We start from the raw sequence: 1,153,433 nt of genomic DNA, 5'->3' as shown, positions 1-1,153,433 counted from the left end.
CTCCTAAATACCTTCAGGAGTATACACCTGAATGAAGGGTCAAGAGTAAACCTGAGCAATCCTGGTATTAGAAAAAAATGGGGGGATGAGGTTAATTCAATCAATTTGGAATAGTCTAATTTATAATGTTGCTATATTCCAATGAAAATATATTCAAATATATTTAAATATTTTGCTATTTAATAAAATAGAATGAAACTTTATAAAATATAGGGTTTAAATTATTTAGTACTGTTAAAAACAAAGTTATTGAGGTAACAAGTTTTAACATGTTTGCTAGATAACATGATAGATAACAAGCTCAAAAATTAGTAAATAGACAAAATAAATAATGCTAAATAATATTCTCTAATAAGCCCCCTTATTTTTTTTTTTTTTTGGTTTTTGGGCCACACCTACTGAGACTCAGGGGTTACTCTGGTTATGTGCTCAGAAATCGCTCCTGGTTTGGAGGACCCTTTGGGAAGCTGGGGGATAGAACCATGTTCCATCCTAAGTTAGAGCATGCAAGACAAATGCCCTACTGCTCTAGCCCCTTCTCCGGCCCTATAAGCCTAATTATTTTTGTTGCTCAATATTGAGCATAGATGGCATTTTAACACAACAGTATGGTTTAATACATTTATTTCAGTAAGAACAAATACAGTAAAATGGTGACCTGTCTAACATTCTTTTTAAACACTAAAATACCATGAAATAAGGTTTGAAAACTTAAATTTTAAAACAAATTGATAATAGATTGCTACATATAAAATATTGCATTGTACTTTTCAAAATTATGCTTGACAAGAGCAACTTTTATATATTGACATGGCATTCATTTTAGGTACTGTCTGATATTCCAGGTTGTCACAAGAAGAATTGCACATTTTTATATTACATAATTTACCAAAAAATACTCCTGGTTAAAATATATCCATCACTATATATAATGTTAATTTAATTTATGTTTAATCATATAAATTCTAATGTTTTGTCACCTGAAATTTTATATACAATAAAACTTAGCAAATTTTTTATAAAGAAGTATTTTATATTTATGCCTTTTAATAAAGAGTCTTAGAAAAAGAGCATTTTTTCTAGCTTAAACATTATTTCTCTAGGTCATTCTTTAGCAAATGAGCAAAATATTTTACGTTTTAAGGAAAGAGTAGAATAGTAATTAGAATAGTAAGAGAACAACTGAATATCAATAATGGAATATCCATATCTTGAAAATAAATTACTAAAATGAGAAAGATGAACTGAATTAACCTAAACTATATCACTTTTAATTCATTATTAAAAAATAATTTATATTTATTCTTAATAACTAAAATATTCTTCTCATTGATTGATATCTTTTTATGTGTCCAATTATAAAATAATGTGCATTACTAATAAATCACCTTTTATGTGAATTAATTAAAAATATATGGATTCTTGATATTACTTGTTGCTATTCAGATATAATATGCAAAAATGGAATTATTTTTAGGAATATAAACTTAGTTTGTATTGAATAAAATATATTATATCTTTCAGAATAGAGAATAAAATTGAACCACTTAGAACTATGTCATACTGCAAGTATCTGGTAAGATGTGGACACACTTGTCTTCATTTAATAAATGAATACAATGGTTTATTATTGTTGGCTATCACACTATCAGATATAAAATTTTTCTCATCCAGTTATAATTTTCCCACTTCTATTTTGTAGAAAAGCACCCCAATTTAAGTGTGAGCATTCCTATTAATTTTATGTTAATATAATTAAACATCTTGACTAAGAAATGTAGTAATTGTCTATTTTACCGATTAAGTTACCTTCTTCATTAGTTGCAAGTTTTTGCATATTTTGTATAGACTTACATAAACAGAAAGGTGTGGAAAATTTGTTTGAATCTTCCCCATATAAAATATGTTTCAAAGCATATCACGTATGTGACATATGTGTGCAATTAAAAATAAATTCTAGAAGTGGAGTCACAGTTGATTGTTGTAGAATAGGATTTATAATTGAAATATGTTCTGTATTATTTAATATAACTTTATTTCAAGTGATTATAAAATTTAGAAAATAGCATGAGATAATTATCAAAATAAAGACTGTCTAATGTTATGATTTTCTCAGATTTAAAAAAAACTCACTAAGTGAACTATCATGTTGGAAATATTTTATACTTAGTACCAAATGTATTATATATTCTATACATGCTCTTATTGACTCTTTATTCATTCACTCTGTATTTTTTATCAAATTTGATTGAATAAAAGTTTATAACTGTTCTATGGAAAATTTTGATCTAGAAAATTTTAATAATTTAAAATGATCAATATTGGATTTAAAAATATCAATTTTAAAATATCAATATTGGAAAAAAGGCAAAATACTAACTTTAATTCAGATGACATTTTTTTAGAATTATATGTGTATACAGTGATAGTTCATTTGTTTTCTTTATTTGTAGTCCTTCTGTCATTTTCCTGATTGTGCTCAAGGATGACACCTGGAGGGTTTGGCAAACCATGGGGTGTTCAGAACTGGGCACAACTTAACCTCTTACAAGGCACGAACTTTATCTTCTCTCGTCTCTTTGGCTCTAGCTGATTTGTTTTAAGAAATACATAACAAACAAATTCACCTCTCAGTGCTTATTTTATTTTAAAAAAATACAGTACCCCATCAATATTAAAATGTTTATAGTTTATTTCTCTATAAATCTAATTGAGAAATGTCTATGTATTTAATATCTATATATGATTTGAGCTCAGAGTTCACCCTGGCTGTGTTTGGAAGTCCATATGGGATGCCAGAATGGATCCTGGGTCAGTCACGTATGTACAAGAAACACTTCCTATCAGTTGTGCAATTACTCTGGCCCCAATAGAATCTGAGTATAAAACATTTTTTTCTAGCTTAGACATTATTTCTCTAGGTCATTCTATAGCAAATAAGAAAAACAATATTTTACATTTTAAGGAAAGATAAATAGTTATTGAATGAAACTGATTTGGAGTAATACAAATTTGAATTTAAGATACCTATATGAGATCAGCCATCAAAATTATTTACACTGATTTTATATATCAAACTGTTGATTTATTTTTATTTGTAGAATTTAACAAAGTCTAATAATATTATAGCAAAATTAGTTTTGTTGTTGTTGTTTTCCCCAAATCATTGTTGCTGAGTTGTCATCTTAACTTGTCCTTTGGCATCAACAAGTCAGATAGAATAATAAATAATACAAGCAAAAAAATGGCAAACAATGTCTCTAATATGCCTATTAAAGACCTTTAGCACCAAATAAATGTATAGATGAGATAATTAAGGCAAAGTAATTCTATGTGATTAGTCAGGGGTAAATATTTGTCTTTCTTTGGTTGATTCTATATGGTAGCAGATGCAAACATTTAGAGATCTTTTGAGGTATTAATCAGTTCTAAAGAATTTCAAACTTTTTTTTACAGAAATTTATTTATTTACCTTACAAGTCTTTCACTGTAATATTTTAGGAACATAGTGACATTGAATTGGCATTTTCACTACCAATGCTGTCCTCTCTCCATCCCTGTTTCCAGAATGCATCCCATATCCCCCTCCCTTACCTCCTCACCAAACTGCCAGTATAAGTGGTCCCCTCTGTGTCTAGTTTGTAGATTAGGTATCCATTCAGTTGTCCTCGGCTTTGGATTTGGTTTTTAAATATAATTGTTTTTTGTTTCTACTTAATGTTCATACAACTGCTTGGTCTTGTTACCTTCCATTACTTCTCTCTCAGTTTGTAAGGCAGAACAAGATGGTTCAAGTTATAAGGTTCTGTTAGAAGGGGAAAAAATCAAACAAATAAACAAACAAAAAACCTGAAAAGCACCACAGCAATAAAGACAACAAAGCACACACACACACACACACACACACACACACACACACACACACACACACACAAAAGAATAAGAAAAAAGCGAGCTAGAAAAGAAAACAAAACAACAATAAGAAAACCAAAAAGAATTAGTTTGGCTTTTGCCTCTGCCCCTCTCCCTCATCGCGTCTGTGAAGTTTCCAGAGGCAGCACCAGGTGGGAGACCATCCTTTGCCTCCAACCTTCTCCCCTGTCATGTCTGTAAGGTTTCCAGAGGTGGCACCAGGTGGGAGACCATCCTTTGCCTCCACCCGTCTACCCTGTCATGTCTGTGAGGTTTCCAGAAGTGGGACCAGGTGGGAGACCATCCTTTGCCTCCGCCCCTCTCCCCCTTTGCGTCTGTAAGGTTTCCAGAGGCGGCACCAGGTGGGAGACCGTCCTTTGCCCCCACCCCTCCCTGCTGTCATGTCTGTGAGGTTTCCAGAGGCGGCACCAGGTGGGAGACCTTCCACCTCCTCTGTCCCCCCCGCCCCCACGCATATGTGAGGTTTCCCGGGGCACAAGGTGGGAGACCTTCCTTTGCCTCCACCCTTCCCCCATGTGAAGCTGTGAGGTTTCCAGGGGCACATTCGCCAGGGGACTTTCCGCTGCCACTGCCCCACCACGTCTCCGAGGTCTCTAGTGCCCCCAGCTGGGACAGGCTAGGAAATATAGACGAGAGGGTTTTCTGACAGAGGCCTGGAGGAGGCGGAGCTCTGCTGACTTCCAGGTAGGGGAGGAGGGCAAAGGAGCCAGGCTCAACAGTGCCCGGCACCATTGTGGCTAGGAACAGTACTGCACTGGTTGGCAGCAAGAGGGGGGGGGAACACTAACCAGGGTCCCACTAGAGGGCATGCTAGAGGCCAAACTTCAGCCAGCCTACCCAACAGCCCCACCCAGAGCTGCAATCCAGAGAAGGGACCCAGCCTCACATCTCAGGGAGCAAAAGCAGGCCGAAATTTGAAGCCACTGCTCTCCAAGCCACACCAATAAATGCATAAAAACATGGGTAAACTGAGGAGGACCTTAACATATGGAGATACAAAGAGAACTCCTACTAAGTTTCCAAGTCCACCAAAATGCACAGATCCAAGAGATGAAGATTTAAAAGCAGCCATGAGAAAGGAAATGCAAGCCATCGTCCAAGTAATGAATCGCTAGCCACCAAGTACAAGAAATCCATGGAGGAACAAATTAGCCAAATTAAAGAAGATCTGATACAGAATATGAGAGACTTCGTACAAAAGCAATTAAAGGAATTAACAAACACTGTAAAAAGCCAGATGAGCAGAATCACAGAGATGGAGAAGCACATAGTATTACTTGAAAGAAAACTGCAAACCAAAAATGATCAAGAAACCAACAAGGAATTAAGAGGCAAGGCACTGGAAGGAAAAGTCCAGTACTTAATGAACAAAGACAAAAGAAATAATCTAATAATTGTAGGTATACCAGAAGGGGAGGAAACAGGGAAAGGGGAAGAACAAGTAGGAAATAGGACTCTGTGCAAATCCAGGAAGTGAAAAAGTTCCTAATAAAATAAACCCTAATAAATCAACACCAAGACATATAATAATCCAAATTGGAAAAAAAAAAAAAAGAAAAGAAAAAAGAAAGACGAACTTCTTAAAGCAATAAGGGAAAAAAGGAACCTCAAGTACAAAGGAAGGGACATAAGAATCAAACCAGATCTCCTATTTGAAACAATTCAAGCAAGAAGAAAGTGGAATGAAATGTTTAAACAACTGATTGAAAGAAATGTCCAGCCTAGGGTACAATACCTAGCAAAACTGTCATTCATACGGGATGGAAGCCTAAAAACATTCTCAAACAAAAACGAACTCACAGTGTTTTGCAAACAAAACAGATCCTAAACGACCTACTCAGAGACGAACTACATAATCCAAACCTCCGATTGTAACATCAACGACCCTATACAACACAACTGCAAAACAGCCCTCTCTGTCACTAATCTCCCTAAATGTTAACAGACTAAACTCTCCCATTAAAAGGCACATAGTAGAGAACTGGATTAAAAAACATAAACCAGACATCTGCTGCCTGCAAGAAACACACCTAAAAGTATAGGACAGGCATAGGCTTAGAATAAAAGGATGGAAATCAATCTTTCAAGCCAATGGAAAACAAAAAAAGAGCAGGTACAGCCATTCTTATATCAGACCAAATTCCATTCAACCTTGAGAAAGTGATCAGAGACAAAGAGGGTCACTACATACTAATCAGGGGAACAATAGATCAAGAGATACTAACCCTGATCAACATTTATGCACCTTATGTAGAGTCAGCAAAATATCTGAGCTCACTAACCTGAAGAAACACATGAAGGGAAATGTGATAATAGTAGGAGATTTCAATACTCCATTATAACCATTAGACAGATCCAGTAGACAGAAAAACAGGCAAAGAAATAAAAACCCTAAATAAAAAATTAGAAGATCTAGGGCTAATAGACTTATATAGGAACCTCCATCCCCAGAAAACAGACTACACATTCTTCTCAAGCCCACATGGAAACTTCTCCAGAATAGACCATGTCTTAGGATACAAATCTAACCTATATAAGACCACAAATGAAAGGATCATTAGAAGCACCCTATCAGATCACTATGCAACAGAGGTCAAAATTAATTGCAAGAAGAAGCAATGGAGAAAAACTAACACCTGGAGATTAAACAACATGCTGCTCAACAACAGCTGGATCAAAGAGCAACTCAAGGAAGAAATAAAAAGATTCCTTGAGACAAACAATAATGAAGAGACAACTTGTCTAAATTTGTGGGACACAGCAAAAGCAGTTATTAGAGGGAAACTAATAGCAATACAGGCCTATGTCAAGAAATAGGAAAATGACAAAATCAACAGTTTAAAGGATCATCTCAAGGAATTGGAGCAACAGCAGCAAAGAAATCGGACCACAACCAGAAGGCAAGAAATAGTAAAAACCAGAGCAGAAATAAACAACATAGAAACTAAGGAAAAAATACAAAAAATCAATGAGACCAAGAGTTGGTTTTCTAAAAAATAAACAAGATAGACAAACCACTGGCAAAATTCACCAAAAAAAGAGGGAAAACATCCAAATCAGTAGGATCACAAATGCAAGGGAAGAGATTACAACAGAATCCCAAGCAATAAAACATATTATGAGATTATATTATGAACAACTATACTCAGTTAGGCTAGAGAACGCAGTAGAAATTGACAGATTTCTAGAAAATTACCATATTCTGGCACTGGAAGAGAAAGACTTAGAAAGCCTAAACAAACCAATCACTTCAGAGGAAATTGATGATGTAATTAAGAAACTCCCTAAGAACAACCGTCCAGGCTAACTTGGATTTACAGGTGAATTCTATTAAACATTCCAAGAAGACTTACTGTCACTTTTCCACAGGCTCTTCCAAACCATTGAAAAAACAGGAATTCTCCAACTCCTTTTATGAGGCTAATATCACACTCATTCCCAAAGATGGCAAAAACACTACCAAGAAAGAAAACTACAGACTAATCTCACTAATAAACATAGATGCAAAGATACTAAAAAAAAAAATCTTAGCAAACCGAATTCAGCGCTTCATCAAAAAGATTATACACCAAGTGGGTTTATCCCAGGAATGCAAGGTTGGTTCAACATACACAAATCAATCAACATCATACATCACATCAACAAAAAGAAAGACAAAAAACACATGATCATATCAATCGATGCAGAGAAGGCTTTTGACAAAATCCAATGCCCTTTCATATTGAAGACACTTAGCAAAATAGGGTTAGGAGGAACCTTCCTCAAGATAGTTACAGCAATCTATGAAAAGCCCACAGCCAACATTATCCTTAACGGCAAAAAACTAGAAGTATTTCTCCTAAAGTCAGGAACTAGGAAAGGCTGTCCACTCTCTCCACTCTTATTTAATATAATCTTAGAAGACATTGCAATAGCAATCAGAAAAGAGAAGGGAATCAATGGGATTTAAATTGGGAAAGAGAACTCAAACTATCTCTTTTTGCAGACGATATGATGATATACATCGAAAACCCTAAAGCAGTGGTCCTCAAACTATGGCCTGCGGGCCACATATTGTATTTGTATCTGTTTTGTTTCTTCATTGCAAAATAAGATATTTGCAGTGTGCATAAGAATTTGTTCATAAGTTTTGTTTTTACTATAGTCAGACCCTCCAATGGTCTAAAGGACAGTGAACTGGCCCCCTGTTTAAAAAGTTTGAGGACCCCTGCTAAAGAGTCCACAGTAAAACTCCTAGAAATAATTAACCATTACAGAAAAGTGGTTGGTTACAAAGTCAATAAACAAAAGACAGTAGCATTTCTCTATACAAATAACGAAGCTGAGGAGAGAGAGATAAAAATACAATTCTATTTAAAATAGTTTAAAAAAATATCAAGTACCTAGGAATCAATCTTACAAGGGAAGTGAGGGACCTACACCAGGGAAATTTCAAAACACTTCAGAAAGAAATTGAAGAGGACCTAAGGAAATGGAAGAACATCCCATTCTCATGAGTAGGTAGAATCAACATAATCAAAATGACTATCCTACCCAAACTTCTATATAGAGTCAATGCAATCCCCATTCAAATCCAGGCATAATTCTTTCAAAACTTAGAACAATCAATCATAAAATTCATCTGGAACCACAAAAGACCCAGGAAAAGTAAACAGATACTGAAAAACAAGAAGTTGGGTGGCATCACTTTACCTAACCTGAAGCTATACTATAAAGCCATAGTGATCAAAACAGCATGGTACTAGAACAAAAACAGAGCCTTAGACCAGTGGGTTAGAACAAAATTTGCAGACATAAATCCCCAGATATACAGTCAACTAATATTTGACAATAGAGCCAAGAATTTGAAATGGAACAAAGAAAGTCTCTTCAACAAATGGTCTTGGTACAACTGGAAAACCATCTGTAAGAAACTGAAAATTGACCCATACCTCACTTCTTATACAAAAGTCAACTCAAAATGGATCAAAGACCATGAAATTAAAGCTGAATCTATAAAGTTTTTTGAGAATAAAATAGGCAGAACACTTGAAGACCTATGTATCAAAAAAGTCTTCGAGGATGGAACACCAATGGCAAGGATTTTAGCATCAAACATGAACAAATGGGATTACATCAAACTAAGAAGCTTCTGCATGGCAAATAAACCTAACTTAAAACAAGAAGACAGCTGACTGAATCGGAAATATTTTCACACTCAACACATCAGATAAATGGCTGATAACTAGAATATACAAAGCACTCAGAAAGCTGAGTCCCCCAAAACCAAATAAAGCCATAGAAAAATGGGGAGATAAAATAGACAATTCTCCGAGAAAGACCAAAAGATGGCCAACAAACACATGAAAACATGCTCACCTTCACTCATCATTAGGGAAATCCAAATCAAGACAACAATGAGGTACCACCTTACACCAGTGAGGATGGCTCACATAAAAAATAATGGGGAAAAATCTGTTTTGGCAGGGATGCGGTATGAAAGGCCCTCTCATCCACTGCTGGTGGGAATGCCCCCTAGTCCAACACCTACAGAGAACAGTCTGGAGAGCGCTCAAGGAACTCAGAATTGAGCTCCCATTTGACCCAGCAATTGCTCTCCTAGGTATCTACCTCCAAGTCGGAAGGACATACATCCCAAAGTATGTGTGAAGCCCACTATTTATTGCAGCACTCAGTATAATAGCCAAGTATTGGAACCAACCTCGATGTTCAACAACAGGTGCGTGGATCATTAAGATGTAGTATCTATACACAATAGAATACTACATGGCCATCAGAAATGAAACAGTCACAAACTTTGCAGCAACGTGGATGGACCTAGAACATATTATGTTAAACGAAGCAAGCCAGAAGACAAAAGTTAAATACAGAATGATAGCACTATTCTGAAGTACCTAGAATATGCACCAGATATACAACAAATACCCCATGCTTAAATAACAGGGTGAAACAGGATAGAAAACTCAAACACTGCAATAATCACCATATTCTGGGGAGTAGAACCCAAAACAAAGGAGAGAGAAACAACACAAAGCCTGACTACACATTATATCATAAAGAAACCAGCAACAACAGAAAAAACAGCATAGAGAGAACAGGTATGTAATTATCGTTTTTTTACTACAAAGGCCCATAATAATTTACTAGGGATCTTATACAGGATTACAGGTAATGTTTATGATGTGAAATCACTGAGTCCAAAGGAAACACTTCAAAACATTATATTTGAATGCCTTAACCTTACCACATTTAAAATAACTTCTTAGTTTTTCTTTCCATAGGGGTTCCTGGATACAAAGTGTGAACATCCTATAGTGGTACCTCGGTGCTCAGTCACATGAGGCACCATACTCTGCTTGAATCATGAAAATGGTCAGATAAAACTCTTTAACATACTTTTTATCTCTAGATTATGCCTTCTTTTAGGACCTGAAGCACATGACATGCCAGATCACCGAAGCAAGACCTACAGATTTTTACCACAGGGCCTAAGCAACAAACACGTTCAACCAAACTAACATGCCCTTGCTCTTATACCCTCTCTTCTCATTACTTTGTATTTTCGTTGTTGGTGGAGTTTGATTATTGGTATGCTTTGTTTTTCCTATTATCTTCTATCTCCCTCTTTATCCACCTTCTCCTCCTCACTATCATCAATTCAATCTATGTCAAACAAAATCCACATGGTTAGCTCCTCTATAGGAAAGGAAAGCTGACATATAGGGTGCTGTGAACAAGACTGAAAAGGGTAAACACCTATATAGATAGACCTCACTAACACAATGGGCAGTACTCGAGACACAAGACCTATATATACCCAGAAGTTGACCTATTAATTTCATTTCTTTACATGTACTATACTTAGTACGCAGCACACCTCTTGCCCTCCATACCTCTCTACATTAATATACACCTAAGCTAACTTCTATAGGATTATATGTGTGCAGGAGCACACAGAGATAGGAACCCTCCTTAAGTGATAAACCTAAACCACAAACAACCCATACCTATACCCTATATAACCCTTCCCATATACTATTCCCTCTCCATCGTCCAGAATCTTACTATTCCTTCACCCCTCAATCCCACCCCCGATATCCCCACCACACTATTACTCTTCACCCTCAGTTCTTAATCCAGTAGGCATCAAGACCGACTTCCTACCCCAATGAGCCAGTACCCATTACCCAAGTGAAGAGACACCCACTCAAACTCTCACCTCGCTCCCAGCAAGAAAATACAACCAACGCCCCGACTGACCCATGCATTGTGGCCCTCCTAATCTCCGCTCCCTAATGTGGACTGTGGCTTGAAATCGGAACTAGCTCTAAAGGACCCCCCAATGCAAGAAATCTACCCAAGACATTCCTGCCTGGACCCCACACTTCACAAGAAAATCTCAAAAGACAATGGGGAGGCCTATACTTTCATCATAAGTATAGACCTATATAATACAACCGCTTATCCATTTCCCCCCAAATATAAAGTGATCTCTGGTATCACTCTCTCCCGTTTTCTTTGCTTTGTTTTCTTTTTTCTTTTTTTTTTTATTTTGGTTAGTTTCTTTTCTTTGTTTATTTGTTTTGTATTGTTTTGTTGTAGCTTTTGTTATCTGCTTTGATTTGTTTTTGCTTCTTTTGGGTCACTCCTGGTGGCACTCAGAGGTGCTCCTGGCTCTATGCTTGGAGAATGCCCCAGGTGGGCACAGGTGGGCGGGGCATGGGGGATGCTGGGATCTGAGCCACTGTCCTTTTACAAGAAGGACAGACACCTCGTCTCCATGCTATCTCTCCTGGTCCCACTTTATTCCTTTAATTACGTCTTTTTTTATATATAATTACATCGTTTATATAATCTTTTTTTCTCTTTTATTTTTTAAAAGAAACTTTTATTCCTTTAGATATGTGTGAGCATATATATTCTTAGTTTTATTAACTTGGTGTCTGTTTTCTTTTCTCCACCCCCAAATCCACCAGCAATATAATGTAGCACTACTTTCTCCTGCAAAAACATATTAAACAAAGGGGAAATTGTACGTGTAAAATAAGCTCTTCTCTACTAGGAATAAGAACTCATACTTGTTTACAACACAGGGACATCTCCCACCCTGAACGTATGTCATGGGAAACAACTTAGGCTCCAGGGAACTAGACACCGACCGTCCAGCTTTGACTCCTGGATCCTACACATGGAAAAGACAGAGTTCTCCACAACAGCTCCAGGAGCCAAACCCCTCTAGGGCATTCACAATGCTGCTCTGACGCCACCATGCGCCAGTTCTAAATTGATAACCTGACACTGAGGAAATGGGAACAAATTGATCTAAGAGCAAGTTGTCCTTTCTCATCAGCTAATGATAAGACAAAATCAGAAAACATGTCACCCTTTGATCTGTGCAAAAGCTAAGATTGCTATATGACAGTCGACTGGTTGTTACAACCAGGACTGCACAGTACGCATCCAGGGACCAACAACAACAACAACAGCAACAGAAAGCTCTAGCCTAGCTTTTGGTTTACGATTTGTTCAACAAACAAGATCTCCAATTCCAGAGGTCTGAGACAATGCAACAGAACGGGTCTTCCGAAAACATAACGAAAGACCTTATCCCAGGCTCCATCCTAGGAGCAACAATCACCAACTACAGAAGATGGATTAAAATGACACTGAAGAAGCATAATTGCTAGAACCACAAAGAAAGACTTCATTATAAGATCCATTACTTGAGCTGCACAGTCAGCAAGATCTCTAGATACAGAGGTCTGATGTTACCATCCAAGACAAAGCAGAAGTCTTCCATACACCACGAAAGCACCAAGGGGAGAGTAAATGATCATGCAAGGAGTCTATAGTTAATCCCATGACAGTATACTTCAGGGGTGGAGAAACCCTGTATCTCCTAGGCCAAGGGAATTCCCTCTAAAATATCCCCAATAGTTACTGTGCCTATGCAGGGGGTAAAAGAAAAGGGGGAAAAAGCACAAAACAGTCATTTTTCCACATATTTATTGATCGATCGATTTTTTTCTGCCATCTTTATTTTGGTGTAGAGATTGAAGTTGATGTCTCCAATATTATTTTATTTTATCTTATCTTATCTTATCTTATCTTTCTCTTTCTTTTTTCACTCCAGCATGATTTGACTTCAGAATCGAGACTATTGAGTGGTGCTTGTCTTTATTGCTTTAGTGCTCACTGGATATTTAATTTGATATTTGTTTCTGTATTGTTGTGGTGTTTCAATTACATTTTTCACATTCTCTCAAACTGAGGTAGAAAGCCTCTAAAAGGACTCTGCCCATTTTCAGTGTATTGACTTCTTTTTTTTTTCTACTTATTTTGTACCCTAATCTATTGCTTTTCTTTCCTTCAAACAAAACTACATAACTTGATTTATCTAGTTCTGCCTCTAAAATAGAGGGGAAATAAGGGAGGGTAACAGGACCAAACAGATATATGATCACTAATAGTAAGCTAGACAAAGAGGGGACCACCTACTCTAGCATCCCGGGGGGTGATGGTGGGGGATATGGGCTGCAGATGGGGAACTGGGATGGGGGGAGGACATATTTGGTGATGGGTATTCCCTGATTCAATGTTAATATGTACCTAAAATACTACTGTGAAGATATGTAAGCCATTATGATAAAATTTTTTTTGTTTTAATCAGAAATGTTCTTTGACTTACATGTATTATTATATTATATTAATTATATGTTATGTTACTATATTATGTTATGCTAGTTCACCTCAATATGTTAAGCAATTTTGTGTCTTGAATAAGTTCTTACAATAAAAAAATTAGTTTGAGCTTCTTTTTTTTTTTTTTTTTTTTTTTGCATAGGCACAGTAAAAATTGGGGAGATTAGAAAGGGAATTCCCTTGGCCTAATAGATACAGGGTTTCTCTGTCCCTGAAGTATGCTTCAAGTGAATAACTACAGGCTCCTAGGCTCCAGTCTATGAACTGCGCAAAGGCCAAGAGTTCTAACTACAGAGGTCTGTTTCTATCATCCTCGACTGAGTGGAAAGTTTCTAACCACCACAAAAGGACCTAGCAGAGAGTACAGAGATTTTTTTATTTTACTTTCAGGAATATTCATTAGATTTAACTAAGAGTGCATCATCTCAAATTCATTTATATTTACATATTTGACTTTTATAGATTATATCAATACTGCTTACCTCTGAATAACTTTTCTTCCTTCTTTTGTCTCTTCTTCCATCATTCCCTTCCTCCCTCTCTCCTTCCTTCCATTTTCTTTCTTTCTTCCTTTCTTTCTTTCTTTCTTTCTTTCTTTCTTTCTTTCTTTCTTCTTTCTTTCTTTCTTTCTTTCTTCTTTCTTTCTTTCATTTTATTTCTTTCTTTCTTTTTCTTTCTTTCTCTCTTTCTTCTTTCTTACTTCCGTTCTTCTTCCTTCCTGACTACTTCCTCCCTTCCTCCCTTCCTCCACCCTTCCTTCTTTCTTTCTTTCTTTCTTTCTTTCTTTCTTTCTTTCTTTCTTTTTCTTTCTTTCTCTCTTTCTTCTTTCTTACTTCCGTTCTTCTTCCTTCCTTCCTCCTTCCACCCTTCCTCCCTTCCTTCCTTCCTTCCTCCTTCCTTCTTCCTTCCTTCTTCCTTCCTCCTTCCTTCTTCCTTCCTTCCTTCCTTCCTTCCTTCCTTCCTTCCTTCCTTCCTTCCTTCCTTCCTTCCTTCCTTCCTTCCTTCCTTCCTCCTTCCTTCCTTCTTCCTTCCTTCTTTCTTTCTTCCTTCCTTCTTTCCTTCCTTCTTTCTTTCTTTCTTTCTTTCTTTTTCTTTCTTTCTTTTTTTTTTTTTTTGGTTTTTGGGTCACACCCAGCGGTGCTCAGAGGTTACTCCTGGCTGTCTGCTCAGAAATAGCTCCTGGCAGGCACAGGAGACCATATGGGACACCGGGATTCGTACCAACCATCTTTGGTCCTGGATAGGTTGCTTGCAAGGCAAATGCCGCTGTGCTATCTCTCCGGGCCTTCTTTCTTTCCTTTCTTCTTCTTTTCTTCTTTCTTTTTCTCTTTCTTTCTTCTTTCTTTCTTTCTTTCTTTCTTTCTTTCTTTCCTTTCTTTCTTTCTTCTTTCTTTCTTCTTCTTTCTCTTCTTCTTTCTTTCTTCTCTCTTTCTCTTCTTTCTTTCTTTCTCTCTCTTTCTTCTTTCTTTCTTTCTTTCTTTCTTTCTTTCTTTCTTTCTTTCTTTCTTCTTCTTCTTCTTTCTTTCCTTTCTTTCTTTCTTCTCTTTCTTTCTTTCTTTCTTTCTTTCTTCTTCTCTCTCTCTTTTCTTTCTTTCTTTCTTCTCTCTCTCTTTCTTTTTTTCTCTCTCTCTTTCTTTCTTTCTCTCACTTTCTTTTCTTTTTCTGTCTTTCTCTTCTTTCTTTCTTTCTTCTTTCTTCTTTCTTTCGTTCTTTCTTTCTTTTCTTCTTGCTTTCTTTCTTCTTTTTCTTTTATTTTCTTTTTTTCTGCCACACTCAGTGGCACTATAGTATTACTATCGCTCCTGGAGTCTCAGGTGATGCCTGAAATCAAACCTGATTGACCTCATGCAAACCAAAATTCATACCCACTGTGCTATTGCTACATCCCAGACCACTTACTTAAATGACTATCTTTGCATTTCTTTCTTTTATCCAAAAAACATCTAAAACTAAATCCACTCACTTTATTTGTGTTTGTATAAACAATTGACCTCCTTATTTGGGAAATTTTCTTGACATAGCAGCAGATTACTTATAAATATTGGTAGAATTAATGGATGATGATATATGAAAATACATACTTCAGATAATTTTAATCTTTTATTGGAGAGAATAATTTTAGAACTCCAAATCTAGAGAGAGCAAATAAGCCAATAAAAATAAATTTATGTTTTTTGAATTTTATGCACTCAAAATTATTTTATCTTTTACAAACATATTTTGCTATGAAAATCTTTAATTTGTAGTTAGATGTTTATTCATATTGAAAAGTAAAAACCAGAGAGGTTTTACATCTAAATAGGCAGAGAATTAAGTATTCAAGTTTGTCTCACTTTATTATGATTCACAGTACCCCAAGTGATGTAGTGAAATTTTTTTACAAAATGTTTGTCTACAAATAGTATGTCTTGTAAACTGAAACTATAAATTAAATACAACATCCACTGTGAGAGCAATAGGAATTGCACTGATCAGGAATTACATCTAATATTATGTCTTGAAAGAGAGTTCTACTATTACAAGCACTGGTTAATAGAGAACAATTTGGTACATTAATTTGAAATCAAGTAACAAAATATAATTAAAAATTAAAAGATTAAAAAATAGAAATATCTAAGTTTGCAACTACATTTTCATGTCTTAAGAGAATTTAAACCAATTTATATAAATATTTTTTAAAAATCTTAATTATTCATAGTAGATTATATAAAATGTATAATATAACATCTATTAATGGAAACTCATTAGCTTTAAAATAATACAGTAGTGGCTTAGTTAAGCCAGAATTATTGACCTATTTAAAAAACTAGAGGAGTAAATCATTATTAATTATTTTAAAGTATTATTATGTAATCACCATACAATGCACAATGACAGTTATTCATGATTAAGTTTAAGTCATAGAATGTTTTGATGTCCATACTTTCACCAATGCACATTTCCCGCCACCAATGTCTCTAGTATCCCATCCACTTCCAATCACCTGCCTGCCTCTGTGATAGACATTTTATTCTCTCACATTTTTTCTCCTTGTTTTTCATTTTAAACAATGTGGTTTACAATATTGGTAATGAAGAGGTAAGAGGTATCATTCATATCGCATACCTTCTCTCCAGCAGATGTATAGTTTTTGTCCAGAATGATCATTTTCAACTATCATTGTCATAGTGTTCCCTTCTTTGATTTAACTGTATTCCCACTCACCATTCTTTTTCCCCTTATGACAAGCCTCATTCCATAGAGTAATTGCAGTAAAGTTCTACAGCAAAATCACCAAATTTCCATAAACAGTAATTATAAATACAAATAATGTAGGCCTTAGGATATATGTGGCTCAAGCATTTTAGTTCCTGTAGATATTTAATGGCCTCTCGGTCATCTCTTGTAATGCTCAGGGGTAGAATTCTTGGGAGGCCATCTGGTGCCATTGATAGAACTCACAATGGTACTGGATAGGAATGAATCCAACCTCTGTTCTTTCTTTTATATCTGAAAATTGCTGTCTCATGTGTAATCTGTTATTGATCAAAGCATCAGTGACTTTACTGTAACTGAAAGACTGCAGAATGTCTATTAAAATTTATACAATATTCCCTGAAAACTTTCCAATAATCACATTATATTTTAAATATCTGGGATTTAAAAATATGAGTGGCAAAGCTGCACTTAAATTTTAAGAGTGAATAATTTAAGTAGGAAATAATGTATAAAAGAATGTTATTGGCTATATCTTTCTAAATTATATACTAGTATAACTTATAACAATGTACTTTGAATGAACTGACTTTAATCCATGTTTGACTAATAAGCCTCTGGAAACTTCCTGCCTATTCTAGCATGGAGACTCAGGTGTATGTATTTATTTGTTGTTAATACACATATTGAAACAAGATATCTTATTATCGTTTTATCCTCCATTTGTTGAAACAAAACATTTTCCCTGAATTGAATATGTAAATTAAAACTTCAATTAACATTTCCTAAATCTTAAATTACTAAGTAGTATTTGCTAACAGTATTATTTCATCCAAGTTTCTCTATGAATGTTCCTTAGCAAATAAGACTTATCAGAACAGATTTTTTTTTGAAATGTGGAGTTAAGAAACCAAAAGGAAAGTAGCATAAAATTTTAATTCTATTTAAGTTATAGAAACCCTCAATGAATTAAAAGAGTATATGGAATTTCAAACAACATGCTTATAATTATTGACATTGATCTAAAACATATCTCTTTTTTTCTGAATTTTGAAAAAACATATGTGCAACAGACACATAGCATTTTCCCCAATAAAATCATGGCATCAAAATAGCAATGCTTCTTTGGGTGCTGAAGTAATTTTAAACGACTGAGGACTTACACATTTAACAAATTGTTGTATTTGAACAATCCTGTCAGAAAGGACAGTAATGTCAGACTAAAGTGTATAGACTTCTTGATTAATAGAAGTCTCATATGATAGAGTAAGTTACAACTTTAATGTACAAATAATGAACCTCTATTTAAAAGAAGGTATCATAAATCAAAATACTGTAGAAAAACCATAAACCTGTAGCAACATAATGGCCACCAGAGCCAAGCAATATTAATCTTGTTTAGTGCAATATCATTTTTCTAGCAGAGACAACTAAATACATTCTATAGTAAAGTGAATTATGAGTATGATAAAAGTCCTAGACTAGTACCTTAAGTTCATGAAAATCATAGTGAGAAACTCTCAGTAAACTTCTCTTCTAGGTATGCCTTGAACTCAGTTGCTACTAAAATAAAGACTTCTTTCATCTTCAGTTTTTCAATTAATCTCAGAAAAATAAAACAGAAGTAAAATGAAACACTAAAAGAAAGCATAAACGCCTTTTAAAGTACTTTTTATCTTTTTTTGCATACCTTTGAATTTCATTTAAAACTCTTTTCAAATATTTTATTTCTATTTATATGAACTATTTCACAGTATTTAGTAGTATTACCATTGACCTATTTATCCTAATATTTCTTGAAGTAGAACAGATGTTTCCTGAGCACTACATGGTAATCAAAAAAACAAATCCAATAATGAAACTAATAGGATATGCCATGAAGTTCTCATGTGCACCAAACTATACAACTTATTTTAGTATGATTATACTTCATGGCATTGACATGTTTCCTTAACATTTATTTCTAAGAATGTAATCCTATTATGGTTAAAATCTAATATTTAATTATAAACACATTTATAGTTATACATTATTTATATGTTATATTCATATATACAGATGCAATACTGTACTATACTACATATGTGTTATATCTTATTAAATATTAATATAGTAATGTGAAACAATTAGAACTCTATTGTCATTTAAAATTCTACATAATGCATATTAAGTTTATTCATTTTATAATTGTTGTATGATGCTACAATATTATTTATTTAGTGTATTATATATTATATTATTTGTATTATATTGTATCATATTATATATTGTATTCCAAATGTCAATTGTAAACTTAGTAACTATAGTAAAAGCACATGTTTTACTCTTGTACTGTTCAAATATTAAGACATAAAACTAGGAAGGAAATACATATAAAGACAAAAATATAGAAAGACACAGAAATACTGAGAAAAAACATATACCTGAGAGATGAGTTAACAAAGAGTATATGTGTGGCTTTCCTTGTGACTAGTGCAATCACTGCTATTGTTGCATCCAAACATCACACGAGTCTGGTTCCATAAGAATTCTAAACATAGAGTATCTGTTGATACTGTTTTACAAAATAATAAAAATTAAATTAAACACAAACATCTATTTTCTTTCTGGAAAGGTCTCATCCAATGTTTATGGCTCCAAACTCTGTTGTTTGGAGGTTATACCTAAACTCTCAAGGGGATTATTTGATGCCTGGGATTGAACATAGGCAGCCTTCATACAAAGCATTCCAGCAGTTCTTTGTGGTGATTTTCTATTTACCTGATCATCTCCAAATATCACTGTTGTAGGAAGAGGAGAACTTGAGATATGACTCACTTAGATTCTGCAGTCTAGTCTTGCAGCATGCAGTAAAGTTGTTCTTTGGGATTAAATACTCACCAGAAGTTGTAATGAAAAATAATCTACTTCTAGGCTTTCTCTGTTTATTGGCCATATTGGTTTCAAAGGAGTTGCATGATTGAGGCTTTGTTTTCTTGCAAAAGACTACTTTCTCTTTCTAGAGCACATTATAGTTTTGTATTTGTTAGTTAATTTGCACTATTGGTTCTGTCAACATATATCAGAGCTTTCTTCTATGGATTAGCGATTTCTAATCCACAAGATAGAATCTCTGATTTTAGGTAGGAGCCATGTCCTTGATTTATTTAGTGCCATAAAGGATAATTGAATTTTAACTATCTCAAACTAATGAATTGTGGGCCAAAATCAAATCTGCAATACCCTTTATTTTTCCATAAACAACTAAATGGAGTAAATAAAAGGTTCTTTCAAGATTCAACACAAAAATATATTGTAAAATGCCTGAAAGTGGAAAATAATAAGAGACTGAATATTTAAGAATTTTAATGAACTGAACCTGAGAAAGGCATGGGTACAAGGAAATGGGCATTTTTACATATCACTAATAAGAACGCATTAAGACATAACTCTTTGAAGAAACAATACAGTTTTTTTCTGAATGAATGGACATGGCATTTTATGAAGGAATCTATTTTATAAATCAAATCAAATAGATTGTAAACTTGTTACCATGTAAAAATTTTATATATGTCCAATCAATGAATCCATTCATATTATTATAGGATTTTCAATCATTATTTGAAATTAATAAAAACAGGTCCAGAATGTTACCAAGAACGACTCCATATTATTTCCAAGTAATCCAGCCCAGGAAAATTTGTCTTGTGTATTCTCAGAATAGGTAGGAACAGATTTCCTTTTTTATATAATGATAGTACCCCCATACCTCTGAAAGAAATGACCTAGCTCCATAGCTTAACCTTTTCAAACTGACAAGCCACCAAGTTTGTTTTAGATGTATATGTCTTGGACCTCCAGGCTTCCCAGAATCTAAAAACATTATAGTAATGTCAGTCCAGTAGTATCACAGAATATCTAATGTGATATTATATAGAAATCTACCAAGCTTAGTGAACGTAAACAGTAGTACAGAAGGCTCAACTAGTGCCAACCACCATCCAGTAAAGTCTTAGAGACTGACTTTAGTATCACAGAGATTTGACAATTATTTCAATTTGACCATTGTTGATCCAAGGTTTGATCATTTCATTTCCCTTTGTGTTGTAATGGAATGCATAAAGTAAATTTCGTTTCTAAAATTCCAATTTAAAAAATAAAGTACTGTTTCAGCACTAATTCTTGCTCTCCTTACATTTTTTTGGTCCATGTACTTTAAGTAGCCTAGTAAGCTGAATTGTGAAATTCAGAAACATAAGAATTATTCTTTGTTCTAATAGATAGCCTATACATTATTATCATGTAATTACTTTTCTGCTATTATTTCATATAAATCATTTATTTGCATTTTAATATTATTATTATTGCACCTTAATATTAAATGTAATATTAATGAGAAAAATTATAACTAAACTTACAATTATTATTTTTATAAAGTAGAATAAGAGGCTCAAATAATACTATTTGAGGCAGCACATTGGAAGATAACAAGTCCAAATGTGAGCCATATCTGAGCAAAAGTTTAGAAACACTAATACAATTCATGTCATCAGTTATTATAGATAAGAAAATTTAGAAAGAAGAAACTTGAAGTTCTTATATTTTTAATTTGCTATGAATTTCTTGAAAACTAAATGTATTTAAATAAACTTCACAAGTATTCATGTTTTGGGTACCATCTCCAAATGTCAGTGAATTAAGTCAATGCCTTAATTTTCTCTATATTAGACATTTTATTATGTCGCAATCATATTGAAGTCTTCAGATATTATTCATATAAAGACAAATTCCTTAGTATTTTCTCAGTACTGAGAAGTGCAAAGTTAGATCACAAGTCTTATTTCATACTTCATTTCCTGTAGTTGCTCCTGTTTTCTTCATCTTATATTTATTATCCTTAGGCAAATTTTCTCCTTTACTAGTATACACACATTCACAATATATACAACACATATAAAAACTGACATCCGATCTTAAAAGGTGTGTGGTTCTGTGTTCCTCTTCAAAGATTGACATTACAACCAGAGACTGATATAATGTGAAAAACTCATCATCTGCCTTATCCCTCCCAATTTCCTGAAATGGTACAAGCAATATGTTCAATGACATGTACTTTGTAAAAGTTTCAAAAACTACAATTATAAATAAAAAATTGTTAATGATGCTTTTAAGTTAACTTAAACTTTTTGTCACACAGCAGTTTGAAAATGGTAGTCATGCACATTTTGGAATTAGAGAAAGGAAGTTAAATGTATTTTAAGGCATTATATGGTTGGTTGTCATATTCAGCAATAGTGAAATTATGACCACATTGTTGTGTGTTATTTTTTTAATAGAGTTGAACATGATGAATCATGGAGGGTTTTATTAGATTTTGTTTTATAGAATGTGTTTCTGATAAAACAGGTTATATTTAAACTGCAGAGTGTTAACCCAGTTGGTCAGCAATGGTCAAACTTCTGTCCTTCCAATGTGTTCAGTACTGAGATTCATCTCCCCAGCTGATGACCACAAAAGAACAGGTCCCAAGCTTATGACCAGAAATATTTTATTCCATTCTGACAATGCTTTATATAAAGAAAGATAACTGGGATAGAAGCAGGGTGAGAGTGCCCAAGCTACGAAAGATGGACAGCCAGGAGACTTAAGGTACCAAGGAGAAATAAAACAAAAACATTGGGAAATAGAAGTGCCTAAGGAGTATCATAATTAGTAATAAAAATGGACCAGAAGGTTGATAGCTGCTACCATTGACTATGGCTCTCAAAATTGTAGGTAGAATAGCCCAGAGTAAAGCCATAGAATAACTGCAAATAATTGTAAGATAGTGCTCATCTTTATACAGTTTATTCCTATCTCTGGAATGGTGTCTCTGAAGCCTTTGCCTGTTTTTTCCAAGGGTAATCTTAATTTTATATTTTTTCAATTATTTGAAGGATTTGTTATAATATCGTGATTCACTACGATGTTCGTAATGCAGTCAGTTAAGACATGAAATATCCAAACTCCAATACCACCACCAGTATGACTGTCCCTTCAATATTGTTCTCTTTTTCCCATTCACCAAACTGGTCTATCCCATGCAGGCATAAATTTACTTCATATTGTTTGTTACAATGTAAAGGCAAAATAAATTATCACAACATATCAAAAGGTTAATTTGAAATAATTGCTCTATTTCATCCTGATGTTATGAAAAGTCAATGTCTAAAACTTTGCTGGGCTATTTTTGATGCTAATTGAACCTTCTGTGTTACTCTTAGGCTCTCTGAGCTTTATTCTTTTCTATGTCACTTTCCCAAATTTTTCCCAAATTCTAGCTCTAAAACAGATATTCAAAAAATATTAAAATATTTAGAGATCATTTCTGTGTGGTGTGGTATGGTGTGGGGTTGGTGTGGGTTCAGGCAGAAAGGGGAATCTGCCCAAACTCATTCTAAGAAGGGCCCAGAGAACTTTCAGCTTTCACCAGCTATCTGAGTCAAGAAGGCAACATTTTTATTTTCAGGATGTTTAGTTTCAAGCCCTCAAAACACATAATCCCCCAAGCACTATCTAGAGTGACCGTTCAGCATAGAGCCCCTGAACATTCCTAATTGTGGTGTCAAAATAAAGCAAAGAAAATACTTTTAAACCACTCATTTTTATATAAGAAATCTCAGTATAATTTTCCTCTAATTTGGCAGCTATCATCAAATTGCAAGTCCTTTCTTGTCAAAGATGGCTTTAGTAAGGAGCCTATTTAAACAATAAATGTATAAACTTATGACCTGAAAACTAAATTTTCTTTATGTTTTATTCATGAAAAGAATATTACATGATGTTATGCAAATATAAAAATCACAGATAGCAAATCAAAAAATGCATAAGATATGCTATATATTATCCAGTAAAATATCTGAAAGCTCTGCTGCTGCAAGATTTTTTTCAGCTTTTAAAAATATGGCACTTGATAAAATTTCAAACTTTTAATTAATTATTTTCTTAAGCTTACAGTACTATAAACCTGAGTGTGCTGGCTAGAGAGATAATATAGAAAGTAAGTCTTTTGTCTTAAACATGACTAACTTCAATATGGTACATAGGCCCACATAAATCACCAACAACTGTCAGGAATGATCCCTGAGCACAGACTTAGAATTAACCCTTGAGGGGGCGGTAGCACAGTGGTACGGCTTTGCCTTGCACTTGACTTATCCAGGAATAACCCTTAGTGCCACTGAGTGTGGCCCCAAAAACAAACAAACAAAAGAAGTGAGCCTTGAGCACACCCAGGATTGAACCCTCAAAAGAAAGTGCATTTTGAATTAGTCTTTAAGCCAAATTAGATGATAATTTCATCTTTCTCTTTTTATCTCAGTATTTTAAAAGACACTGTATATTCCTAACTTATTTGTACCTTTAGATGCAAAAAATAAGAATACACTATTATTACAATTTGCTAGAATCTCTGACATAGCTCTAATTTAATTATAAGGAATATATTTTAATTCTGTCTCAAGAATTACAAAATTGAGGGGCTGGAAAGAAAGCTTAGCAGTAGAGCCTTTGCTTTGCAAGTGGCTGCCCCAGAACGAACCTCTGTTCCTTTGTTCGATTCCCTTGGACACTCAAGCTAGGAGTGATTTCTGAGCGCATAACCAGGTGTAACCCCTGAGAGTCATTGGGTATGGCCCCAAAACAAAAACAAACAATTTAGAAAATTGAAGCTCTGTAAGTTAGATTAAAGTATTATAATTATACAAAATAAAGATGCACACAAAATATAGTGGCAAAGTAAGTGATGATGCAGAACATCTTGAGAGTTCAATAAGAATTTAGATCCCGGGGCCAGAGAGACAGCATGGAGGTAAGGCGTTTGCCTTTCATGCAGAAGGACGGTGGTTCGAATCCCGGCATCCCATATGGAACCCTGAGCCTGCCAGGAGAGATATCTGAGCGTAGAGCCAGGAGTAACCCCTGAGTGCTGCCACGTGTGAGCCCTCTCGACCCACAAAAAAAAAAAAAAAAAAAAAAAAAAAAAAGAATTTAGATCCCAATTTTTAAGTACTCACTATTTGATGTATGAGAAATACTACAGCGTTATGTCCAGTGCTCTCAGTTGAAAGCACACTGTCCTGGTTCAATTTATAACACCAAAATGGTTTCCTAACCAATCACTGCCAGGAACAACTCATGATCACATACTAGAAGTAGCCCCTGAGCTTGGACAGCTGTGACACCTCACCCACACATCAAAATAAATTAAAAATATATTGTACTCACTGTCTTTCAATTAGTAGCAACTAAACCCAAGGATAGGACTTTAATCTAGTAGGACTAATTTTATCATAAAACAAAAAGTAATGTTGAGTGCATACACATCAAGAAAAGGTCTTGTGAGGATATAGCATAAACGTTGATGACTTCAAGCTAAGGAAGATCACCAGAAACTAATTGTCACCTTGATCTTAACTTCCTGGTTCAAGAGAAAGTATTAAAAATATGTTCCTATGAACAGAGTCTATAGTTGATCCCATGACAATATACTCCAAGGGCGGAGAAACCCCATATCACTTAGGCCATGTGAATCCCTTTTGGAATGACCCCAATATTTACTGTGCCTGGGCAGGAGGGAAAAAAAAAAAAACCAAAAACACATGGTTTATTTTTCAAATATTACGTTTTATCTTCACGTACTACTAGTATTATTTTTATTTACATATCTATTTTTGGTCGATTTCTTTGTTTTAGTGTGGTTATTGAAGTTATTGCCCCCCACTTATCTTTTTTTCTCCTTTTTTTTCTTTTTTCTCTTTTTCTCTCTCTCTTTTTTTTTTTCTTCTTTTCAGATTTCTGGGTGGCACCCGGCAGTGCTCAGGGATTATGCCTGGCTCCAGGCTCAGAGATTGCCCCTGGCGGGCATGAGGGACCATGTGGGGCGCAGAGATTCAAGCCGATGACCTCCTACATGAAAGGCAGACGCCTTGCCTCCATGTGATCTCTCAGGCCCCTTCTTTTCCCTCTTCATGGGCTCTGCCATGAAGCCTTTCTCAAGACCACGACATTTTTTGTCTGTTTGTTTGTTTGTTTTGTTCTGTTTTTGGGGTGCTTAGCGTAATTGTTGGAACTCTTAATAGATATTTGACACTTCATTTCGTAGGGGTGGACTGTTTCACCTTCTTTTTCTCCTTCGTCTCTCAAACCAATGGCGAGAGCCTCTAAAAGAATTCTGCTTATTCCCGGCGTATTAGACTTTTACCCCAGTTTATTATTTTTCTCCTCTTCAAACAAAACCACATAACTTGAACTAGCTAGTCCTGCCCCCCAATTAGAGGGGGAAATAAAGGAGGCATCAGGACCAAACAGGTGTAAGACTACGAAGTAATAGGATAGGTACAGAGGGGACCACATATTCTAGCAGCCCTGGGGGTGAGGGAAGAGGATATGGAAAGTAGGACAAAAACGGAGGAGTAGGGAAGACAAACCGGTGATGGGAATCCCCCTGATTTTATGTAAATATGTACCTAAAATATTATTGTCAACAATATGTTAGCCACTATGATCAAAATAAAAATTATGTTAAAAAATATGTTCCTTGGGTCAAAAAAATACAGTATTTGGTAATGGCAGTGTTATTTGCCAAATATACACTCAAATAGTGATGATAAAATCATAGTTCCAGATAATTTGGTTTATATGACTTTTAGAATTTACTTATCTACAATACCACAAGAGTATTTTTGTAGATCTTTGCTTTTTTTCATTTATTTTGGGGTGATGAAGATTGGAGTAAACCCAATAAAACTCAGAGCTTACTTCTGATGTGTGCTTTGAAGTCACTCAACAGTGTTCAGGAAATCACATGTGATGTGGGGACGGAATCAAGTTGGTCAATTATACTGCCAATACCTTATTGGCTATAGTAACTCTCCAGGCCAACTCTTTCTCTGTCACGACATTTCAAGTAAAACTATAAAAGGGTAAAGGGAGGGAAAAATCATAATTATATACAAATTGTACCTAGTCCTGGATTTCATGAAGGAAAATTAAATCACTCAGAAAACTAAACTTATCTTCACAAAAATACATCCAATTGAGCTGAAGGAGTCTAAGATGAAAGAGTATAAGTGCTGTAAAGCCATCACCATCACCCCTGATCTATTTACTTATGTGCCTTGAGTGGCATGATACTGACTGTAGTAACCATGAAATAAATATGTGTAGATAAATAAGTAGTCTCTTGTCTCCTAGACAAAAATAATTATAAGATAAACAATGAAATGTGTGGGTTACAAATATTACTGGAAGAGTAATCATGCTATAGTGTGTAGAAGCCATATCCTTCTATGAAGAATAAGAAAAATGTGTATATCACACTAAACTAAATGGCAGTATAGCTCTTGTTTGTTCACATCTATTAACTGGAAAATACAAGTTTATTAAACTTAAGCTACAATGTGTCCTATATTTTCTCCATAGCTTCCCAGATAATTGATACACTGTGGTCATGTGAGAATAATGTCTCATATTATTAAACTATGGAGGTTTTAGACATCTTTATTCATCCCCCATCTTTTTATAATATACATATTTGTATATATATTTTTTATTTTTAGTTATCAGCATAATTAAAAAAAAACCTCAAAATTATTGACAAGTTACTTGCCGATTTTAATTTAGTGTGTTCAGCATTAATTAAAAATAACTTAATAGAACTGTGTTTTTTGTATTACCCCACAGGAAATGTGAATAACTAGATTTATGATACTGTTCATTTCCATTGTTATTACTTATGCCAAGCCTCGAGTAAAGATCTATTGGTGACTACTGGCAGGCAATTTCTAATTAATATTTGGATTATTGCAAAATTATCAGTATAAATTAGAGGAAACATATGTTTTAAAGTTGAACAAGCAAATTAAACTCCTTATATTTAGTTAACAGCAACTAGTGAATGTTCACAGTAATTTCATTTCAAAACTATACATTTAGTAAGAGTATTGGCATAGATTGTTAAGCATGTTTGCAAAAAAAAAGAGGTGGGATTTTCTTAATATGAGATTTTTTAGTGACATTATGGAAAAATCATACAATTTTTAGCCTATGATTTTTTTCTATTTCTTTCTATTATTTAGTGCATAAACATTTGAGAAGGGAGACTTTTCTGAGGCTTTGACAAACTATAAGCTCCATAATACATAGTATTACCAATATAATTGTGTTTAAGGGAAAGAAAAGGGAATTTGTAAGGTAAAGTATTTAAAAATTAGTATAGTTCTAAAAGAATCTGTAATGTATAAATTTGGTATATTACAGGCAAACAGGTAGGATTTTACTACCTCCTAGTAAAATCAGATAACTAGTAAACATAAATATATGACTTTTCTCTATAAATATTTACTAAATAAAGTAAATACTTTTTGTATCACTTCTCATTAAAAAAATTGTAAGTAAAACATAGAAAACAGTAACTCTCCTTTTGCAAAACATTGTATAAAAGACGCACACAAAAATAAAGAAAAAGAAATGAAAAAAATTAAAGGTGACAAAGATCTCCATTCACTACAATATATTCTCACTGAATATTATTTTGAACACCTGGACATTAATATAGAAAGAAATAAACTTCAGTAATAGTAAAAATGAATGATGCTAAATTATGAATTAGAAACTGGATTCAAAATATCATATACATAATGGGAAAAACTCAGTAGAGAAAATATGCACTATTGATAATATTAAATCATATATATTATTTCCAAAGTAAAGTTTGAAAAAAAATTAAATTAGACTTTTTTAGTTCATTTTGCTTTCTACAATATAAAGAAATATAATTATGTTTACACATTTTTATAATTTCAAAAATGTAAAGTTTAAAGGCATTTATATATCAGAAATTATTCCTTGTCACAGGTAAAACATCTAAACTCTTCTTATCTGTCATTTCAAATAATTCCAATCTGAATTGGCTCAAGGATTCTGAATCAAGTCAAAATTCAAATATTGCTTTAGATTCTACATAGGTCCATTTTGCACAGGTCTTTAGATTTTGATGTTTTCATATCTAAGTAATTAGTGTTTTAAATGCATGGCTTAAATGTTTTTAAATACAATAACCTTGAATTGGAGAGTGTATATATTTATATGATTAGTGTTATGAGAACTTAAGTAAATAGATATTAGATTATACTATCGAAACAAAATATAATAGCATCAATTTTAAGCTTTAAATAAAGCACAAAACAATCATAAATGAACACATTAGTATATACATAGATGAATCTCTGAATCTATATTCATACATATCATACATATTCAGGAAAACTAATGTCATATCAATAAATCATTGACATTGTATTAAAATCTGTTATTTAATTTAGAGACTTATTCATAAGCAATAAAAAGAAAACAAGAGAATAGTATTTTTTTATTAAAAAGTATTGCTAACTTGATAGACCCCCAGCCTTCCCCTCTTCTGCCCCTGTCTCCAGGCCTTCTGGGGTGGCAGTCCAGGTGGCCAGACAAGGTGGGTGTCGGGGGGTCCCACCTGGATGGGGTCCCAAGCTTTCCCCACCCTTCCCTCATCTCTAGGGTGGGAAGGGCACAGGGTGTAGGGCGGGCAGATTCTGGCTTCCGGCTCTCTCTCTTTCCTCTCTTGAGCTGGAGGCTAGCTCTAGCCGGCATGGGGTTGGGGGAGACCCCACGTGGAAGGCCTTCTCCCTAAATTGGGTGCGCTGGGAGCCTTGATAGGCCCTCAGCCTTCCCCTCTTTTGCCCCCGGCCTCTAGACCTTCTGGGGTGGCAGCCCAGAAGGCCAGACAAGGTGGGTGTTGGGGGGGTCTCTCCTGGATGGGGTCCCAAGCTTTCCCCGCCCTTCCCTCAGCTCTAGGGTGGGAAGGGGACAGGGTGTAGGGCGGGCAGATCCTGGCTTCTGGCTCTCTCTCGATCCTCTCTTGAGCTGGAGGCTAGCTCTAGCCGGCATGGGGTTGGGGGAGACACCACGAGGAAGGCCTTCTCCCTAAATTGGGTGCGCTGGGAGCCTTGATAGGCCCCCAGCCTTCCCCTCTTCTGCCCCTGGCCTCCAGGCCTACTGGGTTGGCAGCCCAGGCAGCCAGAAATGGTGGGTCTTAACTTGGGGTGTGCTGAGATTTACTCGGTTGTGCTAAGTTTGTCACGGGCAATTTCTGACTAGTCCACATATGGAAAACCGCACAGGGCGTACTGTATGTATTAAGAGTTTTCCTTATCTCTATGTTATGTTTTGCATATCCAGAAAGTCCATTTTGTATTCTGCCCTTTCTCACACCCATACAACGCTCATTTTTACTCCTTAAGTCTCTCACCCCCCCAAACATCACTAACCCACATTACTCTTTAACTTCAGTACTGCACAATCCTTATCACAGACCAAAGCCATGCATTGTGTGTGACAACCCCAAACTGTTTCAAAAGACATAAAATGGACACTTATTTCTTTAGAATATTTAGTGTTTTTTCTCTGACAGCTATAAGTCTTACTAAATATTCTCTTATACAGTGACAATTCTAACCACTTTTTTATCTTCTCTTTATGAGCTTTTCAATAAGGAATTTTGGTGAAAGAGTCCCCCAGTTTGATGCTTATGATTGAACCATGTCAGGGGATTATTGGACTTGTTCTTATGTCCCCCATATGCGCAAATAATGCCACGTGGCATTGCTCCTTTTTTGCATAGGCACATTAAAATGGGAAAATACTATACATACAAATAAGATCATATCTAATAGAAATTGGAACACACAAATCTTGTAGTGCAAAGGGACCTTACACCCTGAACATTGACATAACGACCTGGCACAGGCCTCAGAAGAAAGGGCATTTTCCATTCCATTCACCCATGAACCAGGGAAGCCATCCACGAAACATCCAGGTTTGTCTATAATATCACCTGGAAGCAATCCTCTACCACGGAAGACCCTACCACTGCTCAGACATCGACCTGCTCAACAGAGACTTCCCTTAACACTGAGAAGACATAACAACAACAATGACGTGCTTACAGGACAGGGCTCTCTGCATTGCCCTTTAATGGTGAGGTGAAAAGAGAAGATGCCCCACATCCTGACATCAATGTAGGATGTGCATATTTCAGGATATTTAATACAGAAACATGATACCAACAACAGAGACTGTGTGAAAAATAAAAGTGTGTTTGCACTACACACAATGTCTTGGATTGGACGATCTAGCTTGCCTGGAGCCTAGAGTTGGTCTTATGCCAGGAAACTTCAGGGGTAGGGTCTCTTTGTATTTAGGCCAAGGTTATTCCTTTCCATGCCCCTCATATTTTGGTGGGCCTATGCAAACAACAATTGCCACTCTAACACCGTTTTTACTGTGCTCCTTTGATTCTAATCCTTAAAAAAAAAACACTTAAAATTTGAGGTTAACTTAAGTTAATATGCATGTTCATGAAAATGTAAAAAATACTATGCCTCTAATGTTTAAGGAGTTACGTAAGTTTTATGGCTTTAGATTGCCTTGTGTGCTGTTAAGAAATATTATAATGTGTTACTATCTGGGGACTTGAGGGACAAAGTAATTGTACATGGATTCTGTTTTATTTACCTTAATGTTCTTTGGATAAAAGTTCAAAGTTAAGATATCAGCAAGGGGACTTCTCCTGAGAATTATGTTATGGGTGTTTGTCCTTCCACTGTAACTTTACCTTGTCCTCTTTCTTTGCATCTTTGTTCTCATAATTAAAAATAAAAAAAAATTTGAAAAAAGTATTGCTAAATGAAAATTTTGAAGATAATTAATGACATAAATGCTTACAAAAAGCATTAGTTTTAAGGAATAAAAAATGTATTATATAATACATACAATTTTTCTCATCAAAATATTTTTATTATTTTATTATATTATTATAAACATATAACATATATATAAAATATATCATCTGTTGGGGCCAGAGAGATAGCACAGCGGTAGAGTGTTTCCCTTGCATGAAGCCAACTTTGGACGGACATAGGTTCGATTCCCAACATCTCATACAGTTCCGCAAGCCTGCCAGGGGCCATTTCTGAGCACAGAGCCAGGAGTAACCCCTGAATGCCGCCGTGTGTGACCCAAAAAACAACAAATAAATAAATAAATAAAATATATGATTTGTTTTAGAATCACCCATATCCTAATCTGGAAAATGTGACACATTATTTTACTTCTCTTACTCTTAATTCCTAAATAAATATACTCAAGTTTAATAAATATATATACAATACACTTGAAATACCCTTTAAAATATGGAACGCTTCACAAATTTGCATGTCATCCTTGCACAGGGGCCATGCTAATCTTCTCTGTATTGTTCCAATTTCAGTATATGTGCTGCCGAAGTGAGCATTGAAATACCCTTTAATAACTACTATATATTTTTAGCTTGAGAGTTAAAGAAAAAAGTAAACTACACACTTAATTTTTTAATTTATTTTTAATGTATTTATTATTTTTTGTGTTAGTCTCTCCCCACTACTTGTTATAATATCACTTTGGTGCTGTAAACAACATATTTTCTAATTTAGTGATTAATAAATACTCAGAGACAAATTGAGCAGTTAAACAGGTTTAATGTTCTTTTTAAAAGATGGTACGGTACAGCAGGTAGTTTCTTGTTTAACAGGTAGCCAGTAGGGACTGATCATTGTTATAGCATATGGTTCAATGACTACCACTAGAAGTAAATCCTAGCAGAGATAGAATCAGAAGTAACCTTTGAACATGGTCAACGGTGACCACCAAAATATAATAAATGCATTATGGCATAGGTAATATGGGTATAGTAGTATTAAAATTATAACTATATAAATTCACCTCAAAAAGGAACTTTTTTTAAAATTCTAAAACAAAATTCAATAATATTTAGAAACCTCAATCATGTAGGGGTCGGAGAGATAGCATGGAGGTAAGGCGTTTGCCTTTTATGCAGGAGGTCATCGATTCAAACCCCAGCATCCCATATGGTCCCCAGTGCATGCCAGGAGCAATTTCTGAGCATGGAGCCAGGAGTAACCCCTGAGCACTGCCGGGTGTGACCCAAAAATCACAAAAAATAAAAAAAGAAACCTCAATCATGTAAAACTTTTGGTCATAGACTCATGATGTAGAAGAGGAATGAAAATACAAAATAAGTACTGTTGAAGGTAAATCAATAGATGAGGTAAAGTTGTTAACTGTTTACCATTCCTGCTGTAACAAATGTAAAACATTGGGTGTTTTAAAAGGCAGTTATTTATTTTTTTAATAGTGGAGTTAAGGGTTTGAGATAGCTGAAAGTGTTGATTCATAATGAGCAGCTGGTTTGAGACTTCTATCTCTTTGTGTTCTAATCTTATCTTCAATGAATTTTACTTACTTTTATCCCTAAGCTCTTTGTTTAACAATAATAACCTTTTCCCAAAGAAGCCACATATTTTTAATGATGTTAGAAATTAAGTATACAAAGAAAACAAAAAATGTGGGGATACCATTTTTTCCTTTTGAAGAAGACCAAAAAAGTATGATATAATTAAGACATACAGCAGTAAGAAAAGATTATGTAGACTCATTAGTAAGCTCTGTCTATTTCTCTTTGTCTATTAAGTTCCACCCAAATCAAGGAATTCTGGGAATAGCTTTCTTAAACGTGTGTGATGGCATTTTAGCCCCCTGTCCCAAATAGTTCCTTCATTTTCAAAAAAGAAAAAGAAAAGAACCAATTCCTAGATAGATAGATGGTTGATAGATAGATAGGTATGTAGGTAGATAGGTAGATAGATAAGCAATAGATGACAGTCTATAAAAGCATTTTAGTGATCAAATTCTGCTTTTTGTTGTTTCAATTATTTTATAAAGTTTATCATTGTACTTTTTATACAGAATTCCTCTTTTATATCATGTTATTCATTCTGTCTCCATATTTAATAAAAATTAATTATATGAATGCTTTACCTTCATAATAAACATTATTTTAATTTATTATTATTATTATTATTATTATTATTACTACTACTTGGTGTTTTGGGCCACTCCAGTGAAGCTCAGGGGTTAATCCTGGCTATGATCTTAGAAATTTTTCCTGGCATGGGTTACCATATACGATGCTTGTGGATCAAACTGCTGTCAGGTTAGCGCATGCAAGGCAAAGGCCCTACCACTTGAGCCACCGCTCTGGCCCCATTTTTTAAGTTTTTATTATTATTATTATTATTATTATCATTATCATTATTATTTTGTTTTGGGGGCATAATCTGTGACACTCAGGAGTTACTCCTGGCTAATGCTCTCAGAAATCACTCCTGGTTCGAGGGACCACATAGGACTCTGGGGATCGAACTGAAGTCCGTCCTGGTTTGGCCTTGTGCAAGGCAAACTCCCTACCACTGTGCTATTGCTCCTGCCCCATTATTTTTAAAATGTACTTTCTAAATTGTACTCAGGAATGATGCGTATATTTAATATGTTAGGGCAAATATTGCAATTATAATTTACAGAAATATAAGTGTTTATTTCTGTTTGTAGGCCTTCTTGCAAGTGCTCAGGGTTTAATCAGTGATATCTCCTCTGGGATAATTCTTGTAGATACTCAGACGACCACGTGCAAATTCAGAATTCAAATTGCAGAGACAGCCATATGCAAGGCCAATGACTTAAGCTCTGCATATTCACTCAGTCCCTAAAATTTATATTTTTCTATTTATTTTAAAATCTAGTACATAAGCAAAATCATTTACAAATTTTTATTAAAATTGTTATGTATAATTTACAGATATAATAGCTATAGAACAATTGGTTAAGAAACAAATAAAATAAAATATCTACTTAAGTACTGAATAATTATAATTTAACCAAAATTTTTATAGTTTTATAGTCTGAAGACATTTAAGTTAGTCATACTGTTATGTACTAAAAAAAGAGAACTGTTAATCTTAGTTCTTTGGTCTTGTTAATATTTTTCCTGATTATTTATTTTTCTTGGGCCATTGATTCACTTTTGTATATAAGTGTTACTTCACATATCATGTGGTATAATTTAATGACTTGAGATAAGAATATTTTAATATGGAATTAAATTAGAATAATATATCTTACTAATATTCCTATAAAATTATGGCTATTTTATAAAACAATTATACTATAGCAGAATTTTACTTCTCTTTAAATGACAGTTTTTGCAACCATGGGGTGATGATAAAATGTTTGAATGAATGAAAATGATAGAAGAAATTTTCTACTCATTAAACTGCATGTTGTAAAACTATTTTCCATGATCTTCTTAAATTAACTGCTGAAGGAGAAAGCATATTAAGTTTTCTCAGATGAGTCATATATTTAGCATTTATTCATTTTAAATGGGAATAAGAATATAGGACTATATTTTGTAACCTAAATATATTTTGTCTCTTCCTGAGCTATGAAATGAGGATGTAATATTTGTGTAACTAAAGGTAAAATTCTTCTAAGAAATAATATTAAATCTGAAATAATTAAATTTCAATTAAAGAGTAGTAACTATTTGTATATTTAGTATATAATTTAAAGTCTATATCATTTGTAAATGTAATTACTGTATTTCTACTTATTTGCTTTTTAATAAATGATTATTTGACCAGAAAAATACATTTACAATGCACATTAAGTAGAATGGAAAGATTCATGGCTATAGTCACAAAAATAGCACTTTATGAATATCTTGATTATTCACATGCCAAAAATTGATAAAACTTGGATAAAGTTTACTAAATCCAATTTTAGTTTCATACTAATTTTTAATTTAACAACATAAGGACATACAATGTAAATTTAAAAAAATGTATCCAAGAACTATAAGTTAAAAAAATGTCACTAAAATATTCTGCTTGGGAATTGTTAAACTGAAAACATATAAGGTTCAGAGTGAAATTTTATGCTGAATAACACTAGTTTCCTCTCTTCTCTGATTTTGAGTTATGTCCCCATTCATGAAAAATTTATCTAGAACTAATTATATTAAACTATTTTATCATATTCCCTCAGAGATTTAGATCATTTTAATTTTTATCACATATAGATATAGCTATATGTATATAAAATGCCCATTGTGTTATATACACATATTCTTAATATGCAAATCAATATACTTACCATGTGACAATCAATATATCTAAATAAATTATATAATATATATTCACACCATCATATATATAATAGTCTTATTTGTATATAACTATTTTATTTATGGTATATACAGTTCTCTAAACCCATGAAGTAAAATGTTTGTTTATATGTTTTCCTACCCAGTTTATATGCTACTCCTAGCATTTAGTCAAAGACCTAAGAAAAAATTTCCCATACCCTGCAAGAAAATATTTAATATAATTCTTATTGAATAATGAAAGGGTGATGAGGATATGATGGCAGTATTCAGTAAATAGTTTTATAAATCATAGATGAAGTCTTGAGAGAGAGCACCAGAAATAAGTCAAATACAGCTATGTATGGTTTGATCTCTGACATCATATAGTTCCTTGCATTAGAAGATGCACCTCTAGGAGAATCTGGAGTACTGCAAAAGTGGTCCAGGCAATCCATAGCACCATATTCTTAGTCACAGTGCATCTTCCACCCTTCATCTTTAATCACAATCTGCCAGTAGGGATCTTCGAAACACAATTGGGAGAAGGAAACCATTGCTATCCCCAAGCATGTAAAGTGGCAAAAATTCTCTTTCACTTCTGTTCACTTATCTCTTTCAATTAGTTACTTCCTCATATATCTAAAATTACTTTCCAAAGGACTGTCATATATTATAAAATATTTGCTTGAGGGGCTGGGCGGTGGCGCTAGAGGTAAGGTGCCTGCCTTGTCTGCGCTAGCCTTGGATGGACAGCGGTTCGATCCCCCGGTTTCCCATACGGTCCCCCAAGCCAGGAGCGACTTCTGAGCGCATAGCCAGGAGTAACCCCTGAGCGTCACCGGGTGTGACCCAAAAACCAAAAACCAAAAAAAATATATATATATTTGCTTGATCAATAAATAAATACAGTTATGATAAGCTATTCCAGTCAAGAAAATTACTTCATATCAGGTTTAATATCCTCAAAACACAAAAGTAATACCATATTTTCTGAATTATAATAACATTGCATAAGGCTAATACTAAATTGATCTCACATTCAGCCTTATGAAAAGCTAGAGATTTGCCTACTGTACTATATATCTCAAAACCCACAAGAATTTTTAATAAGTTCATTTAAAATATATCTCATATGTAGATACAACTTTGTACTATTATGAACAATTTTCATGCTACCTTAAAAAAGTTGTTACTAACATTATCAGTGACTAATTTAACTAACGATAATTTTAATGATGAGTGCAAAGATCTTGGCAGAATGATTTTCCAATATATACATCAAAGGCAAACAAAGTCAGTTTCAATTCATCAACTCGATAAAAAGTAGAATTTATTCAATTTTATATTTATGTCTATATTCATGGATCATGAATAGTAAAATAAAATCAGGAGTCCTCTTCACTCAACTTTATGAACTTGGTATTATGCATATCAATAAGTTGTGAACTCTAAGAGTATCATTTTATATTCAGAGGAAAGTCTTTTGCAAAACAAATTAATGCTGAATTAAAAAAGATAAGTTATACTTCTAAAAGTAACCATTACTTGGTCATTATAAGACCAAGTAAAGAGCCTGAGAAAAATGACAGAAGATAATTCACTTGCCTTGTTTATGAAATCCTGGTTTAATTCATAACACCCTAAAGGGTTCCCTGAGTGTCACCAGGAGTCATTCCTGAGATAGAGAAAGGAGAAAGCATGGAGCATTGCGATATAAGCACAATGCCCTCCTCTCAAATCCAAAAGGACTAGACTATTTCAGAGAAAAAATACTAAAATCATGCATCTGAAGATATGAGAAATATTTCCTTATCAAAATATTATTTTATGTTTATGACTCCTGTTAATTTATGATTTAAGTGACAGATTTTGTGGTCATTGTAACATAAAGAAAACATCGAATGTAAGTACTTGTGAACATGATACATAATCTATCAAGTTTTTTTTACTAATTTTAATTTTATTTTTCTTAAGTATCTTTGATATTAAGTCCATTTCTTTTAAGAACACATTTAATAAATATGTACCTTGAGTAGCAAATAAAACGGCAGAAATTTTATTCTAACAAGAGATAAAAATAATATGATTTATGTAATGTGTAAGTAATGTAATTTATGTAATGCTTAAGTAATGTGTTAGGGAGAAATTCCTAAGGGATAGAGCTTGTACAAGACCTGTGTGTAGAAAGCCTGTCTAGAGTACAGTCCAGTGTGGGGTGGGGAGGATGGACACTTGGGATATTGGGATATTGGTGATGGAAATGTTGCACTGATAAAGGGTTATATATATATTTATTTTCAAAAAAAAAGAAAAGGCCTCCCAAGGCTTACCACAGGGGCTGTGTTCTTTACACTGACTGTATAGATAGAGGAGGTACAGTAAATGCACCCTCAAACCAGGCCCTTTGCCTGTTCTGTATTGTTAATGGGGGACAATAAAAAAAAGAAAAAAGAAAAGAGAAAAAAACAGACCTGTGTGAGGCCCCAGGTTCTTTTATTGTCACTGTTTGATCTCTCACAACAGAGCACAAGAGTGGAAATTATGAGTTTTATTATAAAATGAGATTTATAAATAATTTTTAAAGATCATATTCTTCTTTTCTATTTAAAATTTGAACTGATTTAGAAATAAGAATCTCAAAAGATATAATCTAAATCATAGTGTGCTCATATAATCTTAAGTTATCGAAGTGATAGACCAAATAATGTGGCTTACTGTATGTTTCTCAGTTTTTGTTTTTGTTTTTATTTTGGGGGGTGGGTCACACCTGGTAGCACTCAGGGGTTACTCCTGGCTCTACACTCAGAAATCTGTCCTGGGCAGGCTTGGGGGACCATCTAGGATGCCAGGATTCAAACCACAGTCCTTCTACATGCAAGGCTAGTGCTCTACCCCCATGGTATCTCTCCAGCCCCATTTCTCAGTTGTTTTAAACATTTCCTATCCTGAACAGTCTGTGAAGTTAGGAACGGGATTAGCATTTTGTTCACATGGGGTCGTTTAGAAGCACAGCAAGGAGGAAAGAGCAAAGATCAATATTCAAAATAATCTTGCCTGAAGTCAGTATTTTTGTCTTAAATTCAGTAAATTGTTTTTCCTTTTCTAATGACTCCTTAAACATTATGATCCTCTTTATATCAACTCTAAAATGAAAATAGTAAATCAGTCTACCACATGGACTTGCTGTGAAGATTAAATAAAATATAAAACAATTGGCATGATATTTAACACATTAAAATTAAATTAAAGTTGTAGAGCATATGTCTAGCATGCAGGAGGCCCTGACTTCAATCCCCAGTACAGCAAAAATAAAAAAATAATAATAAAATTTATTTATATTAGTTATGTTACTAATTTTTATTATACTTCCTCTTTTTTGCTATTTTTCTTTCACCTTTTTTTCATTTTTCACTCCTCCATTCCCTCCCTTCCTCTCTTAGTCCTTCTTTTCTCCCTCCTTCCCTCCCTTCTTTCCTCCCTTCCTTCCTTCTTTGCTCTTTTTCTCTCTCCTTTCCTCCCCTCCCTACCTTCCTCTCTTCCATCCCTCCAATCTTCCTTTCTACAAAGTTCAAATCCAGGTTATCACACATACAAGAAGTTATTCTACTAATGAGCAATGTCCTGATCCCTTATATCACGTTAACACAGTTTTGTTTCTTTTTAATTGCATGTTTAAAATATATGTGTGTGCTAATAGCACCATCTTTCTTACACACCAGGAGGCTCAGATTGAAATATATTTTGAAGTATTTTAAAAATATCTACCTAGAATTTCAACTTCAGTTCTCTCATATGTAAAAATCTTCAGTCCCACTTAAACTTTTGTTTTTATTTATACTTTATTTTTATTTTATAGTCATAAATTTTCTTGCATAGAGTGACATAGAGTATGGTAATATCATTTTGTACATAGAAATAAATCTATGAATCAGTATAATTTCTTTTGAACTACTCACTTTAAATACCTAGGTAGTCTTAATATCAAGAAAATAAATAGTTTATTCTCTCCTAAGCAATTAAATACATAACATATCAAGATCAATTATATTAAGAGCTAATAATGTAACAAAACAAAAAGATTTCTTCATTCCATTTTTTCTTGAGTCTATGCCTTATTTTCAGAAGGTCAGCTAGAATACAATGGAGTAGGTTAACTCTGATCCTGAATATTGACTAAAGGGAGTACAAAGAGGGTAAGTACAAAGAAGCAGAAGACTGAAGAGCATTGAGGCATTTCTTATAAGTTGAGTTTTCCTTGAGATTATTTCAAAATAAGTTTTCCCATTTTCAATCTGTATCTATATAAGAGTAGTTTTGAAAGGCAAATACTTTTGCTAAGTGTGTTGATGTCTGAAAAAAAATCAGCTTTGTTATTGGATGCTGAGGAGATAAATGGTTGTTAGATGAGAAGATGTAAAAAAAGGAGCAAAATGATACAGCAACAAATGAGATGAGTGATAAAAGAGAAGCTTGTAGTCTAGAAAGAAATCTGTACCATATACATACTGTATCTCTGAAGTGTCCTGATTCTGTTTGGTTCAGGAAAATTGCATCAAATTTCAAGAGATATTCTTCTCATATGGTTCCTGTTTTAATGTATTCTTTTGGTACAAAACATCTTGTGACCATGAGGAATTTAAGAACTGATATTGTATATCATTAGGAATAAATCTATAATTTTAAGAAATACTATAGTTTAGTTTTAATAGCTAAAGAGTTTTGCATATTATGAATACATGCATTACATTTAATTCTATGCATTGTATTTTATTCAACTATTTCGTATTTTGTGTTTTATAATGGCATATTGTAAAACATATGTTGATATTTAGATGCCTTATGCTCCTTGCCCCGAACATTTTGTTTAATTACTGCTTGCCTTAATATTTTGTATCAGATTATGACAAGGATCTTCTAGTACTTTAGGAATTCATTTAATTTTATCATGTTAACAACAAATAATTTGGTATTTTTTAAATATTTCAAATCATAAAATCTAATAGGACTTCTTATCAAGAAAATTTTATATGTGTTGAAGCTGGGCAGTAAAATATTGATGGGGAGTTTAGCAGCTCCTACCAGTTATGTTTGGGGTGCCATGCAGTGTTTCCTGGTCCCAGGAATAAAACCCAGATCAATATATTAGCAAATGTGTTAACAATAAGCAAAATCCCTGGTACTTGACCTGTTCTGTTCATTGCATAAAAACTTTACTTAGAATTTTGGTGTCAGAATTATTATCATTCAGCTATATCAATGAACTGTGCATATGTTTTAATTCTAAAAGGACTCGACTTATTCATTTTTCTCTTAGAAAAATACTTTATTGCTACAGAACATGTAATAATATACATTATTCATTATGAGAGTTTTACTTTTTCTGTTTCTAGGCCAAACTCAATAGTGCTCTGTAGTATCCCCAGTCTTTTGTTAGAGAAGTTGCTATCAGAAGTGAACATGTGAATCAAGGAGTTAAATCTAATTCTACTGAATGCAAGTATGCATTGTAATGCAATATACTGATTACTACATCCATTACAAATTTATCTAATTTATGAGGTGGGCATACCCAATGATACTCTTGGCTCTATTCTCAGGAATTATTTCTATTATGTCTTGCAAGAATCATACAGGAGTCAACCATATGCAAATTAAGCTCTCTATCTGTGTACTATCTCTTTAGTTTCCCTTACTAAGTTGTTATTTAAAAGTTTATATAGTTGCTGTGGGAAGAATGAAATTAGAAGATAGAGCTCAAAAATCTACATACATAGCTTGTATTCATATGACCTAGGTTTAAACCCTGGTACTTTAAGCACTGCTGAGGTCCTTTAAGCACTGCTGAGGGTGACACAAACACAGAGCTAGTAGTGCCACCATGCTTTGTTAGTGTGTCCATTTCCCATCAATCAATAAATAATAAATAAAATAAATAAAACTATGTTTGATATCATGTGTTCCTAGAAAGAGAATAAATAGGAAGATTGTTAATATTAAGCATTCTCAATCAGTTCTCATTATTCACTCCTGTATCCTCTTGGATAATCCCATGTAATCTGGAAATTTAAAGGTAAACAATATGTCACATTTATAGTTTTGTGGCCTTTATGATATAGCTCTGTGTAAGGTGGAGCACAGATACGGGTATATTTACATGGGCATTTCATTAATTGTACATATGATAATTCACACAAAATATAAATGGGATTCTTTGAGCATTCTCAAATAGTTAGAAAGATTTACATTAAAAATAACATTGGGGGCCAGACTAGTGGCACAAGCAGTAAGACGTCTGCTTGCAAGCGCTAGCTTAGGACGCATCACAGTTTGATCCCCCAGTTTTCCATATGGTCCCCCAAGCCAAGAGCAATTTCTAACTGCATTGCCAGGAATCAGGAGTAAGTCCTGAGCGTCACTGGGTGTGGCCCCAAAACAAAACAAAATAACATCCAATTAAAAATTGAAAATTTGAATTAAGGAACAGCATACAATCCTCTTGTGTAGTTTGTTCAGTTAGAACTACAGTGAGTTTAATACAAAGTGGCACATAAGAAGACTGGAAAACTGGGTCCAAACAGAAGAAATGTTATTTCTGAGGTCACATTGAAGGAATGTCATAGTAACCATAGAGAACAACTTTGATAAAGTTGTTTTCATAAATCACATGGCACATGTAAAAATATATCAGGTAAAAATGTAGTGACTGAAAAAGTGGGTAAATGTGAAAAAAAGTTTAGTGAGGATTGACACTGAAATTACACAATAAATAGCCTTGACGTTAGTTTAAATACTATAAACATATTAGAAAATTTATCTACCAATTACCATATAAAAAGAATCTAGAAAAAACTGAGATCAGCACTAGTTCCTTCAGATTAATCATCTGAAAACAGTGTTTACTTAATAAAAACTAAATGAAATAAATGTACAGTTTTATTTTACTAATTGTATTTTTCTTTATCTTTTATATATGCATCGGCTCACTGCAAAAAACTTATAATAGTGACTAGCATATAAGAGATAATTTTCTTTCAACTATATGATCTTTATGATGGTGGATCAATCATGTCTCATATCATACATAAAATCATGCAAATGTGTGATATAAATGATATTTATTTTCAACTAAAATAACGTTTACCTTTATTGTAATGAAATTAACTATTAACTGTATCCCTGTACCCTTAAGAAAAGCATGCATCTAAGCCTTCAATATGTCTTTAATTACTTCCTTCTATCACACTTAGGAAAAAATAATTCTTTTATTTTAATTTTTTGGCCACACCCATTTGACGCTCAGGGGTTACTCCTGGCTATGCGTTCAGAAATTCCTCCTGGCTTGGGGGAACCATATGGTACTCGGGGGGATCGAACCGCGGTCCGTCCTACACTAGCCCTTGCAAGGCAGACACCTTACCTCTAGCGCCACCTTCCCGGCCCCTTTTATTTTAATTTTTACTAAATTCTAGAATCTGTTTCAATTCACTCTTTGGGTATACAGTGTGTGTTTCCTTGCCTTATTTCGGTTGTGTTCCCTCACCTTATTTCTGTTGTTGAATGCTCAGCTTTGTTAGTTTTTGGTAAGTTTTGTACAGATTACATCATGCAGTATTTCTGGGGTGCACAAGAATCAAATAAAGAAGCTCAACCACCCATGTCAACTCCTCTGCTTTTTACAACTGAGAAACTTTCCTAATTAGCAGATGTTGGCTTGGTTTAATTCCGCTGTCATTGCCAATTTCTGTACCTTGACTACCAAGAAGCTATTCATTGCTAGATGAATTGATTTCTTCATTTGACCACTGCTATATAACATAACCATTAAGAGTTTTATATAATATGATCAATTTTCTCAAGTGATATCTACATATCTCTATGCTTATTTCAACTAAATGCCAATGCATATTTATTTTATATTGTATATAATTTAATTTATTTTTTCATTTCCTTTCCTCCACTTCTATCACATAATGACAGTTTCATTGACTGTTTAGCTTAAGATAGCCATTATGTGCGAAGCTCAACTTATGCCAGAAATGTAATTCTTTTGAAAACAAAATAATTCATAAAAGAAAATTTCAGAGTCTGGAGAAATAGCACAGCAGGTAGGGCACTTGACTTAGTCATGTCATACCCTGTTTGGATACCCAGCAACCTATACGGTCCCCAAGCCTGCCAGGAATGATTTCTGAGCACAGAACCAGGAGTAACCTCTGAGCATAACTAGGTATGGCCCCAAAAACTAAACAACAACAACAACAAAGAAAATTTCAAACTTTAGAAATGGCATTTGGTCTATCATCAACATTTTTCTTTATGACAATTTAGGAGAGCAAATGAGTATATTAGGACACCTCAGTTTGCATTCTTATTTCCTTTAACAATTTGTTCTTTTCTTAGAATTACTTATTATAACTAAGAATTTCTTATGGTTGAGGATGTGTTCTATAAGAACCATATTGATCAAGCACTAAAGTGAAAAGATAGCTTTGTGATTTATAATAAAGATAACAGATTTTATAATCATGGGTCCTCTCTTCTGGTATAAAATTATAAAATCTCTTGATGATTCCTAACGATAGACGCTTAAATTTTATTTCAGGTTGCATTGAGTTATGACTTCAGAATGAAAGCTATTTATCAGTGGACTCAACCATATGCTTGGAGAGTTATTCCTTTCAGCTATTAGTACTGGAGAAGGAAATATAAAGATTATAAGCTAAATTCAATGACTTAATCAATTTTGCCTCTATAATCAGACCACTGTAGTATACCCCAATTATAGTATATAATGTATTTGAAAAGATTTTAGATGTTTTTTCCCCACCCTCACATAATTATAGGCATACAGTTACATTAACTCACACTTCACATAAACTCACATTCACATGGCATATTCACAAACTCCATCACATGGGTAATTACAAGGAAATACACACACACACACACACACACACACACATCCCTCACATGGAGCACAGGCACACATCCACTTGTCCATACTTGAGCATATGATTTTGGAAGTTTTATTAAAAAAATAACAAAGATAGGAAAAAAGAAGATGAAGGCACATTTTCCCACAACTATCACTAAACATCTCCCATCTGATTTTTTTATGATTATGACATTTTAGTTAACAAATAAATCAGATCCTAGGGGAGAATCATTTGAACTTTGTATCACCAGCCAGGTGGTAGAACCAGAGATGAGAAGGCTTGTAAACTCTTCCGACAAATATGGGGAAACAATATTGTAAGATTGAATTCTCAAACTATGCACACTTTTCTCTCTCCAGATATTATTCAGCTAAATTAATGGAACTGTGGAAAACCCAAAGTCAGAACTGTGTGTGTTTCTGAGAAATCTTCACCACAAACACGAAATTAATAACATAATCATTTCTATATAGTCACAACAGTGTTCAGTGGCAAAAAGAGACAAGAGTAAACTTTTTTTACCTTAATCTTTCCCTTGACTGAATTGAGGAAGAGAAAACTACAAGGTAATTATAAGGTATTCTTTCTAAAATAGCTAGAAAAATTCAACTTGCTTAATAAGAATGATAGAGTTCTGGTTTCTGAAAATGAAGCAACATGCAAGAAATTTACAAATTATTCTTTATTTCCTAAATAGCTGACTATAAAAAAAAATAACATTCCATATTACCTAAACCGATTTACAGGAAAACAAACTCTTTTACTTAAGAGAAATTGAGACACCAAATTAACATAATTTCTCTTAGATCAATATTTACAATTATTTCAGAAGTTCAGGAAAGTTCTTACAGAAGTAGGGCATATGACTTGAATGCAGCCAATCCTGAATCCTGGTTCAAATATCTGGCATTATGTATGTTTACAGGAGCACATTCAAAGGTCAACAATACGCAGAGAACCAGGAATAGTACTTGAGTATCTTTAGATACAGTGCAAAAATGGAAAGGGGAAAAAACAGGTCTGGTCCGAAGTAATTTCTGGGAGCTCTATATGAAAGATATTGCTTGCTTACATGTGACAGAAACAGGTTCAATCTTCAGCACACTTTGTGCCCTGAGCCCTTTCAGAAGTGATTCCTAAGTACAAAACCAGGAATAAGTTCTCAGTTTTGCTTGATGCAGGAAAACAAATGAATAGATTAATATTGATAGTAAATAAACATATTTAAGAATTTGGATTTTGAACATTAAGGAACAATGAACATATCACTGTTGAGCCATTGGGTTACAGTGATTGAAATTGATGAAGTTTTAGTTCAGCTTCTGTCTCCTTTGTCATTTCCTGCACATTCACCATCTTTGGGATATTATAGTGCTGAAGTCCTTCATAACATATCCTGATTTTTGACTGATTGCTTTGGTAATCAACACATCTATCACACTACCTCTTATAATCCATCAACAGAACTATCACACCATCACTTTACCACTTCCTTACACCTGATATTTTTTCTTTTTTTTCTTTTTTTTTTTCAGATGTTTCATCACCAAAGAAAAGTGTATTTTCTGCTACCTTGAAAACACTTGAAAATCTCCTGGGAGATCTCCCAAATTGAAACAATCTTCCTGCCTCTATTGCAAGAATATCACCCTCCCATAAAAATAGTCTTATTCTTTACAGCAATAACCTTTAAAATAAGGTTCTCTTTTCCAAAGTCCAGATTTGTTTTAATTGGACAGAACACATTAAAGCATAAATCTAATGCAACTTGTGAGAAGAAAAAGGGGAAAGTGAGAAGCCTTAAGACTGAATTATCTCATTAACACTAACTTTAACTTCAAGATCCAATTTAAAGTAATGGATGAGGCTAAGCTTTTAATCTGACAGACTTTTGCTTAAATGTCATTTCTTTTTTTATTATTTTATTTAAACACAATGGCTTATAATACATGTGATTCTTGCATTAAAAGTGCCAACATCAATCCTACCATCAATGTGACCTTCCACCGTTATCCTCACTTTCCCTCCCACCCCCAAGCCTGTCTCCTTGGCAGACAAAAAATAATTTTTTTAAAATTACTTGTTACAACTGAGTGGTAAATAAATTACTGAAAAATACTTAAATAAAAGAAAAATTATTAAAATGTTATATCTTGCAATGAGGTTATCAAATTATTGTGTCAGAGTTCCCTAAGTTGGTTGTTGTTATTTAAACCTTTAGTATCGCTCTTTTTATTTATTGAGGTTAGATATCTATTATGATACCCATTTGATGTTCAGGGGTTACTCCTGGCTAAGCGCTCAGGAATTGCCCCTGGCTTGGGGGGACCATATAGAACTCCAGGGGATTGAACCCCGGTCCTTCCTTGGCTAGCACTTGCGAGGCAGACACCTTACCTCTAGCGCCAGCTCACCAGCCCCTATTAAGGTACTTTTCCATTTAATGTGTGGTGTTCCTCATGGCATGTTGGTGTTGAGGTATTTGGAGTTTGCACTCTTCAACAAGTAATTTAGGAACTAAAGTCTCTGTGAAGCTAGGTTGATGAGCTTATATGGGATGTGGGATGGGGTGGCTTGAGATTTGCAGAAGTAACCCAATCTCCTGATGTTTTCATATCCAAAATTTTTGCTGAGAAAAAATACAAATAAAAGACTAACTTTAGAGAATTAAATAAGATACATATATTCTAAGCATTCGAGTAGCTAATGAGCAGGTATATCTGAACTATAAACTGAAAGCCCTCACATTGAAAAATCAATAATTTATTTTTATTGTATAAAAATATTTAGCTGAATATCTCAACTCAGCATAATATATATTTTACTTTCCATGCTGATTTTTTAAAAAGTAATGATTGCTTTATTTCCTTCTCCTGATACAGTTGTTTTCTCCAGGATAAATAGATAACAATTATATGCTTGTGAAATTTACTTTTAGAATTTAGAGCATATAAATATTGGCAATTACAAATGTTCTGCCATCCTCATTCATTTATGATCTGGGTTATAAAAGTAATGTGGCTATATAACATTTATTTATTGTTCAGTTTCACATATTCAAAAATTTTGTCTATATTTTTGTTATTACAGATTATAATTAATTTCTGATAATATGATTATAAAATCTAAATTTTTACACAGACAGGAATCAGAAGGATAACTTTGGTTTTTTCCTTTCTGTACCACAAAATTCACTGTGATTGGGACTTACTCAGTCTCCGTGGTCTTTGAAGAGCCTTGTATGGGTTCTGGGAATGGAATCTTGGGATTTCATAATAAATTATTAACAATGAATGCATAAATAAAATTTTCCTACTTCCCTGAATATGAAAAAAATTATAAGTTTACTCTTAATATATTCATAAAATTATTTACTTACATTCTATCCAACTCCTGTGAACTGTCCTTGATCTACAAAAACATTCCTCATGATTATTTATGAATATTATTTATAAAGTAGAATGCAAAGACAATGTTAAGCAACCTACTTTTCAGTAGGTTAAATTCTAAAGAGAGAATATATTTTTAAAACTTTAGTCCTGAAAGCCATCTAATATATAGTAACAGATAACAGGCATGGGTTAATTTGCACTGGTACTTTATTGTAAAAGAGCAAGTAATAGAACATTATTATTGAAGAAATATGTTGCTAGAAACTTGATTTGTAATAGATCACATAGGAAAATGGAAGGACTTAGAGCTGATCATTTAAAGGCTTCACAGGCAAAGGAAAAAAAGAAATTGGTGAAGGGAAGGTTAAATCCTATTGTAGAGGTAGAAGAATTTCATATTGAGACTAGGACTTATTGTCAACCAAGTACTTCTTCAGAAGTACTTGAACTGTCTATGAACTATAAAAGTGACTTAATGAAAAGGAATAAAGAATACTAGCAGAAGGAAACATTATTAACATCAAAATTAAAGTGACAAGACCATAGTCACGCAAGAATACATACAATGTGCATACCCACAACATTTTAAATCTTAGTTAAACATGTTTATGTTTGTCAATTAATTTCAGGCAATAACATTTGAAAGAGAAAAAATGTGAAAACTTTTCCAAGCATGGCCAGATTACTGAAGCAATATATAAAACAAGAAGTACAAACAGCACAGCTCAAGCTCTGATCTTGTTGAAGATGATTTTTTTCCTTTAGCTATTAATCTCTCCTAGAAATATTCACCTAGAGAGGAAAAATGCTTTTTCTTCTATCACAAAAGAGTCAGGCCTTTGAAATCTTATCTTTGTTCTTCACAATGTGGACTTGTATAATGTACAAAGAATTCTCTCTGAAGTCCATAAACAAAAGAATGTCTTGCTGTACACAAGTTATCTGTTTAACTAAGAGGCTTTCTTCTCCTCCTCTGCCCTGATTTAAAGTGTTTCAACATGCCACAAAACGAAGATCTTATCATTGCAATGATTGACTGAGACCACTTCTGAGACTTTAGGAAAGAAAATCAGTATTACACAATTTTACATGAAGAGGAGTGCCAAATCACTAGAAATTTGTTTAAATTTCATTTTCTATTAAATTTCACTTTATGCCTATTAAAGGAATTTGTATGTACAGTGAAAAAATTCATATAATCAAAGTTAAACATTTATAAATTTCATGTGGATAGGACAATTAAATAATATGATGCAGGGGATTGACCCTGAGTAAGTTATTTTCAAGGTAAATACTTTACTCACTCTGCTATACAAACTGGATTTTCCAAGTGAATGCAATGAAATATCTAATTATAATGAGAATATTTGCTCAAAATTTGTAGCATAAATTAACTATAATTGAATTCATCAGAACACACTAGTCTTTTGGTAAATAACAAAAACATTGTCATAGCCATGATAATATAAGACACTGTACTAAAGGTGCTTAATATTTCTATTTATGTGACATTTCTTGCTTTAGAACTTATCATATCAAATAGATTGATTTTTTGATTGAATATTCCAACCTTTTTGATTGAATATTCCAGCCTTTACAAGGAGAGAGAAAACTTATCTGGAAACCATAATATACAAATTGCTTTATATTTTATTTATTTAATTTTTAAATTAAAACACCCTTTAAAGGGCCAGAGTGGGTAGGACATTTGGCTTGTCTGTAACCCAACCAGTATTTAATTGGTAACCTATATGTCTCTGAGCACTCTAGGAGTGATCCTGGAACAAAGAGCAGAAGTAAGCCCTGGAAACCTTAGTGTATGATTCCAAAACAAAAGATAAAATAAAATTAAGATCTCCTGCAATTAGAATATATGTCATGTGGACCCATCTTAGACGCCAGAAGATTATACACCAACCGTCCAGACTTGAATCCTAAACCCCAGATATAGAATCGACACAGTTCTTCACAACAGCTACAGGAACCAAAGCCCACCTGGGACATCCTGAATACTACTCGATCTCCACATGTGCCAGTTCTAATATTATATCCTGACGAGGAAATTGGGGACAAATGGACATAAGAACAGGTTAACCTACCTTACCAACTAATGATAAAACAAAATTGGAAGACCTACCACACTATGGGCCATGCAAAAGCCAAGAACGTGATCTACAGATGACCAGCTGATAGAACCATGACCAGGCAGTATGTATTCTGGAACCAACAAGAAAGCCCTCTAGGGTTTGGTCTACGTCCTGCATAACAATCATGACCTCCAATTCCAGAGTCCTGACTGAGGCAATTGCAACTGAATGGGTCTTCTGGAAACAACGAAAGACAATATCCCAGACTCCATCTGAGCTTCAGTGCAAGGGCCAAGACTACTAACCACAGAAGACAGATTAAAATGACATTGAGGAAACAGAACTTCTAAAATCACAAAGAAAGTCTTCATCATAAATTCCACTCCTTGACCTGTGCACAGACTGAGACCTCTAGATTTAGAGGTTTGTCTTTATCATCCAGATCGGAGCAGAAGTCTTCCATACGACACAAAAACACCAAGTGGAGAGTAAATGAACGTGAAAGTAGTCTATAGATAATCCCATGACAATATATTCCAAGGGTAGAGAAACCCTGTATCTCTTAGGCCAAGGGGATTCCCGTTACGGATGACCCCAATATTTACTGTGCCTATGCGGGGTGCTGGGGAGAGACAAAAAACACTAAATAATCCCTCTTTTTTATTTTATTTATTTTATTTTTTATTATTTTTATATCTAGTTTTTGTCGATTTCTTTATTTTGGGGTAGATATTGAAGTAGTTATCCATTTTTTCAATTATATATTTACTTTTTCTTTCTTCTCTTCTCTTCTTCCTCTTTGCGCCTTGTCATATTTCCTATCTCAAGACCATGGCAACTATGTGGTGCATATTTTTAGTGCTATTGTGCTCACTGGATATCTTATTTGATTCCTCTTTTTGAACAGTTGTGTTTCACCTTCTTCTTTTCCCCATCGTCCCTCAAACCAAGGATGAGAGCCTCTAGAATGACTGCTCATTGTCGGCGTGGTTGATTTTTACCCCATCATATTACCTTTCTCTTCCTCAAACAAAACCACATAACTTGAGCTTTCTAGTCCCACCTCCCAATTAGAAGGGGCAGTAATGGAGGCACCAAGACCAAAGAGTTATAAGACCACTAAGCAATACTAAACACAGAAGGGACCACGCATTCTAGCAGCCCCTGGGGCAGGGGTGGGGGGTGGGGGGGAAGAGTGGAGGATATGGGAGGCAGGATGGGAGCAGTTGTGGGAGGACAATTCGGTGGTGGGAATTCCCCTGATTCAATGTAAATATGTACCTGGAATATTACTGTGAATGATATGCAAGCCACTATAATTAAAATAAAAACTATATTAAAAAAAGAATATTGATGCAGTGAAAGTTTTGCCATATTAACATATTTTTTATTAAGGTTGTTATCATTTAGATCAACTAATAAAAGTGGCAAACTCTACAAAAGAAAATAAATATCACTCATTATCACAAACAAAACTTAGCTTTTTTATAATCAAGAATACTAGATTATTTGAAAAAATTCTAGAGTATAAAAAACATATTAAGTCATTACATTAGTTAAGATACTATGCAATGTTTTTGTTTTCTAACTGGATTTTCTAAGTAATTTACAATTTATTCTTAAAATACCATATTTTGAAGTATTATGCTTTTAATTCAACAAATAAATTACGTAAATATTGACTGGTTTTATGTATGTATACTATTAGTAAAGTTTTTTTGAGAAAAGTCTAAAAATAATACATACGAGTACATAAAGTTTCCTTTTTCTTTTCTTTACTTTTCTTTTTATTTATTTATTTATTAATTAATTATTTTTATGCTTTTTGGGGCCACACCCAGTGATTTCTCAGGGGTTACTTCTGGCTATGCACTCAGAAATTGCTCCTGGCTTGGGGACCATATGGGAGGCTGGGGGATTGAACCACCCTCCATCCTAGGTTAGTGTGTGCCGCCATACTGCTTGCACCACTGCTCCAGTCCCAAAATTTACTTTTACCAATATGTGTTTTTTACAAATTGTAATCCCCTTGACTTTGACTATAATTTGACTGTAATTTTGACTATAATCCCCTTTACTTTGACATTCTCTCTAATATATTACCTTCAGGTCAATTAAAAAATTTCACCTTGACACATAATTTTCCCTAATAAAAATTCTATATTTCTCTTGTCTTTTCTTACTTAAAATCATATGCATTTTAATTTAATATAATTTTATTGTTTATTTTATATTATTATTAGTTCAAATTAACCTATAGCCATAACCCTTAATGTCTTAACTGCAAATCTTAAAATAGTTATCAATTATGAAAGAAGTTATAGGAGCAATCTTTAAATTGAATGTTTGCAAGTAAATTCTCATAATTTCTAAAACATGTAATTTAATTCTTCTAATTTTCATAAAACACATTTTAAAAGAGACCTAAACATGCAATAAGTTCTAATTCACCTAGTAAGGAAGGTTTAAATACAGTTGTTGATCTTAATTCCCCTCTAGGCTTGATATTTAAAGGAATAGTTTTATTTACTCTCTGGGGCAAAATGTTAATCTAATCAATTTAGAGATAAATAGGTGAAAGCATTTTGTCTGAAACTAACATTTAGACTTTAACTCAATATATGTTTAACCTACTTAAAATTTTACTATTAAAACTATATGCGGTAATAATTGCTGTTTTAGATATTAATCAAGTGTTTAAATGAATTAAAAAAATTACTTTTCAGGGACCAGAGTAGTGGAGCAGGCAGTAAGGCTTGCTTGCGCATGCGAGCCTAGGACAAACTGGGTTCAATCCCTTGGAGTCCCATATCTTCTCCCAAGCCAGGAGCGATTTCTGAGTATATAGCCAGGAGTAACCCTGAGTGTCAACAGGTGTGACCCAAAAAACAAACATTTTTTTTATTTTTTAAATAAATTTACTGAAGAGAAAAAATATGCAAATATGCTGGATCAAACAAATCTAGAAGCTTGATTTGGGCTTACTATGAAATACTCCATTTTATGATTAGACACAAACCCCTTTGAAACCTAAGTCAAATATTTTAACTTACATAGCCTGAGATAATTCTAATAAAAACATAGATGAAAATGTCACACAAATTTATATTATATATATAATAAGTTTCACATTAAGTGGCTGACTAACATCCTTATTTTGAAAACATTTTAGTTTCTTTTATAGTTATGAATTAATTATAGTTCTGAATGACATATATATGTCATAGTCAGCTCTGGGGACTTTATGGATGACTTATTATTTCAGGATTATTATTTGAATACAAGATCTTTGTGTTACTTATTAAAGAAAGAATAGAGAAGTCCTGTTTGTTTTCCAGAGACGCCATGTTAATTTAGGAACCATCTGGTTTTTTAAGATAAGATTAACATCCTGCATGCATTTAGGGTCTTTCAGGTTATTTATTTGATCATCTCCCTGGATATGGTCCATTATCTATTAGTCTACTGTGAGCCAAAGAACTGTTTTAGAATTAATAATCTTGGGAAAGTGTAAAACATCCAATCTCTGAGAGAAGCCAGTAAACAGCAGGAATATCTAAAATTGTAGATTTAAGTCAGCTAAAATTTAGCACAGCAAATGTGGCAAAGAGAAACTAGGGTCTCCTTTTTCATGATGGTAGAAAGAATTTACATTAAAGAAACAGCCTAGATTTCCTTAAACCAATTATTTTGTTTACTTCCTTGGTTGGAATGTTAAGGTCACACCCCAAAGTGAGCATGCTTATTCCTGACTATTTAGCAACATAGCATTCCAAGAGGACCTAAGGGTAAGTCTGAGACCAAATCAGGAACAGCTCATGCTAAATAAGTTCCCTACAATTTGGCTTTCTTGCAGGCCCCGAAATATTTTAAATTGGTGGGGTTTATTTTAATTTGGAACCCAAAAGACAAATCTTGAACAGTCATCTCCTCACCTCCATATTTACACATGTCCACTAGCCACTTGAAAGGAGGGAATCACTAACCAGCATCATAGGTAGAGAAATTTAAGAAGAGATCAAGGTAATTTAGTTAAGAACAAACTACTTTTTTAGGGGAAAAAAATCTACTGTTCAGATTGACACCATGTAGAACTCTAGTATAAATTCTCTTTAGCAACTTTTTGGGGACAATCAATTCCAAGAAGTGAGTTGTATTTAAAATGCTCTCAGCCAACTGTGCAAATGGAGTGGATGTACACAAAACACTTTCAGCAATAACTAGAAAAGGAGTACTTGAGTGAATACTAGAAATTGATTGCTACTAGTATACATAAATCATATTGTACCAACTGCAGGAAGTTGGTGTTCTGAGCTAATTCTTAGAATTGATCTAAAGAATTAAAATGATGGTGCAATCATGTCTAAGCTATTAGACAACTACAACTACAGCAACTATAACTTAAAGGACAGCTTGTCAGTTTATCCCTCTGAACAAGGCATAATCTCTTACATTAGGTTAGTAGTTAAGATAGTGTGTCTCAGGAAACAAGGCCATCAGGGGTTTATATCATTCATTGTGGCTATCATTAGTCAGCAATCTAACTTGCTTTCCTTATTCAACCACTATTAAAATCTCTGCTTGTGACCATGGATGATGGATGCATGTAGAGAATTCTGCTGCACAGCAGATTTTGCTATCAGGGACTGTTTCAGCCCATTTTTACATAGAAGAATTAAATTAGGCCTGTCCTCAGAGGTTCATGCTAGACCACTTCACCATAAAACCTTTATTTTTTATTTTTATAAATATTTTTATTTAAGCACCATGATTACAAGCATTTTTGTAGTTGGGCTTTTGTTATATATATTAAAATATATATATGTATATATTTCATCAATACAGAGTTCCATCACCAATGCCCTCCATCTCCCTACACCCCCACCCCTTGCCTATATTTAAGACATACATTCTACTTCTCTCACTCACTACTATTGTCATGGTAGTTTTGAGGGTGGTTTCTCTAATAGAACTCACCACTCTTTGTAGTAAGCTTCATATTGTGAGTTGGACCTTCTATCTCTCATCTCCATTGTCTCTGTATATTATTAAAATAATATTATTTTTCTGAAAGCCCATAGATGAGTGAGACTCTTCTGTGTCTATCCTCTCTCCCTCTAATTTATTTCACTCAGAACAATAGTTGCCACAAACTTTAAGGCATCTTTAGTTTTACTGGCTAGCTAAACTAGAAAATTTTAAAACAAGCAAGTAATCTTTTATAAGATATGATCTTAAATCTGAATTCTGTATTCTCTTTTCAAAATAGTCTTTAAGTTTAGTCAAAAATTTTCTTTATATTTTATTTTTTATTTTCTGATTCAATTTTTACTAGCATAGTCACTGAGTGAGAGATCTCTGAGATGTTGATAAGTACTAATGACTAAATTATAAGATCTTTTATTTAATAACTACTCAGTCTATACATTTATGTATATATATTTATATAATCATGTATATATATGTATATATAATCAAAGTATAGTTCAGTCAAAATTCTTTTTTTTTGGTTTTTGGGCCACACCCGGCATTGCTCAGGGTTACTCCTGGCTGTCTGCTCAGAAATAGCTCCTGGCAGGCACGGGGGACCATATGGGACACCGGGATTCAAACCAACCACCTTTGGTCCTGGATCGGCTGCTTGCAAGGCAAACGCCGCTGTGCTATCTCTCCGGGCCCAGTTCAGTCAAAATTCTATAAAAGTTTTACTCTGGGAATGAGAGATGGGAAAAAGGCTGACAGAATACTCAACATTTTTTTTAAAGCTTTGGTTCTAATAGAGGCAGAAACAAAACCAAAACTTGTGAGTATCGAGATGACAGTATTTTCTTAGCAATATATTTTGCCCTCATGCACATTAATGTTTTCTTTTTCACAATACAAAACACAAACTTGAAGGTTTAGCTCAAGATTTATCCAATGAAATTATGAGGAGGATAAAAAAAATGTAAGTCAGCAAGTTCCTGGGCTGAAATTTTTTGCTGTCTTCTACCACAAACAAAATTTACCTACAAAAAAGGACCCAAATATGACAGAAGGAGGATAAGAAAAAACTATTGATGTCATAGAAGAGAACAAAAGAAAACCAAAAGGTATTGGATCTTATACCAATCAAAACATTTTCCTCACTCTTCAGCAATCATTTCTCTATTACATAATATCAGGTGTTCAGTTAAATTCTAATTTTTTTTTTACTAATTTTTGCCCAGGCCTCATAGATAAGAACTTTGAAACTAGGGGCTGGAGCGATAGTACAGCTGAGGGCATTTGCCTTGCATGCTGCCAATCCAGGAAGGACCTCAGTTCTATCCCCAGCATCCCATATAGTCTCCCAAGCCAGGAGCGATTTCTGAGTGCAAAGCCAGGAGTAACTCCAGAGCATTACTGAGTGTGGCCCCAAAATTAAAAAAACAAAGAAATTTGAAACCACAGGCATATTTTCCATTTGACTGAACATAGTTCTACATAAATTCCTTTAAGATGTCAACATCTATAAATTTAACTGTGAAACACTATTTTATTTTTTTTTTGTTTGTTTTGGTTTGGGGTCACACTTGGCAGCACAGAGTGGTTACTCCTGGCTCTATGCTCAGAAATCGTTCCTGGCAAGCTCGGGGAACATATGAGATGGCAGGATTAGAACCACCGTCCTTCTGTATGCAAGGCAAATGCCCTACCTTCATGCTATCTCTCCGGCCCCATAAAACACTATTTTTTCTTTTTTTTAAACATCTTGTTTACAAATATAATTGTGATTAGGTTTCAGTCATGTAAAGAACTCCCCACTTCACCTGTGCAACATTCCCACCACCACTATCCCAAATCTCCCTCCACTCCACCCCACCCCCACCTGTTATCTAGACAGGCTTTCCAGTTCCCTCATTCATTCACATGGTTATGGTAGTTCTCAGTGTAGTTATTTCTATAACTGCACTCACCACTCTTTGTGGTAAGCTTCATGAAGTGAGCTGGAAGTTCTAGCCCTCCTCTCATTGTCTCTGAGGATTATTGCAAAAATGACCTTTATTTTTCTTAAACCCATAGATGAGTGAGACTATTCTGTGTGTGTCTCTCTCTCCCTCTGACTTATTTGACTCAGCATGATAGGCTCCATATACATCTATATATAGGAAAATTTCATGACTTCATCTCTCCTGATGGCTGCATAATATTCCATTGTGCATATGTACCACTGTTTCTTTAGCCATTCGTCTGTTGAAGGGCATCTTGGTTGTTTCCAGAGCCCGGCTATCGTGAATAGAGCTGAAATAAATATAGGTGTGAGGAAGAAATTTATATATTGTATTCTTGTGTTCTTAGGGTATATCCCTAGGAGTGGAATAGCTAGGTCGAATGGGAGCTCAATTTCCAGTTTTTGGAGGAATCTCCTTATCGCTTTCTATAGAGGTTGGACTAGACGACATTCACACCAGCAGTGGATAAGAGTTCCTTTCTCTCCACATCTCCGCCAGCACTGATTGTTCTCATTCTTTGAGATGTGTGCCAATCTCTGTGGTGTGAGATGGTATCTCATCATTGTTTTGATTTACATCTCCTTGATGATCAGTGATGAGGAGCATTTTTTCATGTGCCTTTTGGCCATTGCTTGGACTAGAAGGCATTCCCACAAGCAGTGGATGAGTTCCTTTCTCTCCTCATCCCCGCCAGCACTGATTGTTCTCATTCTTTGTGATGTGTGCCTATCTCTGTGGTGTGAGATGGTATCTCATCGTTGTTTTTGATTTGCATCTCCCTGATGATCAGTGATGAGGAGCAATTTTTATGTGCCTTTTGGCCATTTGTATTTTTTTTTTACCAGAGTGTCTGTTCATTTCTTCTCCCCATTTTTGATGGGATTAGTTTTTTTTTCTTGTAAAGTTCTGTCAGTGCCCAGTTTATTTTGGAGATTAGCCCCTTATCTGGTGGGTATTGGGTGAAGTTTCTCCCACATGGTGGGTGTCTCTTGTATCCTGAGCACTGCTTCTTTTGAGATGCAAAATATTTTCACCTTAAATTTATTCCCATCTGTTTATCTCTCCTTCCACTTGTTTGAAAGTGCAGTTTCCTCCCTGAAAATGCCTTTAGTCTCAATGTCACGAAGTGTTTACCTACGTGTTCTATTTTCTTTATGGTATCAGGTCTGATATCAAGGTCTTTACCTTCTTACATGATGTTAACTGGGGGTCTATGTTCAATATTTTGCAAGTGGCTAACCAGTTCTGCCAGCACCACTTGTTGAAGAGGTTTTCCCTGCCCCACTTAGGATTTCTTGCTCGTTTGTCAAAGATTAGGTGATTATATGTCTGGGGAACATTGTCTGAGAACTCGAGCCTATTGCACTTATCTGAGGGTCTGTCTTTATTCCAATACCATGCTGTTTTGATAACTATTGCTTTGTAGTACAGTTTAAAGTTGGGGAAAGTAATGCCTTCCATTTTTTTTCCCTAGGAGTGCATTAGCTATTCAAGAGTGTTTGTTATTCCAGATGAACTTCGTAAGTGTTTGATCCACTTCTTTGGGTATCTTTAGTGAGATTGCATTAAATCTGTACAATGCTTTGGGGAGTATTGCCATTTTAATTATGTTAAGCCTGCCAATCCATGAGCAGAGTATGTGTTTCCATTTCCATCTGTCTTCTTATTTCTTGGAGTAGGGCTTTATAGTTTTCTTTGTATAGGTCCTTCACGTCTTTGGTCAAGTTGACTCCAAGATATTTGTGTGGCACTAATGTGAATGGGATTGCCTTCTTGATGTCCATCTCTTCCCTATCATTATTGGTGTATACAAAAGCTATTGATTTCTGTGTGTTAGTTTTCTAGCCTGCCACCTTGCTATATGAGTCTATTGTTTCTAGAAGCTTTTTGGTAGTGTCTTAAGGATTTTCTAAGTAGAGTATCATGTCATCTGCAAACAGTGAAAGCTTGACTTCTTCCTTTCCTATCTGGATTCCTTTGATATCTTTTTCTTGCCTAATCGCTATAACAAGCACTTCCAGTACTATGTTGAAGAGGAGTGGTGAGAGCGGACAGCCTTGTCTTGTACCAGAATTTAGAGGAAAGACTTTTTGTTTTTCTCTATTGAGGATAATATTTGCCATTGGCTTGTGGTAGATGGCTTTAACTAGATCGAGAAAGGTGTTTTCATTCCCATCTTCCTGAGAGTTTTGATCAAGAATGGGTGTTGCACCTTATCAAATGCTTTCTCTGCATCTACTGATATGATCATGTGATTTTTATTTTCTTATTGTTGATGCTGCATATGATGTTGATAGATTTGCGTATGTTAAACCATCCTTTTATTCCTGGGATGAAACCTACTTGGTCATAGTGTATGATCTTCATGATGATGCATTGGATCCTATTTGCCAGGATTTTGTTGAAGATCTTTGCATCTGCATTCATCAGGGTTACTGGTCTGTAATTTCCTTTTTTGAAAGCATCTCTGTCTGGTTTTGGTATCAAGGCGATGTTGGCTTCATAAAAGCTGTTTGGGAGTGTTCCTGATTTTCCAATTTCATGGAAGAGCCTGGCTAGAATTGGTAGTAGCTCCTCTTGAAAGGTTTGATAGAATTCATTAGTAAATCCATCTTGGCCTGGGCTTTTCTTTTTGGGCAGATATTTGATTACAGTTTCAATTTTCTCAATAGTGATGGGGGTGTTTAGATATGCTACATCCTCCTTACTTAATTGTAAAAGATTAGAAGTGTCCAAAAAATTATCAATTTCTTCTAGGTTCTCATGTTTAGTAGCATAAAATTTCTCAAAGTAGTCTCTGATTAACCTTTGGATCTCTGCAGTATCTGTCGTGATCTCCCCCTTTTTATTTTTAATACGGGTTATCTGGTTTCTCTCTCTCTTTGTGAGTTTTGCCAATGGTCTACTAATCTTGTTTATTTTTTCAAAGAACCAACTTCTGCTTTCATTGATCTTTCAGATTGTTTTTTGGGTTTCTACTTTATTGATTTCTGCTTTTAGCTTTGTTATTTCCTTCTGTCTCTTTATTTTTGGGTCCTTTTGTTGAGCACTTTCTAATTCTATGAGCTGTGTCATTAAACTATTCAGGTAGGCCCCTTCTTCCTTCCTGATGTGTGCTTGCAAAGCTATAAATTTTCCTCTCAGGACTACTTTTGTAGTGTCCCATATATTCTGGAAGTTTGTGTCTTCATTGTCATTTGTTTCCAGGAAAGTTTTGATTTCCTCTTTGATTTCATCTTGTACACACTGGTTGTTCATTAGCAGAGCTCTTTAATTTCCAATTGTTAAAGTTTCTCTTTTGTGTGCCTTTGTAGGCTCAGAGCCTTTTGGTCAGCAAAGGTAGCCTGCAAGATATATATTCTCTTGATTTTATGAAGGTATATTTTATGTGTCAGCATGTACTCTATCCTGGAGAATGACCCATATACATTGGAGAGGAATGTGTATTCAGGTTTTTTGGGGTGGAGTGTCCTGTATATATCTACTAGTCCTTTTTCTTCCATTTCTCTTTTCAGGACAAGATTGTTTTTGTTGGGTTTCAGTCTGGTTGACCTATCAAGTGTTGCCAGAGCCGTGTTGAGGTCTCCCACAATTATTGTGTTATTATTGATGTCTTCTTTTAGATTTGTCAGTAATTCTATTAGATAATTTGCTGGTCTCTCATTGGGTGCAAAAATGTTGAATAGTCTGATTTCTTCCTGTTGCACATATCCCTTGATTAGTACATAGTGTCCATCTTTGTCCCTTACAACTTTTCTGAATATAAAGTTGGTGTTATCAGATATTAATATGGCACCCCAGCTTTTATAAGGATTTTGTTTGATTGGATGATTTTCCTCCATCCTTTGATTTTGAGTCTGTGTTTGTTCTGACTATTCAGGTGTGTTTCTTGTAGGCAGCTGAAGGTTGGATTCATCTTTTTGACCCATTTTGCCACTCTGTGTCTTTTAGTTGGTAAATTTAGTTCATTGACATTGAGGGAGATGATTGTCATAGGATTTAATGTCATCTTTGTTGGTAAGTTTGCTGTGTTTGTTGCTCTCTCTTGTCTTAAAGTAGACCTTTCAGTTTTTCTGTGTGTTTGTTGCTCTCTCTTGTCTTAAAGTAGACCTTTCAGTTTTTCATCTGTGAAGTTTCTGAGTTGTTGTTTATCCATGAAACTATGTATCTTTCCTTCAAACCTGAATATGAGTCGGGCTGGATACAGTATCTCGGTGAGGCACCCGTTTCATTCAGTCTTGTCACAAAATCCCACCACTCTCTTCTGGCCTTGAGAGTTTCTTGTGACATGTCTGCTGCAAGTTTTTGGGATGCTCCTTTGAATGTAATTTCCTTTTTTGATCTTGCTGCTTTCATTATTCTATATCTATCTGTGGAATTTGTCATCATAACAAAGATGTGTCTTGGGGTGTTTTTCTTTGGGTCTCTTTTAGCTGGTACTCTTCGGGCATGTAGGATTTGATTGCATGTAGTCTTTACTCTGGCAGTATCTCTTTGATGGTGTCTTTGACAGTTGATTCTCCTACCTGGCCTCTGGGCCTCTGGGACTCCAATGTTTCTTATGTTGTTTCTGTTGAGTTTATCAAAGACTTCTATTTTCATCTGTTCACATTCCTTGAGTACTTTATTCATTTCCTGATCGTAAAACACTATTTTAACAGTAGTAAATATAGCTGTATTTATTATTGACCCCCATTTAGCTGATTCGAGTGAGAACATACTTTTGAATTTAGCTCTTAAAATTTTTGGTAAAATGTTTAAAAGTATGATTACAATTACTTGCTTAAAAATTATCCCAGTTTAAAATTTAAAAAAATATACTGATGAATCTCTGTTTTTAACAAGGATACAGGGATATAATTTCCAGGTTTTTGTTTTTTCTTCAAACTTTGAGTTTCACCTTTCCTTACATGCACCTAAAGTGTGGCGCATCTGTAGAAATGAGTTATACTGCAGAAATCTTTTTCATCCCATAAATTTGACCCTTAATCAGCTAATAACTCCTCTAAGAAGAAATATGTTATGCTTTCTACTCACCTCCAAACCCTGCTTAAGAGAATCTCACTTAAATGTTTCTACTAACCTTAACTTATCTTTATAAAAGGAAATCCTTTTTCTATTTGTTTTTATAAACTTGCAGATTTACAAACTCTAAGCCTCTTTATCCTGTTATGCTTGCCTTTTTAAAAATAAATTTTAATGATTTCTCACCATCTAAGCCTGGATTTATTTTTGACACTCCTTAAAGCAAATGTGTCGATAATGTTGTCTATGTCAATAATCTCATCAAATCTATGTAGAAAAACATGGAGCCCTCAATTAAACAGTTAAAAACTAGGGGAGTTGGCTTTGGAGAAATATTACAGGAAATTAGTGGCTTGCCTTGCACATAATGAAACTCAGTTTGACCCCAGCTTCTCCTTTGATCTCTTGAGCACCTTTACTAGTGATTTATGAGCACAAAGCTAGAAGTGAAGCAGTAGAACTTCCAGGTACACACAAAACCTACCCTGAAAAACTAGATTTGCACACTCTAAAGACATAGCTCAGGGGGTACTCCTGACTTTTCAGAGGCATGTTATTTTTAAAGAAAAATTAAGTTATGTAGTGACAAAAAACATTATACTTAAAAGTATAACATGCAGGTGGTATGGCTATTGAGAAACTATTCTACAAGACAGTTTTATTACAAGACAGTGAACAGTGACAGTGCTTGGCAAACATTACATACTTTCTACATGATGCAGATGTTCTTACACATATACTGTACTTATGGGACTGATTTGTGGATAATGGAATGTGAGTGGAGAGATAAAAAATAATGTGTGGCCTATTCTCATATGTAGTCCTTAAATATCCTGTGATCATTTCTTTCTCTCTGTGCATCAAACTTGCGGCCAGATTTTGATATAAATAGAAGGCATGATCAATATTGTTAAATTATGCTTAAATATTGAACATCAAATAAAATACATTTTCAAATAAATGAGAAATCTTAAGCAACAACTTGGCACTTTAGACAAGTCTTGAAAATAAAAGGTACTGAAATTAAATTTTCAGTTATTTTTATTGTCTTTACTTTCATTGGTCTTTAAATAAATTTCTGTAGCAAAATAGGCAAGTGAATGAGAATCTAAATTTGACAGTTATGAATTAGTGAGGCTATGTGTATTATTTCTATCATCAATATTTTCAAAACAATAGCATATAAACTCATTTTATTTCAAATAGACAAGCAATTAAAATATTAATTCATTTATGCACTTTTGATTCCATGGCTCTGCTAAATAGAAAACATAAAACAATGAATAGAAAGTTTTCTAAATATAATCTATCAAGTATAAATCAAATATACTAAACATAAAAAATCAATCTAATTGCATAACATTTTCACTATGCATGGCTATTATCTCATAAAACATAATTTCTGTAACATTGAACTCTACATCTTCCTCATTTATAGCATTTATATTGGTATGATTCATATATTATTGCTAAATCAAACCTTATTTTATTTATACATAAGAAGAAAAGAATATGAAGCATACTATTTTCTAATGACTTCTTTCATATTTTTTAAAGAATACTAAGCATAATAGAAGTCTAAAATCATTGAAGCTTCTTAAATATATGTATATTCCTAAGCAAACTATTGCAATTCTTTTATGATTTGGTCAGTTATTTAGTTCATCTAAAGTTTTTCATTCAACCATCAGAGTTCTTCTGAATGTAAAGTTGGTGGGATTTGAACCTAGATTGGACACAGTAGTTCTGTCCTATCTCTCCAGCTCCCTTTATATTAAATTCTGAGCAGCATTAGGTCAACTTGGACACCAATTTCTTAGCATGACAACTAATGTGCTTACATAGTATTAGTTATTGCTATTGGGTATCTAACAAGATAAGGACTTCTGACACTGAAAGAAAGAAACTTAATAATGAACGGGCAATGTGCTAAATTTCATGAAATGTCTTGAAAATCGCTAGTAAGCAGCTAATTTTAATTTTAGGTAGTCTGACAGGTACTGCAAATAAGTGATTCCTATGAACCCCTCCTTGGATTTAATTAGTTTTCCAGGGGATCAAGGAACTCAGTAACATTTTAGTTATTAAATGACCAGTTCATTATAAAATGACATGATCTGAGACCAGCAAGAAAAAAGAAAAGGATAGGGCACAGAGAGGGAATGGTCATGAACTTCTTAAAAGCTGTCTGTTTATAAAGCTTAACAAACCCAGAACCCAGATGCACTCTGAATCTGTACTTTTGCTTTTACTTGCAGGTTTTGCACATAGCCATGATTGACGAGCTTACTCGTCTTTGGTGATTAAGCTCAATTTCTTGTTTCCCTTTTCTAGAGAGGTCTGGGAAAGAACCAAGAGAATTTAGAGCCCTCTAAACGGTCTTTTTAAAGTGTGAGCCATGACTCACAGGAGGTTCTAGAACAATACAGAGTGATAAACAGTATATTTGTGTGTGTGTGTGTGTGTGTGTGTGTTTAAAGGGTTCATCTTGTTTGTTAAATATGGTCAATTGGGTTTGGTATTTAGTATAGTGTGTGGATTCCTGCCTAGCATGGAGATAACCTCATTTCAATCCCCCTTTATCCCATGTTTCCTTTAGCTTCCAGGAGTGACTCCTGAGCTCATAAGCAGATAAAAAACCTTGAGCAGTTTTGGATGTGGCCTAAAAACACAAACAATACAAAAACAAAATTTTAAAAAGACCTTGAAGCTTGATTTGTAGGGAGGGGCAGTGTAATTTTTTTTTGTCTAGGAAACAGGATATTTGTGCTAATAAGTTCCATGAACATTTTCTTTTTTTTTTTTTTATTTAAACACCTTGATTACATACATGATTGTGTTTGGGTTTCAGTCATGTAAATTTTCTAGTACTATGGCTGACCCATTGAAAACACCCCCTTCCTCAACTGCTTTCTCAAAGCTTCGACATGTACATAAAAAGTGGTATTTTACCTTACTTTCTTTGTTTTTGTTTTTGTTTTATTTGGAGACACACATGCTGTGCTCAGGGCTTATTCCTGACTTTGCACTCAGATATCACACCTGGTGATGCTTGGGGGTTAATTCAGGATGCTGGAGATAGAAATGTATGTATCCAACAAGTGCAGTGCAAATGCCTGCTGTAAGCCATCCCCAGTATCATATCAGTTTAATTTAAAAAATTACAAGATAAAGATCCATGAAGTTGGGACAAAAATCAGCCATATATGTTTTATAAATAATATTATCATAATTCTCATAAAAACTATGAGGAATATTTTATTTGTATTCAAATTTATATGACATTTTCAGTATATAATGAAAATATACATTTTTTTTAATTTTTATTTTTTTATTTAAACACCTTGATTACATACATGATTGTTTTTGGGTTTCAGTCATGTAAAGAACACCACCCATCACCAGTGCAACATTCCCATCACCAATGTCCAAGTCTCCCTCCTACCCACCCAACCCCCGCCTGTACTCTAAACAGGCTCTCCATTTCCCTCAGACATTCTCATTATAAGGAAAATTCAAAATGTAGTTATTTCTCTAACTAAACTCATCACTCTTTGTGGTGAGCTTCCTATGGTGAGCTGGAACATCCAGCTCTTTTCACTTTTGTGTCTGGAAATTATTATTGCAAGAATGTCTTTCATTTCTCTTAAAACCCATAGATGAGTGAGACCATTCTGCGTTTTTCTCTCTCTCTCTGACTTATTTCACTCAGCATAATAGATTCCGTATACATCCATGTATAGGAAAATTTCATGACTTCATCTCTCCTGACAGCTGCATAATATTCCATTGTGTATATGTACCACAGTTTCTTTAGCCATTCATCTGTTGAAGGGCATCTTGGTTGTTTCCAGAGTCTTGCTATGGTAAATAGTGCTGCAATGAATATAGGTGTAAGGAAGGGGTTTTTGTACTGTATTTTTGTGTTCCTAGGGTATATTCCTAGGAGTGGTATAGCTGGATCATATGGGAGCTCGATTTCTAGTTTTTGAAGGAATCTCCATATCGCTTTCCATAAAGGTTGAACTAGACGGCATTCCCACCAGCAGTGGATAAGAGTTCCTTTCTCTCCACATCCCCGCCAACACTGTTTGTTCTCATTCTTTGTGATGTGTGCCATTCTCTGGGGTGTGAGGTGGTATCTCATCGTTGTTTTGATTTGCATCTCCCTGATGATTAGTGATGTGGAGCATTTTTTCATGTGTCTTTTGGCCATTTGTATTTCTTCTTTGTCAAAGTGTCTGTTCATTTCTTCTCCCCATTTTTGATGGGATTAGATGTTTTTTTCTTGTAAAGTTCTGTCAGTGCCTTGTATATTTTGGAGATTAGCCCCTTATCTGATGGGTATTGGGTGAATAGTTTCTCCCACTCAGTGGGTGGCTCTTGTATCCTGGGCACTATTTCCTTTGAGGTGCAGAAACTTCTCAGCTTAATATATTCCCATCTGTTAATCTCTGCTTTCACTTGCTTGGAGAGTGCAGTTTCCTCCTTGAAGATGCCTGTAATGTCCTGGAGTGTCTTGCGTATGTGCTGTTCTATATATCTTATGGTTTTGGGGCTGATATCGAGGTCTTTAATCCATTTGGATTTCACCTTCGTGCATGATGATAGCTGGGGGTCTACGTTCAATTTTTTGCAAGCGGCTATCCAATTGTGCCAACACCACTTGTTGAAGAGGCTTTCCCTGCTCCATTTAGGGTTTCCTGCTCCTTTATCGAAAATTAGGTGGTTGTATGTCTGGGGAACATTTTCTGAGTATTCAAGTCTATTCCACTGGTCTGAGGGCCTGTCCTTATTCCAATACCATGCTGTTTTGATAACTATTGCTTTGTAGTACAGTTTAAAGTTGGGGAAAGTAATTCCTCCCATATTCTTTTTCCCAATGATTGCTTTAGCTATTCGAGGGTGTTTATTGTTCCAAATGAATTTCAAAAGTGCCTGATCCACTTCTTTGAAGAATGTCATGTGTATCTTTAGAGGGATAGCATTAAATCTGTATAATGCCTTGGGGAGTATTGCCATTTTGATGATGTTAATCCTGCCAATCCACGAGCAGGGTATGCGTTTCCATTTCCGCGTGTCCTCTCTTATTTCTTGGAGCAGAGTTTTATAGTTTTCTTTGTATAGGTCCTTCACATTTTTAGTCAAGTTGATTCCAAGATATTTGAGTTTGTGTGGCACTATTGTGAATGGGATTGTTTTCTTAATGTCCATTTCTTCCTTATTGCTATTGGTGTATAGAAAGGCCATTGATTTTTGTGTGTTAATTTTGTAGCCTGCCAACTTGCTATATGAGTCTATTGTTTCTAGAAGCTTTTTGGTGGAGTCTTTAGGGTTTTCTAAGTAGAGTATCATGTCATCTGCAAACAGTGAGAGCTTGACTTCTTCCTTTCCTATCTGAATTCCCTTGATATCTTTTTCTTGCCTAATCGCTATAGCAAGTACTTCCAGTGCTATGTTGAATAGGAGTGGTGAGAGAGGACAGCCTTGTCTTGTACCAGAATTTAGAGGGAAGGCTTTTAGTTTTTCTCCGTTGAGGATAATATTTGCCATTGGCTTGTGATAGATGGCTTCAACTAGATTGAGAAAGGTTCCTTCCATTCCCATCTTGCTGAGAGTTTTGATCAAGAATGGGTGTTGGACCTTATCAAATGCTTTCTCTGCATCTATTGATATAATCATGTGGTTTTTATTTTTCTTGTTATTGATGTTGTGTATGATGTTGATGGATTTACGGATGTTAAACCAGCCTTGCATTCCTGGGATGAAACCTACTTGATCGTAGTGGATGATCTTCTTAATGAGGCATTGAATCCTATTTGCCAGGATTTTGTTGAAGATCTTTGCATCGGCATTCATCAGCGATATTGGTCTGTAATTTTCTTTTTTTGTAGCATCTCTGTCTGGTTTAGGTATCAAGGTGATGTTGGCTTCATAAAAGATATTTGGAAGTGTTTCCATTTGTTCAATTTCATGAAAGAGTCTTGCCAGGATTGGTAGTAGTTCCTCTTGGAAAGTTTGAAAGAATTCATTAGTGAATCCATCTGGGCCTGGGCTTTTGTTTTTCGGCAGACCTTTGATTACCGTTTTGATTTCATCAATGGTGATGGGGGTGTTTAGATATGCTACATCCTCTTCCTTCAACCGTGGAAGATTATAAGAGTCCAAGAATTTATCAATTTCTTCCAGGTTCTCATTTTTAGTGGCGTAGAGTTTCTCAAAGTAGTTTCTGATTACCCTTTGAATCTCTGTCATATCAGTAGTGATCTCTCCTTTTTCATTCCTAATACGAGTTATCAAGTTTCTCTCTCTCTCTTTCTTTGTTAGGTTTGCCAGTGGTCTATCAATCTTGTTTATTTTTTCAAAGAACCAACTTCTGCTTTCGTTGATCTTTCGGATTGTTTTTTGGGTTTCCACTTCATTGATTTCTGCTCTCAGCTTTGTTATTTCCTTCTGTCTTCCTATTTTTGGGTCCTTTTGTTGAGCACTTTCTAGTTCTATTAGCTGTGTCATTAAGCTACTCAGGTAAGCTCCTTCTTCCTTCCTGATGTGTGCTTGCAAAGCTATAAATTTTCCTCTCAGTACTGCTTTTGCTGTGTCCCATAAGTTCTGATAGTTTGTGTCTTTATTGTCATTTGTTTCCAGGAACCTTTTGATTTCCTCCTTGATTTCATCTCAGACCCACTGCTTATTCAGTATGAGGCTGTTTAACTTCCAGGTGTTAATGTTTTTCTTCTGAGTCCCTTTGGAATTCACAAATAATTTCAGAGCCTTGTGGTCAGCAAAGGTAGTCTGCAAAATTTCTATCCTCTTGATATTATGGAGATATGTTTTATGTGCCAGCATGTAGTCTATCCTGGAGAATGTCCCATGTACATTGGAGAAGAATGTGTATCCAGGTTTCTGGGGGTGGAGTGTCCTATATATATCCACTAGGCCTCTTTCTTCCATTTCTCTCCTCAGGTCTAGTATATTCTTGTTGGGTTTCAGTCTGGTTGACCTATCCAGTGTTGACAAAGCCGTGTTAAGGTCCCCCACAATTATTGTGTTGTTATTGATATTATTTTTCAGATTTGTCAACAGTTGTATTAAATATTTTGCTGGCCCCTCATTTGGTGCATATATGTTTAGGAGAGTGAATTCTTCCTGCTCTATATACCCCTTGATTAATATAAAATGTCCATCTTTGTCCCTTACAACCTTCCTGAGTATAAAGTTTGCATTATCTGATATTAGTATGGCCACTCCAGCTTTTTTATGGGTGTTGTTTGCTTGGATGATTTTTCTCCAGCCTTTTATTTTGAGTCTATGTTTGTTCTGACTATTCAGGTGTGTTTCTTGTAGGCAGCAGAAGGTTGGATTGAGTTTTTTGATCCATTTAGCCACTCTGTGTCTCTTGACTGGTGCATTTAGACCATTGATGTTGAGAGAAAGAATTGTCCTGGGATTTAATGCCATCTTTATATCGAAATTTGGTGTCTTTTGGTTAGTCTTGTCTTAAATTAGGTCTTTCAGTTTTTCTCTTAAGACTGGTTTTGTGTCTGTAAAGTTTCTGAGCTGCTTTTTGTCAGTGAAACCATGTATTCTTCCATCAAACCGGAAAGTGAGTTTTGCTGGGTATAGTATTCTGGGTGAAGCATTCATTTCATTCAGTCTTGTCACAATATCCCACCACTGCTTTCTGGCATTGAGTGTTTCTGGTGACAGGTCTGCTGTAAATCTCAAGGATGCTTGCTTGAGTGTAATTTCCCCTTTTGATCTTGCTGTTTTCAGAATTCTGTCTCTATCTGTGGGATTTGTCATTGTGGCTAGGATGTGTCTTGGGGTGGTTTTTCTGGGGTCTCTTTTGGTTGGTACTCTTCGAGCATGCAGGATTTGATCACCTATATTCTTTAGCTCTGGAAGTTTCTCTTTAATGATGTTCTTGACCATTGATTCTTCCTGGGAATTTTCTTCCTGGGTCTCTGGGACGCCAATGATTCTTAAGTTGTTTCTGTTGATCTTATCATAGACTTCTATTTTCATCTGTTCCCATTCTTTGACTAATTTTTCCGTTGTCTGCTCATTTGCTTTAAGTTTTTTGTCCAATCTCTCCTGCTGTATGGAATTGTTATGTATCTCATCTTCCACAGCACCAAGTCTATTCTCAGCTTCTGATACCCTGTCCCAGAGCTTATCCATTTTGTCATTCACTTCGTTTACTGACTTTTTCAGTCCTGTTAGTTGACATGTTATTTCAGTTTGGAGTTTTGTCATTTCTGCCTTCATATTTTCTTGGTTCTTATTAGTGTTCTGTTCAACTCGATCCATGGTTTCTTGGAGTCTGTTGAGCACCTTCCATATTGCTAGTCTAAAGTCCTTATCTGAGAGGTTGATTAGTTGTTCAGTCATTATCTGGTCCTCAGAATTGTCATCTTCATTCTCTATGTCTGATGCTGGCCTGCGTTGTTTCCCCATTGTCACACTTGTATTGTGGGTTTTTCTACGTGTTGTGGTGGTATTCATTGTCTATATGATGTAGGCAGCACACTCCTCTGGCTCCTCCCTTTCTGGATGGGCTGACTTGCCTCTAAGGGAGGGGAGTCCTCCGTGGATGAAGCCTCACACTGGGTCAAATCTTAGGCCCGAGCATGCAACAGAGAAGACAGTCCAGAGAGAAATGGAATTGTTATGTATCTCATCTTCCACAGCACCAAGTCTATTCTCAGCTTCTGATACCCTGTCCCAGAGCTTATCCATTTTGTCATTCACTTCGTTTACTGACTTTTTCAGTCCTGTTAGTTGACATGTTATTTCAGTTTGGAGTTTTGTCATTTCTGCCTTCATATTTTCTTGGTTCTTATTAGTGTTCTGTTCAACTCGATCCATGGTTTCTTGGAGTCTGTTGAGCACCTTCCATATTGCTAGTCTAAAGTCCTTATCTGAGAGGTTGATTAGTTGTCTCAGTCATTATCTGGTCCTCAGAATTGTCATCTTCATTCTCTATGTCTGATGCTGGCCTGCATTGTTTCCCCATTGTCACACTTGTATTGTGGGTTTTTCTACGTGTAGTGGTGGTATTCATTGTCTATATGATGTAGGCAAGCACACTCCTCTGGCTCCTCCCTTTCTGGATGGGCTGACTTGCCTCTAAGGGAGGGGAGTCCTCCGTGGATGAAGCCTCACACTGGGTCAAATCTTAGGCACGCAGCATGCAACCAGAGAAGACAGTCCAGAGAGAAATGGAATTGTTATGTATCTCATCTTCCACAGCACCAAGTCTATTCTCAGCTTCTGATACCCTGTCCCAGAGCTTATCCATTTTGTCATTCACTTCGTTTACTGACTTTTTCAGTCCTGTTAGTTGACATGTTATTTCAGTTTGGAGTTTTGTCATTTCTGCCTTCATATTTTCTTGGTTCTTATTAGTGTTCTGTTCAACTCGATCCATGGTTTCTTGGAGTCTGTTGAGCACCTTCCATATTGCTAGTCTAAAGTCCTTATCTGAGAGGTTGATTAGTTGTTCAGTCATTATCTGGTCCTCAGAATTGTCATCTTCATTCTCTATGTCTGATGCTGGCCTGCGTTGTTTCCCCATTGTCACACTTGTATTGTGGGTTTTTCTACGTGTTGTGGTGGTATTCATTGTCTATATGATGTAGGCAGCACACTCCTCTGGCTCCTCCCTTTCTGGATGGGCTGACTTGCCTCTAAGGGAGGGGAGTCCTCCGTGGATGAAGCCTCACAATGGGTCAAATCTTAGGCCCGAGCATGCAACAGAGAAGACAGTCCAGAGAGAAATGCTTGCTTCTCTGATATAGCACAGTTCTTATTGTGATTTTTTCTTATTGTTGCAATGGTGTTCTTTTCTTAGAAGGAGTGCACGGCCGCGTAGCGAAGCGGAGCGGCCGTGCTCTGATGGAGCCCTCTTTTGCCCCCACTCCCAAGAGTTTCACACAAGAGGACAGTAGACAGATATTTACAGTTCACACTCACAGTTGGGCCCCTCTGCGCAGGCTTAGATTCGTGTCTTTTCCCCGCCTGATGTCCCAAGCAGGGAATCCAGCTTCTGCAGCAGTCTGCCGGCCGGTTTTTATGTTCTCTGGACTCTTCTCAATGGTCGAAAATATACATTTTATTTTTCTTTACTAGGTACTTACCCTATGCATTTTCTCCCATCTTTGAAGATGGACACAGTTGAACTCATATTCTTTTCTTCATTCATCCTTTGTCCATTGAAAACACAAATAACAAAAAAAATTTTAAATTTGATGTCATTACTGGCAGATATTTAAGGGAAAGGTTCGATGCTCATTGTTCTGGGGACAGTTCCTGACACATTATCAAGGGTTTTACATGCAATGCACACCTTTCAGTTCTTTGTGTCATTTCCCTGGTAAATTTTTGTGTCTTTTCTAAAAATAGTGCAAATAATTTTAAGCAGATACATTTTTAGGATTTAAATTCATATTTTACTTAAAAGAGGATGAACTTGGATATAGAGATAGAATACATTTGGAGCACAAAGCTAAATCTAGTTAGATCCAGGACACCCCATATGGTTCTTAGAGCCCTAATAGAAGTGATTCCTGAGCAAAGGGCCAAGAAAAATCCATAAACACTGTTAGGTGTGGCCCAGAACACTGAGAGACAGTGACAAAGAGATAGAGAAAAACAGAGAAGGAAGGAAAGAGCTTTTGTGTGATTATATTATAGTAATTATATAAACTAAAGTGCTTTAAAAATATTGTCTCAACTTTAATTTTATTATTCATAGAAAACATTTTTATGAAGTTAAATTATTGAACAAAAAGATAGTGAAAGGGTTAAGGCAAATAACATATATGTTTGCTGACCCAGATTTCATGCCTAGAAATACATGTTCCCCTGACCACCAGAGTGCAGATGTGAGCACCCCAAAGACCCCAAAGACCCCAAAGAAATCCGGCATTTCTGGATATTTTAGAGGCCAAGTAACACTTCTATAGTTCTACAGGCCACAAGAGTCCCCCACAGGCTGCTTGGATAAGACCTTTTTCCAACCACCGAATAAGATAAAAAGAAAGCTCTTAATAAAGTACAATGGTATTAAAGAAAACATTCAAATATGTATTTGATATACTATAAAAAAGATTTGTTTCCATTATAATTTGTTTGGCTCATATTCAGCAACAGTCAATGGTCTTTTCTGATGAATTACTTAAAGGTCCCACTCAGTAATGCTCACGACACCATGTGGTGCTGTGTATCAAATCTAGCCCTCCTGCATGAAAACAATGTCCACTGAGTTATCTCTTCGGTTCCATGAAAGGACATCTTACAGATTTCTAATTTAAGCTCTGTTCTTTAATTCACACTGCATTTTACAACTGGATTAGCAAGATCTTAAAAGGAAATAATTGAAAAATTGAGATGAATCAGAAGAAGAAAACTGGAAGCCAAAAGCAACACAAATTTAAAACATTGATGCTTGTACAAATCCACTGTGGCTCAACTTAATTAACAAAAATTACAGTGCTATACCAAGGTGTTAAATAAAAATGTAATTAATAAAATCTTTGGAAATGGTAATGAATTTTTCATATGATTCATTTTAAGATTATATTTTTACATTTTAAAAATATATTATTTTAATATATCATATCTAGAAAGCTCTCTATAACCACAGCTGATACATGATGAAATCCTATATTCATGTCACTTATGCTTATCTTTCGATGTAAGATTAGTTGAATTTATTATAACTTATTATTTATAAACACTATTCAACAAACACAATAAAGCAAAATAATGCATTAACATTAAAAAATAAATTCAATTAGAAGAGATTGCTTTACCCTTAAACACTATCCAGACAAAAATTAAAGATGAATTTTCCTTCCAGCTCAAAAAATAATCATAAAGTAGTTGCCCATAGCAAATGAAAATGTTTATTTAACTTTGAAGTCAGCTATCTAAGATATTAATGGCATTAATATATTTTTGTTGTTGTAATATTATAGGCTTAGGATTACATCAAAATTAGAAATGGCAATTAAAATTTGAACAATTTAAAATGTTTATAATTCCTCATTACAATATTTTTATCTAGAATAATGTTATAAAAATTATAGTGATTAAATAGGAAATATATAATGAAAATATAAAATTTTATTTTCCAATTTAAAACTTTACTTAAACACTGTAATTTACAATGATGTTAATGATACAGTCATTTCAATATTCAATATTTCAATACCATAGTGTTGCCTTCCTTCCACCAATATCCCAAATTAGCCCACCATGTTCTCAGCTTGTGCCCTTACCAGGCACAAAATAATTTGCTTTATATTGCTTGTTACAACATATAAGCTCATAATAATATTTCTGAAGTTATTACTTTGTTTGGTGCTATTTGAGCATTCTCTACTATTGTTTTCACTAATTGAACTTAGTGGGCTCAGTAGGCCTTTACACAACTAATTTTCAGATATAATTTTTTTTACTCAATTTGGCTTTTAGCACTAAGAATTTTGGAACTGTGCTATGGCTTCATACACTTACATATGCTCCCACAGTGTATCATTAGTATGATTAAGCACCACAGCTTCTAGGACCTACCAGGTCTGATGCAACAATGACTTCTCTCTGAAATTAGTTTTAGGACAGGTCGTTTATATTCAAGTGAAAATATATGTAGGTCAATGGAATACTGGGTCCTTCAATAGGCCAAATAGGAACTGGGCCATTTCAAGAAGGCTCCAAAAATCTACTCCCGGCACCTGGCCTACCAGGTTCTTCCAAGCAAGGGCTTCTCTTCTAATTTATTATTTTAATAAACCAATTCTTTACTTGGTAATCACAGTGATAATAGAGAAGAAAAATTGAGGAAACCCTTCAATCATATGATGGTACTTTTCTCAAAAGAAAAATAACTACTTTACTAGAATATAATGGACATTAGTGACCACTTTACCTTTTGTACCTAAGGACTATAAAAGAGCAATTAATTTTAAGTATTTGAAAAGGCATAAAACAAATCAAATACTTAGAATATAAACCCTAAGACTACTAGGATAAGCATTATCCGGCAAAACTCAAATGTATTTTTTTTTTTTTGTATTTTGGGCTATGCCCTGTGATGCTCAAGGTTTATTCCTTGCTATGGTTCAGAAATAGCTCATGGCTTAGGGGACCATACGAGACACCGGATTCGAACCAAGGTCCATCCTGGGTCAGGCTCATGCAAGGCAAAAGTCCTACCTTTGCACTATACCTCCAGCCCCTCAAATTTATTTTTAGAGTTTTAAAAGAGAGAAAATTATTTTTCTTAAGAAAACAGGAAAACAAATGTAATATTAATAAATGTTTTCCAATGTGTGGTTTCTCTACAAATATCAAGTTTTATGAGTAAAATATTGGATTATGGAGCTGAGAAAATGACTCAAAAGCCATGAACGAGGCCAAGAATTTAATCAGTAACATTGATCAATGGCACAGAGTTGTCCCTGATTACAGCTAGGTCTAGACCTGATGCATCCCAGATAAAAAGAGCCTGGGCAGCTCTGCATTGCTTTGCCCAGACACCAAACACATCCTCTTTTAATGTAGACTATCATCAGCAGTAGACCCTATTACACTGAGAAATGCTAATAGCCCCCTTCAAAAACTAGAAAACAAATACACTAGAATCAATTGAAGTTTGTTTTTACCTAGTTTGAATTACTGCTGAAAGAGAAATTAAGAACATTGAAATTTATGATAAGTAGAAACAGACCTAGATATATAATTTATGAAATTTGTTGTAAATGTGTTTTATTGTTTAAAACATATTAGGAATTTCTAAACCAGCAAGAAAAGAGTTGGAGGGCATGCCTTGATTCAGGGAGGTTCGGTTTATTCTCTGTAATACATGGTACTCAGTGTCAGAGACACCACAGCACCAAGTTCAGAATAGACAGGGTAGATTGAGTTACACCCCAAAGCAAAAAAGAAACTTATTTAAATATGTATTATTTACTTCAAAAAATCCATATTAAACTATTAAACAAACAATATTGTAAAAAATATGGAGATAATCTTGATTGGGAATATAACTTCTTATGTGAACTTGCTTTGCATTCAGGAAAAGATCCATTATTTACTGGGATAGCTAAAAATTTTTCCTTACCCCTGTCATTATATTTACAAAGAAAGTGAAATATATTTCCTGAGTTTTTAATTTTGTCTATGCTGTTAAAGAAAATAATGAATTTACAGAGCCTAACTGCAAAGTTGACTCTTCTTGAAAGTAGAAATAATATTAATAATTTAACAGTAATATTAATATATTAATAATATAAAATTAATATTAATAATTAATAATTAGAAATTTTTATTTTAATAAGGGTTGGTTAATTCAGTGTAAGTGGACAATAAGAGACAACTAGATGTTGCTATTTTTTATTATAGGAGTTTCTTGATATAGTTAGGGAGTTTAGTCATTCAGAAATCTGCTAATTATAAACTGTTGTTCAAAAGAATCTGTGGTATAATTCAATTTAGGACCAAAGGCCTTAGATGCTTGTCATCACCAATTAAAATCTCAAAATCTGAGGTTGGAGAACTAAGGAAATGGATGATGAGAAAACAGGAAATATTGACTATCCAAGCCTATGAAGAAAGAGTTCTCAGATTTTATGTTCTAGTCTAGTCATCAACAGATTGGATAATGTCTGATGACCTTAATGTGGTGTCTATATACATATTTCGTTTACTAAATAAAATAATAAATCTTTTTCATAAATCTTTATTGATGCACCAAGAAAAAAATTTATACTAGCTGTCGTGACATATATTAACTTGACATATATTAACTTGCGTCTTAACCATCACAATTTTAAACATACATAGTTCTGAATATGATCATTAAAATACATATTAAAATACTAGGAAATTTCTATTTCTAAAATATATACTATAGAACTTGGAAGGTAGCTCAATGGAGTAGAGTTCATGGTATGCAGGTAAGAGCTTGGATTTGAGTGCTGGCACTGCATGGTTTTAGGAATAACACTAAGAATAAATCTTGAGCAGCAAACCAGGTGGCTTTGGGCCCCAAACAAAAAATGTATAGTATAAAATGATTGAAGTTGACTTTGAGAATCCTGATAAAAAGGAAACAAGGGATTTTATGTACTTCTTAATGTGAATTGAGATGATGATTGCAGAGGTTGATTACATACAGAAAAAATTATACTGTCTCAACTAGAAATAATTTCTGGAAGAATTTTATCAATGTGACATTTCTAAAAGCTATTTTTGATAATATATGACAAATTTGGCAAACATTCTAGTTTCTTTAGTCTCTACAAAAGCTAAAAATGTGACATTAGCCGTCATTCAACAAGCATGTTTCTATGGAGACTAACATAGCTAATGTATATACACAGATTTCTAATAATCTAGATCTAGAATTCTGAAGGCTTAAGCAAGCAAATAATTTCTGTACAAACTTAAATGTGTCAGGAATGTATTCAAAACACAGGATCACGAGTCATTCATGCCTAAATGCTTTTCAAGAGCTTAGTATGTCGATACTATATTTTTTGAGTAAAAGGAACATTAAAATCTTTATAGATGATATATGCAGATATTATTAAATTGTTTTAAAAATTAAGATTTTTATTTAAATTTTTTTCTCTAAATGCTAGCTCAGTCCATAGAACATTGGACATGAGTATATGTGATAAGGAAACATACATTATTTTTACCCTAAAACACCATCCTGATTTTTTTTGTAAGTACTTAGATATGTTCTTGTGAAACCTAAACATTAAACTCAGATATATTAGAATATATCCCATGGGACAAACATTATTTAAAACAAATGTTATATATTGGCTATTATTTCTATAGGAGAGCAAGATAATTGTAGGAAAATCTGCCATCAAATTGAAGTGTGCTCAAATTAATAATTCAGAATAAATTACCTCTGCAATCTAATCTTAGGCTCCTAAATGATTTTTTCACTTCAGCGAGGAAACTTAAAACAAATCTAATATCATTTTGACAGATGTCAAGTTAGTACTTCACTGTCAAATATTGTTGCTTGACTTTTTTTCCTTACATTTCTATTTAAAATAGTTGGTGTTCTTATAAAATAAAATTTATATAAAATATCTGTATCTGAAAATAAAAACATATTCACAATAACATGGTATTTTTTCTAACACTTTTCAAGTTAGCAAACATCTTAATTATTATTATTTTTAAATTTGCAACAAACCTCCCAAGTGATATTCTGTGGCTATCCAGGATATTTTTTAATTTGTTGGTTTTTCAGACTATCAGGCTGGAAATTCAATATAAGTGGATATAGGATATAGGATATAGTGGTGTTTGAATGCTATATTGCCTTGGACTGCTCAGGCCACTGAGTCAGTGCTTAGAAGCTTTGAAACCACACTCATCAGTATTTGAAGGTGTTTAGGATTATACCAAATGATGGTCATTTTACAGAAAATGTATTACAAGAGAATGAATTTGGGTTGAGGATTTGCATGGCGAAAGCCTGAATTTCTGTACTATTTCCTACAAACAATTATTTCACAATTGTTTTTATTTCCTTCTTAAATGAAATATTTTAATTCTTTTCTGGGAAAGATATATATAAAACTAAAAGAATGTTTTTTAGTAAGACAGTTTTTCTTTCCCTACATTATTATAGCTTACATCACATGGATAAAGCCAGTCCATGATATATGTATTTCCAGCTTTGAGCCAGCAGGCAATGAGCTGCAAAAACAAAACAAAACAAAACAAAACAAAAAAAAAATCCTGGAGTATTTTATTATTTATTTTTAAATATAACTGCTCTGAATTTGAACTAAATTTCCTTTCTGTCCAAAATTTAGCTACAAAAATTATAAAATAACTTTATTTTATGTGAAAACTATGTGTATTTTATGCTCAGAATCAAGTATTTCATAGTAATTTTTGTTGTTTTTGTAATTTTTTGTTGTTTTTTGGGGTTATACCAGCAGCGCTCAGGGGTCGCTCCAGGCTCCACACTCAGAAATCGCTCCTGGCAGACACGGGCGACCATATGGGATGCCGGGATTCAAACCAATGACCTTCTGCATGAAAGGCAAATACCTTACCTCCATGCTATCTCTCAGGCCCCTCATAGTAATTTTTTTATTAAAAGAATGATGTATTCATTTTTAAAAATATATACTGAAAATTGGAAAGAATCAAGATAAACACCATGTAAAACTAAATATGAATGTATTTGCAATTGAGAAATATATGATTTTCATTAAACAGAGAGGCTTTTATAAATATGATTTTCTTGAACCAGAAAATGATGTGTTTTTATTTATCCCACTTGCCAAAATTTGTCTACTAGCATATTTGTGCTCATTCCAAGACTTACGGTTTTTAGATCTTTCTTTATGGTCTCGATTTATCTTTTTTTTTTTTTTTTTGGGCCACACACATTTGATGCTCAGGGTTACTCCTGGCTAAGCGCTCAGGTACTCCTGGCTAAGCGCTCAGGAGGTGTGGGGAGAGCATATGGGATGCCGTGGGATCGAATTGCTGTCCTTCTTTGGCTAGCGCGTGCAAGGTAGTCTCTAGCCTCTAGCGCCACCTAACCGGCCCCAATTTATCTTTATTAGTAATATAGATTATAAAGTATTTAAGAGAAATCCTTCTATCTATAGTCTCTTCCCTTTTAAAGTTGAGCAACTTTTCTGACAGTTGGGGATGAGAGAATGGAAGAAGAGGAGCTCAGCCTTTTATTACCAGCTTTTAACATAGAAAAGGAAAGTCATAAGTCAACATCCAGAAATTAGGAACAGTATTCTGGACAGATAGCAAGGAAAGTAGACTTAAGACTTAGGAAGTATGAAAAATAAAACTATGTTTCAACAGCTAGAAATTGGGAATGCTCCTCAGGACAGACAGCATTGAAAGAAGAATTCAGACATATGACCAAAAGAAACTGAATTTCATAAAGAACCCAAATAAACACAAAATAAAATTTCTATTAGAGAACTTCAGGAAGGAAAGCAACTATGTCTACTACTAAATGTTTTTTTTCTGTAAAATTAATATCAGAATTTTGACGTAGAAAATTATAAGCTAGTATATTTCAATTTTCTAAAATCATTTGTTTTACATGTTTACATGACAGTAAGAGCAGCAATAGAATGTTCTATTTCATCCTAGAAAATAAAATTCCAGCAGTAGTGTATTATTTTCATTGTAGAGGCATATCAGAAGCTATTGGTGTTCTACTTTTGTCCTTCATCGAATATAAACCACAATTGGCATATTTTACAAACTACTCCATGTGCTTGTCACACAGTCTTTCATCCACGGATAGGCCATAATTCACCATTATCTTGTTGACAAGGCTATGATTCGTTTCACACATCATTGTTCATTAAAATAGTATGGTCTTGTGCCTTAGTTTCATCCCACTTCAAAGTCCAACTGCTAACAAATTTATGGTCAATTAATTTCAGTAGATGAAGAACATTTGAAAACTATTCATCTTTCACCTTTGTGATTCATTTTGTTGGGACACTTAACAACTATTAAGCAGCATATGATATACTAACTTTGTTCAAATTATATATTTATCTAAAAGTTTTATATGAAAAGAGAAAAGTGTTGAACTATAATAAAGAGAAAAACAGCGTTGAATTTTTGTATTTCATGTCTATACTTTATTCTTTATTTAGTATTGAATTTAAATATTTTAATTTTTGACATATTTTCTATTTTAAATAATTTTTGAATATATTTTATAAGCATAGAACAAACAATACATTTCCTTAAACTGACATTAAATATTTTGTTCTTTATATAATATCACTGCATTACTATCTACTGTATTTTTACATTTGTTCATATATTTATTTAATTAAAAGGTGATCTGATTTATGTCACCTTGATCAGACCTGCTGAAATAATTTAAGTGAAAACAAAGGATCCAAAATAAGAGATGAAGCCCCACTAAACATGACATATAATTTCAGTCCTGTAAATTTTGCACTCTAGATGCAATGCTCACTGACACTGTTTAACAGTGTTCTGCAAGGGAATTTTAACTACATCGACAGCTGGTGGGTGACAAATAAAACTAAAAATAGATGAAAAAGATTTCCTGGTTGCTGAGAGGTCAATTACATTGTCTAAACCTGAGAATATAGCATAAAGAAATTATTCCAAATTTATGTTTTACCACCATACAAGAATTGCTTGGAAAACCGAAAGAATCAAAGGAATGAGATCATAGTTAAAGAAGACTAAGCTCCAATGCTTTTGAAGGAATATAAAGGCATGTATTATATTTCAACTAAATATATTTGGGGGAGTTGTGAGGAATATGGTAAAAGGAGACTAGAAAAAAGTAATTCAGTATAGTTTGAATAAAAGGTGACATGTCAACATAGAAAGTGTAAGAAACAGGTTTATTTACAATTAAAAACACAAAGTTTCAAACCAGACTTAAAATCAATCGCATAAATCTGCAACTAAAAGGCTGAGTGCCTGAGACAGAAAACTGAATTTCTAACAGATATTCATTTGTGCTTAGGCAATTTCAATTTATGAAATGTATTAAACTTTTGAAAAAAAATGTGCTTATTTTACTAAAAGTTTTTTTTGCTCCTAATTCCCTAAAAATACAAGGAATCTTGTATATTTTAAATATTATTTTTATTCATAAGTTACCATCTTAATTTTTCTGCTTTTCACTGTTTGGATAAAATAAAACAAAAAAATTAAGCTGATCTTCAGAGATTGCAAAAGATTTAAGATATAAAATATTTCTTGAATAGCTGTTGTAGCAACTTGGGACCACTGTCTGAGCAGGAGGGAGAGGAGTAGGAAAAAAAAAAAAAAGAATGGTTTTATCCCCAGCCTGAAGTTTGCTGCTGGGGGTCGGGCTGGTGTTTGAGAGAGGAAGAGAGAGGTAAATTACCAGCCAGAGAGGGCCCAGGGCGGCCTGTGACTTTCAGAGAGGCAATAGAGAAAGATAGAGGCAGAACAGGCAGCATCTCAGCAATGCTTTATCTCAGGTCCCTGTGGGTTGACAGGCTGCTCCTGAGTCTACTCTCGGGTTCCTGTCAACTGTCAAACATTTTCCTTAAATACCTGCTGGACTTTTGTCAATTACAGATATATGTGTCCATGGGGTCTGTCCAAGTCCAATTAACATTATATATTGATGTATATATCAATATATTGATATATTATTGACATATAAAAATAAGCTCACAGTAAAAGGCTAAAGTTCTCCTGCACTGCTCATACTTTTGTTGGGGTGGGGGCTACAATACCATACAAATTGTCAGACACATAGAAAAAATTAAATAAGAACCTATGAAGAAGTTATAGGACTATATATTCTGAAGTAAATAAAAATATGGATTTAATTATTGGGCAAATACATGTGAGGAGAGAGCCAGAATGATAGCACAACAGGTATACCCATTGTTTTGTATGTTGTATATCTTATCTTTTTTTTGACAAATGGCATAAACTCTAGTTTAACAAGACATCTATGGAAAAGAAATAAGAATCCTCTATTATTTTGTTTCAAGAACCAAGCAAGAATAAAGACTTGATAGGGCTCCAAATGCAGATCGCTTCTTCTTCTCTTTTTATCTTCTGACTTTTCTCCGGAGATTTCCACATTCTCCTTAGAATTACTACTTTTCCACAGTAAGACATTCTTCTCCTAAAATAATTTTCTGTGAAAAAGTTGTTTTCTGAAAAACAACATCCATGATCATACAGACTTTGAAGTTGATTTTTCCTTAAATGTGAAGAAATCAAACTTACCTGAACCTGAAAACAATCTACCCTGAAAATTTCTGCATAGCAGGTCATTGCTAAAGAATACATATAAAGTGAGACTATCCTACAATTGTTTTGGGGTTATCTGTCAGAAACAGCATGTCTATTTGCTGCATGAATTCATTGGAAATTTTATCAGGACAAAACTAATTTGTTTTTCCTCCACTGAAAATAATTTTACAATTTTTTGTAAATTGCATTTACATTACATTGTTTACATATATTTATTTACATAAATTGTATGTATTTAATGTATCTGATTGATTTTATTATATATACATATGCATTTATTTACATAAATTTTATTTACATGTTTAGGTTACAGTTTTAAACAACATATTTTAATTAATTAAAATACTCTGTTTTTCTCTAGACTTCGAGTCTTAATTGCTTGGTGTTCTGATCTGTACTTGGGATTGTTTCTGACACAATTTATTTCACTGTACTTTATCCCAAGTTTGTTTTTTGGGGAGGGGGATATAAAATAAAAATATTTGGACATAAAAAGTTTTTATTTGTAAAGTATAAAGAAAAGTGTAACATATAAGAACCACTCAAAAAGAAGAGAAATTAAAAAAAAAAAGAATTAACCACTCCAGCTGTAATCTTTATTTGAATTTAAATTGTTACACCTTTGGTAATCAGCTGTAAGAATGGAAACTAACTGACTTAAATGAGCAGCACAAGTTCTCATTAGATAGGTCACCTTATATATTATTTTACTGTTTATTGCTTAAAGAGCTTTGACAAATGGCATCCTTGTGTCCAGAACTTGGCCACCTAAAACTAACTCCTCTACTACATGATGGGTAGAGTTTTTTCTACTTTACATAATTGTGCATGAAGGATACAGTAATTTTCCTTACTTAGTGAGTGTTTCTTATTTTAATTTCTATCTTTTAACTTATTTTAATTATTTTTAAATTTTATTATTAGTTTAAAATAAATAGAATTTTAAGATATACCATAAATATGAAGTTATCTATATATGTATAAAATTTACCCTTGCATCACTAAAGTTAAAGTTAACACATAAACTGAAACATTCTTTTATCTATTGCTACCACATCATGTTTCTTTCAACTAATAACAAATTTTTATTGCACTGTATATATTTTATTAACATTAACTGTTTACTTGTGCTCTTTGGTATATTGTAAATGGTTTCTCCAAACACCCTCAATTCATCCAACCAAAAATCTGCTGCCATCAATGTTATATCTTCTCTGGTGCTTTAAATATGTTCTATCTTAACAGTAGAAAAAGAAAATTATCTGTTATTTGTTTTAATTATAAGAATTATTACTTTGTTGATAGTCAATGACAATTTTATTTCTTTTTTATTTATTTTTGGAATTAACCTTTAATATCTTTATACCAATGTATGTAATTAATTTGGAATCTATCAAAATATTTGAAAGTAATATTCAGTATAATTGTTTAATATTTGTTTGAATACAACTAAATATATTAAATCACTTAAACACAAATCCTCATATACATTGTTTTGCATATCACTTCACGTTTATTCTAAGGTAAATATCAAGTATAGATAATTTGTTTTGCTTTGTTAAGGAAATTTATTATTGCACCCTAAATAATTACACCTTTTATGCTTAAAAACATTTATATAGGAATTAACTTGAAAATATTTTCTTTTTTTTTTTTTTTGCAAAAGCACAAATTTTTTTATTTATTTATCTAGTTTTTGCCAATTTATATGTTTTGGTGTGGTTATTGAAGCTGTTGTCCCCGTTCATATTTATTTTTTTCTTCTTTTCTTCCTTTATGTGCTCTGCCATGTTTTATATCTCAAGACCATGGCATTTAAGTGGTGCTTATCTTTATTGTTGGAGTGTTCACTGGTTGTTTTATTTTTTTGTCATAAAATTTGTTTTTATTTAACCAACTTTATTACATACATGATTGTGTTTGGGTTTCAGTCATGTAAAGAACTCCACCCATCACCAGTGCAACATTCCCATCATCAATGTCCCAAATCTCCCTCCTCCCCACCCAAACCCCGCCTGTACTCTAGACAGGCTTTTTATTTCCCTCGTACATTCTCATTATTAGGAAAGTTCAAAACGTAGTTATTTCTCTAACTAAACTCATCTCTGTTTGCAGTGAGCTTCATGAGGTGAGCTGGAACTTCCAGCTCTTTTCTCTTTTGTGTCTGAAAGTTATTATTGCAAGAATGTCTTTCATTTTTCTTAAAACCGATAGATGAGTGAGACCATTCTGCGTCTTTCTCTCTCTGACTTATTTCACTCAGCATAATAGATTCCATGTACATCCATGTATAGGAAAATTTCATGACTTCATCTCTCCTGACAGCTGCATAATATTCCATTGTGTATATGTACCACAGTTTCTTTAGCCATTCATCTATTGAAGGGTTTCTTGGCTGTTTCCAGAGTCTTGCTATGGTAAATAGTGCTGCAATAAATTTGTGTTCCTAGGGTATATTCCTAAGAGTGGTATAGCTGGGTCGTATGGGAGCTCGATTTCCAGTTTTTGGAGGAATCTCCATATTGCTTTCCATAAAGGTTGACAATTGTAGTTTTTACAAATCGGTCTATTGTTAAAAGCTCTTTATTTGAGAATTAAATATTTATGATAATCTGATTTAGAGATTAAAATAAGGTTGAGTTCTTAATGTGATTTTCTGCGGATATTGAAAAGGTATTACTCATTTTTTATGATTTTAGAGAACAAAGTTAATGTCAATGCTATGTTTCTTATTAAAATAAAGTATGAAATAAAATTCCAAAGTAATATTTTACACTTTAAAATGAACTTACCTTAACATTTTTCATAATAGTGACATTAGAGTGTCTAAAAATTTCTTGGTTTATTGAAAGATAATTTTATCTTTTATTTTGTTTTGGATACATAAAGAAGAATTGTTTAAATGGTCTTTGTAGCTCAGAGAAATATCTGGTATTATGGCAATGAAAGAGAAAAATTGAAGTGGGCATTTAGAGTATCTTTGGGAATTTTATAAAAATCAATTTATTTTATAATACATTAATAATATTTCATTTGAAAAACAATAGACTTTTTTCTAGCAGAGACCTCTAATCACAAAGCCAAATTTAACCCTGAGCACAGACATGTACTGCCCCCAAATCAAGATGATTATAGTAATAATAAAGATACCAAATAATGTTTACAAATATGATACATAATATAAAATTAAACATATAATTTAAAAAAAGTAATGGTACTGCTTTAAATTTTCTTCATAATCACTTTAAATTACCATATTAAAAGTTTTCTTACACAAAGTCGCTAAACAGTAGATAACAATGGCCTACTTCTTAGAAAATAAAAAGAGAAAAATGTTTAACACATTGGCATGACTAGTATATTGTATAACAAATGGTCAAACATGTAGTATTTTCTTATAACAGAAAGATTTTTATAGCAGAAAAATTAAAAGTTTTAATTGTATATTCTAGTAGTAATGATAAGAGGCCTGAGAAATAGTACAGCACTTTTTTGCACACAGCTCATCTGAGTTCAACACCCTCCCCACAAAACCTAACATCCCATATGGTTCCATATGCATCACCAAAAAAAAATTAAGTACAGAGCCAAGTATAAATTCTGTGCATCATTGGATGTAGCCCCCAAATGAACAAACAAAATAAGTATTTTGTATACTAGAAGTCAAATACAAATTCCCTGTTGATTTATACCTTCTATACATTTTCTTGTAATAAAAGAGAACAGATTTTGTATTATTCCCTTGTCCTTTTCCATCATATAATAAATTATACTTCTATAATTTGTATCCTCTCTGTTTGCAAAGATTCTAAATTTATACATAAACAAATATATCAATAATTTATTTGACTGTTATTTATGTTACAACCAAGAAAATAATTTGTTTCACACAACTATGATGTTTCATAGAAGACATCTTTCAAATTATCCTAATAAATTATGTCTAAAATGAGGATAGTAAAACTATCGTTCTGAATGGTCATAAAATCCTTCAGTTGAGGCAATTGTCACACTCTAGCAGTTTCTTAGAAATACACTAAGGATTCATAATTAAGGAACGATATATGTGTATTTTAAAAATATTTTTAAATCTAATCAAGTAATTATTTAGATTAATTCCATTTAAATGTGCAAGTTTTCGACAATATTTCTTTACATTTTATGCTAAAATCTTCCTTGGAGATGAGTATACCTATATTTAAAAAATTCAGAATTAGGGGCCGGGAAGGTGGCGCTAGAGCTAAGGTGTCTGCCTTACAAGCGCTAGCCAAGGAACGGACCGCGGTTCGATCCCCCGGCGTCCCATATGGTCCCCCCAAGCCAGGGGCGATTTCTGAGCACATAGCCAGGAGTAACCCCTGAGCGTCAAACGGGTGTGGCCCAAAAACCAAAAAAAAAAAAAAAATTCAGAATTAGAATATAATATCAAAGAACATATTTATAAACTATAAAACACTAAAATTAAAAGTAATGTTTTATGCAAAATCCATACTTGTAATTATAAGATATTTATACATTGGTACCAAATGAGCAATAATAAAGTTGATGTAAAATTTTGCATAACTTTTTAGATATTATCTACCTTTAGTAAATTGTATTTTTTTAAAAAGAAAAAAAATGACTTTTAAAAGATATACACATATGTGTGACTTCACTGGTATTTCTGTTGCAAATTCATTTAATTACATTCATCTTTCCTCACTCATTATCTCATCTCCTTATTTCTATTTTTTACTGTAAATTTTTGTCCTTCAGGAAAAATGATTTTGAGATCCATTCATTCAATTACTTATGTCACAGTTATTTTCTACTTTTATTTCCTAGTAGTATTCAATTCACTAGACCCTTTTAATTTACTTACCCTGTTATCCTTTCAAGTATATGTAAGGTGTTGCCATTTTTTAATTTTTCTTTTCAGGGTATATAACCAGGGCTTCTCTATGCTTATTCTTGATTAGATACTCAGCTCTCATCATGGTGATTGGGGATATCAGAAATTGAAATTTCCTTAGCCCCATGAAAGGCAAGCAAATTGACACCTATATTTCTCTGGCCTAAAATAATTAATGAAAGATCTATTTCAAATAATTAATAACACTCACAATAGAGGAACTGATCTTTATAGTAGATAATTCTGGTAGTAGCCTAAACAGTGAGAATATTATAAAATATGAAAAACATGGAATAAAATCAATAAGACCAATTGTCAATGACCTTGTCTTCATTTGGTTTTATTTTCTTTACAGTGTGCTGTGAATAATTTAAACAATGAGAAAACTTACAGGTTAATGAGAATTATGTTTTCATAATTATATCATTTATATACACTCTTTATAAGATAAACTGAGTTTTAAAAATATGCCTCTCAGAAGTCATACTTAGTAGTGTAGTGAGCCTCAGGACATTGATTGCAGGAAGTTGACACTAGTGGTGGCATGTGGTGAAAGATTGTATGCCTGAAACTTAAAAATAAATAAATTTGTAAATCATGGTGCCTTACTAGATAGCTGAAAAATATTGTAAAATAATCGAGGAGAAATTAAAGGTAATTCTTATATAGAATAAACATATTCTATATAAATAAATAAAATAAATATAAATATATTTATATATATATTTAAATGTAATTTAAAATATAAATATATTTATAAATATATAAATAAATAAAAATTATAATATTCATGATAGAAAAATAGTTAAATAAAAGGCTTAAAGAGAAATTGACATAACATAATCCAAAAAGAATGAAATAAAATAGCGTATTTAGTACAGTGAAGTTATCACAGCCCTCACATGATAAACAAGACACTTTAACTTGTATTACTTCTGGCATTTACACATGTATTTATTTTCAAATCTCTACATTTAGTTAAATAATTTGTCAAATTATTGTGTTTAATATTCATTTGTTTGTTTTGGCAGAGTATTAAAGATAAATGTAAACTATGTAGCTTTGTATAAGAGGTGCCAAGTTTCCTATACAGTGCTAGTTTTGCATATTTATTTAAAATAAATTTTCAGTAGGCACTTACAAAGCCATAAAATGTTTAAAATATACTACAAATGAAATTTAAAAAATATTTTTAAAGAAATTTTGGTAAAATGTGATATATAGGTTTTTTAAATTTTTATTTGGAAGCTTCTAAAATAGTAGAGTTCAATAGAATATATTTTGACAAGAAAAAATGGAGCCATCAAAATTTAACTTATTTCTGAAAAATTTGTTTTTCTTCCATCTTTCAACACCAGATAAAAAGAAATATTAAAGGGCCAGCGAGGTGGCGCTAGAGGTAAGGTGTCTGCCTTGCAAGCGCTAGCAAAGGAAGAACCACGGTTCGATCCCCCCGGGTTCCATATGTTCCCCCCAATCCAGGGGCAATTTTTGAGCTCCTAGCCAGTAGTAACCCCTGAGCATCAAAAGGGCGTGGCCCGAAAAAAATTAAAATAACTGTAAACCTAAGGTAAATAAAAACATTAGGTAAGTATCTACTTTTACAATTGGCCATGCAGCTGACCCAGGAGGGATCTCAGTTCCATCCCCCGGCGTCCTATATGGTCCCGCAAGATAGGAGCGATTTCTGAGTGCATACCCAGGAGTAACCCCTGAGCATCACCGAGTGTGGCCATCCTCCCCAAAAAAGAAAAAACAAAGTACATGCTAAATACAATATGTTTTAATTTTGCATGTACCTGTATTTGAAATAAATATAAAGTTGAATAATTTTTGAAAAACATTGTATCACAAATTATTCTCCCATAATGAATACTTGCTAACCAACATACGTTTTATTTGAAAAGGTTTTATATATAAACATATATAAAAATGTGCAAATAAATAAAACTAAATGCTGAAAAGAGGACAACTTTGTACTTTCCCAAGAATACGGTGATTCATTTTAACAACCTATTTCTTTTATCATAGACATTTTTAATATTTCAACTCAAATAATACAGCATTTTAATTTCCAAAGTAAATATTTGAATATCTTTAAAACAGATGAGTCATAAAACACTGCAAAATAATTAATTTTAATAATAATTAGAATGATAATTATTGGTGTTGTTTGGATGAAGAATAAATCTTTATTCAAGATACTATACTTAATTGAGTTTCAAAATATCAAAAGCCTGAGAGATTGCTGAGTATAAAAGAGTTGATTTTGATGACTTTTACAGCTTATTCCCCTAAGTATTAATGTTATAAACCCAAATATAGGCTAGGGCATCTCTGATACTTGTAGTTATAAAACAAACAAACAAAAAAACCCACACATACACTACTTAACACATAATATCATTAAAAACATAATATCTACATAAATTGTACATCTTGCATAGGCTAAAATATGTAATACATTATCAAATCAATATATTAAATGGCATAATTAGAAAACATAAAGTGATATGTATCTTATGAAAATGGAGATATTTATTAAATAAAATATCACATAATAATCTTAATATCTCAAATATAAGAAATATTTTATACAAAATATTATAAACTTATGTAACAGAAATCATAAATATATCTGCTATGAAGTTCAAGTTTTTGGGTAATTCATTGATAAATCACTCTTGCTAAAAGGTAAAGAACCAGAAAGAGCACATGTTCTTATGTAGACACTGGGTTCAATCTGTAATATGAACTAGTTAAATAAACACATAAATACCAAAAAAATGAAAATATTGATTTTATATAAACAAATCACTTTTTATTATAGTAATAATAGGTAATTGAATAAATGCTAATGTGCGCATTTTATTTTGAGGACAAACTGAGCAATGCTCATAAGCACTCTTGGTCCAGTGCTCAGGGGTCATTCCTGGAAGTGTTTATGCAACTTGAAAACACTGATTAAGAACATGCTAAAAATAAAAATCTCGGCCTCTTGTATAAAAAGAATGCACCAAAGTTTATTAAGTTACTTTTTTAAACTTGCGATGAGTTTTTATTTTTTATATTCAAATAATTAACATATATACATACACATATGTAGTACAGTATCTTAGTATTTTTCTGCAATAGCTTCAAAAATAAAAATTTCCTGCAAGAGATATTTTCCCATCAAAAATGGGGAAAAGAAATGAACAGACACTTTGACAAAGAAGGAATACATACGGCCAAAAGACACATGAAAAAATGCTCCACATCAATAATCATCAGGGAGATGCAAATCAACACAATTATGAGGTACCACCTCACACCCCAGAGATTGGCACACATCACAAAAGAATGAGGACAAGCAGTGTTGGTGGGGGGAGAGAAAGGAACTCTTATTCACTGCTGGTGGGAATGCCATCTAGTTCAACCTTTATGGAAAGCAATATGGAGATTCCTCCAAAAACTGGAAATCGAGCTCCCATACGACCCAGCTATACCCTAGGAACACAAATTCATTGCAGCACTATTTACCATAGAAAGACTCTGGAAACAGCCAAGATACCCTTCAATAGATGAATGGCTAAAGAAACTGTGGTACATATACACAATGGAATATTATGCAGCTGTCAGGAGAGATGAAGTCATGAAATTTTCCTATACATGGATGTACATGGATCTATTATGCTGAGTGAAATAAGTCAGAGAGAGAGAGAGAGAGAGAGAGAGAGAGAGAGAGAGAGAGAGAGAGAGAGATGCAGAATGGTCTCACTCATCTATGGGTTTTAAGAAAAATGAAAGACATTTTTGTAATAATAATTTTCAGGCACTAAAGAGAAAAAAGCTGGAAATTACAGCTCACCTCATGAAGCTCACCGCAAACAGGGATGAGTTTAGTTAGAGAAATAACTACGCTTTGAACTATCCTAATAATGAGAATATATGAGGGAAATAGAAAGCCTGTCTAGAGTACAGGCGGGGGTTGGGTGGGGAGGAGGGAGATTTGGGACACTGGTGATGGAAATGTTGCACTGGTGATGGGTGGTGTTCTTTACATGACTGAAACCCAGATACAATCCTGTATGTAATAAAGTTGGTTAAATAAAAAAAAAAGATATTTTCCTTGAGTCAACTGTAAAAGCAAGTGTTTTTATTATTGTAGATTCAAACTTTGCTTAGCCTCATTTTTGTTATTGACAGATCCATGTTATAGAAGCAAAGAACAAAGCAAATGTTTGACTGCAAAGGATAACAATGAACCCAGAATACAATTCTTTGTTTAGAGACATATTTCATAAGAAAATTTCATTTAGAAAATTTTCTATTATTCTATAACTCAACAAAAATAGTGAAATTTTATAAGAAAGTTTTCTATTATTCAAGCAAAAAAGTCCTCTTTTTTTCAGGAATTTATGAGTAAATATTAAACCAGATCCAAATCTAATTTTATAAAACTGAAAAATGATAAACGAGTATCTTTCTACTATCAGAGTCCCTCTATACAAAACAAATGATGTGGATTTATTGTTTCAAAATATTACATTGGCATTTATAAATACCAAATACTTTCAGACACATTTCCTTCAGAACGATATTCCTAGTGTTGGGAGATTTAGAAAAAGGGTCAATGGGAATTGATGGTAATCTCTTTCCTTCACCAGCAGCTCAGGAAAACAGCTGAGACCCTGATTAAAGGGCAAACATTCCACCTGCCTTGCCTGAAATGAACTAATTGCCTACCTGTCAATTCCTCCTTCTGTTTCTCTTCACTCATAGATGACTTTCAATAATGTGAAATTATTCATATCTCGGAATTCAAAGAAGAGGGCAGGACCTGAACAGAACAATGACCACAAAATATTATTTGCTGTCTGATATTTGAAAGTACAGAATGGCACTGAAGCCAGGATCACATCTTTCTGCTGCATGCTGTTTAAATAGCAGATCTTACTATAGGATTTTAGGTTCTGATATTGTTGCATTTGAAATTTATAAAAAGGATTAACTTGGCTGAGCACTCTCATTTTAACATGATAATTTGATGAATCTCTCATAGCTCTTCTTCTTGTGCAGAATCTCTAAAATACAGATTCAACATTTTGAATTCTATGCAGTAAAATAATTTAGGGTTCTGAGAAATATTTCCCTCATGAAAGGAGAGACATTAAACACTATTTTTTCTTATTAAAATGTCTTTGTTTCAAGTAGTTTATATGTGAGATTCATAGTGAAAGTGATGCTTTAAAAATTACAAATGATAGAGGTAGGAGTATAGCTTAGTGGAAAAGTCTTTGTCTCTGATTTGTGTTGTCTTGGGTTCAGTTCAACACCAATATATAACAGGAATGAAATAGTGTATAGTATATGATGCAGTTCCTATGCATATATATAGAAAGCTTCAAATCACATCAGTTTAACTAATTGTGTACAGCTCCTCAATCAGGAATCATTCATCACTGTGCTACTTTAATACTTGTTTGAGGATTCTAGAGGAAGAGAAGTCCCATTGAATAACTCATTATGTGCATTTCTGGGTTATTAAGCAAGCCTCGAATGGTTCTGAAAGCTGAAACTTACTAATCAAAAATTAACTAAAATTTGTTGATAGCAAAGAATATATATTATTGCTTTTTGTTCTCAGGCATTTGGATACAAAATAAAACTCAATTTACCTTCACGAAATTTTTAGTGGAAAGGGTTATACACATGTAAGAAGCAAAAACATATGCAGTACCCATTTGATTTGACTTGATTTGATTTGAAAAAGAAACATGAAAGGTACAGTAAGGGAAATACTACTATATGTGGGTTATATTATGTACTATATTATATATGGTGATGAAAAAGTAATTGTTTTTTTTTAGATTCTGAGCAAGAGATATTGGGGCATCAACTCTTGAAATAAAATTCTTCAAAAGAAAGATGTGCCCACCACATTATGTACATTGAGTTGAAAATATATATTTATACTTAAGAAATATTCAAAATTATATGTAGTAAACTATAGGTTTAAAAAAGTCTAGCACAGATGGTAGGACATTTTCCTTGCATGGGTATTGCCCATATATGGTCCCCAGAACCTGCCAGAAATGATTTCTGAGCATGGAGCCATTAGTAACCTTGAAGGTTTCTGGGTGTAGTTCAAAACAAAAAAATAAAAGGTCCCTAGTTCGATCCCGGGTTTCAGCACCAATAAATAAATAAATGAATAAATAAATAAATAAAAAGTCAAAATATTACAAATTATATGTAAAGCACTGTGGGTATCCCCTCTCCCAACTTCTTATGTATCCCACCTGAATGATCAGAACTGTCCATATCTGGAATGGGTGGATAGAGGAGTCTGCATCGGGGAGAGAGAGGGGATAAGAAGGAAATTTAGAGAGAGAAGTGCATAAGAGGCATCATCATCAGCATCCAGTATGGCATCACCGTCCCCACACAAGCTCTAAGACACATTAATTTATATTAAGACAACAAAGCACAACCATAAATAGCCTATTATAGAACTACTGATGAGGAAATGATCTGATTAAATAGAATGAATTTGAAAAAGGTGCTCACTTTTTTAGCATACCAAAATATTTTTATGAGGTTGAAATTATTTCCAGATGAAGAGCTAGAGAAGAGCAATATTTATATCGGGGTCTCTGAATATAATTGAGGAGAAGCGTTAAAAAGACTTCTTTAAAAATTGTAATTTGAAACTTATATTTAGAAATATGCTCGTTAAAAATGTTGCAACAGTAGACTTATGGTTGAATGGTTTATGAACTGCAACAAAATGTTTTGAGGTTAGAAATTTGCGGTCATGTGTCAGCATGAACTGTTTCCATGACCAGCTTGTGCTTGTGTGTGTTTGAAAAAGAGAGAATTTGGTATGGTGTCATAAAATCATTCTTACATTCATGATTCATGAAAATGTCACCAAACTCATGGCACATTCCTAGTGTTCTACCTTCTAATACTTTGATATTGGGTATAAGATTTCAACATATGAGTTTCCTGGGGAATAAAAGCATTCATTGTTTAAGATAATATTTAGGTAAAAATGTAGAAGAAACTCATGAAGAGTTTTATAAAGAAAGTTAAATAATTTGGGACCAGAGTGATAGACAGTGAGTAGTGCAATTTCCTTGTATGCATCTGACCTAATTTCAATCCCAGCATGCCGTATGACTTCCCAAGCACTGTCAGGAGTAATTCCTGATACAGATGCAGCATTAACACCTAACAACTGCTGGGCATGGTCCAAAGCAAAACAAAAATTTAAATATTTTTTTATAATATAGCTAGAAAATAGGTCATAATATGGTCAAGAAAACATAGACAAAGGATAATGGGTGTGCTATAAATAGCCTAGATTATATGGGAATTAACAGTTATTTTATAATAATAAGCCAATAATATTATTTCACCTAGGTTAAAATTTAACAAAAAAAGATAACAAATGTTATAAAGTACTAACTAAATACTTGGAAAAACAGTTTCCTCATAAGTATTTAGGAAGAAAGTTTCTTCTCAGTGTTATGTTTCCTGAGGTAGAAATAATTTTCTTGGGAGTACATGATCAGCATTGGTTCAGTACTAAAAGTTATAAATGGTCCCAGATCACCACAATGGGTGATTGCTGAATACAGAGTCAAGAGTAAGACCTAACTCTAACCACCATTGTTGAATCTCAGAAAGAAAAATGTCTGAACCTAACTTGAAGGGATTTATACTTTAGCAATTATGAATGTTTCATAGGAGAGTTAGAATGTATGTAATGAGGACATTTAGAAAATAATTTTAAATAGAGGAGAGTAGCTCAACAGTATAAAATTTTGAAAATGAAATTATGTGAATATACTTATGTAAAAAAGTACATATTACAAAGCTACAAAAAGTGTACAAATATTGTATAAAAACCATCAATTAAGGTTTTTCCATAAAATAAATGGATAGTTAGCTACCTGGATAGTTAGCAGGGCCCGGAGAGATAGCACAGCAGTGTTTGCCTTGCAAGCAGCCAATCCAGGACCAAAGGTGGTTGGTTCGAATCCCGGTGTCCCATATGGTCCCCCTTGCCTGCCAGGAGCTATTTCTGAGCAGACAGCCAGGAGTAACTCCTGAGCAACTCCGGGTATGGCCCAAAAACCACAAAAAAAAAAAAAAAAAGGAGCAGAGTGAAGAAAATCGTTTTTCAAATTTAGAAACAGCACTGAAAAAAATTTTAAATGTTTCTAGAAGACTAAATCTTTCAAAAATAAATTAAAAATAAAGACATTATTTAAAACTAAGGCATTATTTAATGGCTAATGCCTCTGAGTAAAGGAGCTGAGTTGTACTAACTGTAATTCACTTTATTGGCCTTAAGGTTGCTCTGGGCAATTTTTAGAATGATGCCTCAGATAAAGAATATGTTATTAATTGATGTTTTCATATAAAATTGAAAATGATATTCCTATATCAGGAAAAATTAATGAGATGTTGAAAATTAGTTTCTAAAATTCTCATATTTATGAGAAAATTTGCCTTCTTGCTATTTTACCTCTATGATAAGTTGACATCAAAGCTATAATAAATTATATGTTATGACAATAAGACATAAATATATATATGCGGGTGTCATGCAAGCCCCTTGAGGGGGCCCGACCAGCGGAGAGTAGATGAGAGGCTTATGGACAGCCGCACCTTTATTTTGCGTAGCTCAGATCAAAACCACACCTGTAGAAATCTAAGAGGTTAGTAAAAAGTGGCCCAAGACCAGACTTTGTTCAAAGGCGCTTTAATATGATTCTGCACTCTCTTATATAGACAAGGTAAAGGGGGGCAGGCAAAAGGCAATGTCAATCATTCGTTTGGCGCGCAAACTGCTTCATTATTCCAAATAAGGTATAAGCCCAGTATAGGTTAGGAGAAACAAAGAAAGTAAATCATTTTCCAGAAGGAAGGAAGGCAGTGATACAATCTTGCAAGTCCTGCTAGATCAGCAGCTTTCAAGGAATTGCCCTATGACCCTGAGTAGGGTCGGCAGACCACTTTCCGGAACTCTCAGCAGGTTTTATGGTGGGGCAAGCTTTGTTGCATAGGGCGATGGGGTTTAGCTATTAACTCAGGAATTTAAGCTATGACTCCATGGTATCAGGCTGTGTCTTCCTCCCCTGGGCTGAGAAGTTACTTTATTACTTTGATGGTTGCCTTTTTCCTGTTGGCTTATGGGCGTATAGCAGACAGCACTTAGCACTGAAAAAATGGCAGGGAGTTTTGCAAAAGTAACCACTGAATCAGGTCACGGTAGCCAAAATATATATACACCAATATAGGACATATTTGTTAAAGTTATACAATGGCATTCAATTATGTGAAACATCATGATCATTAACTTAACGAGATTTTATATTTTATTCCATGGGTTCTAGGAGACAATTGATAATCAACAGTGGAGATGTATAATACATGACTTTACATACAGGGCATTTCTTCTGATGATTATGACAATCACCATTAATTACTTCCCAGCACATGCTTTATGAATACTGGATTTCACTATCACTTTTTTAAAATCATTGTCACATTTTGAGAAAAGAATTATTACATAAAACTTCTAATTTAAAAAATCATAATTATTTATAATGAAAAGATAAAAATCAAAATGTTGCATGATTTAGAGAAAATTCAGTGATTTTAAAATATAGCAGGGCAGGAGAGACAGCCTGCTTATGTTTTAAATGTCAGTGGATAGTTCGATTTGAGTATGAAGCTAGCTCTTGACCTGTTTTTTTTCATGCAGCTAAAATAACAACTTGTGCATCTTCCTCTTTTTTTTTAACATCCAACTATTTGACTTACCATTACTGAATATTTGTAAATGGACTAGGAGAGTATAATGAATAAGTTTTTAATATAATTTTATTTTAATCATAATGGCTTACATATCGTTGACAAAAATATTTTAGGTACATATTAACATAAAATCAGGGGAATTCCCATCACCGAATTGTCCTCCCTCCACCTCCATTCCCATCCTCCTTCCCATATCCTCTTCCCTCACCCCCGGGGCTGCTAGAGTAAGTGGTTCCCTCTGTGCCTAGCTTACTACTTAGGGGTCTTACACCTGTTTGGTCTTGGTACCTCTCTTATTCCCCCCACCCAATTCAGAGGCGGGACTAGATAGTTCAAGATATGTGGTTTTGTTTGAAGAAGAGAAAAGTAATAACCTGGAGAAAAAAAAAGGATGTAAATGGGCGGAGTTCTTCTAGAGCCTTTCATCTTTGGTTTGAGAGACGAAGGGGAAAAAGAAGGTGAAACACCACAATAGTACATAAAGAACTGTCAAATAAAATATCCAGTGAGCATTCCAAACAAAAAAGGTGGGGGGGGGGTATGCACCATATAAAGGCCATGGTATTGAGATTAAAAAAAAATATGGCAGAGCACATGAAAAGAAAAGAAGAAAATAAATGAATATAAATGGAGATATCTACTTCAATAGCCAAACCACAGCAATAAAATCAAATAAAAAACCCAGATAAGTAAATTAATAATAATAATAATAATAATAATAATAATAATAATAATAAATTGTTTTTTGCTTTTTTCCCTCCTGCAGATGCACAGTAAATATTGGGGTCATTCGAAAAGGAATTTCCTTTGCCTAAGAGATACAGGGTTTTTCCACCCTTGAAGTATATTGTCATGGGGATTAACTATAGACTCCTTTTAGGTTCATTTACTCTCCCCTTGGTGTTTTTGTGGTGTATGGAAAACTTCTGCTTCGTCCTGGGTGATAAAATGAAACCTTTGTATCTAGAAGTCTCGGTATCTGCACAAGTAAAGGAGTTGAACTTATGATTATCTTTCTTTATGATTCTAGAAGTTCTGTTCCCTCAGTGTCATTTTAATCCATCTTCTGTGGTTGGCAGTCCTGGTCTTTGCGCTGATCCTAGGAAGGGGCCTGGGACAACGTCTTTCCTTATGTTTCCTGAAGTCCCCTTTCATTGCAATAGTCTCAGACAGACCTCTGGAACTAGGGATCATAGTTGTTATGCAGGTCATAGCTCACGCCCTAGACTAGGGCTTTTTTTATTGGTTCCAGGATACATACAGTCTGGCCATGATTCTGTCGGCCAGTCATCTGTAAATCGCGATCTTGGCATTTGGATAGACCAAAGGGTGACAAGTCTTCTGATTTTGTCTTATCATTAGTTGGTGAGGTAGGATAACATGCTCTTAGGTCAAGTTGTTCCTATTTTCCTCGTTGTCAGGGTATCATGTTAGGGCTGGCACTTGTTGGTGTTTGAGCACTATTAATGATGTCTTGGTTAGGATTTGTTTCCTGTGGCTGTTGTGAAGGAGTGTGTCGTTTCTATGTCTGTGATCCAGGGTTCAAGGCTATACGGTTGGTGTCTAATCACCTGGAGTCTAAGTTGGGTCCACGTGACATATTTTTAAGGTGGGAGATACCCCTCTATTGTAAACAAGTATGAGTTCTTATCCCTAATAAATAAGAGCTCATTTTTATATGTAAGATTTTCCCTGTTTTTAGTGTGCCTTTGCAGGGAGAAATGGTGTTACATTATATTGATGGTGCATTTGAGGGTGGAGAGAGAAGAAAACAAAAACAGGTCACACACCCAAAAAAGATAAAAATATATGTGCTCACGTATATATATGACAAGAAAAAAGATTTTTAAGAAATGAAGTAATAAGTTAATTAAAGGAACAAGGTGATGCAAGAAAGTATCTAGCATTTGGGGAAAAGAGATAGTGTAGTACAGGTCTTATACTTATGATGGTAGTATAGGTTTCCCCATTGTCTTTTGAGATTTTCTTGTGGTGTGTGGGTTCCCGGGCACCTTTTCATCTCCCAACCTGACCTTCTTGAGATTGGCAAAAGATTTGTGGCAGGGAGGACTTGGGAAGAGTTCATGCATTGGGGATACTTGTAGAGCTAAGTCCAGTTTCAAGTAACAGTCCACGTTAGGAAGTGTTGGTTAGGAGGACCACGCAGCATGAGTCAGCAGGGGTGTTGGTTGCCTTTACTTGTAGGGGGCAAGGTGTGGGTTTGACTCGTTGTCTCTTCGATTAGGTGCTGGGTACTGGTTCACTGGGGTAGGAGATCATTCTTGATGCCTAATGGATTAGGAACTGAGGGTGAAGATTTTTAATTAGGTGGGGAATCTGGATGGGATTGCGGGATGAAGGGATAGTAGGATTTTCAAAGGGGGAAAGGGGAAAGTATATGTAAGGGGCAGGAAAGAAAGAGAACATAAATTAAAAAGAAAGGGAGAAAAAAAGAAAGAAAAAGAAAAAGAAAAAAAACAGTAGTAAGAAGAGTAGAGAAAAGAGCTAGGGAATGCTAGTTTGAATGTGTTCGATGAGTAGGGCCTGTAGTATAAGTCTGTAGGTCACAGATGCTGCTTCGGTGGTCTGGGTGGTCATATGCTTCAAGTCCTAAATGAATGTATAACCTAGAGATAAAGGTTATGTTAAAGAGTTTCATCAGGACATTCTCTTAGTGCAGGCTGGGTATGGTGTCTCCTGTGATTGAGCTCCAAGATGCAATCTTAGTTTGTCCACGCTTTGTATCCAAGAACACCTGTGGACAGAAAAGTTGAGAGGTTATTTTAAGTATAGAAAGATTAAAGCATTAAAACATATTATTATGGAATGCTTCTATTGGAGTCAGTGGTTTCTCATGGTATCCTGTACCTAAAGGCTTATTATGGGCCTTTGTAGTAGAAGGCTGATTACTTACCTGATCTTTCTATGCTGCTGTTTCTGCTATGGCTGGTTTTTTTGTGGTATGATGTGTAGTCAAGAGTTTGTGTTGTTCCTCTTTCATGTATTTTGGGCTCTGCTCTCCAGTATATGTTGACTGTTACAGTGTTTGGGGTTTCTACCCTGTTAAACCCTGTTATTTGATTGTTGAGTATTAGTTGTATATAAAGTGTATGTTCTAGGTGCTTCAGAATAGTGCTATAAATCTGTGTATATCTTTCATCTTCTCGCTTACTTCATTTAACACAATAAGTTCTAGGTCCATCCACATTGCTGCAAAGTCTGTGATTGTATCATTTCTGACTGCCATGTAGTATTCCATTGTGTATAGATACCACATCTTAATGATCCATTCATCTGTTGTTGGACATTGAGATTGGTTCCAAGACTTGGCTATTATACTAAGTGCTGTGATAAATAGTGGGGTTCACACATACATTGGAATGAATGTCCTTCCAACTTGGGGGTATATACCTAGGAGAGCAATTGCTGGGTCAAATGAAAGCTCAATTCTGAGTTTTTTGAGCACTCTCCAGACTGTTCTCCATAGGTGTTGGGCTAAGGGGCATTCCCACCAGCAGTGGATGAGAATGCCTTTCATGCCTAATCCCCGCCAACATAGATTGTTCCTATTATTTTTGTTGTTAGCCATCCTCACTGGTGTAAGGTGGTACCTCAATGTTGTCTTTATTTGGATTACCCTAATGATGAGTGAAGGTGAGCATGTTTTCATGTGTTTGTTGGCCATCTTTCGGTCTTCCTCAGAGAAGTGTCTATTCATTTCATCTTCCCATTTTTTATGGCTTTATTTGGTTTTGGGGGGCTCAGCTTTCTGAGTGTTTTGTATATTCTGGATATCAGCCCTTTATCTGATATGATGGGTGAAAGATTTTTTCCCAGTGAGTTACTGTCTTCCTGTGTTAAGTAGGGTTTCTTTTGCTATGTGGAAGCTTTTTAGTTTGATGTAGTCCTATTTGTTTATGTTTGATGCTAAAGTTATTGCCGTTGGTGCTCCATCCTCAAAGACCTTTTTGATATGTAGGACTTCGAGTGTTGTACATATTTTATTCTCTATTAACTTTATAGAATCGGGTCTAATTTTGAGGTCTTTGATCCATTTTGAGTTGATTTTTGTATAAGGAGTGAGGTATGGGACAATTTTGAATTTCTTTTTTTTTTTTTTTTTGTGGTTTTTGGGTCACACCCAGCAGTGCTCAGGGGTTATTCCTGGCTCCAGGCTTAGAAATTGCTCCTGGCAGGCATGGGGGACCATATGGGGCGCCGGGATTTGAACCAATGACCTCCTGCATGAAAGGCAAACGCCTTATCTCCATGCTATCTCTCCGGCCCCCAATTTTGAATTTCTTACATGTAGTTTTCCAGTTGTACCAACACCATTTGTTGAAAAAACTTTCTTTGTCCCATTTCAAGTTCTTGGCTCTTTTGTCAAATATCAGTTGGCTGTATATCTGGGGGCTTATGCCTGGAAATTCTGTTCTAGCCCACTGGTCTGAGGGTCTGTCCTTGTACAAGTACCATGCTGTTTCGATTGCTATGGCTTTATAATATAGCTTTAGGTTAGGTAAGGAGATGCCACCCAGTTTCCTGTTTTTTAGTATGTGTTTGGCTATCCTGGGTCTTTTGTGGTTCCAGATAAATTTTATGATTGATTGTTCTAAGTCTTTAAAGAATGATGTCTGAATTTGGATGGGGATTACGTTAAATCAATATAGGAGTTTGGGTCATTTTGACTATGTTGATTCTACCTACCCATGAGCATGGGATGTTCTTCCATTTCCCAAGATCCTCTTCAATTTCTTTCTGAAGTGTTTTGAAGTTTGCCTGATATAAGTTCTTCACTCCCCTTCTAAGGTTGATTCCTAGGTACTTGATGTTTTTTGATACTATTTTAAACAGAATTGTATTCTTAATCTCTCTCTCTTTTACTTCATTATTTGTATAGAGAAATGCTACTGTCTTTTGTGTATTGACTTTGTAACCAGACACTTTGCTGTATTGGTTTATTGTTTCTAGGAGTTTTACTGTGGACTCTTTATGGTTTTCCATGTATATCATCATGTCATCTGCAAAAAGAGATAGTTTAAATTTCTCTTTCCCTATTTAAATTCCTTTGATTCCCTTCTCTGGTCTGATTGCTATTGCTAGGACTTCTAAGACTATGTTGAATAAGAGTGGACAGAGTGGACATCCTTGCCTGGTTCCTAACCTTAGTGGAAATTCTTTCAGTATTTCACCATTAAGGATAATGTTGGCTGTGAATCTTTAATAGATAGCTGTAACTATCTTGAGAAAGGTTCCTTCCAGTCCTATTTTGCTTAATGTTTTCAGCATGAATGGATGTTGGATTTTGTCAAATGCCTTCTTTGCATCGATTGATAGGATCATGTGGTTTTTGTCTTTTTATTATTGATGTGGTGTATGATGTTGATTGATTTGTGTATGTTGAACCATCCTTGCATCCCTGGGATGAAACCCACTTGGTCATGGTTTATAATCTTTTTGATGTAGGGCTGGATTCGGTTCGCTAATATATTGTTAAGTATTTTTGAGTCTATGTTTATTAGTAAAATTGGTCTGTAATTTTCTTTCCTGGTGGTATCTTTGCCCTCTTTGGAATCAGAGTGATATTAGCCTCATAGAAGGAATTGGGGAGGATTCATGTCTTTTCAATGGTTTGGAAGAGCCTGTGGATCAGTGGAAGTAATTCTTTTTGGAATGTTTGATAGAATTCACCTGTAAAACCATCTGGGCCTGGACTTTTGTTCTTGGGAAGTTTCTTAATTACTGTTTCAATTTCCTTTGATGTGATTGGCCTGTTTAGGCTTTCTAAATCCTCCTTTTCTAGTCTTGGAAGCTGGTATTTTTCCAAGAATCTGTTACTTTCTTCTGGGTTCTCTAGCCCAACTGAGTATAGTTGTTCATAGTATGCCCTCATGTTGTGTTGGATTTCTTGGAGTTCTGTTGTAATCTCTCCCCTTTCATTTGTGATCCTGCTTATTTGGGTGTTTTGCTTCTTTTTTTTTTGGTGAGTCTTGCCAGTAGTTTGTCTATCTAGTTTATTCTTTCAAAAAACCAGCTTCTGGTCTCATTGATTTTCTGTTTTGTTTTCTTAGTTTGTATGTTTTTTTTTTTTTATTTCTGCTCTGGTTGTTATTATTTCCCATCTTCTGATTGTGTTTGGGTTTCTTTGTTGCTGTTGTTCCAGCTCCTTAAGGTGGTCCTTTAAGCTGCTAATTTTGTTGTTTTCCTCTTTCCTGACATAGAATTTTATTGCTATGAGTTTCCCCCTGATTACTGCTTTTGCTGTGTCCCACAAGTTTTGACAAGTTGTTTCTTCATTGTCATTTGTCTCAAGGAATCTTTTTATTTCTTCCTTGAGTACCTCTTTGATCTAGCTATTTTGAGCAGCATGTTGTTTAATCTCCAGGTGTTGGATTTTCTCCATTGCTTCTTTTTACAGTCTATTTTGACCTCTGTTGCATAGTGATCTGACAGAGTACTTCTTATGATCCTTACCTTTGTGATTTTATGCAGGTTAGATTTACATTCCAAGGCATGGTCTATTATGGAGAAGGTTCCATTTGGACTTGTGTATTCTTCTTTCTGAGGGTGGAGGGCCCAATATGTCTATTAGTCCTAGTTCTTCTAGTTTTTCATTTAGGGCTCTTAATTTCTTTATTAGTTTTCTGTCTGGTGGATCTGTCCAGTGGTGATAGTGGAGTATTCAGATATCCAATACTATTACATTTCCTTTCATGTGTTTCTTCAGTTTTGCAAACAGTTGCCATACATATTTTGCTGGCTCTGCACTAGGTGCATAGATGTTAACCATCGTTAGCACTTCTTGGTCTAGTGTTCCCCTGATCAGTAAATAGTGACCCTCTTTGTCTCTGATCACTTTCTTGAGGTTGAATGCAATTTGGTCTGATATCAGAATGGCTTTCCCTGCCTTTTTTTTATTTCCATTGGCCTGGATAATTGATTTCCATCCTTTTATTCTAAGCTTGTGCCTATCTTGTACTTGTAGATGTGTTTCTTGTAGGCAGCAAAAATATGGCTTAAGTTTTTTAATCCAGTTCTCTATTATGTGTCTTTTAATGGGAGAGTTTATTCCATTAACATTTAAGGAGATTATTGACAGAGAGGGCTGTTGTATAGTTGTGTTGTTTAGAGTGATTGTCATTACAATTGGGGGTTTGGATTATGTAATTCATCTCTGAGTAGGTCACTTAGGGTAGGTTTTCTTTGCAAAAATAATGAGAGGTCATTTTTGTTTGAGAATGATTTTAGTCTTCCTTCCCATGTGAATGAGAGTTTCGCTGAATAGTGGACTCTAGGTTGAAAATTTCTTTTATTCAGTCATTTAAATATGTTGTTCCACTGTCTTCTTGCTTGAAGTATTTCATATGGGAGATCTGGTTTGATTCTAATATTCCTTCCTTTGTATGTAGGGTTTTTTTCTCCCTTATTGCTTTAAGTATGTCGCCTTTCTCTTTGTTTCTTGCCATTTGAATTACTATGTGTCTTGGTGTTGGTTTGTTAGGGTCTATTTTGTTGGGGATTCTTTTCACCTCCTGGATTTGCTCAAATGCATCTTTCCAGAGGGTGGGAAAGTTCTCCGCTATTATTTCTCTGACTAATTGTTCTTCTCCTTTCCCTGTTTCCTCCCCTTCTGGTATACCTACAATTCTTAGATTGTTTCTTTTGTCTTTGTTCATTAAATACTGGACTTTTACTCTCAGTGCTTTACCTTTTATTTCTCTGTTGGCTTCTTTGTTGTCTTTTGTTTGCAGTTTATCTTTGAGTTGTTCTATATGATTCTTAAGTTGTGCGATTCTGCTCTTCTGGCTTTCTATGGTTTTATGTAATTCCTTTAATTCTGTTTGCATGGAGTCTCTCATATTTTGTAACAATTCTTCTTTTAGTTGGTTGATCTGTTTGTCCATGGATTTCTTGTATTCACTGGCTAGTGTTTCTTTCATTTACTTTAACATAATTTGCATTTCATTCCTCATGGCTAATTTAAGATCTTCTGTTGGGTCTGTGCATTTTAGAGGACTTGGAAATTTATTAGGGATCCTTTCCATATCCCCTGTATTCAGGGTCTTCCTTGATCTACCCATATTCCTTTGCTTATATTGGTGTGGCTTCGAGTGCAGTGCCTTCTGAATTCAGATTACTTTTGTCATCTGTGTGTTGGGGCTGGGTCCCTTCTCTGGAGTGCTGTTCCTGGTGGGTATGTTGCTGAGGCTTGGCCCCTCCCCCATCCTCCAGACAAGCCTGGTCCATCACCTCCCCTTTCCTGTGAGACAGTGTAGTTCCGCTCCTAGCCACAGTGGCAGAGGGCGCCTTTGAACCTAGATGAGTCACCTCCCCCCACCTGGGAGTCAGACTGTGCTTCCTTCTTGGCCCTCTAGTCACTGCTCTTAATGGCTCTTTGTTCCTGGGGTTCCTATGCCACGTTGGCTAGTTGGCAAAAGTTTTCGAGCTCCCTCTGGCCTCTCTCTCAGGACTCAGGGTCCTCCTGGGATACCTGTTATGTTGACCCTCCGATGGCCCACTCATGACCTTCCTGGCACCTCCTTCCCAACCTCACCGCCTCTCCTGCGCTGCTTGTTTCTCCCTGGCTCCCCGGCCGGCTTGTGTGCTTCCAGGCGCTTCCTTCCCAACCTCACTGCCTCTCCGCGCTGCTCGCTGGTCCCTGGCTCCCAGGCCCAGTCTCGTGCTTCCCGGTGCTTTCTCTATAATGAATATGTTTTATGCAATTCTATTCCTGGTGACTTAAGTGATATGTGAGAACAAAAGAATAACAAGTTTAAGCTCTTGTGTTAAACCAATCACTAGTTTGTTCCCTTTGTAGAGAACTGGTGAGACTCATCACTTGAACACTTGTTGGTACCCACCCACCAAATAAATTAAACTAAAATAAATGCTTGTTTATTTAAAAATATTAAGTAAAATTTTAGATCATTTTGAACGTCATCTTTCTTTTATCTCTCATTAAATATTATAAAAAACGCATTTTTATTTTAGCAATTCTGGCACAGATATATCTAGCATATTTGTAAAACTAGTGTATTTGTAAAATTTTGGCAGCTAGATGTTCTAGCTCTTCAAAATATAGAGTCTAAAATATATATTCTTAAATGTCTCTACCTCTATTTTTCCCTCAAATAAACTTGGTACACCATTCCAAATTTTTGTATGTAAGCATAGATAAAGCCTAAATAACACTGTCTGATTATTTTATAGCACTCGAGACTGTCCAGATGTGTTAACAACTTTCCATCCAATATAGGAACCTTGACTCCTATTCAAAGAGAAGAATACTTTGATTTTTTAAAGATAACACATTTAGAAGATTATTTGACCCTGCCCTGAGTCAGTCTCTAAAAGAGAGAAAAAGTTATTAGTAAATAACTGGCTTGATACTCAGGAGCTCTTTCAGGGGTTTTCAGAGTCTCCCAAATACATGGCAAGTTCTCTACTACTAAGCTACATCCTACACTCCCCATTGATCCTTTTCAACTGTCACTTCCATTATAGTGCTACAACTTTTGAACATTAAAATTTAACAGCATCTGTCTCTTTCTGCTCTCTATTAACACAATTGATGTGGTAAAAACCTAAATACATAGAGACAACATGTAATTTGACATGTCAGAGAAATTGACTTGATAGAGTCTGAATGACACTCAGAGAAGTGACTGTCATAGGATAGGGAAAGTTACACAGTTGGAAGCACTGTAAAATGAAGATAGACAGACTATAGGAGAGAAAAATGAACAAACAACATGTTCTCTTTTTTAAACTGGAAAAAATAGACTGTTCTACATGGCAACTATTAATTGCAGTTATTTTTGAATATACAAAGAATGAGAATATCTAATTTGAAAGGTTTTTAAAAAGTGAACTTTTTATTTTTAAAACTATTTTTGAGGGGTACTCCCAATTTAAGTTCAGGGTGGGCAGACTAGGAATGGATTCTTGTGAGTCTTGCCAATCACTCACTGGTTATTCAGTGTGAAGGTCTGAAGAAAATGCTCTTATGACCCTTCAGTCCAATGTTAGGCATAACCTGGCATAACAGTATATCTGGAAGCTCTCCAAACATTGGAGTTTAAGAATGTCCAGGGTTACTATTTGATGCTAAGATTGAATTACGTATATTACACTCAAAGCACATGCCTTAAACTCTTTTAAAATGAGCTTCATTTAACTTGTGACACCTTTGTCTTCTAATTATAAGTATTTCATCTCATAACAACTTCACCTGACTTTTGCTTACTCCATTTCTTCTTTTTCTCTGAAAAGCAAATCTCTCCTTAGGACACTATTTGGGTTTCTACTCAAATTCATGTTCATTGATTATAATCTTTGATTCCATATAAAGAAACTTGGTCCTTTTAATACATGAAGCTCCTTAGCCTAAGTAGGGGTTTGCTATGAAATCTAACCAAAATCTAACCAAAAAAGAATAGTTTTGGACTAGTTATTTATTCTCATACAGATTAGAGAATTTAGGTGTTAAGTTTCAATTAAACATTGAGTACTCTCACAAAGAAAACACAAGAAGACTTAATGGATTGCTTTTGCTAAACATAGTAAGCAACGTGATAATGCAGCAGTAGAAACTCAGCAGTGATCTTTGTGTCATATTGCAACTTCCTAGAAAGAGATAATTTTTTCTTTCACTAAAATATCTGTCATATTATATATCTGTTCTAGCTATCTTTTAAAGTCTCTTTGATCAACTAGGATCTTTTGTCTTTATTTTTTTAGTTCAAATGGATAAAGATGGGCCTTTTGTCATTATGTATTTTAACCCATATGTACTTATTCATGTTTTCCTTGTGAAATTATAAAAATAAATTGGTCAGGGCTGGCGAGATAGCCTGAAGGTAAGGCATTTGCCTTCCATGCAGAAAGATGGTGGTTTGAATCCTAGCATCCCATATGGTCCCCTGTGCCTGCCAGGGGTGATTTTTGAGCATAGAGCCAGGAGTAACCCCTGAGCACTGCCGGGTGTGACTCAAAAGCCAAAAAAAAAAAAAAAAAAAGAATTGGTCAAGACATCATTCTAGATTTACATGGATCTCAGTCCTAATTGGCTATTTCATAATGTTATATTCATGCATTTTAGCAATTTCATTTCCTTCAGATATATTCTCAACTATAAAATAGAAGCAATAGAACAATATCTCATAAAGTTGTAATATGTAGTGAATAATTTTATGTTTGCATACTGATGGACCTTTTCGAAACATTACAGGTCTTATTGTAAAGACCTTAAAAACATTGCATCATATTTAATAATTAAATGTAGTTCTAAAATTAGTTACATAGTTTATGGTAGATGTAAGGTCATGAAAATTGGAGAAAAGGCAGGAGAAAGTAGAGTTAAGTTTAAATCAAATATCTGGTAAGGTGACACCAAAGAAATTTATAGAAACTAAATAATTCCACCTAATTTTATGTCCCCATGATCAGCCTCTCCTTTACAACCAGCGGGATTGAGAATATGCCAGCTTTAGGTGATGCTTGAGTGAACTCCAGTTCATTATATGATCATTATGAAATTAAAATTGAGCAAAATAAAATACACATCAGTGTTATGACAGCTTTGTAATTACATGGACATCCATGAACTTGTTAAAATATGACCAGGACTTTGGATATGAGGGTAAGAAGGTTGGGAAATCTGGTAACAAAAATATAACCAAACCACACCCTACTCCCAGTTCTTGAAGAAGTTTCTCTGCTATTTGCCTGAAATAAAACACTTAAGTCACAGCTTAATGAAAATTTTCTACTTTTTTTCCAAAAGTTTTTGTTTCAATTATTTTGTGCTTATCATATAATTCTTCTCAGGTAGGTACAACAATCAAGGACTTATGGACTATTTCAGACCTGTCTAAATCCTTCCTTCAGCTTTATCACTCATACCAATACTTATATGTAATATGTTTATAATTATAAAAATAATAAAAAAATAACCCTATTATCAAAACTATAGGGTACCTGGACTGGTATTGTAATTTACCCAGATTTGAAATCAGATTGATTTTATCTTTATAAATTTTGTTTCTATAAGTTTTCTTTGTACAGATAGATATGTTTAGTATATTTTGCAGAAATTTTATTTACTAATACTTTTGAGGGCACAACTAGCAGTCATTAGAAATTACTACTTGCTCTGCATTCAGGAATCACCCTGGCTGAGTTCAAGGGACCATGTAGGATGCAGAAGATTGAATCTAGGCTGTCTACATGCAAAGCGTGTGCCCTACTTGTTGTACTATATATTTAGCTTGATTAGGACTTTTTTAAAGATATATTCTCTGGAATAAAATCTGTCACATAATTTTAACACCTCCTATTGCTAAACACCTCCTACTGCTTTTACAGTTTTTAGTAGGCCAAAATTAAACATGTTCCTTGATGCCTAAAATGAGAGACAGAGTGAAAGACTGAAGAAAACAAAGATCATAAAAATAGTATTGTGTTAGGGTGCTTGCCTTGCATGAAGTTGACTAGGTTTTATCCAGGGTATTTTAGCCTACCAGAATGATTCTGAAATGTAGAGCCAGAAGAATATCCTGAACACCACAGTGTTTGGCCCCAAAACCAAAAACAAAAAGAAGATATTAATAACAAACAAATAAAATTTTTTTTATTGAATGGAGAACAATGTGTTATATAAATTACTTTTCAACATCCATTGTACTTTTTAAAATTATGATTGATTTGACATAGCAGGACATAATCCAGGAGAGGTATTCTCATATATACATGTATCATCAAGTATATAAATAAGAACTTCAATTATCTTAAGACCTGGCACCATTGTTTAGATATTTTAGAAGAGTAATTTTTTCTGTGTTAGAAGAATAAAAGCCATTTGGTTATTAACATAAAAACTGGAAGTCATATTGGAATCTGAAAAAAATCAGATGAAATTGAAAAAATACTATTACCCTTTCTATACTGTATTGGTATTTTGTTAAACTTATTTTAAATTAAAGTACTTTTAGGGGCCAGAGCGGTAGTGCAAGTGGTAGGGCATTTGCCTTTCACATACTGAGCTAGAACTGCTGTGGTTTGATTCCCCAGGTGTCCCATATGGTCCCCCAAGCCAGAAAAGATTTCAGGACACATAGCCAGGAGTAACATCTGAGCATCATTGAGTGTGGCCCCCAAAAACAAACAAACAAACAAAGTAGTTCTTTATTTAAAAGTTTGTAGCAGATAATGAATTTGAATACTTACAGCTAATATTTGCTTATTTTTCAAATTGCAGGTATCCTATTTTTTTAGCCTGACTCATTTCTTACTATATATCTCTTAAAAACACAAACAACTTGTTCATTTGAAGGATCTAAATTATTATTTAAAAAATTAAAAATATATTTGCAACCCAAGCCTGCCAACAGGGAATTATGAGTGCAGAGCCAGGAGTAACCCCTGAGCACAACCGGTGTAATTTCACACCCTCCCCCCCAAAAAAAGGATTACTCCTTGCTAGATGTAGTCTCAAAGTAAGTGCATTATCACTATACTATCTAGCCAGTTAACTATTCAAAAAAGCATAGCAAGAGCTCAAACTGATGTATATAAAAGAAACTTTTTTCTTCTACCCAGTAATTCTCAGTGCCCAATCCTAGCTCTGTTCTCAGACTTCACTCTTTGAAGGTTTTGGAGATTATATAGAATGCCCTGGATTAATTCCTAGTCAACCTAATAAAAGAAAAATGCCCTATCCACTGTGCTATCACTCTAAACCCTATAAAATAAAATATTGTTCCAACTATGTGGAAAATATAAAGTAAGTGATTCACAGTACTCTTGTAAGATATTTGTAGTATTTAGATGATTTCTTTTTTAATATGAAACAATTTTTATGGGAAAATATATAAAATATCTACATATAAATGTATTAATTTTTTAGACTATTAGTAACATTTTATCTCTCTTTTTCTGAATTGGTCACCATTTTATTAAGCAGTAGCACACAACACTTACTAGTCTGTCCTTTATCATGCTACTAAAGTTGGTTTTCATTGCTAATTAAATAATTAAATAATTATTATTTTATAAATCAGCAGAACCAACTCTCAAATAAGTTCTTTTTATAAAGTCCTAATTACAGTAAATTGTTTAGATATACCTAGTTATTTAAAAAATACAAAATAAAAATCTCTTGGTCTTAAAATTAATGTATTATGTTTTTATTTTTTTATTTTATTGAAATCATTTTTATTTACAAAGTCCTTCACAGTTGGATTTCACACATACAATAAATCAGGGCCAATTCCACCACTAGTGTCGATCTCCCTCCACCAATATTTCCAGAGTGCATCCTATACCACCACTCTTTGCCCTCTGGCCTGCAAGTATAACAAGTCTATATTAATTTTAAATGATTAAGATTTGGGCCTCTTGAGTCCATTGTTGTTGACTTTGGCTTGGGTATTTAGTTCTGTCCTTTTTTATTTCCACTACTTGGCTCCTGATCCCCAAACTTTCTTCACTGGCACTTCTTAGTTTCATAGAAAAATGCAGAAATTCCTGTAAAAACAAACTAATTTGTGTTCCATGGTTTTATGAAAAAAGGTGGAAGCACTATCTAAAAACTAATTTTAAAAGAGGTGGTAGTTTTTTGCATAGGCACAGCAAAAGTTTTTTAAATAGAAAAAAAAGTCTTTTTAGTAACTCTCATTTGTATTACTATTAGTATTTATAAAATCACAAGACATATTAGTTAATCATACTTTAAATTCAGCCCCTGACTGTATATGAAACCACAAATCTCTAATGATAGAACTAAGCCTAGTGAAACATTCTCAGTATTAAGTAACATGTTTAAAATGTAGTTCATTTCTCATAGCTCATTACCTCACTCAATGAATTTGTGGAAATCATGAAGTCAAAATGGGTTTAAATTCCTAGGGCACATTTTTTCTTAGACTCATGTAATTTACACCTTCATCATTTACTCTCAGAGCAAAGAGCTTTTTCACTAATGACAGTATTTTGAATCATTGCTAAAGGAGGCGATAATGAGGACAAACTGAGAGTGACTGTTAAAGAAATATAGAAGAAAATAAAGAAGGCAAATAAGAAATTGCATACTGAGAAAAAGAGTTACTCAAAATACTTAACCCAAGCTCTGTCTCTGGGCTTTGTACTTTTGCTATTTTATTTGCGAAGAAATAAGATGATATAGAGAGAATCACACCAGGGTTTAAGTTTCATCTTCAGTGAAAGAACATCCATATGTTTCTATGGTTTAAAATCACAAAACTATCTTTTTTTATGGTTTCATTAGACCGCTGTGTGTAGAATCAATTTACAGCAGGAACCAAAGATCAGGGAGTTTAAATGATTCACTTTAAGAATGATTCCTATAACATGTAGCTTGGGGAGGTGGCTATTAATGATAAAAAAAGAAAGCAATAACAGAACAAATACACAAAGATACAGCTTTATCAAAATAGATAAAGCAACATGAATCTAGCTGTTTCCTATTGAAGGTTGATACATATGTTTGCAAGCATGAGTCTATGATGAGTTATTCCAATTTGTATATCTACATAAATTAATCCTTTAGATTTCCACATATATATGTATATATACATATTTATGTGTTATTTTATAGTGCTTAGATAGAAAATGTAACAAAAATAAAGCTCTCTTTTTTTCATTTTGTTTTGTTTTTTGGGCCACACCTGTTTGATGCTCAGGGATTGCTCCTGGCTAAGCACTCAGAAATTGCCCCCGGCTTGGGGGACCATATGGGATGCCGGCACTTGCAAGGCAGACACTTTAAATCTAGCGCCAACTCACTGCCCCCACCTTTTTTTTGAAATAAAGTTCTCTTAAGGTCAAATAAAGTCATTATTTTACCACTTTGTAATATAAATAGAAAAGTGGGTTATTTTCAATAAAATATGCTAATAAATTCCCTGCAAATTTAAGTAGTGAATATGAGTTTCAAATTAAAAAATATTGTTTTGATAATGTAATTTTTAGAGGACTTAACCACATAATTAGGAATAAAATACTTCGGTTGAGATATATTCATTTAGATCACAGTTAAAGAATGGGCATATAATAAACAAAATGTTTTCATAAAAATACATGTAGAAATTAAATAAATTTAAAATATAAAGCAATATTTTATGTATTATATATGTGAAGAAAACAGATAAATAATACATCATTTTACAAACAGGTTAAAAAAACTTTCTTGGAATATATTTCTATAATCATTAGCTTATCACAGGGCCAAGGATTTGTCTTACATGCATTCATTGAGCTGCCTCTGTACCCTCAGGACATGTAGAATCCAAAAAATTGCCAGAAGTGAGTGCTGAACACAAATTCAGGATTAACTTCAGTGCAATACTCAGTGCTCCTCTGCAACTATCATAATATTTAACTGATCTGTGATGAAATGTGCATATGCATTCGGTATAAGCTTTGCTATTACTTTAACATAGTTGATGCTTTTACCAGTTGAGCTATGAAAGTGTTTTTTTTTTTTTTATAAACACTTGTTTCTGGAGAACCTACTTCATAAACAATCCATCTTTAGATGCTGATATTTTTTTACAGAAACTACTAATTAAATTAAATTCATATATCTAAATTTAGTTTTCAAAGAGGCAAAGTAGAGAGATGAAAGAAATAATTTTGTGTTTCCTGTATTGATTATAATCTTGTTGCGTTTACAATTGCTGGGTTACTATACACAGTGTAGGAATATTATTTTTCATAATCCATAATCAAGGAATTATTTTTTCATATTTTAAATGCTTGCTTCATTTTCCCCATGATATTAACCTAAAATTAAACTCATATTTTTGAAAAAGCTAGAATGATTTTTATAATTGTGCTTCATTGTAACCGGCAATTAAACTCAGAATTAGGAAAACAATTAGGTCAATAAGAATCCTTTAATTTTCTTGCTACTTAATTTCCTGTTCAGCTTTGTTTTTACATTTTAATTTCCTTTGATAAAATTAATAACATTAGTATACTTTTGAATGATTATTCACTGTTAGACTAATTAATTTCAAGCTATCAAGTGTTTGAATAAATGTGTGTTTTTATTATATATTAACTATATTTTCATTTGAAAATTCACCAAAGTCCTGGACACTGGACAGGGTATTTTCCTTCCTTATGACTGAATCAAGTTTGATCATAGCAATTCCATATGCCTCCTTAGTCTTTCAGGAGTGATCCCTCCTGGAAGAGTGCAATTTAAAATTAAAAGAAAAAAACTGTTGAGTGCAATTTAAATTAAAAAATATATAATAATAATAACACCATTCACTCATTCACTTACTTTTAAGATCTGAGCCATTATATTATTATTTAATCAAGAATTATAAAAATTAGCAGAAAACTAATTATCTTGCATATATATCTTACAGTTTATAGCACAAGATTTTGACTAATTATTATTATATTTCCTTATAAAGCCAATGAATTATAATGTCCTAAATAGATATAATCTGGTTATAAGTAAAAATAAATATGACAAAATTAGTGAGAAAAATAGTTTAAAGAAAACTATCATTGATGCCACACTTTCCTTACAGTACCTACAAAATAGTTGAACACTAAATTTTGACTTCTTATTTTTGTTTTGTGTTTTTTTTTGTTTGTTTATGGATCACACCAAGCAGTGCTCAGGGGTTACTCCTGGCTCTACACTCAGAAATTGTTTCTGGCAGGCGTGGGGGACCATATCAGATGCAGGGATTTGAATCACCATCCTTCTGTGTGCAAGGAAAACGCATTACCTCCATGCTATCGAGCACTGTTTTAACAAATGCTTTCCAATAGATCATGTCAATCAATATATGATATTCATGTTATGTGCTCTATAAAATATATCCTTGATTTTGTTAAAAGCTATAGACAAGACATAACTTTTTAAAAGATAGTTTAATTTGTTCACTTTTATTTATAGATGAAATACAATAAAATTTGTTCAATGGTTTTATAAACATTTTTGTGAATAAAATTCAGAACATTATTTGCTGATTCTATTGTGAAAATCTATTAAGTAAATTTTTAATCTTTAGAAATTAAAGTACTGTTTCCAAAATTATTTTATGATTGGAGATTATTATGTTCATCTAATTATTTACTTACTACAATACTAATATGTTTTTGTTTGTTTGTTTGTTTGGTTTGGTTTTGGGGTCACACCTGGTAGCACTCAGGGATTACTCCTAGCTCCACGCTCAGAAATCGCTCCTGGCAGGCTCAGGCCCATATGGGATGCTGGGATTCGAACCTCTGTCCTTCTGCATGAAAGGCAAATGCCTTACCTCCATGCTATCTCTCCGGCCCCCAATACTAATATTTTATTTCTGTTGAACTGTCATTCTTTTCCCACCATCAAAATTTCAAGATTCCTCCACCATTATCTCAACTGTACTCCTCCACACTAATAATTATAATTTAAACATTTTTAAGAAAGATTCTGAGACAAAAACAAATCATGGGTTTGTCTTTATATTTATATCTTTAATATTAATAGTTTTATTAAAGAAAAAAGTGGATAACATAAATATTAATTATTCAAACAATTATGTTACTCTCTAAAGTGTTCTTTTTAACCTCAAAGAATTATGTAACAGAATGTAAAATGAAAGTACATGGAGGAAAAAATATGGGTCATTTTACTTGAAAAATACATAAAAACCCTCATAATTGGAAGTCATAAAAGTGTACTAGACTGTAGTGTTCAGACTATTAAGTTACCTTAAAATTTTTTTAAAAAGCTTGGAGCCGGGAGTCTAGCAGGAGGAGGTTTGGCAGCCCCCCCGCCATGCCAGAGGTCTGCTTGACCATCCCTAGTGGGGGTGCGGGACTTGGGTACCCCAGCACCCCTCTTCCGCCATCGCCTTGCTCCAGATCTCCAGGGCTTTCCCGGGCCACATGCCTGGGCAAGCTGGTGAGTCGGGTCCCTTGGTGGAGCTTGAAGGTACCCTAGGCCTTCCCCCATTTTCCATTCAGCTCCTTAGGGAGGGTCTGGGTGGGGCTCTGAACTTCTGGCCTCCCAGCTTCTTGAAGTCACTGGTAATCTCTGTCCAGTCTATATTTTCAGAATAACATTAATAGTACTCACACAAGAAACATTAATAGTACTCACACAAGAAACATTAATAGTACTCACTAGCATTGAATTATGTTTTTATGTATGCAGAATGTCCATTTTGTACTCTGCCCTTTTGCATACCCCTTCATAAGTTCATATTTCTCTTTAACTTCTTTAATTCCTATCATCATTCACTCCTCATTTACCCTTTCTAACTTAAGTACTGTAGAGTCCTAAGTCACAGACCAAAGTGGTGCCCTGGAGTTAACAACCACCCAACTATTTTAAAAGGCATAAAAAAGACACTTATATGTTTTCAACATTTTATGGGTGTTTTCTTTGACGTATATAAACTTTTGCTGAATATTTTCTTATACAGTGACGATCCCCCCCCCCATGTTTTTTATCTTCTCTTTGTGAACTGCTCAATATGGAATTTGGTGTGAAAGAATCCCTCAGTTTAATACTTATGTTTGAACCAAGTCATGGGTCTTGTTGGAAATATTCTTACGCCCCCATATATCTGATAGCACCACATGGCTTTATTTCTTGTTTGCTTAGGCACACTAAAATGGGAAAATACTATACATACCAATAGATTCTTATCTAATAGAGATGGGAACACACAAATCTTGTAGTGCAATGAGACCTTACACCCTGAACATTGACATAAAGACCAGGCACAGGCCTCAGAAGAATGGGCATTCTCCATTCACCCCTTGATCTACAGAAGACATTTACAAACCATCCAAGGTTGTATATAACATCACCTGGAGGCATTCCTCTACCAGGGAATTCCTCTACCCTACAGCTGCTCTGACATCTATCTACTCAAAAGAAACACCCCTTAACACTGAGAAGACAACAAGAACAATGACCTGCTTACTGGACAGGGCTTGCTGTATTGCCCTTTAGTTGTGAGGTTTGTCTATAACATCACCTGGAAGCAATCCTCTACCACGGAAGACCCTACCACTGCTCAGACATCGTCCTGCTCAAAAGAGACTTCCCTTAACACTGAGAAGACTTAACAACAACAACCTGCTTACAGGAAAGGGCTTCCTGCATTGCCCTTTCATGGTGAGGTGAAACGAGAAGACACTCCACATCATGACTTCAATGTAGGACATGCAGATTCCAGAATCTTTAATACAGAAACATTATACCAACAACAGAGACTGTGTGAAAAGCGTGTTGGCACTACGGACAATGTCTTGGATCGGACGATAACTTGCCTAAAGCCTAGAGCTGGTCTTATGCCAGGAAACTTCAAGGGTAGGATCTCTTTGTATTTAGGTCAAGGTTATTCTTTCCATGCCTCTCATATTTTGGTGGGCCTATGCAAACAACAATTGCCACTCTAACAACGTTTTTACTGTACTCCTTTGACTCTAAACCTGAAAACACACCCACTTAAAATTTGAGGTTAACTTAAGCTAATATTCATGTACATGGAAATGTAAAAATACTATGCCTCTAATGTTAAAGGAGTTACGTAAGTTTGATGGCTTTAGATTGCCTTGTGTGCTGTTAAGAAATATTATAATGTGCTACAATCTGGGGACTCAAGGGACAAAATAATCGCACATGGATTCTGTTTTATTTTATCTTAACGTTCTTTGGCTGAAAGTTCAAAGTTAAGATATCAGCAAGGGGACTTCTTCTGAGAATTATGTTATGGGTGATTGTCCTTCCACTGTAACTTTACCTTGTCCTCTTTCTTTGCATCTTTTTTTCTCATAATTCAAAATTTAAAAAATTTAAAAAAAAATTTTTAAAAAAGCAAGCTGCAAGGACAGAACACTTTTTAACATTTAAATATTGTATTTTATATGCAAATGCCTATTAGATCATAATGAACTCTTATCATTTTCATATTTTTTTCTCTTTTTTACTAGCAACTTCTATCTTACTCCTTCCTCAAACTGAGTAGTTAAGCACGTTTTTTGAGCACTAAATTTTCTCTACTGGATCACTCTATAAGACCAGACAGAAAACAATAGATCTCTCCTATATCCACCACACTCACCCCCAGCCAAAATGTAATACAAATATCAATGGAGATATGTCATTGAGGAGAACCCTCTCTTAACTGAATGATATAGGCTAAATCCATTTAAATAATTCATGCCCTCCTATGCTTACTGAAACAAAACCCAACTACTAAAGTCTAGTTCTGTTAGCATAAATTCCTTTTTTAATAATATCTTTTTTATGATGGGAGATTATTATGTACATCTAATTATTTACTTACTACAATACTAATATTTTATTTCTTTTGAGCTGTCATTCTTTTCCCACCATCAAAATTTCAAGATTATATGATTACAAATATGTTTGTAGTTGGGTTTCAGTTATTTAATAAAAGAACACTCCTTCCTTCACCAGTGCAACTTTCTCAACACCAATGCCCCCATCTCCATCCTCCCCCAACCCCTGCCTGTATTTGAGCCAGAAATTTTATTTTTCTCACTCACCACTATTGTCATGACAGTTTTAAGTATAATTATTTCTCTAACTGCACTCACCACCCTTTGTGGTAAGCTTCATATAATGGAGTGGTCCTTCGAGCCCTAATCTCTATTGTCCTTGGGTATAATTAACATAGTCTTTTATTTTTCTTGAATCCCACATATACTGAGACTATTCTCTGTTTATCTCTCTCCTTTTGACTTATTTAATTCAGCATAATAGTTGCCATATTGATTCATGTACAGAAAAATATTATAACTTAATTTTTCTGATGGTTTCATAGTATTCCACTGAGTATATATACCACAGTTTCTTTTTTTATTTTTTTCTTTATTTAAACATCTTGATTACAAATATGATTGTGATTAGGTTTCAGTCATGTAAAGAACACGCCCCTTCACAAGTGCAACATTCCCACCACCAATGTCCCAAATCTTCCTCCATCCCATCCCACCCCCCACCTGTACTCCAGACAGGCTTTCGAGTTCCCTCATTCATTCCCATGATTATAGTAGTTCTCAGTGCCGTTATTTATATAACTGCACTCACCACTCTTTGCGGTGAGCTTCATGAAGTGAGCTGGAAGTTCCAGCCCTCCTATCATTGTCTCTGAGTATTGTTGCAAAAATTACTTTTATTTTTCTTAAAACCCATAGATGAGTGAGACTATTCTGCATCGCTCTCTCTCCCTCTGACTTATTTTACTCAGCATGATAGATTCCATGTACATCCATGTATAAGAAAATTTCATGTCTTCATCTCTCCTAATGGCTGCATTGTATTTCATTGTGTATATGGACCACAGTTTCTTTAGCCATTTGTCTGTTGAAGGGCATCTTGGTTGTTTCCAGAGCCTGGCTATTGTGAATAGTGCTGCAATAAATATAGGTGTGAGGAAGGGGTTTTTGTATTGTATTCTTGTGTTCTTAGGGTATATTCCAAGGAGGAGTGGGATAGCTGGGTCGAATGGGAGCTCAATTTCCAGATTTTGGAGGAATCTCCATATTGCTTTCCATAGAGGTTGGACTAGATGGCATTCCCACCAACAGTGGATAAGAGTTCCTTTCTCTCCATATCCCTGCCAGCACTGATTGTTCTCATTCTTTGTGATGTGTGCCAATCTCTGTGGTGTGAGATGGTATCTCATCGTTGTTTTGATTTGCATCTCCCTGATGATTAGTGATGAGGAGAATTTTTTTCATGTGCCTTTTGGGCATTTGTATTTCTTCTTTATCAAAGTGTCTATTTCTTCTCCCCACTTTTTGAGGAATTAGATGATTTTGGGGTTTTTTTTGTAAAGTTCTGTCAGTACCCTGTATATTTTGGATATTAGCCCCTTATCTGATGGGTATTGAGTGAATAGTTTCTCTCACACGATGGGTGGCTCTTGTATTCTGGGCACTATTTCTTTTGAGATGCAGAAGCTTCTCAGCTTAATGTATTTCCATCTGTTTATCTCTGCTTCCACTTGTTTGGAAAATGCAGTTTCCTCCCTGAAGATGCCTTTAGTCTCAATGTCATGGAGTGTTTTACTACATGTTGTTCTATATACCTTATGGTATCATGCCTGATATCAAGGTCTTTAATCCATTTGGATTTTACCTTTGTACATGATGTTAACTGGGGGTCTATGTTTACTTTTTTTGCAGGTGGTTAACCAGTTCTGCCAGCACCACTTGTTGAAGAGGTTTTCCCTGCTCCACTTAGGATTTCTTGCTTTTTTGTAAAAAAAAAAAAATTAGGTGATTTTATATCTGGGGAACATTGTCTGAAAACTCAAGCTTATTCCACTGATCTGAGGGTCTTTCTTTATTCCAATACCACACTGTTTTATTAACTATTGCTTTGTAGAACAGTTTAAAGTTGGGGAAAGTAATGCCTCCCATTTTCTTTTCCCTAGGAGTGCTCTAACTATGCAAGGCTGTTTATTATTCCAGATGAACTTCATAAGTGTTTGAAGAATGTCATGGGCATTTTTAGAGGAATCACATTAAATCTTTTTCTATTATTCTATTATGTTATAATACTAAGTTACAAAATACTAAGTAAATGAGGGAAGTGATATAAAGGGGATCTAATTTTGTCTAAACTTTAATGGGTTTTATACACTTTTTGTTAGACATATATGTGTATCATGGATGATGAGCTTAGTAAAATTATGCTATTCATTTGAACTATTAATATTTTTATTGTTCAGAAAATTGTGTTTTCTCATTCATCTAAATATATATGTTTACATATTTCACTTTTTGTGGGAGATTGGGCCTCACCTCATGGGTTACTCCTAGTTATAAGCTCAGAAAGTGTCTCTGATTTGGGAGACCATATGGGATGCCAGTGGATTGAACACCATCTGTACTAAGCTAGCCCACACAAGGCAGGCACCTTATGCCCTGTCCCACTGCTCCAGTTCAATATTTTGTATTTTAAATTGTTTACTAAAGCATGCTAATCTACAGTATTGCTTATAATACAGTTTTAAGTATACAATATACCTCTACTATCTCCATATATTTTAAATATTTTAAATAGATTTAATTTTTCTTGAGCAGGTAGTGAGCAAATTGTTATCATCTGACTTTACCCTGTAGCAGTATACATTTTACTTTAGACCAAAAATAATTTTAAGAAAATAAATTTCACCAGAGAAATAGCAAGGAGGTAAGGTGTTTGCCTTTCATGCAGAAGGACGGTGGTTTGAATCCTGGCATCCCATATGATTTCCCGTGCCTGCCAGGGGCTATTTTTTGAGCATAGAGCCAGGAGTAACCCCTGAGCACTGCCAGATATGACCCAAAAACCAATAAATAAATAAATAAATAAATAAATAAATAAATAAATAAATGAATGAATAAATAAATAAATTTCTACTCTGACAATATAGGGAAAAAGAAAAATTAAAATCTACAAAGGCAAAAAACTATATTCAACTGCAAAGAGAAAAAAAAGAAAATGTTGCTTTATGGTAAAAAAGGATGCAAGATTGCAAGATTAAAGATAAAAGGGAAGTTTGAAATGATCTGAGAAAGAAAGAAAAGCTAGTTCTAGTGAACTTTGGGTGGTTACTATAAGTGAACAGGATGCAGTACAAAATGGCATAAAATATCATCTTGCATTCAGATGATATGTAGCAACCTGGTTTTTTGTTGAAATAGAGCTGGACTATGTGGATGAGAGAGAAATGGAGACTAAGGAGAGGGGAAGGAGGCTTGAGAAGACAGATGAGTGCTGGTCCTGCTGGGCTGTTCTAATGACATGCAACTTAATAGCATATATCATTTGCAATTTTCATGGAAGAGATTATGTGAACTTTGCTTAATGACACCATAATTGCTTGTCCAGACATGTTGCCTAGTTTTACTTCATTTCCTCAGCATCTACCTATTGACTGATTACTTGGGGATCAGTACTTGTCAAACTTAAATTTTGACATTCTGGGAAAGCAGATGAATTAGAACAAAAGAAGCAAAGCTTTCTTTTCTTCTATGGTGTTAAGTGCCCATAATATTTTGATGCTAAAAAGTGATGATTCATAAAATATCAATACTAATTGAGGAATATAGAAAATACAAATTTATTCTGTTTTAATTTCATCTATTTGAAGGCATTGAGAGTTAGATCATTTATAGTGCTTTTCTATGATGACATTATTTTAATGGTATTATTTAAATCCATTTTAAGAGCAATACAGTAATTCCTAAATGATAAATTGCATTATTTAATATTTCAATTGAGACATCGGTTAGATATGGAAATCTAGTTATTTTAATGGAGAGTTTAAAAATTTGACTGCATCTTAAATTAGATTCATGCATTAAACTAATTTTTAAATTGACCATTTCTTTTTACTTGTGAAAATGGGGTTTATCTATTAAAAAACTATTGTTACATGTTGTTTTGTAGATCCATTTAACTTTCAATTTTGATCATCACTACAAAAAATGCACTGTATGAAAAGATAAAATGAAAAGTGATGAGTTCACTTACATAGCTGTACTCCCAGTCCCAAACCAATAAGTCTTTTACCCCTTTTTCTCATTTATCTCATATTTGTAAGAAAGATATGCCTTAGGGAAGAGTGTTAAACGGAGAAGTTAATATCAGAAACACCTCATCTTTTCTTCACTTCTTCTACTTAGAAATAAAACAAAATGGCAACTAGAAATAAATAATAATATTTACTTAAAAGTAAATAGAATAAGCATTTACTAAATGTTTTCAATTTTTGCTTAGATTATTTATTTTACTCACATGAGTACATTGTGAGCTAAATGAAATTGGACCAAAAATATCTCCTTTAACTACAATTTTTAAATATACAAATTGTCATTAAATGAAAATATCTTTAAAAAATTCGAGTTGGGTACAAGGAGGACACAATGATTTTAACTTGCAACCATCTTTATGCCTTCTATTCTCATGCAAAAATGCATAGTTAAAGAGAAATACTAGACTTTCTGGAACAAAATTTACTTGTAAGTTCTATAGATAAAAGAATTCTGTATATACAAAATTATTATTATGCAAGTTTAGAGTTTTTATTGCCCAATCATTGTATTTTGGACAGCTAACTAAAAAAAAAAATAGTGAGCTCAGAAAACTTTGAGTAAGATTTAAGAGAAAACACCATAATCTTTTTGCTGAGAGATTTCAGAAAAATCTACTTTATCTTCTAATGATAGGAGGAACCAGTAGTCAGAAACAACAATATGACTAAGAACTTTGATGTCATCAAGAATTCTACCTTCCAGTTCAGCAAAAATGTTTGAAGAGAAAATCCGCTTCCCCAGAAAGATATTTTGAAAAATGAGGCAAAAACATGCACTTTTCAAATTTGTGACTTGCTCTTCTCTTCCCTTTAATATTTCTTTTACCTGAAGTGGTAAGGTGAAAGGGACAAGAAGTTTTTGCTTTTCATAAATACGTATAGTTCCTGTTTCCTGACCTTCAGAGCCACAGGCTAGCTTTGGCTGAAGGAGATAAGAATCTGGCTCTACCTACTCAAGGAGGGCAGTATAGGCCCAATTTGCTCATGCTTTCTGTTATTTTTGCTTGCAAAACTTTTAGTAAGGTGGAGTAAGGTGGCCAACCCCACCTCCAGCCTTTAAGGTAAAGAAATGTGACCTTAAGTTTAATATTTTTCAGTAGGATAAAAATGTAACTTTTAGTGGTGGTCTGTTAGACTTTAAAGATTGTTTCTTTGTTTGCTAAATATCTCTTTCTTTTAACTGAGTTGTGCTGTATTCCTAAGTAATATGTAAAAAACGGAATACTACTTCAGTGACATGTGCTGTCCCTTTGGAAAAGTGCTCTATAAAAACACTGCTTCAGTAATGGTTCGGGGTCTTTGCTCTGGGGTTCATCCCTGAGCCCTGACCCTGGTGTCACCCTGGCACCAAAAAAATAAATCACCCTTTGCAAATTTGCATGGCTTCCGACTCTCCTTGAAATGCTTGAGACGGTGAGAGAGAGGGGAACTGATCCCCGTACCCAACAAAGGTTCTTACCATCTGATTGTACATGGAAACGTTGGATGAAGTATCCAAACTTTGAGGTAGACTATCATCTGCTATATTTAGTAAAATATTTTGAGATCATAGTTATGTGTGTTTCTTTTGTCTTGTTTTTTGGTCTCATCTAGTGACTCTCAGGAGTTACTCCTGGCTCTGCGATCAGAAATAGCACCTGTTGAGGGACCATAGGAGATGCTGGGTCAGCCGCGTGCAAAACAAGAGCTCCACTGCTGTGCTATTGCTCAGGACAGTGTAATCCTGTGTGTTTTCTGTTGGAGGTATCAGAAGTTTAACTTGCAAAAGTTAACCCTTCCTTTCATCTGCATGTGTGAGGAGTAATTTTACACAATTTGAAAGCTCAAAAGGACAGTTATTAAAGCCCTATCATTATCACAATAGTCAATCACTATCTTTTGTTCTATTTGTGTGTCTCTGTGGCAACTTCTATTTCCTTAAAATACAAAATAATCACTTCTATTTTAGATTCATTTACATTTTGGAAACCTGCCACACAGGTGTAGTGGAAGTTGTAACTGAGATCAGATGAGACAGCTTTTAAATAATGGCAAACACATCCGGAAACTTATAAATGAATTAATTCAGCAGTTTTATTCTCTTTAGTAGCTTTATACATTTTTCTCAAAAGCTAACTAACATAGCTTTTTTAGTTTGGGTTTGATTTCTTTCTATATTATGTAAGAAAACTAATGGATAAATATTTCTATATATGTATGTACATACATGATTATTTGAATTAATAATTAAGTATTCTGTCATACTCTGTTAGTTATATGTTTGAAATATTTTAAAGGTTACTTGATTTATTTTCTTGAATTTAACTGCAATCTGAACATCTATAATAGCAATAATATAAAAGCTGCTCTTTTTGACCCATTTTATTTTTACCCACAGGCATTTTTGTTGTGTTCATAATTGGTTTACTATATTCACATTGTCAACAGAATTCAGTGCTTTTTTAATATTTTACATGGTGAGAAGTGTGACTTTACCCATAGCAACAAAAGTAATTTATTACAAAGGAATATTGGCTCAGTAGCAGGTATGTTGTGTTTTCAACACACTCATTAAAGAAATCTGCATCTATAGTCTACTATATTATACTTTTTTAAACTGTATAAATAAAAATGTTTGCTTATTAAGTTTTGGTAATCTGATAACCTTTGGACATGTTTCCTTAATTATCTATTGTATTTTATAAAAACATTTTTATGCGTATACTAGTCATTTCAATTCTTACTCTGTAAAAACACTCTTTATCTAATCTGTTTCAAAGCAGCATTTCTCATCTTCTTATATGTAAGTACATACTCGTATTATATTGAAAAGAAGAAACAAACATTATATAATAAAATAAAATTTGTTTTCTTAAATTTTATTCTAAAATTAATGCTCAGCGTAGTAATGACACATTTTTTTACTCTTTTTCTCACATCTATAACAGCCTCCCCAAGCATTCTTTGGACAAAATTTGCAATATACTAGGAATGAATCATAGTATATAGAATCCCTTGTGTGTACAGAAAGATGAACTGTAGCTTAGCAAAATTTGTGTTCACATCTTACTCCCTTGAAACTATGATATTATATTCCAAAATATGTGATCATTCCTTAATCCTTTGGAATTGTGAACTTATTTAGAAAAATATCTACAATAAAGCCTTAATAATGATGAGGTGAGATTGTCTTGAATCAGGGAAGGTTAAAAATCCAATAAAATGTAATATATTGTAATAATATGTAATATTATGTACTTACACATAATATTATAAATACTATTGTACTGTGTATCTCTTATATATATACAAATACATAATAATGTATATATGGTATACAATATATACATATACTTATATATATTGCATGTAATATATAGTATTGTTTTAGAACCTTTCTTGATATACTATAGATATATATATCTTTACCAAAGATAGATTCTGTCTAAAGATTTAGCAGATATGATTCTATATACACATAAATGACTGAGTATTGAAATAATACATTTATATTGTATTAACTTAGCACAATTGTAGGAACTTATTGCAAAGATTTTATGGAACCTACTAGAGGCTATGAAGGAGATAATTCATGGAGGAGTCTATCTATGGATATAATTCAAAAGTTAATTTAAAAAGTATTTTTCTAACAAGTAACAAGTAACAATATTTTCACTGATTGATTAATTTTGTTTCCAGAAAATGGGTACAGGGACAGGTACTCCATTGGACCTCACATCTTCATTTTCAGTAAGAATTTGGGCACAGTAATATTATACAAAGCAGAACAAGATGATGATCATTTCAAGTTCAAGTACATTCTGGAATTAACCTACATACAGAGTGAATAATGCAAAAGAAAATGATGCCCACGGGGCCTGAGGGGTAGCGAAGCGTTAGGGCGTTTGCCTTGCAAATGTTAACCTAAGACTGACCACGGTTCCATCCTCCAGTATCCATAATGGTTCCCCAAACGAGGATTGATGTCTGAGCACATACCCAAGAATCACCCCTGAGCGTCACTGGGTGTGGCCCAAAAACAAACAAACAAAAAAAAAGAAAAGAATAAGAAAAGAAAAGAATAAGAAAAGAAAAGAATAAGAAAAGAAAAGAATAAGAAAAGGGAAGAAAAGAAAAAAAAGAAAAGAATAAGAAAAGGGAAGAAAAGAAGGGAAGGGAAGGGAAGGGAAAGGAAGGGAAGGGAAGGGAAGGGAAGGGAAGGGAAGGGAAGGGAAGGGAAGGGAAGGGAAGGGAAGGGAAGGGAAGGGAAGGGAAGGGAAGGGAAGGGAAGGGAAGGGAAGGAAATAGATGCTCTGAGAAAATTTTGGGTATGCATTTTATTCCAATTTTATTCCAGTGTCCTGAATGTCCTAGTCTTATCAATTTCAAAGACCAAGTGGTGTTTCCCTATCAGTTTATTTATGTCATTATCCTGTCCAGATATCTGTCTTCTGACTATAACAGATCTTATAAACAAGATCTAGATGAAATTTTACTATATCTAGGTTTCAATTTTACTCATCTCTATTAGACATGCTGGTGCCTGGAGATTTCTGATTTTAATTTTCAGAGAATAAATTTAAGGCTTGCTTCAGAAACTGAAGAAAGAAAATATATATCTTTCATCTCATCCTCATTTTAATCCTGGTTCTTTTCATCTAAATCCTACCATCCCTTTAAATTCTAATTCTGTAAAATCAAAACAAAACAAAATAAAATTGCACTAATTATTTTTTACCATCAGTAGCATTCTCTTAGATTCTCTTCTTTAACTCTGTTAAGGTACCATCTCTTCTCCTACTATCAAGAGGCATTGTTTCTAAAAAGTGTAATCCCACAGTTTACTTACTATGGACCTTTATGCCTCTTGCCATTTCAGCAATGTTTGAAATGCAGCAGAGATAAAGTCATTTATTCTGAAATTTAGACAGTCATAACATTCCTCTTCCTTTTTATTTTATCTTTTTCTGCTAACACCATTTCTCAACTCATTCGAGTAAAATTAAGAGAAATTTTAAATTAATTTTCTCTATTTCTTTCATAATGCTTAATCATGGTATCATATTTACAACACAATTTCTTTTATGATAAGTTCACTCACTAATTCTTAAGAATGCTGACTAAATTAGAATATTAATCATCTCTCAATTATGAACTGTTATCTGGTTTTTCTCTAAACATATCTTTAAATTAAATACATCATCCACCTAACTGCGAAATGATCAGTTTCAAGATATCAAATCTATATATTGTGCTCAATCTCATTTGAAGTGCCTCAACAATCATGCTTATTGTGCTAGATCAAAATGAACTACCTACAAAGACATAAGATTACTAGATTGAGATAATCTCATATTTGAATTTTTGGGTCCTGTGATTCTGCTCTACATACTAAAATCACCCTCTTCAAGTCTATGTTGTTGTGCTATTTTATCTATTTAAAATCTTTTTCCTATTTTTATTTTATTTATTAATATTTTACTGATTTCTTTTCTTGTTGCTTTTAGTTTATTTTTAGAGTGATACCTAGAGGTGTTCAGAGTCTCCACTCAGCTAGGTATTTGATGGAGCATGTGGTGCTGGTGATTGAACCCAGGATCCTGACTGCAAACATGTACCTTTGCCTCTACAACTATTCTTCTGGCCTTTGTATTTTCAAATAAATTAGGTATTTTGTTATTGTCATCATCAAACATTTCTTGTCAATTGTTACTTAGGTCTCATCTTATGCTCTTCAGCACATTGGTTTAGTTACCGATTATTTTGTTAACTGGAAACTACTCTTGTTAGAGAAATGATCATCTTCAAAAACTTCCATCTGAGTTGTAAATTTTTTGAAATAGGCATCTTTTATATAGATTGATTCCATGCTTATATCTCAGTAAATAGGACATGATTGATATAAATAAATGTTGAAGAAATTAATAGATGTGCATCATAAATATAAGCATAGAGGATTTTCTAATTTGTAAGCTTTTGTCCTTATAGTTAAAATAAATTTTCATGATCCACTGTACTTGTATTTGATTTTTTTGTTTAAAACAAATTGTCTTTACCTTTCTAACTTTTTCTATCTAAACACCTTCATGTGGACCACTCATTATGATTTTTTAAAAGTTTCCACATAAAAAGTCTTATTTATGATTTATCACAAACAATGACCTTCAGGATGTATTTTTTTTTCTATGCAGCATGGGTCAATTCTTCTACTTCTATTAGGGCATTCATCATAGTAGCACTAACGCAAGACAGTGGCTAAAACAAAATAATGTAATTGTGGTAGACTCAACTTGCAGTTAGACTTCAGTAAAGCATATTATTTTAGAGCAATAATTCACAAATGAGTAAAGAAGCAATTTTCTCCAATAGAGAGGTCAAGAATCAACTTCAGAAAAAAAGACAACTGCATTTGCAGGTAAAAGTCTGCAGCAGAACTGATGCCTAAGATGATGATTTTCTCAATCAAGAAAAATAAATGTATAGTCAAGAAAAAAAGTGTAAGAAGAAATGCAGTAAGGATTGCATTTTCCCTATCCATTGTTGGGAAACTATTCACATATGCATTGACTGTCAGATATGTGAGATCATAAAAGAATGTGTGTTCTGTTTGCAAGTTCTTTGTCTCACTAGCTTGACATTTCCATTTAATCAAGGACACACTAAGTGCTCAAGAGTGCATAGACAATATGTTAAATACAAACATTTATTCATGGATTGATTATACATTTCCATTATTTATACAATCCTATAGAATAAAATATTTGTTCAGTTCAGAGTCTTCAGTCAATGATTTTTCTCAGATATAAGAAGAAAATTATTGCTAGCATGATTTGCCTGACGTTTTTTTTACACTTTTATTCCTACCTCACTTTGATTGTTATTGTTCTATCTAAAGATACCTATAAGTAGAACAGAGTTTAAAATAAAACATTATTAGTCTTGCCTATTTTCAAGTTGAAGTGCACTGACCAGTAAATAATATTACAAACATCAAGAAATAAGTTGTTTGGAGCTTTGGAGAACCAGGTTATCCCTACTTCCTTTTTTGTTGTTGTTGTCTGTTTGCCTTTTGATGTGTAATAACGCATGACATATTATATATCATTGTTTAAAATGGGATTGATCAACTATGTCATGTCTCAGGAGGTAATGGTTTAATATAGAAAAAATATTCTAAGTAACTGAAATGAAATCATACCCTTGGGAATTGAAGATGTCCACACAATTACCCAGAGCAACAGAAATAACCACTCTGTCGTACTGCATTTTTCTCTTCATTATTTGGGGGACAATTTTATGTCTCACTTTTTCTTTTGAGGTCATCATATTCATGACTACATTATGTGGCAAGTGTGAGTATATCTAGTGGATGCTATAAAAGATGATAACATTCTGAGTACATTCTCTGAGCAGACAAAAATTCAATCTTACAGTAATATATTACATTTGCACTGTTGCAAATAAAAATAAATAAAACCGTCTAAATAAAATGTAGAAGTTGTTGAGGCCAGGGATATAGCTCAGGAGAAAATCTCAAGCTTTTCATGTATGAAGTCCTGGGGTTCAATCTCTAGTAGAGATAAAAAAAAATAACTAAAATACCCCTGATACATACTTAAAGATACATAGACATCTTTATGTTTCAGTGACAAATACCAATTTATAGTGCCTAGAGTTTAATCCAGTCCTAAATAGGAGAAAAATAGAAAACCAAACTTGATAGGTGGAATTCAAAATTTATAGAACAATATTCTGAAAAGATTATAACCAAATACTATTAAAAATTATAAAACCACGGGGATGGATAGAACAGCTATAGGGTTTTTGTTTTGCATGTGGTCAACTCAGGACAGATCTGGCTCGATTCCATGCACCATATATGATCCCCAAGCCTGCCAGGAGCGATTTCTGAGCTTAGAGCCAGGAATAACTCCAGATCACAGGCCAAGTGTGGCCCCAAAACCAATATATATATATAAAACTAAAGAGGTAGTCATTTACATTACTGAGTAATTCAGATAGGGTAAAAAAAAGCATATCTAGTAACAGCGAGCACAGTATAACACAAAGTAAACAATCTAAACAAAAGTTTGCACCTACTCTAAAAACTTTATTTATAGACTTTATCATTAACTGTTTTCCTTGGCATTTTGGTAATGTCTGTATTTTTCTTGCATTTCATTAAAATTCCTACTTTTTGTCCCTCTATAGAGAAAAGGTTTTCTTTGTTGAAGGGATTTTCTATTTCAAAGAACTAAATCGCCTAAAAATATTTAAGAATTCTGAAAAAATACAACTGGTTGATAACTCAGATAAAGTTTTCTAGTGAAATGGTAGAGAATAAAAGAAAATCTTTAGACAAAATCATTAAACTGTTTTTATATATTATTTGTCTTTTATTTCTCTTTACTGATTTCAAGTTTTCTATATAGTTCTTACATTTTGAATATGTCTTTTTTGTGACTATTCAAACAGTGTAATATATAATCTTCCAACAATTCACATGTCATGCTTCAGTTCCATTTTTCCACACAAATTCCTTAGATTCACACTTTTTTTTTTACTATTATCATCTTTTCAGTTCAATTTCTCATGAAATCCTTGATTCAGGGATAGCTAACCATCATACTAATTCACTGGAAGTTAAATTTATATGTATGTACTATTAATTATGAATTATCTATAGCTGAGAAGTATGGAGGCACAGAGCACTATTATATCTATAGAAGAGGCTATATGATGAGTATACAGATAAATTTATTATTTATTTGTTTATCGTTGCATTTTATTTCCAGTTCCAAAATGGAAATCAAACATTGTTTCACTTAGTTTACATTTATTTAACAATTTTATCTTGAATAAAGTTCATTCCACTAATCTTTAAGTTTATAAATATTTTGATACTATTTTGAAAACAAACTATTCATACAGTTTAGGATGTTTTTGCTTAAAAGAACTCTGTTGATATTCTTTTTTATTGTTGTTGTTATTTGGGTCACACCCAAGGGTGCTCAGAGGTTACCCCTGGCACTGTGCTCAGAAATCGCTCCTGGAAGGCTCAGGGGACTATATGGGACACTGAGAATTGAATCTGAGTCAGGTGTGTGTAAGGCAAATACCCTACCTGCTATGCTATCACTCCAGTCCATGATATCCATTTTACTTAACTCATTATTTAATCTGCAATTCCAGGGTAATCCCCCAATCTTCTATCTTGCAGCTAGTGGATTGTTTTGTAAACATTTACTACTGTTTTAAAGTTATTTTATATATAGTATGACACCATCTGGTTGCCAGATAGTTTTTCCTTCTTTCTACCATCCCCATCAGAGAAGCATTTCTAAGTAGCTGTTTGTTGTTTTTACCCCTGGAGTCAGTAGAAGTGCATCTGCTAACAAGCAATGTAGGATGACCGACAGCTATGTTTGACAGCTTGGGTATATATTTCACACCATGAAATTTTAAGTTTTACAAGTATATTTTATAACTGGCAAGATGTGTGTAGGGATTTTGAAAGTTTCTTTACAATTTAACTTCTAACTAATGTCCACATCATAGTTTTAGAATGATGCTTAAGTAGTAGCATACCTTTGTGCTATGAAATTGAACTAAACCTTTAGTAATATCTCGACTTTTTTTAAATTTTGTTTATACTACAATTGTTACCCCACAGATAAAGTTGTTCATGATTGAGTTACGGCCATACAATGTCCAACAATCTTACCAGTTCACATTGTTTGCCACTATTGTTAATAGTTTCCTTCTCACCCTGATTTGTTCTTCCCTCTCACCTACCCTCTCTCACCTGCTTTTGGGGTTTTACTTCTCTTTTTTCTCTTTTACTTCTCTTTCTCTTACTCTCTCTCTCTCTCTCTCTCTCTCTCTCTCTGTCTTCTGTGATTGTGTGGTTTGCACTATTATTACTGAAAAGTTGTCATGCATATCACTTTCATAGTAGATCCTTCTCCCACTCTAACTTCACTTCCACTCTTTGTGGCAAGCTTCCTTACCTTGGACTAGTCCTCATAATTCTTATCTCTATTGTCTCTGTACTTCATCTTCACATGGTCTTTACTTTTCTTATATTCCACTGATGAGTGAGATTATTCTAAATTTATCCCTCTTCCATTGGCTCATATCAGTCAGCATAATAATCTTAAAATCCATCCTTGTATAAGAAAATTTCATGACTTAATTTTTACTAATGATGCCATAGTATTCCATTGTGTGATATACCACATTTGTTTAGCCATTCCTCTGTTGTTAGACACCTGGATTTCTTCCAGATTCTGGCTATTGTGAATACTACTGCAACATCTCAACATTTTAAATGTCAATATAGCCCATGAAATAAAATAATGAACAAACTCTTTAAAAGAGTTAAAATTCTTTTTTTCCTGTCATGTGATATATGTTATGTCAAAAGTTATTTTAATGCAGTATTATTTTAATGCAATGAGTCCTTTTTATTTATAAGAAACTAAAGCAAAAAGCATTTTTATTTATTATTATTTTTTGGTTTTAGTCCAAACTTCTATCTACATGGTGCTTGGGGAAATATGCAGAACTAGTGATACACTTCAAGCCAACAATGTATAAATATAGTTATGAGCTTCCTGTAAAACTTCTCTACAATATATTTTTCTATTTTATAAAACAATTATATGTGTATTGCATGTCTTTGGATAGTAAATAAAGGCTCTACATTGGAATATATATTGATTATAATTAAAATAAAACACTATACTTCCCAAGAGATAGTACAGGTTATAGGGTCTTTTCCTTTCATATATGTATAACCTAAATTTAGTTCCCAGCACCATAAATTTTACCACAAAGCTGTACCAGGAACAATTCCTGAGTGCACAAAGAAAGTCCAGAGCATCCCCAGTATGTTCCCCCACAAAAAATGAATCATTGTGTTTTAAAATTAGAAAATATATTGTATGTCCTTTGACATGTTGATATATATGGTCTATTACTGGTAATGGTCTATTCTATTGGATATTCAGACATCACACTAGAAGAATATGACTGCATGATGCTCAAAGCATGCATAGCCATAATCCCTGCTACCATGGATATACTTAAAATGCATTGACTCAGGGGCCAGAGAGGTGGAGCAAGCAGTAGGCATCTGCCTTGCCTGCAAGAGCCTAGATCGAACTGCGGTTCAATATCCCGGTGTCCCACATGGTGTCCCAAGCCAGGATCGATTTCTGAGCACATAGCCAGGAGTTATCCCTGAGCGTCACCAGGTATGGCCCAAAAACCAGAAAAAAAAAGGAGAAGAAGAAACATGGACTCAATAATCATTAATAAAATATTATTAATTTTAAATGACTATGTTATTCTGTCTGCTTGTCTGGTTAGTAGCCTTCCATTTATCTGGTCCCTGCTAACTGACATGTCTAAGATGTTCATGCAATATTACTACTGTCTTAGATCCATCCACAAACATTTACACAAAAAATTTGCTTCATTAATCTCTACCGCCATACATTTATAAAGATTATTTTAAATTCTCTCAAGATAAACTAAGCAATTCACCATCCCTAGTGCTTACAGATAATTGAATGTTTAGTCAAAGTCAAAAAATTTCTCCAGCACATAAATAACTGCTTATTTGGGCTATCACTTTTTAACAAGTTTGGCCAAGAACATATTAACAAATATGTGTTAATTTGCTAATAATGTATACTTGGCATAGAAGATACAATTAAGGACAGTTTATTTGGACCAGAACAATAGTTCATCAGGTAATACACTTCCCTTGCCTTCAGCTTAACTAAATTCAATCCTGAGCACCACAGATGGTCTTTGAGTTTGGCCAGAGTGGTCCCTGAGCTCTGAGCCAGGCATAATCCCTGAACACCACTAGCAATGGCTGCCAAACAAAACAAAACTTAGAAAAGTCTTTTTTTAAATATGTTTTTTATGGATATGTATGGATAGGACTATTTTATTAGGAAAATGTCAGACTCATGTATCTACATATTTAAAGTCTCTAATGATTTTTCCTATTTTCTCTCTCAGTTGTAATATTGCTTTCTATTTGCATTTTGGCTTGGTTTTCAGGTCTAGAGGATTCCATGTGCTTTCTCAATTTGACATCCTTTAACCCATATGCTTCTGTGTTTTTTTTCTGCTAATTTTCAAAAACATTTATTCCAGCTGCACACTTGCTAATATGACCCCTGATGGTTTCATGTACTGAGTGGACTCATGACAAGGAATGTTTGAAAACTGAGTTTTGCATTTATTTTATTGACAAACATAAATGTGCCAATGTTAATTTAAAATCATTTTTGCAAATGTTTGAATAGTACAGTCTCACCTGAATATGATTACTCTCTAATTTGTATTATATGTATTTAGAGAAGAATCTTTTTTGGGGTATTTTCTCTGCAGGGAAACATGATTCCTAAAATGAACTTATACCTTTAGTGAACTCTAAATATTAGTAATGACACAGTTCCAGAAGCTAAAAAATAATAATTAATTTTATGGTATTTTCTGCCCTAAGAATCCTTTATCATCCATTCCCTGATACATATTTTTTAATTCTCTGCAATGAGTAATACTATCGTTGACTATCTACTTGTATTCCCATATGGGCATTACACATTTTTTACCTTTTAAAATTATCTGGAAGAATTTCTGAGATTGCTATTTATTATTTTATTGTATCTCTAATTTCTATTATACACACCATACACACATATACATACTCCCCAAACCTCCATTACTTTGAGTTTTTAATATCACTATTGTATTTATTCTGAGCTTAATAGAATAAAGTTAATAAATAATTATTCTTTTTTTAGAGAAATCCATATGGCCATTGATATCATAAAGAAAGTAGTCATAGGCGAGAGCAGTGGTGCAAGCGGTAGGGCATTTGCCTTGCACATGGCTGAGCCAGGACAGATCTCGGTTCGATCTCCTAGACTCTTATATGTTTCCCCTGGAACTTCTCAGCATGTTAATGCCCCTACCTAATACACATATTCCACCTTCTTCTTTAAAACATACTACTTATAATTTTTCTGGACTTAGGTCTTTTGATTTCCTTTACATTAGCCATTTTATTTAATGTATTTTAAATTTTCATTTTAAAATTTATGCTTTATACACCATTAGTCTCACAGAACACTTTGGCAGAAATTACTTACATACCATCAGAATACACACACAGACATATAAAGTCACACATTGTTAAAATTTCATGCTAGAAGCATACATTTATTTAACTAATGAATTTATATTGAGTTATTGTCATCCAGAGTCCACAATTTACAGTAGAGTTTATATGATTCTGTTCATGCTGTGCTATGCATTTAGACAAATATATAACCATATAATCAGTTATCAAAAACCATTTTTATTTTATATCGAAAGAAAGTAAGGCTGACACAGAGGTCAAATATTTCATAACAAATAGGGATAGACTTAAACTGGTCTGCTTCAACTCCCCATAATTAGGTTTTCCTCTTACTCCAGTGAATACTATTTTAGAGGAGTTAATGAGAGGTTCAGAACAGAATCTGATTATAGTGACCTTTTTCTAACAACATCTCATAGACACCAGCCTTCACAGCTACCAGAAAACTATTCTAGCTTCAGTTCATGTTCCTAGTTCTTTTATTTCATTGGAAGACACAGAGTAATTATATTTAACCTTGTTATACTTTGGTGGCAGGTATAAGCATATTTGATAGATCCTGAGAAAGAAGTTTGCATTGTTGTATAACTATCCATTCTAATTTCAATAAAATCCATTATTTTTAGTGCAGGTTTTTTATTTATTTGTTTTCATTTTTGTTTTGTGAACATATATGAAGACACTCAGGGTTTTATCCTGTACTCAAGAATTGATTCTGGCAGTGCTCATGGGACTGTATTGAATGCCAGAGATCGAATCCAGGTCAATTTCATGCCTTACCCACTATACTAATTGTTTTCACCCCACTAGAGCATGCTTTGACCTTAAAAGCGCTGACTGGTCAGTTTGATAGCTCAACATTTTATGTGATAATTTTATATTTGTAAATAATGACAAAATATATTTCATAAGTTTCTGTCCTTGAATATAGAATATCAACATCTTTTTCAATATGGCCTCATGATTTATGTGACTACCTATATTACATTAAACTTGGCATTTTAATTTTTCTTCAACTTGTTGATGACATCAGTCTAGCTAACAGATCCAATATTAATGATAATCACTAATCCTAAGAAAAGTTTTACAACATCTAATTTAACCTAGTAATTAGTGGATTTACCCATAGTGTTTACATTCTTAATTACTCAGTAACAAAATATCATTAATACATTTATGTAGTATTATCACTGTTGTAACACCAAGATGTTGTTCTGCATTGTCAATTTGCCACAAATTAAATGCCAGAGATTCAAAACTCCTGTTTGTAAATTCTGTTTCAGGATAACTCCTATCTCAATTAGATTAAGTCCACTGTATTAGAATCTGAAATTAAAATTATAAGTAGGAAATTGACTGCATATTGTCTAATAATCATAGGTAGTGGAATGAGAGAAGGTTAGTCAGACAACAAAAAACCTGTCCTTCAAGAATAAAGCAATTTGATTTCAAACCATTGCAGATAAGTTGGGATTGATGAGACTTGAATTATACTTAAAATTTACAACATAGTATGTTACTATTAAAGACTTCTTTTAATATATGATCAAAACTGGTTGAATAAAACAATTGACATATTGTCTTAAAATTTCTGTGACAGAACCTAAAATCATGTTGTTAGGAGAATTGATTTTTCATCAGGTTTTTCTTCTTGGCCTGTTTGTAACCATTTTCTCCTATTCTCACCTTGTCTTCTCGAAATGTATTTAACTATCTCTTTTTCTAAAGAAAATGGGTCTTCTGAATTAGGTCCTATTCACAATAAACTCATGACCTTAGCTATTTTGTGGTGAACAACATATTTCCAAATTCAATCACATTCTGAGGTACTAGGGTTTAGGACTTTGATACATGATTTTTTTCAGAGACAAGTTTTAAGCCATAAGACAAATCATCTTTAAAATATATTGAAGTGTGTTACTTCTTCAAATGTGTCTCATTCCACTGTATTTTTTTTATTTGGTATTGACAGATTATTCTATGACTTAAAATTTCTTTTGTCCCTTTTGTTCTTAATTAAAACACTGGAATCAAATGTGATTCTCCTAATAACTTTTATTGTGACAGTAAAATTAAATAAATAACTTTTTTTAATTTCCCTCTACACTTATTTATCCATGTGATAAAACTCTCAGATGTTTTATTTTAAGTATGATTATTTATTTATTTTATCTATGAGAAAATAAACCCTAAGTTGAAATAAATATAATATTTTAGTATTCCCTTTGGATCGAATTCACGACTAGAGAAACTAACATGAAATAGTCGGTATAAAAGTTTTAATTAAATCTCATTCCTTCATTATTAACATCTAAGGAAGAAAAATATGTGCTTTTTTAAAATATTGTTTCTAATAGGCATTGACTTGTATAGGACATTAATATTTATTGATTGATATTTAGAGAGAGAAATGCTGGAGAGAAATGGAGATTAATCTCTGCATTCACAGCCTGCTGATGTGTATCTGACAGGCTGGTACATGGATATAGGGATGTAGTGCTGTTCAGACCAATCCATAGTGGATGCTTCTATTAGGTGGCACAATTTGACATGGACCATTTGGGTCTTGAGAATACCAGCCATCCACCTGAAATACCCAGCTCTATTTATTTGTAATACTATTTCTGTAGTATTCTATATCCAGATGTGAAGATAATGTTTTAAGTGTAAGACTTATATGAACACAGCATTTAAGCCTAAAGACACAAAGATTTTGGCAGACACTCCAAATGATTTGGCTTGAAGAGAAAGATTATTAAAGAGTCAACTGAATATAGTGCCATGCAAAATTTATTTCCAAATTTTTAAATTTATGGAAAATACTTATAAATGTAAGACAAAGAACCAAGTGGCTGTCTAATAGATTCAATTTACAAAAAGAAGGTATCCATGGAAGGATAATTTTAGTAATCACAGAAGTCATATTAACTTATATTTGTACAATCTTACTGCAATATTAAGATACTTTGTAACATGAATTTTCTTGTCCAAGAATCAAAGAATAATGAGGTATTTAGGTCAATTAAAAGGACCATTTATCTGATTGTCCTGATACAGAAGATAAAAAATCTTTTTCTCTTTAGTCCAAGTTTATTTAAGAAATCTACCTGTTGTCAAAAATCAAGTGACCTCTACACTATGAGAAACCTCAGTCAATACTCAGCACTCATTTAACTTGACCTAGAACTATATTTATACATGTGTTAAATAGCACCACTATTTTTGAAATATTTATTGGCCTCTTGGACAACATTTGTTTTTATTTGTTTGTTTGTTTGTTTTAATGCTTTTTTGCAAGCAACATTGTCTTTTTAATTCTCTTGTTTCTTTTTCTTTCTGACTTCTGGTGTGCAAAAACAAACAAACAAACATGTAAAAGAAAGGATTGAATTTAAATGTTCTGTTTCCAAACATCAACTTCTTGTACTCAGCAGCTATCTACCACTATGCATAAATTATTCACATTTTAATCAAGATACAGATCCTATGCAATGGAGACTGAGATTTGAACTTTAACTTTACGAAGAGCAGGTCATTTGACATTTGATTGAATTTGACAAGCTGCAGTTTACTGATGTAAATATATGTCAGTGACAACATTGCAAAACTTCCCTATCTTTATGATTTAGAAATCCACTTAAAATGCTATGAAAATCACTGCCCCCTCCCTTCATTTGCTCATTCACCTGGATGATTGCCATAAACTCTTATTTGAAGAGTGAACCCAGAATTTCAAAACCTGAGGGGCACAGGTAGAGAGCTGGTTAAAAATAAAATGTACCATCAGCAAAATATTTAAGCAAAGGCAAAGATAATTTATTAGAGGATGCACTAGAGAAAGAGAGAGAGAGAGAGAGAGAGACAGAGAGAGAGAGAGAGACAGAGAGAGAGACAGAGACAGAGACAGAGACAGAGAGACAGAGAGATTCAATGAAAATCGATGAGAGGAACTCTCTTTTCCAGTACAATTTTTGGAGTTTTTTTTTTATTATCCTTTGGAGGACATATTATTTTAGGAATATCATGAGTTTGGGGTTTCATGTGTTAGGGATTTTGCCAATGACCAACAACTAAATGAGGAACTTTGCCTGGAGTCTCATGTGCCTGGGATTCTGCCACTGTCAGCTAATTGAATGGGACACATATGCAGAGTTAATTTTAGTCCTGCTTGGAATCATGGTGATCTTTGTCTGCAATTTCATCTTTGTGTAAATTGGGAACCTTTCACCGGGTCTCAGCCAAGCTGTGTGTAGGTTTGTGACTTGATCATTTCATTATTTATTTAGTATCCTGGCTTCTTGGCTCTTTGCTTATTCTTGCCCTATACAAAGGGCAGCCTAGCAGAACTTGTGATGTATTAAAATGTAAATTAGATAGTCTGATGCTTCTCAACAATGTTCTCCAAAAGCAGGGCCTTACTGAAGTTAAGTACATGGTTTAAAAACATAGCCAGAGAGACAACTTAATGCACTGAGCACATGGTTTGCCTTTGGAGTATTTGGATCTGATATCTTGTACATCAGTCTGGTCCATGAAGTACCACTCAGAGTCACCGCCAAGCACAAAGCTAGATGTGTTCCCTGAGTATTTCCAGGGTCAATTCAAAACCAAGTAAGTCTAAATAATAACTAAGGAAACACATTAAATAGTTCTTATTGTGGTCTATAAGATGATTCATGAACATATAAATATCCTGTAACTAAGTGATGCTATTCCCTATATATCTTTATGTTATTAGACTATAATTTCCAGTGCTCAAATAATTAAATGTATGTTGATAGTTTTATATTAAACTAGATACTATTTATTTCTAAGGCTATTTTATTTTGAATTCCATAGAATCGTGGCAGGCAAAGTTCCTAAATTGTCTAACAAAGCTACATCACTACTAAAAACAAGTTTGAAGCAGATAAGAGGTTCAGAAATGAGATGAACTTTGCTAACTGTGTAGAGATATTCACTTTCCTCTCTACTTAGCACTTATAACGTATTGCATTCCAAATCAAAAGTGGAGTAAAAAGGATGAATATGGTTTATTTCTCTTTATACTAATCAGAAACCGCTCCAGAATAAACTTCTGACATTTGAAATCAAATATCTCTACAGTAATGGGTTGAAGGGTTATACCTGAAAAAAATGTATGTGCTCCAGGAATTGTAGAATGTGACCTTATTTGGAAATGTGTTTCCAGTTATAAATTGCTATCCCATTTTAACAGTGACCTTATTTTAACAATTTATAGCAGGTATGCATATAAGAAAAAGAAGAGATGTATATTGGTAGAAAAGACAATGTGAAAACAGAAATGAAAATAAACTGATATTACCAAAACCAGAGAGCACTAAGAATTATCAGAAATCATAAGAAGGTTGAAGGGGACATTGAACTTTTTCAACAGTCTTCAGAGAAAAATGAATATTTCCAATGCTTTGCAAATGTCCAAAAACTCACAATTGTGAGATATAGGTTTATAAATATTTATTTACCTGTATTAATTAATGTATTTACTTGAGGGCATTTGAAGGCCAGACCTTGTGGAATTCAAGTGTGACTCTTGGCTCTATTCCCAGTGTTCAATCCTAATAGTGGTGCCAGAGATCAAATGGATCAGCTGCATGAAGGCAAGCACATTAACCCCTGAACTATTTCTCTGGACTGAATTTTCACTATTTTTAACCCATCAGTTTATAGTAATTTGTTACAGTAGCCTAGGACACTAAGTCATACACCATATCTAAAATTAGGATATGTAATAGCCAACCATCTGTAATAAAGATTGCACTATATAGCTAAATTGTAAGTAGATAGTTGAAACACCCAGCTCTTTTCTATGTGATCTAGAATCAGAATACAATGATTTAATTCACAGTGAAGCAATTGCATTGTTCTCTGTCTAAAGTGAGAATAAGACAGAAACAAAGAATAATCAATAAAGTTTAACCCTGCAGGGACAAGAGAGGTAATTTTATCAGGAAACTTTTTGTAGCTCCAATGATAGCAGATATGCTAATTAAATAAAACATACATTCAGCATAAACTTGGGAAGTCTTTAAGAAAATAGTGGCACACCAAAGCATTATGTTTTTATTGTAAATAAATAAAAGCCTATTTAGACACAAATGAATAGTAAATGTGATGAACAGAAATGATAATCTTTTTAGTATATACTATCATATTTACAATGGAAATCAGAATCTGAGGTTGAAATAGGGAAAGCAATGTTTATATTACTACATTCCCTGAATAACTCATTTAGCTAGATATTCAACAAACAATGAGGCACTTATTAAAATAATCCTTTATAAGCTCATAGAGTCATTCTAACATAACTTTAATATGACTAATCATTTTTGGAGATTCTATTTACTGTTACTTTGTTAAACATTCACTATAGGGCTTCTCATTTTCCCCCAACTATGTATGATCCTTGCTTCAGCATTTTCTTAGGAGACAGAGATGCAATTACATTTAAAGAGAAGTTTAATATAAAGATCTATTACAATGTGATCAAATACCTTATAATAGTGTTCATGAAATTCTGAGTTACAGGAGGAACTCTAAGGTGGGTATGGTTCCACTTTTTTAAGACTGATTTGAAAATTATCTTAAAAGTTGAGATTTCACCTACTGTATTGGAAAAAGTTTTATTGGGCTACTACAATCAGAAAATTGGAAAAAAGCTTACCTAAAATTTAGGACAGTTAAAAATAAAGAGATATACAGGTAAATTGGGTCAGGACGTTAGAATTGGGAACAATACTGAGTAGATAAAGTTTTGAACTGCTTTCTTACTCTTGGATGCAGGGTTACCAAACCAGTGGAAGGTGTGTTATTTATTTTTTTGAGAAATTCCATTTGTTGGGCTTAAGGAGAATCTCCTGCACAGTTAAATAGAAGCAGCTAAAAAAAAAAATAAAAAATCAGAACAAACTAAATCTAGAATGATAGTACTTAGTACTGAGATGTCCCTCCTTCACTCTCTATTCAGAGCTATTCAAACTCCTTCCTTGTAAAACATATAAGAAGTACATTTGAAAGTAAGAACAGTCCAGTAATTACTAAAACACTCTTTGGTTTTCTAATTCAAACATCTCTAAGACTAATTTATCAAATACCTACAGGGATAAATTTTCAAGTACTATTATTTAATCACTGGTGTAATTCTTTTTCTTTTATAGCCCTTTTTTCTTTTCTGATTTTTTTCAGTGATGGGGAGTGTGAAAGGAGAAAGGATATGGATGGAAAACAGTTGTTATCATTTGTATTAATGTTCATGTAAACCACACATAGATCTTTGGCTAATATATGTACTTTATGTATATTCTTTTTTGTTTGTTTTTGTTGTTTGTTTGTTTGTTTGTTGAGATGACACCTAACAGTGCTCAGAACTTACTCTGGCCTCCGTACTGAAAATATCTCTCTTGATCATATTCAGAGCATCATATGAGATGCCAGGGATAGAACCTGAATCAATACAAACTAGGAAAGTGTCCTATCTGCTGTGTTTTCTTACCAGTCCCATACAGACACCTCTTTGGGTTGTACAGTGAATTTTGTGTTAATAGGAACATAAAATTTAAATAGTAACTTATAGTAAGCCCTCAAAAAAATTCTCTCATTTTTGAAAATTGTGAAAAAACATTTCCAAAATCATATAATAGAATGACATCATTTCCTCAAAGAGTAACTTTGGAATTGATTTTTTATTACCAAGTTAAAACTAAATAGCATTAAAAATGCTGTTTTTAAACCTTCTGTTTGTTTTATTTTTGCCTAATACTTTCTTAGAAGATTACATTTTTAATCGTTTTTGTGTATATTCTCTGAATAGTATGCTAGTTTCAACTGTTTTCTATTACTGTTAAACCCACAGATAGTTAAAAAGTACCTTGTATAATTTAGCTCTAAAAATTTGTTTACTCTGTTCTTCCAAAAGGAGCCATTCTCATTCTGTTTTTCTATCTATATTATATTAATTGGGTGTTATTCACATCAAGTGCTGTCAACTTCATTATTTATTGCCATAGAAATATTCAATTTTATATGTGTTTCTGAAAAAAACATTTTGTTTATTAAATTAAAAATTATTTAAAAACATTTTATTTGTTTATTAACATAAAAATTGTATTTTTATAGATTTTTTGGGGTGGGTCACACCCAGTGGTGCTCAGGGGTTACTCCTGGTTCTGCGTTCAGAAAATGCTCCTGGCAGGCACAGTGGACCATATGGAATACAGAAATTCAAACTACCGTGTCCATGGATTGGGTCTGTGGATTGGGTACATGCAAGACAAACATCCTACTGCTGTGCTATCTTTCAGGCCCCAGGTTTATTTTATTTTTTTAAATGTTAATTTTAATGTTTGTATTCAGAAGAAAAACACTGCAAATTGACTATACTATAATTTACTCTTTATAGAGGGAACTGGATTCTATAATCTGAGACTAACTGACATCATCAACTGGCGAATAACCAGATGCTGGGAAGACATATTTCCACGTTTAATAAAAAGTGAATGGAAATATTTTTCACGTTTTATAATTTACTTTTATTAAGCAGATTTTATTTTTTGATTATACTACTACAAAATATTGACAGTGTGTACAGAGATTCCCCAAGTACACTCAGCTCCCACCGAACCACTGTCACCACCATTATTAACACCTTCCACCATAAACCTTTGGTGTTACTGAAGAAACTAGCATTAACAAATTATCATCTACCAACTTGCTGTTATCCTTTAGTCATTTGTCCTGACATATCACTTTTTATATATTATACATACTACGTACATATACATGTGTATGAAACATATGTGTATAATACATGGCTTATAATAAATTTGATTATGTTATATATAACATTTTTCTCTTTCATGATATAATATGACCATTTTCTCAGACCAATAAGCATTTATTATCAAATAATAAATTATATCTGGCCTTCTACTGGATTATGTGTTTTTATATTCATAATTTTAAATTTTGTGTCTCTATATTTGAACTTTAGAATTTCAGTATTACAGCTTTTAAATAAACCTTAAAATATGATTAGAATAGGTATCTAACTGATTTATTCTTCTCTTAATATTTATGGACTATAAATTATTTCCATAAAGCTTACATATATTGTCTTCAGTAGATCTATTTTCTTGTAAACTAATATGCATTTTGTTGTTATTGCAAAAACATTCTTTACATACAATTTCTTATTACTTATATATAAAGAAAAGTTAATATTTCCAATTACACCAATATCTCTGTTCACAATTCTCTATTATTGCTGCTATCAATTGAATTATTGTGTTCTATATATTATGTAATTAGTTGAAACATGCTTAATTGAGGCAGTGGATTTACAGTTAAGGTATATCTTATTTTTTTGATATATAAAAATACCACAAATAGGCCAGGAATATTCTGGACACAGGCTCAGTGATGAAAACTTTGAATTTGAGAGATTCTGGTATAATCTCAAGAACATCATGCTTCAAATAGCTATTTAATGCATTAAAGATTTCCAAATACACTGAAAATGTCAAGAGAAGAGTGTTTCTGTACTACTAAATCTGAATTGCACTTTATCATTGAAATGTCCAATTCTATTGGTACAGTGTCTCTGAGAATAGTATCTTGGTCCTCTGAGCACTGCTTGGAAGCACCCATTTCCAAAAAGAGAAAAAAATAAAGCCAAATAAATGGAAATATTAAATATTATTTTGATGTTCTGGTTCTGATTCTCTTTCATCTGTTTATCTGTTTATCTTGCCTTTCATTGTATAAAGTACATATGAAATATCTAGTGTTCAACATTCTATTTTCTCTAACATGTTTTTGTGGCACATTAAAGAATATGCTTTATCAAATATCAATTAGATTGTTCATATTATTTAAATCAATGAAAGACTGATTACAACAGTCTTGGAAACAACTGGCACACTAATATCTCTTTCCCTAGGTGAAAATTTTTCTCTTGCTGCCCTGATTCAATAGTTTGATGGTTTAGTTCCATCTACAATACACACTAGCATTGCTAATTTGCAATGGATGTTTTGAGCCATTTCTGCTGACTCTTGTAGAACTGGTTAACTACTCAAGCTATGGGACTGCTAATTTTTTTCTGACTTAATTAAATGAAATATCACACTACAAGAACCTGGGATCAATGAGGGGCTTTACAAGCCCTTGTTTACTGTACTCCATAAATCTATTTGAGATATTCTCTTGTGTGCTAAACTCGAACCAATAAGAGATTAATATATAAATCCTTTCCATTTTTTTTTTTTAATGTCAGCTATGAAGCAAGAGCTGGCCTTACAGTCTTTCTAGATCACCTTGAAAGCAGTCCAGAGCCTTTCTTCCTGGGAACCAAGGATCACACTACATGATGAACCACTTGAGAAGATGAGTGAGTTCTTTGAAAAGTAGCCATCAAAGGACTGCATCAGAATACAAAAACAAAAATAAAAAACATTTGTTTGCGTGTTTCTTTGTTTTGTTCCTTATTCTGTTATTCTAGATTGTCACCCCCGAATAATAACATTAGCATTTAATTTGCTTCATGCCTTGTTTTCTAAAGAATGAGGATTGAAACCTCCTTTTATTTTTTTGTAGATCATACTACATTAAATATCTAGATATAGCATCTAGCATAGAACAACTACTGTCTTAACTTGAATTCAATAATTTAATACAATTTTTTGCTGATTTACTGGTTCAGTTGTAAAACTTAGAGGACATATCATATAAAGGATATCCTCCTATGTGATTGTTTCTAGCAAGAGGACTAAAATTGTATTTTAGTAGATTTTCCAGCATATGTGTTTTTATTTTTCTATTTATTTTCCAGAGGAGGATTTGATTGTTTAGAGAGGTTAACGTAATCTATGCAGTAACACAATTTATGATTCATAGAGTTGGGAACTGTGCACAGGGAATTTTATGTTTTCTGCTATTTGGTACTATTTTAGAGACATCTCTATTTCCTAAGACTCTGGGTTTGAAACACATGACTGAGAATTTCTCATAGAGAGTGACACAAAGTACTCCCTTGGCTTAGAGTAAGTAATTTCTATCCCTCTGCTTTTCATACAAGCTTATCTGATATATAGAAAGACCGATTGGAAAAATGGAGCTATTGTTTAATATGTACCTACTGTGCGAACTTAGGCAAGTAACAGAAGTACCACAACCAATGTTTTTTTCTAAATCAAACAAGAGGGTAAAGAACACCTCAGAAATGTATTGCCTAAAACTCTAATGTCTATTATGAATCTTTAAGAATTATTTTTTATTTTATTTTTAAATAGTATCTTTCCATTTTCTTTAATGATAATACATATCTTGGTTCTTCTGAAATAAAGAATAATTTTGTTGAAGCAAAATAATAGAACAAATTAGAGCAAAACTTAAAACAGTATTTCAAAAACTATAAAGGACCCTGGAATCTAACACATGATATATTTTTTAATATATATAATTTTTATTTTGATCATAGTGTCTTACATATTGTTGACAATAACATTTTAGGTACATATTTACATAAAATCAGGGGGGATTCCCATCACCAATTTGTCCTCCCTAACACATGATATTTTAACCCCCAAATGTATTTATGTAGTGATATTTTTAATTACTAAAAATACCTATGTATTCCCTAAATGAGTATTAATTAATGTCAAATTAGAAAAAAATTTTAAGTTCCAGAGCTAAGAACTAAGGTTTCCATGTCGGATAAGGCTATCTTTACTGCTTGAGAAGCTTGGCGATATTTGTTAAGTAGCACAGACACACAATGAAGTATATCAGATCAGATTGAAGGGGAAAGAGCTCTGAGTGCAACAAATGAATTTCAATTTGTGAGCCTGAACCTTCCAGGAAGATCCTGCTCCTTTTCTGTATCATGCTTTCTTCTCTCAGTATTGACTTAAAAATCTGATGATTGAAATATGCCTGCCTCTTGAGAAAGAATGATTTTTAACTCCTATGATCTTGTATTTTTAACTCCTATGATCTTGTGTATTTTTTTTTTTTTTTTGGTTTTTGGGCCACACCCGGTGACGCTCAGGGGTTACTCCTGGCTATGCGCTCAGAAGTCGCTCCTGGCTTGGGGGACCATATGGGATGCCGGGGGATCGAACCGCGGTCCGTCTCCTAGGCTAGCGCAGGTAAGGCAGGCACCTTACCTCGAGCGCCACCGCCCGGCCCCGATCTTGTGTATTTTTAATCTTTGATATATTTTAACGTGCTATTTTAATGTGTGGCAAATGTTTTATATGTAATGATGACCCTTTATTCTCTGTATGTTTTCTCATATGTGTGTGGGTTCTTTGGATCACATTATGCCCTAGAGATGCTCAGAGCTTACTCTTAGCGCTCTTTGCATGTATACAGGTGCTGGTAGTTAAGGAGACCTACCCACATGCAAAGTAAACACATTAACTCCTGTACTACATCTTTGGCCCAGGTCTTTATTGTGGAAATTGATGTCTCTCTGTTACCTATACATAATATTATAACTTATAGGGTTTGAGCAAAACATGCCAATGTTTTATGTAACATACATTTTCTAGTTTATATTTTAATGTTATAAAATGTTACTATTGAAACATAAAGGGATACATTAGTATTCAGTTACATTGTGTTTATCCCTTTCCTTTCTTCTTGAATTTGAATATACTGGAAACATGCCCTTTGATGTTTCCAACACACGAAGAATTCTTTTCAACAAAAATTGGGCACTACTTACCCAAAACATTCTGTTGATTTTGTGAATAAACAGATGTAGAACCATTTCAATTGCATTAGCATCTGGGTGTAGGGTCTGTCTTTTAACATTGAGCATAAGTAGTTCCTTTATCATGGAAGTGGGCATGACCCTTTCAGCTGTTAGAAATTGTTTTCGTAATGTAACTTTACTCTGTTTAACAACAGAAATATTTTCTGAGAACTGCAGGAAAAAATTCTGCCTTCTAGGTACAGCAAGTAGGACACTTACCTTGCAATATCTTAGCCCAATTTCGATCCCAGACATCACATCTCGTGCCTGGAATTTTCTCCGAGTATAGAGCTCTGAGCATCATTGGGTGTGTTCTCCCCATCAGCCAAAAATATATAACAACAATAGTAATAGTAATAGTAATATTTTTCCTGAAAATCAGAGTATATTTTATGTTCCAAATAGAATTCATATTTTTGCTAATCCAGGAGTGCAGAGCTTTGAAATCTGAGGGTCTGGTCACATGCTAGACAAGCACCTTAACACCTAATAGGGACTAATGTCATTGATGGCTTCAAGTGGTTTATTGGATTACAGTGGGAGAGATTATGTGTGACAATTTGGAATTCTGATATTCCAGGTCACAAAGGAAGTTTTGAAATCTGAAGACAATCTTATCCTAAGAAGCCTTGAAACTTCATTGACTTGGTCTCCTTTTGGAGGAAAGTCTTTTCAGGTATCTATTACATAAAAGGGAGGGTTCATCCATTTTAAAGATTTGCTTTGGCAAGTAAGTTTATTCACAATCAATATATAAAGCTTCACTAAAAATATCAAGATCCATTTGTATGACAACTCAAAGAGTGGCCTCTGACTTTCTTAGAGATTAGGTAACTAAAGAATAACAAATCTTGAATCTCTCATACCTAACAGTAAATTCAGGTCTAGCTTTTCAGTTAACATCAGAAGGTAACTATTTCCTTTGGTTATGATGTGCTTCCCAAAGTGCTCAGATAAATTTGCATCTGCATTTGGTCTACAGAGCAATTCTTTAGATGATTTTGCAACTCTGATAGACGATTTTCAAACTTGCCATTCTGTTTAGTTTTGGTGTTTTAATTTTAAAACACATTTTTGGCTAATAAAAATTAACAGATTAAAATAAATATTCCATATAATATGCTTGTCTTTATTATGTTTACTGTCTTCAGCATTATCAGCTATGATTGCTTGACTAATGACAAATTTGTCACAAGTGATATCCGTGCAATTTTATTATCCAAAATACATGGTGAATATTACTCTGTTGTAAAGTTTTATGTTTAATATATGTTCACATTATAATATAAATAATATTTAGAATCCCACAGAATTAGTGGCATGCATTTAAGGTTGGCCTTTTTGTTTCTTTTTCTGACAAGATGCCTTATACTTTTTTTTATAGCATAAACAATTTCCTATTTGCTAGGAGTTTATGGGGTAGAGGAGTTTGCTTTAACTTTCATGCTTGGAGGACTATCTTAGCTACTTACAATTTGTTTTGGTACAGTAAAAATTTGCTTTTAAACATTTTAATGCACACATTTATGGGCTTATTTTCTACTTGTTTGTGGTAGGCTAGGGCATATGCTAAAATCATGTTCAGCTTTCTGACCTGTTTTTATGACCTATTATAAAGCAATATTTATATGCTATTTAAACAGATATCTAGAAGTACATTTATTAAATATGTAGTCTTTTTTCACTTTTTAATTTTATTTTAATTTTTAAATAATATTTTAGGTACATATTAACATAAAATCAGGGGAATTCCCATCACCGAATTGTCCTCCCTCCACCTCTGTTTCCATCCTTCTTCCCATAACCTCTTCCCTTATCCCTGGGGCTGCTAGAATAAGTGGTCCCCTCTGTGCCTAGCTTACTATTTAGTGGTCTTACACCTATTTGGTCTTGGTACCTCCCTTATCCCCCCCACAATTGGGAGGCGGCATTAGATAGTTCAAGTTATGTGGTTTTGTTTGAAGAAGAGAAAAGTAATAACCTACAGAAAAAAAAAGAAAAAAAAAAAAAAAGAATCAGATACTTCGGAAATGCCCGGAGTCCTTCTAGAGGCTTTCATCCTTGGTTTGAGAGACGAAGGGAAAAAGAAGGTGAAACACCACAACAGTACATAAAGAAATGTCAAATAAAATATCCACTGAGCATTCAAAAAAAAAAAAAAAAAAAACAACAAGGATGAGCATCATATAAAAGCCATGATATTGAGATCAAAAAAAATCTGGCAGAGCACATAAGAAAAGAAAAGAAGAAAATAAATAAATAAATATAAATGGAGACATCCACTTCAATAGGCAAACCACAACAATAAAATCAACAAAAAAAAATAGGTAAGTAAATAATAATAAAAAAATGTTTTGTGCTTTTATTTTTCTCCTGCAGATGCACAGTAAATATTGGGGTCATTTGAAAAGAAATTTCCTTTGCCTAAGAGATACAGTGTTTCTCCACCCTTGAAGTATATTGTCATGGGGATTAACTATAGACTCCTTTCAGGTTCATTTACTCTCCCTTTGCTGCTTTTGTGGTATATGGAAGACTTCTGCTCCGTCCTGGGTGAAAATATCAGACCTCTGTATCTAGTGGTCTCGGTATCTGCACGAGTCAAGGAATTGAACTTATGATTATGTCTTTCTTTGTGGATCTAGAAGTTCTGTTCCCTCATGTCATTTTAATCTGTCTTCTGTGGTTGGCGGTCCTGGTCTTTGCGCTGATCCTAGGAATGGGCCTGGGATAGCATCTTCCGTTATGCTTCCAGAGGTCCACTTCCATTGCAATAGTCTCAGACAGACCTCTGGAACTAGGGATAATAGTTGTTATGCAGGTCGTAGCTCACCCTAGACTAGGGCTTTTTTTATTGGTCCCAGAGTACATACAGTCTGGCCATGGTTCTGTCAGCCAGTCATATGTAAATCACGATCTTGGCATTTGGATAGACCAAAGGGTGACAAGTCTTCTGATTTTGTCTTATTGTTAGCTGGTGAGGTAGGATAACTTGCTCTTAGGTCAAGTTGTTCCCATTTTCCTCGTTGTCAGGGTATCATGTTAGGGCTGGCACTTGTTGGTGTTTGAGTACTATTAAGGATGTCCCTGTTGGGATTTGTTTCCTGTGGCTGTTGTGAAGAAGTGTGTCGTTTCTATGTCTGTGATCCAGGGTTCAAGGCTGGACGGTTGGTGTTTAATCACCTGGAGTCTAAGTTGGGTCCATGTGACATATTTTCAAGGTGGGAGATACCCCTCTATTGTAAACAAGTATGAGTTCTTATCCCTAATAAATAAGAGTTCGTTTTTATACGTAAGATTTTCCCTTTTTCAATGTGCCTTTGCAGAGTGAAATGGTGCTACATTATTTTGCCGGTGCATTTGAGGTTGGAGAGAGAAGTAAACAAAAAAAGGTCACATACCCAAAAAAGATAAAAATAAAAAAAAATATGTGCTCACACACACACACACACACATACACACACACACACACACACACACACACACACACACACACACACATATATATATATATGACAAGAAGAAAGATGTTTAAGAAATGAAGTAAAAAATTAATTAAAGGAACAAGGTGATGCAAGAAAGTATCTTGCATTTGGGGAAAAGCAGGTAAAAAGGTAGTGTAATACAGGTCTTTTACTTATGATGGTAGTATAGGTTTCCCCATTGTCTTTTGAGATTTTCTTGTGGTGTGTGGGTTCCCAGGCACCATTTCATCTCCCAACCTGACCTTCTTGAGATTGGCAAAAGATATGCACCAGGTAGGACTTGGGAAGAGTTCATGCATTGGGGGATACTTGTAGAGCTAAGTCCGGTTTCAAGTAAAAGTCCACATTATAAAGGGTTGGTCAGGAGGAACACACAGCATGAGTCAGCAGGGGAGTTGGTTGTCTTTTCTTGTAGGGGGCGAGGTGTGGGTTTGACTGGTTGTTCCTTCGCTTGGGTGCTGTTTACTAGTTCGCTGGGGTAGGAGGTCATTCTTGATGCCTATTGGAATAGGAATTGAGGGTGAAGAATTTTAATGTGGGGAATCTGGATGGAATTGTGTGGTGAAGGGATAGTTGAATTTTCAAAGGGGTTAAAGGGAAAGTATATGGAAGGGACAGGAAAGAAAAGAGAAAATAAATTAAAAAGAAAAGGAGAGAAGAAGAACCAAAAAGAAAAAGAAAAAAACAGTAGTGAGAAGAGTAGAGAAAAGAGTGAGGGAATACTAGTTTGTTTGTGTTCAATGGGGAGGGCCTGTAGTATAAATCTATAGGTCACAGTTGCTGTTCGTTGGTCTGGGTGTTCACATGCTTCAAGTCCTAAAGGAATGTATTACCTAGAGATAAAGGGTATGTTAAAGAATTTTATCGGGACATTCTCATAGTGCAAGCTGGGTATGGTATCTCGTGTGCTTGAGCCCCGAGATGCAATCTTAGTTTGTCCACCCTTTGTATCCAAGAACGCTTGTGGACAGAAAAGCTGAGAGGTTATTTTAAGTATAGAAAAATTAAGGCATTAAAACATATTGATTTGGAATGCTTCCGTTGGAGTCAGTGGTTTCCCATGGTGTCCTTTACCTGTATAAGATCCCTAAGGCTTATTATGTGCCTTTATAGTAGAAGGCTGATTACTTACCTGGTCTTTCTATGCTGCTATTTCTGCTATTGCTGGTTTTTTGTGGTATAGTGTGTAGTTAAGGATTTGTGTTGTTCCTCTTTTATGTGTTTTGGGCACTGCTCTCTGGTACTTGTTTGGGGTTTCTACCCTGTTAAAACCTGTTATATGATTGTTGAGTATTAGTTGTATATAAGGTGTATGTTCTATGTGCTTCAGAATAGTGCTATCAATCTGTGTATATCTTTCATCTTCTGGCTTACTTCATTTAACAAAATAAGTTCTAGGTCCATCCACATTGCTGCAAAATTTGTGATTGTATCATTTTTGACTGCCGTGTAGTATTCCATTGTGTATAGATACCACATCTTAATGATCCATTCATCTGTTGTTGGACATCGAGGTTGGTTCCAAGACTTGGCTATTATACTAAGTGCTGTGATAAATAGTGGGGTTCACACATACATTGAATGAATGTCCTTCCAACTTAGGGATAGATACCTAGGAGAACAATTACTGGGAAAATGGTAGCTCAATTCTGAGTTCTTTGAGCACCCTCCAGACTATTCTTCATAGGTGTTGGGCTAGGGGGCATTCCCACCAGCAGTGGATGAGAGTGCCTTTCATGCCTAATCCCTGCCAACATAGATTGTTCCTATTATTTTTTATGTGAGCCATCCTCACTGGTGTAAGGTGGTACATCATCGTTGCCTCATTTGGATTTCCCTAATGATGAGTGAAGGTGAGCATGTTTTCATGTGTTTGTTGGCCATCTTTTGGTCGTCCTCAGAGAAGTTATATATTCATTTCTTCTTCCCATATTATTATAACTTTATTTGGTTTTGGGGGGCTCAGCTTTCTAAGTGTTTTGTATATTCTGGATATCAGCCCTTTATCTGATATGATGGGTGAAAATATTTTTTACCAGTCAGTTAACTGTCTTCTATTAAGTAGGGTTTCTTTTGCCATGGGAAGATTTTTAGTTTGATGTAGTCCCATTTGTTTATTTTTGACGCTAAAGTTCTTGCTATTGGTGTTCCATCCTCGTAAATCTTTTTGATATGTAGGACTTCGAGTGTTCTTCCTATTTTATTCTCTATAAACTTTATAGATTCGGGTCTAATTTTGAATCTTTCATCCATTTTGAGTTGATTTTTGTATAAGGAGTGAGGTATGGGTCAATTTTAAATTTCTTGCATGTGGCTTTCCAGTTGTACCAAGACCATTTGTTGAAAAGACTTTCTTTGTCCCATTTCAAGTTCTTAGCTCTTTTGTCAAATATCAGTTGACTGTATATCTGGGGGATTATGTCTGGAAATTCTGTTCTAACCAACTGGTCAGTGGCTCTGTCTTTGTACCAGTACTATGCTGTTTTGATCACTATGGCTTTACGGTATAGCTTCAGATTAGGTAAGGAGATGCCACCCAGCTTCCTGTTTTTTAGTATGTGTTTGGCTATCCTGGGTCCTTTGTTGTTCCAGATAAATTTTATGATTGATTGTTCTACGTCTTTAAAGAATGATGTCTGAATTTGGATGGGGATTGCGTTAAATCGATATAGGAGTTTGGGTCATTTTGACTATTTTGATTCTACCTACCCATGAGCATGGGATGTTCTTCAATTTCCCAAGATCCTCTTCAATTTCTTTCTGAAGTGTTTTGAAGTTTGCCTGGTATAAGTCCCTCACTTCCCTTGTAAGGTTGATTCCTAGGTACTTGATGTTTTTTGATACTATTTTAAACAGAGTTGTATTCTTAATCTCTCTCTCTTTTACTTCAATTTCTTTCTGAAGTGTTTTGAAGTTTGCCTGATATAAATCCTTCAATTCTTTTGTAAGGTTGATTCCTAGGTACTTGATGTTTTTTGATACTATTTCAAACAGAGTTGTATTCTTAATCTCTCTCTCTTTTACTTCGTTATTTGTATAGAGAAATGCTACTGTCTATTGTGTACTGACTTTGTAACCAGACACTTTGCTGTATTGGTTTATTGTTTCTAGGAGTTTTTCTGTGGACTCTTTATGGTTTTCCATGTATATCATCATGTCATCTGCAAAAAGAGATAGTTTGAATTTCCCTATTTGAATTCCTTTGATTCCCTTCTCTGGTCTAATTGCTATTGCTAGGACTTCTAAGACTATGTTGAATAAGAGTGGAGAGTGGACATCCTTGCATGGTTCCTAACATTAGTGGAAATGCTTTCAGTTTTTCACCATTAAGGATAATGTTGGCTGTGGACTTTTAATAGATAGCTGTAACTATTTTGAGAAAGGTTCCTTCCAGACCTATTTTGCTGAGTGTCTTCAAAATGAAAGGGTGTTGGATTTTGTCAAATGCCTTCTCTGCATCGATTGATATGATCATGTGGTTTTTGTCTTTTGTTATTATTGATGTGGTGTATGATGTTAATTGATTTGTGTATGTTGAACCATCCTTGCATCCCTGGGATGAAACCCACTTGGTCATGGTGCAAAATCTTTTTGATGTAGTGCTGGATTCGGTTCACTAAGATTTTGTTGAATATTTTTGTGTCTTTGTTTATTAGTGAGATTTGTCTGTAGTTTTCTTTCTTGGTGGTATCTTTGCCCTCTTTGGGAATCAGAGTGATATTGGCCTCATAAAAGAAATTGGGGAGGCTTCCTGTCTTTTCAATGGTTTGGAAGACCCTGTGGATCAGTGGAAGTAATTCTTCTTGGAATGTTTGATAGAATTCACATGTAAAAATATCTGGGCCTGGACTTTTGTTCTTGGGAAGTTTCTTAATTACTGTTTCAATTTACTCTGATGTGATTGGCCTGTTTAGGCTTTCTAAATCTTCCTTTTGTAGTCTTGGAAGCTGGTATTTTTCCAAGAATCTATCACTTTCTTCTGGGTTCTCTAGCCTAACTGAGTATAGTTGTTCATAGTAAGCCCTCATGATGTGTTGGATTTCTAGGGGTTCTGTTTTAATCTCTCCCCTTTAATTTGTGATCCTTCTTATTTGGGTGTTTTCCCTCTTTTTTTTTTTTTTTTTGGTGTATCTTGCCAGTGGTTTGTCTATCTTGTTTATTCTTTCAAAAAAACCAACTCCTGGTCTCATTGATTTTCTGTTTTATTTTCTTAGCTTCTATGTTGTTTATTTCTGCTCTGATTTTTATTATTTTGTGTCTTCTGGTTGTGTTTGGGTTTCTTTGTTGCCGTTGTTCCAGCTCTTTAAGATGTTCCTTTAAACTGCTAATTTTGTCATTTCCTCTTTCCTGACATAGGATTGTATTGCTATGAGTTTCCCTCTGATTACTGCTTTTGTTGTGTCCCACAAGTTTTGACAAGTTGTTTTTTTTTTTGTCGTTTGTCTCAAGGAATCTTTTAATTTCTTCCTTGAGTTTCTCTTTGATCCAACTATTTTTGAGCAGCATGTTGTTTAATCTCCAGGTGTTGGATTTTCTCCATTGTTTCTTTTTACAGTCAATTTTGACATCTGTTGCATAGTGATCTGACAGGGTGCTTCTAAAGATCCTTACCTTTGTGATTTTATGCGGGTTAGATTTGTATCCTAAGGCATGGTCTATTCTGGAGAAGTTTCCATGTGGACTTGAGAAGACTGTGTATTCTGCTTTCTGGGGGTGAAGGGCCCTATATAAGTCTATTAACCTAGTTCTTCTAATTTTTCATTTAGGGCTCTTATTTTTTTGTTAGTTTTCTGTCTGGTGGATCTGTCCAGTGGTGAGAGTGGAGTATTAAGGTCTCCTACTACTATCACATTTCCCTTCTTGTGTTTCTCCAGTTTTGCAAGCAGTTGCCGTACATATTTTGCTGGCTCTGCATTAGGTGCGTAGATGTTAACCAGCATTAGCACTTCTTGGTCTAGTGTTCCCCTGATCAGTAAGTAGTGACCCTCTTTGTCTCTGATCACTTTTTGAGGTTGAATGCAATTTGGTCTGATATAAGAAACATTATTTATTTTTTATATATTATTTTATTTTCATTTATTAAATATTATTTTTATTTACCTATCTATTTTTGGTCAATTTCTCTGTTTGGGTGTGATAATTGAAGTTGTCCCCAGTTATACTTATTCTTTCTCTTCCTTTCTGTTCTTTCTTTATATGCTATGCCATGTTTCTTATATCAAGACCATGGCGTTTTTTGTTTGTTTGTTTGTTTGCTTGTTTTGTTTTGTTTTGTGTTTTTTTGTTTTTGTGGGTTTTTTTTTTGTTTTTTTGTGTTGTTGTTTTGTTTTGTTTTGTTTTTGGTGCTTGTGTTTATTGTTGGAGTCCTCACTGGATATTTGACACTTCTTTTTGTACTGGTGGAATGTTTCACCTTTTTTCCCTCCTTCGTTTCTCAAACCGATGTTGAGAGCCTCTAGAAGAATTCCGCTTATTTTCGGCATATTAGACTTTTACCCCAGTTTATTACTTTTCTCTCCTTCAAACAAAACCACGTAACTTGAACTAGCTAGTCCTGCCCCCCCTCCCAATTTCAGGGAGAAACAAGGGAGGCACCAGGACCAAACAGGTGCAAGACTACTATGCAGTAGGCTAGATACAGAGGAGACCACATATTCTAGCTACCCTGGGGGTGAGGGAAGAGGATATGGGTGGTAGGACAAAAACGGATGTGTAGGGAGGACAATTTGGTGATGGGAATACCCCCTGATTTTATGTAAATATGTACCTAAAATATCATTGTCAACAATATGTAAGCCACTATGATCAAAATAAAAGTTAAAAAAAAAGAATTGAAATCAATAAAAATAGAACACTCTACAAAAAAAAAAAAAAAGAATGGCCGTCCCTGCTTTTTTTTTTTTTATTTCCATTGGCCTGGATAATTGATTTCCATCCTTTTATTCTAAGCCTGTGCCTATCTTGTACTTGTAGGTGTGTTTCTTGTAGGCAGCAGAAATCTGGTTTATTTTTTCTAATCCAGTTCTCTATTATGTGTCTTTTAATGGGGAAGTTTAGTCCATTAACATTTAAGGAAATTATTGACAGAGAGGGCTGTTGTGCAGTTGTGTTGTTTAGGGTGGTTGGTACAATCGGGGTTTGGATTGTATAATTCATCTCTGAATAGTTTATTTAGGGTTGGTTTTGTTTGAGAAAATAGTGCAAGTTTATTTTTATTTGAGAATGATTTTAGTCTTTCCTCCCATATGAATGAGAGTTTTGCTGGATAGTGGACTCTAGGTTGAAAATTTCTTTCATTCAGTTGTTTAAAAATGTCATTCCACTGTCTTCTTGCTTGAAGTATTTCATATGGGAGATCTGGTTTTATTCTAATGTTCCTTCCTTTGTATGTGAGGGTTTTTTTTCTCCCTTATTGCTTTAAGTAGGTCACCTTTCTCTTTGTTTCTTACCATTTAAATTAGTCTTGGAGTTGGTTTGTTGGGGACTCTTTTAACCTCCTGGATTTGCTCAGATGTGTCTTTCCAGAGGGTGGGAAAATTTTCTGCTATTATCTCCCTGACTAATTGTTCTTCCCCTTTCCCTGTTTCCTTTCCTTCTGGTATGCCTACAATTCTTAGATTGTTTCTTTTGTCTTTGTTCATTAAATACTGGACTTTTACTTCCAGTGCTTTACCTTCTATTTCTTTGTTGGCTTCTTTGTTGTCTTTTGATTGCAGTTTATCTTTGAGTTGTTCTATGTGAATCTTGAGCTGTGCGATTATGCTCTTCTGGCTTTCTACGAATTTATGAATTTCTTCTAATTCTGTTTGTATGGAGTCTTTCATATGTTGTAGGAATTCTTGTTTAAATTGGTTTATTTGTTCATCTATTAATTTATTTTAATCTCTGGCCAGTGTGTCTTTCATTTCTTCTAGCATGGTTTGGAATTATTTTCTCATGGCTGTTTTTAGGTCTTCTTCTCTTGGGTCTGCACGTTTTGGTGGACTTGGGAACTTGTTCTGATTTCTCTCTATCTCCCCTGTTGTTAATGTTTTCCTTGGTTTACCCACCTTTCTTCGCATTTATTGGCTTGGCTTGGTGTGCAGTGCCTTCAGGTTTCAGCCTGCTTTTGCCACTGTGGTGTGCGGCTGGGTCTCTTCTCGAGATTTGGCTCTATGTGAGTATGTTGAGTGATGTTGCTGTGTTTTGGACCTTCCCTCGTCCACAGTCAAGCCTGACCAATCACCACTCCCTTCAAGCCAGACAGTGTAGGTTCACTCTCTGGCCTGTCCCAGGAGCTCAAGGTTCCCTTGAATGGCCGCTTTCCATTCACTCCAGTTGGCGACCTCCTGCACCTACTCTGGCCTGTTCCGGGAGCTCAAGGTTCCCTAGAATGGCTGGTTTTTACCCCTCCAGTCGGTGACCTCCTGCACCCACTCTGGCCTGTTCCAGGAGCTCAAAGTTCTCTTGAATGGCCGCTTTCCACCTGCTTTAGTTCGTGACCTCCTGCACCCACTCTGGCCTGTTCCAGGAGCTCAGGGTTTCCTTGAATGGCCGCTTTTCACCCACTCCAGTCGGCGACCTCCTACACCACTCTGGCCTGTTCCGGGAGCTCAAGGTACCCTTGAATGGCCACTTTCCACTCGCTCCAGTCTGCGACCTCCTGCACTCACTCTGGCCTATTCCAGGAGCTCAGGGTTCCCTTGAATGGCCGCTTTCCACCCACTCCAGTCTGTGACCTTCTGCACCCACTCTGGCTTGTTTCGGGAGCTCAAGGTTCCCTAGAATGGCCACTTTCCACCCCTAAATATGTAGTCTTATTACAAAATACTTAAAGCATTATTTATGATAAGCAGTGTATCATAATTATTCTCCTTTATTTTCATTACTTCAAAATATGCTTTTAAACACATATAACTATTAATGGACAATAGCAAATATTTGTATATTTGTTTTTTTGTTTATGTTTTTGTTTTGTTCTTGTTTTGGGACCACACCCAGTGACATTCAGGCTATATGCTCAGAAATCTCTCCTGGTTCAGGGGACAATAAGAGGTGCCTGGGGATTGAACCGTGGTCCATTCTAGGTCAGCTGCTTGCAAGATAAATGCCCTACTGCTGCACCACTGCTCCTGCCCCCTACTTTGGTTTATTTTAAATTGGTATAATTTAAAAATTATTATTTAATTTAACATTTAATAAAATTGTTTGATATTGAATAGTTAAAATTCAATCAGCAAATAACAAGCACTAAATTTTGAATACTAGTTAAGTGAATTAAATTTTTTGACAAATTGTGTTTTGTAACATTTTCACTGAAATAAGTGCATAAATATTCAATCTTCTGTTAACTAATATTTTTTACATTTTGATATTAAAATTGCTTTAAATACGTAATTATTTTAAAGCAGTCCCATAAAAATCTGCATGTATATGTTGGAGACATAGTCAATTAGGTGGTTTGTAAGTATAAAGTATATGCAAATTTATTTTCTCTCTTTTTTTTTTTTCTTTGGGGGGGGTCATACCCAGAGGAAACAGGATTCACTCCTGGTTCTGTGCTCAATAATCTCTCCTGGCAGTCAGCACAGGATGGACCTGGTTCTAATCCTGGCATCCCATATAGTCCCCTGAGCCTGCCAAGAGTGACTTCAGAGCACAGAGCCTGGAGTTACTCCTGAGCACTGCCTGGTGTGGCCCAAAAACCAAAAACAAAAAAAAAGTTTAAAATTTATAAGTAATTTATCAATAAAATTATAATTATCAACACATTTTGCATATTTCTACTTACATTGATATTTTAAATGGTGCCTGAATTAATCCAGAGTTTTATTGTAAGCATATTTATTAAAACACAGACCAATAATGTATTGACCAAAATTCACTGTTGCAAATTAAAAATACATTTTTTAGATATGAAGGATTTTGAAAAAAAAATGACAATAATGGCCACCAATATTCCTTACATTGCCAATTTCAGCTGATAAGTCTGGTATTCTTAGAAAAGGGTGGGAGTGGAGATGATTCTCCTTTCTGCATGAATTATAATAGCCCACTATCACATCCTACTCCTTCTGACAGAAACAACCTACTTCTTCTACATAATCTTAACAAACTTCCAAGTTTCCAAATTTGTTTTAGATCTATAAATTATGGTCCATGTGACTGCCTCTTACTACAAAACATTTCAATATTGTATAGTGGTGTCAACCCAGTAGTAGCAAAGGAAATCTGATGGGAGAATTACATAGTAAGCTCCCAAATTCAAGTAGCTTAAACAGTAACACAGAAGGCTCAATTAGTACCAACCACAACCCAGTAAATCCTTAGCACTGACTTAATAAGATTATGGAATTATATATAATACATTTAGAATTAGTCCTTGATATATGTTTTGATAATTCCATTTGCATTTATTTTGTAGTAAGCAAAATGAAGTAAATATCTTTGTGCCTTCATGGATCAGACTTTAGTGGTGGATGGAAAATGGGAAAAATGTTGTAGGGAAGGTCACACTGGTGGTGGGTTTAATGTTTGAACAATTAATATAAGAAATTATTGTATTATGAAAACTTGGCAAATCATAGTATTTTAGTAAAAATTGAAAATAATATAAAATTACATATATATATCAGTGCAAAAGGAAGTATTTGTAAACTTAAATGGACAATAATACCATATATTTGTAGTAAAACACTATCTTTAGACATTGTGAAAAATCAAATATAAAAATGAATTTTCCTTTTTCTTAGACAGTTAATATAAAAATGTAATTAATTAAGAAGCCAGAGAGATAGCACAGTGGTAGAGTGTTTGCCTTGCATGTGGCCAACCTTGAACAAACTCCAGTTTAATTCCTGGCATTCCATATAGTTCCCAAGCCCACTAGGAGTGACTTCTGAGTGCAGAGCCAGGAGAAATACCTGAGTGCTGAAGGTGTGATCCAAAGCCAAAATAATTTTATTCATTAAATTTCTAGTTTTACTGATATATTTTAAAGCATCATAAAATGAAAATGAAAAAGCATTCATTACAAATGAAAAACAAAAAAGTTATCTACTAATACACACTGAATTATTATTTACCAGTAAATTTTGTCAGGAAATTTTATCAACTTTTCCACCCACATTTGATAGAAAAATTGCTTTTAAAAGCTGACAAAACTGTTTTGAATAATTTGACAGCATTCAGTTTATTTCACCAAAGAAAGATTAAATAATGTATTAGCTGAACTCCTGTTGAGGGTAATTAGTATTTTCATGAAAAAAAAAAAAAGAGTTACAAAGAAAGAGAAATTCAAGTTATGTTTTTGCCATATCCCCTCTTTGCCAGTGAAAAAGAGTTTATTTCAGCTTGCAATTTCCCTCAGATATATAAGTATGGTATGTTATTGTTTTTATACCCACTGGCTATGAAAAATGCAATTAGATGTTTTAAAGCATATACCTGAAAGGGTGTTTGTTTCTTAACTTGGATGGGTATCATTTCTCCATCAACCTACAAATGAAGAGTTAAGGGAATGAAAGATGTTATATTATCCTGACCAATACTATTTCTTAGAATAAGAGACTAAATGGAGGAGGACTGGTTACAGAGCCCTATATAGAGATAGATTTCCAATGTACTCGATGCAGGTTTTTATGACCAGAAACCAAACCAGAGCAGTATCATAACAAGAACATTAGTGAGTAGGATTTCTTTCTTTTTATTCAGAAATACACTTATAATTTTGCATTAATCATCTTATTTTTAGATTGCGCTACTTTGATGAAATAAAATAAATAAAATAAATAAAATAAAATAAAATAAAACCATAATATAAGTTTGCATAGATGTACACATACATCAATACATATTTATGTGTATATATACACCTATAGATATAACCTATAACATAATTCCTTCCCCTCCCCATTGAAAAAACATACTGAGTCATAATCAACAAAAATATGTGACTTATCTTGGCTAAAATCTAAGGGGTCACTCCTGGCTAAACTTTATGAGAAGATGCCATAACTCTAGAAATTGATCTGAACCTTGTGCCTAAGCCATATCCCTCCTTCCCACTTAATTTTCTCTCTTTTTTAATTTTTACAAATATTCATATTTTCACTACTGGCTTTAATGGATTTTAGCATTAAATACAATTTATATATGACATGATTACTATGTATAAACACATATTGAAATGGCATATAAGAGCTTAAACCCAGCTGACTGTTCTCACAATTCCAGAGTAGAGAATAAGGAGATTTGTACCCAGAGAAATAGAACTCTTTGTGAATATATAATGTGATAAACATATACCTATATATGTCATATATTTTTAAAATAGATAATAACATGGCAAAAGACACTTAATTTTACTCTATATCAATATAAAATTTAAGAATTTTAATTTTAATTATTTGTGTACTGATTTGTGGTAGTAAGTCAGCTTTCCTTGCAGAACACATTGAAAATAAAATGAACATTTCAAATAGTACTTTACTAGTATTGCAAAATCAAAATATTTTATAAGCACAAAGAAGGAGACACTCCCTTAAGTTGCTTAATTTTGTGCCTACAGATTTGAGTACTTCACCTTGTAACAAGTTTGCATGGACTTTATTTATATCTCCTTAATTCTTAACAAAGTAAGGAACCTACAATTTCCAGAATTAGATCCAATGCTGGCGTCCATTCTGATTATATTATTTTTGAAGAACTTCTTTTTTTTTTGTTTTGTTTTGTTTTTTGTTTGTTTGTTTGTTTGGTTGGTTTTTGGGCCACACCCGGCGGTGTTCAGGGGTTACTCCTGGCTGTCTGCTCAGAAATAGCTCCTGGCAGGCACGGGGGACCATATGGGACACCGGGATTCGAACCAACCACCTTTGGTCCTGGATCCGGTGCTTGCAAGGCAAACGCCGCTGTGCTATCTCTCCGGGCCCTTTGAAGAACTTCTTATTAAAGGGTTAGAATGCTAGAAATGTGGAGAGTGTGACATTCATTGTTAATTTTTAATTAACATTTTTGTTGTTGAGAAATATACTGATTTTATTGAACATTACGTGTGTGACATCCTGCTTTGAAATTGGTTCTTTTTAACTTCAAAATGTAATTGTTTGTACTTCATCCTGCTTTGAATTATTAACTAACCTGCTCTTTAGCAATTCTCCCATGCTACTTAAAGATAACTGCCTATAAGAGACATTATTTTCTGAATTTTTTCTGACTCCTGGATACTGTTGTGAGCATACATCATTCCTTTCCTATTCTCTTTCAGTCTATATCTAAAGAGTGGTTCACTTCTCCATATCATCCTCATCAAGCACTAGTCATGCTAGTCAAGATCTAGAAACAGCTCAGTTGTTCAAGAGGAGAGTAGTTTAAAATAGTGTAGATAGTTCGAGTAAAAGAACAATGGGTAGAACACTTCACTTGCATGCAATCCACCATGAATTATTTCCCAGAACCCCAAATAAAAAAGATACTACTACTAGTTATAATAATACTGTATGTATAATTTATTCTAGAAATTAGCATAAAAATTCATTAAAATATCAAACATCATTGCTTTTTACACAGCATTTAGAAAAATTTTAAAGCAAAGAGCTGCAAAATTTCCAAATTTTTAACATGAGTTATATATGATTTAACTCTCTAAAACCATTGAAAACATAATAATATCCCCATCAACTTAGAATAGAGACAGAAATTAAATGAAGACATTTATTTTAATTTTTCTTTTATTGTCTAGGATCAAGTTTTCAGTGATTGCAGAGATATTTCTTTATATGAGTTCTCAGAACTCTAGCTGGTTTTCTAAAAGTTCAACCCAATTTGACACTATTTACTTGAAAATAGTATCACATTGCACAGATTAAGAGTTTAAAATTGTAGAATGCCATCATCTCATTTCAGACATCAGCAAGATCACTAAACTAGAAATCAGAGTTTTCACTGGCCTCTTTTTCTAGTTTAATTGAATTGCTAGTCTGGCTCAGAGAAATTGGGAAACTGTTCTGCTTACTGGATTTGAATTTTTTTAATAAAAATCAATGGTATATGATAAAGATGAGATTTCATGTTAGAGACTGAGTAGGACAGGATATGAGAAAAGACTATATAGCATAATCTCTTCACGCCCCCCCATCTCCAAAAGTTCACTATATGTCAGCTTTGTGAAGCTCAATTGTTCTGAGTTATTGGAGGCCTGAGTTATAATTTTAACACATTTGTTAGTGATTAGCTGTAGTGGTGGTCAATTTCCATCACTGTGTGATTTTAAAAAACAATCTCACTCACTTAACAGAACATGCCTTATCCCTCTCAAAACATAACATTCCAATGCTTTTAGGAATGTTTCTTTAAAAAAAAAAAAGGAATGTTTCTTTCTTGAAACCAACAGACTTTTCACTGTAAAGTGCAAGATCATAGTGGTATATATTTATAATAAATTATTTCATACAGCAGTAACTTGAGCCAGAGTGATGGCTCAGGTGACTGCTTTTGCCTTGCACCTGGCTGACCCAAAACAGATCGCAGTTTGATCCGCTGGCATCCCATATGGTCCTCACACCAGGAACGATTTCTGAGTGTATAGCCAGGAGTAACCCCTGAGCATCACTAGATGTGCCCCCCCCCAAATGCTGTGACTTCTGAAAAACATAAATTGCATATGTATCAAGAGTAATAGAATATATATCATCTTACAGTAATCAAAAAAATGGTCATCCTCTGGGACTGAGTCAAATATGACAAGTTTTAGGTCAAGTCTAATGAAAAAAATGGGCCTTTAAAAATGATCTTGCTCTTGTTTACAATTAATTTGATCTTTAATACATTCTCATATCATATAAACTACAATAAAATAAAAGGATTTATAATAGCTTAAAAGTTACAAAATTCAAATATTTGATAAAGTCTATAAAAAAGTCTATAAAAATTGTGATCAAGTTTTGATTTTACCTGTATCATAGAAATAATAGTGTTGAACTGAATGAAATGATTAACATATTCAGGGTATAATTTTTAGGGAACTTGACTTAAGTAATGTGAGGATTTATTTCTATATCAGACAAACTTATAAACAGTAGTAACAATGATTAGAACCATAGCTCAGAATCTTTAAGGATATACAAACATTAATTTGCTTAATTTTTATTTTAGAGTGAAGACTCACAAACTGTGCTTAAGAATAGGGGGGTAGGAGATTATGCCCAGAGTTCCTAGCTTCAACTACTTAGTCCTGATGGTTGTATGATTAATCTGGTCTAGTGTTGGGCTTCAAGGACAAGCTGTATGCAAGATATTCAGGAATCTATATGGTATTAGAAAATACGATCTTTTCCTTTACTCTTTTTCTCATCCTATGTCCTTACCTTAATCTTTTATAATGTTGCAATGGTTGGGAGTTGCACATTTAGTTTTGGTGCTTGGGAGTAATCAAAAATCAAGCCCTAGTAATACCACAGTTGCTCATGGTACTTATAAAACCCTATGTAGCTGCAAATCTCCTTATCCTCTTTGCAGTTTTTGCATGCATAGTAGGTGGAGTCACACTTTATCTAAAGCCTACAAGTAAAGATTGTACTGCTCATTTGGGATTACAATTTCTGGCTCCATGCTCAGAAATCGCTTCTGGCAGGCTAGGGAGACCCTATGGCATGCCGGTATTCAAACCAATGACCTTCTGCATGAAAGGCAAAGGCCTTACCTCCATGCTATCTCTCCGACCGGATTACTATTTCTGACAATGAACAGCAGTTGCAGTACTCACTAAGTTTGCCACTCCACTGTGGCAATTAAACATAAGTGTATATAGTCAGTTGACATTATCTGTGGACTCAGGGGCAATAGACAACAGAGCTACTCATCTAAAACTTGAGCATTTCAATAACTTTGCATAAAGCGCCTGTGCTTAAAGCTGGGTATTTGAATTTGTGGTCAAATCTTGTAAGGTAGGAGTTTTAAACCATTAATCTACTTGCTCGAAATTATATATTTTATATATAATCATAATTATATTTATTATATTATTAATATATTATAATAATTATATCAGTACATTATATATTATATTATTATAATTATTGAATTATATACTATATATTTGGATATATACATATATAAAACCATGTATATTTCTTCAGTCTAGCACTCTCTCATATTCTGGCATCTCCTAAATTTCCCTACCCTTACCTTGGCAAGAACTCTTTTTCACTTTCTCTCTTTCTATCTTTTTTTCTCTTCCTTCTTTCCTTCCTTCCTTCCGTCCTTCCTTCTTTTCTCTCTCTTTCTTTCTTTTTCTTTCTTTCTTTCTTTCTTTCTTTCTTTCTTTCTTTCTTTCTTTCTTTCTTTCTTTCTTTCTTTCTTTCTTTCTTTCTTTCTTTCTTTCTTTTCTTTCTTCTTTCTTTCTTTCTTTCTTTTTCTTTCTTTCTTCTTTCTTTCTTTCTTTCTTTCTTTCTCTTTCTTTTTCTCTTTCTTTCTTTTTCTTTCTTTCTTTCTTTCTCTTTCTTTTTCTCTTTCTTTTTCTTTCTTTCTTTCTTTCTCTTTCTTTCTCTTCCTTCCTTCCTTCCTTCCTTCCTTCCTTCCTTCCTCCCTTCCTCCCTTCCTCCCTTCCTCCCTTCCTTCCTTCCTTCCTTCCTTCCTTCCTTCCTTCCTTCCTTCCTTCCTTCCTTCCTTCCTTCCTTCCTTCCTTCCTTCCTTCCTTCCTCCCTTCCTCCCTTCCTTCCTCCCTTCCTCCCTTCCTTCCTTCCTTTTTTGGGCCATACCCAGTGACGCTCAGGGCTTACTCCTGGCTATGCACTGAGAAATCTCTCCTGGTTTGGGGAACCATATGGGACACCAGGGAATCAAATTGCGGTCCATCCTAGGCTAGTGTGTACAAGGCACCCACTTGCACCACTGCTCCAGCCCTCTTAATTTCTTTTCTTCCCTGTCCTTTTCCCTTAGCTTTGAAGTTCAAGATGATCTATGATGAATCCCCCTTTTATTCCACAACATTTTCCTATCAAGTTATTCTATATAACACAAAGAAGTTATATCATCCTGTATATGTATTTCTTCTTATGGCGCTCTTCACTCACATATTTTCCAGTTTTCAGCCATTGCATGATTTCATTGTTCCTTGTAATTGTATAGTATTCCTTCCTACATGGAACACATTTTAATAATTTATTTTTCTGTGTTTGCACACTTAGGATGAAATATATCTGAGCTATTGCAATAAGTGCAGATAATGGACTAAGTTCATATATGCTTTTGAATTAATGTTTCTAAATCGTGGGCTAGATACCCAAAGTGGAACTTTTGGTCATATGGCAGCTCTACTTAACTTTACTAAAGAACAGCATAGTAAAACATGATGCAGTATTTCAAAATGAAGCATGTAGTGCAGTTTAGAAGTGTAAAAATATATTTTTAATTAATTTCCCTTTAATGCACTGGTCAGATACTATATATAATTAAACTTCATAGTAATATGCACTTGAATGTTCATATATTCAAACACAGCTGATAAATTTTAAACATTTAAACAAAAATAAAATATATCATAAAAATCTATATTTTTATTTAGGCATAGAAGGAATTTTGAGACCAAAAAACTCAACTAACACTATAAACCATGACCCATACCTGCGTAATAAACATAGCCTTAATTTGAATAAATGGTCTAACATTTAAAATATTGCAACTCAATAAATATGTGATTTTCTATGTGTTATATTTAGTAAAATAAAATTACATGCACATAGAAAATACAGAGAGCATGAACTTATAAATGCTTAATTAATGGACCCAAGTTAACATAAATTTTCAAATATGACTAAAATAAAACGAAATAAGCAGAACTCACAAAAAGAAAATTGCATTTTAAATGTTACTATCAATGAATATTGATTATATGATTTGATATTTAAGAAAAAGTTTGTGTACTTTTTAAAGTATTTCACAATATTTGTAGGTTATATAGTTTAAACATGTTTTTGTAGTTTATTGCTAACAAGCTATTATCTTTTCCGAGATAGATATAGGAACTCTTACAAACAAATGTGGTGGTTTACAAAAGATACTCAATAAAGCACAAGAATTTATAAGCCATTTATCTGGTTTTTAGAAGAACAGCTGCTTAAAAGGACATACATGACTTACTATAGGCACATGATATATTCTCTAATATTGCATAAACAAGAACTAAGTAACATACAAATATATGATATGTGAAGTAGAAGGTAAAATAAACCATATGAGGAGAATTATAAGTGGCATACCCAAGCTGAATGTTCATGGATATGAATATTTATAAAAGAAAATAAATCAACATTTCAGTGAATTAAATAATAATCATAAGGTCGTTAGAATATGTACAAATGTTTCATTGCACTTCAATCATCTTAATTTTGCTTTAATTTCCCATTATATGCTGATTAGCTAAATGTTTAGATAGGTGTAGTAAGCTATCATTTGAAAGGGTTCTTCACAAAAATGCTAGTAATTTAAATAGAAAATATCTGATTCTGTATAACTACACAGAAGGGTATTTATATTTGTTTTTCTTTTTTTAATATTTATAGAGTGTAAATTAACAGCCAAAATACTTATGAATCAGTGTACGTGGCAAGAAAGCATACCTGTAAATTCCCATCTTATTGACCTTTTTGTAACTAAGAATACATTTTGGTTTAAAAAAATAAAACCTATCAAGCCCTCATTAGAAAATGCATATATCTTAAGGAATCTTTTTAATCAATCAAATTACAGTTGAAGTATATAGAGAACAAAAAAATTAGAAAGATATTCTTTATTTCTTTACTCTGGGACAACATTTTTATTTTCATTTTTGCTCTGATTTATGTCTTATCTTCGCATAACACTTTCCTATAAAAATTCATTACACAATAGTTAATGTGATTTGTACATTAATTGTGGTGTGTTTTGTATTGAGGTGTGTTACTTTGTAATTCTAATTTTAAAATTTTCCATTTTGTTTGAGTAGATCCCATGAATTGGTTAATCTTCACAATGTCTTGATCTCAATTTCCTTTCTCTATTATGAGATTGAAAATTCAAGAACATGATTTCTCACTTTATTTATGTAAGTGTTGCCACAAATCATATTTTTGTCCAAACTAACATAATGCAAAATGTAGTAGAAATTAATTGTGAAAAATATTGCTTTGAGAAAAATACATTATTGCTTCCTGTTTATGAAAGTAAGCCAAAAAGAGTGACCATCTGTTTTTTGACTGGAGATAAATAGATAAACCTGGTTCTTAGAACTTAATAAGTTTTATTTAAATTACATGTTTCTCTAAAACATACTCCACCGTACTTTTATTAAGTTGTTTTCTTTTGCACACTACAATATCACCACTACAATTAACCTCTGTCTTAAAATACTTCTCATCAGAACTTAGTCTTTTACTAAATTATTCCGCAGATTGGGAGTTTCTTTCTCTTCTTTCAAACCAAACTTTCTATAAGACAGTAACAAAAACAGAAACACACAAGCAAAAAAGAAAACCTCATCAGATTTCAATAACTGCTTTGCAGACTGTTTTTCTATCTAGAGATTACATAAAAATGTACTTTTCATTTTCTTAAGAATTTAATACTCTTCTCACAAATTCATTCTTATAGATTCTATCCTATCTTTTTAAATTATTCACATGATTGATCATACCTTTGAAATGCATTGAACAGTTAAAGTGAAATTGATCTGCAAGTATGTGAAAGTTTATGTTTTACAATGTTGTAACTACAAGTCAACGTAATTTCCAAAGTACCAATAAAATTCCACCACTGACCATAAGACCTTTTCCTCTATCCATAACATTCTTCATATCTTCAACTTCGTCATAAAATTATAAACCATATGTTTATAACCATAAGTTATAACTACATGTGAGTAAGATCACTGAGCTTGTCTATGTCATTTTGACTTCTGTAAAATGGCTGATTTTTCTCCAAATCCTTGTTAGCACTTGTTACTTGGTCATTTTAATAAAGGTCATGCTCACAGGTAATTTCATGTTTTTATTTAATAATCATTTGAATGAAAGATGCAATAAACCAATTCTGACAAAAATATTCATTCTTTGAGTTGTCTTATAGACAAACTGGCATACTTTTTTATTGGAAATTAAAAGTCAAACAAAAAATAGTTTATTTTACCAAAAATTACATTAGTATCTCTGTGCAACCTAACTTATTATTTTAACATCACCCAGTAAAAACTTGGACAATGTTTATTTAAAGAGTCAATATAATACTTATTTGTGTGTATTTCATTTTCTTACAATCCAGTTTTAACAGTAAAATAACTTTGGAGTTGTTTATATTTTAAAACTTTAAAGTCCTCACAAATATAATGATTCAATGTTTTAGACACACAAATGTTTCAAGTTCACCTGGCTATGTTTACAAGAAGGAAGCATTTGTCCTGGTGGTAACACAGGTGTAATATAAACACATCAGCAGTGACAACATTTTTCATGCTTAACTTGTCAGTCACTGTTGTCACCACTATATTTAGAGATGAATACAGGAACTTTCCTACAGAGAAGCCAGGTGAAGTTGATAGACAAAAGGAAGCAAATTTGATCAAAGTTAGATAATAAATTTACTTTAAAAAAAAAACCTTCTGGGGCCGGGCGGTGGCGCTAAAGGTAAGGTGTCTGCCTTGCCAGCGCTAGCCTAGGACGGACCGCGGTTCGATCCCCCGGTGTCCCATATGGTCCCCCAAGCCAGGAGCGACTTCTGAGCGCAGAGCCAGGAGAGTAACCCCTGAGCGTCAAACGGGTGTGGCCCAAAAAAAAAAAAAAACCAAAAACCAAAAAAAAAAAAAAAAAAAAAAAAACTTCAATTCTTATTTTATTTCAATTAAATTTATCAACTTGGTAAAATGCAACTTAGTTCATAATTATTTTAGAATTGACATCTGAATAGTCAAATCTGTTTTAAAATTATTTTAATATATAAGTAAATTTATTTTTATTAATAATATTTGAATTTGGTCACATCCATAGATGTTCAAGGCATACTCCTGACTCTGTGCTGAGAAATCACTCCTGCAGGGTTGCATGAACCATATGTCGTACCAAGAATTAAATCCAGGTCAGTCATGTGTCTAGCAAGTGTCCTGATACAGTACTTAATCTCTTTAGTTGCTAAATTTCTTTTTCTTTTTTTGTTTTTAGTTCACTCTAACAACAATTAGATGTTACTCCTGGTTCTGAACTGAAAAATCACTCTTGACTTTTTCTCTGATAATAATACCATCTTTATATTTTATGCAAATAAAGAAGCTGGAATGTTAGATAAACATGAGTTTGGAAAGATAAATAATAATGTAATTTATCTTAATTAAAATTTAATTAGTTCATAGTTAAGCATATTCTTAAAGCAATCTCAATAATTAATTTAATAATTAGCATAATATCCATTCAAAATTGCACAATAGATGTGGTTTTTAATCTGGTTTCCTTTAGACTTCTGTAAAAATCACCCCAAGCATTAAATCTCCAAACCCAGATGAAGAAGTCAAATCAGGGTCACACATATAATAATCTAAAGCAGACTGAGGGTGCAATCTTCTACCTCATATTTCCTTAAGATGTCTGCCAGAAATTTTTTTATTGAGTACAGAAAACACCCACAGGTGAGGCAGTAACAATGTATTAAGGGCAGATAGCTCAGGGTAACATCAGCCTGTCCCACCAAGGTTTACATATAAGACAATCTTTGTTTTGGGTGAAACCAAGTTGTAAACAAGCAGATACAAAGAAGCAAGTGATGATCTTAGTTTTAGGTAAAATAAGATGTAATCTAACAGGTTTAAAATTTTCTCATCACGGGCCAGGCGGTGGCGCTGGAGGTAAGGTGCCTGCCTTGCCTGCGCTAGCCTAGGACGGACCGCGGTTCGATCCCCCGGCGTCCCATATGGTCCCCCAAGAAGCCAGGAGCAACTTCTGAGCACATAGCCAGGAGTAACCCCTGAGCGTCACAGGGTGTGGCCCAAAAAAACAAAAAAAAATTTTTTTTCTCATCACAATAGAAGACTCATTCAGGGAAAATATGTTTAACAGGGCCCGGAGAGATGATAGCACAGTGGCGTTTGCCTTGCAAGCAGCAGATCCAGGACCAAAGGTGGTTGGTTCAAATCCCGGTGTCCCATATGGTCCCCCGTGCCTGCCAGGAGCTATTTCTGAGCAGACAGCCAGGAATAACCCCTGAGCACCGCCAGGTGTGGCCCAAAAACCAAAAAAAAAAAAAAAAAAAAAAAGAAAATATGTTTAACAAACTAAAAAGTATTTTCAAAAATATTCTGGATTATTACCCATCTAAGTAACCCTGATGTTTGATTGGAGTCTGTTTCAAACATATAACATCTTATTTCCAATCATGTTTATCAATATTTTATGTGATTATATTAATTAGATAACTCTTAATTGCATTGATAAGGAAATATTGGTCATTTTTCATCTTTAAAGTTTATTTTTAATTTTTGTGTTGTAGAAAATCATAAACAGGAAGGGAAGTGTTAAAATAATCCTAAAAGTCAGATGTTCCTTCCTTTCAAGACTCATTAAATGTGGCAAAGTGAGAAAAAGTTATTTGGTATATTATAAACCAGGAAAATCCCTTTTTTTTACTTTATTTTGTTTCCTCTTTGCTTACATATAATATGTTTCATAAATGCAAAATCCTTAAATATAGATCTGTACTTTCTCTTTTTTTGTGTATACAATTTGGAGATAAATTTATGCACTTAAATTTTAAATTTAAATGTGACAATGATTCATTTCACCTTACATGCCAAAAATAAAGGAATAGCACATTATTTGTGCAATCTAGGAATAGTTATTTGTATTTAAAATTAAGAAAGCAGAGTATTAGTTTAATAATTTATATCCCACTATAATTGATATTCATAACTATTTCAAAGATAGAATTGAGTTTCTATGGAATTTCATTTTCTCAAATGACTTTAAAATGACAGCCCTGTTTTTAATCACCAAATATGTCAAATTGGAGAGTGTTTTTGTTCAATACAATAATTTTTCTAATGGCCTTTAGAGGAACCTGAGTAGTCCTATGTAACTTTTTACAAAATGTAATTAATGAGACACCATAAAATATCTCTCCCCAAAGAAAACAGACTGAGATATTCAGTTCAAAGCTACAAAATTAACACAGCACATAAGATAGATATTCAGTTAACTTCTTTCAGTCTATGTGTAATACACCTCTAATTTCTATTCCATAATTGAATTTATGATAGACATGATTGACCGTGATGAACTCACAAAATCATTCATTTGTACTGGCTTAAAATAAACTCTCAATGACTTTTTCTTGAATGATTAGCAGCTGACCTAATAGATACAGCAAGTGACCTTAATTGCAATTTATATGTAATAAGTGAAAACTCCTTAAACCTTCTTGGTGATTTATTTAAATGCAAATATGTGCTAAATGAAGAACTATTAAAATGGAGAATAAAAATTACCATACAGGAAGCCAATATTTTTTGGCCTTTGGAATCATAATATTAGAATGTTAAGCCTCCCATTGTTACGATTCTCTAAAAAATATTCTTAACTTAATATTTTCACTTGGTCTTTGTATTTCTTTTTGAAAAATAGTGGTGGTATTTTTTTTTCCAAACTTTTCTGCTCTGGTGTTAATGACTAACCCATAATATTAGCCGCCATTCTATGGTGAATGTCTCTTCTTTCTTAAATGCATTATAACCCTGAGTTAGTACCTGAGTCATTTTACTCATGAGCATATATACCAAGTTGAAATAGTTAAATATTTTGTGACTTATATTTCCATTTGAGATAAAATAAGAACAAAACTATTCTCTGCCTACCCACCCCAGTTCTTATACTGTAATAGGACACATGTTCTTTGGTTTGTCTGTTTTGTCTTTTTGAGACACTCTCAGTGAAGCTCAGTGCTTAGAGCTAGCTTACTTCTTGCTTTGTGCTCAAGGATCACTCTTAGTCTGGCTCAGGGGACATTATAATTTAATAGCAATAGAACTCAGCTCAATTGCTTGCAAAGAAAACACCTTACAGGCTTAGAGTTCCTCTGTCCCTATATATGGTCTTTCTTTATATTTATAGTGTTGAATTGTTTGTTTTTGTTGGTGGTAATTCTTACATTTTAAAAAAATTTCCTTCATCTGTGCCTGTTTTAGCAAATCAATGAATTCTCTGTTTATATTCAAAATACACACATGAAAAATCAAGTTGCATTATCCTACTTACTTTAAATAGCAGTTTATTCATTCTACTGTCCTTCAATATACACATATTAATTTCATTGTGGTATCACAATTTATCATTCTATTAATGATAGTTTCATGAGCAGGAGAGAAAGTACAAATGCTTTACCTGGCATTGCAGGTATCACAAATTTAATCCGAGAATACAGACAAGAATAATCTCTGAACATAAAGCTAAACATAGGTCAGATCTGAATACACCCAGATGAGACCAAAACAAACATAAAAATAATAGCTGATCCATCTTTCCAACAACACTAACCCATCGGTCTAATCCATATTCATATCCGTTATCATTATATGCAGTGTCAATCTCATCTTTTCTTGCCTCAGGCAAAGACAAAAACCCATTTAATAACTAGCCACCTCTGAATCCCTATCTTCTACACAGAATAGGAAACTGGCTGTTTTGTCTCCATAAGAACAAACAACTGGCTATGCACTATGAAATTAAGCAACACGGTTTAACATATCTCAAAATTGGTGGTAATACCAATCATGATTCTTGTCCTCTTCAAGAAGTTTGCAGTGCCTGCAGCGTTAATGGGCTAGCTTTCTCCCATTCGAATGATTTATGCTTTTCTTTACTTCGAGAAATGAAACCAACTGTCAAAGATTTAGCTTCTTGGATATCATGATTCTTCCCAAGCCCAGATCAAGAGCCCACTGACTAGAAGATTCTGCTGACATAAGAAAACAAATTTATCTGTATTTCCCACATACTTATAATAAGATAAATTGCAGTATCCCTGCTACGTTAACTCTTCACCACTGCTCTTAATAATATTGTCATAGTTACACACCAGCTTTTCTATAGCTTATACCTCATAGATTACAAATGAGTAGTCTGAAAAAAAAAAGGTGAATAATGAATTATTCAATACTCAGTTCTTTTATATTAAAGAAAAATACTGAATCTTCCAAACATTCTAAGCCACAGTAAATTTTTATGCAGGGTAGTAGCAAAAAATGAGTAAAAGAAACTCTCTAGCTATGGAAACAATTGTGTCATTAGCAATGAATCAAGACTACAAGTTTAATTTGTCAATTTCTTTCTTTTTTGGGGGGGGGGGCCCACATCCGGCGGTGCTTAGGGGTTACTCCTGGCTGTCTGCTAAGAAATAGCTCCTGGTAGGCACAAGGGACCATATGGGACACCGGGATTCGAACCAACCACCTTTGGTCCTGGATAGGCTGCTTCCAAGGCAAACACCGCTGTGCTATCACTCCAGGCTAATTTGTCAATTTCTTTTCTTTTTTTTTTTTTTGATTTTTTTTGTTGAAATTTGTCAATTTCTTAAACAAAACTCCTCCACCCCAATCCAGAATCTGAATTATTTCAAACTTTGTTGATCTTCTTTGTATAGTTGTATAGTCAATAACTTGTATTATTTCATACAGTTCATTTATTTTGTTTGGTTTTCTTCTAGCCCAAATGCTTTGGGGATACATATGGCTCTTTGCTCAGGGATTACTTTTGGAATTGCTCAGGGGAAAATATTCAGGGTTTTATACTGAACTAGTAAAGATGCATGCAAGGCAAGTACCCTTATTTTATAAAATTTCAGTTCATATATATATTATTATTTTAATTGTCTTTAATTGAAATTAATACAGAGAATAGTGTCCTATAATCAAATCTTTGGAAATGGGTTCAAGAACTATTACACATTTAATTTATATGTAAACATTAGCATTCTTAAATTTTCTATTTTATTTCTAAGTGCTAATTTGTATTCAGTGTTCAGTATCATTGTATTTAAGCTCATAAGATTTTGAATCTCTACTGAAATTCATTGTTTTGATATACCGGTGGCAGCCATTACCAAATTCATCAAAATGACTCTACATTTTCATTGTTTTAAAATATGAATGTCTTGGGGCCGGGCGGTGGCGCTGGAGGTAAGGTGCCTGCCTTACCTGCGCTAGCCTAGGAGACGGACCGCGGTTCGATCCCCCGGCGTCCCATATGGTCCCCCAAGCCAGGAGCGACTTCTGAGCGCATAGCCAGGAGTAACCCCTGAGCGTTACCGGGTGTGGCCCAAAAAAAAAAACGAAAAAAAAAAAAAATATGAATGTCTTGTTTCATGTAGAGATAAAATACAGATAATATTCTTATTAGAGAAAATAAAATTACAGCTAGAAGCTCTCTTGTGATGTTACCATATCTCTCTACCTGTCATTTTCTAAAGATTCTAGTAGTAAATAAAATTCAATAAAGCAGATAAAAATATTTAAAATCCAATGATATTCTACAGTACTCAATTAAAGAGTCAACACAATATAGAGATAGTTTATAGATCAGTAGCTTCACTGTTCCAGACTTTTAGAAACTTTCAACTCACATGCATGATAATTTTTTCATTTAAATTGTAGTAAAAGTAATATTAAAGTATAAACTAACATCACTATCAACACCACATCTGAACAGTGTTTAAAGTTAATTTTGGTGGGCCTATGCAAACACTTATTGCCACTCTAACACTATTTTCACTGTGTTCCTTTGACTCTAATCCTTAAAAAAAACCCACTTAAAATTTTGAGGTTAACTTAAACTAATATGCATGTGCATGAAAATGTAGAAAAAACTATGTCTTCAATGTTTAAGGAGTTGCATAAGTTTTATGGACTTAGATTGCTTTCTGTGCTGCTAAGAAATATTATAATATATTACAATCTGGGGACTTGAGGGACAAAGTAATTGTACATGCATTCTGTTTTAATGTTCTTTGGCTGAATGTTCAAAGTTAAGATATCAGCAAGGGGACTTCTGAGAATTCTGTTTATGGGTGATTGTCCTTCCACTGTAACTTTACCTTGTCCTCTTTCTTTGCATCTTTGTTCTTATAATTAAAAATAAAAAATTAAAACAAAGTTAAGTATGACTGTCCATTACATAATTTAACACTCATGATATAGAGTATTATATATTATTATATTATATAGATAAATATTATATGTTTTATATATATATATGTTTTCTTAATGATAGATACTATGACTTTGCTCATCTTCTGTCTAGGAAATAGATGTACTCTCTTTTTTTCTAAGTCCTATTCTAATACATCATTATCAATTTGGCAGACATGAGAATATTTCATATTTCACAAATCAAGGCATTGTACATTCTTGTTTAACATTCCATGATTTATCATTGTATCATTTTATATAAAAACACAAAGCAATTTTGGAGAATATTCTACATGAGATTTTAGTTGGTACTCTCAAAGTTTAGTTTCTTAGCAACCTCATACAATACTCTTCTCTTCCTAATATTTAAAAGTGACCTTTCAGTTAATTTAATTGTTGAACACATCTGAGCCTCAGGTGTTTGCTCCTCCTTTGTATCTTTGACATATTGTTCTCTGCACATTCATAGTTAATTACCACTTAATCACATAGAACCGCTACATCTTCCATATAGTTTATATCTCTCAGGTGACTGCCTATTCTTAGCTTCTTGAGAAATAAAGCATGTCAAAAGAAAACTTGAAGTACACATATTGTTGTTTGAGACTGTTCTTTCTCTGTTGCTACTGATCTATAAAATTCACGAAGTTGAGTCTGGTTTTTTCATCTTGAAATATTTTAAGATAACCACCTACATAAAATGCATATTTAATGAACATCTATAGAGTGCATCCACACCAACAAAACTAGTTGCATAAAGCAGAACTCTCCAAAGTGTGGTAGCATAAAATGTGTTCCTCTAATGACTCCTTTACTTGGTTAAAGGAGTCTGTTGTTGTATCTTGTAAAATGTCCTTTATTTACATAAATTACTTTATTAAATATCATGTATTAGATACTTGACATATTGATGAAAAGACTTTTGTCCAGATAAGTGGGAGCAAAATTATTTTTAAGAAGAAAAAAGAAAACTTAGCTGGCAGGGGCGATTCCATGATCACGAAGGTGGTTTCCCCAGGGTGAGGCTCGCCCACTGCACTCCAGGCGTGTTGACCCCTGCGATTTTGGAAAACTCGACTGCGTAATTTATGGTAGTGGGGGACTGTGTGCATGCTCTCCCCAAAAAAGAAATTAAAAAATAAGAAAAAAAGAATAAATAAGCACATTTGTGAGAGTAATGAATCAAGATTATAATATTTTGATACACAATGAGGTCCAAAAGTTATTGTCATTTTTACAAACTCTGATTACTAGTTAATAATTATGTTACTTCTTTTTTTCTGAACATTAGGTAAATTTAGATACACTGACATTGGTGTATTTAAATTGGCATCTAACTTGATGTGTTCATATGGGAATGGTAGCACTTGAAATATTGAAGTGTTCTCAAAATATCTAGGATTATCAAACACTATTGCATATACTGTGGTTTTTGTGGTATGTGTTTTTGGTCTGTCAGGTCTTAAAGAATTATAAGAATACAGAGGGAGGGGGCTACATTTACTCTAAGAAGGTCCTGGTTATGTCAGCCCAAATACTAGCATCACTGGAATTTTGGTCAGATTGTTCTCTCTGCAGAGTGTCATGTATGAGTGGTAAAGCTGGGCCATTGTCACAGCAGCAGTTGGATTGCAGCTGTCATGCCATCAGCATGCAAAGAATAACCCCATGCTTCTCTGGAGATGGCCAATTTCAGCTGCAAAGACCGTGTATCCATGATTGTTTTTACAGCTTTGTATACATCTCTTTCACAAACAGTAAGTTGGCCAAATACAGACATTGTGGCAGCCATAATGTCCTTCTTTTTAAAGTCTGATTTATATTTCATATTTTCAAATTCATAAATTTTTATTTATACTGTACTTTACACTTAAATGTTGAGAAAATCTTATGTCATAGGTTCTTACTTAAACTACAAGGTTCTTTATTAGAAATAAAAAATTAACTGGAACAAAAGCACAATGAATAGGGCATTTGTTATGTTTGCAGCTGACCTGGGTTAAATCCCTAGCATCCCCATCCTCTAATACTTGCAGAGTAAGGAGTAATTCTTGAGCACCACCGGGTATGGCCAAAACAAGAAAAAATGTTATTTATCACTCACAATAATATTTATCAAATGCTAGCCAATGAATATTTTGCTCAGTGACATAAAACTATGGTAGATTACATTTTGTTTCTTGGATCCTTAAAACATAATGAATACTATATTTTAGGATAATAATTATTTTTTCTGGAAAAAATTGATTTCTTTCTTAGATTATGCTGAATCAGAAAGAGGTTTCTATGATCTCTTATATATTAAGAAAACTCAATCTCATGGTTGGTTGTCATGTTTGATGTCACTTGCTATGTTCTTTATTTCATCCAAAAATGAAACTATGTTTTAGAAATTCATCATATTTCTAGATTCTTTTGTGGACTTTTCTCTACACATTCTTTAAAAACAAAAAAAGATTGGACGAGTCTAAAAATTTGATTGAAAAATTCAATTTTCTACTTTTTCTGTATTTCTAAGTACTGATCATCTTCAATGATGCTTATATGAGTATAAAAATTAGGGTTATATTTTCAATACTCATTACAATTGTAGAGATTTTAGGGATAATCTCATAACAATATTTCTGCATATGTAGATATCCAGATAATGTTTTCTCCCTGGTAGTCACATTTATGCTAATAACATAGGAAATAGGAAATGAAATTAAGTAAATAGAGTAAAGCTTCATCCAATAGTCACATTAAACTCAATAGTACCACTCGCAGGCCTCACTATTTTCTTCCAAAAGTCTTGGACTGAAGTAACATTGCATAACGAATTCATATTTTTTAAGATGTGCATTATATCAATCAACATGCACTTATACTGCATTAGGTTTTACCACTAAAAGTCTAATTTTATCCCTTTTTATACTATCAGCCAATGTATCTGATTACACATCCCCTTTCCCTTGGTTTCTTTGCTGAAATCTCTATTTGTTCCTACAAACTAAAATTATGCATTAGTTGTGGAGGGAAAGGCAGCTACATCTATCCCAAATAATATTCTGCGGTCACCAGAATACGTCCAAGAAACTTGGCCAACCAAGCCTGTGTTGAATACAAGAGCCTGAGAACATAGTGATATTCTGGCATTGTGGTGCCAGAGACCATTGGGGTCACCCAGGTATGCTCAGGAACTTTAGGGCTTAACACAGTGATGGTTGGCACTAGCATGAGAGGTATTGTGCTGCCAGGGATTCTACTAAACTGTGTGTATTAATCTTTTTAATCTTTCTCTTATTCCTGTTATATTTTTATGTAAAATGTAAATTAAACCATGCAGTGCTCATCTTCCTAACAATCTAAAAACCTAGAAAGTTTTTATATAGTGGAGTAAGAAAAACTAAACAGGTTTAGAAAACTGAGCAAACAGAAACCAAGGGTTGCCATTGGATAAAAAAAATAGTCATATGATATCCTAGCAATGAATAAAGTTCAGGAAAGTTAAAGGGGGAAAGTATCACAAATAGGAATATTAGAATAAATAGAATGACACCACTTTAAAATTCTTGAGTTTTATCATATCATACCAGTGAGTACTTATGGAATTCATTTTGAACTTTAGTTTTGCAGGAATTATTCAATTTTCTTTTATTTTATGCTTTCATAGATATACATTGAATCACTTATAATAAACGTACTAAATGCTCTCTACATACAGAAATATATAAGAACAACTGACAAATATGACTTCGCTTAAAAAATTTTAAAGCAACAAACTATCCTCTTTTGATTGCATTTCACAATTTTTTTCTTACTTCCAGTTTCACAGTTCTTTACTATTCTTTAAATTTCTTTTCAATTTGAATATCATTTCTTAGAGTTTCATTCTTGAGTGATATTTTGACCTTATTCAGAACCCTGTCTTATACGTTACACCTATTAAGCTAAAAATTCAAAACCAAGTGCAATTTGTACTATCAACTTCATTTAGCCAGTCAAGAATTAATTTTGTTTTCTTTGATAATTTTAACTAATTTTTAAAAATATATTTCATAAATAAGTATCTTCCTAAATGAATCTTTATGAACTTTGCAAACATAGTTTGATCCATATGTTGAGCACATTGGCACTGAGGCAAATCTCAGGCAAGTGGATAAAATTTATTTAAACTGAAAATTTTAAAATTACGATTAAAAATTTATTTTAATTTAGAATAATATAAGAAATTTTTATACATACCTATTTAAGATAAATACAATTCATTATTAATAAAGTAGTTTAAAAGTTTAAGTATATATAAAGGAAGTCTATTCTAAACTTTTTAGCTAACAAATAAAGTTTATGACTCCCATTTCAAAAGTAAAACTTTATGAGTGTAACATTTTAAGTAGTGACTACTTGAAAGAAATATTACTTGGACTTAGTAAGATATTAAAAACTTAAGTGTGGGAAAGGAGAGAAATAATAGACTATTATTAGATACTTCAGTTTCGCTTGCACTCCATGGTAAATTCAGAGCTTCAGAAGGAAAACTACCTGGTAATTTTCAGGCATGCTTATAAGACACAAGCAAGAAGAGGTAAGTGGAACATTACCACAACTTAAAGGGTGAAAATATCAAACTACAGGCAAAGAAAAAAAAATAAAGCCAAAGAAGTAAATACATAGTTGAAAAACAAATTTTAGCTTCAGAAAATTATTTCTGTGTGTCAAGAGTAATATCAGAGCAGCTAGGACTCTTGCCTTGAACGAGATCAATCAGAGCTCAATTATCAGCATCACATATGAACTCCCAAAACCACCAATAATGATCTCTAATCTCAGAGCCAGGAGAAATGAGCAACTCCTGCTATGGACAAAGCTGCAACAAAAATTAAATATTTCAATCATTTTCATCATTGTCAATAACCAGAACTCAGCCAAACAAATCAGAGACTGTTCATATATAGATCACAATGTTCAATTCAACAAACTGCCCATTAAAAGATATAGTCTCAAAATAAAAATATTAAAATTAATCACATATAGTAACCTTGGCCAAGATAACATATAGAAATAAATCCAAGAAAAAATAGTTTTAAGGGGCACATATAGATGTTACATAATGATCAAGGAACCTATATGTCAAGAAGACATCAAATGTAGGGTCATCAAAATATATAGTAACTATTAATAAAAGCTAATAATCCAATGGAATGATAGTACATTCTAATGTAGCCAGTTAGAAAAATGCAGTTTAAATTACTTCTTTTTTGGGGGGATGGGGGTGTCAAACCTGGTGACGCTCAGAGTTTGCTCTTGGCTATCTGCTCAGAAATCACTCCTGAATTGGGGGACCATATGGGACACCAGGGGACCTAATCTCACATGCAAGGCAGATGCTCTACCTCTTGCACTACTGCTTCAGCTCCTTAATTTACCTTTTGATCTACAACATAAGAAGTTTTATTGAAACATCTACTTAAAGGTCAAATGCTAATTAGGATGTTCTCATTTGTTGTGACATAAATATGTGAGAAATGTATGACCACTTTTTTTTAACTTCTCAGTTTATTTTGCACAGTTATTCTTAAAGTTTTGAAAACAATGAAAACTGTTTATAACAAAGTTTTTGATTTTGATATATTACAGTAGATATATCCTGTTTTAAGAAATGCATTAAATAGCTTTTACCACAATTATTTTTCGTTAAAATATTCTAAATTTACTATCCAACTTTTGAATTAGAAGTGGAATATTATAGCTAACAACTATAAAAAAGCATTATTTATATAAATATTAATTTCTAAATTTTAGCTATCTGGAACTATGTATAATCTTTTGCCTTATCTATTCTATTTTATTACATATTATATGTAATTTAGAGGTAGTGTATATCATCATAATTTATTAATTCAACCAAATATATCTATAAATATAACTGAGCCCTGAACATTAGATATATATAAAGGAATATTTACAGTTGATTTAACTCACAAACATATGTGTATTGTTATAAAAATAGTAGAAAACTGTAAATATATAAAATAAAATTAATAACTTCTCAAAATATACCATATTTGATAATATGCACAATGGCATGTGAACTTATAACAAAATATAAAAGCATAGTGTAAGAAAGTTTTCTTGAGGGACAATTTCAGATTTTTTTGTTTGAATTTAGTTCACACTTAATGCTGTATAGAGTTCACTCAGAGATCACTCCTGCTGGTGTTTGGGGACCATTTGGGATGTGGTATGGAGTATTGAATCTGGTTTCATCATGTGCAATGTGCAATGAAATTCATACTATTTCTTACACTTTTTATTATATCTCTGGTCCATGATGAAAAAATGTAAAGGTTTGGCAAATTTGATAAAAACAGGAAAAAGTGATTGATAAAAAGATTTATCAGAAAAGCAAGAATCAGGAAAAAAAAAAGATGATACAAAAGAGAATAGTGGAGAATGTCATATTTTGTAAACATAACGGCAGAAAAGTATAGCAAAGAATTCTAACTGTAGAATAAGGAATAAAGTTTTCCTAAAGAAGCTACCTTTTGTTTGTTTGTTTGGTTGTTTTTTGAGACCACACCTGGTGATGCTCAGGGTTACTCCTGGCTATGCTCTCAGAAATCGCTCCTGGCGTGGAGGACCATATCGGACACCTGGGGATCGAACAGCGGTCCATCTTGGGCTAGGGCAGGCAAGGCAGACACTTTACTACTTGCGCTATCTCTCCTGCCCCGGAACGACCTTTTCGGTAAAGGAAGACCACTGCCCAGACACAATCTGAAGGAAAGTGAAAAAAATTTCTAACTGTCCTTCATCTCCTTCTCTCAGATATCCCCTACCGTCTATCTTTGTTCAAAACTAACTGGAAACAGTGGGATAAAGAAAAACCTGATGTTGTACATTAAAGTAAGTGTTTTGGTTTTCCAAGCGAAATAGAGCAGGGAGAAAAGGACCCTAGAAGATTAAATAGAAAATACTTGTTTGTATTTCAGCATAAATTATGTTTGAGTACTACAAGACACAATATATTACAGGTATCAGTTTCTATTTACATACATATTAGTACACACCAATAAAATGTCACAATATTTATTTGTTGAAAGTGTAAATCTGAATTTTAAAATCAATAATAAAATTCGAACTGGAACATTCAAGAAAGTTGAAGCATCAACACTGATATCATGGTTTGTTTTAGAGCCATATAGATCAATGCAGTATAGTTTTAATGAAAAGACAATGGAGCAAAATAAGGCAGATAAGGAACTACATGTGTAACTTTTCCTTATTAAGAAGCTACAGAGTGCTTTTGGTATTAAAAATAATATGTAATAATACACATATGGCCAAAGATATTTTATTATGTGGCAAGTTTCTATGATATATCTTAAATTATTTATTTGAAAGTGCATTTTCATGGAATGGGAAGAACTTTTGTTTTTCCAATTAACACATGTATAAAGACAATTTATTGTCAAAACAATATCATTCCAGATAAATTTAATGCATGGCACTTATTTTAACACTTAGATAAGAACTAAGATGTCTCCACAAGTAAAAGTGAACATTTTTATTAATATAGTGAATTTCATCAACACGTTCCTAAACATCTAGAATTTTTAAAGACTCTTTACAGAAAGGTTCAGTTATATACTAATTGATAACAAGATTAAGATTTCTCTCATCTTGTTAAAAATAACAAATTTAGGATAGCACAAATTGAAAAACTTTTTGGTATTTGTTATTTTGATACATTCAGTTCTGTCCTATAAATTATCACTAACAAATATTATTACAAGAATAGAATTTTACATGCATTAAAAAACTTTGCTTTACTGTTGTCACCAGTGACTGGGTGGAAATAATTGCTATTTTTGTTGTTGGTATTGTTAGTCTTTAGTTATTCAAGGAATGGTATCCTGAACCTCTTTTATTCAAAACAAATTTCTACACTTTATTTCTGTCTACATTAAGGTAGTATCACTATTACCTTGTATGTTTTCTACTCGGAAAGTAGATTGTAGAAACAAGAGCTTAAAAATCATGATGTCAAGAAAGCAAAGAAAAAAATATTCAAGAAATAATCCCTTATGACAAGAAGGTAGTCGTTAAAGTGTAAGCACTGAGGTAGATATTATTTGTTTCAAATAAGTCCTGGAACATACTACTTTGTTTTTATGAGTCTATGCAAGTTCATTGAAGTTCTAGATGCTTGATTTTAAAATGTTTACTTTCTGGAACATCTTTGGTTCTCAAATATAAGCTGCCATAAGTACTTTTTTGTATTTTTTTATTTTTATTTTTATTTTTTCAGTAACGCGCAGGGGTTACTCCTGGCTATGCACTCAGAAATGGGACAGCAGTGATCAAACTGCAGTCTGTTCTAGGTCAGCTTGTGCAAAGCAAACGCCCACTGCTTGAGACCCTGCTCTGGCCACATAAGTATTTAGTAATTTAGATGCACAATGATTACAAAATACTATTCAGTTGCCATTTTTATTACTATGAATTGGCTTATAGGCCACAAAATAAAGTACAAAATTAAATGATTTCACATCATTGTCATAAGCTTTTCTGTAAAATATAAATTAAAGTTCATTAGAATACTGCAAAAACATTTTTTCAATTCTTCAGTTTTATTCTTATAGCTCCAATTATCAAACAACTTACCATTATATATTAATTAGGCTATGTACATGAGAAGTTATGTTTGTCTCAAAATGTTGCAATTCAATGGTTAGTTTATAGATTTGGGTTGCGTTTATTAAACCCCCTTATAAATTTATAACAAGAAATTTAGTTTTTCTCAGAATAAAATGAAAGTGATCTGTTTCTAAAAATGCATTATTTTATGGACATGCTAGAACAATCTATTTAATGAATGCCAATACTTTTAATTCACTATCAATTGCTACTATAAGTCATGAAAAAGTTTAGATTTGATTCATTGAGAGAAATGAATCACAAACTCAAAGAAAAAATATTGTTCCTGGATCCATAGCAGCAAAGCTATAGATTATTAGACACCAAAGACTGGATACTTTCATTAAACTGGCACATAGTGTGTGGGCGTTCTGCCAAAAGAAACGAACAATAAAACAATCTTTTCCCAATTACAATATTGAAATGACCTTATCCTACTTGGCTTAATTGAAAGTCCAACATAATGAGGAATATTACTTTCTTGGCTGTTGTTATTGCTCCAGATGAATGGTCCAATCTTAAGATTTCTAAAATAGCTGAGAAAGAAATGAACATACCCTAAAGACTCTAGGAGAAAAATTTCAGAAAATTAAAGCTACATTTAATTTTTTATAGTTTATTTGCACCATTTATACATTGTGCCATAGTATATCAATTAAAAAAGAAGACACAAAGTTATACAAAAATATTTTGTTCATTCATATAACAAAATGCATAGTTATAATATTGTGAACTTTCTTGTTCATATTATTCTATATTAAACAGACTTACATGAAGTTACAAAAATACACTTCCAGAGGCCACAGAGATTAAACATTAAATATCTAAAACTTCTCAAATATGCAATAAAGTTCAAGTAAAATGAAACTAATTGTGAAACAATGATTCTCTACTCAAATATGGAATTATTAATTTTTAAAATAGATAGTAATCTGCACTATTAAAATGTATTTTTCATCTTTCATTTTTTGAGCACTTTCATTAACAAAAACTTTTAAAGAAATTAAATACACGACCAATTTATAGTTATCAGAGAGGAAGGAGTTGGTATGAGATTTAAGTAAATATTTACAAAGAAGAAATGGGTGGTGGGAATGTTGCACTGGTAAAGGGAGGTATTCTGTTTATGACTGAAACCCAACTACAAACATGCTTGTAATAATGGTGCTTAAGTAAAGATTTATATATTAAAAATAAGACTTTTTGTGATCTGGCCTGCTTGGCTCCAATCTTACCTCCAGCCAAAGTGGCCTAAAAAAAGAAAGAAAGAAATAGACTTTTGGAGATTATATTTAGTGTGATTTACACATTGATTTCTAGTGATATGGTTTTTTGTTTGTTTGTTTGTTTCTTTTTGGTTTTTGGGCCAAAGTGTTAAAAATGCACTATTTCATTTGACTCCTAATATAAGTCTTGTCTTTCATCGGTTATGCTAGTGATTTTCATTGATTTTTAAAGCTTTTGTTCTACTAGTATTTTCTTTTTCTTTTTTTCTTTCTTTCTTTTTTTTTTGTTTTTGGTTTTGGTTTTTGGCCCACACCCGGCGTTGCTCAGGGGTTACTCCTGGCTGTCTGCTCAGAAATAGCTCCTGGCAGGAAAGAGGGACCATATGGGACACCAGGATTCGAACCAACCACCTTTGGTCCTGGATCGGCTGCTTGCAAGGCAGCCGCTGTGCTATCTCTCGGGCCCATATATGTTTCTTTTTTTAATATAATTGTTAATTTTAATTATAGTTGCTTACATATCGTTCACAGTAATATTTCAGGTACATATTAACATTGAATCAGGGGAATTCCCACCACCGAATTGTCCTCCTCCCACATTCGCTCCCATTCTGCCTCCCATTTCCTCCACTCTCCCCCCAGGGACTGCTAGAATGCAGGGTCCCTTCTGTGTCTAGTTTATTACTTAGTGGTCTTATAACTGTTTGGTCTTGGTGCCTCCATTACTGCTCCCTCTAATTGGGAGGCGGGACTAGAAAGTTCAAGTTATGTCGTTTTGTTTGAGGAAGAGAAAAGTAATGGGGTAAAAATCAACTACACCGATTATGAGCAGAGTCATTCTAGAGGCTCTCATCCTTGGTTTAAGAGACGAAGGGGGGAAAAAAAGGTGAAACACCACAACAGTTCAAAAAGAGGAATCAAATAAGATAACCAGTGAGTACTGCAGCAATAAAAATATGCACCACATAATTGCCATGGTCATGAGATAGAAAATATGACAAGGCGCATAAAGGAGGAAGAGAAAAGCAGAAAGAAAAAGTAATTATATAAATAAAAAGATGGACAACTACTACAATATCCACCCCAAAACAAAGAAATCGACAAAAACTAGATTTAAAAAAAGTGCTTTTTCTTTCTTCCCGCCTCCACTGCATAGGCACAGTAAATATTGGGGTCATCTGAAATGGGAATCCCCTTGGCCTAAGAGATACAGGGTTTCTCCACCCTTGGAATATATTGTCATGGGATTATCTATAGACTCCTTCCAAGTTCATTTACGCTCCCCTTGGTGCTTTTGTGGCGTATGGAAGACTTCTGTTCCGATCTGGATGATAAAAACAGACCTCTAAATCTAGAGGTCTTAGTCTGTGCACGGGTCAAGGAGTGGAACTTATGATGAAGTCTTTCTTTGTGATTATAGAAGTTCTGTTTCCTCAGTGTCATTTTATCTGTCTTCTGTGGTTATGGTCTTGGTCCTTGCGCTGAACCTCAGATGGAGCCTGGGATATGGTCTTTCGTTATGTTTCCAGAAGATCCATTCAGTTGCAATTGCCTTAGTCAGGTCTCTGGAATTAGAGGTCATGATTGTTGTGCAGGACGTAGACCAAACCCTATACTAGGGCTTTCTTGTTGGTCCCAGAATACATATTGCCTGGTCATGGTTCTATCAGCCAGTCATCTGTAGATCACATTTTTGGCTTTTGTACAGCCCACAGTGTGATGTCTTCTGATTTTGTTTTATCATTAATTGGTAAGGTAGGATAACCTGTTCTTATGTCCATTTGTTCCCAATTTCCTCGTTGTCAGGATATCATATTAGAACTGGCACATGTTGGAGTTCGAGTAGTATTCAGGATGTCCCAGATGGGATTTGGTTCCTGTAGCTGTTGTGAAGAACTATGTTGTTTCTATGTCTGGGGTTCAGGGTTCAAGTCTGGATGGTCGGTGTCTAATCTCCTAGAGTCTAAAATGGATCCACATGACATATTTTCAAGGTGGGAGATTCCCCTGTATAGTAAATAAGTATGAGTGATATGTTTCTAAAACGTACAATGTCACCTCAATGAAAAAAATTAAAGGGGATTAAGATCCTTAAATTGTGAGCTTATATTGGTTCTATAAATTTAAAAAATGTCTGAAGAGAAATACTCATTAATATAGTTATATGATTTCACTTTACAAGCATTTTCAGAAAAAATGAAGAGATTTGGAGAGATTTGATCAAGTCTGTTTCTCTTGTTTATTATCCAACAAATAAAACCACAAAAAATAGTTTCTCTAACAGGCTGTAAACCCTTTTTGTTTCTTTCCCCATAGCTATGCTATATCGTGTTTCACTATTTCTTCTATGATTGCTCTTGATCTGGTCAGCCTGCCCTGTGGAGTTCAGAGAGATCAAACTGCACATCCACAGGCCTGGCACATAATAGACACTCCAGTGCGTTTTTCCAGAAAAAAGGGATATGTATCAGTGTCAGTGTGTCCACTGGTTTCAGAATGAGATGATTCACAAGTGCTTCTATTCATATAAACCTTGACGGGTCAAAGAGCTAATATTTGGTATGTCTTTTAACTATCCATCCTGCTGTCCAACTCTATTCTCAATTCAACAGGATATCTAAGCTAATCAATGCTCAAATTTTGTATAAACAGAGGTAGAATGTTCAATTAAAAAATAGCAGCAACCTCATTCCCAAGATACTTTGATATTGAGTACCGAAGATTGAGTGAAAAAGTAAATTATAACTCAGTCAACATATCCCTTATAATTGTTGATCCTTCACTTCTCCAATGTTCCATTTGAAAAATGGGTTTTTCATTTGGAGCAGGCAAGTTAGTTCAACAACATTTATTTCTCTCATTCTTGTTTTGTTTTTATTTGTTTGTTTTAGCTTGCTTCTTGTTTTTGATATTCTTAATCATACCCAAAGAAGCTCAAGGTTTACTCCTGCTCTGAGCTCAGGTTCACTTCTGGAGGGCACTGGGGACCATATTGGTACTGGGTTTTGAACCTGTATTAATTGTATGCAGCACAAATGCCCTGATGAACTATAAATATGTTTGGGCCCTAATTTCATCACCCTTCTGTCTTGCCTGTGTTTCTTTTTCTTCTTTATTGTTAATGTCAGAGAGGGAGAGAGCAAGTGAGAGAGAGAGGAGAGAGAAAGAGAGAAATAGTGTGTCTGTTAGTGATGCAAAGATGAAGGAATTAAAGCTAATTCAGAAAGGCAAGGGAAATGATAAAACATGAAAACAAACTCGTTATATTTAATTTTAAAGAAGCATGAAATAATTAAATATAACTTTTGGAATATAATGAATAATAAATTAGGACCAATAGACATCAGCTACTAGAAGACAGAGGTAACAATTTTCTAAGTCTTAAACATGCTACTTCAAGCAATTATCACAAAATGCATATGACATACGGAAAATCACATTTTTCATTATTTACAGTTTCAGTAGAGAGTAATGCATTTCAGTGGGTTAAAAAATCATGCTGTTTTAATGAGTGACAGATCACAAACCCAACCCAATAGAAACTCAGTCTTATTCTAATGCTAATTTCTTATATACGTATTTATTTTTTCTTAAACTAATTATTTGTTGACTCATACTTATAAATTTTTCTGGTATAGTAATTATTGATAAAATCATATAAAAACATAGTAACAAAATAATCCTGATACTTAGTATCCAATAATAAAAATAGGAAAAAATGAATAGTTCTTAATTCAAATGGTTCTTAATTTAAATGACCATAGAATCTGGCTTCTATTTTTACTACTATGATCTAAAACTAAAAGTGCTTTCACAGTTACAAAAGAACAGTTAAATAAATTACATTTAAACTATTGTTTGGTTGCTGTTTTTATTGCTGTGGTGCTTTTTAGGGTTTTTTGTTTGTTTGTTTGATTTTTTTTTGTATTGTTAGGTTTTTCTTTCTTTTCCCCTTTCTTTTCTTAAATTGATATTTATAGCCTCTAAAAGAACTCCTCCCATTTTTTGCTTGTTTGACTTTTACCCCTCCCCTTATTTTTTCTCTTTCCTTCAAACAGAACCAATATAACTAAAAACATCTTGTTCTGCCTCACAAATTAAGGGGAAAATACTGGAGGTTACCAAGATCAAACAGTCGTATGACATTGAGTGAAAATAAAAATGATCAGACTTAAACACAAATCCAAAGCCAACGAAACAGAACCAATACTCAATTTACTACGAGCTAGACACAGAGAGGACCACTTATACTAGCAGATTGGGGGACAAAGGAGGGGAATATGGGGTACATGCTAGAAAAAGGGGTGGCGGGAGGAAAACATTGGTGGTGGGAATGCCTCTGATTCAATGTCACTATGTACCTAGAGTATTACTGTAAAAGATTTGTAACCCACTTTGGTCAAAATAAAAATCATTATAAAAATATTATTTACCATTAAGAGAAAGAATATTGAAAGTACTGTCGCTTTGGCATTTATCTCATATTTTGTCAAACTTATTTTGTATTTTAAAAACTAAACTAAAAGTCATGTGAAAGGTTACCCACTAATATATTAAAAAACTAAAATTCTTTCAAGGAAAGATAGTGCTCTTTTCTGTCATGTATACCTTGTCAGGGAATGGAACAATTTCACATCAATTCCTGCAAACGAAAATGAGTGCTTTGAGATCAGAAGACTATTTCCTCATCGTAGTTAGTTCTAAAGCACTATAAGTTACAACTAAGTCATATATCTTTCATGCTGAAGCACAGTTTTTATTGGATATTACAAACAAATTTTACAATAAAAAGTGAAACTGCACACAGATCTATAAAAAATAAACTAAGTATGGATTTTTTCAGCACATTTCTGTATGAGTAATCACTGTTGTTTGTTGCATATGTGTGTATTAGGTATTATTATTTTGTTCTCTATTTCATTCTAATTTTGTTTTAAAAAATACTTTTTGAAAGTATTGGGTTAATTATCTATTTCTTACATTGGGTATTTCTACTTTTATAAATATTATAATTTCAAAGTTTCTTTTTCTTTCATTTGTCTATATTAAAATCATGTAATTTCACAATAATATTAATCCATGATTATGTCCCTCATCAATTAGATTTTTTCCTAATATTTAAAAATAACTATCATCAGATATTTCCTTCAGTCTTGGGGATTGAGAGATAGAGACTTATACAATTTATCTTTTTTGAACTCTCCATAGTAATAGGCAGTTGCTTTTGATTTCTTATTTTATAATAATTTTAAACTTGAAGTATTTTTTTTTTTTTTGGTTTTTGGGCCACACCCGTTTGACGCTCAGGGGTTACTCCTGGCTATGCGCTCAGAAATCGCCCCTGGCTTGGGGGGACCATATGGGATGCCGGGGGATCGAACCACGGTCCTTCCTTGGCTAGCGCTTGCAAGGCAGACAGACACCTTACCTCCAGCGCCACCTACCCGGCCCCAACTTGAAGTATTTTTATATCTATGTTGTCAAAAGAATATCCTAAATATATTTTGTCTAGAACTCTATTTACATATATAGAAATGCATAATTTTTACAATTTTTACAATTGTTAATCTGCATATCTAATTGATAAACAAGTTGCTTAAGACTTCTTTCCTAAGCATTGCCTGCCTCGAATAGGAGTTTATATATTTACATATATTTTTATAAATAGATTAAATTTATTAATTTATTGTGTCACTAATATATATTCATTTTCTAGATAGTGATAAATAATGTTATCCTGTTTTGAATTTTCCACAGATAATTATTATTCCCAGCAATTCTATTGTATGAAAGTATATATATATACATATATACATATATATATACATGTATACATATATATGTATATGTATATATATAATTTGTTTGTTTTGGTTTATGTGTAACAGATAGCGGTGCTCAGGAGTTACTCCTAGCTTTCTGCTCAGAAGTCACTCCTGGAAAGCATTGGGAACCATATGGGATGTCAGGATTTTAAACACCTCTGTTCAAATCAGCTGCATGCAAGGCAAATGCCCTACCGCTGTGCTATCTTTCAACCTCCAATATTTTTTTATTGAAGTTGTGGGGATTGTTAAAGGTTTTAAATTTCCTTTACTTGTTTTATTATTCTTGTCTGAAACTTTGTTTTTATTTTTTAATTTATTATATTAAGCCATAATTTAAAATATATTCTTTTCCATTGGTTTTCTCACTTTCTGTGTATGTTCTATCATGTGAAAATTATTGTAGTCACATTAAATGTCATCATTTATCACTAGTATATAATAATTATAGTCTCTGATTTTTATACTTCATGTCAATATATTTTGTTAGTTCTATAATAATGGTACATAGAGATATCACATATTTAAATTTTATATTCTATAAAGACTATTGATGTTGAATATTCTTTCGTTTTCTACCTAGAAAATATTTGGATATTTGGGTATTTCTTAATGTGTCATTTTCATATTAAAACTGTATAACATGGGCCAGAATGATAGTGCAGTGGTAGAATATTTGCCTTACACGTGGCTGATTCAGCATAGACCTGAGTTCCATCCCCGGCATGTCACATGGTCCCCCAAGCCAGGAGCCATTTCTGAGTGCAGAGCCAGTAACTCCTGAGAGTCACCGGGTGTGGCCCAAAGACCAAAACCAAAAACAAAACAATATTTTTACTCTTGAATATATACTAATGTAGCTATATATTTTAAAATGTCATATATCTATATATTTTTCTTAATCTGTAAAATGTCTCTGTATGTGCATAGTAATTTAATAGAGAAATGTTTTGTAAGGAATTAAGTTTTTTTTAATTTATTTAAAGACATTGTGTCACATAGGTGACATAACTTATCATTATACATTTGTTTTAGGATAACAGAAAGTGAAGTTATTAAGAAATAAAAAATAGTATTACATAAAATTACAAAAAATAAAAAATAATATGGACAAAAAATGAAAAAGTGTAGTAGTTTTTATAATCGTGAAATTTATTGTATCACCAATGAAGTCATTAATACAATAGAAGGTTTAGCAAGCCCCCCCCCCTTTTTTTAAGATAGGAGATACACTATAAAAAGATGCATTTGTGTGGCAGTTGTTATTTGTTTGCATAGACACAGCAAAATATGGGAGAAATCGAAAGGAAAAACCTTTGGCTTAAAACAGAGAGACTTTACCCATAAAGTGTTCTAGCATAATCCCAACTTCAGGCTCCAGGCATACTAGGTTGTCTAACCCTATAGTCATTCTCTGTGGTCTCAGTGACAGCTCTTCACCATCACGGTTATTATTACTGTCAGGTTTCTGTAGTTATAGATCCTGGTGTCAGTACAGTCCTATGTCGGTGTTTTTTTTTTTTTTTTTTTTTTTTGTTTTTAAACTAAGTTATGCCACTATGTTTCAAATCTAAATTTAAATGAGAGGTACCTTTACCTTATATTAGATTGTTAAATTATTCTCTTATCTTCAAGAATATTATTATTTGGGTGCCTGCCATGCATTTTGCAAAAAATTCAGGGCTCCCTTTTGTGTTTCTCTGCCAACACAGCTGGTTGTTTAAAATGTTAGATCTAAATGTGATGCTCTGCAGTATTAATAAGTATCCAGGCAACCTCACCATGTTTAGGTCCCCAGGCTGCTGCATCCTTTAACTCCTCTGCTATCTCGACATTCCTTTCTCTACCATATTTGCTAGTTCTGATCAAAGTTAGTAAACTTTTATATAAAGTGCTGGTTTGTTCTAGATTCTTTCTTGTAGTTGTTATTTTCATGTTTTATTGCTTTGCTTCATTTGTCAAAAAGTCTATCTGTTCTTATTTAATTGCTTTTAAAATTATGAATAATCAGTTGGGAATTTTGTGTCTGAAATGTTTAGTTTCTTTATCCTTTAACTTTATGTCAACTTCTATACCCTATACAAATGATTTGATTACTATTGGCTTAGAATCATACTTAAAATCACATGTTATTTTCACCAAGTTTCCTGTTTCTCAAAATATCTGAGGACTTTTTAGTATACTTTCTACATAAATATTAAAATAGCGTTGTTTATGTTTAATAGACATATGAGAAATTTGAGAATATTTAATACATTTTTGCTGAGTCAGTTTTCCTAAAATATGTTATCTAAAATATGAAATGATCTCAGATACGTATATCTAAATGTATTTAATTAATATATTGTAATTGCCAGTATGCAATCCTATAGAAGATTGCTAAATTTATTAGTTTCAGAGTTTGAAACATTAAATTTTATTTTATCTTAAAATTTGATTTTCAGTTCTATATTATTAAAATATAAAAATCATTCATATGGGGCTGGAATGAAAGCACAGTGGTAAGGTGTGTGCCTTGTATGAGGCCAACAAAGGACAGACCCTGGTTCAAATCCTGATATTCCATAAGGTCCCTGAGCCTGTCGGAAGTGACTTCTGAGCATAGAGCCAGGAATAACCCCTGAGCGCTGCTGGGTGTGTTTCCTCCCACCCAAACCAATCATTTGTATTAATTTAATATTTTATCTTGTTATTTTTTTTATTATTTTTAGAATTTTTCTTGTGAATTTATATGAATTTCATGTTTTATTTTTTTTTCTATACTATGTACTTTATGTAGAAGGAAAACCATTTTTATATATCAAATAAGTGTGCTGGCAATAATGGCTTTTGTATATATATTTGTTCATTTTTTATTATTTTGATACATGGGCACAGTTCATAGTGCTTAAGAAGAATCCTGGTTTTGTGTTCAAAAATCACTCCTATGATCCTCAGAGGAACATTTGTGATACAGGGATTAAATCAAGGTGGTATTGTATGTAAAAAAAATCACCTTAATCTTTGTATTGTTTCTCTTCTCCCTTGACTTACTTTAATTTTGGTTCACATTATTTATATTTCTAACAATAAGTATGCTGGCTGTATGCTTAGGTACATTATCTTTACCAAAGTGTTAAAAATGCACTATTTCATTTGATTCCTAATATAAGTCTTGTCTTTCATCAATTATGCTAGTGATTTTCATTAATTTTTTAAATTTATTTAAACACCTTAATTACATACATGATTGTGTTTGGGTTTCAGTCATGTAAAGAACACCACCCATCACCAGTGCAACATTCCCATCACCAATGTCCCAAGTCTCCCTTCGCCCCACCCGACCCCCGCCTGTACTCTAGACAGGCTCTCCATTTTCCTCATACATTCTCATTATTAGAACAGTTCAAAATGTAGTTATTTCCCTAACTAAACTCATCACTCTTTGTGGTGAGCTTCCTGAGGTGAGCTGGAACTTCCAGCTCTTTTCTCTTTTGTGTCTGAAAATTATTATTACAAGGGTGTCTTTCATTTTTCTTAAAACCCATAGATGAGTGAGACCATTCTGCGTTTTTCTCTCTCTCTCTGACTTATTTCACTCAGCATAATAGATTCCGTGTACATCCATGTATAGGAAAATTTCATGACTTCATCTCTCCTGACAGCTGCATAATATTTCATTGTGTATATGTACCACAGTTTCTTTAGCCATTCGTCTGTTGAAGGGCATCTTGGTTGTTTCCAGAGTCTTGCTATGGTAAATAGTGCTGCAATGAATATAGGTGTAAGGAAGAGGTTTTTGTATTGTATTTAAGCTTTTGTTCTACTAGTATTTTTTTTTTTTTTTGGTTTTTGGGCCACACCCGGCTTTGCTCAGGGGTTACTCCTGGCTGTCTGCTCAGAAATAGCTCCTGGCAGACACGGGGGACCATATGGGACACCGAGATTCGAACCAACCACCTTTGGTCCTGGATAGGCAGCTTGCAAGGCAAACGCAGCTGTGCTATCTCTCTGGGCCCATTACTAGTATTTTCTATTGTTCCCAGGATGACTTGAGCCACTTTGCTAACTTTTGACAGTATCTCAAATTAAAATAGTCTGCCTATTGGCAATAGAATTTCCATTGCTATTGGTTATATACAAATTAACAAAATATATTTACATTAGGAAAAGAGAAAGCAAAATCTTGATAGTTGAGTATATTTCTTTCAGAGTTGTTTCCTGAAATTCCTTCTAGAAACTCTATTTTTCTGTTTTATCTGCTTTATATTTTTGTTGTTTAAAACATATTATATATTTAAACTCTTTGTTTACTCTGTACTAGCCACACTATTTGCAGTAACTTACAGCAATGGCATTGTTGGCTGTACAGACATACTCCGTAGATCACTAGGAGTTCAATAGTACTAATTAGCAATCTGAATATAAATGTAGAATGAAGATATTCAGTAGCTCATTAAAATATGTTCTCCCCATAGAAGGACAAACATACTTAGTCAAGTAAGCTTCAAGATCTTACTCATGAAGATGACTAGGCACAATCTTTTGTAATATTCTTCTAAATCAGTAACTAAAATGTTGTTTTTTTTTCTGTGTAAAATTAGAATTCTCTTTGAATATAATTCTGTCTTAGATCCACTTGCCTACCTGTTTTTTCTCTTTCATTTGCAGAGAAACATGTATATATGTGTTAGAATGAGAAAAGAAGAAACTCACTCAAGTCAAGTTTCCATCTTACATTATATTCTGGTTTGTTAAAGTGATTATATTAGAGACCAAATACTGGTACAGCAGATAGGACATTACTCTTACATGCAGCAACCTGGGTTTAATTTCTGCCATTTCATATGTTTCTTTAAACACTACCAGGAGTAATTCTTGATTTCTTTGCCAGAAGTAGTTTTTGAGCAGTACCAGTATGATCTCAAAACAAAAAAAATGAACAATCAGAAACAAAACAAACTTTTTAAAAACTTATTAAAACAAACTAGATCTGATTAGTGGGCTCAATAAATCTAAATTTAAATATCAACTTATTTTAAATTCTAGAATTTTTTTTAAAAATAAATATCTAACTAATAAGTTACCCAGTAAACTATATTAAAAGAAAATTTTAGTAACAATCTTAGAATTTACAGTCATTAGTGGTGTAGAATTTAATTAGCTATCTATTGAGGCATGCATCTAGTCCATAATATGATAGTTAAAGTAATTTGCATAATATCGACTATTTTCTCTGACTTCTGATAAAATCTAACAGTTGAAGCAAGACTATTTTCATGACAAATGGGAAAAGTAAATATACTTCTTTGACATTTCATTAACATAATTATTGTCCTCACTCTTTCATTTCTTTCAGAAAAAATATAATATAGCATGTACTATCCAAGTGTATAATGATGATTGCATTATCAAGCATGCATAAATAATTTATTTTCTCTTATTTTTCATAAGTTAAAAGTAATATCATTTGTAACTTTAAAGATAGTTCACAATTTTTAGAATTCTGTTTTTGAAGAGTCTTCAAGACTTGGACATAGGTTAAAAAGAAATAATATATAACCACATTTAAGAGAAAAATGTCAACATTTTTAGGAACATATTTCAAAAACTGAATCTTCAGTCTGCCTTTAGTACGCCCAGTTTGTGGCTGGTCATTTGACATATGTATCCATCTTTCTATTCTTTCATTGATTTGGGAGGTGACTCTTCACTGTAAGCGGTCTTCTCTTGAGGTTAACAGCTTTTGATGGAAATATGAAATTAGAGAAGAATAGCCTGAGTTGAGACAGATGACTCAAGTTATCTGAAACACTGAAAAATATAAGTACCCCAGTTGTGTTTTCAGATTGATTTATTTGACAAAAAATACTGGAGAAAATGAAGACTATCAAAAGTGATTGAGGAGATGAACATAAAAGATAAAATGGCAATAAATAAATTATTTAACTTGGACAATATAGTCCAGCATGGCCCACTTATAAAAAATAGGAAAAAGAGAAAAATGTTGAAGCACAGACATTTATACATCTCTACCATGGCTATGAAGCAGGTTATGAGATAAAGATAACATTGAAAGATTTGACTACTTTTTACTATTAATGGCAATACTAGTGACATAAAAAATCTAGTTATATTATGTGATTTATTAATTGTAGGATGGTTTGAAACACAAATTACACACATTTTTCAGTAACTTTAGCATTGACTGTAGCACAAACATTTTATGGTCTCATTAAAAGTTCACAAGATCTTATTGTATATCCAGAATAAAGAGAATTCGGGCTGGCTAAGAAAAAAACTAAGTATAATTATTAGATATATGCTTGATTTTTGACTTGATATATTTATATTATAATTACATTTAAAGAATTGTCATTGCATTTTTCTTTTTATGCATCTCATAATATTTGCATTACATCATTTAAAAGAACTGATATTTTACTAGTTTACGCATCATAACTTATAAATAATATTTTAATCTTTGCCTTTAAATATTGGGGGAATTAATTATAAGTTGATTCAATAGTGTTTATAATTCTGGTTTAATTTTTAAGGCATATCATATGTTATAATTACAATCATTTGAAATTTTCTCTGATAACAGAAAGAAAAAATCATCTGATTCTAAAATCAATGTATTCTCTAAGATGACTTGAGATAGGATTTTTGGATTATTGTAGAACATTGTGTTTCTAAGACTAACCTAGAATGCTGAAGTAATTCTAAGTTATCTCTTTATTATACATAACAATATAAATATTAATATATGTCATATTTTAGAGAAGTGTAGCTAATAAAATCTAATTCCTAAATCATTTATAAAAGTATGTGAACAAATACAACCTTGATTTTAAAGAACAATTTTGTAAAGCTCTTTACTTAAGAAAATAGTATTATGAGGCCAGAGTGGTGGTGCAAGTTGTAGGGCACTTGTCTTGCATGCACTAACCTAGGACTGTTCGATCCCCTACATTCCATTTGGTTTCCCAAGCCAAAAGCAATTTCTGAGCACATAGCTAGGAGTAACCCCTAAGAGTCACTGGGCATGGCCCACAAACAAAAAACAAACAAACAAAATAGTATTGTGAGGCCAGAGAGATAATGAATTACTTGTCTTGTATTCCACTGATATCAATTAATACCTCTCACCACATATAATTTTCTGAGTACTGCCAGGGTTCCTTCTAATGACTGCTAGGAGCAGCCCCTAACCACTATTGGGTGTAGCTCCAATAAACATAAATAGAAGGAAAAAAAAAGTAATGTGGCCATAATAAGTATTTTATTTCAAGAAAGTAAGAATGTGGAAAGGAAAAGCTATGTCTTTATAGATTACAGTAAATGCATATTGTTATTAGGCTTTTTGGTGAAAACAAATTAAATTTTAGTAACATTTTCCCTAGGATAGAAGTTAATCACACTCCCTGAGGTCAACAGATCCTGCAACAAGATCCTGCACTTCCTAACTCGAGTTGGCCTGGCCATTCCTAAATTTAAAACAAAGCAAGTTTGTGATAACTGGAAGAAGTTTCTTTTAATGTTAGAGGCAATGACCTGGACACTCTGTTTAATTTCACTGCTAAACCTTGGCACTTGATGTTGTATTGTATAGATTCCATTTTTAGTGTAATAAAATTTGAACCCTAAAACAAATCTTGTTTATCATATAAATTATAAGCATAAGAGGTTGGAGCGGTGGCACAAGCAGTAAGGCATTTGCCTTGCATGGGCTAACTAGGACAGACCATGGTTCAATCCCCTGGTGTCGAATGGTCCCCAAGCAAGGAGCAATTTCTGATCCCATAGCCTGGAATAACCCCTGAGTGTCACTGAGTGTGGGCTGAAAAAAAAAATTTGAGAAGCGGGTGGGAAACTGGGAACATGGTCATTAGAAATGTGCATTGGTGGAAGGATGAGTGTTGGAACATTGCATGACTAAAACACCAATAAGAACAGCTATGTATGTCATGATGATTCAAATTTAATTTTATTTATAAAGATAAATAAATAATGAGATCGGAGAGATAAGCACAGCAATAGGGCATTTGTCTTGCACACAACTGACCCAGGACAGACCTTGGTTTGATCCCCGGCATCTCATATGGTCAACCAAGCCAGGAGTGATTTCTGAGCTCAGAGCCAGGAAGAAGCCTTGAACGTTACCAGGTATGGCACAAATCCCCCTCACAAAAAATTATAAACATACTGTCATAACACCCAGGCTTAAGTGAAAGTTGTCAATTGAAGATGTACATATAGATGTATAAATATTAGCAGAGAAGAAAAAAAATAAGTCAATTATTTAACACCAATTCAACATATTCTGTTTTTGTAACTATCATTTATTTAACTATATCTATCCTAAAATTATTTCATTCTGATGATAGTAAACTTAATTTTCTACATATCTTTTCCTGAAATTTTATACACTTAAAAACTTTCTTTTGTGTGTGGGGGGGGGTTTTGGGTCACACCCAGCAGTGCTCAGGTGTTACTCCTGGCTCCATGCTCAGAAATTGCTTCTGGCAGGCATGGGAGACCATATGGGATGCCAGGATTTGAACCGATGACCTTGTGCATGAAAGGCAAACGCCTTACCTCCATGCTATCTCTCTGGCCTCACATAAAAATTTTTGTTGCAAATCAGCCCCTGAAGACGTTGACTGATGGAGGGATGGAGGATGAGGTCTTTCCGCTCCAGCTCAGAGCAAGCGTCTGCCACCCTGTCCAGCCCACAGTTCTGAGGTGAAATGGCAAATAAACAGCTTGCAGACTTGTGGAAATATTAGCTTTATTTGGTGGACAAGACTGAAGTCCAAGGTCTCAGCCTCGGTTCCAGACAACCACCGCTCGCCTTTCACAGACCCTTGTTTTTATCCCCCAGAATCAGGTACCACCCAATGGTGGGATCAGATATCACTCAATGGTGGGATCAGAATCAGGTACCACCCTAGGGTGGGGGCAGAATGCCAGGTCACACCCTAGGGTAGGGCACAATCACCGGATCAGGGTAGGGTCAGTAACATAATAATCCCCAAAATATTTACATACAAACAATTCCCCATTTGTTTTCAGTAAACAAACAATGTTGTCTACAATTATTAAAGGAAAAATAGTCAATAATAAAAGAGCAGCTGTTTGCATAAGCGCATCACAGAAAAATGTAAAGAAAAACTTCTAACCTAAAGACAGGGTGTCTAAAACCAGAAACATGTATCAAGGAATCAACTACAAGCTCCTGAGAAGATAAATCAAAGACGTACATAGATTCTTCGAAGAGACACCAGAAAGGTTGTGTAGCAGGCTAGAAGAAGCACCTTTTTATTTATTTGTTGTTGTTGTTTTTGGGTTTTGGGTCTCACCTGGCAGTGCTCAGGAGTTACTCCTGGCTCCATGCTCAGAAATCGCTCCTGGCAGATACCGGCATTCGAACCAATGACCTTCTGCATGTGAGGCAAATGCCTTATCTTCATGCTATCTTTCCGAACCCATTTTCATTCAAGTCCAGGTAGACCAGAAAGCCCATCTTTGAGGTCATTGAATTAGGCCCTTATTTAGAAGGAAGAAGCATATACCCCCTGCACAGTGGGGGGGCCACTGCGATGATGATCAATAGGCTGAACTTAATCCAAGTTCTTAATCCAGGCTGAAGTCCATATGATGTCCGAAATTGAGGTACCAATAAGGTCGATTATTTATAGATGGGAGCTTAAGTCACAAACCAAAACAAAAATGTTTAAGGCAGAGGCCCTCCCTGTGTAAAATAAACAACTTGAGGGCCCATCCAAAATGGATGGAATCTCCTATAAACCTAGTATTTTGCCTATGATGTGTCCAAGCAAAAAGCCCTGAGACCAGACAAAAATATTATTTAGGAAGTTATAGATAACAATATCTAACCCACTAACTTAAAATCAAGGAAGCAAAACCCTAATGTAATACAACATCAATTCCTAAGATTAAAAACTAAAATAGAAAACCATTAATTACAATAGTCAAAAGAAGTGTAGTACCAAATATAAATTTAAAGGATTACAATTATAAGAAAAATAGAAAAGCTGAAATTTCTGCAGAGTCCAATACCAATCTGTAAAGATGAGGGGTCTGAAACTCCGAGAAGACTGGCAAAAGACACTTGATAGGTCTGGAACAATGGATTGAAGCTACCATGAGTTGGTTGGGCTTCTGCATTTCCTTTGGCATCAGTGCAATCTTGGGGTAGCCATTGTAGAAATGGTCAATGATAGCACTGTGTATGTGGATCGAAAACCAGAAATTTAGATAGCACAGTTTAACTGGGATCCAGAGATTGTGAGTTTTATCCATGGATCTTTTCTCTGGGGAGATATTGTGACACAAATTCCAGGTGGCTTCATTTCCAACAAGTTTGCAGCAAACATGGTACAAAACTCCAACAGTCATGGATTTCTTCCTCAGGCCAAGATCAGGAGGCTTGTAGTTGTGGGTGAAGGAGATGAGTTGCACATGTGAAGGGAATCCTGAGAATTAAATGTTAAGGACTAGAAAGGAAGGATAAGGAAGACTAAATTGGGGAATATAAAGTTAGGAAAAAGGGGACTATATACAAAATATGAAAAACAGACAGACACTGAACAAGACATACACATACAGACTTCACAAAAACTATGGCCGTAACATTCACTCATACCAAAAAATATTTGTTGGAAAGGATCCAAAATAGAGCAAAAGAAAAGAGAATTCAGCTGAATCAACTAAAAGCGCCTTAAAATGTAATAGCCGGCAACTTTTAGATAAATCATTTCAAATTCAAAAAACATGTTATATGGCAGATCAGAGAGAGAATTTCATGCATAATACAAACATGTAAAACTCTACTATAAGTATATAACAGTATGTATACAAAGTTATTGTATAACAGTAACTCTATGATAATCAATAATAGGCAAGAAGCACTGTGAAGAAAGTCCACCTAAAAGTTTTCATTATGTCAGCATCTTAAAACATAAATTGAGGGAAATAAAGCAATGATGTTAAAATAAAAAGAGTGAAAGTCATTAAATGAGTATACCTAGAAAGAAAAACAACATTAATATGATGAGAAAATTTTCTTTCAGGTGAACCTTGACTAAATTAAATTGTAACATTTCATGATTAACTGAGACCTAGAGAAATAATGAAATTAAGACATAAATCCATCATACAAGGAAACACATTGGGGGTCCATGATTTTCAATCCATATTCATTGATCATGCCTGTGGAAAGAATCCTAGAGCATTAATAGCAACCAATAAAGGCGTGAAATGATTATCTGGTGTTCATTGTAGATCTTTAAGAAGTATATAACAGGATGTATGCTGCTGTGGATTTCACCAATGTATTAGGGACTTTTTTGATCTTCTTGTCATTAAAATTGATCCAGTGTTGTTTTGCAGCAATTTTTACAGTATGAAGTACAGTGTCCATAGTGAACTTTACCATAATGGTTTGACACTGATGATAAGCTGTATTTCTTAATCTTGCTTTTATTCTCTGAAGTGAATTCTACTAAATTGAGGTCTTCTAAAGGAAAATCTACATACGTGTGCAATTTTTTATTTGTTTGCATCACAAGCAAAACGTTTCAAGTGTATTATAAGTACTGGTGGCAGTTTCCATAAGTACATTTTCTTTGAAAAATCCCTTCTAGTTTTGCAGCTGTTGCACAGAACTTTGTTGTCATACCTTAACTCTTCTTTAAAAATTTCCGAGAGGCATTCTTTTAATGTACATTTATCTGTAGATGTAACAGCCAGAGACAAATGAACAAATGTCTCATAAACCTCTGACTTTTGGCGACATGTGAGACACTGTAGTATAGATTTGAATTGTCCTTGAAAGAGATCATAAATAATAAATTTGTGAGCCTTTTGGTGTTCTGGACTAAATTGTTCATAATTTTCATTTTCCATAAGATGTGTAGTTTTGTCTGTCATTAGATTTACATTAAGCAAGTCCTGATGTAGTCCCTCTATTAGAAACATCAGTAGTTCGTGTGGATCCTGCTGATTGTGTCCAGCAAACTGGTCATTAAGTAAACCAATTGTTACTATGAAGCTTTCAGGATTAATATATCTATTAAATTAATTCCCCATGGTTTTGATGAGCCAACCAAATTCTTCTGCTAATTTACCTTCATGCCCCATTGGATTTTTCTTGTTAATATCCTTTTTATAATGCTCTTGATGAAAATACTGAGTCAAGTCTGAAATATTATATAAGCATTGCAATATTGAGTTCATGTAGCAAGTTTCCTATATTTTGGAGCCCAGTTAAGACAGGTTCCTGTCTTTCCTTTTGCATCTCGGAGTGTAAGGGTTTATCATGACCATCAGTCTCACTCAATGTATGGTGTGTGACAGCTAAATCCTTGTTCCCTGCCCCAAAGACCTCAGCAATATTACTGCTGTTAGTCTGGAGTAGTCTGTTTTTGCTCTGAAGGGGAGTTTATAGTCTGAACCTGATCATTTGTGCTAGCCCGATTTCTAACAAGGCTTAATGGAACCCAAAAATTTTTGGGAGGGTTGTCATTTGTAGAAACATAGGCATAACCCCTTTTCCTCTTAGGAGAAAATATCCAGCTATCCATTTTTCATCCTCCAAATAGGTTTATGGGTTGTTTCTTGTCTCTGAATATCTTCTTTAAAATGTCTTTCTGCTGCAGTGTAACTTTCCCCTTGGGGTAAGTTTAAGTAATTGAGTGTGATAAGAGTCAAAGATAGCAAATCCATTGGTGGTAAACCTCTTTTTCTAATTTTTTGTAATTGAGTTTTTAATGTTCTGTAAGTCCTTTCTACAATGGCCTGTCCCCTACAATTGTAAGGAATTCCTTTCAGATGTCTTATACAAAAAAAATTCAAGAGTTTTGCTAACATAGGCTGGCCCATTATCAGTTTTTATAGAATATGGAATACCCATCACAGAAAAACATTGTAAAAAAAAAAAAAACTACAAACAGCCTTAGATTTTTGAGAAAACATGGGAATTGCCCACATAAAACGAGAATAAGTGTCTACCACACCATGAAGATAGGGTTTTCTTGGAAATAAATCTGTTTGAGTTATATCCATTTGCCAAAGTTCGTTAGACTGTAAACCTCTTGGGTTTGCTCCTGCTATGTGAGTCTTTTTTGTTAACGGTACACATTTGTTGCAGTTTTCTACAATTTCTCTAGCTTGCCTCCATGGAATTTGGTAATTCACATGTAACTAAAGAGCATTTGTGTGTAGGGCTGAATGTTCCTCTACAGGTGATTTAAATATAGACATTGCTAGCAAGTCAGCAGTTTTATTTCTTTGAGCCATTGGTCCTGGAAGACCTGAGTGGGCTCTAACATGTGTGATGAAGATGGGCTCAGTTTTTTTTTTAAAGAAGCTGCTGTAATCATTTAAGTAAGTTCTGTATGATTGGGTTATTAGCATTAAGGGAAGCAGTGGCTATCACATGACATAAATTTACCACATACAAAGAATCAGAACTATATTCATGGCTTCAGATACATTTTCTAATAGGTAAATTAACATTGCTCATTCAACTTTCTGTGCAGATTTATGTTTAGTATCTATATTCCTCCTTTTCCATTTTGGGATCCATCGATGTAAAAAACCTTGGCATTGGGAATAGGGGAATCCCGAACAACTGAAGAAATAACAAACTGAGTTTTCTATAAAAAGTCCCAAGTTTTTCCTGCTGGATAATGGGAGGATATTTCTCCTGTGAAATCTGAAAGGGCCCTTTGTAGATATTTATTAAGAGGAAATATTGACTCAATTTCCTTTTTTGGTATAGGTAAAACTATTATATCTGGGTCAAAACCTAGTAAAGATATAGATCTGAGTCCTGCCTTGATAATAATCTCTGAAATCAGTTGCAAGTAGGGGACAACTGAGCGAGGCTGTTTGTTATGTAAATACACCCAGTCCAAAGATCCTGACTGTTGCATCAAGGCCCCTGTGGGGGTTTCTATAGTAGGGAAGATTAACAGAAATACCTTTTCTCCTGGGATGAATCTTTTTTTTTTTTTTTTGGTTTTTGGGCCACACCCGGTGATGCTCAGGGGTTACTCCTGACTATGCGCTCAGAAGTCGCTCCTGGCTTGGGGGACCATATGGGAAACCGGGGGATCGAACCGCAGTCCATCCAAGGTGAGCGCAGGCAAGGCAGGCACCTTACCTCTAGCGCCACCGCTGGGCCCCTGGGATGAATCTTAAGAAAAACAATTTTTGTAATCTGCTCAAGAAGATGTACAATTCATTTTTGGCAGCTGTTGTTAAGTTTCTTAGGCTATCTAAAGCAGGGTCACCTTCCAACGTTTTAAACAGATTAGATAACTTTGTATTTGGGATTCCTAGTGCAGAACAAGCCAATTTATGACACCTAAAAGTCTCTGAAAATCATTAAGCGTTCTGAGGTTTTCTTTTTCGATAGAAATTTTTTGTGGATATATTGATGTCCGGTCCAAGGTAAAATCCAAATATTGATACGGTGGCATTATCTGTATTTTTTCTAAAGCTATTTTCAGTCCTGATATTTTTAAACAGTCAATAATATAAGAGTAAGTCCTGTAAATCTGTTTCATTGTTCATTGTGATCAAGATATCATCTGTATAATGAAATATCATGGCTTGAGGAAATTTTCCACGAGCAGGGCTCAAAACCTTATCCACAAATACTGACACAATGTTTGGGAAATTTAGCAATCATTGGGGGAGAACAGTTCATTGGAAATGTTTGCAGGGATGGGTATTATTGAGAGAAGGAACTGAGAATGCAAAATGTTTTTTTATAATCTGGGTGGATAGGAATATGGTAGAAGCAGTCTTTCAGATCAATTATAATTAGTGGCCATTCCTTTGGAATAACTACAGGTAATGGAAAACCAGTCTGCAATTTGCCCATAGGTATCATGGATAAATTTACAGCTCTAAGATCCATCAAAAGTCTCCATTTACTGCATTTTTTTGATAGTGAATATAGGTGTATTCCATTGAGAAAAAGATGGTTCAATATGTCCTAAGCTTAGCTGTTCCTCCACTAATTCTGTCAGCACCTTTAATTTATCAGTTTTAAGGGGCCACTGACCTGTCCAAATTGGTTCATCAGATTTTCATTTTATTTTTATCAGTGCTGGGTGCTGCTCAAAACCCAATCGTGGCTCTCGTTACTAAATTTAAAGATGAACACCCAATGATCAAACTTCACTTGGAAGGGCAACCCTTTGATGGAATGATAGATACGGGTGCTCAGGTTACCGTAATTTCTGATAAAGAATGGCCAGAAAATTGGCCTCTTCAGGAAATCCCGTATTTGCTAGACATAATAGGAGGCCTGAGCTCCTGTCTGTTGAGTACAAAGACTATGATAATATACGGCCCAGAAAATCAAAAAGCAATTATCAGACCTCACGTGGGCCCATTTTTAGCATCCCTGCGTGCCGTGACCTACACAAACAGTGGAAAGCATAATTCCACATCCCATTAGCTCCAGAAGAGCCTGAATCTTCTTTTGATTTAAAAACCCAAAATTTTTAGATCTGTGCTTCCAAAACCTCCAATTCTAGTCTTATCTGAAGTCCCAAATTTGACATAAGGCACTATTACTATCTGGGCAATCGCTTCTCCTTTTTTAAAGGTCCATGTAACTGGTACAGTAATAACTACAATGATTTCTCCCATAGAATCTGAGTCAATGACACCAGTAATTACTGATATACCCTTTATGTTGAGGGAACTTCTGCCAAGAATCAAACCCATAGTATCTGTGGGTGGTGGGCCCACAATGCCAATTTCTAACATGTAAGGGCATGCTCCTGGGTAAATTGTAATGTCCTCTGGGCATAATATGTCTGATCCGGCACTCCCTATGTGGAGTGAATTAATGCCCTCAACGTGATGAATTTTCTTGGGCTGGTCTTGAATTATTGTCTGTGAACTTTGCCCCTGATTTGGAAGGGCCTGGGGGGAGGCCCTGTGGGCATTTCCCTGCATCTTGTATGTGTGTCCTTGAGGAGCTGAATTTATGAGGAAATTACAATTTCTTTAGATATGCCCCTGTTTTCCACAATGGTAGCAGGCAATTTGCCTCCTGGGGATTGTGTTGAAACCTCTACTTAGGTTATTATCAATGAGGTTTCTGGATCTGCAATCTTTCACCCAGTGGCGACTCCTTTTGCATTTTGGGCAAAGACCTGGTTTATGGAAAGTGTCCTGTCCCCAAGGGGAGTAAGGCATCATTCCCTTGGCAACTGGGAAGGTTTGTACTGAGTCTAAGTGGAATGGGGGTTGGGGTTCCCCATAGACATTTCGACAGGCATAAAGGAAATCATTCACATCTGCCTTTTCATTTAATGTACTCAATACTAATCTACAGGCCAAATTTGCATTATGATAAACCAAAGATTTTACTAGGAAGTTTCTCATTTCTTCATCTTCGACTTGTAACTTCAGAGCATCTTTAGTCTTACATACAAACTCTGCATATGACTCATAAGGGCCTTGGGTAATTTTTAAAAGGTTTCCTCTACCAATGCTGTTATAATTATTTTTTCCCTATGATGACAATGCCATATATCTAATTAAATTTAAGATTTCTTTAGGTAAAGCTGCTTGTGTCTGAATATTTGCAAATTGATTTTCTGCCATCAATAATTCATACAATAGAGTAACAATCTGCCACTTGCTTTTTCGTACCATCCAGGCTATATAATTTGGCTTTTATGCCTTCAGAATAGTACATTTCCCATTCAGTTTGCTGTTTAGATGACAGTCATATTTCAGCGATTCTTTTAAAATCATACAAAGTCCAAGATGAGTTATGACTCCAAAGTCTTAGTAACTTCACACTGTATGGTGATTTTGGGCCATACTCTACATGGTTTTTTTAAACTGATCTAATTCTTCCATCTGATAGGGTACATAGTTAGAAACATTTACCCCATGTGAAGGGGATGAGGCCGAATTAGCAAAATTACTCTGAATAGAGATCTGAGGCCATGCATGTGGTTCATCTTCTGAATCTACACTGTTGTGCGGTTCAATTTTGTGAATAGAACGAGGCCTCATTTCTGGAGTTAGCACTGGAGGTTGATCTTTGTCTGAGTCACTACTGTCATGTGATTCACTAGAATCAGGCTTAACTTTTCAAGTTGTTTTTCTTCCAGCAAAAATTTCTATATTGTTGATGGTGGGACTGGATTCGTCAGCCCGCACCTTGGTCTGGATTTTCATCGAAAAGATTTCCTTATTATCCATACTGGTTTTAGCCTCACCATTTCTACACTTTCTATTTCCTAAATACCAGCCAATAACTATGCTCACAGTAACAACATGAGCCAACACAGAAATTCCACAAACTATGATGGCTGGAGACAATGCAATTTTCATTTGAAATATAGTCCACAACCATCCAACTTTAGTGATTGTCCTTAGATCAAAACCAATTCGTTTTAAACAAAATGGAATAATCCACTTGTATACTAGAGAACCAATGCGTAAGCAAAAAGGTGGCAGAATCTACATGACTAACCACAGAAACCATTTAATGGTCAGCAGAGAAAATTTCCAATGAAGTATTTCACTTACAGTTATTGAGGGTCCAGGTTCAGCCTGTTCAGGTGACATTACTTTCATCTAAAATCACATGCAAAAATATATATATATTTCAGGAGTCCATTGTAGTTATGTAGATGATGAGATTCATGCTACTGTTTTTGTTAAAATATCATCTTGAATGGTTGGAAGGCACCCTTCCAAGAAAGCTGTGAGTTCCCAGAACAGGCCAGAGGGAGTGTGTGGAGGTCATTGAGTGGAGGATGTGGAAGGTGCCCATTCAAGCGAGCCTGAGTTCCCAGGACAGGCCAGAGGGAGTGTGTGGAGGTCGCCTACCTGAGCGGGTGGAAGGTGCCCATGCAAGGGAGCTGTGAGCTCCCGGGACAGGCCAGAGGGAGTGCTGGAGGTCGCCCACCAGATCGGGTGGAAGGAGCCTGTTCAAGGAAACCATGAGAGCCCACCCAAAAGAGCCCACTTAATAAGCACCTGGAGAAATATCTTATTATTTTTAAAATCAATTATTAATGTATATTAATGTATTCTCTGAAGGGGAAATGAATAGAATCATGTAGAGATTACTGCGATATAGAAATACCTTATGAGAGGATAGAAATTCTGAGATATAGGAATAAGTTATGAGAAGATAGATATTCTCAGAACTGATGATCTTGTAATTCTTGCAGTTACCAGATTTGACTGATAAGGCAAATCAAGACAATGACTTTCATTCCTTTACAGGACTCCACACTTAAAAGACCCCTGACTGGTTTTACCTTCTCCTCTTTAAAGTTGAATACATAACAACTCAAGTGCTTTATCCCTTAATGTATCATGTGACAATAATGCAGAGCAAGACTGAAATCTCACATTGCCTACAGCCCATGCTTTACCCAGTTCATATTGCACTAGTCCAATCTCCTCATGAATATTTTATGACTAAGTTAATTTACTCAATAAATCGTCACCCCAAAACCATGTGTGCCTAGAAATACACCAGGGACTGTTGGGCACTTTTGTTATAACAAATTATTTTACTTTGTATATAAAAGATGCAATCAAAGAACAGTATTTCTATTAATATGGTTATATTAAGTATGATTCCAAGTATGATTACAAGGGAGTCCATAGAGAACAATTATTTCGTGCTTTATTTTATGTACTCATTTATGTATTTTATTTGGGGCCTTGCCAGGCAGTGTTCAGAGTTTTCCCCTGGCTCTCTTAGAAAGTATCATTCCAGGCCATGCTCAGGAATCATATATGTGATGCAAGGATCTACCTGGCTCAGCACTGTTCTAGGTCAGTGATCCTGTAAGCCTAGAGGCAGAAGGGACTTCATTTGGTCAAACCAATGTTGTTTACATGTAAGGCTTATTAGGCTAACTGTTCATTTAAGGGCTAAGTTTCTATCCCAATAATAATGATACGGACTTCAAGACCACTATAAACCACAATATACTACCCCAAAACCTCTAGCCATAAAAGGACAATATGAAACACTCTAGAAAACAGCCAATCATTTTAAAAGCCAAAACTTCTGCTTCTAGCCCTATATAACCTGGATTGTGAACCCCAGTCTGGGTCACCTTTCTGGGAGGTGAACCTGACATGTCAGTTTGTAGCTTGTTGGTCGACAGAGTAAAGCTTTTTTTTTCTTTATTTCAATTGTGTGGTTTCATCCTTTGAATCTGGACCCAGACATTTTCACCTCTAATTATGGGATCATGCAATGCTTCAATTATAGGACACTTTTTTGGGGTATGGCTGTCATTTAAATTGTGCTTTCTGGAATATTGTTGCCCATTTGATATTATTTATGGTTTCTGATTTTCAAATGTAAAATTTTTTACTTTGTTAAGTTTCATTAATGAATTATAGAATGGAAAATATTGGATTCCCAAGGAGTGCTCAGTAGGTTCGGGGGCACCACTGGTGATTTCTGGCCAATGTAGATGACAGTTCAGTGCAAACATATGAGAATCAATGCTCCTCAGGCTTACTATATGACCAGGAATTAACTGACCATCATCCAGTGTGACATTGGCTATGCTCAGAAATCTCCAGGACTTTACTCTTCCATACTTGTGTAGGGTAGAGAGGCCATTAGTGTGGAATTCAAACCGGTTTTCCTCATACACTATATTATCTCCATCCCTCAAAGAAATTATTTTTGGGAATCAAACCCAGGATCTCACATATGACAACCCTGTACTTTATCTCCTGAGTTATCTCTCTTCCTTAAAGAGCATTTAAAAATTAACATTGGAGGGGCGGAGAGACAGCATGGAGGTGAGGTGTTTGCCTTTCATGCAGAAGGTCATTGGTTTGAATCCCGGCATCCCATATGTCCCCAGAAGCAATTTCTGAGCATAGAGGCAGGAGTAACCCCTGAGCGCTGCCAGGTGTGACTCAAAACCCTAAATAATAAATAAATAAATAAATAAATAAATAAATAAATAAATAAAACCCTGAGTAACGAAGCATAGCAGCGTCGCCCCCATGTGGCATAAACTTTGATTGGCTATGACTTGGGCTGCTCTTTAATGGGCCCTGAGAGATAGCACAGTGGCATTTGCCTTGCAAGCAGCCGATCCAGGACCAAAGGTGGTTGGTTCAAATACCAGTGTACCATATGGTCCCCCGTGCCTGCCAGGAGCTATTTCTGAGCAGACAGCCAGGAGTAACCCCTGAACACTGCCGGGTGTGGCCCAAAAGCCAAACAAACAAACAAACAAATTAACATTGGTTGTTCCAAGATATATCTTTCCAAATAGAGGACATGCCCCGTTTGAATTCTAGAATAATTCTCAATCGCAGCTATATCTTTGCTGTTATTCATATTTTGGGGGGAGAGGGTTTGTTTGGGCCACACATGTGACACTCAGGGGTTACTTATGACTATGCACTCAGAAATCGCTCCTGGCTTTGGGGACTACATGGGATTCCCGAGATTGAACCAACGTCTGTCCTGGGTCAACTGCGTACAAGGCAAATGCTCTACCACTGTGCTATTGCTCTGGCCCTGGTCATTCATATTTTCATCTCTATTTTGCTTTGAAGATTGATGAAATGATTCTGAGAGTATCTTTGTTATAATTTTGGGCATCTAAAAGTAATTTATAATTTTAGAGTTTTGAATTCATTTAAAAAGATCAATACTTTTTTCTCACTGTTTACTTATCCTTTTTAATTTCTGATTATAACTCTTCACTATCGGGATTCTATTTTTCATTTAAAGGAGTAATTTTTCATAGAAAATTTCAGAACAAAATGCAAAGAATCATCTAATTAGTCTTTTAAACTAAAAATAAAACTCACACTACAATTTGTTTTAGTACTTAAACCACTCCTTTCAAGTTGTTTGCCATGTACTTTATTTTTCCCAAGAGGTTCAAATAACTCTCAGCTTTCACCTTCCAGAAAATGTGTCTCACTTCTTGTCTGAATTTCTTATTTGTTACAGGAAGACAATTTTTGGTTTGTAATATTGTGTCCTTCATGGTTAGATCATTTTAAGGATTCAAGTGAAACATGTACAGTGCTAAATTAGAATACATAAAACAATAGAACAGCCGTTAAAATGGCATGGACTACATAAAAACTATGAGCCTTAAAGTATCACCCCATTAAGAAAGACCAATTAAAAAAAAAAAAACACAAGTCTCATTCTTCCCTGACGGTCATTAGATCAAATTGTTGATAGATTGGAAACTTGGTTTGAATTACAGGGCTTGTATTTTACTTGATTAAACATTTTTTCTAATATATAACATGTACATTTCTCTTAACTATTTACAAATACCTCAGTAAATGTTAAAAATTTTAGTGGAATATATATTGTTCTATAATTACACTTTAAATTTTTCTGACATCTATTTCTGGAATGCTTAGACTTTAGTAATACAGTCAACAGTAAGGTTTTCACAGGATAGACCCTGAATATAATTGGAGGATATGTGTATATATATATATATATATTATATATATATGTAAGTATAATTGTGTATTGTACAAAAATGCATTTGCAGCTGGATACAAGACCAAAATCACACCCAGACAAAAATAATAGGAAATACAATAAGATAAATTTAGTGGTAAAACTTTTACTGATAAAATAATAAAATTTAATATTTTGCCCTCCCAGTCAAGTACTTAGGAAGAGTAAATGTAAAAGATGATTGAAATATTATTTTTTAAAATCCCTCAACTTTTGACATAATTCCATATCATCTTAAGCTTCTAGATTAGACAGAATGTCATTAACATTGACAAAGTTTCTAAGACTATGGTTGCTTAAGAACTGCTCCAGAAATAACTATCTATAAAAAAGTTGACACATTTTCCTAATAATGAACATGTGCTTATAATCTCTTTATAGTTTGCCCCATGGTCCAGTCCTGCTATTTATTAAATAATACTAGTTATTATTTACTATTTCATTATTGATTTACAAAAAAATAAGTATGGATAGATTTTTTAAGTACCTCAAGAAAATTATTGCTTAATGTAGTTGTTAGATGTCAGCCTCATATTAAAAAATGCATTTATTATACTAAGCATTATATTAGTAGTTATATAAAAGTTATAATATTTTAGATAATTAGTTTATAGTAATTTCCTGATATGATTCCATGAGTTATAAAAGTGATAAAAGTCCACTTCTGTTTTAAATAACTATTTGATATGTAAATGAAACTAAGATTAATTTCTTCAGAGTTAGTTCCTGTGATATGAACATTTTGGTACTTTTTGGTACTCTTCTTCATAGCCACTTCTGTGAGAGAAACTTAAGTATGAAAAGGGTGAGGTGGCTAAATTCAGATGCAGATTCAGAAGATTAGTTTCACCAGATGCCATGAGTGTCTCTGGAATACAAATTCCACCTAAATATAAAATGATCTTGATTTAGATGTTAAATAAACACTATTAACACAGAGAAAAATAGCTGTCAAAAGTTGCCCCCAGAGGCAATTCTTGATGTTGAAAGTCAATTTGAAATCAGCACCTAGTACCAATAACCGCTAGTAATGAGAATAGTAAAATTATAATATAAGAAAAATGTTGAGCATCTGGAAGCATCAATAGTATTTACTACAAGGAAAATTAGAGTTATTGAGCAGTACATGCGCTGACAGAGACTTCAGAGATATTTTCCTAAAAGGTTCTTAGTATAGTGAGTAATTTGTATCTTTGGATAGATTAACTGCATTTAATTACCACTACAAAAAATTGTAGATGGATCGACCTAGGAAGTCCCATAATTGCATTTTATGTATTATCTATACAGATTTATGCATGACTACTTCCCTTAATCCCACATCGTATGATGTCAGTAAAATGTCAGATTAATTATGGCCCTTCTTTGGATAGGCAAAAAGAATAGAATTAACTTAATTAACAATTTTATTCACAATAGAAAAACCAATATTTTACTTTTTAAGAAATCTAAGGCAAATGATCTGCTAAAGAAAACAGTCAAAAAATTAAAAATAAAAAGCCAAAATAAATGTCAAATTTAGTTTGAAATACCTGTTGATAACAGATGTAATAAACAGCATTATCATTACTTTATAGTCTTATTTAACTTTACATAATAAAATTTGTGGTGTATCTATATTAAATCAGCTCTAAGTATAATTATGGAATTATTAACTTGTGACTAATAATAACAGTTATTGTAAAATCATGTAGATTTGCTCTGCCTTTCTAATCTATCATTTAGAAGTTGAACCATTTCACATAAATGTAGAAATATTGCAAGTGTTAGTGTAAATGAATATTATATTTAACCTGAGTATGTGACTACAATTGGGTAATGACCACTTGTCTTAGTTGGCAATACCACAAACATTTCTTACCACTTCTCAAATGCATATGAAGATAAATCTAGCTTACTTTCATCATTCAGATAACTAATTGATGTATATGGAGATATGAGCTTGGCAATTATTTCTAAAAATATTTTGCTAATTATCTGTTTCCTTGCTTGCTTTTGCTTCTATATAGTAAGATAATCATTAAACTGCTCAATCAGTTTGGGCCACCAAAAGCAGTATGGAAACTATGAAAATGAATTTACATGTTTTATCTAAATTATTTACATATGCTTATTTTTCTTTAGTTTTAAGGCTTTTCTTCAATAGCATTTTATTAGGGAAACAAAAAAAAAGAATGGGAAATCAGAGATAATTATGATATCAAGAGTTTATCAAGAGATAATACAGAAGATCAACTATTTGGTTTACACATAACCCAGTTTGATCTCTGGCACCTCATATGATCACCTGATTATTGCAGGTATGAATCCAAAACTAGCATAATAATGATAATAGCTAAAGGAACATTTTCAGGACTAGAAAGGGCATACAGCAGGAATTCTTATTGACTTTACAATGTCAACAGAACTTAATGAAGATTTCAAAACATTTAGCAGGGGTATCAAACTCGCGGCCCACGGCCGCAAACAGCCCTTCGTACAACATTTTGTGGCCCTGCCTATAGAAATCTAGTTTTGTTTTGTTTTGTTTTGTTTTAGTTATTTGGGTCACACCCCCCAATGTTCAAGGCTTACTACTGACTGCACTCAAGGATCACCCCGACTTTCTCCTACGGCCCCCCAGGTAAGTTGAGTTTGAGACCCCTGATTTACAGGGGTCTAATAATATTACTTGTTTAGCATTAATCTACATTTTGATCTATTTTTCTTTAATTTATAAAACTGAAAATTTTTGCATATTTATTTCTTAAAGCAATTACATAAAATATTATTCACTTTCTTTAAGAAAACATATGGCAAAAATTCCTTAAAAGCTGGTAAATAATGGCAAAAAGCAACAACAACAAAAAATAAATAAATGAGGAGCTAGAGAGATGGCGCAGCAGCAGGGCATTTGCCTTGCTTGTGGCTGATCCAGAATGGACTGTGGTTAGATCTTCAGGGTCCCAGATGGTTCCCCGAGCCAGGAGCGATTTTTGAGCACGGAGCCAGGAGAAACCCCCGATTGTCACAGGTGTGGCCTAAAAACAAACAAACAAACAAAAAACAAATGAGAATACATTAAACTAAAATAATATAATATTCTGTATAGTAGGTGAACCATCAATAGAATAACATGACAATCTCTGAAATATGAATATATTTGAAAATCATATATCTTGTAAGATGTTAAAAATAGAACTTAATCATCAAATAAATGTCTGATTTACAAATGGACAAAAGATTAAATAGACATGTTTTAAAAATTCAAAGGGCAATCATAGACATACAAAGGTTACTCAACAGCACTGATGATCAGGTATTTGTAAATCTAAATCACAATGACATAAAACTTCATACCTTTTGAATGTGTAGTATTAAAAAGACATATAACAACAAGCATTCATGAGAATCTGAAGATAATTTCTGTGTATTTGATGGATTATAAATCAATATATGCATTATGTAAAAATACACTGGTCCTTAAAAAGTAGAACTGAAATTTGATACATAATTTTCTATATATTGGTGTTTAGCAATAGGAAATAAAAAGTATCATGGACTTTTCATTGCACTCACATCTACATTGCAGTATTATTTACATTAGTTATGACATAGGAACTATGTCAAACAGGTGAATGGGTAAGGAAATTGGATAGTTTTATATGTAAGGTTTATTACTCTTAAAAAATAACCAGATACAACAGACATCTTTTTATGTGGAAAATGAGAGAAAATAAAATGCAAAAGACTAAGAGAAATAATCATAGAGGAAAACATTATCTTACCAATTCCAAGCAATATCTAAATAAAAAGCTAAATTCAGGTCGACAGAGTTTAGCAATAGCATGTCCAAGAACTGGTATAGGAGGTTACAATATTGGAGTCATAAAAGATTTATGATTGTTAAATTTCAAAATTAATTAGGTATGAGCATCTACTGTATACTATGGTTACTATAGTAGATAACATCATGACATATTTGTAATTTAAAAATATATAGAAAGAGGCAGAGGCACGGCTGGGGCCAGAACACTCCGCATGCCAGGATTTCTGGGTTCCTTTGACTGGTATGTTGGGGGCTCTGGGCAGGACAGCTAGCCACCGGACCCCTGGGCTGACCACTTAGTCCAGGCGAGCATGACTTCCCCCACACCAGGCGGGTCTTCAGGGCCACGCCTGGTTAATCCGGCCCTGGGGGGAGGGGGTGAGAAATTCCTCCCTAGGCATCCAAAATCTGCAGAGGCACGGCTGGGGCCAGAACACTCCGCATGCCAGGATTTCTGGGTTCCTTTGACTGGTATGTTGGGGGCTCTGGGCAGGACAGCTAGCCACCGGACCCCTGGGCTGACCACTTAGTCCAGGCGAGCATGACTTCCCCCACACCAGGCGGGTCTTCAGGGCCACGCCTGGTTAATCCGGCCCTGGGGGGAGGGGGTGAGAAATTCCTCCCTAGGCATCCAAAATCTGCAGAGGCACGGCTGGGGCCAGAACACTCCGCATGCCAGGATTTCTGGGTTCCTTTGACTGGTATGTTGGGGGCTCTGGGCAGGACAGCTAGCCACCGGACCCCTGGGCTGACCACTTAGTCCAGGCGAGCATGACTTCCCCCACACCAGGCGGGTCTTCAGGGCCACGCCTGGTTAATCCGGCCCTGGGGGGAGGGGGTGAGAAATTCCTCCCTAGGCATCCAAAATCTGCAGAGGCACGGCTGGGGCCAGAACACTCCGCATGCCAGGATTTCTGGGTTCCTTTGACTGGTATGTTGGGGGCTCTGGGCAGGACAGCTAGCCACCGGACCCCTGGGCTGACCACTTAGTCCAGGCGAGCATGACTTCCCCCACACCAGGCGGGTCTTCAGGGCCACGCCTGGTTAATCCGGCCCTGGGGGGAGGGGGTGAGAAATTCCTCCCTAGGCATCCAAAATCTGCAGAGGCACGGCTGGGGCCAGAACACTCCGCATGCCAGGATTTCTGGGTTCCTTTGACTGGTATGTTGGGGGCTCTGGGCAGGACAGCTAGCCACCGGACCCCTGGGCTGACCACTTAGTCCAGGCGAGCATGACTTCCCCCACACCAGGCGGGTCTTCAGGGCCACGCCTGGTTAATCCGGCCCTGGGGGGAGGGGGTGAGAAATTCCTCCCTAGGCATCCAAAATCTGCAGAGGCACGGCTGGGGCCAGAACACTCCGCATGCCAGGATTTCTGGGTTCCTTTGACTGGTATGTTGGGGGCTCTGGGCAGGACAGCTAGCCACCGGACCCCTGGGCTGACCACTTAGTCCAGGCGAGCATGACTTCCCCCACACCAGGCGGGTCTTCAGGGCCACGCCTGGTTAATCCGGCCCTGGGGGGAGGGGGTGAGAAATTCCTCCCTAGGCATCCAAAATCTGCAGAGGCACGGCTGGGGCCAGAACACTCCGCATGCCAGGATTTCTGGGTTCCTTTGACTGGTATGTTGGGGGCTCTGGGCAGGACAGCTAGCCACCGGACCCCTGGGCTGACCACTTAGTCCAGGCGAGCATGACTTCCCCCACACCAGGCGGGTCTTCAGGGCCACGCCTGGTTAATCCGGCCCTGGGGGGAGGGGGTGAGAAATTCCTCCCTAGGCATCCAAAATCTGCAGAGGCACGGCTGGGGCCAGAACACTCCGCATGCCAGGATTTCTGGGTTCCTTTGACTGGTATGTTGGGGGCTCTGGGCAGGACAGCTAGCCACCGGACCCCTGGGCTGACCACTTAGTCCAGGCGAGCATGACTTCCCCCACACCAGGCGGGTCTTCAGGGCCACGCCTGGTTAATCCGGCCCTGGGGGGAGGGGGTGAGAAATTCCTCCCTAGGCATCCAAAATCTGCAGAGGCACGGCTGGGGCCAGAACACTCCGCATGCCAGGATTTCTGGGTTCCTTTGACTGGTATGTTGGGGGCTCTGGGCAGGACAGCTAGCCACCGGACCCCTGGGCTGACCACTTAGTCCAGGCGAGCATGACTTCCCCCACACCAGGCGGGTCTTCAGGGCCACGCCTGGTTAATCCGGCCCTGGGGGGAGGGGGTGAGAAATTCCTCCCTAGGCATCCAAAATCTGCAGAGGCACGGCTGGGGCCAGAACACTCCGCATGCCAGGATTTCTGGGTTCCTTTGACTGGTATGTTGGGGGCTCTGGGCAGGACAGCTAGCCACCGGACCCCTGGGCTGACCACTTAGTCCAGGCGAGCATGACTTCCCCCACACCAGGCGGGTCTTCAGGGCCACGCCTGGTTAATCCGGCCCTGGGGGGAGGGGGTGAGAAATTCCTCCCTAGGCATCCAAAATCTGCAGAGGCACGGCTGGGGCCAGAACACTCCGCATGCCAGGATTTCTGGGTTCCTTTGACTGGTATGTTGGGGGCTCTGGGCAGGACAGCTAGCCACCGGACCCCTGGGCTGACCACTTAGTCCAGGCGAGCATGACTTCCCCCACACCAGGCGGGTCTTCAGGGCCACGCCTGGTTAATCCGGCCCTGGGGGGAGGGGGTGAGAAATTCCTCCCTAGGCATCCAAAATCTGCAGAGGCACGGCTGGGGCCAGAACACTCCGCATGCCAGGATTTCTGGGTTCCTTTGACTGGTATGTTGGGGGCTCTGGGCAGGACAGCTAGCCACCGGACCCCTGGGCTGACCACTTAGTCCAGGCGAGCATGACTTCCCCCACACCAGGCGGGTCTTCAGGGCCACGCCTGGTTAATCCGGCCCTGGGGGGAGGGGGTGAGAAATTCCTCCCTAGGCATCCAAAATCTGCAGAGGCACGGCTGGGGCCAGAACACTCCGCATGCCAGGATTTCTGGGTTCCTTTGACTGGTATGTTGGGGGCTCTGGGCAGGACAGCTAGCCACCGGACCCCTGGGCTGACCACTTAGTCCAGGCGAGCATGACTTCCCCCACACCAGGCGGGTCTTCAGGGCCACGCCTGGTTAATCCGGCCCTGGGGGGAGGGGGTGAGAAATTCCTCCCTAGGCATCCAAAATCTGCAGAGGCACGGCTGGGGCCAGAACACTCCGCATGCCAGGATTTCTGGGTTCCTTTGACTGGTATGTTGGGGGCTCTGGGCAGGACAGCTAGCCACCGGACCCCTGGGCTGACCACTTAGTCCAGGCGAGCATGACTTCCCCCACACCAGGCGGGTCTTCAGGGCCACGCCTGGTTAATCCGGCCCTGGGGGGAGGGGGTGAGAAATTCCTCCCTAGGCATCCAAAATCTGCAGAGGCACGGCTGGGGCCAGAACACTCCGCATGCCAGGATTTCTGGGTTCCTTTGACTGGTATGTTGGGGGCTCTGGGCAGGACAGCTAGCCACCGGACCCCTGGGCTGACCACTTAGTCCAGGCGAGCATGACTTCCCCCACACCAGGCGGGTCTTCAGGGCCACGCCTGGTTAATCCGGCCCTGGGGGGAGGGGGTGAGAAATTCCTCCCTAGGCATCCAAAATCTGCAGAGGCACGGCTGGGGCCAGAACACTCCGCATGCCAGGATTTCTGGGTTCCTTTGACTGGTATGTTGGGGGCTCTGGGCAGGACAGCTAGCCACCGGACCCCTGGGCTGACCACTTAGTCCAGGCGAGCATGACTTCCCCCACACCAGGCGGGTCTTCAGGGCCACGCCTGGTTAATCCGGCCCTGGGGGGAGGGGGTGAGAAATTCCTCCCTAGGCATCCAAAATCTGCAGAGGCACGGCTGGGGCCAGAACACTCCGCATGCCAGGATTTCTGGGTTCCTTTGACTGGTATGTTGGGGGCTCTGGGCAGGACAGCTAGCCACCGGACCCCTGGGCTGACCACTTAGTCCAGGCGAGCATGACTTCCCCCACACCAGGCGGGTCTTCAGGGCCACGCCTGGTTAATCCGGCCCTGGGGGGAGGGGGTGAGAAATTCCTCCCTAGGCATCCAAAATCTGCAGAGGCACGGCTGGGGCCAGAACACTCCGCATGCCAGGATTTCTGGGTTCCTTTGACTGGTATGTTGGGGGCTCTGGGCAGGACAGCTAGCCACCGGACCCCTGGGCTGACCACTTAGTCCAGGCGAGCATGACTTCCCCCACACCAGGCGGGTCTTCAGGGCCACGCCTGGTTAATCCGGCCCTGGGGGGAGGGGGTGAGAAATTCCTCCCTAGGCATCCAAAATCTGCAGAACCGCGCGGGGGCTTACGCCCCCGCGCGTCCTTCGTGTATTCAGAATATTCCTTATTCTTAAGTTATGTTTTGCGTATACAGAATGTTCATTTTGTATTCTGCCCTTTACCACACCCCTACAAATTTCTTTTTTACTCCTTAACTCTCTAACCCCCTCTGAAATAATACTAACCTACATTACTCTCTTTAATTCAGTAGTGTACAATCCTAATCACAGTCCAAAGCTGTGCATTTTGTGTGACAACCCCAAACCATTTCAAGATACATAAAATGGACACATATTCTTTAGAATATGTTGTATTTTTTCTCTGACAGCTATGATTCTTACTAAATGTTGGCTTATACAGTGACGATTCTAACTACTTTTTATCTTCTCTTTTTGAGCTGTTTAATAAGGAATTTTGGTGGAAGAGTCCCCCAGTTTAATGCTTATGATTGAACCATGTCATGGGAATCATTGGAATTGTTCTTATGGCCCCCATATGCGCCAATAACACCACGTGGCATTGCTTCTTATTTGCATAGGCACATCAAAATGGGAAAATACTATACATACAAATAAGATCCTACCTAATAGATTTTGGAACACACAAATCTTGTAGTGCAAAGGGACCTTACCCCCTGAACATTGACATAACGACCTGGCACAGACCTCAGAAGAAAGAGCATAATCCATCCTCCCCTGAACCAGGGAAGCCATCTACGAAACATCCAGGCTGGTCTATAACATCACCTGGAAGTAATCCTTTACCACGGAAGACCTACACTGCTCAGACTTCGACCTGCTCAAGAGAGACTTCCCTTAACAATGAGAAGACTTAACAACAACAACGACCTGCTTACAGGACAGGGCTCCCTGCATTGCCCTATGATTGTGAGGTGAAAGGAGAGGATGTTCCACATCCTGACTTCAATGTAAGATATGCAGATTCCAGGAACTTTAATACAGAATCACACAGAGACTGTGTGAAAAATAAAAGTGTGTTGGCATTACAGACAATGTATTGGATTGGACGATCTAGCTTGCCTGGAGCCTAGACTTGGTCTTGTGCCAGGAAACTTCAGGGGTCTGGTCTCTTTGTACTTAGGCCAAGGTTATTTCTTTCCATGTCCCTCATATTTTGGTGGGCCTATGCAAACAACAATTGCCACTCTAACACCATTTTTACTGTGCTCCTTTGACTCTAATCCTTAAAAAGAACTCACTTAAAATTTGAGGGTAACTTAAGCCAATATGCATGTATATGGAAATGTAAGAAAATACTATGCCTGTAATGTTTAAGGGGTTACATAAGTTTTATTGCTTTAAATTACCTTGTGTACAGTTAAGAAATATTATAATGTGTTACAATCTGGGGACTTGAGGGACAAAGTAATTGTACATGAATTCTGTCTTATTTGTCTTAATTTTCTTTGGCTGAAATTTCAAAGTTAAGATATCAGCAAGGGGACTTTTGAGAATTATGTTATGGGTGATTGTCCTTCCACGGTAACTCTTTCTTTGCACCCTTGTTCTCATAATTAAAAATAAAAATTAAAAAAAAAAAAAAAAAAAATATATAGAAAGTATATAGAAAATATATAAAGCATACTGCATAATTTTTAATTAATTGTTTTAAATGTCCTCATATTTTCTATATTTGTAAAGACTTATGAAGAGTTATCAAGATTGTAAGAAGATTTTTCTGGAACATGAATAATTCTGAGTCATGGTCATACTAAGGAATAAATAAAATAAAATATAATTAAAATGTATATGGATTAAAATAACCCAATAAGAAATAAAGATGCCTTTACATTTAAATGACACCTAGGCTAAAGAGATAATAGAGCAGGTAAGATATTACAATGTCTAATGTTTGAGCTTGTTTGATTATGGACATAGCTTGAGAACCATTGAACTCACTAGGAATGATTCCCGAGGTCAGGAATAAGTGCTGAGCACTAAGAGATGTGAAAAACATTCCACAAATTAAATAAATATAATAAATGGCACATTCAAACATGGTAATAATTAATGAAATGAAGTTGTTTAAATTTATAATGGGGTTAAATTAAATTAAAAATGCACTTATTTTCAATAGGTTTATTTTAAGTGTTCTATAGCCTTACTTGGCTAGTATTGGCAATTATACTGGAGAGTGAATTTACAAACCCCCTTTCCATATTTACAGCCAGTATTTTATTAGAACATAACACATTAAATAGAAAGAAATTACATCTATGTAGTTGAAATGTCAATACTAAAGTTTTAGTTTAAGTCTACTTTCTGAGGAAAAGTGCAAACATAAAAAAGCAAAGTATTCAGGTAGCTAGTATAGCAGTTAAGTCACTTGCTTTACATGTGAATGACTCAGATTTTTACTGCATTCACATTTTCTCTCAAGCCTACCAAATGTGATCTCTAAGTTATGAGTATACCCTGAACAAAGCCAAGTGTAATGTCCAAAAAAGTAATAAGATAAATATAATGTAACAAAACAGAGTATATTTAAAATAACCTAAAAATTATAAGGTTGTAGTAAATAGGAATACAAATAACAAGAAAGAAAAATCAATGGAGATAGGGTGTATTACAGAATATGACACTGAAATTTTTATAGAACCAAATAAAATAGTTCAGCACTTAATAAAAATGTGATTTTAAAAGCAGTCATATAGCTGAGTTTTCTTTTTCATATAGTTTAATGAAAATGGTTAACATGAAATTTTTTCCCAGTAAGTTGTTCTCAAACAGAATTCAGGAGTGAAGGAAAGATTCTAAGTGATAGCCTGATTTGGTGGAACTTAAGGTTCAATATCAAGGCCCAGGCCTAGAAATTCATTAATATTCAGAACTAATGGTTCGAGAGGCCACCTGCATTACTCAAGACAGTGATCGGGGAACCATAGGATGTATGGGAATAATGTTAGTTACTTCTGTGCTATTTTATTAGTAGAAATTCTGTCATTAAAAATAAAAATTTCATAAATAATTATAAACATAAAGTCTAGAACATAATTCAATTCTTATTTTCAGTAATGTTGCAACAATTTTAACAAAACTGAAGATTAGTAAAAGTAAAATGATCATTTAGAGTTGAAGACTCTAACTGAATGTAGTAAAACAGACTAGATTTTTTTTAATTATTTGCTTATTTTATATTCTGTCCTCTAAATATCATTGAATAACTTGTTAATTATATATACATATATTATTTGATATGGAATGGGAGAAAAATATGTATGGGACTAAAACAACTATCTCTATGAGACCTATTATTATGAGGAGTATTAAAATTGCTAACAAAATTCATAAGTAAAATGAGTTAATTTTAGTTTGTTACAATGATGTATTTTTATGCTCAAAGGTAAGTAGCAAAATCAGACAGGAATGTTGAAACTAGTAAATTCCCATGTTCATTGTCCAATTACCCTGATACAAAGTGGTTGAATAGAGAGCTTGAAGTAGAACATGCCCCTTAAATTAGCATGCTATTAAGTATGAGTATGAAATATGTCTCAAATCAGCTGGCTATTAATCACTGTGGGGAGATATTAATTAGCTCAATAGCAGAATGAGGGGAAAAATATAAAGTGACTATCTTCAGTTCCAGTAATTGCTCAGTTAACCTATTGCCTGATATGAAGAATTATATTTACTAAGTGCTCAGGGTTTTATAGTCTATAATGTACATGCATATAAATTACTATTACTGACAGTGAATACTTAAATTAACACTAGAAATGTGCAAACTTTTGACCAAATTCATGCTTTAGATATGTAAGATACTGAGCATTTAATGAGAGTTTTTCCTGCACATACAACATTTAACATGATAACAAACACCCACGAGAAGGCATGAGCACTTGATAAGCATACCAATATTTTCTTCCAGCTCATTATTTATACATAAATTTTAGGTAGAATTATCATTGAAATCAATGTATTATTTTGATTAGAAAGTATATTCTTACTATTAAGAAGTATTAAGTTAAAAGTATTAATAGTAAAAATTTTATTAATAAAATATATAGAATTCAATAATAGTTTGGGAAAAAGATAAATATCATGCATTGAAAATAAATTTAAGTTTAATTCCAGTGAATAAAGTTATTTCATTATAAATTTAAGGATATGAAATACATTTAATTTTGGTTTTAATCTCTATTGTTGCCCTCAAATTTTCACATGCTTGAATGCCTAGAGAGCAAGACATGTTTATTGTACTCTAATTCTATGAGTTCAAATTTTGAAAGTCTCATTGCACTAAAATCAAGAAAAATTAAGAGTGTACATTCATTCTGGTGAAGTGTTTCTTTGCTAATTTGCATTGTTCAAATTCAGGTACTAGTTGTTGTCTGCTATTCCTAGCTTGCCAAAAGTTTATCTCAAGATTTACAATGCCTATCTCCATACTGAAAAACCAGCACTGCCTGATTGAATCTCTTATATGCTTGAATCTCCCTCACTACTTATTCCAAGCATTTTCAGTGTTTAATTGTCTCGACTTTGATTGAATCACTTGGGTTATCTGTCCTAATCACCCAATTCAAGAACCCCAAATTTAATCATATCTGTGTCCCTCTTGCTAAGTAAGATGGCCATGTGTCTGGAGATGATATTGTACATTTGGAAAATCATAATCTAAACCATTGGTTAGATTGATTTTCCTTCTTTCTCTCTCTTCTAAACCTCTTACCATTCTATCTTCTTCTTTTCAATGGCTAGACTTTATGTTATAGAGAAGATTTACTTCTGTAGAATATTGAATAGAAAATACCAAATTTTATATCATTTATATTGTTCCACACTCCCTACAGTTCTCCCTATGTTTAACATTGCATTAGTGTGCTAAATTTGTTTCTTTGATAAACAGATACTCAGATATTGGTACATTGCTTTTATCTACATCCAATAATTGACTTCAAAATTCATTTTATTTATAGTTTAATAAATTTTAATGAGTATATTATGTTATACATGGATTGTTATGATATAAAAGAAAAGTTTCACTGTCTTACACATAACCCATTTATTCTACTTAAGGATTTTTTATTTTTTCCAAACACAATATATTTCTGACCCTTTTTACTATCTCCTTTGCTTTTTGCAGAATGTAATATAGTTACTAACATAAATTATTATAGCTTTTAAAGTAAACAACTTTCAACATAATTCATAAAATGATTTTTGGATTTGTATGACTTAATTTGTTATCAATTTTTATGGTTACTAATATTGTAGATATTTTTATCTACATTAGATATCTAATTTTGTAGATAAATTTCAATTGAATCAACTAAAGAGTTCTTGTTCATTTTAATGGCTTGAGACTTAACTATTATAAATAAAAGCATAACATTTGATTGTTTATTTGAGAGCTTTTGTCTTTAAATATTCACGTGAAAGCTTTTGTATAGGCATAAGTTGTCAGCTTGTTTGAGGATATACCAAAAAACATATTTTTGTATCATATGGTACAATTACATTTAGGCTTATAGAAATCTGTTAAATTCCCTTGCAGTGAAATTGAGAACATTTTGTTTTTATAAACAATAACTGAGAATTCTTTATTTTTCTAAATTGGCCTTTATTTGATATTGTGAACATAGATGTATATTAGTTTTTTCTTTTAAATTTAGATACTTAACAAGCACATGTTGTTGATCATCTTTTCATGTTAATCTATTTGCATATTCTTCTGCACACTATTTTGTTTCATTTTGTCTTGGGTGGCCACAGCAAGTGGCACTCTGTGGTTACTCCTGGTTTCATGTTCAGAAATTACTCGTGGCAGGCTCAGAGTACTGAATTGGATGACAGGAATCAAACCTGGGTCAGCCTTATGCAAAGTACATGCCTTACACATTTTGCTAACCCTCAGCCTCCTTTCAAACTATTTAAAAATTTAAAATTTTATTTAAATTTTATTAAAAATAATTTTATTTATTTATCAGGATTGTTTATAATAAAATAAAAGTTGTTCATAATAAAATAGTTTCAGGCTCTCATTTATTCAACACAATTCCCACCACCAGTTCCTTCACCAATGTCCCAGTTTTCTATCCTTCCCTGAATCTTGCCCCATTAGTAGGCACAAAATTTTTACTTCTGCATTAATAATTCCCTCTGTGAGTGAGATTTTAACGTGGGAAGACAAGGCTGATGGATAATGTTGGATGAATTTGCACATGTAAGCTGACTCTCTGCAGTTGTACATGCATGCTGGCCTTCTAAATGTACATGTTAGTTGTGGTATTAGCATATTTGGCTGTTCTGCCCATTATTTCCATTGTACACACTAGAATTTACCAGACATCCTCCAATCCTGACTGACACTTTAGCAGGCACAAAATAGTTTGCTTTATATTGCTTGTTACAACAAAAATTGAATTATAAAAAAATTGTTTAAAAAATTGTGGAAAATGTTATTTCTCATAACAGTGTTACTAAAGTTGAAGGATTTACTAAATGAACTGGCTTTTGTACACATTTAAATTAATCAGAATCAAACTGTTCTGAGAAGTCAGTGTAATATTATGTAAAAGTCAATTATATTTCTCTATTATAATTTACATGATAATTCTGAAATTAAATCAAGTAAAAAATTGATCTTCCTGAAAAATTAAAATGCATAAAAACAGCTGTAAAATCTTAACAACAAAAGATACTCCAAAGATAAAAAGCTGTTATATTGAAACAAATCTACTCATTTGTCTAGAAATGTTATGAATATGACATAAAAACATTATTAATTTTAATGGGTATTCGAACAGTGACAGCTGGAAAGTACCAAATTCCTCATTTTGAAAGGAGCATTTAGCAGAAGGGAAAGTTTCCACTGAGTAACAGAAAAAAAGAGGCTATTTATGAAAATATTTTTGATTTTTGAGTTTTTGGATCTTTCAGTCTTCCATCTTGCTTTTTCTCTATATTAATCTACATCTCTGCCATTTTTAGTTTTATAATCTAGAGACAATACTTTTCCATCTTTGATAAATTTTATTCATTTCATATGTTATTATATGTACCACAGATTAGTGAGGAAAATACTGTATTTGTTTTTGCCTTCATGATTTACTTCACTTTGCACATCTTAAGATACTTTATTCTCTCTAAGTTGCAATGAATGGCATTGCTTCATCTTTCTTTATGGTTGCATAGTATACATTGTATAAATATACCACAAATTCATTATTCACTCTTCTGTCATTGGGTAGACAGGTTATTTTTATGTCATGATAATTGTACTAGGTTCTTCAGTTAATAAATATTTGTATTATTCTGTCTAATAAATGTTTATCTGTCTTGGGATATCTGTACCAAGCTGGCAGGCTTGGACTGCTCTGTGGTTTATAGGCAAAAATTGTTTATTTTAAAGCCATTAAACCTAAAACTACTGAAATCAAGAGACCAAATTATGATAATTTTTAAAATTTACATGTAAAGCATTCAGGTTGGATAGTGGGAGAGAATTTGGGGTGAAGAAATGGGTCATGGATAAAAAAAGAACACAAAATAACTTGGTTCCTTTCTAAAGGGGCATACTAATTTTTTTCCATAAGAAAACAAAATATCATAAATGTTCACAAAACTTTTATGGCATAATTCATGAAAGTTAAGTACTTCAGTTGATGCTACTTCATATGCCATATATTTTGTTCCTAAGGATAAACAAAAAAATTAAAGACATTTTATTAGGCAATGTATAAAAATAATTGTAGAGCTATTTTAAATGTAAGCTTAGTGTTTGACAAATAGAAAGCAATTTGTCTACACAAAAATCGCGAAACTGAGTTCTTCTGACTCTTAAAACTTAAAATATTAAATTTAATTTTCTTCAAAGCAAAACTTCAAAAATTTTCTTTCTTACAATGAATTATATCCATTTTTCTGCATTTATCATTAATAACAAGAAGACAATTTGCTTGGGGTTAAAAACATAATATTATTTCTCATGTTCATATATTTTGAAATAAATTTTAGTAAAACACTAAGGTAAAATAAATCTCCTAAAGTGCAGTGTCTGGCAAGAGTTCCAGGTTTTTAAAACTAAGAAATCCATGGTTTATCCTTGCCAATGTAAGCAGTAGCTATAGGCAAAATATCCTGGCCATACATAAACAATTTATGATAATGATTAAAGTATATATTATCTTAAGAAAAACTGGTTCCAAAAATAGATATTTTTGGGACATTTTTATAAATAAAATATAGTCAAGACTAACATAGGTGTTTCTCTTCTCCGGGTCATATTTTTGTCAACTATACACCATACTTTTTCTGTTTAACTTTTGTAAATAAAAGAGAAGAACAGAGTTTCTGTGATGGACAAATATAAATATACTTGAAAATGTAGCATTTTATTTATTAAATTTCCTAAAATTTGGCCCACAACTACGATATTTGGCTTAGATTTTTGCTTTACAACTTGAAATTTTTATGTTTTCTCATAACGAAGAGTGAATAAGGTATGTTATAGCCAGTATAACATTCATACTATCAGATTTTGTTGTTTTTAGTAAGAGATATTATAGGTTCACAAAAATAGTTTGCTTTTTTTTGCAAAGACAATGACATCTTGGATCATATATATTACAATATGTTTCTGAAATTTTTTAATCATGAGTTAAAGAATATAATTATGGGCTATAGACAAAATAGTTTGCTTTTTTGCAAAGACAATGACATCTTGGAACATGTATTACAATTTGTTTCTGAAATTTTTTTAATCATGAGTTAAAGAATATCATAATTATGGGCTATAGACAAACAAAAATATTATCTATCTTTAAAAAAAAGGCAAGATTATCTATAGAATGGAATAAAATGAAGAAATGAAATTATCAGCAACCCAGAAGTATTGTTGGAGATAATATTTTTCTAAGACCCTGAAAATTATCCACTAGTGTCTTCCAATATGAAGTTTAGATTTACTTATGTTTAACTATGACTATATTACAAAACAATAGCTTTGTTTATTTTTCTTACTTTCAACAAAAGTTGAGTTCCCAGTACATATATTATTGTATCATGTAGTATATATTAATTTTCATTAACACATTTATTTTATTAATAATCTTGTAACTTTGCTACAATCTATAACATTGGTAATATTTAATCTGTATAATTTATGCTAACCTAAGCATTGTTGTGAACAACCATATTCCTAAAAACATACACATTTTAATATAAACACATTTTTAAAGTTTTCATTTATTTACTTTATTCTCCTATTAAAAATATATGAAACTTTCAGTAGCTTAGTATTGTCAATTATTTCTAATGTTTTATAATGTTTTTCAGAGTTGTCATATGTGTGAGGCTATTCAGTTTGATTACATTTAATGTGTATCACACACATTAAAATCCCTTTAAAACATTGTTAATTGTTTTCTCTACATTTCTATTTATTTTCTAATTAAATAATTACAGGGTACCATTTTATAGCTTAAAGCAGAGTCATTGTTCCTAATGATTACTAAAAAAATATTTTTCTACCACTTGCTGTCTTGCCTTCACTCTGTAGTGTTTTAATAATAAGATATTGCCATCAATAAAATCCAGAATTTATATACTTACATAGATAAGAGTTTTATGTGATGTTTTTCAAAACTGGGAAAATGTTTTTGGTCACAATTTTTGCATTTTTTTCTAAAAGCTAACTTTATTAACCTTGGACTGATAGACCTGTCATGTACTTGAGAATGGCATTACTTTCTCTGATTTGCAATACATTTTTTTTTCACAAAGCTTCTCCAACTAACTGTATGCATTTAGAATTTGATTTATAATATTTTGATAAATAATTTGATCATATATATGTGGATCAATGTCTGAATACCTTCCATTGTGTATAACTAACTTATATAGATGATAGTACAATATTTATTAACATGTATTATTTTACCTATTTAATACTTAATTAAATTAACAGGAAAGATAGTTCATGGAAGACTGTTGGCATTCTGGCTTGGATTTGCTGGCCCTGGTCTTAACAAACTGTACTTCAGAGCCCTATTTGATAGAAAGCAGTACTCAGGATCTTCATTTACTATCCCAGTAAGGATGAGGCATAGTATCATTTCTACATTTTTCAGAGTGACCATATATAAAAATCCTAATTCTAGTCACTTTATCACACACAATAAGTAAGAAATACCTTCAGAGTTCAGAAGTCAGAATGAGAAAGCAATGCAGAATCCCACCACACTTATTGAGCAAAAATAGTAGCAGTGAAAACTCAACCAGTAATAACTAGGTCTATATCCTCTCTGATAAAGAATTTAGAGAGGTTTGAGGATGTTTAAGAAGCTCAGAGAGGGCCCGGAGAGATAGCACAGTGGCGTTTGCCTTGCAAGCAGCCGATCCAGGACCAAAGGTGGTTGGTTCGAATCCCGGTGTCCCATATGGTCCCCCGTGCCTGCCAGGAGCTATTTCTGAGCAGACAGCCAGGAGTAACCCCTGAGCAACGCTGGGTGTGGCCCAAAAACCAAAAAAAAAAAAAAAAAAAAGAAGCTCAGAGAGAAAATACAATAGACAGCCAATAAATCACAAGAGGATGTTAAAAAACAGATTTAGGGAAAGCTCAAATACTATAAAATAATATATATATATATTTATATACTATAAATATATACAGTAGCAATTGGAACAAAGTAGAAATCAAGAGAATAAATAAGAGTCCTTGAGATAAATGAGAATGAGAGTATAAATTGGCAAAACCTATGGGATACAGCAAAAACTTAAGGACTAAGTTCTTAATATAATAACAGCTTACATCAGGAAAGATAAAAAATAAGATATATAGAACAACACGTAGGCAAAACACTCCAGGAAATTGAGACTACAGGCATCTTCAAGGAGGTAACTGTACTCTCCAAGCAAGTGAAAGCAGAGATTAACAGATGGGAATATATTAAGATGAGAAGTTTCTGCACCTCAAAGGAAATAGTGCCCAGGATACAAGAGCCACCCATTGAGTGGGAGAAACTATTCACCCAATACCCATCAGATAAGGGGCTAATCTCCAAAATATACAAGGCACTGACAGAACTTTACAAGAAAAAAACATCTAATCCCATCAAAAATGGGGAGAAGAAATGAACAGACGCTTTGACAAAGAAGAAATACAAATGGCCAAAAGACACATGAAAAAATGCTCCACATCACTAATCATCAGGAAGATGCAAATCAAAACAATGATGAGATACCACCTCACACCGCAGAGATTGGCGCACATCCCAAAGAATGAGAACAATCAGTGCTGGCAGGGATGTGGAGAGAAAGGAACTCTTATCCAATGCTGGTGGGAATGCCGCCTAGTACAGCCTCTATGGAAAGCAATATGGAGATTCCTCCAAAAACTGGAAATTGAGCTCCCATTCGACCCAGCTATTCCACTCCTAGGGATATACCCTAAGAACACAAGAATACAATACAAAAACCCCTTCCTCACACGTATATTTATTGCAGCACTATTCACAATAGCCAGGCTCTGGAAACAACCAAGATGCCCTTCAACAGAAAAATGGCTAAAGAAACTGTGGTACATATACACAATGGAATATTATGCAGCCGTCAGGAGAGATGAAGTCATGAAATTTTCCTATACATTGATGTACATGGAATCTATCATGCTGAGTGAAATAAGTCAGAGGGAGAGAGAGAGATGCAGAATAGTCTCACTCATCTATGGGTTTTAAGAAAAATAAGTCATTTTTGCAATAATCCTCAGAGACAATGAGAGGAGGGCTGGAACTTCCAGCTTACTCCATGAAGCTCACCACAAAGAGTGGTGAGTACAGCTATAGAAATAACTACACAGAGAACTACCATAATCAAGTGAATGAATGAGGGAATTGGAAAGCCTGTCTGGAGTACAGGTGGGGGTGGGGTGGGATGGAGGGAGATTTGGGACATTGGTGGTGGGAATGTTGCACTGCTGAAGCGGGTTGTTCTTTACATGACTGAAACCTAATCACAATCATTTATGTAATCGAGATGTTCAAATAAAGAAGGAAAAAAAAGAAAAAAATTATATATTAGAATTTTTATGACATATAACTGCGAATGGACTATCAATATTTTGATATACAGATCATCAAAATTGTTTTAATGTTATTTGGGTTTTAGAATATGATCATAGATAATATTAAAATCTGTTTTCATATTTTCATGACTTTTGTCTAGTGCACGTAAGTCACTCAGAGAGAAAAAATCCCATTAAGTTTTCATGTATAGATTTGCCTAGATTATATCACAAAAATGCATTAAATTTTTTGAAGAGTTTTATCACTGATATTAAAATTGGCATTCCTGATGTGATTTCTTTTATTTGACAAAACATATTGTGTTCAAGGTTAATAATACATTTCAGCAACATACATAGAGCTCTTGGCAGATGTGTACTCAGTTTCATCACTTTGATAGGCAGATTCCATTCTTTTCTACTTTATAATAACTAAAATCCTGCCAAGAGTCAATGTTCTGAATTGCTTTAAAATTCACTTTAAAGAAAATTTGGATAGTACTTTTTCTTTCTATTGCGTCAAGACTAGTCACACTCTACTCTCTGAAAGAAAACTGGAAAAGAAAATTTGATGCTTTTAATGGAAAAGTTATTACCAAAAACAGAGTAAGATTTTTCTTTATGTGTAGTAGAAAAAAAAAACCTTAAATACATGGTTTTATAGGATAGAGAAATTGAAGCTTTCTTCTTTAAAAAAATATCCGGTGTTCTTTTCAGAATATAAATATTGAGATCTAGAAGGAATATAATTGACCCAATACTAATGAGAGCAGAAGCTTCAGTTTTCCCTTTGATGGAGCAAAAGGGGAACAGGAGGTTGAACTGACAAATCTGGCCATAATATGGTTTATGTGTAGCTGGATTGGTGCCTGGAAACCTGCAAAACATGGGTCCTATCTGTATCTAGAAGCAGATAATAATCTTTTTTAACATAATTTTTATTTTGATCATAGTAGCTTACTTATTGTTGACAATAATATTTTAGGTACATATTTACATCAAATCAGGGGGGATTCCCATCACCGGTTTGTCTTCCCTACTCCTCTGTTTTTGTCCTACCTCCCATATCCTCTTCCCTCACCCCCAGGGCTGCTAGAATATGTGGTCCCCTCTGTACCTATCCTATTACTTCGTAGTCTTACACCTGTTTGGTCCTGATGCCTCCCTTATTTCCCCCTCTAATTGGGAGGCAGGAGTAGGTAGTTCAAGTTATGTGGTTTTGTTTGAAGAGGAGAAAAGTAATAAACTGGGGTAAAAGTCTAATATGCCGGAAATAAGCAGAATTCTTCTAGAGGCTCTCGTCAGATAATAGTCTTATCAGAATCCTCTCTCCTGTTAAAATGACTAACATTCTTTGAACGTAAAAAGACTGCTGAGGCATCATACTTTGTCAAGAGGATCATACTTTAAAATAGAATTGTTTGTGTTTGTTTAATTGGTAATCTCTTCTGGAAATCATTCTCATACTCTGGGAACTTTTCTGCACTTCATTTTTTTTTTTTTTTTTTTTTTTGGTTTTTGGGCCACACCCGGCGGTGCTCAGGGGTTACTCTGGCTGTCTGCTCAGAAATAGCTCCTGGCAGGCACAGGAGACCATGTCGGACACTGGGATTCGAACCAACCACCTTTGGTCCTGGATCAGCTGCTTGAAAGGCAAACGCCGCTGTGCCCAGCACTTCTTTCCCAGTTCCTAAATAAAGTCTTTCTGATTCAGGCTTTTGTACTCTGGTATCAGGCAGTCTTGACTGCTTATGACAAGAACATAAGTGTGTTGACTTATCCCCACCCTTTCTGTCTTATAACACCCTTGTAATGGGTCCAGGTTTTATTGTTTTGTTTGTTTGTTTTTGTTTATGATAACCATCAAACATTTGAAACAAGTCATTAAATTCCTGGGATCTTTCTGAAGCTAACCTATGCTAACCTGAAGCAAGTTAGCAATTCCTCAAGGTTATTGATTCAACTGCAGACTCTATCAATCTAAAAGACAATGGGCTATGCCTTAGGCAGAAGTGATAAGCCAATAGACTCAAAAATAGTAAGATCACCTGTTTAATGTTTGTTTTTTTTTAAGTTAGCTCAATACTGAGGATCCCAAACCAAAGAGACCTGAGATCCCAACAGACTTTTGCTTTTGCCTATATATGCTCTACATATTCCTACCTCACTGACATAGTGATGTCACAGAAGTTAGCTTACCCTAGACTCCCTGGGGAGGTTGGACACATCCAATTTATAAGGTTTTCTTAATTGCTCCATTTTCTCAGGTAATGGCTCCTGGGGTGTTTTCCTTATTTCTTATTTACAGTTTATCTGGGGAGTGCTCCTTCTGAGGTAAAATTTCTGTTTCTGAACATACCCAAACTAAAATTATTCATGGCAGTTTGGATATCCTGACATACATGCATACAAACGTCACCCACTTCAAGCACTTCTAAGTTTAGCTTGCAGCCTGGAATTGTCTTGTTCAAGGCTCAGCTCAGATAAGGGGACACTGGTAAATATTGCAGATTTCATTACTATCTGAGCATTTTTAGTAATCAATATTTTTGCTCTGAAATTTTGAAGAATCTGGGAACCTTGGATGAACAAAGACCCACCCTCAAGTTTCCTTCAAATAATGTATTATTCTGATAGCATATAACAAAAACAAAGTCATTGCTTCTCAAAATGACTATTACAAAACAATCAGACTCTGCATTTGTTTCTAAGATTAATATTTATTTATTCTATAAATGTACATTATAAAATGAATTGTTATACCAGTTTATTTAATACTATAATGGAGATTATTAGTCTTGTTTGAAAAACAATCTCAAATTATTCCTCTTGGTTATCCTACTACAGGTGTTATTATAATGTGCATATTTGGTTTTAGGCTAAAAAACAAGATAAGTTACCTATTGCAATTTATTTACTGAGTGTTTGCTATCTAGCAGAATTGATGCCAGTTATTAGAAAGTAGATTGTAATATTAAAACTAAGTTTTTGTAATTTAATCTATTATAGATTATCTAGAGAATCAAGAATCCTACTACAATAGTATACTTTTCTTTGTTGTATATAAATCTGGAAGGATGACCATAAAGAAAACTATCACCATTGAACTAAACTTTTCAGAAATTTTTGCAGTACTAATTCCTCAAAGCAGATTTTCCTGAGCTGATTGGTATTCTTGACAATTATATGAAAGATGGAATTCATTTTATTTTATTTATTTGTTCATTTTGGTTATAAGTAAATAATTCTAAAGGTTTACCCCTGGCTCTTCATCCAGAAATTATTCCTGATGGTGCTCACTGAGCCAAATGGGATGCCAGGTATCTAACCAGAAATAGCTACATGCAAATCAAGATCCCTACCTGCTATACTATTTATTCTGTAAATAATGTGTATGAAAGATTTACATACAAAACTCAGAAGGTTAAGAAATTAGGATTCACTCTAAAGTTCAAGTAAATAGTTCTGGATCTATAATCAGTCACCAGGTTTATTCTTTACTCCTGTATCATTTCCCTGCATTGCCCTGGTGCTGTGAATTCTTTTTTTTTTTTTTTCTCATCTTTTCTGAAATCTTTTTTTTTTTTTTTATAATATATATAATTTTTATTTTGATCATAGTGTCTTACATATTGTTGACAATAACATTTTAGGTACATATTTACATAAAATCAGGGGGGATTCCCATCACCAATTTGTCCTCCCTACACCTCCGTTTTTGTCCTACCTCCCATTTCCTCTTCCCTCACCCCCAGGGTGGCTAGAATATGTGGTCCCCTCTGTATCCAACCCACTACTTGTGCTGTGCTGTGAATTCTTAAATCCTTTCACTTACCATCTTCTTGCTTCTAGTGGATGATGACCTCGTGTTAAGGAGGCTGTTCCCAATCCAATGCACACTTTCCTAGTCTGAAATCATTTCTGGTTGTATCCAGTAATACTTTGTTTTCCTTCTTTACCTAGTCTCTGACCATAGCCAGTGCTTTTGGGTAAAAATACTGTGCTCATTTTCTGGTTATTGTCCGGTAGAACAAAATCTATTTGATTCTTCTCTGTTCCTGGGTGTATACAAAGAGAGAGGGAAAGGGAACTGTTCAGGATTGCCATTCATCTGATAACACATCCCATCCCCAACTACCCCACTATTTATTTTATTTGGATACCTTCTCAGAGGTCAGATCCACAGTGACCAACTTAACTAACAAGTTCACCTGGAGCTTCACCTTTCCATTCCCCTGTTTACAGTGATAGAGCAGGAGTAGAAAGGTGGAGCACCAGATAAATTGAGTTGTCCAATCCAAATAGATAATTGGATGACTGGAGATGGAATATAACAGCAGGTGAAAGCTGACCTTTGGCTAGTTTCTCTCTTCACATGCTCAATTACACATACCCAGGTGGACTGCCTTATCAGGTAGGGCTTCTATGCCTGTATAAAAAATAATATAGTAAGGGAGGGTTTGGAGATCAAGGGACTGATACTAAGCATTGGAATCTCACTCGTGCACCTTGACCAGCTTGAGAGCTGAGGTAGATAATCAGACACAGCACAAAAACACAGAGGTATTACCCACAGGAAGATGCAAGTGGCATACAACTAGTAAATCCAGGACAGCTGGTGTAGAATATATTAATGTCCAGGAGCAAAATTTAAAATTAGAAAAGCATGGTGCATAGAATGTATAACACATCTACATATATATCTATATACATAGATATACATATATTTATACTGTACACACACACACACACATACACATCTATACATATATAGCAGAAGTGAGGAGAGCTGGAGGAATGGGATTTAGGAAGCAATACATGGGCCCATGGCAGCATTGGGACAGGACAAATGATGAGCAAGGCTAAAGGAGAGGTTCTGGTTATATGAAGAGGACAAAGATTCATATATTTAAACTTTATAGTAAGATCTTCCACTTCCAAGTTTTATAAAATCTTCCATGTAATTCTCAAGAACCCAGTTGTACAGGATGAATCTTACCTTCAATGCAAAAAATAATACTATATTTTAAAGTGATTTCTAAAATAAAACTTACAAATGTTCATCTATACCATGCTAAATAAAAAGAAAAAACTTTGTTTTGGAAAGATAACATTCAGAACGATGTTTTTGAAACATTTTCATTAGTTTCATAAGCATTTGAAAATATCATATGTTGTAAGAAACTTATGGGACACGAACTGATTTGGTAAGCAATACTTGCATCATAAAATAACATGTGCAACATCAATTATCTAAATTATCATAAGTACTAGAGTGAATCAATAAAGAAATATAAATCCAATATGTTTTAGTCACCTTTCATTGACTAGCTTCTTCAACTTCGGAAAGTTGATCATCTTAAAATGCTGAAATCACAACATTGAGAAAATAAATTTTGATAGAGAATAGAAACAGCTGAAAAAATTTTGATTCAACAGTTTTAAATTTTTTCCTTTTTTTATACACGTGATAGTTGCTCAAGCCATTTGATGTTAAAAGAGATAAGAAAAAATCCATATTTTTGTTACAAGCATGAGTAAGCAAAATATGACTTTAGCTTCTGAATAATTTGCTCCTATTTATTGTTCAGATATATTGGAAATGGTTATATCAAAAATTAAGCAATAGCAAAAATATTTAAAATATAAGTATGCACAGACAAATATACATTTAATAAGAACTAAAAGTTCAGACAGAAATGATCTAGTCTGGATTAATAAATTGTATCCATATTTTTCACTAGGATCTAAATTACCCCTTATAAAGACTACATAAGATGATTAATTTTATCATGTTTTATGAATATTTTTGCTTGTCTTTGCTTCAAATTTTTAACTTCCAGGTTCACAGGAAGCTTGTTAGACTTTTTTCAGATTTCTTTTAAGGTTTTCTCTAAAACCTATTCAATTTTAACCATATTCTTCCGTCTGGCAAAATGACACCACTGTAGATGAATGAGTTAAGTGCAGCTTCATCAAGTGCTTATAGTTTGTCTCACAGTGGACAGTCTGGCTCATTTCACATCCAAAATATGCAAAGCAATTTAGGTCTGCAGACAACAGCCAGATGGACTGCCTAGAAGACAGAAGTCTCTTGTTTACACATATAAAAATTACTACAAAAATGCAGGCTAAGGCCAAATGTCTACAAACTGCCTAAATTTGGTAGAAATAAGTCAAGGCAACCTTTAGTCAAATCTCTCAACTTACAGAATATCATAAAGCCATATACCTTTGTAATAAATTTTTATTATGGAGTACACCATTACTGTATTCTATTGAAACAATACATTTACTATAAATAATGAAATGCTTAGAGATAATTTATGTAAAAAATAAGAATTGATCTTTAAACAAAGAATATACATGAAATAAAAAAATTATTTATATGTGGTGTTTATGATGCTAGAAAGCTAACTTACACATGAAAAGTATGCCTGCAATAACTGAGCTAGATCCAGCCCTTTTGAAAATGGTGATCATAAAATACTGAAATGCTTTGTAACAAATATTGAGACACTAGAAGCATCTCTGTGTAGTGCAAAAATAATAGAAGACAGATGCACCACTTTATATTTCTAAAATCTTCCTTCTAAGACTTTCCAGAGTTTCTTTCACTACTTTAAATGATGTGAGGATAAATGCAATCTTCACTTGAATGTTAGAATGTCAGAACTGAAAAGAGAAAAACAAAGTATCTTACTCTTGTTCCTTACAAATAAAAAATAGTATCTGATAAAAATAAAACTGTTGACTCTGACAATAGAATTGTGGTTACCTGGACAGAAAAGTATTGGAACAAAAATGGCGGGGGGAATAGGGAGGACAGAAAAGGACTGAGGTTCAATGTAGAGGAATTTAAAACTCATAATGGTGATAGTACAATAACTTTGTATGCTAATAGTACAAACTTTAGCACTACTATAAAATCTATGTTGCACCAATAAAAAGAAATAAATATCCCCAAATAATTCAAAATATTTTATCTTATAGGTGAAAGAATAAAATAGCATAATAAGTGTCTTGGATTATTAAGTATTCAATCTTATCTTGTTCAATACATAAATCTCCTCACATACTGCTACATATACAATAGCTTGTTTTCCTTTTAAAATACATTTTCTAGAAAATTAGAGTATCTGAGTTTTGAAAACTGAAACCACCTGGTAACTGTTTAACATTCAGAACATTCCAGTGTTTATGGAGTGAAAAGATGGTTAGCTAGGAAGAATTGTAGTTTAATAAAAGTGATTTTTCATTCAAAAATTTGCAAATCGATCATGAAAGTATAGATATATTTTGTGTGTTTATTTGTATAAACACAAAAAGCATGTTAAAACATTACATTCATTTAAAATATTAGCTGAGTACAAATCCTTCAGGATAGCTTACTCTATAAATATTCCATAGATAACAATTGGTAAAGTTTTGAAAATATAAACTTCAATTACTACAAATGATTTTTTTCCTCCAATAATTAATTATGAGAGAATAGGAGAAGAAAGAAGTAGGAAATATTGTGATTTTTTATGAGCATTTTGGTCTAGAATTGGAAAGACAGTAATACAGTACAGAGAATAAACATTTACATAGCCAGCAGCAGAGGGTCTCTGGTTCAATACATATGATGCATATAGCCTTCTGAGTTCACTGCATATGTTCTCCTGATTATTGCCAGATATGGTGCCTAATATCAGATCCCAGAGGAAACCTTGGGCATTAATAGTTGTGACCTGATCTCATGCCCCAAAATAAAAAAAATATATAATATGTATATATATACATATATATATACATGTATCACATCATTGCTTAAACTCGTAACCTCACAGATGTGAGATTTATGATCTTTACCATATACTGTTGTATATTCAAAAACCCAATTCTCCCTTTAAAAACAAGAAACTTTACTATCTCAGTAATATCCATTACATTCTATATAATTTATTTTATTTATTTTAAGCTATTTTATTTATTTTTTTTTGTTTTCATACACTAATATCATTATTTTGAAAAAAATTGTGAAAATTATGGTATATAACATTGAGATCAATAAGTCATAAGCTTTCCTAAGCTATTTGTTAGTATTTTATCTTTATGTTATTTTTGTTTGAAGCATTATTAGGTGGCTTCAAATCCACATTAGCATCTAAATTGGTGTGTTTTATTGGGATGATAATACTGAAATATTTGTCATTGTCACTCAGTTGTAAATCAGCTGTGTAGTCCAGAAATTCCAAGGTCTGTGGGTTGCAGATTCTGTGGAGCATGTTTCTAGAGGCTGGAAAAGGTGTATGTGATAGGGTAGGGATATGGGGTCCCACACCCAATTTGACAAAGTCCTAGTGATGTCAGCCCAAATTCCATCCTACCTGTAGTTTTGGTTGGTTTGGTGTCTCTGTGGAGATCAGTGGTTAAGTGGTGAAGCTGGGCCATTGGTGAAGTGGCCATTGTGGGGCTTACTGCAGCTGGCAAGACAATTGGAGATTGCTGGTTTTGTGCTTTGAGGCTAGTATACCTATGATTTTTCATAGTTTGGCTTATATCTCTTTCAAGAATAGTCTATGGCAATGGCCAAATGCAGGTGACAATAGCAATTGTGTTGCATGATTTTGGGTGATAGGCCTCCTGGCTTTTCTGTTTGTTTGTTTGTTTAATTTTTAATATAGCTTTTTTATTGCTTGTTTGGGGTTTACACCTAGCAGTTCCGAGGGCTTACTCTTGGCTCTATGTCCAGGGATCTTTTCTGGAGGGGTCGGGTATTATAATGCCAAGGATTGAAAAAAGAAGTCCACTCTACCACACACAAGGTAGCAAGCACTTAATACCTGCAGCATCTGTCTGAATCCAATTGTAGCTATTTTTATTAATTTAATGCTTTGGGTCCCACACTCATCAATGTTCTAACTATGCACTCAAGAATCACACCTGACAAAATTAGGGGACCTTATACCTTGCAAGGGATTAAGTCAGCCGCATGCAAACAAGCACTTCCCTACCTGCTGTACTTTTTTCTTCAGCTAGGTAATTACAGCTATGTCTAAAGCAACTAGTTAAAAGTTCTTACCTTGAATGATCTTATTGAAATTTCAATCCATGGTGGAAAAAAAGCAATGAACATTTGAAGTTCAGAATAAGTCTATCTTTAAAAACAGGATGAGACCGATTTCAATTTCATTAGGGAAAGTAATCTTGCAGAGAAAACCCCCCACAGACCCAGCATTATTAAGGCCTTATTAAGTGCTATGGGTTCTGAGAGATAATATGGGGATCAAAGGGCAAATGAAGCAACATCTCCGGGAGGAGTCATTTTTTAGCTTGTTCTGCACATTATAGTCACCTAAGCAATCTTTCAAAATCCTCAATCTAAGTTATAACTGAGTCGAATTCATTCTGAACATCTAGGGATGGAATTCAGATAATCTCCCTCAAGTGATTAATGTACAATTCATCTAGGAATGTACTGTGTTAGAAATATTCTCCTGAAATTGTAATGTATCATAAATATCACTTAGAAATCTTGGTGAAATACATATTCTGATCATTCTGGTCTGAATTTTTCCTCAGAGTTTGTATTTCAACCAAAGGAAGTCAATGTAGCTTGCTGCTCTTTCTTCTGGTGAAATTCATTATTTTATATATATTATATATAATATATTATTATACATGATTATTCAACATTATGTGTGATGTGAAGTCTTCATTTCATTTAGTAATTTATATATGTCACACTAGTAGTGTATTCCTATATAAGAAATACATATTTTTAACTATCAGGAACTTTAACTATCTTTTTTCACCCACCCCCATTTGTTTATCAAAACAGAATGTCTTTATAATTTTGTACTAGAGTGTGTAGTTTCAGTAGTGAAGAATTTATTTCCTATCTAATGGTCTATTCCCACCACCTCCTAAATGCAGATATAGGTTTCTTCTATCTTCAAATAAGTTGTATATGGATAAATATGAATATATAAAATATTAATTAGGGGAAGTGGCATCTGAAAAAATTGTTCAGAGTTTTTCTTTTTTTTTTGGTTTTTGGGCCACACCCGGTAATGCTCAGGGGTTACTCCTGGCTATGCGCTCAGAAGTCCAGAAGTCGCTCCTGGCTTGGGGGACCATATGGGACACCGCGGGAATCGAACCGCGGTCCGTCCTAGGCTAGCGCAGGCAAGGCAGGCACCTTACCTTTAGCGCCACCGCCCGGCCCCAAAATTTTTACGTTTTTCTTTTTTTTTTTTTTTTTTTTTTTGTTTTTTGGGTCACACCCGGCGGTGCTCAGGGGTTACTCCTGGCTGTCTGCTCAGAAATAGCTCCTGGCAGGCACGGGGGACCATATGGGACACCGGGATTCGAACCAACCACCTTTGGTCCTGGATCGGCTGCTTGCAAGGCAAACGCCGCTGTGCTATCTCTCCGGGCCCAAAAAAAACGCTCTTCTATTTTTTTTCTTTTTTGTGGGTTTTTTTGGGTCACACCCGGCAGTGCTCAGGGGTTATTCCTGGCTCCAGGCTCAGAAATTGCTCTTGGCAGGCACGGGGGGACCATATGGGGTGCCGGGATTCAAACCGATGACCTCCTGCATGAAAGGCAAACGCCTTACCTCCATGCTATCTCTCCGGCCAGAGTTTTTCATAATTTTATTTTGCAACTTTTTAGTGTGCTTGTGTGAAGACATTTATTTTCTTCCCTCCCTCCAATTATTACTACACAGCTCTAAATTGCCCCTATGAGTAACGTCTTCGACCTTTTTGAGGCATTATACATCAGTAATATACTGTGATATTCAGTTCCCAGGCTTGGCTAGTCCTGAGTTCCATTGTCTATCTTTCATTTATCTGGAAGTACTTAAATTCTGCAGTGAATTTAATTGTATGGTCCAAAGAGATATGATGAAGTCTCAATACCTATTAGCTGTGACTGTAAAGGTATGTAGGAAGCATCTTTGATAACCTACTTAGGTTAAGAGATCAAATAAGGTCAATGTCATTAAAAATGAGGAAAAAATAGAGTGACAGACCAGCACAGACGAACATAATAGAGGCATACATTGAATGTCACACACTGGCCAGTCCATGTAGAAGAGTTTCATATTCATAATAAATAAACCTCAAATATATCAAGTCACTAGGAATGTGAGAAAGCAGCTTTCCAAATTATCCTGGGCCTATAGACATAGACAACTTGGTTTCTGAATTTTAGTCAATGTAACTCTGAGAAAATAAATGCTGAATTTACTCAGCCTCGGATACTTGATTTTGATAGCCCCAGGGGACTGAAACAAACAAAAAAATTTTAAGTTTAGAAAATACCCTAAGGACCTAAGTAAGATCCAAAGTTTAATGGTCATATTTCTTCACACAAAACAATTTTCCTATACAATTTGGTCAAGAAAATCCCTCTCACTATTGATTTATAATGTATGAGTGCCTTATAATTTTCCTTCAGGATTATAATTGAGAAATAAGATCAACAAGCTATACCTATTTCATAGTTTCTATTAATAAGATTTTGCTATTTTTTGTCTCTTAAATGATAGATTTTGAAGTCTTAAAATTACAATACTGATATACTCAATTACTACTTTTTTCACCAAAGTGCCCATGACCACCCACCACTGTTCCTAAATTTCTGATTGTATTGCAATCTACTCCACTCACACACCCCCTCATTGGTAGGCAACAGATTATGTATTCAAAGGCATTATGCAAATGCTGTCATTTTTCAACACTGTGATTTCTTTTTTTATACTTTTTAAAATTATTTTTATTGTGGCCCAAGAGATAGCATGGAGGTAGGGTGTTTGCCTTGCATGCAGGACAGTGATTTGAATCCCTGCACCCTGTCTGGTCCCCAACCCCTGTCAAGAGAGATTTCTGAGCATAGAGCCAGGAGTAACCCTGGAGCGCTGCCGGGTGGGACCCAAAAACAAAAACAAAATTATTTTTATTAATACTTTATTTAAACACCATGGTTACAAAGTTGTTCATGATTGAATTTCAGTTATACAATATATATCACTCTTTACCAGTGCTTATTTCTCATCACCAATGTCTCCAGTTTCCCTCCCACCTTCCTGCCTGCCTCTGGAACAGATATTTTGCTTCTCTCTCTCTTATTTCTCTTTCTCACTCATTATCTCTTCCTTTTTGACACTGTGATTAGCATTATAATTAATAAAAGGTTACTATGCACATTACTCTATTCTGAAGCACCCAGTTTTTGTCCAGAGTGATCAGTCCTAACTACCATTGTCATAGTGGAATCTTTTCTATCCAAAAATGCACTGTTCCACTATTTTGAGCAAGCATAGTACCATGTCCCTGTCCTCTTGACCATCATCTTTCTTGTCTCTGGATATTATTGGAATATTATCTTTGAATTGTCTTATATCCCACAAATAGTAAGATTATTATGTGTCCATTCCTCTACCTTCAACTCACTTAGCTCAGAATAATTCTCTGTATAGATCCATGTATAAGGAAATCTTATAACTTCATTCTTCCTAAAGCTGCATAATATTTCACTTTGTCAATGTACCATAGTTTCTTTAGCTACTCTTTACATTGGATTGTTTTTAGGTTTTGACTATTATAAATTGGGCTGCAATGAATATAGCCAGGAAGAGGGGGTTCGCTATTGTGTTTTTTGGTTTCTAGGGTATATTCCTAGGAGTGCTAATGCTAGATCATATAAAAAAAATTTTTTTTGAGGACTATCCATATTGTTTTCCAAAAAAAGACTGGGTAAGTCAGCATTCCCACCAGTAGTAAATCAGAGTCCCTTTCTCCCTGGTTTCACATCAGAATTTGTTGTTTTTGTCCTTTGTGATGTGGACTACTATTTTAGATTACAGTTTAAAATTGTAGAAAGTAATGCATCCTATCTTCTTTTCTCCAAGAATTGCTTTAGCATTGGTGAAAATTTATTTTTCTTTATAAATTTCAGGAGTGTTTGATCTTTTTCTTTGAAAAAAAATATAGGTGTTGCATTAAATCTGTACAATGATTGAGAAGTATTGCCATTTTAATGATGTTAATCCTCCCAATCCATGAGCTGGAAATGCTTTACTTTATTTCCTGTATTCTTTTATTTACTTAAGCAGAGTTTTGTAGGTTTCATAGTATGGGATTTTCAATTCACAAGATTTTAGAATGGGATTAATTAAATGCATCATTATTTTTTACAGAAAAGCCATCAATTTATTCATACTAATTTTGTAGCCTACCACTTTACTATACAAATTTATTGTTTCTAGAAATTTTTGGTATACTTTTTAGGATTTTCTAAATATAGTATCATATCATGTTCAAACAGTGAGAGTTTGACTTCAATCTGTCTTCTCTGGATGTCCTTGATATTTTTTTCTTGCTTAATTGCTATGCCTGTTACTTCCAGTATTATCTTGAATAGAATTGAGAAGTGGGGGCAACTTTGTCTTGCACTAGATCTTAGAGAAAAGACTTAGTTTTTCCAAGAAAGGGTATAATATTTTCAAATTGCTTGTTGTATCTTTAACTATATTGAAGAAAGTTCCTTTAATATACATGTTGTTGGCAGTTTTTATCAAGAATGGGTATTGGGTCTTATAAAAAACTTTTCTGCATATTTTGATATAATAATATGAACTTTTATTTATATGGTTTATTGGTTGACTTGCATATATTAAATTATCTAGAATGAATCCTACTTGGTCACAGCATACAACCTTCTTGAGTTCTTGGATTCATTTACAAATATTTTGTTGAGGAATTTTGCATTTCTGTTCATCAAGGATGAGAGCCTGTGATTTTCTGTTTATTTGTTATTTCTGTCTGCTTTTGGCAGCAGAGTTATGTTAGTTTCATAGAAACTATTTGGAAGTGTTTCTGTTTCTTCAACTTCCTGAAAAATATGAAAAGGATAGGCAATAGGTCTACTTTAAAGGTTTAAAATAATTCACTAGTTAACACTTCTGTTCATGGGCTTTGTTTTTGGGAAGCATTTTGATTACCATTTCAATTTTTTCAAAAGTGATTAATCTGTTAAGATTTTTCAGATCATCTTAGTTCAACTTTGAAAAGGTATGAGTCCATAAATTTATACATTTATTCCAAGTTCTTTTTATTTATTTGGCATAAAGGTTCTCAAAAAATCCCTGATTTTATTTTGAATTTATATACTATCAGTAGTGACAATTAATTTTCATTCATAATTGTGTTTATTATTTTTTCTCCCTTCCTTTGTGAATCTTGCTAATAGTTTATCAATCTTGTTTTTTTTCAAAGAACAAACATTTGCTTTTATTGATTTTTTGCATTCATTTATGAGTACCCAGTTCTTTAAAATCTTTCTAGGTTTTGTTATTTCCTTCCTTCAACCTACTTTTGGTCATTTTACTGATCATTTTCCAATTTCTTAATCTGTGCCATTAAATTATTTATGAAGGCCTTTCTTTCCTTATGAATACTTGCAAAGCTATAAATTTTCCTGTTAACAAGTTTTTTCTCTGGTTCACAAATTCTGGTAATTTCTGTCTTTATTCTCATTTGCTATTAGATCTTTAAATTTCCTCTTTGATTTTTGTCTCTGATCCACTGCTCATTCACCTGTGAGCTGTTTAATTTCCAGATGTAAAAGTTTTTCTCCATTTCTGTTTGTAAATGTAAAAGTTGTTAATGATAGTTATAGATACTAAGATGTTTCTCCATTTTTGTTGTAATTTATTTCTTTTTTTCAGTGTATCATGGTCAGAGAAGATGGTTGACACAATTCCTATTTTCTTGATTATATGGAGGTATATTTTATGGACCAGTATGTAGTCTATCTGGAAAAATGTCCATGGGTATTGGAGTAGAATTTGTACTCAGTTTTCTGGTAAAAAATAGCCATATATATACATTTTATATATTTATGCATATCTATCTTTTAAGACATTCTTTCATTTCTTCCTTCAAAACTGTATATCCTTTGTTGTCTTACAAATGAAAAATCAATTTTTCTTTTTATCTTTTCTGAATTAATTAGCACAAGTACCCTTAATTACCTTAACCATGACCTTCAGGTGATTTATATTAAACTCTGGCTAATAAAAGTAGCAGGGAAGCTACTTGGCTGACTCAGTAATATACAAGACACTGCTTGACATCCCTGGCCAAAAATGCAACTTTGGCTCTGATTCCTTGTAAGAAACTCCCAGCTGAAATCCTACAGAATTCCCACAGAATCTTACAGAAGGCACCCTGTATAGGGACATGAAAAATTCAAAACAGTGAGTGGAGTAACAAATTTTTCAGGGTACTGAAAAACAAAACTGGTATAACCATGTCAGCCCCTCTTGCTGCATCGATTGTAGAGTATTAGCTGAAGTATTAGCTTACACAAAACTTTCAGAATTGCCTCACACTGTTCTAGAGTATTTACCAACTTCTTTCAATGTGAAGTGAATGTGTCATATTTGTTAAAAAAAAGTCTCCCATACACATACCCCAAGAAAAGAAGAGTGCTTTTACAATACTGCATAGCCCTGACTCAAAAAACTTTATTTAGGTCTATCATAGACTCAGCGGGATCAGCAGGATAAGCAAAATTGTGTTAAAGATGTATGACAAAGGTGTACAGAATACAAGAGTAAAGAGTTCTGACTCAAAAGACTCTTCCAAGATTGTTTATTTGCTCTTCTAACCCAACCTTGCCCTTGAGTCTGGAGGGTTGCTTGTGACAAAGGTGTTATAAATATCTATGTGATTTTCCTTTTTGATATTGCTGTCTTCAGTATTATATATATATATATATATATATATATATATATATTATATATATATATGTGTGTGTGTGTGTGTGTGTGTGTGTGTGTGATTTTCACAATGTTGACTAGGATGTTCTATGGGGTGCTCTTATCTGGTTCTTTCAGGGGGTATTTTTCTGGGTGTCCAGGGTTTTCATGCATATACTCTTTATCACTGAGAACATCTCCCCAATGATGCATTTGACTATTATTTCTTCATGCAGGTTTTCTTCATGGATCTCTGAGTTGCCAATAATTCTTGTGTTGTTTCTGTTGAATATATCACAGAGATATATTTTATTCTGTTTGCTTATTTTAAGTATATTTTCTATCATCTGTTTATTTTAAGGCTTTTTCAACCTCTTCAATGTTTTATCTAGCTCATCTTCCAGATTACTAATTCTGTACTCTGCAGCTGTTACACTGTTGGTGAGGCCTTCCAGTGAGGTTTTCATTTCACCTAAAATGTTTTTAAGTTCTATCATTTATGTTTGAACTTTTCTCATTTCTACATTTGTATTTCCTGCATCTTGTTCAAGGTTAATTCCATGATTTCCTTGCGTTCTTTCAAAATCCTCTTAATTCGGGCCCGGAGAGATAGCACAGTAGCGTTTGCCTTGCAAGCAGCCGATCCAGGACCAAAGGTGGTTGGTTCGAATCCCGGTGTCCCATATGGTCCTCCGTGCCTGCCAGGAGCTATTTCTGAGCAGACAGCCAGGAGTAACCCCTGAGCACTGCCGGGTGTGGCCCAAAAATAAAACAAACAAACAAAAAATCCTCTTAATTCTTCTCTAAATTCCTTATGAGGAGCTATATAAGTATCTGTGAGTTTTCAGAACTTGAATATTTATTAAGCGTGGTGGATTTATGATTTGTTTCCTCACTTTGACCTTTACAGTTTGGTGGTGTTTCTTGTGAAGTGCTAGGAATCAGTGACTGAGGGAAAGAGGCAGGAGATGGTGCTGGGATTACTTAGTCCTATGCAGACAACAGTCTGCCTAAGTCTTTATCTATTGTTTTAAAGAAAGTAAACATAATGCATAAACAAAATAAATGATAAGCATTTTCCCAAAATTTTGAGTTAATATTTGGAAAATGAACTTAACTACATATTTATAAGTATTTTTCTTTTCCAGCCACTATATGTAAAAATATCTATGTAATATAAGGCTCTTTTTTAATTCACTCATTAATATGTGTGAGCAACTAGACAATCAGTACCTGGGATATAAATGATCATTGATGAATAACTAAATCATTATTTTAATAGATTTTACTCCTCTTGTGAATGACCTTTTCATTTCGTATTTACACCTAATATTTTTAATTGTACCGTGAACTGTATGTCTTTTCACTGAAAAATTTTGCTTTCTTTAATATATGGACATTGAAAATCACCTTTGAAAAAAGCAATGTTTCTAGTAAGTCCTGTTATATAAAACAAAATTTGTTTTATAGTCATAAAAATTAAATTCATTTAAGCATACATATGGTTCAAAGTAATTTTCATTTTGACAAAATCAATATTAATTGAAATAAAATCCACAGATATTTCTACATTAATATTCCTAGGAAATTTTGAAAATTGAGACATTTTTAGAACCAAAAAAGTGAATAACACAAAAAGTTATTTTCAATAAGCAATCAGTACAGTGAATAATACATGCAAAATAATTTTCATAACAACAATAATAATATCATTCACTGATAATTTGTCAAATATTGTATCTTATTCAAAGCATCCATGTGTAATTGTTGATAAAGAGAATGTGATTTATTTATGATTCCTGCTTGATTACTTTCTTTTCTCTTATTCAAAATTTTTGTTTTTCATGTAATACCATTTACAATAGTTTGGAGGCTTTGCTTTTGGTTTTCAAAGTTACTGCCTCTCAGCCACTTCCACAATATCATAGATATCACTGACTATATGCAGCTTCTAGTCACTGATTTTCTCCCTCTTCACTATAGGTTTGATAACCTCAATGGTCGTCAAAGTACAAGGATCTGTTTTTAATTGGTCATTTTCCTTTCTCTTGCTTTGTTCTTCACATACTATATCTGAGTGAGATTACTTCTCTCTACTTCTGGCTTAATTTTCTTACCGTAACATTCTCTTGTTTCATATATTTACTACCAAAAGACAAGATTTATGTTGTTGTTGTTGTTGTTATTGTTTGTTTGGACCATTCCCAGCAGTACTCAGAACTTATTCCTGTCTCTATGATCAAGGATCATTGCTTGCAGAGGTTATAGAATCATATTGGGTGCAGGTGCTAGGAACTAAATTTAGTTCAACTGCAAGCAAAGCAAGTACTCTAACTATTGTACTATCAATCCAACCCCCTCAACTTTCTTTTTTAAAATTGCTTATAGTGGTAATTTATAGTTGAAAGACTTAAAATGTGAAATAAAATTTTCTATTAGTGTTTTGAAATTTTAAGCCTGGTACTCAACTCTAAACATGCACAGTCCACTTTTCCCAATTATGACACCTAACAGCAACAGAAAGTACAATTCATCTTTACAACCCAAAGGGACAGTGGAACATTATTCTATGTTATGGATAAATTTACCTAAGAATAAATAGAATAAAGATAATGAAATAGCATTGCTTGACTTCAGAAAAGTTTCATTAAAGCCAGTAAAACTAACTATTCAAGGGTCAAAGTGATAGCACAATCTGTAGAGAATTTGCCTCGCTCTATGTAATTGACCTGGTTAGATCCAGACATCCCATATGGTCCTGTGAGTTTGCCATCAGTAATTTCTGAAAACAAAGTCCAGAGTAACCTGAGTGCTCCCAGATGTGGCCTCAAATCAAAAATATATTCAGTTATGTAATTTTTAATATTAATTTAAACACAAAAATCTTGGCTCATTTCTTTGCATGAACATCATAAACAAAAATTATTGGGGCATTTCTTTGTTTAACATCCCCCAAGTTGCCAGGAATAATTTCTGAGCACAGAGTCAAGAGTAATCCCGGAGTGCTGCCAGATATGGCCCCAAACCCAAAAATAAAAGTTAGGTAGTCTCTAAAATTAACCTAAACAAATATTCTTGGGTCACTTTTATGCATCAATATTATAAAAAATATTCTTGGGTCATTTCTTTGCATGAACATCATAGAGATTATTTTCTGAATCCACTGATGCACAATAGAACAACCTGAGCTATTTTTTAAGAATATGTCATGAAAATTCCTGATTACATAGTCAAAATATTAAAGGTTATACATGTTAGGCAAAAATATTTCATACTTTGACAAACTGCCTATATTTTATATAAATTGTGAATTACTTTATTTTGAGACTTAACTGTTCTTGCTAAGCACCTTTTCAAATTTTGCCTGTGCAGCTCACTAAATTGGCAATTTTATTAGTGACAAAAATTGGGGTCAGAGAGACAATTTTTTTTATATAGGATTTAACTCCTTTATAAACCTAAGAGCAATCCAGTGTACAGACACATAAGCATATACATGACACATATTACTTCTGTTTAAAGAACATATTAACCACTATCAAACATTAGCTATAAAACTTTTAAATAGAGTTACTTTATATATTTTTCTGTTTGCATGTTTTTGGGATAGTTAACATGCAGGTAGAAATAAAAATGCAGTTGTACAAAACAACACATTTTATTGAATAGGCTAATAGCCTTGGAGGTGAGATTTTGGCCTCATAACTTAAAGAATCATGATTGTTTCATTATGTCTGAGTAGTGTGTTGAAAGAGTCAAGCAGGTTTGTGAGAATTTAACTAAAACAGCATGTCTGTAAGTTCTTCGGTCTATTTATTGGGCTATTTAAAATACCTTATCAATTTTTATGTCTGACACATGATTTGTTAGGTAGGCTAATTAGACAACATACATTTCAACTCTCTACAGTATTTATGTTATAACTTCAAGGCGATTGACCTGTTTCTTAAATGATGGTTTCCATGAAATGTGTGTAAAAAAAAACAGTTAAGATTTCTTGTTCAGTAACTTTGGAAGTTCTAAAAGGTAATTTTCCATGTACGCATTTCATCAGTAAATAATTAAACCCAATATTATATACATTTTTGTTTCTGTTTTGTTTTGGAGACAAAGATAGAGATGCTTGGGTGTTTTTCCTGACTCATAACTCGTGAATTAACACTGGTGGTGGCTCAGGAGAGCATTTGAGATGTTTGGGATTTAGCATAGGATAACACACAATGCAAGTGCTCTATCCAATGTATCTATGCAATTTTAATTAAAATTTCATTTTTGTTGTTATTTGGAGCCTATTAAGGCAGTTGTCAGAACTTATCCCTGGCTATATGCTGAGTAATCACTCCTGGTGAGGCTTGGAAGAATCATGCTTTACCAGGAATCAAAACAGATCAGGTGTTGTAAGGCAAGTGCCTAACTATACTATCTCTGGTCCTAAAACTTCACTTCTTGGTGTTAATTCTTTCTATGATAGTTTTGTTGCTCAGAATTGACAATGTTGAGGAAAATATAATCAACTTAATGCACAATTATGAGAATTTAATCCATAAAATTTATACTAGAATCTTCTACATATTGATTGCCTTGCTCATTTTGATTCATTTTCGGGTTGTTTGTTTTTGTTTTGGGGCCGCACCTGGTGGTGCTCAGGGGTTACTCCTGACTATGCTCACTTCTGTTTGACTCAGGGGACCCTATGAGATGCCTCGGAGAGAACTCTGGTTCATGGCATGCAATGCAAAAAACCTACCTGCTGCTGTACTATCGCTCTGATCCTAGGATTCATCATCTTCATGGTAGTGTTTGTATTATTAAGTTATCCACATGCTCTAGCAAAGGATAACCCCTTAACCTTGATATACAGGCTACAATGATACATGCGTATGGGGCCGGAGAGATAGCACTGTGGTAGGGCGTTTGTCTTGAACTTAGCCGATCCAGGAATGATGGTGGTTCGAATCCCGACATCCCATATGGTCCCCAGTACCTGCCAGGAGCAATTTCTGAGCTCAGAGCCAGGAGTAACCTCTGAATGTTGCCGGGTGTCACCCAAAAACCAAAAACCAAAAAGAAAAAAAAAGAAAAAAACATGCATATAGAATTATAAACCATTGTGAAATTTACCCATATTTATTTCAACTTATCTAGACAACTTGATAGACACTGTATTTTTGTGCTATTGGCAGGGGATGATTCTGCTAACTTCAATAATTGATATTTTATTATAACTTTTTAATATAATATTATAACAGAAATCCAGAATCTCTCAATAAAGCAAACAATATTTAGGAAGCTATCAGAAAAAATGCAAATAAACATGAAAAAGAAAGTGAAATAAATAATGGGCTGATTTTGAATGTTATTTTCTGTAATTTCATATCCATTTAGCTAACACAATTAGTTATTATCTCAAAAGAGTATTCAATACAAACTAATTAACAGGATTCTTTATATAGTCCTTAGATGCTCTCACTTTATGAATAAATGGAAGCAAAATTTTTATAGGAATTATATTTTAACAGATTGCAAATGGCAAGTTCTTTCAAATAGTGTCATGAGATTTCCTGCTTTCAAGAGTTATACAATTTCTTAGTTTAAATTCCTCCAGGTGAAGTTTAAAGTAATGTATTAATATCCAATTGATGGAAGGAGAAAAATAAATGGCACAAAGGCAGTACATTTTCTCATTCCAATTTAAGAATATTTTTACTCAGAATTATTATTAAGATAATACTCTAGAGCTTTGTTAAGCTATTTGGCAGAACAACTTGGAAAGGTAAAAAGAATGTATCCATGAAACTGAAAAATAAGTTATAGTGGTTTTCAGTTGAAAAAATATTAATAGAATTGATACTTTAATCTCTAAATCTATTGGGATAAAAAAAGTATTATAAAAATAGTATTTTCTCAAAATGGTTGTTGTCTTTGGAGTTCTAAATGAAATTCAAAACCAAAATTTTAAATTGTACCTTTTAATTTAATAATAAATAAAAGCTAAAATTATAAAAATTAGTTTCCATATGCCCATAAAATTCATGCCAGCAATTATATAACCTACAAAGAAGTATAAAAAATCAGATATCTATAAAATAACAATTCATCAAATGATCTATCTATCATGAGTAGGACAAAATGCATACCATTAATGGTAATGAAATAAAATATAGATTTAATAGGACTGCACATAAACTCACATACTTAGATTAAATAACTTGACCGAAACATTTATTTCATAATTCTAATTAGTAAAATGTAATAAAGAGGACAAATGTTTAAAAGTTAAGAAATATTTGTTTATATTTTCATTATTAAATGAAAAAACAAAAATATTGTTAATAATAATAACACTTTAACTTTATATTGCTAATTTTATGTATTTTAAATATTTTATCTTCTTATTTTTTTGTCCTTACAGTGTACATTTGGTAGTTTCTTTTATAACTAGTTTTGGCAATATCCTGTAATTTATATTAAACATTGTAACCAAAATTAAGTTTTTACATTCTAGCTACAATAAAATTCTATATACTATTCTATATTTCTTTAAGCAGTTTAAGCTCACTATATTGTAGGTACAGACTTTAGATTTAGATTATATATATATTTTTTTAATTTTGCATTGCTTATTTAAAATGGGGCAATGGAAACAGCACAAAATTCTGAAACACATACTCAACATTCAGGTGTTCTGAGAGTCACATCCCCAGTGCTGTATAGTTCTTTGAACATTTACAGAAACAAGGACCCAGGAACCCCGGAAAACCACTAATGTGACCCCCCAAAGAAAACACTTAAATGTATTATATATTAATAGAAACTATGGCCACTGACTTACCAACGCATTTCTAAAATGAATATGATAGAATCAACATGCAATTTTCAAACTAAACTACAAAGTAGTATAAAACTACACTACACTGCAAACTATACTAAATACATATATGTACAAATTTAAAACATCTAATCTATGACAAAGAAATTAATACCATGCAATAGTGAAAGAAAAACTTTAAAAATAGGAATCTATTGTTATAAATGAAAATTGACACAATTTTAACCTAGATGTACAATGCATGAAACATGTAATCATGAACAATAAAATTCTATGCAAGTGAAAGGAAAGATAAAATCATGTAATTTGCTGCAACTTGAATAGAACTGGAAGAATAAAATAAGCCAGATAGATGGTCAAACTCAGGATGTTTTAACTTATAGGTGGTGTATAACAATGGGTACTGTATAGGAACACAATGTTTTGTTTTGTTTTGTTTTGTTTTGTTTTGGGGAGATGCTGGAGTTCTGAAAATGTTCAGGGATTACTCCTCTGGCTCTGCACTCAGGAATCACTCATTCCAGTGACTCTGAAAATGTATAGGATGTTGGGGATAGAACCCTGGTTGCCTTCTTCAAGGAAAACACCCTATCTCTGTACTGCCATTCCAAAACTGCATAATTTTAATAGGGGAAGCATAGAACACCCTGACCCCAGAGTGTAATTGGGAGAAGGGCAGAGAAGAAATTAAATTGAGGGGAGAAAAAGAAGTAGTTGGGAGACTTGGGGGGCGGGGCATGGTAAAAGTACATTAATGGCGTGAAAAAGTAATATCGCTACATACTAAAATCACAATGTTAAAATTACTAAAAACAATAGATCTAAACTCCAACTACCAACATTAAAAACCTGCTTGTCAAAGTGACAGTCTGGAGAATGTGGGACACTCAAATGTGAAGGTGCCTGGAAACCCTCTTTGTGGGACTGATGTTAAAACATAGCATGTTTAAAATCTAAATATGAGTCAATTTGTGATGGTGCTTTAAAAAAATACAAATTAGATTTGTTACAGCTAAAATGTGTATAACAATGCCTAGCACCTGGGCATCTTATAAAATTTTATAAAAATTTTATAATTTTTTATAAAAAAATCATTTTATAAAAAAAATGATGAACAGTTATAAAATAATAGTTGCATGTATATATATTAATAGTAGTAGTGAATGACAGATTTAAACAATTTATTAAAAGAATGCACTTGACAAAGATGCCAAAATGGTTGAAAGGATTTTATATATACTGTATAGGTATATTTAATATTAGCAATGTTTTTCAGCAAATTTGGCAGATGTTTGTACATTGAAGATGATTTCAGATTTGATTCAAACACTGAGATGAACAATTAATAATTGTTAAAATGCTGAAAGAAATAAATTGTGGTAAAAAATATTAAAATTTTATCTTTTGTAATTTATTGAACATTTAAACCCCTCTCTTTAAAAGTACCTGTGTTTTAGGGACTAGAGAGTGACACCAAAAATTGGATAGTTTTGTTTTAAGACTTAGAACAATAGGAGGAAATAAGGTTAGTAGGACAAGAAAATAATCAGCTTAATTTTTAAAATTTCTGAGAAAGAAAAGAATTTGTATACACAAAATAAATTCTATCCTTTATAATCCACAGGAAATCTTTACTTTCACCAGTCTTTTCTCTTACCATTCATAATCTAATGAATATTAACGTATAGAAATATTTCACAGAATGAATACCAATATTTGCCTGGTTTTATGCACTGATTCCAGCTATAACAGCTAATATAACTTGTAATAATATTTTAGAGTGTAGACTTCACAAACAATATAAATATAAATATTGGACTTTTGTGATCCATAATATAAAATTTAAAAATATAGGTAAATAAATGAGCTGATGATTCTTTTGTAACATTAACATATCCTAATGTAATATTAATAAATGCCACATGTTAATTAACAAAATTTTATATGAGGCCTAAGTAAAATAAGAAAAACTAAAATCATTTTTAATGCAGAGTTATGATTGACTCTGTACATTGCCAGGCATTTAGTTCAGTCAGCATGGTAACCATATGGGCTATAGTTACTTTAAATAGTGGATCCTCACTAACAATCAACAATATTGATTCTAGAGTTCAGGCATCATAGAATGCTTTGCTCCCAGGAGGATAATTTTTCTTAGTTTTGATTTAGTTTCTTAAGTAATACAAATCAATAAAATAACAATTATGTTAATAATAGATACAGTCTTCTTATTCTTTAGTGTTGTAATTGGTCTGATAAATCTTACTATTCCAGATCAATTTTCACAATTTAGCTAGACTGTGTGTTCTTCAGAGACAGAATAAATAAAAATTTAAAAATATCATTATAAGTTCAGAACAAAAGTACAGCGGTCAGGTGTTTGCCTTGCACTCTGCTGACCAGGAACGGGTCCAGGTTCAAAACCCGGCATTCCATATAGTTCCCAGAGCCTGCCTTGAGTGATTTCTGAGTACGAAGCCAGGAGTAACACCTGAGCACCACTGGGTGTGCCCCCCAATATATATATCATAAAATATATATATCATTAGTGAAAAATTATATCATTAAAATTGTCTATAATTCAGTTTTGAATTATTGTCACAAAATATATAATAAACATACAAATAATACATTTAATTAAATTTTTATTTACATAAAATCATGAATTAGCCGAAGGGTGAGTGCAGAAAGGCACAAATAATTCATAATTTACTAGTCAAACTTTCAGAAGTTTATAATTTTTTGTGCATTTATTTTCCTCTTCAGTTTTCTAGACCCAATAGATACATTATGTGCACATCAACACAAAAATTTTGTGAATTCTTGACTAGATCAACATTCTAATACTTTATAAAAATTTTATTAAATATTTTGATATATCTATTTTATTCCAAGATAACCAATGCCACCTTAATGAAGTACCTTACATGTGCCTGAGAGGTAATATAGTGGACAGTGCTCTTGCTTTGCAAGGGACTAGCTCTGATTTCTTATTGGCTACGCTTTTTTTTTTTTTTTTTTTTTTTTTTTGGTTTTTTGGGCCACACCCGGTAACGCTCAGGGGTTACTCCTGGCTATGCGCTCAGAAGTTGCCCCTGGCTTGGGGGACCATATGGGACACCGGGGATCGAACCGCGGTCCGTCCAAGGCTAGCGCAGTCAAGGCAGGCACCTTACCTTTAGCGCCACCGCCCGGCCCCGTGCTACGCTTTTGTTAACCCTGAGCTCTGCCAGAATTAATCCCTAAACACAGAACCAGGAGAAATCACTGAGCACCATAAAGCATAGCACAAAAAAGCAAATATTAAATAAATTAAAATAAAATTACACAATAAAATTTTTTGTTATTCTAAAATATAGGTTATGGATATATTATCAGATATTATAAATTTTTATGATTTAAGCATAAACACTTTGTGTATGGAAATAATGTTAAAACAAAATATATTGAAACTTTTCTGAACATTTTACTGACATATTTTTCACATTTAAATCTTGAATTTGATTTTTATTACTTCTACATGATATCTTTTACTAAAATCTTAATTTGCAAGTTTAAGTAAATATATCTTGAACATATATTTATCTTAAAAAACTCAAAAAGCAATAATTTTATTTTTTGACAAGAAATATTTTTCTTTATTATTATTCTTGATGTAACAAGTATCACACTATTGTTATTTTATAGACACCAGGCACAAAATGTTAATACTACTGACGTGATTCCATTCATAACCTATTGTCCTTAAATGCCTTCCAAACTATTCACTCCCTTCTCACCTATCACACTTCCCCACCTTGGGCTTTTTTTGTTTGTTCCTTTTATTTTTATTTTAGGGCCACTCTCAGAGGTGCTCAGGATTTAATCTAGGCTCTGCACTCAAAAATCTCTCCTGGTAGGCTCCGGGGACCATTTGGGTTGCTGGAAATTAAATGTGGATCAGAAACATACAATGGAAATACCCTACTTGCTGTGCTATTACTCTAGTCTCACCAACTCTTCCCTACCTTTTGAACCCAATTCTTTTGTCTGAATATAAGGTATTATAAATTTGACATTGTATATTTCACCTTACATTCTTTTTTTTAAAATTTTTTAAATTTATCTTTATTTAAACATCTTGATTACAAATATGATTGGGATTAGGTTTTAGTCATGTAAATAACACCCCCTTCACCAGTGCAACATGCCCACCACCAATGTCCCAAATCTCCCTCCATCCCACCCCACCCCCACCTGTACTCTAGATAGGCTTTCCAGTTCCCTCATTCATTCACATGATTATGGTAGTTCTCAGTGTAGTTATTTCTATAACTGTGCTCACCACTCTTTGTGGTGAGCTTCATGAAGTGAGCTGGAAGTTCCAGCCCTCCTCTTATGGTCTCAGGATTGTTGCAAAAATTACTTTTATTTTTCTTAAAACCCATAAATGAGTAAGACTATTCTGCATCTCTCTCTCTCCCTCTGACTTATTTCACTTATGATAGATTCCATGTACATCAATATACAGGAAAATTTCATGACTTCATCTCTCCTGATGACTGCATAATATTCCATTGTGTATATGTACCATAGTTCCTTTAGCCATTCTTCTGTTGAAGGGCATCTTGGTTGTTTCCAGAGCCTGGCTATTGTGAATAGTGCTGCAATAAATATAGTTGTGAGGAATGGTTTTTGTGTTGTATTCTTGTGTTCCTATGGTATATCCCTAGGAGTGGAATAGCTGGGTCTAATGGGAGCTCAATTTCCAGATTTTGGAGGAATCTCCATATAGCTTTCCAAAGAGGTTGGACTAGATGGCATTTCCACCAGCAGTGGATAAGAGTTCCTTTCTCTCCACATATCCGCCAGCACTGATCGTTCTCATTCTTTGTGCTGTGTGCCAATCTCTGTGGTGAGATGGTATCTCATCGTTGTTTTGATTTGCATCTCCCTGATGATTAGTGATGAGGAGCATGTTTTCATGTGTTTTTTGGCCATTTGTATTTTTTTTTTTATCAAAGTGTCTGTTCATTTCTTCTCCCCATTTTTTGATGGGATTAGATGTTTTTTTCTTGTAAAGTTCTGTCAGTGCCCTGTGTATTTTGGATATTAGCCCTTTTCTGATGGGTCTTTGGTGAATAGTTTCTCCTACACGTTGGTGGCTCTTGTATTCTGGGCACTATTTCTTTTGAGGTGCAGAAGCTTCTCAGCTTAATGTATTCCCATCTGTTTATCTCTGCTTCCCCCATACATTCTTAATTTCCGTATTTTTCTAATTTTATTACAGATTTACAATACTATTGTATTGAATTTTATTATTGTTATAAATTCAAAATATTATAAGATTCAAATCTTATTATAAAACTCTATTGAATCTTATTATATGATTCAAATTTACAATATTTGAGCACTACATCCACCATCAGAATGATAGTGTTCCCCCAAATATTTCCCTTGATACCCCCTCACATACCATTCTCTAAATTTGTTACCACAAATAGTTGTTAGCTTGTTATGTTTCTTTTATTCCACATACGAGAGACATTTCCAGTATTTGTCACTTTCCCACTAACTTCACCCATAATGATACTCCCTAGATCCAAGCAGGTTGCAATAAACTGCTGATCCCATCTTTACTGAGTAGTATTTTTTTTAATATATTTGTTTAAACACCTTGATGACAAACAGGATTATGGTTGGGTTTCAGTTATGTAAAGAACACCCCCTTCACCAGTGCAACATTCCCATCATCATTGTATGAATATAAAAATTTCTTTTTCTTTTTAACTTTATTTAAGCACCATGATTACAAGGTTGTTCATGATACAGGTTGTTTTTTTTTTTTTTTCCCACAGTTACAAAGTTTTTTATGGTTGAGTTTCAGTCATACAATATACAAAATCCTTCCCCAGTGCACATTCCCAACAACCAATGTCCCTGTTTTCCTCTGACTTCTCCTTCCCTGAGGCTCTCTCTTACTCCTCATTCCCCTCCCCTCCTTCCTCTTCTCCCTCCTCCTTTTATGCACTATTAACAGTTTCTTTATCTGCTCTTTTGTTCTTGAATACTTAGCTGCTTCTAGATTTTGACATGAATAGTGCTGCATTTAACATAGAAAGGCAAATGTTCTTTCATAAAAGACTCCTTTTGGCCCTCCTGTTAGATACCCATAAATTATCTATATGTTCCATTTTTAAGTATTTGAGATGTCTCCATACTTTTTTTGATAGAAAATGGACCAGACAACATTGCCACCAATAGTGGATAAGGGCTCCTTTACCTCCACATTGACATTTAACTCATACACATTCTAATTCACTCATTCAAATTATACAGGTCAATGTAATTTAGATTATTTCCAGAGCTGTTCAAGCATTATATAATTTAATTATACATTTTCTATTATCAACAACGAAGCAAAGTAGTTATTAATAATCACTTTCTATTCCTGTTACCAATTATCCTTTAGTGACCCCACCTGAGTGTCAGGTTCAAGTAAATATAATTTTTGCCTTTATGGGTTTGTCTATTTAGGACATTTCACAATAAGGGTATCCAGACAATATTTACTGTTTGATTATTTGACATGAAAAAATGTATTCAAGTTTCATCCATGTTGTCCTATGTTTTTGTATTGTATTGTTTTAAGTATAAGGGGAAGATGCCTGGCAGTTCACAGATATGATTACAGGGTTGCTCAGGGGACTAAGTTGTATAAGCGATCAAGCCAGTTTCAGCTACATTAAGATAGCTTTAATGCCTGGACTATCTACCTGAGACTCTGCATTAGTTTACTTCATCATGAATGTTATACCATTATGTGAATATACAAAAATTTGCTTATCCATTTACTAGTTAATGTACATTTGAGTTGTTTTTACCTGGTATTATTATGACTATGTTTCTGTGAACATTTGTGTTCATTCCTTTGTGAAAATGTATTTTTCAACTTTCTTAGTTATTTGTCTACAAATGAAAATTCTGGGTTATATGGCAAATCTATATTTAACTTTTCTAGGTAAATTCAAATGGCCTCCTAATGTAACTGTTCTCTTAACACCTCCACTAGTGATATATAAGCTTATTTTTATATGTTCATTAGCATTTGTAATTAGTTTACTGAGTTTATCTATTGTAGGTTTGTAAATGTTGTTTTGTTTCACCTACTATGATAACCTCTAGTTAAACCCAAGTAAGAAAAATGTCAGATTTCATTTTTATCTTATATCCTGGTAGTATTAAATTATGTGAATATAATATGATTTCTCATTTAGTCATTCATTTGGTGGCACTTGACTGTTTGTATATATGTTAAATATATACTTCTAAATATATATGTATATATATGTATATATATTTATTTGAGGAAATATGTCATATACTAGAATTACTGGATAAGTTGATATTTCCATTAACAACTTTTGAAAGTTTCTCTAATGGTTTTCATAGGAGCTGAATCAGGTTATATTTCCACCAATAACAAATATTAATTTTTCTACCACATTGATGACATCATTAATTGTATTTGCTTTCTAAATGGTAGTTGGCAATACCTTATTGTTTCTTTAGTTTGAATTTTCCTTAACAATTAGAGATGGTGAACATGGATTATTTTGTTGTTGTCGTTGTTGTTTTAGGCACATTGGCTTTTCATATATCTCCCGGGGAAAACTGTCTCTCCATCTCCTCTCCCTGTTTTGCATCACTTCTTACTTTCAGTCTATCTTCCTGTATTGAATTGCACTGTTTGAGAATAATCTGAAGCACCGTAAAGTTGACTCACAGTTTCTCTTAAATTTTATCTAAATTTGATTACTTAAATCTGCTCCCCTAGCAACTTTGGAGTGAGGAGTTAGGACAATCCTGTGTTTCACACTTCGTGGAGCTCACAAATTACCTGGCTTCTTTTTGTGCTCAGGAATCATTCCTTATGATACTTAGGAAACCATACATGGTTCTTGGCACCTAAACAGGTTCAGCAGACTTTACAATGAAAGTACCTTACTTCCTAAGCTATCTTTTTTGACCTGATTACTCTATCTTTAGGTCTTGGGCATGCATAAAGTAAGATATATGCCATAATGTAGGGTATAAATGTCCTTCTGAATTAATGGTTACATAACCATTGGTTATATGCCAAGGAATGGTAATTCTAAAACATTTGACATTTCCATTTTTATTTGTCAAGGCACCTCTTACAATATTAGCTATTGTACTAAGTGCTACAATTAATCACTCTATGCATATGTGTTTTTGAATAAATGCATTTGTGTCCTGGTTGTTAGATCCCTAGAAGTGGAATTTCTGGTACATACAGCAGCTCAATTTTTAATATACTAGATATATCTCCATACTTTTTGTATAATGTTTTTTTGTTATATCATAAGTTTTTTTATTTTTAATTATGTGAACAATGATGCAAAGAAAGAGGACAAGGTAAAGTTACAGTGGAAGGACAATCACCCAAAAACATAGTTCTCAGAAGAAATCCCCCTGCTGACACCTTAATTTTGAACTTACAGTTAAAGAACATTAAGAAAAATAAAACAGAACCCATGTACAATTACTTTGTCCCTCAAGACTCCAGATTGTGGTACATTATAACATTTCTTAGCGGTACACAAGGCAATCTAAAGCCATCATATTTATGTAACTCCTTAAACTTGAAGGAATAGTAGTTTTTTACATTTCCATGCACATGCTTATTAGTTTAAGTTAACCTCAAAAGTTTAAGTGTTTTTTTTTTTTTAAGGTTTAGAGTCAAAGGAGCACAGTAGTAGAAACGGTGTTAGAGTCACAATTATCATTTGCATAGGCCCACCAAAGTATGGGGGGCATGGAAAGGAAAAGCCTTGGCCTAAATACAAGGAGACCCTACCCCTGAAGTTTCCTGACATAATGCATAATGTTTAAATGAAGAAAAAAAATTCCCTCCAGCAGTGGATAAAATCTTTTTAACAACAGCCACCAACACAAGTTATTCTCAGTATTTTCAATATGTGCCATTCTCACTGATGTTAGAAGACATCTCATGATTATTTTGATTTGAGATTCCTTAAAAATAAGTAATCTTAAGCATTTTTATGTATCTATGGGTTATCTATTGGTCTTCTCTAGAGATGTCAGTGTTTATATTACTTTTCAATTTTTGATCAATTTTTTGCATGATTTTTGTTGCTTATCTTTGTTAATACTCTATATATACTGATTTCAACCCTTTATCTAATGTGCTTAATGTACATATTTTCTTCATTTCAGTTATCTGTCTTTTCATTTTAATCCTTGTTTTTTTTTTCCCAGAAAGAAATTCTTTAATTTGATGTATTCTGATTTTTTTTATTTAGAATGGTGGGGGTTTTTTTGTTATTTTATTTATATTTTTAAATTTTGGAAAACAACTAGTGTTTATCAGTATTTACTCCTAGTTAATCAAGCAGAGATCATATCTGGAAGTACTCAGGAGCTCATATTATGTGCTGGGGTTTGAAGCTGGTTGAGAAACATACATAGAAAATGCCTCATCTACTCTACTATTTCTGTGAACCCTAAAATTGCTGTATTTGAAGTTGTTTCTTTAGTTGGAGTTTTAATATACATTGCCATATTTTTAATAATAGAAGTAGTTTAAATATTGTAAAGTGTTACATGCATTTAAGTTTCTATATAATTAAAGTAGATTTTTAAGTAAATTTATTTTTAGTCTATATCAAAAGAATAAACATAAATGTAAAAGGATAATACATTTACATGTCCTGATAAATACATTTGATATTTTAACCTATAAATTGATTTTGATTAAAATATTAATATATTTAAATTTTATGATTTATATTTTATTAATATATTACTGGTTTATAAGACTATAAATTTTATGAGTACAAACTGATCTTGTTATATCTCTACAAGTGTTAATGTATCTCCTTTAAAACAATGTCTACTGTCATTATTCTTATGGGTGACCAGTGTATTATCATCACTATTAGTTTTCCTGCCCACATCTTGTGGTGTTCAGGGCTTTCTCCTGGTTCTTCATTAAGGAGTAATCTATGGCAAGTGTGGGGAACCCTATGGAGTGCCAATAGAACACAAGGACTGGTTGTTCTGAATTTCAGTCTACATGAAGCCTCTGTCCAGAAGTTGGGAAAGTTATTGATCAGATTGTGTGGTACAAAGTGCTCATAACTCAGGCAGCAAAAGAAAGTTTTCAACTAGAATGATTCTTTATCACTGACACAACCCCAGATATGGGACAGTAGGGAAAGAAGTAAAATGATCTACAAGACTAGAGGCTGGGATGTAGTGATAGACTAAGTGATAGAGTCTGAGGACCTGGTTTCTATCCCCAGCATCTTATTAAGAAAACAATGGGTGGGGAGGCAGGGGTGGAGTTGCATATTATAGTGAGTAGAGGATTTGCCTTGTTTTAATCCCAAGTATTCCATATGGTCCCCGCCTGTTAGGTGTTGTCCCTGAATACAGAGTCATGAATAAACCCTGAGTATTGAGAGTGAGGCCAATTAATTTTGTTTGTTTGTTTTGTGGCTATACCGGTGACACTCAGGGGTTACTCCTGGCTATGCGCTCAAAACTTGCTCCTGGCTAACCGAGGTCTGAGTGCCAAGGATCATATCTGGGTTGGTTGTGTGCAAAGAAAGCAACTTACCTACTGTTTCCTCTCCTGCCCCCCAGAAATAGTGCATTATCAATTATTAGTTATATAAATGATTATCTAAGAAAATACTTGTGAATTAGTAAATAATGTATAATGTGGATATCTTATTTATGAAAGTTTCAAAATTAAATAAAACCCAAGTATCAGTATGGATTATGTTGCCTGGAAGTTCACAGAACTGGAGATCATTTGAACCCAATGGTTTTTTTCTTTGCTAATTTGAAATGCAGCTTCTAAGAATTAAGTGATCGCTGAAGTCCCTTGGACTTGATGAGTATAGTGTGATTATATTTAATTATCAATGTTTGAGTAGAATAAAATCAATAGAGATAACCATGTCAATTAGTATTTACTAGTTCATGGTATCTCCCTTATAAACTCATGTTTAAAAATAAGTATTAAAGTAGAAAATATTTATATAATGATATTCAAAGTATTTGCTACCGTTTTATAAGCAAGAAATTATCTCTAGGTAAATATTTTTATATTATTGTGTTGAAGTAATTAAGATATATAACATTCTGAAGTTTGCTAAGTAAATTTAAATGATACATTTTAACTCAGTATTAACATAAATCACATACCAGCTCAAAATTGATGGTGCATTTTGTTAAATTGAATAAGATAAAATATTTATTTAATTTTCCCCACCAAATACATATTCTGTACCCAAAGAATTTTAATTGCAATATAGAAAATATGACAATAGTACCAATAATTTAAATATATACTGATGTACACTACTTAAATGTTCAGTGATATGTCATATTTTTTTATTTACTTGTTACACAGAAGAATGTATTACTTGCTATTATTTCTTTTATTTTTATTCTCATTTTCAGTAAGAGGAAGAGAGGACTTATCTGGAGAGCTCTGCCAAAATAAAAGAAAAACCAAATTAAATTAAAAATTCATATAAAAATTTATATAAAGGGGGCCAGAGAGATAGCATGGAGGTAAGGCATTTACCTTGTATGCAGAAGGTCAGTGGTTCAAATCCCGGCAACTATATGGTCCCGGAACTTGCCAGGAGTAACCCCTGAGCGCTGCCAGGTGTGACCCAAAAAACAAACAAAAAAATCATATAAAATACAAATTATGTTTAAATCTGGTGGTCCAGGCTATTGTACAATAGGTCAGGCTCTCACTTTCCATGCATCCTACACAGATTTGATTCCCAAACTATATATGTGCCTTAAACCTCACTAGGAGTGTCCCTAACATTCCTGTGAAGACAAAGTAGCATGCCATGGCACACTAAATGTGTCCTACAACAAAGTCAAACAAAAATTGAACTCTTTGCTACATTACAACATAGATACACTTTGTTGAGATTAGCTATGAAAAATAAACTAAGAAAAATAGTGAAATACTCTATATTATCACTCTGCACAACATTCTAAGAAGTCAAACTCATAATAGTAAGTAAAACCCGCCATAAATAGGAGAGTGGTAAAACAAAATGTGTCAAATACTTATAAAATATGTTAAAAAGATGAATTTTAAAATATAACTGTGTTCTGAAATAATTTTACTGAATATTTAAAACTGTCTGTATTTTGTAATTGAAATTTTTTAAAATAAACTATTGTATAACTGAAATTTATTGGGAATAGAATTTATATGTTGATACGTCCACCATATGCTATTTCAACATGTAAATAAGTATGGGGTAAGTAATATATTAATAATTGTACATAGAAATCCTTCTTTCATAATTTATGTTTTCATCATGTTGTATACTTCAAATGTATTACAATATTATGTGCTCAATGCACCAGGATAGCTAAAATAAATATAATAATTTAGGGGTACATTTGAAGCTCTTTTCGTATGCCTAGTTCTTTGCATTCTGGAGCTAGGCCACTCAATTACATTTTCCTCTGCATCATATACTTCACCTTTCTATCAATAATCTCAAATTCAAGTCTTTAAAATTATTTCTGTCTTCAACCAACTCTCCTGAGCAGAACCTAGTGTATAAATTGAAATGTCTCCTCCAAAGAATGTCTGTAAGAGATTAAATTGTTTAGAAATTGGGGAAATGTCTGTTCTCTTGCCTACAAGATCCTTTTCCATTTATCAATTGCAATTGGTTAGATTAAAGTTGAGGGACACATGAAATTCACTGTGAAGTCTACAAACTGCATAAAATGTGGCATTTACTTCTTTTCTTTGTTTCAGCATAAAACCCTGAAACTAGTCATTGTTTTCTGAACATATTCTTAAAAGAAATTATTGCTTTCATTGTGTGTTTAGTTTCATAGAATAAAAGCAATCTTTATGAAAAAAATTCTGATTTAAAAACAAAAGAATTATAATGAATGAATATTTTAAAGTATTATTTTAATTAAGAATTGTCTGACATAATAAGCCAGATCTCCATTAAACATTTTGCTGTATTATCTCTTAGTCAATTATGCATGAAATATATTTTATTGTTTTATAAAAATAGTTTTATGTAGGAGAAAAAAACTAGTCAATTAGGTAAAACAATCAGAAATGAAACATGTTTAAATTTTCTTATATTTTGACTCCTAAACTTTTATCTCCATATAGTCTATAAATTATTTTCATCAATTTAATTTGTTTTAAATAGAAAAAAAATCCTGAATTTTATAATTGAAGTATTTTTTGCCATAACTAGACTTTTAAAGTTAATGTAATTTTTCAACTTAAAAAATAGTCCTTATCAAAATAGACATTTATTCAAATATGAAGTAATTGTGGCATAAATGGTGTATTCCTTCAAAGGTTTTACTGAATGTTAATAATAAGTAACTTATTTTGGTGAAAAACATAAAATACAGCCTAATATAAGAATAAAACTCCTTTAGAAGCCAAACTATTTGTATTTCCAAAAATCATTTCATCCTAAAATTTCTTAAATATATCTTAATTTGTTACTATGAGTGTAGGGAGATGGTAATGTATGAATTTGGGGCATGTAAGTTTGTTTTGCGGTTCTCAGGGACTGGTTTTGGCTCTGTGCTCAGAGGTTACTCCAGGACATGATTGTTGGACAGTATGTGACTTTAGAAGGCAAACCTGAATTGGCTGAATTCAAGCAAACACATTAACCTCCTATACTACCTTTCCAGACCTTTAACTCTGTAAATTTATGTCTATTGATGTTAATTGGATCCAAACAATATACAAGAAGGTATCAATGCAATCAAAATTTGAGTCTTCTAGTGAATTATATTTCAGGCTCTTTATTTGGCCTTTTCACTAAAAAATTGTATTTCTCAACTTTAACAGTATGTTAAATAATAGATGAAAATGTATCATAAAATATCATCATTAATTCACTAAAATATATGGAAAGTCTTTTTTTAAAAGTAGTCTCAGATGAATTGGTGGGAAAAATACATATGGAACTAAATATCTAAGCCAAAGTCAATGATAATAGAATTAAGAGATCTAAATGTTAACAATATAAACTTAAATGGAGCTATTATACTAGCAGTCTAGTGGGGAAAAGGTGGTGGTATAGGATGTACACTGGGTTCATTGGTGGACAGTTTGACATTTGTCATAGCCTCTTTGTCTGAACACTGCAGGGTGTTCTCCGGGTCTCCAGGGAAATGGGTGCAGGATTCTACAAATGTTGGAGTCACACTTAGCTGTGGGGGTGATTCTGAATTGTGTGTCTTTATTAAATGCTACATGGCATTTTTAACATGAATTTCAAGTGTGAGAGACTGCCTACATCTGCTTTCTTGCAAGGTTAAAAAATGTACTTTCTTGTTAGCAAAAATCTTATCAGTACATACTTTTTGATCTATAAGTTTCTTCGCAACAGACAATTCATAGGCCTTTATTGTGTGTAACGAACCTGAATGATAAGCTCCAATTAAAAGACAGAGGGGAGTTGAGCCAGAGACTTCTCAGGACTCAATAGGGCAAATTTTAACACCTCAAAGTTTTTATTCCCAGGCTGGACCCTGGGTATCAATTCTGATATAAATTAAAAGATTAGCTAGTTTGCCAGGTGAACCTATGAAGGGCTTCTTTCATCTGAATGAGCAGACTGTTTAAAGATACAGCACATCTTTTAAAAGACTAACTGCATTTGAGAATTACAAAGTTATTTTTATGTTTCTCTTGATGCTGATTTTCCCAGGTAAAATGATATTTAATCAAGGCCATATTTGTGTGTACTAATTTCGTCATCTAGAGGGGAATGCTCAACTATATACATACTTAGAACAGCAGCAGGGAGATTTTCATTAAGCCAAGTAAATGTTTGCAATTACTACTAAGCTTGAGACACACCAACCTCACTTTTCAAAGAAGCGACCTCTCTTTCAGGTCTTTTCTTAGCTATTTGCACTGGGAGAGCCCAGTGAACCTTCTGATTTGAACTTTCCTCAAACTATGTAGACACAGTGGTGAGAATGGCCTTGGTTCACTGTATATCTAAATTTAAACTATGAAGAACTCTGTAGATCACAATTGTTTCAATAAAATAAAATTTAAAATAAAAATTAGAATTGGGAAAAAACCTTCAAAACAAATTACTGTGTGCATATAATCTCTAGATCTAGATATGGCTAGTAATATAATTTATAAAATGTGTTCAACTCTTTAAAGACAAATGAAATTTAACAACCATTGACATTTAGTATTGCTAAATTGGTCAGGTATTGTGTGTGTGTGTGTGTGTGTGTGTGTGTGTGTGTGTGTGTGTAGTGTGTGTGAGCTTCCACAAAGTACTTGTAAGTTTCTAAAACTACTATTGAGGTATATTATTATTAATGTTTATCATGATACATCACAAAAATTGTCATGCAATTTTTCATATTTTGTAAAATATTTATTATATCAAGCTTTTTAAATTCCAGAGAGTTAAGATTAATGATCCTTTACATGTTCTATGCCAAATATGATGTACTAATTAATTTATTTGTATTTGTGAGTTGGTTCAATATTGACTTATATTATGCCAATAAATACACATTTATATTTAAAATAAAAATTATATTTTACAAAGAAAGTCTCTGTGCACCAGTTTTTCAAACACTAATAAAACTAAAATATAGACATTTTTAAGAAGCATACTTTCAGATATTTAGTACTACTTATATTTTAAAATTATTGTATTAAAATTGTTTATCTATCTTAAATAATTATTTAAATGTTCTATCTTAAATAATTATTTAATTTTAATAAAACTACCATGAACATTTTTCTAAAGCTTTTATATCTATTAATAGTTAACTTATATAGTAAAAATTTTATTTCAAACTCTAACATTTCAGAGTGCCAAATGTTCTTTAAAATTTGGAGTTGGGGCCATTTCAATAGCATAGTGAAGGGCATTTGCCTTGCACGCAGCCAACCCCAAATGGACTCTGGTTCTATTCCCGGCATCCTATATGAACCCTTCAGCCTGCCAGGAGCAACTTTGAGCCAGGAGTAACCTCTGAGCTAAGTCGGGTGTGACCCCAAACCAAAACAAAACAAAAAAATGGAGAGATAACACGGTGCATAAAGGCATTTGACTTACATGGATCTGATATGTTTCATGTGGTGCTTTGAGTTCTTTAGAAATAATCTCTGAGGGGCTGGGAAGGTGACACTAGAGGTAAGGTGTCTGCCTTGCAAGCGCTAGTGTAGGATGGACCGTGGTTCTATCCCCCGGCGCCCCATATGGTCCCCCCAAGCCAGGGGCGATTTCTGAGCACATAGCCAGGAATAACCCCTGAGCGTCAAACGGGTGTGGCCCCAAAACCAGAAAAAAAAAAAAGGAATAATCTCTGAACACGAAACTGTGAGATAAACCTGAACATAGTTGAGTGGAACTCCCAAACAAAGAAAAAATATCTTGAATTATATCTAGAATATATAGCACATAAAATTAAAACACAGTCTAATTTTTCCTACAATTGTTTTAGTTTACAAGACATTATGGTATTAAATATAAAATTTTAAAGAAATTTAGTCCAGTGTATGCATGTTTCTGTGCTGTGTCAGTTTGTATCTATAATACCCAGGCATGAATTGATGTACATGTGATGTTAGAGACAGAGATAAGAATAACTTCATGGAACATTATATATTTCCTTTCAATTTTATTACTTTAATTCCAGAAAATAAAATAATTTCTTTAATCTTCAACATATATATACTGTTAACTAAAAATAAATCATTAAAAGACAAATGAAAAACATGAATAGAGTTTGGTGTTCCAAATATTTGAACAGATATTACATAATTAATATTATACTTATAATCTAGAATTCAGTTATACTGAAAAATCATTTAAGGGACATTTTTTAGGACTTATAAAACTTGCACAGCTGAACCTGAGCAGAAAGCTTTCAGGCATTTATAAAACATCATTGGCAGGGTTTTGAAAGCAAATTCTAATGTCTTTGAAAAATGCAGGTTTTGAGTGGATGTGATGTTCTAAAGTGCTGAATGTAAACTTGAAAGGCCTTCATTAATCCAAAACCCAATAAGGAACAATGCTCATCTGTTTAAATGTTGTAAACCTTATTTCTCTCTCACATAAAAGCCCAGTGTTGGCATGGTTTCTCTGTTGCATAAATTTATCTAGGAAGATGAGGTGTCAGATTAACTTTACCTCAGCCATATTCCATTTGTGATTTCCATCAGTAGAACTAAGGTATAATGCCCAAGAACAATTGTTTTTGTCTATTTGATTTGCAAAGATAGGAAAAGGATCATTAGAGGAAGTAAAACCATTATACATTTAGACATTTATTTAAATTGAAAATTTGTATCAATATTTTATATGACCAGTAGAGTACTCTGATAAATTTCACTCTGAAACACTCTACCTAGAAGTAGAAACATAAAGATGTTTGAACAAAAATGTGTGAACAAAAATATAGATTATATTTTATATTGAGTATAGTTTATAATAATATTTTATAACTATAATAAGTATGAATCTGTATGCTTTGATATTTATACATAGTCACACACTGGTTTGTTTCTAGAAATATGGGCAAACGAAATGATGATTACTTTTAAATAGAGCTCAGAGAAACACTATTTTTACAATCAATACTAATATCAATAATAAAAATGTGATTTTTCTATATCATTTCAATAATTGTATTCTTTTCATTTTTTTATTCTTTATTTTTGTGGATTTTGGTCCATACCCAGAAACTTAAGTGGTTAGTCCTGGTTCTGCACTCAGAAATCTGCTTGTGGCAGGCTCAGAGGACCACATGGGATCCCAGAGATTGAACTTGGGTCCACTGCATGCAAGGCAAACGCTCTGCCTGCTGTGCTATAGCTCCAGCTTCTATCTTTCATTTTCAATTTCATCATATGAATACTAATGTTGTGAAGAATGTATGTGACTATTGGACTTAAATATGTATTATTTATTAATTATTCAATATGATGATAAGAATATGATGTATATTATTATACACTAGTTTTAATATTAATTTTCATAATTTTATACTTAAAATAACAATTCATTGATATATTAATGAGATCTGCTGGTGTTATGGTTATGTTATTTATCTTTAATCTGAAGTAATATATTTCAAATTATGCTAATGGATAACAATATTTTCAGACCTTCTCTATATGTATATATATAAACCAATATATATATGTATGTGTATATATATATGTACATATATACATTGGTTTGGGGGCCACACCCAGTAATGCTCAGGGTTACTCCTGGCTATGTGCTCAGAAATCACTCCTGCCTTGGGGGACCATATGGGACGCTGGGGGATCGAACCATGGTTCATCCTAGGTCAGCCTCATGCAAGGCAAACATCCTATTGCTGTGTCACTGCTCCAGCCCCAAGAGACAATATTTTTAAGACTGTTATTTAAAACTTGTATTTTATATAGTAGGCCCTCTATAAATGAACAAAATTTATATATTTTCTCTACTCTACATTCTTAAATATCTTAATAACTTAGAAATGAGTGATTAAAAATAATCAATTTAATTGTTTATAATTAATATAATAATATTGTAATACAAAGCTACTTAAAGACAGAAATGTATCAGAGGGGTAAAATACCTTGAAGTTTAATTTCCAACACTGCATATGATCCTCTAATGCCAGAAGTGACACTTAGGTTAAAAGTATCTCCTGAGCACTTCTAGGTGTAAACTACTTCATCTCCAAATAAAAGATAAGGAACTTCTAATTAGTTTGATAAAATGATGTTAAGTCATGAATTTAATTTATAAAATAATTTAATAATATACTTATAGAAGAAAGAAATACTACATGTCACAGAGCAAGGACGATATCTATACCACTGTTCAAACACTACTAAGTAACAGGAAAAATGGCGGAGTTGGCTATGTCATGCTTCTGTTACATAGGCCCAGTTTATTTTTTTAAACAGAGATTTTTTTTAGTATATTAAATACTGAAAAGATTTAGAAAAATAAGATTAATGAGTTTGTGAGATAACTATACAGTCACATTTAGCACATATGTAGAAGAAACACTTCAATATTTGTTTTTTATAGATATTCTAGATTATTCCCTTTTTTGCATACAGCTAGAATATAATTAAATAGATAATTAGAGAAAGTAATCAGTGAATCTTTCAAGCCTTGCACATTCATTTAGCATTATATATAAGTCTAAATTAGTCTAAAATGCATAGTAGTTGACAACTCAAAAATCATTCATGAAGTATAGTAGGAAGAATAATCATCTATTTCTCATAAATATCTGCTTAATTTAGATCTATGGTAAGCTATTAATTTGTATAATTGTGGTTTTAAATGCTGCATGAACTTGCAGAGCATTTATAGCTTACTTTTTATATTTATTAAAATGAAAAAGCAGGAATTGCCTATCTATCCTTTTATCATCTTGCCTATATCTTAAAAATCTAAATGCTTAAAGCATTGCTGTTTCCTTGAGATAAAATATTGAAAGACTTATATTTTAGCTTTTTAAAATATATGAGTTAGAAGTACTTTAATTAAAATTAGAAAACAAGGGCCCAGAGTGATCGCGCAGCAGTAGGGCATTTGCCTTGCATGCAGATGACACAGGACAGACCTGGGTTTAATACCCAGCATCCCTTATGGGTCCCCAAGCCCAGAGCGATTTCTGAGCTCATAGCCAGGAGTAACCCCTGAGAATCACCATGTGTTGTCCAAAAACAAACAAACAAAAAATTTGAAAGAACAAGCAGAAAAGCATCATAAAGTATTATAGACACTGAATTTTGTGAAAAAACAAAATAGAAAATGAGTAATATTAGTATGTTATTCATAAATCTAGAGATAGTCTCTAACACTAGGAGATATTTATAGTCTGATCTTTAAATATAAGGTGGTTGCACGAGTTTGTTTTAGTGATCATAAACTTTAACCACCTATTTTCTTTTTTTCTCTTTTTTTGGTTTTTGGGTCACACCTGCATCACAGTATTAAATATTTATGAAGTAACAAACAATGGACATTTGTATATATTGTTGATAATGACTGATATACTTTTACTTAAAAAATCAATTTGACACTGTGTTGCCTTATAGTCAAACATTTATATTCATTATTATCTAGAAAGAGCATCCAAAATATAGTTTGGAACATCAGAAGCATTATCAATTTGGCACTGTGTTACTTTGTAGAGTTAAACATCTATACTCCTTATTATCTAGCAATAACATCAAAAATATAGTTCTGAACATCAGAAGACATGAATAATTTTAGTACTCATAATAGGATAAAACCCTGAAAATAACATTATCTGTAAAATGAATATTGACATAAGGTACACTCACATAATTATGAATTAAATTTATTATTGGAAATATTTGCCTATGACATAAAACGGAAAGTCATTCAACAGTGCATCTTCTAAATGGAATAAGAAGCAGAAATGTAATTTGGAGTTCACTTAATGCTTCATGTATTAAGGAACTTGGAAAGGAAGCCGACAATTATTTTTTCAAATTGTATATGTGCCATATTAAATCTTCAATATTTATAAAAGGAAAAAGAAATTAAAGTACTAAAATGTGTGATCACAACTTTTTAAAGCTAAAATAATGAAAAACGAACAAATTGATATTTTAGTTTAAGAGAAAGGTCTAAGAATAAAATAGTAAAGTTATATATTTTGGTAGAAGTTGTTCTTACTATGAGTTTTCTTAATAAAGCAAATTAATTATCTTAAACTTATACTGCATATTAAGATACAAGTACAGAATTTCAGGTCACAATTTGACTTAAATATATATCCAAAACTTTGGCCAAAATCATTAGCATTCTAAACAAATAAAGAGTCAAAAGGTATCATAGTTATTTTATTTTCCCCAGCCAATCAAAGCAGAAGAATTCTAATTACAAACTCTCTGTGGGATGTACCCTTAATTCCACGCCTTGTTGCACAAAGCCTAGTATATGGATGCTGTCTCTACATCACTTCCAGAATTAACTTTGATAGATATTTAAGGGGAAAAAATGAAGAAAAGTCACATACTGAAACATTTATGGTTCATGATTTTAGTGATAATTGAACATGCTATATTAATAACTGCTGTAAAATGACACATTCCACTCTGAGAAACAAGAAATTTCACTAAAAGACTACTAAAATGAAATTCAAAATCTAGTTTTCCTTTGAAGAAAGCATATATTATAAAAAACTACAATGATTGTTTTTATTACACTTTCCCTTTATTTTAATTTTTAAATGTGTCTTTATTGAAGTAATGTTGGTTTAATAAAGTGTGAAATGTTTCGTAGGTAAATGTTTTATAGACATAATGTAAAAACACAAACCCTGCTATCAAAGTAGCCATAAACCTTTATCTCTGTCCATGAGATTCTAGGTCTACATTCATATGAACTTTGAAAACTCAGTTCTGTCTGCAGAGTCAAATATTTGTATTCATGGGGCATTGTGCGCTCCCTAGTTTTTTTTTTTGTTTTTTTTTGTTTTTTTTTTTTTTTTACTCATATGCCACTTATGAAAGGAACTATCTAGCTTTTGTCATTCTCCAGCTTAATGACACTTCTTAAAATGACATTTTGTATTTGCATCCATGCTGTAGCCAAAGAAACTACTTATTTTTTCTTTTTTTTTTTTCTGAGCACGCGTCAATTGTGTATATATAGCTTGGTTGGTAGCAGTCAAGTACAAACCAAGAAATGCCGAGTCTGGATTCAGAGCAATAGTCTACTGGGAGTGAATTTGCCTTGCAAGGAGCCAATCAGGATTCCATCCTGGGCACCCCCGACTTCCTACCTGAAGTGATTTCTGAGCATAGAGCCAGGAGGAAGCACTGAGCATCAGTGGTGTGGCTTTAAGAATCCCCCTCACACTAATTCTCACACACATGCACAAAGAGGAAGAATGGGGGAGAGAAAAAGTGAAATAGGAGAATGAGAGGAGAGAGAGAAGAGTTGAGAAGGATGGCCTCCACTAGCAAGTTTATAGAGGTCACCAATGGTCATCTTTTGGGGACTTGTGTTACTATTCAACTGTTAATATAATATGGTGTCCAAGAGAAAGATTCAGTGAAACAGAAGGCATTTTTATCCTGTTATGTTTTGTAGATCTTTTACCTCAAGTTTCTGTATTGTAAATATGAGTCTGTAAGAATAGAATGTTTGTAATCAACATAACTCATTCACAGGAATTCCGGGCAAAGTTCCGAAGCTCACAAATTTATTCCTAAATGCACCTTGTTGTTCAGTAATGGTGTGCCTTTTTAAATTAAATAAGACCTTTGTCTCTGATTTATATGGAAACTCTTACCCTTGCTCATTTGGGTATCAGGCACATTTCTCTGATTGGTATAGTAGATTTTACAGTAACTACAGAAGAGGATTATACTAGTTATTTTATATGGCTATTATCTGTCTGTTTATCTATATCTATTTATTTATCCATCCATCCATGTATCTATGTATCTCTCTATCTACATCTATCTATCTATCTACATCTATCTATCTACATCTATCTATCAATCATCTATCTACCTGTCTATCTATCTATCTATCTATCTATCTATCTATCTATCTATCTATCTATCTATCATATATCTACATACAGCCTTACAGCCTATACACATGAATCCTATTATCTGAGAAATGGACATTATAAGAAATAGACATTTGATATTCCTGTCAAAGCATAATACAGTGATTTACTTTATTATTTCTTAACATACATAATACAAAGTGGATGTACATAGTGAATCATTATTTTTTTCTTATGTATATTTCAACTCTAAAAATATTTATTATGTTCATGATGGAAACATAGTCTTTAATTATTCATTTTCTATTTTTAGAAGTATACAATAATCCAGGAAACAATATTAAAGCAAGTACAGTTTTATGATAATGATAACATTAATTACACAAGGTTAATTTTAAAGTTAATTAAACACAATAGATTACTAAAATAGAATTAACTTCCTATAATCACATGTATGTAGGTATTAAGATAAAATGTGTTAATCATTATCAATTCAAAAAGGGAAGTATACTACATTTCATCAGAGTTGAGCTTAACTTGTTTTAGAAAAAAATAGAGACTCTGCTGAAAATAAAACTAACAGTATATTAAATAGAACTAAAATTAAAAGCAAAGGGTCAGAGTTATAGTACAGAGGTTAGGGTGCTTATCTTGCACAATGTATATCTAGTTACAAACTCCAGCATAATAGACTCTTGACACTGCCAGGAGTGATGACTGAGTGTAGAGCCAGGTATAAACCTAACTTTTACTGAGTATTACCCCAAACATTAAAAGAAACAAATGTAGAAAAATGTCAGCCTCTTAAGTAAAATTATTACTTTTTACAATGTATTTTGTCTACATATTTTTATGAAAAGTACAAGCCAAGACAGTTTTTGTTGGAAACTATATTTTCAAGATGTTCAAGGAAGTGAACCACTCTGAGATAGAGTGATGGCACCTTTTTGTACATCAGAGAGATTTGTTTGATGGCCACATATAAAGTCAATGTCTCCTCTGGAGCAAAGGTTGAGCAGATCTGATTGCCTTGTTTGATAAAAAAAATGGCAATTTCTGGGACTAGGTGTTCTTATAATGGGAATACAAAACCACATGTGTTTCACCCATCTAAGTTCATTTTAATCACTGTCTTGGGATTAAGAAAAGTGAACAACCATGAAGCTTCTGAAATCAATTTTGCTGTGAGTCAATAAAATAAAGCCTCTGTCCTGGATAAAGAGAATGTATGTTACTCTAAAGGAAGACTAAAAATCTATGCATTTGTCATAGTTCCTGACATCTGCTAAGTTTGACTTATTTTGAACTATTTAAAAATAAGTGAACATAACAGAAAAAATATTTTTCTAGAGCATACATTCTAGAGATAAAACAAGTTTAATTAAAATATGTATTTAGAAGTTTTGTAAAAATTTATTTTATAATTTAAATAAAATGTAAAATTTTATAAGATGTAGGTCTGTATATTTCTCACAATGAATAAATTCTTGAAAGATGTTATTCAGTATAGGCTGGAAGCAATATAGAAGAAATAAAGCCTAAAATTGATGTTTTAGCACATATTTTATAGCCATCTATGTATCCTTTAATGAGTTCTATTTTAAAATTATTAAACACAGTGAGATAAGTTATTTAATCACTTATGTTTAAGGTAAAATCATCTAAAAATTAATCTAGCATTTACTGGAAAAATGGTTTATTATAAAATTATTAATGTAAAACTGGAATGAAAAATAAAAAGTAGATATGATAAACAATAATGTTTGAAAAATTATTGGCATGTTTATTGATAATATTAATGATAATATTAATAAAATTAATATTAATAAAAACATCCAAGTACAGACTTGAATCATTTTGTAAGATTCATGATTCTTTTTATTTAATTAAATAATCATATTTAGAAATTTATTTATAGTTGAGTTTCACTGCTATATATGTATTCCAAATATTTAACAAATATTTTAACACAAACCAATACAATTGTCTAGTCCCTTTGACAGTGTTCCTATTTTCATCATCCTCTTTCATCTACCATCAACCTCCCCACCCACAGCCTTCCATCTTAGATTCTTACACATAGACTTCATGTTTTCCCCAATAAAACTGAAGACCAGACCCTTCTTTCCTCATAACTTTTCTTTCTCACCTTTTACTTTCCATCATTGATTTCTTTCTTTCTCTGTCTTTTTTCTCCTTAGGCTCTAAGGTCAAGGATGATTTAGGCATATCCCTTTTACTGTGTCACATTTCCTCTTATGATTATTCTATATACTATGGATAAGTGGAATCATTCTGTGTTTGCCTCTCTTCTCTGGCTAACTTTGCTCATCATGATATATTCTAGCTCCAACCAGGTTGTAATAATTTGCATAATTTCATCACTCTTCAAAGCTGCATAATATCCCAGTATGTATATGTGCCACATTAATAATCATTCATCTGTCATAGGACCCCTAGGTTGATTGCATATCTTACTTACTGTACTCAATGCTGCAATAAGTAACAGTGTGCATACTTCATTTTGAATGAATGGTTTTAAGTCTTGGGGATAGATATCCAAAAGTAAAAATGCTGAGTCACATGAAAGTTCAATTCTAAGTTTACTGAGAATACTTCATACTATTTTTCACGGTGGTTGAACCAAACAACATTATCACCAGTAGTACAGGAGAATTCCTTTTTAACCACTTGCGCACCTTTCCACCAGCACAAGTTGTTTCTATTATTTTTGATATGTGCCATTACCATTGGTGTGAGATGATATCCCATCATTGACCTCATTTGGATTTCCCTATGTTAAGTGTGCTAAGCACTTTCTCAGGTATCTATTGATCTGCTTGTCTTATTTGGATAAGTTCTTATTTCCTCTCCTCACTTTTTGATAGGAATTTTGTTAATCATTTTAAAACTTTATATGTCATATTATTAAACCTTCACCTAGAATGTCAAATAAAATATTTTTTTATTCATTTAGCTGTCTTTTAGTTTTAACTTATTAAGAACCAATGAGTTTTGAACATTATGAAGAACTCCATCAGAAAAAGTTTACGCAGTTTTGCAAAAATACGTTTTGTAATTTGAGAAGTAGCATGAATATGAGAAAAAATGAGAATTAATTTAGTTTATTTCTAAAGCTGTGAAAATATATAATCTCTTAAAAATGGTACAAAATGAATAAACAGATGGCTGAAAGATCATAGAATAACCCATATTTGGGAGGACATGTCTAAAATAACCCTCAGAAAAGAATAAAAAAGATGAGGCAAAATAAGAAGATTTAAGATTTTATTTCACTGATATATATGTATTCCAAAGTTCCTGTCTTTCTAGCATAATTTTTCTAGGTTTATAAATAACCCCTGAGTTTATTATAAATTACTGATGTGTGCAAAATAATTTGACAGTTCATATATTTAACTTGGTTAAAATATTTTATCTGTTATTAGATTTCATGCCATTTGTATATGCTTATCATCTTTTATAGAAAACTCAGATTAAAGTGTTATGCATCATTCAAGTGTCAGTTTTTCCAGATTTCTGATTAGGTTTAAGAAAGATATTATATAAATAATGTTGAATAAAATAAAACAAAATAATGTTATAGATAATTTAATGTGATTTTGCAATTATTCTGATATTATATTTGCCCAAGATTGAACAACTCTCTACAGTACTTTATATTTATTGTGTTTTATAATAAATATGTGCAGCAAAAGGATGAGTGCCAAGAAACCTAGAAGAAATATACTCAAAGTTTGATTAAAGACAAGATCACAAATAATTTTGACATTTAAATCATACTGGGTAAAATCTGTAAAATTACAAAAATTTTAAAATATTAAATATGGTATATGACATAAACAATTATATAGTCAGTAAGAAATAATATACTATTGTTTAAATGGAATATATGCATTTCTTTAGCTAAAATTATATATTTAAGTACACAACAATACTTCAAATAATTGTAATAAATAATAATTTATTGGGAGTTAAGAATATGAAAGTATTTTATCTTTATAAAGTTCTTATTTTATACTTAAACATCTAAAATGAAAGAGCTATCATTCTTAGTAAGATGAAGAATGAAAGGAAGGAAGGAAGGAAGGAAGGAAGGAAGGAAGGAAGGAAGGAAGGAAGGAAGGAAGGAAGGAAGGAAGGAAGGAAGGAAGGAAGGAAGGAAGGAAGGAGGGAGGGAGGGAAGGAAGGAAGGAAGGAAGGAAGGAGGGAAGGAAGGAAGGAAGGAAGGAGGGAAGGAAGGATTCGAGGAAGGGAGGAAGGGGGAAAATTTGAAGATGGGAGTGAATTTGGAAGAAAGGGAGGAGGAGGGAGGAAGAAAGGAGAGAAGAAATTTTAATAATACTCAGCAACTGAGGGACTAATACCATGAAAACTAATAAAATATGGAAGGTTGTATCTAATAATCATCTTTCTGTCATATTATCACTACTAATTTAACTTATTTTAAATCATTAAACTAATGTACAAATTAAAATCACACCAAGCGAATGCTTTATCCTAGGGAAATTACCTTAATGGAAAATATTCATATCTCAAGATTAACAAAAGCAAACATAATTAAAAAAGTCACATAAATAAAATTTTACAAATTATACATTTTATAATTTACATTGGAAATCATTTAAATGGTCAAATTAGCACTGGAAAGTGGAACAGTGATAAAGTAGATCACATAGTACTAAAATAGAACACAGTAAATTATCAAAAATAAATTTTGTATCAACATGGTTATTCTTAACAAAACACTGAAAGCTTCAATCTATTCTAAATAAAATCAGTATAAGAATTCAAATAGTTGATAAAGGAATCCTAAAGGTGGAGATTGGAAACAAACATGAGAATTTTATGCCTGATACCATGCAAATTTTCAGTAACTTAGAATCAAAAGTGAGCTACTGATACTTGTATAAATATAAAAATGCAACACACTGTGTGTCATAAATAAGTTCTTGCTCAATTTAAAAACAAAGACCAGGAGCCATACCATTTTATTTGTATATTAATACACACTAAAATATAATGCTGTGGGCATTGTGACTAAAGAGGTCTAAATAAAGACAGGAAATACAATTGAGAGATTTCTTCATTAAATTTATGTCTGGAGCCTCAAAATCAATTTGTATTTTTTTTTTCGAAGAAAACAGCTCTTTATTCCATGAAGAGGCCAAGGCCAAAAGGCCTAAGAATAGATTCAGGACAAAAAGGCCCTCGCCTTCCACAGACCCTTGTTTTTATGCCCCAGAATCAGGTAGCACCCAATGGTAGGATCAGGTACCACCCAATGGTGGAAGCAGAATCAGGTACCACCCTAGGGTGGGAGCAGAATGCCAGGTCACACCCTAGGGTAGGGCACAATCACTGATCAGGGTAGGGTCAGTAACATAATAATCTCATTAAGATGTTTACATACACAACACATATATACAATGGATATTATGCAGCTGTCAGAAGAGATGGGCATAAAAATTTCCTATACATGAATGCATATGGAATCTATTATGTTGAGTGAAATAAGTCAGAGGGAGAGAGATAAACACAGAATGATCTCACTCATCTATGGGTTTTGAGAAAAATGAAAAACATTTGTGTAATGATTCTCAGAGACAAAATAGAGGAGCACTGGATGTCCAGATCCCAACATGAAGCTCACCACAAGGATTGTTGGGTGCAGTCACAGAAATAGTTACACTGAGAGCTATCATAACAGAGGGGACCACTTATTCTAGCAGCCCTGGGGGTGAGGGAAGAGGATATGGGAGGTAGGATGAGAATGGAAGTGGAGGGAGGACAATTCGGTGATGGGAATTTCCCTGATTTTATGTTAATATGTACCTAAAATATTATTGTCAACAATATGTAACCCACTATGATTAAAATAAAAATTATATTTAAAAAAGGAATAACAACCTGGAAATATACTTATAATACTCTTACAGATGCAATGCTAATTTATCTAATACCAAAGGAATTCATTATATTGGTGCTTAGGGCTTCTTACTCATAGATACATGATTAAAGATTACTCCTGACAAAGTTCAGGAGACTATTTGAGATGCTGGGGATCAAGACCTTCTAGGGAACATGTAAGGTAACAGCTTTACCTATCTTGCTATCATTAGGCCCCTATATAATGAAATCTTAAAAATGAAAGTGATATGCTTTCAATTTGTATTTTTATAAAAAAATTTTCTATATTGTCCTACCTTTTACCTTTCTTATAATTAGTCAATTTAAGCTAGACTTAAATTGTGACAAGATAGTAGTGTATGAATTTATGTGAAACTTTTATATGTGCAATATTTGTTATTTATAACAGAAATACATCTCCATGTTTTGAGATATAATATTTTGAGTATACTTATGAAATAGGGGAGTAATGGCTTTTTATTATTATTATTATTATTATAGAATGCACAGGTTTTTCAACCTGTAAATTTTGTGTTATCCTTAAGGAAACTTGCTTTTTTAAATTTTTATTGTGGCCAAAGTGAATTACAAATCTTACACAGTGATATTTAAGGTACACAGTGACAATAAATGAGGTCCTTTCCACCGCCAGTGTTGTCCTCCCTTCATCCCTGTTCCCAACCATATATCTCTTATCTCCCTCCTTTATTCCCCAGAACGCTAGTGTAACTAAAAGCATATATGTTAACACTAATGTAAACCTTTTTTTTTTTTTTTTGCAGTTCCAGATATTTTTACTAGTGTTTCTTAAAGGTTTAGAGTCAAAGGAGCACTGTAAAAACAATGTTAGAGCGGCAATTATCGTTTGCATGGGCCCTCCAAAGTATGGGGGACATGGGAAGGAAAAACTTTGGCCTAAATATAAGACCCTACCCCTGAAGTTTCCTGACGGAAACTTGCTTTATACATACATTTAAAAAAGAATGCAGTTCACATAAAGTGACTTTTTGTTGTTGTTGTTGTTTTTTGGGCTACACCCGGTGACCCTCACGGATTACTCCTGGCTATGCATTCAGAAATCACTCCTTGGCCCGGAGAGATAGCACAGTGGCGTTTGCCTTGCAAGCAGCCGATCCAGGACCAAAGGTGGTTGGTTCAAATCCCAGTGTCCCATATGGTCCCCCGTGCCTGCCAGGAGCTATTTCTGAGCAGACAGCCAGGAGTAACCCCTGAGCACCGCCAGGTGTGGCCCAAAAACAAAAAAAAAAAAACAAAAAGCAGAAATCACTCCTGACTGGGGAACCATATAAGCTGCCTGGGGAGCGAACCATGGTCCATCCTAAGTTAGCACATGAAAGGCAAACACTCTACTACTTGCGCCATCGCTCTGGCCCCCACATAAATTACTTTTATGAGATAATTATTAAGATTAAAATATTTTCCTTAATTTTGTATAAATATTTTGCTAAGTAATAACCTCTAAAATAAAATTGTGGATACAAAATTACTGGGTAAAATATAAATTTCTTAAACAGTAGGAGATCATTAACTCTACTTATTTATTATTTGACATTTCCTTAATTACTGTGGTAATAACATTTCTCTAGGTATATCATCTGAATGTATAACCATATATAGATTGTTTTTCTTAATCATTTTCTATTATTTCCTAGTAAAGCAAACCAGAATTCTAGCTACCATGCATTCATACTTCAATATTGTGAAGGGAATAAATAAATAGGAATTCTCACAACAGTTGTTAAATATATTTGTTTCTATATCACATATTCAAATGCAGTGTTATATTTCTTTTAGTACTTCCCTAAAGCAGTGACTTTTAAATCTGGCTGTTTTTTCCTAACCTGAGGAGATTTAAAAATGCAAAAGCACCACAGATCAGTATATATTTTTAAAACACTCTTGGTGATTCAAATGCAAGGCTATAGTTGAAAACTACTGTCAAAAATTGACTAAAGCAATTGATTCATTTAGTGATTTTTTTATATATATAATTGATGACATCTGCACAAATAGTTAAGGTAAACTTTTGACAGCATGTTTCAGGTATGATATGAAAACTAAAGCAATTGTCTTATTTACTTGAGAGAATAAATGTCAAATTTTGGGGTTTTAGGAATGCTCCTTTGCAAATACACTTCTAGTTAAAAGAAAAAGTCAGTTTTAAAGAATGAAGATGTTGCATTTGTCTCAATTTCTTCTGCCCTTGACAGCTCAGATATCACAAGACCAGCAATTATTTTCAATTTTTTCTATTTGTAGAATTTTTATTTCCAGAGATTGGTTAGTCTTCCAGGTGCTGCTTAGGAGTTTTGGAGTCCCCTTCCTGAGATTCTTCTGCTCAATGAGGAGGTATGAGAGACAGTGTTTCTGAACCCTGAGGTGTGCTGGAGCATAGTTGTGTTCACCCTGTGGTGCTTAGTAATAGGGGACCTCCAGGGACACATGCAGCAATAGTGATAGCTGATCTGGTACCATGAACCGTAATGGGTTATCTACTTGAAAAGCATATGCTTTAGCCACTGAAATGATATATGTGAATATTTTAAAATTGTTTTTAAGAAAATTGTATTTTATGTTCTAAAGCATTCTTTTAAATATTTGTTATTTGTATATGAATGACGCTAATATGGAACTAATACTTTACATATCTAAAAGAAATATATTTGACATATTTATGTTTATAAAAATAGTGATTGCTTAAAATTAATTATAACAAGAATATTGAATGTTTTGAAATGTACTTTTTTATTTGGCCTAGCAATGGATTTCTAGGGATAAATTTCTATTTTCAAAAAGAAGTTGAGTGCTAAGGTGATTTGATATCACAACCTGACCTTAAAAACTAATATCTTTGCCTCCTATATTTTAAGAAATGTCCAGGTTAGAGCAACTTACCCCAGACATAAGTACTTCTAGTATTTTCTAAGTGATTTATCGAAGATGACCTCATTTTGTGCTGGGCACACTGTGATTCATGGTTTCTTTTAACTTTGTTCACAAACTGTTTAGTATCCAGTGTTTGACTATGCTGGACTCCAGAAAATGTTGGGATTTAAAGATACTGTTGATTTTTCTACGTTTACAATAGAAATCACAATTAAATAAGAAGATATTGAAATATAAACCAAAAAGATTATATAAGTCTGGTGGCTATGTTTTCATGAGTTTATTTCTTTAACTTTCGTTTCCTGAAAGGAAATTTTGCCCTGAATACACCTGACTTCTTTCATTACTCTGAGTCTTATTTATATCTTAGTTGATGTTTCAGAGTATAGAAGTAGATACAAATATTTTTATCCAATGTCCTTTTATCCAATGTCCTTCTTTCATTATTTTATCCAACTGAAGTAAAGAGGATATGTTTTTTTATGTTTCTTTTATTGCAAAATAATTTTGTTAGGTCAGGTCTCTTCATTTATGTTAAAAGGGGTTGAAAGACTATTGAATAAAAATGTTTAAATTATCTATGCAAGAAAAATGTTTAAAGCATTATCAAGATGTTTGGCGGTAAATGTGGTAAAGCATTATCAAGACATTTGGAATGAACATAACAAATATTTTTTTTAGTGTGTTCATGAGTGCTTAAATTAGCAATCTGATCTCTATTGTGTTGATTTCTCAATCTATTCTGAATTAAAAATGTAAAGAAGTGGGTCTTATTTTATTATTTTATAAACCTACATTTTCTTGCCATAACTTGGTACTGTTAAAAATTAAGGGGCTGGAGAGATAGCATGGAGGTAGGGCGTTTGCCTTACATCCAGAAGGACAGTGGTTCAAATCCCAGCACCGCATATGGTCCCACATGCCTACCAGGAGCGATTTCTGAGCACAGAGCCAAGAGTAGCCCCTGAGTGCTGCCGGGCGTGACTCAAAAACAAAAACAAAAACAGAAATAAAATTTAAAAAATTAAGAATATTTTTGAGGGAGATAGAATTAAATTCATAGACAAATATTTCTTTCTAACACAAAATCTTTTTCAGAGTACTCTGGGTGTTTATAAATTTGTTAGTGTATGGTTAGTTTCTACTGACATCTTGAAAACTTCTATAAATTCATCATTGACAGTTGTTTGCTTATTATAACTTTTTTGATTTGGGGACACATCTTTGTTTTCTTACTTCAAAAAACACTTCACTGTTTTTCTCACCTGGACTGTCTCTGTCGCATTGAAATCAATGAAGGCAGATACATTTTCAAACGGAATTAAATATGGCACAATCTAACTATGCTAGAACTCTAAAAGCACTACTACTATTTATTTTTGAGATTTTGAAAGTGTGCCTTATTGTTGACCTAAGAGAAATAATCTGGAATAAAATCATATTAAATTAAGACTTGGAATCTGGAGAACGCTGCTGGTGTGGTCCAAAAAGCAAAAACAAAAAAACAAAAACAAAAACAAAACAAACACAAAAAACCCACCTTGGAATCTGGGTTAGAGCAATAGCAGAGCAGGTTGGGAATTTGCCTTGCATAAGGCCTACATATGTTTGATCCTTGGCATGACATATCCAGGGTCCACCACTGGTGATCCTTAAACAGGTCAGGAGTCAACAATGCATACTTCAGGGTGTGGCTTCTCTCTACCAAACCCCCCAAAAAAGGTAACAGAATCATGATTGAATCCAAGAATAAGATATTGTTTGAAGGAATATACCCTTAAAGATAGGGCCTATGGGAGAAGTAAAAAGTGATTCATTTGTTAGAAGCATTTTTTTTACTTGCTTTGAGGGTCTCTGTTTGGACAAAAGACTGAGATATGGGGCGTGTTGTTCTAATGTTAGGATCCTAAGATTATCTCCGTCTCACTCCCCCACTCACAATGTTTCTGATTCATACTGCTTAGTTTTATCCTAATAAATCTCAACGTGGAGGTTATAGAGTAAAATTTAGGTTAAAGTCAAGTTTCAGACTGAATGAGTGTTTCTTGCACATGCTCACAAGTCGTGCTCACATGACTTCAAAATCCCCCCACAAATAATAATAATAATTATTGCTTGTTTTGTTTTGTTTTATGGGTCACACCTGGTGATGTGCAGAGATTACTCCTGATTATGTGCTCAGAAATCATTCCTGGCTTAGGGAACCATATGGGAACCCGGTGATCCAACTAGGTCCATCCTGCATTGGCTATGTGCAAGGCAAACGCCCTATCACTGTGCTATCATTCAGACCCCTGCTATTATTGTTGTTGTTGTTGTTGTTGTTGTTTATTTTTTGGTTGAGGACCACACGTGCCCAGAAATAACTTCTACCATTCCTGGCAGGTTTGAGTGACCATATGGAGTACTAGGGATCAAATTTGTGTTGGCTACATGCAAAGCAAAAGCCCTATTCACTCTGCTATCTCTTGGCTCCCCCACAATTTATTTTTTTACTCCTCAACTCTATCAAATAGCATAAGAGAGATTTAATGCTCCTGAATGAACTGCTCTGGGTATTGTTTTACTTTGTTTTGTTTCATTTTTGTTTTTCTCCGAGGAAGGCTTGAATCTGAACATAATTGAAGAAACTGGCAAGCTTTTTGGCATATTCATTCTTTTTTTTTTTTTTTTTACCTAACTACTATTTATCTATCTGAATAAGAAACTGTTCCAAGCAGAAGAGACTGGCCATTTTAGAGCTGGGAAATGATCATTTATGTCTCAAAATTAAATTGAATTATAGCACCCTTCATTTATTTCTGGGTAACCATGTTGCATAAAGAGTAGAAATCAAAATTTTAAAGTGGGCAGAAGTTTGTGTCTAGAAAGTGGCGTGTTTCACGGAAATACTCATCATTATTGTAATTCTTATACTGTCCAAAAAAAAAGATAGATGTCAAATCATATCAAGAAATGCTATATGGTATATAAGATTTTAAATACATGGAAGAAACTATTTTTCAGTACTTTAAAAAATAAGTCAAGAAAAATGTTTTATGACTCATTACCAAGAAAATTTCTCTGAAGTTAGATGACAAAAGAGTGTATTAAAAGGGTTAGTTTTCAAAAGTACAGGGAAGAGTGAATATTTTTTCATTTGTTTTCTTTTTTCTGTCAGTATGTCACTAAAATTAATAGCACTATTTAAATTAAAAAAGATGGTGTTTCTGTGGCTGGAGAGATAGTATAACAAATAGGACATTTGCCTTACACCTGACAGACCCGGGTTCAATCCCTGCATCCTGCATCCCTGATGGATCCATAAGCACTGCCAGGAGTAATTCTGAGTGCATAGCAGAAATAATCTCTAAATATTGTTGGGTGTGTCTCAGAAACAATAACAAAAAATGACAACAACAACAACAAAACTAAAATGTGGTCGTAAAAGTAATAATTTTTGTATTAAAAGAAATAGAATTTAATGAAAAGCAAAGGTAACAAAATGTTTTAGAGATTATTTGTATATTTTAAGAACTTTATAGTCATATGTAATATTCACCTCAAAACTACTTTTGTAGGGCCAGAGCTATAGCACAGCAGTAGGGTATTTGCCTTGCACACAACCGATGCAGGACAGATCTGGTTTGATCCCTGGTGTCCCATAAGGTCCCCCAAGCCAGCAGCAATTTCTGAGCACATAGCCTGGAGTAACCCCTGAGCATCACAGGGTGTGACCCCAAAACCAAAAAAATAAAACAAGAAAACCCCTACTTTTGTTACATACCTTGTTATAAATAAACATTGAATGATGAATAATTATCATGTGGAAACACAAAAATTAGAAATCTAACATTAACTGAATATTTATGTATTCATTATCTGCATGCCCTCTTTTGAAAAATGAAGTAGAAAAAATGTAGATTATATATTTAATGAGTAGCATTTGATTGTCGGACTGAGTTTAGTTAAGGAAAACGGAGGGAAAACATTTATGAGAAATTTAGAATTAGTTTTAAATTCATTAAATAGCTGAACATCGGCTAAGGAAATTTCCACGCTTTAGAGCTTAGTTGACGTACAACAGGATTGACTACAAGGACCATCATCAGGAGATATTAAAGTCACAATCCCATGAAAATATAAAAAAAACTAAGAAGCTGATTTATATAGCTAATGAATAAATAGAAATGTGCTGAAAATATTCAATTTGGTCACTTTAGGACTGTGAAAACCTAGAAAGCAAACACACTGACTACTGCTCTAAGAACGGTTATTTTTAGTTTAGATTGTCCTGCTCAGGGGTTCCCATTATGGTATGGACTGGACAATAGTTTGAATATAAAATAAAAATACTCTGGAAAAGCCCTCAACAGCACCAGCTGGGGCCCCAAACCATATAAATAAGCAACAAAAGTTTGGTACTGGAAATATAGAGATAAGACTTAAACAATGCCTTGTGTTTTGCCTTAACACAATGCTATCTAGGTTAATTCACAGCATTCCCTGAGTACAACCAGGCCTGATCCCCAGGCACAGAGACAAGAGTAAGCCCTGATAACAGTTAGGTGTGGGTGTATACAAATATACACAAACTGTTGCATTTAGCCTATAAATACTTTGACTACATAAGTTTTAATCAAAATATTATTTTCTTTTGTCATTTGGTAAACTAGCTATTTTGGAAAATATTCTAGTTAGTTAAACTCTGCCTTATTTTTTTTGTTTGTGTCTGGTTTTGTTGTTGTAAAGTTTATTAGCTCATTATATATTTTAAATGCTAACCTATTTTTGGATATATGATTTCTAATTCTCTGATTCAGTAATTCTCATTTTTTTCTTTTACAATGTAGAGACTTTTACGTTTGATGTGTTTGGAATTTTTATATTTGTTTTTTGACCTCCTACAGAGGGCCTTTCAAAGGCATCTTTTTCTGCAGTCAATGTACACTATACTGGCAGGAATAAATTAATGTAGCAACAATGAGTATTATACAAAATTATGTATTCAAGAACCAGAGCAATAGCACATCAGGTAGAGTATCTGCCTTGCATGTAGTCAACCTAAGTTTGATCACCAGAATCCCATATGGTCCCCCAAGTCAGTGAGGAAAAATTTCTGAGCACAAAGTCAAGAATGATCCCTGAGTACCACCCAGTGTGTTACTCAAAACAAAAACAAACAAACAATATATATACACTGATTAAAACAAATGTAATCATCTTATGTACACTGCAGTATTATTATTTTGATACAAAATGTCTGTCTGTCTTACATATTACATGTTATATATAATATAGATTAGTACTTAGTTAAGAAAAATAAATCATATTATGCGTTCAATGCAGATAAGCCATGAGGTCAATAAAAGAGGTAACTAAAAGAAAACTTTCGTAGTGGGGAGGAGGGAGATATGGTACATTGGTGATGAGAATGTTGCACTGGTCAAGGTGTTGTTCTTTATTTGACTGAAACCAAACTACAATCATATCAAGGTGTTTAAATAAAGATATTAAAAGGAAATAATGTAATCTGGTGTATAAAAAAGAAGTTGGTTAGAGAAATCTAGGAATATCTGAATCCTTTCACACTATATTGTCACTTTCCCAATAAAAAAGAAAACTATTAAAAATATGGGTATCTATAAACATTATAAATCTAATCTTAAGGATCAAATCAAATCTAATGTAATGACTCTTAATTTAACTATTTCAATTTTATAGAAAAAATATTTTCTGTAAGTACTTTTAAAAATACTTTCTTTAAGTACTTTCATTAGTTTTGTGAAGTTTATGTTTTGGTTTTATCGGTTCTGGTGGTAATCAAAGGCCTCTCAGACTGTGATCAAAGGTTTCTCCCAGCAGTGCTCAGGATAGTCTATATAGTGTCAGGGAGCAAACTCAGTTCTCTTGCATGCAAATAAAGCACTCAGCCCATTGTCTGGCCCTGAATTATACAATCAAACTAAATTGATATACCACAGCTATGAAAAGCTTTAGTGTACCATAGTTACCAAGCTTTAGTTCACCAGAGTACCAAGCTTTAGTATACTATAGCTCAGAGATACCACTTAATTATTGATTATAATGTGCAACAACTACAATGGAGGCTTATTGGTACAATTCTAATATTCAAACTTAAGTATATTTTTATTGTTAAGAAATGTGTATTTCAGGAGGCAGAGATATAGTGCAGTGGGAGGGTGTTTGCCTTGCATTATGCTACTTGAGTTTGTAATGCACTTTGTTTCTCAAGCATGCCAGAAGTAATTTCTGAGTGCAGCCAGGAGTAACCCCTGACCACTGCTGTGTATGGCCCCCAAACCAAAAAACAAATGTATTCCACGGATTTTATTCTAGATGATGAAGTTTTAATATACTATAGTAATATTTCTTTTTTAAATACATAAATATTTAATATCAGTTAACAAAATTTTCAATAAATAATATTAAACACATTAATATAACATTTTATAATAATATATATGTAAATATTTAGAATATAGTGTATGATGAAACTATGGAATACACAATTTTTACATCATATACAGATTGATAACTGAATACTTCTTTTCTCAAGGTTCAGTTAAATTAATTTGCAGAAAGATTACTCATGTCAAGTTTTCAATTATATAATTTTTGATTTTTGATGAGTATGATACCAATATATCTTCTACTGAGGTCCATTGTTTTTACCATAAAAAAGTTCTTTCTCACATTAAGTTCTTTTTATCCTTCTCTTAGTCAGAAATATCCTGCAAATAGCCAATAGCCAAGGTATTGGTTCTTACCTTCTTTTCCTTTAAATTTACAGCTTTAACATTAGCTAAATTATGTTAAGATATATTAGAATTATGTATATTTGCTCCGGAGAGATAATACACAGGTAGAGCCTTACACATAGTCAATTTGTGTCAATCCCAGCACCATATATGGTCTAAATGCCCTGCCAGGAGTAAGCCTTTTGCACAGAGTTAAATGTAAACTCTGAGCATACAGTTTGATTCCCCAAAATTAAATTATATATGTTTGTGTTTATATTTAATGTATATGCATTTAGTACATATAATGTAATATATACATTACTATAATGTTAAAATACAATTTTTATTATATAATATTTAAAATAAACATACACTATATATTTAATTTATATATATTTAATACACTGTATATTTATTTTTTTACAAAAGCTGTCCTTTTAACGTTATATGCATGTTATTTTTTTAACTTTTATATGAATTTATATGATGAAACAAATATAATATAAATTTAAAGACACATTTTAAAACAAGTCTTGATGGTTTTTGTGTGCATAAGAGGATGCATCAATTATAGTGTGCAAATTAACATCCTTAAAAGAGAGAGTAGTTTATCGAGAACATAAGATTGATGATGAAACTTTTTGGATTTTGTTCCTAGCTTCACTGTTGCTTGACTTTGGCAAGATCTAAAATATAGTCAACTTTTCACTTACTTCATGCATATGAACTAAATTAAATGATTCCCCTCCCACCCATATGGTGGACTTTCTGCACAGATGCAGTGAGTATTCCATGCTGAGTATAGTCCCAACTGTAAACTAAAAATGGTGCTTTCATTTATTTTTTTATTGTTTTTAGTTTTTACAAAATAAACTTAAGAAGCAAATACAAAATAGAAGAGGATTGTAGTATTATTTGGCTCATGATTTAGGGATGAAATAGGAAGAACTGAAATGGTGAAGGAAAATTACAAATATATTCCATTGAAAATACTGTTGGACATGAGTGTACTCATTATTGGCAAGCTTTTACCATGTCCATATATCAAAAGGTGTATCTTCCAAAGAAAATTTTCAAACCTTTATGTCCTTCAAGATTTTATTAAAAGAAATGTGTTTATAGAAAAAAAAATTGTGCTGTATTTTTTCTGAAGAGTAAATAAAATCTGAAAAGAAAATAGAGAATGTATAACATCTCAAATTCAGCAATATTAGTATTCAATTAAAGTAATGGAAACATTTAAGCCTTATAGTAAAATCCTAAAATGCAGGACCTAAATAAAATTAACTCTTCATGTTAAGCATGATATTTTTATGAGACATTTCGTTTAGATTATTCTTTAGTTCCAGATTCCTATATGCTGTTGAGTTTAAAGCTAATTGAAAAACAATTCTTCAGGCTAGAAGTTGTTCTGAAAATCTGGAAAGAATCAGCAGAGGTATGTGCATATTGAAAACAGAGACAGATGGATGTGCTTGATGATGCTTATGAATTTCTAAAATGACGCATACAAAAATTGTATCATTCACTTGTAAGATATCATTTTTTATAGTTATCTAGGTCATTAGTTATACCATGGGCACAATCTTTTATCTCTCTTGCTGTTTCTATTCCCATTGTTATCATTCCCCTCTTCATCCTTAGTGACATCACCGGCAAAAGATTTCCAGTGACAATTTTTTGTATTTTGTATGATTATATATGTATATAATTATATATAATTCAGTGGCTAATTATCTGGTTTGGAGATTATTAGAAAATTTTATTTGCTCACATTAATTTATCAATAACAGTAACAAAGCTTTAAAAAGGATAATAAAATTGCCAAAAGATCATATCCCTCACTAGTTCAGCCTATGTTTAGTATAATAGCAAATAATAAAGTTTTAAAAATAGCAATAGATGGAGAGAGAAGGCTGTGGGGGGCAGCTGAGGCTGCATCTTCACCTTATCTTGTCCAAAAAGCCTACAGCATGGAACCTTACCGTGACGTGTTGCCTGCTGAAGCTTCAGACTCCACCCAAAAAATTACTGTGAAAGATATGTAATCCAAAACAAAAATCATTAGTACAGAAAAATGGTTAAATGTCCCCAGAGTTATTCCTGGACACCTGCTCAGGGTCCCAGCAAGTGGGTTCCGGCGAGGTACAATTTAAAAGAGACCCCAGGTTTCCTTGTTCCTACAATGGGCTGGGAGAGGACTGGTGAACTTTCAACTTCCAGCAATTAGGAAGCAAACACCTCTCATTGGGCAGTCGGAAGCTTCAGTAGGCAACAAGGGGAGGACATGGCTCCATGTGCTCTTCGCTTGTCCAAATCACAGAACAAAGTGGTGTCTCAGAAACACCCCCGCCCTCTTGACTATTTCTAAAACATAAAAGGGACACGTGTATCTCCTTTGTATATCTCAGATGTAATCCCTTAACATCTATAATTTTTTTTTTTTTGGTTTTTGGGCCACACCCGGCGGTGCTCAGAGGTGACTCCTGGCTGTCCGCTCAGAAATAGCTCCTGGCAGGCACAGGGGACCATATGGGACACCGGGATTCAAACCACCACTTTCGGTCCTGGATCGGCTGCTTGCAAGGCAAACGCCACTGTGCTATCTCTCCGGGCCCACATCTATAACACTTTTCGAACATCCTCAGATAGTGACAATTTTGCCCACTGGATTTGTTATTTGATTGTTTGATTTTCCCCCTTTGAGATCTGTTTTTATTAAGCAAAACTGGTAGAAGAGTATCTCTGTATAGATTTCATGTTTGAACCAAGTTACAGAGAATATTGGACTTTATTCGTCAGCCCCCAGATGTACCAACAATATCTTGTGGCATTGCTTCTCTTTTGCATAGGCACATTAAAATGGGAAAATAAAACGTATGCAAACAAGTTCTTAGCTAATAGAGATGGGAACACAAATTTGGTAATGTAATTAGGCCTTTTACCCTGAACATTGGCATAATGATTTGGCTTAGGCCTCAGAAGAATGGGCATTGCTCACACAAATCTGAACAATGGATACCATCTATGGAAACAACCACAATTGTCTATAACATTATCAGGATCCAAGACTCTACCAGGGAAGACCTACCACTGCTTTGGCATTGACTTACTCTAAAGAGTGATCCCAACACCCAGACGACTCAGCAACAGTCGCATGCAGGGCAGATCGCTCTGCATTTAGTGGTATGCTGAAACTAGAGGATGCTCCACATCAGCCTGACATCGATGAAAGAAATGCACAGAATCCAGAGTATTTTAATATAAGAATCTGAAACCAACAATAGCTAAAGTGTAAAAAAGTTTCACCGGGACCATGGAGAATGACTCGGGTTGGACGGACTGATATGCCTGAAAAACAGAGTCAGTCTTATGCCAATAAACTTCTGGGGCGAGGCCTTTTTGTAATCAGGTCAAGGATTTTTTTTCCATTTTCCCCATTTTTCTGGACCTATGCAAACAACAGCGATTGCCATTGTCACACCTTCACAATATTTTTTTACTCTTATCCTTTAAGGAAAAAAAAATACAACTTACTGAACTTTAAAAACAAATAACTGTATTAGAATGCCTGTCTCAAATACAGGCAGGGGATGGGAAGGCGGGAGGGGGTAATGTTACACTGGTGAAGTGGGGTGTTCTTGGTATGATTGTGACCCAACTATGATCATGTTACTTAAATAAAAAATATATTTAAAAAAATAAATAAATATAAAGAATTTAAGAAATAGCAATAGATAATACTATTCCCCTTGAGTCTAACCTGCAATCCTCTTTCACATATAACTTATGTATCATGTAAAATATCATTTCAATTCTTTCTTTAAAAAATTTCTAAGAAAAAACAATTTCTAAAATGCTCAAAAGAAAACTGCTCAAATGTGTAAATGACATGGTTCTTAAATGGCAACATTATCATATAAAATAATAGGCAAATATTGAAATTTTTGTTTTGTTTTGTATTTTTGGGTCACACCCGATGGCACTCAGGGTTACTCCTAGCTCTGTGCTCAGAAATTGCTCCTGGCAGGCATGGGGAACAATATAGGATGCCAGGATTCAAACCATTGTCCTTCCTGGGTTGGCCACATGCAAGGCAAATGCCCTGCCACTGTGCTATCTCTCAGGCCCCTAATATTGGAATATTTTTTTAGAAATTTTTGTTCAAAGGAAAGTTACTTATCTGTACCCTGGCTTAGTAACAAGAGTTAAAAGATAGTCTGCTTTATCAAAGGAAATGTTTAATCACATTCAAAGAAAGTAAGCATAGGTTTGGAAGCAAAAATTTTCTGTTGACTTATTGCCATATGTCCTGCATATTAATTGTTAATGTGTAAGAGCCCATGACCATGCAGATCACAGGTAGCTTACCTGCAGCAAAGTCATTAAAACTCATGCCACAGTCTGTCACTTTAAATTCTTCCAATCCAGTCATGAGAGGAATCCCAGAAAAATGTCTGCCTTCACCTTGACTGGTTGACACTGGCCCACAACCTCAGTGAACAGATGTGCAGAAACTGATACCTGCAGTGCAGTAGTCCAACCATTAAGACTCATGCAGGCTCTTAATAATTTAAATTTAATAATTTAATTTTTTTCCAATCCATGGTCATTCATGTGTGTGACTGTTATCTTTTGCCAGTCTCACACACACTAATTAATGGTGAAGAACTTACTTCACTGAGCTAACACTCCAATAAAAATCCCACATGTAAAAGAAAGTAACTAGATTGACCTTTTGCTGTCCTTAAATACCATCTCACAATAACGTAAACAAGCAAAAGCAACAGCCTATGAGTGTACAGTAACGAATTAGGTAGGTACACAGAACATCAGGAATCTAAAGCTCCACCATCAGCAATAACAGGAAAACAAAGGAATTCAGTTTGTTAGCAGACATTTACAGAAGTCCAGTAAAATCCTTGAGTTCCTCAAAACTTTTCAGTTTGGATGAGCAGGACCTTGAATCAACACTCTTTAATGGCAACAAAAATTAAGCAAATAGTAAAAGAGAAATTTGATCAAATCAAAGAATTGATTTGAAATATAAAAGAACCTATACAAGTATAAGTGGATGAACTAAAGAATACAATAGTAAGTCCCAATAAAATTCTGATTGTCGAGACAGAATATTAAACATAAACTGGACCAGAATAGTACAGAATTTAAGGTATTTGCCTTGCAGGAGGCCAACCTCAGTTGGATGTTCAGCATCATATATGATTTCCTGAGCATCACCAGGACTAATTCCTGAGTAGATATAGTTCCAAAACACATGTTTATATATATGCATATGTATATATTGTATTTATATAATAAAGTGGCAAATTAAAAGAGTGTAATTGAATGCAAATATTAATGAATAATAGCAAGGGGAGTAATCTTTAAATAGGGCCTACCAGAGTGGAGGGCAAAAAAAGTGGGGGGAGGACTATGGAAGAGATTGTAGCTCAGAATTTGCATACCTATGGAGTGAGGCTTCTGCTCAGATTCAAGAAGCCCAGATTATAAAACAAAATAGACTCAAGCATAGTAACATTGTAAGCAAAACAGAAAGAACCAAAGAGAAAGACAGACTACCTAACATCAAGAAGAAACTCAAACTCAAGGGAAACAGCATTAACATCACCAAGGATCTCTCATAAAAATTACAAAAATTAGTAGAATGACATATTCAGAATTATGAATGAAAAGCTTTTTAAACTAGAGTCAATTTACACTGCAAACCCTTAATTTAAATTTGAAAGAGATAAAACTATTGTCAAAAAAACAAGAGCTAGAGATATTTGCTATAACTAAACCAATCCAGCAAGAATTATTGAAAGATTGCCTATAAAAAGTAAATAGTAAATTGTAAAATAAGCAAAGTTCCTCTCCTCCATCACAGACAAATTAAAACCCAGGTGTCCAATGAAAACTGAGTGGATAAGGAAAATGTGTGTGTGTGTGTGTGTGTGTGTGTGAGTGTGTGTTGGAATACTCTTATACTACAAAGAATGATGAAATTATGCAATTTTCAGTGATTTGCATAAAACTGGAGGACATTAAATTTAATAAAGTCAGAGGAAAAAATAGAAATAAGGTATATATGTATATATGATAAACATATTTAATATAAATAATTTAATTTATAAATCATAAGTTAAACTTATACATTTAATAATATATATAAATAATTTATATATTTTATGGTAATGTATATTTCCTTTTATATATTAACCATAAGAAGTATGTAACCATAACTTCCAAACTATAGAAAACATAGTGCCTGTCAAGGAGGCAGGCCTGGGGAACACAGGGACACTGGTAAAGGGAAATTCCTAATGGTGGAGGGAGTGGGTTGAAAGATTGTATGCCTGGGATTCTACTGAGAAAAACTTTGCTAACCATAGTCCTGAATAAAAATATAAAATTTGGGGCTGGAGCAATGACGCAGGGCGTAGGGAGTCTTCCTTGGGCATGCTAGCCTACGACTGACCGTGGTTTGATTCCCTGGCATTCCAAGTGGTCCCCATAGCCATAAGCAATTTCTGAGCGCATAGTCAAGACAAACTCATGAGCGTCACCTCGTGTGGCCCAACCCCCCCCCCAAATACAACAACAACAACAAATATATATAAAATTAATGGTGACAGAAGAAATAGTTTGGTATTGCCTTGCATGCAGCTGATGGGGATTTGAACCCCATATATTTTCCTAAGTCCTCCTGCAGTGATCCCTAAGCACAGAGCCAGAAGTAAGCCCTGAACACAGCCGAATGTGCCACCCCCCCCCTAAAAAACACACACACTTTAAAAATAACAACACTTCGTAACTTTGATCCCTGATTTGCACTTTAACAGGTTAAAAGATATTTTCCTCCATACTGCACAGAATTATCTCCGTGACTAGTCTGAGTCTGGAGACTCCACTACCAGTAAGTATTATTGATTCATATGGCTGCCAGCTAATACAGACTTGGAACCCACACATCTCAGCTACTTTTCTAATTGTAATCTCTTTGCATATGCTTGGGGATCTTCACAGCATATGTCTGAACATTTTAGATTATCCCCCAAGACAGAATGTGTGAATTACCAGTTTGCTAAAAGCAATCAAGCCTAGAGCATTCACTCATCTTTTTTGTGGTAGGAATTTGTCAGTGCATATTACAAGTATTTGATTTGTTTTGGGGTCATATCCAGCTGTGAGCATGTCATACTCTTGGTTCTGTTTGTACTCAGGAATCTTTCCTGGAATTCCTCCAGGGAACTACATGCAGTACTGGGATTGAACCTGGGTCAGCAATGTGTTAGACAAACATTTTAACCCTTATATTTTTGTTTCAGAACAAAAGAAACTTATTTTTGAAGGTGCAGAGATATGAACTCTGCCTCTTTCAAAAAAAATAGAAACAGATTTTGTAATATTTAGATTTCACAACTATTTCATAATATCACATAGGTAAACTACAGTGAGCAGGTTTTGAAAAATCACTAAATTCAGCCCCTTTATACTTCAATTTTATATAAGATCATATTTCAATGTCTCCAAAATGTATAAACATGTGTCTGAATAATTAACCATATAATTTCAGCAGTTTTATTACCCTAAAACACATATATTTTACATAAAGTGCCATAGCTCACCTTTATATTTCTCTCAGTATATTCTTAAGAAAAATGTCGTAAGGTTAGTTACTATAGCTACAAATTAATTTATTAAATTAAATGTAACTAACTTATTTAATAACTACTTGTTTGTAACTTCTAATATTTTCAGTTAATAGTGATTATTTGTTATTAATAATAAACTATAATTATTGCAATGTTTTTAATTACCACAGATCATCATAGACTCATATTTAATGTTATCCTTAGTTTAATAAAATCTAAAGAAAATTCAATACATTAAGGTTCAAGGTTAACATGTCTTTGCTTCTAAATTTTAAAGTGTATATTTTAAGTTGTTTATAAAATTGTGTTATCTCTGGAAACTGATATTTTTTTCCTAAAAGATCACTTGGTATGCCATGCTCAGGGTCAAGTTAGGTCCATCACAGAAGAATCAGCAGGTTTTCTTAATTAAAAATTAAGGCATAATCTAGGCCCAGAGCAGTAGTACAGCCTAAAAGTTTTTATTTTATATACAGCTAGCCCAGGTTCAATGTTGGGCAGTGTATATGGTGCTAGGAGTGACAGCTGAATGCAAAATCATGAGTAAATTCTGAAAACCCCATGTGTACCCCCTCAAAAGAATGTATGACTATATGTAATTACATAAGAAGAGAGGAATATGTTTAGGGTACAGGCGGGGGTTGGGTGGGGAGGAGGGAGATTTGGGACTTGGGTGATGGGAATGTTGCACTGGTGATGGGTGGTGTTCCTTTTATGACTGAAACCCAAACACAATCATGTATGTAATCAAGGTGTTTAAATAAAAAAAAAATTAAAAAAAAAAAAAAAAAAAAAGAAGAGAGGAATATATATCAAAATCTCACTATTTTCATCAAGTTCTTAATTATTAATCATACATCTTTCATACATTTAGTTATTTTCAAATGTTAATATGTGTATTCTTACAAAGAAACATAAAATTGTTATCAAAGCTGTATGTAAGTGTAGCAATTTTGGGAAGGAAGTTTATAGACAGTGTGTAAATAACTATGTTTAAAGGTTTTTTTTTCATTTCTATTGAAACATCATAAGTATATTTAAGTGAGGTTATTTTCTGGAGTACTAGAAAGAGTACAGGTTCATGATAAAAATTATTTCAAATATAAAAATCGCCAATGATGAAGAATGATGGTTTCAGGTTGTTCTGACCCTGGAATGAGATGTGACCAAATAAATTTTCTAAATTTGAAGCATCCTGTTAAATTATCACTTTTAAAGCCTGCACTGAGTGACATAAGGTGAATTTATATAACATTTACTATATTGACAAAAGGATTTACTGAAGATTTTAAGAAAGATTGGTGATTGAAATTATAACTAAATATGAATATCCCTATTTTGTTAAGGCAGTTATATAAGTTACTTTGTTTTCTGGGCATAATATTTATTATAAAACAAAATCAATTGTAGCAATCTCAAATTGTTTTAATGGTCAAGGGAAATATTTTTATTTTCTTCATGCATACTACAGATCTCAAGTATTTGAGAACTACGTATTAAGTGATACAATTTCAGAAAATGTATGTTTATACAATTCCTACTAACAGATGCATTAAAAACTACGTTGTTTTTTCAAGCAGAGAATAAAACTTCATAATTAAAACAGATTCCTATATATGCATTTTTAAATGAAAAGTCTTCAAAGTTCTTTTATCCATAAAGGTTAAAGTCCATTGGGCCTACCTTAATCAAGTTTATAACTTTCTTTAGGCTTTTATTCTGATGGAATAATTTTCTACAATGTTTTTTTTCCTACTATCAACTAATAGGGGTCTTTCTGTTTATATTACTTTCTCTTGTCTATTAAATAAAATATGATACTTAATTATTTGTAGTTTTTAGTAGTTGAAATCAATAGAATTGATTCACAATTAAGTATAAATTAATTTTATGCTTCTAATTTTTTTCAGGAGGTAGCCTATTTAGGAAATGAGCCTTAAAAATGCTGTTGATACCAGTTAGATGACCGAACATATGTAGTATTGGAAAGGAAGAGGAAGGTATGTCCTGGAGTTGTGTCACACAGTAATAGGTATTTCTGACCAACTAGACATTTTTACCCAGCCCAGGACATTTAATGACCATATTCTCATTAAAAATAAGACAACTGTTATCTTCATCTCAAATGATTTTTCTCAAATATAATCATTATAATTTTCTGAACTATTACCAGTAAAATTAATTTAAAACTGAATCCATTCCTTATAGTATATAAGGATAAACCTTGACAGTGAGACAATTAAGAAATTCTTGTTGAAATTAGAGTTCATGAGGACTGGGGGGAAAATACCATTTTGCTTAGGATTGTCGAGGCAAGGAATAACATAATTCTGATGTTAGTAATACAAACAGCTGTGACGTGCCTTTCAAAAAAATCCTAAAATGAAAATGACAATTGTGAGTAATTTTTATCTTCTTGGGGTATATTTTTCCATCAAATTAAAATGATAAAATCACTTTATAAAATCAGTTGAAGAGCAAAGGCATGTTAATGTAAGGAGTAAGTTGTGGGGCTGTAGCCTGAGTTCTCAGCGGGGAATTCCAACAAAACAATATCAAGACTGACGAAGCAAGCAAAAAATTCAGACACCAGAACGAAGAAACAGCAGGAACAATGAAGAGAAACATTTAGACACAGTGAAACAGTTATAAGATGGAATTTTGAAGTAAATATGACTTAAAAACTCATACACCTGTACCTAAAATGAATAACCCCACAAAGTAAAAATAAACCCTTAATAAGATCCTTAGTACTTAAGCCTAATAGTATAATAGGTACTGCTTGAAAGTAAACCAGTTAAGAAGTCTGATTGAAGATTACTCCCCACTGTAAAGGAGATTGGAAAGGAAAAGCAAAAGGTTTCAGACTTAGGGAATTCATTTAATTTCTTACAAAATAATCACCCAAGTTCCAGAGTCAGTAAACACAGAAAATGCTAACCATCATTGTGATAAAAAAAAATGTTTCTAATGTTTACTACCTATTCAGGGTAGTGAATATATGTGACTAAATTTATTAGAATTATAAACCGATTCAATAGACTAAATTTGAATTTAGTCCCACTACAAAAAGGCAACAAGTATACAATTATATGAAAGGACAGAAGTGTTGACTATTGCAAAATGTCAAATGTTTTACTATATTTAAATGTATTGAGTAATCATCACATGGACCTTTTATTCATAGCTATATGTCAAATATATTTCAATTAAAATTTTACAGATGAAAATCACTCTAACATGAGAATATCTAAAGACAATATTATTTTGTTTCCTTCCCAATAATGTTAAAGATTGAATAAAATGCATAAATCAATTTTCTGCTATTTAAAGAAGCTGAAACATTTTGAGGAGGTATATCAGGAATCTGACTGATAGTTCCAGAAAATGGCAGCACTTATGCAGTGTATTGCCAGCAAATATGTTTCAAGCAGTCTTTGAAAGTCTACTCAACATTTGGTGGGGTGGAAAGGGAGAGTTTTAAGTGGAAGAAGCTCTTGAACTATAGAATAGAAATACTTTATTGTATGGTAAAAATTATCCTATTGTCTGAAATTGTCTCTTTTATGATATTATAATTTAGATCCATGAGAGTCACTTATTTCTAAATGTTGCTTAGCTTATTTGACTGACTGGACATCAATTTTTCCTTCACTCCCTCCCTCTATCCCTCCCTCCTTTCTTCTTTCTTTCTTTCTTTCTTTCTTTCTTTCTTTCTTTCTTTCTTTCTTTCTTTCTTTCTTTCTTTCTTTCTTTCTTTCTTTCTTCTTTCTTTCTTTCTTTCTTTCTTTCTTTCTTTCTTTCTTTCTTCTTTCTCTTTCTTTCTCTCTCTCTCATTCTTTCTTTCTTTCTTTTTTTCTTTCTTTCTTGCTTGCTTTCTTCTTTCACTCTTTCTTTCACTCTTTCACTCTTCCTTCCTTTCTTTTTTCTTTCTTTCTCTTTCTTTTTCTCTTCCTTCCTTCCTTCCTTCCTTCCTTCCTTCCTACCTTCCTTTCTTTCTTCTTTCACTCTTTCTTTCTTTCTTCTTTCACTCTTTCTTTCTCCTTTCTTTCTTTCTTTCTTTCACTCTTTCTTCCTTCCTTTCTTTCTTTTTTCTTTCTCTCTTTTTTCTTTCTTTTTTCTTTCTTTTTTCTTTCTTTCTTTCTTTCTTTCTTTCTTTCTTTCTTTCTTTCTTTCTTTCTTTCTTTCTTTCTTTCTTTCTTTCTTTCTTTCTTTCTTTCTTTCTTTCTTTCTTTCTTTCTTTCTTTCTTTCTTTCTTCTTTCTCTTTCTTTCTCTCTCTCTCATTCTTTCTTTCTTTCTTTTTTTTCTTTCTTTCTTGCTTGCTTTCTTCTTTCACTCTTTCTTTCACTCTTTCACTCTTCCTTCCTTTCTTTTTTCTTTCTTTCTCTTTCTTTTTCTCTTCCTTCCTTCCTTCCTTCCTTCCTACCTTCCTTTCTTTCTTCTTTCACTCTTTCTTTCTTTCTTTCTTCTTTCACTCTTTCTTTCTCCTTTCTTTCTTTCTTTCTTTCTTTCACTCTTTCACTCTTTCTTCCTTCCTTTCTTTCTTTTTTCTTTCTCTCTTTTTTCTTCCTTTCTTTCTTTTTTCTTTCTCTCTTTTTTCTTTCTTTCTTCTTTCTTTCTTTCTTTCTTTCTTTCTTTCTTTCTCTTTCTTTTACTCTTCCTTCCTTTCTTTTTCTTTCTTTCTTTCTTCTTTCTTTCCTTCTTTCTCTCACTCTTTCTTCTTTTTTCTTTCTTTTTCTTTCCCCTTCCTTTCTTTTTTCTTCATTGTTTCCTTCTTTCATTCTTTTTTCTTGCTTTCATTCTTTTCTTCTTCCTTTTTTCTTTTTCTTTCTTTTCTTTTTTCTTCTTTCCATCTTTATCTTCTTTCTTTTTCTTCTTTCTTTCTCTTTCTTTTCTTTCTTTCTTTTTTGTTTTTAATCTTTCTTCTTTCTTTTCTTTATCCTTCCTTCATTTCTTTTTCTCTTTCTTTTTCTTCCTTCTTTCCTTCTTCCTTCCTTCCTTCCTTCCTTTCTTCTTTTATTCTTTTTTTTTTCTTTTTTGGTTTTTCGGCCACATCCGGTTATGCTCAGGGGTTATTATGCATTCAGAAATTGCTGCTTGCTCTGGGAAACATATGGGACACCAGGGATCGAACTGTTGTTTGTCTTAGGTCAGTCATGTGAAAGGCAAAGGCCCAACTGCTCCAGCCCCTTTTCTTTCTTTTTTCTATCATGTTTCTCTTATCTTGCAATTAAAATCCAGTTAAAATTATATATCAATATATTTTGAGTTACAATTTCATACCCTTCAAATTTGTATGCTTCCACACAACAACCATTCTCCAAGTACTTGTATCTCTCCACCACAGTTAATTTAGTTTCCTTCCCCCAATATCATATCCATGCAACACAATCTAAGTCATCAGGTTTGTTTTATATTATTTTGTTTATTTTTAAGATATATTTTTAATCTAATAGTCTAGTGATAGCACCTAGTATTTGTTAATCTCTTTATGATTTGCTTCACTTACCTCACCAATTTACCAGTTTGTTTTTTAAAGTATTGTCACAAAAGGCAAAATTTATTTTTTCTTATGATTGATAAATATATTATAGTCTAAGTATAGCACACTGCAATCATTTTCTGTAAATGAACACTTAAGCTGTTTTTATTTGGGGGGGGGGGGTTGTTCACACCTATAGTACCCAGGGGTTACTCCTGTTTGTATGCTCAGAAATCACTCCTGGCAGGCTCAGAGAACCACATGGGATGCCAGGATTTGAACCACCGTCCTTCTTCATGCAAGGCAAATGCCCTACCCCCATGCTATGTCTCTGGCTCCCAAACTATTTCTTAATTTTAGTTATTACAATAGATACTCTATGACATATATGATATGTAACAAATATGTATCAAAATTAGGGTATTATTATTTTAATAGACACCTTGTGAAATGTTTAGACTCTACAAGAAATATATATTTCATATCTGAGAATTATTCACACTATTTTATTGATGTTGGCCAACTTATATACTCAACAACATGTATAAGAATCGTTTCCTATGAACTTAGTCCACTACTTTTTATTTTTAGTATTTTTGATGTTTATCATTCTTATAATTTTTTCTTTCTCATTTTCTTAATTAGTGATAGTGAGTAATTTTTCATATGTTATTAGAAGTCTTTGGCAAAATGTCTGATCAACTCTTTTCCTCTAATAATATGATGTCTTTGTTGATGTGCATTTATTATTTCTTATATGTCTAGGATCAAAATCATTTGGCTCCCTGTTTGGGCGCCATTATGTTGCAATACAATCCTTGGTGGGGTTGACTAATGGAGGGATGGAGGATGAGGTCTTTCTCCTCCAGCTCGGACCACATGTCTGCCACCCTGTTGAGCTGGCAGTTCTGAGGTGAATGTGGTGGGTATAAAGCTAACAGGCAGTCAGGCTTCTGAAGATATCAGCTTTATTCCGTGGATAAGGCTGAAGCCAAATGCCCGAGAATCAGCCCCAGAAAAAGCCCCTGCCTTCCACAGACCCTTGCTTTTTATACATGAGAATCAGGTACCACCCGAGGGTGGGAGCAGAATGTCAGGTCACAACCTAGGGCATAATTACCGATCAGGGTAGGATCAGTAACATAATAATCTCATGGAAATGTTTGCATACACAACAATATATGCTGTGCAAGTTATTTTTCCCCATTCAGTTGTTTGTCTATTCAGTGCTTTTGTGTGTGTGTTGGGGGAAATCTTATGCCGAGAGGATTTTCTATTAGTGACTGGGAATATATTTTCTGAAACTACATGGAGGAGTAAGAGATCAAACCCAGGATCTCAAGGTTTCCATAATATCTTTCAACTGAATGACATCACTCGTTCAAGATGAAATTCATTTTAATCATAATTTTCTTTAACAAGCAAATACATTTATTTTTATATGGTTTCATATCTTTTAATTTTATTTCTTTTCTCTTTTCACTTGAGAAAAATCTCTGAATACATTGTGAATGCAATGTAAAATAGTATTTTGACATTTTTAATGTGCTTTATGGTTTGAGGTCTAACATTAATATTTAATCCATTTAATGCATGTGCATGATATGAGTTAGTGATCTTGTTTATTTCTTCTGCATAAGGATACATGGTTTTCCCTCTTGACTTATCAAAAATGCTTTCTTCATTTTTTTCAATATTCTAAGCTCATTTTTTATAGCATTATTCCCCATATATGTAAAGGTTTAATTCTGGATTTGCAGTTTTATTAATTGAGTATTCTGGTTATTTCGATAGCAGTTTTCAAAGTTTTCAGTTCATTTCCAATTTTCTGTTACTGTAGATTGTATTCTTATATAACTTTTATTCTTTATCTGGATGAAAAAATTCCTGAAGAGGTGCACTCAAAATGAACCCATTTTATTTCAAAAGCTATTCATGTTTCTTCAAAGTGGTTATTCAGAAAAATAAGTGTCACTACTCAACTACTCATCACAAAGGACACAAGACTATTATAATGTGATTGAAGGCCAGGAACCACAATTTTATCTTTGAGAATCTGAACAAAATCTTTCTAAACTCACCTTTTATTACCACCTTTATTCTCTCTTTAGTTTATAAAAATGTTCAACTACTTTCACAGAGGAAGCAGAAGTTTCCTTTGCCATTATCTTGTATTTATCATTACAACCAAGCTTGAAAAATAGCTAGTCCTGATTTTAATAAAACCATCTTGTCTTATTTTATTTCTAGAATGAACTAAATACGTTTCATCAACATTTTATTATAAATAAATCAAACTAAGTGTGTCTATTTTGTGTTTCTCATAAAAATATAAATTAAATAAGGAGAAATTATTGACAGGATTAAAGTCAGGCTGAAAGTAATGATTGACACTAAGAGAGAGGATTATTGTAATAATAAACAAACAAATAACATCTATGATTATAAGAGTTGAACCAATAATTAAACAATAGTTATCCGTTTTAGAGTGACATTATAAATGCTGATAGGACACATATTTGGAGATTTTTGTGAAGGAAGAAGACCAGATTTACATAAGATTTAAAAATATTTTACTCATATTTCAGCCTATTTTAAAGAAGTGCAGAGAAGGAAAAGTATATGGTCAACAAAATTAAGAAAATGATAGATTGATTAAATCAATAGATAAATTAAATCAAGATGGTTCTATTTTATTTTTACCAAACCTTATATTCTAGTTATTCCATGAGTATTAGCAGTTATGTTTATGGATCTTTAACAAAGAATGAGATTTTTAAGGGTTGTGAATGTTTTTTATTAAGATAAGGGGAACACCCATGAATCTTATGTATGTTTTGTGGGGAAAGAAGTTAAATTGAAGTAAGATTTTTATGAATTAAAAAAACAAACACAATATTTCTTAATGTTTGAATTATTTATGATCACTTGTTCCATATAAAATTCAGTTGTCCTTATAATGAATATAGTAGACATGGACTATAGGTATGTGAGTTACATTTAAAAATTTTAAAACACAGTTTATAAATTATATTCCAATGAAATTATTATTTTAATAATATCTATATTTAAGCACCTTGGTTACAAACATGTTCATAATTGAGTTTCAGCCATAAAATCTACATCCCCCTTCACCAGTTCAACTTTCCCACCTACAATGTCCCCATTTCCCTTCTCCCCCACTCCCTGCCTGCCTTCAAGATAGACATTGTTTATTCTCTCTCAATTATTGTCTTTGTTGTTTTTAGTGCACATATTTCTCTAACTGCACTTACCACTATTTGTGGTAAGCTTCATATGATGGTCTGTTCCTTCAAGGTCTCATCTTAATAATCTATGGGTATTATTACACTACTGGCTTTAACTGTCTTAAATCCAACATATCAGTGAGACTATTCTGTGCTTTTTTTAACCACAAAATATCCTACTGCAACTAACATACTTCTTTCCCCACAAAACATACATAAGATAAACACTATTCTGTGTTTATATCTCTCCCTGACTTATTTTACTCATCGTAATAGTCTCCATATCCAGCCATATATAGGAAAATATTGAGATTTTGTTTTGTTCAAATAACTGTGTAGGGGCAGGAGCAGTGGTGCGGAGTGGTAAGGCATCTATCTACCTTGCTGGCGCTTGCCAAAGACGAACCGTAGTTTGATCCCCCGGTGTCCCATATGGTCCCTCAAGCCAGGAGCAATTTCTGAGCTCATAGCCAGGAGTAACCCCGGAGAGTCACCAGTGTGGTCCCAAAAGCCAAAAACAAAAAACAAAAAAACCCAAAAAACTGTGTAATATTAAATTGTGTAGATATACCACAGTTTCTTTAGCCATTCATCTGCTGTTGGGCATCTGGGTTGTTTAGATTTTGGCTATTGTAAATAGTGCTGCTATGAACATAGGAGAGCTGAGAGTATTATTGTTTTATGTTTTTGTGGTCCTAGGGTTATATCCCTATTAGTGGTATTGCTGGATCAACTAGGAAGGGACTTCAATGTCTAGTTTGGTTTTTTTTTTTTTAAGGAATATCTATATTGTTTTCCAGAATAAAAAACTCGAAGGCATTCTAAACCAAAAGACATTGTCACTAAAGGCAGTGAATAAGAGTTCTTTTCTACCCACATTCATGCCTGTAATGCTTGCTCTTTTGTGTGTGTGTGTGTGTGTTGTGTGTGTGTGTGTGTATGTATGTGTGTGATTTGTATCAATATCTGTGGTATGAGATGACATCTCCTTGTTGGTTTAATTTGCATCTCCCTCATGATTACTTATGTAGAGCTTTATTTCATGTGTCTTTTGGCCATCTATATTTCTTTGAGGAAAAGTCTGTTTATTTCTTATTATTTTGCATGTTTCTGACAGTTGTTCCAGCACCACTTATTGAAGAGACATTCTTACTATATTTTGCATTTCTTGCCACTTTTTCAAAGATTACTTAATTGTATGTCTGAGGATAATTCTTTGAAAGCTCAAATCTGCTCCATTTATCTGAGAGACTGTCTTTATTTCAATACCATGCTCTTTTAATGATTATTGCTTTGTAGTACAATTTAAAGTTGGAGAAAGTTTTGCCTCACATCTTTCTTTATCTACGGGTTACTTTAGCTACTATTGGCCATGTATTGTTCCAAATGGATTTCAACTATATTTGATCCACTTCTTTTGATATTGTCATGATTATCCTTAGAAGGATTGCATAAAATCTGCTTAATGCTTTGGGAATATTGCCATTTAATGTTAATCCTCCCAATCCTTGAACAGGGTTTCTCCATTTCCTTGTGTTCTCTTTTATTTCTTGAAGCAGTGTTTTATAGTATTTATTGTATAGGTTCTTGACTTATTTAGTGATATTGACTCCAAGCAATTTGAATTTCTGTGATGTGATTATGAATGGGGTTGGTATTTTGGTTTGTTGTTTTGTTTTGTTTTTGTTTTGGGGTTACACCCAGCAGTGCTCAGGGGTTACTCTTGGCTCTATGCTCAGAAATCGCCCCTGCAGGCTTGGGGGACCAAATGGCATGCCGGGATTCGAACCAATGTCCTTCTGCATGCAAGCAAATGCCTTACCACTGTGCTATCTCTCCGGCCTCAAATGGATTGTTGTTTTTTGAAATGTCTATTTATTCTTTTTTTTTTTTTTTTTTGGTCTTTGGGCCACACCCGTTGGCGCTCAGGGGTTACTCCTGGCTATGCGCTCAGAAGTTGCTCCTGGCTTGGGGGACCATATGGGACACCGGGAGATCGAACCGCGGTCCGTCCAAGGCTAGCGCAGGCAAGGCAGGCACCTTACCTCTTGCGCCACTGCCCGGCCCCTGTCTATTTATTCTTTATCATTATTTGTGTATAATTAGGCATTGATTTTTGTACATTAATTTTGGTATCATGACACTTTATATTTGAATTTATTTTTTCTCGGAACTATTTGATCAATTATTTATGGTTTTCTATGTATAGCCTGATGTCACCTGCAAACACTGAGAGCTTGACTTCTTCCTCTTCTTTCTAAATGACCTTGATATGTTTTATTTGCCTAATTGTTATGGTGAGTACTTCTTTACTATGTTGAATAGGTGTGGTGAGAGGTAGCAGCCTTGCCTTCTGCCAGATCTTATGGGAAAGACTTTCAGTTTTTCTTTATTAAATATAATATTTGCCATGGTCTTGCTGTAAATTGAGAAATATTGAGAAAAGTTCCTTCCATTCCCTTTTTGTTGAGACTTTTTATATGTATGAATGTTGGGCTTTATTAAATGCTTTCTATACAACTATTGATGTGATTTTGTGTTTATTTTTTTAATTTTTCTTTTGTTGATGTGGTGTGTTACATTGATTGCTATGTATGTTGAACCAATTTTGCATCTTCAGAATAAATTATACTTGGTTATGATGTATGAATTTCTTGATGAAGAATTGGATTCTATTTGCTAGGATTTTTTGAGGATCTTTGTATGAGTGTTCATGAGGGATATTGGTCTGTAGTTCTCTTTTTTGTTGGCTTCTCTATCTGCTTTTGATGATAGCTTCATAAAAAACCTTTTTTTTTTGGTGTTTTATTTTGGGGGGGGGCACACTTGGCATCGCTCAGTAGTTACTCCTCGCTCTTTGCTTAGAAATCACTCCTGGCAGACTCAGGTGATCATACGGTATGATGAAGACTGATTGAACCTGAGTCAGTCAGTCATCAGTGTATAAGGCAAAATTCCTACAGCTATACTATTGCTCTAGCAGCCCCCATACAAACTATTTGGGAATCTTTCTGTTTCTTTGGTTTCTTGGAAAAGCCTGAAAAATATAGGCAGTAGTTCCTCTAGGTTTAAAAGAATACGTTAGTGATTCCATTTGCATCTAGGCTTCTGTTTTGGGGAAATTTTTTAATTTTTAATTTTCTCAGTTGTGATGGTCTGTTCAAATGTCGTAGATCATCTCAATTCAACCTTGGAAGGTTATAAGAGTAAAAAAAATTTATTTTTTCCAGGTTCTCAAGTTTTGTGGCATTGAGTTTCTCAAACTAATCTCTGATTTCCTTTTGAATTTATGTAGTATTTGTAGTATTTTCCCACTTTTCCTTTCTAATTTGGTTTATAAAATTTCTCTCTCTCCCTTTCATTTTGAGTTTTATATATCTTGTTTATTTTTTTAAAGTGTCAACTCTAGCCTTCATTGATCTTTTGGATTTTCCATTTGTCAATTTCTGCTCTAAGCTTTATTTTTCCCTTCTGTCTTCTTGGCTTTTTTTTTTTTTGTGTGTGTGTTGTTGTTGTTGTTAATTTTGTTGAACACATTTAAACTTTATAAGTTGTGCCCTTAACTTTTTTGTAGGCCTCTTCTCCTTCCTGATGGATGATTGCTAAGCTATAGTTTTTCCTCTTACTATTGCTTTATCTGTGTCCTACATATTCTGATAATTTGTGTCTTCATTATTTTTGTTTCCAGAAATATTTTTATTTCCTCTTTGATTTTGTCTCTGACCCACTAGCTATTCAGTAGTGAGCTATGTCACGTCTTAAAATGTTTTTTCTTTGTCTACTTATCATTCACTAATAATTTCAGTGTATTTTCATCTGAGAAAGTAGTATGTACAATTTCTATCCTCTTTATTTTATGTGGGTATGTTTGTTGGCTAGCATATGTTCTATTTTGGAAAATGACCCATGTGCATTCGAGAAGAATGTGTATCCAGTTTTCTAAGGATGAAGATCTCTATTTATATCTGTTAGGCCAATTTCTTCCAATGCTCCTTTCAGTACTAGAATATTCTTGTTAGGCTTCAGTCTGGTTGACCTATCAGGTTGTGACACGTCAGTGTTAAAGTCTCACACTGTTATTTTGTTTTTATTGATATATTCCTTCAAGTTTGTCAGCAGGATTTTTTTTTATATATTTTGCTGGTCACTCATTGAATACATATATGTTTAACAGTGTGATTTCTTCCTGTTGTACATAGACCTTAATTGTTAAAAAATGTCCATCTCAATCCTTTATTATTTTTTAAATCTAAAGTTTGTGCCATCTGAAATTAGTATAGCCATTCCATTATACTTTTAAAGGAAGTTTTTCTTTAACGCTTTATTTTTTTAATTTTTAATATAATTTTTATTTTGATCATAGTGGCTTACATATTGTTGACAATAATATTTTAGGTACATATTTACATCAAATCAGGGGGGATTCCCATCACCAAATTGTCCTCCCTACACCTCCGTTTTTGTCCTACCTCCCTAAGCACCATGATTACAAGCATATTTGTAGTTGGGTTTTAGTCATAAACAGAATACCCCCCTTCACCAGTGCAACATTCCCATCACCTATATCCCCCTCCCCCACTCCTTCCTGTATTTGTGACAGGCATTCTACTTCTCTCATTCTTTAACGTTGTTATGCTAGTTGTTAGTGTAGTTATTTCCCAAACAAGTATTCACCACTCTTTGTGGTAAGCTTCCAATTGTGAGCCAGTCCTTCTGGCCCTTCCAGCCCTTAACTCTATTGTCTCTGGCCCTTATTACAGTAATTGTTTACCTGAATGAGTGCCCTCAAACCTTTGAGTTTGAGTCTGTTTCAGATACTATTCAGCTGTATTTCTCATAGGCAGCAAAACATTCAATTCAGATTTTTGGTCCATTTGCCATTCAGTGTCTCTTAACTTGGGCATTTAGTTCATTAACATTGAGTGAGATGATTGTTATGGAATTTAGTGTTGTTATTTAGTAGGATTTGTTGTGTCATGTGGTCTGTTTTATCTTAAAGTAGATCTTTCAGTTCATGCTTTAAAGCTGGTTTTGAGTCTGTAAAGTTTATAAGCTGTTGATTATCCATAAAGCTGTGTATCCTTCCTTCAAACCTGGATGTAAGTCTGGCTGAATGAAGAACTCTTGGTGATGCATTAATGTCATCGAGTTTTGTTACTGTACACTACCACTGCCTTCAGGTCTTGTGGGTTTCTTGTAACAAATCTGTGATAAATATTAGGGTTGCTCCATTGAATGTAATTTCCCTTTTATGTTGTTGCTGCTTTCAGTATTCTATCCTATCTTTGGGTTTTGTCAATTTTTTGTTTGTTTTTTCGGCCTCACCTGGTGATGCTCAGCGGTTACTCATCGCTATGTGCTCAGAAATCACTCTTGGCTTGGGAGACTGTATATCACGCTGAGGGATCGAACCCCGGTCTGTCCTAAGCTAGTGCATGCAAGGCAGACACCTTACGGCCTGCACCACCACTCTGGCCCCATGAATTTTATTACTTTTTACTAGGGTGTGTCTCGAGTTTTTTTTCTTTAGCTCTATCTTGGCTAATACTCTTCGGGCACATAGCATTTGGTTGCATTCAGTCTTTAGTTCTGGGAATTTCTCTGCAATGATGTGTTCATTATTGATACTTCCTTGTTTTTTGTTTGTTTGTTTTTTTTGTTTTATTTCTGCATATCTGGGACTCCAATGATTCTTATGTAGTTTGTATGAATTTTATTTTCAGTATTGCTAATGTTTTGATGGATGATATAAAACTCTTTGACACCGCAAAATACTTAATTTTTATTTGATTCTAAAAAATGTGCTAAAATAGTTGGCTTCATTTCCTAGTTTTTTATTCAATGTACAACAAATGAAAGATCTATTTCTGTGGAGGGAACCTGGGAACATTGGTGGAGGAAGGTTGATACTAGTGGTGGGTTGGTGCTGGAACATTGTATGCTTGAATACATTAGGGACACATTTGTAAATCACATTACCAATAATAAAAATACTTATCTAAAACACATGAAATGTTAGAAAAACATAAAGAGAAAATATTCTTTTTCATATTTTAATATAGTCTATGTCTCTAAAAATAGTTATATAACGTAGATTGTAGAATATTTCAATTCTATTTTAATCAATATGAGGGTGTGTGTCAATGACAATAGAATCGACACCCAATCTACTACATGCTAGACACAGAAGGGACCACTTATCCTAGCAACCCAGGTGGTAAAGGAGGGGGATATGGGATGCATGTTGGGAACTGGGGTGGAGGGAGGACAACATTGGTGGTGGGAATGCCCCGATTCAATGTCTCTATGTACCTAAAAAATTACTGTGAAAGATTTGTAATCCACTTTGGTCAAAATAAAAATTTAAAAAAATGATCACACTTAAACACCAAACCCAAAGTCAATGACATCAGAATCGATACCCAATGTACAACAAGCTATACACAAAAGAGACCTCTTACATTAGCAGTCCCTGGGGCAAAGTGGGGAGGTATGGCATGCATACTGAGAACATGGGTGGACGGAGGACAATACTGTTGGTGGGAATGGCCCTAATTTTTTGACACTATGTACCTTATATATTACTGTGAAAGACTTGTAATTCACTTTGACCACAATAAAAATTATTTTAAAAAGATGATAATGATCTTGTTTTAAAAATTCAAGTTTAAGGGGCCAGAGAGATAGTGCAGCTGATAGATGTTTACTTTGCATGAACCCAATCCCACTTTGATTCTTTGCACCACATATGGTACCCAAGCCTACTAGAAAAGATTATGAGCTTAGAAACAGGCATAGACCCTGAGGACCTCCTGGTGTGTCCTCAAACCAAATTTAAAAAGCAATATAAAATAATACAGTTTAAAAATGCAATATTTCCATATTACACCCCTAGAGTTTCGTCAACTCATATGGTAACTGGGTCATTATTCCTCTGAGAACTAGAAATGTTCATAAATAATTGAGTTTTTAAAAGACATAATAACATGGACCTTTAAATGTCACATTTACTTACTGAATTCACCTTGTGTTCTGCCATGGAATTTTAATATAGCTTTACATGTACTGTGCAAGATCCCATTCTGTTGCAGTATCTCTAGAGAATAGTGAAATTTTATATAACTGAGCCAGCAAGAAAAATCTAGAAGAATCCTCAAGAATATGAATTGTGTCAGGGTGACGATGACTCTAAGTTTTAGAACTATTTTAGTTTTTATGAGCATCCTTGATAATACTATTCCACTGTTTAATAAAAGTGTCAAGGAGCAGTGGTCTGAATCTGTAATCATTTAGTAGCAATTAAGAACAAAATGTTTTTGGCTTTCTTCTTGTTGTATGTCTCTTTTTGTCAGTGAGATTTCATTACTATAATACAGCACATCTTTTTTTTTGTCAACAATGATATAAGTCTGATAAAAAGTAAATTGGGCAATAACACCAAGAGAAAACAGGACATTCAAGAGCTGTGAGCAATTATCTAAGGGCCCTCAGGAAAGTAAGTGGAGCATCTGCTGCTTAGGAAAAGAATCAGTAGTTGATGCCTACATGCAGTGAAAAATCAACCCAATCATTTGGGCAAGCTTTTTTACATTGTACATAGTGTCTCCCATCACAGTTGACTTTGTATGTATTTAACCCTGGACAAAAAACTAAGAGTACAGCAGAATAAGATCTCTATTAAAATTTTATGAAACAAAGTACCCAATATGTATTATAGAATCCCTGTTACTTGTTTTAGAAGTTCTGTTATCTTTTCCTACCTGATTTACCAAAAAGAATGTAAGGATTTTTTAATAGAAAATTCTAAAAATAAAATTGAACTAGTTTCCCCAAAATAAGTTTTCTCTGTAATTTACAGCCAATTCTACTCACAAAGTGTTGCCTAACTTGATATCTATAGTTTTATTCACTGTGTAGATTGTTGATGAAAAATGAATGAGATTCAAACTCTTAAATGTTTAGCCCAAATATGTTTTGTGATCAATAGTCGTATTGTGTTGTTGATTTAGTTTATAAAGTCAACCGTGTAACACTTGAAGATCTAAAAAAGCACATATTGCTATTTTCATTTAAAATGTGGAAAACAATACACTTTTAATTTATTAGCCTTATCCAGGTTAGTGCACTAAACTTTAATCTGTGGACATCTTTAAGATACTTATAAATTGCAGTCAAAGTATGTATCTCATACTTTATAGTTTGAATTAAATACTCCCGTGGTTTAGAAATAATTCATAATTGTATCTGGAACGTTTGATATATTGACCTCTTTTTAGAAGTGATTGAGTTTTAATATTTTTTTACAAAGTTTGGAATGACAGATACTACTAATACTTCAGCCACCTTTTCAAAGAACTCAAAACATAATTTCCACTCTTTGTTTTTTAATTTATGAAGTGATGCTAGTCACCAAAATGTTCATAATTTCATGAAGTATTTCATAATTGCAAAGTCAAGAATGCCTAACCCCAAGTCACAAATACAGTAAATTGGTTTAGATTAAACTGATGCTTAAGACAGAAAAAAATAAAATAAAAAATTCAAAATTATATTTTATATCAGTAAATGGAAGTCCTGAGAATAAGAGGTGGGCTGTACAGAAAATGGCATATAATAGATCTGTGACATTAGTGACAAATGAACAGTTACAAATTCAGCCTTTTAAAGTCCTTACATTAAAGATGATGAAATGTAAATGACTATTTCACATGCAGGATCTAGAGAGATAGTAATGGTTCAACAAATGGCTAAAGCAACAATTGGAGATTTGATCTATGAAACTGAGTTTACCTGAGTGAAGGAAAGGCATTGATGGAGGAAAGCATGTACACTGGTGTAGACATGGTGAGATCTGGTGTGAGAATGTGTGCATGAAAATTTTATAAACATTGTTGTAAACCATGCAACTTTAAAAAACTTCTGGGGGTGGGGGAGCAGATGCTTTTGGTCTAAAATGGAAAAGAATGGAATCAAAGCAACTGAAGTTTTCTACATTTTTATTCTTACAACAATTTGGTCTAATCAAAATTATGCACAATTTCTTTAATATATTACTCATTTTTTTCTGGTTTTTGGGCCACATTCCATGACAAGCAGGGGTTACTCTTGGCTCTGTGCTCAAAATTTCTCCTGACTTCGGGGGCCATATTGATGCCAGGGGATCGAACTGCTGTCTGTCCTAGGTCAACCGTGTGCAAAACAAATGCCCTACTGATGCTCCACTCATCCAGGCCCTTCAATATATTACTTTTAGTTACTCAACTGAGAAAGAGAAACTGCCAATAATTTCATTAAAATGCTATGTTTTATGACTGAGGATGCAGCCTAGGCATTAGGCCCAACCTTTGATTTCTAGCATTGCATATGCTTGCAAATGTAGCCTTGGAGGACTCAGATCACCATCAATTGTGGTCTTAAGCTCTGTAGCCCTCCGTAGACCCAGCTCTACTACATCACTTGCCTTGCATTAAAGTGCTACCCTGGTTATCCGAAGTGGCTCAAACTTCTATACACTATTTAAGAATCCCCTAAATTAAATATTTATATGTAATATAAGATAAGCATTAAGTAGAATATATAAACATATATTAAACCATTCTTTATTTTTACCTCACTTAAAAATATGGTTGTAAAACAAAATCATCAAAAAATCCTCATCTATTCTTAGGAACTATAAATGGATTTCTAGAAATATATAGCTAAACAACTAAATATACAAACATGAGATTGTCTGGATACAGCATTTTTGGAGAATGCTTTTGGTTATGAATTCATGATAGCTGATTATTGTGCTTACAGAAATACACTATGTGTGAGGCTGGAACAATAGCACAGTGATAGATCATTTGCCTTGCATGCGGCTGACCCAGGGCAGACCTTTGTTTGATCCCCAATGTCCCATATGGGACCCCAAGCTGGGAGGGATTTCTGAGCACATAGCCATAAGTAATTGGGGGTGGCCCCAAAAACAAAAACCACAAAACTAACACCCCTCTTCACTACCAATACCCCCCCTTAAATTGGATTTCTGACTTTTGTTTTAGAAAGTCAAAACTTACAAAACTGAGGAAGTATCGTTGGTATATTGATTCCTATCTAATTTCAGATTATAGTATAGTTAGTAAATATTATGGAAATTTTTGGCTTACACCAATATTACAAAGATCAAGTATGCAGAATAAAAATATTCATTTTAGCTTTAAAAATAAAAATATTCATTTTAGGGGTTGGGGGAAATATTCATTTTATTTTTGCAGCACTATATACAGTAGCCAGACTCTGGAAACAACCAATATGCCCTTCAACAGAGGAATGGTTAAAGAAACTGTGGTACACAAATCTGTGGTGCAATGGAACCTTACAAACCCTGAACATTGACATGATGACCTGGCACAGGCCTCAGAGATTTAGGCATTTTCCAGTCACCCCTGAACCAGGGAAGCCATCTATGAAATATCCAACGTTGTTTATGACATCACCTGGAAGCAATCCTCTACCAGGGAAAACCCTACTGCTCCTCTGACATCGCTTTACTCAAAAGAGTCTTCCCTTAACACTGAGAAGATTTAAACAACAACGACCTGCGTACTGGTCAGGGCTTTCTGCATTGCCCATTAGTTGCAAGTTGAAACTAGACGTCGCTCCACCCAGTGGTCCTCAAACTATGGCCCACGGGCCACATATTGTATTTGTATCTGTTTTGTTTCTTCATTGCAAAATAAGATATATGCAGTGTGCATAAGAATTTGTTCATAAGTTTTGTTTTTACTATAGTCAGACCCTCCAATGGTCTGAGGAATAGTGAACTGGCCCCCTGTTTAAAAAGTTTGAGGACCCCTGACATTTTAATGTAGGATATACAGATTCCAGGACCTTCAATACAGAAAAGTGAGATCAACAACAGAGACTGTGAAAAATATAACTGTCGCAGGGGTCTCAAACTCGTGGCCCGCGGGCCGCAAATGGCCCTTCGTACAACATTTTGTGTCCCTGCCCTAGAGGAATCTTTTTTTTTGTTTCTTTTTTTTTTTGTTTTTGTTTTAGTTGTTTGGGTCATACCCCCCAATGTTCAAGGCTTACTATTGACTTTGCACTCAAGGATCACCCCGATTTTACCTCCTTTGGTCCTTAGGTAAATTGAGTTTGAGACCCCTGCATGGGCACTACAGACAATGACCGCTATTGGACAAACTAGTTTGCATGGAGCCTAGAAAAGGTCTTATGTCAGGAAACTTCAACGGTAGGGTCTCCTTGTACTTAGGCCATAGTTTTTTCTTTCCATGACCCCCATACTTTGGTGGGCCCATGCAAACGATAATTGCCACACTAATATTGTTTTTACAGTGCTCCTTTGATTCCAAACCTTTAAGAAACCACTAGTAAAAATATCTGAAACTGCAAAAAAAAAAAAAAAAAAAGGTTTGCATTAGTGTTCACATATATGCTTTTAGTTACACAAGCATTCTGGGGGATAAAGGAGGGAAATAAGGAATATATGCTTGGGAACAGGGATGAAGGGAGGACAACACTGCTGGTGGATAGGCCCTCATTATTGTCACTGTGTACCTTAAATATCACTGTGTAAAATTTGTAATTCACTTTGGCCATAATAAAAATGAAAAAATGTTAAAAAAAGAAACTGTGGTACATATATACAATGCAATATTATGCAGCCTTCAGGGAAAATGAGTCATGAAATTTTCCTATACATGGATGTACATGGAATCTCTTATGCTGAGTGAAATAAGTCAGAAGGAGAGAGATATACACAGAATTGTCTCATTCATTTATAGGTTTTAAGAAATTAAAGACATTATTGTAATAATTCCAGAGACAATAGAGTTAAGGGCCAGAAGGACCAGCTCACAATATGAAGCTCACCACGTAGTGATGAATGCTGCTAGGGAAATAACTACCTATTTTATTTATTTTATTTTACAAGATGAAGGCTATTAATTTTAAACTTTCACTTAGAAGTATAAGAAACATAAGATAAGAAAATAGTTGTTTGTTTTAATATAAAAACAGATTCAGTTTTATAGTTTACTTAATATGATTTTGACCTTCTTTACAGAATACCAAATGCCACATATTTCAAAATATGAACGTAGAACTTAAGGCAAACTTTTAATTTTTGTCAAGAGTGATAATCAACAATGGTGCTAGTTTCTGGAATCTAATATAATGACAAAAGAACCTTGCTGTTTTACAAAACACAATCTACAAAAAAAGATACACAGTTTAGAATTATCTTGGCTGAACTGTGTATTGAGGATTAGAAAATGTAAATATTTACTTCAGTTACACTGAATTCTAACATTGTATGTCTCTCCTGTGAACATCAATATATTTATGAACAAAGGCACTTCTTACAGTAGTATTAATTTGGCCATAGAGCTTCAGAATTGATTTTATATTTTAGTCTGCTTGATAGCTTATACAGATTAAACAGCATGAGTGTCTTTCTTCATCTGACTTAGTTCACTAAGTATAATATTCTCTAAATAAATCCATGTTTCTGTATATGAAAATATTTCATCTTTTAAGCTGAGTAATAGTTGTTACTATGGTTAGTACTTTTCTTTATCAAATTGTATATTGATGGATACTTGATTTAAAATAGTAAATAATGTTTCAATTGATATAGAAGTGCATCTCTCTCATAAATTTATGTTTGTATTATTTCCATCAATACTAAAGGTGGGAATATGTAAATTTAAAGACAGAATTATTAAACATATTGACCACCAAATGATGTTTCCCTCCCTCAAAAAGTGAGAAGGAAAGATTTGGATCAACATTTTATAGGAAAAACGAAAAAATTGGAACCAGAGCGATAGCCCAACAGATAGGGTATTTGCCTTGTACATGGCCAACTAGGTTTGACCCCATGCATATGGTCTCCAGACCTCATCCTGAGTAACTGCTGAGTGTAGAACCAGGATAACCTCTAAACACTGCTGGGTGTGGGCCAGAAAATAAAACAACAACAACAACAACAAAAATCCTAAAAAATTATCTAAGTTCATTGACCTTAAATATCAAAACTGACACCATTAAGTTGAGGAAAATGTGAGAAAGGAGCTTATTGTCTTAACAGAAATAGATATTTATTTCAACTGACAGAACAAATAGAGAATGTTATTTATATATAGAAAAGAATTGGGGGTCATTAGTATACTTTATGAAGGCTGATGTTAAATTAAAAACTAGTTGTCAGGGACAAAAGGAGATCTGATAGGACACTTTCCTTGCAGGCAGCAGAAAAAAATTCAATACTAGGCACCACAAAATAACATCCTGATCTTCACCAGAAGTGGTCCCTGAACAAAGCCAAAAGTAAGCTCTGAGTACTGTTGAGTATGGTCTAAAAAATAAATATAGAAATAAATAATAATTTTCTTGAAAAGAAAACAAAGTATAGGTAAATAGATGTGTCATTAGTACCAAATATATTAAAGATAGAGTAAAAATAATCTCAATGGTCATTAAGGATCACAGTTACAGAAAAATAATAAAGATAGGTTATTTAGAACAGTGAAAATATTCTTTATGACAGATATGGTATATATGTACAAAGATACATATTTGTCAAAAATGCTGTATCATACAACAGGAAGTGTTGACTTTAGTTGATAATGCTATTTCAAAATATTCCATCAATTGTATCAAATAATGTAATCATACCAATAACAAAACCAATAATAGAAAGAAAACTGGGTTTCAAAGAGGGAAACATATACTCTATACTTTTCTTTCAATTTTTTGGTAATCATAAACTGTTATTATAAATGAAAAGCTTAATAAGAAAAACAGAAACACAGACATGCTTCTGTATCTGTGTAACAATGATTTCTACAAATGCCTTAATAAGGATAAGAAAATTGTTTCAAATCAAACACCGAATTAAGATCAAGCATGCATTTGAAACTTTCTTCCCAATTAGGTAAGTATAACTAGAAGTCATCAAAAACTCTTCAGTTTTTAATTTTTAAACTACATGTGGAGATATGATTAATTTGTTTAATTTTTTCTGATTTTTATTTAATGTATTTTTAAAATTAAATAAATTGAATTATTTAGTGATACTGGAAATTGAACTCAGGCATCTCTCATGCAAAGGAATTTTCTATCTCTGAACTACATATCTGGTCTATTTCTTAATGCAAATTAATTTAAATAGTGATACGCTTTAGCTTAGAATAAATGTAGCTTAGAACAATTTAAGACTGTTAAAATGTATTAAAATATTTTCAATTTTATAGTACATACAAAGACAATGCATTTGTTATATGTACTGTTATAAGAGGGGAAAAATAGACAGAGAGACAGAAGACACAGACTAACAAAGACAGAGAGAATGTTTTTTAAATATTGGTATTTGTACTATCAAGAGTTCATAATGACTGGTATACTCATTCTTTATTAAAAAGAATGAAAAGTGGCAATTCCAATTTGAAAAGTTCATCAGTTTCTCATCTAATAATAATATATTTAACATAAATATATATGACAATTCACAAATGTATCTAATAAAAAATCTGAATTAATATTTAAATATCAATTGTACACATGATTGTCAAACAACCAAAATAACTTCAACATCTATTAAATATTGAATGAGTAAACAAAATGCTGAGAACACTACTCAACAATAAAATGAAATGTCACAGGAATGAATCAGTACCATTACATTGAATAAAAGAAGACATGTTTTAGTCTTCATAGTGTAGTTTCTTCATATTAAAATATTTAATTTACAAAATTCCCAGCACAGAGAAGAGTTTATCAAAATCGTCTTTTTTGTATGTTTGTTTTGAGGCACCAGGAACTCAACCCATGTATGCAAACCTGAAGGGATGCTTCTGAGCTACATCCTCATTCTAGATAACAAAAACAAAATAAAAAACAGTTTAGACGTTACCAGAAATAGTAATTAAGAAAGGAGTAGGGTGATTGACAACGAAGAGTCACAAATAAATGACATGAAGTGATGGAAATATTATGGCCTGGTATTAAAAGAAAAATTTATACTGTTCTTCAGAGTAAATATAACTACACAATGGAGAGTAATTTATTTTTGTAAAAAATGCTTCAATAAGTATAATGAAGGGCTAAGTAACACTTAGTAGTTAATATAGTTTAAAAATTAAATAAGTCCTTGTTTTGTATGCACATGCTGTCTAAATAATACCTGTGTTGTCAATTATATGTTTTCGGAATGTATCTACAAGTCAAGTAGAAACTTTGACCTCCCTGTCTAGAATGAATACTACTTCATTCATGTTTGAAGTGATGAGGGAGAAAGAACCCTGCCCACATTTCAACAGGCTAACACCGGAAGGAACAACCTTCTACCAAGGGACTTCCAAGGGACAACTCAGTCTGTACATGATGTAATATCCTTGAAATTGGTCAGTCTCCCTTTGTAACCTTGGAAACCTGGTGATGTATTTAAAATGCCTTTAAGCTTTTGCTTATGGAAATGAATTCAACTTGCTTTTCACATGATGAGCTTGAAAATTCCTTCTGTTCTTGCTCACTTGCTGTCTCATTACTTAAAAATGTTTGACATTTCTTGATAGACACCACCTATATATATTCAGTTGTCTATGATTTTTTCATTGGGAGGGCCCAACACAATTCAAACTCTTCATAGTGAAGACAGCATTTGCTGTCTGCAAATGCCCCACTACCCATCATATTTTCTATAAAACAGATCTCTTAGAGCCCAGAGTGTTAGCACAACCGTAAGCTGTTTGCCTTGCATGTGGCTGACCCACGACAAGCCTGGGGTTACATTCCCGGCATCCTATATGGTCACCCAGGCTTTGCAGGAGAGATTTCTGAGCTCAGAGCCAGGAGTAAATCCTGAGTGCCACCAGGTGTGGCCAAAAACAAAAAAAGAAACAGAACTCTTGCTCTTGTTTGAGTCTAAGTTTTTCAAGCACTATCCTCTCCAAGTTCACCAGCATGATAGGACTGAATTTTTCTGACTTGCATAGTATTGTCTGGTTTTATGCGGGCTCCTGGTGAGAATTACAGCAAAGGAAGTAAAATTTAGGCATTGATTTAATGATTGATTGAGAGGGCAGGCTAAGAGATACAGACTCAAGAAGTTAAAGAAATCATGTTCTGAAATGACTGAATGAGGTCAGGTTTATAGTCACACAAAAATGGTGTGACAGTTCTCACTTATAAGGCTATGCAAATAAGGTGTGGAAGCCCATAAAGATACCCTTGGGTGGCCAATATGTAAATTATGCTTAAAGTCAGTTGCATTCCCAATGTTGCAAAAACTTGGAGAAAAGTTAGTAAAGCAATATTTGGTCCAGTTATATATCTGAGTGGTCTGCTTCTGCTGCCATTTTTTTCTTACTCACTAGAAGTGGATGTATCTGAGAAACTTGGAATTATAGATGGTCCAAACATTGAGACCCTTACTAGAGTTTTATTTAGATTAAATTACTCAAAAATGTTTGATATTTCTTGATAGACACCACCTATATTCAGTTGTCTATGATATTTTCATTAAAAGAGCCAAACACAATTCAAAGTTTTTATAGTAAAAAAAAAGAAATTATAATTTATTCATAAATTAGGGCTAAGTCCTGGTAATGTGCTCAGCAATTACTCTTTATCGGGTCCTGGGATCCACATGTGATGTTAGGGATCAAACCCATTTGGCTGTGTGCAAGTTAAACAACTTATCTTCTGTATTATCTCTTTAGCCAGAGAAATTATAATATCTGCTGCCTCTACTCTTAGTATTATTTTTCCTTGTTTTATTTTCTTTTTTTGTGGGGTAAAGTGGTCACAATAGTGGTTCAGAATGACACCTGCCAGTGTTCTGATACTATTTCTCTTTCTGGCTCTGTACTTGAAATCGAACAACCAGTGGAACCCAGTGCAGTGCCAGATAGTGCTAAAACCTGCGACAAAGATGGTTCTAGAGTCCACTGAATGCAGGCAGTACTATATATTATGTAGTACGTCACTGGTCCGATGCATAGATTTTATTTTTTATCTTAGAGTGAATTAGAGCCAGAATTATATAAACAATGCTTCTTACCTTTCTCTTCCTCTTCCAACACTCAATCTGATCCAAAGAGTAGGTAGCAGAAAGTAGAGATTTAAAAGATAGTTTTTGAATAACTGAGTGAATTATTCTACTCTTGGATCTAGAATAAATCTTTGAATATTAAAGAAAGTCAGTACTTCTGAAAAACGGTCTTTAGTAGCTTGCTTTTACAAGAAAAATGGTGTAAATTATGGACTGAATGTGGGAGGAAAGGCCAAACAGATTATGCTTTTGAGATGTACATGTTTAAACATTTTATAGAAATGAAAATAAATTTAGGCCAAACTTTCCTATGTTTATCTTCTTAGATCTTATACTGTCTAGATTTATTTTATAATTTTTATATCTGTCTCTACTTACAAATTTGTAACTGCCTTGTTCTCTTATAGGTTCTCTATTTCTCTATATTTATGTCTGGATTTTCTAAATCCATTAAGTCTATTGAATTTAGCTAAATAAGTCACAGAACTGAACCCAGAAGACCACATTAATAAAGACAAACTGCTTCTTTCTTCCCCAATGAATATTTAGTAGTATCCATATTTCCTTAATCTGAAAGCTCATTTGATTTATTGGTTAAGTCTGTAAATATAATACAATTGATTGGTCTTGAAATATTAGCCACTCTTATCTGCGGAAAGAAGAAACTGAAACTGAAAACAGTGGATTTTTTGAGAGCTGTTCCAATCATCCAAAACTAAAATTTAAATAACAGCGTTAGAGGACTGTGCCAACCCTTCCAGTATCTCAGTTTCTATAGAGATCGGACTGCACTTGGAAGCTGAACTAGAACTGCTTGTGACTTGTTTTCATAAACCACAGATAGGTAATGGGTAATAGGTAGGTAGGACTCTGGGAACAAATCACTATCTTTTGAACAAAATAGTTGTGGGGCTGGAGGACAGTTTAGAGCTTCTTTTGCTTCACAAATATACCAAGTTTCCCAGAAGAACTGGCGAATAAAACTGACAGATCAGGGAAGGTCAAACACAAAAGAACTAATAGGATCTCAAGGGAAGAGCAATGCAGCCTGTACTTATTACCACTCAAGCCAAGACTAGGAGGTATGTAAAAATAAAATCTGAGCTCTTTCAGCAGCTACAATAAATCAACTTACTCTATTGCTTATTGTTGCTGCATTTCTTGAAAATGAAAAATTGAGTTAAAAGTGTAGTTATTTCTTCTCTTTAAATTTTTAAAGAAAAAGTCATATCTTTGCATTGCCAGATGCTTTCTCAGGACAGAAACCCCTAATTTGGATGATTGGTTATTAAAAATGTTTTTAATTTCTTAAACTATCATTATATAATTCAAAGATATTTGAAACTAATTTATATAATCAGATAATATTGTCAACGTCATCATTTGTATATGGTGCTGGGGATTGAGTTAAAATTTTCACAAAGTCAAATATTCTACTACTTAGCTACATATTGCTATAGCATATCATTATTAAATTGGAGATTTATGACCTATATGTAAGTATCTTATTGCTACTGGATAATAATACAACTTAGGAAACTGCACTATTGGATGACAGTTTATTGTTGTTTTTCTTGGGGCCACACCTAGTGGCACTCAGGGATTACCCTGGCTATGTAATCAGAAATTGTTACTGGCTGCCTCAGATAACCATATGGGATTCTGGGGATTGAACTTGGGACTGTCCTGGGTTGGTAATTTACATGATAAATACCCTACCATTGTGCTATCACTCCACCCTGGGATAACTTTTTATGGATTAATAAATTATTTTGATGAGAATTATTTCTATTTTTATAAAAGTAATTATCAGTTTATCAATATAAAAACAAGAACTAAACTGAAAAAACAACATGGATAACTTAAAAGATAAATTAAACACAAAGATAACTTATTCAGGTAATCTTAAAATGTGTTAATATTCAGAATCCAGTTGATAATTTGTGTATATATTTATATAGCTAATCACTGATGATGTTATCACTATCATTTTTTGTAATGTAACTTAAAATAAAATTTTTGCCAAATGACATCTCTTTTATGTTTAAATTAAAGAAATACATCTAAATGTTTTTATCATTTTTATTTGGCATATCCCTGGTATCATCCCAAATCTGATATGGATATTTTATTGATATTATTGATAATACAGTTTTGACATAGTCATTTTTTATGACTTTACACATATTTTTAAATTTTAAATTTTATACTGAATAAATTGTGTTTAAATAGATATTTTTCCATATTTACTCCTCACTGCACAATAATTTTAAGATAACATAAATAAAAATATATAGCTAGATGCCAGGGAAATAATATTACAGTTCTAATTTAATAAAATATTTAATATTTAATAAAAATATCCACACATCATAAAATATGGCAAATAATGAAAACATTCAGAACTTTAGTATTATATTAATAACAAAACTATTAATAATCAGCAATATTTTATGATATATACTCTCAACAAAATGGGAATTGGAGAAAGTTTCTTCAATAATGTCAAAGCCACTAACTCCTAGTCTACAGAGATCATTATACTCAGTAGGAAAAATTAACATTCTTCCCTATAATATCAGGCACAAGACAAGATTGCCCACTCAAACCACAACTATTAAATATATTGCTGAAAGTACTTGTCTTAGCAATTAGGCAAAAATGATATCAAGTGCATCCTGATAGGAAAGAAAGAAGTCAAGTTTCTTACTATTTGCATATGACATAAACTATATTTAGAAAATCTAAAAGACTTTACAAAATCATTTAGAAACAATAGCTATTCATGGTAATGTTATAGGCTACAAAATTAATTCTCAAAAATTCATGGCTTTTCTAAATAAAAATTAAAGAGAAGACACAAGTATTAAAAATAATTCCATTCACAATTGTGCATCAGAAAATCAAATTTATCAAGATCAACTAAATTAAAGCAGTGAAAGAACTTTACAAAAAAATCTACAAAACATTACTTTAATAAATAAAAAGAATGATAGCACAGCAGTAGGGCATTTGCCTTGCATGCAGCTGACCCAGGACAGACCCTGGTTGATGGCAACCCATATGGTCCCCCAAGCCAGGAGCGATTTCTGCGTGCATAGCCAGGAGTAACCCCTGAGCATCACCCAATAAATACAATTAAAATTAAAAATTAAAAAAAGAAATAAAAGGATGGAAGAAAATGAAATATATTTTTTGATCATGAAATAGTTTGATTAACATAACTAAAATGGAATACACCCAAAGCATCGTACAGATTCAATATTAATCGCGACAATTTTTTAAAAACTACAAGAAACACTTCTAAACTCCATGTAGCACAATAACACCTTCCCAAATAGCCAAAACAATCCTTGGGAACATGAAGATGGGAGGCATCGTTTTCTACAATTTCATACTACTATAAAGCAGACGTAATTAAATCAGCATGACACTGAATAAAAAAAGACCCTGAGAGCAATATAATCGATTTAAATATATTTAAAATAGATCTTCAGTATATTATCAATTAAGTTTTGTTAAAGTAGCAAGAAATACAAAGTGGTCCATAAAAAACCTCTTCAACAAGTGGTGGTGTTGATACTGATCAACTACATTCAGAAAGTGAACTTAGACTTCTTTTTAAGGCCGTAAACAAAAGAAATAAAAATAGATCAAAGACCTTAATATCAGGCTTGAAAAATGTAGGCACAACTTACCATGACATTGAAACTAAAGGCAACTCTTAGCATAATCCTAGAATATATTTATGTGTGGTCCAACATCTCATTAAGTATAGCACAAACTCAAAAGTTGTTAAGAATGTGTTTTCCTTTGTCTGATGGTGTTAGTTAGTTTAGTTAGTTAGTTAGTTAGTTAGTTAGTTAGTTAGTTAGTTAGTTAGTTAGTTAGTTAGTTAGTTAGTTAGTTAGTTTTGGGAACACACCCTATGACACTCAAGGGTTACTCCTGCCTATGCGCTCAGAAATCGCTCCTGGCGTGGGGGACCTTATGGGACGCCAGAGATCGAACCAAGGTTCGTCCTGTGTCAGCCGTGTGAAAGGCAAATGCCCTACTGCTGTGCTTATTGCTCCGACTTCATTATTTATTTATTTTTATAAAGAAAATTAATTTTGAATTATCATGACATATATAGTTGTTCACATTTGAGTTTCAGTCATGCAATTTTCCAACACCCATTCTTCAACCAGTGCACATTTCCGATGACCAATGTCTTCAGTTTCCCACCCTCAACCCAAACTTCCTTTTCCTTTTCTTTTCTTTTCTTTCTTTTTTTTTTTTTGTTTTTTTTTTTTTTCGGCCACAATTAGTGACGCTCAGGGGTTACGCCTAGCTATGGGCTCAGAAATCACTCCTGGCTTTGGGAACTATATGGGACTCTGGGGGATCCAACCATGGTCTGTCCTAGATTAGTGCGTGTGCAAGACAGATGCCTTACTGCTGCACCACTGCTCTGGTTCCCCAAACTTCTTTTTATGGCAAATATTTTCTTCTCTCCGTCTCTCTGTTTCTGTCTCTATCTCTGTCTCACTCTCTATGTCTCTGTCTCTTTATCACTGTCTCTCTCTCCCTTAGGTACTGTGACATGCAATGTTGTTACTTAAGGGATCCATTTATTGTCCACTGTGATTATTCCAACATTCATTGCTATAATATTCCCTTCTTTTCACTAACTGCACTTTCTGCCTTGTTATGCCAAGCTTTCTCGCATGGATCAGCCTTCTAGCCTCCTAGTATTCTCACCTCTGTTGTTTTGGGGTATTATTAATATTTCTCTCGATTTATCTTTATCTCTATATAGGTATAATATATGTATATATATTACATATATTCCTCAAGTGTGTACAATCAGTAGATATCTATACTACTCCCTTTGACTCATCTCACTCAGCACAATATTTCCAGATGAATTCATGTATAAAGTATTTTATGATTTTATTTTATCTAATAGCTGAATAATTTTCTATTGGTGTAGATGTGCCATCATTTCTTTATCCACTTATATGTTGTCAGGCACTTGGGTTATTTCTAGATCCTGTCAATTGTAAATAGTGCTGCAATGAAGAGTGGAGTGCAGATGCCTTTTATCAATTGTGTGTTTGGGCCCTTAGGGTTTATTACCAAAAGTAGTATCTTTGTTCATGCTAGCCACATTCCCACTAGCAGTGAATGAGAGTCCCTATCTCTCCACAACCATACCAGCACTGGGATCATTCCTTGAAATAACTGGAAAACCACAAGTGATACTGAGGATATAAACCAAGCTATCCTCAGGCAAAGCAATCATGTTACCTATATTATCTCTCAAGTTTAAAATATAATCTTATAACTTTAAATTAGAATTATTTCAAATATACAATAATATGGATGAAAAAAATAAAAAAACAAGTAAATTTACCTTTGTGTTTTTCTTCAATTAATTTTTGCTACACTTTCCAGATTGATATCTTAAAACTATTAGTTACTGGTATTGAAATTTCCAATCATGTCAAATTACTTCTGTTTGTTTAAATCTACATTTTTTCATGCTTTTTGAAAATGTTACTGGGGTATTGCTTGCTATTATAACACATAGGTTTACGAAAACTTTTATGAACCAATCTTTTATAAAATTAAAAAATATACAGGGATCACAAGCTACAGAGAAAATCATATATTTGTTTCATCATATAAATTCAAAAATATTAGTCTGTAGGTGCACATTTCTTTAGGAAACCATTCATGAGTAAACATCTTATGTTCACTTACCTTGAATACAAATTATAACTTTATCCTTGATGGAATAAGCCCTGCAGAGATGCCACGTTAGAAATTATATTGAAATCTATTGCTCAGTGAATAAATTCTGTTTATCAAAGGAAAATTAAAGGGGTCAGATAGATAACACAGAATTTAAGAAACTTAACTTGCATGCAATTCAGCTTGGTTAGAATTCTGGCACCACATATGGTTCTTGAGAATCCCTGGGAGTGACCCTTGAGCAATAAGCTAGAATTAAACTCTGAATAATGTAAGATATGCCCCAAAATAAACAAACAAAAGATACAAAATAAAATATTCTAGGATGTCATTGATCATGTCAGACATTTTATACCTGACTGATGGAAAGCATTGATTTATCATATCAGTTTTAATCAAAACATTTATTTTTCTAAAGTAATCTAACAAATAAGCTGCTCAGGGTTGTTATATGATTGTATATAATATACATTGCAAAATAATATGTAATAATCATATTTTATTCAAATTCTTTTAACAAACACCTGATATCATTAACAAAAATAATACAAGTGTGTCCTTTTAAATTTACACTTGCATAATGTATTCCATTTTTGCCATGTACTGCAGTTATTAAGTTAATACAGAATTGAATGTTTAAAATTACAAAGACAGACAAGACTGAAGTTAAATCACAACTGTCCAGTTGGGCATTTTACTTTGTGATCCATTTACATCATTTTTATTAGCACTTTTTAGAAGAGTAAGTCATGGATAAGATAATTTACTTATTTCTAGAAGCCAGCTGTGGTATAGGGAACCTGCATGTTTCATGTGCCCTTAATCCCTCAAATCAATGACTGATAAATCTGTTCCATATGGTTCAATTACCCATATAAAAACTGCATTATATACACCTTATTTCATTATGTTTCAGTTAAAAACTCTGTGGAATGCCATTGTGGTCTTTTAAAATTGGGCCAGAATTAATCTTTTGCTAATTTATTTTTTCTGCAACCTTTTGACTTTTTTTTTTAACATTGTTTCACATTATTCTAGTTTTGTCCTAACCCAAAAGTGAGCTTTTCTTTAATTTTGCTAAAAAAAAAAATAAAAACAAAAAATATTCTGTTCAATCTCACTTCTTAATGATTGGACATTTATTGCCCCAATATTTTTTTTTGGGGGGCCACACCCGGTGACGCTCAGGGGTTACTCCTGGCTATGCACTCAGAAGTCACTCCTGGCTTGGGGAACCATATGGGACGCCGGGGATTGAACCGCGGTCCATCCTAGGCTAGCGCAGGCAAGGCAGGCACCTTACCTCTAGCGCCACCGCCCGGCCCCATCCCCCAATATTTTTAAAGAGCTAGAATCAAAAGCAACTCTTATAAATCTTAACCTCTAACTTAAATACAAAAGCATCTTGTCTTTAAAAATACTCACTTGCTCTAATTGTTCTGACTCTACTTCAGTAAAAGGAGATATCTATTGTGTGTGTGTGTGTGTGTGTGTGTGTGTGGTTTTTTTGGTTGTTTTTTTTTTTTTTTTTTTTTTTTTTTTTTTGCTATAAAACTTGGCTTGCTTTAATCGCCTCTTTCCAGTTATTGTGCGTTTGAATGAATAAAATTGTTGAAAACTGACCAGGAGATTTCACTGTGAATTTCTTGGCCAAGTATTCAGCTGAGATAGACAAGAGATTTGCTTTCTGAGTCCCAGACTTTTCCAAAAGGGCCTGCACCCAATTTCAGCTTCCCATGGGTCAAGTTGCCTTTTCTTGACAAGAAAGTGGCTATGACTTCTCTTGGGTGCCAAACTCTCCAGGTGCTGTGCAGCTAGTATTTTAAGAGAACCTCTGTAAATAGCTGGCATCTAACTTCCAAACTGCCTAGTTCAAGCTCCCTTTGTTTCCCCCCTTAACAAGACACTTTCTCACACTTGCTTCTTGGAATGAAGAATAAGCGAAGGCAATGTGTCCTAGAACAACAACAGTCCTGTTAGTCCATGAGCTTCCAGACCTCAACAATTCTCTCTCTGAGGAAACCAGAAAATTCTCAGCTTTTTTGTAACTTCCTGATGTGGTCTTGCAAATGGTTTTGTTGTAATCATCTCATGAATTCAATATAAGAGTATGGAGACATAAAATGGGTAGACTATGCACAACACAATACTTTGAATATTTTGTATAACACAATGCATTGCAAACTCATGAATCCTAGCCAAATATCCAAGAAAATATTCAGGCAAAAACTGAATGACTTCGAAGCAATTTAAGCAAAATATTATGACACTCACCTTCTAACTATGATATTGCTTCTGATGTATATACAAACGTAATCAACTTCTAACTTCTCTCTAGGTTATTGTTTTTATCTCCATAGCTTCTCTATGAAAAGATATAAATCAACTGAGAAAGTATATTGAAGCACAATTTTCAGATGTCTGAGAAATTCATTCTCTAAATTGTATAACTTCATTATTATATTTCAATCAACAGTTTATAGACCATGGAAAATATCTTCATTTTTTCTCAAATGTTGTTTTTAAAAATGTTTTCTACCTAGACCAGAAGATATTACAGATTAATTTGTAGTCTATACATCTGACTACATTTAATATACATGCAGCACTTGCAAGAGTAAGCCCTAAGCAATGGCAGGTATAACCCCCAAAGGCCTTGGTGCTGCTTAGAGCTTATTTCTGATGATCCTCACTGGACATATACATTAATACTAAAAACAGTATTGAAAAAAGAAAACACAATGCTAAAATGTATAATAAAACTAAAGGTGAGAGAGAGAGTGTAGGAAAGTGAAACTGGAGACTTTGGTGAGGGGAACATGACACTGATGATGATACAAGTTGTGTTGAACATAGTATACCTAAAGTTCAATCATGATTAAATTTATAAATCAAATGTGTTCATAATAAAAATGATTTTTAAAACTGCCATCATTTTCTCTCAACTTATATGCTTATATTTAAACATATATCATTAATGTTGGGTGACAGAGAGATAGACGTAGAGTTTTTGCCTTGAATTTTTATCTTTATTATAATTAGCATAAAATGGTAAAATATAAATAAAAAATTTTTCTTCTTTGAGGTTTATATTATAGACTTTATATTTTCCATAATATAACCTAATATTTCAAAGGTTGATCTTACTAAAAACAGAGAGCTGACAGTGAATTAACAATTTTATAAGTAGGAAAACTATTGTATATTTGTAATGTTTTAGTTCAACATAATGTTTCTTTAATGGGTCATTTTTAACATGAAATTAATCTTCATATGATTCACATAGTCTAATTATTAAAAATAAAACTAAACTAGCAGTGGTTTTCTCAATACAGAGATTATAGCAGACTTTCAGAGTCTTTCTGTGAATTGTCTATATAGTTTCTAATTATTTTCAGTATACTTTCCTATTTAGGAACAGAAAAATGTCTTGTAAGGGGTACATCTAAACAATTTTTAAAAGTCTTCTTTCTTTAAATATTATTAATAATTTATAGGAAGACTCTAGCCCATTCTCTTGAGGGAAGATTATGTGTAAGATTTTAAAGGTAGACTTATATTATATAAATTTAACTTTAATAAAGTGGAGTCAGTTCTCCCCTCACAGCTACATTTTAATATTTAAGTATATATGAGATATATTCACTGCTTTCTATCATAAAATAGGCTATGATTTGACCATTGCTCTGTCTTTTTTCCAGGTAGACCTATTTGTTTAGGTAACCATGAATATCAAGATTATTAAATTTTTGTAAACTAGAATATGGATAGCTATGCTCATTAGTTTCCATGTACCAAGCATTTCTAGATGTTTAGAATATCACAAAGTATTTTATTAAGTGTTTCTTGTTATGTTAACCCCATATTTGCCCCTCCAGTTATTTTTTTATTGAATTAACAAGATTTATAATAATTGCTGTTTGTGTGCATTGGGGCCACATGCAGCATGCTCAGGGGTTACTCCTGGATCTGTTCTCAGAAACTTTTCCTGGTGGGGCTTAGGGAATCAAATAGGATTCCAGGGAAACAAATAAACCCAAATTGACTGCATAGAAGGCAATTGCCCTATCACTGTACTATCTCTCTTACCCCTGTTTCCCTATTGCTCCATACCTGCAAGGTTATTAAAAATTCAACCACAACTTTGTAACTAAACTTCTCTGTCTTGTTGACAACAAAACAAACTTTGTTTAGTGTCTTGCATTGTTTCTATTCCACATAGAAACAAGTGCATCTGCTATTTGTCTATTACCTTCTGATTGGCTTCACTATTAATATACTTTTAGTCTTAGAATAGTCCAGTTTTACAATGATGATATTTAGGCATTAAAATAATCAATCCAAGGTCACCGAGAGAAAAGAAATATAATCAAAACTGATATCCCATTCATTGACTAAAGTTGCCATCTTATCCTTGCTTCCAGCAGACTCTAGAACAAGGCACATACATTCTATATGACACTAAAGCCTTTAGCTCTGACTGTGGAATTGCTGTCAATTCTTTCTCAAGACAGCAGACTGCCTTCCAGTTCCTTCATTGTGGCAAACAATTTGGCCTTTGAGCATATGGCCAAGTTACAGGTGATCATTGAAGCCTCTACTCTGCCTGTGAATTTGTAATGAACAGACAGCTGTTTTATAGTTAATATTAGAGAGGAGGTTACTCATTTCAGATGCACAACCATTACCCTCTTTCTGGCTTATTCAGAAAAAAATATAAAAATGAGAAAGTTGACCCATGTATAGATTCACTTTTATACAGTTTTACTTTAGAAAAGGCAAAATCAATGAAAGTTCATGCATTTATATTTTGCCATTTGCTATTATATAGTAATGTAGTTTCACCTCTGCTGACTATTTTATAGGTTAGGTTAAAGTCCTTGACTTCAAACCACTGTTTGTAATTTATTATGATGTTGGGGTTATATATGTCCTGACCCTAGAGAAATTTGCTTTTACTTTAATAAACTGAAATTTCTCAAAGTTCCTATAACAATACCATGTGCTCCCTTATTCTTAAAGAAAGTGCCTTTGTTTAATGTATCCAAGTGATTCTACCAGAATTTAAGTAAAGGCATAATGATCCTTCAGATAACAGGTGATGATGGTAATGGAGGAAGAAAAGTAAGTAGAAATATTTACTTAAAAATAAAGTCAGGTAAAAATACAAACTTCTTTGTGCTTCAGTATTCATATAAAAGTAGAGGTTACATAAGCTGAAAATACAAATCTGAATATGTAACTTTTTAAATATGAAACCTAATCTTTTTGAACTAATATATTTTGGTAAAGAGGTTTCAACTCAAGGAAGCACATTTAAAATACTGTTGTCTCATTTTTTATAATAAAATAACTGTGGCCTGAACATTAATCATAATAATCAATTTAAGAGATTTTAATAGCTATTATCAATTCTTATCTTGATTTCCAAAATATTTCCTTTAAAATTTTTACAGAAATTATGCAAATAAGTGAGATATATATGTATATATAATTTGAAAAATAAATCATTGTCTTACAACTAGTTATTACTCTAGAATAAAATTGGTTCACATTTAGTGTAAGAGTAAGCTTCTGCAAAATTTTAATAAAATACAGGAAAAAATACTAAAGAGAGATGAAAGAACATGTCCACTCTAAGCACAAATTATTTTGATGATCCTTACATGGGAAATGCAGAAAGGTTTAGATTCAATTTGAGTGCACTTAACATCTAGCAACTTTAATGATACTAGACAAATATTGGTGAGAATGGCATTGACACTGAAAGAACCATGGGGATAAAAGATATATCTTGACAGAAATCATTGCTAACTACATGACATTTGTGTCCTGACTCAAATGGCTTTTTCTCATTTGTGTTCTTTATAGATTTCTCCTTTCATATGAGACTGACTAGATTTTAGTGCAAAATATAGTCTTCCCCATCTGGAGATTTCACATGGCAAAGTTAACTACACATAAGAATTGCCCTTTCTTATTAGGATCCTATATACTTTCAGAAATAGCCAATTGGAGAAAATAAAAATATATTATCTAATTAGTTTCCCTCTTTCACTTACATTTAATTTAGTGAAGTGTTCTTACATAAGCAGTCCTAACTAGCCTGTTATGTTTATCTCTATCCAGGAAAGGATCAGGCAGTATTTTCAGGTTCTAAAATCTCCAACAGTGTTTTCCTCCAAAAGATTCAGTTAGCTACAGTGAGTAAGAGAAATAAAATGCCTGTCTCAAGTACAGTCAAAGGGCTGGAGGAGGAGGAAGATGAGGGGCATTGGTGATAGAAAGGTTGCATTGGTGAAGGGGAGTGCTCTTTTATAACTGAAACCCAAATACAAATCTGTTTGAAATCATGGTTCTTAAAAAAAGCTATTATTAAAAATAAATAAAAATAAATTTTTAATAAAAATACAAATAGTATATTCAGTGCAGTTCTATTATGTGTGGTGGCATGTGTTGCCTGTATGGGTATGTACTCAAATAAATTAACTGGACAGATTCACTCTAATATATTGAAAAAGAAGATTCAGTTTGCTCTACTTTGGTTCCATATTCGCTTCTACTCCATAGGTATCAAAAAGTTTATCAGGTCATTTTCTACCTGGGTAACACCCCGTACTCCATAATCCTGAAACATCTCTGTAAATATTGGCAAAAAGTACTTGCTGAGTTTGTATCAGAAAGCTGTTCATATATTACTGCTAGAAATTTTACTAATAATACCTTTATAATTTCCCCATAGCACAACAGTGAGTGACTGATTTGTTCTTCAATTAATGTTATGAACCATATGCTTTAGCTTAGTATTTGTTTTTCTTTAAACTATTAACTACCTATATACTAGATATAAGCCTACCCCCTTAATTTTACCCTAAAAACTGGGAAATCTTAGTGACTCAAGTATAAGCCTAGATGGAAAATGCAGCAACCACTGGTAAATTTCAAAAATAAAAATATATATCCAAAATAACTACAATAAATGAAGAATCAGTAGTTTAAATGTTTTTCAATATTTATTCTAAAGAAAAAGTGTAAACTAGCAGCAATAACTTTAAGCTTTAAATAAAGTGCAGAAAACCATAGTTTAAGAGGTAATCAAGCTAAATCACAAAGGTTAAAATCTTTCAAAACTGGATACCTCCCCCTCATCATCTGTATGTCCAAACAGAACTTCAGCTGTATCTGATGTGAGGGTATCAGCATAGACATTGTCATCATCACTGAGTTCTCAGATATCATCACTGCTATTGGTCTCATGCAAAACGCAGAATATGGTGGGTTAAATAGTTCAGTGGCATCCAGTTCAGTTCAGTTCAGCTGCTACCTCTTCAGCTCAGCCATGATGTGCAGACTCCACTGCAGCAGAAGATGACTGGAGACTACGTGCATTTCATTCTGTGAGCACGCACTGAGTCAAACAACCTGTATGATGAGAGTAAAAGCCAAGTTTTGTTTTTTTGGCACAAGTTTTGTGCCAAAAAACTCCATTTATACTCAGATGTATACGGTATATTTTAATAGAAATCTTTTTCAGATTCCTGCTGATTTCTGCTGGGAGTCAGAAGGGTGCAAAAGTCATCTTGGGCCATGTGGTTTTCAGCTGCCTGAGAATGGATTTCATCAGCATTCCTGCCGGTGATTCTGCCTGCTTCAGAGGTGGGTTGGGACATAAACACATAGATTCCTGCTGGTTTCTGCTGGGTGTCAGAAGGGTGCAGAAGCCATCTTGGACCATGGTGTTTCCAGCCACCTGAGATTGGATTTCATCAGCATTCCTGCTAGTGATCCTGCCTGCTACAGAGTATTCTTAGCTGGCGCCGCCCTCCTGCTGTGCCTTGGATGACCCTGAGGACTTGAAGGGCTCTTTGCTTTCCTTGTCTGTTTTTCCTGAATACTTGAAGCTCTCCTCAGAGGCCTAGGAAGTGCACTCCCAAAGAAAAAAACTGTCATCTAGAGGCCGCAGAAGAGCACAGACACATTGTTTTGCGGCTGTGCACTCTTTCTAACCAATGGACCCCACCACAACAAGCAGAAAAAATCACAGTATAAGCGTGACAATAGGGAAACCTCGCAGGCAAACACCATGAATAGAGAATGAAGATGATAGCCCAGACGACCCAAAAATTCCAACCATCTGATTAATCTCTCAGATAAGGAGTTTAGAATAGAAATATAGAAGATGTTCGTAGAACTCAAAGAAAGCATAGATCGATCTGAACAGAGCACATAGACAGTAATCAGAAAACTCCAAACTGTAATAACAGTTCTGAAAAACACAGTAGCTGAACTGAAAACCTCAATGGATGGCCTCTCCAGGAGGTTAACAGCTGCTGAGGACAGAATCAATGTGCTGGAAGATGAGATGCAAAAAAAACTCAACACAACAGAAGTTGGAAAAGAACCTTAAGGCAAATGATCAGGCAATGTAAAAAGTACTCATGGAATGCGAACAGATGAAAATAGAAATCTTTGATAAACTCAACAGAAACAACTTAAGAATCTTGGAGTTCCAGAGGCCCAGGTAGAAGATCACCAGGAAAAATCAACTGTCAAAGACATTATCAAAGAGATACTTCCAGAGTTAAAGACTACATGCAATCAAATCCTGCATGTCGAAGAGTACCAGCTAAAAGAGACCCAAAGAAAAACACCCCAAGACACATCCTCATTACAATGACAAATCCCACAGATAGAGATAGAATACTGAAAGAAGCAAGATCAAAAAGGGAAATTACATTCAAAGGAGTATCCTTAAGACTTACAAAAAAAAAAAAGACTTACAGCAGACACGTCACAAGAAACTCTCAAGGCCAGAAGACAGTGGTGGGATATTGTGACAAGACTGAATGAAATGAATGCCTCAACAAGAATACTGCACCCAGCCCAACCCATGTTCAGGTTTGAAGGAAGGATACACAGCTTCATGGAGAAACAACAGCTCAGAAACTTCACAAATGAAAAACCAGCCTTAAAGGAAAAACTGAAAGGTCTACTTTAAGACAAGAGAGACCAACAAACACAGCAAACCTATCAACAAAGATGAAATTAAATCCTATGACAATCATCTCCCTCTATGTCAGTGGATTAAATTCAAAAATTAAAAGACACAGAGTGGCAAAATAGTTCAAAAAGATGAATCCAACCTTCTGCTGCCTACAAGAAACACACCTGAATAATTAGAACAAACATAGACTCAAAATCAAAGGCTGGAGGAAAATTACATGAGCAAACAGCACCCTTAAAAAAGCTGAGGTGGCCATATTAATATATGATGACACCAACTTTATACTCAGAAATGTGGTAAGGGACAAAGATGGACACTTTGTACTAATCAAGGGATATGTGCAACAGGAAGAAATTAGAGTTTTAAACATATGTGCACCCAATGAGAGACCAGAAAATTATCTAGTACAATTACTGACAAATCTCAAAGAAGACATCAATAATAACACAATAATTGTGGGAGACCTCAACACAGCCCTGTCAACACTTGATAGGTCAACCAGAATGAAACCCAGCAAAAACAAAAATGAAAAGAGAAATGGAAGAAAAAAAACTAGTAGACATATATAGGACATTCCACCCAAAAAAACCTATATACACATTCTTCTCCAATGTACATGGGTCATTTTTATGATAGACCACATGCTGACACATAAAACAAACCTTCATAAAATCAAAAGGTTAGATATTTTGAAGGCTACCTTTGCTGACCACAAGACTCTGAAATTAGATGTGAACTAAAAAGGGACACAAAAGGAAAACATTAACAATTGGAAATTAAACAGCCTGCTACTGAGCAACCAGTGGGTCTGAGATGAAATCAAAGAGGAAATCAAAACATTCCTGGAAACAAATGATAATGAAGACACAAACTGCCAGTATCTATGGGAAACAGCAAAGGCTGCCTGAGAGGAAAATTTATAGCTTTGCAAACACACATCAGGAAGAAATAAGGGCATACCTGAACAACTTAATGATGCAGCTCACATAATTAGAAAATGACCAACAAAAGGAACCAAAAATAGGCAGACAGAAGGAAATAACAAAGCTGAAAGCAGAAATCAATGAAGTGGAAAACCAAAAAAACAATCCAAAAGATCAACAAAAGCAGAAGTTGGTTCTTCGAAAAAATAAACAAGATTGATAGACCATTGGAAAAATTCACAAAGAAAGAGAGAGAGAGAAACCTATTAACCCATATTAGAAATGAAAAGTGGGAGATCAAGACAGATATTTCAGAGATCCAAAGGGTAATCAGAGACTACTTTGAGAAACTTTATGCTACTAAACATGAGAACCTATAAGAAATGGATAAATTCCTTGGCACTTATAAGCTTCCAAGGTTAAGTAAGAAAGTGTAGCATATCTAAATACCCCCATCAATGTGGAGGAAATTGAAACTGTAATCAAACATCTGCCTAAAAAGAAAAGCCCAGGCCCAGAATAATTTACTTATAAATTCTTTCAAACCTTTCAATAGGAGTTACTACCAATCCTAGCCAGGCTCTTCCATAAAATTGAAAAAAAAAAAAAAAAAGGAACACTCCTAAACAGCTTTTATGATAGCCAACATCACCTTGCTACCAAAACCAGACAGAGATACTGCCAAAAAAGAAAATTACAGACCAATATTCCTGATGTATGCAGATGGAAAGATCTTCAAAAAAATCCTGCAAATAGGATCTAATGCATCATCAAGAAGATAATACACTACGACCAAGTAGGTTTCACCCCAGGAATGCAAGGATGGTTTAACATCCGTAAATCTATAAACATAATACAAATCATCAACAAAAAGAAAAATAAAAATCACATGATCATATCAATAGATGCAGAGAAAGCATTTGATAATGTCCAACACTCATTCTTGATCAAAATTCTCAGCAAGATGGGAATAAAAGAAACCTTTCTTAAACTAGTTGAAGCCATCTACCAAAGCCAATAGCAAAATTTATCCTCAATGGAGAAAAACTAAAAGCCTTTCCTCTAAATTCTAGTACAAGACAATGCTGTCCTCTATCACCACTCCTCTTCAACATATTTGTAATCAAGATGTTTAAATAAAGATATTTTAAAAAAATTTTTCAAAATAAAAATTTTCAAAAATAAAATCTGTAAATTGACCTAACCCTAAATCAATCTTCCAACTGAAGAAAATGGTGCCCAAAGAGTTTATATCTATTTCATTAAAGATAGCACAATTTCCTATATATAGTTTTTGTTTTGCAAGTTAAAGTTTTTTTTATATATATTTTATTTACAGACCTTGATTACATACATGATTGTGTTTGGGTTTCAGTCATGTAAAGAACACCACCCATCATCAGTGCAATGTTCCCATCACCAATGTCCCAAATTTCCCTCCTGACTGCACCCACCCCCAGCCAGTACTCTAGACAGGCTTTTTATAACCCTCATATATTCTCATTATTAGGATAGTTCAAAATGTTGTGATTTCTCTAACTAAACTCATTCCTGTTTGTGGTGCACTACATGAGGTGATCTGTAACTTACAATTCTTCTCTCTTTTGTGTCTGAAAATCAATATTGCAAGAATGTCTTTCTTTTTTCTTAAAACCCATAGATGTGACACCATTCTGCATCTCTCTCTCTCTGACTTATTTCACTCAACATAATAGATTCCATGTCCATCCTTGTATAAGAAAATTTCATGACTTCATCTCTCCTGACAGCTGCATAATATTCCATTGTGTATATGTACCACAGTTTCTTTAGACACTCAACAATTGAAGGGCATCTTGGCTGTTTCCAGAGTCTGGCTATGGTAAATAGCGCTGAATATAGGTGTAATTAAGGGATTTTGTATCCAGAGTGATATAACTGGATCGTATGGGAGCTCAATTTCCACTTTTTGGAGGAATCTCCATATCACTTTCCATAAAGGTTGAACTAGACTGCATTCCCACCAGCAGTGGATAAGAGTTCCTTTCTCTCCACATCCCCGCCAACACTGCTTGTTCTCATTATTTGTGATGTGTGCCAATCTCTGTGGTGTGAGGTGGTACCTCATAGTTGTTTGATTTGCATCTCCCTGATGATTAGTTATGAGGAGCATTTTTCATGTGTCTTTTGGCCATTTGTATTTCTTCTTTGTCAAAGTGTCTGTCCATTTCTTCTCCCCATTTTTGATGGGATTAGATGATTTTTTTCTTGTAAAGTTCTGTCATTGCCTTGTATATTTTGGAGATTAGCCCCTTATCTGATTGGTATTGTGTTAATAGTTTCTCCCAAAGAGTGGGTGGCTTTTGTAACCTGGGCCATATTTCCTTTGAGGTGCAGAAGCTTCTCAGCTTAATATAATCCCATCTGTTAATCTCTGCTTTCACTTGCTTGGAGAGTGCAGTTTCCTACTTGAATATGCCTGTAGTCTCAATGTCATGGAGTGTTTTACCTATGTGTTGTTCTATATATCATATGGTATCAGGTCTGATATCAAGGTCTTTAATACATTTGGATTTTACCTTTATACATGATGTTAACTGGGGGTCTATGTTCACTTTTTTGCAAATGGGTAGCCAGTTATGCCAACACTACTTGTTGAAGAGGCTTTCTTTGCTCCATTTCAGATTTTTTGCTCCTTTATCAAAAATTAGGTGATTGTTTGTCTGGGGAATATTCTCTGAGTATTCAAGTCTATTCCACTGATCTGAGGACATGTCTTTCTTCAAATACCATGCTGTTTTGATAACTATTGCTTTGTAGTACAGTTTAAAATTGGGGAAAGTAATTCCTCCCAAATTCTTTTTTTCTATGATTGCTTTAGCTACTCTGGGGGGATGGTTATTATTACAAAAGAATTTCAAAAGTGCCTGATCCACTTCTTTGAAGAATGTCACGGGTATCTTTAGAAGGATTGCATTAAATCTGTACAATGCTTTGAGGAGTATTGCCATTTTGATTATGTTAATCCTGCCAATCCATGAGCAGGGTATGTGTTTCCATTTCCATATGTCCTCTCTTATTTCTTGGAGCAGAGTTTTATAGTTTTCTTTGTATAGGTCCTTCACATTTTTAGTCAAGTTGATTCCAAGATATTTGAGTTTGTGTGGCACTATTGTGAATGGGGTTGTTTTCTTTTTTTTTTCTTTTTTTTTTTTTTTGGTTTTTGGGCCACCCGTTTGACGCTCAGGGGTTACTCCTGGCAATGTGCTCAGAAATCGCCCCTGGCTTGGGGGGACCATATGGGATGCCGGGTTATAGAACCGCGGTCCGTTCCTTGGCTAGCACTTGTAAGGCAGACACCTTACCTCTAGCGCCACCTTCCCGGCCCCGGGGTTGTTTTCTTAATGTCCCATTTCTTCCTTATTATTATTGGTGTCTAGAAAGGCCATTGTTTTTTGTGTGTTAATTTTGTAGCCTGCCACCTTGGTATATGAGTCTATTGTTTCTAGAAGCTTTTTGGTAGAGTCTTTAGGGTTTTCTAAGTAGAAAATTGTGTCATCTGCAAAAGCCATAGCTTGACTTTTTTCTTTCTTATCTGGACTCCCTTGTTATCTTTTTCTTGCCTAATAGCTATAGCGAGTACTTCCAGAGCTATGTTGAATAGGAGTGGTGGGAAAGGACAGCCTTGTCTTGTGCCAGAACTTAGAGGGAAGGCTTTTAATTTTTCTCCATTAAGGATAATATATGCATTGGCTTTTAGTAGATGGCCTTAACTATATTGAGAAAGGCTCCTTTCATTCCCATCTTGCTGAGAGTTTAGATCAAGAATGAGTGTTGATTGGGGCTGGTGAGGTGGCGCTATAGGTAAGGTCTCTGCCTTGCAGGTGCTAGCCAAGGAAAGATCATGACTGCGGTTCAATCCCCCGGCGTCCCATATGGTCCCCCCAAGCCAGGGGCACTTTCTGAGCGCTTAGCCAAGAGTAACTACTGAGCATCAAATGAGTGTTGCCAGAAAAAAAAAAAAAGAATTGGTGTTGGACCTTATCAAATGCTTTTTCTGCATCTATTGATATGATCATATAATTTTTATTTTTCTTGTTGTTGATGTTGTGTATTATGTTGATAGATTTACGGATGTTAAACCATCCTTGCTTCCTAGGATGAAACCTACTTGATCATAGTGGATGATCTTCTTAATAATTTATTGAATCCTATTTGCCAGGGTTTTGTTGAGGATCTTTGCATCTATATTCATCAGCTATATTGGTCTATAATTATCTTTTTAATAGCATCTGTCTGGTTTAGGTATCAAGGTGATGTTGGCTTCATAAAAGCTATTTGGAAGTGTTCCTGTTTTTTCTATTTCATGAAAGAGTCTTGCCGGGATTGGTAGTAGTTCCTCTTGGAAAGTTTGAAAGAATTCATTAGTGAATCCATCTGGGCCTGGGCTTTTGTTTTTGGGCAGATATTTGATTACCGTTTTAATTTTATTAATAGTGATGGGGGTGTTTTGATGTGCTACATCCTCTTCATTCAACCATGGAAGATTATAAATGTCCAGGAATTTATCAATTTCTTCCAGGTCCTCATTTTTATTGGCATAGAGCTTCTCAAAGTATATTCTGATTACCCTTTGAATCTCTGCCATATCAGCAATGATCTCTCCTTTTTTATTCCTAATATGATTTATCAATTTTCTCTCTCTTTCTTTGTTAGATTTGCCAGTGGTCTATAAATCTTGTTTATTTTTTCGAAAAACCAACTTCTGCTTTCATTGATCTATCAGATTGCTTTTTGGGTTTCCACTTTGTTGATTTCTGCTCTCAGATTTGTTATTTCCTTCTGTTTCCCTCTTTTTGGTTCCTTTTGTTGAGCACTTTCTAATTCCCTGAGCTGCGTCATTAAGGTATTCAAGTAGGCTCCTTCTTCCTTCCTGATATATGCTTGCAAAGCTATAAATTTTCCTCTCAGTACTGGTTTGCTGTTTCCCATAAGTTCTGATAGTTTGTGTCTTTATTATCATTTGTTTTCAGAAAAGTTTTGATATCCTCTTTGATTTCATCTTGGACCCACTGGTTATTCAGTATGAGGCTGTTTAACTTCCAGGTGTTAAATTTTTCTTCTGTGTTCCTTTGGAATTCACATATAATTTCAGAGCCTTTTGGTCAGTGAAGGTAGCCTGCAAAATTTTTATCTTCTTGATATGATGGAGTTATGTTTTATGTGCCAACATGTAGTCTATTATGGAGAATGCCCCATGTACATTGGAGAAAAATGTGTATCCAGGTTACTGGGGATATATATATATTACGCCTCTTTCTTCCATTTCTTTTCTCAGGTCTATTCTTGTTGGGTTTTCAGTCTGGTTGACCTATCCAGTGTTGATAAAGCCGTGTTGAGGTCCCCCACAATTATTGTGTTATTATTGTGTTTTTATTGATATTATTTTTCAGATTTGTCAACAATTTTATAAAATATTTTGTTGGCCCCTCATTCGGTGCATATATGTTTAGGAGAGTGATTTCTTTCTGCTGTACATATCCTTGATTAATACAAAATGGCCATCTTTGTCCCTTACAACTTTCCTGAGTATAAAGTTTGCATCATCTGATATTAGTGTGGCCACTCCAGCTTTTTTTATGGGTGTTGTTTTCTTGGATAATTTTCCTCCAGGCTTTTATTTTGAGTCAATATTTTTTCTGACAATTCAGGTGCGAGTTTTGTAGACAGCAGAAGGTGGGATTGAATTTTTTGATCCATTTAGGCACTCTGTGTCTCTTAACTGGTGGATTTAGTCCATTGACATTGAGAGAAAGAATTGTCCTGGGGTTTATTCCATTTTTTAATCAAAATTTGGTGTGTCTTTTGGTCAATCTTGTCTTAAAGTAGGTCTTTCAGTTTTTTTTCTTAAGACTGGTTTTGAGTCTGTAAAGTTTCTGAGCTATTGCTTGTCTGTTAAACCATGTATTTTCCCATCAAACCTGAAAGTGAGTTTTTCTGAATACAGTATTCTAGGCTAAGCATTTATTTCATTGAGTTTTGTCTCTATGTCATAGCACTGCTTTCTGGTAACAGGTCTGCTGTAAATTTCAATGATGTTCCCTTGAATGTAATTTCTGTTTTTGATCTTGTTGCTTTTAGACTTCTGTCTTTATCTGTGGGATTCGTCGTTGTGACTAGGATGTGTCTTGGGTATTTTTTTTCTGGGGTCTCTCTTTTTTTTTTAAACTATATTCTTTATTCATTATTAGAATTTATAAATAAAAAGAACTTTAAATATTAATTTAGAACTCAAAAATAAACATGTACATCAAATCAACTATTCAATGTGGTACATCTAGTAAAACAACACTGTGTTGAGAGAGCAAAAAAAAACAGTGCAAATATTTTTAAAAATATAATGTCATGGAGGAAACTGAGGACCTGAAGGGAGCCCTGTTCTGTGCTTCTCTGTCTTTCCTGAATTCTTGAAGCTCTCCTCAGAGCCCTGGGAAGCAAACTGCAAAAAAACTATATTCTGAAGCTACCCAGGGAGCAAGTGAGTAAGAAATGGCTGGCTGTGGGGGTTGCCAGGCAGAGGGCTGATTGCTCTACCTGCAGAGTCTCCGCCCTGCTGTGCTTCTGAGGAAACTGAGGACCTGAAGGGAGCCCTGTCCTGTGCTTCTCTGTCTTTCGTGAATTCTTTTTTTTCTTTTATTTTTATTTATTTATTTATTTATTTATTTATTCATTTATTTATTTATTTATTTTAATTATGACAACAAAGATGCAAAGAAAGAGGACAGGGTAAAGTTACAGTGGAAGCACAATCACCCATAAACAGAATTCTCGGTAGTCCCATCGATGATATCTCAGCCTTGAACTTTCAGCAAAAGAACATTAAGAAAAACAAAACTGAACCCATATACAATACAATTACTTTATCCCTCATATCCCCAGTTGTAGTACATACTATTTCTTAGCAGCACACAATATAATCTAAAGACATTAGACTTATGTAACTCCTTAAACGTTGAGGGCAAAGTACATTTATTTAGTTCCATGCACATGCTTACTAGTTTAAGTTAACCTCAAAAGTTTTAGTGGGTTGTTTTTCTTAAGGATTGGAGTCAAGGGAACATAGTAAAAAACGGTGTTAGAGTGGCATTGTTTGCATAGGCCCACCAAAATATAAGGGACATGGAAAGAAAAATTATGGCCTAAATACAAGGAGACCCTACCCCTTAAGTTTCCTGGCACAGGACCGACTCTAGGCTCTAGGCAAACTAGTTTGTCCAAAACAAATTATCATCTGTAGTGCAATACACCTCCATTCCTCACATAGTCTCTGTTGTTGGTATCATGCTTCTGTATTAAAGATCCTGGGGTCTGCATATCCCATATTGCAGTCAGAATAGTGCAGAGCATCCTCTCATTTCACCTCACACTTAAGGAGCAATAGAGAGAACCATGTCCTGTAGAGCAGGTCATTGTTGTTGTCAAGTCTTCTCAGTGTAAACGGAAGTCTCTTTTTAGGACGTCTATGTCAGACCCTTGGTAGTGTCTTTCCTGGTAGAGGATTGCTTCCAGCTGTTGCTACAAAAGACCTTGGATGTTTCATAGATAGCTTGCCTGGTTCCGGCATGAATGGAGGATGCCCATTTTTCTGAGGCCTGTGTCAGGTCATTATATCAATGTTCAGGGTGTAAGGTACATTGTACTGAGATTTGTGTGTTCCTACCTCTATTAGATAAGAACTTATCTGTATGTATAGTGTTTTCCCATTTTAATGTGTCTATGCAAACAAGGATCAATGCTATGTAGCATTATCGGCGCATCTGGATGCAATAGGAACAAATCCAGCAATTTCCATGACATAGTTCAATCATAGGCATTAAACTGAGGGACAGTTCCACCAACAATCCTTACTGAACAGCTTACAAATAAAAGACAAGATGAAAAGTGGATAGAAACATTATGGTAGAAGAATATATAGAGTTATAGCTGTTAAAGAAAATACACATAAAATATTCAAAAGATATATGTGTTCAATATGTGTTCAATTTATGTCCTTCTAAATAGTTCTGGGATTGTTAGATCCACTGTATGTCTTTGGTCTGAGATTAGAACTGTGTGTTACTGAAGTTAAGAAGGGTAAATCTGGGGTACTGATGGTTGAAAGGAGTATATGTTCGCGTGGGGGTGCTAGCCCCCGCATGGTTTGCAACATGTAGACTGGTATGAAATTCCAGTGACAGCCTGAGTATAGTTGAGCAGCTATCTGCCACCCCCCATATCAAACTCCACCCCCAAAGCCAATCTCTGGAGCCTGCCTGGAAGTGGGGAAAACCCAGTGTGCCCCATCAGGTCCTCCCAGGACCCACCTGGAGATCCAGAGGAAAGAGGAAGAGGGGGGTCGGGTGACCCAGATCCAGGCCTTCCTACCCTAGGCTGGTCCAAAAGGCTTCTGGCACATACAAAGGTCTGCCAAAGGCCAGCCCGTGCTGGCTGAAAATCCTGCTCCAGGAAGGGAGGAAGGCCCTCCCAGGCCTGAAGGACAGGAGTTCAAGCCCCACCCTAAGCCAATCTCTGAAGCCAGCCTGGAAGTGGGGTTTCTGGGGTCTCTTTTGGTTGGTACTCTTTGGTCATGCAGGATTTGATCACGTATATACTTTAACTCTAAAGTTTCTCTTTAATGATGTTCTTGACCATTGATTCTTCCTGGAAATTTTTTTTCTGAGTCTCTGGGTCTCCAGTGATTAAGTTGTTTTTGTTGAGCTTATCATAGATTTCTACTTTCTTCTGTTCCCATTCTTTGACTAATTTTTCCATTGTCTGTTCATTTGCTTTACGTTTTTTTTTCCAATCTCTCCTACTGTATGGATTTGTTATTTAGCTCATCTTCCACAGCACCAATTCTATTCTCAGTTTCTGTTAGCCTGTTGGCGAGCATATCCATTTTGTCATTTAATTCATTTATTGGGTTTTTTAGGCCTGTTATTTGTCTTGTTAATTTGGTTTGGAGTTTTGTGATTTCTGTCTTTATATTTTCTTGGTTCTTATTAGTGTTCTGTTCAACTTGATCCATGGTTTCTTTGAGTTCTTTGAGCATCTTCCATATTGCTTGTCTAAACTCCTTATCTGAGAGATTTATTAGTTGGTTGGCCATTTTCTGGTCATCAGAATTGTCATCTTTATTCTCTATGTCTTTATTCTTTATGTCTTTGACCTGCATTGTTTCCCCATTGTCCACTTGTATTGTGGGTTTTTCTACGTGTTGTGGTGGTATTTATTGGCTAAATGATGTGTGTGGCCACACTCCTCTGGTTCTTCCCTTTCTGGGTGGCTTGGCTTGCCTCCAAAGAAGGGGAGCCCTTCGTGGATGAAGCCTCACACACTATCAAATCTTAGGCACGAGCATGCAGCAGAGAAGACAGTGTTGGGAGAGAAGCTGGGCTTCAGTCATCCAGCTCAGTTCTTAGTTTGATTTTTTTCTTCTTGTTGCAGTGGCATTTTTTCCTTAGAAAGAGTGCAAGGCCATGTAGTGAAGGGGAGCAAAGTGCTCTTCAGGAGCCTCTGGGAGAGCAAATTTTCTGGGACCTTTTTGGCCCACTCCCAAGAGGTTGAGGAGACAGGACAGGAGACAAACTCACACAGGCAGCTCTCACAGTTTCTCACAGTCGGGCCCCACTGGGCTGGCGTAGATTTTCCCAGCCTAATGTCACAAACAGGGAACTTGCCTTCTGTGAAGTACTGCTTATAGCCGGTTTTTACTTTAGGAAGCAGTCCCTTGGCGTTCCAGCCCCTTGATTGAGCCTATGGGAGAGCGAATTTTCTGGACCTTTTTAGCCCACTACCAAGAGGTTTAGGAGACAGGATCAATGGAAACACACACAGGTAGCACTCACAGTTTCTCACAATCGGGCCCCACTGGGCCAGCGTATATTTTCACCATTTCCTATATTAATGCTATCATTGGTTTAAAAAATATAGAATTTTAGTGTTATAGTATGACAACTCCTTATGTGTTTGAATTAATACTGACATCACAGAAAAATTCTTGATTCATCTATCAAAATAATCTTTTGCTGAGATAGTTCAGTGGGCAAGAAGCTGTGGCTGACACATATTCAAACCTGACATGCAACATGATTTCCTAAACTCTTCCAAGATACAGCCAGGAAATAAGTCTTGAGCATTACATATATATTATATATAATATATATGTATATATAATAATAATTTGAGCTTTTCTAATTTCAGTTGTTTTTCCCATATATATGTGTATATATATATATATTTATATATATGTATATATTTATATATATGTATATATATATATATATATAAATATTTTTTTCTGGTTTTTGGGTCACATTTGCCAGAGCTCAGGGATTACTCCTAGCTCTGCGCTCAGAAGTCACTCCTGGCAGTCTCAAGGGACCATATGGAATGCCGGAATTCTAACCAGTGTCCTTCCTGTATTGGCTCCATGCAAGACAAATGCCTTACTGCTGTGCTATCATTCCAGCCCCACCTTTTATAATTTTTGAAGAGTAAGAGGTATAATAACTTTATTTGGGCCTGAGAAAGCTTTTTTTGAGAGACAACCAGATGTTTTTAGGACTTCTCTCTCAGTGATTAGGGATTATTTTTGCTGGTGCCTAGGGAGCCACATGTGGTACCAGAGATCAAAGCACAGTTGTTGGGCCTGGAGTGGTGGTGCAGTGATAGGGCATTAACCTTGCCTGCACAAGCCTACTATGGACCATGGTTCGATCCCCGGGATCCCATATGGTCCCCAAGCCAGGAGTGATTTCTGAGAGCATAGTAAGGAGTAATCCCTGAACATCACTGTGTGTGGCCAGAAACAAACAAACAAAATCCCCACAGTTGTTTTCTTATTTGAGATATGTGATATATGCCTTAGTATGTGTCCAATTGATTATGTTCTATGAAAGTTTTTGAGAATTCACAAGTAAAAGTATCTGGAGAGGATATTTTGATACGTTTGAGAGTTTTAAATACAAAAGATATGCTTTTAGTTACTGTCTTTAACCATTCTCTTTCTTCTTGGTCCACTCTCAAAAGTCAAATAATTCGGCAGTGTGTGAGGAGAGATAGCACAGTGATAAGGCATTTGCCTTGTGCAACATTGACCCCGGACATACCTGGGTTTGATCCCTGGCATCCCATATGGTCCCCCGATCCTACCAGGAGCGATTTCCAAGCACAGAGCCAGAAATAACTCCTGAGAGCCACTGGATATGTCCCCCCCCTGAAAAATCCATGATTTAAAACTCTTGAAATACATCACTATTTGAAACTAATATAAGTAATGAAAGATACAAACACCATAAATCAGAAGAAATAAACAAAATTTTTTCTAGTCAACATACAAAATTCTGGTTAAAATCCCAAATTAAAGATTAGGCCTGATGGAGAATAATGTCATACTGTGCTCAGACATTTATTGTTTTCAAATAAAGCATTTTTGAGGATTATTTTGAATTCTAGGATTTGGTTTTTTAAATTATAGAATTCCAAGCAACTGCCTTTTTTCTAAATTTTAGATTATTTTAATGAGCATTAGAAGTCATGTTTATATATAAGACAGGATAAAGTTAAATATATGCTGTGATATGATACAGATATAGTTACAGGTATGTAGATGGATATAAATATAGTAGACAAAAATATGTATAACTACAGGGTCTTTAGTTCATTTTAATAGTACTATATCTCTATTATGAAGCCAAGTATAAACTGGAATATATTTTACTGAGATTGATGAGAAACAATTATGTATTTCATAATGAGCAATCTCTTCTATCGATGTGGAAAATCGACTTGCGGAGACAATGTTAAATAAAACATAGTTACTTAATGATTCTTGCAATATTCAACTATTAAAGAAAAAGAAAAGTACTCAATATATAATTAATTCTGAGAACAAGTTGATAGCATTTTGTGAAAAGTTATCAAGAATTTGAGAAAAGTAGATATCAGAGAAAACTAGGTTTCTAATAAATTTCACAGATTTTTTTTTACCTGTTTTTTAAGGAAACAATCCATCATATAGTAGATATACAGGGAAAAAGGCTTATGCTGTTATGGTTAATATAAAACAAGATATCTTATTCAACATGCTTGTTCATGGTATCGGAGCATTTGCAGAGTGGTTAGGGTGTTTGTTTTGCACACTGCCTACTTAAGTTCAAACTTGGCATCCCATTAGGTCCCTTGAGCCTGTCAGGCATAAGTTCTGAGGACAGAGCTAGGAGTATATATACACTGAGCTCCACCACGTGTGGCCCCAAAACAAATAACAAGACAACAGGTTTGTTCAACACAAAAAGTAGATTTTCTATTAAAGAACAGCAGAAGATTCTTGATAAGTATCATGAAGTTAGTTGGAAAAATCAAAGCAATAGATGTAGCAGCAAAAGTACAAATATTTGAACTGGGACCAAGACTTCAACTGGCATGCCCTGTGTCTTGAATCTCCATTAATGACACTAGAATTTATTGTTATTCAGCAGCATAAATCAGTCACATGCAATGTGGAAATTTAATATAGCAACATTAGTTTAAAAAGATGCACATTGATTGAAAGTGTGTTACCTCAAAATTAATATGTTGACATCCCATTTCTTGATTTAATGGTGTTTAAATGTAATTAATACTAGGTGAGTTTATGAGAGTGAATTCTTAGTCAATAAACCATTAGATAAAGGGATATGGAATTATAATACTGGACCATGAAGATAGTCCTGTGAGATAATGTGCTTGCCTTAATTGTGGCTGACCTTGATTTTATCCCTGACACCACAGTACATATGGTTAACCAATCACCACCTGGCATGATCACTGAGTATAAAGTCAAGAGTAATCTCTGAATATTGCAAAGTTTGGCCCTAAAATAAACAAGAAGAGGGATTAAAAAAAAGACTCTCACTACAAGCTAGAACATTCCTTTCACATCAGATAGTGAACATGGTGACATACTGATTTATAAAGAATCTTTACTGAGAAAATCAGGTTTAGGTTTCCGATAACTTCTCTTATAGTTGATTCATATATTATGTTCTATGTTCTTCCAGCAATGAGCTGTAACAACTTTTATAAAATGTTGTCTACCAGAGAAATTTATTGGAGTCTCAATGGCATAACTTTAACATGAATCTGGTCATTTTTGCAATCTCTGTCCAATATGTAAAAAATGTGCAGCCTCCTGGAAGAATTTTATATATCTCAGTGCTAAAAATCTTAGATCAACTATACTGATTCTATAAGGGAAGAAGGATGGATGTTGAAACTGGAGTTATCTGTGTTGTGCGCGAATAATAAAAAGAAAGAAAGCTGTGGGATAAAACTGTAGGTATCAGGAGAAATAAAGACAGTTGCTGCATGCTTCAAAGCCCAGTGGGTATTTGCATCTGGAATAAAAGACAAGCCTGCAGAATTACCTGTACTTGACTGGTTACTGGCATTACATGAAGAGTTTGACGGCAGATAAATTGCCAGGTAAACATATGTGGCAAGTGAGACCATATGGCATAAGTAGCTGAAAAGGATTTTCTTGGTGATAACACAAAAAAAAATATTTGGAAAAGTTATTTCAGAAACAAAGAAATGAAACTAAAAAACACAAGTAGTAATAAAAAATATCTAAAGTATAATACATCTCAGACTGGGTTATATTAGTCCCTAGTTCCCAACATTTAAGGGGAGAGACTTCTTTAAGTCAAATGTATCTATTGTTGTTAGAATTAATACTCATCAATAAATAAAATAGTTCTTTATGTAAGCATCAACCCTATCCACTGCCTCAGAAATTACAATATATCCAAATGATCAGCTGAGTTGCAGATGGCATCTTGAATCAAGTTTACATAATACTGCATGAACTAGCCACAGAGCAAAGTAAAATACATTTTTCGTAGTAATATTAAATAAGTGGGAATGTAGCATTTCTAACTATATTGTCCACAAATATTTATATAAAACATATACTTTAGAAATTATATATATATATTATTGACCAAAACAGAAAGAGAAAAGCAAAGTTATGTAAAAATGAGAGCTTATAAAATTCTATTAATATAGCAATTTGTAAAGTTTTATGTCCAATATATGCTTAGTGGCATAATTGTCATTAAAAAAAGACACAAACAATATAAAATTACATGTAGGAAAGGAGGAACTTAGAGATAATTCATATTAAATACTCAAGGTAGACAATTTTATAATGTTTACTTAGTTATCTTATTAATGCTGACCTAATAGAACAATGTTGAGATTACTAATTCGGGAAGTATTCAACTTGATAAACATTAAAATTTCAATATCTTGTTCATATAAAATCTATACCCAAAAACATAACAAATGCATCAGTAATAGTTTCAGTAAAGCACTAATTAATATATTTTTAATTTTATTTCTTCTTTATTAAAAATCTAAACAATTGAATACATGAATTTCATACTCTATATTTTAGCATTCAGAAAGAATAGTATACTCATGCCAAATCATAGATAAATAACAAATTCAGGAATTATTTTCATGTGGTTTGTTAGTTAACAAGTTGGGCAGCATAAAGATGTATATCTATATGTACATCACATAAATATAGAAATATGCATAAAATACATTTTATATAAATACACAAGGTTTTATGTATAAATTGCACACAGATACATGGATACTTTTTTACAGAAAATCATTGCTATCTAATATTGATATGAAATGTTAAAGTCATCCTAAGTAGAAATAGATGCTTATATATAAAGGTAAATTTTTAAATTTCTTTTACCAAGCTATATAATTAGAAGGTACTTTCTCAACTATATAAATCAAATCATAAACAAGATTACTTATAAGAAAATTTGTAGACTTGGGTATAATTATGAATAAAAATATAATCAGTTTGGAACTTGTTTTGTCTTCCCTATTCTAATATATATATATATATATATTTTGAATAGGGAAGGCAAATATATATTTAAATATATTTGAGTAGAAAAGACAAAACAAGTTCTAAACTGATTATATTTTTGTTCATAATTATAGCCAAATCATACCCATATTTATATATTATAAATATATATTTAAATTTATGTCACTATATATTATATAATGCTACATATTATAAGTTATAAATACATATTTATAATTTATAAAATATAGTTATATATTTATTATTATATATTTACAATATTTATCATTTATATAACATATAAATACATATTTATAATATTAATATATTTATAATACAATATAATATTCATAATTTATAAATATATTTATGATGTCTATATATAAATATATATTTATAATTTATATTATATTATATTTATTATATTATATTATTATAAATAATTATAAGTTATATTATATTATTATATTATTATATTGTATTGTATTATATATATTTATAATATATTTATGAGTATACACTTAACTATAAATAAATATATTTATATATAATATTATTTATAATATATCTGTATATATTTATAATATTTATATTTTATATTTATAATATATATTATATATTTATAATTTTTTTGATTTTTGGTTTTTGGGTCACACCGGGCAGTGCACAGGTTTTCTTCTGGCTCTGTGCTCAGAAATCGCCCCTGGCAGGCACAAGGGACCATATGGGATGCGGGATTCGAACCACCGTCTTTCTGCATGAAAGGCAAACGCCTTACCTCCATGCTATCTCTCCGGCCCCCATATATATAACATTTATAATAAAAAGTCATATTTTTATTATCATACAATTGTGTGAATATAGATATAAATATATAAATATGTTTTTTGTTTTTTTGTTTTGTTTTTTTGGCCTCTTTAATCAGGCCTATGAAGGGGTGCGGGATATGGGTTACCCCAGCACCCCTCTACCTCCTTCCTCTGGAACTCCAGGGCTTCCCCTGGGCCACATGCCTGGGCAAGCCAGCAAGGTGGGGCTCTTGGAGGAGCTTATTGGTTTCCCTAGGCTTTCCCCATTTGGTCTGGGGTGTGGGCTTTGACCTTCCGGCCTTCCAACTCTTGAAGTATCCCTTTCCTTCCTGGAAGCCGGGAAGGTTTTCCAGCATGGGGTTTGTCCAATATATAAATATGTTACATAATTTAGACATCAGTGATTCCTTTCATTAAGATAATTAGATTCTATTTTAATGGGAAGTCCTCATTAAGCTTTATTCCGTTTATTCTGTTTATTTTTAGATATTTATTATCTCTACTGTTTTATAATGGCATCTATTTCAATAGCTTTATCTACAATTTCTATTTGCATAAAATTTTAAAAAGTCCACCAAACAATTTTAAATTGTCATATTCGTTATAAATTTCAAAATTCATTTTTTATCTACAACTATTATCATTTCTATATGACTTTATTCTATTTCCTTGTTACAATATATGAAATATCCAATCAATAGTAAAGGAAAATAGTAAGCATACTTGTAGTATTTACTCTCAATGAAGTATTTCTCAGATTATTTTATTTTTTATTAATTAATTAAATATACACTCAAGGTTTCTTTAGATATTTTATGTCATTTGAAAATTTTCACTGTTTGTGTAAACACAATTTTTATTAAAATAAAAATTTCTCATGAATGTTGTAGAATCATAGTCAGGGCTTCTTTAAAGCTTTTGTTGATATAACTCTCACTTGCCCTTAACCTCCATATTAGTTGTTTCTGATTGGGTTTAGAATTAATATCTTTATTAGACATTTTCAAGTAGTTAGGGAAATTTACCTTTTACCATGTTTTAAAAAAGACTTTGTGCATATTAGGTAATTTAATTTCATAAATAATTTGAATAAATCATTATAAAACCATTGAGTTTTCCTGTGGGAACATTTGTTAAACAAAGTATTTAGTTATTTAACAGCTGCTTCCCTGCTGAGATTATGTCATTTTTTGAAACTTAAGATATTATATTTGTGGAGAATTTGTTCATTTAAGCTAAATAGTCAAATTCATATGCTCAAAATTTTCTTAGTATACTTCCATTATTTGTAGTATGGTCTATATTTATAACCAATTGTACATTAATCTCACCCCTCAGTTGAACCTTTAAATTTTTTCAATTTTATATTGATTAATTTCATTAAGGATTTATAAAACTGAGTAGTAGTTATTTATATTTTAATTTCAAATATTTATTTCAAATCTATCTTTTATTATTTTTAAACTACCTCTTTGTTTTTGATATAATTTTATATTTTCAAAATATTTTGTAAAACTGATATAGTGATTTTTTTCTTTATCATAATATTACTCAGGGATTCCCAAATAACTAAAATACTTTTGGGATTTCAATTGGTGTTTGTTTATATTACATAAACTTTGAAGATTGAAAAAAAAGAAGAAAGTTTCCTTTTCTGGGGGCCGGAGAGATAGCGTGGAGGTAAGGCATTTGCCTTGCATGCAGAAGGACGATGGTTCGAATTCCAGCATCCCATATGGTCCCCCAAGACTGCCAGGAGCGATTTCTGAGCAGAGAGCCAGGAGTAACCACTGATTGCTGCTGTGTGTGACCAAACAAAACAAAACAAAACAAAACAAAACAAAACAAAGTTTCTTTTTCTTTTTGAGGGGTGTGAGGGTTTGGGCCACACCCAACCATGCTCTGGAGATACTCCTGGCTCTGTCCTCAGAAATTGCTTTTGGCAAGGTTATGGACCACATAGGATGTCTGGAATCAAACCCAGTTCTGTACTGGATCAGCCACATGCATGGCAAACACCCTGCTGGCTGTGCTATAGCTCCAGCCCCACAAAGTATTCTTTTCATTACTGACATCCTTTCAAAAGAGTGGGTGAATTATCAGTGCCATAAAAAAATACCCAGACAAATTAGGTTTTTTGGAAAAGGAGACAAAAGAAAATAGTTCAGGATCAAAGATTAAAAGAGATCCCAAGCAATTCCTGGTACAACAGTAAGGCTAACTGAGCTTCAGAAGTCTACTTATAAAAACTCATAGATTGGGTGATTGGACAACCATGTTCTTTTCATTTGTGTAAACCAAATGAATTAAACATTTAATTTACCATTGAAAAGGAGTATTTCCCTGTAAACAATAATTAGTTTTTTGTTTTTTTTTTGTCAAATTGACCCATCAAACAATAAATTTCTCTCTTACAATGGAACTGTATCCAGGTAATTTTCAAATATGTAGTGTGTGTGTTATCTCTTCTTGAAACATGGACACACTAAGGTGAAATAATAAGCATCATGATTATAGAGCACTGTGGGATTTGAGTGTCATATGCTTAGAAAATATTAATGAAATTTTCTCTCAAGAGAAGTTTTCTCAAGCAATCTCCAGGTTCTTGTGCTATTTATATCTTTCTGTGGCTGGTCACACTATCAACACATGCAACTCAACCTTGATTAACAAAAAAGGAATCACATGAACAGTTGAACTAAACTCAGAGTACTTTACAACATTATATGTTAAAAATATATGCTTCGGTTCATGAAAAATAAAAAACATGAGCCAATTGCATTGTGTACAGCTGAACTCCACTCTCCACCTTTAAGCTGCTTCCTTCCTTTGCTTCCTTTAAAATGAGCACAAAACTCAAGCCACCAAGAAGGAAGTCCTGTTTTATCTGTTTCTGAAGTTAATGATGGTGAATGAATATTCAAGCATGCATACAAGAAAGCTGTGGACAGAGTCGAGGGCTATCATTGAAGCAAGTAGTTTTCAGGACTTTTAGAGGAAATGGTCCTTTCAGTTACTATGGAAATTTTCCTTCACTTATTTCAGCTGTGTATCTAGGTGGACTTGTTTTCTGTCACTAATTACCATGCTTAAAACTCAAATCAGAAAATTCTGAGTCATTTTACTAACAGATGAAGTTAGTACTATTTGGTTGGTCATTAAGGCCCCAGGCAGGTAGCATAATTAGACCCATTCCTAAAACAATCTAGACTCTAGAAGATGAACTTCTACAGTGATAATAATAGGTAGGTCAACACTGCTTTCCTAATGGTATTAGGTATAAACATGTAAAGGCCTTTGATACTGCTTGACTTCAGTTTGCACCCTAAACACACCTCCCCTACTCCTGACATGTATCTGCTTCAATTTACTCTCTAAGCAGTAAGGAACAGTCTGTGGTTTATTAATGATTAAGTTGTGTAATCAGTGTGTCTTTTGGTAGCTTAAGATTAATTCTGTTGAGTTATTACAGCATTGGATTTTAAACATGCCTCTGAGTTTGAGTTAAAGGACTAGATTTTAGAAAAAAAAAAAAGGATAGATGAAAGCAGCTCTTTACCACTATTTTAGGAAATTTCTGATGCATGATACTCTGACATTCATAGTTTTTAAAAATGACACATGTCACAGTAAACTAAGATATTTCTATAGAAACATGTCTATATATACAACTACTTTTCATGAATATTTTAAAATGTATCATGTATAACATAAATATAAATTAAAAGAGCTAAAACAGACTCTAAAAATATAATTAACTATGCCATTGGAATGATACAAGAAAACAAGCATTATTCAACCTTTAAAAGGATGAGTATAAATTAAAACAAATAGACTATTTATTAGTAAATATGCTAAGATCATATTTAAAAATAAAATAACATGTTATATAAAATAACTAATATTTACTATGGCTGTGGCAAAGCTTCCAGTGGCAAACTAGTGAAAATTATATTGAATAAGTTGTCTGAAATATATGTGAGAAAGCTAAATGAAAATATTAGCACTAAAGCTATGAAAGATTTTTAATCAAACATACCAGATATGAATGGATTTTTGAAAACATTATAACTATAGTCTAGATGGAAAAAAGTGAAATAACAGAGGCACAGAAATAGTCAATGTTAATTTGGATAAAGATATAAGTATATATATCCATTGGTTTGGGAGCCACACCTGGTGGTGCTCAAGGGTTACTCATGATTCTACTACCATAAATCATTCCTGCTAGGCTTGGGGAACCATATAGAATTCCAGAGATCTAACCGAAGTTGGTTGCATGCAAAGCAAATGCCCTACCTACTGCGCGATTGCTCTGGCCCCAAGATATAAGTATATTATAAGGTTAATGAACATTAAGGTTTAAAGTTGTGTTATAAAGATCAAATCTAACATGTGTAGTATTTGCAAGATATACATTTTGTCACTATAGATATTCCCGTGCTAATTATTTTAAAAAAGATACAAATTGGGAATTGTCAAGAAACTAACAAAGAGAACTTTAGTCATTTGTTAATAATATTCTAAGTAGAAAATTAAAAGAACCTTGCTTAAACCTTTCTGTGTCCTTTAAGTTCTAAAACATTCTTCCTCTGACACATTTTAAAGAACCATTTAATAAGGCATAGAGAAAAAAATATGTCTTCCTTTTTGTAAAATAGACCAGTTAGAAATTTAGTAAAAATATGATTGAATATTATAACATGAAAAGTATGAAGCTTTATAGTACAGGGTTCATGGAAATAGTGAAGTGGGGAAAAATTCCCGACTCTGTACAACAGACAAATCAATCTGGAAATAAACATGCCAGAGTTGATATTCACCTTGAAGAAACAGTAGGAATGGAAGTATAAAAATACACTCTGTGCTCTGTTTCAAGATCTGTTCTTTACCCCTAAGTACCATCTGGACTGATTGTTGTTTGACCCAATTCTGGTATTAAGGCAAAAACTCACTAAGCAGTTGAATGTCTTTCTCATGTTAATATAAGAAGAGAAATGAGTTATCTCCTGATATGTCAGGGAGCTTCCTAGTTTTCTTTTTATGCAATTAACCTATTTTTTGACTTAATTAACCATCACATAATCTATATTAGTTACTAAATATCAACTGTTGAACTCGAGGTCATAATGAATCTCAATAAATATATACTGGGGCCGGCAAGGTGGTGCTAGAGATAAGGTGTCTGCCTTGCAAGCGCTAGCCAAGGAAGGACCGTGGTTCGATCCTCCAGCGTCCCATATGGTCCCCCCAAGCTAGGGGCGATTTCTGAGAGCTTAGCCAGGAGTAACCCCTGAGCATCAAACAGGTGTGGCCCAAAAACACCCCCTGAAAAAAAAAAAATATATATATATATATACTAGGACTACTATCCTTATATCCAATCAGAATGCATTTCCTCTTGTATTTTTTTGCAGTTCTCCTGGTGACTCTTTAAACAGTTGCTACTATGCCTATGATGCTTAAGGTCTTCTTTCTATGTCCAAATTTTTGTTTATGAAACAAAATTGTTAGATTTGAGTAGATTCTACACACAGAGTCTAATTTTCCTAAAATTGACTCCTTAAGAGCCCTGACTTCAAATATAATCAATTTTTTAATTACTTAAAGTTAGGGCTTTGACACCTGAATCTTTTAAATTTAACCTTATAACTGGATACCTACTTATGATCTACTATCTATCTGTCTATCGAATTATCTATTTATTTATCTATCATCTCTCTAATATAAGTTAACGTAAAGAATCTTTTAATATGTGAGAATAAATATTTTTTCAATAATTTCCTAGAAATAAAATCAGAGAATAAAAAATAACTTTGGTAAAGCCACTCAGTAAAACAAAAGAAACAAAAAAAATACCCTGAAATTTGTGCATTTGTGTTAGTTAAAATAAATTTCCACAAATTCTTAGAACAAAGGGAAAAAAACTAACGTTTTTAGGATCAAAATTGAGGACTAATTAGAGGAAAAATAAAAGTGAAGCAAAAAAATTTTTGGTTTGTGATTTCCTGATTACCCTAGAATTGTTATTCTTTTTTATGCAGTTAGAAAGAAAAGCTATTGTCAATAAAGTAAAACAAATGTATTAAAGTGATTACTAAATAGAAAAAAAATTGGTGACAGATATGTGACATTTCATACTATTTGGAATGAAAAAGAAAATCAATGAATGCGTAGTGAAGAACAATCTAGTTTTAGATACGTAAAAATTATGGAATACAAATTCATCATAGATTAGCTAGTTACATGGGTGTTTGGTCTTGATCTTTAGGCTTCTAGGTCTTGATCTTTACAGCTTTAATACCTTGCCTGTATTCTATTTTATTCTGTATTCTAACTATTACTCAGAGGAACATGCTGAGACTAGTTGATCTATTGGGAACACATAATAGTTTTCCATTCTTGTAAAGGAATTTCTTATTTTAAGCAATCTGATACAAGTGTAGATAAATAAGTTCAGAATCTAGAAACTCTCTACTAATTTCTACTTTCTTTTAAATGTTGTTTGAAATTAATGGTACTAAGGTGTGTGTGTGTATGTGTGTGTATGTGTGTGTATGTGTGTGTGTGGTGTGTGTGTGTGTGAGAGAGAGAGAGAGAGAGAGAGCGCTCAGTGTGTAGGACACTTGTCTTGTATGTGTCTGACTCAGATGGGCAGCCCCTATGGTCCCTTGAACAATGCTATGATGAAAGGAAGGAAGGAAGGAAGGAAGGAAGGAAGGAAGGAAGGAAGGAAGGAAGGAAGGAAGGAAGGAAGGAAGGAAGGAAGGAAGGGAGGGAGGGAGGGAGGGAGGGAGGGAGGGAGGGAGGGAGGGAGGAAGGAAGGGAGGGAGGGAGGGAGGGAGGGAGGAAGGAAGGGAGGGAGGGAGGGAGGGAGGGAGGGAGGAAGGGAGGGAGGAAGGGAGGAAGGAGGAAGAAAGGAAGGAGAGAAGGATGGAAGGAGAGAGAGGAGAAAAAGAAAGAAGGAAAGAGAAGAGAAAGAAGAAAAGAAAGAATTGAAAGAAAAAAGAAAAGGGAAGGAAGGAAAAAGGGAAGGAAGGAAAAGAAAAGAAAGGAAGGAAGAAAGGACAAAAAGAAAGGAAGTAACAAATAAATAAAATTATAGGAAGAAAGAAAGGGAGGGAGGGAAGGAGGTAGAGAGAAACCAAAAGACAGAAAAAGTAATGATACTATACTCTGGAAATGGATCTATATTATTCTCACAGGAAGTTAAATATCGCAGACAAATTCTGCCAGACAATTAATATTCACCACCTTATTTGAAGTAAGAACAAAGTAGTTAGGGCCAATGTTGTTCAGTAAGTAAATATACAGTAACTACATTTAAATTCACACAGTGTGTGACTAGAGTATATTGGTAAAAGGAAGAACGCTAAAGTTGCATGCTCTTTATAGTCTTACTTCACAATTTAAAGAAGATGCCTCAGCAAAATTGCCTGCATAGAAGGATGACAAAGGGAAATGTGGGTAAAAGCCCACCAGAACCACTTCTAACCTGCAGCTCACTGGTTGTATCATCTGAACCACTGTCCTGCAGTAAGGGGCAAATAAAACCTCTTCAGAATACTGGAAGTGACAGTCTTGCTCACAAATAAAAAAGGGCTTTCAAAGTGCCTCACCTAGTTCTCATTCTTAAATAATCTTGAAAGCAGTCTTTAAGCCACATAGCCATGCAAAGTTGTCAAAGTTCCAAGGGAGTTACTAATATTCCTGTTTCATTATCTATAAGTCTAAGACTGCAAACATGTTTGTAAACATGGTGCTTAAATAAAAATATTAATTAAAATATTAAAAAATTATGGCACTAAAAAATCTATGCAAAAGAAGTATTCAGGATCTCTTTTGGGTAGATCTTGCATCAATTAACATGTGTCCCTCCTTTACAATCATGAATATACATTTGAATTGTACACAAGAGACATGATCTCTGAGTTCCAGTTTTATTGTGATATAAAATGTATATATTCTGCAGGCAGAATTTGATCTCAGTGTGACAAAATAATATATTTTTCACACACACAAAAATCGCAAGTCTAAAGTTGAAAGCAAAGATACACTAATGGGGATTGCTTATTATTTCTGTCTTTGATCACACTGACCTTAATATTACTAACAGGAATTTGGTCATGACATGAGAGGTTATTAGAGTCCTTTGTAAGAAACAAGTTTTAGCAGATATTTTAGATTTTAAAACACCACAGTCCTTTTAAGTCATTTTGCACTTAAATTATTTAATGTTGGCAGACAGTTGAAATCATCTCAATAATGGCAGTGTCCACGGGTTGTTTTTTCTCTTTCATGTAAATTATGGCCCATTGTAATAATGTGTTGGGTCACTTGGGTATCTGGAGGTCAGAAACTTTAAAAGAAACCCAGAATATTTCAAAGTGGAAAAGCTCTCTCATATTTTACTCCAATTTTTTTTAACTCACAAGATTGGCATGATCATACTGAGATTAAAATAGACTCATTCAACAAAATGTCGTTTTAGTAGTGGAATGATTATATGGTTTTTCAAAATGTGAGAAACTGAATCTTTTTCCTGCCATGGCAGCATGTGATTTTTAAAAATATATATTCATACATAAATTAGATCATATGATTATTGATATATTATGATACATTGATCATTATGACACAAAAATGAAAGATAAATTAATGGCATTAGCAAAACAAGCATATAATTTTTAGTTCATCACCTTTGCAGTTGAGAAAGTACATGACATCATAATATCCTTTACTAAAAATTGCAGAAATAAATGGTTTTAATAAGCAATAGAGTTCAATATACATGAAAATGGAGAACTAAGGGGTGTCTTGGGAATATACAATGAAGATTAAGCACATTGCTTATTCAATATCATACTCCAAAGCACCTAACAAAATCTGCACTATATTTGAAACTAAGCGTTCACAGTAGACAAATGAGAAAAATACGTCAAATAGGAGTTATGAAAAGATCTGTATTGGCCATTTAATGCATCAGTTTCTAAGGCAGGGAATATAAAGCCAGGCAACTTGCAATATGACCCTGTGAAGTGATGAACGATATTAGATATTCTACTTGTATGTATGTTACTATATAATTTTAATTTTTTAGTCTTTTAGTCTAGTATATTAGCATTACATAAATATAACATTAGAAAGTTGTTACTCTAATTACAACATAAAGGAAGAACAAAAAATTATTTCTCAAATATTGAAGATTACCCTTCCCATTCACACTACAGTCAATCCCTTCCCAAAATAAGTTTTAACCAACTAAAATGTTTGGCTAGACTCAGCTAATCTAATGGTAATTTCTACCTTCCTCAAAACTATAGTATTGACGGTTAGTAATCATATTATGGAATAAAATTTGGACAGACATAAATATTTTTGTATATATTTTCCTCTGTTTTATTTTGTTTGTTGTTTTTGGGAGATACACCATGCAGTTCTCAGAGCTTATTCCTGAGTCTACATTCAGAGATCACTTCTGATAGTGCTCAGTGATAGTATTAGATTCTTAGGATCAAATCCAGGTGGGCCATATGCCAGCCCTACCCATTGTCCAGCCCCAAAAACAGAAGTAAAATTTTGCAGACAACTCAATAAATATCAATTTTAGTATTCATGCTGCTTGTTGCTTTAGTTATAAAGAGCAGTCTTTTGTACTATGAAATTCTTGACTAGACTAGAACTACTATATTCCAGCCCATTGTTCAGATGGCAGTTGAGAAATAGTTAATACTGAACCAAGTTCAATGCTAAGATTGGAAGACTAGAGCAGCATTTATTAGGCAATGTAATTTTAAATGATGAATATTTATTTATTGATCTGAATGTCTTCAAAGCTATAATATTTTATATTTATATTTATAATATTTTAATATTTCATCTCAAGGTGTTATTAGATCTCAAAGTGTAATTTTTTTTTGTTTTTGTTTTTGAGTCACACCCAGCAGCTCTCAGCAATTCCTCCTGACTCTATGCTCAGAAATCGCTCCTGGAAGTCTCAGGGGACCATACGGGATGCCTGGATTCAAACCACCTTCCTTCTGCATGCAAGACAAATGCCCTACCTCCAGGCTATCTTTCCTTCCCAAAAGTGTAAAAGTTTTAATGCTTTTTTTTTATTGTTAGACCAGGTTGTTGGAGTCTTACAGTGAGTCATTCAAAAGATAAATGTATTTCCTTCTATTATTTAAAAGGTAATTTTTTCTTCAATTGAGAAATATCGGTTTGCAAAATTATATTGAATTTGATGGAATTAGAGAAACCACTAAGCAGAAGTCTGTGAGAAAGTTTTTCCAGAACTTTTTCAAGTTCTAAACTTGGAGTTTGAAAACTAAAGTCCTTTATCATATTGCCATAGAATTACTGTATTTCAATTAATACATTCAAGAATTGTTTAAAAATAGCATTAGTTGGAGAAACTGTGAGTGCTGCCTGAGTGTGTTTGTCTCCTGTCCTGTCTCCTAAACCTCTTGGGAGTAGGCTGAAAAGGGCCCAGAAAATTTTCTCTCCCAGAGGCTTATTTAAGGGGCTGGAATGCCGAGGGACTGCTTCCTAAAGTGAAAACCAGCTATAAGTAGTACTCACAGAAGGCAGTCCCCTGTATGTGACAGTAGGCTGTGAAAATCTATGCAGGCCCAGTGGGGCCTGACTGTAAGAAACTGTGAGTGCTGCCTGTGTGTTTGTCTCCTGTCCTGTCTCCTAAACCTCTTGGGAGTGGGCTGAAAAGGGCCCAGAAAATTTGCTCTCCCAGAGGCTCTTGAAGAGCACTTTGCTCCATTTTGCTACATGGCCGTGCACTCTTTCTAAGGAAAGAACGCCACTGCAACAAGAAGAAAAAAAATCACACTAAGAACTGAGCTGGATCACTGAAGTCCAGCATCTCTCCCAACACTGTCTTGTCTGCTGCATGCTCGCACTTAGAATTGAACCTGTGTGAGGCTTCATCCACAGAAGGCTCCCCTTCCTTGGAGGCAAGTCGACCCACCCAGAAAGGACAGAGCCAGAGGAGCGTGGCCACGCACATCATATAGCCAATAAATACCACCACAACACATAGAAAAACCCACAATACAAGTGGGCAATGGGAAAACAATGCAGGCCAACATCAGAAATAGAGAATAAAGATGACAATTCTGATGACCAGGAAACAGCCAACCAACTAATCAATCTCTCAGATAAGGAGTTTAGACAAGAAATATGGAAGATGCTCAAAGATCTCAAAGAAACCATGGATCGAGTTGAACAGAACACTAATAAAAACCCAGAAAATATGAAGACAGAAATCACAAAACTCCAAATAGAATTAACAGGTCAAATAACAGGCCTGAAAAACTCAGTAAACGAATTGAATGGCAAAATGGATACGCTCTCCAACAGGATAACAGAAGCTGAGAATAGAATGGTGCTGTGGAAGATGAGATAAATAACAACTCCATACAGCGGGAGAGATTGGAAAAATAACTTAGAGATAATGAACAGACAATGGAAAAATTAGTCAAAATGGGAACAAATGAAAATAGAAGTCTATGATAAGCTCAACAGAAACAACTTTCTGCATTCATCAGTGATATTGGTCTGTAATTTTCTTTTTTTGTAGCATCTCAGTCTGTTTGGGTATCAAGGTGATGTTGGCTTCATAAAAGCTATTTGGGGAGAAGAAATGAACAGACACTTTGATAAAGAAGAAATACAAATGGCCAAAAGACACATGAAAAAATGCTCCACATCACTAATCATCAGGGAGATGCAAATCAAAACAACTATGAGGTACCACCTCACACCCCAGAGATTGGCCCACATCACAAAGAATGAGAACAAGCAGTGTTGGTGGGGATGTGGAGAGAAAGGAACTCTTATCCACTGTTGGTGGGGATGCCTTCTAGTTCAACCTTTATGGAAAGTGATATGGAGATTCCTTCAAAAACTGGAAATCAAGCTCCCATACTATCTAGGTATACCACTCCTAGGAATATACCCTAGGAGCACAAAAATACAGTACAAAAATCCCTTCCTTACTCCTATATTCATTGCAGCACTATTTACCATAGAATACACTGGAAACAACCAAGATGCCCTTCAATAGATGAATGGCTAAAGAAACTGTGGTACATATACACAATGGAATAATATGCAGCTGTCAGGAGAGATGAAATCATGAAATTTTCTTATACATGGATGTACATAGAATCTATTGTGCTGAGTGAAATAAGTCAGAGAGAGAGAAAAAAACGCAGAATGGTCTCACTCACCTATGGGTTTTAAGAAAAATTAAAGACATTCTTGCAATAATAATTTTCAGACACAAAAGAGAGAAGGGCTTGAAGTTACAGCTCACCTCATGAAGCTCACCACAAACAGGGATGAGTTTACTTAGAGAAATAACTACATTTTGAAATATCCTCATAATGAGAACATATGAGGGTTATATAAAGCCTCTCTAGAGTACTGGCAGGGGTTGAGTGAGGAGGAGGGAGATTTGTGATATTAATGATGGGAATGTTGCACTGGTGATGGGTGGTGTTCTTTGCATGACTGAAACCCAAACACAATCATGTATCTAATCAAGGTATTTAAATAAAATATATTTTAAAATAGCATTAGTTTTCTAAACTTATTTCTTTTTTATTCTTCAATACTATCATAAATCTTGGTAATTAAGATAGGGATATTTATATGCCTTTACATACCTCCCCTGTATATAAAGCAGTTTATTCTTGAAAAGCTTGTAAAAAAATTATTTCAACTGTATGTAATTGCTCACTAAAATTGTCTTCAATTTAATAATATATTGAAGAAAGAATAGGGGAGATGAGGAGATAAAATACCCCTAATTTTTGATAAGACCCACGTTTATGCTGCATATATAAAATTAACTGAAAACTATATAAAATGCTAAGCAGGTTTGTTATTCTGATATTTAAACCAGAAATAAAAAAATATTTAAACCATTGATATCATAATTGTCTCTGTTGTGTTATTTAGCATTTTCTTTGGGTATAAAAACTGTTGACAACTTTTGTATTCTTATGCATAAAATATTGTGTTCTCAAATATAAAAAGCAATGTTACTAGTTACAAAATTACAAAAGGAGCAGATCATTTCCTTCTTAATTCTGAATACTTTATTGTTCCATTATCCTCCAAGATTATAAACAATCTAATTTTCCTCCCACATGGTTGACTTTCATTTCATTATTTTTAAATTTGCTTTTTTCTTTAAATGTTATGAATATCAAAAAGGCTTTAAACAACTACTTTGTGTATATTAGTGAATTTATTTATTGCAAAAACTTGAAATATATATGTATATATTCAGTAACCATTTTGAATGTAAAACTGAGTAAAAGGAGAATAGCTTTATTAATAAACCACTACAAATAATAGTTTTTTTATTAATAAGAAGACTAAATTATGTTGCATTAACAAGCCTATTATAATAATAAAAATATTAGTTATTGTTATTATTAGGTTTGGGCCACACCCAGAGGTGTTCAGAGGTTACTCATGGCTCTGCACTCTGCTGGCTATGCTTTGACAACCAGAAGAAATGCCAGGGATCAAACCCAAATCTAACTCTTGCAAGTCAAACACCCTACCCACACACTATCACTCAGGCCCCGAATTTTTATTTACTTTACCCTTTTATTATGTTGAGGTAATATAGTTACATTGTCAACTGTATATCTTGTCAAATGTATATCAACGCATTAACATTGATGTCTTTGCTGTAAAAAGTTAATATACCTCTAGCAACAACAAAGTCCCCAAAATTCTGAATTGTTGCCTATAGGTCATTTTTTTTTAATTTTTATTGTGATCATAATGGGTTACATATCTTTTACAGTAGTATTTTAGGTACATATTAACATTGACTCAGGAGAATACCCATCACCAAATTTGTCCTCCCTCATCCCAGTTCCCTTTCTGCAACCTATATACCCAACCATCACCCCCGGGGCTGCTAGAGTAGGTGATTCCCTCTTTGACTAGTTTATTATTAGTGATCATATATCTGTTTGGTCCTGTTACCCTCCCCTTGTTTCCCCCACTATTTAAGAGGCAGAGATAGATAAATCGAGTTATGTGGTTTTGTTTGAAGAAAAGAAAAGCAATACATTAGGGTACAAAATAAGAAAGAAAAAAAAAAGAAGTCAAATATGCTGAAAATGGGCGGAGTCCTTCTAGAGGCTTTCAAACTCAGTTTGAGAGAGGATGTGAAAAAATATAATTGAAACACCACAATAATACAGAAAGAAATATCAAATTAAATAGCCATTGAGTATTACAGCATTAAAGACAAGCACCACTCAATAGTCTCGATTCTGAAATCAAATCATGCTGGAGTGCAAAAAGAAAGAGAAAGATAAGATAAAATAACATAAAATAAAATATATTGGAGATATCAACTTCAATCTCTACACCAAAATAAAGACGTCAAAAAAATCAATCAATCGATTTGGTCCTGGTACCCTCTATTTAAGAGGCAGAGCTAGATAAATCGAGTTATGTGGTTTGTTTGGAGGAAAGTAAAGCAATATAATGAGGTACAAAATAAGAAAAAAAAATAAGTCAACTATCCTGAAAATGGGCGGAGACCTTCTAGAGGCTTTTAACCTCAGTTTGAGAGAGGGCATGAAAAAGATAATTGAAACCACAATACATAAAGAAATATCAAATTAAATATCCAGCGAGCACTAAAGCAATAAAGACAAGCACCACACAATAGTCTCGGTTCTGAAATCAAATCATGCTGGAGTGCAAAAAGACAGAGAAAGATAAAATAAAATAAAATGAAATAAAATAAAATTGGAGATATTAACTTCAATATCTACACCAAAATAAAGACATCAAAAATCGATCATTCAATAAATAAATGTGTGGAAAGATGATTATTTTGTATTTTTTTTCTTTTTCCCCTGCATAGGCACATTAAGTATTGGGGATATTATAGAGGGAGTCCCTTGGCCTAGGAGTTACAGGGTTCTCCACTCCTGAAGTATACTGTCATGGGATTAACTATAGACTTCTTGTATGATCATTTACTCTCCCCTCAGTGCATTTGTGGTATATGGAAGATTTCTGCTTCATCTTGGGTGGTAAAATCAGACCTCTGTATCTAGAGATACAGTGACTGTGCAGCTCAAGGAATGGAGCTTATGATGGAGTCTTTCTTTGTGGTTCTAGCAGTTCTGCTTCTTCAGTGTCGTTTTAAACCATATTCTGTAATTGGTGGTTTTGGTCATTATGTTGCTCCTAGGATGGAGCCTGGGATAAAGTCTTTTGTTTTGTTTCCGGAAGACGCATTTAGTTGTGATTGTCTCAGTCAGACCTCTGGAGTTGGAGATATTGTTTGTTGAACAGATCGTAGATCAAAAACTAGGTTAGAGCTTTTCGTTGCTGTTGTTGTAGTTGTTGGTCCCGGGATACGGACTGTCGAGTCCTGGTTGTAACAACCAGTCATCTGTATATAGCGATCTTGGCTTTTGCTCAGGTCAAAGGGTGACATGTTTTCTGATTTTGTCTTATTGTTGGCTGATGAGGAAGGACAACTTGCTCTTAGATCAAGTTGTTCCCATTTCCTTGTTGTCGGGTTATGAATTTAGAACTGGCGCATGTTGGCATCAGAGCAGCATTATGAATGCCCTGGATGGGATTTGGTTCCTGGGGCTGTTGTGGAGAGCTCTCTCATTTCTATGTCTGGGACCTAGGAGTCAAGGCTGGACAGTCGGTGTCTAGTTCCCTGGAGTCTAAGTAGGTTCCACATGACATACGTTCAGGGTAGGAGACGTCCCTGTGTTGTAAAGAAATCTGAGTTCTTATCCCTAGTAGATAAGAGCTTGTTTTTACATGTAAAATTTCCCCTTTGTTTAATATGTCTTTGCAGAAGAAGTGGTGCTACATTATATTGCTGGTGGATTTTTGGGGGTGGAGAGAGAAGAAAACAGACACACGCCAAAAACTAAAAATATATATACTCACAAATATCTAAAGAAAAAGAAGTTTCTCTTAAAAAAAAAACAGTTTAAATAAAAGACATAATTAAAGGAATAAAGTGGGTCCAGAAGAGATAGCATCGAGACAAGACATCTGTCCTTCCTGCAGAAGGAGAGTGGCTCAAATCCCGGCATTCCACTTGGTCCCCTGTGCCCATCAGTGGCGATCTCCGAGCATAGAGCCAGGAGCACCCTCCGAGCACTTCCTGGAGTTATGCAAAAGAAGGAAACACAAATAAAATAAAAAAGCAAAAACTAAAGCAAAACAAAACAATAAAACGGAGAGAATAAAAAAGAAAAAAATAACAAAAAGGGAAAAGTGAAACTGGAGATTATTTCATATTTGGGGAGAAACAGGGTAAGAGGTAGTGTTATATAGGTCTATACTTATGATGAAAGTATAGGCTTCCCCATTGTCTTTTGAGATTTCCTTGTGAGGTGTGTGGTCCAGGCAGGAAGGTCTTGGGTAGAGTTCTTGCAGTGGGGGTCCTTTGGAGCTAGTTCCAGTATCAAGCCATAGTCCCCATTAGGGAGAGGTAATTAGGAGGGCCACACTGCATGAGTTGGTTAGGGTGTTGGTTGTATTTTCTTGCCGGGAACGAGGTGAGATCTTGAGTGGGTGTCTCTTCACTTGGGTAGTGGATACTGGTTCGTTGGGCTAGGAGGTTGGTCTTGATGCCTAATGGATTAAGAACTAAAGGTGAAGACTTACAATGTGGTAGGGATATCGGGTGTGGGATTGAGGGGTGAAGGGATAGTCAGATTTCTGGAGGAGGGGGAGGGAATAATATATGGGAGGGGTTATATGAGGTATAGGTATGGGTTGTTTGTGGTTTAGGTTTGTCCCTTAAGGAGGATTCCTATCTCTGTGTGCTCCTGCCCACATATAAACATATAGAAGTTAGCTTAGGTGTATATTACTGTAGAGAAGTGGGGAGGGCAAGAGGTGCACTGAGTACAGAAAGATAGGTAAGTTTAGTACTTGTAAGGAAAGGAAACTAAAAGATCAACTTTTGGATATGTATAGGTTTCATGTCTTAAGTACTGACTGCTGTGTTAGTGAGGTCTATCTATATAGGTGTTTACCCTTTGCAGTATTGTCCACAACACCCTATAAGTCAGCTTTCCTTTCCTATAGAGGAGGTAACTGTGTGATTTTTATTTGACATAGATTGAATTGATGATAGTGAGGAGGAGAAGGTGGAAGAAGAGGGAGACAAGAAGTGAGAGAAGGAAAAACAAAACAAAACAAACCAACAGTCAAACAACAACAACAAATATGAAATAATGAGAACAGAGGGTACAAGAGCAAGGGCCTGTGGAATGCCCCCTAGTCCAACACCTATGGAGAACAGTCTGGAGAGTGCTCAAGGAACTCAGAATTGAGTTGCCATTTGACCCAGCAATTGCTCTCCTTGGTATCTACTCTCAAGTCAGAAGGACATTTATCCTAAAGTATGTGTGCACCCCACTATTTATCACAGCACTCAGTATACTAGCTAAGGTTTGGAACCAACCTCGATGTTCAACAACAGATCAGTGGATCATTAAGATGTGGTATCTATACACAATGGAATACTACATGGCAGTCAGAAATAATACAATCACAGACTTTGCAGCAAAGTGGATGGACCTAGAACATATTATGTTAAACGAAGCAAGCCAGAAGACAAAAGATAAACACAGAATGATAGCAGTAATTTGAAGTACCTAGAATATACACCAGATATACAACCAATACCGCGCGATTAAATAACAGGGTGTAACAGGATAGAAACCTCCAACACTGTAATAACCACCATATACTAGGGAGTAGAGCCCAAAAACAAAGGGAAGAGAAACAACACAAAGTCTGACTACACATTATATCGTAAAGAAACGAGCAACAACAGAAACAGCAGCATAGAGAGAACAGGTATGTAATTATCATTTTACTACAAAGGCCCACAATAATTTACTAGGGATTTTATATAAGATTACAGGTAAAGATTATGATGGGAAATTACTGAGTACAACGGAAACATTTCAAAACATCATGTTTGAATGCCTTAACCTTACCACATTTAAAATAACCTCTCAGTTTTTCTGTCCATAGGGGTTCCTGGAAACAAAGGGTGAACATACTACAGTGGTACCACAGTGCTTAGTCACACGAGGCACCATACTCAGCTTGAATCATGAAAATGGCCGGATAAAACCCTTTAATATAACCTTTATCTCTAGATTATGCCTTCTTTTAGGGCCTGAAGCACATGACCAGCCAGATCACCGAAGTAACAACAGTGACCTACAGATTTTTACTACCGGGCCTATAGGTCATTTTAAGTCCCTTCTTCCTTACCTGCTCCACAATCCTGTAAAGTCAAGGGTTTGTTATAATTGTGATCTGATCATTTCCAAATTGTCTGTTACTTCTTTTAGACAGAATCGTGTTGCTTATCAAGTCTACTTAATTTCATCCATGTTGTACAGAACTCAAATTAAATGCTACCAAACCAGAAGTATCGTTAATAAAGGCACTGTATTTAGATAACATATTAACATATACGGAATATCCTAAAGACTCCACAGAAATACTTCAAGAAATAACAGGGACTAGAAAGATCCACCAGAGGGCAGAGTGCATAGGTCAACCTAAATTTGATTCCTGGCACAGCATGTGGTCCTCAGAGGATTACCGGGAATTATCAATGAGAGAAGTGGTGGGAGTCAACCCTGGGCACTGCTAGTCTTGGACCCCAAATAAACAGAAACAATAAAAACAACAACAAAACAATAAACCAATGTAAAAATATTTTAAAATGAATGCTCAACCTGTGTTTTCATGCCCTGTATTGCAGGCGAACGAAACTCAGAATTGGAAACCAAAGGAATAAATTAAGATATGCAGTTGAGGGGCTGGAGAGATATAGCATAGAGGTAGGGCATTTGTCTTGCATTCAGAAGGACAGTGGTTTGAATTCTGGCATCCCATATGGTCCCCCGAGCCTGCCAGGAGCGATTTCTGAGATTAGAGCCAGGAGTAACTCCTGAGCACTGCTGGGTGTGACCCAAAAAACAAACAAACAAAAAAAAGATATGCAGTTGACAAACCTTAAATACCATTAAGTTAGCTTTTTGACTATAAATATAATCATAGGTAAAACAATTTATTATGTATATATTTTGCATGTTTGTTTGCTATGGGGCCACACCTGGAGGTGTTCAAGTGTTATTCCTAGCTTTGGAATCATTCTTGGTGGTATTTGGTGGATCACATGGGTTGCTGAGGATCATAATAGGGTGGGCTGCATGTAATGCAAACACTCTACCAAATATGCTATCACTTGGGCCCCAATTCTATATTTTAGAAAGAAGCATGAATTCATAAAATAATAGCTGAAATAGATTTAAGCTCAATCTAGTTCAAGTGAACTCATCAACCATGTGCCAAACCACTTTTAATAAAACAAACTTAAGTATTCTTTATTTATGAAACTTAAGTTTCAATCAAAATGTATATAATTCAGTTAAATATATTTGTACCTGCTATGTGCTTGCAATGATAGAATACTATCATAAAAAGTCTCAGCCTTTTATCTTAATTAATAGAAAATATTCTCTTATGAACATCCCTTTTCCAAGTTGAAACCAGTCTTCTGACCTTTTCACTTTTCTTTTTTTCATAATCACATTTCCTTACTTATAATTTTGCATCCCAATTAAGGATGTATGCTGCAATATCTTTTATATTTAACTTGAAAATGAAATTTTTGTCAATTAAACTAAGGCATATGCCTTGGTTTAAGAAAGTAAGATCTTTCTTTATCAAGATCATTAAAATTCAGGAAAATAGGAAATTATATTTGATTAAATATAATATGTCTGGAATTACAGTTTTATTCCAATTTTTGAACTAAAATAATTCTAAGATTTACATTGGCTCTTCCTTTTGATTTAATTTGAATGCATATCATTTCCCTCAGATATTTTGATTTCTATACAACTTGGGTGTTATTCTTTATGCCAAACCTATATATTGTTATAGAAAAATTACTTTTTGAACTTAATACAATTACAATATTTTAGACACATCTTTATCTTTCTTATATTTATCCTGTTTTAAATGCATAAATTGGTGTCTTTCACTTTAAAATAACTTTTTTCATAAGGTGATAACCCTCAGTGATATTGAAAATAGACCAATTAAATTGCTTTTCTATAGATATAATGTTCACCTACAGGGGAAACAATTATCAATCACTTCCATGTGTCATCCTCAGGGTCATTCTATCTTACCCTACCTCATGATTTTCCAGGGACATCACACTTTCCTTGATAGAGTGTGGCAGGACTATAAATGTTTAGCTTTATCAGGACCCAAATGAACAAATTTCATGAGCAATATTCACACCAGCAGCTGTAAATGTTTTAGAATGTCTGCATCAAGGTTTGATTTATTTTTCTTAGGCATCATAGCTCCTCTTCTTTCCTTTCAAAAGTATTATCTCTAATAAATATATTGCACTATAAACTGTCAGTGACTGTAGGCAAAGATAATCACCCTGAAATACAAACAGTATACATGTAGCCTTTGGCACTAAGTTTATATTGACTTTGCAACTTCTGTCCCACTATTTTCTGAAGACTCTTAGACCATTTAGAAATTTTACAGTATATCATTTTGATCTATATGTATCTGTATTTATATCTATATATATTTATATCTATATATCTATATTTATATCTATCTATCATCTATATATATCTATCTATCTACCTATCTCATTTGAGATCATGATTACTGGGTTGAGAAAGCTATACTTTGGTTGCTTCTTTAAGATACATAAAATACACATATCAGAACAGTACAGTGAATATTTGATGGCTGACCACCTTATGAGCATACTTATCTCCAGAAGCCAATAGATATGCTAATTTTGAGAAAAATAATAAATCAGATTACGAGATTAATAGAGTATAAAAAACTGAAAAACAAATCCTGAATGTACACTAGGAATGACTAGAGAATGAATATGGAACTGCAGAATGCTATGATCCTGTAACATCAAAAACAAATTTTAGGTTCCATTCTATTATTACAATTAAGGTAGTTCAGGCCTTCTTACTTTGTGAGTTGACTTTAGAAATTTTATTTGAGATTCTGAATGAGCATGTTTTTGAGGCAGAAACAGGTTACTCAACCAGGTATTCCAGAATATTAAATAAAACACTACTGCACCAGTCATCTCCATTCAATGGATGCTTAGGCAGGTCTCAACTGACACTTTAAGAAAGAAGAGAAGAAAACAATGTCTAGATTGATTATAGATGACTTAGGATGCTGTGCAATTGAAAGTCACAAATAGCTGAGTGCTGGATTAGGCTTCTTTTTTGGGGGTGATCTTTCAAGAGAGAGCTCACTCAATAAGCATGCTTACCAATGTAAATAATAGCTTAAAGTTTCAGATATAGAATCTACTTATCAACCTTTTGTAGAAGACAGTCATTTTAGTCTTCTCAAAGGCAGTTTTTGAGGGTTTTGCAGTAATCTGACCTTTGGGGTAAGCTGCTAGAAAGAAATATAATTTAAACAAAATGCGCTATTGAAATGTGTGTCACATATGAAGATATTTCTATCCTATTCAGACAATTGCTAGAGCAGTGGTTGATTTTCTACCTTAAACATGCAGACCTATGGCAAGCAAGGATAAATATTTCATGAATCAGTAAGACAGAAATAAAAAATAAAGAATTTGTGATGGTGTATACTCTGTAATATAAATACAATTTCTTTTTTTTTTGTTTTTTTTTTTTAATATAAATTTTTATTTTGATCATAGTGGCTTACATATTGTTGACAATAATATTTTAGGTACATATTTACATAAAATCAGGGGGGATTCCCATCGCCAAATTGTCATCCCTACGCCTCCGTTTCTATCCTACCTCCCTTTTCCTTTTCCCTCACCCCAGGGCGGCTAGAATATGTGGTCCCCTCTGTATCTAACCCACTACTTAGTAGTCTTGCACCTGTTTGGTCCTGATGCCTCCCTTATTTCCCCCTCTATCTGGAGTCAGGACTAGCTAGTTCAAGTTGCGTGGTTTTGTTTGAAGGAGAAAAAAGCAATAAACTGGGGTAAGAGTCTAATACCCCGAAAATGGGCGGAGTCCTTCTAAAGGCTCTCATCATCAATCTGGGAGATGGAGAAAAAGTAGGTGAAACACTCCACTAGTACCAAAAGAAGTGTCAAATATCCAGTGAGGGCTCCAGCTATATCGATAAGCACCACACAGAGCAGACAAAACAAACAAACAAACAAGTAGAAAAAAAAATAAAACAAAAACAGACAAACAAAAATCACGCCATGGTCTTGAATTAAGAAACATGGCATAGCACATAACGAAAGAGAAGAAAGGAAGAGAAAAATAAATAAATAAATAAAAATAAGTATAATTGGGGACTACACTTTCAATAATCACACCCAAACAGAGAAATCGACCAAAATAGATTGGTAAATCAAAAATAATAATAACAATAATAAATGAAGGTAATATATATATTTATATCAAAAAAATAACCAAGGTTTTGTGCTTTTTGTATTTTTGTTTTTTTCCCTCCTGCACTGGCACAGTAAATATTGGGGTCATTCGAAAAAGAATTCACTTGGCCTAAGAGATATGGGATTTCTCCGTCCTTGGAGCATACTGTCATGGGATCAACTCTAGACATTGCTCAGGATCCTTTACTTTCCCGGTGGTGTTTTTTTTTTTTTTTCTTTCTTTTTTTTTCCTTTGGTGTGTGGAAGACTTCTGCTCTGTGTTTAGAGGTCTCAGTATCTGTACAGATCCTGAGGTGGGACTTATGATGAAGTCAGTCTTTGTGGTTCTAGAGGTTCTGTTACCTCAGTGTCATTTTAACCCATCTTCTGTGGTTGATGATCTTGGTCTTTGCACTGAGCCTAGGGTGGCACCTAGGATAGCGTCTTTCTTTGTGCTCCCAAAAGCCCCATTCCGTTACAATTGTCTCTGCCGGATCTTTGGGGCTGGGGATCATGATTCTTGTGCAGGTCATAGTTCAAACCCTAAACTAGGGCTTATTTATTGGTCCCAAGATGTATACAGTCTGGTCGTGGATCAAGCAGCCAGTCATCTGTAAATCCCGATCTTGGGTTTTTGTCCTACCAAAGGGAGCCAAGACTTCTGGTTTTGTCTTGTCGTTAGTTGGTAAGGTAGGCTAATCTGCTCTAAGGTCAAGATGATCGCATTTTCCCCGTTGTCAGGATATCATGTTAGAGCTGGGCCTTGTTGTTGGTCTCGTCGTATTAAGGCCGTCCTGGATGGAGTTTGTTCCTGCAGCTGTTGTGGAGAGCTGTGCCGTTTCTATGTCGGAGATCCAGGGTTCAAGGCTGGATGAATGGTATCTAATCACCTGAGGTCTAATTTGATTCCACATGACATATTTTCAAGGCAGGAGATATCCCTATATTTTAAATAACTATGAGTTCCTATCTCTAGTAGATAAGAGCTCTCTTTTATTTTTTTTTAAATGTAAAATTCCCCTTTACTTAGTGTGCCTTTGTAGGGGGAAGTGGTGCTACATTATAATGTCTGTGTATTCGTGGGTGGACTGTTGGGATAACAGTCACAGGTCACCTACCAAAAAACGAAGAAAGAAAAAAAAAAAGGTGGGGGGGATTGAAACTGTATGTGCTCACAAATATATATGAAGGACAAACATTTAAAAAAAAGATAAATAAATAAATTAAAAAAAAAAAAGAAATAAAATGAGTTAGCGAAATTTTTATGGGACCAAAGTGGTGCAAAAGACTACCTTACATTTGGGGGAGGGCAGGTAAAGAGGTGGTGTATTACAGGTCTTATGCCTATGTTGGAAGTACAGTTTTTCCCATTGTCTTTTGTGTTTTTCTTGTTGTGTGTGGGTTCCCAGGCATCTTCCTAACCCACCCCCTGACCTTCTTCAGATTGGTAAATATTTGCGGCAGGGGGGTCTTGGAAGAGTTCTTGCATTGGGGATACTTTTGGATCTAGGCCCGGTTTCAAGGAGCAGTTCACGTTAGGGGGAGTTGGTCGGGAGGGCCTCGCAGCATGAGTCCATAGGGGAGTTGGCTGTCTTTTCTTTCAGGAGACGAGGTGTGGTTTTATCTGGGTGTCCTCTCACCTGGGTGTTGGGTACTGGTTCGTTGGGTAGGAGGTCGATCTTGATGCCTAATAGAATAAGGACTGGGGGTGAAGAGTTTTAATATGGTGGGAGATCTGGATGGGATTGAGGGGTGAGGGGATAGTTGGATTTCCGGAGGGGGGAAAGGGGAAGGTGTATGGGAAGGGTTTGAAGGGAGAGAAAAGAGAAAATACCTTAGAGAGAAAAGGGGGGGAGAAAGGGAGAAAAGTAATGAGCAGAATAGAAGAAGAAGAAAAAAAAAGTAGTGAGAAGAGGGGAGAGAATAGCAAGGGAATGCTGGTTTGATTGAATGTGTTCGAAGAATAGAGCCTGTAGTTTAAGTCTGTACGTCTCAGGTACTGCTTCAGTGGTCTGACTGGGCACGTGCTTCAATTCCTAAATGAAGTTATTACCTAAAGATAAAGTGTATGTTAAAGAGTTTTCTTGTGGCCATCTCGTAGTGCAAGCAAGGTATGGTATCCCCTGTGGTATCCCGAGTTGCCACCTTAGTTTGTCCGCCCTTTGTATCCAAGGGCACCTGTGGGCAGAAAAGCTGAGAGGTTATTTAAAGTATAGTAAGATAAAGGTATTAAAAGGTAGTGTTATGGTATGTTGCCATTGTAGTCCGTGATTTCCCTTGGTGTTCTATACTTGTGTTCCTGTATATGAACTCTAAGGGATTATTGTGGACCTTTGTTGTAGAAGTCTGATTACATACCTGTTCTCTCTATGCTGCCGTTTCTGTTGTTGCTGTTTTCTTTGTGGTATAATGTGTAGTCAAGAGTTTGCGTTGTTCCTTTTTCATGTATTTTGGACACTGCTCCCACGTCTATGCTGACTATTACAGTGTTCGGAGTTTCTACCCTGTTATTTGATAGAATTTAGTTGTGTATAAACTATGTGTTCTAGGTGTTTCAGAATAGTGCTACCATTCTGTGTTTATCTTTTGTCTTCTGACTTACTTCGTTTAACATAACATGATCTAGGTCCATCCATGTTGCTGCAAAGTCTGTGATTGTATCGTTTCTGACTGCCATGTAATATTCCATTGTGTATATGTACCACATCTTAATGATCCATTCATCTGTTGTTGGACATCGAGGTTGGTTCCAAGATTTGGCTATTATACTGAGTGCTGCAATAAATAGTGGGGTGCATATATATTTTGGAATGAATGTCCTTCCATCTGGTGGGTATATGCCTAGTAGAGCAATTGCTGGGTCAAATGGCAGATCAATTCTGATTTCTTTGAGCACTCTCCAGACTTTTCTCCATAGATGTTAGACTAGGGGGCATTCCCACCAGCAGTGGATGAGAGTTCCTTTCATACCGCATCCTCGCCAACAAAGGTTGTTTCCATTATTTTTGATGTGAGCCAACCTCACTGGTGTAAGGTGGTATCTCATTGTTGTCTTGATTTGGATCTCCCTGATGATGAGTGAAGGTGAGCATGTTTTCATGTGTTTGTTGGCCATCCTTCTGTCTTCCTCAGAGAAGTGTCTATTCATTTCATTTCCCCATTTTTCTATGGCTTTATTTGGTTTTGAGGGGCTCAGCTTTCTGAGTGCTTTGTATGTTCTAGATATCAGCCCTTTATCTGATATGTCAAGTGAAAAGATTTTTTCCCATTCTGTTAGCTGTCTTCTTGTATTAAGTAGGGTTTCTTTTGCCATGCAGAAGCTTTTTAGTTTGATGTAGTCCCATTTGTTTATATTTGATGCTAACGTTCTTGCCATTGGTGCTCCGTTCTCAAAGACCTTTTTGATATATAGGTCTTCGAGTGTTCTGCCTATTTTATTCTCGATAAACTTTATAGATTCAGGTCTGATTTCAAGGTCTTTGATCCATTTTGAGTTGACTTTTGTATAAGGAGTGAGGTATGGGTCAATTTTCACTTTCGTACATGTGGTTTTCCAGTTGTACCAACACCATTTGTTGAATAGGCTTTCTTTGTTCCATTTCAGATTCTTGCCTCTTTTATCAAATATTAGTTGGCTGTATATCTGGGGGTTTATGTCTGGGAATTCTGTTCTGATCCACTGGTCTGAGCTCCTGTCTCTGTTCCAGTACCATGCTGTTTTAATTACTATGGCTTTATAGTATAGTTTCAAGTTAGGTAAGGAGATGCCTCCCAGCTTCTTGTTTTTCAGTATGTGTTTGGCTATCCTGGATCTTTTGTGGTTCCAGATGAATTTTGTGATGGATTGTTCTATTTCTTTAAAGAATTGTGTCTGAATTTGGATAGGGATTGCATTAAATCTATATAGAAGTTTGGGTAAGATAGTCATTTTGACTATGTTAATTCTACCTATCCATGAGCATGGGATGTTCTTCCATTTCTTTAGATCTTCTTCAATTTCTTTCTGAAGTGTTTTGAAGTTTCCCTGGTAAAGGTCTTTCACTTCTCTTGTAAGGTTTATTCCTAGATACTTGATATTTTTTGATACTATCTTAAATGGGATTGTATTTTTAATCTCTCTCTCCTCAACTTCATTGTTTGTATATAGAAACGCTACTGTCTTTTGTGTATTGACTTTGTATCCAGCCACTTTGCTGTATTGGTTGATTGTTTCTAGGAGTTTTACTGTGGACTCTTTAGGGTTTTTGATGTATATCATCATATCGTCGGCAAATAGAGCTAGCTTGTGTTCATCTTTCCCTACTTGAATTCCTTTGATTCCCTTCTCTTGTCGGATTGCTATTGCTAGGACTTCTAAGGTTATATTGAATAAGAGTGGAGAGAGTGGACAGCCTTGCCTAGTTCCTGACCTTAGTGGGAATGCTTCTAGTTTCTCGCCATTAAGTATAATGTTGGCTGTAGGCTTTTCATAAATAGCTGTAACTATCTTGAGGAAGGTTCCTTCTAACCCTATTTTGCTGAGTGTCTTTAACATGAAAGGATGTTGGATTTTGTCAAATGCCTTCTCGGCATCGATTGATATGATCATGTGGTTTTTGTCTTTCATGTTGTTGATGTGATGTATCATGTTTATTGATTTGCGTATGTTGAACCAACCTTGCATTCCTGGTATGAAACCCACTTGGTCGTGATGTATGATCTTTTTGATGAAGTGTTGGATTCGGTTTGCTAAGATTTTGTTGAGTATCTTTGCATCTATGTTCATTAGTGAGATTGGTCTGTAGTTTTCTTTTTTGGTGGTGTCTTTGCCTTCTTTGGGAATGAGTGTGATATTAGCCTCATAAAAGGAGTTGGGGAGGATTCCTGTTTTTTCTATGGTTTGGAAAAGCCTTTGGAACAGTGGTAATAGGTCTTCTTTAAATGTTTGATAGAATTCACCTGTAAATCCATCTGGGCCTGGGCATTTGTTCTTAGGGAGTTTTTTAATTACCTCTTCAATTTCCTCTGAAGTGATTGGTCTGTTTAGACTTTCTAGATCTTCCTTTTCCAGTCTTGGAGGAGGGTGTTTGTCCAAGAATCTGTCGATTTCTACTGGGTTCTCTAGCCTAGTTGAGTATAGTTGTTCATAATATGATCTCATGATATGTTGTATTTCTTGGGGTTCTGTTGTAATCTCTCCCCTTTCATTTGTGATCCTAGTGATTTGGGTGTTTTCCCTCTTTTTTTTGGTGAGTCTTGCCAATGGTTTGTCTATCTTGTTTATTTTTTCGAAAAACCAACTCCTGGTCTCATTGATTTTTTGTATTGTTTTCTTAGTTTCGATGTTGTTTATTTCTGCTCTGGTTTTTATTATTTCTTGCCTTCTGGTTGTGGTTGGATTTCTCTGTTGCTGTTGTTCCAATTCTTTGAGGTGATCTTTTAAACTGTTGGTTTTGTTGTTTTCCTGTTTCTTGACATAGGCCTGTATTGCTATGAGTTTCCCCCTAATTACTGCTTTTGCTGTGTCCCATAGATTTTGACATGTTGTCTCTTCATTGTCATTTGTCTCAAGGAATCTTTTTATTTCTTCCTTGAGTTGTTCTTTGATCCAGCTGTTGTTAAGCAGCATGTTGTTTAGTCTCCAGGTATTAGTTTTCCTCCATTGCTTCTTCTTGACATCAATTTTAAGCTCTGTTGCATAGTGATCTGAAATGGTACTTCTAATGATCCTTACCTTTGTGATCTTACATAGGTTGGCTTTGTATCCTAAGACATGGTCTATTCTGGAGAAGGTTCCATGTGGGTTTGAGAAGAATGTGTATTCTGCTTTCTGGGGATGGAGGGCTCTATATAAGTCTGTTAGCCCTAAATCTTCTAATTTTTCATTTAGAGCTCTTATTTCTTTGCTATTTTTCTGCTTGGAGGATCTGTCCAGTGGTGATAGTGGAGTATTGAGGTCCCCTACTATTATCACAATTCCCTTCATGTGTTTCTCCAGGTTTGCCAGTAGTTGCCTCACATATTTTGGTGACTCTACATTAGGTGCATAGATGTTGACCAGGGTTAGTGTTTCTTGATCTAATGTTCCCCTACCAGTAAGTAGTGACCCTCTTTGTCTCTGATCACTTTCTTGAGGTTGAATACAATTTGGTCTGATATAAGAATGGCTGTCCCTGCTCTTTTTTGTTTTCCATTGGCCTGAATAATTACTTTCCATCCTTTTATTCTAAGCCTGTGCTTATCCTGTAGCTGTAGGTGTGTTTCTTGCAGACAGCAGAAGTCCGGTTTATTTTTCCTAACCCAGTTCTCTACTATGTGTCTTTTAATTGGAGAGTTTAGTCCGTTTACATTTAGGGAAATTCTTGATAGAGAGGACTGTTGTACAGTTGTATTGTGTGGAGTGGTTGTTGTTACAATCGGGGGTTTGGATTGTGTAATTCTTCTCTGAGTAAGTCGCTTAGGATCGGCTTAGTTTGCACAAATAGTTCAAGTTCATTCATGTTTGAGAATGTTTTTAGTCTGCCCTCCCATATGAATGATAGTTTTGCTGGGTATTGGACCCTGGGTTGGAAATTTCTTTCATTCAGTCGTTTAAATATGTCATTCCACTGTCTTCTTGCTTGAATTATTTCAAATGGGAGATCTGGTTTGATTCTTATGTCCTTTCCTTTGTACTTGAGGTTTTTTTTCTCCCTTATTGCTTTCAGGAGTTCCTCTTTCTCTTTGTTTTTTGCCATTTGGATTATTATGTGTCTTGGTGTGGGTTTATTGGGGTCTACTTTATTAGGGACTCTCTTGACTTCTTGGATTAGTCCTGAATTGTCTTTCCAGAGGGTGGGAAAGTTCTCTGTTATTATCTCCCCGACTACCTGTTCTACCCCCTTCCCTATTTCCTCCCCTTCTGGTATACCCACAATTCTTAGATTGTTTCTTTTGTCCTTGTTGATTAGATATTGGATTTTTCCTTCCAGTGCTTTGCCTTTTATTTCTTTGTTGGTTTCTTGATCATTTTTTGATTGCAGTTTTCCTTCGAGTTCTTCTATGTGCTTCTCCAACTCTGTGTTTCTGCTCGTAAGGCTTGTTACCTTGTCTTTTAATTCCTTCACTTCTTTTTGTATGGACTCTCTCATGTTCTTTGACATTTCTTCTTTAATTTGGCTGATTCGTTCGTCCATGGATTTTTTATATTCGGTTGTTAGGGTTTCTTTTAATTCTTTTAGTAATTCTTGCATTTCCTTCCTCATGACTGCTTTTAGGTCTTCTTCCCGTGGATCTGTGCACTTTGGTGGACTTGGAAATTTGATAGGGTTTGTCATGGTGTCTCCAGTTATTAGCGATTTCCTTGCTTTACGCATTGTTCTTTGTATTTAATGGTGTATTTTGGAGTGCTTTGGCTTCTAATTTTGGCCTGCTTTGGTCCCCTTCCTGAAGGTGTTTCTAGAGGGGCCTGTTGGGTGAGTTTGTTGGGCCTAGCCCTTTCTCCTCCCCTTTGCTACCTAGAGTGCAGCCTTCCTGCTGTGGGTCTTGTCCCTTTCTGCTCCTTATTTCTGTCAGCGGTGCAGTTCCACTCCTGGCCACAATGGTTACTGGCGCTGTTGAGCCTAGCTCTCAGTCCCCCCTCCTTTCTCTGGGAGTCAATGGAGCTCCGCCCCCTCCACGCCTCCCTTGAAGGGTTCCCTCAGTCCAACCCTTCAGGCTCTGTCCTCACCCTTGGGGAGTCCCTGGTCCACTCCAGGGTCCAGGGAGGTGGACTGCTCTAGTTCCCCTGCGAGTCCAGATGGCTGGCCCTATCTCTCCCGTCTGTTCGGGTCGCTCAACTTGACTTTCTAGTCACCCACCTGGGGGAAGGGAGTCACTCAACCCTCTCTGGCTGGCACGCAGGGGTTCCTTGGGGAAGGGTCCGTCCCAAATGCCGCGCGCAAAGAGACAGAAATTCCCTCACTCACTCCTCCAGCCGGCCCGCCAATCGGTCCGACCCAGACACCGGCGCAAAGAGACAGAAATTCCCTCACTCACTCCTCCAGCCGGCCCGCCGGGGTCCCTGGGGAAAGGGTCCGACCCAGACACCGGCGTTAAGAGACAGAAATTCCCTCACTCACTCCTCCAGCCGGCCCGCCAAAGGGTCCAACCCAAACACCTGCGCAAAGAGACAGAAATTCCCTCACTCACTCCTCCAGCTGGCCCGCCGGGGTCCCTGGGGAAAGGGTCCGACCCAGACACCAGCGCAAAGAGACAGAAATTCCCTCACTCACTCCTCCAGCCGACCCGCCGGGGTACAATTTCTTTTTTATTTAATTTATCCCTCTTCTATTCCCATTTTGCTATTGTAGTGATAGGCAATTTACAACCTTGCTTGTGGTGCTTGACAATGATATTTATTGTGCGTCTTAAATTTTCTTTGTTGTGTATGGACTGATACCAGAGCTTGAACATGTGGGTCTTCCATTAAATACTGCTGAGTCCAATTTATTAGTTAAAGAAAATAATACTTAAAGCTAAATATCTATAGTGAGTTAAGTCAAAATTGACCCAGATATAGAACAGTCAACACAAATGGTGAGAATGGAACATCTTTTGAAACTTTTAGAAAGTTAAATTGACTTTAAAAAATGTAAGCCTTGCTTCTTACTTTTTCTGTAACACTTTTTAACTGGGATTGCAGCATTACTTCAGAGAGACAAATCAGTGCATTATATTCGTTATCATTTTCTCTTTATTTGTTTTTTCATTAACAGTGCTTAAATGTTTGATGGTTATTCATTTTTTATGAAGTGTTTTGTCATTTTTGTAAACTTCCTTAGTCTATAGATCAAAGGTTGAAAGTCTGAGCCCTAGAGAATATTCCCCAAAAGATATTAAATAACCAAGAGAAAAAAATACTACATAAATTGATATACATACATTATGCACTGCCATTAATCATTTCAGCACTCTAAAGAAAGATGAGATCACAACAGAGGCATGGAATAACATTGGTACAATTAAATGGATCCTCACGTAGCAGTATAGATCAAACTATCAATATTAACAAAAGTCTATTGTGTTAGAAATAAAAAGAAGTGCTGAGGCACAAATATGACTGAGGCTCCCTTATCAGTTACCAAACAAAAGTCCAACTTGAAGTCTTTAACATAATGTAATGGGCAGAAGTTTGATATCACAAAAACAAAAGCATATATTCTATATATTTACTCTATATATTAGTTTGATTTTTTTGTCCTCAGGTCTAAACAGGTTCACTGAAATATTTTCAGAGGCTAACTAATTTCACAGCAGATAAGAAACTTGCTTTGCACACAGCCAACCTAGGATCAATATTGCTAGAATCACATATGGTTCTCAGAGCATTCCAGGAGTAATTTCTGAGCCAAGAGTCATTAGTGTCCGGTGAATATCACTGGGTGTGGACCATAGCCAATTTTTTTTTCAAGTGACCTAGAATCCATCTACTATTGCCTAAGACTTAAAATATTATACCATTTCCAAGCATATTATGACCATGAGATCTAATATTACATACTATAATATTCAGGATGTGATGACAAAATATACAACAAAACTGACACATCCTGAGTCAAATATCTGGAGGCATCATTCTTTGCAAATAGAATTTCTGCCACTAGGAGGTTAATTACATGTTGAAATTAAAGACTTCATGATTATACAATCCAATAGAAAAAAATGTATGGCTCTTTAACACAGGACATGGAAGTAAGAACTATAGGTCTTCTTGGTTCTCATCCTTGCCATTTACCATTGGCTCACAGCACCCTCTTTGGCAGGGTCTGAAATCTGTTTGCATTTCCGAGAACTTGAAGCTGATCTTCTGAGTTCCTGCCCTGAGCCATCTTTACATTACACCATCTCTCTGCTTCCCAGTAAATCCTACTTTTTGTCCAAATAAGGATAACAGAACCCAAGAGACAGTTACAAAAAGCAATAAGCTTTCTTTGCATGTGTCCTACTCAGGGAAATCTTAAACAAAACTTAGTGTCCCTCTGAGTCCTACCAAGATTGAACCTTGAATAGAGAGCCAAGAAGAAGCCCTGTGGGATGGGAGAATTAAAAAGAATAAGCCCTGAGTATATAGAGGTGTGGCCAACCCCTGCCCCCCAAAAAAGTACTACTACTATAATAATAAAGATCTATTTAACATTTAAAGTTATCTTTCATTAACTTATATCTGACATAACTAAGTCACTTTGGTTGAACCCAAACTCCTTATCTGCTATATCTCTTGTACATCTTTTAAAAAATTTTATTAAAATATGCCACATAAAATTTCTAGTTTCTTCTCTACTTATAATAAAGTTTATAATGTAGGACAGATACCTCTACTTTCCATCTGTGGCATTTGAGAACTGGATTTAACTTGAGTGGCCCTAGAGAGCTGTGAGACCATCTAGGTCCCTGGAGTGACAGGACCATCATATGGCATCCTCTCTCCCACCTATGACCCTTTGTGATTTCAATGGCTGGTGATGATATCATAAGTCTAACTACAGGGTCTGTGCATTCTGGGATCAGTTATCTTATGTAAACAAATCAGTTTTTCAAATTCACTAATGGAAGTGGGAAGTACATGTTCTATCTATCTGAAGTCCCCTCCCCCACAATGCCAACGACGATCCTCTCTCTTCATGGTTTGTGGGGAGCCTAGATGTCCTTTGCATTGTTCTGTCCCTATAAGAAGTCTAGGTTCTCAATTCTCTGCAGCCCCTGAAAGACATACAAAGGGTCTCTGGACTGCAGACCTAGTGGTAGCTGCTCCATGGACTCTGGATCTAGAAGCTGCTAACTTACTGGGACATTGATACGGGGATTGAGATCCATGAACTATGAAGTCTGTGATTTCCATTTCCTGACCTATAGAGCCCAATTTTATCTTTCTTTCTACTCAAATTCTCCTAATAAATTTTCATCCTGCTATTGCTATACAAATATGCTGACATTGTTATACACAAGTCAGTAAGAGTTCTGTTCCTGATTCTATTAATGTATTTTGAGATGTTCAGCATTTGGGGAATATGCACTAATTTTTATAAAGGTTAGATAGCACTTGATAATTATTTAAGTTTTATTTGTAAAACAAACTAGTTTTCTTTAGATGAATATGAGGAAGAGTATGAGGGAGATGAGAACAAACTAGAGAAACCTAGAGAGAGAATGAGATAAGAGCCAGGAGAACATATTTTATGTTGAGCTGTGCACAAATATCTTAAATAGAATGTGTTATCACATAAGAGGAATATATTTTGTATAAATCTCAGATATTAAATAAATAAATAAATCCCAGATCTAGATAAAACAACTCCCAAAATAGAGAAGGACCAGATAATTCTTCACTTACACATAATATCCTTTGATTATCTTGGTTTCTGGTACAAAGTTTTATTGAATAAAACTCTCAATACATTTCAGTATTCTTATTCACACAATAAATATGGATTTGTTATATCTAAAGGCATTTTTAATGGAGCAATTTCAAACATATAGGAACAATGTTTAGAACTATATGATTATATTCCTGTATGATGAACTTTAAAATTGATTCTTTTTTAAAAAAACAGTGAAGAAACATTTATATATTTTAAATAGATGAAATCCAATTCTCAATCTGCTCAAATTATTTGTGTCTGTATAAGAAAGCATGATCTAAACTTAGAAAATAATTGATTAGACTCAATAGGTGTAAAGTTGCACCTTGGTCTTTGACCAACAAGCAAACTTATACTAGTTGCTAATAAAACACAATATCATGAAAATTACAATTTAAGGTGCATATTAAAATAAAAATGGAACCCTTTATTTCTCCCACTGTTCTCTCTTATATATTATAAAATGCCAGGTAGTAACACTATAAAAAGTAGGGTAATAGCTAAAGACACAAACATGAAATAAACTGTATAATAATATCTTCCCATTTCTTACTTAATACAATCTTAGAAATCCATGAAATTTTAAGTTATAAAGTAACATAGAGGCTTGGCAAGAAAAATTCAGACCTGAAAATGAGTACTTCATTCTGTGAAGCTCTCTTTGCATAACTACTAGGTGATAAGATTTAAAATGTTAAATAAATTACAAAATAAAATAGATTCATAAAAACACAAAACAATAAAAATATTTTTAAAATATTAATTATTAAATATTAAAAATAAGTCTAAAAAAGTAGCATATCTGTTTCTTGTCTGGCCCAAATTAGGTCCACTAATCCCTGTCAAGATAAATCCCTGAATTCAGAATCAGGAATAACTCTGAATAGGACAAGATGTGGCTTCCAAAATAAACATATGAGGATGGTGAAGTTCATCAAATTTAACCTGGTTATAAGACAGAACTGGACATTGCAACATAGCAATAGCAATAGTTTTGGTAAGAACAGAAAAAACTTACATACATAGAAAACAAATTTTACGAAAAAAAAATAAAGTTTGATTATAAAATTTCCAAGAATAGTAAATCCTCTGTGATAAGTATGCTCATGAATTTTATCATCCTGTGGGTCTTATATTCATCACCAGCCATGAAACACCATATAATTTCAAACTGAAAATTTGAGCAAGGCAGAAGAATTGTGCAGAATAGTCATTGCTTTGAGTTTGGTTTATTTTGTCAAGATGAGACACTTGTTAATCAGCCAATGTAGGAGACAGGAAATGTTTTCTGTCACTCAAGAATATACAAATCTTGTAGCTTTCCTTTCTTATCATCACAACCAAAAAAGTTAGTGACTGAGCATGTTAAGTTAGTAGCCAAAACAATGCAACTTTACTCTGTGTTATAATAGTGTAGGTCAGAAGTTGGACCATATGACTTGACTGAACCATGGTATTGTCAGGCTGCATTCTTTTGAAAGGACAGGAAGGATATGGGGTTTCTGTCCCCATTTTTAACTTTGAATGCCACCTGCTTTCCTAAATTCATATTCTCAAATAAAAGCCAGCTGTTTTTACTCAAATACTTCTGTTGTACCTCTCCTGCCTATTTCTTCTTTTTTCTCTCCTAGATAAGCAACTTATTGTTTAAGGAACATCTTTGAAATGTTAACAAATTACCTTGAGTGAACTATTGTATACTTCGATTACACTTTTCCACAAAAGTTGATATGTTCAATCATTCTAATACCTTCAACCACAGTTTCTCTTTTCTGTTGAGAATTTTCTGAAACTCATGCTGTTGGAATATTGTGGATTATTATTATTTTTTTATTTTAATTATGACAACAAAGATGCAAAGAAAGAGGACAGGGTAAAGTTACAGTGGAAGCACAATCATCCATAAACAGAATTCTCGGTAGTCCCATCGATGATATCCCAGCCTTGAACTTTCAGCCAAAGAACATTAAGAAAAACAAAACTGAACCCATGTACAATACAATTAATTACTTTGTCCCTCAAATCCCCAGTTGTAGTACATACTATTTCTTAGCAGCACACAATATAATCTAAAGACATTAGACTTATGTAACTCCTTGAACATTGAGGGCAAAGTACATTTATCTAGTTCCATGCACATGCTTACTAGTTTAAGTTAACCTCAAAAGTTTTAGTGGGTTGTTTTTCTTAAGGATTGGAGTCAAGGGAACATAGTAAAAAACGGTGTTAGAGTGGCATTTGTTTGCATAGGCCCACCAAAATATAAGGGACATGGAAAGAAAAATTATGGTCTAAATACAAGGAGACCCTACCCCTGAAGTTTCCTGGCACAGGACTGACTCTAGGCTCCAGGCAAACTAGTTTGTCCAATCCAAGTCATTGTCTGTAGTGGCAATACACCTCCATTCCTCACATAGTCTCTGTTGTTGGTATCATGCTTCTGTATTAAAGATCTTGGAGTCTGCATATCCCATATTGAAGTCAGGATGGTGCAGAGCATCCTCTCGTTTTACCTCACACTTAAGGGGCAATAGAGAGAACCATGTCCTGTAGAGCAGGTCATTGTTGTTGTCAAGTCTTCTCAGTGTAAACGGAAGTCTCTTTTTAGGACGTCTATGTCAGACCCTTGGTAGTGTCTTTCCTGGTAGAGGATTGCTTCCAGCTGTTGCTATAAAAGACCTTGGATGTTTCGTAGATAGCTTGCCTGGTTCCGGCGTGAATGGAGGATGCCCATTCTTCTGAGGCCTGTGCCAGGTCATTATATCAATGTTCAGGGTGTAAGGTACATTGTACTGAGATTTATTAGATAAGAACGTATCTGTATGTATAGTGTTTTCCCATTTTAATGTGTCTATGCAAACAAGGATCAATGCCATGAAGCGTTATTGGCGCCTGGAGGCAATAGGAACAACACCAGCAATTTCCATGACACAGTTTAATCATAGGCAACAAACTGAGGGACAGTTCCACCAACAATCCTTACTGAACAGCTTACAAAGAAAAGACAAGATGAAAAGTGGATAGAAACATCATGGTAGAAGAATATATAGAGAGTTACAGCAGTTAGCGAAAATACACATAAAATATTCAAAAGACATATGTGTTCAATATGTGTTCAATTTATGTCCTTCTAAATATTTCTGGGATTGTTAGATCCACTGTATGTCTTTGGTCAGAGATTAGAACTGTGTGTTACTGAAGTTAAGAAGGGTAAATCTGGTGTACTGATGGTTGGGAGGAGTATATGTACCCCCGCGCAGTTTGCAAAATGTAGACTGGTATGAAATTGCCAGTCACAGCCTGAGTATAGCTGAGCAGCTATCTGCCACCCCCCAGATCAAACTCCACCCCCTTAGTCAACCTCTGGAGCCGGCCTGGGAGTGGGGAAAACCCAGGGTGCCCCATCAGCTCCTCCCAGGAACCCACTTGGAGATCCGGAGGAAAGAGGGAGAAGGGGGTCGGGTGAGCCAGGTCCGGGCCCCCCTAACCTAGGCCGGGCCAAGAGGCCTCTGGCACATACGGAGGTCTGCCAGGTGCCCGCCCGTGCCAGCTAAAAATCCTGCTGTGGATTATTATTTTTTGTAGATTGTATTTGTGTATATGTCCACATAATAAAATACATATTTTAATCATATGTTTGTCTTAGAATTGGTTCCAAGTCGATAGAAAATATTTAATATGTAACTACAATAACACTGAAATGTAAATTTTGTTCTGGATGCTAAAATAATGACACAAAAACAAATTTTCCTAAGAAAATACCTTTTAATATAGGGTTAAGTTATCAATATACAACAGATAGCTGAAGTTTTGAGAAAAAAATTAGCAACAACATCTTAAGATATGCTTTATAAATCTGAAAATATTTTGAAAGCCATTTCTATCTTTGTAGAAAGTACAAAGATAACCTGAATTTAAGCAAGATATATGTGGGAAAATACTTGGTCAAGTTTTAGTAGTTTATTTACAAAATGTATATACATTTTAATTTGACTAGATATTTTAATATTCCCAATGATTTGACAAAACTTGTTAAAACCACATTTTTCTCATTTGACTGACTTCATATATTTCAAAAACATTTTTAGTATGCAGGACAATTTATTTACAAATCTTATGTTCCTCTGATTTAATTATGTACTTTTCTACTAGAACCGTATCTTAGTTTATCTATTTCTTAAGTCAGAAGTGAAAATTTTCAACATACTTTGTTTTCATGATTTTCCTGCGTTATTTACCTGATATTGTGATATCATACACATTTTGGAATCATCCTTTTTATTTTGATAAGAGTAACTTGATATGTTTACATTCAATATACATTAATGATGATTGATACCCTTCAATAAATTAAAATAGCTATTTTATTTTATTTTATTATTCTTTAAATATATAGTGCTAATTACATAAAAGTTGATTATACTTATATTTTATTCTAGATATAATTTTATATGCATTTATTATTCTGGAAATAACATTTCATTTTCTAGACTATTTATATATATTAGTATACTTAATGTAAATAGTCATCAATACAATATTTAGAATCATTTGCTTATTTTTATGACTTTTGTGGAGTTATAGCTATGACTAAGACATGTCCCAAAATGACAGTCAGAAATTTAGTATAGAATGTTTTATGTTAATTTACTGGTACATATATGAATGCATTTCATACTACTTTTCTCAGAATCATTAACAAGCAAGTTTTTACTATTAAGTGTATGACTCTTACATATAAATTTGTATCCTTGTAGGTTAACCATTACTATTAATACAGTTTTCTTATAAGATATTTATCATAACAGTTTTATTTTTTCCTAAACTATGATCCTGAGTGCTCCATAGCCAAACTCTCTGCAGCACAGTAAATTAATTGTTGATTGGAGATTGTCATACTCATTAAACACTGCTATTAGTATTTCCACTGTCTTGAGTTTATTGCAATTAAGTATTAGCCTGAATTTCTGAAGAATGGAAGGAAATATTCAGAAATGAACAAACGATCATGAAAATGCTATTTTATATGAAACTAGTGAAAGAATGTGAATCAATTGTTAAAACATATGTATTCAGGTGGGAGATCCTGCTTCCACCCCCCAGCAAGCTATTGCCTCCATAGCACCACTATGGGTGAGGCAGTCACCAGAGTATCTCTGAAATGGCCCTAGTGGATCTGGTTTCAAGCTTCACCAAATATGTAGACCATGGAAGGGTCAAATAAAACGAGCAAAAACAGATTATAAAATCTCTATTTAGTGTTCAGGAAAGAATTGGTTGAAGAGAATGGTGGTGAAGGAACAGAAAGAGACATAAGAGGGCATGTATGTGAAAAGCTTGACAATTCACCTGAATTTGTGTGAGTGTGGTGCATAAAGAACTCTCATCTACTGCTGGTGGAATCTTGTCAGCTCCAGTCCCTTGAGAAAGAGTTTGGAGGGTTCGAAGTAAATTCATTTGAGTTTCAACTTTGGCTATTTATTCCCAGGACAGAGAAACATTCCTTCCTAAAGACGTACTCATAGCACTAATCACTGAGAAGCCCATCACAAATACAGTGTGAAAGATCCCTCAGTTCCAGAACTGCGTTCACATATGAGGCCATGAGTGTTTATAGAAAAGTGGATCTGAACACAGTCATGTTCCAGATGGCGAATTGTCAAAATGGAGGGACTGATTGCCTCAGGTTTATAAGGAAGGGAATTGTAGACAACAGTCAGGCAACAGAGTCCAAAGGGCTCAGGTGATCACTAGGTTTCTGAGAGAAAAATATAGGGAACAAGGGAACTAGAGGAAAGGGCTGGAAACAGGAGGGAAGATAGGAACGAGGGACCTCAGGCTGAGAGACCACCTGTGTGGGGGCTAGGCCTGTGGGTGCTATGACCATGATGCCTCCTCCTCCACCCAGTTACCTTGTGTGAAATCAGTGGCAGTCGATGATGCCACCGAGTCTATATATATATATATATACAGGTCCTGTGTGTTCTGGACTCAGTTGCCTTAGGCAAATGCATAAATTTCCCATGTGTCCCATAGTCATGGAATCAGGAAGCACTTTTCTCCGACCTTTCTCGAAATCCCAAGTTCCTGCCCTGCTGGCTGGTATGTCCACCCTAACTTTATGGGCTTTCTCTTTTGTGTAATATTGTTACTTGTTAATATAGCAACAATAACCCATTCTCAACATAAAAAAATGCAAACAAGATGTGATATATATTTACAATGTACTATCTTTCTTATCATCTTTACTTTTTCCTGACCCAGATCCCATATTGCTCAGGATTTAATCCTAGCTTGGCTTTTCTCAGGGATCTCTTCTGGTGGTACTCTGCAGGCCATATGTTCGTGTGTCAAACCTCAAATTGGATTGGTCTTAAAGTAGGCAGGCTCCCTACCCATGGGTAGTATCTCTGGTTCCATTATAATACATTTCTCTATGCTCAAAATCTATACAAAAAATTGGTTGTATTTAAGCAGTATATATTTTTTTATAGTTGGCTTTCCTGATATTTTAACGGTGATGTTTTCCTCAATTTATATAAAATTGTATAAAGGGGGAATGGAGTAATAATACTACAATGTATAAGCTGCTTGCTTTGTATACAGCAGAGCTGACTTCAATCCCTGGCACCACATATGGTAACCCAAATCCTACTAGGAGTGATATTTGAGAGCAAAGTGCGAATCAATTACTGAGCACTGGTTTGTATGACACAAACCCCCCTTTTTCCCCTTAGGAATTGCTGCTTTCCCCTGTTCCACATAGATTTAGGAAGAAGAAACTTATTTAGCAGCATTACTTTTATTATTGAGGCTTATTTTTCAAATAGTATTGATTAAATCCACTGCTCATATGAAAATTGTTTTATGTGCTTTTTCTTATTCCTGGAAGACAACTACATTCATAGAACACAGGTTTCTGGACTGAAGTCTAACTAAAACTACTTCATGGTTTTCTGATAATCTAAAATAAAGGACAGCAGGATGCTGAGAATGCACTTTTCCCAGGAATATTCTCATATATTCCCTGCTGAAAGTGCTTTATTTTGGATGAAAATGTTTCAAGCTTGCAATATTCTACACTTTTATGCCTCTTTTCATCTTTTTGACACCATGCTGTATAGATTTCTGAGAATCAGAATCGCCAAGTGACTAACTCTGGGCAATTATATATAAACCTCTTAAAAATAGATACAATTTAGTAGTAGATAATTTATTTTTCCAAAAACCACGGACTTAAGTCTCTGCTTCAGACTTTTTTAAAGTCATAAAATATAATAAATTAAGCATTTTTAATTCTTTTGTTAATGAGTCCATTCAGGTTTAAAAAATATTTGGGCAAATCCATAGCATTATTTTCTCAGTCTAGTTCACTGATCCTTGTGTTTAGTGGAGACATATTTCAAAATTTGGTTCCATTTATTTAAACATTACCACTTTGTTAATTTTATTAAATAAGATTACTTAATTAATGCTATTTTGCAGTGAATCCACTACAAATATTTATTGTGAAATCATAAATCATGTTTTATCCAAATGTCCTTTTTGTTTGTCCAACTGATCACAATACAGTGTCTTTGCTTATGACTTTGCTTTTAATATTTGTATTTGGTATTCTTTAGTAGGTTGCTATACTATAGTATGTTCTTTCAAATTATCCTTTTTAATAGATTAACTGACTCATGAATCATGACAGTATATTGATAAATTTTATTTATGGTATATTGATTGAGAAAAAAGACACAAAATAAACAAAAAAGACTGATTCATTTAGAAAAAGTGCATAATACAACAAAACATATTTAGAGTAATAAAAATCTGAAAACTTCCACAGTGGTGGTAGAGAGTGAAACCACAAGTCAACATTTATTTATTGAGGTATTAAATATACAATATAAACTTGTCAGAGCTTAGCAAGCAATAAACTTTGCATTAGAATATTTTTTCTTTTTTTATATATATTTTATTTAAACACCTTGATTACATACATGATTGTGTTTGGGTTTTAGTCTTGTAAAGAACACCACCCATCACCAGTGCATCACTTCCATCACCAATGTCCCAAATCTCCTTCCTCCCCACCCGACCCCCACCTGTACTCTGGACAGGCTTTCCATTTCCCTCATACATTCTCATTATTAGGAAAGTTCAAAATGTAGTTAATTCTCTAACTAAACTCATCACTCTTTGTGGTGAGCTTCCTGAGGTGAGCTGGAACTTCCAGCTCTTTTCTCTTTTGTGTCTGAAAATTATTATTGCAAGAATGTCTTTCATTTTTCTTAAAACCCATAGATGAGTGAGACCATTCTGCGTTTTTCTCTCTCTCCTTATTTCACTGAGCATAATAGATTCCGTGTACATCCATGTATAGGAAAATTTCATGACTTCATCTCTCCTGAGAGCTGCATAATATTCCATTGTGTATATGTATCACAGTTTCTTTAGCCATTCGTCTGTTGAAGGGCATCTTGGTTGTTTCCAGTCTTGCTATGGTAAATAGTGCTGCAGTGAATATAGGTGTAAGGAAGGGGTTTTGGTATTGTATTTTTGTGTTCCTAGGGTATATTCCTAGGAGTGGTATAGCTGGATCATATGGGAGCTCAATTTCGAATTCTTGGAGGAATCTCCATATCGCTTTCCATAAAGGTTGAACTAGACGGCATTCCCACCAGCAATGGATAAGAGTTCCTTTCTCTCCACATCCTCGCCAACACTGTTTATTCACATTCTTTTTGATGTGTGCCATTTTCTGTGGTGTGAGGTGGTACCTCATCATTGTTTTGATTTGCATCTCCCTGATGATTAGTGATGTGGAGCATTTTTTCATGTGTCTTTTGGCCATTTGTATTTCTTTGTCAAAGTGTCTGTCCATTTCTTCTCCCCATTTTTTGATGGGATTAGATGTTTTTTTTTTTTTTGTTTTTTTTGTAAATTTCTGTCAGTGATTTGTATATTTTGGAGATTAGACCCTTATCTGATGGGTATTGGGTGAAGAGTTTCTCACACTCAGTGAGTGGCTCTTGTATCCTGGGCGCTATTTCCTTTGAGGTGCAGAAGCTTCACAGCTTAATATATTCCCATCTGTTAATCTCTGCTTTCACTTGCTTGGAGAGTGCAGTTTCCTCCTTGAATATGCCTGTAGTCTCAATGTCCTGGAGTGTTATGCCTAGTGTTGTTCTATATATCTTATGGTTTCGGGTCTGATATCGAGGTCTTTAATTCATTTGGATTTTACATTCGTACATGATGTTACCTGGGGGACTAAGTTCAATTTTTTGCAAGTGGCTAGCCACTTGTGCCAACACAACTTGTTGAAGAGGCTTTCTTTGCTCCATTTAGGATTTCTTGCTCCTTTATCAAAAATTAGGTGATTGTATGTCTGAGGAACATTCTCTGACTATTCAAGCCTATACCACTGATCTGAGGGCCTGTCCTTATTCCAATACCATGCTTTTTTGATAACTATTGCTTTGTAGTAAAGTCTAAAGTTGGGGAAAGTAATTCCTCCCATATTCTTTTTCCCAATGATTGCTTTAGCTATTCTAGGGTGTTTATTTTTTCAAATGAATTTTAAAAGTGCCTGATCCACGTATTTGAAAAATGTCATGGGTATCTTTAGAGGGATCGCATTAAATCTGTACAATGCCTTGGGGAGTATTGCCATTTTGATGATGTTAATCCTGCCAATCCATGAGCAGGGTATGTGCTTCTTTTTTCCGCATGTCCTCTCTTATTTCTTGGAGCAGAGGTTTATAGTTTTCTTTTTATAGGTCCTTCACATTCTTAGTCAAGTTGATTCCAAGATATTTGAGTTTGTGTGGCACTATTGTGAATGAGGTTGTTTTCTTAATGTCCATTTCTTTCTTATTACTATTGGTGTCTAGAAAGGCCATTGATTTTTGTGTGTTAATTTTGTAGCCTGCCACCTTGCTATGAGTCTATTGTTTCTAGAAGCTTTTTGGTAGAGTCTTTAGAGTTTTCTAAATAGAGAATCATGTCATCTGCAAAGAGTGAGAGCTTGACTTCTTCCTTTCCTATCTGGATTCCCTTGATATCTTTTTCTTACCTAATTGCTATAGCAAGTACTTGCAGTGCTATGTTGAATAGGAGTGGTGAGAGAGGACAGCCTTGTCTTGTGCCAGAATATAGAGGGAAGGCTTTTAGTTTTTCTCCATTGAGGATAATATTTGCCACTAGCTTGTGGTAGATGGCCTTGACTATATTGAGAAAGGTTCCTTCCATTCCCATATTGCTGAGAGTTTTGATCAAGAATGGGTGTTGGACCTTATCAAATGCTTTCTCTGCATCTATTGATATGATCATGTGGTTTTTATTTTTCTTGTTGTTGATGTTGTATATTATGTTAATAGATTTATGGATGTTAAACCATCCTTGCATTCCTGGGACAAAACCTACTTGATCGTATTGGATAATGTTCTTAATGGGGCATTGAATCCTATTTGCCAGGATTTTGTTGAGGATCTTTGCATCTGCATTCATCAGTGATATTGGTCTGTAATTTTCTTTTTTGGTAGCATCTCTGTCTGGTTTAGGTATCAAGGTGATGTTGGCTTCATAAAATCTATTTGGAAGTGTTTCCATTTGTTCAATTTCATGAAAGAGTCTTGCCAGGATTGTTAGTAGTTCCTCTTAAAAAGTTTGAAAGAATTCATTAGTGAATCCATTTGGGCCTGGGCTTTTGTTTTTGGGCAGACATTTGATTACCATTTTAATTTCATCAATAGTGATGGGAGTGCTTAGATATGCTACATCCTCTTCCTTCAACCATGGAAGATTATAAGAGTCCAAGAATTTATCTATTTCTTCCAGTTTCTCATTTTTAGTGGCATAGAGTTTCTCAAAGTAGTTTCTGATTACCCTTTGAATCTCTGCCATATCAGTAGTGATCTCTCCTTTTTAATTCCTAATACAATTTATCAAGTTTCTCTTGCTCTCTCTCTTTCTTTGTTAGTTTTACCAGTGCTCTATCAAACTTGTTTATTTTTTCAAAGAACCAACTTCTGCTTTTGTTGATCTTTCGGATTGTTTTTTTTTGGTTTCCACTTCATTGATTTCTGCTCTCAGCTTTGTTATTTCCTTCTTTCTTTCTTTCTTTCTAATTTTGGGTCCTTTTGTTGAGCACTTCCTAGTTCTATTAGCTGTGTCATTAAACTACTCAGGTAAGTCCCTTCTTCCTTCCTGATGTGTGCTTGCAAAGCTATGAATTTTCCTCTCAGTAACCATTTTCAATTTAACATAATTTAGAAAATATATATGGAATTAATGTCAGAAAAATAGGTATCAAATATAAAAACAGAGAAGAGGAAATTCTTGGCTAAAATATGACTATATTATTTTAAGATTCAGAACCATGGTTCTATTTCAAATAGTTGTCAAATGGACTATGATTAAAAATTTAGAATGTTAATAATACTAAAATTATTTGGCTGTTTGTTTAATTTTATTTTGTTTTCTTTAGTTTGATGATCAGACCTTAATACTCAGCTCATATTTTTAATTATATATCTTGAAGTGACTGTTGGCAGTACTTGAAAGACTACCAGGCATCACTGGTGGTAATATGATATTCCTGATTTTGAGTGTTAATTATATAAGAATTAACAGTTTGAAAATTAATTTAACACTGAAGTCATATATGTATATACATGCAAATACACGTATACATCACAGATTAAAACAGCCTGACACATATTTTAAATCAATGAATCTGAACTGAAATATTGATTGAGGGAATTATCAAAACTGAGGCTGAACTTACTTATACATAAATTTATTAAAGCAACAAAAGAAGGAACAGAAAGGGTGGTAAGCAAAATAAAACAAAGGAAGATTTATCTGAGGTACAGTCTTGAGTCTTAAAGAGCAATGGAATCTGTCCATGTTTTGTGTAATGTAAGCAATAAATTTCATTTTGCTCTCTTAGCTGACAGTTGTTTTCAGGATAAAAAGGAGACAAATAAGAATGATTTCTACTTAAAGATAACAGATGGTTGTTTAAGTTTGTAAACTTCTATGGTTGAAAATTGCAAGAGTAAAGAAAGCACTGTATACAGTCTTTATTTTTAGACAGTTATTGAAACTGTCTACTAGCTATATTTTAAGCTGTCATTTCCAGTTGTCACTAATGCAGTTGATTTTAAAATGAGCCAAAAAATTGAGTGGTCACTAAAACTGTTATTTGATTGATCTGTATAACTGTACTGTCTGCTCAATATATAGAGCTCGTTGATTCTGTGTTTATTTTTCAATTTGTCTCCATGTGTTTTCTATACAAATATATTAGTGTATGCACCATTAAACTATTATTGCCATGAATATTAATAAGTGCAAATCTATAAAACAGCAGTCATTCAATTTTTCTACCTGAGAGAAAAAAATTCCTTTGCTTCATTGAATAACTGTGCCACTCTTTTATAAAAAAGCTGGTACTTAGGTTATTTCAGATGCTTGAACAAATTAGCAATATTTTTCACAATATTTACTGGAGAGGAATCAAATATATTGAAACTATTATTCTATCAGAAGTAAGTCAACCTATTTTGATGTCTATACATCATATTTCTCAGTAGCAAAAAAAAAAAATCCAAACTATATTCTGTTACAAAATTCTCTATTTGCTATAGGTTCTTTCCAAACAAATATTTTTATATAATTACAATGAGTAGCTTTTTATTATTGATGTGATAATCTTTATTACAGGAAAAATACTTAAAACTTCAACATATAGCACAAGAACTCAGGTGTAATTTGTCCTTAGATATAAGCAAGAGTGAAAATCCTAGAATGACAACCTTTATTAGATGATCACTTATGTTATAGACAAAATAAATTTTATAAGCTAGAGAAAAAATAACATGTATTCACATACTGTGTTAAAGTTATTAATTATACAACTACTGTGAGTTATTTTGGGAAAAGATTGGCATACTCTGGGATACTTACATGGGAACATATTAGAATAATCTAAGGAATCTAGTATGACCTTTTTTTAAAAATTATATTTATTTCAACACAGTGATTACAAATATGATTGTAGTTTTATGATTACATTCATGTAAAGAATACCCCCCTTCACTAGTGCAAGGTTCCCACCACCAATTTCCCTGATCTCCCTCCTCCCCACCCCACCCACACCTGTACTAGAGACAGGCTTTTTACTTCCCTCATTCATTCACATTTTTATGATATTTTTCAGTGTAGTTATTTATCTAATTGCACTCATCACTCTATGTGGTGAGCTTCATGTCATGAGCTACACCTATCAGCCCTCATCTCTCTTGTCTCTGAGATACTGCAAAAATGTCTTTCATTTTTCTTAAAATCCACAGATGAGTGAAACTAGTCTGCGTCTTTCTCCCCCACTCTGATTTATTTCACTCAGCATAATAGATTCCATGTACATCCATGTATAGGAAAATTTCACAACCTCATTTCTCATGACCCTGCATAGTATTCCATTGTGTATATGTACCACAGTTTCTTTAGCCATTCATCTGTTGAAGGGCATCTTGGTTGTTTCCAGAGTCAGGCTATTGTAAATAGCGCTGCAATGAATATAGGTGTGAGGAAGGGATTTTTGTATAGTATTTTTGTCCACACAAATCTTAATCAACCGTAAAATAAAAAAAGTTAAGGGGTTGGATCAATTGTACAGAGTGTAGGATTTTTACTTTATATGCAGATGTAGTCCCCAGAACCTCACCAAAACTGATCACTGAACACAGAACCAAGAATAATTCTTGAGTACAACCTGGTTTGACCCAAAGACTAATAAGTACATAAATAACATGAAATAAACGCACATAATATTCTCTTATTTTCTTGTAATATGATAGTGTTTCCATTAAATTTAAATATGTTAAATGTGTTAAGACCAGACTAATAGTACAGTGGATAGGGCATCCCATATGGTGCTCAAAGTATTGTCAGGAATAATTCCTGAGTGTAGAGCCAGGAGTAAGGCCTGAATATTGCTTCAGGCAATATTCAAAACAATAATAAAAATATCATAAAATATCACAAAGGTTTTAATAAGAAAAATAATGTTTAATCCAATGTATACACTAAAGATTTATCTATATCTCTCAGTATCTATAATTCCTCTGTTTATGTTTATTAGATTGTAACAGTAACTCACCAAAAGGACAGTATATGTCCATCTCTGATCGCAGTAAGAAAAGAAGAATTTTGGAGGAAATTATGTTAAGTCTAAGTAAGATTTAAAAGTAATCTGTTTTCAAAGTAATTCTGTTTATACCCTTCCACAGACAATGAGGATTGCATAATTTGTTCAAAATAATGACTAATTATATCTTTGTTCTGCAGAATCTGTTGATAGTTTGATTTATATTGACTTATCTACCAGATTGTAATACTAGCCATGTTTCCAAGAATCAAAAAGGTAGTTGCAACACCTAAAAAAAAGTGCTCAGTAAAGTATGTCGATGCCATGTTAACTTTTGAATCTGAAAGGTAGCAAGAAACTTCTGGCTACATACCACAATATGCCATTGCTAACAACAGAACAATAAAAGAAGTGTTCTTTATTTAATTTATATTATTATGTTGAATATTTGATTCATAACTGTGATGTGTTTAGGCCAGAGTAGCCAGTGCTCAGAGCTTGCTTCTGGCTCTGTAGGAGTGATTCTTTGTGAAGCATATGCAGTAGTACTAGATATCAAAGCAAGATGGTTTGAAAAGTATTAAAAGGGTAAGTGCCTTAAACCTGTAAACTATATTAGTCCCTCAATCCCTCTTTTTATTTTTCAAAGATTTGGTAGGAAGGTAACATGAGAAAGAATATAGAGGCTATAGCTTTAAATATTTACATGCTTGCTTATATATATGTGCATATATGCATATAACTTAATTTATGCTTCATGATTTATATATAATTATTTTTATTTACAGCATAGAAACTAAGCTATTATTTGTGATGGAAAATTCAAATATATGCATAATCATGAATATGTGCATCAATGTTTAAATAGGTATTAGAACACATTACTTTAATCATAGTGAGTTGTGTAAGTACAGACAGCCTCTAACAAGAGCAAAAGCTGGCTAGAAACTGTATTAAAATTTTCCATTCAGTTTAAATATTTGAGACTCTAGTAGTCCAGAAAATAGGGCAATTCACTTTATTTTGAATAGCAACATCAATCATAACATGAAAGTATACACAAAAACAGTCTGGTAAATTGCTCTCTGAAGCAGAATGTTTTATATATTAGAGAACTAATGTTGAAATTGAATATCGGTGTATAAGCTAGTTACCTTTATAAGCTCTATTACACTTTGTATGTCATGGAAAACTAAAAAAATGATGTTGGATTGGTTCTTTATTAAAATTGATTTTATGAGAATGTGATATTAATAGCTAATAGTTGAAAATAACATACCTATTCATTACTTAATGCATGCTGTATAGTTTTCTAAGTGATTTATATTTAATAGCTCATTACGTGTGCATTACATTGAAAGGAAGAAGCTGGTTTTATGAATGAGAAGCACGGGGCAGAGAGAAGTAAAATAATTTACTCATGTTAATAGCATATTCAAGTTCACAGGTTTGATGTCAGGAGTTTGAACTCTGACATTTTAGCTAAATTAATCATACACTTTATCCTTTACCACCTAAATTTTTCATTTTTTTGTAAATTATCAGATTTTCTTAAATGTATAAACTGAAATACATATGTAGATCTTCCTGAATTTGTAGGTAGCATGGTAGTCAAATATAAAAAATAATTTTATTCTATGCAATTTATGTAATTTGTCTCCATATTATAATTTAAATACCAAATTTTTTAAGATGAGGTTACAGAGTAAATACCCTACTCTCTAGACATTGAAAAATGTAGAAAATGGATTGTACAAAGATGCACATCTCTCTCTGACCCCATCGGTATCTAGTTAGACTGAGCCTATGACCAAGGCTGTGACTTTGACTTTGCTCCCTGCAGCCTAGAATGTGACTTTAGGAAGAAAAAAAATGACAGAAAGTCAGTAGCAGCAGTAGCAGCTGCCATAGCATTTTCATGGGGTGTTTGTATAGAGCCTAGAGACTCTTATACACCCACAAGAGCCCCTTTTGGATTACTGGCACCACTCTAAGTAATACTGGTATTCCAGCCTTGGGTTTGATCTGGTGATGGGATTATTGGATTATTCCCTACTTTTTATTCCTCCCCCACTCTATGGTGTAGGCTGGTTCTTGTGATTAAAAGCGAGAGTTTAAGGAAAGCAGGTGCTCATTTCTTCAGTCTTCCTCCACTAAACTGCTTTTCTTCTTGGGAGCAGAAGGCTTGTGTGGTGGGATTCCTTGCTTGAGTGCTGGATTTCCTGAGCCCTTTTGTTGCCCTTCCCCCCAACTTCCTGGCTATCTCACCTGGAGAGGGAGACCCTCCCATAGCTGGAAGGGGTCTGGTTGGTAATTTAAGAAGCTGATTGGGGGAGGGATAAGAGAGAGAGATTCAGCAACAGAGGCTCAGCAAGGAATAGGCAGCATGGAGAGATGAGAGACAGGATAGATGCAGGAGCAGGAAAGAGGCTGTTTAGCTGAGGAACCACTCATGGTGGATAGAGCCTTATAATAAAGCTTCATATCTCCTGATTTCTACTGACTGGCTGTGGGTCATTTTTTTCTCCTTTATCCTGAACCTTAAGACCGGCTTGCCTAAAGGGGCATCAGGAACCAGGCCGACTCCATTCACCACCAAGGACTATATAATTAATATTTAATTCTACACCCGTTCTTGTACCTCTTCACTGTATGGATTATTTCCTGGTTCAATGTTTGCTTCCTGACCCACGACTCACCAGATCCCTATTTTGGAACGTGAGGCTCCAGTTATAAGCTCCCAAGCATGAAACCCCCAAAACCATCGTGTCCAGCAATGGGATACCGAATGAAAAGCAGCTATCACCTGATTAAAAAAAAAATCAAGCTCTAAGGGAGATTGCTGGAGTAAAACCTGACTGCACTGAGCAGTGATTACTAGCACTCTGAATTGGTTTATCTTGCTGGAATGAGACATTAGGGAGTGCATTTGAGATGCTGAGGGCCTGCACATAAGCAAGGCTCCCTGGGCCCCAGGATCTGGCCTTATTGGCAGGGCAGAGGGTTGTAACACTGATTACAGGCAGCCAGCATTGGCTGTGAGTCCTGAGAGGCACACTGCTTGCCTGCATTTTTTAATCCAGTCTGACTCCACTTCCCTGGCAAATCAATCAGGGCTTTGGGCCAAGCTTTATTTTTAACTAAGGTTCCTACACCAAGAGAAAAGCATGGCCTTGAGACAAACAAGAGCAGAAACCAGCAGCTGTGCTGATGATGGCAGACTTTGTAGTTAGGCTAGTCACCAAGTAAAGAACATGCTCACTCTCCTTCTATCTGCAGCCTTACATTACTTCTAGCCCAGTAGCCACAACACAAAACATAAAAACACCACCACACTGAGGTTACAATGGAAATATTATGCAGAACACAACACCACTTACTGAATGAAGATGGAACTGCTGAGGATCCAATCAACACCGGCCACCTAAATAGTCTCTCTGATAAGAATATATATATTATATTATATTATATTATATTATATTATATTATATTATATTATGTTATGTTATGTTATGTTATGTTATGTTATGTTATGTTATGTTATGTTATGTTATGTTATGTTATGTTATGTTATGTTATGTTATATTATATTATATTATATTATTATATTATATTATATTAATCATAATATATATTATATATATAAACTAAAACCTAACTACAAATATGTTTGTTATAAGATGCTTAAGTAAATATATTAGAATATATATATATATTTATATATAGGTTTTAGTCATAAAAGTACACTCCACCTTCACCAGTGCAACCTTCCTACCACCAATGCCCCAATATCTCCCTCCTCTCTCATCCCCTGCCTGTCTGTAAAACTGGCAGTCTGTTTCTCTTAATCACTATCATTTTCATGATAGTTGTTAGTGTAATTATTTTTTTTTTTTTTTTTTTTGCCACATCCAGTGACACTCATGGGTTACTCCTGGCTATGCACTCAGAAATTCTCCTGGCTTGGGGGACCATATGGGATGCCAGAGGATAAAACTGCAGTCCTTTCTATAAGGACTGCCTTATCTATAAGATGCCTTATTGTTCCGCGCCACCACTCCAGCCTTGAGTATGGTTATTTTTTTAACTGTGTTCACCACTCTTTGTGCTCGAGAACAGTTGAGTTGATAAAGAAATTTTGGTACATATACACAATTCAATTCTATGCAGCTGTTAGGAAAATAAAGCCATGCATTTTGCTTATACATGGATAGAAATGGAGAGTATTTTTTTAACTTTATTGATTGATTTTTTGGGGGGGTTCACACCCAGCAGTGCTCAGGGGTTACTCCTAGCTCTGTGCTTAGGAATCACCCCTGGCAGGTTGGGGGACCATATGGGATGCTTGGAATCCAATCAGTTCCCTCCAGGGTCGGCAGTATGCAAGGAAGATGCCCTACCACTGTGCTATCTCTCCAGCCCCACATATGGATATTATTATGCTATATTAAATAAGTCACATAGAAATGCATAGACAGTATAATCTCACTCCTCTGTAGGATATAAGAAAACATATAGTATGGTAATAGTATCCAGAAATAATAGAGATGGAGGGAAATTAGACTAGTGATTGGTAGGAAGCTCATCACAAGTAGAATAATAGTGCAGTTATAGTAGAGAAGGGACCTCTACAGTGATTGTTGGAACTAATCATACTAGACAAGAACTGGGTGCTGAACTAAGACAGTGTGATAGAGAATGTACCCCTTCATAACAATAGTGCAAACCACAGCTTATAAGAGGGAATATTAGGGAAGAAGCAAGAGAGTGAAAGAAAGAGGAGTAAAATATCTGTGCAGAGGCAGGTGAAAGAGTTGGGAGAACTGGGGATATTAGTGGTGGAAAATGTGCTCTGGTGAATGGTGATGCACATTGTAAGATTGAAACCCAATAGTAAACAACTTTGTCACTATGGTGTTAAAAAAGCTGGTGTTAAAAAAGATTATGAGAAAATTTTCTTTATATTTTACTTTCTCTAACCCTATTGTCTGTGACTTTTGATCTATTCCAAGTCTAGATGAGTTGTTAAAAAAACAGATAGACAATTTATTTCAAATCTATAGATTTTGGACAGTGAGGCAGCAAGCAGAAAATTCAACACCTCAAAATTTCATAGTAGTGCCAGCCCAGTAGAACTATAAAATATCTGATGGAAAAGCTGCTTAGAAGATGACCAGCATTAGGGAGTCTAAATGGTAACACACACACAAGGCCCAATTTCCTCCAACCAATACTCAGTAAATCCTCAGACAATGTCTTAAGTAACAGCATTGAAAGATAAAATAATTGTTTCAAACTGACTCTTGTTGACAAAAATTTCAATACTGCATTTGCCTTGTGTTGTAAAACAAATAGCAATACAAAGTAAATTTGTTTGTGCCTGCAAGGGAGCAGGTTAAAATGATGGTGTTAGAATTGATGTTTGACCATTATGTCTTAGACAACTGTATAATGAACAATTTGGTAGGTGGTATTATAACATAAATTTTAAGTTGAAAAAATAAAAAAGTTGTTGGAATATAAACACAAGCATTGTGCCTACAAAAATAAGTGAAATATAAAGACATTTAATCAACCTGTTCTGAAACATGAACTACAAAGAAAAATTAAGATGTCTTGTGATGTGATCTTAGCCATCTTCCCTAAAATGTCACTCTGGGGTGAATGTCTAAGGTTCTCAGACAATAATCTTAGACTGTCTCACTTAGTGCTTGAAGTTTCAATAAATTTCAAGTGATATATGTGTCTAGATAGGAGACACTATTAAGTGTTGTTCAAGTCCCAATTCATAATGGGGATCTTGCTCTTTTTTGGTCTTATAAATGACATTTCCTTCTCACTCCCTGAAGTGATGGCTCTAAATCCTTTGAAAACCCTCCAACAATCACTCTTGTCATACTTAGCACTGAATAGATCTGTGCTGCCAGGTTAAAAAAAAAAAAAAAAAAACCCTAAACTAAATGCTTTAGTGACATCAACCTAAAGACATATGTCAAAATAATTATTTACAAAACCATGGGATTTATTGCTATCATTGTAAAATTTCTGCTCCTGACAACTCACAAATTAGACATATGGAAGTAGAAATTTATCCTTGAAACCATTTCAGTTAATTTCTCAATATTCTCTCTCTCTCTCTCTCCATTTACACACAGCCCTCTCCTAATTTTTCTCTTAGCAGGAAAAACAAACCACATAATATCTTATACGTGATAAAAAAATATTCTTCTTTGCAAGTGAAGAGACTGATAGCATCATGTTGCCGCAAGTGAAGTCTATAATAATTTCTTTAAAAGGAGTAGAAATATATGAGCACATCATTCAAAGAGAAGGAACAAAAGTTTATTAGTAAATAAAGATTTTGATTCCACCAGAAAATACTCCATTATATTTGAGCCTACTTAATTTTAAGTCATTAATTTGTTTTCATATAATATAAAATAATGCCATTCAATTAAATAAACATGTTCCTGGGATAAATGAGTTATATTTTCTTTAGGACCTAATACTTTACTTCTTAAATATGTAATGATCAATTCAAGTCAAAGGAGGCGGTTAACACTTAGGGAAACACTAAGCCAATAGAGGAAGAAAGCAGATACATTGTTGGTAGGTGTCATGTTGGGATATTTTTATGTATGAAACCCTGTCAGTAAAAATTTTGTAAGTCACACTGCCTAAAATAAAATAATTAAGTATAAATTAAAAATAAATAAAAGGGGATTGCACACCACAGTAAACAAATAGAGTAGATACTATTTTGTTACAGTCTTTGGTGATTATCAATTTTCCACTCAGTAAAATTTATGTCCAAAACATTAAAACTTACTTGATATTATTATCATTACTTTCAGTGCTCTTTAACAATTTCTCCTATTTTACATGAACTATATCAAATTTTACCAATCTCCATTTAATCTATTTAGTAAAGGTCCATACTATCCCATGAACAGAATAGGGGCTGGAGTGAGAGCACTGTGGACAGGGTGCTTGTCTTGGATGTGGCTGACATGGATTTTATCACCTACATTTTATATGGTCCCCGAAACCTTACCAGGAGAAATTCCTGAGTGAAAAGCCAGGATCATCTCAGGTGTTGCCACCCAAGCTAAAATAAGTGACTCAATTTACCTGGGGGACACAGGAGGCAAAGTCGGGGTGATTCTTGAGTGCAAAGTCAGTAGTAAGCCTTGAACGTTGGGGGGTGTGACCCAAACAACTAAAACAAAACAAAACAAAAAAAGATTCCTCTAGGGCAGGGCCACAAAATTTTGTATGGAGGGCCTCAAACGGCCTGCGGGCCACGAGATTGAGACCCCTGGATGGACTTACCATGAATCTGATTCAACTTGTCACTGCCATCCAAAAATACTGTAATGGCTCTAAAACTGTTAAGTTCAACTCAAGAACCGTTTTAATACCTATACCTTCCCAAACTACAGTGCTGCTTTTCTCAATATCCTATCACATTGAGATACAATACTATCATTCACACGTGAATCTTCTTAATATATAATAAATGCATTTAACTATCCCCTTAACTATGATTTATTGATGAAAAATTAGATTATTTAAAGTGATGAATAAAGCTTGCCCTTCTTTCTTTCCTTCCTTCTTTCTTTCTTTCTTTCTTTCTTTCTTTCTTTCTTTCTTTCTTTCTTTCTTTCTTTCTTTCTTTCTTTCTTTCTTTCTTCCTTCCTTCCTTCCTTCCTTCCTTCCTTCCTTCCTTCCTTCCTTCCTTCCTTCCTTCCTTCCTTCCTTCCTTTCTTTCTTTCTTTCTTTCTTTCTTTCTTTCTTTCTTTCTTTCTTTCTTTCTTTATTTCTTTCTTTCTTTCTTTCTTTCTTTCTTTCTTTCTTTCTTTTCTTCTTTCGTTCTTTCCTTCTTTCCTTCTTTCTTCTTTCCTTCTTTTTTTCTTTCTTTCTTTCTTTCTTTCTTTCTTTCTTTCTTTCTTTCTTTCTTTCTTTCTTTCTTTCTTTCTTTCTTTCTTTCTTTCTTCTTTCTTCTCTCTTCTTTCTTTTTTTCTTTCTTTCTCTCTTTCTTTCTTTGTTTCTTTCTTTCTTTCTTTCTTTCTCCTTCCCTTTCTTTCTCTCTCCCTTTCTTTCTTTCTTTCTTTCTTTCTTTCTTTCTTTCTTTCTTTCTTTCTTTCTTTCTTTCTTTCTTTCTTTCTTTCTCTTTCTTTCTTTCTCTCTTTCTTCTTTCTTTCTTTCTTTCTTTCTTTCTCTTTCTCTCATTCTTTCTCTTTCTTTCTTTCGTTCTTCTTTCTCACTCTTCTTTTTCTTTCTTTCTATCTTTCTTTCGTTCTTTCTTTCTTTCTCTCTTTCTTTCTTTCGTTCTTCTTTCTTTCTCTTTTCTTTTTCTTTCTTTCTTTCTTTCTTTCTTCCTTTCTTTCTTTCTCTCTTTCTCTCTTTCTTTCTTTCTCTCTCTTTTTTCTTTCTTTCGTTCTTTCTTTCTCTCTTTTTTCTTTCGTTCTTTTTTCTTTCTCTTTCTTCTTTTTCTTTCTTTCTCTCTTTTTCTCTCTTTCTCTCTTTCTTTCTTTCATTCTTCTTTCTTTCTCTCTTTCTTCTTCCTTTTTCTTCTTTCTTCTTTCCTTCTTTTTTTCTTTCTTTCTTTCTTTCTCTTTCTCTTTCTTTCGTTCTTTCTTTCTCTCTCTTTCTTCTTTCTTCTTTCTTTCTTTCTTTCTTTCTCTCTCTCTTTCTCTCTTTCTCTCTCTCTTCCTTCCTTCCTTCTTTCTTTCTTTCTTTCTTTCTTTCTTTCTTTCTTTCTTTCTTTCTTTCTTTCTTTCTTTCTTTCTTTCTTTCTTTCTCTCTCTCTCTCTCTCTCTCTCTTTCTTTCTTTCTTTCTTTCTTTTTCTCCCCTTCCCTTTTTATAACCCATCCTTCCTTTTTTCTTTTTGTTTATCTTTTCTTTCTCATTCTTCATTTTCTTTTTATTCTTTTTCTTCCTTCCCTTTTTCTCTTCCTTCCATCCTTCCATTTTCTTTCTTTTTCTTTACCATTCTCTTCTCATTTTATTTTTTCTTTTTCTTCTTTTTTCCTTTCATTTTCTTTTACTGTTTCTTTTTTCTTTATCTTTCATTCTTTTCTTTTCTATTTTTTCTTTCTTAATTTTCTTTCTCTCTCTGTAAATGTTTTATTATATGTGTGTATATGTGTTATTGATTTTTTAATCTTCCACAATGCTTACTCCTCTATAGCCAAGTGTTTTAGGTTTTTTTGCAAGACAAGTTTACATACATTCATATCCTAATTCATTTTTCTAAAACACAGAACAGAGTTTTGCCAATTTTGTAGGCTGGATGGAGCACTAGTGCACACATTCATTATGTATTGTGTTTCTGTCTGCTTTCAAAGCCTGTGGCCATACTTGGTAGCAGGGATTAATTGTATGGTCTTCCAAGACTAAACTACTCTTTCACTCTTGATTTATATAAAGTAAATTCCAAACTCTGATTTAAAATATTAATGATTTTTTTCAATCCATGTTCATATTAGAGATTTATATTGGATTTATTTTATAAAACATGCTGATTATTTATTGTGTCCAAATATATTCTTCCATTTAATAGGTTGTCTTTTTATTATAGCTTTAATTATTTTATTGTGAAGAAACTTAATTTATTGTAGTCCCAATTGTTTATTTTATGAGGTATGGTAATGAACAGTTTCTTCTTAAAGAAGACAAGCATCCTCAGAAATATTTATGACTAGTTATTATAATAAATTCCTGGCAATTATTTAAGAAGATAGAATATAGTTTAGTTTGGGGACCAATCCTAGCACTGCTCAAAACTTACTTCTGACACTGGGTATATTCATTCCTCTTGGTGGTGCTTGTAGGACCACATGTGATACTGGATTATAGAACCTGAGTTATCTACATGTCAAAACTTTACACAGTACTATTTTTCCAGCTTCCTGAGATTGTCTCTTCTATGCCCTTAACATCTCATTATTAAATCTAGGGCAGTTTCGAAAAGTACTAGAAATCTGGGGATGAGAGGATCATAGAGGAAAGTGAGAGAAGAAAGTTTGATAGAAAAATGTTTCTGCTTGCAATTTTACTGTGTTCAGGTAGAGTAATATTTAAAATTTTTATTATCAAAGTATATGCTTATAAAAGTAATTCTCATAATAGATGTGTTATGGTGACTTTAAACACCTAACAAAATTGAATAAGTTATTTTGAGTATATTTAATGAACACTATATGAATAAATGGTAAAATTGTTTTTCATGTTCTTCAAAGTGTTACTTTAACGGAAAACACTCTGAATATGCTATTTGTATATCTTAGTTAGAATCTTAATTTGAATAAAAGTAGTGAAAACATAGGGCCGGAGCAGTGCCTTGCATGCGGCTGACCTCAAAAGGACCACGGTTTGACCCCCCCCCCCCCGTATCCCATATGACCGCCCCCATGCCAGGGTAAATTTCTGAGCATATAGCCAGGAGTATCCCCTGAGTGTCACTCTGTGTGGCACACACACGCACACACACACACACAAAAGTAGTGAAAATAGTTTGGTTTATAACTTTGTGGGAAACACTTAAAACTAAACCACTGAAACAAATATCTAATCAGAAAAAATAGAAGGTGGCTTAATAATAGCAACTTATTAATAGTCAATAACTTAATTATAAATATAAATTAATCATAAATATAAAATATATAAAATATTATAAAAATATATAAATATGTATATAATATTATATTATAGTATATTATAATATCAGTATTATATTTGATAAATATAGAATATATAAACTTATAATTATAATATATGAGTATATAAATACATAAAATATTAATTAATTATAAATATTAATATTAATTATAACTATTATAATTAATAACTTAAGAGACTTATTAAGATAAAGTGTGTAAACTAGTTAACACAGACAAATATATATGTCTATGTGATCTTGAAGCTATAAATAACCTTAAGTGACCATCTACTAAAGAATATGATCTGTGTTTTTAAATTGATATTAAATAATATTGAAAGTTTTATTTATATCCAAGAATATAAATGCTACATAAGAATGACATTTTAGGGAAAGAGGCTAAAGAAATAGTTCATTTGTAAGGCACTTGCCTTCCACAGTGTAGATCCAGGTACAATCTCTGGCATCCTGAATGGTCCTCAGGAATGATTCCTCAGCAGAAAACCAGGAGTAACTACTGAGTATGGCCACGTGTAGCCAAAAAACAAACAAACAAAAAAGAAAAAATAATAACACTTTAATATAACATTTACAATATTTTATATATTTCAATGTTATTTCTACAAAGGATACCAAAGTAATCACTTGTCAGGATAATGATTAAGAACAATTTCTGAATTTCTGATTTGTCTATATTTCATTGAGTGTTATGAAAGGTGCTGAAGCAATATTGACACATGGTGGTGAATGTGATGTGACAAAGAACTGTGAAGAAGTGGGACAGATAGAATGATCTTCCTCATGTGTGGAATATAGCAAAACAATGGTAGGATAAAAAATGGCCTAAGGCAAAGAAACCAAGGACTGACTTCAATAGGAAGCTTACCACAACAGAGGAGAAAGACATATTGTGAAAAGAAAAAAGAATAATTATGGAGGGAGGCAAGGACTCTGGTGTAGGGTTTGATGCTACTGTCTGAAAGACATTATTATAAACAGTAATGTATATGATGGTACCTCATTATTTAAAAAATACTCTATAAAGAACGACTCCTAAAATATATATATAAACATATTATGCATTAATTATCTATTTCTGACAAAAAAATTAGAGTTAAATGACAAATTTAAAAAATCATTTTCAGATGTAAGTCTAAATATACATATCATAGTCTAAATATGGACTATTGTGAATGTTTCCTGAAAATGTTTTAACATAAAACATTTTTTTTTACTCTAGAATAAGGTATGATTATGCAGTAGCTCCAATGCATAAAAAGCTATTTTCAAAGCATAGGCCAAAAGGTACTTATAGTCCATTTGCCTTGCACACTCCCTACCCAGCTTCAATACCTAGATTCCTTTATGGTCACCCAAGGAGGCCAGGAGTGGTTCCTGAGCAAAGAGGTAAGTGTAAACACTGATTACTACAAAGTTTACCCCCCAGCATCACTCCAAAAAGCTACTAATACCATGCCACTAGTACCCCAAAACAAAATAAAACAATGTAGACAAGTTTTGACTGTTCTGGATGAAGAGGCAACATAGGCATAATTTGACTAGAATACTGTCAGTGTTAGGTTATACTTTATTTTATCCAAAACAGAGATCATCCTCAGTTTCTTTGTATCTGTTTGTTTACAACTGGTTTTACCCAAAACAAACATCAACCAGGATTGTCTTTGTGTCTACTTGTTTATAACTTGGTTTTACCCCAAAACAGATATTGTCTTACATGTAAACCTGAATGGGACTATCTCAGGATAGCTTGAGCTATTTGTCTTTAATTCTTAACCTTGTCCTTAATCCTCCACCTGGGGGTAGTCTCTGTACTGAATAAAAAGTGTTCATTCTGGCAGGCAACTGGCACTCCATACGAGGTAGAAGATGCCCAGAATACAAGAGTTTACCCTCAGCTTGGTTTGGATTATTTCATGTGCAGCCCTGCTTTAAACTCATTCACCTCGAATTGAAAATATGGTGTGGGGGGGTGATTCTACATGTCAGGATTTTATATATTGAGAATACCTGCTGATTGTCTCTGAAATACCAGATCTCTGTACACAATATACCCCTTGAAATTTGCTGTGCATCTTGTCTTTAACATTTCTATCACCTTAAACAATGACTTATGTGCTGGGAACCAGGATGGGAAAGTCACAATTTATTGAGTAAATGGCCAAACTGTGACATCATTTATGGCTGTCCAGGTAACACTAAAACTTGGATAGTTAATGTGTTCTCTTTTATCTACTTTTGTATTTATTTTTGTTTCCTTCTCTGTGGCCCAACTCTGCTGGTAGGAGGTTGAAAGTGTCAATCGAATTTTTTGTTTGTTTGTTTCTGGGCCACACCTTCTGGGCTCAGGGGTTACTCCTGGCTTTACATAATTCCTGGTAGGCTTGGGAACCATAAGGGATGCTGGGGGTTGAACGTGGGTTGGCCAATGCAAGGCAAATAAATACCCGACGCACTGTGCTAGTGCCACAATTCAAATGTCTTTACACAAGGCTATATTCTATTAATTTGAGGGTCTAAGTAACACATAATGGCTAGAATTATGCCAAACACCTTCACTATCTTATAGAACAAATGAAATGTGTTCAAAGTATTGTGGGGGGATTTAAAGATGTACAGCCTTCTAGCTTCTGTGACTCATTCCTTCTATAATCCTATCTCCTTTTGTGAATTTTTGGACTTACTTGCAACAAATATAAAAAAGCAGAAATGACAAGATGTTTCCTTAGAGATTGGTTGTAAAGAGTATACTTTCCACCACAGATATTTTCTCTTACTACTTCTTAGATTGTTTACACTTGTAAAATTAGTTGCCATAATAAAATATGGCCCTGTAAAGTACTTTGATAGTGTATTTGGAAGAAAATATTCAGAACAGCTAGAATCCTATAACTAAACTTGGAGTTGGATTTAGCTTCCCAATTGAGCCTGGCAATAACTCCAATAGCATGATCACAAAGAATCTGTACAGAGACCAAATTTCCTGTTTTCTAAACCAAGGTTTTTGGCACATTGAATATTTGTTTTATTTTAAACTTTATTTATTGATTGTTTTTTGGGCCACACCAAGCAGCTCAGAGGTGACTCCTGTCTCTACATTCAGCAACCGATCCTGCCAGGTTGGGGGACCATATGGGATGCTGGAAATCAAACTCGGTCCCTTCCAGGTCAGTTACATGCAAGACAAATGCCCTACCACTGTGCTATCTATCTCTCTGGCCTTGTATATTTTATTTTGAGCTGTTTAATTGTGAAGTAAGTTTTTACAAAAACTACAAAATGCCTAATAAAAACAACAAAAATAAAACCTATTTAATAAAGTCTATTTGGAAAGCAGAAGGGAAAGTAAGAAAAGAAAGGAATGAAAAAGTTTCACACTATTATTAAATCATGCGTAAATATATTCCCTCTCAACTGAAGAAATATTATCTTTGCATTATGACTTTCAAGTGATAGTGAAGACTCCTCCATTACACTTCTCCCCCTATTCTGTGCTTCTGGAAATGTCTTTCTAGCTTTTCCTTTTACTTAAAATTTTCACTTCAATCCTCACACCCATTTCCTCAGTTAATAGAATTAGAGAGCCTGATTGTGGTGTTTGTCACACAGAATGATGGAATATTAATTCTAGCAAATAAAGAACATTTCTTTTTTGGTTTTTGGGTCACACCGGGCAGCGTTTAGGGGTTACTCTTGGCTCTATGATCAGAAATCACTCCTGACAGGCTTGGGGGACTATATGGGATGCCGGGATTCGAACCACCAACCTTCTGCATGAAAGGTAAATGCCTTACCTCCATGCTGTCACTTCGGCCCCTTAAAAAACATTTTCTGTCTACACATCATACTCTCAGAAAAGACAGATAACCTGTACTTACAAAAAAAGTTGCCAAAAGAGGGGCAAGAGCAATGGCACAAGCAGTAGGGATTTTGCCTTGCACTGATGATCCAAGACGGACCTTAGTTCAATCTCGAGTCCCATATATTCTCCCAAGTGAGGAGTAATTTCTGAGTGCATAGCCAAGAGTAACCCCTGAGTGTCACAGGGTGTGGCCCAAAAACCAAAATAATAAAAAATAAAAATGTTGCCAAATGATAAGGAGGTTTCTATAAAATAAAACGAGTATGCCAACTAAAAGTGCAGATGTAAAAGAGACATCAAGGCACAATGAGTGTCTATTCTCTGAGAATGAGCATCTCAATATTAAAATAATGTGTCTGTGACATTCCAGTGAATGTGGGTATGTAAGTTTAACATGAAAATATGAAGCTATTATGAGATAGGTCAGAGATGAGACTGGAAGCATCAGAACTTTAGGTCTATATTAACATTTTTATTCAAGTAATTTATGTGTCACTCCAAAAGTGTAAAATGAGTAAAACTCTTTTTATTGTGGAAATGAACATGGAATATTTTTAAGGAAATATTGCAGATATAGAATCATGCTCCCCCAACGAAATCTTAAATGGTCAATAAAATATAATAATCAGGGAGTTTTGAAGAAAAAAACACAGAATCTTGAACTCAGGTTAAGGAATTTTAAAAATTAAGTATCTTAGGGCTGGAGCAATAGTTCAGTGGTTGGGCATTTGCCTTGCATGCTGCAAACCCAGGACAAACCTTGGTTTGTCCCCAGGACCCAATATGGTCCCTGAAGCCAGGAGTGATTTCTGAGTGCATAGCCAGGAGTAAACCCTGAGCATCACTCTATGTGGCCCCAAAACCAAAAAATAATTAAAATTAAGTATATTTTCTCCCACCAAATTAAGTATCTTGATTCACCAATTATATTTATGTTTTAGTAGCATATGAATAAGATTTTTTCACATTTGGAAATGAGTCATAGCTTGCTTATGATAAAATAAGTTCTATTGATATTAAAATCCCTAAATACTGATTATAAAATTTAATTAATTTTCTTTTCATTCAGAATTAGTTCAAAAGGGGCCAGAGTTATGGTACAGCATTAGGGCGTGTGCCTTGCAAGTGGCTGATCTAGGATGGACCTGGGCTCGATCCCCCAGCATCCCATAAGGTCTTCCAAGCCAGGACAATATCTGAATGCATAGCCAGGAGTAACCCCTGAGCATCATCAGGTGTGCCCCCCCCCCAAAAAAAAAAACAGACAAAATAAGATTAGGTTCAAAATGCCATTTTTAGATTTAAGTGTTTTCCATTGTTGAGTTATGTAATGCATTAGTTTCTGTCCTGAGAAAATTATATAATCCTTGAAAACAAGTTATGTCTGACTTTTCTACTTTTAATAATATATGTCCTGGTATTATTAATATAGAAGAGTTCTAATAAATTTTAGATAAAAGATATTATTTTAGTGATATATTATAATGGTATTATATATAACATATTAAATGCATATATATGCATTTTAAATATTTATATTTATATATAATATATATAATTATATATAATTTATATATATATTTATATATATTTAAATATTAAAAGATAAAATATAGATATTTATATTTATATATATAATTATATATAATTTTTATATATATTTATATATATTTAAATATTAAAAGATATTATTTTAGTGATATATTATAATGGTATTATATATAACATATTAAATGCATATATATGCATTTTAAATATTTTTCAAGAATTAGAATGTTAATAGAGTAAGTTATAATTTGGTTATGGTTTGCATTATAAAGCTTGCACTAAAAAATGTTGTATTTTGTTCTCCCAGCCATTTTTTGTCTTTCTATCTTTTGCTCTTTCTATCTCTCAATCTCTTTCTGTCTCTTTCCTTCTCACTATGCATTTCTCTTGTAATTTGATGTAAGGAATATAATAATATTCTTATGTCTTTACTATTTACTCCAGTCCCTTTATATTGATAAAACAAGAGTACAGTAAAAATTTTACCTTTTGTAATTTTCACCCTGCTTGGAAATTCTCCTCTCCATCATGGAAAATAATAATAGAAAAAATTATATTTAAACAAATTTAAAAAGACAAAAATCAAATAGTTTCTGAGTGGTTTATCTCCAAAGATTTTTATTTATCTTATAATCAGTATTCTTTTGAAATAAGCTTGCCACACTGTTGTAATAGCAATTTGCTATTTTAGATGTTTTATGTTTGAGACATACCAGTTGATGATTACAGTAACAGAAGTGGAGAAGAATCTGCTTTGACTATGCATTTCTAGCTTTTCAATTGAGCTTTCACTAGTCTTAAAACTCACAAAAGTGCCTTGCCCTTCCAGCCTATGTTCTGCCTTGAATACATACATTGCTTACTTGTCTCTGTGTTTCTTAGCTTGCTTATCTCTAACATCTTTCTAAATAAGTTTCAATAAAGCTATCTTGCTTCAGGAAAGAGAAAGAAAAAGAATCACAAAACTTTACAAAAGTATTTCATAAACCTTTTAAAACTAAAACTTTTTTCAGTCTCTTTAAATTTTTTTGTTTAGGTTTGTATTTGGAAAACTTTTTACAGGTTAATAGCAATGCTTATTTGCTCCAATGTCTCTTTGTGTGAATATTTTATAAGGCTCACACACAGTATGTGACATGACTTATTTAAAGTTAGCAGGAGAACAGCCATCCTCCTTTGCTTGCATACAAAATGTAGATTTTTTTCATGCACTACAATACCTGCATAAATTTGAAAAATTGAGACTCATGAAAATGGTATTTCAATAGTGGTTTAGTTCAGCAAAGGGACAACATTTATCTTGCAATATAACACTATGAACAAGGTTAATGCCCTGTGGAAGCTACATTTCCCTGAAGAAGATTTTGTGGCTGCTGTTGTTGATGATGATTTTTAATAAATACATACATAATCCTTCTAGCAGAATGTTTTTTTAGTCAGGTATTTCAAAATACTGCTAAAGTTATGGAAATAAATATATATGGCAAAATATATGGCAAAAATGATGTAAAACACACAAAAATAACATTTTGAATAGGAGACAAAACTTTTTTTTTTAAATAATGAGCATCTAACTAATTTTCTCTTCATAAAGGAGTAAGTGGCTGCTAATTTTTTTATTTTTTGTAGACATTTCAAACTCCAAAATAATTAGAATTGGGGGGGGGGGCACACCCAATTGTGCTCAGAGGTTACTACTAGCTCTGTGCTCAGAAATCACTCTTGGCAGGCTTACGGGATCATATGGAATGCTAGGGATTGAACCCTTGTCTGTCCCAGGTCATCTGTGTCCAAAGAAATACCACTGTGCTAATGCTGTAGCCCCATAATTGCAACTCTGATAAAATATAAAATTGTGGTATATGTGCACACATACATCTATATATTACATAGCTTATGATAAAAAAGTAATTATTGTTTCCTTTAATTTTATGCAGGAAAGCAAATGTATGTGCAAAACAATTTTAGCAGAAACAAAGAGAGTAAACAGAAATTATAGTAATCTGTGCTCTATTGTGGGAAATTCTTATTCTTCTGTTTTGTTTTTGTTTTTGTTTTTCCTCTAGATTATGGAGTTGTAAAATTAGCATATGACAGATTATAAGGGAATCAGCCTAGTGTGAATACATTCATTTTGGATAATTATAATAATATGATTTATAAACTTGTGTGTCTAATTGGTGGTATATATGTGCTAGAATCAGAATTTGGGGCTTTAGGGAGAAAAGAGGGGGTCTCTCATTCACATGCTGAGAAATGTACTCAAATGACAGACTAGCTATTCTGTAATTAAGTTCTGTCTTCTAATATTGCCTTTATAGGTAGAACTTTTATTAAAATATTTTTTCTTTTTTCTTTTTTTTTTTTTTTTTTTTGGTTTTTGGGCCACACCCGTTTGACGCTCAGGGGTTACTCCTGGCTATGTGCTCAGAAATCGCCCCTGGCTTGGGGGGACCATATGGGACGCCGGGGGATCGAACCGCGGTCCGTTCCTTGGTAGCGCTTACAAGGCAGACACCTTATCTCCAGCGCCACCTTCCCGGCCCCAAAATATTTTTTCTAAGTCAAATTCCCCAAATTTGTTTTGGACCACATTGAGTTGTGCTTGAAAATTCTCTAGGACTTGTGTTTATCACAATCCTGATGGCATTGAGGGAATTATTTATTTTTGGAATTAAACCTGAGTTCATCTATACAGGAAAGCATATTCAAGTTCAACGAACTATTATATCTCTGACCCTGAATATTTTATTCTATTGCATACTTATGAGTCTAAGAAGAACTTCACATCAGACTGCAAGGCCAAAAATGACCTATGTTCCAAACAATGTACTTCAAAATTACCATATCCTAAAACTATCTCAGGAGCAGTGAACATTTTTGGGATGCCCATAGGCCCATTGGGACATGTAATTATTAACAGTGAAAGGACTTTTTCATTGCGAATTGTTATAGTTCTGACAAATTTGACATAGTCAATTGTTCAAATTTTATTTATTTGGTTAGTTTTGTATCACATTTATTGATAGGCGGAGGTTTTCCTGACTTTCTATATGAATGTTTCTATATAAAAGAATGTTTCTCAGGGATCACTCCTAATACCATATTTGCTGGCATATAAGATGACTGGGCGTATAAGATGACCCCCTAATTTTTCAGTTAAAACATAGGTTTAGGCCTATATTTGCTGTATCAGACAGAACGTTCCTGTGCTGCGACTGTATGTATCACAGTGAGCCAATCACAACAAGCAAAGGTTCAAAAGTTATACTGTAATAGACTTCCTCTCTGACTCTGGCCAATCAGAGCAGGCTTTTTATAGTGTAGATTCGGGTCCAGAACATTGTCTAATTTGCATGCATAAAAAGCCTGCTTGGATTGGCTGAGTTAGAGAGGCAGCCCGAGCAGCCTTGCAGTGATTGGTGCAGGATCGAGTTGAAAAATTTGTTTTGTGGCAATATTCAGACAATTCTCGTTTAGCGGCATATTGAAACATTTTTCAGCATATACTCGGTGTATAAGATGACCCCTGTTTCAAAAGTCGTCTTATACACCGGAAAATATGGTAGTACTCAGAGGACTATTTGAGGATCAGGGAATTGACCTTGGTTTGGAGACATTCAATACAGCCATTTTTTCAATTGGACTAACACTCTGGCTCTCTAAACTAACATTTTGGAGAAATTGACTATGTGTAATAAATTAAATACTATTATTTATTAAAATATATTATTGACAGTAATTGAAGTTCACACATTCAATGTTCTTGTTTTCTGCCATTTATACACATAACTTTCTTCTATATTAGTCAAATATATTTAGTCAAAGAAAAATACTAAAGTTTTCAAAATATTTTGTTGTTCTTAACACAAAAAGTAACAATATATTGGTATAAAATGCTATAAAGAGTCTTTAGTATTCAAATGTACTTGATAGGTTTGCTTAGTAAAGATGGTTAGCTTTTGTTTTGATGGATTGAGATTAAGTTGTGCATCTGGTATAGCTGACCCTCTATGTTAAGTTTACGTATACATTAAGATTCAATATACATAAAGTAATAAACTTACAAATGACAAATGCAAAATTGTTCAATTCCTATTATTACAATTGTTTTAAGTGAAGGCTAAAAATTAGTAGCCATAAGTAAAGAACATAACCTTTTAAAAGATGACAAAAAATTTAAGACAAATACATGCATATGAATATAAATATCTTAATAGTATCAAATCCCTGTGATACATTCATTAAGAGATTAATGTGACAGAAATTTTACAAATAAGCTAGTGCTATTAGGTACATGTTTATATCATGAGTGAAAATATGTTGACATACTTTGCACATGCAAACAAAATTGTAGATGATATTATTAATAGTGTAGACATGTGTATCTCCATCACCATTATCTAAAGTAAATTTATTATGCTATAAAATTGTCTTAAACATGATTCCACCAGTTTCCTATCTAGTGAAATACAAAGGATACAAATTTCCAAAGTTATATATTGGCAGATGATAGAGAGATACTGTTTGATAGACATATTTCAAGAACTGAAAAATCAATAGTATTTTTTATAGAAACCCATTTGTCTTTTGGGGGGATTTAGGGTCACACCCAGTGGTGCTCAGGGATAACTTCTGGCTCTGCACTCTAAAATAGCTCCTGGCTGACCTGGGACACCATATGGAATGCTGTGGATCAAACCTGGGTTCTTCCAGGGTAAGGTAGCATGAAAGGCAAATGCCCTACTGCTGTACTATGCTATTGCTATGGCACTGAGATTATTTATGTTAAATTATTTTCTATATAAGGTTATGGGACTAGGTCTACTCCTTCAGAACATACTGTTAACTCAAGAAACTCAGTGTTTTTTACTGTTTTCCTTTCTATCTATCTTCATTGTTGATACATATTTTCCTATTTACCAACAATTTAATCCCTTTCCTAGAAATATATTCCGAAAGTACATCATGAATTCCTTAGAAAAGTATATATTTTAACAAGTATTTTAAAGTCAATAATTATTTACATTATTATTAATTGATAGTGTCTATATATAATGAAATTGATAGTGTTGTAAGTTCATGTAATTTATATAGCATAATGAGATAACTGTGTTGGAACTATTGCCTTTCTTATTCATTGATAGCTCAAGAGTATATTTGTATAAATGTATTTACACATGCATTCATTTATAAACATATAATCACCATCTTTATTTGTTTTAATACACTATTACAGTTTTAAAAAAAAGAGTGAGGGCCTGAGTGATAGTACAGGGGTAGGGACTTTACATTGCATGCAGTCAACTCAGAAGAGAATGGATCCGGGTTTGATCCCCGGCATCCTAGATAGTTTCCTGTGCCTGCCAGGAATGACTTCTGAGTGCAGAGCCAGAAGTAACCTCTGAGTGCTGCCAGGTGTGGCCCAAAATGAAAAAACAAACAAACAAAAAGATAGGCATTGGGACTAGCATGATAGCACAGCAGGCACTGTGTTTTCCTTTGATGTGGCTGATCTAGCTTTAATCACTAGTTTTCCATATGGTCCCCCTAGTCTGCCAGAAGTAATTTCTTTTCTTTTCTTTTCTTTTCTTTTCTTTTCTTTTCTTTTCTTTTCTTTTCTTTTCTTTTCTTTTCTTTTCTTTTCTTTTCTTTTCTTTTCTTTTCTTTTCTTTCTTTTCTTTTCTTTTCTTTTCTCTTCTCTTCTTTTCTTTTCATTTCTTTTCTTTTCTTTTCTTTCTTTTCTTTTCTTTTCTTTACTTTTCTCTTCTCTTCTCTTTTCTTCTTCTTTTTCTTTTTGGGCCACACCCATTTCATGCTCAGGAGTTACTCCTGGCTAAGCACTCAGAAATTGCCCCTGACTTAGGGACCATATGGGACACCGGGGATCGAACTGAGATCGGTCCTAATCAGTCGCTTGCAAGGCAAACACCCTACAGCTGCACCACTGCTCTGGCCCCGTGCCAAGAATAATTTCTGAGTGCAAAGCCAGGAGTAACGCCTGAACCCCCCAAAATTATAAAAAAAAGAAAGGCACTGAGTATTTAGAGGCAAATTAATAAATAACTATCATACAAAAAATGTATGAGTGTAACTGTTATTGAAGAGGACATAATACACCTAAGGTTTTCTTTAATATTTAAAGAAATAGAGAACTTTTTTGTTTTAATCAACATTAGGGTTCTCCTTTCTATTTGATCAAATTAAGGTTGGAGAAGCAGAGAAAATATATTACTATATGTAAAAAGCAAGATATAAAATTATAATTTTGAAATGTTGTGTATAAATGTAGAAAGAGACCATAATAAAAGAACTTGAAATATTTACAGTCAGATATTTATTTAAGTTTTCTATTTGGTTGAGGTTGTTGATCAGTGGTCAACCTTATTATGATGTTTGAGGGTCTGAATTTGATTCCAGCTATGGCCTGGGCTCCAAGGATTAATAATGGGAGTCTAGTACTTAAGCATTGACCAACACAATAGTAGCAAGAGTAAAAAACTAACTAACTAAATAAATATATATTGAATAAAAACAAATGCAGAAAAAATTGGAAGAAAACTTGAAAATAGTAAGAGGATTCTGTCATTCATTTTTTTAATTTCAAAATTAAGTACTTGGTTGGAATTTTTAATTTAATGCTTTTAGTTAGATTCTTTATGCCTTGTAAGAACAATATTTGATGTCAAAAAAGATTGGTTTTTCTCCTGAGTGTTCTCATAATGTACTGAATTTGAACTGAACTTATAAAACAGCACACTAAATTATGATTTACTGTTTAGTCCTCTAATCTTTATAACTTAAGGGATAAGTAAGGCAGTTTGAAGTTCACCTAGGTAACCTAACATTTCAAATAAAATAGAATTACAACAATTATTCTGTGAATAAATTAATTAATGTCAATGCTTTCTCTCATCATAATTCTGAGAAAATTTTTGCATTTTACCAAAAATCTTCTATGTTATAAATGTCATCATGGTCCTGTCAATTATTCTGGATGTTTATTTGAGAATTTCTTTTACTTCACTAATACACAAATCAAGTTTATCTATAAGGAAATTTTTCTCAGTGATTTTCTTTAAAGTATATATTACATAATAAAATACATAATTTGAAAACTTCATATATCAATCATTGTCTTAATTATTAGTTGCCTAAATTGATTCTTTACATTTTATTTGATACTTTCTATAAAGCAACAAAAATTTGGCATGTATAAACCTTATCATTACAACTATGTTTTAAATAGTTTTGTGGTTCAATATTTCCTATAATACAAGCAGAAAGAGTATAATGTATGCTTAGCCAAATGAAGTCATATAAACTACAATATAAATTTTCTTCCATTGTGTAACTCAAATGTTTAAGATTTTCTCATTAAATATGAAATTCACAAAAAAAAGCCAAATAGAAGTATTATTGTCAATAGAAAGCATAATCAACAGGATAGATTCAGAGGTGACTTATATGATAACATTCCTAAAGTATTGTCATCACTGTTTACCAGTAGTATAATAGAAAATAGCATTTTAAATTGTTTTTTTCCATTTGAGAATAAATCTATCATTTTATATAAAATAGTTTATTTTGTATATCATTACCAAATAAATATTTTCTTGATACAGAGAGAAATTATGACTACCAAGTAATAAATATATACATAATATCAAAATGAATAGTGTTACAATGCAAACATAAAATTTATAATTAAATATTACATATTTTAAGTGCATGTAAGGGGTTGTAGGTGAATGTATAGATGCTTCATACTATTAAATAAATTAAAGCTTTAAAACATACAATAAGCAAAATTAAAAATAATTCCTAACAATGTGTTACAAAATATAATAACTTCTTAGAGCTTATAAAAGTTTATATACTGTATAACTTTAAAGGCCTCATATTGATACTCAGACCTTCATTCAAATGTCATTCTGGGTGTGAAACTAACATATGAATAAGAAGATTGAACAAAGAAATGTGTTCCCCTAAAACTAAGCATCATTTAATCAATTAGAGACTCACCAAAATAGAAAAAGATAAATTAAGAGGGAACTATTGTTGCATGTTTAATCATTCTTCCCTTTTTTTGGGACATAAGTGGATGCATCATAGTTTATAAAGATTCAAGTTGGCCAAGATTAAGAAAAGGAAACTTGCACCATCAACTATCTTGTGTCTTCTGCTTGACAATTACTAATAGTAGGATATTTTATCTTCATGTAAACTAAATATTTATAAAATTACTTTTCAAGAAATAAAGAGGAAATAAGAGAAGAGAAAAAGTAAAGTCAGATATTTAGAGATATAAAAAAGCCATAAAAATGTACACAATGTACTACAAAAAAAAATCCTGCAACAAGAATATATAGACCAGAATCAAAAGACATAGTGCAAAAATAAAAATACTCTCATATCACATTCTGGCCTTGATTCTGATCCCTAATATGACATATTTTGCCTAAGAATTTTTCCCTAATCATCACCAGGGATAAGACAATGATGACAAAGTAAGACAAAACATATAAAGTCATTCCAATTCCAAGGGGGAACATACATAATTAGAGAAGTACAGTGAAATGTAAATTAGCTCACATTTAAAAAACAAAAAGGATCTTGAAAATTGTTTGAAATAGTTGTTATGGGGCCAGAGTGATACCACAGCGCGAGGGCATTTATCTTGCTTGCAGCCAACCGAAGCCTAACTGTGGTTTGATTCCTGGCATCTTTTATGGTCCCCCGAGCCTGCAAGAAACGATTTCTGAGTACAGAGCCAGGAATAACCCCTGAGCACCACTGGGTGTGGCCCCAAAATACAAATAAAAAAATAAAAATAAATAAAATAGTTGCTAGAATAACACTTACTTTTCTTTTGTGAACTTACTCTAACACAGAACTTTGAATAGGAGACAATTTTGCCTTTCAGAACATATTTGTCAGTACCAGGAGACAACTTTTTTTATTTAAAAAATCTCTTAATACAAAAGAAGGAAACAATACTGATATCTAGGATAGAAACCATAAATTCTGTTAAGATAAAATATATTGTTTCAGTTCCCTATGCTCCCACTCTCAAAAAGGAGCCAGTAAGTGGATGCTTATTTTATTTATCTAGAATAGGGACATTGAACTACATTCAGTCATGCTCAGTATTCACTTATGAATTTGCACTTAAAGACAACATCTGGTGTTGACCTGGGGATCTTATGCATTTGCAGTACTTGGGGTCAAAAATAGGTCAGTCAGCCTGTGCAAGGCAAGAACCTCAACACCTTTATTATTGCTTAATCTAGTCCAAAAGAAAAAAAGATTTTTGTTGTTGTTATTTTTGGGTTACACCCTGCAACGCTCAGGGGTTACTTCTGGCTCTATGCTCAGAAATCGCTCTTGGCAGGCTCAGGAGACCATATGGGATACCGGGATTCGAACCACTGTCCTTCTGTATGCAAGGCAAATGCCCCACCTCCATGCCATCTCTCCGGCCCCGAGAAAAAAAGGTTCTTAATTTAATTTGGTAAAGAAGAAACTATGCCAGCTAGAGAGAGAGCTCAATGAACTGAACACATACTTTTTACACAGGATTCTCCAATTTAATTCACACACCAGGATATGGTTCCTTAAGAACCACATACCTAAGTAGAGCCAGGAAAAGAAACTCACTATTTAACTCCTCAAAAAATAATGGGAAGGAGTGAGTAAGAAATGGCTGCATGTGGGGGTTTCCAGGCAGAGTGCTGATTGCTCTACCTGCAGAGTCTCCACCCGGCTGTGCTCCTTCTGAGGAAACTGAGGACCTGAAGGGAGCCCTGTCCTACTCTTCTCTGTCTTTCCTGAACTCTGGAAGCTCACCTCAGAGCCCTGGGAAGCAAACCCCCCATAAACTGAAGCTACCCAGCAACTCTCCTCAGAGTCTTGGGAAGCGACCCCAAAAATACAGCATTATGAAGCTGCCAAGCAAGCGAGTGAAAACTACGCCTGTCCAGTGGGGCCCGACTGTGAAAAACTGTGAGTGCTGCCTGTGTGTGTCTCTCTACTATCCTGCTGCGTGAACCTCTTGAGAGTGGGCTGAAAAGAGGCTCCAGAAGGCACTTAGCTCCACTTCGCTACGCAGCCGTGCGCTCTTTCTAAAAAAATAACACCATCACAAGAAGAAAAAAAAATCACACTAAGAACTGTGTTGGATCACAGAAGTAAGAACTTCTCTCCAGACTGTCTTCTCTGCTGCGTGCTTGGGCCTAAAATTTGATCCTGTGTGAGGCTTCATCCACGGAGGACTCCCCTACCTTGGAGGCAAGCAGGCCCATCCAGAAAGGGCGGAGCCAGAGAAGTGTGCTGCCTGCATCATATAACCAATGAATACCACCACAACACGTAGAAAAACCCACAATACAAGTGTGACAATGGGGAAACAACGCAGGCCAGCACCAGACATAGAGAATGAAGATGACAATTCTGATGACCAGTTAATGACCAACCAACTAATCAACCTCTCAGATAAGGACTTTAGAGTAGCAATATGGAAGATGCTCAAAGACCTCAAAAAAACCATGGATAGAGTGGAACAGAACACTAATAATAATCAAGAAAATATGAAGACAGAAACACAAAACTCCAAACTGAAATAACATGTCAACTAACAGGCCTGAAAAAATCAGTAAACGAGGTGAATGACAAAATGGATAAGCTCTGGGACAGGGTATCAGAAGCTGAGAATAGACTTGGTGCTGTGGAAGATGAGATACATAACAATTCCATAGAGCAGGAGAGATTGGACAAAAAACTTAAAGCAAATGAGCAGACAATGGAAAAATTAGTCAAAGAATGGGAACAGATGAAAATAGAGGTCTATGATAAGATCAACAGAAACAACTTAAGAATCATTGGAGTCCCAGAGACCCAGGAAGAAAATTTCCAGGAAGAATCAACGGTCAAGAACATCATTAAAAAGAAACTCCCAGAGCTAAAGAAAATATGTGATCAAATCCTGCATGCTCGAAGAGTACCAACCAAAAGAGACCCAAGAAAAACCACCCCAAGACACATCCTACTCACAATGACAAATCCCACAGATAGAGACAGAATTCTGAAAACAGCAAGATCAAAAGGGGAAATCACGTTCAAGCAAGCATCCTTGAGATTTACAACAGACCTGTCACCAGAAACACTCAATGCCAGAAAGCAGTGGTGGGATATTGTGACAAGACTGAATGAAATGAATGCTTCACCTAGAATACTGTACCCAGCAAAACTCACTTTCCGGTTTGACGGAAGAATACATGGTTTCACAGACAAAAAACAGCTCAGAAAATTTATAGACTCAAAACCAGTCTTAAGAGAAAAACTGAAAGACCTAATTTAAAACAAGACTAACCAAAAGACACACCAAATTTCGATATAAAGATGGCATTAAATCCCAGGACAATTCTTTCTCTCAATGTCAATGGACTAAATGCACCAGTTAAGAGACACAGAGTGGCTAAATGGATCAAAAAACTCAATCCAACCTTCTGCTGCCTACAAGAAACGCACCTGAATAGTCAGAACAAACATAGACTCAAAATAAAAGGTTGGAGAAAAGTTATCCAAGCAAACAACACCCATAAAAAAGCTGTAGTGGACATACTAATATTAGATAATGCAAACTTTATACTCAGGAAGGTTGTAAGGGACAAAGATGGATATTTTATATTAATCAAGGGGTATATAGAGCAGGAACAAATATCTCTCCTAAACATATATGCACCAAATGAGGGGCCAGTAAAATATTTAAAACAACTGTTGACAAATCTGAAAAACAATATCAATAACAACACAATAATTGTGAGGGACCTCAACACTGCTTTGTCAACATTGGATAGGTCAACCAGACTGAAACCCAACAAGAATATACTAGACCTGAGGAGAGAAATGGAAGAAAGAGGCCTAGTGGATATATATAGGACACTCCATCCCCAGAAACCTGGATACACATTCTTCTCCAATGTACATGGGACATTCTCCAGGATAGACTATATGCTGGCACATAAAACATACCTCTATAAGATCAAGAGGATAGAAATTTTGGAGACTACCTTTGCTGACCACAAGGCTCTGAAATTATTTGTGAATTCCAAAGGGACTCAGAAGAAAAACTTTAACACCTGGAAGTTAAACAACCTCATACTCAATAACCATTGGGTCCGAGATGAAATCAAGGAGGAAATCAAAAAGTTCCTGGAAACAAATGACAATAAAGACACAAACTATCAGAACTTATGGGACACAGCAAAAGCAGTACTGAGAGGAAAATTTATAGCTTTGCAGGCACACATCAGGAAGAAAGAAGGAGCTTACCTGAGTAGCTTAATGACACAGCTAATAGAACTAGAAAGTACTCAACAAAAGGACCCAAAAATAGGAAGACAGAAGGAAATAACAAAGCTGAGAGCAGAAATCAACGAAGTGGAAACCCAAAAAACAGTCCAAAAGATCAACAAAAGCAGAAGTTGGTTCTTTGAAAAAATAAACAAGATTGATAGACCACTGGCAAACCTAACAAAGAAAGAGAGAGAGAGAAACTTGATAACTCGAATTAGGAATGAAAAAGGAGAGATCACTACTGATATGACAGAGATTCAAAGGGTAATCAGAAACTACTTTGAAAAACTCTATGCCACTAAAAATGAGAAACTGGAAGAAATGGATAAATTCTTGGACTCATATAATCTTCCACGGTTGAAAGAAGAGGATGTAGCATATCTAAACACCCCCATCACCATTGATGAAATAAAAATGGTAATCAAGTCTGCCTAAAAAAAAAAGCCCAGGCCCAGATGGATTCACTAATGAATTCTATCAAACTTTCCAAGAGGAACTACTACCAATCCTGGCAAGACTCTTTCATGAAATTGAACAAGCAGAAACACTCCCAATTAGCTTTTATGAAGCCAACATCACCTTGATACCTAAACCAGACAGAGATGCTACGAAAAAACAAAATTACAGACCAATATTGCTGATGAATGCAGATGCAAAGATCCTCAACAAAATCCTGGCAAATAGGATTCAATGCCTCGTTAAGAAGATCATCCACTACGATCAAGTAGGTTTCATCCCAGGAATGCAAGGCTGGTTTAACATCCGTAAGTCTATCAACATAATACACAACATCAACAACAAGAAAAATAAAAACCACATGATCATATCAATAGATGCAGAGAAAGCATTTGATAAGGTCCAACACCCATTCTTGATCAAAACTCTCAGCAAGATGGGAATTGAAGGAACCTTTCTCAATATAGTTAACGCCATCTACCACAAGCCAGTGGCAAATATTATCCTCAACGGAGAAAAACTAAAATCCTTCCTTCTAAATTCTGGCACAAGACAAGGCTGTCCTCTCTCACCACTCCTATTCAACATAGCACTGGAAGTACTTGCTATAGCGATTACGCAAGAAAAAGATATCAAGGGAATCCAGATAGGAAAGGAAGAAATCAAGCTCTCACTGTTTGCAGATGACATGATGCTCTACTTAGAAAACCCTAAAGACTCTACCAAAAAGCTTCTAGAAACAATAGACTCATATAGAAAGGTGGCAGGCTACAAAATCAACACACAAAAATCAATGGCCTTTCTATACACCAATAGTAATAAGGAAGAAATGGACATTAAGAAAACAACCCCATTCACAATAGTGCCACACAAACTCAAATATCTTGGAATCAACTTGACTAAAAATGTGAAGGACCTATACAGAGAAAACTATAAAACTCTGCTCCAAGAAATAAGAGAAGACATGCGGAAATGGAAGCACATACCCTGCTCATGGATTGGCAGGATTAACATCATCAAAAAGGCAATACTCCCCAAGGCATTATACAGATTCAACGCTATCCCTCTAAAGATACCCATGACATTCTTCAAAGAAGTGGATCAGGCACTTTTGAAATTTGTTTGGAACAATAAACACCCTAGAATAGCTAAAGCAGTCATTGGGAAAAAGAATATGGGAGGAATTACTTTCCCCAACTTTAAACTTTACTACAAAGCAATAGTTATCAAAACAGCATGGTATTGGAATAAGGACAGACCCTCAGATCAGTGGAATAGGCTGGAATACTCAGAAAATGTTCCCCAGACATACAATCACCTAATTTTTGATAAAGGAGCAGGAAATCCTAAATGGAGCAAAGAAAGCCTCTTCTACAAGTGGTGTTGGCACAACTGGCTAGCCACTTGCAAAAAATTAAACTTAGACCCCCAGCTAACATTATGTACGAAGGTAAAATCCAAATGGATTAAAGACCTCGATATCAGACCCCAAACCATAAGATATATAGAACAACACATAGGCAAAACTCTCAAGTACATTGAGACTACAGGCATCTTCAAGGAGGAAACTGCACTCTCCAAGCAAGTGAAAGCAGAGATTAACAGATAGGAATATATTAAGCTGAGAAGCTTCTGCACCTCAAAGGAAATAGTGCCCAGGATACAAGAGCCACCCACTGAGTGGGAGAAACTATTCACCCAATACCCATCAGATAAGGGGCTAATCTCTAAGATATACAAGGCACTGACAGAAATTTACAAGAAAAAAAATCTAATCCCATCAAAAAATGGGGAGAAGAAATGAACAGACACTTTGACAAAGAAGAAATACAAATGGCCAAAAGACACTTGAAGAAATGCTCCACATCACTAATCATCAGGGAGATGCAAATCAAAACAACGATGAGATACCACCTCACACCACAGAGAATGGCACACATCACAAAGAATGAGAACAAACAGTGCTGGCGGGGATGTGGAGAGAAAGGAACCCTTATCCACTGCTGGTGGGAATGCCATCTAGTTCAACCTTTATGGAAAGCAATATGGAGATTCCTCCAAAATCTGGAAATCGAGCTCCCATATGATCCAGCTATACCACTCCTAGGAATATACCCTAAGAACACAAAAATACAATACAAAAATCCCTTCCTTACACCTATATTCATTGCAGCACTATTTACCATAGCAAGACTCTGGAAACAACCAAGATGCCCTTCAACAGACGAATGGCTAAAGAAACTGTGGTACATATACACAATGGAATATTATGCAGCTGTCAGGAGAGATGAAGTCATGAAATTTTCCTCTACATGGATGTACACAGAATCTATTATGCTGAGTGAAATAAGTCAGAGAGAGAGAGAAAAACGCAGAATGGTCTCACTCATCTATGGGTTTTAAGAAAAATGAAAGACATTCTTGCAATAATAATTTTCAGACACAAAAGAGAAAAGAGCTGGAAGTTCCAGCTCACCTCAGGAAGCTCACCACAAAGAGTGATGTGTTTAGTTTGAGAAATAACTACATTTTGAACTGTCCTAATATTGAGAATGTATGAGGGAAATGCAGAGCCTGTTTAGAGTACAGGCAGGGGTCGGGTGGGGAGGAGGGAGATTTGGTACATGGGTGATGAGAATGTTGCACTGGTGATGGGTGGTGTTCCTTTTATGACTGAAACCCAAACACAATCATGTATTAAATCAAGGTGTTTAAATAAAAAGAAATAAATCTTTACATATATTTAATGGTTCACTAAAAAAAAAATAATGGGAAAAAAGGAAAAGTGCAAAATTATATAGTACTTATTTCTTCTGGAGACTAACATAAAATAATAATAATAGGTCACTGACTGGAAAAATTATTATAGCACATATTTCTTCAGAAACACTATACTGCCTATATTAAAGGCTGAAAACTAAATGATAGGAAAATAGATTACCCATCCCAAAAGGGTAAAGTATTGGAACAACTGCTTAAAACAGTAGATTAATTTATCAGCTAACCCGCCAGCTCAGTAAATAAATTTAAATTCATAAAAATAATTTCTCTCTTAACTATTTTATAAAATTCAAAGAAGTTATCCTGGCTATCAATCACAAAAAGGATCTATCCTACACTTTCTTTTATAATTTTGCAATTCTTTTTTAAAATGGTAACTTCTGATCCATTCCAATAATTATTTCATAATATTTGATATAATTTCAAAAAATAAAAAATAAGAATTTTAAATTATTTTATTTAGGTACCATGGTTACAAAATTGTACATGACTGAATTTTAGTCAAACAATATATACTACCCTTCACCAGTATAATTTTTTGTTACCAGTGTCCCAATTTTCCTCCAACCATCCCCCTGCCTGCCTCTAAGCAGACATCTCTCTCTCTCTTTCTCTTTCTCTTTCTTTTTACTCTGTAGTTTGCCCAAGTGTTAATAAAGGAGTACCATGTGTATCACTTTATTAACTGTCAGCACCCCACTTTTCTCCAAGTGATCAATTCCAACTAACATTTTCATGGTGAAAATTTCTCTACCTTAACTGCAATCCTGGCTTTGTTGCAAGCTTCCTGCCATGGACTGGTTCCTTCTGACCCTCATCTCTATTGTTACTGTATAATATCATTACCATACCTTTTTAATGATTTTTATTATAAAAATAATATTTAAAGTATTTTGTTATTATTTTTGCATATAGCTGCATTTAACTTAACATTATTAGTTAAAAGGGTTGGGTTTTCAGAAATTAAATTTTTGCAAATTATTTGACTATCATTTATGGATCAAGTTCTGCATTCTCAATTCTATTTCTACAATCTAAGCACCTCTCTTTTTGTCTACTCCATTCAATTTTATATATAAAATAATTATGTCTGTTGAAATAAATTAGTATTATTTATTTATTTATTTCAACTGACCTAAATACTAATAATTTTACTTGTCTGTTTTACATCAAAATATAAACTCTAATTTTAAAGCAGACACAGTCTATTGACATCTATTTTCTTTATTCCATTTATTAAACTTCAAGAGAAAAACATTAAGTGAGAAGACAGGTTTATGGCACCAACTTAAATTAGTGAACACCATTTATTAAATAAGTGTATATACATGTATATGTCATCTTCTTAAGCATCTTGTATTTCACCCAGGAAATATTTGGGTTATCATGCTCTTCTTGTTTATTTGATTTTGTTCTCCCTAACTCTGTTCAGGATACTACAACCTCTTTTAGCACTACTTGGCCAGATAATTCAGGCCTATAGGTGCTTGTGTTGGAAAAGCACTACAAACATGTTTGTAATCATGGTGCTTAAATAAAGATATTATAAAAAAAAATAGGAAAATTATTCAAATGAGTAAAGGATCTAGAGATAACAGGTATGTGCTTACCTTGCATGCAGTTGCTCTGGATTTTAACTATTATAGCATATGGTTCCTGTAGCTTGTCAGGAGTAATTGTGAACACAGAGCCAGGAGTAATCCCTGAATGCTATTCGTTCTGGGCCACAAACAAAAAAAATAATAAATTATTATATACATCTAACCAAATATTTTAAATCTGTATATTTTAGCTTATTTATTTTAATACTAAATAATACAGTATATATACAGTATGTATAGTGTATATTTTAACTTCCATTGATAATTAAGGGATTATTTCATTAATATAGTCCTGTTAGTATGCCTGGATTCTGCCTGCATGTGTGAGTATCTTTCTATCATTTTTTCTCTTGCTGTGTTTTTTTTGCACCTTAGAAGTTTTATACAACAATACAAATAATAGAAATAGGGTATATAGAAAATGTTATCTTGAGTGAATCAAAGACTTTTTTATCTTGACAAAATGGTGTTTGCTTTGAAACGGATATCTTGGGATCCATAGCTATTTCAAAGAAAAAAAAATCTGAAATCGTCTAGTGCTCAGGTATGAGAGTTGGCTACAGAATAGTACTCTTGAAAGCATTTGATAGAATCCAGAGATAAAGAGTCAAAGGTAACAGGAAGGTCTGCCAGAAGAATCTATAGAATTGAAAGAATTTGAAGAGAAGTGCCCCTCAGGTAATTGATAAAAACTAGAGGTATAGTCTGCTGAGATAAGAAACTACCAAACATAAGAGAATAAAAAATTTCTGCTGGGAAATGCTGAGATAATCCATCAACTTTATTTTTCAGTGCTTTTCTATTTTACTTTCCTTCAATAAACTATTTTGACAATGGAGAAAGGTATATACAAGCAGCCTGCAGCGGAAAAAAAATTTCTATATTCACTTTCTAGGTAAGAGACATGTACTTGTACCCAAAGAAGTAAGAAAGGTGAAATATTTTTGTATCTAAAAAGTAACCGCAAGCAAATTAGACATTACAAAATCACCATGAAAATCAAATTAGTTTGATTAGTTAAACAGAACCCTGGATTTTAGTTGGAGGAAAAAGAAAAAGTGTGCATTAAAAAGTCAAAATTCGTTTGTATTCTCTAAGAAATATATGGTTCCATATACAAAACTATAGTCTTTCTTAATGAGAATGTTTTGATTAAAACCATTTATGGGGCCGGAGAGATAGCACAGCGGCGTTTGCCTTGCAAGCAGGCAAGCAGCCGACTCAGGACCTAAGGTGGGTGGTTCAAATCCCGGTGTCCCATATGGTCCCCCATGCCTGCCAGGAGCTATTTCTGAGCAGATAGCCAGGACTAACCCCTGAGCACAGCCAGGTCTGGCCCCAAAACAGAAACAAACAAACAAACAAACCATTTTACTACTTATAAAAATGGGCCATAGGATTTTCAGGTAAAGTAAAAATATTTGAAAAAATGGGGCCGGAGAGATAGCATGGAGGTAAGGCATTTGCCTTTCATGCAGAAGGTCTGTGGTTCGAATCCTGGCATCCCATATGGTCCCCTGAGCCTGCCAGGAATGATTTCTGAGCATAGAGCCAGGAGTAAACCCTGAGCACTGCCAGATGTGACCCCCAAAACAAAACAAAACAAAACAAAACAAAAAAATAAAAGTAGAAAATATTTGAAAAAGTAATGTTAGCCAGCTATTTATCTAAATAAATATTTATTTAAATATCTAAATCTTAACCCTTGTCTATTAGTTTAAGAATCATAAATAAGACACATTAGCAGAAACAGCAGATTAGTCCCATTTCTTGGAGCATTAAGACAGAGGCCACCATATTTTTTATAATCAGCCATAACTCTAACAATGTCTAAAGTGCTCTCTATATTGCGAGCATAGCTACTCTTTTAAAAGGCAAGTGTCTTATTATCTGTCACTTCTTTCTGCAATCAACTCATCTGAAGAGTTCTGCTACATGAACAAGCTTTCCTTTGAGCTGACTCTTCAACATCATTTCATCTCTGACAACTTTTCAGAAACTCCACTGTAGTCACTGACTTATCATGATTTCTGCCTACTTCCAGATGCTTTCAGCTCACATGTCTTTTTGAAAGACAGAAATATGTACTCCATTTAACATGGCAGATACATAAGGAACTAAAAACCAAAATTCTTTGACCCTCTCATGATTGAATTATTATAAAAATAACTTTATTGGATAAATTGCATTGTTTCATCATATAAACTCAGTTATGCATATTAGCTTTGCCACAAGTCCAAATTTATTTTCATTAAATAACATTATACTCAACTTAAAAATCATCTTTCACTTCAATCTTTATCTTATCACATGGCATTATTTTCAAGATGCTTGAGATGAGAATTTTGGAGCAGATTAGTGAATAGATTTACAGTATATACAAAAACATTGATGCATTCTATCCCATACATCTTATGTTGAGTCTTGCTCAACCAAACTGACTTTATACCTCATTATAAGGCATACTTTTGTCTCTAAGGCACTCATTATATTTTTTAATGAGAACTTATTTACATAACTTTCTGCCAAATGGTGTTTGAATATCTTTTTTTATTTGCCATAGGATCTATGACTGTAAATCTGGTTTAGTAGCTAAATATGAAATTGCAAAATATTAATAATTTCACTATAATTACAAGTTATGTTTCCCATAAATTCTTTTGGTAGTCCTTGAGTAAAATTCTAATTCATTTTATCACATAGTAATAATAACTGAAGGAAATTTTATTATACATTTGTTTACACATACATAATGTCTATTTTTTTCACCAAAATGCAGCGATTTTCTTTAACATTATCATTTATATTCTAAATAAGTAATGTCAACTTAAAGATAAATAATGGGTAAAAAGATTGGGTAAACCAAGGTATATATAAAGTCATAAATATACATATATATCATTATTTCAAATGTGTTGGTATTATCATAATTATTGCTTTTGTTTGTTTTTTCGGCCACACACAGTGATGTTCAGGAGTTACTCTTGGCTATGTGCTCAGTAATCGCTCCTGGTTTGGGGGACCATATGGGACTCCAGGGATCGAACTGATCTCCATCCTGGGTCATCCACATGCAAGACAAATGCCTTACCACTGTGCTATCACTCCGCCCATGTATTATCATAATAATTAAGTGCCCTCTTAACTGACCAATGATAACAGTCACTATATCCTCTTTTTTTGATGATATTCCATTTTGAAACATAATTTACAAATAACTAAGACTTGAATTAATAATAATATTTACTGTATTAAAATTCACAGAGCTGCTCTAAATTTAAAATATCTCAAGAAACTGTGGGGTTCATGGGAAAACCAATGACCTGTATACTGTTATCCAAAAATTTGACATTACTGGACCTTCTTATACTATCATATAAGTTAAATAAAAATAATACACCAAACATATTTTCCTTTTTATTATCAGTTTACTCTTTGTTTTGTTTGTTTTTTGTTTTGGGGTCACAGTTGGCAGTGCTCAGGTGTTACTCCTGGCTCTATGCTCAGAAATCACTCCTGACAGGCTCGGGGGACCATATGGAATGCCAGGATTTGAACCACAGTTCTTCTGCATGCAAGGCAAACACCCTATCTCCATGCTATCTCTCCAGCCCCTAAAGAGTTTACTCTTTAAATATTTTGTGGGAACAAAGTATGAAGTAGTTAGATCCATTGTCAATAGCTATATTCCCCATTGAGTGATTTTATTTTAAAATAACATAGATTACATTGGAATCTTCATTTTATATTCTAAAAGGGGACTATAGTAATATATCTATATATAACAATCTTTCTTTTAAGATTGTATAATTTATTTTTATTTGATTGAGAAATAATTTAATATGTCATTAAGATTAAATAAATTGAGGCCAGAGCGATAGAACAGCAGTAGGGCATTTGTCTTGCACGGAGCTGACCCAAGATGGACCTTGGTTCTTTCCCTGAGTCCCATATGGTCCCCCTGCCAAGCGCGATTTCTGAGCACATAGCCAGAAATAACCTCTGAGTATCACGGGGTGTAGCCCAAAAGACAAAAATAAGTTAGTTTCCCCCAAATCATTTTAACACATTGTATGGAACTGAGCAGCTACTAAAAGAGAAATAAGTATTTTAAACTTGGAAAAACAACAACAACAACAACAAATAAAAGACTGAGGAGTTTGCATTTTATAGCTCAGATACTTATTTCCCAAGTATATGTGCTAAGTCATGGAAGCAAGGGTGATTTCTAATTTTAATAGATTAATAGTACTTTATCTAGTGCAGTATTACACAGAAAATTTAAAAAATGGTAAGTTTCATATTTTGGGCCTGTCCTTCCAGCCCTCATCTTTATTATCTCTGAGTATTATTTCAATACTGTCTTTTATTTTTCTAAAACTCATAGATGAGGGTTGGAGCGATGTAACAGAGGTAGGGCGTTTGCCTTTCACTATGCTGATCCAGCACAGACCTCGTATCGATACCTGGTGTCCCATATGGTCTCCTAAGCCAGGAGAAATTCCTGAAAGCATAGCCAGGAGTAACCCGGCTATGAGTCACTGGCTGTGGCCCTAATACAAAAACAAAAACTATAGATGAGGCATAAGAAAAACACATACCAAATGATTGCAGTGCAATGTGAAATATATATACATAGATAGTAACAACAGCAAGTGAATGTTTATTGTTAAATAGAAATAAACTCAGTCTATTTTAACAGAGTGAAGATTACCAAAAAGTATAGGAATAGAAAAAAATGGTCCTAACAAAATTGGTGGAGTAATATTTACTTAATATTAATAAATATTGATATTAGTGGTGGAAAATATTGTGGTATGGTGTGATACCATTGTATCCTTAAGACATTGCATCATTTATACTCCAGTAAACCAATATTCTCTATATAGTAAAAATAAAAATTCTTGATAGTGTCAAGATCACAAATAGGTGGTTTATTTTAGAATGCAAATCTTAAATGTAGGTGCATATTATTAGGTACTCTACCAATAAGTGAAATAATAAAGAACAGGAATTTTGAACCTGATGAGAAATATTTTAAGATATTGAAGAGTGACTTAAGTCTAAAAATTCTACCTTTTAGTTCCTGTTGTATGAATATTATGTGTGAAAACAGAGTCTTTAGGTAAAATCAATTATTTGTGAGATGCTGCATGCCTAGCATGCAGCTTACTGGGTTCAGGGTTCAGTCCCTAGCACTACATATTTTGTCCCCGAATCCTGCCAGGAGTGATTCCTTAGGACAGAGCTAAAAGATCTGAGCAGAGCTAGTTTTTGACATAAAACAAACAAAAAAATCAGCTATTTAAAGAAAGGTGGCAAAGGTGAAAATAATGAAAGTGGAGGTTGCAATTTCACATAAATGGGTCATGGAATTTATTTTAAAATAAAAATCTTTCAGAGATGGTAAAAAATTAAGCAATTGAGATTTTAGAGCTATGTGTTCTAACTAAAAGGAGTAGGTATCACCTAAGATTTCTAGACATTTAATGATGCTCAAAGACATTTACAAAGACAGGCCAAAATGAATCTTGTCTTTATATTTCTAAGGGACTAGGGGGTGAGAGAAATAGCTTCTTGCCAGGAACCCAGAAAAATGTATCGGCTATATAATCTAAATTTCACAATCATAAATTCTAAAGGAGTCAAACATTTTAAGAAATGTAGGATCGCACTGATAATTGTTTAAAAGATGTGTATCATAATAACAACTAATTCAAATAATAAAGCATTGGAATACTTTCAGTTTTCTAATAAGGAAGCATTTCAGTATAGTAGGACATCTTATCAACTTATTTTATTTTCTATATGGATGAATAAGCTAATAAAAATCCTAATTAGCTAGACATTCACTTCTGTAAAATAAATAATGGGCATGTACATAATTAGATGTTGGGCTAGAGAAATTGTTGAAATTGTGTATATAATTCTGTTGCTAAAGATTTGTTATAATGATGAGATTTTTGCTTTTGTGTTTTATCTAGCAGAATTATTGAGTGGGTAATTATTTTAAAAAATAGATCTATTTGACTAAGGGATTAGAATGGAAAGCTATTATAGAAGTGAGTGATACAATTGGTTTCCGACCCAGTAAATGGTTACATGAGGAAATAAAAAATTTAAATCACTTAATTTATCACATAACTTTTTAAGGTTCCTATAATTTAAAAGCATCATTTCCCCCATCTTTACTTTTAATGAACTCTCTACCAATTATATCAACCTGAGTGCTTTTTCTATATTTGAATTAATAAATGCTTATACAATAACATCTATTGTATATTTCATATGACCAATTAAAAAGTCTACTCTGAGAATAAAATGTTTGATATTAAACCACTAAAAAAAGACAAGAGTTCTGTGATACCCTTACAAAGAAGTAATGCAATATTAAAATCAAATGTTTAATATTCCCTCTATAGAAAACATACAAAGGGATATTATGTTTTCTGAATTATTAATATTCAAAATATATCTCCAGAAGTTATTTCCATAAATATTGGCGAGAAACAAAGCACTGAGTTGTAACAATTTTGCTGTTAAATAGCTACATGCATGCTGTAACAATTTGCTTTTAAAGAACCACATGTATTCATATGATATTGTGTATGCATGTTTTTGAATATTGTATGTGCACATATGTTTGGTTGTTAAACTCAGTTTGTCATATACGTGAGTCCCATGATCTAGTACTGAGCAATATTTTCATTCAAAAATACAGTGTGTGAGGTATTATCTTGTACATCCCATACTAAGGTTTCAACCCTGGCAGCACATAGGTCATGTGAGCACCTCTAAGAGCAACTCCTGATCAAAGAGCCAGATACCAGTTCTGAATGACTTTTGATGTGACCCAAAACCCAATAAAAATAAAGAAATTCAACTTACAAATGTATTTTCTATTTTTTATTTTTTTTTAAAAATCAATCAACAGTATCAACTTTAATAGTTTTACTGGCAAGCAAATTGTAATAGGTAACATCTCTAGACTTTCAAGCTCAAATTGAGGCTACCATATTCTTAGGAAAAAAATCTCTATATATCATTGTTTTGTACCACTTCTTCATATGCTTTTTCAAGTGTATTTGATTGAAGTACCAACATATCTAATGAGGTAGGTCTTAATGTGTTTAATTAAGAAGTATAAAATATGAAACTTGTATTTATAAACATTGCTAATGTGAATAACTGCTATGTAAAAGAAAGAAAGCTTATTGCAAGACTCTATTTTAGTTGGCTGAAATTTTTAATGAGTCTTTCATTAATTTAGTAACAAATTAAATATTTCTCAACTGTGTTCAACATAATTGGAATTCATTTCTTCTAGGAAAAGAACCATGAACCAGTGATTTTGCAGTTGAAAATATCACAAACTTTTTTTTTACTAATTTTATTTAGGAGCTTCATGTCCTCATTATATTGTAGGTTCATTCAAATAATTCTCAATGACCAAAATGTCTTTACCTCAAATACTGTAGTTGACAGATGCATTTAGTAGTTTATAATAATTTTGTCAGGCTTTAAAAAACTATTTGCTATTTGGATGAGAAAGACAATGGTATGAAATTATAAACAAATTATCTGTTTGTGTATTTCCAGTTACAAGATATTTTTCCTAGAGTTTTTCACATATTTTACTATCTCTGGTCCTTTCTCTCTTCCTCTCTCTATTAAAATATATAACTATCTGTGCACTTATATATACATATAATCACAATTTTCCTTCCTCTTTGTTGTTTAAGCATTTAATGTTAATATTATGGAGGAATAAGAGCCAATCATAGAGATTTTGACACTCAAGGCCATAATATGCTATATTATTCACCTTGAGTTATAATCCCTGGCCCTATTTTCATAACCTTTATAAATTATACACTTTTTTGTTTGTTTGTTTTTTGGGGCCACACCCGGCGATGCTCAGGGGTTACTCCTGGCTGTCTGCTCAGAAATAGCTCCTGGCAGGCACGGGGGACCATATGGGACACCGGGATTCAAACCAACCACCTTGGGTCCTGGATCGGCTGCTTGCAAGGCAAATGCCACTGTGCTATCTCTCCGGGCCCAAATTATACACTTTTAAATCTAAGCTTCTTATTTAACTTCAGATTCTCATGCTGCAACAAATCTCTTTGATTCTACACATTATTTTATAATAATTCAACCAAGTAAGAGATGTTTGGGATTGAATTTGGACCTCCCTTCTACGAATTTGTGGTGGGCCAATTAAACCATCCCCCTATTTCAGTTATATGTTGTATATATTTCAGTGTTTCTGTGTGTGTGCAAGTTTTTGTATAAAAAAAGGAATGGATTAAGAAGGGTAAAGAGCTTGTTTTCTATCAAGTAATAAGAATTCCTACAAGGGAATATTGAACTCAACTGCTTATATGATAGAAGTGATATTTGTTCCTCATCTATAAATATGTGTGTGATAGCCTCATAAATATACTAAGAGCTATATGTAAAATAAAAATTAGCATAAAAATAGCTATAATCCTTTTGACAAGCTACATTTACTGAGACCGATTTTTATCCATTTATGGAAAGTATATAAAATATCCAAGAATAAAAATATTATTAAGTAAGGAAATAGTAATAACACAGATTGTCATCCCAGTTCCATTATTTCTAATAATAAGTTTGTGTTTCTACTCATTTTCATACGATTCAAGCAGGCAATTTATGATGGAAAAGTTATCCTTGGCATGCTGATACTTAACTTGATCATGCAGAGTGCTTTGATCACTGGAATGTGATGCCTACTATGTCAAAACAGAATCTTCAATAGGATTGCATCGTCTGGGCTCAGACTCTTATTTCTGTACATTTTCAGAACAGAATACTATCTCCCAGATAGGACTCCTTCACTGGGTACCAGAATGAAAAGATGTGGGGAGCAGATTGAGCAGCACAGCTGCCAACTTGCTTTACTCATTGTAACATGACCAGGAAATCTGTGTTGTTTCAAAGTGATGATAGAATGACAGTTCTTGAAGGACTCAAGCACAGATATATATTATATCTGTATATAATATATATGTATATATGTATATATAGATATATAAACTGCATATATATTGCATACTTGTATTTTATGTAAAATAATGTGCTATTTTTGAAACTATTGTCAAAACCAATCTGTGTTAAAGTCAATTAAAACCTTTGATAAGTCACAATCCTTGTCATTTCAGCTGGATATTTTCCAAAATTGCTTATCAGAATATGAGAAAGTGTAATAATTGAATTGATGTCTCTAACTTGTTATTAGCTGTTATGATTTGCTACCCAGTATTGGGAAGATTTGGAGAGAATAAAAAGATGTATAAACTCAAGAAAATATGGTAGTAGCATAGATATAAGAAATCTAGATAAATCATTTGGCTCATGAAGAATTGTGGATGTAATTTTGACAAGAAATAATGAAAATCAAATATCTATGTACCTTCAAATTTTACAAAATAGTTTAAGTGCCATAGGCTTAGACATAAAGACTATAAATGACATAAAATAAAGCAATTCTCAGACTTTAATTTTCAAGTGTCTAAAATAGGTAAAATTGCAAAATTTTCAATTTTGATCAATTTTCCAAGAATAATAGAAATAATCTTTCTTCTGCTCTTATATGGTGAAGAAAGGTAATGAAAATTTAATGTTTACTCTGAGTTCAAAGCAATATTACAAAAATGGTACAGGAAACATATTACATAGTTGGTTATGGAAATGGCATCAACCAGAAAATAATCTGTAAATGCAATTATGGTCAATAATTCATACCATGTATTGGAAATGCACTACCATAGGGCTATAAGTTCATCTTTCTTGTTGATCCAAATGAGAAAGCTTATGTGTTTGCAATATGCTTCTTTCACTATTAAATATGAAGATTAAATGGGGAGTATATTTGTATATATTTCCAGATATGAAAGACACACAATTGAATTAACTCAGTCCATTAGATTAAGGACTTTGTATCCCATGCCTAATTAAAACTCTTTGCTTTATTTCTTAGGAAAACTATTGAGTGAACTTTTTTAAATATAATTTTTATTTTGATCGTAGTGGTTTACATATTGTTGACAATAATATTACAGGTTCAATTAAGTGCACTTTTTAAGCAGGAAAATGTCAATTAGGTAACTATATATTGCAGAGTGAAATAATTGGTATAATTATTGTTTAAATATTCTATTGTTTTCCACTAAGAGCTTTGCAAATATGTATCACTCAAAAATTGAAGTATATTTTCCTGCAATATATAAGGCATGGATAAGGAACTTCTTTCAGTTAATGGAATAATAGCAGATATAAAATTATAGTACAAGCCAAATGTTTGAAAAGAATTCTAGCACTTGTTTTATATTATTCCTTTCAAACCAGCATATTCAGATAGTGGTATAATGTGAGAAGCAAATCCTTTATATTGCATTATGGAATTGAAGTTCCATGAACCAAATATGACTTTATTCATATATATTTTTATTCATAATTCCAGTAAAGTTCAATTAACCCATTATTGATCTATATATCTTCATTTATTTCCTAGAGATGATTTTACTCTAATAAAATATTTTCTGTCAAAATGATGAAAAGCAAGAAGTGCAAACAACAATATAAAAGGGGGAAAAAAAGAGAGAGAGAGTGAAAAATAAAATATCTGCCGCAGAGGCAGTCAGAGGAGTGGGTTTGAGGGAATCTGAAGATGTTTGTGGCAGGAAATGAACACTGGTGAAGGTATGGTACATTGTTTTTTTTTTTTTTTAATGCATAATTTTTTTATTTAAACACCTTGATTACATACATGATTGTGTTTGGGTTTCAGTCATAAAAGGAACACCACCCATCACCAGTGCAACATTCCCATCACCCAAGTCCCAAATCTCCCTCCTCCCCACCCAACCCCCGCCTGTACCCTAAACAGGCTCTACATTTCCCTCATACATTCTCAATATTAGGACAGTTCAAAATGTAGTTATTTCTCTAACTAAACTCATCACTCTTTGTGGTGAGCTTCCTGAGGTGAGCTGGAACTTCCAGCTCTTTTCTCTTTTGTGTCTGAAAATTATAATTACAAGGGTGTCTTTCATTTTTCTTAAAACCCATAGATGAGTGAGACCATTCTGCGTTTTTCTCTCTCTCTCTGACTTATTTCACTCAGCATAATAGATTCCATGTACATCCATGTATAGGAAAATTTCATGACTTCATCTCTCCTGACAGCTGCATAATATTCCATTGTGTATATGTACCACAGTTTCTTTAGCCATTCGTCTGTTGAAGGGCATCTTGGTTGTTTCCAGAGTCTTGCTATGGTAAATAGAGCTGCAATGAATATAGGTGTAAGGAAGGGGTTTTTGTATTGTATTTTTGTGTTCCTAGGGTATATTCCTAGGAGTGGTATAGCTAGATCGTATGGGAGCTCGATTTCCAGTTTTTGGAGGAATCTCCATATCGCTTTCCATAAAGGTTGAACTAGACAGCATTCCCACCAGCAGTGGATAAGAGTTCCTTTCTCTCCACATCCCCGCCAACACTGTTTATTCTCATTCTTTGTGATGTGTGCCATTCTCTGGGGTGTGAGGTGGTATCTCATCGTTGTTTTGATTTGCATCTCCCTGATGATTAGTGATGTGGAACATTTTTTCATGTGTCTTTTGGCCATGCGTATTTCTTCTTTGTCAAAGTGTCTGTTCATTTCTTCTCCCCATTTTTTGATGGGGTTAGATGTTTTTTTCTTGTAAAGTTCTGTCAGTGCCTTGTATATTTTGGAGATTAGCCCCTTATCTGATGGGTATTGGGTGAATAGTTTCTCCCACTCAGTGGGTGGCTCTTGTATCCTGGGCACTATTTCCTTTGAGGTGCAGAAGCTTCTCAGCTTAATATATTCCCATCTGTTAATCTCTGCTTTCACTTGCTTGGAGAGTGCAGTTTCCTCCTTGAAGATGCCTGTAATGTCCTGTAGTGTTTTGCCTATGTGCTGTTCTATATATCTTATGGTTTTGGGGCTGATATCGAGGTCTTTAATCCATTTGGATTTTACCTTTGTACATGATGTTAGCTGGGGGTCTAAGTTTAATTTTTTGCAAGTGGCTATCCAATTCTGCCAACACCACTTGTTGAAGAGGCTTTCCCTGCTCCATTTAGGATTTCCTGCTCCTTTATCAAAAATTAGATGGTTGTATCTCTGGGGAACATTTTCTGAGTATTCAAGCCTATTCCACTGATCTGAGGACCTATCCTTATTCCAATACCATGCTGTTTTGATAACTGTTGCTTTGTAGTACAGTTTAAAGTTGGGAAAAGTAATTCCTCCCATATTCTTTTTCCCAATGATTGCTTTAGCTATTCGAGGGTGTTTATTGTTCCAAATGAATTTCAAAAGTGTCTGATCCACTTCTTTGAAGAATGTCATGGGTATCTTTAGAGGGATGGCATTAAATCTGTATAATGCCTTGGGGAGTATTGACATTTTGATGATGTTAATCCTGCCAATCCATGAGCAGGGTATGTGTTTCCATTTCCGTGTGTCCTCTCTTATTTCTTGGAGCAGAGTTTTATAGTTTTCTTTGTATAGGTCCTTCACATATTTAGTCAAGTTGATTCCAAGATATTTGAGTTTGTGTGGTACTATTGTGAATGGGGTTGTTTTCTTAATGTCCATTTCTTCTTTATTACTGTTGGTGTATAGAAAGGCCATTGATTTTTGTGTGTTAATTTTGTAGCCTGCCACCTTGCTATATGAGTCTATTGTTTCTAGAAGCTTTTTGATAGAGTCTTTAGGGTTTTCTAAGTAGAGTATCATGTCATCTGCAAACAGTGAGAGCTTGACTTCTTCCTTTCCTATCTGGATTCCCTTGATATCCTTTTCTTGCCTAATCGCTATAGCAAGTACTTCCAGTGCTATGTTGAATAGGAGTGGTGAGAGAGGACAGCCTTGTCTTGTGCCAGAATTTAGAGGGAAGGCTTTCAGTTTTTCTCCATTGAGGATAATATTTGCCACTGGCTTGTGGTAGATGGCCTTCACTATATTGAGAAAGGTTCCCTCCATTCCCATCTTGCTGAGAGTTTTGATCAAGAATGGGTGTTGGACCTTATCAAATGCTTTCTCTGCATCTATTGATATGATCATGTGGTTTTTATTTTTCTTGTTATTGATGTTGTGTATTATGTTGATAGATTTACGGATGTTAAACCAGCCTTGCATTCCTGGGATGAAACCTACTTGATCATAGTGGATGATCTTCTTAATGAGGCATTGAATCCTATTTGCCAGGATTTTGTTGAGGATCTTTGCATCTGCATTCATCAGTGATATTGGTCTGTAATTTTCTTTTTTGGTAGCGTCTCTGTCTGGTTTAGGTATCAAGGTGATGTTGGCTTCATAAAAGCTATTTGGAAGTGTTTCTGTTTGTTCAATTTCATGAAAGAGTCTTGCCAAGATTGGCAGTAGTTCCTCTTGGAAAGTTTGATAGAATTCATTAGTGAATCCATCTGGACCTGGGCTTTTGTTTTTCGGCAGACATTTGATTACTGTTTTAATTTCATCAATGGTGATGGGGGTGTTTAGATATGCTACATCCTCTTCCTTCAACCGTGGAAGATTATAAGAGTCCAAGAATTTATCCATTTCTTCCAGGTTCTCATTTTTAGTGGCGTAGAGTTTTTCAAAGTAGTTTCTGATTACCCTTTGAATCTCTGTCATATCAGTAGTGATCTCTCCTTTTTCATTCCTGATACGAGTTATCAAGTTTCTCTCTCTCTCTTTCTTTGTTAGGTTTGCCAGTGGTCTATCAATCTTGTTTATTTTTTCAAAGAACCAACTTCTGCTTTCGTTGATCTTTCGGATTGTTTTTTGAGTTTCCACTTCGTTGATTTCTGCTGTCAGCTTTGTTATTTCCTTCTGTCTTCCTATTCTTGGGTCCTTTTGTTGAGCATTTTCTAGTTCTATTAGCTGTGTCATTAAGCTACTCAGGTAAGCTCCTTCTTCCTTCCTGATGTGTGCTTGCAAAGCTATAAATTTTCCTCTCAGTACTGCTTTTGCTGTGTCCCATAGGTTCTGAGAGTTTGTGTCTTTATTGTCATTTGTTTCCAGGAACCTTTTTATTTCCTCCTTGATTTCATCTCGGACCCACTGGTTATTGAGCATGAGGCTGTTTAACTTCCAGGTGTTAAAGTGTTTCTTCTGAGTCCCTTTGGAATTCACAAATAATTTCAGAGCCTTGTGGTCAGCGAAGGTAGTCTGCAAAATTTCTATCCTCTTGATCTTATGGAGGTATGTTTTATGTGCCAGCATGTAGTCTATCCTGGAGAATATCCCATGTACATTGGAGAAGAATGTGTATCCAGGTTTCTGGGGATGGAGTGTCCTATATATATCCACTAGGCCTCTTTCTTCCATTTCTCTCCTCAGGTCTAGTATATTCTTGTTGGGTTTCAGTCTGGTTGACCTGTCCAGTGTTGACAAAGCCGTGTTAAGGTCCCCCACAATTATTGTGTTGTTGTTCATATTATTTTTCAGATTTGTCAACAGTTGTATTAAATATTTTGCTGGCCCCTCATTCGGTGCATATATGTTTAGGAGAGTGAATTCTTCCTGCTCTACGTACCCCTTGATTAATATAAAATGTCCATCTTTGTCCCTTACAACCTTCCTGACTATAAAGTTTGCATTATCTGATATTAGTATGGCCACTCCAGCTTTTTTATGGGTGTTGTTTGCTTGGATAACTTTTCTCCAGCCTTTTATTTTGAGTCTATGTTTGTTCTGACTATTCAGGTGCATTTCTTGTAGGCAGCAGAAGGTTGGATTGAGTTTTTTGATCCATTTAGCCACTCTGTGTCTCTTAACTGGTGCATTTAGTCCATTGACATTGAGAGAAAGAATTGTCCTGGGATTTAACGCCATCTTTATTTCAAAATTTGGTGTGTCTTTTGGGTAGTCTTGTCTTAGATTAGGTCTTTCAGTTTCTCTCTTAAGACTGGTTTTGTGTCCGTGAAGTTTCTGAGCTGTTTTTTGTCTGTGAAACCATGTATTCTTCCATCAAACCGGAAAGTGAGTTTTGCTGGGTATAGTATTCTGGGTGAAGCATTCATTTCATTCAGTCTTGTCACAATATCCCACCACTGCTTTCTGGCATTGAGCGTTTCTGGTGACAGGTCTGCTGTAAATCTCAGGGAAGCTTGCTTGAACATGATTTCCCCTTTTGATCTTGCTGTTTTCAGAATTCTGTCTCTATCTGTGGGATTTGTCATTGTGACTAGGATGTGTCTTGGGGTGTTTTTTCTGGGGTCTCTTTTGGTTGGTACTCTTTGGGCACGCAGGATTTGATCACATATATTCTTTAGCTCTGGAAGTTTCTCTTTAATGATGTTCTTGACCATTGATTCTTCCTGGAAATTTTCTTCCTGGGTCTCTGGGACTCCAATGATTCTTAAGTTGTTTCTGTTGATCTTATCATAGACTTCTATTTTCGTCTGTTTCCATTCTTTGACTAATTTTTCCATTGTCTGCTCATTTGCTTTAAGTTTTTTGTCCAATCTCTCCTGCTGTATGGAATTGTTATGTATCTCATCTTCCACAGCACCAAGTCTATTCTCAGCTTCTGATACCCTGTCCCAGAGCTTATCCATTTTGTCATTCACTTCGTTTACTGACTTTTTCAGTCCTGTTAGTTGACATGTTATTTCAGTTTGGAGTTTTGTCATTTCTGCCTTCATATTTTCTTGGTTCTTATTAGTGTTCTGTTCAACTCGATCCATGGTTTCTTGGAGTCTGTTGAGCACCTTCCATATTGCTAGTCTAAAGTCCTTATCTGGGAGGTTGATTAGTTGTTCAGTCATTATCTGGTCCTCAGAATTGTCATCTTCATTCTCTATGTCTGATGCTGGCCTGCGTTGTTTCCCCATTGTCACACTTGTATTGTGGGTTTTTCTACGTGTTGTGGTGGTATTCATTGTCTATATGATGTAGGCAGCACACTCCTCTGGCTCCTCCCTTTCTGGATGGGCTGACTTGCCTCTAAGGGAGGGGAGTCCTCCGTGGATGAAGCCTCACACTGGGTCAAATCTTAGGCCCGAGCATGCAACAGAGAAGACAGTCCAGAGAGAAATGTTTGCTTCTGTGATATAGCGCCGTTCTTAGTGTGATTTTTCCTTCTTGTTGCAATGGAGTTCTTTCCTTAGAAAGAGTGCACGGCCGCATAGCGAAGCGGATTTTCCCCGCCTGGTGTCACACACAGGGAGCCAGCTTTTGCAAAGGTTAGCCGGTTTTTATGCTCTGAAGTCCCTCCCTGAAAATGGCGTCTGGGCGAGCGAGGTTTCTGGAGGCTCTTTTTGCCCCACTCGCAAGAGTTTCACGCAAGAGGACAGTAGACAGACATAGACAGGTCACACTCACAGTCTTTCACAGCTGAGCCCCACTGGGCCGGTGTACTTTCGCGGATTTTCCCCACCTGGTGTCACACACAGGGAGCCAGCTTTTGCAAAGGTTAGCCGGTTTTTATGCTCTGAAGTCCCTCCCTGAAAATGGCGTCTGGGCGAGCGAGGTTTCTGGAGGCTCTTTTTGCCCCACTCGCAAGAGTTTCATGCAAGAGGACAGTAGACAGACATAGACAGGTCACACTCACAGTCTTTCACAGCTGAGCCCCACTGGGCCGGTGTACTTTCGCGGATTTTCCCCGCCTGGTGTCACACACGATGCTGGGAGATCTAACCGCGGTCCGTCCTACGCTAGCGCTTCAGGTATGGTACATTGTATAACTGAAATTCGATCATGAAATACTTTGTAACTGAAAAAATATCAGTGAAAATTAACCAAATGTATTATGAGCAACCTTGTAACCACAGTGTTTAAAGCAATTTAAAAAAAGTATCATTTTCAAAAAAGAATAATCAATTTTTAAAAAATCTATTCATAGCAGGTATAATTAAAGCCATAATACAAAAATTTGACATCTTTATAAGATAGAGAAATAAAATTGTTTTGAAGCAAAGATAAGAGGAATAGCTTAGATAAGACAGTGGGAGTGAAGTTGATTTTATTGATAAAAATAAAGATATAATTGTGATCATATAATAAACTATATAGATTTCAAAATATTGTTTCCATTAATCAATGCTGAGACCTTACAATGTCAAAAATATAAAACAATAATAACATGATTTTCTTATTTTTATACTATTATTTATATGGCTGTGTGTGCTTTATTCTTAAAGTGCTCTAAATTATAAAAGATATAATCTGAAAAAGAAAAGGTATTTCCAAGTTTAAAGATTTATATTTGGTAGATTTAGTATTATAGAATTTTGAATTCTTTTGAATCCTGTTCCTGTTTCCTGGAAGGAAGTAAATGGCATTCCAAGCATTTTTGTATCAAATTTTTAGTCTAATAGCAACTGATTTGATGTAACCATATTTAATTATACTAGAAATTTTAATATTTACAATGTAAAACTTAGAATTTGTACTTCAAATTTAGATTTATATTTGTTACATTTAACACAAAATTTGATAATGTGAAATTTTCTAAACTCATTAGCTCTGAAGTGATATTTTAGGAGTTAATTTCCATATTAATCTCAATGTACAAAAATGTAAATATTTCTGTACAGCGAACTAATGGTTTTTTCTTCTTAATGCAACTATACATTTATATGAGATTAAAATAGGAGTAATGATATCTTTCTTTCAAATAAAACACAGTTTTGTACTAAAAATGTTATCTTTTAATATATAACTTAATATAACAATGTGCTCTAAATCTTAAGACATAGCCATCACTTCGAATCTTAATGTCATCAAAACATCAGTTTGAAACTTGGCTAATTTTATTAGTCATAATGTTTTTCTCTTTCTGACAAATTATACATTTTATTTTTAATAAAATATATTCAGTATTAAATATTACATGTGACTTTATTTAATCAATATAGTTATTGTGATATTATTTGATTGACCTAGTTTTAAGCTAATAAAACTGCATCAATGGCCTCAAATTTAGATTTAGTGACCATATATCCAAATCTGTGACAATGTAGCTAATATTCTGTAATACATGGTTTCAACTTTATTTTTATTATTTAGTGTCATTAATTCATTTGATTAAGAGGTTAGTTTTCAGAAAAATTAGCCATCTATCATTTTCCTTCTCTGAGACTAATTTTAATACTTTAATATCAGATGCTCTGTGTATATAGCTATTTATTAAAAGCAATTTTAGAAAAATATCTAGAGTCTCAGACCCTTATTTTTGAAAATGCTCTTTAACTTATGTTATTTGACTTAATATAATTTATATTTATGTTTTATCTTGATACAATAGGTATAGAACATTAAATTTATCAATAGACCTGAAAATGTCTGTCTCTGACCCAGACCAAACATTATTCCAGAAAACTAGTACATAACTAAGAGAAGTCCTCCCAACTATTCCCTTCTTCATACGTAATAAATCCTTTTCTTTTGAATCCTGTTCCTGTTTTTTGGAAGTAAATAGCATTCCAAGCATTTTTTGTATCAATTTTTTAGTCTAAAAGCAACTTATTTGATGTAACCTAATTTAATTATGCTAGAAATTTTAATACTTACAAAGTAAAATTTAGAATTTGTTGACCTTTTCCTCAAGTGTTTTACACACATTAACTTCACAAAACCTCAAAGTTTTTCTACAGATTGATGCTAGACTCTCCACATACATGCGTTCCAAAACATTCGTTGCACCTAGTTCCATTAATGTTTTTATTTACATTTTTGTGCACTACACCTATATCTTCTAAATAATGGAAACTATTCCTCGGATCCTCTAATTAACCATCATTACCATAGGTTTTATATCTTAGGTCTAAATTCATTTTTCCTGTAAGTTCATTTTATTCCCCTCTGAAGTACAAATCTAGATTATTAATCATTACTTACATTCTAACAAAGAAGATACATTTCCTTAATATTTATTTTTTAATTTTAATGTGTAATTCATCTTTAAACTGTAACATTAAATACAAATTCTGTTTGTTAGTTCTTTATTTATACTGGGAAAACATAAAACAATAATTTATCTGATTATAGTTTACCTACGTTGGAGAAAATATGTGAAGATATGAAATGAAAACATAGTCAAATTTTAAAACCACAAAATCAAGCATGACTCAAGAAAATTTTTAGAAATTTAGAAAATATTTAGAAAATATTAGTCTATAGAAAAGAAACTTGTGAATAACTGTCCAAAGAACTTTTAGTTATGTAAATGTCTTACTGCACTCAAGAGTGATATTTTCACCACCTATATGTTCTTTACTAGTCTCCTTTAATTGCTTATCTTAGCATATATTTGGTAATTGTGATGAATAGGTCAAATGAACTCTGAAATACACTTTCCCGCAATCTCAGCAGCCTTCCTACAAGTTATATGAAAATATCAAATATTAAATTGCAATATCAGGGTTTTTCTGATTCCTAATTAGAACAGAACTTTTTATTACCATTATGAGTATTGTTATTTTATGTGACCCACGAACTTCAATTACCTGATAATTCATCTAGAAAAAAATTATAACCAATTTTATATTGACCAATTTTATATTGACATGCTTCTGTCCTAGTCACATCCTGGTCCAATGTTCTTTTTAATGTTTAAAGAAAAAAATACAATCTTTAACATGATGGGTAAATTGCATAACACTAGGTGTGGCGTTAATTAGAAATGTCAGTTTAAAACCTTTCTCAAAGCATATCTTTTTGAAAAAGGTGATTTTTACAGACAGATATACAAACTAGAAGTAGCATATAAAAAGAGAATATTCTCAAAAGTAAAGCACTAGTCAAAAATCATAAAGATCAGAATGATAATATATCCATTATTTCATAGGAAGTAAGTTCAAGAACATTAAAAAATGTAATGTCCGCCAATTATCATAATAATGTTGGGACCATCTGGGTTCTGAACAAAGAGATGCAATTTTGTAAGGAACCACATGGTGAGAGCTATGTGCTACTTTCCCCAAGCCAATTTCCATTTGCACCACCCAAAGCTACCTGGCCATATCAGGTAACCTATCTGTAAGGGACAAAAGGCAGCAATGAGAAGATACCCCTAGAAGACAGCGAATTATTTTAAGGATCACCAGAGAGCTAGAACCTCCCTATATCCCTATCCTATATAACCCCATTCGTGACCTTGGAAAGGGTATTTTCATCCCTCATGAGAGAGAACTCTGGCCAGTCAGTTAGGAGCTGTTTGTTGGCAGGTGGAATACAGTTTAAACTTTGCTCCAATTTGTGTGGCCTACTTCTTTGATTTCTGAACCCTAACATTTCTGGCTCTGCCAGGATTCGAATGACAGTGACCCAATTGCCAACAAAACTTCCTAGGCCCATGAATACACTGGGACACTCTCAAGGTATGTAAAGGCCTAGAAATGTAGCCCTGGGGAAAGCCCTAGCCAAGAGGGATAAACCAGATGCTGTAAGGTTCCAGATGGCTGGAGGCTATCGTGATGCCCTAGTCCTCCCAAGGTTCACGCAGGTGGGGGCACCCACATGGGTTCGAGCCCCACTCGGGGATGCTTGTGTCACTGCCGAGTGTGATAATCCCACTAGGGAATTCCGTGGTTCGAGTCCCACAGAGGTTTCACGAAATCCATGGGTTCGAGGCCCACGAGGATTCCATGTAAATCCCGTGGATTCTAGTCCCATGGAGGTTTCATGGGAATCTCGTAGGCTCAAGTCCCACAGAGGTTCCAATAACTCTGCTTTGTGTCCGGTGCTGAGGGTAATTTTTTGTTTGTTTTGCTGTTGTTGTTTGTTTTGCCTTTGTGTAGCTGTGGTTAGTGGTCGTGTTTTGTTTTGTGCTCGTTGCAAATATATCAGTCTGCCTCCATTCATAGCAGCCGGAGTAAGGTTGGGAAACACCAGACAGTCTATACTAGGCTGAGAAGGATTTAATTGTCCAGAGGTGCTCTGTCTTTCTCAACCGACTTCAGCTGCTTTTCCGGTTCTTTCTTTGCTTTTGTCAGTCATATTGTCTTTTTTAGTGTGCCATTGTCCTGCCTGCAGAGAAAATGAGCCAGAAAAAATTCTAAGGAAAATGACACCCTTCTTGGACTAGTGGGAACACCATTTCAGGGATTTTAAGACTAAAACTGCTATGTCCTGGGATTCGGTCTATAGCAGAAAGTTGCGAACCTTCTGCTAGCTGGAGTGGTCAATGCTCCAGACTGGCTGGCCTCCTGAGGGAACATTCTCTAAAGTCCAGAATTATCCCACAAAGGAAGCAGTCAGTAACTGTCTGATCAACTACCATACATCGTGGCCTGGAGACACTTGGTGCAAGAACCACCACGATGGCTCAAGTCTCCTCTTCCCCTAGCTAACCAAACCATCTCTCTCCCTATACAGCAGGCCAGGAAGACCAAGGAAGACAAAGGTCTCTCTTCTACAGGCGCAGGAACTGCAGAGGCCTCCAGCCAACAGGGACTCACTCCTGTTCTCCCACCTTTGGAAGGAACCAAGCTCCTGCTAACTCCCTATTCTCATCCTTTCCCACTTCCCCAACTGCTCTCCCTCCTCCTGAGCTCCCATCACTGGAGAGCCCACCACACACCAGGGAAGGCTACCTATATGGATCCACAAGGAGTCTTAGTCCTTTGCCAATCACCCTGGAACACCCCCGTAACTACCTATCAGGAAGGCAGAAACAGGACAATATAGACCATTGCAGGATCTGCAAGTCAATAAGAGAACTGAGGACATTCATCCAGTGGTTCCCAACATTTATACCTCACTTTCCCTGTTGGGGCTCAAAAAAGACAGTCTGTACCAGTAACGGCTAACCTTTCTGAGCCCTAGTGCCCAAACTGCTGCACAAAACCAAAGAATTGCCTCAAAATGCCAGCAAGTTCTCCCAATGGCCAGTTTGGCCCTGTTGCGAGTTCAGTTGCAAAGCAGACACCAGCACACTCGCCTTCCGCTGCTTTATATATCTTAATCACGGACCTTCCTGCCTGCCAGCTGCAAGGCCTTCATGTGCCACAGCTGGCACGTGTGCCATAGGTTCACCTCGCTGGTCCATACTGTCCTGGATTTAAAGGATATATTCTTCTGCATCCCACTGGCCAAGTGGTCTCAGCCCCTTTCTGCTTTCAAGTGGGTGGATCCTGATGGTGGCTATGGCAGGCAGCTAACCTGGACATGACTGCCACAGGGATTCAAGAACTCCTCCAAAACATTTGGAGATGCCCCCCATGAGGACCTTAGGGAATTCCAGGAGAGACACTCTTATGTAACCCTCCTTCAGTATGTAGATGACTTATTAATAGCAGCTGAAAGCTTGAAGGACTGTTTGAAGGGGACGCTAGCCCTCCTACAGACTTTACAGGACAGAGGTTATAAGATGTCAGGAAAGAAGATTCAACTTTGCCAGGAGAAGGCCACCTGCCTGGGCTACAACCTGTATGGAGGTGTGAGAACACTGTCTGCTTCCCGGAAAGCTGTCATCACAAGCTTTCCTATATCCACATTCACCAGACAGATGAGAGAATTTTTGGGGACAGTGGGGTATTGCCAACTCTGGATTCCCCGGTTTTCAGAAATAGCACAACCCCTATATAACTTAACAAGAGGGACAGACTTTGTCTGGGGTCTCCAGCAGGAACAAGCCTTCAGGAGCCTTGAGGCAACCCTTTTAAAGGCCCCAGCATTAGCTATTCCTAATGTGACAAAGCCTTTCTAACTCTATTTGGATGAGAAATCAGGGTTTGCAAAGGGAGTTCTGACCCAAAAACTGGAACCATGGCAACGACCAGTTGCATACCTAACTAAGCAAAAAGCTAGATCCAGTTGCTACCGGGTTTCCACCATGCCTACACGTAGTAGCTGCCTCAGTAGCACTGGTTCAAGACTCAAAAAAATTCATGGTAGGGCAATGGGTGGTGCTTACGGCCACTCATGCAATAGAGGAAGTCCTGAGGTCATGAGACTCCCCCTACCGCCAAGTAGATGGATCAGCAATGCCAGAATCACTGGGTACTAGTCTCTACTACTAAATGAGCCGAGCATCACAATAGCACACCTGCTGTGCTGAACCCTGCAACTCTGCTCCCCAACTGACTGGAAGAACATCCTCATAACTGTGAAGAGATATTGGATCACTTGACGGGGTTGAAAGACAACCTGAAGAACACCCCACTCCCTGATGCTGAAGCCACTTATTTCACAGATGGAAGCAGCTATGTAGAGGATGGGGAGAGATATGCAGGGGGCAGCAGTAGTGGGTGACAATGTCATCATCTGGAAAGTATCCCTAACGAAAGGCACCTCTGCCCAACAGGCTGAATTGTTGGCCCTGACATAGGCCTTACGCATGGGAAGGGAGAAAAGAATCAACATCTCCACAGACAGCTGTTATGTATTTGCCCTATTCATACCCATGGGGACATTTATCAGGAAAGAGGGCTTCTGACTGCCAAAGGGTGGGAAATTCGAAACAAGCAGGTGATTTTAGACCTTCTTCAGGCTGTGTGGGAACCTAAGGCAGTGACAGTGATTCACTACCTAGGACATCAAAAAGGAGAATATCTAGTTGCAGCTGGAAACCAACATGCTGATTTGGTTGCTCAAGCAGCTGCCAGAGAGACCTCTGAAGCTTTTCTGACCTTGCCTGCACCCATGCTGCCTAAGGCATCCGACTATACCATGACCTGGGAAGCACTCATGGGGTGAAGAACCAAGAGTATTCTGGGAGGTTGACTTCACAGAACTGGAACCAGGGAAGCATGGGTATGGATATTTGTTGGTAATGGTGGACATATTTTCAGGCTGGGTTGAGGCTTTTCCCACAAAAAAAGGGAGACTGGCAGTCAGGTAGTGAAGAAAATCTTAGAGGAGATTGTTTTCTAGCTTGAATTGCCAGAAGACATGGTATCTGACAATAGTCTGGCTTTTGCCAGTTTCATTTCCCAGGAGATGCAAGAGCACTAGGTACTAAGTGCAAGCTGCACTGTGCATATAGGCCTCAGAGTTCAGGATAAGTGGAGAAGATGAATCGGACCCTAAAAGAAACATAACAAAATTAATTGAGGACACCGGTGGCAGTTGGGTAAGATCTCCATCCCTTTGCCATCCATCAGGCTCAGTATACCCCTTACATTTGTTTTGTCACTCCTTATGAGATACTTTTTCAGTGAAAGCCCCCTGTGCATCCTAGGTTATGGGAGGATGTGATAGGAACACTGAATGATCACACTGTCTTCCAGACCTTACAGGCACTCTGACAGGTTTTGAGAACATTACACCAGAATATCAGAACTGCCCACGAAGGAGAGCCTGGAGCTGAGACAGCACTCAGCTCAACAGCTGAAGACAAGTTCTAGCCTTATGACTCAGTCCTGCTAAGACGACACCACCCTGGAACTTTCAAACCCCACTGGAAGGGGCCCTACACAATGATCCTGATCACTCCCACTGCAGCCAAGTTAGACAGAGTTAAACCGTAGGTTCACCTCTCCCACCTAAAGAAGACACCAGAATAAGAAGACTCCTGGCAGGCAGAGCCACTGAAGGGCAAGGGACAGGGACTAAATCTCTGATTGGTCAGAAAGCCACTAGGAACCTCAGTTCAACACAACAATTATTGGCCTTGGTTTGGTTTCTGACACTGGTATGACTGAGGATGGCAGGACACCAGCCTTACCTCCCCACCCCCTGGTGAATGGATCCTTTCAAATCCTAGGACAGGACAAGTGGTGGCACAGGTGAACACCACCACCGGACCACCCAGGTTTCACCTAGACTTGTGCCAGCTTGTTAAGGACACAGACACAGGATTAGGGGACAAGCAACTAGTCATCACCACCATAACAGACCCTAGACAGGTATCCACTTGGCTGGGTGTGGTATATGGGGGATAGAGTACAACCTCCTCAGTGTAGACTTCTATATTTACCCTGGGTCAGAAGGGGGAGAGGGTGGGGGCAGCCAGGACTTCCACTGTGCTTCCTGGGGCTGTGATTCCCTGGCCTCCTGGAAGCCTGATGGTGATGAGAATTTGATGGTAACCAGGCTCTGGGGAAGAGAAAGGGGAAGAGAAAATGCAACCCAAGGTTGCACTGTGGGGAGGTGAAACAGCATCAAGCTGAGTCCTCAGTAGTGGGAACCAGGGAAGAATGCAGCCTGGGAAAGGGGAAAGACCTGGGGTTTCCGGGCCTATAAAGGGGCGATAACTCTGGGATGGAATTTTCCATCCAAAAGTTGGTGAGATGTAGAATGAGGCCAACAATATGGCCTGGAAAAAAGTGTCTTAACTTACCAGATACCCCAGTAACCCAGGAGGCCAACATTCCCACTGAGCTCAGCAGCATTATCCTCCCCAGAGATGACACTTGAGCCCCCTAATTCCATACCGCTTCTTGTCCTAATAACTAAAGGGGAAAAGGCACTCAGGACCATAGAAGCAACCTTCAGCCAGGGCTGGCCAAAGATTGCTGTTTATGTTTGGACCCTATACCTCCATATTTCATGGGAGTGAGAGTAAAGGGAGTGGTAGTATAGACAACAGATTCTGGTTGCCCCTGGACTAAGGGGAGAATCACCCTGCAGGGACTACAAGGCATGGGTACATGCTTATTACCCAGCTCTGGGAGGGCAACTAGGTCTTTCTCCCCTTATCTGGATTATTGCAATGAGACTATAGAGGTAGATATAGCTGCATGGGGAAATAATCCTCATTAGGGGCTGAATGGGGCATGGTTTGCTTGCACCAAGGGACTAACACTTTGTGTGTTTGCCATTGCCTTTGCAAACCCAGATGAAATTTGCATCATGGTCATTCTCTTATCCCAGCTGTCATACCTAGCCAGAGAAGGTGGGTGGAAACAAATTGAACAAAGTTATCATCCCCGTCACAAGAGGGTGGTCCCCCTTCTTATTGCAACCCTTGTAGCAGCTAGTATTGTAGGCTCCACTAGGGTGGGAGTGGCCTCCCTTGTCAAGGGAGACATACAACTTAAACAGCTCTCCCCAAAAGAGGATGCTGATCTGAAGAGATATCATTTTTCTATGGGGATGTTAGAAGAACAGGTTGCTTCCCTAGCTGAAATGGCTCTCCAGAAGAGGCAGGGACTGGATCTACTCCTCATGAAGGAAGGAGGGCTGTGCATGGTGCTGAGGGTGCAGTGTTGTTTCTATGCTAACAAGTCAGGAGTCATTCTTGAAACATTGCTGTAGGGAAAGGCAACAGAAAGGCTCTGCCTCCTGGTATGAACAGTTGTTTGATCAATCACCCTGGAAAACGTCTCTAATAACAGCCCTGGCTGGGCCACTGTTCATTTTTTAATGATAATCTTTTTAGGTCTCTGTATAATTAATTTCCTCACATACTTTATTCAGGCACGCATAAGTGCAGTTAAGATGCTTGTGCTAAGGTCCCAGTATGTGCCCATAAATAGAGACAGGGACAAGAAATCTTAAGGAGTCAGGATTTGACTCCCCAAAAGAGAGGAGGAAATGTTGGGACCACCTAGGTTCTGAACAAAGAGATGCCATATGGTGAGAGCTACATGCTAGTTTCCCCAAGTCAATTACCCCAAGCTACCTGTCCATAGCAGGTAACCTATCTGGAAGGGACGAAAAGCACCAATGGGAAGATAACCCTAGACGACAGCGATTATTTTAAGGATCATCAGAGAGCTAGAACCTCTCTATATCCCTATCCTATATAATCCCATTCGTGATCATGGGAAGGGGGGCTCATCCCTCGTGGGAGAGAACCCTGGCTGGTCAGCTAGAAATTGTTGGCAGGCACAGTAAATGTTTAAACTTTGCTCCAATTTGTGTAGTCTTGTCCTTCGATTTCTGAACCCTAACAATACTATTTGCATATGTGTTACCAGGATATAAAAAATACTAGTCATGTATGGCAAACATATTAATCGATTGTTTCAATCATGTTCTTTAGTCTACATTCAATGTGATGATATTACAAAATTACATAGTTGATTGGATTTTGTTTAGAGAAATGATAAAATATGTAAATTTCTATCAAATAGAGTTGTCAGTTGATTTTGTCCTCTTCACACCCACACGTGGACATTCTCTTTTTGAGATTTCAAAGCTATTTTTTAATTCCTTAAGTATTCAAGCGAGCATGAAGTTTTATGCTACTACAGAGGAAGCAGACAAATTCAATTATTTAAGGTATTTCTGAATCTAGTTTGCATTCTAGTAGAAGTACATTGTAACGGGTTAAAAATATACAAGACAGCAATGTCTACTGTTACGTCCTAGGAGATGTCAAAATGACAAACTTTGAATAAAGCATCAAGTTTATTCTTCCCACAGTATAGAAGAGCATTGAATCTTAGCAGTCTCAGAAGGGATCCATCATGGAAATATTTGAATCTCATTAAAATAGGTCTTTCATAAGAACAATTATAAATTTAAAATAAGAGGCTTATTTCTCCCTGTTGAAAACACTGAATGAAGTTTCCTCCCCTTTTTCAGCATTGAGCTTTAACTTGTGATTTTAAGTCCTTTCTCTGCCCTTTGAAATGTATGCAAATCCTTTTGAAGACTAGATTGGCACTTGGTTAGTTTATGACCTAAGAGTGTCTTTGTCAAGTACTAAGGACTTATCTTTGAAATATTATAATCAAAGGATGTAACACCCTTAATTCCCAGTCTCTATGGAAAAGCAGGATGCTAACATTAACAGGCAACTTATTCTAAGTTGCAAATCTACCTCAACTTATAAAGATCAGAGGGCTTTGTTTTCCCTTGGGTAAAGTCAATTCACTCACACAAAAGATCAGGTCAAGTTGAGTAGGTGTAACTAATAATGTAAAATCTTCTCACTTAAAGACACATATTTAAAGCTTATCACACAAAATCCTTATATACATGCTGACTATACAAAAAGGACACTACTCTTAACTTTAAAATCTCAGAAAATTTTGAGTGTCATATTGTGTATATAATACTTAGTCAATAATAAAATGTTCTCATTCTCTACTATTTTGTGGGGAGAATTTCTGTGTTGAGAGCTTTTGCTTACAATTATGCTTCCCCAATATTTCCAATATATGGTGAACTTTCTAGAATTGAGTAAAATACAATAAGTTAGTGTTTAGGATTTTTGACTGAAATAAGATAAGATCCTTTAATATATAATGAGGATTACAATTATTTGATCATTATTCTCAGTAGAGGCTATTTATCCTCCATTATGTTGAATAAACAAGACTATCAAAATCTATCATTTTTACGGACAACTGTAACCACACTCACAAATACAGTTGCCATGTCTGAACAGGGCCACCAGCAGCACCAAAGACTCACTCTCTTCTAGAAAAAAAATATAACCTAAGCCACGAAAGATCTTGGGTTCACAGGCCCATGTATCGGAAAGCTGGCCACTTGGGAGGAGAGGGTGAGACAAGCCCTGCCCTGCCCAAGCCAAGCCTGCTACCTCCATGACAGAGAATCATGGTTTTTCCAATGGTTCTGCCTAATATATAACCCTCTATGATTTCCTTCAGGGACAACTATCTGACTTAATTTCAGGTAAGCTGATTTTGAGGCTTTTTGAAATTTTTATGGGCACCTTCCTCTCATATCTTCCTTTCTCCACAAAGAAGAGCAGCTGTACCACGTCCACAAATGCAGTCACTATGTTCACACCAGGCCAGCTCCATATATTCACTCTTTTCTTGAAGGAGATGTAAAGCAAGCTATGAAAGATAGTGAGTACACTGGCCATATAGCAGAAAGTATGTTATCTTGGGAGAAGAAGACAAGCCAAGTCCCTATCCCAACAAAGCCACATTTGCTGCCTCCATCACCCAGAATCACCATTACCCAATGACCCTACATCATAATCACTCTATGATTCCCCTCAAGGACACAAACCTGACCAAACATCAGGTATGTGGGTACTTAGGCTGATAATATCAAGTCTTCCTGGAGTGAGTGTGAATATCCTACCCCATATTTTTCCTTCTTCCAGGAAACCTAGCAGCTGAAAACATGCTCCTAAAAGCCACAGTATTCGTTATAGTGCTTTGAAATTCTGGACAACTTCATTTATTTGATGCACTCATTCCTATAGAAAGACAACAATTTAACAGAATTGACAGCTAACAACAAGAGTTTACTAAACTTTCTGTTTAATGATAGGAGCAAAGACACAATCATTTTCATGATTGTGCTTGCAAATGTACTTTTTTATCTTTTTCTTATTTTTAATTTTCTTTTCTTTAATATTTTCTTTTCTTTACATTTTTCTCAATAATTTTGCTCTCATTTGTCTGGAAACACACACATATATATATATATACATATATATATATAGTCAGCTATGTCAACAATGTGATTAATATTATTTAAATAAATTAAAGTATCTCTAAGTTTTGATCCTAAAATAAAGTTTCTAAAATAATTAACAAAGTTATTGTAATTAATATTTCTGAGAAAAGTATAAAAATAGGCTGACTCCCATGGCATCTTTTTTATATTTCAAGAAATGGTAGAGAGCTTACAAAAGACGAAGATGATTGTTTGTTTTGTATTCTGATGAAATTAGGCTTTTCTCAAAACATTATCACTGATAAATTTATTACTTCACTTTATTTCTTTTTTTTTTTTTTTTTTTTGGGTTTTTGGGCCACACCCGGTGACGCTCAGGGGTTACTCCTGGCTATATGCGCTCAGAAGTCGCTCCTGGCTTGGGGGGACCATATGGGACGCCGGGGGATCGAACCGCGGTCCGTCTCCTAGGCTAGCGCAGGTAAGGCAGGCACCTTACCTCCAGCGCCACCGCCCGGCCCCTACTTCACTTTATTTCAATAAAAAGAACAGTAACATTCACTTCTCTGATTGGAAAAAAGTAGTAGTATTCAAACTAGAACAAGAACTTCTTAACTTATACATCCTTCATTGTTCTTAATATATTTTTTAAATTATTTTTATTTTGGTTTTTTAGATCAGAACATGCTGTGCTCAGGACCTTACTTCTGACTACACTCAGGAATCTCTTCTGGAAGAATCAGGAGACTATAAGAAGGGGTGATGGGCATCTAGCTCAGTCACATGCAAAGCAATCACCTCACCCACTTTACTTTCACTCCAGTTTTTCTTAAGGTTATTTTTATTTCTGAATAATAGTAGCAAGTTCTCCTGAGGCTAATGGAGACTTTATTCACTTCTAAGAAGTGAAACTTGTTAGATCAATTCAGGATATATCTAAAAAAGTCAATCATGGAATCTATTGTGCTGAGTAAAATAAGTCAGAAGGAGAGAGATAGACACAGAATAGTCTCACTCATCTGTGATATTTAAGAAAAATAAAAGACATTATTATATTAATACCTGGAAGATATAGACGGAGGCTGGAAGGACTGGTCCAAGATTTGAAGATTGCCACAAAAAGTGTTGAGTTCAGTTAGAGAAATAACTACACTCACAGCTAACATGACAATGGTAGTAAGTAAGAGAACTAGAATGCCTGTCTCTAGGACAGGCAAGGGGTGAAAGAGGAGGGAGATGAGGGTCATTGGTGGAGGTAAGTTTGCACTGGTGAAAAGAATTATTCTATTTTATAACTGAAACCCTACTACAAACATGTTTGTAATCATGGTGCTTGAAAAGAGATATTATTAATAAAAAAGCTAATATGACACTTTGTGAAACAATAATCCCAGAAATTATATAAACCAAACATTTTTATAGCTGTTTACCTAAAGAGTCACCACAATTTTTTATTGATGGGATAAGACATATTCATAATGCAATAGAGTCTTGTTCTCATTCCTGATAAGAAAGAATTTCAGGGTTGGAAAGATAGTACAAAGTACGTGGCACTTGCCTTTTTTGGCTATGAACAAGAGCCTTGTTTAAATCATGGCACGCTTGATGGTCTGCTAGCACTGACAGAAGTGAACTCAGAGCCTGGTATATGCAATATCATTACTAGGTGTAGATGGAAAAGGAACAAAAATTCTGTGTACAAGCATTGGTAGGAATGATGTTCTGGTCAGAGCTATTTTAATAGCACATGCATCTACAATATTCCAAGAAGAAATCAGTCTGAATATGCCATTTCATTCATATGGAGTGAGGATGCAAGAAGAAAGATTAGGGGAAAGGTTCTGTTAATATTTGAGTATTTAAATGTATTTTTTGCTTTATGTGGTCAGAGTCATAAAAACAGTCAAGTCAATATTTGCTTTGGTGTAGAAAGTTACTGCACCTCCACCATAAACAAAATGCTCAAATACTTCTATTCCCCTGATTTCTAATCTATCCCAGACCACTCTAATATAATTGTAGACCATTTTAATTATTTCAGTTGTTCTTTCCCAAACACAATGAATTGGCTTTATTGGTCCATTTTTATTCCCTTTCTATTTTCATATTGCATATTGGTAAAATTGTCCAGAAATAAATATTAATTTGATTTTCAGTCCCCATGTCATACATGCTCTATAGACCACTTTTTTACCTACCAAAATATTGTAAACCAACTTATTCAATTTTTTGGAATGCAGTAAGATAATTTATATAACTTACTTATTCTTGGGAACTGATGTTCTCATGGATATTGTTCTTATAGTTGGTATTTCTGAAAGCATAGTTTAATAAAACTTTTTCTCTTTAAGCTGATCAGGACCCATTATTGGATCTTACACTGTATTGAATGTGAACAGGATTTTTCTTAAAATGGTAGAGAAAGTGTGTGTGTGTGTGTGTGTGTGTGTGTGTGTTTCTTTTTCTTTTGGGGTCACACCTTGTGATACTCAGGGGTTACTCCTCGCTATGAGCTCAGAAATCACTCCTGGCTTGGGGGACCATATGGGACACCTAGAGATCAAACCACATTTCATCCTAGGTTAGCAAGTGAATAGCAAATACCCTTCCACTTGTGTCACTGCTCTGGCCCCAGAGAAAGATTTTTAAGATTGTTAGACCATATGGTTTCTAATGTAACAATCACAAAGCCTATAAGCAAACAGATGTAAATATGATAGATTTGTCTATTGTTCAATAATACTTTGCTTATAAAAGTGAATGGCATATCAAATCTTTAGTTACTTTATCCTACTCAGTAATTCTTGAATTGAATGTACCTTTCATCTTTTTCTATATCTCAACTGTGACTCTGATTCACTGCAAGAATTCCACAAATAGCTCTGGTATCCCTATATACACAAAAAGGCAATATTTTTCTTTTGCTTGAAGAAAACTTGAAAACTTACTCAAGAAAAATTCAACATATAAATTTTTTTAATATTACAAACTATGATGCCATAATATGGCCATGTCAAAAATATTTAAGTTATATTATGTAGTTTTATAATAGATATTTATATAGTTTTAAATAGATATTTAGAAAATGGACTATGTATCAGTTAAAGGAGTTACAATGTGGTTGTAACAAAATATAATGTAATTACATGTCAAAATTTTAGCTGCATACAAACAGGGGTAGAAATAAGTGTGTCTAATTTTATACCAGATTTTCTAATTTCCCTGAATCAAATATAATAATTGTTCTTGTGTTGATAATTTGTAGTAAAAAAACACACCATGTTTCTTGTTATTTTTTCTTTAGTTTATAGAAGCATTTTAAAGTTAAAATATTTAATAGCTTAAATAACATAACTTCACTAATTTTTCATTATTTGTGTATAAGATATTCTAAGTCTTTTTAAAACTGAAGAGATAAAAATAATCTATTTACTTTTCACATATTAATGGTGTTTGATACGTTTTTTATTACATAGGCTTTAAATCAACATTTAAATAGAATCAGGAGATGGGAATGATTTATAAAGATGTAGAAGATAATTTTTCATGTGTAGTACTGCCTTAATTTTATATTATAAAATTTCTTGAATCTTCTTTTATTCTCTGGGTTAGTTGAGTTTCTTTATTATATTTTATCCCTAAGAAATATTTTGAACAATATTCTAAACTATGAGATAAATGGCATTATATGCATCATTGATATATGAGCATGATTAAGAAAATTAAATTATCCATGCCTAAATAATTACTTTGAAGTGTGCCATTAGTAAAATCAGAAGATGACAAGTTGTAATTATTTCCTTTTAGAAACATCACTATATTTAGGAAAAACAAATATATGATAGTGAATTAGTCATTAGTTTCACAGACAAGAAAGAAAATTTTAATGCTAATAAGATATACTGTTATGTATTTTATAATCAAATATGTTAATTGTATTAGTGAAATTTGTATTAATATCACAGTTGTATTCCCTGCTTTACATCCCCAGCCCTCACCTCTTCTAGGCAAAGAGATGTGATGTCAATCTTGCATCTCCTGCCTCCACCATCGCTCAGTAAGAGAATGTGCTCTGATACAACTTAATCATGATAAGGGAAAGACATAAGTTGTGTGTTCGGTTCTGACAGTTTTACTAAAACAGGTTTAGCCCATGGCACCAACCCATAGAACAGGACATGCCTAAGATAAAGTATGCTGCTCTTCTTAAAGTTTAGCAAGTCCAGCTTACTTTTTCAATTACCCTCTTTTGGCCAACTTTGGCCACCTGTAGCTTATATAAGTCCCTGTTTTTCTCAATAAAGATGGAACTGTTCTTTTTGTTTGTTTGTTTTTGTTGTTGTTGTTTTGGGGTCACACCCAGTGACACTCAAGGATTACTCCTGGGTATGTGCTCAGAAATCGCTCTAGGCTTGGGAACCATATGGGACTCCAAGTAATAAAACCGTGATCAGTCCTAGGTCAGTGTGTGCAAGTCAAATGCCCTACTGCTTGCACCACTGCTTTGATCCCAAGATGGAACTGTTCTAATAGGACCCCTGCAGTGTCTGTATGTATGTGTTCACTGTGACTAAGAACCTTTTCATCTTTTCAACCTCTATGAGCAGCATTGCTGGAGAGGCCTTTAACCCCCCTGAGTTCCTAATTCTCCTTTGTTGGCTGAGTTGGTGTTGGGGTTCTCCAGGAGGGCAACCTACATATAATTAATCTTTTTGTTTAAATTTTTTATTTATGTTAATTTTTTAAGACTAGAGATGAAGTAGTTTATTTTGAAGTATAATAAATATATCATAACTTATTCAATCAAATTAAGTTAAAAGCAGGTATAATTCATAAATACAAATCTGTCATTCAATTAATCTATGAGCATTATTTTTTTTGTTTTTTTGTTTGTTTTTGGGCCACACCCGGCGGTGCTCAGGGATTACTCTTGGATATCTGCTCAGAAATAGCTCCTGGCAGGCATGGGGGACCATATGGGACACCGGGATTCGAACCAACCACCTTAGAACCTGGATCGGCTTCTAGCAAGGCAAACACCACTGTGCTATCTCTCCGGCCCCTATGAGCATTATTTTTAACTTAGTTGAGAAAAAACAAGAGTTTTACTTCTCTTGATTTATAAATTATTAAAAAATATATATGACACATTAGTTATATAAAGATGAAGATATGTTAAATGGGAAAATGTGAATATCAGCAATATGATTAAGTAACTTCTTATTGCTCAAGTAGAGCAAAAGGTGGTAGTAAGGGCTAAAAAGTTGGGAAGAAATAAGTATTGACTAGTGATTGGATAGTTAGTACAATCTGTTGTACTTGCCTTGCATTCATCTAACAGAGTTCAAACCCTTATACCTTGTATGGTCTCCTAAGCACAATCAGGAAGGAGTCTTGCTTGCAGAACAAGCCCTGAGAACCCTAGGTGTGTTTGTTTTAATGTTGAACAAAGACACAAATTTTTATGTATAATGTGAAAATATCTTAAGAATCTATGAAATAGCACTGTGACTACAGTTATACTCTATAAAAATATACTTCTATAGTTTTTACCACCATAAAACCAAAATTTTAACTATGGAAGAATGTACAAAGTAAATAATACTGGTAAATATTTTAACATATACAAATACAAGTATCATATCAATACATCATATGTCTTGAATTAACACAATGCTATATAACATATATCAATATGATTGGTAGAGTTTGTCCTTTTTTAACTCATTCCAGTTCAGTTTCAAGAATACAATGGTCCCCTTAATTGCTCCAGGAGTGATCTCTGAATATTAAACCAAAAGTAAGCCCTGTATACTGCTAGTTCTCTCCTTCAAATAGTGAACAGAAAGAGAGAGAGAGTTAGTTAGTTGTTAGTTAGTTAGTTAGTTAAGGTATTTGTGTGTGGGGGTGTATTTATTTATATATACTATAATAGCATAGAATTAATAAAATTAAAATAATATTAACAAATTAACCTAAAATAAAATAAACATCATAGCTCTCCCTATTTTCTTTAAATTTGACTGTCATGTAAATTATTTATATGTATATGTCTTTAATTAAACAATTCCTCTTCCAAACTCTCTGATGTTTATTTGGTATATTATCTATTGTGAGATGAGCTGAGAGTTGTAGAAAATTTTACATGTGCTCTGAATCCTTCTTGTTTAATTTGATACCAACATTTAGGATACTGTCTCTAAGGAGTACCTTCTAAAGTAGGAACATAAAACCTTAAATCCCGTAGTGAATTTAAATTACTTTTTTATATTATTTTCTTTAATGATTACAGATTTCCAAAGAAGCCAAATCATCTATCAAAACACTATTGGTTCTATTGAGTAGTAAAATAAGCACTGTTTATCAAAATTAATTTTTTCCTTAAGAACATATAAACATTTTAAAATTAGCCTGTTTCTGGAGTCAAAGTAAAATTTAGTATTAAGAAAACTAAATGTAAAGAAAATTTGAATCTAGCCATTTTTTTCAGTCACTTTTTCTTGATAATAATGGTCTAACTCATTAGATTGTAGTGTCCTTAATATTTGTCTTAATGATGTAATATTGGTTCAAAGATAATCTCTTCAAATACCTACTCATCACTCAATAATTTATCATAATTCTATAGATGTATGTGTTATGATACTTAAATTCACTAATAATGAATCAATAATACTCAACATACAGAAAAAATAAAAGAAAATAAGAATGGTTGACCATTGACTATATATTCCTATAAAAATAATCATTAAAACATCTATTATTGGTGCAGGCACAGTGGCACAGCTGTAGGGCATTTGTCTTGCCTGCAGCTGACCTAGGATGGACCTTGGTTAGATTCCCCAACATCCCATATGGTCCCCTAAGCCAGGAGCAATTTCTGAGCACTGAGTCAGGAGTAACCCCTGAGCGTCACTTGGTGTGGCCCAAACAAAACAAAACAAAACTATTATTTCTTAAGTTAAATAATATTGGACTGTAACTTAGTATAATTTATTATTTACCATAAGTCCAATTATATGTGTCTTAATAAAAATAGTTATCAACAAAACAGAACTATAGAATTTATGCAATGACATTATAAAACATCTATTTTTGCACATAGTTTTGAAAGAGATCTCAGCTATATTAATAGTAAATTTTTATGTATTAAAATACCATGTTCAATGTAAACTATAGTCATCTAATGATGTTTTATTGAAATTGGAAAAAGATGTTTGTAAACTTTTGCTCATTGTGAAACAATTACAAGAGAAAATTTATATGAGCAAACATAATATCCTCCCAAGCAAACACAAGAACAATTTCTATATATATTTTATCATCATTTGTGCACTTCTTCCTTCAACTATTATTTTGTATTGCAGCAAAACCCCCTCCAAATTAAGAGTATGTTTGGCACCAATGTAATTATTTCTTTTTCTAAAAATTGAAAGCCAAATTTTAAATGCCTAGATAACTTCACATTTTAATATAAGCAGTGACTATGGCTTTCACTGGGCTCAAAAGCCACCTCAAAATAATTAGATCATGATAAAAATAATTTTTTTATTGTTGCATGTCTAATTATTAGAGAATTGTTGACTATGATGTTCTCAACATTTTATTACAACATGCATCTGAAATGCATTATCACATAGATTCCATAGTGTTCCCAAATAGCAGACAAAACTGCTCTTCCTGACTTTCTTCAATCTGTCAGGAAAGACCATCAGTTTTTATAAGGTTTCTGTGTCAGGAGCACCCCTGACAAACTTCTCCTTGTTGTAAAATATAACAATATGTCATAAATGATATGTCCTTTTTTCACAGGTTTCAGCTGCGGATAAATGTATACAAATGATACTAAGCAGGAGTCTTTGGGGTCTAACTTAAAATGCTGGCTATAGCCATCTAATTTTATATGCAGTGATGATAACTTGTGAGAAAACATGACATTAGTATTCCTAGAGCTCACATTCTGAATACCCCTTAGAAGCAATTATTTTTAATATAATATAAATCCACTCGTCCCTGTAGTTTCTTTAACAATTTATTTAGCATGACCTCCATCAACATGATGTTGGTTGTGCTATATAAGTTCACTGTCCTAAGGAATTTTGAAGAGATTATCAATGGGCTTTGTAATAATAATATACAAATAGAATTCCAATACTTTGCAGAAATAATAAAAGGGAGAACTAAATCTGGACATATTACATACACTATTTTCATTATTTCACTGAATTTTCCATTTGCACTTCGAAAATTTGATTTCTTTCAGTTTTGAGCATAATTCTGTCTTCTACATTTGTGGGAAGGAGAAGATAAGAAAGGATTGTCAGGAATATACACACATAATTGTATACACAGATAATGCTAGAATTTTGTTGTGGTATTAGTAGCCTTAAAACCTCAAAGGTTATAGGTGAGGAAACATGGATGTACAGCCAGAACCTGTAGTTAAGTAGAGGGTAGTAAATGGGACACAATGCTTGTCTCTATTACAACAGCTTTGCAGCAGTGTAGACCAGACGAAGGGTCATAATTACTTTCTTTTTTTCCCCACTTGCAGATTGCCAAAACTCATATGTTGATGGCTGATGGGCAAGATCCATGGACTCTGCAAGTCACCTTTGTGAGAAATCAGTCTTACTCTAGTTGTCCCTGGCACATTTGGTAGTGTCAGAAGACACATTGCTGCCATTGAAATGACTAGTTCCAATATTCCCTTCTGAATAATATTCAATGGAACTCCACATGATCACCCTGGAATTTCTTCAGAACAGTTCCAGACATTTTGTTGACAAAACTGATGTGGTTATGAGAGTGACAAAGAGATTTTTAAAGAAAAAAAAGGCTTCTGGGTCCAAGAGCTTTTCCCTCCAAGACCTTGTCCTGTACTATGTTAGCAAATTCTGGCAGGACCTACTAAGTCGAATTTTCATTTAAAGAAATGCACCCTGGGACCCAGAAGCCCAGGACCGACCTCAGTTGATAATGGGTGTCCCATATGGTCCCCCAAGCCAGGAATAATTTCTGAGCAAATAACTAGGAATAATCTCTGAGCATCATCAGGCATGGCCCCCAAACAAACAAAGAAGCAAACAAACAAAGAATTGTATTCTGGCTGAGGCTAAATAATTTTGATGGAGAGTAACCATGTACCCTGAACCTAAGACTTTAAATGATTGAGCCATTTTGCCTTCACCACACCCATGCCAGATATTTTTCACTGACTCACTTGCAATGAGCTCCCACAAATGTCTTGCTGATGACTAGTGCACTCAGCTTCCTCCTGGCCCACCTAGTAATGTCTTATGTGTTACGCTTATCTTATCAGAATGTACTAAAAAATATTGTTTTTTTATTTTTGGGGGAAGGGAGATTTTGGCTTTTGGGCCACATATGGTGATGCTCAAGGGTTAATTCTGGCTATGCGCACAGAAATTGTTCCTGGCTTGGGAGACCATATGGGACACTGGGGATTGAACCAGTGCTGTCCTTTATCTGCCACCTGCAAGGCAAACGCCCTATCGCTGCTATATCGTGCTGGCCCCACTAACCAAATACCGTAGTAAGCAAAAGGAGTCTTTTTTTATGAGAGCAATTCTATTGTCAGTTCTCATTGTTTATTTCCTCACTACATTCACTGTTTCCCAAAATATTTCATAAGTATTATCACAATTTAAAACACTGCTCTTCTGTATATGATAAGACTTGGTGCATCAATGTAAAGAAGACAATAATTTCCTCTCATCTGCTTTGTTCAAACTATCTCAAAATCAAATTTTTACTCTAGTTTTATTTTGTAATGAAGTATGGCTTTAAAATCGAATTTTATCAGAGCTCCCAAAATAAATAAAAACCTACAGGGTAGCTGATTTCATTTGTATTTATCATATTCATTAGTTCTCCTTTAATTTTAATCTCACTCAACACATACAGGTAGAGTAGATAGGACATTTTTTTATTTTCTAAAATTCTTCAGTTTTATTAACTGCCTTTGGAGCTTATTCACAAATGTAATGACCTCACTCATCAGGAAACTTATTTTTTCATCTTTCACTTTGTCAGACTTGCTATTTTCTTCTTCAGAAATCTTGGCATTTTTGTCTTATTTCTCTTTTTCACAGTTTCCCAACTATTTAGCACACACTTTGAGTTACCTCAAATGAGAAAGGTAATTATCAGTTTAACTTCACTGAGATTAGATTTTATGATAGAACAAAAGTCTATTTTAAAGTAAATTTTTACTGGGGCTAGAGGTATAGCTCAGTTGGTAGGGCATTTGCTTTGCACCTGTCAACCTGGGACCAACTAGGGTTCTATCCCTGGCATCTTATGTAGTTCTCTGAGCATGTCAGGAGTGATTTCTGAGTGTAGATCCAGTAGTAACTCCTGGTAAGCACCTGGTGTGTTCCATAAAAAATTGGCTATAAATTCCGTATAGATTTATTCTTACTTGTGGTGTGAATATGATTTTATAATGGGCATTATTTCTGCATTTCAGAAAAAAAATTATAAAATCCTTCTGTTGAAACACACTGCTAAAAAATCCTATATTACTTACATATATTTCTATTAGGCTCTGGGTTGGAACCCCAGGAAAAAGTCCAAGAATATAAATATCCCTCAAAATAATTTTAATTGGGGTCAGAACAATTCCTCAGTGGTAGAACATTTGCCTTACACACAACCAACATAGAACCTAGTCAGGTTTGTTTCCCGACATCCCAAATGGTCCCTGATCCTGCCAGGAATGATTTCTGAAGGGAGAACCAGGAGTAACCCTTGAGCACCAGTGAGTGTGGCCCAAAAACAAACAAAAATTAAAGAAATATTAGAGGCATAGTTTTCTGGATAGAGATAAAAATTCAAAGTATATTCTATTTCTTAACAAGAAAAGAGAAATATAAGAAAATCAATATAGCCTCCAGAAGGTCTATTTATTTTCCACTAAGAAACTTTCCCATTGCATACCCTACTACATTTTGGTTTTGAAACTGACAACATGGAAACTTCAAACTGAAATATTGAGGCATCAAAGGCCCAAATCTGTGTTGAAAGCATCTTTCACTAGCACCAGGGATGACACAATCACTTTCATCAATGGGAAGAATAATAAGCCTTTCTTCAGGGAGCAACTCCTTGGAGGTATCTTTCTGCACCCATTATGTCAAACAACAATTAAACAACTTGAGTAACTGTGGCCCACTTGTACAGAAGGCACTTATGTTTCTTTTAGTCTTTTGTCCAAGTATTAATATTAATGCTATATTTTGAGTTTAAAGCACTATCCAAAAAATTTTTTTTCTAAACACTTCAGGAAATACTCGCTATATAAAACAATATCATTGTTTGTGCTAGAATGATAATCAATACAGATTTTTGTACCAAGAATATAATAGCCATAGAAAAGTCAAGATTCTGTCCCCAACATATGAAATTGAATGAAAAAACATGATTTTTTAGTTGAATATAATAATAATAGAATGAATGAAGCAATACAGCTTTTAAATACATTGCACAAATAATAATTGAGGTAATAAGAGAATCTTTTAGAAACTATATTAGGTTCACATTATTAGATTATACTAATGCAGTTATTGCTTTTTCACATGTACTTTAAAATTGGTATTATAAGAATTTCTCAATAACTGAGCCTTTTATGTACATTCTCATAAATTAATTTGAACCCTTTGTAGTCTATTTGGAGCATTCAATTTTTGCACATTTATAATTGTTTCAGGAAAAAACATTTAGTCTCATAAATTTAGTCTCTGCACACTCACAAAATCTATAATAAAAATCTATAACCTTTAATTACAAGGTCAAGTCATTTTCAGTATTAAAAATATAACCTTTAATTACAAGGTTAAGTTCATTATCAGTTTTATATATTCTTACGCATTAATTTACTTAGGAATTCTAATTGGCATAAAAAATTCCTAAAACATATTTGGAAAATTTTGAGTTTATTTTTATGCAACAAATAAGAGAAATGTCTGATACTCTCAATAAATAAGGGATCCTTATATAATATCAGGTGAATATAAGTATATTAATAATCACATTAAGAATTTTTCAATATTTTAGAATAATGTATTATCTCAGTATCTTTTTGTATTGGAAAGCCTTGTAAGAATTATGATACTTTATATAAATATACATGAAGGATACTTACTACCTTTGAAAAGTGAATATACATTTAATGGTGATACAAAATATCAAAGCATATTAAAGTATATAGTTATGTTCAAATTCAATACTGAATTGTGAAAGCCATATATAATTCTTCTATTAAATTATCAAAATTATCATTAGCATCACCAATACCAACCTGAAGAAAATTTCCACAAATAAATGTTGTCATTTTAAAATGAATTTTATAAAACTTAGTTTCTAAGTTTCTTTTTCTTGAGGAGCTTTTCTCTGTACTTGGGATTGCTCCAGAAAATGCTATCTGAAATCATGCAATATCTATCTGGGTACTGCCACCTGAAAAGTTTGTGTTCTAGTCCAATAAGCTACCCCTAACCCTAGTATTTAAATATCTCCACCATCATATATCAAGTTTACTCACTGTTCATGGTGTTGAGTACCTTGCATGAAGGTAGCCACCAAAGAGAGGTACTGCTATCTCTTTCCACCTTGGCCCACCATGACCATCTGAGAAATCTTGAAGAGGTCCAGACATACAAAAACAAACAAGAGAGCTTGCAGAATGTAAAATTAATTCCTGACCTCCACTTTAGCATGTTGTTTATTTTTTTCAGAAGAAAAATTTCAGAACAGCAACAGTGAGTCAAAAAAATTTCATATGGTTTATTTAAACACCTTGATTACATACATGATTGTGTTTGGGTTTCAGTCAAAATTTTAATGAGAGGTATTAGGAGAAGAGAACACATTCCTGAATTATCCTGGTGGTTTGGAAGGTAAAGTGTGTATGTCTGTTTGTGTGTGTGTGTGTGTATGTGTGTGTGTGTGAGAGAGAGAGAGAGAGAGAGAGAGAGAGAAAGAAAGAAAGAAAGAAAGAAAGAAAGAAAGAAAGAGAGAGAGAGAGAGAGAGAGAGAAAGAAAGAAAGAAAGAAAGAAAGAAAGAAAGAAAGAAAGAAAGAAAAGAAAGAAAGAAAAGGAAAGAAGAAAGAAGAAAGAAGAAAGAAAAAAGAAGAAGGAAGAAAGAAAAGGAAAAGAAAGGAAAGAAGAAAGAAAGGAAGAAAGAAAGAAAAGAAAGAAGGAAGAAAGGAAGGAAGGAAGGAAGGAAGGAAGAAGGAAGGAAGAAGAAGAAGGAAGGAAGAAGAAAAGGAAGGAAGAAGGAAGAAAGAAGAAAGAAAGAAGAAAAGAAGAAGAAGAAGAAAGGAAGAAAAGAAGGAAGAAGAAAAGAAGAGAAGAAAAGAAGAAAAAAAGGAAGAAAAAAAGAAAGAAAGAAAGAGAAAGAAAAGAAAAGAAAGAAAGAAAGAAAAAAGAAAGAAAGAAAGAAAGAAAAGAAAGAAAGAAAGAAAGAAAGAAGAAAGAAAAAAGAGAGAAAGAGAAAGACACACAGTGAGAGAGAAAGAAAAAAGAAAGAGAGAAAGAGAAAGACACACAGTGAGAGAGAGAGAGAGAGAGAGAGAGAGAGAGAGAGAACTAAAGAGAGGAGAAAAAGGGGCCAGACCGGTGGCGATAGAGGTAAGGCGTCTGCCTTGCAAGTGCTAGCCTAGGACGAACCCCGGTTCGATCTCCCGGTGTCCCATATGGTCCCCCAATCCAGGAGCAATTTCTGAGCACATAGCCTGGAGTAACCCTTGAGCGTCAATGGGTGTGCCCCCCACCCCGAGAAAAAGAGAGAGAAGATGAAGGACTGAATAAAATTTTATGACATATAAACAAATATTGGCTACAATGAAGAGACTTAAGGTAAAGTTGATTGTTCATATTGGTACATTAGCCATATTGTCAATGAACTATAGTGTTTCAACCATTTAATATTTTGTATCTACAAGACCATAGAAAATATAATCAATATATCACCTATATTTGTTTAGTAAATAAATGGGTACATACATATTTTGTTTTCAATTTAACAAACACTTTTTTTAATAATTTGATATAATTTTAAATACAGCTTCCAGGGCCAAAGTGATAGCACAGGGCTAGTGCGTTTGCCTTGCAAGCGGTTGACCAAGCATGGACCTCAGTTTGATCTCATATGGTACCCCAAAAACAAGGGCGATTTCCGAGCACATATCCAGGAGTAACCCCTGAGTATCACTGGGTGTGGCCCCAAAACAAAACAAAATTATTAAATGCATCTTCCCATTTTAACTCTTATATTAAGCTATGTCATAAATAATTATATTGATATATATTTTCTTATTTGTTTCTAAGCATATAAGATAAATTAGATGTCATCCCAATTTGAGAGAAAAAAATTTTTTAAAAGAACAAGACATTCAAGTTTCTCTTGATATGTAACAAAATAGAAAATGGACCATATTGTGAAATAGACAGCATATTCCTCATGTATATAAATTCAAGTATATGTTCATATATGAAAACTTGGTTATAATTTAAAAATAAAAATAACATAATTTAGCCAAATGACATCTCAAATGATTATTAAATAGAAAATAATTATAGCACATTAATAAGGGTTTAATATCTCTAAATTATTTTAATGTCTTTTCTTAGGAAAAAGAAAATTACCCCCAAAAGATTTTCACATACATAATTATTCTAAATATAATGGCAAAAAAGAGAGTCTGCACATGGGAAAGAAAGTTCCCAGCATAGGACAGGGCTCAGAACACTCAGTCAGCTGCTGCAGAATGTACATGACTACTCCTGGTCCTTGGTCTTTGCTAAAAAGCACCTTGGGACATCCAACTAACCAATTGGAACTTCTATCTACCAAAATTTGTGGACTATGCTAAGAATTTTATTCCAAAATGTGAAAATATAACAATCCTCATCAATACCAATTGATAGATTAACTAAGGGTTTAATTTCTCCTTATGAATTGTAAGAACAAAGCAAATAACTTCAAAGACTAAAAATTAGGAACATTCTTCCTTTTGTGTTTTCTTTCCATTTGAGGAGTATGGGGGTGTTTTTGAGATATACTCCACAGTGCTCAGTAGTTTCTCCTGACTGTGCTTAGCAATGACTCCTGGTGGCTCACTTGTTAAGTGGAATGGAAATTTTCCACTGTAGTCCCCCACCCCCAATCTCTTGGTGTTCATTAGTTTTTTATTTAGTCTTCTGGATTCTCAATATTTGTGACTAGACATGCAATGGATATTTGTTGATTCTTTTATCAGCTACTTATAAGTGTTTGAAGTGTACATATGTACGCTATGTACATATGAACGAATATGCACATGCATATATTACTATATATTAAGCTTTTGGAAACTATCTCCTGATATTATTTGCTAACTAGGATAATGTGGCTTCATCTTCCCCAATAGTACTCCATTTAATTTCTTCTTGTCTAAGTTTCTATGACTCTGGCCTCTAATTCTAAATGAAAAAGAAGTGGTCATAAAAGACGATCTTATTTTGTTCCTCATTCTAATTTAAAAATGGAACCAAAGGAGAGTAAGATGAATAGGGTGTTTGTCATGCATGACGCGCACCCCTTATGGTCCCCAGAATAACAAATAATAAGAACCATAAGTGCTGGTAGGGACCTGGGGTAAAAAGGAACTCTCATTCACTGCTGGTAACAATGCCATCTAGTCCAGCCTTTATGGAAAACTATATAGAGATACTTTAAAAAACTGGAAATTGAGCTCCCATGTGATCTAGATATACCACTACTTGATATATAACCAGGAACATAGAAACACAATAAAAAATGCCATCTTCACAGCTATATTCATTGCAGCTCTACATACAATAGCCAGAATCTGGAAACAACCCAGACATCCAACAACAGATAAGTGGCTAAAAAAACTGTAGTACATATACACAATGGAATATTATGCAGACATCAGGAAAAATTAAGTAATAAAATTTTCCTATACATAGATGTTCATGTTATTATGCTGAGTGAAATAAGTCAGAGGGAGAGAGATAGATGAACAAGATACAGAATAGTCAATCACCTATGGGTCTTATGAAAATAAAAGACATTATTATAATAATACACAGAGGCAAAAGAAATGAGGGCTGGAAGGACTAGCCAACTATATAAAGCTTACTACAAAGAGTGGTACGTTCAGTTAGAGAAATAACTACACTGACTACTATCATTTCAATGGTAGTGAGTGAGAAAAATAAAATATCTGTCTCAAATACAGGCAAGGGGTGGTGGAGGTGGGAGATGGGGCTAGTGGTGGTGGGAATGTTGCACTGGTGAAAGGGGTGTTCATATTTATAACTGAAACCCAACTACAAATATATTTGTAATCATGGTGCTTACATAAAGATATTAATTTAAAAAAAGAGTAACTCCGGTAGTAATTCCTCAGCACAAAGCAGGAAATAGGTGAGCACAATTGAGTGCTTTAAATTTTTTTAATTAGTTTTTTAATGGTGATCATGACATTGGCTACAGTTTAATAGCAAAAGAATCAGTATGATTGCTGTTCTTTCTATATCTCTTTTAATGAATTTTTAGAATATAGTTTAAGAAATTTTAATCAACTTTGACAATTTAATTGATGTATATATATGAATACTGAATCCTGTCAAATGCTCTCAGAATGAACATCTACTGCCATTTGACTTTCGTTTTGCCTTCTATTTCCAAATACTGTATTGGATGTGCTTAATTTACATAAACCAGGCTTGCACTTCGGATTGTATCCCACTTGATCAGAATGTATGCATGTTTGAACTTGGTCACATATTTGATATTTACAAAGATATTTTATAGTGCAAATTTAGGACAAATGTGTGGTATTTACAGACATGATTATTAGTCTGAGATCTTCTAATATTGACTTTGATGTTTGTTTACAAGTCTCTTAGAAAGAAATTTTTTATCTACATTCATCAGGGCTTGGCCAGTAGTTGACTTATTTAGTAATGAGCTGGTCTAGTTATTGCATGGGGCTAATATTGGCAGGTCAAATGTCTTTTGTTTTAGAAAAGACAAAAGCAAAATGGACTTAATTTTTAAAACTTGCTCATAATTAAAAATTAAAATGACATATTATATTCTAAAAATCTCAAATAATTGAATCTCAAATATTGAAGAGAGCATAATTATGACACATTTATAGGTGTTCAATCACCCGAAATAAATTATTTTTATATCATTTCATAAAAGGAAAATTACTTCCAAAAGATTTTCATATAAATGAGTATTCTAAATATAATGGCTAAAAGGATTCCGGCACGTGGGAAGAGATCCTCCAGCAGAACAGGGCTGAGACAAATGCACTCAGCTGTTGCAGTGGGTGCTTGGCCTCTCCTTGTTCTTGGGTTTTGCTCAGATTCATCTTGGCATGCTCTGATAACCAGTCAGAAGCTCAATCTACCACAATGTGTGATTTAAGTTATAAATTTCACCCCCATTGTGGAAAAATAGAAAGTTCCTAGTCCCTACCAATTGGTGCCTTATTTAGGGATTTAACTGCTTGGTAGGAATTGTAAGAATGAATCAAAGTAGCCCAAATACTAACAAATAGGAACATTCTTTCTTTTTTAATTATTTTTTAATTTGAGAGGATGAGGGTATTTTGGGGCCACCCTCAGCAGTGCTCAGTGTGTACCCCTGTCTCTGTGCTCAGGAATCAGTCCTGGAGGGCTCAAAAGATCATAAAAGATTCTGAGGATGGAACTAAGTTGACAACTAGCAAGACAAACTCTGTAGCACAGTACTATCAATCTAATGCTTTCTCCCTTTTTAATTCTTGTATATTTTCATTCATTCATTTGTTCATTTATTTATTTGTTTGTTTGTTTGGGAACCACATCAAAAGTTTCTCAGGGCTTGTTGTTGCTTCTGCATCAAAGGAATTACTCATGACCCACTGGTCCCAAACTAAATTATGTTGTTGGTTGTTACTTGAATTCACATTGAATTTACTTATCTACATGTATTAAAGAGTGATCCACTGCTTTTATTTTAGAGGAAACTGTCCAGTATTCACAATATTATTTGCTAAAGAGGTTTTTCTTTCTTTTTTCTCTTGCGTCCTTTTCTCATAGATCAAATATTAGAAGTGTGTGTGCTTATTCCTGAATATTCTGTTCTATTCCATTGATTATTGTGTACCATTATCCTATTTCTCTGAATTTTATGATATTCAGTTAATATAATTTGAGTCACCACATGAAGGTTTTAGTTTGTTTTTCCCCACACTACCTTTAATATTATCTGTCCAAGACCTTTATGATTTCACAAAACCTTTATGTTTTGCTATGCTAACTCCTGAAAAGAATCAGGTATTCTTGGAGATTGCAGTGCATCTGTGTTTTACTTTTCGTGCAATGTGTAATTTGATTTTGCTAATCAAAAGTGGATTGAGATTTTTGCACTATGGTATTTTTTCAGTGTCTTGTGTTCATTAGTTTTTCATTTGATCATTTCATTTCTTAATATTTGTGTCTAGACATGCAGTGGATATATATTTATTCTTTTATCAGCCACTTTGAAGTGATGTCTTACCTCTATATACATATGAATGAATATACTTATGTACACATATGTATATATTAAGTTTTAAGAAACTTTATCTGCTTATTTTATTTGCCAACTAGAACAATGTGGATTTATGTTTCCCAACAGTAATTCTTTAATTTCCTCTTACTGTCTAAATTTTACTTAGTTTTCTAATACTAAATGGAATAGAAGTGGTCATAATGTACAAACTTCTTTTGTTCCTCTTTTTAATTTACAAGTGGAGTGAAAGGGAGAGTGTAGTGGATAGGGCATTTGCCATGAATGGAACCTTCTGGGTCTAACTTGATTTGACTCCCCATTTGGTCCCAGAGTAATTCTGGGAGGGATCCCTGAGTGCAGAGCAGGGAATAGATCTGAGAACAAATGCATGATTTCCAAAAATAAAAAAATCATTTTCACCATTGATTATGAATTGTCTACAAGCTGATAGGTAGCTGATCATAATAATCATTATTCTTTCTGTTTTACTGAGGTTTTAGGAATTAGCTTAAAATTTCAAATAACTGTGACATCAAGTTAATGCACATATATATGAATGCTGAATCTTCTCAAATGCTTTCAGAATGTGCCATCTGACTTTTGTTTTGCTTTTTATTTCTAAACACTATATAGTATATAATCCAGTGTACTACATTGTAATGTATTACATCAATTAAATAACAGAAACCAGCCTTGCATTTCTGGATTACATCTCACTTGATCATGATGTATGGATATATATGACCGTGCTTATATATTGAATATTTAGAAAGCAATTTCTTATTGCAAATCTATTTGATCAATATGCAAATTTGATGCAAATGTGTGGTATTTACAAACATGATTGCTAATTTGAAAAACATAATTTTTAAATTGAGATTTATTAGATCTACTAATATTGACTTTAATGTTTACAAGTATTTTAGAGATGAATTTTCAATCTATGTTCATGAGGGCTTGGCCAGTAGCTGACTTATTTGGTAATACTAACTGGTCTGGATATTGCATGAGGCTAATGTTGGCAAGTCAGTTGTCTTTGGTTTTAGGGAAGGCAAAAGAGCAAAATTAACTTATGTTTTTTGAAGCTTTGAAAAAATTTACTAGTAAAGCCATCTAGTTCAATATGTGTTTTGTGTTTAGAACCAAATATTGTTTTATACTTTGAATGTCATCATTACAAAGTTGTTCATGAAACAATGCTTGGTTGTTTTGAGCATCAGTCTCACCAATAGTCTGACCTATCCTTCATCTCCCAATTTCCAGTAACACCCATGGCTTCTTTTTTGACAGTTCATTTCATATTGCTTGTTTTAACAGAATAGTAAGTGGAATGATCAAAAAAAGAAGTTCAGGAGATGCAAATCAAAACAACAATGAGGTACCATCTCACACCACAGAGACTGGCACACATCACAAAGATCAAGAAAATAAGTGCTGGTGAGGATGTGGGGAGAAAGGAACTCTCATTCATTGCTGGTGGCAATGTCGTCTAGTACAGCCCTTATGAAAAACAATATGGATATTCCTCAAAAAACTGGTAATTGAGCTCCCATGAGATGCAGTTATACTACTCCCAGGGAAATACCCTAGGAACACAAAAATCCAATACAAAAATCCCTTCCTCACATCTATATTCATTACAGCACTATTTACAATAGCCAGATTCTGGAAACAACCAAGATACCCTTCAATAGATGAATAGCTAAAGAAACTGTGGTAAATATACCCAATGGAATACTATGCAGCCATCAGAAGAGATGAAGTCATGAAATTTTCCTATAAATAGATAAACATGGAAACTATTATGCTGAGTGAAATGAGTCAGAGTAAGATAAAGACAGAATAGTCTCACTTATCTATGGGTTTTAATAAAAATAAAAACAGGGGCCCAAGAGATAGCATGGAGGTAGGGTGTTTGCCTTGCATGCAGAAGGACGGTGGTTCAAATCCCAGCATCTCATAGGTCCCCCGAGCTTGACAGGAGCGATTTCTGAGTGTAGAGCCAGGAATGACCCTGAACTCTGCCAGGTGTGACCCAAAAACCAAAAAAAAAAAAAAAAGAAAAAGAAAAAGAAAACTAAAAACATTATTTAATAATGCCCAGAGCTGAGATCCAAAAAACTGGCTAATGTTAATAAGTGAGAGAAGTAGAATGCCTGTCTCTAATACAGGCAGAGTTTGTGGGTGAAGGAATATGGGATTCATGATAATGGGAATTTTGCACTGGTGAAGAGGGTGTTCTTTTTGTGACTAAAACTCAACTACAGTCATGATTGTAATCATGGTTTTTAAATAAAGGTTAAAAAATACAAAAAAAAAGTTCAATAACTGGAGGAGGTAGGCAATCACAGTACTGTGCTGGGAAAGCTTCAGTATCCACAACCAAAACCCATTGCTGCCAATATGGAAACCATGAATATGGCCCAACATCATCTGTACATAACTAATCTCTGCAGAGACACCAAGCCCATGAATCTTCTGGGTACAGTAGTTTCAGGCTAAGAACTATAGGGATTTCTTAAAGTGGAAGTGGGCTATCTCCCCTACCTCTCACTCCACACGGCTGTTACCCAGCAACTGTACTCAAAATTTTATAGCAGAAATCATAGAATCAATGTCCCTTCTTCACAGCTTCGCAATTAATTGTGGGAGATGGATAGGTGTGCCCAGCTGCCAACACTTATTGACCTATATCTACCAATCAAGAACATGAGACCATAGAAGTAGTCATGCAACAACTAACAAAAAAAAAAAACCCTCAACTGACAGGCCAGTAGGAGCAAGGCTATTTTGATGAACAAGTGGCCAAGAAGCCAAAAAAATTTAAAACCCCAAAATAGCTGAACTAGTAACAAAGAGATTAGTCAGCATTCTTGGGGTTGGATGGCCACATAATTCTTTTTTTTTAATTTAAACACCTTGATTACATACATGATTGTGTTTGGGTTTCAGTAATAAAAGGAACACCACCCATCACCATTGCAACATTCCCATAACCCATGTCCCAAATCTCCCTCCACCCCACCCGACCCCCGCCTGTACTCTAAACAGGCTCTGCATTTCCCTCATACATTCTCAATATTAGGACAGTTTGAAATGTAGTTATTTCTCTAACTAAACTCATCACTCTTTGTGGTGAGCTTCCTGAGGTGAGCTGGAACTTCCAGCTCTTTTCTCTTTTGTGTATGAAATTTATTATTGCAAGAATGTCTTTCATTTTTCTTAAAACCCATAGATGAGTGAGACCATTCTGCGTTTTTCACTCTCTCTCTGACTTATTTCACTCAGCATAATAGATTCTGCGTACATCCATGTATATGAAAATTTCATGACTTCATCTCTCCTGACAGCTGCATAATATTCCATTGTGTATATGTACCACAGTTTCTTTAGCCATTCGTCTGTTGAAGGGCATCTTGGTTGTTTCCAGAGTCTTGCTATGGTAAATAGTGCTGCAATGAATATAGGTGTAAGGAAGGGATTTTTGTATTGTATTTTTGTTTTCTTGGGGTATATTCCTAGGAGTGGTATAGCTGGATCTTATGGGAGCTCGATTTCCAGTTTTTGGAGGAATCTCCATATTGCTTTTCATAAAGGTTGAACTAGACGGCATTCCCACCAGCAGTGGATAAGAGTTCCTTTCTCTCCACATCCCCGCCAGCACTGTTTGTTTTCATTCTTTTTGATGTGTGCCATTCTCTGTGGTGTGAGGTGGTATCTCATCGTTGTTTTGATTTGCATCTCCCTGATGATTAGTGATGTGGAGCACTTTTTCATGTGTCTTTTGGCCATTTGTATTTCTTCTTTGTCAAAGTGTCTGTTCATTTCTTCTCCCCATTTTTTGATGGGATTAGATGTTTTTTTCTTGTAAAGTTCTGTCAGTGACTTATATATTTTGGAGATTAGCCCCTTATCTGATGGGTATTGGGTGAATAGTTTCTCCCACTCAGTGGGTGGCTCTTGTATCCTGGGCACTATTTCCTTTGAGGTGCAGAAGCTTCTCAGCTTAATATATTCCCATCTGTTAATCTCTGCTTTCACTTGCTTGGAGAGTGCAGTTTCCTTCTTGAAGATGCCTGTAATGTCCTGGAGTGTCTTGCCTATGTGCTGTTCTATATATCTTATGGTTTTGGGGCTGATATCGAGGTCTTTTATCCATTTGGATTTTACCTTCGTACATGATGTTACCTGGGGGTCTAAGTTCAATTTTTTGCAAGCAGCTATCCAATTGTGCCAACACCACTTGTTGAAGAGGCTTTACCTGCTCCATTTAGGGTTTCCTGCTCCTTTATCAAAAATTAGTTGAATGTATGTCTGGGGAAAATTTTCTGAGTATTCAAGCCTATTCCACTGATCTGAGGCCTGTCCTTAATCCCAATACCATGCTGTTTTGATAACTATTGCTTTGTAGTACAGTTTAAAGTTGGGGAAAGTAATTCCTCCCAAATTTTTTTACCCAATGATTGCTTTAGCTATTCGAGGGTGTTTATTGTTCGAAATGAATTTCAAAAGTGCCTGATCCACTTCTTTGAAGAATGTCATGGGTATCTTTAGAGGGATAGCATTAAATCTGTATAATGCCTTGGGGAGTATTGCCATTTTGATTATGTTAATCCTGCCAATCCATGAGCAGGGTATGCATTTTCATTTCCGCATGTCCTCTCTTATTTCTTGGAGCAGAGTTTTATAGTTTTCTCTGTATAGGTCCTTCACATTTTTAGTCAAGTTGATTCCAAGATATTTGAGTTTGTGTGGCACTATTGTGAATGGGGTTGTTTTCTTAATGTCCATTTCTTCCTTATTACTATTGGTGTATAGAAAGGTCATTGATTTTTGTGTGTTAATTTTGTAGCCTGCCACCTTGCTATATGCGTCTATTGTTTCTAGAAGCTTTTTGGTAGAGTCTTTAGGGTTTTCTAAGTAGAGCATCATGTCATCTGCAAACAGTGAGAGCTTGACTTCTTCCTTTCCTATCTGGATTCCCTTGATATCTTTTTCTTGCGTAATCGCTATAGCAAGTACTTCCAGTGCTATGTTGAATAGGAGTGGTGAGAGAGGACAGCCTTGTCTTGTACCAGAATTTAGAGGGAAGGCTTTTAGTTTTTCTCCATTGAGGATAATATTTGCCTTTGGCTTGTGGTAGATGGCTTCAACTATATTGAGAAAGGTTCCTTCCATTACCATCTTGCTGAGAGTTTTGATCAAGAATGGGTTTTGGACCTTATCAAATGCTTTCTCTGCATCTATTGATATGATCATGTGGTTTTTTTTTTCTTGTTATTGATGTTGTGTATGATGTTGATTGATTTACGGATGTTAAACCATCCTTGCATTCCTGGGATGAAACCTACTTGATCGTAGTGGATGATCTTCTTAATGAGGCATTGAATCCTATTTGCCAGGATTTTGTTGAGGATCTTTGCATCTGCATTCATCAGCGATATTGGTCTGTAATTTTCTTTTTTTGTAGCATCTCAGTCTGGTTTAGTTATCAAGGTGATGTTGGCTTCATAAAAGCTATTTGGAAGTGTTTCCGTTTGTTCAATTTTATGAAAGAGTCTTGCCATGATTGGTAGTAGTTCCTCTTGGAAAATTTGAAAGAATTCATTAGTGAATCCATCTGGGCCTGGGCTTTTGTTTTTCAGCAGACCTTTGATTACCGTTTTAATTTCATCAATGGTGATGGGGGTGTTTAGATATGCTACATCCTCTTCCTTCAATCGTGGAAGATTATAAGAGTCCAAGAATTTATCCATTTCTTCCAGGTTCTCATTTTTAGTGGCGTAGAGTTTCTCAAAGTAGTTTCTGATTACCCTTTGAATCTCTCTCATATCAGTAGTGATCTCTCCTTTTTCATTCCTAATACGAGTTATCAAGTTTCTCTCTCTCTTTCTTTGTTAGATTTGCCAGTGGTCTATCAATCTTGTTTATTTTTTCAAAGAACCAACTTTGGCCACATAATTCTGATAAAGAATATTTTTTGTAAACTTTCGTTCACTGGAATATTTTTCATAAGCTACATTAGTATCTTGTTGTACTAATTCATAGCCAAAAAATTATTCTGTGCCTCTAAAGTGCAGCCTTCTGGGATGTAGGCAACTGGGAGCAATAGCTGGATCAAGAGAGTCATATGTAGTAGGAATTTGAGCACTTTGTTGCTACTTAAGTCTTCTGTTACTCTTTGTAACTCACTGAGCTTGGAAGGCTTCTGGAGTGCATTCCATCTAACTTGTGCTCTTAAAGTGCCTCCTGGATATTGGGTAATTGCGGAGCAATTGCTTCCATATAGGTGGTAGTATGCTGTAAGGTGCTCCCAGGATTGATGGAACTGGCAAAAATTTCTCTCAAGGCTAGGGGAAAGTGGGATATCTTCACATATGTTTACATGATGGGACTCTGACTGCTGGGGTTCAAGCACCATTAGGGGTTAGAGTGGCTGACTACCCCTTACTCAGTAAGGTAAGGCAGGATATTTTTTTATTATCTTATAGGATATTTTGATTTACTCAGTCTTCTCTGTCTTCTTGGTTAAGTCTTATTGGTCTACATTAGATCCAAATTAACTTATGTATTCTAAAAGAAAACCAACATGCTTTAAAAGTTACTGATAGGTGACTTTAAGTATGTAGTCTTCTGACAGTAATAGCACCATGAAGGTTCCTTCACTCCAACTGTGTTCCCGTGTTCCCTTCTGCTCAATCCCACACCCCCACAGTGCATCCTTGGCAGGCTCATTGAGCACTTTACAGTTGTATTTGGAATCTCATGCTTTGTGCACTCAAGCCAAGATAGATCTCTCCAATATGAGAAAATATTCCCAAAACTTTAATCCCTGTTTCTGTCTTGTCATCTTCTTCTCCCCTCCATATTTATGTTTCAATGTATTCCTCCTTAGAAATCTGAGGTCAAGGCTCATCCAGCTATATTGTATTTACTCCATTGAATCTTCATATGCAGCCATTTATTATACTACCAAGAAGTTAAATCACCACTCAGGAGAGAGTGCATTGCATCATTTAATTATTCACAGCAGCCCAATAGTAATCTACTTGTGTGCATAAGATCAATTTTCTGCCATCTATTCAAAGGGCCATTAGGTCCTACATAAAAATCTATCTCTTAGCTATTCTACTAAATTCTGCAATAAAATAATTGTGTGTAAGTATACTTTTCATGTCTGAGTAGAGAGGAGTGCTCAAAGTGGAATAGCTTAGATAAAACAGAAGCTAAATTCTATATTATGGAGAGAACTTTCCAACTGTTTTTCAACCATAATAAGGAGGCAATAATTTCCACCAGCATCAGATGAAAGTTAGTGATTTGGACTTTTTTTTCAATATGTCTCTTAGCAGTTATGCTGAGAGCTTATTCCATGATAGTACAATCTCTTAGCCAATAGACTTTCTCAATCTCTTAGCCTCCCTTTCAGCATTTTGGTTCTATCATCCCCACTCTCAAATAAAAAATTTAAAGAAAATAATTGGCACATTTTGTAGTTGTATTGGCATAATTGGCAAGACTAGCCCTCATTGGCAAGGTTATTTTATAATTTAAATTTAAGCAAAAGGATTCATAACATTTCTGTGCCTCAAGCTCATTTGTTTTTAATACCCTGTAAGTCATGAACTAGCAATTAGCAATGAAAAGAATATAATGTGAAGTTTCTGATCCAGGTCCCTGACATGCAGATACTGAAATCATATTTTGAATCTATGTTTGTTTGGACCCAGGACTTAGATACCTATGCAGAAAAATTAATTAATATAGGTTTATTATGAACATTAATATATTGGTAACCTTGATATATGGGGTTAAGAGAGAAAATCGAGCATTTTCTTACATTATGAATCTTATCCAATAAGTATTAGACTTTGTAAAATTATTGAGGAAAAATCTATTCCTATCACTCTAAAGATAGTGTGAATAAGTTTATTTGTAGCATACATTTAGCACATAGAGACAATTCCCTTTCTTCTTTTTTGTTTGAAGAGTCAGGACAGCTGTAAAGGAATGCCTACCTTTAGTTCTGTGTGGAAGCACATTTTTTTATTTCCAAATCATAATATGGACTATAGAAAACTGGGATTTAACCATGAATGGTTTCAGGAGACCATATGAGATGCTGAGGATGGAACCAAATTAGTTACTTACAAGAGACAAAAATTACCTGCTGTTTCTATTCTAAATATCAATATAATTCTGTTTTGCTGGTCTTTATTTTAGGGTTTTGGGGGGGTCACACTTTTACAGGGCTGGTAATATTGTGTAATTTGGAGGTTTAAGTAGCAGCTACGCTGAAGAAGCTCCCAGGTATTATTTTTTTGAGTTTTGCATATTTACGTGCTCAGTCCTATCCCCCAACAAATTGGAACCTCAATCTCCATCTTAATGTGTTGCTAAATTTTTAGATTTCATGCCCTCTCCCCATTGGAAAAATTAGGATGTTTTCAAGTGGCTCTAATTGGGGATTTAATTGTTGAATTGATGCCATAGTAAATTTTAAAAATCAACACAACATATCTATCAAATATTTAAAATAAGGTATGAAGGGAAGGAACGAGAGGAGGGGAAGGAAGAAAGGAATGAAGGAAGATTAGGACTGGAAGGAAAGAAGAAGGGAAAGAAAGGGATGAGGGAAGGAAGGGAAGGAGGGAGAACAGAAGCAAGGAGAAGAGAAGAAAGATGGAGGGAGGTAAGAAAGAGAGAAGGAAGAAAAGAGGAGAGGGAAGGAGATGAGGGAGTGAAGGAAAGGAGGGACATGAAACAAAGTAAGGAAAGAGAAAGGAGAGGAGAATGAAGGGAACGGAAGGAAGGAACAGGAAGGAAGGAAGGAAGGATGGGAAAGATGGAAGGAGGGAAAGAAGGTAGAATGGAAGGAAGAAAAGATGTGACAGGAAATGAGGGTTAGAAAGAAAAGTGGTAAGGAAGGAAGGAGGGAAGGAAGGGAGAGATGGAGGGAAGGAAAGAGGGATAGATGGAGGGAAAGGAGGGATGGAAGGAAGAACTGGGGATGGAAGAGAAAAGGAAGAAAGGAAGGAGGAATGAGAAAAAGAAGAAAGGAAAGAGGGAAAGAAGGAAGGAGGGAAGGAAGAAGAAGTGAAGGAGGGAAGGAATGAAGGTAGGAAGGGAAGGAGAGAGGGAGAAAGGGAAGGAGAATGACAGGTATAAAATATATGAAGGTTGGGGGCCGGGCACAGGTGGCGCTCGATAGGTAAGGTGCCCTGCCTTACCTGCGCTAGCCTAGGGAGACGGACACGTTTAGATCCCACCGGCGTCCCAATATGGTCCCCCCAAACAGGAGCGACTTCTGAGCGCATAGCCAGGAGGTAACCCTCTGAGCGTCACCGGGTGTGGGGCCCCAAAAAATACCAAAAAAAAAAAAAATATACTGAAGGTAGGGGACGGGCCGGTGGCGCTAAAGGTAAGGTGCCTTGCCTTGCCTGCGCTAGCCCTTGGACGGAACGCGGTTCGATCCCCCGGGTGTCCCATATGGTCCCCAAAGCCAGGAGCAACTTCTGAGCACAATAGCCAGAAGTAACACTCCTGAGCGTTACCGGGTGTGGCCCAAAAAACCAAAAAAAAAAGAAAAAGAAAAAAAAAATATATATATATGATATATATGAGGGTACAGGAGGGCAGGGAGTAAAGGAGAAAGGAGGTAGGTGGAAAAAATGGTATGAGAGGAGAGGAGAGTACCAGGGGAAGAGAGGAGAGGAGGGAAGGGGAAAGAGTGGAAAAAAGAAGAAAAAAGTAAATTTTGCATGAGTTCTCAAAGATTTTATCTTTAATAATTGAAGAAATTACTAATGAATTCTAATTCACTCTTATTTTCAAATTTTGTAGTCATTGTACCTTTGTTTCCCTATACTTGGTTCAATCTAGAAGATGGCCCAATATCAAAACTCCTGCAGAATTAAATTGATTGTTGTTTTTTAATTAATTGCTACCTATTTTAGACAACAGAATTTTGTATGTTTCTCTTTTGTGTGAATAATATTCAAGTTTAGAATTTAGATATACTTCTCATTTTCTCAGAGTTGATAACTAGAAAAGTTATAATTAGAATATAGAAAAATGTCATATAATTATGGTTGATTTGTCCTTTGTATTTATCCTCCAAAGTATTCACATATATTCATTATCTTCAGATGTAATTGGAAGGCTACATAATTAATGCAATGTTTCTCAAGATTTATAAAAATACCACCCAAGCACTTTAGATTCTTGATGAAGTTCAGCAATACAATGCATGGACATCATTGTTATATCTTACAATGATTTTCTAATTTCTAAGAATACTACATAGTCTTTAAATTAGCATCTTTGTTGAAATTAAATTGACTTATTTTTATTGATTTAATTACTGTCAAATGAAATGTTCTCTCTAGATATAAAAATTTGGAACTGGCATTTAGAATTACCTTCTTACTGTTATAATCTAATACCAAATCTTCTGAAAATAGGCAGTCACAAACAAGACAATACTAAAGGCAATAGGTTTAAAAATTAACACATTTTCTAATCTTATGTCATAAAATAAAAGCAATGGTTATAATATTATTCCCCTGTATTTTTATTCTTATAATAAAAGATACACATACAGAAATGCAATGAGTTCCAAATGACTGCGCTAATGGCCTTGATAAGTCTAAAAGGAATGACAAATATCACCATTAATTTACTGTTTTTATTCTGTATATCACTGCTATAATTATTCTGATTATTTTGAAATGAAGATTTTTAATATGTAGCAACAATAAAACATTTTAAATTACTTTCTATATTATAAATTCTAGAAAGCAATACTTTGCTCAAATTAATATATTTTTAACATAATATAAACTTAATTTTATAACTAGTCTAATTGAAACTTGGCCAGAAACACAAGAAAATTTGAGGTAATCATGGAAAATGAAGTAAGTCAAAACAAGAAGGATAAATCTAGGACATTCTCATTTGTCTACAGCTATATAGAGAAACAGGAAAAAAAGAAAAATATCACAAGTGGCCAAGTGCTGAACCCTAAATTACAAAAATGAGAATGCTAAGTAAAAAGAAATATGGAGAAGAAATTAGAAAAAGGAGGTGGACTGGTTTAGTAACAACATTTACACTATGATTTTTTTTATTCGTTTTACTATGTTTTCCTTCCTAATGCAAGGAAACTAAATCAAGAATAAGGCTTTAAAATACCACACTCAAAAGAACCCAACCAAATGCTGAGTTTCTCAGTTCTCTTCCTAATATAACTTCTCAACAATACTTGAGATGTTAAATATTTTACTTCTTATTCTTTCTTTAAAAAAAAGAAATATAGTTATTGTGATTTGTATTTTATTTTATTTTATTTTAAGGAAATTTTTATTTTAGTCAATCAAATATGCTCATTAAAATATAATATGAAAATAACAGAACTTTTAGTTTGTCTAAATTTTTAATTATATCTTTAAAAGTTTTCTATTTATAGCATAGAGTGAAAGATACAGAAAATTATCCTATACCTTTACTGTAATTTGTGACTGTTCTGTTCCACTTCCCTTCTTTCTTTTCTTTTTTTTTTAATTTGTTCTTGGCAAAGCTTTTATTTTTGTTTTTTTTATATCTTTATTTAAACTCCTGATTACAAATATGATTGAAGTTTAGTTTAAGTCATATAAAGAACACCCACCTTTGTATTTGTATTTTAAGTAGATTTGAACCATTCACAAGAATGTGTATGAGAACTGTACTAAATTACAAATCATATAATCTTTGAAATTCATCACTTAACTAATGTATATTTTTCTGCTTAGTAAACATAAACCAACATACCAAGACACAAATAGAATTGACACATTTTCAAGAAATATTTAACGCATATTTTTTCAGAGTATGGTTTTTAATTTTTATAAACTCTAGTTCATGTAGCTGAGTTATTGTAGTGATCTAGGTTATCATAAAATTGCACTCCACCTCTACCAAGGACTCATGAACCTACTCTCATCATATCACCCTTTGGTCAGATCATCATTTCCTCTTCTCAATCCCTCTTCTCTTCATTTATAAATTTTGTAACATAAGGCCAAGATTTTTTATGGTTAAATATTGTCTATTCTCCCGATTTACCCCTTTTCTTTTCTTTTTTTTTAAAAAGAGTTTATTATTAGTGGACCTGCTTCTTCTATTCTTACTTACAGTGTTTATGAAATTTATACTTACCTGGCAGAAGAGATACCATGATCACAAAGGTGGTTTCCGCAGGGTAAGGCTTACCCATTGAACTCCGGATGTGCTGACCCCTGTGATTTCCCCAAATGTGGGAAACTCGACTGCATAATTTGTGGTAGTCGGGGACTGGGTTCGCACTCTCCCCTTAAAATTTTTTTAATCATATATTTTACTTCTTTTGTTTCTTCCCAACTATAAGGGACATTGCAAATATATGATTGCATAGGAAATCATTTGACTCCATAAAAGTCGTTATAGTCATATATATGTAAGGGAAGAAAACAGTCTTTGATGTAAGCTTAAGCTTAGTTGTGAGGGTATTTACTTGATTTACTTTTAGTGGAATTCTTTTCTTCTAGAACAACTTTTGATGGGCACAAGAACAGAACCTTCAGTAGAGAAACAATGTCTCGCTTAAAGAAACAGTAGTCAGCAGTGCATGGGGAGAGAGTACCAACTTCTACTTCTAGCTGTCATCTTAGTCTACAGGAAGAGTGAAATTAGAAGACAAAATTTTCTTATCTCTGTAAAATACTTGAATTCAGCTCCCTACCCTAGATAGCACTGAAAATCCAGAAAACTAAGTACCGTTACATTTAGGATTAAGATATTCTCCATAATCTGTACCATATGGAATAACTGACCATTAGATTACGCCATAAAGAGATAAAATGGTTGGAAATGCAATTCCAGATAACTATTCAAAGAAAGACAATCTACAACCCACCTCTTGGCTAAATTATTCTTCCCTTTATTACTGAAAAAAAAATAAAATAAAACTAACACCCCATATCCCCTCAGGGCTGTCAGCTGGAGAGCTATCCTCTTCTAGCTCTTGTGAAGTGCTCAGGCCTTGCCTTTATGCAAACTCCTCAGGGTTAGGGATAGCTGAAGCTTCAATAAATTCATTTGCATATTCACTCCAAGTGAATACAACATGAAATGATAGTTGCCTATAAAGTCATATAAAAAATCTTTCACGCTTAACTGCACAACTTCTTTATTTCTACACATGCATTTTTCTAAAATTATTTAGTTTTCAACTAAACTCTTGATATTATACTGACAACATAATTTTTATAATCTTAAAATAGAGTATTTCTCACAGAAACTCGGCAAAGAAGTAAAATAATACATTAGTGGAAAAAAACTCAGAGAGGTACACAGTAATACAATAAATAAAATATAATTAAGGAATAAAATTGGTAATCTCATCTCTAAGAGCCCTTGGTATTCATAATTTTAATCAAAAAAGATGAGTTAAAATTAAGATTTCTAAGGACACAGTAATAGCGCAGGGGGTAGGGCATTTGGCTTACTAGCAACTGACCTGGGTTCTAGCCTCAGAATTCTGTATGTAAAACAAAGCCTTCCAGGAGTTAATTTTTGAGAGCAGAACCCAGAGTAATACCTGAGCACCATCAAGTGTGGACCCAAAACAAAGTTGTTCTTTAAAAATATTTTAAGATCAGTAAACAATTAAGATATTTAAGTACTTATTTCTTTACTAAATATCAAAGTTAATAGCTAAACGTAATTTTTATGACTATAGTAGTAGTAAATGAGCAATATTAAGGCTAATAAGAGTTGTTAGAGTAATAATAGTAATGTTAGAGTAATAATAGTAATAGTAATAATAGTAATAATAATGTTCTACTTGTGGAACATTTATATGCAAAGCCTTTTACTAAACCACTTAATACATTTTATTAATTGCTTGTCTTTGTTTAGTACATCTTACAGAAACATACTTTCTTTACAAGTTTAAGGATTTCTTTGAATTTCATACACACACAAATTTAGTAATTCATTTATTCACTTAACAACTTTACATTTATTTATTTATTTATTTGTTTTGGATTTTTGGCCACACCCAGTGATGCTCAGGGGTTACTTCTGGCTATGTTCTCTGAAATCACTACTGGCTTGGAGGACCATATGGGATACCAGGGGATCAAACCATGGTCCGTCCTAGGTCAGCCATGAGCAAGAAAAATGCCCTACCGCTGTGCCACCTCTCTGGCCCACAACATTATATTTCATCTTAAATAACCACAGGTTACCCAGGCTAAAATTTATTTCTACAATAGTCTTCATGAATGAAATTTGCTTCTGTGCCAGTGAATTCAAGAAATGCTTCTTTCAATATAGTCAAGCCACACTCACTTTTATGAGGGTTTAAGTATAACCAAAGATCCAGGAAGAAAGGATTTTGCCCTGCCTCAACCTCTCCCAACCCACCTCACACATACATTTCATTGTTTTCCTTACATCTTATTATCTCCTACCTTCAAATTAGCATTCATTCAATAGGTATCTCTAATTCCCAGGTTTTCAGAATTAAATTGAATCATATTACTGCTTTTCCTTATTCTCCAATTTACAGTCTGCATATTCCAAACTTCATGATTAATTATATTTGCTTTTGTTATCATGATACATTGCTTTTAACTACTTATCTATCACTGCTCTGCTATTCTGTTTCTCTGAAAAATCCTCATATATTCACAGAGACAGGAACACACATTCACACAAATATGTTTGGGATCTTTCTAGCTCGACATTTAAGATATATCTAAGACTTTAAGGTAGTTGTCAATGACGCTAATGCATGACACCTAACAAGAAAGACTCAATAAGTTTAAGATTTAGAAAAACAACTATAAAACTATAGATATATGATGCTGTCATTTTAGAATAAACTGAGTGTCCCTATTATTTTACGGTTGTGTCCTTTATCACATTCTCTTTTCCATTGTATATTTTGTAACTGGTTCTAAATGTGTATTTATTTTATATGCATGTAATTTCTCCATAGACAGTCTTTAAACTTGACACAATATATTTTAACTTTTGTTTAGTTTTTATTGTTGCATTCTTGTATGCTTTTAACAAAAGCTATGAGAATTTATTCTCGGCAATATATTTTCTGTAAAAATTATTGCATACTATGTATTTTCTCGATAAGTGACCTGCTTTATTTTCCTTTCTTATGTTAGAAAAGGTGTGTCACACCTAAATTTTAAACATGCTATTTTATACTTCGAATGTTTTATCATCTTAATAAGTGTGTATTTTTTCTTTTCATGTTTAGAAAAAATATACTTTTATATATTCATTTCGCGTAGACATCTTAGAATTGAACAAATAAAAACAGAAAGAACAAGACAGTGGTCAAATAGTTACTGAATAAAACATTATTTTAGTGTCCACCTCAGCTACTCTTTCTTGGAAAATAATAAAAATGATGGAAAATTTTACTTTTTATTTATGTCACATTGATTAAATTAAATTAAAAAAATTTCAATTTTTTACATGTTAAATAAAGCATATGCCATATATTACCCATTCTAGAAAAATATCAGACAAGCATACTAATGCTGGCATTCACATGTGATTTATTAAAATATTTATTAATCTTTAAGTACTGCATATCAATACAAAACTAATGCTTGTTCTTAATAACAACACTTTTTCAATTATTCTAAAGAAGAACATACAGAAATACTTTGCATAATAAAAGGGGGACAAGAATTTTCCTGCTTGAGATGGTTGAAAATGTTCAGTCTAATCCAAATAAAACATATTCATTTGTTTTCTAGAAAAATAATCTTTAATTATTGAACAAAAAAAAGCAACTTCAAGGAATGTATTGTCATCTCTGGCAATCAATGGTACACCTCCTTTTTCCAAGCAAACAATCATTATATTTCTCACAGAAGAAAATCATAATGATCATAAAGCATAAAAATATGACTTTCACATCCATATTTCATAATTTTACTATATTCATTTTCATTGTACAGAATATAAGAATTAATCAGATCTTCTTAGGTTTTCAGTGATTGTTTACTATTTTTTAATTCACAAAAAATCCATTAAAATATATCAAAAGCCTAAGGATATTCAAAATATGTTCATGTTACAATTTCATTAAGTGATAAGAACAAATTACTGCTGCTTTAGAGTTTGTTTATTTTCTTTAAAAGGCATGCAATTTACTCTATAAAATTTTTCTATATTTGAAGCTTCTGATTGAGACTTACTAAAGACTCATAGAATTTTACCATAATAGGTTTTTTTTCTAAATAGATATTATTTTTCTGTCAAGGTTATATTTTTCAAGGTCTTACTAAAAAAATAAATGAATGTACAATCACATAGACTGGAACTTAATCTTTTCTATTTTTCAAAATTGTGTTATTCAATGTTTGAATCATTATAAATTCACATGGAATAAAAATCAAAAGGTCTAGAAATTGTTTTCAAGCAAAATATTTAATTCCTCTCAACTTATTGGAACGCACCCAAGTTCTTAAATCAGATATTTGTATTTTTATATTCCTATATTCTTATGACTATATAATCAAATACTTGGCTAAATACTGAATTATTTTTTTTTTCTTTTTAAGCAATTTTATTCTTTTTTTTTAATGCATATTTTTTTTTATTTAAACACCTTGATTACATACATGATTGTGTTTGGGTTTCAGTCATAAAAGGAACACCACCCATCACCAGTGCAACATTCCCATCACCCAAGTCCCAAATCTCCCTCCTCCCCACCCAACCCCTGCCTGTACCCTAAACAGGCTCTACATTTCCCTCGTACATTCTCAATATTAGGACAGTTCAAAATGTAGTTATTTCTCTAACTAAACTCATCACTCTTTGTGGTGAGCTTCCTGAGGTGAGCTGGAACTTCCAGCTCTTTTCTCTTTTGTGTCTGAAAATTATTATTACAAGGGTGTCTTTCATTTTTCTTAAAACCCATAGATGAGTGATGAAATTTCCTATACATGGATGTACATGGAATCTATTATGCTGAGTGAAATAAGTCAGAGAGAGAGAGAAAAATACTGAATTATTTTATAGACTTAATTTTAATGGCATAGCTTAAATAGGACTTTCTTTTAGTATACAGAGAGCTTCCAATTTTTTAGAAATAAAGCATAAGTTCCACTCAAAGGATGGAGTTAAATATACTTAGAAAACTCATGTAGATAAACATGCAGACACCTATTCTCATCCTTTTTTATATATAAAAACAAAGTTACAGTGGATGTCTATTTAGCATGAGTTTTATTGGAAACATAGCCTACACAATGTTTTTGTATTAAAATACTTTTTTTTTTAGTAGTAATTCCAGTAGCAAAGGAAAATGAGTCAAGAAAGAAATGCAAGAAAGAAAAGAGTCAGAAGATAGTACAATTTCAAGAAATTTTGGTTTTGGGTCACGACATCTACTTTTTGAAGAACTCAGTCAGATAATGTAGTACACACATATTTACCTTCACATTATTGCAGTTAGTTGATAGTGAAACCCAAAAAATCCCCTGTTCAGTCCATTACTAATGATTGTTTACAGAAAACTAATCCCAGAACTTTTGAATTTTCCTGGGTATGGCTTGTTTTTATAGCATTACTTAGGAGGTGAAACAAAGACATAAATTAAAGATAAAGACACAAGGCCTTCTTGTGAAGATGTAGAATAAAATTATCTGAATATTACATCTATACTATAAACTAAATTATTTCTTTTGATATACCATTTTAAAGGGCTATGTTATGTCATTCTTACTTTTGGAGATGGCACTATATATGCCCATAAGAAATTTGTCTTTTCTTTATGTGTTTTCCTGCTACATAAGTTCTCAATTTTGTTTAAGCACCATAGTTTATAATGCAGCTAATAATAGTAAAATAATACATTTTCATAAAATTTTCCAACACAATATCCCACCACCAAGATATATATCTCTCTACCAGGTTACAATTGGCCATTTCTAAAACCCTTACAATGTTTCTCAATATTCCACATAGGAGAGATATGATTTTGCAGTTGACCCTTTCATTATGACTGTTTTTGTTCAACATGAAACCCTCAGGTTCCATCCATTTAGCAGCTAATAGCATGATTTTTCTTTATAACTAATTAGTTATAAATTCATATTATTTACCACAATTTCTTTATCTACTCATCTGTTCTTGGTCACTTGGATAGTATACCCTTTCATTAAACTATTAAGAATTGTGCTGGGGCCGGAGAGATAGCACAGTGGTGTTTGCCTTGCAAGCAGCCAACTCAGAACCTAAGGTGGTTGGTTCGAGTCCCGGCATCCCATATGGTCTCCCGTGCCTGCCAGGAACTATTTCTGAGCAGTTACCCAGGATTAACCCCTGAGTACCGCTGGGGTGTGACCCAAAGACCAAAAAAAAAATAGTGCTATAAGGAGCATAGATAGGAGTATGGATATGTTGTATTGCTATGATTCACTTCTAAATATTAAAACATTTTTGTATTCCTTAGATAACCCCCAATAGACAATGGTATAGTGTCTCTTCAATGTCTTATGGGATCCCTTTCACAAATAAGGTGAAGATCCTTGAATCTCTGTTTATGGGAGATATTTATGTACGCTTTTATTTTATATTGATTTTTTTTCTTGGAGATAAACTTGGCTGTGCCTATGGATTTCTTCTGAATCTGTGTGTAAATATCAGTTCTGGCAATGGCAAAGAATCATCTCTAAGTGACTGGGATTTATTGGTCAGCTGAAAGCAAGTCAAGCACTTGACCAGCTGTAGTCTCATGTTGTCCCTTATAAAGTTACTTTTTGGTGATAAGCTTTGGTAGGAGGTAATAAGGGCTTCATAGAAACTATTCAGGATTATTCTTGTTTCATTGACTTTAAGTAATTGCTAACAAGAAAGAAATAGGTGTTTAAAGACTAGGAATAACTTATGAGTAAACTTATCTGGGATCAGACTTGTTTAGAAAAGAAATTTTGTCTCCATTTTAATTTTCTCGCAAGTAATTTGATTATTCATGTGTTCTGCTTCCTACTGACTCAGTGTTACATGGCTCTATGATTTCTAAAATTTATCCCTTTGTCTATATACTAAAATTCCCTGGCATATAATACTTCATACTAATATCAGATGATATTTTGAGTTTCTGTTTTACCTATTGTAATGCTTTTTTCTTTTGTTAAGATAGTTTATTTTTCTCTCTTCTCAATGTAAGTGTAGAAAATAGTTCCAAATATCAGACCTTATTACTGTTGTTTATCTCTTTTGGGGGAGGAAGGAGTATTCTATTCTTTTGATTCCACACTAATTTGTATAATTCCTCCATTGGCTTACTTTGGTTCTTTTTGTTGATAATGCACTAATTTGTTGTATGTAGTTAGGTTACCTATTTTTACCTTTCCTTAGTTCTGATTAATGCATAAATAGCTATGAATATTCCTCTTGGAACCTAATTTTCTGTATTTCATATATTTTTGTTATGGTACTTATTCTCATTTTATAACTTACTTATTTTTTTCCAAAAAGTTTTATATCATTTATTTTTTTATTTATACCAAATCCTACTGCTTGCTTGTAAAAAGTTATTGTACTTGAAAAGCTTTGAGGTTTCTGATTATAAATTATATTTATTTCAAGAAATCATAATCTTAGAAGATATATATATATATATTACATTTATTTTATGAAGACATGGTTTATGTCTCAACAAGTGGTCTGTCTCTCTTAGACAATATCCATTAAATCTAGGATAATGAATTTGCAACGAATCTGTGGTAGATAGCCTTCAATATGCACATGTGAAATATTTTTTTTATTTTTACCTTAAACTATTTTCTGTGTGTTTTTTTCCTTTATCTTTATTTAAACACCCTGATTACAAACATGATTATAGTTGTATGATTACAGTCATGTAAAGAGCACCCCCCTTCACCGGTGCAACATTCCCACCACCAATTTCCCAGATCTCCCTCCTCCCCACCCCCCTACACCTGTACTCGAGACAGGCTTTCCACTTCCCTCATTCATTCACATTGTTATGATAGTTTTCAGTGTAGTCATCTCTGCAACTGCACTCATCACTCTATGTGATGAGCTGCATGTCCTGAGCTGCACCTACCAGCCCTCATCTCTCTTGTCTCTGAGATACTGTTAAAAATGTCCTTCATTTTTCTTAAAGCCCATAGATGAGTGAAACCATATTGCGTCTTTCTCTCTCCCTCTGACTTACTTCACTCAGCATAATAGATTCCATGTACATCCATGTATAGGAAAATTTCATGACTTCATCTCTCCTGATGGCTGCATAGTATTCCATTGTGTATATGTACCACAGTTTCTTCAGCCACTCATCTGTTGAAGGGCATCTTGGTTGTTTCCAGAGTCTGGCTATTGTAAATAGCACTGCAATGAATATAGGAGTAAGGAATGGATTTTTGTATTGTATTTTTGTGTTTCTTGGGTATATTCCTAGGAGTGGTATAGCTGGATCGTATGGAAGCTCAATTTCCAGTTTGTGAAGGAATCTCCATATCGCTTTCCATAAAGGTTGTACTAGACGGCATTCCCACCAGCAGTGAAAAAGAGTTCCTTTCTCTCCACATCCCCGCCAGCAATGCTAGTTTTCCTTTTTTGTGATGTGTGCCAATCTCAGTGGCGTGAGGTGGTACCTCATAGTAGTTTTGATTTGCATCTCCCTGACGATTAGTGATGTTGAACATCTTTTCATGTGCCTTTTGGCCATTTGCCTTTCTTCTTTTTCAAAGTGTCTGTTCATTTCTTCTCCCCATTTTTTGATGGGGTTAGTTGCTTTTTTCTTGTATAGTTCTGTCAGTACCTTGTAAATTTTGGATATTACCATTTATCTGATGAGTATTGGGTGAATAATTTCTCCCACTCAGTGGGTGGCCTTTGTATTCTGGGCACTATTTCCTTTGAGATGCAGAAGCTTCTCAGCTTAATATAGTCCCATCTGTTTATCTCTGCTTCCACTTGCTTGGAAAGTGCTGTCTCCTCCATAAAGATGCCTTTAGTCTCAATGTCCTGGAGTGTTTCACCTACATGTTGTTCTATATACCTTATAGTTTCAGTTCTGATATCAAGGTCTTTAATCCATTTGGATTTTACCTTTGTACATGGTGTTAGCTGTGGGTCTGAGTTCGCTTTTTTGCAAGTGGCTAACCAGTTGTGCCAACACCACTTGTTGAATAGGCTTTCCCTGCTCAATTTAGGATTTCTTGCTCCTTTATCAAAAACAAGGTGGTTATATGTCTGAGGAACCTTCTCTGAGTACTCAAGCCTATTCCACTGATCTGAGGGTCTGTCTTTATTCCAATACCATGCTGTTTTTATAACTGTTGCTTTGTAATACAACTTAAAATTGGGGAAAGTAATGCCTCCCATATTCCTTTTCCCAAGGAGTGCTTTAGCTATTCGAGGTTGTTTGTTGTTCCAGATGAATTTCAGAAGTATTTGATCCACTTCTTTGAAGAATGTCATGGGTATCTTCAGAGGAATCGCGTTAAATCTGTACAATGCTTTTGGAAGTATTGCCATTTTAATGATGTTGATCCTGCCAATCCATGAGCATGGTATGTGTTTCCATTTCCTCGTGTCCTCTCTTATTTCTTGGAGCAGTGTTTTGTAGTTTTCTTTGTATAGATCCTTCACATCTTTAGTCAGGTTGACTCCAAGATATTTGAGTTTGTGTGGAACTAATGTGAATGGGATTGTTCTCTTAATGTCCATTTCTTCCCTATCATTATTAGTGTATAAAAAGGCCATTGATTTTTTGTGTGTTAATTTTGTAGCCTGCCACTTTGCTATATGAATCTATTATTTCTAGAAGCTTTTTGGTAGAGTCTTTAGAGTTTTCTAAGTAGAGAATCATGTCATCTGCAAACAGTGAGAGCTTGATTCTTCCTTTCCTATCTGGATTCCCTTGATATCTTTTCCTTGCTTAATTGCTATAGCAAGTACTTCCAGTGCTATGTTGAATAGGAGTGGCGAGAGAGGACAGCCTTGTCTTGTACCAGAATTTAGAGGAAAGGAATTTAGTTTTTCTCCATTGAGGATAATATTTGCCACTGGCTTCTGGTAGATGGCGTTGACTATATTGAGAAAGGTTCCTTTTATTTCTATCTTGCTGAGAGTTTTCATCAAGAATGGGTGTTGAACCTTATCAAATGCTTTTTCTGCATCTATTGATATGACCATGTGATTTTTATTTTTTTGTTGTTTATGTTGTGTATTATATTGATAGATTTACGGATGTTAAACCAGCCTTGCATTCCTGGGATGAAACCTACTTGATCAAAGTGAATGATCTTCTTGATGAGGTACTGGATCCTGTTCACCAGGATTTTGTTGAGGATCTTTGCATCTGTGTTCATCAGGGATATTGGTCTGTAATTTTCTTTTTTTTTTTTTTTTTTTGGTTTTTGGGCCACACCCTGTGACGCTCAGGGGTTACTCCTGGCTATGCGCTCAGAAGTTGCTCCTGGCTTCTTGGGGGGACCATATGGGACGCCGGGGGATCGAACCGCGGTCCGTCCTAGGCTAGCGCAGGCAAGGCAGGCACCTTACCTCCAGCGCCACCGCCCTGCCCCGGTCTGTAATTTTCTTTTTTGGCAGCATCTCTATCAGGTTTCGGTATTAAGGTGATGTTGGCTTCATAAAAGCTATTTGGAAGTATTCCTGTTTTTTCGATTTCATAAAAGAGCCTGGCCAGAATTGGTAGTAGTTCCTCTTGAAAGGTTTGAAAGAATTCATTCGTGAATCCATCAGGTCCTGGGCTTTTGTTTTTGGGTAAATTTTTGATTACAGTTTTAATTTCCTCAATAGTGATGGGGGTGTTTAGATATGCTACCTCTTCTTTAGTCAACCGTGGAAGGTTATATGAGTTCAGAAATTTATCCATTTTTCCAGGTTCTCATATTTAGTGGCATAGAGTTTCTCAAAGTATTCTCTGAATACTCTTTGAATCTCTGCAGTATCTGTAGTGATCTCCCCCTTTTCATTTCTAATACACGTTATCAAGTTTCTCTCTTTCTTTTGCTTTGTGAGTTTTGCCAATGGTCTATCAATCTTGTTTATTTTTTCAAAGAACCAACTTCTGCTTTCGTTGATCTTTCGGATTGTTTTTTGGGTTTCCACTTCGTTGATTTCTGCTCTCAGCTTTGTTATTTCCTTCTGTCTCCCTATTTTTGGGTCCTTTTGTTGAGCACTTTCTAGTTCTATTAGCTGTGTCATTAAGCTACTCAGGTAAGCTTCTTCCTTCCTGATGTGTGCTTGCAAAGCTATAAATTTTCCTCTCAGTACTGCTTTTGCTGTGTCCCATAAGTTCTGATAGTTTGTGTCTTTATTGTCATTTGTTTCCAGGAACCTTTTGATTTCCTCCTTGATTTCATCTCGGACCCACTGGTTATTGAGTATGAGGCTGTTTAACTTCCAGGCGTTAAATTTTTTCTTCTGTGTCCCTTTGCAGTTCACATCTAACTTCAGAGCCTTGTGGTCAGCAAAGGCAGCCTGCAAAATGTCTATCTTTTTTATTTTATGGAGGTATGTTTTATGTGCTAGCACGTGATCTATCCTGGAGAATGATCCATGTACATTGGAAAAGAATGTGTATCCAGGTTTCTGAGGATAGAGTGCCCTATATATATCTACTAGGCCTCTTTCATCCATTTCTCTTTTCCGGTCTAGTATATTTTTGTTGGGTTTCCATTTGGTTGACCTATCAAGTGTTGACAAGCCTGTGTTGAGGTCTCCCACAATTATTGTGTTATTATTGATATCCTTCTTCAGATTTGTCAACAATTGTATTAAATACTTTGCTGGACCCTCATTCGGTGCGTATATGTTTAGGAGAGTTATTTCTTCTTGCTGTACAAATCCCTTGATTAGTACATAATATCCATCTTTGTCTCTTACCACTTTTCTGAGTATAAAGTTTGTGTCATCTGATATTAGTATGGCCACCCCCGCTTTTTTAAGGGTGTTGTTTGCTTGAATGATTTTCCTCCAGCCTTTGATTTTGAGTCTGTTTATTCTGACTATTCAGGTGTGTTTCTTGTAGACAGCAGAAGGTTGGCTTCAGTTTTTTGATCCATTTTGCCACTCTGTGCCTCTTAACTGGTGCATTTAGTCCATTGACTTCGAGAGAAATAATTGTCATGGGATTTATTGCCATCTTTGTGTAGAAGTTTGGTGTGTTTTTTGTTCTGTCTTGTTTTTAGAGTAGATCTTTCAGTTTTTCTTTTAAGGCTGGTTTTGAGTCTGCAAAGTTTTTGAGCTGTTGTTTATCTGTGAAGCCATGTATACATCCTTCAAACCTGAAACTGAGTTTTGCTGAGTGCAGTATTCTTGGCGAAGCATTTATTTCATTGAGTTTTGCCACTATGTCCCACCACTGCCTTCTGGCCTTGAGTGTTTCTGGTGACAGGTCTGCTGTAAATTTCAAGGATGCTCCCTGGAATGTAATTTCCCTTTTCGATCTTGCTGCTTGCAGTATTCTATCTCTATCGGTGGGTTTCATCATGGTGACTAGGATGTGTCTTGGGGTGTTTCTACTGGGGTCTTTTTTAGCTGGTACTCTTCGGGCATGCAGGATTTGGTCACATGTTTTCTTTAGCTCTGGTAGTTTCTCTGTAATGATGTTCTTAACCATTGATTCTTCCTGAAGATTTTCTTCTTGGGTCTCTGGGACTCCAATGATTCTAAAGTTTTTTCTGTTGAGCTTATCAAAGACTTTTATTTTCATCTGCTCATATTCTTTGAGTAAATTTTCCATTGTCTGATCATTTGATTTAAGGCTTTTTTCCAATCTCTTCTGCTGTGTAAAGTTGTTATGCATCTCATCTTCTAAAGCACTAATTCTATCCTCAGCTCCTTTTAACCTGTTGGAAAGCTCACCATTATGTTCTTCAATTCGTCTACTGAGTTTCTCAGACCTGTTATCTGATCTGATATTTCAGTTTGGAGTTTTCTGATTTCTATCTTCATATTCTCTTGATTTTTATTAGTGTTCTGATTTATACTTTCTTTGATTTCTGTTAGCAACCTCCATATTTCTTCTCTAAACTCCATTTCTGAAAGACTGCTTAGGTAGTTGGCCATTGTTGGGTCATCAGAGTTTCTATCTTCATTCTCTATGGTTGAAGTTGGTCTGCGTAGTCTCCCCATTGTCACGCTTATGCTGTGGGTTTTCTACGTGTTGTGGTGGTACTCATTGGCTAGGTGGAGTGCTCGGCCGCTCCACTGCGCTTCGTGGCCACGCTCCGGCCCCCAAACACTCAACTCAGCCGAGGCAAGCCGTCAGGGGATGCCCGGGGAAGCCCCCAAATGTCTGCCAAGCTAAGGAAACCAGCACAAGTCTCTTGTCCACAACTCCAACAGAAAACACACGCCCCAGCCGAGACACGCCTTGAAGGGATTAATGCTCAGCTGAGGCAAGCTGTCAGGGGATGCCCGGGGAAGCCCCCAAATGTCTGCCAAGCTAAGGAAACCAGCAAAAGTGTCTTGTCCACAACTCCAACAGAAAACACACGCCCCAGCCGAGACACGCTTTGAAGGGATTAATGCTCAGCCAAGGCAAGCCGTCAGGGGATGCCCGGGGAAGCCCCCTAAACTCTGTATTTTTATTGATTTTTGCCTCATAAATTTATCCAGTGTGGAGAAGGGAAAGTTAAAATATCTTACTTTATTGCTGTTGTAAAAGTATTTGTTCATAGTTATTAATAGTTACTTTAAACATGTTAATGCTCTTTCATATAGTAAAAATATGTTTCAAGAAGTAAAAAGACTTCCTAATGAATACATTCCTTTTTATTAAATAATGGCCATCTATCTACCTTGAAAACTTATGTATAAGAAGTTTTTAATTTCTGATATAAAATGTGACTCTCCTAGTATTCTTTAGGCAATAATCTGTTTATAAATTTAGCTTCCATCCATTTATTTTAAATACATGTACATCATGACAGTTTAGATATGTCTTTTCAAAGCTAAAAGCAAACTCAGTTTTCATATCCATCCTAAACACTGTTTCTTTTTATTGTTGAGTATATACTATTGACCTTAATTTATTGTAGAAATTATAACTATGAAATTTGACTCACCTTTTTTAAAAAATTCATAATTCCATGAAAAAGAAATATCGATGGCCAACAGACATATGAAAAATGTTCAGTATCATTCAAGGTCAGAGAAATGCAAGTCAAAATGACAATGAGATATTGCATGTCTGTGAGAATGGCACAAAATAAAAAGTCAAAGACAGTCTGGTACAACTCATGTTGATGGGGGGTGTTTCTGGTGATAAAGGAATCTTCTTCCACTGTTTATGGAAATGTGGTATGGTGGTATGTTTTGTCCTTTATGGAAACAATAAAAATATATATCTAAATAATAGCAATAAATTACCATATTGTTAAGTCACATTATGCATTCACCTAAAGCAAAAGCATTTCCCCAGTTTTCTTTTTCTTTTCACCTATCCCTCTGATGTGTATCACTAGATGTCACTCAACCCTCCCTATCAGTTGAATTTGTACTGGAGAATAAAGAAAGGTCAGTTTAACTTGGCACAAAGAAATCATGAGATGAGAAGCAAAATAATTCCATGACTCTCTTCTGACTGGCTTAGTTTACTTTCTTCTCGGCTACCATCTTCAGATCAGCTTACCTGAGGCTGAAAATAGGATGCATGTGCTGTTTTTAAAATTGGCATCTGAACAGAGACCCAGATACCAGAAAAGACCTCAATGATGGTGAGTTATTTGACCCTTTTGTGGATAATCACCATGATTGCCTCTTCTAGCTAGACTGAGAGTACAGTTTCATCATTGGAACATCTGCGCACATGCCCCCCATTTTGAATGGTTTCATGTAGCTCTGGTCTGGTAACTTAGCTGCCCAACCACTCATTGCATCAGAGGTCCCTTCAGATGGGACAGAAGAAAGTAATGAAGAATAGAAATCTGAGGATTCTGAGCAGTGTCCCAAAGGCCAATGCCCACTGCTTGTTTTCTACCAAAGTTGCTTTTTCGCGAGGACCATAGCACCCCAATCTGCAGGAACTTATTGAGGTCACTGCTGGACTAAAAGCCAAATAGAAAGTCCTACTGGAGGAGGAAAAAACAATAAGTTTATGATGGCTCCCCAACCAAGGCACCAAAAGCCTGTAGAAATAATCAAATGTTTTTGTTCAGAACAGTCTATGAACTGTGCCTAAGCAAATCAAAAACATTCTGAGAATAGATTTCACATCTGGTAGCAAAAAACAAAACTTATATAAGGGGCCGGCAACATAGCAAAGCAGTAAGGCATTTGCATTGCACGTGGCTGACCCAGGACGGACCTCAGTTTGATCCCTGGCATTCCATATGGTTACCCAAACCAGGAACAATTTCTGAGTGCATATCCAAGAGTAATCCCTGAGCATCACCAGGTGTGGCCCAAAAAGAAAACAAAAAATATTATATATGCCCTCCCCCGCAAAATATTTTAAAACAGAAAGGGTGAATTTGTTACATCACACCTTGCCTTTACCCAAAACAAAAACATTCACAATTTTTTCTATCCTTTTGATATCTATCCCTGTATCAAACTGGACTCACTGTAAGCTGAATTTGTACTGAGAGAATAAAGAAAGGTCAGTTTGACTTGGCACGCAGAGAGATGATGAGAAAAGACGTAAACTGACTTCATGATTTTCTCCTGAGTGGCTTCGTCTAGTAATTCTTGGTGGCTACCCTTCTTCAGACCCATTGACATGGGGTTGGAAAAAAGGCTACATGGGGATGCTTTCACAATATATTTGAGCAATATTAATTATTGGCATCTATCCTTAAAATGCAAAAATATTGATACAATAGAATATATGCACATAATATGTATTTAACACTAATGCAGTTGCCAAATTATAAAAAAATATATACCCTCAATTACAGGTGAATAGATGAAAAAGTTGTAGTATGTAAACACAATGTGATTTCACTAAGCTTTACTAAAGAATGAAATCAGGTTATTTGCACCAATAGGTATTGAACTAGATATATCTTGCTGAATAGATCCAGGGAAAAGACTAAATACAGAATGGTCTATCTCATACTTGGGAGTTAAAGATGTACAGTATGGTAGCAACAAATGTAGAAAAGCATATATTTGGTGAACTGATCCACACAATTGAGTTGAGGGACAGATGAGAAGAAAGGGTGTCAGGGTAAAAAGGAGAGGCAGGTGATACATTGATGATGGGTATGGTCTTAGAATTATGCCTATGAGAAACCATTATTAATGACACTGTATATGAAAAAATATCAAACAATTTCAAAAAATAAAGAAGATCACTTATATTTTAATTGTTTTTTAAAGGCCACAACCAACTTATGTCTTTGCTCCTGACATTATACTTATGGACCACTCTGCTATCTCCTTAGCTCTATTCTATAGTCATACTTAAGCATGAAAATTTGCGTTATTCCTTCAATCTTAATGACCATCTAGCTGAACAAAGTATTCTAATAACAATTTTGATATTTTTATGACTATGTGAAATACACCCTTTCTCTTTTTATTGGTATATTTCATTTGATCTGCTCTAATCTCATGGAGTCTTTTCAGTTTATTTGGTTTGGTGGACTCACCTTGATATGTTCAGAGAATAATCCTGATTTTGTAATCAAAAATCATTCCTGTGTGCTCTGCAGACCATATTGAACTCCTGGGGTTGAGTTTGACTGAGTGCAAGGCAAGAACATGACTGGCTATATTCTGAAGGCACATTATGGGAGAATCTTTGTATGTAAGTTCTTTCATATTGCTGCTCTTAGAATTCTTTTTCTTTTACATTATTCATATAAACCTTAATATGTTACAGAATTTTGTTTTTAATTTTGGGTTATTTGTGTATTTATTAAAATTTGTGCTCATTTTAACTGGAATTTTATGTGCTTTATGTTTAATTTAAATTTTAATTCCAGTAGAATATCAATTATAATTTCTGGCCAATGTTAATCTTACCTTCCAGTTCTTTTAGACTTTGTTATTCTTCTATGATTCCTCTTTATCTCAACATAATCTTAGTATGTATTTCTTTCTTTCATTATTTTTTCTATATTATTTTCTCTATTGGTAGCTTCCTGAATATTGCTTTGAGATCACTGCTTTGTTTGTCAGCTTCTGCTATGCTGCAACCAAGTCCTTATAATGTGCTTTTTCTTCTTCATCTATCATGCTCTTCAGTTTTGTCACTTTTGGTAGCTGCTTTCCCTTATCTTCTCTCACATTTTTTTTGGTATTGTACTTTTGTAGTTACTATCTCCTCCTTCATCTAATCTAATAGATTTAACCTAGTTTCTCTGAAGTCATCATTCAAGAGTTTTTGGTGCTGGGAAACCCTTTCAGAATACCTTCTACTGAGTTTGGTGGGCTTCTGTGATTCTTTCTTATGCTTGCTGTACTCTTGAGTGTAATGGTTTTAAGGATGGTTTTATCATGCATGTCTGGGTTGCAATGTAAGTTTGATTTCACCAGTTCCATTAAAAGCCTATGCTGCTGAGTTAATGCTGAGTGGAGCTGCTGCTGAGTAGCACAAATCTGTGGCAGCTTCTCTTATACAAATACTCAGTGACTCATACTGGCCCTTTAGCATAAATTCTTGGATTAAGCCCATCAACACTCTCATATCCACATGTTCCCATTTATCCACAACTTAACTTGTTCTTTAACTCAGCAGATGCTTGCCTTGAGATGAGATTGTTTAGGCTACTGTCATTTGTCTTTGGCACCATTTAGGGCCAGAATCCTCTTCCTGAAATGCTGGCTGGCACTTCTAAGATTGTGGCTGCAAAGGCAAGCTTCACTCTTACCTAGGAATTGTCTGGGAATTAGACCAAATTCTAGTCTAAGATTTGTGCAAGGGTTGATCTAAATGGCCAGATAATTTTGCAACCCACAGATTTTACTCAAGTCACAGTAAGATTTCACACTCTCCTGAGATGCTGCAGTTTCTTTCAACATTTTTACCACTTCCAATTTCAGTAGATTTGACCCAAATAGTTTAGTTACAACTGCTCTGCCTTCATGGAACTCTCAGAGGAATTACCAACTCTATCTTACTCTTCAGGTCTGAGTTATTTTGATTATTTCTCTTCTCTTGCATTTCTAACCAGTAACCAGTACTTTCCACGGAATACCATTCTCCCGCCAGCTTGTTCCTGCCTCCATACTACATAGTTTTAATATGCATCATCTTATTTGCTAATCAAATAATTATAAAATTCTTACTTCACTTGATATTTGGATTTCAGCAATCATATATATATATGATATATATATATATATATATTGGTTTGGGGGCCACACCTGGTGATGCTCAGGGTTGGTTACTCATGGCTATGCACCCAGAAATCACTCCTGTTTTGGGGGACCATATGGGACGCTGGGGGATCGAATTGTGGTCCATTCTGGGCTAACATGGGCAAGGCAGACGCCTTACCGCTTGTGACATTGCTCCTGCCCCGGATTTCAGCAATCATATTAAAGTCAAGAGAAAGCTACTGAAACCAGGCTTTGTGGCTTTGGGACCCTGTTTTTACCTCAGGATCACTAAATTTTGCACTTTGGCCTAAGATCAGACTTTCATGAAAGGGAAAAGGAAGTTTAAGAGCTACCCCTGCTTCACTCTACCAGGCACATTACCAAGAAATTGAGGCATCACTTTGAAGCCCTGTTTGTTGCTCATGATTGCCTTATTACACCCAGATCAGAACTTCTTACATAGGATAAAAGGTAGTGGAAGGTTACCAGCCATCGAAACTTAACCCCATCACATCCAATTCCAAGAAACTGAAACATTACTTTGATGATGCCCTATTTGTTACTCAGAATTACCCAGTTTTTTTCTCTGCCTCACCCCACACAATACATACAACCTAGCCATAAGACATAAAATAAACAGCTCTAGACTTCAGAAGTCACACTAAAAAAGCAATGAAGAACTCACCATACTTAGTGAGCAAAGATAGTAACCATGGAAGCTCAAGCGTAATAATCAAATAAACTCTATAATACTTACTTTAAAGAAAAAAATTAAGATATTTAAGAAACTCAAAGAAACAATGAGACAGATAGTCAATGAAGCACAAGGAGGTATAAGAGCAAAAATTAGAAAATTACCATTAGAAATGACAGAAATAGTTTGGTAAGTGAAATAAAAAGTTCACTAAAATATTCAGTTTAAAAGTAGATGAGAACAAAATCAGTGAACTACAAGATGAGATGCAAAAAACTTCCAGCCAACAACATAAAATGGAAAAGCTTCAAAATATATGAAGAGTATACAAGAGAACCCAGTGATGAATTCAAAACTCACCAGAGTTCAAGAAAACCAAGGGAGAGATTCTGTTGAAAAATAAAATTAAAAACTATTAAGATGTTTCCATTGTTGGATCATTCATGCACACAGTTTCAAGAAGCTTCAACAGTAACAAGTAAAAGAGATTCACTTGATCTTAGCCAAAAGGTCAAGAAGCAATACAAGTAAAAGATATTCAATAGAAAGAGACATCTGAATCAGAATGACTAAAGCCATAGATAGAAAAAAATACTCAACAGCATCAAGATCAATAAAAGAAGTAGCTTACAAAAGAGTCCCCAAGATAACAATAGATTTACTAGAGTATATTCTACACTGAGGGTCATGGGGCATATAGTAAAACAAATATTAAATATAACCCAATAAAATAATGTTTCACTTAGAATACTTACCCTGTAAGATTTTCATTCTTATCTGAAAGAATAATACAAAATTTTATGAATAAACAACATCCAAAAAAGTTCATAGTTTCAAATCAATTTTACAAAACTGAAGATGCTAACTCAAGATAAGGAAAAGATGAGGGTTGATGTAACAGCACAATGGGTAAGATATTTGCCTTGCATAAAGCTGACTCAGTTTTGATTCCTTATATCTCATAGGTTGTTTAGAACCTGACAAAATAAATTCTGGCACAAAAACAATCAAAACATGATAAGAATAAAGAAACAAATACATCAAACTTCTAGAAAATAATGGCACAATGCTCTTTGTTAATAATCTCACTAAATTTAAATTGCCAAAAGTGCACTAATTAAGAAACTTAGAGTGGCAGAATTCCTTAAAAACATTAAATAAAACTTCTTAGCCAATGAGAAACACATTTGATCAGTAAAGGAAACATATATAAGACATTTAATATCAAAATAAAAGTCTAATACACATTCTTCTCCAAGGCACACGTGACATTTTCCATGATAGAACACATGCTGGGTATAAAATATACCTTCATAATGTCAAAAGACAAAAATCATATCATCCATTTTTTGACCATGATACACTGAAAATAGTTAAATATAAAGAAAAACATAGTAATAACTGAAACTTCTGAAAATTAAACAGATAAATCTTGAACAACCAGTGGGACAAAGAAGGAAAATAAATAATTTGACAGCACAAGTTAATATATTGGAAATGATCAACATGTAGCTCTACAGGATTTACAACTATAATAATTAAATTACCATGGTAATGGAATAAACTTAGACCCTCACATCAGTGGAATAAATATTAATATCCTGAGACAAACCCTGAGATATATAATAAAATGATCTTTGATACAGGAGCAAAAATACAAAGTGGAGCAAAGAGAGCCTTCTCAATATGTAGTATTGGGAGAACTGATCAACTACATGCAAAAATATTGAATCCAAACCTCTTTTAAGGACGTGTATAAAAATCAAGTAAAAATGATAAATACTGGATTAATATCAGACCTAAAACCATAAAGTACAAGGAGAAAAACATGGCAGAACTCTTCATAACTTTAAATCTAAAGACATCTTTGAGGATAAAATACCATTGATCAAGCAAGTGATTAAATAGGATGACATTAAACTAAGAAGCTTTTGCACCTCAAAGAAATGGTGATCAGGAAACAAGGGATTGTTTTTATTTGAGAATTTGTTAATATCTAAGATAGATAAGACTGTGGTAGAGCTTAAAAAGAAAAAAAAATCTAACCCCATCCAAAAAATGGGTAGAAGGGATAAACAAAAACTTATTCAAAGAAGAAATGCAGATAACAAAAGGCACAGGGGAAATGCTTTATGTTATTATCATCAGGGAGATTCAAACCAAAATTCCAATGAGATATCTCCTCACATCACAGAGATTTTCACACATCCAAAGGAATGAGAACAACCATTGCTGGCACAGATGTGCGGAGAAAGGGACTCTCATTCACTACTGGCAGGAGTGTTGACTAGACCAGCTATTTTGGAAAACAATATAGATATTCCTCAAAAAACTAGAAATTGGGATTCCATAGCACGAAGCAACATCAATTCTGGGAAAATACTTTAGGAACACAAAAACATAATTCAGGAAATGAATCTGCACCTATGTTCATTGCCGCATTATTTACAATAACTAGACTCTAGAAAAAATTAAGAGTCTGAAAACAGATGAGTGAATAAACTGGTATATCTACACAATGGCATCCTAGCAGTTTTTAGGAAAAAAATAGTAATAACATTTTTTTATATATGAATGGATATGGAGAGTATTATGGTGAATGAAATAAAGCAAGCAGGATAGACAGAATGATCACACTCATTTGTGATTTATAAAAATATTATGGTAATAATAACCAAAGACAGTAGAAATAAATGTGTGTAGGACTGGCTCATGATAAGAAACTTGCTACAAATAGCAGGCGGTTAAAGTTTGGGCAGAGAAGGGACCGCCAAGACAATGATAGTTGGAAATAATCACTAGGGATAAGAACTGGGTGCTGAAAGGTGAGAGAGTGATAAGGGTATTACTCATTTAGTAACAATATTTCAAATCACAAAGTCTAAAAAGAGAATAAGGGTGTTTGTATTTGTGTGTGTGTGTACAGAGAGAGAGAGAGAGAGAGAGAAAGAGAGAGAGAGAGAAAGAGAGAGAGAGAGAGAGAGAGAGAGAGAGAGAGAGAGAGAGAGAGAGAGAGAGAGAGAGAGAGAGAGAGAGAGAGAGAGAATTGCCTGCCATAGAGGCAAGCATGGGGCTGGTTGGTGGGAAACTGGAGAAATTGGTGTTGGGAAATTTGCACAGGGAAGAGATGGGTGTTAGATATTTCATGACTAAAATTCAATCAAGACAATTTTGTAATGATCCCATGGTTATTCAATTAAAATTAAAATTTAGAAATACAAGTGGCCAAAAGGCATACGAAAAATGCTCTATATATCTTAGCAGGAAAATGCATATCAAAACAACAGTGAGATACCAACTCACACCAAACACTGGAACTCATCTAAAAGAAAAAAGGTTTTTTGGGAAACCAATTTGATCATTACTCCACAACTAACAATTAAACTTTCTATAACCCATAATTTTCAGTTTTGGAATCCATTCCCAAAATTCAAAATCACAAACCAGAACATACATATCATTCTTATATTCATTGCAGCACTATTCACAGTAGCCAAAATTTGGTATAAAAAAAAAAAAAAAACCTCAAGTGTCAGGCCAGAAAGATAGCACAGAGGTAAGGCTTTTGTCTTGCATGCAGCTGAACCAGGATGGATGGTAGTTCTAATTCCGACATTCTATATGGTCCTCCACACCTGTCAGGAGCATTTTCTGAGTGTAAAGCCAGGAGTATACATTGAGCACCTCCGGGTGTGACCCAAAAAAGGAAGTAATGCATCCATTTCGGAATCAAACAGGTCCTTTGTTGGGTAGGTTCAAGGCAAATGCTCCGCCTCTGTGCTATTGCTCTGACCCAAAATTGATTATTTCTGATATTAAAGAGCTAGAGTCACAAGAACAAACTCTTGTTCTTAATTTTATCACTCTATATGTTTATATTTCTCAACAAAATGAAGGAACACTCTGGTATATTTAAAAATAGAAATATTAAATATATAGTTGTGAATATGGTTATTCTACTATAAAATTTTAAGTGTAAGGTATTAGTAAAATATTAGAAATCAAGTTTAGATTGAGAGTTATAAATTAGTTTGAGTTTATAAGTGAAAAATGCATCCTATAAAACTTTAAAATGTAGATTTTGTGATGTATGATTGATTTACTTTGTACACATACAATTTGCAATGAGGTTTTCCAGCATATTAGGCAAATTCTTTCATTAAATATTAAATATTTATATAAAATATTATTTGAAACTATAGTACTCTGATTCTAAATTAAAAGTAGAAGTTCAATACACTGCTCCAAATAGATGGGAACAGGTAAACAAATTACCTTTTCTTAACAAAGTAGTAATGAATGACACTAACTCTCTTTTCTTAATACAGAATCATGGAGATGTGATTTCCAGGGAGTCTCAATTTGCTGTCTCATTAATTCTCTATTTTATTTGATGGATTCCCAGGCATTAATGTCTCTACTTCTTTTAACAAAACGACTCTCTTTTATTTCCACTGATAGAAGCCACTCAAACTAGATGTACATGGTTATTGATGGATGCCTGTGAAAATAAATCTCCATTCACTAAACTCTTGGCAACCAAATATTACTGAATATTTAGTATTTATTTTGTTTGTATGGAAAGACTAATAGGTTAGGTAACAAAGTACACATGAGAAGCAATAATAAAAGACTTACAGTTTATTTCTTTCATTCAATCCAATTACCTTTACAGTAAGTGTCACAGTGATGGGAATAATATAATATAAATGAACTTTATCTTAATGTGGTGTGTGTATTCACAGTCAATTTTCTCATGACAATGTGACACTTTTTTAATGAGAATTTTACATCTCAGAGAAATAGTAATATTTCCTTTTTATAGATAATAACACTTCATTTCATAAGCTTGAATGAAAATACTGCTGATCTACCACCTACCATTTAAAATTAAATAATTGTTAGAGATTATTTTGATATAAATTAAATTGAAGAATTTTTATTATATCTAGAAATAGCAAAAAAAAAATCCAGTTTCTCTTCATTCTTGGTTCCAACCATTTTCTATCTTCACTTGTAATTAAGTAAAGTTCCTGCAAGTGGATTGAGATATCATCTTAAATACAACAAACTCCTCTATAGGCTATTATCTAACCTTATTTCTTGTGAGCAAGAATTTAAAGCAAGGGTGTTAAATGATATAAAATAAAAATTTAAGCATTTGGTCTCATGTGACGTCAACCTTTTTTAATCAAATTATTTGAAATTTTCATGATTCTGAATTAATATTTTCACTAGCTACTGATATTTTACAATTTATGTGTAAGAGGTAAGAATAATAAAATATTACATACACAGAAAAATAATTTATAAAATTATATTAAAATAACATTTCCATGTGTCACACTGAGAAAAACATGATCTCAAAATAAAAACTCTATAAAGTTTTAATTAAAATTATTTAAGTAAAATTTAATAAAATTATTTAGTTTTCAGATTAAGTAAACTCTGTTTTTTAAAAGAAATTACTGTGTGTTTTCCATAAAAATTAATATTGTGTATTTTCCACAAAAATCAATTATATGGAATAAAAATAAATAGAAAAGTTATGAGTTATAGAAGAAAAGAGACAGGGAAGGGGTAAAGAAAGGAAGACAGGAAGAATAAAGGAAGAAATAAGAGAGGAAGGGGAAATAATTAAAGACTTTTAATCATGACTTACCAGCACTTGTATGGGGGAAGATTTAAAAAGTAAAGAATGCTTTCTTTTAAATTAATTTGAAATTTAATCACTAATAAATATTTTATTAAATAATATTTTCTCTTCTGTTTGTTGTTGCTTTTTTTGAAGACCAAATCAAGCAGTGTTCAGGGCTTACTACTTTTCAAGAAGTTGTTCACAATAGTGCAGAGAGACCACATTATACCCTGGCTCAAGAATTTAGCCATGAGTCTCTCAAGTAGACTACCACTGAATCACACTCAGGCATGTATTACGTTTTTTCTTTTAGAATGTAGCCATTCATATTTTCATGTATTCAATAAAGACTTGAGACTCTACATTTAAAACATCAAACTCTTTACTACATTCAACATACAAATACGTTTTTCAAATAACCTTATTTCCTATTAAATAAATAAATACATACATATACATAAAATATACACATCATTTAGTGTCCAAAGAAAAAAAGTGCACATAGGGATGTATACTTAAGGTATGTCAAAGTGATAGAAAACATTTGAAAATAAAATTAAGAAATCTTGAATAGTCATAAAATTTTTAAATGGAGGAAGAATTATGAAACAGTACCATGAGTAGTCCAATGAGCAAAGTCCCAGGTTCCTACACATTTAAAATTCCATGAAGATGGTTTAGTTGACTAATATAACCATATTTAAATTCTCGATTTTTAAGAAGGAGTCCTTCCTTTCCATTTTGTCTGTGACTTATTTAGTGTCTAGGATAAAACCCAGGTTAGTTGAAATCAAAGTTATCTCCTTACTATATCTCCATTCCTGGAAGGAGAACTTGACACTAGATATGAATATCTAATTCTACAGTTTTTTCTCTTTTGAGCTGAGAAGTAAGATCCAAATATGTATTTGCTGCATATAATTAAATGGATGTTATTTTATGGACAGCAGTGAGGAAGAGAAAGATAGAGAGAGACAGAGACAGAGAGGGACAGATAGTTGGTGGTTTGCAGTTTTCTGAAATAATAAAAATATATAGACATTCTTTCAATATTTATAGCTTTTTTTCCCCTTTCCCATTCTATTCTGACAACAAAACCAGTAGATCACCTTTCTTAATAACCTAGAAACTCCTTTTGTAAAGTCTAAACTAGTTTTAACCAAGGGTCGTTTCGATGCTTCTCTTTTCTACATTTTAGCAAGATGATTTTTTCTTGCATTTAAAGTCATGGTTCTAAGCAAATCTGTATCCAGGTATTTGATTGTAATTCCTGATTACTTCTTTGACCACTGATCTTGGCTGCTTATATCTAAAACCTGAATTTTCTGTTCACCCATTAATTAGTTCAAATCTGCCCTGTGTAATGCAATTTTTCTCCTTACTACTTTTCAAGTGAAATCTATGCCCTTACCTTGACAAGGAAACTTCCCACTACTTGTCTTTTCCTCTCTATGAGAAACTCCATATACTAAAAGATATTCTGTGCAACATAGCATATACTAACATATAGTTAATAAATCTTTTATACTCCACAATTTCTATTTCAATTAATATTCAATATTGGCATTCTAATAAAAATGTAATTTCTAGAGTAAGGCTGAATATCTATAGTTAACCATTTTGTATGAAGAAGTATTTTGACAGTCCCACAAAACTCATATATTTATGTGTTTTTATTTTTAGTGATGGAATTTTTTCAAATTTTCTTTGGGAATAGCTAACCATGCCCAAAGGCAAAAATCCTCTGACAGCTTAATTTTTTTCCAGTTGGAGGGTAGTTACATTCCCCAGATCATATTTGAAAGTTAATTTTTTTATTACCTACTTTAAACAAAAGCAAGCAATGGAAGAATGGCATATACTTGAGGAAAGCATTTCATAGATCACAAAACAATGGGAAAACAACATATTTTTAATTTTATTAAAACCAATGTGATTTACAACATCTTTCATAGTTTGGTTTCAGAAATAAAATGAATCAGGCACAATTCCACCATGAGTGTCCATCTTTTTCTATGAATGTTCCGTAAGTGCATCTCATATCATATCCCCAGACCCCCAACTTACCAGTATAAAAGGCCCATTTTAAGTTTAGATTGTTAATGTTGGAATCTGTTGAATCTACTGTTGTTGCCTTTGGCTTGGATATTTAGTTCTGTCCTTTTTTTAACTCTACCAATGCACCTGAAACCTGCCTGGCCCCTGCCCCCATCTTTTCATAATACTGATTCTCCACTTTCACTCAGTTTCTTTCCTTTTTCTCACTATACTTTAGAGCCAGTGAAGTTTGAGTCAACTACTGTTTAGACCATTGCATTTCTTCATGTAGTTATACTACATACCACATATAAGTGTTATTATACTGTTATCTATCTTCTTCTGACTTCATTAGAAATTTTTTTTGGTGTAGAGAAGTTGAAAAATGTCTAACTTTAATATCATTATAGAGTTGATCTGATAGATATTGCATTGCAACCATGAAAAATAGTTACTGCTTAAAAAAAAATAGAATTCCTTGATAAATGAACCAAGGGGGATTAATACTAAAAAATTCAGTACATAGATCAGTATATAAATCTGGGAGAAACTCCTTAAAAGAAAAGAAAATGGTAAATATTGGTAAATATTCTTAAGATGAGAAGAGGTATTGTTCTAGATTAATATCTCAATAGATAATTTTCATGAGAAAAAAGAAACTAATAATTTATTTCATGTATGTAATATAAAGAAAAATTAAATGAAATAAAAAATAGACAAAAGGTAATAGAATCTTTTTGTTTGTTTGTTTGTTTTGGATCACACCCAGCAGGGTTACTTCTGGCTCTACATTCAAAAATCGCTCCTTGCAGGCTTGGGGGACCATATGGAATGCCAGGATCCAAACAACTGTCCTTCTGGATACAAGGCAAATGCCCTATCTTTGTGCCATCTCTCTTGCCCCAGGTAATTGAATCTTAAATGGGTTTTCAAACCTAAAATTTCCCAAGAAAAGGGGTGTTGGAAATGGATGAGAGATGACCCTGGATGTGGATAGAGGAATAAACAAAGTCCAAAGGGTGTGGGTCAGAACATTGTATAACTTAAGCACTGTCATTAATAGTAACTTACTATAAAACTGCAGAAATGGACAGCACCCCTATCTGCCTGTCTTCTGTGCTGTGCTGCATTCTTGGCCTGATTTCATCCTGTGTGTGGCTCATCTGCGGACGGCTAGCCTTCCCTGGAGGTGAGTTTACACACCCAGAAAGAGGAAGCTGCTGAAATCTGCTGGAACTCAGATGCCAGCACCCCTATTTGCCTATGTTCTGTGTTGTGCTGCATTCTTGGCCTGATTTCATCCTGTGTGTGGCTAATCTGTGGATGGCTAGCCTTCTCTGGAGGTGAGTTTACACACCCAGAAAGGGAGAAGCTAGCAATCGTGCACATCATTTAGACAATGAATACAACCACAACCCATAGAAAAACACACAAGTGTGACAATGGGAAAATAACGCAGGCCAGCGCCAGACACAGAGACTGAAGACAGCAACTCAGATGACCAGAACATGCCCAACCAACTAGTGAGTCTCTCAGATAAGGAGTTTAGAGTCAAAATATGGAAGATGTTCTAAGAACTCAAAGAAAGTATAGAAAACTAATAAGAACCAAGAGAATATGAAGATAGAAATGAGAAAACTCCAAACTGAAATTTCAGGTCAAATAACAGTTCTGAAAAACTCAGTAGGTGAATTGAAGAAAAACATGGATGAGCTTTCCCACGGGTTAACAGCATCTGAGGATAGAATTAGTACACTGGAAGATGAGATGAATAACAACTCCATACAGCAGAAGAGACTAGAAAAAAGCCTTAAAGCAGATGATCAAACAATGGAAAAATTATGCAAAGAATGGGAACATGTGAAAATAGAAGTTTATGATAAGCTCAACAGAAACAACTTAAGAATCATTGGAGTCCCAGAGACCCAAGAAGAAAATCTCCAGAAAGAATAATCGGACAATTAAAGAGAAACTACCAGAGCTAAAGAATACATGCAATCAAATCCTGCATGCCTAAAGAGTACCAATTAAAAGAGACCCCAGAAAAAACACCCCAAGACAAATCCTCATCAAAATGATGAATCCCATAGATAGAATTCTGAATGCAGCAAGATAAAAAAAAATTACATTCAAGGGAACATCCTTGAGATTTACCAAGGACCTGTCACAAGAAACACTCAAGAACAGAAGGCAGGTGGGACATAGTGAAAAAACTCAATGAAATAAATGCTTCGCCTAGATTACTGCACCCAGCAAAACTCACTTTCAGGTTTGAAGGAAGAATACATGTTTTCACAGACAAACAACAGCTCAGAAACTTTACAGACTCAAAACCAGTCTTAAAAGAAAAACTGAAAGATCTAATTTAAGACAAGACTGACCAACAGAGACACCAAACTTCAATAGAAAAATAGCACTAAATCCCAAGACAATTCTTTCTCTCAATGTCAATGGACTAAATGCACCAATTAAGAGAAACAGAGTGGCTAAATGGATCAAAAAACTCAACCCAAACTTCTGCTGCCTACAAGAAATACACCTGAATAGTCAGAACAAGCATAGAATCAAAATAAAAGGCTGGAGGAAAATCATCCAAGCAAACTACACCCATAAAAAAGCTGGAGTGGCCGTACTAATATCAGATGATGCAAACTTTATAATCAGGAAATTTATAAGGAACAAAGATGGACATTTTGTATTAATTAAGGGATTTGAACAGCAGGAAGAAATCACTCTCCTAAACATATATGCACCGAATGATGGGCCAGGAAAATATTTAATATTTTAAATATTAATTAATAAATTAAATTAATTAATTAATACATTAAATATTTAATATTTAATTGTTGACAAATTTGAAAAATAATATCAATAACAACACAATAATTGTGGGAGACCTCAACATGGCACTGTCAACACTTGATAGGTCAACCATACCAAAACCCAACAAGAATGTACTAGACCTGAAAAGAGAAATTGAAGAAAGAGGGCTAGTAGATTATATATATAATCTACTAGCCCTCTTTCTTCAATTATATATATATATATATATATATATATATATATATATATATATATATATATATATATATGACACTCCAACACCAGAAACCTGGATACACATTCTTCTATAATGTACACGAGATATTCTCCAGGATAAACTACATGTTAGCACATAAGACATACCACCATAATATCAAGTGGATAAAATTTTTGCAGGCTGCCTTCACTGACCAAAAGGCCCTGAAATTATATGTGAACTACAAAGGGACACAGAAGAAAAACTTTAATATCTGGAAGTTATACAGCCTAATACTGAATAACCAGTGGGTCTGAGATGAAATCAAAGAGGAAATCAAAACCTTCCAAAAAACAAATGACAATAGAGACACAAACTATCTAAACTTATGGAACACAGCAAAAGCAGTACTGAGAGGAAAATTTATAGCTTTCCGAGCACGCATCAGGAAGGAAGAAGGGGCATACCTGAATAGCTTAATGATGCATCTCATAAAATTAGAAAGTGCTCAACAAAAGGAACCAAAAATAGGGAGACAGAAGGAAATAACAAAGCTGAGAGCAGAAATCAATAAACTGGAAACACAAAATACAATCTGAAAGATCAATGAAAGCAGAAGTTGGTTCTTTGAAAAAATAAACAAGCTTGATAGACCACTGGCAAAACTAACAAAGAAAGAGAGAGAGAGAGAAACCTGATAACTCATACTAGGAATGAAAAAGGAGAGATCAGTACTGATATGGCAGAGATTCAAAGGGTAATCAGAAACTAATTTTAGAAATTCTATGCCACTAAAAATAAGAACCTGGAAGAAATGGATAAATTCTTGGACTCTTATAATCTACAATGGTTGAATGTAGAGGATGTAGCATATTTAAACAATCCCATCACTACTGAGGAAATTAAGACAGTAATCCAATGTCTGCCCCAAAACAAAAGCCCAGGCCCAGATGGATTCACTAATGAATTCTTTCAAACGTTTCAAGAGAAACTACTACCAATCCTGGCAAGACTCTTCATGAAATCAAAGAAACAGGAACACTTCCAAATAGCTTTAATGAAGTCAACATCACCTTGATACCTAAACCAGACAGAGATGCTACCAACAAAGAAAATTACAGACCAATATCACTGATGAATGCAGATGCAAAGATCCTCAACAAAATCCTGGCAAATAGGATTCAATACCTCATTAAGAAAATCATCCATTATGACCAATTAGGTTTCATCCCAGGAATGCAAGGATGGTTTAACATCCATAAATCTATCAACATAATACACAACATCAACAACAAGAATAATAAAAACGACATGATCATATCAATAAATGCAGAGAAAGTATTTGATAAGGTCCAACACCCATTCTTGATCAAAACTCTCAGCAAGATGGGAATGAAAGGAACCATTCTGAATATAGTTAAGGCCATCTACAATAAGCCAGTGGCAAATATTATCCTCACTGGAGAAAAACTAAAAATTTTCCCTCTAAATTCTTGCACAAGACAAAGCTGTCCTCTCTCACCACTCCTATTCAACATAGCACTGGATGTACTTGGTATAGCGATTAGGCAAGAAAAAGATATCAAGGGAATCCAGATAGGAAAGGAAGAAGTCAAGCTCTCACTATTTGCAGATGACATGATACTCTACTTAGAAAACCCTAAAGATTCTACTAAAAAGCTTATAGAAACAATAGACTCACATAGAAAGGTGGCAGGCTACAAAATTAACACACTAAAATCAATGGCCTTCCTATATACAAATACTAATAAGGAAGAAATGGACATTAAGAAAACGACCCCATTCACAATAGTGCCACACAAACTCAAATATTTTAAAATTAATTTGACTAAAAATGTGAAGGACCTATATAAAGAAAACTATAAAACACTGCTCCAAGAAATAAGAGAGGATATGCGGAAATGGAAACTCATACTCTGCTCATGGATTGGCAGGATTAACATTATTAAAATGGCAATACTCCCCAAAGCATTGTACAGATTTAATGTGATCCCTCTACAGATACCCATGACATTCTTCAAAGAAGTGGGTCAGGCACTTTTGAAATTCATTTGGAACAATAAACACCCTAGAATAGCTCAAGCAATCATTGGGAAATAGAATATGGGAGGAATTACTTTCCCTAACTTTAAACTTTACTACAAAGCGATAGTTATTAAACCAGCATGTTATTGGAATAAAGACAGGACCTCATATCAGTGGAATAGGCTTGAATACTCTGAGAATGTTCCCCAGACATACAATCACCTAATTTTTGATAAAGGAGCAAGAAATCCTAAATGGAGCAAAGAAAGCCTCTTCAACAAGTGGAGTTGGCATAACTGGCTAGCCACTTGCAAAAAATTGAACTTAGACCCCCAGTTAACAGCATGTATTAAGGTAAAATCCAAATGGAATTAGGCCTTGATATCAGACCCGAAACCATAATATATATATAGAACAACATGTAGGCAAAACACTCCAGGACATTGAGACTACAGGCATCTTCAAGGAGGAAACTGCACTCTCCAAGCAAGTGAAAGCAGAGATTAACAGATGGGAATATATTAAGCTGAGAAACTTCTGATCCTCACAGGAAATAGCGCCCAGAATACAAGTGCCACCCACTGAGTGGGAGAAATTATTCACCCAATATCCATCAGATAAGAGGCTAATCTCCAAAATGTACAAGGCACAGACAGAACTTTACAAGAAAAAAAATCTAGTCCCATCAAAAAATGGGAAGAAGAAATGAACAGACACTTTGACAAAGAAGAAATACAAATGGCCAAAAGACACCTAAAAAAATGCTCCACATCACTAATCATCAGGGAGATGCAAATCAAAACAACTATGAGGTACCACCTCACACCACAGAGATTGGCACACATCACAAAGAATGAGAACAAGCAGTGTTGGCGGGGATGTGGAGAGAAAGGAACTCTTATCCACTGCTGGTGGGAATGCTGTCTAGTTCAACTTTTATGGAAAGCAATATGGAGATTCCTCCCAAAACTGGAAATCAAGCTCACATATGATCCAGCTATACCACTCCTGGGAATATACCCTAGGGACACAAAAATACAATACAAAAATCCCTTCCTTACACCTATATTCATTGCAGCACTATTTACCATAGCAAGACTCTGGAAACAACCAAGTTACCCTTCAACAGACGAATGGCTAAAGGAACTGTGGTACATATACACAATGGAATATTGCTCATCTGTCAGGAGAGATGAAGTCATAAAACTTTTCTGTACATAGATGTACATGGAATCTATTATGCTGAGTGAAATAAGTCAAAAAGAGAGAGATAGACCCAGAATGGTCTCACTCATCCATGGGTTTTGAAAAAATGAAAGACATTCTTGCAATAATATTTTCAGACACAAAAGAAAGAAGGGCTGGAAGTTACAGATCACCTCATGAAGCTCACCACAAACAGGGATGAGTTTTGTTAGAGAAATAACTACATTTTGAACTATCCTAATAATGAGAATGTATGAATGAAATAGAAAGCCTGTCTTGATTACAGGTGGGGGTTGTGTGGTGAGCATTGTGTGGGACATTGGTGATGGGAAGTTTGAACTGGTGACGGGTGGTGTTCTGTACATGGCTGAAACCCAAAGAACACAATCATGTATGTAATCAAGGTGTTTAAATAAAAAATATATTTAAAGAAATCTGCAGAAATAACAATAATCAAGATAAAGGAAAGATTATCAAACAAAAGGATGCAGAAATTGTTTAAGACAATTTTACATGTTCTAAAACATGTTTCGAGTTTGAAAAATATTAATATACATTGAGTTGCAGCACACTCTGTAAAAGGTAGAATATTTTCTATGAGTTTTCTGGAAAGGGTAGTAAAGTAAGTTAAGCACTGTGTTGTTCACAGAGAACCCAAGTTTGATCCCCAACACCACATAAGGTTTGATAAATACCTTAGCATAGCTGGTTGTGGCTTAAAAATTTTGTTTGTTTTCTTTTTGGGTCACAACTGGCAGCTCTCAGGGTTACTCCTGGCTCTATGCTCAGAAATAGCTCTTGACAGGCTTGGTGGACAATATGGGATGCCAGGATTCAAACCACGCCTTCTGCATGCAAGGCAAATGCCTTACCTCCATGTTACCTTTCCGGCCTGGTTTTTAGATACATAAGCTAGAGATATTGAGGCCAGAATGGTGGCACAAGCGCTAGGGCATTTGCCTTGCATGCGCTAACCTAGAATGGACTGCGGTTCGATCTTCCAGCATCCCATAAGGTCCCCCAGGCCATGAGTGATTTTTGAGTGCATATCCAGGAGTAACCCCTAAGTGTCATCGGGTGTAGTTCAATCCCCTGCAATAAAAAAACAAAAACAAACAAACAAACAAAAAACCCTAGAGTTATAGTGCACCAAGGAATTTTCACTGATAATATCAAGTAGTAATAGGAAACTGGAAAAGTGGAAAGGAGTGCAGTTTGACTTTTCCAGGTACTCCAAGTATATTGATTAAAAAGAGGGATTACTGAAAACTGCAATGTGTACATGAGAAAAATAATGGAATATGTAAGTACAATAACTAAAACAATAACAAAATACTCACAACTGTATATAACATGACTTTTTTGACCAAAACATAAAGTAATTTTACTTATAAAATAACTATATAAAAATAAAATTGCATTCTTTATATAAGATTAACATTAATTTTATGATAGCAGCCTTATCATTTTTGGGGGGTCACACCTGGCCATGCTCAAGAGTTACTCCTGGTTCTACGCTCAGAAATCACTTCTGACAGGCTTGGGGGAACATATGGGATGCTGGGATTCAAACCACCATCCTTCTGCATCTTAGGCAAATGCCTTACCTGCATACTATCTCTCGGCCTCAACAGCCTTATAATTGATTTGGAAAAATATTCAAATAAATGTTGTAAAGAGAAGCATAGAGTGATAATTATATTGATGCTCAGAGATCATTATTGTTTAAACATTAAAAGTAAAAGCATAATCACACAGTTAAACCATTATGAGATGAATCAAGAAATCATGAACAGAAATAAATGACAGAAAAAAAAATCAAGGAATATAGAGTACTGTTTTTTCTTCTGAAACAATATAGCAGGACCTAAAATCTAGTATAGTGTGTAGGGAACTTGTTTTATACTCTCTTCATCCTTATTCTATCTCCCATACTGTTTATACATATGGTCTCTAAGCACCATTAGGAATAATACCTGAGTACAGAGCCAGGAGTTATTTTTAAGCAGAGGTGGGCATGACTTTTAAACAAAAGAGAGACACTATAGTTACTTTACTCTTTTATATAACAAACTTGTCATGAAAGTGATTTTTGTGTGTTTTTGGCTAGACTTAGTACTTACACCTGGCTCTACATTCAGTGATCACTGCTGGTGTTACTAGGGGAACCAATCCTATGCAATGCCAGTAATTGAATACTAGTAAGTTCTATTTAAAGTAAGTGCTTTACCCACTGTGCAATCTCCATGGCCAACTATAAAATAAAATTTAAGAATATTAATGACATATTTGATTTTATGTTTAGGGCACATAGAGTGATATGTAAATAATACTATCAATAAAGTGCTCAGGAATACCCCAGATGTTATAGGGGACCATATATTTCAAGGTTTAATGCTGACTCGAGTCACTATATTCCTTTGTGTGTGTATGTGTGTATGGTTGTATATGAGTATTTTAGGCCATACAGTATTGTTCAGAGTTTATTCTTCAATCAGTGCTGAGGGTTTCCTCCAGGCTCAGGAGACAATATGTGGTTTCAAAATCAAACTGTAATGAGTCCTGACTAGTTGCATGACAAAAAAACACCATAACCATTATACTTTCTCTCAGACCCCTATTCCTGAGTCAAATGTCACAGTTTTTATGGATTAAAGTTTGAGAAAGCATTACTTAAGCCAATTTTTGGTTTACTTTATCTTATTTATTTATGAATTATGCAACGGGGGTTCTGAGAAGTGTACATTGATTACAGTGACTAACTTGAATTGTTAAAAATTGTGAAATTATGAAATAAAGGACTATAATGTATGATATAGAAACATCCTTGATATTTTTAATTTTTAATTTTTTATATTTTTCTATAAAATATTTGCAATTAAAATATCATTTTGTGTGTGTGTGCTTTGTTTTGTTTTTATTTTAGGACCGTGGTTATTATGTGGCTGCTGCCTATATTGCTCTAGTAGTGCTTTTCGAGTTTTCTGTTTGATTTTTATCTTTTATTTTATTGTTTTGTATTGTTATGTTTTTCTTACTCTTATCTTCCTGCTCTTAAATTGATAGATATAGCCTCCAGAAGGACTACTCCCATTTTTTGCTTGTTTAATTTTTGCCCCATTTTATTTTATTATTAATTTTTTTCTCTTTCCTTCAAACAGAACCACACAACTTGAACCATCTTGCTCCACCTCAGAAATGGAGGGGGAAATAATGGAGGTTACAAAGACCAAACAGTCATATGAATATTAAGTAGAAATAAAAAAATCATCAAACTTAAACACCAAATTCAAAGCCAATGACAACAGAATTGATAGCCATTTTACACAGAGGAGGACCACTTATAATAGCAGCCTGGGGGTAAGTGAAGGGGATATGGGATGCATGCTGGGAACAAGGGTGGAGGGAGGACAACATTGGTGGTGGGAAAGTCCCTGATTCAATATCACTATGTAACTAAAAATATTACTGTGAAAGATATGTAATCCACTTTGATTAAAATAAAAAATTAAACTACAAAAACTGAAAAATATAAGTAATAGATTAGACATGTTATTTAGAACATAGTGTTCCTTAAAATATTATTATTATATTATCATAATGATGAAATTAAAAATTAGGAGGCATCTTATCTAACTCAAAACTCTGTTATAAAGTCATAGGGATTGAAACAATATGGTACTAGAATAAGCATAGACTCTAATTGGTTAGAATAGAATATCCACACATACATTTCCACTTATTAACCAACTAAATTTATTTATTTATTTATTTAATTTTTGGGCCACAGGCAGTGATGCTCAGGGGTTACTCTCGGCAATGCATTCAGAAATCGCCCCGGGCTTGGGGGACCATATGGGACACTGGTGGATCAAACCACGGTTAGTCCTAGGCTAGAGCACGCAAGGCAGACACCAAACTCATGGCCCGCATACCGCAAACAGCCCTCCGTATAACATTTTGTGGCCCTGCCCTAGAGGAATCTTTTTTCGTTTTGTTTTGATTTAGTTGTTTGGGTCACACAACCCAATGTTCAAGGCTTACTACTGACTTTGCACTCAAGGATCACCCCGACTTTGCCTCCTGAGGCCCCCAGGTACCCCTGCTACGTACTTGCCCCACTGCTCTGGCCCCATAAAATCTATCTTTTATTCTTTAATTAGTAGACTCTAGTTTCTTAAAGAATATCATCATTCAGGGAAACTTTTAAAATGAACATTAGCAGTGTCCTTATTCTCTACCCTGTTCTTCGATATGCTGACACAGCCCCACTCTCATCAGCCTTAAGCCGCGTCATCTTCTCCTGATGGAACATCTTGTCTTCTATTAAGTTGCAGAGTTCTGATGGAGACGTATTTGAAATCTATGTGGAAATTACCAAGGAGTCTGTAACTATCAAAACCAATTTGTAAAATTTGGGAATGAACTATAAAGGAAAGGGGATGATGACCCAGTTCCTCTCCCAAATGATAATGCAGCAATATTTAAAAAAAGATTATTCAGTGGTGCACACACCACAGGATGATCTCCCATCCTTCTGAGAGAACCAAAAAAAAAAAAAAAAAAAAAAAGCGAACAAATAAGTTATTCCTGTTTGGGAACAAGAATTCCTGAAAATGGACCAAGGAACACTTTTTGAACTTATTCTGGGTGCAAACTATTTAATCATCAGAGCATTGTTTGATGTTACATGCAAAACTGTTGCCAATATGATCAAAGGGGAAATAGCTGAGGATATTTGTAAAAACCTTCAGTATCAAAAATGTCTTTACTGAAGAAGAAGAAGCCCAGGTACACAAAGAAAGCCAGTGATGTGAGAGAAATGAAATACTCTTCCTGCCACTGTAACACTGTAAGGATTGTTCCAAATCCTAGTTTCACTGCTCTGTTTATAATTGTTAATATTAGACAAACTGTCGACAAATGCAGCAGCAAATCAGTTGTATTAACAGATTGTTCTATTGTTCTCACTGCATGTACAGTTTTAGTACAGATTCCAGATCAGCTTGAGTTCTTTCTCAGATGATCAAAAGTTTGCCTATACTCTTTTATTTTATTGTTCTGAATAAAATTGAACTATGGCTTCTCTATAGAAAGTGGCATTTTCGTATTTTCCTATTTTTTGTAAGGCAATTTCTGCATACTTTATTGTCTTAATAGCAGTGATCTGTTAAAAGTTGGTGTTGTAAATAAAAGAAACTTGCAAAAAGTTTTCTGAAATATAATTTAAAAAATAAAAATTAATATGGGGCACTGGTGGTGAAATGTTGCACTGGTGAAGGGGAGTGTTCTTTTTATAACTGAAACCAAGTACAATTGTGTTTATAATCATAATGCTTAAGTAAAGATATTATTTAAAAAGAAAGAATGAAAATAAACAAGTAGATAATCATTTGAAGTATTGGTGGGTTTGAGAGAATGATCAGCATACCAGTTATGAATATCATGAACCTATAATATTAATAAATTGTCTATCTATTACTATTTATTTTTGTAAATTTTATGATAACCAATAAACTTATGTGTCTAATTAAATAATACAAATTCTATTGTAAAAATATATAAGGACAAGGTGATAACATAAATATTGCAGTCATAAATGGTCCGTTAGTAAGATTATATTTGCTAATACATTTTATCATTTTATAAAAAGCAGCAAAGGTCTCTTCACATAAAGTTTTAAATTTGAACTATATTGTAAACTAAAATAAAATATTCAGGTTTTAGCTAACATAAATAACTCCAACCCCACCATTTCAGAAATATAAAGAAGTAATTTTAATTCTGCTACACTGTTATTTATAAGCTATTAAAATTAGTTGGAAACTAAGAGGTAGGATTACTTCTAGTTGTTCTCTTTAGAGAATTTTTCCAAACGCAAGCTTTTCATGTCTTTTCCTTTACTATCTCATCACAGGATGGCAAATTCTGCTTTCAAATTTAGAGTCAAGCAGGGTTATCATTTAAACCCACTCACAATTTTCTGTTTTTTTTTTTTGTTTTGTTTTGCCTTTTCCTATACTCTAAAACTATTTATCTTTCATTTAAGTCATATCATAGAATCATTTATGTATACTTAATGGAGGTGGAATTTCTTGCGCATGTCACAACTAGTGGTGCTTAGTGTGCCTGCCCTTGATCTTGGAAATTACTATGAATGATTTTCAGTTATAATACTCAGTTTGGTTGTATACAACAAAACTATAGTATACTATCTCTCCATACTATTTTTTGTATTAGTGTACTTATTTCCTGTTAACTTGTATGCTTTCAGTATTTATAGAACAACTATCCTGAATACCTACTTATACATATGTTTGTGCAAACCATTATTATGATCAACTTAGAAGATTCCAAATGAGGCATAAACACATATTTCAACTTGCCTACCAGTAGTTTATAAGGAGTTAATAATTATTAAGTATTCAATACTATAAATCTCAGGAAATTCAAACACTTAAAAACATCTTTGTTCCAAAAGATAGTACAGGGATTATTGGTTTGCTATTCAGGAGGCTGACCCTTGTTAGGTTCCTGGCATAAGATTTAGTGGGATGAGCATGCCAGAAGTAATTTTTGGGCCAGAAGTACATCCTGTGATTTGCAAGGTGTGGTGTTAAATCAAAATAAAATTTAAAAAAAGATAAAAAAAATATGCCCAGATCCAAATAGATAGTAAATGCTTCTTACTACAGCATAAAATTTATCAAATTCCCAACATAGCAATTAAACCAAATATTTCCCAACTTATAAACGTATATATATTTAAATACTCAAAAATTTAATTTAAATATATATATTTGTTTTTTGTTTTTGGGCCACACCCAGTGATATTCAGGGGTTAATCCTGGCTATGCACTCAGCAATCACTCCTGGCTTGAGGGACCAGATGGGATGCCGGAGAATTGAACCGAGGTCAATCCTAAGCTAGCGAGGGCAAGGCAGATGCCTTACTGCTTGCACCACTGCTCTGGCTCCTAATTTAAACATTTTAATAAATATAAAGTAGAAGTTGATAAATTAAATTCCAGAGACAGAATATCTTAGTCTAGGCAGAGTTGTTCTGTCTGTTCATTTTGTGATATCTGTAATATTGAACACACATTTTATTTTATTTCTAATATCACAATACTCAATCTTGTTTTGAAAATTATGTTGTAAGATAGTTTTCTACCCCTTTGAGTCTAAAGTCAAAAAGGCTGGTGATAAAGCAATTAGGTCATATATCTGCCATACACCCAACTTGGATAGATTTCTGGTATCATGTGGTCCCCAATATATTTTAGAATAAATATCTAAGGGTCCCCAAGCTTCATTTTGTGATATCTGTATTGTTGAACACCCATTTTATTTTATTTATAATATCACAATACTTAATCTGTTTTTGAAAATTATATTGTAAGATAGTGTTCTATCCCTTTGAGTCTAGAGTCAAACAGGCTGGAACATAAAGCAGTTAGGTCATATATCTGTCATACACCCAACTTGGATAGATTTATGGCATCACATAGTTTCCAGTATATTTTAGAATAAATATTTAAGGGTTCCCAAGCTCTTGCATTGGTGGCACCTAGTATTGTTCGGGTGGCATAAGAATCACTGTTAGTGCACTGCCAATCAGAATCTCACCTTAGGGCCCTTGTTTTGAGCCACAGCCTGGCTGGCCTAGAATCACTGGGTGAGGGGAGGGCTCTGGGACTCATGAGCCCAACATGGAAATCCATTGTTCATGCATTTTCTTTTTATATGGTTTGATTTCTATAATATTTAATTTATTCATCTGTAAGATTGACAATGTATTGAGTTATAATGGACAGAAGAAAGTGAATAATAAGGACAAGTCAGAACATTTTGAGTGTGCAAATAAAAATTAGAAACACAAGATACATAATGAAGAATAAAGGAATCCCTATTCTAAACATCAGGGTAAATTTCTTCATAAATATGCTGCCTTAAAGACTTTATAATCATATTTTAAATTTAAAAAGTTTGATCAATTTTATAAGGCAAGTGTATAGGAGATTTTAAAGTAGGTTGTATCAGAATCATTCCAGATATTTTTTAAAGATTTATATGGTATTTTACTAGATATAATTCTTAGAATTACATAATGAATTCATGTCATAGTCTAATGTATTAACTTCAGAGTGACCATGAAATCTAGACTAAATAATACATATAAAACTAGTTACATTACTATATAACCCATTATAAACTGTTTTACAATACAATATTTGATATATATTTTCTGATGCAAAATCTATGCTTCATAGTTAAAATTAAAGCAAACTTTAATTTTATCTCATTTATATTTTGTTGGACTCAATATTGCCCTGTATTCCTCATTTTACCAATGATATAAGTCCAAAGTATATTCAGCAAGATACTTGATTTATTTTTATTGAAACCAATGTGAATTATAAGTCTTTCACAGTTATATTTAAGGCGCATAGTGACAATGAATTAGGTCAATTCTCACCAACAGTAATGACTTCCCTTTGTCACATTTTTCCAGCATGCATCACATAACTCCACCTTGGCTTTCTGGATTGCTAGTGTAACAGGTCCCTTTGTGTATAGCTTGTTGTGGTTTGGGTGTCTTGACTCTATTGTCATTAGCTTTTAGTTGGATACTTAAGACAGATAATTTTTAATACGATCATTTTATTAAATCATGGGCACTTGTTTTGCATTTTAACATATAGTCATTCATGATTAATAATCAATATGCACTTAAGATAAATATATATTAATTTTAAGTGGAGGACCCTTTGAAGGTTTATTAATCCTATCTTTCTCTAATTCTCAGTTAATATTCTGCTTTCTTGTCTGGTATATTTGTCAATGGTGAAGTGAGCTATAAAAATCTTAAGTATATTTTAAGAGTTGTCATTATTATGCTTCCTCTCTATATTTCATAACTATTAGGTATCTTTCTACCTGCAAGTGGGAATAATTTTAGATTTATAAAAGTCCTTTAAGTATACCTGGAGGAACATTTAGTGTAAATAAATTCCTTTGGCTGTTATTTGTAAAACTCCTTATTTCTCTTTCAATATGAGTAATAGCCTAGCTGGGTAGAATATTCTTGGTTGGGTTATGTTGAAATCAGTACTTAGTAAATCATGCCTCTGTCTTCTGTACTACACAATTTTAGTTGACAAATCTGCTTTCAGTCTGGAATTCATTTATTTGAGACATTTTGCTTTTATCTTGATGCTTTTATCTTAAACCACTTAAACATTCCACTTAAACCACAAAATGTTATAATATGTGATTTTATATTTAGGCATATCTCATTCTATTTCAATATTCTTGGATCTGACTGCCTCTTTTCTCAGGATAAGGAAGTTCTTGACTACTATTTATTCAAATATAAATTACTTTTTCTCTTTCTGGAACATAATGTGAATATTATTTCCTTTTATAATGCTTACAATGTCTCATATAGTTTGTATATTTATTGTTTGCAATGTTTCCTTGCTAATTTTGTTGGAATTCTTTAGGGGGATTATTCCCTTTTGATTGCAATTCTCTAAATTTATATTTTTTCTTCTACACTCTGCTATTGAGTTCATTTATTACATGTTCAATGTCTATAATTTTTAACTTATTAGTATATGTTTGGACATTTCTCATGCAACTTTTCTCTCCAAATTTTTTATAATTTCAGTGTATATCATTAGGAGTAATTTTTAATGTCTTTCTAATAAGTTTGAATTGCTTTTATTTTATAAATTCTTCGCTGATCATAGACTTCACTGTCAATGTGTGTTATTTCATCTTCCCATTATTTTTGGTTATCCACATGGTATGGATAAAGAGTCATGTGTTTAGACATGCCTGTATGTCTGGAATTTTTGATGGTTGGATTTCACATTGTAAATGTCTGTCTGTGAGGTTAAACAGATCTGTGAATAATCCAAGAATTTTTAGATGCTTATTTTTTCTTTTGGGGCCACACCCAAAGAAGCTCTGGGGTTATTTCTGGCTCTGTGCTCAGATCACTCCCGGCAGTCTTGGGGGATCATATGGGATGTCAGGGATCAAACCCAGATTCATCCCGGTTTGTCATCATGCAAGTCAAACATCCTATGGCTGTGCTATCACTCCAGCCCCATTATTTAGGACTTTAGCTATTTCACTAAATTTAAGAAAAATTATTTGTGATTTAGAAATATATAGTTATAAAATACATGACATAAACTATTAAGGCAAAGAAAAGTATGCCTAAGAAGTGAGAGGGATTTTAAAATAAGTTTCATAACTTTTGCTAAGTTGTCTCTTTCGAACAATCCTGGGAAAGAGAGTACTTGGAAGCCTCTGCAAGGGCATGTGTAACTAGAGTCCTGTTCCTCAGCACCAGTTGACTTCAGGAAATTCACTCAGAGACTGATGGGTAGGTAAGAGTATCTGATAGCTATGCCTAAGTAAGGAAGAGCAGTGGGTCTTGGGATGTCCAGGAACTCAATACTTTAAGTGACAAAGTATAGCTGTGTGTCAAGTTAGAAGAAGACCTGAGTAAGAGTAGGTGTGTGTTTTAGTAAGTGCCAGCAGTAGCTATATGCTGCATTTGAAATATCCTGAATAGGGGCTGGAGAGATAGCATAGCTGTAAGGCGTTTGCTTGCAAGTGGCCAACCCAGGACTGATGGTGGTTCAATTCCCAGTTTCTAGTTCATAAGCATCCAATAGATATTAGATTTTCCTGATCCTGAAGAACTGGGAAGATTCTGGGGAACCCATAATGGGGTGAATATAAATTTAAGTTATGGTAAAGTGTACAACCTGGAATATATTAAGTTGAATGAAGTAAGACAAAAAAAGAAAGGCTCATAATATTCTTACATATATGTGGTATATAAAATAACTGGATGAGGAATTATACTGTAGTAAAGGGGTGGTGCCTACATCAATTTGACCCTAGAATCTAGAGAAAAAGAAATAGAAGAAAATAAATCAAGGCATAAAAGAAGTTGAGAAAGGTAAGTAATGGGAAAACAGGTGTTGGGTTTCAGATAAATTGGTGATGTGGAAGAATGGTATATCTATAAATCAAAACGTAGACTCAGCAACTTTGAAACTGAGATCTAAGCTGCAATTACTGAACTTTATAATGTACATGTCAAGATGGCAGGCAGGGAGGGTGGATGAAGGATGATGAAGTATGTGAACACTGGTGATGAGAATTGACACTGATGGGATTAGTGTTGATAGAATACAGGTCTAAAACTCCACTATCAAAAACGTTGTAAACCAAGGTTCTTCAACAAAAAAACTTTTATTTTTAAATAGATTTATTTTAAAATCTATTTGATTTAAGAAAAATAGAACAGGGCCAATGTAATCATAAGTTAACTGAGGTATAAAACAGGTAGTGATTGCAATCATTGATAACAGACACATGGTACTTTGACAGATACATGGTATTTTTGATCTACCTAATGTGACTTACTTCCTCGCAGTCAGATATGCACTGGTAAGTATTTTACTTGCCTGTTATAAATCACTAAACCCAATTATTATTGCCTTGCTTCCAGTGATTTCTGCTTTCTCCCATCAACTGCTCACAAGAGAATGGGAAAATGATCTACACATGGTATCTGAAAATAAATCTTATTTTTACTACTAAAAATGTATAGTTGGTATTGAAATTTTCTAGGAAAGATGTCATAATGTTCACATCATTAAAGATGAAATTAAGCCCTTATTTTGGGTGTTATTGAAAGACAATAGAGACAAGGTCCAAAAGGACTGGTCCATTGTTGAAAGCTTGACAAAAGCAAGGGGTGCAAATAAAGGGACCATTGTGACAATGATATTGGATACGATCACTCTGGAAAAAACAGAGGTGCCGACAAGAGGTAAAGTGATATGAATGATACCCTTCATTAGCTTTAGTGAAAACCACTGTGCCTAAAAAGAAAAGTGGAAGAGAGAGAAAGAAGAAAAATGTCTTCCATATAGACAGGCAAGATAGAATGCAGGAGAGAAACTGACCATGTTAGTGGTGGGATATGTGCACTGATGAAGAAGGGGTGTTGTAATATTGCACAACTGAAACTCAATTCTGAACAACTTTGTAACTATATTTTATGGTGATTCAATTGAAAAATTATTAATAAAATAAGGCAAAATAAATATAATAAAATATATAATTGTTTAGGGTTCTTTTCTGGAAATTTAACTATATGTATGTAACAAAGATGCTAGTGTATGCTTAGGAATCTAACTCCCATTCACTGATTTAACAAATTATTAATTAATAAATATTTAATTACTAATAATGTGTTTCTGTGACCACTTGAGATATATGTTCAAGGGTTGAAAAGATAGTACTGCAGGCTGGGCACATGCAGAGATGACTCCCACCCTACATGGTTTGCTTAGTGACACCAGGATTATTTGCTAGCACAGAACCAAGAATAAGTACTGAGAACAGTCAGTGAGAAATATTCATGAGTTCACCCAAAATATGTCTCCAAATGTAATTTGTATTTTATATTATTTATATTTTTATTATATGTTTGTATTGTATATATTTGTATTTTATGCTTAACAAAATGAGCTGTTTAATTTTATGGGTTTTGTTTAATTTATTTATTATGATTTTTATTGAGACCAATATGAATTAAAAGTCTTACACAGTTATATTTAAGGTACAGTATACTGTATAAATATAGTATACAAGTATAGTGGCAGTAAATTAGGACAATGTCCACCACCAGTGTTGACCGTCCTCTGCACCTTTTCCAAGCATATATACCATACCTCCACCCTTTGGCTCCTTTGACTGCTAGTGTAACAGGTCTCTTTCTTGTTAGCTTGTTGTAGTTTGGGTCTTTTGATTCTACTGTCATTGACTTTGGGTTGGGTAGCTAGGTCTGATCACTTTTATTTCCACTCAATGCTCATGAGATTGCTTGGCCCCAGGTTGATGTTTTTCTTTTATAATCCCAAAGTAGAAATTCCTCATTTTTTGTCAGTGTTAACATATTTATATGTAATTGGGAGGCATAAAGAGCAGTATTCAAATGCTAGGGATCACCACCTCTGATAATGCCTGGGAGACTAAAAAGTATTGGGGAATCCAACAGAGGCCTCCTTTTTATAAAACATGTTCTCAAACCTATGGTTTATGTCCAGTCTTTGCTATATAAGCATCTTTTATTGGTTCCTCATTGATATTTTTAAACATGCTTTGGGCTTCTCTATAACTCTTCTTTCTGTTTTTTAAGATTTTTCACTAGTTTTCTATTTCTTCAAACTTATTATGGATGGATCCTTGGTTATTTTTAAAGGTAAATCATCTAAAATCTAAAACTCCTTGGCAGCAGAGAAAATTTTCGAAATACTCAGGCATGGCACTTTAAATTTTAGAGACATCATTCCACTCCTACTCCTTTCTTCGTAACAGTAAATCTGGTTGATGTCACTTTTAGACTGCTAGTGTTAATGTGACTTGGAAGACTGCATTCATTAAGTACTTTTAATGAGAAAGGTTTTTTTCTGAATCTATTTTCACAGTAGATGACTTCCAATGGATTCTAATAGCAGAAATTATATATTATTTTCCAAATAAATTCATCACAAAAATAATTATATTAAAATATTGTAGCAAACTTTTGCATGTGTATATTTGGATGCATATTAGAGATAGGAAGAAAAAAATGATGATGCCTGCATTCAGATCTCAGGATAAATCTAAAATATATATGAATATTATATATATATGAATATTAATATATGAAATTTTCTCATTCTCAACATCTATTAATTTTTTTAAAGTTTTGTGTAATAAATTTCTTCTAATACAAAAATTGCTAATTCAGGAAATAATTTCAATGAAGATGTATAGATGTTTATCACTGGAAATGAAGGAAACTATGTGCTTCCCTTTCTATTAGAAATAATTAAGTTAATGTCTGAAAAAGATAAATCAAAGAGACATCTTAAATTTTTCATTAATACTATATACCCTTTATAACTGTTAGGTATATTCAGAAATTTATGAAAAATTAGACCACTTACAGGTTATTAGTAAAAAATGAAAGTCTTTTTGTAATTATTTGTGACATCAAAATATTTCATTTAAATTTGGACTCTGAATCATTGAAAGTTTCATATAATATTAAATATTATACTCACAATATTAGTACTATAGTTCTCGAACTTATATAAAATTTCCTTAACTGAACTTTACTTAAATTGTTATTCATGTAAATTAGACATATTGGTACTTTTATTTTAAATTATAATATTTTCTCAGTATAACTAGATATTGACTCTGAAACTTCTCAGTCATGCAGTTGCTATATCACCTAAGGAAGTATGAGTCATCTTGCCTTAGAATACATACATTCAATCACTCTACTATCTCTCGTGCATATTAACAGTAAAGTAAGATGCAACACTGACACCATATGTAACTATAAATTTATTGAATTCTTATTTAAATAAATAAATTCCCAGGTTCTCTGTCTGGGTAGGACAAGAGATGCAGGCCCGACAGCAATTTGGTTGCAGGCATCAATCCACACACAGTTGGGAAGGTATAACAGGCCAGGAACTCACAACACAAGCTGTTTACTCACAAGTCAGTCACTTCACCACATGGAACCACAAGCCAGATGTCACCCCCTGTCAAGGCTTCCTGAGTAGCCTTCATTGGGAAAAACAAAGCCCACCCCCAAGGGGAGGGGGAAAAGCCAGATGAGGAGTTAATGGGGAAACATCTTTTTAGCAAGAAAAATGAAAGGAAACAATTGAGAGACATCTAATTAGAAGACAATATGAGGACCAATTCAAAGGCCTCTTTTATAAAACTCAAATGCACTTCATTTTATAGAAGACGGGCAATACTTTCTTTTCTATATATGATTCATGGTAAAGTTAATCTAAAACAAAGAAAATTCCACAATGTACTCTAATTTTTCTTCCATGTAAAGTTTAATATTTACCCAAAATTAAACAATATATAATGATAAAGAAACTTTATCTACAGTATTTGTTTCAAATAACGACCATCCCTTTGCAGAATAATTGACTCTGAATTCTACAAATGAAGTTAGAGGTGTGTCCCTGGAGAAAAGGTTGGTTTCTCAAGCCAGTCAAAGGTGAGTTTTTAATTAAGAATAGAAAAGCAATGGGATAAGTCATTAAATATATGAGAGTAAAAGTATAATTGATAAGGCAAATTCCAATATTAGATATTACAATTCAGAAACTAGACCTTTAGAATATATTTTAAAAAGGAAAATAGAGAATAATAAGTGAAAACTGATGAGCTAGATATATATAAATTCCAAGTTGTTCTATAATGTGGGTGACTGTATTCAACTAGTCAAAAATATTTTTATTCCATAAAGTTGAGTGTGTTAATCATTAATACATGAACACTTTCAATGAATATTTAATATTTTTCTTAGAAATGCAAAATTCTTCTAATGTACATTGCTATGAATAAGCCTTTAAGTAAGAACCAGAACAGGAAATATTAGATTTCCATTTGATGTTTGCTTAAAAAAATATGAAGGAGTACACTTCAAATAATAGATCTGCTATCATTGACATCCCTTTGTTCCTAGATTATGTTAAATAAGATATTCACTTTATTTGATAATCAGAAGTAGTAGACATGACAGTTATTAAAAATTTAGGAAGATTATGCATGAAATCATATATACTTATGATATAGAGAAATTTCCCCTATTTTAAAGTTCATTTATTTTTTAGAAATACTCTTAAAACATACTGCTTGATAATATTTTAAATGACAAATGTGTTTGACAATGTAGCCAAATTCAATCAAGAAATATAATTTCTTAATTTGAGAATAAAACTATATACAATATATCATTGATATATCAATATGTCAATATATCAATGATATATTGTGATAAGTTAATATCTGAAATGATAGGAGTGAACATTCATTCATATTAATGCCTGCTAATCACAAGCACAAAGGACCCAGACCATTTTATTCTTAGGTAGAAGTCTTATTAGAGTTTCAAAGAAAATGTAGAGTGATATTAAGTCTATCTATTTCAGTAGCTACCATGGGGAGAGAGACCCTCTAGAAACTTGAGTAATTTCGTCAAACTATTGGCTTAGCAACATTGGATGCATGTTCTCTCAGGTTGTCTTTAGAAAATAAGATATTTGTGAAAAATAATGCAGAAATTATTTTCTGCAAAAGAGCACAGGTAAAACAAGATTGTGTTTGACACATTGACTATGCATTAACAATAGTTAATTTAATATTGAATTAAGTTAATATGAGTTAAGTTAATATAAGTGAATGTAGTCATATTATATAATATTAAGTAAAAATATATAATTTATTTTGTTACTGTGTATTACTATTATTATGTAGTACTGTGTATTATTGTAATGCTATGTAACACATAGTACATAATATTAATGTTATAATATGGTATATTATACTAGAATTCAATATAATAAGATTTAAATATTTACATATTATAATTATATTTATATGTTATGTTATAACAATAATATATATTATATAAGTTTTATTATGAGTAACATAAGTTACTATAAGTTAAGTTGTTAATTGACTATTTTTTTAAAAAGCAGCACAATTTTTTATGCAGCACAGTCTATATTAGAATTTTTCTGAGGGGCTTCCCAAGGTTTCTGTAAAGACTTCCTTATTTCACAATTAGAATTTAGAAACTTTTTATTGTGCTACTACAGTAATATGTTATATTTTACATTGAATATTTATTTTGTATTAAATGTACAAAAATTATCCATTGTGGGTCTTAGTAGATTTAAATATAAAATTTAACATAATAAAAGATTTAAACTGGTTAATTTAAAATCAGAATCTGATATACAATTTCAAAGTAGCAATGACAGGATAGTGATAGGACAAATTTGAGAATCCCATATTCAATTACCTAGAACAAAAATCTAATAGGCAAATTCCTTATGAAACTTAAATGTATGTTGCAAACAAAATACAGCAGAATATTTTATAGTGGTTTAGCTGAACTATTCATGGAACTAGAAATCATTATAATTTTATTATCAAGTATAAAAGTCTTTTTGTATAAAGATAGTTATTCTTCTAGCTTTCTATGTATGTGTGATATTTGTTAACATAAAAAGGGTCAGTTATAAAAAATAAGTTTCTCAAAAGTAAGGTGTAACCAACTATTTAATTTATTTACCTATTTATAGTGGAGATGTGACATATTCTGCAGTTTAGAGGCTATTCCTGGCCTATTATTTAAGACTGACCTTTGGTTGTGCTCAAGGACCATATACAGTGATGAAGATTAAACCAACAACTTTACCAAATGGGATACAAAGCAAGCACCTTAACTACTGTAATATCATTCTGGCCCTCACCAAATATTTAAAACAGAATTTGAATGTAAAAATTTCATCATATAGATGTAAATTAGAATCTTATTTTTAATTTTCACTTTGGTCATCCTAACTTTATAATTTTAATATTACCATTAGCATTGAAAACTCAATATCATTACTTCCTCTATGGGAAAGATTATAATTGTTCGATTAATAGTAGATAATATATCTTAGATTAATGTTTGTTTTTTTTCCAATATTCAAAGCTTTGGTCCTACAGAGACTTGAAGGATAGTCACATATGGTTTATCTCTTCATCCCTGTAAGCCCTTAAAATGCCTTTTAGAAAATTACAAAATTTGTTTTAATAATGATAAATTATTAGATATTTTTATTTTTATTAGGTTTTTTATTTAGTCACCATGAATTATAAATTTAAAAAAGGTACTCATGCTTGAGTTTCAGGCATGCATTGCTCCAAAATCTGTCTTTTCATGAGTCTCCACTATATTTTTCTTCAATGTCTACAATTTCATTCCTATTGTTCCTACCTCTCCACCCCCGGGTTGCCTCTATGACAGCACTTTTCCCTTCTATCATTGTTCTAGTGTTCCCTTCACCAGATTATTCACCCACCCCCCAATTCCATCTGAGTGGCAAGGTAATTCCTGAGACCAGTTTTCTTGTTCTTCATTTCTATTGTCCATGGACATTAATTCCCTTAGAAACTTCTTTCTATCTCACATCTGAGATTATTTTGAGTCTATTTCTCTCCCTTTGATTGACTTAATATAACTCGGGATTCATCCACAGAATAGCAAATTGCATCATTTCTTATGACTGATAACTGTTTTATTATGTACATGCATCACAGTTTCTTTATCCAGTAATCTGTTCTTGGACCCATGGGTTATTTTCAGATTTTTTTGTCTATTCTGAATAGTGCTGCAATGAACATGTACAGATGTATTTTCTGATTTTTTTTATTTTGTGTGTATTAAAATTGCTTAGTTATTTTGTAGCTTAATTTCAATTTTTAATAGAATATTCATATTATATTCTAAAAATTGGATCAATCAACATTTCTACCAACAAAAAATGTAGGTCCCTTTTCCCCTACATCTTCATCAACACTGATTGTTGTTCTTTGTCATGAGTGCCATTGTCTGATGTGTGGTGATATCTCAGTGTTTTGATTTTCATTTTCCAGATTAGTGATGTGGAGTATTTTTTCATGTAGCTTTTGGCTTTGTGTATTTTTAAAAATTGTTCACTGTCCCCCTTCTTTTAAAATAAGTTTAAATTGTTTATAGTTTATTTACCAGTGCTTTCCATAGTGTATATTAACCTTTTATCAGATGAGTTATAGGCAAACAATCATCTGTTGGATATATTTAAATTCTGATCATTATTTCTCAGGTAAAGAAGCTTTTTAATTTAATCTAGTGCTATTTGTATGTTACTAACCAAAAAAGTAGAAGCAACAATATACAGATAGGACTATATTAATTAAGAGTAGAATTTCATTCTTAAAGGTTTTATAGTTTAAATGCAATGAACTCATAAATTATTTAAAAGAGAATTGCTAATTAGAGATATAGTATATTTGGATAAGAGCTAGAACATACTTTCTGTGACAGTCATTATTCTAAATTTCTGAAATGCATTTATTAATTTTATTATAATTTTAATCATATGACATAATATATTCCCATTGCTGCCATAGTACAACATTATAATACTATCTTCTGTCATAGATTTGTTTGAATTTGCTTAAAATTTTAATTTTACTACAACACTATGATTTCCAAAGTAATTCATAGTTGAGCATTAACGATATAGTAGTTCAGCACCAATCCCTCTCAGTCTCATTACAACAGCCTCATCAGTATATCTAGATTCTTCCTTTCAGATACTTTCTTCTTTTCCCTACCCCCCTCCACCATCTTTACTGGAATATTTGTTTTGTTTTGGGGCCATAACCAGAAAAGCTCAGGTCTTACTCATGATTCTGTCTTAGAAATTGCTCCTGGAAGGCTTGGGGGACCATATGGGATGCCATAGATAGAACCCAGGTCAATCCCGAGTTGGTCATGCAAGGCAAAAGCTTTACCAGCTGTGCAATCGCTCTTGCCTACTGGAATAGTTTTGTTTTATTTTTTGTTGATTTAGGGGTCTCATATTTCCAGTGTTACCTATTATGGTTTTGATGTTTAGTAAAATCATTCTTATGACACCAAGGTACCTGAAATCCCTTGACCTTGATATCCATTGCTTGCCATCTTTTAAAACTGGCACTCTAATAGTAACACGGGTCCCAGAAACCCAAGAAGACCCCCAACAATGGTGTGTATTTTGACCCTCTGGTGACCATCATGGCCTCTTTGGACTGAATGTACAGTGCCTGTCACCAAAACATCAGTGTACATGGTCCCTGTTCTGAATGTGACAGAGTTCCCTTCAGAAAGGACAGAAGGAAACAGTGAATCAGAGTGAGCTGAAGACTGAGCATTGTCACAGAGGCCAAGGTCCCCAGCCTTTCTTCTTCCAAAGTTACTTTTTGCAAGGATCTCGTTCCCCCCCCCCCCCCCCGCCTGCAGAAGCTTATAGAGGTCATGAATTGAAAAGAAGCCAAAGAGAAATCTTCATTGGAGGGGACCAACAGCAGGCAGAAGAACAAGTCCGCAAATCCAGATTCCAGCTCAGGAACTGAAGGCCTTTTCATCCCAAGCAATATAAGCAGCCTAACACAGAAGAAAGTGATGATGGAGAATCTAAGCCCAGCCAAAGTCCATTGAGGAGAAGCTGCTTCAGAAACTCTTGAACCTGATTTACCTCCAAAAGTTAACTTTCTTCTTGGCTAATCTTGATCCCATTTGCATCCATCACTATATTGCTATTTTAGCTGTATCTTCTACCTGTAGACTATTTTATAGCTCTAGTTTTGTTCTATGCCCCACTGCAAATTGAAAATTTTGTATCTAACTTTAGTGGTTTAATATTAGTTTACTGAATTCTAGAAAAATGCATAATGTTGTTAGGTTTTTTTGTTTTTTACCCTTTGGGCCTCACCCAGCAGTACTCAGGGGTTATTCATGTCTATGTGCTAAGAAATCGCTTCTTGTACCTTGGGGAACAATGTGTTACTCCAGGGATCGAACCCAGGTCTGTCTTGGGTCAACTGTGTGCAAGGCAAACTCCCTACCACTGTGCTATATCTCCGGTCACCCCCCTTTATTTTGGTTGTTAGATTTTAAAAGTACTCAGCTATCCTAGTGAATGTTATCCAATTGTTATAATGTTTTCTTTTCCTCTGACAACTGTTACAATGTTTGTGTATATTATTTACAATTTATTCTCAATGATGTTTACAAAAATGTTCTAATGTCTTTATCCACAGAAGTCAGTGTAAAAGGACTTGGATGCTATAGACTTCTCTTACAGTGCTCATTATAAGAATGCTTTAGCAAACTTATTTTCAAACAAATAAATGTATGTGTATTGTGATTTTGTTTAAAGACGTTTATAAAAAGAAACTTAGAAGTTTAGACTCATGTTGCACTGCTCAGTACAATACTGTTTTAAATTTTTTTTAATTAAGTGTATCTGCAGATAGGTGTAGTATTTATGTTCAAAGAAGTCTATGAAAAAATGTGTGGTATGTATAAAGTTTGGAAAGATATAGAAAAAGCTGATTGTTTTGAGAATTATATATATATATATATATATATAATTTAATCTTTGAAGCCATTACAGCCACCTTGTACTGTGCCTATGAAAATAATAATCACCTTTTTTAATTTTGATCTGGAGTTCCTGCCTCTAGCAGAGTAAAGTAGAACAAAACTTTAGTAAACTTTCTCATTTATTTTTTGTTTTGTTCTAACAAGGGTGGAAATGTAAGATCATACTTGGCTACAAACCCCAAACAAAGGTGTTGTTCTAACTTCCTCCTTCCTAAAACCTCTTTCTTTGATATGTAAAAGCCCACTGAACAGTACTGTTGTCTCTCTTGACCTGCCCTTTCCTGGTATTGTGAATTGGTTTTAACAAGGTAGGACGAGTTCTGTTTGGGGCTGAGGCAGAAAGAGCATGAAATAAAGGCCACAGACGCCAAGATTATTCTCTCCTAAATGGCGTGGTGTTATTTCTTTGCTACTGCCCTGGTTCTTCAGAACCAGCTACATGGGGTTTAGAAATACGGTGCCTGGGACGGTCTCACAACTTGTGGATTAGGTTACTATGTTGATTTTAGTTCATTGTATTCATGAAGTATATCATCTTAATCAAGTTACATGATCCCTTTTGAAATATACATGTTGCTAGTTTAAAATAGGAAAATATAGTTACTTATGTAAACACAATAATTCCCTCCAAAAGATGTTCCTATCTGAAGTCCAGAAAGTACGACTTTGTTGTTTTATACAATAGAAGGAATATATGATAGAAGATAGTTTCATGTTATCAAGTACCTTGAATTTGTGAATTTATAAGTTTTATTTGGTAAAGTCCAATGCTACCCAAAATTATCAGAGCAAATTTGACTCAAAAACAGAAAAAGGTGATGAGATAGGAATATAAAAATTAGGATGATAAGACTAAAATCAAAGAATGCCAGCATCCAATAAACTCTGAAAGGAGATAAATAAGGTTTTTATCAGAGTCTATAGAATGAAAGAATGCTGTTGAAAGAAGTGAAAAACATATTTTCCCCTACACATTCCTGATGGGAGTTGTCTGTCTCTTTCTCATGCAATGCAATGTTCCCCCCTCAACCTCCCCTCTGTGTTAACTACCTGCTTGTCTTTTATCTACTGAGTTACAGGTGCTGATCCATTTGCTGGCTCCCCATGGTTTTACAGACCCTGCATTAATTGTGCTGAAGACATCTTGGAGACTTAATGTCTGGATCCCGCTCACTTGGAGACTTGAAGTCTGGACCCTACTCACACCTACCCCCAAAACCTCCGGATTCCCCCATATCAAAGCCCATTCCTGTTTCCTCTGTAAAAATAACACAGCCCACCTGAAAACTGTATAAAAACCCCTTGATTTCAGACTTTGGGGTTCGCAACCTCTGCTCTGCTCTGAGCACGTTTCGAACCTCTGATCGATCAGATTAAACTTGGAACTTGCCTGCAATTTGCTGAGCACGTGCCTTTTTCACTATTCTGTGCTGGGCAACTGGGGGGTCGGGTCGTCCGGATTTTTCATTTTTGGCGAGCCAGCCAGGAGACCCTTACACACCCCACCCGAGCCGGACGAGTGAACAAGGTCTGCTTGGTGAGTTCCCTGGGATCCCTTCTCCCTCCTCCTCCCCTTAGCTCACTCTCTAGTTCCCCGTGTGCTTTGCTCTGGGTTTATCTGTGGGAAGCGCTATTGCAAACAGACCTGATAATCGACTAAGGGGCTTAGTCGTGGAAGTGTGTGACTTTGGAATCCCAGACTGAGGTTCCCACTCGATGCGTATACCGAGTGGCAAAGGAGTTGACGAACTCCAACGCAAAGTCACATCCCTGGCCGCGCGCACCAGGGTGCCTAGGAGGCGATTTAAAGCAACGGGGAAGACGTTCCCTGGTTGCAGGAAGGAGGTCTGTCTGTGTAAAGGTTTGTCTGCGTCGTAGGTTTGCTTTCTGTCGCTATTATTGAATTTGAAACTGTTGTTGGAATATTGGCTTGCGATTTGAGTTGAATATCTGGCAATTCTGATATCGTCATTGTGTTTCTCTATTGTGAGTCCCTTGGGGCTCGTCCTTTGATTGTTGAGCCGAAAAACTTTCTGTTTAAGATCTCTCACTAACTGTATCTAAACTAACGCTACTGAGTCCGACCGCAAAAGTCCCCCGGAGCCAGGTACCCCGTCTTCTCCATAAAAGACGTGGTCCGATAGATAAATCCTGGTGAAGAATAAAGGGTCTCAGTCAAGTCTCTCCAGATAGACTTGCCCTCCAGCAAGACAAACTGAGCTCCGGTTAGGAACACATTGGTTTAAGCAATACACTTCTCCCTCAAGTGGTCGGACATTCTCTTTTTCTATGTCTTCTGTGACTAGTTCTTTCTGTCCTCTTACTTGTAACTGGACTAATCCAGCCTCATATTCTGGTACACTCATCCCAGTTTGTTGTTTTCTCTCTACGGAACACCCTACCCTTGTTTTCGTGTTCCAAATCGGACTCTGTATTGTGTTTTTTTTATTCCTTGTTGGTTGTTACACTGTTAGGTGTGGAAAGAGGGCTTGATATATTGCTGTGTGAAAGAGAGGCTTGGTAACAGCTGTTTGTGCATAAGGCTGGTGAGACCAGGCAGCAATGGGACAGGTACAATCCACACCACTTGCTCTTACACTAGAGCACTGGAAAGAAGTTAATAAAAGGGCAAAAAAAAACAGTCTTGGGTTATAAAGAAGAGAAAATGGCAGGCATTTTGCTCTTCTGAATGGCCCTCCTTTGGTGTAGGGTGGCCTAAGGAAGGCTCTTTTCATTTGCCATCGGTACGGAAAGTAAAAAGCGTTATCTACCGCGCCAAACCCGAGGGACACCCAGAACAGGAGTCCTATATTCTTGTTTGGGAAGATTTGTGTGAAAGCCCCCCGGAATGGATGCGCCCCTTTCTGTTTCCAACAGCTCCCGACAGCCTGGTCGCCTTGCCGCCTGACCCTGAGCGCTCTTCCTTACCCCCACCTACTAACCATAGCATTCTTCCCGTAAGAACCCAAGAAGGAGGCGCCCCGGAGGAGATAACGAAGCCAGCCCCTCCCGGCTCACCTCTATGCCCACCACAGTTCCCCAACATTTATCCAGATACAACTGATCTTCTTCTTTTCGAGCCCCCCCCTTACAGGCCCACAGAACGGAGATTCGCCCAGCCTGCATCCACACAACGGGAGGCACCTGTCTCCCCTGCGTCTCCCTCAACTTGCGAAAGTTCAGAGAAGCAGGGAGCAGGTCAGGGGGCGTGGCCGCTTCCCGGGTCTGCAGAGCGGGGAGCGTCTGCCCAACCTGCGTCTCCCTCAACTTGTGAAAGTTCGGAGAAGGGAAGGGCAAACGGGGGGGCGTGGTGGGTCACCCCAGCGCCTGCCTCGATCTGCGGGAATGCAGGAAGTGCAGACCAGGGGACGCTGCGGCTCACCGCAGCGCCTGCATTTGGGAGAGGGGAACCATCCACACTGTCAGCTCCCACTGCCCCTCCCCAGCCACCACCACCACTATTAACCAAGGGGCATGACCGGGCCCCTTGCCTGCCTTCTGTTTTAACAACAGACGGACAGGAATCATACTATCCACCCTCCCCCCCTGACTCAGAGGGAGGGGATGGACGCACAGGACCAGCTGCAGGGACCCGGAGCCAGCTAAGAGGACAAAGCTCTGCCCCTCTTGCAGCATCTATAATGCCACTAAGACCAGTGGTCCCCAACGTTCCTTTGCCCGATGGGCATGGTGGAAATATGCCTACCTTACAGTACTGGCCTTTTCCCTCCTCTGATTTGTACAATTGGAAGCTAAATCATCCTTCTTTTTCAGAGGACCCTACTAAATTAATCAACCTTTTTGACTCCCTAATGAACACTCATCAACCAACCTGGGATGATTGCCAACAACTGATAAAAACCCTCTTTACTACTGAGGAACAAAATAGAATCCTGGCCGCAGCACGGAAAAATGTGATTGGGAATGGTGGTTTAATCACCGACAGGCCTGATGAAATAGATGACATCTTTCCTTTGCGCAGACCTGACTGGGACCCCAACGCTCCTGGAGGTAGGGAACATCTGTCCACTTATCGCCAGACACTCATGAGAGGTCTCCGGGAAGCTGCTAGGAAACCCACAAATTTAGCCAAGGTAAAAGAAATAATACAAGGGCCAGAGGAGCCACCAGCTGTCTTCCTAGAAAGACTAATGGAGGCATATAGGCGATATACCCCATTTGACCCTGCTTCTGAGGTCCATCAGGCATCAGTAATCATGGCTTTTGTAGGACAGTCAGCAACAGATATTAGAAGGAAGTTACAGCGGCTAGAAAACATACAAGGCAAAAATTTGCAGGATGTGTTAAAAGAGGCAGAAAAGATATATGAGAAAAGAGAAACAAAAGAAGAGAGAGAAGAAAGGTTAGAAAAGGAACGTAGAGAGTGGGAAGAAGAGAGAGAAAAGCGTAAGAAGGAAGAGGAAGAGAAAGAAAGATTAGAGAGAGAGCGGAAGGAAGATCGGAGAGATTACAGGAGAACTAAGCAAATAGCAAGAGCCCTGGCCGTAGCAGTCAGTGCAGAAAGGGCAGACAGGGACCTGGGCCCACGTAAGAACCCGGGATGGGGCTCAGGCCCGCGTCGCGATTTAGGATCACGACGGAAGCCGCGCAAGCTCGAGAAGGACCAGTGTGTTCGATGTGGACAGATAGGGCACTGGGCACGGGAGTGCTCCCAACCCCCGAAACCTCGCTCAACAAAGACCCTAGCAATAGACTCCGAATGAGGGGGTCGGGGCTCCAATCCCCTCCCGGAGCTCAGGGCTAAGTTTAAAGTGGAGGGGACTCCCGTGGATTTTGAGTTAGATTCAGGAGCAGTATATTCAGTCCTGAAGAAACCACTAGGGCCATTGGCAAACAAAATAACTTTAGTACAGGGAGCAAATGGAAGCAAGTACAGACCCTGGACTACTAGTCGTACAATGGATCTGGGGAGAGGAGAAATAAAGCACTCCTTCCTGGTCATTCCAGACTGTCCTTCACCTTTAATGGGTCGAGACCTATTAACTAAATTAAGGGCACAAATTACTTTTGAGGAAACAGGCCCTGAGGTAATTTTTAGGAATCCAAAAGTCCAACCTATTGGAACATCCATTTTAACCATGAGAGCTGAAGACGAGTATAGAATATTTGAGGAAGAAATCCATACCTCCAAAACAGATCTGGACTGGTGGTTAGAAATAGCACCAGCAGCATGGGCCGAGACTGCTGGACTAGGGCTGGCAAAACTACAGGCACCAGTAGTGGTGGAATTAAAGGCAACCGCAACCCCTGTAAGAATCAGGCAATACCCCATGAGTCAAGAAGCAAAGCAGGGAATAACTCCCCACATCAGAAAGCTCTATAAGCAAGGAATTCTGGTAAAATGCCAGTCCCAATGGAATACTCCACTCCTCCCTGTCAAGAAACCTAGCTCCGGGGACTATAGACCAGTACAGGACTTGAGGGCAGTTAATGCCCGGGTGGAAGACATTCACCCTACGGTGCCCAACCCCTACAATCTGCTTAGTACCCTCAGTCCAGACAGAATTTGGTACACTGTGTTGGATTTGAAAGACGCCTTCTTTTGCTTACCCTTGCACCCAGCTAGCCAGCCGTTGTTTGCTTTCGAGTGGACAGACACGGAGGCCGGCATCTCAGGCCAGCTGACATGGACACGACTCCCGCAAGGATTTAAAAACTCCCCCACCATTTTTGATGAAGCTTTGCATCAGGACCTAAGTGCTTTTCGCGAACAACACCCACAGGTAACTCTGTTAGAGTATGTCGATGACCTGCTGATCGCTGCCGAAACCGAGGGCAGTTGCAGGCAAGCCACTCTAGATTTGCTACAAGAGCTAGCCCAGCTGGGATACCGGGCCTCTGCCAAGAAGGCCCAATTATGCAGACAGGAGGTAACGTTCCTAGGATATACCCTACGTGATGGCAAACGATGGCTGACGGAGGCTCGGAAAAAAGTAGTTGCCCAAATCCCGCCACCAACAACACGGCGACAGCTGCGTGAGTTCCTGGGAACAGCAGGGTTTTGCCGTTTATGGATTCCGGGTTTTGCCAACCTGGCAGCACCTCTATACCATCTCACAAAGGGAGATGCAGCATTTGAATGGACTCCTGATTGCCAACAAGCCTTCGATGCAATCAAGACAGCCCTGCTGTCCGCCCCAGCGCTGGCTCTACCTGATGTGAGTAAGCCATTCACTTTATTTCTGGAAGAAAGAGGCGGGGTGGCCAGAGGCGTCTTAACCCAAATACTCGGGCCGTGGAAAAGACCGGTTGCCTACTTATCAAAGAAATTGGACACAGTAGCCAGTGGCTGGCCCAAGTGCCTTAGGGCAATTGCAGCCGCGGCCCTTTTGGTAAAAGATGCTGACAAGATCTCCCTTGGGCAAAAGCTAACTATAGTAGCCCCACATGCACTGGAAAGCATCATCCGCCAGCCTCCGGACCGGTGGCTCTCAAACGCAAGAATTACACACTATCAAAGTATTCTGCTAGACAAAGACAGAATTCATATCGGAGTACCCGCCACCTTAAACCCGGCCACTCTGCTGCCTGAAGAAGAAGCAGAGCCGGTACTGCACAAATGCCAAGACATACTGGCTGAGGAAAGCAGTACCAGAAAAGATCTCCAGGACCAGCCGTTAAAGCAGTCAGATGTGATATGGTTTACAGACGGGAGCAGTTTTGTAAAAGGAGGAGAAAGAAGAGCCGGAGCAGCAGTAGTAAGCAATCATAAAGTGGTTTGGGCCCAACGGCTGCCAGATGGAACTTCTGCTCAGCGGGCAGAACTAATTGCATTAACAAAAGCTTTAAAATTAGCAAAGGGGAAGAAAGCCACCATCTACACAGATAGTCGGTATGCTTTTGGAACCGCCCACGTCCATGGCATAATTTATCAAAGACGAGGGCTGCTGACTTCAGCGGGAAAGGACATTAAAAATAAAAAGGAAATACTGGAATTATTATCTGCCCTTCAACTCCCCAAAGAACTGGCCATCGTTCACTGCCCCGGACATCAAAAAGGAAATGGAGCAGTAGCAGCAGGGAACCGAAAAGCAGATGCAGAGGCAAAGGCTGCAGCTGAGGGACTACTGCCCTGCCCCGTCGCAGGACCAAGGCCACTTCAGGAGGAGGCATTAGTATGGGTCAGAGAAGACATCCCTATACCTCCACTCAAGCCGGAGTGGAAAACTACAAAAATTGCTGAACTAGATCCGGAAGAAATAGAAGAGCCTGACCCAGAGGCAAGAAGGTTGTTGCCACTCAAGGAAGTACCTAGACAAGAGAAAACTTCAAGAATTCAAGAGTACCTAAAAACACTCCATCGCCTCACCCACCTAGGGCCCAGGAAAATGTTAGAAATTGCAAGAGACTGGCTGGGGGACACGCGCCCCGAGGAAATAAAAAGACTTGCAGAACAAGTTGTTAAGTTGTGCCAGCCATGTCAGCTGGTAAATGCCTACCCTGGAAGAATCCAAATGGGAAAACGATTAAGAGGAACACGACCTGGACAGCACTGGGAGATTGACTTCACCGAGATCAAGCCCACCAAATATGGACTGAAATACCTATTAGTTTTTGTGGACACTTTTTCCGGCTGGGTAGAAGCCTACCCCTGTAAAAATGAAACTGCGCAAATGGTATCTAAGAAAATTCTAGATGATATTTTCCCCAGGTTCGGACTTCCCCAGGTAATCGGGTCCGATAACGGACCTGCTTTCGTGGCCCAGGTAAGTCAGGGATTGGCCAGGGCTCTGGGAATCAATTGGAAGCTACATTGTGCCTATCATCCCCACAGCTCAGGACAGGTAGAGCGTATGAATAGAACTATTAAGGAGACTTTAACTAAATTATCTCTAGAGACTGGCGTAAGTGACTGGATTTCCCTCCTCCCTTCAGCCCTTTTCCGGGCTCGAAACACCCCTCTCCCCTCCCAGTGTAGTTTAACCCCTTTTGAAATCCTATATGGGGCTCCTCCCCCAGTAAAAGTTATAACTGATACTTATGAACCTTCTCTTGCTTCCTCTTCCCCCTTGGCTGCCCGACTGGCTGCTGTCACCACGCTGCAAAAGTGCATCTGGAAAAATCTTCAGCAGGCATACGAGCCCGGGGACCTGACAGTACCACACAACTACAAGCCAGGAGACTCAGTCCTCGTGCGGCGACATCGTGCTCTAACACTAGAACCCAGGTGGAAGGGACCGTATGTTGTCCTCCTCACGACCCCTACTGCAGTTAAGGTAGACGGTATTGCGGCGTGGATACACGCCTCACATTTAAAGCCAGCACCAATAGAATTTAATCAGAATGAGTGGGCAGTGGAGCGAGCAGAAAACCCGCTCAAAATCCGGCTTAAACGCCAGCAAACTGCTCCTCCTGCCTCAACTCCTGTGGTTACTTCTAATGCCCCCAGTCTTAGGGGGGTTTGATCGGCCAGTGGAACACCAAAAGCTGCTAAGGACTCTCTACGGTAACCCCTGTGACTGCCCCGGAGGTCATCAGTTCAAACCTGAGTACCGAGCTACACAGGCAGTCGACTGTGGCACTAAAACGGCCTATCTCCAGCTCAAGCCAACAGCTTCCACAGGTGAAATCAAGGCTCAGTGGGTATGTAAGCAAAAACCCCAACCCCTTCCCCCGGACACGAAAGGAACCTGCCCCCCAGGATGTGTAGAGCTAACTCAGGTACACTCACGGTGCTATAAAACCTATCAGCAGTGCGTTAAAAATGGCCAACTCTACCTGGTGGCGAAACTAACTGATACCTACAAGGGGAGCACTGGAGGTGAATGGGGTCCTGAAACTTTTAAAACTCCATACGGGGCAGCACATTGTCTAGCAAATATTGGAGACGTGGTCTGCTGGCCTCTAAAGGCCCCTTTACATATATCAGATGGGGGAGGGCCCACAGATCAAGAAAAAGAAGAGGAAGCCATAGAATGGGCCGAAAAGGAAGTTTATAACCTAATGCCAAACTGGCCCAAGCACCCCTCCCTTCAAGCTAGGGTGCTAAATGAGGATCTGGATTCAAATATACACGAGATTCTAAAGTACACTCACAAGCTCTTAAATCAAACCAACCCAAGCTTAGCGGCTGACTGCTGGCTATGCATGAAAATGAGTAACGATTGGCCATTAGCAATACCTGTGCCTAAACCAAATATAAGTAGCTTTTCAAACTGCACCTATACCAAGCCCTTTAAGGTAATCCCTCAGGAATTTGACTCCTCCACTTGCTATGTTAGAAATTACTCACTAACCATAGATTTAGGGCAAGTACCAACAACAAGGTGCTCTAACATCTCCGAAGTCTCGTTGGACTTGGGATGCCTCACCCCAGGACAGGTCTGGGTCTGTGGAGGAAATTTGGCTTATCCAGTGTTACCCAGAAATAGCACAGGCATTTGTGCACCTGCCTTCCTGCTACCCAACATTGATGTTCTCCCAGGAACTGAACCAGTCCCTCTTCCCAGCATAGACCTCCTGGGAGGACACCGAACTCGAACTCGTAGGGCTGTAGTATTACTACCCCTGCTGGCTGCGTTAGGTGTGGTCGGAGGATTAGGAATGGGAGCTGCAGGGTTAGGAGTTTCATTGGACCGGTATAATAAGTTATCTGATCGACTGGCCTCAGACATCCGGCAGGTTTACAAGTCTATCCAGGACCTACAAGACCAGCATGACTCACTCGCCCGGGTGGTCCTGCAAAATCGGAGGGGACTAGACTTAATCCTAGCCGAGAAAGGAGGATTGTGTGTAGCTTTACAAGAAGAATGTTGCTTTTATGTTAATAAATCCAGAATAGTACGAGACAGAATAAAGAAACACCAGGAAGAATTAGCAAAGCGAAGGGAGGAACTCTATGATCAACCGTTATGGTCTCTATGGGGAGGAATCCTCCCCTACCTCCTGCCTCTACTTGGTCCACTGCTAAGTGTACTCTTAATAGTTGCAGTAGGACCCTGTATCGTAAACAGAGTTGTAACTTTTATCCGCACTCAAGTGGGGGAAGTTAAGCTAATGGTGCTAAGACAGCAATATCAGGAAGTACCCACAAAACTCTGAGTAACCACTTGCTGCACCTTGAACTTAACCCCTGAAACCAACTCCGCCCCACCTCAGCAGGAAGTAGTTACAGAAGAGACGTCTGCCCAAAATCCCTTCAATGTTCTTGGCTAGCAGTGGTTACTTCGGTTACTTCTGTGTTAATTCTAAGAATAGAATTATTAACAAGAAGGAGTGGGAAATGAAAGAAGTGAAAAACATATTTTCCCCTACACATTCCTGATGGGAGTTGTCTGTCTCTTTCTCATGCAATGCAATGTTCCCCCCTCAACCTCCCCTCTGTGTTAACTACCTGCTTGTCTTTTATCTACTGAGTTACAGGTGCTGATCCATTTGCTGGCTCCCCATGGTTTTACAGACCCTGCATTAATTGTGCTGAAGACATCTTGGAGACTTAATGTCTGGATCCCGCTCACTTGGAGACTTGAAGTCTGGACCCTACTCACACCTACCCCCAAAACCTCCGGATTCCCCCATATCAAAGCCCATTCCTGTTTCCTCTGTAAAAATAACACAGCCCACCTGAAAACTGTATAAAAACCCCTTGATTTCAGACTTTGGGGTTCGCAACCTCTGCTCTGCTCTGAGCACGTTTCGAACCTCTGATCGATCAGATTAAACTTGGAACTTGCCTGCAATTTGCTGAGCACGTGCCTTTTTCACTATTCTGTGCTGGGCAACTGGGGGGTCGGGTCGTCCGGATTTTTCACTGTGAGGAGAGAGTTAAATTTCTTTCCTTAATATTTATTAAGTATAAAAAGATAGCATATGTTTAAAATTATCTATCAAGGATTATAAATAATAAAATAGGTGACATTGATAGAATCACATCATCCATTGTAGGTTCTTCATTCAAAAATGTTATTTTCAATTGATATCAACCATTTCATTGTTTTTGAAAAGAACAGTCATTTTACAAATAAAACCAGGTTACATATTAATTCATATTACAGATTAATTTACAAATAACACAAGATCAAGATTTCAGGTGCTATTTTAGGAACTGTAATATTTTTTTTATTTTATAACAATTATAAAAACTCTACACAGAAGTATTAATTCATTTTTATCTGATATAAATTATATATTTTCATATTCACACAAACTGCCATAATTAAGATTTGAACATAATAACTAATATAATTTCTTTCAGAAATAGTTTAAATTTTCTTTAAGGATTAAATACTTGTTACAAGATACTACTTATCTATGGTAATAATTTAAAAAGTAATTATTATGAGTTAATTGAAATTCTTAAAAGTATCTAATTTTAACTTTAATGATTAAATGACTATTCAAAAGAATCCACATGTATATCTATGAGATCCAAAAAAATAAGATAGTTAAAATTCTATGAAAAAGCATATTTTTAAAAATTTTATTGCTGTCTTCATTCTGAGTTCATATTAGCAATAGCAGAACTTGGTTTCCTTATTAAAATTCAACAAGTTTATTTTAAAAAGTGAAAATCTAATTAGCTTAATGTAATAACATTTTTATTTTTAAATTGTAAACAAACTTATATAAAAAACTTTGGTGACAAGAGTATTATTACCTCTTCTAACATCATGACTGATACACAACTTATATGCAATTAATAACCAAACATTGCTCTTAAAGAAGTAGAATTCAAAATGATAAAAAAGGGGCCAGGGCGATAGCACAGTGGTGAGGTGTTTGACTTGCACACTACCAGCCCTGGAAGGACCAGCTCGATTCCTGGCATCACATATGGTCCCTGAGCCTGCCAGAAGAGATTTCTGAGCGCAGAGCCAGGAGTAACCCCTGAACGACTCTGGGTCTGATCCAAAAACAAAAAAAACAAAAAAATCAAAATGAATGAAAAGAAAGTAGTTAAGTTTCAATTCTTCAAACATCTCCATGCATATTTTGACATATGACACGAAATCATTTCATTTTTGAACATAGCACTGGTGAAGTTGTTTTAGTGGTAGTAATACTAAATTATTCTTATGACTTTCATCTGTAATTCATTTAGGTTTATAGAAATACGGGGTACCTGTAATATCTTTGCTTTTTTTTTTCAATTAGGTAGTGGCTGTAATTCACTCTTTGCAAAAAGATGCCACAGGCAAAGCTATTAAAAAATCCTTGTAACTCTGCTCACTACACCAGTTTGTATCATAGATCATTAAGAGGTGATTTTCTATAAGGCAGTTGAATTACAGGACAAATGATATTTACAAATATGAGCAATTAAACTAAGAAGTGGTCATGCCAGTTTTAATACTCTGCCTTATGATATTAAATTTCTAACTATAACATGTGAGTTGTATTTAATGTACATCTAATATTTTAGGGTTGCATGAGCAATTTCAGTGAAAGCAAATTTTCAAAGAATGAATGGGAAAAAGCATTTGTTGGCAAAACTTCTTAAAATTAATACTTCACATGGTGCAATGTGATAGTGCAGCAGATTAGAAACTTGCTTAGCACATGGGAGGCCCAGTTCAATCTCTGGGTCCACATAAGTCCCAACAAGAGTGATCCCTGAACACATAGTCAAAAGTAATCCCTGAGCACTGGTAGGTGTGACAAACAGATAATCTGAAGGTTAAGAAGCAGTAATAAAAATGACACTATGTTTTATGTGCATACGTTTAATATTAACATTTTATTTCTATAAATTGAATGTCTTTGAAGTAGAGACATTATTAGTCTTAATTATCTTTATACAGTCACTTTAATTTTCATCTCTTCAAATAAAATATTACCAAAAGGAAAAATGTTTATGATTGAACTGAGGTGCCAAGGGTACATTAGTTAATGCTCTTAGTGTACAGCTTTGATGTACTTTAACCATTCCTACCAAAATGTCAAGGATACCTACCACCTTTGGATGTCACTATTGGATTATTTTCTTCCTCATCCTCAGCTCTTCTCATCACTTTAGTTAGTAACCTCAGTTCTCTTGCTGACTTGCAAGGTTTGTTTCATTAAATACAGTCTATTCCCTGACTTTAGACAATAATTATTTCTGCTTTTTTTTTTTCCTTTTCTATTCTTTTTTCTTTTTTTTGGTTTGATTTTTGGGTCACACACAGCGGCTTTCAGGATTGACCCTGGATCTGCACTCAGAAATTCTCCTGGCAGGCTTGGTGGACCATACAAGATAGCAGATTCTAACCATAATTCATCCTGGATCAGTTGCTTTCAAGGTAAACTTCCTATAGATGTGCTATCTCTCAGTCTCCTTGTTTTGCTTTGGTGTTTTTTTTTTGTTGTTGTTGTTGTTTTATAACACAGACTAGTGTGATCATTAGAACTTTGTCTTTCTCCTGTCTATGTTTTGGGGAAGGAGTGCACAGACATCAGCAATGTTGAGGGATTACTGCTGGCTCTGCATGCTGTAATTATACCTAGTACACTCTAAAGATCATATGGAGGCAGGGACTCAAACCTGGGTCAGATGTATTCAAAGCAAACACACTATCTGATATATTATTGCACTGGCCTCTCCAGATGATTTATTTCATTTAGCATGGCACCTTCTTGTCCCATTCAAATTGTAGTATTAAGCAAGATTTTATCTATATTATAGATGACTAATATTGAATTTTGTTTGTATTTTAATCAAAATTTTATCCTTTATTAAGTGACATATATATTAATATATTTACCCAAATATATTTACCATTTTGCTTAAATACTGATTTATATTATTAATTATTATTGTTGTTTATATTAACAAAACTATGGAGAAGATAGAAACTAAGAGAACTGTTTGGCCCCAATAAAACTGGACTCATACATGAATCAGTCTCACATATAACAATTTTCATGTCGTTTCTTGTTTGTTCCATGTTTTCAAAGACTTATTTTAGATGTTGAAATAACCAGGCTATATTGCTCTGCATTATATTTGATATAAAATCAAGATAATCTTAATTACATACTTTAAATATTTTATCCCAGATTGAAGAAATAAAGGAGATATGGTGCTTGCTCTGCATACAGCAAACTCTAGTTCAAAGAAATCGCCAGCACCATTTATAGTATTAAGGATTCACTCAGTACACAGAGCAATAAACAGCCTTTGAATACCACCAATGTGCCTACAAACTCTCTCCCCACATCCAAAAATAGTTAAATATTCTTACCTCTTTCACTTTCTCTTACAGAAGATTAGATAAAGTGTTATTTAGTAGATGTTTAATTCCATATAGTTTTATCAATTCATGTAAAAAGTAAGCTTTCTGAATTAATATTTAAAGTATTATCAAATTAAAAAATAGTTTATGGTAATGTTTTTATATATAAGAATCCTTAGCAGTCTATTACAATAGTTGAAAATTTAGAAGTGTTTACAATGTAAGAAGTAACAAGTACTTATTTTGCTTTCATGGATGTTATAATGTTCATGCATTGAATAATATACAAATACATGTATAGCTAGATAAACATACTTTTATATATCAGAATTTTCATAGATAACATATACATATATACACATGTGTACATATAAAAATAGAAATAGAAATGCACAGTTCTAAATATACAATTCATTTATTTGCATGTGCTTTTAAATGCATGTACACATATTTATAATTATTCAAGTCAAATGCTAAGTATTCTATCTTACAAGAAAATTATGTCTTATCAGTTCTTGTTAAATCAAGATTCCTAACATTTGTGATCTTCTAGTGCACTTCACTTAAACCAAAGATTTGGATGGAACACACTTTTTAAAATATTTAATACATTTTAATGCAGCATAACTTCATATGAAAAACGAATACTCATCAAGATAAGAAATATATAAATTATTATTTTGTACTAATGAGAAAATATATTCAGTATGATGAGATATATGGGAAACTTCCATCTACTATAAAATTAATGAAACAAAACATTTGCTTTGCAATTTAATGATTTTTAACTTAACATTGACATTAAGATTCAAGTTTCGTTAAGTGCAGCTTGATCAAGTTTGAGCAGGCACATTTCACTGTTGTCCATTCATAATTGAAGATTGTGTTGCCTCTACTATTAACAGAACTTTTAGAAGAACATGAAAATGAAGAGAATGAATACTAGGGCTGTTATATAACCTTTGAAGGATGCCAGACATTTTATTTTCTGAAGTGCTTATTTCATATGCCTCATGAAGGTTAAATGCCCTCCAAAACTTAATTAAATTTGGCCATTGGAAAGTCTATCTTGGTAATAAATGTACAAATCAAATATTCCTTTGGGAAAGTGGAAATAAAAAATTAGTGGCTCTTTGGGACTCCCCTGGTAATACTCAGCCACCTGGTCAAACAGTTCCTTGTCCAGTACTGTAGATGATCAGATTAAGTACTGCTAGGAAATACAGAATCATACCTGGTGGTGTTCTGGGTTTACCTTGATTATACCGAAGTGCTGGGGAGGCCACTTAACTCCAGGACTGAATGTGAGAGTTGGGAATATGTTAATTCCTTGTCTATCATATATTCTATTTTTAGTTTGGGGGTCACAACCAGTGGTGCTCAGTGGATAGTCCCAGATTTATTCTCCGGGATCACTCTGGAGGAGTCAGGGAATCACTTAAGTCACCTGTGTACAAGGCAAATGTCCTAGAGAGGATCTGATCCCTAAATCAGATATTGTTAAGGTTCCTATTGAAAGAACTCTATTGGCATTCTGTTCCTTGTTGTGGAAAGCTAAAGTTGTTTAACAGCACTTTATAAGGAGAAAATAATGATTAATGCAATTAGAATTTTTTGACAAATGACAATAATTAGGGGCTGTTTGCTCCATTATTTTTGTGTCCTTGAGCTTACTTCTTGAAATTGATATTTTGGTAAAGCTTTGTTTCATTTTATATTAACGCATAAAACTAAAAATAATAACAAAAATAATGACACAGCCTGATTTGTTTGCTTATGAAGGTTATGTTGGTATCAGTAAAATTCTCTATGCATATTTTTATATGTTAGCATTACTCTAAAAAGCTAATGAAGAAATCAACTTATTGGTCCATTATCAATTAGACTTATGGTTCTGTTGACCATTCTGAAATAGTGAGCTATTATATTCTAATGTCATTTTACAGCAGGAAAAATAATAATGGGGTTTCTCATTAACATACAGAGACTATTTCAAACTTGTGATCTTTTTATCCCCAGATCACTAAGCTTTTCTTAAATACCTACAGGATATTTCCCAATTGAACTTGACTTTCATTCTATCGATCTGAATAAAACCATTGATTCCTTAGGTTGGTGTCTCAGTCCCATATACTGATGTAAAATTCTTCGCAGCAACTGGCTACCTATACATTGGAGGTCTCCATTTCAGAGGGCTTGGAGACATTTCACTTATTAGGTGACTTGTTTATTATAAAATGTGTACGAAGGCATTAGGAAAATAGAAGAAGTGACACATAAGGCAAAATATGTAGAGAATGTAAAGCTCTTGGGGCCAGACCTATTGTGTAGCGGTAAAACATTTGCCTTGCACATGGCTGACTCAGAACTGATCGTGATTCGATCCCCCCAACATCCCATATGGTCCCTCAAGCCTGGAGCGATTTCTGAGCACATAGTTAGGAGTAACCCCCGAGCGTCACCGGGTGTGGTCCAAAAATTAAAAAAAATAGCTTATTTGCTCTTGAATATATTTCACTCTCATATATGAAGACATTGTCTTCAAGAGTTCAAAAACTGTCCAGGGTAAGTACTTTAAATTTTTATAAAAATTTACTTGCATAAGCATGTTGATCTAATAATCATGGGTCAGTTGGGAATGGCTCAACAACTATCCCGTCTCATCCTGCTAAGATGGCAGTGGTGAGAACAGAAATTGAGAATAAATATTTTAGAGATTGAATCACAAAGTTAACTTCTTGGCAATTTTCCTCTACCCTTAAATAAGACCTCAAAGTCATCTCATTAGCAGGATAGAAATGATATATCCCTCTCTGCAAAAAGTTTCAAAAACAATCTCAATTTTATGACTGTTTGTTACTGTGAAGAAATTGTTGATATTTCATAGAAGAGGATGCAAATCTAAGCATCTAAGGTAATTTGAGCATGGACTAATAACTTATTTCATTGTATCCAACTCTAATTTCCTAAGGATACTTTCCATGCAGCTAACTCAACCTTAGACCACAATAGTAATAGCAACTGTAAAATATATGTGCATTTATATAGTATATATAGTATTGCCATAAATTTACATATTTATGTTATCATATAGTGTTATTTATTAAATATATTCATGGATATAATTAAAAATGTAGTGAAAATATATGTGTCAGTGAAAGAAATCAGGGAAAATGTTAAATAACATTTAAATATTAACTATGTTTTTTGTGGCAGGGAGGGTGGGCCATATTCAGTTGTATATTGGAGCTATTCTTCACTCTGTATAAGGGGATTACTCTTAGTGGTATTAAGGGGATCAGATGTGATACTAGGAATCAAACTTGAATTGGACACTTGACCTATATCTTTGGTTCTCAACTAGTCTTAAATGATTGGTGGAGATCCTTTTGTAAGTATTTGAATTAAAACTGTTTACTCAATGCAGTCATCAACTTGGATTACTATGTATTACAATAAGAGCAGCTTATTCCTCATTCTATATTATGTAAAAATGTGTGCTCCATGATAATTAATTATTTCACTTGTTAGTCCATTGATTTCAACGAACCTAGAGTTAGAGGTTAGGAACCTAGAGATTACTTCCTGTGACATTTGGCCAACTCACCCAAAATGTTTAATCCCAAGGCTTGAGGAATTGGTATTCCTAAAGCCCAGCAGTGCCAGGCAATAGAGGGCTAACCTCAGAATTACTGAGAAATGTTCAAGGATATACTTACACTTCTTGGGATAAAAAGTGCAAATAGGCAGGCATCATTGAACATGTCCTAATGTTCTAGACCCCTTTCAAGTACTTTATCTAGGATTATATAGTATCAAAAACAATTAATTTGAACAAGGTTTGTAAGTACACTAATGATAACAATCTATGGTATTTATGAAATTGTGGATAACAATAAAATATCTGAACAAAAGTGAAAATGAAATTACAATGGTAGCAAGGCAAGTGAAAAAAATAAGAGGGATATAAGAAATAAATGTGGGTGGTGATATTCAGATAATTGAGGCACTATATTAAAGTAATATTCGGAACACTTTAATAAATATTTAAACTCATAAAATGATTGTATTGTTTTTGCTATAACAGAAAATCTTTCAAAAAATGTACATATGATGTTTCTACAACTACAGGTGTTTTGTGCCGGGATATTTTTAGGAGTGAATATTGGCTTAATTCAGGGTTTCCAACTATATTTTTTCAAGATACTATCCATGAAGCTACCTTAATTCTAGATCACAACAGGAATAGCAACTGTAAAAACTGATATGTGGAAGGAAGACAATGGATAATGCAAGATAATAATAATAATAATAATAATAATAATAATAAGAAGAAGAAGAAGAAGAAGAAGAAAAAGAAGGAAAAAGAAGAAAAATGAGAAGAAGAAGATGATGATGATGATGATGATGATAAGGAGGAGGAGGAGGAATAAATTCCCTGACACATGCAGTATAATAAATACACTCTCATTGATTGTACCATATCTCTGAAACAAACATAACAAATGGTTGCCCACATCAGAGTTATGGATTTGTGGATTTTTTTTAATTTGGTAAGACAATGAAACAAAATCGCAAAATATTGAAAAGAAACAAGTTAGTATCTTTTATAAGAGAAAAAATTATCAAACTTGTAAGAAACCGGTGTCTTTTCCTGCTGCTATGTGTGAGTGGTATCTTTCCTCCAAGAGGAATGTTGAAGCATTTAACTCAAATGTGACTGCAATTGGAAATATAGCATTTAAAAGGTCATAAATGTTACATAAAATAAGGATAGTATCTTAAGCTTGAAAAATGTTTTATTTTAAGAAGAGAGACAGAGATCACTCCTTTCCCATGCGCAAAAATAATTCATATGCAAATGCAATTAAAGGTTACCTTTCTACAACTAAAGAAGCAGCATCTCAGGAGCAATAGTACAGTTGACAGGTCAGTTCCCTTGCACACGGCCAATGTCTGTTCCTTCCTAGCACCTAATCCCTGGCAACCTGTGAGTACAGAACCAGTAATAAGCTTTAATCACTAATGAGTGTGGTACCCAAATAAACAAATAAAGAGGAATCTTACATTCAGCCATCTGTAATATTTCAACTTAAACTTTCAGAGTCTAGAATCTTGCAGGATATAGTGTGATAATATTTGAATAGATTAATATCTCTGCTGTAGGGTTTTTTTTGTTTGTTTGTTTTTTTGTTTTTTGGCCACACCCAGTGACCCTCAGGGGTTACTCCTGACTTGGCGGACTATAAGGGACACCAGGAAATTGAACTGCACTCCGTCCTAGGCTGACGCAGGCAAGGTAGACGCCTTACCACTTGCACCACTGCTCCGGTCCCCCTGGTATAGTTTTATTCTGTCCAGTAATTATATAGAACTAAAGGTGTGATTCTGGGTCTTTTTCAGTTGTGAATATGGGTTTCTGACTATTTTTCTTTTTCAGCTGCCTCTGATTTTAGGATTTTCTGTTTAAATTTAGGAACTAAGCCCTCAACTCTTTGGAATTGTTTGAATGTACAACAGCCTCTTAATCCCCAAGCTCTTAAAATGCCATATGTTATGTGAATGTTCTTCAATAATTGTGAAACAATTCAGACTTCTTCTGTGTCCCACATAGAGGTTGAATTATATGTTGGTAACTAAGATTGTTTAGTATATATTTTGATCACAAAATCTATAGATAAATTATTATATGGTGAGTTTACAAGAGGAAGGCTACTCAGTATCAATATCAATTATTGAATTGATATTCCTGGTCCAACGATTGCTTTTTAAATCTAACCTTACCTTGCTACTTTGTCAGTCATTCTGGTTTTCTCTTTTTACTCACTTTTTCCTTCCTCCAAGTGGAAAATTTAACAGATAACCTCATTCCTCACATCCTGTATTGTGCATTTCTCTTTAGTAGAGAATATCGGGTTAAATTCCTAGAGGATTACATCAGATTCATGAGGCTGGTTATTCAAGTGTATTTACCAAGATAGAGACTATGATGCCTATTACTTCATTTTAAAATTAATAATTAAGTTCTGGAAAATTCAGCACAAATCATGGTGGGAGACTTGTGTAGAATATAGATAGGCTGGGCTAGACTTTTCATTGTTAAATGTTAGAGATGCAATTATTATACTCCTAAAATATTTTGAACTGCTATTAAGAATTTACAACACAAGGGTTTAGAAAGGTGGCAGGGTATTTGCCTTGAATGAAGCTTACAAAGGTTTAATCCTCAGACACCTAGATACTCCAGGCACCTGGAGTAATACAGAAGCATAGCTGAAGTCATCCCGAAAACAAAAAAAAAAAAATTCAAATCAAAAATTTTAAATGTATTCAGGTGGAACTAGAAGAGTAAACTGTGCAAAGTATTTTGATATATCTTTAGTAAAACATGAATGTTCATACAAAATAATCAGGAACCACATAAAGTATGAGTTGAATGTCTAGTATTGCACATAGGGCATTTAGCTTGCATTCAGCAATCCTGGTTCAATTCTTAACACTTCACATGGTACTGTGAATACCACCAGGACTGAATCAGGAGTACAAATCCATGAGTAAGCCCTAATTAACACTAGCTGTATCTCAAAACAATATATATGATCTTAAGTGCTCTATCATCACAATCAAACTTTTTGAGGAAGAAATTAGTACAAATAAGTTGAAGTTTAACAGTTCAAGTGAACAGAGCTACAATATGATAATATAAAGTCACATAATTTAAAACCATTATAAAATAATATTAAACTGAACAGTGTGCATTTGTTATATAATTTCAATGACCCAAGTAATTAAATATGATATATTCTAATCTAAAGGAAATCTAAGAGCAAAACTAAGAGAAAGTAACATCTGAATTTTAACTTCATTGGATTTTTATTACTTTCTTAATCTATACTTAAAAAAATTGAGTGGACCATATCACCTGTCTCAGAACTTAATCCAGTCTCTTTGTTTAGGGATCCTCTAGGCAGACTTCATGAACCATATGGGATGATAGTGACTGAACCCAGGTCAATCACTTGTCAGGAATATGCTTACCACTGTACTATCTTTTTGGCTCCTTCTTTATTCTTTGTCTGATCAAGTAAGGAAGAGAGTGAAAGTCAGACATCCATATGTAATCTTTGATGAGTTTATTTAGAACAATATGCTATAAATAAAATTTGAAACGGAAGAAAGTAAAAATGCAAATGCTTAAGAATTAAATTTATTTTGAAAATACAGAAAATAAACTGGAAGTGACAGGTAAATGACTGAATAATAAAATGTTTTGGGCAAAGCTGAAGAATTTTAATGAGTTAAATATATTGAGAGAAAGATAAAAGTTAATTAAACATATTCAAAACATTCTCAAAATAGTTACTTGTAGGTATCCCTTAATTTTTTTTGGGGGGAATGCTTTTTTTAAATATTTATTTTGATTATATTGGCTTACCTATCTTTCACAGTAGTATTTTAGGTACATATTAACATTGAATCAGGGGAATACCCATCATCAAATTTGTCCTTCCCCCACTCCCATTCCTTTCCTGCAACCCATATCCCAACCATCACCCCCCCCCCCCCCCGGGCTGCTAGCGTAGGTGATCCCCTCTTTGTCTAGCTTACTATTTGTGATCATATATCTGTTTGGTCCTGGTGCCCTCCCTTGTTTCTCCGTCTATTTGAGAGGTGGAGCTAGATAATTCGAGTTACATGGCTTTGTGTGAAAGAAAAGCAATAGAATGGACTAAAAATAAATAAATAAATACATAAATAAATAAATGAAAAGAAAAATCAAATAAGCTGAAAATGGGCAGAGTCCTTCTAGAGGCTTTCAACCTCAGTTTGAAAGAGGGCATGAAAAAGGTAATTGAAATACCACAACAATACAGAAAGAAATATCAAATTAAATATCCAGTGAGCACTACAGCAATAAAGACAAGCACTACACAATAGTCTCAGTCCTGAAATCAAACCATGCCAGAGTGCAAAAAGAAAGAGAAAGAGAAAATACAATAAATAAAATAAAATTGGAGAAATCAACTTCAATATCTACACCAAAATAAAGAAGTCAAAAAAATCAATCAATAAATAAATATATATGTGGATAAAATGATTATTTTGTGCTCTTTCCCCCCTGCATAGGCACTGTAACTATTGGGGATATTATAGAGAGAATTCCCTTGGCCTACGAGATTCAGGGTTTCTCCACCCCTGAAGTATATAGTCATGGGATTAACTATAGACTCTTCGCATGATCATTTACTATCCCCTTTGTGCTTTTGTGGTGTATGGAAGACTTTGTCTTGTATGGTAAAATCAGATCTCTATATCTAGAGATCTTGGTGTCTGTACAGCTCAAGGAATGGAGCTTATGATGAAGTCTTTCTTTGTGGTTCTAGTAGTTCTGTTTCTTCAGTGTCGTTTTAGTCCATTTCTGTAGTTGGTGGTCTTGGTCATTATGCTGCTCCTAGGATGGAGCCTGGGTATTCCTTAAATTTAACTCCCTTAAATCACTGCAAAAAATAAAAAAAATTTTGTTCCTATGTAGAAAATTATTTTTTTTACTAAGTCCAGAAGTATTTTCAAAAAATATCATTGTCCTACCTTGAGCAATTTTGAGTATCCCATGAGATAGATTGTGGTAAAAACATAGTTTAACATCCAAGGTTGTATATAACATCACCCGGAGGCATTCCTGTACCAGGGACGACCCTACAGCTGCTCTGACATCGATCTACTCAAAAGAGACATCCCTTAACACTGAGAAGACAACAAGAACAATGACCTGCTTACTGGACAGGGCTTGCTGTATTGACCCTTTATGGTGAGGTTTGTCTATAACATCACCTGGAAGCAATCCTCTACCACGGAAGACCCTACCACTGCTCAGACATCGTCCTGCTCAAAAGAGACTTCCCTTAACACTGAGAAGACTTAACAACAACAACCTGCTTACAGGACAGGGCTTCCTACATTCCCCTTTCATGGTGAGGTGAAACGAGAAGGCACTCCACATCATGACTTCAATGTAGGACATGCAGATTCCAGAATCTTTAATACAGAAACATGAGACCGACAACAGAGACTGTGTGATAAGTGTGTTGGCGCTACGGACAATGTCTTGGAGCGAACGATAACTTTCCTGAGGCCTAGAGCTGGTCTTATGCCAGGAAACTTCAGGGGTAGGATCTCTTTGTATTTAGGCCAAGGCTATTCCTTTCCATGCCTCTCATATTTTGATGGGCCTATGCAAACAACAATTGCCACTCTAACACCGTTTTTACTGTGCTCCTTTGACTCTAATCCTTAAAACACACCCACTTAAAATTTGAGGTTAACTTAAGCTAATATGCATGTACATGGAAATGTAAAAAATACTATGCCTCTAATGTTTAAGGAGTTACGTAAGTTTGATGGCTTTAGATTGCCTTGTGTGCTGTTAAGAAATATTATAATGTGCTACAATCTGGGGACTTGAGGGACAAAGTAATTGCACATGGATTCTGTTTTATTTATCTTAACTTTCTTTGGTGAAAGTTCAAAGTTAAGATATCAGCAAGGGGACTTCTTCTGATAATTATGTTATCGGTGATTGTCCTTCCACTGTAACTTTACCTTATCCTCTTTCTTTGCATCTTTTGTTCTCATAATTCATAATAAAAATTATAAAACTGGAAAAAAAAACATAGTTTAAATTATTTGCAATTCATGCATTTAAAACCTATTTGAGAGTGTCTTTTTAAATAGATTGCTAGTCAATATTTAATAAAATTATATAAGTAGGCTTTCAGTTAATACTGTGTCTAATATAAGATTTTACTATTAAAAACACTAACAACATAAATTGCACTTACTAAATAAAAACAATGCAATGATATTTACTAAAATTGTAATTTACCTATGGGAGAAGATGAATAAGAAAGTACTATATATTAAATAGAAAATTTCTCTTCTCAATATATTGAAATAAATCAAGACAATACAAAAGCAAACCACACAAAATAAGGTGTCAGAATCTATAATGAAATAGCAAAACTGTAGAAGGAGTTAATAAAAACGTGTTAGCTGCAGGTTACAAGTCACTGTTAGTTTTGTTATCAGTATATGAGGGGATTAATACTAGAAGCACTCAAATAACATAAGGATAATTAAAGTTTTGTCAGTCTTCTTAAAACAAAGTCAAGTCTTTCATTCTCAAACATATAACTTGACTCAATATAAATCTTAGAATAATATAGCTTAAAGATTTTTTCTTTAAGCCTTTACCTTGAATATAGTATTATGTATAATAAGTTTCTATATGTGTGCATTTTATATAATTATATTTAGAGACACATATCTTAATACACAAGATAAACAGGGGAAAATGTCCATAAGGTTTCCAAAATTTAATATGCTATAACACCTCCAAAAAGATAATATAGTTTTTTATTTACAATTAATCATTAACCTGTGAACAATGATTATAATTTTTTACAATAAACATTTGTGTAAGATAACTCTTCCCTTATAGAGATAAGAGAGTGGGAAAAGAGAAAGAGGAGATAGAACACAGAAAAGACAACTATGAAGTACCATCTGACACCACAGAGATTGGCACACATCAAAAAGAATGAGAACATGCATTGCTGGTGGGGATGTAGAGAAAAAGGAATTCTTTTTTTTTTTTTTTTTTTTTGGTTTTTGGGCCACACCCGTTGATGCTCAGGGGTTACTCCTGGCTATGCGCTCAGAAGTTGCTCCTGGCTTGGGGGACCATATGGGACACCAGGGGATCGAACCGCAGTCTGTCCAAGGCTAGCGCAGGCAAGGCAGGCACCTTACCTCTTGCGCCACCGCCCGGCCCCAAAAAAGAAATTCTTACTCACTGCTGGTGGGAATTTCATCTGGTCTAACCTTTGTGGAAAGCGATATGGAGATTTCTTCAAAAGCTGAAAGTTGAGCTCCCATATGATTCAGCTATACCACTCCTAGGGATATATCCTAGGAACACAAAAATACAATACAAAAATCCTTTTCTCACACCTATATTCATTGTAGCATTGTTTACAATAGCCAGACTCTGGAAACAATCTAGATGCCCCTCAATAGATGAATGGTTAAAGAAACTATGGTACATATACACAATGGAATATTATGCAGCCATCATATACATGGATGTATATGGAATCTATTATGCTGAGTGAAATAAGTCAGAGGGAGAGAGATAAACACAAAATGGTCTCCCTCATCTATGGGTTTTAAGAAAAATGAAAACCATTTGTGTAGTGATTCTCAGAGACAAAATAGAGGAGGACTGGAGGGTCCAGCTCCCGACCTGAAGCTCACCACAGGGATCATTTAGTGCCGTCACAGAAATAATTACACTGAGACCTAGCATAACAAAATGTGACTGAATGAGGGAAGTAGAAAGCCTGTCAAGAGTACAGGCCTGTGTGGGGTGGGGTGGAAGGACACTTGGGATATTGGTCATGGGAATGTTGCACTGGTGAAGGATTTTTTGTATGTATATATATCAAAAAAAAAGAAAAGAAAAGGCCTCGCAATTCTTACCACAGGCTGTGTTTTTTTACAGACTGTATAGAAAAGGAGGTACAGTAAATGCACCCCATATACACCTCAACCCAGGCCCTTTGCCTGCTCTGTATTGTGAATTGGGGACATACAAAAAAAAGAAGACAGAGGAGAAAGGGAGAAGAGAGAAGAGAGAGGAGTGAGGAGAGAAAAAAGAGAGAACAGAGAACACAGAGGAGAGAAAGTGAGGAGAGATATGAGAGAAAGGGGATGTAGGAAAGAGAGAATATAGAAAAGGGAAAAGAAAATGCTGCACATAATTTTCTGGAATATTTTTTATTTTATGTACTGGTCCAAAATTGAGGGTGGTTATTCTTATTCTTTTAATGCAATAATTTTATTATACATTTTAGTGAAGCAATATAGATTTTGCTAAACAGTATTTCAAAAGATCTGAGCAGAGAGAAGGAAAGGAATATTTGTTCAAGAAAACATATGCATGTCTTAGCAATAGAACAGTTCTAAGGGCATTTGCCCAGCACGTGGCCAACCTGGGTTTGATACCCTGCATCCTATATGATGCCTGGAAGCTTCCTGCCTGGAGTGATTTCTGAGCTCAGGGAAAGTAGTAATGCTTCAGCCCCACCAGGTGTGTCTCCAAAACCAAAAAAATATTTTAACAAAGACTATAAGCTTGCAAGAACAAAAATATAAAGAGACATAGAGAAAAGACAGACAGATCCATGTTTAAGAGAGAAAATGGTTTGAATGAGCAAGCCTAAGGCAAAAGTTCTAAGGAAAACATGTGTTTTGCAAAGTTAAGCAGTTTGATTATATTGAAATGCAAGTACAGACAATGTGCAATTCCCCAATGATCATCTTTATGTATATCATCTATTATTAACTTTTGTATTATATTAAATGAACAAATACACATTTCCATGCAGTCTGGCATGAATTAAAAAATAAATGCCACTATATTATTGATTATTGTTCTACATGGTTACACTTTAATATGCATAGTAATACAAAGTAAATATTCTAAGAATCTTTTACTGATATACAGCTTTATTCTAAAAATGCTGATACATTTTATAACATTTATATGGTCTGTGAGCTATTACATTAAAATTGCAAAATGATTTATTTCAAATATAACTACGCAAATTGATTTAGAATTTCTTTGAATAAGTTCCCAAATCTTTTCTATATACTGGAATATAGTAAGAGATTTTGAGAGAAATCCATCCATTGTTATTAATCATTGTAGTCTTTTCTATAAATCACATCACTATGTGAACACTTAGCGTGTACTTTCTCATTTTCAAAGAAATAACCCTGTTAGGTAAAATAAAGTCAATAATTTCTGTTATGACAATATTGTTGAACATCTGTCTATAAGAAAACCTTTGTGGCAGGTTCAAGAGATTACAGGTAACAATGCAGACATTTTAGAACTTTCCAACTTGCATATTCTGGACATAACGTTCAAACTAAAAAAAGGCCTATCAATTTAAGATTAGTCTTTTAGGATACTGTGAGTAGGTGAGCAGAATTCCTATTAATCGTTTAATTTTATTTATAACTAATAAAACTAATATGTATAGACATTTGAACACAAATTGAAAATAATTATTTTTATGTCTTCATTAAAATTGATGGAGTCATGTACAAAAGTCTAAAAAATGGAACTGGATCAAATGTTGCGTTAAAGTTCAAATGTTTGTAGAGTAACACAAATAGTTCTGAAAAGGTCCAGGTGCCTTCCAGACAATTCTTAGTCCACCAGACTATTGGCTCTATACAGATGGGCAAGGAGATAGAGCTGTTCAGGCACTGCCATATAGATATGACCATGGACAACTGGACACTGGGGTTTCAAACTCTACCTACGAGCCGCAGGAGGCAAAGTCAGGGTGATCCTTGAGTGCAAAGTCAGTAGTAAGCCTTGAACATTGGGGGGTGTGACCCAAACAACCAAAACAAAACAAAACAAAAAAAGATTCCTTCTAGGACAGGGCCACAAAATGTGGTACGGAGGGCCGTTTCTGGCCCGAGGGCCGGGAGTTTGAGACCCTTGACTGGGATGCGCCAGAGTTCATATGATAAGTCAATATGTAAGGGACATACCTTCACCTAATAGTACTGCTTTAGCCCTATATAATAGTTTTAGAATAAATAAGGCTCTAATCTTCAAATTATGCAAATGAAAGCGTTGGGATAAAGATTCATTAGTGATAAGAAATCTTTGCTCAATGCAATCATCTCATGTTATAAGATAAATCAGTATCACCAAGTTCACATTTTTAGTATTTCCTGCTAACAAATGTAATAATATTAAATACTCTGAAAACTAATATCCCAATGTGAGCTTCTAAAATTATCTGAAAATAATAGCTGCACATTAAAATAATTGCATATTTATTTACAAGTTAAAATTCTAATAACATCAGTGCAAATGAAGACTGGGATATATATATATTTTCTATGTGTGTTATTCCTTTTAAAAATGTTTAAATATATGAGAACATGTGTAGAAAAATCAATCTGCATTAAAACTAAGAACACAGTGACATTCTTGTTGAGAAAATTTTGGAAATATTTAAAGAAAATAAGACAAATTTTAGGAACAATAATTAATTCTCATTATTGCTATATGACAAGTCTTCATGGTTTTGAGATTGATTATGTGTAATAATCTTGCCCTGGAAACTTATTTTACTTAATCTTAGACATGTTTTTCTTTTTGTTTATGGTTTAGAGTCTATTGTTGTCATTGTTCATTTTGAGGCCACACTCAATGATGCTCAGGACTAACTTCTAACTTACTAGAAGTCATTCCTAGTAGTGCTCAAATGATCATATGGAGTGTTGAGGTATAATTTGGTGTCCTACCTAATGAACTATCTTTTCAAACGAATTTATGCTCTTTTTATAGCTTAAAGACTTAGTATAATTAATTAGAAAACTAGAGTGCCTTTTTAAAATTAAATTGAAAAATACCTACTCCAAAAACATTGCACATTTTTTAGTAAAGTAAAATAAGATTATTTAGAAAGTAAGATGATAGATGTCAAACAATCATCATCTTACACTGCTTACTTTCCCACAATCCACTTGCATATACAACAAATTCTATACAAGTGATATTTGCTGTCATGATATTTTCTCTGATGAAATAAGCAGAGAATAGTGAGTATACAACTAGGTCACAGACCTAATTATTTGTCTTATGTACAAATCTAAACAAATTAGCATTTTTTCAGGAAAAGAAAAAAATTAAGAAAAATTGTCCTTATCTTTAGACTTTGGAAAGAAGAGTAAGAAAAAGGAATGACTTTACTTTTTTAGAAAAGTTTTCTGGTTTTTAAAGTTGATCCCGGGGCTAATTTTAATATGAAAATTACTTTGAGCTTTTTATTAGGTGACTAATTTAACTCAAATTCATGAAGACAATTTTCTTAATATTTATCATTTTTTGTTTCTAACATTTTTGTTTGTAAAATGTTTATAACATTCATCTTTGTAACTCTGCTTGCACTCTTTTATTATCAGATTTTTGAACAATAGAAGAAAAAAAACATCTTGAAAGAATGATCTTATATAGTTGAAACCTGTCAATCAGCCTGACCTTTGCTCTTAGCAAACTCTTAAACTTATCTAATTATCCAAATTGCTTCCTTTGTTTTTAGTGACTTTTCTAGGGAGGGAATGGCAAGACTCATTTGTCTACTAGGCATGGAAAATTCCTATTTACATGTCTGGATTTATATCTTCTAACTAATTGCTCATTAAGCTCTTTAGTGCAGTTTAATTTCAAAACAGACTTTAGACAGCAGTAGGAAAAGTCAGAAAAAAACACAGAGTGGGTGGTTCTGCTCACTCTGTGCTGTGTAACAAAAAATTGCCTCTGGAATAACTACCCACATTGATAGAATTGCCCTTTTATTCGACCAAAGTGATAGTGTAGTGGGCAGGAAGTTTGGCTGGCATGTATCTAATATATGAGAATCCCTGAACACATTTCCAGAAGTAAGGCCTGAGCACATCCAAATGTGGTCCCCAAAAGGCTGTAAAACAACAACACATAAACCTCCCCACAATTGGTAACCCACCCTTCTTAACAACACCCTTCAACCTAATTCTCTTTTCTTCAGAAAACTGTTTCTTATGACCTCTTTGTTTTTATGGACTAAAGAAGTGAATAGGTGGAAAACAACCTTGGCAATGAATTTCAGGAAGAAATAAAATAAGTGTTAGGATCTAAAAAGGACTTATTATGTTGTTACTCATATTGTCAGCCGAAAGGCAAGTAGGTTGATTCATTTGGAGTTTATTCAGTTGGCCAGAGAAGACTCCTAAGGACACCAGCATGAATAGAAGTGGATCTTACCGTTGGGGAGAAGAAGCATCTACAGAAGTGAACACACCTGTAATCATAGAATTAAAAAGGAAAAAAGAAAGAGAGAAAATGTTCAGTTATTTTTCATTCTAAATTGCAATTACACATAAATGCAGAAAGTGTTGACTAATCTCTGAAGAGATGCCAAGTCAATGACACTCTCAGGTCAGTGGGTTGAAACTTAAGGGCCTTCTCATGAGGGGATGGGCTGAGTCCTGTTACTGTCAAAGATCCAGCAACCACATTCACCACCCACAGCCTCTGGAATATAAATAAACTGACTTTACAGTTCCAAACCAAATCTCAAAAGACACCAAACAAGGATCTTTACAGTTGTATCACTCCTGGAGCTCCTAGAGTGCATATAAGGCTGCACAACAGTTTCAAATTCCACAATCCTGACAGCTCAGTAGGACAGCAAATTAGGTAGAAAAGTAGCAAACATCCACTAAGCTCATAAGAGAAAAAAATAACACCAAAATGTCTCAACTAGCAACAAAAAATTAGTCAATCCTCATATAACGACTTTAATAAAGGATAACACATTTCACTGTGTTTTATTTGCTGAACTGTTTAGATAATTCTATTTATTTTTTATTTGTAATAAGCAATGTTAAGTAAAATATTTTGTACCTGCTAAGAAGGCAGGCTTGAGAATGGTTGTGGAAACTTGGAATGATGGTGGAAGGAAGGTCACATTTGTGGTGCAATTGATGTTAAAATGTTGAATTACGATAGCACAGCAGAAGGGTGTTGCCTTGCATGCAGCTGACCCAAGATGAACGTGAGTTCGATCCCAGATGTCCCATATGATCCCCTGAGCGATTTCTAAGTGGAGAGCCAAGAGGAACCCCTGAGTGTCATGGAATGTGGCCCCAAAACCAAAACAAAAATATTGAATGTCTAAAACAATTGTAACATAAGTGGCCAGAACAGTGGCACAGGGGTAGGGCATTTGCCTTGCACATAGCTGATCAAGGACTGACCAAGAGTGTCCTATATGGTCCCCCAAGTCAGGAGCAATTTCTAAGCACATAGCCAGGAGTAACCCTTGAGCGTCACCAAGTGTAGCCCAAAAATCCAATATATTGAGCGTGACCGAGTGTGGCCCAAAAATCCAATATATATAATATAATTATATTACCATAATATAATTATATTATATAATATGAGCAACTTTGTAAACCATGATATTTACATAAAATTCAGAAAGAGGAAAGAAGTATGCCTCATAAATATTTACTGATCAGTCACAGTCACACTACTGCCCATAGTCTGTAACTCCTCTCCTAAGAGGCTCCCAGACTTTCTAGGGTAGTGCTAGCTAGCAACCATTAGTCTTATTGGGCCCTGATTTCTGCATCCACAAAGGGGTTCAGCTTTTAAAGCTTCTGAACTTCTTTAGGATTGGTGTCATAGTGACTTTTTCAAATCACATTTATTTCATTACTTCTCAAGAAACTCATTGCCAGGAGGCCCTTATTTTCTTGCTTGTTTTAGCTCTTTCTCTATCATCGCCATCCCTAGATTGATTGGCTCTCCTGCAGCCATGGGTTTTCACGATGACAAGGGGAGAAGACTAAGATTTAGCTTTATTGTTGGAACAAAAAAGGAGCAGACAGCAGGAAGTGCCCAGCAGGTCTTTGAATCTTCTTCAGGATGTTAGATTTTATATGCAAACTGATTAGAAACTTGCTCTTCTGAGAGCAACTTCAAAAGTGAAGAGAAAACTTCTTTCCCATGTGAAACAGGAGGTGAAAATTTTTGCTTCTCTAATCCTAGGTACATAGATATTGGGGATCTTCCTTTGCCCCTTAAATATAGCCTCCTTTGTTGCTGTTGTCTTGATTATTGTGAGTGCAAAGTCTGTTGCCTCTCAAAATTAGATCATTACTTAGTAATTTCTGGTAGTTGTTTAATACATGGTACTGCTCGATTAAAATATTGTTGAATGACTTATTTTTTGATTTATTAATGAGTTAGGTTGTAGGGATCAAACCTATGTTTCCCACATGCTAGGCAAATGCTTGAAAAGCTGTACTGTCTCTCTTCCCCTTGGTGATATTTTCATGGATCATAATATTTCAAGACAACACATACATTTTTCTTAAATAACTCGAAAGATTAGAGAAAATAGTTCATAAATGATGTGACTAAGTCCAGATATTTTTGAGTTAAAATAAGTCATTTTTTTCTTATTTATAGCTTTGTATCATTATAGTGAGCAGACATTATCAGCTTATATAGTTGTTTCAGCAAAAATATGAAAGAACCACAGAGCATTTGATTAAATGATTTATATTTTTTAACAATAATGTTTAGAGGAAAAAAGTGTGAAATGAAGCATGACATACTAACCTATAAAGCAGAATAATATTTGAGCCAATAAATCCATGTATTTTGAATAATAAATGTACCATGTGATTTGTTGTGATATTATAAAATGTAATAATATAAAGTAGAAATTCCACATTCTAAAATTTAATACAAATATCACCTATATTTTCTTACCTTATAATCCATTAGAATTAAAGAACTAGTTTGTTGTTTTGTACTTTAAAAGAGTATTTTTACTCACTGAATATATTTTAAAATTTAAGATAGTTATAGAAAGAATGAAAACTGGGCCCGGAGAGATAGCACAGCGGTGTTTGCCTTGCAAGCAGCCGATCCAGGACCAAAGGTGGTTGGTTCGAATCCCGGTGTCCCATATGGTCCCCCGTGCCTGCCAGGAGCTATTTCTGAGCAGACAGCCAGGAGTAATCCCTGAGCACCGCCGGGTGTGGCCCAAAAAAAACCAAAAAAAAAAAAAAAAAAAAAAGAAAGAATGAAAACTATGTCTACCTTTATATTGGTTAGATTTCTTCTCTTTTATATTTTAAATAATAATAATTATGTTTTTCCATTTTTGTCTACTTTTATTTGGGAGTTTCTGGGGTGGTATTAGATTGCCCACATCTGGCATTGCTCCTGACTCTAAGCTCAGGGATCACAATTGGAAGTACTCAAGATATCTTATATAGTGTCACTGGCATTTGTCACATACAAGGCAAGTGACTTAACCTTTATACTCTCTTTTCCTCATAATTCTTTTCTTTTTTCTTTTCTTTTCTTTTTTTTTGTTTTCTTTTTTAATTGACTTTAGTCATACAATGTCCAAGCACCCATTACTTCACCAGTGTATGCTTCTTGCCACAAATAAACCCAGTTTCACCACCACCACCAACAACAACCTGCCTGCCACTATCAGCAGAGAAGAGACCATAGTATTATTTTAAACTTAAGGGTTAGATAAAATCAGGAGGAAAAGTTGATAGCCAGATTATTTGAATGCAGATTACTTTAGTAATTCTAAGTTAATTTCATACTTAGAGATATTCGGGGTTCAGAAATCCCATTACTTGTATAATATATTGCAGTTTATAAATAGTTTTAAAATAGAAAGTCAGTTAGAGGATTTTCTTACTTTAAAGTCTGTGTTCTTATTTGAGTACATAACTCTATCTTTATCTTTCTTGTCATAACTCTAAATTTCTTTGAATAAAATGTTTTGATTATTTAAAAATAATTTATGATTTGTTTGATTTGCATGTGAAATATGCAACTATACAGTATATAATAAAATTAGTAGAATTTTAAACATACAATATATAAGGGATGCAGTTCTAAATTTTTAAACCTGCCTTATATAATAATACGTAAATATATGTTTTATAACTTGAGGTTATGTGACAAAAAATTGGAAGTTAAATACTGATTTTATTTATTATTTTCAAAATGTTAATTTGGCCTCCCAAAATTAGTCACATTATTCAAAAACATTGATGATATTTTTTAAAGAAGTATAAGTCATAAATGTGTAAGTCATTGATATTTATTTTTTATCAAAATACTTCATATAGACAACAGTGTTTTAATTTAATTTATTATTTTTATCTTGTTGCACTCAAAAGTATAAAATTTGTCTATAATGTAATTGATTTTTCAAGGAAACATAAATAAACTTGAAGAAATTTTTTAGTCTTAAATTTTAATTTGGGAATAAAGATACTTAAATATTCAATATTTTGAAAGAGTTTATGTCTATTGCAATGCAACTTTCATTTTTTTTAAAGCTGTATCTATTGCATTGAGGAAATTTTTCTCCCAAAGGACAAAAACTGAAAAAATTATATACACACAAAGCTAATCAAAAGACTGATATAAAATCACAACTTGAGCTAGCATTTAGAAGACTGCGATAGAAACCACCAGACATTAAAATCAATAATTTAATTTGTTTTCAAATTCTTCCTTATGGAAACTTTTAGGATTCACCATAATACTTTCTTCAAATGCTACTTTAATTTATCTTTTTGTGATTTTGCACCATACTTTGTAGACATATATGTAAATTGACCAATCATTCTGCTATATGTGGGGCACTTTAATTTTGGGGGTGGGCACTTTGGTTTTTAACAGTTTGTGTGTTATGTGTGATGACTATTTTAATTAGCTTTTTATCTTTGCATTTGACAAAACAAACCAAACAAATGCATACTTATGTCTAGCTCCTTTCTGCCACTATAATAACCATACACAAAGCAAACAGATGTTTATATTGCTGAAACATTTTGGAAATATGATGGAACAGAAAAAGCAACAATAAGCACAATGTGCATCTTGTGCCATTTTCTCTAATCCAGTATAGGTAATTATCCACAAAAGGACTTGTTTATGTTACTCAAATATTCCTTAGATAGTTGCTCATTGATTACTTACTATCTTTCAAAATTGCCCCTGATTTATAATGCTGAAGTCCAGCTAAGCACCCATTTTGCATAAGCTGCTAGCATTCTGTGATACTTTGTTGGTATGGAAATATATCTGATATGGAATTCAGTTATTCAACATATTATAAAATAAATATTCTGTATTTATCAATACTCAGTTTAAAATTTGGGGGTACATTTTAATTAATAATATTTTTATTTTTAAATTAATTTGGAATGCTTTCTGTTTTTTATTTATTTTCAGGTGGGCTTATTTTATATTTTTAATATTATTTTTAACTATTGAAATTTGAAGCATGAAGATTTACTAAATTATCATGGTAGGATTGCTTGCATAAAACAGTCCAGCACTTCACATTCCACCAGGGTGTCCTTCTATATTCATTCTAGGTGTTCTTCATCCTTTCTCTAATATTCCTGTATGATGATCTGTTCTTCAGATATAAATATACACTTTATAGATTATAATCTTAATTTTAATAATTTATTATAGAATACATGATTTTTTTCTTTGGATAAATTCTTAAAGCTAGAATTGTATGCCATGATTTAAATATAAGCTCAAACATATTGGTCTCAATAGTAAAAACTCACTCCAGAAAATGTACTTTCTATACCTTCTTTGTGCATAAAGTTATTGAAGCACTATTTTCTCTACATACTACATATTATGTTCATACAACATGTAAATTCATTGTAATTTTAAATTATACTTTCTTTTATTATCATCTCTTAGTGTCTTTTCACATGATTTTGCCATTTTATCTATAAATCCTTCATTTTAAAACACACTGGAGTTAATTATTCATTTTTTTACTATTAATGTGATTTATTTATTATTATTAAATATTTTATATCATAACTATCTGGCACTAAAAGTTTTAATTTATTTCAGACCTTTCTTCATTCTTTTTAATTCACAGAAATTTAATTATTTCTATAATCTAAGCAGTCTGCCTTTCAGCACTGAGTTTCTATTTAGCAGTAAATAGTGGTTGTGAAGTAAGAGTTTTCATTTTCAATAGACTTTTATTGTGTACTTGTCCTAGCTTTGGGGCAGAGAGAGTCAATTAAGTTCTTGTCCTGCACAAAATTTCAATCCAGTTGTAGAGATAGAAAAAATAAATGTACATTCACACAACATTAAGAAATGTTTTACCAACAGCGCTGTATGAATAAATGCAAATTGATACAGTGCAAATTGAGAACATACGTGCTAGGAGTCAAGGAATGGGTAATTGAATGGAACTTTTCAAGAGAGGTAACTTGGAGATAATAAAATGCACAAGGCCTTCAATATTATCATGGCTTCATTGGTAGCTCTTTTAAGCATCTATGTAATATTCCTCTTTGCATAGCTTGAAACAATTCAAACATTGCTGAATACATCATATATACTTTTGTTCCTAGGACCTGAAGAGCTGATAAGCTATAAATACATAAGTATAAGATGTCTTCTGTGTCTTTTCACAAGACAATGACACTCAGGTGAAAAATATTATATAAACAACTAAATTAATTCTCTTACCAGCTTTGAGTGCACACTATGCCTCATCCAGTTCCGCCTTCCTACCCATCTGTCACAATTATTTGAGAAACATAGTTTCAAAGGAAAAGGTTTAATAAAAGAGAAAAATATGGAAATAGCAATAGTATACTAAAGTTATCAAATGAATAAATGCACCAAAATATGAGAACTACATATTTTAGTTTAAAATAATTTAGTTGTCTCTTTTGTGTTCTGTTGTTCTTTTTTATTTATTTATTTATTTATTTATTTATTTATTTATTTATTTATTTTTGAGTAGGGGTAAAAAAGAACTTCAGATTTGGTGAAACAGATTAGTAAATATGTTCTCAATATTTTTTTTAATTTTATTTCAGTCTAAGTCTTACAAATATTCCCTGAGAGATGTTTCTTTGTTTTCTCCCTCTAGTAGGCCCCCAAAATAAACTACCAATGACATATGATGACTCTTAAATTCTTAACTCTAATAAGAAAGTACCTTCTAATGTTCTCATATTTGGATTTTGAATGATCAAACTCAAAACTGTATATATTTTGTCCTGACTTTAATCTTTCTCATAAAACTTAATCTACATAACACTAAGGGTAAGAATAATAATCAATTTAGAAGAAAATATCAGGATCTTGGATTCATGTTATTTCATTCAATCCAATAAATTAAAAATATGTTTCTTCTCCTTGGGAGCTAATTTATTCACTTAACACTAAATTGTCAGGTGAGCAATTCTTTTCAAGATAACATATTAGTTAAAAAATATATATACATATATATACATATAAAGGTGATTGCTTCTCTAAAAATTCTAATTTATGGTTTGTGTCTACTATATGATAGAATAGCACAGTGCAAAAAGATATATTTAGCTTTATAAAACACATAAAAGTGTTGTTTCTGAAATATAATGATTTCTAATTTCTAAAATGTTCACATTATTATATGCATATATTAATTTAGACTTATTGCTAATTCTCTTAAAGTATCAAAGCTTTTATGGCCCATATTGACAGGATCATTTTAAAGAAGCATAGAACCTCATAAATAAATGGAAAAAAATTTAATCTTGAGATATTATAGTCATCCAGCTAAAGTTCCTGAATTAAAAAGAAGTTATATTCCCTTGCTACTTTTCTCTCATGCCATAATTAATATACAATTCTCACATTAACTGGAGACAAAAATTGCATCTTGAATTTTAGTCTCTTCAGAAAATTACATCCAACAATGAAAACTTATTCTTCTCCCATTGGAGATAAGAGTCTGATATTTCAAAAAATAATCATTTCTACATTTTATAAAAATACTTCTAAAAATTTGGAATCAATGTTAGTGTAGGATATATATTTCATGAGTTACAGAATCAGTTATCCTAGAATGACAATAATCTATAACATAAAAGAATAGGTCTTAAGAAATTTTAGAGATTCTTATCTTTGAGTAATTTATTGGAATCTTATTTGTAGTGATTGGACTCTAGTAATTAATGCTCAGTAAAAGTTAACTACAGAGACTTCTAAGTCTTGGCCATACATGGTTGGTGAAGGTGCATTACTTTTGTACATCAAAAATGAATGCTTAACTATTGAAATCATGAGAAAAACAAATATTTAAGCAAATAAATCATTGAATTGGCCTAGTGTAGTTTCTTTGATCTGTAGCTCCATTTGCTGTGCTATTTTTTATCCTATAAAAATATATTTCTTATTTCCTTCAACAATGTAGTTTACTTTGGTTACCAATCTGACATTTCAATAGCAGTTGCTTGATCCTCGAATTACAGGTCAGTTGACATGCCCACTGCACCCTCTGGTGGTTGTTCTCCAACCACCTTCATTGATTAAAGCTGGCGCCTCCACATCAGCAACTGTTTCAAAGAATGTGCCTGAATTTGAAATAAAGAACCAGAATCAAATTTGGTTGGAAGGCTTCCAATAAAAGCTTTAGGATTTCTACAAGCATTGCAGAAAAGATATTATCCCTTTACAAGTATAACTATATGCAATTATTATCACCACAATTATTGTTGACTTTAAAATAGTTCCTTGTGCCAACAATAAAAAAAAGAAAAACTGAAGGTATGAGACAAATTAAGTTTCTGTTCATGTTTTTCTATTGTGAATTAGAAAAATTTAGGTTAATTTTAGCAGTTATTATATATCACTATATTCATCCAGCAGCTGAATTGCTGTATATATTTCCAGATATATTTAATATATTTATCTTTTACATATTATATATTTGTCTTTTCATGAAGAGCATTAAATTCACCACAAGTTTGTCTATAACTTAAAGTTTCTTTTTAACCTTACTCATGGTTGTATACAATTTTTCCAATTCTGCACACTTGGAATCCTCTGAAACAAAACTGTTTTGTTTATAGACACTTATTTTCTGTTGTAACATCCCAATATATTTATCTTTTGAAAAACAGTTAATGCATTCTGATATATAAAGTTGTTCATAGTTAAGTTTTAGGCACCAATCCCATAATCAGTGTTATATCTTTCCCAACGTCCCAGGTTCCCTCTCACCTGCACTCTCCTGGTCCACTGCCTACCTCGCTTCCTTGACAGATGGATTTTTAAGTGTGGTAATGTAATTTGGATCTCCTGCTTTTGGACTTGTTGGTTCTGTGGTTCAGGTATATGGAAATACACAACTCTACATTAATAAGGTGTGAGAAGCCCCCGACTATTGTCCCCATTACATCCTGTTTATCTCCTCTTATTTGTCCCCACCTTCTCAGTTCTGTACTTTAGCAACCAGGGTAACATAAATATATTCCCATGACTTGAAATGCTCCTATAATGGATAGTTTTAGTTCCATATTTTTATCTGTAATTTAGTGACTTGATGTTTCAACATTATATTGATTTGTGTAGATGCAGAATACTTGATCACTTTGTTTTGTTCATTTTTCACATTTGGTAATGAGCTGATTTTTGTGTCTCCTTTGTTACTACTTTGCAGTAATTATTTTTGTTTGTTTCTGAGTTTTTTAGTGGACTGTCGTTCTGTATATAGTATCATGTCATCTGAAAATAGTGATGATTTTATTTCTTCTTTTCTATTATGCAACCCTTTAATTGCTTTTTTTATTGCAGTTGTAAGGTTTCTTTTTGGTTTTGGTTTTGTTTGTTTTTACATTTGGGGTCCTATCCAGAGATGCTCAGGGCTTACAAATTTGAGAGGTACTTTAGAGTTCAAGGGTATCATTCCTGGCAACACATCCAGAGGTTTCCTGATCAAGGCAGGGGAGTGCCAGAACTCACACTTAAGTCAATCAGGTTTAAGAGCAGCCCTACCTGCTGTATTGTTAAACTGGTCCTGGACATCTACTAACAAATTAAATAAAAGTGAAAACAGTGAGCATCTCTATCATCTAAGAGATATTCAGTTATTCATCACTAAGAATGAAATAAGCCATGAGTATGTTATACATGACTATTAAATTAAGTCATCAGGTTCCAATCCGGAACACTGGCAATACGCGGGTCTGGAATCAGATGACAGTCTGGAAAATAATTCATACATACACACACACATGTAAAGAGAAAAGGCTTTGGAAGAGTTCCCCATGTTACCTTTTACTCCTATTCTCCAGCAACCGCTCCAAGCCGCTCCCAGATCTGGAAAATGAAAAAAAGTTTATTCTTTCCAATCAAGCATTTTATTAGAAGGGAAAACATCACACATGGAAGATGATACCATCCAGTTACCCCTCCAATCCAGGTGCTTCATTCAAAGATAGTTCTATCCAATGAATAACAATGCATAAAATGATTGAGGTAGAAACAGACAAATCCCTTAATCTCACACATGGCCATTACTAACTTGAGAAATATTCCTTCTTTCATTATTTTATTGAATGTTTTTATGAATAGATATTAAATCTGTAAAAATAACTTGTTCTGCATAAATTCTATGAGTATGTTTTTGTTTTTATTTTTATTAACATGTTATTAGACCAGTATTTTCTTGCTATGTTACTAACATTGTCTGTGTATGTTAAATAATTTTTTCATATCTGAGACAAAATACACTCAATAAATGTGGTCAAGAAATGCATCTCTTTACAAATAAAATCATCATCCATACTGAGTTCATTCTTTTTATAATTTTTGTTGAGACCAATGTGAATTACAAGTCTTTCAAAGTTGTATTTTAGGTATATAGTGGCACTGAGATCTATTTTTTAAATACTTTTATTTATATAGAGATAAATTGGTAAGATACTCAAAGATGCTTAAAAAGAATATTAACATACAATTTTCTTCTCAAAAAGTTTCAGAAGACCAAATAAAGAAATATGTCTACTATACAATAAAAGAAATGACTCAGTTTAAAATATAGTTATTTTATGTGCAAATTTAGGTTGATCTATGTAGCTCAATACATAGGATAATTTGGATCTTAATGTAAAATACTCAAAGAGGTAATACTATTTATTTAAAAATATTAAATGTAATCATATGTTCTTATCAGGTTCAAACTTTTATCATTACATTTATGAAGTATTTTGCACTGCTTTATTTTTATATCATCAGCTTCATTAATTAGAAAACTTTAAATAAATATCCAAAAGTAGCTATAATTTGGTATCAATAAACTACTTTAAACTTTGTAGAAATTTATTTTTAAGACTTAGGATTATTGATGATTTCTCCAGACTTAAACTTTGATTTCAATAGGAATTAGTTACACATAAACATAAATTTTAATCAGACATTATTACTTTTATCTTTCAGTTTAATATGTCAGGAAAAATGAAACTTGAGGTCACTTATTCAACAAATAAACATTAAGTACTACACAATAAGTACATTCAATTGGTAGCACTTTTGAAATGAATAAATGCAATAATAAAACTAGATTTTACAAAACTAGGTTAATAAAACCTCCTCAATGTAGATAGTCCTTTTTACACAACTTAAAAAACTCTAATGAGTCTATAACAATTTTAATCGTTAAAAAATATTCACACTGTCACCTTAAAATGAAAATAAAATTTTCATTTAAGAACTTAGATATTTTATACATTAATCATTCCACATTATTTATCTTTTTCCTTCCCAACTAAGAATACCAGTAATAGATTGTGAGCTGCTTAAAGTATTGCTATGGTCCCATTATTCTTAATTTTTACTTAGCAATTTATTTCTTCATAATGCAATTCTGGTGGCAGGAGAATCATATAGTGGAAGAGACAGAATTGAGAAAACTAATTTTCTCTCACTGATACTGTATCATGTTTTGCATTTTCTCAAGGAGAAAATATTTAAAATACTTGAGGTGTCCTCTACAAATTATCTCAAGATTCTGTTTATTCAGTTGTGGGTTTTTATTGTTTTGTTTTTGCTTGTTTTGGGGTCATGCCGGCAGTCCTCAGTGGTTATTCCTTGCTCTGAGTTCAGAAATTACTCCTGGCAGGCTCAGGAAACATAAAGGGTGCCAGGGCTCAAACCCAGGTCTGCTGCATGTAAGGCAAATGCCCTACAAGCTCAACTCCTATTTGATTGTTTTTGTTGACCTATGCAATTACATATTTTAGCATCATCTCTCTGGGTCATGAATCAATTCAACTCACAGGGGTCTTATACATTTGGAAGACTTTCAAGTGTATGATGTGCCCCTATAAATAGTTGCTTCATCTGATTTTACGGATCACATATGCTTAGTCCAGTATTAGTGAATAGCTGCTTTCAAGATTTAGTCCTCATCATGATGGCATTAGTCATGATTCCATTAGTGTGAATCAGAATTTTGTCATCTTTGCCCTTCCAAATTACATAAAATAAAAAAATTTCCTGGAATGACCATCTGATCAAACTTGGGGTTAAAGAAAAAATGCCACCAACTTCGTACTACTTATTTTGCTTGAGAATGGATGAAGTCTCAGAGCATTTTCTTGAATTCTGACTTAAACCTCTCCCTCAATATCCATCCTGCCAGAAAAGAAAACAAACCATAAATAAAAATTATGATAATATTTTCCAGTCATATACCTTAAAAATCTAATTACAAAGCAGTATGCAACTTGGTATATACTCTGATCAATTGACTGAAGTTGAGTTTGATTCTTCATTATAAGTTTAAACTAGCATCTATTAAGTTGTACTAAGCTCAATATTAAAGTTAATTAATTATATCAAATACAATGACAAAAGTAGATGAGTTCTGACTTTATGTTCCTATTGCTAACTGAATGTATGAATTACAGAGAGACAATAACTTGCAGGAACGTCCCTTTTTTCCAAGGTGTATCCGTATCTTTATCTTTAGCAGTATGTTTGGCAACTTTGACCATCCAATCTTTATGTATGACCACTCATTCATTAAAATTCAGGTTTCGCCCTTCATTTCATTGCAGCACTATTTGCAATAGCCAGTATCTGGAAAGAGCCCAAGTGTCCAAGAATAGATGACTGGATAAAGAAATTATGGTACCCATACAAAAATTTAATACTTTAGGCAACACTGGTGGTGGAAATGCCCCTGACTCAATGTCATTATGTACCTAAAATACTACTGTGAAATATTTGTAATCCACTTGGTCAAAATAAAAATTTTAAGAAAAAAGAGAAAAGATAAAATTATGCAGTTTGCTGACCATTTACTCTTAATTCTTGCAGACAAGGGCTAACATGTCACAAGTTTTTTTCTGTCATTAAAATAACATGTAATCATCCATTAGTTTAACAGACACTTCATATTTATATTTTATTTAACTATTTTTTATTATTATATTTATCAAATAATTTTATGTCTTTTTAAATTTGAAGTGTTTTCTAGCATAAGAATATACCTTCCCATTCTCTTAAAATCAAATTCCTTACTTAAAATATAGCTCAAACACCATCATAATTAGGAAGACTCTTTATGACTTGTTCCAATTTTAAAACTATTCAAATTTTTAGTCTTAAAGGATGGTGAACTATCTTTTATTTTTTCTTAAAGTTTTTTGAAAATTTATCATTTATTTTTATATATAAATTTATTTTGGAATTTATTTTGGAATATCTAATTTTCCTACTGCCAGCATTTTGATTAGATTACTTTCAATTCCTTTATACCTGCTTAGAACTCACTATATTGGTCATATTCTTCTAAATATAAACTGGTATAAACTAAGTTGGCATAATTTTTTCAAATATCCTCACAATAAAAGCATTTCTTTAAAAAATGTGTCTCATCACTTTTAACTTCTAATAGTTTTTACTAATGCACATTTCTTTCAAAGCATGCACCATGCCTTGACACTAATTAGATCAAATCAGTTAATAAGATTGTTGTAGCTTATTTATGCTACAATAGTGACAAATAAGTTATTGTCATATAGAGATATTTTTAATTAACCTGATATTCCCTTTCATTTTTAATTTTTACATATGCCCAATAAGGCAATAGAATAGGCACATTTTCTAGAATATTTTAAGAGCAATCTTAAGTGTGAAGTGCTTAAATAATATGCATTTATTTTTCCCTCTTATATTGGGATTCAAAGCGATAATTTACCATATTGGGTTCTTGAAATCAAGCAAACAGTAAATATAAATTAAAGAAACAGGAATTTTCTCTTTGAAAACACATTTACATTATACTTAGACCCTAAAAAACCATCTCGAACATGTCCTTTGATATCAGTAATAATATCTTATATCAGGATACATTTTTCAAGTGACAAATTTCTATCAAACACATTCTTACTGAGTCCAGAATAATGTGTTTATGCTTTGAATCACAACCTTTGCTATGCTAAAAACTCAGTCTAGAAAAGTAAGCAAGAATTTAACTCAATGTCTAGTATCCTTGAGCTGTGATTCTAATTTTTAGAGATAATGGGGTGATTAAAACTAGGTTCAGGGATCACAACTGGCATGCTCAGGAGACCATATGCAAAACAAGTGCCCTACCTGCTGTATGATAGCTTTAGCCCAAATAAAACTTACATTTTGAATGATAAATTACAAAAGAAATAATGTTCCAAAATGTGAAGATATAAGCATTGACTTACTGAATATATATTATTTTTAAAGAATACAGGTAAGATATAAAGAGAGAAGATCTGAAACTATGTGCATTTCAGAAGACAGAACAGAAGCCTGTAATCTAATTATTGATATTATCACTTGAGATGGAAATATTTTTGAAATTGCATAAAAAGTTATTTAGTTTTCTCTGCATGGGATAACCAGATTATCTAACACTTGGATTCCATAAGTAATTCAACCGTTTTAATAAGACAATTGGTTATTAATGTGGAAACTAATAAACAGGGAAGGGTTTGTTTTAATGTGGAAACTAATAAACTGGAAAGGATTAGTAAATAAAACTACTTCCTGACGCTTTATATTCTTAATTTGATCCAACACTTTTGAATACTTACAGACAAGAACCAGTTTTATATGTTAAAGTCATAATGTTACCTGAAATAAAACAACCACCCCTGTTCAATGCATTTTTCATAATTAGTTCTGGTTTTCACCTCATATTGGAATAGCAGTGCTATTATTAATTGAAAAATAAATTACTGGTTATATTTTAAACCATTAAGTGAATCATTTGAAAAACATAGTAAATTCTGCTAGATAAGTTGATCTAAATTCTTTGAAAGTACACCCTGTGCATGTTAACAGAAATGTCCTCAAATTATATACTCTAAACAAACAGCATCTCTGCCACACCATAATATTGCTTTATAAATTGTGCCTTTGAACATGTGAGTGACCTACTAAGTAAATAATTTTGATTACTTCATCAAGTTCGTTTCCTATAGCCTATCTCTTGTACCAGAAAATAATTTGCAATATATCCTGACTATCCTACATCCATTTAAAACTTCCAGACTCTGAGGATTTCTTATAACTCTGTAATAACCTTGAGAGGAAAGCTCAAATAGTCTTTCATGTCTTAGGATCCAGAAGATGTATCACCTTTTTAATAGGATATCATGGTTGTTTTGCATAATTCATGATTCACATACGACTTTAACAAGGAAAAATGCATAGTTTATATGAAGTTTTGCCGGCATACTGCATATTGATTGTCTATTATATTTTATGTCTTGATTGCAATATTTTTCTGAAATAATTCACTTTTAAGTGGTAGGACTATAATACCAAGAGCGACTCAGAAACCCATATGCTAAAAGTTTTCTGTATTTGCATACCCTAATCCTTTTTCATTACATATTGCAAAGAAAAGGCTTTTCTTGATGCTGAATGATTATAATATATTAGCTAAATCTCTTTTTGAAAATTGTTTCATGATCTTCTTTTAGTAAAACTGGAAAACCTATATTTGTACAAGTGCTTGCCCCATGTCATCCTTGAATATAAATATTATATCACACTTAGGAAATTACTGTGACTGTCCCTCAAATTTTAGTAGCTGCAATGTGTAAATAAAAATCAGGCAACAGTGAGACCAAAAAGATAATTATTTAGATAACTTATTTTGCATGCAGCTGACTTGGGTTCATTTCCTGGACATTCATACTGTTCATTGAACCACACGAGAAGTGATCACTGAGCTCAGAACCAGGAATAAGCTACTGGCAAAGCAGGTGTAAGTCCCAAAATATAAATAATAATAGTGTAATCCAATATAGTAATAATAGTCAAGCTATAAAAATCAAGACAGGAAAAGCAAATGATCAATAATAGCTTAAGTATGTCTTCTCATAATGAAAAAGGTATAAAACAAAAATATAAAAAATATTTTAATCTTCAAAATAAATGTCTTAAAATATCATATTACCACTAAACTAGTTTGATATTAAATAATTCTTTATAATATTTAAGTTCCTCTAATATATAATGTAAAAATGTGTTAGAGCAAGACTTGTCCAATTCTAGTGTAAATATTCTAATTTATTTAGTTTAATATTTCTAGAATTAATTTTTAAGATCAATTCACCTGATGTGACAGAAAATAGGTAGACATTGAAGATAAGTGCTAATAATAGATAAAAAATTAAAGATTTGTATGAATTTCATATAATTCAGCCTTCAGGGATAATATATAAATATGCTTTCTAAGTTATTAAATTGAATTGAATCCATAACAAATGAACATTAAATTTATTCTTTATTTTTATGCATGTACAAAAGTGTGACTTTTTTTGCCCTTTGAAGTTAAAGGCGGCCAAAAGACAGAAAAGATTTATGGAATTTAAAGAAGAAAGTAAAAAAAATATTCAATGAAAATAGTAGTGAATTATCTTTTGTGTTTTTATGCAGCTGATTTATACTATGTTTTTGTACATATGCTACTATTTTTAAATAGACAGCTAATGATGACATGATTATGGGAATATGTGTGAGAAGCAAACAAGTCTTTATCTCCAAAGAAAATGCAGTCTTTCTTCTTATGATTTAATATAAAAAAGAGCACATTTTGACCTTAGAACAATTTGTGATACTTCAAAATGACAATCAAGGCAATATTTGTGATTAGCATGACAAAATATAACTTCAGACCACATCACGTTAAAAGTAGCTCTTTTTAAAATTTAATATAGAACCAAACACATTTTTTATATTGGCAAGATTTGTTATGATATTGTTAGAGTATCTATTTATTTGCCTCAGATGCTCTGCCAGCATAGCTTTAGACAAAATTGCATGAAAATTTACCCTTCTCTTTTGGGAATTATAAAGAAAATTTCAGTCGGAAAACATATTTGTTTTAGGTTTATTTCAATGTGGTGGTTCACTACCAAGGATCATTTTATTTCTCTAGGGAATATTTGCCTTATCTATAAGTACTTTTAGTTCTTACAGCAAAGATGATGTCACTTCTATTTAGTGGGGTATTGTCCAAAGATGTTGATAATCATCCTATACTACATATAATATCTTTTCCATATTTTTGAACTTCAAAGCATTGCATAAAAATATCAAGATTGGGAAAGCTTTTCTTTTTCAGAAATAAAAGAATTTAAAAATATGTCTTCATTAAAAATTGTTGTCAGTATATCTGAATATATAGTTTGTTCCTTCCTTCCTTCCTTCCTTCCTTCCTTCCTTCCTTCCTTCCTTCCTTCCTTTCTCTTTCTCTCTCTTTCTTCTTTCTCCTCTTTCTTTCTTTCTTTCTTTCTTTCTTTCTTTCTTTCTTTCTTTCTTTCTTTCTTTCTTTCTTTCTTTCTTTCTTTCTTTCTTTCTTTCTTTCTTTCTTCTTTCTTTCTTTCTTTCTTTCTTTCTTTCTTTCTTTCTTTCTTTCTTTCTTTCTTTCTTTCTTTCTTTCTTTCTTTCTTTCCTTCTTCTTTCTTTCTTTCTTTCTTTCTTAATTTCTTTCTTTCTTTCTCTTTCTTTCTTTCTATCTTTGTTTCTCCTCTTTCTTTCTTTCTTTCTTTCTTTCTTTCTTTCTTTCTTTCTTAATTTCTTTCTTTATTTTTCTTTCTTTCTTTCCTTTCTTTCTTTCTTTCTTTCTTCTTTCTTTCTTTCTTCTTTCTCTCTTTCTTTTTCTCTCTTTCTCTTTCTTTCTTTCTTCCTTTCTCTTTTTTTGATTTTTTTGATTTTTTGATTTTTTTTTCCTGATTGCATTTAGTTGTTACTCCTAGTTCTATGTTTAGAAATCACTCCTATCAGGTCAGGAAACCATATGGGATGCCAGGGATCATAACAGGGTCAGTTCCAGGTTGACCATGTGCAAAGCAAATGCCTTACCGGCTGTGCTATTGTTTTGTCCCCTAAAATCTACAGATTCTAAATAAAAATTATATTTAAAATCCTTGATCTGTGTTGAAAAAAAAAACACATTTTTATATAACATATTTTTCTGTCACTCTCTGCATATTTTACTTTATTGGGGAATATATCTGAAAAAATTGCTGTAGGTGCCCATTTTTTATTTTTTTAATAACATGGGTTTAGTTTTAATTTGTAATTTAATTGTACTATAGTTTGTTGTAGAGAACAATAGGAAATTATCTTGAAAAATTTGACATTATCTTGAATGACCATTCCAATACCATTAGTCTTAAACATTTTTTCCTGAATTTTCTCAATTCTCCAAAACTCAAATAAGTGTGAATTGTGTGTTGGGAACTAAGGTTTAATGTAATAAAGAATAAAAGCAGGATAAGCAGTGTATTAGACATTTCAACATAGAATGCTTGTTACAAAGGGTAATACTGTTGTGTGGAAGGTGTATGTAAATGCTTTATCTCTACATTTTCTCCAAAAAAAATTTCCCTTAACCCATTACAAATTTGTTTATACTAATATCCTAGGCTCCTCAGATGCATAAAAGTCTATCCCAAGTAGAATAAAAGAGGCAACTGTCCCAAGTTCTTACTATTGATAATTCTAAGCAATAATCACTGTAATTAAAAACCAATGAAGAGTTTCAGTATAGGTTATTATAACCCTAAATTTATACTTATTACTCTTATATTTTTTTCTCTTTCCTTAATTCTTTGCAGGGACCCTGATTCCTTTCTAATCATATGGCTATACTGTCTATAGCATCTAATTTATAATAATCCATCTAAAATGCTAAAATACTGAAGCTACCACTTTCCTAATGCTTTCTTAATTTCCTTTGTCTTTGACAAAGATATTTGTTGCTGTATTCTTTTTTTCTGGAAAATCTTGATTTCTAAGGTTTCATCACTGCCATTCTTATTTCTTTTATCTTTGTGGATAAATCAGTAATGTTAAAATGCATGTTTCATGATAAAATTATTGATTTCCAAAGTATTCCATCTATAAATGTATCAAATAGTTGACAAATTGTTGTCTACATAAACTAAGAGTAATGATAAAGCAGTGAAAATGTTATAAAATATAATATTAAATGTCAATTCACCTGTATTGCATTTCTCTACCTCAACAATTTAAAAGCATGACAAAAAATTTATTTGAACTCAAACAATTCTTTATATTGGCCAGTCAGCCAAGAAAGTTGATGATTTTTAAGAGAAAAAAAAGTTGGGGCCGGGCAGTGGCGCTAAAGGTAAGGTGCCTGCCTTACCTGCGCTACCCTAGGACGGACCACGGTTCAATCCCCCGGCGTCCCATATGGTCCCCCAAGCCAGGAGCGACTTCTGAGCGCATAGCCAGGAGTAACCCCTGAGCGTCACCGGGTGTGACCCAAAAACCAAAAAAAAAAAAAAAAAAAAAGAGAAAAAAAAGTTAATTGTTGTTTTCTGATAAAGCTATATCAATATCTTATTTTTATAATACAAAATATGCCTCAAAGGATTGCTCCTATTTTAGTAAAATAGATTTATACTTTAATACAGTAATTACTTTAACCTGCTGTCATTGTAACTTTTATTTTTCAGCTTTTTTTTGTACTGTAGTTTTAGTTTAATTCACAATAATTCCCAATTTATATACTAACATATATTAATATGTGTATATATAATATACATATACACATAAATACATGTGTTTTATACATAGATGTATATGTGTATATTTTATATATATAATTTATCCCAACTGTTAATATATAATATATAAAACATATTATATGCAATATTATTTTATTATTATGTATAATAATATGATAGTAAACAATACTATATAATATTATATATAATAATATAGTATATTTGCATATGTGCTTTCTCAGGTCAGGGGTATTTTTATATTTGATATTTTGACCAAATAATTAATTCCTAGCAATCTAGTTCTGAACAGGAAAGATGTCTCTTGAGGTAGCATGGATTTAGCATCCATGAGACTGAGCTCATGGTACTACACGCTATGGGTTCTCAGTCCTGAAAACAGGGCCTGCAGTACTTCCTTAGAACTGTAAGGTGTAACCCAAACTTTGTGTCCCACACATCAACATTACAAAAATAATGCTAGTTTTATGCTTGTCTTTTGAACTATAAATGATATCTATCAAACAGTCTAAAATTTGGATTTGTTTAAACACATGATTTTAACCTTATGTCCTTTAACAGAACACATTACAGGAAATGAATTATAGAATAATTTGAATCACACTAAAGTTGAAAAAATATTTTTATTACAAGTCAGGTTGATATTTTATTCTTTTTTATTTTTATTTTTGTGTGGGGGAGCAAACCCAGTGATTTAAAAGGATTACATTGGTTCTTCACTTAGAGATCATTCCTGGCACTCTCAGAGTACCATACAGGGAAAACAGTGTTTGAACCTGTATTGTCTGCACACATGGAAAATGCTTACCTACTGTACTATAAATCTAAGTGCATAAATTTTATTTTTAGTGAATAACTGTAGAATTTCCACACCATCTTGTTTTAGATATTATATTTCATTCATATGCTTATTTTTTCCTCTCTGTGTGTCTCTCTGTCTCTCTATGAATCTCCATTCTCTCTCTATTTTCTGGGCCTCTCCCTGCAGTGCTCAGAGTTTTCTTCACTCGGCCCAGTGTTAATAATTCTTGATGGGGCTCAGAATGTTATATGAGATGCCAAGAATTGAACCCACGTCATTCTCATACAAGTCAAATGCCCTCTATACTGTACAGTCCTTCTTACACCTCAGATGCCTACTTTCAAGAATTAAATCCATTGTAAAGCCAGTATTTATAATAAGAGTAGAGCCAGTTGTGGACCCCAAATTAAACAAACAAGCAACCAAAAGTGATGATTTCTACATCAAACTCTATATCTGATTTGTTTCTATGCATATGCAATCTCCCTTTTGTTGTTGCTGTTGTTGTTACTGTTCATTTTGTAGGAAAATGTGTCTGGTCCTCATTTTCAAAATTTAAATAGTACCATTATACGGATAATTTGATAGATTTGTTTAATTCATGATACATTTAGTTGAATTATATTTATCTTGTTATTTGCAAGATGTTCAGAGAGGTAGATATTACAGGGAATTAGCTAAATTTGGTTTCAAATCTAAAGCTCCCTTTCTGCTCCTTCCACAAGAATTGTCTTCCAAAAATATGCCAAGGTGCAGTCACATTTCCTAAAATTTTGAGATACTACCTCCTATACCAAAATATCTGATACCCAAATAAAAAAACAGATTCAGAATAAAAATTTTCCCGAACCAAAGGACATTTTTTATCAATTACTTAAAATCATATGACTCGATTTTTACACAAAAATGCAAAGAGTGTCCTTACTAATTACTATAATAAAAATTAATTTCTTTATCCATTTACCTATTTATATGTCTCTCATGATATAATAAATGCATTTTGAAGAATAAAGAAGAGAATTTTATCTATCATATAGTAACTGTTGAATTTTATTATTATTATTATTATTATTATTTGTTTGTTTGTTTGTTTTTTGTCACACCCAGCAGTGCTCAGGGATTACTCCTGGCTCTCTGCTTAGAAATCACTCCTGGCAGGCTCGGGGAACTATATGGGATGCTGGGATTCGACATTGTCCTTCTGCAGGCAAGGCAAGTGCCTTACCTCCATACGATCTCTCCGGCCCCAAATGTTGAATTTTAAATAGACTAAAAGAAGTTAAGTATGAACATGTTCCAGCAATGCTCACAATAGCCAGCATATTGAAACAAATCGAGTGTCTGAGAATCTATGACTAGATAAAAGCTTATGATTCATATATATATAATGGATTACACTTAGCTATAAGAAAATATGAAATCATGTAATTTATTATGAGATGGATGAGTCTGAGAGTATGAACTGGGAGAAATTATTCAGAAAAAGAACACAGAGAATGTTTGATCCCATGCAAAATAAAATAAAAATAGAAGAAAATAACAAATGCCTAAAGGCAACAGAAACTGAGAATGGTATTCAATAGGAAGCTTACTCCTTAGGGGGAAAGGGGAGACTAGAATGGTGGAGAAGGTACTGGTAGGAAGAGTGCTCTGCTGAGGAGTGTGGTGCTGGGAATGGTTTATGTAAGAAACCTAATCAGTATCAATCCTTATTGCAAACCAAGGTGCCTAAAATAAAATGAAATATATTTAAAGGATTAAAATGTCATTAAGTGAATTAGTAAGTCAGAAGAATGAATACATATTATAGCTAAAGCAACAATAAAACTTCTCAAATTTTCATTTTAATAGGCATTGTAAAGTTTTTTTATTGTGTGTGCATGTTAAAATATTTTCTAGTTTGGTTTTAATTTAAAGTGTCATTTAAATTTAATTCTATAACATATATTTTAGTCACTATGCAAAGCACTGAGTTAGACGAAGGAAATATTAAACTGTTCCAACCCTCAAAATAAATCACCAATATGAGAATATATACAGAAGAGTTCCATATATATAATTTTCTCATTTTACATTATATCTGCTCCTCAGAGACTCTAGTTAATTGTGAATTATTTAGAAAACAGTTCTATTGTTAAACTACCAAATTTAAAATAATAAACTGCTGTAAATGATGTTTAATTCTGTTATACTAGCTCTTATACTAGGTGTTGATTTGCTTCACGTGATTAAAAATTTATATTTTTATTTTTCCAATAGTTTACATATACTCTCAGAAAAAGTTTGCGAAGTAGGAACAAAAAATAATTTAGACTTTCTACTCCTTTTGAAAATCTCTAGGGCTGTGTGTGTTTTAGAATTATGAAATTATATATCTTAACAATGCAAATTAGCATAGACATAGTAAATACATATCACTTCAGTAAAGACATGCAAGGCTACAGCATGCTTTTATATTTTAATATACTAAAGATACATTAATTAAAATTAAAATAGTAATAATAGCAATAAAATATGTTCTGAAAAATACAATTATTCCAAACACATAATTCATTTAAGAGTTTTAAAACTTTAACTCGCAATGTTTCTATATATAAGTGATGAATAAAATTTCAAATTCTTGGAGCCAGTACATAAAGCTCTTGTCTGAGTAGAGGCCAACCTGAGTTTGATCCTCTATAATCCAGTAGTCCCCTTAAGTCTATCATGAGTGATTTCTGAGCATGAGCTAGTTATAAACTCTAAGAACCTATTGGTGTGAACCCCCCCACATAAAAATAGATCCACTAGAACTAATGTGTTGACATCTTTTTAATAAGAAGTTCTAAAATATCATTTTAAATCAAAACTAGAGTGTTCCTAAAAATTTAAGGTCTATAATCATACTAAATGAAGAATAACTATAGGAGATGTGATGGAAATTTTATGTATATATACATATATATTTATACATATCTTGAACTAGCTAAATCCTGCCTTTGGGTGTTAAATTTTACTTTGTTTCTTCTATCAGCCTTTGAAGAAATTAAAATTATATATTACTAAATAAAGAATATCATTTTATCCCTTGATGTTAGGTTCAGGATTTTACAAGGGGCAACATGGCTAAACAAAATAAACCAAAAGAATAGTGCATAAAGTCCTCCAAGTCAGAAAGTCCTATTTAAGGGAAAGGTAATACATTCTAGGAGCATTTAGATAATTAAACACAAAAGTGGAATCAATATTTATGATCTGTTCATTTTTATTCTATACATGTCTTTTACTAATGATTAAGTTGAAAAGGGAGGCATGTGTATGCTATTCTAGCAATTGATTTTCTTTTTTTTTTTTTTTTTTTTTTTTGGTTTTTGGTTTTTGGGCCACACACGGCAGTGCTCAGGGGTCACTCCTGGCTGTCTGCTCAGAAATAGCTCCTGGCAGGCACGGGGGACCATATGGGACACCGGGATTCGAACCAACCATCTTAGGTCCATGGATTGGCTGCTTGCAAGGCAAACACCGCTGTGCTATCTCTCCTGGCCCAGCAATTAATTTTCTACAATAAAACCAAATTTTGTGATACCAAGGATAGAACTCAAAGAGGTAGAGCTCATCACTTATGTTAAGGTCACACATTCCATTTTTAGTGGCACGTGGCCCCATTGAGCTATTGTTTTGGTAGACCCTGGTTCTGATGGGTTTAAATAACAACTGAGCACTCCCTTCAGCACTGTGAGCTTATATCACTGGAAAAGGCCTCTGAGACCTCCAAACATGACTGAGGTAGCCCTTACCAAAATAAAAATCTGAACACACCAACAATGATGGAGCAGAACCTCTAGAACCGTAAAAACTCTATCCTAGGCCTTGTCCTAGGACCTGCGCAAATACCAAGATTGCTAGCTACAGTGGCCTGATTTTCTCATCCACAACCGAGAGGAAAGTTTCCTGACACCACAAAAAAAAAAAAAAAAAAAAAAAGAAAGAAAACCTGGGATATGGCAATGAGTATGTATGGAGCTAGTAGTTCCCATGACGATATGCTTCAAGAGTAACACAGGGACATCTCCCACCCTGAATATATGTCATGTGGAAACAACTTAGGCTCCAGGGAACTAGACACTGACCGGTCAGCCTTAACTCCTGGATCCCAGACATAGATACGACAGAGTTCTCCGCAACAGCTCAAGGAACCAAATCCCCTCCAGGTCATTTACAATGCTGCTCTGACACCAACTTGAGCCAGTCCTAAATTGATAACCTATCGCTAAGACAAAATCAGAAAACAGGTCACCCTTTGATATGTGCAAAAGCCTAGATCGCTATATACTGGTTGTTGCAACCAAGACTGGACAGTATGCATCCAGGGACCAACAACAACAGCAACAAAAAGCTCTAGCCTAGCTTTTGGTATGCAATCTGTTCAACAAACAAGAGCTCCAATTCCAGAAGTTTGACTGAGACAACTTCAACTGAACGGGTCTTCCGGAAACATAACGAAAGGCTTTATCCCAGGCTCCAGTCTAGGAACAACATAACGACCAAGAACACCAACTACAGAAGATGGATTAAAACAACACTGAAGAAACAGAACTGCTAGAACCACAAAGACGTCATAAGCTCCATTCCCTGAGCTGCACAGCCACCAAGATCTCTAGAAACAGAGGTCTGATTTTACCAACCAAGACAAAGCAGAAGTCTTCCACACACCACTAAAGCAGCAAGGGGAGAGTAAATGATCATGCAAGGAGTCTAGAGTTAATCCCATGACAGTATACTTCAGGGGTGGAGAAAACCTGTATCTCCTAGGTCAAGGGAATTCCCTCTACAGTATCCCCAATAGTTACTGTGTCTAGGCAGGGGGATAAAGAAAAGTAGAAAAAAAAAGCACAAAACAATCATTTTTCCACATGTTTATTTATCGATTGATCGATTTTTTGACGTCTTTATTTTGGTGTGGAGATTACAGTTGATATCTCCAATATTATTTTATTTTGTTTTGTTTTGTCTTTCTCTTTCTTTTTGCACTCGAGCATGATTTGATTTCAGAATTGAGACTATTGTGTGGTGCCTGTCTTTATTGCTGTAGTGCTCACTGGTTATTTAATTCGATATTTTTTTCTGTATTGTGGTATTTTAAATAACTTTTTCACATCCTCTCTCAAACTGAGGTTGGAAGCCTCTAGAGGGACTCAGTCCATTTTCAGCGTATTTGACTTTTGACTTCTTTTTTTTTCCCTCCTATTTTGTACCCCATTCTATTGCTTTTCTTGCCTTCAAACAAAACCACATACCTCGATTTTTCTAGCTCTGCCTCTTAAATAGAGGGGGAAACAAGGGAGGGTTCCAGGACCAAACAGATATGTGATCACTAATAGTAAGCCAGACAAAGAGGGGACCACCTACTCTAGCAGCCCCGGGGGGTGATGGTAGGGTATATGGGTTGTAGAAAGGGAACTGGAATGGGGGAGTACATAGTTAGTGATGATATTCCCCTGACTCAATCTTAATATGTACCTAAAATACTACTGTGAAAGATATGTAAGCATTATGGAAAAAAATGTGTTTTTAATCAGAAACTTTCTTTGACTTACATGTATTATTATTATATCAATTATATTATATGTTATGTTATATCACTATATTATGTTATGTTAGTTTACCTCATTATGTTAATCAATTTTGTCTCTTGAATAAATTCTTACAATAAAAAAAAGAAACTCTGAATCTCTTAGGCCACAGGAATTTTCTTCCTTCCCCAATACTTACTGTGCCTGTGCAAAAAAAAAAAAAAAAATGTGGAGGGAACACCAAACCCTGCCACTCCAGCATTCCTTTTTCTTGTTTTGTTTCATTTTGTTTGTTTTTGATATTAATTTCCTTCTCCTTTTTTATTTATAATATCTTTATTTAAGCATCTTTATTACAAATATGATTGTGATTAGGTTTCAGTCATGTAAAGAACACCCCCTTCACCAGTGCAACATTACCACCACCAATGTCCCAAATTTTCCTCCATCCCACTTCAGCCCCACCTGTACACTAGACAAGCTTTCCAGTTCCCTCTTTCCTTCTCCTTTTTCTTCCACTTTTTTCTTTCTTTTTCACTCTTGTGGATATTATTTGCTGAAATTTTTTTAGTAGTTGATACCAAATCTTTCTTCTTTTTTCCTTAACCTTTTTATATCCAACAGAATAGCATAACTTGAATCATTCAGCCTCATAAATTGAGGGGGGAAATGATGATACCAGGACCAGTCATATGAACATGTAGTGCAAATAAAAAATGACCAGACTGGAACACCAAACGCAAAAGTCAATGACCCAATCTACAAGCTGTAAAGTGGAGACCAGTTACACTTGTATTCTGGGGGGGGTGGGTAAAGGAGGGAGATAGGGGAGACATGCTGGGAACAGGAGTAGAGGGAGGACAACATAGGTGGTGAGAATACCCTTCATTCATTGTCACTGTGTATCGTAAATAATTCTGTGAAATGCACTTCAGTCACAATAAAATTTAAAAAAATAAAAATAAATAAAAATCTATAATGACTTTTATTGTTGATTCTATAACACTTTGTACATTGAGGTGATTGAGCTTGCAAACATGTCTTTGAGAGAAAAATAAATGCCTTTTATACCTCCTATAGAATTGAAAAATAGTATACTTTTATGAATCAAGGATATATCAGCTATGTCCCTTTTATCTATTTTCTTCTTCCTTATTGTACTCATTTAATTGATTATTGTTTGTCAGACAGGGAGCTAATCACACAATAAATAGTGAAAAAATGTGCTGACATTTTTTCAAATATCCCACATGCCTTTTTAGATAAAACTGCTGAGGAACAGCAAATAACATTTGATTAGTATATCCAGAAAGAGTCAAATTACGTTCAATTTATGGCAGAAGGAATATTCAATATAAGGCATTTATTTGTCACTTTTATGTTTTCCAATTTTCTCATAGGACATAAGTTCAAGAAGTCTATGTCTATTAATATTGCAGTTCTAATTATCTATTCTCTTTGTCAGAAAAAGAAAAAAACTTTTTCTTATAGAATCTACTTGGCACTCAGCAAATTATTGCTTGTATTGAAAACCAAAAAACATTCTTTTTTCAAAACAAAGCCATATAAAAATCTCATTAGATGTAATTTTTCTTATATAATAAATCCAATATGGTACTCTTATACACTGTACTTATATAGTATGAGTTACATTCTAAATCAAATAAAAATTAGTTTGAAAGTTTTTCTTAAATTTAAAATGCTATCTACACCAATCTCCAAAGTCTTTATATTATATTCTAATATTTTTTTAGTTTGAGCCAAAAATAAACAGCATACATGAAAATGTGCATGGACTTGACTAGTAGCATATTTTAATCCATGCTTTCCAACATAGTTTGTAGAACTTAAGGATTTTATCCTTATTTTTTCTTGGCTTGGCATAAGGAGAAATTTCAGTTAGCTGAGATCACTTGCAATTTTTCTACAATTTCACTACTCTAGGATAACAATATATATATATATATATATATATATATATATATATATATATATATATATAAAGTGAAATTTATTTTCTACTCTTTTAAATTAATTTTATTTACTTTTTATTACTTTATTTGGAGGGATATTTAGTGCACATCAACTGGTGATATTTGATGGCTACTCCCAGCTCTGTACTGAGTGGGTCACTCCTAGTGCTTCTCAAGGGCCTCTAGGGTTTGAGAAATGTAATGGAAAGTATCACCAGAGTCAGGATCATCCAAGCAAGGTCCTAAATAGTTGCTCTATTTAGAGTCCTATTTATTCCATAGTTTTAAATTGAGTTTGTGAACCCTGGAGCAGAAGACCCTCCATTCTGCTACCCCAAAGTTAAGTTTCCATTAAAGGCTAACAAGGATAAATTTCCATCCCAACAATAATAACTCTGACACCAAGGCCACAATATACTATCCTAGACATCTAGTCATAAAATCACATGATGAAACACCCTAGAAACACCCTAGACAACAGCCAAACATAAAGGTCAAGACTTTCTGCTTCTAGCACTATATAACCTTGCTTGTGACCCCACAAGGGTAGCTCACTTCCTGCAGAATGTAGCCCTAATCTCTCAGTTTGTAGCTGTTGGTTGAATAGAATAAAGTTTTGCATTATTTCAGTTATGTGATCTTGCCCTTCTAATCTAGACCCTAGCAGAGATTTTATGTCAAGAATATTTACAGAGGCCTGTGAGGTGGCGCTAGAGGTAAGGTGTCTGCCTTGCAAGTGCTAGCCAAGGAAGGACCGAGGTTCAATCCCCTGGCTTCCCATATGGTCCCCCCAAGCCAGAGGCAATTTCTGAGCACTTAGCCAGGAGTAACCCCTGAGCATCAAAGGGCGTCGCCCAAAAAACAAAACAAAAAGAATATTTACAATTTTATGACTGATGAATATATATGATATATATTAATATAGTATATTAAATTGTCGTCTCTGTATCTTCATTTCAGTTTCTAATTTGCTTCTTTTCACTTTTATATGCATTTACATAATAAGGATGTGTAGAGTATGTACTCCATATACAAATATTTTATGCTTTGAAAAATTTACTGTGCAAAAGAGATTAAGGCATTATTTTCTGAATTATTAACCATGTGACTTCAAATTAAGAATAATATACATATATATTACTATCTTCATTATTTCTTTATCAGACCAGTCAATATATTTCATTTTCTAGACTATGTTCTGAATCTTAAAGGTGAATTTTGTCTCAATTTGTGATTTTAACTTTTAAGTGAACTGGTTCGTAAATATTCATTGTATATATACATTAGAATTCTAAATAATTTTCTTGAAAAATTTATATTGATGTTTTAAATTAAAATAAAATCATTAAACATTAAACTTGAACCTTAATATAAAATTTAACTTTAGGTGAGAATGAAGTACAAATTTAAATTTATCAGTTCTTGCAAATGTGTCATTATGAAGCAAAATGGTAGACTGAGAAAGCCCCAACCACCACACCCTCCAAAACTTCACCCTATATGACAATGAATTTTTGAGAGTAACAAAAATTCTAGAGGGATAATAAAACCAAAAAATGAAATTTTGAAGGAATTGCTCTTGTCACTAGCCATAAGGACAGACCTTGTGGATATCTTAATATCCATAGTAAAGTAAAACAAAACAAAACTAAACAAAACAAAAAAACCTCCAGCAGCCTCCAGCAGTAACAAAAGCCAGAAAATGGGAAAGGATTAGCTGACCTAACCCTTTCCTAGGGCAACTACCCTAGCAAAGGACCCTATCAATATAACCTTGCAGCAGATTGGGGAAAACCCTATACAAGCAACTTGGAACAAAAGAGAAGGGCACATGTAGTCCTGTGATCATTGTGCCCACATGCACTTGTTGCACATATCATCCTTTTGGAGATTTGTACTTTAGTGTTTCTATACTTTTAATTCTTAAATGTGTCTGGGCTCTATCTCTGGAGAAATCTGTACTCTCTCTTGAGTGTATTTCTTTCTCCCTTTTCTTTTCACCCCCCAAAACTCACATCTATCTTTCACAATTGTATACTAACTACTCCTCTTACTATGCAGTTAATTGTATTTTTTGTTCTGTTTGTTTGTTTGTTTGTTTGGCTTGAATTCTGGGTCACACCCGGCAAAGTTCAGAGGTTACTTCTGGCTCTAAACTCAGAAATCGCTCCTGGCAGGCTCAGGGGACCATATGGGATGCCGGGATTCGAACTAGCGTCCTTCTGCATGAAAGGCAAATGCCTTACCTCTATGCTATCTCTCCGGCCCCAACAGTTAATTGTTTATTTTCTCATGATACATGCACATTTCATTTATATATAATATATTGTAAACATAGGAATTTATGATAAACATCTTCAATGCTTGTCTCCTTTAGAAACTCTTTTCTGTGAGAGAAAGCAGACCTGAAATATCTGGGCAGTGTCTAGGACTGATTTTCCTTTTCTGCAAGAAAATAATTCCTCATGCCAGTCTGAGTCCATGGCTCACTGAGAAATCCGGTGGCAAAGATTAACTCCCATTCTGAACAGACCATTCGGACCCCTGGTGTGACTTAATGGACTTCTAGTGGGAGTGGTGGAACTTGAGGTCAGTGGCAGGCAGGGGCTAATCACTTACTTAATTAGTCCTAAATCCTGCTAGCCATTCCTGCCTGTGGTGATGGTGATGGAGAGAGAGAGGAAGAGAGAGAGTTTCTTCTCAGGGCTGCATCCTCAGCTCCATTTTACATATCTCATACTGGGACTTGTACTGGCATCAGTTCTGACAGGGTGAGAATATTATGGAGGTGGATTTTTTTTTGGCTACAAGAAATTTATAAAAATTTACTTATCTTGCATTCAATCTTGTTACACAACTAAAGTTTCTTTACACTAAAATTATTAGAAGTATATAAAACGTGGAAGTATTAGAAAGTAATCAAATATTTGTCATAAATGCCTATGTTAAAAATATTAGGGGGGGCCAGAGCGGTCGTGCAGGCTATAGGGCGTTTGCCTTGTATGTGCTAGACAGACTATGGTTTGATCCCCCAGTGTCCCATATGGTTCCCCAAGTCAGCAGTGGCCCAAAGAACAAAAAAAAAATTTTTATCTAAAGGAAATGTGCATGTATCATAAGAAAGTAAAACATACATTGAACTCAAAAGTAAAAAGAGTAGTTAAGATGCAATTGTGAATGTTAGACGCAACTTTGTGGCATTGAAAATCAGAACGGAAAAATGACATTATCTATAAGTTCTTGAACTCTTCTTGATGTCAGAATTTGTTTTCACTGTCTGAATACCTAATTGCATTAATTCCTCCCAGCAGTCCTATGAGGTTGATACTTATCTTCATTTTGCATAAGGAACTAAGACTTCAAGAAAGGCTCGAAGTGCCAAGGTCAAACAGAAAGTAAATAGTGCAGACCAAATTTAACCCAGTTCTCCAGCATATGCTCTTGATAAATAAATTATGACTATAATATACACATCTAATGCCAGTGATTTACAAACAATCAATGAAATATATTCAGTTACATTCAAGCTAATTTCTAGATCTCAATCCTATTATATATGTGACTTTAAACTTAAATATATACTTAGAATCAGAGGATTGAGAACGACTTGAGAAAAGTTTAAACATAAAATATTAAAATATGGAGAGATTCTGGTTGGAAAGATCTGAGGAATATAAGTAGACATATCTAAAACTGCTTCATTTCTGCTGCATGGAGCAGGTAGATTGCTAATCTGAGCAGCATTTGCAATTGAAAGATAAATTGGGGAAGAGATACAGAAAAATATTGCTGACTTCTCAAGTTATTAGGACAAATTGTTTCTTTACATTGGTTTTATTTTGTTTTGTTTGTGGCCAAACCCTGTTGTGCTCAGGACTTATTAAAGGCACTGGCTCAGAAATCTACTACTATAGAGGTTGGGTTGGAGTGCCAGATTGTTGAATCATGTTTGTGCTTGCAAAGCGAGCACTTACCCTCTCCTGCCCAATTAGGAAAAAAATCCATGTCTCTTCATCTGCTGATTCTGAGCATTACTGAAAAGAAAAATAAAATAACACATCTTGTAAAAAATACAAGGTTAAGGTTGTCATCTAATTTTTAAAAGTAATATGGGCCTTGTATTGTACTAATATTTAATAAATGCTCATAGTAATGAAAGTAATCAGAAAATTATAAAATCACATGAAAAGAGGAAAAGATAATATAAAGATTAAAATAAAGAAAAAATTCATTCCAAGCTCAATATAGAAAGAAAATGAGACTAAAATATAAGACTAAGAAATTATGCACTGTCAAAAGTCACCATCATCTGTGAAAATTCACATTATATTGTAAGAATTCATATAACCTTTTTTGTTTTGTTGGTTTTGTTGTGTTGGTTTAGTTTGGTTTGGTGTTGGTACCAGAGCTGACAGTACTGTGTTCCATTCCCTACTCTGAACATAATAACATTTGGTTTGATTTGATTTTGTTTTGTTTTGTTTGGATTGGTTTAATTTGGATTGGATTAGACTGGATAGGATTGGATTGAATCGAATTGGATTGGTTTGGCTTTGGTTTGTTTTGGTTTGATTCAGATGGTATCTGATCAGGTCATATTGGTTTGATTTGCTTTGGTTTGGTATTGGTACCAGAGCTGATAGTACTGTGCTCTACCCCCACTCTGTACATAATAACATTTGGTTTGATTTGATTTAACTTGACTTGATTTTGTTTGGTTTGGTTTGGTTTGGTTTGGCTTGTTTTGATTTGGTTTCGTTTGGATTGGATGGGTTTGGTTTGGTTTGGTTTGGCTTGCATTGCTTTGCTTTGCTTTGGTTTGGTTTTGGTGTCAGAGCTGATAGTTCTGTATTCCACTCCCCACTTTGGACATAATCACATTTGCTCCTGACAAGGAACTGGAGACACTCTGATAATGGGGACCAAATTCATGCCTGCTTTGCTCCCTCATTGGAGCTCTTTTCTACCCAAGGATTAAAATGTTTAATCAAAGATAAATAAATATGAATAAAATTCGGTCACATGCTCTGTACACCTATTCAGACAGTATAAAAGAAGATAAATATTGAAACACAAAGGGTGGAACATGCATATCAGCAGATAACAAAGGGACACTGATTTATTTTAATTAATTTCAACAAATCAATTTACTTTGTGAGGAAAAATGTTCATGTGTGTTTGTAGAGTAGTATACAAATAATGACACCATATTTAATGTGTGCTAATAAAATATAAATACACATTTTCTTTACAGTGATCACATAGCTCAAACATATAAAAATTGAAATGTAACATAATGTGAAGGAAACATGCAAATTTTAGGCATGTCATTCTTTGATTAGAAGAAGAAATACAATTAAGCTATGCATAAAACACAATGAAAAAACAATGACAATTTCTTGATTGAATACATATTGAATAATATTCCCTTACATTTTTAGAATAATTAAACACACAATTAGAATAATTATTTTAAAAGACCTTGCTCAAGTTCCTAGTCTAATAGATTTAAAATAGATTATTTTTAATTTAAAAAAATTACATGATGTTCACACATGTTAAAGGAAAATTTAAGTCCATTGTGAACGATAGTGCATTCTTAAATAAAAGCTATAATAAAGATGTAATAGGAATTACATGTCATTTATCAATCAATGCATTAGCAAAACTAATTTTAAAATGTATACATAATAAGAAGCAAAAAACAAATATACAAGTATATTAAAGTTTAAAATTAAAATGATATACTTCAATTTATTTTATAGGAGTATAGTATATATTATATATAATATATTATATATACTATATATAGTATATACATTTTGTAGTAGAATTAAAATTAAAATTTATTTTTTATGTATTTATATTTAGGTTATAGGTCACATTAATGGTATTGTCCAGAGAATACTTCTAACTAGTGCTTGAGAGATCACATGGTGCCAGAGATAGAGGCTGAGTCTCCTGCATACTTACTTATTCTTGGCCTTTGAGTATCTCCTGGAACCCAAATATCTAAGTTTTGTGTACATATGTATACATATGTATATGCATTTATATATGTATACTGAATTACTAGTATATCTTAGTATATGAGATACAGAATATACATTTATAGAATGTATGTAATTTATATAGATATAATATGTAGTATATTTATATACTACATATAGTAAATATATATATGAAGGTTATGTTTTTCTCATATCTTCTAGGTTTTTAGTGCTAAAAAATCAAATATATAAACATGTATATATGTATACATGTATATATAAAGGTATGAAAAAATAAAATATATTTGATAATATCAATAGATAAATAGCAAAACATTAAGATAAAACATAAGATACATGATATGACAATGTAATAAAAATAAATATGATAAATGTTTGAAACCTGGCTTAAAAACATAACAAATAAATTTTTTTTGCATGAGAAAACGAAGTGCATTCGATAAATTTTAAATGGTAACTCAAAATCAAAATGCAGACTCATTCTTGAGAACTGCATTTTGTAGTTATCAACAATTCATCAATTCTATGAGAAGCACAAGAATACCAAAGACTCCTCATGACTTGTCTATTGAGAATTTCTTAAATAAAATTAAAAAATAATGTGTTGATTTTATTAAAATTTTGATATGTTTTATAATAATATTGATGCTTATAACTTTGTTGTCTTCAGACATTGAGCCTATTAGTATTTCTAAATATTTTAAATTTTTAGAATTTTAAATATGTTTTACCAAAATAACATTGCATTACTATGTAAATTTTAGGTATTTACCATTAGAAATCAACAAGTTAAAGCAAAATATTGATATAAAATAAAAGCCAATCTCTAGAATACATCAAAAACACATGTTCACCAAGAATATAAAGTAGTTAAAATTACTAAAAAGAGAAAAATATTTACCTGGAAATATACCAAAAAAAGATTTAAATGATTACAATATTTACATAGTAAAAATTGTAAGTTGCTGTAAAATGATATAGATGATGAAAGTATGTGGAAAGATAGTCCATGTTTAAGTAATGTTATTCCATGTTATTACTATCATTAACATTTTACACAGAGTTTACATACAGTCAATGAAAGACCTATAAAAGTCCAATGTAAAGTTTTTTTAAACAAATAAAGCATTTAGGAAATTCATTGCAGATCCAAATAAAAAGCCAAGTACTCAAAACAACTTTAGAATAAATAAGAAGAATGGAAACATCAAATTATCCACTGAATTGTGAAACAAAGCAAAGAGCCCGGGTATCTCTGGCTCTGCCCTTCATTGGTGGATCAGTTGGATCAGTTCACCTCTGTTGACGTGCCATCACAAGCTCTGTACCATTCATACGAATATACCCTAGGAGCACAAAAGCACAATACAAAAATGCCATATGCACAACTATGTACATTGCAGCTCTATACAATAGCCAGAATCTGGAAACAACCCAGATGCCCAATACAGATGGCTAAAGAAGCTGTGGTACATATGCACAATAAAATGTTATGCAGGAAAAATACTATCAGAAAAAATAAAGTCATGAAATTTTCTGATAAATGTATGGACATGGAAACTATTATGCTGAGTGAAATGAGTCAGAGGGAGAGAGATAAACACATAATAGTCTCACTCATCTGTGGATTTAAGAAAAATAAAGACAGTATGGTAACAATACTCAGAGACAATAGAGATGAGTTTTGAAAAGAACAGCCCATGCTATGAAGCTTACCACAAAGACTGGTGAATGCATTCAGAGAAATAACTAACTACACCAACATGATCATTATCATGATAATGGTAGTGAGTGAAAGAAGTAGAATGCCTGTCTCAAAGACAGGCAGGGAGTGGTGGAGGTGGGAGATGCAAGGCATTGGTGGAGAGGTTATAATGCTGAAGGAGGGTGTACATTTTTATGATTGACCCAACTACAAACATGTTTGTAATCATGGTGCTTAAATAAACATATTAATAAAAATAAAAAATAAACACAATTGTTTTATCTATTAAAAATTATCCACTGTAAACTCTATTATAAAACAGAAATAAGAAAACATAATAGACATTCAGATTACTGGACCATACTTGAACACCCAGAATTAAATACTGAAGCAGATGTACACTTAACTTACAATTAAGGAGTAAAATGAAAGAAATGAGAAAAAGAAGCCTCTTCAAGAAATTATAGTGGGGGGCCGGGAAGATGGAGCTAGAGGTAAGATGTCTGCCTTGCAAGTGCTAGAGTACGACTGACGTGGTTCTATCCCCGGGCGTCCCATATGGTCCCCCCAAGCCAGGGGCGATTTCTGAGCGCATAGCCAGGAGTAACCCCTGAGCGTCAAACGGGTGTGGCCCAAAAACAAAACAAAAAATTTACAGTTTAAATAATGAGTAAACACATGAAAAATACTAAATATATATATATCACTTTATTGCACCATCTAAACATCTTACTTAAAATCGATTAAAGACAGAATCCTAACTATAAATACAATGAACAATGCTATCAGAGAAGTTCAAAACAAAATAGTAGTAATTATAGCACCTCACAGTTTGGCTTATATTAGAATTGTCAAAAAATGTTAGAAGATAGATAGAAATATCTATATATTGTTGATGTTAGACATTGCTTACTTTTGTAGGGAAAATAATATGGAGTTTATATGTAGATGTTGTTGAACTTAGCTTACTTTGAATTTGGGATGGGCATAGTAAATGATACAAAGACAATAGTGGGGGACATTGAATGAGAAAGTGGTGTTTAAACACTGTATACAAATTACCCAGCCATTAACTTTTATAAATAATAGTGCTTCAAATAAAATACTTTAAAATCAATTATAAATGTTCATTGTATGTAAAAGTAAATATATTTCCCAAATAAAGCAACTCCTCTTCTAAATGTCTATCCAACGAACACAAATACACTTAATATAGTGCTAAGCCAGGAGAATTCCCTTTGCATCAGCAAATGTGGTTCCCAAACAAAACAAAACAAAAATTATTTTTCTTCCTCTTAATGTATTTTGTTTACTATTATTATTTTTCATATAAATGTGGATAATGTTAATTTATCTGGAAGAATTGTTGGACGGATATGATCTCAGGTTTCTGCATCATACAGATTAATATAAAATATGCTAATTTTGAATGTAGCATGTTAGAAGAATCATATTTAATATTCAACTCAGCAATATTTAATAAACATGTACATGTGTGAGCCCAGTATTTTGTATCCTAAAATGCAAGTGTTAATTACAGAAAGGCAGAGAGCTGTGAAAATATTTCTCTCCGATGATCAAGTTCTCTTCACATCGCTGATTTATTTATAGAGTAAAGTTAAAAAAGAATTTGAAATCCTTATCAGATGGGAATCAACAGGATGTAGTTAAAGCTAAAACCAAACAAAATAATTTATAATGCATTGTTTCAAGGACGCATTTGAATGGAACAAAGGTAATCTTCCCTAAGATTTATACTTCTCTGATTTATTTTGTAAATTGAATTCTAAGCTCTTTAGCATATGAAAAGAATATTCTTCATATGCTTTTCACAGAATATAGTAGTTTGATGTAACATATGAATTTCTTTTGTAGCTAAACTTAAGTGTCTAAAATTCTTTCTCAGGATGTTTTTTCATAAGGGTACTATAACAAAGATGAAAATTCAAGGCATATGCAAAAATTCTGGTTAAATCTAAGTCTTTCCTTCTAACTTCAGAACTTTGAAAGGAGCTGAAAACTATTGCAAAAAGGAACTGTGATCTAAAAGTCCAAAGTTTTTGAGTCTAGATAGTTTTGTCCACTTAAACCCTGACCAACTCTATACTAGAATTTCTCTCTCAGAATAGAGAAAACAGTACTATAGATAGAAAATTACATAGGTAGGTAAATAGAGATATCTTTGATCAAACCATATAAATAAAAAGCATAAAACATAAGCTATCTTTGTTCAAATATAAATATTTAAGATATATTCATAGATAAATATGCATATAAATGCATAAAATTATTTGCATATTTCTACAAAGTTATGAAAGTACTTCTACCTATATATGCAAATAAATAATACATAATTAGATATGTCAACACATAATATATTGTAAAATAGTAGAAAGTAATTAAACTTTAATTTTATTTGTCTATACTATTATAATGCTTAATATTATTGTTTTATTATAAATATTATTCAAATAACTATTTCTTTAGGGCCATACCCAGGTGACACTCTGGCTAATTCTTGCTCTCTGCTCCAATGACTCCAGATGTTAATCAATGGAACATTTTCTATGCAGAGGATCAAGAGAGATTGATGCATTTAGGGAAAGTACTTTACCGCAATACTATGTCTGTGCCCTTAAAATAACTCTTTTTGTTTGTTTGTTTGGTGGCAACACTTGATGGAGTTCAGGAGTTTAGACTCCTAGGTCTGCTCTCAGAAATATCTCCTGGCAGGTTCAGGGAACATATGGGATGCCGGATACCGAACCCAGGTCCATCCCAGGTTGTCTGCATACAAGGCAAATACCCTACTGCTGTACTATCAATCTAGCTCCAAATAACTCTCTTTTAATGACTGACTTTAATTCTAATTGCTAAGAATTTTTCTTTGCACAAATAATTTTATTTTCTTGAGAATCTTATTTTAAGAAAATAACCATATTCTAAAGTATTATTAAAATTCCAGTCAAGCACTAAACTATCAAGAAATAGTTCAATTATAATCTTTGTTGAAAATATACTATTTAAGGTAAGGGAAAATTGGAAGAAGTAAGTATAGTAGTTGTTGAAATAAATAACAGTAAAAGCAAATTAAACAAAACAGATAAATACGATTTTGAGAAATATTGTAGAAAACAACACATTTTCCTAAATGCTATTTCTAGTATTTCAAAATAGCTCTGATTTGAACTAAATTTTTGTAAATAATAAAGAGATAAATCTAATATATGTGCAAAATAAATCTAGTTAGTTTAAATAGTGTGTAAGTTTACATATATGCAGATTTGAGGGATGGTGGTAGGAACTTCCTCTTGGTTAAATGAAGTATGCCAAAAAGATGATCACATCTTTTTGTAATTTTTCTTACCAAATTTTAGGTTGTTTTATGGGAAAATTTGTAAATATAAAAAAATAAATGATAATACATAAATATGTAAATTTTGCTTGTTCAATGTTTAAACCATTTCTACACTTTAGAGAGTTGAAACACTGAATATGTGTGAGTGTAAACATATATGAATGTAAGACTCATTCTGTAGCCATTGTCAATTAATATTCCAAGTCACACCTTATAGAAGAATAACATGATAAGAACAGTCTTGTACTTTAGATTGTATCTCTTAAGACAGGAAAACTTTTTTAGATGGATTTAAATATTTTTGAAATTATAAAATAATTCACCTCTGCACTCAGCATCAATGGGGGGGGTGAGATTTTTTTTTGTTTTTGTTTTTGTTTTTGGGCCATACCTGTTTGATGCTCAGGGGTTACTCCTGGCTAAGAGCTCAGAAATTGCCCCCTGGCTTGGGGGGACCATATAGGACGCCAGGGGATTGAACCGTGGTCCTTCCTTGGCTAGCACTTGCAAGGCAGACACCTTACCTCTAGCGCCACCTCTCCGGTGCCATGCACTTAAGCATCAATGAAAGTATGTTTCCATATTTTGTTCCATGTGTAGGGCATATAATTGATATCTTTAAATTAGAATAAAAATCTACAATTTATTTTTATGAAATTTAGTTAAGTACATATTTAGCACTGTACATTTCATTCTCCCTTGAGTTAATTTCAATGCTATCAAGTTCATTTCAAAGTTAAGGTTTGAAGTGTGCTAAAATGAAATTGTTCTAATACAAAACTAATTCTGGGCAAAATCAGATGTATTACTGTTAGCTCATTTCTCACCAAGTTTTACAAGTTTTTACAAGTTTTCCTTAATTCTAACAAACTGCTTATTGCTTTTCTGTGAGATTAATCTAAAGGGACATAGGCAAGAGATTATCAATGACTACATTTGTGTGTGTGTTTTTTTAAGATATATACTTTAGAAACTTATTTTTAGCTTTCTGGTTAGGGGAAAGGGTGAGCACACTTATTTTTTTTTTAATGATCCAAGGATGGTATCATTGGTTAATGTGTGTGTGTGTGTGTGTGTGTGTCTATGTGTGTGTCTGTGTGTGTGACTGTGTGCGTATGTGCGGGTGGGGGGGGCAGAGAATAAAGGGCAAGATTTGGAAAGGTACTAAGGAAATGTGCAAATACTAAATTTAAAAAATAAAAAGAAATGCTTTAAATTTATGTTTCTTCTATTTTCCCATTGGGAAGACTGCAGGATAGAGAAAGAATTTCTTACTTCTGAAGTTAGGAGAGTCATTATTGTTTTGTGCTGGCATTTTGGGATCAATTCGGACTTTAAAACCTCTAGGTGCTATGTCACTGAGGCTCCAGCAGGGGCGAAGCAGTTGGGGACTGAGGCTACACATTATGAAGCTGTGCCTTATAAGTCCCCAGAGGGGAGAATGGCGGGACTGGGGCTAAAGCCCATGTAGTGATAGAACCAGGCAGGGCAATCAGTGCCCCCGCTCTGGGCTGCAGAGAATTGATGACAGCCTTTGCGGGAGAGTGGCGGTCCACCAAAGAGAACCCCAAGGAAAAAAAAAATAGCATGAGAATAGGGACGGGGCAAGTGACGAGAGGCCATGTGAAGAAGCTATTTATTCTCTTTAGGGAATGTCTTTCAAAACGAACACTATATTGTGTTTAGTTAACACGTGGATATATGAACTCTGCTGGGCTCTAAAGTTCGAATCCATTTTTCGCCCTTTCATATTGCAGGTGGGAGACAGCAGTGGGGAAAGATACCTCCCCAAAGCAAGCCACCTTCATTATGGATTTCATTATTATGTTTCCCTTTGCTCTTATTTATTATGCTACCAATTTTCTATTCAAAGGTTAAACTTGTAAACATCAAGGCACTGCAAATGTGAGACATCTAGTGACACTGGATTGCAAAATACCATATATCAAATTATATTTATTTCACACAGGATAAAAAATGGTGGTGGTAGTAGTGGTAGGGTGGGGAGAGCTGTCTGAAAAGAAATGGAAAAAAAAATGAAAAAGAAAAAGAAAAGAACAGAACCAGTTCCAAGAAGCCAAGTGGTGACCCTGAAGGTATGTGAGCCCTATGTCTCTCAGGTAGGAGGCCCTTGAAAGTCTTGACTGTTAACTTGTCTTGGCAGACATGGGACCCAAGCCAGTACAGTGGCTGGCAGATGCAACAGTGCTTCTTTGGTAATAGTAAATGAGAACGACTGTTTTTGCTGAGCTTGAGGCCCACATTTTATGTTAGAACTCTCCAGAAGAAAAGTTTCCACACGAAATACAAGTGTTGAGTGCTGCCAAGATTGCTCAGTACTCTTCTTACTGCTGAGACAGCTGTTCACGGACCAGGTACTTCACATCTGGCTCCTCCAGGTGAACCCGAACCACAGAGGACTTCCATTAGTCGCTGAACCAGGTTGTCATTTTCCTGCCCATGCTCTAACAAAACAGCTCAATTTCTCTCAATTTTACGAAGTACAAAACCAGTTCCTTTCCCACGCCTTCAAGGGCAAATTCTAATGAATGTCCCTGCTCATTGAGATGCATGAACTATGATTCTAAATCTTTATCCGATTTGGATGCTGAATCTCTGAATGAAGCCATTTTGGCTGAGGACGAAAGAGGTATGTATCCTGGTTCAGAAGCTGGAGCTAATTTTACTGCACCTGCACTGGGGAAGTTTGCATGGTGAGACTTTTTGGGTAGGTGGAAGATCTGTTGACTAGGGTCAGGAAGAGGAATTGCATCTTGCCCTTGTCGTGCTTCTACAGGACCATACTCCTTCACATCATAGATAGCATTATACAATTTTTTAAGCAATTGGATGAAAATCTAGGTTGTCCTGGAAACGTCCTTTCACTAGCTTGTTCACTGGAATGACCTTATCAACATTCATTTGCTTAAATGATGCATACAGAAGTTTATAATTGTAAATATATATACTTGTGCACTATATTTGCTTGAAATTTTACTTTCTTCAGAGTAATGCAGCCTGGAAAGAGGCTGTCTATGAACTGGCAATGAGTCTCTCCTTAATAAAGTTGTTCCAGTTTTGTTTAGTTTAAAGATATTATATTATTAACCCATGCAATGATGTTATGCCTACTCACAATTTCTCTGGCTATCAAGGTAGGTTTCACATTGACTGCTATTATCCAACTTGAACATCCTGGCTTTTTCCCTTGTTATTGAGATGAGTGGATCCTCTGAGAAATGGGAGACTGCTTGCCATGGCTCGTGACTCCATCTAATGACAGCATTTGTAATGACAAAAGTTTTCTTTAATTTTTGAAGACTCTACCTCAAAGATCATATTGTTCTTAATGCTGGAATTTCAATCTATTTAATCATAATAATAATTTGAGCCACACTGAAATCTGCTGTAGCTCCTGGCCTACAGGGGATGAATATTATAGGCTGAATACTAGCAGGACTGCTGTGTTTTAATCATAGACTCCCATCCTAAAAAAAAGGTGCATTCCTGACAGACACTGCAGAGAAAAGTCCAGTTGTGCCCTAGGTTAGTGCTTGGCAGAATAGCAACAATGAGATTATTAAATATTAATGCATAATAAGAACTATAAATGCCAAGTACATAAAAAAGATATGCCTTTGCCCCTTGTAATAAAACAAGGATTACTGGAACACACCCTACTTATCCTAAGCTGCTGGAAGAATCTAAAATAATATTTTTCACATGTTGGTAGAATCTACAATACTATTTTGCCCAAGCTGGAACAACAAAAATATCTGTGCCAATTATATAGTAATGTGTAGGTTATGAAAATATTTGCACTTTGGGAGGCGGGGCTGGGGCCACATCCAGTGATCCTCAGGGGTTACTCCTGGCTATGAGCTCAGAAATCACTTCTGGCTTAGGGCACCATAAGGGATGCCAGAGATCAAACCGAAGTTCGTCCTGGGTCAGCCACATGCAGGGCAAGTGCCCTATTACTGAGCTACTGGCCTGGACCAATATTTGCTATTTTAATTACATCTGCCCCCTTTTTAAATAGTTCCTTAGTTTAGTACTAATTGAAAATGGGCTTGTATTTTTGATTAATAATTTACTAATAAAAATTATATACAAAAGGAAAAAATAATTATTTTTCTGATTTCTGTTTAAGGTAAATAAAACAGATGACAACAAATTTATAAAATGTATTTAATGTTTGGATAGCTGACAAATGGTTGTGTTGATACATAATGTTTATTTAACCCTATGGTTAAAAAACATGTCATGCATGACCTACCCTAGTTCTTACTATTGATAATATTTGCTTAAATATGAGGCAGAACTCCAAATACAGTGGGTTCAGTTCTGAAAATTTTCGAGTGTGTCTGGTATCTGAAAAACCATTTTTGATGACTCTATTGTTCTATCAAGTAACCCTGAAGCCCCTCTTAGTGCTGCCCAATTTGGCTGGCTTATAGCAAAAATTGTTTTCTCAGACCTGTGGTTATTATTTTAAAACACTTTATAAGATTTTGACAGTGTCAGGATAGTATCATGAGGTAAGCGACACCCCCACCACCAAAAACTGAAGCAGAAGGAGGAGTTTATTTGGTGAAACCAGGACACCATCATGGGGAAAATCCCCAGCTTGAACTCAGGATCTTAAAATCAGCAAGAGCACAGCTAATCCACTTCATGTCATGGCTGAACATTTCTTCCAGTCAACAAAATATACGAAACACTCAATATGAGTAACATACATCAAAGTTCACAATGGAAAAAATGTGCAGAACCCCACCATACCTTTAACTGAAGAAGCTATTTTTGGATACCGAACCAATACTTGCTCACTACATAACATTTTTGGTCAGAACTTTAGAAAGGAATTGTTATGAATGTTCAACAAACTTAGAAAAAAATTGGAATAGACAGCTCAGAAGACTCAAGAGGATAAGAAATGAAAATTTTTCAAACAAATATCAGGACTGAAATACATGGTAGGTAAAATGAAAACTTCACTTGAAAGCCTCATCATCAAAGTACAGCCACTGAGGATAGAACCAGAATTATATATGTATAATATGAGCTGCATAACACCTCTGTACAATAAAAGAGACTATAAAAAGAAAGTGAACTGACAAAAAGAAAACTCTGAGATAAACTCAATAGAAACAACATAAAAATCATCAGGGCCTCAGAGACCCAGGAAGAAAACCCCAATGAGAATCAACAGTCAAGGATATCATTATTGAGAAATTCCCAGAATTAATGCGTGAACACAACCATCTTCTTCATGTCCAAAGTATACTAGCTAAAAGAGATTCAAAGTAAAGCAACAAAATGCACATAATAGTCACAATGATAAAAACCACAAATAGTGATAGGATGCTGAAAGCAGCATGATCAAAAAGGAAAATTATATACAAAAAGGCAAGCTTAAGATTAACAGCAGATTTATCATCAGCAACTCTCAAGGCCCAAAAGAAGTGGTGGGATATAGTGACAAAACTGAATTTAATGAATGCTTCACCAAGGATAAGTCAGCCAGTAAGATTTTCCTTCAGGTTTGATGGAAGGATACATAGCTTCACGGATAAAAAATAGTTTAAAAATTTTAAAGACTCAAAGATAATCAGAAAAGAAGAGTTGAATGGTTTACTCTAAATTAAGGCAGAACCAATGACATAACCAACATGGGTTTTGTTTGTTTGTTTGATTTTTTGTTTGTTGTGTGTGTGTGTGTGTCTTTGTGCCACATCCGACAGTGCTTAGCATTTACTCCATACTCTGAACTCAGAAATCGCTCCTAGCAGGCTTGACAGAAATCATATTGGATGCTGAGGATCGAACCCAGGTCCAGATGTATGCAAGGCAAATGCCCTAATGCTGTGGTAAAGCTCTAGCCCCAACACAACAAACTTTTACAATAAAATGACACTTAATCCCATGACAATCATCGTTCTCAATATCAATGGACTAAATGCACCAATAAGTACACATAGAATAGAAAATGGTTCAAAATTTTAAATCCAACATTCTGCTGCTTGCAAGAAACACATCTGAAAGTCAAAGAAAACATAGACACAAAGCCAAAGGTTGGATGAAAATTATTCAAGCAAACAATTCCCTTAAAAAGGCTGGGCTGGCCAAAATAATATCAGACAATGCAGACTTTAAGCGTAAAATGTTATATTAGATATAATTGGGGCATTTCTTAATAACCAAGGAATATTTATGACAGGAAGAAATCACACTTTTAAATATATATGCACCCAATGAGAGGCCATTAAAATATGTAAAATAATTGTTAACAGACTTTAAAAAAGATATCAATAACAGCACAATAAAAATGGACACTGCAATACCATCCTGTCATACCTTTATATGTCAACCAGACTGAAATTAAACAATGATGCAGAGGCTCTGAAGGAAGAATGGAAGAGAGTGGATATAAATATATACATACATATATATTATGTGTGTATAGCTGAATGCACATTCTCAAATGTAATTGAAACATTCTTCAAGAGAGACTACATACTGGGCCATAAAACACACCTTCATAAAATTAAAAGGATACAAATTTTATTGACTTCATTCTCAGATAATCATGCACTGAAAAAGAAGTGAATTACAAAAAGGCACAGAAAATTATCTTTAATACCTAAAATTAAATAGCTCAACACTAAAAGCAAGTAGGTTAGAGATGAAGTGAAAAAAAATTAGGGGCCAGAGAGATAGCATAAAGGTAGGGCATTTGCCTTGCATACAGGAGGACAGTGGTTTGAATCCCAGCATCCCATGTGGTCCCCACAGCCTGCCAGGAGCAATTTCTGAACATAGAGTCAGGAGTAATCCTTAAGCACAGCTGAGTGTGACCCAGAAACCAAAAAACAAACAAACAGAAACAAAAACAAAAAATATAAAAGTGTTTGATAAACTCAACAGAAACAAATAAGAAACATTAGAGTCATAAATATCCAAGTAGAATATCCTCAGGAAGAATAAACAGTCAAGGACATCATTTCAGATAAACTTCCAGAGCTAAAGACTGAATGCAACCAAATCCTGCATGCCCATAGGATAACAGATAAAAGAGTCCAAAAGAAAAGCACCTCAAGACACAATGATGTGTCACAATGATGAATCCCACAGATAGGGATAGAATACTAAAATCAGAAAGATTTAAAAGGAAATGAGATTCAAAGGAGCATCCTTAAGATTTACAGCAGACCTGCCATAAGAAACTTTTAAGGCCAGAAGGCAGTGGTGGGATACAGTGGCAAAACTCAAGGAAATGAATGTTTCACTAGAATACTGCACCCAGACAGACTCACTTTTAGTTTTGAAGGAAGTATATACATAGCTTCACAGATACACAGTAACTCAGAAACTTTATAGACTCAAAACCAGCCTTAAAAGTTAAACAATTAGGTCTACTTTCAAACAAGACAGACCTAAAGATACACAAAACTTCTACAAAGATGGCTCTAAAATCCATGACAATTACCTCCTCAACATCAATGGGCCAAATAAACATGTTAAGAGACACAGCGTGTCCAAATGAATCAAAAAGCTGAATCCAACATTCTGCTACCTACAAAAAACACATCTGAGTAATCAGAACAAACACAGGCTCAAATCAAAATTGCAAGTATACATCAGAAAGGATGAAGTGGCCTACATAAATAGCTTGATACAGCTTATAAAATTAGAAAACAATCAACAAAATCAACCCAAAATAAGTAGGCAGACTAAAATAATAATGCTTCATGCAGAAATTAATGAAGTGGAAACCCAAAAACAACCTGAAAGATCAACAAAAGCAAAAGTTGGTTCTTTGAAAAAATAAACATGATTAATAAACCACTAGAAAAACTCACAAAGAAAGGAAGAGAGAGAAAAATAAACTGGATTAGAATGAAAAGGGGAGATTACTACAGATAATATGGTGATACAAAGGGTGATCAGAGACTACTTAGAGAAACACTATGCCATGAAACATGAGATTCTGAAAGAAATGGGAAAAAAAGAAAGATAAAAGTCATTGTAATAATGCCCAGAGACAATAGAGATGAGGACCAGAGGACTGGCTCACAATATGAAGCTCACCACAAAGAGGGGTGCAGTTAGAGAAATGGCTGCACTAAGAACTACCATGACAATGTTGATTAGTGAGAGAAGTAGAATGCATGTCTCAGATACAGGCAGGGAGTGGGGAAAGAGAGAGAAAAAGGGCATTGGTGGTGGGAATTTGCACTGGTGAAAAGGGGTGTCTTTTTTATGACTGACACCCAACTACAAACGTGTTTGTAATCATGGTGCTTAAATAAAGATATAAAAAATGAAAAAAATTAACATTTAAAATTCATGGCTTTTTTATACACAAATAATGAAGAGAAGAAGACATAAAAAAAACAACCCACTCTCTTCACAATTGTACCCCTGTTGATAGAGGCCTTTGCATTGGTCCTCATATTGTCTTCTAATTATATGTCTCTCAAATAATTCTTTTGGTTTTCATGTTAAAAAGATATTCCCCCCCCCCCCCCCCGTTGCCTCCACATCTGGCTTTTTCTCCTCCTATTAAGGGTGTGCTTTGTTTATCCCAATAAAGACTACTCAAAAGACATGGATAAGTAGCTGACATCTTGGCTCGTGGTTCCTTATGTTGGACCCACTGGCTTGTGGATGGACAGCATTCGGTGTGATTTTCTGGCCTGTTATACCTGTGAATTATTTTCTGCCTCAGATTTGCAACCAGACCTGCATCTCTTGTTCTATACAGACGGGGGACATGGGAATCCCTCTCCTGTGCTGGGTATTGTGGAACTCACACATAATCCACCATTCAACATCCCCCATTTAATAATGGGGATAATAAATAAGCATTCACTTCCTCAAAAGAATAAAATACATGGGGATGGAGAAGTGACGCAAGTTGTAAAGCATCTAAATGTCTTGCCCACACAACCTAGGACAGACAGTTCAAATCTCCTGGGCGTCCCATATGGTCCCCCAAGCCAGGAACAATTTCTGAGAGCATAGCCAGGAGTATCCCCTGAGCATTACCGAGTGTGTCCACACACACACACACACACACACACACACACACAAAAGAAATACATATGGCCAAAAGACACATGAAAAATGCTCCACATCACTAATCATCAGGGAGACAGAGATGCAAATCAAAACAACAGTGAGGTACCATTTAACACCAAGAGACAGACACACATCACAAAAAAAGAACAATTGGGGCTGGAGAGGTAGGAGCATGGAGGTAAGGCACTTGCCTTGCATACACAAGGATGGTAGTTGGAATCCCAGCATCCCATATGGTCTCCCGAGCCTGCCAAGGGGAGATTTTTGAGTGTAGAGCCAGGAGTAACCCTTGAGTGCTGCTGGGTTGACCCCCCCCCCAAAAAAAAAAAGAAGAACAATTAGTACTGGTGGAGATGTGGAGAAAAAGGAACTAATTCACTAATTCACTGCTGGTGGGAATGCCATCTAGCCCATGCTTTCAAAAACAATATGAATATCCTCAAAAAACTGGAAATTGAGCTACCATATGATCTACCAAAAACCACTCCTAGCATTATGCCCTAGGAACACAAAAGCACAATACAAAAATAAACTCCTATGTTCATTACAGCACTATTCACAATAGCCAGAATCTGGAAGCAAACCACAGGTACCTGACAAGAAATGAATGGCTAAATAAACTGTGTTATACTGTTTATGGAATTACTATGAGGCTGTTAGAAAAAAATAAACTGTTGAATTTTGCTTATGCATGGATGTACATAGAGCATATTATTCTGAGCAAAATATATCATAAGGAGAAGATAAACATAGGATAATCTCACTCATCACTGAGATATAAGGAGAATAGAAGACTGTGGAGATGATATCCAAAGACAATATAGATGAAAATCAGGAGAACTATTTTCTGATAGGTAGCTTGCCATAATGAACAGAGAATGCAATTAGAGTAGAGAAGGTCTTATATGGAAAGGAGATTCATGGCATCCCTTCATTTGCAATAGTATAAACCAGAATGTCACAAAATAAAGAAATAGGGGTGAGAGCGAGAAATAGGGATAGAGTGTGAAAGGGAGAAAGAGAAAGAGAGAGTGAAGCAATATTCCTGTTCCAGAGGCAGGTGGGAGAATGTGGGTGGAAGAGAAGAGGGCATCATGGAGGGTGAGAGGGAAACTGTTGACATTGGTGGCAGGAAATGCACACTGGTGAAGGTTGTTGTTATACATTATATAATTGTATCTCAATCATGAACAACTTTATCTGTGAGGAAATAAAAACGTATTATGAATACCTTGTAACCATGGTATTAAATTAAATAAAAACACTTGGCAATATAATAACATAGTGTCCACTTTAGAATTTTGCTGTAATATGACCTAGAATTTAGCATTTGTTTCCCAGTTTTTCTTAATAGACAATAAATTTTTACCTAAAATATCCTTTTACATTTCTATAATTCAAAAATGCTAGGATTTCACATTTTAGTATGAATGTATTTGAATATTTTAAAAAATAATTAAACACAATAAATTTAAAGGTCAAAATGAATAAGGTGGCAAAATAAAGAACTTTAAAAGTTTACACAATTGGTTAATTTTAGTTATATCTCCATAGTTAGGTTTTTAGTTTTATTTTGTAGATATTCAAGTTTGATGGTGTAGTCATTTACTGCTAATTATCTAACGATTCATTGAGATATAAAATTTATAATGGTTTTATACAACTTTTTTATAACAATTTGACTGAGCTAAAAAATAATTTTCCATGGTGAAATAAAATATATAGTATCATACATTTATTAAAGGAAAGTTGTTTATAACTATTTTTTAAAAAGTTATCATAGCTATTAAATTCAATGAAATAATGCAACAGTGAAGTTAGTATTGGAGATCTATGATTTGGATCACTAAAATATCTATAAAATTATTAACTATTTAAAGAATATTTAGAAATTTCTACGATATAGTGAATGCATCCCTCTGGTATATCTTATAAGGTAGAGATATATAGTCATTTATCCTTAGAAATATAATTTTTTTGGGGGGTTTGGGCCACATTCAGCACTGCACAGGGCTTATGCCTCACTCTGTGCTCAGAAATCTCTCCTTTTAGGCTCTGGGGACCATATGAAATGCTGCAGATTATAGCCGGTTCTGTCTCGGGTTGGCTGCGTGTAAGGCAACTGTGCTAACCACTCTGGCCCTAAAATCTATTTCTTTTTTTTAATGAATTAAAGTCTCATTCTTGTGTCTCCTTAAACAGCTTTAAACTTTATTATTTTTTTATTGTAACATGGTTTGAACTGGTTTCCATAATACTCTTTGGTTTTGGTTTTGTTTTTTTGTTTTTTTAGTGTGATGCTATTTTATAAGCTACAGAAGGTCAGTAACATTTCACAACTGGCCTAATGTCCATTTTTCCCCTTTCTGTTTACCATGTGAGTTTTCAGTTCTCTCACAGTTCTCAGGTTTTCCATCTATTGAACTCTATATGTAAGTGATGATCCAGTATTGATCTTTCACCTACTCACTCAGTTCATCAAGATGCACACAAATTCTATGCAGGCTGTAATAATTTCCAGAATATCATTTTGGGGGGGGCACAACTGGTGACGCTCTGGGGTTACTCCTGGCTATGCACTCAGAAGTCGCTTCTGGCTTGGGGGGGACCATATGGGACTCCGAGGGATCGAACCATGGTCCGTCCTAGGCCAGCGCTGGCAATGCAGACACCTTACTTCTAGCGCCACTGCGCTGGCCCCCAGAATATAATTTTTTCAAAAGAAAATATTTTAAGTTTCAGGGTCCATGGATTAGCTTTATAGATTGAATGTATATTTTATATGCAGGAGTGCTAAATATTTTCCTCAGTACTACACAGTCCCCTAAAACTTCTGGGAATGATCCTCAATCGTAGACCTCAGTAGTGGAGTACAAAATCCCTGCCTGTAACTCCCAAACCAAAAAAATGATAATAAAATAAGGAAATTATTTAAGTGTGAAGTAAGAAGTTCAGTACTTTCATAGGTTGATGCAAATATACCCTGTTATTATAAATGGAGAAAATATTCTTCCTCAAAAAATAAAATGTAAAACGTGAAAAGGAAGATGCCAGAGCGAGAGAACATTGGGTAGGGCACTCAGGTGGCCTGGGTATAAACTTAGGCTACTCAGGAATTATCCCTGACTGCATAGTCAGGAATAAGTTGTAAACCACTCCAGGGTTAGCCCCAAAACCGAGAAAAATGTGCAGCTAAAATGATTAAAATGATATGCCCTAATTTAGAAATCATCATCTTAATAATTCAATGACAAAACTAGTATGTCAATTAAGATGTGTATTGGGATATACACAGTGTTTCTTTTTAAATGCATTATTAATTATGAAAAAATAGAGTAATGCTTCATTTGTTTGATCTTCACACAATCTTAATCAAGTAATCACACTGAAGATTCACAGAAATGTGATGAAATGACTGGGATAACCCATTATTATTGCTGATATTTCTGCCCCAAATTCATAACAAGAATTGAATCATGAGAAATATCAGATAAACTAAAATTGACAAATATTTCATAAGACAAGTGACCTATATTCTACAAATGTTTAAATCTACAATGATCAAAGAAGTTCTGAGAAATTATTTTAAGGTGTGGAATTCTAAGCAAAAATGGCCATCAATGCAAGGATTGATTTGGAATTAGTTATTGTTTATCCCAAAAGCCATCATTAAATTTATGTAATATATCTTAATAGAAGATTTGTGGCATTGTCTATACTGCTACTTTAAATATTTTCTGAGTTTTTTATTATCACATAATATAACATTATTGTATTTATAATGCTATTTAGTAAAGATATTTCTAGATTTTGAGAACATTTACAATTAAAATAAAATTATATCAATTTTAGAATTTGACTATTATATGTCATTCACTAGAATGAATATTGTATACTGCCATACATCGTTGTGTTCCAGTTTATTGACTGAAATAACAGCAACCTAATTGCATAAAATAAGAGTTATTTGATGATTTTCCAGAAAACTTGAACTACAAACGAAAAAAAAATTAGTTCATATATATCAAGAACTATTTATTAAACTATTCATCTGTCCTTCAATGATATTCTATAATATTTTACATAAAATGTAGTTATTTATTTTTCATTCTAAATTGCTAAAAGTTCTAGTATAGTTGTCCAAGTAATTATCCTTTGTTATTACAATAATTTAAATGTAGACTAGGAAGTTGTTTAAAACTCAAAGGTAGACTAATTGTCCTAGTCTGTAAAAAGTTCTGTGTTCCACTTTGGACACCATACATATACACAAAATAATAGTAACTATAGCATACATTTGTACTGTATGAAAAAATTTCTTTTTGGTGCAAAAGCATAGGATTCTTCCTGCCTTTGTTCCAGTTTACTCCTGTCGGTCGACTCAGGGAATATATATACAGTGCCTTGGAACCATACACAGTGCTGAGAACAAAATGGAATTGGGTGCGTGGATTATTAGTTCCTAACTCCCCCATAAGATCTCTCTAGCCCTGGGGAGATTTTAATGTATCATATGTGAAAAATAGTCTGAGACAAATGATATAGTAAACATAGTATTATTGTCTTACTTTTTTTTTTAGTAATAAGTTCTTTAAGCACTGTTATTAAAGCAATGTTCATAGTTGGGTTTCATTCTACTTTGGAAACTGAAATAAGAATATTATCTAACATAACTTTACAAAGGTATATTTTATGGTAAACATATGTAACATTCTTTCACAATCTAACAGTTCTGTAAGATAAGTGTAAAATCATAAGTAAATTTTTCTATTGCAATTTTATAAACTGTCTAATATACCAAAGCTATGAAACTTAAAAAACATTTTCCAAAATTCAGTCTGTATGTTTATTGTATAATAAGTTTCACCCCATGAAATTTTACTCAGATCACAATGAAATGTACTTTATTCACCATGGCATGAGAAGAAATCACCACTAAACAGCTTGAATGTTATGTTCACTCAAATTTGTTATGGCTGAAAAGAAAAGCAAAGATACTTTCTATGCAGTTGTATTTTTTTCAATTTCAGTAAAACGAAATGAGATTATATTAGTTATATGAAAACACATGAGGTCTGGTATACCAGTTCTATTTTCAAGATTAAGTGCAGACAATTTATTTAGAGAATATCATTTTCTTGTGTACTCTATCAAACATTGGGAATGTGTAGCTATTTATTCTTAGTAATTTAAATAGTACTATGTTTGATAAAATTTGAGATTAACATTTTGCAAACAAACCTTTAAATATATTCTCTAGTTATGATTTAATTTCATACATATAAACTAAGAAAATGGATATTTTTCTCAGGGAATATATGTTATTGATAATTACAATATTTAATTTGGTCAAAATATTCATATAATTGTATAATATATATACTAATAGATTGTTTAATATATAATAGATTCCATGACAAAGCAAATGCTACAATATTTTGGACATTTTTTAATTTTTTCTATGTATGTAAGAATACATTTCATTAATTTATTTTGGGGGGAGGGGCTGAACACACTTGGCAGTGCTCAGTGGTTACTCCTGGCTCTGCAATCAGAAATTACTATTGATATGCTTGGGGTACTATCTGGAATGCTAGAGATCAATTCCAGATTGGCTGCATAAAAATCAAAAACACTACCCCCTATGCAATTACTCCAGCCCCTCATCAATTTCTGACATTAAAGTATAGGCTTATATGCTATAGTACACCCCTGACCCCAGCTATCAAACATTTTTCCTCTTTGTCAACTTTTTTAGTGAAAGAATAGAAATAACCTAAGTGTCCATAAATTTATAAATGGAAAAAAATTTTTTATAAAAGTCACCTCGCTAGTAGGGTAGTCCAAAGGGTTGTCTGACAAAACATATAAAACATTCACAGTTGTTATAACAATACATCTTTATGATGAACACTGCTTTCTATGTGACTTAGTAAGTCACCTGGAACCAAGTATTATTTAATATTGAGTATGACAAGATTATATGTCTTTATATGAAAAATTTTATCCAATAAATATTGAGTTAATTGATAAAAATAAACAATTAGAGAGACCTGGATGATACACAGATAACGTTATCAAGTGCCTTTTGTTTGGCAAAGGTTTCCTAATGCAGTGTTTAGGAGGTTCAGTTATCAGTCCCTGAGATACCTAGCAATTCAATGATATGGCTAACGGATACACAGTACTGCTTGTACTACCCTTCTGTATTAAGAATAGATATGCTCATCCTGGTGCTATCATAGGACTCCTAGGTTATGTCTTGAGTTGCTCAGGAAGTGATATGGAGCCAGAGATCAAACTTGGGGGAGGCATATATAAGGCATGCATCCTTGTGCTATCTCTCAATCCTCTGTTTTTTTCTTAAATTAAATGGACCTATATTCAGCACTAATTTGGGTTCTACTTTTTGACTATCTGTTTTTATTATTATGTAATTAATGATCTTTGGTATTTATCGTGAATATTCTGATATAAAGAGCTTAAACCTCTGATCAAGAGTAGATATTACCACCAAATTTCAAAAACGGTCAATGTATTAGTTCTCATGATATGTGAGATATGAATACTCATACATTTAGCAATATGAACTGGTAGTCCCTCAAATACTGTTCATTATTTATCATTAACTGAGTAGTCATATATTATATACAGTGCTTGGCCATACAAAGAACATTTGCATGGATTATCTGATCAAACACTTATAGCTAAACTAGTAGATGAGCATTCTGTGAATTATCTGTAGTTTATGATAAAGTAACAAGAACAGGAGGCCAATATTCTGAGACTTTCTAGAGAGAAAAAAATTGCTTTCTCTCACAAGGTATACTCAATCCTTCATCCATGTTGGAGATTATTGAGAAGACTTGAATATAATATGAGCAAATCATTTGACTAAGACAATCAAAGACATACAGACCACTCCTTTGTAATATATGATTTCCTAAACTCTTACAAGTATATAATTTTCTATGTGCAACATAGTGCTGAATCCATCAGGGCTACATGCATACACAATTAAAGCATATGAGAATGCTTTTAATTTTTTTCTTTTTTTTTTTTTTGGTTTTTGGGCCACACCCAGTAACGCTCAGGGGTTACTCCTGGCTATGTGCTCAGAAGTTGCTCCTGGCTTGGGGGACCATATGGGACACCGGGGGATCGAACCGAGGTCCGTCCAAGGTTAGCGCAGGCAAGGCAGGCACCTTACCTTTAGCGCCACCGCCCGGCCCCAAATTTTTTCTTATGGTGATACCAAAACCTTCTTCTCTCATGGATGTCCACAAACAAACCCTTCTGAGTTGATATGGATTTTATTTTTCTTTCTTTTTCTTTCTTTCTTTCTTTCTTTCTTTCTTTCTTTCTTTCTTTCTTTCTTTCTTTCTTTCTTTCTTTCTTTCTTTCTTTCTTTCTTTCTTTCTTTCTTTCTTTCTTTCTTTCTTTCTTTCTTTCTTTCTTTCTTTCTTTCTTTCTTTCTTTCTTTCTTTCTTTCTTTCTTTCTTTCTTTCTTTCTTTCTTTCTTTCTTTTTTTTTTTTTTTTTGGATTTTGGACTGCCTTCCTTTTGGGAGTTCCTACCTTCTGCATAAAGGATTAGTTCTATGATTTATACCTGGGCACAGTTTTTGTTGTTCGACAATTGTGGGTCATCTAAGTAATAAAAAGATGAAAGTTATTTGAAGAGTGAAGAGGTAAGTAGGCTCTTTTGAGGAGATTTGTATAAATATCTGTACAAATTGTATCATTTCTTTTCTTGGTAATATGTGGCCACTTAGAGTTGTTAAAACTATCTCTTGAAATTCATGCACATAGCATGAGCAATTCCTTTAGAAAAATTCTTTTTGCTTTTAAGTTGAAGCAACTTCAGAAATTTGAATATCTAACTTAAATTTATTTTTATTTTCAAATTCCCAATAGCTTATATGTGCCTTTCATACTTTCATAAATGGGAAAGGATCATTGTATTTAAGTTGTGTGTCTCTTTTGGGATTCTTGAAAACTTTTCATTACCTCCCCAATGAAGAGTTGCTGGATAATACTGAATGAATGCCACACTCCCCTCCTTAAACTAAGGCAACAGGAACACATAGGCACTTCTCTAAGCTTGATTTAAATTTAAATTGCATCAACCACAAGCTCTCAGATAAAATAACTCAGTGCTTTGCACTTTCGGTGTAACTTAGCTCTTAAAACCTTCTGGCCGACCTGAACCTCACAGGAGATTGGATTATATTCTAATAATAAAAGATCAAAGTAAGAAAATTAAAAGCTGACTTCAGCTGCCAGTTCAAGAAAAATCAATGTTCACACCCACCCAATCTCAGGATGCTTGCTTCAGCCTGGTGAGAAGTAGTGATCTCAGTGGAACTTACAACATTAAAAGAGCACTCTATTGTGTGAGTTAAAATAATATTCTAAGAGAGAATAAGTCATCCCGTAAAGAGATGAGTGGGACTCATTTCATCAACATTTAGAGGAAGGAGGTTAAATTATACTTAAATGCTATAATTTAAGGCATTTCACTATTGTTAATTTTATTAATAACTAAGGGAAAGCCTGAAAAAGTCATTTCCTTTGCTTATTTGTTTAAGGAAAAAAGGAGAAGGAAAACATTGATAGTAATTAGCTTATAGTTAAAAGAATTTGTATGATATTAAACTGAGTATATTGATCAGAACATGATGTTTTATAACCCTTAGATAAAATTTTAAATAAAATTATCAACTTATATTAGGATATAATTTACTTATTAGGATCATTTAATTTTTATACTGGCATTAATTTGAAAAATAGTCAGATTTCATCCAATAAATTGGACATCCAATTAGTCAAAATACATTGCACTTTTGTGGAAGGAATTGACTGAGGTCCATTCATTTCCAAGTGTTAAATTATACTAAAAGTTAATAATTTCAGTCAATGTTCTATAGAAAAAAGAAATAATTTCAAATGTAATTTGATTGGAAAATTTATAAATGTGACTATGATAAAGTCGTATAAGATATAAAAAATCATTCAATCTGCTTTGGGCTAGGAAACTTTCTTAAAATTAACTTTATATTATTTTATGAAGGAAAGGCACATAGGTTAAATCAATATCAGGCATAATATTTTGATGGCAGATTTTTATTTACTTAATCATTTCCAACATGCTCCTATTTGGCATCATAATTATAAAATATTTAATTAATATTTAATTAATTGGACATAAACCCCTATGAATCACCGTAAACATATTTTGCTTCAATATTGTTTCAGGTCAGTTTTAGGGATCTAGGAAACTAGTCTATTTGAAAATTACACAATAGAAGATTAACAACTAGAGCAACCTCAATGCTCTTTGATATTTAAGAACTCTAGTTATGGGGCCGGAGTGATAGCACTGCATTAGGGTGTTTGTCTTGCAGACGGCTGATCCAGGACAAAACTGGGTTCAAGGGTTAAATCCCCAGTGTCCCATGTGGTTCCCCGAGCCAGACCCGAATTCTGAGTGCATAGCCAGGACTAACTCCTGAGCGTCACTAGGTGTGGTCCCCAAACAAACTAAAAACAACAACAAAAAATCTCTAATTATGTTATTCATTTTATCTTGTTTGTATTTATTATTATTATTACTATTACTATTACTACTGCATCTGGCAATGCTCAGGTGCTCCTGGCTCGCTGTTCAGAAATTACTCCTGCTCAGGCTCATGGGACCAATATTAATCCAAGGGATCAAGCTTCAGATCTGCTGCTTAGTGCAAGACAATTCCCTACCCACTGTGCTATTGCTCCCTTCTCCCTCACCCCCAAACTTAAACAATGTTTAAACAATTTTTGGAAGAGAGTCTGAAGGAGGAATGATATGTGTTTCTCCTTTGTAGGTAAAGGGATGGAACTGACACACACATTACTGAAAAATATTCTGTGTAAAACACTTACCCAACTGATTTAGAAAATAAAATTTGGAAGAGTGTAGTTTCAAGAGTCATGTTTATGTTTTTAAACATTTTTTTAAACTTTGTAAATGAACATTTACTGATTTTATACTTGAAAGTGATTTTTAAAACGGGTTTGATGAACTGATTTGATTATATTACATGAACTTGATGATTTTCCCATTTGATAAAAATGAAGAAAAAACACATTTGATTTCTCTTTCTCAATAGAAAATTTAAACATTAAAACATACACTATGTAGTTCAATAACCTATAGAACAACCTGGGTCTATTTAACAATTTCCGAAAGGTGCCAGGGCAGTAGTAGAATGGTAGTGTACGTGCCTTGCATGTGGCTAACTAGCTTAAGTTCTGGCATTTCATATGATCCCCCAAGCAATGGCATGAGTAATTATTTTGTTGTGGTTTTGTTTTTTGGGCTATACTCAGCAGTTGCTTCCCTGCTCCACCCTCTGGAATCACTCCTCCTAGCTGGCTTGGAGGATCATCTTGGATGTCATGGATCCAACTAAATTCAGCCATGTGCAAGGTAAATGCCCTCCCTGCAATATATAATTGATTCAGCCCTCTGAGATTACAGGGAAAGAAAATTGATAGACTTAACATAGCTTATGAACTGAGTGCCTATGGCTTTCATAAGGTAACTGACCATGATGTTAAGCAGTTATTTTTTAAAATTATGAATGCTGATTAACTTATTGTCAAAGCATTTAATTATTTTCTAGTACAAGTGACCTTTAAAGAAAATATATTAGTAAATTGATATTCCACATGACTGAATATGCTAGTTATTGTGTCATTAACATGAGACATATTTAAAGTAATTTTTTCTACTAATTTCTCTTCATACACAAAATACCTTAACCAAAGCCTCCACATAGGAAATAACATCAAAGTTTAACTTTGCTTCCTCTGTGGTGACGGTTGAGTAGTAAAATATAAGAGATATACATACTTAAGAATACCAAACTAGCAATGAAAATAGCAAAAGTATCTGTCTATTGGGTTCATATTGTTTTGAGGGGCCAAATTTGACTTTGTTTCATTATTTTGGCTCTGTGTCCAGGGATTACTCAAAAATATGCTCAGGGGAATCATTAGTGATACCTGGTATCAAACTCACAACCACAAAGTCTAGGCATGAAACTCATTGTACTTTCTTTTTGGTTCCACAATGACATATTTTAAAATATTCTGGGATCATTAGAAAAATTCTAACCATATACCAGCATACATTAAAAAGTAAAATAGGAATATTTAACTTACGTACAAACATATACTGTTATATTTGAGATCGAGGGATGTAGATATCATTTTAAATTTAAATATATTTTTTTAGTTTTCAAGATATGTGGTTTACAAAACTATTTATTGTTTCAAGAAGACAGTTCACAATGCCTATCCCATCATCTGTGTCAATTTCCATTTACTCTTGTCATTTTCCTGCTAACAAAGTTGTTCTCCTTACTAATACAAATTTTTTCATTTAATTATGTCAAAATTAGACATTTTAATTAGCAAATTTAATACCATACCATTTATTATGCTATTTAGAATGGTGTACAGACTTAAATTTCACCTAATATTTTAATCATATTATTTATTCAAAGAATATGTACTGACTTTTCAAGTAGAATAATTTTAATTAGGCTACCATTTATTTTTATTTATTTTTAGTTTTAATTTTTGGGCCATACCTGGGAACTCTCTGAGATAATTCCTTGCTCTTCACTCAGAAATCGCACCTGGCAGGCTCAGGGGACCAGATGGGATGCCGGGGATAGAACCCAGGTCTGTCCCAGATTGGCTGAGTCCAAGGCAAATGCCTTACTGCTGTGCTATCACTCTGACCCTGTGAGCTACAATTTTAAAAATGTATTTACGATTTTAAAATAAACTTATTAAATTATAAATAAATATTTATTTATAATTATGTTTATTTATTTACATAGTTGATATCAATTGTAATGAATTTATTTTCAGAAAGTAAATAAAGTTATTGAAAAATAGAAAAAAACATAAACAGAAAGAAAAAGTAGAGAAGAAAGTTTAAGGAAAAAGAAAGAAGAAAACATAATACCAAAGTACATTTGTGAAATTTATTGAACCTCCAATGAAAAAGGTTTAGTAAACTCTTGTTGCTAGTTGTCCATTTGGTTAAATTTGTGTTTTGATCAATTTGGGCCATACCCGGTGACCCTCAGGATTTACTCCTGGCTGTGTGCTCAGAAATTGCCCTTGTCCTGGGGGACCACATGGGAAGCCAGGGGATGAACAAAGGTCAGTCTTAGGTTAGAGCATGAAGGCAAACTTCTTACCGCCTGTGCCACTGCTCTGGCCCCAATATGTGTTATCTTATAGGGATGACTGCATTATCCAAATAAAATTGTCCAGAAATCTGAAACATTATTACTGATACTATGAGTCATATACTCAGCTGTCAAGTCTCCCATAAAAGGCAGATATGAAGGGAGGGTACCCAACACTTGCTACAAAAATCCCTAAGGATATCAACCAAAAATACCACCTGGATTATCTAAAGTTAGGTCAGATTTGTGTCTCTGGATAGAATTTTAGAGGTTTGGTTTACAACTCATTCAAGATAAGAGTAAGTAAAGAAAAAAGAAAAGAAAAGAAAAGAAAAAAAAGAAAAGAAAAGAAAAGAAAAGAAAAGAAAAGAAAAGAAAAGAAAAGAAAAGAAAAGAAAAGAAAAGAAAAGAAAAGAAAAGAAAAGAAAAGAAAAGAAAAGAATGGGGCAGGTAAGGCATCTGTCTTGCCCGTGCTAGCCTAGGACGAACCTCGGTTCGATCGGATTCCCCCAGCGCGTCCCATATGGTCCCCAAAGCCAGGAGCAATTTCTGAGCACATAGCCAGGAGTATCCCCTGAGCGTCACTGGGTGTGTCCAAAACACTATTATTATTAAAAAAGGATAAAAAGAAAAGCCCATTTTGAACATGGGAACTGCATTTGTGAACATGATTAGAGCTCTGATTGGGATACCATTTTTAAAAACATGGTAATATAGCAGGAAGTAAAAAATAATCAACCCTGACAGATTTCAAACATGTTTTTGCCAAAGTCTATATTTTGTACAAAATATATACAGAATGACAAATATTATGAAATATGTAAGTAAAAATATTAGTATTCATTACAGCTGTTTTAACAGCAATTTCAAAGTGAAGTATATGACCAAATATGTTTCTACATATTATTTTATCTCTCATTTTGTCCTCTTATTTTATTAACTACTTCATTTTGTTACTGGTTTCTATGTTTTACTTTCAGTTTATATCTTCATTGTGAGCTAGTACCTTCTGAGAGTACTGGAATTTATCTATAGTTACCATATAAAAAGGATTGTATTTCCCTGCAAGAAAAATGAATATTAAAATTCAAGTTGTCAAGGAGATCCAGCCAGTCTGGCAGCTGATTAAATGTTGTTTGAGGACTCAGGTACCTTGTTCTCTTTTGGTGAGTAAATTGAGAACCAGCATCATTAATGATAGGATCAAGTATAATATTGTCACTCTCCGTAAAACTAAACTCTGCAACTTCTACAAAATGTCAAAGACTTAAATTCACTAAGCTTTCTTAAAGTATAGAGATAATAAGCATAACAATTTGCTTGAAGGACCTGTTTGAAGCTAGAACACAATCCATATTAATAAAATAAGAGGATATCCTATTCTATAAATATTCAATAAGCTTTAACTGCCCAAACACAATGTTCAGTTTTAGAAATCATATAATATTGAATAAAACATAGTCAACTTCCACAAATTATCATAAGGAAATAAATACAGTTGACAATAATCACAAATATTCTATTTTCCTGTGTTGCTAATTTTTATATTTCCATTTAGTTATTGTTATGAATAAATATCCCTTTTTATACACCAGGGTCATCATTATGCCTAATTTAATTTGTATTCTTTTTTGCATTATTAAAAGAAAGACTGGGCATCATATATATTTACTAGATCTTTGGAATTTATCACTATACTTTTGTCTACTATTTAAAGGTTACTTAACTCTAAACACCAAGGGACTTTTCTGTCACAAATACATCACCTAAACCCTAGCTTTGGGAGTTCACTCACCATCAGCTTTCTATCTTGTGACTCAAACCTATTGAACAATACATGAGGAAGTTTGGTTCTGTGCTAAATCAACACTTCCTGACAAGGGAATAAATAAATTCTCGGGTTGGAAAGCTTTGTCAGCTTCTACATGACTTGTATTGCAACAGGGACTGGGAGACCCTTGTCAGCAATTTGTCTGAACTAGCCCACTCAGATGTGACTATACTTCCTTCAGCTTATCTGCCAGAAGGAACATTCATACCAAGTAAGGATCAGTTTACAATCATAAATTAGATCACCAAATATTGCATAGGACACAGGAAGGGAAAATGCTACTTCTGGAATCAAGGTGTTGCTATGAAATGAAGAGCAGGTCAGTGAAGGCTCCAGGTGATGAGACATTCTATTATTACCTTGAAGAGGTGATGGCAGGACTCTTGAAGATGTCAAGACTGAAAATAAGCTCTGCTCTGGAAGATTTCAGCAACACCAGAGTGCTGAAAATCACTTACTTCCTTTTCCATAAGAAGAGTTTTCAACTAGGATTAACAGCTGCCTAATGTAATTTTTAGTTTTATATTCTTCTAATGGAGGTTAAAAATTTCTGAATTATAATGTGTTTTCACATATATTAAAGGCTATTATATATAATTGCTTGGGCTGTTTATTTCTGTTCCCGATTTTATACACATATTTCTATACACATATGTGCATGCATATATGTGTATCCACAGGGAGCAATTCGCATATTTAAAATATGTTATTTCCATCAATATCCTAGAATTAAAATCTTCTATAATTTATTTAATTCTTTATGAATAGTTTTAGCTAACATGGAATTGTGTCTATAGCAGATGAGGCAGGCATTTTTAAGTATCCCAGCTTTAACTGCTATAAATTTACACTATATATTTATAATCACACATCAAGTCATTTCTGTTTTTCTTTTAAACTTATTTCAGTGCTCTTCTGTTTTCCTTGCTGTTTTCAATGTTTAATCTTTATTTAGATCTGTTTTGGTTTATTTGCTAGCAAGCTCCCTTAGACAGTTTCATAAAGTTTTCTATGTGCTTGCTTTATATTGGCCTACAGATAGACACTGATAGAAAGAAGAAAAACAACTTTTTATATATTGATGAAATAATGGACTTAATAAACAGTATGATAGATGAATCTGTGGTTCAAAAGTTTTAAATTTCTGCTTTTTTATTTTTATGCATAGGCAATGAATAGAAATCATTTAGAGTTTACTGTTCAATGAAAATGAAATTTTACCTAAAATGTGTCTCATGATTTCCTAAAAAAAATTGATGTTTCAAATACTAACATTGAGTACCTTTGTTGGAATTGTCCAATGACTATAATTTTTAGCTATGTCCTACATGATGACTTGTGCACATGGAAAAATACAGCAGATTATAATTTTAAAAGATAGCACCATAGACCATACACTTTACACTTGTGTACACAGACATATTTAACCTGGTACACTATTTAATCATGACTAGTTATCTAAAGCTTCACAGATTCTTCTGGTGTAGAATAAACATCAAGTAACCTTGGACTAGCAAAGTGCTTCCAAAAAAGTAATGTACATGAAAATGTCCTGGGTATCTTGCTAAAATATAGATTTATTTAATTGATATTGTTAAGTATCTAAATGTCTATATTTCTTTGAGGATGACAATGCTAACGTTATATGTACAATATGTTGCAGAGTAAGGGAGTAGAACATAGGATGGCTATAACTGCAAACTAGCAAATGTCACAGTTTTAAATATAGGTATAAAGTCTACTCTGCTTTTTGACTTTGTAATACAGAAACCTTAGAAATACCTATAAAAGGATTTCAACCTTTTCCAACGAGACTTATGATGCTTAGAAGGAACCTGAATATAATGACAAGGACACTTAACTTTGGTGGTAAGTGTGCTATAGTAGCATTGTATGCCTAAAGCACAAATAGTAAAGTTATTGCAAGCCATAATAAACAATAGTAAAAGAAAATAAAAACACATAAAAACAATTGGTCCTTATTGGTATTTACACATTTTTAAAGTAAAATACCTATAACTATTAGAATGTGTTATAAGAGCTATTATTCTGAATTTGCCTTAAATAATCATAAAACTAGAACATATTGGCACAATCTAACAGACATGATTTGTTAGGTACTGCTAGGGGTACACGTTTTGAATATTGCATGTGATTTTAACAAACTATAAAATGTTTATTAATCAGTATGTTTATACTTTCTCTTTCAAAAATGTTTTCTAAGGGATACAACCAAGAGGCAATTTAACCACTTTTTAATCACTTTTGCTAATGAATAAACAGTGTGTACAATATTTAATTGACTCTATTAAGTTGATAGATTTATACTCAGTATTTTAGATACATCAAAATATTTGTCTGTTTACATATTAGAATATTTCATATTAGATTTATTTGTTTAAACAGGGGAAAAGGCTGTTTATCCATATTCATATTTATTTTTCATTTTTGGTTTTTGAGCCACAACCAAGTATTAGGGCTTACTCTTCACTGTTCTCAGGAATCATTCTTTTTGTTTTGTTTTGGGGGGGGTCACACCCAGCAGTGCTCAGGGGTTACTCCTGCTCCATGCTCAGAAATTGCTCCTGGCAGGCACGGGGGAACATATGAGATTTGGGATGTCAGGATTTGAACCAATGACCTTCTGCATGAAAGGCAAACATCTTCCCTCCATGCTATCTCTCTGACCCAGGAATCATTCTTGATAGACTCAAACTTCATTCGAGGTTGTGGATCAAATACAAGATATTGCATGCAAGGAAAGCAGTTTACCTTTATTTTCATCTCTTCAGTCTTCTTTTATTTATTAAAATAGATTTTGACTTAATTTATATTTTTCTATGAAGGCTAGTCTGCTTTGTGTTTGGAAAAGTTCTTTTTATTACTTGGTTTGACAAGAAGTGTTAAGAAAAGTAGCAAAGTTTCAAGCTATCTGTGCAGAATTCTTTGTTAGTGGTGTGTGCAAAGCCATCTGTTCTCTTTAGATCAGTAGTGATGACTTGTGTGGGACAGTGAGTGCTTGTCAGCGCCTGGAAGATGGTCCTCTGCATAAATCATTATTCTGTCTTTGTCTCGCTAGCAGTGAACCCTTTTTAGGCTGTATTTCTGGCTAAGGTTGGCATACACTGAGGGAACAGTGTTGGAGTCAAGGAGAGATGCTTATTAAATTACTCATCTCACTTTTACAGAACAGCTGCTAAGTCAAACTGGCTAAAATATCTTAGTAGTTATCCGCAGCATATGTTTGAATACAGATGCTCACTCGAAGCTATTCAAAAAGCCAAGGCTATGAAGGTTGATAAATGTTCAGCTTTTAGATACAAAGCAAAGGTTAAATGGATATGTCAAGATTCTTAGCTTGCCCTGATATTCTTAGCTAAAGAAAATGGAGGTAAACTTAACACTACTTTCTCCTAAACACAGCATATAATAAAAAACTAATGGAAATATTCATCAAATACTTTAAAATTTCATTTGTTCTATTTAATTTGATTTGATTATTTTTATATTAAAAGACACACAATTATTATTCAAATGCAAATAAATCATATAGAGGTGTGTGTATTCATTTGTATTATAATGTCTCATGTGATTTTCCTTTTTGGGTGTCAAATGGTTAATTCAAAAAGACTATTTATTAAAAGTTGATGCATTGAATTAATAACTGTCATGAACATGGATTTGAGATATGGCTATTTGACTTTCAGAACTTGAAATGAGCCACTAACAAATTCTCATGGGTCGCTTCATACCTGTCAGATTCAACGCTTTTAGTCACAACTAATCTTGGTGGTGTTTGGACTGGTGACCTAGAAATGAAAGGTTTTATAACTCATTATAAGACTCTAATCAATCAAGTGATTCTGATTTGAGGATTGAATTATCATTCTTTGTATCATTGCCTAGTTTATTCCTGCTCTTATTTTAGCTACTGTGAATGGTAAAGAAATATTAAATTTTATCTTTGAGCTATTTCTTTTTGCATAAAGAATCGGTTCATTTGGGTTCAAAGCTATAATAGAGCATGGAGCATATATACTTTCAACATGACCAAACTGGGTTTTAACCCCAATGCCCCAGCTAGTCTCACAACCCCACCAGAAGTAATTCCTAAGCAAAGAGCCAGAATTAAGCCCCAAGCACTGCTGGATATGGACCCAAAACAAACAAACAAAAAAAATCAACTTGTTATCATTATTTCTGTAAATTAGAAAAAATTGATGAATATGCTGCCATAGATTTTTTTTATTTTTTTGCTTTTGGGCCAGACCAAGCTGCTATCAGGGGTTATCTTACCTCTGCATTTAGAAATTACTTCTGACAGGCTTGGAGGATTATATACCGTATTTTCCAACATATAAGACTACTTTTGAAACAAACAAAAAAAAAATCAACCCAAAATTGGGGTAGTCTTATTCACCGAGTATATCCTGAAAAATGTTTCAATATGCTGCTAAATGAAACAACAAAAAAAAAGCAGGCCGCAGTTTCCAAATCTCTTTCTTGGGGCTCCCAAACAGTACTCAGGAGATCCGGGGGCCATTTCTGGCAAAACCCAGCTAACTGTGTTTGTGGTTCAGAGCTAGGGTCCGAGGATGGGGTGTTGTTTGGTTCATGTAGTGGGGGAGATTAACTGACGCCACCAGGGAATTGCCAGAAAAGGTGCCTATGATAAGGGACCAATCACTGCAAGGTTGCTCTGACCGCCTCTCTAACTCAGCCAATCCAAGCAGGCTTTTTATGCATGCAAATTAGACAATGTTCTGGACCTGAATCTACACTGTAAAAAGCCTGCTCAGATTGGCCAGAGTCAGAGAGGAACTCTATTACAGTCTAACCTTTGGACCTTTGCTTGTTGTGATTGGCTCACTGTGGTACATACAGTTGCAGCACAGGAACTTTCTGTCTGATGCAGCGAATATAGGCCTAAACCTATGTTTTAACTGCAAAATTAGGGGTCGTCTTATACGCAGGAAAATACGGTAGGATGCCAGGGATTGAAACTGGGTCAGCCGCTTGCAAGGCAAAGATTTATCTTTTGCACTAACACTCTGGCCCTTCCATAGATGCTTAATTTGATTTTGAGTTTTATTTCCTGTCAATCTTTATTTGGACTTCTTTTTTTATGTCTAATCAAATAGCATTTGATGGAATTTTTGTAGTTTTTAATAGTTTCTCACTAGAAAGTATTCAGAGCAAGTCAATCCCTAAAACAGATTAAAAATTGATTATTATTTAATGTATTATTTGATTTTACTAGATTATGATTTTTACATATACTCAGTATGATATATGATACTCAATTCAAATATCATTACTAATTTCAAAAATGCTGCTTCAGATATTTTAATATGCATATTTGGTTCGTCCTCAATACTTCCTATCAAGTGGAAGTGAACTAAAATAAGACAGAGGAAAAGTAAAAAAAAATCCATGCCTGCATTATTCTTCAAAGGAATTCTTAAGCTATTCTTTGATAGATTATGTTAAATCCCTTTGCGGACAGAGGATTCGTCATATGTGCAGGTTACTGAAAGAACAGAATGTGTGAGAATGTGTCCCTAACATTAGTGAGAAAGATCAAAGCAGAGAATTAGAGTGACAGTGCACCACTCTTCTGTTAAAATATTAAAAACATGATTGCTTTCAGAAAATAGCAATATTCCCCAACACTATTTCAAAAAGGTAGCTATGTGTACATTAAAAATGCATTTCTGGGACTTTATTATGACTATTATTAATCCGTGTTATTTGATAAATGTCACCTAAAAACAACATACTAAAAAGACTGATTCAATGTTCTTATTTGTTTCAGCTGTCAAGAAAAGCTTAGGTATTTTGGATGGAAGAACTTTCAAGATGATGATGATGATGATGATGATGATGATGATGATGATTTGGTTTTTGTTTTTTGTTTATTGGGCCACACTGGGTGACACTCAGGGGTTACTCCTAGCTATGAGCTCAGAAATCACTCCTGGCTTGGAGGACCATATGGGACACTGGGGAATCGAACAGAGGTCCATCCTAGGTTAGCACTGGCAAGGCAGATGCCTTACTGCTTCAGCCACCAATTCGGCCGGGCCCTAGAACTTTCAGAATTTAAAGTTTGTATACATTGGTTAGATTTTTTCATCCTCTGTACTTTATATTATTTTTAATGCTATATATATATACAACTTCTCTATATAAATTTATGGAACTGTCTATCCATTGCATTTCTTATTTATTTACAAAGAACGGGAATTTCTACAGTGGCTTTAGGCTATGTTTGATCAGTTTCATCTCTGAATTATTTTTTGTTCTTTATCTTCTAGTTTTGGCATTTTATGATGGGTTTTCTGTTGTTTTGTAGTTTTATAAAAATGTATTTATTTAGCTCCTGAATTTTACTCATCAATCATTTTAAAACATTTAAAAATAATAAGAATATTAAAATTTTCTTATGTTCTTAAAATTTTATTTTTATTTAAATTGTAGTATTTGAGCTATATTTACCAGTTCTGTTTTAATAAAATTGTATAATTTCAAACTATTATTTCTTGAAGTCAGGAATATCATATTTTAATTAATCACAGTTTTTGTTCTTGTGTTCTGTTTTTATCCTCTTAAATTTTGGATTTTAAAAATGCTACAATGAATTATTATGTCTCTAAATGTTCTTAAGGTTTCAAATATGAGACATATATTACAATAAATTTTATTTTAATAATTTTATTTTTAAGTTATGATAAATATATTATTTGAAGATTGCCAATAAATTATTCTGGAAAAATGAAAGGTTGAAATCCCAATCCAATGGGTTCATCTGGAGAAATTACTCTATTCATTACATTAAACTCATTATTAATTTCTGTGACTATACTCAATCACTAATACTTGTTTTAAATATGAAGAGTTTATTTAAACATACATGCTTCATTGCAACCCATAGTTATTTTATTGATCAAACTCTGTTATTCATTAGCTTTGCCCTTGTTAGACAAGGATTTCTGCTAGACAACAACATTTCTGAATTCTGCCAACATTTACATTATTCTAGAAGTCAAACATGAAGATATTTTCTCTAATACCTTGACTAAAATTTTGTTAGATTTTAAGTGTGGGTCCTGTTTAGCAAAACCTGACCTACTGAACTTAAGCAGTGCTATTAAAATGCATCTTGTTATAAGTCCCTAAACATCTCATAACAGATCATGCAAAAATATGAAGGGGTCCAACAAAACCCTACTACAAAGAGTGTCATCAAACAATGTTGGTATTACAGGAGTCCACTGAATGAAGCATCTACCTATACAGTATAATGATTTTAATTATCATGTAAGAATTGAGCTTAGATGAAACTACGCCTGCCCAGTGGGGCCGAACTGTGAAAAACTGTGAGTGCTGCCTGTGTATCTGTCTACTGTCCTCTTGCGTGAACCTCTTGGGAGTAGGCTGAAAAGAGGCTCCAGAAAACTCACTCTCCCAGAGGCCAATTCCAGGGTGGGACTCCATAACATGAAAACTGGCTAGGCTTTGCAGAAGCCGGGTCCCCTGTTTGTGATGCCAGGCTGGGAAAATCCATGAAACTATGCCTGCCCAGTGGGGCCCGACTGTGAAAAACTGTGAGTGCTGCCTGTGTGTGTCTGTCTACTGTCCTCTTGCATGAACCTCTTGGGAGTGGGCCAAAAAGTGGCGCCAGCAGAGCACTTAGCTCCGCTTCACTACGCAGCTGTGCGCTCTTTCTAAGAAAAGAACACCATCGCAGCAAGAAGAAAAAATCACAATAAGAACTGTGCTGGATCACAGAAGCAAGCATTTCTCCCCAGACTGTCTTCTCTGCTGCGTGCTCGAGCACAAGATTTGATCCTGTGTGAGGCTTCATCCATGGAGGACTCCCCTCCTTTAGAGGCAAGTTGGCTCATCCAGAAAGGGCGGAGCCAGAAGTGTGTGCCGCCTGCATCATATAGCCAATGAATACAACCACAACACGTAGAAAAACCCACAATACAAGTATGACAATAGGGAAACAGCGCAGGCCAGCATCAGACATAGAGAATGAAGATGATGATTCTGATGATCAGATAACAACCAAACATCTAATCAACCTCTCAGATAAGGACTTTAGACTAGCAATATGGAAGATCCTCAATGAACTCAAAGAAACCATGGATCAAGTTGAACAGAACACTAATAAGAACCAAGAAAATATGAAGAAAAAAATCACAAAACTCCAAATAACTTGTCAACTAACAGGCCTGAAAAAGTCAGTAAACGAAGTGAATGACAAAATGGATAAGTTCTGGGACAGGGTATCAGGAGATGAGAATAGACTTGGTGCTGTGGAAGATGAGATACATAACAATTCCATACAGCAGGAGAGATTGGAAAAAAAACTTAAAGCAAATGAACAGACAATGGAAAAATTAGTCAAAGAATGGGAACAGATTAAAATAGAAGTCTATGATAAGCTCAACAGAAACAACTTAAGAATCATTGGAGTCCCAGAAACCCAAGAAGAAAATTTCCAGAAAGAATCAACGGTCAAGAACATCATTAAAGAGAAACTTCCAGAGCTAAAGAATATATGTGATCAAATCCTGCATGCTCGAAGAGTACCAGAGACCCCAGAAAAACCACCCCAAGACACATCCTAGTCACAATGACAAATATTGTCCTCAATGGAGAAAAACTAAAAGTCTTTCCTCTAAATTCTGACACAAGACAAGGCTGTCCTCTCTCACCACTCCTATTCAACATAGCACTGTAAGTACTTGCTATAGCGATTAGCCAAGAAAAAGACATCAAGGGAATCCAGATAGGAAAGGAAGAAGTCAAGATCTCACTGTTTGCAGATGACATGATACTCTACTTAGAAAACCCTAAAGACTCTTCCAAAAAGCTTCTAGAAATAATAGACTCATATAGCAAGGTGGCAGGTGACAAAATTAACACACAAAAATCAATGGCCTTTCTATACACCAATAGTAATAAGGAAGAAATGGACATTAAGAAAACAACCCCATTCACAATAGTGCCACACAAACTCAAATATCTTGGAATCAACTTGACTAAAAATGTGAAGGACCTATACAAATAAAAACTATAAAATTCTGCTCCAAGAAATAAGAGAGGACACTCGGAAATGGAAACGCATACCCTGCTCATGGATTGGCAGGATTAATATCATCAAAATGGCAATACTCCCCAAAGCATTGTACAGATTTAATGTGATCCCTCTAAAGATACCCATGACATTCTTCAAAGAAGTGGATCAGGCACTCTTGAAATTCATTTGGAACAATAATCACCCTAGAATATCTAAAGCAATCATTGGGAAAAAGAATATGGGAGGAATTACTTTCCCCAACTTTAAAATTTACTACTAAGTTATTTTGATAACAATAGTTATCAAAACAGCATGGTATTGGAATAAGGACAGGCCCTCAGATCAGTGGAATAGGCTTGAATACTCAGAAAATGTTCCCCAGACATACAATCACCTAATTTTTGATAAAGGAGCAGGAAATCCTAAATGGAGCAGGGAAAGCCTCTTCAACAAGTGGTGTTGGCACAACTGGATAGCCACATGCAAAAAATTGAACTTAGACCCCCAGCTATCATCATGTACGAAGGTAAAATCCAAATGGATTAAAGACCTCGATATTAGACCCAAAACCATAAGATATATAGAAGAACACATAGGCAAAACACTCTATGACATTGAGACTACAGGCATCTTCAAGGAGGAAACTGCACTCTCCAAGCAAGTGAAAGCAGAAATTAAGAGATGGGAATATATTAAACTGAGAAGCTTCTGCACCTCACAGGAAATAGTGCCCAGGATACAAGAGCCACCCACTGAGTGGGAGAAACTATTCACCCAATACCCATCAGATAAGGGGCTAATCTCCAAAATATATAGGGCACTGACAGAACTTTACAAGAAAAAAGCATCTAATCCCATCAAAAAATGGGGAGAAGAAATGAACAGACACTTTGACAAAGAAGAAATACAAATGGCCAAAAGACACATGAAAAAATGCTCCACATCACTAATCATCAGGGAGATGCAAATCAAAACAATGATGAGATACCACCTCACACCACAGAGAATGGCACACATCACAAAGAATGAGAATAAACAGTGTTGGCGGGGATGTGGAGAGAAAGGAACTCTGATCCACTGCTGGTGGGTATGCCGTCTACTTCAACCTTTATGGAAAGCAATATGGAGATTCCTCCAAAAACTGGAAATCAAGCTCCCATTGATCCAGCTATACCACTCCTAGGAATATACCCTAGGAACACACAAATATAATACAAAAACCCCTTCCTTACACCTATATTCATTGCAGCACTATTTACCATAGCAAGACTCTGGAAACAACCAAGATGCCCTCAACAGACGAATGGCTAAAGGAACTCTGGTACATATACACAATGGAATATTATGCAGCTGTCAGGAGAGATGAAGTCATGAAATTTTCCTATACATGGATGTACATGGAATCTATTATGCTGAGTGAAATAAGTCAGAGAGAGAGAAAAAAAATGCAGAATGGTCTCACTCATCTATAGATTTTAAGAAAAATGAAAGACATTCTTGCAATAATAATTTTCAGACACAAAAGAGATAAGAGCTGGAAGTTTCAGCTCATCTCAAGAAGCTCACCACAAAGAGTGATGAGTTTAGTTAGAGAAATAACTACATTTTGAACTGTCCTAATAATGAGAATGTATGAGGGAAATGGAGAGCCTGTTTAGAGTACAGATTTAGAGTAAAGATTGCATTCTTTCCTGGTGACTGTATTGTCATTGGTCTCTATGCTTTATATTAGTTTTAAGAAAAAAATTAAATAAAAAGTATATTTTAGAATAATCTGTATATAGTATATTTTTGAGTAGACAATCTATTTTTACTTTTAATTAACTAGAAATCATGAATACTATGAATTCTAATTTTATTTTCAATAATCTTGGTGCCCATCCATCTTACATTCACACAGAAATCAATTTTATTAGTCTCTTATAATCTTGTATATATATTCAAATAATATATAAAAATATCAGTTTCTCTCATTTTCAATAGATAGTTGGATATAATATGCAATGGTTTTCATACCATTCTTTTATTTTAAAATAAAGTTTTTTTATTTAACTATATATGAGAGTCTTCCTCTAAATTGCTAAAATTTGCTTTGTGTATATTAACCTTTTTTTTAAATTTTCGGCCACTCTTAGTACAGGCGGGGGTTGGGTGGGGAGGAGGGAGACTTGGGACATTGGTGATGGGAATGTTGCACTGGTGATGGGTGGTGTTCTTTACATGACTAAAACCCAAACACAATCATGTATGTAATCAAGGTGTTTAAATAAAATAAAATAAACAAAGAAAGCATATAGAACAAAATTAAACTAAAAAAAAAGAATTGTGCTTATTTTTGAATGCTGTATGATTACAATGATTAATTATATACTCATTGAAGTTTATTGCATTCAAAATTATTAATAATATTATCTAATTTATGTAGTAATTGTTCACTTGTTCCACCTTTCTGTGGCATTTAATTTTATAAATATAAAAAGACTGAACTATGTGACAATTACAGGAAGTCTTGATGTCTAATTTTAGATAGCTAGGCATAACTACTTATATTATATTACTTATAATATATATCCTTACATATTTTGTGAACACATGTGCTCATTTCTTATTATAACAGATCAAAATGGCAGCATTAAACCCTTTTTAGTTTAATTTTAGATGACAATGATAAATAATTTTCTGGAAAGAAAAACTACTTACACTTCTAATATACTTTCATCATTAAATAACTATATTTTTTTGTACAGTTTGAGTGTGGATCCCTATAGTTTTAGCAATACTTTATCACACAATACACTTTTTTTTCACTTTTTTAAAGTGAGACTTCTGTTGTACAGATGTTCTAAAATTTGGCATACAAAATTATTAAAATAAATTAAATGTTAAAATATATACAATGAAATCTATTAAATACAAATTTAGAGTGATATGAAGAATATAATAGTGCTTATTTGTAATGATATGAACACAGCTTTATGTGTTAATTACATTTGCAATTTCTGCAAATAACCCACATCCACTAAATAATGAGTGAATAAGAAAACTCTATTAAAATAAATTAATATTGAAAATTCTATTTATTTATTGGCTAATTCTAGATCACCAAAAAAGTTTACTGTTTTCTCTTATGAAATTAGGATTTTACACAATCAAGATTTGGATATTGCTTATTTGGTGAAACCTTCCTCAATTTATTTAATGAACAAAAGTATTTTTAACAGTATTTTCTTATCTCTAAATACTAATGCATATGATGCATCTCCTTCAACAAGCATTATCTCTTACAAAACTTGTATAAAATATTAAAGTGATACTTCGTTGTGTTACTTGTATTATTGTTACTTAGTTTCTGTTGAAATATAATACAAATGTTAACATATGTTATCAATTTAAATAATCATTTTTACACTTGGTATATTCTTTGTTGGTTTGTTTGTTTATTTTGGGCCACACCCAGTGATGCTCCAGAGTTACTCCTGGCTATGCACTGAGAAATCACTCCTGGCTTGGGGGACCATAAGGGATGCCGGGAGATCAAACCACAGTCCGTCCTAAGCTAGCACGGGAAAGGCAAACACCTTACCACTTGCACCACCGCTCAAGCCTCAAACTTGGTATTTTCTTTAGTAATACCATCAATAGTTGTTACCAGGTATTTTAGAAATAAAGACAAGCTGCCTAATTAAGTTGCTTATACTCTATTTGGAATGAATTAAAGTACCATGCTGAGGACTATTCCCCCCCCCATTGCTTTAGATTTTTAATTTGTTTTGCTTTATTATGAGAAATATTGCAGTGACTGCTTTAACATCTGTTCTGTGATTTTATTTGACAATCCTCTCTCCCACTATCATGAATTAGCATGTTTAATTTGTATGATAGAGGATCAGAAATATTCTGAATGATAAAAAAAAACAACTAACTTTGTTGTGCCTACTTGATTATTAAAGTAAGCACAGTTTTGGGATATACTGCACAGCATAAATTTATAATCTATAAACAATTGAAATATAAAATACTCTTTGAGATATATGACTCCATGCAAATTACCTATTATTTGTTAAATTCAAGAACTCAGACTAAAGGAAAATTACCACTTTTTGATTTGTAGGTGCACTAGTATTTTCTTAACATATTATTGTTTTCCTTCTATTATAAATTGGAGTATCAAAGCACTAAATTATTATTTTATGTATTAAATATTTATTAATAATGTATGCACTATTTATTATATAAAATATTACATCTTAATTAGCTAGTCAATCTTCAGGCATATATATAATGATCAGTATATTATACCTAAAGAAATTTTAATTTGGCTCATCAGCCAGCCTGCCTTCCTGTGAACTTTCCGGGGAGTCTGCCTTCCCGTGAGCCTTCCGTGGAGGTGAGTCGACACGCCCAGAAAGGGAGGAGCCACTGAACGTCGCTGGATCTCAGATGCCAGCACTGTTCTGCCTCTCTACTCTGCTGTCCTGCATTTTTGGCCTGATTTCATCCTGGGTGCGGCCCATCTGCCAGCCTGCGTTCCTGTGAGCCTTCCGTGGAGGTGAGTCGACACGCCCAGAAAGGGAGAAGCCAGAGGAGCACGGTTGCTCCGCTCCCCTTCGTGACGGTGCACAGCATTTAGCCAATGAATACAATCACAACACGTAGAAAAACACGCAGTACTAGTGTGACAATGGGGAAACAACATGGGCCAGTGCCAGACATAGAGAATGAAGATGGCAACTCTGATGACTTGAACATGATCAACCACCTAGTCAGTCTCTCAGATAAGGAGTTTAGAGTTGCAATATGGAACATGTTCAAAGAACTCAAACAAAGTATAGAAGAGAAAACTAAAAAGAATCAGGAGAATATGAAGATAGAAATGAGAAAACTCCAAACGGAAATTTCAGATCAAATAACAGGTCTGAGAAACTCAGTAGATGAATTGAAGAAAAACATGTTTGAGATTTCCCACAGGTTAACAGCAGCTGAGGATAGAATCAGTACACTGGAAGATGAGATACATAACAATTACATACAGCAGAAGAAATTGGAAAAAAGCCTCAAAGCAAATGATCAAACAATGGAAAAATTACTCAAAGAATGGGAACAGATGAAAATAGAAGTCTATGATAAGCTCAACAGAAACAACTTAAGAATCATTGGAGTCCCAGAGACTCAGGAAGAAAATCTCTGGGAAGAATCAACAGTCAAGAACATCATTAAAGCGAAACTACCAGAGATAATGAATACATGTGATCAAATCCTGCATGCCCGAAGAGTGCCAACTAAAAGAGACCCCAGAAAAAACACCCCAAGACACATCCTAGTCACAATGACGAATCCCATAGATAGAGACAGAATTCTGAAAGCAGCAAGATCGAAAAGAGAAATTACATTTAAGGGAACATCCTTGAGATTTACTGCAGACCTGTCACCAGAAACACTCAAGGCCAGAAGGCAGTGGTGGGACATAGTGACAAAACTCAATGAAATAAATGCTTCGCCTAGAATACTGCACCCAGCAAAACTCACTTTTAGGTTTGAAGGAACAATACATAGTTTCACAGACAAACAACAGCTCAAAAACTTCACAGACTCAAAACCATTCTTAAAAGAAAAACTGAACGGCATATTTAAGACAAGGCTTACCAACAGACACACCAAACTTTAATATAAAGATGGCACTAACTCCCAGGACAATTCTTTCTCTCAATGTCAATGGACTAAATGCACCAGTTAAGAGACACAGAGTGGCTAAATGGATCAAAAAACTCAATCCAACCTTCTGCTGCCTACAAGAAACGCACCTGAATAGTCAGAACAAACATAGACTCAAAATAAAAGGCTGGAGGAAAATCATCCAAGCAAACAACACCCAAAAAAAAGCAGGAGTGGCGATATTAATATCAGATGATGCAAACTTTATACTTAGGAAAGTAGTAAGGGACAAAGATGGACATTTTGTATTAATCAAGGGATATGTACAGCAGGAAGAAATCACCCTCCTAAACATATATGCACCGAATGAGGGGCCAGCAAAATATTTAATACAACTGTTGACAAATCTGAAAAATAATATCAATAACAACACAATAATTGTGGGAGACCTCAACACGGCATTGTCAACACTAGACAGGTCAACCAGACTGAAACCCAACAAGAATATACTAGACCTGAGGAGAGAAATGGAAGTAAGAGGCCTAGTAGATATATACAGGACACTCCACCCCCAGAAGCCTGGATACACATTTTTCTCTAATGTACATGGGACATTCTCTAGGATAGACTACATGTTAGCACACAAAACATATCTCCATAATATCAAGAGGATAGAAATTTTGCAGGCTGCCTTTGCTGACCACAAAGCCCTGAAATTATATACAAACTACAAAGGGACACAGAAGAAAAATTTTAACACCTGGAAATTAAATAGCCTCATTACTGAATAATCAGTGGGTCCGAGATGAAATCAAAGAGGAAATCAAAACCTTCCTGAAAACAAATGACAATGGCGACACAATTTATCAGAACCTATGGGACACAGCAAAAGCAGTACTGAGAGGAAAATTTATAGCTTTGCAAGCACACATCAGGAAAGAAGAAGGGGCATACCTGAATAGCTTAATGACGCAGCTCATAGAATTAGAAAGTGCTCAACAAAAGGATCCAAAAATAGGAAGGCAGAAGGAAATAACAAAGCTGAGAGCAGAAATCAATGAAGTGGAAACCAGAAAAACCATCCAAAAGATCAACGAAAGCAGAAGTTGGTTCTTTGAAAAAATAAACAAGATTGATAGACCACTGGCAAAACTAACAAAGAAAGAAAGAGAGAGAAACTTGATAACTCGTATTAGGAATGAAAAAGGAGAGATCACTACTGATATGGTAGAGATTCAAAGGGTAATCAGAAACTACTTTGAGAAACTCTATGCCACTAAAAATGAAAACCTGGAAGAAATGGATAAATTTTTGGAATCTTATAATCTTCCACGATTGAATGAAGAGGATGTAGCATATCTAAACACACCCATTACTATTGAGGAAATTAAGAAAGTAATCAAATGTCTGCCCAAAAACAAAAGCCCAGGCCCAGATGGATTTACTAATGAATTCTTTCAAACCTTTCAAGAGGAACTACTACCAATCCTGGCAAGACTCTTTCATGAAATTGAAAAAACAGGAAAACTTCCAAATAGCTTTTATGAAGCCAACATTACCTTGATACCTAAACCAGACAGAGATGCTACGAAAAAAGAAAATTACAGACCAATATCGCTGATGAATGCAGATGCAAAGATCTTCAACAAAATCCTGGCAAATAGGATTCAATGCCTCATTAAGAAGATCATCCACTACGATCAAGTAGGTTTCATTCCAGGAATGCAAGGCTGGTTTAACATCCGTAAATCTATCAACATAATACACAACATCAACAGCAAGAAAAATAAAAATCACATGATCATATCAATCGACGCAGAGAAAGCATTTGACAAGGTCCAACACCCATTCTTGATCAAAACTCTCAGCAAGATGGGAATGGAGGGAACCTTTCTCAATATAGTTAAGGCCATCTACCACAAGCCAGAGGCAAATATTGTCCTCAATGGAGAAAAACTGAAAGCCTTTCCTCTAAATTCTGGCACAAGACAAGGCTGTCCTCTCTCACCACTCCTATTCAACATAGCACTGGAAGTACTCGCTATAGCGATTAGGCAAGAAAAGGATATCAAGGGAATCCAGATAGGAAAGGAAGAAGTCAAGCTCTCACTGTTTGCAGATGACATGATACTCTACTTAGAAACCCCCAAAGACTCTATCAAAAAGCTTCTAGAAACAATAGACTCATATAGCAAGGTGGCAGGCTACAAAATTAACACACAAAAATCAATGGCCTTCCTATACACCAATACTAATAAGGAAGAAATGGACATTAAGAAAACAACTCCATTCACTATAGTGTCACACAAACTCAAATATCTTGGAATCAACTTGACTAAAAATGTGAAGGACCTATACAAGGAAAACTATAAAACTCTGCTCCAAGAAATAAGAGAGGACACGCGGAAATGGAAGCATATACCCTGCTCGTGGATTGGCAGGATTAACATCATTAAAATGGCAATACTCCCCAAAGCACTGTACAGATTTAATGCGATCCCCCTAAAGATACCCATGACATTCTTCAAATAAGTGGACCAGGCACTTTTGAAATTTATTTGGAACAATAAACACCCTCGAATAGCCAAAGCAATCATTGGGAAAAAGAATATGGGAGGAATTACTTTCCCCAACTTTAAACTTTACTACAAAGCAATAGTTATCAAAACAGCATGGTATTGGAATAAAGACAGGCCCTCAGATCAGTGGAATAAGCTTGAATACTCAGAGAATGTTCCCCAGACATACAATCATCTAATTTTTGATAAAGGAGCAAAAAATCCTAAATGGAACAAAGAAAGCTTCTTCAACAAGTGGTGTTGGCAAAACTGGGTAGCCACTTGCAAAAAATTGAACTTAGACCCCCAGCTAACATCATGTACGAAGGTAAAATCCAAATGGATTAAAGACCTCGATATCAGCCCCAAAACCATAAGATATATAGAACAATACGTAGGTAAAACACTCCAGGACATTGAGGCTAAAGGCATCTTCAAGGAAGAAACTGCACTCTCCAAGCAAGTGAAAGCAGAAATTAACAGATGGGAATATATTAAGCTGAGAAGCTTCTGCACCTCAAAGGAAATAGTGCCCAAGATACAAGAGCCACCCACTGAGTGGGAGAAACTATTCACCCAATACCCATCAGATAAGGGGCTAATCTCCAAAATATACAAGGCACTGACAGAACTTTACAAGAAAAAAACATCTAATCCCATCAAAAAATGGGGAGAAGAAATGAACAGACACTTTGACAAAGAAGAAATACAGATGGCCAAAAGACACATGAAAAAGTGCTCCACATCACTAATCATCAGGGAGATGCAAATCAAAACAACGATGAGATACCACCTCACACCACAGAGAATGGCACACATCACAAAGAATGAGAATAAACAGTGTTGGCGGGGATGTGGGGAGAAAGGAACTCTTATCCACTGCTGGTGGGAATGCCGTCTAGTTCAACCTTTATGGAAAGCGATATGGAGATTCCTCCAAAAACTGGAAATCGAGCTCCCATACGATCCAGCTATACCACTCCTAGGAATATACCCTAGGAACACAAAAATACAATACAAAAACCCCTTCCTTACACCTATATTCATTGCAGCACTATTTACCATAGCAAGACTCTGGAAACAACCAAGATGCCCTTCAACAGACGAATGGCTAAAGAAACTGTGGTACATATACACAATGGAATATTATGCAGCTGTCAGGAGAGATGAAGTCATGAAATTTTCCTATACATGGATGTACACGGAATCTATTATGCTGAGTGAAATAAGTCAGAGAGAGAGAGAAAAACGCAGAATGGTCTCACACATTTATGGGTTTTAAAAAAAATGATAGACATTCTTGCAATAATAACTTTCAGACACAAAAGAGAAAAGAGCTGGAAGTTCCAGCTCACCTCAGGAAGCTCATCACAAAGAGTGATGAGTTTAGTTGGATAAATAACTACATTTTGAACTGTCCTAATAATGAGAATGTATGAGGGAAATTGAGAACCTTTTTAGAGTACAGGTGGGGGTCGGGTGGGGAGGAGGGAGACTTGGGACATTGGTGATGGGAATGTTGCACTGGTGATGGGTGGTGTTAAAAAGAAAAAAAAAAGAAAGAAAACACTTAAACATCCGACTAGGGATTAGTAGAAATAAATATAGCCAACAAATAAAAATCAGAGTGAGGGAATTATAGGCAAGGAGAACAGACCAACAATTTAACTTAGAGGGAAAAAGAAATGGAATCAGGGGTCTTACTACAAGGGTCATACTGCAGAAAGTGAGAGCAGATGGAAGCTCACAGGTAGAGCTAACAGCTGGGTGTATAGAGATGAGGATAAAGAGATTAAAGTTGAATGAGAGAGAGGGAGAGAGAGAGGAGAGAGAGAGAAAGGAGAGAGAAGAGAGAGAAGAGAGAGAGGAGAGAGAAAAGAGAGAGGAGAGAGAAGAGAGAGAGGAGAGAAAAAAAAAGAAATTTTAATTTAACTTAATTGTTACATATGCCACTGATCTCTCTAATCACTGACTTTTATTTAGAGTTAAAATAAAAAAACATGAATTTATCTTTCATTTTCTGAGATAAGTAAATAATAATAAAACATTTAAATCTATGCCATCTAGTGACTTTTTAATGTTGCTTTTCTGATATTTTTATAAATTATACTCATACTCTGAACATTATTTGAATGTGGTAAAATAAATCCTAAATTTAAAATCAAGTCATGGGAGTGCAAGTACTTTCTTAATAAATATTATTTAATAATTTTGGATGTTAGTTTCTCATTTTTGAAAATATTTCAAATATGTTTTATAAGTTTTTGAAAACATTAAATTGTGCATAATTAAATTGGTAGTTTCCTTTCTATTTTTGGATTTGCCTGACTTTCTGTGCTTTTCGAATTATATTAAAATCGTTTCTATTCTTAGTACCATGTTTCTCATAGTTTAGCACCATATTCTTTTTTGTTTTGTTTTGTTTGTTTGTTGTTGGTTTATTGGTCACACCTGGCAGTGCTCAGGGGTTACTCCTGGCTCTGCCACAGAAGTTGCTCCTGGCAGGCTGGGGAACCAGATGGGATGCAGGTTTTCAAATCATTGTATCCTGTATAGGCTGAGTGCAATGCATATGCTTTACCACATTACTATCTTTTTGGCTCCATATCACCAGAATCTTAAAGGAGATTGAAAATATTTTTTAAATGCAGGAGTCACATGAGAGAGAGACAGCATGGAGGTAAGGCGTTTGCTTTTCATGCTGAAGGTCATTGGTTTGAATCCCAGTCCCAGGGTCCCATATGGTCCCCCGAGCTGGCCAGGAGCGATTTCTGAGCATGGAACAAGGAGTAACCCCTGAGCGCTTCCAGGTGTGACCCAAAAACCAAAAAAAAAAAAAAAAAGTGATTAAAATGTTTCCTAAGACATACTAGGAAAAAAGAAAATCCCAGATATACCTGTATATTCATTTGAATGCACTGAATGAATACTAATTTAACTAAGTTATGGAAAAAATACTTATAACAAACTGAAGATAGTGAATGCAAATCATTATCAGCAATTTTTAAAGCTCAAATATCTTATATTTTTACATATACAATCTGTCAAAAGAAACTAAATGTGCAGGTTTTGTCATTTTTAAAGGAATTAATATATATGTTTAAACATTTGCATATAGAGAAGAGATAGGTTCTGAAAAGCATAGATATTAAGAATCTGATACTTTATATGTGTAATAAATTGTTCGATATTATCCTATATAAATTTGATAGTTATCAAAACACACCTATATATCATAAAATAGGAAATTATTATATATCTATAATATATAGATTATATGTATTCCTCAATATGGTAGACATTTTGACCATGGTTATTTTAACATCTTTTTTGGTTATTTTTGAAAGGCCACACCCAATGATGCTCAGGGGTTACTCCTGGCTATGCACTCAGAAATCGTTCCTTGCTTGGGGGACCACATGGGACACCGGAACCTCAGTATGTCCTAGATCAGACTCGTGCAAGGCAAACACCTTACTACTGGACCACTGCTCTGTCCCCAGTTATTTGAATTTTGAATTTTCCTTTTAGACACCATGATTGAAAATACAGTTAAAAGTATGGTTTCAGACATACAATGTCCCATCATCACAGTGTGATGACACCAGAGTGTCAGTGGTCCTCCAATTTGAAAATGAAATAAATATATAAATCAATTCCTCATTTGCACTAATTATTTTAAACACTTAAATTGTGTTAGTCAATGATGATTATAAAAGATTTATAATAATTCAACAACTTCTGGAAGTCTGTATTAGTCTAATAAAATAGAAAAGTAAAAAACACACAATTATATGATTTACATTATGCAATTAGATAAAAAATAACATAAGAAAGTCACAGATTTTTAAGTGCCTATTATTAAGATATCTACTCTTACTTTATATATTATGCATTGGATACAGTTCTAGGATAAAGGTTAGATGAGCAAAATTATGTTAGTATGTATAATATATAAAATACATTTTCTCAATGTGTGTGAAGTAATGTATATATGTTCATCTGGGACACAGCATAATTATTTGTTAATTGGAGTCATTCCAGGCTGTGCTAAGGGCTTATTTCTGGCTCTATGCTCAATGACTTTAAGAACCCTATTGGATTCTGGAAAATGGGCACAGGCCAGTCATATGCAAGGCAAGTTCCCTGCCCACTCTACAATCTCTCTTGCAACTCCCCAATAAAGCTATTTTGACTATTACACATAAATACAAAATTATTCCTACAAGAGCAATTATTACAGGACTATCACTCAGTTTTCTTGTTTTCTATTTTACAGAATACAATCTGTAAGTTGTCTTTCTCTTAACTAATATAAAGGAAATGGTGAAACTTAGGGTCCAGACTGAAAAAAAAATAAGTCTGTAAATTCAAACTAAAAAACTCTGATTATTACTAGAGAGAAGAGGCTTCAGAAAAGAGCTTCATTCCAATCAACTGTGGAGAATTATTTATACTAGGGAGAAGGGAAGACAGAATAAATAAAAAAGTTTTATAAAGAAATATGCCAGTAAAGTATCAAATATCTATTCTGTAAATATTTTCTTCTGTAGGTTTCATAATGTTTTCATAATGTCCATGAATACAATTTACATTTATTTATTAATATGGATTAATTTGAAAATATTATATAATACCAAGCCTAGAGCTCATTTTCTGCACCATAACTTTCTCATTATTAAAAAAACAGGGTCTTTTTTATAATGAATTTTAGTATTCCTGTGTAGTCAGTATCTACCCGATTATAAAACTGCTACAAACATTTTCTTTTTCAGATAGTTTCTTCAAATTTCCAAATACTTGCACAAGTATTTCTATTTGACTACTTGATATTTAATTCGTAAAGACTTCAATGTCCCTTTATTCATATTTTATGATCTGAAAAAATTATTGGGAAATTCCACAAATTAAAATTATTCTTCAGCTCTTCTGGTTTACATGAAAGCATAAGAACAAATTCCAAAAAGTAAGGGGCCAAATCATTTGAATAGATTTGTGAGCTCTTGGCAAAAACATGACCACCACTTATACCCCTATTAGGGTATATTAAAGCCTTGAATAATCTGACATGTATGTTTGCTGCCCTTCAGTGGTAGAATTAAGTTGCTTTCATCTTCTTACAGTGAAAAAGCTATGTTTTTGTTGTACAACAATCGTCTTGACAAATATTTGAAAAGTTAGTGACTGATGTTTGAATGCATTAGATTCAAAGATTCTTTTTTTCAAATGAACATTTATTTTGTTGACTATTTTTCGTGCTACTGGTGTGTATCTTTCTACCATCAGACAGACTATGGGTCTTTGATACATCACACCTGTCACTTATAACAATACTGAAGTTTTCTTCTGTTATCATTTGTCTTCATTCTTCAATACTGGGCTTTTTCCAAGAAGCTGTCTTTCACGTCTCTCCAAAAGGGTTGACCTTGTAGATTTAGTTTTCTATCTGGTCATTTATAGAACATTTTGTATTGTAAGAAAATTATGTTCCCAATTTTCCTTGACAGCTGTATTATTTTATCAAGTAAAGAGCTCTAAGATTTGTCAGGTGTGGTTGTCTTCTGTGATGGAGGCTGAATTTCTTTAAACAATCCATCACTTTCTGGATTTTCTTGTTTTCTTAGCTCTGATGAGTATTTCCTATTATTTTCAGGGAAGCTAACTTCTTATGACAGAAATAAAACATTTCTTCCTAGAAAAATCATGTAATCAGTATATATCTTATTCTTAAACTATTGTTATGTTTAAATGTTTGCAGGGCACTTTCACATAAATTATTTAATCAATATTTTCATGTTTATGTTGATATCAAGAAAGTCTTTAAGTTTTCTTAAAACTTAATTTCCTAATGTAAGCAGAGGAATTTTTAGGAAAAATACATAAGTAAAATGTCTTAATTGTTTTTAATAACTTGAGATGGATATTTATAACTAAAGAGAATACAAGGAGATCTGAAAACTACTAATGTATATCTTTATGGATATATCCTTCATGGAAGGAAAGTTTGTTTCCATCATGGGAGAAATAGTAAAAAAAACCTGGGACTTGCATATTATGTTTTAAGTATTTTAAAATATTCAAAACATAATAAATATTAGAATCAATTAAGAGTGTCTACTTTAGACTAAGCAAATATCCCAATGAATATATATTATAACATAAAAATAAATATCAATGCCTAACAATAGTAGTAGTAACTTCCATATGAATGTAGGAGTTAACTAGAACAATAGTTAATTTATTACAAATAATTATTTTCCCTAGCTCTTATGTAAAATTCAGTTAGTAATTAACTTTTTGTTTGTTTTTTGGCTACATCCAGTGATTTTCAGATATTACTTCTGGCTCAGGAATAACTCCTGGCTTGCTTGGGAGATCATATGGAATGCTGGGTTAAAACCAGGTCTGAGCATGCAAGGTAAATGCCCTGCCTGCTGTATTATGCCTCTGTCCCCTGAATTTGTATTTATGTTAAAATTATTTTTAAAAATTTAACAGTAATATTACTAGTGGAATTCTAAAAAGGGCTTAAAGCAAGAGATTTTACATGATTCTCTGGCATTCTAGTAGGGCCAAAATAAATAAGAAATTTGACTTATAAAATTGGTTCCTTCATCAATATAAGTATCCTGAAATCACTAATGAAAAGGAACATACTGACTGGATGGATTAAGAAACAATATCCTTGGACCTGATAAAAAGTTCAACCTGTAAGGAGCTTGCCATGCATTTAGTTAATCTTGGTTTGATATTCATGACTGTATATGTTTCCCTCAACGCTGCAGGGTGTGATCCCTAAAGACAGAGCCAGTAATAATCCCCAAGAAAAGTTGCCTATGGCTCCCAAACTAAGCAAAAGAAGGTAGTTTAAAAAAAGCTAAAAAAAAAAAGTCCTAGAGATTACAGATCTACTTAAACTTCAATAAGATAAATTCAAATAAAAAGGTTGGAAGACAACAATTTTGATAGTGGTATCCTATAAATATCAGGAACAACCATATTATTTTCAAACTAAATAGTTTTAGGCCTAAAAAGAAAAACCAACAAATAGTTTTCAACCTATGAATTATTGAGATGATCATGTGTTTTTTATAACATAACTTGGCTCCCACTATTATATATACTCCAAATAAAGAAGCACTAAAATACATATAGCAACTATTCTCAGGAGTCAAGAGAGACAACAGCAGCAACAAAATACTAGTAGAAAACTTTAACACTTCATCTTTGCTATTAACAAATGTATTAAGCAGGCTTCAATACAAAATTAAAGGCTTATATAAGAATTTAAAATCTATGTCCTTAATAGCTATTTACAAGTCTTTGATCCCTGTATTCCTCCAATATCAAATTTACATCCCTATCTATTACATAAAAACCATTTTTATATATCAATATATTTTAAAATAACTTTTATTGTGACCAATGTGAATTACAAGTCTGTCCTAATTATAATTGAGGTACATAGTGACAGTGAATTAGGGCAATTTCCACCACCAGTGTTGTCCTCCCTCCACTCCTGTGCCTATCATGCATCCCATTCCTCCCCATTTGTCCCCTGGATGGCTAGTGTAACAGTTTTTTTGTGTGTAGAGCTTGTTGTAGATTGGGTAATTTGATTCTGTTGTGTTGGCTTTGGGTTTGGTGTTTAGGCCTGATCTTTTTTTTTAAAAACTCAATGTTCATGCAACTATTTGCTCCTGGTACCATCCACTTTTTATACCCTCAATTTATGAGGCAGAACAAGATGATTCAAGTTCTTTGGTTCTGTTGGGAAATAAAAGAAAGCTGGGAGGAGCACTTATAGAAGTTATAAATATCACTTACAAGAAGAAAGGGTAAAAAAGGAAGAAAATGAAACAAGAAATGACAAAAAAAAATACAAGAGCTATGAAAACAACAAAACAACAATGCCAAAATATAAAAAGGGGAAAGAGGGCTGGTGTGACAAGGTTTTGTAGTTTTTTGTTCTGTTTTGTTTTGTATGGGCACAGTGAGTATTGGAGAAATTAAAACGGAAATTCCCTTGGCCTAAGAGATACAGGGTTTGTCCAATCTTGAAGCACACTGTCATGGGAACAATTACAGGCTTCTGCCATGCTCATTATTGAGCCCCAAGCTCTTTTAATTGTGCAGGAAACTTTCTGCTCAGTTGTGGTTGACAAAATCAGTCCTCTGTAATTAGAGACCTTGGCATTTGCACAGATCATAACACGATGTCTAGGATAAAGTCTTTTTTTTTATGTTTCTAGAAGTTCTGCTCCATCACTTTTGTTTAGTCAGTCTTCTGTAATTAGTGATTTTGGTTTTGCACAGATCTTAGGAGGAAGCCTACATTAGAGTCTTTCTTTATGGCTCAAGAAGTTCTGCTCAGTTATGGTTGTCAAAATCATACCTTTGGAATTAGAGGTCTTGTTTTTTACAAATCCTAGGTCAAAGCCTAGGTTAAGGTCTTTCTTATTGGTCCCAGGAAAAGTTCTGCTCAGTTGTAATTGTCAAAATCTTCTGTAATTAGTGATCTTGGGTTTTGCTCAGATCAGAGGATGGAGTGTCTTCAGATTACATCTTACTATTAGGTGATGAGGTAGGGCAACGTCTCAGGATGTTGTATCAACCTGTTGCAAGTTGGTGCCAGAGAATATTAGGAACTCCCCAGAGGGCGCTTAATTCTTGAAACTTTTGCAGGGAATTGTGTTTGTTCTTCAGTTGGGATCTGGCGTTTGGGATTGGATGGTTGTTGTCTGATCACATGGGTCTAAGTTGAGTTCCCATGACAAATGGTCAGGGTGGGAGGCAACCCTGTATTATAAAATTTATGGGTTCTTATCCTTAGTAGATACGAGCTTGTTTCTATACATAAGATCTCCCCTTTTTTAGTGTGCCTATGCAAAAGGAAACCGTGTTATAATATATTTTTGTGCATTTGGGGTTAAGAATGACAAGCTATACACTATCTGTGCCCTGGTTTGAGCTGAGCTTTTATCACAAGCAAATCTTTTTCTTCTAGAATTTTGTAACAAGCAGAACCAAAACAAGCAAAATTAATATATTCTTAATAATCAATAATATATTAATATTAATAAAATAAATAAACATTAATAACTATCATGAACTAAATATATTAGTAATACTTAATAATAAATTAATTATATATAAAGTCCACTTTAATTAGTACTTTTGTTTCTCACTATAGCCTCCCCCTTGCCTATGTATTTGTATTGGTAGAACAAACAACCAATATCTATTGGTATAGGCGGACTCAGAGAGACCATGAGCCAAGAATCCACCAATACCATGATTTCCTCCTGACTGGTTTGGTTTATATAATAATTTGTGTGTGACCCTGCTTCTGACCAGCTCACCCAGGGGTTGGAAATATAGCATGTGGATTTATTTTACAAATAGAGTAAATTAAATTTTAATTTATATGATAACTTTCTCTTTCAGATTATACCCATTTCCCATGCTGTCCATGGTAACAATTAGGCTCAAGTGAATAAAGCAATGTTCCCTTCTCTGAAATTAGATACCCCAAACGTATCACCTAAGTGTAAAGAAGGCAGATATGTATTTTTACTGTATTTAAATTTATTTTCAAAGTATAACTTTTCAAGTCTATTTTAAAAATTGAGGGGCCTGAGCAGTAAGGTGTTTGCCTTGTCAGCGCTAGCCTAGGATGGACTGAGGCATCCTATATGTTCACCAAGCCAAAAGTGATTTCTAAGCACATAGCCAGGAGTAGTCCCTGAGCATCACTGAGTGTGGCAAAAAATTGACTTTTATTTAGGAGGTGCTACCTGAACAGCATTGGGTATGGACCCAGGAAAAAAAAATTTAATGTGGCCATTATCAAAAAATGTTCAATTTATGTTTTCTTAATTTTTGATATGAGAGCTGTTTGACTATATATAACAGTTAATATAAGAGATAGTTAATATGTTTTGTATAATTTATAGTTTACTCTCTAGATTCTGTGCTAGTGTCATCCCCACAATTATGAGGGCTCTGAATTCAAGGATCACTCCTATTAGGGTTTGTGAGTCCAAATGGGTGTCAGGATTGAACCTGGGTGAATTGCTTATAAAGCAAGTTGCCCAACTGCTGTCCTATTGATCAGTCCCTTAAAAAAGTAATTTAAAAATAAAAAAATACTAATTTAAAAATTAGTGTTACTTTTTATTTGTGTTTTGCATCCAAATTAGTTTTAATATGAATTTTGATATTAGCCCCTACTACCAATGATTCTATATACTTATTACTTACCTACAACATGTATAGGGAAACTTTCCAAGAAGATGGTCATTTTTACCACTTTACTATTTCCAATATTTGTGATATTTATGAGACAAAAGTATTTATGGAGTATTTAATACTGTCAAAAACTATTATTTTCAAAATTACACTTCATGTGTTCTTGAATATTTTACTTAAGTTTATGTATATAATTATAAGCAAAAAGTAAACATAAAATGCTTATGTTTTAGAACACACACACATATACACACATACATATATACTGAGTTATATACTGCAGTTATATACTGCAAAGGGCTGTAATGTTCATGCTAGTGATGTCAAAATTGGCAAAGCTAAAAAAATGGACCAGTCCCAAAATGTAATGATACTTACAGAAGATCAGCTCCCAGGTGAGGAGTTTTCTTTTCTATTCAAAGGGAGTTAAGAGAAAAATAAAACTACTTGATAATCTTCTGTTGTTTGTGGGGAAAAATAGCTTGAGTATAATAAATTGAAAAGCTAAAGAATCCAAGTGAACTTTGGAGAGAGAAAATAAAAGAGAAGAAAGAGGAGAAAAACATGATCCAGGTCTGATTATCCAGGCCAAGTGCGGGAAGATGACATGAGTAATCTTATTTAGATACTTAGGAACTCTCAAGTTAACAAAGATTGTATGGTACAGAGTATTGAGTATAAATCATTAAATGGCTGTAAATAGTCAGACAAATAGATACTATTCTATTACTATTGTATTACAAAAGAAAAATATGAGATGATCCTAGGAGCCTATACAACATATTTACTTACAGTATTAATAAATTTAAAATAACACATTTGTCTGTCATTTCTATGTTTAGCTTTCTGTCCATCATCATCTATTTAGGTAAACTTTTAATTCTATATCTTAGAAAGAAATAATTATAAATATTTTAATATTATTGGCATTATACAAAGTAATAAAATATTTCTATTCAAAAAATTTAAATTATCTCATATTTGTTTATTACCTACTAAGAAATAAGTGTGTTATGCTTTACATAGCTAATTTTACATTATATTATTTATAATTTTTAAATTTATTTATAACCCAATGATATTTTAATGGGATACCAAATTTTTCTAATTTTTTTAGAGAAGGAAACAATAAATTTATTTAAATAAAGAATGAGAAGATCAGAGAAATCATGCAGAGGTAAAGGCAATCAAGGCATAGATGTAACACACGTGTGACCAAACATTGTTTGATCCTCTTATTACAAAGCTATCCACTGATAATGATTTATCAGTGCAGCTTTGGAAACTCAGAGTATCACAGGGTATATATCTTAGGGCTCATAGGCTTATTATAATTAATTTTACATGCTCGTAGTGAATAATAGCAAAAATATATGTATATATATGTGTGTTATCTGTGTGTAATTATGCCTATGCCTATATATTATATAAAATTACCTACTTTAACAGAAAATTTTCAAATTGCTACAACTTAAAAACATGCTACCAGTGTCTTTCTGGGCTGGAGTTGTGAATAAGACAGACTTTGCTGGGCCCCTTAAGCTCGGCAGACATTTTGGGGCTCCCCCCCCTCCCCCCGCTTGCTTCAACCTGGGAACTTTGATCTTCTCTGGCATTTATCTACTGATGGCTTGCCTCAGCTGAGGTGAGTCTTTCAGGGCTGGAGTTGTAGATAAAGCTGACTGCTGGGCCCCTTAGGCTCGGCAGACATTTTGGAACTTTGCCCAGCTTGCTTCAACCTGGGAACTTTGATCTTCTCTGGCATTCATCCCCTGATGGCTTGCCTCAGCTGAGGTGAATCTTTCCAGGCTGGAGTTGTGGATAAAGCTGACTCTACTGGTCCTCTTAAGCCCACCTATAAGGGATTGAAGCAAAAGAGCATGACTGCAAAGTGAAGTGGAGCGGCCGCGCACTCCACGGAGCCAATGAATACCACCACAACACGTAGAAAAACCCACAGCATAAGCATGACTATGGGGAAACTACACAGACCAACATCAGCTATAGAGAATGAAGATGGAAACTCTGATGACCCAACAATGGCCAACCACCTAAGCAGTCTTTCAGAAATGGAGTTTAGAGAAGAAATATGGAGGATGCTCACAGAACTCAAAGAACAGAACACTAATAAAAATCAAGAGAATATAAAGATAGAAATCAGAAAACTCCAAACTGAAATATCAGGTCAAATAACAGGCCTGAAAAACTCAGTAGACGAATTAAAGTGCATAATTGGTGAGCTTTCCAATAGGATAAAAGCAGCTGAGGATAGAATTAGTGTGCTGGAAGATGCTATGCATAATAACTTTACACAGCAGAAGAGATTGGCAAAAAACCTTAAATCAAATGATCAGACAATGGAAAAATTAATCAAAGAATATGAGCAGATGAAAATAGAAGTCTTTGATAAGCTCAACAGAAACAACTTTAGAATCATTGGAGTCCCAGAGACTCAAGAAGAAAATCTCTAGGAAGAATCAACAGTCAAGAACATCATCACAGAGAAACTATTAGAGCTAAAGAAAACATGTGACCAAATTCTGTATGCCTGAAAAGTACCAGCTAAAAAAGACCCTAGGAGAAACACCCCAAGACACATCCTAGTCACAATGATGAATCCCACAGATAGAGATAGAATACTGCAAGCAGCAAGATCAAAAAGGGAAATTACATTCCAGGGAGCATCCTTGAAATTTACAGCAGACCTGTAACCAGAAACACTCAAGGCCAGAAGGCAGTGGTGGGATATAGTGACAAAAATCAATGAAATAAATGCTTCACCTAGAATACTGCACCCAGCAAAACTCACTTTCAGATTTGAAGGAAATATACATGGCTTCACAGATAAACAACAGCTCAAAAACTTTACAGACTCAAAACCAGCCTTAAAAGAAAAACTAAAGATCTATTCTAAAGACAAAAAAAAAAAAAACACCAAACTTCTACACAAAGATGGCAATAAATCCCATGACAATTATTTCTCTCAATGTCAATGGACTAAATGCACCAGTTAAGAGGCACAGAGTAGCGAAATGGATCAAAAAACTGAAGCCAAACTTCTGCTGCCTACAAGAAACACACCTGAATAGTCAGAATAAACATAGACTCAAAATCAAAGGCTGGAGGAAAATCATTTAAGCAAACAACACCCTTAAAAAACCTGGAGTGGCCATACTAATATCAGATGACACAAACTTTATACTCAGAAAAGTTGTAAGGGACAAAGATGGATATTATGTACTAATCAAGGGATATGTACAGCAGGAAGAAATCACTCTCCTAAACATATATGCACCCAATGAGGGATCAGCAAAGTATTTAATACAATAGTTGACAATCTGAAAAAGGATATCAATAATAACACAATAATTGTGGGAGACCTCAACACAGGCTTGTCAACACTTGATAGGTCAACCAAATTGAAACCCAACAAAAACATACTAGACCTGAAAAGAGAAATGGAAGAAAGAGGCCTAGTAGATATATATATATATATATATATATATATATATATATATATATATATATATATATATATATATAGGACACTCCATCCTCAGAAACCTGGATACACATTCTTTTCCAACGTACAATGGTCATTCTCCAGGATAGACTACATGCTGGCACATAAAATATACCTACTAAAAAAATCAAGGATATAGAAATTTTGCAGGCTACCTTTGCTGACCACAAGGCTCTGAAGTTAGATGTGAACTACAAAGAGACACAGAAGAAAAAATTTAACAACTGGAAATTAAACAGTCTTACTACTGAACAACCAGTGGGTCCGAGATAAAATCAAAGAAGAAATAAAAAATTTCCTGGAAACAAACAACAATGAAAACACAAACTATCAGAACCTATGGAATACAGCAAAAGCAGTACTGAGAGGAAAATTTACAGTTTTGCAAGCACACATCAGGAAGGAATAAGGAACATACATGAATAATTTAATGACACAGCTTATAGAATTAGAAAATGATCAACAAAAAAAAAACTAAAAATAGGGAGACAGAAGGAAATAACAAAGCTGAGAGCAGAAATCAATGTAATGGAAACCCAAAAGACAATTCGAAAGATCACGAAAGCAGAAGTTGGTTCTTTGAAAAAATAAACAAGATTGATAGACCACTGGCAAAACTCACAAAGAAAAAGAGAGAGAGAAACTTGATAACGCATATTAGAAATGAGAATACTTTGAAAATCTCTATGCCACTAAATATGAGAACCTGGACGAAATGGATAAATTTCTGAACTCATAACCTTCCACGGTTGAATAAAGAAGATGTAGCATATCTAAATACCCCCATCACTATTGAGGAAATTAAAATTATAATAAAAAATTTGCCCAGAAACAAAAGCCCAGGCCCTGATGAATCCATTCTTTCAAACCTTTCAAGAGGAACTATTACGAATCCTGGCCAGGCTCTTTTATGAAATCGAAAAAACAGGAACACTTCCAAATAGCTTTTATAAAGCCAACATCACCTTAATACCAAAACCAGATAGAGATGCTGCCAAAAAAAGAAAATTACAGACTAATATCCCTGATGAACACAGATGCAAAGATTCTCAACAAAATCCTTGTGAACAGGATCCAGTGCCTCATCAAGAAGATCATTCACTTTGATCAAGTAGATTTTATCCCAGGAATGCAAGGATGGTTTAACATCCGTAAATCTATCAACATAATACACAACATAAACAACAATAAAAATAAAATCACATGGTCATGTCAATAGATGCAGAAAAAGCATTTGATTAGGTTCAACACCCATTCTTGATGAAAACTCACAGCAAGATAGGAATAAAAGGAACCTTTCTCAATATAGTTGAAGCCATCTACCACAAGCCAGTAGCAAAAATTATCCTCAATGGAGAAAAACTAAAAGCCTTCCCTCTAAATTCTGGCACAAGACAAGGCTGTCCTTTCTCACCACACCTATTCAACATAGCACTGGAAGTATTTGCTATAGCGATTAGGCAAGAAAAAGATATCAGGGGAACCCAGATAAGAAAGGAAGAAGTCAATTTCTCACTGTTTGCAGATGACATGATACTCTACTTAGAAAACCATAAAGACTCTACCAAAAAGCTTCTAGAAATAATAGACTCATATAGCAACATGGCAGGCTACAAAATTAACACACAAAAATCAATGGACTTTTTATACACTAATAATGATAGGGAAGAAATGGACATTAAGAGAACTATCCCATTCACATTAGTGCCACACAAATTCAAATATCTTGGAGTCAACCTGACTAAAGATGTGAAGGATCTTTACAAAGAAAATTATAAAACATTGCTCCAAGAAGTGAGAGGACACGCAGAAATGGAAACACATACCCTGCTCATGGATTGGCAGGATCAACATCATTAAAATGGCAATACTTCCAAAGCATTGTACAGATTTAATGTGATTCCTCTATAGATATCCATGACATTCTTCAAAGAAGTGGATCAAACACTTCTGAAATTCATTTGAAACAATAAACAACCTCGAATAGCTAAAGCACTCCTTGGGAAAAGGAATATGGGAGGCATTACTTTCCCCAATTTTAAGCTGTATTACAAAGCAATAGTTATAAAAGCAGCATGGTATTGGAATAAAGACAGACCCTCAGATCAGTGGAATAGGCTTGAGTACTCAGATAAAGTTCCTCAGACATATAACCACCTAGTTTTTGATACAGGAGCAAAAATCCAAGATGGAACAAAAAAAGCCTATTCAACAAGTAGTGTTGGCTCAACTGGTTAGCCACTTGCAAAAAAGAAAATTCAGACCCCCAGCTAACACCATGTACAAAGGTAAAATCCAAATGGATTAAAGACCTTGATATCAGATCTAAAACTATAAAATATATAGAACAGCATGTAGGCGAAACACTCCAGGACATTGAAGCTAAAGGTATCTTTAAGGAGGAGACAGCACTCTCCAAACAAGTGGAAGCAGAGATAAACAGATGGGACTATATTAAGCTGAGAAGCTTCTGAATCTCAAAGGAGATAGTGCCCAGAATACAAAGGCCACCCACTGAGTGGGAGAAATTATTCACCCAATACTCATCAGATAAAGGACTAATGTCCAAAATTTACAAGGTACTGACAGAAGTATACAAGGAAAAAACATCTAACCCCATCAAAAAATGGGGAGAAGAAATGAACAGACACTTTGAAAAATAAGAAAGGCAAATGGCCAAAAGACAGATGAAAAGATACTCAACATCACTAATCGTCAGGGAGATGCAAATCAAAACTACTATGAGGTACCACCTCACGCTATGAGATTGGCACACATCACAAAAAAGGAAAACAAGAAGTGCTGCTGGGGATGTGGAGAGAAAGGAACATCATTTGTTTGGGGGAAATATAGTCTGGATGGGAAGGAAACTGAAGTAGAAATCCCAAGTCTTATCATTGAAAAAGACTTAAATAATAGACTATCAATAATACAAACAGAAACTCTTATACCAGAAAAAGGAAAAAGAGCTTAAGCCTCAAACCCAATGGCATTCAAATTCCGAAGAATTATATCTGCATTTATGTATATATTAAAATAAAAACATATGCATTGATTATATTGTTGCTAGAAATTGTTCATGTTTTTGAATTTCAAGTTATTTAAAAATATAGAAAACTGTTCTATCAGATAAAGAAAATCTATATTAAAAATTTATTTATAGACACCTCAGAAATCCCCTTCCCCTCTTTAGCCAGACCCAGTTTGAGAATTACACCTACTTCTTTGATGACAGATGAAATTTTAGTTCTTGTGAAAGGATTAGGTAACTTGGGCTCCCTCTGGTGATTGCCTCATTTTCTTTGAAAAGCTAGAGACACACTTTTAAAAAATATTAAAGCTAAGAAATACCTTCAATAATAAAAACTCGCATGAGTTAACAAAAATAACTTAGGTTTATATGTAATTTTTATAAGAGTTGTTAAAATATATGGAGCTGAAGAGATAGCACAGCGGTAGGGGGCTTCCCTTGCACGCAGTCGACTCAGGACAGAGGGTGGTTGAAATCCCAGAATTCCATATGGGCCTGCAAGCTTGCCAGTAGTGATTTTCTCAGAGCAGAGCCAGGAGCAACCCTTAAGCACTGTTAGGTGTAAACCAAAATCCAAAAACAAAAATAAATAAATAAATAAATAAATAAATAAATAAACAGCTGCCACCTTACAGTGTATAATTTTCAGGGAAATAGAAGATGATTTACTTTAAATATATTGTGAAGTTATTACAATAGGATCAGCTAACATCCTTATTCTCACAGATTATTAAAAAATTAAAGAAAAGGGAATATATAGTGATAAAAACTTCAATTTTTATGAATTTTCCTGCTATCACAGTTTCACTTATAATCATCAAATTGCATATTTATCTTATCTTATAATTTTACATTTGTGTTTTTATTTTTTGTTTTGTTTGTTTGTTTTAGTTTTTGAGCCACACCCAGTGATGCTCAGATGCTCAGGGGTTACTCCTGGCTATGTGCTCAGAAATTGCTCCTGGCTTGGGGACCATATATGTGCCCTACTGCCTGCGCCACCACTCCGGCCCCTCAACTAAAGCTTTTAAAAAAAGAATTTTGCAGTTTGAGTTCTTGAATCTGTGGTTTTGATACCTATGTCATAATTCCACACTACTGATGGACCTAATACCAATTGTCCTCTTACTGTACCCCATTATTTCTTGCCTCTGGAATTTCTAAAATCTAGGACCAAAGGTTTGTCAACTCTATTTTTAACTCCACATTAAATACATAAACTAATTTAAAATCAATCTGAAACTTTTATTCTTTATGTACTTCATAAACTTTATGCATTTGAGCTTTGTTTTTGCACCTTTTTGTATTAAATTAAGTTCAGCAAGACATTCAGTTCTTATGTAAGGAAAGGATGAAAACGTAATAATTTTTATGGACCTCAATTAAATTTCCTTTTTACACTCTAAATCTTCCTGCTAAATTATCAGAAAATAGAACAATAAAGGAAAAATAGAGGATACATATGGAATTAATAATAATGTCCGCATGTTCTGTTGTGAAAACAGGAATATGAATACAGGAATAGTTTTCTGACTAAAAGAGAAATCACAGTTTAGTCAGAAATCAAAGGGCCTCATCTTGTTCCACTCCATCTAGATGTTGACATAAATATAAAACTGATTACTCACTTTCCTGAAAAAACAAATTATTAATTTAAAATATACTCAATTTAGTTGTATTATTTTTAGTAGTACTGTCTGTCATGATATATTGTCTTAAATTTCTAGTTTAAATTCTCATATCATATAATCATTTTTAACAAAATTAAATTTTTTCATTAGAAAAAATATATTCAAGGTTGAAATAGGAATATTTTATTAACCTGTCATGTTATTCTTCTCTACATTCAAGGAAAAAATGAAATCGAAGGTAAAATAATGCATGCAAAGTGTAGTAAATCCTCAATCATTAATAAAATTATAAATGGACTTCTAGAGAGATATATAATATCAATATGTGGTTATAGTAAAGAGCAAAATATCAACACATTTACTACTCTAATTATTTTATAACAAAAATATAATAAAAGCTTGAACTATTATTTAAGAAAATGATGATAAAATTAAAACATCTTAGTTTTAATTCAATACTTTAAAATACCAAAGAATTCCAAACTGTAAGATCATATGTAATTGTCTTTTTATAATCTTAATCTATAGGTCATAGAGGACATTTAGCATCTAAAAAAATGAAACATGAGAAGCATGTTTGTGTCTAATCATAAATATTTTTAAATTATTTCAGTTTATTCTGGCATAATTTTATGTGAAAAAATAAGTTTTAGAATTCTGTTATGAATCTGTTACCCAAATATAGTCGTATTGAAATGAAGTTAATAATGTATCCAATGTTACGAGCATTCCAACATTTCACATGTTGAAGTAAGATTTGAAGAAGCAAACAAATTATAATATTTGGATGGACAATAAAACTTCATTCAGAAGAATGCAAAACAAAAATGGCTTTAGAGAAGTGTTCCTAATAGGATTGGGGTAACTGCAGGTGGGTAAAAGTCAAGTAATAAAATGGCTTCTATAAGACATAATGCAGATGTATCTATATTTAAACATTGAGTAGTTATGTTCATTTGATCTATATAATATCTAACATAACTAACTATATGTATGATATAATATATATATTTATATATCAACAATAATAATTATTAGTTGTAGTTTGGGACCACATGATAATGCAAAGCTCTTCTTACTACTGACTTGAAGCGCAGGGTTCACTTCTGGAAGTGCTAGGGAACAATATGTGGTGCTGAAGATTAAACCAAGGTCAGTCACATGCAAGGCAGGAAATTTACTCCTTCTGTTTTATAACCTCAAAGTATTAGTTTAAGAATTATGCATAAAATATAACTTTAACCCTAAAACCTAATTGTTTTTATCCATGACAAAGTGTGTTGTCATTTTTGGCTTGGGAAAGAAGAGCATAAGAGAAGTATCTTATTCTCATAGAATATGCATGATTCTTAGATTTTTTGTTTTATATATATATATATATATATATATATATATATATATATATTTCCTTTGAGTTCTATATCCTGCTATGCTCAGAATTTATTCCCATCTCTGTGGTCAGGGATCAATCCAGAAAGCATTCTGGTCAATCCTGAGAATCAAACCAGGACATCCAAGTGTAAGGCAAGGATTTTACCCATGTCACCTGTCCATATGAATGACAATTAATATGAATGACAATACAAATTAATATCCCTGAAGTTTAATTTATTTAAGGGCAGCTGTACCCAGGGTTTATTAATACTCAGGGCTTATTCCTGTTTCTGTGCTCAGAGATTACTTCTAGTTGCTTTTATTATTTGTTTGTTTGTTTTAGTTTTTGGGCCACACCAGTGATGCTCAGAGTTTACTCCTGGCTATGGGCTCAGAAATCACTCCTGGCTTAGGGGACCATATGGGATGCTGGGCGATCAAACAGCGATTTGTCTTAGGTTAGTGCATGCAAAGCAAATGCCCTACCACTTGTACCACCGCTCTGACAACTTCTGGTTGCTTTTAGGAAGAAATCCAGAGAAGAAATACAAGTGGGTTGAGTGAAAGGCAAGGGTCCTTCTTGCAAAATTATTGCTCAGATCATCTGGGATTTAATTTCCTGTTTAGATCAATACTGCTAAAATTTCTTGCATGTCTAGAATTCTATAGTCTTGTAACATGTGCTTTATTTTTTGCTCATCCGTTAGATGATTTTAAAAGACCAGCACATGGTACCAGGACTGCCTGGAGGAATACATCTGCTATGTGAGGCTCCATGCAAGCCTTTGGAAAAGCATACCAAAGTTTTATGGAATGAGAATGATTTTTTTTTTGTCTTTCATTTGCACTTATTTCACTACAGACCTGACTGCATGGTTTTGTTTTGTCAATATAGACAGAAAATGTATTTGGGAGGCAGGTTGCATTTTTCAGTAGGAGAGAATTAAAAGGACAAAACAGTCTTTGTTATTATGGAACCTATATGAGTAAAACAAACGTTACCTTGTCTCTCATCTATTGTTATGAAACTTCAATATAGAAAAGTGAACAGCCAGACTAATATGACTGACTCTGTTCTCTATTAGAGACTATGAATGAGTCTGCACTCGACAAGTTCTTTCTATCAAAGACTCTGAAAGAACACAATATCATGTTCAGTCCTTTAACATGAATAAGATCAAGGAAAATCATCTGCTTCAGAAGCCTCCACACCGCAGACTGTCTGGAGACTTTTAGCCATCTCAAATTCCTAAACAAATATCCCAAGTTTAGCTATACTCTTCACAGCCTTACAATTTAAAATTTCTCTGTGCAGTTTCTGTAATGGAACATCAGAATTCATAGCTGCCCTTTGATGATGGACTTCAATGCTGATTTTTGTTTTCGAATAAACATTGTCTTAATCATGTGGCAGTCCAATTAGGGCTAAGTCAACACTAAGCTAGAATTTCTAACAATTCTTAAATTAAAGAAATTCTAATCACAGCATAAAGGAATGGTTTTCTATTGTTCAATTGTTTTCTAAAGATTATTATTCAACACTTAGTGAAAATCCAACTGTGAAACAGGTGCTATCAGAACACAAGTTGGTCACATTTCCCACCCAGTGGGCATAATTATGATCACATTAGACACGTAAATCAAATTAATCCAAACACCAACAGATTTCCCAAACATGATGGCCAATTTGCTTGTGAATGAAAACTCTAAGGAATGCATGTATCTCCAGAATTTATGCCATTTATTAACAGACTAAATTTATCTTGTATGTTAGATGTGTTAAAGGTGTTAGAACTAAAATAGCATTAATACAAAATATATGGCTATATATAGGACATTTTACATTTATATTTTACAGCTTTAGAAAAAGAAAAATTCTGGTAGACTCTATTACAATTTACATTAGGTTCCTCTTTAATTGTGTTTACAATATTCACAAGGAAGCATTCTGTTTGGATAATTAGTCATCTTCTTGAAGATGAGTAATTGCGCTTATGCATACTTCAAAAAATTACTGAAAGTGTTGCAAGAAGAGAATTTCCAACAAACATTCAAATGTACAAATATACATAAGTACATTTTCATCCTCTTTTAACCAGAATAGTTTAAGAAATATATCTAATTGTTCTGCATTTTTAAGATATATGTGGATATTTATGGTACATTGAAATCATTTTCTCTTACTATGTGCACAACATATTATACCATTCACTGAGATATTTTTAACACTATGACAAGAGAAAAAGTAAATTTATGCTATGATACTGATGAATGATAGATGTATATAGAACATAGATAATGAATAAAATTCTGTATGCCATATTGCTTTATGTGTAAAATATACTATCATTAATATTTATGGACAAAAGAACTAGTACTGTGGGTAAGTAGCTTTTCTTGACAAGCTATCCTGATTTGATTCCATCACTGTAGAGAGTCCTCCAAGCACTGACATAAGTGATCCCTTAACACAGTCAGATATGAGTCCTGAATACAGCTGGGTATGCCTCCCCCTAAAAAAAATATAATTTCATTTCAGTTACCATTGTTATTTCTAATTCAACTTATATGAATTTCTAGGATAATGAAGCATGCTATATAAATGCATGCCTACATCTTATATGGATCATATTTTATATTTCAAGAATCTCTGTTAGCTATTAGACATAAACAAAATATCATGTGAATCTACTGTATTTTGAATCCACATAAAATTTGTTGACATAAAAGTTGACCTCGTTAGGTTTTTTATTTGCATTAAATCATAAATTGTGGGGCATTTTTTAATTTTATTTAAGACCCTATTTGTCCTCTTGAGAATTTAGTAAATGGCTTGTCCTTGCATTTTGCTTAAAATAGAAGCCTCCAACTGTTTGGAACACGGCATAGTGTTTGAGGATGAGTAAGGCCAATTTCTGGTCCTGAGTGGTCATTACTTTGTGATCTTCTTTAGTTACAAGAGCTGCAGGTACTCTTGTTTTCTCATCAATGACATGGGGACAGTAATATGCTTTTTAAAGTTTTGCTGAGAAACAATCTTAGGAGCTATTCAGGGAAGAAAGAGGAGGAGGTCACTGAGAGATGACTCTTACACTGAAGCTGGGCTCTGACATTCTGAAGCACCTCATTCTCTTCTCTCTCCACACGTCCATTTGCCAACCATCCACTTGCCATGGGAACCACTTTCAATGTTGAACCTTAAGAATACAATGTACTGTAAAGAGCATATTAGATTAAATGTAATTTAAATTTTTAACCCACAGGCAAATGCACAGATATTTTCATTCTGTGGTCCTCTAGTCCAATGTGTAAGTATCTTGCTTATTAAAACTACTATTCATGAATTTTAAATGATCTTTCTTCTATTTTCAGACTCAGAGCTTAAGACAATGATTTCAAATCCACCTGCAGAGCTAGCATGTGTGAACCTCCACTGTGTGAATATTAGAGAATTTCTTAGCTTTTAGAATGGCAAAAAATTTTATATTTAAAACATATGAATGATTAGTAAATATTTTACTTCTTGAATTGCTTTGTATTCTATGCCATTTTTTATCATTATCATTAGTCACTTTGATAACAGGCAATTAAAATTTAATTCCTTTTAATAGACATCTTGTAACTATCTAACATCCAGAAAGCAAATTCATATGTAACAAATAAGTGAGTAAAGGAGTTTGATATAAAGAATAGTCATTTTATGTTTTATAAACAACCTAACTGCATTAAAACTATTGCAACTTCTGTTTCTCTCATATTCTATTATGTCTAAACAGCTGATTGTAACCAATTACCTGTTATTTATTGAGCATCCATTTGTTGATCAGGCATATAGAAAAGAAATACAAACTATTTATTTGAGAATTCTAGCCAATAACTTTTCAGTCAGTGATGCTTTGGCTTGATTTTGTACTTTTAGATCAATTTTTGGCATTGGTAGTTATAGTCAATTTGGTAATTAGAAATGAAGGTTGAATTAAGAAGTTGTGAATCTATTAATATATAATAATGGAAGTAGAGTCATCAATAAATAAAACTGTTCCTCTAAAATCATCAGAGTAGAATTTAACTTTAAAAAATATCTTAACAGGCAATTTTCTCACACTTCATTTACGAAATAAATTATAGCATTATATCATGTTGTGATTAGGAAATTGATCTTGCATTTTTCCATTTTAAAGTGTTCATGCTACAACAAAATATGCTCAATATTAAAGTTAGAGTTTTGCTATTGAAGCTCAGTGAAACTGAATAAGTCATTTAATTTTTCTCAATAACTTCTTTTCATTTGTAATTTTAGAAAATGTCATAGTAAAATCTTATTTCTTTGATTAACTGGATATAGAATACATATGATAATGGTTTAGAGGAAATATATTTCAGTTACCCCTATAGATATATTAAAATATATAATTCATTTAATAAATCACGTTTAATGAAACAAAAGAAATACCTTACTGCACCTTTACTAAATAATTATTTAAATAGATGGAGTTAAAAATACTGAATTATACAACATTTTGCCCTTTCATATATTGAATAAATCAAATTTTTCAATACTTAGGTATAATTCTGATACTTTCTTGGAACACCACCTGTAATTTAAGGAAGATATACTTAAAGGTCAAATTTTCTGAACATTGATTTTCTTTCTTGTATGAACAATGAATTTTGAAGTTACATTTTATGGTCTCTCTTTAATATTGCCATTTGCTAATTTCAAGGTGCATTAGGTATAATTATTCTTTTATTAAGGGCAGCAGTAAAAGGTGTGTTCAAATAGCAGGCTTCATGGAAGCTGCCGTATCATGGTTCCTCCCTACAGCACTTTCCTTGCTCACTCTGCAGTCTTTAATAGCTGCAGATTCTCAATAACACGTGTTATATAATAATAACAGCTTTATTTCAGGTATGTGTTAAAGAACAGATCTTCGGGTGTTCTTAAGACAATGCTTCTTTAACACTGATGAATTGAATAACTCAACAGCTTCTTACAGAGACCTTCAGTACAAGTGTTATTGTTTAAAATCAGAGCATTGCAAATTACAGCATTTACATTTCTGGAAACTAGATCTGTTGGCAACTTCATCAGACTTAATATGAAAATAGCGAAGAAATCAATGAAGGGACTGAGAAGGGTAAGACGATATAAACTGAACTTCAAATCTGACATGCCACTAGGAAATTGCTAACCAATATCCAAAGTCAAACAATGGAGTTAAAGACCAAGCAATTTTAAAGCCAGAAGAAATTATACAAAAATCTATAAAGCCCTGCTCCAAGCAATAAAAGAGGACACACGGAAATGGAAACACATACCCTGATCATGGATTGGCAGGATTAACATCATTAAAATGACAATACTCTCCAAAGCATTATACAGATTTAATGCGATCCCCTTAAAAATACCCATGAAATTTTTCAAAGAAGTGGAACAAACACTTATGAAGTTTATCTGGAACAATAAAGACTCTCAAATAGCTAAACCACTCCTAGGGAAAAGAAAAAAGGAGACATTACTTTCCCCAACTTTAATCTGTACTACAAAGCAATAGTTATCAAAACAGCATGGTATTAGAATAAAGATAGACCCTCAGATCAGTGGAATAGGCTTGAGTTCTAAGACATTGTCCCCCAGACATACAATTACCTAATTTTTGACAAAAGAGCAAGAAATCCTAAGTGGAGCAGGGAAAATCTCTTCAACAAGTGGTGCTGTCAGAACTGGTTAGCCACTTGCAAAAAAGCAAACATAGACCCCCCCAATTAACATCATGTACGAAGGTAAAATCCAAATGGATTAAAGACCTTGAAATCAGAACTGATACCATAAGGTATATGGAACAACACATCGGTAAAACACTCCATGACATTAGACTAAAGTCATCTTCAAGGAGGAAACTGCACTTTCCAAACAAGTGGAAGCAGAGATCAACAGATGGGAATACATTAAACGGAGAAGCTTCTGCATCTCAAAAGAAATAGTGCCCAGGATACAAGAGTCACCCACCGAGTGGGAGAAACTATTCATCCAACACCCATCAGATAAAGGACTAAAATCCAAAATATACAGGGCACTGACAGAATGTTACAAGAAAAAACATCTAATCCCATAAAAAAAAAATGGGGAGAAGAAATGAACAGACACTTTGATAAAAAAGAAATACAAATGGCCAAAAGGCACATGAAAAATGCTCCTCATCACTAATCATCAGGGAGATGCAAATCAAAACAACGATGAGATACTACTTCACACCACTGAGATTGGCGCATATCACAAAGAATGAGAACAATCATTGTGGCAGTGATGTGGAGAGAAAGAAACTCTTATCCACTGATGGTGGGAATGCCGTCTAGTACAACCTCTATGGAAAGCGATATGGAGAATCCTCCAAAATCTGGAAATTGAGCTCCCATTCGACCCAGCTATTCCACTCCTAGGAATATACCCTAGGAACACAAGAATACAATACAAAAACCCCTTCCTCACACCTATATTTATTGCAGCACTATTCACAATAGCCAGGCTCTGGAAACAACCAAGATGCCCTTCAACAGACGAATGGCTAAAGAAACTGTGGTACATATACATAATGGAATATTATGCAGCCGTCAGGAGAGATGAAGTCATAAAATTTTCCTATACATGGATGTACATGGAATATATCATGCTGAGTGAAATAAGTCAGAGGGATAAAGAGATACAGAATAGTCTCACTCATCTATGGGTTTTAAGAGAAATAAAAGTCATTTTTGCAACAATCCTCAGAGATAATGAGAGGACGGCTTGAACTTCCAGCTCACTTCGTGAAGCTCACCACAAAGAGTGGTGAGTGCAGCTATAGAAATAACTACACAGAGAACTACCATAATCGTGTGAATGAATGAGGGAACTGGAAAGCCTGTCTGGAGTACAGGTGGGGGTGGGGTGGGATGGATGGAGATTTGGGACATTGGTGGTGGGAATGTTGCACTGGTGAAGGGGGTGTTCTTTACATGACTGAAACCTAATCACAATCATTTATGTAATCAAGATGTTTAAATAAAGGAAATAAAACTAAAAATAAGATTAATAAAAAAAAAGAAATTGCTTCTATTAAACTCAGGGTCATTTCTGATACTGGGGATCAAACCTGCATTAGTCTTGGGTTGGCTATGTGCAAGGTAAAATTCCCTACCGACTCGGCTACTGCTCCGGCTCCAACTCTTACATTGTGAGTATCTGTTATTCTGTTGTCTGGAAGCACTACAGTTTGTTTCTTTATTTAACTACTGAAGGATATCTTTTTTTTTTTTTTGCTTCCAAAATTTTGGCAATTATGAATAAAACGGTTATAAACATCTGTGTGCAGGTTTTTATATGGACATAAACTTTCCGTTCCTTTGTGTAAATTCAAAGAAGTATGATGACTTCTTTGTTCAGCTTTGTAAGAAATCATCAGATTATAATAGTTATATAATATTCAATGTTTTCATTTATTTTTTCTATCATTATTAAATATGTAATATGCTTTATTAAACTTTTTTCCTCTTTTTTTTTTTTTTTTGGGTCACAACCAGCAGCGATCAGGGATTACTCCTGGTTCTATGCTCAGAAATCGCTCCTGGCAGGCTAAGGGGACCATATGTAATGCCGAGATTCGAACCACCATCCTTCTGCATGCAAGGCAAATGTCCTACCTCCATACTATCTCTCCGTGCTAAAAGATAGAGAAAATAGGTGTGTTTTTGAAATTTAGTAATGATGTTAGAGCATAATCTTTTGTAGTAATTGGTCTGACAGAAAATATCACTTCTAGGGATAGGATTGAAAAGTACAAGTTTTACCATTGCATGTGAATCATACTAGTATTCTCTAAGCATTATTATATATCCATAATAGCAAATGTATTATGATATTTGGTTATAGTTTATATAAATGTATTGTGGAAAAATGCCACAGGATAAATACTCTGAAACATTATTTATAAAATACAATAAAATTCAGTGCTTTTTGAATTTGGTGATTAGCAGCTGTAAAATATATAAATTATGGAAAGTAATGTAGATAATGTGAATTCTATTTATATAAATGGTTTAATTTATAAACAAAATGTTTGTCTTTAGTAGTCTAAATAATTGCATAATTTGTGCAAATATTTATGGAAAGATATTTATCTTATAGTATAATTCATCAGAATAAAATTATAAAAAGTAATGTGTTCATATACATAACATGTTAAAAGAAGTAATATATGTATAATATGATCAGTTAGTATATTTAAAAAATAATAGTAGAGGCTTCCCCATTGTCTTTTGAGATAATCTTGTGGTGGATGGAATCTAGGCCACATTTTCAACACACCCTGGTCTTGTGTTTCAGAAATGGTTCGTGGCAGAAAGGGCTCTGGTAGATTTCTTGCACTGGAGGTCCTTCTGGAGCTGAATATCGTTTCAAGCAACAGTCCACATTTTGCGGGGAGGGGTATTGACTACCTTTTAACCTGTTTATCCCCAAATATGAGGTAGTCTCCTGCATCACTTTGTTCCCTTAATTATTTTTTTAAACTCATTTTTATTCTTTTTACCATATATATATATATGTATATATATATATATATACATATATATATATAATAAAGTCTTGTTTTTGTGTTTTTTTTCTCCTCCTTAACTTCATCTGTTTTGGTTCTACTTAGTACAAAAATCTACAAGAAAATGTCTTGCCCAGGATTAAAACTCAGGTCAAAAACAGGGCACAGAGATAATGGAGCCTGACACTCACACCCCCAAATGCACCAGCAATATAATATAGCACCATTTCATTTTGAACAGGCATATTTAAAAAGGAGAAATTTTATGTATATAAACAAGCTCTTGTCTACTAGGGATAAGTAATTACTTCATACATTTTACAATTCAGGGGCATCTCCCACCTTGAACATATGTCATTTGGTCCCAACTTAGACTCCATCTAATTAGACAGTAACTATCCAACCCCAAATCCTAGATCTCAGACATAGAACTGGCAAAGTTCTCTGCAACAGCTCCAGGAACCGAACTTCCTCGAGAACATTCTTAATACTCTTCTGACACCAACAATAGCCAGTTTTGATATGACATCTTGACAATGAGGAAATGGCAACAACTTGGTCTAAGAGCAGGTTGTCTTACCTCACCACCTAATGATAAGATGAAATCAGAAGACATGTCATCCTTTGAACTGTGCAATAGCCAAGATCACTAACTACAGAAGACTGACAGTGACAACCATGACTGGGCAGAATCTATCCTGGGACCAATAAAAATGACCTACTCTAGGCTTTGGCCTATGACCTATACAATAACCTATATCTCTAATTACAGAGGTCTGACTGATATAACTACAACTGAGCAGAACTTCTGGAAACATCATGAAAGACTCTATCCTAGGCTCTGTCCTAGGATCTGTGCAAAAACCAAGATCTCCAACTACAGAAGACTGATTAAATAACAGTGATGGAACAGAACGTCTGGAACCGTAAAGAAAGACTTCCTTCTAGGCTCCGTCCTATGACCTGTGAAAATACAAAGATCTCTATTTACAGAGGCCTGATTTTGTCATCCATGACTAAGTGGAAAATTTCCAGACATCACAAAAGGACCTAGGGAAGAGAATAAGAGCATGTACAGAGCCTGCAGTTATTCCTATGACAGTATACTTCAAGGGCAGAGAAATCCTGTATCTCTTAGGCCAAGGGAATTCCCTTTCTAATCTCCCCAATATTTACTGTGCCTATGCAAAATAAAAAGCACAAATTAATTTTTTGTTATAGTTGTTGTTGCTTGTTTGTGTGTGTGTGTACTTTGTTTTGTTTTTATCTCAGGACCTTTGTTATTGTTTGGCTGTTGTCTTTAATGCTGTGGTACTCATTGTTCTGGTGCTTTTCAGGGTTTTTTGTTTGATTTTTTTTGTACTCTTATGTTTTTCTTCCTTTTTCCTTTTCTTCTCTTAAAACAATATTTATAGCCTCTAGAAGGACTCCTCCCAATTTTTTGCTTGTTTGATTTTTGTGCAGCCCCCCTTTTTTTCATTTCCTTCTAACATAACTACATAACTTAAACCTCTTGTTCTGTCTCACAAATTGAGGGAGAAATAATGGAGGCTACCAAGACCAAACAGTAGTATGAACATCTAGTAGAAATAAAAAAAATTATCAAACTTAAACACCAAATCCAAAGCCAACGACAACAGAATTGATACCCAATCTACAACAAGCTGGACACAGATAGGACCGCTTATACTAGCAGCCTGGGGGGCAAAGGAGGGGGATATGGGATGCATGCTGGGAACACGGGTGGAGGGAGGACAACATTGTTTTGGGGAATACCCCTGATTCAATGTTATTATGTACCTGAAATATTACTGTGAAAGCTTTGTAATCCACTGTGGTCAAAATAAAAATTATTTAAAAAATAATTATAGTACAAATAAAAATGTATGTTCTAATATAAAAATAGTTAAAATATAACAGTGTTCTCTAAAACTACATTTATATATTAAGCCTATGCTATGAAATTTTAAAGAAATGTTCACTCATCTATCGGTTTTAAGAAAAATGAAAGACATTCTTGCAATAATAAATTTCAGACACAAAAGAGAAAAGAGCTGGAAGTTCCAGCTCACCTCAGGAAGCTCACCACAAAGAGTGATGAGTTTAGTTAGAAAAATAACTACATTTTGAACTGTCCTAATATTGAGAATGTATGAGGGAAATGTAGAGCCTGTTTAGGGTACAGGCGGGGGTTGGGTGGGGAGGAGGGAGATTTGGGACTTGGGTGATGGGAATGTTGCACTGGTGATGGGTGGTGTTCCTTTTATGACTGAAACCCAAACACAATCATGTATGTAATCAAGGTGTTTAAATAAAAAAAAAAGAACTAGGAACATGGAAAATACAGATATTATAATTTTTATGGAAATTTATATATTGGGATTTTTGATATGTTAAAGTATAAAAATTATGAGATACATAAAATGCAGGCAGAAAACTCTGACTTATTACAGAAAATGTCTGATGTACTTTTTTTTACTTTTTTGGGGGGGGGTTGGGTTTTGGGTTTTGGGTTACACCCGGCGGCACTCAGGGGTTGGTTACTCCTGGCTCTGTGCTCAGAAGTCACTTCTGGCAGGCTCTGGGATGCAAAAAAAAAAAAAAAAAAAAAAAAAAGATGGTTTCTCTTTCATGGATAAGATATAAACTTTGCTAGCTGATTTTGTTATTATAACTGATAGATTGATAATAGAAAACATTATTTCTATAAAATATGAATAAGGGTAAGTGCAATAGCACAGAGGTATGGCATTTGCCTTGCACACAGTTGATTGGTTAGATCTCCGGCATCCCATATGGTCCCCCAAGCCAGGAGTGATTTTTTTTTTGTGGTTTTTGGGTCACACCCGGCAGTGTTCAGGGGTTATTCCTGGCTCCAGGCTCAGAAATTGCTCCTGGCAGGCACGGGGGACCATATGGGATGCCGGGATTCAAACCAATGACCTCCTGCATGAAAGGCAAACGCCTTACCTCCATGCTATCTCTCCGGCCCCAGGAGTGATTTCTTAATGCATAGCCATGAGTAAACCCTGAGCATCACCGGTGTGACCCCCAAACCAATATATATATATATTTATATATATATTACATATATGAATATATAGTTAATTTTATTTTTAAGACAAGTACACAAGTACTTTATATATTAAGGCAATTCTTCAGTTTTTTAGTTTTTTAGGTCTACATAGATATCTGTTTCTTGTTTTTAGTAAGGCTATAAAATTCAAAATGAGTTACTATATCCACATTTATTTAAACAAGAAAAAGTTTTCTTAAAATAAAAACAAAATATGTATTATCTTCTTTAAAATGACTGGATCATTTCATATAAGTGGGGCATATAAACTTACAGCACCTATATAAAATAAGTGAATGCATATATTTAAATAATTTGCATTGCTTGATTAGGATGAATAGTTAAAAGCCTTATAGATATGGGAATATCAGCATCTAAAATACTATTATAATTATGTAACTTAAAAATAAATATACATGAGAAAAATTAGCACCATTATGAAAGAAAGAAAAACATCCTTGCATTAAGGGATGCACATATTTAATCATAAATTAGATTTCTCTGCATAAAAACCATTCAAGTAACTAGTAATATTGGGCATTGTTTTAGGCCACACCTGGCTGTACTCAGGGTTTACTACTGGCTCTATGCTAAGGGATTGCTCCTGGTAGGGGAGTCTTCTGTGTTACTTGCAACCAAATTCAGATCAGTTGTATAATAGGCAAGCACCTTACACTCTGAATTATCTCTCCAGTCCTATTTGATTAAAATCTTCCTCTCAAAAATGAACTTATATGGCATAACTTGCCAGACATGCGAGATCTCTTGTTATCTAGTTTATAATTACGACCATCCAAGTTACTTGTGTACCTTGGTCAATTTACCCATGGAGATATTTCATTTCTGATTTCTGTGGTCAGTACTTGGACCATCAGCACTTTGTATCTTTACTATATCAAATAGGATCATTGCTAAGACACTACTTGGCTTCTTTTTCTCTGTCCTACTTCTTTCTGATTATATTTTTGAAATTTTATCAATCACTCTTTTGTCAATAGGTTATCTATTTTTTCTATTTTTGGCTCTGCTCATCATTATATTTGACAGGGATGTCTCAGTGCAGTAAATATATAAATTATATAAATATATAAATTATATAAAATATAATATACTTTAGAGTTAGGAAAATATTCAGGAACATATCAAATTATAGACAGTTATTGCATAATTTCAGTGTGAAGTGAACCAGTTATTTGCCCAGAGGAACATGAAGTAGCTATGAAGGAAAATGAAACCATGGATCTTGAAAGGAATTAAAAAAAGTAAGAACCGGTGACAATTTGGGTAACTCAGCACTATAAATCTCCCTCTCTTATATTTTAATTTCAAAGTGAACAACAAAGAAATGCAAACATTTACAAAGAAAGATGTTAAAATCTAAATCCTACCACTAATGTCGCTGCTGTCAGAAGCTCACCAATAGCCTGGTAAAATATCTTAAAGTTTTGTAGCATCAAGGAAGTTGAAATTATTTTCAAAGACACTGTCATTAGAAAAAAAGTGGCATTAATGGAAAAGGAAAGGAACCAGTAGTATCATCTATTTATAGAGGTTTCAGGCTATCTGCCTATATATTCAGTGGTTATTTTTCTTCCTTTGTGGTAATAAAAAAAGTCAAAACAGGCAATTTTCTAGACAAGTAAATGAATAGGTATAATGGTTTGTGACATTTTAAAAATATGAATGAACACAAAGAATGTCCCATTTCCTAGTAGTATGCGCTTACCACACAGGTATCTGTCAACAGAAAAAATTGAACACAAATGATAATGGAAATGAAGAAATAAAAATCAAGTTAAAATTCTTCTCACAAGACACCATTTATGCCTAAAACCTGTGTGTGGGTTGACTATCTGAATTAGTTCGGAAAGATAGATTGAAGAAGAGGAAAAAAATCTCTCTGAGAGGGATGTTTCACATAGAATGTACATTCCATTTTCTCTCTATTTTGTCCAGTCCATTTTATTGTTTTGAAAACACACTCATATGCTTATATTTAACCATTAATCCAATCATGTTGGTATTATTATTTTACTTTTTGCTACTCAGCTTTTCAGATTCCTGAATTCTATTCAATGTTCTCTTGTCTGCATAAACCAAACTTTCACAAAGTTTTATATATCTGCATGCTTACTCTGAAAGTCAGAGATTCTGATCAGTTCTCTTAAACATGTATTAGGAATCACATAAAGAAGAACGGTTGCATTTCTATATCATTTATATCTTAGCCAGTGCACATGGCTTAGCCATGTTCAAAGATCTGGAACAGTTGTAATCAGATTTGATCTCAGTACAATGAAAGTCATGCCTTTGAAGCAAGAGGGAGACAGTAGGCAAGAGAAAATTTGAGCATATTCTCATGCCAACAGTGTGTTACCAAGCTTAATTGACCAAACAAATATCAAGCTGAGTATTCCTCCTTCACTGCGATGGGGAGTGAATGTGTTTCTACTGGGGGCCTAGAAAAATAGCTCTACTTTTGGCCAAGAGTCCTGGTTGAATATGTGATTCTCAGCTATTGAGTCCTGAGTACATAAATTAGGCTAACTGGAGAAAACCCAGGAGATAACCAGTGTTGGTTAAGTTTCCCATGGGCTTATGAATCTGCATCAGACCTTAAACCCTGGGGATATGTAAGACATTCTGATTCTTCTTGATCAGATTTAAATCTAGATTTGTATTTTGAGACACTGTAACTATTAGCATATGGACCCTGACCTCCTTTTTAACTCTCTCTGCCCTTTAATTCTACACTCTACTTTCTTAAGTTTAAATTAGACTTTTCTCAGTTCCACACACAAGCTATGGATCTTCATGCCCCTAGGATTTGTTTAAGCCTCTTTGCCCTTCCCACATCTCTACTGTTCTAATTTTCTCCTTTCTTTAAAGCTTCCTGAAGCTTTTCTTAATCCCTATTTAGGAATGATTCCTTCTTCTCTGTTACAAGAGCAGGTTTATTTTCTTTTAATTTTCCTTATGGTAATTTTACAACCTGATTTATATGATAAATTTTATGTTTATGCTAGGTCTTAATTAGACAGTAGAGGAGAGACTCAATAGATATCTCACCGTTTGTAATTCCCAAGTGGCAATGCTTTTTTTATTCAATAATTTCATACACAAAGATAAATACCAAACACACACACTAGCACTTTCACAGGTTCTCATATATATATATATTAGACATCGAGTTTACACTTAGTCCTATGATCCAAAGACCTACCAAGAAAATTGTACTCAGATCTGAGGCATCATTGCTGCCACGTCTCCGTCTCCTCCTCCTACTCTACCGTAAATTTTAAATTCCAAATTGCATCACAGATCACCAGACAAAATTTTCCTTGGCTTAATTGATTTCTTTGCCAAAGATAATAGGAATTCAACTTTCAGCAACTAAGCAGAAGGTAGTTATCAAAATGATCAGACAAGCCTGTATATGCCTATATACAGTGTTTTTTTTTTTTTTTTTCAATTCCCTGAGAGAAATGAGACCTGGCAAAAACAAGTCATTTGTCTCCCCAGCCTGTAAATGTGCTGCTTCCACCCTTTGCTGCCAAGAGCTAAAGTGAACTTACTTTTAGGCTCATTATTTGGCACCTCCCCTTAAAAAAAATCACCCTCCCCCCCCCCAAAAAAAAACAAAACAGGAAGAGGAATGAGTGGAGAGAAATGTCTTTTTGGCATAACAACTATCTAAATATATTCTTCGAAAAATGCATCCATAGTGCCAAGAAAGAAGGAGTTTTGGAGGTTCTTACAGGAGAGAATTGTGTTAATAGTGAACCCCTGAGCACTTCTCCGGCTCCCCTGCTTTTTACAAACAACAAAGCCAAAAAAATTAAAACAAACAAACAAACAAACAAACATCTGGCGACGGGAGTCAGCTTCAGTATCATCCCCACTGCGTGTGTGTGGGGGGGCACAAAGCACCTCCAATTATCTCTTGAGTCCGACTTCACCTGTGTCTACTCTTATCTCTTGCCCTACCCTAAGCAGGGAAACCGCCTTTCCAGCCTTAAATGCTGCAGGCCAGGCGAGTTGGGACTTGAATGCTGAGCCCCAGGATTCAGGTCCCCTCCTCCTTGGAGATCTCCAAGATAAAGGAACCTGAACCTGCCTGCAACTGTGCATTTAAGGGATCCCTGAAACCCGGAGGAACAGGCGGCAAAAAAGGTTCCTTTGTTAGTTTCAGCCGCTAGCTCGGACCCACCAAGATCCCGAGGGACTGGGGTTTGGGCTCCAGCTCCCTCTGCACCCCAAGTCTGACCCCAAACCTACCACCTCCCTTCCCCTTCCTGTAGAAATAAGGGACATCCCAGCCCAGCCGGCAGGAGAGGAGAGTTTAGTTCTGTGCGCTCCAGGTTCCAGCACTTGCATGCATATGCAGGTGTGTGCATCGTGGCAGGGGAGGAAGGAGGCGATTGTGGGGGGCCTAGGAGATACCCATCGCGACTTCTTTCTCTCTGCATTTCCAGTGCACATGTCTAGTGGGGGGGGGGGATCTGGCCCTGGAGCAGAGCTCTCCTGGACAGAGGCGAGGGCGGAGTCTTGGACTTCTCCAAGGACACCCCTTAGAAGCTGGCAGTCGAGTTGCAAACCGTTATTTCTCCTCCACTATTTCGCTCCTTGCTCCATCCCTTCGGGTCCCGCTCTCATCAAGCTGTAGGTGAAAAAATGAAAATAAAAAAGAAAAAGAAGAAATACTAGGTTATTTTTTAAATGATTTTTATTGTGACCAAAGTGAATAACAAATCTTTCACAGTCATATTGAAGATCCATAGTGACAATGAATCAGGGTCATTCCCACCACCAGGGTTGTCCTCCCTTCACCCCCCTTTTCCCAGCATGTGTCCTATCTCTCCCTCCTATGCCCCCCGGAGTGCTAGTATAACTGGATCTCTGTGTCTATCTTGTTGTAAATTGGGTATCCATTCTGTTGTCGTTGACTTTGGGTTTGGTGTTTAAGTCTGATTTATATATATATATATATATATATTTCTACTCAATTTTCATACAACTGTTTGGTCCTGGAAGCATGGTACTAGGCTTTTTTTAAATTATTATTATTATTCCTTCCACCCTTCAGAGCCCCGGGAGACTGTGGTGTAAGACCCTAGAGGACACAGGCCCCCACACCCCCCATCGGCACTGGCAGAGTGTGCAAAGCGTGGGAAAGAGCCAGCTGCAGAGAAGGGCTGATCTAAAAAGGGAGGGTCTGGGAGCGCCCCCAAATCTCCTCCCACCCACCCCCATACACACATCTTCTACACCCCAGAGGAGGAAACAGAACTGCAGAATTCACCATCCCCATCATCCATTCTACACTCCCCTGCTGCTGAGCTCAGAGCCCCGGAGCCAGAGCCCTGCAGCAGCAGCAGCAGCAGCAGCGGCGGCGGCGGCGGCGGCGGCTGCAAAGCGTGCAGAAGTAGCTCCCAGCAGATTTCGATCTATCCCTTGCTCCGACTTGGGGCGACAAGCCAGAAAAAGAAAAAGAAAAAGAAAAGAGGGTGGAACAGCAAGATTTGCAAGAGGAGGTGTTCTCCCAGGGCTGGCACGTGCTGGGCAGCCCGAAGGCGGCGCGACCCTTCCAAACAGCCGGCGCCGGGGCTCGAACCGGCGGCGTCTCGAGTGCGTTCGAATCCCGGCCCCGCGCGCTGTCAAAGCTTCGGAGCTCAAGAGCTGTGCGGCGCGGAGGGATACGCCACGGCCGCGCCCCCGCCTCTGCCTCCCTCCCTCCCCGCCCGGCTCTGCTGCCGCCGCGGCGGCCGCCGCCGCTGCCGCTGCCTGGATATAGTGCGGCGAGGAGCGGAGCTTTGCAGTCACTTGGCTAGGAGGACGCAAGGAAGGAGCGCGCGGGCTGCGGGCGCTTGGGCCATCCCGGGAGCGAAGGCGGCTGGAGCTAGTGGACGGCCTGGGCAAGCGGAAGGTTCTCTCTCTCTCTCCCTCTCCCTGGCTGGACTTAATAACTTTGGAAGTGTGCACCAGCAGTGGCAACGTCCTGAACATGAGCCTCCTCCTCTCCTTCTACCTGCTCGGGTTGCTTGTCAGTCGCGGGCAAGGTAGGAGTGCGGGTGCTTTATTCCACCTTTACTTTCCCTCCCTCCCCCCTTTCCACCTAATCCGGAATGGGGGGGGGGTTAAAAGAAAAAAAAATGCAAAAATTTCCCTGGGAGGCAGGATAAGAATTCAATGAAAAAAAAAAAAAAAAACAGAAACAAAAAAAAACAAAACTAAAGTTCTTAGTGATGGTGGGTGGCATGGGTGGCATTTTTATTTATTTTTTATTTTTTCTGTTTGTGTTTTTTTAGCGTCCTCTTAAGAAACAAAATAAAATAAAATAAATGAAATAAAATAAAACACAGATTGCATCCTAATGGTCAAGATCTTTGGAGTTAGAGAAAATAAAGAAAAATAAAGCTAGGGAGTGGGGTTTGCAAAAGCAGGATATAGAGACTAACTGCTTTGTTATTATTTTTCTTTCTTTTTATTATTTTTTTTATCCACCCCCCTCCTCGGGGATCTTGGCTTCTCTGATTTTCATGATGAGAAAAAAAATTTTGGATGAGTATCTTGGTGTGTGATGAACATTTGCAGCTCTGAGATTGCGGGAGAAAAGGGAACGGTGGTATTTTAGAGAAGCAGCAAAAGAAAAAAAAAAAAACTATCAGCATTAAACTCGTTGTGAAAATATCTGTTGTGTTCCAAGGAATTCAATTCTCAGAGACTCTTCCAACCCGTCCCCACTTCTGCCCCCAACCTCCTTTTCCCCAAGACCTATTTCCCGACTGGGAAGTGAAAGGTGAGATAATGGCTTGAATATTTCAGTTGAAAACTAAGAGGGGACCATGGAGGTTGTGGTGTAAGAAAGCAAATGGGAAAACTAGGGATGTGTTGCAGTCATTTATCTTCAACCACCCCCAACACACCACATACCTCTTGTTATTACATCAAGGTTGACCATTTTTACAACATTAGATGTTTTAATTATACTGTAAGTATTTTTTTATAGCTTTTGGATAACTGAAGGGAGCTTTTATCTCTTAAAAATAAATGAATAGCTTACTAGAATAACCTAAAGAGAAAATGTGTGGAAGGTACCTCTGTTTAGCTGTACAGAAATGGATGTAAATTTCTCTTGCTTTTGAAAAGCCAGTTTCCTTTGCAAAATATATATATTCATAATCAATGGAAGCATTTTCAAGTGTCCAGATAAGTTTGGGCATTTAATTGGGGGTACAAAATGCTAAAAGGTGCTTTAGTGGAAATCGTGAAAGAAATGGAAATTAAAAGTAATCTTGTGTTATGCAATAACTAGAGGTAATTTTATATGATCAGTGTAGCATAAAACTGGATTTTATATTTTAAGTAAAAAAATAATTACAAGTTAAAATATCCACTAAATTCATTCCTAAACCTTTTTTTTTTTTTTTGAAGCCTCTGCTGCGATGCTCATGGCGTCCAGCAGGGGGTGGTAGAACTCCATTTAAACTGAGGAATGATGATTTCTGCTCTAACCACACTGGGTCCTATCATTCTTCAGCAGGGCTTGACATTTTGGATATGAAGCCTTCCTTTTTCTGCCCTTCTCCTCCCTAAAGCTATGGTGTGAGTGGCTGGTGAAACTCGACTGGAGGCATATTTTATGTTTAGAAATCAGGATGCATACCCTGGATGTTGCTGTAGTTTGCCAAGTGTCTTGGAAAGAGACTGCTCATTTTCTCTTAATAACATAGACTATGCAAAATTTCAGTCGTAGCAAGATTGCAGCTCTACCCAGATGAAACTCATATTAGCCCAATCAGTTAATTTAATCACTCTTAGCTCTGAGATCAACAGCATACTCTTTAGTTTTCCTGCAGATACCCTGCTTTAATTTTGGAAAGGTGCTGATTATGTCTAACTGTTCCTTTATAAAATAGACAGGTATTTCTGAATATTAAGAAGCCCTTCCTGAAATTGCAGTTAAAATACCACTGCAATTAATCAAGTGTAGACTCTGGAGCAAGATGGGAGCATAATAGGCAGCAAGTTTATGCAGACTTATGATGGCATTATGATTGCTTTGGGGAAGAAAAATGTGTTGGTGAGAGAGTCTGTGAATCTAACATTGGAGACCTTAAGTGTGTTGGAATTTGTCTCACAAGGAGGAGATTGAGGAATGTTCAAGGAGTGCATACAGAGACATGCAATTTGAGGCTGTATATATATATATATATATATATATATATATATATAACCTAGATTTGAAATTCCAATTTATAATTCAGAATGCAGGGTGATGATAAAGGGGCACTCTACGACTAAAGCATGCTTGAAAGGGGAACTCATCTTCACTGTAATGAAACTGAGAACAAGAAAAGCACCATGTACTGAAGATCTATCTAGTAAGATATAAAATGCAAAGCACTCAGAGAGGCGTAGATGCATAGTGAATCGAAACATGGAGCACTTCTGTGCCCTGTGTCCTAATGAGGCAGGAGAGGCTTGGAAGGAAGAATCCTGATCCTGGAGTTCAATTCCTCAATGTTCGTGTTTTGTTCTCCAATTAAGGATGCAGCAGCAAGGATCAGATACCCCACTGGGAGCAGTTTTGAAAAAAAAATGAATCAAGTGAAACTCACAATTTGTTTATTCTCTCATAAATGGGTTCACAGAAAAGCCTGCCAGTCAGTGATTCCTGGGTTTTTACCTTAGAAATACTGAAACCCCAGCTCGCTGATTTATGTTCCCAACAATATACTTGCAGGGGATTTTATGAAGCATGATTGAAGCTATTGCTTTGGAAAGTGGTGTGCAGTTAGACTGGGGAAAGGCAACGATGATGTATTCCCTTTTAAGTAGTCAAAACGTTTTGAACTGCAGCAGTTGAATAGGAGAAAATGACAGAAGTGAAAAACTGACTAACTTAAGTGGATGCCAATACCATAATTAGCTAACAAGGCCTAATAGTTTTACTCCTAAGTTTCAACACAACATTATTGTGCTAGGCTAGTGAGAGCCTTTAAAAAATGTTTGGTGTTTTAGCACAAATATTCCTTTAAAAGCCTCTCATTGCCAGAAGAGAAAGGTCTAATGAAATACTGCTGGGATTTAATTGTCAAGTTTTAATTTCATTTTTCAATGGAAAGGAATTTTTATAGTGCCTGAAATTTCTTAATTTCTTTCTTTCTTTCTTTCTTTCTTTCTTTCTTTCTTTCTTTCTTTCTTTCTTTCTTTCTTTCTTTCTTTCTTTCTTTCTTTCTTTCTTTCTTTCTTTTCTTTCTTTCTTTCTTCTTCTTTCTTTCTTTCTTCTTTTCTTTCTTTCTTTCTTTCTTTCTTTCTTTCTTTCTTTCTTTCTTTCTTTCTTTCTTTCTTCTTTCTTCCTTTCTTCCTTCTTTCTTTCTTTCTCTTTCTTCTTTTTCTTCTTTCTCTTTCTTCTTTTTCTTCTTTCTTTCTTTCTTTCTTTCTTTCTTTCTTTCTTTCTTTCTTTCTTTCTTTCTTTCTTTCTTTCTTCTCTTCTTTCTTTCTTTCTCTCTCTTTTTCTTTCTCTTCTTTCTTTCTTTCTTTCTTTCTTTCTTTTTCTTTCTTTCTTTTCTTTCCTTTCTTTCTTTCTTTCTTTCTTTCTTTCTTTCTTTCTTTCTTTCTTCTTTCTTTCTTTCTTTTCTTTCTTCTTTCTTTCTTTCTTCTTTCTTTCTTTCTTTCTTCTTTCTTTCTTTCTTTCTTTCTTTCTTTCTTTTCTTTCTTTTCTTTCTTTTCTTCTTTTTCTTTCTTTCTTTCTTTCTCTTTCTTTCTTTCTTTCTTTCTTTCTTTCTTTTCTTTCTTTCTTTCTTTCTTTCTTTCTTTCTTTCTTTCTTTCTTTCTTTCTTTCTTCTTTCTTCTTTTTTTGGCGGCAATCGTTTTTCCTTTGTATTCAAAACATTGACCAAGAGCTTCTGTCACCACGAATCTCCAGTGATAACTTGAGGTTGTGATTCAGAGTGCATTTGCTGTTTGGGTGTCTGTGAATTCAGATGGCCAGACTGTACACACTGAGGTTGTTTTTTTAAAGCTCATTCCATTTCTACAAATGATTTTCTTCTTCCTTAAAAATGATTCAAATGTGATTAATGAATGTCTATTCCTGGATAGGCTCATATATAAAACAGAAGCATCATTTTGAACATACACGGAAGGTAAGAACAGAACCATTCAGTCCACACGAATTACACAGTTAGGACATTTCCCTGAACTGAAATGAGGAGGATGGGGGAGTTTGTGCAGTTAATTAATTAAACTTAGAGGCACCTGCTTACATGTACTCTCTCTCTCTCTCTCTCTCTCTCTCTCTCTCTCTCTCTGGTGAAGGGCTAGTAAGTCATTGTTTGTTAAAAAGACAGTCCCTGCTAAAAAGACACACCATAGATGTGTGGGTGTCTACATACTTGAGGTCTAAGGGAAGGTCTTACCACACTTACCTTTATTGTAATCGACCACAGGGAGCACCTCCTACGCCTCACTTTAATTCTTTGATAATAGCCTCTGTTTACAAGATTCTGGTGGAATCAAAGTGATATCCATTTGCAAGGAGAGAAGAAAGGTATATTAATTAGCATCTTTATTGACAATGCAGAGCCCAGAGGATTTTCTCCCCAGTTTCATGTCACAGGGATTAAAGAGGACTTGTACCATTGGGAGCTAAACTGGAGCTCAGGGAACAAGAAGGGAAGTTGATGGGTCATGGGTGTCAGCTGAGTCTTTTCAGTGACACCGGGACTGACATGCTGCCGGAAGTAATGACCTAAGAGAGAAGCAATTAATGGAACAAAAGGATGCCAATCATTCCAAGAGGAAAGTCATACTTCATAGCATTTTCTCAACAGAATGGCTTTATTTCAAATAAGAGAACTAGTTGGTAATGTTTAATGTTTGTAATCACCCATGATGGAGCAATGGGCCTACAGAGATTGAGGCTGAGAAACTATACTGAACAGAGTGATTTGTTTTTCGCCTGTTTTCTTGTGACAGAGCAGTCTGAAAGAGAAGCCAGAGTGTCAATCTGAATGCTCTGGCACTAGGCCTGCTGATTTCTTTGACTTTTGACATTTGGAAAATGATTTTAATTTCTCTGTTCAGGGTCATCTCTCATAGCAGTGAACCTTGGAGAGCATGAAGAAAGTGCATGATAAGTGGTAGAGCAAGTCTAAATGGCTTTGAGGTTTTGAGCTCCAGATAAATAAAATGCTTTATGTGTTGAAGTATGCAAAATGAATTGAAAAATATGAGTATTCTTATAAAAGGACTATGATTGTTTCTTGTATGTTTTACTGGCATAGATTCTATATTCTTTGTACCTTTTTTGCTATCCCAATTATCCTGCATAGGACTATTTAAAAGATTATGAATTCATTTCAATTTCCAAAGTATATAATATAAGAACATTTTAAGATGCAACCAGTGCTTTTATGCTTTCATTAAACATAATATCACTAAGGTTTAGAGAGCCAAGGTATCTTTATTTGTTTAGCAAATAAAATTGCTTCTGAATGGCACTTCTAAATATTTTAATAGCTTTTGACTATTTACAATATAATAATAGCGCTGGTCCCAAGTAACTACCCTGTACTCCCTTGTTACTCATATTCAATTTGCCATGAACAATTTAACAAACACTGCAGAACTTTTTCAAAAGTGATGATGTCATGAATGAACTTGCCCAATTTTAAGTAGTTCACAGAAATGATGGATTCATGTCTTCGGGGCAAAGTGGATAGACCTAGAAGTGATTATATGAAATCAGTAAGGAAGCAAAAGACAATTAATTACCAGATGGATTCACTCATCTGTGAAGTCTGAATAACTAAAGCAACTAAAATAAGGCAACAAACCTAATCCCTAGACTGTGATGTATATGGTGGTTCCCAGAAGGGAAGAAAGGAGAGTGAGAGATATTGGTGGTGATAGTGGTGGTGGATTTGGCACTTCAGAGGTGCGTGTGAATCTTCCACACTTGGAGAGGGGTGTGAAATAAATGTCTGAGATTTCATAATATTGTAAGCCACTGAGAAATCTGAACATACTGTGAGGGCTGGGAAACTCTGAGTGTAACGCTGAGCTTAGAAATCAACAGGTGACATTTTCAAGAGTTTGAAGTCAATTACGCAAACATTTTCAAATCAAGTTTATTATTAAAACTAGTAGGAAAGAGGCAGACATTGAATTTGGAATCAGGAAGCCTTGAGAACTAGAAATATCTTGATTTTAAAAAATGGATTTACAGTTCCATCATTTGATCCAACATTTATTTGAAACATTGATATAAAGGTAGCCAGCTAGCTGATATTACTGTCTGCTACACTACCTAACTAGTTATTTTTAACTTTTTGGTTTTGGGCCACATTTAGTATTGCTAAGGAGTTACTCCTGGATCTGCACTCAGTAGTCACTCCTGATGGATTCAGGAGTAGATATGGTATCTGGGGTATGGAAGCCAGGTTGGCCACATGCAAAGCATGTACCTACCTCCCTGTTGTAGTCATCCTGCAAAAGATAAACTATAAATTTTCCAGACACTGTTTATATTTTTGATTTAATATGCAAGCATATGTCTGCTGATTAGAACAACATACTGAGGGGGCAGTAGTCAGCTAATTTATGAATGAAAGTGGCTCATCATCCTTTACTCACTCATGAAATATTCTGAATGTTTGCTGTGTCTCAGCATGAGACATGAGACATCATCTCTGGGATTGATGGTAAGTATTGTGTGATGAACAACTCCAGGGGGCGCCTCAGAGTCATGGTGGTAGAATACATATATTCACATTTTACCAGCAGATGGCAGTAGAGGGTCTTAAGGGATGTTTTTGTTTGCTGTTTGTTTGACTTTGTTTGTTCAATAAGAGTTCTCTGGGCCAACAGCAGGTTGGTTGTTTTTAGGTATCAGAAGATAACAACATGGCAACATGATTTATAAAATGTTAAATGCAAATAGTCAACATGCTAATAGCTTGAATTTATTTAATCTCTTAAATCTTAGTTTAGTTCTCTGAAGATCAAATTTTGCATTGATTAAAATACTAAACACTTCATCAGCTTGATATCACAGTGATATTTAAGTGTGAACATGTGTTATTTTTTGTGAGCAAAGCTTTATTTAGTCTTTAGGGTAAACACAATGCTAATTCTAATATAATATAATCTTATATTAGCACAGACCACTACTTTAGTGTTTTTGAGCCATCTTCTAACTAAAGAGCATCATAATCCCTACAGACTATATTCAGGTTTTTGTTGTTGTTGTTGTTGTTGTTGTTGTTCTTGTTTTTGTTGTTATTTTCTTGGGTCATGCCCTGTGATGCTAATGGGTTACTTCTGGCTCTGCATTCAGAAATTTACTTCTGGTAGGCTTGGGGTAACCATATGGGATGCTGAGGATTGAACCTGGTTTTACTGTATGCAAGGCAAATGCCCTACCAAGTGTGCTATCCCTCTGGCCTCTATATAGACTTTTTTGTGGATAAAGAAATTGAGGAACATAGACATCATCTGATTTATCTGAGTTCATACTTAGCTTTTGTCATTTCTGTTCAATGTCTATTTTCTTTTAATACATTCATCCTTTTTGAAAATTGGCAAGCATGGAGGCAAAATTCAGTCATGCATTCAATATTGATGAATAAGAGGCAATAGATGTGCATGTAATAAATTTAAAGAATGAAAATATCAGAGAACCAACAGAATGTTGTAAAATGACAAAATATAGAACAGAATTAAAAGAATAGTCTTTTAAATTAGCCCTTCGCAATTTTTCAGTGTTTACTTTCTTCCTCACTTATATGCACTTTACATATATTAACTAACTTAGCATAATGTGTACAATATTTATTTAACTATTATCTCCTTCTTACACTTGAAGATTATGAGGGATAAGAATTTTAAATAACTCACTAAGGTTGTATATTTAATATACAAAATTTTGAACCAAAGTCTTAAACAAGAACATTGGCTTTCCACTCAATGAAAGAGAATGAATCAGCATATCAAGAATAAACAGAGACTATACTACAATAAGAATAAAATTCTTAGCGAGCAAGTATTCACTCTCTGGGAATACTTCCTGTCATACAGGAATATGACAATTTACTTAAAGTATAGATTTGGAAAGGTGAATCATCAGACTCAATTATAGAAACATTGGCAGAACTAAAAGGCAATCTGGCCTTAATTCAAGTTGTTAGACTCTTCTTTATTTTTATTTTTATCCATTTATGGGAGTCATTGTTTGGGTAGATAACTAATGTGATTAAGGCATTGTGAAGCCTACTAGTTCTTTGTTGGGTGATCCACAGAAACATTAATAGATATTTTATATGTCTGTATGTAAGAATTAATGAATAATAAAATATTATATTGGGGAAATTGAGAAGAATTTGGCACCCTAAATTTCATGCCTTTTTGTCAGAAATTATGTATACATATTAATAAATTTGAGGCTATAAACTTATGTCTTTTATATTATCTTTTGTAACTTTAAATTTAGAAAATAATATTCCAAATTTAATAATTTTGAGTGTATTAAAAGTATGTCATTTGAAATATGCAGGACCATCTAGGTAGAAATGTCCAATATGCTTAGAAATACATGATGCTGATAATCATCTCCTCAGAGTCTTTCTCCACTTTAATATTTTTCTTTAATATAATCCTTCACAATTATTTATGCTCTAACATTATTTAGATATGTCAAGTTTTTATTTACACCATTGAAGCTGTAAGTTAAATATGTTGCTAGGTTTTTGTCATTCACTTTGCTTTATTAGAGGTTTCTTGTTTCCCCGATTTATTCTGGCTAACCTGCATAGAAAAACGAAACATACCAAAATAAATAAAAAAGAAATGGAAACTTTACAAGAAACAAAAAGTTGGGCATTAGAAGTAAAAATCTTTTTAATAATAAAGGAGATAATATTTTAAAGTGTCAATGATTTTTAATTGTGGGTATCATATACAAGACTGTACATGTTTTAGGGGTATAATAATACTATTCTATTAATATATGTTGCTATATTTCACTCATACCCATAACTGAAATAGCACTATAGATTCCCCCAGGTCTATTGGGGCCCTCAAAAGTCCATTGAACTTCTCCTCTAAGTCCCTCTTTTTTGTCTTTCTCTAGTAACCTATCCTTATTATCAGAGATGGCAACTAATATATGAGTTTGTACTATATTTGAGGAACATTTCCTGGGCATTTTTCATATATTATCTAACTTAATGCCTGTGAAATTACAATGATTGATGTTTTGAAACTAAGAGCTACTGAGTATGCTCTGGTGGCTAACACCCAGATTTATAGGCAAAGAAGATTGAACCCAAATTTATAGGCTAAGAGGATCTACTGTATTTAAGATATAAACAGATCTTTTCTGCCTTATTGTGTATTTATTTGATGCATATTTCATTATACATGCCTGTAATAAGTGAATGTTAGGAATTCTGTTGGATTCACACATGATTTCCACAGTTTATTAATTTTTAAGTTTTAAGAAGGTTTCTTAAATTAGAGAAAAAGACCAGAATTTTTTGTAACAATAAGAAAAATGGCAAAAATCAAATCAAGTGACTTTATATAGTGCCATATTTGTTTGTTTCATCGCTCTAGGAGTCACCTTAATTTTCATGACATTATGTTTCTGATAATGTTGAGGGGTCAGTTAGGGAAACTGCACAGTCAGTTTCTATTGTGTTAAAATTGTGTATGTTTTTCATTTTTCATTTTAAAGGTTCTATCCGCATTGTAGATTTCCCATAAAAGAAAATGTTCTTTATATCTTGCATTTTGGATGAAGAATCAGCAACTCAGATCAAAATGGAGTCAAGGGTTTAACTGTGAATACCTTAATAGCTATTTTGTTATGGCATATCTTAGTGCTTGATTAGTGTAATTGTTTAATGTTCTGATGTCTAGTGCACCTTTTCCCATAAACTATGATATTTCTATGACACACTCAGTGTTTTTCACAGATGAAAATACTGTTTTAGCAAAAATGTATGTCACTATCTTTAAATTAAACCACTGTAGTATGGCCTAAGACATCTAATATAGATTTCTGGAATAAGTCTCAACTACAGACAAAAACCACTCTTATCATTGTTTAAAATATTGCTGAAAGGGTTGATGAACAGTTTATTCAATATAAATTGTTCATCCTCAACCATTTAAAAATAACTATAATACTAAGATTTCTGGTTGATTTCACATTTATTATCTCCATTTACCTCTGTTTATTATTATCCTATTTCAATCTCAGATATTGAATATATTACTTGAGAAGACTAAGTTAACTTTAATATTATGGCAATAACTTTACCATAAAGAAAACGCTAAATATAGACTATTCAAAGATTAAAAAAATAATGTAAGGTATATGCCAGATATATTGCTAATTTCCCTTTAGTTTTAGGTTTTTTTTTATTTGGGTAAATGACATATACTAATTAAAATAACCTTAATAAAACAATTTCCTGTTTGCTTAGGTTTCCTTATTACTTTCATACAATGAGGTTGGTTTCATTCTACTTAAGCTATAGATTATATATTAATAATTCACACCAGGTGAATCTTTTAAAATACCAAACAAAGTATAAAATATAAAGTTTTAGGGTCAAAAAGATAGTGTAAGTTTTAATGTACATGATTAACCTCTCTTTGGTTCCAAGCACTGTATTAGAGCTCCACTGATAATTCATGAGCACAAAACCAATAGTAAGCTTTAAACATCACCAAGTATAATCTCAAAATACACACACCACACATATACATACATATGTGTGTTCATCTACATACACACATATATTTAAAATTTTAATAGTGGCTATCAAAAAGGTGCTAAGGAGTCAGTATTTATATCCCAGCTATATTCAGTCCTAGAAATTAGTAGGGAGTCATTCAGTGTCCATGATTGTACCCAGAACCACTTAATCATATCCTGTTCTCTGAATATAGTCATTTAAGGTACATATCTCCTACATTGCAGCAGTATCCCTGGGAAACATTCTATTCGAAATATTTATTTAGTTGTTGATGTAATAAAACTATCTTGAATGGTACATATTATTTGTCACTTAGAGACTAGGGGAATGCTTAAGAAAGGGATGAAATTACTGCCCCCAAAGTAAATATTAAAATTTAGAGACTCAGAACTTAATGGAAATTTTATACTTTAAATATAGCACATGTTCCTATGGTAATGTCTCTGTTCTTTGCCTAAATATGTTGTGCTCATGTCCATGAATCAGTTTTCAAAATTGCTTATTTTATGTCATCAGGCTATTCAGAGATGCTTTTAGTCTATGAGCCTATACTATTATTGTTTATTATATGACTACCAATCATTTGAAATTTTGAGTTGCCTGACTAAAAAATTCTAAAACATCTGCTTTATTTCCTTCAGGTTGGGGGATAGGGGCTGGCACATATCAAAGCTCGAACTTAATTCTTACTCTGTGCTAATGGATCACTTGTGGTGAGCTTTGAGGACCATGATAGTGCCAAGGATTGAATTCAGATTGGGTGCAGGCAAAGCAAGTGCCCTGCCTGCTGTATTCTTTCTTTAGCCACAAGATATTTATGTTTTATTGATTTGCACGTGTCTGTTCTCTCAACCTCATTTTTCATTACTATGCATGGTAAACATTCTTGCACAATGTTAGGACATTTCCAAACGTGGAACTGGTGTGTACATAGTGCACTTGAAAAATATTCTCTTTGTATATTCTTATTTATCTCCCAGATTCTCAAGTTGTGTATTGCAATAATTGAAAATATCTTTTCTTTCAATGAGTATACCTTGCTTTTATGCTGTGTACCAGTAAATGCAAAATACCAGTAGAAAGCAATGAAGATCCTATGATGTATGGCAGAAAACTGTGTCTTCTGTGATGTTATACTTTACAAAATCGTACCATAACATTTTATTCTGAATTTTCTGAGGGCAAGAAATGAGTTTTCTCATGCTGGCTTTTTATTAAGTGCAATATTCTTGGCCAGGAGAATACAAATAGTAAATTACACATCTGTTCTTTTTTTTTTTATATATATCTTTATTTAAGTACCATGATTACAAACATTTCTGTAGTTGGTTTTTGTATTTTGGTTATCAAAAAGGTGACTATTCCTCTTCATCAGTGTGCAATGTTCTATTCTTAAAACAAAAGAAGATACTTTGCAAATAAGTGTTTAAGTGGTATATTGAAAAATTATACAGTATAAATGAAACAAAATGGTGGACTTTTTGTTTATAAACTCAAGAGAATTTTATTTAGTCCTTGAAAATAAGTTTGCTTTGTTGAGAATATAATGTGTTTGCTCTGATAATTTTAAACTTTTTGTTGTTTGTTTTGTGGGTTATACCCCTTGCATTCAGAGTTTATTCTTGGCTCTGCACTCAGGGTTAAATCTAAGCTCTCTGAAGTTGAATCTAGGGTCGACCTATGTAAAGCAAATGCCTTACCCACTGTACTACTTTTCTGGTTCCCCAGTTTTGTGTAAATGTCACTTCTGTGCACATGCCATATCTTAAGTAAACATGTGAGTAATATTACATAATAAGTTTATAGTATTTAATTAACACAAATAACAAAGTGACCAGCATATTCTTGTTTTTATTTTTTATAAAAAATATGAAAAGTGATAAGGATAAATCATAATTTTATACTTTATAACACTTTATTCTTTCACTTTTGAGTACTGTTTTAGACAGTGGAAATAGTTATGAGATTGTATCTTAAAATCTCCAATGTACAGAAATAAATAAATGAAATATAATAGATAATGGTATAATGGATTAGATATCGAAATAGTAAATGTCTGATGTCAATTTCAGCACATGTTTAAAGTCCTCCAAATCAATTTCTCCTCTAGGTAATTATATGTTGATTATTTAATCAATGATAATTGGAAGGAAATTCTAAACTGTGTGCATAGATAGACAAATAAGAATTATTTTAGCTGGGGCCCAAGAGGTAGTAGAATGGTAAATATTTTTTCACTGAGTATGGCTGATTTAGGTTTGATTTCTGCCACCTGATATATTCCCTGAGCACAGTATCAGGAATAAGACATGAACAATGAGGTGTGTGAGCCAATCAAAACAAAACAAAAAAACCCTTACTTTATGTTGATTTTCCCATCTCATAGTTTTGAATTTAAATTACACTTAACATTAGAGGAATTTCTCTGTATTTTAACCATTAATGCCAAACATTTTGTGGTGTTTCCTAGTTTGGACTTTATTGATTAAAAGCATTTATGTTAATTTAGATAAAAATATGTTTTAATGATATTCTGAATATCTTTGTCCCCAATTTATTATTCTTCCTATCATTTATCCATTAATGTTACCATTATTGTGCTTGCTACCTTTTAAGTTAGAATAGTTTGCAATTAGATAGACAATTCTGATTCTCCATTTTACTTTCATACCCTCCTTCAAGTTTTCACATAATTTATTAATTACTTTAATTGGTTATCTACATGAGTCATTTGATTTCAAAGCCCCATGCTAATGCATTTTACCTCAGTGGAATTGAATGCAGTCTGCAATTTAAAAACAAAAACCGAAGATCTGTTATTAAATGATATTTTCCATCCCCTATGCTTTACCGAAAACTTTCAATGGCCATATTCAAAATGAATATGAAATATTTAATGCAAGTATTCTCATGATATAAAATAACAATTCATAGTGTAGAGGTTCTGAGCAATTATGAAATGGCCCTAAGATGCTATTGTACTTTCTCTTTCAAGTCCCAGTTCCATTTTTTATTGTGATAAAACACTTTATTAAAAATACCTTTCTTCCTACACTGTACATTAATACAGTGACTATTTGTGAACAGTAACTTCTTTAAGCAGGCATGTTCCTTTTTATAGGAAAAAAATGAAAGTGTGGAATACCATTCACTACAGTAGTTAAGGACTGATCTATTATAATTTAACATTCACATTCCTTTACTTGGCTAACTGCACTCCCATGGCTCACTTGATTACTTTTGTTTATTTATTTTCATGTGTATTAGTATGTTAGCTTTTAGATTTATACTTTTTATTGAAGTAAACTTTTTTAACAAAGCTATTTTTATACATCTTTATACACTTTTCAAAATAATATATTGGAGCCGGAGTGATATCACAGTGTAGGGCATTTGCCTTGTACGCTGCTGACCCAGGAAGTGAACTGTGATTGGGATCCTCAAGCATCCATATGGTCCCTTCAAGCCAGTTTTTAGGACAAGAGTCCAAGGGGTTTATTTTAATTTGACTTTTTTGCATATTTTTCTATATCACATGAGTCAGATCATCACATGTTTGATTAAGCGGTTGGAGATACTGTTTAGATATTAAAAAGTGGTTAATTTTTTAAGCAGCTTGCATGAAACTGAAGATGATTACCTAAGTGAAATATAACAGGATGAGAAAGACAATTGATTCATAAACATATTTAGCAAGACTTTATATCTCAAGTATTAATTTGGAGGTGGATGTGTGATGGTAGAAAGGGAAAATGTCGTGACAAGTGTAAAAGGTGTGTTCTACTAATTGTGACTCTAAGTAGAGGTTTTGAGTCCCAATAACAACCTAGATACTGGGGGTGGGTATCATGGCAGGAAGATTAAGGGAGAAGGAAAGGAAAACTATAAAAATATTAAACCGTCATTGTTTAATTTATTTTTTATTTTAGGACTCACAAGTAGTGGTGCTCCAGGAATTACTCCTGGCTATGTGCTCAGGGGACTAATTTGTTGGGGTTTAGGAAAACGGGGCTTGAACCCTGGTTATTCCATGTGCAAGAAAAGCGCACAACCTTCTCTACTATTACCCTAGATTCCATTTTAACTATCATTCCTAATCCACTCATGAAACCAAAATCTTCTTGACTTTCTCCCCTGTAGCTTATCATCTCTGCCACATACTTGATTTTTTTCTTTCCCTAAATTCTGGAAGCCATTCACACATTCCTTAAACAGTGCATTTCTTTATTCAGTGTTCTAAATACCACACTTAAGTGATGCAACCCTCTGTTAATCCTTCTTCTGGCTTACTTCATTTAAAATACTATTTTCCAGTTACAGATATATTGTAATAAATTACATGATTTCATCATTTCTTACTGTTGCATGGTATTCCACTGAGTATAATTATCACATATTCTATGATTCCCTTATCTGGTTATTGGGCACTGAGGTTGATTTTAAATATTTTTTTTTTGTTTTTGAATACTGGCCAATGAATAACAGTGTGGGCATATGTCCTTTTGAATGAGTGTTTTTCTGCCATGGGTTTTAGTGCAGCCAATCTAATCAGAGTCAACAACACGAAATCATGAAACCCAAAGTTTAACAACCCAAACTTAAAAAGTGCAGGCTGGGTGGGAGGGTACAGATGGACTATGAAGGATTTTACAAAGACAGTTGCCACTCCCATTCCAATTCTTGTTAATATTTCCACTTACCTGACTCTACTGAGTTCCTATTTCTTTCTTCCCCAATCCTTCTTTCTTCCCCCTAAGATAGCCCAACACCTCTGTACAAATAGTAACTGAATTTCACTTCTTAGGGGCTATTTAATCTAATAAAAATATTTATTAATTGAACTAGTATCTGAGTTGAGCTCCTGCCCTGGAGAGGTTGGACCAGGAGTCAGTGGGTGTGTTTTCAGGGCTGTTGACTACACAGTATATTATTTCATAAGCCTTAGGTTTCTACAAGCAGAGGGTTAGAAACATCCTATCAAGTTTGAATAGAAAGAAAGAAAAGATTCACATTAAATGAGAATGATAGATTGTCCTCTGATTGTGGTTATTATTAGACTTTGGGAATTAACCCTGGTAACATCCATGTGGGATATTTATTTGTTTGTTTATTTATTTATTTATTTATTTATTTAGTTAGTTAGTTATTTAGTTAGTTAGTTAGTTAGTTAGTTAAGTGTAACTTTAAGCTGTTAACAATGATATTTATGTTTCATTCCGACTTCTCTGGCTAAAAGTGGGACCCCCATTGAGAAGAAGATCTCTGTTTGACTCTAGAGAACATAAATTTAAGTTAGAAAATTTTATTTTTCTCACCCTGCAAGGTTAATTTTGCATGAGCCATCTTATCTTTATATTTCACACAATAGATGTGTTGTGAATCCTTTTTGCACAGATAGGGGAAGTGAGTATGAGTTTCATTAATGTAAAGCAGTATCTAGTAACATATGGTAACTTATTTTAAATTTAGTTAATAATTAAGTTTAAGTTCATACTTTCTGTCTATTTTTGATGGAATTATATATGTGTGTGTATGTATTTTGAAAAAGCAACTAAGAATTGTTTAAGTTGACTATAGAGCTACTTCTATTTCTTTTTAATGGTCAAATCTTGGTGAGTGACTTTCCACTAATAACTGAGTTAAATTTTCAGTGACATAAAAAATCAGGTGAAGAGGGGAACCTATATGGTTTATAGAAAGTGTGTTCAGAGACAGTTGCGTCTATGGAGCCATTTGATTGCTCATGTTCATATAATTCATTAAGGATAACATTAATATTTAAATAGAAGCTATAGTTTAAATGGTTCTTCTATTGTAAAACATAATGATTAATAATTTAGTAAGTCATAAGTTTGTGGTTGACTTACTGAATACTTTAATAATGAAAATACTCAGTTTTGATGCTTTTATGGACAAAAAAAGACACTTGAAATGGACTTAAAAATAAACGTCTATTCTAGGACGTAAGAGCTATCTATAGGTGGATATTACCTCATCTTATCACCGTTTTGACTCTATTTTTTTACCTAACTTTCTGGAAAAAATAGTGGCTGCTAAAATTTATATTCTTAATAAGCTTTAAACTTATGAAATATCAATGATTATTTCACTAATAATTTTAACAATTAAAAACTGTTATTTGTAGATTGTTCTATTTACTTCGCAAGTTCTATTTTTTAGGAATTCTCTTAAAATCATAAGAATGAAAAATGTAATTGAGCATGATTTCCCCTAACTTCTTGTTCCGCTATTGCTGATAGAAGATCAACTTCCATGAAATATGTGACCAACAAATCAGATTCAGACTCCATTTAATAAGAAAATTAATGGGAGGGGAAATGTCTGTTAGTCCTATTTTATTTACCATGGGCATATTGAAAGTGCCTCTGAGGGCAAAGAATGTCACCAATGTCAAATACTAAATATTGGCACTATCTCATTTCTTTTATTTTGGGCCATACCCAGTGAGGCTCAGGGATTACTTCTGGCTATGCACTCAAAGTTGCTCCTGGCTTGGGGGCCTTTTGTAATGCTGGGGGATCGATCCGGGTCCATCACGGGTCAGCTGCATGCAAGGCAAATACCCTACCGCTGCACCATTACTCCGCTCGCAATCTCATTTTTATCAAATATGTCTGATGTATCATTTAATTTTCCAAACTTCTGTGTCAAGTTGACTCTATTTTTGAGAAGAGGGTTGGGCAGAAAGTTTGAAGAGAGTTGATGTTATGTTAAACTCAAACTATTTAATGGCCAATTTGGTATTTTAAATTGGGTTCAATAACAACACAATTATCTTTGTCTGGTGAGTTAGCATGAAAAACTAATATTAAAGGACTACTATTGCAGGTAATTTTACTATTGTTTATTTTAAGAATGATGGGAAAGATGACTAATTTTCTTTCTGAGATGATGACATTCTGGAAGAATATAATGAGCCATTTTAATAGATATTTGTCTAATGTCTACACTTACCTACTCAGCTCTTATTATATTTTACTAATTGTTTTATTAATGGTTGGAATCTAACCCTATTGATGTTCAAAGGATATTCCTCAGGATTGTTACTCAGGAATATCTTCTGCTGGTTCTCAGGGGACCACAATTGACCTAACCTACAAAGGTAGTGCTCATACTACTGAGTTATTTTTATGTTCCTTTATTATCTTTTAAAAAATGAAAATAAGAAAAGAGATGGAATAATACATTTACACAAGTTTATTTAGTTATGAAGTCACCAAATTGGAACTAATATTCAGACTGACTTGAATTTTGAAGGCCTGACTTTGTTTGAAACTGTCTCCTCATTGAGAACTGTAGAAAATTTACCATTGAGGTAATGAATTTAGGATTAATTAATTTGGAGGAAAATGATTTCTACTTGTGTTTTTAAAAAAACTGGATTCTTTAAAAGAGATATAGTTGTTTTAATAATTTATTTCCAAATTGGTCAAGAGAATACATTTCTCCCATTTTTGAAGGCAAAAAAAATCATCTATCTCATTTCTTGGAAAGAGTCAACTTTGAAATAAAACTATATGCATTGTAGACTAGAAACAAAGTACTGATTTGACATTTACCTTTGAGACATGTGGCATACTGAAATATGTGTAACATATATATTAACATATATATATATATATATATATATACAGGATCAAGACAGAGAGTGGCTCCTTGGAGAGGTACTTAATTATTGAGAATTGGGAGTGCTTCCGGTTCTTTCTGATCCGGGAGGCCAGTTCTTCCCAGGTTATGGGTTACGGGGACAGACACCCCAAGCTGCAGCGCCTTCTCCACTAGCTTGAGGGGTGCTGGGAGGCGTGGCAGGCCCCCAGCCATTCCCCTATTTCTCCCCTGGACTCCAAGCCTTCCCAGGGTGGCCGGCTCAAGTGGCTTGAAGTGGGCTCCAGGTGGACTCTTTTGGGGACGTCCAGGCTTCCCCCCTTCCTACTCTAGTGGGGAGGAGCATGGGTAGGAGCCGGCAGATATCAGGCTTCCAGTTCTCTCCAATCCGGAGAGAAGCTCTTCCCAGGTATGGGGTTAGGGGACACCCCATGTCGCAGGCCTTCTCCCTAGGTTGGGGGATGCTGTGAAAAAAAAGAAGAGAATTGGGATTGCCTGGCAAAATCCACAGTGTACATCTCTTGTCGTGCATTATGAGATTTTGTGTTTGTATTCCCTGAATAACAAGAAATTTAAATAAAACAGAGACTAATAGACAGTTTCTAAGGATAGATTGAACATTATATTAGGTTCAAGAATTGGTTCTGAGATAGTCAGTTAATAAAGAAAGTTATTTCTCTTAATTTATCATTCTTTCTCTATTGTGAAGCTTGATATCATGGTGCAAACTCTTCTAGAAAAGATAAATTCTCCAAATATGTCTTATTCATTTTATTGGCTTTTTAACTGCTGGTTCAGGCCTCAACTATTTTTCATCAATATCTATGTAAGCTTACATTTACAGACCAAGGTATGTGTGTCTATATGCCTGTGCATGTATGCACTTTCAGACATGAGTACCCATATGTTTACCCATATGTCTTATAAAAGCTTTGGAAAACCATTCCATCATCCCATGTTTGTGTCTAACTGTTTGATATATTTGTTTTATTCTTGTCATTAGTGTTGAGATTCATGAATATTTTAACTGATTTGTTCTATGCTTCTTTTTGTTTTGCCTCTAAGAAGAAAATGTACTCCATGATAAAATGTTGGATTTATTATTCACACTTTGTATAATTGAAGGCTAATTAGCCAGTGTTTAATTTCTCGAGACTACACAACAATATCTGTTGTCTTTCTGCTGCACAAAATGAACAGTTAAATAGCTCTACCACCTTATTTTTTAAACAAACTCCCAAAGCCTTAGTATTCATATTTATGATGTTTTCCATCAAAAGAGATTCCTGAGTATAAGATAAAATTGACATTTGGGAGCATGGATGCTTTGCATCCAACTCAGGCTGTGATTGAAATACATGCACAGGCTTGAATTTCTTCATTTTTATTTTCCCCAATTTGTAATTGAAGAGATGAAGACAGCTAAGTTTCTAACAGCGTTATCTTCTCTCCCATTGCACAGCACAACTGAGTAATATGATTTTTCTTATGAAGTTGCTGAACAAATTGTTCAGTATTTTGTTATCTCACAGTGAGGGCTGGATCATCAGATTGTAGATATGAATGCTCTTGTTTTTCAGTGGTTTGCTGCCAGGGCCTTTTTGAGGATTACTAAAGAGATCTTCTGCTCTCTCTCTGTCTGATCCAGTGAAAAAACCTCACTTGTATAAGTGCATTTTGAGTTAATATATACATAAGGAAAATTTCTATTGCAGATATTCAAAACAATTTAATTTACTTGTAGCAAATTTTTAGTGTTCAATTATTTTTCTTAATTTTACTATGAACGTTTTTGTGACTTTATGAAAATATAGTATTTGAGTTAAACTTTTTTATCTATGAATGGAATAACGTTTTTAAAGTTTTTTTCACAACACCTGTCAAAATTCTTTATGAACTGTTTAGAATTCACATCATGTGGCTCTTCTGTGAAATATTCGGGCTGAATGGTTGGATGCTAAATGGATTTCTGCCAGCACAATGGCAAACCCAGACACCAAGCTCAATGGCTGTTTAGCAGAGGGCCCAGTTTCTTAGCCATGCAAATCTTAGTAGTGGTTTTCTGTGAATTACTTTGGGTCCACTGGGTCAGATGTTTTCCAGAAACAATTCACAATATCTGTGTCATTTTCACACTCTGTTCTACATTCAGTAAAACATGGTTTCTACCTCATGGCTAGCAATGTAAACATCTTTAGTTTCACTTTGATTCAAGGCAACAATTTTATTTATTTGTTATTATTTTTTGTTTGTTTGTTTCTGGGTCATAACTGCCGTACTCAGGACTCCTCCTAAATAAGGTGCTAAGGAAAGGACTGGCTATTGATTTCTGGCTTTCCTGCTTGCAAAGTGTGCAATTCAGCCCTTAGATTTATCCTCTCAGCCCCTCAAAGAAAAATTTTTCATAGTTTTATAGGCAAAGTATTTTCATTATTATTTGTGTATTTGTTTGGGAGTCATGAAACAATCTGTAGAGACTTCAAAATAGTAAAAGGCTATGAAGCACAGTCTGAAATCCTGTCCACTTGAGGTGCAACCTTGCTCACATCACATTTTCTCAGAACAAGTCCTTTTTCCTTTGCGGGAGTGGTTGGCTTCCAGGGATTCTAAGGGAGATAGGTGGGGGCTGTGTCAAAGAAACTATCACTGAAAGCTAGTGATTCATTACTAGCACTTAAGTCCATAGTTTGTCTCAGACCTTGCAGTGATGAATAACAACAGTTCAGCAGAGCTTTTGGGAGTTCCAGAGCTACTTCTTGTACTACTGGGTAGGTCATTGAGGGCTGAAAAGGAAATCGGGATCTGTCATAATCATGACCCTTTGTTATATCTCTGACTCCCAAATACTCACTTTCACCTTGAAAATGGTTTCACTTTTCTATTACTTAGTGTTTTTACTCTAACTGTAAAATGGGGTAATAAGAGAAAGATACAGGAGCTATCCAGTTAATGTTAGCTCTCATCTTTATTACAAGGCAAACAAATTGTGTGGGATATTTTCCTGATAACTTTGTTATTAATTTTCTTGGAAATGCCTCCAAACAGTGTTCTGGCAAAATGCTAAAATATTTATTTTGGTGAAGGTGAGAATTTTGGAAAACTATGTTCTCAGCTGCTCCATTATCTATGTTGTTTAGTTCATATGTGGTTAAGTGTATATGGCAGGTTGGCTGGAGAAATAGTACAGTGGGTAGAAGGACACATGGCCTTGCACAATTTAACCTGAACTCAGTCTGATACAATTATATGGTCCTCTGAGCATTCTCAGGTGTGATCTCTGAACAAAGAACCAAAAGTAATCTCTCAGCACTATCATATTTTCCCCAAAACAGGAAAACAAAATAGATAGAAAATGATATAGGGACAGCTAGGTTAAATGGAGCAAATGAAGACATATATTTCTCTTTTTATTTAGCTTTTTGTCAGTGGTGCAGGGCCTGTTGGACAAGAAAGAATGAGAATTGACGGTAATAAGTCAGTTTGTTCTTGAAAATGACTTGATAACGTTGAGTCCTGAAAAGTTCAACCTTTCTTTTAGCTCTGTCAGCTCTTCCTCCTGTCTATGCAATGTCTATGTAGATAATTTATCCAGGTTAAGATGAAGCACAATTCTCTTTTACTTTCATTTTTGTTTGTTTGGGGTCACACCCGGTAGCGCTCAGGGGTTTCTACTCGGCTCTAGCTCAGAAATTGCCCCTTGCAATTACAGGGGACTATAAGGATGTTGGATTCTAACCACGGTCCTTCTGCATGAAAGGCAAATGCCCTTACCACTCCATTCTATCCTCTCCAGTCCCATGAAGCACATTCTCTCTTTCTACCCTTTCCCTTCTTTTTCACCATCCTTAACTCAAGACTAACTCATACTTCTCGCCTAGCTGGACTTGGTTCAGGGTTTGTCACATACACATATTTTGTGCTGTCCCTTACAGTGCACGGATGTGGACATTGGTTCTTACACTAGCAAGTAAGACTTACTCTCACTAATACTGACTCTGATTATATCCAGACACTAAGTTGTTCTTCCTGTCACTGCTGGTTATGAAAATTTTAATAGACATTCTGAAAAATTGGAGACTATTTTTTCAAAGACTTCAAGTAATTTCTTTTTAAAATTAAATATAAACTTCCATGCTGATTAAGGTTCTTTGGATGAATAGTTAAGCTAAATTATCAAAGTGGCAGAATTTAAACTTAAATACTAAAAGCAAATTATACTCAAGTAATTTGCTCTTTAGAGCACCTCAAAAGTATAACTTTAATGGAATAAGAAATACTTTTATTTCACTAACTTTCCTTATAGCTTCTGAAAGTTATAACAAGGAGGATATTATCATTGAAAAGAATCCTCCAAAGGATTATAGTTTTATTTTGCCTATATTCTTCTAAGTACTTGTTTATGACCTGATACTTAAATTAGTGCTCTATTTTTATTTTACATTAAATATTTTATAGCAGAATCAGTTTCACATTTTAATATTGAGGTGATTTTCAGATGCCATTATTCAGAAGTTTTGTACTGTTATGAAATGTTTATAGTGACTGAACATGCTAGATTTTGACTACACGGTGTTAAGATATATACATTCATTTTAAACTTTTTAAATAATTGGAAAATATTTCAGTCATGTTAGTTTTTTAATTTTTATTAAGATCACTATGAGAATGCAGAGTTGAATGTTGCTGATAGTTGAATTTCAGTTATTTGTTCTCTTACTTGTTCTTTTTAAAATATCTCTTACCCTCATACACCCCTCCTTTTCTCCAAAGCACTGTGGTTTCAATACTGTTAGTGAGGGGGGCATCTTCTATATCACTTTCCTCCTTTCAGCATCCAGTTCTTATCCAGAGTCATCAGTTAGAACTATCATTGTCATAGTGCGCTATCCTTTCACTGTCCTAACTGCACTCTCCCATTATCATTTCCATTGGCTTTAGGTACTATATTATACACACACACACACACACACACACACACACACACATTCCATTATATATTCCATTTCCTGTCTTTCTTTCTTTTTGTTTTTATTTTTGGGCCACACCCCAGTCACACTCGGGTACTCCCTGGCTATGTGCTCAGAAATTGCTCCTGGCTTGGGGGACCATATGGGATGCCAGGAGATAGAAATGCTTTCCATCCTAGGTTATGCATGTACAAGGCAAATGCCCTACCACTTGTGCCACCCACTAACGTTCTCATTCCCTGTCTTTCTGACTTAATTCACTCAGGACTAACATTTCTTTTAAACATTTGCTTATATTAATAAAATATAGACAATATTTCTTTGTAGTGTGCCTTTCATTATGGTGTATTATTTTTGAAATTAATATTAAAGCTATTTGAACTTTTATATAGTTTTAATTTAAAAAGGAAATGTTCAGAAGAACCAAAGTTATTTAAATATCATAAACTAATTAAAATAACAGTAACCTCATAACCTAGCAAAATATCAAGAACTCCAATAGTTGATACATATGTTAAGTTCTTTTAGAAGCCAACCAGATTAAAAATTAGATATTGATTATCTTTAGAATAAATAACTCCATTTTCTTTATTTATTTTGAATAAATAAAATTAAGGACCATAGTGATAATACTTGCAGGTTGGGCACTTGCATGTTGCATGCAGTGACAGTGTTAAATTTCTTTTTTTTTCCTGGTCACTAGGGTGGTAACCCAAGAGCAACAGCCAGGAGTAAGCCTTAAGAATCACTAGATGTGTCCCCAAAACAAGCAAAATAATCATAATGAAATAAATAATTTAACTTAAGATTTTTATAGTCATCTCTAATTCTGAACTAAGAATTTGGAAGAAAATCGTCTAACAACTCTTGGCTAGTTATGTTAATTCATTTAATTTTAGTCTTTATTTTATTTCCTGAGTAATGGAAAGAGAGAGAAAACAAATTGTGAAATAATTGTATTGAGGACAGAACATTAGCACAGCATGTAGGGTGTTTGCCTTGCTGCAAACCCAGAATCATTCTCTGGAATCTCATATACACCAACCCTAATTTCTGAGTAATTTGAGCACAGAACCAGGAGTCTAAGCTTCATTATTGTGGCCCCAAAACATCATCATCATCATCCAACATCATCATCCAACATCATCATCCAACATCATCATTTTCTTACCAAATTAGAAAACATTAGTTACTTAGTACAAATATTAATTGCCATATTTTCCGGCGTATAAGACAACTTTTGAAACAAAAAAAGTCAACACGAAAATAAGTAGTGGGGTTAGATACAGAGGGGACCACATATTCTAGCCGCCCTGCGGGTGAGGAAAAGGAAAAGGGAGGTAGGATAGAAACGGAGGCGTAGGGATGACAATTTGGGCGATGGGAATCCCCCCTGATTTTATGTAAATATGTACCTAAAATATTATTGTCAAACAGATATGTAAGCCAATATGATCAAAATAAAAATTTATATTAAAAAAATCAGATAAAGGCAACTTAAAAAAAAAATCAGCGGATCGTCTTATACACAAGTTGTATCCCGAAAAATGTTCCAATAGCCGCTAAATGAAAATTGTCTGAATATTGCCACAAAACGTATTTTCCAACTCGATCCTGCACCAATCACTGCAAGTCTGTTTCGGGACCGCCTCTCTTACTCAGCCGAATCCAAGCAGGCTTTTTATGCATGCAAATTAGACAATGTTCTGTACCCGAATACTACAGTGTAAAAAAGCCTGCTCAGTTTGGCCAGAGTCAGAGAGGAACTCTATTACAGTATAACCTTTTGGTCCTTTGTTGTGATTGGCTCACTGTTGGGTAACATACAGTTGCAGCACAGGGAATGTTCTGTCTGATACAGCGAATATAGGCCTAAACCTATGTTTTAACTGCAAAATTAGGGGTCGTCTTATACGCCCAGTCATCTTATATGCCGGCAAATACAGTAACCTGTTTATTATATCTTCATATTCAGTATACTTTTCAACAGCATAGTAAGAATAACTTACAAGCTGTTTTAGGAAAGACTAGAATATTGTTTTATACTTCTGTTTAACATAACCTTCAATGGAAAAATTTAGTGCACAGAAGTTTGTATTAAGTATTTTCTATGCACATAATATATATTTTAGATAAGAGATAAGCATTGCTTTTGGTGTTTATGTTTAGAATGTATTTTAGATTGTTCAGTGATATTAGATTTTGTTACATTAGAAGAAAGATCTAAAACATAAAGTGATGCAAAAATTCACAATTGTATTTTTGAGAATTTGGATTTGGATTTTATTCACTTAGATTTGGATTTATTTACAAATTAAAATTTATCAAATATTTGCTTTGTACCACAATTAATCCCACTGAATAATAAAAAGGTTTATAAGACTGGATTGTTGTTTCTAGGTGTTTACCATGTAGCATCAGCTATAATACCAATTATTCCCAAAGCAATAATATAAAAAGATTTGATGTTTCCAAATAACTGAAAAAAATATATCAGCTGATGAATGCAATGGAATGATAAGGGTGTTACACAAAGTGCTAAGAATTAAGTTGAAAAAAAGCACAGTGAAATGGGTCCCTAACTTAGATAGAACTTCAGTATCACCCAGGGTTTTGTGTCACTTCAATCACTCTTTTTTAATGAAACCACAATTGACTAGGTCACAATTACCTGGTTTTTGCTCATGGCACTTCTACCCCTGGAGCAAAGCAGATGGTTAAGTTTATAGTTTTCCAAGGTTATTTTTAAAACATGCTACTTAAGATATTTATGAAGAACAGTACTTGATATTATTTTAATCAAGCATACATGAAATAAAGTACTCTTATCAATGAAAAGAAAAAAAATACCTAAAGGCAGAGTTGACTGCTTAGCTATTAACACCTACCTTGTATTTGCTCTAACTTTTAGATTTAAGTCCAATATCTTAAACAAGCAGAGGGAAAAAAATTGTGTAAGCAAAGAACTGTAAATGCTGAGCACATATCCTTTAATATGTACCAAGTAGTTGTTTAAATATTCATTCAAATATTAAAGTTAAAGGGAATGATGGTAAAAGTTAAAATATACAACTGTTTTAATTAATTAATTAATTAATTTATTGCCACACCAGTGGTGCTTAGGGCTTAATTTCTGGCTCTGCACTTAGAATCATTCCTAGATCTGTGTGCAAGGGTCCATTTAGAGTGTCAGGGATTGAACCAGATTAGCCTCGTGCAAGACAAACTGCCCTTCTCACTATACATCTCACTGGCATCTGAAGTATTTTAATATTGTTAAATATTATGTTTATTAAATATTCATGTTATTTTTAAATATTAATATGTATACTTATTGCCATAATACTTTATTATTTATAATATAGTCATTATATTATGAAGTCCACACTTCTAGTGCTCAAGCCCTGGAGATAGTCCTGGCAAAACTTTTGCTCAAGGGCAGTTTGGAAGTGCCCCAAGTAATGGGCACATTGGTCACTATTTCCATACACTGAATTCAGATGAGATTGTACATGGTTCCATGGACCATGGAGATGGTGGTCAAGGAGGGTCACAATATAGAAATGCTAATGATTTCCAGTGCTACACCTGGATAGTGTTTACTGAGTTTTCAGTAGTCAGGAGTCAAATTCATTATTTTGCACATGCAAGATAATGGAGCTGAAGCTTCAAGATTACATTCTGTTTAATTCTAATACATTCTGTTTCTAAGGAATCATAATACCTTTTATACCTTAAAACATTGCTGAGATGACTTATATCCAAGAACATAATTAATACATGTTAATTTATGCATTTTGTTCTTTTTAAATACTGTTAGTAATGTTTTAAAAATACAACCCAATACTTTATCTGAAGAATGTCAAGTTTTGCTTGGCTTCAAATCAATATATTTTATGTTGTCAGAGTTTGTACTAGTTCATACATGTTATTTGTTGTCTCAGAAAGAGCAGATGGAACATTTTAGAAAAAAAAATAATGGAGGGGCCGGTGATTTGGCACTAGAGGTAAGGTGTCTGCCTTGCAAGCGCTAGCCAAGGAAGGACCGCGGTTTGATCTCCTGGCAACCTATATGGTCCCCCCAAGCCAGGGGCAATTTCTGTGTGCTGTGCTTAGCCAGGAGTAACTCCTGAGCATCAAACGGGTGTGGCTGGAAAAAAAAAAAAACAATGGATATATGGTGACATGTCCAGGGCAAATAATGCAATTTTCGAAAAACAACTCTTGATCAAGTGTGTCAACAGAGTGACAAGCCTTCTAGCTAATAATAATAAGAGATGAGTAGTTCAAGTTGGTCAGTATATTCACTAGTAGTTTTTACTGTATAAAATTTGCTTAGAAAAATGAGAAATGAGAAAGAGGGTAACTAAGTGTTCAGTAGACATCATGAGCTTCTTTGAGTAAACATAGGAAAGCAACAACATGGAGACAAGAGAGATGGGTGTTTAAGAGATAATGCAGGCATGAAGAAAAACCCTGTTTATATATATTGGGAGGGCAGTTACAACTAATGACAGGAAATAGGTAAAGAATAATGAGTCATTTTCTTTCCAGAATCCTTTAAAAACCCAAATAAAAATCCCTATCAAAATGTCTTGAGAAAAGGAATATACTACATTGTATACCAAAATAAATTGAAATAAAATAAAAAATGAGATGTTTATCTGTGTATATCAAAATTATAAGAATCAACACTACCGGGGTGGGGCAATAACAGAGCAGGTAGGGAATTTGCACTGCATGTAACCAACCTAGGTTCAAACTCTGGCATTCTGTTTGATCCCCGGAGCACAGCATGTAATACCTCTGAGAACAGAACCAGGAGTAACCCCATAGCACTTCATGGTGTGGTCCAAAATTCAAAACAAAAAATAAAAAAATCCTAAAACCCCCCCAAAATAGAAATCTTTTAAGTGGTCCAAACTATAATTAGAAAACAATTTTGCTAAGGAAGAGGTTTTTAAATGGAATTTGGGGTTTTCAAAACAGGAAACTTGGGAACTTGGTGGAGGGATGCTGATGTTTGCTGTGGGTCTAAAGTTGGACTACTGCATGTGCTGAATAGTCATCATCAATATTGTTTGTAAGCCATAATAATTTAAATAAAATGTAAAGAACCACTTGAAGAGAATACTGACAATTTGGAAAACATTGGCACAACATGACCTTAATTCAAAAAGCATGATGATAATGTTGTCTGGATGTTCTGAAATAATTCTTGGAAATAAGCTAGATTCTGTCTGAGTCTTTTCTAGAGTTAAGACAAATGGAAGAATGTTCATCTGAAGATATGATTTCTTTAAAAAAAGGATAAAGTGACTTAAGCATTTTTAAGTTTGATAGTAAATACCCAAAGTGGACATATTCTTGGAAAACCGAAATATTGAGAAATACAAAAAAAAGTCTGTTGGATCAGTATCTCCTGATGCACATTTTCTTCTTTAGTAACTTTCTCAGTCATTCTCTTGCTTTGTTGTTAACTGGTAGAAGTGGAGGCATTGCTCTGCTCTGAATTTTCTTCCTAATCTGTGCTAATCCACTTTTGGAATGATTCATTCTCAAGATCTAATCCCTTCCAAGTACTCTCATATAATACAACTTTTTGGATAAGTATTTCAATATGTGATTTAGGCAGGACACAGAAATTTCTTTTTTTTATCTTTACTCAACACATTGTATTTATTTTTATTTACCTAGTTCAAAATTTTTTTATTTTCTTCAGGCAGCCTATAGTATTAATTTATAGTTTCTATAGCTAGTAAAGACACTTCATTTATATTTTTTTAAACTTTTGTTAAAGCTCAGCTCCTTACCAATAATTTTATATGCACATACACACATATTGTGTTCCCACAGAAGTGAAATAAAACTTTGTTTTTTTTTCCTCAAGGGAGCATGTCTCTTCCTGAGTTCTATTTTTTGTTTTGTTTTGTATTGTTTTTTTGTTTGTTTGTTTTATGGCCACATCTTAGGGCTCTCAGGGGTTACTTTGGTTTTGTGTTCAAAAATTGATACTGGAAGCCTTGAGGAAACATATGGGATTCCAGGGGTCAATTCAAGGTCTACTATGTGTTAGACAAACTCCCTACCTGCTGTGCTATTGCTCTGGCTTATTTTATAGAAGTTTTCTAGGTACACTTTCCCATGAAAATATTCTAATTATAGTTACCTTTATATATTGAAATTATTTGCTTTCTTATTTTTTAACATGCAAGCAAAAATAATACTTATATATTACTTTCCCATATGTACATATTCAAATAAAGCTAGCCTACTTTCAGTTCCTTAATTATTTCCTAATTTGTGGTAGGAATATCATACTATAAAGGATAAAATTAGGATTGCTTTATTTCCAAGGGAAAACTATAAATATAGATATATTTTCATATATATCACATAGAGTAAGCTTACTTTATAAAGATTTAAGGGACAAAGTTTTTTGAAACATATATCACTTCCTGTGAATTAAGAAAATAATATGCTATGTACATTTTATTATTTTTAATACATCAAAATGAGTTTTGGATATGTTATGCATCATGTCTTGTAGTCATGTATGAATTCTATTTTTATTTATTTTATAAAAAGCATTATTAAAATGCCTCCCATACACTGATTTGCCATTTTGACATTTTTCATATGATCTAATCTTGCTGTTTTAATTCTCATTAGAAATGATACAAGTCTCCTAATTTCAATCATCTTGTTATTGAACAAACCATGTTAAACTCATAATCCAATCCAAAAATTTATGTTGTGTGAAACGTATTTACTTATCAGATTCTTAAATGAGCCCTGACTAGCTATTTTGTGCAGAAACTAAACCAAATGATTCACATTTCCAAAACAAACTTTCAATCTAAATGATTTTTGAGTCATATTTGAGGTCACTTTGTTGTTGTACTTAATCTTCCCAGCATCTCATTGTTATTGCCAGAAAACTTTGTTGTGCAGCCTGCATGTAATCAGGGACAGACAACTGCAGCATAGACTACCGGAACTGAATTGAAATGAGACAGTGCAATGCAATATGCAGATTTATGCACGGCAAAAATACTGAACCAAAAAGCTTGTTTTTTTGTAATTAAATTATATATGGTAAACTATTGTAAATGACTATTTTCCTTAAATTCAGTCTTATATGAGTTTACCTGATGCTTAATTGTCTGTAGCGGTGAAAACCAAGTATGTTTTAATGGAAAATCAGTAGGGGTGATATTTAAGGTTAAGATGAAAATTATGATGTGATATACTTCCAGAGTGATGTAATGTTTATTTTTAAGAAAATTTTTGAGGGTTTCAAAATGTGTTTTGTATTAAAAATCTTCAGAAAGGAACTCTTTTCTTAGCTTAATCATTTGAATAAAAATATAGACCCTGCTTGTCTTCCTCAATCTATACACTTGAAAAATGTTTAATTAGTAAAATCTAACTCCTATATAATTACATATTTTACTCATAAAATAAACAACACTCTGACTTTAAAAGCACTATATTTGTCAACAAAAGTATGTTCTTATGAGTCTATATATTTTATTTTTTATTCAATTGACTTTTTATATTGCCACCAACTTTAGTTGTTATAATTGTTGGGTGAAATCTATGACAGTGAGTAGTCAAGGTATACTTTGACTAAATCACAAACAGTTAATGTAATTCTGAGAACAATAGACTCTTTCTGATGTAAAATTCCTAGTTGTCATGTTGCTACTGTGAAGTTAGTGACTAGAATGCAAAGTAGTTTTAATCCATACATCCTTTTTTCTGTGCTGGGATGTCTGCCAAATTTATGTCTCCTTTAACTTTTGAGGTTTTTCCCTTGGAACAAATGAAGGAACAGGAAAACTTAGGACAGTGAGTTTGTATTTAATGCATACTTAACAATGGTGTTAGCTTTCAAAATTAGAAAACATATAATTATCTCATAAAGTAAACTTTATTTGGCATTGCATTTGCTTTTTAAAACTACTCAGCTTTTAGCATAAAATCTCCAATAAATTTCATTCAAAATTGATGGGAATGAAGCTATCGACTAAAACCATGCTACAAAACTATAAATGGTTCTTCCACATATATAATCTTTGTGTTTTAAATTAAGTAAAGGCAGCATTGTTTAGGACCTATTGTTTTCTGAATTGTTTAGTGATTAGGATGATTTGTTGACATTCTAGCCAAGTGCTACTTAGTGGTGGTGGTGGTGATGTGGGGCATACCATGGACAGACAAACATAATTCCTTCAATCAAAACCAGCATCGACTTCATGTCTTTATACTTCCATAACTTCATATATATAGATTTTATATTGGTGCATGTTCCTTGGCTTCCAACCTATCAAGTTTGAATAGGAAAAAGGAAAAGATACACATTAAATGAGAATGATAGATTATCTTTGATTGTGGTTATTCTTAGACTTTGGGAATTAACCCTGGTAACATCCATGTGGGATATTTATTTATTTATTTATTTATTTATTTAGTTAGTTAGTTATTTTGCAAACTACCAAGTAAAACACAATAACTGAATAAAACAGAATAACAAACAAGGTTAGCAAATAAGAGCAGAATCTTTACTTTGATAAAACATAAATATGTGCTTGTAACCTGGTGGTTTTATTTCTGCTGTCACTCAACAGTCTATCAAAAGAAAGACACAGTGATTGGAAAGATAAAAGAGCTTTATTGGTGATATGTCAGCAGGCTAGAGATGGTGAATTCAGGTCCTTAAAACAATCCTTTTCTGCATATATTCCCATGAAATAGTTTCTATAGAGAGAGAGAAGATGGATTCACAGTTTTAGGAAGGGTGTGTTTCAGCTTGGTGGATGCCAGAGTGATTCTTTATAAATTCTTGACAGAATTCTTTACACAGAATTTTTTGTGATTCTTTACAAATATTTTTACAGAGTAAGTCCCCTAAGGCACACTTCCAAATGACTGACTGCAAGTAAAGATTTCTGATTATTGTTTCCTCCCCTTATTCTTTATGAAAAGATGGAAGGTGGCATTCTCAGCATTTTAAGCTATACTCATCTACATAAGTTTTACATATTCTATTAGTTCTGTTACTGAATTCAAATTGTAATTTCTTGTGGAGATCATAATACTTTCAATTTTTTTGTTTTTGTTTTTTGGTGACACCCGGTGACGCTCAGGGGTTACTCCTGGCTATGTGCTCAGAAATTGCTCCTGGCTTGGGGGAACCATATGGGACACCAGGGGATCGAACCGTAGTCCTTCCTGGGCTTGTGCATGCAAGGCAGATGCCTTACCACTTGTGCCACCACTCTGGCCCCTCAAAAATTTTTTTAAAGTGACTATATACAGTTTTGGATTTGTGTATTGCTGTCTGCATCTTCAGGTTCCATTTTTAGACCATATTTTCATTGATGGAAGAGCAACTAAGACATAGAATGCGTGGAAAGAGTTCTGTGAAAATCAAGCCATAATTTGTGAGCATTTATTACCTCAAACTTTGTCCATGAGTGTGAGTGTGAAATTAGATCCTCTAACACACACATACACACACACACACACACACACACAGAGTCTTGTTACATAATGCTCCTTTAATTTTTTAAAAAAATTAAAAAAAATAAAGTTGGTAGTTTTTTTTTTTATAGTTTTGGAGTTAAGTTCCTGGATTAAAATGAAATTGTGATTAGCTTGGAGTCTTTGATGATATCAGAATCTTTTTTTTTAGACTGTCTCTGTATCTCTGGCTTCCTCATTCTTTGTGTTCAGCTGCCTCCTATCATTGCCTCATTTTCTTTTTTTTTTTTTTCATTTTTTTTTTTATTTTTGGGGGTCACACCCAGCAGCGCTCAGGGATTTTTCCTGGCTTTATTCTCAGAAATTACTCCTGGCAGGGTTGGGGGATCATATGAGATGCTGGGATTTGAACCACTGTCCTTCTGCATGCAAGGCAAATGCCTTACCTCCATGCTATCTCTCGGCCCTCATTGGCTCATTTTCAAAGAATTCTAGCCATTTCCATAAGTAGATTAACTGAGGGTAATACACCTGATGATAGGTGTATATTTTTCTCCTATTAAATTCAAAATTTTATTTAAAAGAATAAAAAGAAGAGGAAAAGACTATGATGGCATAAGAATGGTGCTCCAAAGAAGGATTTTTAAGATACACAAGACATAGACACTGAGATATAGGTATATTTTGGGAGGATCTTCTTCCTCCCCTTTGGTACTATGCTGTTTATCTCGACACTGCTAGTTTCTGTTTGTTTTCTGGTTTGTTTTTTTAGGATTTGTAATTGTTATGAGATGGCAGGCCAGAATATGCATGTATTTAGAAAAGTTTTTTTTTTACTACCAGAATCTTTTCTGATAATTGTCTCTTGCAACATTATTTTTTGAAATGAGCAATGTTGAGGAAAATTGGAGACTATTATACTCCTGTGTAAAATCTTAAAAGTGATCATTCAAGGGGCCGGAGAGATAGCATGGAGGTAGTGCATTTGCCTTGCATGCAGAAGGACGGTGGTTTGAATCCCGGCATCCCATATGGTCTCCCGAGCCTGCCAGGAGTGATATCTGAGGATAAAGCCAGGAATAATCCCTGAGCGCTGCTGGGGACCCCCAAAAAACAAAAAAGAAAAAAAAGAAAGAAGAAAATAAGGAGTAATCCCTGAGCGCTGCTGGGTGTGACACAAAAACCAAAAAAAGAAAAAAGTGATCATTCAATATTACCTGATCAGTTGTAAATTTAGTGGCTGGCTTATTTAATCTCAGCAATCATTTTGTCTATGAACAAAATTAATAATGCACACATTTAAAAATATTTATAATAAACTTTCAAAGCTGCAAATGCATTGTAGAATGAAGAACTCATTAGTTATTATTTCAATTTATAAATATTGATATACTAAATAATTCAGCAATTAAAATATGTTAAGCTTATTTATTGAACAGTTGTTTCAGGGCTCATGCCCAGCTTTGTGCTCATAGATCATTCCAGGTAATGCTCAGTTGATATCCTAATGTGTTGTTGGTTATTGACTAAGGCTTCTTCAAAGCAAGATCCTTAACCCATGTATTATCTCTCTCTGTCTCTGTCTTACTTTTTTTATTTGTCTGTCTCTACCAAAGAATGTTAAGGTTTATTGGCTTAGAGGAAACTATCTTACTTTCATTTTTTTTAAAAAATGTTTGTATAAAAGGAAGCAACAATTTAGGAATAAAAGTTTTTTTTATAATTTCATTATATACTTTTTGTTTGTGTGTTTTGTTTTTTTTGGCCATACCTGGTGATGCCTAGGAGTTAGTCAGGGGACAATCAGGGATGCCAATATAACACTCAGCTCATCCAGATGCAAGGCAAAGGCCCTACCCACTGTGCTGTTGCTCTGGCCCCTCATTATGCACCATTCTTAGCTAAAGTTTTCTACTGTATTTCTTTCTGGTTCCATGTTAATTTTGGAAGTAATAAATTTTGATGCTTTAAAATACTATTGCGTATTTTAAAATATAAACATGTGCTTTTTAAGATAAAAAATACTATTGAAATATATTATCTCTATAAATACTTGAGTACAAGTAAGAATCAATATTTTGCTATTAATTTTCAGTCACTCATCAGTTTTAATTTTCCATTTTATTTTGAGTTGTTTTATAAGAATGTTAAGAATTTTTAGAGACAGTATATTTATCTTAATAAATGAAACTCATCTTTGAGCTGTGGAAATCAGTCTAGTAAAATCTCCAAAGTCAAACAGCTAATAAAATCACCTTGCTACACTATTCATTTGAATATCCATTCTAAGGCAATTGTTCCAGGTTCCAAACACCTTCCATATGAGAAAAATAACAACACAAAAAGAAAACTTAATGGCCCTTGGTATTTGATCTTACTCTCTAGCATAGTTCATTTGCATCTTGTAGTAATTGGCACTAGGTACTCTTTTGTTGATATGTCTAATACTTGATTTGGTTGAGGAAATTATATCATATGCAATGATAAAAGTATGACCAAACTATATTAGTAGATAGTGGTGTTCATTGGAACTGTTAAGCACACTACATTATAAATAATGCTTTAAAATAAAGTCTTGGTTAGGTTCACTGAACAAACACCTTTTTCTCAATATTCATTTACACTTAATATTGCTTTCTCAATTCCCTGAAGATTGAAGACAAACTACATATAGTTCTACTCAATAAATCCTGTTCAACTCTTATGAGTTCAGGTAAATGGTAAGTCACAAGTGTGAAAGGAGGGTGGATGCTGGGTGGAGTCCAGCTCAGAGACTGGATCCCTGTTGCCTTCTTTCTTGTGTTCATTAACCATTTTCTCACTTAGAAATTTTTTTGTTGTTGTTGTTGCTTTTGCTCTCCATCAATTCCTTTTTCTTCTTAACTGCTATGAAATACTATGCCCTATCTTAAGTTTGTGGCTCACAAGAGTGCTCTAGGGAGATATTTAACACTATTTAAAAATAAATCTCTGCACCAATTTTTAAATTGTTTCCTTGGTTTCGTTAGATCCTAGATATTTCTTTGCATGTTCCCTGGTGGTTTTGATATATACCCAGCAAGATGAGAAATCATCCTGACCAATAACATTAATTCTCACATTCTCTTTGCTACCTTCCCAATTCTACCAAAGAACTCAGGGACACCATTTATTTTGTAATCTACTCTTAGTCAAAATTTATTCAATATATTCAGTATAATGCACAGATTTATGTGATACCCTCAATATTCTGGGCTGTACATAGCCTTTACTGTGCTCACTCTATGGCCAGGCCATTTTAATTTGCTGAGGAGGTCAAAGGCAAGGTGAAAGTTACATACGATGGAATTAGATGGTTTCCTTTGCAGAAGATATGTCCCTGTGGACCACACTCTCTCAAATAAGCCTCAGCTCTTCTATGTTTTTATAACCACTCACATGCTCTCTCGCACACACACATACATGTACAGGATAGCCATTTTCAATTTTCATCATTATCTTTATCATCATCATCATTATCATTACTTCTGTTCTTCCTGAGATCCTCACTTTATATACAGACTATCATTGATTATAAAACATTGTTTTTAGAATTGTCCATATTTGCTGACCAATTATATTCTTATTCTCCTAAACGCTGCTAAGTTAGTTTTGGATTACCAGGAAGACAAATGACTATAGGGATGATATCAAAAGTCTTCAAATTGAGAGAGTAAGACTGAATGACATATTATAATGACATATTATTGATTATTCACTTAAGTTGTTTCCATTTAATATTATTCTTAGAAAGGAAAATATATCTATAGCACTAAGAGATGTTGTGTTGGCTATACTGATTATTTTGAGATAATAGATGCTATTTTTCCACTGAAGAATAATTGTTAAGGTTTCAGGATTCCATTTATGTGCATTTAATTTAGGTATAATTGCTTTTGGGTATTTTATTGTTCTGTTTTATCTAGTTTTAAGATTATGAAATTGGGAAGAAATTATATTGGAAATAGTCTTATTAAACATATCTAGTCTTAATTTATAATTTGTTTTGATATCTCTTCAATATCATTTAAAAGTTTTTCTGGGACTGGAGTGATAGCACAGCAGTAGGGCATTTAACTTGCATATGACCAAAATAGGAAGAACCTGGTTCCATCCCTGGTGCCACCCTAGCCAGAGCATAACCAGAAGTAATCATGACTGTCATCAGGTGTGCTCCCCAAAAGAACCCCCCCAAACTAAAAATTTTTTGCTACTGTTAATTCCTAATTGGTATAATCTAAATTCTATTCACTAATGAGACTGATTTTTATCCAGACTGCAGAGATCAGGATGCAGATCATAGGCTAAAAATCATTTAGACATTTTTTCCTCCAACAAATCATATGGTTTAGAATCTGCATTAGCTAAATGTGAAATAAATTCCATAGATAAGTAGTTAAGCAGTTTATTTTCGGAAAGGAATGAGATGATAAATTATTATTTAGAAACGAAATCAAAATCCTCTTCCTTTGGTCTCTCTCCTGGAATTTTCTTATTTTTTATTTATTTATTTATTTATTTATTTATTTATTTATTTATTTTTTGGTTTTTGGGCCACACTCGGCATTGCTCAGAGGTTACTCCTGGCTGTCTGCTCAGAAATAGCTCCTGGCAGGCACGGGGGACCATATGGGACACCAGGATTTGAACCAACCACCTTTGGTCCTGGATCAGCTGCTTGCTATCTCTCCGGGCCCCGAATTTTCTAATTATTTAATCTCAGATTTCTTTCTTTCTTTTTTTTTTTTTCTGTTTTTTTGGGCCACACCCAGTGATGCTCAGAGGTTACTTCTGGCTATGTGCTCAGAAATTGTTCCTGGGTTGGGGGACCATATGGGACACAGGGGATCGAACCCAGGTCTGTCCTGGATCAGCACATGCAAGGCAAATGCCCTAACACTATGTTTCTGTTCTGGCCCCTAATCTGTTTTCTTTTACAATTGCTACCCACTATAAAAAGGTGGCACCTCTGTCATCCACTAGAATATGTTTTTAAATATTTATCAGAATACTATGTTGAAAAGACTACATACTTTTTCTAATACACAGCTTGTCATCAGTGGGATGTATTTTTTAGTCCATAATAAATTATGAGAAAATAAGATTAATTTATGCTACTTCACCTAACATCTGAGATGCAACAGGTCAACACAAATTAATATAAGCAAATTCTTTGTCAAAAGTAGATTAGGAAGGGGTAGATTTTTCAGAAAAAACAGCAAATTTTAAGAAATGTAACACAGCAATCCAAAAATCAAGACTCTTTTCCAAAGCATGCATATTTTAAACCACTATTTTAATAATAATTTTGATTTTTGATGTGAGAAAGCATTAAAAATTAAAATGAGAACAGTTCTCCGGCAATCTCATAACTTCCTGTCTTGGACATATGCAAATCACTGCAGTTGCTACAGGGTCACTTATGTGATTCTTTCTCAAGTGCGGCATTAAATGTTAGTACTGCTTGTTGATATCTAATCCTCAGTTAACATCCTAAATCAGTGCTTGTCAGATCTGGGAAGCATATTAACTAGAGTTATTGAATTTCAAAACAGTTCAGAATGTTTTTTATTTGACAGCTTCTCAGAGAGGGGCTCTGTGATGAGTAACTGCAAATATTTCATACAGTAAGGAGACTCCACTCTGCCTTTCAATGCTGTTAAGAGCAGCCTTAGCTACATGTTGTAATTTTTTTCTACGGTCCTTCTTGATTTTTGCCATACTTCCCATAGTTACTTTCTCCACTTAGGAAAATAACTGCTATGACTGAATGTGTTTGTATAGAGTACTAGAATTTTAAACGTGTGTGTGTGTGTGTGTGTGTGTGTGTGTGTGTGTGTGTATGTGTGTGTCTGGAAGTGACTATATAGGATACATTATCTAACAGTTAATTTGCCCTTTGTTGATAAGGTTTTATTTTCATCACAGACAACTTGTTATATAAGGTAAAAAAGGAAATTTGAAACCTGCTAACAAGAACTTGTAAAATTGTCTTGTCCTCTTCTAACATTCTAAGCTTTCATGTTATCTCAGTCCCAATTTCTTTCTTATTAAACTAATTAATTGCACACAAGTTAGTTTTCCAGGGTTATTGTATGATTTTTTATTCCACCAATAAATGCATCAATTATTTGCACAGTTGTGATAATTTATAATTTATCAAAAATTAGTGTCACGTATACATGTTAAAAGAGTTTGTAAGTAAATAAAAGCTGTATTAGTTAAAGATTGTCTAATAGGTTCAAATTTATAAAGGATTGTAAAAGCAGCATAGAACTAATACAATAAAATATATTGTATATATACAATTATATAATTGTATATAATTTCTATATAGTATATAAACATCTTTCTGATTTTTCTGTGCATATGTATATTTAGAACACATTGATGATAAAGTGATTGACAGTTTTAAAAAAATACTAACATTGAAATTGGAGTGATATCACAGCAGTAGAGGTTTGCCTTACACACAACTGATCCAGGACTGACCCGGGATCCCATATTGTCCCTTGAGTCTGCTAGGAACGATTTCTGAGCACATAGCGAGGAGTAAACACTGAGCACTGCCAGTTGTGGCCCAAAAACCAGACCAAACCAAAACAAATCACTAACATAAATAAAATGTTGCATGAGTAGCAGTCCTTAAATGGGTGCTGGCATTAGGGCTTGAGAGATAGTACATGTAGCTGATCTTGCTTCTATGCACAAGTATCATCAGAAGTGAATCTTGAGAATAGATCCAGGAGTAAACCCTTAACACATTTGGGTGTTGTCCACCCCCACCTCAATAGATGATAATTACACTAAATTATAATTGTGTAAACAGAGGTTATTGTTATTTTTGTTGTGGTGATTTTTAGACCATAACCAGATGTGCTTAGTCTTTCTTTACTTCCTGGCTCTGAACTCAGGAATTACTCTTGGTAGTTCTTTTGGAATAGCTATGGGGTGCTGCGGATTGAACTTGGTTGACTCATGCATGGGAAGCAATGTTTGCTGTATTTTCTTTAGCCCAAGAAGATACTGTTTTTTGTAGACAGGTGATTTTAATTTTTTAAGGTGATGCTCAGAGTTTATGCCCGAACTCAGGGATCAATCCTGACAATATTCATTTGGGAACAGTGCTTTGCTGGAACAGAGGCCATATGGGATGTCAGGGATCAAACCTAAATATACCAAATGCAAGGCAGGCATCATGCCCACTTTACTATATTTCAACCTCTATCAAAAGAGATTGTTAAGTAAGATATCTTTGTGGGTGACAGAAGAAAGGGGAGGAGTATTACGTACCATATTTTCTGGCATATAAGACAACTGGGCTTATAAGATGACCCCTTATTTTTCTGTTAAAATATAGAGTTTGGGCTATATTCACCATATAAGACTACCTCTCTTTTAACACACCAAATGGAAATTAAAAAACGTAAGAGAAAAGGAGGGAGATTGGGGACATTGGTGGTGGGAATGTTGCACTGGTGAAGGGGGTGTTCTTTACATGACTGAATCCTAATCACAATCATTTATGTAATCAAGATGTTCAAATAAAGAAAAAAAAAGAAAAGGAGTAGAACCCTCAAAGGTTCACAGTTTATGTTTAATAAAGCTAGTCTTTGGAGTGCCAAGGATCATTTTACATTTCTCATTTATTTCTAGTGAGTGACTGTGATCTTTTAATTGTGATATACATAGAGAGCAGGGAGAGGGGGCTCCTCCAAGAGTAGCTGCTGGGATGCAATGATTAATAGGCCATCTAGAGGGAGACAAGGCACCTCCTCTGTGTCCCATAAAATCTGAGAACCAGAAAGCCGCATACTCCTCTGCAGCTGGATAAGATGCAGCACTCAGTAACTCAGCTCCTCTGTGTGCCCTGAAAGATGAATCAGTACAAGCAGAAGATTGAGTGATGACACCTGGCAGCTGGATGGGATGTGGCAGTAAGAGAGGGGAGTATCACTCGTCCCTGAAGCTAGAGTAAGTTTCAACATGCCTTATACCAGTGTAAAAGAAAACCCAAGACTTTTATTTAATATAACTTTTATTTTAATCATAGCTTACATATCGTTCACAATAATATTTTAGGTACATATTAACATAAAATCAGGGGAATTCCCATCACCGAATTGTCCACCTCCACCTCCGTTCCTGTCCTGCCTCCCATATCCTCCTCCCTCATCCCTGGGGCTTCTAGAATGAGTGGTCCCCTCTGTGCCTAGCTTACTACTTAGTGATCTTATACCTGTTTGGTCCCCACGACTTTTAAAGAGTCTTTCATGGGTTAAAAAGTTGTCTTATATAATGGAAAATACAGTATTAAGAAATTGTGTTCCTGATTGTATTCCAATTGTTCTTAATTGCTATTTAGCTTCCTTATCCAATTGATTGTATTGCAGTACAGTGTCAGAATCTTGGTGGTAACATTTTGAATTACAAGTGAAAAATTAAAAAACAAACATTATATGACTGTATATGATTGTAAAGACATGCTTTTGAGTTCTTAACAAATTAGATATGGAAAATTAAGATATTTAACTTGACTTTGAACCTGGAAAATATTTTAAAATATAATAAATACCACAATCTGTGTATGTGTGTCTTTTGTGTGCATGAGGAGTTGTAAAAAAGTGAAAGTGTAGCAGATTTTTGCTTTAATCTATGGTTAGTTGTTGGACTGACTGATCTGGCATGTCTAGTATATTTGAAACGAGAACAAGATTTAATAGACATTTTCTTTGGAATAAAATGATGAAAGAAGGGTGGCATTGCCCATTTATTACTAATTGTCATCTTTTATTAATTTTAACCACATTGGAACAGTTTTTATATAATTCTACATTTTCTTATACAAATCAAATATATACTATATGAAACTAAGTTTGAATTTTGTAAAGTACATGACAATGGTTGTGTCTCACTATATAAATACATATTTATGTAGTAAATGGAATCAGTCTTCTTATTCTCCAAGGCAAATATCTAGGAATTAATTCAACACAAGAGTAAAATTTATCTTTCTAAATTTAGAATAAGTACTACTATGCAAAGAATATATCGGGAATTTTTCTTTTCATGAATCTCAATTTTTGTGAGCTTCAATTTTCCACCTGGAAATGAGGACTGTTGCCAACTAAAAGAGAGGTGCTAATTACTTATTTCCCATAACACTTGTTAGACAGGGTTAATATTAGGTTCTAAAATGAACAAAAGTTTCTAAAAATTGAAGAACTGAGTTGACTAGATAAATGGGATTCAACTTATAGTTTTATTGTTATAAGATTAGTCTTATTTAATGGTTTCAAATAATGTTACATAACAGTAATGTTGCTTTTCTTAGATTATGTATATTTTGTTTTAGCTTTGAAAGAAAATAAGATAAATAAAATACTTGACATTTAAATATAATTTTCTTACAACAAGTTATCTACTGAATTTACATGCATTGTATTTCTTTAAGCCTAAGAGATATAACAGGTCAGATGTTTCTCTTGTACTGGGAAACCAAGATTAAATTTCACACACCACATATGGTCACCCAAGAATAACCTGGAGTAATTCCTGAACATAAAGCCTGGAGTAAGAACTTAGCTGCACCAGGTATGCTCTATAAGCAAACAAGTGAACAAACAACACAGAAAATAATTATTTCCCTCAGCCAGTAAATCAAGAAATGGGAGTTAATTAAGCTTTTAAGAAAAAAAATATGGCATATTGATGTATTTTATAGCTTACTATGTAGAGATAAATCTAAATTGTACATCCAAGAAAATATTTTGCTATAAGAGAATATTTATTTATAAAGGACTCTAATTTATTTTATTAGTATAGGCCAGCTACCAAGGCATTGTTACCTTGCCTTAATGGACTCATTGCTTAATTAGTATAACATTTTAAAACATGCCAAATTGTGATAATTTGCAAGTGTGAATTTTATCTATATAAACCTTTATCTATTAAGCCACACACTGATGTAAATAAACTGATTTTTCCCTGTCCTGTCCTACAACCTATACAGATGAATGTTAAGTTCCTGTTTTTAACCAAATGTTGAAATTGAGTTCTCTACTGAAAGACTAGGATTTGGACTCTGTATGATTACGATTTCTATAAATTATAATATCTAGATTGGGTTATTTCATTATTTGTAAACTTACAATGATTATACTGTTTTTTATGTGGAGAAAAAAAAATTTTTGGGGGGGAGGTCTATACTTTGTGATGCTATGGGTTATTCTTGGCTATGCACTCAAAGATTGTTCCTGGCTTAGGGGACCATATGAGATGACAGGTGATAGAACCACATATCCATCCTAGGTTAGCTCATGCAAGGCAGATGTCATACCGTTGTACCACCTCTCCAGCCCTGGAAAGAATCTTTTTAACAAGGGGGAAAATATAGGTATATTGAATTGTACTATATTTATCATCTAATAGTGACTTTTCTTTTAAAGTGAAAGGTTTTTTAATAAACTGTGGTATAAAAATTATAATTTTTATTTATTAAATGAATTTATAAAGTTATGTTTTAAATATAAAGGTAAGTATACATGTGTATCTCTGAGAATTATTAATTATCAGTCATCAAGTCATTCCTAAATAGTCAGGCTGTAGAACTATAAGACACTTTTTCTGAAACAAAGAATAAGTTTTTCTGAATTTTCTGATTAACCAAGTATCCTTGATAATTAGTGCTTTGATTATTTATATGTGAGAAAGTGGGATAATAGGATTATTAATGAAACATATCACAGCAAATATGTCAGTATATTTACCATTCCAAGCATAATTTTTATTCAGTATATCCTAAGCAAATATTTCCCAGTTAGTATGATCTTTTAAAATAAAATCATATTGCCTATTTTGGGGGAAGAATTTACTTTTTATTTTTGGAACTTTTATTTTAAGGTCCTCAAACTAACGTACAAGAACTTAAGATCTTCAAATGATGATCATAGTGAAGAAATACAATTCCATTCTACCCCCACAGTATTGACACTTCAATCTGTAATAACTTGTCTGTTTCCAAAACATGAATAATATTGAATTAGTAGAAATTTCTTATAATCAGAGTATAACCATTTATGTAATATATATGGGGATACATGTCTTATAGAATTTGATGTTGCTTATGTAAATCTATGTAAATTAATGTCAGTATTCATATCTGACACATAATAGAAATAAAGTAAATATTAGACATAATCTATGGATTAGTGTTTTGGTCTTTATGTTTTTATTGAAGTTTAGTATAGATAAGTTTTTAAAAAATATAATGTACTTTATTTAAAACCATATATCACATAATTGACATACTAGAGCATAATGCTTTTGCTTCTATATAAAAGGGAGTGAAATTATTTATAAATGATAAGAAAGAAAAAGAAAAAGAAGTAGGGGCCAGAGTGATAGCACAGAGGTAGGGAATTTGCGTTTCATACAACCAAACTGGGTTTGATCACTGGCAAATCATATTATCCCTTGGCAGGTGAAATTTCTAAGTGCAAATCCAGGAGTACTCCTGAACTCTGTCAGGCACGGTCCAAAAACAAAACCAAAAAAAAAAGTAAAAAAAAAGAAGAAAGAAAAAAAGTACAATAACAAAAATATGAGTGAAATTATTGTAACTTGTAATGAGATCATTAAATCATAGTCAGAATGTTTAATAAGCTCTTGTTGCTAGTTGCTCATTCTGTTACTTGTTTTATTTATGATTATTAGTTGGCCTCAGATAAATATTGGTGTCTTAATTGGTGTGTTTCTACAGGGATGACAGTGTTTGAAAAATGAATTTGCCCAGGAATTGTAAGCACTATTGTTAATACTGTGGCGTGGTTTCAGCTACTAGGGCTGAAAACGAAAGAGGAAGGATGATACCTAGAGTCACTCCAAAAAACATCCTGATAATGTCAGCCCAAATACCATATACCTGTAGATTTTGGGAAGCAGGGTCATTGGTGAAGGTGCTATGAGTGATGTGTTCAGCAATGATAGGTTCAGCAGGACAGGGACTTGGCTTTTCTTCTCCTTGTGAGATTGCCAACTTTCAGCTGTGTGATTGTTGTACCCTAATTTTTCATGGTTTCGTTTAAATCTCTTTCAAGAATAGAGCTGGCTGAATGCACATATGGTGACTACTTTAGCTGTAGGTAAATTTTAAAAGAAAACAACATTCTGAGTCCTCACTTTCTTTCACTTTAACATGGCAAATTGCCATATGTCACCCATGATTCTTTTTCTTATCTGTATCAAAGTATTATATTCTAATTAAAATATTTCATGAAATAACCAAGTTTACATATAAAATTTCAATAACAATTTCACCACCGGCAGCAACTCTCATCACCAGTGCCCCCATCTTCCATCATCCCGCAACCACCACTTCACCTCCCCCAACCACTGCCTGCTTTCTTGTAAGCCACATTACAAATTTTTGTGAATTTATCTTAGGTCTCATATTTTCAGAGTCTGTGTTTTACCTGTGTAGTTCTTTTACTCTCCTACATTCTTAATATAACTAAAACCTTGACACATTTTTTTTTCATTATTTTCCTTTCTTGCAAGCCTCCTTCCTTCCCACCTTGATTTCTTTTTTCTTTTCTCTCAAACAATTAACCTGTATACTACAGACAAGTGAAGGTATCCTATGTTTGTCTTTCTTTTGGATTACTTCACTCAAATGATATCTTCAAGTTCCAGCAGGTTGCAGCAAATTGCATGACTTCATTGTTCATTGTAATTATATCATTCCATTGTATATATGTAACATCTTTATAATTCATTCATCTGTTTTTAGACATATGGTTAATTCTTGTATTAGCTATTATACTCATTGCAACAGTGAATAATGGTGTGCAAGCATTCTTTTGAATGTTTTTAAGATCTGGTGATACCTAAAAGGGGAATTTTTGATTCATATGGCAGCTCACTTCTAAGTATAATGAAAAATTCCCATATATTCTTTTAGTACTATTTACTCTCTTATCTAGTATGATAGATAAATGTAAGGTGCATAAATTTTATGTCCACAGTCTCTAGGCGTAAGCATCAAGTCAGGAGAAATAGATCAAGGATTAAGGCACTTGACTTTCATATATTCTCCAGGTCACCTGAGCAGTGTTGGCTGGCTTCCCATCACTATTTTTTTCTTGAGCACATAATTTGCTCATTATTGAGCAAATTTTCATTTATGACATTCACTTTTTTGTTTGTTTTGGACAAATATGATGGTGCTCAGGTTTACTCATGTTTCTGTGCTCAGAAATCTCTTCTGATTGGACTAAGACCTTAAATATATATATACATATGTATGTTTATATATTTTAATATTTATTATATATATGTAAAAATATATATCAGATTTTAAACTCCAGTTAGCCTTGAGCACTGTATACTCTTCTGAATCTTACTTTCCTTGCATAGAAAAATAAAACGACTACTATAGTTCTTTACTTCTAAGATAAAGTAAATTTATGAAGTAAGTATATATTTTAGTATATATAGTTCTTTACTTCTAAGATGAAGTAAGTTTATGAATTAAGTATATATTTCACATATAATGAAAAAAGCAATTAGAAAAACTCAGATCTCTGCAGTTGTTTACTGTGATTTTCTGTGTTATAGAGAGTATTATCTCAGGGTATAAGTTTATATTTCCTTATTCTGTTGAAGACTCACCTTCTTGATAGGAAGAGAATGTTGTTTCTTATTTTTATATAGTTCAAGTCTATTCTAGTGTCTAGAAAATGTCAGGGGATTGATGTTCTTGTTAATCAATTGTAAAACATTTTTCTTGCAATCAGATAGAAATTATAGCAGATCAGGCACTTGCTTACAGTGTGTGACCAAAGGTTGATACCTGGCACCGTGTATTAACCCCTGAGCACTGATAGGAGTTGTTCCTGAGCACTTATAGGAGTCATTCCTGAACACAAAGCCAGTTGTAAGCTCTGAGCACTATTGAACATGACCGTTTCTTTCCCATGAATACAATTATTTTCTTTGTCTTAGATAATCATGTAATCTATGTTAGCAATGCTTGAAATTATGTTTACATATAAACCAAGAATGTTTTATGTTCAATCTTTTGAAGTATTTCATAAAATTATCTAATAATAATCCAGTTTTGCATCCTGAAATCCTCAATATAACACAGATAGCATATTTTTTTCTTGTCAATTTAAAAGTAAAGCTACATTCTTTATTTTCATTAATCCAATAATTATACTCAACTGGTATTATGTAGATTTTACTTTCTACCAATTTCTTTTTTATTATTAGCATACAATGAGTTACCAAATTGTTCTTAATGCAGTTGTTTTAAGCATCCATTGTTCCAACACCAATCCTACTACCAAAGCGACTTACCCTCTACCAATGTTTCCAAGTTTCCCACCTAAAAAGCTCTTTGGCTCATATACTTCATACTGCTTGTTATAACATAAAGGTAAATCAAATTACTAAAAATTAGAGCAACAAGTCAATTTGTGATACTGTTATATCTCACAATGGCATTGTTAAAATTATTATCTAACAATTTACTGAGCTGGTTTTTGCTAGTATACCATGTGAGTTATTCCATTTGATGGTCTTCTATGCAACTTGCCTATCAAATTTGCTGCCATCCTACTGGGATGACAATACTATGAACTTTAAAAGCGACCTACTGCAACATGCTTCAGAAACTAGAGAGCTGGAATAATTTAATGGCTGATAGCTCGATGAAATTTAGTTGTGGAGCTGGACTATTTCAATGACAGTGAAGTATGTCCAGTGTGTTTGGTGGCTGCTATGCCTTCAGGAAGAAAGGAATATTTACCCACCTCATTCTAAGTAGTTCCCAGAGATTTTTCAGCCCAGACCAGTAAACCTGGGAGATTCAGTGGCATTATGTTCTTTCTGAGATTACTTTTGGAACTGAGCCATTATTATGGCAGCAGATGTCATGTGTGGGTGGGGAATTCTGGTTTTTCTAGTGGGACTGATAGAAATTTCTGGATCCCATTCTGAGAAAGCCTCAGAGTGTTCATCCCACCTAACATTTTCTTATTCACATCTTGTTTTATTTTGTTTTACTGGAACCTTAATAAATAACTCAGTGCCTGTAGCTAATTTCTCAGCTGCATATCAGTAGTGAGACATTACCTCAGGGAGACTTTATTCTTGCAATTATTTATTTTCAGTTTAATTAAAGATAATTTCTGCAAGGGCATTCAAAAAAGTAGAAGGGCCTGGCCACTAGCACAGGAGATAGGGCTCGTTTTTTGCACACAAATAACCTGGTCTATCTTTATCTCCACTATAGTCTCCAGAGCATTAACAGGACTGATTCCTGAGTACATAGTCAACAGTAGCTCTGATTACTGCCAAATGTACCCCCAAAACAAACAAACAAGAGAACCTGAAATCTAGCTTTTGCTATATGATGAAGGAATATGAAGACTTTAAGCAAAACCCAACTCAAGCATGAACAGCCAATTACTCAAGAAAATGAACAATTTTTGTTCAGAATTAAGCATTTTTTCTAAATAAATTTAGTGATTTTTTCTCTAATTTAGACAGTTCCTTTATTTTTATTTAACTATCTTAAAACAAATTAATTTATAATATCTTTCAGGTTATGTTTTCTCTTAAACACGATTTAAAATAAAGAAATCCTGCCCAAGAATATGTTGCTGCTTTATGAAATAGTGTATGTCTTTTCTCAGGAAGAAGTTTGTAATGTCATTTATGCACATTAGAGAAGCCATATAATGGATGAAATCAAGAGTTTTGATATTTGTTTTAAATGATAATGGTTGTATACTTAAAAATGCGCTGAGGATTGGGACTGGAGTGGTGGCTCAAGCAATAAGGCATCTGCCTTATGTGCTAGCCTAGAGTCCACCATAGTTTGATAAACTGGTGTCCTATTTGGTCCCCCATTCCAGGAGTGATTTCTGAGCGTGTAGCCAGGAGTAACCCCCAAGTGTCACTGGGTGTGGCAAAAAAAAAACAAAAAAAAATGCACTGAGGAAATTTATTTTTTATTAGGGGATTTAAGAAAGTTCCTGTAATTTATCAGTAAGTTTTTGATATGATTAACTTTGGCCCAATATATTTTTTTACAATAGTTTGAAAATTAGAAAAAAAATATGCCTGAAACAAAGCTAGTTTTGCTAATGGGTTGCCATTTAAATTTTAAGTGTTCATTAACCAGGAGGTGGCTAATGAGCAGATGTTTAATGAGCAACAAAAATGAATAGACAGGTTTTTGCTTGTTTATTTCACACTGTAGGTATAGATATGGTTGCTGAAATTGGAAAAAAAATCATGCTTTAAAAATGTAGCTCATTTGATGTGATTTAATGGAGAAATGCTCCAGTAGTGAAAGTGAATATTGAGTGGGAACTTGAATTAAAGTTTCAGAAAAAAATACACTATTTTTGATAAATGAAGAAAACCCATAAATGACTTAGTCATTGAAGTAGATGTAAACAACTCATATTCAAAACGTTATACAATATTTTAATGTCTTCTATATTATTGTGTAATTAATTCTATAGCATTTTGTTTTTTTTTAAGATTTTATTTATCCATGAAGTTGATACCTGTTTTTATTTTCTGATGAGATTTCTTGTACACAATACATCTGCAATAAATCATTTAGCCCTAAGATCATAAAAATGGCATAAATATCTTTAAAGGTAAAATACTTGGAGAAATACATGAAATAGATTTTCATATGAAAAGGTGAATTATTAATCTTCAGGTAATCTTTCTATTGGAAACACCTGTTTACTTAATTGTACCATTGTTTGGAACTGAATTTTAAACACCTTCTTAAATTTTATTTGTGTGAAATTTTATAAATAAATGATTAACTTTTTACAATATAAAGGGACATATAGTAGAAAGATTTGTCTGTGCAATTATTCTTCTTAAATAATTTTTAAGAGTTGCATTTTATTAACGAGTATTCTCAATTTTATTTTACTGCCCTAAAACTTTCACTTAAACTAAACCCTTCGATTTTATACCGATGAATTGACTGTATATTTTAACTTCCTCACATCTAAGTATAGATAGAGTATATTTTATTGTAATAGAGTTGGCTTTGTTGTTATTTATATAGTTGCAGAAATGTAAAGTACTAAATTCATGCCTTATTGTCTGTATTTTTATGTGTGCCTTATTTGCTTATACAACTAACTATACTGATCAAAAATGTTTTGTCTCTATAATATCACATCAGCCTTCTAATTGCATGTTTGTTCCTTCTTAATGGATTCATAATTGATGTAAAAACTCTTCTCAGTTGACTAATATAAAGGACAAGAGAATGGAATATTCAATCAATCACACTTTCTGTGTGCTACCATAAAGGATTTGAACACTGAGTTCTTTAATAGTTTTACTAATATTATATGAGATATTCCATATTAGTCTTTTTGTTATGTTTATAATTAGTTAGTATTCATATATAAGTATTTGAAAACTATCTTTTCATTGTATAAACTACTAATTGCTCACTAAATTGCACTCTTACATCACTTGATTTTATTGACAAAAATGCTCTTGTAAAGTCAGAACATTTTATAGAATTTTCATAGAGTTATGTAAAATATGTCTTATTTATCATGAATCTATTTAATAAAGCCTAATCTTTACTTTCATTTTTGTAAAGTCTTATTCTATAGCAGATATAAAAAGGTTAAAAGTACCATTTTCCCTAAGGATGCATGGGATAAGCCATTATTTTTTAGAATTTATGCAATTTAGTTACATTAAAATTAACAGCAGGAATTTTATCAGAGATTATGCCACCTATTTTTACATTTAGGGGGATTGAATGTTATCAAAACTCATAGTCTTAAATATTTTTCAAATACTCAAAGTAGGTGCTAACTCATTGTCTCTGAGTTCTTCAAGGAGACCTTTATTTTTCCTTTTGTTCTTCAGTCCTTCATCTGGTAATATATTCTGTTGCCAGTTAGTGTAATGTTTAAAATTTGGATATGCAATGTTGTGTCTTTCCTAGTAAGATGAAATAATTATCATTTTTATCTACATTAAATGTGCAGTATTTTGACCAATGTTTCTAGATCCAGTAGTTTTACTGTTCACTGTACTATATGGTAGAAATGAGAAGAATTTTGCTCCATCTGTCTGGAAGACTGCAATTGGAAATTATAAATTCGAAGTAGTTGTGTGACTAATTTAATCCCCTTTCTCTGGTTTACTCCATGGTCAGTTATAGAATAATTTGCATTTTGAAATGCTGCCTCAACCTGTGACCTCTTATGGGTAAAAAAATAAAGCACACTTTCAACTCCAGAAATCTCTATGGGATCTGCAGAAGTCATTAGAAATATTGGAGCTTGTCTCCATCCTCCTTTCACTTCTGCATCTTTTCTTTTCTTTTCACTGGTAGTGATCTCAAGGGCACTGTGTAGTAAATAAAGATCCTACATTTTAAGACTCTTGAGGGACTGTTTCTAGGAAACCCTGCCTGAGATATTCACTCAGTGCTATAACTTTCATATAGTGTTATTTAATAAATGGATATCAGATGGAGCTGAAGAATAAATTATAAAGAACTCCACTGTCAGAGTCCAAATTAAGTGTGGCTTAGCTTTCCTAGGCTACATTAGGCTCAGGGTAAAGTGGGTCATAATAGGTGTTTTGGCTCAGGGCTGCTGCATGGGCACTTAGCACTGTTTGATTCCTGATGCCAAAATAGTAAATAGTTTAGAGAGAGAAACACATTTTTATAACTCCCCAATTTCCTGTTACAACTTTTGTTCCCACTACTTCCCAGTCAGCCTGATAGATTTTCATGAAAGTGCAGGAATGTCTGCCTCCTATTACTGCAAGTAGTTACTAATTTCCTGATTCTGCTCTCCCTCAACAAGATCTTTGATGGAATAGTGGTTTATATAATGGACTTTAAAATCATTCATTTTGTCAATGTTTTAAAGCTACATTTCAAAAAAAAAAAAAAAGAGAGAGATTTTTTTTTAACCATGAGCTTAATTCAACTCAATGATTGAAATCTAAAGCTGACAATGCCTTTTTTTCTTAGCACTTTACACAGAATATTTTCAATCCTTTAGTTCAGATGAGATCTGTACAATTTTTCTCCCTAGAACATAATTCAGAGTCTAAAGTAATTGGATTGTATACGAATCTAAGGAAATGTCCAAACTTAGAGATTTGTGAAATTATTTTTTTTCCTTCAAATGCATACACTCCATCTTCCTTAGGATGTGTTCTTGTCCAAGAAGACACTGATTCACTTACTTAAATTGATCTCGGGTGGCTCTCCCATAAACTTGCCAGTTAGGCAAGTTCAGACAGGTTAAAAACCTTATAATAAACCAATTTAGACTTAGCCAGAATTTCAGTATAATTGGAAAGTGCATAATTGTGTGATACCCTATTATTTCTCTTCAAGAGTAAAAAATTTAAACTACATATTTGCAGAACATCTAGCACAAACACTTGGATTTTTATAAGAAATTTATCAAAGTCAACATATAAAAGTAAAAATTTATGTATAAATTCGATTCTGAAGACTTTTTATTATATTTTATTTTTATTATATATATTATATTTATTATATTTTAATTATATATAGTGTGGTTACTGGTCTGAAAATTTTGTCATTCTTTAAGGATGCATATTTATACTTTCTGCTTCTTTGGGCCCTTGGTCATTTTATTTACTAGTATTGAAAAGCAGTAGGCAGATGCATTTTTTAATGTATTATAAGACAATTTAAATGTTAGAACTTACTTCTGGGTACATATTTCTGTGATGAAAATCCATTTCTTTCAGAAAAGCAAATAAAACTGAAATGCAAAAATTGGGGGTAGCAATATGGTTTTAAACTTAAATTTTTTGTTTTCTGTATTTCCAATGTTTTATTTTGTGAAAATTTGCATCTACATTGTTAAGTGCATATGGAAAATTATTTGCTTTTATGTTAAAACATGCTAATTTTGGAAAAACATCTTAAAGTATATTAGCTAGATAATTTCATTAGTACAAGATTTTTTTAAATTTTATTTTGTGTATTTCTCATTAGCAACATTTCTGGGATATTAAGTATAATTTAAAAAATATAAATTTATCATATTTTATTAAATTATCAATTTTCCTATTCATGTTTCTCTCTTGTTTTTCAGAGGAAATAAAAATAGTTCTAGAATCTCACAGCCATTCAAGACTTAATGGAACAAATAGCAAAAAACACCAACGGATATATTCAAGAATGGAAATTAAAACTAAACAAAAAATTGCAGTTCCAGATGTTTTTACTAGTGGTTTCTTAAAGGTTTGGAGTCAAAGGAGCACTGTAAAAACAGTGTTAGAGTGGCAATTATCGTTTGCATGGGCCCACCAAAGTATGGGGGACATGAAAAGGAAAAACCTTGGCCTAAATACAAGGAGACCCTACCCCTGAAGTTTCCTGACATAAGACCAATTCTAGGCTCCAGGCAAACTAGTTTGTCCAGTTCAGGGCATTGTCTGTAGTGCCCGTACAGTTATATTTTTCACAGTCTCTGTTGTTGGTATCATGTTTCTGTATTGAAGATCCTGGAATCTGTATATCCTACATTGAAGTCAGGATGGTGTGGAGCGACGTCTAATTTCAACACACAATTAAAGGGCAATGCAGAAAGCCCTGTCCAGTATGCAGGTCGTTATTGTTGTTTAAATCTTCTCAGTGTTAAGGGTGTTTATCTCTTTGCATCATTTCTAAAACCATATAGTTTTCCCTGACTTTTGCCATATACAAAACTTTTCTTTGATTTTATTCATTCCCTTTCTCTCTGTTTGTGCTTAATTGTGATACATTAAGTAAAACTATTTTCAGTTTAGTTATGAAAATTTCTCAGTTTATCTCTACATATTCCCATCTATATGGATTACAGCTCATTTTTGAAACTGTGTATTGATATAATTTAAATTACATTGTTAATGACAGTGAAGGGTAGATGATTCTTCATTCAAACCCCTTTATGTTCTCTCACCCAACTTTTAGAAAAACTCTAATCATTTATTAGGTTGAGTTTAAAATTAGAAATTATTATTTTTTTACTAAATTACATTTTCAAACACAGATTATCTCTGTTTATTCAAATAGTCACCGTCAAAGATTTTAATCTTTATTTTTGTTTGTTCATATTTGAGGCCTGATACTCAGTAGGTGCTCAGAGGATATGCCTGACTTGCTCATACTCCCCACTCCTGTGGGGTACCAGGGACAGAAGGGATGATGGGGATTAAGCCCAGCTAGGCTGCATGGAAGTCAAGCACCCTACCTACTTATCTATTTCTCCAGGTCTACTTTTAGTCAGCTTATGTTATTGCCTAATTGGAATCACACGTATTTTTCAGAAGCTTATTAATAAACCACATATGGATTTTCATCATTGTTCAGTATAAAATGCTCAATGTTAACACAGTGTATAAGGGGTAAAATACTTATAAAGATCAATTACTTTTAAAATATTTTTATTAAGTTATTAAAATTATTCTCAGTGTGAACTAGGTTCTGCTAGAGCTACTTTTGCAGTTGGAATGGCAATTTAATGTTCAGTTCCCAAGGATACTATAATTCTCATGGCCTGTGGCTCCAGGCCACTATAGAGATAGGCCAAAATCACCAGAGTGATTAGGCGTTATTTCTGGCTCAGAACTCAGCGAACAGCTCTGGTGGGGTGTATATATATGTGTGTGTGTATATATATATGTATATATATACATATATATACATACACACACATATATGTATATATATATATATATACTGAGGATTGAATACAGTTTGGCTGCATGAAAGGTAAGCTTTTTACTAGTTATAGTATCTCCAACCATAATTTGCAATTTTAATGCTAAAATACTTATAAACTAATTATATAGATAAATGTAAAATATTAATACTTATCCCTTTAAATCAGTATATGAATGAGAATGAGCATAAATATATTTGGACTCATTTTGAATATGACCAAATTTTTGTTTTGGTTATCATTATACATTTGATAATACCCAGTTACATGTTTTTCCATGAGAGTTTAACTGTCAATAAAGACATGAATGCAGAATCAATAAAGCTATTAATTCAAATTTTGGATCAAAGGGTTTTTTACATTATTTGACATCTGAAAGCATGAGATGTATGTGTACATATAAATAAATATATATTCTCAATTTCAAAATTTGATACAAATTAGTGTTTTTAAGTTTATCACATACTATAGTCTTACTGTTCAAAAGGTAAACACAGTTTTTATGAATTCAGTGATATTGAAAGCTTGGTATAATAATAAATGGGTAAGGACTAGTGCATTAGTAACCAGGTTCAACCCTTGACACCACATATAGTTCTCTGAGCCTTCTAGAAGTGATCACTGAATCCAGAGGAAGGAGTCAGCCTTGAGTAATATCAAGTGTAGCCCAAACAATCAAAGTTGATATTAAGAAGAAAAAATTATGGGTCGAAGAGATAGCACAGCATAGGGCATTTGCCTTGCAAGCAGCCAATTCAGGAGGGACAGTGGTTTGAATCCTGACATCCCATATGGTCCCCTGTGCCTACCATTAGGGATTTCTGAGCACAGTGCCAGGAGTAATTCACGTGCCTCTGGGTGTGATCCAAAAACAAACAAACAGAAAAATGCACTTATTTTTGTTAAAATATGGCTACATATTTTAATGTCCTACAATAGTAGGACATTAGCCTCGCAAGTGACTGACCCAGGACAGACCTCAGTTTGATCCCCGGTGTCACACATGGTCCCCCAAGTCAGGAGCGATTTCTGAGCGCAAAACCAGGAGTAACCCCTGAGCATCACAGAGTGTGCCCCAAGATGAAAACAAAAAAAATCTGTGGAGAAAAAGTGTACATACATTCTTTGACATTGATATTTCTATGCCCAGCAGTGGAATGACAAAGTCATATGCAAATTTTATCTACTAAAAACTGTTGAGAAGTTTTTACACTGTTTCGTAAAGAGTTTGAACCATACATCAGTTGTGCAAGTTGTGAATGAGAATTCCCTTTTCTTCCTATTCCTACCAGAACATAAACACAGACACACAGACACACACACACACAGGCACACAGACACACACACACACACAACACAGTAATGCTGAGATGAATTCTTAGACTATTCATCCTGGATAAGTTCGTAGAGTGAGATACATAGTGAGTGAGTTACAAGTATGGAGAAAAATGCTTGATTATCTTGTGCATATACAAATTTTAAAGGTAAAAAAAAAAAAGAGGAGCTAGATAATGCCCAATGAAAGTCTATCCTGAGATTTGGTGAAAAAGAACTCTGGGGACCAAAGCTGTAGCAAAGTGCTAGGGCATTTGCCTTACACAGGGCTCACCCAAGATGGACCTGGGTTTCATCCCAGGCATCCCATATATTCTCTCGAGCCAGGAGTGATTTATGAGTGCAGAGTGAGGAGTGCATCACAGGGTGTGGCCTAAAAGACAACAACAACAAACACACACTCACACACACACACATATATATATGTATGTATATATATATATATATATATATATATATATATACACACATTTCTGTAAGTTCCTGCATCTTAAAATTAGATTCTGAATATTTGAGCTGAGAACTTTGGCTTTAATTTTGTGATTATCCTATAGAATAATCCAGTTTTATTTATTTGTGATCATGCTCACTAGGCTTCTTCTAAGAATAATTTTTCTTTTTGTTATTGGGCCACATTCAGCCTAGCTTACTTTGTGCTTTATTAGAATGGCTTACTTTGTCTCAACTCTCAGGATCATACCTGGCATGGTTTGCTAGACTGTATAGGATGCTAGGGATTGAATGTAGGTTAGGTGTATACAAGGTAAGTACCTTACTTACTGTACTATCTCTCCAGCCCTTATAAGAATATTTTTAAATAGCTTTATCATATATATATTGATTCAATAAAATGTGAATCTATGTATCCTCTAGGCCAGAAAATTACTGTAAAATAGATTAATCATAGAGTTAATTATAAATTAATCATAGAGTTAAATTTTATTTTTGATAAAGGGTAATAACAGTACATTTAAGTACTAAAAAGCTATATTTAACCAACTCTTATTAAAACAAGAGTTTATTATTATGATAGGGAACTCTAAAACAAAAGCAGTTTTATAGCAATATGAAGTACAACAACACATCATGTCTCAAAACAATATAGAAAGCATTAAGGAAGGTACTGGTAGACAAGAATGCTTAGAGGAATTATCTGAGGTACTATATTTAGTGATAAATTAGTGACCTTATTTTACAGTGTTTTCCTATACTACGTAAGCCTTTGTTTTGTTGTTTCTATATAAAATATTAGCAATAATAATTTTAATAATTATAGGTCTTGATCCAGAGACTTGGAAAAAGCATTAAAAGAGAAAATCACGTTAATTCAATGCTTAGAGTATCCTATGATCCATATTAAAAAGTTCCTATCATTTCTGTTCTTAAATATTCCTAAATGCTTGTTTTACATTTCTATGGAACTGGCAATTCATTAGGATGAATTAGAAGCAAAATAATACATGTCTATTTTGGGGGGGGCAGGCACACTCAGTGACGCCCAGGGTTTACTCCTGACTAATGCACTCAAATATTGCTCCTGTCTTGGGTAACCATATGGGATACCAGAGACAAGACAAACACACTACTGCAGTACCACCGCTTTGGTCCCTACATGCCTATTTCTAAGTTCCTCATTTAGCAATAGACTTTTAGTTTATAATCTACTTTCTATTTGTGTATATAAGTTTATACTGAACAACTTTTATTTGTGCTGAATTAACTACTATAATTATTGCTACTGATAATACATATGGATGTATTTAGAGAAGAAAGGCCAATGAGGATTTATATATTAGAAGTACAACGTGCTGACAGGATTTATTTTAAGGTCTAGACCTATAATAAAGGTTTATATTTATTCATGAAACTATCCTCACATACATCTTGATCGACTATGTTTTGAATATAATTTTAAAGAAAAGTGGCAGAAACATTGTGATATTCCTATTGCAACTAATGAAGAATTAAATTTATTTGACATATTCATGCTTTGTCTCTTGCAGTACGATTTTTATTTACATTTGTAGGATTATGTTAGCCATTCTAGACCACATGCCAAGTTGCAGAAATGTTTCCAAGGATGCTAAAATAAATTGATAAATGCAAGTGAAGAGCAATATATACTATTTAACATAAAGAGCTATTATTCTTTTTGCTAAAGAAAACAAACACATATCTATATCAGTCAAGGGAAGGTCAATAACTTTCAAGGTAACATGTCCTGAGTGTTTTCTCAATGATTTATAGCTGCTATAAATATTTTAAGTATATTTTAATATTGTGAATAGAAATATAGATATGGATATCATAAAAAATAAGGATAGTTTGAAAGCTTGAAAATGTTTTTTAGAGTTGCACAATAGAACAACAGGATAAGCAAATCTATTAGACTGTTGACATCATTTTTCTCCTGTTCTTTCTGTTTTGGAGGGAATTATATTTTATCATGACATTGCAGAGCAATATTTTTATCTTGCATGAATTTACTCCTATATAAATATTCTTTTAAGGAAAAATTATATTATTCTTGAAAAGTTCTTAAAGAGTAATATCTATAATTAACTTTAACAAATTCTTTATTTAAACAATGTGATTTGCAATGTTAAATAATAATTTTAATCAAACAATATTCCAACACTGATTTAAAAAACCAAAGATTAGTAGTAAGAGAAATCTATCAAACTCCAGATTTAAAGCCACATTTATTAATATAAAGAGTTAAAGGATTTATCTCTTCACTTTTAAACATTCCTAAAACATATGACGAACCCACAGCAGCAATCTCATGATGGCTGAAAGATTATTGAAAGAGTGGCTACTGTGAACACAAAGAAACTATTGAGATGTAACAAGCGATGCAATTATTTGGTTAAAGCAGTTCTGGTTTCTGCTTATGTAACTTGAAATGATTTAAAATGAATATAATCTCTATTATTAAAACATTACATGTAACCCTATTATTTATATATCTTCCAGACTTCAGAAGAGTAATTCATATTTTTATTGTGTAGCATCTGTTGAACATTTATATTTTATGTGTTCCCTATTGAACTAAAGTGCTTTAATGTCCAGATTATTCTGGATACTTAAACTAGTCATCTCTTATCTGATTTTGGCCCATAATTTCTCCATAATCATAACTGCACTTCCAAGAAATGTAATGCAATTGACACTCTTAAAATCAAAGCTTTTATTAAGCTTTTTTTTTTTTTTACAAAGCTTCATTCTACAAATTGAAAATAGCATGTTTTAACAATGGCTAAACAAAATTGAATGTCAGAAACTTGAAGCCTTTTTCAGTGGAGAGTTTTATATTCTGTGCTTTAATAAAACCTTTAACAGAGGTTTTTCTCATCAGACCCTCATCAGTCTTATAGCTACTGCTTAGTTGTTAACCTTACCCACCCAATTCCAGAGACTTCAACTGTTGTATCTTTAAGCCCTCACCCACTGGAAGTAGAACTTTTTATTCCTAGAAATAATTTCCTCCTCCCAATCAAAAACTTCTGGGAAACTGGACTTATATCATCTTCATGAGATATCATAAAATTTATGAAACATAATTATAGCTTTTTCCAAATAAATGTGTCCATATGGTCTCTGCCCAGTAAATATACATTTGAGATTTCCAATAAAATGAATTGATATTGAAAGATCACTAGTTTTTGGCCAACCACAAGTAACAAAGTGAACTCACACTCCTATTTAACAGTCTGTATAAAAGTTAAATGAAAATGGATTTAAGACCTTGGTATCAGATCAGAAACGAGAAGGTATATAGAAAAAAAAAGGTGTGCAGAACACTCCATGACATTGAGCCTAAAGGCATCTTTAAGGATGAAATGCCCTTCTGCACATTAAAGAAAATGGTAACTTGGATACAAAATCTTAACATAGAATAGGAAATATTTTCACCCAATACCCACTTGATAAAAGGATAATATCAAAGATAAATAAGACTATAGGGCTTAACAAGGAAAATATCTGATCTTAACCCAAAAACGAAAAGAGATGAACAAAAAGTTTTCTTTTTTTTTGTTTTTGTTTGTTGTTTTGGGTGAAAACCCGGTGATGCTCAGGGGTTACTCCTGGCTATGCGCTCAGAAATCGTTCCTGGCTTGGGGGACCATTTGGGACGCTGGGGGATCGAACCCTGGTCCGTCCTAGGCTGGTACTTGCAAGGCAGACGCCTTAACTCTAGTGTCAATGCTCTGGCCTTGAACAAAAACTTTCTTAAAGAAAAAATAATGAGGAATAAATGACACATGAAAAAAAAAAAGCTCTACATTACTGATCATCAGACATGCAAATCAAAACAAAAATGAGGTATCATTTTACACCATAGAGAATGTCACTCATCAAAAAAGAACAGAAACTACTAGTGCTGGTATGAATTATGGAGAAAGGGATTCTCATTCACTGCTGGTGGAATGTAGAGCGATCCAGCATTTTTGGAAAACAATATTGATATATCTCAAAATAATAGCAATTGAGCTTCCAAATCATCCAGCAATACCACTTCTAGAATACACCCTGGTGCTCAAAAACACAATACCGAAAAGTTCTCTGCACGTATATGTTTATTGAAGCACTATTTACAAGAGCGAGAGTCTGGAAACACATATGCCTCAGAACAAATGAGTCAATTAAAAAAAACAGTGATACATTTACAAAATTTAATACTATGAAGGTGTTGGGAAAAGTTAAGTCTTGGAATCTGCTTATATATGGTTTAACATTGAGTTTATTAAACTGAGCAAAATAAGTCAGAGGGAGACGAATAGTCATAGATTGACCTCAGTCATTGTGGGATATTTGAATAAAAGGTAGTATGGTAATAATAACCCCAAACAATATAGATTAAGGCCAGGTTGGAATCTTGCAGGGGAGTGCAGTAATGGCAGAGAAGAGACTACTATAGCAATAATAGGTGAAAATGTTCACTCACTCTGGACAAGAATTGGGTGCTGAAAGGAGATAAAGTGATATGTCTGATTCTCCTGCAGGAAGAATATTGCAATCCATAGTGTTTAAAAGTTAAATGAAGAGAAGGAAGGATGTGTGTGTGCGTGTGTGCTTGTGTGTGTATGTGTGTGTGTGTGTGTGCATAAGAGAGAGATAGAAAGATAGAGAGAGAGAAGAGAGAGAGGCAGGCAGTAACAAAGGCAAGGACTAGGTCAGCAGTAAAACAGGGACATTTGTGGCAGGAAATGTGAAGTGTGTTGAACAATGTATGAGAAATTCAATCATGAACAACTTTGTAGAACAAAACTGAAATTATGTGACAGGTGAAAATTAATTAATATACCCCCACATTCAGTAATTTTAAGTTCATAAGTAATAGGGCTCAACTGGGCATATAATTTATATTATTGTATTATTGTGCATGTTTACATTTATGAAGCATATAGAACCAAATGATAATATTGAAAGAAAATAGTGTGGGAGAATATAACACCTCACAACTCTCAGTTTTATTTTTTTTAGCACAACAATGATCAAGGATGTGGGGAAATTGGAAACCTTGCATACTTGTAAATGTGAAAATATGCAGTTTCTATCAAAAAATACTTGGAGATGTGTCAAGAAATTCAAAATGATCTACCATACAGTCTAATTCTTAATTGAAACATACTTTTAAAAATGTATCCAAATTTTATTAGTTTCAAAAATCACATTTTTATTGTGGAGTCTTAAAAAGATATAAAAATGATCTATGTATTCATCACAAGAATAAAATTCCTGAATAATTTCACTTTATAGGTTCAAAACTATAGAATGGGGTTGCCGTGACTTGGTGATTGAAAGTACTGGGATGTTACAATAAAATTTATAGTTTCAGTAAATCAATCTAAATAAACTCTGGCGATCTTCTGTATGATTTTGTATCTAAACAATAAATTTTTTTGTAAACATACATTACTTAAGAGTGGCAGATATTCAACATTACATATTATTTTGTTGTTGTTGTTGGGAACATTCTGAATAGTGTTTAGGGCTAAGTCCTGTTTGTTTGTTTGTTTTGTTTGTTATGGGGCCACACCTTGGGGTTACTCCTGGGTCTGCACTCAGAAATTACTCCTGGTAGGCTCAGAGAGACTATATGGGATGCTGGATAAAATCTTAATCAGTAGCATGGAAGACAAACACACCCTACTCATTGTACTATCACTTTTGCCCCATTAGTCCTTATTTTGTGTTCAAGTTTCACTCTATGTGGGGTTCTTTGGACCATGTTGGGTGCAAAAGATTGAATCTAGGTTGGACACATGCTAAGAAAGTTCAATATTCAGTATTCCTCTAGATTTTATAATTTAAGTCATAAAATTATAAAAATTATAAATTATAAAATTTTATAATAAAATAAATCAATTTTATTATTTAAAGTAATATAACATTTTTAAGATTATATTTAATGAAAGCTATTTTTACATCATAAACATTTTGTCTTACTGGGAGGAATGTTTTCTTAATAACAAAGGGTTCAATGATTTATTCACTTAATTATCAACACATTTTTAACAGTAGTGTAGCCTGCTCTATTCTTTAATTTTACATCATTTCTATCTTAACTTTGATTTTATTGGTACATTTAAATGGTTTTCATTCCTTACAGAACAATATTAATGAGTATTTTTAAATTTTAAAATTGTATCTTAGTGATTTTTTTTCTCTGTGAAGTGCTAAACACTATTTAGAAAAAGTGTTGGTTATTACAACTGCTCATGGGTATGGAATTGCTACAAGAAGCCAGTATATTATTTCCAACAATGCTATTAAACTTTTGACATACACAGCATTACTATCAACAAAGATTATCCAGTACAAATATTGTTAGTACTGAGTCTGAGAAATTCTGCTCTAGATTAAAATGTGATTTCTGAAACCATATTTTGAACAATATAGTTGTTCAGATATGGAACTGCCCTACTTTCTGAGTTAATATGTAATATATGCCATTGTTAATATGTAATCTATGCCATTCCCAAATCTTGTTAAAAAGTGAATGTTGTGTTTGTCTATACGTGACTTATATGAAAAGAGTCACTACTTAGATGTCCTAATAATAATGTATTTATTCACTTACGAATAAATTAATATAACATTCAGTGAATGTATTCAGTTAAATTTTATAAAATATATACTTGAAAAGAGTAAGGTTTTGATGCATATAATTTTATCATGTATTGAAACAATCATATTACCAGTTAAAATAATTCATATCAGATATGGAGATACTACATTTTGTATATGTTTACCTGGCACAAAGCTGACTTAGGTTCGATTACCTGCCTCCTATATGGTTTCCAATGTACTTTCAGGAATAATTGCTTAGTATAGAGCCTGGAGTAACCTCTGATGCATAGACATGTGTGACCCCCACAAAAATTCATACTTTGAATATACTGTTCATTTTTTATTTCATAATTCATGCTGATTTTTAAACATAATCATAAATTTATATTTCTTAGTTTAAATTATATAGGTTCTTGTATCACTTTCTTTAAATAAACGTATCTGAATGACAATATGTCAATGTTATACATTTATATTCACTGTCAATTACTAGTCGGATATTTAAAATAGCCTAACAAGCTTAGGATTATCAGCAATATTAATTTCTAGAAAAAGACTGAAGAGTAATCAAAGGAGGTAAAGTGTTTGGCATGCACGCCGTTGATCCTGATATTATCTCTTGTACCCCAGAAATGTCTCTCCAAAGAAAAGTGACAGATATAATTTTCAGTGAACAAAGATAACTTGGGAGTGAGTAGGATATATGATTATGTGTGATTATAGTGATACAGGGATTCATCTATTCTTGCAAGGGAAATTTTTTTTTGCAGCATGTGTGTGTGTGTGTGTGTGTGTGTGTGTGTGTGTGTGTGTGTGATCAACTTGAGTATTAGATTAAGAATAAAGGGAGAATTTGGGGCTATGGAATGAAAAGAATCCAGTGGAAAATGTTCATGAATGAAAGGCAAGTTATCCAAGACTTCTGTAGTGATATTATTATTAAAAAAAAAAGGCAGGCAAGTAGAAATGCTAAATGAGTAGCAAAGGATACAAGTGGCAAATGACCTAAAGTATAATTTATGCAACATAGGGCTTATCAGTGGCCATATTTATTTTTGTTCTAACACACACATAATGAGTAGAAAGGAGTGAACATAACATGTATCAGAAAGTATGTATGTATGTATATATATATATATATATATATATATATATATATATATATATATATATATATATTTTGTTGTTGGGTCACAACAGGTAATCTCAGTGGTTACTCCTGGCTATGATTGAAAGGCCAGGGCCATAGTATCTTAATGGAATAATGTTGCTCAGCCTTAGTTAACTTTTTCACTGGTCTATTTTTTTTTTTTATTTTTGGGCCCCACTTGGTGACGTTCAGGGGTTATTTCCTGGCTATATGCTCAGAAATCGCTCCTGGCTTGGGGGACCATTTTGGATGCCAGGAGATTGAACCATGGTTCATCCTAGGTCTGCCGCCTGCAAGGCAAACTCCCTACTGCTGTGCCACCACTCTGGTATGAGATGGTTCATTCACAACATAGATCACAGCAATAGATATGAGTTGGATATCTGAAGAGTTTCATTAAATTATATCAAAATGAATATATGGATGTATATATATATAAAATCTGCAGTTACTTTGCTATTTTGATTCTAACAGAGTAATGGCAATATTTAATGATGAAATTACTTCTTAACTTATGAAAAGATGTAGATTTTTATATATATATTTTTATTTAAACACCTTGATTACATACATGATTGTGTTTGGGTTTCAGTCATGTAAAGAACACCACCCATCACCAGTGCAACATTCCCATCATCAATGTGTCATTTCAATTTATTTCTGAGACTTGGCTGGATTTTTAGTTGGCTGTTTTAACAAAGACATTTACCATTCCTTAACAATTATTTTTAATACAATCTGTATTGAAGTTTTAGTGCCGTTAAAAGATAAGAGGCAGAAATATTTTAGAAAATTTACATTAGTCTTTCTGGCTAAGCATTCTTGTTTACTTTCTTATATGATTAAAGACAATACAACTTATATTAAAAACAACTTTTAGAAATAATATGAGTAGAATCGTTAAATGTTCCTCATGACAGATTATAAAATGTACATTATAAAATGTTCAGCAGTAGGGCTTTTTACTTGCACAAGGCTGAATAAGGACAGACTATGTTTCGACTCCTGTCATCTCATATGATACCCCAAGCCAGAGGCAACTTCTGAGTGCATAGCTAGGAGTAACCCTTTAAGCACCATGGGTGTGGCCGCAAAACAACAACAACAACAAAAAAGAAAAAAAAATCAATGTATATTATATATGAACTAGAAAGAAAACCATAATATAAATAAATAAAAATAATTACATAATATGAAACTTTGAAGTAAACAGACCATTCAAGGTTAAATATAAATTTAAATTCTTGTTATATGTCAAACAATAAACACAATGGATCATAAATATTCACACTGTATAAAATATAAAGGTAAGATACCATTTGGTTTTTTCAAAAAATCATGAACTTCTATTTTCAGGATCTTTGTGGTGCTAATATTGTATTTAGTAAAATATACATTATTAAACATTTCTAAAAATACATAAACATTTACACATAGTGACTCTGTCATGCATTCTGTCTCTCTCTTTCTCTTTCACACACTCACACACACACACACACAAACACACATATATATACACCTACTTAATGACTTTTACTTCAATATCAGTCTTTAAGAATTTTGTTGAAGTACTTCTGGTTAATCAGATCTTTGTTGTATAATATAGTCCTATATTTATTTATTTATTTATTTATTCCTTGGTTTTGGGGCCACACCTGAAGTTGCTCAGTGTTTACTCTACATTTTTTGCTCAGGGACCAATTCTAGTAATGCTTTAGATCAAATGTGCCTGAAATCATATCTGGGTTTATCATGTACAAGATATACAGTCTGCATGCTTAACTCTTAACTCTGGCCCCCTTATAGAATTTTTTAAACAAACCTGGGAAATGGGAAGCAAAATTAAATGTCATAACGAAAGGCAGAAACAATCACGTTTTTCAAAGTTAGACACTCAAGAAATGACATTTTATTTGAGACTTATGGCAGATTCCTAGGGATAAAATGGAACAGAGTTAATCTAAGATTCATAAAAATTTTAGTCTATGTTAGAAATAAAAAGCATTAATGATTCCTACCACATAATGGAAATAGATGTTATGAGTCTATATATATATATATATATATATATATATATATATATCAAACAATACTATGGACATATTAAGAATTGTGACAATAGTCCAAATACACAACCTAGCATTCTCGTTCTTAATATTAATACTAATCAGAGGAGAGCCAATTTAGCTGCCATGAATAGAAATATTAATATTTAGCCTGACTGTTTTAAAGGGACTGAATGGAAACTTTTATAAGTGTGCAAATGCAGCATTTGGTTTTCTCCAATGTTTTTTTTAACACAAAAATCTTTAAAAAGTTTACTTATTCTCTACTATTGTTGTATTAATTTAATGAATCATTGTGGTGTCTTGTCATTTATTTCCTTTTACTTTATTCATATATATGAGATTGTCTGCCAAAAGTAATTCCAAATCTCTGGAGATTTAAAACCTCTTAGTAATTTTTCTGTCTCCTTTCTTGTTCAGAAGAAATTCACTGGGGAAATTTTTTGTATTATCTTTTATTGTGTTCCACAAACTGATAAACGTTAATCTCAGGATTCCTAAAATAGCTTTTAGCTTATAGTTACGTTGTCTAGTTATCCACATATCAAATTGGATGTTAGACTTCTTGGAGAATTTATTCTTTTCCCCAACATATTTACAATTGCATTTTTTACACTTTCTAATTACATGTTTCCTCATTTCCACGGTGCTAGGACTACAAAGGTGAGCAAAGTTCTGATTTTATATACATTATTAAGTGGACTATCACTGAAATTTTCTTTGTGAAGTTTGAATATACATACAAGTAGAAAACAACTTGGGCATTTAACATGATTGCTTGGATATCATTTCTAAGCTATGACCAAGCATTACACTTCCAGTGATAAATTATAGAATTTACAGCTCAACTGTTATCTGTTATTTTTGTTCTTTTGATAAGAGTTGATACAAGTATTATTAGAAAATCCCATAGTCAAATGAGCTTTGGCATTTCAAATTTATCTGATGAATATCATACTTAAAGAATGCAAGCCTAGCTGCTTCCATTTATATCTGTTCTGTGGATCATAAAAGCCCTAAAGTAACAACTGCAATAAAAGCAAATACTTCAAATCAACACTTGAAATATTATATTCTATAATAAGTATGGTATAATAGGACTCCTTTATTATTTTTATTTTAGGATAAATTAAATTCTACAGTATTCTTCCATGAGTAAATATCCATTATTAAACCTGATTTTTTGAAAGGTTATTCCTGCAATCAATATACAACAGTGATTCAAAGTCTCTAATCATCCTATTAGAAGATTTTACTTTGACTTTAAGTAATATTTTGACATGCAGGGTATGAAATTTTTAATTATTCTTTAAGGTCAATAAGTGCTTGTTTTTGAAAGGAAATGGATATTATATCTATAGTTAATTTATAACTAATAAACTCTTGGCCATTTACTAAATGGTTTATATTAAGAATTATGTATCAATAAATTTGATCAAACTAGACAAAGGAGTATGCTATCTCATTGCAAAGATGATTTTAATTCACTAACTCTTAGGTAGATTAATGCTCCTAATAAAAATTAAGCGCTCCCTATTGCATGGAGTGTACCAAATGACCTCATTAAGTAGGTATATGGAGAACAGATGCCTTCATGACCTGTTTCCAGATTTACTGAGCAGGGAGTGTCCTTGTTTTAGTGTTCCTATGATCATTGAATGAATTTCAAATTAGGGACACAAGGACAATATTTTATCATGGGATGTTCTATATACATTTTGGAGAAATTTAAAATGTTGTGTAAGATTATTATTTTTGTTGATGAATTATCTCTTTTACAACTCAATAAAATTTAGTTTTAATAATCATTTTGTCTTGGAATATATATCTAATTAGGTTGCCCTTAGATAAAAATAGTCTAAGTATTTTGCATATGCTTTCATATTTCAAATAACTTGTAGCTTAATCACTTTATATGTAGTATTCATGTATAAATTTCTTATAAAATTTATACTTTCTATGGTATATAGAAAATAATATATACTATACTATATAGTATATATAATTTTTCTATGGATATAGGCATTTCATGAGTGTAAATTAAACCATTATTTTCTTATTGTTATAATATCACTGTCAATGATTGCTGTAGGCCAAAATACAGCTAAAATAATAGAAGAGGAATAACTAATGCCAAGAATAAATAGAAGCAAAGAGCAGTACTGTACCATAGCAGGAAGTGTGCCATTGGAGGTAGGAAGACGTTATGGAAGAACCCACTTGGATACTGAAGGAGGGAAGTGGCACTCTGGAGGAGAAAGATTGGCTGGACAGAGATGAACTTTTATGAATGATACCATACCAGTCATAATATTGTAAGTAATGCCTAAAAGAAAATAAATGGAAAATAAATAATAAAAAGTGCCCCCAAAGAGGCAGGCTGGGGTGTAGGAAAATACTGATGATGTTTGGTGAAGGATTTGGTGTTACAACATTGTATACTTTAAATAATTAAAGACTTTGTAACTTTATAATTTGCCTATTGATTCAATAAAAAGTTGGAATAAAAGGGAAATATAGTTGTTATGCTGTTGCTTGGCCATTCACCATGCTGTTTCTATGTATATGAAGATTCAACACTGATATAAAGTAGCATTTTAAAATTAATTTTCTGAGTCATAAAATCCTAAAATAGATTTAGGATAAATTAAAATCAGTTATTTTTCTAATTTTATTTTATTTCAGCCACTCTGGTATTGTTAATGTTAGTGTTTCATGCACAACAAGAATAACATGTCTTTTAAAATTGGGAATATAATATGAAAATAAAATTTTACTGAATATACATGTGTACGTATAAACTTCAGATGCAAAGTGACACTAACAACAGTGCCCAGAATTATTCTAATTTTAAGAGTGTTATAAGTATACTCATAAGAACAAGTGATAGAAATGTATGGTAATTTGTAAATTGTCGTGCTTTATATGTATTCACAAGCATTGCCAGAGGTCTTCATGTTTCTATAGAAATCTCAAAGTATTGTTATTGACAGAAAATGCACATTTTGTCTTAGCAAACTGAAATATCTTTAACATTTCTGTAGCATACCTTATAGATACCCAGTAAATTATGGTTATCAGTTTGTTTTATGTTAACTTGCTATTTTAAATCTTTAAAAACTTATGCATCTAGTTTAGTAGGATTACACATACCTAAGTTTGAATTACGAAGAAGCATCTCTCTATACAAATTATATTAAGCAGTAAATTTTATAAGTTCAAATGATTGAAATATTAAAATAATATGCAATATTCAGAAATGTACAGTTTGATTATCAGATGTAATAAATTCTAAAATTTCATAAGAGGAAGAACACTATTTTTTTTTAATTGTGACTGAAGTTCATTACACAGAATTATTTACGGTACATAGTGACAATGAATGAAGGGCATGCCCACTGCCAATGTTGTCCTCCCTCCACTCCTGTTCCCAGCATGTCTCCCACATATCCCTCCTTTATCCACCAGAATCCTAGTGCAACTGGTCTCCACCTTACAGCTTGTTATAGGTTGGGTATCTATTCTGTTTGGTGTTCCAGTCTGGTCATTTTTTATTTACATTACATGTTCATATGACTGGTCCTGGTATCATTCTTTTCCTCCCTCAATTTATGAGGCTGAATGATTCAAGTTATGCTATTCTGTTGGAGATAAAAAGGTTAAGGAAAAGAGAAGAAAATATTTTGTATCAACTACTAAAAAAGAAAAAAAAAAGTCACTGAATAATATCCACAAAAGTGAAAAAGAAAGAAAAAAGTGAAAGAAAAAAGAGAAGGAAAATAATATCATAAAACAAAAAATAAAACCAAGCAAAACCAGAAAAAGTGCTGCAGTGGCAGAGTTTGGTGTTACTCCACCTTTTTTTTTTTTTTTTTTTTTTTTGGGTATAGGCACAGTAAGTATTGGAGAAGGAAGGAAATTCCCATGGCCTAGGATTTCAGGGTTTCTCCACTCTTGAAGCATATTGTCATGGGAACAACCACTGGCTCCATACCTTCTCATTGCCATATCCCAGTTTTATTTGTTTATTTGTTTGTTTGTTTTGTGGTGTCAGGAACCTTCCCTCTTGGTTGTGGATGAGAAAATAAGGCCACTGTAGCAAGAAATCTTGATTTTTGCACAGGTCCTAGGACAAGGCCTAGGATAGAGTCTTTAGAGGTACATTCCAACATTGCTGGTGTGTTCAGTTTTTTGTATTATGTGCTCCATGTTTTTGCTCGTTCCCTAAGCCGAAGTCTAGGAAATTACGGTTCCAAAGGTTCTGCTCAGTCTCTGCTGTCAGAATTGGGCCTCTGTTCTAAGAAATCTTGATTTTTTGTAAGAGACCTGGGCTATAGCCTATGATAGGGTTTTCCTTAATGGTCTCAAGGTATGTTCTGACCTGTCATGGTTGTCATAGACAATTTTCTGTAGTTAGCGCTCTTATTTTTCATAGTTCAAAGGACGATACATCTTCTGATTTCCACTTAGTGTTAGGTGATGTGATAGGACCTCCTGGTCCTTAGGTCAAGTTGTCATTTCCTCCCTGTCCTCGTTGTCATATTAACACTGGCACAAGTATATCTCCCAACGGAGCTTAGTTCCTGGTGTTGTTGCAGGGGGTTGTTTCAGCTCTACGTCTGGGATCTGGAATTTGAGAATGAACTAACACTGTCCAATCTCTTGGAGATTGTATCCACATTACATATGTCCAGGATGGGAGGCACCTTTGTGTAAAAAGTGTGAGTTCTTATCCTTAGATGATAAGATTTTGTGTCTGAGTCCATGATTTCCCCTTATTTACTGTGTATATACAAAAACGTATGGTGTCCTTTTGTATTGCTGGTGCTATTCCGGGTAAAGATGACAGGCTACACATGCAGTATCTGTGGTGTGGTCTGAGCTTTTATCCCAGGCAAGACGTTTTCTTAGTTTTTTGTACCAAGTAGCATCAAAACTGGTGAGGGTATAGAAAATATGTATATATAAAAATTAAAATATATAGATAAAATTGAGATATATAAAAAAGGAAATTGAGAAAAAAAAGAAAAAAAGGTATTTGAAGAATACTATTCTAGCTACAATATTTTTTGTTTTCTTAAAAATGAATGGTAAATTTAAAAAAGTCAAATGCTCAAATATTGCTAACAAAATCAGATGTAAATTATTAATTTACATTATTATATCACAGTGCTTTCCTAATGCCCACGCTCAGGCACTCATACATCATTTTGTACACATATAACAAAAATATCTTATTTACATCATTAATTAGTAATGTGACAGAAATGCATTAGAAATGTCCACATGTTACCGAGAATTTAATCAATCAGCCAATGAAAGACAATCACTTATTTGAAAAGTATGTATTTGTAGAATAATTTTATTTCTTTTATGAGTATAAATTAGACCATAATCTGCAGTGTTCAGGGTATATCAGGCCTCTTTGCTCAAGAGTGACACCTCAGACTCTTTAGGGATTCATATATGGTCCCAGGCATTTGAACTGGAGTTGGCAAGAAGCAAAGCAAGAAACAAACCTAGTCAAACCCTTAACCATGTCCTAGTTCTCTGACCTTAAATAATTCTACATAATCAGCATGTGCGAAAACTTTAGATATCAACTATACATTATGTGTCACTTTAAAGATCAAACATTTATAGATTAAGCATTTGCTACCCAGATTTTATATAGATAACATAACATTTTTCCAAAATAGTTTTATTTCCCTCCTTCATGTATATTGCAATAACATTCCAATGTCACTCTTTATTTCTCCTTCTTTTGCATTATTTCTCTATTTCTTCCTTCCTTTTCCTTTTTTCCCACCCATTTTTTAATTTTACTTTCTCCTCTATCTTCTCTTTTTACTGTCATTTTAAATGACATTGAAAATTCTCATTTGATTTCAAACATATCAAGTATATAGCATGTCCTATAAAATGATAAAAGTCTAAGTATCTTAGAAATATTGACCAATAATAGTATTAAACTAGTCAAAAGTGGAGGTCGTGAAAAGGGAAAAATAGGCTTAATAGATTTCGTTATGGTTTAAAGTCATTCTTCTCAGATATTTTGAGTATCTGTTGTAGTTTGCATAAATATATTAGATAATGATCTATAGGTTTTGTTTTATAATTAAATAATTATCACACTATATTCTGCTTTAAGACTGAGCTAAATAAATGAATAGAGAAATTTGTTTTGCATCATAAAGACAGTGAATCTCAGAAAAAAACTTCATGACCAAATATGATTAAATATTTAGTTTCTTTGAAATCGTTGTCCCCAATTATACTTATTTTTTTCTCTTCTTTTATCTTTTTTCGTTATGTGCTATGCCATGTTTCTTATTTCAAGACCATGGCGTGTTTTTGGTTTGTTTGTTTGTTTTTGTTTGTCTTTTTTTGTTTTGTTTTGTTTTTCGTCTATTTTTTTGTGGTGCTTATCGATATAGCTGGAGTCCTCACTAGATAATTGACACTTTTTTTTTGGTACTGGTGGAGTGTTTAACCTTCTTTTTCTCCTTCATCTCCCAAATCGATGATGAGAGCCTCTAGAAGGATTCCACCCATTTTGGGTGTATTAGACTCTTACCCCAGTTTATATATCTTCTCTTTTTCCAGCAAAACCACGCAACTTGAACTAGCTAGTCCTGACTACAGTTAGAGGGGGAGATAAGGGAGGCATCAAGACCAAACAGGTGCAAGACTACTAAGTAGTGGGTTGGATACAGAGGGGACCACATATTCTAGCCGCCCTGGGGGTGAGGGAAGAGTAAATGGGAGGTAGGACAAAAATGGAGGTGTAGGGAGGACAATTTGGTGATGGGAATCCCCCTGATTTTATGTAAATATGTACCTAAAATGTTATTGTCAACAATATGTAAGACACTATGATCAAAATAAAAATCATATTAAAAAAAAAGAAAAGAAAAGAAAAAAGTGTAAATGGGGGCAACAGCTTCAATAACCACACCAAAACACAAAAATCAACCAAAAATAGATAGTTAAATATAATAATAATGATAATAAATGAAGATAAAAATAATATATATAAAAAGATAAAAAATAATGATGAATTCTTGTAATTTTTCTATGATTTCAATTTATTTTGGCAGTGCTCAGAATCAAATCTAGCTCTTCCACATGATATAAAGGCTCTATCTTGAGCCATATTCTTTTTTTTTTTTTTTTTTTTTTTTGGTTTTTGGGCTACACCCGGTGATGCTCAGGGATTACTCCTGGCTATGAGCTCAGAAGTTGCTCCTGTCTTGGGGGACCATATGGGATGCCGGGGGATCGAACCGGGTCCATCATAGGCTAGCGCTGGCAAGGCAGACACCTTACCTCTAGTGCCACCACGCTGGCCCCTTAAGCTACACTCTTAGCCTCTCTTTCTATTACATTTGTAACACTATGAACTATTTTATGTGCTTCTATTTAATAACAATAAATTGGAAATGGGTATTTCAAAATTCTTAAAGTTTACAACATTATATCATGTGAAGTATTTGTTTTACATGTTTTACTTATGTAAAGAATTTACTTTATGTACTTTCAAATATACATTTCACATACTTCATTATTTTCATGATTAATTTAAAACTATAGTTCATAAAATATAGTGCTCTCATGTCCATCTATAAATATTATTTAGAATTAATCTACAAAATACTTGAATTTTAAAAAGGATATGAAATCAACCAAATTAACTTTAAATTGTACTCTTTACAAATTTTATTTCAGTAAGATACAAGTTTAATATGTTCACTTAGGAAATATTTAGCTATCAATTATGGACAGAAGTGACTTTTTATTTGCAATTAGTTTCAATATTTAGATCCTAATTTTTAGAATATTTATTACAATATTATTAATGAATCTTTATTTTAAACTTTTCAGATCATTCCAGGAATAATTTGATATAAATTATGTTCTCTTTTTTTTTTTTTTTTTCTTTTTTTTTTTAGGGACTATTTCAGTTTTATTTTTGATATGTTTATGTATCTTTTTTTTTCTTTTTTTTTTTTTGTTTTTCTTTTTTTTTGATCCCATCACCAGTGCAACATTCCCATCACCAATGTCCCAAGTCTCCCTCCTCCCCACCCGACCCCCGCCTGTACTCTAAACAGGTTCTCAATTTCCCTCATACATTCTCATTATTAGGACAGTTCAAAATGTAGTTATTTATCCAACTAAACTCATCACTCTTTGTGATGAGCTTCCTGAGGTGAGCTGGAACTTCCAGCTCTTTTCTCTTTTGTGTCTGAAAGTTATTATTGCAAGAATGTCTTTCATTTTTCTTAAAACCCATAAATGTGTGAGACCATTCTGCGTTTTTCTCTCTCTCTCTGACTTATTTCACTCAGCATAATAGATTCCGTGTACATCCATGTATAGGAAAATTTCATGACTTCATCTCTCCTGACAGCTGCATAATATTCCATTGTGTATATGTACCACAGTTTCTTTAGCCATTCGTCTGTTGAAGGGCATCTTGGTTGTTTCCAGAGTCTTGCTATGGTAAATAGTGCTGCAATGAATATAGGTGTAAGGAAGGGGTTTTTGTATTGTATTTTTGTGTTCCTAGGGTATATTCCTAGGAGTGGTATAGCTGGATCGTATGGGAGCTCGATTTCCAGTTTTTGGAGGAATCTCCATATCACTTTCCATAAAGGTTGAACTAGACGGCATTCCCACCAGCAGTGGATAAGAGTTCCTTTCTCCCCACATCCCCGCCAACACTGTTTATTCTCATTCTTTGTGATGTGTGCCATTCTCTGTGGTGTGAGGTGGTATCTCATCGTTGTTTTGATTTGCATCTCCCTGATGATTAGTGATGTGGAGCACTTTTTCATGTGTCTTTTGGCCATGTGTATTTCTTCTTTGTCAAAGTGTCTGTTCATTTCTTCTCCCCATTTTTTGATGGGATTAGATGTTTTTTTCTTGTAAAGTTCTGTCAGTGCCTTGTATATTTTGGAGATTAGCCCCTTATCTGATGGGTATTGGGTGAATAGTTTCTCCCACTCAGTGGGTGGCTCTTGTATCTTGGGCACTATTTCCTTTGAGGTGCAGAAGCTTCTCAGCTTAATATATACCCATCTGTTAATTTCTGCTTTCACTTGCTTGGAGAGTGCAGTTTCTTCCTTGAAGATGCCTTTAGCCTCAATGTCCTGGAGTGTTTTACCTACGTATTGTTCTATATATCTTATGGTTTGGGGGCTGATATCGAGGTCTTTAATCCATTTGGATTTTACCTTCGTACATGATGTTAGCTGGGGGTCTAAGTTCAATTTTTTGCAAGTGGCTAGCCAGTTTTGCCAACACCACTTGTTGAAGAGGCTTTCTTTGTTCCATTTAGGATTTTTTGCTCCTTTATCAAAAATTAGATGATTGTATGTCTGGGGAACATTCTCTGAGTATTCAAGCTTATTCCACTGATCTGAGGGCCTGTCTTTATTCCAATACCATGCTGTTTTGATAACTATTGCTTTGTAGTAAATTTTAAAGTTGGGGAAAGTAATTCCTCCCATATTCTTTTTCCCAATGATTGCTTTAGCTATTCGAGGGTGTTTATTGTTCCAAATAAATTTCAAAAGTGCCTGGTCCACTTCTTTGAAGAATGTCATGGGTATCTTTAGGGGGATCGCATTAAATCTGTACAGTGCTTTGGGGAGTATTGCCATTTTAATGATGTTAATCCTGCCAATCCATGAGCAGGGTATATGATTCCATTTCCGCGTGTCCTCTCTTATTTCTTGGAGCAGAGTTTTATAGTTTTCCTTGTATAGGTCCTTCACATTTTTAGTCAAGTTGATTCCAAGATATTTGAGTTTGTGTGACACTATAGTGAATGGAGTTGTTTTCTTAATGTCCATTTCTTCCTTATTAGTATTGGTGTATAGGAAGGCCATTGATTTTTGTGTGTTAATTTTGTAGCCTGCCACCTTGCTATATGAGTCTATTGTTTCTAGAAGCTTTTTTGTAGAGTCTTTGGGGTTTTCTAAGTAGAGTATCATGTCATCTGCAAACAGTGAGAGCTTGACTTCTTCCTTTCCTATCTGGATTCCCTTGATATCCTTTTCTTGCCTAATCGCTATAGCGAGTACTTCCAGTGCTATGTTGAATAGGAGTGGTGAGAGAGGACAGCCTTGTCTTGTGCCAGAATTTAGAGGAAAGGCTTTCAGTTTTTCTCCATTGAGGACAATATTTGCCTCTGGCTTGTGATAGATGGCCTTAACTATATTGAGAAAGGTTCCCTCCATTCCCATCTTGCTGAGAGTTTTGATCAAGAATGGGTGTTGGACCTTGTCAAATGCTTTCTCTGCGTCGATTGATATGATCATGTGATTTTTATTTTTCTTGCTGTTGATGTTGTGTATTATGTTGATAGATTTACGGATGTTAAACCAGCCTTGCATTCCTGGAATGAAACCTACTTGATCGTAGTGGATGATCTTCTTAATGAGGCATTGAATCCTATTTGCCAGGATTTTGTTGAAGATCTTTGCATCTGCATTCATCAGCGATATTGGTCTGTAATTTTCTTTTTTCGTAGCATCTCTGTCTGGTTTAGGTATCAAGGTAATGTTGGCTTCATAAAAGCTATTTGGAAGTTTTCCTGTTTTTTCAATTTCATGAAAGAGTCTTGCCAGGATTGGTAGTAGTTCCTCTTGAAAGGTTTGAAAGAATTCATTAGTAAATCCATCTGGGCCTGGGCTTTTGTTTTTGGGCAGACATTTGATTACTTTCTTAATTTCCTCAATAGTAATGGGTGTGTTTAGATATGCTACATCCTCTTCATTCAATCGTGGAAGATTATAAGATTCCAAAAATTTATCCATTTCTTCCAGGTTTTCATTTTTAGTGGCATAGAGTTTCTCAAAGTAGTTTCTGATTACCCTTTGAATCTCTACCATATCAGTAGTGATCTCTCCTTTTTCATTCCTAATACGAGTTATCAAGTTTCTCTCTCTTTCTTTCTTTGTTAGTTTTGCCAGTGGTCTATCAATCTTGTTTATTTTTTCAAAGAACCAACTTCTGCTTTCGTTGATCTTTTGGATGGTTTTTCTGGTTTCCACTTCATTGATTTCTGCTCTCAGCTTTGTTATTTCCTTCTGCCTCCCTATTTTTGGATCCTTTTGTTGAGCACTTTCTAATTCTATGAGCTGCGTCATTAAGCTATTCAGGTATGCCCCTTCTTCTTTCCTGATGTGTGCTTGCAAAGCTATAAATTTTCCTCTCAGTACTGCTTTTGCTGTGTCCCATAGGTTCTCATAAATTGTGTCTCCATTGTCATTTGTTTTCTGGAAGGTTTTGATTTCCTCTTTGATTTCATCTCGGACCCACTGATTATTCAGTATGAGGCTATTTAACTTCCAGGTGTTAAAATTTTTCTTCTGTGTCCCTTTGTAGTTTATATATAATTTCAGGGCTTTGTGGTCAGCAAAGGCAGCCTGCAAAATTTCTATCCTCTTGATATTATGGAGATATGTTTTGTGTGCTAACATGTAGTCTATCCTAGAGAATGTCCCATGTACATTAGAGAAAAATGTGTATCCAGGCTTCTGGGGGTGGAGTGTCCTGTATATATCTACTAGGCCTCTTACTTCCATTTCTCTCCTCAGGTCTAGTATATTCTTGTTGGGTTTCAGTCTGGTTGACCTGTCTAGTGTTGACAATGCCGTGTTGAGGTCTCCCACAATTATTGTGTTGTTATTGATATTATTTTTCAGATTTGTCAACAGTTGTATTAAATATTTTGCTGGCCCCTCATTCGGTGCATATATGTTTAGGAGGGTGATTTCTTCCTGCTGTACATATCCCTTGATTAATACAAAATGTCCATCTTTGTCCCTTACTACTTTCCTAAGTATAAAGTTTGCATCATCTGATATTAATATGGCCACTCCTGCTTTTTTTTGGGTGTTGTTTGCTTGGATGATTTTCCTCCAGCCTTTTATTTTGAGTCTATGTTTGTTCTGACTATTCAGGTGTGTTTCTTGTAGGCAGCAGAAGGTTTGATTGAGTTTTTTGATCCATTTAGCCACTCTGTGTCTCTTAACTGGTGCATTTAGTCCATTGACATTGAGAGAAAGAATTGTCCTGGGAGTTAGTGCCATCTTTATATTAAAGTTTGGTGTGTCTGTTGGTAAGCCTTGTCTTAAAGTATGTTCATTGACTTATTTAACTTTGACACAGAAGTTTACTTACGTTTAACATATGTTGGCTGTAAACATCATCTTTTCCCAAACTTCTCAAAATCATAACTGAAAAGAAAAAAGAACGGGTGTTTTTTTCCTCCTTTATAGCAAAGAGAATGCTTCCTTTCTTGAATTAAACAAAGTATGATGACTTCTTTTCTATAGAAAATTACTAATACCTGATGTCAGTTATCTATCTAAAAGGAATATTTAGAGAAGTACTTCAATATACTTCAACAATATTTTGAAATATAATATAAAAAGCAAACATTTAGTTCAATAAATTTCTTGTTATGGCCGCTATACAAGTTAAAGGAACAAAAAGTAGTTGTCATATAATCTTCATAACAGAAGAATAATAGTTTTCAAAAAGAAGAAAGCCAAATTAATTTTACTTTTTTAAAATTTCCTATCTCTGTCTATATAGGAAATGTTTTCTCTTGAATAGACTCAAGTGATACATTATGCTATGCTCAGATTGATTTCATTACTTTTATATCCTTGCCTTAATAATTAGTTATAGGTTCTAAAACACCTTGTTCTATAATCAAATCATGCATTCTCTGACCTTTTTCACTACTACTTTGTGTATGTGTGTGCATATATCTGATTATACAGTGATATTGAATTCATGACATACAACATATCATAAAAAAGCCAAGTCTGTGTACAGTGCTTCAATGTCATATGTGATTTTATAAAAGTAAATATAATTTGTATGAGGTAAATATAAATTGTATAAAGTTTGCAGAAATAAATATCAAAAAAATCTTATATTTGATCCTTTATTTGAAGGACACACCATAGAACTCATGAAAGGTTCTATTTGCTCTTCAGTAGCAAAGTTCAAAAATAAATTCAGGGGTTAGAGAGATAGCAAGGTGTTTGCCTTCCATGCAGAAGGACAGTGGTTCAAATCCCAGCATCCCATATGGTCCCCCGAGCCTGCCAGGAGCGATTTCTGTGTTCTGCTAGGAGTAACCCCTGAGCACTGCTGGGTGTGAGCCAAAAACCAAAAAAAAAAAAAAAAAAAAAAAGATTCAATGATTTAGTAATTTGGGTTTGAGTCATCTTTAAAATATTTCACTTTCCTATGTGTAAACAAAATTTTTTTGAATTTATGGATTTTAGGTTTTATAAAAAACTTTTATTGATAATAATGTTGATAATTAATTCATCTTATGACAACCTTCATCAATAATAATATTAAATAGTGGCTTCATGTAATGTTTTCTGCTAAGAAATATCAAAAAGTAGGCTTTGAGAGTATGTGTATGTACACATATTTTTAAATTGTTGTCAATATATTTATATTTCTTTAGTATAAATTAATATACTGTATATTTTGGATAGAAAAGTGGATTTTATTTTTTAATTTATTTAAAGAAAATGTATCACATAATTACATAGTTGTCCACAATACATTTGTTTCCAATAAATGAGAGCAATCTTACTAAAAATACAGGAAGAAACATTAAAAGGAAGAATATAAAGACAGTATAAAGAAAGACTAAAATACAGTAGCAAGCACATTTGTGAAAATTATTATATATCCAATTAAGTCATTAATACAATAGAAAATGTTTAGTTAGCTCTTGTTAGCTGTCAGTTCTATTAAATTGATGTGTTTCTATAGGGGTGACATCATCAAAAAAAGAAAGTTGTCCAGAAATTCAAAGCATTGTCAATATTACTGTGATTTTAGGGGCATGTTCTTAGCTTCCAGGATTCCCTGAAAAAGGGAAGATATGGATATGAGTGCCCCCACATGCTTCAAAAGCCCTGTTGATGTCAGCCTAAGTCCAGTATACTTGAAGTTTGGTCAGACTGTTGTCCCTGAAGGGAATTGTAGAGAAGTGATGGATGAGGCAGTGCCCTCTTTCCCTCCAAAGATGGCTAGCTTTCTGTTGGGGGCCCATGATCTTTCTTTCACAGCCTCATTCACATCTGGTTTAAGAAGAGTATAACTGTATTGTTTTGGGGTGGTAGTCACACCCGGCAGCAGTCAGGGGTTACTCCTGGTTCTACACAAAGAAATCGCTCCTGGCAAGATCAGAGGACCATATGGAATGCCAGGATTTGAACCAATGACCTTCTGCATGCAAGGCAAACACTTTACCTCCATGCTATCTCTCCGGCCCCAACTATAACTGCATTTTTATAATTAATAATATGCATAAGTAGATTTGAAGTGTTCATTTTTCCTCTGACTTCATTTTAAATCTTTTTCTTAAGGCACCATTATTTGAAAGTTATTCATAATTGAGTTTCTGACATACAGTGTTCTAGCACTAATTCTAACACCAGTGTCAACTTCCCTCTGCCAGTTTCCCCAGGTTATCTCAAAGTCCAGAACTTTCTTCCTGATAGGCACATTTTAAACTCTGGTTGTTGTGGTTTAGATCTGAGGTTTAGCTCAACCACCCTTCGATTTCACCACTGTCAGCAAGGTCCTTGAATTCTAACCTCTCTTTCTCACTTGTCTTTTCTTATTTCATTTCTTTATTTATTTCCCTTCTGTCCTTTTGTTCTTACTATAATCTGGGATCCATTGTCCTCTAACATTCTCCCTCCTTATAACCTGCATTCTCTCAGCACCCTCAACTCTGTTTTAAACCCTCACAATTAAAAAAAGACACAGCAAATAAAAACTTTCACTGAGTAAAGCAAAAAAATTATTTTCACATGACTTTGTTGAAGATGATACAGTTTAAGAAGATGCTCATGAAGATCAGCATTTTTAAACTAAGTTGGAGAAAAGTACAGTTTGTATTATAAGGAAAATGAATTGAAGAGTTCTTTTATAGTGCTTTCATGGAATATTTGAAAGCTGATTGTGCATTTAATGCTGCACATAATGAAACTTAGACCTTATAATTTACTAAAAAAATTCTCTAATAAAGGATGCCTTTAGTTTCTGTTCTGATCTCTTTGAATTCTTTGCTAAGTAATTATTGCAGGCATATACTTGCAAAAGATGTTAGGAAATTATAGCCACTTATTTTTTAAATTTTTTCTTTTGTATACATTTTGCATTGTCTGAATTTCTTTTTTAAAGATCTTTACAGCTCTGTCAGTTAAAATTAAGACATGCCATTTCCTGTCTTTGTTCTTTGCCAACTATCATTTCTTTCAAAAATAGGTCGGTCTACTCTGATTTCATTTCTTTGCTTTCTGAAAAGTATTGATTCTGAAATAAAGGTCTCTAGTGCTCAATACTATAGATATATGCAAAATACAGTTATTAGAGTCCTGCCAAATTACTATATGTATATGGGAAACTGTACAAGTGCTTACTTGTTTCTCATGCCTATTAAAAAGCCACATAATTCTGATGAAACTGACCATTTTTCCCATAGAAAATTTCCCAAATTGCCATATGCCATTCAATGATTATCTCCTTTTTCAATCTTCCTCTTTTATCTAACCAGAGAGAGTATAGTATTGAAGTTAAAATCTTTTTTTTAGGGTATTTTGTGTTAAGAATATACAGCCACTGAAGGCTTTTTCTCAAATGTTGGTGTTGATTTCTTTCCAGTATATGTTGTGATTTTATTTAAAAAACATGTATTATGTTGTTTAGTGGTCAGAATATGATACTAAAGTCATTTTCTTTGAGGTGTAAGGCCTATAACCTAAATAAAATTCCTAAGCTTTTCTAGATTATGGTTTCATTATGGACAATGGAAAGAGGGCCAGAGTGATAGCATAGTGGGCAGAGTGTTTGCCTTTCATGTGGCTAACCTTATTACAATCCCCAGTATCACTTGTGGTCCCCTTATCCCTGGCAGTTTTCGGGAATTTCTCCTATCTCTGTACTCAGGAAAAACTCCTGGCAGGCACAGGAGACCAAATGAAGTTCTAGGAATCAAACCCAGAAATGCCACAAATGAGGCAAGTGCCCTACCCACTGTTCCCATGTACACTGTACCATGTATGCTTTTGGCCCTTATGGTTTCTATTTTCATTCCTGTTTTGTTCTTAGTGCTTGAAATATATTTAATTTTCTGCCTATTCCTGGACACTGAAAGTGCTGGTAAAATATATCTTGGACTTTCTAAGTCTTTAATGTTATAGGTATAAATTAACATAAATTATTAATAATACCCTCTAATATATGATCATTCCAAATATTTTTGCATTATTTAAGTTAATTCTTCTTACTTGTACTATTATAGGTCCTATAACAAAGAATACTGTTATTAAGATTTTTCTTATCTCAAAAACGACCTGTTGATTTTATTAAACATTATAATACTGTACAATATAGACTCCAAGTGAATTTGTATAGAAGAAAATGTGAACAAATTTTTATTTGTTTTAAAAATATACCTTTATGGGCCCGGAGAGATAGCACAGTGGCGTTTGCCTTGCAAGCAGCCGATTCAGGACCAAAGGTGGTTGGTTCAAATCCCGGTGTCCCATATGGTCCCCCGGGCCTGCCAGGAACTATTTCTGAGCAGACAGCCAGGAGTAACCCCTGAGCACTGCTGGGTGTGGCCCAAAAACCAAAAACTTAAGATATATATATATATATATATATGTATATATACATATATACCTTTATAGTTCATGAATTTCTAAGTATAAAATGAATGTACATATGACTTTATTTTTACTCTTAGTCTTTAGATTTTTATTCACTATGTTTATATCTTCTGAATTTTTCAAATTAAATTCATTTAAAGATTGTTTTTTATTAATTTTTATTTTAAAAAAATGTTTTGTCCTTTCTTTTTGTTTCTTTTTAGTTTTTTTTAAACAACTTTATTAAGTTCAATTTTTTGCAAGTGGCTAGCCAGTTCTGCCAACACCACTCGTTGAAGAGGCTTTCTTTGCTCCATTTAGGATTTGTTGCTCCTTGATAAAAATTAGGTGATTGTATGTCTGGGGAACATTCTCTCAGTATTGAAGCCTATTCCACTGATCTGAGGGCCTGCCTTTATTCCAATACCATGCTGTTTTGATAACTGTTTGTTTGTAGTAAAGTTTAAAGTTTTGGAAAGTAATTCCTCCCATATACTTTTTTCCCAATGATTGCTTTAGCTATTCTAGGGTGTTTATTGTTCCAAATGAATTTCAAAAGTGCCTGATCCACTTCTTTGAAAAATGTCATGAGTATCTTTAGAGGGACCACATTAAATCTGTACAATGCTTTGGGGAGTATTGCCATTTTAATGATGTTAATCCAGCCAATCCATGAGCAGGGTATGTGCTTCTTTTTTCCGCGTGTCCTCTCTTATTTCTTGGAGCAGAGTTTTATAGTTTTTTTTGTATAGGCCCTTCACATTTTTAGTCAAGTTGATTCCAAGATATTTGAGTTTGTGTGGCACTATTGTGAATGGGGTTGTTTTCTTAATGTCCATTTCTTCCTTATTACTATTGGTGTATAGAAAGGCCATTGCTTTTTGTGTGTTAATTTTGTAGCCTGCCACCTTGCTATATGAGTCTATTGTTTCTAGAAGCTTCTTGTAGAGACTTTAGGGTTTTCTAGGTAGAGTATCATGTTACCTGCAAACAGGGAGAGCTTGACTTTTTCCTTTCCTATCTGGATTCTCTTGATATCTTTTTCTTGCCTAATCACTATAGTAAGTACTTCCAGTGCTATATTGACTACGAGTGGTAATAGAGGACAGCCTTGTCTTGTGCCAGAATTTAGAGGAAAGGCTTTCAGTTTTTCTCCATTGAGGACTATATTTGCCTTTGGCTTGTGATAGATGGCCTTTACTATATTGAGAAAGGTTCCTTCCATTCACATCTTGCTGAGTGTTTTGATCAAGAATGGATGTTGGAACTTATCAAATGCTTTCTCTATTGATATGATCATGTGATTTCTATTTTTCTTGTGGTTGATGTTATGTATTATGTTGATAGATTTATGAATGATAAACCAGCCGTGCATTTCTGGGATGAAACCTATTTGATTGTAGTGGATGATCTTCTTAATGAGGCATTCAATCTTATTTGCCAGGATTTTGTTGAGGATCTTTGCATCTGTATTCATCAGCGATATTGGTCGGTAATTTTTTTTTTGGTAGCATATCTGTCTGTTTTAGGTATCAAGGTGATGTTGGCTTCATAAAAGCTATTTGGAAGTGTTCCTGTTTTTCCAATTCCGTGAAAGATTCTTGCCAAAATTGGTAGTTCTTCTTGAAAGGTTTGAAAAAATTTATTAGTATATCCATCTGGGCCTGGACTTTTGTTTTTGGACAGACATTTGATTACTGTATTAATTTCCTCAATAGTAATGGGTGTTTTTTAAATATGCTACATCCTCTTCATTCAACCTTGGAAGATTATAAGAGTCTAAAAATGTGTCCATTTCTTTATGTTTTGCATTTTTATTGGCATAGAGTTTCTCAAAGTAGTTTCTGATTACCCTTTGGATCTCTAACATATCAGTAGTGATCTCTCCTTTTTCGTTCCTAATACGAGTTATCAAGTTTCTCTCTCTCTCTCTTCTTTTATTAGTTTTGCCAGTGGGTTATCAATCTTGTTTATTTTTTCAAAGAACCAACTTCTGCTTTCGTTAATCTTTTGGACTGTTTTTTGGGTTTCCACTTCGTTGATTTCTGCTCTCAGCTTTGTTATTTCCTTCTGTCTCTCTATTTTTGGGTCCTTTTGTTGAGCACTTTCTAATTCAATGAGCTGCGTCATTAAGCTATTCAGGTATGCCCCTTCTTTCCTGATGTGTGCATACAAAGCTATAAATTTTCCTTTCACTCTTTCTTCCACTTCTCTTTTCAGGTCTAGTATATTCTTGTTGGTTTCAGTCTGGTTGACCTCTCAAGTGTTGACAATGCTGTGTTGAGGTCTCCCAGAACTATTGTGTTGTTATTGATATTATTTTTCCGATTTGTCAACAATTTTATTAAACATTTTGCTGGCCCCTCATTTGGGGCATATATGTTTAGGAGAGTTATTTCTTCCTGCTGTATGTATCCCTTGATTAATACAAAATGTCCATCTTTGTTTTTTACAACTTTCCTAAGTATAAAGTTTGCATCATCTGATATTAGTATGGCCACTCCTGCTTTTATATGGGTGTTGTTTGCTTGGATGATTTTCCTCCAGCCTTTTATTTTGAGTCTATGTTGGTTCTGACTATTCAGGTGTGTTTCTTGTAGGCAGCAGAAGGTTGGATTGAGTTTTTTTGATCCATTTAGCCACTCTGTGTCTCTTAACTGGTGCATTTAGTCCATTGACATTGAGAGAAAGAATTGTCCTGGGAGTTAGTGCCATCTTTATATCGAAGTTTGGTGTGTCTGTTGGTCAGTCTTGTTTTAAAGTAGGTCGTTCAGTTTTTCTTTTAAGAATGGTTCTGAGGGCCTGGAGAGATAGCACAGCGGCATTTGCCTTGCAAACAGCCGATACAGGACCAAAGGTGGTTGGTTCGAATCCCGGTGTCCCATATGGTCCCCCGTGCCTGCCAAGAGCTATTTCTGAGCAGACAGCCAGGACTAACCCCTGAGCACCGCCGGGTGTGGCCCAAAAAAAACCAAAAAAAAAAAAAAAAAAAAAAAGAATGGTTCTGAGTCTGTAATGTTTTTGAGCTGTCGTTTGTCTGTGAAACCATGCATTGTTCCTTCAAATCGGAAAGTGAGTTTTGCTGGGTGCAGCATTCTAGGTGAAGCATTTATTTCATTGAGTTTTGACACTATGTCCCACCACTGCCTTCTGGCTTTGAGTGTTTCTGGTGACAGTTCTGCAGTAAATCTCAAGGATGTTCCCTTGAATGTAATTTCTCTTTTTGATCTTGCTGTTTTCAGAATTCTGTCTTTATCTGTGGTAATCATCATTGTGACTAGGATGTGTCTTGGGGTGTTTTTTCTGGGGTCTCTTTCAATTGGTACTCTTCGGGCATGCAGGATTTGATTTCATGTATTCATTAACTCTGGTAGTTTCTCTTCAATGATGTACTTGACCATTGATTCTTCCTGGAGATTTTCTTCCTGGGTCTCTGGGACTCCAATGATGCTTAAGTTGTTTCTGTTGAGCTTATCATAGACTTCTATTTTCATCTGTTCCCATTCCTTGAGTAATTTTCCCATTGTTTGATCATTTGGTTTAAAGCTTTTCTCCAATTTTTTATGCTGTACGAAGTTGTTATTCATATCATCTTCCAGTGTACTAATTCTATCCTCAGCTGCTGTTAACCCATGGGAAATCTCAACCATGTTTTTCTTTAATTCATCTACTGAATTTTTCAGACCTGTTATTTGACCTAAAATTTCAGTTTGGAGTTTTCTGGTTTCTATCTTCATATTCTCTTGATTCTTATTCGCGTTCTCTTCTAAACTTTCTTTGAGTTCTTTGAACATCTTCCATATTGCAACTCTAAATTCCTTATCTGAGAGACTGACTAGTTGGTTGGTCATGTTCAAGTCATAGAGTTGTCATCGTCATTCTCTATGTCTGGCGCTGGCCTGCATTGTTTCCCGCATTGTTACATTTGTATTGTGTGTTTTTCTACGTGTTGTGGTTGTATTCTTTGGCTAAATGATGTGCAGGCCGGTAAGAGAAGCTTAGCTGCCTTGCTCCTCTGGTTCCATACTTTCTGGGCTTGTAAGCTCTCCTCCAGGGAAGGCTCCAGGGAAGGCGAGCAGTCCACATATGAGCCACACACAGATTGAAATCAGGTCAGTAATGGAGCACCACACAGAAGACAGGCAGATAGGGGTTCTGGCATCTGATTTCCAGCAGAGTTCAGTGGCTTCCTTTTTCTGGACTTATAAACTCACCTCCAGGAAAGGCTCCAGGGAAAGCAAGCCATCCACAGATGAGCCACACACACGATAAAATCAGGCCGAAAATGGAGCACAGCACAGAATACCAGCAAATAGGGGTGCTGGCATCTGAGTTCCAGTAGAGTTTAGTGTCTTCCCCTTTCTGGACATGTAAGTTCTCCTCCAGGGAAGGGTCTAGGGAAGTTGAGCCATCTGCACATGAGCCACACATAGGATGAAATCAGGTTGAAAATGGAGCACATCACAGAAGACAGGCAGATATGGGTGCTGGCATCTGAATTCCAGCAGAGTTCAGCGACTTCCTTTTTTGGGGCTTGTAAACTCACCTCCATGGAAGGCTCCAGTGAAGGCGAGCCTTCCGCAGATGAGCCACACACAGGATGAAATCAGGCCGAAAATGAAGCACAGCACAGAAGACAGGTAGGTAGGGGTGCTGGCATCTGATTTCCATCAGAGTTCAGTGGCTTCCCCTTTCTGGGCATGGAAGCTTACCTCCAGGGAAGGCTCTAGGGAAGGTGAGCCTTCTGCTGATGAGCCACACACAGGATGAAATCAGGCCGAAAATGGAGCACAGCACAAAATACAGGCAGATAGGGGTGCTGACATCTGAGTTCCAGCAGAGTTCTTCAATTCTGTCTCTCACTCTGAAGTAGGCAGGAGCACTGGCAGGAATGCTGATGAAATCAAGTCTCAGGCAACTGGAAACCGCATGGCCCAAGTTGGCTTTTGCGCCCTTCTGACTCCGAGCAGAAACCAGCAGGAATCAGTGTGTGTACATCCCAACCCACCTCTGAAGCAGGCAGGATCACCAGCAGGAATGGTGATGAAATCCAGTCTCAGGCAGCTAAAAGTAGCATGACCCAAGATAGCTTCTGCACCCTTCTGACCTCTGGCAGAAACCAGAAGGAATCTGTGTGTGTACATCCCGAACCACATCTGAAGCAGGCAGGATCACCGGCAGAAATGCTGATAAAATCTAGTCTCAGGCAGCTGAAAACAGCATGACCCAAGATGGCCTCTGCACCCTTCTGACCTCCAGCACAAAACCGGTTTGTCCTTTCTTTAAAGTTAAATTTTTATTTAAGATATATACATATTATATATATATATATATATATATATATATATATATATATATATATATATATATATATATATATATATATATTGAAGCATGTCCAGTCCAAAGTGACAAGAATATGAGAACAAAAAGGGCTAAGATGTAAACTATATATAATATTCCTCCTCTGTAATTTACTACTGGTTTTGATTTTATTAGAAAATAGTTCAAAAATTTTATAGTATGTTGTTTTTATGTTTGTTATTTTCAATCTCCCTTCTGCCTCTTTAGTCTCAGAATCTGACTTGTATTTTAGTTACTTTGGATCAGCTAATGATGTTTCTTCAAATGACAGAAATAATAAATATCTATTCTTCTTGGACATATGCCCTGCTATCCATTTCTTACCTAGTGGTACTAGTGTTTTCTTAAAGTAAACTTGGTCCACAAATTTGTTTCTTTTATACTTTCCAATAACTTGGCTGCTGTGCCACTGTGTTTGCTCTTCCCTGATCCGTCCATCCCTTAGGCTTCCCTTCACTTTACACACAACTTCACAATTAGTTTTTTGTAAACAAGACATTATCTTAATCCGAATGTACCATCTGCTTCCTACAGAGACTATAGGTAGACTAAACTATAGAGTATTTGGGGTAATATAGACCTACTTTAATTTGGAAAGAATTACTTCATATTTTTATACAGCACTCTCAGTTTGAGTTTCTTTATGATCATACAATTATTGACTGCTATAGTAGAAACTGTTCCCCAAATAATGTCAAAACAGATCATCAACATTCAAGTTTAATTTTTTCAGAAACTGTAAAAAATAAAAAAATACAACAAATAAAAAAACATTTGGCTTTTAGAAAAGAAAAATAAAAACTAGGTAGATATCTAATAAAAAAGTTTAATTTTTCAGAAGCTCACGGGCATCTCCCACCTTGAATATATGTCATGTGGATCCAACTTAGACCCCAGGAGATTAGATGCTGACCTGCCAGCCTGCAACCCTGGATCCCCGCATAGAGATGACACAGTTCTTCACAACAGCTACAGGAACTAAATCCTACCTGGGACATCCTTAATACTGCTCAAACACCAACATGGCCCAGCTCTAATAGGATATCCTGACAACAATGAAATCGGGAACAACTTGGACCTAAGAGCAGGTTATCCTCCCTCACCAGCTAATGATGAGACAAAATTAGATTGGTCTATGTAAAAGCCAAGATTGCGACCTACATATGACTGGCTGATAGGATCCTGACCAGGAAGTATGTATCCTGCGACCAAGAAAAAAAAAACCCTAGTCTAGGGTTTGACCTACGACCTGCACAACAACCATAATCTCTAATTCCAGAGGTATGACTGAGACTGTAGCAACTGAATGGGTCTTCTGGTTACATAACGAAAGTCACTATTCCAGGCTCCAACCTAGAATCAGTGCAAGGACCAAGACCACCAACCACAGAAGACAGACTATAATGACACTAAGGGAACAAAAATTCTAGAACCACAAAGAAAGATTTCACCATAAGTTTCATCCTTTACATGTGCAGAGACAGAGATCTCTAGGTACAGAGACTTGATTTTACCACCCAGGATAGAGCAGAAGTCTCCCAGACACCACAAGAGCACCAACGGGAGAGTAAATGAACTAGAAAGGAGTCTATAGTTAATCCCATGACAATATACTTCAAGTGTGGAGAAACACTGTATGTCTTAGAGCAAGGGAATTTTTTTTTTGAATGACTCCAATGTTTACTGTGCCTATGCAGAAGGGGGAAAAAGGACAGACAGACAGACAGACAGACAGACAGACAGATAGATAGATAGATAGATAGATAGGGAGAGAGAGAGATAAAAAGCACAAAATAATTCTTTTTTATCTTTCTAGGTTTTGTCGATTTCTTTGATTTTGTGTGAATATTGAACTGGTTGTCTCCATTTTTATTTATTTATATTTTCTTTCTTCCTTTCTCTTCTTTTGTTTTGTGCTCTGTCATGCTTTTTTATCTCAAGTCCATGGCAAGTATGTGATGCTTATCCTTATTGCTGCAGTGCTCACTGGATATTTTATTTGATAATTTGATTTTTTATTTTATTTTATTTGATCTTTTTATAATGATGTGGTGTTCCACCTTCTTTTTCCCCTTCATCTTTCATACTGAGGATGAGAGCCTCTAGAAGGACTCTGGCCATGTTCGGCATATTTGATTTTTACCCCATTTTATTACTTTTTTCTTCTTCAAACAAAACCACATTACCTTAACTATCTAGTCCTGCCTCCCAATTAGAGGGGGATATAATGGAGGTACCATGACCAAACAGTTGAAAGATCACTAAGTAGTAAGCTAGGCATGGAGGGGACTACTCATTCCAGCAGCCCTGGTGGTGAGGGAGGCTATGGGAGGCAGGATGAGAGCGGAGGTGGAGGGAGGACAATTTGGTGGTGGGAATTTCCCTGATTCAATGTTAATATGTACCTAAAATATTGCTGTTGAATGATATGTAAGCCACTATGACTAAAATAAAAATTATAAAAAAGTAATTATCCAGAAGCTAATGACACAGCATATCTGAGACCAGAATTCTGGGATTCAGTCTTATTATCAATACAGTCTTCTCACAGTCCCTGTCTTATTTTATTTCCAGTCATCTTTGTAAATTTATATAGAAATGCATATATTTTTTGTTTTTCATTGTGTGTGTTGAAATTCTATGAAGTTATGTGGGACTTAAATTGTATTATAGCATGGGTATTATAATACAGTAAACACATAAAATCATATTATTTTGTGTGTGGAATTAATGCTTTTAAAAATAGCTATATATGATGAATATTAACAATCAATACACATACTAAGACATTACAGTGTGCCCAAGTAATTTCTGTTTAAAACTTATATCCTTTTTAGTACAATTGGAAGTCAATAAAAATTTATATACTAAAAAGTAGAATACTAGCTGATGAAGTTATGCCAAAATGATGGCTTCTATTGAATTATTTAAGATACTATATCATATAAAGTGAACTGGGGAGGATGTATTTAAACTATCGGTAATTTAAGTTGTGACAAATACAGGTCAACAGAAATATGTGTAAAGGGGATTGGGAAGAGAGCTCATGGCTTCCTATGTTCCAGGATCTGATTACAAACTCTGAATCCAGAAACTCCATACCACTGGGTATTAGCCTTAGAGGCCACCAGGATGATTTAACCTGTAGACTCCCCACCTTGAGCACTAAAAATGTGGCCTATTCTCTGGCAGAACCACAATACAACTGAGCTGTCATACTGAGTTGACCAATCTCCTGCCACCCACCCCAGGGCTCCATTAGCATTATGTTTGAAACTCTTCCCCCAAAACATGTTGGTATATTTTATATTTTGAGAATTAAATGGAAACAGAGTGTCACAATTCTTATTATCACAATTGTTATAAAATCGCAAATTTTTTAGTAAAGAAAAACTCTAAACCACATATCAAAGGTCCTGTGTTTAATCATATTTCATACAAATAAGTTTTCCATTGCTTAATTCCCAGAACTTCAATTTATGAATATATTTCTTCTTTGTTCTTAGTTCTAAATGTTTACAATAGAACTGTAATTGGAATATAATAGCTAAATTTATGCTCTTCAATGATTAAGACATGCCTGTATCGCAATATAGTTGTCATACCAAACCCACTGTACAGGTCACATGATTTTTTTTTATTTTGGTGGCGAGAATAATTAAGATTTAGTTGCATAATTTTTGAAATGTTTAATTCTGCATTGTAAAATATATTATATTTTAGATCTTATAACTTTTGTTGATTTTGGCCGTGTATTTAATACTGAGAACAGAGTATTTGTTGAGAATATTCATATATTGATAAAGTCTTCTTATAATTCAGGGTTCATAGGTTGGTGACTGCCTCCTATAATAATGGTCCATTTTTATTTTTAGAAAAGTTAATCCTCTGGTATATTCAACACAAGGATTATAGACCTATATAAATTATGTTTTGCAGTAAATTAAATCTTGAGTTGAAAATACTTATACTGTATTTTATATATACTGTATATAAATACTACTTTTAGATATTACATAGAAACCCATTCTGTTAAAAATAATCCACCCTTTAAATAATATTTTGAAAACTGGAAAGAGTATGGTCAAGTGCTTTTGTTATATGATGCAGACTCTTGATCTTTGGCACTGCATATAGTTCCCCTGAGCACTACTGGAAGTGAGCATTGAAATAAGAGTAAGTCTTAAGCACTGCCCTGTCTGGCCTGAAACTCCCTCTAAAACTTGTCTTTTGGAAACCAGTGTCTAACAAATTTTTGCCATTTTCAAGGTTATGCTACATTTTAGAGAATAATTGTTTGTTTTTTTTTGGCCAGAAAACTTCTATGCGTTTTACTTTCCCTAATGTATCTATCCCATCTGCTGGCTATTAGTGGAAATCAAACTCACAATAAGAAACAGATTAAAAATGCCACTTTTCCCCTGTTAGTTCCCTGAGAATCTCTTACTGCAGCTATTGATGCAGCAAGGCTGAATATTTCTCTGAACATCTATTTCTACCAGAAACAAAATGCCTACGCCAGAATGCATTTGTCTGAAACTTCCATTTGAGCTGGATGCCTGTGACATCTAATTCAATTGTTCCTTGCTTTTTCTTCTTCTTTTCAATATATAAATTGTTTAGTTATTATTGCTGCCCTGCCACTCCCCATTTTCCATTGCATATTCCCCTGGGATTTCTAACTACTTTACACACAAAGCATATAAGCTGTCTAACGATGTGTTTCTGAAGTCAGCTCACTGTATTTGAATGTTACTATATGATACTGTTTTCTCCTGTTGATTTAACATGTGTAGATCTTAAGTGCATTCATCTATAAACATGTTTTAAAATGCCTATCCTACTTACTTCTTCCCAGGGTACAAGTTTTAAAAGAAATTGCCGAAAGAGTAAAACCAAAAAGAAACATCCATGCAAACATCTTGCAAGCCTTTGAAAACTTGTCATTTATTTCTTATCTTTAATTTTATATCTTCAAACTGGCAAGCCATCTATTCCTTCAGCTGCCTAGAAAAACACTCCACGTTTTCTCTCATATATGTGAAGGGGCTGTCCTTCAAATGCTCTGTCGCCTTCTCAAATGTCACTTTTACAGTGAGTTCTCTGATGAACGCTGAAAATCAATAACTCCCTATATCACTCTCATGTCTACTTCTGTTCTGCGTTTTCTCTCTAACGTTTCTTACTATTTGGCTTTTGTCAGTTGTTATATTTGTTTAGTGGCTGTCTCTCAACACTCAAATACTAGATTTTTTCATACTGAATAGCCAGTCTGAAAACAGTGCATGGAGCATACACAGTAGACTCTATGTAGTGTGACTGTATTGTCATATTATGTCTTGATTAAAATTGCAAAGAACAAGGAGATGGTTCAAAGGGTTCAATTGCACACTTGAATTTAGGAATACTAAGTTCCATGCATTAAACTTCATGATCTACTAATATTTCTGCAAGTATGTACAACACCCAGGCACCTCCGTTTGTGGCCCCAAACAAGCTAATAAGGCTTTAGGGTTTGTTTACTACCAGCACAAATGGAAGTGATTTTATTATATAAATGCATAGTTTTATAAAACTTATAACTTGAGGTGCTGGCATAATAGTACAGTGACTAGTATGTTTGCCTTGCTCATGACAAATGTGGTTTGATCCCCAACATCCCATATGGTCCCCAACCCCTCCAAGAAGCAGTCCCTGAGTGCAAATCCAGGAGTACACCCTTAGACCACTTGATGTGCTCCACCAAAACTACTGTAAAAGCAAATTTTCAAAACTTATAATTTTAAACTTATTGATTTTTTGCTTTGAGATTTATCATAATTTTATAGATTATTTATTCAGCACATCTGATAATTTTACACTTATTCTAGCTTATTTTCAGATGTACTGTTAATAAATCATTTTCAGGGCCCGGAGAGATAGCACAGTGGCGTTTGCCTTGCAAGCAGCCAATCCAGGACCAAAGGTGGTTGGTTCAAATCCCGGTGTCCCATATGGTCCCCTGTGCCTGCCAGGAGCTATTTCTGAGCAGACAGCCAGGAGTAACCCCTGAGCATCGCCGGGTGTGGCCCTAAAACCAAAAAAAAAAATCATTTTTATTTAGGAAGACTGAAAGTTTTCTTAAAATTGTATTTATAAATTGAATACTAACATTTAAATATCAAGACTCTTTTAAAGTATTACATTACTTGATCAGAGTAGAATAAAACTTAAAGTGCAATTGGAAAATTTCACACATTATAATGGAAATATATAGACATCCTTAGATATGCTATATTTTTCTAACGTCTGAATGGTTCTGCAAAAATTTATATAACTGCTGCTTGAAGCATTTTATATTTCACTGAGAATAATAAATGTGATTCCAAAAACTAAGTTATTCTAAGCAAGAGATTTGAAACTGCATGTAGTTTTCTCAAGTGTACTACTTAGACTCATAATTATCTGGCACTGAAATAAAATATTCTGTATGAAATATGTTGGCATGGAAAGTAAAATTAATTTCTATACTTAAATATTAATTTTAAGAAATAGTGTTTGTAAGATCTTACTTTTAAAGTTATTTTTTCCATAGTAGTCTCTGAATGAGTGCACAGGAGCATTTTGAAAGCAAGAAATCATTTATTTACTATTCAATGATTAGATAATTGACTTTAATTCCTTAAACTAAGCTTATTAATCAATGTGGGCTTCATAAACATTCAAAATTTAACAAAAGACTATGAAATAATAAATGAATATAATATATATTTGTATCTTGAATGAATGGCTTCTTGATCTGACTTCTCTTGAACAAATTGTGAGCATTACTGATACTCTCTAATGAAATAGCTTTTGGTCAGCAAGTCTCTAGATAAGAGTTAGTTGGTATACCATAGTATATGATTAAGATAGTTTTTAATCTACTAATTTAATTAATTTTACTTTACATTTATTGCTGTATTTATCTGTATATGTATCTATTTTTGTTTTATAAGTGTCTCATTTTAGTCACCTTTTTGAGGTTAATAGAAAGCACATATATGGATAGTCTTTCTAAGATTACCGATCAGTATTAAAGTAAATGAATACTGAGTTGGAACAAATATTCCCAATTTATTTGTTTATATTTGTTTTGTTAGGGGAGAATACATGTTTGTGATAAGGGCTCAGGGCTCTGCACTCAGGGTTTATTCATGGCAGGTTCAGGGGTACATGTGTGGTGCCAAGGATCTAACATGTCAGCTACATGCAAAGCAAATGCTTTGCCTTTTGTATTATCTCTCTAATACTTATTTATTCCTATTTTTGGAGGGGGTCACACTCGGCAGCACTCAGGTGTTACTCCTGGCTCTGTGCTCAGAGATTAGAAATTGCTCCTGGAAAACTCGGCGGACCATATGGGATGCTGGGATTTGAACCACCATCCTTCTGCATGCAAGGCAAACACCCTACACCCATGCTATCTCTCCGGCCCCCATTTATCCCAATTTGAAATGATTTTAAAGAGATCTAATTTACATACCACACCTTATGTTTTTAATTAAAGAAAAAAATAAGGATAGGGACAAAATGATAGTACAATGAATAAGTAGTCTTTCCTTGTATACAGCCTGCCTAGATAAGACCCTCACTCATATATGATCCCACTGAACAAACCCAGGAGTCACCCTGGCACATACTTAGGAGTGAGTTGTGAGCACAGCCATGTAGCCCATACATTAAAAGTAAAGTGTAACTTGAGAGATCCAAGATAGAATTTGAATCATTTGTCACCTATGCCACGGGTGTAGAGTTTATATTTATAACATATATACAGATATGTATTGACTTGTTTTAAATTTATTCAAGTGTTACAGTTCAATTAGCTTCTGATAGAAATTTTTATTTTCTATTTACCCTGTTACAAATTTTGTGGGGGCATCTATTTGGTAGTGCTCAGGCATTGTTCTACCTCTGTTCAGGTCACTACTGATGGGAACCTTACAAAATTCCAAGGATTGAACCCAGATAAGCCACAAATAAGAAAATTCCCTACCCAATGTGTTGTCACATTTTGGCCCTATTTTGGTTCACCTTATTAAATTCTATTAAGTTTTTAAACAAAATACTTAATACTAAATATAAATATCAATGAATTATTGATTAGAAATTAAAATTACAAAAATAGTGTAGCAGGTGATAATATATCAATGACTTGACTTAATTTTAATTTTTACATTTTTTAAATTTTATAAGTTTCAAAGATATCAGAAATAAAAGGATACAGAGCATTCAGTTTATTGATATTGTCTATGATAATCAAGCAATAGGAATAATTACTTGACTTAAAGTTAAATTTAAACGGTGTTTAGAAATAGATGTACAATATGAATAACAAGAAAACAAACTCTAGTAATTGCCATATTGCTTATTTTGTACCTTCTCTTCCCCTACAATATTATACCCCTTCTATTGCGAAGAGGGTTCAGTCCCTTACACTTATAGTGACTCAAGCTTAGTCCTGAGAAACTCTAAAATAACCTCCCAAGTAGTACCAAGTAAGATCTCCAAACCTAAATCCCTTAAAGAAAAGTTTTATTTATAAAAATCCCCATAACTGGAGCGATAGCACAGGGCTAGGGCATTTGCCTCACTTGCGGCTCACCTAGGACAGACCTTGGTTCCATCCCAGCATGGTCTCCTAAACCAGGAGCAATTTCTGAACGCATAGCCAGGAATAACCCGAGTGTCACCGGATGTGGCCCCAAAACCAAAAAAAATTAAGGTAAAATTTATAATAGTATTGAAAATAAAAATTTGTTCCCAATATTAATGTTTTGACTGTTACAATGGGGTATATTATCAGATAAATTTCAGAAAGGATATTAGGCTATAACATTATTTTAAAATTTATGAATTTATATAGCAGGAATTGTTTACAGACAATTCTCAGAGGCCAGGTTAAAAATATGGAATTAAGAAAATTTTATTTAACACTTCTAATGGGCAAAATTCCCTCAGAGACATTAATTATAATCAGTGAATTATGAAAATATCAGTGCATATTAAAGGATTAATTATTGAATTTTAAAAGTTTTCAACTTCTTGGCATAATGATATCCACAATTAAAAATTAAAAAATTAATTTGATCATTAGCTATCTCTATATATAGATAATAGATTAATTAGCAGTTGATTTTTAAATGTCACTTTCAAGTATTAACAACCCTACATGTCTTGAAAAATATAAAGGCAATTTAAATTATGTCTATGTTTTTAAAAGTAAATCAAATTTAAAAAAGGAGTGCAATATGTTACTGATATGACTAACAGTAAAGGATTAGTACGGAGTATAAGACACTCTCCTTACATGCAACCAACTGGACTCTGCCTACTATCTCCTGAGCACCACCAAGACTAATCTTTAATCACAGAGCAGGAGTAGCCCTAAGCACTATCAAATGTGACCCCCAAAACAAACTGTAAATAAAAACAGGTACCTTCAGAGCATTAACTTTCTAGTTTATTTTGTTTGGATGCATTTTTGGTTTTAATTGCATAAAAACATTTTGTAGGAACAAAAAGTGTACAATACTTACAATACCTACAGAACAAAATATAGTACTAATGAAACATTGGCTATATAAAGAAATTGTGGTATGGATACACAGTGCAATATCTGTATTGCATTGTTTGTATACAATGTTATAAGAAAATATGAAGTCTTGGCTTTTACTACCAAATGGATAGAAATGTAGGGTGACATACTTATTAAATAAGTCTGAAGATAAAGACACAATGGTTATCACTTACGTTCAGATGTTCAATGATAGATAGATATATATTTAATGAATAGTAAATATCAAATTAAAAACCTTATTAGTGACTGAAGCTTAAAAAGATAGGAAAAATAAAATTGTAGAGTCCTGTGAATACTTAGAACATTTCATAGTAAGAAAATTGTGTGAATTTTGCATCCCTAAAACATATCAACATGTATATCATAGATCAATGTTACCTCAATAAATTCATATAGTAAAATTTTTTCATGTATCCCAATTTCTACAAGAATAACAGTATTAATCATCCTGTGACCATATAAATAAAAACAGTAGAATATGGTAGATAGTAGCAGATTATAAAGTAGCTCAATATTAGCTTATAAAGTACAACTTGTTCATTTTGTACTGTTCACATAAATATTGACTTTCACATTTTTATAAAACTTTCATTTATCTTCTTATATCAACTTAAAAAGTATCTGACATATAATAAAACTAATTAAAAGTTGTTTGACTAAAATTGACTTTATCATCTGAAATTAACAGATGTATATTTTTGAAATAAATGAAAAGTGATAGACAATATATAAGAATGATAGAAGGAAAGAAATGTGGAACATCTGTTTATAAGAAAGAGAAAATTCTTTAACTACCTACTGAGAAAATACTTGGAGATTATTCACTACTCTTTGCTTTATGTTTTCATTTTATAAAAATCTTCCTATTAATGGTAATATCTAATTCATTAAGTAACAGTATAATAAATTATCATAACAATGGCTTTTTCAGTTAATACAATATTATCTCAGAAACAGTAAGTTTTCCACCTGTCTGTCCTTCCTCTCTTTCATTCCTCTTCCCTCTTTCCTTACCTCCATTTGTCTCCTCTCCTACTTCTTTCCCCTCCCTCCTTTCCTCTCTCCCTTCTTTATCCTACCATCTTCCTCCCTCCCTCTCTCCCTCCCTCCCTTCCTTCCTTCTTCCTTTCTTCCTTCATTTCTTCCCTCTTTTCTTCCTTCCTTCATTTCTTCCTTCTTTTCTTCCTCCATTATTTCCTTCCTGCTAACATGGAGCCAAATATACATTTTGAAATCATTTTAAACCTTTGAAATAGTAATAAACTGCTATGCCCCACATCCAAGTACCTAAATCTTTCCATTTCAGCCCATTTCATTCCCATCACCCTTTAAGAATTTACTTTATATCTTTATTTTTTCTATTGTTTTAATTATTAAGAGATTTATAATATTTTAACATTTTAATTAATTTAATGATCTCTTAAATTGCATATAGGTATTAAGATGGAGGATTACTAAAATGGCAAATCAAACTGATATTATGCAAAGACATCGGATGAAAAATATGACTAATATTTAAGTCAACATAGACACATTCCTTTCTCTTGGCAATTAATTCTTATTATAAGTATATAATCAATTATTTATAAAATAAGACTGATATTTGTTTAAATCACTGTTTTTTAGATAGTAGAGATACTGAAAGTCAAAGTGAAATTTTGTTCTTAAAATTATTTTCTAGGGGCCGGGGCTGGTGAATGGCACTAGAGGTAAGGTGTATGCTTTGCAAGCGATAGCCAAGGAAGGAACACGGTTTGATCACCCGGAGTCCCATATGGTCCCCCAAGCCAGGGGTAATTTCTGAGCACTTAGCCAGGAGTAACCCCTGAGCATCAAACGGGTGTTGCCCCAAAAAAACAAAAAAATAATTATTTTCTAGGTGAGCTGTGGTTCGAACGTAGGACGAACTGCGGTTCGAATCCCCTGGCATCCATAAGGTCCTCCAAGCCAGGACAGAGTTCTGAGCGCATAGCCAGAGGATGTCAATTATAATGCCTAATATTTGTAATATTACAGTTATTATGTAGTGTAGATTGCAAATAGACAGGGGGGGCACACCCGGTGATGCTCAGAGGTTATTCCTGGCTCTGTGTTCAGAAATCGCTCCTGGCCTGGGGGACCATATGGGATACAGGTATCTAACTGAGGTCTATCCAGGGTCACCCGGGTTAAAGCAAATGCCCTACTGCTGCGCCATTGCTCCGGTCCCATGAAAATAGATGTTTATATGGGCCTGGTTTCACTAACTTAGATAATAAGAGATATCTGTTGATTGAGCAACAACAAGAAACATGTCAATCTTGCAGACCAAATCATTTTTCTGAGCAACCACACATTGAAGTCAAATTTCATTGAAATAAAGTTACCACAGTGAGGTTGTAATATTATTTTCCTTTTGGGATAGAACATATTCAATGCTGTTCAGTGCTGTGGAACTATCTGATGGGTTGGGGACTGACTCAATGTAAGACAAGTACCATGTCACTTTACCTGCTATCTTATTGCTCCAACATCTGTAATTTATTACAGTCCATTTGAAATCTTACACAAATTTTGCTTTAGGCATAATTTAATATTAATTAATAAATTAGTCACTAGATTTACATATTTATTCATGTGTTATTACTATAAGTTCATTATTATTTTATGTAGTTTAAATTGCAAATAGATTTTATTAAACTATCATAATTTTATTATATTAAGTTGTATAATTAGAGATATTTTTTGCCTAGAGAATAAAACAAAAAAGAACAACAAACAAGTAGTGTTACAAAGTCTGAAATTATATAGAGGGGGTCATATCTCTTTATTTTTAAAGTAAAAAGAAACACTTATATACAGTGAAATAAATTATTCATATGATAGTTATTAAATAGAAGATATTCATACCTCCTACATCTGATAAATGTTTGATTTAAGATATTAAAACATACTCATGCAAGTCAGCAATACAAATAGCAACCCAATTTATTCCAAATGTGATATATTATAATAAACTCATAATATTATATCACAAATAACTTTATATTTGAGATTATAATAAATTATAATATTACAATAATAAAGCAGTTTAATGACCTTATAATAATATAATAATTATACAATGTAGCATTTATAATATAATGTTATAACAATTTTATTATGTTATTATAAGTTTACTTTTATTATGTTATGTGTTATATTATGTTATAAAATTTAAAGCTTATAATGTTTAACACTGATTCCTTCACTAGTATCCACTTCCCTCAACCTATACTCCCACACCCGTGTTAGACTTCCACTCACCTGGCTGCTTGCACATTGGATATCAATACCTGTGTGACTCAGGTTTTACACAGAAAGCTTTAGCAATTTTCTCATCTCTTCCTCCTCTTCCTGTGGGTTGACTACTTCCCTCCAACAATCTGTGCTTCCTCCCTGTCTACCTCCAGCTTCAGGTGGTATATTTTTACTAAGTACCAATCCTCATGTTCTGTATTTCTATTGTTTTTGTTTCATATGTATTATACATGTTTCTTTATATTTCTCATAGGAGTGAGAGAATTCTGTGTCATTCTATTTATGTCTGATTAGCTTCACCCAGCATGGTACTCTCCAAGTCTCTCCATGTATCAGCCAATTGTATGACTTTTTCATTTTCTTATTTTTGTTTGTTTTCTTTATTTTATTAATAATTTTTATTTTGACCAAAGTGGATTACAAATCATTCACAGTAGTATTTTAGGTGCATAGTGACATTGAATCAGTGGCATTCCCACCACACCACCACTGTTGTCCTCTCTCCACCCCTGTTCCCAGCATAATCCCATATTGCCCCTCCTTTGCCTCCTGGGCTGCTAGTATAGTGGTCCCTTCTATATCTAGCTTGTTGTAGATTGGGTATCAATTCTGTTGCAGTTGCCTTTGGATTTGGTGTTTTAGTCTGATCATTTTTTATTTCTACTCAATGTTCATACAAGTGTTTGGTCTTGGTGCCCTCCATTATTTCTCTCCTAATTTGTGAGGCTGAACAAGATGGTTCAAGTTATGTGGTTATGTTTGATGGTAAGAGAAAAAAAAAAAAAAGAAAAAAAGGAGGGGCAAAAAAAATGGGAGGAGTCCTTAGAGACTATAAAAATCAGTTTAAGCTAAGAAAGGGTTTGGAAGGAAAACATAAAATTAATACAGAAAACTCAAACTGAAAAAACAAAAACAAAAACAAAACAGAAACAAACAAACCAACAAACAAAAAAACCTGAAAAACACCACAGCAATAAAGACAGCAACCAAACACTAATCACAGTCCCAAAATAAAGACAAATCAAAGCACAAGAAAAAAAAGGCAAATAAAAGGGGAACAAGAGCAACACCAATTACAATTTCATTTTAATTTGAGCTATATTTTTTTGGCATAGGCACAGTAAAAAATTGGGGAGATTAGAAAGGGAATTCCGCTGGCCTAAGAGATACAGATTTTCTCTGCTCTTGAAGTATACTGTCATGGGTATAACTAGAGGCTCTGTACATGCTCTTTTACTCTTTCTTATGTCCTTTTGTGATGTCTGGAAGTTTTCCGCTCCGTTGTGGATGATAAAATCAGTTCTGTAGCTAGTGATCTTAATATTTGCAAATATCATATGATGGAGCCTATGATGGAGTCTTTTTTAAAGTTCCAGAAGTTCTGTTCCATCACTGTTGTTTTAATAAATATTCTGTTGTTGGTGGTCTTGGTTTTTGCACTGATCCTAGGATAAAGCCTAGGATAGAGTCTTTTCTTTATGTTTCCAGAAGTTCTGCTCAGTTGCAGTTGTCTCAGTATTTCATAGTGTGCATGTACCATAGTCTTTATTCACTCATGTGTGCTGGTGCACTTGGATTGTTTCCAGATTTTTGCTATTGTGGATAGTGTTTCAAGTGCCAGAGGGGTGCAGATGCATTTTCTCTATTTTTGTTTTGGGCATTTCAAGAAGTGGAGTTTCTGAGTCAAATCAAAGCTCAAATACTATATTTTAAGGAATGTCCACATTTTTTCCCAGAAAGCTGGATCAATAGGCATTCTCACCAGGAACAAATGGGAGTCTTTTTCACTTTGCAAACGAACCTACACTGTTTTTTATCGTTCTTTATTGATGTGTTCCAGTATCAGTGATGTAAAGGGTATCTCATTGTTGTTTTGATCTGTATTTGTCTAATGATTAACAATGTGGGAAATGTTCATGTGCTTCTGGACTATTCATGTTTTTTATTTGATGACTCTTCTGTCCACCTTTTCTCCACATATTTTGATAGGTTCTTATAAAATTCTACAATACCTTATACATCTTTGATATAGACCCCTTACAGATGATGAATGAGAGATCTTTGAATCAAGATCTCTTTTGAGATGTAAAAGTTTCCTAATTTAATGTCCCATTTGTCTATCTTTGTTTCTACTTGTTTGGTCAGTGGTGTTTCATCTTTGAAGATACCTTTAGCAACAGTGTCATGAAGTATTCTGCCTATGCTTTTCTCTAAATAATTTATGGATACAGATCTGATATCAGCTGTTTAATCCATTTTTATTTGACTTTTGTGCATGGTGTTAGAAAAATCAGAGTTCATTTTGTTGTGTGTAGTGGAGACGATATTCTCCTGGTTGAAGAGGATGTGTGTGTGTGTGTGTGTGTGTGTGTGTGTGTGTGTGTGTGTGTGTGTGTGTGTGTGTGTTTTTAAGTAAGTGTGGGCAACAGAGAGGTCAGGAGAGAGAAAGAGAGACACAGAGACAGGGAGAAATGGCTACATACATTGCAACCCTTTCAGAACTGCAGTATTAGCTTCTGATAGGAATCTTACACATTTTTATTCACAACTTGCTTGTCCTGGAACAAAATCAGCAGATATATAAAATTCTATTTTTAAAGAGTACATTAGTATATATAAATATACATAAGTATATATTGTCAATGTCAAGATCCATTGCAAGGGATTATATCCCAAACCAAAAAATGAACATATTTATGCAATACATCTCAATATGATAACAGTTGGCCACAATTATTGAGTATTTGGAATGGAACTATTTGAGGAACGTTTAATAATTTTTAATTATAAAATAAGCCCTGAATTTTGAAGGGTACTTTGAAGAAGAATGAAATAGGAATAAAACAATATCAAGAATTTTGTACCAAATAACTTAAAGTAATATCAGTGAGATGTATTGATTTAAATGAAATATTATTAGCAAAAATTTTACGTGCATTTTTTATTTTTTCAATGTGAAAGAAGCATATTGTATATGTGACGATATAATTCCTTATCCATTAGAGGGAGATATAATAGATTTTAATTAATCATTTTAAAATAAAATTAAATTAATTAGTATTGAAAATTAAATGTTTGCCTGGAATATTTAAAGCTCTCGAAATTAATATATAAACATATTATTCCTTTGAATCATTAATTTTTTTTGCTAAAACCATTAGTACTATTAACTTCTAGACATATTTCTCTTGGATCACATTACACTTTCTTTACATCAGCCAAATAAAGACCTGTTTTTATTAGAATACACATAGGACTTTTAACAAAGTGTTAAAACACAGTCCAATTTCATCACCAAACTCTTTATATTTTATTATAAACATATTTACACAATATATTTTTATTTACTTTCTAAATAACTAACCATCTAGTTATATAATTCATATATTTAAATTATTGCTTTCTTTTCAAGTATAGATTTCTTTACTTGTGACCAAATATATATCTTATCTAATAAGTAATTTAAATTTTCTTTTCTAAATAATTAAATATATTATATTATTTATTATGTACAGTAAATAGTTTTGTGTTTACACTTAATATTTAAATTACAGTATATAGTTAATGGAATTCATAGACAATGACTTTCTTGAAATATTTTATTCTATTATAATGATTGAAACTTTGCACTTCTGTGATACTATTTAGGTTATAGATGATGATTAAATTTATCTTTTAAATATAATTATCAAAAATATTTTAGAGTAAAATAATTTGTAAGTGTGATTTCTAAAAGCATCCTAACAACATACTTGGTTATACTTTATTTTTAGTGTTTTAAGAAAAATATTAGATATTTGTGTTGTTAGTCTATATTTCCTTGACCTTATGGTGGATTATAATTTTGCTTTCTTCTCTGTACTTCATTTTAAGAGCATATGCAATTATGTTGCATTCATTTTTCAGTGTAATTTTATTTTTCCAATATCTGGACTTATTCTTTTATAACATTTCATATGATATAATACTATATCAATTTAGATAATCATATTTTATTATGTTGAAAGAAATTTTTATCAGATCTTACTTGTTATGAGTTTATTGTAAGTCTAAGTATTTCATTGTGATGTTATTACTTTCTTTAAAAATATGGCTACTTATCTTAACTCACATCACTGACCATTATAGGGTTATGAAATGAATGATAAACATCATTCAAGCTTTATTAAAGTGTTGTTATTCTTTGTTAAATTTAATTTGAAAATATTGTGGTAGTCAGAAATTTAAAGTATTGTAATTGGTTCATTAAGTATGACCTTTCCTGCCTAAATTTATGTTTGTTATTATTTATCAAATTATGCTCTACCAGGTTTGAATTTATCATGCTCCCTAAATTAATGTGTTTCCCTGAACCTAATTCTACAGCAGATGTTAAACTTCATCACTCTTTCTTTATCTTCAGTTATTCTTTTAATGGTACATACTCTACTTTAAGTATACATTTAAAAAATAATAATACCAATTAATAATAAATAAATATTTATTCATTTTCAATTTATTATCTTTAACTAGATAAACTGGAAGTGTTTGGTCATTTTATCTGAACTAAATTTTTATAAATATTATTTAATTTATTAAATAAATATTCAAATTATTATTTAAATGCTAAATCACTAAAACAATTATAAATTATTGTTTAAATACTAAATTGTCATCAAACATGCATTGTATTGCATTTAATACATATAAATAAATTTATATCTATAAATCATTATAGCAAATCATTATAACAATAATTGTAATTATTGCATTATTATAACATTTTGTTTCTATTTTTATTGGAAATATGCTATATTCTATGCTTCTAAGATAATATTATGATCTTAGTTTTATTTTATACTGACAAAAGGAATAAAATTGGTAAACTGTTGAAATAGGTGTCATGATAAATGGGAAAACATCAACTATACCTTAGAATATTCAATTGATTGCAAGATTATCAATTTTAAGGGTTTAAAAACTTTTAATAGTGTACTTAGATTTGTTTCCCATTAGATAAAGAAAAAGAGTTCTCTACTAAAATCATGCATTTCTATAATGTTAATACAAAAGTAGATCAGATATTGGAAGCTACCATAGAAATAGAGATAATGTTACCGGAATAATTGAACACAGTTAACTATAACCCTTCTAAAGACAATACAATGCACAACTTAGTGGATGCCAATGTTGAATGACAAATCCAAAAAAATAAGACCTTCAGCACCCAACCTATGGTGTCCAGAAATTCATAATAATGGAAGCCTTTTAAGTTGAGTGCAGGTAACCTGGAAGACTGAGTTAAATTGTCCTAATAGTTATTATATTTGTTGTCATAAAGTAGAATGTAACCTTGCCAGAGAGAGAGTATTTTGCAATAGGAAACATTATTTTCATTTCTCAAATGATAATTGAGACTTTTTTCGCTCCATATTTATTTTATCTGAACTCTGGCTTATCACAGTGACTCTTCCATGTTCTTACCTTTTCAGAGACTAGGTGCATAGATTTATATATTTTTTCTTGGGGGCACACTACTTTCAGATACCCCTTGGTTAACTTTGCTATTCCCTAAGGTTCAATTACTGTGATCTGTGACATTGACTTAATAATTATTTTCTTCATGTCCCCAGTAGAACTGCTGTGAAATTGAAATAGCCTGTTGGTAAGAACACTATAAGGATGCATTGTCTTATGGTATCTATATTTTCAGAAACTGAAAATTATTTAAGTTATTTTAATGCATGTGTAAATTATTTTTAATGCTTTTATTGGAGCTGGAAAAATAATACAAAATATAGGGTACATGAATTTGATCTGAGGCACTTCATATGGTCCCTTCTGTCACCAAGGGTAGGTTCCTGAGCACAGACCCAGGAACAAGCCTCCAAGCACCACTAGGAGTGCCTCAAAACAATAATAAATAAATAAATAAATAAATAAATAATAAATAAATAAATAAATAAATAAAAATAATGCTATTATGTTAATGAGCTTATTGTCTTAAATTTTCCAAGTAAAGAATAATAAAGTGTAGTAGTTTTCTTTAAATGTGTAAACATTTCCAAATATGTTTTTATAATATATATATTAATTGGACATGTGAAATGTGTACAAAATATAACATTTATAACTAATTATGAAGCAAAGCATCTTATTGCCTTGCAATTTTAACTTTCTGATTGTGATTATTTAGATACAACATTTTACATTTGGATTTACAAGCAGTTCATGCTACAGTATTAATACAGGCACATAATTATGAAGCAGCATGCAATTGGTGTTATGAAGATTAAATAGATTAATGTGGAATGCTTAGTAAACACGGTGTTATTTGCCATTGGTTCTAAGATAAGCACAATTTTAAAGATGTCTTTAATTTCATGAATAAATTTCTTTTTAGAGGAGTACACCATGTCACTTTTGTAGTATAAGTAAGATGAATGTTATTTATGATAGAACTCACAAGCTAAGATGGAAATGTGATCTATTTTAATGTCATAGTTTATAAAAAAGAGACACTGGGGATTGCTTACTTTTCAGTTAGCCAAAAGAGTAAAATTGTTGGAAAATAAAAGAGTTCAGAGTTTTGCAAAGAAATTTAATAAAAACAAGATGTAAAGTAAGTAAAAATACTCGTGTTGTGTTACTCCTTTATTTTTTAAGTTAGGCAGCTTTTATCCTAAACCAGAGCTTTGACTACTGTTCATGGTGTTTACCAAACATATGCACTCTCTCAGTCTTGGATGGGTGCTAGTATTGTGTTTGTCTGGCTCTCCTGCATTGGAGAGGTTGTACGAGTAAAGTGTGCAGAATGGCAAATATCACTATTTTATGCATTTTATTGGTGTTTGTGTAGCTGTCGACACAGCTTCATCTTTAGTCTCTGTAACAGTGATAAGAGAGCCCCCTGCTGACCTGCACTGGGTTTGAAGCAAGAGCAAAAGGGGCTAAAATGTGACATTTTGGGGTCATAGAAAACGTAAGTCCAAGCTATCAGAATTATCACAGCATTGGTTATATAATGAACCATTCCCCTATTTTATTTTCAAAATATTAAAAAGGTCTAATACTCAAATCTAATACTTCAACAATCGGGCATTATTTAAAGCTGTTTACCTGCAGCTTCAATGTAAAAGATGTGATGATATAAAAACTGAATATAATGAATCAAAAGTGAATGTTGAATTCATCTCAATATGTACTTCTTAAATGATAGTTTAGATTTTTGTGGTTCAGGGTTTAGTACTGAGGCTTTACACATAGTGGTATAGTTGAGAAAATTGAATTGAGTAATGAATAATATTATTGGCAGTCATGTAACAGCTTGTGGATATGAACCAAAATAATTAAAATTAAAGTAACCAAAATCCAGGAACATTTAGCAAGTGCCAATTATGAAAAGAACAGAAATATTTTTGGAAGGAAAATGGGATGTGAATAAATAAGATATCTATATGTGATTTTCTAATGCTGCTGAGTTATTGAAAATTCAAATATTTCATGTACTTGAAAGAGGGTTTGAAACTTATTTTAAATGACAAAGAGGAGAGAGAAGAGGAATAGAATGTGTAATAGAGAGACAAAAATATCCTTTCTCAGGAAATAATTCCCTGAGTTCCTAGAGCTGTTTAAGTAAAAAAATAAATATATTATGAATGATTATGAATTATAACCTAATGTCATACTGTTTGGGTGTTGTCATTCTAAATAAAACCTGTCATAAGTATCTTTAAGCTCCATCATCTAATACGGGCACTCTTGTCTAGTCTTTCTATCAAAGGATTCATTCTTGTGAATCAACAAGGCAAAGACACAAACTAAAGGGAGCTTTCATCGTTTTTAAGAAAGTGATACTAGCTTACAATCTCCTAGGAAACTCAAAATATCAGCAGCTGTAGAAAGTCCAAGTTTTACAAAACAGCTTTTATTGGGGGTAAATCTACCAATGGGCATTCCCTGCATTCTCATTTTACTTATGAATTTTGCCTAAGATATACTTATACAGTATTTGTAGTTAGACATTGTTGCAAGAAGGAAAATGAAGAAAATTTAGATTTGGATGATTTCCACTCCTTGATCTGTGTAGAACTGCAATTAAACTCAGGAAACAAAAGGCTGATTATTTAAAGGGAATGGTCATCAAATACTAAAAGAAAAAAAATACAATCCCAGTTGGCACAAACAGAGTGATTAAAGGGGCAGTTTATTGGCAAATAGTTGAAACTCATGTACACCAGTGATGTATGTATTTCTAAATATAAATATATAAATAAAAATTCATGAGAGATCTTTTTTGTCCATAAAATTAAAAACTTGAGCTAAATCATGTTCAAATTGCTAATAGTAGAAGTAGTAGAAACATTTTAATAGATTGAAGTTTTCTAATTGTCTAAATTGCTCAGTCATTTGGTACTTTCTCTATAGGATATTAAAAGGAGTCCCTGGAATATTGCTTTTAGAAATATGTATCTATTTCACATCATTATGGTGCTAGGAAAGACTATTGTGCATGCTGATTTCATAGGAAAATTGTATTGTAATTAGGCAGATGCTGCTTAAACTTAATCATTTTATTTTGTCTATTACAGACTCCTTCATAGCCAATGGATCTTTTTAACAGACAAGCAGCTAGGTCGTGGAATAAACAATTAAATTGTAGGAGTATTCTCATATCACAAGAAAAAAGAGCAATGTGGGAAATGAACATGCTTGCATAAATTCCAACCAATTGATTAAGACTCACCACAGTTTAGCAGGACATGTAAGGGGGTAGTATTGTTGCTATCTGGTAGGTCTAAGAAAAATCACTTTTCTACTATTTTTTCTAGTGAAATTTGTTTTCCTCAATTAGTAGTCATATTCAGGAGTGGCAAACAAGTTCAATACAAAGACCCAAAATTTGAAATGTGAGAGTCAGAGAGCCACACCACGCAGTGACCTGACAAAACAGACAAACATTCACACAAAAGCATACAATTTTAACAATAATATATTAAACCATATTGCATTTTGCCATTTTGAGTGAGGGTAAAAATTCTGTTCGCCACCCCTGTTATATATGTATGTATTTATTACATAAATGTTAGTGTATTAGGAATATCCCAATGTAAAAAGCATAATAAAATGGAAAATTAGACCAATCAAAATTTTATCATGTATTTCACTTATACATATATAATATATGTATATATAAAATACATATAATATATGCTTATTATATCACTTTTATTTTCTCATAAGAAAATGACAAAGTTATATAACATAATTTATATGGTGTTTTGTCTGTTTTATGTTTATGTTTGTTTCTATGGGCACACTCTATGACAGGGTCAAACCCAGTCTGGTTGTCTGCAGACAAGCATCCTTCCCACTATACTATCATTCCTGTCCCATATCTCTTATGGAGATTGTATTTAAGTTAAGAAGATAATGATACAGAAGAGTGAACTGTGGTAGAGAAAATTGATTCTGAGCAAAATCTTAGTTAATACAAAATTCCTCAGGGAATTGTGAGCTTAAACTATGCAAGGAAAACAAAGAAGGTTCTTTTTATGGCTGGATTGTGTACTTAGCAAGATCTTTCATGATCTTCATGATTCCTTTTATGTCATATATTTTTGCATGTAGAATTAAATAATTAACGATGGGGCTGGATGGTGGATGATGCCATCCAGCCCACATGGCTCTGCAACCTCCATGCAGCCGGCGAGTTCCAGGCCCAGGTGAAATTACTCACTCACACGCAGCCATCAGGAAGAATCATCTTTATTCATGCCCTTGCCACCACAGGTGTGTGGCCTATGTCAACCTTTTAAGCACAGCTATATTTTGCTAGCCCTGCATCTTATCTCCTGTTAGCCATCTTCCCTTTCGGCTCCATGCGGCCCAAAGATCCAAAAGCCAGGAAGCCAAGCCGGGCCAAAAGAGAAACGGCAAAAAGGCCCGAATCCCCTGGCTCAGAGGTTTATCTATCCTTTTCCAGACCCCTCCCAGAAATGGGAGGTCTTGCAGGTAGTTACACCTATTATCCGGTTCCCAAAACTCCTCCCAGATATGGGTGGGTCTTGGGGTACACCACACCTGGAATTAGCTAATATAATGTGGCAGGATTGGTATGGAGCTATTCAAATTAAGTTCTTAAAAGCAATCTTATTTTCTTCTTGGTTACTCTATTTATTGTTATTGTATCTTTGTGTTTGTCCTATTGGGTTCTTGTGGTGGGAAAGCCATGTTGGTTTAGTAGTCTAATAGGAAAATACAAAACAGAGAGAAGCTAAACTACTGCCCACAATTGTATGAACAGGTTCAGCATAACTTTCAGGCCAAAACAATGCATTCAAGATTGCAGCCATAACAACTTAACTGTAACATTATTAAAAGATCCTGAATAAGAACTGCTTAACTAATCTTCACCTACTTTTCTAAAATCTTATTTTGGAATATTATAATCAAGAGACTAGAAATAAGGAGGAAGGATCCCAGAGCTTCCCCTGAGGGGAGCTAATAAACACAATTCCAACCCATACATATTTTTTACTATATTTTGAATCACTATAAGATGCGCAGTTACAAAAGTATTTATTATTAATTTCAGTCATACAATATCCCAACAACGTTCCTTAACCTTTGTACAGTTGCCACCACCAATGTCCCCATTTTTCCTCTCCACTTTCTTTATGACACTTTTCTCTGTCATGTTCCTTTTAGACACTGTGGTTGGCGTATTGTTACTGAAGAGTTATCTTACCTATCACATTCTCTCCTTTCAGCACCCAGTTCTTGTTCACAGTGATTGTTTACAACTGACATTGCCATAGTGGTTTAACCTCCAGACCCATGTCGTAAGCTTCATACCATGGAACAATCTTCTTGGCCCTTGTTTATACTATCACTGGGTATTATATATTCTCATTCACCATATTTTCATTAATCTCAAAATCTTAATAAAAGTTTATTGTATTAAATGCCTGCATTTTTGATACATTTTATTTGAGAAAGGAATGATTGGGTTACACCTGGCAGGATTCCAGGACTATTCCTGGCTCTGTGATCCAGATTCACTTTCTGGCAGGCTTAAAATATCTTCTGAGGGGCCAGAGCCATAGCAAAATGATAGGACATTTGTCTTGCATGTAGCTGACCTGGGTTCAATTCCTGGCATGCCATATGCTCCCCAGAGCCTGCCACGGGCGATTTCTGAGTGCAGAGCCAGGAGTAACCCCTGAGCACCATAGGATGTGGATCCTCCCCCCCGCAAAGTAGACCATATGGAATTCTGGAAATTAAACCCAAGTTGGCCACATGCAAGGCAAGCTCTCTACCTACTGTACTATCTTTTCAGCCCCCATACATTTTTAAATTTCACTTAATTTTTTTTGGTGGGGCACCTCCAGCTACCTTCTGGCTCTGAGTTCAGGGATGATACCTAGCTGGCTCCAGGGTGCTAGGACAGAACCTGTATCTGACTCATAGGACACAATCTCTTTACCCATTCATTGTACAACCCTCTGGCTTTTTGAACATATTATATGCAGCAATATATAAGTAATATGCAAAATACAGAATTTCAAAATGAAGTGATATGATATATGATTATATATCATATTAGCATTTCCTTATTAAACAAATTAAATAACGTGGAATTTTGAGATATAAGCATAATGTGATTTTTTTTCTTACAAATAGAAACAAATTGACCCTAAGACACATCAGTTAAAATGATGTATGACATAAATTTGATAGTTTTAATGTTTTACTTTTTTTTTTTTTTTTTTTTTTTTTTGGTTTTTCGGGACACACCCATTTGATGCTCAGGGGTTACTCCTGGCTAAGCGCTCAGAAATTGCCCTGGCTTCAGGGGACCATATGGGACGCCGGGGTTTCAAACTGCTGTCCTTCATTGGCTAGCGCTTGCAAGGCAGACACTTTACCTCTAGCGCCACCTCACCGGCCCCTTAATGTTTTACTTTTAAGAATTTTTATTTAAATAAGATCTATGAAATTTCATCTCTTAAAATCTAATTATATTTCAACCATCTGGATATACTTTATCTATTATATATCTAGCAACTGAAGAACATCTTGATAGTGTCTAAGTTTTGGCAATTATAGATAATTATAAATAATTCTGGCATAAACATCTGCAAACAGGGATTTGTGTAGACAGAGGTTTTCAACTCCTTTGGATAAATATCAAGTTTAATTAAGAATGATTAGTTCTTTTAAGAAACTGCCAAAATGTCTAAGTTACAATAAATTTGCTTTGCTTCCAGCAGTGAATTATAATTTTCATCTGCTTGGTATAATCAAGTTTTGTATTTTGACCTTTAGGATATATTTTTCTATAAATAATCTCATTAACTTGCATATGTCCGATATAAAATGAATTTTGACATTACTCCATATGTTTACTTCCCACATGTATATCTTTGTGGCAAAATATGTGTGAGTTACCTGGCCAGTTTTTGTTGTTGTTGAGGTTATTTTCTGACTGTTGAGTTTTAAAGTTCTAAAGAATCCTATATTTTGGATAAGTTCTTTATTTGATGTATCTTCTGCAACATTTTATCTTGCTGTGGCATTTTTTTTCTTATTTTCTTGGCAGTGTGTTTTACAAAACTGAAGGTATAATTTTGATAAAGTATAGTTTATCAATTACTTAATTCACAGGTATTCCTTTGGTGCATTTGGGGCAATGTATTATACAAACAAATAATAGCAGTATAAAACAGTTCACAGAGAACTCTAGAGTTGAAAATTTGAATAAAATAATTTAATTTTTTTATCACGATTATTGTTTTGTTCTGTGGTTGGACCTGTCAGTCCTCCTCTCTCTGCATCAATAATTCTTTTGTGTGACTTGTTGGATCATGTGGGTATCCTGTATCAAATATTACTAACTGTAGTGTCTCTCCAGCTCTAAAACATGTGACTTTTATTATATACAATATCTAGGAAAGAACAACTTCATTTTTCCATTTTCTCCATGTACATGGTTTCTCTACAATGATACATTTGATGTCAAAATATCAGTTTGTTTTTATAAAGTTTAGTTCGTTCTAATGTTTTCTTTAAATTTGTTAGGTATAATTAAGTTCCATAAGAATAATTCAAAGGAAAGAAAAGAATAATTCAAAGGAAAGTAATATAGTATGGTCTTCTAGGAGAAAATATAAATCTTAACAAAGTAACAAGAAAAGGAATAAAAATATATGCACATTGTAGATTTATTTAAAATGTCAAATCTCTTAGTTTTAAAGTAAATCATAGATCACAATGTGTTTAGCAACACAGGTTGCTAAAATGAAAATTGTGCTCTGAATCTCGCTTTGGAAATCTATTTGATAAATCTATTTATAAAAATGATTTCATAAAAAGTTTTACATCAGGGGCCGGAGAGATAGCATGGAGGTAAGGCGTTTGCCTTTCATGCAGAAGGTCATCGGTTCGAATCCCGGCGTCCCATATGGTCCCCCGTGCCTGCCGGGAGCAATTTCTGAGCATGGAGCCAGGAGTGGCCCCTGAGCACTGCCGGGTGTGACCCAAAAACCACAAAAAAAAAAAAAAGTTTTACATCAAAATTTAGTTTTTATCAAAGCATAAGTAGTGATAATCAGAATATTTTATCCAAAGAAATCCTATTTTATAGGTTTTTCTTTCTTAAAATGACCAAAGATTAAATCTGAAGGCTTTAAGAAATTTTCTACTTTTCATATTTTTGATACTTATCACTCTCTTTTAGGGTTTACTAGAGATCTGTAAATATATGTCCTAAGAACCGTTATAATTGTGCTTTTCTTTCGTAATTGTTAACATTATTTGTGCTTTGTTTTCCTTTTGTTTTCACCACAATGCAGGTGGCTTTGATTACTGGTTTCCACATGAGACATAATTCAGTGTAGCATCAGAGAAGTCAGATGATTTTTCTAGCATTTTAAATTGAGTAAGTAATAGGGTACAAAATTAATTTCAAATCCAAAATTAAATTTTTGCCAAAAAATTTCATATTTAGTGTCACTGTTGTATCAGAACAGATGTTCTTTCTGAAATCCATCTCTTCTGGCAATTTTGTGTCTTGCTTTTTTCTCCCTAGAGTGGCTTTCTACCACGCCCAAAGTGACTCAAGTCTTTTTCCTGACTCTGCATTCATTCCTGACAGGACTTGAGAAACTATTGGATGCTGGAAATCAAACCCAGATTGACCACATGCATAGAAAAACGATACCCACTGTAGAATATCTTTGGCCCTAAATGTGATGCTTCACCAAGAGGTATTCAGGTGTTATTTCTGAATATGACTTCAGAGATCACTCTGGGTAGGGTTTAGGAGATTATATCCTGTTCCTTGAATCAAACTCCCTTAGGACCATTGAAGACAATGGTTTTACATATCATCTGTTCAGTACAAGTAGCATATTTTATTACTGTTCATTATATTTTAAGTTTTTCATTGATTGAATTTAAAGTAGTTATATAAAACCCCCCATATAGACATTTGCTGCATGTGACTATTTAAATTAAGGCTTTATTTTCTAAAGATAATTTAAAGAAAACAATGAAAAGATAGAGCCAACAGTAATCTAGTCCATTTATTTTATGTTTTATTTCTTCCATAGTACCAAGAGAAAGTCTCAAAAACTGACACCACAAATATAAATAAAATTAAATAAACATAATAAGCTTCTGTTATTGCTAATATTTAATATATATTTATTAATAAAATTAATATATATCGCTTTAAAACTGTCACTTCAGAAGTTTCTTCAAAATTTACCATTTAAATATAATCTAATGTTTTTTATTTTATTAATATTTTAAAAAAGTTTCATGACTCCATTATACACTGTAGAAATTAGAATAACTAAATTGTACATGATGAGTACAATTTTATACTTTGATATGTACTTACTAACCTGTAATTATTAAACATATTATACATATAGTAAATTAAGCACAGAATAAGAGGAATCCTTTGACTGAATTAGAAAACAAAGTCCAAATAGTGGTGGATTAGGTGAATGGGGAAGTGACAGGTTTCTTATGGTTTTAACCTGTCTTTCTTCTGTCTTCGTTGCATGGACACCTGCTGAATATGAGGTAAAAGTGCCTGTGATGTTTAAGAAAAGTGAAAATGATGTGGAATATTGCACTGTACTGAAAATGTAGTGCTCACAGGAAGGATTTCTGTCTAAATAGAATATGCTTTATTGACTCTCCTGATCTTTGTCTATGTAAATATAGCAGACTTCTTATAGTCAATTGATTTTGTTTTACTTTGTAATCTATCAGTAAATAAATCACATACTAATCACATCACATTCTTTTTTATTAGTGTTTTGAATAATTGCATCATTTTAGTATATTATTGATAAGTTGACATTAGTTACCATTTGTTGTATGAATTCTCATAATTACTTGTTAAAATATTTTTTTATTTTTTCTTCCCTCTCCCATAAAGAAAGAGGAAACAAACAAAATTCCCAGCACTGCTTGAGTCTTATTCCAGGCTCTATGCTTACTTAGCAGTATTAGGTGCCCTTAGCTGGTGCTGGCAAGATTGAACTCAGGTTAGCCCTCTGCAAAGTAACAACCTTTCTACCATCTTTTTAACTTAAATATTTTTTAGCAACTTTGACATAATATTGATTATTTTGATATTTGATATTGCAAGTCTGTTATAATAGCAATTGTTTAAATTTATCTTGTTAATTCTTTTTATCATTTTATATTTATCCTCTTATCTGGAAATATAGGTTTCTTATTTCTAAACTTGTATTTGACTTTTCTGAAATCCGATTTTAGAAATATTTCTAATTTATGAAGAATAGAGAGACAATTTAAAAGACAGTCACTATTTCTTGCTAGGGCTGAACTATTCCCAGAATTATTTTGCCTTTCTTCTCTGCTTCTATTACATCTCCTATCAAGACTACTGGTTTTCTATTTTCAAGGAAATTGAACCATAACAGGTTGCTTAGATATGCCTTAAATACACCTCAAAGTGAATTGAAGTCTCAGTTCCTTCTCATACTTCAAGGGCTGTAGTCACTGCTCTCTGGCAGTTATTTTGTGATACACTGATTGCCAGATGGTATCTGTCCTGATAACTCCATTTACAGAAGGTGGGAAGAGAAACCATTATCAGTCTGTCAACATCAGGTCTTATCACCCACAAGGAAATGGTCAATCCAGAGGAGTACCCCAGCTCATAAAGAGTGCCCCAAAGCAGACTTTTATAGGAGATCAGCTAGTAAGATTGAATAGGTTGCCAAAACTCATTTTTTTTTATCTTGGAATTAATAGCAGGTTTTAGCAAACACATATCCTAAGGACTCCTCAAACTCCTTATGTTTATAAATTGACTTCACAGGATTAAAAAAGGAAAAGGAGTGTATTATTTTGCTACTTTAGATATAGGTCTGAGTATGGGAAAGGTTCTGTTGCTTTATATATCTGATTATTTTACAAAATGTTCTTTGATAAGAGTTTGCCCACATTTGTGGTATCTTTGACATTTAAGCCAATGGCAGTGACTTTCAAAGTGAGAATAAACTAATTCGTGAAAAAATCTTGCCAGGGGATCTGTGAGTTAAATAAATACTTATAATATTAGTGGTAAAATAATAATTAGATATTTTTCTAATGTATTGGCTTTTGGCTCTAGTGGAACAAAAGCAAATGAGGTTTTTGACCCTTAACAGGAAATTTAACTTGGAAAATTATTGTCTTTTATTTTACTATTTCTCTATGATAGAGAGAAAAAACATTTTTTAATCTTTTTTGGCTATTGTTTTGGAAACACAGTGTCTGTGCTCTAACTCCTATTTCTGTTCTCTGAGATCACTCTTGTCACAGGTCAGGGAATACTATGCAAAGCTAAGAAAATAACTATGGTCATTTGTGTTCAAGAAAAACACCTAAAGTCCTACACTCTACTTTTGATCCCTGTGCAGTTTAATAAGGTGACATTAAATAGTAAGAACTTCTGCACATTGTGAATATTTTATTTTTGAAAAAAGTTCTCCATCTAAGCATTTAAAAGTTAAATTAAATCTACTGCTTTAGTTCTTGTAATCTTCATATATATAATTTCAATATTTTTGGAAAACTTCATTTAATTGTCATATTTTACAGTTGAAGATTCTTTTTTTTTTTTTTTTTTTTTGGTTTTTTGGGCCACACCCTGTGACGCTCAGGGGTTACTCCTGGCTATGTGCTCAGAAGTTGCTCCTGGCTTCTTGGGGGACCATATGGGACGCCGGGGGATCGAACCACGGTCCGTCCTAGGCTAGCGCAGGCAAGGCAGGCACCTTACCTCCAGCGCCACCGCCCGGCCCCACAGTTGAAGATTCTTGTTTGTTTGTTTTTGTCATACCCGGCAGCGCTCAGGAGCTACTCCTAGGTCTACGCTCAGAAATTGCCCCCGGGAGGCTCAGGAGATCATGTGGGATGCTGGGATTCGAACCACCATCCTATTGTATGCAAGGCCAATGCCTCACCTCTGTGCTATCTCTCTGGCCCCAGAGTTGAAGATACTTAAATGAAAAGTTTCTTTTCAGTTTCTTTTTTTATATTTTATTTTTGATCAAAGTGTATTACATATCTTTCATAGTAATACTTTAGGTACATATTAACATTGAATCAGAAAAATTCCCATCACGGAAGTTGACCTCCCTCTCTCCCCATTCCCAGTATTCATCTGATACCCCCCTCCATTACCCCCTGGCTTCTAGTATAAGTGATTCCCTCTGTATCTAGCTTGTTGTAGGTTGGGTATTTATTCTGTTGTTGTTAGCTTTGAATTTGGTGATTAAGTCTGATCATTTTTATTAGTATTTAATGATCATACAGTTATTTCGACTTGGTACCCTCTGCTATTTCCTGCTCAATTTGAGGGCAAAGCAAGATGGTTCCAGTTATGTGGTTCTGTTTGCAAAAAAAAAAGAACAGAAATAGAATGGGGTAAAAATACCACAGTTCTGACATTACCCTTTAGTGATAATTTCTCTTTTGTATTTCCTAAATTTTTCACTGATTTTTGGGGGGGATAAGGCTACACCTGGTGTATTTATTTTTGCTTTTGCTTGTTTTGATTTGGAGCTGCACTGAGGAGTCACTCTTGGCTGTGTGCTCAGAAATCACTTCTGACAGACTTGGAACTGGGAATTTTTTAGTGCTTACTCCTGGACTATGCTCAAGTATCACCTCTGACAGTGCTCAACAGACTATATGAGATGCTCATGTATCAAACCCAGGTCAGCCACTTGCTAGGCAAATGCCTAAAGCACTCTACAATTGCTCTGTCCTTCCATAGATTTTTTTAACTTTTGTCCTCCTTAAATTTGTATTTCTATGTTAGAAAGTACCATTTATGTTAATGAATGCCAATTAGTTATCAATTAAATTTATTACTTAATTTTAATTGTGTTTATTATAAAAATATAAACAATATTTAAGGATTGAAACTCATTAATATAGTATCAAAGCAATTGACTATTGACTTAATTATGTAAGCTCTTAGTGTAGGCCCATGGAAAGATAAAAATAGGTCTAAATATATCAATACATACACACACACACACACACACACACACACACATATATATATATATATGACTTGAACTTTTAGTTTACACCTAACTCCCCATGATTCTGATTATCTGCTCAGGTTTTGGTTAATGATTGTGAGACGTTACCCTTGAGGATCATCAATCATATATGCACATTTAAGAATAACAACAACAAAAAATACCTGATAACACTTTAGTCGGATAGTTTAAAAGTAAACAGTAATGAAGAATTTTGTGTGATGCGCATTCTTGTTAATATGTTGAAAATTGAAATCTGCAGAGTTCAATATTTTACATGGATATGATTCTAGGTGTGTTTTAAAAGACTATTATAATCATGCACTAATGAATCTCCTGGGATATAACCCTTAGTCTACAAAGGTCATTGTTAATACTTTGTTATAGGAACTGGTTACAAACAATTGTAGAGGTATCATCTGTGCCTGCAGCACTTTCTTAATCAAATGAAATTTGCAAAATATGTAATACCTTTCCTTTAAACATTAGTAAGAGAAAAAAGTACTTTATCAAAGATTGTTTCCATAAACATCATTATAGAGAAAATTTGAGAGATTTGGTGTTCAACTAAATAAAATAAACAGCTTCTTAGCAATTTTTTTGTTGTTTGTTTGTTTTTTATCAGTGGGGAATATGGTGGGTCATAATATCAGTACTCAAGGACTATTTCTGGTTCTGCTTATATTTACCCTTTGGGGCCTCTTGAGGACCATATTTGGTGTCAGTGATTTAAACCAGGGAGATATGCATGCAAATATGTATGCATGAAATATCAGTTTCATTTTATTTAAGGAAACCTTTTTATTATAAAATTTTTCAGTTCCTTTTATTTCAAAAAATTTTTAAATTGTGTGTAGAAACAGTGTGAAAAGATCAAGGGAGCCTCAATGAACGGCTATTGAAGTTAGGTTTAGAGTCTGCTTCAAAATATGTCTACTGATATTAGTTATCTTAAAAACATTAGAGTTTTTATCATTCATTTCATAGATCAGTTTTTCAGGGTTTGTTCCAGACCATGGTTGGATGAGTCATTTTGATCAGTTTTAATAAAATAAAGGTTTAAATTATTTTTCCTATAAGAACTAATAAAACATCTAATATTTTTGAAAATATGTTAGATTCTCCATCTATTTGGTCATATCTTCTTAAGTGTTATAAGGTCAATTCTGTTTCTAAGGCCTATTTAGTAGTTGTGTTCTCACTTTCCTGTTTGTAGAGCACAGAGCCAAGAGTAACCCTTGAGTGTCACTGGGTGTGGCCCAAAAACAAAAACAAAACACAAAAAATAAACAAACAAAATACACATTTTTTGTACAAGTACCTAGAGTGTATTGAAGACAGGTTGGTTGTATTCTCCAGAGAGTCCCTGAATTCTGATTTAAAATAAGTATTTTCTCCCAAATGTTCTGTGCAATGGAAGAATAGAATCATATTCAATATAAAGGTTCATAAATGTATGCCCCTTCTTAGGTTTTTAGACTTCAAGCTCTAATGTAAAGTTTATTTGATTGATTCTTTTTGTATTTCCATTTTTGTTTTGTTTTATGCTTCTTTTAGAATTGCTGTATTTCCAACTTTTGAGTTCATCATATACTACTTTTTAAAAATTTAAATATAGTATTTTTATTCAGAAGATCATGTTACTGCTTTTAAATTTTATTCAGTCTAGATAATTGAGCATTTTTTCTTAGTCCTAATTCTCTTTTATATGTTCTCCTGAGCATAATGATTACTTCACAGTAATATTATAGTCTTTTCCTTACTTTAATTAATGTCACATCTCAATTCTAAGTGCTTGTTTTTAGCCCCAGGGTACTAATTTCATATCTTGTTTCTTATATTAGCTGACTATAAGCTCAGATTTCTGGTGGTTATTGCAGTCATACAGCTATTCCATGTTCCCATAAATAACAGGAAATTAGTGTTTTAATGAAAGATTTTCTGCTATTCTGTTAGGTATTTGATTCTAAAGGAACTGTAGTATTGCATATTAAGCAGTGATTGTTTTTATGTTAATATATTTTTGTTATTGCTAGGTCATTTTAACAGTATAATGGTTAAAATTATACAAAGTATTAAGATATGACTAAGTAACTTTTTCCATTATTCTAATTTATTGTCTAATATAAACAACAATGCACATTTTTTAGTATCTTAGGAGATAGGTTTAAAACTCATTCTTTAATCTTATTTCATATTTAGGATCAAACTTTGGAGATATATTAGTAACACCACACCTAAACCTCTAGAAATAAGGCCAAATATGTCATATCGCATAACTTTAGATATAAGTATTTTAATTGCTTTTTCACTAAAATATTTGAGTGTCAAAGCATTGATAGTTATAATCACTATAAAGCTTTTAGGCTTAGGAATAATGACAAATTTCATTTAAATGTTTGTAACATCTCATTGAAAATTCCCTTTCATTGGTTCCTAAGCTTCAGTTTTACTCAATTTTTTCAGCCCAGTTAGTAGTGATGATTGTGTTAAAGATCCATCATTGTTTGAAAATTGCTTTACTATGCTGCCTTATTTAGTTCTAAAATTTTCCCTGTTATGTTGCATCCTGTGGATTATAAATTATGACAGTCAAAGATATAGTACAGGTGTTAAGGCAGTACTTGCCTTGCACAAAGTTTAATCCTTGGCACCACATTTTGTCCCCTGGGCAGCATGAGTAATCTTTGAACAGAAAGCCAGGAATAGGTTCTGAGATCTCTCAGGCATAACCCAAATATGAATGATCTTTACTCTCTAGGTATTGTTCAGTAAGGACATTTTACTGGTAGGAACAACTTTATATTTTTGTGATTGGCAAGAATAATAATAGTTAAATTAAAGGATTCCCACACATTTATTTAAAATAAATTATACAACTTGGACTATTGACATTATTGAAATTAAATGTTTATACTTTTCAATAAAGAATAAAATAACATTAACTTGAGGTGGAAATATTTCTTTGTAACTGCTCCATGTGTATTTATCTGAGTGTATGCATGTCTCTAAGGATACAATTTTAAGAATGTATTGGAAAAATTGTATGAGTGATTGACAGGTAGTTGGAGGAAAAGGTTATTAGCAATGAAAGTTCCTTTTACAGTGGTTTTTTAATAAAAAGGAATTTTTATTAACATGGCAGGAAAAATTCAATTTCTAATATGTAGAGGAAAGGTATTTGGCATATTTTAAGGACAAAGTGAATATTGAAGAAGATTGAAGTTTGTATCCTATGAAGAATTTTATAATGCATATCTTTATTCTACATATCCCTGTCACATTTTTCTGTAGTTTTGTTATTTTATAGTATTCTTATTAATATTAATAATAGTATTCTTATTAATAATTAATATAATCAGATAATAATACAGTAACATTATGCATCTAACGAGTAAATGTTACATTCCAAAATCAAAATAAATAAGCAGAAAATGCCAGAAATTAATACAAAATAAAAACCACAAAATAAATATAAAGAATGCCATATAAAGAAATTGGGAAAACAATACAAAAAATCATTACTTGTTGAAAGCAAAGGAAATAATTAATCTAAAGACATCCGGCTACTCTTCAGAACCTAAATACGATGATAGAATGAAATATTTAAAGTATAAGAGAGAGGAAAAACAAAATTAAGACAGAAATATGTTCCCTGGCAATTTATCTGTAAAAAGTGATAAATTAAATTTTTTCTAAGAATAAGATGAACTGGAGAAGTTTGTTGTCAGAAGATCTGCCTTGGTATTATATGTTATTTAGAGAAAAGAAAAATGTTATAAGTGATAAATTTTGATCTACATAAAGAAAACAGATTGAATACTAAGCAATAAATGAAGTAAAATATGAACAATTGTTTTCTTTCCTTTTTGATTTAATTCAAATAATAATTAATAGTAATAGTCAAAATAATAGGAATATTGTAAGAATAATAAGAATGAATTTCAATATGTGTGACTATAAATAAGCATATGAAATCATATTTATATATGGCATGAAGAAATTGTCAATTAAAACTTCAATAAGATACAATTACACAGCTGTTTGAATTGGCAGTATTTTGAGGATCATAGACATCACATTGTTATACAGATATGGAGCAATAGGAACCCTTTATTTCATGGTATTAAAGTAACTCATGAGCTCCACCAGGAGTATTTCCTGAGAGCAGAACCACACTACTGGGTCTTGCCCAAACACTAGGAAAAAAGAGAGAGAGATTAAGAAATAAAGATAGAGAGATATATATACCCCTTCAAGGCATAGAAATTGGTAAAGGAAACATACATATTACTAAGTATAAGAAGTCAATCTGAAAATTTTCAAAAAGTGACATTTTGATAAATGATAATACTTAAGAGATAATAAATATATTTATTATTTTCAGAGTTTAGTAGACAAGTTTGATAAGTCAAGGAATCAAGAAAATTTTAGGGCGATGAAATTAATATATAATGGTATATTAGTAAGTATGTATCATTATGAATTTATTTAAAATCATGAAAAACAAAATATAACTAGTAAGCAGTATTGTATAAACTTTGATAATAATATGCCATGTTTAATGAAAAAATAAAGTGATAGTATATTGACTTTTAACTCTGTATTTTATTATTTTAGAACATATGATTGAGAAAAAATTATCCATTTTATATATGATAGAATCAAGGCTAAGAAAAGCATAAAAATTAAGTTTAGTCCTGATATCTTTCTGATATTAATTTTGATAATTTTGCAAAATATGTCACATTTTAAGAGAAATTAAAATAACAGTAGCAGGTTACAGTGTCCTAACTTTAACATTTTTAAAGTCTATCATTTTTTATATTATAATAATTCTTAAATATTATCTATAAAGTAATACTATCTTGAACTGTCAATATTATATTTAGACAGCTTGAATTCTTACTGCATTATTTGAAGAAACCAATACTAAATACAACATCTTACTAATTTGAGGTACCTTGAAGATTTATTTTACAATGCAAAACTTTGCTGCCTATCTCAAAAAAAAAATAATTGTCCATAACATTGATTTTATTATCCTTTATTTTTGTCACTTGATATCATTATTAAGTTGGCACATTTATTAGTAGTGCTAATAATTTTCTTAGGCATACAGTGTTAACTTTACCACACCTATTGTTAATATTCCTACACCAATCTTTAGGTCACTTTTCCTTCATCGCAACAGACCATCTCACCTCCAGAACCCTGTTTGATTATCTCAGATCTATTATTATAGTCTAAATGTTTGTTTTCATCAGTCACTAGCTGTTCCTTTGCTTATTTATATTCTCTAAATTAGAAAGATCATTTGATGTTTGTCTTTCTTCCTCTGACTCCTTTTCTTATCAGGACAAACTTTATTATTATTGCTACAAATTATAAATTCATCAATTGTTATAGCTGAGTAATATTGATCCCATTGTATGCATGTATCACATTTCTTTCAACTCCTTATCTGTCTTGGAATACTTAAATTGTTTCTAAACCTTCACTGTTGTAAATAGCATAGCAATGAACTTAGGTGCAAGTGCAGTTCTCTGTGTTTTGCTTGCCTAATTCAAAATAGCAATTGCTATCTATCAAGATAGATTAGAAATGATGGGGATTATGTTGTAGTAGAGAAAAGTTTTATACTGAAATACAAAGTGGAAAAGGAAGTCTTTTTCAGTACGTAGTGTTAGAAAAATTGATCAGCCATATGTAAAAACTAATAATTAGACTGCTTTTGTATTATACTGCTTTTTCACATCATACACAAGTATTACTTCAAAATGGATTGAAAATCTTGATATTAGATAAGACTATTTTAGATACATCACAATAACCACAGACAAGGAAGTCTTGCACCAATCCCTGGTTCTCTCACATTGAGCCATTGGCATAGAGGGCTCAAATGTGAAGGAATATACTTTTCTCCTCCTGATCATTCTATATATTATTTGTACATTATACTTAAGGGACTAGAGGTCCCCTTAAGCAGGGAGGTCTTTTGCCTTGCAATCAGCTTTATGGAGTTTTGATCCCTGGTATCCTATATGGTCCTCTGACAAAACCTCCAGGAATGACCCTTGAGTGCAAAGCCAGGAGTAACCCATGAGCATTGCCCAGTGTAACCAATAAAGCAAACAAACAAATTTTTTTAATTGTATGTATGTATTTGAGGGCATGGGTGGGTACACTGTGATCAGAGGCAGAGTTTACTCCTAATTCCAGGCTCAGGGTTCACAACTAGCTATGGATTAGGGAGTATACCAAATCTCAACGAAACACAAAGCTACATACTTTACCCCCTCGCTCTACTGTGGTTTTATAACATATTTTAAATATATAATAAGCTCTCCAGTCTTCCCTAGAGAATTCACAATGATATTGAATGATATTGACTGGGAAGCTGGCTGATGCCCAACTCATTGATGTGACTAATATTTTGTGATTGCAAGTGTGGCATATTTACCACCTCTTCCTACTATATGCCATTTTTCTTTCAAATAAAACCATTAGCTCTATGGCAGGAGGAAGTCAAGTGACCACAAAACTGCAAGGTATTTCTGTAATATGAGCATCAAAGCAGGGGAAATCACACAGAAAATATACTGTGACAGGTGAACTGTGAATAATACTGGGTTTTGTTTGTAACTGTGTGTTGGACATAAAAGAATTGCAGAATGAATCTGATTTTATCCAGGAATAATTGTTTCTTTTTATTTCAAGAATAAAACCACCAAATTAAGTTAAAGTCTCTATTTTAGAATTAAAAGAGGTAGATGACTGGTGTTCCCAAGAAAGCTAAGTTGTACTTATCACTTTGACTTCTAATTTAACATTTGTTAGAAAAATTTCCAGCAGCATACAAGTGAAAAGACAGGATGACTGATCCATTGAACTTCTTGCATAATTTGCTGAAAATGATAAAAACTCTCTTTTGTAATTAATGGTTGCCTAAGCAAATGAAAAGTACATAATGCAGGAAATTTTGAATTGGGTTCTTAATACTAAATAAAAATATTTTATAAGATCTCTTTAAAGCAGAGCACACGTATGCCTAATAATAATGTGTAGATTATTTGGTGACATCACTGATGCGATTCTAAATTTAAAATGATATGATATACATATGAATAACTTGAATTTTTAGGCAAGAATTAAAAATTAATTAAATATAAATGCATTCAAATATTTTTAAATTTGACAAAGAAGAAAGCAACATTCTGCCTACTGCTGCCCTTACCTTTGAGCCCAGGTCAAACTTGAATTTGCTGACATCTTCCTCTCCGAGGCCAGAATCTGGCACTTCTTTGCTGTTCATGGCATTGTACAGGACAGAGGTGACTTTCAGAAGCTCTTTCACTGCATAGCCATCAGCTTGATACAGTTTCTTTTTTTTTAAACAACTTTATTCCTCATTCGATACAGTTTCTTAGTATTGAGTTTGATATGTGCCTTGGTGGCCTGTTTCCAAAACATAAAAAAATGTATTCTTAAAGCCCTCCTCTGTATGTCAAATCTAAACCAAATCTTTATAAAGATCATTTTAAAATGTCTCTGCTGAAGAAAATTGTCTGCGATAGTAGAAGCAAGCAGTGGGGAGACAGGAGGAAAATTAGACAGTGGTGGTGGGAAATGTGCACTGGGTGGGTGTTGAAAAGTTGTATGACTGAAATTCAATCATGAACAATTTGATTGATGTTGTGTATCTGATGATGCAACTATGTATTTCATAGTAATTCAATTAAAAAATTAAAAATAGGGGACTGGAGCGATAACATAGCGGTACGTCATTTGCCTTGCATGTGGCCAACACAGAATGGACTCCAGTTCAAATCCCAACATCCCATAAAATATATATATATATAAATAAATAAATAAATAAATAAATAAATAAATAAATTTTATTACAGATATGTTTTTTGTTGGGATATATTGATAACAGCTAGGAAACAAACATTCTTCAGAAAAAGATAATATCTGCATGTTATTAGAACATAAAGGAGTAGTAAAGTTTTCTTAGACTTAAAAATTTATTTCTTAAGTGCATTTTCCTGTTTCTGCTATGATTTGTATTTAGAAAGTGAAAAACAGTATTAATACCCACTCTTGAATCATTATTGTTTTGATAATATAGTTGCTTTTTGTTTATTTTATATGTCACAGAAATAATAAGTATGAATAAAACAATTCTTGGAAAATAAGTGGTCCTGAAAATTTAAACACAGTTCTGTGGATTATTAAGACAAATTGCTGTCCACACTTGGGCATTGAAGCTAAACATTTCTATTTTGATAATGTTTTCTATAGCTTCTGAAAGAGCTCATTGGGGCCTCTGGGCAAAACAAATACATCCAGTAAACCATATCTCCAGTAAATGAGACTTAGTGAAAATAAATCTATTAACAGAAACATGATAATATTCATCCCATTATTAGTGCTGTTTTCCTTTGGGTTTCATAATTTACCCAATGGTGCTAACAAACAAAATGAGTAATAATTCTAAAAGTGTAGAGTGCACAGTACATGCTACTGATAGTTTTCTCCAGTCTGATTTTATCAAGTAGTTCTCTGTGGGGCCACCAAGGTTCTGAAACTTGTATTTTGATTTACAGTGGTTATTTTACTCAGAGGTATTCAGCAAGTCCATTCATCTTTAGCATGCCTGGATTTGGGGGTCAGATACATTTAAAATACTGTCTACAAAACTTAGAGAAATCACTTACAAATTTTAAATATAAATAATTTCCACTGCAATTATGTAATCAGATTAATTCATCTTTAAAATACTAGCATATTATTATGTAGTTTGTGAGGTCTGCAAAAGTTTATAACTAGCAAAAAAATTAATAGGAATCATATGCTTATTTTCAACTAATTTGATTTGATTTGATTTGTTTTGTTTGGGGCCACACATCAGGGTTACTTTAGACACTGCACTCAGAAATCAATCCTTGAAGTGTTCGAAAGACCAGATGAGGTACCTGGAATTGAACCCTGTCTAACCTGATTTGAGAGATTTCCTCTCTTGAGGATGTCAGTCTGTAGTTAAGGAATATGAACAACAAAATATACCAAACCAAGGCAACCTACAAGTCATAGTTTATCCAGAAGGAATCTATGATTTACAGCATGCATGGAATTGTTCAAGACGCCCAAGGTAAGATGAATAAGATGTATTATAACCTTAGGATTTCATTATAGTAGGAATGATTGGCAATTGTTCAAGTAGACTGTGATACCTTTAACAGTTGCAGCTTAATTTTGGAGATTGGTAAGAGTATACAAGGGAATCAGGAAAGCCAGTAAGGTTTCACAGAGGACCTGTTTGACTTGTAGTGAACAAAAGCATAACTTGTAGTATCTTAAAATCACCGCTGTGTCTAGGAACTTTCCCAATAGAGAAACACATTTTCTCTACACCTTAAAGAACAATAATAGATACGTGTAAGTATTAGTAGATAAACCTTTTTTTTTTTTTTTGCTTTTTGGGCCACACCCAGTGACGCTCAGGGTTTACTCCTGGCTATGTGCTCAGTAATCGCACCTGATTTGGGGAATCATATGGGATGCCAGGGGATCGAACCACGGTCTGTCCTAGGTCAGTGCTTGCAAGGCAAACGCCCTACTGCTTGCACCACCTCTCTGGTCTCAGATAAACTTATTTTATATCTCATATTTTATCTCAATTATACTTTAGATTCCAGAGTTGAATAGAGTGAAGGTTAATGGTATTGCTATATGCAATTACTGCACCATTTCTATCACCAATTAAGTTCCTAGAACTCAACATCGTTTTTTGCTTTTCTTTTCTGATTTAATTTGCTTAAAATGATACATTCCAGTTCTAAAGATGCTGCAGTGAATGCATGATTTTATTTTTTGTATAGGTGTATAATATTTTACTATGAATGCAAGGTATGGTTTCTTTATCCATTTATCTTTGTTTTCATTTCTGGGCTTTTAGTTACCTCTGCAATAACTGATATGGTCTGAAATTTATCTTGTTCCTTCAGCATCTATTGAAAAGTTACAGAGATTTCTCAAGTAGGAAGTACAGTATAGAACTCCAATATGATCCGGCAGTTTTTACTTTGTTTATTTTTGGGTGGGCACACCCAGTGACCCTCAGGGATTATTCCTGGCTATATGCTCAGAAATCACTCCTGGCTTGGAGGATCATATGGGACATGGGAGTGGGGGGGATTTAAACCATGGTCCATCCTGGGTCAGCCATGTGCAAATCAAATGCTCCACTGCTGCACCATTACTTTGGCCCCAATTTTTACTTCTTGAATAATATTTATCACTACATAGTAATAGCATACATCTAGAAATATAAGGTTACAATATATTACTTGAATAAAGCATTTTATTTATGTTACTATTGCTGTTATTGTGTTTTTTTGCCACCCAGTTCTTAATTTATTCCTGACTCTGTACTTAGAGATCACTGATGGAAGGGCTCAGGGACCTTATGTGATATTAAGGATAGGACCTGGGTCAATTGGTGTCCAAGGCAACTGCTTTGCTTACTTTAATCTCTGGCCTCTATATAATGCATTTGCAAATATTATTTATGGCACAAATTTATTTTAGCTAGGGATGCTGTTTCTCTGAGTCATAGTTCTACCTTTATGTCATCTGTTATTTTATATGTAGTTTTATAATTATATGGTGAAATGATATAACCTACTAATTATGTTTCAAATATGAATTCAATTTTATATCTTTGAGCAGAAATTTCAGTCTACTGTGTTGATCATATGGATTCCATAGGAGATAAAATGTAGGCTTTGTGCATAATATCTTTATATTTCTAAATGTAATTGAACAATAAATGATTGCAATATGATTTTGAATGACAGTAAATTATTAAGAAGTTTTACTAGAAACTATTTCACAAATAGTGTTACTTTTGACTGCTCCCTTAGCACATGACTTTCTGGAAATAATAATTTCTCCTTTAAGATGTTATTAAAAATGGAGCTTTTTAAAATAAACCTGTTGCAAATATACAACAGTGTACACTAAACCTTTAATTTCCTTTTGGAGGCTTTAAACAGAGAGAGAAAAAGAGTTGCTCTGCAGTTTTTATTTTTCCTTTTAGAGAAAAGGTTTTTAAGTTACCACAAAGAAGTATTCACATATAGTTAAGTTGTCAAAGTTATTAACAGTTCTGAGAATTCTCCCAAACTTTCCAGTATACGCAGTTAATGTTTAAATCATTACATACAGATTTACTTAAATATTTCATGTTTTAAAATGTTTGAGTAGAAATTAATAGATGATTCTAAAATTTTAGATTCTGACATGAATTAGCATGGGTGGGGTGTTTATTTTGCAAGTGTCAGATTCAATTCCTCTGCAAACTCCCAAATACTCTCTCCCAGGACCTATTAAGATATATCTTTGAGCACAGAGCCAAAAAAATATACCCCAATCACCACTTAAAACTTCCCCCAAACAAAAATTAAAAAAAAAAAGGTCAGGTTTTGATTATGGGGGCCGGAGAGATAGCATGGAGTTAAGGCGTTTGTCTTGCATGCAGAAGGATGGCTATTCGAATCCTGGCATCCCATATGGTCCCCAGAGCCTGCCAGGAGCGATTTCTGAGCGTAGAGCCAGGAATAACACCTGAGGGCTACTGGGTGTGAGCCAAAAACAAAAAAAAAAAAAATAAAGAAAGACAGTTTTTGATTCTAAGGTATATTAAAATATCTTTCATGATCTTTATTTTTTTATGGTTGCATACATAATTACTTTTAGTTTTAAGAGTGAATATGCAATTTATGTAGCATTTTGAAAATTATCTTTTTATATTTGTCATTGGAGCTTTTATTGAAATTTATTAAAATGTATAAATCTACCTCTGAATTATATTTTATTATAATAAGCTTATTTTTGTTTGAATTTGGGGCCATATCCAGTGACGCTCAGTGGTTACTCTGGCTATGCACTCAGAAATCTCTCTGGCTTGTTGGAGCATATGGGACCCGCAGTCTGTCCTAGGTCAGCCACGTGCAAGGCAAATGCCCTACTGCTGTGCTAACACTCTGGCTCCATAATTCATTTATTTTTATACTAAAATAATTTTTATTTATATAGACTTATTTTATAGATTATGTTCTCAAATTTGTTTTGCATTTTCAAGAATTTCCTTTTATATAAATAACCGTTGATATAAAATTTCCTCAAATACTGACCCGGAGTGGTGGCACAAGTGGTAGAGTATCTGCCTTGCACATGCGAATCTAAGACAGGCTGCAGTTCAAGCCCCAACATCCCATATGGTCCCACAAGCCAGAGTAATTTCTGAGTGCATAGCTAAGAGTAACCCCTGAGCATCACCGGTGTGGCACAAAAACCAAAAAAAAAAAAAAAGAATTTCCTCAAATAAAGCAGGATAAAGGCATATAAAAATGGTTATTAACACTATAAATATGTTTATAGATAAATAACAATAATTGCGAAGCTTCAAATATCCTTACGGGATATATATTTTATTTATATGTTGACCTGAAATGTTTAAGGTTTATATAGTTTGTTAAACTTCTTTATCAGTATATAATTTTATATGACTTTAAAGTGTTTTGTATTACAAAAGAGGTTTATTTCTTTGAAAATGTGTAGAAATGTAATTTTATATTTTATTAGAAACTAAGACAGATTAAAACTTGGGGCCTGAGAGATAGTACAAGGAAGAAGCATATCTTGTGTGAAGTTCACCAGACTTTGTTTAAGGAAACTTGGTACCTTGGAGTATTATTAGGAGTGATCCCTGAACTCATAACCAATTATAAGACCTGAAAACAGTCCCATATGACTCAAAAACTAACATTAAAAATCAGTTAAATAAAATGAGAATTATATATCTTATGGATCTTTTGTATGTGCATTTTATCCGAGAGAACCATTCTTTTGTTAATTGTCTCTGATGGTTCATCATGTCAAATTAGTGTTTATTACACTAATTTTACTCATAGACTTATAAGCTCCCAATTAAATAATTTAGTTAATATTATAATTTAATATTAATAATTGAATAATTTGTATAAATAAAGTATATTAGAATTGGGGAGTTTAAAGTTTTTTTTAATGTATGAACTTATTTCGGAAATGATATTTTACATATAGGATAATAAAATTAGATACAAATATACAAATAATCCCAGAGCATTAAAATAAGATTTCTTTTACTCTAAGAAAATTTCATTAGATTAAATTCAGTTCAAATTTAATTAGATCTTGAATATCTACCTTAATAACTAGGTTCCTTGTTTGCTATTGTTGTTTGGTTCTTTTTTTTGTTTTGTTTTGGGGCCATGCTCATGGGTTTAGTCCTGGCTTTGTACTCAAGGATTACCCTGAACAAGTATCTCTTGATCTCAAGACTATTTAATTATTAGTAAATATGGACTTGATATCTGGAAACTATGATCTGGAGGCTTTGTGCAGAAGATCAAATTAGAGTTGACTGTACATTGCAGATTCCTAAAATGTATCTGAGGTCATATATGGACATACACAATAAGATCTTCTTAAATTATTTAAAACAAGTAAAGGTTTATGAAATGGGAAGAAACATTGGAAAAATAATTGTGTTTTTTTTTGGGGGGAGGGGTCATACTCAATGATGCTAAGAGTTTACTCAAGGCGCTACTTACCCCATGTTTTCCTCAGGAAATTACATGGTATGATGGTATCAACCAGATTGGCTGCATGCAAGGCAAGCACCCTGCTCACAGTACTACTATTCCATCCATAGAAACCTACCTTTTAAAAGAAAGTGTAGGCTATTAATAATCAATATTACTTATATTTCATATAGAGCCTCAATTATAAATCAAATCATATAAAATTTCTTTTATAAAGAAGGTTCTCAGTTTAGTCAATTTTAATTTTGATAGTAATAGTACTCTACTGCTGACTTTGATTCAGTATCAGAAAAATCATTAGCTATAAACCCAATCCAAATTCCATAGTTATCAGTTCTTCTACACACCCCATAATGAAAATGTCAAAACAAATAAGGATTTGATATCAATACTTGTCAATATGTGTATCACTAGAGAAAAGAAACCATATTTTATTCTAGTAAACAAAGGGTGTACAAAAGTAGAAGTTAAATTTTAAATGCATTGCGTTTATATGTGCATAACCAATTAAAAAGTGACATTGTTGCATTGAGCTATTTAATAGTGAAATGTTGCCCCATATTTTACCTGATGAGCACATATTGTCAAGAATAGTTTAAAAATTTGGTAAATTGGTGACATGTATTTATTACACTGACTATAATAAAAAAAACTTAATTTTGAATCTTAGTTATAAACATTATGTCATTTATGATCTATATCAACATCCTGATATCAATAGCTTTAATTATAGATGATCTTAGATAATACACATTTTATATTGTCTTCATAGTATTATTTTATTGATGTGTCTAAGACATAATAAATTAATTTGAAGTTGACTTGACATAATTAAAAAAAAGCTTATTAAAACCAAACAAACTAAAACCAGAAAAAAGTCTCAAGAAAATGTTATCAGACTAAGTTATGAAACTGAATGCATGCTAGTAAGGGCCTAATGCTTTTTAGACATAATGGCCGGATTGCTCCTATTTAGATCAAATCTAAATTATTTTTATGGAAATACTAGTTCCCTTACTTCTGTTTTTTATTTAAAATTTTCACAGAGGCGATATGTTGCATATTTTTCCTCCCACTTATTTCTAATAAACTCTGTAACATGTCTGCCATATGTTCCAGAGCTGCCAGAGAATGACCTCTTTATTCGTCTGTGGACCCATGGCCATATTATTCACTCATCTGATGTGCTACTCTCTGCTGCTATAATAGAATGGAATTAAATCCTTGCCTGAATTTTGGCAGGAAAAGTAATTTGCTGCTTGAATATAAGCTAAAATTAGTATCTACACTAGAAATATGAACACCAGGGCTGGAGAGATAGTATAGCTCGAGAGATAGTGCCAGTGGCTTACTATGCTCTATCCCTATCCAGCTTAAAAGGGATGGTCAAAATCATCCACTCTAAGAAAAAAACAACTTAAGACTGTAAAATTTTGTTTTCTTTGTTTAATATCTAGTTAAACTGAACCATTTATACAGTCATCTTTGCCTATTTGGCAGCAGTGTAGAATCAGGCAGTCCCTATTCTCCCTTACACAGAAATCACTATCCTGAAAAAAAACAAGCCATTTAGGCAAAAGGACTGACTCTGAATTTATCTTTCTCATGGTTGGCACCTCTGAGACTTACTGAGTTTGCATATAGGCAATTTAATTTCAAGTGTCTTTTTTTATATATTGTCTCAAAAATAATTGAATGGTTAGAATTTATCTAAAATACTGAAAATTCTATATCCTTAACATATTATAATAAATAATTTCTAACAATCAATACAAGATATGTAGTATGCTGTGTTAAATATAATGTGTAGTTATTTCTAAGCTAATAGAATGCATTTACATCATTTTGCATATTTTCCTTTGGATATGAATGTAACTTAAAATTTATATACGAAATAAATATTTCATATTTTATTTAATTTTAATGTTCTCAAGCAGTGAACAGGGGACCTAAAGTTTACTCTATCAGTGCTTGAGGTTAGATATATAGCACAGCATTAAGGATGTTTGCCTTGCACATAGCCAACCAGGTTCAATCCTCAGCATCTCATATAGACCCCTAAGCACTACCAGGAGCTATTTCTGAACGAAGAGCAGGAGTAACCCCTGAGTGCAGCTAGGTGTAGCCCCAAAAAACAAACTCAACAAAAAAGACCTAAAATTCACTCTTAACAATGCTCAGCCACCCAGACTGAGCAGTTGAATGCAAGGTTTGAGGATGTACTGATATTCTGCCCCTGCATGGTAAGGACCAACACCTACCTTGCACACGTTGATGTATCTTGAATGTAAATATTCAATATTTGATTGAAAATTTCATATCTACAAAAACACAGGCACACACATATATAGGAGTGTGTATATATATATATATATATATATATATATATATATATACTGTAGGTAGGGCATTTGCCTAGCACATAGATGATTTGCATTCAGTGCCCTGCATCCCATTTGACTCACTGAGCACTGTAAGAAGTAATTCCTGAGCTCAGAGCCAGGACTAATTCCCAAGAACTGCCTGGAATGGCACTGAAACAACAATAACAACACAAAATTAAAAATAGTTCAGGGCTGGAGACAATGTACACAATCTTGTGCCTTTCATTTGACTAATTTATATTAAATTCTTGGTGTCATAGATGGTCACTAAACATATATGAAAGTGATTCTTGAGTATAGAACCAGGAAGTCCTAACCAATACCAGGTGGACTTCCCTCCTTCCACCAAAACATTTTTTTATTTTAAATTTATTTCTCATTTTCGCTTTAAATGTGTTTCTCAGAAATAGCTGTAATTTAAGGAAAAGAGAGACTAGATTTCATCTGTACATCGCTCTAAAGTTGTGATATACTTTGTGTTTTTGTTATATTCAGAAGCATCTTATAACACATTAATGAAGTTAACATTTTTATTCCATATCAAATCTAGAGGCAATTTTAAATAATTATTTCTCATAATTATGTACTGTAGCCTTTGAAATATAATTATGTTTACAGATCTGTTTAATATAATGAAGTACCCAGGTCACTAAAATTCTTGTGAAACAAAAGAACAAAGTTCATGTGTCTGAAAATGTTAGCAAAACATAGTGGTCTACTACCTGCTAGTTCAACAGATTGTTACATTTTCATTTTCATAGTTAAGGATTGTTTGTATACCAATTTAGAATATTGCTAGCAAATAATATTGTAGTTTATACATGATCCCAGGCTTTTAAGAGGACTGGAATATATTTAGATCAGAGAAAACTCTATATGAGGTAAAACTTTTTCCAAATCCATATAGATTTCATTCTGTATCATATCATGTAAAAAGTTCAAATATCGAATTGGCCTAACCCAGCTTTATATGTGATATATGTACTTAAATGATTACAGACATAAAAAAAGAAATAGTTATTGTTATGATTGTCATGTACCAAAGGACATAGAAAAAACTGTAAAAAATGCCTGTCAGATTATCCAAACCTCTAGGAGGCAGGTAATCCTTTGTTGTAAATATTATCTACACCAACAGTGATCTGGATAGATATTCTTTATTGGTGAAAAAGAATCAGGCTGACATTTCATTTGTCAGAAATTCTCATGAATAAGTAGTTTAAGTTTGTCACTTGAAAAAAATTGGCAGTTCCTGTGAGGAGATTAAGCTGCTTTTATGAGTAGATAAAAAAGGGAAGTCCCAATTGCTTACTCAGTTCTTGTGCTTAAAATAATAAAGTGTCCAATTAGCATATCCTTTCATCATCTTTCATAAATAGGAATGTTGAAGCAAAAAAGAGACATTTCTGTCAATGCATATTTCTGTCCTTGATGTATGGCATTGAATTAATGATGTCAGTAATACAGTCTAAGAAATAAACTCAGCAATTCCCCTGAAGAAGCTTATCCTTCAGTAAAAATAAAGATAAATTAATGCATTATTTTTAGCAGTGACAACTAAAATTGAGGTCAGTGATTACCTGTAGGATAGAGTATGATTAAAATACTTCAAAGGGAATTTTCTAAGAGAGTCACTCAAGACTTATGTAAGAAGAGAATAAAAAGGTTCTCATTGTGATGGATGCCGTCCTATTATGTCTGGCTTCCTTTACTACTCTAAAGTTCTTAATCAGCACTTTCCCTAGTGAAAGAATTTTGTTTTGAAAAGTGATATGTAAAGTTTTTAATTCTCACCAAATTAAAACAAAATACATCCACATTCTCCCCATCCAAGGTCATTATATGTTTTATAATTTTTGATAATGTTTTGCTTGTTATAACAATGGTTTCTGAGGCATACATATATTTTGGTTATTTTTAAAATTTTAAAGAGTAAAACATATAGAGTTGCTAATATAGCATTATACTATTAAGCTTTGACTTTTTTGAGAAAAATTCCAATTAGCCATTACTGTGACTCAAATAAACCTCACTGGTGAGAGCTTGCCACTCTGCAAAACTCACTGGATTATTAAATCTAAACGCTTCAAAAATTACTTATATAACCTACCAAGAAAACTGCTGAGGAAACACTGTTGTTTTACTTACATTAATTTTTAAAACATGAGTGAGTAAATAAAATTTTGAGTTAATAGATGATAGGTTCGAATTAAAAATTTGGTTCCACAATATTTTTGTGTTCATTGACATATAAAATGGGACCATATAAGTTCTTGATTATCCAAGTGGTTTAGGTATTTGTTTATTTGTTTTCCCTGTATAGTCTTCAAGAGTAGATAGACTAAGAGAAATATGAACCTCCTTACACCACTGTAAGTGTATTGGAAATCTCAAATCATTTCAGCAACAGGAATCTCTCTTGATAGCTAAGCTAGGGTGGACGGTGCTGCCACCAGGTGGCACCAAAGCTATCAGGAAATGATGGACTGGTGAGCATCCCCAAGGCTCCTCCAGGTAAATCCAATTTCACCATTTTTACAATTTTGTGTTTTTTCCTATAGAGTATTTTTGGAACCCACAAATATTATTAGGGTAGAGTTTTATATTCCTTTGGGAACTGAAAACATTCTCAAAGTATAGGGAACATTTCTAAATTATTATAAGATGTATTGGGAAAGTCATTTTTGGCCTCTTAAAAAAATCAGAGGTTTGTTTGGAAGTTTAAGAGCTTATCGGAATAAAGAGATGTGAAAATTGGTTTCAATGAGGCATATCTAAAACCAATGACACTTCAATACTAATTGTTTCTAAAAAGGCATCAATTATAAATCACATGAATATTTTTAATTCCCTTGACAATTGATTTTTTAAAAAGATAGCCCAATTTCTCCAATAATATTTTCTTAGTAAGTTAACTACAAAATCTCTAGTTAATAAAACAAAACATAGTATCTAACTCTTATTAAACAAAATTATATTTTTCAAACTATACTTTGTACTTATTTTATAATAATTTTAGTTATTAATTCAAATTTTGTGGCATTTGTTACAAACTTAAATAAGGTCTTTCCAACACAACAGTTTTTGTAAATAGTTAAAATCATTAAGATTATCTTTGAGATCTATATTTTAAGCTAATTTGTCTTAATTATTTTTCTCCAATACATGCTTTCACTTATTTATTTATTTATTATTAAGTAAATATTAAGTCAGTATATCTTGTACAGTGTTAGAAATTAAATATGTCAAATAAGTAAAATATTTAATAGCAAAATAATAAAGTTTCAGGCTATCTACTTTAACCTAAACTCTTGTCAAAGAGATACTTTTTGTTTATATACTTACATTATTTTCTTAAGGATGTGTCTTTGGGGAAGATTTTATTGTGCTGAAATCAGCAGATGAAAAAAATTTAAGACTTTAGGTAAAAAACTACAAATTACCTGAGTTCATTAGTTGGTCAACTGGTTACTTACTCATTCTGAGCTTTCACATTATTTGGAGGTTGGGAGCATCGGGAGCTCACCCTGTGGTAGTTGTGCTAGGGATCTGAATCAGGGTAAGCCATTTCCAAAGAAAGTACTTTGACCCTCTGCTAACTCTCTGGTCAATCTTCATGACCTCCTCCAATATAGATAAATATGCAAATTATAGATTTAAATGATCTGAATGCAATTAACATTTGAGACGATAATAATGAGTGTAGACATTTCCAGTTCATATAAGTACTAAGTCATATTCTTACAGTATTTAATTAAGTTCCTACAAAGCATTCTTAAAAAGGCAATGTTTTTAGATCTATCACTGTATCACCCAAGAATTTAGCCAATTCTCTTCTCTGGAATGTTAAAAATTATAACAGTTACTTCTTACTCTATCCACTTGACTATTCTACTTTCTTATACTAATTTCTTTAACAATTAAACAGTCTTTGAGTTACTATAATAATTTATTTATATCATAAAGAAAAACAGTAAGAATAATTGATGCATTTTTATGCTACATGAGTGTTTCATATGTATTATCTATATTAGTGTATGTATCAAAATTTGGACTGCGTATTTTTGAATTCCAAGTTTGATGGAGCTAAACAAATTACTCAGACTTGTCATTTTCTGCTATTAATTAATATTGAAATTTATTCATAGTACTCATACCCAAATAATTTAGTTTATTATATCATAAGGTATTTCATAACTATGACTAAAGATAAGATCATTCCCAATGGATTTTATATTTTCTCTGTAATGCTTGCTTCTGTTCTATTCCCATTCAAAATTCACTATCTTCTATAATTGATTTTTAATAACTTTATGTTCACAAAGCAGTGATACTGTTTGTGCATACAGTCTTGGTATGTTGGACTCTTGGTATATACTCAGCCTATTATAGCCAAGAATTTCTGATATAGTGATATAGAGTGATTAGTCTATTAAGGTTTATACACCTTATTGCCTTATGTTTCTCACCTATTCTAGTCTCAAAATTTTTTTCTTCGTTTTGCTTTCAGCACAATAAAGTCTACCCCCAAAACACATCCTTACACGTCAAACCATGGGACTTGCTTTCTAGAAATACTTTGGTAGTATTGAATGATACCAGTTTTATTAATTAACCAAGTTAACAAAAACTAAGAGATTATTATAGAGTATTGTTAGAGTTTTATTCCACCACCATAGTTTGATCAAATTATTATTCTTTTATATGCCATAACAACTACTCATCTGGGAAATTGAAACTTAACAAGTTTAAGTAAAACTCTATTAAATTTCATGGGGAATTTTAGACATTTTCAAAATATTTATTCTGATAGAGACTAAAATAAATACTAAAGAAAAAAAAGAAAATTATTTGAAACATGCTTAAATACATGATGCCTATAAATGCAATGAGATTTGTTTTCAGTAGATGGGTCAACATATATTTGGTAGCAGATGAAAAATAAAGTCAATAAGCACATTTTATATTATTAATAGAATTATATGGAAAAACAGGGTAAGAAAATACTGAGTAGATTATGAGAAAACATACTGCATTAACTCAAATAGTAATTGTGATTTTAGTGAAGAGATGGAAAAGTAGCCAATGTATTCATTTTATCTATTTTTCTCATATATATAGGTTTATATATATTGTTTTATATTTATGTATATATTGGTGTATATATATTGGCCACACCCAGCGGTACTTAAGATTATTCCTGGCTCTGCACTCAGAAATCGCTCCAGGCTCAGGGATGCAGGGATCAAACTTACATCTGTCTAGTTGGGTCAGCAGCATGCAAGGCAATGCACTACCTCTGTCTACCATTCCGGACACTTTCTCAAATATTTTTATTGTTTTTAACTTACCCCTTATGTCTTTGTTATTTTCTTTTAATTTTAAAAAGCCAATGTGATTAGTAAACCTACTTATTTATGATACTCCATAATACAAGCTTTTTTTTACTTTCTTTAATATTTCATAGAATTCTAAAAAGTTGTTTATTTTCCACTATACTTTATTTCCAAAGGATTTATTTGGTAAATAAAACTTTCTATGTAAATAAAATGTTAAGACTTGTTTTTCATTTCATCAAATAATATGAGTATCTTTAGGAGACAAAATTACATCCACATCCTGTTGACAACTCTGATCTTTATTTTGTTTTAACTCCATCTGGCCATCTTAATTTCAATAACTCATTGTATTTTTTGTTTTATTTATTTATATTTGCGGGCCACACAACAGTGAACAGGACATATTACTGACTCTATTCAAATGGCAATTAGTACACTAAAAGTAAGTAGAATAAAAGATCATCTACTCATTGGGTTGGGGTGCGAGGTGAGACAAGTTCCAGCACTGCTGAAGCACTGGGGCTGCAAACACAGATCCATTCACCCGCCCTGCAATGGCACAGCCTCACTGCTTCTACATTCACCTCTACAGAGATTTCCAGACACTAACTAACTGCTCCTTCTAGTCTCATCTCCCCTCCCATCAGTTAAACTTCCAGAAGTACCTTGAAGCCATGCCCACAAGCTTCTACATTTCTTATACAAGTAGCAAACTCCATAGTCTCATGTAACCAAAAGAGGTCCATCTCAAAATAGGGCCCTGAAGAGGCCCCTACAAACCACAGCTGTTGCTATCTGAACTCATCTGCCCAGCTATACAGATCATCAAATCTGTGGACCCTGCGGCCACATAAGCAGCCACATAGCACCTCCATAATTTTGATACTGATTTCCCAGTAGGGATAAATCAAGTTAGATATGAAAATATTGTAGAAGTCTCGTAATCTCAACAAACTTAACAGAATGTTCACTAGCAATATATAGCTTAGTAGACCTTTCAGACAATGACATAGACTCCCAACGTTCACAAATTTTATTGTAATGCAATTGTCCCATCATTCCATTACCATTTAGTTGTACCAAGTGATATTTAAAATATTATTTGCACCTATCAGGCTTCAGGGTTTGCATTAAGGAGGTTGGGAAACTGACCCAGATGGAGGGTATATTACTCTGATTCACTGTGTCTAAAATAATAAAGTTTAATTAAATATTTTAAAAGATTTTTTATTCAGAGAGTCCTATGATGTCAGAATCATATTCCTTTATTTTACTTTAAGGATACTTGGGCACATATGTCAGCTTTAAATTTTGATGCTATAATAGATTACATGGTCAATTAGATAAGGGTGCAGTAATACATTTATAATGTGACATTTCCACCTCTGATGTGATTAAGTATCATGCATTAACCATTGACTGAGGCACTCCACTTAATAATGATCCTGGGATTATTACTATTTGAACAGGGTTCTAAACTGTACAAAAGGAACTATTTTAAATTATAAATGCCTACTCTGAAATGCTTAATCAAAGTTGAACCATTATAATACATATGAGAGTACTGACATGTAATAAAATATATTTAGTTTTTATCAATTATTGTATCATTATATTTTAATTATGTATAAATGCATATTAAACATAATTTATATAGAGAGAGTGAGAGAGTTTCGGGCTACTCTTGGTGGTGTTCAGGAGTTAATCCTTGCACTGTACTCAGTAATTATGTCTATCAGGCTCAGGTGACTTTATGGGATGCTGGGGATCAAACCTGGTTCAGCTACATACTACATGCAAAGCAAGCTCCATACCCTTTTATCCATTGTAATATCTTCCTGGCCTCTATTTTATCATATTGTCTTTTATTTTCATCTATTCTGCTGTTGGAAACTACGGACCGTTAATGACTTTAAATTCAGAAGCAGTGAATTCTGAAGAAATACATATTTTATCAGCTTCCAAGTTGAAGTAATTGAATATGATGGATATGTAAGGGGAGACTAAATAAACAATCATAATCAGGAGCGTTTTAAAAGATTAAAGGACTTCAAAGGCTGAGAATAGTGAATTTGTTTAAAACAGGTGCAGTGGTATTTTACATTGGAAAACAAATGTGGAATGATTAGAAGCAGGATTATTATTTTTGTTAGCAACTGAGGAAAATATAGTAACAGGTCATTGTACTATTTATATATATTTTTAAAAGTTCTTGTTTTTTTAAACTTCATATTTTTGCAAAATAATCAAAATCTGCCTTATAGTCCCCCAGTGACCTTTGTATACCACCATTGTGCATACAGAAAGTGGATTTTCCTCATTTTTATTTATTTTTGTCTTACCAAATATAGACTTTTTATTTTATCATGCTGCCCTATTTAAACATTTTTTAGCAAGCTTGCAGAAGTTTTCAGTTGTTTTCTCTCAATATACAGGCAATCATTAGTTTGGTAAATCTAGAGAAAAAGATCTTATTGTAATATACTGATGCCTTTTTATAAAAATTTTAAAAATAATACATCAGTAATATTCTTAGTTAAGAATATTTATACAGATAAAGATATTAATTAATTAATTGACATAACTTTTCTGTTTTTGGTTTTTGGGACACATCCAGCAGCATGGCACTCACTGTTACTCTTGGCTCTGCGTACAGAAGTTGCTTTTGACAGGCTGGGGGACTGCTTGGGATGCTGGGGATCTAACCTGGGCCTGTCCGAGGTCAGCTGCATGCAAGGCAAATGTCTTGCCATTTTGCTGTCACTCTGGCCCTTGTAACTTAATTTTTTTTTTTTGGTTTTTTGGGCCACACCTGTTTGATGTTCAGGGGTTACTCCTGGCTAAGCGCTCAGAAATTGCCCCTGGCTTGGGGAGTCCATATGGGATGCTGGGGGATCAAACCACAGTCCTTTCTTAGCTAGCGTTTTTAAGGCAGACACTTCACCTCTAGTGCCACCTCGCCTGCCCCATAACTTAATTTTTAAATTTAGAATATACAGTGTAAGTATATTGTTTTATAAAGCCTATTTATCTAATTAGACCCTACCTTTAACAATGACAGTTTATCTGTAAAATATACATATTTATATATGAAAATTATTTTTTGGAGAACTAGAATAACAGACTAGTAGTAAATTTTTTGCGTTGGTCATAGCTGACCCGAGTGTGATAGCCAGTACTGCAGATGATCCCCCAATCTCATCAGGAGTGACTCCTCAGTGGAAAGACAGGAAGGAGTAAGTCTTGAGCACTACTGGGTGTGGCCCCCCCAAAAATAAAAGTAAAATAATATTTTCTACATAGAAGAGAAAATATATTGGATAGGGCTTTGGCCTTGCATACTTCCAATGCATGTTTGATACCTAATATCACATATGATCCCCAAAGCACTGTCAGAAATGATCCCTGACCACAGATAATTGAACACAGGGTTATGCCATGAACATTGTTCAGTCTGGCTCAGAACATTAAAAATATATATTTAGTTATTTCTTAGAAATATACTTAACACATATGTTGCATACTGCACAACTGTATTCATGGGTAAATGTGCAATCAGTTTATTAACATTGATAAATCTGAACATAAATATAGAGAAGCAAGTGAATTGATTTTAAAAAGTATCTTGACATTTAAGTGGGTAAAGTTTTTCACTGTATGATGCTGTCAGATTCACCTAGAGCCATAGGCAATTCATTAATACTTTAGCATATAGACATATTACACTTAAATATTATTTTCAGTGAAAATTTGAAGACATAAATAGTGTCAAACATGCTATTGTTAATTTTTTTCTTGAAATATAGACATCTTAAGTATCTCCACATAGATCTCATAATTTTATTTTCAATATGAAAGTTTTCTTGAAAATACAGAAGAAATAAACAGTAACAATAAAACACATCTTAATTCATTTCTCTTATTTCATACTCTACTGCTACAGTTTTTGCCCTGAATTATTATTTATGAGAATCAATAATAGTACACTTGACTAATGATTACAGTATAAAATATATCTCCACTTTGCTTTCTTTCATGGGGATTTGAGAGTACAGAGAAATGTAAATAATTAATGTAACACAATGCCTGGAGTAAAAAGAGTATTCAAAAGTTATATAGTGAAAATCGGTGGCATTTTGTATTTCGTATTTAATAACATACAAAAAAAATCTCAACTTAGGAGGAAATATACCTCAGAGGAAAACTCTTATTACTATGGTGCCATTGTTTTGCTATTTATTGAATATAAAGTGGGTACATTACAAAGAAAGTAAATTCGACAGTGTAGTGATATCTATATAGGCATACAGATATGTACATATAATATTTCAGAATAACAAATACAGACTTGTTTGGACATACTATAATTTCTCTCTTTTATTTCAGCACTTGAGCTTGTTATCAACAGTAAATTTGGTATCTGTTAAGCTGTGTTCATGACAGGGAAGTGAAAAATAAAGTATTATTATAATCTACATATAATGAAGAATAAAGGATAGGAAGATCTAATAATATCTTGAGACACTGTACATTGACTTTACTTAGTTGATGGTTGTTAGGTGTGAGCACAAGGCTTTACATCTTTTTAATAATAAACTTTTGTAAGTAGTGTAGGCAATTTGATACAAATATGATTATCTTGTATCAAATTATGCATATTTTTAAATTACTGGAATGATAGTACGTATGCTTAAATATTACTTTTGCTTTTATATTATCTGCCTTGTCAAGAGATTTATGATGAAATGAAGTCAGGATATTCACAGAGATACATTCTTTAACCAGCATAGATGTAATTAATATAACTAGTATCAATACATTTATTAATTACCAATTAATAATGCACAATTAAATTTATTATTAATTAGCATACCAACTAGGTTTAAAATTTTTAGACTAAGTTTGATATGCAGTTTTTAAAATAGAGATTTTAATGTCTCTTTTTCCTAAAGTCAGCTAATTCTTCTATTTTATATTTTACTAAAGGACAGTCAGAAAGTAAACAACAACAACAACATAGGTATCTGACCCAATACGATTCCTAAATTTGTATCACTTATCAGAAGTGTTTTAGTGGAATTATATCTTAATTTTTATTTAGATATGGCTCTTAACATAGTCATGGCTTTATTTGCTCTTTTCCCATCTCTATTTATTGACATCCTGATAGAATATGTTGATATTGATCAATAATATACATCTTTCTGCATGTTGCTATCACTTTAGCATAGGGCGTCATTACAGTGAGTTCAAAAAATATTTCAGTTGAGATCTTTACAATACCAGCACATGTTATAAAGGGTTTATAGTACTTGTTCAATATGTAGTTGTTGAAATATAGAATTAAAAATGAAGAATGATTTGAAATTTTAACTATTGGCTACAAGTCAGAACAGTGCCTTTCCTTAGGTGAATGTCAGTTTGAGAGAAATTTTTGAAGTGAAATCAGTATTAATGAATATTATTGACAATTATTATGTGTTGTGGTGGATCCCCATATTTTTCTTTACTTTTTTTTTTTACATAGACTAACTGTTCCATCTAAAATTTAAAGTAACTTGTATTTTTAAAAACCTGTTTTAAAGTTGTTTCTTAGTTCCTTTTACTGATTACTTTATTTTGGCATGGGCTATAGTCAGTAATTCCCAGAGGTTCCCCTATCTCTGCAGATAGGAATTAGTCTTGGCAAGCTCAGGGAACCTTATGGAATGCCAGGAATCAAAGCTGAATCAGCTTTATATCAGGCAAGTGGCCACCCACAGAATTATTTCTTTAATCTCTATTTTTTGAAAGGCGACTGTACTACAGAAAACTTAGTTTAAAGGACTAGAACTATAGCACAGCTGTAGGGCATTTGCCTTGCATGCAGCCAACCCAGGATGGATCCAGGTTTGATCCCCAGAATCCCATATGATACCCTGAGCCTACCAAAAATAATTTCTAAACTGAGAACCAGAAGTAATCCCTGAGAACTGCCTGGTGTAGCCCCCAAACAAACAAAACAAAACAAACAAAACAAAAAAAGAAAACAATTTAAAACTGAAAAAATTAAGAGTTAAACTCCAGGGGTTGGAGAGATAGCATGGAGGTAAGGCGTTTGCCTTTCATGCAGAAGGTCATTGGTTAGAAGCCTGGCATCCCATATGGTCCCCCGAGCCTGACAGGAGATATTTCTGAGCGTGGAGCCAGCAGTAACCCCTGAGCACCGCTGGGTGTGACCCAAAATCAAAACAAACAAACAAACAAAGAGTTAAACTCCCTTAAATTTCAGAAACTGCTTTATCTAAATAAAGTATTCTAACAGAGACTTGAGGTAATGGTAATGTAATTTTCAAAAATCAGTTCTCCAATTAATAAATAGTACCTGTAAATTATCAAAGTTTGGGGAAAATATATTTAATTTAATACCAAATCAATTGCCTGAAGTTCATTGATCAAAACAATTGGTACTTTGTAAGTCTATAGATAACCTCAGTAATTTTCAGGTTATTTATTACAACTAAGAATTGTCACCAATGTAATTCAGAGCGATCATAAATATTATAAAAGTTTCATTGTCATTTCCAAAATCTATTTGGTAAAACACACATCTAATAGCAGTGTATAATCATACTTGAGTTTTTTATTACTATCCATCATTCATATACATTTACCATTAATTTACTTACATAATAAAATTATGCCTATACTAAATTTGGTATCAGAAACATATTGAACTTAGGATTGTTCTTGTAAAAAGTAAATGGAGCGTTATCACTGCTATAATAAAATCATGGCACAAAAATAAACTAATGCATATTAAAACTTCTGACAATTTATTAGAGAAAAAATTAGATGGGTTAGAATTTAGTCCAAAATATATGCAAGTTTTCAAAAATTCTACATTACTAAATTGGGTCTTAGTATCATTTCTAGATTAATATGTATATTTGGGGGAAGGACAAACCTAGAATTATCAGGATTCACACATGACTTTGTTATAAGCATTAGTTCTGGTAGACTCAGCAAATTCATGTTACAGTGATAACAAAATCTTGATTGGCTACATCTAAGAACAGTTCCTTAAATGCTGTCCTTTCACTTCAGTTCAGCACCCAGTATTAATATTCTAAAAACTAACTTTGTAAATTCAGTGCACTTGTTAGGGTTATTTTTATTTAGTTCAGAATTGTATTACATCTAAACCATGTCAAGAACTTCATCTTTTCTCCAATGAAATCTTTGGTTGTTTATGTCTGAGAGAAAAGTCTGTAAAGCAGATGATCAAAAACTGGCAACCTAGATGAAAAATCAAAAGGTTCCAGTATTTTCTTGCATGTGGCATATGCCAGTCCTTTAGGCATTGCTTAGAGTGGTCCTTGAGCAAAGCTTCATGAGAAAATTTGTTCAGTACTATATGTGGTCCACCCAAATTAAAATTCAATATTATTGATATTTCCTTGTCTTTGGAATATTTTCTTAAATATTTCCAAAAAGACTTCAGATTACTTTTTTCCTCTTTACAATCCTTTATTTTAACTTATGGAAGATGTCAAAAGAAATGTGTCTAGAAGATCAGAATATCAGACTTACTTAAAACAAAACATAACAAAACACTTCACAAATATTTTGCCCAATTTTGAATTAAAGGTAAATTTTCCTGGCAGTAATAAGCATATGTGTGTCCATAAAAAATAATGGCAGGTATTACACTGACACAATCCAGAACCACTATAAATAAAACCAATAGACAGACCTTTAGCCCCATCTCGTCTCAGAAACAGTTCACAAAATTACTGTCATGTGTGTTCAGACCATATTTCTGTATGGTCTTTTCTCTCTCTCTCTCTCTCTCTCTCTCTCTCTCTCTCTCTCTCTCTCTCTAATCAATAACTATTCTAGGAGAAAACTAATCAATTGTCAATGAGTTCCTTAAAAATCTATGATTTATAATTCAATATTAAAACTCGCAGGAAAATTTTTCCCTGTCAATACTAAATTGTAAACAAGGAGAAAGCATGAATTTTTTATCTTGTTTAAAATGATGCTACAGATAGAGATAAGTCTGAAAGAACTGAAATTGATTAAAATTGTCACCTTTTCTGGCTTCTGTCATTTTGCACGGAAGCTCCTTGCAACTATAGGTTGATTGGAATGTTCCTATGGATTTCTTGATATTAGCATAAATTGTGAAGTAAGACAAGTAGTTTATTTTCTCTACCGTTTTTTGTAGGTAGAATAAAATTATCTAAAATTTGATCTTGGCTCTAATACATTTTTAATTATGGTGCCTGTCGAAAAGGATAAGTTTAACTGATTAGAAGGTCTACGAATTAGCACTGTCATTCAATATTGTCTTTGATAAAGTGCATCTACTTGTTTAGCCTAAGATTTTATTCATGTAAAGACTTAATCTCTATTACCCTTTTGCAAAGTACAGAAAGTACATTCTTAAGAAAATGTAAAGCTAAAATGTGTAAGTTCTTAGCATCTAAGTTTTTTCTTATTGTCAGTAGAGGAAACCAGAAAGCATTAACGAACTCGTATTCTTTGTTGTTAAGTTTTGTTTTGTTTTGTTTTGGGGCTACACCCAGTGACGCTCAGGGATTACTCCTGGTTATGTGCTCAGAAATTGCTCCTGGCTTGGAGGACCATATGTGACGCCTGGGGATCAAATTGTGGTCTGTCCTAGACTAGTGGCACCACCACTCCGGTCCCTGTAACTCGTATCATTATGCCTAGTTACTTTTGCTCTTAAAAATTGTCAGGAGGGGTTCAAATACTGGCAGCACATATGGTCTCCGGAGCCTGCAGGAGTGATTTCTGAGTGTAGAGCCACGAGTAACCCTGAGCGCTCCCAGGTATGACCCACCCAAAACAAAACAAAACAAAACACCGAAAAATTGTCATGAAATAGTACAGATAATTAAGTCCTATTATATCTCTGACACCAAAGATTTAAGCAAATAAAGTTAATTATTTTTTGAGTAAAAATCACTTCTAATCAGGTTGCATGATCCATAGCTTATGGGAGAAAAAAGAATGAGGAGGTACCAAACATAGGGTGAGGAGGCAGAAAAAAGAGCATTTTACTAGGCAAAAATGTGAGTCGGTTATTACAAGGTTACTCTCCTTTTGTGGATGGCAGAGACTTAGCAAGTAGATTGCCTGCAGGATGGCTATCAAGAAATTACTCGTTCCACATTTTGTGTCTGGGAGAAATGAAGCTATAATTAAGGTCAAATATCAGTTTGATGACCTTGGAGCTCAGCATAAGCAGCTCCATTTGGTCTTGTCAGATTTTTAACAATAAAATGTACCCATCAATAAGATATAAGTGAACATGTCTAGGGAATAATAATAATAACAATAATAATAATAATAATATACATAAAATATGTTTGAATTAGTGTAGATTTATAAACTTTATTTTGAACTACAATTCATGATGTCATCACAATATGCATTGCCATAGTATGTTATCACAGAAGTAATATTTTCCCCATCACTATTCTCTGTACATTTAGGTTTCAGTTTTGTGTGTATATTAAAACAGATTTTGGGATCTAATAAATAAACCCTGAATAAACCCTGAGCTTTGTCAGTGGCCCTAAATCAAATAAATAAGTTTTATAAATCACCTTTGGGTAAGAACAACAAGTAGCCCTAAACACAAAATAAGTTAAAACAATTTATCTCTATGTGTTCATTTTTGCTCCACTTTAATCGATAATTTAAATTTCATTGTATAAAATGTCACTTTCTACAAAAAAGCTTGATACTTTGTAGTTCAACGTTTGTGGATGGCATTTGTGAAAAATTATTTTTTAAACAAAAATGTTATATAAATTTTATTAATTTTGATATAATTCCTAAAAGATTATATATATTATAAATAAAATATATATTTAATAGAATATATAATAATATATAATACAATTTGTAGTTCAAATTATCTTGTATATTTACCAGACTTCATTTATTTTGAGCTTAAAATTCCTAAAATAGAAAAATCACAACATTATTTTTTTTACATAATAAACATTTATCAGTACTAGATAAATTCTGTGCTATCATTTATGACTTAGTGTTATAGTTAGTAGAATGATATATATATATCATGAATATTGATCAACATATATAACAATGAGAAGAAAGTATAAAAAGACACAGACATTAAAGTATTATTATCTATTATTATTATTTATTATAGTCAAGTACGCAGAAATAGGAACAACCAATATATTTTTTAAATATAAATTCAAACAGATACAATATTTCTATTATTTTCACACTCACTAAAAGGGTTTTACTTGCTTGTTAGGTATCAGGTGGGAAATCATAGAGGGCAGACCTATTTTCTACCAGGAAGAAGCACTCTTGTTGGTGGCCTGACTTTAAAGAGTCCAACCTCCTAGGATACCGCCAGAGACAGAAGACTGAAACAGAGATAGGGAGAAAGACTGATACAGAGATGAGAGCAAATCTATCGAGCTGCTGTGAAACTTGTCTCCAAACTAACATTTTTTGGTAAATTAACTTAGAATCAAAAGATCTATTAGCTCAGTGGACTGAGTGCAAGCTCCATATGCAGAAGTCCTAGGCTCAATAGCCAGCATAATATGGTCTGTAAGAACTGCTAAGCATGAGGATGAGCTCTAGTTCAAAGGGTAGGGAGCTTGTCTTGCATATGGCCAATGCAGCTTTGATCTCTGGATCCCTGCTATCGCTTATGGTCTCCCAAGCACTATTAGGAGTAATTTCTGAGTACAGAGCCAGGAATAAACCCTGAGCTTTGTCAATGGCCCTAAATCAAATAAATAAGTTTTATAAATCACCTTTGGGTAAGAACAACAAGTAGCCCTAAACACCTCTTAGATTTACCTATAAACAGTAATGGAACATAAGAACAATGCCTTTAGCTTAATCATAATCATAGACAATGGTCAAGTGTGTAGCCTATTTTTTTATTTCAGTGTTCTAGTCTTATTAAAAATATAGATATGGTGCTGTATTTAATTTATTTTTTTAAATTCCTGCATCTGATTTCTATGTATCAACTGCCTTAAGTGTTTACTTTTCAGATCAAGAGTGATAAGCCCGAAATAAGAAAGCACAGAAGTCAGATGTTTTTGAACTTTCAGTCTGTAGTCCTTCCTCTTCCCCTCCATAGATGCTTTTTGGAGATTGGAGAGAATTTCCACCTCTCCAGTTTCTAAATGCTCACAGCCTTTATACAGGAAGAAAGTCTCTGTTGTGGGGCTGTTTTCTGTCCTTGACGCTTTCAATGGAAAATGCAGACTGGTGCTAGCCAAGAACTGCAAAGGATTTGGGCCTAGGATTCTTGAGAAGCCAACTATCCCAAAATTAACTTCTTTATAGCTCATAATCAAAATGTATACTAGATTGTTATGTTTCTGAAATAACCTACAAAATGTCTAGTAACTTACAGTTTTATTCAGTATAGAATTATCAGTTTGAAAATGCTTACTAATCAGTATTACCAAATATCTTTAAAAGGTTTCCATTTTTCAGAGGATATAATACTGATATAACAATATATAAGTTATAGAAATGTTTGCCATTTATTTTATCATCATTATAAGTTATAGTAATACATATTTAAAGTCAATAAAATAAAAGAAAACATACTTAATTTTTGTGAAATATTTTGCATGCTATTTTACAGCAGTTCTATTATGTACTATGCATTGACCTAACGGTATATTGACATGTTTTTTTTTCTCTTTTTCTCTCTGTTTTTTTTTTCTTCCAAAAATGAATGGGGAATTTTCACTTCAATGAAATAACGTGTACCCTCCCGTACCAATCACCAACACTACTTTTGTGGTGGGATTTCATTACTGCTAGGTAAGTTTTTTGAGTTCATAATATAATATATTTTGCTTAACATTATAAATATATGTACATATATAGAAAAATATTATGTGTTTCCAGATTATTTTATTGAAGCATAATTCAAGTGCATTTAAATTTTATTTTATGGCTTTTTTTTTTTTTTGGTGGTGAGGCAACACCTGGTAGCATTCATGCTTTACTCTTGGCTCTGTACTCACATATTACTTCTGGCAGTGCTTGGGAGAAGATATGTGATATTGGGGATCAAATCTGGGATAGCTGCATGCAAGGCAAGAACTCTACTCACTGTGATATTTTTCTGGTTCTCACAATTTTTATTTTTTGAAAGTCTACAATTTAGGTTTAAAATCTTTCCTTAGTACATAGTTTACTAGCCATAATAGCATTCAAAATTGAGTTACATATTGAAAGTTATAATATGTTCTTTGTCTCATAAACAATTTGCATAAGTTTTTTTCAATAGTGTAATTAAGCATAAATTAATTAGTCATTTTTAAGATTTTACTGAAAATTAATTTAGAAAGATATGAAAGCACTAAAAGTACATGTTCAATAGAGAAAAGATGCTTATATTCTGAACTATCCAGGGGATATTTCTAGCTTTGTGGTCGTGACTGGTATTCTTGAGGAGACATTCATTCTGGGAAATCAGAATGTGTTTGGCTTTATGTATGGGAAGCACCTCCGAATGTTTGTGACTCTCCAATCCCTTTGTATTGTATGGTAGTGAAATTTTGGTTTCTGTTTTAGTTTCCCTGTACAGGACACATCAGTAATTGTCCAAATCATACTCCTGGCTCAACCCTTAAAGATCATTCTTGCTGAACTTGATTGATCATATAGGATGTTAGGGATTGACCTTCTGTATCTCCGCTCTATTAATGAGTATGTGTGTGTTTTTGTATAGACAGGATGGAGTAACTACAACTTTAAATAAACTTTAAATGTCAGATTTGTCACCAGGAAGAAATTACAATCTTCCCCAGACAAACTGGTTTGTCTGTTATTTCAATTCTTTATTGGTGTATAATAAAACGCATAATTCCCATAACATCTAATTGAAAAACCACATTGTTAGTCACAATGTTGACTAAGAATTCTCTTCTTTTATATATAAATTTTTATTGTGACCAAAGTGCATAACAAAACTTTCACATAATTATTTACGGTACATAGTGACAATGAATGAGGGTCATTCCCACCTCCAGTGTTGTCCTCCCTTCACCCACCTTCCCAACATGTATCCCATATCTCCCTCCTTTTCCCCCCAGAATACTAGTGTAACTGGTCTCCACTTTACATCTTGTTGTAGATTATCTATTCTGTTGTCGTTTGAGATAAAAAGGATAAACAAATAAAAAGGAAGAAAAAAATTGGTAGCAACTACCAAAAAAGGATAGAGAAAAAGAAAAGAGAAAAAAATTGTACCTGGCTAATAAGAAAAGAAAAAAAATCACCAAATAATAACCACAGTGGAAAGGGAAGAGAAGAGTGGAAGAAAAAAGAGAAGGAAAATAAAGTAAAAAACTAACAAATCAAAACAAAACAAGAGAAAGGAGTGCTGGGGTGGCAGGGTTTGACATTCCCTCCCCCCCTTTTTTTTCTTTTTTTTGCATAGGCACAGTAAGCTTTGGGGAAGAAAGAGAATTTCCGTAGCCTAAGAGATTCAGGGCTTCTCCATCCTTGAAGCATACCATCATGGAATCAACCCCTGGCTCCATTGATACTCATTACCTCATCCCAAAGGCTTTTTATGAGGTGCCAGGAAACTTTCCTCTCAGTTGTGGGTGAGAAAATGAGGCCACTGTAGCTAGTGGTCTTGGTATTTTTACAGATTCTAGGACAGGGTTTAGGTTAGAGGTTTCTAGAGTATCTGTTCCATTACTGTTGTTATGTTCAGTCTTCTGTAAGAGATGCTCCCTGTTTTCATTTAGTCCCAAGACCAGGTTGTCCTATCACCTCACCTAACACTAAATGGAAATCAGAAGATGTACTGTCCTTTGATCTATGAAAAATAAGAGCACCATCTACAGAAAACTGACTTTGACAACTGCGACTGGGCAGAATTTTCCTTGGGACCAATAAGAAAAATCTACCCTAGGCTGTAGCCCAGGACTCTTATTAAAAAAAAAAAATGGTAGGTAAGGTGCCTGCCTTGCCTGCGCTAACCTTGGACGGACCGCGGTTCGATCCCCCGGTGTCCCATATGGTCCCCCAAGCCAGGAGCAACTTCTGAGCACATAGCCAGGAGTAACCCCTGAGCGTTACTGGGTGTGGCCCAAAAACAAAAAAAAAAATGGATTTCTTATTACAGAGGCCCAACTTGGACAACAGAGACTGAGCAGAACCCTAAGACCCTAAGATCCATAATATCCCATGCTTCAACTTAGGGACTGAAAGAATTCTTTTTTTATAGACTCTTTATTTCATCATCACTATTATTATTGATGTGAGGTGCGCAACCAGCAGTGCTTGGGCTTATTTTTCACTATGTAGGCAAGGATCAATTATGGTGGTGATAGTAAGACTCTATATGGAATTCCAAGGCTTGAACCCAGGTCAGCTACATACAAAACAAATACTGGGCCCACGGTATTACCTCGTGGGCCTTCATTCTTATTATTATCAACTAGACATGGATGCCTCCAAATCCAAAGTAGCCCTATATTTATTTCAATGATGGTTTATGCCATTTTTATTTGTTTGCTTTAGGTTTATACCTGGCACAGATCAGTACTTCCTCCTGGTTCTGCTCAGGGATCACTCCTATCAGTTCTTATAGAATCAGAGATGGTACCTTGGATTGAATCAGGATTGACTTTGTATAAAGCAAAGACCCTACCTGCTCCTGCCCTGTTATACAGCTTTTATTTTATTTCAGTTGGAGCATTTAAAGAGACTTTAATTACTCTTATATTGAATTCTTGTCAACTATCTTTGGCTTATCTCAGTGAATGAAGGCTGATCACCACAAAAACTTCCAACACAAAAAAAAACTAATGGATGATGGCAAATGCATTAAAATGTTGGAGACTCCAAATCATCAGAGTCACAAAGTATCACTCTTGTTGCAATCAATCTTTAAAAGAACGTTTGGATACAATTTTATAAAAAAGTTTTATAAATATAAGACTTATTAGTATATCTGGTTTCATCAATTCTATTTTATTTTAGATATTAGACTTACAGTATTACTTCATACACAGATGCCACTATTTTAAAATTAAATTAAAAGTAAAATATTTGTGAGGACATATTTTAGTTGGGTTTTGGTGGTGATTGGCATGACAACTCAACATAGGCAGTCGCATTCCAACTAGGACTGATAAGTTTGTTCCCAGATGTTAATAGTATTTCTTTTCAAAATTCTCTCTAGTGCATGCACTATTTTTTCAAATAAAACAGTCTTAAAATGTAAGGTAAAATTTATAATAGTATTGAAAATAGGGGCCGGGTGGTGGTGCTAGAGGTAAGGTGCCTGCCTTGCCTGCGCTAGCCTTGGACGGACCGCGGTTCTATCCCTCGGCGTCCCCCAAGCCAGGAGTAACCCCTGAGCATTACTGGGTGTGGCCCAAAAACCAAAAAAAAATAGTATTGATAATAAAAATTTGACAATGTTCTCCTAAAATATTGTTTAAAATAATGCAAAAGAGATAATTTATCATCCAGTTTCAAGTTTACATAGATTTTATGAAATACTTGTTGTTAAAATAGGAATATAAGCATAGGTAGCTGTTCTTTAAATTTACACTCTACTTTAAATAAATAATTTTATATATTTTGTATACCATTTTAAGACACGGTATAAGTTTGTTATTTCTCTTTACAAAGAGGAAACTTGGAGCCAGCAAGGTTAAATATTTTTCCTGGGGTCATGCAACTAATAAATTATGAAACTAAGATTAAAATGCCTTTTTTTTAAACCTCAGAGGGTAGAGAATTTTATGCATAGAGAATTTTATGAGTTGAGTAAACAAGAGATTTGGGAACACAATGAAGAATTTACTTTGGGAAATAACCCACTGAGCTGAAGAAAATATAGATTTTTATTTGTTTAATAATTCCCTATATAGCCATTAGAAAAAGTTTTTCCTCAGAATTCATGAAACCAATACTGTTGGAGTGATAAATTAGTCAGGCAAGACATGTAAGCAAAATCTTAAGATCAGAGATGGAGGGATAGCACTGGTTAGGGTTTTAGCCTTGTACTTGTATGACTCAGGTTCAATTCCCTGCATCTCATATTATATTCTGAGTAACGCCAATATTACTTGCTGAGTACAGAATCTGTAGTAATTTCTGAGCATCTCCAAGTGTGGCTCCAAAAGAAAAACAATCAACAAAAACAACAATAAAAGAAAAAAATACTTTAAGATCATTAAGATCATTACATTGTGAAATCTGGAGAATTTAAATTTGAGAATCTCAAGTGGATTGGATATGGATGATTTATAACTATACTATGCCAGGCCTTTAATATTATGGAACCAATTGGACAAGAACTTATGTTTTTCCTTTTGTTTTTGGGTCACACCCACTGGTGCTCAGGGGCTACTGCTGGCTCTGCACTCCGAAATCACTCCTGGCAGGCCTGGGGGACCATATGGAATGCCAGGATGCAAACCATAGTTGATCCTAGTTTGGCTCTGTGCAAGGAAAACACTCAAATGCTGTGTATCTCTGTGGGCCAAGAACTTATATTTTAAAGTCCAATTACTATGATGATTCTAAATTTAAAAATAGCAGAATAAAAAATTAAAGTGAATTCTACAAACACCTCATATCTCCCTTTAATATTTTTGAAATGAAATAATTTGAAGTTATTATATGAATATTCACTGCAAAATTTGAAAGCATGTGATCATAGTTGGAATTCCCCATAGTTTTCTTAATGAATACATTATTTTGAAGAAAATTATCATCTACTGCATCTTGAATTTTAAATATATTGAAGAAAACATTACTATCAACTAAATATAGTCTTTTTTGGTGTAGGGCACATTCAATGTCAATAAGGGCTTATTCATGGGTTTTCACTCAATAATCTCTTTTGATGGGTTGCAGGAGACCAAACATGGTATTAGGGATTGAAACTACATCTTTCTCACCTCACTGTACTTTCATTTTGCCCTTCATTTAAAACATTAATAAACTCCAATTAGAATGTTCTTCAGTTTTTCTCAATGATCTGGAGAGAATTTCAAAGTGAATTTTAATTTATATTTATCTTATCAGTTTTATTAAAATATTTTGTATTTCTTTCTGTGGTGATGAGATTGTGGTGGGTGACTGTTTCCAACATCTAGTCATGCTGCTTACAAACTTAGCTATGTAGTGAATTAAGCACTTTATTTTTTGCTTTCATTGGGGAATTAAACATATTTATGTATTACTTCCACACATTCTACATATATTGCTTGTTGGAGATTGCCATAATACACATTCATGAGATCATCAGGGACTAATTCTACACATTTTATATTTTTAGTTGTGATGGTTGCATACATTTACTTATGCAGTGAGGATACTAAGCATTGGCATTGTTGGTTTGCTGAAGTACCAGTAAGTGGTTTCAGTGACCATACTTACCACAAGTGTCACACCAGTGATGAACTTGAGGGCACCAAGTTACAAGGCTAGAGTGTTTAGCCACTGAGTCATTTGTGGAAGTTTTTTGTTTTAAGATTTTTTTTTGTTTTGTTTTGGGGCCATTTGACAGTATTCAAGGCTTCATATGTCAACACTGTGTGTGTGGTGTTTATGATAAATTTATACTCCTTTGGAATTGAAGCAATGTCAACGTTAAACAGAGACCACCTTAACCTATGTGCTCTCTGTTAAACTGCTAAAATGTTTTGAAGAGAAGTAATCTAACTTAATTGGGTTATACTAGAGACAGAAATTTCGAGTTTGATTGTATATATGGGGGGACAGAATAAAACGGGGGGGGGGCTCAGTGAAAGCACAGTGAAGAGGGCATTTGCCTTGCATGCAGCTCACCTGGGTTCAATCCCCAGCATCCTATATAGTTCTTTGAGTTTGCCTGGAGTGATTCCTGATTGCATACACAATGAGTATTCTCTGAGCACTTCCAGGTGTGAAACCAAATCCCCAAAAAAGAATGAAAACAGGACGTCAATTGCTCTATGCTTTGCAAAATCACTTCTGTGACAGGAAGATGTTCTTAATTGTGTCTTTGTTGTTTTTAAGGAAAAATGAAATGAAGACAAAAACAGGGAGAGAATGTAGCTCTCATTATACTAAACTGAAAAGCACATGAACATCCTCTATACTAACTATAGTTTTTGAAATTATATTATGTAAAATCATATATTGTTGGTTTTGGAATGTTGTTCTAAAGTTTCTTCTTAGAAAATAATGCTCTCAAGGTACTTATGTCTAGGTTCTTCTTCTACATTAATATTTAATTACTCCTTGAGGCAGTCGTGGACTGAGCAGAGTTTTTAGTGCTCCCAAGTGATTCTAATACATAAGTAATACTGTGAACACCTAATCTTGGGATATATAATGAATTAAGCTTGGAGATAATATTTGTTGGGAGAAAGTTAATATTTAAGTCCCCTTTGTACTGTTCTGATCTCTTGCCAATAGTTTTGTCACAGTAAATGACCATCATGTTAATATTTAAAGAAATGTGTCCTTCTTTCGTAGGAACTACTAATGAAATCTGTCAACACTGAAGCACTTTGTTCATTTCTAGGAAAAAGAGATTAATACATATTTATGGAAACTATTAAGTCATAATTAAATTTTGATTTTTACAGAAGAAACATTATTGTTGAGGAGATGATAGAAAATAGTTATAGTAAATATGCTAGAAATATTTAAAAATCAGCATTAAGGGCTGGAGCAATACCACAGAAGGTAGGGCATTTGCTTGCAAGTGCCCAACCCGGGTCCAATGCTCTGCATCTCATCGGGTCTGCCAAACCTACCATGACCAACTTCTGAGAACTGAGCCAGGAGTAATTCTAGGCACCTCTGGGTATGGCCCAAAATATAATAATAGTAATGATTATTAATATTATTAATAACAATAGTAATAAAACAGCATTCAGGACAGAAGTGATTGCATGGCATTAGGATATTTTCCTTCAACATGGCTGATCCAGAACTGATGTGGGTTTGATCCCCGACATCCCATATGTTCCCCAAAGCCTGCCAGGAATGATTTCTGAACCCCTGAGCTCTGCTGAAGGTGGCCCAACTCCCCCTCCCTATTCAGCATTAACTCTCTTTGTGATGATAATATCATCTCTGTAGAGAAGAGGAATAGCCATGTACAAAATAATACTGCCTTTTCCAGAAGCTTGGTTCACAAAGCAAATTAAAACTATTTTGACCCTGCATATTTACAAACTAATGCTTAACATCTTTACCTGTACAGGCAGGCCATTTTTATTTTAATGTTTAATTTTATGCATGTAGATAAGAAAGTTAATCTAATGGCTCAATATGTTTCTGTATTCTACACTGATTATCTTGAGAATTAGCTATGACTTGTTTTGGAGGGTCTTCTGCTAATGGACATTGGTCCATGTGCCAATTTTTATTTAGATATGCAATATTTGCTTCCTTGAACCCACCTGTTAATTGTCTCATTTTAACATATTTTTGATTTTTAAATATTTATTATCATCATTTAAGAATTGTTTTTAAATTTACTAAACTTTGCTTTATTAGATATATATTAACCATATGTGATAGTATAGTTATTGGTTTATTTTGCTTTTATCTTTATGTTTTCATACAATCATATAAAAGCTATAGACTTTATATACTAGATCTATTCTCATTCTGTATTATTACACAGATTTTCTTTTCTCACATAAATTTTCAATAAAAATATAATGGGAAGTTCATAGCAAGACATTCTTAATTAGCCTCAACTGAGAGACTATGCAATTGCCAATTAGTTTTAAAATTTAAAATATGTATTCACACTTGAATAATTTTACTAAAATGATAAATATAACCTGTTATGTTTTTCATAACCAGGGTACATTTTTCATATATCATTTTAAGAAAAAATAAGACAAAAATGCATTTAAAATATTCTTGTATAATGCAGTTAAATCAAAGGTCTAATAGATATGTTATTGTAGAAGATAGATAGTGATTTTTGCTGTATGTGGCAGCTGTGAAAACAATTTTTAGTAGTGACTATATAAAAAATGAAGAAGCAGTCTTCCAGTGCACATATCCTGCTTCTCACCTTGTACTAGTTACAGTCATTTCTGAAATTAGAGTTTTAACTTTATAATAAATGTACTTTCTTAAGGCCTATTATACCTTAAAGAAATGTTCAAAGTGAATTCCAAAGTTATAAAATTCTGAGCAAAACCCAAATATAATTATGTCATGTTACATATTTTGTGTTACATCTGTATTATATATATATTTACAAGAGATAGATTAGATAGATAAATGAAAGGTAGATGATAGATAGAAGATAGGTATAGATAGATAATATATAAAAGATAGATAGAATATAGGTAGATGATAGATAGATAGATGATAGATTGATAGATTGAGATATATAGATAGATAGATAGATGATAGATAGATAGATAGATAGATAGACAGACAGACAGACAGACAGACAGACAGACAGACAGACAGACAGACAGACAGACAGACAGACAGACAGATAGATAGATAGATAGATAGATAGATAGATAGATAGATAGATAGATAGATAGATAGATAGATAGATAGATAGATAGATAGATGATAGTTTTTTCTGGGGAAACACCTGACAGTGCTCAGGGATTCTCCTGGTTCTATATTTGGACCTTGCTGTTAGTGGTTCCTAGGTATTCATGACATACCTGTGAGAAGCTTCGACCGAACTTCTTGAATACAATGCATGTTCAGTCTGTCAAACTTTCTCTCCAAATCACTTTTCTTTCTGTCTTTAAATTTATTTGGCTTTCTTTGACAGTTTTCTACAACCGTGAATAAACACAAAAAATAATGTATTGTAATTATTGCAAAGGGCAAATTATATATGTCTAGACACTTTAAAACTTTAATATTTCATAAGTCAAAAATCAAGTATGCTTTGACTTTTATATCTCTGCTATTTGAACTAAAATATAATGGCTAATGGAAGCTTTAATAATTCTTTTGTTTCTTATAGAAACTTGGAATTTATATTCTTCTATCATTAAAAATCATCTGCCATCTACACATGTTAGATAAGATTAAATAAAAAAAACTTCAAGTAAAATTTGTATTAAATTATGTACAATTTAAATGTAAAATATGCAGAACTAAAAATTAAGATAGCTGTTAATTCATAAAATAAATTTTAATTTTTATATATTTTAATAATATGCAATTTATTTTGGCATGTATTATGTAATTGTATTAATTTGGGGTGTGGTAGTGGCAACATTCAGTGATACTCAGGAATTACTCCTGACTCTGCACTCAGTAATTACACCTAGAGGTACTTGTTAGAGCATTTGGACTTCTAGGTATTGATATGTAGTAAACTGTGTGCATGTCAAGCACCTACCTACTGTATTGTTACTTCTTCACTTAGCATTTAATTTTATTTAGGATTAATTGTGTATTTTAAATAAATTTATATAGTTTTATATGTAAGACATTATAAGACACTGAAAAATGGAAGTGGACATACTTTATAAATTATCAGTATACCAAAATAACTTCCCAATTCCCCCTCTTAATTTTAATTAAACCACTGAAATTTATTAAACATTTTTTCTTTAAGTATCAGATTTTAATTTCTAAGTCAGTTCAGTACTGGACTAGTGTGGGTCCTGGGGAACATAAACTTTCTAGAGAAAACAAATTGATGATACTCATTCCTCCATATAGTTGAAAATATAGACTATCAAATAAAAGTAACGAAAGTAATAGATATAAAATAAATGAAAAAAATAATATATTTGTGCTTCAGTTCATATAGCAGCCTTTATTGTACTGCTTCATTATCATTCTTTAGCTGAATTAAATAAACTATTTTATTAAAGTATGGTTTTTCATTTTTTCTAAACTACAATATATATTAAAAATAAAAATCATGGAGGAATTTACAACCTGAATCATTCAAGGTCATGTTCAGATTATGAAGGTCAGGCAGTCTGTTTGAAGTATATGTGATTCTAGGATGCATATCTTCAAGGTCCAGCTCTCTTCCAAACAGTATAATATACCTTTAGCTCCAAATATGACAGGACACAGACGATTTCCCTTGATAATTCTACAGGAAAATGCAGGCACCTAGATTGTCTTCATGGAGCAACAGAGCTTCAAATTGACTGCTCTGTGTGAAATCTTCCCATATTGTTTCAATACTTTCTTGGAAAACTCAAGAATCAGTCTAAGAAATACCTGTGGGGAATTTTCTGGAGCTGTGGAGATTAAAACAGCAATGAAAACCAATAATATGTGCAAATTCCATCTTTTCTTTTTCATCTTTCTTCAGTTCTATGAAAAAGAACAGTTTTTTATGATCACCAGATAGCAATCTTTAATGTGATCAAAATATGTAGTTGGCATGAATTTTATGCTTCCATGTATCACTATTGTGTCATTCTCCATCACTGTGACCATTTTCACTTTTAGTTTCACTATTTTATATAATTCTCTTCTGAATCCATATCTTAGAATAGTCTATTTATTAGTGTAATCTTTGCCATGTCTGTAATAACTCAATTATATGCCAAATATCTTTCTGGTAAATTTTTTCTGCATTAAGAATAAGAATATTTGCAGATTACTTAAAGTATAGGAATATAATGTCTTGATATGGTGAATCTCATGAGACTCTTCAAGCCATAGAGTGTTATTTGGTTGTAATTACTTCTCCAGCATAGTACTGTCTGGACTTAATGTTTTCATTATTTCTCCAACTTTGTCCAATGGACTGCCACTTTTTTCTTTCCTTGTGTGCCACACTCATAGCTAAAGAGCTCAAGTATTGAGGAGGAACCCTGAGCCAGTGTTTGGTAGGTCTGGCAGATAGCAATGGGTGGTAGAAAGTACAGGCAAGTACATGATTTTTAAATGCCATCTTTTATCATCACCATCCTTTTGAAAGTTGAATCAGACTAATTTAAGTAGCACCTTTATTATTTATTTTTATGTCTCTCTGTACAATTACCCAGAAATGATCTAATTCTAAAAGTGTTTTTAGAGACAGATAACAGATGTATGGCCAGATATAATGTATTTAGTTTGTGTGTGTGTGTGTGTGTGTGTGTGTGTGTGTGTGTGTGTTTTGGGCCACACCAGGTGACACTCAGGGGTTATTCCTGGCAATGAACTCAGAAATCTCTCCTGGTTTGGGGGACCCTACAGGACGCCAGGAGATTGAACCATGGTCCATCCTTGGTCAACACTTGCAAGGCAGATGCTTTACCGCTAGTGCCACTACTGCAGCCCTTTTAAAAATTATTTTTAAAGAGAAGTAAGAATTGAAGAGATTCTTCAGCGTGAAATTATGCAAAAATAGTGTTAATATAAGCAGGCTCTTCTTTCACACTGTTTCCTGAAAATTTACTCTTTCTATTATTTCATATATTAGGTGGTTTTTATATAATTTAAATAAATTTTCAATACATGGAAGCATACTATTCTTCAGAATAATTGTGAGAGAATATATATATGTGTTGTGTGTGAGAAGAAAAATTACTAAGTAAATAATTTTTAGAAACAAAATTTATAACTGTAAAATATGCATACCTAATTGCCTATTTATAAAAATATCCTAGAGAATGTTGATATTTGCATCGCAAGTCATCTTATTAAAAGAATAGGAGCAGAATGAATTCTATTTCTTTTTAAACTATTTTTACTTTATTTATACATAATTTGCAAGATCTTAAATTTGTATTATTGTATTATATTTGGTATATTGACAGTGATTTTAACAAGTGTATATAAATATTATTTGAACATGATAGTGTTAACCCAGTGTGTTTTGAAAAATAAAATTAAATATATAAGAATGGTACTATTAAAAAGAATATGTTTTACTGTACAAATAAAAAAATCTTGACTTTTGACATGATTATAGCATATATTTGTATATATCTGAAACTGCATCAGTATTTGTTTCTATCTGCTGTATTATGCTCTTTAAGGGCTGTTATACAAAAAAGTCATGTTTTTCACATTCAATTTTACATGTGTTTACTATCTATTTACTATCTTTTTTCTCTTACATCTGGCAGATGTGTTGTTTTTAAAGAAACATTTTAGATGCAGACAAAACAAATTATTATTAGCCTCATTATAAAGAGAGATGAATTAGGACCCAAATGGTATAGGTGACATTTTGAAGGTCACAAGGGTAAAAGTAATTTGAAGACTGAGATAGATCTTTGTCTTTGGATAATTTCATATCTAATTAGCTTTAACTTGTGCTTTGAGTGGCAAAAAGTATATAGAACATAGTTGTTTAGGTATTTTTATAATTATACTTGAAATTAGGTCTATAGAATAAAGTTAAGCGAAAACAAAGTATGAATGAATTCTATGATATTTGGTTAAATTATTATTTATGAACTAATTTCAAGCTCATAAAATTAAATTATAATGAAACTATTATGTCTAAACTGTTAATATGTAATAAACTTTAAATTTCTGATAACATTTCATTTGAATATGCCTTTGTTTTTAGTGCTAATTCATTATATGGAAAGAATGATTACTTGGACAGGTTTCTACATAATTTAAATATTGTTATTCATTTAATCTCTGACATTTTTATCATCTAGATATTAAACATTAACTTTGCTTATATAGGTATAAGATTTAAGTGTATATCTTTTCATGCAATTTGAATAAAAGAAGACTATAATTTTTTGTGAAATACCTTTAACAAAACATCCTCAAAAGAAAAAAAAAGAAAAGAACACTCATCAACCATTTTATTGGTGTCAGTGAAAGCTTCGAAAATAAATGATCGTCTTTGTGTATCTCTTTTAATGATTATAAAGAAATAGGTGAAATAAATTATTTAAAGTAATATTTTCAATATGATATGAAAATAAGGAAAATGTTATGGTGCAAGTGGTTCTGTTCATTAGAGAATATTTCATATGTTTATTATTTAAGGAGATTCCTAGATGAAGCCTCTGCTAGTAAGTGTGATTATATCAAAAAAGGCAGAAATGATAGATACAATGCATCACTCATACTAAAGACTTATGACTCTATTGGCAAAGGAACAGTAATGAGGAAGATGTACAAATAACAAAAACATATTTTAAAAAGGAAAACACAAAACAAAATGCACAACCAATATGCCATATAAATCTAGTCTTAGTCTGTGTGTTAGGTTTTGTGTGACACAAAGTCTCTGGTATTGTTTAGAAAGCACAGTAATCTCCCTAAAGCACTGACATTCTCTCTCTGAAACAGCTGTTATTAAAAAATAAATTCTAAGGTGTCATGGAAAAAAGAAAAAACTTTATCCCTTCCATGGATTATCCATATGAATTACTATCATTGTGTCTGGGGTATTCATTAAATCTGATTCCATAGTGAATAAGTATATTAATGAGATAACAGATCAAATTGTCATGAGATTTGAAATCTATAGAGAATATTGGACCATCAAGGTCAAATATATAATATTGCTGTACTTTGAAACTTCATACAATACATATTATATATTTCAACATAAGTTTATCCTAATTTAAAATTTAGGTAAAATGCTTACTAATCACAAAATCTTCAGTGTCATTCAGAAAAGTAATGCAGTGTTTACTTTTTGTTATGTTTGGCTGTGCTACCTTACAGATTTAAAATTAAGGATTTATATAACTACATAGCTTTACTACACTTTTTTTTTAATCATAAACTTCTCACTCCTATTTTACTTTTCTATTAAATTGTTTGAAGTTATATGCAGATCTACCTTAACAATTCTTGTTTAAGGGACTAAGAAGTGAACAATACACTAAAACAATACACTAACAATGAAGAAAAAATTCAGAAAAAATGAATTATTTAAACTTTCTAATACAGTCAATACGTCTTTATTTGATACTGAAAGCTGTCTTTTACAAAATGTTCAGTAATGTATGAAAATCATAAAGTTTGCATATAATTATGTCACATGCATGACAATAATGATATAAAAGTATAGTTATCTTTGACCTTAAAATGTATTATAGAATTAAATACATGATGTTTTTATGAACTATCAAGCATTTTCTATTGTTTGCCCTCTTCTTAAAACAATGAATCCAATAATAGTATTTCATTGCATTTATCCTTAATGGAAGATCTTATTTAAATAGATAAATCTAAAATTCTGAATAGAAATGCCCAGTTAAGAATTAACAAGTCTCTATATTAAAAAGTTATTTTTTTAAAAAAATCACATAAAAAGTTATTGGCTTAGACAATACTGAAATATTTGTACACATATTTTTTGCCTTTGTCTACAGCACAGGTGATAAAAGTCAGTAACTTTAAGGAAAGTATAAATGATTATGTCCAAAGGTTAGATGGCCCAAAAGAGAGACATGACAAGAGAAGTCATTTGTCCTTTACAGTACAAAGTGAAATGATTCTTCTCATTCACAAAACAGTATACAAACAACTACATATATCTAATGCCTTGAGTTGTATTCTTTTTTTTTAATTAGACTTTCTAACTATAAAACTTTTGTCAAGAGCAATTTTGTTTTGAGTCCCATGGTGCACAAACTCTAAAAAAGAGGGCTGATTAAAATGGGGCAGGTGTCCTGGAAAGCAGCCCAGACACTGATGAGAAACCTTCAGGGATCTCAAGCATAAGACAAAGCATGTGTGCATTTTAGTTTGCACAGTGCTATACCCAATAAAACAATAACATTTAGCTAGTCATAGTCCTTTAAACAAACTACATATTAATTTTTATCATCTTTAGGTTTGTTTTTTATTTTACAAAATATTCAGAGTCTCCTGAAACAAAGTCATGGTGTTAAGCATACTTGATTCTTTTACAGTTCCTTAGTTTAGTTTTAGTTTAATTTGGTTAATCTTGGGTTTTTGAATAATGCTGAGTAGATCATGACAGTGCACTCAGGGATTACAACTCTTAGTGCTTGGTGGACCATATGTCATGCAGAGATGTAACCGAAAACTTCCGAGGATTGAATCTATCCTTTCCATTTAGTCTTTATTTTAATAGTAACTAGTTCATTGGAAAAATAAATTTTATAAAAAATTATCTATTAAATCTTAGCTATGAGGTTAATGATTGAACATATAATTATTTTCATTTCAAATTATGATTTAAAAGTTGAGCCAGAAAGTGTACATAAGTAAACCCTTTGGCTTGCATGTAGTTATGCTTGAATAGCACATATGAAGCAAAATAAATAAATAAATAAAACCCCACAAAACAAAGCAAAGCTCAAAACATAACAAAGATAATGTGAAAGAGTTCGTCAAACATTAGGATAAACTGTTTGATAAATTTAGCTAAAAAAGACCTCATGATTTTAAAAAGTTTTACAAATCGATGTTAAGACTTATAGTTTCAACACAAAAGTTCTAAACCTGGTTAGTTAGGGTTTAAAATTGAATCCTCACTAACTCCTATATACAAACAATGATTAATTGCTTAATATTTGGCAGAACCATATGAACTGGACTTTTTTATGAAGTGGATTTCTTTGGTAAAACAGTTGGGAATTTACTCTTACCTAACCCAAATACTAAAATAATAATTGATGCTCTGATATCCTCTGATCAGCTTCTAGGAGGAATCCATTTTTAGTATCCGTAGGAAAATGATATGATTGTCTTTTTATGTCACTAGACATCTTTAGAAAGACAGATGAATAGACTGTTTCTCCTGGTGATGGAAAAAAAACAAATATGGATTATGCAAACAGGACAATTTGGGAATGAACAAGTGATACAGGCTGTGTGCAACTGATCAATAACAGAATCACTGATTAGTGTTAAAAATTTACAGTTTTAGAGACTAGAGCAATAATACAGCTAGTAAGACTATTGCCTTGCAAGCATTACTTCTAGGTTTTATCTCCAGTCTCCCATATGGTACCCCAAACACCGCCTTGGTTAACTTCCTGAGTACAGAACCTGGAGTAACTCTGAACAACACTGTGTGTGGCCCCAAAACCAAAAATATTTATAATTCTAGCATACAGAACCATTTTTAAAATTACTAATTGAACAAAAAATATTTATCTCTGAGTTACGTATGTTCTAATTTATAAAAAAAAAGTTTATCAAAGGACAAAAGAACACCCTCCCTACACAAAATTGAAGTGAGGCAATGAAAAAAAAAAGAGAAATTATTCTTAGTATAATAAGCTCCTCAGTTCTCCTTCTTCAGTGTTCTTATTATTGTTAAAATAATTTGTCTTTGGTGCTAACAAAGTATTAAGGAACAGAATTGAGTGAACACTTTTAGTTTAATAATTATTCTTTCTGATTATCTTCCACTGAATTGAATCAATGGATGTGTATTTGTCTTAAGTTAGCCTAGAGCAGAAAGTTAAGAGAATAGATCCCATATCTATACTGCCTGCTATCAAACACCAGATTGATTTATGTATAAACCACAACTTGCGACAACTTAAATATTTCTGTTATAGTTTGCTTCTCTATAAAACAAGATCCTAGCTGATAGTGCACTGCCAGAAACTAGTAAGTTGACTCATTTCAGCAATGCAAATGACATGAAAATTATTTGTTATTGCAGATAATATTATAAGTGAGAATTGGTGAGCTGAATATCGTATTTCAATTTTAAATCTAAGGTCATACATATTTATTAGATACTGTCAAAGAATGATGAAGAGGCAGTTAACAAATAACATCCCTCTAGACTTAAAGGGGAAAATATATGTATAAATGAAGACCAGGAGAAAGGAAACACCAGGAGGGCTCTTTAAGCAGTAATGGCAGTTGATGGAGACTCAGCAGCTTTGAATGTTATTTGGGAGAAATATGCCGAACAGGTGGACTGTATGACCTCTTTGCCCTGAGAAAATTGGTGCTTGATATGACCCGATTCTCAACCTGAGAATTAAGAAAGTGACAAATTATGCTCATTTGGCTTGTAATGATGTTCTCATTATAGGCTATAAGACCAAAGATGAATTTCCTTTACTTCTTAATGTTCTCAAATTCTGTTGTGACCTTTCCATAGTTGATCATGTAGTATGTTATGTTTTCAGTAATAGTTACCTTTCATAATTATATTTTAAATACATGTACATAAATGTATATAATATCCTGAGTCATATTTGCATGCTTCATTTTATTTTTATTCTTTGAAATGTTTATTATTTTTCAAATATGTTATAAAATATTTTAAGAATATGTATAGAAACACTTTTAAAGAATTACTGAATTATTTTAGTAAGAAATTATTTTCTCTTAAGAGTTGTGCAACTTTGAGTCATAAATAACATTAAATTTGAATAGAAGACATTTCATTGTTTTCATTATTTAAAAAACATATTTAGAGCTGGAAAAATAATACAGGGGGTAAGGTGCTTGCTTTCTATGCCCTCGACTTGAATTTGATTGCTCAACACAGCATAATGTTAAAAACCTTATTGTTAAATGTGTTTTTTGCCATGTGTCAGATATATGCCAGGAACTAGAGTTGCAAATTTGAATGTAACAGACCAGATCATTGTCCTTATGAAGGTTACAGTATCTGCAGAGAAAAATAGTAGGTATGAGGCATGTCAGTATTATATCAGTATTGTGTATGAATTAGATCACCCAAGGAACATTTTGTAAATAAAGACTGGCAGTAAAGATTAATTTAGGAATGGGCTCAGAGTAATAGCACAGAGGTGGATGAGCTAGGAACAAGCCCTATTATCCTCTACATTCCATATGGTCCCCCAAGCCTATCAGGAGTGATTTCTGAATGCAGAGTCAGGAGTAACCCCAAGCATCACAGAGTGAGGTCCAAGACCAAACACCCCCAAAAATTAAGATAAGAAGGCAATGTGAGTGAGAAGAAAGGATGGGTTTAAAAAATAAAAAAGAGAATCAAACTGAGAAAATGAGATTATTTCAAAGAAGGTGGTAATAAAAATCATTAAACTTCCAAATCTGTAAAGTTTGGTATGGGTATAAACATATTATTGGAAATTATTTTGGTGGGAAGATAATAGTAGTTACACTGTTATGTGATTTAGAGGTACTCATTCATGCCTCTTCAAAGTACCATATACCGTATTTTCTGGCGTATTAGAGGACTTTTGAAACAAAGTCAACCAAATCGGGGTCGTCTTGTATGTCGAGTATATCCCGAAAAATGTTACAACATGCCGCTAAACAAAAATTATCTGAATATTGCCACAAAACGAATTTTCCAACTTGATCTTGCACCAATCACTGCAAGGCTACTCGGACTGCCTCTCTAACTCAGCCAATCCAAGCAGGCTTTTTATGCATGCAAATTAGACAATGTTCTGGACCCGAATCTACACTGTAAAAAGCCTGCTCAGATTGGCCAGAGTCAGAGAGGAAGTCTATTTCAGTATAACCTTTGGACCTTTGTTTGTTGTGATTGGCTCACTGTGGTATATACAGTTGCAGCACAGGAATGTTCTGTCTGATACAGCAAATATAGGCCTAAACCTATGTTTTAACTGCAAAATTAGGGGTTGTCTTATATGCCGGCAAATACGGTATATCACAATCAGTACCAAATTACCAGCATGTCTGTATCCTGTTCTCACACTCTCTCTTTCTCCCTCTCTCTCCCTCTCTTTCTTATCAATTGCTATGCAAAACCTTTTGATTATAATTGATAACGCTTGGGGCCAGAGAGATAGCCTAGAGGTAGGGCATTTGCCTTGCATGCAGAAGGACTGTAGTTCGATCCCGGTATCCCTTATGGTCCCCCAAGCCTGCCAGGAGCGATTTCTGAGCATAGAGCCAAGAGTAGCCCCTGAGAGTTGCCAGGTGTGACTGCCACAAAAAAAATTGATAAAGTTTTCTTTTTCTTTTTTTGTGGCTGTGAAATTCTGTTTTACTTCTCTTTATCAAACAAATTAGTCATATCATCTCATATATGACTTGATCTTTGTGACATATTAACTGATGTTCATAATTGACATCTACATGTGGCTTACCTGAGTCAATGCCTGATACACCGTATAATCCCTGGAATTTTACTAGGAGAGATTCCAGAGCATAGAGACAGTGGTAAACTCTGAGCATAGCAGGGTGACACAAAAAAGACCATACTCTTTATTATTATTATTTTTTGTTTTCGTTTTTGTTTTTTTTTGTTTGTTTGTTTTTCGGCCACACCCAGCCGCTCCTGGCTCTCTGCTCAGAAATTGCTCCTGGCTGACACTGGGGACCACATGGGATGCAGGATTAAAACTACCATCCTTCTGCATGTAAAGCAAATGCCCTACCTATTGCTGTACTATATCTCTGGCCCCAAAAGACCATACTCTTGAAGCAAAGATTTATTATTTTGTTATGACTAAAAATTATTCTATTGTATTTATTATCTTCATATAAATATGGCTCATTTCCTCATCTTGGTTATACAGCTACATTAAACATAGGTATATGCACAAATCTTTTAAGATTGGTTAGTACTTTTGTTCTGCTGTTTTATTCCATTCACATGGTTACAGCAAAACACCACAGATTGGCTGGCAATAGAAATTTATTGTTGACATTTCTGGAAGTTGTAAGTAAATTAGCTGCCAACAGATTTGGATGATAGATCTTCTAACCAGCAAAATTATTACGTATGTTATAGAGGATAGGAATCTTTCTGGATATTCTCTTATGGACCCTAATCCCAGTCATGACCAATTTTACATGACCTAATTATATGCTGTATCCTCACCATGTTTCATCTTTTTATTTAACATTGCAATTCCAGCATGCACATTTTAAGGGAACACTCCATTTAGTATTGCAGGGCTAAGTGGGTAAAATATTAAGTGCTTTACAACAAGGTATTAAATAATAATGACTATGGCAATGAAATAAGGATGTAATGCATTCATACCTCCACTGCCTAAGATATAAAATTCTCTAAATATGATATCTTATGAAGCAAAAATATGTTTTATGTCAAACTGGCAAGAGCAACAATACTGAGCTCTTAAAATATTGGGGGTAAAGACGGGGAAGGGAATATAGGGTTAAAGAATAGTTGGGGTTCAAATATTAAAATCTGAGAAACATATATGCCATTTGTAAATATAATGGAGTTCTAAATTTAATGCAAATTATCTTTGCACTGTGTGTATAAGGTATGCTGTTTTTTTTTTGAGGGGAGGAGGGGTTCTTGCCAGTTTATTACTTAGCAATTGTTAGCATAGAAATGACTTATCATTGACTAGAATCTGTAAATTGATTTTATGCATTATACTTGAAAAAAATCTGAGAAAGTAATGGACTACTGTTTTGAACTCTGTTATTATGAAACTGAAAAACTAGTCACTCTGAGTGACACAAAAAGCATTTTTTTATTTATGACAAAGCACAGTTTTAAAATCTATCTCAACAGTTACTCTCTCTAGAGACATTATTCTTTACGTGCCTTGAACTTTTCCTGTTATATTATGTTAATATTAGCATTGCCTTCTTTACATTTTATATATTCCTATTATTATAGGATAATGTCTCAAAGTACTTTATCATATATTAATATAAATATGAAAATATAATAATATATGTAATGTAAAACATATTCTTTCAGACATTTTTAGTGCTTTTCACATACCAAAATAAAATCTGCTTTATGTTCTTAAATATTTAGATTTATTTTTTATTTTTTCACTTGTATTTATATTTAATGTAATAAATTTAGTATATATTAAGTTTATTTCCATTTACTTTTTAGAATAATTCTGTATAATATAACGATAATGAAAATATCCTTTCAATTTGGCCAGAAGTATATTACTTGAAATATTGTATAAAAAATGCACTGAGGGCCCGAGCGGTGGCACAGAGTGGTAAAGTGCCTGCCTTGCCGGCGCTAGCCAAGGACTGACCCTGATTCCATCCCCCAGCATTCCATATGGTCCCCCAAGCTAGGAATAATTTCTGAGCATATAGCCATGAATAACCCCTGAGGATCACTGGGTGTGGCCCAAGATATAAAAAAAAAAAGCACTGAATTGGTAAATTCATACAATGAATAAAAAATGATGGATTAAAATAAGTTGACGCTGACAAGAAGCCATTCATTTATTTAATAAAATTTTATATAGTCTATGGCTAGATATGGTGAGACATAATTTTTAAATTAATATTCTTGTCCTCAATGTTAACATCTTTCTGAAGGACTGTTAACAATAACTGCTGGTCTAAGGACGTAAGAGATGATAAAGGCATTTGTTGTATTTTAAGCTAAGCTTTATCCATCTTCTAAAATTGCTAAACTTTACCTGTGATTCTCTATGTGTAATATACAATATATTCCAGAACAATGATACAGAACCTTTGCCCTAAAATGTTTGTGTGATGTTATTTCTGAATCATTATAAAATCAGAGACCAAAAAACAGCATTCAAAATCACTATATGTACTATTAACACAGGAATAATACAAGAAATGCAAACTAATAAAATAACTAATATCTGTTTATTATTTAAGTCTGTGACCCCATTTAGCTTATAGTTTACTTTATGAATTCAATGAAAACAAGAAATTGGTAAAATAACATTTAAATATATATTACTTCATTAACACATTTTTAGAAAAATAGGATAAAGTACCTGTCTATGTATAAAAGCTGTACTATAGAAATTTTCACTTACTATATTTTCATCAATATTCTATAAAATACATAAGATAGAAGCTATTAATAGTAGTGAATAATAATTTCTTAAAAAGCAGACAAAGCACTAAGTCATTGATTACACATATCATTTATACAGTGGCTTATATATGCTTATAAATGGACACTGAATGTGAAATAAAACTCTAGGATGATTCAGATGTTCATATAATTACAGGTGTACAAAATTCAAATGATTTTGATACTACATTAAAACTTCACCAAATATTTATGAAGATTATAATAAGAAGTTCTATTTTGCTTAATCCTCAAGGCAGAAAATGTAATAATAGTACAAATAGAAACACAAAACAAGCTATGTTGCCATTACAATAACTCTCCCCATGAAATGCTGTTTGACCCTTATCAGCAGTGCCATGAAAGAAGATAGATATGATTGCTTTGAAAAATGGGGTTCTACATTGGATAACAGTGCAATGAACTTAGAACAGGGTCAACACTTCATAACAGGAATGACTACAAACTGCTTCTTAGAACTTTTATGACTCATGTAGTACATCAACTCTCAGGAATATGAGAATTCTGATTTAAAACAAAAAAATCCATGTATCTATAGGGTATTTGAGTTCTTATTGCCTTTCATTACTACACTCCCTAGCTATTATTAGTAACATCTCTAAGATATAAAAAAATGAAAACATTAGGTTACTATATAAAACTGTCAGTTAAAGTTTGGAGAGACTTAAACTGTTTGGTCTCATTGGTACTGGAAATGATAACATACACAGATAATGCAGAATACATCATTAAGCAATTCTTTTTTGTATTACTTCAATTCTTATTTTTGTTTATTAGACTTTGATTTAACTAAATTAGTGAGCAAAACTAAAGATGTCAGTGCTATAGAAAAGCAATCCTATAATGATATCCTTCAATTCTAGAAAAACAACTCTTTCAATAGTATTTTGCTTCCATGTTTCAAGAATAATGTTGTTCTATTAAGTGTGTTGTGCATGTTTTAATTTATTTTGCATTTTCATTATTTTATTTTTATTTATTGTATGGAGGGACTGTAATTTTTCTCTTCTGCTTAGTAATGAACAAATGACAAAAATGCATATTTATAATTATAATGCATTTTTATCTTCTAAACATTTATGAAATAGCATAATGAAAGGCCAATATATGGGGAGAAATTTTATTGATGTATGCTGGTAACATTAGTGCTAATGATTATGCTTATCTCCATGGTAAAATAATTTACCAGTTTCTTCTCAGCTCTTTTTCTCAACAATCTTATCATTTATTTCATGAATGGATTTAGGAGGTATGAGAAGTAGGAATATTAATGGAAATAGGTCTTCAGATACTAAATATTGACTAATGGAAACAATGAATCACAACATTTAAACATAACACTTTTATGTTTAAGGACCATATATTGCCCTAAGACCATGATCTTGAATTATGTTGCCTGTACTCTTTATTACAAACAAATGCCTCAAATGAAGTAGATGTCATTTTCTTTTTTTTTTTTTTCTAGTTCGAACCACTTTATTTTTTTTTTAATTTATTTTTTTTTATTTTTTTTTTTTATTTAAACACCTTGATTACATACATGATTGTGTTTGGGTTTCAGTCATAAAAGGAACACCACCCATCACCAGTGCAACATTCCCATCACCCAAGTCCCAAATCTCCCTCCTCCCCACCCAACCCCCGCCTGTACCCTAAACAGGCTCTACATTTCCCTCATACATTCTCAATATTAGGACAGTTCAAAATGTAGTTATTTCTCTAACTAAACTCATCACTCTTTGTGGTGAGCTTCCTGAGGTGAGCTGGAACTTCCAGCTCTTTTCTCTTTTGTGTCTGAAAATTATTATTACAAGGGTGTCTTTCATTTTTCTTAAAACCCATAGATGAGTGAGACCATTCTGCGTTTTTCTCTCTCTCTCTGACTTATTTCACTCAGCATAATAGATTCCATGTACATCCATGTATAGGAAAATTTCATGACTTCATCTCTCCTGACAGCTGCATAATATTCCATTGTGTATATGTACCACAGTTTCTTTAGCCATTCGTTTGTTGAAGGGCATCTTGGTTGTTTCCAGAGTCTTGCTATGGTAAATAGAGCTGCAATGAATATAGGTGTAAGGAAGGGGTTTTTGTATTGTATTTTTGTGTTCCTAGGGTATATTCCTAGGAGTGGTATAGCTGGATCGTATGGGAGCTCGATTTCCAGTTTTTGGAGGAATCTCCATATCGCTTTCCATAAAGGTTGAACTAGACAGCATTCCCACCAGCAGTGGATAAGAGTTCCTTTCTCTCCACATCCCCGCCAACACTGTTTATTCTCATTCTTTGTGATGTGTGCCATTCTCTGGGGTGTGAGGTGGTATCTCATCGTTGTTTTGATTTGCATCTCCCTGATGATTAGTGATGTGGAACATTTTTTCATGTGTCTTTTGGCCATGCGTATTTCTTCTTTGTCAAAGTGTCTGTTCATTTCTTCTCCCCATTTTTTGATGGGGTTAGATGTTTTTTTCTTGTAAAGTTCTGTCAGTGCCTTGTATATTTTGGAGATTAGCCCCTTATCTGATGGGTATTAACATCCGTAAATCTATCAACATAATACACAACATCAATAACAAGAAAAATAAAAACCACATGATCATATCAATAGATGCAGAGAAAGCATTTGATAAGGTCCAACACCCATTCTTGATCAAAACTCTCAGCAAGATGGGAATGGAGGGAACCTTTCTCAATATAGTGAAGGCCATCTACCACAAGCCAGTGGCAAATATTATCCTCAATGGAGAAAAACTGAAAGCCTTCCCTCTAAATTCTGGCACAAGACAAGGCTGTCCTCTCTCACCACTCCTATTCAACATAGCACTGGAAGTACTTGCTATAGCGATTAGGCAAGAAAAGGATATCAAGGGAATCCAGATAGGAAAGGAAGAAGTCAAGCTCTCACTGTTTGCAGATGACATGATACTCTACTTAGAAAACCCTAAAGACTCTATCAAAAAGCTTCTAGAAACAATAGACTCATATAGCAAGGTGGCAGGCTACAAAATTAACACACAAAAATCAATGGCCTTTCTATATACCAATAGTAATAAGGATGAAATGGACATTAAGAAAACAACCCCATTCACAATAGTACCACACAAACTCAAATATCTTGGAATCAACTTGACGAAATATGTGAAGGACCTATACAAAGAAAACTATAAAACTCTGCTCCAAGAAATAAGAGAGGACACACGGAAATGGAAACACATACCCTGCTCATGGATTGGCAGGATTAACATCATCAAAATGTCAATACTCCCCAAGGCATTATACAGATTTAATGCCATCCCTCTAAAGATACCCATGACATTCTTCAAAGAAGTGGATCAGACACTTTTGAAATTCATTTGGAACAATAAACACCCTCGAATAGCTAAAGCAATCATTGGGAAAAAGAATATGGGAGGAATTACTTTTCCCAACTTTAAACTGTACTACAAAGCAACAGTTATCAAAACAGCATGGTATTGGAATAAGGATAGGTCCTCAGATCAGTGGAATAGGCTTGGATACTCAGAAAATGTTCCCCAGAGATACAACCATCTAATTTTTGATAAAGGAGCAGGAAATCCTAAATGGAGCAGGGAAAGCCTCTTCAACAAGTGGTGTTGGCACAATTGGATAGCCACTTGCAAAAAATTAAACTTAGACCCCCAGCTAACATCATGTACAAAGGTAAAATCCAAATGGATTAAAGACCTCGATATCAGCCCCAAAACCATAAGATATATAGAACAGCACATAGGCAAAACACTCCAGGACATTACAGGCATCTTCACGGAGGAAACTGCACTCTCCAAGCAAGTGAAAGCAGAGATTAACAGATGGGAATATATTAAGCTGAGAAGCTTCTGCACCTCAAAGGAAATAGTGCCCAGGATACAAGAGCCACCCACTGAGTGGGAGAAACTATTCACCCAATACCCATCAGATAAGGGGCTAATCTCCAAAAAGATGTCATTTTCTATTAGGAAGTAAAATATAAATCATAGAGCAATAAGTTTGCAATCTAAGAATATTAGTTCTATTATGTAAATATGGCTTAGCAGGAGTAAATGAATAGAAAACTCCTTTTCTAATACACAAATGATCAATCCTATATGCAGTCAGTTAATAGGGTAAATATTACTCATAATAAAGAAAGTTATAAAACAACATTTTAAATACCTACACAATGAATATCTGTATTACTTAAAACACGACTAAGTAGAGGTGACCAATCTAGCTTAATTATATAAAATGTTTTCATTGTTCTCAATAATTTCAGTTAAGTCAGTTACAACAAGAAATGACCGTCCTCCCTGCATGCCTATTTAAATACCTGATGTGAGGTATTCATCATCAGAGTTCTATAATGGCAATAGCATCTCAGCACTTTCAGCGAAGTCAAGTTTTTAAACAATATATTACTCTTAATTTAAAAAATTTAGACTATAGCATAGGAATTTTCTTTCTCTAGTCATCATTATGAATACTACCTATTTCTAATAATTCAGATACACACATAATCTTTAATCTTATACCATTGATTAAATGAACAGATTTATATAAAATTCATTATTTTTTGTTGTTTAAAATGCTATATTTTTAATGTTGGGTTTCAGACACCTGATCCTCATCCAACACTCCTTAGATGCTAAAGCAGGTTAGTGCTTTGATATCATGGTTTCAAGAATTCTTAAGGTGCTAGGGATCAAACCTGGGACTCTGTAATATAATATATTATCAGCACATTGAACTATCTCCTAGACCTGACAATTTATTTTATTTTATTTTAACATTTATTTTATTTGATTTACAATTTGATCTCAATATTAAGTCTGTTAACTTAGTCATTGATTTTGTATTTTTATTTATGTATTTATTTATTTTTTGGTTTTTGGGCAACCAAGTGATGCTCAGAGATTACTACTGGCTATGCGCTCAGAAACCACTCCTGGCTTGGGGGACCATATGGGATGCCAGAAGATCGAACCATGGTGTATCCTAGGCTAACACGCGCAAGGCAGACACCTTACCTCTAGAGCCACCGCGCAGGCCCCTAAACTAGTCATTGATTTAAAAATGTACAAAAATATTAAGCCTCCTTGTGTACGAATAATATGATCGCGCTTTGTTGTAATTGAACCTCTCCTAAAAAGTTCTATCGGATTCTGGAGTAAGTGCTGAAGTTTTGTTGTGCAGGCCCATAAAGCTATGGGCTATAGAGTTGTGTTCAATTGTGCTTGAGGAACCATGTGGTAGCCAAAGTTTAATTTGGGCCACTATACACAATACATGAACCTAAGCCAAATGAGCAATCTCCCTGTCGTCTGTTTTTTAACTAGTTATTTTCAGGGGATAAAATTGTTCAGGGTTTACTCTTAGTAGTGCCTGGGATAACATGAAATACTGGGAATCATATGTGTTGTTTGCATGCAAAACCAATTTAGGTTTGATGCTCAAATTTATAGGGTTTCTGAACTCCAGTAGGAGCTATCCATGATTAAAGAGTTAGGAGAAATCTTTGAGCACTCCTGGATGTGTCCCCTAAAAATATGGGGGGAAAAGGCTACCTTTTAAATCAAATCTGAATTCTAGTCACTTCTGATAAAGTCATAATTTTGGCACTGGTTTCAAATAGACTGATAAGGTTCTGCAATGAATATTTGCATAGACTTGAAATGAAACTGTCCACTTTATTTGTAATAACTTTTTTCAGACTGATAATACTTCTGCTTTTTAAAATGCAATAGAAATTGAGAAAGACTGGACTTTTGCCAATTTATTCACATCATTGCATACAGCCATCTGGCAAATATTTTTCTTAATTGCTTTTTGGGGGTGTTTTGCACAGCAAAGTACTGCTATGGCTTTTCTGACTATAATTTGTGCATTAATATGGAACTTATATTCTTACAATATTTACTCACATATGTCATTTTTAATTGCTTTCTTTATTTAAATTTCCTTTTATATAGGTTTGTATGCCATTGTTGACAGTATGAGATATTTTATCTATCTTTCTATCTATATTGAGCAATTATAGCACATTCAAGCTCATAACTCTAAGAATTTTTATTAACAAAGTCATATTAAAGATGGTTATTTAAAAAATAAAATGAATAAAGATGGATATTTTATATATTATCTCACGTAAAACAGTACATTTAACATTAAAATTGAACAAAGTTCAATTTTTGTGTGCATATTTATTATATATTATATATATTTATTATATATGTGTGTTTTATATACATTTTTAAAAATACTCTCATAAAAATGCATCCATTGTCACGGCTTGAGCAGTGGCACAAGAGATAAGGCATCTGCCTTGCCTGCACTAGCCTAGGACGATCCTCCGGCTCAATCCCCAGGTATCCCATATGGTCCCCAAGACAGGAGCTATTTCTGAGTGTATAGCCAGGAATAACCCCTGAGCTTCACCAGGTGTTGCCCACAAAGCAAAAAAAAAGGGGGGAGGGAGTAAGTTAGAACACCAGTTCCAAACAGATGTATGCTCACTAAGTAGTAAGCTAGACACAGAGGGGACCACTTATTCTAGCATCCTGGGGGGTTAGAATGGGGGATATGAGATGCAGGGTGGGAACGGGGATGGAAGGAGGGCAAATTTGGTGATGGGAATTCTCCGGATTCTATGTTCATATGTACCTAAAATATTACTGTGAAAGATATATAAGTCAATATGGTCAAAATACAAATTTATAACTAAAAAATAAAAATAAAAATGTGTAGTCAATGTTTACAATTGACTATGCTTAATACATGGTTTCTTACTGAGTATGGAATTCTAAACTTGTATGTTAGGCTATAGGATTAAATCAACTCTAAAGGCTTGTGCCATGTGTATTAGAATTAGATTCTATTTTGCTATGTATAATATGGACATGCAAGGTCACATGAAAATCTGGATATCCCATTTACAATCAGTATGGCCCAGATATTCCCTTGCAAAGGGACCAAGCAGTACCACATTATTGGGTCCTTTAATTTACCCAATTGTCTGGTTACATGAGAATTCAGGAGAGCAATCCCGGACTTCTTGAGCATCACTGCCCCTTCCTAAAAGTAGATAATTTGACATTGTATTTTAATTTGTATCAATGTCTGGGCTCTTCTATAAGTATTTGAATAAAAATGTGCAGAAATAAAGGTTAATAATGTAATTAAGAAAAATATTGTCCTATGCTGGGAGTGTTTGATGTTACTGGTTCTACATGTAAAAGTGGTATCTTTGAGATCTGAGGGACCATTGAGTGCCAAGGATCAAATTTAGCCAATCTTTGCTTAACCTATTAAGCTATCACTCCAACACACTACATGTAATTTTTTAAATTTACTCATATTGTGATTTCATTAATTTATTCATTTTATACATTTTATACATTCTATATCATTTTGAGTTTGTTGTATTTTCAATAAATCATGTTGAGTGACTAAACCTAATTTTACATATTAAAAAGGGGAAATTTTTACAACATAAAGATGAATAAAATTTTTGGAAATTTTTATTACCACTAAACTATTGAAGAAACATTCAACACTTATTTAGAAATGTGTATGAAACAATATAAAATAATCCTGCATAATTGTTGATTCATCCATTGACTCTGATATATTTATAATCTATAATGAGAGTTTTGAGAATATTTACTTATTTATTTTTTACATTTACTTTAGTTTGGGGATCACACTGAATGGTGCTCAAGTTTTACTCTTGATTCTGTACTATAGTATTCTTCTGTTTGTGGTTGGAGGACTATATGCAGTGAACAAGATTGACTTAGCTACATGCAAGGCAAGTGCCCTGCCCACTGTGCTATCTCTTTAGAGTCAGCAAATGTATCACTTAAACATAGAAATGTGTTATATACTTCCACTAAACTTGAACATTTAATGGCATTAGCCAAACTAATATAAGGAAAAATAAACAGTTTACATGAAACTTAGAAGGTATTAAAATTAAAGGTATACATCATGCAATCAAATCAATAACATTAATCATTTCCTGACATTTTATATTTTCAACACAGGTTAACTCAAATCTCAGACATATTAGATTAGTGTTATTATTTGTTAAGTTCCTTTAAAGATATGATTATAGTTTTCTCTGTGAAATATATTCAACTATGCTGCTGCATTATGAAATACCCTTGCTTAATACATAATTAAATTTTCATGACTCTGAACTTGAGTCTCAAAGTTAATAGAAATGCAGTGTTAGATAATAAGGACCTTTGAAGTTAATTACAATTAGTTGCTAGAATTTTCCAAGGTGTATTGAAAATATAAAAAGCTATAAAATTTCCAAGGTATAAGTTAGAGTAGGACATTGTTAAAGAGTGGAATGTAACACTGGTCAGTGGCATGGTGACCTTGAATCAATTGTCAATGAATAAAATAGAAACATATTAAAAACATTTTAATTATCATTTCAAACCAGCTAAATGTCTTCAGATTAATAAAATGCAATCTGTACTAGGCAACAGGGGAAGGGAGAATTGATGGCTCTCTTGTAATATTAATGCTAATTATAATATTTTGTCATTTTAAGATTCAGGTAGGTAGAGGTATACTAAACAGCATCATTTATAGTTTAATTCCATTTTAAAATAAAGGTAACCTTGGGTAATGTATTTAGCATAATTTTGTGATAAAATATATAGGATTACAATTTACAGTTCATTATTTATGAGATGCATTTATATATTCTACTTAGATAAATGGGAAGTAGTACTAAATACTTACAATTTTACAGAAGTAGTCTTCATGATTTTTAATGTTCTTGCCCTATAGGATCATAGGTTATTCTCAATGGTGACAAAAGATAAATAGGTAAATGGTCTCTTTATTAAAATTCTAACTATGAATTTACAAATTTCCTCATTAAATGATTTATTCTTATGCTCAGCAAGTTTTTATAGCCAAGTATTTTTCATATAATTATTTTATTTAAGTGCAGTGGTTGCCATATTGTTCATGGCTGAATTTTGTCATAGACTGTGCACCAAACTTTTCACCACTGCACATTTCCTGCCTCCAATCTTTTGATTTTCCCTCCAGTCCACCCTACTCATCGACTTCCAGGGTTCTGCATTTTACTCCTTCCTTTTCTCTCTCTTCTTTCTTTCTTCTTTCTTTCTTCTTTCTTTCTTTCTTTCTATTTCTTTCTTTCTTTTTCTTTCTTTTTTTCTTTCTTTTTTCTTTCCTTCTTTCTTCGTTCTTTCTTTCATTTTATTTCTTTCTTTCTTTTTCTTTCTTTCTTTCTTTCTTTCTTCTTTCTTCTTTTTCTTTTTTTTTTCTTTCTTTCTTTCTTTCTTTTCTTTCTTTCTTTCTTTCTTTCCTTCCTTCCTTCATCTCTTTTTTACATCTCTTTCTTTCTCTCTTTCTTTTCTTTCTTTCTCTCTTTTCTTTCTTTCTTTCTTCTTTCTTTCTTTCTTCCTTCCTTCCTTCCTTTCTTTCTTTCTTTCTTTCTTCTCTTTCTTTCTTTTCTTTCTTTCTTTCTTTCTTTTTTCTTCTTTCTTTCTTTCTTCTTCTTTCTTTCTTTCTTTCTTTCTTTCTTTCTTCTTTCTTTCTTTTCTTTCTTTCTTTCTTTTCTTTCTTTCTTCTTTCTCTTCTTTCTTTTTTTTCTTTCTTTCTTTCTTTCTTTTTTTTCTTTCTTTCTTTCTTTCCTTTCCTTCCTTCCTTCATCTCTTTCTTACATCTCTTTCTTTCTCTCTTTCTTTTCTTTCTTTCTTTCTTTCTCTTCTTTTTTCTCTTTCTTTCTTTATTTTTTCTTTCTTTCTTTCTTCCTTTCTTTCTTTCCTTCCTTCCTCTCTTTCTTTCTTTTCTTTCTTTCTTTCTTTCTTCTTTCTTTCTTTCTTTTTTTCTTTCTTTCTTTCTTCTTTCTTCTTTCTTTCTTTCTTTCTTTCTTTCTTTCTTTCTTTTCTTTCTTTCTCTTTCTTTCTTTCTTTCTTTCTTTCTTTCCTTCCTTCCTTCCTTCATCTCTTTTTTACATCTCTTTCTTTCTCTCTTTCTTTTCTTTCTTTCTTTCTTTCTTTCTCTCTTTTCTTTCTCTTTCTTTCTTTCTTTTTTCCGTCCTTCCGTCCTTCCTTCCGTCCTGCCTTCCTTCCTCCCTCCCTCCCTCCCTTCCTTCCTCCCTCCCCTCCCTCCCTCCCTCCCTCCCTCCCTCCCTCCCTCCCTCCTTCCTTCCTTCCTTCTTCCTCCTTCCTTCCCTTCCTTCCTTCCTTCCTTCCTTCCTTCCTTCCTCCTTCCTTCCTTCCTTCCTTCTTTCTTTCTTTCTTTATCTTTCTTTTCTTTCTTTCTTTCTTTTCTTTTTCTTCTTCTTCTTTCTTTCTTTCTTTCTTTCTTTCTTCCCTTCCTTTTCTTTCTTTTCTTTCTTTCTTCTTTCTTTCGTCTCTCTCTTTCTCTCAGTCTCCTTTGGTTTTCATCATTGCTAATGAAAGGATGAAGGGTTACTTTCCATGCATATAACTTTATCCTCTTTCAGCAACCAGTTCTTGTCCAGAATATTCAGTTAAAACCATCAATGTGGCCTTGGACTGTTCACTACCCGTACTGCAATTCACCACTCTTTGTGGCAAGCTTCCTGCATGAATTGGTCTTCCAGATCCTCATCTCTATTGCCTCTGGACATTATTACTATATTATCTTTTAACTTTCTTATATCCCACAATTGAGTAAGATTATTCTACGTCTATCCCTCTTCTTCTGATTCATTTTACTGAAATGAAATTTACTGAAAATCTAAATCCATCCATATATAAAAAAATTTTATAACACCATTTTTCCTAACAGCAGCATATTATTTAATTGTGTAAATGTACACCATGTACAATGGCTTATCACATACATTGTAGATTTTATAATTATTTCCTGAATCTTCTGTCCTAAAATCTCTGGAAGTGTGCTACATGCTAAAAATTTAAAATTGATTATTTACTAATTCATGGCCAACCATGGAGACTTTTCACTGGACAACTGAGCAGCTAAAGTAAATACTTACCAGTTTTATTACCCAACTCATTTCTTGTCTCACTTTTGACCTGACAGTTCCTAAAATAGAAGCAGAATATTGATAACTAAGAAAAAAAGTTGAAAGCAGAAAGTTCGTGACATATATCCAGAAAACTGCCTCTTTAGCATATTTAACATTATCTAAGTAGTTTCAGGTGTTTACCAACTTGCAATATACTTTTGAGAGTTCATAATCTATAATGTGCACTAGATGTGGATATAAAAACAGAAAATTATTGTGTTATAAGAGAAAATTATTCTTACTCATTCTGTACTATGAACTACACTGATTTTTCAAGCCAGTAAAAACAGTACATTTTACCATGAGATATTACATATTAAGAAAATTAAGTAAGCAATACAAAGTTTATAAATTATCAATGTTTGCAATATTTGTCATTACTCTACAGCCTGATTGGGGAGTAGAAAAATGGGGGCCACTTATGGTGAGAAAGTTGCACTAGTAAAGGGGGGTGTTCTTTTTAAAACTAAAACTCAACTACACCCATGTTTGTAATTATGGTGCTTAAAGATATTAAAAAATGAGCACCCAGGGGCAGGAAAAAAATGAAGCCCATTGGAATATCAAAATAAAGAAGTAAAAAATGAGAAGCCTTTCTTTGTAAATTGTGTCCATTTTAGACTGTCATATCATTTGTCATCATCATTTTAAGCTTTAATCACTTCAGTTCTACAAACTAAGGTATTAAGTTCTTAAGCACTTTTTCAAGAAGTAATCTATTTAGAAAGTTGTAGTTCACTTGTGACCCTTTTTTATATAACCATCCTTCAGAAAGTACAACTACTTAAGAAATCAAAGAGTGCAAAAGTACTAAAGAAGACATGCTTCTTTTTTTCATAGTTATTAAGTAATATTGTGAAGAGCTGCCATTAATTTGTAAGGACAAGTTTGCCCACTTCAAATCAGGCAGAATGCAATGTTGACTGTACATAGAATAAAGCATTCTAACTTAAATAAGGATAATAAGCGGAGGCCAGAGTGGTAGCACAGTGGTAGTCATTTGTCTTCCACATGGTTGATGTAGAATGGACCTAGGTTCAATCCCCATTATCCCATAGGATCCCCCAACCAGGAGTGATTTTGGTGAGCAGAGCCAGGAGTAACCATAGAGCACTGCTTGCTGGATGTGCTCACCCCACAAAAATTCCAGCAAAATAAAAAATGGATAACAAGTCAATTATGGGGTAAGTTAGCTGAAAAGTAATGAAGTAGAGAACATCGCATTTATTAGAATATTCTCATAATAAATAAATGCTTTAGTGAATGATAGGTATCCTATAAGATCAGAGGTAAGGCAATGAAAGGGGAAAGAAAGTAGATTAAGAATATAAAGAGGGCCCGAAGAGATAGCACAGCGGCATTTGCCTTGCAAACAGCCGATCCAGGACCAAAGGTGGTTGGTTCGAATCCCGGTGTCCCATATCGTCCCCCGTGCCTGCCATGAGCTATTTCTGAGCAGACAGCCAGGAGTAACCCCTGGGTGTGGCCTAAACAAAAAAAAAGAATATAAAGAAATCATTAGATCGGGCTTCTGAATAGGCAGGTGAAAGTACAATATTGGAGGATTTAAGGCTTTCATTAATCTTCCTAAATGTATCCCTCTTCTTCCAAAACAAACATAGAAATATACATGAAGAATAAATTAGCAATTCAAATAATTGCTAGTAGGAGTTCATTCCCATCCTTTTATACATTACAGAAAACATTTTGGATCATAAAGTTTACATCATTATTAGAAACGAAACATTGTCACATTCGCCATATGTTGTAATCAATCACTCATGAACAGTCATTGTAAATTTTTCCAATCACTTCTGTGGCTTAAATAAATTAAACACCAAAATTAAGGTTCAGTTCATGTCCTTGTCTTCTTCACATTTTTATTTTTGATGATGCACAATCACATATAATATGTTAAAATGCCATGTATATTCAGACAATATTACAATAGATAAATTATAAAATTAAAAAATGGGCACTATATTTATGATTATAAAATTAGAGAAAAAACAAAAATAAAATGGAATTGTCAATAAAACTCAAGATAATATATCTGCACCCTTTCAATGTTGGAAGTTTTCAATATTTCTATTGTCCATGTTCTACTAAAGAAAAATTATGTAGATGATAAAGCTGTACCATTATTAATATACATACATAAATGGATGAGGGAAATTTGGGGAATGAAGTAAAACAAATAATATTTAAAACTTTACTCTGCCATAGTATGAAAAATTATTTGGAAATAATTGGGCAACATATTTAAAAATTTTTTATACCTTCTCTTTCACATTCATGTAAGCTTGAAATAATATTTAAAATATCAAATTGAAAACATATATAACATAGTTTCCTTTTATAATGCGCAGGAATCATTTAGCAATTTCTAGCCATGTGTGATTTTTCTTTCCAATTTGCTCATTAATAATCTATAATCATGACTGAACTTCGCTGGATCTCAGATGCCAGCACCCTTCTGCCTCTCTACTCTGCTGTCCTGCATTTTCGGCCTGATTTCACCCTTGGTGCGGCTCATCAGCCAGCCTGCCTTCCTGTGAACTTTCCGGGGAGTCTGCCTTCCCGTGAGCCTTCCGTGGAGGTGAGTCGACACGCCCAGAAAGGGAGGAGCCACTGAACTTCGCTGGATCTCAGATGCCAGCACCCTTCTGCCTCTCTACTCTGCTGTCCTGCATTTTTGGCCTGATTTCATCCTGGGTGCGGCCCATCTGCCAGCCTGCCTTCCTGTGAGCCTTCCATGGAGTGAGTCGACACGCCCAGAAAGGGAGAAGCCAGAGGAGCACGGTTGCTCCGCTCCCCTTCGCGACGGTGCACAGCATTTAGCCGATGAATACAATCACAACACGTAGAAAAACACGCAGTACTAGTGTGACAATGGGGAAACAACACGGGCCAGTGCCAGACATAGAGAATGAAGATGGCAACTCTGATGACTTGAACATGACCAACCACCTAGTCAGTCTCTCAGATAAGGAGTTTAGAGTTGCAATATGGAACATGTTCAAAGAACTCAAACAAAGTATAGAAGAGAAAACTAAAAAGAATCAGGAGAATATGAAGATAGAAATGAGAAAACTCCAAACAGAAATTTCAGATCAAATAACAGGTCTGAGAAACTCAGTAGACGAATTGAAGAAAAACATGTTTGAGATTTCCCACAGGTTAACAGCAGCTGAGGATAGAATCAGTACACTGAAAGATGAGATACATAACAATTACATACAGCAGAAGAAATTGGAAAAAAGCCTCAAAGCAAATGATCAAACAATGGAAAAATTACTCAAAGAATGGGAACAGATGAAAATAGAAGTCTATGATAAGCTCAACAGAAACAACTTAAGAATCATTGGAGTCCCAGAGACTCAGGAAGAAAATCTCCAGGAAGAATCAACAGTCAAGAACATCATTAAAGAGAAACTACCAGAGATAATGAATACATGTGATCAAATCCTGCATGCCCGAAGAGTGCCAACTAAAAGAGACCCCAGAAAAAAACACACCAAGACACATCCTAGTCACTATGACGAATCCCATAGATAGAGACAGAATTCTGAAAGCAGCAAGATCGAAAAGAGAAATTACATTCAAGGGAACATCCTTGAGATTTACTGCAGACCTGTCACCAGAAAAACTCAAGGCCAGAAGGCAGTGGTGGGACATAGTGACAAAACTCAATGAAATAAATGCTTCGCCTAGAATACTGCACCCAGCAAAACTCACTTTCAGGTTTGAAGGAACAATACATAGTTTCACAGACAAACAACAGCTCAAAAACTTCACAGACTCAAAACCATTCTTAAAAGAAAAACTGAACGGCATACTTTAAGACAAGGCTTACCTACAGACACACCAAACTTTAATATAAAGATGGCACTAACTCCCAGGACAATTCTTTCTCTCAATGTCAATGGACTAAATGCACCAGTTAAGAGACACAGAGTGGCTAAATGGATCAAAAAACTCAATCCAACCTTCTGCTGCCTACAAGAAACGCACCTGAATAGTCAGAACAAACATAGACTCAAAATAAAAGGCTGGAGGAAAATCATCCAAGCAAACAACACCCAAAAAAAAGCAGGAGTGGCCATATTAATATCAGATGATGCAAACTTTATACTTAGGAAAGTTGTAAGGGACAAAGATGGACATTTTGTATTAATCAAGGGATATGTACAGCAGGAAGAAATCACCCTCCTAAACATATATGCACCGAATGAGGGGCCAGCAAAATATTTAATACAACTGTTGACAAATCTGAAAAATAATATCAATAACAACACAATAATTCTGGGAGACCTCAACACGGCATTGTCAACACTAGACAGGTCAACTAGACTGAAACCCAACAAGAATATAATAGACCTGAGGAGAGAAATGGAAGAAAGAGACCTAGTAGATATATACAAGAAACTCCACCCCCAGAAGCCTGGATACACATTTTTCTCTAATGTACATGGGACATTCTCTAGGATAGACTACATTTTAGCACACAAAACATACCTCCATAATATCAAGGGGATAAAAATTTTGCAGGCTGCCTTTGCTGACCACAAAGCCCTGAAATTATATATAAACTACAAAGGGACACAGAAGAAAAATTTTAACACCTGTAAGTTAAATAGCCTCATACTGAATAATCAGTGGGTCCGAGATGAAATCAAAGAGGAAATCAAAACCTTCCTGAAAACAAATGACAATGGAGACACAAATTATCAGAACATATGGGACACAGCAAAAGCAGTACTGAGAGAAAAATTTATAGCTTTGCAAGCACACATCAGGAAAGAAGAAGGGGCATACCTGAATAGCTTAATGACGCAGCTCATAGAATTAGAAAGTGCTCAACAAAAGGATCCAAAAATAGGGAGGCAGAAGGAAATAACAAAGCTGAGAGCAGAAATCAATGAAGTGGAAACCAGAAAAACCATCCAAAAGATCAACGAAAGCAGAAGTTGGTTCTTTGAAAAAATAAACAAGATTGATAGACCACTGGCAAAACTAACAAAGAAAGAAAGAGAGAGAAACTTGATAACTCGTATTAGGAATGAAAAAGGAGAGATCACTACTGATATGGTAGAGATTCAAAGGTAATCAGAAACTACTTTGAGAAACTCTATGCCACTAAAAATGAAAACCTGGAAGAAATGGATAAATTTTTGGAATCTTATAATCTTCCACGATTGAATGAAGAGGATGTAGCATATCTAAACACACCCATTACTATTGAGGAAATTAAGAAAGTAATCAAATGTCTGCCCAAAAACAAAAGCCCAGGCCCAGATGGATTTACTAATGAATTCTTTCAAACCTTTCAAGAGGAACTACTATCAATCCTGGCAAGACTCTTTCATGAAATTGAAAAAACAGAAAAACTTCCAAATAGCTTTTATGAAGCCAACATTACCTTGATACCTAAACCAGACAGAGATGCTACGAAAAAAGAAAATTACAGACCAATATCGCTGATGAATGCAGATGCAAAGATCTTCAACAAAATCCTGGCAAATAGGATTCAATGCCTCATGAAGTAGATCATCCACTACGATCAAGTAGGTTTCATTCCAGGAATGCAAGGCTGGTTTAACATCCGTATATCTATCAACATAATACACAACATCAACAGCAAGAAAAATAAAAATCACATGATCATATCAATCGACGCAGAGAAAGCATTTGACAAGGTCCAACACCCATTCTTGATCAAAACTATCAGCAAGATGGGAATGGAAGGAACCTTTCTCAATATAGTTAAGGCCATCTACCACAAGCCAGAGGCAAATATTGTCCTCAGTGGAGAAAAACTGAAAGCCTTTCCTCAAAATTCTGGCACAAGACAAGGCTGTCCTCTCTCACCACTCCTATTCAACATAGCACTGGAAGTACTCGCTATAGCGATTAGGCAAGAAAAGGATATCAAGGGAATCCAGATAGGAAAGTAAGAAGTCAAGCTCTCACTGTTTGCAGATGACATAATACTCTACTTAGAAAACCCCAAAGACTCTACCAAAAAGCTTCTAGAAACAATAGACTCATATAGCAAGTTGGCAGGCTACAAAATTAACACACAAAAATCAATGGCCTTTCTATACACCAATACTAATAAGGAAGAAATGGACATTAAGAAAACAACTCCATTCACTATAGTGTCACACAAACTCAAATATCTTGGAGTCAACTTGACTAAAAATGTGAAGGAATTATACAAGGAAAACTATAAAACTCTGCTCCAAGAAATAAGAGAGGACACGCGGAAATGGAAGCACATACCCTGCTCATGGATTGGCAGGATTAACATCATTAAAATGGCAATACTCCCCAAAGCACTGTACAGATTTAATGCGATCCCCCTAAGATACCCATGACATTCTTCAAAGAAGTGGACCAGGCACTTTTGAAATTTATTTGGAACAATAAACACCCTCGAATAGCTAAAGCAATCATTGGGAAAAAGAATATGGGAGGAATTACTATCCCCAACTTTAAACTTTACTACAAAGCAATAGTTATCAAAACAGCATGGTATTGGAATAAGGACAGGCCCTCAGATCAGTGGAATAAGCTTGAATACTCAGAGAATGTTCCCCAGACATACAATCACCTAATTTTGATAAAGGAGCAAAAAAATCCTAAATGGAACAAAGAAAGCCTCTTCGACAAGTGGTGTTGGCACAACTGGCTAGCCACTTGCAAAAAATTGAACTTAGACCCCCAGCTAACATCATGTACGAAGGTAAAATCCAAATGGATTAAAGACCTCGATATCTGCCCCAAAACCATAAGATATATAGAACAATACGTAGGTAAAACACTCCAGGACATTGAGGCTAAAGGCATCTTCAAGGAAGAAACTGCATTCTCCAAGCAAGTGAAAGCAGAAATTAACAGATGGGAATATATTAAGCTGAGAAGCTTCTGCACCTCAAAGGAAATAGTGCCCAAGATACAAGAGCCACCCACTGAGTGGGAGAAACTATTCACCCAATACCCATCAGATAAGGGGCTAATCTCCAAAATATACAAGGCACTGACAGAACTTTACAAGAAAAAAACATCTAATCCCATAAAAATTGGGGAGAAGAAATGAACAGACACTTTGACAAAGAAGAAATACAGATGGCCAAAAGACACATGAAAAAGTGCTCCACATCACTAATCATCAGGGAGATGCAAATCAAAACAACGATGAGATACCACCTCACACCACAGAGAATGGCACACATCACAAAGAATGAGAATAAACAGTGTTGGCGGGGATGTGGGGAGAAAGGAACTCTTATCCACTGCTGGTGGGAATGCTGTCTAGTTCAACCTTTATGGAAAGTGATATGGAGATTCCTCCAAAAACTGGAAATCGAGCTCCCATACGATCCAGCTATACCACTCCTAGGAATATACCCTAGGAACACAAAAATACAATACAAAAACCCCTTCCTTACACCTATATTCATTGCAGCACTATTTACCATAGCAAGACTCTGGAAACAAGCAAGGTGCCCTTCAACAGATGAATGGCTAAAGAAACTGTGGTACATATACACAATGGAATATTATGCAGCTGTCAGGAGAGATGAAGTCATGAAATTTTCCTATACATGGATGTACACGGAATCTATTATGCTGAGTGAAATAAGTCAGAGAGAGAGAGAAAAACGCAGAATGGTCTCACACATTTATGGGTTTTAAGAAAAATGAAAGACATTCTTGCAATGATAACTTTCAGACACAAAAGAGAAAATAGCTGGAAGTTCCAGCTCACCTCAGGAAGCTCATCACAAAGAGTGATGAGTTTAGTTGGATAAATAACTACATTTTGAACTGTCCTAATAATGAGAATGTATGAGGGAAATTGAGAACCTGTTTAGAGTACAGGCGGGGTTCGGGTGGGGAGGAGGGAGACTTGGGACATTGGTGATGGGAATGTTGCACTGGTGATGGGTGGTGTTAAGAAAAAAAAATAATCTATAATCATTATATAACATCAGCAATTAAGGAATACATTTTATATTCGATAATTTATTTAAAAGTTAAAGAGTAAACACATAAAATATTAATAATCACTGTGTAAAGGACATTTATTACATGTTACAGAAATATATTTTGATCAATTTGTATATACAGTATTGAGTATTTACTAACATTTTAATCATTGCTATAAATTGTGAAAGCTGAAATATTTGTGAGTAATTTCAAAGAATAGTTTCTGAAAATTATTTTCTATCTTTATTCATTTGAAGATTATCCAAGATTGGTTCTCCAGTGTTTTCTTCAACTTCTTTTGTGAATGAATAGCAGAAATACTTGAGATGTATTAGAAGTAAAATTCATTACTATGTGCATATTTTGTGTCTGTCCATTTATTTGTGATTTTTTTTAATTTGGAGGATTAAATTTTTCCACATAAAGAATTTTACTGTATCTATATTGCAGAAATAAGTATGGTTATTCAGTACCAGTGTTAATTTTCCTAATAGTTAATTTGCAAATCTCTTTCTATGACATCTCATTTCCTTAAAATTGTGCAATTTTAGTGAAAAACCAGTCAGAGTAAAGCTCATATTTAATAGAGATTCTGCCATTATTAGCTAAAATATTTTGTTGCTTTACCTTAAATATTTGAATTTCTCATATTCATTCAAATATCATATTTAACTATGTAAAATATCTATATTATACTTAGCAAGGAAACCAGAGGTACTTTAAAAGACAGTGTAAAGAGAGAGAAATATTTTTAATAAATTTTAGAATTTGAAATTTATTTGTAAGTGTTCATAAAAAGTGATAGAGACATATATAAAAATAGAGAGAAGAAACTAGAAATGGCTTATTACAAATATAACCTTTCACATAATTAATTTTAGCCTGAAGTAGCATTGAATGAAACTCTTCATGAGATGAATGATATAATTATGGAAATATGTTAGTTTCAAAGTATTGAATATACTTAAGGATATTAAACATTGAAGGTGAAGGCTGATAATGAAATTTTACCCAGAATTATATTCATGATGTTATAATTCATTAAAAAAGGAAACAGCCTCTGTAATGGAAATATGGTGTAGTTTGTAAGGAATTGACATAGAGCCAAATCCAGAAATTAAAGATATATAACAGAAGAAACTTAAATCTTGAAATATTACATATTTAACTTATTTGTGCTTTTTTTCCTAAATAACAATGAATTGTTTATGAAATTTGTTCAGATGAAAATGAGGATGTTCTTTGTTGTATATAACAGAGCTCTAGAGATATTCCCATTATTATAGCTACACTGATAGCAAGACTTTATTGAAGACCACAATAATATATTTCACAGAGGATAAAACAAATTCGGTATTACTTAAATGTTATTCTAATAAATGTAGAAAAAATAAATAACATATTTGTTAAGTGTCTTTTAAAGAAAATATATTTTCAACATACATACCACCTTTAATACATGTACATATATACACATTTAACATGTCCAATATATAGAGATAAATACTTTACAAATGCATATTTTGCATATTTATTGATTTTATATAATTTATTTAACCACTATGGTTACAAACATGTTCAGATTCGGTTTCAGCCACAAAATGCATATCCCCTTCACCAGTGCCTGGAGACCAAGGTAGTTAGATATTTGATAAATATTTTGCATGGATATAAAATGTCAGTGATAAAAATAATACATTCACTTCTTATCAGATATTTCCCCCTGAACTGGAAAATACTGTATTATTAAAGTGGCTAAAATCGAAATGAAGTTAAGATAGATTAGAGGTCAGATATAAAAGTGGCTCATCTCTTTCTCCCTTCTTGTTTTTAAGCACAAAAGAAACTCATCTCTAAAATAATCTACTAAAACAGATGGTGATAAAAGTCATTATTTTGATATATAACATGCACTGTCTGTTTCCGAGAACTTTGGGGTCTTAGGCCTACTCTAGCCAACTCAATTTTTGACTTAAATTTTTACATATTTTGTCAAGAAATGTTCTTTGTATATTGATAGAGTACTAGGTTTTGTGCTGTGCCTCAGGGAAGTGCTAGCTAGTCTAGCTACTTAATTATCACATAAAAGAGTTTCTACACCTGGCAAATGAAAAAAAAAAAAAAGGCAACAACAAAAAACAGAATTATAAAAAGCCCAAATTGAGTAAATTGAATTTGTGAAAATCACATTGAGGGAGTAATCAGAACTGAATCACATTACTGCTGCATTTATGGGGTCCTAATTAAGGGGTATTAATTTATTACCTCTTGTTTTTTTATGTTACAATCCACAGTTTTATTTTCCTTTTTAAGTGTTTGAATGGTAGTGGCTTAGATATGTACATTTGTATGACTGAAAATCAGGAACAGCTTTGTAACTGTTTACTTCAGTATTTAAAATTTATTTAAAAAATAGCCATAGAAAAAATTTAAAAAGTACATAGATTTGTATGTGTGATCATGACCTAAATTCCCTAATATTTCCACTTATAGAGAATTTTGTCACTCCAAAAATTTAGGCCTCCTAAAATTTAGATCCCTTTGTAATACAAAGCCCAGAAGAATGCATTTCCTGACCAATACTAAAGTCTATAGCGTCTAAATCTGTGTGCAACTCCAAAGCACAAAGTCAGAATAAAAGAATGTGAAAAGAAACTAAATTATTTAGATTCTAAATGAAAGCAACAAATGAGTACGTGTTATTGGTATCAAGTCAGTAATTATGCATTTTTATTTCTGTTTTATTTAATCATGTCTGTTGAAAGGCACCTTACAAAAGAGAGACAACAAGGAGATAGCCGAGATTATATGGCAGTTTGCTAGAATATAGCCAACCTGGGTTCCATCGCAGGCAACACATGAGGAATGTTGGACCATGCCAGCAGTGATCCCTGACAGCAATCATGAATATACCCTGAGCTCAGCTGGGTGTGACCCACAAACCATAAATTAATAAAACATATGGTCAGGCTAGGTGCATAAAATATTTTTAAAGTGATCTCCAAGATACACATCTTGAGACTGTTCTTTCCTCTCCCCTTCCCACATCTTTTCTGCTCCCTTTCACTTCCCTCTATTCCTTGTCTTTTCACCTCTATCCCCTTTTTCCCTTCCCTGTCCTCCTCTCTACTCTTACCTTCCCCTTCTATTCTCTTTCCCTTCAATCTTCTCTCTCCTACTCTCTCCTCTCCACCCTTCCCTCAATATCTCCTCTCCTCTACTTTCCTCACTCTTCCCTTCCCTCCACTCCTCTGCTCTATTTTCTTTGAATTTCAGGTGTGTGTATGTGTGTGGGGTGTGGTGTTACAATTTTTATTTCAGTTACTTGTGTTTTAAATGCTGCTATTATGCTTTTTATGTAGCATTTGTGCATGTGTTATTCTTTGGAATACTCATCCTCACAGGCCCTCTTCCTTCCATAAGCATCACCAGGGCTCCTTCCATCACCCCTCCTCCCATGTAAATTCAGTCTTATAAACACAATCTCAATTTCCATGGTTTAGGCCATTGTTATTTCCTTATTATGCTAGTTTAATTCCTACATATAGAAGATTAACTTCTTTTTAAATTATCATTAATGGCATCTATTAACATACAGATCAATAAAGCTAAGCTCCTAGCTTCCACAAAATTGTAAATCACAAAATTGATTTTTTTTTTTTTGGTTTTTGGGCCACACCAGGTAATGCTCAGGGGTTACACCTGGCTATGCACTCAGAAATCACTCTTGGCTCGGGGACTTGATGGGAACCCAGGGATGGAACCCAGGTCTGCCTGGGGTCAGCTGCTTGCAAGGCAAATGCCCTATTGCTGTGCCCCCTACTAAGTTTATTTTTTAAAAACTGTATTTTTTTGCTGTTATACAACTTTAAATGTAGTTTTAATAATTTTGTGCTAGTGTATTTTAAATTTTACATTAAATATGTACATCCTACTAATATCCAATTTAGCAAGATTGAGAGGAGGAGAATTAAAAATTTTGGGGGGGCACACCTGGTGACGCTCAGGGGTTACTCCTGGCTATGCGCTCAGCAGTTGCTCATGGCTTGGGGGACCATATGGGACGCTGGGGATCGAACCGAGGTCTGTCCAAGGCTAGTGCAGGAAAGGCAGGCACCTTACCTCTAGCGCCACGCAGTGTTATCTAAAATGTCTAAAATATGTTTATTCTTAATAGGGAATATGACTTTATATTAGTAAACATCTTACTATGGAAAATGCTTAAAATCTGCAATAAATATCTGAATGTCATAATTAATGGCAAATTGCTAAGAAGATTGTCTTGTATTTCAAAACTTTATTAACAAATTTGGCCAAATTTAATTTAAAACAATGAATTTTCTAAACTGTTGCTTGTCCATGAAATTCTGTAGCATTTCTTCAAAACAAAATAAAAATCTAGCTGGATAGAATATACTTTGTGAGGTTTTCATTTCATCAAGATTTTTATTGCCTTATCCCACTATTATCATGTGGTTCCTAGTTTATTATTTGATAGATTTGCTGTGACTCCTTTGTGCATTCTTTTGTGTATAAGTTGTTTTTTTGGATCTTACTCATTTCAAAATTCTTTCTGTGTACTTGGCTTTTGATCTTCTGATTATAATGTGTCTTCGAGTTTTTCTATCTGAGTCAATTTAGCTGAGATCCTTTGGGCATCTTGGATATCAATGCCTGTTCTCCTCAACTCTGGGGAAATTCGTCTCAATGATTTTTTTTGACTAGCTTTATTTTAAAAATTGAATTTGCCTTCTGTTCTTCTTGGATTCTTATATTATTTCTCTTGAACTTATCACACAGTTCTCTAGTATGCTGATCATTTATTTTTAAATAATTTTCCATTTTCACTTACATTTTAGAGGCTTCCTACATCTATGACTGGGGATCAACAAATGGTTCCTCACTTGCTATTATTTTGCAGCTCAGAATTTTTTGAGTTGTTTTATTTGTTTTGCTTTTAATTTTTATTTTTAATATATACCTACCCTTTTTTCTTCTATTTGATTTTTGTTTCATAAGTTCTCTATCTAATTTGAAGATGCCCAGGCTCTTTTCTGTTATAGAAATCAACAGACTCTAGATTAAATGATAATCTTTTTGGCCCGGAGAGATAGCACAGAGGCGTTTGCCTTGCAAGCAGCTGATCCAGGACCAAAGGTGGTTGGTTCGAATCCCAGTGTCCCATATGGTCCTCTGTGCCTGTCAGGAGCTATTTCTGAGCAGACAGCCAGGAGTAACCCCTGAGCACCGCCAGGTGTGACCCAAAAACAAAAAAAAAAAAAATGATAATCTTGTCTTTGGGAAACTTTGATAACAACTTCACTAATATCTGATTAAAAATAGTTGGTAATATTATGTAGCCAGTGAAGCAATATATTTATCACTGTACATATTTTATATGTATTTTAAATTTATTATTATTTTATATTCACACAACTTATATTTGATCTATAATTAGTTAATATTAATCAAAATACTACAATATATAATTTATTGATATATTTATATGCTTGTACATATTTTATATACACTTCTCTATATGAACTTTATCAATGTGAAAGTTTTATAGCAGAATGACTAAATGAAGTGATTCAAAGCTCAATATTAAAATAGCTATATAATTTGTGAGTTATTTTATTTTTATTAATCTATAAATCATGTCAAATCTTTACAAATGCATAATTATGTATTAAAGGAAGAGACATAGGAAAAGTAGTCAAATTTACTATTTGTTGATGAAAGGTGTAAATTTTGAAAACTCTAAAGACACCACAAAAAGACTTCTACAATTTATAGATGTGTATAGTAAAATAGCAAGTCTACAAAATTAATATGCAAAAATCTATGGCTTTTTATATACTTAAAGGAAAGCGAAGAGAAAAGATGTTGGAAGAGAAATCACATTCACAATTGTTATTTAGAAAATCAAGCAGCTCGGGGCCAGCGAGGTGGCACTAGAGGTAAGGTGTCTGCCTTGCAAGTGCTAACCAAGGAAGGACAGTGGTTCGATCCCCCAGCGTCCCAATCTCCCAGCGTCCCATATGGTCCCCCCATGCCAGGGGCAATTTCTGAGCGCTGAGCCAGGAGTAACCCCTGAGCATCAAAGGGTGTGGCCAAAAAAAAAAAAGAACTTTGGGGCCGGCGTTTAATCCCCTGGCATCCCATATGGTCCCCCCAAGCCAGGGGCAATTTCTGAGTGCATAGCCAGGAATAACCCATGAACATCAAATGGGTGTGGCCTGAAAAACAAAAAGAAATAAAGAAAATCAAGCAGCTCAATATGAATTAGTCAAAAGACCTATAAAATAAAAATAATAACTACTTTGACAAATAGGAGAGGACATGAAGAATGGAAATGCATGTACTATTCACGGATTAACATGATTAATATCTTTAAAATGGTAATATTCCTCAAAGCATTGTATATATTCAATGCAATTCCTATAAGTATACCAATAATGTATCTCAAGGAAGCGGTCAAATACTCAAATGCTACTAAAATTCATATGGAAAATAAAGCTCTATAAGAATCTAAAGAAATTCTTGGGAAGAAGATGGGAGGCATCATTTTTTCCAAATTCAAATTGTACTATAAAGCAGCTTATAATTTATAATTTATAAAAGTTTATAATTAAAAAATATGGAATTGGTTTAAAAACAGATGATCAGATCAATGGAATAGACTTGAATATTCTGAGACAAAACTTCATTGTAGTGATAAATTTATCTTTGATAAAGTAGGAAGAAATATCAAGTGGAAAAAAGAAAGCCTCTTCAACAAGAAGTGTTGGAAAAACTGATCAACAACATGTAAAAATATAAAGACAGACCTGTCTTTAACACTACACACAAACATCAAATTAAAATGGATGAAAGAGAGGCTGGAGCAGTGGTGCAAGGGGTAAGGTGTCTGCCTTGCCTGTGTTAGCCTAGGACAGAAGGCGGATCAATCCCCTGTTTTAGCCTAGGACAGAAGGTGGTTCAATCCCCTAGCATCCCATATGGTCCCCCAAGCCAGGAGCAATTTCTGAGTGCATGGCCAGGAGTAACCCCTGAGCATCACCAGGTGCAGCTGAAAAACAAACAAACGAAAAAAAAAAAAAAGGATGAACTGAAACCATAAGTTTCATAAAGGAAAGCACTCCTTGAGATTAAAGGTAAAGGCATCTTCAAGGATTAAATACCAATTAGCAAACAAATGGGAACAAAGATAAAAAAAAATTGAACTACATTAAACTAAGAAGCTTCTGCATCTCAAAGAAAATAATGACTAGGATACAAAGACTTCCATGGATTGGGAAATACCATTCATGCATTACCTGCCTCATAATGGTTAATACCTAAGGGATATGTTACTGGTAGAACTTAACAAGAAAAAAAAATCTAACCTTATAAAAATAAGTTGAAGAGATGAAAAGTAACTTCATCAGAGAAGAAACACAGATAACTATATGACACAGGATCAAATGATACATGTTACTAATTATTCAGAATAGTGCAAATTAAAACATGATTGAGATAAATCTCATAATACAGAGACTGGTATGTATTGTATCATAAAGGAATGGAACTAAATAATACTGACATAGATGCTGAAAGATATCCACTGCTGATGGCAATGTTGACTGGTTCTAGTCTTTTTCGCAAACAATATAGACATTCTTCAAAATACTAGAAATTGAACTCCCATATAATCCCAGCGATACCACTCTTAAAATATGCTCATAGAGCCCAAGAACAATGCAAAAAAAAAGCGCTCTCTGCAATCATTTGTTTCACTGCAGCACTATTAACAATAGTAAATAGCCAGGACTCTGGGAAACAACCCAAGCTAGCAGGAAGAGATAAGTAGATAAAAAGAATCATGATACATATACACAATGGGAGATGCTATGTGGCCTTTAGGAAAAAATTCAGTCATGGAATTTTCTTTTTTTTTTTGCTTTAAATAAAATATTTAATTAAAACACAAGTATAATAATTGGAAATGTTTATTTTTCAGAATTTGAGACATCTGTAATAATTTGTTTTATATTATCTGTTCAGCATCAGGAATTTGTGATCCTAAATTGTTTTGTGCTTCTGTTGCTCTCTTAGTATGTCCAAATAATTCCCACCAACCAGTTGACTAAGTATCCATATTTCTTCATGCAAGTCTGATGGACCCAGTTACTCATCTCCTTATGTTACTAGAACTTTTTCCCATGTTACCTCATTCTTTCTTCCCACTTATGCTCCTCTTCATCTAAACATGTTATTACCATTTGTACACAGTAGTCTCACTGTGGAGTCTGGGGTGATTAAAAGGGGTCATTCACATAGCCAACTTTTCTAGGATCAATTGTAATTTTTCTTAAGGATATATACTATAAATTTGCAGTTATTCATATTCCTGGTATAATATATCTAGTCCAGGATTACTAGTATAGTGTTCATAGGGCTTCCTCCTCCTTGAGTCCAGAAAGTATTATGAATCTGGGTACTCTCAATCGCATTACATTGCTTGGCAGTTTTTAAGAGGCCATATATATATATATATTTTTTTGTGACTTGAAATTCATTACACAGAATTATTTATAGTACATAGTGACAATGAAAGAAGGGCATTCCCACCACCAATGTTGTCCTCCCTTCACTCCTGTTCCCAGCATGTCTCCCACATATCCCTCCTTTACCCCCCCGAATCCTAGTGCAACTGGTCTCCACCTTACAGCTTGTTATAGGTTGGGTATCTATTCTGTTGGTGTTCCAGTCTGGTTATTCTTTATTTACACTACATGTTCATATGACTGGTCCTGATATCATTCTTTTCCCTCCTCAATTTATGAGGCCTCCTGCCTCCTGACTCAAGCTTGTGACCCCTCTCACCCCCATCAAATCATGGACAGTTGCATGATACCGGATTCAGCTGCAGGAAAACCCCAGCTCAAACACACTATGGGACTGTGAAATGCTGCAAATCATATCTTAAACTCTAGACCAAAGTCTGTGATACAAAAAAGTACCTTGGCTTTCACTCCCCACAAGAATATCTCAGAAGACCTAATTGGAAGGCCTATATTGCCTACATAAGCTTAATATCTTTATAATAATGTATCTTAAGATATGTATTCCTAAACATACAAATAGACTCCCCCCATAACTTTCTTTTTTCAAATACCTTTATTTTCCTTTTGTCTCAATTTTCTGTTTTTATATCTTAATTTTATCTATATATTCTATTTTTTATATATACATATTTTCTCTACTCTCACCAGTTTTGGTGCTGCTTGGTACAAAGACTAAGAAAACGTCTTGCCTGGGATAAAAGCTCAGACCACACCACAGATACTGTATGTATAGCCTGTCATCCTTACCCCGAATAGCACCAGCAATACAAAAAGACACCATGGCTGGAAGGTAAAAATCCAAATGGATTAAAGACCTTGATATCAGACCTGATAACATAAGGTATATAGAACAACACGTAGGTAAAATACTTCATGACATTGAGACTAAAGGCATCTTCAAGGAGGAAACTGCACTTTCCAAACAAGTGAAAGCAGAGATCAACAGATGGGACTATATTAAGCTGAGAAGCTTCTGCACCTCAAAAGAAATAGTGCCCAGGATACAAGAGCCATGCACCGTGTGGGAGAAACTATTCACCCAACACCCATCAGATAAGGGGCTAATATCCAAAATATGCAGGGCACTGACAGAACTTTACAAGCAAAAAACATCTAATCCCATCAAAAAATGGGGAGAAGAAATGAACAACACTTTGATAAAAATGAAATACAAATGGCCAAAAGGCACATGAAAAAATGCAAATCAAAACAATGATGAGATACCATCTCACACCACAGAGATTGGCGCACATCACAAGGAATGAGAACAATCAGTGCTGGCAGGGATGTGGAGAGAAAGAAACTCTTATCCACTGTTGGTGTGAATGCCGTTTAGTCCAATGTCTATGGAAAATGATATGGATATTCCTCCAAAATCTGGAAATTGAGCTCCCATTCGACCCAGTTATTCCACTCCTAGGAATACACCCTAAGGGCACAAGAATACAATACAAAAACCCCTTCCTCACACCTATATTTATTGCAGCACTATTCACAATAGCCAGGCTCTGGAAACAACCAAGATGCCCTTCAACAGATGAATGGCTAAAGAAACTGTGGTACATATACACAATGGAACATTATGATGCAGTCAGGAGAGATGAAGTCATGAAATTTTCCTATACATGGATGTATATGGAATATATCATGCTGAGTGAAATAAGTCAGAGAAAGAGAGAGAGAGACGCAGAATAGTCTCACTCATCTATGGATTTTAAGAAAAATAAAAGTCATTTTTGCAACAATCCTCAGAGACAATAAGAGGAGGGCTGGAACTTCCAGCTCACTTAATGAAGCTCACCACAAAGAGTGTTGAGTGCAGTTATAGAAATAACTACACTGAGAACTACCATAATCACGTGAATGAATGAGAGAAAAGTGTCTAGAGTACAGGTAGGGGTGGGGTTGGATGGAGGGAGATTTGGGACATTGGTGTTGGGAATGATGCACTGGTGAAAGGGGTGTTCTTTACATGACTGAAACCTAATCATAATCATATTTGTAATCAAGATGTGTAAATAAAGAAAAAAAGACACCATACGTTTTTGTATAGGCACAGTAAATAAGGGGAATTTTCTTATATGTGAATGGCTATGGTAAGAATAATTCTGAGCAAAATGAGTTACAGGGGAAAAGCATATATATGAATTGATAGCACTCATTGTGGAACACAGAATAAAAGATAGTATGGTACTAATAACCAAAAACAATATAAATGAGGGAAAAGGGGACTGGATCATGGTAGAAAGCTTGCCATACAGATCTAGCAAGTGCAGTTAGGGTAGAGAATACTATGCTAATTATATTTTGAAAGATACGTTCTCATTGTGGACAGAACTGACTGCTGAAAGGAATTAAAGTTATATACATTAAACTCTCAGTAGTAATATTATAAATCACAGTGTCTAAAAGGAAAAAAACAAATGAAAGGTAAAGAGTAAGACAGAGAGAGAAAGAGGAAAATTTCTGCCTTAGAGGCAGGCAGTGTGGACAATACGGTTTGAGGATAGGGGAGACACTGCATTGGTGGTGGGAAATGTGCACTGGTTAAGGGTGTAGGACATTGCCTGACTGAGAATCAAATTATGAAAACTTTGTGATTCAATTAAAAATATGAATAAAAAGACAGACAAGAAGGTTATCCATAACACTAAAACAGATTTAAGTCCTTATAAGGTGAAAATAAAACTCAATCACATTTATTATACAATTCTAATATAATTGCTAAGAAAAGAAATGTTGCTTTTAGAATTCTCCCTAAGTTAAAAAAAGCATAAAATGGGAGAAATTTTTATCTGTAAAAATTATAACTTATTCAATTTTAGTTGGCTCAAAATCCTAACTTCATAATACTATATCTTCAAAATCCTGATAATACATAATGTTATTTGGATTATTTTATAACTATTATGTTTATTTATGTTTCTTTTATTATAAAATGTCACCTATATAATTTAACATTTACTTCCTAAATATTTTAATATATTTTATTTCCATATATGGATAATCTGTTATTAATTTTTGGTTATTTGGTCTATTTCTTTAGTAATTTATAATTTTATTTTTTAAAATAATTTTTATTGTGACCAATGTAAATTACACGTCTTTCACAGTTATCTTTAAGGTACATAGTGACAGTGAATTAGGGCCATTTCTACCACCAGTGTTGTCCTCCCTCCTTGCCTGTTCCCAGCATGCATACCATACCTCCCCACACTGCCCCCTGGAAAGCTAGTATAACAGGTTCACTTAGTATATGTCTTGTTGTAGGTTGGTATCTTGTTCTGTTGTCAATGACTTTGGGTTTGGTGTTAAGGTCTGATCATTTTTTCCATTTTTTTAACATTTTTTCATTCATTTTCTTTAGTCTGATTTTGCAACATAAGTAACTTAATAGTTAAATTTTATCAACAAATATTAAGAATTTAAATATTCTACTAGAATATATTAGAATATACCATAAAATTCTTTTCATCAGTGCCAAATGTTTAAAATTAATTGAGTGATGATACTGGAAGGAAAATGTAATGAACTAATTGGTATGTAAATTATTAGCAAAATGAGTTTTGAAAGATTTAAAAAGAAATAGCTTAACAATTTTGCAGGAGTTAAGAAACACCCAGTGATATTCAGGGGTTACTACTGGCTTTGCACTCAAAAATTGCTCTGGCAGGCTCGGTGGGCCATATGGGATGCTGGGATCAAACATGGTTCCATCCCTGGTTGACTATGTGCAAGGCAAAAAATGCCACTGCTCTGCTATCACTCCAATCCAAGCTTCACAATTATTTTAATGTGAATTTTTATTATATCCAGTTCACCAGAATCATTTGCATTTTATATATCAATTAAAAATAGAAATTATGTTGGAAATTTTGAGTGCTTTCAATGCCTTTAATTTTCCCTATTTCTTTTCAGTACATGTATTAGCATTTCAAAGTAAGTTCTTTTTTTCAGTATTGTGATGTCATTCTTACAATACTGATTAAGCAAGATTAAATGAGAACTAAAAATATAAATTTAGTCATTCTCACATCAGTTCAAGTGTGAACACACAGTTCCTCTTAAGAAAACTGGACTTTAAAAGAGCTTTTCTATAATTTGATAAAATAATGTATTTTCCAAGATTGTGATTAAAGAAAATAACTATATATTCCCATGTGATATTAAACTATAGAGCTATTATTAATGCCATTACTAGTTTCCTTTATAAATACAAACACATTAATTTGTAAATATAAGTGCTTAGTACTTTGTATAAATTATTTCAATACCTGTAATGACCTCAGAATGAGAGGATTATTCGCCCCATAACTGATGAATTAACTGACTTTTAAGGATAGTAAGCAAATTTAATGCTGTTGACAGACCAGATGCCATTCTGTAATTAAATATTTGCTTTTACAATACTACTGATATTCACTCAAATATTGCCATTCTTTTGAATCTTACTCAAATAAAACTGCTTATTTGATGCAATAAAACTATTGACCTTAGATGTAGTTACCCATTTTTGTTTCTCACTTTTATCCTGCATCCTCATAACTATCTTTGTTTCTTCCTGATAATTGGTCTCATTAATTTACAAATCGCTGTAGATGAGAATGGATTATGGCTATAGACACATATTATCATATATGGTGACAAAAATCATCTATTTAAGAAACATGTAGACTTATTTGCATTATGATAGTATCATTCTTTTAAATGTATTGGAAAATCATATAGGAACTATTTTTAAAGCACTCATCATAGTTCATATAGCACTTATACACTCATTTATTTACCTTATAGTAATTTCTTAACTGTGAGATAATGTTACAATAATTAGTAATTTAAAAAAGCTTAACAATTTTGCAAGGAGGTACAACCAGTGGTATTCAGGGGTTACAAGTATTCAGTTACAAGTTACAAGGGTTACAAGTATTCAGTGTTACAAGTGTAACAAAATTGTTAAGCTATAAGTGTTTCTAAAGTTTTCATATTGAATCATCTTTATATGCTCTTATATGCTCAATAAAGATTTTTTGAGACTTATTTAGAAACATAGGAGTGAAGAGAAAGGGAGAAGCTCTAGTTTGAGAGAGAACATGTCGCTTCTGCAGAGTGGACATTGGCAAGTAATAAAACACAGAATTAAATAAGCAAGAATTATGTTCAAGGGAGAACACAAACTTTAAGACAAGATTCTCTCTATACTTTAGGTCTGTCATAAACTTTACTCACATTAATACTTCTCTGTACTTGATCACTGGAAATACTCTGCTATGATCTAGCATTTCCTCTATGTCTCACTGCTCGTTGACTTGAATTAACCACCTCTCTGTTTCCTCCATTTTGATTCTTGGTTGCAAAAAGTAATTGGAGAGAAAATATCATTCTTTAAAAATAAGTGCATTTCTGCATACTAGTAATAGCCAATCCATTGAAAATTATTATTATTATTTATATATTAGAGACACCAAATTTTAGGAAAAAGAATATAGAGATTGAAATATTGTGCTATCATGTGGCATTAAAGGGAATGAATAATTTTTGTTTGATTTTAGGGGGTTACACACTGCAGCACTGAAGGGTTACTTCTGTTTCTACACTCAGAAAATACCCTTGGCAGGCTCTGGGGACCATATGGGATGTTGGGGTTTGAACGTGTATTGGCCTCATGTAAAGCAAACTCCTTAACTGCTTTGCTATCACTCCAGCCCATAAAGAAATATTTTAACCACCATGTTAAGCACCTTCCTTGAAATTGACTTTAAGACTATTAAGTATGGCATGTGATTGAAATGGAGACAAAAAAAACTGTATTAATTAAATTCAGAAACCAATGCTTTATCTCAAAATACTGCCAAACTAAGCAAATTGGAAAACCAGATAAAGTGACAAGCTTCAAAAGAACAAAGCTTAATCGGGAAACAAAAATAAAGCAGAAAAATCATGTGCAGTCATCACATTTCAAATACAATTGGAATGACTATAAATAAGATCTACCCAAAGGAAAAAGCAATCACTAAGCACAGGTCGCAGGAGAGGAAGTTCAGAGCTCTATAGAACTTTTTTTTTTTTACCCTAGTGAAATTCTCTTAAGTGCCTTTTTTAATGAAGCTACTGTCACTGAGTTTTCAATCCAGCTACACAAATGTGCAGTAATTTGAGAGTTAGTACAAAAAGTCAAAGAAAACTCCCACACTGCAGAAGTGTTATCAAATCTTGCAAAACCTTTATTTAAGATTTTAAGTTTAATTGTGTATAAAAAAATAAAAACTAACTTTTACAATGGAAAATCTTATTTACTGTGTCTAGAATTGGATGGTCCCTATATCTGGCTTCAGATATTACAATATTTAATATCAGTTTCATTAAAAATTCATAGTCTATTTAAATATAATAAGTGGAAGAGAAGTAAATATCTAGAAATTGATTGGGCTCACCTGGATGAGTCCAGCTATCCTGACATTGTACTAAGTGGTCACTCCTTGATGGCTCAGGGAATCATATATGCAAGGACAGTGCCAGACCTGGCCTCATGCAAGACAAGCTACCTTGCCTACATGACTACTTCTCCTACCTAGCTAGATATCAATCTTTTTTTCTTTAGTTTATATATTCATACAGAAGCCATTCAGATAAAGAATTTCTTAAAAGACTAAGCTTCTTGTATAGTTAAAGTGTCATATTTGAAGAAAATACTTGAATAGTTATGGCATATTTTAGGTAGTTTTTAATTTTATGGAATTATAAGCCCTACTTGAATATTTAGAATTTTTGTTTGTTTTTGTCTTGGGGACAAGCAGTGGTGCTCCAGATTTCCATGTGGCTTCAGAGCTCAGGGATAACTCCTAGTTTGGGTAACTAAATATGGTGCCAGATAGGAAATTCAGATTGGCCATGTATAAGACAAGTTCCTGACATACTGTTCTATTATTCGGACCCTTAATATTTGGAATTTTCATTAAATCCTAAACAATATAACTTAGACAAAGGGAACTTTTTGAAAAATTCATTATGTTTTCAGAAAAATCTGAAAATGAAGAGTTCTTATTTTTTGAAACCTCTAGCAAACTGGTAGATTTTAATCTATATTAAACTACTGTCTATAATATTACTTTGCAGCATTTTAGATGTGATTAAATACAATGATGACAAATTTTACATTGAGAATAATATTTTAGTAAAACAATAAAATTTTATCATGTTCAATAAAATTATAAGAAATCAATTTTATTATATAGTAAAATACTATTTATGAAATCTCACAATTTTTCTATTAGAGAAAAACCAATTAAAATGCTGAAAAATTATTCAAATAATCTAATATTTACTAGTGACTTTGACATTGATATACCATATTTTCCGGTGTTGGTGGTTCAGTGCTAGGGTCTGAGGATGGGGTGTTGTTTGGTTCATGTAGTGGGGGAGATTAACTGACACCAGGGAATTGCCAGAAAAAGTGCCAATGATAAGGGACCAATCACTGCAAGGCTGCTCAGACCGCCTCTCTACCTCAGCCAATCCAAGCAGGCTTTTTATGCACGCAAAATTAGGGAGTTGTCTTATAAACCCAGTCGTCTTATATGCCGGAAAATATGGTAATTAGTATCATACTCTTTTGGGAATTACTAAATATATTTTCCATTTCAGGGCAAGTAATGTGTAATAGTTATGAAGAAATATAAGAATTAAAGTTTAATTAACTTTATTTGAACCAGAGTTCAGATAGGTTGCTGACTTAGCCACATGCATAACCAGAGCTTGGCTTTCTCTCCCATCTCCCTAGTCCACAAAGGCCTTTTAAACAATTAAAATAAATCCAAAGTTAGACTGTGCTTTGAATTATTCTATGTGTTTTTAATTGTGAATAACATTTAAATTACAATTTTGTGTATTCAAAATATATTATTTTTTGTATGTTCATGTTTAAAACTTTTGGATTTGTATTAATGAGATTATGTATTCCTTATTCATTTTTTAATAATTTTTGTTGTGACTCTTAATCGTTTTTATTGACATTTGTTGCTTAAAAATGCATGGAAATTATTGTTAGAGGTTGTTAAAGTAATTTAAGTGATGTTTAATAAGGTGGTTTATATAAATATATACAGTATTGTTTTCATTCTTTCTAAAATATTTAACACTTTACTATTTGAAGAGCCTACTATTGATTTTTAAGGCTAGCCTGGCTACTCTAGGTATTAATAATTAGTTATAGACACATAGTATAAATTCTAACTTTCAGCCAACTTTTTACATTAAATATTATTGTTAATAATGAATTATAAAATTATTTGTCAAAAGATCATTTCTTAAATTTCTTAGCTTAAATTTCTTAAAACTCTTATATTAAATTTCAAATTGTTGGTTAACATGTAAGATGTTGAAGTCTTCATATATGTTTCTTTTTATTTTGCTTTGAGGTCTAGGCTTTAGAGCCTAAGGTTTTATAAATTCTAAGGCCACATCTCAGTCAGGCAGGTTCCCCGCTATATGATGTGTATAATTTTTTTCATGCATTGATTTAGTTAATCCTCATAAAACTATACAGCAGCTCATACACATAAGAAAATAAGTTAGAGTATCCAATAAGTCTCTAAGGTTCCATATCTGAAAAGCATCAGTTTGTAATCTGATATTTACCCCTGTGGTGAGTTGTCTTTCAATATATGCCCTTCAAAGCATAAAAGTTTCTTATTAATTATAATTATAAATTCATTCTATCCATAATTAGTTCAATAAATAATGGGTGCACATGTATTTTAATCATTGTTCTTAGATTAGAAAAATGAGTAAATTATGGATATTTTGTATATTTGGGTCTTTATTCTAGGAAGTGTCAGGTTCACTCCTTTTGGTACTTGTTTGACCATATTTAATGTCATAAACTGAGCCACTGTACTGTGTGCAAGGCAAAGTACCATTTGTACTATCTCTCCAGCACCCATAGTAACAAATTAACAAACCAAGATTTATTACCAAAACTAAGTATTATTTTTCCTGCATTTTCTTATTGTTACCTGGTTAATTTTGTGTAAATTATATTTTGAGAAGCAAAAATATTCCTCAGACTATGGGGCATATATAATATGCAAACTGATTGTTCTAAAAGCTTTAAATATTAGTAGAAATAAATCAAAAGGCAGGAAACATAATTTCTATTATTCTTTTCAACTATGAATAATCATGGTACAGGATTTTATTTCATTTATTTGAGGTTTACAACTATGAAATTCCATATTTGAGTGACTACGTTAGTTTCTACCATTAATCAAATCTTATTCTTTTGTACATGATAAAATAAATTTTAACTTTTTGTCAATATTTGCTTTCATTAATCATAACTTAACAATATTCTGAAAATTTTCTTCTTTAAGCACCTTTATTCTCTTATCACAACATAACTGTTAATACTTCATCTTTATGAAATTGTATGTATTGTAAGCTCCTTAGCTATAAATGATTTTTAATTCCTTGCTCAAAATTGAATTGTGTTGTCCAAATTATTTCTAGGAAATATAAGAATGAGAAACTTGAAAAGTCACAGCTCCCATGAAAGTTTTGTTTTGAATATTTGTGATTTAGATACTTAACTTTCAGACAATATAATTAGTATTTATTTAATGCTCATGATAACACATATAAGTTTTGAACCATGGAAACATTTTTCTTTACTTTTATGTCTACCATTCTACATGAGTAGAGAAAAAAAAGAAAGATGAATGATAGGCAGACAATACTAATTGGTGTGATTATAAAATATTTTAAGGCATTACTTTAGTTAATTTTGGATGCTTACAAAAAATAGAAAATCCTCTCAAAAGTGTCAAGCAATTTAAAATAATAGCAATACCTGCAATTGTAAATTAATCAACGCTACTAACTTATAAGTGGTATATTGATTTTTACTAAGAAAAAAATTAAAAGTACACTGCCAAATGCATCTGGTTGCCTAACTTTTATAGCTATAGGACTGATTTAGTAGATGAATGAGCAATAAATTTAACAAATTCTTTTAATAAAACTGAAATGTACATGAAATATCCAAAATATCACCTAATAAATCTAACTACTATTGGATTTATATGACAGCTCTCCCTTTTGTAACTTAATTGGGAAAGTTCTGACAAAAAATTTACTGGAATGTATGTATCAATATCATATACTTCCTGAGCAAACATTAAGAGTTGCACTTTTTGAGAAAGTGTCATAATATAAATTTAAATATAAGTGCCATAGTTGGGCGATTTAACTGTAATTTTATACTATATACGTTATAAAATTAATTATTACTTATAATTCATCCTGTGGCTATACAAACTAATAAATACCAGTTAACTATGTTTTTGTGGATACTTTAATAGTTTAATCGTTGTTGGAAATAATTAAAGGTCAACATTTAGAAGGAGGATTATTTAGCACAGTTTATTTCTAAGATACAATGTTTATTTACAGAAACAAACCTCATTTTTTTTTTGTTTTTTTGGGGCCACACCCATTTGATGCTCAGGGATTACTCCTGGCTATGCGCTCAGAAATGGCCCCTGGTTTGGGGGGACTATATGGCATGCCGGGGTTCGAACCGCGGTCCTTCCTTGGCTAGAGCTTGCAAGGCAGACACCTTACCTCTAGTGCCACCTTGCCAGCCCCACAAACCTCATATTAACCTAACTTCTTTAATATGAGGATTGATAATAAAATTATGTGGTTCATCTAGTCTCCAATCTTATAGTATTTCTGTGTTATTCAGCTACTGGTATATAAGTTATTGTAAATATAGCAGTCTGCTTTTTTAACTATGTAATCTTATTAGGAGAGGTATATAGTCACTGCTTTTCATGAATATTTCAATCGTTACCATATTTTATACATACCTGAAAAACATATGTTAAACAACACAATGTATTTTCTTATTGTCATGGAAACTAAGGATATTCACTTCATTTTTTTTTTTTGTGATAGTTTTAGTTTTGAGACACTACAAGCAGCCCTCGGAGTTAGTTCTGGTTCTGTGCTCAGAAATTATGCCTGGCTGGTTGTGAGACTATATAGGATAATGTAGATAGAACTCGGGTCATCCTCATACAAGGCAAATTCCCTCCTTGCTGTACTATCACTCTGGCCAAATGCTGTTCATGATCCCCTATAACTGATAGCTTTGTTTATGGTTCTCAGTTTTTCAACTATTTCTACTATCTGTAATATATTTATACACATTCATGTATTACATGTATGATTTTATTTTATTTATTTTTGGTGTTTTGATTTTGGGGCCACATCCGGTGATGCTCAAGGGTTACTACTCCTCCTGGCTATACGCTCAGAAATCGCTCCTGGCTTGGGGGACCATATGGTCCGTCTTAGGTTAGCATGTGTAAGGCAAACTTACCTTACTGCTTTCACCACCGCTCAGGCCCCTACATGTATGGTTTTTAAGATAGAATTAGTTTTGTGTTTTCCTTTGCTTACCTTACATTAGAGGGTCAAATTATTTGATTTATTGTGGTGTTCATGACTCAGAGCTTTCAAATGTCTAATGGTAGCAAATTCCATAGATCCAAGTTATCCTAACATTTCTTCAGTAGAAAACAGGCTTATATACTTGAAAAAATTATTGAACTGATCACACAATGAGAAGGTAAGAAAATTATTTTTGAAGAAAAGAAACTCATATACGTGCAGAACCTATTTAGTTACTATTTAGTTTAGAACAAAAATAAAAGTTATTGATTTAAAGACAAGAATTGTTTCAACTTTCAAAGACTAATGTGCTCTAAGACTAATGTGACTAATGTGAACAACTTGATTCAAGAAATAGACTTCTGTAGTAATTATTTGAGGGATCTGTCAAGAGTTTTATTGAGCATAAATGTTGAAGCTATGTTGCAATATTACTTGCTTTGCCACTTGATGGCAGTCACATGTTTACAATCCGAAGAGCAATATACTTTGGCAATTGGAGTTTAGTTTATATGAATTCATTGTTAACGATCATAAGCAAATTAGTCTTTTGAGAGATAATATCATTCTTTAACAGAACTAATGTTTGCTAATTAAAGATGTATTTGTTATATTTATGTTTCCCAAAATGTATTGGGTTATAATAAATAGTTGGTAAGCTGTTTTAAGCAGAAACATGCTAATTGTATGAGACTAATTCCTTTTGTTTTATACCAAGAAGAGGAATTGCAGGATCCATATAGTGGTTCTAGTTTCATTTCCTGATGATTCTCTATTGTTTTCTATAGTGAAATGAAGCATCTTTTCTGGTACCTATTGACTATTTTTATGCCTTCGTTGAAATAAATTTTCAAAGTATGTTGCCCATTGCTGCTTATATTTTTACTATTTAGTTGTATGACTGACTATTTTATATTAATACATTTTAAGTTATTTTATTACATAATTAATTACCATGTGGATATTTTATTTATTTATTTGTTTTGGAATTACACCTGGCAATGGTCAGGAGTTATTTCTCCTTATAGATTTAGGAATTACTACTGATGGACTTGGGGTCCATATGAAGTTCCAGGGATTGAATCTGGATTGGTTGTGTTTAAGGCATGTGCCTTACTCACTATACTATTTCTCCAGCCCCTGTTTAGATGATTTTATTATTAATTGCTAATATGTCAGTTTGTGTGGGTTATTAATATATATAATTTGAATAAAACATATTATTTGGATATACATATATTACTTGGATATACATATAATACATATTTAAATATATGTTTTATACATAAGAAACTTGGATAAAAGTCATCAAGGTGGGATAGAGCGGGGGCATAGTATTTAGGCTGTTTGCCTTGCACTCAGCTGACTGTGACTCAATCCTCCAGTGTCCCATATGTTCCCCCAAGCCAGAAGTGATTTCAGAGCATGTAGACAGTAGTAACCCCTGAGCATCACCTGGTGTCATCCAAAACCCCCTCCAAAAAGTCATCAAGGTATGAGAACCAGAGAGATATTAAGGTAAGCAGGACTTGACTCTAAGCAAGTTGACACCTTGCACATGGTCACTCTACAGGAGTTGAGTTTCCTGTTTATCATGGGGCCAACCCTCCTCTGATCTTCCACATCTTATGTTGTCTGTTGGGCACTATAAATAAGCACTCATCATCATAAAGCCAGGGATTAAGGCTTTTCTGAGTGGTGCTGGGAGGGACCAAATAAACAAATAAAACCAAAATTAATTATAAATATATAAATAAATAAATAAATATATAAAGTGAAGAATGATAATGGGCGACTTTTTAAAATATTCTATTTCAAGCAACAAGTAAATAATCAGTTATATACCTATATGCTAATTGTTAAGGTAAATTATACAGCTAGTATTAATAACTGTATGACAATTGCTGTGAGGACATGTACAAGTCTTGAAAATAGAATAAAAAAATCAACCAAATATGAAAAATTATTAGTCTCCTGAAACAGGGGTTGCCTTTGAAATTTGAAAGATTAGAAAGTAACCAAGGTGGCATGTTTGTTTTGTAAGCGCTAATCTAGGACAAATCTCGGTTAGATCCTTGGACGTACAATTGGTCCCCAAAGCCAGGAATGATTTCTGTAACCCCTGAGTGTCACCTGGTGTGGCCCAAAAAGCAAAAAGCAAAAGGAAAAAGAAAGGTAACCAAGCAGTTTCAATGGAAATGGATGGAAAGGAAGATTTTCTGCTTGAACTTGAGCTCAAAGCAAAACTTTATCTAAATATGGTCATATCTCCAAACTTTAAAATTAGGTGAATTACTTATCTCTGTTTGGCATGTAAACAAATCTATTTATAATTCAATATAAAATGTCCTAAGAATTTTGGATGTAAATATTTATTACATAACTACCCCATTTTATTTGGTAAATAAAAAATAAAAAAGTAGATAGGTGGAGAATATCTTGATTTTATAATCAAATGTTTACAAATAAATGTTGCTAATATAAGCTACAGGTGCACATTATACATAATTATCAATTGTATTTGTCAGTAAATAATTCCAATATAATACACACAGAAAAATTGAAATTATTACATAACAAATAATTGACAATTCTCTTACTTGACTAAATCTAAAATATAAGCCTTGTACATAATTCTGTTGAACTAAGTTCTAAGAAAAATTCAGTTATCAAAGAAGCAAAAAGGTAAAGATAATTTTTATCTTAGCAGTTCATGCGCAATGCGTTACCTCATTAAAAGTATAACCCAATACATTCTATAAGATTCTTTAAGACTAAAATTACTTCAATTATTGACATTGATGTTCTATATGACTTAACAGATGGATATGTGTAAAGCACATAAAAATTGCTTTGCTACGTTGTTGTTTCACTTTTAAAATAGGAAAGCATTATGGAAGATGTTAAAGTATTGCAAGTAAAGGAAGTATAAGGTAAAGCAGAAAAAAACCCACCAGTTTATTTGGGACCACATTGTTTAAACTTGGAAAACATCAACTGAGCAATTTACTCCTTATTCATTTAACAACTTAATGATGAGTCACTTCCTGTAAGGTAATGACCATATGGATCAGGGTCTTCAAATCTGTCTAAATGCTCTAGCTACTCCAGAAATGCATCAATTCTAGGGAAAGCATGGACTAAGAGGTTTTTAATGCTGGGGGAAAGAGCGCATATGTTTCACACCATGGCTGAAGTGCTAATGAGAAATATCATCACTTAACAAAGCTACTACAAAATTAAAAACCAGTATCTTCACATAATATTTTAACAGCATTGTTTGGAATAAAGAATAGAATATATCAAACACACTAGGAAGAAAAATTTGTTCAAATTGACTGGTGAAAGAATATTGGCATTTAAGTTGCAGTTGTGATAATGTTCTTTAAAAGAACTGTTAAGTTGTATCACTAAAATGTAATGGTTTATTAGTCACAATTTTGTTTCTGCTACTAGAGCATGTGATTTGCATACTGAAGTCTACAATTTAGAATCTGTGTTGTATTAGGAGCTGTATCTTTATTTGAAATAAGAAATAGTGTTCTATTTTGAAATTTATCAACTTTGTAAAATAAAATACAACCTTAAATGAAGTGTTCTCTAAAAATAGTTTTGTTATATAACAGTTTCCACATTGCTATGTATGTAAAAATGGAATGAGATCAGGGGCCAGAGCTTTAGCACAGCAGTAGGGCATTTGCCTACCATTCAGTTGATCCAGGATTACAGTGGTTCAAATTCCAACATCCCATATGGTCCCCACTGAGTGCCACCAGGTGTGACCCCCAGCCCAAAAAAAACCAAAACAAAACAAAATGTTTATGGGTAAATATACTAATTTTGATAAATGAAATATCTGTTTTTAAGTAATATAATTGTCTTTGCATTCAGTATTTATAGTTGTATATTAATGTATTAAATATTATAAATGTCTATGGATAATAAAATATGAGTGCCATCTTCAGATAAAATAATTGATAAAGGTTACATCAAAAATAAATACTATCACTTACTATCACTTAATGTATAACAAATCATAGATCCTCAATCATTAATTTTTGTTTGTTTGGTTTTGGTTTTTGGACCACACCCAGTGACCCTCGGGTGTTATTCCTGGCTATGCGCTCAGAAATCTCTCCTGGCTTGAGGGACCATATGGGATGCCACCAGGAGAGGGAACTGCGGTCCATTGTAGGTCAGCCACTTGCAAGGCAAATACCCTACTGCTGCACCACCACTCCAGCCCCACAATTAAAATTGTTTAAAGAGAGTAATAAAGATAATAACTTCTCACGTTGTGAGGGCTTTTTAAAATAAAAATTAAAGTTTGTATCTTTTATTTATTTGGTTTTGTAGATTTTATAAAACTAAAATAATTTTGGCTATTAGTTTATGTGATGACATAATAAATATATTTTACATTCTTTGCAATGAATTTATCTTTAAATTATGTAATAATATGATCTTTAAACAGCACCCACAAAGATCACTTAGTTACGTATTTTGAGAAAATGGATTCTATATTTTCTCATAATGCCCATCGTATTACAAGAACCTAGACACTTTTACAAATTCGGATGAATACTATAGGAGAGAAAGGTAGATAGGAAAAAAATTTAGAATTTAGAGACATTAATGATGCTTAGAAAACTTGTCTTGTACATGCCCTACTTGAATTATCCTAGGCACACCATGTGGTCCCATGATGTCTGTCAGGAGTGATTCATAAATGCAACTACAGGAGTAATTTCTACGTATTCCTAGAGTTCCCCACAAAACAAAACAAAACAAAACAAAAAAGGAAAAATGTTAACAAATTTCTCTATCATTTTTGTTCATTTTTATTGTCTCTATTTTTTTTCTTAAGCCAAACCTGTTAACCTCAGAACTGTGTTCATTATTTATATTTCTATCCCTGGTTTCTATGCTTTTCAAGTCGTTAATTACTGATTGATACTTAATCCTTCTTCTGGAGGCACATAGCTGGTATTTTCAGGAGAATGAACAGAAATAATACAGCAGTAATGGGCATGACTACCTAATTCCATAATCCTTTCATTAGTCAGGCATCCCATTAAGCTGAGTATTTAATTCTGCAGAAAGCCCAGAGGGACCAGTTCATACTGTCAATGTGGTTACATATTTATTACTGTTTCCTATCACCACATCTTCTGAAGAAAAGTAACACCCATGTTTTTATGTAATAAATAAGGACAGTAGATTAGGTGGAGCATAAAACACATACCATATTTAAATAATCTATGCCAAGTAATGATCTTATTATAAATATGTGACAACTGTTTAATTTTTCAAAGATAACCTATTTGTAACAAATATCTATGCAAATATGTCATAGGCTGATACTTTCAATACTTGATTTTCAAAAAATTTCCCTATTTAAAACAACATGAATAGGGTGTTTGACTTACATAAGGCAAGGTCTAAAAACTAAACAAACAAACACAAATAAATCTCCATTTAAATTATTTTAGCTTGTTTTACAAATGCCAGTATATGTTCTTTTTGCCATGATTTAGGTTATGATATTTTTATGCATTTCTTCTCTCATCAAAGTTCATGTTTGGACTATAGTTAATTCAAAGCTTTCTGGTTACTGTATTATTTCAGACTTGAATATGGAGAAATCTTTAATAAATTTAATTTTCTATCTTGTCACATTATTCTAATGACCATTAATGCAAAAATGTATTAAACTTCATAAATTAAGCCTTGTAAAATAATTATGACATAATTGGAAGTTTTAAATTAATATTTAGGCTCTTCATATTAATAAATTCTGAATTTCAGACTCTCAGAAAAATAAGAACCTTAAGAGATAATACATTATTTTGAAATATATTATTCAATATTTTTAAACTTTAAATCTGAAAAGAATGCTTTCTCTACTCTAGAGGTCATAATTTCTCTAAAATATGTAACTAAATTATATCTCTTCTTCATTTACTTTATAACCCAGTCAATTTATTTTACTTAAAAATTGTATAATACTCTTTTATTTACAATATAGTGCATATTACCTTTATTTGTTATAAAATATTATAGGATGTAAATTTAATTATAAATATCATGAAGATAATCTAATTTTGAATCATGTTACTTTTTAATTTTTTTCATTTACTTTATAACCCAATCAATTTATTTTACTTAAAAATTGTATAATGCTGTTTTATTTACAATATAGTGCATATTACCTTTATTTGTTATAAAATATTATAGGATGTGAATTTAATTATAAATATCATGAAGATAATCTAATTTTGAATCATGCTACTTTTTAATTTTTAACCTTTGACTTAATGTATTTTTGTTTGGAATCCACAATTGTCAGTGTTCAGGGCTTACCCTGGTTCTATACTCTGGGGATAAATCCTGAAGGGCTTGGGAAACCATATACTGTACCAAGGACAAACCCTGGTAATACTTGCTGTACTGTGACTCTAGCTCACTTCTAATGTTTGTTATTTTTAGCAAATAGTATGCTTATGCTTCAGTAATTGTATACTTTTTAATACTAGATGAGAGTGAATTGTTTTTTATATATAATGGAAGGCCAATCTCATTCATTTTAAACATAGAAAGTTATAATAAGGAAATTATAGAAAATTTAAACATAAACATTTTAGGGTTTTTGTTGTTTGGTTTGGTTTCATTTGGGGATGAAATCTGACTCTGCTCAGGGATGACTCCTGAAGATCCTTAGGCAGCCATAAGTGGTGTGAGTTTTTGAACTCAGATTAGATGCAAACAAGGCAAACTCTTTTCTCACTATGTTCTCTGTGGCTTCATCAGGGCCTCCATTGCCTCTAACGATGTGTTCAGTGTTTTCTACAGCTGTTTAGTGCAATGCATGAGAGACCATGTGGTGGAAACAATCTAGTCCCATTTGACCACTGTGGTGTCTCCTAGTTTTAATGATAATTTTAATTAATTAAAATAGAGTATGCAAAAAATTTTTTAAATTATAACAAGAAGTTTTGACTCGGGCCTACATGAAAACATAATCAAGAGTGTATAGCATATGCAAGTTGAATTGTTGGTTAATTCAGTAGTAAAATTAAGACAGTAATCAGTCTTATAAACAAATATAATAAGATCTGTCTCCCCCCCAAAACAGAAATCTCTTCTGGAAGTACAAAAGTACCGCAAAAGTACAAAAAGTACCTCAATTTTCTAGGTTTGCTCCTCAAGTGTGTATTACAGCACCTAGCAAAACTTCAGTTGCATAGCTTGCTCTCGGTTTTACTGTGGTGAGTAAGTACAGCCATCATGAAAGTTAACTAGATTCTGCAGATAGATCTAGACTAATTGAAATGCAGTTCACAGTTTTCTTCATGAGAATATGTATATTGTTATTGACATTTATAGAGTATTAACTGGAGGGATTTGTCATTATTCAAGAGACATATAGCTCTCCTGTCTCCTTTGATTTGTCTATAAAAGACACAATTACATATTTTGTAAACTAAATTTTGCTGTTAAAAAAAACTAAAATCTATATGGTTGGTGATATTTTACTCCCTGAGGCATTTTCCAACCCAGATAAAACACATGTAGATTATGTGTGTGTATTACTTTCTTCCAGTTAAAAAATAGGCATATGGGTATCAGAGTAATATTACAGTGATTAGGATACTTATCTTGCATTTGGCTGAGCTAGGTTTGATCCCCAGTATCTCATATGGTCCCTTGTATACCAACAAGATGATTCCTAAGTCCAGAGGCAAAGCCAAGAGTAACCCCTGAACACCTTTGGGTGTGACTCAAAATATAAAAATAAAATATAACAATAAAAAATAAAATAAATAAAATAAATAAAAAAATAAAAAATAAAAATAACAATAGCGGATTAAGAAGGTAAAAAATAAATATCACCACAGGTATATTTAGGTAAATTTTGTCTGAAGATATATCACAAGCATTAACTTTGAAGAGAGGACTTGTAAAGGGTAGAGGAAACAACAGGCTAATTTATTGTGAAAAAAAAAAAAAACAAACTCAGTCAGATCATCCTAATGGACAGTTATCATATTTTGTGATATTTTCACTAGGTGTAGACAATTTCTATTTATTTAAATTATTATATGTACCTCTGAAGTTTATAGCTTATAAATGTTAATTTATACTTTATAATGTTAATTGTTATGGATTAAAATGTATATATGTTGATTAACTCAGCTAACCTCTGTGTGGGTATGTGATGGGGTTCATGCTTTAACACAGATTTATTCAGTCAAAGTCTTATGTGCTTCACTCCACTGCATTAGGGCAGATGGTGGAGAAAACTCTAATGACAAGCTGTCTGGGGTAACCTGCCAATTCCATTCATGTGAAGCACTTGCCAGGTTGTAAAGAGATTATTCCAGGTAATTTAAGGAATTGAAATAGAGACTGGCTTATTTTTAACATAATATATAGTTTGCTATAAAAACTTGCAAACTTCAGAGCACACTTATGATCTATGTCTGCTAGAGCAGACTACATGTGATCAATAAAAATTTGTTGTGCAAGTTCAAAAGCTCTTTCTAGATTAGCTTTTTCATTATCTAACTGAACAGGGAAGCAAGAAATACAACTAATTTAAAAATAAGTGCTAACCAGAACTATTAAATGACTATAAAGGTTAATATCAAGTAGGATTAAGAAATTATTAAAACAATGTTTTCAGGTGAGGATTCAGAAATTTACTCCATTACTCATACATTATACACCAGGTACTGAACACCTCTTTGTTCTGGGAACTTTACAGAATGTCTGTATGTAAGTGTATTGGATAGAAAATGTAAGGGCACATATTTCTACTTGCTTTTTTTCTTTATAGTTACAAGTAGAGTGTGATACTTTGGGAAATGCCACCAAGATATATAAGCATAATGAAGTAAATGAGATTTTGTTTACCAGGGGAAAAATAGACTAGTAAGAGAAATAATTGAAGAAGTGGTTTTAAATTTTAACCTCTAGATGTTTTAGACTCTTTATTTCAAAGAATACATTAAGATGAGTATGGTCTAAGCGATCATAAATATTTTATTGCACAGTTCATATATTGAAGTAACTGAAATAAGCAGAAAATCTTAAAAATGTATTTTATGGGGCAGGAGAAAGCACAAAGGGTAGGGCACATGGAGGGGGTATGGCCCTGGAGGGTTCCTGTGATGTAGTTGGCTTGACCCTGGAGTCCCCTGAGCATTGATGGATTGGTCCAGGTGCCCATGATACCACATCAGTAAAGCATTTTGGGGACCTTGTATTGTACTGTCAACTTGGTTGGCCAGAAAGTAGGTTAGTGAAATCCCAAACCTCCTGAGTATCATTTGTAAGATGCCAACCTCTAAATGTCAAAATTCTTAGGATGTGTATTTCCCAGATTACAGTATGTAAATATATTAAGTTAAAGATATCACAACTCAGAAGAGGTAACCTAGCAAACATAGACATAGTCCAGGTCATATGTGGTTTACATCTTAAATAAAGAAGTCACAAAATACTATTCAAACTTTTTAGGAAAAACTCATATATTTTAATACACATATAAGCACCACTAATTGGAATGTGGTTTTATGGTGATGAATACTTTATTGTGACTTTTAAGATGTGATCCTTGTTCTATACCACTTGGTAATTTATTTTACTTTTTAGATATTTTGAGAAGTCGTCCAGGTTTTTTTTTTATATTGTAGTAAGCTGGCTAGTTTCGGCTTTAGTCCTAAAACTTTGTCCTGACTTTAAAAGTCACAGTCACTTTCCATCAATCACTGATTGTAAAATGTAAATTTGCATGTTTTATAAGCTTCTTAGATTGCTTAAGTAGGTCATAAATCACATATATTTGAGATGCTTATGACAATGATAGGAGAGAATAAAAATTTCATTCAAAAAAATTAAGATGAAGAATATATCTTACATATAGAGATAATATAAAACAGTGATTCCGGTTCTAAGATGCATGCATTTACTACTTAGGAAATTAGTTTTAATATCTAATTTCCCTTGTTAAATTATGTTCAAATTTATCAGTGAATAAATTCAAAAATAAATTTAGTGTGAACTATCAGTTATATAAAGAGAATTGGTAATGATTATTCTAGCTTAGAAAATGCATTATTCCTATTGCCCATAATAAAATGAGATCAAAATATGTAGAAAATTCTGGAAATCTAATCTCTACATTTACTCTAATATTCAGCTATCTAGTCAACAGAATAGCTTCTTAATATAAAAGGAAACTTAGATTAAATAAAAAATAAATTAAAATGAACAAAATTAGACTAACTGGAAGGAAAAGAGCACTAAGAATCTTGGAAATAAAATGATTAGTTGTTGCAAATTTGGTAGATTTTTTTTAGATAATGGTCATATTTATGTTCCAGTATACCATTGTAAGCAAGAGAAAATTATCTGTTTTCTCTTCATAGACCGCACCTTTATGTAATAAAATTATCTATTGAGAACATTTAATTTTGTAGTTTAAATTTAGTTCACAAATAATCTCTAACCAAATGCCAAGATCTTATACAATAACAATAACAAATCACATGATGCATTATAGTACTTTATTGAGATGAACTGATAACTTGATATAGTTTTCTGATTAGTTTTCAAAATTTTGGTTACTTGAAGCATTATATTCAGATTAACTTGATCTTAAGAAACAGAAAAGCATTTGGGATAAGTGAATAATAAAAAAGGATTTAGAACTATTTATAATTTAGTATTATGAGTTATGGTTTTTGGAAGTCTGTTAAAAAATTCTTATGTATATGCCATGATAGTGTTATATCTGCTATTCCATAAAATTTATTTTCTTGAGAGTTATAGTAGGTAACTATATATATACACATACTTATATATTACAATCATTCTGTCACCTATTAATATGAATTAAATTTCTAAATTTATATAATAATTATATTAATACAATGTGAACTTTAAAAAAAATTAACAGATAACAATCGATTTAAACAATTAGGAGAATTATGGGGCTTGACAGGTAATATAGAGGGAAGGCACTTGTCTTCTTCTACCCCACAGGATCAGCATGGTTCCCTGAGCCTACCAGGAGGTGAACCCTTGACAGAAAGGGACTAAACTAAGCACAGCTGCTGGATTTGGCAAAAAATTTTTTTTTTAAAAACAGATGAGGTGAATTAAAAATAATTTGTTTTAATAATGTTGCTTGATCATTATACTACTTCAAATGTTTATGTGATTAGTGACAGCATAATGTTCATCCCCTATATGAGCCACAATGACTTAGCTGTTAAATGTGAGCCTGTCTAAGATGGCATTATCTCATTGTGTGTGTTTATTTTTGACATGACATTTAAGTTTTCTCTAAGATTTAGAGCTAGAGAATTGGAATTGATTAAGCACATTTAAAATTTATGAAATAGAATGCTATAAGTTCATGTGTGCTAGTCTATTTTCATGGAAGCAATGAATGCACACTTTATTGTGGATGGGAAACTCCAAATTGTCAGACAGCATAGCTAATAGGAAACTAGAATGGGAGTAATTAGTCCTCCTCCAGGGTGTCTCAGTGGCAGAATGTTATATGTTACAGAATGTTAATTAAAGAGAGGAAATGTCAGTTGTTTGTTTGACTGTGTCAGATAAATCTTTTAAGCACATGAAGAAAAATTCAAAATGAATCTGTGAATTTAATTTATAAATTGAAAGCCCTTTTATTCTGGCACATCTGCATTCCACTGATGGTGCTTTTGATGAATATAAATCTATCTAGGTATTCCTAAAATAATTATGATGAATGTGCAGTGCAACTACCCTATAATTCATGATGAATTATTTCTTTTACCCCAGGAAATCTGTACTCAATGAAATGAGCAACCCTATAATCATAATGTTTATCATAGCCAGTTTTGCTCTATGGAGATTCATAGTTCCATGTAATTACAATATTAAAGTAGAAAGTAGAAAAATATACCTCTTGTTCTTATTCAACCTGCTTTGCTCAATTGTCCAGTTCAATTTGATCAACTCATATTATGTATATATATGTATACATGTAATATATATATATATCTATTGCTTTATACTGCACAGTAAATTTTATCCCCTATATATTTTTTAATTTGTGAGTTTAGAGTGACATTAAATATATGTGGCAAAATAGTTTATGGGTATAATGGGGTGTGGGTAAAATCATACCTTATATATGTTTATATATGTGAGAGGAGAATACATATACTCACTTAATGACCAAATTTCATTTGGTCCTTTAGCAAATTGGTCTTTAAGTGAGGAACTGCATGTACTGTATACAGTAGTACAGTATATGCATAATACTTGACAATACAGTATTCTGAATAGATAAAATAACAAGAAAGATCAAAATAAAAACTTCCACTTGTTTTAATTTGTGTAGGTTGTATAATTTACACATGTAATACATGGCAATGTATTACAGAACAGAAAGTTAGTAAAGTACGTACATTAAAGCACCAAAAACCACAGTACTGTACTGTAGAGTGTATAAGATAGAAAAGGGATATTTAAAATAAAATAAAATAATGGTGAAGAGATGGCCTTAAGTGCGAGTGGTCACTAAACAGTTAGGTTGTTAAGCAAGGAGTATCTATTGAAATAGGGATTGAGAGATAAAAAGTCAGTGAAAGAAGAATAATCTCAGGTGTAGAAAGTGACATTATTTTAATCTTTAGATTATAAGACTGCATGATTTTCTGCTGCATTTGCCATTTTATATCTGATATGACTTATACATTTTATAAAAGAGCGATTTTTTACTTATGCGTTTTAAATATACAATGGTTAGCCACCTATGGTTTAAGTCAGTTTTTAATTCTGATTTAAAAGTTAACATATTGAAATTTTTGCACTAAAGAATGATATTACTATCTTTATATTGATTACCTTTTCTTTAAAATCTTTCAATGTTCTAAATATTCGTTGAGCTAAAAATTGAATAGACAAGTATAAGAGACTTTGTACTCTTCTAAGTTCTTAGATCAATTAAAATGCAGTGCTTTCTTCATTTAGCAAAAATGCCTCACTCTCTAAATGATTAAATATGTACCTGATCTTAAATAGTAACATGTAGTTTGGAAAATTTTCAGATACTAAAATAAATTTTCAGGTATCTACTGGGTTGATTGACTCTAAATGATTAGATCACCTTGATTAGGTAGTTATTGCTAAATTTTGAGACTTTTTTTTTTATATTTTATGTTTGAGGATCACACCCAGAGGTGCTCAGGGATCTTGATGTTGATCCTTGATCTGCATGCAGGGATCACTCCTGGTTGGCTCTAAGTACCATCTGGGGTACTTGAGCGAAAGTTGGATTGACTGCATGAAAGGCAAGTGCACTGCTGCTGAACTACAGATCTGAATCCATATTTCTGAGAAAGTCTTTATTCCCCTATATTCCTCAAAGTTAGTTTAGCTTTTTCATTACATCACGATAGTTGCAATAAAGCTTATAAGTATGATGTAAAATAATGATGATAAATAAATCCCTGTCATTCAATGCCAATGAGTATTAGCAATCAGGTAATATTTTGGGTAGGTTCACACTGAACAGTGGTAGGGGTGGATATTTCTGGTCTTTTGTTCAGAGGACCAAATGTGCTAAGGATTTAACAAAACAGTGTCACAATAGGCAAGCATCTTTATTTCTTGCATTATCTCTTTTTCATCCTATCAGAGAAAAATTTTCTATTTTGGTAGTCTCTAGCATGACATATTGGAGCTAACACCATGCTGGATGAATAATAAAGAGGTCTCTATGTTTCATGTGATATATTAGTGTTCTAGAAATTATCTCTCCTGTGTAACAGTGATTCAAAAGAGTCTTTGTGTCATGGGAAATACTACTGAGGGCAGGGTCATGGCCATACATACAACAGACCAGTTTGATAGCCAGAACCACAGATGGTTCTGAAATCCCTGACAGAAGTGCTAGGAGTAAGCAAAGAGCAAAAGAGAGTGTGAACCACACCCTAAAAATGAAGATTGCCTTTAGCTTAACCCTGCCTATCCACATTACTCCTCTATGTATTTGGCCATAAGAGCCAATAATTGAACTAATTATAATCATTGATTACTCATATTTTAAACATGTTTTCACAGTGAAATGTCTTGTCTTTCATTGTGAGTTTTCAGTGGTTATATTATATTATTTCCTGATAAGAAAAAAAGCAAAAACAAAACAATATTTGTAGTATACACTTTAGTATGGTTAAAATATTTAGTAATTTAGTATTCTATCAGGCATTGTTTACAGATCTAAAATTACCCCTACTTTGACTATAACATAGAGTTCCTATAAGAAACAGCATTGTTAAGATAAAATAACATGACTATTATAAAATTTTATTTTGAAATATTAATATTGAATATCTTATTTTAAAACATCTAAATATGTATATTATTTTCAATTTTGTCTGCTGTAGAACAAAACAAAACTGAAGTTAATACAAACAAATATATTTGACAATTGTCAAAGCAATGGGATTAATTTTGCACATTTATCCACCAAATGTGCTATGCCTTTTCCTGATCTGGCGTTTGGAAAATTTTAAGTAGCAGGGCCCAGAGGTCCTTTTTGTGCTGGTGGATAATGTGTAGTAATAGGTTCAGATAGACTAATTTGAGACTAAGTGATAGCTAATATATCTTCCTCCTAGGCAGTATTTAGCTTGATTAAAATGGACAGGTCAACATAAGGCATTTCAAGTGGGAATTTCAAGCACCATTGAAAGCTAATTGGGCAAGACAAAGCTTATAAGAAAGAAAGTATACCTGGACTTGTAAAATTCTAAAAGGATGCTAGAAAAAAATATTTTCATCAAACTTGATATAAGTGTTTTGGTCCTTCCTGCTCAGTACATACTGATGATTAAGCTGATTGCTCTTCTCAGCAGTTTACGTCCCACTTTTAATGAGCCAATTGATTTCTTATAAAATGGAATCCACATATGCCCAGTGTTTCAAAAGTTTATTTATTTTTTTTCTCAAAAGTTTCTTTTTAACAGAAAAGAGTACATCAATATATACTGATAAAGATTGATTACTTATTGGCAATAAATTTTCATAACAAAAATGATAAAGAAAATATCAAAATATTAAGTACATGAATGTTCAAACAAAATGTCAATACCTTGTATCTTCATTAGCAAAGAAAAGTAGGCACTAAGAAACTGAGTGTTTATGACTTTTAAAATACATTAAAATCAGTTTTGAAATGTTGTGGAAAAATAAGTTATATTGAATAGGATATACCTACAGTTTCCTTAAAACCCACTGAAAGAAAATTACTACTCAAAGTTTCATTTGTGAGCATGTATTTTTTAAGTATAATAAATTTCATTCAATATGGTTGTAAGAAGTGTTATTGTTGATGAATGAGTAACTATTAAACATTTCCCATTTTTCTCAGAATATTATCTATGAAATGTTGATAATTCTATACTTTAAAAATATTTATAATTAACAATAATCATCGCTTGCTACTTACAAAAGAGTATGTTCAATATCACTACGATTATTATTCAGTAAGTAAATTGTCCATCTTAATACTGACTCCCATATTCTTTCTTAGTAAAATAATTAAATGCATTTTAATTTTTATTATAAGTTTAAACATTAAACATAGCTTCTAATATACATAAGTTATAATTTTACTAAAAAAATGTTAGCCAATCAATTTACTTTTTGCAAGTTACTGAGAATTTTTCTTTAATAATAAAGAAAACAATCCTTACTTTTAGATTTCAAAACAATCTCTAGTGTAGCATAGAAATTTTTAAAAAAATTAAAAATATTATATCACATAAAATGAAATATGAATATTTAATTATTTATAAAATATGTAAATAATTAAACCATTTTAATTAGCATATACTCATATGATTCTTAAACGAGTAAGAAATATGACAAAGTATTGGTGAAATCAATTAAAGCATAAATGAAGTACTATTACAATCAAACTTTTACAAATAATTTCTCTCCCTCCCATTTATCTTTTTCTTTTTTTTTGTTCCCTCTCAATCTGGAATTATATAAATTGTACCAGTGTGTACAATCAATATATATATATATTTTTTAATTTTTATTTTTAATTATGAGAACAAGTGTGCAAAGAAAGAGGACAAGGTAAAGTTACAGTGGAAGGACATTCACCCATAACATAATTCTCAGAAGTCCCCTTGCTGATATCTTAACTTTGAAATTTCAGCCAAAGAACATTAAGATAAATAAGACAGAATCCATGTACAATTACTTTGTCCCTCAAGTCCCCAGATTGTAACACATTATAATATTTCTTAACAGTACACAAGGCAATCTAAAGCCATAAAACTTACGTAACTCCTTAAACATTACAGGCATAGTATTTTCTTTCATTTCCATATACATGCATATTAGCTTAAGTTAACCTCAAATTTTAAGTGAGTTCTTTTTAAGGATTAGAGTCAAAGGAGCACAGTAAAAATGGTGTTAGAGTGGCAATTGTTGTTTGCATAGGCCCACCAAAATATGAGGGACATGGAAAGAAATAACCTTGGCCTAAGTACAAAGAGACCAGACCCCTGAAGTTTCCTGGCACAATACCAAGTCTAGGCTCCAGGCAAGCTAGATCGTCCAATCCAATACATTGTCTGTAGTGCCAACACACTTTTATTTTTCACACAGTCTCTGTTGTTGGTATCATGTTTCTGTATTAAAGATCCTGGAATCTGCATATCTTACATTGAAGTCAGGATGTGGAACATCCTCTCCTTTCACCTCACAATCAAAGGGCAATGCAGGGAGCCCTGTCCTGTAAGCAGGTCCTTGTTGTTGTTAAGTCTTCTCAGTGTTAAGGGAAGTCTCTTTTGAGCAGGTCAAAGTCTGAGCAGTGTAGGTCTTCCGTGGTAGAGGATTGCTTCCAGGTGATGTTATAGACCAGTCTGGATGTTTCGTGGATGGCTTCCCTGGTTCAGGGGAGAATGGATTATGCCCTTTCTTCTGAGGTCTGTGCCAGGTCGTTATGTCAATGTTCAGGGTGTAAGGTCCCTTTGCACTACAAGATTTGTGTGTTCCAATCTCTATTAGATAGGATCTTATTTGTATGTATAGTATTTTCCCATTTTAATGTACCTATGCAAATAAGAAGCAATGCCACGTGGTGTTATTGGCGCATATGGGGGCCATAAGAACAATTCCAATGATTCCCATGACATGGTTCAATCATAAGCATTAAACTGGGGGACTCTTTCACCAAAATTCCTTGTTAAACAGCTCAAAAAGAGAAGATAAAAAGTGGTTAGAATCATCACTGTATAAGACAACCCCAAACTGGGGTTGTGTGTGACAACCCCAAACTGTTTCAAGATACATAAGATGAACACGTATTTCTTTAGAATATTTTGTGTTTTTTCTCTGACAGTTATAATTTCTTACTAAATGTTGTCTTATACAATCAATATATTTTTATTGTTTTGAAACATTGGTACTATATGACTCAAGGTTTTCATATCTCCAGGTACCTGACACCATAGGAAAATGATCTTTCTTGTTTTCTTTGCTTCTTGATTATTTTCTTTCCATAGCCATTTTTCCTTATCTCCTTATAACGTGCTTTGATTACAGAAAATTGATTTTTTAACTCCTTGAACATTATTTCTCCAAGAATTATCTCTGTTTACTTAATAATACCCTTCTATATTTCTATCACAAAATGTGAGGACTATTTTCACATTATTTTTGATTGTCAACATGGCTAATATGAATCATTGGTCCTACCAAATCTGATTGAATATAATTATACCATTTTATATAACCACACCTCATTCCCTGCAAGAAAAGGCAACCAACTCCCCCGCAGACTCATTCTGCATGGCCCTCCCTACCAACTCCCCCTAACGTGGACTGTTACTTGAAACCAGACTTAGCTCTAAAAGTACCCCCAAAGCAAGAGCTCTTCCAAGACCTCCCTGCCGCAAATCTTTACCAATCTCAAGAAGGTCAGGGGCTGTGATGGAAAGGTGCCTGGGAACCCATACACCACAAGAAAATCCCAAAAGACAATGGGAAAACCTAAAATTTTAACATAAGTATAAGACCTGTATTATACCACCTCCTTATCTGCTTTTCCCCAAAAGCAAAGTATTCTCTTGCATTACTTTGTTCCTTTAATTACTTTGTTAATTCATTTTTTTAAAATGTTCGTTCTACATATACATTGGTGAGCACATATATTTTATTTCTATTTTTATCTTTTTTTGGGTGTGTGACCTGTTTCTGTTTTCTTCTCTGTCCACCCCAAAATGCACCAACAATATAATGTAGTACCATTTCTCCCTGCAAAGGAACACTAATAAAAAGGGAAATCCTACATATAAAAACGAGCTCTTATCTACTAGGGCTAAGAACTCATACTTGTTTACAATACAGGGATATCTCCCACCTTGAAAATGTGTCATGTGGACCCAACTTAGACCCCAGGTGATTAGACATCATCTGTCCAGCCTTGAACCCTGGATCCCAGACATAGAAATACAAAGTTCTTTACAACAGCTACAGGAAACAAATCCCAACCAGGACATCCTTAATACTGCTGGGCCACCAACAAGTGCCAGCTCTAATATGATATCCTGACAATGAGGAAAATGGGAACAACTTGACCTAAGAGCAGGTTATCCTACCTCACCAGCTAACAATGAGACAAAATCAGAAGACTTGTCACCCTTTGGTCGGTCCAAAAGCCAACCTCGTGATTTACAGATGACTGGCTACTAGAACCATGATTGGACTGTATATATCTTGGGACAATAAAAAAGCCCCAGTCTAGGGTTTGAATTACGACTTGCACAACAACCATGATCCCCAGTTCCAAAGGTCTGGCTGAAACAATTGCAATGGAATGGGGCTTCTGGAAACACAATGATAGATGCTATCCTAGGATCCATCCTAGGATCAGTGCAAAGACCAAGACCACCAACCACAGAAGATGGATTAAAATGACACTGAGGGAACAGAACTTCTAGAACCACAAAGAAAGACTTCATCATAAATCCCACCCCTGGACCTGTGCAGATACTGAGATCTCTAGAAACAGAGGTCTGATTTTATGACCCAGGAAGGAGCAGAAGCCTTCCAAACACCACAAAAGCACCAAGGGGAGAGTAAATGAACCTGAACGGAGTCTATAGTTTTTCCCATTACGATATACTCCAAGGATGGAGAAACCCCATATCTCTTAGGCCAAGTGAATTCCTTTTCGAATGACCACAATATTTACTGTGCCATTGCAGGAGGGAAAAAAAAGGCAAAAAGCACAAAACATGTTTTATTTTTTAATATATATTATTTTTAAATACTCACTTTTTATTATTTTTTATTTTTATTTACCTATCTACTTCTTGTTGATTTCCTTGTTTTGGTGTGGTTATTGAAGTTGTTGTCCCCATTTATATTTATGTTTTTTCCTTCTTTTCTTTTCTTTCTTTATTTGCCCTGCCATGTTTTTTATCTCAAGACCATGGCTATTTTTGTGATGCTTATCGTTGTTATTGTTGGAGTGCTCACTGGATATTTGACACTTCTTTTTGTACTGTTAGGGTGTTTCACCTTATTTTTCTCCTTCGTCTCTCAAACAGATGATAAGAGCCTCTAGAAGGATTCTGCCCATTTTTGGCGTATTAGACTTTTACCCCAGTTTATTACTTTTCTCTTCTTCTTCTTCTTCAAAAAAAAAAACACACAAAAAACACATAACTTGAACTATCTAGTCCTGCCTCCAAGGTAGAGGGGGAAATAAGGGAGGCACCAAGACCAAACAGGTGCAAGACTACTAAGTAGTAAACTAGGTACAGAGGTGATCACATTTTCTAGCAGCCCTGGGGGTGAGGGAGGAGGATATGGGAGGTTGGACGAAAAGGAGGTGTAGGGAGGACAAATCGGCCATGGGAATCCCCCTGATTTTATGTAAATATGTACCTAAAATATTATTGTCAACAATATGTAAGCTACTATGTTCAAAATAAAAATTATATTAAACATTTATTTTTTGTTTCAGGGATGTTTTCAGAGACATTAAATTGCAAACAAACTTGCCTCAGCTACTATTACTTTACAAACATACCTAATGGGGTGTTAACACTTCATTTTATGAGAAATCCTTCATACAGTGAAAGGTAAAATGATAAAATTATCTAATTTAACTGAGGCCTCTTTATTTTTGTAATAAGAAAGAATGTAATAGACCCAATTCACAGATCAAAAGTTCAAACAAACCCATTGTTAGGAAAAGCCTACAATTTATTTCATATATATATTAGCTCCTTAGCCACTTGGTTGATGACTATACTATAAATTAATCTGAAGAAAATGAGTATTTCTCTTTTGTTGTCAGAAGCACCAGTGATAACTGTTTGAAGGAGTTTCTGTATAATGAGGAAATTCAGCATCAGGAAGCATTACAAAAAAGAAAATCATTTTGAATTATGTAAGGTTCAAAGACCTAACAATGTGATGTTCTTTTATTGTTTACGACACATGAATGAGAATGCAATTATTAATTCTTTTAATAAAGATACTAAGGTAAAATGGTATTTCTGTATTAAAAGATGCAAAGCTTTTGAAGTGATTGCCATTGTAGATATTTTACACGTAATAGGATATATTTATAGCTCTCTAATCCTTCAGGTGAATAATATTTAAAAACACATGGCTGGCATTTTAAATGAACTACAAACTCTTCGGCAAGTAAGAGGAATGTTATTGAATCTAAATTCAATTATAAAATGACTGTCTTGAATCTTAACAATTTCACTGATGATCATAATTTATCTTCTATGTAATATTGGGTCTTCCTTAAATTTTCTTTTATTAGTATATTTTATTTTAATATAATATTTATTTATATACATATTTCTTTTCATTAATATATTTATTTCATTAGTATATTATAATTCTCAGTGTATAATGTTTCAACAAATTAATTAATTAATGAAATAATTAAATGTGTTCCTAAACATTTTATTATTTTTGAGGTAAATATCAGTAGGATTGCTTTCTTAATGTATTACTTCCTTTTGTTGCTGCTATATGTGTGTTGTTTTGTTTTGGAGTGACACATGGCTTTGCTCAGTGCTTAACTCTTAATTCTTCACTTATGAATCACTCATGGTAGGCTCTGGGCACCATATACAATGCCAAGGGCAAAACTTGTATCAGCTGTTTGCAAGGCAAGTACTTTGCCTGCTGTAGAATCTCTTCAGCCCAATTATATCTTAATTTATTAAAATTAATTACTTATTCACTGTTTTAGAACGTGTAATAAATGTCTACAGAGTTCCAGAGTTTGATAAATTAAGCCCTTCTACTTTGTCACCAGAAATTGCAATATAATTATAAATATAGACATCCAATACAAATTAACAACCAAATGTAGTAAATTATATAGATGCTATTGCCGTTTACTAATGGAAGTAAAGTAAGAGAGAGGGCAAAATTAAAACCTCTGAGATATCAAAAATAAATAGAGCACAGTATTTCTTAGATGAAAAAGAGCATCATAAAACAAGATGTGGATTTTCTAATGTGTAAATATCAACTCTCCAGTAACATGTAGTAGGGAGGTAGTTATGCCTACAAATAGCAGATCAAATACTGAGCAGAAATGTATATATAATTGATTTTATTCTTACTACTTTGGAATAAATAAATAACCCGATATTCTACTTTTGTCTCAATGTTAATTTAAAAAATTTTACTCCCACCTGGGATGAACTGTGATTCGAATCCTGGCACCCCATATGGTCCCCCGTGTTTGCCAGAGCAATTTCTGAGTGCAGAGCCGGAATTAACTTTTGAGCGTCACCGATGTGACCCGAAAACAACAACAAAAAATTATTACTTAAATTATTTAATGCAATATCCTTTTGTCGGTATTTTTTAGAAATAGTGAATGAGACAATATCCCTTTATTATATTTTGTTCATAAAGCAAAAACAAAACTATTTTCAATCCTTCACTACAGCTTTCTTTTATCCTAGAAGTGAATACTAAAGCATATATGTGCAACACCTATAACCTGTTTTACAACTTCTGCAATACTAGAAAATGTGAACATTTTATGTAATATAATTTAATGAATATTTCTAGAGCAGGAATTTTTATTTTATCCCTCATCTAAATTTTAAAAGCTTATGGTCCACTGTGACTATACTTATAAGATCTAAAGTTGAGAGGTGTCAGGTTATATAAATTTAATGATCACAACCAAAGTATAAATACATAATTCCCCTTGTAAATGTTATTTTGTGAAAGCAGCTGAAGAGGCTTAGATAAAGAACAATTTTTGCTTAAATAGTTTCTAATTAAATTTGAATTTAGTAAACTGGTTCTCGGTTTATTCTTTTTTTTTCTTTGTGTGCACAATTGTGCACACACACACACACAAACACATGCATTTGTGTGTTACTTTGTTTCTAGATAACACCCTTAACCAATCATTGGAGATTAGTTCCTACAGTGTGATATTAGACCATAAGATGCATAATATTCAACTGCTTTCATGTAAAAGGAAAAGTGTACTTATTTTTTCTTTGTTATATTTACCTACCCTATGCCTCATTTATTTTTTGAAAACAACTAAGATTGGAAAATTATAGATGCATTTTTTAAACGGCAGTCTAAACTAAGTATTATATACATAGGTGTATTGGTTTTTATAAGTAAAACAAAGCATAATTCTAAATTTGTCTATGAGATCCTGTGGGGAAAACAAAGAAATTAATAAATTATAGTAGTTTTATCAGATTCTGCTTAAATGTTTTATTCAAAATCTTCACATATGTAACCCTAATATTATTATACATACTATATATAAGGGTATACTAAAGAAAGATTATGTGCACACACACACACACACACACACACACACACACACACACACACACACACGAGAGTTCCAAAACCATCAGTATTTTTTTAGGCTTCATTGTTGCTTCATCATTTATTGGTAAAATACTCATGAGAAATATTGGCCAAAATTAATATCTATGCTCTGGAATGCTCATGTACAGTCCCCTTTTATGTTTAAAAACATAGGGTTAAACAATATCCTTTGCTTTCAGTAAACTTCACAACTTGTTTATGCCATAAATTTCAAATGTTACTGATAAAAATGTATGGAGATTTGGGTTCAAAGCAAGCCATGAACTCCTTCCAGAGGAAAGGTGTCTTTAGTGGCAAATCACGATTTAAAAATATCAGTGGATTATGAGCACTTATTAGTAATTAAGTCATGAATATTATCTACAGTTCATACAATTTAAAGGAAGACAAAGCTGAGAAATACAGAATTAGAAGCAGTACAAAGAGATGGTATGGGAAAATGTACATACGCTACATATGACAGATCCCAAATAATAATCCCTACTAATTCCAGGAGTCACTCATCCAAAATCAAGCACAGTCCCTGAAGACAGTGAAGATATCCCCCAAACAAAAACAAGAAAAAAATATAATGTTAGTAGCAAAACTACAGCACTTTCCCAAATTTGGCATTTCTGTGGCTGGTAAGGATAACATTCTACCTTCCCACACTCTAATTCTACTCCTCTGAAGTCAAGAAAGTTACAGTAGAATTGACCCTGGTTCCTATTTTTGGAGTAATTGTGCTCATTCTCTTCGCTGTTTTATTTTGATGTACAGTCACCAGCTGTAGACTTGCTGCTCAAGATTCACAATTGCACAAAATTGTGCAGATCAATTTCTCTGCTCTCTCTCCCCCACTCTTTCTCTCCCCACCTGTGGAAATATACTTTCTATTACAGCAGTCCAGACTCAGAGGCCAAGCTCTAGAAGCAAGAGTCCTGACAATACCATAATTTTCATTTACTTTCTACTTTACTCTGATTTATGCAAGAGAGGAATCTGTTCTCTTCTAGTCCAGAAAGGATTTCCCCAAAGTCAACACTCCTATAGTCAGTGGTGTCTCATTGGTCTTTCACTTAAATTCTTCAACTATTACCAAATGTTTAGATACCAAGTTTTTTAAGTCCCTGGATGAATAGTCTATCCACAGATCCACTTCTGCACTATTATATAAATTTTAAAAACAGATACATCTGCATCCTGTCTTCTGAAATCTGAATTTCAAAAATAGCTTATAGACACTTTTATTTATAAGATGATAATATTTTGATGTCTGTATAGAATTCAGAGAACTGAAAGTAAAGCACTATTCAAATAGCATATTTTCCTATATTTGTACCTCCAACTTAACTGTTATTTTTCTGATTTAGTTTCCATATGACAGTATAATTAAACAACTGATTTGTAGTACACTTTTTTCATAAATCGTCACCTTCTATATCAGACATAAATGTGCATAGCAATAATATAAACATATTCCACTATTGTCTTGGAGGCCTAAGAGACAAAACTATTATTACTTCTTAATACATACAAATAAATCAATTTTTATGAATACTTGGAATTTTCATTCTCATTAAATAATAATTTTCTTATACTATAACAACATTCTTGGCTTATAGTCACAAGGAAATCTACTCTGTAAACTTACTATGATTAATAACCTTAGCATTCAGTTAATTAATTATTAACTACATATATATTTAAATTAGAATGTCTATTCATTATGGTAATTATTGTTACCATAAAATTAAAAATTAAAAGTTACTGTTATCAATGCATTGCTGTATATTTCCAATATGTTTATTATAGGACACACATTATGTCTTAACTATTTTTAGTTCTATAACATAAATGCTTTTGATGTAGTAGGAAATTGGTTGTTCTAAGCAGAGGAATTTTAGTGTATTCTCATGTTAAAGTCCTCTCCTTCCATTAGTTTTGTCATTTTAATTATTCTATCTTAAAATACTTTTGTTTCTATGGGCCTGAAAACACTCTAAAGTTGGAAGTTACTTATTTATAGACTTCCAAGTAATTTAATTACTTGTACTACATACGTTCTTCTGAGCACTACCAGGAGTGACTCCTAAGTATAGAGCCATGAATAAGTCTCAAACAGCACTATTGTGTTCCCCAAACAAAATTAAAAATATATTATTTTGTTCCCCAAACTGAGAAAATATGTTTCTACCTTCATCATGTACCCATTGAAATCCTACTCCCTGATTTCAATGTTTCTGATAGTGTATTAAGTTATATTGGTTAGCAATATAATTGTTGAATAGCATGTCTTATAATGCCAGTCATTAAAGGATAAGAGACAAAACAATATAACTGAATCACATACACTAGGACAGTTTTTTATTTTAGAAGTATTATAAATGTTTATTTTAACCTTAATATACAGAGAACACCAAGCACTTGAAGTAGACAAAGCATTTACATTGGCATCTGAAAACTTGAAAGAATTAACCCAGTGTAAACATTATCTTTTATAAATGGATTAAAATAAATTTGATTTACTGTTACATAATGGTATAGCCAGTGATTTTTTTTTTTATTTTGGCTTGTATCAAGGTTGCTAATAACTTAAATATCTAAGTTTTATCTGTTTAAATAATCTTGGATAGGATGTTGAACGTGGACTTAGATGTTTCTTACCAATACTTTTATCTTCACTAAATGTCAGACATAGTATAAGTGATATGTGATCTCGTCTTCACCCTGTTTTCAACTCTGGAATAACTTCTTTAAAAACATAAAATAGTTTACTCATCTAAGATGCATTCCTCAGCTTAACTGTAATAAATGGTTTCTACATTTATTTACATTAATTATATAAAATAATTGATTTTAAATATATTATGGGGTCAGGAGAGTTAGAATAAAGGTCATTATACTTGCTTTGCATATTGGTAAAGCTAATTCAATCCTGGCACTACATATGGTTCCCACAACTCTTTCAGGAGAGAGCATTGCAACAGGACGTATTGCCTGTTGGGCATGACTAAAGTATCCCCCAAGAAAAATATTAAACTGTGGCTGAAATTATAGCACAAAGGGTAGGGCAATTCAATCCTTGATATTCCATATAGTCCCCTGAGTACACCAGGAATTATGCCTGAGTGCAGAGCCAGTAATATTTCCTGGGTATCATCAGATGTGGCCCACCCCCCAAATATAGATATTATATTGATATTGAGATGCATTCTATTTAAGATGAATTTTAATTACTTTTATTAAATAATTAGGTTTTAAATTTGTCATACTTTTAATACATTTTTATGATTCATTTTTGGTTTTGGTTTTTGGACCACACCTGGTGATGCTCAGGTCCTAGCTCTGAGCTCAGAAATTATTCCTGGCACGGGGGACCAAATGGGACTCCAAGGGATCGAACATTCATCTGTCCTACGTCAGCCGTGTGCAAGGCAAACACCCTAGTATTGCGCCAGCTCTCCAACCCACGTTTTTATGATTTTTATTTTAATTTTTAATTAAGCTTTGTGATTTACAATGTTATTCAGAGTTTTACACATATATTATTCTAGTACCTACCCCTCCCCCTGATTCAATTTATGTCTATCAGGTTCCCTCTCCTACATTGCCCCCAGACTGCCATTTATAGTTTAGTGTGAAAGTTTGGGTCTCATAATTTAGGTGTTATAGAATATCATTCCTTAATAACACCGATGTAACTGACTCTGCTTGGAAACGGCATGCCAGTATTATATAGTTGTTTGTTTGCTTGTTTGTTTTGTTTTGTTTTGGGGCCACACCTCGCAGCACATATAGATTACTTCTGGCTTGGTTCTAAAAAAATTAGTCCTGGTAGGCTCAGGAAAGATACTGTGTACTGGAAATCAAACCTGAGTCAGCAATTGGAAGGCAAATGACCTACCCGCTGTGCTATTATTTCTACCTATGTTACTTAATTTTTAAAAGTGTATAATCAAATATGTATTTTACAAATTAATTAGGCAAGTGTATTTAAAAAATGAATAAAAGTTAGGGTCAGGGCCTCACCTAGCATTTTTCAGAGGTTACCACTGACTATGTTCTTTGGAGTTACTTTCTTCAGACTCAAGGAAATATAAAGTTTTAGGACTCATATTTGCATGGTAAATGTATGGAAATCTTTAGAGCCCATGTAATGTCTCTCTAACCACCAGGAACAATAACTATGTCAGCTTTGAGCCCAAAATGAGTTTGAATAAGCATTGGTTTTAATTTGCATATTTCACTTTTGATATAATGGGTTGTTCTAATTTCTTGCTAAGGCCAGGCTTTTACAAGCTGACATATGGGACATATTCAATATATGTATTATTGATTTTACTCAGTACTATGGCTTAAAGACAAATGAGAGATTAATAATCAAAAATATACTCTTTGTGATCTAATTATTTTTTGACATTTCCTCTAAACATTTTCATGTTCACTTCTAGTTCTATTATTCTCCTTTCATCTTAAAACTGATTTGACTTTTACTTTCATTTGTTTGTCTGAAATAACATTTTTGAGTATTAGTCACTTGGTAGCATTTTTTATATTTTTTACTGTGAAAAGTTTGAAATGAAATGCATATACAACCAAGGACTATAGTAAATAAAAATGAATACAGATCTCTATCTTGGAGATTCAATCAATAGTTAGATTCTTGTGGATAATTAATATTACAATATAGTTAGCGTTTTAGTATATTTAACATATTATGCAAAAAATAGATATTTGTAATCTATATTAATTAAGGATATAAATACATTTTCCATTGGTTTGGCTGATGTAATACAATGATTTTTTTCTTGGAAGTCATTTTAGCATGAACTTTTCTCAAGATGAATCACTAAGGAAGAGAAGTAAGATGAATTTTCTGCTCATTCTTCAAATGTGCTTAGCCAGAGGAGAAACTAGTTTTTAGGAAAATTGAATATAAGTTGCTAATAAGAAATATGACAAAGATTCAAAATACTCTATTAATTTATAATTTATAAAGTCACAGAATGATTTTAAATAGGAAAATAGAATCACTTACTATTTAAGTATACATGGCTGTTCTATTCTTATTTTAATAGATTCTTAGAAATATTTTCAAATACAATCTCATATTTTTAAAAATAAGCACTACAAACTAAAAAAAGAAACAACTTGAGTTAAGAGTACGGTTTATGCTGGAAGGTCTCAAATCTTTTGTGAAATAAAATATACAAAGAAATAATCTTGCCCTTCTAGTAACCCAAAGACATGAAGTTCACAACCTTTTTAGATGCAATCTAAGATTTTTGTTGATAAAGAAACTCCAACCCAAGCACCACCCTTTTGCAGAAACTTAACTGGTCTCACTCAGAAGACTTGGGTGGTTGGAAGAGAAGCTAAGAGAGAACCTAAAGATTATATAAGAATATGAGGGGCTGGAGCAGTGGCACAGTGGTAGGTCATTTTCCTTGCAAATGCTGTCCTTGGGTCCATCACCCAGAGATTCATATGGTCCCCCAGGACAGAAGGGATTTCTGAGCAAATAGCCAGGAGTAATCCCTAAGGGTCAATGGGTGTGGCCTCAAACCAAAAAACAAAAAATTAAAAGAAAAAAAAAGAGCATGAAAGGATCATCAGTTGTACAAGACTTTTTCTATAACAATGCCCAGATTAACTCCATTGTGTGCAAAGAACTCCAGACCCAGATAATTTGAAGAAAAAAAAAAACAGGAAAAAAAATTCTGAGATAATCTCCCTTTAGTTTATCAGCTTTTTCCTTTCTGGAGAAGCCTGTTTTCTTGTTACCACACCCTTTCTGTCTATTAACATTTCTCCAAATTTCTTTTATATAAACTAGTTTATTTCACTTAAAAAAAAAACTAAGAAAAACAATTTAAGATACTGTTGGGTGTACACTTAAATAGGAAAGGAGAAAGATAAAAAAATAAAAATGTAAGGAAAAGAGGCCAGTTCTCAACATTTCCTAACAGTTTAATGATTGTCAATGTGTTTATTATTTGTGTGTAACAATGTTAATCTCAAATACCTAAAAAGTAATAGGAAATAATGTCAAGTCATGGTCATTGCAAAAGATGTTACATGCCAATTGTAAGTAATTTGAGGTTTATCTATAAAGCATATGAAATGTCTTTATACTATAAAATGGTATATTTGTCATATAATAAATCTAGACCAGGCTGATAACATTTTAATGTACACAGGGATCTGGTATGAGTCTTCTTAAATAAGATCCAATCTGAGATTCTGTTTTTAATACACTGGCTCCTCAATGTCAATGATTTGAATTGAAGTCTACTTTTTATTCACTAATATTAGTTCTTAGATTCTCTTTAATATAGAGTATCCTTATCATATTGCCAAAATAAGATACTTTAAGACAGGAAAATAAAGCAAAGCTTACACGCATACACTCTCTACTTTTCCTTAAATATTTCTCATAAATTCTGTACTAGTCCTTGTCTATTTTGCCAGTCACTCACATGAAAGCAGAGTAGTTTGTGATTATATCGAGATAGATTAAGCTCAGTGTTTTCTTTTATATATACATTTATGCTCAAATTAGGTTTATAGAACATTATGAGAATAAAAGAAAACAGAGACTACTAAAACATACAACAAATTAAATAACAAAAAGAAGAAATTACCTAAATGAGTAAATTGTGAGAAATCAAAAGGTACTTAGATATAAAAAGGGACTTACCTATAAAAAAAGATATATGGAGAGTACTGAATGGCAAATTAATATAGAATAATTGCAGCATATCCCTTATTCTCTTGAAAAACCCTGAATATTGCTATCAGGTTTAAAAATTAGGAGATTATACTAGACCTAAGGAACAATAAATTTATTATTTGTAAGAAAGTAACAGAAGTAAGTTATTGACAGTACTAGGTGTGTCCTGAAATTTTCTTTTTTTTCTCCAACTATTAAATATAACTTAATTGTATTCCAACAAGTAGAGTACACCAATATAATTGAACAAAGAAATCAGGAAAATAATATTTTATTTCTTTTTAATATTATGGTAATTTAACTTTTATATATTATTTTATAAAGATTTAAGACAGAAACACTTTGTTTCTATATTTTGACGTAAGTAGCTAACCAAAATATAAAAGCCTTAAAAAGGTAGGTCAGTTTTTTTTTAACAGACTATGGAATCTTGCAAGTGAGTTAATCAGTTTTCTTATTTAACATTCAATTTCAGAACACTTTGTTTTTGCTGGATAATACCCCACTTCCACCAAAAAATGAGCAAAAACAAAGTGTTTTTTAAGAGAATAAGGGATATGCTGCAATTATTCTATATTAATTTGCCATTCAGTACTCTCCATATATCTTTTTTTATAGGTAAGTCCCTATACTAATATTTTTGAGTAAAAGAGGACATATATTTATTATAATTATTCCTTCTGTTCTGTATGTTTAAGATTCTTTATTCAATAAATAGAATTTGACTAGGATTAATAGGATTTAAAATACTGACTCTTTTTAAACTCCACATTCATAACACTAATACAAAAATAAAATGCATTATTTTAGTTATGGCAAATGATATTATTATTCAGTAATACTCCTTTTGCGATAAGGATATTTATAGCAGTATGTCATTAAAAGATTTCTGAAATGTACTCAAATGACATTTGAATAGCATAAAACATCAATAGTAGATTTCTCTGCAACATGAATACAATTTTATTTTTAGTATGTCCTATAAAGAAATCTTATTTAGAAATGTTTAGAAAATTATTTTTCCAAATAAAATAACTGAACGTCATTACTATCCACTTTTATTTTTTATTACTAAAATGAAATTCTAGAAAAGAGAGATCAAATATATATCCCCTTTTTCATATTTTTCTCAACTTAATTTATGATGGAAAAATAATTTAATTTTTTTCTGACATTGGGTCTAAAATGAATCCATAGACGTGGCTGTAGTCCGAATATAACCAAAGGCTCTCTAAATTTTAACTCAGTAGAATAATAGTAAAATTATACCTTAAATTTGGTTTTCTAGATTTCTCCTAATACATATATATATATGCATGTATTTATAAATAAGTCAATTAAATAAAATATTTTATTTGGCCATGTATTTTATCAAAAAATTTTGTATTTTTAATATAGCTTTAATACATGACATGTAATAAAATACCCAATCAGCAAAATGACCAAAAATACTATCATCTTGACTAATGTGTGAACGATAAATTTCTCTGAATGAAAAATTAATCAAGTATTTTAATATAGATTAACTAATTAATTTAAGCTCATTTTCATTTTATTTCAGTCGAGATAAGTTATTAATTATAACCATCAGTGAGCTAATGTAAAATTGCCCAGACCTATAATTTATTTCTAAAGTGATTACTTATTTCAAGTCTTGTCTTTTCTATATACTTTTTCTTAGGAAAATAAATATAGTCAAATGATCAAAAGTGGAAATTTTGCTAGTAATAAAAAATTAGTTCTATAATTATTCTACTGATTTAAAATCTAGAGAGCCTTTTGTTATACTTGAACCACAGCCACATCCATGGATTCTTTTTAGACCCAAATGTCAAAATTAGTAATAAATAAATAAATAATAAATAAATTACAGAAATTTATCAAACTTTTTGACATACTTAAATTCATTTTAATTCAATTAATTGAATTCAGAAGTTTATAATAAAATCACCAGTGTTCCATACCAAGTTTAAAAATTATATGATGATTTATATTATTCTGACATTTTCTGAGTATTATTATATGAAAACAGAATTTAGGTTAGAGACCTACATTTCTTTGCATTTACATTTTAGTAGAGAACTATATAATAATTACCAAGAGTGTAAGTTTCATTTGACAAGTAAAAATGACTAATAATAAAAAATCTATTTGTGCTAGAGAAGAGCCTATCAAAGAATGCCTTGGAGGTATTTTTGTTGTTGTTGTTTTGCCACACCCCATGAAGCTCAGAGGTTACTCTTGACTATGCACTCAGAAATCGCGCCTGGCTTGGGGGATCATATGGGACTCTGGGAATCGAACTGTGGTCCATCCTAGGTCAGCTGCATGCAAGACAAATGCCCTACTATTGCACCACTGCTCTGGCCCTGGAAAATTTTTTTAGTTTGCATTGAGGATACAAGACAAGATATTTTATATATACAGTGAGAAAAGGGAGATAATACATTGAGAATAAATTCTAAAATCTATATTGGTGGGAGAATGTGAGACTGTGGTCATTGTAGTTGTTTCTAGTTGCAACTATATTAGAAAAAGAAATTGAATGTAAAATATTAAAGGTAAGTTACCAATCAACTCTAGAAATATGCACTATCTGAATATAACAAAGATACCTTGATTATTTTTAATATAATTAAGAAACACATATAATTTGAAACACATGCTCTTAACATGCTCATAAATGCTTCCCTCTTATATTAGATAGTAATGTGTTTTCCATAAATTCATATATGCAACTGTAATGTAAACCACAATGTCAAAACTTATTAAAATGTGCTTATAGGCAATTTGCTAGATGGAATGGAAATAGGTGTGTGTTTGTGTGTGTGTGTGTGTGCGTGTGTGTGCGTGTATGTGTGTGTGAGCATTCATAGAAGGAAGTAGATACTAGTGAAGGGATTATATTGAAAGATTCTCTTATTGTAAACCAATCATGAATAACTCATTCATGATGAATTAATACAAATAATTACAGAAAATAATTATAGTATCAGAATATACTGCCTGAGTGTAAAATAGAATGTAACTAGTGATTAAAGGTTTTAGAAAATGTGGCAGAATTGAACAAGAGTACATACAATGTGATACTACAGAAGTTGTAGTTCTGATACTTAATGATTGATAGTGACCAACATACAGTTCCCAGTCAAGTGCTTTATTGTTTTAGATTTGGCCTCTTATCATAACACATTTTTTGGAGAAAGGAGAATAAATTAAACTTGCACAAACTGAATTTGAAAGTGAAATATACTTTCTGATTAAATGATAGCTGATGACGTGAATTGAGAGATTAAAAAAATGGGTCACATAGACTGAAGATCTAAAAGAAGAAACTTTTGACATAAAGGTGTTATCTTAGATGAGAAAGTAAAGAGGGTGTCAAGAAAAGAAGGCATCCTCCTTGAAGATGCCTGTAGTATCAATGTCATGGAGTGTTTTACCTACATGTTGTTCTATATAATTTATGAATTCAGCTCTATTATCAAGATATTTAAAACATTTAGATTGGACCTTTGTGTATGGTATTAGATGGAGGTATGATTTTTGCATTTTTGCATGTGGGTGACCATTTGTCTCAACACCACTTCCAAACAAGTAGAAGGGGACATAAATAGATGGGACTATATTAAGCTGAGAAGTTTCTGCACCTCTAACGAAATAGTGACTAAGAAACAAAGGCCAGCCAAAAAACGGGAGAAACTATTTACCCAACATCTATCTGGCAAGGGGCTAATATCTAAGATACACAAAGTACTGACAGAACTTAACAAGAAAAAAATCATCTAACCCCATCAAAAAATGGGGATCTACAAATGCCCCAAAGACACATTTAAAAATGTTCCACAACACTAATAATAAGTGAAGTGCAAATCAAAACAACAATGTAGTCCCATCTTACGCCACAGAGATGGGCAAACATCATAAAGAATAAGAACAATAAATGGGGGCCGGAGAGATAACATGGAGGTAAGATGCTTGCCTTGCATGCAGAAGGACAGTGGTTTGAATCCCGACATCCCATATGGTCCCCGAGCCTGCCAGGCGCAATTTCTGAGCTTTAAGCCAGGAGTAACTCCTGAGCGCTGCTGGTTGTGACCCCCCCCCCAAAAAAAAACAAAAAACAAAAAACAAAAACAAAAACAAAAAAAGAACAATAACTCTGACGGATATGTGGGGAGAAAGGAACTCTTATTCACTGCAGCTGGGAATGCTGCTAGTCCAGCCTTTATAGAAACAATATGGAGATTCCTCAAAAAAAGTAGACATTGAGTTCCCATATGATCCAGGTATAACACCCCTAAGGTTATATGTTAGGAATAGTAAAACACAATACAAGAATGCCTTCTGCACACCTATATTTATTGCAGCTCTGTTTAAAATAACCAGAATCTGGAAACAACCCAGATGCCCAACAACAGATGTGTGATTAAAGAAACTATGGTAAATATACACAATGGAATAATATGCAGCTGTCAGAAGAGATGAAGTCATGAAATTTTCCTATACAAGGATGGACATTGAAACTATTATGCTGAGTGAAATAAGTCATAGGAAGAGAGATAGACATATAATCTCATAGCTTCATTCATTTATGGGTTTTGAGAAAGGAAAAGAACATTCTTGTAGTGGTACAAGAGAGGAGATGAGGGTAGATCATGGTTTGAAGTTTTTCACAAAGGGTGGTGAGTGCAGTTAGAGAAATAACTACACTACAAACTATTATAGCAAGGCTGGTGAGTGAGAGAGGTACATTGCCTGTCTTGCGTGTGAGCAGAAGGGTTGGAGGTTGGAGAAAGGGGTCATTGTTGATGGGAATGTAGCACAGATGATGTGATTGAGGCATTTTTGTAATTTTGAAATTATTTGAAATAATTTAATAATTAAAGGAAAGAAAAGCATGCAGACCATTCTTGTTTTCCTTTTTGAGCACCAAACCTTTCTTATCTTCTTATGGGTATGCCCATAATATTTGATTCCTAAAACACATAAAAATTTTCAGATTCATGCTTATTGTAAGGGAATCTCATATACCTTGACGACTGTATTTTACTTCTATTAACTCCATTAAACACTTAAATTTATGAGTGTGATTTTAACCTAGACTGGCTTTGGATATAGATTGTAGATATTCTTTTGTCTTTTTATTGTTCTTGTTTTCCAATTTTTCTTTGTTTTATGACTTTCTTTATTCTATCAGTTGTTCCTAATTATCCAGGTGTCATCATTTATAGTGTTGTTAATGATAGTTTTTTAAGAATACAAAGTTCTAATGTCATACCCTCTGCCTGTGTCTGTTTCACATTGTTCCATAGTATCTGTTTTCATAATGCAGTTAAAAATATAATGTTTATTTCAATTGACTCACACTCATAAAACAATAGTTTTCAGTTCATTTTTATATCAGATATGGTTTTTACTTAAAGAGAGAAATTATAAAAATATTACATAATACATGCTGGTGATTAGTTCTTCCGAAGAAGGTTTATTTGTTCCTGCTACTTAACTAAGACTCCTACATGTAATTCTTTTATTTGTCAATTCCCAATGAACACTGCATATAATTTAAATACCACACCTGGGTATGGTTAGACCTTTGGGCAATAAATCTAAGTTTATATATTTTCTGCTAAGTGGCACCAGGAGAGACTAATTTTGTTAGAGTACATTTGCTAGTGGCTTATTCATTATGTACCCACTTATGCTAAGAAGTAATTTTATTCAAAAACAGTGATGACTAATTCTATATTGCAGTCCCTTTATAATGAGTAGTTTTAATTCCAATTTAATAAAATTGTGATCCTTTTAGTTACTTTGGTTCTAAAATAACCAGGTCAATTTCCACTGTAGTTTTATATTTTTGTTCATTTTTTACTTTAATACATTACTTTACTGTAAGCTCGCATATATTTCTAGGACTGAGGGATAGTAAAATATGATTTGTGGGAGTGATAAAATTATTATCTATTAAATTATAATTGCATATCTTATGTAAAGGACCACATAATTTTGTTCAAGACTTTGATTTCATTCAGCGGTGCTCAGGAATTGCTCCTCTTCTGTTCTCAGGGTTTACTCATTATGGTGGTTGGGGATCTCAAAATAATGTGGGCAGATTGAACTGATAGTTCCTTTCAGACCCACTGTACTAACTATGATTACAACAAATAAGTTGTAATTAACTTTAAAAAAAGTTAACAATAGCATTATTTCAAAATGTACAGCAAATTGATATCTCAACTATCTTGTCATTGTTCTAGTTCATACTCATTTATTTTGTGACAAAGATACACACCTTTTCTTCTTCTTCCTGTTGACTTTGTATACCTCATTTTAAGGAATATTTCAGTATCTGATAAAATGAAGCTTTATAATAATACTATATGACTTGTTATTATTAAACCAATTTTAATGATGTGGAATACTTTTTTGTTGTCTAATCTCAAGGAATGTGTAGATCGATTTCTGAATGTAGATAACCTGAGGCTGAATTTTGTTTTGTTTTATGTTTGTTTAGTTGGTTGGTTGGCTGGTTTCTTTTTTCGGGGGTTGTCACACTGTGCAGTTCTCAGGGTTTACTCTCGGCAGGCTCAGGGGACCTAGGATTGAATTTGAGTCAGTTGGATACAATGAAAACACCCTACGCACTAGGCTATCTCGCCAGCCCCTGAATTTGTTTTGTTGGCAAAGGAATCTCATAACTGATTTTTGAATTCTGAAGTTGTCTACTAATAAAAATATAACAATATAATAGTTACAATTTTTGGTCATATTTTAAATAATTTTTATTACTATATACAGGATGCCTTATAAGTAGGAAATTCCCTTTAGAGAACATGATTATTTTATAGCACATGACTTAACCATTTTTACTAAAATCATAGGATGAATTTTTAATTGTAATTAATTGTTATTCAAATATTTCTTTTCAGCTATTCTTCAAGTGACAATTTCACTTAGCAAAGTAGAGCTAAGTGTAGGTGAATCTAAATTCTTCACATGTACTGGTATGTATTTCTATATATATCTTCATATTATATGTCATTATTAAATTATTATACATAGAGTCAATTTGTGCAGCTAAATTTTAGTGCTATAAAATAAAACCATATATTTTTATTTATAATTATTAAAATATTATGAATGTTTTAAAATAAGCTTGTTTTTAACAATGTATTCTATCACTGCTAGTTTTGAATTAATAATATTTTAAAATTAAGTAAATTATTTTAATACAACTTATCAAATACAATGCACACAAAATATTTAAATATATTTAAATGTAACCCCTATTTAAATATTAATGATAGAATAAATATAAACAGTATAAATATGCAAAAGACAAATTAGATATACATTTTATATTACTGTTAGAAGAAAATATTTGGAGACTAAAATATTGAAAAACATTAAAAAGCAATTTATTTCAATATTAGATATTTTAAGATCTTTGTTTCAATAATGTATCTATTATGATACTTTTTGAAAAATTACATGATTCTTTCTTTTTCCTATTTTGGCTTTTGGGTCACTTCCACTGGCCCTCAAGCATTAATCTTGGAAGAGAAATCACTCCTTTCAGGGTCAGGGGACCATTTGGATGTCAGGATTTGAATCCAGGTCTGCCACATGGAAGCAAAGGCAAGGCAAAACAGAATTCTTATTCGATCTGATCATGCACTTGCAAAATTCTTTCAAAATACAGTTAAATACTCAAGCATCATATCCCAATTAAACTTACTATATCAAACCCAAATAAACAATTTTACTTCTATTTTAGATTCATCATAATTATTTTATCCATATGAAATTTTAATATTTACATATATTTGATTCATTTTTTAATTTCTTTTTAAAATAGATCAAATTTATTTTTCCTGATTATATATAAGCAATTATGAATTGAATTAAAATATGCCCCTGTGACATAATTTTTTATAGTTGGCTCAAAGAGTACTGAATCATTTAAATTATTAAAATTAAAGTAAAAATTATAGTGTACATAGATATGTTTATGATAATTAAGAATGTATCATTTTCTATGTAAAACATTCACCAGGATCATCATAAATTTGCCCTTTTTGAAGTGTTTAGGTTGTCTATCAATGCATGCTTTTGTATGTAAACAAATTCAAATCATGCAAATCATTTGTCCCTGGAGCTGTGATTTACAATAGGTCTCTGTTCCTAAATAATGTCACATGTATTATATGAACAAATAAGCATTCAAAAGCCTTGAAAGATAGCTCAGTGGAGTGAGTGCATACTTTGTTTGCTGAAGTCTACTTTCCACTTACTAGCTCCCTAGAACACTATTCAAAAAAGTCCTGAGCAATGAACAGGGAGTAGTACCCAGAATTATTGGGTCTAAACCCACATCAAAAAGCAAAGCAAACAAATAAACAAAAACTAACCAACTAAATACACATTCCCAACTCAGGTATATTATGTAATCAAGGAATAATGACATAGTTTTTGATGATTAGCTGCATGGGGGACTTCAAAAAACATATTGAGTAGGTCTGGAGCTACACTGTTGATCCTCAACCAAAGAAATTGACCATTCATTGAAAGGCCCCAAAGGTGATCAGTTTGCACATTGAGATGATGAGTGTAGAGAGTCCACTCTGCTAGCATGAAGAGTTGTCTAGGGACACAATTAGAAGTGCATTGGTTCTTTAGTATTGTTCCTATTGATGCACATACCATGTGGTGACAGGATTTGAATTCATTTTGCATGCATGCTGATCATCTGCCCTAACCACTTCACTAATTTCTTTCTCCATTTTCAATGACATTCAAAATAAAACTGCATTTCTGTTATAGAATTCTGATAATTTTTCTATATTTATGTAATTTAATATATAATTTTAATCTATAAATTAACAATTAAATGAAACAGTACAGTTTTTTCCTTAGAATATTTATATCAGGCCAAAGAGATAGTACCTACTTGTACATATACATACATAAAAGTATGTGCATATATAAAAGGTAATATACTTGCTCTGTACATAGCTATACAAAGTTTGATACCTACAGCACAGAAGATTCTTTTTTTTTTTTTTTTTGTGGTTTTTGGGTCACTCCCGGCAGTGCTTAGGGGTTACTCCTGGCTCCATGCTCAGAAATTGCTCCTGGCAGGCACGGGGGACCATATGGGACGCTGGGATTCGAACCGATGACCTCTTGCATGAAAGGCAAACGCCTTACCTCCATGCTATCTCTCCAGCCCCAGCACAGAAGATTCTAAGCATCATTGGGAGTGTTCCCTGAGCCCAGAACCATGAGTTTAATCTTGAGCATTGCTGAATATTGCTTACAACAGCATTTCATAAAAGTTATATAATATAAAAAATTTTACTATTATCACAGAAGAGGCCTTATCTTAAATGTACAAGTAAAACAATCTAAAATAAAGATGTGATTAATTATAATACTTGAAAAACCTTTTCTACTATGTGGATGTCTATTTTGATCAAATATTTCTTAGATCCTAAACCATGCTTATAAAATTCAGTATTATCATGTCTTATCTTTATATGAATATACTCCACTGTGCTCAGAGAGTACTCCTAGCCCTGCACTCTGGGATCACTCCTGGAAGTTTGCATGAACCATATGTTATTCTGAGGATAAACCCAGTCAGCCATATGCAAGGCAGATGTCTTACTTGCTGTCTAATATATCTGGTCCTCTGAAATTTGAATTCCTGAAAATTAACCTAGAAAGTGATTTGATTAAAATTATACTTTCAGAACAAAATAGGTATCCATATAAAATTATTGTTATACTTAAATTTTAAACTTTAACAACATTTATTAATGTCCTGAAGTCCTATCTTATTAACAAAACAACAGAATAGTTTTATTAGTATTTATTACTTATACCAGAAAAAAAAAGAGAATCATAACTGCCTTGCAAAAATGCAAAGTAAATTCTAAGTGATATAAATGGGATTTTATATTATATAATTAAGTGTTAAAATATTTTAGACTATCCTAATATTGATTATAATTATGTTTTTACACTTTAAAGTTACATTTACAAATAATTCTTTTGTAGGATATACACAACTCTTTGGAAGGGATAACTTGAAAAATACCTATATAAAATGATTTATCCAATATCTAATTCTATTTTACATTTCTACCTAAAAAGTAAAGATAACATAATGATAATTATTAAAATTTAATTAAACTAATATATATTTTTGCTCGAGCACGTCTAAGTTTATATGAAAAGAATAATGTGTTTACAAAGTCACTTATTGAGGGAATTAAAAAGGAAACATTTTGTCCAAATAGATCCTACAGATGTTAGTTAATTTCTCCATATCCTCTTGATACTTGGAGTTAATAGTCTGATTTTGGTTTCACAAATTCTATCTCAAGTTGGTTGAATATATCCTTTTGATATCTAAAAGCAAATAGGGAGTTTTAGCATTTATGAAGACTATACCTTAGATTCTGAATTAGAAACAAAATAAAGGTTTATTCTGAAATTATTTGGTTATAATATTTGCTTTTATCAAATTATTTTATTGCATTCTATTTATATGATTTAAACGTTAACACAACCTCAATATGATTACCTTATTTAAATCTGTATGAACGAGATTAATGTTTATTTTTAAAAATGTTATTGGTTTTACATGGGAATTTAATAACTTGAAAATTAATAATCATATTTGCCAAAGTTACAAGTTAATCAGTAAAGTATTTACATTTGTAATAGCTTTTTAAAAGAAAATTATGTTACCTGAATCTAGCTAGATAGTGAACGCATAAAAATGTATTTGTAATCATGTTCTTTTCCTATCCATCTATCTAGTAGAATTTAGTTTTAAGTACCCTATGCAGTTTTTACTGCTTATGTATAGAGATTATCTTTTGATTGCTATCATAAAATCTACTAACATAACTAAAAACCAGACTGAAAAGTTTCTATGGAAGTTTTAGATTTTGCTTTCTCAAAACGGATCGAATCCTTTATGTTGAATACATAAAATGAACATTTGTGGTGACATTTGTGTTTACTTTCAATTTTGTAAGACTTTGAGTTCCAGTTCTCCTTATTTACATTCTGTTCTAAATTGCTGCATGTTGTTTCATACTAGTAAATATTTCTGTCAAAACAAATTCTCCAAACATATTTTCAGACATATTTTCCCTGACACTTTGCAGCTATTGGAGAACCTGAGAGTATAGATTGGTACAATCCTCAAGGAGAGAAGATAATATCAACACAGCGGGTAGCGATACAAAAAGAAGGTGTAAGGTCAAGATTAACCATCTATAATGCAAATATAGAAGATGCAGGGATTTATCGTTGTCAAGCAACAGATGCCAATGGACAGACACAAGAAGCTACAGTTGTTTTGGAAATTTATCGTAAGTGATTTTTTTGCTCATTGAAAAGATTTTCTATTATATTTTACTTTGTTTAAAGAAAATGTATCATATAGTTGCCATAGTTAACTATAATACATTTGTTTTAGATAAGTGATAGTAACATTATTTAAAAAAGGATAAATATATATATATATTTGGTTTTGGGCCACACCCGGCGATGCTCAGGGGTTACTCCTGGCTGTCTGCTCAGAAATAGCTCCTGGCAGGCACAGGGGACCATATGAGACACCGGGATTCGAACCAACCACCTTTGGTCCTGGATCGGCTGCTTGCAAGGCAAACGCCGCTGTGCTATCTCTCCGGGCCAGAAATAAATTTTTTAAAAATGGAAGAAAAAAAAATTTTATGAGAGAAAAAAGTACAATTGCAAGCTAATTCCCAGTGATGCCATTAATACAATGGCAGGAAGTTTAAGCTTCTGTTAGCTGTGTATTCTGTTAAATATTGTGTTCCTATAGGGATAACAGCATCAAACAAAATAAATTGTCCATGAATTCAAAGAACTATTACTTATACTGTGGTTTTATGGAGTATGTTCTATGCTGTCAAGCCTCCTAGACGAAAGATAATGTAAGGGGAGAGTATACGCACTTATTCTAAAAAGTCCTGGTGATATCAGTGTACTTCAAGTTTGGTCATAATGGTGTCTTTGATGAGAATCGCTGAGAAGTGAGGTAGGGCCAAGTCAAATTGGTAATTCTGTTTGATGGATGCAGCAGTCATGATTTTGGCACGGTTGGGCTTTGGCATTCCCTCTACTCCAAAGTTTGCCAGATTTATGCTGCATAGCTGATGTACCGATTATTTTTCATGGCTTGGTTTACAATGTGAGTTTACTTATCTGGCCCAGAGCTAATAGGACGACTGTTTTCACGAGCATCTGAAATTGTATTTTCTTATATAAATTCAGGGTTAGAACGCAGAAAAATAGTTCAGGAGCCGACATTCATACAGGAGACCCAGTTTCAATCCCCAAGTATTATATGGTTATCATGGAACCTCCAAGAAGCATATGCTAAGCAGAGAGCCAAGAGAATTATTGCCAGAGCAGTGGCACAAGCGGTAGGGCATTTGCCTTGCACACACTTACATGGGACAGACCATGGTTCAATCCCTGATGTTCCATATGCCCCCAAGCCAGGAGCAATTTCTGAGTGCATAGCCTGTGAGCGTCACCAAGTGTGGCCCCAAAACCAAAAAATAAAAAAATTAAACATCACAAATTGATAGCTCTTCATTATTGTTTGTTTTGTTTTTATAATTTGAGAAATAGAATATTTAGATAAAAATTAAAAATAACATTACCAGAGTAGTAATTGGAAAAATTTTAGATCATTTTATTTATTCTATTTATTTATTTATCTACCCTATTTATGTCTAATTATTCTATTTATTTATTCTAATGTTTTTTTCTCCTGCTAGTTTAAATAATGTCATGATTATTATGATCATGATGCCTACATTACAATTTTTATAAATTATTATAATAGACTATAAAAACATTAAGTTGAAATGAAAATTTCCTGGGACAGTATTTGAAAATATTTTCTTTGTTATAAATTATCAAAGTTGAACCCCTGTATTTTTTAAGAGTTAAAAATGTTATTTTTTTCTCTTATGTCTAAATATTATTTGGGGGCCAGAGCAATAGCAGAGCAGGTAGGTTTCTTTGCCTTGCATCTGACTGACCTAAATTCTATCTCTGGTATCCCTTAAAGTCCCATAACCCTGCTGGGAGTAATTTCTGTGTACAGAACCAGGAGTAATTTCTGAACATCACCAATTGTGGCCCAAAATTTAAACAAAAAATTAAAAAAGAATATTTAATGTTCTGTATATTTTTCATCAAATATGAATACCTATATCAATACAGTTGATCAATTTTATTAATGTTTGCTTCATAGCAAACTTAATTCTGTCATAAAAATTCAGTGCAAATAAAACAAAATGCCACTTGGTGCTTATAGTTTAATATATGCAGCTAAAGACTTTAGCAAGAAAAGCATGCATAGAGATATAATATCTATACAATTACATAAAAGAGCAATTAATTGGGTCAGAGAGATAGAAATTTAAAGTGGGGTTGGATATGATTATTTTGTATGTGGAGAATAAGAAACTTGAAAATAATTAAGAGAATGCTAATGCCCTGGAACAAAAAAAATAGTTTTGGAGTTTTGTGGAGTTCTTTAAACTACAGAGATTGATTTAAAAAAATAAAATTTGATTTAAAATTTTGAGGCTAATTTTGGTTCATAGAGTAATTAATTGGGTACTTAAAGATGTACAGCTGTTTTTTATGAGGTTGGACGTTACGTCATACAAAGTTTGATGGTCAGGTTTAATGATATACGGTCTTCAACCTGCTTAATAATTTTATTATGATATCAATATCAAAGAATCTACAACTCTGGAAGAAGTAAATGATGTTCTTTTTCTGGTTTGATTTTCTTTCTTGGTACAGAAAAACTTACTTTCAGAGAAGTGGTTTCACCACAAGAATTCAAGCAAGGAGAAGATGCAGAAGTGGTTTGCCGAGTTAGCAGTTCACCTGCACCTATTGTCAGCTGGTTGTATCATAATGAGGAAGTCACCGCTATTTCCGACAGTTAGTATTTTGGTAACTCCATAAATTATATGTTCTAATAATAATGCAGATCTTTAATAAATATCTTCATTAACTCATGCAAATAAAGTAATGGGAATTGTAGATTCTGAGTAGCAAGCAATTTGTTTAAAGCATTGAGCTAGGGCATAGTTAAAGCGGGACCTGAGAACAAATTTAGTCCTATTGTTTGAGCAAGTTATCAGAATACAGCAAAACTCAGGGGCCTGAGTGATAGCGCAGTGGTAGGGCATTTGCCTTGCACGTGGCTGATCTAGGACGGACCTGCGTGGATCCCTGACATCCTATATGGTCCCAGAGCCAGGAGCGATTTCTGAGCGCATAGCCAAGAATAACCACTTAGAGTCACTGGGTGTGGCCCCAAACCAAAACCAAACAAAATAATCAAAGAATACAGCAAAGCCCAGTATTGGTTTGTAGAGATAGCAATTAATTGTAACCCATTATGATCACAATAAAAAAATTTAAAATAAATAAAGCAAAATAAAAAGATAGCAATTAATTAGCCGCTGTGAAATATAGTTTGGCCTATAACACACAAAGCACTGTTCTGAAGACTTACTGAACAAAGTTTGTTGATCTGTGTTTTATCCAGGTAAAAGTTACACTAGAAATAGTACTAAATATTATGTAAATAAAGCAATATTTATCATACATTTGAATTTGATACTTATAATTCAAACATGATCTCATAGTTGCTACATCTAAACATATAGGAATTATGTTTATTATCCAGACATTTTTTTCATAAACACTTATGTAATCTAAATATTATGGTAAAATGATTATTGAAAACAGAAAGTATATCATTCAAATTGACTTCATGATATTTTTTTAAATTTATTTAAACACCTTAATTACATACATGATTGTGTTTGGGTTTCAGTCATGTAAAGAACACCACCCATCACCAGTGCAACATTCCCATCACCAATGTCCCAAGTCTCCCTTCGCCCCACCCGACCCCCGCCTCATGATTTTGATTCAGAGATAGGTAAAATTTCTGAGTAATATGACATTTGATACTTAATGCATAATTAACTTGTATTAATTTGTATTACCATTGTTCACTAGAAGCTTTTCAATTTAGAATATATTTAAACAAAAATTGGTACAAAATAATTAAATATTTTAAAATAATTTCATTTTGGGATGATTCCATTTTGTGTTTCTATAAAACTGAAATTTCCACAGCATAAATTAAAGAGTTGAAAGAACTTACTTTTTGAGTAAGTAGGAAGAACATATAAAAATTGTGTTTATCAATCATGTATGTAATCAAGGTGTTTAAATAAAATATAAAAAATTAAATAAAAATGTGTTTATAAGTCACTTTTTAAAATACAAGACTATTTCAGGATGTAGCACATACAATACAAAATAGGTGTACTTTAGTAATTGACAAAAAATATGTGTTTCTTTTTTAATTGGGCCACACTTGTTGACACTCAGGCTATTCACTCAGAAATCACTCCTGGCTTGGGGACCTCATGGGACACCAGGGGATTGAACCATGGTCCATCCTTAAGTTAGTGCATGCAAGGCAAACACTCTAATGCTTGCATCATCGCTCTGGCCCCTAATTATTTTATTTTATAAAAAGACATTAAATTCATGATATACATGCTTTTTATCATATCTGCTTTATATTTTACCATTTTGAGTAAAATTGTGCAATATATTTTCATCTTTTCTTCTCAATAATAAAGGTAGCTTTTTGTCACAATTATGTGGCGATGTCTAAATATTTTCAGATTGTGTTATCATAGAAACAAGTATGTAATAGTTTGATTGTAAATCTTGATTAATGAGGCTTTTAAAAGAAATTTTATTTTAAATGAATACTAGAGTAAAAGCCTAAAAATCAGTGATTGGTGGTTATGTGTAGTGGTGATGGATCATTGTTACAATTTAGACATCTTCCTTGTAATACAAGATGGAGTGATAAGTGATATAAAGTTGAAATTTCATCATATATCCACTTTATACTTGTATTCGTATAAGTAATGTTTTAATATGCTTTGTGCCTAACTGTAAAAATTGTGTCATTACAAGCATTTTAAACAATAAATTATACTTTTATATACAACAGCAGGCATAGTACGTGTTGTGAGTAGAATATTTTGAGCTATATATAATATCTTTAATCATGCTTACCAAAGATTTATGATTCCAGTTTATATCTAGAACCAGAGGGGAAGTGACTAAGGTCATAAAAAACTAAATATAAAACACAGCATTGAGTTATAAAGGGCATAAAAAAGTAATTAAAAGAACAAGTTTATGTTTTTCTTTAAAATAAAAGAGCACATGTGTGTGGAAGGGCACATTTTCCTAAATTTCTAAATTGCAGGACTTGCTGTATTGGTCATTACCAAACATTTATGGATTTATAAAGTGTAATATTCTGGACTTGCTTTTTAATTGTATTGCTTCTTTATTACAGTTAGTGCTATGTGATTAGGTTTATGTCTATGAGGACTATGAATGAAAATATAGAATAATTTCTTAGTCTGGGTATCTATTTGAAGCCATCTTTTTTCAAAACTAAAGATTTAGGGTCCTGTATGAAAGCAAGAGATTGGAATTATTCTTGCTAACAGTCATTCAAAGGAAGCAGCCCTGTGGCAGAAATACTTATTTAAATCCTCATCATCCACATAATGTTTGAGGTGAAAGTTTTCCATGTTGCACTTTGAAAAGAGATTCATATGTTAAGATGCCAAAGCACTTGAAAGAAAGATGTGACATTGTACTATAGTATCAAATGCCTTAACTTTTTTGTGTCACCTAAATGTGTAATAGGTATTTTCAATCCCTGGTTAATATCAGAGAATTTGAAATGTCATTTATGAAAATATAAATGGTTTTATCATTGCCTCATGATTAAAAAAGATGGATAAAATCTTCTACAAAAATAATTTATTACCTAATAAAATAATGAAAAATTTATTCTTCTATATGGACACCTAAAATATGTAGTATGCTAAATATTGAATCTTGTAGTTTATGAAATTCTATGTTCTCAAAATACTAATAATAAAACAGAAAAAAATCAGTAGGGATACTAATGTATATGATATATTGAGTTTATATATATGTATATTGAGTTAAAACATGCAATGAGAAAGGATTAATCAAGGACTTATGAGCTCTGTAAAAATTGTTGAGATTTTTAAATATAAAAAAGATTCTAAAGTGAATATAGGTTGTAGATCATTGAAGTGAAGTAGAAATCACTATAGATCAATGAACCATAGGTAAATTGCATTATTAATAGTAAATCCCAGGAACTAAAATAGGTTAATTATGAGCAGAATCTAAAATAAGACAGCAGAAATACTAATATAATTGGTATTACATATGTAAGAAAACAAACTGGAAATAATGTTTTAGCCAAATCAAGATAGGTTAAATATCTACATTATATTATTCAAAATCTCTCCTAAGCAGGCATCACTGAAAAAAAACGAATTAATCAAGGTAGTGGTATGACCTGCCATTAGGTTAAAAAGGACATTTAGAGTTTTAATATGAAGAAAATTGGATGGAACTGAAAGAAAAACTCTAGGAATCTGTACATCCTAAAGTCATTGTTGCTTTTGGTTTCTGGAAATTATTGAGGAAGAATGAGATAATGATAAAAAGATAAGTGATGAGAATTGGATTTGACTGGCTATAAAGAGGCAGAGATAGAGCAGTCAGCTATTAAATAGTCAAATTGTTTTGTGTTCTGATATTTTTCTATTCTTTTCACCACAATAAATATGTTTCGTATCTGAAAATGTAAATATACTATCTCTACTACTTAAATAATTTTGATATCATATTGATATGTCACTAATTAGACTATTTTCTTTTAATGTTTTCTCTGAACACATATTAATTTCATGCTTTGCCTTAAAAATTACTGAAATGTCCATGAACCTGCACACATAACTGAAATTGACATGCATATTTCTTGTGCTTTGTTTCTATGTATAAATTAAAATCTAAACATTGTACTTGTTAGAAATGTATATATTGGGGCCAGAGAGATAGCATGGAGGTAGGGAATTTGCCTTCCATGCAACAGGATGGTGTTTCGAATCCCCACATCCCATATGGTCCCCTGAGCCTGTTGGGGGTGATATCTAAGCATAGAGCCAGGTGTAACCCCTGAGTGCTGCCGGGTATTATTTTTTTTAATTTTACTAACATTAAAAATCCAAGAATTTTGTAATTCTTACTTCAAATTTATTTTAAGTTATACTTTAAAATTCTTATAAATTATCTTTCTCTATATATTCTTTGATGAGAAAATTTACCAAATTTTCTTTGGGGAAACCACAGCATAAACATTTTTTAATTTCTATTGTTAGAACAGCAAAAAAAAAAAAAAAGAAAGAAAATTTAAGTATGGGGTAGTTCATACAATGTGCGAATAGAATTTTTATTCTTCCACTTTATAGTGGTATTTCCTCTCTGCATTTGCTCATCTCTATTCTCCTTTTTATTATGTTTAGACTCTTGAGATCATTCTAGGAGGGACTGCTTATTTAATTTATGGTTGACTTATTTACTTTAAGGGCATTCTCTATTTTGACCATACCCTTATTGTATTTCCAAACATTTCCCCTATGACTAAATAAACTTTTGACTAATCAATACCCAAGTCTGAAGTGACTCCTGAACCTGCCTAATACCGTAATGATCTCTCTCACATATAGAAAAGCACTAGAGGCTATAGAAATAAGGGAGGATTTTGCTTCTTATGCACTTTAAATTATCAAGGTTTATGAGTGCTTGATTCATCTCATATGGCTGCTATATTTGTCCCAAATCTATATCCTGATCAGAATAGATAGCAATAAGTGTTGGAACAAGTTTTAAAAAATGAATCTGTGATAGGTATCACACATACATTTATGGTTAGGTTTTGGATTGGTTTTAGGTTATGGTTGTTTTTTCCTCATTGCTGCGTTCAATAATTTCTGCAATTCTGGGCTTAGAGATCACTGCTGGCTTTGCTTGTGTGATCATATATGGTTTCCTGGAATTGAATCTGTTTCAACTGTGTGCAAAGCTAGTGACTTTATGCATTGTACTATCTCTAATCTAGCCCCTATCAACGTGTATTTCTACATTATAGAAACTGTGGTTTGAGTATTTTTTATCACAATGTAATACCTAGTAATTTGATGAAATTTAATAAAATGTAAACATGCATTAATTATTTATGGATTTTAAAATACTTTGTCTTGATTTAAGGCAGATCTTAGTATTTAAGTGGGAATATCTTAGTATAACATTTGGAAAGTACTGTCCAACAGATATTGCTGAGGCTAGCAAGATTATTTTTAGCAATCAGTTCCTACCATTTCTATAAAAGTTTATTTTGAGACTTGTGTCTATGCATGTACTCATACAAAAAATCTTGAAATAGTATTAGTGAAAATTAATCTACTGATTCCTCAAATATCTAATTTCAATAATAAAATTATCTCACAAATTAAGATATAACTGACTTTATGTCTTCATGATGTGAATATCCTTGTATTACTGCTTTCTTGGGGTTTGCAAAATTACTATTTTAATTATTGTGTGAGATAGGATATATAATCAGTTTTCTAACCCTTTCCATACTCATAACTTTGCTATTTGCAGTCAAAACTCCTAACATTGGCCACATCTAATCCCTCTGCATTATTCTTTATTGTATCATTGTTGCACTTAAGGTTTCATGGGGGAAAATAATAGCCTAACCATTTTATAGAAAATAAGGTCTTGAATGCATTTTAGAAAATAAAGGTGTTGCAAGGAACTGTGGAGTGGAACAATTGATGTCATGAAATTGCATTTTACTTTTAAATTTGAATTTGTTGATGAAAAGTTTAATAGCGTAAGACAAGTGCCATATTTTAACTCTTAGCAATTTAACACACTGAATTCTGCCTTCAATTACTAATATGATTCCTTCCCTCTCTGCTCACTTTCCAGATCGATTCGCTGTATTATCCAACAATAATCTTCAGATTCTCAACATCAATAAAAGTGATGAAGGTACATACAGATGTGAAGGAAGAGTCGAAGCTAGAGGAGAGATTGACTTCCGCAATATCATTGTTATTGTTAATGGTAAGCAAAATATTTGATTTTAATGTATATTAATAATGTATTATTCAGAGGGGAACTATTTTAACCAAAACTTCCCTAATGAACATATACAATATAATATTTGCAACTCTGCAACTTCCTTTGTTTAGTTTCTTACAATATTTTTGCACTATTTTCTGGATTGAACAATTTTATTCTCTATATTTTATAAAGTATATATGAGAAGCTCCTTTCGTGGGCCCCTGTCCTTTTGTAGGAAAGGTGTGGGGAGATGCCTTCTGGGGGCGATGAGGAAGAAGCAGGGCTTTCAAGGTCTCTTGTGAGGTTCTGGATTTAGACGAGCTCAGTTTCCTGACTTCGAAAAGAAAGTGCAGATGTAAAGTGGTTGAAAGTCAGAGATAGGGATGAGTGTTGCCTGGTTCCAAGACTCGTTCCAAACCCCCTGCCCAAAAAAGATAAACTATACATGAGAACAGTTGAATTTTGCTAACTTGGTAGTTGTTAAGATGTGCCAAATATAATAAAACTAATAAAAGTAAAAAACTTTTAGTTTTATTTATTAGGTGTAGCTTAAATGAAAGAATAGTGTCTGTAGATTTCTTGAACTTCAAAATTAATAGGGCTATACTATATTATTAATAGAGGTTAAAATTGGATTTTATGTGATCAGAACTATTTATTGTCATTCAAACCTAATTTTTCTTAATTCTTTTTGTGGTACCATGACTTCTATGAAACTACATGATATAGTAGTATTCCCCTTATTTTTCCATGCTGGTACACTGATTTTTATGAATAAACTTAGCATCTCTTAGTCTTTTTTTTTTTTTACATGATCCTAACTTTCCTAAGAAATTGCTTACTCCAGTTATTATGTCCTTAATTGTTGCAGGCTGTTATATACTTTCAGATTCAATCCTATTTTCATCCTCACCATTTTAGTTGTCAGTAGTTTAATTATTATAACAAAATTAAATATCACTTATCATAGCAGACAAGAATGCTCTGATCAGTGCCTTCCATTTACCTAATAGTTCCTATGTGATTAACCCATACATTGTGGAGGTGAAAAAACTAATAGAAGTACAGCACACATGTCATTTTTTTTTAAATTTTTCTGGTTTTTAGTGCATTCAAAATGACCAGGGTCAGAATTCTGTAAGCAGAATATAATATGGTTTTAATAGGAGACATACAATTTGTGCTAGCTCATCTCTTCTTTTATAAGAAACAGTCAAAGATGAAATCAGTCATTTCTTCATACATATGCCTTGAACTTACTCCCCAGTTTCTTGGAGATACTGGGGAGCATCAGGAATATCATGTAGCTCTAATAGAATCATTTGAACCAGATTGTGAACCAGAAGAACACAAGAAAAACAAACAACTCAGATAATCTGGGTCCCCAGAGAAGAATTGGAAAGAGAGCAGATATAGTAAGCTAATAATATATATTTGATGGTAAACAGATTTAAACAGAAATAAATATTATTAATTTAAGGATGGAATTCAAGTTGTAGGGTCCTTGCTTTGCATATAGCCAGCCTGGGTTTGATCTCAGAAGTCCATGTGATCTGTGAGATTTACCAGAAATGATCCCTGAATGCAGTCATGAGTAAACCCTGAACAAAGCTGGGTGTAGCCCCAAAACCAAATAAAATAGCAAACTAATAAATATAACAAAGTTATCTAAAGTATCTATTGTCTATCTATCTATCTATTGATCTATCTACTATCTTTCTATAAGTATAATGGATTATAGTACAATTGACATAAGATTTCAATACTTAAAATTGTTTAAATATGGACACATCTATTTTTTGCCTAAACTATCACTATATCTTGAAAGGTCTTTAATCTATATTTTACGTTAGTATACATAAAATGAACTAATGTGATTATAGTTTGTCTTTGTTAGTTATTGACTTGACTTATATATGTTCTTTTTGTCAAATAATTTCTAGTACCACATACCTATGTGTTATGACATAGGAACACACTATGTTCAGTATAATTTCATAAAAGCAGATTGTAACATTAGTCAATATGTGTAAGGTTTATTTGAGTGCTAAAATTTTTAGAAGGTAATATTTAAATATGTGCCATATGAGTTGTGTGTTATATGTGTTATCAGATAAACACTGAAACATTGACTAAAATGCTTTTAAAAGAAATTATCAGAGTACAGAACTAGTACAGGGATTAAGGAGCTTACATTGCACAATGCAGACTCCTGAGATTGTATTTGAACCCCAAGGACCACCAGGAGTGATTCCTGAATACAGAGCAAAGAATAAGCCATGAATGAGCCTTACTGAGTTTGACTCCAAACAAAAATTAAAATTTAAAAGTGCCATCTGGCAGGTGGGATATGCTAACTAAACTTGTTTTGCTGGAGTGATTTTTAGTTAAATCCATTTTTACAATATTTTAATCTATTTTCATTCTAGATTTTCTGTGTGTGTTTTTTTTTATGTGATTACATGTCTTTTCAGAATAGTTTTATTTGCTGTGAATGTGTAAAGATAAAAATTTTTGATTCTTGGGTTAGGAGTATTAGCACAATGGTAGGCTTTATGGTCTTGCACATATCTGACCTAGTTTCAAATCCCAGCGTCCCAAATAGTTCTTCTAACACACCAGCTGTGATTCCTGAGGCAGAATTAGAAAGTAATCCCTGAGAACCACTAGCTGAGGCCCAAAAACCACACACACACACACACACACACACACACACACACACGAACAAATAATTCATCAGACTTGAAGTACAACATGTTCAGTATGCAACTGTTCTATTTAAATGACTCAAACTGCATAAAGGGATAAATGCTAGTTTGTATTTATGTCACTGATAAATAGATATGTAGGGAATATTCTATTTTTCAAAACAATCTACTATCCCAACTAAAAAATTATTTTTAGAATTCATAATCCTAAAAGACTTAGTTTCTAGTATACTTTTTTCTGTACACTATTTTATCTTTAATTTTTCTAATTGGCTGCATTTTCTCTCTGTGGTCAGAGATTTCATACTGTACATGTCCTAGAACCACTTCCTGTCCAAACAACTGTGCTTCATAAAATAAACCATTGATTTATCCCCCTTTGGTTGTTGCAGTTGGATTCTGTCAAGGGTACAAATTGACTAATGCCACCGGTTATTTGTTCTTTTTGCTCACATTTTGCCTTTGTGTCAGCCAGGAAAAAAAAATCATTATGCTCCAGCCTTATTGACTCTTACCTTGTTTACCAGTTCCTTTTAAAATTCTGTCTATTTCTATATTTTATTATTATTTTCTTCCTATAAAACATGTAGTGTACTGTCAAAGGAATGCTTGAAGTTACAAACTATATTAATATAATTCTGTTCTATTAATATTTATTCTATTAGCTTTCTTCAATTAATGAATCTCAGTTACTATTTCCTCCTCAAATTGCTTTAAAAACTCTTCTCTTAAATGTTACTAATGTGTTATCCTCACTTACTTCACACATCATCTTAGACATATTTTATATATTGCTTTACCCCTCAGATTATATTGACGTTCCATGTAAATACAGATTTTTATTCATATTCACCTCCTTTTCTGGATTGGAGAAAACTCATGTCTGATACTCATTGCTTCCCATTTTCAAAGTTTATTTTATTTGGGGGAGGATTTACGTTTGTTTTTCAACATTTAATTGAAACAATTATATTTTAGTCTTATCAGTAGTATCATCAACACTGAAAGGTTAGAATTTTTTTCCTTTCTTCTGAGACTTTAATAGTAAGTCCCAATACTTATGTATTTTCCTAAATATGTATGAGGCATTGTACCATCGTTATTGTCATGTGAAATATGATACCCCAGAGCAGGATCTTACATATCTACACAATTGATTATGTTCTCGGCAAATCCAACAGCACATATACAAATATATAAAACCATTAACACTGATATTAAGCTTCATAAAGAATCATATTAGTTTCTAAGAATTTTCTTCTTTTTCTTTAAAAGTAAACTGAATCTAATAGTGAATGCATTGTCCACTGGCACTGGCAAGATAAGCCTTAGTAGGCCTTGAAAATCACAAGATCTCACCAGTATTTTTTCAATAAATACATTCATAAATAAATAGAAAAGCACTAGATTAAATTTTATTCCTTTTATCCAAGTTCTTCATCACCCCGTTACATTCATCTCATCAGTTAAATAAAACATAGTAAAAGAATATTTAGAAAATTATCATTATTATGATAGTAATATAAATGGCATTTCAATTTAAAGTCTATCCAATAGAAGATAATTTTTATAAGAATGCTCTTTTAAATTCTTTTAAATATAATGAATAGTTATTTTTCTGAATATTTTGTAAATTTTGATGAATAATTTTCTTACTGATAATTCAAACTCAGAGTAATGAGGCAAGAAGAATAGATTGAATGAAACACATCTAGTACTGTAATTTTAGAAGCAATAGTGTCTTTATTCTTTTTTTCAACATTAACATCAATAGTGAATGATAATGCTCAAAGATAATTATGTAACTAGGCATCTGACTATATTGTGAGAATTTTATTACAGTGATTTTCTATTCTATGTGTATTTTAGCCATTGATTAATATTAAGAAAAATAATAAACTATTTTAAGGGATCAGGCTTTATATATATATATATAATTTTGTTATGGAGCCACATCTTGCTTTTCACTGGGCTTACTACCCCTGCATTCAAGGATCACTCCTGGCATACTCTAAGCACGGCAAGATAGGAGGTGGAGAATTGAATCTGATCTGGGCAAATGCAAGACTATTGCCTTACCCACTATACTATCTCTGGCCCCAAGAAACACTCTTACAAAAGTGTAAAATCAGAATTTTTACTTAATTTTATGCAATGTAACATAAGATAATTGATCTATATAAAATATTCAATGTATTACAAAATATTGCTTTTAGAAAAGTAATCAAAACCATACATGAAAATATAATATAACTGAATCAACTAATATAAAAATATTTAAGTCACTTTAATGACTAAAAATTAAAGGGAAATTTGTAACTTATATAATAGTATGTAATCTGGAATTTACCAGAGTCAATAATTAGCATTTATTTAATTCAAATATTATTTAAATATTTTCTTCCAATTTTTAGTGAAGTGTAACAATATGGAAGTATAGAAAAGAAAACTTATTTTTTGTTTGTTTTTTGGGACACACCCGATGACGCTCAGTGGTTACTCCTGGCTATGTTTACTCAGAAATGGCTTCTAGTTTGGGGGTCCATAAGGGAAGCCAGGAAATCTAACCATGGTCCATCCTAGGCTAGTGGGCGCAAGGCAAACGCCTTAAGACTTGTGCCACCACTCCGGCCCCAAATTTTTATGCTTAATTGCATCTAAACTTTGCTTTAGAAATTTTGTATCAGACAGAATTAGAGAGTCAAAGGTAGCTAGAAAATGCAATAGTTGGAGCTCTTTCCTTGAACACAGATTACCGTATTTTCCGGCGTATAAAATGACCCCCTAATTTTGCAGTTAAAATATAGGTTTAGGCCTATAGTCGCTGTATCAGACAGAATGTTCCTGTGTTGCAACTGTATGTACCACAGTGAGCCAATCACAACAAGCAAAGGTTCAAAGGTTAGACTGTAATAGACTTCCTCTCTGACACTGGCCAGTCTGAGCAGGCTTTTTACAGTGTAGATAAAAAGCCTGCTTGGATTAGCTGAGTTAGAGAGGCGGTCTGAGCATCCTTGCAGTGATTGGTCCCTTCTCAAAGGCACCTTTTCTGGCAACTCCCTGGTGGCGTCAGTTAATCTCCCCCACTACATGAACCAAACAACACCCCATCCTCGGACCCTAGCACTGAACCAAAAACACAGTTAGCTGGCTTTTGCCAGAAGTGGCCCACAGATCTCCTGAGTACTGTTTGGGAGCCCCCAAGAAAGAGATTTGCAAACTCTGCGGGTTTTTTTTTTTTGTTTGTTTGTTTCGTTTAGCGGAATATTGAAACATTTTTCAGGATATACTCGGCGTATTAGACCACCCTCGATTTTCGGTTGACTTTTTTTTTGTTTCAAAAGTCGTCTTATACTCTGGAAAATACGGTATGTTGGTTCAATCCCAGATATTTCATCCGGTACCCAAAAATCTTCCAGGAGTTCAAAGGAGGAGATTTTTGAGCTCAGAACCAAGAGTAACTCCAGACGATGATCTCCATTGTGAACCAACTTTCTTTTCTTTCCCCAAATTAAAAGAACGAGATTAGGAAAAAAATAGCATCATAGACACATATGTCTTTGACATTCTTTTTTTATTTATATATTTATTGAATTTTGATCAAAATGGATTACAATTTTTTCACAGTAATATTTTAGGTACATAGTGATATTGAATCAGGGGCGTTCCCACCACCAATATTGTCCTCCTCCACCCCTTTTCCCAGCATACATCCCATCTCCCCCTCTATGACCCCTCAGGCTTCTAGTATAGGTGGTCCACTCTGTGTCTAGTATGTTGTAAATTGGGTATCTATTCTGTTGTCGTTGACTTTGGATTTGGGTGCTTTAGTTTGATCCTTTTTTTGTTTCTACTTAATGTTCATATGACTGTTTGGTCTTTTTACCCTTTATTATTTCCCGCTCCATTAGTGAAATTCTTATATTAACTTGACTCTTTCACATTATAAGTTAATATCATTTATTACCTTTCTCTAACTTGTGTGTAATATGTTTTATGTATAGAATAGCATAATTAAAAGGTTATATAGTAAAGTATGTGTTCATTTTATAATGATGTCTGTTATGAGAAGAGTATGCAGATTTAGTAATTAAATCATATTCCCATATCCCTATTCTACATAACGTACCCTTGGATATAGTCTACTGTAAATCATAGAAAGACTAATATTTGACTTTTTTAGATTTTTATAGCTATATAAATAAATCATTTAGTTTATTTAAAATAAAATAATGAAAATAATCCTAAAGGACATATAATATAAATAGAATCAATCAATAAGCTTGCAGGAACCCTCGGTTTATCATGGTGCAATTCATTTGGTGTTAAAAATGTTTGCCAGTTTTTTCACTTTACTACAGAAAATAATTCAAGAGTAAGACAATGTAAAAATAAGATATGAGCAGAACAGTATTGTGAATTTTATATTAAAGAATAAGAGTGTAGGATAACATGAAAGCAAGTTAACTCCTCTTTTAAAATTTTTCTAGATTATATTATTATTATATAAACATGATAAAATAATAAGGGGTAGAATAAGCATGAAGTTAAAAAAATAATTAGGCAATGTTTCTTCAGAGATGAAGCACCACCCAAATTTAAATTACATGTAGTCACTTCAGATAAATTCCATGACAATTATGTACTTTTGTGGCATGAGTCTAAATGGTTTTAAAATATAACAGAAGTACACTAAGAATATTAAAAAAAATCAGGGATATCTGTTGGTCTCATTTTCTGATTTTGATTCACTTGATTTTAAACACTTTTAGACATTAAGATTTTTTTTTTTGGGTCACACCCAGCATGCTCAGGGGTTACTCCTGGCTGTCTGCTCAGAAATAGCTCCTGGCAGGCACGGGGGACCATATGGGACACAGGGATTCGAACCAACCACCTTTGGTCCTGGATCGGCTGCTTGCAAGGCAAACGCTGCTGTGCCATCTCTCTGGGCCCAGACATTAAGATTTTTACTTTGTGGTGAGCTTCATATTGCTTACCTCAGAGTAAGAGTAGTGATGCAGTTAGGAAAATAACTACACTAAACAACTGTCATGACAATCTTAATTACTGAGAGAAGTAGAATGCCTGTCTCAAATACAGGCAAGGTTTGGGAAAAAGTGAGGGGGGGGGCATTAGTGTTAGGAATGTTGCACTGGTGCAGAGGAGTGATTTGTGTTTTGTTTTTGACTGAAAACCAACTACAATCATGCTTGTAATCATAGTGCTTAATTAAAGATTTTTATTAAAAAAACAATAAAATAATATTTCCATCTTAAAAAAAAGACTTTCATATTTTGAAAATAACATCTGAAACTCATTAAGCTAATTGAAAGAAACATGTCAGACAGATCAATGTTGTGAAAGACAGATGATCAATGTTGTTTGGTATTGACATGTAACAGGTATTGGGTCCTATATAAACCGAAAATATCATACAGGTTAAATATTACTAACTATAATATTATAACAATGAATATTTTAAAAAGTAAATAAGAATATTTAAATTTAAATTATATATCATCTTATGCAAGTTATAAGTAAAACAACCTCCTTGAATGACATTATCTTTAAGTTTCACTGGACCTGTTTAAATAATGAAAGAAGGAATCACAAGTTGCTTAGTCCAGATACATATTATAAATCTAGATATTGCCTTGCAATAGTGTACTTGAAATAAATCACAAATTTATTTTGATAACCATATATTCTAAGGTCTTTTCTTAGCTAAAAATCAAAAGAATCTAGTTCCACTCATTTCCTGTTATATTCGAAAACATTTTGGTTAAGCGTAAACTAACTACATCTTTACCATTGACCATTCTACTTTTATATTTAGTTAATATTCACCTTTATGTTAAATCACATAATATATGACTTACTGTGCATCAAAAACAAAGGTCATAATTTTGAGTTAACATTATCAATCCATGTCCATAATATCACTTAAGAAAACAGGGTATTTAAAGGTGGGCTACACGATATAGATGCATAAATGGGAGACTATGACTTGAAACAAGGAGCCAACTGGTCAAATGAGTATGGCAGAATGAAGCATGATCAGTTTGAATGAGGAATATTTTTAAAAAGTTTAAAAACACTTTTGTAATCCCCAGAAACAATATCATTTTTTTCTTTTAAGATTTAAGGCAGTTTTCCATAAAGGCTGGACTAAATGTCATTCACACCAGCAGTTCCTTTTTCTCCACATCTCCATCAGCACTGATTGTTCTTGACCTTTGTGATGTGTGCCAGTTTCTATGGTGTGAGATTGAACCTCATTGTGGTTTTGATTCGCATCTTCCTGATGATTAGTGAGGTGGTGCATTTTTTTCATGTGCCTATTGGCCATTTGTATTTCTTCTTTGACAAAGTGTTCATTTCTTGATGGGGTTAGATGTTTAATTCTTGTTAAGTCATGTCAGTAGCTTGTATATTTTTTATATTAATTCCTTATCTGATGGGTATTGGGTGAAGGGTTTCTCCCATTCTGTGGGTGGCTTTTGTATCCTAGGCAATATTTCCTTTGAGGTGCAGAGCTTCACAGCTTAATATAGTCCCATCTGTTTATCTCTGCTTCAACTGTTTGGCAAGTGCTGTTTCCTCCGTGAAGATGCCTTTAGTCTCAATGTTATGGAGTGTTTAACATACATGTTGTTCTATATACCTTATGGTTTCAGGCCTGTTATCAAGATCTTTAATACATTTGGATTTGACTGTGCATGGTGTAAGATGGGGGTCTGAGTTCACTTTTGTGAAAGTAGCTAACCAGTTGAGCCAACATCACTTGTTGAAGAAGCTTTCCTTGCTCCATTTTGCATTTCTTGCCCCTTTATCAAAGATTAGTTGATTGTATGACTGGGGAATGTTCTTGATTACTCAAATCTATTCCATTGATCTGAGGATCTGTCTCTGTTCCAATACCATGCTGTTTTAATAATTATTGCTTTGTAGACCATTTAAAATTGGGGAAAGCAATGCCTCCCATATTCCTTTTCCCAAGGATTGCTTCACCTATTCATAGGTTTTTATTTTTCCAAATGAATTTCAGGAGTATTTTATACACTTCTTTAAAGAATGTTATGGGTATCTTTAGAGGGATTGCATTAAGTCTGTACAATGCTTTGGGGAGTATTGCAATTTTAATGATATTAATCATGTCAATCCATGAGCAAGGCATGCATCTCCATTTCCTTGTGTCCTTTCTTATTTCATGAAGCAGGCTTTTGTTGTTGAATTTGAATACATCTTTCCCCTCTTTAGTTAAGTTGACTCCAAGCATTGAGTTTGTGTGGCACTAATGAGAATGGGATTTTTTAATTTCTTCTCTATCATCATTTGTTTATAAAAAGGATATTGATTTTTGTGTGTTAAATTTTTACCCTGCCACATTTCTATATAAATCTATTGTTTCTTTTGGCAGAGCCTTTAGGGTTTTCTAAATATAGTATCATGTAATCTGCAAACATGAGAGCTTGAATTCTTTTCTATCTGGATGCCCTTGTCATCTTTTTCTTGCCTAATACTAGGGCGAGTACTTCCAATACTATGTTGAATAGGAGTGGTAAAACAGGGCAACCTTGTCTTGTACCAGATTTTAGAGTAAAGACTTTTATGGATATTTCTCAAAAAAATTGGAATTTAGCTCCCATCTCCCATCTATACCACTCCTAAGAATATAGCCTAGGAACACAAAAATACAGTTAAAAATGCCTTCCTCACTTCTTTATTCATTGCAGCACTATTTAAATAGACAGATTCTGGAAACAACCAAGATGTCTTTCAACAGATGAATGGCCAAAGAAATTGTAGTACATATACACAATGGAATGTTATGCAGCTATCAGAAGAGATGAAGTCATGAAATCTTCCTATTCATGGATGTACATGGAATCTGTTTTGCTGAGTGAAATAAGTCAGAGGGAGAGAGACAGACACAGAATAGTCTGACTCATCTATGGGTTTTTAAGAAAAATTAAAGGTAGTATTGTAATAAAGCCCAGAGACTATAGAGATGAGGGCTGGAAGGACTGTCTCACAATATGTAGTTCACCACAAAGAGTGGTGCATGCCTTTAGGAAAACAACAACACTAACAACTATCATGACAATCTTAATGAGTGAGAAAAGTAGAATACCTGTCTCAAATACAGACAGTGGTTGGGAAGGATGGAGGGGGCACTGATGGGTAAATGTTGCACTGGTGAAGGGGAGTGTTCTGTTTATGACTGAAATCTAACTACAATCATGCTTGTAATCATGGTGCTTTAAAATTTTTATTAAAAAACAGATATAAAGCAGTATTTTTACAATGCTTCAGCTAAATAAGTTAAGTGATTAATTTAATTTTAGCAAAGTTATTTTTAGATTAATGCACATTGATCCATAAAATAAAACATTATTCTCTTTTATTTTGTAGTAATATTTAGGTTGGGGATCATTACCAAATGTTTAACCATTCATGCAGAAAATATTTTAAATTATTAATCTAGACCTTACAAATAAAATTGTTTTGAATATGTATGCATGTCTTTTTAGATTTATTTAGTTTATTTTGAGAGGATAAATATACATAAGAAGTGTGGTTGGAAAGGCTAAAAACATTGCCATTTTTTAAAAGTGATTGTACTTTACAAAGTGATTTTATTAAAATATAATATAAGTATTTTACTCCTTCCATTCATATTCAGCTAATGTCCATGTTTACATCTTTTTTTGGTAAATCGTGATTTGCTTACACAGTTATAATTAGTGAAAATTAATTTGCATTTATCTAATAAGTTTGTTTTGTATATTTTACACACTTTTACCAAATATGTATTTACTTTTTTCTTGAAAATAAAATAATTATTATTCCTATCATTTGAATTGAGTTATTTATTTTCAAAACTAGGATTTTTCCAATTATTGTTTTGGTAACTAAAGAATTTAAATATAATAGTTTCAGAGAATATACTTTACTTGGTTTGGGTGTTTTCAAATGCATTTTTATCAGAATAAAATCTCTAATATTCTTGGTTCAATAAAATTTTGCAAAAAGTATTGAGATCATTAGAATAAATCAGCTGCCTCTGCCTTTATATAAGAAAATGTACTTGCTTTATTAAGTATCTAATTTATTTAGTGGTTGTAAGTCTTTTTACTTGTTTCATTTTATCTTTTCTTTGACCTTTGTTTCTTTTCCCACCTTTTCCTTAGATTTCTAGGATATTTTTATGCAATAAGTTGAATACATTGACTTGTTAAATAGCCATATTGAGATATAATTTTATTTATTTCTAGCTATTAAATATGTATATTTATTTAAAATAGTGAAACTTACACTGATATAGGTTTACTTTAATATAAATATCCATTTATGTATATAAATGGATGTATTATATATAATATAATTATTAAGTATAATATAAATATCCATTTATCCATCATGTTTAGGGATACAGGATTACTATATTAGACTCACCACCAAATATTTTACAATGCAGTATATGGAATTCTTTATGCTTTCTTCCCTTAACCATGTTGAATCTTCAGATTATGTCTTTTAGAAAAGACAATTATACAAAATAAAAATATCTATATTTCTACATATGTACTATTGAAGATATTTGTTTTTGTCATTCATAAAATTATTTTACTATAAATATCGAAGTTTCTTTCTGCATATTGTTTTTACTTCATTGTTTTGTACATTATTCTTTATGCCTGTAGCATGTTTTGATGATTGTAGCTATATATAGCATGTTTTACTAATAGAAAATATGTGTCCTTCAATTAGATTTTTAATTATTTTATTGTGTAGGGTGTTATTGGGACATATGGTATGTACTTGATGGTTTTCAGGACTTACACTTGACTCTATGCTTAGAATTTACTTATAGTGCTGCTCAGGGGACAATATGCAGGAACCTTATCTAGGATCTTTCACCTACAAAGCAAGTGCCTTACTTTCTCTACTCTCTACTGATGCCTCTTAAAATAGCTTGTCTGGGACTCTTGATAATTTTTAGAACAAGTTTTTAATAAAAATACAGAATTTGGGAGCTGAAACGATAGCACAGCAGTAGGGTGTTTGCCTTGCATGCAGAGGATTCAGGACAGACATGATTCGATTCCCAGAGTCCCAGGTCCCCCTAACCAGGAGCAATTTCTGAGTGCATAAATATAACTGACCCCTGAGCATCACACGGTGTGGCCTGAAAAAGCAAAAATAAATCAATTAAACAAACAAATAAATAAAATACAGGATTTTAATATTAAGTGTAGGTCATTTGACTAATACTGTTATTCAATGATATCAAATGTTTTAGTAGACAAAAATAGAATGGATTTACTTTTATGTACAAGATTTTTACAATGTTCTAATTTAATTTAGTTTGTTTAGTTTAGTTCCTGGGTATTCTTCCAATTTTCTACTATTATAAATGTTATGAGTTTTATATTTTTCCATTTCATAATTTTCATGATTAGTGACTAAAATCAACTTTATTTTTTAAATTTTATGTGTATTAAGATTAATTGGATATAATCAAGAACTTTCATATAAATGTTATCCAATTAGTTAAAATATATGCATAATTCTCTTACTAGCATTAAGTCAAATAGAATTTCCATTGTTCAGAATTTCTCTGTTATATCACTGCTACAGGGACAACATAATTTCAAATTTCTCTTATCTAAAATCATAGTCAATATATGGAATTTGCAAATCCCAACTAATGGCCAGGCAATTTGGAACCAAAACCTGAATCCTAATACTCATGTAACACCATGATAATAAAAAGATGGAAATACTGGTGTTAATGAATGAACACAAAATCCTGGGGTTAATTCCAAGAACATAAGAGCTTTATAATGACCCTGAGGAAAATTATAATCATGATCTGAAGAGATTGTACAATGGGTAGAGCACTTGCTTTGCACATTCTTTATCTGAGTTTTATTACCAATATTTCATATATTCATCTGAGCAACACCAGGAGTAAATCCTGAGCACAGGACAAGGATTGAGGAGTGTGGTACCCAACCCTCCTCCACAAATACAAACATACACTGAGAAGAAAAGAATAAAGTCAGTAGCCAACAATCCTAAGAATTTTTACCAAAATGAGTCTATGGAAGAGACTTCAAGAAAGAGAAATATGGAAAATTTCAAACGAATTATTGAGCCTAACAATACAGTAACTGAATTTAATATAAAAAGTCATGTAAACTTCATTGTACTTAAAGACAACATACCTTCAATAAACAAATAATAATTTTCAAAAGGAGCCTAGCTTTGAAAAAAAAAACCTGACTTGAGTGGCTGTGTAATATTTGAAGGACCTTTGGGACCCTTGAGCACTAATTGATTGGTCATACACTTTTTAATGTATTAACTATTATTGTTGGACCATTATGTACATAAAACTTAGTAATGATAATGAATGACTTTATAACTCAGTACCTTATAGTGAATCAACAAAATTATAAAACCAGGACTTAGTTGATTTTTGATCAGTGATACAAATGTAGAAATTAACCATAACAAGTACTCTCGGAAAAACTCAAAAATCTGTAGACTAAAAAACATATTACTTAGTGATTAGTGGGTCAAAAAAGAAAGTTCAGAGGACTTTTTTAATATGGAAACAAATAAGAGTGAAGACAAAATTTATCACTAGAGCAGAAACACAAGAACAGTAATAAGAAATTCTTTAGCAATTCAGACTTACATCAGGAGAAACCAAAGACTCATATCATCTGATCTCACATCTTAAAATGTGAGGAAAAATAACCTCTTAAACTTATAGTCAATAAGAGAAGGAAAGACAGTAAGAGTGGAACTAAATAAAATATAAATTATATACTGGGGTTAGAGAGATAGCACAGAGGTAGGTCCTTTGCTTTGCACGGAGCTCATCCAGGGCAGATGGTAGTTCGAATCGTGGCATCCCATTTGGTCTTTCGTGCCTGCAAGGAGCAATTTCTGAGCACAGAGCCAGGAGTAATCCCTAAGCACCACTGAGTTTGGCCACCAAAAAAAATAAATAAATAAAATAAGAACCACCAAAAAAACATAAATAAATTATACAAATGACACAAATGACTAGTGAATACAAGAGATGTTTTGTTGAAAATCTGAACAATAGACTCATGGAAATAAAAGAAATAATAAATTGTATAAGTGAGAAAAATGCTAATATAATAATACAAAACACAAAAAATCATATTTATTTTTATATGTCATTGCTATAAAGATAATGTGTGTTGGGCCAGAGCAGTGGCACAAGCAGTAAGGAGGCTGCCTTGCTGGTGCTAGTCTAGGACAGACCATGGTTCCATCCCCGACATCTGATATGATCCCCCAAGCCAGGAGCAATTTCTGAGCACATAGTCAGTAGTAACCCCTGAACCTCACCAGGTGTGTCCCCCTAAAAAATAAAAACAAAAAGAAAATTTGTTTTAAATAATTATGATTTTAAAAGGCATTAAATACTGATATGTATTTCTCAACAGAAAGAGTATTTTGAAACAAATATTTTAGATAATTGTAAAATAATGAAATTTTATCACACTATTTCTATATTAACAGAGATATAAAATACTAAAGAAAGTTTAATTTTCTCAATGTATATATATATTAAATTTTAATAATGAATTATATTATAATTCTGAATGACCTTAGAAGGATCCTGTCAGTTCAAGTCCCTTGCTTCTAAATTAAAAGAAAAAATAGTTGATTAGATGTGCATAAAATTTTATCCTCAAAATCTGTCGACTTAATGCTAATTTCAATGCTAACTCAAATGCTTTGTATAGATGTTGATCCTCATCATTCTTCTCTCCAATGTTGGTATGGTCATGATGTTTAAGATTTATTAAAAAAAATCTCTGAATATAATTAATTGTAGGGTTATTGTGTCACATGCAATAGAAACTCTTGAAAGTGCACACTTTTAATGCATTTGAATTAGTTTCTGTTATGTATATTATTGATTTGGTTATTGCAAACAGTGCATTTCAGTAACAGTTTCAAAATGTCCAAAATGTGCAGCATATACAATTTTTGCAAAGCAATTAGTTAGAAATTGGGGAAACTTAAATGTGAAACTGCATTTTTACAAAAAAATCAATTTTACACTTTATTTGGCTTAAGCAGTTATTCTCTTTAAGATATTCTATATTTGTTTGAAGAAATTAAGTGTAATTAATCAGAAAGAACATTAAAGTTTGACACTTAATTTGAAATTTCTGTCTTGAAGCAATGAATGATTGCCTATAGAATTACATACTCCAATGAGAACCCGAATAGGAAATCTATTTGTGCTTCAAGAAGATTTCAGTATTGATGTAAGCCAAGGTAGTATTGAATATTGGCTGTCTTTTGTGATAATTATAAAAGTACACAATATGACTCTATATAACTACTTTAAATTTTTGTCCATCTTTTCTAAAATGTCTACTGAGTTATTTTAGTTTAATAGATTAATATATTTAAATAGAAATGTTGTTCCATCTAATTAGTGTATTAAATGAGAAAAATTAATAATTTAAAAAGCATTTTTGTTTATAGCTATGCCAGTGTATTAAACATCAGAATACCACTTTTAAAATTTAACATTAGTCCAGAGGAAAACGACTGGGAATATAAAAGAATGTTATTTGAATCTGGCTGATCCCAGTTAAATCCACTTCACCACATGGCCCTCTCAGCATTGCTGAGCTCTGCATGAAACTCAACATGATGAGGTATGGCCTTGGAGGCCTCCACTGCACAACAGAGGTGACATGGATAATCCTAGTACCACCTGCCTGAACATTTTTGTATCCTTAGGCTTCTCTACTGAATCACCACCAATTAGGTTGAGAATATACAGAAAGGACCTCTAGACCTACAAAGAACTACTTAGGAGGTCATCCTGTCCTGAACAATCAGTGAACATTAAAGAAATGACAATGAAGATTTTACTCTGCAGTACTTATTAAAATGTTTGTCATCTTCGTTGAATTCCTGTTTATTTCTTTTTTTCAGTGCCTCCAGCAATCACAATGCTACAGAAATCTTTTAATGCCACAGCAGAGCGAGGGGAAGAGATTACATTATCCTGCAGAGCTTCTGGCTCTCCAGAGCCTACCATCTCCTGGTACAGGTAGGGAAGGCACCACCTTCCTATGGCTTGTGTCCTTCATTAAGCTTGTGAAAAAATACATACAATTTTATGGTTACAACATAAGGAAAATATTGCTTTGAATCTTATTTTTAAATTATGTTTCTAGTGAATGGAATTATAGTACATTAGTAGGGAACTTATCTTGCAAGTGAGAAACCTGGGTTCAAACCTCACAACTTCCTGTGGCTCGACAAGTCCCACCTAATGATCTCTGAATACAGGGACTCACTAAAGTAAGCCTTTGAGAATGGCTAGTTGTGGAAAAGATTGTTTGTGGGGAAATAATGAGGATGTCAAAAGGTGGTAAATAACATAAAGGTTTTCATTGGTAACTAGTCTTAGATTATTTCTTGGAAGTAATGAGAAGGCCAAAAGGCAATTCGTAATGTAAGGGGATTCATTGGTCAAAGGTCTTGTTTCGAGGTGAGATAACTGGTCCCAAATTTTAATAGATCAATTAAAAATTACAATTTTTACAGTTATGTGGGTTAGATGAAATTATTAAAATTATCAACGAAATGATTCAACTAAAATAAAAGGCAGAAAACATTTATTTGATTGTATTAAGGGCATGTGTTAGTCTAACTGATCCAAGAGTCCCATGATGGATTTAATAATTGTATGGTTTTAATTTGAGACTATATGAGGATAGGAATTTCAGCATTAGTAGACCCAATAATGTAAATTACAACATAATAATTTATCATAATTTAACTGTAATATTTGTGTCATTATTACAGAGAAAATTCAGTAAATGAACCCTAATTTTTAGAAATTTAGAACAATTAACATGTATTATTTATATTTTGAGTAATTATATATTAATTGATTGCATAGGATATATGTAAACATAAAACAATTTTTGGACATTATTTGTTTTGAGTATCTTAATCAAATATATTTTAAAATTCCTATTTAATTAGTGGTTCAAACTGCTGAGAGGCTATGACATTCAGCAATGGATAATCTTATATAAATGTAATATATCTTATTCATTGTCATTAATTATGCATTTCTAGATATATTTATAAAAGAAGAACTTATGCACTATGAACTATTAAGTGGAACAATAACACAAGAAAATGTTTTGAAAATGAACTCAAATTGACAAAAATGTCCTTAATAAGATTTGGTTTATAAGAAAAATAACTGACATTCAATATTTTCCACTTTTATTAATGAGATTGGTCTGTAGTTTTCTTTCTTGGTGTGGTCTTGCCATCTTTGGGAATGAGTGTGATATTTATCTCATAGAAGGAGTTAGGAAGGAATCCTGTCTTTTGGATTTTGGAAGAACCTGAGGATCAGTGGTTGTAATTCTTCTCTGAATGTTTGATAAATTCACCTGTAAAACCTTTTGGACCTGGGCTTTTACATGTCCATAAACAGAGTATATTTTATTTAATAAGTTTATATTACATATCTTCATAAATTTGTTTATTTTCTGTAAATTGTAAATACTATGGTAAAATTTTTCATAGTATTCTTTGTTATCCTCTAAGCTTTCGTTTTTGTTGTAATCATTATTCTTTCATCTTGATAACCTGATATTTGGTTCCTTGTTCATACTATTTTTTGTCTCTTTGTTAGTCTCAATTAGGATTATAGTACAGTGAATTCAATGATAAGCTTTTGGTTTTAAATATTTCCCCCTTTTGTTGTTTCATTAACATCTATTCTTTTACTTTATTATTGTCTTTCTTCTGCTTTATCTTTATTTTTCCAGTTGCTTGCAATGATTTCATGGCATCAGTTTAATATCTTGTATTTATCTACATAAGCACACATTTTCTCCTTTGGGAACTTAATACATTGGTTGATAAAAACTTTGACATTAATGTTTTATTTTGAGGAAGGCTCACTTAACTCTGTTCAGTTCTTTACGGCTAGCTCTGCACTCAGTGATCTGTACTTGCATAACTCTGGTAACTAAGAGGCCGCTGGGTTTGAACCCTAATAAGCTCTGTGAAATGAAACACCATATCTACTTAAGTATCAGTCAGCATTTATTTTTTATTATTATCATTAGTTTGGGGGCCATGCACTCAGTGATCACTTCTGACTGTACTCAGAGACGTATGTGGTACCAGGGATTGAACCCAGGTCAGTCACATGCAAGTAAAATTACCTACTCATTATGTTGTTTCTATGCTATTCAATCTTATAATATTTTCAGTTTCATTATTTCTTTCAAATGTTCTGAAGGTCTGTGTAACGTTATTTTTAAAAACAATTATATATTAATGTGTTTACTTGTTTCTAAATATTATGGTATTTTTGTAGATATTTTTAATTTTACCCTAAATATTTTTTCTAAGAAATCAAGGGGATTTTTTTTTAGAAAAAAAAGGGTTATAGGACCAATTTGTTCTGATAAATTGAACATCATACTGGTTAATATTAAATTATTTTAATTATAGAATAGAATGCATATTTTACTTCTGTAGTATAAGCTATTTAGGAATTACCATATCAACTGGATTGGTATTATATTCACATATTTAGTATCCTTACTAAAAATAATTATTAGAAAGTCAGTGTTAGGTCTCTGTTTTCTTTCATGTGCTTTGGAATTCTGCTACTATTTAAATATTTGCAGTATAAGAAAATCATATTATACTGAATTTTATTTTAGATATAGTTACCCGTTTTTAATTGCCTATGAAGTAAAGTTCAATGAATTATATTAATTTCCCCTGAGCTTACTGACTTTTCCTTTATTAAAAATTCATCTTATATATAGAAATATAATTTATTATATTTTATCCACAGTATTTCCATATGTTCCTTATTTCACTTTCTTTCTTTAACTTTTATAAATATATGTTTTATAAAATAAAATATACTCTAAGATTAATTTTTATAATTATCCAGTTGCAATCTATATATTTTATATATCTTTGTATCTTGCAAATTATTTGATCATTTCCTTTTTATGATTTTTATTTTACAATTTATTGAAATATTTATCTTGTGTCAATTTAATCTCATAAATTAACCATATGCTGGGATTGTTTTTATTTTGATGATATAATCCATTACTTTGTCTCTATATCTCTTATAATATCAAAATCTTCTGGTGTTTGGGTTTTTCTTTCTGTCTCATTTCATTTGACATGGCTTCCTTTTCTTATTTGATCCAAGTTACAGAATACCAACAAGATTTTGTTCTCATATTTGAATAATATTTCATTATTCATATATGCCACCATTTATTTACTCATTTGTTATCAAGTGCTTGTATTGTTTTCAAATTTTGACTACTTAAAATAATGATACAATGAATATATGTGTCCATGCCCTTACAAATTAATGTTTTAAGTTCTTGAGGATGATGAACAGTACTAGACTTGAAGAATCAAATGAAAGATCTATTCTTGATTTCTGAAATGTTTCTAGATGATTTTCTAAGACAGCCAAATTAAGTAAAACAGGGTGAGAATATACTTTGCTATATATACTTTGGATAATATTTCACATCACATGTCAAATGACTATTATCAAAATATATAAAACATTCTAAAAGCTCACCAACAAAGTTATCATAAAAAATGATTACACAAGAAAACAATCAGTTCCTGGAAAATGATATAAAAATGGCTCATAGGTATATGTCAAATTTTCCATCAGAACAAAGTTTTGATCAATGACAAGTTTCATCTATTAACAGTTTTATTTACAGTATCATGCTACTAGCAGTGTTAACACCATACATTTTAAAACATGATAAAAATATTAGTAGGTTTTATTACTAAAAACTTAGCTTTCTTTCACTGTTTATCTGTTTGTTTGCTCTTATCTTTCTCTATGTAGTTTATATCACTTATCATGATAACCTTTATGTCTGTCCATATAGTTGAAAATGGCATAAATTAAAATTATTTATATCTTTATTTAAGCACAATGTATACCAACATTTGTAGTTGGGTTTCAGTTATAAAAAAGACATCTCCATCACCAGTGCAAGCCTCTCACCACCAATGCCAATGCCCCTCATCTCTCTCCCCTCCCACCCAATTAATTAAAATGTTTAATTTTTTATTGATACCATGTGAATTATAAATCTTTCACATTTGTATTTCAGGCATATAATGATACTGAATTAGGGCCATTCCTAAGACATGTGTTGGTCTTTCTTTATTATAGTTCCCAGCATGCATCCCATACCTCCACCCTTAGTTCTCTGGACTATAAGTACAATAGGTTTCAGGGGTCCTCAAACTTTTTAAACAGGGGGCCAGTTCACTGTCCCTCAGACCATTGGAGGGTCTGACTATAGTAAAAACAAAACTTATGAACTAATTCTTATGCACACTGCATATATTTTTTTTTGCAATGAAGAAACAAAACAGATACAAATATAATATGTGGCCCGCGGGCCATAGTTTGAGGACCACTGATTGTTATGCTTCATTTTCTTGATTATATTGTCATATATTTTGATTGAGTATTTAGATCTGACCATTTTTTTTTTATTTTTACTCAATGCTCTGAAAACCACTTAGCACCTGGGTCTCATCCAACATTTTTGTTTCTTTTCTCAATTTTTAGAAAGACATAGAAATATGAGCCAGCACAAAATGATACAAGTTCTAAGGTTCTATGAAAAAGGTGGGAGTCCCTATCTAGAAGATATAAGTAAAATTAAAAGAAGAAGAGAAAAATGGGTGGGCAAATGTGGCAAGTTTGTTTCTTTACTTGGGTTTTTTACATAGGCACAGTAAACTTTGGGGAAATTAGAAAGGAAATTCCCGTTGCTTAAGACAACAGGGTATTTCCAGCCATGAAGCATACTGTTATTAAACTGACTGCAGTCTCCAGGCAAGTTGGTTGTCCAAATCCAAGGTCTTTCTTTATGGTCGTAGGAAAAATTCTGCTCTGTTGGCTGTCAAAGTCAATCTACTATAATTAGAGATCTTGCTTTTTGCACAAGTCAAAACCTAGGATAAAGTCTTTCATCCTGGTCCCAGTAAAAGTTCAGCTCAGTCATAGTTGTTTTAAGTCAGACTTCTGTAATTAGAGATCTGGTTTTAGCACAGATCATAGAATAAAGCATCTTCTGATTTCATCTCACCATTCAGTTGGTGAGGGAGGGCGTCCTGCCTTCAAATCTGGTTTTACTATTTCCTTGTTTTCAGGGTGTCATATTTTTAAAAGATATGAGTAGTATTTCATGGTGTAGAACAAATTTTGAAAATATTTTAATTCAGTTTGAGATCTTTTTGTTAAGACTTTTGCCTATATGTTAATTGGATTAGTTTGCAAACTGTATGTGGTTTATGATATTATTTTAAACTTTTTTTTTGTTTTAGAATAAAATAGTGTAATGTTGACTTTGAGAATATCTAGTAATATCTCTTCTTTTTACTATAATAAAAGAATTAAAAATAGAGCCAGATTGATAGCACAGCATATAGGCATTTGCCTTGCAAACGGCCTACCTAGATTCGATTTCTGACATCCTATATGGTTCCCCCGTACCTTCCAGGAGTGTGTTCAGCAGAACACAGAGCCAGAAGTAATACCTGAGCACCACTGGGTGTGGCTCACAAAAGCAACCAAAAACTATTGAAAAATAGATATTGTTTATTCTTTGAATTGTTATAATTCACTGGTAAATTCAATCTGGTATTTTATTATGGAGAGAGATGGTTGTTATTTCAATATCATAAATTTTTACAGTTCTATTCATAATTTCTACCTTGTTTTGATTCAATCTTCAAATGTTTATATTTAAAATAGAATTCATATATATTATAGATTGTACCAATTGTGGACATATAATAAATTGTTCTTAATACCATTTTTGATTAATTATATATTTTTGATCTTACATTTATAATTTCATTTAACTATTTTGCTTTTATTAGTTGAAAATTTTATGAATTGATTATGAATCAATTACTCATTAATAATCATTAATTATGCCCTCAGGAGAGCATATACTTTAAATATCATTGTATATTAAATTCAATTATGGATTTAAAAATACCATATAAGAATTTTATATATATATCATATAAGAAAATTATAGCAAATGAAGCAAAAATTAAAGAAATCAAGAAAGAGAAAGAAACTAAGAAAAATACATTAGAGACTTCACACATAAAGGGAATCATAGAAATCCCTTTATATGTAAATTGATTTAAAATATATTTTATTATTGAAAAAGTTTAAAGCTTTTAGTAGAATTCAAAAAGTCAAGTTAACGTAGCATGAAAACTAATTCAGTCTCATAAGCATTGAGAATATATAGAAAAATCATGATTATTGGCTTTCTTGATTATATATAAAATGCTTTATATAATTTTGATATCAATTTTTATCTTCAAAATATAAAAGTATTATTACATAAATTTTTATTTAAATTGCAATTTCTTTGGTTTCCAAAATTGATGTGCTATATGATTTCTTTATAATGTTCCAGGAACTTAGTAAATAAATATATTAAGTAAATGTTAAGTCAGCAATATAATATGTGTACATAACATGAAAATCGTCAAGGCTCTCTTTTTTGTCTAATAATAAATTACTAACAATGAAATTGCAAGTGATGCAATATGCATGAATGTCAAGATTTATTCAAAGAGAAAATGTTACTTCTATATCAAAAATAAAATATTTATAATTTCCATGTATATATACAGTATCATTGAACATCTAAAATCATAATTTTCATTGGGATATTACTTTGTCTCTAAATAATAGCTATGAAATTATTGACAGCTACAACTAACAAATGTTGAATGTGCTCTGCTCCTAAGTTATGAAATCAGATTCATGGTTATCAATCTTATTTTTTCTGTAGGAATGGCCAACTTATTGAAGATAATGAAAAGTATATGTTGAAAGGAAGCAATACTGAACTCACTGTCAAGAACATAATCAATAGTGATGGGGGTCCTTATGTCTGCAAGGCTACAAATAAAGCAGGAGAAGATGAAAATCAGGCATTTCTCCAAGTCTTTGGTAAGTATTTTAACATGCCATAATAAAATGTGATGTCAAATATTAAAAAGTTAGTGTGGCATCCAGAATATTATATTATCTGAATTAGATGTAGCGACTAAAGAACAAGTACAGGAACCGGAGAACACCAATGTCACACACTCACTGACTAATCACAAGCAACACTCACTCATGGACTTTGACCACAAAGCAGTTACCAGAGAGGAGGGAGGGAGAGAAGAAGAAAAAGATTAGTGGTCCCTGAGACTACATTGGCGGAATATTTGTATTTTGCTGGTAGTCATGGTAGCTTACCATTTAAATATATGTGATAACATATATTTTTAAAAGATGTGTTATATGGGGGTGGAGAGGTGGTACAGGAAGTAGGGTGTTGCCTTGCACATGGCTAACCTTGGATGGACCGTGGTTCGATCCCATATGGTCCCCCAAGCTAGGTGTGATTTCTGAGCACATAGTCAGGAGTAACCCCTGAGCGTCACCGGGTGTGGCTCAAAAATAAAAAAGGTCTCATACATATATATGTATATATATACATATATATGTATTCTAAAACATATAGTAATATGAATTCGCTCTTAATAAAAATAGACAAAAATCCTGTGATGTCTAGAGTTTGACTTCAGTTTTACTTTTAATTCATAGGGATCCTTTAGTGTTTAAACCACTTTAACAATTGAAACTAAAATATTTTTATCTTATTCATAAAATATAGTTTACAATTTTAATTTTCAGAGGTGGAGTTATAGCACAGCAATTAAGGCACTTATCTTGCACACAGCTCACCCAAGTTGATCCCAGTTACCCTATATAGTACTCTGAGTTGTAGAAGTAATCTCTGAGCCAAAAGTAAGTCCTGAGTACCATCAGGTGTAGTACAAAATCAAAATAAATACATCAAAGTAAAAAGTAATTCTCAGGGTTGGAGAGGTGGTCCTAGAGGTAAGGTGTTTGCCTTGTAAGTGCTAGCTTACGACTCGCTTCGATCCCTGGTGTCCCATGTGGTCCCCTCAAATCAGGGGCGATTTTTGAGCACATAGCCAATAGTAACCCCTGAACATCAAACTGGTGTGACTCAAAAAAACAAACAAAAAAAGTGATTCTCAAATTAAACTTTAGAGCTGCTTATAAATTCTCATAAATAATTTTCTATCTCAATATAAACAGTGAAATATATTTTCCTAAAATATACATGTATATTTACCAATATATATATATGTATATACATATATGTATATATATATGGGTTGATGATTTGTTTGTTTGTTTTGGGGGCCACACCCAATGATGCTCAGGGGTTACTCCTTGCTATGCTCTCAAGAATAGTCCCTGGCCCGTCCTGGGTCAGCCAAGTGCAAGGAAAACGCCCTTCAGCTGTGCTATCACTCCAGCCCCAACAACGTATTTTTAAAATAAAAAATGACATATTGAGAATATTAGGATTCTAGTTTTTAAGATTAAAAATATATAAATTATTTTACAATATTAATTAAATGTTAAGATCTTTTTAAATGTCTTATAATTTTAAAAGTGCTAGCATTTAAAAGTTCCCCTGCATATTTTCAGGATTAATCCTAAAGCACAAAACCAATTGTAAACTCAAGAAAACTGTAGGGTCGGGGCCAGAGAGATAGCATGGAGGTAAGGCGTTTGCCTCTCATGCAGGAGGTCATCGGTTCGAATCCCGGCGTCCCATATATGGTCCTCCCGTGCCTGCCAGGAGCAATTTCTGAGCCTGGAGCCAGGAATAACCCCTGAGCACTGCCGGGTGTGACCCAAAAAAACCACAAAAAAAAAAAAAAAAAAAAAAAAAAGAAAACTGTAGGGTATGACCCACAAACTAAAAATTAAAAAAGTAAAATAAGAGGGTTTTAATTTTATTCATATTAAATCAAATCAATTAAAAGTAATAGGGTGATTCTAAGTTGGCAGGAAACTACTAGAAATTATTATTTGTCTCTTGGTTTTCAAGCACTTTACATTATATTTCACTGATAAGAGAAGCATCTTTTGAAATTATCTTTCTTATAACTTTGCATCTCTCACGCCACCTTTCCAACCCCCCTATATAAGCATGTCTGTGTAAGGTAGAATATAAATAATGACATCTATTAAAATGACCTGGAAATGCAACTTTGGCTTTTAAGTCAAATGTAATGCTTTTTTCAATACAGATTGAATAATGTATATATTTTTTACAGTACAGCCTCACATAATACAACTTAAAAATGAGACTACATATGAAAATGGGAAAGTCACCCTTGTATGTGAAGCAGAAGGGGAGCCTATTCCAGAGATCTCCTGGAAAAGAGCGGTGGACGGGGTCACTTTTTCTGAAATCAGTAAGGTAACTACTCATTTCCTAGTCTTTTCTGTTTCCAGTGATGATTAAATATTTCACACATTATGTTTTACAGTGCACCAACCTACAAAGTAACAATGGAATCTTATAGGACAAAACCAACTAAACAAGTTCAGAAAGAAAGGAAGTTAAAATGCATCTTTAAAGATATTTTAGTTAGATCACAGTTTGGTATTCTTAAAATATTTCTAACCTGGAATTTTAGTTTATATTGTTTCTACATGTATATTTTATATTTATTATATTTTTAATGATATTACACAGTGAGAAAATAAAAAAATTTGGATTCACTAAAAATAGCTATAATCAAAGGATACATTTTATAACTGAATTTCTGTAGAATAATAGTGTTCTGTTTTCTCATAATTTAGATTAGAATACAGAGGAATAAGTACAAGAATAAAGAGGAATATTCATTATGTAATATATATTTACATATATACTATCTAATTAATATAAGGCAATGATTGTGTATTAATTTATTATATAAGTCATCAAATATTACTGTCCTTAGAATTTATGAGTTATATTACTAATGTTTTTATAACTGCTTTATTAAGTGTATAGATACAAGAGAAATAGGAAAGGAAAAATAGTGATTTAGTGATAATATATAATTATCATTTTCACAAGTGTACAGATATTTAAAGTTGAACTGGCAGGTTTCAATTTTAAGGTTTAAGAAAAACTCTCCTTCCAATCTCTAAGTCAATTTATGCCAGTAGCTGATTTCTAAAATACAGGTTTTACGTATCAATAATGATAACAGATACATTTGAAATATGATTATATAAAATATGCTTTACTTCTGGTACATCAGGCTTTTTTTTGCATACTTAAAACAAATATCAATACAATGGCCCTTTCTTTTGCCCTCCATCATTGAAGAATATGTCTCATATATTCTGATTCTTTACTCCCATTACCCACACAAATGTTGGCATATTTACTGTGTAATAGTTATTCTTATTTTATATGCTTATTTTCTGTACCCATTTTAAAATAAAGTGTATTAATTATTAGGACATGTGTAACTATGTGGTAAGGCAGACATGATATGATTTAAAAATAATTTATTATCAACCTGACCAGTGTTTTCGTGCCACAGTTAATCTGAATATCATTTACATATCCATATTGCTTTGTTTGTTTGTTTGTTTGGTTGGTTGGTTGGTTGGTTGGTTGGGTTTTTTGGTTTGTTTTTGGGTCATACTCAGAGGCACTCAAGGGTTACTCTTGGCTCTGTGCTCAGAAATCGCTTCTGGCAGGCACAGGGGGCCATATGGGCTGCAGGGATTCGAACCACTATCTGTCCTGGATCAACTGCGTGCAAAGCAGATGCCCAGTCACTGTTCTATCTCTCCAGCCTACATATCTATATTGTTAGGTGTTAAAAAATTAGTTAGAAGGGCTGAAGCCATAGCGCAGCAATAGGGTCTTTACATTGCAAGTGGCTGACCTGAGTTGGACTTGTGTTCTATCCCTGGCGTCCCATATGGTCCCCCAAGCCAGGAGCCATTTCTGAGCGCATAGCCAAGAATAACCCCTGATCAAGCTGGATGTGGCCATAAAACCAAAATAATAATATTTATAATAATAATAATAATAAAAAAAGTAATTAGACTTTTGAAACTATGATATGGCTTTAAATATTCATTAGTAATGCGTTATTATCAAACATCATTTGATTAATACATTTCATGTGCTTATGTTCATTTAAAGTATATTTATATTATCTCTACAGTATATTGCTTAAAAATACTTTCTATGGGCCAGAGTGATAGCACAGATGTAGTGTATTTTCTTTGCACGCAGTCAGCCAGGTCAGAAACAGATTCGATTCGCAGCATTCCATATGGTTCCTGAGTCTTCTGAGCAAAGAGCCAGGATTAACCCTAAGTGCCATCGGTTTGACCCCCAAACTTCCCTAATATATTTCTTGACAAGATTTAGGGTGGTATAGGCCAAAGTGATAGCACAGTGGGTTGGGTGTTTACCTTGCACATGGCCAACAGGGTTTAGTCCCAGGCATTACATATGATCCCTGAAGCCCTTCAGAAGTGATTTCTGAGTACAGAGCTAGTAGTAACCCCTGAGTGCCAATATTGTGCCCCCCCAATAAAACCAAAAACAATATTTTAATTTAAAGAGAAATTATTCTCATTTTATAGTTTTCCATACATACAACATAAACAATTGTATTATTTTACCTATTAAAATGTATTATCAACTATTCTGTATCAACTTAATGTTTTATTCTAAATACTAAGAGAACACCCAGAGTGCATGTGTAAATGTGTTCAACTAGAGCTGTGGGAAAATAATCTCTAGTTTTGTTTATGAAGGCATTATAATTTATTCTTAAATATTTTATAAATACTATATACCTAAAACTATTTTTCACTATAATGCATTTACACATTATATTTGCAACTTATTTTCAATAATATTTACTCTGTCATATTAATTCCCTAAAATAACTTTCATATTTTCATTAATATTCTGTGCATAAGACATTTATCCATCCATATTTCTATTTTCTTAATAGCTGAAATTTATGAGATAAATAATTCAGCTGAAAATTGATGTAAGATAATTAGTTTTAAGTTTATGATAAATTAGTTTATGTTTTCAATTTCAATGTAATGAGTTGGTCTGCTTCAACCATGGAACTATAATTTGAATACTGTAATGTGATACGTTTTCCTTAAGTGTGAATGATTTACATTGTAAAACTATGAGTAGCCATAGTCTTTTATATTCCAAAGGGCATACCATATTATATTCAATATCATATTTTACCTTTGTTACATAATTTTAGTAAATTTTACATTGTTCATTATATTATGTGTAAACTATTCTTATACTTCAGAAAATATTTACCTACAGTATGATTGAACAGTATGATGATATTGTAGCAGAGTAGATAGAGATTTTTATTTCTCTTGCTATGGAACATAGTTTGGGGTTGTACTTATCTGATGAATCACTTGGAGTCTGTTAAAATGCAGATAATAAATTTCTACCCGCTGAGGTTGATTTAAATTGTGTGGCACAGAGCCTAGGAGTATATATTTAATAAAGTTATCAGTTGATGTCAGATAGAATAGTATTCAGTACATATTTTGTAAGCAATTTCTATCTGCTTGTCAAATGAGGCTTAACAACTTTTTCTTTAAATAGAAAAATATTCTTTAACAAATTACTTGGCAACTGATAGAAACTTGAAAAACACGGGACAAAATTAAGCAAAATGTATATCATGCTTTCATACAAGACTCTGATAAAATTATCTATAGTAAACCATAAGTAAAATAGTCCTAATAATTAAATCCAAAATGCAATATATATTAGATAAATGTACTCATCATGTAATTATGAATGATTTATTTTCTTGCCAAATTTTTAATCTATAAACTCAGTTTCAGCTATGAATTCTCACCATAGGAAACAGAAATAATATACCTGTGAATTAAATTTACAGATATATGTTTTTATTTGAATTAAAATTAAGTATAGTCTATCCTCAAGAATTAAAATATCTATATTCCCAAAGCATTGCAGACTCAATAATTACAGTGTCATTTTTTTTTCAAAACATAAAATTCTAAAACTTGGGGCCGGTGAGGTGGCGCTAGAGGTAAGGTGTCTTCCTTGCAAGCGCTAGTCAAGGAAGGACCGCGGTTCTATACCCCGGCATCCCATATGGTCCCCCCAATCCAGGGGCAATTTTTGAGCGCTTAGCCAGGAGTAACCCATGAGCATCAAACAGGTGTGGTCCGAAAAACCAAAAAAAAAAAAAAATTCTAAACCTTGAGGAAATGATAATGTTCTGCTCATTGTTAAGAGTGACATTTCTTAAGAAATCATTCTTAAGTGTGACAACACATATGCTATCAATTGAAATTCCAATATTTTAATAGGAAAATAAGCATACTAGTAGCATAAAATTGTACATATTGTAATAAACAGTAAAAGTAATTTAGTACTTTAGGATCAGAAGAAAACAATATGTAATAGGAACATAACTGTAATACTTAGAAATTATAGTAGGAAAAGTTAAATTCCAGCATTACAGTGATGAACACAGTGAACTGACTTATTTTCTGGTACCATAACACATTAATTCAAAATAAGTCTTCTGTGGAACCAACTCTAGTTTGATACCTTGTCCAGCTCTACCAGGAATAATCTTTACAGCACAGTTCCAGAAATAAAGCGTGAGAACTATTGGATGTGATCACAAAAAAAAAGGAGTGACAAAGAAAATCATAAAATGATGCTACTAACTCTTTTATTGACACTTGTTATAAGATGAACCATAAAAATACCACAAGCATGAACATATGTCCATCCTAGGTCAGCCACTTGCAAGGCAAACACCCTACCTCTGTGCCACTGCTCCGATTCCTATATGCCATTTTTAATTTAAAGCCAGTAAAATATCAGATCAACTTCATTCCAAGAGATTCATATTTTATTGTTCTTTATTACAACATTTATTTTTATTTCTTCTTTTTTTATTACTTTTTAATTTTTGGGACATACCTAGCAGCACTCAGCGGTTACTCATGGCTCTGCCCTCATAAATTGCTCCTGGCTCAGGGGAACAAATAGGATGCCGGGTACAAAACGTGTGTCTGTCCTGGGTCAGCCATATACAAGGCAAATGTGCTATCACTGTGTTACCACTCCAGCACCTGTTTTTATTTGTTCAGTGTTTATTTGTTAAGTACTTCCAAGAAGGATTTCTTTTCCAGAAACTTTTTCAGTTACTTTAGTGGCCATGAATTAGTTTCACTATGTTTGTCTCCAAAGCATTATATTTTTGCCTTTGATTCTAGTGATAAGATAGTTGGATATAATGTTCTGGACTGAAGGTCTCCTCCATTGAAGACTTTGAATATATCAAATAATTAACATTTGACATATAGAATTTAATTTGATAAATCATGCAGTCCTATAATATTTTTATAATATTCTTTTGCTGTTTTCAGGATAGAAGTTCTTATTTTTTTGACTTTATGATTATAGTTTGTGATTAAGTCTATATTTTCCTTTACAGTGTTGAGCTATATTTATTAAGTAACATAACTCTTTTCTTAATTGATTTGGGAATGTTCTTGGATAATTTATTATAAGAATTCTACTCCTATCTATCTATAACATTAACAATGTAAATGTGATACTATTTTATGCTTTTCTTTTTAAAAATGTATTTTATCCTGATATGTGTTTGTGATTTAATTGTGCATTTATATCAAGTTTCCTTATTTTTTCTCTCATTCTTTCTCTGCAACTCAAATTTGCCTTTTATAATTTCAAATAAGTAGAGTTCTTTAACAAAATAAAATATAAAATTTAAAGATTATTTTGATATAAATTATAAATAGTTTAATGTTTGGTGTGGAATAAAATGCAAAAAATATTATATTAAAGAAGGAAAAGACCTTGGGTCATTTTAGTAAATTAGCCTATTATCTTTGTAACTATGAACTGAAGGGCAGGCTTCTAATTAGATGTATAAAGAATTGATCGTCTTCATTTCCAGCCTCCAGAGAACAGGTGAGATCTTTAATGCTTGTTATTGTTTTCTCCTTTGTTTTGCAGTTTGAGGTATACTTGACTGTGCTTTGCCTCAGCTTAGTATTTAATTGGCTGCATCTGACTGTGCTTGAGGAACCATGTGGTGGTTCTCTTCCAAGAGTATGCAAAAAATACTCTTAGCACATTGATCTATTGCTCCAGTTCTGAATTTTATTTTATTTTTAAAAATTATTTTAAAAGTCTCATTGCATCACATTGGCTTATATTAATGTAAATTTAGAAGAACTGGATAGATAGTACCGAAGTACAGCAGGTGGGAATCCTACCTTGTGTACAGTGGACTTAGTCTTAGTCCTTAGCATATCTTTGACTCTGTGAGACTTTCCAGGAGCAATTCATGAGCACAGAGATAGAAGTAACCATTAAACACTGTGGTACTCAACACAATAATATAAATATTTATGTACATATAAATTTATATAGAATTTATATACATATATAATTTTATATAAATTTACATATATTTAAATTAAAAATATGATGTTACTGTACCATGCTCATCACCAAGCACCTTTCCCTCCTCACTACAGTCCTTTGCACTTTTGTATTACATTCCTCACTATTCTCAATAAACTTACTAGCACTGTTTAGTTTTATTTCATATTTTTTGGGGGGCATTTTGGGTCACACCCAGAGATGCTCAGGGGTTACTCCTGGCTATGTGTGTACAAAAATCGTTCCTATCTTGAGGGGGCATATAGAATGCAAGCGTTGAACCTCGGTCCGTGCTTGGTCAGCTGCGTGCAAGGCAAATGCCCTACTGCTATGCAATAGCTCCGGACCCTATTTTCAGACATTTTTATCTTCTCTACCTCCCTTCTGTATTCTAGAGAATCTCTTTCTCGAAAGAAGAGGGGTGCTTACATGCATCAGGTAGACCAGTTATTATTTCTGGAGCTCAGGTAATGTGACAGTTCTTGGTTCCATGATATTTTCTCTCTGTGGCCAGCCAAGGACAAGTGTATTCTTTGTTCCCATGACACTGTAGCAACTAGATATTTGTATAATGTTATCATGCCCACGACTTTACCAATGGTACCTTGTATACTTTTTGGTAAAAACTCAGATCTTTCTGTGAATGTGGACTGTTTTGTTGCTTGGTTGATGGTAATATTCTTGTTTGACACACAACTAGGGACTCACTTCGATGTACCCAAGGACAGAGGGACATTTCCCTCTTCCTCTGTTTTGTCTAAGATTATTGATCTTTCTTAAAATTGAGCTTTTTAATTGTCCTCTACCTAATTATTTGGTATGCCCATAATAATAAAATTTCTAAATAACTTTGTTCTGGTGTTATCATGAATTATGGATGTTCTCCTGAATGGAGTATTTATCTGCATGAGTAAAATCTAAATATAGGGGCCAGAGCAGTGGCAGAGTGATAGGGCATTTGCCTTGCACTTGTCTGACCTAGAACTGACCGTGGTTTGATTCCTTGGCATCCCATATGGTCCTCCGAGCCAGGAGCAATTTCTGAGCACAAAGCCATGGAGTAACTCCTAGTGTCACCAGGTGGGGCCCAAAGTCCAAACAAAATATAAATATAAATATAACTGATGTTCCCTCCAATTTGGGATAAGACGTATGACACACTCTCATATACTAAGAACCACCACATGGAAAATGAATTGCTTGGCTTAAAAAATAAAGATTATCCTTTGTTTAGCACAATGGAGAGCCTGAGCAAATTTAAACAATAAAACTTGCTTCTATGTGAGGCCATTCTAAGGCATTGGGCACATCCTGCAGATTCTGTACTCCGGGGTGATTATTGGCAGGCCTTGCAACATTTAGAATTGAACTGAGTGGCCATGTTCAAAGCAGTACCTTACCTACTATGCAGACGCTGACCTGAGGCTACTGTCTTTAAACCTGGCTTTTCTATTGTTTTATAGAATTCACAAAAAATTAATAACAGAGAATCAGAGTTATGAAGAACAGGAATGTGGTTAAGGAAAACAAAGACTTATACCTTAGAAAGAAAGTCTTTGTTTTTGGTTTTTGGGTCACACCCGGCAGCGCTCAGGGGTTACTCCTGGCTCTATGCTCAGAAATCGCTCCTGACAGGCTCAGGGGACCATATGGGATGCCGGGATTCGAAACACCGACCTTCTGCATGGAAGGCAAACGCCTTACTTCCATGCTATCTCTCTGCCCCTAGGAAAAAAAGGTCTTAATAAAACAGAGATAAATGGATGAACTGATAGAGTTCAAAATTATGATCAGAAAGATACCACCGAAGTTTCAAGTAAATAATTTAAATTGGTAACAAAATCTTTCTAAGCTATACTTACATCAGATAAAACAGTCCCTAAAATAAAGACTGCAGAGGGACTGTGGCTCAAGCGAGAGTACTTGGATGTGAGACACTGCTCTGATATCTGTCACTTTATGGTCTGCTGAGTACAACCTGGTATTTCACTGTCATCAAGCCTTATTTGATATAGATAACTCTGAATAGCTCCTAATAAAGCTTGTTGCTCAGATTTATAGGCACTGCCATATAGACTCCTGCAATAACTAACCAATACTAACAGGGGATAAAATTGCAGGAAGTTTCTTGCATAATGATAATTGTCAGGATCAAATTAGTATATAATATTTAAAAATATTAATGCATTCAGGGGCCGGGTGGTGGCGCTAGAGGTAAGGTGCTGCCTTGCCTGCGCTAGCCTTGGACGGACCATAGTTTCATCCCCCGGTGTCCCATATGGCCGGTCCCCCAAGCCAGGAGTGACTTCTGAGCACATAGCCAGGAGTAACCCCTGAGTGTCACCGGGTGTGGCCCAAAAACCAAAATATATATATCAATGCATTCCATATATTAAAACCTAAATATATAAATTCTAAACTAAGGATAAATTGAAAACTATACAATAATAATGGGGCACTTTGATACTCCATGCAAAAATCGAAGGGTTTTGTGATTATTTTCAGTGTATTCTTTTGAGGGGGGAGGCCATAACTGGTAGTAATCAGGATTGACTTCTGCCTCTGCACACAGGGATTATTCTTGATAGGGTTTGGAAACCACATAGCATGCACATATTTAACCCAGGTTGGCCATGTGCAAAGTGAGTGCTCTAACCACTGCATTATTAATGCTTCAACTCCAAATTCAGCAACATTTATATAACTTATTTTTCAATGGGAAATCACTTTTGGTCTCTTCATTAAACCCTGATAATATATTTTGAAATGTAGCTATGTGTAATGTTTACTGTCTGTTTCTAAGATTGGAAAACAAAGAGGGAGAATCAAGTTCAGCAACAGAACTATAATATAATAATTAATGTTAATAAAGTATTTAGCATAAGTTTAAATGAAGAGAAATTACGGTTTAAATAACTTGAACAAAGTAATAAACTTGCAATAAAATATAAGCTTTTCTCCATGAATATGTGACTGAAAAGTACATTTTCTAAAATTCCCTGACATTCTTAGAATCAAATCATAAATAATAGATCATATTAAGTGCAAAGACTACATTCTTTTGACTATCTCTAATTTGAAAGAGATCAACATAACCAAAAATTACTGGATTAATATGATGTTGCTTTCAAGTATCTTTAAGAATTTTTGTAACACTGATATATTTTATTAATCTAAATTTTGAGTTAAACAATATGATATCATACCAAGTTTGTATTTCAAAGTCACAAAAATAATACATTTTACCTCATTAAATTTTATTTCAATTTATATTACAGATAATCACTCTAAGAGTTGTCCATTTTCTTGTTCCATAAATTATATTTTACAAATATTTTTATTTATTAAATCATCAATAGGGATAAAAGAGCCATGATTTGAAACTCCCAAAAATAGTTCTTTTTTTTTTTTTTTTGGTTTTTCGGGCCACACCCATTTGATGCTCAGGGGTTACTCCTGGCTAAGCGCTCAGAAATTGCCCCTGGCTTGGGGGGGACCATATGGGACGCCAGGGGATTGAACCGTGGTCCTTTCCTTGGCTAGCACTTGTAAGGCAGTACCACCTTGCCAGCATTAAAAGTTGAAGCACCCAACATGGGGCTCGAACCCAGAACCCTGAGATTAAGAGTCTCATGCTCTACCAACTGAGCTAGACTGGTACCCAAAAATAATTCTTATGAGTAAACATTGAAGAGACATCTGTCTTTGAAATTTGTATTTCTTTCTTACCTACCCAAACGTATACATACAATTATTACTTGCCAATCTATATATATCACAAATGATGTATTTAAAGTTTGTACAAATTATGATTATCCATAGAATCATATAAGAGACTCATCTTGTATAAGCTACAAAGTTCTAGTTAGGTCATTTCTGCTATTAACTATTCATATAAAATAAAATATAAAAATGGATTAGCTATAGGTTATTTAACAGTTTTGTTTTAATTCCTAGAGTTTACATTTTTTCTCTTTGTTACTAGATAAATCACCATTATTTTTCAAAAGTACAGTTTCATCATTCATAAAACAAATAGTCTCCATCAAATTTTTATATTCCTGTTTTCTAAAAGAATCATGACAACCATTGCATGATACCAATGCACTTTCAACCATAAAATTTAATAAATAGTTTGTCATGTTTAGCTTTTAAGTACGGGTATTAATTTCACAGCCCCGGCCTTCTAATGTAGTGTTTTATATTGTTTTACAGTTTTCTTTCATACCCTTCTTTATAGATTTTCCATATAACTCAATTGTAAGAAAATCTAAGACTACTTTGATAATTTGTCTACTTTGGAAAAAAGACAATATCAGAATTAGAGTGAAGAATTCTAAAGAGCATACTTTTGGCACATATTGATTTTAATGCATGTATTTTTATCCTTCCCATAGACAACAAAATATTTCAAAGATTTTTTTTGAGTTTATTGACTTTTTTTTTTCAAGATTTACCTCATGCACTTGACCTCACTCTTTCAGTGCTCTGAGAGTAATATTATAGGTTCTGCTGTGTGATAGGCAAAATGGATTCTTCTACACATTATTTAATGGACATAGTGAAATATGATTAGGCATGTTAGAAACTTTCCTTGATGCTTCTGAGTTTGCTGATGGTAGATTTTTAACCATTTAACTTTCTGAATATTTATTGTTAGTCCATAGCTTAAATAACACTTATCAGAATGTTATAGATCTTGACAAAGTAATTTTTGAGAAATAACTTGAATATATTTTAAATGAAATCATTGTTTTAAATAGATTCACTTACAAATGAACTATTTTATGTCCATTGTAAGAATTTCTACTTGAAAGAGGTTGTTTTATATTATGCTAAATAAGATATATTAGTTAATAGTTAAATCACCTAACAGTTAAATTACTATGTCTTCATAGCAAAAAAATATCATAATCCCATTCCTCTATTCACTCACTTTACAACTAAAAGAGTACTTTTCAATGTTTTTATATATTTTAATTTTAGAATATATCTTCTTTGTTAAATTAATTTCCCAAAAGAAAATACATTGCTCTATTTTGTTCAGCCTGTTTCACAGAAACTTATGCTTTTTATAAAATAACTCACAAACGACTGGAAAGATTATAGTGTAAGGATTGGCTGACATTAGGGACTGTTAGTCACCTACAATGTGTCTTTCTGCAAGTGTACTCTAATCTTGACAATAAATATATTATCAGGTAATATCCACAAAATAACCTATCATCACAATATATTCTCTAATTTCAAATGCCAAACAATTATAAATGGTAAGAAAATATTGGGGGGAAATGAACACAGAACCCATAGCAATTGACTTCCCTGAAATAAAACAGGCAATACAAAATAAAAAAAAAACTTTAAAATAAGAAAGTAGATTACTAATTTTAGAAAGTAGGGGTGCTGGGAAGGAGAATAACTATATGGTGTCGAATGGCAACTAGGAGTTTTGTGAGGATTTTAATGATTATAAACAGACATTGGAATATAATGCTGCACACATGAAAACTATATGATTTTATGAAACGATTTATTTTAGTAAAAGTTTACTTAAATATGTAAATTGAATTATAAATAAAGTAATTATCACATAGTATTTAATTAAAGGGTTACTGGAAAGATAGTAAACTTCTAAGTAATTATAATTATACCAAAACTCAATTTAAAAAATAATTCTGCAAAAGATCTTCTGGAAAAGCAAAGCATATAACATCTTTCAGCAATGTCTTTCTGAAACAATTGAAATAATAGTGTTCACTCAGACATTTTACTTTCTAATGATCTTACTTAATGCACTGATAGAACTCGAAAACTACTAGATGGACAGTTAATATGCCCATTATATTGTCTCAATCAAACATCTGATGTCTCAAATGAATCTTCTTGAGATAGTAAATCAAAGTCAGAAAATTTCTTTCAAGAATGTGGAATACATAGTCATAGCATAAAGGAAAAGATGACCTTTGGAATGTCAGAGATGAGAAGGAATTTCTTTGGTCTTACAGTGTAATTATTTGAGATAAATACATATTGTGATTTATATAAAGGCAGCTGATATACAGTCTGAAAATGAAATGATTTCCCAGGTAACAAATTTCAAATTACATAAACCCAGACAAATTACATTTTCTATAATTTCCATGAATTATTTCCTATAATAAAATAAATTAAATTGTTGTTTCACTAATAACTTATTAATATTGAATTTATTTTTTTACAAATCAAGAAACATCATTGGAGGCACTAATTTCATTTACAAATGCTGTTGACAATATTTGTTTATTTTCAATGGAGTTAAAACATTTTTCTGAATAAAAGTAAGAAATTTATTTACATAATAAATTATGTATATGTTACACTAAAATACAGATATTAAATTAGAGTTTGAAGTTACATAAATAATTGCCAAAGAATTAACTTATATTACTTAACTAATTATCACTTAATTTATTACATGTGACTTAGTTTGTTTTAAACAGTATTAGAATATAATTTTGCCTTAGGCACTCATCCATGTTATCATGTGCACAGGATAAATTCTGAAGTTACAAATTTTCTACCAGACGTAAAATGTATGATTCCTACAATAACTATTAACTAAAATTTATCTGTCTATATGTATGTGTGTATATGCATGCATTTGTATGTGTGATAGACGGAGACAGAGAGAGAGATAAGCAGTGAGAAAGAAAGTAAAAAGACACAGGGCAAGAGAGACAGTGATATAGAAACAGAGACAGAGTGAAGAAAGAGAAAAATAGTAAAGGTCAACTCAGGATTATATGGAATATAAAGTGGTATTTCACTGAACCACAATCATCCTGTTTAAATATAAAAGAGCTCAAGGTCAAAGTTTTGAGAAAGATTTTTGACCAGTGTTTATGGAAAGCACTGCATTAAAGTAAATTAAAGTAATTCTGACTTGAATTCACCTGGTCAGTGTACAAAATGTTACGTATGCTTAGATTTAAGATGATAGCATGAGTCCTTAAACATTAGTAATCAAGCACAGAAACTAAGTTAGAAAATGTTTTGCATGGCAAAAGGAACTTGAGATGAAAATAAAATGCTCTCTACTGAATATACACATTACATCAGATAATAGAAAAGTATTTAATATAAATAAGGCACTCATAAACTCAACAACAGAAAAACAAATAATACCCACAAAAGAGGCTGAGGAGGTTAATAGGCACTTAACTAAAGATGATATACTGAGCACCAATAGACTTATTAAATTTTTCATCATCATTTTTGTCAGAAAAAATGATCAGAGAAGTGATAAATATCTTATAGTAGTGAGAATTACATATGTCAAAGTCTGGAAGGAAACATCCAGTGTTGGTGGGGAGGTAGTTTGAAAAACTAAAAATTCTCATGAATATAGGTGGCAATGGGAATGTTTTCTGGTCCTTCAACCTTTATGTAAAACAGTCTGGAGACATTCCAAGAAAATAAGAATATAGGGTTAGGAGGACCGGTCCATGGTAGAAAGATGACCATTAAGAGTAGGGAGTGCTGGAGCCAGAGTGATGGTGTAGTGGTAAGGCATTTGCCTTGCACATGACTGTTGTATTAATTAATTAAGGATGAGGCTGGATGGCGGTGGATTTCTCTCTGTGCCATCCCAGTCCACGTGGCTCTGCAACCTCCATGCAGTCGGCGAGTTCTAGGCCCAGGTGAAATCACTCACTCACAGTTAGGCGTCAGGAAGCAACAACTTTATTCAAGCCCTAGCCACCACGTGTGTGTGGCCTATTCATAACCTTTCAAGCACAGCAATATTTTGCTAGCCCTGCATCTTATTTCCTGTTAGCCATCTTCCCTTTGGGCTCCATGCTGGTCAAAGACCAGAACACAGAAACCCAGAAGCCAGAGCGCACAGCAGCGCAGAAAGGGCAAAGAGCCAAAAGGGGCAAAAAGCCAAAAGGGCCGAATTCCCTTGGTTCAAGCCTTATCTAACATTTCCAAGACCCCTCCCAGGAATGGGAGGGTCTCGCAGGTAAGGTTACACCTACTATCCGGTTTCCAAGACCCCTCCCAGAAATGGGTGGGTCTCAGGGTTTCAAATAGGTACACCCACATTTCCTCCTTTTCTTAATATTTTTATGCACCAACGTAATAGAGTGAAAATTAATATACCAGCCCTTTTCAAAAACATATTTTTGCAAAATATACTTTACACCTGTAACCTAAAACTCTATTAATGCTTTTTTACCAAGCAATATTTTGGAACTTTCATGTTCCTATACTTTTAAACTATATTGGGGGAACTTCATTGTTCCTATACCTTTTTTATACACAAGTACTGCAGCATACATGCATAACATACATTTTAAAAACAGGCTAAGTACATTAAAATACACAGTAAAACATTTTGCAATTGAAAATATTAACTTTGAAAGACAACAAAACACATTTAAATTATAAAGAAAATGACTAAGACAAAGATGCAGGTGGTTAGAAATCAGATGTTAAACTGTATTACCTCCCTTTTATTTTTATTTTTTAACCACTAACTAACTAAAACTTATTCCATTACCAACTATGAGTAAACTATAAAATTACCTGCTAAGTCCCTACACCTAAAATCATAGTTTAAATGATTAATTTGTTTCATGCTGATCTCACCACGTTGATTTCACCACGTGGCTTTTGTAAACTTTTAGAGTTTAGATGCTGGTTTGTTTCACGCTGATATTACCATGTGGCTTTTGTAAACTTTTAAAGTTCAGATGTTGGTTTGTCCCACGCTGATCTGACCACGTGGCTTTTTTTCATAGTTTCAGGCCCCGTAGACGGTTCAGTTGACCATGAGGTTGCAGGTTCCGCTGCCCGCTGCCAGTTCGCTGGAGGGTGGATTCCAGGTTTTTTGCTTTTCCGGGCCAAGCTGAGCCCAGCCCAGCGGAGCCGAGCCGCTTGGAGCTTTTTGCCGCTTCTTCCCTCCGGGCGCACTTTGGAAGCAGCTTATGGCCCACATCTTCACAGGGCGCTTTTGGATGTTCAGAGTTCCAAGTGATTTAAACTAAAAGTTCAGTCCGAAATTTCCAAAGTTGAAATTTAAATTCAAGCCAAAGGTCATTTTCAGAAAATCAGTCCATTTTAAATACAGTCTTTTTTCTCCTCCGTTTCCAATTTAAGCTTTTAATCAGTTTTTGTACAGGCCGAGGTTTTTGTTTCTTGTAACAAAGTTTCAGTCCTGAGCCTGGGCTGGAGGTGATGCAAGCTTCCACCTTCCTTGTTTCAATGGCCTTTGAACTCCCAGATGGGGTGTCGGCCATCTTTGAAAATTGTTGCACGTGGCCCAGGGTTTTGGGCTTAGTGCACCCGAAAAGAGCCAAAATGAAACTGAAAAGCAGAAATCTTACCATAATAGCTGTTTTCTTGGGTCCAGGATTCAGGTCAAAGTTCAGGCGTCATTATGGGAGGGTCAGGAATGGGAGGGTCTCGCAGGTAAGGTTACACCTACTATCCGGTTTCCAAGACCCCTCCCAGAAATGGGTGGGTCTCAGGGTTTCAAATAGGTACACCCACAATGACTGAGCCAGGATAGACCGCAGTTCAATCTCCCCCAGTATCCCATATGATTCTCAAAGCCAGGAGCGATTTCTGGGAGCATAGCCAGGCATAGTAACCCTTGAATGTCACAGTGTGTGGCCCAAAATAATAAAAAAAAGAGTGGGGAGTGCAGTTAGGGTTAAGAAGGCAGCACTATGACAATGATACTTGGAACTGATCACTCTGGATAGGAACTGGGTGATGAAAGGCTATAGAGTAATATGCATGGATGGTGGATGGACCCATTCATTAACAATAGTGCACCTGCAGTGTCAAAATGGAGGAAAAAGGAGAGAGAGAATGAGATAGAGAAGTAAATTGTCTGCCAAATAGGCAGCTGGGAGTTGGTGAGAGGTAAACTGAGTATATTGGTGTATTTATTGCTGGAAATAGGCACTGGTACATTGTATGACTGAAACTCAATGTTTATTTTTATATCCATGGTGATCAGTAACATAATTTCTTTAAAAGTAAGAATAAACCTGTAGCTTCCAATTCATTGAAGCATTTACAATATTAGATTACAGAAAAAAATATTAGCTTGAAAAGATATATTTACATCTGTGTCCATTGTGGTGCTCAGTACAATAACCAGGATATGATTCCAATCCATATGCCCATTAACAGATGAATGGATAAAGAAACCTGGTATAGATGAACAGTGGAATATAACTCAGTTATAAGAAATGTAAAAATACTGCATTTGGATGAAAACAAACAGAACTAGAGTGTATCTGTTTAATATTGTAAGTCAGTGGAAGAAAGACAAATACAGATGGCCTCAATACAGATGATCCATGGATTATGAGACAAATACAGCTGTTCTGTGGTTAATGAGAAATAAGACAAGGGGATAGATAGTCTTACATACTGACAAACACTTAATCTGTGATTTCAAACCATATTGTATAGATCAATTCAAGGAACTCGGGGAGAAGATTGGTAAGGAAGATGTAGAATAGAAATGACAAAGGAGGTAGTGGGGGGACTTGAACTCTTTGGTGGTGATGAAGGAGAAGTAAATTTTGTAGATTAAAGCCATGAATGTTACTCTTGTACCTAGGGTATGTAATGTGCAATAAATATTCAACTGTATGATGAAAAAGAGATGATATACCCAGAAGAATTAATTCTCTGGTGTGTATATAATAAATACCATAAGCATATCTTCATTTTGCATCAAACAAGCGTAAAACATTTCTTTTCCTTGCTTCTATCTAAACAGAGTCCAGATGGGCGCATTGAAGTCAAGGGACGGCATGGCAGCTCAGCACTGCATATTAAAGATGTGAGCTTGACAGACTCGGGGAGGTATGACTGTGAAGCAGCAAGTAGAATCGGAGGGCACCAAAAGAGCATGTTCCTGGATATTGAATGTAAGTATTAAGTATACTTTTATGTTCATGTGATTTTTTTTCTGCTCTGCACATATATATTTGGAATACAAAGCTTGGGCATATGTTAGTTCACTTGTTCAAATAGCATATTCAAATAGCATGAGGTTGAATTTAGCCATCCAAAGTTCCATTATTAGAGGAATTTAGTGCATACTGAGACATTTTCAATGTCATATACTTAATGTGATTGCTTTTTCCTAACCTGAAAATTATTACCTTGTCTTGCTATATTATTCTAAAATATAATATTAACTGAAGTTACCAGTAAATGACAAACACCTTTTAAATTTTTCTGTTCTTTGTTATGTTCTCTGAAATCTCATGACTCAGATATGGCTCTGATTATCATGATTTGTTGTTCAATTATTTAGTACAGTCATGGCACAATATATAGCATTTAAAAACAGTACTTGGTATACTCTGCTCAAATGACAGATTGCTAACATATTACTCATTGATTTTAATCATAAACGTAACCCTAATTTACATAAAATGCTTAACATGTTGATTATTTAGCTTCTCTCTTCCGGAGTATATATTTAGACTGAATTTCTTCAGCAAATTGCAGCATCTATTATTTAGAAAAGATAAATTGATGTTTTATAAATAAAAATTTTGGTAATAGTTTGAATATTCTGGGTTTGTTTGCCATTGAATTAATCATTTAGATTAATCAATTAGACAATTGATTAGGGATTTGGTAAATATATATAAAATGTTTTACCACATTTCAATAAAAATTCAAGTATATATTGTTTTATTTAAACTGAATTTGATGATTTTAGAAGCATTTGATCATCTTTTCCACAAAATGGGTGAGGACTTGGAAAATACAGTTAAGACAGAGAAAGGACCATTATAACAATGATAATTGGAAATAAATTAAAAAATTTAGCTGTAAGGAAGGCATGCATATATAAACGTGGGGCACCATGAAATTTCAGTAATCCAAGCTCCCCATAAGTATTTAATCATTCTCCAATATTATATCTATGATTTTAATTTGATGTTAGTTTGCACCTCTTTTTTTTTGGGGGGGGGCAGACCCGTTTAATGCTCAGGGGTTACTCCTGGCTAAGCGCTCAGAAATTGCCCTTGGCTTGGGGGACCATATGGGACACCAGGGAATCAAACTGCAGACCTTCCTTAGCTAGCGCTTGCAAGGCAGACACCTTACTTCTAGCACCACATCTCCAGTCATTGCACCTCTGTTTTTATAACATTTTGTTTCCTATCCTATCTACTCCTCATAAGTTTGTAAAAATATTTACTTCAATTTAAATACAAAGATATCTATCTTTTCTTAATTTATAATAATATCAAAATGTAATCTTTTACAACATACATAGAACTAATAAATTGATACTTTATATTTAAGGTAGAAATCTTACATTTTAAATATACATTTAAGGTAGAAACCAATTCTTTAGATTCATTTAAATCGATTACAATTATACATATATACACACATATGTGTATATATATATGCACATATATCTTTGTTTTGTTGTGTTTTGAGCTACACTTGTCTATTGTCAGGGGTTATTCCTGGCCATATTTTAAGAAATTTTACAACTTTGATCAGGCTTCACACTTTGTGATGCTCAGGAAACCATATCAGATGCTGGGGATTGAAACTCACTTGTGTGTATGAAGTTCAGGTCTTTGAACATGGGTCTGCTAATAAAGTAGTATCCTACTAACTACTATTGCCTGGGATCCAGCTCCTGTAAACATATTTGGGAACCTCATACAGTCATGCTCAGGTCTTATTTCTGTCTGGGGCTAAAGAATCACTCCAGGAACTCCAGGAGTGAGTGGGGGGGGGGACTCTGGATACCAAATGAGATTCCAGAGTGGGGCAGGAGGTGGTAGAACCTGTGTCAGCCACATGCATGGCAAATGCCCTACCCACTGTACTATCACCCAGTGCCTTGTCTAAAATTTCTACCTGGCATATTAAAAATGGATTCATCTTGTGCTGGGAATATGTTTTAATTTTTTTGAACTAGATATCTTCTCTAGGTTCATTTTACTCTCAGAAATATTGGATTGTATTCTGGATACTGATAATAGTATGATGGGGTTATATGTATATCTGGGTCTCTTTATAACTATTCGGTTAACTATAAAATATAGAAATGGCCATATCTCCAGCTTATAAGTTGATCCCTTACTTTTCCTGTTAAAATATAGGGTTTGGACTATATTTGTCGTATAAGACTACCACTCTTTTAATGGAAATTAAAAAAATGTAAGAAAAACATAGAACTCTGAAAGGTTAACAGTATATGTTTAATAAAGTTAGAATTTGGAGTGCCCACAGTCATTTTACAATTGTCATTTGTAGTGAGTGACTGTGATTTTTTTAAATTGTGGTCTACATTGAGAGCATGGAGAGGGGGCGCCTCCAAGAGCAGCTGGCTGGGGTGCAGTGATTAATAGGATCGCTAGAGGGAGACAGAGTACCTTCTCTGTGTTCCATAAAAGCTAAAATACTATTGTGCATGATTTTTAATACACTTTGGTCACAATAAAAATTATATTAATAAAAAGAAGCTGAACAGAGGGATTTCAGAGGTAAGAGGGGGGAGATCACATGTCTCTGAAGGTGAAGGAAGTTTCTTAACATGTGTCTGTGTCTCTCTTATGTGTACATAGACCAGGGTTTTAAACTTCTATGGGTTTATACACAGACTTATTGTACCTCCTTTAGTGAAGGATGTATTCTATACACTTCAATATGTATTGATTTCTTTCCATGGTATCTCTGTACTTCTAGACAAGTTTTAGTTTTCATTGCTTTGGAGCAAAACAGCTAGAAACAATCCTCTACAGAAAACAATAAAGGAAGTTATAGGAAGCCAATTCTCCCTCTGTTTTATGCTTTCCCTCATATTATTTTTCATTTACTTCTACATTATAACATTGTTTAAATTAAATATATTAATTTGTGAATATTTTATATATACAGTTTATTTTATGTGCATATTATAAAACTTGGTGGATGGATTTAGCAATATAACAATCATAATAATGAATGAAACTAATATTTATATATATTCCTAATTAAACCCTTGCTGTTAAAAGATAAGGAATCCCATTTACCAAAAAAATAATACACACAAGATTTTAAATAATTTATGTTGTTATGAAAATTATTTGACGACATATCTATATGCTAAAAATTTAAAAAATATTTTAATTTTTCATTTTTTAGTAAAACCATTTTTGAACTAATGAAAATTTTAATGTTTAGCATTATGGCATACAAATTTTTCTACCAGAAAAATCTTCTTTTCCATTACTAAAGAACATAGATTGCAGTATTGTTTAAATTAAGATGAATGATCACAGAGATAGTACAATGGATGAGACACCTGCTTCGCAGTTCACTGACCCAGGTTCCATCCCTTCATTCATATCAGTCGTACTAGAAGTGATCCTGAGAACAGAACCAGAAGTAAACACTAATTGCTGGTGTCTCAAAACAACTGTTAAAATGTTGAAGGGGAAAAGATCAAACCTTTTATAATTTGGTACAATTAAATTTAATGCAGCAGCACTAACTGCATGTGTTTAGGAGATTAAACTTTTTTTTTTGGTTCAGAACTTCCTTTGTATTTTAGTTTAAGCAGGTTTCTTGGCATTCAGCCAGTTCCTTTTAACATGTCAAAGGCGTTACCCTTACTAGTTAGCAGGAGCTGAACTAAAGCTTCAATTTGAAGAACAAAAGAGATAACAGGCATGTGATATGTGGCTTAATGCAATAAACACCGATTACATAGAACTTTTGATTGTAATTAGAATATCATTAAGTTTTCTGACTAAGTATTCATTATTTACCACCCATTAATTAGAATTAATTATTTTAAATGATTAATGTAACACTTACATGATAACAATGTGTGTTAAATAAATGTTGACGTTTTCTCTTACAATTTTTCTCATTCAAAGCTGCACCTGGCTTTCTTTTCCTGACAGATCTAATAGCACTGTTTTAATGTGTTTTCTTCTGTAGTGTAAAAGTTGATAGTAATTTTATAAAGCTTAAACATGTGAGGATTTTAATATAATATTCATATTGTGTAGATGTATAAGAATTGTATTAGACTATAAAATTAATGAGTTTTGCATTAAGGTATATTTTTCTTTAAATTTTATAATTATAAAATAATTCTATCAAATTCATAAATATAAAATTTATAAATTGGGTGAAATAGAAGTTGTGAAAAACAGTTGTTTTTCTCTATAAATTTTTTTATATTCAACGTTTGTAAATTAGACAATTTCTTGATCATAATGAACACATTTTATATATTGATTGAAATCTTGTCTAAAGACTCCTTTATACTTACCTTAATACATTAAAGCCTATTAGACTTAACAGACTAACTTTTGTTGTATGTTTGTTTTTTTTGGGGGGACCACACCTGGTGTTGCTTAGGGCTTGTTCATGGTTTTTCATTCAGGGTTTACTACCTTTAAGGACCATATATTGTCTCAGGGAATTGAACTCAGGTCAGCTATATGTAAGGCAAGTGTGTAAAAACATTTACATACAAACAATTTAGGTTTTAAATAAAATAGTCCACTTATAGGTATAAGTTGAGCCTCATTCCAGATAATATTCAAATATTACAGCACATATATAAATCTCAAGAAAAGCGTGTCAGAGGAAAAAATAAATTACAAATATATCCCAAAGACAAGAATAATAAAATATTAAAAGTAGCCTGAGATAGTACAGTGAGTAAAACACTTGTTTTGCATGTTTCTGTTTTGGTTCTAATACCCAGCACTCCATGCTGTCCCTAGATTACCAGGAGAATAACAGTGCTAAGTCATTCATAGTTCCTTAGCATTATTGGTATGACCCTAAAACCAAATAATTAAAATCATATGTAAACAATATTGACTGGGAGATAAAAAATATTATGATTTACTCAAATTTTATGCAACACTCTATGGGGAAAATGATACATCATATGCCTTGTGTGAAATATATCATAAATTATAATTTTGTCACTTTATTTACTCTGACAGAATATTTGGTATAGATAGGGTTTGTTAAAATTTATTCAAACATTGTGATGTCGAATAGATGAAAGACTTATGGAATTTTTAGATTTAAACATTTCTTGGGGGTCGGTGGGGTGGCGCTAGAGGTAAGGTGTCTGCCTTGCAAGCGCTAGCCAAGGAAGGAATGTGACCGCGGTTCGATCCCCCGGCGTTCCATATGGTCCCCCCAAGCCAGGGGCAATTTCTGAGTGCTTAGCCAGGAGTAACCCCTGAGCATCAAATGAGTGTGGCCCCCCCAAAAAAAACATTTCTTGAATGTAGAATGATTAACAATGAACAAATATTCTATAAAGATATTAGCACATTTATTTTATGTAAGTATGAGATTATCAACTATGATAACTAGTCAGTTTTAGTGTCTGAACCCATATTTGGTCCCTGGCATTGCAAAGTCCTATCAATAGTGATCCCTGACCACAGAGCAAGCAGTAAGCTCTGAGCACAATTGGCTCGACCCACTCCTCTCCATCATCAATTTTATTGACTATTGAAATCTAACCCTACACTCAATTAATGAGATTCTTCCCTTCCTCTGCAATGAAGATTTTGCCTCAGGCTCCAATTTTCATTAGTTCATTAAATGTCTGAATTTAAACTACTAAAATATTTTTTATATATAATATATATATAAATTTAAACTACAAAAATATAATATGATAGTCTGGGTACTTTGAAAACCAGCATTGTTTTTCATAATTCTGGAGAATCAGTGTCCAAGATCAACATGCCAGTGTTCAGATCTTGGTAATTTTTCTTTTGTAAATTTATACTCACATGACTAGTTACCCTGAGTAGAAATAGATATCTCCTGAATATATGTTTCCTCCACCCTCTCTCTAACTCTTCTTTTTTCTCTCATTCTCTCACATAACATACATATGTGTATATACATATATGCATATGTGTATATACATGTATATGTATACAATATGCATGTATATATACATATATACACATGTTCCATGTGGAGATGGAACGCATGCAAAACAAGCTAATTACCTTTCTTTGGGGAGGCAACACCCGTTTGATGCTCAGGGGTTACTCCTGGCTAAGCACTCAGAAATTGCCCCTGGCTTGGGGGAACCATATGGGAGGCCGGGGAATCGAACTGTGGTCCTTTCTTGGCTAGTGCTTGCAAGGCAGACACCATACCTCTAGCGCCACCTCACCAGCCTCGCTAACTACCTTTTTAAAAAGTAAAATAAGACCTAAACTTTTTATTCGAAGGAGAAATCCAAATAGAAAATACTACATGATAAAATGTTCACATTATCATGTTATTAATCCACCACTAATACCAACCATTCTTACCAAACACAGAAATTAGAACTTTTATAGGCTATTGATAGTAGATAAAAACAGTGCAACCCATTTTGGCAAATAGTCTAGAAATATTTCAAAATATTTAACAGTTATCTAGCTTCCTTCCTTATCTATATCTACCACTGCATTAAGCCTATATTGCTACATTATCATCTCTTAGAATTTATAGTTTACAGAAGGTTTTAGTATTGATATGCACATTTTAATGGTCTTGACTATATATATATATATAGTCTCCATCTTTATTTTATCATACAAAATATATTTGCCACAGAAAGATCTCTCTGTGCTCTGAAAAAAAAACTTAACAGTTATCATTTGGTAAAACCATTATTTCTTAAGTACTGGAGTTTTATTTTTATTTTATTGATTATAATGTTAATTTAACGTACCTTTTATTTTAATGACTAAAATTTACAATATTGTTTGTGATATTGTTTCATGCATTCAATAATCCAACATCACACCTAGAATATGTTCTACCCCACATCCTACCAAGAATGATCTCTGACCAAAGAACTAGAGAGAAAAGATCTATCATAGCAAGTCTCTGGAAACAACCAAGATGCCCCTCAACAGAGAAATGTCTAAAGAAACTGTGGTACATATACACAATGGAATTTTAGGCAGCTGTCAGGAGAGATGTAGTCATGAGATTTTCTATGGATGTACATGGAATCTATTAACCTGAGTGAAATAAGTCAGAGAGAGAGAAAAACGCAGAATGGTCTCACTCATCTATGGGTTTTAAGAAAAATGAAAGACAGTCCTGCAATAATTTTTAGAGACAAAAAAAGAAGAAGGGATGGAAGTTCTTGCTCATAATATGAAGCTACCACAAAGAGTGATGAGTTTAGTTAGAGAAATAACTACATTGTGAACTATCCTAACAATGAGAATATATGAGGGAAATAGGAAAGCCTCTCTAGAGTACAGGTGGGGGTGGGATGGTGAGGAGGGATATTTTGGACATTTGTGATGGGAATGTTGCACTGGTGAAGGAGGGTGTTCTTTACATGACTGAAACTCAACCACAATCATATTTGTAATCAAGGTGTTTAAATAAAATTTAAAAAAGCCTAAGATGTGCCCCCCAATTTATGTAAATTAATATTATAAATACAGTTGAACTATGCTTTAAAATTTTATTTCTAATTTATATACAAATGTCTCCTACATTTTAATCTACTGTATTGTTTGTTTGGGGTTTTTTGAGAGTTTTGATAGGTTTATTTAGATATAATACACATGTCATCCAAATAATGTAATTTTTTTGACCATTCCTATCCTCTGGAGAACCAGGCCTCCCAGTCTCTAAGTGTGGCTAAAAGTGACTTTCTTCAGTGGAGAACTAGGGGCCTGGGGCAACTTTCAACAACTCCTGCCCTGGAGGACAACTAGTACTCTTAGAGCAAATTAAAGGGACTGGGCAGATCTGGTTCCTTGGAGAGCAAAGGCAAACTCCTAATCCCTGGGGAGGGAAATAGCAGATTTCTTATTTTACTTCCTGATTTTCTTTTATGTGAGTATTTGAGCAAAAATTAATCAAAACAAAGTCAAATAAAAAGGTGGTCTGGGAGTCCGGAGCAAAAGCACAGAGGTAGGGCATTCGCCTTGCATGCAGCTGACTCAATACGAACCTGGATTCAATCCCCCCTCATCCCCTATGGTCCCCAACCAAAACAAAAAATAAACAAAAAAATTTGGTCTGTATTGATGTACACATTCCCATTCCACAATGCCTGCTGGGATGCAGAGGTCAGATATCACTTTTGATATCAGTTGATAAATAGGAGTATTTTGGACACTTCTCATAACTCTGGCCCCAAGGAATGACTGCGGTGCTCCATGTTTGTTAGAGAATGCTGGAAACATTACAGGCTGAAGGTTACTGTCAGCCAACCTTCACCACCTATGTCCAAGAGCAGACGGTAGCCAAGTGACATCCCCTCCTGACAGCTGACACACTAAAGACCTTATTATACCGAAAAGAAGTATTATGAAAAATAGTAAATACTGATGTTTTATTAAGTAAATATTATTTTATGTTTAAAATATATTGAGCATCATATATTTCATGGGAAGCAAAATATAGAGATGCATTACTTTCAGCTCAATAAACATGCTTTCTAAAAGGGAATATCTAATTGTCTAGAAAAAATACTCTTATTTTGTTTCTTAGTGATCAGAAAATATATCTCATATAATCCATTTGTATTTAGATTTTCAGTGTTTGCTTCCCTCTGTCTCAAATTAGTTTCTCTAATATGTAAAAATAATTAAAGTTTTATGATAGTTTATCACATGCATATTAAGTAGTCTAATCAAGCGCATATTAACATACAAACTATAGGTAAAATAAATATTAATTAAAAGCAGTGATAAATTGTGTTGTTACTTCAATTAAATAATATTATGATCATTTGAAAGTTATAATTAGATACTAATTTTTTCCAAATTTTCAAACAATACACTGAGAGTCAGAATAGGCTTTCATCATTCAAACATGTAAAACATTTAATTGAGAATAAGTAAAGGAAAATTAAATATAAGGGTAATTAATGCTATTTTTATTGCATAATAACTTTTGAATATTAAATAAGAACATTTTTATTTGATGTAAGCCTATAAGATATCAAAGTACCTGGAGTCTAGTCTTAATAATATATTTCATTGATATTATTGTTTTTTGTTCTAAGGAGTAACTGGTTTTGTGATTTTGTTACCTTTTAGTCTTTATGCATTCTAATAAATGCATATAAAATTGAATATTGAATATTATATTATTTTGAAATTATACATCCCATCATGCACAAAATAATAAATATATAGAATACACAATCCAGGACTTCAAGATTTATAGAAATATTAAGCTCAACTTCAATTTTTTGTTTGTTTTTGGGCCATACCCAGCAGCATTCAGGATTACTCCTGGCTCTTTGCTCAGAAATTGCTCCTGGCAGGCTCAAGGGATCATATGGGATGCCGGGATTCGAAACACTGTACTTCTGCATGCAAGGCAAATGCCTTACTTCCATGCTATCTCTCTGGCCCCTCATCTTTAATTCTTATATTGACCTTTGTCTTGGGAAATAATAAAAATAAATTCTTTATGAAATTATTTCCACCATATTTAAAATTAGTGACCCTGATATCAAATTGAATGATTATAAAATACATAGCTAACTTGAAATATTTATCTTTTTTATTTTAATATTACGATAAGGGACAAATTTGTTGTGCATCAGTAAACACACATTGCATGAGATATATAATATGTCCCTCTTAGAACTGAAGATACTAAGATTATTGTTATTCATAAGACAATTTTGAAGCTTCTTCATCTGTATGCAAAACCATTCCATTTTGAAAACTCAGAAATTTCTTTGAAAGAGATTCATTTAAGCTTCATTTCCTGAGTCTATCTGTGAAATTGTGCATGATAATAATAAGACAGACTTTAAAGATCTATAGCTATTTATGGAAAATTAAATTATATAAAACTGAAAAAAGTCTTAGGTGGTGCATTATGTTATTTGCGTGTTTTATTTGAGGATGGCAGAGAATAGGAATAAAAAGAAGCAGAAATAGAAAACAATATTCATATCACTAATAATTAAGCAAGATAAGTAATTCATTGCTAGTAACAATTTTTGATAAGCCCAATTTTTGCTAAGAAGTCATCCTAAACATAGACTTATGACTTCTGATATATGAAAGATGCTTATATTTATGCATAACTTGTCTTAAAATTTAATAATGGAGATGCACATCCAATGCAATGATTAATGGCAATAAGCACATATCTAATTTAGTATTTCATGTAGCCATTAGAACTCCCCAGGCACCTGGGCTGAATTCAGTTAATTGCCACAGCTGACTCTGCATATGAGTGAACACACAGTAGAATGGGATCTATGAAATCATTAATTGAATTATCCTCTAAAAGTGCCAAAGGATATATTAGTTTATATTCCCTTGGTAGCTTCCTTCAGCGTAAATTAAATGAGAAAACCCAATGCCTGAAAAAGAGTGTCAAGATGTTTTATATATTAAAGAAACACGTGAAGTTAATTTCTAACGTAAAGGGCTGGATTCATGAAAGAGGGAAATGCTTTTTACTATTGTGTTAGATTTCAAAGATCTGTGATTTATGGTAAATTGAACAAACATCAGTATTTTTCCCTTTTGATTTAAATAAATGACAATCTCTAAAATGCACAGTTTTGGGTAAAATAAGGTATAACAAGTCAGGAATACACTTTCCGCCTCATCAAGTGTACCTGATGTACAACTGTGTACCACCACCATTCCACCACCCCAGAAAATGGAACCTGGTGCCAATGAACCAATAGGGTTGAGAGTAGTTAATCATTCAGTTTTCTAAGTTGTCTCCTCATTTTCTAGTGCACTTCAGGGTTCTGTGAAGCCAGAACATTTCTTGAGTATCCAGAATACATTGCAGGGGAAAAAAAAAAAACAAGAGTAGACTAATAGAATAACCATCCCAAGTTGAATTCATTTACACTTATACTATAGTCATATTGGTGTAATTCATTTATCAATCTATTTATTTATAATTTATAGATTTTTAGTGCTATATTCAACATGCTTGGATGCTATTCCAGGATCTATGCATGGGAAAGCTAGTGTGCTCAGAAGATTAAACCCAGATAGACACAGCAAGGGAAGCAATTTAATCCCTTGTTCTCTGAGCCTGTACCTGTGCAGTATGCATGTAAATCCCATGTGTGCTTTTTTGAGGTGTGGAATAAATTAGAAAACATGACTATAGAAGAATTTAAAAACTATAGAACCAATGGAAATGATCTGTATTCTTTTCTTCTTCTCTTATCTGTGTCATAAATAAATAAAGCTGAATGAAATATTCTTATTTAAAAATTCATACAAAATATATTTACTACAGTAACATAAATGGTTTCACAATTGATACGTATTTTCAATATTACTTTGCAGTTGTTTAGTTCAGATAGCACTGTTGATTGTGAATTTTCCCTAATTATGTTTTTCAGTTTCACTCATGAAATGGATAGTAATAATAAGTTTGTAGATCAAGTGGTCCAATTCTATTATTCATGAACCTGTAGAAATTCTGGTCAATAATTTTGATATTTAAGTTCTCTGAGTCTCTTGTCTTTTGTTGTCAGCTACAGCCTGCTTCTGAGTTAACAGAAATCAGGAATACAGGCAAGCACTTAGCAAGAAATGACTTTAAGGCAGAGGGACCACAAACAAAGACTTTTTATTAATAATCCAACTGCAAAGCTGTTGAGGAAATCTCAAGATGTAAAAAATTTGTATTAAGCAAGAAATCAATTCAGGGAAGTTTGTATGCTACAGTAATGCAGTATGAGTGTTTACTTTGAGTGCAATGTCTCAGGTATGACATTTAATGAAATGGACAAAAAACAAAGCAAAGCGAATCAAAACCTTAAAACTAGAATAAGAATCATATATACATATATATTTTTTTAAATAAGGAGGATATATACTTACCATATCTAAAGGTTCTTAATAATTCTCTTGAAGAGAATATTAAAATAGTGAAAGCATTTATCTTCAACAAGACTGACACAGTTTCAATCCTAGAAACACCCAGAAATGCACATTGGGTCGGGAATAAGACCCGTGCAATGCAGTACCACCACCCACCCACCAACATCGCTTTGATCTATCTGTATATTGATAGGATTGTACTAGGATATGCTTTTCCTAATGTTTAGACCATAAGAATTTGACAATTGGAAGTCATTGTGTATTTCACTTCTTCTTAACTTTAAATCAAAGATCCAGTTAGATTCATGGATATAGAAATGTTTGTCAAGCCCTAGCTCAGCCTTCTGCCTAGCCAGCTGCCAGATGATTAAATCTAAATAGTTTGTCTTAAGGGAACCTCTTTCTGTGATTCTAGTCACAAGAAAATAATTCATGATATTATATCTGATTAAAGTATACATTAGCATTAATATTCCTTAAATAGATTATATTATGAAATGTATACTATGTAGTTATATATTATATAAACACATTGTTTTTTTCTACAATTCTTAGGTCTCTCCTTTTCTCCTTGTCTGCCAAAGTCTATTTTATGCACATTTGAAATAATTTATTCTGAAGGTCTAATTTTTTTGTTTGTTTTTTGGGTCACAACTGGCAGCTCTCAGGGGTTACACCTGGCTCTGCACTCATAAATCGCTCCTGGCAGGCTCAGGGGACCATATAGGATGCCGGGATTCGAACCACCGTCCTTCTGCATGAAAGGCAAATGCCTTATCTCCATACTATCTCTCCAGCCCTCTAATTTTTTATTTAAGGGGAGAGTCACTATGGCTTAGAACTGACATTGGGCTCTGAGCTCAAAGATCAATCCTGACCAGGACTGTTGCTAATTATTGAACTCAGGTCTGCGGAGCAAGTGGCTGTCCAGTGTACATATCTTTCTGGCCTTGAAATTTTCTTTTTTTTTAGTTGTAATTTTATTCTTGTTTTTTTTTTTTTGTTGTGGTTGTTGTTTGTTTTTTGACCACATCTGAGTGCACTCAGGGATCACTCCTGCACTCACAGTAAGCACTCATTACTGCATTACTGTAGCATACAAACTTTCCTGAATTGATTACTTGCTTAATACAAATTTTTTACATCTTGAGATTTTCTCAACAGCTTTGCAGTTAGATTTTTAATAAAAAATCTTTGTTTGTGGTCCCTCTGCCATAAATAAAGTCATTTCTTGCTAAGTGCTTGCCTGTATTCCTGATTTCTGTTAGCTCAGAAGCAGGCTGTAGCTTCATCAAGCAAACACTCCACCTGCTGTACTATTGCTCTGGACCAAAAGTTTCACTTTTACTCTACCATTTTGTGTCACTGAATATTGCTGCTTTACTATTTTTCTGATATTTATAAGTTGCATAATGTAAAGGAATTCTGTTTTCTTTTTATTGAAAATGAGAGTTATTAATATTTTCTTGCCTCATAATGCAGATACATTTTTATATAATTTTCAGTAATGTGTGTATTGCCTCCAGCAGGTTTGTATTAAACATCAGTAATTTCAAATTAAATCCCCACTGAGATCATGAGGCAAGCAATTAGTGACAATTGCTTGCTTTTATCGAAAAACCAAGTTTCCCTAAATTTATAGTTAAATTATAATAATATCATGTACGTACCCACTGATGCTGTATTGCAAGAAAAGCAGATTAAGTCAGCCATTAAGAGTTCCATTAGCATGTGTGGTTTTCTTATTGGGCTTTATCTATTTGTAAAATAGCTAGATAACTTTATATAGAATATTGGGATGCCAGAGATTTTCTTATGTATGTATCAGATAATAAAATATTTTTCCAGATAGAGAAATAGGTAATGCTTACTTTTGACTTTAAATATCAAATTTATTCTCTAGTGGTAAAAACTTATATTCATTAAAATTTTTCACTTATTATTTCTTTCCTATCATTGCATTGTTTTTCTCCATGAAAGCATCATCTTCTCAATTTAATTGAAATGTTGAGTTGATCATCAACTGATAGTTTTATTCTAACTATTTTTATGAATAAAATTGAGCAAGTTTCTTTGACCATATAAGCAATTTTATGATTGTGATCACTATAGGTTTTTATTCTCTTAAATTGTTATCAATTTTTAGAGAAATAATCAAAGATATTCTTCCAATTACTAGAACTGTGCTGAGATGCTATGAGTTCTAGATATAGATCTGTTTTCAAAGATGATTTGAGAACCTGACTCATGGCTGGAGAGGAAAACAATATATTTGGAGGATTTAGTCGATTTTCTTTACACTGTTCTTTTTATACATTTTATACCATTCCACAATTTTATTTTCTCATTTTATGACCTGCAAACAGATACCTTAAAAGAAAAGGAATGGAAAACAGTCTTTGGGATGTGAGATGCTGTCTTGAGGGCAGGTAGAAGGGAAAAATAGGCCTAGGAAAAAATCATACAAAATATATTTAAAGATAAAAAACAAATAAAGGTGCCAATATCGATATTTTAGTGACCATTTAATTTAGGATTATGATTTTTTTTTCGGCCACATGCACCCAGTGACACTCAGGGATTACTCCTGGATATGTGCTCAGAAATAGCTCCTGGATTGGTGAACCACATAGAAGCCCGGGGGATGGAACCACAATCTGTCCCAGGCTAGTACATGCAAGACAGATGACATACCTCTTGCCCCTTCTTTCCGGTCCCAGGATTATGGTTTTCTGTAAACATTTAAAAATAAATTCTCAAATATTTTTATAGTCAATAAATTAAAATTGATGAGCTGAAGTAATATATGTCATATTGGTATTTGCCTTGCATGTGAGCAACACAAGTTCACTTCTTGAGATGACATGTGGTTCCTTTAATCCTGCCAGGAGTGATACCTGCTTGTGGATACAGGAGTAAGCCCTGAACACTGTAGGGTGAGAACTAAAATCAAGCGAACAAATGAAAATTATTTCTCAAAGATGCTGATTTTATGATTGACTAGGATTTGAGATAGCTTAAATTGTTAAGAGTGGAACATAATAGACCATAACTATATTCTATATTGTAGATAGATACTAATTTATTTGATAGAAAAATTACTCATATTATATAAACAAATAACTCTAAAATTAATATTTCCTATTTTATAACTAGCATCTGCATGTTATTTTATATAAAATGTAGAAATTCTTCATGAAGGGGTTAAATGGTATAATTTTTTATGCATTCTCATGTAATGGACAATATTGTAAATTGGAATTGATGTTACTACTTTTTATAACCATGTAAAGTAACTATTGTACAAATTGAATTATTATCTGAAGAAAAGGTCTATATTTTATATTTATTTTTCAGATGCTCCCAAGTTCATATCAAACCAAACAACTTATTATTCTTGGGAAGGAAATCCAATTAACATAAGCTGTGATGTTAAATCTAATCCAGATGCAATAGTGGAATGGAGAAAAGATAAATTAATTCTTCCAGCGAAAAACACCACTAATATAAAAACATACAGTATAGGAAGAAAACTGATATTGGAGGTAAGCCTTCAAGTACTTATCAAGATTCATATTACTTTCTGATTTTTTTTAATTTCAAATGTGTATAAACATCTTGAGATGTATGACTATGTACCACATTATATATGTATACATACAACATATGTGTCACACATATGATATACATGTAATTTGTGTGTGTATCTTTAAATCTAGATGTACATCTATACCTGCATATATGTCAGTAATCATGCCTGCCCTTACTGTTACAGCTCTAGCTCTACCTATAACTATACTTATATCTATTTCCTGAGATCTATGTTTAATTAGAATTAATTTAAAGTAAAACATTTTTATTCTGTAATAGCTAGTTATGATAAATATCAATTTACTTGAATAGAAATTTTCAAATAGGGTAAAATCTATTTTGTCTAATTTAATTTTGGAATTAATATTATTATATCTGAAACACAATAGAATATGGAATGAGTACTGTTTCTGTCCAATTAAATTGTTAATACAGGGTATTGATTCAATGGTTAAGGCTTTCTTTTTTTCATTTTACTGGATATAGTTGTATAAATTATATCTGCTAGCTACATAGTTACAAGTTTTAAATAGACAATATTTGCATTTGCAAATTCATCATTTTATGTTTTAAAATGATTTAAATCACTGTACTGCTACTTGAACAATCTTATTCTGTCAGTTGAAAATTATTTGCATAGATTAATTTTAATGTTTATATAGGTCTATGACAGCAACCAAATTGCCTTTATCATTTTATAAATTCAGTACTCAACTTGAAATAGCTTTCATCTTGCTACATAATTTTCAGATTTTATCCCAAACTAAAGATTTTAGAATACACATAGCCAATCAGTTAAAGCTTTTATTTTTAGCATTCACTGTTCTTAAAGATCAAATGAAAAATTTGCAATAATAAATACCACTTATTTTGCATTGCATCATAGGTTTTTCTAGACAGTACATTCCTATTCACTGTGGTGATGGTGATCAACACTTGGTGTCACTGCTGCCAATGCTAAAGGGCACCCATATACTGTGATGCAGAGTGAACAGGATTCAGCCACATAAAAAAGCAGGCAATATAACACCTGCACTATCTCTCCATAACTCTTATCAAGTTTTATTTAGTAATTATTAGAATAATTATTTAGTCAGACAGTAATTCTTAAGAATATAATATAAAATTTAGAACAAAACAAGTATTTAATTGGTAAATTAATTTTAAAATTGATAGCTAACATTTCTGCCCTTTTTATTTATTTAAATAAATATTTATAATTTGAAGTACTGTAATTTTCTGTACTTTGCTTATCAGTGCTGGGGATTTAACCCAAACCACTTGCATGCAAGCATACACATTAACACTATCATTACTAGTCTTCAAATATATAAATTTAAAAATTAAAAAAACACTTCAATAAAAAGTCTAAGTACTGTCAACTTAGTCACCTGTCAAAATGTTTACAATAATAAGAAAAATCAATGTGTTAGTAAAAACTAATGCATGAACTTTGTAATAGGCTCATTGGAATAATATTATATTCAGAATCAGTTATATCAGTGCCTATAGCCTTAAGATGTTGTTAATTAAATTATTTTCTCACATTAAAATATATATGTAAGTGAAGTTGATTTTTCAAATGTTTAAGGGAAAGGACAGTAAAGTCCCCTATTAACATTGGGCTCTATGCTTATATGATGATATTCAGAAATATAAGTGGTAATTTATTTCATGAAAACATTTGGAATAAATTTGAAATAAAATATGAAGAAATAGAAGTATAAAGAAGGTCATAGCATTTCTTATACAGATATCAGCAATAATATGCAAATATTAATGTTTATTAATCAAAGGTTACTAGTTAGTCATTTTGGTTTTAGTATTACATTCATCACTTCTTGGCATTTACTCACTTCTCTGTACTTCTGGTGTCATTCCTGATGGTGCTCAGAGAATGATGCCATTCCTGGGACTAAACCCAGGCATTCCACATTCCAAGACTATCCTTAGCATGTATTATATTTTATAATGATCTATTATTTATTTGTATTTGACTTTTAAATATTATGATTGTTTTATCACTCCTACAATCTAGCAAATATATTAAAGCTTGAATTACTTGTTTGGGTTATATCTAATTATCTTTAGTTCTTGTAAATATGTGCTATAATTTTGTATTTACTTCAGTTGCTAGTCATGCCATAAGATAAGATTTCTTCATTGGGGCCACAAGAGTAGCACATGGGTAGAGCACTTGCCTGTACACAGATGACCTGGCTTCAATCACCAACATCACATATGGTCCCTGAGCACCTCAAAGAATAATTTCAGAGAACAGAGCCAATAGAAAACACTGACCGTTGCTGGGTGTGAACCCCCAAACAAAATAAAAAAAAGAGATTTTTTATTTTATATGGTATTATATATTTTGGGAGGTATTCCCATTTGGTTTCAAGGGACTCCAGGATCAGCTCTCTGTAAAACTGGACTAATAAAACCAGGCAGTTTAATTTGGGGTCCAGAATGGGACATTGTCCACTCAGCAATGTTCAGAGTTCACATGACACTAGGGATTGAACTTTAGTCCTTGCGCCCACAAGTTATATATTCCTGACTCCTGAGATATATAGTTCCTGAAGCAATTGTAAATTATTTTGACCTTTCTATAGTTGAACTCTCAAGTATAAATGAAAAAAAAAATAACAAAACACTTTTTAGAGTCTTTGAACATTGTTCTATAAAATGTCTCGGCTTAAATTACTTTATTGATGGTGAGGAACTATATAATAATCACATTTATTTTTTATAACTTTACTGTCTTTGCATTGTATTGATTTAGTATAATTTCTTTCCTCAGAGGAAAGTATGATTAACTTTCTTAGCTGCCTATAAAAAAATAGGCAGTGCTTTTAAATTTCCTTTTACGCTAAAAAAAATTATTTCAGGTTAAAATTAGCCTGGTGTAGTCAAACCTGAATGTAATTTTTTAATCACTTCGGAGTAGTTATATAGGAGCTGCTAAAAGTTCTATTCTTTAAACTCAAATATATCTGACTAGAGAATGAATGACACAGCTCTTTTGTACTCTTTCAGAGTTACCAACTTCAATGGACCTCAAAATTGCACTTTTAGTTAATAGCCTCCCATTACCACAAAATCATTTTCCCCCTTTTGGGATAGAGTTGAAATTAGCAGCAACTCTTGTTGTAAGCATATTCTCTCTTAATAACAGTTACTGGGACTGAAAATTATATCTATTACTATCATAAAATCTCTTCTGAATTGGTACTGTAGAATTTTAGTACATTAGAATTACAGGGTTGGTCCCAATGTTCAGCAATATAATCCCAGAAGGTTAACTTAATTATGGATTTAAAATGTGAAAGGACTGAGGGTCAGCTATTTGCCACCTCAAGGGAAAGAAAAATGATAGAAATTGAACAGAAATTGAAGCAAGATACAGTTATTAGATATCAAGATAATGCGCCTGTCCACAGGGACTACTACACAAGGGCAATATTTTCTTGAAAAATACTTTCCTGGAAAGATTATTTTTAGAATCAGTTCTCATCCTTCATTAATATTTTATGTTCAATAAAGTCATAAGTGAGTATTTTGACATACGATAAGACTTCCTTGAACTTTAAATCTAACTGAACTAAAGCAAAAATGTAGCCAAAAGTTAATAATGTTTTCAGTTCAAATTTCTAGGGATTGCTGCATTTATTTTTTTTAAACTACATACAGTTTTCCGAAATTTCCATGTGTAAGTTCCATTGATTTGAGTCCAGAGAGATAAAACAGTGATACACATTTTTCCTATACATGCCAAAAAACAAATATTAGTTCCCTGGAACTGCATATGATCCCTTGAACACCACCACATGTGATCACTATGCACAGAGCCAGGAGTAAGAGCTGAGCACAGCAGGCTGTAGAATAAAATCATAAAAAATAATTTGTAAAAACACTTTCTTTTAATCAATCAATATAAAAATTATATATATTTTTCTAACACTGATAGAAAAACCATAATTCTCCTCGACCAATGGACAGTATAGTTACATAGTTTGTTTGTTTGTCTTTTGGTTTATTTTGTATTTTGGGGAAAGAGAGGCATACTACTTGTATGTAGGGCTTACTCCTAGCTTTTTTTTTTTTTCAGAAAACATTCCTAGATATGCTTCGGGAACCCAATGAGGTTCAGATTGAACTCTGTTCTGCCATATGCCAGGCAAACACCCTCCTTACTGCACCATCACTTTTCCTCATTTTATTATGTCTTAATAGAAATAAAGTATTTTGTAATTATCACTTGATATACATATAAAATGATGACAATAATTTATGAACTGTACAATGTAGGAATATGGTAGATACACAAATTTATTTTAATAAACCTCTCTGATGCCATCAAAGAATTGTAAAGCTATTACTATTATCTTTATTTTAGATTGCACCTACATCAGACAATGACTTTGGACGATATAATTGCACAGCCATTAACAATATAGGAACAAGATTTCAAGAATATACTCTTGCTTTAGCTGGTAAGTACAACGTAATAGTTTTAAGACCTAAAAATATGGGGATAGGATTAAAAATAGGTTTAATACAAAACAGATTCTAATTTCTCAAACATTATAAATTAGAAAAGTATTCATATTATTAAAATAATTAAATTGGGGGTAAAGACTACAGTGGGTGGGTCACTTGTTGCTCTGACAGACAGGAGTTTGGTCTCCAGTACCCCATTTGACCCCACTGATCCCCTCCAGGAGTTATCCCTGAATACAAAGCCAGGACTCTGCCCCAAGAGCCAACAAGTGCTTACACATGCATACACACACACACACACACACACACACACACACACACACACACACACACACACACACGTAAGTATTCAAGCTTGCAGCTGACAAAAGTAGTAAGGGCAGAGTATGATTTATAGATGCAGAGACATAGTATCAATACTATGTGGTTCTATTAAGGATGTAAAAGGGAAGACTAGTAAAATATATGTATTTCTGGGCTCTGGTGATAGTACAGTTGGTAACATGCTTGCTTTACATGCCATGGTTTGCATTCCATATGGTCCAAACATCACTAGGAATAATTGCTAAGTGTACCCCAAAACAAACCCTGAAAAATATTTCCACCAAATTGCTCTATTTATTAATTCAGGGATAGATAACATCAAATAATTATTGAGACAGGATGTGCTAAGAAATAATTTAGAGAATTACTAAATTACTATGCTAACAATAGGGGTAACTTTGCATTTGTTCTTTATTCGGGGCTATGACCAGCAATGCTCAGAGCTTAATATTGTCTCTGCACTGAAGGAGCATTCTTGTTGCTGCTTGGAGGACTATATAAGGTGCCAGAATCAAACCCAGAATCTCTGTGTTCAAAGCCAATGCAGTATCCCCTATACTATCTAACCAACCTCTGCATGTGTAATTCAACATTTACAAGCCTTTTAGAAACATTCTGCTGTGGTGGATTGAATCTTACAGTAGAGTCATCTGTATAAACTTACATATTCAGGATATCAAAAGCCTAACTAAAAAGTCTAAAATTGAAGTTGTAGAGAAAAGGAAGCTCCCAAATACTAATCAGAAAAGTATCATGCGTTCAGTGGTGCATTAGAAGCATTGATTTTACATTTTCCATGCTGTATAGATTGAACATCTGTGGGCTGTCCAATAGGAAAGGAAACCAAGAGCCACTAATAGCCTTGCAAGTAAAGTCAAATAGGGCCTGTGTTTGGGGATTAACTGTAAAAGGAGGAAGAATGGAATGGAAGCAATAATTATCATGTAGGAATGATAAAAAATAACCCATGACTAATCATTGATATGTATGAAATATGAGTCAAGAAAAGTTATAATTGAACAATTGGGTGGAGAGACAGACACATTGGAGAAACAATGTACATATCATACAGGATATTATTTATTTCACTTTTTGTATCATCAAATATTTTAACTATTGAAATTGTTAATTCATCATATATTTATGAGGACTAACATTATTCACTTTTCTCAGTTATGGGTCTATATGTATATATTTATAACTGTAATAGTTTGGTAGAATTAGGTGTATGGGCATATAAATACAGAATGTAAAAATTATTTAGGATGCTACTAAAATGACAGATCATAAACATAAAGTGGTACATAAAAGTAAATACTATTGATATATTATCGTAAATCTCTTTAGGTCAGATAATGTATACAGTATTCTAGAAATAGATACCCAGTAACCCATATTTGGAAGATGGTCACATTTTTATTAGGAAATAGGACTCTGAGCTTTATATAGGTGTAATGTAATTCTGTAAGCTGTTATTTCTTCAAAGATATTATCTCAAAAGAATCTTAAAAGATATCTCAAGAGAATCAGATCTCTTTTGTGTCCAGAATTGATATTTTATTTTACAATGTATTCTATAAGTGAACCTTCTTATTGGTGTGATATTTGATTTAAACCTGATTGACCTTATAGATTTATTCAGATGGGATTAAAAAGTGATATTCTTATTAGGAACTATTAGTATTCTGTGTGTGTTTTGATTTTTGCCCATCATCTGAAAAATACAGAATGAATCTATTAAAAAATGTAGCTTACTAAAAGCAAGAATTCTTGACAGTTTTTATAGCAACTTAAAAAATTGTGTAATGCAATTTCTTTACTTTATATATAATATTTTACCAGCATTATGGGTTTTTATACATCTATAATTTTATAATATTAAAATTTAAAATGTCCTTTATATCAGATCCACATAATTTTAGCTGCTAACTATAAGATGTGCATTATTGTTTTTCCTTATAAAATTTATGCTGAAAAAACATAAACCTGACTATTGGTAAGTCATCAAAAAAGTTTATTTTGGAGGCTTTGATTTATTCTGCACACTTTAAATTAGTCAACTAAGTAGAATTCAGTTTTGGCAGTCTTCAAGCACTGTATATGTATGCTTATTTGTTTTGTAAAGTTAACCAAGCGATTAAAATCTATACTTCTGATATATCTATTATTAATTGTATCTTAATTATTGTAAATTACTTTTTTCTTTTTCTTGAAAGGAATTTTTTCTTTTCAAAACTTAGACCTATTTCATGTATAAAATAGACAAGAATGACAAAAGTAATTCAGGGAAAATTTCCTTTTATGATTCTTCTGATTCATTGCATTTCTAGAAAAGAAGCTAACTTCTTCACTATTACTGTTTTACCTCTGCTTTAATTTTAGCTCATTTGTCCTTCATATAGCTACTTTATAGTTCTTCTGGTTTTGCCCCTATTGATGGTGCAAACATTTTTGATACTTACCAGGGTTCCATATTAGGTTGCAGTACTTGACCATGGTATCTGTCAGGAATCACACTCTATTAGTTATAGTGAACAAGAACAATCTGGTGTTTGTACAGGTTCATGGTGTCACTTATTATTACAAAAGTTTACTGTCACTCACAGGCCAATCAATTAAAAGAGCACTGTTGGCACCAAGTATGTAAGTCAGAAATGTCTTTTTCCATTTTGTTCAACACGGTAACAAGATAATTCTTGTCTACACTGGTTTTTAGGAAGAGAGAGAAAGAGGTGAAGCAGGAATGCATTAGTTTAAAAAATTGGATTGCAGCCTGAATAGATGCCAGAAAAATCAATAAAACACCCAACCGATGGTTCAAAAAGACATTCTCTATCTTATCCTCAAACCTAAGCAAATTCCTTGTTGGAGGAAGGATAGGGTAATGAAAACTGCCCTTTAGACATTTGGTTAAAGGGGAATGTATGTCCTTGCAGTGATGTCTTAGTCAAGAGACTTTGCAGGTTTTCTTTATTGTTCTTGTTTTTTTTTTTGTTTGTTTTTGTTTTTTTTCAGCCACACCCATTTGATGCTCAGGGGTTACTCCTGGCTAAGCGCTCAGAAATTGCCCCTGGCTTAGGGGGACCATATGGGACGCCGGGGGATCGAACCCTGGTCCTTCCATGGCTAGCGCTTGCAAGGCAGACACCTTACCTCTAGTGCCACCTCGCTGGCCCGTCTTTAGCCTTCTTTTATATTCTTTTGCTCTTACTTTCCTTGGACAATAAGGATTCACAAATATGTTTACCAGAATAAATAACTTTTATTTGTGGTGCACACATGCACCTGGCACTGGTGTTACTGGAACTCAGTTCTGGAATGAGGAATCAATGATCACAAAACAAAAGGTCGAGATGCTGGAATTGCACGTGCAATACCTGTGGCAGTGCCTGAAATAGAAGTAATAGCCATTTTTTATTTCAATGGCTAGTGCTAGCCAGCAAATAACCTCCTGGACCCTCAGGTTTTTAGAAGTTTATATTTACTAAAAAGTATCATAACCTAAGGTACTCATTGATCCAGAAATACTGTACATAATAAACCATATACAAAAATATTTATTAACACATTTAAAAATAATGGCTAAAGTGAAATATCTACTAAGGATTTACTGTAGTTCCATATATCTTAATTTTATTACTATATTCCAAATATCTTAATTTTATTTTACTGTGTAAGTCATGTTTGCTAATCTTAGCATCTATCTTCCAAACTAATAAAATTTTAATCAAAGAAAGATATCTCAAATAGATAATGATTATGCTAATGAAAAAATCAGGTTTTCTTTCTAATTATGCATACCATCTCATTCCCTCTTTGTACCTTGCTCTCCTTTGTTCTCATTCACAAATACTCAAATTCATATATATCCAGAAGCTTTTTTAATAAAAAAAATAATGTTTTAATTATAAACAAAAATAGAAGAAAAGCTTTTTCATAAATAACTAAATTTTCTATGGAATAGTTTACTCTATTCACATGGTTATAAAATTTATTTGAATGTATTTAATTGAAGTTAGAAAATATGATTCAGTATGCAAATATGCATAATTCATATGCAAAAATACAAAAATTAAATTTCAATATATTAAATGACCTAAAGAGTACTTTATTTCTAATTCCCAAAGACTATTTATTACATTCTATTAAGTTATTGAGCTTGTTGTCTCCATTTCAATTTATTTTTTTTTCTTTCTTTTTATCTCTTCTTCCGTTTTGTGCTCTGTCATGTTTTTTATTTCAAGACCATGACTATTAGGTGGTGCCTATCTTTATTGCTGTAGTGCTCACTGGATATTTTATTTGATACTTCTTTTTATACTGTTGTGGTGTTTCACCTTCTTTTCCCCCCTCCTCTCTCAAACGAGGATGAGAGCCTCTAGATTCTAGAAGGACTCCGCCCATTTGAGGCGTATTTGATTTTTACCCCATTTTATTACTTTTCTCTTCTTCAAACAAAACCACATAACTTTAACTTTCTATTCCCGTCTCCCAATTAGAGGGGGAAATAATTGAGGTACCATGACAAAATAGTTGTAAGATCACTAAGTAGAAAGCTAGCCACAGAGGGGACCACTCAATCTAGCAGCCCCGGGAATGAGGGTGGAGGATATGGGAGGCAGAACAGGAACGGTGGTGGAGGGAGAACAGTGGTGGAATTCCCCTGATTCAATGTTAATATGTACCTAAAATATTACTATGAACGATATGTAAGCCACTATGATTAAAATAAGAATTATAAAAAAATTAAAAATTAAAAAAAAGTTATTCCAAAGAGAGTTTTTCTATCTTTGTTATTTTTGTTTTTTCTTAGATGTACCATCTAGTCCCTATGGGGTGAAGGTTATAGAACTGTCACAGACCATGGCTAAGGTTTCTTTCAACAAGCCTGACTCCCATGGTGGAGTTCCCATTCATCACTATCAAGTGGATGTCAAAGAAGTGACATCAGAGACGTGGAAGATAGTACGCTCCCATGGAGTTCAAAGTGAGTGAATAACTTCAAGGTTCACTGATTAAATGTATTTGAATTTGAATATCATCTGTGATTAGCTTTCCTTTTTCTTTCATGATTTTCTTTTAATGAAGTGTGTTGGGCATACTTTATTTAAATAGAGTCATCATTTTTCCATCAAAGTAAAGTTAGAAGAATTGAACATTTAAAGTTCAAATCTTAGTGAAAAATGTTTCTCTATACTTCTGTTGTGATATACACCATTTAAAAACAAAGTAGAAAACAACACTAAATAGAAACAGTTTTTGAATACAGAGATCTTATTAGCGTTTATCACAATTGTTGTTGAGTTAGTAACATAAAAGTTCTTTTGGGTAATGAACAGAATTCACTACCTGAAATCATGATATATTATATATATTGAATTATTAATCTATATATATGAAAATCATATAACACTTTAAAATTCCTTCAAAATATATAAAGAACTTTTGTAAATTCTTAATGCAATTTTTAAGAAATAGATATATTATTCTGGTATATTATATTTGGTGGTTGAATATTCTAAAGTTTGATTTTAATTGTGAATATATATATATATATATATATATTTCTATCCATAAGTATGAAAGTTTCATTGTTAGCCTAGATGTCATATTAAAATTTTAAAGTCTTCCTAGACAAATTGTATCTTCATATATTAATTCAAAGTTGTTTTCTGAAAAACTAAATTCTTTAAAATGTTATTTTAATTAACAACATTAAACGGTACTTTTAATTTTAATATTTGCAGATTTTTTGCAACATAGAATCTAAACTTAATTCAAAAAATTTATTTATCTACCTCAATATAAGAATAATCCAAAAATGGTAAGAAATTACCAGAGTTGTACTCTTCCGGTTGTTACATATAGTATCAGTGAGTGGTCTAGTGTATTATAAAATATTGTAAGAAAATTATTGTTTCATAGTGCTCTTCTTTGGCTGCCTATTGATTGTGACTAATACATATGATACAAGGATTAAATAAAAGTAAGTATTTTCTTATAAGGAAAATAAGGTGCTTGCTTTAGGGGAACAGAGAGAAAAAAGAGAAGAGAAATGAGAAGAACTCTTTCTTTTGATAATTTGAGCACATAAAGGGTTATCAGAGTTCACAAACTGATAAGATTAACTTCTAAATATTTCACTTTCAAATATTATAGCATTAGAGTTTTAGATGTGATTATATATATATATATATATATATATATATATAAAGACAAAACTCAGTTCATTTCAATTTCCTACATATTCTATTTCAGTAACTGTTTTAAGAACTGAAAATAAGATAAGTCAATAATTGTTGGCCACAAACTGAAGAATTTAGTGGTATCAGACCTGAAAATAGTCAATATATCTTGACCACATACTGATATATTTGGTGATACCAATATCCTCTGTTTTGCAGGGGACTATTCAATAAAAGAAAAAACTCAGAGCATAAAAGTTAGTAATTTATTCTTAAAGTTATATGGATGAAGGAAACTAAAATTCAAATTAAAAAAAAAAATCTGGTGCTATGACTCAAAAGTAGTTTTTTCTCTGGTAGAGCAAATGGAACAAAAATCTCTGACTTAGCGAGTAAGACATAGATACATACTTCAATATGCATATGTGTTTCTTTTTCTTTTCTTTTTTTTTTTTGGGGGGGGACACCCTGTGACACTCAGGGGTTACTCTGGCTATACGGTCATAAATAGCTAATGGCTTGAGGGACCATATGGGACGCTGGGGTATCTAACCACAGTCCATCCTAAGTTAGACACTTGCAAGGGAAACTCTTACGCTGTCATTGTTCCTGCCCCTGTATGTGTGTTTCTAACTTTACTGTGCATTTCAGTTAAGTAGGATGAGGTAACAAAGATAACTTAGGGGAAATTTGATCTGTTCAAATAAAGAATAAGATATTATATAATTCAATCTCATTGTTTTTGCATAGCTCCTTAATGTGGTAATATCAGAAGAGAGAAAAAGAGAAGGGAAGAGGTAGAGACACAACTGTACAGGGATGGAGGGTGCAGTTAAACAAAGGGAGTTATGTGAATGGCTGCTGGTTTGCATTGTGTTTTGATAGGCAAAGATAGAAATCTAGATAATTTGATAAATTATTTGATAAGGGATCTAAACCAGTCCATAATTTGCTAAGAAGTGGCTTTATTTTATGGCAACATAGAATTGTTTGGAGCAGTAGACAAATTTTAGTGATAGATTAACAAGTATTATGTTCAGTTTTATAACTGGATGTGCATTGACTATTTTGATTTTCCCAAAGTTTCTTTTTGGAGAGGTGGAGATAATATCAAAGTTAAGGTACACTTTTGGCATACAGTTGATCAATTGGTCTCCCCAGTATCTTCTGTGCAGCCCAAGAGGTCTCCAAACACTGCGAGTCGCCTGGCACTACAATCATTCTTCCAGCCCCAAAACATTTGACCATTGCAATAATCAAAAGGTACAGGACCAGAGTGATAGCACAGTAGGTAGGTCGTTTTTCTTGCTTGCGTCTGACCAGAATTCGATTTGTGGAATTGCAAATGGTCCACAGAGCATTCCAGGAGGATTGGGTAATTTTGTTTGTTTGGGGGCCACAAATGGTGGGGCTCAGATCTTATTCCTGGACAATAGCCGGGATCATTCCTAATAAGGTTGGTGAGAACAAGAGGAAACTAAGGATCAAATTAAGATTGTCTGTGTGCAAGAAACATATTCTACATATTGTACATTGCTGAGAAATAGACCCTGTAATATAATTTAGCATAAAAAGTTATATGTTTTGGGGCTGGAATGGTGGCACAGGCAGTAGGGTGTTTGCCTTGCACACACTAACTTAGGACAGAGCACGGTTCAATCCCCCAGCGTCCTATATTGTCTTCCAAGTCAGGAGTAATTTCTGAGCTCATAACAAGGAGTATCTCCTGAGTGGACTGGGTGTGGCCAAAAAAAAAAACAAAAAAATTATATATTTTTATATTGGTATTGATTATTATAAATAACTTGCTAATAGATCCTATTATTTTTTCTGCAAACTGTATACTTAGTTCTATGGTTAGGTTGACATAAATACTGATACCTATTAGAATATATTTTTCAAGAGTTTGCAAAATCATCTTTATTGCTGTCACTAATTGATATAAAATCATTTTTAAATATGAAGACTTGTGAATATATTAATATGAAAATACTCAACTATTAAAATATAAAATTCGAATCATCTGACATTTAATTTCTAGTGAAAAACATGTGTATCACAGGTGTAGACAGACTGACTAGGAGAGCTACATGACATATTCATGAGGTATCATTTAACTAACACTTGTAAGGGTATTCCGCACACCCCATTAGGCACAAGTGAAGGGAGAATAATAATCTTGCAAAACAAGTGCTCATCTTTCCTCCTCAAAATAATGAGAATTAGTATTTTTAAATATAAAGTTATTTTTAACAGAATATAAACATTTCTTCTAATAGCGTCTTCTCATCTAAGAAATGTTTAGCTAGTTTGAATTATACATGGATTTCTTTTCAACTTTTTCAAAATTAGTGTATTATCTGCTTTATTTGATCCTAAAGTCACATTGGAAGAATGAAGTTTTTGGTTTTTTAAATGTAGTTAGTCAAATCTGGCAGTGCTCAGGGGTGACCCCTGGATCTATGCTCAGGGATCAGTCCTAGCAGTGGCTGGGATAGCATATGGGATGGCAGGAATTGAACAGAGTTAGCTGTTCTCAAGACAGGTGACTTATTCACCGTGCTATCATGCCATCTGCAGATATGGTAGAATTTATATTTGTTATTCAAACAAGGGAGATCATTTTCTAAGTTTGACTTTTAGTAGGAACAACTCTTACTGTTTCAATTTTCAGTAATCAAAGAATGCAAAACTGTCATAATATGAAAGTAACTACTCTGCTGAATATTTTATCAAACAGCTCCAATATTTAATAGAAGCAAGAGTTTTTATTGAAACTTACATAGAAAAATATGGGAAGAAAAGGTATTCAAGAGAGAACATAGAATTCTACAGAATGGAAAAATCAAGCCAAAATACACAAAGACAGGCAAGATATATGGACAAGTAGGTAGGGGTTGAAGAGCCTACAATAAACTTTTTATAACAGTTTTGACCATTTTAGATTCCATTTAGAAGTAGAACCTTGTGATATTTCTCCTTCTGAATCTGGCTCTCAAAATATCTATTGGCATGAAATAGTGTTTTTTTAAGAGTATCTACAATTTTATCTTCACTTCAGTATTATTTTCAATATCTAAGACATAAAAAAATTTATTGATATAAAGAAAATGTAAATGTAGTATATATGTCTACCTGTGCATGTATGTATATGAATATTAGCTTTTATGTATACACATATAGACATTTATTTTGTATATGTATATATGCACATGTCTGAATATGTATTTTTCCAACAGAATTACTTACCTATAATCTAAAACAAATGAACACCTCTTTCCCCACACTTTAAAGGTTAATATACTATTTGTTTAAGCTGTTTTTTTGATCATGTTGTTCTGCAATGATACTAATGTTATTTTAATATTTTCCATGCTGCTGCTACACCACCAGATGGCAGAGCTAATTCTTCCACTATCCCAAATTAAATTCCTTTCATATCCATCAGCATCATTTCAGTATCATTTTCTTGTCATGATTTGCAGAAATTGTTATGATTTCATCTTTTCTAATGGCTAGTAGTATTCCTATGTGTAAACATACCATACATTTTTATTTACTCATCCGTTACTGTGCATTTATTTTGTTTCTTGATCTTGGGTATTATAAATATTGCTGGGATTAACATGTGTATGCCTATGTCCCTATTTTTGTGACATTAATAAAATGAGTCTTCATTAATTACAAAGTCATTCATGACTGGATTTCAAACATAAAATGCTCCAGCACAGTCCCTTTGCCAATGTTCATTTCCGGGTCTCAGGGTCCCCAGTTCATATTTCTCCTCCTTTGACTGCCTTTTTTAAATGTCCTTTTCAATAAAAGTTTTTCTTTCATAACTTAAAATTTAATAAGAATAAACTCTATGCCTTCCATCACTGTATACTTTCCACTCATTTTATTATAGTCAAAGTTTTAGAAATGGTCTAGAAAGATATTTATAAATAATTTTAGATCAAATATATACTAAAATTCTGAAATATATCAGTGTCTTTTAGAACTAAGTCAATTTTATTTACTCTGTCATTTGTAATTTTACCTTAGAATTGCAAAATCAAATTTCATAATCAAATCTAGCTATACTTTCATTAACCTCTGTTTTGTCTGTCAATTCTTAATCTATTATTTTATTGATTTTATTATTTATACAACTGTTACATATTTTATTTTCTATTTTATATTTTCAATCTTTCACTTTCTAATCTATATGCAGTTTTTATCTGCCTAATTATCACAATATTAATGAGTTTTCAACATTATATTTTCCCCTTGTTATATTTTCAATGATTGAGTCTTGGACTTTCTTGTAGTTATTTTAATTATATTTTCTATTATTTGCACTGAAAACATGTCTTAAGTGTTGGGTGAGCCTTACTGGATGATATTTTCATGTGAAATGAGACTAAGACTAAGTTGTTTTAGTAAAAGTGGATAAATATAATAAGCCTTGTGATCAGATGGATTTTAATGCAGTGTTCTGCAAAGGTCTGACAAATGTCACCACTTCTGGATATCTTTCTTGGAAGTAATTTTGTTATTCTCAGTACAGTTAGCCACTAAGATGCTATAGATTGTGTCATATATCTCCTGACATAAAATTCCACCATTCCTCTTATATAGAATCCCAGACTCCAAAGCTCCTTTTATCCAATTTAACCAATAATAGAACTTCGATCTTTCGTTAAGGTGAGAGAGAAATTCGTCTTCCCTTAAAGCTAAGAAGAGAATATTGTGGTACAATTTTTAAAGTGTGGGATGATCATTTCATTTTACCTCATATCTGTTTTGCTTTGGACTTTCAACCTGAGATGTTCCTGAATTCTATAAGGCTAACCAGAAATATTTTTATTAAATGCTATTTCTGTATTTGGGAGTTATAAAATTTAAAACACAGATTTATTAATTTAAGCTAGTTTTGTAATAAATTTTTATCTAAATAATGAAAATTATTGTGCTCAAAAATTAATATTATGCTTCTAATACAATGAATGTTAGTTTATAGAAATAAAATTATTTTTGTTGTGTGATTTGTAGGAAAGAATTTTACTATTTATCTTAAAATGATTAATTTCATATAAACTTATGCAAATTTAAACAAAAAGAAAAATGTATTACGTAAGAGTTTTTTCAGGCAATAAGTGAACAGCAAGGACCATTGTATGTGAATACAAAGATTACATGTACCTATATTATAGCCCAATTATTGATTACATAGATCACATAAATGATATTGCCAGTAACAAACTTTTAAATTATTTAATATGGCAGCCTTACTTAATTTTGAACCTGTGTGCATCATACAACAAAACCTACTTGAATCTACAATATATTTAACTAAATATACTTAGCACTTCATTGAGAAACATGATATTTGTCATTCATTTCATTTTTGTGTTTCGAAAAATTCCAGTTAGTATACAAAAGATTTCAGTTTATTCAACAATTTTTACACTTTAAGAGGAAGTTCAATATACATGATGCTACTTTATAAGTTGAATATAAAAATATAATTGACAATATTTATTCATTTCTTAATATTGTTAAAATATAGCAAAGTGATAAACTATTCTGAAATAGTTATCAAACACTAATTATGTACATAATTGTCTTCAGAGACATTTTGTTAAATTTATTGACTATAAATGTCTCCGTCAATTATCATTGAGTATAAAACCTTTAGCTCTTATCAGTAATTAAAGAAAAATGAAATGCTCAAGAAAAGAGATAGCAGAAAAGGTGCTTGACTTGTATTAATGATCACTGTTACCATCTATAATACCATAAGTGACCCTTTAGCACATAACTAGAACTAAGGCCTTAGCCTTCCTAGGTGTATCTCCCCAAAGAAATAAATAGAAAACATCTAATTTTAAGTTGTGGGACCTGGATGATAGTATAGCAATGATGTAGGTAGGGCACTGACCTACACAGTGTATGCAGAATTTGGCGCCATACCCAAGTTCAATCCTCAGCATTACATTTGATCCTCTGAGCCCCTAAAGGAGTGATACCTCTGCACAGAGCCAGGAGTAAGTCCAGGACATCACTGGGTGTGACTTAAACTAAACAAACAAAAACAAGTGATTATTCAGAGCACAGAATTAAAATATTATAGATAAGAATCATGATTCAAGTAGATTAGAGTATGTCATGCAAATTATTGCTTTTAAGATTTAAGCCATCTAATAATGTCCCTTGGGGGGTCAGAGTGATAGAATAGTGGGTTGATCATTTGCCTTGCATGCAGCTGACTCAGATTTAATCTCTGGCATCCTATATGGTCTCCTGAGGCTGCGTGGAGTAATTTCTGAGTGCGGAGTCTAGAGTAATCCCTGAGCACCATCAGGCATGGAATAAATACTTCCTCCCACAGAAATAATTTCTGAAATTGTGATTTCCCAAAATTTGGAAGAAAATTTGTTGATATGTGGTGTTATTAAGTTAGTGAAAAAAATAATTGCAGATGGGCCAGAGCAGTGGTGCAAGAGGTAGGACGTTTGCCTTGCAAGTAGATAACCTAGGATGGACCACAGTTTGATCCCCCTGTGTCCCATATGGTCCCCCAATCAGGGCAATTTCCGAGTACATAGCCAGGAGTAACTCCTGAGCATCACCGGGTGTGGCTCAAAAAACAAAAAAAATAATAAATAATTGAAGCAGTTTAATATTACCTTAATTTTAAAAAATATGTTCAGACATGCAAATATTAGATGTATTTGTACAGAGAAAGATATTTCTCCAATGACATAAAAACATCCTCATACTTGAAGTGTTTCTGCTTACCTACTTTCCTGACCAAGTGAAGTTTGTATAACTATAAAATAAGTTTTATTTTCTATGTGTTTCTTCTATAATAAGTTTTATTTTCTGTGCTTTTCTTCTTCTAAAAATACATATTTCAATTTATGTTGTTTGGTGATATTATGATAAGCAAAAATATTATGGTCAATAAAATGATTTTATGTTGTAGCAAATGTCATATGATAATTACTGTGTATTTCAATTGCTGTACTGTACCAGGTTTTATAGATACTTTCACTACCAGTTATGATGATCTAGGTCTATTATGATACTAGTTTGTATTTTAAGCAAATAATAAGATATTGTCCTTTTCTGTTATAGTTAACATAGCTGTTTCACTGTAGAATCTGTTATTGGTATTTCTCTTTTTTGATTTGAGATTCTGAGGAGTTTAACGATGTTATAACATTTTAAGTTGCATTCAGTGATTTTTATACATGTCCTTTAATACATTTTATTTATACTTTTCTGGTTATGAAACAGATTTCTTTTTATATTACTCATATTGACTACTTTGGAGTCAATTAAAATAATCATTGGCTAATGTTAGCTCTAAACTACTTCACATTTTTAAATCTTAGTATGCAACAATCCTTTTAAAAGATATCTTACAAGAAATATTTCTCATGATTACACCATTTCCAACATAAATGAAGAAAATCACTATAATTTTTGAATGGCTGTATTTCAGAGAGTAAAAGAATAATTGACCATAAAAATTTTGTGTTAAATATAAGCACATTAAACTCTTATGAATTTCAAAGACATGGGAAAGTAATCTGAGCTAAGCCCATATTTTCAGTGAAAATCATTTATTTTAATTTACATATAAATGGAATTTAGCTTACATGAATGTAGAAAAAGAGACGTATATGGTAAATTTGAAATAAAGATATCTTCAAGTCTTTTGGCTGTGTTCATAAAAATAGCTATTTTAAAGAAAATACTATATAAAACTGCAGTCTTAATGAATTTAAACTCTACAGATCAAAGTTCTTAGAGAGTGGAATGAAGTGCATAAGTGAGAGAATTGGCCAAATAACTCTTTGAACTAAAATCACTTGCCTGATAAATACTTCATCAAATTTAAATGTATAAAGACACAATATGTCTATAATTCTATTTTTGTCCTGGTCTTTGCCATACTGATAAAATTTCTATGAAGAGAATGGAAACATTTATCAAATAAAATTAGTGAGCTTTTCTATTTATATATAGTATTATGTGCCAAAGAGATAAATAACATCAATAAGAAAGACTAATGCATATAGTAAAGATGTTTGGGGTTGTGAAACATGAGTTATGCATATTTCATAAATACTTTAATATTAATTCATGGGAGAACAAAAGTATTTTTAATGCATTAGAAAAAATATAGTCTTAATATTTAAGAATGCACTTTTCTGGATAACTCCCTTTGTAATTGTTACTTTTATTAGAATATAGCTTCGATTATTCTACTTTTTTTTTAATAATTTTTATTGTGACCAAAGTGAATTAAAATCTTTCACAGTAATATTTAAGGTACATATTGACAATGAATTAGATCCATTTCCACCACCAGTGTTGCCCTCCCTCCACTCCTGTTTCCAGCATGCTTCCCATCCCTCCCCACTTTGCCTTCTAGACTGCTAGCGTAACAGGTCCCTTTTGTGTCTAGCTTGTTGTAGATTGGGTATAGATTTTGTTGTCGTTGACTTTGGGTTTGGTGTTTAGGTCTGATAATTCTTTATTTTTACTCAATATTTTTACTGAATGACTGTTTGCTCCTGGTACCATTCATTTCCCTCCTCAATTTATTTATAAATTATAAATAAATAAATAAATAATAAATAATTTATAAATTATAAATATTTATAATATTTATAAACTTAAATTTTCTTAAATCTTTTGGGCTGTCCATTCTATTGTTTCTTTAATTCTTTGAACATCTGTAACATTTCCTTGCTTAAGTTGTCATCAGAGATGTTATGTAGTTGGTAGATACTGGCTGGGTGTTCAGAACTAGCATTTTTCATCACAATGTGTGGTGAGGTTGTGCGTTATTTTCCTCTTCTAAACTTTTATTTTTTTGGTTTTTTGGGCCACACCTGTTTGATGCTCAGGGGTTATTTCTGGCTAAGCGCCCAGAAATTGCCCCTGGCTTGGGGGGACCATATGGGTGCCTGGGGATCGAACCGCGGTCTTCCTTGGCTAGCACTTGCAAGGCAGACACCTTACCTCTAGCGCCACCTTGCCGGCCCCACCTCTTATAAACTTAATGTATGATACTTTTCTTTTATTTTTTAATTAATTTTTTATTTTTAATTATGAGAACAATGATGCAAAGAGGAGAAGGTAAAGTTACAGTGAAAGGACAATCGCCCATAAACATAGTTCTCAGAAGAAATCCCCTTGCTGACGCCTAAATATTGAACTTACAGTCAAAGAACATTAAGAAAAATAAGGCAGAACCCTTATACAATTACTTTGTCCACAAGTCCCCATATTGTAGTACATTATAACATTTCTTAGCAGTATACAAAGGAATCTAAAGCCATGAGATTTATGTGACTCCTTAAACATTGAAGGCATAGTTTTTTTTATATTTTCATGCACATGCATATTAGTTTAAGTTAACATCAAAAGTTTAAGAGGTTTTATTTTTTTAAGGGTTAGTCAGAAGAGCACAGTAAAAAACGGTGTTAGAGTGGCAAATATTGTTTGCATAGGCCCACCAAAATATGGGGGACATGGAAAGGAAAAGCCTTGGTCTAAATACAAGGAGACCCTACCCCTGAAGTTTCCTGGCATAAGACCAACTCTAGGCTCCAGGCAAACTAGTTTATTCAATCCAAGTCATTGTCTGTAGTGCCAATACAGTTCTATTTTTCACGCAGTCTCTATTGTTGGCATCAGGTTTCTGTATTAAAGATCCTGGAATTTGCACATCCTACATTGAAGTCAGGCTGGTGTGGAGTATCCTCTAGTTTCGTCTCACAATACATAAAGCCCTGTCCAGTAAGCAGGTCATTGTTGTTGTTAAGTCTTCTCAGTGTTAAGGGAAGTCTCTTTTGAGTAGATCGATGTTAGAGCAGCAGTAGGGTCTTCCCTGGTAGAGGATTGCCTCCAGGTGATGTTATAGACAATCTTGGATGTTTCGTAGATGTCTTCCCTAGATCAGGGGTGAATGGAGAATGCCCATTCTTCTGAGGCCTGTGCCAGTTTTTTATGTCAATGTTCAGGGTGTAAGGTCCCATTGCACTATCAGGTTCCCATCTCTATTAGATATGAACTTATTTGTATGTACAGTATTTTCTCATTTTAGTGTGCCTATGCAAACAAGAAATAAAGCTACGTGGCGTTATCAGAGTATATGGGGGCATAAGAACACATCCAACAATACCCATGACTTGGTTCAAATATAAGCATTAAACTGAGGGACTCTTTCACCAGATTCCCTATTGAACAGTTCACAAAGAGAAGAAAAGATAAAAAAGTGGGGGGGATCGTCACTGTATAAGAAAATATTCAGCAAATGTTATAGCTGTCAAAGAAAACACACATACAATGTTGAAAAGACACATGTGTCCTTTTTATGCCTTTTGGAATAGTTGGGTGGGTGTTAACTCCAGGGCACCACTTTAGTCTGTGACTTAGGACTCTACAGTACTTAAGTTAAAAAGGGTAGTTGTGAGTAATGATGATAGGGGATAAGAGAGTTAAAGAGAAAAATGATCGTTTGTAGGTGTGTGTGAAAGGGCAGAGTACAAAATGGACATTCTACATATATAAAAACATAATTCAATGATAGTGAGTATTATTAATGTATCTTGTGCTTTGAAAATATAGACTGGTAAAAGATTACCAGTGAATGGTTCAAGAAGCTGGGAGGCTGGAAGTTCAGAGCCCCCACCCAGACCTTCCCTAAGGGGGAAAGCCTAGGGTACCTTCAAGCTCCGCCAAAGGACCCACCTCGCTGGCTTGCCCAGGTATGTGGCATGGGGAAGCCCTGGAGATCTGGAGCAAGGTTAGATAGAGGGGTGCTGTGGTCACCCAAGTCCCCCACCCCCCTAGGCCTGGTTAAGAAGGCCTCTGGCATGGCGGAGGCCTGCCGAACCCCATGCTGCTAGAGACTCCTGGTTCCCAGGAAGAAAGGATGTATGATACTTTGCTTAAGTGTTCTGGTGCAGCTCCACAACACCGGAAGAAATACACACCCACAGAGTAAAGTGAAGCTGCTGTGTTCTTGCTGCTCTCATACCTCAAATGAGTTCAAACAGGTTTTTTCCACCAAACACTGCCTACATTCAACATGCAGCTGCATCTTGGTTTGTGTTGATGTACCAAAGGTTTGATTCCAGCTGTTAATCCAATCTCTGGCCTCTGGTAATGCTGCCCCCATTGCTCCCATCCACTCAGTTGGGTTCAACTCTTCTTTTTGATACTGTGTGATTTGTACTATAGCCAATAAAAGGTAACAAGGCCTACAACTGTATCCTTCTTTCAGCACCCAGATCGTGTCCCTATTAATTAGCTCCAGTTCTCATTGTCGCAGTGGACAGTTGACCATCCTCAATGAAATCTTTATTCTTTCTGATAACCTTCCTACAATGGACCAGTCTCCTGATCCTCATCTATTTTCTCTGGTTATTATGGACAAACTATCTTTTATTTTTCTTTCCCCCCAAAATGAGTGAGATCATTTTATGTCTATTTCTTATAAGTAATCTATGTTAATAGTATTAACTTTTTTTTACAATTAGTAAGCTGTTTTTGTTGCTTTCTTTTCTAAAGGATAAGTGTTTTAAAAAATACAGTAGTAACAGTGTGAAAGTGGCAATCACCATTGTTTGCATAGGCCCAGCAAAATATAGGGAAAACGAAAAAAAAAAGCCTTGACCTTATTACAAATAGGCCTCACTCCTGAAGTACTCTGGCATAAGACCTACTCTGGGCTCTAGCATACCAGGCTGCTCAACCTCTGAGTCATTCTCCTTTGTCCCCATGAAACTTTTTCACACATTCGCTGTTGTTGGTGTCAGGTTCCTGTAGTTAGAATCTGTTTTCTGTGCATTTCCTTTATCTAGTCAGCTTTATGTGAAGCATCCTCTAGTTTCACTTCACCATTAGATAAGGAGACACCTGCCCTGAAAGCAGGTTGTTGCTGTTGCTAAGACGTCTGGGTGTTAAGAGAGCACTCTTTGGAGTTAGTGAATGCCAGAGCAGTGGTAGGGTCTTCTCTGGTAGAGGTTTAATTTCTGGTAATGTTATAGAAAATTGTGGTTGTTTTCATCGATAGTATCCATATTTCAGGGGTGTATAGGCAATGCCCATTCTTCTGAGGCTTGAGCCAAGTTATTATGCCAATGTTCAGGGTATAAGGCCTAACTACATTAGAAAAAAATTGTGTTCCCATCTCTGTTAGATAAGAACTTGTTTGCATAATGTAATATTTTCCCATTTTAATGTGCCTATGCAAAAGAAGAACAATGCCACAAAGTACTATTGGTACATCTGGGGGTCGAGGGAACAAGTCCAACATTCCCTGTAACTTGGTTCTAATGACTTCTATACAGAGAGACTTTTCTACCACAATTCCTTATTGAACAGATCCCAAAGGGAGAATAAATAAAAGAAAGAAACAAACAAACAAAAAAAGAAAACAGTGGGCAAAATCATCACTATATAAGAGGATATTCAAAAAGAGTTATTGATGTTAAGAGAATACATTTAAGATATACAAAGGAAATACACCTATCCCTTTTATGTCTATAGAAATAGTGTGTGTGGGAAAGGGTGAATCCGCATGTTGTTCTGTGATTTGGCCACCTGGAGGCTGCAAAGGACTCCCAGTAGTCCCATATCAGGAATTGTCTTTAGTGGAGGCTTCTCAGAAACTGAGTATGATAGCAAACACGTACACAGTGAAGGAAGGTGGAGGATAGGAGGCCTCTGGGAGTAGATTAATAGGACCAGAGTATTTCTTCTCATGGTGAGAGTCTATTTTTTCACTTTGGGAACTGAATTAGTTTTAAATTCAGTGAAAATTCCCTGTGAGATAAGCACCCTTGTTATTTTATACTGTATTTAAGAGCGAAGAATTTTAGAAGATTTCCATCACACCCTCTCTACATTTGTCAAAAATAACTCCCAACGTTATTGTACTAAATATTAGTTAATATACTGTGTATACATATCTATAATGCTATCTATAACTATAACTATACGTAACTATATGTAACATTATAGTGTAATATTATGATATTAAACACTATTATGAGATATTACTAGTGTTAATTATTTGGAATGAGATTGATTTTATCTTTGATGTTATAAGCATTTAAAATTTGGGGGAATATAAATATTTTCCTTTACATAGAAGCAAGCTCCAGGTTAATTAGGAAGTTTTAATATGTTGGCCAATACTAGTGTCCTACAGAAAGTATTGACACCACCGATTGGCATTGAGAGAAATTGTTGAAGAACTTGTTTCCACTTATTTTATATCTCTTACCTCATAGAGATAATTATTTATGCCTTTTTTAATGTTGACATCTCCTGTGATTTTTCTTTTTCCTGTGATTTCTTTTTCAACTTGGGGATTGGTTTACTAATGATAATACCTGATTAACAATTTTAGCTAGTAATTCTTTGCTTTGATTGTTCTCAGTAATTTTAAAGGCATCATGAGGCAGTACTGTAGGTAAGACCCTTACCTTGCATATGATTGAACCAGATTTAAAGACCAGCAAAACATACAGTACCTTATGCCCCATCAGGATTTCTCACTAATCCTAAAGTTAGTGGTAAGGCCTGAGACCATCAAGTGCAGATTAAAACCAATAAATAAATAAATTAAATTTAAAATTATTTTAAAAAACATCATTTTGTGCAGTAGTCACATATAGTGAATTTTTATATTGCAGATTTTTGAAGATGGATCATTTAGGGTCATAAAGGATCAAATGACATTTGTTTTCTAACTAAAGGTTACAATTTGTCATTAAAATACTTAACACACAAATAAAATACTAAGTGTATGGAGATTTTATTATGTGTTTATGCACTTGCATATACTGTTGGCTTGTGTGTAAATATCCATATTTGTGCTTTAATTTTCTCATGGCTATCTTTTATAAAATTGAATAAATTTCAATAATAATAATTTCCAACAATAAAATTTGAGAGCTTGAAGTCACTTTCTGTTAGTATCCTGTTTAGGACCAATGAACCTTATATATCATATAAAAATAAATTAATTACTTAATTCTAACTATTGCTTTTTAATAGATAAAATGTATTTATGTTGACAAAGTATATAGCTATTATCTGCTTCTAAATATCTGTGAATTATCACCATATCCAGAATAAAAGAAATAAGTTATTCTTAGCAATTTAGGGGTTTTTTTGTTTTATTTCTTTTTAAAAATTGCAGTTCGTGTAAGCATTCCTTAGGATTAATATTTGTAAATTTAACTTATTTAGAAAAAATGTGAATAAATACATTTTATAATTGAAAACAATGGTTGTGGAATTAACTTTAAGTTTTCCAAAGCAGAGAAATAATTAGACTTGAAAAAGTGGAGAGAGCAATTTTTTGTCGTCTAAAACTCAGATGTAATTATTCCCAATCAGTCCACCACTATATGAATCTTAATTCTATCTGCTACTGTCTCATTAAATTAAGGGAAGAATTTGCCGTATATGTGTTAATGACTTGAATGAGCATGGATAGTAAACTTGTTAAGTGTTATCTAGGGTATTTCTCAGTACAGGGAAACAAAAAAAAAAAAAAAAGAAAAAAGAAAAGAAAAAAACGAAAGCTTAGCATGCTTTCTAAAGTTGAAGCAATTTGATATATTTCACCTGAAAGCTAATCCTTCAATTTAATAGAATTCTTACACAGGAATGCAACAAGAATGTTGGATTTGTGGATCAAAGTGCCTAATCTTTCTGGAGTAGCATGATATGCCCTCTTCTTTGTGATATGTGATATTTTTATTCATGGAAATATTTGTCCTGTTTTCTCTGTTTTAACATTTTTATTGTTATTACAATATGCTCACTTTATCTTCAATGTACATGAAATTTAACAGTGACTAAATTACTAAGGATTTTTTTGAAGTGAAGTAGATAATTTATTCCTGTTAATTACTATGAGATACATATATTAAAATTTACATATCTAGAAATATTTGCATATTTATATATAGCTATGCTTACATTTTAATACAATTGGTTACTAACTTCATCATCTTTTTGACATGTTTTCTTGTATGAGATCTTTTATAAGTGATAGTCAGGAGACTTTGTTGAGCAGGTACTGCTTAGGCCCCACAATTCTGAGGTTACTAGGCATGGTGGAAATTCTTGGGACCTTCCAGATCACCTCCAACGGGGATCATGTTTTTCAAGTGCAGCCCCTTATGATGCTTGAGGGACCTGCTGGTGCTGGAAATTGAACCTTGGTCAGGCCTATTCTGGAAGTGAATCTTACCAACTTACTACCATGGCCCTTATGATTGAAATAATTCTTTACAACTCTTTATATTTGTGAGTATTATATTCACATGTGTAGGTTATAGAGTTTTAGCTACAAATATGATTAGTGAACAAAGAAGTTAAGTCTTTGTCATCAGGGTGTAGATACTCTATGGGAAAGTATGTACACTCTATAATTATACTGGAAAATAATAACAAATATAAAGAATAATGAGCAAAGCAAGGCAAGAAAATAGTATATGTCCTGAGGTGGTCTTTGAGGCAGTTGTAGAAAAAGTAGAATAAAGTGAGTGATGACACAAATGAAGGCAGTGTGTGATGACACTAGGGAAGCCTCAGGGAAGATTTATTAAGGGCAGAGGTTCACAGGAAGACATTTTTCACTATAATGGCATGACTAAGGGTCAAATTAAACAAAGTTATACTGGTAATATAGTCAAAGCCCAAATTCAGTAGAGAGTTTTTGACTGTGCAAAAGAATGTTTACTTTATTTTACTTTTTTGATTCTTTTGGGACATACCTCATGATGCTCAGGGCTACTGCTGGCTCTGAGTTCAGAGGACTATCTTGGGTGCCACAGATCAAATCCTGTCAGACTTATGCAAGGCCAGTACCCTTGCCACTATACTAAAAACTCTGGTTCCTGATTTTATTCTTAATGTCATAGAAAGTCATTGGAGTTCTATAAATACTTTGATTTAAGTTCTGTAGGTGAGGTTGCTTTCAAATAGTAAAGTACTTAAGGGTATGATATGAGTTATTTGTGATGAGTGAGAAACAATTTCGTATTGTCAATCTTCTATGAAACAACATTTTGACATTGTAAAAGTTAAAGTTATTTTGTAAATATATAGAACAGCCAGTGAATTAAATTAAAATATAAATTATTTGGGGATTTATTGACTAATGTTCTTCTACTTATTTGGTTTTCATTTTTATAAGTTTTTAAAATGTTAAATTCCTTTATAATTAATTTTTAATTATACCTTCGTGAATCAGTTTTAAGAAAATAAAAATAGTTTCTAGAAGATTATTTTGTTAGATTAATTTATGTTCACCAACAGGGGCCTTAAAATTTTGAAATAAAATGGATTTTTTTATAATGCTTAACTGTAGGATTGAAGCCTAATTATGTCTTCCTGTCTAGGGCTTCTATCAATATCCTACGAAAATTTGATTTTAAGATTAGAGGTCAGCAATCTATTTCTAGTACTCCAAATATTCACATTCAGGAAGTAAACGTTGCCTGTGCTAATAACAAAAGTATATTGGCATTACATTTTTATATATTAAGATAATCATTACAATGTCAAACTAAAAAATAACATATCATTTCATAAGATTTCATATCATTTCTGTGAAATTCTTTATGCATTTTTGTTTGTTTTTTGTTTGGTCAGACACCTGACTGTGTTCAGAGCTTACTCTTGGCTATATGATCAGAATCTTCAGGGAAGCAAGATGAGTATCTTTCCCTATTGTTCTATTATCTGGCTCTGAGTGTGCTGCTTTATAGTAATATTTTATTTTTTATCATAATTCATTATTTTTTAAATAATTTCTTCTGGTGATCATGATATACAGTTTAACTCTCCAACATGCTATTATCCCAATACTCTATGGCAGCTCGTAGCCATAAACACCTGTCATGCATGTTATATATGACTGTATTCAGAAGAATGTAAGTTACATCTTAAATTAAAAATATCTTGTTGACTCAAAATGTAGTAGTCTCATTCAAAATTTTTTAAATATTTTATTAAAAGCATACATGAGGGTAATCAATTCATATTTATTATGTGAACAGTTTATTATATACTTAAACTATAATTGATAAATATTTGATTTTAATAAATGTGGAAAATAAATAAATTAACTAGAAAATCAGGAACTATCCTGTTCTGGATGGTATAATAATAAATGTAGAGCAGGGGTCTCAAAATCATGGCCTGCAGGCTGTTTGCGGCCCTCCGTACAACATTTTGTGGCCCTGCCCTAGAGGAAACTTTTTTTGTTTTGTTTTGTTTTAGTTGTTTGGGTCACACCCCCCAATGTTCAAGGCTTACTACTGACTTTGCACTCAAGGATCATCCCGACTTTGCCTCCTGAGACCCCCAGATAAATTGAGTTTGAGACCCCTGATGTAAAGTATAGAATATTGTATATAATATGGTATATACTATCTTATGTACTATGTATATAGTGCATATTATTGATAATATATTTTATTATATACACTATGCATATATTTTATAAATGAATACGTATTATTTTATATTTATTTATTACATATAACTATGTATGATACAATATATTCATTCATATATATTCATATATATTTATTTACTATATATGACCTGAGCATATTTTCTATGTACTATATATGTACTATAATGTATATATAAATATTTATACTATGTATATATACATAGCAATATAGATAATATGTATAGAACATATATAATAAATGAATTCATAAAGAAATGTATCTTTAACTCTGAATTACACATGCATATATATATATATATATATTTTTACTAATTCTTCCCCCAATTTCAGTTAAAGTTTCATTGGATCATATACTTTTTGAGGAAATTTTATTTTCAATTTTCTAAGGAAGAGTTGAATAATATTAGTATAAATACTTTTGTTAAGTGTACAATATCAGCATGCAAAACCCAGTATTGCCATTATTCTTTTATGGTTATCTATAGACCCGTTTCCTTCTACTTCCTGTCCTTAGGTAAATTCAGTTTTCTCATCAAATTCAATTGTTTTATTTCTTAAGATATTATTTATGATTGGGATTATTTAGCATTGTTTTTCTATCTCTAATATATTTCATTTAGCATGATACACTTGTTTGTTGATAAATATTTTTGTACTTTCAATATATTTCTGTCTTTAATTGGAGTTCTTAAAATATATAGTAAGGTTAAATTATTCTGGCTATCATTTTATTTAGCATTCATTCCATTCACATTTAAAGTATTTACTGGCAAAATCTTTTTTCTGTTAATATGATCATTTGTGTGGAGGCACATACTATGGTGGGTGCTCTCATTTTGTGTAATGCTCCTCACACATTCTTTAGGTGCTCTGAAGAGTACATGATTAGTGTCAGAGATCAAACTCATTTCTTCCACATGCAAAGCAAGTACTCAGCTTGTTATGATATGGCTCTGACCCTATTTTGCTATAAAAAAGCCACACTTACTATGTGTGTGTGAGAGACCTAGGGACAATCCTGATGATGTTCAACTTACCAATCAGGTCCTGTGATTTAGCTCTGGCCCTGACTCTGTTATACATGATCTTAGTGGAACTTCATAGCTAACAGGGCTATGACTGCTGGTGATTGGGAGACTGAATTGCTAGAGATAAATTTTTACAATCATGTACATTTTTATACAGATGCTATATTTTATGAGCAATCTTTATTTCTTTTGCTATTTGACTTTTTAATGTCTATATTTGTGTATTTCAGTTTCCACATTAGTATCTTGTTTTGTTTACAGTCAATTTATAAATGAACTATTAAACCTCTTTTTCATTCTTTTGAATATATCCTGTGGTTGATTCGTAGTTAATATAAAGACTTAATTTAACATAAAATGTTATAACATTTCTCATTATATTAACGCTACCTCAACTTCAGTAGCATGTACACAATTGTACTTTTTCAGTCTATCTCATTTTTTTCATTGTTTTATAGTCTTGTATACATGGTTGCGACAAAATATATATTAAAGCATTCATAAGTGTATTATTATCTCAAATTTTATGAAAATGCAAATGAATATTATAAAGTGCTGATAATGCTATCCTTTTTATTATTACTTTAAACAGGTATAGATATTTTAATAGTGTAAAGACCAACTGTGAGTACACATATACAAGAATGTATTAATCTCTATACATTTATCTTTATTAAAACTTTATATTTCTTCACATCCTGTTAATACTGGCACAAAAATTTTTACAGCCCAGAACTCCTCTTAATAGTCCTTGCATGGAAAATCTTATAGTAAGAATATTCCTCAACTTTTACTCATCTAAAATTTTAATTGGTCTAATGGGTAGTTTGTGAAGTATAGAAATTTTCCTCATTTTAATAAAACAAGTAAGAGATCTCATGTCCTTTCAGTCTTCCTAAATTCTCATTAAAATATCTTCTAATATTATTGAGAAATCTTTGTATGTAAGTAGATTTTAAAGCTTTATCATGGAGAGATAGGGATCATTTGGGCCAAAGTACTCAAATAATAGGTAGCTCACAGTATTTTATATCTCATCATATATAATATGGTCTCTGACAATTCCAAGAGTAATCTTTGAGCAAAGAATAAGAATAAGCTCAGAGAATCCCCAGGTGGACTCATATTTCAACTAAATAATAAAATAAGAAAATCCTGGTTATAATTTTTTATAATATTATTCTCTTTGACCTAATCCTACCTTGTATGCTTCTATGTACTTATTTACATGATTGAAAATTTTAGCTATTGTTTCTTCAAGTATTCTTTCTCTCTTCCTTAATTGCTGTTTATATTCTATTCATGATCCTTCCATACAGAGGTCTTTGGCTTAATTAGTAGCACAGATTTCTTAGACTCTAATCAATTTTATCTGTCCTCAGACTCAGTAATGTTTCAAATTCATTGACACTTTTTCTTGTCCCCTAAATTGCTTTGGATTCCAAAATTATTTTTTAATTTCACTGACTCCCAGAACTTTTATTTTATGTTTCTATGAATTCCATTTTTCTTTGTTATTTGATTATTAGTTGAATGAGTTTCTAAAAGTAATTCTAATATGTCATTCACCAAATTAGGAGATATTCAAGGACAGTACTTACTGAATTCATTATTTGATTGGCCTAACTTTATTATGTTATACATGTATAGTCATTTTATGTTAATTTTTGGAAGGGGTGTGATCAGAGATGCACATTGGGAATTTCTCAGGGGTTACTCCTAGCTCTTTCATCAAGAGTCACTCCTCTCTATCTCAGGGGACTCTATTGGATATTGGAGATACATCATTTGGTAAACATATTCAGGCAAGTACCTTATTACTATACAGTCTCTCTGGCCCCTCAAATGATAATTAATTATATCTATGGTAACTCTAAAATAGATACATCCCTTTCTCTAGATAAGTTTTTTTAATTTTCCTCTTAATTTTAGTTTATGCAAATTCCTAATCCTTTCATTTTTAACATGGATTTGCCTGTGTTGTAAATGTAGCATCTTCTACGAATGTTAGATATTTAAATTTTCTAGAAATAGTTTTTGTATGAATAGAAAGTATTTCACTAAAGACAGAAATCTACTAGCAATGGTGGGTCAACTTTTTTCTGCACTTCTTTGAACAAATATAGCAATCAAAAGTCAAAGCAAGATCTTAGCAATTTAGAGGATAAAATCTTCTATAACCAACCTGACTTCCACAAACCATGTCAAACTGTTCTAGAACATGAATATCACTTAATGGAAGAAGGCAATTAGAAAACTTCTACTACGCAAGAGCTAAATTGACAAAACATTGGCAAAATTTGCAGTCCATTTCTTACCTGGAAAATTACAAATTTGTAGTGACACCAATATTCTAATAGTTTTGTTATTATACTAGTTTCTGCAGTAGAAATGCCATGTAAAGGAAGAAGAGCTCTCCTTGTTTCTACTCAGTCTTTCTAGTATTCCACTTTTGAATCAAAATTTATTGATTTAGTAATATTTTTCTGAGTATTAAATTGCAGGTTTGGGATTTTTTCATTAATATTTAAAATAAGTAACACCAATTGCTCAATGGAAAAGGTATTTATATTCTATATGCTCATTCAGGTTTTAACCCCCAGGCCCACCCATTAGTCCAACCAGGAGTGAGCCCTGGATGGAGCGAAAGTCAGGAGTAATTCTTGAGCATCAATGGGTTTAATTCAAAAACTGAAAATAAATAAAAATGAATATATTAAAATAAATACTAGGAACTGTCCAGCTGAGTCTTTAGTTTGTATGTTATATTCATGAAAAAATTATATATACATTTAGCCTTATGATTGCCTACCTCTTTAAATTTTCCAAAATGTCTTTAAATTATCTAAACCAAAATAATCTTTTGGTTCAAAATGACAATATAAAAGTAGAATGCAGAATGCATTGTTTCCTTTGGGGAAGGGGGTATGTTTAATTGTTTGCCATATCCAATAGTGCTTGTGGATTTTTCCTGACTCTGCTTAGTTTGATGCTGCAATGGGTACTGTATCATGCCAAAAGTCAAAGAGGAGTTGTTTACATGCAAGGCAAGTTCCTAAACCCTGTGTCATCATGTTTGCCCCATAAAATGTTTTTTATCATTATTTTCAGATATATTATTTTTAGATATATACTTAATTATTGTGAAAAAGCATGGCCTCTTTTGGAAAAAGTATAAGTATTGCTAGATTTTAAAAGGGATTCAGGGTCCAAGCAACTGCATAAGTTGTATCTCATGCATTGCATTAATATCTAAGCACTGTATGTTTTTTAATAGCCTTCTTATAAGCTATTTTGAGCCTATAAATAATATCACAAGATCAGTTTAATTCTATTTAGATTTAAGTTTTACTTAATATCATGATTGTGGTGCATAAAATAGACAGAGTACACATTTACTAATATTATGAGCATGCTTGACACTGAAACATACATTATGCATGCATGAAGACAGATGGGAGGGACAGGGATGTGGGCCATTTGCCTTGAGTTTATGGGTGGCATTGATATGTGGTATAGGTAAATATATCTCCAAGGTCAAGTATAAATAGGCATATACAAAATATATATCAACAATACTGCGATGATGAGCAAACTTAAAAATGCACCTGCCAGATTCACTCTGGGGCCGGGGGCAAAGCTTGAGAGAATTTTACTCTGGTGGTGGAATTAGTGTTGGATTGTTGGAACTTGATGCCCCACAACTCAGTTATGAATTACATGTAAATGATGGTCCCATAATACTTAGTTAACAGTAAACAAAATAATATATAGCTCAGGTGTACAATAAATGAATGTGGATGACATTGACAGAATTATAGAATCTATAATTATAGAATCTAGTCAGATCCTAGTATCAATAATATGAGCTGACTTTACTGTAATTCTCTCATTGCAGCATTTACACTAGGTTTATAATTTGCTACTTTGAAGTATAAGAAAAATCACTGTGAATAAGAGTTTCTTTCTCTCCACATCCCCAACAACACTGATTCTTCTTGTTCTTTGTGATGTGTTTCAGTCTCTGTGGTGTGAGATGGTACCCCACTGTTGTTTTGATTTGCAACTCCCTGATGATTAGGAGCATTTTTTTCATGTGTCTTTTGGCCATTTGTTCTTTGAGGAAAAGTCTGTTCATTCCTTCTCCTCATTTTTTTGATGGGGTGAGATGTTTTTTATTGTTATGTCAATATCTTGTATATTTTTGAAACAAGCCCCTTTTCTGATGGGTATTGGGTGAATATTTTCTCTCATTCTGTGGGATGCTTTTGTATCCTAGACTTCCTTCTAGTACAGCCTCTATGGGAAACAATATGAAGACTCCTCAAAAAACTGGAAATTAAGCTCCTATATGATCCAGCTATAACACTCATAGGGATATACCGTAGGAACACAGAGATCCAGTTCAAAAATACTTCCACACACCTATATTCATTGCAGTGCTATTTATAATAGCGAGACTCTGTAAACAATAATTCCCTTCAACAGAGGAATAGTTAAAGAATCTGTGGTACATATATAGTGGAATATTATTCAGCATCAGGAAAGATGAAGTCATGAAATTTTCCTATACAAGGATGTACATGGAATCTATTATGCTAAGTGTAATAAGTCAGAAGGAGAGAGATAGACACATAATAGTCTCACCTCCAGATTTAAAAAAAAAATAATTATATTATTGTAATAATGCCCAGAGTCATTAGAGATGGGAGCTGGAAAGACCGGCTCAAAATATGAAGCTCATCACGAAGAGCGGTCTTTGCAGGTAGAAAAAGAACTATATTAACACATATCATGACAGTCTTAATGAGTGAGAGAAGTAGAATGCCTGTCTCAAATACAGGAAGGGGTGGGGAAGGAGGGAGGGGGCATTGATGGTGGGAATGTTGCACTAGTGAAGGAGGGTGTTCTGTTTATGACTGAAAACCTAACTACAATCATGATTGTAATCATGGTGCTTAAATAAAGGTTTTATTTTAAAAAAATTAATAAAACACTAGATTCATCTTTTGTTCTGAATTTTGAATAAAGAAGTAGTCTTTTGAATCAAGGCTCATTGCATCTGAGTTGTAGGTAGTAAAAGTCTTAACTGAGAGATAAAGATTTTAGGCTAAGTTTAAAGCAGAAAAAGGAAAATTTATTGAAAGGGTGTCCACTGGTAAGGCTGACAGTAGAATCTTATAAGAGAGAGACTGGCTTAACACAGTTTTGGAGAGATTTTATTGTGTGTCTCTTTGTTGTATAAATAGGAAATTTTTGCTTTCTACAAAGCTAATACTGCTTGCATGTGAGTGAACAAGAAATTGTGAAAGTTCTGCGGATTGAACAGCAAAACTGAGCAATAGGGCAGCTTCTCTGAGACACAGATGATTATCTGACCATGGACAGCAATTCTTAGTGTGCTAGTTGGGACCTATCTCAGCCTGTCAAGTTTATTAGGTCAGGACTTTTATATACAACTTCAAAATATTAAGTTAGTCCTCATGTATATGAATTATTTTCTTCTAATTAAATAACAAAAGCACAGAATAAAGTATTAACAAAAGGGGCATGTATCATGGACTTATATTTAAATGGACTATATTGCTATTTTTATTCATGGTATTGTTTTAGAGGTGTATGTTTGTGTGGTTTTGAGGCCACATCCTGCAGTAGTCAGGACTTACTCCTGACTGAACACTAAATGTTTACTTCTGATAGACCCACAGGACCCTATGGGGTACTGTGATTCGAATCTCCTGGGTCACTAGCAAGGCAAGTGCTTTGCCCACTATACACAGACTCTGTGCCTGATTTTTTTTACTTTTGTATATAATTAAAACCTGTTAGAAAAGAAAATATGTTTTTGTATATTCAGATCTCAGGATTTTCTAGATTTTGAGAGTTTTCTTCACTCTGATTTATAAGTAGGATATAACTTCAATGCAATATAATATTTTAAATTCAATGCAAAATCTGGTTCAATCTCAAGATCAGTTACATACTAACTGATTAATCTTTCTTAATCACCAATTAAAATGCTTTAAATGGTTACTCCAAACAAAATTTTTTCTAAGAATTAAGTGTAATGCTATCTAATGCTATATGAATTGCGTATTTTTCACAAATAAAAGTTTATTCAAATAAAAAATGTTGTTCAGGAACTAAAGTTTAGAGTAAATGAAGAAGTGCATTACCTATAGATTTAACAGTGCACTGTGTCAATATATTTACAAGTGGTTTGGGAGCAAGGACTTATTTAAGACATTATAATTTATTTAATTTCTTTCATATTTTTCCTTTACATTTAAAATATGTAAAGTGCTAACATCAAGTTATCTGAGCAGGCTAAGCTCATAACTTACAATCCAAAAACAAATTTTATCCTCTATCTCATACCAGAGGCTGGGAGCACATTGCTAATAGTTATCCCTAGCACTACTATTTATTATATACACACACAAACACACACACAGACACTCACACAAACTCAACAATTAACAGAAAAGAAAATGTTTTGTTTTTGTTGTTTAATGTGTATAAAAGATAACATAAATTATGCTGGAACTACATATCCTTTTTATATAAATTTTACAATAAAAATTTGAATAATGTAGTTTAACATAAAATTGAGTTAATTTAAAAAATGAATAATTTTGAATAAATTTTACTAAGATATTAAGTTTTGTTGAAGCATATAATATAAAATAAAATTGTTCAATGATTGCCAAATTTCCAGATTGGGCATGGGAAAGACCTTGGGAACATTGGTAGAAGGAAGAGGACTTTGATGATGGGATCTGTTGGAACACAGAAATGCCTGAAATGGTTCAATTATGAACAACTTTTAAGTCATGGAACCTCAGTAAAATTAAAAAGAGCTGATGTAGTTAAATGAATATTACTGTTAATATATTTTATATGTAATAAATCACAGATTTCCTAAAAACCCTCTTTTCAAAAATCAGAATTTAACACTAGAATCACAAAAAGTATATAGGTATAGACATTCTGGAAATGTGAAACTTTCAAAGTGATAAAAGATACGTGGTTTTTATCTATCATCATTTCTGTGTTTATTTTTAAAATTATTTGATTTCCTATACAAGGACTTTATATAAGGAACTAATAGTTGTAAATTACCTTTCTTTCTAAAGACTTCAAATCATGAGTTATTTAATGAGTAAATAAAATCGCATATATAAAGAAATCTTGCACTTATAGATGTTGCAATTGCTCAGATAGCATAGTTACAATACCATATTGTACAATGGTTTCAAATGTTACTGCATTTCACCATTACTAAATTGCCCAAGACTCTCCCCTATTCATCTGTATTCTTCTACCACCCCCACTCACATTTATTCATAATCTCAGTTTTGCAACCTAAAGCTAAATGTTTGTTCTTGTTCAATAATGCTTATTTCCTTGTTCTGTTTTTTTCTATATTATCAAAAAGTGAAAACATTCCCTATATATCCTATTCCTTAATTATTTATTTTCTCACGCTCCGCTTGCCCCATACTATTCATGTTCCAGTGAACTGTATGACTTTCTTTCTTTTTTCTTTCTTCTTTCTTTCTTTCTTTCTTTCTTTCTTTCTTTCTTTCTTTCTTTCTTTCTTTCTTTCTTTCTTTCTTTCTTTCTTTCTTTCTTTCTTTCTTTCTTTCTTTCTTTCCTTTCTTTCTTTCTTTCTTCCTTTTTTTCTTTCTTTCTTCTTTCTTGCTTTCTCTTTCTTTCTTTCTTTCTTTCTTTCTTTCTTTCTTTCTTTCTTAATTTCTTTCTTTCTTTCTTTTTCTCTCTCTTTCTCTCTTTCTTTTTCGCTCTTTCTTCTATCTTTTTTTCTTTCTTTCTTTCTTTCTTTCTTTCTTTCTTTCTTTCTTTCTTTCTTTCTTTCTTTCTCTTTCTATCTTTCTTCTTTCTCTCTCTTTTTTTCTTTTTTTCTTTCTTTCTTCTTTCTCTCTTTCTTTTTTCTTTCTTTCTCTTTATTTCTTCTTTCTTTCTTTCTTTCTTTCTTCTTTCTTTCTTTCTTTTTTCTTTCTTTCTCTTTCTTTCTTCTTTCTCTCTCTCTCTTTCTTCTTTCTTTCTTCCTTCCTTCCTTCCTTCCTTCCTTCCTTCCTTCCTTCCTTCCTTCCTTCCTTCCTTCCTTCCTTCCTTCCTTCCTTCCTTCCTTCCTTCCTTCCTTCCTTCCTTCCTTCCTTCCTTCCTTCCTTTCTTTCCTTTCTTCTTTCCTTTTACTTTTTTTCTTTTTTTGGTTTTTGGGTCACACCTGGCAGTCAGGGGTTAGTCCTGGCTCTATGCTCAGAAATTGCTCCTGGCAGGCTCAGGGAACCATATGGGATGTCGGGATGGCTGAAGTAACCCATTGAGTGTATATATCACATCATTGTTCATTCATCTATCATTGACTATTGGAATTTTTTTCCTCAGACTGGCTATTGTATTGAATAGCAATGAAAATAGGTATTTGTTTGTGTGTGTTTTTTTGTGTATGAAGAAAATAGTTTTTATTGAATGAAATTTATGTAATGTGAGGGGAGAGAAATGTATATATATTCAAGACCAAACATGGACTTGAACTTATGTTTGTGTGAGGAACAGAATGTTAAAAATACTTTTTCAGTATGTTAAAACTTGATGTGAGAATTGTAACATTAAAAAGAAATGCTCAACCTTATGTGAATAATAATATGGGTACTTTAAAAGTTATTCTTATTTGTTTTGAAGAGCCTTTCATTTTCTTTGATTTCCTCTAATTCAATAGTCTTTTAAAAGTATGTTTTTTAGTTTTCAAATGTTTGAAATTTCCACAATGTACATTTTTCTTTTAATTTTTCTGACATTGCATTGTGTTTTGAAAAATATTGATATATAATATAGTCATTAATATATGAAAAGAAATGCAAGAATCAGGCTAGTGATAGATCACTTACATTAAATAAAATTTGAAACTGAAAACTCCTCATAAAACACACCATAATTTTATTGAACTATTTTGCTAAGTCATTTTCTTAGATAGGATCAGTTTTTTAGGGGGGAGGTATTTGCTTTCTAGGACAATATGTACTCTGTGTAAAATATTATGTCAGTTAAAACTCAATTTTAAATTTTATTTTGTGAAGTTTAAAATAAGGATGGGACAAATATAAAGTACATTTATGAAATAAGTGAAGTTTAAGAATTGTTAATTTCTGATTCAAAAATACTGCCATCAACAACATATTATTTGACATTTTTTAGTAAAACCTACATAGATAATATCATCTTTTGATCTATTTTCTATTGATCATATTTATTAATATAAATTATTCATTATAAATAATGTATGCATGCCTATTTTTTCTTTATGGATCCTGGGGTTTGGGAAACAACCAGGTTCTCAAGACTTACCCTGGACTTTTCTATCAAGGATACTCTTGTTACTACTCAGTGGATCATATAGATTGTTGGCCATGGAACCCAGGTCTGCCATGTGCAAAGTATGTGCCCTCATACTGTACTAACTCTCCAGCATAGTAAAGTACCAATCAGAGCTCAAATGAGATATGCATTTTAATTTTTTTAACATTTTTGGTTTTTTTTTGGTTGGTCAGTTGGTTGTTTTGTTTTGGGGACACACAAGGTGACACTCAGGTGTTACTCCTGATTTTTCATTCAGAAATCGCTCCCACTTGGGGAACTATATCAGGCACCAGGGGATCAAACCCCAGTCAGTCCTAGGTTAGTGCATGCAAAGGAAATGCTCTATCACTTGTGACAACACTTTGGACCCTGTATTTTAATTTTTAAATTATGTGTCTTGCTGTTAGTATGGACAGATAATATTATTTGGCGACCCATAGCTCTAAATAATGTATTTTGCACAATATCTGCTAATGTGAAGTTTTAAAAGTAATCTGACGTATAATCAAATTAAGAGAATATCCAAAGGAAATTTAGACACTAATTTTATATTATTCCTGCTGAAATTCATTAAAAATTTAAAGAATAATTACAGCCATAGTATTTTTAAAAGTATGAAATTATACAGTAAAAGATTAAATAATTTTAAGAAACTTAAGTTTATGCTAAGGTTCTCCCTGGCTGGCGAGTATCTCTTCCTTTTCATTTTAATTTCCAATAAAACTTTTTTTTCCAAATAACCAGAATAATACTACTATTTGTTCAACTAGTAATAAAGGTCAAACATTATTTTATTTTTATTTCATTGTGTTTAAAACACCTAATGAAATGAGTAAGCAATTTATCTGGGCAAAAAATAAAGATGATACTTGGTGCTCTGTTATTCTTTAGAGAGCAAAAATTTGAGTCTTAGGTGAGTCGCTTGAAGGCTGCATTCCCTTTTTAGATCATTGCATTATTAACATACACACATGGTTTTCAAAGATCAGTTATATTTTGTAAAAGATTTTGATTGAAAATAGCTGATCTGACATGTTTCAAAATTTTGGACAACCTGCATATTCCATTTTAGTTGGATGATAAAACAATTCTACATCAGTGTAGATCTTATCTGCTTCCCTCAAAGGCAGGAAAAGTCCCTCTTTGCTTCAGAATGCAGATAGCATAGCTAAATTTAATCTCACTTTTGAATGTTTTAAATTCAGCTATTTATAATTATTATGGAATCTTTCTTCCAGATTTGCAAATATTGTGTAACCTCTGCCTCTCTCAGAATCCAAATAGAGTGGGATTTCAATGTACTATTTGAAGAGACAAAAACTTCCCTTTTTTACTTTTCTCTAATAAACCCTGACTATGTTCTGAAAGAAATGGTGAAACTTCAAATATTCTTTCTTGGAATATGATATTATTTTAAATATACTGAGAAGTTTCCACAGCCTTCCCATTTGCTATTTTTAATGTAATTTTTCTCTATTTCAGTAGTTTTTGTAAGTTTGGCATCACTAGAGGCAACAAAGCCATAAATTTTGGTTTCGGAAATTGTACATTCATAAAGCCTATGCCTATAATGTGTCAAGTAAAATTTGTGATAGTTTATACTTTTTTAAAATACTCATGATTTTCAAATCATGCTTGAAAATGTTTGAAGATTTAACTACAAATATGTAATTTGTGTCATTTGTGCTTAGAGAACTTAATTTATAATCTAAATATACTTTTCCCTGATATTTTAGCTTGAATTTGAACATATAATAGGGAATAAATTTTCCACACCTTGGAGTCTTGTGTATGCCCAATAAAAGAAAGAAAGTCTCTATTAACTAAATTCATCACTTGAGGTATGACTCTATTATAAAGCACCATGTTTTACCTTTTCAAGTGGTGGTTTGCTTTCAGGCCTACCTTAGATATTCAAAAACCCCATGTTTGGTATACAGTGGCAAATTATACATTATTTTATGTATATATTTATATATAGAGTCATTGAAGTAAGACAAGTCAAATTATAGACCCTAATTTTACCTCCCTTGCATCACTTCCTTTACCTCTCTGTAAATTTATCCCAATTTGTTGAGTTCTTTCTTTTTCACATAATAGTCTTTATGTTCACTCAATGTTAATCAATCTCATAATAAGGGTTATTATAGAAATTCTTTATAGTTAGAACTTCAAAGTAGACTGAATTTTTGGTATATAAACTTCAGAAATCTTATATCAATAGGTTTATTTCATTCCTCCACTGTAATTTGGAAGGATTTCTAAAAAAAAAAAAAAAAAAAAAAAAACCTTCCTAATCTACTTTATTTCTGTGTATTTTAGCCCAGGATCATTGTAACAGTCTTACAGTTATTCCAACTGATATTCCAATTTTCACCTCTGCGAACTATTTTATGAAATTTAAGAGTGGGTGAATTCCTAGTAATGGAAGAAAAGAAAGAAAGAAAGAAAGAAAGAAAGAAAGAAAGAAAGAAAGAAAGGAAGGAAGGAAGGAAGGAAGGAAGGAAGGAAGGAAGGAAGGAAGGAAGGAAGGAAGGAAGGAAGGAAGGAAGGAAGGAAGGAAGGAAGAAAAGAAAAAGATAGAAAAAATATAGGTTATTTTATGTGCATGTATTTTCATTCAGAAAGGCAAAGGCAAATGACATTTTCAAATAAGTTACTAATTAAAATATAATTAAATAATAAGTTTCCTCATAATCCAATAAAATGATATAGATGATTTAGACAATCCAGAATAAACATATTTTATCAGAAATTATTGTAAAATTAAAGTACACTGTTGCTATTTGAGTGAGGAGTAAATTAATGTTTTTATTTCTTAAATAATAAGCTCAATTAATCTGTTATTTGAATCTAATTCATTGATAACTGTACTGTCATTCATTTCAGTTTAAGATGAAAACACATATTATTGAAAAAAATCATGTTTTACTTCTTTATTTTTAAATATGATAAAGTTCTCAATGCAAATATATTCTTTCTACTCATGTGGAATAATGTTTTTAATAAACACAGAAGATAATCACAATCATTACTTTAAAAATTCCAGACCAGAAAGTAATTGAGATATACGTTAAACCTTAGTGGTATATCAAAAGGCACTGAGAAAAAGAGGGAGAGTATAAGAAATATAGAGAGTAATGTGCCCTAGAGAACGAGAGAGACTCCAAAGGTGAAGAGAGCCCCTATACACATTCAGCATGAAAGTTGGAAAGTCTACATCTCAAGAGGGTAGATATGGGACGCAAGGCTCTGGCACTATGTGTCTGAGCCAACAGCACACATGGGTGTTTAGTGTGAACACATGGGAAAAAAAAGAATATATGTGCTAATTCACTTTCCATTGTGATTCTACATGTGCCAATTCACAAAGCATTCTATGAGATGGACACGTAAGCAATCATTAAAAGTAAGGATTTTGGAAAACATCAACATCAAAGTGGGAAGGTGTAAAAATACTTTAGTAGCTGTGAAATAAACAGGATATAGGAGTATATTCATGTGATAATCCTACAGATAGTACTTCTGGGATCATGCTGGGTTTTGTTTTGTTTTGTTCCTTTTTTTTTTGTATCTTTTTCTTTTAATGTTCACTTACATTATTTTGCAAAGAATTCCCTTAGGCTTCCAGAGATCTGCATGCAGTCATGTTATAAAAGATGGTGAAAAGGAAATAAAGGAAATAAAATGAAATTGCATGCTTAAATTTTGTTGTTTAATTGTAAAAGAGAAACATTTGAATTTACGTGTTAATTTGTACTCTTATCTGCACAGGCAAGTTAAAATAGTCTACCTGCTTTTGAGACTGTTGTAACTGTTTCTCTACATAATAGAGATATTGAGAGGCATATAATATACCATGGTTATCCCATATATTAAAGCTATCTATTTGTAGTACATTCATTTTGTCACATATTCTGTATTTTTGTTAATATAAATATTTATAAATAAATATCACTGTCATTTTGCCAGTTAACCCAAACTGTTATTTGGTTAAATAGAGATGAATACCTTAGGAGTATCCATTATTTTGCATTATTTTATTACCTGCACTTAATATTCTCATTTGCACAGATAATTAAAGCCTGGTTGGCATTGCTTTATAGATGGTGTGTTCTTTAATCTACCTTCTTTTCTCCCACTTTTGTATGTATTTTCCTTTTTATAAAATTTAATAAGTTCATATTTTCTTTTTTTTTTAATTTTTTTTGGGGGGCCATACCTGGCGGTGCTCAGGAGTTACTCCTGGCTATCTGCTCAGAAATAGCTCCCGACAGGCACAGGGGGACCATATGGGACACCGGGATTCGAACCAACCACCTTAGGTCCTGGATCAGCTGCTTGCAAGGCAAACTCCACTGTGCTATCTCTCCGGGCCCAATAAGTTCATATTTTCAAATAGAACAACTGAGCCCTATGACATGGTTATATCTCCATAAGTGGTGTGTTTGAGATCAGATCCATAAAATTAAATAAGTCTAGTTGCAAAATGTGTCCTATTACAGGCAGAGTCAGTCTAGTTTCCTCAGGAGTATTTTTTATAACCATGTGTTCATGATAATAGTGACTTTCAAGGGCCTAAGAACTATACAAATGTATTGAAGAATTAAAATATAATTTGTATAAAACTTTAATTTCTGTGCAAGAATATTTATGTAGTTTTTATGTTATATATCTATGATGTTCATGCTTTAAATTTTGCATTTTAGATTAAAGACTGCAGATTATTCAACAACATTTTTTATTTTATTTCTAAATGATAATCAAATGAAAATAAAATCATAATGTTAAAAACTAAGTTATGTCACATTAATGCATATTGTGAAAGGAATGAAAATAAAGTGGTATTAAAAACACAACAAATATATTTCTACTGTTAATAATAGAAATGTTATCCATTGAATGTGTGCTATAATTTATCTCCAAAATCTGTGAGTAAATTACATTGGAATTTTATTTAATCTAAACTATTTTGAATCATGTCTCACCCAAAATACATATATGATCCTGGTTACTCAATACTTAGTATATATATTAGGATTCTCTATATACTCTTCTGTTATATAGTGATTATTGGATTTTGAGTTATTATGTAATAAACTACATTCCATTTCTATTCATACTAATATTGTTTGCTTTGTTTACTAAAAGAAGTAAAAATAGTGACAACATTGGAATTTGTTCAATTTACCAGAGGAATTATGAACATGTGTTATATTGAAACATAAATTGAGTTCAACATTGCATGGCATATTAAGAAGTTGACAGGCTCAGAAAATGTTTCTAAAAACCTTTATATACATTAATTTTTAACATTTTTCTTTATGTAATAGTAAATTTTGTTCAGATTGAGAAAATAATTGGGAATAAATTAAGTCAGAAAATACAAAGGTGGGGCCGAGCGGTGGCGCTAAAGGTAAGGTGACTGCCTTGCCTGCGCTAGCCTTGGATGGACCACGGTTCGATCCCCCGGTGTCCCATATGGTCCCCCAAGCCAGGAGCAACTTCTGAGCACATAGCCAGGAGTAACCCCTGAGCGTTACTGGGTGTGCCCCCCCAAAAAAAATAAAAAAAGAAAATACAAAGGTTAAAAGTCTTAAATTATATACTAAAAATAATTTGATTTGAGATTAATAGATGAATAATCCACCTTTACATATAATTCAACTTTGTGACACATTTTTTACATGACTGAGTGAAGAGCAAAGTGATAGAGGTCAGAATTCTCTGTATTTATTTTCATCAGGTAGTTTATCTATAAATTGGAGTAAAGAAAATATTTTGTACACATGTATTAAATATATTGCATTATTAATTAGTTCTCAAATACTATAAACTTAGAAAAATAGTTTACTTTTTATTTTGGGTTATATCACGCACGTAACTATAAAGTTTCTTCTTAAGTTATTATAAGAATTAAAAATTCTAAAATACAGGTAAGGGTTATTAATAAGTACATTTTCTATAGAAATTTTCTCTGGCATCCCATAGTATGTTTATAATGAATTTTTTTCTCTTAGGATTGTAATATGACATCCATTTTATTTAATGAAGTACATTAATCACAGGTACTTTCTTCCCCTAGCAATGGTTGTTTTGAGCAACTTGGAACCAAATACAACTTATGAAATCAGGGTTGCAGCTGTAAATGGAAAAGGCCAAGGAGACTACAGTAAAATGGAAATTTTCCAAACATTACCAGTTCGTAAGTAATCAATGTTGTTTTTCACTTTGTTGTCCTTCTCTTTAATAGCAAATTTTAATGGGATTTTAAAAGAGGAAGATAATTTCAACACTTTTAAAAAATGAATTGTGCCTTTGTTAAGTGGTTTTTACTACTTAGCTATATATAAATTACAATTGCTTTCAAGATGTATCTTGATCAGGAAGTTATTTAAATTTATTGAAATTTATGAATTTCATTGTACAGCTCTTTTTCTTAAGTGTATATCAAATAGTACATATAAGTATATATTGTATACATCATGAACTATAATATGTAAAATATTAGAAACCTATCTAGATAACATATACAGTTTATTACTCTTAAAAAGGAATTACTGTTGCCTCTATCCTTAAATTCCATGTGAGAGAAAAATGTATTTCAAAGAAAATCAATATTTATAATTTTATTCTTCTTACTGTACTGTTTTGAAGTACTTAAAAGTGAAAATGTTTACATGAAGTTATATTTTAGTTATTTATATGACCTTGATATTAAATAATCAAATAATATCAGAAAATTTTAGTGCATAAAATTGATGATCTTACAATAACTGCACAAATTCGTTTATTTTGTGCTACTTCTAGAACAAAGAAGTCACATTAAATCATCTTATCCTAATTTGTATTATTTCTTACTACCTTTCAATTGATTCTCATAGTCTGTTAAATTTTCCCCCTTTTATCTATTTCTGTTGCTAATGTCTTTTTCAGTCCCTTGCCATTTTTCTCAACATGAATATCCTGAGTGTTAATTCTCGATAAAGTTATCCTAGATAGGTGCTGGAGCGGTGGCGCTAGCCGTAAGGCGTGTCTGCTTTGCACCCACTTTCCTAGAACTGACAGTGAGTGGTTCGATCCCCAGGCGTCCTATAAGGTCCCCAAGCCAGGAGCGATTTCTGAGCCTATAGCCAAGAGTAACCCCTGAGTGTCACCAGGTGTGGCCAAAAATAAATAAATAAACAACAACAACAACAAAAGTTATTCTAGATCAATTTTACACAAATGTAAAAACATATTGAACTCTTGTATAATGTTCAACATTGACCTTCAATCTGGTCTAATCTATATGTACATCTCTTTGCCTGATAGTTTTCTCACTTCTCTCTGACTTACCACACTATGTATAGTATAGGAGGTGAAGAAAATTTTATTCATTTCTCACACACAGGTTTATGATTACATCTTTATTTATCTATTTATTTATTTATATATTTTTGGTTTTGAGCAGTGCTCAGGTGTTACTACTGGCTCTGTTCTCAGAAATCGCCCCTGGCAGGGCATATGGGATGCTCAGATTTGAATCAACATCGGTCTTCGGTGGACCGCTTGCAAGGCAAACATCCTACCGCTGTGCTATCTCTCCAGTCCCTATTTTTCCTGTTTTTATTATTTGCAAGATTAATGCACATCTTACCCATTCAGCACATGTTTTATTCAGTAAGACTAGGGCTCACCTCTCATGCTTCTCTCTTCATCATTTATGTACACTTTCTTTTTTCCTCTATGTATTCATTCAACAGCCTTCTAAGTATTTCAGCCACTAAACCCATTTTCAACTAATAAATAACTGATCTCAGTATATTATGAACTTGCAGGCTTCTCCCTAGCCTAGAGAGTGAGCACTTTGACAGTAATGACATTGGAATATTTAAGATAATGTAATATAGGGGACTGAGTGCTAATACAGCAGGTAGCGTTTTCCTAGCATGCAATGTTGTCTCCTGAGCCTGCCAAGAGTGATACTTGATTGCAGAGCCAGGAGTAAACTTGAGAACTTCTGGTGTGACAAGTATCCTTCCTACTGTACTATCATTCTTATTCTATGAACATTCCTTTGAATAAACAAAAATTGAAATGACAAGTTTTACATGATAAAATGTTAGATATATGTATAAATATTTTAAATATCTGTTAAATATTTTAATAAAAACAATACTAATTGCTGTCTGAGCTATATAAACACCATTTTATTATAAAATGTATATATTCCCATTGATCTTATTTTGGTAATTTTTTTTGGTTATGTTTTGGGGCCACACCCAGTGACATTCAGGGGTTACTCCTGGCTATGCTCAGATATCATTCCTGGCTTGGGGATCTTATGGGATGCCCGGAATTGAAGGCAAAAGCCTTACCGCTGTGCTGTTGCTCTGGCCACTTATTCCAAGTCTTCTAGAGGTCATTAGAGTGACTAGTAATGAGTTTTGATGAGTTTATTTATAAATTATATGTTTTATTAAGATTAAGTCGTACCATCTGAATGTAAATTCAATTAATTTTAATGAAATAATAACACTGTTTAGTTGGTATAATATAGTTGAACCCTGAGAAGATATTATATACTTACCTATTGCCATTATACCCATCTACTATCTTTCCTTGATAACCTGCCATTCTCAAATACATTATTATCTTTGTTATAATTATAATTTAAATAAACACAATTTAGTGAGTAAAATAAACAAGGTTTCAAGCTTTAGATGTATGTATTATTCCAGTTGATTTAGTTTATCTTAAAATTCATCTTAGTAGATAGAATATTGCAGATTTTTTAACATTGCAAACTCTTGATTTTCCCTGGTATAGCATAAGTATTGTCATATTCGATTTTTTAAGAATTGAAGGAAAAAGAGGAAGAGGAGGCTAATGAATATCCAAGAATTTACTCAAGTGACACACAGCAGGGACTCTCATTCCCAGTTTTAAAGCAATGATGGCATCCGTCATATAGAAAACTCTTAAACTTGAATCAGCCCCTGGTTATATTCAAAATATAGAAACATTTTGACATAAATCTTTAAAATGTTAAAAATAATATTGAATGCAAGAATGTTTGGAAAGTGAGAAGGAAAAATAGGAATAGAAGCAGCTTGGTAGTTCTAGTATTACAAAATTTCTTTATGCATATATATGTGCATATATATATATATATACCATTTTAAAAAACAAATGATTTTGAGCCTCAACTTTATAACTAATTGATATGCCAGTATATTTTTGATCAATATGTATTTTATTAATTCTGATGTTATGGTGCTTTATACTAATAAATGTTAATAATGCATTTACAAAAAATACATGCCAATGCAATAGACATTTATATATTTAGACAAATGATTTATACTTTATGGCAATTTTATTCTCAGAATATTGGTACAGGAATATGAGCCATATATTTGGCTCTAGATTTCATTATTTTGTCGTGTTATTTCTAGGTTAATAAATTGTTATTTTATACAATGTAGAAGAGAAAGTTGTATTTAGAAGTTGTATTTAAAACAAAAGAAATCAATAAAAAGTCAAGAACACATTATATATTTTGATGATACTCATTATTGTAAATAGCATTTTTTTTTAGGAATTTGAGATTTGTGCCAATATCAAGAGTGTTGTGTTGTATATTTAGGTGAACCAAGTCCTCCCTCCATACACGGGCAGCCAAGCAGTGGGAAGAGCTTTAAAATCAGTATAACTAAGCAGGATGACGGAGGAGCACCTATTTTGGAATATATTGTGAAATATAGAAGTGTAAGTGGTTGTTTGTTTTAATCATTTTTACAGAATGTTTTAAAATTGCATTAAATTATATTGTATTTATAGACTTGCTGAGCATATGAATATCATGTGCCTACTACCATCATAACATGCAGGGGACTTTTGGAGCAAATTTTTCATTGCTCAAATGGATCATTAGTAATTGTAAAACATGCATGATTTGTATTTGTGGCTATTTTTTTCTTTGGTTATGATCATGATATTCTTGATATTATTCTTAGGGATCACTCTGGACAGTGGTCTGGGGATCATATGCAAACCAAATGGACCTTATCCCAACTACTAGTGTCTTACTAGAAAAACTATAATTTAGGAGAGAGACAAAAGCGATAATCACAGTGTTTTCATCTGTGATATCAAAGTGTGAAATGATATTTAGTAAAATTTCAGAAATTAGATATCATTTACCCTATTTTTTCTGACAAATTTAGAATATCATCTACTACTCTTGACAAAAGTGTTTTGGGATAAGGCATTTTGTCAATTCTAACTATGTTTGCTATAATTATTAGCATTTGACACCTCAGATAAATTACTTGAATTAAATTTTTTCAAAGAATAGCTACACTGAGGCCTACATGATGAAGTGGAAATAGTTTATTCAAGTTTAATTAGCACTAACTCTTATGGGACATTGTTTAAGAGCTTCCTTGAGTCTTCTAATATGTGTTTGCTGAAATAAGTCTTATGAATTCAGAGTGCTGCAGAAAGTAGTCAGATACCCTTCACCTTAGCTGAGAATAATGCTCAAAAACTAAAATTAAAAGTAATTACTCCTGACAATATGTTAAGTGTCGTTGAGTCCTCTGCAACTGTGGACATATAAAAGTGAAGCGATTTTAATTTAAATTTTGTTAGGGTACCTTTAATAAATTTTAATATAGTTCCTATGCCAATCATTGATTTTACATATTCAACACCTTATTAATAAATTTAGTTTATAGTTCTTAGCACATAGTGATTAAATTACTGCTTCATAAGAGTACATAAATAAATGTTTATTACCATTTTCTCACACGTGTGTAATTTGCTAGTGCATAATAGTGATGTTTTTTCTTCATGTCTCTCAATTGTGTGGTTGGTAAAAAAATTTTGTTTTGAAAACAGAGCAGTATCTTATTTCAGGCTTAAATTTAATCTTTATAATTTAATATCATTTAAATGTTAATCCATAGTTAAACTTAGGCAGTTCAATATTTTCAGTTGAAGATGATCAGTTGTAGGACATACTTTGTTGCAGATATTATTATTAGGAGTAGCATTCAGCTGTTTTATACTTTGGATTATCTACTATAGAAGTGTCATGTCTCTGCCCAAAAATAACTGGGATGATTTCATGTTTGCCTGGGAAGCTGTTACATCAGACTTCTTACATTAAACCTTTGGCCCTTTTAATGTGGCCAACTGGAAAATGTTTAAAAGTGGTAGAGTTTTTCTAATGATAATAGCCCTGAATAAGGTTAATAAATTAAACTGGACAAATGGACCATTTGCCTACCATTGTATTCAGTTCAATTTAATAATACAATGTGTAGATAGATGGTGACACTATGAAATCATGTGGTAAGCTCAGAAATACAGTGTTAATTATATTAAAATGTCCAATATATTCTTTAAATTTGCCATACTTGCCTAAACTGATTTTTGACTTGTCCTTTCTAAATAATTAGCAGGAGAAATAGATGTTATTTTGATTATTTCAATCAATAACATATGAAGCATTAATACATAATTAATGAATAGATAATTAAATAAACAAATGATTCATTTATTTTAGGAACTTATACCAAATAATTTTATTATATCGAATTATATCTATTAATGGCCTTCATTTATACAACATGAATATTTTAGGAATTCGGTTATTCCTTACAATGCTAAAATCCAGGCATGAAAATTACTTATTTTCTTGTGTTTTCTTCTTTATCATATTTCATGTAGATTATTTTTTTCTTTCCTTTCTTTTTATTTGATTTTTGGATCACACCTGTCAGACCAGGGTTTACTCCTAGCTCTATGCTCAGAAATTACTCCTGGCAGGCTCTAGGGACCATATAGGATGATGCTGATTAAACCTGGGTCATGTGAAAGGCAAAGACCCTTTCGCCACCCTTGTCCCAATTTTGTTTTCTTAAGGAACTATCTTCAAGTTCATATTCATAGTGTGAAGAAAAAGTACAAAAAGTATAATAGGCTATATAATTTGAATTTTGGAGAATTTGTGCCAGTATGTATTTTAACAATACAAGATAGTTATTTTTAACACTATTAAACGTAGTTAAAACTATACTTCATGAGTACTATTAATATACAGTTTTTTCTACTAAATAGTTCTAGTTGTATTAGTGTAATTATTTTGTCATCTTAATTGCTGTATTTATTTGATAATTGTAACCCAGAAACAGATCTTTTTGGGGGGAGCCACACTCGGTGACGCTCAGGGCTTACTCCTGACTATGCACTCAAAACTCGCTCCTGGCTTGGGGGACCATAATGGATGCCCGGGTTCCAACCAGGTCCGTCCTGTGCAGCCGCGTGCAAGGCAAACACCCTACCGCTGTGCTGTTGTTCTGGCCCCAAAAATAAATTTATTTTTGACAATCTTAGAAGCTAACAGAAAAATATCAAGATGAAGACAAATTTTTTTACTTGAATTTTCTCTCATTGGGTGGCAAGTGGTCACTAGCTTTCTGAGACCTAATTTCTTTACTGTATACAGTGTCTAAAAGAAAAATATTAGTCCTTGAATTACTAACCTTAATCTTCATTACTTCTTTGATGTTTTGCTATACTCTCCTCTACAGTCTTTAATTCTTTAAACTTTCAAGAGTATTTGTTTGTTTTGGGGCCACACCAGGGGGCACTCGGGTTACTCCTGGCTCTCCCTCAGAAATCTCTCATGGAAGGCTTTGGGACCATATGGGGTGCCTGAGTTTGAATCAGTTTTTTCCCGGTTTGGCCCTCATGCAAGCAAATGACCCCCTCTGAGCTATCACTCTGGCCACTCAAGAGTATTTATTAAATGGTCTTCTTATAAAGATCAAATTGAACATGATAACCTGAGCAGTTCAGAACTATGATTTACTGGTAATCAGTTTCTACTCTGAAAACTACAAAACACTTTAACAGGAAAGACAAGTTTAAAAGTAGAATTTTAACTCCTAAGGCAAGAGTTATATGATCACCCTTTGTGATCCAAAAAAAAAAAAAAAAAAAAAAAGACAATTCTTCCTCTCAGTCATATAAAAACATATAAATAGTGAAACAAAAAGATACAGCTTTACTTTTTTTTTCCTGAGATGAGAATATTGAAACTTATATATTTTGTATGTCTTAGTGGAAATGAAGACTGAGATCTTAACATGAGACATTCTAGTCTAAACACCTGCATTGGTAGAGCTGAATTGAAATCTCTTTAGAAGATTATCTCAGATTTTCAACTGCTCTTCCTTATCACTGTGTAATTTAATGACGGGCCTTCTATAATTTAAAAAAAACTAAAATAAATTATATTCCCAATTTTTAAATTATCCCTTCCTTCTGCACTCTCTTTATTCTGAGACCATCCATGATATCTGGGTCCAATTGGAAACCTCTGAATCAATGTAGAGGCATGTTAATGTGGTCAAGTAATATCTGATCTTAAGAAATTATTTTCTCCACATTTTCTATATCAAAAGGTCACTTCTTAACGTTAAATATTAGTGTATCCAAAATATGCAGTGGCCAAACATTTATAGTGGCATTTGCTTGATATTTACATCTGTATTAAAATAACACCTATTTCCAAAGTATTCTTAGTCAACCATTTTATTTTTATGATTTAAAGAACCTTCCACTATTTGTATTTCACAGTAGAGTCAAGGGTACCTGCTGATTAAAAAAAAATTTCTAACGATATCTGAAGTAAGTTTAATTTAATTTTTATGACCTCTATTACAAGAAAATTTGGAATCCGGAAATTTACACCATTTTGATTTTCAGTCTATTATTTCTTTGAATCTATCTTTACATTAGTAAGGCTAAGGATAGATGAACTGTAAATAATGGAAAGCAAAATTAAAGAGACAGATATTTTTATGAGGGATAGTTTTTAGCAGATACAGAATCTAATTATTGAATTTTACCTGATTGCTTTAGGGGAGTAAAGAATTATTCTGAGTCAGGGACCAAATGCGGAATTGAGTACAACCCAGTCAGATGATCATATCTTTGGAGTTATTTTCGTACTCTTTTAGTCATGTTTATTTTTCTCAAGAGGGTGGTGGGTGTTACTAAGAAGGTAGTTGAATGTGAAGCACCAAGTTTGTGGTGCTGTTAAGTTCTGCAGTGCCCAGTATGACCTGAACTATTTTGAACATCCTTACTGTTTCCTAATGCTGCAGATTTTGTTCAGAAATCATAAGGAGTTGGATCAAGTGAGGCTCCTCTCTATACATGACAATGCACCTTAACCCCTGCACTATCTCTGTACCCTCCCAACCACAATTTAAGAGATGGTGCTTCACTTTCTAAATTATAAACTAAAGAACACCTATATATTTTCCCCATAGTTGGTAAAGCACCATCCTTTGTTTAATTTTTCATGATGGAAGATATAATGTATTAGAATAGAGCTAGAATAATTTTTAAAAATTAGATATTTCCATGGACAGTTGTTGAAAATTAATGTTTCTGACTATTTCAGTTAGGTTAAATCATTTATGTGAAGTATAAAAATAGGCTTAAGAATCTCATTAAAATCAGGGGAAATGAAAAGAATTATTTTATGTACTAAACAATTTATATAGACTGTAAAATGATATGAATTATACCAGCCATGCATTTTTAAACATTTGCATGATTTATTCTTTATTTCTCTAATTTATGATAGCTATAAGATTAGAACTTAGTGTTGGCACATTACATAAATTATTTTTGCTAAGAAGATCTAAAGAAAACTGGTATTTAAAATCTAATGTATCTTTAGGAACTTGAAAACATATCTGACTTAATCGACCTACTTAACCTATGGTAGATAATACTTTGTATCTCAGTAACTTCAGAAAAAAAATTAATCTTGAAATAGGTATAGGCATTAAGATAATCGTTAGTAAAATTGACATTGTGATAATTATTTTATTATTTAAAACATTCAGTTTCATGGAAACTATGTGTAGATGTACAAATGGAAATTTATTTATAGCCATTGGTTTAACTTTCAAATATTTTAAATGATGAATCATTTTAAAAATGGGCAGGCATAAGTTTCTTGATAACTTTATGTCAGCAAAGAGAATATATTTATGTTCACACATGCATTAATAATGTCAATAGTGGATTAATAATAACAGAGGATTTGTTGTCTGTATCTATGAGTCAATGATATTATTTTAGTTTACATTGTATAATTAATCATATAACTATATATTAAAATATTATTTAAGATTATATTGATTATACATTCTAAAATACTCAGTGACATGCTTATTAAATCTAATAAAAGCAGGGGCTCTCTATGCGAATATAAAAATCAAAACAAATTACATTTTTTTACACCTAGATAAACATTTAAAAAGTTCTCCTGTAATTATTATGATTTTAAAATAACTACAAGTAGGTATATATAGTCTACATAGTATATATATAGTATATATAGTAGTGTATAATGTGTGTGTGTATATATATATATATTTATATATAAGTATATATATAAAGTAGTGTCATCTAGTCTTACTACCTACTTCGTTAAAACATTTCTTAGAAGGTCTCTATCAAAGAAAAGTACCCATCATTTTTTCAGTAGCTGCCCTTCATTATTTAATTGGCTTATTAATAATAAGCCAACTCAGCAAATCATCTCATTAAGTTACCTAGGGGAACGTTTTGTAACTAGATTATCTTAAACCGTTCCCTGGGCATTTAGGCTCTGTAAATTAGGCACTTTACCAATGAATAATTGAGATTTTTGATGCCTAAGGGAGTGTTGGAAACACCCACTTAATTTTTTTCCTATTTCCTAGTAATAACAATGCAGGATTAATAAACATTTTTAAAAGACAAATGATGAAAATGAGATTTATTTAAACTTAAGAAGGCATTAAAATCATTTTATTATCTTGGGCTAAAATTTCAAATATTTCATTGGTATCTCTCAACACTCCCATTCACAAATTTAATAAAAAAAATATTCAGTTGTAATTTTTCCTATATCTATACCTACCACAGGATCTATTATCACAAGAGTGAATATTAAACAGGATATTCTATCATCCTGAACTTTATGGAAAAGGTGGTAAATGATTTCTTTATAAAAACAGACATTATGAAAACAGATGTTTTCATTTATATATGAACTTGATTAGATTAGTTAAATGATAGGTCATTTTAATTGTTGATTTTAAGTGTTAAATGGCATGTCATATTTTAGTGAGAGGTAATTTAAAACAAGCATAATGTTTCCTTATCAAAATGTTTTAGTTAAAATTTTTTTTTTGGAAGAGGGATGTTGGTTTTTTTTTTGGCCACACCCAAAAAGCTTGGGAGTTACTCTTGGCTATATGCTCAGATATTGCTCCTGAATTTGGGGATCATTAAGGGATGCTGGGGATCAAACCCAGGTCTGTCCTGAGCCAAACGTGTGCAAGGCAAATGCCCTACCACTCAGCACCTATTACATGTTAACTTATATCTACTTAAAGGAATAAGACAACAACAATTAATCTTAGACTTCCTACTAATTGCCTAGAATGTGAGATTTTCAATCATTGTGATTTTTTTTAAATTGAAACTAAGCCTATTTTAAGGGATCATTATTCCTTCCACTAACTAGATAATAATAAATGGAAATAAAACTGGAATAGTAGTGTACTATATCCAGTAATAATATTGTTTTACCCAAATATTTTCTAGCCCAAAAGCTCTGTTAGTTGAACTACTTTTAAACTCTGATGTAATGTCTGTTTTTTTATAAAGAAATCATTTACCACCTTTTCCATAAAGTTCAGGGTGATAGAATGCCCTGTTTAATATTCAATCTTGTGGTAATAGATCCTGTGGCAGGTATAGATATAGGAAAAATTACAACTGGATAATTTTTTATTAAATTCGTGAAGGGGAGTGTTGAGAGATACCAAGAATGATCACAAGTAATTAAAGCTAGCTTCCTTACTTTATACTTCTTGATTTACTCTGCATTCCCTAGACCATTTTTCCAAATTGTGTTTTTTTTCCAATATATCTCCTAATGCCTTCAAAATTGGATGTTATTCCATATTGTCCTCGAAGAACAACCATAAATTATTCATGAGCACTAACCTCTTAACATGATCAGGTGAAACCCCCAGACAAAAATGAAGCATTAAAACTGAGGTACTTTAAATCCATAAATTATTCCCAGACTAAATTTCTGAGACACATTATATCTTATTTTTTTTTTTTTTTTTTTGGTTTTTGGGCCACACCCGGTGACGCTCAGGGGTTACTCCTGGCTATGCGCTCAGAAGTCGCTCCTGGCTTGGGGGACCATATGGGACGCCGGGGGATCGAACCGCGGTCCGTCTCCTAGGCTAGCGCAGGTAAGGCAGGCACCTTACCTCGAGCGCCACCGCCCGGCCCCATATCTTATTTTTTTCTTTCAAAACTTGGACAACAGTTCTAACAATTACAATAATTAACATAAAGTTTATATGTCACTTGAAATATCACATTGAATTAAAGTTAATAATCAACAAAGAACACAAAAGACAAATTAATAGTTACTAATAATAAAACTTGCACTATCACTTAATCATTAAGAATTGTGAATGGTATCTATGGTTAATGTACAAGGCATTTCAATTTGATGGTAATGTCTAAGAAATTATAGTGTCATCGAAAATAACTTTGTCCATCCATGTGCATGATAAGAACATGGTTTTGGGATATTGAGAAAGCAACATGTTTTTTTTATCAAGTCAGTACAATTTAAATTACAACGTTACTGTATTTAGACATATATCTTTGTTTTCTCTACAGAAAGATAAAGAAGATCAGTGGTTAGAGAAAAAAGTGCAGGGAAATAAAGATCACATTATTCTGGAGCACCTACAGTGGACAATGGGGTATGAAGTTCAAATTACAGCTGCCAATAGATTGGGATATTCTGAACCAACAGTCTATGAGTTCAGCATGCCACCAAAGCCCAACATTATCAAAGGTAAGTTTTGCTTATGTTTGTTTTGGCATAAAATAAATAGTATACCTTCTTTCATTATCTCTTATTTTTGTATTAATATTAAGAACATGAAAGAATAGGTTCTAGGATTTAGTAATTATTATTTCAGTATGCCACATCAAGATTTATTAATGACTTATTTAGCAGTGGTTATTATTTAATTACACTTCAATAATTTTAGTGGTTGTGATAGGGAAAAAATAGGCTGAAGTAGAAAATGGATGGTAGTAATGACTCATGAAAGATACCAAGAAAAAATTCTATAAAGCTTAGAAAAGCTATTAGTAAAAAAATAACTCAATTGATTATATTTGAACATATCCTCAATATCTGGGATTAGGTTTTCAACGATAATACCTGACCAAACATTTTATTTAAATAAAAGTAAAATCAATCGCATGGTTAATAGAAATACCACAGATATAAATCTCCAAAATAAAAACGCACTTAAATATTACTTATAGTTAACAGTTTCAGATCTGGAATCATGGTTGAGCAGTTACTGTGCTTGCAGCCGACCTGGTTTCATCCCTGGCACCACATATGACCGAAAATTATCACAGTAAGGTGTGGCCTCAATATAAATGAAACAAAAGAAAAACAGTTTCAAGGAAGCTCACACAGTTTTTCAGAAAAGTCCATGTCAGCATTTTAAAACAAATGTAGAGTCACCGTCCATTTTCGGCGTATTTGATTTTTACCCCAGTTTATCACTTTTCTCTTCTTCAAACAAAACCACATAATTGGGACTATTTAGTCCCGCCTCCCAATTAGAGGAGGAAACAAAGGAGGTACCAAGACCAAAACAGGTGTAAGACCACTAAATAACAAACTAGACTCAGAGGGGACCACGTATTCTAGCAGCCCCGGAGGTGACGGGAGGAAGATATGGGAGGGAGGATGGAAACGGAAGTGTAGGGAGGATAATTCGGTGATGGGAACCCCCCTGATATTATGTTGATACGTACCTAAAATAATATTGTCAACAATATGTAAGCCACTATGATCAAAATAAAAATTAAATTAAAAAAAAGAAAGGCCAAAAAAATATGGACTCAATCTTTATTTAAAATATAATGCTTATATTTCTACATAATTAATATTAGCAAGTTTATAGGATAGATGTTGAATGCGATATTTTGATATATATTAAAAGATAAAATGAAAGAATTATCCTGATTCATAACTACATTTAATTCTTACTGAGTCAGAACTTTGATTATATCATAGCATTTATTGTACCCTTAAATATAATCTTGACTGCATATTTGTTAATATTATGCAAACATACATATGCATGTAAGTATACATGCATTACATGTATATTTTTATGAATACATTTATAAAGAATAGAATATTACGAATTTTATAAGCATGGCTTATTTAATTCATTATAATAGAAAGTGAGTGTTGATACATAATATTTTGAGATGGGAGAAAAATCAGATTTCTTGTGTCATTGATTTCCTTTTGCCCTTCCTATAATTTTAAATGAAATCATGATATAGTTTTTATATTGTACATTATATTTATAACTAGAAACAGTTTTAATAACTAGTCTATCCAAAATAATTACTACTGGGCCCAAGGGATAGCACAGTGGTGGGGCTTTTGCTTTTCATGTGGCTGACTCAGGAGGGACCTGGGTTTTATTCCCAGCATCCCTGCATCCCATATGGTTCCCCAGACTGCCAGGGGCAACATCTGAGTGCAGAGCCAAGAGTGGTTCCTGAGGACCCCGGCTGTGGCCTAGAAACCAATCAATCAATCAATAAATAAATCAATAAATAAATTAAAAAGAAAGAGTAGGGGACCGAGTGATAGTGTAGGGCAGCCTTGTAGGATCAGCCTTGCACTGGGCTGATCTAGGACAGACTGCGGTTCCCCAATGTCCCATATGGTCCCCCAAGCCAGGAGCGATTTCTGAGCATAACCAGGAGTAAAACCCTTTGTGTCACCAGGGGTGGCCCCCCAAAACAAACAAACAAACAAACAAAAAAGTTGAGTTGAAAGGATATGTTCTCAAGTCTCAAATCACAGTGGAAGCTTTTCAAAATATACAAAACATGTTTAGATGAGGCAGTAAATAAAAACATTTTATTATTAAATTAATTTTTAATTTATTTAAATTAACTACTATTAAAGTTATTACCCCTCTGATTTGGACAGATAATAAAATAAAGTGCACTACAGTTATGGCATGTGATATTTATAATAATTATCTTAAACAGACAAATATCATGAACAATGCTTAAGTCTGATTCTCATTCTGAGTCAATATTTTCAGTGTCATGCTTTAGCCATTTTATTCATGTATTTATAGGTCAGAATTGTTTTTATAATTATTTGTAATAATTATCATTTTAACAGACATATTAGGAATAAGGCATTAGTATGATTCTCATTCTGAGTCAATATTTTCAAAGATTGCAAGAATGTCATGCTCTAACCTTTTAATTCATGTATCTATAATCAGAATTACATTTTCAATGTAAAAATTAGTATTTTATGAAATAGGTGAATATTTTATTCATGTTTGTTAAAATATATTTTTTAAAATGACATAAGGTATGCCAGAAACTCAGAATTATTTCTAATTTTGTAGGAATTTTTTCTTAATTTAAACAGCAACAAGTATAGAAAAATACATTAAAATTCACAGCAATAGGGAAGATATGTCACGATTATTTAACCAGAAAATTTTATTTCAATTTTGATGAAAAATGAAAATAATTATAATGCATATCCTTAACTATTTTCTTATCATATCATATCATATCTTGTCATATCAGCTTCTCTTGATACCCATGATTCCACCTTTAAGTTTATTGCTTCTGTTTCTACAATCTGAAGGTTCATTTATTCATTTATTCCATTTTTCCATAATGTTATTACTTTAATATAAGGACCGAGATGAGTAGAGAAGAATTTTCTGCTAAAAGTACAGAAGTGATATTTTCCTCAAACACTTAAATCTAGAAGAAAAAAAAGACACTAGGCAACTTACATGAAATACTCCAGTTAATTTTAACAGAGATATATGCTGCTACCTCTTGTTTCCATGAGTGGGTTTTACAAGGTATAGCTTAGAGGAATAAAGTGAATTTTAGAAGAGATACCAGATTAAATGGCAAAATATTCCTGCCTTGATAGTAAGGTAGATTAGTTAAGCCATGTACTTTATGATGCTTGCTTAGACGATTAGAACCCAATAGGTACGATTTCTCAAAATTAAAAATCTAAAATGGTAAAACCAAAATCTGGCACTGAGGAGGAAACCAAAAATAAAGGAACATTAATATAACATATGTCCATTTTAAAATGTCATATGCTTGTCAAATCAATGTGTATGAAGAAAAAATAAGCAGAATTGTAATTGTACTTAGTTTGCATGTTCTCAGCATACCCATATATGATATGTGAATACTGGGTAAGTATAATAAAATCAAAGGGCAATGCTTAAGTTCTATAAAATGGACTTGATATCTCCAGTATTCACATCTTTCTCTTGCCTTTAGTAAAGTAATTGTAGCACCAAACATATTCAACATACTTACTATAACTTAGAGGGTTAAAAAAAACTCCATTTATCTATGGTACTCTACAGGAAGGGTAAATCACACCATTAATTCTACCTTTCAACAAGGATAAGATGTGACAGAATTCTAGAAAAAATATATTTTGTATTGAAAGTTGAAGTAGAGATGTATTTGAGAAAATAAAGGTTTTTATGTGGCGCTCTATTGCCACAAATCATAAGTAACACTCAATTCAGAGTGTTGTAAAATAACCTTATTAAGTCATTTTACTGAAATAGGTCGGTGTAAAATTAGGTAGCAGTAGCAATGGGCTAAAGAGTGTGAGATTATGTGGCATTGCCACCATGTTTACTTAATGCTTTGAGTAAATGATAGGATAAAGTGAGCAGAGTAAAAATAGTACTTGGATGATGAAATGGTAGCATATTGTTTCCAGCTGATGAAAGAAAGTCAACAGAAAAGTAAAATATACAGAGGGACAAATTTAACTATCTTAGAAGGGAAGACGTAGAATCCAAACCATTCAAATCATACAGTTAGAATAGAGTCACAGCAACTTCACAGAAAAGGAAAAAATATAAGGATTGCTTTACCTATAAAAATATCATAAAATAGATCAAATTTGCTATTTTATGGAATATATTAACTGTGAAGATTTTATGGAAAGTCACACTAAAAATTCTAAAATACTTGGAGTTCTCAAATGAATCATTATAACCATTTAAGATATCTAGAACAATTTTAATTTTTTAAACTTTATTGATTGATTGATTGATTGCTTTTGGGACCACACCTGGCGGTGCTCAAGGGTTAATCCTGTCTCTGTGCGCAGAAATCGCTGCTGGCAGGCTAGGGGACCATATGGGATGCCAGATATTGAACCTGGTCCCTCCCAGGTAGGCCAAATGCAAGACAAATGTTCTACTGCTGTACTATCACTCAGGTCCCACAATTTTAATATTTTAAATGACTGCAGTGAATGAATATAATTTTGAGATTTTTTTCATTTCCCATTATATCCTACAGACTTAAATTTTGTATGGAAAAACTTTAAAAAATTATTTTATACATAATTGTTTTATATAGCAGATTCTTCTGATTTTTTTCCTTAATAGGTATCTTAATTGATAAAATTCCCCATTGTTTTTAACTGAATTAAAATAGTATTTCCTGAGTGTAGTACAATTAAAAAAAGTAGTGGTTTAAAATATTAAATTTGGAAGGTAAATTAATAAATAGATATTCAGGGGCCGGAGAGAAAGCAAAGTGGTAGGGAATTTGCCTTGCACACAGCTGATCCAGGACGGATGGTGGTTCAAATCCCAGTATCCCATATGGTCTCCTGAGCCTGCCAGGAGAGGCTTCTGAGCAGAGCCAGGAGTAACCTCTGAGCACTGCCGGGTATGACCAAAAACCAAAATAAATAAATATATTGGAACTCAAAACACTGGGATATCTATATGGCTCATGTATGATTTTATTTTAGTGCTATTTTTGGGCCCAGTTTAACAGAACAGTGAACAGGGTGATTGCCTTATACCTGACTAATCAGTGTTCAATATTGCACCTTATGTGATCTCAGCCCTATCAGGAATGATCTTTCAGATAAATAAGACCTGAGTACTTTATAATGTGACACAATAATATTAATAATAATAATGTATTTTCTGTTTCCTAAGTACAAAGGAACATAGTGTGAAATAATGTTACCATATATAATAATGATCTGGTATAATTCCCTATAATTTTATTGTACCAAGAAAATTGTTCAGCATATTGGGCATGGATGACAAATTAATCCATATACATATTATTGCAAGTTTATGATATCTACAATTAGAGATTGACAAAATGACATTTACTTATTATTGTAACTTAAATGTCTAGATTATTTGTAACTTGATGGAATGAATACAATTAGCTAGTTTAAAACTCCCTTAAGATAAATAAATATATTTATTAAAATACCTCCCACCGAATTTTGCCTTACAAATGCATAATGTATGTATTTCAGCTAACAAAGATGTAAGCATCCTTTTTAGCAAAAAAGTAAAAGTATTACTTTTACTTGTTTTTATGAATTAAAACTTCTTAATTTTACATTGACCATTATTATAATTTTGTCACAAGTGATTCCATTTATACATTTTAGATGATAATAAAATAATTTAATCATCTAAGTTCAAGCATGTGACAACATCCATTTAATTATTTAAATTTAATGTGATAAAAATAAAATATTATAATTCATGACCAATATTATCATTGTTTCAACATTTTTTGTTGACAAATATTAAGTATACTTCTAGTGCAATATGTAATAAATTATTTTTTCTTTGGAAAGCATTTGAAACCACTCTAGTTTCTAACAATATGCTTTCATCTTTGAATAACAATATCAACAATAGCAAAATCTTGAAGCCCAGAAATACTATAGAAATTAGTGGTTCCAGGAATAGAGCTTCATAGTGTATGCAAGGAAAGCATCTTAACCCATGTATATTTTTTGATTATTGAACATTTTAGAATTAAAATTGTCTGTATTAAATATTTTAAAAATAAAATCAGTTATATATACATTTAACTACATAGATATAAAATATAATATTAATATTATGCAGTAAACAATGCGTTTGTTTTTGCATATCATAATAGACAATATGGTAAAGTTTCTAAAATCTTTTTAAAATTTTTTGTTCTCAAATAGCATTTATTTAGAGTTTGTCCTTGGCCATTCTAATTAATTCACGCTATTCATATCAAAGAAGTTTTATATTTGAATATGTCTCTTTTATTTATATTTTGTTTTCATCTTCTTAGAAACTATGTTAGGAAAAATGTGTTAATAATGGCCCACTTGACATTCTGAATGTAAAGCAATCATGTTTAAAACTGTGTTGTGAATTTATTAATGAAGACCAGGGATTTTTATCTTAAAAATGTATTTCCATTACAAAGTAATTGTGATATATATGTGTAAATTTAGTGACAGAACAAGTGTCCATATCTTGTGAAATAAGTGTTATTAATATTGAATCTCAGCTATGACAAATAGTTATAACTGTTTAGACATTTAATGTCTTCACATTTATAAAGCCAATAATTTTATCTATTATTTGATTAAATCACAGTAGATTTTATAGTAATTATATTTGCTTTGTGTAAATGTTGCATTAATTATTTTTTCTTTTTTTCTTTCCTACTGTCACTGTTTCCTTTTCTTTTATTTTCATGTTTGTAACTCTACTGTTTTTTACCCTAATTGCTTTATTCTTATTCTATTTTTCACAAATAATTTCATCATGCAGAAAAATGCTGTGAAGCGAATAAAAGTGAAAATGGAAGCCGGTCATGGCAGCTGAGTGCTGCTGGGTTTTCTTTCATTATTGCCATCACTTTGTCTTGCATGTTTTAATGTTGTTAATATGTCGGTGTACTTCATTTTATGTCCGCATATTTATAAGCATATTCCAAATTTATGATGAAATATTTTCTAAAGCCCAACTAATTATGCATGTACTTCACCCATGAACAATTAGCCATTTTTTCCTGTCCCAAAATTGTCAACCTTTAAAGTAGATAATTTGTCAAAAAGCCACTGAAGGAAATTAAATCAGGATTATTTCTTCCAGTTCTAAGTTTACTGCATAAATTGCTTCATTCTAAAATTTCTTTTAATTTGTAAAGTTGGCCTTTCTTAATATTAATTCATTTTACTCAGAACTTAATAATTTGTTTTATCTGATAATCTTTATTATTTTTCAAATGCAAATAAATATCCATGGATATATACTACAGACATGTCATTTTGTAGAAATACGAGTGTTTTGTATTGGTGCTCTTGGATATTCCTTTACAATTTCAATCAAGGTTTATGGCTATTTAAAATGATCCATGGTTTAAACAAAACATGCAGTGTTTCTATAATGTGATGTAAATTTCTATTGTGTTATCGATATTTCTTTTAGTGATCTAAAAAAGCCATAAAGAAATAAAATGAAAGTCATTTTAAATTTGAACATCGGGGCTTAAATGATAGGGCATTTGCCTTGCAATGGCTGACCTGGACAAACTTGGGTTTGATCTTCAGCATTCTACATATTTCCTCAGCTTGTCAGGTTCAATTTCTGAGCACAGAGCCAGGAGTAAAACCTGAGCGCTGCCGAATGTGACCAAAAAAAAAAAATTTAAGATAAAACTAAATTTGGACACATATTTTATTTTTTAAAAGTAAGTTTTCTTATTAATTTAATAATTTAATGCAATACGTTATCTGTCTAAGTTCTAGGGTACGTAGAAAATTAAATATAGATATTCTTAATAAAATACACTATTGAACTGGATGTAGATGTTGTTTTGAGCTGGGTTAGCCTGGACACCAAATCTCATTGTTTTGTTCAAGAAAAGAGAAAGATGTATATTGTATTTAGCTATTAATTTAAAGAATATAGGAGATTTTCAAGATAAGCAGATATCCCAGCTTTTAAGGGAATGTATGTTTGATTATTTTTCTTTTCTGCATTTTGATCATTATAATAAAGAAATAGTATGCCATGATTTTACTCACATCCACACTTCACTAAGTGGATCTACTACTAAGTTAGGAGGTTATAAAGCAGCCAAGTATATATGTATAAGCAACAGCTGCATACCACCATGGAAATCTAATTATTATAGTTTGTTTTTAAGATTTCTTCATTATGTGCTCGCTTTGGCACATATACTAAAATTGTAACGATACAGAGAAGATTGGAATAGCCTTTGTGCAAGGATGACACACAAATTCATGAAGTATTCCATATTAAAATAAATAAAAATATTTTTTTATTTAAAACATTTTATCTTTGACCAAGGGTGGAGCCCAGGTGCTATAATACATGCACATGTTCTGGGTTAACTTCCAAACAATATGTGTCCTGCAGCTTGACTTTGCTAGAAGTAACCATTAGGGCTTGAAAACTATCTGAAATGGCCCTTGCCCCTCAATAGTAGTCAAATGTATCAGCGCCCTGAGTAAGTTTTTGTATGATGTATTCAAATATTAGTTGCATTGTTTACAATTATATATTTTAGTATCCTATCATTTAAGATCTAAGTGTAGTCATAATTTAAGAATTCTGAATTTAAGAATTTCCAAAGTCCGTAATATCTACTATTTTTTTCACTTTTATACCAAGCAACAGGATTTATAGAATAAATAAAGTTGACTCCCCCATGTTTAAATTTTCTTCTGCATCTGTCTATTCTCCTGTGCTGAGAAAAAAGAATTTCCCAATCTATGCAATATAGAAGTACAATTATTAGAAACATTTTGTATTAAATAATGATAGTCAATGCTCCATTAAAAAGTGATTTTAATTACATTTTATAATTCATATTATCTGAATTTAGAGGTTACATGCAAATGTGTTAATTACTTGTATGTAGTAAGAACTGGAGAAGTGTTCCAATGACACTTTCAATAACAATTTTCACCGTTCATTATAAGTTGACTGGAGCTTTCAAAATTTTTTACATAAGAAAGCAAAAATATAACCACCTAAATTTGGTAAATGATTAAAGTATGCTCTGGAGATGTGTACAATATGGGTTATAAGTGAAAACAGTTTGATTCTTTATATTTTGTTTTTTGTAACTCTAGGTAATCGCAGTTAGCTGAACAACACTCAGTCAGTTTCACGTAGATGACAAATTCATAATGCTTAAAATAATTCAAAATTAAAATCATTTTCTGACAAAGAATCATTATTATTTACAGTTAATAAATTCAGTTAGATTTATTAAACATCTTAGTACAAAAGAATAATTTAATTTTTAAATTAAAAAACTACTATTAAATATATATTCTAAGGTAACAGTTATATTAGTAAAATATAGCTTTCTAAATTACTCTCAGATATTTTAAAATAATGTTCTGTGTTTTGTCTTACTACTGGCATAATAGATTAACACAACCTATAAGTAATACAGTACTAAATTTCAATACAATAGACAACATTTTTAAAGCTATCTCCTTGGATATTTAGTTAAGAATTAATGATATGTAAAGATAATACTGAGCTACATTTTTTAACCTTAGTTTCACCTTTGTTAAATGCAGACAAAAAAATGTGTTTTTATTCTAATTAGTTTAAATGAATATCATTTGTTTAGCAAAACATTAAAATTCACTTATTCTATATCACCTCATTTCATAAATTATTTTTGTTTTATCTGATGTGTTTTTAAATAAAACTATCTGAAACATATGTGTACTTGTGTTAAGAGGAGTTCTGTTATTGATTATATATACTCAAAGTAGATGTCTATATATATTATTGTGTAGAACATATCTCCATGTGTTAAATCATTTCACAAGTTTGCTTGACCATATTATATTAAGTAAAATTAGATGAAGTTACTTATGCATGACCATCATTATCAGATATAGGATATAAAGATTAGAAAAACTGTATCTTTCCTGTTTTTTTTTCTTTCCTATATTTACCTATTTTCTCTTATTTTCTCTTTTATTCACTCAATCTAACAAGAATAATATTATTATACAAACCACCTGGACCATGTTTTAGACTTATAAGTCTAAAATTAATTTAGCAAGGTGCTGAAATTAAATTTTCTTGTTTTTGAAATGTTTATCTTAATGTTATTTTTCACTTTCTCAGTTTTTTATTCTTTTTCTGACTTACATCATTTTTTCAGATATAAGAATTAGTGTATTTTAAAAATGCTATTCTTATATTCCAAGTAGTATTATTTAAATGCATATATAGTTGATCAAAAATTGAATTATATATATGTATATGTATATATTTTTTGTTTTGTTTTGTTTTGGGGGGGGCCACCACCTGATGATGCTCAGGACTACTCCTGGTTATGTGCTCATAATCGCTCCTGGCTTGGGTGGCCATATGGGACACCAGGGATCGAACTGAGGTTTGTCCTGGGTCATCTGCTTGAAAGGCAAACTCCCTACAGCTGCGTTATCGCTCCAGTCCCCTGATTTATATAAATTTTTGGCATAATTAATGACATCATTAAAAACTGCTCCTTTGTCTACATAAATTAGCTCAAACACTTAAAAACATATGCACAAATGATTTTACTCAATGTGTGTTTTGAACTTTGGACATTCCTTATACAATAAAAATTAAAATTAAAACTGTGCACAACATATCTGTGTCAATATAGAACATTAATATTTAATTGAATATTTTCAAATACATTCCATTATATCATATTAAATTTAAATTTTAAAAATTCATAAGTTTAAACTTTTAATATTTGGAGTTAAGATTATTAATTTTCAAAAATACTAATTTAAATTCAACAAAATATAGCATGTGAGAAGACATACTTTTGTATAGATTATGATTTCAGATACATAATGCAATTTTCATTAATAATGCAGTAAGTCTATATAAAATTGAAAGGCAGATTTATAAAACACAAAATATTTTAGAAATTTGGTTATTGAAATCAATCAATTGTTAATTATATTTGGTTCTAGCTTTAAGAATAGCTAGCTAATATAAATCATATTTGCAATTTATAATCATCAAAACATATGTATTTTCAGATATTCCAACTTTTTCGCCATTTTTTCTGGTTATGATATTAGCATCATTTGAAAATTGAATATATATTATCTGTTATAATAACATCACTTATATTTTTCAAGGACTCTTATGAAATAGAGTCATTGAATAAATATGTTAAGAAAGTTGGAGGTGTTCTGTATATGACTGAAACCCAACTACAAACATGCTTGTAATCATGGTGCTTAAATAAAAATGTATATAAAAAGAGAAAGTTCATAAACATCACACATATGTCCATTTATATATTTTATTATTGTTTGCATAATTTGCCAAAATACACATAACTTATAAAGGTGCAAACTGTGTATGCTTTCAATAATGTCATTTATTTACTTCCTTTCTATTCTCAAAATCTTTGTTCATTTGGCTGGTAGTTTGTTTCCCATCTGGAGTTGAGGGATTAGAGATGTTTTCCAACAATATGACTGGGTTGTGTGAACTGGAGGGTTCAATGCTCCAGCAGATCAGGTTTGTGCTAACCCATTATTGCTGAAAGATGACAGCAGGACCTCATCATTTGGGAATGGGGCTAGATTCCTGATGCTTTTGGAATCATATTGGAGTCTCCACAGGAAGGCACATAATGCTCAATTTAATTTTTTCCTCCCCAATATCTAAATTTTTTTTATTTCTTATTCTTTCTCTAATCTCCCCTCTCCTCTACCTACTATACTTTATCCTCCTCAAATCTAGCCCTAGATAAATAGGATGCATTATTTTCTGTCTTGTATTAAAATATTTTCTGTTATACTTTTGACATTTTAGCAGCTGTATCAGGGATACATTCCATAAAGGTTACACCAAGGGTAATGCACAAAAGCATTGATTGAATAATAAGCTCAAATTTTAATAATTCAAGTGATTGAGTATACAATTATCTAAAAGTAATATTAAAGTTAGTTCAAATTAAACAGTATTGGTAAAATATTCTAAGCTCAGATGGTTATCTCATAAAATTGGTTTATTTTCTCTCTGTTAAAATTTGGTAGTTAGATATCAGAATTCAGAATGTGGTATCATACTAAAATTTAGGAATTAAGTATATTAAAAAAGGATATCTTAATAATACTCTCTTCCAAATTGATATCAAAATTAGGGCTATATTTTATAGTGTATATTTAAAATATTTATTTGTAAGATTATTGTTTCTCTTTACTTTATTGTACCTTAAATTATAACAACATAAAGATGATAAAAACAATACTTAAGTAACATCTCAACTTTATGTAAGACAAAATATTCAGTGAACTTGTTACTTTAATTGTTTAAATCAAGAATGACATGAGTGTTTACCACAAACATTTTGAATTTTTATCTGAGGTTATTAATTAGATAAACATGATATTTCTTCCTTTGCTCTGTAGCACTAACTAATCTTAAAGTATGAAATAACTGTCTATAAATGTTGCCAATAAAGTACATTATTTCATAACTTGTATTTTAATTATTATGACAAATTTGAAAAAATATAGCCAAGGAAAACACCTATGCAAATTATTGTGCTCTAATATATCTGATTGAGTATCTTCATAATGTTTCTGATAGACTAGTATTTTATAAATTTTTTTAAATACTAAATCAAGTAGAATTAAATTTTATTTTTAAGTATATATTAGTCTAATTCTGGTTGCCTTTTCTGTGATTTTTCAGTTTGTATATGTTCATGTGAAATCAAGTTTTTCTTTATCATGCTATGTTAAAAATGAAGTTTAAAATTTTCACATTTACCTACTACAAAATATTAAGTGGTATTATTTTTAATGTACTAGTTTTTTTATACAAACTAAATTGACAATATGGAGTAAATTACTTATTGTGTTTTTTTATCTAACAGTAAAAGTTGCTGTTTTAAATAATGCTCACAATTCGTGAAATATTTTGTCTCACATCTTACATAGATTCTATGTATAATATTTCTGTTAAAATGATTTTTCTGATCATTTAAAACATTTATTTTCACCATAGCTTATTTTCTCAAAAAATACATTATAAGTGTATTATTGTCAGATTCATCTCTTATTTAAAATCTTCAGCATAATATCCAGCACTATGTGTATTCCTAGCATGTGTTTCATAGTATAATAAATGTCATTTTATTTTTTGTACCTTTGTGTCTCCATTGTTGTAATAAAGAAAACTGAGGAAAAGTGTTGTTATATGTGTTTTCTTTATTACTATTGCAAGCCTTTTTTTGTCTTTGTTGTGTGTTTTCATTTCTAAGTTAATCCAATACAATATTTTGGTATAATATACATATAACCAATGAATTGCTACTTTTTGAAAATAATGTTAAAGTATCCATAGACATATAAAATAATTTAGAAACAGTCTGAAAGACAATTATGTTCCACCAAACTAGTTCTAGGATATTAGGGATTGGATTTTAAAATGAGATAACATTTAGTTTAGTGCAGTAATATATAACGAAATACATAAATGTAGTTGAAAAATTGTTTTTATTTTGGGGACACACCTGGAAGTATTCCTGTCTCTGAGCTCAGGGATCACTCCTAGCAGTCTCAGACACCCATATGTGGTATCTGGTATTGAATCTAGGTCAGGTATATGCAAGCTAAGTGCTTTATTCTCTGCTCCACCAATATGTAGTATCTGGTATTGAATCCAGGTCAGGTACATGCAAGGCAAGCACTTTATTCTCTGCTCCTGAGCAGTTGACAATTCATGTCTTGAGTGAGTGGTGTTTGTTCTAGCAGTGTTTGTGAAAGCAGGTTTTATTTTTTTTTAATTTGCTGTGTGTGGAATGGACACATCTTGTTTTTCAGGGATTAATCCTAGCTCTGTATTTAGGAAAGATGGGGGAACATAAAAGGTGTCAGAGATTGAATAGGGGTTAAACTTTGCAAGACAAATACATTACCCACGAAACTAATTCATTCATTCAAACTCTGAAACAGAAATATTTTGCATGATTCCACTCTTAATTCCTTTTGTTATAATATCTCTTCATAAGAATAAAATTCTAAAAATTCAGAGATCTCTGTTAATCCACATCCAAGTTTTCAAACAAAATGACTTTAAATAATTTTAAGTTCTAGTGTTACTAACAGAAAATATTTTAGAACTTGATACATAATATCTGATGTATTGAGACTACCTTAAATGATTATACCATTCACAGGTTTATAATTGCTCTTAAGTTTCTTTTTATCAATTAATATGAAAAGATTCTGGCCTAAAGATATTGAATAATTTACATAGAAAATTGTTGTAATTGGGGCCGGGCGGTGGCGCTCGAGGTAAGGTGCCTGCCTTACCTGCGCTAGCCTAGGAGACGGACCGCGGTTCGATCCCCCGGCGTCCCATATGGTCCCCCAAGCCAGGAGCGACTTCTGAGCGCATAGCCAGGAGTAACCCCTGAGCGTCACCGGGTGTGGCCCAAAAACCAAAAAAAAAAAAGAAAATTGTTGTAATTATAACCTAAGTCCAGGGCTGTTATTACAACTATAAAGTATCTTTATAAACTACAAAACCTTCACATAGACATGAGTACATACCTATTTTAAATAATCACATACTTATTATAAGTAATGCTGTTGAATATTTCCATCTACCATTTTCAAATATAGGAAATTAAGAAAAAAATTGGTATTTAAAGATTTGAATTATTTTAAGGAACAGGATCTTTCTTATTCCAAAATAAAACTTTCAGAATGTATCTTGTTATATATAATATATAAAATATATAATATATTACCTGCTACTGCATGTTTTATATCTTTTAAAATCAAATCTTTAAAGAAATATCTCTACTTAGCTATAGATTATGACTTTTTCACATTATGTAATTTAGAATTTTTGTACATTGTGAGGACATGTTGTATTTCTGTATTTTTCTTTCTATATTCCTAGATATCTCTTGACAATAGATCAATCAAACTGGAATTACCAGTGAATTGCTGGACATTTTTGTAGTGACTCACAATAACTTTATATCATTTTATTAACTTTATGTTACTCTATTCTTTGGGGTCTCTTGAGAAACTGAAGAGTTTTAAAGAGTACTTTAGGGAACTCTATATTGATAAAATAACCAAACACCATCATTTTATTTTTATCAACAAGCAAGGTAAAAGAAGATAATAAGTAATAATTAAAATAGTCATGTTCTCTTGACAGTTTTCACAAGTTTCTCTAAAAATTAATGAATTGAAGATGTCATACCAAAACATCTACTCTATTTTGTCTGTTTTTGACTTCTTTTTGAACGATCTATAGAAAAATTGATGACAAAGAAAAAGTAAAATATCTATAACCACAATCGCTGCATCATGTAGTTCTATCAGAATAATTTTTCTTACTTCACCTTATATACAAAATTGCTTCCCAAAATTCATATTATAAACACAAACAGATTATGGTCTAAATACAATATAAAATAGGTTTTAATTTTATTCCTATGTTTGGACATTTCCTGAAAACACTCTATAACATATTTTGTATTTTGTAAGAAAGACTAGATAGTTGTTTTCTAATTTGTAAAAATAGTTTTATTACTAATAAAAACTAAAAATGTGGGGCCGACACGGTGGCACTAGAGGTAAGGTGTCTGCCTTGCCAGTGCTAGCCTAGGACAGACCACGGTTTGATCCCCTGGCATCCCATTTGGTCCCCCAAGCCAGGAGCAACTCTGAGTGCATAGCCAGGAGTAACCCCTGAGCGTTACCGGGTGTGCCCCCCCCCAAAAAAAAACTAAAAATATTTTCATACCAAAAATGAGCATTTTAATTTTAATAAATCAAGCAGCTCGAAATCATAATTTACATAGTTATATGCTATATCAGATCTCATATATTACATACTTGCATCTCTACTTATTTTATTTCCAACAAGAATATTGTGATTAAAAATAAGATCTATTCAAACTAATACTTCTATTACTAAAAAAGTATTTATTTACTATCAGCATGTAAAAATAACTTAAACTTGCTAACTTGATATATAACTTCACAAAGAATAAACCATATATGCATATCACAATTAAAAGTAAAAAAATTAAGCTCTTGAAAAATTACAGAAAATATTCAATTTTAGTGCCTGTTTATTGAATACAAAAATTTATATAGGGTTTTTATACACTATCCTGACTCTTTTTAGCAATGGGTTCAGTATAGAGACATTTAAAGGACTAGAGAGAATATATATCTCTACAGAAGGAACTTTTATTCATGAGTTAACTATTTTATCCGTGAATTAAACAATTAGGAAACGTAAAGGTAAAACATCATATATTAGTGTTTGTGGTATTTGTTTCTTTTTATGATCCTTTTGGTTTTAAAAATGATTGAGCTACTACAAGTTTACCATTTATAGACACTTCGTTGCTCAAATCAAGTTAGTCATTTCAATATAGATTTTAGAGATTGCCGTTGCATTTCTTCCCTTTCCAATTGAAGAATCAATCCATTTTTGCTTCATAATAGCAGTTTCAATTTTTTTTGAATATTTCCGATTTCCAATTCTTTTTTTTTAATTTATAATTTTTATTTTGATCATAGTGGTTTACATGATGACAATAATATTTTAGTTAAATATTTACATAACATCAGGGGGGGATTACCATCACCAAATTGTCTTCCCTTCACCTCCGTTTTTGTCCTGTCTCCCAGATCCACTTCCCTCACCCCCAGGGCTGCTAGAGTATGTGGTCCCCTATGTACCTATCCTACCACATAGTAGTCTTGCATCTGATTGGTCTAGGTGTCTCCCTAATTTCCCCCTCTAACTGGGAGGTAGGCCTAGTTAGTTAATTTTCAAATTTACATATAGGATGGTAATGAGTTCTCATCAATCAGGAGTTCTTATCCTTCACACTTTCATGAAGAATCGCTGCCATTACCAACATCTACAAGAGTACATTTGTTATATTTATGAAGCTCCATTGGCATGGCATTGCAACGAAGATCACTGTTTTCATTTGGGGTCATTTTTAGTATTATATTCTCTGTAGGTTTTGACTACTATAAAATAAAATATATCCAAATTACACTATCATGTGAAATAAATATGCTAAATGATCCTATTTTCTTCCCCCTTCCTGGAAACCACTGCTCAATTGATCCCACTGTAGAAATTGAAGTAAGAGGGCTAAAGATAAAAATAATCGGAACTGGATAACATAGGGGATAGGGAAATGGCCTTGCATGCAGCCTCAAATACTTTCACCTCTAACCTCACTTGCAAGTGATGCTTGTGAACCCAAGACAAACAAAAAAGTTTTCAAATATAAATGGATATTAAATATAACATAACACTATAACACTTACAGAGAGGCCAGAGCAATAGCACAGTGGGTAGGGTTGACTAATGTTAGATCCCAGGCATACCAAGTGGTCCCCTGGCCTGCCAGAAGTGATTATGAGTGCAGAGCCAGGAGTAATTCCTGAGCACCACATGGTGTGACCTAAAAACAAACAAGCAAACAAATCCTTTGTAGAAAATAAGACTACCCATGCTTCCTTATTGTCACATATTATATTATAGTTTATAAACTTAAAAATTCAAATATATATTAAAGATTATATGAAACACATAATTTAAATTTTATAAATATTTTATCAGTATTACCTTTTTATGAGTACAATTCAATTTTTTTTTTTTTTTTGGTTTTTGGGTCACACCTGGCAGCGCTCAGGGGTTACTCCTGGCTCTATGCTCAGAAATCGCTCCTGGCAGGCTCAGTGGACCATATGTGATATAGAGATTCCAACCACCATCATTCTGCATGCAAGGCAAACGCGCTACCTCTATGCTATCACTCCAGTTCCGAGTACAATTCAATTTTGTAGATTTTAAGAAAAAGCCTATTTTTTGATCAAGGAAAACAGGATTACGTTTCACATAAGACTGGCCATATAATAGTTGAACCAAGAAATAGAAATTTGAAATACTCAATTTGATAGCCCCATACCAATCTATGAAGCTCCCTTAACAACTAACTCAACAGTCTTCATTATTTATTGCCAACCAAATCCCCTCCATCAAACCAAATGGAATATATAAGATTAAAAATGTATATGTGGGGTTTATAGAGTTGAAATGCTAAGAATAAACTACAAAATAGTTATCAGCTATAGAGAGCTATATTATGTAAATTATTTTACATCTCTTCATTGAAGCTTGACATGCTAATATACTATGTCAAGTCTCTATCTTTACATCATATTTGAGAATAATGGTAGTGGTGGGCAATTTTGTTTGTGTTGTTTTTCTTTTTTTTTGTATATAAATTCTATTCAAAACCCCATTCTATTAAAGTCAATATCTGTTAATCAACTCCATGCCCTACCTCAACACTACTTTTTCTAAATTCCATCTAGTCCTGCTGCTGTCACTATTTGCTGTATAGTCACTGCTTTGAAAATATTATATTCTGAAAGAAATAGCAGTCTCATCACATGGAAATCTCAAATATTACCTCTTCCAATTAGTGTTCTTGGAACTCTAAGCACAAACTTTAATGTTTCTGTAATCTTTCTGCTTTATTTACTTTATATTTTAGCCACTTGGAATTAATAATCTGTACTGAAATATAGTTTCTAAATTGCATGCATGTCCTATGCATAATTATATATTCTGAGAGAATAGAATCCTTACAAAATAAAATGCTGGGCCAGAGAAAGTCCATCATGTCATTCTTGCCTTACATGTTTGCAATCCATTTTTTATCTTCAGCATCATATATGGTCCCTTAACCCACTAGGAGTGATCCTTGAGTACAGAGTTAGGAGTAACCCTGAGCATTTCTGGGTGTAGTCCCTCAAAAAATAAAAAGAAATACTGATAATGTTTGTTATTTTTGTATTCCTTGATAACAATACTCTTTTCATTGTTATATGAAAATATTATTATATATATGAAAAATATATATTACTAAAATTACACACATTCTTTTAAATTGTTTATAATAAAGGCATGAAATTAAAGTTGACCCAGTAATGTCTTATTTAGCAAGTTTAGTAAGCAATATAACATTCAAATAATGAACTTTTGTGAATTACAAATTGATCACCTTTTTTGAAAGAAAATGTTTTTCTGGAATCTGAAAATGTGAGTAATTTCTAAAATTTGTTCATGAGTATTGTGAACTAAAGACTCAATGTAATGGCAAAATAAGGTTCAGAACTCTAAAGAAATATCAATTATTTTAGCAAAAAAAATCTTATTTCTTTGTCTAGTAATCATTCTGTAGTTTAATCTTTTTTAAAAAAATCTTTACATTGTTTCTTAACATCAGTTTCACAAAGGATCAAGAGGGATTTTACATGAAATTGTAAAAAGAAATGATTTACCATACAAATATATTTTTTAAAAATTGAGGTGCCAGGGAGATCACTCAAATACTAAAGTGCCTGTCTTCAGGTATAGCGAGTGCCCAGGTTAGATCTTAGATGCCACATGACTTCAAAAGTCCTTAATGGCCTCATTAACACTGGGAAGAGCTCTGTAAAATAATGCTTTTTAAATGTTCTTTATTTTGGAAAACTCTCAAATAGTGCTCTTGGAGCTCAGGAGCCACTATTGGCAGCACTTAACTCACTGAACTAAGTATTTAATATTAGGACCCAATACTACTTTTTCGTCTAAATTTATCCCAGTTGTGTTCGTCTAATAATGTTTCATGTAATTTGATGGATCAAACTTTAGTCTTTGTTCATGCAAGGAAGCACCTCTGACCCTGAGCTATCACCAAAGTCCAAATAAAATGAATTTCTTTTAGTAAAATATTTCTGAGTTCTCTCCTATTTAAATAAGCAACTGAATATATTGGAAATGAGCTTTAACGTAAGACTTAACCAAGAGAATTTGCCTACCAATAGTAGTTTAAAAAAAAAATCCTGTAAAAGGACTGGAGTGATAACTCAGTTTGCTTTGCATACAGCTGAGCACGGACCAACCTAGGTTTGAATCTGGGTATCCCATATGGTCCTCCAAGCATGCTAGGAGAGATTTCTGAGAGAAGAGCTAGTAGTAACTCCAGAGCACAGCCAGGTGTGAACCAAAAACCCAAAAGTAAAAAAACAATATAAAGTAAAATCCTGTAAAAAGTGAACATCACATTTAAATTATAGCATGCCTATATATAAATAATAATTATTATTAATAATAGGAATATTTAAACATTTGATGAAATTTAGAAAGATTTTTTAAAAAATAAAATTTTTTCAGAAAGGTATACCAACTATAAAATGATAATAAGTTGTAATACATGTATAGATAAAAATTAAATAAAATGAAAACCTATTTGGATAATGCTTAAAATTAAAAAGCACTATATTCTGGACAGCCAATGAAAATTTCTAGGGATACCTAGGTAATACTATATGTAGTTATCAATAAGGAACATAAATAATAATGCCAGATTTTATAAAATCCAATTGAAATGTGTAAATCATAAGAAGATTCACCAAATAATATCACAGATAAAACAAAAACAAATAAGAGTTGCCATCACTTTTTGTTTGATTTCTCTACCTACTTTAGTATTTTTAACTTTTTCTCAACTATATTTTATATTTTTATGTAATGTACACCTACATAATTAAAATTTCTTTATTCAAAAGAAAAATATTTGAAGGAAGTACTTGATATTTCCTCTGCATTACAATAAAGGAATATAGAGGAAAAGAATAATACAAATTATAAGTATTCCTAGCTTTGGTATTTATTTATTTGAAGGAACAGAAAATGGTATTTTAATCATCCTTGCTGATGTAATTTGCAGTGACTTCATTCCTATTTTCTAATTAATACCTTTAGACGAGTATTGAACAACATTGGAAACCTCACATGTTAAAAATGTATTTAAAGTAGTGAAATTAAATATGAATCAAAATTAAATGAGTTTTTCAATGCAGAAATGCATACTAAAAACATAACTGCAGGCGGCTCTCAATCATGATATAGGAGAGAACAGTTTTAAATAGAGTAGAGGAAATTGTATTACATTCTACTCAGCTTACTCGATGGTTTCAAGATTTCAGTCTTCAGAAGAAAATTTATAATGGGCTGAATATCAATATTTTTAAATTTTATATGATATCTCCAAGGGATATCTGGCAGTCAGGATCTCAAACATTATAAAATAAAAATTTAGAATTGTTTTTGTAAATATTTAAAATGTATATTCATGGCATTTATATAAATGCGGTAAGGCATTTTGTCTTGCTCATCAGCTGACCCAGGATAGATCTAAGTTCAATCCCAGGCACCACATATGGTCCCCCAAGACTGCCAGGAGCGATTTCTGAGCACAGATCAAGGAGTAACCCCTGAGTGCCTCCAGGTAGGGCCCAAAACAAACAAAATAAAACAAAACAAAGAGACCAAAACCAACTCTTACCTAGTTCAGATTTTCTCAGGTTTGGTGTTCCTGTAGATGAGAGAAAGCATTGTATTCATAAAACATTGCTATACACAGTTATAAAGGAGTGACGAATATAAAATTTTTTTTTTGTTTTTGGGCCACACCCATTTGACGCTCAGGGGTTACTCCTGGCTATGCGCTCAGAAATTGCCCCTGGCTTGGGGGAACCATATGGGATGCCAGGGGATTGAACCTCTGTCCGTCCTATGCTAGCACTTGCAAGGCTAGCTTACCTCTAGCGCCACCTTCCCGGCCCCAAATATAAATTTTTGTCAACTAGTAAGTAGGCAATCAAGAAGTACAATGCTTCAATTTACTATGAGGAATATTGTGGTTATGTTTAATGTTCAATATTCCTATTTTTAAATTAAGATTTATGAAATATATTCTGTAAGATGAATTTATTGACCAGGTCTAAAGCTTACTCTCAAATATTTACTCTGCTTTGTTTTATTGTATTTTGTTTTATTTATCTTATTTTGGGGGGGTCATACCCAGCAGTGCTCAGGGGTTACTCCTGGCTCTACACTCAGAAATCACTCATGGCAGGCTCTGGGGACCATAGGGGATGCTGGGATTTGAACCACCGTCCATCTGCATGCAAGGCAAACGCCTTACCTCCATGATATCTCTGGCCCCTTGTAGTTTGGTTTTCTTTGAAGATGTGAAGATTCCAGAAAAATGTATATTTTAATAAGAACTTAAAAAATTAGTCAACAAAGTGAAGCAAGAAGTGTTGTGCTTTGATTTTTTTTGTTGTTTGGACCCACACCCAGTGATGGTCAATTATTCTTGGCTATGCACTCATTTATTCATTCTGGTAATATCATGGTACCATATTAGGTGCCTCAGATTGCACCCAATTCAGTTGCATACAAGGCTAATGCCTAGCTGCTATATGATTGTTCCATCTCCAATTATAGTTTGTTGTTTTATTGATTTTTTAAATGTGATATTTTTTTCTAAATGCATTAGTCGATCATCATTTTTTGTAATACATGAAGATGGTCATAATTCTAGCAAAAGTTATTACTATTAGTGTTTTACCCTTGGCTAATATAAAAAGTTTATCCTTGTGTTTCTTTGTATATATTGGTATAGGATAAATGAGATTTTATTCTGAGAACTCATGCTTCATGTATATTTGTGGAATTAGACATATTATATAATATATCTACAGATTAATATCAATGAATGATATTTAGTACATATTAAACTACTTTGATAGTTTCACACTAATTCAATAAAACTTCAATAAGTCTTGTAAAGAAGTAATTTATTAGTCTTAAAAAGTTAGTCACAAAAATCTATGAAATTCTGATATACATTTTAGTGTGTTGTTTTGTGACCATCTTAGATTAAGCAAACTTCAGAAATGTTCTCGGTCTACTCATAATTCATGTTTACATCTCCATAAAAGTATATATATATATATGTGTGTGTGTGTTTATAAACATATGTGTGTTGATTTATGTCACAAATTTTATGTGCAAGTGTTGCTCATGAAACTGTGTTCTCCAGGAAGAATAAAAATATATATAAACAGGGGCCAGGCAGTAGCACTAGAGGTAATATGCCTGCCTTGCCTGCATTAGCCTTGGATGGACCGTGGTTCGATCCCCCGGTATCCAATATGGTCCCCCAAGCCAGGAGCAATTTATGAGCTCATAGGCAGGAGTAACCCCTGAGCGTTACCGGGTGTGGCCCAAAAACCTATATATATATATATATATATATATATATATATATATATATATATATATATATATATATATATATAGCCTAGAATAAACCGCAGATCAATCCCCTGGTGTCCCATATGGTTCCCCAAGCCAGGAGCAATTTCTGAATGCATAGCCAGGTGTAACCCCTGAGCATCATTATATATATATATATATATATATATATATATATACACACAGAAATAAACATACCCGATCAGAAAAACATATTCTATACAGTAGAGCCCTGATTCATACCAAAGGTTTCTTAAAAAGCTATTCTAATTTTACTTTATCTTCCTATTATATTTAGAATTATGAAAATATCTACAACTTGTTTGGAGTATCTAATTTACATTGTTACCCTCATATCTTTCACAAGTTTCTAAGTCTTATATATTTGGAAAAAAATTCATACACATACACTAAGAAATATTTGAACATAATAATAGTTAAAGAATCAAAATGAAACAATAATTTGGGGCCAGATAGAACATGAGGCAGACCCCAAATCAATCCCTTAGCAGAGTTAGGAGTTAGCCCTGTGAAACAGCCGGTTGTACATTCAGAAAAATGACTCATGTTTTATAAATATAATACTGTATATTGAAAATTTATTATCACCAAATGTAGTAAATGTATTTAAAATTTTTCAGTGATTTAGTAGAATAACACATTTTATACAATAAAAATTACACCAATAGCTCAAGCACTTACCAATATTGTAAATTTTACTTTAAAAATAATTAGTTCATTTAAAGATTGGCTACAAGCTTTTTTATAATACAGTTCATTCTTATGCTCACAATTTTAAATTGTTGATGACTAAGTTTCAGTCATGAAATGTTTAAACCCAGGGTTGGAGTGATGGCGCAAGCGATAAGGTGTCTGCCTTGCGAGCGCTAGCCTAGAATAAACCGCAGATCAATCCCCTGGTGTCCCATATGGTTCCCCAAGCCAGGAGCAATTTCTGAATGCATAGCCAGGTGTAACCCCTGAGCATCATTAGGTGTGACTAAAAACAAACAAACACACAAAATGGAAAAAATCCTTCACCAGTGCACATTTTTGCCACCAATGTTCTCATTGCCCCACCCCTGCCTCTCAGCCTTCCTCTGTGTCAGATGTTTTTCTTCCTCTCTCTCTTCCTCTATATCTCCGTCTCTCCTCCTTTTCATTTCCTTTTAGACACTGTAGTTTTCATTATTTTTACTAATTTTTATGCATATCACTTTAACTCCTTTCAGTGTCCAGTTCTCCAATGATCATTTTCAACAATCATTGTCTTAACTCATCCCTTCTCTGGCCTACATGCAATCTCCTGATATTTATGGCAAACTTCTTAACATGGACTTATCTGCCTGGCGCTCATCTTTGTTGTCTCCAGATATTAATACCATACTCTCTTATTTTTTATACCTCACAAATGACTGTGATTATTCTCTATCTATCCCTCCCCCTCTGATTCTTTTTACTCACCATAATATTCTCCATATCTATCCATGTATAAGCAAATTTTATGCTTTTCTGTTTACTAACAGCTGCATTCCATTGTGTAGATGTATTCCATTTTGTTGATGTACCAGTTTCCTAACTCACTCATCTGTTCTCAGGCGCTTGGTTCATTTTCAGATTCTTGCTACTGTGAATATTGCTGCTATGAACATACTTCGAAGAATGACTTCACTGGAGAAATCATCAAAATCTCATTGGCATACACATATTTGGTCAATTTTAGAATTTTTTAGATATGTGAGTTGCATATGATAAAGTACAGAGGGGGCAGAGTGATAGTTAAGCAGCTAGGGAGCTGTCCTTAATTATAGCCCACACAAGTTCTAAATCTGGTGTCCATATAGTCTAAATCTGGTGCCCATATAGTCTAAATCTGGTTCTAAATCTGGTGCCCATCTAGTCGCTGCAATCCTTAGGCGTGATCACTGAATGCAGATCCAGGCATAATCCAAGAATACCACAAGGTATTGCTCCAAAATAACAATATTACAGAAACAAACCCAGGTGCTTAAAAAAATTATTAATAAAAATCAACAGTAAAAATATTCCAGAGATTGATTCTCATTTTTGTTTTCAAAAATACAAAGTACAACAAAAGGAGTTTTTGAATCACAATATATTATAATAGAATTTTAATATAAATTATTTTCTGTGGAACAGTAAAAGTTATCACCAAAGATCATTGATAAGATGTTTCCTAACGAAAACATAGGTTAATAATTTGCTTTTTTGATATTTTATTTGTGGAGTTGCTACAACTGGCAGTGTTCAAGGATTTCTCTTAACTCTGAATACTGGTTCACCCTAGCAAAGACCAGAGTTAGAATTCAGGTCAATCATGTCCCAAGAAGTTGTCCTATTTGGTGTACTATTTCTTAAGCTCTAATTTGTTTTATTACCTATATTTATATAATTATTATTCTAGTATAGGAAAATGATGTTGCTCATTTTCTTACAGAAAATTATAAATAGTGGTGGAGAGATACTAGAATTGTACCATATGATGTAGAGTGAAACATTCTATTCCATCAGAGTTATAAAAGTATAAATTCTCATCAACCAATCTTACATAAGTGATTTTAAGTGCTATATTTACTTTATTTATCTATTTATCTTTTATGATTAATTTAAAAAGTAAAATGTAGACTTCTCACAGGAGTAAAATGCAAAAAACTTGATGCTAACTAGCTTTTATTTAAGATCTAGTATCAAGATACTTAATAAGCAACTATCTTCACAGTACCTCTGGTTTTCAATGTTTTCTTCAAGCAGACTAGATCAGAAGGTATTGATTTTCTGAACACATACTAAAAAGTATAAACCACTGTGGCTGTTTGCTGAAAAGTTAAAATAAGAAAATATAAATTTTAAATTATTCATGTTTATTTTAGTTGTAATTAAATATACCATTTTAAAAAAATGTTTGTTACTTGTCATTGAGAAATAGTTTTTATTCTTAAGTATAAATTATGTATTTGATTTGTGAACAATACAAATAGTACTTACTAAATAAACTGGAAACAAAAATGCTCTGCTTAGTTTTATAGTTATCATACAAAATCATGAACTATGAGAAGTATGATCACTAAATCTTATTCTAGATATAACTTAAAATGAAATATAACTTTGGATGTGCACATGTTATGAATAAACTATCTTTCACATTTATTTTTATGTCTATATGTGTTATCTACAATGGCATTAGTGTATTTTGTTTTTAAGTAACATAACTTTAGTAGCATTCAAGAATTTTAATAATAAACCAAAGTGGTATAATTTTGTTTTTCCTAGAAAAAATAGCATCAATATTTCTCCATCATCCATCACGGTGTGTATTACAAATATGTTTCTATTAGTATTTTCTATTGTTGGAAATGAAACAGATCAATATTCTGGTTTAATGCTAAAAAGGTCACAAATGAATTATTTACCATTTAAAAGCTAACAAAAAAAAACCATCAGTTAGAGAAAAAAATTGACCTAATCTTACAAAGGAATACTATTTCTCTGTAGGTTGTTACTCAGATATACAATTACAGGCTATCTTAACTTCAGATGATGATAATAATAATAACAATAACAATAATAATAGAATTATTTATGGAAACAACTCACATTAGTTCAATGATTTGGGGAAAGTTTATAGTGAGTGTAATAATTTATCAAACACATTGACAACTTTTTATCATAGTAGTAATATTGGTAGTGTTATATTATATTATTTTTATTATAACACTCCTACCACTATTAGCAGTCTTGTATAACATTATTATTGTTAATTATAACACTACTACCTATGTTACCACTATGATGAAGGGGAAACTAATTGCCAAGCCTTTGAAAATTTCTACATAGTGTTGTCAACATGTTCCATGTATTAGGTAAATTATTACACTCACAATTGCTCCAAAATCACTGACCTAATTTGAGTCCTTTCCATAAATAGCTCCATTATTATAAAGTAACAAGTCTTAAAATAATTTTTGATTTTTTTCAGGGATATGCAATATAAGATTATGGGACCAAAATTTTCTCTTCTCATATTTAGTATTTAAGCGCAAATCAAGAATATTCATATTTAAAAAAAATTATAAGGTTAAATCAGGAATTAATTAACCTAATTTAGCATCATTGATTGTCCGAGTGCATTGCCAAGGGCTGTATTTGAAAATAAAAGACCTTAAGTAAATTGGGAAAATAATGGCTTCTCCATATCCTGGAGATAGAGATATTAGAATAATAAAAGGGCTGGTGCTTAATCAGATATGTACATTTAACCACCTTTCCTGAGTTTCGACTTTTGATTAGTATATTGTAATAAGATATAAAGAAAATTTATGTTTATTTGAAGTAGAATATTATAGTATATAATCTCATATTTAAAATATAAAAAGTTAAGAAACATTCGATTTGAAATAATTTCTAATTCCCAAAATAATTTGAATTAAGTTGATAAATTTTGTATGAGTGAATTGGGATCATATTACAAGTGCTCAGTGCTTAACAAAACTCTAGTCTCAGAAACCATATGCTATGCCAGGGTGACATGATATTTTATTTCCACAGCATGAGGCATTAGTTTTTCTAATATATTTATAATCTCATATATAATTGACAAAAAAAACCCACATTGTCAAGTTTCAAAAATGCATATTTTAAATTTATTACTTAAAGGGAATTCATGTTATAGTTGAATTGGCCTGTTAAAACTAATTTCTCTTTATATCAGTTAACAAAATCTAGTACATAATCAGAGTACCAGTATATATTTAAAATTTGATAATTAACAGAGGTTCTGAAAGAGAGATAAAATATTATTTCTCCTACAGCATTGAGTAAATAAGTTGCAAGCAAATACATGCCTTGCTTAAAAATGTAATTCAGTACTTACATTTTCATTTGTAATAGCATGTCAAACAGGTGATCTCAGTATTGTATAACAAAGAAACCATGAAATTGCCTAGGCAAAATCTCAGAGAAATATATCACAAATATATTCTATTTGTTATCTTTCTAATCTGAGCAAGTCAAGAAAACAAATTTCCAGGAAGGATACAATGAATCTAAATATGTTATTGTCAATTTGCAGAAAAATGAACTAAATATCTAATGGTAGTGATATATATTTAAGGTTATAATTTAATAGACATTTACTAGAATTCTCAAAACTGAACAGTGTTGAAGGACCTTAAGCACTGTTATGGTAGCACAGTAAAGTAATTTTGTATTTTAATACCATAAACTTAACTTATGGGCTGGGCTGACCACCTAGTCCAGGGGACCAAGGTCCCCCCAAACCTGGTGGGTCTTTAAGGCCACGCCTGGTTAATCGGGCCCTGGGGGGAGGGGGGGAGAAATTCCTCCCTAGGCATCCAAAAACTACAGAGGCTCCGCTGGGCTCAGAGCACTCCGCATGCCAGGATTTCTGGGTGTCTTTGCCTGGTATGTTGGGGGCTCTGGGCAGGACAGCTAGCCACAGGCCCCCTGGGCTGACCACCTAGTCCAGGGGTCCAAGGTCCCCCCAAACCTGGTGGGTCTTCAAGGCCACGCCTGGTTACTTGGGCCCTGGGGGGAGGGGGGGAGAAATTCCTCCCTAGGCATCCAAAAACTACAGAGACACAGCTGGGCTCAGAACACTCCGCATGCCAGGATTTCTGGGTCTTTGCCTGGTATGTTGGGGGCTCTGGGCAGGACAGCTAGCCACAGGCCCCCTGGGCTGACCACCTAGTCCAGGGGACCAAGGTCCCCCCAAACCTGGTGGGTCTTTAAGGCCACGCCTGGTTAATCGGGCCCTGGGGGGAGGGGGGAAGAAATTCCTCCCTAGGCATCCAAAAACTACAGAACCGCGCGGGGGCATGAGCCCCTGCGCATACTTCATGTACTTCATGTATTCAGAATATTCCTTATTCTTATGTTATGTTTTGCATATACAGAATGTTTATTTTGTATTCTGCCCTTTCCCACACCCATACAAAGCTCTTTTTTACTCCTTAACTCTCTAACCCCCTCTCAAACATCACTAACCTACATTACTCTTTTTAACTTCAGTAGTGTACAATCCTAATCACAGTCCAAAGATGTGCATTGTGTGTGACAACCCCAAATTGTTTCAAGATACATAAAATGGACACGTATTTCTTTAGAATATTTTGTGGTTTTTTTTGGACAGCTATAATTCTTACTAAATTTTTTCTTATACAGTGATGATTCTAACCACTTTTTATCTTCTCTTTTTGAGCTGTTTAACAAGGAATTTTGGTGGAAGAGTCCCCCAGTTTAATGCTTATGATTGAACCATGTCATGGGAATCATTGTAATTGTTCTTATGCCCCCCATATGCGCCAATAACACCACGTGGCATTGCTTCTTATTTGCATAGGCACATTAAAATGGGAAAATACTATACATACAAATAAGATCCTATTTAATAGAGATTGGAACACACAAATCTTGTAGTGCAGAGGGACCTTACACCCTGAACATTGACATAACGACCTGGCACAGACCTCAGAAGAAAGGGCATAATCCATTCTCCCCTAAACCAGGGAAGTCATCCACGAAACATCCAGGCTGGTTTATAACATCACCTGGAAGCAATCCTCTACCACGGAAGACCTACACTGCTCAGACTTTGACCTGCTCAAAAGAGACTTCCCTTGACACTGAGAAGACTTAACAACGACAACGACCTGCTGACAGGACAGGGCTCTCTGCATTGCCCTTTGATTGTGAGGTGAAAGGAGAGGATGCTCCACATCCTGACTTCAATGTGAGATATGCAGATTCCAGGATCTTTAATACAGAAACATGATACCAAAAACAGAGACTGTGTGAAAAATAAAAGTGTGTTGGCACTACAGACAATGTATTGGATTGGACGATCTAGCTTGCCTGAAGCCTAGACTTGGTCTTATGCCAGGAAACTTTATGGGTGGGGTCTCTTTGTACTTAGGCCAGGGTTATTTCTTTCCATGTCCCTCATATTTTGGTGGGCCTATGCAAACAACAATTGCCACTCTAGCGCCATTTTTACTGTGCTCCTTTGACTCTAATCTTTAAAAAGAACTCACTTAAAATTTGAGGTTAACGTAAGCTAATATGCATGTATATGGAAATGTAAGAAAATACTATGCCTGTAATGTCTAAGGAGTTACGTAAGTTTTATGGCTTTAGATTGCTTTGTGTACTGTTAAGAAATATTATAATGTGTTACAATCTGGGGACTTGAGGGACAAAGTAATTGTACATGGATTCTGTCTTATTTATCTTAATGTTCTTTGGCTGAAATTTCAAAGTTAAGATATCAGCAAGGGGACTTCTGAGAATTATGTTATGGGTGATTGTCCTTCCACTGTAACTTTACCTTGTCCTCTTTCTTTGTACCTTTGTTTTCATAATTAAAAATTAAAAAAAAAAAAGAAAAAAATATTCTTACTGTGCTACCTCAATGACTATATAGTAGGGTGATTTTCCTTGTATACCACTGACCTAGATTCTATCCCCAGCACTACAGATGGTACCTTAGGCCCTAACAGGAGTGATCCCTGAGAATAGAATCAGGAATAACCCTTGATCACTGTCAAACGTGACCCAAAATACAAAACAAAACAAAAAGACAAATTATAATAAAACAATTTTATAAATTACATCAAAAATTTTAAGTATTTTCACTGACTCAATCTTAGAAAATATTTTTCTTATGTTATATATAAACATGTGTGTATATATGCTTATATAAGAGTATAAGTGTATTTAGCATAAGACATCTTTCTTGAAATCCAGACTTGCATCTGGGTTTTTACATATCTGTCACTTGAGAACATACCAGTTTCTGAGTACACAATTAGGACATTGATATTAAATGAGTAAAGATTTATTTTGACTTATCTTATCAAAGTTTTATGTTATCTTTTTCACTTTAGATACCTTGATTAACATAAATTAATCTTTACTTTATTTGTGCTTATTTTCCTATAGATACTATTAGAATAGAATAATCTACTCACTCACCTGCTCATACATAATATTCATATGCTCATTCATTATATTTTGTTTCTTTAATTTTATTTTGATATACCATTTGGATATATATATATATATATATTTTAGAAAGATTGGATAGATAGGTAGATAGATAGGTGATAGATGATAGATAGATTGATAGATGATAGATAGATAGATAGATAGATAGATAGATAGATAGATAGATAGATAGATAGATAGATACATACATACATACATAAATACATAGATACATAGATACATAGATTTGGACCACCATAATTTTAACATCATCTAAAGCTACTTCTTTTCCATTTTCTCTTACATCTGTCCCCTTCTCCAATCATTACCATTTGTTGACAAATGTTAGTCTCTTCGTTTTGTTAGCATTTTTAAAATTCCAGGTATCAGTGAAATCTTCTGATTCTCTTGTTAAAGATATTCTTTTTCTAACTTATCTTTCTTAGCATAACCATGAAATGTTACCTTTGGGGACAATTTAGTTTATATTGATTCTTCGTAGCATTTCTTGCCATTTATATTTTTTCAATCAACTTAAAGTATCCTATTCCCAGCCATCTCTTTTATGAATATTAACTGCATGACTTCCAGGATTTCTTGGGATCAGAGGCTGAGGAACAGAGAGATCATGATATAATTTTAGAAAGATCACTAATACCATAACAATACTATGGTTTGGCTATCTTCTAAAATGAATTGTCACACTACTATATAGAAAAAATACAAGTAAAACATATTTTTTGAAATTTGATTTGAAAAATAATAGTAGTATTTGAAAATGCATTAGTATTTTAAAACTAGTATTTTTAAATAAAAATTAGTGTTTTAAAATGCATTCTCTGAAAAGAAAAGAACAATCACTTACAATGTTAAAATAATTTCATATAGAACATTTATTTGGTATTTCATACACAACAATTTTTTATTCTTTTTTTCTTTTAATAAATTGATGAGTTAGGGGCCGGGTAGGTGGCGCTGGAGGCAAGGTGTCTGCCTTGCAAGCGCTAGCCAAGGAAGGACCGCGGTTCGATCCCCCGGCGTCCCATATGGTCCCCCCAAGCCAGGGGCGATTTCTGAGCGCTTAGCCAGGAGTAACCCCTGAGTGTCAAATGGGTGTGGCCCAAAAACCAAAAACAAAAATAAATAAATAAAATAAATTATAAATTGATGAGTTATTAATGACTCGATCTTTGATGGAGTATATTTAGTAATATGATAATATTCATAATAGATTCCAGGGACTCAAGAATTAAATTAAAAGGTAAGTTACTCAAGGTATACTTTTCTAAAGAAAGTTTGAAAAAATTTCTAATAATTACATATAAGATACTTTAAACATTATTTGAAAATCAGAGTTAAACTACCAAAGATTATTAAATCAGAGCCTACTAGTGTCTAGTGTGTATGCTGTGTTTCAGTTGCATATTTCTTAGATAAGATTACTTCTAAAACCATTTTCTAGTATATCCTAAATTGAGGTTTAATTTTTTTTTTTGGAAGACACTCTTTTTAATGGACTTGGTCTTGGAGCTGTCATTGGCCTGGGAGTCGCTGCACTTTTGCTAATCCTCGTGGTAACAGATGTCAGTTGTTTCTTTATTCGACAATGTGGACTATTGATGTGCATCACAAGGAGAATGTGTGGGAAGAAAAGTGGCTCCAGTGGCAAAAGCAAAGAACTAGAAGAAGGAAAAGCTGCATATTTGTGAGTAGCAATATCTGCATCACCTTACATGAAAGTGTTTATCAAGACTGAGTGCTTATTTAGTGAATTTGTTGTCTGTAAGGAGTAGATTTTTTACTAGATTTTAGTAGATTTTGAATATGGATACTTCATTATTGCTTTATGTATCTATCACATGTATATACATATAAATGTATATGTGCATCTAAACAAGATCTCATAAAACCAAATAAATGAAAACAAACTATTAAAGATCACCATTAAAATGGGATATGCACAAAGAAATTTCCATCTTGATTTAAAGTTTATAGAAAAGCATAAAATGGTATTTGTAATTTCTGTATTCCTATAGTTTAAATGGATAAAAGGCATTGATAATAATCAAAATTGATAATAATAAAAAATTAAAACTTTAGGTAAATTTTGTGAACTATTACCTTATTCCAACTATATACATATCCCAATGTGTAATAGATGATGACACATATGTCTTAAAATTGAACAAAAATCTTTTATAGGTTGGGGGAGTTATTATACAATAGGGAGCACTTGCCTTCCATGAGGATGACTTCGGTTATGTGGTACCTAATATGGTCCCTGAAGGTCATCAGAAGTGATTGCTGAGCATAGAGCCAGGAGTAAGCCCTGAACACAGTTGGCTATAGCCCCCAAACAAAACAAAAATGTATTACTATGTGATACGTTCTGAGTTTTCTAAATTTTGTAGAAAATTACCCTGCTAGCAGGGCTGATGCAATTGCACAGCGGTAGGGCATTTGACTTACACTTGGCCGACAGAGACTAACCCGTGTAAGATTCCCCACATCCAGTATGGTTTCCAAGCCTGCCAGGAGTGATTTCTGAGTACAGCACCAGGAGTAACCCTTGAGAGCAGCTGGGTGTAGCCAAAAAAATAAAAGAAAAAGAAAATTATTTTTCTAAGTATAAGAATAATTAAAAATCTATAATTAAGTATTGGTTGTTGGATAGATTTCTAATATTTGAAAAAAATATATTTCATAAAGGATTTTAGTACAGAAAAGCATATTTACCTTTAATATATTCTTCTACATATATTATACATATATATCTACATATGTCTTTACTCATCCATATATAATTTTATGTACATGATTTATTTTACACACAAATACATTGTATACTACAATTGGAAGTCAAAATTTTTATTTTAAGGATATAATTTCTTCAGTCTAATAGGCAATCACTTTAGATTTTCTAACACTAAATATGAAAATTTTCAAATATTGAAAACAATGAAAAAACTTTCATACTGAACACTTCCTTCTAACACTTTAATTTGTGTAATCATATTCAATTTTTATCACATTTCTCCATCACACAGTCACATTTTTGTATCCCAAAATAATAGTACACTAAGATAACATAATATTTTATTTATACATCATTAAATGTTAGAATTTATTAAATTTGTTTATTTATTTGTTTCTAGGCTGCAGATAGTGTTACTCAGGTGTATTCCTGGCTCTGTGTTGAGGGATCATCACTGATGATGGTCAGGTGAATCTTGTAAGGTTTAGGGAATTGAACTTGAGTTGGTTTTATACAAGGCATGTGTACTCATGCTATGTATATTTATAAATATATAAATTCTTAGGGCAGGAATTAATTTGGAGTGTTCATAGACAAATGAAATAAGTGGAAGTGAGCCAGAAAGGGAGATGACTATAAAGACCAAATTTTGAAAACTATCTAGGTACCAAAGAAGCAAATTATTATGGGTCGAAGTTAAAAATTGTTATAAAGTCATATAAATCTGATGGAAGACATTTAAGATATTACTGTGCAATTTGTGAAAAATGTCTACTATATTGGTAAAGGTAATGGAAAAAATAAACCATTAAGGTGAACAGATAAAATCATCTTATACTTCAAGTAATAAATTATGGTTTATTGTATCAATGTAGTTGTAGTATTATTTATAAATGTGTATAGATTTGAGGTAGAGCCAAGAATTGCTGACTCATTTACCGGACTTTGGGAATAAACAATTAATAAAGAAACTTCCTGTTTATAACAACATGTTAGTGACCATATGCAAAAGAAAAAAAACTGAAGTACATTTATATGCCTTTTATTTCGTTTTTTTTTTTTTTTTTTTTTTTTTGGTTTTTGGGCCACACCCGGCATTGCTCAGGGGTTCCTCCTGGCTGTCTGCTCAGAAATAGCTCCTGGCAGGCACAGGGGACCATATGGGACACCGGGATTCAAACCAACCACCTTTGGTCCTGGATCGGCTGCTTGCAAGGCAAATGCCGCTGTGCTATCTCTCCAGGCCCATTCCTTTTATTTTATTCTGAGTTTAATTAACCTTTAGGACTTGGGAGGATGAAGACACATAGTTTATTCTATGTTAATAAACATGTGTCACAAGTCAAAAATTGAGAAAAAATTAAATAATTTTAGAAAAACCTATTATTAAAATTAAAAATTGTACATATATAAAATATCTAAAATATAACATAAAATGTGCATGAGAAATAATATATAAATAATATGTTTTATTGTATTTATAATTGCTTTTAAACATGAATCTAAGCATTTTGACAAAGGATTTACATATGATCACAAACGATAATATTTAGTATTTTATAAAGTGAATTATTTATAGATTTAGATCTTGTATTCTAAAGAGATTTATATTGCATAAATAAAGCCAATGCAAAAAAGAAAGATTTTAAAATTATATAGTATTCATTATTATTTGGGTCATACTTAAATTAAAGTTTACTTTAAATAAATTTGCATTCTTAGAGCATATTTTATCAAATGTTTAATGATTGATAACTCAATATCTATAATATTAATTATATTTCCAAAAAATTACTTGTAATAACATTAATTAAATAGTTACTTATTTAAACTCCAATTTACAACACTCCAAATACAATAACTGGGAAATACGAAAGTCTTTATCAAAATTTAGACTTTATGAAAAACACATGCCAGTAATAAAAGCCATCTGTCTGAGATCTGGAGAGACAATACGGGAGTTATGGTGCCTTCCTTGCATGTACCAATTCCTAATTTGATCTCTTGCTCTTGAATTTGGTCTCTTGAACATAGGACCAGAAATAGTAGGTTAGCGCTGCTAAAATATCAAAAGTATTAAAAATTATTTTAAAAAGTTATAAGTTCTATATTAAAATGTCTTAGTTTTAATTTTCTAAAAGTTTAAAACAGCTGAAATGCAAGAAAGACAATGTGTTTTAAGAGATCACTTCTGGCAGGACTCAGCGGGAGGGAAGACATATGTGATACTGAGTGTAAAACTTAGGTCTACCTTTTTCAAGAAAAGCAGCTTACTCCTGGAAATATATTTGCAGCTCAAATTACTAATAAACTCAATATGTCTGAATAACAAAATCTCTAATCTTGGGGGCCAGAGCCATAGCACAACAAGTAGGGTGTTTGCATTGCATTTGGCTGTCTTTTCGGCATCCCATATGGTCCCCCAACCCTGCCAGGAGTTATTTCTGAGTTCAAAGGCAGGAGTAACCCCTGAACATTGCTGAATGTGGCCCAAAACCAAAACCAGCAAGGGTGGGGGGTGTATATTTTATGACCGAAACCCAACTATGAACATATGTGTAACCATTATGCTTAAATTATTTTTTTAAAAAGAAAAAGAAAAAGATCTCTAATATTAAAGGCATTTTAGTAGAAACTAAAAGAGGAATGTTTATTAAATGTCAAATAAGACTTGATAAAAATAGATTTTGCAATGTCTAGAGAGATCAGTAAAATACATTATTATAAAATCATATGCTAAGAATAGAATTAGAGAATTGCTTAACTAAGGTCATAGAAGTCTTTTTTCCAGTAAATAAGACAATCAAAGGCAAATTGGTAATACATATAATAAACATGATAAATACTATCTGAGGTTTTTATGAATGTTGATGGTAAAAACATAAAACTGAAAACATAGATTGAAAGAGATCATAAGTAATATATTATCCAAAAGAAAGACACTTCAGAATAAAGAAATATAAATTAAACATGGAAGGAAGCTGATAAAACCCTAGTAGTGTGAACCTAAAAATATATTGGTAGTGTAAGCAATGCTATAATAGACAAGGAAAAGCATTATATAATTCTTAATCTGTGAGTTCTACAAAGAGACATTACTATGTTATTTTTTACCTTACCAATAATGTTATTTTATTTTTTTATTTTATTTTATTTTATTATTTTATGGGGGGGTCACACCTGTTGACACTCAGGGGTTAGTTCTGGCTATGTGCTCAGAAATCGCCCCTGGCTGGCGGGGAGCATATAGGACGCTGAGGATCAAACCACGTTCGTCCTAAGCTTGCAAGGTAGACACCTTACCTCTAGTGCCACCTCTCCAGTCCCCCTAATAATGTTATTTTTATTGTCATTTTGTTATCAGGGATAATACTGAAGGTATAATGCCAAGAATAATACCCACACTTATAGAGTGGTTTTCACAAGGATCAGAAATTATCAGCTTCTTTGCAACAGCACACACACACACACACACACACACACACTTTTTTGGTTATATAGTAAACAGAGACTGTATACATTTGTTTTGGTATCAGATATTTCACTCAAAATATGGATTATTATTCTAGCAAGAGAATATCAAAGCATAAGTAAATAACTCTTATAATCACAAAGAGAAATATATGCACCTACTATTATAGTTGTAGATTTTTACTTATTCTCTCTCAAAGGAAAACTATTTTAGTACTTATAAAACTCCCAAGAAAATGATTAAAAGTAATAACATTATCAAGTAACTGAATCTAATAAAAAATTAAAATCAACTTCCTTTAATGATATCACAATGCATAGTCCCTATAATTCTATATAATTTTATATAATTCCATATAATTTTAGGGAATTATTAGGATTAAAAACTATAGTTTAATAAAACACTTCCTATAAAATTAGAAAACCTGAAATGTGATGTTCTCTTGCAAGTTATAAAATAATTGAGAAGATATTATTAATGAGATAGGTGAAAAATAAAAACTATTTTTATTTGAAGTAGCACACTTCAGGGTCTGGAGCATTAGTATAACAGGTAGGGTGCTTGCCTTGCACATGGCTGACCTGAATTTGCCACAGAGCTCTATGTTCCTCACCAGGAGTTAGTTAACTCTGAGCACAACAGTATGTGACCCCCCAAACAAAATAAAACAAAATCATAAGACTTCAAAGGCAAGTACAAGTTTGACCTCAAAAGAGACTTCAAAATATTTTATTGAAATGAAAATAAAAATACAACTTACAGATATCCAGGAAAAACAGTGGTTAGAGGTATAGTTGCAGTACTAAATGTATGCAAATCCATATGTTGCTTAACAGCAAGGTTATTACTGATAAAGACTGTATAGACAATGTTATCACTGAGCAAATATCAGATGGGATTAAATTGTATTAATTAAAGAGATGTACACATACCTAGGCTATTTGTGACAGTGGTTTGATGGAATCATTTCTTATAGGCAGCTCATAATGGATTGAAATGCTATTAAAACAAGCATAAAGAAAGAGGTATAAAACAAACAACTAAAATCAGTAAAAGAAGAGGACATAATTAAAATTATTATGGACAGTAATATATTATAGAATAATATAAATTATTTATGCTCACAATTTATAAGTAGGTAAAATATCTTTAAAACTTAATTTTAAAAATGCAAAATACCTTAAAATTTACTACCTACCAAAACTTAAAGAAAAAATAGATCATATGAATAAGCAAATATTTCTTCAAGAAATTAAATCAATATTTAATTTTTTATATTTTTATTTAAACCATCTTGACTACAAACTTGATTGTAGTTGTGTTTCAGTCATATAAAAACCCACCTTTACCAGTGCAACATTCTCATCGACAAAGCCCCAAATCTCCCTCCTTCCCAACTCCCTGCCTATATTTTAGACAAGCTTTCTGCTTCCCTAATTCATTCACATTGTTATGATGGTTGTCAATGTAGTTATTTCTCTACCTGTATTCACCACTCTTTGTGGTGAGCTTCATATCATGTGCTGGACCTTCTAGTCCTAATCTCTATTGTCTCTGAGAATTATTACAAAAATGCCTTTTATTTTTCTTAAAACCCATAGATGAGTGATACTATTCTGTGTCTATCGCTCTCCTTCTGACTTATTTCACTCAGCATAATAAATTTCATGTACATCCATGTATAGGATAATTTAATGACTTCATCTATCCTGACAGATGCATAATATTCCATTGTGTATAAGTACCACAGTTTCTTTATCCATTCATCTGTTGAAGGGCATCTTCGTTGTTTCCAGAGTCTGGCTATGTAAATAGCGCTGCAATGAATAAAGGTGCAAGGAAGGGATATTTGAATTTTTTGTGTGTTCCTAGGGTATATCCCTTAGAGTGGTATAGATTTTTCCATTTTTGAAAATTTTCCATACAAACAATTTCCAGTTTTTCCATTTTTGAGGAATCTCCATATTGTTTTCCATAAAGGCTGGACTAGACGGTATTCCCACCAGCAGTGAATGAGAGTTCCTTTCTGTCCACATCTCCTCCAGCAACAATTGTTTTTATTCTATGTGATATGTGACAGTCTCTGGTGTGATATGGTATCTCATATTCGTTTTTGATTTGCATCTCCCTGATGATTAGTGATGTGGAGCATTTTTCATTTGGCCATTTGTATTTTCCTTTTTTGTATTTTTTTTTTTTTTGGTTTTGGTTTTTGTGTCACACCCAGCCACACTCAGGGGTAACTTCTGGCTCTATGCTCAGAAATCGCTCCTGGCAGGCTCAGGGGACCATAAGGGATGATGAGATTCAAATTACCGACCTTTTGCATGTAAGGCAAACGCCTTATCTCCATGCTATCTCTCTGGCACTGCCATTTGTATTTCTTCTTTAAAAATTGTCTGTTCATTTCTTCTTCCTAGTTTTTGATGGGGATAGATGTTTTTTTCTTGTTAAGTTCTGTCAGTGTCTTTTATATCTTTGATATTAACCCCTTATCTTATGGGTATTGGCTGAATACCTTCTCCTGTTCTGTGGGTGGGTTTTGTATCCGGAGCACTATTCCTTTGAGGTGCATTAGCTTGTCAGCTTAATGTAGTCCCTTCTGTTTATCTCTGCTTCCACTTGTTTGGAGAGTGCTATTTCCTCCTTAAAGATGCCTTTAGTCTCAATGTCATGAAGTGTCATACCTACATGTCGCTCTATATACCTTATAGTTGTAGGTCTGATATCAAGGTAATAGAACTTAATGGATTCAATGGTGAAATCTATCAATTATTTGGTGTAAAATAAATTGTACTAAGGCCCGGAGAGATAGTACAGTGGTGTTTGCCTTGCAAGCAGCCGATCCAGGACCTAAGGGGGTTGGTTCGAATCCCGGTGTCCCATATGGTCCCCTGTGCCTGCCAGGAGCTATTTCTGAGCAGACAGCCAGGAGGAACCCCTGAGCACCGCCGGGTGTGTCTCAATAACCAAAATAAATAAATAAATAAATAAATATAAATAAATTTTACTTCTTAGCAATGCTTTTATAATGTGGTGGCAGAAGGAAAAACTTCTAACTCATTCTATAAAGGCAACATTACCTTAATTCCAAAATCAGATAAGTAAATTACAAGAAAGATGTAAATCAATTTATCTCATGTCCTCAGAAGAAAAATTACTTCCTCCTCCAGATATGTCCTCTAGCTAACATAATTCTAAATTAGTAGAAAATCAAAACTTTTCTTTAAACATTTAGAAAAGGCAAGAATATTTTCTTACCAATATTTAAATTAACATGAAAATATTTAATTAATATAAAATATAAATGATGCAGCAGAAAAAATACATTTTATTGATAGAAAAGAAAGAACTATATCTACCCTTATTTAGAGACGAAAAGATTTTCTGGAGAATCAGAAAGAATCAGGAATCAAGTTTCTGCCACTCTTAAGTGATTGTAGTTATGATTGTAGCATACAAGGCTATAATTTTCAAAATCTATCAATTTTTTTAAATCAATAATAAAGCAGCAGCTTTTTATAAGTTAAAAAACTAAAAGCATACTTTTATTAGTGTCTTCCAAAGATATTTTTTCTTACTTAAAAATGCTGTATATAGTAGAATAAATTTTAATGAGAAAAAATCCATAGTCATAGTATTCTTTTTGTTGAGAGGCCACACTATTGGTGCTTAAGGCTTATTCGTGACTTTGCACTCAGGGATCAGTCCTGGTAGTGCTTGAAGAACCATGTGGGATGACAAGGAATGATTGCAAATTGGCCCTATTCAAGATAAGTCATTGTACTATCCCTTCAGCCCTAAAAGACCTAGTGATAGAGGTAATCTAATTTTATAATTTTTATTTAAGTGTGGGTGAGATTACCTGGAACCATATTACATGATTTACATTACATGAATATATTATTTTCTTATTTTTTCTAGGAAAGATGGATCAAAAGAACCAATAGTAGAGATGAGAACAGAAGATGAAAGAATTACTAATCATGAAGATGGGAGCCCAGTAAATGAGCCAAATGAAACAACACCACTGACAGAACCCGAGTATGTAGTTTATATAATTTTGAGAAAAAAATATTGAGTCATAGGTAACATATCAGAATAAGTAGTGTGAATTTACAGGTACTAATTTTAAGATAATTCAATAAATTTACATGCCAAAATGTGTTTTCTTTTTAAAGCTTTTTGTAAATCATGTGTGTGTTTTAGAGGTAATCTATAGTCTAAGCTATATGTTTACAGAATTATATTTCCCCATATTAATTTTCCTTTCTAAGAGTATGTTGTTCAAAAAGGTAGTTAATCTTACAGAAAAATATATATTCAGAAAACTAGTTACAATTTGAATATGAGTATGTCTAAAACAAATAATGTAAAAATATTTACAGTTTTATTTTTTCAAGGCTTTTTTAATTTAAAAATTAATGTAATTGAGTATATCAAATATAATGTACAATTATGTAAATACATATGATTTTAATGTTAAAAGTTACTCACCAGCCCTCCAGCACTGTCACCTCTAGCCTGGTCTTAATTTCAACCCATCGCTTTCTTCCTTACTTGGGAATCTGTTTTGTATTCCAGATTAAGAGGTTGTCATCCTTGTTCAATACACTTTCTTCCCTAGGTTTTTGTTATGTATATAAATATATGTTTGTTTTAGTTTTGTTTTTAGAAAGATAGTATAGAGGTTTCCACAGATGGAAGAATTATTTGTGAGATAGCCCAATTACTTCAATCTACTTAAAGGAAATAGATTACCAGGAATAAGTATTTAAAAAAATTAAATGACAAGCTTTTGTTAAATATCATGCCCTTCCACAAAGACAGAACTCAGGTCCTGCAATTATATAATAATATGACTTTTGCCAATCAACTTGTCACCATATTTTCTGTCAGGCATATAGAGTGAGAGGCCAAATAAACTTATTCCAGGGAACTGTATATACCACATAATCTGACTAGGGGCAAAGAGTATAGGACTGTTTTGTTCTTTTGTTTCCTCTTTTTCTAGTCCACAAATTAGTGGGATCATATTATATTTTTGTTCTGCCTATGACAAATTCATTTAATATGATAATTTCTAGTTTTATCCACATTACAATGATCTCATAAATTCTAGTATTTTCATGCAGTTGTATGAAACTAAGTGTGTGAGTATGTATGTGTGTGGTTAAGTATCACAGCTTCTTTAGCCATTCATCAGACATTTGAACGTGTCAGTTTTATTTTCTTGATAAGGGGAAAACTAATCATTCAGCTGCAGGTAATTGCAAAAGTCTCTATACTTTTCTAAACCTATAACAGCTCCGTTAAGATATTAGTAAGTATTTTAGCTAACCTGAGAGAATGATGAATGAGTGCAAAAAATGTCCATAGAGTAAAAATAAATAATTCAAGCCAAAAGAATTATTAAACAGTGTTGATAGTCATAGCTTGTTGAATGTAGCTGATATTAAAACCATAACTATCACATTATTCTTTAAGCATTGTTCATGGAAATGTCTTTAAATGTTATTGTTTTACAAAGCTAATTTTCCCTCCCAGATATATTTATAGAGAAGCAAAACTTATTTGACATTGCAGATCAAATAATCATTCCATTGTTCAACAAAGTAATTTATTTGCAGGTTACAGATCATTGAAGTAATACAGAGTATGTTTAGCTTACAGTCTTCTATTCAGTTGCATGTAATGTGTGACTCCACGAGAATCAGTTGCTAGAGTCCTGGTGAAAAGGGAAGTCAACCCCGCCTCCACCAACCTTGGCAGATGTCCTGCCCCTTAAGGAAGTCGTCACTATCTTGGCCCCACCAATAACTCGTATTACCTTGGCGTCTGTCCCACCCTTAAGGAAGTCGTCACTGCCCCTTCTCCCTCCCCTTTCTTAGGGTATATAAGAACGAACTTAGACCACCACGTGGTCTTTGTCTCTGTCCTATTCTGGGCACACATTGACCCGGACCGTTCAGGTCAGTAATAAAGCACTTACTGGAGCATTTGCTGGGGCCTCAGCCTCTTCATTTCTCTGCGTTGGGCAGCTAGATTAGGACGCCCGGACCTTTCACTGGTCAACCCCAAAGTATTGTAGTGTGATGCCCATTTAAAAAAGAATAACTTTTTAATTCTTGAAGAAATTCTTCTCGTTACTCACAAGTGGCAGGATTATTTAGACAAAAAATAATTGCTACTCTTTAGTCAAAATTGCAATCCAAATCCTCAAATGAAGGATCATGGAGATACTGCAAAGTAGAAATTCCTTATTTCATATGTTGCCAACCCTGGTTCAATCACCATTGCTTCCTATGGTCCCTGCATGCACAGAGAGTAAAATCCTAAGCAACACTAGGTGTGTCCTAAAAAAAAGTTCCTTCAATTATTACTAGAGATTGAAAAAGTATTGAAGTTGACAGAGTGCATTTCAAATTGACATTGAGTATTGTAGAGTTAACCTTTACAATGTGGGTTTTATAATCACCCCTTCAGAAACCAGAAGTTTTACAATGATAAAAAAAATACTATGCAAAATCTTTTTCATTTTATAATTGTTTAGGAAACTCACCCATTGATATTTTGAGTTTATTCTTAGCTTCTTGATCACTTTACTCCTGGACATTTTTAGGGCCATTACAGGGTACCTGGAATTGAACTAGGGTTGGACAAATGTCAGGCAAGGAATTCAAACTGTATATTGTCAGAACTCTATATTATTTTTTGTATCAATAGTAGCTACAAAATTGAATTACCCTGAAATGAATGACTTATTACATCTAAATCTATAAATATTTCATCATTCATTATATCAAATATTTACAATGGAGAATTGTCAGACTATTTTCTTCTTATTTTATAATATTGTTGAATCCATTTTCTTAATTTTGGTAATTTTCAATATATTTCCTTGTATGCTGTAAATACATTTTAAGTTATCTGAGTGAGATAAATATACTATTTTTATATTTTATTTCAGAAAATTGCCTTTGAAAGAAGAAAATGGGAAAGAAGTCATAAATCCAGAAACTATAGAAATTAAGGTTTCAAATGATATCATTCAGTCAAAGGAAGATGACAGCAAAGCCTAACAAGATTATAAAGGCTTGAACAACTGAAAAGAACATTTGGATTGCAGTGACCCTATGACCAAAACTATTCCACTGACCTTAATTTCTTGGGGAAACTACTAGCTTGGAATAGCTTGTATACATATACATATGATCAAATATTCCTGTTTATGGTTTATTTCCTTTTATTGTCGTTGTTATTGTTGTTTGATTTGTTAAGAATTTCAGTATGACTGGCACCAACTCTTGGGTATCAATTTGATTCTATGATTGAAGTATTACAATTAATAAACTGGCAAAGTGCTCAGCTTCTGAAGAATAATATTTCATACCACAACTGATCCAAAATTAGGGATTGAAGATAAAGAAAAATAAAAGCTTGGTGAACAAAATGTATAAGAAAGGCCTGCATGTTTTTTTCCTCTATGTCTTGAGCAATTCTATCATTAAAGTGGCTTTCAACTTTGGAAAAAAACACTTCATAAATGTTTCTTTTATATCAAGTGACACCAGGGAATCTGGGCTTAATGGAGCCACTTTTAAATTAATTAATTTATTTTTATTTGTTATGCATTTTAGGAAAACTCTGGAAGATTCATTTCATGTTATAATTGCAGCATTATTTAATTCTAATGGAGATTTCTAATAGACTAGAGTGTTAGATCAAAATTGTTACCCTCAAAGGAATATTGGTTGTGTGAAAAAATAGATTAGAAAGATTTTGTACATCTCTTATCTCTTTATATATGCCATATTCAGTAACAAACAAAAGTGTATTTCCAGTAACACTAACACTAATTTCTGCCCTCAGCTTCAAATAAAGTGAATGAGATGGGAAAATATTAATGTTGTCTTGATATATTTATAAATCTGTGATTATCTCTTGCACTTAAAATAATTTCATTTAAGAAGCCCTACAATTAATATTCAGCTATTTCAAAAAGTATCACTAGAAATGGTTTTACTCTCTATATGATCTTTGTTGAAGAACTCATTTTTATCCAATGCTACAGGTTAATCATTAAATACAGTTGGCTAACAGAAATTCAAATATTTAGTCTGGTTGATTTAAGGACAAATGACAGCATTGTACCATATCATAAAAGTGTCAGTGATAAGCAATTGAATTACCACTATAGTTTTTTAATTCAATATATTGCAGTTAGAAGTCATTTGAAGATTTTGATAAGCAACTTTGGTTGAAGAAATTCCTTTACTATTCAACAAAAACTTTCTAATATTACTTGATAGGGCCTATCTCAGAATAAAATACAGACTACCTTCTAAGCTATGCAAGCTCCCAGAGGTAAAAGACTAAACCATGATTTTAACTTATATGTAAGGTAAAAATATATTCATACACATGTATGGCCATATATATGCCAATTGGGAGCAGATTTTAGATTATTCATTAACCTAGAGAACCAAAGGTTTCTTTAGGTTCCATCTAATTCATAAATTATAGTGTTTTAGGGGTGTTATAGTAAAAATAAAAGGAGTATGTAATAATTTCTAAAAGAACACTTAAGTGATCTTCTATTAGTTCAGAAGGATGTGCTATATGTTGTCTCTGTATAGTGGTAATTTCTTAATAATAAATAAAGTGTTCATATTGCTTAAAAAGGGTTTATTTGAGAAGTTCTGAAAATAATAAACCAACAATAAATAACTAAATTTGCCAAATTTTGTCCATCAGCAAAATAAAACATTCCATCTTTCTATTTACTCACCATTCAGTGTCAGTGCCATAATCTTCAGGGCTATGATATAGAATTATCTTTTCTATTACTTTTTCATTTTCTAAAATTTTATTTACCCAGGATAAAATTAAACAAGAATTCTCTTATTGACCCTTGGATTGTTTTTTGTCTGATTATTGCTTTGTACTATTTCATGTTTTTCAACTTCTATAACAATATACTAAATTTTGACAAAATGCTTAAATTCCTTTGTGCACAGTAACACTCAAGTTATTATTTTTTTTACAGATGTTTGATAGCCATGAACTTTTTTTTAAGAGAACCACATAGTGTAAACTAATGATAGTTAAAAAATTTAATAAAATTTCAATTACTCTGTTTTTCCCTTGTTACATTTATGGTCTACTTCAATAACCAAGAACTTACAGTAAAGTACAAACATTGTGTATCACAGTTTGAAAATGCTACTTCTATCATTCTATTGACATTATATTCAAAGCAATTTTGTCAGACTTTATCTCTATCTATATCTATCTATATGCTATTAAATTTCTGCAGCCAATATGGAGTAATTGCCTGATGTTAATAGTAATCTGGCAATTATAGTAGGAAGACAATTTCAGGTGCAGTGTATCAGTTGTAGGCAAGTCCCTTTTCCCTTGTTTTAAAATATGTGTCATTCAGGTCTGAGGCAATACTGTGATTAATGTTAAAACAATTCATTTAAGTGTATCAAATTACTCTCTTTGTAAAAGTTCCCCAATTAGAGATGACTTGTAGTGTTTTTTTAAGATATGCTTAGAACAGAAATAATTTTCCTTATTTTTATTTGTATTCAAGATATAATTGTATAAATGTTATTATCACTGTCTGGGAGTATTAGTCTAAAATGTCTAAACAGTAGACTGAAATGATCAGAATACTAAATGACTTTAAAAATAGCAAAGATATTCAAAATTTTGACATTTTCTTGATAGGTGCAGGTAGGCAAATTTGATCTATATTAAATAAACATCTAAGATGATATTTTGTCTATAAAACTGGCACAATAAATGTGTCAACATAATTTAAGATGATTTATAAATTAATTCAGATTTTGATTTCTACATATTTATTTAGTATTTTCGTGGGCCTACATATTGATGCTCTATTGCTACTAATGTCTAAATCTAATGTATTGTGTTTTTGAATTTGTATTTTTTTTTAACATTAATACATAAAAAACAATTTTCAAAGACATTTTCCTATGAAGTTTTTATAAACTTTATTCTTTTATTTAAGCATTATATGAATATGTTTTATTAATAATATTTATTTGAGTGCCAACAATTAATTATAACTTTATAATCATGCCTTCACCTTATACTTATTTTAAAAAAATAATTAAGATGTATTTGTGCCTTTGAATTAGCATGGAATTCTGCTTTATTAAAAAATTAAAAAACATAACTGAATATTTACTGATATATTTAGATCCTATCTTTGACACTTAAATACTATATTATTTACATTCAGTATATAAGTTCAATTCAAACTAATTTTCTTTGGATATAAAATCTATCTAAATATAAAAAATAATACCTTGTAATTTATTTCTACAGAAGACAAAATGATTCTTTTTATATACACAAAGATATTTAATTTATTTGGTATTAATGTTCTAGATAATAAATACTTTATAATGTTGAAATGAAATTTTACCAGTTCCAAGACAAAAGATATGTATTAAGAATAACGTAAATGTCTAAGGATATGTATTTTCCTGTAAAATATGTGATCATAAATTATCTTTAATATAGATGTTAAAATAATCACTGGTAAAGTATCTCTGATTAAAATGATCAAAATAAACTTTATTTCTTTAATATATTATGCATACTTATTGCATTTGTAGTTTATATATTAATATTATTGTTAAATTTTAATTCCTGTTAGAATTAATTTCATTATAAAAGAGGACTTATTCAGCAAACTTTATGAGGGTGAAAATGGTTTTTAAATGGCATTTTTTCACTTTAGTTTTCACTGGAGAGAAAAGACTTCCTATTACCCTTGTGAAACATTGCTGCATTGTGTCTAACATTGAAAATGCAGTATGGAATATTAATCTAGGTTAAGTTTAAATTGTGAAAAATTACAGGAATGAAGTACTTCAATCCAAAAATGAAAATCTTTCAAAAAATCATAATACTCATTGAACTTTACAATGCTCTGATATAAAACAATTATATATAAATTAAAACGTTATTTTTAAAAACAGGGCTAGATATAGTAGTAAAAACTACTCCAGGTCTTTGTTGTACTTCTTAAAATTTGCATTTACCCAAGTAGATGCAAATATATAAAAAAAGTATACAAGAATGATACTAATAGATAAATTTTCCTTTCAGGGGTCTCAAATTCAATATACCTGGGGGCCACAGGAGGCAAAGTTGGGGTGATCCTTGAGTGCAAAGTCAGTAGTAAGCCTTGACCATTGAGGGATGTGACCCAAACAACTAAAACAAAACAAAACACAAAAAGATTCCTCTAGGACAGGGCCACAAAATGTTGTACGGAGGGCCGCAAACGGCCCACAGGCTGCGATTTTGAGACCCCTACATAAAAGTTGGTGACTTTTATATTATATTTAATGGTTTATATTTATTTGATAATGCATTCTTAGCAAATATTTCATTTTTTAGTACTGGCTTTCACAATACTTATATATTCATTGGTACCACCTCTAGTTTTTAAATAATTTTCAGGATTATACCATCTGATATTCATAATAATTAATATGAAATTTTCCATCTATGCTTAATAATGGCACTATTCATGTTTTTATCTGAAATGTCAAGATATATCTTTTCACATATGCTCTTATTCTTCCTTACAAAACAGTAAGCGAAAAAGTGGCTATTGGAATAATTTCAATCACAACCAGGCTAGAAGAATAAAGAACTGAAGATCCCAAGAAGGCAAAATGAACTATTTAGTGTGAGAAGTGCTTGACCAGGGACTAAAAATACTACTTAGATGACCATTAATACTAATTAAATTGTGCAAAGGAGAATACTAGTGAAATTCAGGGGAAAATGAGCTAGAACCTATGATTCAATTTTGCAAATAGCATTTTTTTAGAGAACATACATTATTGAAAATAAATGGTACTGTTACAATCAAATATATTTGTTCCAGTTCTTTAAGGAATGTTCATGGTTTAGCATTTGCCTCTAAACTGTTAGGAATATGTGAACTTTTTAGAAATAAGGTTAATTTTTTTGGGTATGTGAATTCTATACTGTGTTCAGTATGCATTAAAACATAATTCTATTTTCTTTAAATTATATATTCCATTAAAATTCTATATTATTAAGTTAGCTATCACAATGTTTTCTTATTGTTTCAATATAGTGTGTCCCTATGAAATGCTGTATATACATGTTTAAACTGTAAAAATTATAATGCAAATGTTGAAGTTTTGTATTTATGAGAGACATTGAAAGTATGACTTACAGTATATCAAAATTGTCATTCTTCACCATTTGTATATTAATAGTAAAATACTTTTACTTTAATAAAGTGTTGCACTTATGTTTATTTTGAATAATCTCTGCAATGGGTGAGCTGATGATTTTACAAATGCTTTTAGTTATTCAAAAAATTACCATTTTTGTTTGGTTTTTTATTTTTGTGTCACACCTGGTTCTGTACAAAGGGATTACTCCTGGTGGGTGTGGGGGAACCATATGGGATGTGGAAGATCAAACTGGGTCGACCTTGTGCAAGGCAAGCAAACTAACCACTGCACTACTTACTATTCAGGCTCCAACTCCCAGTATATTTTGGAGTTAAAAGACAAAGAAGAAAGTGATTTCTGTTCTCTCAACTCACCCTCTTTCACAGTCTTTTATCTTCTGATCAATACTTGAAAGAGTATCCATCTCCATTGCTGCAATTGTGTTACTTAAACTACCTGAAGGTGTTGATGAATAAAAAATAGGAAAGAGCAGAAACCTCAAACCAACAACATCAGCATCTCCTGGAAACCTATTTGAATGTACATTCTAGGCCCACCACATACATAGCTAAAATAGAACAACCTGGGACACTATGTTTAAACAAGCATCTCTGGTCATTGTAATTTATGAATAAATTTAAAATACACTGTTTTAGTGACATGATTTTCAGTGCTAAAATTGGTATCAATATTTAATGCATGTGGAGTCATATGTCTATGATTATATGGATTATCTTCTTGGAGCACTTCAGGAATTATAATAGGAGAGAAACAAATTAGCACTCACCTGGTATTAAACATATTTTAATTTTAGTTTTATAAAGTCAGTTTAAATTTAAGTGAATTTAAAAGTAGAAAAATTATATGGCTATAATGTTTGCATACTCTTTTTAAATTCCACAAAATACATATAAATAGAAGCCGGAGAGATAACATGGAGGTAAAGCATTTGCCTTGCATGCAGAAGTACAGTGGATCGAATCCCGATATCCCATATGGTTCCACGAGCCTGCCAGGAGCTACCCCTGAGCGCTGCTAGGTGTGACCCAAAGACTAAAAAAATAAAAATACATATAAATAAAAATAAGATGTTACATAAGCTTTATGCTGATATGATTTTAGGTGTAAAGCATTTCCTCAGTATCCTATATGGCACAAAGGACATATAAGATGTATAAAGTCTTACACATTATGTAATTCAAAATTTTACATATTTTATTTAAAATTTCTATAATTTATAAATTTATTTTATTTTTTAAATTAATAATTATATAGTAGGTATAATAATAGATATGTAATATTATGAAATATAAACTGTTATAAAGAAACAAAATGTCATGAGTAAAAGTCAATGCTAAGGCTCTGATATATAATAGACTTTTTCTGTACAACCTGGTTAATATTTAAAGATTATTTTGTGGCTATTTTTTATTTCTTTCATACACAAACCAATACTGACTACAAATTATCTTTATTTTTAATATAATTACTGAGAACAATTCTCTTAAGATTTCCATATATAATTAGCTAGATTTATTTATAAGAAAATTTAACCTTACATTTATAAATATTGAATTATTTTAGAAATTAAATTTAGGGCCCGGAGAGATAGTACAGCGGCGTTTGCCTTGCAAGGAGCCGATCCAGGACCAAAAGTGGTTGGTTCGAATCCCGGTGTCCCATATGGTCCCCTGTGCCTGCCAGGAGCTATTTCTGAGCAGACAGCCAGGAGTAACCCCTGAGCACCGCCGGATGTGGCCCAAAAACCAAAAAAAAAAAAAAATTAAAATTAGCATACTTAGTGTAATCTCTGAGAACTTAAATAATACATTCAATTTCATTTGAAGTTTTCTATACATATAGTTACCTTAATTTTAAGTTTATCTGAAACAAACACTAGCATTTGGTTATTTTAATTTATGTGGATAACTGTAAATAATCTTCCATAGAAATTTTTTTTAAAAAAGGTAAAGGGAAATAATTTTAATACAATACAAGAATAATATTAAACTAAGTCTAAACTTAATTTTCCCCGACATATGATTGTTTGAGGGAACATGTCCAGCAATATTCTGGAATTACTCCTGGTGGTTCTACGTGGGCTCATGGGAAGAAACCAGTATGAGCAAGGCAAGCACCCTGCCCTATATACTATCTCTCCATCGTTGGTCAACTTTGCATTAATCCAACAAGCCATGAAATCTGATTTTTCTGCATATCTTAATATTGGAGAAAAGAAAAAATAGCTTAGTAATTTGAGTCTATCTCAAATTAACATCTACTTTTAACCACAAATTTCTACATTCCTTCACTATATCTGCTAATCTTCACTTCATCTCATAAATCACAAGTATATAAATATTTGAACCAGACCTATGTACACTATGATATATTGGAGGAAAATGACCAGACACACACATTGGAATTTGGCCTCAGAGCATCAAAGAGAACTGTAGCCTCAAATTTAATTTAAGTGGTCTCAGAAAAAATCTACAGAGAATTAATTCTGAGATAGTAATTGGGACAAATATACAATTCATTTTAGGAAAAAATAAAAACTAGAAAAGGAAAGTATGAATATTACTTAACTGTTAAAAATTCGAAATTGTATCAATGAATAGTTTCCAGCATAGATTTTTCTTGTTTAGCATTTGGTTCTACTACTTAGGGATATTACTCTATATATTTTATTGGTTGATCACTTTTTATACTCTTACTTATTTTGGGTGCTGCACACATGGTAATGTTCAGGACTTACTTGTGAATCTGTGCTTAGGGATTCCTTCTAGTGTTGCTGATGTTTTAAGGAGAATTAGGGGTCAAAAACAGTTGGTCACCAGATGAAAAAGTGCCCTACCAGCATCTGTCCTTACTTTTAAAAACTTAAAAATTGTTACCTCACCCACCAGTTCTCAGGACTTATTCCTTACTCAGCACCAAGGATCACTTCTCTTGAGCTACAGAAAACAAAGAGATTGATGAGGATTAAGCCCTGCTTGACTATGTGCTATGAAAATGCCCTTACCTTTGTGTATCTGTTAGGCCTCCTATCCTTAATTTTTTGTAGGAAAAGATGTTTGTGAGTATAGCTGAGAAAAAATTTTTGTCAGTCTTCTTGCTCAATCAATGTGTTACCTGGAAATCTATCTCAATTTACACATGTAAGTCCATTATGTTCAAACTAATAATACCCCTTTAAAGATAGTGTGATTTAAAAAAAAACTGTAGCAAATGCACTAAATTAAAAACAATTTTAACTTTCAATTCTTCTCTAGCTAGTCTATACCCTGAATGGAACTACTAAAAGTGCTATATTAAATAATTTCCTAAGATTTGCAGAAGCTTATTTGTGCAATTAAGATATTCTAGAATAAAGTTACTTGAATTTCTGTAATATAAAAAATAACTTTCTCACATGTGAGGAGCGAGAGAAAAGAAGACTATTACTCTGTTAATCAGAATCACAAACTCATGTAAGTTTTCTGCTTTCCAATTATCTAGGGCAAGAATTTCCTAATTCACCTGACAATCCAAAGAACAATTATATTTGTTTCTAGTCTCTAATAGGATTTTTCTCACAATCAAAGCAGTCTGTGTATAGTTTCCAGACCTATATTATTTATTATCTTTTTTTTCTATCAACCCATAAAGCTAATCACAAAAATGGAACTTCAGTTTGTATTGCAAAAGCAGCCTACTAAGAGATTTTAGTTTGTTTACTCATCTGTTTAATTAGCATATCTATTTACTGCTTTTTATGTTTGTTTTCATTAGGTGACAAATTCTGCTAAAATTAAGTACAATAGGTACGAATTAGAAACGGTAAAGTAGGGGCTGGAGCGATAGCAGAGCAGTAGGGCACTTCCTTGCATGGGGCTGACCTAGGACAGATCCCGCTTTAATCCCTGGCATCCCACATGGTCCCTGTGCCTGTCAGGAGCAATATCTGAACATAGAGCCAGGAGTAACCCCTGAGAACCTGGAGTGACCCAAAAAACAAACAAACAATAAAGAAATGGTGAAGTAATAAATTTATTTTTCTAGAGAGGAGTATTTGATATGATATATGATATGAGCTTGTTACAGGGAAAACCATTAAGCCCAATCAATACATATCATTTTTGTGCAGGTTTATTTTATGTTAAATGCTCTAAAGGCTAAGTGAAAATAAAAAATAAAATAGTCCCATGAACAAAAGAAAATTTCTCCTTTAGCATAATCTCCATTACCGTACCAAAAAAACCTAAGCCATTTATTAAATTTGGCATGGCTTAAAATCTATGCAGTATCCTTACCATAGTTTACTATGCTTTCCCTAATAGCAATAGCCTCCTATCTCTCAAATTCTTCTTACTTCAAATTCTGATCCTTTTTTTTCTTAGTGTTATCTTAAGATAATATCTGAAGTCATTCAAATAAATTACTTCTTCCATGTTTATCAAACATTAATTAAGCTTCTTATGCATTATTAACCTTCTTTTATCATATGTCAATATCTATTTATTCAAAATAGGAAACTATCTAAAAATCTGGGAGAACCAAACAAAAAATGATACTGAATAATTTTGTTTCTACTTCACTGAACTAAAATCAAAGTCTAGTAAAATAGTGTTGGCTTAAAAGTTTCTATAAGTCTATCAGTTTAGGAGTTTTTGAGGGTCAATAAACAATTGATGACATAATGTTTAAGTGGTTAAGGATAAGTTGCAAAATTTTTACAACCTTAAACAATTCTTTTTAGAAACAATTAAAAGCAAACAGAATCTACCCTCCAAGTAAATATTTCCAAACAAGCTTTTGTTGATGGCATCTTAAAACAATTGTCTTGGGTCCAGTTAAAAATTATTTGGCCTACTTCATATGTCTTTGATCTAGTTAAACGAGACAGATAATATAATTTTTCTCAAAGGGTTCCCCAGCTTTATTTTAAAGCAATTTTATATGTGTTGATTTTTCACACGCAAATTTTATAAATACAAAAAGGGCTTCTAAATTTAGGAGTCATTTAAAACCATGTGAGATAGAAATTTCTGAAAATTATAGCATATTAGCAGTCTCATGTAAAATAAATCTGATATATAACTTGAAATGGAACTACAAAAAATTGACAGTAGAATTCTATATTTAAAAATCATGCAACAAAATCAAATACATAGTGTTTATTGTTAGATTGGAATATAATTTTATAATTAACTGTTGCTGTTTTACTTCTGTAACCATGCTTTGCTTTCCACATAAGGACTGCCATGATAGGTCTCAGATATGGCAGGAGGGACTAGGCCAGAACAGTCAGCTGCAAGAACTTCCAGGTATATAACAGGAGAGTTAGATAAACTAGTGACACTCAGGGACCTACAAGTGATAAACTTTATATAAATGTACGGCAAAGTCAAAGGATCCCACTGGGTAACTTAGCCACTTCTCTACTTCAGCCAAACAATTTAAACCTGGCTGATGTTCTAAGAACTTAGTTTCCTTCTTCTCTTGAAGTCCCAAGACCCTATAAAATGACTTGTAAACCCCCCTCAAGTTAGCCACCTGGGAGAGGTGTGGACCCAGTATGCTGGTAATAAACTCCTCTCCTTTTGCATTACTAAGTAGTCTCCTTGCTGTTTTTGTGGGTCGGAAATCAATTCCAGCTAACATTATAAAATACTTCATCAATTATTCCCCCTTATTTTTGTAACCAAAATTAATGCTAAACACAAAGAACAAAGGACCTTTCATCATTTATATGTAAAAATATGATAAATTTAGGATAGTAAATGCCTATTCAGATTTTCAAATATCACATATAAGAGACGACATTATTTAAAATATATTAAAAAATCTTTTAGTAAAAATAATTGTTATATTAGCAAAAAATAATTGGTATATTAGCATAGAATGTTTACTACATTTTATATACACTCTAGATCTTGAAATAAAGTTATATTTTGAATAAGCCACCTAATTTAAATATATATACATGATTTTACCATATTTAAGAAATAATAAAAAAGAAATAATATATAGAGGTAGTCTAAAATATTGAAAGCAACATTATGAATTTAACTTAAAGCATTGTCATTTAAAATTCAGACAAAGTTTGCCAGCCTCAATTAAAGTTGATTTAGTTTTGTTACATAAATAAATAGCAAATTATAATAGTGAGGTTACTGCATTATCAGAAATAACTAGAGAAGAAAATGGGTCCGGACAGCTTAAAACAAGTACAAGCAGAGAAACACCCTTATAGTGAGAACAAATATCTACTCCTTTTAAGGCCTCTCATTTTCCAGGGGGAATGAGCAATGATCTGGACCACTAAGAGAATTCAATTCTTTTTACAAACATTTCCACAGTAACATCTCTCACAGTGCTGCCAAGATAGTTTCTAGGTACTATGTCTATCCCTAAAAGATATAAAATATGAGTAGAACCTCAGATCCCAGGTCTCTGGGGTGCTGAGTGGGATGCAAAAGAAAATAAGAAACATAAAATCAAAAAATGAGTCAAAACAAGAACCTTGATGTTTCCTTTATTTAGGCCCCTCCCTTGCACTTAGATGACTTTGCCACTTTTTCTTAAACATACACTTTAGCTTTTTTCTAGCTGCTCAGTTATGTCCTCCTGCCTCTACTATCTTGGCTTTAAAAATTTCCTATTATCCATCAATTTCTTTGGACGAGACAAAAGATTCAGGGACCAATGTGTCTCTTCTTGCTGGTGACCAGGCTTTACCAATTTCTTTTTCTGTTTGTTTCTGTGTTTGGGCCAAACCCAGTTTTTCTCCAGGCTTACTCCTGGATCATAGCTCAAGGATCACTCCTGGTAGGCTCAGGGATGCCTGATCAATCCCATGCAAAGTGAATCATCTCTAGGGTTCCATCAATTTGAATATTCACTAACTTGAGACTTAGCATAAATTATTTCTGACAATGTAAGAAAACATTTGCTTTTATTTTTATTTTATTTAGTTATTTATTTTTGGTTTTTGAGCCACATCCCGTGTTCACAAATTGTTCCTGTCTTGGGGGACCATATGGGACATCTGGGACACCAGGGACAGAATCAAGGTACCTCCTGGGTCAGCCACTTACAAGACAAACGTCCTACCACTGCAGTGTGGGTGGGGTGAGTAGAAGGGAGACTTGGGACATTGGTAATGGGAATGTTGCATTGGTGAAGGGGAGTGATTTTACATGACTGAAACCCAACTACAATCATGTTTGTAATCAGATATTAATTAAAAAATTAAAAATTAAAACTTGTTTGCTGTTACAGTTTTATAGAATATTTTATGAATGTCTATTACATCAATTTGGTTGATAATGTTATTTAAGTTTTCTGTATCTCTACTTATTTTATCTCTTCTGTTACAATACTTATTCAGAGTGTTGTTAAAATATGAAATTATGTTTTTCAGTTTGTCTCCCATTTCGCCATTCTATATTTTGAATGACTTTATTTTGAAATTCATTATTAAAAAAGCTAATATTGTTATACTTTGGGTATGTAGTGACTATTATTTGAAATATTATTTGAAAATATATTATTATTTCTAGAAAACTCATTATAGTTTTTATTTCTATTTTCTTAATAACAAGAGAAATGAAGCATCTTTTCATGATACTGTAGACATTTGTATATCTCTTGGGGAAAATGTCTAAGAAACACATCCTGCTCATTTCTCTGCTCATTTCTAGTTATATTTTCCTTTAGTTATCTGCATTTTCAAACTTTTTTGGTCATTGCAGATTTTATTTCTATTACCTTTTAGCTTGCAAAATGTGACTGCAGGTGAAACTTTGTGTCATATCTCCTTTGATTCACAAATGAAGTGCTTCCAACATCCTCTAAGACTCTGTAATTATCAAATTCTATATAATATATTTTAGTTCATTATTGATGATAATATCCAGTAGATTTAGGCAAATGAATAAATCACATGTTGATTTTTCTTCCTCTTCTTCTTTTTTTTTTTTGGTCCACACCTGGTGGTGCTCATGAGTTGTTTCTGGCTCTGCACTAAGAAATCACTCCTGGCAGACTGAGGATCATATGGGATGCCAGAGATCTAATTGAAGTCAGACATGTGCAAATCAAAAACCCTACCCATTGTGCTACCACTCCAATCCCAATGTTTTGTTTCTTTTAATGTCCCAAAGAATATATTCAGTGTCACAAAATCTGCTAAATATAAATTAATGTAATTCTCAAAGCATAAACATAATTAAACAAAAATAGAGATAACAGTACAAACAAGGAACTATGGGAATCCAGGGAGTGGCTCTCCAGTATTCTATTATCTGATTCTGAAGCATGATTTTCTATGCACTATTAAGTTTTATTTTAAATATAAAGTCTAGAATACCAAATGTAGCTTATGATTACAAAAAATGCAACCTCCAAAATTTAGAAATACTTATTCTAAAAGTAAATGGAGCTGGGTCATAGAGATCATTGTGATTATTTTTTGTTATTATTACCTTGCTTTAAAATAGTTTTATAGATCATGTCCTGCTGTGCAGAGGGCTTACTTAGGAATAAGTATAAGCTCAGTGATCTCTCCTCCTGATCCTGGAAAACCCAAGTTTGAAACCAGGATTTGCAGCTTGCAAGTAATTTACACCTTAAATAACCTCTCTGGCCAGCTTTAAATGTTTTGTTTTATTTTATTTTTAAAGATTTATTTTATTTATTTATTTATTTTTGTTTTGAGGCCACATCCAGTCATGCTCAGGGGTTACTCTTGACATTGAGCTCAGAAATTGCTACTGGCATGTTCGGGAGACTATATGGGATACCGGGAATCGAACACGAGTCCATCTCCGGTTGGCTGCATGTAAGACAAACACCCTACGGCTATGCCATCTCTGGGCCCTAAATAGGTTTTCTTAGTACATATCTTTCTCTAGTTTCAACTGTCAGATATACTATACTAAAGTATAAAAATTCCTTAGTAAAAATTACAAATATTTCTTTTTTTTTTTTCTGGTTTTAACCTGAACTTTTTTTTTATTTAATTTTTATTTTAATCATAGTGGCTTAAATATCATTGACAATAATATTTTAGATACATATTAACATAAAATCAGGGGAATTCCCATCACCAAATTGTCCTCCCTCCACCTCCATTCCCGTCCTACCTCCCACATCCTCTTCCCTCACCCCCGGGGCTGCTAGAATAAGTGGTCCCCTCTGTGCCTAGCTTACTACTTAGTGGTCTTACACCTGTTTGGTCTTGGTACCTCCCTTATTTCCCCCTCTTAAGTAAAAATCTGAATTACTTATATTCATACAAAATAAACATCAGGAAAAAATTTTTAAGTACTAATAACATACCCTACACTCCCCTGCATTATGACTTCATCGTTATGGAGTATAACCTTATCTAACAAAAATACCTTTAGTGATACTAAAACATTTATTTAGAGTTTGTAAACAGGAGAAAAATACATTAAATTCTCAAAAAAAGATAATTGAAAATTTTGTATTTTAAGTAATGAATTCCATATACATCATAATGAGAGTTTGTGAATAAAAACATTGACAATACATGTGGAAGATATAATGATGAATATGGCAAGAAGAGTTTCAAAGCTGATAAAATTATTTGAATAGTGTCTACTTTCAAGAACACTTTGTTTATAATGTTTATTTAATTAAATTTAATTCTTTTCTACTGATTTCTTGTTTTATAACAAAATACATAGATGATTTAATAACATTCTAATGTAAGTTTTAAAAGAATGTAAAGAAGTTTTGTGGCTATTTAAAAAACTTTAATAATGATATTTCTTTTCTGAATTTTTCAAGTTTTATATCTGAGGATCAATTCAACTTTTTAAAATTGTATATTTTGATCTTTTTAAATGGTATAACCATTGTTTATTCAAGTATTGCTTTAACTTCACTCTTTCTTCTTTCTTCAAATTGATAAGATATGTAAGATTGATAAGGTCCAGAATTCCACACACGCCCCTCTAAAGACTCCAAGAAGCAGAGACCAGGCAAAAGCAAGGGTTTTTTTGTTTTGTTTTGTTTTGTTTTTATTATACAAGCATGGAGGGATCCTCCCAGAGGATGAGAGAGCCCCGAACCAGATTGAACAAACCTTTATATAGCTTTCAGACAGTAGAAAATTACAGTAGGGTGGTCCATTTCAGGTAGGGTGGTCTTTTTGACATTTACTCAGTTACACTTCTGCAAGATTTACCACAAGTCACAAGGTTTTCAACAGTTAAAATGTATCTTTTGGTCAAGGGCCAGTTCTTGGGATTTAGGAAGGGGTGTGGTCCTGGGCATTAAGGGCGAGTCCTCTGGAAGGTGCAGAGAAAAATTATTTTATTTCTTTTACCTTTCAAGATCTTTTACACTAGCTTTCTAAGTCTGTTCTGTTGAATTCTGTTGAATCAGTCCTTCTGTTAAATAATTTCCAGCAATTTCTCTATTTTTATTTGCACTATATACATACTTATGTATGTGTATATGTATATATAAATATATATATGTGTATATGTATATATAACATATATGTGTATACATATATACATATATATGTATATATCATTGATCTATATTCAACTTTACTGATCCCATCCTGCCATCAAGACATTTATATTGAGTTTGTTCTGTGACTTTTCAATTTATGTACTTACAAATACATTTATTTTGGTATTGGAGACCAATCCAAGATTTGAGGCTAAAGCAAATATATTCTGTACCTCTGAGACCCCAATCCAATTTTCATGTATTCAATTTTTCTATTGTTTAATATAAATTTGATCCCAATTTTAATTAGAATTTATTCATTTGATCCTTTTTATAGTTTTTAATTATTTCCTGGGTTTTTCTTTTTTTATTTAATTTGCTTCAAGATAGTCTTTATCTGATTATGGAAGTAATTTTAAGACAAATGTTTTAAAATATTTATAAAATAATTCTAATTTCAGAGTAATTGCACTGTATTAATTGATTGTCCTTTACTCATTCAAGCCATGATTTATATGCTTCTTACTATGCAAGGTAACTTTCAATTAATTTCTGAATTCCATGCTTGTTATGTTAGTTATTTTAAGTTTAAGAATCATCTTTAATCACTTTATCTGAATTTGTTAACTCTGGACTGAGGATATGACCATAATGACTGCTATGAGGCGAATCAGTATTGCAAAAAAAAAAAAAAAAAGGAGTTTATTCCACCATGCTGGGGCCTTACATCTCGAAGGCAATGACCCTTAGGGAAAATTAATAATCTATATTTATAGGGTTGTGGGGGCATCAAGCTTGGAATAATCCTACAGGTTCTTAGTACGTGTTATAGGTTCTTAGTACGTGTTGCATCAGCCAGGTTTAAACAGGTCGGCTGAATCAGTAGAGTAGGGGCTTGATGCTTACTGGAAGCACACTCACCTTCAGGTACAGTTAGATACAGTTTATTGTCCACAGCTTCCCGGTGGTTGCTGCTAGATATCTTGCACTCCTTGGGTTAACTGTCCTGGTATGTGACCTTGAAGTTCCCAGATCAGGCTGCTGTTTTTGGCCTAGCCCCTGGGGCCTACTTTCTGTTCTTTGCAGCTTTAAGCCTGTCATGACAGCAATAGCAAAGCTAGGTTACAGAATAGGAACAGTTAATCTAAACGAAACTTAGTTTTAAAGTTGTATTCTAACAACTGTGTATTCATACACAGGTATTCTTAATTAAAAGGCAGATGTCTTTTTAAATACCTCAGTGTAAATGTAAGTGGGTCATGCCTCTTAGAGACTTCATTTTATCACTAGGATAACAGCCTGAGATTTGATGTGAATCTAGCCCTGTGAGTGACAAGATAGATCAGAGACATGACAAAGGAGAGAAAGAAGAAAAAAAAAATCCCTACTTATCAAGGGAAAAGGACGTTAATATTCTTGTTCTCCTAAAAACATTTTTTTTTTACTCTTTTGCCTGTGCATGATTATTTTCCCCAGTTTTAAGACTACATTCAATGGTTCTTTTTTTGTGGGGGAGGCACACAACCGGTGATGCTCACCTCTGGGGGAGTGAACTAGGTTAAGACAAACACCCTACAGTTTTGCCACTGCTCAGGCCCCACAGTCAGTGGTTCTTAAGGCTTACTCCTGGCTCAGGGATCGATCCTGGAACAGCTCGCAGGACCCTATCAATTTCTGGAGATCAATGAAAGGTTGTTTCTAAATAAGACAAGTGCCCTTCCCTGTGTACTCTCTTCATTCTTTTATATAAATAAATATTTAATGATCAGCATGTAGTCTCTATGTCTCATGAAACCAAGAATTCTTTTCAAGATTATTCCTTGAAATGCAAAATGATAATTTTAGTATTTCAGGAGTGTAACCATCCAGAGTCCTTCCAAAGAGGAGATAATTCACTGTTATCTCAAAAGGAAAATAATCAAATAGACATATAATTGCCGATCGAATTTTTATAGATGTTCAGTCTTAAAACTATGATATTTTTTTAAAAGAACATTGAAATAGACGGGAAAGTTATTTGTTTATTGCTTCTCAAAGAACTCTGTATTAACTTATTTTTTAATCATCACCATAATACTAAATCCTCATTTATTAGATCTCCTCCACAAGTTTTAGTTCCTTCTGCTGGTCATTAATAGAATTGCCAGTCTTTATCGTTCTATATTAGTCAACTATGGTTTATCTGTTACAGTGAATATTTTTTCTGTCTGATACTACCTGAGTGGGAATGGATTTCCTCAGACTTAAAGGGGAAGAAAGAGTTATGTTATACCTTGCTTGCAACCCCCCCTTTTTTTTTCACAGATTTTCAAGTCTCTACAGTAGAAAAATAATTAGGTTCATTTGAAAAAAGAAGTTGCCTGATTCAAGGAAAGTTGATTCTCATTTGTCCAGTTGATTCTCATTTGTCCAGGAAGAATCATACTTACCCCGATGGCTGTTTGTTATTTATGGAGCTCCAAATTGGTCCTATTAAGCTAGTCAGAGGAATTTTCTTTTGATTTAAAGGAAGGAATGAACTGATTTAAGTTTCTTTTTACTTTTAAGCTAGAAGTTGAAAAATAATGGCCAGGGTGCTTGTCTTGGATAAGGAGTCTGCAATTACAATTCTCTATTTCAGTATTACCTATTTTTGATGCCTCAAACCATTCACCTTCTCACTACACTTCAGATCTTATATCTCACATCTTTTATTATGTCGGGTTACTTTTTGGAGTTCGGAGTTTTACATAGTGAGGAGGAATGAGAAATGACAAGGAGAAAAGGATAAAATTACATTTTTCTAGACTGGAATTTCTCACTTGTGTTTTAAAAGTAGCAAGAAAGAAAATGTGACTAAGTACTTTGGATATGCTTTAGACAAAGAAAACAGTGAATATCTGAAAAAAATGTGTGTTGACACAAGTATGGGGGATGCATCTTGAAAATCAAGGGAAATTGTCAGTAAAAAAATTGTTTCATAAGGATGTTCTGCAAGTATCTTTAAATGTTTATTTTACTTGGGATAAAAGCAAACACAAACCCAAAAAGAAAACAGAATATATATTCTGGAGATGTTTGGAAAGAAGAACAAAACACTTTCATAGTATACTGGGTGTACATCAAATATTAGTGAACACATATCAAACTTGATTTAGCTTAAATTTAAAAATAATATAAAGTTTCAGGATCAAGGAAACAACTCAAAGTTGTAGAGTTCATGTACTACATACCTGGAGTCCTGAATTTAATCCCTAGCACAGCATGGCCCCCTCACATTGCTGCCAAAGAAATCTTAAATTGATAATAATGATGATGATAATAGTAATAATAATGCTAACAATAATAATATCAACAATGACTACCACCAGACACTATTTGTTTTTTTTTGTTTGTTTGTTTTATATATATATATTTTTTATTTATCTATTTATTTATTTATTTATTTTTGTTTTTTTTTTGGGCGACACCCGGTAACGCTCAGGGGTTACTCTTGCTATGCACTCAGAATTTGCTCCTGGCTTGGGGGACCATATGGGACGCCGGGGGATCGAACCGCGGTCTGTTCAAGGCTAGCGCAGGCAAGGCAGGCATCTTACCATTAGCGCCACCGCCCGACCCCCAGACACTATTTGTTATCAAAGGAATCTCCCAGTTAGTACCAGCAGTTATGTTGGCCATTCACAATGCTACTTGGACAGAGGAAAGAGAAATTCAGTGTTGTTGCCTTGAGCTATGAGCTATGGTACTATTTCTCTAGCACTGAGGTAGTAGCCTTTGTTGGTTCCACATGTTCAGTGCATGCATACATGTATACCTACACTTGGAGATGCTTTGTGACTGAGGCTATCTGGTGGCCAGGAATAAAACTAGGGTTGTCCAAATGAAAGACATGAGCTTTTATTCAAGTATTCTCATTTGAGCTCCTTATATGGACTATGAATTCCTATAGAAAACCAATTAATTTCTAACTACTCATTATCAATACTCTATTTTTAGGGAACATGACATATAACTCCATTGTGTTTCTATTTCACATAGAATGCTAAGATCATTATGATTAAAACTGGTTGAAATTAGAGAATTAGTATCCTCCCTGGAAAGAAAATCACCTTAAGAGGTTGACTGACATAGTCAATGGAGAGAAATCATATTTAATAACATTATTTGATTGTCTGTAGAAAAGGTGGTTTGGAAGAAAAAATATAGGAATACAGGCACTTTGGCATATCCGTGGTGAGATAGATAATAGTAGATAGATACATAAATGGATGGATAGATGGATGGATAGATTGATGATGATGATAGATAAATAGATAGGTAGGTAGGTAGATATAAATAGAGATAAGTAGATAAATATTGAGACTAAAACACTATAGGAAGAAAGTCAAACTATAACAATTGTTCTTAAAAAATGTATTTGTCAAGGAAGCAATTAATTGGAGGACTGGGAAGGGCTGTAGGGAAGCTGAGACATCAGTAGAGGAAAGTTCATACTAAATGTAGAATTGGTGTTAGATTATTATCTGTTTGGTATGGCATACAACTTATTTATGAACAATTTATTTTATTTTTATTAAATAATTTCTTTATTTAAATACTCTAAATACAAACATATCTGTAGTATGGTTTCAGTCATAACAAGAACACACCCCTTTACCGTGCAACCATCCCATAACCAATTCCTCCAACTCTTCCCTCCCCCACCCCACCCCACCTGCATTTGAGACAAGCTTTCTACATATCTCACTCATTAACATTGTTATGTTAGTTCTCAGCATAGTTATTTCTCTAAATGCACTCATCACTCTTTGTGGTGAGCTTCATATCGTGAGCCGGTCCTTCTGGCCCTCATCTCTGAGAATTATTTTAATGTCTTTAATTTCTCTTAAAATACATAGATGAGTGAGACTACTGTGTCTCTCCTAATTAATTTCACTCAACATAATAGATAATAGAAAATTTCATAACTTCATCTCTCCTAAAGGCTGCATAATATTCCATTGTGTATATGTACTACAGTTTCTTTAGCCATTCATCTGTTGAGGGGCATCTTGGCTGTTTCCAGAGTCTGACTATTGGAAAAAGTGCTGCAATAAATTTAGGTGTGAGGAAGGGATTTTGTGTTCGATTTTTTTTCCTAGGGTATATCACTAGGAATGGTATAGCTGGATCAAATAAGAGCCTAATTTCCATGTTTTTTTCTTTAAACAAATTTATTACATACATGATGGTGTTTGGGTTTCAGTCATGTAAAGAACACCACCCATCACCAGTGCAACATTCCCATCACCAATGTCTCAAAACTCTCTCCTCCCCATACAACCCCTGCCTGTACTCTAGACAGGATTTCTATTTCCCTCATACATTCTCATTATTAAGTTAGTTCAAAACATGGTTATTTCTCTAACTAAACTCATCCCTGTCTGTGGTGAGCTTCATGAGATGAACTGTAACTTCCAGCTCTATTCTCTTTTGTTTCTAAAAGTTATTATTGCAAGAATGTCTTTCATTTTTCTTAAAACCCATAGATGAGTGAGACCATTCTGCATCTTTCTATCTCTCTCTGAATTATTTCACTCAGCATAATAGATTCCATGTACATCCATGTATAGGAAAATTTCATGACTTCATCTCTCCTGACAGCTGCATAATATTCCATTGTGTATATGTACCACAGTTTCTTTAGCCATTCGTCTGTTGAAGGGCATCTTGGTTGTTTCCAGAGTCTTGCTATGGTAAATAGTGCTGCAATGAATATAGGTGTAAGGAAGGGGTTTTTGTATTGTATTTTTGTGTTCCTAGGGTATATTCCTAGGAGTGGTATAGCTGGGTCATATGGGAGCTCGATTTCCAGTTTTTGGAGGAATCTCAATATTGCTTTCGATAAAGGTTGAGCTAGATAGCATTCCCACCAGCAGTGGATAGAGTTTCTTTCTCTCCACATCCCCGCCAACACTGCTTGTTCTCATTCTTTTTGATGTGTGCCAATCTCTGGGGTGTAAGGTGGTATCTCATCATTGTTTTGATTTGCATCTCCCTGATGATTAGTGACATGGAGCATATTTTCATATGTCTTTTGGCCATTTGTATTTCTTCTTTGTCAACATGTCTATCCATTTTTTCTCCCCATTTTTTTATGGGATTAGATGTTTTTTTCTTGTAAAGTTCTGTCAGTGCCTTGTATATTTTGGAGATTAGCCCCTTATCTAATGGGAATTGGATGAATAGTTTCTCCCACTCAGTGGGGGCTCCTGAATCCAGGGCACTATTTCCTTTGAGGTGCAGAAGGTTCTCAGTTTAATACATTCCCATCTGTTAATCTCTGCTTTCACTTGCTTGGAGAGTGCAGTTTCCTCCTTGAAGATGCCTTTAGTCTCAATGTCCTGGAGTGTTTTCCCTACGTGTTGTTCTATATATCTTATGGTTTCAGGTCTGATATTGGATTTTAACTTGGTACATGATGTGAGCTGGGGGTCTAATTTCAATTTTTTGCAAGTGGCTAGCCTGTTGTGCTAACACCACTTGTTGAAGAGGCTTTCCCTGCTCCATTTAGGATTTCCTGCTCCTTTATCAAAAATTAGGTGATTGTATGTCTGGGGAACATTTTCTGAGTACTCAAGAGTATTCCACTGATCGGAGGGCCTGTTTTTATTCTAATACCATGCTGTTTTGATAACTATTGCTTTGTAGTAAAGTTTAAATTTGGGGAAAGTAATTCCTCCCATTTTCTTTTTCCCAATGATTACTTTAACTATTCTAGGGTGTTTATTGTTCCAAACAAATTTCAAAAGTGCCTGATCCACTTCTTTGAAGAATGTCATGGGTATCTTCAGATGGATAGCAGTAAATCTGTATAATGCTTTGGGGGAGTATTGCCATTTTGGTTATTTTAAAACTGCCAATCCATGAGCAGGGTATGTGTTTCCATTTCCACGTGTCCTCTCTTATTTCTTGGAGCAGAGTTTTATAGTTTTCTTTGTATAGGTCATTCACATTTTTAGTCAAATTGATTCCAAGATATTTGTGTTTGTGTGGCACTATTGTAAATGGGATTGTTTACTTAATGTCCATTTCTTCCTTATTACTATTGGTGTATAGAAAGGCCATTGATTTTTGTGTGTTAATTTTGTAGCCTGCCACCTTGCCATATGAGTCCATTGTTTCTAGAAGCTTTTTGGTAGAGTCTTTAGGCTTTTCTAAGTAGAGTATCATGTCATCTGCAAACTGTGAGAGCTTGACTTCTTCCTTTCCTATCTGGATTCCCTTGATATCTTTCTCTTGCCTAATTGCTATAATGAGTACTTCCAGTGCTATATTGAATAGGAGTGGTGAGAGAGGACACCCTTGGCTTGTGCCAGAATTTAGAGGGAAGGCTTTTTTTTTCTCCATTGAGGATAATATTTGCCACTGGCTTGTGGCAGATGGCCTTAACTATATTGAGAAAGGTTCCTTCCATTCCCATCTTGCTGAGAGTTTTGATCAAGAATGGGTATTGGACCTTATCAAGGAAATAACAAAGCTGAGAGCAGAAATCAACAAAGTGGAATCCCAGAAAAACAATCCAAAAGATCAACGAAAGCAGAAGTCGGTTCTTTGAAAAAATAAACAATATTGATAGACCACTGGCAAAACTAGCAAAGAAAGAAAGAGAGAGAGAAACTTGATAACTCATATTAGGAATGAAAAAGAAGAGATCCCTATTGATATGACAGAGATTCAAAGGGTAATCAGAAACTACTTTGAAAAACTCTACACCACTAAAAATGAGAACCTTCAAGAAATGGATAAATTCTTGGACTCTTATAATCTTCCACGGTTGAAGGAAGAGGATGTAGCATATATAAACACCCCCATCACCATTGATGAAATTAAATCAGTAATCAAATATCTGCCCCAAAACAAAAGCCCAGGCCCAGTTGGATTCACTAATGAATTCTTTCAAACTTTCCAAGAGGAACTACTACTAATCCTGGCAAGACTCTTTCATGAAATTGAACAAATGGAAACACTTCCAAATAGCTTTTATGAAGCCAACATCACCTTGATACCTAAACCAGACAGAGATGCTACGAAAAAAGAAAATTATAAACCTATATCGCTGATGAATGCAGATGCAAAGGTCCTCAACAAAATCCTGGCAATTAGGATTCAATGCCTCATTAAGAAGATCATCCACTATGAGCAAGTACGTTTCATCCCAGGAATGCAAGTATGGTTTAACATCCGTAAATCTAGCAACATAATACACAACATCAACAACAAGAAAAATAAAAACCACATGATCATATCAATATATGCAGAGAAAGCTTTTGATAAAGTGTATTTCTTGTAGGCAGCAGAAGGGTGGATTGAGTTTTTTGATCCATTTAGCCACTCTGTGTCTCTTAACTGGTGCATTTAGTCCATTGATATTGAGAGAAATAATTGTCCTGGGAGTTAGTGCCATATTTATATCGAAGTTTGGTGTATCTGTTGGTCAGTCTTGTCTTAAAGTAGGCCGTTCAGTTTTTCTTTTAAGAATGGTTTTGAGTCCGTAAAGTTTCTGAGCTGTTGTTTGTCTGTGAAACCATGTATTGTTCCTTCAAACCTGAAAGTGAATTTTGCTGGGTGCAGTATTCTAGGTGAAGCATTTATTTCATTGAGTTTTATCACTATGTCCCACCACTGCCTTCTGGCCTTGAGTGTCTCTGTTAACAGGTCTGCAGTAAATCTCAAGGATGTTCCTTGAATGTAATTTCTCTTTTTGATCTTGCTGCTTTCAGAATTCTGTCTCTATCTGTGGAATTCGTCATTGTGACGAGGATGTGTCTTTGGGTGTTTTTTCTGGGGTCTCTTTTAGTTGGTACTCCTCAGCATGCAGGATTTGATTGCCTGTATTCTTTAGCTCTGGTAGTTTCCCTTTAATGATTTTCTTGACAGTTGATTCTTCCTGGAGATTTTCTTCCTGGGTCTCTGGGACTCCAATGATTCTTAAGTTGTTTCTGTTGAACTTATCATAGACTTCTATTTTCATCTGTTCCCATTCTTTGAGTAATTTTTCTATTGTTTGATCATTTGCTTTAAGGCTTTTTATTGTTGTGTGATTATTGTAATAATGTTTTTGCCTGTCATCCCACCTGGATCTTCCAGGTGTGGGTGATTAAGAAAATAAATAAATAGCTTGTTGGGGAGGCATAGGGGGCTCTTTTGCCAGAACTGACGGCTTGTTCGGTTTCCTTTTTGAGCTGGCTGCAACTGACAAAAGACTTTCTTTGCTGAACCTTTGGTCCCCTACTTTTTTGCATTCGTTGATTATTCACGTCGGATATTATTATCAAAGTTCATTCTTTGACTTGGAGACCATCAACAAGGGGTTTGACCTCCCCCCACAAACAAACCCCTTGTTGATGGTCTCCAAGTCAAAGAATGATTCCCAAAAAGATAAATT

At 33.5% G+C, this 1,153,433-nt stretch overlaps 1 protein-coding gene, 5 non-coding genes and 4 pseudogenes across 7 annotated transcripts; 7 read left to right on the top strand and 3 right to left on the bottom strand.

The window, feature by feature from the left end:
• Positions 1-32,069: 32,069 nt before the first annotated feature.
• On the bottom strand, positions 32,070-32,176 carry LOC126026675 (U6 spliceosomal RNA). Its single transcript, XR_007501899.1, has one exon. It is a non-coding gene; the product is annotated as a U6 spliceosomal RNA (small nuclear RNA).
• Positions 32,177-38,236: 6,060 nt separating this feature from the next.
• On the top strand, positions 38,237-38,360 carry LOC126026422 (uncharacterized; annotated as a pseudogene).
• Positions 38,361-180,007: 141,647 nt separating this feature from the next.
• Positions 180,008-180,162, top strand: LOC126026379 (uncharacterized; annotated as a pseudogene).
• Positions 180,163-503,433: 323,271 nt separating this feature from the next.
• On the top strand, positions 503,434-503,597 carry LOC126026773 (U1 spliceosomal RNA). Its single transcript, XR_007501994.1, has one exon. It is a non-coding gene; the product is annotated as a U1 spliceosomal RNA (small nuclear RNA).
• A 36,932-nt stretch (positions 503,598-540,529) lies between these two features.
• LOC126025831 (S-phase kinase-associated protein 1-like) lies at positions 540,530-541,034 on the top strand (annotated as a pseudogene).
• A 41,971-nt stretch (positions 541,035-583,005) lies between these two features.
• On the top strand, positions 583,006-583,137 carry LOC126026386 (small nucleolar RNA SNORA51). Its single transcript, XR_007501675.1, has one exon. It is a non-coding gene; the product is annotated as a small nucleolar RNA SNORA51 (small nucleolar RNA).
• Positions 583,138-628,808: 45,671 nt separating this feature from the next.
• LOC126025829 (microtubule-associated protein RP/EB family member 2-like) lies at positions 628,809-702,818 on the bottom strand (annotated as a pseudogene).
• A 1,320-nt stretch (positions 702,819-704,138) lies between these two features.
• Positions 704,139-1,128,487, top strand: NCAM2 (neural cell adhesion molecule 2). 2 transcript variants are annotated; one of them, XM_049785726.1, is made up of 18 exons: positions 704,139-704,430; positions 954,947-955,021; positions 959,201-959,407; positions 961,893-962,036; positions 968,034-968,171; positions 984,893-985,010; positions 991,840-992,000; positions 994,202-994,347; positions 1,011,188-1,011,338; positions 1,026,639-1,026,826; positions 1,031,269-1,031,365; positions 1,036,510-1,036,683; positions 1,071,891-1,072,010; positions 1,075,437-1,075,558; positions 1,083,581-1,083,761; positions 1,116,559-1,116,763; positions 1,125,210-1,125,329; positions 1,128,256-1,128,487. In XM_049785726.1, the coding sequence occupies exons 1-18, from the start codon at positions 704,376-704,378 to the stop codon at positions 1,128,365-1,128,367; spliced, it is 2,514 nt and encodes an 837-aa protein (XP_049641683.1). In that variant the 5' UTR covers positions 704,139-704,375; the 3' UTR covers positions 1,128,368-1,128,487. The 2 variants fall into 2 exon arrangements, with proteins under 2 accessions (XP_049641683.1, XP_049641684.1); XM_049785727.1 differs by lacking the exons at positions 1,116,559-1,116,763; positions 1,125,210-1,125,329; positions 1,128,256-1,128,487 and adding an exon at positions 1,090,627-1,091,099 and having other exon boundaries at positions 704,141-704,430.
• On the bottom strand, positions 1,003,991-1,004,063 carry TRNAK-CUU (transfer RNA lysine (anticodon CUU)). Its single transcript has one exon. It is a non-coding gene; the product is annotated as a tRNA-Lys (tRNA).
• LOC126026834 (U6 spliceosomal RNA) lies at positions 1,092,021-1,092,124 on the top strand. Its single transcript, XR_007502046.1, has one exon. It is a non-coding gene; the product is annotated as a U6 spliceosomal RNA (small nuclear RNA).
• Positions 1,128,488-1,153,433: the final 24,946 nt, after the last annotated feature.

This window comes from Suncus etruscus, chromosome 13 (genome assembly GCF_024139225.1).
Source record: "Suncus etruscus isolate mSunEtr1 chromosome 13, mSunEtr1.pri.cur, whole genome shotgun sequence".
NCBI classification, from domain to species: domain Eukaryota; kingdom Metazoa; phylum Chordata; class Mammalia; order Eulipotyphla; family Soricidae; genus Suncus; species Suncus etruscus.
Note: the sequence above shows the minus strand (reverse complement) of the source record. Positions and strands in the feature narration are given on the sequence as shown.

Coding starts and splice junctions, on each gene's coding strand:
- NCAM2 (XM_049785726.1), top strand. CDS start 704,376: ATGAGCCTCCTCCTCTCCTTCTACCTGCTCGGGTTGCTTGTCAGTCGC. Junction 985,011..991,839: donor CCTACCATCTCCTGGTACAG/GTAGGGAAGGCA, acceptor TTTTTTCTGTAG/GAATGGCCAACTTATTGAAG. Junction 994,348..1,011,187: donor CTTTTTCTGAAATCAGTAAG/GTAACTACTCAT, acceptor CTATCTAAACAG/AGTCCAGATGGGCGCATTGA.